Below are 1,153,433 nucleotides of genomic sequence, written 5' to 3' on the forward strand. Positions count from 1 at the left end.
AGAGTAGTTGATCAAATTCCCATATGGGCTAGTGTGACCGGTCTGGGGAAGGTCTTCCCCTCTGATGTGGCAAGATTCTGTGATCTCGCAGAAAGTGGGACCGGAGTGGGAGAGGTCTTTGCCCTCTGGTGTGGCAAGCTTCTTTGATCTCGCAGAAAGGCGAGTGGGACTGGTCTGGGCAAGGTCTTCCCCTCTGATGTGGCAAGCTTCTTTGATCTCGCAGAAAGGCTAGTGGGACTGGTCTGGGGGAGGTCTTTACCCTCTGTTGTGGCAAGCTTCTTTGATCTCGCAGAAAGGCTAGTGGGACTGGTCTGGGGGAGGTCTTTACCCTCTGATGTGGCAAGCCTCTGGTAGCCGTGTTAGATGTTGGCAATTATGAGGCACTCTTTTCCATCGTGAATCAGCACTCTTTTCCATCGTGAATCAGCAGGTTTGCTATGCCAGTCACCATTGTAGTGATTTTACAGTGCTCTGGTATAAGTCTATTGGGCCCCCCTGCTTGGGGTAACAAGACTGAGCTGTACAGGGGGGAAGGGAAGATGGCAGAAAGGAAGAGGGTAAGTGAAACCTCAATGCACACATTTGGAAGGGAAGAAGGCAGTTGATGGGGAAGGGTGTGTGGTTGTAGGGATATTTGTGATCATTGGCAATGGATCAACTGGAATGGTAATCTGGCAAAGACTGAATAAAACCTGCCCGTGATGTCCATTAAATTAAGCATATTCATTGCTTAGTATTAGAATTACTCCGTGCCTGGTTGTGTGGTGGACTTTAGATGTGCTCATGAACCCATGAAGTGTGGAGGATTAAACATTCCTCCTGGTATCCAGGAGGATAATCTGAGATTGTTAAATTCTCTGACAGAAGTGACCCAACGAAGCGTTGTCTGTGTAAGGTGAAGACTTGTAACACAAAGGGAAGGGGGCACGGGTTAGACGCGCTGTTATTTACATTTATATCGTGCACCACTGACCCGGAGGCTTAAGGGCGCACCAAAAGCCACAGCTGCTTGGTCACTTGGTTGGGCAGGCAATTGAATGATGACGGTTAGCTGTATGGGGGTGCTTATTGTGCAGTGAACATAAATGTATGAACGTTTTTTTGGGACACATGTACCAGAGCTGTTTAGACTTTGCAGAGTACTAATTGAAAAGATCTGAGAATGAAACTACTGAAATGTGACCACTCTGCCACTCAATGTTTGTGAAGTTCAAAACACAACTTTATTAGAAAAGCTGCATAGTGTTATCTAGAGATGTGGCTCTTGACATCTAAACAACTACTGCATAGTCCTTCAATTTGTATCTGCTGGTGCCATTTACAGCAAGGTCTATCAGCACCACTGTAAGGCGGCCTTTCTTCAATTGATCTCAATGCCACCAGTGGAATTCTTCCAACTGTTGCTATGCTTAATGAACTGACTTTATATTTGATTACATAACAGTACAAAATGTAGTCAAGTGTTTTATGGCCCTCAGATTCCTACTGTAATGGTACAAGTACTGAAGGTGTTGGATATGTGGCTATGATATTTTATTTATAGCGCGTCTATACACCTGTGTTTCAAAGGTGGCTTCAATCATGAAACTATGCACTCGGTGAAGGTGTGCATCCAAGGAAAAACCTCCACGGAAAAGATCTGTGCATCGCCCCCTTCCTGACAAGGGTCGCTCATCAGGGTACCCATCTGAAAGTCATTCCTAGGATCATTCTGTGGCAATGGCGCGTGCACAAGCCTGGTGCTCAGAAGTAATGCATGACCAAGTTTCCACGTTCTTGGGCAAGAAGACTGGGGGGCAGAGGCTGAACAAGGTGGTACTTTTGTGTTTAACTCTGGTCCTGATTCAAATTGTAAAACAAAAATCAGTGAATGATTGTTTCGGTAGAATGTTTATCGCAGATGGGCTAATCTAGAAACGTCTGCATGTCATGTTTGTTATAGCGCTTACATGGTGAACTAGGCCAGAATTTCTTTAAGAAACTGATTTGATTTTATGAATTGAACTTCTGTAAATGAATTGTTTGATCTAATTCCCAAGTGTTACGTTCACACACCAGAGGCACTTTACTTAATCAGCAGCAAAAGAGGCAACCAAAGTCTCACTTAGTTTTCTTGATACTGAATGCCATTGCAGCATCTGCTCACTGGGTGCGTCGAGGGGACGCCTCCCTGTGCCGCAAAGCACCTTGGCTAAAACCTCTGCTCCTCTGCAGCTAAAGTTTTGCTACTATGTAACTATACATGAGAGTAGCGAATGTGGTTACCTGCAGACCGACGATGGCAAGAATCTGGAAAATGAACTGAACCTGCTACATATAGATAGAAATATGTCTTTAGCAGAGAATCCGATACCTTTTCATGAGTCGATTCCTGCCGATTGAGGTAGAACCTCCATGCCGAAAGGCCTTCTCATAAAGAAATGCTCTGCAGTTTTTCATGGAGCAGAAACATTTGCTATACTTGGGTTTAGGCCAAGTCTTATTTTGATTCCTAAAATGTGACTCATAACCCCTAGTAAACGGAACGGGTTCCTGTGGGTTACGTACAACGCACGCTAAAGGACATACACAGTATGTTCTTTTCTCTGAAGTGGATGGTTATCTGTCGGTGAACTTCAGTCATTTGGGGGCTCAGAATGTTCGGCTGTCCTACTTAGACCTCAAGCTAAAGCCCAGATTAAACCATGCAAGACCCCCTTCAGACTTGGAACAGAGAACCTCAAGATCGACTCAAGGACATCCAGAAAACCTGCCTCTCGCTGATCCAGTCTTGGATGTCCAGGGCATACTTGAACTGGACTCAACCCCTTCAAGACCGGATAACTACTCCTCACCAACACCCAGACATACAGATCTGGCTATCAACCATGAACCTTGATGACTTCAGACCCGTGCTCACCTCCTGTGCCAAGTCCCTCAGGTTCTACATCGACAAACGCCTCTCCTTCAAGACAACCATACCTAAGAAAACTCAAGACAGCCTGGTATCAGCTTTCCCCCCTGCTGAAAATCAAGCCCCATTTCGGACAGTTTTAGATCCACTGTTAAAGCACAGGTCCTATCCCACCAGGATGGGCGCAATGCCTTCCTCAGAGGCCTCCCATACTCCCTTTTGCCCCGCTCCTCCCCGCCATCCAGTACAGTTGTACTACTCCTGTGTCCCTTTGTATCCTAGCCCCCGCTCTCCCCTGCTCTATTACTTATGGGCTGAGCCATGCAGCAGATCATTCAAGGTAATCCACCCTCCCCAACCCCCCAAGTTATACCCATGTTCATTTCCAGTGAAATGATTCCATCTCAAGCCCTCTGTGTCGCTTTCCCCAGAAAGTACGGACTGTATTTGTAGTACTACAACAAAAAAAACACATTGAGAATGCATCGGAGGATTTATTCCCTGAAATATCTTTGAATATGGAAATTATTACCCAATTGTTTAAGAAACAGTATTCCACAGTTGCCCTTCTGTGCTGTGCCTGTTTTTAGGAACTCTGAATTTCTTACTTTGCTGTTAACCTCCATTCTCCCACTCATCCTGCTTCCTCACTCCCACCCCACTTGTTGTCTCTGGGTCAGTGTTGGCTTCCATAACCTGCATCAGTTCTGCTGGTGTCCAGAAGCAGCAAGAAACCTCAAAAGCCACTCGGGTGGCGGAGAATGGTAAGACACCCCAGCTACTGCCTGAAATGAGCTGAAATAATTTAAAGTCACATTTTCAAAGGTAAGCATGTTTAGCTGTTTCAGCTTAATTTCTCCAATGAGTACATGCTGTGTTCTGTTGCAGTTACTAGAAAGCTGTTTAATCGTTGATGTGATAGTGCTTCCGTTTGCCTTGGATTTCACTGTTAAGTCAAGGTGACGTGCATCATGATATTGCCGTTTCTAGCCCCCGCTGATTTCTTGGCAGTAGTCTGAGTGGGCTACTGGGCGTTGATGGTCAGTAGAATGCATTAATGCATTAAGCAGGGTGCTATGGGTCAGAATACCACAAAGACTAACCCCACCTTTTCATTTTAAACCCCCTGTTGCCCCTCCCGGCCAGTGTGCTGCATTGGTTTGTGCATCCCACAGTGCTGTTAACACCAGCCACTGTTTCTAGGAGCGAACCATGGCCAAGTGATTTCTGAGGCTTTACGGAACGGCTTGGCTGCAGCAGCTGCTGGGTTGGTTCAGGTTGTTGTGTTTGGCCAAACTGCTATTGTACCACCAAAGCACCCTCAGTACCATCAAACGCGACGTGATGCGCCCCTGGCAGCTGATTCAAAGAAACAATAATTCAGCCTTCTGTATAGCTTTAGACATCCAGGGAGTGTGCGTCCAACACTTCCTGGTCCCAAATGAAGAATTGCCTCTGGCATATTGTCAGTCTTTTCAGAATAAACCAGTTCGTCCAGTAAGAGAAATGTAAGATGCGTTTGACGAGGCCCTGCCGCCCAGGGAGGCGATTACTCCCACTGCGTTAACCCGTCGGTCGAGTGTGTCCACATTCCAAGATGCTGGAAGCTTCGACAAGACGTGTGGCCCATCGTTGGAAACTTGGTTTTTGCTTGTGGGCTATGGTCTGCACTGCAAGTACTGGCTGCTTGTATACAAAGAGAAATGTTTGACACGTGTTCCAAATATTTATAACTGACTTGAACAAGAAGTTTGTCTTTTTAAATGTTATAATGCAAGGCTTCTCGGACAGTGCTGCAAACGAGGTAAAATCCTCCTGAGATGCTGATCGAGTTTTCACCGACGCAATAAAACTCTCATTGCTAATCTGGATTCAATCCATGTGACCTGAGAACCATTCCAGGTCTCATGTTCTGGGCTCTACTCGAATAGACATCCACAGTTGCCCAACCTGATCAAACCAGTGCAGGAGAGATTTTGGACTCATGCACCAGTCTGCACTCTGACTCCTCCGTGGACTGATGGGCTTCCAGCACGAATATTTGAAAAGTTATAAAGGGTAATGGGTGCCAATTCTGTGATCCCAGCAGTGATGGATGCCTCTCACCTGGATGTAGTCTCCCAATCCATGCCCATGTGGTTGCCCAACTGGGTAATGGCTTCTTCGGCACCTGGATGAAGAGTCTCCCACTCAATGCCTCTGCGGAGGTCCTTACGTGTAATGGCTGCTTGGCACCTGGATGGAGAGTCTCTCACTCAATGCCTCTGCGGAGGTCCTTGGGTAATGGCTTCTTCGGCACCTGGATGGAGAGTCTCCCACTCAATGCCTCTGCTGAGGTCCTTGGGTAATGGCTGGTTGGCACCTGGCTGGAGAGTGTCCCACTCCATGCCTCTGCTGAGGTCCCAGTTGTGATGGGTGTCTCTCACCTGGATGGAGAGTCTCCCGCTCGAGGCCTCTGCTGAGGTCGACTGGATAATGACTGCATGGCACCTAGATGGAGAACTGCAAAGGAGTAGCTAATCTGCTGATGCACCAGCTGGTATGTTCTTCACATGCCTCCTCCAACTCCCCTCCTGTTGGTGTGCCCCCATTCCTGCATGTCCTCACGGCTTCAACCTAGGCCTGACCCAACCCATGTTTAAGCCACATCCGATTTTGCAAGAGGCCCGTTTTACATGCTGGGCTTCCAGTGACGCAGGACTCAAATGAAGACGGAAGCGGGAAGTAAGTGTCAGTATAAGTACCATGCAGGGCACTGCCAATATGTAATCCCAAGACACCGGCACCACCACCCTGGCTGGCTGGCTGCCAGGATCTCGCTACTGCTCCAACGGTAACCTCTAATGGACACCAGGGGATTCGAGCACTGCACGCACCCAACAATTCACACATGACCTCACAAAGTAGTGCTCGCACCACACATGCCAGCTGCTCGCACCACACATACCAGATCCAGCTGACCTCTGCAACCTGCTGTTCTTTCAAGTGGAGTTTGATGGAACTTGAATGCCAGATGTTTTGATCATTGTGATTGTCCCACGTTATCAGCCGATCTGCAAAGACCTGCATACAGAGTGACCGACTCCCAACATGGTTATAATCTTTAGACACCTAAATAAATAAATGAATCTTCAAGGCAAAAGATTTTGCCCTATTTGTAAGAGCAAATTCCTATGGAAGGACAAGCACAGACGGTGTAACCGGTGCTTGCCGCTCGATCATAAAGAGGAAGGGTGTGCGGCCTGTAAGCTCCTCCTCTGCCCCAAGACCTTGAAGGAGTGTAGAGTAAAATGGTGGGCAGCCTACGGTATGTCCAAGGCCGGGACTTCTCCCACTGCCGCTACCGCCGAATGTGACAACAGCGAGAGTGACTTTCAAGCCTCCGAACCGGAGGTTATTGACCTTTCAACAGAATGCTTGTGTTCCGCATAGTCTGTCCCCGGCCTCTCTGGGACTCACTGAAAGTCTCTGTAAAACCCAAAGATCCGTTGAGATCTAAGGATCGCGTTCAGAAGTCGAGAGGGGGACACAAGGCTACCCCACATTCATTGTTGCAGACAGAACTTCTCTGAAGGAGAGGAAGGATTTTCTTCGACGTTAAGGCACAGGTCTCTACATTTTTTCGACGGAAGTGTGTGCTAGGGACACTTTTTTTCAACGGAAGACTATCAAAGACACCTTTCCACCCCTAGACTGTTCTAGGTCGTCAGTCTGGACTAGGGAAAAGTTTGAGGACTGCATGGAAAGGCTGGTCAAGTTTGTTTCACATGCAGAAAGAAGGCCAAGGGAGGAAAACCCTGCTTAACCCTATATCTAAATACCCAAGGCTTTTTGACCCCTCTTTAGAGGAGGACATGGACAATTATGACATTACTGAAGAAGACAATATACCAGTCAAGGTACAGGAGAATCCTTTTTATAATGAGGAGGAAGATGAACCCATTGGATATGAGTCCATGGAAGATGAACCTATTAAAGTCTGGGGGAGGGAGGACCCAGATGTGGGTGACCCTCAACCATGGCAGTCTCCAGAGCCACAAGACCCAGATATTCTGGTTTTGGACTCTCCTTAGAACACCCCTATAAAAAATCCCTCTCCTATAATTTAATGTTACTTAAAGCGGTGATCATTTTAAGATTGCCACTACAGAGGCAACACCTGAAGCCTGCTTTGTTTAGGATATACTCAAGGAGAAGCCACCAACCAGCCAAGCCATCACCCTCCTCAATTCGATTAGAAAACGCCCGGCTCCGTCTTTGTCTACACCGGCTCTTAAAAGAGGTGTAAATTCATTGAAAAGCTCTTCCGCCCTTCTCCATCAGACCCTCTATATATTAGAGGTAATTCCACCCCAGATTCTTTGATGGTTAATACTACAAGAAAGAGCCGGGGGTTCCTTTATCAACAGGCGAAGCCCCCCCCCTGACAAGGAGGGCAAAAGGCTTTATGCACTGGGTAAAAGTTACCACCTCGGCAGCATACTCCATGCGTATAGCCAATAACACTATTCTATTGGCTAGTTACGCAGATGGGCAATGGGCTGCTATGCAAGAAGGGCTACAAGAGGCTCCAGAACCTCTACGGACCCGCCTACTTACCAGTCTCTGAAGGTAGGTACGTTAACGAGAGCATTTTAAAGAACACTTTGGACTCTGCCGTGACAGCCAGCCGAGCGCTCGCTCAGAACATCCTCCTCCAAAAGACATGCTTGGTTTCGCAATTCAGGTTTTTAACCTGAAACACAAGCGTCTCTTATCAACAAACCTGTGGAGGAATCCAACTTGTTTGGATAAGCGGTCGATGAGGCCTTAGAGACAGCGAAAAAAGAACATGAAACTCTAAAAAGTTTGGACCGAATTACTCGGACCTTTCACAAGCCGAGGATTTGGAAACAGGTTTTTTCGTGGCCAACGCTCCACCCATCAACAATATCCTTCAGGAAACACTCCACAAGGGACCAATACTTACAATACCCTGTTCTCCCAAAGGGGACAGCGGCGTGGTAAGGAAAGAGGTAGGAACCCAACCCCCAGAGGTTCTCCTGCTTCAGGCTCCAAGTGACTCGAAGATTCAGGTCCCCTCCCATACCTCTCCGGTCGGGGCCGGCTGACGACATTCCTAAAAGCATGGGAGGGAATAACCACGGACCAATGGGTACTAAAAACCATAACCCACGGGTACTGTGTAGAGTTCAACCAATCCCCAAAATACAGACCACCACGTCAATGAAGGCGAACACCAGAACATCTGCGCATACTTCTTCAAGAAGTCGCGATACTGGCGCAGAAAGGAGCCATAGAGGTCGTACCTCTATCACAGGTAAAGCAGGGTATTTATTCAGTGTACTTCCTTATACCCAAAAAGGATCTAACCATGCATCCTGTTCTAGATCTGTGCCCAGCGAACAAGTTTGTAAAACCACAAAAATGTTGCATGGTCACCCTGCAGGAAGTCATTCCGCTGCTCTTACAGGGGGATAACATGGCAACTCTGGACATGAAAGATGCATACTTTCATATTCCGATGTTGCCAGCGCACAGAAAGTACCTCAGGTTTAAGATACAGAACAAACACTGTCAGTTCAAGGTACTACCCTTCAGCATAGCATCTGCACCAAGGGTATTTACAAAGGTACTAGCAGTAGTGACAGCTCACCTGCGCAGGCAATCCATCCCAGTATATCCTTACCTCGACGACTGGCTCATAACTGCGGACTCTTACGAGACGTGTGTCAAATACCCAGAAGACAATAGACCTTTTATTCAGCCTTGGATTCTCTATCAACAAGAAGAAAGCCTGCTTAGACCCCAGTCAAGTCCAACAATTCCTAGCGGCTCTAATTTGAAAAAAGGACGGTCTCGTCTTCCCCTCAACGAGAGGGTTTAAAACATGTTATTTCAGATCCCTCACTATGTAGCCAGTCGAGAGGTAACAGTACACAAGGCTATGCGTCTGCTAGGAATGATGGTGTCCTGTATCTACTTAGTTCCCCACGCACGCCTGCGCATTCGCCCAATGCAGGAGTAGCTAAGCAACCAGTGGTGTCAGGACAGTGGGACGATTGAGAAGTGGTCTCGCCGGCCCTAGTTCTCTCGCTGCGGTGGTGGTCGAGGGAAAGCCTCTTGAAAGGGAAATCCTTCACCACCCCAGCAGTGGAAGCCACTCTAACTACGGGTGCCTCCCTTACAGGGTGGGGAGGCCACCTTCTCCAGCAGACAGCAAGCAGAGTTTGGTCGCCAGACAGCGTCCAACCACATAAACCTGCTGGAAATGCTGGCAGTGTTCAAAGCACTGAAAGCGTTCGAGACACAACTACAAGGAAAAACCTTCCTAATCCTCACATACAGCACCACGGCAATGTACTATCTGAACAAACAGGGAGGCACTCATTCTCCTGGGCTGTCCAAACTGTCTCGGAACTTTGGAAGTGGGCTCTCGGACGCAACATGTCCTGTTATCACATGTTCCAGGGGAACTCAATCTTCTGCCAGATGTACTCAGCAGAGATTTTCCGTTGCCCAAGGAGTACGAATGGCGATTACACAGAGACATCGTCGCCAACGTTTTTGCACAATGGGGTTTTCCAGAGATACTTGTTCGCGACCCTGAAAAACACCCAATGCCAAGATTACGCCTTCACATACCCCCAGAACCGATCCAAGGTTAACGGACTCTGGATAACAGGGTCAGGGAAATTTGTCCACGCTAGATCCCCCTCCCCCCCCCCGACTCCCCTTCTCACCAAGATTGTGCACAAGATGCACCAGGAACCAGCCACAATGATATTAGTGACCCCCATGTGGGCCTGCCAAACCTGGTTCTCTCATCTGATGGAGAGGTCCCTATCTCCTCCAGTCAAACTGCCTTGCCCGTACAACATGTTGTCGCAAGACAAAGGGGAGGCGCTTCACCCATGTCCGCAAACACTAAACTTAGCGGCCTGGCTCCTGAGGTCATAGAATTCGGACACCTGCAGCTCCCTCAAAGATGTATCGACATCCTTAGGGAGGCTAGGAAACCTAACACTAGATATTGCTACTCTAGTAAACCAATCGAATGCTCTCCCACTCACATTATCCAATACCTAACTCGCTTACTTGATTCAGGCCTAGTCTTCAACTCAATAAAGGTGCACCTAGCGGCACTTTCAGCATATACAACATCACAACAGAAGGTGTCATGGTGGAAGATACCGGTGATTAAGGCCTTCATGGCAGGGGTAAAAAGAACTCACCCTCCCATTTCTAACCCAGCTCCTGGATGGGACCTAAATGTGGTGTTAACTAGGCTTATGGGAGCTCCTTTTGAGCCCATGCACAAAGCAAGTCTTAAGAACCTCACCCTCAAGACTGCTTTTTTAATAGCTATCGCCTCCATTAGAATAGTAAGTGGAATGCAGGCACTCTCTATTCTAGATCCTTTTGTAACAGTTCACAAAGACAAGGTGGTTTTGCGCACTCGCCCTAGATTTGTGCCAAAATTAATGTCCAAGTTCCATGTGAACCAGTCAATAGAGCTACCAACGTTCTTTCATAATCCCTCGATCCTAGGGGAAAGAACCCTGCACACACTGGATGTACGCAGAGCTGTCATGTTCTATATGGAAAGAACGTGTCCACTAAGGAAGACTAATCAGTTTTTCGTATCTGTGGCCACAGGAAAAGATGTAGTCTCCAAATCCACTATTTCTAGATGGATTGTCCATTGCATTACACTCTGCTACACCCTTGCTAAGAAGAGAGAACTGCCCTTCAAGCCTAAAGCACATTCCACTCGAGGCACTGGGGCGTCCATAGCATTCATTGCAAATGTTCCCGTTGAGTCCATTTGCAAAGCGGCAACCTGGAGTTCTGTACACACCTTTACAAAACACTATTGCCTAGACACTCATTCTAGGTCCGATTCTCAGGTGGGACAGGCAGTACTAAGACATCTTTTCACTACTGTTCCTTCTCACAACCCACCTCCAACTCCGGGTACTGCTCACTAGTCTTTGCACAGCATGTGATTCTAAGCAGATTGACAAACATCAGAAGACATACATTACTTACCGTAAAAGCATTTCTGATGGTTGCATCTGCTTAGAATCACATACGCCCACCCTTCCTCCCAGCTCCGATGGAAGGAACATAGTCGTCTTACTAATTTCTCTTTTCTGTACTCACGATAGTCATAGGCTCCCTCTTGGCAGAAAAAATACAATCGGAGGGACCTCGACGCGTGAGGGATCTTGGGTACTACACACGTCACGATAGGGATAGTGTTACAGACACGCCTATGTCGACATCCTCTTTTGATTCTCGAAAGACAAGATGCAATACTCTGCGGTTACCACTGGATGTCGGACTATGCACAGCATGTGAATCTAAGCAGATACAACTATCGGAAATGCTTTTACGGTAAGTAATGCATGTTATTCTAACTAGAATAATGACAATCTGAAAACGACCATGAGCTGTCACAACTAGTTGTGTAAAGGTGTAGTTCACCAGTGGCAGAGAGGGTCTCTTGTTTGGTCATGAAGATTGTAGGGGAAAGCTGATTAAAGCACATGCGGTATTAGCCCATTTGGCCTAAAATAATTGACCTAATGGTCAATTTGGTTGAATTTTGCATTGGTGATTTGGCCTTTGGGGCAATTTCGTTGCATATATTGCAAAATACAGACCCTGGAGAGCAGGGGTTGTGGTGGTGTCCCCCGCTCCCCATGGTTGTTTTTTTTTTTTTGGGGTGCAGGTGTGTGCCCCGCTTCCGTACAGAGGATTTTAGCTCTCGGATTGCAGTAGGCTGTGTGGATAGTATTGTGGGACCTACTGGTGGTCGACTGGTCCCTTGTTCCAATGTGATGAATGAAGCGCAGTGTTGGGAAGATGCGTGTGTTCACAAGGAGCCGGTACAAGGAGAGAGGTTCATGAGTAATGTGGAACCAGGTTTTCAGGCCCAGGATTCATCTAACTGCTTTCCTCTGTGGTGTTAGTAGTTTGTGAACAAGCTTTTTGCTGAGGCCAAATAGAAGGCTGCTACAATAGTCCAGGCCTGATGGGACCACCGTGAGGGTCACCTGGAGCCCTGTTCAGACGGGAAGATGCTCATTAGGACCTGGAGATGAAAGTCAGACGTCTTTGATGGCTCTTGGATCTGAGGTCAAAATGATGGGGAAATTCTCACACAGCTCCAAGACTCTGCTGATGCTGCGCAGAGTAGGGTGTGGGGTGGACAAGGGTGGGGGGGCAGGTAAAGGGAAGGGAACCAAGGCATTTAGTTCTGTCTTCATAGCATTCAAGCAGAGGAGGCTGACTGGGTCTAGAGAAGACTGGGAAGATCTAGTGGATGTCTGTGGGGGCAGCAGTGGAGGTGGAAGGGGATTTGTGTGTCATATTTAGGTCTAGAAAAGCAAATCTTTGATTTTGGTTTCCCTGTCGGAAAGGAGATCAACTTCAGGGCAGGGCTAGATCTGCTGAAGGCTGACTCGAGGCAACTTGGGAAGCTGGCGTGTTTAACAGTATCAAAGGCCACAAAGATCAAAGAGAATAAGGATAGTTTGTTTGTTAGCATCCATTGATAACCAGCTTAAGTCTCTCATAAAAAGCAAGGCTGGTCCGTGTCTTCTGGTAGGCTTGAAGCCAGATGGATTTTCCTGGTGCAAATTATGTGCTTTGCTGTAGTAGATGACTTGCTGAGTCCTTAACTTCTCAGTGACCTTGCCGATAGATTGGCGATTGGGCGGTAGTTAGCTGAAATGGTAGGATTCTCATTGATTTTCCTGACTCATGGTGTGCAGCATTATTTTTCCTTCGTTCCAGAGGACAATTGGCACCTGGTTAGGCAAGGTTTCTTTGAGGTAGGTATCCATTAATAGCATAGCCCGTTGGTCCTACCGGTTGCTATTCCTCTGTTATCCAATGTTCCCGAGTCTTCGGGTCTAGCTGCGCCAAGCAAGCAGCAAGGCTTCTTGTAGGAACACAGGGGCTTTGAGTCTTACAGCCCAGCTGGTACAGCCGGCCTCAGTAGAGAGGGACCTACTCAGTTACCTCTGGTCTCTACTGAAGGCTGGAATCCACATTTTTCAGCAGCCCTTCTCCTTCAGTGTGATATTGGGCAGATCGCCATAAGAGCACATCAATAGATTGTGTGCAGTAGGACCCCAGCCCGCCCATAGAGCTGGGGGTTTTCCAACAGCACTTTAAGATGAGCAGTAGCACCCTTGAGATGGATGTGGATGCAGATTAATACTCTTGCATCAAATCAATAATGACAACTCGATAGTTTGGCAAAGGGAGTCCATTTAATGACAAGCACAAAAAACAGGGAGTTCATGAATATTAGCAATCGCTCGATCTTCCTTCTCACTTCAACTCCCAATTAATTTCAGAAAAAAAACATAATTTTATACTAAAATTTCATCACTGACGTGTAATGCTTAAAATGTTGCATGCAACTCTATTGCTTCTAGGAAGGTAACTTTAATATAGGTGCTATATCTGTATATGGTAACGGGGAGTGGGGATTGGATAAACACTGTCAGGTGGGGCATCCAAGGCCTTCCTTCAAAATGGCTACTGTAAACGTCACTAAAAGTACGTCTCGTTGGTCCTACTGACTATAGGACCCTAGATTACTTGGTGCACTATGATTGGGTTGGCAACAACCCCACTCATTATTTTCCACTTTCTTAGCAACGTGCAGAATAGCCGTCAAGGTGCAGGGAATTTGTCTGCACCCCAGCTTCCCTCCAATTATTGCTACAGTCACTCATCACCTCAGTGGTCATGTGTCAATTATTTCTTTGTGGTTGGCCTCGAGACTGCTTCTTGGTCTGCAAAGTTAAGACATCTGTGCATGGCACAAGTCCATGCGTAGGTGTGAAAGTCTCATCCCTTCTCGCTCGTCTGGTCACGTGATTCCGACACAGTGAAATTGTCTTATTCTTCATACAATTTGTGTATTTGATTTGTTTCTGCCAGCCATCTGTGGCTTATCTTGACCTTTCTGAATAGGATACTCGGTTCTTCCATTCATAAATTGTATCCACTGTTGGTCTATTTCAGCCAATACGACCTTGGCTTCTTGGCACGATTTGCCTTCGTCTGAGTTTCTCTCTTTAATTCTCGATTTGACTGTGAAGCTCTCATTTAGACCATTAGTAACCTTTGGTTGATTCTGCTCTTGTGCATAGTGGAAGTATACTTCTCCAGCATGGGTTCTGGCATGGATTCACATGCTTATGAATATTACCTGTCAGGCTGGGAATTCTCGGTAAAAGAAAAAATCAGTTTGTTTAGTTTCTGAACTGTCTTTCTCCTAATAACCAATCACTGGTCTCTGGATCCTAATGCCTCTAGCCAATGACTGCCCTCTACCTAAGCCCCTCCTCTGGCAGCTATCTTCAGATTTTTACCTCACGTTCAAGTGTTGGAAGTCCTCGTGCTTAGCTCTCGTACTTTTGTTTTTGTTTATAGTGCGCCCTAAAACCCTTAGGTAGCTGGGAGCACAGCATATCAAGATAACTTATAGCTTAGTTATAGTGAGTGAATCCAGGGACAGTTGTATGGTACAGTTAACATAATTAGAGTATTAACAGGTTTACTTAAGGCTTGGTTACAGAGCATAAATGAGTATTGATAATGCATAGATGGGTAAGTACATATGAATATAATTAGACTACATAGCAGATAAACATATATATATATATATATATATATATATATCATAGTGGAGGATACCGTTGGCAATGTTGCCTATGTGTGCAAGTGCCTAGGTGCACCATGTAGGTAGTAGGTTGTAGTGGGGAGAGAGAGAGGCGGAGCATGGGTGGTAGCTGTGATTTATTGATCTTTTTATTGCGTATTGCATTTTCAAAAGAGTTTACTCTTATTTTTTCAGACAATTTGAGCCTCAAGCGCCACAGATTCATCTTACGATCAACGTGGACCCGTTTCGGAAATCTCTACGACCCTCAAAGGTGATTTTTTTTTTTTTTGTTTGTTTATTTTTTGTTTGTTTTTGGGGGGGGGGGTGGATTCAGTCAAATTTCACTTATTGGAGGATTCCAGAATATCTTGGAGGCCTACCCCTCGTGGTCCTGGCCGAACACAAAGGAGACTCGACACCTCTGTTTAGGATCTGCCCGGAATGTGGACTACAGAACGTCTTCGAGGATGGGCACTCCCGGTGCCTCCACTGCCTTCACACGGATACATCGCACGTCGAGGAGGCCTGTACGTTCTGCAAGGACATGGCCTCCCGTACCTTGAAGGACTGTCGCAAGCGACTTGCTTACTGACTGAAGTCGAAGAGCCCGGCGGCAGGTGAGCCCCGGCAACACTCTCCCAAGAGGAAATCCGAGCAGTCTTCGAAGACCTTTGAGGGCGCTCCGGTGACGGGGGCCCAGCATAAGGCCCACAAGTTGGTAGACCTTTATAACATGCTTAAATCAGCACTAGATATTGCGGCAACGCCCAAACGTAGAAAAGCCAAACTCATCGCTCGCCTCAATAAGTGGTTTACCCCTGAACTATAACTCCTTAGAAACTCCAAAAGATCAGCAGAATCCACTTGGTGGAAATCACCCACCAACACCAATAAAATTGCATTCATGTCAGCCTCTGCAATCTACAAAGCTGCTATCCTCACTACAAAAAAAGAAACCTGCAATTTGAGTATCCACAATGCCAAATCTAGTACTAAGGAGCTCTTTAGCATCCTAAAAGAATTAGAAGCCCCAGCACCTCCCTCTCAGGATTGCATCAAAGATGCTGACTGGTGCACAAAAATTCAACAAGCACTGGCTGATAAAATAACCCTTCTGCAAAATAAGATAGAATCCAAGAAGGCTAGTCTCCATAACGCCTCCCACTCTTTACCGGTCCCCACCAGTATCCCACATCACTGTGCCCCCTTCACGTTCTCAGAAGTAACTCAAAGGAAGTAGAGGACATCATACTAAGCTTTAAACCCTCTCACTGTCAAGGAGACATTTGCCCAGCTTCCATCAACAAGGAAGGTGTGAAAAACCTAGCCCCATTCTTCTTCACCTACCTCCTTCTCGACCAACCAAGTACCTAATAACCTCAAGTTTGGGTGATGCCCCTCCTAAAAAAGCCCAACCTTGATCCAAATATCCCCACTAATTACAGGCCCATACCACCGTCCCATTCCTCCTAAAAATCCTAGACTGTGGCATACTTGCAAATTCAGAAGCATTTAGAGGAAAAGGAACTTCTAGGCCTTAGACAATCAGGCTTCAGGCCAAGACACTGCACCGAGACAGCTCTCCTGGATTTAAAGATCCAAATGGATGAAGCGAAGGACAATGGTAAGCTAGCAATCCTCCTGCTCCTAGACTCATCAGCAGCCTTCGACCTCATTGACCATCAAATCCTTACTAAGCACCTTACCTCAGCAACAGTATTATCCACGAATGCCTCTGCATGGGTTAACTCCTTCCTATCAAATCGGACTACCAGAGTATTCTCGCCTTCAGTCTAAGCACACCCGATACCAACACTTTGTGGAGTCCTTCAAGGCTCATGTGTGTCACCCACACTAACATTTTTACAAAGATGTTATTAGATCGGCTGGACTAACTGGGTGGCATCTATACCAACTATGCAGATGACACCCAAGTCCTCATACCCGTCACTGGCTGTTACGTCCAAGACTCCAAACTACTTAATGACATACCTGGAAATCCAAGCATGGATGGCCACCAATAACTTATGGTTTAATGACGATAAGAGTGAGCTAATGATCGTGGGCACCCAGGCACGATTGAATAAACTCGACTCAAGGTACTCCTCCTTTGATATTGATGACAACAACATCAAAGTATCCAAAGATATAAAAACACAAGGGGTCTACCTTGACGCAACGTTATCCCTTAAACAAGTCAGCAGTTTGGTGTCGTCAACAGTTGTCTCACTCTAGCACAGGCTCTTGCGTTGTCCAAACTAGACTACTGTAACACACTCTTCTTAGGCTCTTCAGAACTCAACCTAAACAGACTACAGGTACTGCAGAATAACTCATTGAGAGAAGCACTCATCTTACCCAGATCTAGCCAAATCTCCACGCTCAGACACAACGTCAATTGGTTCCCTATTCGTGACAGAATCACACTACGCACCTTGGCCATTACCCATAACTGCCTCTCGAATACAGCCCCAAAATACCAGTCCGACAAAATATGCAACCAAGCCTCATGTACCACCAGATCCACTCACTCAAATTGATGGTACAAAAGTACAACCTAAAGACAGCTGGAGGAGCTTGCTTTCCTGTCCAAGTGGCCAAATGATGGAACTCCATTCCTATCCACCTTAGACTGGAACCTTCCTTCCTCACCTTCAAAGCCAAACTCATAAACTGGCTCAATAATAAGCTGTTACACTAATTCTGAAACTCTCCACATCTGACTACTCGTAGCACTTCCACTCTAGCAACAACTTTACTGTACTCTTCCGTTGCTGTATTTCTATTAGGATACTTCACAATTGCCTCCTGATGTCTTCCCACCTGTCCTGGTCTCCTCTTGTCATGACTTTGCACAAATCCTTTTCTTGCCTGACTCAGCTTTAACCAGGGTCGCCAATCTTGTTTTTTATGTACCTGTCACTGTTTACTGCTTCATATGTATGTAACTCGGTTTGTCAAGCGTCCAGTTACCTCAGGGTTCGGTGCGCAATATCAATAATAAACAAATACAAACACAAAATAAGGCTAAGCACCGGGAGCTGCATTGGTAGAAGCTCCTCAGCTGCCAACCCGGGCGCAGCATCGCCGACGCCGTCAACCACGAGCAGAAGGAGGGATTCCTTTACCAACGAGGAGAGGCCAAGAGGAAGACCGTGCTCTTGGTCCCGCTGTTGGACGACATCTGGGACAAGCGGCTGGCCCTCCTGAAGAACCCATCCTCGGCCCCAGCGAAGAGGGACCGGTACAAGAAGTACCGGGTTCCAGAGTCTGCACCGATGTGCCTCAGAGTGCAGCCGTCCCTGGACTCGGTGGTCTCCGCGGCAGCAAAGAAGAAATCGGCTGGGTCGACTGCATCGACTTCCACTTCCCCGCCGGATGGCGAGGTGGAAGAAGCTGGACTCCATGGGATGTCGGGGTCATCTCGGCAGTGGCAACGATGACCATTAAGGCGGCCAACGCTCTCGCGGCGTACTACAATAGGGAGCTGTGGTTTAAATTCGCCTCCCACCTGGACTTCCTCCCAGACAAGAGGGCGGAAGTCCTTTAAATATTGCAAGAAGGCGAGGTGGCTTCAGACCATATCATCACAGTGGCCACGGACATCGCCAACACCAGCTTATGCAGATGGGCAACTGCGTTTGCCTTCGCCGGCGTGGCTGGCTCAGGGCCACCGACTTCCATCAGGACTTTCAGACGAGGGTACTGGACATGTTCTTCGACGGGAACAACTTGTTCGGCAAGGCAGTAGATGAGTCACTGCAGGCCATCAAGGCAGACACCGAGACGGCCCGTGCCTTGGGCACGCTCCGATGGCCATCCTTTCGGCCCTGCGGAGGCAAGTGACAAGGTGCCTCCAAAGGATTCGGCGGCAGCTCTTCCTCATACTGTGCGGCTGCCTGCTATTCGTCGCATGAAGCCTACAGAGACCGCAACAAGGCTGGTGGACATTGTAGTTGCCAAGGGGCCTAAGGCGGCAAGGTATCGGCCCTCCCCGAACACCCCGGTGGGAGGCCGGCTGTCGAACTTTGTCGGCGCGTGGAAATCCATCTCCACTGACCATTGGGTGCTGGATTCCCTGACCCACGGGCACACTCTGGAGTTCCAAAGGAAGTTTCCCCGTTTTCCACCCGTGACCTGGAAAGAAATACCACATTCCTCAACTACTTCTAGAGTTACGAGCAGTGCTAAAGAAGGGCACGTTAGAGCTCGTCCTGAAGAGGCTCCGGGGTATACTCCCGGTACTTCCTTGTTCAAAAGGCGGCCGGCGGCTGGCAGCCCATCCTAGATCTCCGCCGCTTAAACAAATGCATAAAATCCCAGAAATTCCGGATGGTACCCTTCAGCACGTGCTGGGACAGCTGGAAGAAGGGGACCTCCTGTCGTCGCTGGACCTGGAGGATGCCTACTTCCACATCCCCATTCACAAGGGGCACTCAAAGTTTCTGCGCTTCATGGTCCAAGGACGGCACAACCAGTTCAGGGCCCTCCCCTTCGGTCTGAAGTCGGCCCCAGGGGTCTTCGCCAAGTGCCTGGCACCAGTGGCGGCACGGCTGCACCTGCAGGGGATCCACGTCTACCCCTATCTGGACGATTGGCTCATCCAAGCCAAGTCCAAGGAACTCGCCGTCGAACACACAGCAATGACCGTCTGCCTGCTCACGGAACTGGGGTTCTCGATAAACTATGCGAAGTCCTGCTTGGAGCCATCGCAGGATGCCCAGTTCCTGGGTGCCAGACTCAACACAGTGGCGCGCCTAGTCGCACCGTCTGAGGACAGGATAACGGCCATCCTGGGCAAGGTACAATGGCTGTTGGCCATAAAGGTTGCCAGGGTGAGGTCCATCAAGTCCCTGCTCGGCATGTCGTCGTCATGCATCTACCTTGTTCGGCTGTGCAGACTGCGGATGCGGCCGCTGCAGGAGTTCCTTGACGCCCGTTGGATGCAGGCAAAGGGAAGCTTCGAGGACAGGATCGCCCTCAACGAGACATTTGGTCAGGCAATTCTATGGCGGGCATCTAGTGGCGGGCACAAACTTCCAGCGCATCGGAGACTGTGACAACGGACACCTCCCTGGAGGGATGGGGCGCACACACCGGAAATCTCCACACAAGAGGCCTTTGGCTCCTGGAGGAGAAGTCATTGCACATGAACGTCCTGGAGCTCTGGGCCCTGTTTTGGGCCCTCAAGTCATTCCTTCCGTCCCTCAAGGGCAAGGTGGTGCGGGTCTTCACCATCGCCGACTCAGCAGGGAGCTGCGCTCTTGCCACGAGTGGGAACTTCGGCAGGATCAGGTGGACCTACTGTTTCGACGATGGGGCAATCCCCAGATCGATCTTTTTGCGATCGAACACCAAGTGCCGGAGGTTTGCCAGCAGGTTTCCCCAGCCGGGGAGCATGGGGGATGCATTCTCATTACCCTGGGACGGCCTGTTTCTCTATGCGTTCCCACCTTTGCCATTGCTCCTACGACTCTTCAGTGAACTCAGACTTCCCCGGTGCAGGATGATCCTCGTCGCACCGGCGTGGCTGAGGCAGATAGGTACCCAGACCTTCTGGACTTTTCAGTGTCCCCTCCAGTCAAGCTTCCGGCGGATGCATATCTTCTTGCCAGAGAAGGAGGCGCGATCCTGCACCGTGACCCGTCGTCGCTGAACCTGCAGGCCTAGCTCCTGCAGCACTAGAGTTTGGTGGATACGAGATCCCGGCGTACTGCAAGGAGGTGCTTGCTAAGGTCAGGGCTTCTTCGACTCTTAAGTGCTACGGACATAAATGGAAGAGGTTCACCTTCTGACGCCGTGCACAGAAGATAAGCCCTCTATGGATTACGGCCCCTCAAGTGATGCCGTACTTACTGTCGCTGGGCAAGGCGGGGCTGGTGCATGCCTCTATCAAGATCCATCTGGCGGCTATCTGCCGCTACACCAGAACTCTGGGGCGATCGTTGCTGTGGTTGCATCACCTGGTTAAGGAGTTCATGAAAGGTCTTCTCCGCTCGTTCCCGCTGGTGAAGGCTCCGGCGTGGGAGCTCAATGTGGTGCTGACTAGGCTCATGGGTCCCCCGTTCGAGCCTCTGCATGTGGTACCTCTGAAATTCCTGTTGTTGAAGACAGCGTTCCTGGTGGCCGTCACCTCTGCAAGATGAGTGGGTGAGATTCAGGCCCTCTCCTGTAAGCCTCCGTACTTGACTTTCCACGCAACAAGGGCCGTGCTGAGGATGCACCCCCTCCTTCATGCCCACGGTGCCGTCGGACTTCCATCTCAACGAGCCCTTGGTGTTACCTGTTTTCTTCCCGTCTCCTTCGTCGTTGGCTGAGAGAACTTTGCATTCGCTGGATGTGGCTAGAGCGCTGAAGTTCTACGTGGACTGCACAAAGTTTTTGGAAGACTTCACAGCTGTTTGTGAACTTTGGCCCTGTGAACCAGGGAAAGGCCCTCTCCAAGGCCCCCATTTCCAGGTGTCTCTCCGGCTGCATCACATAATGTCATTGGTTGGCAAATCAACCGTTGCCTGGCCGTCCGAGAGCCCATTTGACCAGAAGGATTGCTGCAAATACGGCGTTCCTGTCTGGTGTGCCCCTGCTGGACATCTGCAGGGCTGCTACGTGGAGCTCGACACACACCTTCACGAGATTCTACTGCGTCAAGCCCCGCTGCGCAACCGGTTAGCTTGAATGTGAGCCTGGTGAGGAGGGTAAGAGACGCTTAATGTTGAGCCTTGCCACCTCCCGTGGTTGTGCATGTGTGTACTGCTATGTATTCTTTTATTCATGAGCATGTGAATCCATGCCAGACCCCATGCTGGAGAAGGAACAAGTTACTTACCTGTAACTTGTTCTCCAGCATGGGTCTGGCATGGATTCACATGCGAACCCTCTGTGGCTCTTCTCTTGGTCCTACTGCCACTTTACGTGCTACCAAATCTGAAGATGGCTGCCAGAGGAGGAGCTTGGGTATAGGGCAGCCATTGGCTGGGGGCAGTATGACCCAGAGACCAGTGATTGGTTATTAGGAGAAAGATAGTTCAGAAATTAAACTTTTTTTTTTTCTTTTACCGAGGATTCCCAGCCTGACTGGGAATATTCATGAGCATGTGAATCCATGCCAGACCCATGCTGGAGAACAGTTACAGGTCAATAACTTGTTCCTTACATAAAGTGCTCCTTTTGAGGTAGATATGTATAGGTGGCGCTTGTGCAATCTATCAAGCCTCATGATTTCTGTGCTGCTTGCTGTTCCTTTCATATGTACACATTTAAACTAACTGAATATCTTCATTGTGCACGTGGCATCATTTCTGACATCTTTGACATCGATTATTTCACTTTAGGCTCACTTATCCATGGTGTATTGTCTCCATCATTCTCAGGTCGTTATATCTTCTATATGCGAGTCAGTCCAGGTTCTTGTGATGTCACCATTCGTCTTTTAGCATCTTCTTGGCTTCTTCAGGTATTGCATTCTGACAATCTTCATTCTGTCTCATTTGTCGATATGGTTTTGTCAATGGGTACCTTACTGTCCCGGTTTTCTTAGGTGTCGTTACTTCAACAGGTGCTGTTCTTCTGATAAGTACTGGACAGAACCCAACTGCGGCTCTCTGCTGGTTTATTTGCACATCATACGTCACATATTCGGCATGAACGTTCCTGGTACTTCAAAATGGGCGGTTGGAGTGCGAATCGAGCTTGGCACCTCCTCTACACTCGCCTTAGGGGTTGGGTTGTTTCTCAGTGCTTTGGAGGTCGTCCCCGTGATTCACAAAGGATTAGATGAACATTCGACGATCTCATGGGGGTCCTGGTAGGTGAATGTGACCTCCCGGTCACTGTTCAAACCTTCCTGGGCAAACCCTCTGTCTTGAATCCTAATCATTCTATTCAAACACTTTGGCGGCCCTGGCCTCGGGCTTCCTCTGCTTTAGGAAAGCAAACCCAATACATGCTGTTTCCGTTCACACGAAGGAGTCGATTTAAATTGTGGAACTCTTGGTAATTACTACTGCAAGAGAGCCATGTGGGCTCTGCACAGATACACTCCCTAATGAACAAGTATTGGCAAAGCCAACAGTAGTGTATAGGCATGGTAAAGGCATTTTCTTGCCACTGTCGTTGTGGTATTAACTGCCCATTAAAAGAAGCAGCTGCAAAATGGTGCAAGTACCTGGGGGAAAGAGCAGTGGGCGGCAAATGCCTAATACCAAGACATCAAAATGGTTTGCTTTGCCAATGCTTGGTTTTAACAGGACTTAAGTGAAGGGCACAGTCTTTATAGGGTCGGTGAAGGCTGTCCAGGTTAAGACTTTTCTATTACGGTTTTTGCACAAACACACAGGCGGGCCCATCGAGTGCAAGGTTTATTGGTAAGGCTGGATCAAGCTAGCTCAAAGACCTCAGGTGGGTATGTTTTGGGCAGGAAGTGGGCGGGAATGGCCATAGTATTAGCATGGCCATGGGCAGTTAATGGGTGGGTACATAACCAAACAAGCTTTCCGTCCCTCCGGAAATGCCTAGGAAAACATTGAGTACATTTTAAGCATCCTGCTGAAAAGCTGGAGGTTCTCCCAGTATGCACAACTAGTTATGGTTATAGTGAGGCTTAGAATGAGGGCTTGCTATGGGGGGGGCTGGGGTCGGGAAGAGTGGGATCAGGTGCCTCGTGTGGGAGGCACAGCTCATGAGCTTTTGCACCAACACACCCTGGTCTGAAATGTCCCACTAGTTCCACTCACATGAGGTCCCTCTGGGGAAAGATGCTAGTTGGATAATGCGCAGCTGCAACTGGATTATTGCTGACAGTGTGAACTGGCTTACTCTAAGTAACCTTAAGCTTTGATACCAAGCAGTCTGCCTTTTGTGCACTCAATAGGCCAACCGATGCAAGAGAGCTTTCTCCAAACCAGAACAACTCTGGTGCAAGTCCTTTTTACTCCAATGTCCAGGCCCATGTGAATGACCTTTGGGCACAATGCAAAAGATACAATTACCCTCACTATCCAACTGTTGGCATCAATACCGAACAAAGTCCAAGAGCCAACACTAGGCCTTGTTAATTGCGGGCTACCAGTGCAACCCAATATGCTGCAATATACCAAAACTCCATGTCCATAAATGGTTCCTCATCAGCCCATATGGCAAGATCTAAGGAAGCCTTGATTTTAAATCTACAACCATTTGCTGCCCCTGTCCCCTCCCTTTGTGGGGATACTTCATCATCTTAACACTACAGCATCCCCGCTGCCATCCTGTCATCCTTCCTTCTACTAGCTCTACAGCCATCGGGTGCGTCTTTCAACCTCTACCTTCATTGTTGGGTCTTTCTTCTATCCACCCTCCCGTCATCCTTCCTTCTATCAGCCCTACAGCCACCGGCTGCCTCTTAACTCCTCCACCCTCCTTCCAAGAACACTCATCTTCTAACCCTACACACACCTGTTGGCCCGTCCATCCCACGCAACCTCTTTGCCACCCTTACATTCTCTACCCCCAAGTATGATTGTTAAGCTTCTGCTCACCTCATTACGAGGTCCGCGTTCTACCTACTCTTTGGAATCCACGCCACGATTGCTCCATGATGATACATCCCTCCCTAGTAGGAAGGATCTTCCTTTAAAAAATACTGCCTATTCCACTCCCTCTCCAACAATAGTCACATTTGTATCCCTTGTACTCTGAAATTATCAAGAAAGCAGCATATGGGGATGCACTACAGATATCAAATTAAAGGTAATTAAATAAACTAATTGATATTTCAGGTGCTACACGTTGTGTTACTGGCTACAGGGACACTTTAATAATAGAAATGTGTGGTTCTTTGAGAAGCTCCTACATATGCACTCCTATGGGAATGTCCCAGATATAGTTCAAGGAAATCCAGTACTAAATGTATAGTGTATTTCTCGAGTTTATTTTACACAAATGTAATTAAAATAATTTAGAAATTAAATGTGATGAGTTCTGTTTACATATACTATACATTTTCATGCAACAAAAGTTTGAAACTTTCTTCTAAACGGTCTGTAAGATTTCAAATACAGAATTTGTGTAATAAAGATTTTTACACTGTTTTGATGGTTGGATCTCTCAACTGTTCTTAAAACCAATATGACAGTATGTAGAGTTTACTTTAGTGTGGAGCAAGAATGTATTCTAAATAACACTCCTGTTGCTACTATGCTTTCAGGGAGTCAAACTCTCCCTTCAGGTAGGTACATTCTGTCTTCCTAATAAAGAAATATATATATCAATCAGTTATGTAAATAAACACACGGGAGCTCAAAATGTAAAGGTATAGAGAAGTTCGTGGAGGTACCCTAACATTGTCGGAATATTAACTGAAAGCGACCTTGTTCTGTCTAGAAATTGTGCGTAAACATATTTTGGATGCTTGTGAATCTTTTTAGAATCACAAACTTTGCATATAGTCGGACATCTAGTGGTAATCGCAGAGTATTGCATCTTTCTTTCGAAATATCGAAAAGGGACGTTGACCTGGGCATGACTGTAACACTATCCCTGACGTAACATGTAGTGTACCCAAAATCCTTCACGCGTCCCACCAGATTGTTTTTTTTCTCCGCCTTTCTAGTCTGTCGCTTAATGCAGAGCTTGTTTGCATATATTGCTATTAATAAGCTTGGTACATTACGCCAGGCATCTTTGGCTGTCCCGACTATTCGACATCCTCTCTACAGCTGATCTTGCTTTGCCGACTCTACACCTCTGAGGACTCGACGGCTGCTTTTTTCTCTCGGCCCTCATGCACGGCCTCAAAGTAGGGAGAGTGGGGACATGTTTTCTACTGACTTTTTCTCTTGAAAATGCCTCTTTGCCCCTCCATCCCTTCCGTCCAGCTGCTTTTTCCCTCCGATATGGAGTGAACACATTTACAAATTTGCCCATCTTGTAATGGCAAATTCCCTTGGAAGGACACTTATAAAGAGTGCAATTGGTGCCTCCCTCGTGACCATGATGAGTGGCGTTGCAAGGCCTGTAAACTTTTTAGGCCATGAACCCTAAAACAGATCCACCAAGTGGTGGGCGGCCTATGCCGTGCATTCCTGAGAGTCACCTCTCACTGCAGGATTAATTTCCCTTGCTTTCTACCAGTTTGTAGATTAATCTTTCGATTGTACTGAGATTTTGCTTGACCCTCAGCATGACCACTTTGACCTATTTCGGTGGCTTCTATGGCCTTCTGGCATCTGTAGTTTCGCTCAGATGGGATTGACCAGAATCTTTGGAGTTAGCACCCATGTGGTGCTGGTTTCCCTCTGCAACTGGTCTCCCCTTAACAGTTTTTACAGTTCACTTCTTGATTCAGACTTGCCACTTTGCGATTCTCAATTAACACAGGCCGGTTCTGATCGGTTTTTTCCTCGACTCTCCGGGTGTGATGAAACACTTGGCTTTCCTCTTCATTGGAGTCAAGGCCGGTACCAGGGTCGCGGGAGTTTCCCCTCGCTCCTGCTTATCGGAGTAGGCTTGCCCCGTGTACTGTTGATATCTGCTGCAAGACACTTGTGCCACACAGGCCTGGGATGAAAAAGAAAAGGTCAGGGTCACTTCTCTCATCGCCACCCTATCAATTCCTGACGCCTTTCTCCTTCTCTTGAACTGCAGCGCCTGATTAGCTGTCTTGTCGTGCTGTCTGCCATGCTTGTCCTGTGCTCTTACTCCACCTTTTATCCCTGTGGTGGGCAAAGGAAGGGCCGTCGGGGGGGGGGGGGGGTGGGTGTGTGTGTGTGTGTGTGTGTGTGAGAGAGAGATATTCTGGTTAATTGCCTGACCCTTGTATTGGGACAAGTCAGGTAAACGGCTCTGGTGTTAGTAAGTTCTCTTGTGTTTCATGCGAAAGTTTGTCGGAATGGGGGAGGGGGCACTGTTTTTGAATGCCTCACAAAAGAGGGTGGAGAAAAGGTGTTGAAGGAAGCCCCCTTGGGGACCCCCCATCCCGGTGATCCTCCCTCACTGATCCAGCCCCAGGAACTGGATCAAATAGCGATGGCCGTGTCCTGGCCACCTGTTTGACCGATGCCTGAGGTTTAGACGGACACCTTCAGGTTTCTCACAACACACACACTTTTGAGGCTGATTCTCAGTTGGGTAAGGTGGTGCTATTACATCTTTTTGCGACTGTTCCTTCACACATCCCACCACATCTCCTGGTACTGCATGCTAGCCTATACGCAGCATGTAATTCCAAGTAGATTCATTCGCCTCAGAATAAATACATTACTGTAAACGTATGTCTGATTGTATCTGCTTAGATTCACATGCGCCCACCCTTCCTCCCCTCTTAGAGTCAAGGGGAACATGGACATATTTCACCTTCTTTTCTTCTGTAATCGCGCATTCTGTAAGGCTCCCTCACGGCAGAACAAAAAACTGGTGGGACCTCGATGCATGAAGGATTTTGGGTACATTACACGTCATGTTGGGGATAGTGTTAGTCACGTCCAGGTCGATGTCCCGTTTCGATCTTCGAAAGAAAGAGGCAATACTCCTGCATTTACCACTAGATGTCGGACTGTATGCACAGCATGTGAATCATCAGAAATACGATTACGGTGAGTAATGTTTGTCTTTCACTAACAATTGAGTGACTTCAGAAACATTTACTCAGTAATGCAGAGTGACCACGTCCGTCGGGGCCTCAATGGTAAAGTTCTAATTAACTTTGCAAAAAAGACCATGTAAGGTTGTTTTCCGTATGGGCTTTGACAAAGCACTTACTGTCAAGTTGGACAGTTTTCTACATGCTATGCATTAGGAAAATGCTGTTATCCGGTCCTGTAAGGATACCAAAAAGGAGCTCTTAGAATATTTATTCTATACATTTCAATGAAATTGACCAGAATACTGGTGCCAGGGACTTCGCTTACCATTTAGTTCGCACGAGGCTGTGCATGGGACAGGGAACAGCTGCTCGGTGTTTTACTAAGAAGCTAGATCACATTAGCCAGCAGATGCGGGTGCGCATCATGATGTGTTGGTTTATGATGAGTTTCATCTTGTATAAACAAAAGTGCACTGAATGGATGTTTTACCTTACAATTTGTAATGGTGATTACACAAATTCAGTATTTTACTTCTTAAATGAATGTTTCAATTTTTTTGTTGCTTAAAAATGTTTAGAAGTATATGTGAACAGAACTTGTCACACTAATTTCTACTATTTTTTTCATTACATTTGTGTGAAATAAATACTGCAAATAAATTAGACATTTAGTACTGGATTTTTTAAAATTATATTCGGGACATTTCCATATGAGTGCACAGATATTTCTTCAATCTTCTCGAAGATCCACACATTTTGGCTCTGAAGTGATCACCCATATCCCGAACTTCGGGATAATAATGAACTCTATCTCCTCTGGATCCAGATGCACACAGACAACACAATGTAATGTATATCTGCCTCCCGCATGAGCTGCAAAGAAACACCCAGGCTATGAATAATTGAAGCACTTAAAACACTAACCTGTGGTGGCCCCATGGCTCCTCGTCTCGCTGGACTCAACTCCTGTTGCTTCTGAACCAAAAGTGGCCCATGGCTCCGTGCTTAGCTGCACTTCAATGCCTCCTTAAAACCAAGAGTCGCCCAAAGGCTCCTCACCTAGACTGACCTCACAGCTGTCTTTGCACCAATAGAAGCTCATGGCTCCTCACCTATCTGGACCTCACCTCTGCTGGCTTTGGTCCTCACCTAGCTTGACCTCACCAATGCCTGTGTGCCAATATTGGCCCATGTCTCCTAGGCTAGCTGGGCCTCATTGTTGCCTTTGTACCAATAGAAGGCCATGGCTCCTCGCCTAGTTGGCCCTGACCTCTGCTGCCTCTGAACCAATATTGGCCCATGGGTCCTCGCTTAGCTGGGCCTCAGAGCTGCCTTGGAACCAATAGTGGCTCATGGCTCCTCGCTTAGCTGGGCCTCATAGCTGCCTTGGAGCTAATAGTGGCTCATGGCTCCTCGCTTAGCTGGGCCTCACAGCTGCCGTGGAACCAATTGAAGCCCATGGCTCCTCGCCTACCTTTGTGCAGGATGATCTAACGGAAATCTTAGATCAAGGTCTGTCCTCTGACCCTGTTTTGCCATTTCATCTTACCTTACAGACCAGGGTGGCAGCTGCTTGGCAGTCCCCTACCATCCCTCCGGAAAGGGATGACAAGCGCTTGGGCCCGGAAGGTATTTTCTGCTGGGAGTATGGCCTTGAAATCGGCCAACTCCACGTGTGCCTTGGCAGAGTTTTCACACTCTGTGGAATAGTTTCTTTAGTGGCTGAGCATATTCCAGAGGGGGAAGAAAGGGATGGGTTTCTTGCTCTTGTGCAGGACGGCAAGGATGCCATGTGTGAATCCCTTCAGTCGGGTTGGGATACGGCTGACGGTGTTAGCTGGTCCATGGCTTCGAGCACCGTTAGCTGGTCCATGGCTTCGAGCACCGTTATACGCATATTGCGTGGTTGCGGAAGTCGGGGTTTGCTCCGGATGTGCAGGCCCGTCTTCTGAACATGCCCTTTGAAGGCGCACATTTGTTTGGCATCAAGGCTGACGAGAGCCTTGAGAGGTTGCAGTCCTCAAAAGCTGCGGCGAAATAGTTGAGCGCAGCAGTGCGTCAACCTCCGCCTTTTCGTCCTATGGGACAGCAGTGGAGGGGAGGTTCTTTTCGTTACTACTCCTCCTTTGGTAGAACGAGAGGAGCTGCCAGTCAAAGGGGGCCAGCAAAAAAATACCAGTGGTGGTTGGGGAAATTGAGTTGCCAAAGCTGCTCAGGCAGCTGCCTCTTTGCCTTCAGGCACTGCCACAGCCACTTCCAAACAGTCATGAGCATATTCCAGAGGGGGAAGAAAGGGATGGGTTTCTTGCTCTCGTGCAGGACGGCAAGGATGTCATGTGTGAATCCCTTCAGTCGGGTTGGGATACGGCCCAAGTGCCACAGCCACTTCCAAACAGTCATGAGGCCATGTCCCATGGTTTGCCGGTTGGGGGCAGACACTGTCAGCATCTCAAAGAATGGTGTTACGTTACTTCAGATGCGTAGGTTCTTGATACCATAGCCCATGGCTACTTGGCGGCCTCACGACAGGATCCGCTCCTTGCGCAGGAAATCTTAAGCCTGCTGCATAAAGGCGCTATAGAACTGGTGCCTGTAGTGGAGTGGAACATGGATGGTATTCGCCGTATTTTTTTTTTATCCCAAAGAAAGACTGGGGATTGAGACCCATCATGGACTTGAGTTGGTTGAACAAACTTCTCAGGAAGGACAAGTTCAAGATGGTTACTCTTTCTCAAGTCCTCCAGGCCCTTCAACTTCAGGATTGGTCGGTGTCTCTGGAACTCCAGGATGCTTTCTTTCATGTGCCGATTCATCCCACGCACAGAAAGTACCTGAGGTTTGCAGCTGGCGACACGCACTTTCAGTTTCGGGTCCTGCCGTTCGGCTTGACCTGCGCCCTGAGGGTCTTCACCAAGCTGATGGTGGTGGTGGCAGTGTACCTCAGGCGAGGTGGGGGGGGATTCACATCTACCCCTACCTGGACGATTGGTTGATCTGGGCACGCTCTCCTGAGCAAGCGCTGGATCATCTCGGTCTCACCTGCCGCACCTTCCACATGCCGGCCTTCTCCCTGAACTTCCACCTTCCCAACAGCTCCAGTACATCGGGCTGTGTTGGACACGTCCTTGGGGAAGTGTTCGCCTCTCAAGGTAAGGGCTCATCACATTGTGCAGATGGTGCACAAGTTTCAACATGCCCAGGGTTCCCGGCATTTGCATTCTTAAGGTTGCTCGGCTTCATGGCCTCCTGCATTTTTCTGTTGCCAGAGGCCAGCTTGCACATGAGATCCCTGCAATGGGTCCTCAAGATGCAGTGAACTCAGTTATCCGGCAAGATGATGGATCCCATTCAGATTCCACTCTCGGTCTCCCTGGATCTTCTGTGGTGGGCCCATGAAGGGGACCTGATGAGGGGGGAACCGTTTTGACAACCATGACAGTAGTGACGGACGCTTCCCTCACTGGATGGGGCGCTCATGGCAGCGACTTGACTGCCAGCGGTCGTTGGTCTCCCTCTGAGTCCACCAGACTCAACATCAATCTGTTAGAGCTGAGGGCCATCAGGATAGCCCTGAAGGCTTTTCTGCCCTTTGTATGGGGGAAGAGTGTCCTTATGACGTACAACACATTGGCCATGCATTACCTCAACACCAAAAAAGGGGGAGGGGTGGTAGGGTCACTTCCGTTGTGCAGAGGCAATGCAGCTCTGGTTCAGGGCCATCCAGCAGTAAATTTTGATCTCGGCAGTTCATCTGGCCGGAGACAAATGTAGCGGCGGATGCTCTGAGCAGGCAGAGCTCGATCTCTCACGAGCGGGAGTTGGCTCAGGAAGTCCTTCAGGAGATCTTCGCTCTTTGGTGTACCCCGCAAGTGGATCTCTTCGTCACCAGTGTCAACCGGAAGTGCGAGAGATTCTGCTCAAGGGAATTTCCTCCAAGAGGAGCCTTAGGAGACGCGTTTGTGTTAGATTGGTCATTCCCACTGCTGTACGTGTTTCCTCCAGTCCCCGTCATTCCTCAAGTGTTGCGGAGGTTATGGAGGTTCGGTTCTCACATGATCCTCATTGCTCCGGATTGGGCCAGGAGAGCGTGGTACCCGGACCTTCTAGAAATGTCCATCTGCCCTCACTCCATCATCCCTACCAAGAGGATCCGCTCTTGCGTGAGGGAGGGAGGGCGGCGGGGGTAGAGGGTGGTGTGTCAAGTTCTCCATCCAGATGTCCAGCATCTCAATCTTCACACTTGGTATCTGAAAGGTTGAGGTAAAAGGTTTGTGACCCCCCCGGAGGACGTGATGGAGGTGCTGCTTTCGGCCAGGCGGCCTGCAACAAAATCCCTGTGCCGTTGCCGTAAATTCTGCGTCTGGTGCAGAGATCACAATGTTGATCCTTTTCAGTGCTCCATTTCTATGGTTTTGTCTTTCTTACTTTCTTTAAGCACTCGTCTGAAAAATGATCTTACTTTAAGATTCCTTTGATTTCTCAGTTTCTTAAAGGACTGACTAATGTATTCCTGCCGTCCCCTTTCCAGATGCCGGTTTGGGATTTGAATTTGGTTTTGAAATTTCTCATGGGTGCTCCGTTTGAACCTTTGCACTCTTGTCCTTTGAGATTACTGTCTTTCAAGACGGTGTTCTTGGTTGCGGTTACATCCGCTTACAGAGTGAGTGAATTGCAGGCACTTTCATCTAAGCCGCCCTTTACTGTGTTTCACAAGGACAGGGTTGTACTGAGAGTACATCCCTCTTTTCTACCTAAGGAGGTTTCTGAATATCATTTGAGTCAAAAGGTGGTTCTTCCATCTTTCTATCCTCCTCATCCTGGTAAGGAAGAGGAGCGACTCCATCGGTTGGATCCTAGAAGAGCTCTGAGCTTTTACATTTCTAGGATGTCCAGGGTCAGAGTGGACAATCTACTCTTTGTAGGGTATGCTGGACACTGTTTGGGCCAGGCTGTTACCAAACAGACCTTGTCCAGGTGGATTATCCTCACCATTACAGTGTGTTACCGATTGGCAGGTAAGGACCCTCCTGAAGGTTTGCAAGCTCATTCCACTAGGGGTGTGGCTACTTCCACAGCCCTCCAGCAGGGCTTCCTAATAGGAACATTTGTGATGCAGCCACATGGGCTTCAATCCACACCATTTTAAAACATTACTCCCTGGATACAATCCATGGTCAGGATATGGCCTTTGGTAAAACTGTTCTTTATTCCGCAATCTGATTGGGAACTCTAAATTCTTTTCCCGTCTCGATTTATTGGTACTGCTTTGGGAGTCTGTCAAAGATGTGGAATATGTTGGAGGACACAATCCATTCGAAGAACAAGTTACTTACCAACTGGTAAGGTTCTTTCGACTGGATGGTCCTCCAATGTATTCCATATCGCCCTCCCAGCCTGCCCCTCTGGAGAATTTCCTATGCGATTGCAGCTTACGTTTCTGCAAGGCTATGTGCAGTCAAGCAGGCATGAGACTGGTGCCTCACGTTCTGAGGGAAAAAACTGAGGCTACAGGCGCTGTGCGTCCTATTTATAACATCTGGTGACGTCGCCCTCGACTGAGGCCTTCGAGGGACATCGACCCAACGTCATCAACGCAGGACGCCCTCTGCTGAAAAAGTGCCCGAAGTGCACAGCTGTGGACATTACAACGTCAAAGATATGGAATACATTGGAGGAACATCCAGTCGAAAGAATGTTACCAGTTGGTTAGTAACTTGTTCTTTATGATGTGAGCCGGCAGGGAGTTCCAGAGAGAAGGCACTGTGGGGTGCATTTAAAGGTCCAAACAGAAGTCCCTTTAACATGAATAGCAAGATTTTAAACACTGAAAGAAAAACGGCCTGGCTTTTGTTTTTCAAGTGAAGTTAGAGACAGATGGAAAGGGGCCTACCTGTCATTACCAATGGACATGCAGTATTTTAATTGACAAAAGGAGGAGTCAAAGATCCCTGTCGCATGGAAAACAATGGCCTGCACATGTGTGCAAATTAAAAACTGCTTTAAAAGGCAAAAGTGAAAAAAATATCACTGCTCACAGAAAAATGTCAGGAAAACAGAACGTGTGGGTTGACAAAATCAATGTATGATATTTCACCTACAAAACTCCAGTAACATTTGAAGAGCCACTTAGTCTTCGTAGAAAATCTCAGCCCAAAGCAAACCCTGTTTCTGGCTGTGGGAAAAACATCACAAAGGAAAACTCCCACTTCCAGCCTGGATGTCACATCTCCCGTTTAATGACCACCCGCAATAAAAATGTGCTGCTGAAGGCGTCGAAATTCAGTGTTCTCCAGACCTGCTGGCTCTGAAAGCAGGGACTTCAAGGAAAGTCATCCTTGGCTGGAGCACGGCTAATGTGTGAAAATGGGGGCACCTACTTCAAAGCGCTAGCTTCCAACACCAAGGCGAGTGATACAGGCTGACCTAGTGAAAACAAATGGCCAGAAGCAGAAATTGCAATTTGTCCCACCGGAAGATTCACAATTATGTTAAAATGACTATTCTCATTTAGGCCTTTTTCTCAGCAACCATAATGTGGATACATTTTATTTTTGTACCATTTTTTTAATGTAATTTCTAGGTGATTTTGGGGATATAAAATGCATCTCCCTGTCTCTCTGGCAACAGTAATGGCCAGTTAAACTAGGTTTCTGGCTGATCTGAACATATTCCAAATGTGAGAATTGGTGAGCGGGTGGAAAATGAAATTGGGGATATGCCCATTAACTTACATATTCATAACTTGTGCTTTTTATGCAAATGGCAGAAATGTGCCATGTGGCCGTGCTACATCGTACAGATTTGGTGGTCGGCTTATCTAATTATCCATGTTTAGCTAAATCAGAAAATGTTTAGTATGGCAGTTGCTAGTAAAATTATGAAGTTGTGATACATAACTAGTTTTTGCCAAAAAGTGGAAAGGAGAACTAAGGGGCGGTTACAAATGGGGAATTGCCATATGTTGCTCCAGTGCCCTAAATCAATCCTGACTTGGAGGCAAGGTTTGGAGGCAGGAGAAGGGTAACTGTCTAATCCTAGTGGCAGGGATTACTGCAGGGTACTTCCCCAAGATTGTAAAATTGGTGAGGTCATTGCTGCTGTATAAGGGGGGTGGCGGGGCTGCACTAGGACAGAAGACATAAAAACCGGCAAGACAGAAAAAGGGGAAAGACGGGAGGACAGAGAGACGAGACAGACCATCAGGAAGGCTGCTGAAACTAACCATCGGACAGCTGCAAGGGGACACCAGACGGGATTGCTGAGAGTGCACCTGGGTGGAGCTGTCTATCTCTAGGAAGGCCTCAAAGCTGACTGGGTCCTGTGGTGGAGAGCGGGAGGCCATCTTTGAGAGTGGAGTGGCCAGACCCCTCTCTTTCCAGTGTCCTGCGATGCAGCTGGCTTTCCTAAACCTTTACACAGGCTTTCTATTTAAGTAGAACTGAGCCCTGGAAAACCAAGAGGTGGGAGGGGGAGTCTGCTTGCTTTGAATACTTTGCATTTATGGTGGGTGAGGGCCAGGGGGCAAAACTGTTTAGATCCTTAGCCTATGTAACCAAAAATATGAATTTCATTAATTCCCCATTTGGCAGAACACTAAGGGGTGAATGTTGTTAAAATTCGAAATTAACAAAGCTCACTTCTCAGTGTGCGCTGAAAACTATAGCCTATGATTTAATTGGGTAATCATTGTTGTCCAGCTGACCCGACTTCTTTAAGGAAGAGGGGGGGTCCTTGTTCTTAAATCGGTCCAAGCTTCCCCAACACAGGCCTTTCAGTAAGGGGGGGGGGGGTCTGAAATCCAAAATTCCCCAAAGCATTCAAATTTTTCTGTCTGACTTCCCAATATAGACCAAAGCAAGGGGGGATGAGGGGTGGGGGATCTGGAATAACAAAGCGATAAATCACCCTGTGTTTTAAACCAAAAGTGTTGACGAAATCATAATTGCCATATGTATTTGAATCAATCTTTAAATCCTAGTGCTAGCCTTTTAAGCCGGCAGGAAAATTAAAATCACACAACGGTACATAAGAGCCTTTGTCATTGATCAGTGTAATTGTTTCTTGAAGTGAAATTTGCAGAAAGTAAGAATTGTCTGTTCTTTTTAACTCACTTTTGTGAATTATTTATGCTGAGAGAAATTGATTGTGTTGTGCCATGGATAAAGTGGTGTTTTTGTGCTAATTTCTATTACTTTTAATTTCAATAAATACAAATATATTTCCCGTCCACCGGTCTGGTTCTTGGCTTGGCTCATTGTTGGCTCAGGGAAAGAATCTGTTAAACAGTTGGTTGCATAAACGAGTGGGGCGGGAAGGAACTCCTTTTGTTGAGAGTGGCTTCTCAATAAACCGTTACAGTACAGTGACCCAAAAACAAACCTCTCCTGCTCTTATTCTTAAATCGAGGCGTGAGCAATATGATACTGGAACCAGAGCTTCACGCCTGCACTGGGTGTTTTGGGCAGTGCTGTTGAGGTGGCAGGGAGCCTTGTGAATGCAGTGGTGAGCGATAGCGCTACGAACCCTCAGTTATCTGAGCGCTTCTTATTACCGACGGTGGGTGATGCTGATTTATCGACCTCGGAAGGATCAAAGGCAGAGTTTGGCCCTGCCTGGATTTGAACCTGCGTCAGCAGGCTCTGCACGGATGTCAGACGCTCTACTCGCTATGGTATCGGACCGGCTAAAGTCGATGCAAGCTTTGATAGGCAGCCAGTGGGCCTCTCGCCTGGTTGCTGTAACGTGGTGATACAGTCGGTAGCCTAGGGCCATGTGCAAGGCTTTGTTCTGTAGAAGTGGTAGTTTGGCCAGGTTCGTAGGGGATGTGCCCATGAGGAGGACGTTGCAATAGTCCAATTTGCTGATGAGTGCTCTCGCGAGCACGAGGCAGTTACTCTGGAGAGGATTGCCAAGGAACCTTCCACCATCCGAATTTGTGAACCACAGGTCAAGGCCTAGTAGCCTGACTGACTTCTCTTGTGTACCAAATGCACTGCTAAAAGGTGCTCCCAAAGACCAACGCTAGACTCGCCAAGCTCCCCACTTTGCTTGAAGTTTGTGGGCTCCCCTGCAAACCAGCATCTGTTTCAAATCGTGTTGCCTACCCTGCAAAATACTAGCCGTCAAATGCTGGCGCACTGCTCATACTGGAGAGCCTTCTTGGTGCCTCTGGACCTTCTGGGTATTCACACCTGGGTGGGCCCTCCTTCTCCCAGCCTCGGGGGGCAAGTGACAGCGCTGCTGTGTGCAGAGACTTCTTGGTGCCTCTGGACCTTCTGGGTATTCACACCTGGGTGGGCCCTCCTCCCAGCCTCGGGGGGGCAAGTGACAGCGCTGCTCTGTGCAGAGCCTTCTTGGTGCCTCTGGACCTTCTGGGTATTCACACCTGGGTGGGCCCTCCTTCTCCCAGCCTCGAGGGGCAAGTGACAGCGCTGCTCTGTGCAGAGCCTTCTTGGTGCCTCTGGACCTTCTGGGTATTCACACCTGGGTGGGCCCTCCTTCTCCCAGCCTCGAGGGGCAAGTGACAGCACTGCTGTGTGCAGAGCCTTCTTGGTGCCTCTGGACCTTCTGGGTATTCACACCTGGGTGGGCCCTCCTTCTCCCAGCCTCGAGGGGCAAGTGACAGCGCTGCTGTGTGCAGAGCCTTCTTGGTGCCTCTGGACCTTCTGGGTATTCACACCTGGGTGGGCCCTCCTTCTCCCAGCCTCGAGGGGCAAGTGACAGCGCTGCTGTGTGCAGAGCCTTCTTGGTGCCTCTGGAAACGCCCTCTGGTTCTGTCGTGGGTCCCGGCTTGGGATCAGGGCCATACCCTGCCTGTTATCGGGTCACGCTTCTTTGCCCCATGCAGTGCTGGGTCCATCCTTTTATAAATATATTAAATAAAATATATACACATTTGAACGAGAAATCAACCGATGTCATAAGTCAAAAAATAAGTGGGCTGGTTGCAATGCACGGCTCACGGCGTTAGTGGACCCTCTGCCCGGCGGTGTCGGAGAAGGGTGCCAGGCGCTGTGGATACGAACCCGAATATCCACAATCCTGAAATCTAAGCTTCCAGACCATGGCTGTCCTCCTTCATTGCCGGCAAGGCCTGGTTTAGGAGGAGCAACCTTTGCATCACCCCACAGCCCCACCCTCCACTGCAGTGGCCCCCCCATCGCCTTCAGCAGCGGAGCAGAGAAATGCAGCCACTCCTGACCATCCTCTTCCCCTCCGAGCCACCCACATCGCCCCTTCGGGGATTAGTCCCACAGTTTATTTACCCAGCCCACTAGCAGGCCAGGGCGTGTTCATTGGCAAAGCCCTTGCTCTCACCAAGAGAACCCTAGTCTTCTAGGTGGCCGTGTGTGTGGCAGGCACCGTGCATGCCCCCCCCCCCCCCCCCACGCGACCAGGCATGCCCTGAACGCGGTGCCCACTAGGTAGGTAGCCTGGTACATGCGCCAGGCAGCCAGCGTGGCCACCGAGCAGGCCGGCAGGTCATGGGGAGTAACTCTAGGAATGTGTGTCATTAGAAACCTCTGGATAAAACCTAAGATGAAAGCGAGAGCTTGCCCTGCCCGCCTGAACTGAAGAGTGTTCTCGATGCCTCTGAGGTCGGAGGGCAGGCCCTGCCACAATTTCCCTGCGGCGAAGGAAAGTCACGTCCTCCGACTCTAGGGATCGCCCAGGGATATGGGGGGATGTTTCCTGCAGCTAGTCAGCCAGGTGCACCAGGCGCAAGGATTGAGCCTTAATCCTCTGGGCCACAGGAAGCGCCCGCACTACTGGACTGATGTGCACTCCATTGGGGGTGGGGGAGTGTGCGGCAGCTGCAGGCGATGCATGCTGCCTGCCGGAGCAGCCAGGTAGAGGGCCTTGCAATAGTCAATGCGGCGGTGATCAGAGATGCTCCCACCAGCGCTCGCAAAGGACTGGGGGTAAAGGGAGTACTTCCCCAAGTACCCGGAGGAGGTAATGTCCTGTTTTGCACAGTGTCATCAGTAAGGAGGATGACCAAAGAATCCCCACATTCCTGACGACTGTCCAGGGAATAGGAGGATCACCCAAGGTGGGGGGCCAGAATGCAGGGGTTCACATAGCCGAACCAGAAGGGGAACCCTACTGCAAGGTTTCAGATATAGGTGCTTCACCTCTAGGGCCCTGCTTGAAATCTAGGCGTCTTTCCCATTGCTATTTTGTTCCAACTCTAGGTGTGTTTCCTCTAGCACTGTGTTTCAGTTTTAAGTGTTTCCTTACTACTGCTGCGTTCCAATTCTAGGTGTTTTTTCCCCATTGCTGTTTTTCGAATTCTATGTGTTCCCCTCCAGCACTGAGTGTGAGTGTGTTCCAGTTCCAGGTAGTTCCCTACCACTCCTGTGTTCTGTGTCTAGGTGTTTCCCCTCCAGCACTGAGTGTGTTCCAGTTCCAGGTAGTTCCCTACTACTCCTGTGTTCTGTGTCTAGGTGTTTCCCCTCCAGCACTGAGTGTGTTCCTGTTCCAGGTAGTTCCCTACCACTCCTGTGTTCAGTGTCTAGGTGTTTCCCTTCCAGCGCTGAGTGCGTTCCAGTTCCAGGTGGTTCCCTACCACTCCTGTATTCTGTGTCTAGGTGTTTCCCCTCCAGCACTGAGTGCGTTCCAGTTCCAGTTCCGGGTGGTTCCCTACCACTCCTGTGTTCTGTGTCTAGGTGTTTCCCTTCCAGCGCTGAGTGCGTTCCAGTTCCGGGTGGTTCCCTACCACTCCTGTGTTCTGTGTCTAGGTGTTTCCCTTCCAGCGCTGAGTGCGTTCCAGTTCCGGGTGGTTCCCTACCACTCCTGTGTTCTGTGTCTAGGTGTTTCCCCTCCAGCGCTGAGTGCGTTCCAGTTCCGGGTGGTTCCCTACCACTCCTGTGTTCTGCGTCTAGGTGTTTCCCCTCCAGCGCTGAGTGCGTTCCAGTTCCAGGTGGTTCCCTACCACTCCTGTGTTCTGCGTCTAGGTGTTTCCCCTCCAGCGCTGAGTGCGTTCCAGTTCCAGGTGGTTCCCTACCACTCCTGTGTTCTGCGTCTAGGTGTTTCCCCTCCAGCGCTGAGTGCGTTCCAGTTCCGGGTGGTTCCCTACCACTCCTGTGTTCTGTGTCTAGGTGTTTCCCTTCCAGCGCTGAGTGCGTTCCAGTTCCGGGTGGTTCCCTACCACTCCTGTATTCTGCGTCTAGTTGTTTCCCCTCCAGCGCTGAGTGCGTTCCAGTTCCAGGTGGTTCCCTACCACTCCTGTATTCTGCGTCTAGGTGTTTCCCCTCCAGCGCTGAGTGCGTTCCAGTTCCAGGTGGTTCCCTACCACTCCTGTGTTCTGCGTCTAGGTGTTTCCCCTCCAGCGCGGAGTGCGTTCCAGTTCCAGGTGGTTCCCTACCACTCCTGTGTTCTGCGTCTAGGTGTTTCCCCTCCAGCGCGGAGTGCGTTCCAGTTCCAGGTGGTTCCCTACCACTCCTGTGTTCTGCGTCTAGGTGTTTCCCTTCCAGCGCTGAGTGCGTTCCAGTTCCAGGTGGTTCCCTACCACTCCTGTATTCTGTGTCTGTGTTCCCCTCCAGCACTGAGTGTGTTCCAGTTCCAGGTAGTTCCCTACCACTCCTGTGTTCTGTGTCTAGGTGTTTCCCCTCCAGCGCTGAGTGTGTTCCAGTTCCAGGTGGTTCCCTACCACTCCTGTATTCTGTGTCTAGGTGTTTCCCCTCCAGCACTGAGTGTGTTCCAGTTCCAGGTGGTTCCCTACCACTCCTGTGTTCTGCGTCTAGGTGTTTTGCATCTATAGCTGTGTTTTGGATCTGAATACTTTTCCCATCTCTGCTTTTCCAGTTGTAGGTGTTCGACCACCACTGCTGGGTCTCGGTTCCGGGTGTTCTCTCTCATTACAGCTGTGCTCCTCAAAGTGCTCCACAACTAGGTCTTTTCTATTTGTTGCTGTCTCGAATCTGGGCATTTTACTCCCACTGCGCGGGTCTGAAACCTTGGTGTTTCTCAATGGGTGTAGCGCATCCGTATTAGTGAGCCATATCTTTCAATTAGCCCATCTGTGTTGGGGAGCAATATCTCGCACAGAGCGATCGCGGGGCACAGGGAACACATCACCCATGGAGGAACATGTGGGGGTGGTCCTGGCTGTACACCAGAATGTACGACAGGGGAAGTGATGTGCGCAAGTTAGTCAGAGCAGTGGGGGTAGGAAATGGTACTGCCACTAGTCAACCCTACTAAAAACTCACCCTTCTGCATACGCTTTCTCAAACTGAACTAAACGCAACCGTACCTCTGCAGCACAACAAACCCCAAGCAATTCACTACAACAACGAAACGAACCACACACAGCCTCGCCCAACAGCACATGGTGGCTACCAACCGAAAAACACACCTACGCTCAGCGAACAGTGTCAACCGTACTGAAGCTGCCAACAGCACATGACCGCTCTCCAACTAACTTATCCCCCTTGCTTTACAGATCCACCAGAGCGCCAAGAAACCACGCAAGTGGCAACAGTGGGTGGTATAAGAACCTGTAACGTAACATAGAGAGCGCTTCTCCAGGTCGGTGAACAAGAGAGCTGCTTGCCTTGGATCGATAAAGCCAAGGAGAAATGGCACCGCCGTATAAGACGGTGGCAGTTTCCTGATTGATCTGAAGGTGAACTTCCAGGGGTGGCAACCTGGAAGGGAGGGGGGGGGTGCTGTGCACGTGCAGTTCATGTGTATACCCCCGGTGCACTATGTAGCTCCGATCCAAAGGGGAACTTCCAGGGGTGGCTACCTGGGGGGTGGGGGTGCTGTGCACGTGCAGTTCATGTGTATACCCCCTGTGCACGGCTATGTAGCTCTGATCTTAAGGGGAACTTCCAGGGGTGGCTACCTGGGGGGGTGCGGGTGCTGTGCACGTGCAGCTCATGTGTATACCCCCGGTGCACGGCTATGTAGCTCTGATCTTAAGGGGAACTTCCAGGGGTGGCTACCTGGGGGGTGGGGGTGGGGGTGCGGGTGCTGTGCACGTGCAGCTCATGTGTATACCTCCGGTGCACGGCTATGTATCTGATCTTAAGGGGAACTTCCAGGGGTGGCTACCTGGGGGCGTGGGGGGTGCTGTGCACGTGCAGCTCATGTGTATACCCCCGGTGCACGGCTATGTAGCTCCGATCCAAAGGGGAACTTCCAGGGGTGGCTACCTGGGGGGTGGGGGTGCTGTGCACGTGCAGCTCATGTGTATACCCCCGGTGTACAGCTATGTAGCTCTGATCTTAAGGGGAACTTCCAGGGGTGGCTACCTGGGGGGTGGGGGTGCTGTGCACGTGCAGCTCATGTGTATACCCCCGGTGCACGGCTATGTAGCTCCGATCCAAAGGGGAACTTCCAGGGGTGGCTACCTGGGGGTGGGGGTGCTGTGCACGTGCACCTTTTTGTGCGCAGAGGTTATGTGCACTAAGCAAGACGCCAGAGCAGTGCATGGCGGTGGCCAAGTTCCCAGTTCTCCTTCCTTTAGGAGCAATAACTGGCGTTGTGTGTTTCGCACTTGTACATGTGTGTTCAGCTTGCAACATGGCCCCGAGGCACAGAACGTTCTTCCTTCCTCCTGCACCTGTGGCCGTGTTCAGTAAGGTGGGGTGGAGCAGGGGGCTGAAATGGCAGGTGGAGTGGCGGTAAATGTGTTCAGACGGTTGTGCCAATGGCGGCAGCACTGGCATTGTGTGTATGGAGTGGCGGCAGTTGAGCTGTTTCGTGCATGCTGTGGCGGGAGTGTGTTTGGCCGCACATGCTTTAGTTTCTGTGGCGGGAGGGCCAGTGTTTTGAGCGCGCAGGTTTCAGACCCAGACAGGAGCGGCAAATCTGTGCTACCACCCACGATCTTCTGGGCTGAAGGTTCACTGGCACTCCCTGGGGTCTGGCACTGAGCCCAGCCTTGAGAGCGGGAGGCAGAAAAAAATACGCTCCCATTTACCCCCGCCCCCTTTGCCTAAGTGGTAGCTCTCAACTCACACGCTTTTGGCGGGTGTCACCCGCCTTGTAAACAGCTGACTCACCCGCCAAGCCTCCTGCAGGCCCATTCATTTCAATGGGCCTCACCCGCCAAAAACAAAATCGGGTGTTTTCACCCGCTTTTGCGACTCAAATGGTTGAGAGCTACGTGAAAGGTTGGTTTGCTGTATGAAGCATTACTAAGAGCTGTGTGGCACGAGGGATAGGTCTGGGAGCAGAGCTGTGAGCTGAGGGATAGGTCTGTCTGGAGCAGAGCTGTGTGGCCCGAGGGATAGGTCTGCTGTCTGGAGCAGAGCTGTGTGACCTGCAGGATAGGTCTGCTGTCTGGAGCAGAGCTGTGTGGCATGAGGGATAGGTCTGGGAGCAGAGCTGTGAGCTGAGGGATAGGTCTGCTGTCTGGAGCAGAGCTGTGTGGCCTGAGGGATAGGTCTGCTGTCTGGAGCAGAGCTGTGTGACCTGCAGGATAGGTCTGCTGTCTGGAGCAGAGCTGTGTGACCTGCAGGATAGGTCTGCTGTCTGGAGCAGAGCTGTATGGCATGAGGAATAGGTCTGCTGTCTGGAGCAGAGCTGTGTGACCTGCAGGATAGGTCTGCTGTCTGGAGCAGAGCTGTGTGGCCTGCGGGATAGGTCTGCTGTCTGGAGCAGAGCTGTGTGGCCTGAGGGATAGGTCTGCTGTCTGGAGCAGAGCTGTGTGACCTGCAGGATAGGTCTGCTGTCTGGAGCAGAGCTGTGTGGCCTGAGGGATAGGTCTGCTGTCTGGAGCAGAGCTGTGTGGCCTGCAGGATAGGTCTGCTGCCTGGAGCAGAGCTGTGTGGCATTAGGAATAGGTCTGCTGTCTGGAGCAGAGCTGTGTGACCTGCAGGATAGGTCTGCTGTCTGGAGCAGAGCTGTGTGGCCTGCGGGATAGGTCTGCTGTCTGGAGCAGAGCTGTGTGGCCTGAGGGATAGGTCTGCTGTCTGGAGCAGAGCTGTGTGACCTGCAGGATAGGTCTGCTGTCTGGAGCAGAGCTGTGTGGCCTGAGGGATAGGTCTGCTGTCTGGAGCAGAGCTGTGTGGCCTGCAGGATAGGTCTGCTGTCTGGAGCAGAGCTGTGTGGCATGAGGAATAGGTCTGCTGTCTGGAGCAGAGCTGTGTGACCTGCAGGATAGGTCTGCTGTCTGGAGCAGAGCTGTGTGGCCTGCGGGATAGGTCTGCTGTCTGGAGCAGAGCTGTGTGACCTGCAGGATAGGTCTGCTGTCTGGAGCAGAGCTGTGTGACCTGCAGGATAGGTCTGCTGTCTGGAGCAGAGCTGTGTGGCATGAGGAATAGGTCTGCTGTCTGGAGCAGAGCTGTGTGACCTGCGGGATAGGTCTGCTGTCTGGAGCAGAGCTGTGTGGCCTGAGGGATAGGTCTGCTGTCTGGAACAGAGCTGTGTGGCCTGCGGGATAGGTCTGCTGTCTGGAGCAGAGCTGTGACCTGCAGGATAGGTCTGCTGTCTGGAGCAGAGCTGTGTGGCCTGAGGGATAAGTCTGCTGTCTGGAGCAGAGCTGTGTGACCTGCAGGATAGGTCTGTTGTCTCGAGCAGAGCTGTGTGGCCTGAGGGATAGGTCTGCTGTCTGGAGCAGAGCTGTGTGACCTGCAGGATAGGTCTGCTGTCTGGAGCAGAGCTGTGTGGCCTGAGGGATAGGTCTGCTGTCTGGAGCAGAGCTGTGTGGCCTGCAGGATAGGTCTGCTGTCTGGAGCAGAGCTGTGTGACCTGCAGGATAGGTCTGCTGTCTGGAGCAGAGCTGTGTGGCCTGCGGGATAGGTCTGCTGTCTGGAGCAGAGCTGTGTGGCCTGAGGGATAGGTCTGCTGTCTGGAGCAGAGCTGTGTGACCTGCAGGATAGGTCTGCTGTCTGGAGCAGAGCTGTGTGGCCTGAGGGATAGGTCTGCTGTCTGGAGCAGAGCTGTGTGGCCTGCAGGATAGGTCTGCTGTCTGGAGCAGAGCTGTGTGGCATGAGGAATAGGTCTGCTGTCTGGAGCAGAGCTGTGTGACCTGCAGGATAGGTCTGCTGTCTGGAGCAGAGCTGTGTGGCCTGCGGGATAGGTCTGCTGTCTGGAGCAGAGCTGTGTGACCTGCAGGATAGGTCTGCTGTCTGGAGCAGAGCTGTGTGACCTGCAGGATAGGTCTGCTGTCTGGAGCAGAGCTGTGTGGCATGAGGAATAGGTCTGCTGTCTGGAGCAGAGCTGTGTGACCTGCGGGATAGGTCTGCTGTCTGGAGCAGAGCTGTGTGGCCTGAGGGATAGGTCTGCTGTCTGGAACAGAGCTGTGTGGCCTGCGGGATAGGTCTGCTGTCTGGAGCAGAGCTGTGACCTGCAGGATAGGTCTGCTGTCTGGAGCAGAGCTGTGTGGCCTGAGGGATAGGTCTGCTGTCTGGAGCAGAGCTGTGTGACCTGCAGGATAGGTCTGTTGTCTCGAGCAGAGCTGTGTGGCACGAGTGATGGGTCTGCTGTCTGGAGCAGAGCTGTGTGACCTGCAGGATAGGTCTGCTGTCTGGAGCAGAGCTGTGTGGCATGAGGAATAGGTCTGCTGTCTGGAGCAGAGCTGTGTGACCTGCGGGATAGGTCTGCTGTCTGGAGCAGAGCTGTGTGGCCTGAGGGATAGGTCTGCTGTCTGGAGCAGAGCTGTGTGGCCTGAGGGATAGGTCTGCTGTCTGGAGCAGAGCTGTGTGACCTGCAGGATAGGTCTGCTGTCTGGAGCAGAGCTATGTGGCCTGAGGGATAGGTCTGCTGTCTGGAGCAGAGCTGTGTGACCTGCAGGATAGGTCTGCTGTCTGGAGCAGAGCTGTGTGGCCTGAGGGATAGGTCTGCTGTCTGGAGCAGAGCTGTGACCTGCAGGATAGGTCTGCTGTCTGGAGCAGAGCTGTGTGACCTGCAGGATAGGTCTGCTGTCTGGAGCAGAGCTGTGTGGCCTGAGGGATAGGTCTGCTGTCTGGAGCAGAGCTGTGTGACCTGCAGGATAGGTCTGTTGTCTCGAGCAGAGCTGTGTGGCACGAGGGATGAGTCTGCTGTCTGGAGCAGAACTGTGTGACCTGCAGGATAGGTCTGCTGTCTGGAGCAGAGCTGTGTGGCACGAGGGATGGGTCTGCTGTCTGGAGCAGAGATGTGTGACCTGCAGGATAGGTCTGCTGTCTGGAGCAGAGCTGTGTGGCCTGAGGGATAGGTCTGTTGTCTGGAGCAGAGCTGTGACCTGCAGGATAGGTCTGTTGTCTGCAGCAGAGCTGTGTGGCCCGAGGGATAGGTATAGGAGCAGAGCTGTGGCCCGAGGGATAGGTCTGCTGTCTGGAGCAGAGCTGTATGGCCTGAGGGATAGGTCTGCTGTCTGGAGCAGAGCGGTGTGACCTGCAGGATAGGTCTGCTGTCTGGAGCAGAGCTGTGTGGCCTGAGGGATAGGTTTGCTGTCTGGAGCAGAGCTGTGTGGCCTGAGGGATAGGTCGGCTATCTGGAGCTTTCATAACAGACCCCCCTGCCCCCCAGTACAGGCCCTCCTGTCACCACTCCAGCGGGGGCCGGGGGGTGGAGTTGGGGGGGAGGGGGAGAATCCCTTCCACGCTCTAGTATGCACAGAAACCTTGAATTGACCAGATTCCCTGTGCCCCCACCCCCCGCTTGAGCACCTTGATCTCTGTCCTGCCCCCAGTCACTACCCCTCCTGTGTCCCCTCCCCTGAGCCTCCCCGGTCTCACCTCCCTTTTAGGCGGGAAAATAGCCGATCTGAAACGCGAAAAACGAAAGTGGGAGTCTGGGGCAAAGGTTGCAGGACAGGACTGCCACTGTGCAGCCGGCTGGAGATGCGACCCGGGGCAGGGGACGTGCCGTGCCTTGCCAGAGGGGTGGGGGGTTACAGTCCTTGCTCTGTGCTTGGTCACGACTCAAGTCCCAGTATGTCCAGTCCCTGTAGAGCTGTGTCCAGTCCCAGTTTGTTTTATGAGATGTGTCCAATCCTAATTTTAAGCGTTTTGTCCAGTCCTAGAGTCTGTTCTCTGCGCGGTGTTTTAGACACCGTTCTGTCATCCGTGTCGCCATTACCTGTTCTTTCACCTATAGGTCCAGTCCCTGGGCTATATTTCTAGTTCCTGTTCTCTGGCCCGTGTGAGCTGTGTGGCCCACTGAGCTGTCCCCCCGCCCAGTTCCTAGTCTCTGAGCTGTGTCTGGTACTAATCCCTGTTCTGAGCGTTGTGTGTCGTCCCTGTCTCAACTCTACTCCCACCCCCATCGACGTCCCTAAGCTGTGTCCCCGCCCAGTCCCCGGACTTTGACCTGTCCCTCCCTAGCTCTTCCAGCCCTTGAGCTGTGATCCCCCTTCCCTCCCAGTCCCTGGTCTCTGAGCTCTCCAGCCTGCCCGACCCTGGGCGGTGTGCCCAGTCCCTCATCTCGGAGCTCGGTGTCCGGTCCTAGCCCTGTTCTGAGAGTTGTGGGGGGTCCCTGGTCTCAGCTGGCTCCCTTCCCAGTCTGTGGTGTCTCCAGTCCCTTTCCCTCCCAGTCCCTGGTCTCTGAGCTCTCCAGCCTGCCCGACCCTGGGCGGTGTGCCCAGTCCCTCATCTCGGAGCTCGGTGTCCGGTCCTAGACCTGCTCTGAGAGTTGTAGGGGGTCTCTGGTCTCAGCTGGCTCCCTTCCCAGTCTGTGGTGTCTCCAGTCCCTTTCCCTCCCAGTCCCTGGTCTCTGAGCTCTCCAGCCTGCCCGACCCTGGGCGTTGTGCCCAGTCCCTCATCTCGGAGCTCGGTGTCCAGTCCTAGCCCTGTTCTGAGAGTTGTGGGGGGTCCCTGGTCTCAGCTGTCTCCCTTCCCAGTCTGTGGTGTCTCCAGTCCCTTTCCTCCCAGTCCCTGAGCTCTCCAGCCTGCCCGACACTGGGCGGTGTGCCCAGTCCCTCATCTCGGAGGTCGGTGTCCGGTCCTAGCCCTGTTCTGAGAGTTGTGGGGGGTCCCTGGTCTCAGCTGTCTCCCTTCCCAGTCTGTGGTGTCTCCAGTCCCTTTCCCTCCCAGTCCCTGGTCTCTGAGCTCTCCAGCCTGCCCGACCCTGGGCGTTGTGCCCAGTCCCTCATCTCGGAGCTCGGTGTCCAGTCCTAGCCCTGTTCTGAGAGTTGTGGGGGGTCCCTGGTCTCAGCTGTCTCCCCTCCCAGTCCGTGGTGTCTCCAGTCCCTTTCAGGCCCACCGCCTTGTTCTGGAACTCTGCATTCCCTTTCCTCCTGTGCACTGCTGCCCCGGATTTATGTTAAAGGATATTTGTACTGCGCACTATCACCACCGGAGTGATCCCTCTGGCAGCCCTGAAAAGGAAAGCGGGTGGGGGGTGAAGTTAGTGGGGGCGAGCGGGATCAGTACAAGAGAGCAGTAATGTGCTCTTGGTAGCTTCAGTTCGGTTAACACTGTTCCCTGAGCTTGGGGGTGCTTTACCGGTCGGTAGTCTTCGTGAGCTGTTGTGCGAAGCGATGTGTGGTTTGTTTTGTTGTTGCGGTGTGGTGAAGTTTGTGCGGTTTGTTGTGCTTTAGGGTTGTGGTTGTGTTTGGTTAGTTTGAGAGGTGTATGCAGAGGGGTGAGATTGTTAGTAGGTACGTTGTTGGCCTCGCTATATAGAGGTGATGTGCGCTGAAACACCACGTTCTTTCTGGGTGTGGCTTGTGAATATCTCTGCATTTCTATCTAAATCCGGCCTTGGCTAATATTCACGGTCCTGTCTATATACGGTGCATGCCCAATATTCACTATTGTAACCCGATGTGGTACTGACCTACCGTCGAGCCTGTCTAGATGTGAATCAAGCTAGCATATAGAATTCTATCTAAAGACTGCATTGTTAATGCTCCCAGTGCAGTCTAGATGTGGCGCTGGCCGTCATGCATAATCCTCTCTTGATGTGGTGCAAGCTGATGTTCACAGTTCTGTATAAGTGTGGCGCTTGTTAACATTCACGCTTCGATCTAAGGGTGGGAATGCTAACCTTCAAATTCCAATCTAGATGCGACATAGGTTAATATTCATCATTCTAACTAAATGTTGTAGTTGCTATCGTTCATAATTCTGTCTGGGTTCTGCGCAGGCTAACGTTCACAATTCTGTCTCAATGTGGTACTTGCTAACATTCATAATTCCATCCAAGTATGGCACTTATTTGTTTGTTTATTTGTAATGCGCAAGCATACAAATCAGGTATCAGGGCGCAGCATTTAGAATTTGCGAAGCTTAGTTACAACAACCATAATATATACATAAACACAAACGTAAATAGCAGGATTATATACATATATACAAGAAGGCACAAGTGGTTACATTGTGTGCCAGTGGCAAAGGTAGGGCAGGCTAGGCATTTGGATATGATTGGAGGCCTATGTTTTCAGCCGTAAGACTACCTTGGATCGTAGGTTTTGGTCCATTCTGAGAGTTGGCGGTAAAGAGTTCCATAATTTGGCTGCTTTCACTGGGAAGCTGTTGCCCCCTATTGAGGAACGTTTGAAGTTGGGGACAGAAAGGTAGTCTTTGTAGGCTATTCTTATGGGTCTCAAGGAGGTCTGTCTGTGAAATCTGTTGATCAAATAGATCGGGGCAGCGTTATTGAGGGATTTATGAGTGAGTGAAGCCGTTTTTAGAAGAATTTCGTCTTTGATGGAAAGCCAATTGTTCTGTTGGCTATGTCCTGTGATATGCTCTCTTCTAGAGATGCCCAGAGGCGCTCGAAGAGCATTGTTCTGAAGAGTTTGGAATTTGCTGGTGGTGGCTTTGGAGGATCCTAGATAGAGAGCGTTACAATAGTCCAGGCGGGACAGTATAACTGCTCTGGCAAGGGTGAGGCAACTGATGTCGGACAGGAATGGTTTGGCTGCACGGATCAGTTTACACGTGTATGCCGTGGAGGATGCCAGGAAGTTCACCTGTCTGTTGAAGGAGAAGCTAGAGTCCAGGTAGAAACTTAGTGTTTTAACCTCTTGTCCTACTTTGATGCTGTTGCCATCAATCGAGAAAGAGCAGTAAGCAGGGCCCAGTTTCTTTAGGCTGGAGGTAGTACCTAGGATGATAAGTTCAGTTTTATCATCATTCAGGCATAGTCCATGAGTGGCCATCCATGCCTGGATGAGGATGTACACTCTATTCACCAAGGCCAAATCCTTCTCATAATCTCCAGAAGGCGGAAGGAGGATCTGGGTATCATCTGCATAGTTAGGGTAGGTGATAGCGAGATGATCCAGATCATCGAAAAGGGGCTTGGTAAATATATTGTACAATGTAGGGGAGACACAGGAGCCCTGTGGCACACCACAGGTGATAGGTATAGGGTCTGCTGCAGCTGTGGGTGAGAAGACCCTCATAGTTCTGCCGCTGAGGAATGATCTGATCCAGGTGATGGCCTCAGCGGAGAAGTGGGCTGATGTGTGGAGATGTGTGCATAAGACTGAGTGATCGACCAGGTCGAAGGCTGCAAAGAGGTCAAGGAGGAGGAGTAGGGCAGCTTGGCCATTGTCTCTAAGCTTATTGATCTGTGCTTTCAGGTCAATGAGAGCAGTCTTAGTCCCATGTTGGGGGTGGAAGCCTGATTGTCTAGCTCCTAAAAGGTGATGTTCTTCCAGGTATTTCTGTATTTGTACGTATGCAACCTTGTCCAGGATTATTTTTAGAAGGAATGGTACAGTTGTTATGGGTCTGTAGTTTGTAGCCGTGGCTGGGTCAAGTGTGGGTTTTTTTTAGTAATGGGAGTACCAAAGATTGTTTTAAGTTGGAGGGGATAGAACCAGTGGAGAAAGAGGCATTAATTAGTTTTGTGATGAAAGGGGAGAGGTCACGGGTGGCATCTTTGATGAGCTGTGCCAGGCACAGATCTCCCTGACAATTGGATGGTTTCAGGGACAAGATGATTTTTTTCTACTTAAAGTGTGGTGACTTTGGAGAAATTGAAGCGATTGGTTTCTCTTAGAGTAGGCTTCTCAGGTAGCTTGGATCGGAGAGGATCGTTTAAGGAGGCTTTTTTACGGTAGATTTTATTTTGTAAGGTAGCAAACTTGTTAGCTAGGGCGTTTTGGATTTCTTGGCACCAATTTTTATCTTTGGTACAAATATCTAGTGGTACTATAGGGGTTTCTACTTCTTTAAGGATGGAGAATAATTCCTTCATGCTGGATTTCGCTTGGGAAATGCGGGAGTCAAAGGAGGTTCGTTTGGCCAGGTAGATTTTCTTTTTTGTAGAGGGCGGCTAGTTTGGAGAGTTTGAGTTTATTGGCTGCTGAAGGGAATTCTTTCCAGGTGGCCTCGCAATTTCTTTTTTGCTGTCTTGTTTTTGAGGTATGGTGTATACCATTTGTTTAGATGCGTTTTGGGCTTGCTTGGCCTGAGTTTGGGGGGGGGTCTAGCGAGGTGGCCATATTATATTCTTCGACCAGAGTCTCTGGATCTGAATTATCGGGGAGTGTGTTAAGTGTGGGGATTAGGTTCGGGATGAGTCTCTCAACTGCAATACTCGTCTTGTTTCTCGTGAGTGTGGGGGGGGGCCCTGACTATCGGCAGGGGTGGGGGTCGATGGTAGAGAGCATGAACGATACCAGATGGAGGTTAGTCCAGGCTAATGGTGAGATGTTGGTGATGTTTGCCAGACAATTGTTATCAGCCACCCAACCAAGTATTCTGCCTTTAGCATGTGTAGGTTCCATGCTTCTTTGGGTAAAACCTAATTCGGAAAGGGTAACTTTCATGGAGTGGGTAAGGTTGTTGGATACTTGGCATGTATGCTAATTTCTGTCCTCATAGGGTTGTTGCTTGTGTTCTGTTCCAGCTATCGTCGTCTCTCCGGTTGTTGTAGGAGTTTCCCTTAGTCGGTTCTGGGTGTTGCCTATGCCATCATATGTCCTGTCAATCTGTTCTCTGTGTTTCCTGTTTGATTGTTTAGGTGTTTCAATTTGGTTCCGAGGTGTTGAAGAGCCAGGTTTTTAGTCGTTTCCTAAATTGTAGATAATCTTTGGTGTTTCTTATTTCTTTCGGGATGTTATTCCAGGTTTTTGTGGCCAGGTCGGAGAAGGAGGAAGCCCTAGTTTGTTCTTGGCGTATGGTTTTGGTTCCAGGTGGATTTCATTGCTTGATCTGAGGAGTCTCAAATCGGATTGTAGATTATTTTCTTTTGTATGAATTCGAATCCTTGTCTGCTGATTGCCCTGTGTGTTATGCACATTGTTTTGAAAGTGATGCGATGTTTGACTGGAAGCCAATGTAGTATTTTTAGTGTTGGAGTGATGTGGTCTCTTCTGGATAGTTTGAGGAGGAGTCTGGCTGCTGCATTTTGGATGCGTTGTAGTTTCTTCAGGAGGTATTCTAGTATCCCGAGTTAGAAGCTGTTTGCATAGTCGATTCTTGACATGATGACGGCGACATTGTAAGTGTTTTTTGGATGAAGGAGAGGAAAGATAGAATTCTTGTTGTGTGAAGGAGAAAGCATTTTTTGATTATTGCATTTATTTGTGGTTCTAAGGTTAGGGTGTTGTCCATTAGGACTCCCAGATTTCTTACTACCTTAGATGGTGTTGGCGCAGTTCCCATTTCCGTTGGCCAGAGAATGCATGTGTGGTTCTCTTGGTTTTTTGATATAATCATGATTTCTGTCTTTCCTGGGTTGATTTTCAAGTTGTTGGCGTTTATCCCGTCAGACTTTTTAGATATTCTGTTAGGGTTGAGTGATCGGCTTGAGTGTCTTCGATTTTGTAGATTTGATTGTCTGCATAGTTGTAGCATGTCATTTTGTATTTTTTGAAGATCCTTATTACTGGGGTCTGGTAGATGTTGAAGTACAGTGGTGATAGTGAGGATCCCCGTGCTACTCTGCAGCCATTAACTCGTGGAGTAGATGGTTTTATCCATACGGTTTCTGCTCTGCCGGCTAGAAATGATTTCATCCAAAGTAGTGCCATGTCCGTTATACCTATATCTTCCAATCCTTTGGTTAGGGTGTCGTGGCTAACTGTGTCAAAGGCTGCGGAGAGATCGAGCAGAATAAGGGCTGAGGTTATGTTTGAGTCTGCGTTAGTTTTGAGGTCATCCCAGATGGATAGTAGTGCTGTTTCCGTTCCTCTTGCTTGTCTGAAACCGACTTGAGCTTGGTCCAGCAGGTGGTGTTTTTTGACGTGTTCTTGGGTTAGTTTGTATATGTAGGTTTCAAGAAGTTTTGCTTTGTAGGGAATGTTTGAAATCGGCCTGTAGTTGGAGAGGTCTTCTACTTCGCCACTTGTGTTTTTTAAAAGCGGTTTAATATATGCTGATGTGAAGGTTCTTGGTACAGTTCCTGTTGCCAGTGAGAGACTTAGGAGGTTTCTGTAGTATTCTGATGGTGTTCCTTGTGCAAGGTTTGATTTATAAATGTCAGAGATCCATGGGTGATCCAGCTTTCTTGCTGTGTTTTACCAACTTGGCGAATGCCTCTGCTGATATTTCAGGATAGTTTTGTACTTTGTGCTGTGGTTCCTCGTCTGGTCCGGTTAGTTGAGTGTTAGGGTTGGTCTGTTTTATAGGATGTTGTTTATTTTGTTCTTGAAGTGGTCCGCCAAGTCGTTGCACAGTTTCTCTGAGGGGGTTGGAGTGTTGACACAACCAGGTGGGTTTCTCATTTCTTTTATGATGTTGAAAATTTCTGTTTGTGTGTTGGTGGCATTGGTGATTCTGTCGTCATAATGCCTTCTCTTTGCCTTGTGAATTATCTTCTTGTATGATCGGATTTCTTTCTGAAACTGGGTTTTCTTGTCTTGGTTATATTCTTTCCTCCATTCCAATTATAGCATCTTGTTATTTTTCATGATGCTTAGTAGTGGGAGCATTTTGCCATAGCTCTTTTTCTTGAGGGAGTAAAAGGTTTTTCCAGGGCGATGTTTTTGACTTGATCAGCAATCCATTTGTGGAGTAGCTCCGCTTTCCCGTCTGGGTCTGCCATACAAGTATAGGCGTCCCGGGCTATTGCCCTGGCTAAATGTTGCTCTGCAGCCCCCCCTTCAGCCACTCGAGTGGGGGCCATATTTCATAAAAGTAGCCACCAAATCCCCACTTGCTGGCCACACAGCTTGCTATATGTTCTGCTTACGATTGTACACAAAATAACCAAAAGACATTTTCAAATTTAAAATCAGTGTGTGAATAAAATAGCGGCTTTAAGTTTGATTCAACCAAAAATCCCCTCCCATTGTTGTGCCCTGTGCCCCGTCCTTTTAATCTGTTTTCATGGTTCACTCCTAAAGTTGACGTGGGCTTGTAAAACTGCTCCATCGAAATGAAAGTTTTCTATTCTTCTGACATGAAGCTGCTAACGTTTCCTTTTCACACTGGGGGCAGCACCCTCACCCTGGGCACGAACCAGAAAGCAGCCCAGCCCTTGTCCCGACTGAACAGTGCATTCTGAACCTGATGCTATTTTATAAAGAATTGCAGAAGCAATGCTATTTACAGGCCACTTTAATAACATCTCTGCAACAGTTGCTGAACCTCCTGAGCTACCTAGGGAACTCTCTGCTTTAGGATGTAACTCTGTGATAGTGCTCAGATTCACTGCATCATCTTCAGCCGCCACAGTGGGACGTCACACAGGAGCTCTAGGCAAACTGTAAACATCTCTTCTGTTTGGGCAAAGTGAGGTCCCTGCCCCAATGCTAAAAAAAACTATCCTCACGCTGCTCTTCTGTTAAATTAGCTGAAATACTAATGTGGTTAGATGATCTGCTAAGGTCTGGTGAACCTTTTTCACCAGAAAAAACCTTCACCTTTAAATTTAGAGCCGCACAGGGATGCGGCCCTGGGAGCATGTGCTCCCCTGACTCCGCCCACCGGTGCCACTCCTCAGTCCCCTTTTCCACGTCGATGGGAATAGGCCGATTTCACTAGCGCTCCTGGGTTTGGCTTTGGCCATGTAATGCCACGCGCTCTTCCCCAGATACTTTCTTCTATTTTTTTGTCTTCTTTTTGTCAATCAGGTACTTGGTCCTTCAGCGCCACACTCCTCCCCAGCAAATGTTGACTTCAGCGGGCTTCAGCAGGGTCCAGCCTGCAAGGGGCTCTTCCCTACATCTGTTCCCCACGCTCTTTGCCTCTGCTGCCCTGGCCCTGACAACAGCTGGGAAGGTTGTGCTGCGTGCAACGCACTTGCGCCGCGCGCACTGACTAACAGGCTAGCTCGGTGGAGGGAGCTATTCGAAAAGTCGCCTCCAGAGGATCTGAAGGACTTCATCAGACAGATTGAGGCCCAAGGGAGATCTGCTCTTTTCCATCTCACCCCATAAGGGCGACTCCTTCCCAAGGAAATGCCTGAGCGGGAGGAAACTCTCTGGTTCTCGCACCAGCACATGTACAGAGGCTAGTCCAGCTACCGGCTTCACGGCCAAGGGGGTCATCAGATCCTTCCTGGCACAGTGCTGAGGGACTGCAAGGTTCTTTTACCGGATGTACACCCAAGGGGCAATGTCCTAGTACCGGCCTAATGTCAGAAGAGGAGCCTACACGCAGCGCTTCCGGCAACACTGCCGAGGGTAATATGCCTTCCAGGCCCGACCTGAGATGCAGGGTAGGCCTCACACTCCACCGACAAGAGTGTTGGAGGAGGCCGGACCCAGTGAGCCAGACACCACAACTTCGGCATGTAACATGCAGCTTGACAAAGTGGCTGCCTTGGCAAATAAAATGGCTGCTCGTCCGATGCCACTCCTAGGAACGGAGCAGGTGGGAGAACGAGTTTCAAGGTGCGACTGGTGTCAACCAGGTACGTGGCCTACAGTTTATCCATCAGCAGCGCAGGGCAGGTGTCCCCTGCAACCGCGGCAGAGTGCAGTCCGGCCCCAGCAGCCTTCAGCCACTACGTCAATATCACCTGCCACCTCTTCAGCGTCCGAAGACAGGTTCTTCGAAAGGTTCCTAGCGCTGATGCAAACTCATCAGATGCGGTCCATCCTTTGGGATGCAGTAAGGGACATGCTCCCTCCGGTCACCCCACCGGTGCCCATAGTCATTCATCCGATTGCTCCGATGCCATTGGCCCCAGTGCAGCCCATGCTGCTCCTGACGGATCCTTCGATTCTGGCTCTCCTATCTCCCACAGTACAGGCAGTTCCACACCAGCCTTCGCAGCAGCCACCGGCTCTGGTATTCACACTGCAGCCCACAGCGCCCAGTACTCCTCCACCCACTCCGGACCAACCGGACTCTCTGGTGGACACAGACGAGCATGAGGACCCAACACGCCATCTTCAGCCAAGGCCTTCCATGAATGGCTTACAGAATATTTGGGGTTTCCTCAACCGGAGGTCGAACAGCCGGAGGAAGGCATCCTGGCAGAAGTCCTCACTCTACGCCCCCCTGCTAGGACAGGTATCACGATGCAGGAACAGATGGCTGAAGCCACACTCGGCCCAGCCTGTCAATCGGCGCCTCGACGCAAGTATAGGCAAATGGAGGTGGATTCACTCTTGCTGTCGGCATACCCTCAGCCTCACTCTTTGGTGATCGCTGCAGCGTCACTCTACTCTAAGCCTCAGTTGTCCTCGGCCGCCTCCTCGTCCTCGGCACTGCTAGGCAAGGAGAAGATCTTGGAGGCGTATGGTAAGAAGCTGTACTCCAATGCCTCGTTTCACCTGTGTCAATCCAACGTGGCTGCCCTGCTGGCAGCCGTTAACCAAAGGCTTTGACAGGAAATAGCCAACTTCCTCCTGGAACCTCCGGTGCAGATCCAAGCACGCTGCAAGGTGGTGCTGGCAGAAGCCAAGCTGGTGGCGCAGGACATCATGGAGTCATCCGCGGTCCACAGCGATACCTCTGGCCGGGCCATATGCATCGCCACGGACATGAGGACTGCCTGGCTTCAGGCTACTAAGTTTAACCCAGATGTCCAGGAACGCATATTGGACCTTCCATTCGAGGGTAGTGACCTCTTTCACTCTACCACCGATGAGGATTTAGATAAAAAGAACTGCTCGCAAACAGCAAAGTCTTTATCCTAACGATGGCCAAGGCATACACCCAGCCGCATCAACGCTCCGATAAGGGGTGGGTGTTCAGCGGGTTCTGGGGTTTCCAAGAGCAGAGGTCGAGATAGCCCGACTGTTCTCAGTCAGCACCGTCACAAAACAACAAAAAGGGGTGGGGGTACGGGGATGGGCTTTTTCCAGTCCTCTGCTACAGCAGCAGCAGCAGCCTCGGAGGGAAAGAAGGCATGACGCGTCCCTTCGGGTCCACGTATCTCAGGCTTGCCTTCCACTTTTTCAAACCCCTGGATCCTCTGTAGTCTCCATGGGGTACAGCCTACTGATCCCTCACTCTCCTCCCTCCTCCCCTCCACTCCCACAGATTGGGACAGCAACTCTGGTACTGGAAATTGGGTCGCTCATCAAGAGCCTGGCAGTGTATGAAGTCCCAGCCGCCCAGAGAGGAATGGGCTTCTATTCCATGATTTTCGCCACACAGAAGAACTAGGCTGGCCTGAAAGTTGTGTTGGACCTCTCCACCCTCGACCTCTCCCTACCTCAAAAATTCAAGATGGTTACACCAGCACTCGAGGCGTAGACACTAGACGAGGGAGACTGGATGTTCTCCCTCGATCTGAAAGGCGCTTATCTGCACGTCCCGATTTGGCAGCCGCATCGCTCCTTCCTGCGCTTCAGGATCATGGGCTGCCATTTCCAATACAAGGTGCTACCCTTTGGCCTCAACTCGGGGTATTTACAAGGCTAATGAATGCAGTGGCAGCCCTCCTCGGGGCTCAGGGCCACCATCTCTGCCTGTACCTGGATGACTGGCTCATCAGGGTGACATCTCCGGAGGCGGTGCGCCACACTTCCTCAATACCTATGGACACATTCCATGACCTGGGGTTTACTATCAACCTCAAGAAGTCTCAGCTGCACCCTACGCAGAGCCTGACCTTCCTGGGCCTCATCTGGGACACGAGCTCCGAGAGAGTCTTTCCCTCGGATGACAAGATCACGGCCATAAAGAGGGCCACTACTCACTTCCTCTCCAGGACAATGACCTCGTCCTGGTGGTACCAACACTTATTGGGTATCAGGGCAGTGGTCCTACTGGCCGTACCCCACACAAGACTCCAGATGAGATTACAGCTGCACTTCGCAGCCTCATGGAATCAGGAGAAGGGCTCCCAAGTGGAGCCGGTCAGCATCCCTCCTTCTCTCCATTCGGACCTCACGTGGTTTTCCAAGGACTACAACTTGCAAACTGGCAAGCCCTTGCGGCAGCCGGCTCCGCAGGTCACCATCACTACAGACTCCTCCCTGGAGGGCTGGGGAGCCACTCTGGACAGCCACAGCGTTGATGCAGTCTGGACCTGGCAGGAGCATGAGTCCTCATATCAACTGACTGGAGCTGAAAGCTGTCTGGATATCTCTCAAAGATTTCCTTCCGCTCATTGGGGGCAAGGTCGTCCTTATACAGACCGACAACTCCACCAGCATGTACTATGTCAACAAGCGGAGGGGTACCAGGTCCCCTCCACTGTGCAGCCTAGCAGTCAGCATGTGGGAATGGGCCCTGGGGAACGTGTGGCAAGGGCAGGGCCCCGGCTCAACACCTTCCAGATGGAACGGCATGACAGCATATTGATATTTTATTCTATCGCGCTCGTACACAAGTGTTTCAGAGTGCGACAAGGCAAGGGAGCGTAACAAGGGAGAACAAAACAACAATCTTACTAGGCCCAGTGACATTGAGAACACGCAAGTGCATGGGAGAGGGGTTAGGGGGGAGGGGGAATGTGCGAAATAAAGGAGAAACAGATAAATAATAAATAATAAAGGCAACAAACAGTGGTAGTGCAGCCAGCAAGTGACAAGTGCTGGGTTTAAGGCAGAAGACAGGGTAGGTTTGATAAGTGCAGGAAGTAAAAGGGGGGGCTGCATGGCTACAGATACAGACCCCAGTGTAAGGGGTGGCTCGGAGGCAGTGCAGGAGTTTGGCAGGGTGAGCAGGTACTTGGGCCCGGAGGACAGAGGGGTGGCCAGGTGCACAGTGCCAAGAGAGAACAGATCAGCAGGGAAGAGGGGGAGCGAAGGCAGAAGAAAAGAGGAAGGTCTTGAGGTGCTTCCGGAACCAGAGATGGTTCTCTAGTTTCAGAGTGGCAGGGAGGCTGTTCCAGAGGGTGGCCCAGCTGAAGATAGAGATCTACCCCAGCTCGTTTCTTTGAAAAATGACTGACCCTAAAGGGAGGTAGAGGAGCAAAGAGCTTGAGAGAAGAGGTATTTGCAGAGGGGTAGCTGAAGGTATTTTGGGCCCAGGCCCCAGAACGCCTTGTGGACAATGCAGAGGGTTTTGAATTTAATCCTTGCATCCACTGGGAGCCAATGGAGGGATTTCAGAGCTGGAGAGTTACGATCCCAGGGCTTGAAGCCAAGGACACGTCTCGCAGTCCTGTTCTGGATTAGTTGCAGAGGGCGGAGAGTAGAGGCAGGTAGATTTAGAAAGAGGCTGTTAAAATAGTCCAAGTTAGAGAGAACCAGAGCTTGGGATACCATGAGCTTCTGGGGGACGGAGAGGAAAGGCAGAGTACCTCTGAGGGGGTGCAGTAGGAAGTTTGACTTTTTAGAGACATCTGAGATGTGGGCAGAGAAGGAAAGTGTGGAGTCAAAGATGACCCTGAGGTTCTTAGCCTCGCAGGTGGGATTAGGAGGAGGGCCAAGGGAGGCCGCTCAGAGAGTGAGGGGAAAGGATGGTGAAGGTGTGCCGATGAGGAGGGTCGCTGTCTTGCTGGCATTCAGACAAAGATCATTGGCGGCAAACCAATCTTGAATGGCAGTTAGGCAATCAGAGATGAGAGAAGGAGAGGAGGTGGCTGAGGGCAGCCTAAAAATGAGGTGTCAGCGTAGCACTGGAAATTTGAGCAGAAAATGGCAATGCAGTGAGCGAGAGATGCCAGGTATTGGTTGAAAAGTCAGGGCGAGAGGTTAGACCCCAGGTAGAGATGAAGATAGATGATAGGAAGGATCCAAGTTGGACCTGGGAGGGTCGATCAGAGAGGAAAGAGGTCAGCCAGGCCAGAGCCTTATCGGTGATACCCAGGTTTTCACAGAGATGGTTGAGCAGGATGGTATGGTTGACCGTATCAAAGGTAGAAGATTGATTGAGGAGGATTAGGACAGAGGGAATGTTAGAGTCAAGGTTGGAGAGCAGATCTTCACAGATGTTCAGGAGAGCAGTTGCTGTGCTTCTGGCAGCTCTGAAGCCAGACTGGTGGTTAACCGAGAGATGGCCAACTTTTCCAGGAGTTTGCCCAGAAAGGGAGTAATGGAAATTGGGCAATAGTTAGCTAGACAAGAAGGATCAGCTATCAGCTGTGGGGTTCTTGAGAAGAGGATGCACAAGTGAGTGCTTCAGAGGGGATGGGAAGGATCCTGAGGCAAAGGAGTGGTTGCAAAAATCAGCAAGGGCCAGAGCGAGGGTGTCAATGTGGTTCTTGATGGTTTTTAGAGGAAAAGGGATGAACCTGTTTTGATGAGGCTTTCATAGATCAGACTTGTCTAGCGACCTCGTCGGGGGAGAAAAGAGGAAAGGACGAGAAAGAAGGTGGGGGGTGGCTAAAGGAGGGTCAGCAAGCTCAGATGGACAGGGGAGAGAGGAGAGGAGGGGTGGAGGTGGAGAGGGTGGACAGGATGTCCTGGGTTTTTGAGATAAAGTGAGAGGCAAGGGCATTGCAAAGAGCCTGGGAGGCAGCAGGGCTGGCCAGCTCCTTGCAGATTTGGCCAAGTTGTTAGATGCTGCAGAGACACGGGCTTGAATGTGGACTCTCTTCTTGGTGAGGACAGAGCCGGTATTGCCTTTGTAGCAGGCAACAGGCCAGTTTGTCGGAGGATGAACAAGACGTCCATTTCCTCTCAGCTGCCCTACACTTACGTTTAAGTGTAGCTATCTCCGAGTCATACCAGGAATTGCACTTGGATTTGGACTTCAAATGGATCTTCATGACGGGGGCAAGAGCATCAAGAGTATCACAAATTGAAGAGTAGAGCATGAGACAGCCAGAGGTTTTGGGGGGGGGGGGCGGGGGTGGCGTCAAAAGCCTCAACTGACGCACGCTTCATGGCCGGATGTCCGAGAAGGTAGGTAGCTGTGTTGGTGTAGGCTTGACCTGGGGGGGGGGAGAGATGGAGAGATGAGAGGAGGTAGTGATCGTTCCAGGAGAGAGGAGTGGTTAGAGGGATGGAGAGGGGTAGGTCAGTGGAGATCAAGACATTGAATGCAGAGTGAGTTGGGCCAGAGGGGAGGATGGCCAGGGAGATGGAGTCGCAGAGGTCATGGAAGAGTACAGAGGAGGAACAAGGAGAGTCTAAATGTAGGAGGAGGAGGAGGAGGAGGAAGAAGGATAGGAATGATAGTGGCAGGAATCCACTCAGGAAAGATCAGGGCTACCCCTACCCACAGGACCGGAGGATCTTGTAGCCATCAGGGAGGAGAGTGTCAAAGCTCGTGACAGAGCTGGCCGTGAACCATGTCTCAGTAAGATCAAGGACATCAAGGTCTAGTTCAAGGAGATGGTAGATGTCAGAGGAGTGTTTGACAGCAGAGTTGAAAGTGGCATATACCTTCCCTCCCACACCCCTGGTCCACAGGGTTATCTGCAAGATAAAGGAACCTTGTCACCTCAGCATCATTCTGATAGCTCTGTGGTGGCCGGCGAGACCGTGGGTCTCGGAGCTTCTCAGCCTCTCAGACAGACCACCCATTCACCTTCTGATGGGCCAGCTCATCTTCTGGCGCAGCAGGGGGGCAGGGTCATCCACCCCGCCCCACATAAGTTAAACCTTGCAGCGTGGTTCCTGAGCAGGTCACATTGAAGCACCTGTGCCTATTGCAGGCTAACCTAGAAATCAATCAGGGCGAGTACAAGAGTAAATGGACTATGTTTTGTCACTGGGTGGACTCTAAAGAGATCAACCCCCTTACGTGCACGTTGGATGATGTGCTCTCCTTTTTGGCACACCTTGCTCACTCAGGCGTGCAGGTGGACACATGCCGCACCTATTTGGCAGCCACAGGGACCAACAGAAATTCGGAGGAAAAGGTCTTCTCTTCCAACCCGATAGTCAAACATCTGGCGGCCTCTCCAGGCTCTACCCCCCCCCATCAAGAAACCATACCCTGGGACCTCAATGTAGTGTTGGGCGCCTTGGCGCACAAGCCCTTCGAGCCAATGGCATCTGTGGACATCAGGCTAGTCGCCATTAAGACAGCTTTGTTAGTGGGCCTCACCTCCGCTCGCAGAGTCAGCGAGATTCAGGTCCTGGTGGCCTCAGAACCCTATATGACCTTTCACAAGGATAAGGTGGTCCTGCGGACACACCCTGCGGCCCTACCTAAGGTACCCTCCGCTTTCATCTAAACGAGGAAATAGTCTTACCTTTGTTTTTTGCTGACCCGAAGGATGAGGTTCAGAGGGTATTCAACTGCCTGGATGTCAGGCGCACCCTGAAATTCTATATGGACCGGAACAAGGGCTTCTGCAAATTGGACGCACTGTTTGTCACCTTCGGGGGGGTGGAGGGGTGGTCAAGGCCCGGGTATCGGGCATCAAAAGCCTCAATAGCACAGTGGATGGTTTCAACCATCAAGGAAGCCTATGTGGGGCAGCACAAGCCACGTCCAGCTAACATGCACGCCCACGCTGCCCGAGCCAAGGCCACAGCCATTGTCTTCCAATGGCAGGCTCCCTGGCAGGCCATCAGCAGGGTTGCCACCTGCGCCACCCTTTCGGCTTTCTGCAAGCATTACTGTTTGGACCCTGGCTCTAAGTCAGACGCGGCTTTCGGACAGGTGGTTCTTAGGAGTCTGTTTTCTTAAGGAGGGTCTCCTCTCCACCCTGGAGCTACATTCAGTTGTAATCTGCCATGCAGTATGGAGGAAAGGGGACGGGATGTAAGATCAATAGTTGCTCACCATAGTGACTAAGCTACTCTTAGTCCATAGTCCCCTTTCCTCCATATGTCCCTCCGTCCTCCACCCTAATAATAGTGGTGGCATTAGGCAATGCCACCAACGCGTTAATGGGGACTGAGATATGGTGCCAAAGGGTGGAGTCAGGGCAACGCTTGCTCCCTGGCCGCACCGCTGCGCGGCTCTAAATTTAAAGGGGAAGACGTTTTTTTCTGGTGAAAAGGGTTCAGTCTCCCGTCCCTAGTGAGGGACGCCCATGCAGTATGGAGGAAAGGGTACTATGGACTAAGAGTACGTTAGTCACTACAGTGAGTAACTATTCTACTCTTACGTCCCGTCCTCTTTCCTCCATACTGCATGAGTGTCCTTCCAAGGAACGGAACCTTTTTCACCAGAAAAAAACACCTTCCCCTTTAAATTTAGAGGCATGCGGCCGTTGGGGCATGCGCTGCCCTGACTCCGCCCTCCAGCGCCACATCCCATTAGCCTTTTCCTCGTCGATGGGAATGGCCCAAATTCACCAGTGCTCCTGGGTTTGGCTTCGGCCATGCAATTCCACGCGCGGACACTTCTTCTCTTTGTCTTTTTATCATTCAGGTACTCGGTCCTCAGGCGTCACGCTTCTCCCCAGCGCGTGTCTTCTACAGGGTTCAGTAGGTGGCAATCCTGAGACGGGCTTCTCCCGACTAAAGACCCCCACGCCCTCTGCCTACGGTGCCTTGGCCCAGACCACGGCTGGCAAGCTTGTACCGCGTGCAACACGCTTTCTTCGAGGTCTCTGAACAACAGACTATCCAGGTGGAGGGAGCTCTTCCAAAGATTGCCTCCAGAGGACCTAAAGTACTTTGCGTATCATCGTTCCAAACCCAAGGTAGCACTGCTCTTTTCCAGTGCACCCCGCAAGAGAGACTCCTTCCAAAGGATGTGCCCGCACGGGAGGCACCGCCCAGGTCCTGGTACCAGCACAAGTACCAAGGCTGTATCATCTACCGCCCGACAGGCCAAGGGATCAGTAGATCCTCCCGGTGACTGGGTTGAGGGACCGGAAGGTTCTTTAACCGGGTCTTCACCCGAGGGGCTGCGCCCTAGTACCAGCATCATTTTTGAGGGGGTGCCTGTATGCAGTTCTACCGGCAGGGCCACCAAGGACGAAACGCCTACCAGGCCTTAGCCTGAGGAACGGGGTAGGCCCCATGATCCACACTCAAGAGTCCTGGATGGGGTGGGGCCAGTGAACCAAGCAACACGATGCAGGCACGTGGAAGGCAGCTCGACAAAATGGCTGCAGCGTCAGAAAAATCCAGACATCTGGCCAACGCTGCTCCAGGGAAGGCAGGTGGAGGACTGTGTGTTGAGGTAGGATTGGTGTCAACCAGGTATGTGGCCTACAGCTTACCCTTCCTTCGCACAAGGCAAGTATTTGCTGTGTCCATATTGGCAGGGCACGCAACGGCTCCAGCAGCCGCCCGTCAATATCGTCTACCACCAATCCAGCCTGCAAGGACAGATTCTTTGAAAGGTTCCTCGGGCTAATGAAATCTCCCCAGATGCGAATCATCCTCCGGGACGCCATCAGGGACTTGCTCCCTCCAATGGATCTGGCGCCGCAGGCACCAGTAGAGGCTCCCCTGGCCCCTGTTCAGCCTCAGCAACCCCTTCGGCCTCCCAACCGATTGTGCACGTGCTTCCGTACAAGCCTCCATCTCTGCACCTCAGCCCTCTGCTCCTAACCCCCCCCTCACCCCTCCTCCTCTGGCGCTGGACAAATCGGACCCGCAGGTGGACACAGATGAGGTGGAGGACCCGGGTACGCTGTCTTCAGCCAAAGCCTACCACGAACGTCTGATAGGGCGCCTGGGCCTGCCTCAACCCGAGGTCGAGCAACCAGCAGAGGGGGTCCTCGCAGAAGTCCTCACTCTGTCCTGTTGCCAGAACGGGGATCCCGATGCAGAAGGACGTAGTTGCCTTGGCCAAGAAGGGTTGGTTCAAGCCCCACTCAGCCAAGCTGGTAAATAAACACCTGGATGCCAAGTACAGGCAGATGGAGGGGGCGATAGACTCTTGCTATCGGCCCATCATCAGCCACACTCCTCGGTGATCGCTGCAGCATCACTGTACTCCAAGCCTCAGTAATCCTCAGCCTCCTCCTCTGCGGCGCTACTAGGTAAGGAGGAGAAGATCTTGGAGGTGTACAGGAAGAAGCTGTATTCCAACGCGTCCTTGCACCGGCATCAAGCCAACGCGGATGCCATGCTGAAAGCCGTCAACCAGAGGCTCTGGCGCGAAATTGCTAATTTCCTCCCAAGCTTGTGGCGCAGAGCCATTCACGATTCATGGCGGAGGCCAAGATTGTGGTGCAGGACATCATGCCCACATTGACAGTTCTGGCCATGCAGTCTGTATTGCCACGGACCTGAGAAGAACGGCCTGGTTCCGTGCTCCGAAAATCAACCCGGATGTCCAGGTATGCCTATTATATCTTCCGTTCGAAGGGGGTGACTACTTCCACTCCATAATGGACGGGGAGCTGGACAAAAAGAAAAACAGCTCACAAACAGCCAGTCTTTATCCTTCCTTCCAAAGACCACACACAAACCGTACACCTAGTCACAGCAGCGCTCTGAGAAGGTACGTACGTATGGAGGGTTCCGCGGCTTCCAAGAGCGGAGGTCCAGGCAGCCTGACTGTTCGCTGTCCCAACATCGGCGCAAACAACAAAAAGGGGATGGGGGGTGGGGCTAAAGGCATTTTCCAGTCCCCCTCCTCCGCAACAGCCTCAGGGGGAAAGAAGGCATGGCATGCCCCTCCTGGTCCACGTGTCTCCAGTGGGGGGCAGGCTTGCTCTCCATGCACATTTCTGGCACCAGAATTTTGTGGACTCCTGAATCCTCTCTGTAGTCTCCAGGGGGTACCACCTCCCAAACCCAGTCTCTCCTCCCCTCTGCTCCCACACGTTGGGACAGCAACTCATTTGGCAAAGATCAGGTCGCTCGTCGAGAAGCCAGGTAGTGGAGGAAGTCTCAACCTCCCAGCGAGGCTTGGGATTTTACTCCTGGATTTCCGCCATTCAGAAGAACCAGGCAGGCCTGAGAGTTGTGGTGCACCTTTCCACCCTCAACCTCTACAAAAATTCAAGGTTGTTATGCCAGCTTTGATAGCGGAGACATTGTGCAAGGGAGACTGGATGTGCTCCCTGGAACTGAAGGATGTGTACATATACGTCCCGATCTGGCAGCTTCATCGTTCCTTTCTATGATTCAGGATCATGGGCTACCATTTCCACTCGGTCCCCAGGGTCTTCAGCAGGTTGATGAATACAGTGCCACATCTACCTGTACCTTGACGACTGGCTCGTTGGGGCGACTTCTCCGGAAGCGGTGCAACACACTTCCCACGCTCTCATGAACACACTGCACGAGCTGCGTTTTTCACTCAACCTCAAGAAGTGGCAGCTGCAGCTTACGCAGAGGCTGACCTTCTTGGGCCTCATTTGGGACACGTGCTCCAAGAGTTTTTTTCCCCTTCAGCGGACAAAATCACGGCCATCAATGGGGCCACGGCGCGCTTCCTCAGCAGAGAAGTGACCTCGGCCTGATGGTACCAACACCTACTGGGTCTCGTGGAGGCAGCCCTCTTGACCGTCCCCCATAAGAGACTCAGGATGAGTGTTAGGCAGAATCATATGTAGTACCCTTAGGGACCACTACATAAGATTAGGACTACAAGTGATTGTACAATTTCACCTTTGGTACAAGCCTGTATTACACAGTAAAGTGGTAGCGATGGCTGGGCAGCCAGACTTATCTCAAGAGCAAATGAGCAGTAATAGGAATTACACACAGGACTACAATTACTGTGACTCAAGCAAACACTGACTCAAGGTTTCTGGTTAAAAAATATAAGTACATTTATTTTTAAACCTTCTGTTTACAAAACACCTCACTTCTATTAAATAAAATCACACTCTAAATATACTACATTCAACCAATTCCTCTTGTTCAGGTCAATTCAAGGTAAGTACATTAGGATTTGACAGACCAGTAATTTGAAACAAATGCGTTACGGTGGATTCTTACGCAATCACTTTTTGACAGTAATGACAGTTCGGTTTTACAAATGAAAAGCGTACCCGTGGGAAGAAATATAACCGTAGTCGAACACACTTAGCACAAAGAATTAAAACAAGGGCATAATGGATAAAAAAATCATAGGCAATACTTTTGTCAAGGCAATAGAATCAGAGGACGTGTTCTAAGAGGCAGATAAAAGTGAATAGGCCTACGCCAGTGTCAAATGGAGCAGGGGCTCTGTTGTTGAGGATCACACGGTGAGAACAGTTCAAGATTAACGTTGCCAGGAGTACTGGATATTGTCAAAGGGAGCCAAAAGTTATAAGACGGAAGGAAGAAAGAAAGGACAAACCTTCGGAAAGGAAAAGGGTTCACCCCTATTCCTTAAGGTCGGACGGAGAGAACAACCAAATGGACACAGTACCTTATTCGGATGAAGAAAGTTGGTGCTAAGGCAGTTGTTCCTGGTAGTTCCTGCAGACTCCCGATTCCTGAAGCTTCAGTCATGGGGACAAGGACGTCTGGAGCGATCTGCACTACCCAGGTATGAAGCCAACAGTAGCAAAGCAACGATGAACAAAGGGTGCGCTCCTTAAAAACAGGAGAGGGCTCTTCTGATGGCTAGCCAGACCACTACATATATACATAAAGATATATCCCACCCTGAATCAAAATAATCTCAACGGAAAGAGAATTTAGGGGTGATCACTCAGTTATTGCTTTCCAGGTGACCTTTAAATTGCATCAATCATCTAATTGGATTACTTATGAACGTCTTAGAATAATTGAGCGAGTTGGAGAGAGAAAACATTTTTGGATAATATGTGCTTTTTGATTCATGTTAATCTAAAAATAAAAACCATGAATACAAGAATACTCAGTGTTCAACGTAGATATCCGTAATGTGTTCCATAACAACCACATCCTAATCCAAGAAAAAGCATTCATCTTCATGATTCATCACAAAAAACATTCAACAATCTGACAAACAAAATTAAAGTTTTGAAGTGTGACATTAATAGTGAATTTTGAAAGGGAAAAACTTAAATTCAGTTCCCTGCTTTGACCCCCTGTGGTGGATGTCTTGAAAAGGGCTCCCTATATCTTTTCCTTGTAATGACTCTATTAGGAAAATGAGGCCAGAGTTAGTGAGAGTTCCAAAAAGAAAAATATTCTTTGTTCTGGGGCTTTAAATTAGCCATGTATCTGGGTCTTATATGGTAAAAGAATTCCTTGCCTACGTGGGGCTTGGTTCTCAACCAAGCTTTACACGTTTTGGCGGTCCTTCAACTTTGTTGTTCGTCCGCCTTCATCAGGGCGTCTTATTCGAAGACTCTGTGTGGATATAAAAAAAAGGGGGAGGTGGTTTTAAATTCCCTCTCTCAATGTTAGTCAGTATATATCTGACTCCATACAGTGTGAATGAGACCGCTAATGTATCGGTTGTGGCTTTACCTGCCGATCATATCATCCCAAGTCTTGGGTCGTGTTTGGACTGGAGTCCTGAGCCGTTCCTCAACCTAATGCGCAGCTGCCGTTACACCTCTATGTATCAAAAGTTCTGAAGTGTGTGGTCCAGAGTCCCTTTTCTAATTATGGTGACTCTTGTCCCTGTAGGGGTGGGACAACAGAGATGGAAAAACTCAGGTTAGAATAAACCAGATGGTGTGGTTTGGGAAGTGTAAAATGTAGGGGCGCAATATTCAAATGTGGGCCCTGGTGGATTACCTGGCAGAGGGTCCAGGCTTCTATTAATGTGAAGAGGCCTGGAAATGTGGCTGGAAAGACATCCCAGGTGGTGCAAAAGTAGTCTCCCGCTCTGGAATGGTCCAGTGCGAGATCACCTACAGCTAAAAAGTAAGCAAGCAAACCCATGTGAAACTATGTATTAACTGCCGCTGCTGGTGTAGAAAATATGTGGGGTGAGCAAGGAATACAGGTCAATGTTGTACCTGCACGTGGAAGGCTGTCTGGTCGCGCTGCACCTGGAAATGCCCTAGTTGTTCCGATGTGGTCCGCTCCGGTCTATGGCCTGTAAAACATTAGACCGTCATTACTGTCAAGGTGATAAATGTGCATTATGTGCAAGTATAGTGCCAAGCACATTTTTTCAAGAATGCAATAATGCTGCTGTGGAAAAATCTGATGGCTCTTATTGCATGTCGTATGCCTTGTGAAGACTCTGGGTCTCTTGACAGTAGTTAGCTCCATGCTTGTCCTCTGGGTAGAGGATTCGTGGTGCGTGGCTGGGGCTGTAAACTATTGCTTACCTTTGTCCGCCCTTCGAGGTGCCGCTGGGATGCAGATGCAGTCGTGTGTGTCTGTATCGAGTTGTTTCCAGCGTCTCTGAGTCGAGTGGCTCGTTACTCTGGAGTTTCAGGCTTAGGTGTTGCGACCTGATTGGCGCACATGACCCTGGAAGTCCCGTCACGGAAAAGTCTACACGTCCTGTTGTGTGCTGTTGTCATAGTGACGTGGCTGCTGCCATTAGAACACTTGCTGCGGGTAAGTGTATCTTGGAGTCAGTAGCGGTGTGCCGCTCGGGCTTACCTGTACGCTTTTCACTGACGTATTGTTTGTGTTTAGGCATGTGTGCTGCGCTATCATTCAGAAAGCGAGTCAAAAGCTTAATGTGCTGACCCCATTTCAAATAAAGAGGGGCAATGCGATCTAGAAAGGTGCCACCTCTGTGTAGTGAAAGCTGAATTGTGCACTCCCTTGTTGACGTGCTCGGTGCCTATATCAGCTTGTTATGTGAGTTATGAAAATGCTGTGTTGTCCGTAGTGGGCCTATGTAATGCAGCCAAATTGAATAGCGCTGCCCAGTGGCAATCTAGAGTAAAAGAGAAAGAAAAAAGATAGGTCAGAGTCCTGAAGTGCTGACAGCGTGTGGAATGGAAAAACCAAGGGGTCTCAAAGCAGATGTTGTCTATGCACAGTGCATCTGGATTGTGTACTCCCTTGTGATCATGTTATGTGCCCGTCTTGTGTGGGTGTGCAAACTCTCAGTTTGCAGAGGCTGGAATTCGTGTATTGGGCTGTAAGTTCCTTACACTCTTAGAAATAAGGACCTTTTAGTGCACCACTGGTTGAAAATGTCATTTAATCCCTGGTGATAGGAGTCTAATTGGTGAATCCATCTGGATTCTTTGTGTAATAGACTGTGTGTTAAATCAGCTCCACCCTTTACTTTCTGTAGTACCCACCATTTGATGTCATTAGGTGAGTGTCTGGCTTCTACAAAGTGTGACACCAAAGGTGCCGACAATGTTTTGCACCGAATTTTGGATCTGTGTTCCGAGATCCTTAAATGCACTGATCTCATTATCTGTCTGACCTACGTACCTTAAAGCGCATGGGCATTCTATACAGTAAATAACTTGGGAGCTCTTGTAGTTAGTGAAGTCTTTCAAAACCCATTCCCTGTTGCCATTTTTGAAGGTTTTCATTTTGCTCGTGAATTGGCAAGCCACACAATTCCCACAGGGGTGGTGCCCTTGTATTGGCCGTAATGTTCTTTGTCCTGTTTGCAGAGAATCCGCTTGAAAAAGGGAATGCACCAAATGATCTTTAAGGTTTTTGGCCCTTTTATATGTGAACCTTGGCGGTAGGTCCTCTGGTAGATTAAGTTTGGCAATATGCCAATACTTCTGAATGATTCTCTTCATCTTGGCTGTGTGTTTGCCATGCGTAACTACACAGATGAGGCGATCGACCCCCTGCTCTGTCAAGGCTTCTTTAGGCTGCAAGAGTAGTTCCCTATTGGTATTTAAGGCTCTTTTAGCCGATTGGTCCAGAAGTCTTTTTGGGTAGCCTCTTTCTTGTAGCATTTTGGACAACATTTTCGCATGTGTGCGGAAATCCTCTCGCAACGTGTAATTTCTCCGTAGATATTGGCCATAGGGCAGGTTCTGTTTGGTGTGCATCGGATGATTGCTGGTGTGGTGTAGAAGAGTATGTCTATCTGTGGTCTTGCGATGGAGATCACAGACTAATTTACCATTGAGATGTTGAATAGTGAGATCCAAAAAGGGGACCTTTGACTTGCTGTATTCAATGGTAAACTGTATGTCCGCATTGCAGGAATTTAACCATTCCCAAAACAATCAGAGTTGACTCAATTCTCCAGTCCAGATAAAGATGACATCATCGATGTACCTATGCCAGTGATGTATTTGGTCTCTCCAATGATTGACCCAGGTATAAAGCCAGCAGTAGCAAAGCAATGATGAATAAAAGGTGTGCTCCTTAAAAACAGGAGAGGGCTCTTCTGATGGCTATCCAGACCACTACAGCTCAGTGCAGAGATTTTGACCAAGAAGAGGATTCTCTGGCTGTAGGTGAGCCGGTTGATCCCACTAGGTTCAAGGGAAGGAGACTCCGGACTGGATCTCCTCTGTCATTGAAGGGTAGATAGCTCAGGGCTTCACTGGGATCCAGGAGTTGCAGCAGCCGTCTTTTTCTCCACTTCTCTTCAGTTCTTGTAGTTCCAGCGGTGACTCTGACTTCCAGCCGAAGAGGACTGCCTTTTATGCCAAACTCCCCGATTCACACAGCCTGGCTGTCAATCACACAGCAGGGGGGTTGTGCAGCATGGACAACCACCTTAGCCAATCGACACAGAGTGTGACTTGGGTCTCCAAGGAGACCCTGTGCAGAGGGTTACTAAACCCCTCCCTCATATTCAGCCCACCTAGACACCCAGACGCCAAAGGAGGGCTTCTTTGCAGAAGCCCGCCAAAGGACAGAGAATAAGGAAACCAAGCCTGGTTTGGCACGAAAAGCAAACAAGAAGAAAAACCTTTCCAACGCGAAATGGAGAAAAACCACGCTAGGACCCTAGATAAAAATGATATGGAGTAGCAGGTTTTATGTTCATGTCTGTCACCACAGCCAGAACATTAACACGGGAATCTGTGTAAAAACGATAGTTACCACTGCCACCAGCCATGTCGAGTCGGGAAGGAGGACAGAAAGTGCCTCTTGAGGTACAGTAGGACAGGGGAAAGATATTCCCCTCCAGTATTCCATGGTAAGATGGTTTGTATTGGATCTGTATTTAAAAAGGACAAGTAAAGCCAATGGTGACTTTACATGTTTCTGGGGGACAGTAGTCACCCCCAGAAATGGAGTTCACAAGGGAAGTCTCAAAGACATCCCTGTGTCACTGCACTAAAGGTGCTGTGTGACACACGTAAAAAGATGATGCCTACGGAGATGGTGACACTCCATAGCCCATGAGCACAAAAAGTACAACATACACAAAAATACACTGTAAGAGTGGGAAAAAGGCTCACACTCTTACCAGGTGGAGAAAAAGAAACCCCAGAAATCCAGCAATGCTGCTGAGGGACTCATTAGGTGAGGGAAATTAGCCATAGAATGAGAATTCTCCCTAACAATGAGGAGGATATAGCTGCACTTTGCAGCAACTTGGAACCAGGAACGGGGCTATCAGTCGGAGATGATCAACGTGCCTCCGTCGCTTCACCCAAACCTCACATGGTGGTCCAGGGACTGCAACCTGCGGACCGACAAGCCTTTCCTGCAACCTACACCACAGGTCACCATCACCACGGACTCCTCTCTCGAGGGTTGGGGGGGGGGGGGCCACCCTGGACAACTGCTGCGTCCATGGCACCTGGACCCGGCAGGAGCAGGAATACCATATCAATTGGCTGGAATTGAAGGCCATCTGGCTGGCGCTCGGGGACTTCCTGCCGGTTATCAAGGGCAAGGTTATCCTCATTTAGACAGGCAACTCTACCAGTATGTTCTATATCAACAAGCAGGGAGGTACCAGATCCCCCCCCCCCCCTTTACACCCTACCCACTGTGCATGCTGGCAGTCAGCATGTGGGGGTGGGCCCTGGAGAACATCTACCTCACGGCGGTCCACCTGCCATGGGAATCCAACCTGGAGGCAGACCGGCTCAGCGCACTGGGAGGAGACAACTGTGAGTGGCAGTTGAATGACCTAGTGCTGCAGGAAATATTCTACAAATGGGGACACCCCCAGATGGACCCCTTTGCCTCCTGGGGCAACAGGAAGTGCCAACTGTTCACCTCCGGTCAGGGCTCGGGCTCCCTGGGCAATGCCTTTCAGATCCAGTGGGACGGAATGACCGCATACGCCTTTCCGCCCACACTGCTGATGCATGGGGTGATGTGCAAGATCAAGGAGACTCGCCACCTCAGCATCATTCTAATAGCTCCATGGTGGCCAGCCAGGCCATGGTTCTCAGAGCTGCTCAGCCTCTCTGAGAGGCCTCCCATTTGCCTTCCGACAGGCCCAGCAGCGCAACAGGGGGGCAGAGTCATCCACCCTGTACCAGAGAAACTAGCCTTCACAGCGTGGTGCCTGAACAGGTCATGTTAGGACATCTCAGGCTAATTTAGAGATCATACAGGGCGCCAGGAGCAAATCTACCAGGGCCCAGTATAAGAGCAAATTGAACTGGATGATTCCAGCCCTTTAAGATGAGTAGCAATTCCCTTGAGATGGAAGGGGATGCAGATTTTAATCAAACATCAATAATTCAGATGACACAAATAGCTTGGCAAAAGTTTGTCTGTTTTAATGCAAGTCTTTCAACAGGGAGCACAACGAACATCAGCAATCGCTTGATACTCTAACTCTCAATCGTTTCATAAAAAGCTGGGTTCTTAAACCCATAATTGGTCATAGCTGATGTGTTGAACTACGTCATCCTACGTGGCAAACCACTAAACTTATCGGGAAGCAGGATTGGTTCTAAGTGAATAACTAAGTATAGCTGTTACATCTGTATGGAGTAACGAAGAGAAATAATTGGATACTTAACATCAGGTGGGACAACTAAGCCCTCCCTTCAAAATGGCCGATGTCCCATTGGCTACACAAACTATAGGACCCCCAACTACGTGGTCTCCTACAATTGGTTGGCTTCTAACCCTCGGCAGTAACTTTCCATCTACGTGAGCAGCATGCAGACCGAAAAACCAGGTGCGGGTGAGCTTGTCTTGATACCAGCTTCCCACCCATTAAAACTCTAATCCATCATCACCTCATTGGTTCAGTGTCAATTAGCACTCTGAAGTTGGGCTTGAGCATTTACTGTTCTCTGGGATTTTTTTTAAGGACTATGGGTACTGTCTGGCTTCCGTGTGGAGGTGTGATCTTCTCATCCGTCCAACTTTCTTCCATCATGAGACTGGACACCACGAAATGAGCCGTTTCGTATATTTGATTTTATTCTCCAATAGTACTCTCTGACGTATTTTGTTTTCACTTGACCTTCTAGAAGAGGAGCTTCTGTTCTTTCACGTTAATTGTATCCAATGTCAACCAATTCTAGTTCTGATAAGACCTTGGTTCAGCCAACTCCTTAGCTGAAACACATCCTGTTTAATTCAATTGCTTTTGTAACTGCAACACTGACCTGAGGCCTATTTAATCCATATGTATCTATGAGGTATATATTGGCGCTTGCTGTGATCTATTCACTAGAAGCATGTGGCTAGCTTCATGATTGCTTTGCTGCTTGCGTTTCATTGCATCTGTACATGTTTAAACTACCAAAGTATCTTCATCATGTTTGTGGCATAGGTTTCTTCATCTTGATCCCAAGATGTCACTTATCCTTGGTATTTCTTTGTTCTTTATAAATCGTCTGCCTCTCTGGTCTGGTTACCTTTCTATCTGGAGTCGATTCAGCTTTGTATGACGTCACCATTCATCCCGGTCTTTCAGTTTCTTTGTTTATTAGGAATCTCGTTCAAACGGCCATCATATTGTTTTGGCTGTAGGTATGGTTTCCTCAATGGGTACTTTACATCCCATATTCTATGTATAGGTATTCTTATGGGTACTGCACAGCGCCCTCTCTCTTTGCTGGTTTAACTGTTCAGTATACGTCACATATTTTGGTTCATACATTTCAGGTAATGTAGGCGGGGCAGGTGGAGTGGGCGTACTTGGCTCCTCCTGTACAAAGTGGCCCAGGTTCTGCCAATGGGCAGAATCTAAGGGCTTCAATCCTCTGGCATGTTCCCAGGACAACGTGCTCTCCTTTTCGGCACATCTCGGCCATTCAGGCGTGCAGGTGGACACTTGCCGCACCTACCTGGCAGCCATTGGGCTTGCAGACATTCAGAGGAGGAGAGCTTTTCCTCTTCCAACACGATTGTCAAGCAACATTTGTTGGGTCTTGCCAGACTCTACCCGTCCATCAAGAGGCCGCACCCCGTGTGGGATCTCAACATAGTCTTGGGTGCCCTGGTGCACAAACCATTCGAACCAATGGCATCCGCGGACATTGGGCTGGTCACCAATAAGAGGGCGTCTACAGACATAAGCTGGTCACCATTAAGACGGCCTTGTTAGTCGGCTTCACCTTGGTTCGCAGAATCAGTAAAATCGAGGTGCTGGTCGCCTCGGAGCCATAGACTGTTTCCCAAGGACAAGGGAGTCCCACGGACACATCCAGCATTCCTGCCTAAGGTGTCATCTGCGTTCCATCTAAATGAGGATATAGTATGGCCTATGTTTTATGCTGATCCTAAAGACGAGGCACAGAGAGTTCTTCCCTGCCTCAATGTCAGGTGTGCACTGACATTCTACTTGGACTGGACTAAGGGCTTCTGCAAGTCAGACGCTCGATTTATCACCTTTTGGAGGTTCAAGACCATGGTATCAGGCCTCCAAGGCCTTCATAGCCCGGTGGATGGTTTCGGCCATCAAAGAAGCTTACAAGGGACAGCATAAGCCACTGCCGGCCAACATACATTCCCATGCGGTCCGAGCCAAGGCAACTGCTATTGCATTCCAGCGGCAAGACATAAGCAGGGCGGCCACTTGGGCCACCCCCTCGGCTTTCTGCAAGCATTACTGTTTGGATGCCGGCTCTAGATCTGATGTAGCTTCCGGACAGGCGGTTCTCTGAAACCTGTTTGCTTCAGGCGGTCTCTTCTACACCCTGGGGCTTCATTCAGTTGTAATCGGCCATGCAGTATGGCGGAAAGAGAACGGGGCGTAAGGCGTAAGAGTAATTAAGTTACTCATCCTAGTGGCTAACATACTCTTAGTCCCCTTTCCTCCATACGTCCCACCGCCCTCCCCTTTAATAAAACTGGTGTCATTAGGCAATATTAATCTATTGTCAACGCGTCTATGGGGACTGAGGTGTGGTGGCGGAGTCAGGGCAGTGCCTGCTCCCAGGGCTGCACTGCCGCACCCCCGCGTGCCTCTACATTTAAAGGGGAAGGTTTTTTCTGGTGAAAAAAGTTCTGTCTTCCTTCCCTTGAAAGAGATGCCCATGCAGTATGGAGGAAAGGGGACTAAGAGTATGTTAGTCACTACGATGAGTAACTTATACTATTTCTCTTTTGTGGAAAATCAAGCCATTGATCCCAGAAAACGACTTCAAATTGGCTTTCTAAGCCTTGGCCCTCTCCCACCTTGATGGTGGCAAAGGCCTTCCAGTGATTACCCCGAGATGTGTCCTGCATATTGCAGAATGATTCCTCAAATGACCCCACAAATTGGACCATTTTACCACAAGGACCCTTATTGAACTGCACTGGCTCCCAATGCAAGCTTGCAGTGTCTGCAAACGCTGCTGCATCATCTGCACGGCTGCCACTCAGACGTGTCCAAGATGCTTTGCAGGCAACAAATCCACCAAAAGTAAGGACATGTGCTGACTTGAATACAAACCTTCTCGGTCTGCCCCAAGACTCTAGAGCCTCCTCTCAGGCAACATCACACTCACCCCCTTGCTTCTACAGTTCATACAGGCCTTCTCTGTCTGCCCCAAGACTCTCGAACCACCTCTCCATCAACATTACACTCGCCCCTACAGTTCATACAGGCCTTCTCTGTCTGCCCAACATCACACTCACCCCCGCGCTTCTACAGTTCACGAAGGAGCTCAAGACCCTCCTCTTCAAACAATGGCTTCTCCATAACACCTAGGTCCACACACCTTTTACCTCCCCCCCCCCCCTCAAGAATCTGTGGTCTACTCCCTACTATTTCCTCCCCTGCTGCCACGGTGCCCGCGCTCCCTTGCTGTTCACGCGCTGCTACCTTTTGCTGCATTTTTTCCTCTGATTATACAGTGGTCCATTGTTTCCTGAAGCCCAATCCGTGCTAAAAAGAGACCATAATAATGTTTACTTAATCCTGTTTGGCCTATTGGACCCCCCCCCCCCCCCCCCACCACCACCGCCGCCACCACCACCACCACCACCACCCCCACCACCCCCCCCCCCCCCCCCCCCCAAATCCCCCCCAAATCCCCCCCCCCCCTGTTGATGTGCAGAGATGCCACTGTTTATAAGGCCATTTTATGGAACCGTCTTGCTGATGCACCCAGACAATCGCCGCACTGGAATCGCAGGCCTTTATGGTGTTGGCCCAGACTTTGCATGCTACCAAACCCCATTCATGACCTTGGTTCCCAGAAGCACCACCAGCTGGAAGCACAGGCTGTTTTCGCCACACTATGAAATGTCACAGGATTGATCAGTCACTGCACCTGGCATGTACAGGGAAAAACAGGCAAATGTGCAGTCAAAGGGGTAGATTGGGATGTACAGCCCGGCATAGTCATGGGAGGAACTGCGCGCCCTGGCCATGTCGCGCACCAGAGGGCCAGGTGGGGGTTTCTCGTGCATTAATCTGTGAAGGCAATCAAGAACTAGTCTGTAATTGAACTGGAAGAATTTTAGCGATAGCCACATATCGCACCTCAGTGAACTACAGAGTTGGTCCCCCATGGTGAAGAGCAAGTAGGTGGCAATATCTTGGAAGATTTGCAGGGCTCTTCAGCTGGAAGTAAACCCTGCGCTCCTCGAGCTGCAATTTTTGAAGCATAGACTGGTGCTGTCACTAACTGTTTTATCACAGCCACAATAATCGACAGAGGAAGCCACCACCTGATCGGGGGCACATACAACAAATCTCCACCCGAACTGCTAGGCATGGCTACCCGCACACATCAAAATAGAGCAATGACTATTATAAATTCAGTCTTGCTGGTCACATAATTGCTCTGCCTACTTACACCAGACTGAGGTGTAAGTAGGCATCATCACGGGTTGGGCGGTAACACCGGCGCTATTAGCCCTACTGCCAAATGCCCCAGCGCTATTAGCGACAGATCACGGGTTTGGCGGAAGGGTTATTGCCCATTACCCATTGGGCCCATTCGGGAATTCCTCATTCCCCATTGGGCCCAATGGGGAAAATGTGCGCTATTACTGCCGGCGGATTTCCTGCTGGCGGTAATCGTGCTGAAAATCGGAAATTTTGCCGCGGATTTCAAAGCCATGATCTGGTGGACCCTTAAATGTGGCGGTAATAGCACTATTGCCGCATTTAAGGGTTACCGCCAGACTCGTGATGAGGCCATATGTCTCAACACCCCCCCCTGGCATCAGTATGCAGAGAAGACCTATAACAAATTCAGGCACGCTGGACACATAGCGAGTCTCAAGCACTCACGCCATCGCCTGGCCCCTCTCGGCACCCATCTACACGCCATCGCCTGGCCCCTCTCAGCACCCATCTACACGCCATCGCCTGGCCCCTCTCAGCACCCATCTACACGCCATCGCCTGGCCCCTCTCAGCACCCATCTACACGCCATCGCCTGGCCCCTCTCAGCACCCATCTACACGCCATCGCCTGGCCCCTCTCAGCACCCATCTACACGCCATCGCCTGACCCCTCTCAGCACCCATCTACATGCCTGATCTTCATGGACACTCAGCAAGTCTCAAGCACTCACGCCATCTCCTGACCCCTCTCAGCACTCATCTACACGCCATCGCCTGGCCCCTCTCAGCACCCATCTACACGCCATCGCCTGGCCCCTCTCAGCACCCATCTACACGCCATCGCCTGGCCCCTCTCAGCACCCATCTACACGCCATCGCCTGACCCCTCTCAGCACCCATCTACATGCCTGATCTTCATGGACACTCAGCAAGTCTCAAGCACTCACGCCATCTCCTGACCCCTCTCAGCACTCATCTACACGCCATCGCCTGACCCCTCTCAGCACCCATCTACATGCCTGATCTTCATGGACACACAGCGAGTCTCAAGCACTCATGCCATCTCCTGACCCCTCTCGGCACCCATCTACACGCCATCGCCTGGCCCCTCTCAGCACCCATCTACACGCCATCGCCTGGCCCCTCTCAGCACCCATCTACACGCCATCGCCTGGCCCCTCTCAGCACCCATCTACACGCCATCGCCTGGCCCCTCTCAGCACCCATCTACACGCCATCGCCTGGCCCCTCTCAGCACCCATCTACACGCCATCGCCTGACCCCTCTCAGCACCCATCTACATGCCTGATCTTCATGGACACTCAGCAAGTCTCAAGCACTCACGCCATCTCCTGACCCCTCTCAGCACTCATCTACACGCCATCGCCTGGCCCCTCTCAGCACCCATCTACACGCCATCGCCTGACCCCTCTCAGCACCCATCTACACGCCATCGCCTGACCCCTCTCAGCACCCATCTACATGCCTGATCTTCATGGACACACAGCGAGTTTCAAGCACTCGTGCCATCTTCTGACCTCTCTCAGCACCCATCTACATGCCTGATCTTCATGGACATTCAGCAAGTCTCAAGCACTCACGCCATCTCCTGACCCCTCTCAGCACTCATCTACACGCCATCGCCTGGCCCCTCTCAGCACCCATCTACACGCCATCGCCTGACCCCTCTCAGCACCCATCTACATGCCTGATCTTCATGGACACTCAGCAAGTCTCAAGCACTCACGCCATCTCCTGACCCCTCTCAGCACTCATCTACACGCCATCGCCTGGCCCCTCTCAGCACCCATCTACACGCCATCGCCTGGCCCCTCTCAGCACCCATCTACACGCCATCGCCTGGCCCCTCTCAGCACCCATCTACACGCCATCGCCTGACCCCTCTCAGCACCCATCTACATGCCTGATCTTCATGGACACATAGCGAGTCTCAAGCACTCACGCCATCTCCTGACCCCTCTCAGCACTCATCTACACACCATTGCCTGGCCCCTCTCAGCACCCATCTACATGCCTGATCTTCATGGACACTCAGCGAGTCTCAAGCACTCACGCCATCTCCTGACCCCTCTCAGCACCCATCTACACGCCATCGCCTGGCCCCTCTCAGCACCCATCTACACGCCATCGCCTGGCCCCTCTCAGCACCCATCTACACGCCATCGCCTGGCCCCTCTCAGCACCCATCTACACGCCATCGCCTGGCCCCTCTCAGCACCCATCTACACGCCATCGCCTGACCCCTCTCAGCACCCATCTACATGCCTGATCTTCATGGACACTCAGCAAGTCTCAAGCACTCACGCCATCTCCTGACCCCTCTCAGCACTCATCTACACACCATTGCCTGGCCCCTCTCAGCACCCATCTACACGCCATCGCCTGGCCCCTCTCAGCACCCATCTACACGCCATCGCCTGGCCCCTCTCAGCACCCATCTACACGCCATCGCCTGACCCCTCTCAGCACCCATCTACATGCCTGATCTTCATGGACACTCAGCAAGTCTCAAGCACTCATGCCATCTCCTGACCCCTCTCAGCACTCATCTACACACCATTGCCTGGCCCCTCTCAGCACCCATCTACACGCCATCGCCTGGCCCCTCTCAGCACCCATCTACACGCCATCGCCTGGCCCCTCTCAGCACCCATCTACACGCCATCGCCTGACCCCTCTCAGCACCCATCTACATGCCTGATCTTCATGGACACTCAGCAAGTCTCAAGCACTCACGCCATCTCCTGACCCCTCTCAGCACTCATCTACACACCATTGCCTGGCCCCTCTCAACACCCATCTACATGCCTGATCTTCATGGACACTCAGCAAGTCTCAAGCACTCACGCCATTTCCTGACCTCTCTCGGCACCCATCTACACGCCATCGCCTGGCCCCTCTCAGCACCCATCTACACGCCATCGCCTGGCCCCTCTCAGCACCCATCTACACGCCATCGCCTGACCCCTCTCAGCACCCATCTACATGCCTGATCTTCATGGACACACAGCGAGTCTCAAGCACTCACGCCATCTCCTGACCCCTCTCAGCACTCATCTACACACCATTGCCTGGCCCCTCTCAGCAACCATCTACATGCCTGATCTTCATGGACACTCAGCGAGTCTCAAGCACTCACGCCATTTCCTGACCTCTCTCGGCACCCATCTACACGCCATCGCCTGGCCCCTCTCGGCACCCATCTACACGCCATCGCCTGGCCCCTCTCAGCACCCATCTACACGCCATCGCCTGGCCCCTCTCAGCACCCATCTACATGCCTGATCTTCATGGACACATAGCGAGTCTCAAGCACTCGCACCATCTCCTGGCCCCTCTCAGCACCCATCTACACGCCATCGCCTGGCCCCTCTCAGCACCCATCTACACGCCATCGCCTGACCCCTCTCAGCACCCATCTACATGCCTGATCTTCATGGACACTCAGCAAGTCTCAAGCACTCACGCCATCTCCTGACCCCTCTCAGCACTCATCTACACGCCATCGCCTGGCCCCTCTCAGCACCCATCTACACGCCATCGCCTGGCCCCTCTCAGCACCCATCTACACGCCATCGCCTGGCCCCTCTCAGCACCCATCTACACGCCATCGCCTGACCCCTCTCAGCACCCATCTACATGCCTGATCTTCATGGACACTCAGCAAGTCTCAAGCACTCACGCCATCTCCTGACCCCTCTCAGCACTCATCTACACGCCATCGCCTGGCCCCTCTCAGCACCCATCTACACGCCATCGCCTGGCCCCTCTCAGCACCCATCTACACGCCATCGCCTGGCCCCTCTCAGCACCCATCTACACGCCATCGCCTGACCCCTCTCAGCACCCATCTACATGCCTGATCTTCATGGACACTCAGCAAGTCTCAAGCACTCACGCCATCTCCTGACCCCTCTCAGCACTCATCTACACGCCATCGCCTGGCCCCTCTCAGCACCCATCTACACGCCATCGCCTGGCCCCTCTCAGCACCCATCTACACGCCATCGCCTGGCCCCTCTCAGCACCCATCTACACGCCATCGCCTGACCCCTCTCAGCACCCATCTACATGCCTGATCTTCATGGACACATAGCGAGTCTCAAGCACTCACGCCATCTCCTGACCCCTCTCAGCACTCATCTACACACCATTGCCTGGCCCCTCTCAGCACCCATCTACATGCCTGATCTTCATGGACACTCAGCGAGTCTCAAGCACTCACGCCATCTCCTGACCCCTCTCAGCACCCATCTACACGCCATCGCCTGGCCCCTCTCAGCACCCATCTACACGCCATCGCCTGGCCCCTCTCAGCACCCATCTACACGCCATCGCCTGGCCCCTCTCAGCACCCATCTACACGCCATCGCCTGGCCCCTCTCAGCACCCATCTACACGCCATCGCCTGACCCCTCTCAGCACCCATCTACATGCCTGATCTTCATGGACACTCAGCAAGTCTCAAGCACTCACGCCATCTCCTGACCCCTCTCAGCACTCATCTACACACCATTGCCTGGCCCCTCTCAGCACCCATCTACACGCCATCGCCTGGCCCCTCTCAGCACCCATCTACACGCCATCGCCTGGCCCCTCTCAGCACCCATCTACACGCCATCGCCTGACCCCTCTCAGCACCCATCTACATGCCTGATCTTCATGGACACTCAGCAAGTCTCAAGCACTCACGCCATCTCCTGACCCCTCTCAGCACTCATCTACACACCATTGCCTGGCCCCTCTCAGCACCCATCTACACGCCATCGCCTGGCCCCTCTCAGCACCCATCTACACGCCATCGCCTGGCCCCTCTCAGCACCCATCTACACGCCATCGCCTGACCCCTCTCAGCACCCATCTACATGCCTGATCTTCATGGACACTCAGCAAGTCTCAAGCACTCACGCCATTTCCTGACCTCTCTCGGCACCCATCTACACGCCATCGCCTGGCCCCTCTCAGCACCCATCTACACGCCATCGCCTGGCCCCTCTCAGCACCCATCTACACGCCATCGCCTGACCCCTCTCAGCACCCATCTACATGCCTGATCTTCATGGACACACAGCGAGTCTCAAGCACTCACGCCATCTCCTGACCCCTCTCAGCACTCATCTACACACCATTGCCTGGCCCCTCTCAGCAACCATCTACATGCCTGATCTTCATGGACACTCAGCGAGTCTCAAGCACTCACGCCATTTCCTGACCTCTCTCGGCACCCATCTACACGCCATCGCCTGGCCCCTCTCGGCACCCATCTACACGCCATCGCCTGGCCCCTCTCAGCACCCATCTACACGCCATCGCCTGGCCCCTCTCAGCACCCATCTACATGCCTGATCTTCATGGACACATAGCGAGTCTCAAGCACTCGCACCATCTCCTGACCCCTCTCAGCACCCATCTACGTGTCTGATCTTAGGGGTTGCTTTTGTGCCGTAGTGTGGCCAGCCCCGTTAAGCCTTATTCGGCCGAAAGAACACACGCGTTCTAATCCTACTCTGTGACCGCCAACACTCTGGACTTCGGTCCCTGAATTTGTTCCCACCACCAGCGCATTGAGACTATATTAATGGCAAAAGGCGCTATATAAATGACGATTCCAACAGCGTCTACACACACACACTATTGCATATGTTCCAGCATCTGCACATCTGTTGCACTGGAAAAGTTCATCAATACAGTGTAAAACGGCAAATGTAAACCCGGGAAGCTGCGCTCCCACCACCTGCCACTCAGGAAATGGGTGTGCGCCTGGCGCAGATCTTGCCTCTCTGCACTGTGTTTGGAGTCACACTGCCACCTGCTGGCTGGAAAAGATCTGTAGCCAGCAACGCCAGGGCTAGGCTTCTACTGATGGCAGAGAACTGGGTAATGGTCTGAAGGCCTGGCAAATTATATGGAATAAAAGGGAGACAATAATTAGAGAGCGCGTGCCGGGTTTTATATGTAACAGAACCTGCGTCTGTGCTGCCTCCTGCCTGAATAAGGGGCCACAAAGCAAGCGGAGCAGCGGATGCTGGACTTCACATCCCTGCAAGGCACACCTTGGGTGACATACACGGCAAGAAAGTGGCTAATTCGGGAGGTGTAGGCTTTTGAAATTCCAGGTGGATGTGAATGTGGAGGTTTCAAAACTATGGGGGCATGCCTGATCTTACAGAGATGGCTCGTCTGTGCCTGTACATTCTAAAACGCTGCCCTATGAGGCCTCCCAGCTGATCTTCCAGCCAGATGCTGCCCTATGAGGTCTCCCAGCTAGTCCTCCAGCCAGACGCTGCCCTATGAGGTCTCCCAGATCATCGAGATAGATGCTGCCCTATGAGGTCTCCCAGCAGATCTTCCAGCTTGAGGCTGCCCTATAAGCTGATCATCCAGCAGGACGCTGCCCTATGAGGTGTCCCAGCCGATCTTCCAGCCTGAGGCTGCCCTATAAGGTCTCCCAGCTGATCATCAAGTCGGATGCTTCCCTATGAGGTCTCCCAGCTGATCATCCAGTCTGAGGCTGCCCTACGTAGTCTCCCAGCTAATCGTCCAGCAGGACCCTGCCCTATGAGGTGTCCCAGCAGATCTTCCAGCCAGAAGCTGCCCTCGGAGGGCTCCCAGCTAATCCTCCAGTGTGATGCTGCCCTATGAGGTCTCCTAGCTGGTTATCTAGCCAGACGCTGCCCTCCGAGGGCTCCCAGCTAATCATCCAGTGTGATGCTGCCCTACGAGATCTCCTATGAGGTCTCCCAGCTAATCGTCCAGCAGGACGCTGCACTGTGAGGCGTCCCGGCAAATCACCCAGCCTGACCTGCCCTATCAGGAGCTCCCAGCTGATCATCCAGCCTGAGGCTGCCCTGTGAGGTCTCCCAGCTGATCATCAAGTCGGATCCTGCCCTATGAGGTCTCCCAGCTGATCATCCAGCAGGACCCTGCCCTATGAGGTGTCCCAACAGATCTTCCAGGCAGAAGCTGCCCTCGGAGGGCTCCCAGCTAATCCTCCAGTGTGATGCTGCCCTATGAGGTCTCCTATGAGGTCTCCCAGCTAATCGTCCATCAGGACGCTGCCCTGTGAGGCGTCCCAGCAAATCACCCAGCCTGAGGCTGCCCTATAAGGTCTCACAGCTGATCATCCAGCAGGACGCTGCCCTATGAGGTGTCCCAGCAGATCTTCCACCCTGAGGCTGCCCTATAAGGTCTCCCAGCTGATCATCAAGTCGGATGCTGCCCTATAAGGTCTCCCAGCTGGTCCTCCAGTGTGATGCTGCCCTATGAGGTCTCCCAGCTGGTCATCCAGCCAGAAGCTGCCCTCAGAGGGCTCCCAGCTAATCATCCAGTGTGATGCTGCCCTATGAGGTCACCTAGCTGGTTATCTAGCCAGACGCTGCCCTTGGAGGGCTCCCAGCTAATCCTCCAGTGTGATGCTGCCCTACGAGGTCTCCCAGCCTGACGCTGCCCTATAAGGTCTCCTAGCTGGTTATCCAGCCAGACGCTGCCCTCGGATGGCTCCCAGCTAATCATCCAGCTTGATGCTGCCCTATGAGGTCTCCCAGCTTGAAGCTGCCCTATAAAGTCTCCCAGATGATCATCGAGCCAGATGCTGCCTTATGAAGTCTCCCAGCTACCAATCCAGCAAGACGATGCCCTACGAGGTCTCCAAGCAGAGCATCTAGCCTGACGCTGCCATATGAGGTCTCCCAGCTGATCATCCAGTCTGATGCTGCCCTACGAGGTCTCCCAGCTAATCAACGAGCAGGACGCTGCCCTGCAAGTTCTCCCAGCAGATCATCCAGCCTGACGCTGCCCTATGAGTTCTTGCAGCAGATCATCCAGCCAGACGCTGCCCTCAGAGGCCTCCCAGCTGATCTTCCAGCCTGATGCTGCCCTATGAAGTCACCCAGCTGATCATCCAGGAGGTTGCTGCCCTATGAGGTCTCCCAGCTGGTCATCCAGCCACACGCTGCCCTCAGAGGTCTCCCAGATGATCATCCAGCAGGTTGCTGGCCTACAAGGTCTCCCTGCAGATCATCCAGCCAGACGCTGCCCTCAGAGGTCGCCCAGCTGATCATCCAGCAGGTTGCTGCCCTACAAGGTCTGCCAGCTGATCTTCCAGCCCGACGCTGCCCTATGAGGTCTCCCAGCTGATCCTCCAGTGTGATGCTGGCTTACGTAGTCTCCCGGCTAATCATCCAGCAGGACGCTGCCCTGCAAGGTCTCCCAGCAGATCATCCAGCCAGACGCTGCTCTCAGAGGTCTCCCAGCTGATCATCCAGCAGGTTGCTGCCCTACGAAGTCTCCCAACTGCTCTTCCAGCCTGACCATGCCCTATGTGGTCTCCCAGCTGATCATCCAGCCTGACGCTGGTTTACATAGTCTCCCCGCTAATCATCCAGCAGGACGCTGCTCTGCAAGGTCTCCCAGCTGATCATCCAGCAGGTTGCTGCCCTATGAGGTCATCCAGACAGATGCTGCTCTCAGAGGTCTCCCAGGTGATCATTCAGCAGGTTGCAGCCCTATGAGGTCTCCCAGCTGATCATACAGTCTGATTCTGGCCTACGTAGTCTCCCAGCTAATCGTCCAGCAGGACGCTGCCCTGGTGAGGCCTCCCAGCAAATCATCCGGCCTGACCTGCCCTATGAGGTCTCCCAGCTGATCATCCAGCAGGACGCTACCCTATGAGGTCTCCAAGCTGATCTTCCAGCCTGACTCTGCCCTATGAGGTCACCCGGCAGATCATCCAGCAGGTTGCTGCCCTACAAGTTCTCCAAACTGATCTTACAGTCTGACTCTGCCCTACGAGGTCACCCAGCTGATCATCCAGCAGGTTGCTGCCCTATGAGGTCTCCCAGCTGGTCATCCAGCCAGAAGTAGCCCTCAGAGGTCTCCCAGCTGATCATTCAGCAGGTTGCTGCCCTACGAGGTCTCCCAGCTGATCTTCCAGCCTGACGCTGCTCTATGAGGTCTCCCAGCAGATCATCCAGCCTGACGTTGCCCTATGAGGTCTCCCAGCAGATCATCCAGCCTGACGTTTGCTTACGTAGTCTCCCAGCTAATTATCCAGCAGGACGCTGCCCTGCAAGGTGTCTCAGCAGATCATCCAGCAGGTTGCTGCCCTACGAGGTCTCCCAGCTGATCATCCAGCAGGTTGCTGCCCTACAAAGTCTCCCAGCCGATCTTCCAGCCTGACGCTGCTCTATGAGGTCTCCCAGCTGATCATCCAGCCTGACGCTGCTCTATGAGGTCTCCCAGTTGATCTTCCAGCCTGACGCTGCTCTATGAGGTCTCCCAGCTGATCTTCCAGCCTGACGCTGCTCTATGAGGCCTCCCAGCTGATCATTCAGCCTGACGCTGGCTTACGTAGTGTTTATGTTTATGTTTATTATTTCTATTGCACACCCGAGGGGCTGCGCCCTAGTACCAGCATCATTTTCGAGGGGGGTGCCTTTATGCAGTTCTACCGGCAGAGCCACCAGGGACGAAACGCCTACCAGGCCTTAGCCTGAGGAACGGGGTAGGCCCCATGATCCACACTCAAGAGTCCTGAATGGGATGGGGCCAGTGAACCAAGCAACACGATGCAGGCACGTGGAAGGCAGCTCGACAAAATGGCTGCAGCGTCAGAAAAATCCAGACATCTGGCCAACGCTGCTCCAGGGAAGGCAGGTGGAGGACTGTGTGTTGAGGTAGGATTGGTGTCAACCAGGTATGTGGCCTACAGCTTACCCTTCCTTCGCACAAGGCAAGTATTTGCTGTGTCCATATTGGCAGGGCACGCAATGGCTCCAGCAGCCGCCCGTCAATATCATCTACCACCAATCCAGCCTGCAAGGACAGATTCTTTGAAAGGTTCCTCGGGCTAATGAAATCTCCCCAGATGCGAATCATCCTCCGGGACGCCATCAGGGACGCCATCAGGGACTTGCTCCCTCCAATGGATCTGGCGCCGCAGGCACCAGTAGAGGCTCCCCTGGTCCCTGTTCAGCCTCAGCAACCCCTTCGGCCTCCCAACCGATTGTGCACGTGCTTCCGTACAAGCCTCCATCTCTGCACCTCAGCCCTCTGCTCCTAACCCCCCCCCTCACCCCTCCTCCTCTGGCGCTGGACCAATCGGACCCGCATGTGGACACAGATGAGGCGGAGGACCCGGGTACGCTGTCTTCAGCCAAAGCCTTCCACGAACGTCTGACAGGGCACCTGGGCCTGCCTCAACCCGAGGTCGAGCAACCAGCAGAGGGGGTCCTCGCAGAAGTCCTCACTCTGTCCTGTTGCCAGAACGGGGATCCCGATGCAGAAGGACGTAGTTGCCTTGGCCAAGAAGGGTTGGTTCAAGCCCCACTCAGCCAAGCTGGTAAATAAACACCTGGATGCCAAGTACAGGCAGATGGAGGGGGCGATAGACTCTTGCTATCGGCCCATCCTCAGCCACACTCCTCGGTGATCGCTGCAGCATCACTGTACTCCAAGCCTCAGTAATCCTCAGCCTCCTCCTCTGCGGCGCTACTAGGTAAGGAGGAGAAGATCTTGGAGGTGTACAGGAAGAAGCTGTATTCCAACGCGTCCTTGCACCGGCATCAAGCCAACGCGGATGCCATGCTGAAAGCCGTCAACCAGAGGCTCTGGCGCGAAATTGCTAATTTCCTCCCAAGCTTGTGGCGCAGAGCCATTCACGATTCATGGCGGAGGCCAAGATTGTGGTGCAGGACATCATGGATTCCTCCGTGGCCCACATTGACAGTTCTGGCCATGCAGTCTGTATTGCCACGGACATGAGAAGAACGGCCTGGTTCCGTGCTCCGAAAATCAACCCGGATGTCCAGGTATGCCTATTATATCTTCCGTTCGAAGGGGGTGACTACTTCCACTCCATAATGGACGGGGAGCTGGACAAAAAGAAAAACAGCTCACAAACAGCCAGTCTTTATCCTTCCTTCCAAAGACCACACACAAACCGTACACCTAGTCACAGCAGCGCTCTGAGAAGGTACGTACGTATGGAGGGTTCCGCGGCTTCCAAGAGCGGAGGTCCAGGCAGCCTGACTGTTCGCTGTCCCAACATCGGCGCAAACAACAAAAAGGGGATGGGGTGGGGCTAAAGGCATTTTCCAGTCCCCCTCCTCCGCAACAGCCTCAGGGGGAAAGAAGGCATGACATGCCCCTCCCGGTCCACGTGTCTCCAGTGGGGGGCAGGCTTGCTCTCCATGCACATTTCTGGCACCAGAATTTTGTGGACTCCTGAATCCTCTCTGTAGTCTCCAGGGGGTACCACCTCCCAAACCCAGTCTCTCCTCCCCTCTGCTCCCACAGGTTGGGACAGCAACTCATTTGGCAAAGATCAGGTCGCTCGTCGAGAAGCCAGGTAGTGGAGGAAGTCTCAACCTCCCAGCGAGGCTTGGGATTTTACTCCTGGATTTCCGCCATTCAGAACAACCAGGCAGGCCTGAGAGTTGTGGTGCACCTTTCCACCCTCAACCTCTACAAAAATTCAAGGTTGTTATGCCAGCTTTGATAGCGGAAACATTGTGCAAGGGAGACTGGATGTGCTCCCTGGAACTGAAGGACGTGTACATATACGTCCCGATCTGGCAGCTTCATCGTTCCTTTCTATGATTCAGGATCATGGGCTACCATTTTCACTCGGTCCCCAGGGTCTTCAGCAGGTTGATGAATACAGTGCCACATCTACCTGTACCTTGACGACTGGCTCGTTGGGGCGACTTCTCCGGAAGCGGTGCAACACACTTCCCACGCTCTCATGAACACACTGCACGAGCTGCGTTTTTCACTCAACCTCAAGAAGTGGCAGCTGCAGCTTACGCAGAGGCTGACCTTCTTGGGCCTCATTTGGGACACGTGCTCCAAGAGTTTTTTCCCCCCCCCCTCAGTTATTGCTTTCCAGGTGACCTTTAAGTTGCATCAATCATCTAATTGGATTACTTATGAACGTCTTAGAATAATTGAGCTAGTTGGAGAGAGAAAACATTTTTGGATAATATGTGCTTTTTGATTCATGTTAATCTAAAAATAAAAACCATGAATACAAGAATACTCAGTGTTCAACGTAGATATCCGTAATGTGTTCCATAACAACCACATCCTAATCCAAGAAAAAGCATTCATCTTCATGATTCATCACAAAAAACATTCAACAATCTGACAAACAAAATTAAAGTTTTGAAGTGTGACATTAATAGTGAATTTTGAAAGGGAAAAACTTAAATTCAGTTCCCTGCTTTGACCCCCTGTGGTGGGTGTCTTGAAAAGGGCTCCCTATATCTTTTCCTTGTAATGGCTCTATTAGGAAAATGAGGCCAGAGTTAGTGAGAGTTCCAAAAAGAAAAATATTCTTTGTTCTGGGGCTTTAAATTAGCCATGTATCTGGGCCTTATATGGTAAAAGAATTCCTTGCCTACGTGGGGCTTGGTTCTCACCCAAGCTTTACACGTTTCGGCGGTCCTTCAACTTTGTTGTTCGTCCGCCTTCATCAGGGTGTCTTATTCGAAGACCCTGTGTAGATATAAAAAAAAAAAGGGGGAGGTGGTTTTAAATTCCCTCTCTCAATGTTAGTCAGTATATATCTGACTCCATACAGTGTGAATGAGACCGCTAATGTATCGGTTGTGGCTTTACCTGCCGATCATATCATCCCAAGTCTTGGGTCGTGTTTGGGCTGGAGTCCTGAGCTGTCCCTCAACCTAATGCGCGGCTGCCGTTACACCTCTATGTATCAAAAGTTCTGAAGTGTGTGGTCCAGAGTCCCTTTCCTAATTATGGTGACTCTTGTCCCTGTAGGGGTGGGACAACAGAGATGGAAAAACTCGGGTTAGAATAAACCAGATGGTGTGGTTTAGGAAGTGTAAAATATAGGGGCGCAATATTCAAATGTGGGCCCTGGTGGATTACCTGCAGAGGGTCCAGGCTTCTATTAATGTGAAGAGGCCTGGAAATGTGGCTGGAAATACATCCCAGGTGGTGCAAAAGTAGTCTCCCGCTCTGGAATGGTCTAGTGCGAGATCACCTACAGCTAAAAAGTAAGCGAGCAAACCCATGTGAAACTATGTATTAACTGCCGCTGCTGGTGTAGAAAATATGTGGGGTGAGCAAGGAATACAGGTCAATGTTGTACCTGCACGTGGAAGGCTGTCTGGTCGCGCTGCACCTGGAATGGCCTAGTTGTTCCAATGTGGTCCGCTCCGGTCTATGGCCTTTAAAACATTAGACCGTCATTACTGTCAAGGTGATAAATGTGCATTATGTGCAAGTATAGTGCCAAGCACATTTTTTCAAGAATGCAATAATGCTGCTGTGGAAAAATCTGATGGCTCTTATTGCATGTCGTATGCCTTGTGAAGACTCTGGGTCTCTTGACAGTAGTTAGCTCCATGCTTGTCCTCTGGGTAGAGGATTCGTGGTGCGTGGCTGGGGCTGTAAACTATTGCTTACCTTTGTCCGCCCTTCGAGGTGCCGCTGGGATGCAGATGCAGTCGTGTGTGTCTGTATCGAGTTGTTTCCAGCGTCTCTGAGTCGAGTGGCTCGTTACTCTGGAGTTTCAGGCTTAGGTGTTGCGACCTGATTGGCGCACATGACCCTGGAAGTCCCGTCACGGAAAAGTCTACACGTCCTGTTGTGTGCTGTTGTCATAGTGACGTGGCTGCTGCCATTAGAACACTTGCTGCGGGTAAGTGTATCTTGGAGTCAGTAGCGGTGTGCCGCTCGGGCTTACCTGTACGCTTTTCACCGACGTATTGTTTGTGTTTAGGCATGTGTGCTGCGCTATCATTCAGAAAGCGAGTCAAAAGCTTCATGTGCTGATCCCATTTCAAACAAAGAGGGGCAATGCGATCTAGAAAGGTGCCACCTCTGTGTAGTGAAAGCTGAATTGTGCACTCCCTTGTTGACGTGCTCGGTGCCTATATCAGCTTGTTATGTGAGTTATGAAAATGCTGTGTTGTCCGTAGTGGGCCTATGTAATGCAGCCAAATTGAATAGCGCTGCCCAGTGCCAATCTAGAGTAAAAGAGAAAGAAAAAAGATAGAAGGTCAGAGTCCTGAAGTGCTGACCCCGTGTGGAATGGAAAAACCAAGGGGTCTCAAAGCAGATGTTGTCTATGCACAGTGCATCTGGATTGTGTACTCCCTTGTGATCATGTTATGTGCCCGTCTTGTGTGGGTGTGCAAACTCTCAGTTTGCAGAGGCTGGAATTCGTGTATTGGGCTGCAAGTTCCTTACACTCTTAGAAATAAGGACCTTTTAGTGCACCACTGGTTGAAATATTTCATTTAATCCCTGGTGATAGGAGTCTAATCGGTGAATCCATCTGGATTCTTTGTGTAATAGACTGTGTTAAATCAGCTCCACCCTTTACTTTCTGTAGTACCCACCATTTGATGTCATTAGGTGAATGTCTGGCTTCTACAAAGTGTGACACCAAATGTGCCGACAATGTTTTGCACCGAATTTTGGATCTGTGTTCCGAGATCGTTAAATGCACTGATCTCATTATCTGTCTGACCTACGTACTTTAAAGCGCATGGGCATTCTATGCAGTAAATAACTTGGGAGCTCTTGTAGTTAGTGAAGTCTTTCAAAACCCATTCCCTGTTGCCATTTTTGAAGGTTTTCATTTTGCTCGTGAATTGGCAAACCACACAATTCCCACAGGGGTGGTGCCCTTGTATTGGCCGTAATGTTCTTTGTCCTGCTTGCAGAGAATCCGCTTGAAAAAGGGAATGCACCAAATGATCTTTAAGGTGTTTGGCCCTTTTACATGTGAACCTTGGCGGTAGGTCCTCTGGTAGATTAAGTTTGGCAATATGCCAATACTTCTGAATGATTCTCTTAATCTTGGCTGTGTGTTTGCCATGCGTAACTACACAGATGAGGCGATCGACCCCCTGCTCTGTCAAGGCTTCTTTAGGCTGCAAGAGTAGTTCCCTATTGGTATTTAAGGCTCTTTTAGCCGATTGGTCCAGAAGTCTTTTTGGGTAGCCTCTTTCTTGTAGCATTTTGGACAACATTTTCGCATGTGTGCGGAAATCCTCTCGCAACGTGTAATTTCTCCGTAGATATTGGCCATAGGGCAGGTTCTGTTTGGTGTGCATCGGATGATTGCTGGTGTGGTGTAGAAGAGTATGTCTATCTGTGGTCTTGCGATGGAGATCACAGACTAATTTACCATTGAGATGTTGAATAGTCAGATCCAAAAAGGGGACCTTTGACTTGCTGTATTCAATGGTAAACTATGTCTGCATTGCAGGAATTTAACCATTCCCAAAACAATAAGAGTTGACCCAATTCTCCAGTCCAGATAAAGATGGCATCATCAATGTACCTATGCCAGTGATGTATTTGGTCTCTCCAATGATTGACCCAGGTATGAAGCCAGCAGTAGCAAAGTAACGATGAATAAAAGGTGTGCTCTTTAAAAACAGGAGAGGGCTCTTCTGATGGCTCTCCAGACCACTACAGCTCAGTGCAGAGATTTTGACCCAGAAGAGGATTCTCTGGCTGTAGGTGAGCCGGTTGATCCCACTAGGTTCAAGGGAAGGAGACTCTGGACTGGATCTCCTCTGTCATTGAAGGGTAGATAGCTCAGGGCTTCACTGGGATCCAGGAGTTGCAGCAGCCGTCTTTTTCTCCACTTCTCTTCAGTTCTTGTAGTTCCAGCGGTGACTCTGACTTCCAGCCGAAGAGGACTGCCTTTTATGCCAAACTCCCCGATTCACACAGCCTGGCTGTCAATCACACAGCAGGGGGGTTGTGCAGCCTGGACAACCACCTTAGCCAATCGACACAGAGTGTGACTTGGGTCTCCAAGGAGACCCTGTGCAGAGGGTTACTAAACCCCTCCCTCATATTCAGCCCACCTAGACACCCAGACGCCAAAGGAGGGCTTCTTTGCAGAAGCCCGCCAAAGGACAGAGAATAAGGAAACCAAGCCTGGTTTGGCACGAAAAGCAAACAAGAAGAAAAACCTTTCCAACGCGAAATGGAGAAAAACCACGCTAGGACCCTAGATAAAAATGATATGGAGTAGCAGGTTTTATGTTCATGTCTGTCACCACAGCCAGAACATTAACACGGGAATCTGTGTAAAAACGATAGTTACCACTGCCACCAGCCATGTCGAGTCGGGAAGGAGGACAGAAAGTGCCTCTTGAGGTACAGTAGGACAGGGGAAAGATATTCCCCTCCAGTATTCCATGGTAAGATGGTTTGTATTGGATCTGTATTTAAAAAGGACAAGTAAAGCCAATGGTGACTTTACATGTTTCTGGGGGACAGTAGTCACCCCCAGAAATGGAGTCAGTGGGAAGTCTCAAAGACATCCCTGTGTCACTGCACTAAAGGTGCTGTGTGACACACGTAAAAAGATGATGCCTAGGGAGATGGTGACACTCAATAGCCCATGAGCACAAAAAGTACAACACACACAAAAAATACACTGTAAGAGTGGGGAAAAGGCTCACACTCTTACCAGGTGGAAAAAAGAAACCCCAGAAATCCAGCAATGCTGCTGAGGGACTCATTAGGTGAGGGAAATTAGCCATAGAATGAGAATTCTCCCTAACAATGAGGAGGATATAGCTGCACTTTGCAGCAACTTGGAACCAGGAACGGGGCTATCAGTCGGAGATGATCAACGTGCCTCCGTCGCTTCACCCAAACCTCACATGGTGGTCCAGGGACTGCAACCTGCGGACCGACAAGCCTTTCCTGCAACCTACACCACAGGTCACCATCACCACGGACTCCTCTCTCGAGGGTTGGGGGGGGCCACCCTGGACAACCGCTGCGTCCATGGCACCTGGACCCGGCAGGGGCAGGAGTACCCTATCAATTGGCTGGAATTGAAGGCCATCTGGCTGGCGCTCAGGGACTTCCTTCCGGTTATCAAGGGCAAGGTCATCCTCATTTAGACAGGCAACTCTACCAGTATGTTCTATATCAACAAGCAGGGAGGTACCAGATCCCCCCTCCCCCCCCTTACACCCTACCCACTGTGCATGCTGGCAGTCAGCATGTGGGGGTGGGCCCTGGAGAACAACATCTACCTCACCAACACCTGCCGTGGGAATCCAACCTGGAGGCAGAACGGCTCAGCGCACTGGGAGCAGACAACTGTGAGTGGCAGTTGAATGACCTAGTGCTGCAGGAAATATTCTACAAATGGGGACACCCCCAGGTGGACCTCTTTGCCTCCTGGGGCAACAGGAAGTGCCAACTGTTCACCTCCGGTCAGGGCTCGGGCTCCCTGGGCAATGCCTTTCAGATCCGGTGGGACGGAATGACCGCATACGCCTTTCCGCCCACACTGCTGATGCATGGGGTGATGTGCAAGATCGAGGAGACTCGCCACCTCAGCATCATTCTAATAGCTCCATGGTGGCCAGCCAGGCCATGGTTCTCAAAGCTGCTCAGCCTCTCTGAGAGGCCTCCCATTTGCCTTCCGACAGGCCCAGGGGGGCAGAGTCATCCACCCTGTACCAGAGAAACTAGCCTTCACAGCGTGGTGCCTGAACAGGTCATGTTAGGACATCTCAGGCTAATTTAGAGATCATACAGGGCGCCAGGAGCAAATCTACCAGGGCCCAGTATAAGAGCAAATTGAACTGGATGCTTCCAGCCCTTTAAGATGAGTAGCAATAACCTGGAGATGGAAGGGGATGCAGATTTTAATCAAACATCAATAATTCAGACGACACAAATAGCTTGGCAAAAGTTTGTCTGTTTTAATGCAAGTCTTTCAACGGGGAGCACAACGAACATCAGCAATCGCTTGATACTCTAACTCTCAATCGTTTCATAAAAAAGCTGGGTTCTTAAACCCATAATTGGTCATAGCTGACGTGTTGAACTACGTCATCCTACGTGGCAAACCACTAAACTTATCGGGAAGCAGGATTGGTTCTAAGTGAATAACTAAGTATAGCTGTTATATCTGTATAGAGTAACGAAGAGAAATATTTGGATACTTAACATCAGGTGGGACAACTAAGCCCTCCCTTCAAAATGGCCGACGTCCCATTGGCTACACAAACTATAGGACCCCCAACTACGTGGTCCCCTACAATTGGTTGGCTTCTAACCCTCGGCAGTAACCTTCCATCTACGTGAGCAGCACGCAGACCGAAAAACCAGGTGCGGGTGAGCTTGTCTTGATACCAGCTTCCCACCCATTAAAACTCTAATCCATCATCACCTCAATGGTTCAGTGTCAATTAGCACTCTGAAGTTGGGCTTGAGCATTTACTGTTCTCTGGGATTTTTTTTAAGGACTATGGGTACTGTCTGGCTTCCGTGTGAAGGTGTGATCTTCTCATCTGTCCAACTTTCTTCCATCATGAGACTGGACACCACGAAATGAGCCTTTTCGTATATTTGATTTTATTCTCCAATAGTACTCTCTGACGTATTTTGTTTTCACTTGACCTTCTAGAACAGGAGCTTCTGTTCTTTCACGTTAATTGTATCCAATGTCAACCAATTCTAGTTCTGATAAGACCTTGGTTCAGCCAACTCCTTAGCTGAAACACATTCTGTTTAATTCAATTGCTTTTGTAACTGCAACACTGACCTGAGGCCTTCCGCGTTGTTCAAGACTGCTTTATACGTAGCATGAAACATTCATTCTTTATTTAATCCATATGTATCTATGAGGTATATATTGGCGCTTGCTGCGATCTATTCACTATAAGCATGTGGCTAGCTTCATGATTGCTTTGCTGCTTGCGTTTCATTGCATCTGTACATGTTTAAACTACCAAAGTATCTTCATCATGTTTGTGGCATAAGTTTCTTCATCTTGATCCCAAGATGTCACTTATCCTTGGTATTTCTTTGTTCTTTATAAATCGTCTGCCTCTCTGGTCTGGTTACCTTTCTATCTGGAGTCGATTCAGCTTTGTATGACGTCGCCATTCATCCCGGTCTTTCAGTTTCTTTGTTTATTAGGAATCTCGTTCAAACGGCCATCATATTGTTTTGGCTGTAGGTATGGTTTCCTCAATGGGTACTTTACATCCCATATTCTCTTATGTATAGGTATTCTTATGGGTACTGCACAGCGCCCTCTCTCTTTGCTGGTTTAACTGTTCAGTATACGTCACATATTTTGGTTCATACATTTCAGGTAATGTAGGCGGGGCAGGTGGAGTGGGCGTACTTGGCTCCTCCTGTACAAAGTGGCCCAGGTTCTGCCACTGGGCAGAATCTAAGGGCTTCAATCCTCTGGCATGTTCCCAGGACAACGTGCTCTCCTTTTCGGCACATCTCGGCCACTTGCCGCACCTACCTGGCAGACATTGCGCTTACAGACATTCAGAGGAGGAGAGCTTTTCTTCTTCCAACACGATTGTCAAGAAACATTTGATGGGTCTTGCCAGACTCTACCCGTCCATCAAGAGGCCGCACCCCGTGTGGGATCTCAACATAGTCTTAGGTGCCCTGGTGCACAAACCATTCGAACCAATGGCATCCGCGGACATCGGGCTGGTCACCAATAAGAGGGCGTCTACAGACATCAGCTGGTCACCATTAAGACGGCCTTGTTAGTCGGCTTCACCTTGGTTCGCAGAATCAGCAAAATCGAGGCACTGGTCGCCTCGGAGCCATAGACTGTTTCACAAGGACAAGGGAGTCCCACGGACACATCCAGCATTCCTGCCTAAGGTGTCATCTGCGTTCCATCTAAATGAGGATATAGTATGGCCTATGTTTTATGCTGATCCTAAAGACGAGGCACAGAGAGTTCTTCACTGCCTCAATGTCAGGTGTGCACTGACATTCTACTTGGACAGGACTAAGGGCTTCTGCAAGTCAGACGCTCGATTTATCACTTTTTGGAGGTTCAAGACCATGGTATCAGGCATCCAAGGCCTTCATAGCCCGGTGGATGGTTTCGGCCATCAAAGAAGCTTACAAGGGACAGCATAAGCCACTGCCGGCCAACATACATTCCCATGCGGTCCGAGCCAAGGCAACTGCTATTGCATTCCAGCGGCAAGACATAAGCAGGGCGGCCACTTGGGCCACCCCCTCGGCTTTCTGCAAGCATTACTGTTTGGATGCCGGCTCTAGATCTGATGTAGCTTCCGGACAGGCGGTTCTCTGAAACCTGTTTGCTTCAGGCAGTCTCTTCTCCACCCTGGGGCTTCATTCAGTTGTAATCGGCCATGCAGTATGGCGGAAAGAGAACGGGACGTAAGAGTAATTAAGTTACTCATCCTAGTGGCTAACATACTCTTAGTCCCCTTTCCTCCATACGTCCCACCGCCTTAGGCAATATTAATCTATTGTCAACGCGTCTATGGGGACTGAGGTGTGGTGCCGGAGGGCGGAGTCAGGGCAGTGCCTGCTCCCAGGGCTGCACTGCCGCACCCCCGCGTGCCTCTACATTTAAAGGGGAAGAAGGTTTTTTCTGGTGAAAAAAGTTCTGTCTTCCTTCCCTTGAAAGGGATGCCCATGCAGTATGGAGGAAAGGGGACTAAGAGTATGTTAGTCACTACGATGAGTAACTTATACTATTTCTCTTTTGTGGAAAATCAAGCCATTGATCCCAGAAAACTACTTCAAATTGGCTTTCTAAGCCTTGGCCCTCTCCCACCTTGATGGTGGCAAAGGCCTTCCAGTGATTACCCCGAGATGTGTCCTGCATATTGCAGAATGATTCCTCAAATGACCCCACAAATTGGACCATTTTACCACAAGGACCCTTATTGAACTGCACTGGATCCCAATGCAAGCTCGTAGTGTCTGCAAACGCTGCTGCATCGTCTGCATGGCTGTCACTCAGAAGTGTCCAAGATGCTTTGCAGGCAACAAATCCACCAAAAGTAAGGACATGTGCTGACTTGAATACAAACCTTCTCGGTCTGCCCCAAGACTCTAGAGCCTCCTCTCAGGCAACATCACACTCACCCCCTTGCTTCTACAGTTCATACAGGCCTTCTCTGTCTGCCCCAAGACTCTCGAACCACCTCTCCGTCAACATTACACTCGCCCCTACAGTTCATACAGGCCTTCTCTGTCTGCCCAACATCACACTCACCCCCGCGCTTCTACAGTTCACGAAGGAGCTCAAGACCCTCCTCTTCAAACAATGGCTTCTCCATAACACCTATGTCCACACACCTTTTACCCCCCCCCCCCCTTCAAGAATCTGTGGTCTACTCCCTACTATTTCCTCCCCTGCTGCCCGCGCTCCCTTGCTGTTCACGCGCTGCTACCTTTTGCTGCATTTTTTCCTCTGATTATACAGTGGTCCATTGTTTCCTGAAGCCCAATCCGTGCTAAAAAGAGACCATAATAATGTTTACTTAATCCTGTTTGGCCTATTGGCATGTACAGGGAAAAACAGGCAAATGTGCAGTCAAAGGGGTAGATTGGGATGTACAGCCGGGCATAGTCATGGGAGGAACTGCGCGCCCTGGCCATGTCGCGCGCCAGAGGGCCAGGTGGGGGTTTCTCGTGCATTAATCCGTGAAGGCAATCAAGAACTAGTCTGTAATTGAACTGGAAGAATTTTAGCGATAGCCACATATCGCACCTCAGTGAACTGCAGAGTTGGTCTCCCATGGTGAAGAGCAAGTAGGTGGCAATATCTTGGAAGATTTGCAGGGCTCTTCAGCTGGAAGTAAACCCTGCGCTCCTCGAGCTGCAATTTTTGAAGCATAGACTGTTGCTGTCACTAACTGTTTTATCACAGCCACAATAATCGACAGAGGAAGCCACCACCTGATCGGGGGCACATACAACAAATCTCCACCCGAACTGCTAGGCATGGCTACCCGCACACATCAAAATAGAGCAATGACTATTATAAATTCAGTCTTGCTGGTCACATAATTGCTCTGCCTACTTACACCAGACTGAGGTGTAAGTAGGCATCATCACGGGTTGGGCGGTAACACCGGCGCTATTAGCCCTACTGCCAAATGCCCCAGCGCTATTAGCGACAGATCACGGGTTTGGCGGAAGGGTTATTGCCCATTACCCATTGGGCCCATTCGGGAATTCCTCATTCCCCATTGGGCCCAATGGGGAAAATGTGCGCTATTACTGCCGGCGGATTTCCTGCTGGCGGTAATCGTGCTGAAAATCGGCAATTTTGCCGCGGATTTCAAAGCCATGATCTGGTGGACCCTTAAATGTGGCGGTAATAGCACTATTGCCGCATTTAAGGGTTACCGCCAGACTCGTGATGAGGCCATATGTCTCAACACCCCCCTGGCATCAGTATGCAGAGAAGACCTATAACAAATTCAGGCACGCTGGACACATAGCGAGTCTCAAGCACTCGTGCCATCTTCTGACCTCTCTCAGCACCCATCTACATGCCTGATCTTCATGGACACTCAGCAAGTCTCAAGCACTCATGCCATCTCCTGACCCCTCTCGGCACCCATCTACACGCCATCGCCTGGCCCCTCTCAGCACCCATCTACACGCCATCGCCTGGCCCCTCTCAGCACCCATCTACACGCCATCGCCTGGCCCCTCTCAGCACCCATCTACACGCCATCGCCTGGCCCCTCTCAGCACCCATCTACACGCCATCGCCTGGCCCCTCTCAGCACCCATCTACACGCCATCGCCTGACCCCTCTCAGCACCCATCTACATGCCTGATCTTCATGGACACTCAGCAAGTCTCAAGCACTCATGCCATCTCCTGACCCCTCTCGGCACCCATCTACACGCCATCGCCTGGCCCCTCTCAGCACCCATCTACACGCCATCGCCTGGCCCCTCTCAGCACCCATCTACACGCCATCGCCTGGCCCCTCTCAGCACCCATCTACACGCCATCGCCTGGCCCCTCTCAGCACCCATCTACACGCCATCGCCTGGCCCCTCTCAGCACCCATCTACACGCCATCGCCTGACCCCTCTCAGCACCCATCTACATGCCTGATCTTCATGGACACTCAGCAAGTCTCAAGCACTCATGCCATCTCCTGACCCCTCTCGGCACCCATCTACACGCCATCGCCTGGCCCCTCTCAGCACCCATCTACACGCCATCGCCTGGCCCCTCTCAGCACCCATCTACACGCCATCGCCTGGCCCCTCTCAGCACCCATCTACACGCCATCGCCTGGCCCCTCTCAGCACCCATCTACACGCCATCGCCTGACCCCTCTCAGCACCCATCTACATGCCTGATCTTCATGGACACTCAGCAAGTCTCAAGCACTCACGCCATCTCCTGACCCCTCTCAGCACTCATCTACACGCCATCGCCTGGCCCCTCTCAGCACCCATCTACACGCCATCGCCTGGCCCCTCTCAGCACCCATCTACACGCCATCGCCTGGCCCCTCTCAGCACCCATCTACACGCCATCGCCTGACCCCTCTCAGCACCCATCTACATGCCTGATCTTCATGGACACTCAGCAAGTCTCAAGCACTCACGCCATCTCCTGACCCCTCTCAGCACTCATCTACACGCCATCGCCTGACCCCTCTCAGCACCCATCTACATGCCTGATCTTCATGGACACACAGCGAGTCTCAAGCACTCATGCCATCTCCTGACCCCTCTCGGCACCCATCTACACGCCATCGCCTGGCCCCTCTCAGCACCCATCTACACGCCATCGCCTGGCCCCTCTCAGCACCCATCTACACGCCATCGCCTGGCCCCTCTCAGCACCCATCTACACGCCATCGCCTGGCCCCTCTCAGCACCCATCTACACGCCATCGCCTGGCCCCTCTCAGCACCCATCTACACGCCATCGCCTGACCCCTCTCAGCACCCATCTACATGCCTGATCTTCATGGACACTCAGCAAGTCTCAAGCACTCACGCCATCTCCTGACCCCTCTCAGCACTCATCTACACGCCATCGCCTGGCCCCTCTCAGCACCCATCTACACGCCATCGCCTGACCCCTCTCAGCACCCATCTACACGCCATCGCCTGACCCCTCTCAGCACCCATCTACATGCCTGATCTTCATGGACACACAGCGAGTTTCAAGCACTCGTGCCATCTTCTGACCTCTCTCAGCACCCATCTACATGCCTGATCTTCATGGACATTCAGCAAGTCTCAAGCACTCACGCCATCTCCTGACCCCTCTCAGCACTCATCTACACGCCATCGCCTGGCCCCTCTCAGCACCCATCTACACGCCATCGCCTGGCCCCTCTCAGCACCCATCTACACGCCATCGCCTGGCCCCTCTCAGCACCCATCTACACGCCATCGCCTGACCCCTCTCAGCACCCATCTACATGCCTGATCTTCATGGACACTCAGCAAGTCTCAAGCACTCACGCCATCTCCTGACCCCTCTCAGCACTCATCTACACGCCATCGCCTGGCCCCTCTCAGCACCCATCTACACGCCATCGCCTGGCCCCTCTCAGCACCCATCTACACGCCATCGCCTGGCCCCTCTCAGCACCCATCTACACGCCATCGCCTGGCCCCTCTCAGCACCCATCTACACGCCATCGCCTGACCCCTCTCAGCACCCATCTACATGCCTGATCTTCATGGACACTCAGCAAGTCTCAAGCACTCACGCCATCTCCTGACCCCTCTCAGCACTCATCTACACGCCATCGCCTGGCCCCTCTCAGCACCCATCTACACGCCATCGCCTGGCCCCTCTCAGCACCCATCTACACGCCATCGCCTGGCCCCTCTCAGCACCCATCTACACGCCATCGCCTGACCCCTCTCAGCACCCATCTACATGCCTGATCTTCATGGACACTCAGCAAGTCTCAAGCACTCACGCCATCTCCTGACCCCTCTCAGCACTCATCTACACGCCATCGCCTGGCCCCTCTCAGCACCCATCTACACGCCATTGCCTGGCCCCTCTCAGCACCCATCTACACGCCATCGCCTGGCCCCTCTCAGCACCCATCTACACGCCATCGCCTGACCCCTCTCAGCACCCATCTACATGCCTGATCTTCATGGACACATAGCGAGTCTCAAGCACTCACGCCATCTCCTGACCCCTCTCAGCACTCATCTACACACCATTGCCTGGCCCCTCTCAGCACCCATCTACATGCCTGATCTTCATGGACACTCAGCGAGTCTCAAGCACTCACGCCATTTCCTGACCTCTCTCGGCACCCATCTACACGCCATCGCCTGGCCCCTCTCAGCACCCATCTACACGCCATCGCCTGGCCCCTCTCAGCACCCATCTACACGCCATCGCCTGGCCCCTCTCAGCACCCATCTACACGCCATCGCCTGACCCCTCTCAGCACCCATCTACATGCCTGATCTTCATGGACACTCAGCAAGTCTCAAGCACTCACGCCATCTCCTGACCCCTCTCAGCACTCATCTACACACCATTGCCTGGCCCCTCTCAGCACCCATCTACACGCCATCGCCTGGCCCCTCTCAGCACCCATCTACACGCCATCGCCTGGCCCCTCTCAGCACCCATCTACACGCCATCGCCTGACCCCTCTCAGCACCCATCTACATGCCTGATCTTCATGGACACTCAGCAAGTCTCAAGCACTCACGCCATCTCCTGACCCCTCTCAGCACTCATCTACACACCATTGCCTGGCCCCTCTCAGCACCCATCTACACGCCATCGCCTGGCCCCTCTCAGCACCCATCTACACGCCATCGCCTGGCCCCTCTCAGCACCCATCTACACGCCATCGCCTGACCCCTCTCAGCACCCATCTACATGCCTGATCTTCATGGACACTCAGCAAGTCTCAAGCACTCACGCCATCTCCTGACCCCTCTCAGCACTCATCTACACACCATTGCCTGGCCCCTCTCAGCACCCATCTACATGCCTGATCTTCATGGACACTCAGCAAGTCTCAAGCACTCACGCCATTTCCTGACCTCTCTCGGCACCCATCTACACGCCATCGCCTGGCCCCTCTCAGCACCCATCTACACGCCATCGCCTGGCCCCTCTCAGCACCCATCTACACGCCATCGCCTGACCCCTCTCAGCACCCATCTACATGCCTGATCTTCATGGACACACAGCGAGTCTCAAGCACTCACGCCATCTCCTGACCCCTCTCAGCACTCATCTACACACCATTGCCTGGCCCCTCTCAGCAACCATCTACATGCCTGATCTTCATGGACACTCAGCGAGTCTCAAGCACTCACGCCATTTCCTGACCTCTCTCGGCACCCATCTACACGCCATCGCCTGGCCCCTCTCGGCACCCATCTACACGCCATCGCCTGGCCCCTCTCAGCACCCATCTACACGCCATCGCCTGGCCCCTCTCAGCACCCATCTACATGCCTGATCTTCATGGACACATAGCGAGTCTCAAGCACTCGCACCATCTCCTGACCCCTCTCAGCACCCATCTACGTGTCTGATCTTAGGGGTTGCTTTTGTGCCGTAGTGTGGCCAGCCCCGTTAAGCCTTATTCGGCCGAAAGAACACACGCGTTCTAATCCTACTCTGTGACCGCCAACACTCTGGACTTCGGTCCCTGAATTTGTTCCCACCACCAGCGCATTGAGACTATATTAATGGCAAAAGGCGCTATATAAATGACGATTCCAACAGCGTCTACACACACACACTATTGCATATGTTCCAGCATCTGCACATCTGTTGCACTGGAAAAGTTCATCAATACAGTGTAAAACGGCAAATGTAAACCCGGGAAGCTGCGCTCCCACCACCTGCCACTCAGGAAATGGGTGTGCGCCTGGCGCAGATCTTGCCTCTCTGCACTGTGTTTGGAGTCACACTGCCACCTGCTGGCTGGAAAAGATCTGTAGCCAGCAACGCCAGGGCTAGGCTTCTACTGATGGCAGAGAACTGGGTAATGGTCTGAAGGCCTGGCAAATTATATGGAATAAAAGGGAGACAATAATTAGAGAGCGCGTGCCGGGTTTTATATGTAACAGAACCTGCGTCTGTGCTGCCTCCTGCCTGAATAAGGGGCCACAAAGCAAGCGGAGCAGCGGATGCTGGACTTCACATCCCTGCAAGGCACACCTTGGGTGACATACACGGCAAGAAAGTGGCTAATTCGGGAGGTGTAGGCTTTTGAAATTCCAGGTGGATGTGAATGTGGAGGTTTCAAAACTATGGGGGCATGCCTGATCTTACAGAGATGGCTCGTCTGTGCCTGTACATTCTAAAACGCTGCCCTATGAGGCCTCCCAGCTGATCTTCCAGCCAGATGCTGGCCACGGAGGGCTCCCAGCTAATCATCTATTGTGATGCTGTCCTATGAGGCCTCCCAGCTAATCATCCAGCAGGACGCTGCCCTATAAGGTCTCCCAGCTAGTCCTCCAGCCAGACGCTGCCCTATGAGGTCTCCCAGATCATCGAGATAGATGCTGCCCTATGAGGTCTCCCAGCAGATCTTCCAGCTTGAGGCTGTCCTATAAGGTCTCCCAGCTGATCATCAAGTCGGATGCTTCCCTATGAGGTCTCCCAGCTGATCATCCAGTGTGATGCTGCCCTATGAGGTCTCCCAGATGATCATCGAGACAGATGCTGCCCTATGAGGTCTCCCAGCAGATCTTCCAGCCTGAGGCTGGCCTATAAGGTCTCCCAGCTGATCATCAAGTCGGATGCTTCCCTATGAGGTGTCCCAGCAGATCTTCCAGCCTGAGGCTGCCCTATAAGGTCTCCCAGCTGATCATCCAGCAGGACGCTGCCCTATGAGGTGTCCCAGCCGATCTTCCAGCCTGAGGCTGCCCTATAAGGTCTCCCAGCTGATCATCCAGTCGGATGCTTCCCTATGAGGTGTCCCAGCAGATCTTCCAGCCTGAGGCTGCCCTATAAGGTCTCCCAGCTGATCATCAAGTCGGATGCTTCCCTATGAGGTCTCCCAGCTGATCATCCAGTCTGAGGCTGCCCTACGTAGTCTCCCAGCTAATCGTCCAGCAGGACCCTGCCCTATGAGGTGTCCCAGCAGATCTTCCAGCCAGAAGCTGCCCTCGGAGGGCTCCCAGCTAATCATCCAGTGTGATGCTGCCCTACGAGGTCTCCTATGAGGTCTCCCAGCTAATCGTCCAGCAGGACGCTGCCCTGTGAGGCGTCCCGGCAAATCACCCAGCCTGACCTGCCCTATCAGGAGCTCCCAGCTGATCATCCAGCCTGAGGCTGCCCTGTGAGGTCTCCCAGCTGATCATCCAGCAGGACGCTGCCCTATGAGGTGTCCCAGCAGATCTTCCAGCCTGAGGCTGCCCTATAAGGTCTCCCAGCTGATCATCAAGTCGGATCCTGCCCTATGAGGTCTCCCAGCTGATCATCCAGTCTGAGGTTGCCCTACGTAGTCTCCCAGCTAATCGTCCAGCAGGACCCTGCCCTATGAGGTGTCCCAACAGATCTTCCAGGCAGAAGCTGCCCTCGGAGAGCTCCCAGCTAATCCTCCAGTGTGATGCTGCCCTATGAGGTCTCCTATGAGGTCTCCCAGCTAATCGTCCAGCAGGACGCTGCCCTGTGAGGCGTCCCAGCAAATCACCCAGCCTGAGGCTGCCCTATAAGGTCTCCCAGCTGATCATCCAGCAGGACGCTGCCCTATGAGGTGTCCCAGCAGATCTTCCAGCCTGAGGCTGCCCTATAAGGTCTCCCAGCTGGTCCTCCAGTGTGATGCTGCCCTATGAGGTCTCCCAGCTGGTCATCCAGCCAGAAGCTGCCCTCAGAGGGCTCCCAGCTAATCATCCAGTGTGATGCTGCCCTATGAGGTCACCTAGCTGGTTATCTAGCCAGACGCTGCCCTCGGAGGGCTCCCAGCTAATCCTCCAGTGTGATGCTGCCCTACGAGGTCTCCCAGCCTGACGCTGCCCTATAAGGTCTCCTAGCTGGTTATCCAGCCAGACGCTGCCCTCGGAGGGCTCCCAGCTAATCATCCAGCTTGATGCTGCCTTATGAAGTCTCCCAGCTACCAATCCAGCAAGACGATGCCCTACGAGGTCTCCAAGCAGAGCATCTAGCCTGACGCTGCCATATGAGGTCTCCCAGCTGATCATTCAGTCTGATGCTGCCCTACGAGGTCTCCCAGCTAATCAACGAGCAGGACGCTGCCCTGCAAGGTCTCCCAGCAGATCATCCAGCCTGACGCTGCCCTATGAGTTCTTGCAGCAGATCATCTAGCCAGACGCTGCCCTCAGAGGCCTCCCAGCTGATCTTCCAGCCTGATGCTGCCCTATGAAGTCACCCAGCTGATCATCCAGGAGGTTGCTGCCCTATGAGGTCTCCCAGCTGGTCATCCAGCCACACGCTGCCCTCAGAGGTCTCCCAGATGATCATCCAGCAGGTTGCTGGCCTACAAGGTCTCCCTGCAGATCATCCAGCCAGACGCTGCCCTCAGAGGTCTCCCAGCTGATCATCCAGCAGGTTGCTGCCCTACAAGGTCTGCCAGCTGATCTTCCAGCCCGACGCTGCCCTATGAGGTCTCCCAGCTGATCCTCCAGTGTGATGCTGGCTTACGTAGTCTCCCGGCTGATCATCCAGCAGGACGCTGCCCTGCAAGGTCTCCCAGCAGATCATCCAGCCAGACGCTGCTCTCAGAGGTCTCCCAGCTGATCATCCAGCAGGTTGCTGCCCTACGAAGTCTCCCAACTGCTCTTCCAGCCTGACCGTGCCCTATGTGGTCTCCCAGCTGATCATCCAGCCTGACGCTGGTTTACATAGTCTCCCCGCTAATCATCCAGCAGGACGCTGCCCTGCAAGGTCTCCCAGCAGATCATCCAGCAGGTTGCTGCCCTATGAGGTCATCCAGACAGATGCTGCCCTCAGAGGTCTCCCAGGTGATCATTCAGCAGGTTGCAGCCCTATGAGGTCTCCCAGCTGATCATACAGTCTGATTCTGGCCTACGTAGTCTCCCAGCTAATCGTCCAGCAGGACGCTGCCCTGGTGAGGCCTCCCAGCAAATCATCCGGCCTGACCTGCCCTATGAGGTCTCCCAGCTGATCATCCAGCAGGACGCTACCCTATGAGGTCTCCAAGCTGATCTTCCAGCCTGACTCTGCCCTATGAGGTCACCCGGCAGATCATCCAGCAGGTTGCTGCCCTACAAGTTCTCCAAACTGATCTTACAGTCTGACTCTGCCCTATGAGGTCACCCAGCTGATCATCCAGCAGGTTGCTGCCCTATGAGGTCTCCCAGCTGGTCATCCAGCCAGAAGTAGCCCTCAGAGGTCTCCCAGCTGATCATTCAGCAGGTTGCTGCCCTACGAGGTCTCCCAGCTGATCTTCCAGCCTGACGCTGCTCTATGAGGTCTCCCAGCAGATCATCCAGCCTGACGTTGCCCTATGAGGTCTCCCAGCAGATCATCCAGCCTGACGTTTGCTTACGTAGTCTCCCAGCTAATCATCCAGCAGGACGCTGCCCTGCAAGGTGTCTCAGCAGATCATCCAGCAGGTTGCTGCCCTACAAAGTCTCCCAGCTGATCTTCCAGCCTGACGCTGCTCTATGAGGTCTCCCAGCTGATCATCCAGCCTGATGCTGCTCTATGAGGTCTCCCAGCTGATCATCCAGCCTGACGCTGCTCTATGAGGCCTCCCAGCTGATCTTCCAGCCTGACGCTGCCCTATGAGGTCTCCCAGCTGATCATCCAGCCTGACGCTGCCCTATGAGGTCTCCCAGCTGATCTTCCAGCCTGACGCTGGCTTACGTAGTGTTTATGTTTATGTTTATTATTTCTATTGCGCACCGGGTACCCAAAGGCTGACAGGCGCATACAACAAAGAAACAAACAATACAAACAATTCTTAGAGCAAGAACAAAAATGAGCAGCAGGGGAATGTGTCATCAACACAATACAAAGCAAGCAACAAAAAAAGCATAACGTAGGACAAACCGCCTTAAGCCGAATAAATAATCAGACAATCAAATTACAACAAGTGGATCCCCTCGGCATATATCTACACAGTCTTAGGAAGGCAGGTAGGGAACTGGACCCACACGCCACCAAGACACAGTCTTTATTGTCATATGTATTCCAGTCTCTCAGGTCCATCCTACGGAGGATTTTAAGATCTGATAACCTGACCACACCCGGCCCCGTTCTTTGTCTAAGCCAGGCTAGGACTTTGAGTCGTAGGTCTTCTTTGGATTCATGCCCCTTAACCTTGCTAATATTAGTGATGATCAAATTTCTCGGGTCTAAGACAAAATCCTGAGTGTTCATGTCTTCTATCTTAGGCATCTGGCATTTTCTAATACGCAGGTTCTGGGAGGAGCCCAACTTTGGGGGGGGGGCATTCAGTTGATTGTAGGTTTCTTGACCAGATTTCTGTGCCACTGCTGTGATAGCAGCAACTGGTTCCAAGGTAGGAATGACAGTGAAGGACTTTGTAGTTAAGCTACTTTTATTTATCGGAATACTAAGTGGTGTCTGAGCTACCTTCCTGCAGTGGTCCGATTGCGAGGCCTTATCTAGTAGTTTTTTTTTTTAGGGTTAATTTGACAGGCCTTATCCAGGCTGTATGTCCCAATTCCAGCATGTAGTCAAATAGATTCATTAGTTTGTGAAGCCATATTCTTGCTCAAGGATCTTGGATCCACCACAAGTTTACTAAGTGAGTTTACTAAGAGTCCCAGATCAAAGGGGCTTGTACAAAGCAGCAACTCTTTGGCAATACTGGCCATAAAGTCCAGCCAATGAACGATAGATTGGTCAAAGGAGGACGAAAAAGATCCTGGCTCCTCTTGAGGGTGCTCAATAGAAGACTTCAAATACTCCATGTTATTTCCTATGGGGTTCTCACGCCCCTCATGAACAGGAGGGACAGCGGAATTAATAACGAGCTCTGTCGTGATACTATTCTCTCTTTTTAAACCACACTTTGGGGCTGCGAGGGCTATGGGCAGTTTAGGTCCGGAGCGCCTATTCCGCAATCTTCGTCTTCTCTGGGTGCTGAGGGACAGAACCTCCTGTACCCGATCTCTTGTAGGCGAGGATAAAGAGGATGCAAGGCCAACCTGGCCCGATTCCATATCAAACTGACTTGTGGGACCTTAAGTACTACAGATAGAGGAAAAGAGGAGTTACTCCTGGCTCCTTAACATTGAATAATGGAGACCCCACTAAGGTACGAGTAACCAGAAAATGAAGTGTTCCTTCCACAGGTATTAAACAATACACCAGCAGGGTGAGCGGCTCACTCAACGCGTGCACAGCCCCTATCTCCAGGGGGAACTACACCCGTGTGAGGGACTGCTCACCTCCTCTTAAACTGACTCGTTCCTCCCTCCCTATAGCGCCAAAAAGAGGAGTATAGCGCTCTGTGCCTTTTTCCCCCAGGACCCTGAGTATCATACCCAGCGTATCTTTCTCACCGGCCGCCGGGTCGTGTCTATGCCGGAACGTGTCTGTTAGATCTCTTAGCCAAGCACACGTACCGCTCTCGAACCTGGGCACCGATTCTACAGAGCTGGCGGCTCTTGGAACCCCTGGCCGCGGCCACGTCCTCCTCGAGGGAGCTGCGTGAAGGTGCAGCCGACAGAGACGCCGAATCACGCTGGTTAGAGAAGGGGACCTGGAAATCAGCAGTGCATATCAAGCCGCACGGCAATACCACCGCTTCCGACATTAAAAGATTCTGGATTATCTCCCAGCTAATCATCCAGCAGGACGCTGCCCTGCAAGGTCTCCCAGCAGATCATCCAGCCTGACGCTGCCCTCAGAGGGCTCCCAGCTAATCATTCAGCAGGACGTTGCCCTACGAGGTCTCCCAGCAGATCATCCAGCATGTTGCTGCCCTATGAGGTCTCCCAGCAGATCATCCAGCCTGACGCTGCCCTCAGAGGGCTCCCAGCTAATCATTCAGCAGGACGTTGCCCTACGAGGTCTCCCAGCAGATCAGCGTAACGTTATCCAGATACTTAGTGTAAAACCTTTTAAGTGGATGAAGCTTAACATATATATGTTACTGGTAAAAGCGCCTCTGCATCCTTCCATTCCTTATGGTACGGTCTGCAACCTTTGTCTCTCAAGGTTTTTCGTACTACCACTCCGCCTGCCCCTATCCAGCATAGGCAATGGGTGATGGGAGTTGTAGTGCAAAACCTCTGGAGAGCCATAGGTTGTGGACCCTGCCTAAGGAGTCCGTTTTCATGTCCTCACGATTTGCAACATTCCGGGGGTGGGGGCTTCTACTGCTGGAAGACTTTCTTCTTCGGAGGAGGTCATTCTAGATGAATGGGAATATGATCCTGGATTGCGTTCATGTCTTCTGGTCTGATGGCCCTTTCCTCAGTCATGGAGGGGAGATCTTGCCTTGTGGCGCCCCATTGTAACCAGGAAGCAGGCATACACAGGCCAGGCCACCCAATGACATGGTTTACCTTTGACCCATCCTGTGCACATCAGGAGTTGCCACTGTTGTAATGCAGTGCCGCCCTCCCTGTCCTTGACATCGGCTCCGGTAGGTGAAATTAACTCCGCAAACTTTGCAGGGGCCCCAGGCACAGTGCAATGCTGTCCAGGCGGCCCTGCTGGATACATCCAACCTGAAAATGGGTGACTGGGCAAGGCCTCCACAACTGCTCAACCCCATTACCACCCAAATGCCTGCGGCAACCCGCCCACCAATGTCCGCAGCAGAGCGACAGAGGGGTGGCAAGTCAGCGACAGGGAGACTGTTACATTCGATGACATTGGGCACCCCAAGGCCTGCAGCAGCAGTGTGGTGGGGCATATGGAGGACGAGGGGGTGGAGGTGGAAGCCCTCAACAGTGCAGCCACTCTTACCTCAGCATTTACCTGGAACTGGCAACGGCCTGGCCCCAGCATGTCTCATTCCCATCGGAGACAGAAAAGAACAGGATACGGTCAGGATGTTGTACTCCCTTTAGGGATTAGAGGAGAATTGATGAGTTTGCAATTTCATTAGTTTTCTGTTCGGAGCCTCCATTGGTATGGGTTTGCACTACAGTAGGGTGGATGGGTGGGCATAATGATCAAGTTCCCTTTGAATCATCACCAAAGTTCTGGGTAGCTTTTTTAGTTTTGGCTTGTAGGTGGCGGTGTAAGTATTGCCTGAACCCAAAATTATTGGCAGTGGTAAGTGAAGATAGGGGAGAGATGGGATGTCTATGCAACACACAGCCTATGGATGTTCAGCTTTTTACCCACCCATTGACTGTCCATGGCCATGCAAGTCCCTGTGGCCATTCCCACCTACGACATGCCCAAACACTCACCTCTGCAATCCCTCAACCCATCGAGTGCGCAGACCCCGAACAGGTCCCTGATGTTGAGAAGTACCTAAACTGTACTCCCTGTGGCCAGTCCCACACCCGACATGCCCAGACACTCACCTCTGCAATCCCTCAACCCATCGAGTGCGCAGACCCCGAACAGGTCCCTGATGTCGAGGAGAACCTAAACTTTACTCCCTGTGGCCAGTCCCACCCCGACATGCCCAGACACTCACCTCTGCGATCCCTCAACCCATCGAGTGTGCAGACCCCGAACAGGTCCCTGATGTCGAGGAGTACCTAAACTTTACTCCCTGTGGCCAGTCCCACCCCGACATGCCCAGACACTCACCTCTGCGATCCCTCAACCCATCGAGTGTGCAGACCCCGAACAGGTCCCTGATGTCGAGGAGTACCTAAACTTTACTCCCTGTGGCCAGTCCCACCCCGACATGCCCAGACACTCACCTCTGCGATCCCTCAACCCATCGAGTGTGCAGACCCCGAACAGGTCCCTGATGTTGAGGAGTACCTAAACCTTTGAATGCACCATCAACAGAAAGCAGCGTTGTTACTGAAGAACGCCCTAGACTTGCAACTGCATTGTCACTCAAAACAGAGGAAATAGCCCCTGCGAGCCAAAATATCACGCCCAAAGTGGACACCTACCAGAACTCAGGCAACTGGTCACCATCAGCCCTGCATTATGAATGTCTGAAGGTGGGATGGTCTAGGAGGTCCTCAAATCCTGATCCCAAAGAGCCTATCCCAATGAGCCGTAGCCATAGGGAACCTGGCACATCGAAGCATGGCTGCCGTCAAGCATTATTTTCGTGATACAACATGGGTCCCACTCACAAATGAAATGACTGAGAAGACCATCTCATCATATCAAGCATTGGCAACATACACCAACCAACCACCACCAGCGACCGTGTCAGACTGGCCCGTCAAGATCTGGCTGTGATGGAAGGCCATCCAATCATGCCATGCATTGGCAACATACACCAACCAACCACCACCAGTGACCGTGTCAGACTGACCCGTCAAGGTCTGGCTGGAAGTGGTAGGCCATCCAATCATGCCATGCATTGGCAACATACACCAACCAACCACCACCAGCGACTGTGTCAGACTGGCCCGTCAAGATCTGGCTGGAAGTGGAAGCCCATCCAATCATGCCATGCATTGGCAATGTACATCAAACGACCACCATCAGCGACCATGTCAGACTGGCCCGTCAAGATCTGGCTGGAAGTGGAAGGCCATCCAATCATGCCATGCATTGGCAACGTACATCAACCCACCACCACCAGCGACCATGTCAGACTGGCCCATCAAGATCTGGCTGGAAGTGGAAGGCCATCCAATCGTGCCATGCATTGGCAACGTACATCAAACAACCACCACCAGCTACCGTGTCAGACTGGCCCGTCAAGATCTGGCTGGAAGTGGAGGGCCATCCAATCATGCCATGTATTGGCAACGTGCACCAACCAACCACCACCAGTGACCGTGTCAGACTGGCCCGTCAAGATCTGGCTGTAGTGGAAGGCCATCCAATCATGCCATGCATTGGCAACGTACATCAACCAACCATCGCCAGCGACCATGTCAGACTGGCCCGTCAAGATCTGGCTGGAAGTGGAAGGCCATCCAATCATTTGTTTGTTGAAATGGTAGCTGTTGTTGAAGTGGGTGCACGTTGTCATTTGGACAGCAGAGGACAACCTAATGCTAAATTGCATCTGTATGTTATGATAGCTGTTGTTGAAGTGCATGCACTTTTCCATCTGGACAGCAGAGGGCAACCTAACTGATAAATTGCATCAGCTGAGTACAGAAACATACTTAAGCATTTTGTATATATAGATGCAGCTATAATTGGCATGCAATGGAAGTAACTGGCCATACAATGCTTAAATGGCATATTAATGGCAGTACCTCAGCCTATGTTCATTGTATTGGGTCTAACCCTATCATATTATGACGTCATCCAGGGCATATGAAGGCATCACCCTTGTTAAATGTGATTGGTATCTTAAATATTCCTATCTGCTTTAGCACCTATTTAGTATTTTCAAAATTGTAAGTTTATGTACTTTTCTGATGCCCATAAGCTACTTCTTGTGATGTCAACAGGGTTAAATAGGAACTGATGCCATCTGTGTCAAAGGTCATGTAAGATAATTTCCTGTGATGTCATCAGGTGTGTGATGTCACTTCCGTTACCCTCGAGCATTTGGTGAATTAATGTCCATGGCAACACGAAGTAAAACAATTAAGACATGCCAGCACAGCAAGGCTCTTCAAAGATATAAGTTATTTTCTAAAATTTAAATCTAATAGTTTGCATCAACATACTTTTAGCTATGTACAAACAATCATCAATTTATATTTAGCAAACCCCACACTGGACCTGACGGACGCTGGCATCAACCATGAACTAAATCAGACCAGACCTTGACCATTTTGCCACGGCTACATTTCAAGAAACCCAGGGGTTAAACAAAAACTTTAAAAAACCACCCACTACTAAGATCAACCTGCCTTGAGATGGACCCTCCAGGGTCGAAACACGTGTCGTCTGACCACACTTTAGACCATCCATCTACAACTACTTTGAATGAAGAATCACATTTTGAAAACACTGCATCTAGCGTCAGAATCTTGATGTTCACGAGATTCACCACAAACTTAAACTCGCAAGTTAGCCAGGACTTTCTACTATCAATTTATATTACACTTTATAAAAATCCGTACACCACAATCTTTATCTAAAACCTTTGATAGTTATTAAATCTTAAAACACTGAAATTATCAATAAAATTCATAGATTACTGAACTTAAATGTATTAAAAATGTTGCCACTGCTGTAGTAATACCCAAATTCTGGCCCCTGAATATTTTAGCCCACCACGATATGATTTGGTATTTATAACACGCCTGTGCACAAGTGTTTCTGGGTGGCAAAAGACAAGGAAGGGGGAGACAGAGGGAAGAGAGGACAAACGATCCTACTAGGACAGCAAAAGTGCAAGGGGAGAGGGTGACGTGCAGGGGAGAGGGTAGGGGAAAGTGCAGCCAGGGCACCATGGCTCTGAGTGAGTGCGTCCAAGCACGGCTCTGAGTAAGTGCAAGTGAACCCCAGGACTTGGGGCCCTTTTAAAACGAGGTAGCAACACTTTGAGAATGATGGGGATGCATGATTTACTCATTCATCAATAATCAAACCGACTCAGGAAGTTCCCAAAACTCAGTACTGTTTTATTAACAATTATCTAAAACAGGGAGTACAACGTACATCATCCAACGTCGCACAATCAATCTCAAACATAATATGAAAAAACAGCATTCTTATGCTAACAATTCATCACTACTGACGTCATCCTACGTGCAGTGGTCGAAGTGAGCGGGAGCGGTCGGGAGTGGTGCTCCTCTACTTTTTTAAATTACCTTTTACTGCTCCTATACTTTTATTTAAAAAAAGAAACCGTTCCAGAATGTTTTCGTTTTAAAATAAAAGTGTAGGAAGAAGTTGAAACTTGCACTTTCAGTGCACTGCACTGAGCGTTCCCCTAAACAGCAGGTGCATGTGTTTGGGGGTTTGTATTTTGTGTGGGAGAGGGCGTGGCGATGGGGTTTGCGGGGAGCGGTGCAGGCCAGCAGGGAACATAGTTCCACTACTTCTTTTCGTACACTTCGACCACTGCATACGTGGCAAGCTAAGAAAACCTACTATGGAAAATGATAGGCTTGCGGGGAGCATCTAGGTATATGTTCCATACTGTATAGGGGTCATTAATACGTTGCCCTCTATAATTGGTTGGCACGCTTGTACCCTTCTGGAATATTCCACTTGCTAGCAGCATTCAAGCTGGTTACCGCAGGTGGTAAGAGGGGTGGCCTGGTCATGCCTCCCCACCCAATTAGGCCAACATATATCATCACTCCTGCGGTCTGTCATTCAATTTGGCTTTGAACTTAGCTTTGTAGCAGCTCACTGTGCCTGAGAATAAAAGGGAGTGTGGCATGGTCTTATCTTCTGGTTTCAGTGTAGCTCTGTTCAAAGTCTGTTTCCATCTGACCATGTGACTGTAGACCGCGTTTTTAGATTTAGATAGAGGCTGTTGCAATAGTCCAGCCTAGAGAGAACCAGGGCTCTGGAGACGGTGAGCTTCTGGGGGAAGGAGAGGAAAGGAAGAATACCTTTGAGGAGGTGCAGATAGTAGTGTGACTTTGTAGAGACATCAGAGATGTGAGGAGAGAAGGATAGTGTGGAGTCGAAGATGACCCCAAGGTTTTTAGCCTTGCAGGTGGGTGCAGGAAGAGGGCTACGAGAGGCCGGCCAGAGAGCTGCAGGGAAGGAGGGAGTGGGTGTGCCAGTGAGTGAAATCTCAGTCCTACTGGCATTAAGGCAGAGGTCATTTGCGGCACACCACTCCTGGATAGCAGACAGTCAGAGATGAGGGAAGGAGAGGAGGAGGCCGAGGGTAGCCTGAAAATGAGCTGGGTATCATCTGCATAGCACTGAAAGTTGGGGCAGAGACCGGTGATGTGGTGGGCAAGGAGTGCCAGGTATTGGTTGACTGTATTGGTTGACATGTGTATCTACCCCATGTATTAAAATAGCAACAGCCTTCATCTTATCCAATTCATATACTGGAAGGAGAGTACATGTGTATCTGCCCCATGTACTAAAATGGGAACAGCTTTCATCTTATCAAACTCATATACTGGAAGGAGAGTACATGTGTCTCTGCCCCATGTACTAAAATGGGAACAGCCCTCATCTTATCAAACATATACTGGAAGGAGAGTACATGTGTATTTGCTCCATGTACTAAAATAGGAACAGCTTTCATCTTATCAAACTCATATACTGGAAGGAGAGTACATGTGTCTCTGCCCCATGTACTAAAATGGGAACAGCCCTCATCTTATCAAACATATACTGGAAGGAGAGTACATGTGTATTTGCTCCATGTACTAAAATAGGAACAGCTTTCATCTTATCAAACTCATATACTGGAAGGAGAGTACATGTGTATTTGCTCCATGTACTAAAATAGGAACAGCCTTCCTCTTACCCAACTCATATACTGGAAGGAGAGTACATGTGTATTTGCTCCATGTACTAAAATAGGAACAGCCTTCCTCTTACCCAACTCATATACTGGAAGGAGAGTACATCTGTATTTGCTCCATGTACTAAAATAGGAACAGCTTTCATTTTATCCAACTCATATACTGGAAGGAGAGTACATGTGTATTTGTTCCATGTACTAAAATAGGAACAGCTTTCATTTTATCCAACTCATATACTGGAAGGAGAGTACATGTGTCTCTGCCCCATGTACTAAAATAGGAACAGCCTTCATCTTATCAAACTCAAATACTGGAAGGAGAGTACATGTGTATCTGCCCCATGTACTAAACTAGGAACAGCCTTCATCTTATCAAACTCATATACTGGAAGGAGAGTACATGTGTATCTGCCCCATGTACTAAACTAGGAACAGCCTTCATCTTATCAAACTCATATACTGGAAGGAGAGTACATGTGTATCTGCCCCATGTACTAAAATAGGAACAACCTTCATCTTATCAAACTCATATACTGGAAGAGAGTACATGTGTATCTGCCCCATGTACTAAACTAGGAACAGCCTTCATCTTATCAAACTCATATACTGGAAGGAGAGTACATGTGTCTCTGCCCCATGTACTAAAATGGGAACAGCCCTCATCTTATCAAACATATACTGGAAGGAGAGTACATGTGTATTTGCTCCATGTACTAAAATAGGAACAGCTTTCATCTTATCAAACTCATATACTGGAAGGAGAGTACATGTGTATTTGCTCCATGTACTAAAATAGGAACAGCCTTCCTCTTACCCAACTCATATACTGGAAGGAGAGTACATGTGTATTTGCTCCATGTACTAAAATAGGAACAGCTTTCATTTTATCCAACTCATATACTGGAAGGAGAGTACATGTGTATTTGTTCCATGTACTAAAATAGGAACAGCTTTCATTTTATCCAACTCATATACTGGAAGGAGAGTACATGTGTATCTGCCCCATGTACTAAACTAGGAACAGCCTTCATCTTATCAAACTCATATACTGGAAGGAGAGTACATGTGTATCTGCCCCATGTACTAAACTAGGAACAGCCTTCATCTTATCAAACTCATATACTGGAAGGAGAGTACATGTGTATCTGCCCCATGTACTAAAATAGGAACAACCTTCATCTTATCAAACTCATATACTGGAAGAGAGTACATGTGTATCTGCCCCATGTACTAAACTAGGAACAGCCTTCATCTTATCAAACTCATATACTGGAAGGAGAGTACATGTGTATTTGCTCCATGTACTAAAATAGGAACAGCCTTCATCTTATCAAACTCATATACTGGAAGGAGAGTACATGTGTATTTGCTCCATGTACTAAAATAGGAACAGCTTTCATTTTATCCAACTCATATACTGGAAGGAGAGTACATGTGTCTCTGCCCCATGTACTAAACTAGGAACAGCCTTCATCTTATCAAACTCATATACTGGAAGGAGAGTACATGTGTATTTGCTCCATGTACTAAAATAGGAACAGCTTTCATTTTATCCAACTCATATACTGGAAGGAGAGTACATGTGTCTCTGCCCCATGTACTAAAATAGGAACAGCCTTCATCTTATCAAACTCATATACTGGAAGAGAGTACATGTGTCTCTGCCCCATGTACTAAACTAGGAACAGCCTTCATCTTATCAAACTCATATATTGGAAGGAGAGTACATGTGTATCTGCCCCATGTACTAAACTAGGAACAGCCTTCATCTTATCAAACTCATTTACTGAACATCAAATCGACCAAATCCTTCCAATTGTTCAGGAAATTAGTCATTGGCTGGCTACTCGATAAAACCAATCCCAAGTCAGACTAAGCACAATACAAACTGTATATACTGTACATACCATACAAATGTTTAACCGCATGCTCTAACTACCATTGTTTGTATATATTGTATATTACCTCTACAAATGTATAACCGCAAAATGTATATTTGTTGTACTTATTTCCGTAACCTATCCTTAAGCGCACTTTTACTCCTGGGTCTGGAGCGCTATATAAAATAAATAAACAAACAAACTGGAAGGAGAGTACATTTGCTGAATTTATTTCAAAGAAATACACCTTGCGCCACTAAGGAATCGACCTTCAATCTCAATAGTTCTTTATTTCCTCTTTCACTACCATCATTATTGAAGTTAAAACCAAGATATTGATACAAATCACCCTTAGCAGCGGGGTTTCTGACTCAAAGCAGGTAAACATAAAATAATGCAATTCCTGCTGTGTTGGAAGCGGCCTCTTCCAGTCCGAGCAGTGAGGTGCGGCTTGACACGTTTTCTACTTTCAGAGGTCCTTTCCTCCGATGTCAGCGGCTGCAAGTGAGAGTGGAGTGGAGTGGAGTGGAGTGGAGAGGCAAGCGAGAGGGAAGCCGTTGTGCTGCGGTTTTCCTGACAACTGTGATCGAGGCTTGTCAATCCTATTTGCCCACGGCACACCAGGCTCCGGAGTAGAGGTGATGGTGATCTACATACGGAGTTACTAGACGGGCTCACTAGTGGCGCTGGAGCGGGTAAGATGGGTAGAGACAGAACCGTGAGGGGAGCTACCTGATAGAAGAGTGAATTGGTGCACGAGGTTGTGAACGTAGTAGTGGCTGATATAGAGGATACTCTTTCTGCTAACTGATTTTAAAGGCTGCAGTGACTGCGGGGCTGCGCTCTTGATTCCTGAGCCGCAATATTGCCTGGTGCGATTTGGCAGAGTGGGAAGGATGGTTTGTTCTCCCTGCCTATTGTTTCCCGGATCTGCATGTGCCTGCACCATTAATACAGCCTTTCCTTTGCGGAGTGAACCAAGGAGCGTTGAGTGGCCATATCGCCTTCTGTTGGGCTGTGCTTTCTCCCCGGTGACTGTGGGATTTAGTCCTTTGAACCTGGGAATTTGCTACTCATGTTACTGAGGAGTTCTTGATCCTTGGTGCGCGAGCAGTGCATTGGGTGTTCTGCAGTATCTGCACCTACTGCTTGTCGGACGCGAGCGGTGTGTTGGGAGTGGTGGGATCTCACCACAGACTTAAACCGACCGTTGCTGCTCCTGTAAAACTGTGAGCGGCTCTCTGTTTGTGTTCCTCCTAAAACGCAGCCGGACTCTATGTACGATCTACAAAGTAGAGAAGCAGAGTTGGCTATGGCTTCTGTCCCCATCTCTGATGAGGAAATGCTACCAGCAATAGCCCTACCTCTCCCACCATCTCCGCCAGACAGAGGCCTGGCTGTCAAGCCTGCCTCATTGAAGGGGATAAGAAACCATGAAAAGAAACGATGATGCGCAGAACTTAATTACCACTTTCTTTCCGACACCATCAGACACCATGCCATAAATGTTACCCTTGCCACAGGCCCCAGCTAGCCCTTATACGAAGGAAGGCGGGTTGCATCTATGCATTTCCCCCGATGTGGAAGGATCTGTGCCTTCGTCACACAGGGACACAGTGTCAATAAAATCACACATACTTCAGTTTCCACTGCCCCCAAATATGAGGGGATGGGGGTATTCAGCTACAAAATATGGCAAACACTTTACCTGTGACTTTGTAATGAATTGGGGAAAGCACTCCAAGGACACTGCACGTAGTGAGTCAATGGCAGACACACCTCCAGAGATGTCGGCTCTAATTTTTCTCCACAGAACAGAGAAATTATGAGGGATCAGGAATGGATTTCTTCGCCGCCACCCTGTCCACCAGTACTACCACCTCAGAGACTTTCAGCTGTGATGTGTAAAATGGAGGATGGGTACCGGGAGAACAGGGAAGGCCTTTCTGACAGTCATCAGGTTCTATGTATATGAGTCTCCCTCTATGAAGGAATACAGAGAGAGACTAAATCGAACACCGTTCTCCTGGAGTCCCTCTTGTTCAGGTTTGACCATGTGAACATTCAGTGGAATCCCATAAATCTACATCATCGGCTGCTCAACAATCGACGGCAAAAGGGATTCTGCAGGGCCTGGATTTAAATCGGGCCAGAATCCAACTGGGGATAAGGTCATTGGGGACAATGTCCTGGGCCCTCTGTCTCAGGAGGCTGCCCATCCTCTGACTTGTAACGATCATAAAGATCGGACCGATGATGCCAAGTGCCAAGGAGGTCACCTTTCAGAAGCTTCAGACGTTACTATTCAGGAAGATCCTATAGATTCATCAGTTGAAGAAGTTCTAAATATGGGTTCGACAATTACATCGGGTGTTTTGAAGAAGTCTAGGGTCTATAAAAGATTGCAAGCTGCTGTAATGAAGAAAACAAAAAACCTGTTGAGTAAATCGCAGAAAAATCGAGGTGCAAGAAGTTTCTTCAAATCGTTATTGTCAAGGTCAGCGGTTAAGGAAGTTCTCTCTCAGATGGACTTGGTGGGTGCTAAAGGTGCCTCAAGTCCAGATGGTAATGTTATCCCACCTGTGACAGTTGGGCATGTGGGAAGATTAGACATGGGTCAAGGCCTGGTCCCAGTAGGGGATAGAGGTCTGCCTATTATATCTTTGCCACTTGTTCAGGCACCTCTGGCGACTGAGCCGTCGAATACTCCACTTCAGCCTTTGTCAACACATGCAAACCTTGGCGTGGTCTACCCTACAGGGGTCACCTCTGATACGTCTTCTAATCCATGTCAACCCTATGGACTCTCTCTAAACAGCAAAATCCTCCAAATGATCCTCTGGCGGTTGCCATTGAAAGCGTGATACCGGAAACCCACGGCTCAGTGCTGAATCTTTCCAATCTCCTGTCACTTTTAGAGGGGGTACCCTCATTGGCTGCACTTAAGAAAGAAGACGTTGAAAGAGTGTTCATCCTTGATCGGGCAAGACTTGAATTTGCAGTGATCATCTTAGAATCAGAATTAATGATGGACACTCTGATAAAGGAATGGGAAAGTCAGCGCTGTTTGGGGAATGACCTGTTGCCATATCTTATCAAATCTGACCAGGACAAATCGCAGAGGAACAGACAGAGTGGCAGTGAAAGTCATCTGGCTCCTATTGGGCAGAGTTTAGTGGACGTCCACGTTCTTGCCTTGAAAAAGAAAATATTGGCCTCAGAGGAAAGCTGGGACAGGTCATGGCTATTTCCGAGTTTGGCCACTTATTCAGTGACTTAGAGGCAAAAGAAGGATACTGTGATTTTCCCATTACCTCTACGTCGATAGTCTCATTTAACTGAAGAGGTCATATTCAATTATTCACAAATTGTGTACTATCTGCTTTACTTAGAAACCATTATCTTTTGCTGTTACAGGAAACGTGGCTTAAGGAGCGCCCAAACTCTGCTAGATTTGAGGTGGTGCAGTAACCTGCTTCTCAGGGGATCATAGGTCGCCCTTCTGGGGGCCTATTAACTATGATTGGAATGTCCCCTTAAATTAGAATGATCTCTCAGTATGATCTGAGATTTGGAGTTTTGGCAACCCACATTACATTCCTTGGTTTCTTCCATACAGACATGTTTGTGTTTAATATATATTGGCATGCGGCTATGGCGGCAGTAGGCGCAGTCATAGACTCTATCTTACTTTGTGTAGCACAGTGGTATATATATTTTTTTAATAACCCATTTTATTACATTTTGTAAAGATACAATACGCAACCATATAACATTGCATGCAAATGGCAGAGCAGTGCGAGCACGTATTGTTCAAATACAAGCGGTCGAAGAAGCACATACGCTGTAAGACATAGATGCAGGCAGGTCGACGAATGGTCTTTTATATATTGGTCTTGCTCAAGCAGCCCCAGACGAGGTGTTATCACGTGCGGCCTTTGCAGGGTTTCGCGGTGAGGCCCGTTGTCCGTGTTGTATCTGAGTTATAGTGTCTGTTCCCATTTTCCCCAGATTTTGTCTGCTTTGGCCGGGCAGCCTCTGGCTTGGTAGACTCGTCGTTCCATTAGGATGATGGCATCCACATCTGATATCCATTGGTCGTATATCGGGGTAATTTCTGAACCCCACAATTGCACTATGTTCCTTTTGGCAATTCCTGTGGCGGTCGAGAGGAGTAGATTTTCAAAGCGCGACATTTCTACTGCATCTTCAATGCCCAACAGAAGGAGTTTGGGGTCCATTGGGATATGGCGACACATGACTCTAGTGAGTCTTTCGCTACATTCACGCTAGAAGTGTTGTATACGTGAGCATTGCCAGAGGATATGATAGAAGGTCCCTTCTTCTAGTATGCAGCGTAGACATTTGGGGTCAGTTGTTTTCCCCCAATTTTACAGGGCTACTCAGGGATAGTATATCCTATGCAGTATCTTCAGCTGAACAAGCCGAATTCTTGCCGAGATCGCAGAGTCTCTAGGATACATCAGGGTCGAAATCCAGTCCTCGGGTAATATTGGGCCCACATCTCCTTCCCATTTCGTCTTCAGGTTCAGGAGCTCTTTCGTGGCAAATGAGGAAATAACATTGTACATTGTAGTTGTAACCTTAGTACTCACACTGTCTATGACTATATTCCTTTCCATTGGTGTGCATTCCGGCATGTCCTCCAATTGGGCCCTGTGTAAGGTGAGTGCGTGTTGTAATTGCCCATAGGGATAGTGTTTAGTGTCTGGAAGACCGTGTGTTGCCACGAGATCGAGGAACTGTAACAGCTGACCGTTCGTGAATATCTGCTGAATGGTTTGTATGCCAGCTGTTGCCCAGTTTGGCCATTCCGGGGGGTTACTGAGGCTCGAGAGGCGAGCATTGTTCCAGATGGGTTGGACTGGAGTAATCGTATCGTCCCATCCTAGGTGCTTGTGTACTTCTTTCCACACCAGGGCCGTGTGTGCTACTATCGTGCATTCAGGCGGACGAGTCTGTTTACAGTAGAGGCTTTCAATAGGGGACATGCCGTGTCGTGCAGCTGGTTCGGCCTTTATGTGCGGGATGGTCGGTTCTCCGTGAAATATGTCATTGACTGTCGCCATTTGAGTTGCCCAGTAGTAGATCTGGATGTTCGGAAGTCCTATTCCCCCCTCCCAGATTGAGCGTTGGAGGGTTTTGAGGGCAATTCTCGGGTGTTTCCCACCCCAAAGGAGTTTACGTGTTCCATCTATTCTGTGGAACTCTTCGGTGGGGACATGGAGCGGGGCATTTTGGAGGATGTATAAGAACCGGGGTAGGGCCAGCATCTTGAAGAGTGCCGCCCTGCCCAGCAATGTCAGTGGCAATGCAAGCCAGTGGGCTGCGTCTTGCTCGTATCTTTTAACTAGTGGGTGGAGGTTTTGTTTTATATAGCTGTCCAGCCCTTTAGTAATTAGAATGCCCAGGTAGCGGAACTGAGTAGTTTCAACTTGATATGGGGAACCCGATGTCAGTACGCAGTCTATCCCTTTTACCGGAAACAGCACAGATTTGGACCAGTTTACCCTGATCCCGCTAAAGGCTCCATAGTTGATTAGTATTTGCGTGACCGCAGGGCAGGAGACTGCTGGGTCTCCCAGGTATATTAAGAGGTCATCTGCATAGAGGGATACCCTACCTTCCCAGTTCAGCCACCATCTAAAGCCAGTCTACGTGGTGGTGTTTCGCAGAAGGGCTGCTAGTGGTTCCATTATCAGTGCAAACACCATTGCCGAGAGTGGGCAACCTTGTCTGGTTCCTTTCCCCAGTTGGATATTACGCGAGGGCCACCCATTAACTCTAACCTACGCCACTGGGTTATTGTATAGGAGTTGTACCCATTTTATGAACGATTCCCCAAATTACATCTTGCGCATTATTGCCCACAAGGCTTCCCAGTGAACTGAATCGAATGCTTTTTCAAAGTCTATGGCCAGCAGTGCAAGTGAATGTTGCAAGGCAGGTGCTCTCTCCAGCGCCAGATGCAGCCTGCGAATGTTCATTCTGGTGGACCTTTGTGGCATGAAGCCGCATTGATCAGGGTGGATCAATGACGTGATGACCAATTGTAGTCTGTTGGCTAGTAGTTTGGCTAATATTTTGGCTTCGCTATTAATTAGAGATATGGGTCGTAGGAGGTACATTCCTCTGGGGGTTTGCCTTTTTTGGTGATCACTATGATGGTGGCCTTGCGGAGATCTGGTGGGAACTCGCCCTGGTTTAAGGAGTAACATATTGAGCAAGGGAGTGGGTATGTCTAGATGGTTTAGTTTTTTCCAAATGTCAAGTGGGAACCCATTGGGACATGGGGTCTTTCCTGTTTGTAGTTGGGCAATGGCTGATGATATTTCCTCGGTCGTTATTTTGTTGTCTAGAGTGGCGGCTTGTTCTGTGGTGAGTGTTGGGAGGACGATATCATTCAGTATGGTGTTGGCTGCGACGTTGGTGGGGGGTTTGTAGAGGTCCTCATAGAATTCAGCGAAGCGTTCTGCAATCTCTGCATCGCAATAGACTAGATCTGCGTTCAACGTTCTGATGCACTTCACCTTCTGTTGCCCTTCTTCGCCCTTTTCCAGCCACTCTAGCATTTTGCCTGCCTTTTCCCCTGTTTCGTACAGACGTGATTTCATAGCAATATGTGCTTTTTTGGCGCAGTCTAAGGATAGGTTGTGCAGCTTCTTGTGTGCTATTATAAGGGCTCTGTTTGTCTCCGGGGTGTCACTGGCAATGTGCTCTATTTCTTTGGACATGACTTCACTTTCGGCTTCTATGATTCTCTCACGTTGCACCTTCTTTTTTTGGGATGTCCATGAGATGATTTCTCCGCGTAGGACTGGTTTGTAGGCCTCCCATAGTATCTTGGGATCGTCAACCGAGTCTGCGTTTAGTTCAAAGTAGTTGGAGGTGGTTGTCTCTGTGTTCTTGAAATTCTGGGAATCCCAGGTAGTAGGAGTTCAGTCGCCACTAGGGGGGCGGTCGTGGTCTCGCTGTTTCCAGTTCGAGTACCAGTGGGGAGTGGTCGGAGATACCTCACGGGAGGAAGGATGCGCTGCATACTTTATGGAGATTTTGGTTTGGTAAGAAGAAGTAGTCTATTCTGGCATCGAGGCGTGGGCCCCGGAATGGAAGGAATATTGTCGAGTCTCAGCGTGGAGGTCTCTCCACGCATCACACAGTCCCAGTGCTGACACGAAGGAAGCCAGTTTGGTGGTGGTTGCAGGGTTCCTGTTTCTCAAATGCGTGCCATCGAGGGTATTGTCCATGACCTCATTGAAGTCCCCTCCCAACACCCATGTTTCTGCGGGGTTTGCTGCCAGGATGGGGGTAATTCCAGTTAGCAGATCGTGAAGGAGAGTCGGCGGGGAGTACACTGCCATGAGTGCTAGGGTTTGGTTCCATAGTGTTGCTTGGACGTGTACGTAGCGGCCTCCTCTGTCTTGTAGCGTGTGCGTGATCATCAGCGGTAATCGTTTATGAACTAGTATGAGTACCCCTCTCGCACCCATAGAGAAACTGGCGTGCACCGCTGTGCGGTAGTTTGATTTTTGGAAGAATTTGCACACGTTCCCTGCTAGGTGTGTTTCGGACAGAAAGGCTATATCCGGGGAGTGCCTGTTTAGGTGCTGCAGTACCAACTGTCTTTTGATGCTGGATCCCAGCCCATTCACATTCTACGACAGGAGTTTGAGCTTTCTTTGGATTGAGACAGTCTCAGGTGTCATTGACTGTTTGGGGTATGGATTCGCACATGTGCCTCTTCGGTTTTATGTGTGGTAGATGTGTCGCGTTTGTTCTGCACAATATGCTCATCTTGCCTTTGCATGCTAAACGTTGAATAAAAATAATAAAACCAACTCCCCCCTCCCCATACTCGTCCCCCAACTGAAGCATCTGTCGTCCCGACATGAACTTTTGAACACAAATGAACTTTATACTACATCTTCCCGCCCTATGCCAATCCGGTTTTACAGTACAGGTAGTGTGGATTGGGAATAAGTTGGGGCTGGGCAGAAGAACACCGCTTTACGGTGCTCCGGGCTTGTTCTTCGTTCGATAGGGGCAGTGTTGTGGCTGGCCGCCAAACGTGTTGGCCATTGCACCCATGTGTGCAATGTGCGGTGTAGTTTCCTTGCTTTGTATTGACGGTGATTCAAACATACGGGGTACCGTCAGTTCATATTATGCTACAGCATGTTGTGGGTCCTCGATCTGTTGTTGCTGCTGCAGATCCAGATCAGGCGGCCGCTCAGGATGTGGTCTGTTACATTCTCCCCTCATTCCCCCCCACAGCGCCCCAATCGCCTTCTATATGTCTTTCGGCCCAGCTCCACGCCTCCTTAGGATCTGTGAAATGCACTGCTGTGTTCTTATGGAATATTTTGAGTTGGGCGGGACAGATTAGCCCATATTTGACACCCATTGATTGCAGGCGTTTCTTTGGTGAAGTCAGGAAAGAAAGCAATTCTTGAACCATTATATGTGACAGTTCCTTTAGATCTTGCCAGCTGCAAAATTGTATCTCTGTCCCTATAGTTTAAGAACCTCGCAATGACTACGTGGTGGTGCACTCGGTATGGGCTTGCCAGATGGAAAGCGGTGGGCTCGCTCAATAGAAAAAAACTTGGAGAAGGACTGTGCATCACATGTGTCTGCGAGCCACTCCTCAAGGAATAACTCCATGCAAGCTCCTTCTGCCTTTTCAGGAAGGCCCAGAATGCGGACGTTGTTACGTCTGGATCTGCCTTCACTGTCATCCGCTCATGATTCCAGAAGCTTTATGCGTGCCAACATGCCTGACATCTGGCGGTTCGTTCCGCGAAGGTTGTCCTCAGTGTCCAAAATCCGCTCCTCCGCCTCTCAGGTGCGAGAGGTCAGCTTCTGTAGGTCATGTCGCAACAAGGATACATCTGCACCAATGCTGTCCATTTTTTTCTCCATGGAAGTTCTAGAGCTGGCAATGGCACTCATTATGTCTCTGAGGGAAATGTTCTCTTCCGTGCAGTCCGTGTCAGACAGTGACGGCCTCTCTGGGGAGCGAGTCAGCGGTGTGGTTGCATATTGCTCAATCCTACTTTGTGTGGAGGTTTTCCTGGGCCTATCCTTCCCCATTTCTGATGTTCTAATGGAGTGACTCCGAGGGTCTATGTCTCGTCTGGGAGGAGGCGCCAGCTGGAGCGTGGAAAGCTACTGTTATTGGGGGGAGCACCCTTCACTTTTAGTGTTATGAATGCGGTGGCTGCATATAGCCATGTCGTCTATGACTTTACTGTTTCGGTTCTGCCTTATAGCGAGGATTAATCTGTGTGTCTATATGCGAAGGGCCCCCTGGCGCACTGCTAATCCATAGAGTCTTCAGCTCTGTCACACAAGCATAGTTTTGATATTCTGCCTCATTTCCTGTTCAATTGCCATGTGGCAGCGGTTGCATCCGTTTGCACAACGTGGCAAGGTCCGCATTCAACTCGCCATGCACACGCTGGTTATGTCGCTGCTGCTGTTGTAGGGGACTGCGTTTATAGTCATAGCCTCGCTGTCAGAATGTTGTAGCTAGGATGTGCAGGCCATGGTGCTTGTTAGATTACTTCACGGGCCACATTACCTGGTCCTCTGTGACCCGCATGTGTCGCAGATGGCCGGCTGTCTATATTTGTAGACTGAAGGGGCCCCCTGAAGGAGTACGTGCAGTGGGGGTCCCAGGCGTAGGGCCGTTCTGAGGGGGGGAGCGTACAGGAGTGTTACACAGGGAGTTTGACCCAAATCTCCCATCCCCCCCTTCTCCTTACCGCAGGATTGGGCCTCCAAGATTCGTCTGGAGTTGAGTGGGGGCCACCCTAGGAGTCTATCGGGCGCTCGACGCAAAGCGGAGCGCCCGCGGTGCCACCTCGGCTCCGGGCGGTTTGGTGATGTTGGGCCTGTTTTCTCCGGGGCGGGCAACAGCAGCGTGCGGGCCCGTAGACCGCCGCGAAGATGGTGACTGCAAGGAGTTTTGTCTGTCTGCGATTGCAGGTCGTCGACGACGGATGTTCGGTGTCCAGGGACACGCCACCTCTGCTCCCCGATCCTCAGCGGGGGAGGGAGTTCCCTCGACTCGGGGGATCCCACCGGCAGGAGGCGGGAAGGCACTCACTGGGACCCGCTCTGTCTCAGACAGGGAGCGGCGCCAGGGGCAATCCACCTGTTCCTACGTTCGCTCTGCAACTCGGCACGGCTCCTCTCACCTCGCCGATTTATCGCTGTTACACGGGCAGGGTTTGGCAATGGCGTGCGGCGCCCTCCACTCACCCGCAGCTCGCAGCGGCCATTTTGTTTGTCTTGCGGCGCACAGGCCCGCGTCTTGCAAGCTGTGCCGACTTGGTCTCCCAGCACCGATTTGCTCCCGAACCAGGTAGAAGTGTGCAGTGCAGGTCCCCACGTTAATGAGGCACTTTTGGTCCTTTCAGGTACGCAAAGAAAGCAGGATTATTTCAGGATCTGGCTGGCGGCCCGGGAGCGATCGAGCTCACGTCCTCATCGTCCGCCTGCTGGCCACGCCGCCCACAGTGGTATATTATTGCTCTGACTGGTCATGTGGTGGTGGCGGGTGATCTTAACTCGAACTGTATTTCACTGGGGATTTACAGTCTAATGTCTACGGCAAAAAAAGATAAGAAAATGCTAAATGGTTAGTTATGGGAAGAGTGCCTCTATCATTGAATGTATCTTTGAGGATAAGTGGCTGTTAGACAACTATTCTCTTTTTGAAGTCACTAAAACAACATACATTGTTCATTCTATCTTCACTGCTGCCTTTGATCCATTGACAATCTGAACATATAATAGCCCTTCGTTGGTAGGGGGTCATTCAGCCACTCTTAATACCCAGGGCAACCATCTTAAATGGTCAACAAATGTGCTTGTTAGTGAATCAATCACCTGTGAGTATGATTGGGGTCCAAATAACACAAGAACTGCATTCTGATCTAATGGCAGACAAGTTTGGAGGTTTTATTTTGAGTTGATCCAAATATTCCCAGGAAGGTACAAGTAGCGTCTAGGCCGTCATCCCATGTACATGTGTACAATAGGGAGTTGGTCCTTAGACGAAGAGAACTGGAGAGCTAGAAGGAGGCGCATCAATAAAAACTCTATCTCTTCCGGGGGAAAAAACTATTCAAATTAAGAAACTTGACCAAGCCTATAAGAACTGGCTGCAAGGGTCCAAAATTCATAGGCTCCAGTTAGATGGTGAACAAATATTAGATGCATTGGTGGATGCATTGGTGGATGCATTGGTGGATGCATTGGTGGATGCATTGGTGGATGCATTGGTGGATGCAATCTCCAGATCCCTTTGGTCACTGATTAACGGCTCCGTTAAGGCTCAGTAGGGTAGACTGGTGACTGCAGTCGCAGAAAAGGGCTGGATTCACCATTGTGAGGCATATTATGTTCAACCCCTGTTAATAAGAAAAGTTGACCTGGGGAGAGCGGTAACAAACGACAAACCTTTAGGTTTTGATCTTTCTCAAGAGAATCTTGTAAAATTAATAGGTGCCACTAGTAATTTGTGGGCACCAGGTCCAAATAGACTAACAAATCACCTTTTTAAGGCTAACCGAACAGTTTGGGCAGACATCCTGTTAATTCTATTTGGAGACATTATTAAGAGGGAAGCATGTCCTCCCTCTTGGGAAAGAGCACACATTATTCCCAATTACAAAAAGAGGGCTAGGTCTCGGCCAACGAACTACCGTTCAATAGCCATTCTGGACACAGACGCCAACATGTTTTCATGCTTGCTACTGGAATATCTGGAGTCTTGGGCCAGTATCCACAACTTAAAATGGCAGACGGATTTCAGAAAGGGGATGGGCACCCAACTGAATGGTCTATTGTTGAAGTGCATCTAGGGGTAGGCTTGGGCAAAGGGGGCGGGATGAGGTCTTCTTTGCCTCCATTGATCTGGCAGCAGCATTCGATGCAGTTAATCGCTCACTGTTGTGGGCAAAACTTAAGAAATGCGTTATTACTGCAGGGCTGCTTAATCTACCAGTAGTACTTCACACTAATACAATGATACAAGTAACAATAAACCAGGAAGGGCATCTGTCATGCCTGGTTATAACATATAGAGGGGTTAGGCAGGGCTGTATCTTGGGCCCCTTTCTTCACACTCTGTATATGGCAGACTTGGAACCTTTCTTGCGAGCTAGGGCATTGGCAACTCCCAAAATTTCAAACATAAGGTTGTTATGGACGGGAAATGCTGACGACTTCATTGTGTTTGATAATTCTTCCATTGCTCTCCAAAGGATTTTGAATGGTTTTCTGGCCGTTGCAAAGGAACATTCTCTAACTATCAATCTGGCAAAGACAAAGGTCATTCATTTAACAAATAGTGGGAAACAGGCTTCATTCAAATGGCACGTGGAGTCCACCGCGGTGGAGAGGATCGATTCTCTGGTATATCTAGGCTTCAAGATCTTTCCATGCAAATGGTTCGATGAAGGAAAAGTCGTATCAAAACTACTTTATGGGAGAGAGATCTGTGATCCGACTGTACTGGACTATCTCCCATTTCTTGAGGCCTTGATGCGGAGAAGAATCCTTTGTCTCTCCCCCAACCCCATTCAACACCGCAGGCAATAATTCGGTATGAATTGTGTGTAACCTCCCATAAAGCGTGAACACTTTGGAAAATATCTCTTTATAGGAAAATGCTGACACCGCTGCCAATTTCATTGTGGTGTGATTTTGCATATGCTTGTGAAAAAGGGGGTATCCAAGTGGTGGGTGAAATCAAGAGCATCGCACAGGTACTCTTGAAGGAATTGGGATGTACTGGGGTGACTTGGTGGGCACTCCTGATAAAGTAGAGCAAGATCTGTATGATTTAGGTTGGGCAAACACAGTGGACGAGTTCAATGCGTATCCACGAGTTCCATTCCTTGGTCACTTAAAACATGACTATAAAAAAATGGGAATTTGGCTCCATACTTGTGAATTTATGGCAGCAGATCTATGTGCTCCATTTTTATGAGATTTCCTCTGAATCTATTATGTACAAAGGACATTCTTTTGAGATATGGTCAGGTTGAGCTGGAAGCTGGCGACTGTAGATTCTGTACCGAGTCAATGAAACCAGTGGGCATTTACTGTTGCAGTCTCTAGCTCCCGAAACAAAAAGAGTAAGAGCACTTTTTAAGTTTAAGAAGTTTCACTTTTCATCAAGCAATCAATTTTGGAATGATTGTTTGTCAGGTTGCATCACATCAATTGTGAAAGCAGTGTGTATATTCTCAGTCACTTCTTCAGTGTATAGAATCATAGTAATATCGATTTATACGTGGTGGTAAGGAGGGAGATGACTTTATCCTTATTATTTGTATTTGTCAATTTAGAACTTAGTGGATGTTGTTGAACTCAAGTTTTCCTTTCTTTGATTTGTCTTTTTTTTTCCTGTTTGTGTTATTTGAAAATGAATTCTGTGGACGAAATTCTTTTAATATGGATTTGTTAAAGGTTGGATTAAGTTTTAACCATTAAAACAAACACAAACAACTTGATTTATAACATGGCCAGCTTTCCACAGCATGTGATTTGTTTTACTGACGTTAATTGAAAGGTTATAATGTATGGAATAGGCATGCAGGATATTTAAAGACCTTCGTAGACCGACCAGCGTCTTATCAAGTAGGAGCAGGTCATCTGCATAGAATAGCCAATGAATCCCGTGTCCTGCTACTCTAGGGGGATTTCCTCTAGCTTTTCTCATATATAGACCAACCAGCGTCTTATCAAGTAGGACTGGGTCATCTGCATAGAATAGCCAATGAATCCCGTGTCCTGCTGTTCTAGGAGGATTTGCTCTAGCTTTTCTCATATATAGACCGACCATCGTCTTATCAAGTAGGAGCAGGTCATCTGCACAGAATAGCCAATGAATCCTGTGTCCTGTTACTCTAGGGGGATTTCCTCTAGCTTTTCTCATATATAGACCAACCAGCGTCTTATCAAGTAGGACTGGGTCATCTGCATAGAATAGCCAATGAATCCCGTGTCCTGTTACTCTAGGGGGATTTCCTCTAGCTTTTCCCATATATAGACCAACCCGCATCTTATCAAGTAGGACCGGGTCATCTGCATCGAATATTCAATGAATCCTGTGTCCTGCCTCTCTAGGGGGATTTGCTCGAGCTTTTCTCATATATAGACCGACCAGCATCTTATCAAGTAGGACCAGGTCATCTTCATAGAATAGCCAATGAATCCTGTGTCCTGCTGTTCTAGGAGAATTTGCTCGAGCTTTTCTCATATATAGACCGACCAGCGTCTTATCGAGTAGGAGCTGGTCATCTGCATGGAATAGCCAATGAGTCCTGTGCCCTGCTGTTCTAGGAGGATTTTTTTATGGATTTTCACATATATTTGCCTAAGTCAGACAGACAAAAAAAAAAGCCGAGGCCAATATGCACACCTGCTTTGTCAGAATTACAGGCTTTGTAAATAGAAGGCGCGCTATGTGGAAACGATGAACAAAGAAACTACATTTCCCAGTAGGCAATGGGACATTGTAGTTCAGCGTTCGCGCTGGCACTCAGCTGAAGACAATCATGGGGTGGGGTTATAACCGCCAACCGCCGTTGTGCCGGTGCTGTTGATTGAAGTTATGAAGCACGGGCGGTGTCGGCAGCGTCGGCAGTGGAATCAGGGCAAACGGACTGAATGGTGAGGCGCGCGTGGCAGAGTCACTTCTTGGAGCTCATAGTAGACTCCATGTGTGCAGAGCTGTGCTGGAGATTACCCGGGTCGCATCGGTGAGGAACAGAGGCGGCCGGGTTCACTGCTACATCCCTTCGAGCTCGGATGGCCTTGCGAGGCATCCGAGCACTGAGATAAGTGCTCCTTTGCATTTTGTTGTTGCTACCAGTTTCGCATTGCAAAGCACCTGGGTCGCTGCAGTGATATTGAGCGAGCAGGCACACAGAGCTGCATGCTTTCAGGCTTGAATGACTTTATAACGCATTTGAGCATTCAGTTAGGTGTTGAGTAATATAATTGCCACAGTATATGTATCAACTGGACTGAATGGTGATTTTGGGGTTCTGGCAAATGGAGTTTCTGAGTATACGGGACTTGCTAAATAATGCCAACAGTATCTGGTGTTAGGAGATATGCACAAGTACACACGTGGTTCACCAATGAATCAGAAATGAACACTAGAGACCAGGTCAATATCCTATAGCATGGGGAATGGTGCTTCAGAGAACTTTATGTTATATGTAATACCTTTTTGTTCTTGTATTGTGGCTTACGCTTGCCCATTTGAGGCCATGTGTCTATGTTACTTCATGACAGGGAAATTCCCTTGTTTGTGCCATTCTGCTTCTGCACGTTATGTCTAGGATGAGTGGGTTGAGTGGGCTATGTCAGTCAAGGTGTAACCAAGAATCTCTGGGTCAATGTTGGGTATGCCATGTGTAGAATTATAGGAGAGTGTAACAGGAACAGGAGTGTAGGTGTAAGGTCTGGTGTATCTATATGCATGTTTCTCTACCCTAACTTTCCTTAGTCAATCCATCCCTTTTCCCTAACTCCGTCTTCCCCCCATTGGCTGCCACGTGGTTCCCTGTATGGTTAAATATTAGGCACCCTTGCCAACCAAGGTGGGAGGGTCGATCTATTCGGCTTCTGTGGTTCGGGAGAAGGGATGGAAACCCTTGTCCCTTTTGAGTACTTTCACAGAATCAACAGCCCCCGATATCAGGATTATTGAACCACCCAGGCCAAATGGAGAACCCTCCCACATTAGCAGATGTGTTAAAAGCCTTACAAGACATTCAAGTGGAATTAGGGCAGGCCAGACAGGAATCAGTCACCCTAAAGACCCAAGTGCAGGGGTTGGTGGCGCAAGGTATTCCTTTGGAGGAAGCAGGGTCCTCTTCGGGAAGGACACCAGGTAGGGCCCCTACTGTAATTGTTCAACCCCCGAGTACTGTGCCTCTGGCGGCACCCAAAAGATTTTCTGGGGATCCCAAAAAATGTATGATGTTCCTGACACAGTGCAGATTACATTTTTTGTGTAAACTATCAGCTTTTAAAACGATTCAGGCCAGGACTGCATTTGTCATATCATGTTTAACGGGTGATGCCGCAGCTTGGGCAATGCCATTGGTGCATAAAGATGACCCGTTACTATATCATTGGGACAACTTTTTGGCTGAATTTGGTCGATTGTTTGATCGCAGTGAGGTATCGTTAGCACAAGACAAATAATTATTGGCTTTAAAACAGGGTACACGTGATTTGGTGTCTTACGTAACCCAATTCAACAGGTTAGTAATTGAAACAGACTGGCCAGAAAATAAACAAACAGTGTTATTTTATCAAGGACTAAGAGAAGAGTTAAAAGATGCCATGGCTCAGGTAGATCCACAGCCCAGTACATGTACGGCGATGATTGATTTGGCTCTAAGATTGGATTACCGTATGAATGAGCGTAAGGGAGACAGAAAAAAGCCTGAGGTGGTACCTTTTGTACTACTGGATAGGGGAAAAATCAACAGAAGTAATGACGGGGAACCCATGCAGATTGGAGGAGTCAGAGGCCCTTTATCAGTAGCAGAAAAGGAGCAACGGAAAGCAAATAATTTGTGGACAGCCAGGTCATTATATTTGGAACACCCCAAGGAAGAATGCAGGTGGAGAGAGGACTAAGGGAGAGTCGGAAAAAGGACGGGGTCGGCCTTTGGGGGAACTCAGGTGTCAGACCCAATGGAAAAAAGGTTCCCCACTTGGGTAGCAAATACTACACACAAGGGTAATTCCCACTTGTATATTTTGGTGACTTTTTGCATGTACTAAGCAGATGGTGTCAGCTATGGTGGATTCAGGGGCCACAAGAAATGTTATTGATATTAGTTTGGCCAAAAGATTGGGGTTACCATTGAGAGACAAATCACAGGTGGAAGGGGTACAGTTGGTGGATGGGTCCCCTTTGATTTCAGGGCCCATTTGTCAGCAGACGCAACCTATAAGAATGAGGTGTGACTCGGGATATGTGGAAGAGATTGTATTGGATTTGGTAGCGGCACCTCAGTTTGGGCGCGTTTTAGGCATCCCATGGTTAACCCAACATAACCCGACAATAGATTGGGTTTCTAGAGAAGTTTTTTTTTGAAGGACAGGAATGTAAAGGTCATATGGAGGAAGAATTTGGCCCAGCATTGTTTTTGGCAGACCAGACAGTGGCACCCCAAGTAGTGGGTGCGGTGGGATTATCAGTTCCTGATCAATATCATGATTTTGTTAATGTCTTTGATAAAGGAGGTGCAGAAAGGTTACAACCTCACAGACCCTATGATTGCGTAATTGAGGTAGAACCCGGTGCTAAATTGGCTTGTAGTAGAATATATGCTTTGACAAAAATGGAAAACCAACATCTACGAGAGTATTTGGATGACATGTTGAAAAAAGGGTTTATTAGACATTCACCAGTATCATCCACTTTATTTTTTGTTCCCAAGAAGGAGGGCACACTAAGAACATACATTGATTATCGTGCTTTGAATAAGGTGTCCATAAAAAAATAGATATCCTTTGCCATTCATTTCAGGACTATCAGATTAAGTAAACATTGTGTAGAAACAGCAGTGATTTATACCAAACTTGATTTGCGAGGAGCATATCATTTGATTTGGGTAAAAGCAGGGGATGAGTGGAAGACTGCATTCCGGACCAAGTTTGGGGTTATTTGAATATTTGGTTATGCCTTTTGGTTTATGCAATGCCCCTGCGGCATTTCAATGAATCCCATGTCCTGCTACTGTAGGGGGATTTGCTCATATATAGACCGACTAGTGTCTTATCAAGTAGTACCAGGTCTTCTGCATAGAATAGCAAATGAATCCAGTGTCCTGCTACTCTAGGGGGATTTCCTCTAGCTTTTCTTATATATAGACCTACCAGCTTCTTATCAAGTAGGACCAGGTCATCTGCATGGAATAGCCAATGAATCCCGTGTCCTGCTGCTCTAGGGGGATTTCCTCTAGCTTTTCTTATATATAGACCGACCAGCTTCTTATCAATTAGGACCAGGTCATCTGCATAGAATAGCCAATGAATCCCGTGTCCTGCTGTTCTAGGAGGATTTGCTCTAGCTTTTCTCATATATAGACCGACCATCGTCTTATCAAGTAGGAGCAGGTCATCTGCATAGAATAGCCAATGAATCCCGTGTCCTGCTGCTCTAGGGGGATTTCCTCTAGCTTTTCTCACATTTAGACGGACCAGCGTTTTATCAAGTAGGAGCTGGACATCTGCATAGAATATTCAATGAATCTCATGTCCTGCTACTGTAGGGGGATTTGCTCATATATAGACCGACCAGTGTCTTATCAAGTAGTACCAGGTCTTCTGCATAGAATAGCAAATGAATCCCGTGTCCTGCTACTCTAGGGGGATTTCCTCTAGCTTTTCTCACATATAGACCGACCAGCGTCTTATCAAGTAGGAGCAGGTCATCTGCATAGAATAGCCAATGAATCCCGTGTACTGCAGCTCTAGGGGGATTTCCTCTAGCTTTTCCTATATATAGACCGACCAGCTTCTTATCAAGTAGGACCAGGTCATCTGCATGGAATAGCCAATGAATCCCGTGTCCTGCTGCTCTAGGGGGATTTCCTCTAGCTTTTCTTATATATAGACCGACCAGCGTCTTATCAAGTAGGAGCAGGTCATCTGCATAGAATAGCCAATGAATCCTGTGTCCTGCTGCTCTAGGAGGATTTGCTCTAGCTTTTCTCATATATAGACCGACCAGCGTCTTATCAAGTAGGACCGGGTCATCTGCATAGAATAGCCAATGAATCCCGTGTCCTGCTGCTCTAGGGGGATTTCCTCTAGCTTTTCTCATATATAGACCGACCAGCGTCTTATCAAGTAGGACAGGTCATCTGCATGGAATAGCCAATGAATCCTGTGTCCTGCTGCTCTAGGGGGATTTCCTCTAGCTTTTCTCATATATAGACCGACCAGCGTTTTATCAAGTAGGACCTGGTCATCTGCATAGAATAGCCAATGAATCCCGTGTCCTGTTACTCTAGGGGGATTTCCTCTAGCTTTTCTCATATATAGACCGACCAGCGTCTTATCAAGTAGGACCGGGTCATCTGCATAGAATAGCCAATGAATCCTGTGTCCTGTTACTCTAGGGGGATTTCCTCTAGCTTTTCTCATATATAGACCGACCAGCGTCTTATCAAGTAGGACAGGTCATCTGCATGGAATAGCCAATGAATCCCGTGTCCTGCTGCTCTAGGGGGATTTCCTCTAGCTTTTCTCATATATAGACCGACCAGCGTCTTATCAAGTAGGACCGGGTCATCTGCATAGAATAGCCAATGAATCCCGTGTCCTGTTACTCTAGGGGGATTTCCTCTAGCTTTTCTCATATATAGACCGACCAGCGTCTTATCACGTTGGACCGGGTCATCTGCATAGAATAGCCAATGAATCCCGTGTCCTGTTACTCTAGGGGGATTTCCTCTAGCTTTTCTCATATATAGACCGACCAGCGTCTTATCAAGTAGGACCGGGTCATCTGCATAGAATAGCCAATGAATCCCGTGTCCTGTTACTCTAGGGGGATTTCCTCTAGCTTTTCTCATATATAGACCGACCAGCGTCTTATCAAGTAGGACAGGTCATCTGCATGGAATAGCCAATGAATCCCGTGTCCTGCTGCTCTAGGGGGATTTCCTCTAGCTTTTCTCATATATAGACCGACCAGCTTCTTATGAAGTAGGACCAGGTCATCTGCATAGAATAGCCAATGAATCCCGTGTCCTGCTGTTCTAGGGGGATTTGCTCTAGCTTTTCTCATACATAGACCGACCAGCGTCTTATCAAGTAGGAGCAGGTCATCTGCATAGAATAGCCAATGAATCCCGTGTCCTGCTACTCTAGGGGGATTTCCTCTAGCTTTTCTCATATATAGACTGACCAGCGTCTTATCAAGTAGGAGCAGGTCATCTGCATAGAATAGCCTATGAATCCCATGTCCTGCTGTTCTAGGGTGATTTCCTCTAGCTTTTCTCATATATAGACCGACCAGCGTCATATCAAGTAGGACAGGTCATCTGCATAGAATAGCCAATGAATCCTGTGCCCTGCTGTTCTAGGAGGATTTGCTCTAGCTTTTCTCACATATAGGCCGTCCAGCGTATTATCAAGTAGGACCAGGTCATCTGATAGAATAGCCAATGAATCCCGTGTCCTGCTACTGTGGGGGGATTTCCTCTTGCTTTTCTCATATATGTTATATGTAATACCTTTTTGTTCTTGTATTGTGGCTTACGCTTGCCCATTTGAGGCCATGTGTCTATGTTACTTCATGACAGGGAAATTCCCTTGTTTGTGCCATTCTGCTTCTGCACGTTATGTCTAGGATGAGTGGGTTGAGTGGGCTATGTCAGTCAAGGTGTAACCAAGAATCTTTGGGTCAATGTTGGGTATGCCATGTGTAGAATTATAGGAGAGTGTAACAGGAACAGGAGTGTAGGTGTAAGGTTTGGTGTATCTATATGCATGTTTCTCTACCCTAACTTTCCTTTGTCAATCCATCCCTTTTCCCTAACTCCGTCTTCCCCCATTGGCTGCCACGTGGTTCCCTGTATAGTTAAATATTAGGCACCCTTGCCAACCACGTTGGGAGGGTCGATCTATTCGGCTTCTGTGGTTCGGGAGAAGGGATGGAAACCCTTGTCCCTTTTGAGTACTTTCACAGAATCAACAGCCCCCGATATCAGGATTATTGAACCACCCAGGCCAAATGGAGAACCCTCCCTCATTAGCAGATGTGTTAAAAGCCTTACAAGACATTCAAGTGGAATTAGGGCAGGCCAGACAGGAATCAGTCACCCTAAAGACCCAAGTGCAGGGGTTGGTGGCGCAAGGTATTCCTTTGGAGGAAGCAGGGTCCTCTTCGGGAAGGACACCAGGTAGGGCCCCTACTGTAATTGTTCAACCCCCGAGTACTGTGCCTCTGGCGGCACCCAAAAGATTTTCTGGGGATCCCAAAAAAAGTATGATGTTCCTGACACAGTGCAGATTACATTTTTTGTGTAAACTATCAGCTTTTGAAACGATTCAGGCCAGGACTGCATTTGTCATATCATGTTTAACGGGTGATGCCGCAGCTTGGGCAATGCCATTGGTGCATAAAGATGACCCGTTACTATATCATTGGGACAACTTTTTGGCTGAATTTGGTCAATTGTTTGATCGCAGTGAGGTATCGTTAGCACAAGACAAATAATTATTGGCTTTAAAACAGGGTACACGTGATTTGGTGTCTTACGTAACCCAATTCAATAGGTTAGTAATTGAAATAGACTGGCCAGAAAATAAACAAACAGTGTTATTTTATCAAGGACTAAGAGAAGAGTTAAAAGATGCCATGGCTCAGGTAGATCCACAGCCCAGTACATGTACGGCGATGATTGATTTGGCTCTAAGATTGGATTACCATATGAATGAGCGTAAGGGAGACAGAAAAAAGCCTGAGGTGGTACCTTTTGTACGACTGGATAGAGGAAAAATCAACAGAAGTAATGACGGGGAACCCATGCAGATTGGAGGAGTCAGAGGCCCTTTATCAGTAGCAGAAAAGGAGCAACGGAAAGCAAATAATTTGTGGACAGCTAGGTCATTATATTCGGAACACCCCAAGGAAGAATGCAGGTGGAGAGAGGACTAAGGGAGAGTCGGGAAAAGGACTGGGTTGGCCTTAGGGGGAACTCAGGTGTCAGACCCAATGGAAAAAAGGTTCCCCACTTGGGTAGCAAATACTACACACAAGGGTAATTCCCACTTGTATATTTTGGTGACATTTTGCATGTACTAAGCAGATGGTGTCAGCTATGGTGGATTCAGGGGCCACAAGAAATGTTATTGATATTAGTTTGGCCAAAAGATTGGGGTTACCTTTGAGAGACAAATCACAGGTGGAAGGGGTACAGTTGGTGGATGGGTCCCCTTTGATTTCAGGGCCCATTTGTCAGCAGACGCAACCTATAAGAATGAGGTGTGACTCGGGATATGTGGAAGAGATTGTATTGGATTTGGTAGCGGCACCTCAGTTTGGGCGCGTTTTCGGCATCCCATGGTTAACCCAACATAACCCGACAATAGATTGGGTTTCTAGAGAAGTTTTTTTTTGAAGGACAGGAATGTAAAGGTCATATGGAGGAAGAATTTGGCCCAGCTTTGTTTTTGGCAGACCAGACAGTGGCACCCCAAGTAGTGGGTGCGGTGGGATTATCAGTTCCTGATCAATATCATGATTTTGTTAATGTCTTTGATAAAGGAGGTGCAGAAAGCTTACCACCTCACAGACCCTATGATTGCGTAATTGAGGTAGAACCCGGTGCTAAATTGCCTTGTAGTAGAATATATGCTTTGACAAAAATGGAAAACCAACATCTACGAGAGTATTTGGATGACATGTTGAAAAAAGGGTTTATTAGACATTCACCAGTATCATCCCCTTTATTTTTTGTTCCCAAGAAGGAGGGCACACTAAGAACATACATTGATTATCGTGCTTTGAATAAGGTGTCCATAAAAAAATAGATATCCTTTGCCATTAATTTCAGGACTATCAGATTAAGTAAACATTGTGTAAAAACAGCAGTGATTTATACCAAACTTGATTTGCGAGGAGCATATCATTTGATTTGGGTAAAAGCAGGGGATGAGTGGAAGACTGCATTCCGGACCAAGTTTGGGGTTATTTGAATATTTGGTTATGCCTTTTGGTTTATGCAATGCCCCTGCGGCATTTCAGTATTTTATGCAGGAGGTATTGAGTGAATTTTTGGACATTTTTGTTATTTTTTACATTGATGATATTTTGATTTATTCCCCTTCCAAGGATCAGCATGTAGACCATGTCAGAGCGGTATTGAAGAAGTTGCAAGACTCTCAGTTATATGTGAAATTAGAAAAGTGTGCTTTCCATACTACAAGGGTGGAGTTTCTGGGGTTTATACTAACTCCGGAAGGAATAATAATGGACAAGAGTAAGGTACAAGCCGTGCTGGATTGGCCCACACCCCAATGTGTTAAGGATGTACAGTCTTTTTTAGGTTTTTCAAATTTTTATAGAAGATTTATTTCCAATTTCTCACAGACTGTGACACCGATCACTAAACTATTAAGAAAGGCCACGAGTTTTTGTTGGAATCAGGAGGCAGACAGTGCGTTTCAAGAGTTGAAAATGGCTTCCACCTCAGCAATTGTATTGAGACACCCGGATCCGGAGAAAGTGTTCCAAGTAGAGATTGATGCATCAAATGTAGCGGTGGGGGCTGTGTTGTCCCAAAAAGATTCAGAGGGGATTTGGCACCCAGTGGCTTATTATTCTCGGAAACTCACTAACTGTGAGCAAAATTATTCCATCACAGATAAAGAGCTGTTAGCCATTCTGGCAGCCTTTTTGGAGTGGAGGCACTATTTATTGGGAGCCAAGCACCAGGTATTGGTGGTTACTGACCATAAACACTTACAGTACTTCAAAACAGCCCATACTTTGAGTCCCCGGCAATTGAGATGGTCACAATATTTCAATGAATTCTATTTTTTGGTAACATTAAGGCCAGGTAAAAGAAATGGGAAAGCTGATGCCTTATCTCACCAACAAAATTTAGAGAATGAAGTGACGGAGATCAAGCCCATAATTCCTGCTGAAAAGATGGTAGGAGCAGTAGTGACTAAATTGTTGAATCAAGTGAAACAAGAAATGAGGAAGCAAAACAATATGAATTGGGGTGTGAAGGACCCTTTAGAAACCTTCCGTGAGAAGCTTCCTTATTATGATGGATGATTATATTTGCCTACATGTGAATTACAAGAAAAAGCAATGCATTGGTGTCACAATTCGCCGTTGGCAGGTCATTCAGGAAGCAGAAAGACATAGGATATGCTAGAAAGATATTTTTGGTGGCCCAATTTGAGACAAGATGTCCATAAGTATGTATAGAGATGTGAAACATGTGTACGAAGTAAAACAGACCATACTAAGAAAGCAGGCTTGCTAAAAACCTTGCCTACTCCTGAGAAGGTGTGGACCCACATATCTATGGATTTTATTACAGATTTACCTCCAGATGATCAGTATGATACGATATGGGTGGTGGTGGACTACTGTCTAAACAAGCTCGTTTTGTGCCCTGTAGAGGAATTCCTGGAGCAGGAAAATTGGCAGAACTATTTCTGCAACATGTGGTTAGGCTCCATGGATTACCCCGTAGTATTGTATCGGACAGAGGTCCGCAATTTACATCTAAATTCTGGCGAGCCTTCTGTCAGACGTTGGGGATCAATTGTGCCTTGTCCACCAGTTACCATCCTCAGACAGATGGACAAACGGAAAGAGTAAATCAGACATTGGAGCAATATTTACGGTGTTATATACATGAAGGCATAGAGTCATGGGTACGGGCTTTATGGTTAGCTGAGTTCACGTACAACAATACGGAGCATGCATCTCTGGGTATGGCTCCTAATGAGTGTTTATATGGACAAGTGCAAGAAATGTTGCCTGAACAATTACCTGAGGTGTCCAATCTTCCTGTGCTCCAGGAAAGGAAACGGTTGCTTCTGAACATCAGACAGAAGGCTCAAGCCAATTTAGAACAGGCAAAAGAACAATACAAGAGGTATGCAGATAGGAAAAGATGGCAAGCTCCACAATATAAAGTGGGGGATAAAGTATGGTTGTCCACACAAAATTTGCCCTTAATTGGTTCACGTAAATTTGCACCTAAATTTATTGGACCTTATGAAATTGTAAAATGTGTCTCAGAAGTGACAATTAAATTACAATTGCCTCAAACTTTACGGATACATCCAGCGTTCCATGTGTGTTTGCTTAAACCCACAGTGCCCGGAACACGAGTGCAGAGACCACCAGCTATTCGTAAAGAAGGTCAGGAGGAATATGAGGTGAAGAAGATATTGGACTCAAGAAGACGAAGGCAGAAACTGTGGTATCTGATTCAATGGGCAGGGTATGGCCTGGAAGACTGTTCCTGGGAACCCGCCAGTGCTGTAAATGCTCTGCGTTTGGTAAGATTATTTCATGCACAAAATCCAGAAAAAGCAGTGCAATGGGGGCTTCCCTGGCACATCTAGCAGTGCAGTGGGGGCTTCCCCGGCACCTCTAGCAGTGCCATGGGGGCTTCCCCGGCGCATCCAGCAGTGCACTGGGGCTTCCACTGTGCCTGCAGCAGTGCAATGGGGGCTTCCGCAGCGCATCCAGCGGTGCAATGGGGGCTACCCCAGCGCCTCTAGCAGTGCAATGGGGGCTTCCCCGGCACATCCAGCAGTGCAATGGAGGCGTCCCCGGCACATCCAGCAGTGCAATGGGGGCTTCCCCGGTGCCTCTGGCGGTGCAATGGGGGCTTCCCCAGCACCTCTAGCAGTGCAATGGGGGCTTCCCCGGCGCCTCTATCAGTGCAATGGGGGTTTCCCCGGCGCCGCTAGCAGTGCAATGGGGGCTTCCCCGACGCCGCTAGCAGTGCAATGGGGGCTTCCCCGACGCCGCTAGCAGTGCAATGGGGGCTTTCCCTGCCCTCTAGCAGTGCAATGTGTGGGCTTCCCCAGCACCTCTAGCTGAGCAATGGGGCCTTCCCCGGTGCCTCTAGCAGTGCAATGTGGGCTTCCCCAGCACCTCTAGCAGTGCAATGGGGGCTTCTCCAGCGCCTCTAGCAGTGCAATGTGGGCTTCCCCGCCGCCTCTAGCAGTGCAATGGGGGCTTCCCCAGGACCGCTAGCAGTGCAATGGGGGTTTCCCCGGCACCTCTAACAGTGCAATGTGGGCTTCCCTGGCGCCTCTAGCAGTGCAATGGGGGCTTCCCCGGCACCTCCAGCAGTGCAATGGGGGCTTCCCCGGCGCCTCCAGCAGTGCAATGGGGGCTTCCACGGTGCCTCTAGCAGTGCGATAGGGGCTTCCCCGGTGCCTCTAGCAGTGCAATGGGGGCTTCCCCGGTGCCTCTAGCAGTGCAATGGGGGCTTCCCCGGCGCCTCTAGCAGTGCAATGGGGGCTTCCCCGGTGCCTCTAGGAGTGCAATGGGGGCTTCCCCGGCGCCCCTAGGAGTGCAATGGGGGCTTCCCCGGCACCTCTAGCAGTGCAATGTGGGCTTCCCCGGTGCCTCTAGCAGTGCAATGGGGGCTTCCCCGGCACCGCTAGCAGTGCAATGGGGGCTTCTCCGGCGCATGCAGCAGTACAATGGGAGCTTCCCCGGTGCTTCTAGCAGTGCACTGGGGGCTTCGCCACCGCCTCTAGCAGTGCAATGGGGGCTTCCCCGGCGCATCCAGCAGTACAATAGGAGCTTCCCCGGCGCCTCTAGCAGTGCAATGGGGGCTTCTCCGGAGCATCCAGCAGTACAATGGGAGCTTCCCGGGTGCCTCTAGCAGTGCAATGGGGGCTTTCCCAGCACCTCTAGCAGTGCAATGGGGGCTTCTCCGGTGCATGCAGCAGTGCAATGTGGGCTTCCCTGGCGCCTCTAGCAGTGCAATGGGGGCTTCCCCGGCACCTCCAGCAGTGCAATGGGGGCTTCCCCGGCGCCTCCAGCAGTGCAATGGGGGCTTCCACGGTGCCTCTAGCAGTGCGATAGGGGCTTCCCCGGTGCCTCTAGCAGTGCAATGGGGGCTTCCCCGGTGCCTCTAGCAGTGCAATGGGGGCTTCCCCGGCGCCTCTAGCAGTGCAATGGGGGCTTCCCCGGTGCCTCTAGGAGTGCAATGGGGGCTTCCCCGGCGCCCCTAGGAGTGCAATGGGGGCTTCCCCGGCACCTCTAGCAGTGCAATGGGGGCTTCCCCGGTGCCTCTAGCAGTGCAATGGGGGCTTCCCCGGCACCGCTAGCAGTGCAATGGGGGCTTCTCCGGCGCATGCAGCAGTACAATGGGAGCTTCCCCGGTGCTTCTAGCAGTGCACTGGGGGCTTCGCCACCGCCTCTAGCAGTGCAATGGGGGCTTCCCCGGCGCATCCAGCAGTACAATAGGAGCTTCCCCGGCGCCTCTAGCAGTGCAATGGGGGCTTCTCCGGAGCATCCAGCAGTACAATGGGAGCTTCCCGGGTGCCTCTAGCAGTGCAATGGGGGCTTTCCCAGCACCTCTAGCAGTGCAATGGGGGCTTCTCCGGTGCATGCAGCAGTGCAATGGGGGCTTCTCCGGAGCATCCAGCAGTACAATGGGAGCTTCCCGGGTGCCTCTAGAAGTGCAATGGGGGCTTCCCCAGCGGCTCTAGCAGTGCAATGGGGGGGCTTCTCCGGCGCCTCTAGCAGTGCAATGGGGGCTTCCCCGGCGCCTCTAGCAGTGCAATGGGGGCTTCCCCGGTGCCTCTAGGAGTGCAATGGGGGCTTCCCCGGCGCGTCTAGGAGTTCAATGGGGGCTTCCCCGGCGCCTCTAGCAGTGCAATGGGGGCTTCCCCGGTGCCTCTAGCAGTGCAATGGGGGCTTCTCCGGAGCATCCAGCAGTACAATGGGAGCTTCCCGGGTGCCTCTAGCAGTGCAATGGGGGCTTCCCCGGCGCCTCTAGCAGTGCAATGGGGGCTTCTCCGGCGCATGCAGCAGTACAATGGGGGCTTCCCCTGCGCCTCTAGCAGTGCAATGGGGGCTTCCCCGGTGCCTCTAGCAGTGCAATGGGGGCTTCTCCGGCGCATGCAGCAGTACAATGGGGGCTTCCCCGGCGCCTCTAGCAGTGCAATGGGGGCTTCCCCGGCGCTTCTAGCAGTGCAATGGGGCTTCCCCGGCACCTCTAGCAGTGCAATGGGGGCTTCCCCGGTGCATCTAGCAGTGGAATGGGTCTGTAATTGGGGGGAATTGATCTTTGGCCCTTTTATAAATAGGAATTATTATTGCAGTTTGCCGCGATGCTGGAATTTCTTGATCCTTAATAACCAATGTAAATATGTTGGCCAGTCTACTGGGCCAGATTGTAGGGTGTTTGGTGTGCCGTCCCTTCCCGGGGCTCTTGATCCACTCCTTTTAGATAATAATGATAGAATGCCCTCCTCGTGGATAGTGCCATTCCTCTGCCCCCCCCCTGTACCCAATGGGCAATCTACACATCTTCTGCTAGAGGGCTTGTCTGCCCAGCTAGAATAATTTCCAGAGTTGTGCCCTGTTCTTGGAAGCCAAGGTTCTCTCTCACCATTGCTTAGGAATCCTTTTGAAGTAATCAATGTCGATCCCCTTTTATCCAGTTCCTGAATTATAGTCTGAGCTTTTCCCCTACATTTTTCCTTTTTGAGAGGTCTTTTTCTCTACCACTCAGAGGGCAGCTCACAATTCTATTTTTGTTGTTGTTGAATGAGTAGGTGAAAGGCATGTTTCTGTCAATAGGCCTGGCTACTGAAACGTCACCTTCCTCAATCTCCATCTATCCTCCCTTCACCCCCATCAGCTAATCCAAAGTAGGACTGTATCCTTGATCTGAAGCCCAGGGACCACAACTCTCCAGCCCCATTTCCCTCCACAGGCTCCCGGGTGCTGCTAGGATCAAATTCAAGACCCTCTGCATCATCCGCAAGTCTGTCTGGGGCCTGGGACCCTGCTACATCCAAACCCCCCTCCCTAAATGCCTCCCTGCTAGAGCCCTTCATTCTTGTAGCTCCAACTCTCTGCAGATCAGACGCTTCTCTTAGCAGAGAGTAGGTGGTAGATCGCTGTCCTCTGCAGGCGCCTCCCTCGTGAATTCTAGAATGGTCTCCCTGCCCATCTTAGGTTAGTGCTGGAAGCTCCTCAAGACACTCCTTTTCTCCTCTTCCTTCCCTCTGCCAACACCTTCTGCCTGCCTCAGTGACTGCCTGCCTCCCTCTGAGTTCTACAGGGCTCCACCCCCACTCCCGTTTACGGCACATATCGTGTGGTCCCGCACCACCCCGTTCCCTGGCACTTGCTTGCTTCCTGGTCTCCCCTTAGCACTTGCACTTTATCCTCTTTACCCTGCCTCTCCCTTCCCACCCTAGCACATTGTGCAGAGCGCCCCCCCCTTCCTCTGTTCCTTGCACTTCTTGTACTGCACTTGCACGATCCGAATGTTACAAGACCTAGCTGTACCATTAATGTATCTTTCTCCCTTGTCTCCCACCCCCCACCTTATTTCTCTTGTGGCGTCTTGAAACACCATTTGTTGTATAGGCACCTTACAAATATTAAATAAATATATAGGTTTCATACCATGACTCCCTTTTGTGACACGAGTTTAATATAGTTATATAAGCATCTTCCCGCTCCTCTGGTATAGGATTCATTCGCTGGGCAGCCATTTTCCTCTTCTGTCGACCTTATCCTATTCCTGCCTCCAGTCATCTCCATTTTAGGATTAGATGTGTTTGGCAAGTCCTATGTTACTTTTAGTATGTTATCGTCACTGGAGGCGTTATTTTCAAGCACCCTCAGACCCACAGCATATTCCAGTATAGGACCAGTCACATTGCTGCAACATTCTGGGCGATGTTGGCCGTGAAGGAAAGTCCCCCGACAATACAGGATTTAGCAGATACACCCCCCCTGAATCCATCAAGTCACTCCATTTACAGCCCCCCTTCCCTGAACCACCGTGGTTCTTTAATTGCGTTGGATACTGACTGCCAAGTTGGTCGCAGGTTATTCTTAAATCACCACCAATCATTAACCTCGTTATAGCAGGGTTCCGACAAACTTTCATCCAATATCTCTGCTAGGGCCCCCTCTAAAAAGGCATCGGCGGCCAAACCAGCTGCGTTCCAACATGAATTCAATAATATAAATGGACCCACGTCCTGGAAGTAATTCTCATCTCACTTTATATTAAAGGCCTGGGTAAATAGATTAGGTGTGATATCTTTCCCTGATCCTGCAGCCACCCGTAACCCCAGCATCGGTCACCCTTTAACTCCTCTGGTGGCCGGGATTAGCAACACTGGAAAGCCATCCATAACTGGGTTTTCTGAAAGCCATCTTTCCTGAAGAGGCAATGAAATTGCCATCCGCTTAAGCCTCCAGCCCTGCCCCAAATAGGTGGGTGAAACCCCTTGTGGTCCAGGAACCCAACTTTAGGGCTGCCGATCACTTATGAGTTCCTAGTTCATTTGAATGAGTCTTTCTGGCCAAGGTTCCTGCCATTCAGGTCCAGTTTTCATCGACCTCTCTGGATGAGATGAATGACCTTTTCTACCTGCTTGAGTATCTGCAGAGCAAGAGATTCTCAAAGGCCGATCCTTGGTGGGATTAAAAGTAGACATTGGTAGCATTAGTTCTTGTTTTAGGGACTCTGAATTCACTGTGCCTTATCGCCCTCATACAAATCAAAGCCCAAAGGGCGCAGCAAACCAGTGTTTTCTGAAAAGCTAGTTTGGATCATGTTCGATGTAACGGGCAAAAGCACGTTCTCTAGAGCTTTGCGATACGTCTCTTGATTGTGTCATTGAACGGAGCCAACACATTGGTTTGATTCATAATTAAATCACTAGAAAGTGATAATCGTTCCAGTAGCAGACCTTTCCCTTGGTGGGGATAACTGGACCGCAGACCCTCCCCATCTGCTTGTACAACGTTTTCTTCTGCTTCGTACACTCCAAGAAGTTCCTTCTCTGATCCAATGGGTCGAAGGTTGGAACCAACGGATCTTCATTCCTTGATGATACCACCATTTCAGTAGCTTTTTTTACTCTCACTACCACCCCGTGTTAGTGAGAATTCTCATAAATGGCTAATTTCCCTTACCTAATGAGTCCCTCAGCAGCTTTGCTGGATTTCTAGGGTTTATTTATTTCACCCAGTAAGAGTGTGAGCCTTTTTCCCACTCTTACATGTGTTTTGCTGTGTGTGTTTTTACCATTTGTGTGATCTTGGGCTCTGGGGCCTCACCTACTCCATGAGCATAATTTTTATGTGCTTTACACAGCACCTTCAGTGCAGTGACACAGGGTTGTCTTTTAGAATTCCCACTGACTCCATTTTGCTTGGACTGACTACTGTCTCCCAGAAACATGTAAAGTTGCCATTAACTTTACGTAGTCTCTTTAAACCACAAACCCAGTACACCCCATCTTAAATGTAATATTGGAAAGGGTTAATTCTTATCCATTTTTGTCTGTTTCTCTTGGAGCACTGTTTCGCTCCCTTTTCATCAAGACCTGGCTGGTGGCAGTGGTAACTACCCTATTTTTCATACCGCAGTTATCTTATATAACCGTGGTATTGTTTAAGGCTATTATATTAGCCTCGAACATAAACCCGCTTGACCAAATATATTTTATTTCGGCTCTGGTTTGGTTTAGTTGCCATTTCTTTTTCTTAAAGTCTTTCACGTGTTTTACTCTGCGCGCCAAACCAGGTTTGGTCCCTTTGTTCGCCGTCTTTTCGCGGGCTTCTGCAGAGAAGCCCTCCTTAAGGTGCTTGAAAGTATGGGTAGGCAGGATGTGAGGGACGGGTCTTAGGACCCCTGCCATGGGTTCCCTTGGTAACCCAAGTCACACTCCTGTTTGATTGGCTGGGTGACTGTCCTTGCCAGGACAGCCATCCTGCTGTATGATTGACAGCCAGGCTGTATAAATGGGGGAAAACTGCATAAAAACAGGTCTCTGGGACTGGAAAGGCAGAGTCGCCACTGGAACAAAAGAACCAACAAGGAACTGGAAGAAGAGGACCCCTACAACGACTGAACCGTCCGGTGAAGCCCTGCTGCAGGTCCGAATCTTCATAATCCAACGACAGAGAAGATCCTCCAGGAAACTTCTTCCCTTGAGCTGGTGGGACCAAAGAGTTTGCCCAAACTTCAAGCCAGGACCCCTCCTCAGGTTGAATTCACTGTACACAGATATAGTGGGCCGGATAGCCAGGAAGGTTGGACCTTGCTTGGATTTTAAGGAGCACACCGTTTATTTGTTGCTTTGCTCTGCTGCTGGTTTCTTCCCTGGGTAGCGCAGGACCCTCCAGTCTTCCTACTTCTTGTCAGTCCGACAGTCGCTTCAGGAACCGTGAGCCTGCAGGAATTACCAGGAACGCCCGCCTCAGCTACAGCTTCCTCTCCGTTTTAAGGTACTGTGCAAATCCAGTTGTTTGTTTCATTCAGCCGCGGTGAAAGTGTTTGAAATCTTTCTCCAAACCTAAGGCTTGTCCTTCTCTTCTCTTTGAACTAACTTTTGTGCCAACTAACCTCGTCCAGAATCCGTGGTACGAACTTTACCGTGAACTACCCTGAACCGTGTGATCTTGGGCAAAAGACTTTTGACCCATTGACTTTGGCGCTAAGCCTTTTCTACCTGATTCTATCACTGTAGTTACTCTTGCTCAATTGCCCTGAGTACTTACCTGTTGGTGTGGTTCAATTTCTATTAACTTTGTTTTTCCCTCCCTTTTAAATTGCTGTAGTGCCATTTTGCTCCTACTTCATTTTGTGAGCTTAACTTGTCTGGAACTTATTGGGAGTGGTGTGGTGTATTAAGTGTGTGATTTTTAAACTGCTTGTAATAGTGTAATGTTATACAACTGAAGAGTGAAATACATGTATATTCTTTTACTTGGAAACCTTGAGTCAGTGTTTGTTTGAACCATAGCAATTCTGTCCTTTGTGTAACTTCTGGTACTGCTCACTTTACTCTTGAGATAAGTCTGGCTGCTCAGCCATCGCTATCACTTTACTGTGTAGTACAGGCTTGTACCAAAGGTGAATTTGTACTGCCACTTGTAGTCTTAATTGTGTGTAGTGTTCCCAAAGGGTACTGCATATAATTCTGCCTAACACCCCGTTTGTGGAAGTTGGCCCCAACGTATTTGGTCCACTGGTTGGTCAATGCCCTGGAAATTTGTCGGGAGCGCGGTGGGTGGGTGGGGGGAAGTAGGTTGTTGGAGTCAATAGATCTTGGTCAAGTAAGATTTCATCTTCTGACGGTAACGTCTCCTCCAAGACCTGCAACGCTACATCCTTGCATGCTCCTTGGTTCTGATCTTATTTTCATTTTAGGGTTGATTCCCCATCATGCACCGGAGTTAAGGCTCGCAATGCTGGATTCCCTGCTTTACTTGGCGCTTTCTCCTCGGGCCCTTTTCTCCTCTTGCGTCTGGTCTTTCTTCAGGTTGAAGAAGCGGCTATGCGCGTTGCTCACCAGGTGGGGAAGCGCGTGTCTCTTCCATGCTGGGCGTAGTCCATTCCTCTCCCTGGTTTCTTATGGACTCCTCGAGGGTCACCTCGGCCATGGCCTCCTAAGATCTTAGTGTCCTCACAGCGGATCTCGTCTTATTTGCACACGAGTGTGTCCTGTGCCCTCGCGAGGATTCCTGTAATCACAGGGGATCGATGGATGTGTACCTACCTACCTGCACTCCATCCTGATGGATTTGATTAGGAGTGGCAATACCAGCTGTCTTTCCTGTAATACCGACCTCTATACAAATAATTTTGGTATTCAGAGTTGAACACAAAGCTCCCAGACCATTTAGTTTTCCATTTAAAGAATCGTACCGTTGGATCATTGTGGTTGGGGCTAATTTTAGGGAAGACCTAGTTTCTACTTCCTCTCTTAATGTGCAGTAGCGCGGTGTATTGAGCTCATCGCCGGTGTAGAGCGGTGTGGCGAGGAAGGTGAATTTACAGTGACTTCCTCTTGGGTGTCTGGGTACAGAATAGGGGCGGCAGAGAGAGCGATATTTGAGGTTTACGAGCTTTCAAGTTTCCAGGGGGGGAGTGGTTTCTATGGCCAAATGATTCTGTCCAGCTGTCTCTGAAACACTAGTTATTTGCGGGGCTATTGTCAGTAAGGCCCCGAAAGCTCCCGCTCACTGCATTTAGCTTCCTCTTCGGCGACAGGATGAGGCCTCCTCGCTTCTCTATCCGGCCTTCCGCTCAGTGCTTCCTCATAAGCTCCCGTGCCCCCCTGCTTCCATCGTCTCAGGGCGGGCTAATCAGTTCTGTTTGCCGCTCACCGGATTCCGATTTAGAAAAATATTTTCGTTTCTGTATTTTTCAATTTAGTTTTTTCAAAAAATATTCACCTTGTATGGGTGTTAATGACACCAACACCCCGTTTCTATAAGAGGACCCATTTTGATTCACCACTGTCGCAGCAGAGGTTGCACTCATAGAAGCCAACACAGGCGAGCTTGAGCACTGGTCTGCCCCGCACCCTCCCCCCAGTCTCAATTTACTTCTCAAAGTCAGGGGCATTCTTAGAAATTCACAGTCCTGATGGATATGTTCTGAGAATAGCGACCACTATGTTTTTGATGAGGGTCATTAAGTAGCAGATTTACAGCCTCACTTCTAGCGTCTCTACTGTCACTGCTAGCCTGCAGCTAACTGCAGCCAACTGCTCCACACTCTACTGCACTCAGCTGCACTCCACAGAAAAGCAGAGTAATTCTATCGGCCAAATGGAAAACCAATAGACACTGAGAGCAAACTTTCCTCTACAAAAACTGCGAATAGACTGCAGGCAACTGCTCCACGCTCTGCTTGCACTCCGCTGCACTCCACGGAAAAGCAGAGTGATTCTAGGCTCTGACTGTCGCCAGTGGTGGCAATGTAAAAAATGTGGAGTGGTACCACACAAAGGCCGATTTGGGGCAGGGGCATGGAGTTCTGTGGAGGCAGAGTTCAGAAAGGGCGTAGCTGCCAGTTGAACTCCGATCAAAGGAAATGTTAAAAATAATATTTTTTAAATGGCGCAATTTCTTTAATTGCTTGAAAAGTAGACAAACCATAGTAAGTGTACCTTGCTATGGTTTGTGTACTTTTCAAGCCAGCACCGTCCGTGTCAACATTTACTTTGACATCCGAAAATACAAATACCAGAATTCATTTGGGAAAGGCAACTTTCACGAGGCAATAGGCACTGAGAGCAGACTTTCCCCCACACAGAGTGCAGGCAAGTGCTCTGCACTCTGCTCGCACTCCCACATGACAGGAACGCACGGGGAAGAGTCCAGCTGTAGCCATGACAGGCAAGTGTTCTTCACACAGTAGCACCACGTCATTTCCGCAAGACCCCGAGCAGCAAAGCCAAATAAGATGGAAGCACCAAAGGAGTCACAGGAAGTGACAGATAATGAAAGGGATGGGAGATCACACGCGCTCCACCCGGATGTGGAATGAGGAAGGAGGAGGAACCACGATCGTAAGTATGAAGCCAAACCCAAAGGGGGTCATGTAGTGTCCTGTGAGGCACCCGTAGGATGGGCAGGGATCTCTCCATGCAGGGGACTCTTTGCAACATGTCGGTGAAGGAATAACAGGGGATGGGGGCGGGTGCAAATTTCATTTCCTTGTGAAGAGCATCAGCTCCAGGCCCTGGTCTGAGACACATCTCAGCTGCCTCTTCAATCCCAGTAAAATGCACAGACGGGAACTCAACATCTCCCCAGTGAGTCGGGGGTCAAGTCCTAAAGTAGGGGGACTCATCAACAAACGCAATGGGATGTGACATCGCCAGAAATTGGCATATCAAGGTGAAATATGCACATTTCATTAAATTGGCTTTGCACCACCATCCAAATTTCACAGGACGAATGGCATTTGCCTTCCATAAAATCAACACACACACACGAAACCAAGAGAGGCTATGTTCTTCTAATAGTGTTTTTGTAAACGTTATAATGTGTGCATGTTTTAAACTCCAATAACCAATACAAATGTTTTCCCCGGAACTTGCAGCACCGAAATAGGACATTTGACCTTTGGGTATTAGTTATTTTTCATCAGGTTATATAGTGCAGTGGTGAAGCCTGGCGACTGCGTTTCGATTCCTGAGGTCCGCCTTAATTCATACATTCAAGTTAGACTTTCAATGTTGCTCATTTTAGCTGCCGGGGCAGGGGTGGGAGACTCTGTCAGGGACGTCATTTCATCAAAATGCTAGGGGTAGCGGAAGTGACATCAGATGACCCTTGACCCTGATGACATCACAGGAAGTAATGCCATTTGACCCCACCCCTAAGTGGTATCGCGGGTAGCGATGGAACACGACCTTTCACCTGTTGACAAAACAGGAAGTGGCATCACATAGCATTGTACACTACGAAAAATATGGTTATGATATCACTATAATGTGATGTACATTTAATACAAGAATGGATCGCCATATGTATCATTAAGTTCAGTGTGTATAGGCCCATATTACCAAATTACTGTGAATACAAGTAGGTGTCCATGACCAAATGATAATGATGTGTTATTATATAGCACTTACGCTTAAGCGCTTTATATAGAAAAAATATGCACCCAATATCACGGAACCTGTGTTGGTACTCATTTATCGACCTCAGAAGGATGAAAGGCTGAGTTGAGGCGTTTAAGAACAGACTAAATCAGTGACTCACCCCTGGAAGTGTGCCTGAAATAAACCTTTAATGAGTCTAGCAATTATTGTATTGTATATTGTATAGATTTCCAGAAAGACACATTATTTGGTATTCCTATTCTTTCTTATTTAGGGTCAGCCCTGAAAGTGTTAGACTTTGGCCATGTTCTTATTTTTCTTCTTTTTTTTAGGGGCCTGAACAAGAAAGCCAGCCACTCCAGAAGTAAAGAGCCACATGGTGCTGGCCACAGCCCAGGAGCTTGCATTACAAAAAAAATATATATATTTTTAGAGGTCGCAAGGGAGACCTGCAGTACTGTGAAATGATGGCAGCCCAAACGCTGGCACCCACACCCTGTATAGCGCTCCACAGTACTGCACTAATGTGAAAAGATGGCAGCCCAAACGCTGACTAGCAACACCCTGTACAGCACTCCGCTACTCTCGAGCTAGGTCCAAATTTTAAAGCCTCACTACCCCCTTATCCACTTGCTACGGCCTACTGGATAGCACCCCTTCACCATGCTGTCTCCCAGTTCTGTCTGTGAATGACGCAAGGCAATGGTGCTGTGTTATGTTGTAAAACTGTACACAAATGCATATCTTTGAGAGGTAACCAAGCTCCATCATCACTTTGCAATGTTTCTAGAGAACATTCCCCGTTAAACGTTTCCCAGAAAAGCCCTGGCAGCAGTGTTTAGGGGCTGCTCAGTAAATGTAACCTTGAGTCACTTACTGAAAGTATAGCGTACTCCTAGCGCTACACTACAGGCAATGTACGAAAGGGACCACAGAAGTCTCCCACGACATGTTAGCACAACGATATCAAGATAGGTGGCTCAATGGTCAGCCGGTGCTGGACTTGCCTCATCACAGCTGCCTCTAGCATGAGGACTTCTCGCCACTGGGCTATCCTTGGCAGACCACCAGGAATCCCTAAGCATTTAAACCTTGGTGCTGTTCATGCTCAGGTTCCCTTGCTGAGCAGCCTTCTCCAGTCTCCGCACTAGGCTGACTGGGCGTATCGACCTTGCTGAGCAGCCTTGTCCAGTCTCCGCACTTGGCTGACTGGGCGTATCGACCTTGCTGAGCAGCCTTGTCCAGTCTCCGCACTAGGCTGACTGGGCGTATCGACCTTGATGAGCAGCCTTCTCCAGTCTCCGCACTAGGCTGACTGGGCGTATCGACCTTGCTGAGCAGCCTTGTCCAGTCTCCGCACTAGGCTGACTGGGCGTATCGACCTTGCTGAGCAGCCTTGTCCAGTCTCCGCACTAGGCTGACTGGGCGTATCGACCTTGCTGAGCAGCCTTGTCCAGTCTCCGCACTAGGCTGACTGGGCGTATCGACCTTGCTGAGCAGCCTTGTCCAGTCTCCGCACTAGGCTGACTGGGCGTATCGACCTTGCTGAGCAGCCTTGTCCAGTCTCCGCACTAGGCTGACTGGGCGTATCGACCTTGCTGAGCAGCCTTGTCCAGTCTCCGCACTAGGCTGACTGGGCGTATCGGCCTTGCTGAGCAGCCTTGTCCAGTCTCCGCACTAGGCTGACTGGGCGTATCGACCTTGCTGAGCAGCCTTGTCCAGTCTCCGCACTAGGCTGACTGGGCGTATCGACCTTGATGAACAACCTTTTCCAGTCTCCGCACTAGGCTGACTGGGCGTATCGACCTTGCTGAGCAGCCTTCTCCAGTCTCCGCACTAGGCTGACTGGGCGTATCGACCTTGATGAACAACCTTCTCCAGTCTCCGCACTAGGCTGACTGGGCGTATCGACCTTGCTGAGCAGCCTTCTCCAGTCTCCGCACTAGGCTGACTGGGCGTATCGACCTTGCTGAGCAGCCTTCTCCAGTCTCCGCACTAGGCTGACTAGGCGTAACCTTTCCTCTACCTAAAGTAATAGTCTTTTCAGTGGATAATTCAGGGGCAACCTAGTCCCATCTCTCTGGGGTTCTGCCAATGCTGCTTTCTCTTGCTCATTTCTTACACTGCCTACCACTTCACCTCTCCTCCCATCACCTCTGTCTTCTGCTCTTCAGATGAGTGCATACAATCATATACTGAACACGTATAGTGCTCCATGCTGCCAATGCAGCCCTCTGATCATGGTACAGGAGGACAGGAGAGTCCATCAGCTGTCCACTTCTTCACTCCTGGTATGTGCACAACTTCTTATGGGTGCTGTAATCTAGAGATGCAGAAGGACACTACAGCACACCTAATTAATGGTAACAACTTTTTAAGTCTAGAAGGTGTAAAGCAATTTGAGGTTATAAGTGTCATACAAGGTTGAAGGTGCAGGGGAGAAACAACTCAGCCTTGATATCTAAGCTGGGAAAAGTACAAAAGAGAAAAGGTTTCCAACTAGGAATCCCGCATCCCCTGCACACTATTGGTGGTATAAGCCTAAAGGATATTTACACAGTGCAGAATGGATTCTGTTCTCTTTTGTGAGAAAAGAGAAGCCACAGTGTGGACTGTAGTGTTTTCTGGAACAATTCAAAGATATTACTTTATAAATGTGTAATTCAACGTGTGAATAAACCAATACATATATGCAAAAATGCTCAGTACAATTTGATAGTTGCGGTATTGAAGAGTACTTTAATTTTCAAATTTCAAAAAAAGGGGGGCCCCAACGCGTTTCGAGTAGTTTTTCACTCTTCAGCAGGGGCAAAATTAATTTCAAATAATGTCTAAAGAGAGAAAACAATATATAATAGAAATTTGAGTCCATATTCCTTGAACCAAACAAGAATAAAAAACATTACATTGCATTCAATGGCTAAAAATAACGTATTACAAAATCACATTTAGTCAGTATTCTGGTTATTTATGAGACCATGTACTATAACCATGATTGCATACAGTATGGTCTGCATATGCAATTTAACATAGTGCGTCTAGTCTTAACACTAGTGTGACCTCAGAACCATTCTAATACACATCCTCTGTATTTAATAGGCAGAAACTCTATACTGGAAAGTCAAACCTATTTGGCTTTTGCATTTCATTGGAAAGTCAAACCTGTGTGCATTTTGCATTTAACTGGAAAGTCAAACTTGTGTGCATTTTGCATTTAACTGGAAAGTCAAAGCTGTGTGCATTTTGCATTTAACTTTGGCCATTGATTGTAACCTACTAGCCCAGTGACTGTTCCATACCGCTGTACTTGTTTACTCCTCCCTCTGCCTCCTCTCCTCCCACTCATGGCGCTTTCTGTCTCTCCCATCTATTCCAACTGCTTCTCTATCAACTGTCCTTCCCTTCTCACTAAGTCTGGAAAGAAGAAGTTTAAAAAGGATATGTTGGCCTTAAACCCTGGTCTCCCTATCGCTGATACCTAAACCAGCGCCTCTTCCAGACAGACCCTAACCGAAATCCTCTTTGTTGTTCCTTCGTTGGATGTATGGACCCCCCGATATGATCTCTGTGCTCTGTCCTGTCTCCACCTCTCCCATAAATGGTGGCACTCGTTGGGAAGTCCTCATGGCTTCCTTCAACTCCTCCAGAGTCATCCTAAATATCTTCCTAAATGGCACTGTTATGCTCCAAGGTCCTCAGGCCAATCTCCTCCTCTTTGATAGGCGTTTCCCTCGCCTCATCAACTTCCTTTCTTCTACAGCTGTCCCCTCCTCTCATTCCTTGGCTACCTTGCCTGCTCTTCCCTCCTCCTCTGCCCCTCTTCAGACTACCTCCACAACTCTGCAGGGCGTACCTCTGATCTGTACCCCTCCCCCGAAGGTCTTTAAGGCTGGCAACCTTCCTCATCTTGCCACTCTCAACTCCTGCTCTGCTGTCAAACACTCCTCTGACATCTGCCACCTCCACCTCCTTGAAGAACATGACCTTGATGTCCTTGGTCTTACAGAGACATGGTTCATGGCCAGCTCTGTCACGAGCTTTGACACTCTCCTCCCTGATGGCTACAAGATCCTCTCTGCACCCAGATCCACTCGGCATGGAGGGGGCGTAGCCCTGATCTTTCCTGAGTGGATCTCTGCCACTATCATTCCCACTCAGATTTACTCCTCTTTCGAATGCCTTGTCTGCAGGCTCTCAATCCTTCCTAGCCAATCTCTTACTGTTGCTACTCTCTACCGGCCCCCTGGCCAAATCACCCCTTTTCTCTCTGAGTGGGCTGACCTCTCCTCCTCCCTCCTGGCCTCAACCACTCAACTCCTCCTCCTTGGTGACTTCAACATTCACCTTGATTCTCCCTGTCCCTCATCCCGGCTCTTTCGCAACCTCTGCGTTTCCCTCTCTATCCTCCCCTCTGGCCCAACCCACTCTGCAGGTCACACACTTGATGTCATGATCTCCTCTGGCCTCCCCCTCTCTATCCCTCTGACCACTTCTCTCTCCTGGAGTGACCTCTGTCTTCTCTCCTCTCATCTTTCACTCTCTTCCCCCCAAACCAAGCCCACCCCAACACTGCCACCTACCTTCTCGAACATCTGACCCATGAAGCGTGTGTCACTTGAGGCTTTCGCTGCCATCTTCTCTCCCCCCCCTACTCTTCTGGCTGAATCATACCCTGACACAACCCTGTCCCTTCTCTACTCTTCTATCTCTGATACTCTTGCCCCTGTCATGAGGATCCGCTTCAAGTCCAAAGCCAAGTGCAATTCCTGGTATGATTCCGATCTAGCCTCACTTAAATATACGTGTAGAGTGGCTGAGAGTAAATGGAGGGCTTCTTTTTCATCCTTTCTCCTACACTGCCCCTCCTCTCCCCTCTCAGTCTGTGCATGCTGACCTCCCTCTAAGCACCCCCACCCTCCTTCTCCTCCTTTCTTCTTTTCTCCCCTGACGAGGTCGCTAGAAAAGTCTGATCTATAAAAGCCTCGTCAAAACAGGTTCATCCCTGTTCCTCTAAAACTATTAAGGACCACATTGATACCCTCGCTCCGGCCCTTGCCGATTTTTAAAACCACTCCTTTGCCTCAGGATCTTTCCCCTCCCCTCTGAAGCACGCCCTTGTGCATCCTCTTCTTAAGAAACTCATAGCCGATCCTTCTTGTCCAGCTAACTATCGCCCAATTTCCATTACTCCCTTTCTTGGCAAACTCCTGGAAAAGCTGGCCATCTCTCATGTTACACGTCATTCAAATTCTGTTGGCTGTCTGCATGACCACCAGCCTGGCTTCAGAGCAGCCAGAAGTATGGAAACTGTTCTCCTGAACATCCGTGAAGATCTGCTCTCAAACCTGGACTCAAATATTCCCTGTGTCCTCATCCTACTCGATCTCTCTTCTGCCTTCGACACGGTCAACCATAAAATCCTGTTGAACTGTCTCCGCGATAGCCTGGGTATCACCGACCAGGCTCTGGCTCTGGTCTGGCTGACGTCTTTCCCCTCTGATCAACCCTCCCAGGTCCAATTGGGGTCCTTCCTATCATCTATCTTCTTCTCCATCTGTGGTGTTCCCCAGGGGTCTAACCTCTCGCCCTGGCTTTTCACCAGTACCTCACAACTCTTGCCCACTGTATTGCCATTTTCTGCTAAAATTTCCAGTGCTACGCTGACCCAACTCATTTTCAGGTTGCCCTCAGTCACCTCCTCTCCCTCTTTCATCTCGGGCTGCCTTACTGCCATTCAAGATTGGTGTGCTGCCAATGATCTTTGTCTGAATGCCAGCACGACTGAGATCCTCCTCATCGGCACACCTTCACCATCCTTTCCCCTCACTCTCTGGCTGGCCTCCCTTGGCCCTCCTCCTACCCCTACCTGCGAGGCTTAATAACACTGGGTCATCTTTGACTGCACGCTTTCCTTCTCCACCCACATCTCTGATGTCTCTAAAAAGTCAAACTTCCTACTGCCCCTCCTCAGAGGTACTCTGCCTTTCCTGTCCTTCCCCTAGAAGCTCACAGTCTCCCAAGCTCTGGTTCTCTCTAGGTTGGACTACTGTAACAGCGTCTTTCTAAATCTACCTGCCTCTACTCTCTGCCCTCTGCAACTAATCCAGAACAGAACTGCGAGACTTGTCCTTGGCCTTAAGCCCTGGGATCGTATCTCTCCAGCTCTGATATCTCTCCATTGACTCCCAGTGGCTGCAAGGATTACATTCAAAACCCTCTGCATTGTCCACAAGGCTTTCTGGGGCCTGGGGCCAAAATACCTTCAGTTATCCCTCTTTAAATACCTCCCCTCTCGATTTCTTCGCTCCCCTACCTCCCTCGGGGTCAGTCGTTTTTCAAAGAAACGAGCTGCGGGTAGATCTGTCTTCGGCTAGGGCCTCCCTCTGGAACAGCCTCCCTGCCAGTCTAAAACGTGAGGAGAACCATCTCCGATTCCGGAAGCACCTCAAGACCTTCCTCTTTGCTTCTGCCTTCACTGCCCCTCTCCCCTGTTGATCTGCTCTCTCCAGGCACTGTGCACCTGGCCTCCATCTGTCCCCTGTGGCCAGGTACCGGCTCACCCTGCCACATGCCTGCACTGCCTCCTGGCCCCCCCTTGCACGTGGGACTGTATCTGTACCCATACAGCCCCCCTCCCACATTTTCGTCTTCTGCACTTATCAGACTTACCCAGTCTGCTGCCGTAGAATACGGCACTTGCCACTTGCTGGCTGCACTACCACTGTTTATTGCCTCCCTTAGCTATCTATTTATTTATTTTATTTTAATTTTACTTATTATTATTTATTTTCTGTTCTCCTCTGCTCCGCACTTTCCACTCTCCCCCTTTCCATGCACTTTCCCCCTCCCCCATGCACTTGCACGTTCTCAATGTCACTGGGCCTAGTAAGATCGATGTTTTGTTCTCCCCTGTTCCCCTCCCTTGCCTCATCGTGCTCTGAAACACTTGTGTACGAGTGCGATACAAATAAAATATCATATCATATATTGTCCCCTCATTCTAGGGGTAGGTCAGGGTAACTTGTCAATGCAGCTATCAAGAATAGCTGTAACTCAAGTGTCCCAACGTTTTAAACCTCAGATAATGAACGTTACCAACTTACCTAACACACTATTGGAAAATAATCCCAAATGAATGATAGCCTCTTCTGATTCTTACTTGTCGTGGTGTGGTCTATGTGGAACGTCCATGGTTTCTAGAGAGTAACAGAATATGCTGTTTTATTAGAGTGTCTTTCTGTAGAAGAAATGCTATAAATACTCCAAAGATTTATGTATCTGAATCCTAGCTATAGCGGCCTTCACTGTATTATTTCAAGGCGAGCCTTCTTGGCGCATCCGTTCGGCAAAAAAGGCCTGGAAAAGAAACAGTGGCCTCTGTTGAATCTTAAGAATAAAGAGTGTCTTTCTCATGGTTTGTCTAATAGAAGGAAGGGCTCACCGGATAGAAGTTCAGGTGTCCTCGTTTTCGGGTTGGAAAATAAATGTTCTACGCGATGTGGCTACCAGTTTCAGAAGTGCTTGTGGGCGTAGATAGCGGCATAGCCCAGGGTTCCTAGCGAGGATTCCCAGGAAGGATGCCGGACATCTGTGGAACACGGGCCTCATTACAAACATGGCGGTCCGGGAACTACGGTACTGGTAAGCATTCCGGTACCGTAGTTCCCGGACCACCATACTAGGAGCTCTGCTCGCGGGTGCTGTCTCACCCGCCAGGTTTTTCCTGGCGGGTGTGACGGCACCCGCGAGTAGAGCACGTCGGCTTCACCGGCACAACTCTGCATGTGCCGGTGCATCCGACCTCCCCATCCCCATTTAGCCCTATGGGGCGGGATGGGGAGGCCCTTGATTCCGGCACCCGCAAATGGGCAATTACCGGGTCTGCCGAGCCCAGCATGACCAGGTTCTTGCCCATTCGCAGGTGCCGGAAAAAATGCAACTCCGGCTACCGCCAGGGTTGTAATGAGGCCCATAAGTGTCAGAGGTCCTGTACACAGAACTATGTATGGCCGTAAAACCAAGGGCCTCATTACGAGTTTGTAGACAGCCGTGGTGCTATTAGCACCACGGCTGCCTCCAAACTCGGATCCGGGTCGGGTTCTTTGAATGAGGAATTACCGGTTCATACCAACCTTGGAGGACCCGGTAATTCCTCATTGAAAAAATCCATCCCCATTCCCATTTGAGCCCCCATATGGCTCAATGGGAATGGGGAGGGAGCTAATAATGGAGCCGTTATTAACAGGCCCGTTATTAGCTCCCTGGTCCCCTTGCGGGGCCCGCTAAGGACATCTGGTCTGACCAGACGTTCTGTACGAGTCCCGCAAGGGAACCTCGTAATAGGGTGGAATGAGTTTACCGGCACTGGCACATTACCGGTGCCGGTAAACCCATTCCACCCACCTTGTAATGAGGCCCCAAGTCACTTATTTGCGGTGAGTAGAAGAGGCGTTTCGTCGGGAAATTCAGGCTGTATACCGCAGTTGCAACCAACGTGGCTGCGTATGCCAGACTTCCTGACCGGTATTCACTACCATCCACTCAGGAGCGCACTATGAGCTGCACCCCACATGAAAGAATGAATGGAAGAAAATTCTCAGGCGCCCACGCACGTGCCTGGGTTGGTGCCTAATAATGGAACTTCTCTTTGCCCCCAATGCCTACACGCTTGCATTGACAGTTTCTGTACAGCAAATTTCTGGTGTGTAGCCCTGAACAGTCGGCCGGCCTATTAATGATCTTTCTTTTCGTTTTTGTAAAGTGACTTGACTTGTTCGTTGCACCACTTGAAGAGCACACATGTCTTAACAACATTCAGGGGGGTCCATCATTGTCACAAACCCTGGCATGAATCTTGAAATACTTGCACAATCCTAAAAGAACCTGTCTGTTGGTGTGCACTGGCACTGATTTGGGTTTCACACTGTCTTTGGCATTTATTTTCCTCCAGAAGACACATGTGTCTTCCCTGTTGTCAGGCCCTTCTTTTGGATCATATCAAGCAACTATTCTAGCCTATTGTGTTCTTTTCAAGGCCTGCCTCACATCAGGAAGGTGCCCTAAATGGCCAAGTCTAGCGGCACATAATCAAGGAGATTCTGCACAGCTGCGATACTCGGGGCATTCGGATGACAGTTCTGAGTATGTGTCTAAATTCATAAGCACCATCCACCCCTCAGAAAAGTAGCACACAGCTTGGACGTTTTGTGCACCTTCATTTGCTCATGCACCACTTTCAAATCTAAGGGGCTGAAGTCAGCAGTCTGTGCGATGATGTGACTGGATCCAGTGTCCTGAGAAGGAGGTACTAGTCCACCCATATGTTCCGTTCAGACCGCATATGTCCACGCACAGCCTTACCATACCACCTCACTTACCACGACCACTACAGGGGGAAGCCAAAATGACAACTCAATAGGTTGAATGATGCAATGTTTGCATATTTCATTTAATATCCCCAGCTCCCTTCTCATGTTCCTGGGCATGTGTCTTGACTTGTGTGAGTTGCAAACTGCTCTTTTCTTTCTAGTGTACTTTGAGTGCCTCCTTCGCTGTTTTACAATATATGACAATTACTTTCTTGACACAGACATTATATGCTGCAGGGAAAGCAGTCCAACTTTTCCCAGACTCCTTTGTTAAAACCAACCTAGAACTTCGTTAGTATGATGCGCTTCCTGATTTTCACCCTTTTTGAGATTTTTTTCCAAAAAGTATTTAATTAGTTGAATCTGTATGTCCCCACGTGCTTCACAATTAATGTCCACAGACACCAGACGTAAACCCCTCGAGTCTGCTTGAAATATATTTAATTCGTACAAATTGATGGGGCCCCTTCAAGATGCAACCAAATTTACATCAACTCAACGTACCCACACATGGCATTTGACTGTCTTCTGCTGCTCCCGGATGTGAGTGTGGGGGCCAAATTGCACATGTTTTCACAAAATGAATGTACTGCCCATTCTCAAGCCCTCTTCCTTTTCAATTTACACACTGGCAACATGCCTCTTCTTGCCACAGGCTCTACACTTCCTGTTGTGCGCAGACCAGTTCTACAAGGCCACACTGAAACAATGAACACCACATCTATAATTTTAGGGGCATTACCATTTGCCACTGTCTCCAATGCCCAGTTACAAGTACCCCACTCGGGTTACAGGGCACCAGTTGAGTTTACCTGGTTCGCCAAGGGATACGATGGCAGAGCAGCCAGGTCTTATCTCTCAGGAGGTGATCAGCGTGGTCCCCAGGATCTCCAAGAGGTAGGGTGGAAGAGTAGCTCAGAAGTAACTCTCAGGAGGTGAACAGAGTGGTCCCCAGGATCTCCAAGGGGTAGGTGGCAGAGCAGCTCAGATGTAACTCTCAGGAGGTGACCAGAGTGGCTCCCAAGATCTCCAAGGGGTAGGGTGGCAGAGCAGCTCAGAGCTAACCTTCAGGAGGTGAACAGGGCAGTTCACCATGCTCTCCAAGGGGTAGAGTGGCAGAACAGCCCAGACCTCAAATGTTTCCACCACCATCTTCTTTCCACCCTCTGACCTTTCCTCACAACTTGCTTCACCCATTACTAAAAGGAAATGTAAACCTTCTGCCACCCCCCCTCTCAGACCTATAGTTCTCACTCTCCTCCTTGACACCCAATGCCTCTTCCACCAACACTGCCTTTCCAGTTTCCAAACCCTACCATATGACTCATTCTCCTTTCACTACCCACTTCAATGTTTCACCCCCCCCAAGTCGCTATTTCCTCAACCATGGGTCACCCCATTCCTATGCTTTCTCTAAACAAACATGCGTAGGCTACTGCACAAATTGCGGCCTACCCACACCCATGAGGACAAGCCCACTCTTGATAGAGAAGAAATCTACCTCACCCACATTGACTCACTCCTCTCCATCTACTGGGCACCCTGAACTCCTCCTAAACCTATGGCTATCAAGTCACTCTCACAGCTAATTACCTCGCTGAATACTTTGCTGGGAACATTAACCAAATTAGAGACTCTCCTTAACCTTCCTCACACGTCCCCTCCTACATTCTACCCTCCATCTACTCCAGCATCATCCTCTGTCCCCACCTCCCACTTCAGTCACACTAATACTCAAGAAGCGCTCTCTCTATTGATGAAGGCTAACCCCTCGTAGGCCCCTTCAGACCATCTTGCTCCTCAGCTAGTCAAGCCTATTGCCCCTTCAGTGGTCTCTCGCCCTGCCTGTTCTTCTACTGCTTGCTTTCCCCTCTATTTTCAAGACAGCCATGGTTCTCCCTCTCCTGGAAAAGCAAGGGGCTGACCCAAACCTACTGGCTCATTTTTGCCCTGTGTCTATCCTTCCACACTGCTCTAAAGTGCTCGAAAGGGTTGTGTTCAACCGGCCTACCAATGTCCTAGACAGCCATAACCTTCGGGACCCCCTACAAGCAGGTTTCCGCTCCTGTCACTTCATGAAAACTGCCCTCATGAATGTGTCCAACTTCATCGCCTCTGTTAAACCCTCCAACCTGTCCTCTATCCTAATTATCCTTGATCTGCCTTTGACACTGTCGATCACTCTGATGTCCTTAATACTCTTTCTTCTTGGGATTTGTGTTTGAGCCCTTGCCTGGGCTGAATCGTACCTTGCACCTCTCCAATTCTCTGTCTCCTGGAGCAACAACACCTCTCAACTCACTCCCCTAACTGTTGGTGTTTCACAAGGCTCTCTCTCTTGGTTCCACCCCTCTTACACATCTCCTTTTGGGGCACTAATCTCCTCCTTTGTGTTCTTGTACCAACTCTTTGTGGACGACACACAAATCATCTATCAAAATTTCAAACTTTCTCTCTGCCATTAAATATTGGATGGCTTTGCACTCTCTGATGTTAAACTCTACCAAAACAGAGCTGCTCTTCTTCCCTGCTAAAAGCTCTCATCTCTTCCTCTGCCTATCCAGTTCCCACCTGACACTCTCCCCAACTCCACCTTTCAACACCGACAAGCATCCCTTAACCATTCTTGTCTTCTCTAAACTGGACTGCTGTGCCAGCACCCTCTTTGTTCTCCCCAACTATGCTTTCTGTCCTCTGGACAAGATAATTGACTTCGCTACCAGGACTCTCTTTGAACTCCCTCAATTCACACCTACTTCCTTGTACCGTCACCACGCTGGATGGCTGATGATGCAAAACAGGGCCAGATTTAAATGTTTTCTCCTGGTTCACAAATCTATCCACGGTAAGGCACCACTGAATCTATTCTCCTCTATCCAACTCTAGAAGCCTTCTCGTAATCTCTGCTCTGCCTCCTCGACTGCCCTTGTGGCACCTCACCCTCCCTGTGCTTCCTCTCATTTCCACTTTCTCTCTTCTTGCTCCACTTGCATGGAATCCTCTTCCCCCGGACACCTGAGAAACAGTCCACACAGATTTGTTCAAAACCAAACTAACTCCTCGCCCCAGATGTACCCTATTACCCTGCAACATTTTCCCTCGCCTCTAACCTGCCTCTGTCCCTCACTTTATCTGCCCCCACTCTAGAACTTCATCCATTCCGAGGACAGCTGGCCGTACCGTTGACCTGCACTGAAGAATGTCCAATGTTGTGTGTTCTTAATCTATTTATGTCCACCCATGTATTGACTGTTCCATTTACTCCCCTCCACAACCTGGTCAGAATGTCGCTCGAACTCACTCCATTTTAAGACGGTCACTGCTTCCCGTCAGAACAGATTTCTTATCTAGTCATTATGTACTGCCCCTTTGGTACAGAGGAAACTCGATCATGTCACAGTGGATGTCTAGTCTCTGTATATCCCCCTCTCGACAGGTCTCCGGAGTAAGACATCTACATCTTTGGTGGACTGTTTAAATGTTATTTTATTTCACACAAAATGTACAGGTAACAGGCGAGTGAATTGTATTCTAGGATTTCAAGTCTTGTCACAGTGGGATGGAGAGCACCGAGGCATCTGTCTAGTACTGTTCTTCGTTGTTCCCCTGCTTTTCCTCGACGAACAGCAATGATCCCACTGCAATATTTACACCTCAGTCTGGGGGACACTGTGCTTGAAAAGGTAAAGGAGTCCACCTGCTCACCAGTACTGGTCCATGCAATGCATTTGAAACCTCCCAAGTATACTTGCAGTACCCATAGGGTTCAGCCCTACATAACCTGTACTAGGCCTGGAGACAATACTCCAAGCTGGAAAGTGCTAGTACTGAAATGGCAGGAAGTACAGATAAACAAGGAAGCGGCTTCCTTGCTTTTCTGTACTGTCCCAGTAAAGGACCAATGCACCCGCTGAAAGAGCCCATGTCTGTACATCCACTTGGCATACAGTAGGTATTTGGAGAGTACTCACAAGCTTAGTATGAGACTTTCATGTGTTTCGCATGGCGTCCCTGCCCAATGCACAGAAAAGCCTGACCCGCTCCATGCCGCATGGAGGCGGTGGAGTATTTTCATTCATGCTCTAAACTAGCCATAGTCTTCCTCATCTGTGAGCATGGCCCCACCCACCTGAAACTGTAATAGAGAAGATTCTGCCCCCCTGCACCCCCCACGACACGGAACATGGCATATCCCCATCCTACACTGGCATGGCTCACTCATGTCCAAAACCTATGAACATGGCTCTCCCCCTTTATGAGCTGTGATCAGGATGGATCTGCACACTTCAAATAACCGTGATCATGGCTCCGCCCCTTCACAAACTGTGATAAGAATGGCCCCTCGCCATTCAAATAACCATGAGCATGGCTCTGCCCCTTCATGAGCTGTCATCAGGATGGCCCGGCACCATTCAAATAACCATGAGCATGGCTCCGCCCCTTCATGAGCTGTCATTAGGATGGCCCTGCACCATTCAAATAACCGTGAGCATGGCTCCGCCCCTTCATGAGCTGTCATCAGGATGGCCCGGCACCATTCAAATAACCGTGAGCATGGCTCCGCCCCTTCATGAGCTGTCATTAGGATGGCCCTGCACCATTCAAATAACCGTGAGCATGGCTCCGCCCCTTCATGAGCTGTGATCAGGATGGATCTGCACACTTCAAATAACCATGAGCATGGCTCCACCCCTTCATGAGCTGTCATCAGGATGGCCCTGCACCATTCAAATAACCGTGAGCATGGCTCCGCCCCTTCATGAGCTGTTATCAGGATGGATCTGCACACTTCAAATAACCATGAGCATGGCTCCGCCCCTTCATGAGCTGTGAAAGGATGGCTCCGCACCATTCAAATAACCATGAGCATGGCTCCGCCCCTTCATGAGCTGTCATCAGGATGGCCCTGCACCATTCAAATAACCGTGAGCATGGCTCCGCCCCTTCATGAGCTGTGATCAGGATGGATCTGCACACTTCAAATAACCATGAGCATGGCTCCGCCCCTTCATGAGCTGTGAAAGGATGGCCCCGCACCATTCAAATAACCATGAGCATGGCTCCGCCCCTTGATGAGCTGTGAAAGGATGGCCCCGCACCATTCAAATAACCATGAGCATGGCTCCACCCCTTCATAAACTGTGATAAGAATGACCCCTCGCCATTCAAATAACCATGAGCATGGCTCCGCCCCTTCATGAGCTGTCATCAGGATGGCCCTGCACCATTCAAATAACCATGAGCATGGCTCCGCCCCTTCATGAGCTGTCATCAGGATGGCCCTGCACCATTCAAATAACCGTGAGCATGGCTCCGCCCCTTCATGAGCTGTGATAAGGATGGATCTGCACTCTTCAAATAACCATGAGCATGGCTCCGCCCCTTCATGAGCTGTGAAAGGATGGCCCCGCACCATTCAAATAACCATGAGCATGGCTCCGCCCCTTCATGAGCTGTGAAAGGATGGCCCCGCACCATTCAAATAACCATGAGCATGGCCCCGCCCCTTCATAAACTGTGATAAGAATGACCCCTCGCCATTCAAATAACCATGAGCATGGCTCCGCCCCTTCATGAGCTGTGAAAGGATGGCCCCGCACCATTCAAATAACCATGAGCATGGCTCCGCCCCTTAATGAGCTGTCATCAGGATGGCCCTGCACCATTCAAATAACCGTGAGCATGGCTCCGCCCCTTCATGAGCTGTGATCAGGATGGATCTGCACACTTCAAATAACCATGAGCATGGCTCCGCCCCTTCATGAGCTGTGAAAGGATGGCCCCGCACCATTCAAATAACCATGAGCATGGCTCCGCCCCTTCATGAGCTGTCATCAGGATGGCCCTGCACCATTCAAATAACCGTGAGCATGGCTCCGCCCCTTCATGAGCTGTCATCAGGATGGCCCTGCACCATTCAAATAACCGTGAGCATGGCTCCGCCCCTTCATGAGCTGTGATCAGGATGGATCTGCACTCTTCAAATAACCATGAGCATGGCTCCGCCCCTTCATGAGCTGTGAAAGGATGGCCCCGCACCATTCAAATAACCATGAGCATGGCTCCGCCCCTTCATGAGCTGTGAAAGGATGGCCCTGCACCATTCAAATAACCATGAGCATGGCTCCGCCCCTTCATAAACTGTGATAAGAATGACCCCTCGCCATTCAAATAACCATGAGCATGGCTCCGCCCCTTCATGAGCTGTGAAAGGATGGCCCCGCACCATTCAAATAACCATGAGCATGGCTCCGCCCCTTAATGAGCTGTCATCAGGATGGCCCTGCACCATTCAAATAACTGTGAGCATGGCTCCGCCCCTTCATGAGCTGTGATCAGGATGGATCTGCACCATTCAAATAACCATGAGCATGGCTCCGCCCCTTCATGAGCTGTCATCAGGATGGCCCTGCACCATTCAAATAACCGTGAGCATGGCTCCGCCCCTTAATGAGCTGTCATCAGGATGGCCCTGCACCATTCAAATAACTGTGAGCATGGCTCTGCCCCTTCATGAGCTGTGATAGGGATGGCCCCGCACCATTCAAATAATCGTGAGCAATTGCAGGGTGTTTCAGGTTCTTGGATACAAGAAGCCATGAACGAAGAATACTGCACCGACTTCAAAGCAATGTCTATAGAGTCTTGGATGGCGGTAAAACTAGCGAAGACCACAGAGAAGATCCCAGAATAGGACTGCGAAGGCGGTTTCTTCTTTAATCGTTGGACTGTGAAGGTGATGAGTTCTCAATTATTTTTCTGATTAAGAAGCTTGCAGGAGACTTCGTCAAGCCCTCAATCTCTCGAGACTGAATCGCCTATTGCACATGGCAACATGGCAGCGTGTCCCAGCATCTCCGCTGCCTGGAGATTGGTGGCCACCATCGATTTAGAGGAGGCATATACAGTCATCCCATCAGAACTGCCTCCATGTATGAGTGTGCGTGTCATGATATCTGCCAGTTGCACACGCTCCCCCTTGGGTTGGGCTTGGCCCCCAGAGTCTTTACGAAACTCTTTATGCCGGTCCTCGGTCTCCTACACGGAGAGGGAATCTGGGGATTCAGGTCCTTGGGCGACTCCTTATTCAAGCTGTGTGAAAGGAAGTCTGGCAACCTCACACCTGCAGAGTATACAAACTCTCCAGTGACATGGCCTTTATATGACTCTCGAGCAATCATTGCTGATTCCTTCCAAGAGTCTCCAATTTATACCGATACGTCTTGGTGCAGCCTAAGGGTGAGCCCAGTACCCCCCCCCAACTTCCCCCCCTGCTCCTAAGAGGTTGCATATTAGCAGAACACCTGGGAGATTCTCCATCCATGTCAGGGGCATCAGCTAAGCCTTCGAGAGACATGGGGGCGTTTTACAGCTACAGCTCCTTGGGCCAGGCACTATCCAACAGCTCTTATGCCCCACACCCTAACCAATTGCTCACCGGAGCAATGAACCAACGACCGAAGTTATCAGTCTCATTAGGAATATGATGCCAGCTTTGGGGGTGGTCCAGTCTGCAGAATCTTTCAAAGGTTATCGTCTTCATGCCAAAGGATCTGTTGATCCCTGCATCAAAGTATGAGGTGCTACATTGGGGAGTCATTCCGTTTAAGCTCAGTGGATAGGAAACGCGCATCAGATGTTGTTAAATTGTTGGGAGCTGATGGCATTCTCCAAAGACCGCTAGGAATGCCTTGTGTGAAACATGCACGGTGGTTCGCGGTCATACGGCCTCTGATACGCAGTCATACGGGGCTGTTTGGCTGGGCGAAAATCTATCACCTCTTGGCGATGTGCCTTCCAGGATCACAGAACTCGACTGTGGATTGGCCAAGTTCCATTTTGCCATTGATCAGCCTATGTCTCTCCGATCTTCCGTAAGATGACAGAGCGATGGTGGTCATCCTTGACTGGCCCTCTTGGCAACAGGAGACTTCTCACTTTACCAGATGTGTGCCTCTCTCCACCAAAAGCAAAAGGTTTGAATGATGGATACCCTATGGGCACCTCATGGCTTTGCCTCCCTCTGCCATCCCTTTTTCAAGTTGTGTGTAAAGTTCTACTGGACCATCCCAGCATATTCTTGATTGCTCTGAACCTCAGACCGGATGACATGATGCCCTCTCACCCTAGATCTGTCATCAGATTCCCCAGATCACGTTCCAATGGATTCCCCAACTCCACTTAATCCGTCCCCGCCCCCTGTAAGCAAAGCTCTGTCTAAATCATTCGTAGGCGTATCTCGGAGGAGGTAGCACAAGAGATTTGGAAGATCTTGAACGGATCTGCCCTGGGAGCGTTCAAGCAGCATTGGCGTACTACGTGCTAAGCGGGGCATTTCTGCTGCCATTGCAACAAGGTGGCATCACCATCTGTGGCACCCTCCTCTATTTCCCACCGGAGTGGGTACTTCTCAGGACTTGTCTACATTTCTTACCCAAGGTCCCATCATCGGAGCTTCCCAGCTTTCCATCCAAACTCATTCTCTGTTGAGACACTAGAGCGTGACTGATCTACAAGGAACAAACATCTAGTGTCTGAAAATCAGGGGTGGAGCCATCAAGGGGAAAAGGCGAAGAGCAGCTACCCTGACCTGTTTGCTTCATTCCGCAATCTGTACAGCATAAGTAGAAGTGGAGGGGCCCCCTACCTGGTATCGGGACCTGCTACCACAGGGCTGGCTGCACCTGGGCTACCTCGAGGGTGTGTCGGTCAAGGACACAAGCAGTGCAGCCACATGCACGGGCCTGTAAGCGGCGGGTGGTGGCCCTGCCTTGATTCAGCACTTCCGGAAGTACAGTCCAGGATGCTCCAGTCTGCTGTCTTCCTGGGTCCTGGTGTAATTTGGTGGTCCATGTATTGGTGATGGCGCGGGGCCTTCCTTCTTGCTGTATCTCCAGTAAGGACTGTGATGGGATTGGCGGATTACATATGGAATCATTGCTCCCAGCACACCCATCTCAGTCTTTATGTCCCACTTTCCTGACCATAGCTGTGGCCATCTGATGGTCCGCAGGCGGGGGTCCTGGAGGGGTGGACCTGTACACTCCCGTAAGGGCAAAAAACACATACCTTTGGGAAAAATGATTAATCTTTAAGCCAGACCCCCATGTGATAAGCAAGCTCCACCCTACACCTTTCGGTTATAAGCATGATGGCCCACACTTGTGAAAAGCAGGGTGGGCCAATCCTGACCACACTTTCTTGCGCACCATATGTTGGATTAGCCAATCACTCTAACTTTCCCTAAATATCTAAGGCCAGGCCTTCTTCACTCTCCTCATATAGCTCGAGCATTGCGGCACCATCCTTCCTGTGCCACGAACACCATAGCCATGCGGAGACTGGCAGCACATCTCGCCGCTGCGTGCATTATAACACTGTTCCCATAACCTGTGGCATGCCGGCATTTGCCTTGCTATGCTCTGTGGCACACCGCCAAGCAGCTTCCCATGCCCTGTGGCACACTGCCATGCCCTTTGCTATGCCATGTGGTACAGGGCCATGTGCCTTCCTATGCCACGTGGCACACCGCCATGCAGCTTCCTATACCCTGTGGCACACCACCATGTAGCTTACCATGCCCTGAGGCACACCGCCATGCAGCTTCCTATGCCCTGTGGCACAGCTTCATGCGGCTACCCATGCCACGTGTCACACCGCCATGCAGCTTCCTATGCCCTGTGGCACACTGTCATGCGCCTTCCTGTGGCACACTGCTGGGCCATGCAGTCACATTCCACTGTTCCCTTGGCCCCTTTCCTTCTTGTGGCACACCACCATGCAGCTTCCCATGTCCTGTCACATACCGCAATGCAGCTTCCCATGTCCTATGGCACACCGCTGGGTCATGCAGTCACATTCCACTGTTCCCTTGGCCCCTAGCTTTCCCATGCCCTGTGGCACACCGCCATGCGCCTTGCTATGCCCTGTGGGACACCACCATGCAGCTTCCCATGCCACGTGGCATACCACCATGCAGCTTCCCATGCCACATGGCACACCGCCATGCAGCTTCCCATGCCCTGTGGCACACCACAGGGCCATGCAGTTACACTCCACTGTTCCCTTGGCCCCTGGACTTCCTGTGCCACACTGCCATGCAGCTTCCCATGCCACGTGGCACACTGCCATGCACCTTGCTATGTCCTGTGGCACACCGCCATGCAGCTTCCCACACCCTGTGGCACACCACTGGGCCATGCAGCCACACTCCACTGTTCCCTTGGCCCGTGGGCTTCCTGTGCTTTGTGCAGGTAATCACCACTCCTAGCCCCAAATGTTTTAAAGCTGTGAACAAAGAACCAATCAAACAGGCTTCTTTTTGGGGTCTCCTCAGTGATGAGCAGGAAACAGGAGCAATCTTATGATCCGGTTTTTAGGAAAGTGACCTATTGACCTTTCCAAGCACGAGTTTCCCGGGCTTCAATGGTAGTTGCTGTATTACTGGGTCGAGTCCCACCCGCCTCTGGGGGTAAGAAAGTAGCAATAACTTAATCTGAGGGGGCAGAAAAAGCCTTTTGTGCTGAAGTGGAAACAATATATACTCTAAATGGTTCATTTTTGTACAAAATGAGGGTTTTCCTTGTGTTTCTTCATATTCACATGTTGTGGTCGGACACGTCGCTGCTGGGATGGCCGCAAAGGACCATCACTGCAGCATAGCTCGGATCTGCTTGGAGGTGCTGTCGTCGTTCAGGTGCCTGGTGGTGTACCTGGAAGAGAAACCTTCAGTTATGCCTGAAGTGACGCAGGACACAGACCTGAGTCGGGCAGCTCTGATCTCACACTGAGGGCCACAATGACACCACTGAGGACAGACAGTGCCAGGGGTGGAGGGGAGGTATCCTGTCCGCAGCAGCCTGACTTAGATGGAGGACATGTTGGGGCGAGGCTGTCTGACCTCAAATGTGATGCGGATGCACACAGAGCAAGTGTTGGGACCTGCTGACCTCACATGCAGGGTATGTTGTGTTGGGGCAGTCTGACCCCAGATGGAGGACATGTTGTGTTATGGTGCCTGACCTGCGATGGAGGACATGTTGAGTGCATGCAGTCTGACCTATTGATATGGAGGACATTGTAGAGGAGGTCGCCCCCCCCTCAAACTGAATGTATTGAAGATAGACCCCAAACCCTCAAATTGAATGTTGATAACTTGTCGGGTTGATCAATGACTCTAAATGTTGCGAAAATCAGAAATGTCTAGTGTCTTTCAGAAAAGCGCTTAGACGAGCGTTCTATTGTGTGGGGCCAGAATGTCTTGTGTGATAGAAGGTTTGTTAGGTAGAAAAAACATTATCCATTGATGTCATCATGATTTAGCAAGAATCCACCATCTTAGAATTTGCCTGACCATGCCTGGTTTATCACAAAATGGTGGATCAACCTATTCCTGATCACAACTTGATATCTGCTCCGATTTGAATCTAGTTTTCCAGTAATTTTATAATAAGCATATAATAGAAGTTCACAGACGTTCACAGAGTCCACTGGTGTAGAATAAGCTAAGTAAAACCTGTTTAGACTAGTTCTGAGCGACAGATAGGCCAACTAATCACAGGCAGGAAAAGGGGTTGTACATTGATCATGCCATTACCTCACCTTTCTAAATTGTATAAAAGGGGCTGAGAGACCAGGGAAATTGAAAGTTTGCAGAGACGTCTTTGGTGTGCTGTATGCTGTGTTTTGCCCTGCTAAGAAGAATAAACCTGATGTCTTTTGAAGTCCAGTCTCAGTGTCCTGATGTGCATCAGAGTGCCTTCCTGACCCAGAGGTGCCAATGCCCGCTGAGTGGGGGATGGGACACTCTATTCCCTTGGCGAGCCAGGAGTCCTAAAATGATTATTTCTTCAGGATCATGAATCTATACAGGTACATGCTATTTGGTCTGCGAAAGGGGGACAGATAGAATGAGGCAGGGAGAGAGAAAGAGAGATGGGGCAAACTGCAGTTGCCCGCACATCACTAAAGAGAAGGGATTCACAGACCTGATAGCATGAGAGGGCGCCTTGACACCTAGGGATTGAGGGGGCTATTTTCTGGCAGTCTTCCAAGAACAATTATTTCAAAGTTCTTTTTGGAAATCTTCCCAGAAATATTAATTTGGGTCATTTTCATTTTTTGGGGTGAGGGGGGTCTTCCTGAAATGTATTTAATTAATTATTTAACCACTTTCGGGAGACCCCTCTTAGAAAAATTATTTTGATTTCTTTTTTTAACATCTTTCAGAAAATATTGTACCCAATTTTGGGAGACCCCTCCTAGAAAAATTATTTTGTGTAAATCAATGTTTTTAGAGTATAATATGGTAGCTTAGAAGTAATGGGATTGGGGTAAAGTAACTTGAGAAAGATGAGTGTTGAATATTAAGTAATTGACTTGAGGAGAGGCCAAGCAATTAAAAGGTATCATGAGGAGAGGCCACAATATAAAGGATACACACAGGTTTCCTGCGTTTTAAAGAACGTAACAGAAGACATCGTACCTAGAGCCTTATAGACAGGTGACGTAGACTACAAATTCAGCTAAAGATGAATTTAAAGAGGACCATTTACACTCCGTAGGAGTATTCTTAGGAGTAAGACAGGTCTCAAAGAGAAGACTGTGAGATTTATGTGCCGGCCAGTCTATTATGTTTGTCAAATTGTATTTATGTGTTGTATTAATGGTTGTGTGTTGTACATTTGTTTATATATTGAAGAATTACGAAAATGCATTTATTGAGTTAGAAAAAATGTGCTCAAGCCAGAAATTAAAGTGATCTATTATGGAGAACATAGTATATAAATATGAGCTATGGATAAACATATATATGTGCGCTGTTTAAAAATGATGGTAAAATGCAATATTTAGTGAGAAAATGTAGAAAAGATTGGGAAAAGTGAACATCTTTGAACCCTTGTAAAAACCAAAATACAGTAAATACAGGGTTAATTCTTGTGTTTGCCAAAATTAGATAAGTTAATCTACCTAATTAACCGTACACAGCAAAAAACCACATTAGTCTTTATAGAAACCAGGGCTAGATAAAAACTTGACAGAATGTGAAAAAACATGTGTCTTTCTTTGCAGATGACTGTGTAGCTCACAGAAGAGAGAGCTGTAAATGTGCAAGGACATTTCTTTCTTCCATGGAGAATATAACGGAAATAAATACAGGGTTCCTGTGCAGAAAAAAGAGATTTATTTTAGAAGTGTGTAGCTTGGCGGTTTGCCAAGATAAGACTGCGTGCACTGCTAAAGGACAGTGTTCGTTTAAACAGATAACAGCCTCAGTTAAACAAGGTGATTTATGATCAACAGTAAAAGTTATGGGAGAATGGCTTGTGTCTGTAAACAGAGCAAGTTAACTCTTTAGTGACCAGTATATTGAAAGAGGTGATGTTTTTAGACTGAGGAGGAGTGAATAGTTGAAGTTAAAAGACATGTGCAGGTTGGGAAAAGTCACACTGACACATTGTTTAAGAATTACAGGAGCTGTTCTTAATTGTAACAGGGTTAACTGATCATGTGGTAAAATAATGATGGCAGTCTCACCGTTAAAGGCAAGTATTTTTGGAACACTTTTTTGCATGAACTGTATCCCATTTTTGAGAGCAGTGCTTTGGTCATGTTAAGCAAGCTGGCAACTAATGCTTTTTGATGGGTACATTTTTGAGAAATGCCTATAACCTATTTGGTTTTATGTGTGGCAAATAATTGTGCAAATGAGAAAAGAATGAGGCATTTATTCTTTTAAATAAAATGGGTTTGTTGCGCCATGACTGGGAGTTGAAAATAGAGAAATATCGCACTGAAATGGTAGCGTGAAGTATAAATGTATGCAAAGTTAAAAAAAGTGCATTGAATGCGTTTGGAATATAGTAGATAAGCCAAGCAAGGGAGTGATGTTTCCAGTGCTGTATATTATGTTTGTAAAATTTGATGACATTTAGAGACAAAATCGGAAATGTGTCTAAAATCACACAAGTTGAGAGAAGTGTAGCTGAGATTCAAAATGTGTATCTGTGTGCAAGATGCGGCTAAAGACAGACCAAGGTACTAATAGATGGTACTTTAACTAGGCACAGTAAATCGTTTTGGGAAATTGCAGAAATAAATGAGGAAAAGCGTGTTTGTTCGAAAATCTTTGAGATATATGTGAAAAAGAAATGTTTTATATTTTAGCATAAGGGAAGCAGTGAGCATTGAAGAAAGTGCTAGCAAGCTGTACCGACATCTGCAGGCATTCTTGTAGATGCATTTAACATGGGAAAGGATGTAAAATATGTATGCAGCCATTCATGCACGCACATATATGCACATGTGTACTTGTGATTTTATGGGAGTATAGGAAATCAGTACGTTCCAGACAAATGCATTCTTGAACGCACACACACATATATACACACAAACATACAGGATGTTTTAGTATTTCTAAAATGTGAGAACAGAAACAGTAATTATATTTTACTGCGGTAATAGCAACAAACTGTTTGAAGTAGAAATGAAAGCATTTTGGGAACAAGTAGGAGTACTGGTGAGTTCGCCAGAAAAGAATGCAGCAGTATCGCATGTTCTGGGCAGCCTTGAGGGAAGTCTGCAGAAGTCAAAGGCTGGCTAAGTGATAAAGAAAATTGGGAATGCAGCAATCAGTGGGTGCGCCATGGGCAAGTGATTAAACGCCAGACGAGTAAGGAAGGGATGGGTGTATGCTCCGAAGCAAAGGAAACAGATTTTAAAGGAAGAAATGGTTTTCAGGAAAAAACCAAGATAGATTTCAGAAAATATGGAGAATGATGGATGTGCAAACAGGGCTAATCAGACGAGTTCCTTCTGTGTATTAAATACATGAGATAACGGACTGCACAGTGCACATACATATGAAAACTAAGAAAATGCAAGATAGACAAATTTAAAATATGAGAGGCTTGTTTTGCCTCAAGCATAAGAGTCTTGTCTATGGACAGGTTGATTTAAAATAGAGATTAAAATGGTGAGAGTCACACGAGTAGGGGACAGGATATGTAAGACCAGGACAGAGAATCCCTCCATGAGGAAGAGGAAGGTGACCCATGTGACCATGAAGGGTGCTTTTCAAATGGATAAGGAAGTAAGATGGTCGGATTTAGGCCTACCCAAATCTCGGGCATCAGAATCATTGACGCAGCTAAAATCGACCCAAAGAGCGATCCCATGGTCAGAGGGGGGACTCGCCACCTTATGTGAGCAGGCTAAGGTCGCAGCCAGGTAGAAGGCGGAGCAGAACCATTGTCCATGCTATAGATAGACCGACAATGGGGGATGAATGCGAGTTTGGGATTTCACAGTTTCCTTTGTTAGAGAAGGGAGGAGCGAGGTCACAGGATCTACCTTGACCACAGATGGATAAGGATAATTTAAGGTGTAAAATCCCAAGTTCAATTTCCGGCACTGGAAAATGGATATGTGAACTAGAAATAATGACAGGAAGAGACACATTAGCTATATAAGACATTAAAGGTCTTCTAGCTGCTATTCTTGGGGAAAGGACTGATGACATTTGGTCAAGGGTTGAATATTTGAGTATTACCGCATTGAGTACCGCTCATAATGGAGCACTGTTTAACCATTGAAGGGCGGCATTCTGAAAAGCGCCTAGAGTATTGTATACAGACACGTCACACATGGGAGCTATAATGATGTCAAGGGCTGCCAGAGCCCATGCAGAAGCAGCTCAAGAAGCTAGTGGGTATGGAATGCAAACCATGGTCAGAGATGTAGCTGACCATCGCGCATTGTTGCAGGCTTTTGCAAGAAAAGAATCTGCAGAAAGACGATGCTAGGAAAGGTGAAGAGGCAAAGTTAGTGCAGAAAAAATTATCCTAGTACGCCATTGAAGGGGCAATGTTGACTAGTGGAGAAGGATCGCGTTCACAGCAAGCATGCCGCAGGTGAATAACCAAAAGCAGTTTGATCAAAGTAATAATGGATTCATACCACAAGGTAGGGGAGGCTTCCAAGGCAGAGGCTTGCAGAATGATTAGGGACCTTTCCAGAGTAACCAAGATGGGTTTCAAAGCGTGCAGAATGATAGTCAAAACATGCAGGAGGGGCAAATTAGGAGACGCCCTGTATGTCGGACATGCGGTATGTCAGGGCACCTTGCACGCATGTGTAGAAGCCAAGGATTCATGCAGAAATGGGCAATTGTCTAGAGGGGGGACAGCACACCCCCTAGTGTATAGCTCACAAGTCAAGGAAGGTTTTTTTGCCCAGGAACAGACATTGTATAAGACACGAGCGCTGGGAGTGCAGCAGGTACAGCAGTTTAGGAAAGGTGCAAAGCCGATTCATTGCAGAGGGCAAGTGCAGTGAGCCCATATACAGACTCAGGAGTATGCAAACATGTAATAAATAGTGACCCACCTAAGCAAAGGTGTCATTAGGTAAGGAAGAAATGCTTTCGCAAGGACAAGGTTATGCATGCACCCACAGTGGGACAGCTTCATAGGGCGAAAGTAAAATAAAATAAAGAAAAAAGAGGTGAGTATTGATTCACACCACAGGGTGTGGACACACTGATGATCATTATTAGGAGTAAGAGGACCCAGGTGAGTTACAGGAAAAGAGGCAGATAGAAACACAGTATTTCAGTTATGTAGCAATTCTTTCCCAAGATAGGTGTACATAGGTGTGAATAGAGTAGCACATGGATGCTAGCATGGCCACCTCAGACAAAGGCAGGACATAGAAGACGTTAAATAACAGGTGGGTAACCTTTTTTTAATCTTTGACAGTTGGCAGGATGCCAACAAAGGTAGATTTAGTAACCATAAAAGAATGTTTAAAATAGGCAAACAATGTAGTTTCTATAATAATTGCGGATTCAGAACAAGTTAGGTAACTGACAGGTTATCTCAATGACTCACCGATACTCCTCTTCCTCTCCTTTCTCTCTCTTTCTCTCCCTCTCTCTGGCTCAACAGGGGGATGAGTACGAAAGCCTCCCTAAACCCTTTTTCCTACCTCTAGAACACTAGAGGAGAGAAAAGGTCTCGGGGAAACCCTCTGGGGAAGAAAACCCTGTGTCAGCGACTGCAGGATCGATGTTGTCTGTGCAGCGAAGATTCAGGTGAAGATTGGTGGAAAGTGGTCTTGATGGAGAAAGAAGAAGAGAGTTTGGTAAGTATATGAGGTTAAGTGAGTGATAGAAATTTGAGGTAAGTATTTCTCAAGTTACCCTTAAAAAGGATTAGGAGGTGTATCACGCTGGAAGAGGAGACTTCTGGTAACCACCTGATGAAGTACGGAAATTCATTAGCACAGTACAGAGTATAGAGTGAGCAAGAAGTGTAAAGTAAGGGGTCTTTACCTGGCAAGTTGTGGGAGAGGAGTTTGGGTGTATAACAGCAATAGCAGGTGTTGAACGAGCGGGTCTGAAGACCGAACTCGGAATCCCTAGATATTGGATAAGGGAAAGAAATGTGTCAACTAAAGGTTACTGTTTGAATCAGGAGGTGTCTGTTTACATCTATCCTTCGTACCGATAAACCCGAACAGTCTGCTCGCCGGATTCCTGATTAGGTTTGAGCGAGAGGGAACTGGGGTCTCTGTGGTCGGAGAGGAGGCGAGTAGAAATGCAGAGTCTAAAAGCCGGAAAGAACGAGGGACAGATTTAGGTGCTATAAAGTTTTGGATGCAGGAAAGACGTATTGGAAAGGTATCCCTAGATACAAACTTACGTAGCGTTGTCTGTGAAGAGTAGCAACGCATCTGTGCGTTGTCAGCAGGGACAGATAAACTGAATCTCGAGTAGGAGGGTGGAGCTTCCCTGGTGCTGGGTTGTGCATTGTCTAGACCCACATTGTCCGTTGCGGCGGCCATCTTGGAAGGAAAAATGGCCGAAATTTGTCATCCATGGGACCAACGATGCCACAAAGACCAACGTCTCTGAAGAGGCATGACAGTATGCCCCCTCCAACGGGCCGGGGCCCCCGGTTTATCAGGATGTGTCTGAAAAAACTGGCAGATAAGCGCCGGAGCATGAACCGCTGAGGCAGGTTCCCATGTGCGATCAGCTTGAGAGTAACCCTTCCAATCAGGAACTGAAGACGACCCTGAAAAAAGTGAGAGACACAGATGCCAGCCACTTCATATTCAGGTCCCATCGGAGTGACAATAGAAGGAGGGGGAGCATCCCTTGCTCTAGAAAACCGATCAACAACATCCTTCTTCAGCTGAGACACATGGAATACTGGATGAATTCTGGACCAAGAAGGGGGTAGCTTGAGTCTGAAAGCAGATGAACCCAGTTGTTGCAATATGGGAAAGGGACCGAAATACTTAGGAGACAATTTGGAAGGGACCAAATGACGGGGTAAAAATCGGGAAGCCAACCACACTAAATCACCCGGCACCAATCTTGGCGCTGGAGTGCGGTGTCTGTCCGCAAAGCCTTTGACACGACTCTGACTATCCAAAAGAGATGTCTTAGCTGTTCGATGTCCCGCTTGGATCGTCCTGAGCAGGTTGTCCACATCCGGAAACCGGGACGAGGATGCAGGACCAGTAGGAAAACAGGTAGGATGAAAACCGTAGGAGCAAAAGAAAGGGCTGAAACCCAGAGCGGAGTGACAAGAGGTATTGTAGGCGAACTCTGCCAAGGGTAGTAAAGAACACCAGTCGTCTTGTGAAGCAGAGATGTAACATCGCAAGTACCGCTCCAGAGTCTGATTCAATCGTTCTGTCTGGCCGTTAGTTTGTGGATGGAAACCCGAACTCAACACTTGGGAGTTGTTCAAGCTTTTGCAAACTTGCTGCCAATATCTAGACGTATATTGAGACCCACGATCAGAGACAATTGTTTCAGGAAAGCCATGAAGAGTGAATATCCGTGACAGGAAGATCTTTGCCATCTTGGCCGCTGTGGGAATACGAAGAAGGGGAACAAAATGAGCCATTTTTGTAAAGTAGTCCACTGTCACCATGATCACAGTGCACCCGTCAGATATAGGCAGTTCAACTATAAAATCCGTCACTATCATTTGCCAAGCATGATATGGGACTGGCATTATCGACAGAAGACCCAAGGGGGCTGACCGAAGGGGCTTGGATTGCAAACATATGGCACAGGCGGACACATAATCTTGTATGTCTCGAGTCATCTCCGGCCACCAGAAATTACGTTGAACCAACTCCTTGGTATTTGCCACGCCTCTATGGCCAGCCAACCGGGAGTCATGGCAGAGTTGCACACCCTTGGGAGAGGGTAAGCTTCCAAATGGCCACAAATCCGGGATTCAGCTAGATGAATTGAGAGGTTGAGTCAGCCACCAACTGAAGAAAGGTTGTAACTACCTGTAAAAATTTTGCTCGTGGAAAAAGAGGGTCAGATCGGAAAGGGTTTGAGGTGTTATCCTTCCTGGACAGTGCGTCTGCCTTTAGATGAACTCTTCCTGGTATGAAGGTGAATACTATCTCATAAGGGGAAAAGAAATGAGCCCAACGTGCCTGTCGGCTATTCCTGGTCTGTGAGTATTGTAAGACTCGCAGATTGCTGTGATCTGTTCGAACTTCAATAGCGTGTCTTGCCCCCAATAGTAGGTGTCTCCACTCCTCAAAAGCTCTCTTGATCACCAGAAGTTCCTTTTCGAGAACTGAATAGTTTATTTCTGAAAGTGAAAGCGTCTTCGATAGATGGTCTACGGGGCATTCTACCCCTTGTTCATTTTCTTGAAGCAGAACGGCTCCTAAAGCATGATGTGACGCGTCTGATTCTACAATGAACCTTTTGGATTGGTCCGGAGTAATCAGTATGGGTCCAGTAAGGAAGTGTTTCTTGAGTTTCTGAAATGCTTGGTGGGCCTCTTCTGACCAATGGAATCGTACATCCTTCTTAAGAAGTGCCGTCATCGGAAGAATCTCCTCAGAATAGTGGGGGATGAAGCGTCTATAAAAATGTGCAAATCCCAAGAATCTCTGCAGATCCTTGATGCACACTGGAATAGGCCATTCAGTAATAGCTGAGCCCTTTCTTGGGTCCATTGCGATCCCTTTGGCTGATAATACGTACCCCAAGTAAGCCACCTTGCTCTTGTGGAATTCACATTTCCCCAATTTGCAAAAAAGATGATTGTCGGACAGTCTCTGCAGGACTTCTCTTACGTGATGACTATGTTCAGAGGATGAAGTAGAGAAAACCAATATGTCATCTAAGTAGACGATGACTGTATGAAGAAGAATATCGGAAAATATATGGTCCATAAAACACTGGAAAACAGCCTGGGCATTAGATAGGCCGAATGGCATTACTCTATATTCGTAATGTCCCAAGGGAGTATGAAAGGCCGTCTTCCACTCATCGCCGGCGCGTATGCGGATGAGATGGTACGCCCCGCGGAGGTCCAGTTTAGTGAAGATTGTAGCTCCCTTAACGGCCTCAAGAATTTCCGGTGTTAGAGGCATCGGATATCGATCAGGGGTTGTGATATTATTCAACCCCCGATAATCAATACACGGTCGGAGTTCTGTTGAATCCTTCTTGGGGATGAAGAACAATGAAGCCCCTGCGGGAGAGATGGACTCTTGAATAAGCCCATTGCGTAAGTTCTTTTGGAGGTATTCTTTAAGGACTTCTCGTTCTCGTGTGGACAGAGCATACATGCGACTGAAAGGGATCAGTGCATCTGGAGCGAGTTCCAAGGCACAATCATCTCTACGGTGTGGGGGTAATTCCGCATATTCTGAGTCAGAAAATACTGTCTGAAATTTCCGGTACTCGGGGGGGAATTTCTTGGATATCGTTTAACATGGAGGTTGTGCAACTGTTTTCTAAGACAGATTGTAGGACGAACACCAAGTGGTCCATCAGAGAGACAATGAGTCAAACAATGTTCTGACTCTAGAACGATTGTGCCGGCCTTCCAATTGATATAAGGATTATGGGCTCGAAGCCAGGGTAATCCTAAAATCAAGGGATAATGTGCAGTACGGATAACATCAAATACGATGGTTTCTTGATGGGAGGAAATCTTCATCTGTATTGGTCTTGTCTGTTCCTTTGTGGGACCCGAAACTAGCGGACTTCCATCCACTGATTCTACCGGAATTGCCAAGGATTTGGCTGGACACGGTATTCTAGGAGTTGCCTTCCAATGGGTATCGATGAAATTCCCGGCGGCCCCGCAATCAATCAAGGCCGACACCAGTACGGAATCCGAAGTACCCCACTCAATCTGGACCTGTAGGACCAGCATAGGGAGATCGGGAATGTCTGTAACTTGAGAAGGGAAGGATGCTGTTGAGGAACCTGTTACTGACTCCGTAGCCGCAGTTCCCCTAGCGGTTGGGAAGTGGCGTTTCCCTGTCTCTTGACAAGGATGATAGGGCAATCTTGAACTGCGTGATCCTTGGATCCACAATACATACACAACCCCTTTACTCGACGTCTATTACGCTCTTCCGGGGTAAGTCTGCCTCTTGTAGCTCCTATCTGCATAGGTTCATCGGTCTGGGCTCTCCCTGAACTGGGAGAGTATGTCATAGGTTGTTTCAAGGGGCGGCTTTGGCGTCGTTCTTTAAGTCTTTCTTGCAATCGATAGTCCATCTGCATTACCATCGTAATCAATTCTGCTATATTTGGAGGTCTAGGCACTCGGGAAACTTCATCCTTTAGTTCCTCGTTCAATCCTCTGCAGAATAACGTGATCAGCGCATCATCAGCCCACGAGGTTCCGGCTGCTAACTGTTTGAAAGTGGTGATGTATGACAGTAAATCTTGTGATCCTTGTTTAAAGTCCAACAACTGTTCCTGGGCTGATACGGTGATCTCCTGCCAGCTAAACATTGCTCTAAGGCTATTCAAAAAGGAGGGATACGAATCTAGCAGAGCATTGTTTGTGGTAACTATTGGCGTAGCCCACGCCAAAGCAGGACCTGTTAAGTTAGCAATCATGTGTCCTACCTTGTCGCGATCATTTTGAAAAAACGCAGTCTTAAATGAAAATTGGATGGTGCAGGCCTCAATAAAAGCCTTGAGTTTATGAGGATTCCCGTCACATAAACCCCCCGGAATCGGGCCTGGTTGTAATTCAGAACAACTAGGAACTCTTCCCACCTGTTGCCGGAGAAATGCATTCTCCTGCTTTAAAGCCTGCACCTCAGCAGTCAAAGATTGCACTGCTGTAACTAACTGTTGTTGTTGGGCTGGGTCCATAGTTTCCCGTGAAGATAACTACCATGAACCTTGAGATAACCGATTCAGTCTCTGGGAAATCCCAGATTCAAATAATTGTTAGGCGTTGCTAACTATAATAATTGCGGATTCAGAACAACTTAGGTAACTGACAGGTTATCTCCATGACTCACCGATACTCCTCTTCCTCTCCTTTCTCTCTCTTTCTCTCCCTCTCTCTGGCTCGGATATCTTCCAACAGGGGGATGAGTACAAAAGCCTCCCTAAACCCTTTTTCCTACCTCTAGAAGACTAGAGGAGAGAAAGGGTCTCAGGGAAACCCTCTGGGGAAGAAAACCCTGTGTCAGCGACTGCAGGATCGATTTTGTCTGTGCAGCGAAGATTCAGGTAAAGATTGGTGGAAAGCGGTCTTGACTGGGAAAGAAGAAGAGAGTTTGGTAAGTATATGAGGGTAAGTGAGTGATAGAAATTTGAGTTAAGTATTTCTCAAGTAACCCTTAAAAAGGATTAGGAGGTGTATCACGCTGGAAGGGGAGACTTCTGGTAACCACCTGATGAAGTACGGAAATTCGTTAGCACAGTACAGAGTATAGAGTGAGCAAGAAGTGTAAAGTAAGGGGTCTTTACCTGGCAAGTTGTGGGAGAGGAGCTTGGGTGTATAACAGCAATAGCAGGTGTTGAACGAGCGGGTCTGAAGACCGAACTCGGAATCCCTAGATATTGGATAAGGGAAAGAAATGTGTCAACTAAAGGTTACTGTTTGAATCAGGGGGTGTCTGTTTACATCTGTCCTTTGTACCGATGAACCCTAACAGTCTACTCGCCGGATTCCTGATTAGGTGTGAGCGAGAGGGAGCTGGGGTCTCTGTGGTCGGAGAGGAGGCGAGTAGAAATGCAGAGTCTGAAAGCCGGAAAGAACGAGGGACAGATTTAGGTGCTGTAAAGTTTTGGATGCAGGAAAGACGTATTGGAAAGGTATCCCTAGATACAAACTTACGTAGCGTTGTCTGAGAAGAGTAGCAACGCATCCGTGCGTTGTCAGCAGGGACAGATAAACTGACTCTTGAGTAGGAGGGTGGAGCTTCCCTGGTGCTGGGTTGTGCATTGTCTAGACCCACACCGTCCGCTGCGGCAGCCATCTTGGAAGGAAAAATGGCCGAAATTCGTCGTCCATGGGACCAACAAAGCCACAAAGACCAACATCTCCGAAGAGGCGTGACAGTTTCACAATAAACATGGGAAGGCACATAGTAAGAATTGGTGCCATAGTATACAAAAACAGGGGTAAGCTAGATTAGTGTAGTGGGGTAAGGAGGAGATAATGTGTGGCAAAATGTTTATTTTGTCTCAAACAGGATGAAAGTACAGCACAGAAGGTAAATGACCAAGGTAGAAAGAAATTGGAAGCTGAATGGCGAAGAAAAAGCAGGAAGCACATGCAGCAAAACAGAATGAGGTATTTACAGCAGAGCAGATGAAGACCGTTCAGCTGAGCTGGGACAAAACCAAGAACAGGTTCAAATGTGTATAAACCCAAAGAAAATGATTATGATTAGTAAGTACAAGACAGCCCAGGAGCTAAGTGGGGGCGGGAAATAGTGAGAAATGACCATAAGAAAACTTGTTTTATTCGCAGAAAGGAAAAAAAGTCACCCCCTTGCCAGTACCCAGATGACCTTTCTCTCTATTTCGATTTTCAACAGTGAACAGGGATCCCTGCCAGTGCTGTCCTCTTCTGCTACGGATGCGCCTAGGAAATGGAGAAGACAACGACATGCCTTTTTAATTGTTGTTTTTAAAAATGTGTTGTTTCATGTTTTGAGCACCTCTACATCTGAGAATATCTATCTAGAGGGAAAATTAAAAAGTCCCCTGAAACAAGCCCATAAAACATAAGGGTAAAAAATGAGACAGGCAGATGTATTTAAAAATAGATGTAACAATCCAGGTCCCAGCAAACAGACAGCATACAGTACAGTAAAAGTGAATATGTACGAAAAAGGGGGAGAACTAGTAGCTTTGGTATATAAAGAACCAAAATGAATGTTGTCTTTTTTTTTCCTGAGGCTGGGATGTTAGGAAAATTAGACAATGACTTTTGTTTAGGAGGCAGGGGTGTGTGACAGACACATAAGAGTAGATTTTTAAGGGTTGGGTGAAAAGATGTTGATGGTAGAGACGTTCTTATTTTTCAAAGGAAACTCATTCAGTTTTATACTACAGGTGGACAGGAGCGACCCATGTGCACCTGGAGACTGACAGCATCCGATCCTATGAGCAGAGAGAAGTCACTGAGGCACCCAACCAAATGCCCAGTTATGATCCCCCAACAGTTTCTGCAGAAGGCACCCCCGTCCTTGTGTTCCCTAGCTAAATGCCCCCTGGTGTTGACTTCCGAACTGAAAAATGAACTAAGAATCTAAGTGCTCTTTGGAAAAAAGAGACACTAAAATGCAAAAGCACTGGCCTTTGAATTAAAGGGCCCAAGGACTTGCTGCAAGGCAGTCAAAAAAAAGGACAAATTCAACCAGACAACGACTGTCCGCAGATGCTAAACCGAGATGAGTCGGCTGGAAGACGTTCCAGTGGAAGATGTATTAATGAAAAGAAAAATGAACCGTGAGCATTGAAAATATGCATGCCGAAGACAATGGGAGCAAGGAAAAATGTTGTGGGGTGGGAGTGACGGGACAAATGTGGAGGATATGTCACATGTGACATTGTATGATGAACGAGCTGGTGGGTTACCTCAAGGTGTGATAATCTCTTAATTCTCATAGTGTTTGTAAAATGATCTGAGGCATATAGTTATTTTAAGGTAAATTGGGTAATGGAGGTGGGACTCAGATAAGAGTAAATAAAGTCACTCTTTAGGTACACATACCGGTTTAGCAGTGTATAATGTGTTAGTACTGACGTTGTAGAAATGTTTCAGGCTACCTCTCAGATTGAAATAAATTGTTGCACAAGAAAGAATGATTAGGACAGAGATGTGTAGGTACACTGAAAACTGAGGAGGGTGGACATGGGTGTAGTGGTATGTACTGAATAAGTGACTAAATACAATACAGAGGGTGTGTGTACAGGGGGTCATCCCCCTCAAACTGAATGTATTGAAGATAGAACCCCTCCCCCTCAAACCGAATGTTGATAACTTGTCGGGTAAATCAATGACTTTAAATGTTGCGAAAATCTGAAATGTAGTGCCTTTCAGAAAAGTGCTTAGAAGAGCGTTCTATTGTGTGGGGTCAGCATGTCTTGTGTGATAGAAGGTTTGTTAAGTAGTATATGCTTATTATAAATTACTGAAAAACTAGTTTAAAATCGGAGCAGGTATCAAGTTCTGACCAGGAATAGGTTGATCCACCATTTTGTGATAAGCCAGGCATGGTCAAGCAAATTCTAAGATAGTGGATTCTTGCTAAATCATGATGACATCAATGGATAATTGATAAGTGAGGTCAGGCAGAAGGCCAGCGGTTTTCCTGTGGGATGGAGGTCATGCAGAAGGCTATGTATCGTTAGGTATCAGCCTGAGGCTTGTGACCTTACTAGTGAGGTCAGGCAGAAGGCCAGTGGTCTTCCTGTGGGATCGAGGTCATGTAGAAGGCTATGTATCTTTGGGTATGAGGATGAGACTTGTGACCTTACTAGTGAAGTCAGGCTGAAGGCCAGTGGTCCTCCTGTGGGATGGAGATCCTGTAGAAAGCCATGTATCGTAGCGTATCAGGCTGAGGCTTGTGACCTTACTAGTGAGGTCAGGCAGGTCAGGGGTCTTCCTGTGGGATGGAGTTCATGTAGAAGGCCATTTATCGTAGCGTATCAGGCTGAGGCTTGTGACCTTACTAGTGAGGTCAGGCAGGTCAGTGGTCTTTCTGTGGGATTGAGGTCATGCAGAAGGCTATGTATTGTTAGGTATCAGGCTGAGGCTTGTGACCTTACTAGTGAGGTCAGGCAGAAGGCCAATGGTCTTCCTGTGGGATCGAGGTCATGTAGAAGGCCATTTATCGTAGCGTATGAGGCTGAGGCTTGTGACCTTACTAGTGAGGTCAGGCAGAAGGCCAGCGGTTTTCCTGTGGGATGGAGGTCATGCAGAAGGCTATGTATCGTTAGGTATCAGGCTGAGGCTTGTGACCATACTAGTGAGGTCAGGCAGAAGGCCAGTGGTCTTCCTGTGGGATCGAGGTCATGTAGAAGGCTATGTATCTTTGGGTATGAGGCTGAGACTTGTGACCTTACTAGTGAGGTCAGGCAGGTCAGGGGTCTTCCTGTGGGATTGAGGTCATGTAGAAGGTTATGTATTGTAGGGTATCGGGCTGAGGCTTGTGACCTTACTAGTGAGGTCAGGCAGGTCAGTGGTCTTCCTGTGGGATTGAGGTCATGTAGAAGGTTATGTATTGTAGGGTATCGGGCTGAGGCTTGTGACCTTACTAGTGAGGTCAGGCAGGTCAGTGGTCTTCCTGTGGGAGTGAGGTCATGTAGAAGGTTATGTATTGTAGGGTATCGGGCTGAGGCTTGTGACCTTACTAGTGAGGTCAGGCAGAAGGCAGTGGTCTTCCTGTGGGATGGAGGTCATGTAGAAGGTTATGTATTGTAGGGTATCGGGCTGAGGCTTGTGACCTTACCAGTGAGGTCAGGCAGAAGGCAGTGGTCTTCCTGTGGGATGGAGGTCATGTAGAAGGTTATGTATTGTAGGGTATCGGGCTGAGGCTTCTGACCTTACTAGTGAGGTCAGGCAGAAGGCAGTGGTCTTCCTGTGGGATGGAGGTCATGTAGAAGGTTATGTATTGTAGGGTATCGGGCTGAGGCTTGTGACCTTACTAGTGAGGTCAGGCAGAAGGCAGTGGTCTTCCTGTGGGATGGAGGTCATGTAGAAGGTTATGTATTGTAGGGTATCGGCCTGAGGCTTGTGACCTTACTAGTGAGGTCAGGCAGAAGGCAGTGGTCTTCCTGTGGGATTGAGGTCATGTAGAAGGTTATGTATTGTAGGGTATCGGGCTGAGGCTTGTGACCTTACTAGTGAGGTCAGGCAGAAGGCAGTGGTCTTCCTGTGGGATTGAGGTCATGTAGAAGGTCATGTATCATAGGGTATCGGGCTGAAACTTGTGGCCTTACTAGTGAGGTCAGGCACAAGGCCAGGGATCTTCCCGGTTAAGGAGGCCACTCTGAAGGCCTGGGATCTTAGTGGATCAGGGATCTTACCTCAGAGCGTTGAGTAGCCCATCTGTGCTGTTAGAAGGTTGATCTTTCAAGACTTTAATGCATCCCTTCATCTGAAAGGAAAAATGCAGCAGAGGTCAGAGGTCAGCTGTAGGGGCGAACAGTGCTTCTTCCGGCAGACACAATTAAACCCAACAGAGCCCAGTATATAATGCGTTCTCTCCTATCTGTGTTCTGCCTGCCTTGGGGTGGGTACCCCGACATGTGCACTTTCTGCTGCAGGCACCCTTCTCTCTGCTTTGTGTAGAGGTGCTTTGTGTTATCTCTGCCTTTCTTCAATATGAGTCACTTAGAGGCAGGTCTAGGACTGCTCTGCAGGCGGCTGCAATGTCATGGCGCTCCCTGCCCCCCCCCGACCCCTCCTCCCTGCTTCACATTCCTGTGAAAGGCCTGCACAGCCAGGGCGCGATTGTGCAAAGCTCTTAGAAGTCCAGGGTCGCCCCTGCTTTGTCGCATTTTTCCAAGTGTGCATGTTCACTAACTAGGGCCCTAGAAAGTGCTGGGTTTGCAGCGCATGCATCTTGGTGGCTGTGTTACGTCGGGAAGCAAGGGGCTGTTCCTGCATACAAGCAGCGACCCGGAAGTGCTGCACTGACCTAGTGTCTGCCTTTTCAGCACGTGCAAACGCTCTTGGTGCTCCTGAAACCAATATTAGCACCCAGCCAGAGAGGGCCCAGCCAGAGAGGGCCAGCCAGAGAGGCCCAGCCAAAGAGGCCCAGCCAAAGAGGGCCAGCCAGTTGGAACCACCAAACCATGGCCTTGGTTCCCTAGTATAAGCCCATGGTCCCTCCTGGCCGTGGTTGCCCTCCTCATCTTAAGCCTCCATATCATTCTCACTCCTCATCCCTGCGCCCCCCTAAGCCCCTGCTTCACTATTCCTTCACTGGCCATTGGATCCCGATCAATCATTCCTCATCTGCTAGCTTCCACCACCCTGCGCCGCCCTATCCCCCTGCTTCACCTTACCTTCCCTGACCACTGGACTCCCGTGATCTGTCACTCCTCATCTGCTAGCTTCCACCACCCTGCGCCGCCCTATCCCCCTGCTTCACCTTACCTTCCCTGACCACTGGACTCCCGTGATCTGTCACTCCTCATCTGCTAGCTTCCACCACCCTGCGCCGCCCTATCCCCCTGCTTCACCTTACCTTCCCTGACCACTGGACTCCCGTGATCTGTCACTCCTCATCTGCTAGCTTCCACCACCCTGCGCCGCCCTATCCCCCTGCTTCACCTTACCTTCCCTGACCACTGGACTCCCGTGATCTGTCACTCCTCATCTGCTAGCTTCCACCACCCTGCGCCACCCTATCCCCCTGCTTCACCTTACCTTCCCTGACCACTGGACTCCCGTGATCTGTCACTCCTCATCTGCTAGCTTCCACCACCCTGCGCCGCCCTATCCCCCTGCTTCACCTTACCTTCCCTGACCACTGGACTCCCGTGATCTGTCACTCCTCATCTGCTAGCTTCCACCACCCTGCGCCGCCCTTTCCCCCTGCTTCACCTTACCTTCCCTGACCACTGGACTCCCGTGATCTGTCACTCCTCATCTGCTAGCTTCCACCAGCCTGCGCCGCCCTATCCCCCTGCTTCACCTTACCTTCCCTGACCACTGGACTCCCGTGATCTGTCACTCCTCATCTGCTAGCTTCCACCACCCTGCGCCGCCCTATCCCCCTGCTTCACCTTACCTTCCCTGACCACTGGACTCCCGTGATCTGTCACTCCTCATCTGCTAGCTTCCACCAGCCTGCGCCGCCCTATCCCCCTGCTTCACCTTACCTTCCCTGACCACTGGACTCCCGTGATCTGTCACTCCTCATCTGCTAGCTTCCACCACCCTGCGCCGCCCTATCCCCCTGCTTCACCTTACCTTCCCTGACCACTGGACTCCCGTGATCTGTCACTCCTCATCTGCTAGCTTCCACCACCCTGCGCCGCCCTATCCCCCTGCTTCACCTTACCTTCCCTGACCAATGGACTCCCGTGATCTGTCACTCCTCATCTGCTAGCTTCCACCAGCCTGCGCCGCCCTATCCCCCTGCTTCACCTTACCTTCCCTGACCACTGGACTCCCGTGATCTGTCACTCCTCATCTGCTAGCTTCCACCACCCTGCGCCGCCCTATCCCCCTGCTTCACCTTACCTTCCCTGACCACTGGACTCCCGTGATCTGTCACTCCTCATCTGCTAGCTTCCACCAGCCTGCGCCGCCCTATCCCCCTGCTTCACCTTACCTTCCCTGACCACTGGACTCCCGTGATCTGTCACTCCTCATCTGCTAGCTTCCACCACCCTGCGCCGCCCTATCCCCCTGCTTCACCTTACCTTCCCTGACCACTGGACTCCCGTGATCTGTCACTCCTCATATGCTAGCTTCCACCAGCCTGTGCCGCCCTATCCCCCTGCTTCACCTTACCTTCCCTGACCACTGGACTCCTGTGATCTGTCACTCCTCATCTGCTAGCTTCCACCAGCCTGCGCCGCCCTATCCCCCTGCTTCACCTTACCTTCCCTGACCACTGGACTCCCGTGATCTGTCACTCCTCATCTGCTAGCTTCCACCAGCCTGCGCCGCCCTATCCCCCTGCTTCACCTTACCTTCCCTGGCCACTGGACTCCCGTGATCTGTCACTCCTCATCTGCTACCTCCCACCACCCTGCACCGCCCTTTCCCCCTGCTGGAAATGCAGGTCAGAGTACGATTCTGAGTAACTGGTTGCAAATGCAGGTCAGAGTACGATTCTGAGTAACTGGATTGAAATGCAGGTCAGAGTATGATTCTGAGTAACTGGATGGAAATGCAGGTCAGAGTACGATTCTGAGTAACTGGTTGGAAATGCAGGTCAGAATATGATTCTGAGTAACTGGATGGAAATGCAGGTCAGAGTACGATTCTGAGTAACTGGATTGAAATGCAGGTCAGAGTATGATTCTGAGTAACTGGATGGAAATGCAGGTCAGAGTATGATTCTGAGTAACTGGATGGAAATGCAATGCAGATCAGAGTATGATTCTGAGTAACTGGGTGGAAATGCAATGCAGGTCAGAGTATGATTCTGAGTAACTGGATGGAAATGCAATGCAGGTCAGAGTATGATTCTGAGTAACTGGATGGAAATGCAATGCAGATCAGAGTATGATTCTGAGTAACTGGATGGAAATGCAATGCAGATCAGAGTATGATTCTGAGTAACTGGATGGAAATGCAATGCAGATCAGAGTACGATTCTGAGTAACTGGATGGAAATGCAGATCAGAGTACGATTATGAGTAACTGGATGGAAATGCAATGCAGATCAGAGTATGATTCTGAGTAACTGGATGGAAATGCAATGCAGGTCAGAGTATGATTCTGAGTAACTGGATTGAAATGCAGGTCAGAGTATGATTCTGAGTAACTGGATGGAAATGCAGGTCAGAGTACGATTCTGAGTAACTGGATGGAAAGGCAGGTCAGAGTATGATTCTGAGTAACTGGATGGAAATGCAAGTCAGAGTACGATTCTGAGTAACTGGTTGGAAATGCAGGTCAGAATATGATTCTGAGTAACTGGATGGAAATGCAGGTCAGAGTACGATTCTGAGTAACTGGATGGAAATGCAGATCAGAGTATGATTCTGAGTAACTGGATGGAAATGCAATGCAGATCAGAGTATGATTCTGAGTAACTGGATGGAAATGCAATGCAGATCAGAGTATGATTCTGAGTAACTGGATGGAAATGCAGGTCAGAGTATGATTCTGAGTAACTGGTTGGAAATGCAGGTCAGAATATGATTCTGAGTAACTGGATGGAAATGCAGGTCAGAGTACGATTCTGAGTAACTGGATGGAAATGCAGATCAGAATATGATTCTGAGTAACTGGATGGAAATGCAGGTCAGAGTATGATTCTGAGTAACTGGATGGAAATGCAGGTCAGAGTATGATTCTGAGTAACTGGATGGAAATGCAGGTCAGAGTATGATTCTGAGTAACTGGATGAAATGCAGGTCAGAGTACGATTCTGAGTAACTGGATGGAAATGCAGGTCAGAGTACGATTCGGAGTAACTGGATGGAAATGCAGATCAGAGTATGATTCTGAGTAACTGGATGGAAATGCAATGCAGATCAGAGTATGATTCTGAGTAACTGGATGGAAATGCAATGCAGATCAGAGTATGATTCTGAGTAACTGGATGGAAATGCAATGCAGATCAGAGTATGATTCTGAGTAACTGGATGGAAATGCAGGTCAGAGTACGATTATGAGTAACTGGATGGAAATGCAGATCAGAGTATGATTCTGAGTAACTGGATGGAAATGCAGGTCAGAGTACGATTATGAGTAACTGGATGGAAATGCAGATCAGAGTATGATTCTGAGTAACTGGATGGAAATGCAATGCAGATCAGAGTATGATTCTGAGTAACTGGATGGAAATGCAATGCAGGTCAGAGTATGATTCTGAGTAACTGGATGGAAATGCAATGCAGGTCAGAGTATGATTCTGAGTAACTGGATGGAAATGCAGATCAGAGTACGATTATGAGTAACTGGATGGAAATGCAGATCAGAGTATGATTCTGAGTAACTGGATGGAAAGGCAGGTCAGAGTATGATTCTGAGTAACTGGATGGAAATGCAGGTCAGAGTACGATTCTGAGTAACTGGATGGAAAGGCAGGTCAGAGTATGATTCTGAGTAACTGGATGGAAATGCAATGCAGGTCAGAGTATGATTCTGAGTAACTGGATGGAAATGCAGGTCAGAGTACGATTCTGAGTAACTGGATGGAAAGGCAGGTCAGAGTATGATTCTGAGTAACTGGATGGAAATGCAGGTCAGAGTACGATTCTGAGTAACTGGATGGAAATGCAGGTCAGAGTACGATTCTGAGTAACTGGATGGAAAGGCAGGTCAGAGTATGATTCTGAGTAACTGGATGGAAATGCAGGTCAGAGTACGATTCTGAGTAACTGGATGGAAAGGCAGGTCAGAGTATGATTCTGAGTAACTGGATGGAAAGGCAGGTCAGAGTACGATTATGAGTAACTGGATGGAAAGGCAGGTCAGAGTATTATTCTGAGTAACTGGATGGAAATGCAGGTCAGAGTACGATTATGAGTAACTGGATGGAAATGCAGATCAGAGTATGATTCTGAGTAACTGGATGGAAATGCAATGCAGATCAGAGTATGATTCTGAGTAACTGGATGGAAATGCAGGTCAGAGTACGATTATGAGTAACTGGATGGAAATGCAGATCAGAGTATGATTCTGAGTAACTGGATGAAAATGCAATGCAGGTCAGAGTATGATTCTGAGTAACTGGATGGAAATGCGGGTCAGAGTATGATTATGAGTAACTGGATGGAAATGCAGATCAGAGTATGATTTTGAGTAAATGGATGGAAATACAGGTCAGAGTATGATTCTGAGTAACTGGATGGAAATGCAGGTTTGAGTATGATTCTGAGTAACTGGATGGAAAGGCAGGTCAGAGTATGATTCTGAGTAACTGGATGGAAATGCAGGTCAGAGTACGATTCTGAGTAACTGGATGGAAAGGCAGGACAAAGTATGATTCTGAGTAACTGGATGGAAATGCAGGTCAGAGTACGATTCTGAGTAACTGGATGGAAAGGCAGGTCAGAGTATGATTCTGAGTAACTGGATGGAAAGGCAGGTCAGAGTACGATTTTGAGTAACTGGATGGAAAGGCAGGTCAGAGTATGATTCTGAGTAACTGGATGGAAATGCAGGTCAGAGTACAATTATGAGTAACTGGATGGAAATGCAGATCAGAGTATGATTCTGAGTAACTGGATGGAAATGCAATGCAGATCAGAGTATGATTCTGAGTAACTGGATGGAAATGCAGGTCAGAGTACGATTATGAGTAACTGGATGGAAATGCAGATCAGAGTATGATTCTGAGTAACTGGATGGAAATGCAGATTTGAGTACGATTCTGAGTAACTGGATGGAAATGCAGATCAGAGTATGATTCTGAGTAACTGGATGGAAAGGCAGGTCAGAGTATCATTCTGAGTAACTGGATGGAAATGCAGGTCAGAGTACAATTCTGAGTAACTGGATGGAAAGGCAGGTCAGAGTATGATTCTGAGTAACTGGATGGAAATGCAATGCAGGTCAGAGTATGATTCTGAGTAACTGGATGGAAAGGCAGGTCAGAGTATGATTCTGAGTAACTGGATGGAAATGCAATGCAGGTCAGAGTATGATTCTGAGTAACTGGATGGAAATGCAGGTCAGAGTAAGATTCTGAGTAACTGGATGGAAAGGCAGGTCAGAGTACGATTCTGAGTAACTGGATGGAAATGCAGGTCAGAGTACGATTCTGAGTAACTGGATGGAAAGGCAGGTCAGAGTATGATTCTGAGTAACTGGATGGAAATGCAGGTCAGAGTATGATTCTGAGTAACTGGATGGAAATGCAGGTCAGAGTACGATTCTGAGTAACTGGATGGAAAGGCAGGTCAGAGTATGATTCTGAGTAACTGGATGGAAATGCAATGCAGATCAGAGTATGATTCTGAGTAACTGGATGGAAATGCAATGCAGATCAGAGTATGATTCTGAGTAACTGGATGGAAATGCGGGTCAGAGTATGATTATGAGTAACTGGATGGAAATGCAGATCAGAGTATGATTTTGAGTAACTGGATGGAAATACAGGTCAGAGTATGATTCTGAGTAACTGGATTGAAATGCAGGTTTGAGTACGATTCTGAGTAACTGGATCAAAATGCGGGTCAGAGTACGATTCTGAGTAACTGGATGGAAATGCGGGTCAGAGTACGATTCTAAGTAACTGGATGGAAATACAGGTCTGAGTAACTGGATGGAAATGCGGGTCAGAGTACAATTCTTAGTAACTGGATGGAAATGCAGGTTTGAGTACGATTCTGAGTAAATGGAACAAAATGCGGGTCAGAGTACGATTCTGAGTAACTGGATGATAATGCAGGTCAGAGTATGATTCTGAGAAACTGGATGGAAATGTGGGTCAGAGTACGATTCTGAGTAACGGGATGAAAATGCGGGTCAGAGTACGATTCTGAGTAACTGGATGGAAATGCGGGTCAGAGTACGATTCTAAGTAACTGGATGGAAATACAGGTCTGAGTAACTGGATGGAAATGCGGGTCAGAGTACAATTCTTAGTAACTGGATGGAAATGCAGGTCCGTGTACGATTCTGAGTAACTGGATGAAAGTGCGGGTCCGAGAAATGCAGGTCAGAGTACGATTCTGTCATGCATGCTGGACATATTAAATCTGGACCTGGAACAACATCTTCACGCAGAACGAGTTATGCTCATAGAACTGCTAGACCGTTCCATTCTAAATGGAGATTGTTTGATGCACTGCCGGGAAAATGACGTCTGCATTATTCACATCGTTAAATTCACGTGATTCAGGTTAGTCACGTGTGTTATGGCAGTACGTTCATAAGCAGCGGTAATACGTCGCTCGCTGCTTCTGATTAAACCAATATGATGTTTGGTACCTGAAACCTTTGATCTGCGTCCTCGCATTCTTTTCAGTTACTTCCTTGGCTTCTTCGGGGTGTTTTCTTCCACACACGAATTCTTGGAGCTGCTGCCTGGAAGTCACAGGTTGGCCGCACTGTCTGCGTGCTCCTCAGTCGCGTGTATTCTGACACACGGGTTCCTGCTTTCTTTGCATGCTGCTTTCCTGACTACGTGAAGTTTGGTCGCGTGTAAATCCCACATAGACGCTGTTTCCAAGCGCGACTGTCCTGGGCTGTTTGCACTTTGGTCGCGTGTTAAATCTCACGTGGACGCTAGCGTGGCTGTCCCGGCTGCGTGTACTTTGTTCGTGGGTAATACACACGCGGACTCTGGAACTATTCAGGTACGGCTGCTCTGACTGCGTGCACTTCTGTTTGCGTATCGCACGCGGTCTACTCTACTATTTACATGCTGCAGTCCTAGTTGCGTGTCCTTGTGTTGCGTGTGAATCCTCACGCTTGCAAGAGCGGCTTTCCCGGCTGCGTGAACTCTGTCACGTGTAACCTGCATGCTGGCTTTTGAACTCTGTTGAAACGTGTAATTCCACACGCATACAATTCTTTGCTTTGGAGTGAATCCCTGGCACCTGTGATGAGATAACAGGTGGACTCATTTCATCATATTTCTGTTCTACGTGGGAAAGGAAGTATTTCTTTTTGAAGGTGATTGTGCACAGTACTTTGGATGCTATCCTGTGGTGCACCAACCCGGTATCTAGCGTGAGCCTCGTGCTGTTCGGGATTAATCTCCCTTACTAACCTTCTCCTCCTTTTCGTTGTTTCAACTCCTGTATTTCTTCTGAGACTTTGGTGGAGACTTCAGTTCTAAGCCTACAGGTCAGTGTTGTTAATTAGTGCTATTGCTGTTCTATAGTTGATTTGGGACAGTTTCTCATGATACTTTATTTATCGTAGGCTGACTTCCTATAAAGCTCCCACGCCCTTTCCAGTGATCCCTCACTATGCCTGTTTCACCAGTCAGAGAGTGGTATCATTTGGAAGGTCTAATTTGACTTCACTACTATCAAGTCGTGTGAATAAGGATCCGGAAGAGCCCTACCAATTGTATCCTTTTCATAAGATACCTTGGTGATTTATGACAGATTCTAAGTAACTGGATGGAAAAGCAGGTCAGAGTAACTGGATCGAAATGCAGGTCAGAGTATGATTCTGAGTAACTGGATGGAAATGCAGGTCAGGGTACGATTCTGAGTAACTGGATGGAAATGCAGGTCAGAGTACAATTCTGAGTAACTGGACAGAAATGGAGGTCAGAGTACGATTCTGAGTAACTGGATGGAACTGCAGGTCAGAGTACGATTCAGAGTAACTGGATGGAAAAGCAGGTCAGAGTAACTGGAACGAAATGCAGGTCAGAGTATGATTCTGAGTAACTGGATGGAAAGGCAGGTCAGAGTATGATTCTGAGTAACTGGATTGAAATGCAGGTAAGAGTACAATTCTGAGTACCTGTACCGAAATGCAGGTTAGAGTACGATTCTGAGTAAATGGATGGGTGGAGGCTCACGTGAGATGGGTGGTGTGGCTCACGTCGATGGATGGTGTGGCTTGCGTGAGATGGGTGGTGTGGCTCGCGTGCGATGGGTGCGTGGACTGTTAAGGGACAGCTTAGTGGCGATTGGTGGCTGGGCGAAAGCGCCTATACCTGCCACAGTTCTCGTCTAGGGCCACACAAACGAGAGATGCCATGAAGGCGCTCTATACGTGTGTAGAGGGGGAGTTCCCCAGCTTGCAGCCATGCATGGTCTGCCACCAGGTATGTAGGTGATTGGAGGCTGGTGTCAAGGGTCCAGTTGGCAGGTAGCATTGGAAGACTGCAGTATCTGGTATTGGTTATAGATGCCCTGCATCAAGTGCACTGATGCAGGCAGCAGAATGTGGTGAGGTAGTATGGATGGATACTTCAAAGGCCTTGGAGAGTTGGACCGGGGTGTGGGCCTGCATAGCTGTGGGAACTCTGCTCAAGGCTCGCATTTCTGATCCTTCCTTAACTCTGCCTTTTTTTCAGGTGATGTGTGGTAGGACCATATGCCGATGATGAATTGAATCTCGTCTCAGGGGGTTTGGGTTCGCTGTGGTTTGCACATATATTGTCCTGACAGCTGTGTGTGTTGGGCACTGCAGCCGTGTGTGCATTGGCGGTAGCTAGGTGCATGCAATAACAGACGGTTGGGCGCTGCAGCCGTGTGTGCATTGGCGGTAGCTAGGCGCATGCAATAACAGACGGGCCAATGTGGACGGCTGCGTTTATTTCAATTTCAAATACAAAAGTTGCCTTTCCAGGCCTTACCACCAGAGGGCGGGACATGCAAACCATGTGAATTACTTTCCTCATTATTAATGTGTCATGGAAATCTGCTTTTCCACTTATCTCCCGTTTCACAACCGATTATAATGGCATTAAAATAAATGGATAGATTCCATAGAAGAACATCCACCAGACCTATGAGACTTGCCAACGCCAACTGCCTTACTATCCCCAGATTTAGGCTCACTAAGGCTGGTAGTAGTAGCTTTCCCGTAAAAGCAGCCAAACTCTGGAACTCCTTGCCACACCCTCTTAGAGAAGATCAACCGTACTTGACATTTAGACACAACTACATCAATTTGCTCAAATCCACAGACCTGTAGATTTTACTGCTGTGTTATCTCTACCCTGGGAATGCTTCTGCACATCCCCTCAAATATTTCTTGGCACATGTTTGCTGCATATTTGTATTTGTATTTGTATCTCACCTGATTATAGCCTACATATATGTTTTATTCTTGCTTGTATCTTGTATTTCTGTAACCTAAGCCTTGCACTTGCTTCAATTGCTGTGCCCTGATACCCCCGGGTCTGGTGCGCATTAGAAATAAATAAATAAACAAATAAATAAATCCCACTGGAAATATTCAGAATTTCCCCAAATGCGCCATCCACAGAAGTGTCTAAATGCGGCATCCACAGAAGTGTCTAAATGCACCATCCACAGAAGTCTCTAAATGCAGCATCCACAGAAGTCTCTAAATGCGCCATCTACAGAAGTCTCTAAATGCGCTATCCACAGAAGTGTCTAAATGCGGCATCAACAGAAGTGTCTAAATGCGGCATCCACAGAAGTGTCTAAATGCGGCATCAACAGAAGTGTCTAAATGCGGCATCCACAGAAGTGTCTAAATGCGCCATCCACAGAAGTGTCTAAATGCGGCATCCACAGAAGTGTCTAAATGCGGCATCAACAGAAGCGTCTAAATGCGGCATCAACAGAAGCGTCTAAATGCGGCATCCACAGAAGTGTCTAAATGCGCCATCCACAGAAGTGTCTAAATGCGCCATCCACAGAAGTCTCTAAATGCGGCATCCACAGAAGTGTCTAAATGCGCCATCCACAGAAGTGTCTAAATGCGGCATCCACAGAAGTCTCTAAATGCACCATCCACATAAGTCTCTAAATGCAGCATCCACAGAAGTCTCTAAATGCACCATCCACAGAAGTGTCTAAATGCGCCATCCACATAAGTGTCTAAATGCGGCATCCACAGGTGTCTCTAAATGCGGCATCCACAGAAGTCACTAAATGCGGCATCCACAGAAGTGTCTAAATGCACCATCCACATAAGTCTCTAAATGCAGCATCCACAGAAGTCTCTAAATGCACCATCCACAGAAGTGTCTAAATGCGCCATCCACAGAAGTGTCTAAATGCGGCATCCACAGAAGTCTCTAAATGCGGCATCCACAGAAGTCTCTAAATGCGGCATCCACAGAAGTGTCTAAATGCGGCATCAACAGAAGTGTCTAAATGCGGCATCCACAGAAGTGTCTAAATGCACCATCCACAGAAGTGTCTAAATGCGGCATCCACAGAAGTGTCTAAATGCACCATCCACAGAAGTGTCTAAATGCGCCATCCACAGAAGTCTCTAAATGCGGCATCCACAGAAGTCTCTAAATGCGGCATCCACAGAAGTGTCTAAATGCGGCATCCACAGAAGTGTCTAAATGCAGCATCCACAGAAGTCTCTAAATGCGCCATCCACAGAAGTGTCTAAATGCGCCATCCACAGAAGTGTCTAAATGCGCCATCCACAGAAGTCTCTAAATGCGCCATCCACAGAAGTGTCTAAATGCGCCATCCACAGAAGTGTCTAAATGCGGCATCCACAGAAGTGTCTAAATGCGGCATCAACAGAAGTGTCTAAATGCGCCATCCACAGAAGTGTCTAAATGCGGCATCCACAGAAGTGTCTAAATGCGGCATCCACAGAAGTGTCTAAATGCGCCATCCACAGAAATGTCTAAATGCGGCATCCCAGAAGTCTCTAAATGCACCATCCACATAAGTCTCTGAATGCGGCATACACAGAAGTCTCTAAATGCACCATCCACAGAAGTGTCTAAATGCGCCATCCACAGAAGTGTCTAAATGCGGCATCCACAGAAGTCTCTAAATGCGGTCTCTAAATGCGGCATCCACAGAAGTGGCTAAATGCGCCATCCACAGAAGTGTCTAAATGCGCCATCCACAGAAGTCTCTAAATGCGGCATCCACAGAAGTCTCTAAATGCGGCATCCACAGAAGTGTCTAAATGCGGCATCCACAGAAGTGTCTAAATGCAGCATCCACAGAAGTCTCTAAATGCAGCATCCACAGAAGTCTCTAAATGCACCATCCACAGAAGTGTCTAAATGCGCCATCCACAGAAGTCTCTAAATGCGGCATCCACAGAAGTGTCTAAATGCGGCATCAACAGAAGTGTCTAAATGAGGCATCCACAGAAGTGTCTAAATGCACCATCCACAGAAGTGTCTAAATGCGGCATCCACAGAAGTGTCTAAATGCGCCATCCACAGAAGTGTCTAAATGCGCCATCCACAGAAGTCTCTAAATGCGGCATCCACAGAAGTCTCTAAATGCGGCATCCACAGAAGTCTCTAAATGCACCATCCACATAAGTCTCTGAATGCGACATACACAGAAGTCTCTAAATGCGGCATCCACAGAAGTGTCTAAATGCACCATCCACAGAAGTCTCTAAATGCAGCATCCACAGAAGTCTCTAAATGCACCATCCACAGAAGTGTCTAAATGCGCCATCCACAGAAGTCTCTAAATGCGCCATCCACAGAAGTGTCTAAATGCGCCATCCACAGAAATGTCTAAATGCGGCATCCCAGAAGTCTCTAAATGCACCATCCACAGAAGTCACTAAATGCGGCATCCACAGAAGTGTCTAAATGCACCATCCACATAAGTCTCTAAATGCAGCATCCACAGAAGTCTCTAAATGCAGCATCCACAGAAGTGTCTAAATGCGCCATCCACAGAAGTGTCTAAATGCGCCATCCACAGAAGTGTCTAAATGCGGCATCCACAGAAGTCTCTAAATGCGGCATCCACAGAAGTCTCTAAATGCGGCATCCACAGAAGTCTCTAAATGCGGCATCCACAGAAGTGTCTAAATGCAGCATCAACAGAAGTGTCTAAATGCGGCATCCACAGAAGTGTCTAAATGCACCATCCACAGAAGTGTCTAAATGCGGCATCCACAGAAGTGTCTAAATGCACCATCCACAGAAGTGTCTAAATGCGCCATCCACAGAAGTCTCTAAATGCGGCATCCACAGAAGTCTCTAAATGCGGCATCCACAGAAGTGTCTAAATGCGGCATCCACAGAAGTGTCTAAATGCACCATCCACAGAAGTCTCTAAATGCACCATCCACATAAGTCTCTGAATGCGACATACACAGAAGTCTCTAAATGCGGCATCCACAGAAGTGTCTAAATGCACCATCCACAGAAGTCTCTAAATGCAGCATCCACAGAAGTCTCTAAATGCACCATCCACAGAAGTGTCTAAATGCGCCATCCACAGAAGTGTCTAAATGCGCCATCCACAGAAGTCTCTAAATGCGCCATCCACAGAAGTCTCTAAATGCGCCATCCACAGAAGTGTCTAAATGCGCCATCCACAGAAGTGTCTAAATGCGGCATCAACAGAAGTGTCTAAATGCGCCATCCACAGAAGTGTCTAAATGCGGCATCCACAGAAGTCTCTAACTGCGCCATCCACAGAAGTGTCTAAATGCGCCATCCACAGAAGTGTCTAAATGCGGCATCCACAGAAGTGTCTAAATGCACCATCCACAGAAGTGTCTAAATGCGGCATCCACAGAAGTGTCTAAATGCACCATCCACAGAAGTCTCTAAATGCGCCATCCACAGAAGTCTCTAAATGCGGCATCCACAGAAGTCTCTAAATGCGGCATCCACAGAAGTGTCTAAATGCGGCATCCCAGAAGTCTCTAAATGCACCATCCACATAAGTCTCTGAATGCGACATACACAGAAGTCTCTAAATGCGGCATCCACAGAAGTGTCTAAATGCACCATCCACAGAAGTCTCTAAATGCAGCATCCACAGAAGTCTCTAAATGCACCATCCACAGAAGTGTCTAAATGCGCCATCCACAGAAGTGTCTAAATGCGCCATCCACAGAAGTCTCTAAATGCGCCATCCACAGAAGTGTCTAAATGCGCCATCCACAGAAGTGTCTAAATGCGGCATCCACAGAAGTGTCTAAATGCGGCATCAACAGAAGTGTCTAAATGCGGCATCCACAGAAGTGTCTAAATGCACCATCCACATAAGTCTCTGAATGCGGCATACACAGAAGTCTCTAAATGCACCATCCACAGAAGTGTCTAAATGCGCCATCCACAGAAGTGTCTAAATGTGGCATTCACAGAAGTCTCTAAATGCGGTCTCTAAATGCGGCATCCACAGAAGTGGCTAAATGCGCCATCCACAGAAGTGTCTAAATGCGCCATCCACAGAAGTCTCTAAATGCGGCATCCACAGAAGTCTCTAAATGCGGCATCCACAGAAGTCTCTAAATGCGGCAACCACAGAAGTGTCTAAATGCGGCATCCACAGAAGTGTCTAAATGCGGCATCCACAGAAGTCTCTAAATGCAGCATCCACAGAAGTCTCTAAATGCACCATCCACAGAAGTCTCTAAATGCGGCATCCACAGAAGTGTCTAAATGCACCATCCACAGAAGTGTCTAAATGCGGCATCCACAGAAGTGTCTAAATGCGCCATCCACAGAAGTGTCTAAATGCGCCAACCACAGAAGTCTCTAAATGCGGCATCCACAGAAGTCTCTAAATGCGGCATCCACAGAAGTGTCTAAATGCGGCATCCACAGAAGTGTCTAAATGCACCATCCACATAAGTCTCTGAATGCGGCATACACAGAAGTCTCTAAATGCACCATCCACAGAAGTGTCTAAATGCGGCATCCACAGAAGTCTCTAAATGCGCCATCCACAGAAGTGTCTAAATGCAGCATCCACAGAAGTCTCTAAATGCACCATCCACAGAAGTGTCTAAATGCGCCATCCCAGAAGTCTCTAAATGCACCATCCACATAAGTCTCTGAATGCGACATACACAGAAGTCTCTAAATGCGGCATCCACAGAAGTGTCTAAATGCGGCATCCACAGAAGTCTCTAAATGCGCCATCCACAGAAGTGTCTAAATGCAGCATCCACAGAAGTCTCTAAATGCACCATCCACAGAAGTGTCTAAATGCGCCATCCACAGAAGTCTCTAAATGCGGCATCCACAGAAGTCTGTAAATTCACCATCCACAGAGGTATGTAAATGCGGCATCCACAGAAGTGTCTAAATGCACCATCCACAGAAGTGTCTAAATGCGCCATCCACAGAAGTGTCTAAATGTGGCATCCACAGAAGTCTGTAAATTAACCATCCACAGAGGTCTGTAAATGCACCATCCACACAAGTCTTTAAATGCACCATCCACAGAGGTCTGTAAATGCACCATCCACACAAGTCTTTAAATGCACCATCCACAGAAGTCTCTAAATGCGTCATCCACAGAAGTCTCTAAATGCACCATCGAAAGAAGTGTTGAAATGTGCCATCTGGAGAAGTGCATAATGCGCCCTCCACAGAAGTGTCTAAATGCACCATCCACAGAAGTCCCCAAATGCACCATCCACAGAAGTCTCTGAATGTGGCATATGCAGAAGTCTCTAAATGCACCATCCAGAAGTGTCAAAATGCAGCATCCATAGAAGTGCCCAAATTCACCATCCGCAGAAGTGTCTAAATGCGCCATCCACAATAGTGTCTAAATGCACCATTCACAGAAGTCTCTAAATGCACCATCCACAGAAGTGTCTAAATGCACCATCCACAGAAGTGTCTGAATGCACCATCTGCAAAAGTCTCTAAAAGCACCATCCACAGAAGTGTCTAAATGCGCCATTTGCAGAAGTTGCTAAATGCACCATCCGCAGAAGTGTCTAAATGCGCCATTCGCAGAAGTGTCTAAATGCGCCATTCGCAGAAGCCAGCATGACTCCTTGAGAGAAACTATTCAGGCGAGACATGCGGTCTCGCCTGAATAGTTTCCGGTCTCCGCTTCCATCCTTTGGTGCAGGAGGCGGCTGCAGATAACCCGCCACAGGATGCATGTGGCATCTGCCCTCCTTCTGCCACGCCAGTCATACTGTGTCATACTGTGTGTGCTGGACGTTTCTTTGCTTTTTGGGGGGCAGAACACATCAGTGTAATCGAGGTGCATCGCTGGTCCGTGTCCTTCAGCTCCCCCAAGACTTCTACAGTTCAGAAGTGACTGTAAAACAGAGAACAACAAACCCCCATTTGCCCACAAGCACATATGCAGCTCTTAAAATTAATCCAACTGCTCGGATCATCCTGTGGTGTTCGTTCGTCTTAATGCACCCCGTGGTGTTCGTTCACCTTAATGCATCCCGTGGCGTTCGTTCGTCTTAATGCACCTGTGGCGTTCGTTCATCTTAATTCACCCAGTGGAGTTCGTTCATCTTAATGAACCCTTTGGTGTTCGTTCGTCTTAATGCACCCCATGGTGTTCGTTCATCTTAATGCACCCAGTGGAGTTAGTTTGTTTTAATGCACCCTGTGGTGTTCGTTCGTCTTAATGCACAACGTGGTGTTAGTTCACCTTAATGCATCCCAGGGTGTTTGTTCATCTTAATGCACCCAGTGGAGTTCGTTCATCTTAATTCACCCATTGGTGTTCGTTCGTCTTAATGCACCCCATGGTGTTCGTTCATCTTAATGCACCCCGTGGTGTTCGTTCGCCTTAATGCACAACGTGGTGTTCGTTCACCTTAATGCATCCCAGGGTGTTTGTTCGTCTTAATCCACCCATGGAGTTTGTTCGTCTTAATGCACCCGTGGCGTTCGTTCATCTTAATGCACCCGTGGTGTTCGTTCGTCTTAATGCACCCGTGGTGTTCGTTCATCTTAATGCACCCAGTGGAAGTTTGTTCGTCTTAATGCACCCCGTGGTGTTCGTTCGGCTTAATGCACCCAGTGGAGTCCGTTCGTCTTAAGGCACCCAGTGGTGTTCGTTCGTCTTAATGCACCCCGTGGTGTTCGTTCGTCTTAATGCACACCGTGGTGTTCGTGCGCCTTAATGCACAACGTGGTGTTCGTTCATCTTAATGCACTCTCTGGTGGTTGTTCATATAATGCACCTCATGGTGGTCCTGAGTTCGTCGAGTGGACGTCCATCAGTGTTCATTCTTTTCTCTTATTCCATAAAGAGCTGGTCCTTTGTGTGCCCTGTTATACTGGACACAGATAGATAAGTACGAGGACTGTGTAGGCTACTCTTACACTCCTGCAAAAGCCGGGCAGCAATTAGAGCACAGTATGCCTCAGCACCACTGTCTCGCCAACCGTCCATCAATTTGGACCAACCCTTGATCGTAGTGATTAGGGGGCATTTTCCCTCCTCCCAACTGAATCTTGTATTCCTATAATTTCTGTTTGCTCCAGAAACCACCAGGGGGGAAATGTTCTGCTTTCAGCGCTATTGCACTGTATTAGGGATGTGTATAGAGCGCATGTCTGTCTCCAAAGCAGTGGAGCTCTGTGCAGCAATGGAGGTGTGTGCAGCAGTGGAACTCTGTGCAGCAATGGAGGTCTGTGCAGCAGTGGAGCTCTGTGCAGCAATGGAGGTCTGTGCAGCAGTGGAGCTCTGTGCAGCAGTGGAGCTCTGTGCAGCAGTGGAGCTCTGTGCAGCAATGGAGGTCTGTGCAGCAGTGGAGCTCTGTGCAGCAATGGAGGTGTGTGCAGCAGTGGAACTCTGTGCAGCAATGGAGGTCTGGGCAGCAGTGGAGCTCTGTGCAGCAGTGGAGCTCTGTGCAGCAATGGAGGTGTGTGCAGCAGTGGAACTCTGTGCAGCAATGGAGGTCTGTGCAGCAGTGGAGGTCTGTTTAGCAGTGGAGCTCTGAGCAGCAGTGGAGCTCTGTGCAGCAATGGAGGTCTGTGCAGCAGTGGAGCTCTGTGCAGCAATTGAGGTCTGTACAGCAATGCAGGTCTGTGCAGAAATGGGGGTCTGTGCAGCAGTGGAACTCTGTGCAGCAGTGGAGGTCTGTGGAGTAGTGGAGCTCTGTGCAGCAGTGGAGCTCTGTGGAGCAATGGAGGTCTGTGGAGCAGTGGAGCTCTGTGGAGCAATGGAGGTCTGTGGAGCAGTGGAGCTCTGTGCAGCAGTGGAGCTAGGGGCAGCAATGGAGGTCTGTGCAGCAGTGGAGCTCTGTGCAGCAGTGGAGGTCTGTGCAGCAGCGGAGGTATGTGCAGCAGTGGAGCTCTGTGCATGGTGTTGAGGGAAGCATATGAGGTGGGCGTCAGTTCCAGGAGGTGGCGGTGGTGCAAGGGTTGTGGTGTGGTGTGGAGATGGCAGTGCAGTGCATGTCTCCTGTCTAAGAGTGACCTGTGCTCCTAAAGCCGGCGGTGTCAGCAAGGGCAGCAAGGCTAATTGGTACCTCTTCATCTGCGCCTTTTCAGAGGGACGCATCGATGGAGGAGCCGAGCAGTGTGGCATGTGCCGTGGCATGTGCCGTGGCAGTGCACTGCCGCTAGGGCGAGTGCTGGGCTGGCCTGGTGTTCAGGGAGTCAAGACTCTTGCTTTGTCTGGTTCACTTTGGGATGTGATGCAGTCACGCAGGGTTGGATAGTGTGCAGCACTGTTGCAGCCCTGAGATGGTCGTGCGCCCAGCAATGGGTGAGGATGTTGGCATCATCAAGGCGAGCCCCCGGAGGCTCTTTACTTTTATATTTTTTTATTGTAATATTTAGTTTATTACAAAGTTTTATTACCATACACTTCCTTAATCTGTTCTCTTTTCACACAAATCACATGTTTCATTTTTTCTACACAATCACTATCCACCTTCATTCCTAAACCTATTTGAGTTTACTCCACTCTCAAAATGGTGTCCATATAGTGAATTACTGCACGTTAGTTTAAAATGATTGCCTGTAAGCACCATAACCCACCACTCCTCCACGTTTCCATTCAGGGGGGCACATTTTGCCAAAAATAATGATCGTTGTGGAATTAACTCCAAACATTCAATGATGGAATGCTTTGATGATTCTACTGCACTATTACAAAATCTACAGAGGTTATTCGATACATCGTTGTTGTGTTTCAATACCAACATCTGCTTTGATTTATACAAGTTTAACCGCAGCCTCAGGAACTGGTCTCTATGACAGCGTGATGGGAATTGTAATAAGTAGTTTGGTTGTTGATCGATACCACGAGAAACCGGACCATTGTCTAACGAAGACACTCATTTGTTGCGTTTTTCGGTATTAATGATCCAGTTCCATCTTCTTAACTTTTTCTTTGCTGCTTGAGGATTTGACGGGACTGTTTCTATAGTTACATCTGCTTCCTTTAAGATTTTTTGTCAATTTTCTCCACCCACACTTTCAACAGTCAATTGTAAGAGGTCATATTTGTCAGAGTTAAAATGCAGTAAGGTGACGATGCTGGTGTCCATCGCATTTTCCTCAGGGCGGCTATAGATACCCAAATCACTGAACCATGCAAAGATTCTAGGCACAATTCATAGAGAATAGCAGCCAAAGAAACATTCAGAGGTGATTTAAGTACTTTCCGCCAAAAGTGACCTTCCAGTTAGCACCCCATTCCTTCCCCTATGTTCCGCACATCTTCACTTCCGAACGTGATGGTTGGTACTACTTTTTGAAGGTAAAACCTTAGTATGGGTTTGAACGTACATTTCCCATAGGGGGCGTGTAGTTTAGCTCCTTGCAAGGATAGCATTCACATACGAGTTGATAGGTCTTGCACCCAATTCCATTCACAAATCGATTTATCAAACTTAACTCCCAGGTATCATATACAGCCAGTGGATTCAAGCTGTTCTCCTGCCACTGTCCATTTAAAGGTCTTATAACGTGTTTTCAATTTTTGGGCCAAATTCCACAATTTTAGATTTTTTTACATGTATTTCAAGATCGTTTTCCTTTAAGCATACTTGAAGGTTTGTGAGCAGCCTTTGCAGCCCAATTTGAGTTTAGTCCAATAACCCAAGGTCGTCTGCGTAGGTGACCGATTTATTTGTGGTGGAAAAGACTTTGTTTCTCGCAAGGCTAATGGTAGGTCTGCAATGAATAGCTTAAAAAGCTTTGCTGTGTGCGTTAGTCCGAACTCGAATTGTAGTGTCTGTGTGCAGTAGATCATTTGGGCAAGACCACTTTTGCAGTTTTCTCCACAGCAGTTGTCTATTAATGCTGTCAAACGCTTGCCTAAGGTCCACAAAGGCGAGGAATCACTTTTTTCTCCCTTATAGCTTCCAATCTCAATCTGGTAAGAAGATTTAGGTTTATATACCGATACCTACGCCCTTTGTGAATCCTGTTTGGTGCTCGTCTATAATCCCTATATCTGTGTGAGTTTTTTCTGAAGGAATGCCGCAAAGATCTTTCCAATTGTGTCAAGTAGGGCAATCGGCGATAGCTTGCCGGATCGTCCCGATTTCCCTTTTTAAAGATTGGTACTATTACTACACCGTTAGCCGCCATTCCAATTTGGTCTGCTGCACCTTCATTTGTTATTGACCAGATTTGTCTGCTGTTGTTTTTTGCATCAGTCGCAAGATATGTTCAGCTCTTTCTTGGTCTCGTATTTGGGAAAATAACTTCAACCAGTTTCGGTATCTCTGATGGCTTTTTTTAATCGCCTCACCTACACTGGCCGGGCAGGTTTGTTTCAGCAATTTTATATCTTTGTGAAGGATCTTTTTTGCTTCACTCACCTTAAAACTAAAAGGGTATTTGTTGGTTTGGAGATCTTTTTTGCATCCATTTTGCCTGGTTTTAAATTGAACTAGGAGCGGGGCGTAGATTACTTGTGTTGAGAACTCTCCATTTGTGAACATGTTTATGCTTAGAGCTACAATTTTATTGCAGCTGATCTGCAGTCTGTTTGCTCCTTGATTTAATTCCAGGTTTTCTGTATATCTAGATGGAAATTTACCACTGTACATTTGCCAGGTTAGTTTCATCACGTCGTGATCACTACCAGTTGACTTTAGAGTTGTTAACTGGACAATTTTGCTTAGCAGGTTTCTTGACGACCAGACGTAATCCAGGGTTTTGTGGCTTTGATTTCGATGCCATTTGTAGGCCGCGGGGATGTCACCCCTGGTGGTTCCATTTAACACACAGCAGTTCCTGCTATTCAATTCAGATTCCCACCATCAGATTTTAGATTTCCCTTATTTTCGTTAACCAGTCTCAGTAGCCTGTTTTTCCGTCAAACAAAGAATTATTTAGGTCACCACATATAATCATTGTGGGATCACTAAATTCTAGCATGCGTTCGTCAATTTCTATGGTCACTGAGTTGATTAATCTTCCTGACAAAATCATCACAGGGTCCCAATAAGTATTTATAATAAGTATCTGCTTAGATATCGTATCCTCTAGTAGTCCATGCATTGATGTGATGTTGGTGCTTGCACAAACAAGTTTGGGTTAACAGATTTAACCACTTTCCATCTGTTATTATTCTTAAGCATTGTCACTAGTCCAGAGAAAGGACGTCTTGTTTGATTTTTCCCTGCAGCATTTAGGGAAATTGAATATCCATCTCTAGTTGGTCATTCCCGAAGCCATGTTTCTTGAAGGCAGATCACAAAATTGTTGTCAATCGCCTGACAGGATTCATGAAACAAATGCTTAAACCCTCGGGTGGTCCAAGATATCAAGGAGCAGTTTTCCTCTTGATCGTGGTTTTTTAGCTAGTGATGACTTTCATATTCGTGCGAGTCAGGTGTTGCCCTTTTTAACTTGTCTGACCTTCGCTCTCCACCGAAAGATGAGGGATGTTTGGTTTTTATATGCGCCCACAAGACTTGTTGCTTTTGTTTGTTAGCCTTTTGCAGGCTTGCAGAGAGGACAACAAGCTTATTACTTTGTCAATAATGGGTGATAACTCGCAACCAAAGAATAGGAGTTCTTCTTTTGTATCTGTTAGTGTTTTTGCAATAAATTGAGATTTTATATGCAAAATCACCCAATCCGAACGACTTTCGGGTTGCATACTCCACTATCGCGATATCCTCAGATGTAATTGTGCGCAATGATGGAATACAGTGCAATAGTGTCATCATGTTGCTCCTATTCAAGTTCACCTCATTCTTTTCTTGTAGTATATTCTCTAGTTGCAATTTCCAGGAAGTAGTTGTTGGCAAAGAGGTCTGTCGCTTGCCCAAGTTTTCAACTCAAGCCCCTTGTTTTTGCATTTGGGCCGTAGTCAACTTTGGATTCAAGCTTAGAGTCAGGCTTTTTACATTACTTTCTTTCACTCTGGAAGAACCTTTCCTCATAATTTCAGACAACTCTTGAGTTTTGAGGGTCCCTTTTTGCTGACAGCTCTGTGATCTGTTTTCTCCTTCAAAAGATTGAACTAGTCATGTTGGTGTTTTTTTTCTTCATGTGCTTGAGCATGCTGACAAGTGGCTGGAATTAATACGAGGCCTGCTAGCTGTATTATTGTCAACAGCTATTTCCACGTCGTCATCCACTGAGTATGTAGAAAATTCACATCAGTCAAATCTGAATCGTTATTTTCTATCTCCTCAAAATCGACTCTTGATCTTTTGTTTGGGTGTCTTAGCTCGGCGGCAGCCAACCTACTTGGCTTCGTGGACCGCTGTCTTTGATTGTTGATCAAATATCCCAGTTCGGGGTTGTGTTGTCAGGTTTCTAATACATTTCTTTGAATTATTAGAACAAGACTTGTGTGCTACATTCGTTTTTCCCAAACTTGTTTTTGAAGCTCGCTTTTCAGTGCCCCGTGGGTGTAGCTTGCTAGTAGGTATTAGGATTTCACTGTACCAGTGAATATGCCAAATGTTGATCTCTGGATGGGTCGTGGTATGGTAACTGTGCTTTGAGAGCTTCCTTCATGTTTTGTGGAGTTAGACTCTGCCGTGTCAATCATTTTGGATGGAATAACATTTTATTTTAGCTTCTCTACGCTAATGTTGGTTTAATTGTGGCAGGTTTTGAGTTTTGGTGGAACAAACTTTTTTCCTGCACATTTTGTTCCAAGGTCAATCCAGCGTTGCTTACTTCGGCAGCTACTACTGCTTTCAAGCGCAAGACACCCTTAGATCCTGGGACTCTTTGGTGAGTAATGACTTTAGAGGGATTCCTTGTCTTTATTGCATTTTGCTCATACTGCTACCACCATTTCTTGGGCAGTGGTGTGTTTGTTCGCCTTTGTCAATCCTAACATTGTGGTTCATACATTTTGTACACTTGCGTACAGCGTCAATCAGATCCGATTTTCTGTTGATTAATTTCTTGCTAGATCACTTTAGGGACTTTGCCATTTTAGTGAAGTTTCAGCTTCACGGTCAAGTCTCTGATTGAGCTGCGTTGTGAAATCTTCTAAATTCAGGAGTTTGGCATTTATAGTTCCTAACAAGGAGCCTCGATCTTTTAACGAGTCGTTAAGGGACTCGTATAGCTTCACAAAAGGAATCTGCGCTATTGAAGTTGCTGCAAGGACGTTGTTATGCATTTGTATACTGGCAACAATGGATAGATTTTCTTTTGTATTTGCTTCACTCTAGTTTTCCAAATGCTTAGTAGTGGAGAGGTTACTATTCATTTTGTTCTCTGGCGACCCGCATTACTGTGGGTGTCGTTTGAGTATTGAATCATTTGGCTTTCAGATATGATCCGTGTTCGATTGATTTTAGGAGCGGACATCGTATGGATCACAGATTGGAGCAGCGGCCTGCTTGTCATCCTTTCAAGGCATTCTCAGCGTCAATATTGATCCTCAAATGCAGGACTTGCTTTGATAGATTTCCTTGCGCAAGTCTCCTTCCTGGTGGTGTTACTGATCCTATCCGAGTAACTGTCGTTGAGTCGTTCATGGATCAGTAAAACATCGTTTTTTAAAAGCTTCATGAGCTACGGAGTCATAGGTGCTTAAGATGTTTTGATTTCGTTTTTGCGCCGGTCTTGTTTCTGTCCTTAAGGGCGGATTTACAAAGTTGTTACTGTTGTTCCTAACTCCGCTCACCTCTCCTCTGGTGGTAAGAAGTTCCTACCGGTCGTGCTCCTTCTCCTCCAGGCCAGGATTCAGACGGTTGCCTGCTTTTCCTGTTGTACCGTCCAAAGGACTCCGCTCTTGTCTGACGATCCTTGTGAGTCTGGAGGCTTTGCAATGTGCAGTAGGAAATGGAACGACTGCTGGTTTACATGTCGAGTGAGAGTCCGTGATTTCGGGGTTCGGCAGACATGTTCTCCACGTGTCACTCACTTCCTTGCTCAGTCTCTGACTGCAAGTCAACAGGAATGCATAGTTCGTTGTCTGTTATGTCAAAGGGGGAGACGACCCTTTCTGCATTATTTGCTGTCGCTATCGCCCGCTCTGTATTTTCCAGGGTGTCCTGTACGTCTAAAAATAATGCCGGTGACATATGGCAATGTTTAGAGGGGCTTATTGTGGAGGGCATGCCTGCGTTTGCTGCTGTGTTCGTTGCTGTCAATTGAGCAGCAGTAAGCGGCGCAAGCTACGTAACCAACCCCCAGGGCACCTCATTATTCGCACATGTCAAATCTTTCATGTTGCTCACCTCAGAATGTACATCAGGTTGTTTGCCGGCTATCATCCGACGCTGGTGTTGTAGCAGTTTTTGACGGGTTAGTGGGCCTGTAACGCCGGCCATAAATCGCTGTTCCTTCAGACTGAGACTCGTCAGCTTCATAAGGGCGCTCTGCGCCGCGCTCTGCGCCGCGCTCTGCGCCGCGCTCTGCGCCGCGCTCTGCGCCGCGCTCTGCGCCGCGCTCTGCGCCGCGCTCTGCGCCGCGCTCTGCGCCGCGCTCTGCGCGTTTAAATAGGTGGAGTTTCGAATTAAAGAAACAGCGTTCCAAAAGCAATACAACGTGGCTGCAGATCCTCTTTCGCCGAACACAAAGCAGGGATTGTGGCAGACTGGACTCTGCACAGGGCTCCGCTCTTTATAGAGGCTGCAGGTGACGAGTACAAGATGGATCCTCGAGGGACCCTCTCGGTCTGCATGGCTTCCCATTTAGACTAGCTGGTGCTTGACCGTGCGGCGGCGCTCTCCATGGCGTGAGTGGGCGCTGCCTCGTGCGGCGGCGCTCTCCATGGCCTGTGCGGGCGCTGCCTCGTGCGGCGGCGCTCTCCATGGCCTGTGCGGGCGCTGCCTCGTGCGGCGGCGCTCTCCATGGCGTGTGTGGGCGCTGCCTCGTGCGGCGGCGCTCTCCATGGCGTGTGTGGGCGCTGCCTCGTGCGGCGGCGCTCTCCATGGCGTGTGTGGGCGCTGCCTCGTGCGGCAGCGCTCCTGAGCCCACACTGCTAGTTGGCGGCTGCATTTGATCACAGTACATTTTCCAGCACTTATGGGGCGCGGCTATTGGCCGATAGGTTGCCAAATCGTTTGTATCTAGGCCCGCTTCTTAGTCTCTTCAAGGGTTAACAGCGCACCACATACTAATATAGTGATGCGACCATGGAGGAACACACATGATTTCACCCTCACACACACGTATCCGGGGTTTCATTGGCAGCCCCTCATAACACACGAGCAGAGTCCAGCGCCTCCGCCCTTACATCGAGGGCTCACTTCTGCTTCCAGAAGCTTCCTGCCCGTCCTCGGCACGTGCGGTGCGGGCCTCAGCACGGCTTCTGCTTCCTCGGGGCCCAGTTCCCGTTTCTCGTGGCGCCCTGGCCTGCTGCCGCATGTACTCCTTAAGTGGATCCTTTTAATCCAGCAGGAGGCTGGAGGGGGCGCACTGGGCAGTAGGGGGAAGGCATGCTCCCACTCTCGCTCCGCCACTGGCCTCGATTCCGCTGCTAACCCTTGACCCTCCCCCCCGCCCCCCGAGCATCGTGTGTCACGGCTCCTTTTTATGCGACTACCCCTTCGTCCACTTTGCGGTCTACCCCAAGTGCAAGCATTAATTCATTAATTCATTCACGCATAAACCTACTATTGGAGGACGGTGAGCAGTACCAGCCTGCAGGGGGGCCTAAGCATGTCGCACTTAAACTCTTGAAAGTCACCCTGCATACGGACCTTCTCTAAGTCACACACTCGGGTAGAGACCCGGAGAAGGGGCCCAGAAGGGGCCCGCACCAGGGCCTGCCAGTGCGAGGGCCTCTGGTGCACAGGCCTTGCAAGCAGCCTCGCCAGGCTCCAGTGTGCAGGGTGCCAGGAGCTCATCAAAGCCCTGAATCACAGCTCCACTGGGTCTGCACCCTGGCTGCCCCCCCTGCCAGTGTCCCACTGAAGCTCGGAGATAAGTGTGAGTGCCAGCAGCAGGAAAGTGCAGCTCCCAGAGCCGTCCTCTGTGACCCAGCAGATCAAGGTAACACACTAGAGTATTGCCACTCACATGTACCTCGGTCACATGCGGCCCAGCAGATCAAGGGAGCACACTAGAGTATTGCCACTCACATGTACCTCGGTCACATGCGGCCCAGCAGATCAAGGGAACACACTAGAGTATTGCCACTCAAATGTACCTCAGTCACATGCAGCCCAGTAGATCAAGGGAGCACACTAGAGTATTGCCACTCACATGTACCTCGGTCACATGCGGCCCCGCAAATCAAGGTAACACACTACAGTAGTGCAACGCACGTGCACCTGGGTCACATGCGGGCCAGCAGATCAAGGGAGCACACTAGAGTGTCCACTCACATGTACCTCAGTCGTATGTGGCCCAGCAGATCAAGGGAACACACTAGAGTATTACCACTCACATGTACCTCAAGGTAACACACTACAGCATGGCCACTCACATGTACCTCGGTCACATGCGGTCCAGCAGATCAAGGGAACACACTAGAGTATTGCCACTCACATGTGCTTGGTCACATGCAGCCCAGCAGATCAAGGGAACACATTACAGTATTGCCACTCGCATGCATCTCAGCCACATGCAGCCCAGCGGATCAAGGGAACACACTAGTATTGCCACTCACATGTACCTCGGTCACATGCGGCCCAGCGGATCAAGGGAACACACTAGAGTATTGCCACTCACATGTATCTCGGTCACATGCAGCCCAGTGGATCAAGGGAACACACTAGTATTGCCACTCACATGTACCTCGGTCACATGCGGCCCAGCGGATCAAGGGAACACACTAGTATTGCCACTCACATGTACCTCGGTCACATGCGGCCCAGCGGATCAAGGGAACACACTAGAGTATTGCCACTCACATGTACCTCGGTCACATGCGGCCCAGCGGATCAAGGGAACACACTAGAGTATTGCCACTCACATGTATCTCGGTCACATGCAGCCCAGTGGATCAAGGTAACACAGTAAAGTATGGCCACTCAAATGTACCTCGGTCACATGCAGCCCAGCGGATCAAGGGAACACCTTAGAGTATTGGCACTCACATGTACCTCGGTCACATGCAGCCCAGCGGATTAAGGGAACACACTAGTGTATTGCCACTCACGTGTACCTCGGGCACATGCAGCCCAGCGAATCAAGGTAACACACTAGAGTATTGCCACTCACATGTACCTCGGTCACATGCAGCACAGTAGATCAAGGGAACACATTAGAGTGTTGCCACTCACATGTACCTCGGTCACATGTGGCCCAGTAGATCAAGGGAACACACTAGAGTATTGCCACTCACATGTACTTCAAAGTAACACACTACAGCATGACCCCTCACATGTACCTGGGTCACATGCAGCCCAGCAGATTAAGGGCACGCACTAGTATTGCCACTCACATGTACCTCGGTCACATGCGGCCCAGCGGATCAAGGGAACACACTAGAGTATTGCCACTCACATGTATCTCAGTCACATGCAGCCCAGCGGATCAAGGTAACACAGTAAAGTATAGCCACTCAAATGTACCTCGGTCACATGCGGCCCAGCGGATCAAGGGAACACACTAGTGTATTGCCGCTCACATGTACCTCAGCCATATGCAGCCCAGCGGAGCAAGGGAACACACTAGAGTATTGCCACTCACGTCTACCTCGGGCACACGCAGCCCAGCGAATCAAGGGAACACACTAGAGTATTGCCAATCACGTGTACCTCGGCCAAATGCAGCCGAGCGGATCAAGGGAACACACTACAGTATTGTCACTCATCTGTACCTCAGCCACATGCACCCAGCGGATCAAGGGAACACACTAGAGTATGGCCACTCACATGTACCTCGGCCTCATGCAGCCCAGCAGATCAAAGGAACTCACTAGAGTATTGCCACGCACATGTACCTCAGCCACATGCAGCCCAGCAGATCAAGGGAACACATTAGAGTATTGCCACTCACATGTACTTCGGTCACATGCGACCCAGCGGATCAAGGGAACGCACTAGAGTATTGCCACTCACATGTACCTCAGTCACATGCAGCACAGCAGATCAAGGAAACACACTAGAGTATTGCCACTCATGTGTACCTCGGTCACATGCGGCCCTGCAGATCAAGGTAACACACTACAGTATTGCAACTCACGTGTACCTGGGTCACATGCGGGCCAGCAGATCAAGGGAGCACACTAGAGTATTGCCACTCACATGCATCTCAGCCACATGCAGCCCAGCAGATCAAGGGAACACACTAGAGTATTGCCACTCACATGTACCTCAAGTTAACACACTACAGCATGGCCACTCACATGTACCTCGGTCACATGCAGCCTAGAGGACCAATGGAACACACTAGTATTGCCACTCACAAGTACCTCGGTCACATGCGGCCCAGCAGATCAAGGGAACACACTAGAGTATTGCCACTCACATGTATCTCGGTCACATGCAGCCCAGCGGATAAAGGTAACACAGTAAAGTATGGCCACTCAAATATACCTCGGTCACATGCAGCCCAGCGGATCAAGGGAACACCTTAGAGTATTGCCACTCACATGTACCTCAGCCACATGCAGCCGAGCGGATCAAGGGAACACACTACAGTATTGTCACTCATGTGTACCTCAGCCACATGCAGCACAGCAGATCAAGGGAACACACTAGAGGATGGCCACTCACATGTACCTCGACCTCATGCAGCCCAGCAGATCAAGGGAACACACTACAGTATTGCCACTCACATGCACCTCGGCCACATGCAGCTCAGCAGATCAAGGTAACACATAACAGTATGGCCACTCACGTGTACCTCAGCCACATGCAGCCCAGCGGAAAAAGGGAACACACTAGAGTATGGCCACTCACGTGTACCTCGGTCACATGCAGCCCAGCGGATCAAGGGAACACACTAGAGTATTGCCACTCACGTGTACCTCAGTCACATGCAGCCCAGCGGATCAAGGTAACACACTAGAGTATTACCACTCATGTGTACCTCGGCCACATGTAGCTCAGCGGATCAAGGGAACACACTAGAGTATTGCCACTCACATGTACCTCAGCCACATGCAGCCCAGCAGATCAAGGGAACACATTAGAGTATTGCCACTCACATGTACTTCGGTCACATGCGACCCAGCGGATCAAGGGAACACACTAGAGTATTGCCACTCACATGTACCTCGGTCACATGCAGCACAGCGGATCAAGGAAACACACTAGAGTATTGCCACTCATGTGTACCTCGGTCACATGCGGCCCCGCGGATCAAGGTAACACACTACAGTATTGCAACTCACGTGTACCTGGGTCACATGCGGGCCAGCAGATCAAGGGAGCACACTAGAGTATTGCCACTCACATGCATCTCTGCCACATGCAGCCCAGCAGATCAAGGGAACACACTAGAGTATTGCCACTCACATGTACCTCAAGGTAACACACTACAGCATGGCCACTCACATGTACCTCGGTCACATGCAGCCCAGCGGATCAAGGGAACACACTAGAGTATTGCCACTCACATGTATCTCGGTCACATGCAGCCCAGCGGATCAAGGTAACACAGTAAAGTATGGCCACTCAAATATACCTCGGTCACATGCAGCCCAGCGGATCAAGGGAACACCTTAGAGTATTGCCACTCACATGTACCTCAGCCACATGCAGCCGAGCGGATCAAGGGAACACACTACACTATTGTCACTCATGTGTACCTCAGCCACATGCAGCACAGCGGATCAAGGGAAAACACTAGAGTATTGCCACTCACATGTATCTCGGTCACATGCAGCCCAGCGGATCAAGGTAACACAGTAAAGTATGGCCACTCACATGTACTTCGGCCTCATGCAGCTCAGCAGATCAAGGTAACACATAACAGTATGGCCACTCACGTGTACCTCAGCCACATGCAGCCCAGCGGAAAAAGGGAACACACTAGAGTATGGCCATTCACGTGTACCTCGGTCACATGCAGCCCAGCGGATCAAGGGAACACACTACAGTATTGCCACTCACATGCACCTCGGCCACATGCAGCTCAGCAGATCAAGGTAACACATAACAGTATGGCCACTCACGTGTACCTCAGCCACATGCAGCCCAGCGGAAAAAGGGAACACACTAGAGTATGGCCATTCACGTGTACCTCGGTCACATGCAGCCCAGCGGATCAAGGGAACACACTAGAGTATTGCCACTCACGTGTACCTCAGTCACATGCAGCCCAGCGGATCAAGGTAACACACTAGAGTATTACCACTCATGTGCACCTCGGCCACATGTAGCTCAGCAGATCAAGGGAACACACTAGAGTATTGCCACTCACAAGTACCGCGGCCACATGCATCCCAGCGAATCAAGGTAACACACTAAAGTATTGCAACTCACGTGTACCTCGGACACATCAGCCCAGCGGATGAAGGGAACACACTACAGTATTGCCACTCAGGTGTACCTCGGTCACATGCAGCACAGCATATCAATGTAACACACTACAGTATTGCCACTCACGTGCACGTCATCCACATAAAGCCCAGCAGATCAAGGAAACACACTAGAGTATTGCCACTCACATGTGCCTCAGCCACATGCAGCCCAGCACATCAAGGTAACAAACTAGAGTATTGCCACTCACATCGATCTTGGAAGTCCTTGCGAATGCCCCCACCGGGTGCACGTGGTCATAGAGAATGATGACCCCCACCATGACCCGCATGCAGAAAAGCAGGGTCTCCGTGTTCGTGAAGCGGCTTCTGTATTCTCTGCAGGAAGGAGAGAAAAATTACTGTGAGCAGGTGTCATGATCACAGGGCACGTGAGAAGGGCAGGAAAGAGAGGAACAGGGAGACGGACCCCTGGGGGAGAAGAGGGAGGGAGCCTACACATGGGGAGTGGAAACAAGAGACAGCCACCCTGGGCAGGAGAGAGTGGACAGCAAGTGGAGAGACACTGGTGTCAGTGTGAGCAGAAGGAGCAAGAGACAACTGCCATGGGCAGTTGAGAGTGGACAGAAAGTGGAGAGACACCAGTGTCAGTGTGAGTAGAAAAAGCAAGAGACAGCAGCCATGGGTAGGAGAGAGTGGGCAGAAAGTGGAGAGACACTGGTGTCAGTGTGAGCAGAGGAAGTAAGAGACAGCCGCTATGGGTAGGAGAGAGTAGACAGAAAGTGGCGAGAGACTGGTGTCAGTGTGAGGAGAAAAAGCAAGAGCCAGCAGCCATGGGACAGAGAGAGTGGACAGAAAGTGGAGAGACACTGGTGTCAGTGTGAGCAGAAGAAGCAAGAGACAGCAGCCATGGGCAGGAGAGTGTGTTTAAAGAAAGTGGCGAGAGACTAGTGTCAGTGTGAGCAGAGGAAGTAAGAGACAGCCGCTATGGGTAGGAGAGAGTGGACAGAAAGTGTCGAGAGACTGGTGTCGGTGTGAGGAGAAAAAGCAAGAGCCAGCAGCCATGGTCTGGAGAGTGTGGGAAGAAAGTGGGGAAACACTGGTGTCAGTGTGAGCAGAAGAAGCAAGAGACAGCAGCCATGGTCTAGAGAGTGTGGGCAGAAAGTGGAGAGACACTGGTTTCAGTGTGAGCAGAAGAAGCAAGAGACAGCAGCCATGGGCAGGGGAGTGTGTGGACAGAAAGTGGAGAGAGACTGGTTTCAGTGTGAGCAGAGGAAGTAAGAGACAGCAGCAATGGGTAGGGGAGAGTGGGCAGAAAGTGGAGAGACACTCATGTCGGTGTGAGCAGTGGATGTAAGAGACAGCCCCTATGGGCAGGAGAGAGTTGGCAGAAAGTGGAGAGAGACTGGTGTCAGTGTGAGCAGAAGAAGAAAGAGACAACCACCATGGGCAGGAGAGAGTGCACAGAAAGTGGCGAGAGACTGGTTACAGTATGAGCAGTGTGGGTTGAAAGATAGCCCCTGAATACCAGAAACAAAAAGCCCATGGAAGTATAAGGCCAGTGCAGAAATGGTGATGTCAGACATGAGGCCTATTGAAACAAAAACAGGCCTAAGGAAAGAAAGTGGGCTGGCATCCTAAAAAGGCGAAGATATGCACAATGCATTTCAGTAAGGAACAGAAAGACATGTGGCTAACAATCCATGGAGAGATGCACTTGCACATAAAGAAACAGCAGTGCGTACATTATCTTCAATGTAATGCCAGTTTGTGCTCCAGGCATCTAAAGTGAAACCGAGCTCATTGCAATTTACAAGAAATAAAGGAATCTCATTTTGATTTTCCCCCATCCAAATGACAGTATGCAGGAGAAAAATGCTCAGTAGACCTTCAAAGTTTGAACATGTTTTTCTCACATAACTGCCCTATACATATGGACAATCCAGAAGTGATACGCATGTATTTTGCAACTGTGAGATTAAAATACATTGCACCTGGATATTAGGCCCAGGTGCCGTATAAAATGTCATGTAAAATGCATTGTGTGTGAGTTTAAAAGCCATTGCTTGCAGAATTACATGAGCCGGTCATTTCTCCAAAGATGAATCTTAACCTCCAAGACCTTTCCTCTGCTGTCCTGGAAAGAGGGGTCTGGTTGTCAACCATCAATCAGGGCCATTGCTTAAAAATATAGAAAGAAATACACTGCTTAGACTGGAATCACGGTGGGGACAGATAAGGCCATACCTGTTCTTTCAGCAGAAGTGACCATGAGGTCACACTTCCCATAAAATGTGCATTAGAGTTGCCATCAGGGCCAGCGCAGGCCATGAAGGTTGGGGCGAACATAAACATGAGCCAGCCTCTGACTGATCCCATGCTAAGGGTACGTGCAATTTAAGAGAACAAAGGGAAAAGGCTGGAGTTTAGTTAATGGAAAAATACATATTATTGCATAAAAGTGGCAGCGTATATGCCACAACGGTCATTCCAGACAAAGGTGACAGTAACCCCCTTTGTACCATGCTAAAACTAGTTTTGTGTGATAAATATAACAGAAGTTATTAAGAAAAATTTGATTTGGGTCTTCCCATGATTCAGAGAGATTTGAAATTTGGTGTGAAGGTGAAGGAAATAATTAACATGGGAACTATAAAGTGGCATATTTTTCACTGATACGGCTCCTGAGTAATTGAAGAAAAAATGTATTCCTGCATAGGAAGGGTGTGCCGACTTCAGATTAGCATCATCTGATTTTCCTTAAAATGTAGTTCTTAAAAATATATTCATACATGTAAAGATTTGAAATATTAGTGTACTTGTCATGTTGATAGATTTTTTGAGTTTTGTCCAGGCCAAACTCACCTGGCAAATTGGGATGACAATGCTTTCTTCTCCCATGGCTGTCCTAACTCACACCCACATCTCCCTGTCCTATTAGGGCACAGGTGGCAGGTGGGTAGGGTAGAGAAAACCAACCAATCCCTTTCACAGGAATCAAGACAAGTTTGTGATGTCATGTGCCTTATAAGTAAACCAGTTTGTATTAGAACTGGGCTTTTTCACTTATTCTGGGAGGCAACTTGCTGCTGAACTCTTGCGAGAAACACCCAGCAAAGAGGCCCAAACCTTGCATTGGAGACATAAACCAGGAGACATAGAAGCTGACTGGGACCCATAGGGGACTATCCTGGACTGATGCCCTTGCTGTCCCAAAAGTGCCCTGCTATTCCCTGATGTCCATTACAAGGCCTCCCCTGTAAGTAAAACTATCCCCAAAGCCATAGACTGTGTAGGCCCTCCATTTTCAAGCATTGTTTTAGTTATTTCCCCATAGCAAAATATCCTGTTTGTCTGTGTAGATCCTTGGCATATTTAATTAAAGTAAATCACTTGATTCCCCCATAGAGATCACAGGATGCATTTTGTTGGCGTTTGAAACCAACAAGCTCTTCCCAGTGTGTTGTGAGCTGGTATAGACAAAGCTTTGCCAAAAGAATGCATCAGAAAAACCCTGTTTCCACGTGAGTGTGCAGGGTGCAAAACGAAATTGCCATTTAGTTGCCATTGTGCTCTGACCAAAACCACAAAGCCCTGCCTGTTCTTTTTAGGTGTGGCAAAACGAATTTCCCATTGCTTTCCTTTCCCTCATTTTGCATTTGGGATTAGAATCCCAAAACCGAATTTCCCATTGTGTTCCCACTCTCTGCCACTGGCCTTCAATTCAGAGGGGTCAAGTCTAATTGATGTTTGGCTGGTGGGGGTTGCTGGAAGAAAAGGTATTATAACCAAATCAGCAATCACTGTGTGTCGTGAATTGTTCTTTTTTGTATTGGTGAGTGATTTGAAAGGAAATTGTGATCGCATATCTCAGTGTTATCTCTGTGTTGGTGCCTTTACGGAAGTCATGTTTGTTCTTGTGCTGCCACAGCACAGGCGGCTGATGTTAGTCTTGTTATAAACTTTGGTTTAAATAAATCAATGAATAAATATATTCTTACTACACACATGCCTGGTGGAGAGAGACTGCTGTCAGTGTGAGCAGAGGATGTAAGAGACAGCCAGCATGGGCAGGAGAGAGTGCACAGAAAGTGGCGAAAGACTGGTGTCGGTGTGAAAACGAGAACTAAGAGACAGCCAGCATGGGCAGGAGAGAGTGGGCAGAAAGTGGCGAGAGACTCGTGTCAGTGTGAGCAGAAGAAGAAAGAGACATCTGCCATGGGCAGGAGAGTGTGGGCAGAAAGTGGCGAGAGACTCGTGTCAGTGTGAGCAGAAGAAGAAAGAGACATCTGCCATGGGCAGGAGAGTGTGGACAGAAAGTGGCGAGAGACTGGTGTCAGTGTGAGCAGAAGAAGAAAGAGACATCCGCCATGGGCAGGAGAGAGTGGACAGAAAGTGGAGAGAGACTGCTGTCAGTGTGAGCAGAGGATGTAAGAGACAGCCACCATGGGCAGGAGAGAGTGCACAGAAAGTGGCGAAAGACTCGTGTCAGTGTGAAAACGAGAACTAAGAGACAGCCAGCATGGGCAGGAGAGAGTGGGCAGAAAGTGGCGAGAGACTCGTGTCAGTGTGAGCAGAAGAAGAAAGAGACATCCGCCATGGGCAGGAGAGAGTGGGCAGAAAGTGGCGAGAGACTCGTGTCAGTGTGAGCAAAAGAAGAAAGAGACATCTGCCATGGCAGGAGAGTGTGGACAGAAAGTGGAGAGAGACTGGTGTCGGTGTGAAAACGAGAACTAAGAGACAGCCAGCATGGGCAGGAGAGAGTGGGCAGAAAGTGGCGAGAGACTCGTGTCAGTGTGAGCAGAAGAAGAAAGAGACATCCGCCATGGCAGGAGAGTGTGGACAGAAAGTGGAGAGAGACTGGTGTCGGTGTGAAAACGAGAACTAAGAGACAGCCAGCATGGGCAGGAGAGAGTGGGCAGAAAGTGTCGAGAGACTCGTGTCAGTGTGAGCAGAAGAAGAAAGAGACATCTGCCATGGCAGGAGAGTGTGGACAGAAAGTGGAGAGAGACTGGTGTCAGTGTGAGCAGAAGAAGAAAGAGACATCCACCATGGGCAGGAGAGAGTGGGCAGAAAGTGGCGAGAGACTCGTGTCAGTGTGAGCAGAAGAAGAAAGAGACATCCGCCATGGGCAGGAGAGAGTGGACAGAAAGTGGCGAAAGACTCGTGTCAGTGTGAAAACGAGAACTAAGAGACAGCCAGCATGGGCAGGAGAGAGTGCACAGAAAGTGGCGAAAGACTGGTGTCAGTGTGAGCAGAAGAAGAAAGAGACATCTGCCATGGGCAGGAGAGAGTGGACAGAAAGTGGAGAGAGACTGGTGTCGGTGTGAAAACGAGAACTAAGAGACAGCCAGCATGGGCAGGAGAGAGTGGGCAGAAAGTGGCGAGAGACTCGTGTCAGTGTGAGCAGAAGAAGAAAGAGACATCCGCCATGGGCAGGAGAGAGTGGGCAGAAAGTGGCGAGAGACTCGTGTCAATGTGAGCAGAAGAAGAAAGAGACATCTGCCATGGCAGGAGAGTGTGGACAGAAAGTGGAGAGAGACTGGTGTCGGTGTGAAAACGAGAACTAAGAGACAGCCAGCATGGGCAGGAGAGAGTGGGCAGAAAGTGGCGAGAGACTCGTGTCAGTGTGAGCAGAAGAAGAAAGAGACATCTGCCATGGCAGGAGAGTGTGGACAGAAAGTGGAGAGAGACTGGTGTCGGTGTGAAAACGAGAACTAAGAGACAGCCAGCATGGGCAGGAGAGAGTGGGCAGAAAGTGGCGAGAGACTCGTGTCAGTGTGAGCAGAAGAAGAAAGAGACATCTGCCATGGCAGGAGAGTGTGGACAGAAAGTGGAGAGAGACTGGTGTCAGTGTGAGCAGAAGAAGAAAGAGACATCCACCATGGGCAGGAGAGAGTGGGCAAAAAGTGGCGAGAGACTCGTGTCAGTGTGAGCAGAAGAAGAAAGAGACATCCGCCATGGGCAGGAGAGAGTGGACAGAAAGTGGAGAGAGACTGGTGTCGGTGTGAAAACGAGAACTAAGAGACAGCCAGCATGGGCAGGAGAGAGTGGGCAGAAAGTGGCGAAAGACTGGTGTCGGTGTGAAAACGAGAACTAAGAGACAGCCAGCATGGGCAGGAGAGAGTGGGCAGAAAGTGGCGAGAGACTCGTGTCAGTGTGAGCAGAAGAAGAAAGAGACATCTGCCATGGGCAGGAGAGTGTGGACAGAAAGTGGCGAGAGACTGGTGTCAGTGTGAGCAGAAGAAGAAAGAGACATCCGCCATGGGCAGGAGAGAGTGGACAGAAAGTGGAGAGAGACTGGTGTCGGTGTGAAAACGAGAACTAAGAGACAGCCAGCATGGGCAGGAGAGAGTGGGCAGAAAGTGGCGAAAGACTGGTGTCGGTGTGAAAACGAGAACTAAGAGACAGCCAGCATGGGCAGGAGAGAGTGGGCAGAAAGTGGCGAGAGACTCGTGTCAGTGTGAGCAGAAGAAGAAAGAGACATCTGCCATGGGCAGGAGAGTGTGGACAGAAAGTGGCGAGAGACTGGTGTCAGTGTGAGCAGAAGAAGAAAGAGACATCCGCCATGGGCAGGAGAGAGTGGACAGAAAGTGGAGAGAGACTGGTGTCGGTGTGAAAACGAGAACTAAGAGACAGCCAGCATGGGCAGGAGAGAGTGGGCAGAAAGTGGCGAAATACTGGTGTCGGTGTGAAAACGAGAACTAAGAGACAGCCAGCATGGGCAGGAGAGAGTGGGCAGAAAGTGGCGAGAGACTCGTGTCAGTGTGAGCAGAAGAAGAAAGAGACATCTGCCATGGGCAGGAGAGTGTGGACAGAAAGTGGAGAGAGACTGGTGTCAGTGTGAGCAGAAGAAGAAAGAGACATCTGCCATGGGCAGGAGAGAGTGGAGAGAAAGTGGAGAGAGACTGGTGTCAGTGTGAGCAGAAGAAGAAATAGACATCCACCATGGGCAGGAGAGAGTGGACAGAAAGTGGCGAAAGACTGGTGTCTGTGTGAAAACGAGAACTAAGAGACAGCCAGCATGGGCAGGAGAGAGTGGGCAGAAAGTGGCGAGAGACTCGTGTCAGTGTGAGCAGAAGAAGAAAGAGACATCTGCCATGGGCAGGAGAGTGTGGACAGAAAGTGGAGAGAGACTGGTGTCAGTGTAAGCAGAAGAAGAAAGAGACATCCGCCATGGGCAGGAGAGAGTGGACAGAAAGTGGAGAGAGACTGGTGTCAGTGTGAGCAGAGGATGTAAGAGACAGCCACCATGGGCAGGAGAGAGTGGGCAGAAAGTGGCGAGAGACTCGTGTCGGTGTGAAAACGAGAACTAAGAGACAGCCAGCATGGGCAGGAGAGAGTGGGCAGAAAGTGGCGAGAGACTCGTGTCAGTGTGAGCAGAAGAAGAAAGAGACATCTGCCATGGGCAGGAGAGTGTGGGCAGAAAGTGGCGAGAGACTCGTGTCAGTGTGAGCAGAAGAAGAAAGAGACATCTGCCATGGGCAGGAGAGTGTGGACAGAAAGTGGCGAGAGACTGGTGTCAGTGTGAGCAGAAGAAGAAAGAGACATCCGCCATGGGCAGGAGAGAGTGGACAGAAAGTGGAGAGAGACTGCTGTCAGTGTGAGCAGAGGATGTAAGAGACAGCCACCATGGGCAGGAGAGAGTGCACAGAAAGTGGCGAAAGACTGGTGTCAGTGTGAAAACGAGAACTAAGAGACAGCCAGCATGGGCAGGAGAGAGTGCACAGAAAGTGGCGAAAGACTCGTGTCAGTGTGAAAACGAGAACTAAGAGACAGCCAGCATGGGCAGGAGAGAGTGCACAGAAAGTGGCGAAAGACTGGTGTCAGTGTGAGCAGAAGAAGAAAGAGACATCTGCCATGGGCAGGAGAGAGTGGACAGAAAGTGGAGAGAGACTGGTGTCGGTGTGAAAACGAGAACTAAGAGACAGCCAGCATGGGCAGGAGAGAGTGGGCAGAAAGTGGCGAGAGACTCGTGTCAGTGTGAGCAGAAGAAGAAAGAGACATCCGCCATGGGCAGGAGAGAGTGGGCAGAAAGTGGCGAGAGACTCGTGTCAGTGGGAGCAAAAGAAGAAAGAGACATCTGCCATGGCAGGAGAGTGTGGACAGAAAGTGGAGAGAGACTGGTGTCGGTGTGAAAACGAGAACTAAGAGACAGCCAACATGGGCAGGAGAGAGTGGGCAGAAAGTGGCGAGAGACTCGTGTCAGTGTGAGCAGAAGAAGAAAGAGACATCCGCCATGGGCAGGAGAGAGTGGACAGAAAGTGGAGAGAGACTGGTGTCGGTGTGAAAACGAGAACTAAGAGACAGCCAGCATGGGCAGGAGAGAGTGGGCAGAAAGTGGCGAAAGACTGGTGTCGGTGTGAAAACGAGAACTAAGAGACAGCCAGCATGGGCAGGAGAGAGTGGGCAGAAAGTGGCGAGAGACTCGTGTCAGTGTGAGCAGAAGAAGAAAGAGACATCTGCCATGGGCAGGAGAGTGTGGACAGAAAGTGGCGAGAGACTGGTGTCAGTGTGAGCAGAAGAAGAAAGAGACATCCGCCATGGGCAGGAGAGAGTGGACAGAAAGTGGAGAGAGACTGGTGTCGGTGTGAAAACGAGAACTAAGAGACAGCCAGCATGGGCAGGAGAGAGTGGGCAGAAAGTGGCGAAAGACTGGTGTCGGTGTGAAAACGAGAACTAAGAGACAGCCAGCATGGGCAGGAGAGAGTGGGCAGAAAGTGGCGAGAGACTCGTGTCAGTGTGAGCAGAAGAAGAAAGAGACATCTGCCATGGGCAGGAGAGTGTGGACAGAAAGTGGCGAGAGACTGGTGTCAGTGTGAGCAGAAGAAGAAAGAGACATCCGCCATGGGCAGGAGAGAGTGGACAGAAAGTGGAGAGAGACTGGTGTCGGTGTGAAAACGAGAACTAAGAGACAGCCAGCATGGGCAGGAGAGAGTGGGCAGAAAGTGGCGAAATACTGGTGTCGGTGTGAAAACGAGAACTAAGAGACAGCCAGCATGGGCAGGAGAGAGTGGGCAGAAAGTGGCGAGAGACTCGTGTCAGTGTGAGCAGAAGAAGAAAGAGACATCTGCCATGGGCAGGAGAGTGTGGACAGAAAGTGGAGAGAGACTGGTGTCAGTGTGAGCAGAAGAAGAAAGAGACATCTGCCATGGGCAGGAGAGAGTGGAGAGAAAGTGGAGAGAGACTGGTGTCAGTGTGAGCAGAAGAAGAAATAGACCTCCACCATGGGCAGGAGAGAGTGGACAGAAAGTGGCGAAAGACTGGTGTCTGTGTGAAAACGAGAACTAAGAGACAGCCAGCATGGGCAGGAGAGAGTGGGCAGAAAGTGGCGAGAGACTCGTGTCAGTGTGAGCAGAAGAAGAAAGAGACATCTGCCATGGGCAGGAGAGTGTGGACAGAAAGTGGAGAGAGACTGGTGTCAGTGTAAGCAGAAGAAGAAAGAGACATCCGCCATGGGCAGGAGAGAGTGGACAGAAAGTGGAGAGAGACTGGTGTCAGTGTGAGCAGAGGATGTAAGAGACAGCCACCATGGGCAGGAGAGAGTGGGCAGAAAGTGGCGAGAGACTCGTGTCGGTGTGAAAACGAGAACTAAGAGACAGCCAGCATGGGCAGGAGAGAGTGGGCAGAAAGTGGCGAGAGACTCGTGTCAGTGTGAGCAGAAGAAGAAAGAGACATCTGCCATGGGCAGGAGAGTGTGGGCAGAAAGTGGCGAGAGACTCGTGTCAGTGTGAGCAGAAGAAGAAAGAGACATCTGCCATGGGCAGGAGAGTGTGGACAGAAAGTGGCGAGAGACTGGTGTCAGTGTGAGCAGAAGAAGAAAGAGACATCCGCCATGGGCAGGAGAGAGTGGACAGAAAGTGGAGAGAGACTGCTGTCAGTGTGAGCAGAGGATGTAAGAGACAGCCACCATGGGCAGGAGAGAGTGCACAGAAAGTGGCGAAAGACTGGTGTCAGTGTGAAAACGAGAACTAAGAGACAGCCAGCATGGGCAGGAGAGAGTGCACAGAAAGTGGCGAAAGACTGGTGTCAGTGTGAGCAGAAGAAGAAAGAGACATCTGCCATGGGCAGGAGAGAGTGGACAGAAAGTGGAGAGAGACTGGTGTCGGTGTGAAAACGAGAACTAAGAGACAGCCAGCATGGGCAGGAGAGAGTGCACAGAAAGTGGCGAAAGACTGGTGTCAGTGTGAGCAGAAGAAGAAAGAGACATCTGCCATGGGCAGGAGAGAGTGGACAGAAAGTGGAGAGAGACTGGTGTCGGTGTGAAAACGAGAACTAAGAGACAGCCAGCATGGGCAGGAGAGAGTGGGCAGAAAGTGGCGAGAGACTCGTGTCAGTGTGAGCAGAAGAAGAAAGAGACATCCGCCATGGGCAGGAGAGAGTGGGCAGAAAGTGGCGAGAGACTCGTGTCAGTGTGAGCAAAAGAAGAAAGAGACATCTGCCATGGCAGGAGAGTGTGGACAGAAAGTGGAGAGAGACTGGTGTCGGTGTGAAAACGAGAACTAAGAGACAGCCAGCATGGGCAGGAGAGAGTGGGCAGAAAGTGGCGAGAGACTCGTGTCAGTGTGAGCAGAAGAAGAAAGAGACATCTGCCATGGCAGGAGAGTGTGGACAGAAAGTGGAGAGAGACTGGTGTCGGTGTGAAAACGAGAACTAAGAGACAGCCAGCATGGGCAGGAGAGAGTGGGCAGAAAGTGGCGAGAGACTCGTGTCAGTGTGAGCAGAAGAAGAAAGAGACATCTGCCATGGCAGGAGAGTGTGGACAGAAAGTGGAGAGAGACTGGTGTCAGTGTGAGCAGAAGAAGAAAGAGACATCCACCATGGGCAGGAGAGAGTGGGCAGAAAGTGGCGAGAGACTCGTGTCAGTGTGAGCAGAAGAAGAAAGAGACATCCGCCATGGGCAGGAGAGAGTGGACAGAAAGTGGAGAGAGACTGGTGTCGGTGTGAAAACGAGAACTAAGAGACAGCCAGCATGGGCAGGAGAGAGTGCACAGAAAGTGGCGAAAGACTCGTGTCAGTGTGAAAACGAGAACTAAGAGACAGCCAGCATGGGCAGGAGAGAGTGCACAGAAAGTGGCGAAAGACTGGTGTCAGTGTGAGCAGAAGAAGAAAGAGACATCTGCCATGGGCAGGAGAGAGTGGACAGAAAGTGGAGAGAGACTGGTGTCGGTGTGAAAACGAGAACTAAGAGACAGCCAGCATGGGCAGGAGAGAGTGGGCAGAAAGTGGCGAGAGACTCGTGTCAGTGTGAGCAGAAGAAGAAAGAGACATCCGCCATGGGCAGGAGAGAGTGGGCAGAAAGTGGCGAGAGACTCGTGTCAATGTGAGCAGAAGAAGAAAGAGACATCTGCCATGGCAGGAGAGTGTGGACAGAAAGTGGAGAGAGACTGGTGTCGGTGTGAAAACGAGAACTAAGAGACAGCCAGCATGGGCAGGAGAGAGTGGGCAGAAAGTGGCGAGAGACTCGTGTCAGTGTGAGCAGAAGAAGAAAGAGACATCTGCCATGGCAGGAGAGTGTGGACAGAAAGTGGAGAGAGACTGGTGTCGGTGTGAAAACGAGAACTAAGAGACAGCCAGCATGGGCAGGAGAGAGTGGGCAGAAAGTGGCGAGAGACTCGTGTCAGTGTGAGCAGAAGAAGAAAGAGACATCTGCCATGGCAGGAGAGTGTGGACAGAAAGTGGAGAGAGACTGGTGTCAGTGTGAGCAGAAGAAGAAAGAGACATCCACCATGGGCAGGAGAGAGTGGGCAGAAAGTGGCGAGAGACTCGTGTCAGTGTGAGCAGAAGAAGAAAGAGACATCCGCCATGGGCAGGAGAGAGTGGACAGAAAGTGGAGAGAGACTGGTGTCGGTGTGAAAACGAGAACTAAGAGACAGCCAGCATGGGCAGGAGAGAGTGGGCAGAAAGTGGCGAAAGACTGGTGTCGGTGTGAAAACGAGAACTAAGAGACAGCCAGCATGGGCAGGAGAGAGTGGGCAGAAAGTGGCGAGAGACTCGTGTCAGTGTGAGCAGAAGAAGAAAGAGACATCTGCCATGGGCAGGAGAGTGTGGACAGAAAGTGGCGAGAGACTGGTGTCAGTGTGAGCAGAACAAGAAAGAGACATCCGCCATGGGCAGGAGAGAGTGGACAGAAAGTGGAGAGAGACTGGTGTCGGTGTGAAAACGAGAACTAAGAGACAGCCAGCATGGGCAGGAGAGAGTGGGCAGAAAGTGGCGAAAGACTGGTGTCGGTGTGAAAACGAGAACTAAGAGACAGCCAGCATGGGCAGGAGAGAGTGGGCAGAAAGTGGCGAGAGACTCGTGTCAGTGTGAGCAGAAGAAGAAAGAGACATCTGCCATGGGCAGGAGAGTGTGGACAGAAAGTGGCGAGAGACTGGTGTCAGTGTGAGCAGAAGAAGAAAGAGACATCCGCCATGGGCAGGAGAGAGTGGACAGAAAGTGGAGAGAGACTGGTGTCGGTGTGAAAACGAGAACTAAGAGACAGCCAGCATGGGCAGGAGAGAGTGGGCAGAAAGTGGCGAAATACTGGTGTCGGTGTGAAAACGAGAACTAAGAGACAGCCAGCATGGGCAGGAGAGAGTGGGCAGAAAGTGGCGAGAGACTCGTGTCAGTGTGAGCAGAAGAAGAAAGAGACATCTGCCATGGGCAGGAGAGTGTGGACAGAAAGTGGAGAGAGACTGGCGTCAGTGTGAGCAGAAGAAGAAAGAGACATCTGCCATGGGCAGGAGAGAGTGGAGAGAAAGTGGAGAGAGACTGGTGTCAGTGTGAGCAGAAGAAGAAATAGACATCCACCATGGGCAGGAGAGAGTGGACAGAAAGTGGCGAAAGACTGGTGTCTGTGTGAAAACGAGAACTAAGAGACAGCCAGCATGGGCAGGAGAGAGTGGGCAGAAAGTGGCGAGAGACTCGTGTCAGTGTGAGCAGAAGAAGAAAGAGACATCTGCCATGGGCAGGAGAGTGTGGACAGAAAGTGGAGAGAGACTGGTGTCAGTGTAAGCAGAAGAAGAAAGAGACATCCGCCATGGGCAGGAGAGAGTGGACAGAAAGTGGAGAGAGACTGGTGTCAGTGTGAGCAGAAGAAGAAATAGACATCCACCATGGGCAGGAGAGAGTGGACAGAAAGTGGCGAAAGACTGGTGTCGGTGTGAAAACGAGAACTAAGAGACAGTCAGCATGGGCAGGAGAGAGTGGGCAGAAAGTGGAGAGAGACTGGTGTCAGTGTGAGCAGAAGAAGAAAGAGACATCCGCCATGGGCAGGAGAGAGTGGACAGAAAGTGGCGAGAGACTGGTGTCAGTGTGAGCAGAAGAAGAAAGAGACATCTGCCAGGGGCAGGAGAGTGTGTGGACAAAATGTGGAGAGACACTCGTGTCAGTGTGAGCAGAGGAAGTAAGAGACAGTAGCCATGGGCAGGAATGTGTGTGGGCAGAAAGTGGAGAGAGACTGGTGTCAGTGTGAGCAGAGGAAGTAAGAGACAGCAGCAATGGGTAGGGAGAGTGGGCAGAAAGTGTAGAGACACTCATGTCGGTGTGAGCAGTGGATGTAAGAGACAGCCCCCATGGGCAGGAGAGAGTTGGCAGAAAATGGAGAGAGACTGGTGTCAGTGTGAGCAGAAGAAGAAAGAGACAACCACCATGGGCAGGAGAGAGTGGAGAGACACTGGTGTCAGTGTGAGCAGAAGAAGAAAGAGACATCTGCCATGGGCAGGAGAGTGTGGACAGAAAGTGGAGAGAGACTGGTGTCAGTGTGAGCAGAAGAAGAAAGAGACATCCGCCATGGGCAGGAGAGAGTGGACAGAAAGTGGCGAGAGACTGGTGTCAGTGTGAGCAGAAGAAGAAAGAGACATCTGCCAGGAGCAGGAGAGTGTGTGGACAAAATGTGGAGAGACACTCGTGTCAGTGTGAGCAGAGGAAGTAAGAGACAGTAGCCATGGGCAGGAATGTGTGTGGGCAGAAAGTGGAGAGAGACTGGTGTCAGTGTGAGCAGAGGAAGTAAGAGACAGCAGCAATGGGTAGGGAGAGTGGGCAGAAAGTGGAGAGACACTCATGTCGGTGTGAGCAGTGGATGTAAGAGACAGCCCCCATGGGCAGGAGAGAGTTGGCAGAAAATGGAGAGAGACTGGTGTCAGTGTGAGCAGAAGAAGAAAGAGACAACCACCATGGGCAGGAGAGAGTGGACAGAAAGTGGAGAGACACTGGTGTCAGTGTGAGCAGAAGAAGAAAGAGACAGCAGCCGTGGGCAGGAGGGTGTGGGCAGAAATTGGAGAGAGACTGGTGTCAGTGTGAGGAGAAGAATCAAGAGACAGCAGCCATTGGAAGGAGAGTGTGTGCAAAGACTGGAGAGAGACTAGTGTCAGTGCGAGCAGAAGGAGCAAGAGACAGCAGCCATGGGCAGGAGTGTGTGTGGGCAGAAAGTGGAGTGAGACTGGTGTCAGTGTGAGGAGAAGAAGAAAGAGACAGCCACCATGGGTAGGAGAGAGTGAGCAGAAAGTGGAGAGAGACTGGTGTCAGTGTGAGCAGAGGATGTAAGAGACAGCAGCCATGGGAAGGAGAGAGTGGGCAGAAAGTGGAGAGAGACTGGTGATAGTGTGAGGAGAAGAGGCAAGAGACAGCAGCCATGGGCAGGGGAGATCGGACAGAAATTGGAGACATACTGGTGTCAGTGTGAGCAGAAGAAGGAGACATCCGCCATGGTCAGGAGGGTGTGGGAGGAAAGTGGGGAGAGGCTGGTGTCAGTGTGAGCAGAAGGAGCAAGACACAACCACCATGGGCAAGAGTGTGTGGACAGAAAGTGGAGAGAGACGGTAAGCAGAAGAAGCAAGAGACAGCAGCTATGGGCAGGAGAGAGTGGGCAGAAAGTGGCGAGAGACTGGTGTCAGTGTGAGCAGAAGAAGAAAGAGACATCTGCCAGGGGCAGGAGAGTGTGTGGACAAAATGTGGAGAGACACTCGTGTCAGTGTGAGCAGAGGAAGTAAGAGACAGCAGCCATGGGCAGGAGTGTGTGTGGGCAGAAAGTGGAGAGAGACTGGTGTCAGTGTGAGCAGAGGAAGTAAGAGACAGCAGCAATGGGTAGGAGAGAGTGGACAGAAAGTGGAGAGACACTGGTGTCAGTGTGAGGAGAAAAGCAAGAGCCAGCAGCCAGTGGTAGGAGAGAGTGGACAGAAAGTGGAGAGACACTGGTGTCAGTGTGAGCAGAAGAAGAAAGAGACAGCAGCCGTGGGCAGGAGGGTGTGGGCAGAAATTGGAGAGAGACTGGTGTCAGTGTGAGGAGAAGAATCAAGAGACAGCAGCCATTGGAAGGAGAGTGTGTGCAGAGAGTGGAGAGAGACTGGTGTCAGTGCGAGCAGAAGGAGCAAGAGACAGCAGCCATGGGCAGGAGAATGTGTGGACAGAAAGTGGAGAAAGACTGATGTTAGTGTGAGCAAAATAAGAAAGAGACAACAGCCATGGGCAGGAGAGAGTGAGCAGAAAGTGGAGAGAGACTGGTGTCAGTGTGAGCAGCGGATGTAAGAGACAGCAGCCATGGGAAGGAGAGAGTGGGCAGAAAGTGGAGAGAGACTGGTGATAGTGTGAGGAGAAGAGGCAAGAGACAGCAGCCATGGGCAGGGGAGATCGGACAGAAATTGGAGACAGACTGGTGTCAGTGTGAGCAGAAGAAGGAGACATCCGCCATGGTCAGGAGGGTGTGGGAAGAAAGTGGGGAGAGGCTGGTGTCAGTGAGAGCAGAAGGAGCAAGACACAACCACCATGGGCAAGAGTGTGTGGACAGAAAGTGGAGAGAGAGGGTGAGCAGAAGAAGCAAGAGACAGCAGCTATGGGCAGGAGACAGTGGGCAGAACGTGGCAAGAGACTGGTGTCAGTGTGAGCAGAAGAAGAAAGAGACATCTGCCAAGGGCAGGAGAGTGTGTGGACAAAATGTGGAGAGACACTCGTGTCAGTGTGAGCAGAGGAAGTAAGAGACAGCAGCCATGGGCAGGAGTGTGTGTGGGCAGAAAGTGGAGAGAGACTGGTGTCAGTGTGAGCAGAGGAAGTAAGAGACAGCAGCAATGGGTAGGGGAGAGTGGGCAGAAAGTGGAGAGACACTCATGTCGGTGTGAGCAGTGGATGTAAGAGACAGCCCCTATGGGCAGGAGAGAGTTGGCAGAAAGTGGAGAGAGACTGGTGTCAGTGTGAGCAGAAGAAGAAAGAGACAACCACCATGGGCAGGAGAGAGTGGACAGAAAGTGGAGAGACACTGGTGTCAGTGTGAGGAGAAGAATCAAGAGACAGCAGCCATTGGAAGGAGAGTGAGTGCAGAGAGTGGAGAGAGACTGGTGTCAGTGCGAGCAGAAGGAGCAAGAGACAGCAGCCATGGGCAGGAGAATGTGTGGACAGAAAGTGGAGAGGGACTGATGTTAGTGTGAGCAGAATAAGAAAGAGACAGCAGCCATGGGCAGGAGAGAGTGGACAGAAAGTGGAGAGATATTGGTGTCAATGTGAGCAGATGAAGTAAGAGACAGCAGCCATGGGAAGGAGAGAGTGGGCAGAAAGTGGAGAGAGACTGGTGATAGTGTGAGGAGAAGAGGCAAGAGACAGCAGCCATGGGCAGGGGAGATCGGACAGAAATTGGAGACAGACTGGTGTCAGTGTGAGCAGAAGAAGGAGACATCCGCCATGGTCAGGAGGGTGTGGGAAGAAAGTGGGGAGAGGCTGGTGTCAGTGTGAGCAGAGGAAGTAAGAGACAGCAGCAATGGGTAGGGGAGAGTGGGCAGAAAGTGGAGAGACACTCATGTCGGTGTGAGCAGTGGATGTAAGAGACAGCCCCTATGGGCAGGAGAGAGTTGGCAGAAAGTGGAGAGAGACTGGTGTCAGTGTGAGCAGAAGAAGAAAGAGACAACCACCATGGGCAGGAGAGAGTGGACAGAAAGTGGAGAGACACTGGTGTCAGTGTGAGGAGAAGAATCAAGAGACAGCAGCCATTGGAAGGAGAGTGAGTGCAGAGAGTGGAGAGAGACTGGTGTCAGTGCGAGCAGAAGGAGCAAGAGACAGCAGCCATGGGCAGGAGAATGTGTGGACAGAAAGTGGAGAGGGACTGATGTTAGTGTGAGCAGAATAAGAAAGAGACAGCAGCCATGGGCAGGAGAGAGTGGACAGAAAGTGGAGAGATATTGGTGTCAATGTGAGCAGATGAAGTAAGAGACAGCAGCCATGGGAAGGAGAGAGTGGGCAGAAAGTGGAGAGAGACTGGTGATAGTGTGAGGAGAAGAGGCAAGAGACAGCAGCCATGGGCAGGGGAGATCGGACAGAAATTGGAGACAGACTGGTGTCAGTGTGAGCAGAAGAAGGAGACATCCGCCATGGTCAGGAGGGTGTGGGAAGAAAGTGGGGAGAGGCTGGTGTCAGTGTGAGCAGAAGGAGCAAGACACAACCACCATGGGCAAGAGTGTGTGGACAGAAAGTGGAGAGAGACGGTAAGCAGAAGAAGAGACAGCAGCTATGGGCAGGAGAGAGTGGGCAGAAAGTGGCGAGTGACTGGTGTCAGTGTGAGCAGAAGAAGAAAGAGACATCTGCCAGGGGCAGGAGAGTGTGTGGACAAAATGTGGAGAGACACTCGTGTCAGTGTGAGCAGAGGAAGTAAGAGACAGCAGCCATGGGCAGGAGAGTGTGGACAGAAAGTGGAGAGAGACTGATGTCAGTGTGAGCAGAAGAAGCAAGAGACAGCAGCCAGTGGTAGGAGAGAGTGGACAGAAAGTGGAGAGACACTGGTGTCAGTGTGAGCAGAAAAAGCAAGAGACAGCAGCCAGTGGTAGGAGAGAGTGGACAGAAAGTGGAGAGACACTGGTGTCAGTGTGAGCAGAGGATGTAAGAGACAGCAGGCATGGGCAGGAGAGTGTGTGGACAGAAAGTGGAGAGACACTTGTGTCAGTGTGAGCAGAGGAAGTAAGAGACAGCAGCAATGGGTAGGAGAGAGTGGACAGAAAGTGGAGAGACACTGGTGTCAGTGTGAGCAGAAAAAGCAAGAGACAGCAGCCAGTGGTAGGAGAGAGTGGACAGAAAGTGGAGAGACACTGGTGTCCGTGTGAGCAGAAGAAGAAAGAGACAGCAGCCGTGGGCAGGAGGGTGTGGGCAGAAATTGGAGAGAGACTGGTGTCAGTGTGAGGAGAAGAATCAAGAGACAGCAGCCATTGGAAGGAGAGTGTGTGCAGAGAGTGGAGAGAGACTGGTGTCAGTGCGAGCAGAAGGAGCAAGAGACAGCAGCCATGGGCAGGAGAATGTGTGGACAGAAAGTGGAGAGGGACTGATGTTAGTGTGAGCAGAATAAGAAAGAGACAGCAGCCATGGGCAGGAGAGAGTGGACAGAAAGTGGAGAGATACTGGTGTCAATGTGAGCAGATGAAGTAAGAGACAGCAGCCATGGGAAGGAGAGAGTGGGCAGAAAGTGGAGAGAGACTGGTGATAGTGTGAGGAGAAGAGGCAAGAGACAGCAGCCATGGGCAGGGGAGATCGGACAGAAATTGGAGACAGACTGGTGTCAGTGTGAGCAGAAGAAGGAGACATCCGCCATGGTCAGGAGGGTGTGGGAAGAAAGTGGGGAGAGGCTGGTGTCAGTGTGAGCAGAAGGAGCAAGACACAACCACCATGGGCAAGAGTGTGTGGACAGAAAGTGGAGAGAGACGGTAAGCAGAAGAAGCAAGAGACAGCAGCTATGGGCAGGAGAGAGTGGGCAGAAAGTGGCGAGTGACTGGTGTCAGTGTGATCAGAAGAAGAAAGAGACATCTACCAGGGGCAGGAGAGTGTGTGGACAGAATGTGGAGAGACACTCGTGTCAGTGTGAGCAGAGGAAGTAAGAGACAGCAGCCATGGTTAGGAGAGAGTGGACAGAAAGTGGAGAGAGACTGGTGTCAGTGTGAGCAGAAAAAGCAAGAGACAGCAGCCAGTGGTAGGAGAGAGTGGACAGAAAGTGGAGAGACACTGATGTCAGTGTGAGCAGAAGAAGAAAGAGACAGCAGCCGTGGGCAGGAGGGTTTGGGCAGAAATTGGAGAGAGACTGGTGTCAGTGTGAGGAGAAGAATCAAGAGACAGCAGCCATTGGAAGGAGAGTGTGTGCAGAGAGTGAAGAGAGACTGGTGTCAGTGCGAGCAGAAGGAGCAAGAGACAGCAGCCATGGGCAGGAGAATGTGTGGACAGAAAGTGGAGAGAGACTGATGTTAGTGTGAGCAGAATAAGAAAGAGACAGCAGCCATGGGCAGGAGAGAGTGGACAGAAAGTGGAGAGAGACTGGTGTCAATGTGAGCAGATGAAGTAAGAGAGAGCAGCCATGGGCAGCAGAGTGTGTGGACAGAAAGTGGAGAGAGACTGATGTCAGTGTGAGCAGAAGAAGCAAGAGACAGCAACCATGGGCAGGAGAGAGTGGGCAGGAAGTGGAGAGACACTGGTGTCAGTGTGAGCAGAGGATGTAAGAGACAGCAGCCATGGGCAGGAGAGTGTGTGGACAGAAAGTGGAGAGACACTTGTGTCAGTGTAAGCAGAGGAAGTAAGAGACAGCTACAATGGGCAGGAGAGAGTGGACAGAAAGTGGAGAGAGACTGTTGTCAGTGTGAGTAAAAGAAGCAAGAGACATCAGTCATGGGCAGGAGAGTGTGGGCCAAAAGTGGAGAGAGACTGGTGTCAGTGTGAGCAGAAGAAAAAAGAGACAGCAGGCATGGGCAGGAGAGAGAGGACAGAAAGGGGCGAGAGACTGGTGTCAGTGTCAGCAGAAGAAGAGACAGCCACCACGTGCAGGAGAGACTGGACTGAAAGTGGAGAGAGACTGGTGTCAGTGTGAGCAGAAGAAGAAGAGACAGCCACCATGTGCAGTCGAGAGTGGACTGAAAGTGGAGAGAGACTGGTGTCAGTGTGAGGAGAAGAGTCAAGGGACAACAGCCAAGGGCAGGAGAGTGTGTGGACAGAAAGTGGAGAGAGACTGTGAGCAGAAGAAGCAAGAGACAGCAGGGATGGGCAGGAGAGTGTGCGACATAACAAAGCCTATATTAACACCTCCTATCCTGTGACATAAAGCCGATATTAACACCTCCTATCATGCGACATATCCAAGCCAATATTAACACCTCCAAGCATGTGACATAACCAAGCCGACATTAACACCTCCTAGCATGTGACATAACCAAGCCGACACCTTACAGCATGCGACATAACCAAGCCGATATAAACACCTCCTAGCATGCATCATAACCAAGTCGATATTAACACCTCCTAGCATGCATCATAACCAAGTCGATATTAACACCTCCTAGCATGTGACATAACAAAGCCGATATTAACACCTCCTAGCATGCAACATAAGCAAGCCGATATTAACACCTCGTAGCATGCAACATAACCAAGTCGATATTAACACCTCCTAGCATGTGACATAACAAAGCTGATATTTACACCTCCTAACATGCAACATAACCAAGCCGATATTAACACCTCGTAGGATGCAACATAACCAAGTCTATATTAACACCTCCTAGCATGTGACATAACCAAGCAGATATTAACATCTCATAACATGCAACATAACCAAGCCGCTATTAACTCCTGCTAGCATGCGACATAAACAAGACGATATTAACTCCTAGCATGTGACATAGGCAAGCTGATATTAACACCTTCTAGCATGTGACATAACCAAGCTGCTATTAACACCTCCTAGCATGTGACATAACAAAGACAATATTAACACCTCCTATCATGTGACATAAGCAAGCCGATATTAACACCTCATAGCATGAGACATAACCAAGCTGACATTAACACCTCCTATCATGTGACATAACAAAGCCGATATTAACACCTCATGGCATGTGACATAACCAAGCCAATATTAACACCTCCTATCATGTGACATAAGCAAGCCGATATTAACACCTCATAGCATGCAATATAAACAAGCTGACATTAACACCTCCTATCATGTGACATAACCAAGCCGATATTAACACCTCATAGCATGAGACATAACCAAGCTGACATTAACACCTCCTATCATGTGACATAACAAAGCCAATATTAACACCTATCATGTGACATAACAAGGCTGATATTAACACCTATCATGTGGCATAACAAAACCGATATTACCACCTTCTATCATGGGACAGAACAAAGCCAATATTAATACCTTATTGCACGCGACATAACCAAGCAATATTTACACCTCCTAGCATGTGACATAAGAAAGCTGATATTAACACCTCCTAGCATGTGACAGAACAATCCAATATTAACACTTTATAGCATGTGACATTACCAAACTGATATTAACACCTCCTATCATGTGACATAAAGTCGATATTAACACCTCCTGGCATGTTGCATAACCAAGCCAAAAAAAAGAACACTTCCTAGCATGTGACATAACCAAACCGATATTAACAACTCCTATCATGTGAGATAAAGCCGATATTAACCCATCCTAGCATGTGACATAACCAAGCGGATATTAACACCTCATCGCATGCAACATAACCAAGCCGAAAATAACACCTTGTAGCATTCAACATAACCAAGTCGATATTAACACCTCGTAGCATGTGATATACCAAAGCCGATATTAACACCTCCTAGCATGTGACATAACCAAGCCGATATTAACATCTCATAGCATGCAACATAACCAAGCCACTATTAACTCCTCCTAGCATGCAACATAACTAAGTCGATATTAACTCCTCCTAGCATGCAACATAGCCAAGCTGATATAACACCTTCTAGCATGTGACATAACCAAGCCGATATTAACACCTCCTAGCATGTGACATAACAAAGATGATATTAACACCTCCTATCATGTGACATAAAGCCGATATTAACATCTCATAGCATGCAACATAACCAAGCCACTATTAACTCCTCCTAGCATGCGACATAACCAAGTCGATATTAACTCCTCCTAGCATGTGACATAGCCAAGCTGATATTAACACCTTCTAGCATGTGACATACCAAAGCCGATATTAACACCTTATAGCATGTGACATAACCAAGCCGATATTAACATCTCATAGCATGCAACATAACCAAGCCACTATTAACTCCTCCTAGAATGCGACATAACCAAGTCGATATTAACTCCTACTAGCATGCGACATAGCCAAGCTGATATTAACACCTTCTAGCATGTGACATAACCAAGCCGATATTAACACCTCCTAGCATGTGACATAACAAAGACGATATTAACACCTCCTATCATGTGACATAACAAAGCGGATATTAACACATATCATGTGGCATAACAAAGCTGATATTAACACCTCCTAGCATGTAACATAACAAAGCTGATATTAACACCTCCTAGCATGTGACAATACAATCTGATATTAACACTTTATAGCATGTGACATTAACAAACCGATATTACACCACCTATCATGTGACGTAAAGCTGATATTAACACCTCCTAGCATGTAACAAAACAAAGCTGATATTAACACCTCCTAGCATGTGACAGAACAATCTGATATTAACACTTTATAGCATGTGACATTAACAAACCGATATTAGACCACCTATCATGTGACGTAAAGCTGATATTAACACCTCCTAGCATGTAACATAACAAAGCTGATATTAACACCTCCTAGCATGTGACAGAACAATCTGATATTAACACTTTATAGCATGTGACATTAACAAACCGATATTACACCACCTATCATGTGACGTAACACTGATATTAACACCTCCTAGCATGTAACATGACAAAGCTGATATTAACACCTCCTAGCATGTGACAGAACAATCTGATATTAACACTTTATAGCATGTGACATTAACAAACCGATATTACACCACCTATCATGTGACGTAAAGCTGATATTAACACCTCCTAGCATGTAACATAACAAAGCTGATATTAACAACTCCTAGCTATGTGACATAACAAAGCCGATATTAACACCTATCATGTGACATAACAAAGCTGATATTAACACCTCCTAGCATGTAACATAACAAAGCTGATATTAACACCTATCATGTGACATAACAAAGCTGATATTAACACCTCCTAGCATGTAACATAACAAAGCTGATATTAACACCTCCTAGCATGTGACAGAACAATCTGATATCAACACTTTATAGCATGTGACATTAACAAACCGATATTACACCACCTATCATGTGACGTAAAGCTGATATTAACACCTCCTAGCATGTAACATAACAAAGCTGATATTAACACCTCCTAGCATGTGACAGAACAATCTGATATTAACACTTTATAGCATGTGACATTAACAAACCGATATTACACCACCTATCATGTGACGTAACGCTGATATTAACACCTCCTAGCATGTAACATAACAAAGCTGATATTAACACCTCCTAGCATGTGACAGAACAATCTGATATTAACACTTTATAGCATGTGACATTAACAAACCGATATTACACCACCTATCATGTGACGTAAAGCTGATATTAACACCTCCTAGCATGTAACATAACATAGCTGATATTAACACCTCCTAGCATGTGACAGAACAATCTGATATTAACACTTTATATTACACCACCTATCATGTGACGTAAAGCTGATATTAACACCTCCTAGCATGTAACATAACAAAGCTGATATTAACACCTCCTAGCATGTGACAGAACAATCTGATATTAACACTTTATAGCATGTGACATTAACAAACCGATATTACACCACCTATCATGTGACGTAAAGCTGATATTAACACCTCCTAGCATGTGACATAGCAAAGCCAATATTAACAACTCCTAACTATGTGACATAACAAAGCCGATATTAACACCTCCTAGCATGCGACATAACAAAGCTGACATTAACACCTCCACATGTGACATAACAAAGCAGATATTAACACCTATCATGTGGCATAACAAAGCTGATATTAACACCTCCTAGCATGTAACATAACAAAGCCAATATTACCACCTCCTATCATGTGAAATAAAGCCGATATTAACACCTCCTAGCATGTAACATAACAAAGCTGATATTAACACCTCCTAGCATGTGACAGAACAATCTGATATTAACACTTTATAGCATGTGACATTAACAAACCGATATTAACACCACCTATCATGTGACGTAAAGCTGATATTAACACCTCCTAGCATGTGACATAGCAAAGCCAGTATTAACAACTCCTAGCTATGTGACATAACAAAGCCGATATTAACACCTCCTAGCATGTGACATAACCAAGCCAAAAAATAACACCTTCTAGCATGTGACATAACCAAACTGATATTAACAACTCCTATCATGTGATATAAAGCCGATATTAACCCATCCTAGCATGTGACATAACAAAACCGATAGTAACACCTCATAGCATGTGACATAACCAAGCCGGTATTAACACCTCATAGCATGAAACATAACCAAGCCGAAAATAACACCTTGTAGCATTCAACATAACCAAGTCGATATTAACACCTCGTAGCATGTGATATACCAAAGCTGATATTAACACCTCCTAGCATGTGACATAACCAAGCCGATATTAACATCTCATAGCATGCAACATAACCAAGCCACTATTAACTCCTCCTAGCATGGAACATAACTAAGTCGATATTAACTCCTCCTAGCACGCAACATAGCCAAGCTGATATAACAACTTCTAGCATGTGACATAACTAAGCCGATATTAACACCTCCTAGCATGTGACATAACAAAGATGATATTAACACCTCCTATCATGTGACATAAAGCCGATATTAACATCTCATAGCATGCAACATAACCAAGCCACTATTAACTCCTCCTAGCATGCGACATAACCAAGTCGATATTAACTCCTCCTAGCATGTGACATAGCCAAGCTGATATTAACACCTTCTAGCATGTGACATACCAAAGCCGATATTAACACATTATAGCATGTGACATAAACAAGCCGATATTAACATCTCATAGCATGCAACATAACCAAGCCACTATTAACTCCTCCTAGAATGCGACATAACCAAGTCGATATTAACTCCTACTAGCATGCGACATAGCCAAGCTGATATTAACACCTTCTAGCATGTGACATAACCAAGCCGATATTAACACCTCCTAGCATGTGACATAACAAAGACGATATTAACACCTCCTATCATGTGACATAACAAAGCGGATATTAACACCTATCATGTGACATAACAAAGCTGATATTAACACCTCCTAGCATGTAACATAACAAAGCTGATATTAACACCTATCATGTGGCATAACAAAGCTTATATTAACACCTCCTAGCATGTAACATAACAAAGCTGATATTAACACCTCCTAGCATGTGACAATACAATCTGATATTAACACTTTATAGCATGTGACATTAACAAACCGATATTACACCACCTATCATGTGACGTAAAGCTGATATTAACACCTCCTAGCATGTAACAAAACAAAGCTGATATTAACACCTCCTAGCATGTGACAGAACAATCTGATATTAACACTTTATAGCATGTGACATTAACAAACCGATATTACACCACCTATCATGTGACGTAAAGCTGATATTAACACCTCCTAGCATGTAACATAACAAAGCTGATATTAACACCTCCTAGCATGTGACAGAACAATCTGATATTAACACTTTATAGCATGTGACATTAACAAACCGATATTACACCACCTATCATGTTACGTAACGCTGATATTAACACCTCCTAGCATGTAACATGACAAAGCTGATATTAACACCTCCTAGCATGTGACAGAACAATCTGATATTAACACTTTATAGCATGTGACATTAACAAACCGATATTACACCACCTATCATGTGACGTAAAGCTGATATTAACACCTCCTAGCATGTAACATAACAAAGCTGATATTAACAACTCCTAGCTATGTGACATAACAAAGCCGATATTAACACCTATCATGTGACATAACAAAGCTGATATTAACACCTCCTAGCATGTAACATAACAAAGCTGATATTAACACCTATCATGTGACATAACAAAGCTGATATTAACACCTCCTAGCATGTAACATAACAAAGCTGATATTAACACCTCCTAGCATGTGACGGAACAATCTGATATTAACACTTTATAGCATGTGACATTAACAAACCGATATTACACCACCTATCATGTGACGTAAAGCTGATATTAACACCTCCTAGCATGTAACATAACAAAGCTGATATTAACACCTCCTAGCATGTGACAGAACAATCTGATATTAACAATTTATAGCATGTGACATTAACAAACCGATATTACACCACCTATCATGTGACATAAAGCTGATATTAACACCTCCTAGCATGTAACATAACAAAGCTGATATTAACACCTCCTAGCATGTGACAGAACAATCTGATATTAACACTTTATAGCATGTGACATTAACAAACCGATATTACACCACCTATCATGTGACGTAAAGCTGATATTAACACCTCCTAGCATGTAACATAACAAAGCTGATATTAACACCTCCTAGCATGTGACAGAACAATCTGATATTAACACTTCATAGCATGTGACATTAACAAACCGATATTACACCACCTATCATGTGACGTAACGCTGATATTAACACCTCCTAGCATGTAACATAACAAAGCTGATATTAACACCTCCTAGCATGTGACAGAACAATCTGATATTAACACTTCATAGCATGTGACATTAACAAACCGATATTACACCACCTATCATGTGACGTAAAGCTGATACTAACACCTCCTAGCATGTAACATAACATAGCTGATATTAACACCTCCTAGCATGTGACAGAACAATCTGATATTAACACTTTAGATTACACCACCTATCATGTGACGTAAAGCTGATATTAACACCTCCTAGCATGTAACATAACAAAGCTGATATTAACACCTCCTAGCATGTGACAGAACAATCTGATATTAACACTTTATAGCATGTGACATTAACAAACCGATATTACACCACCTATCATGTGACGTAAAGCTGATATTAACACCTCCTAGCATGTAACATAACAAAGCTGATATTAACACCTCCTAGCATGTGACAGAACAATCTGATATTAACACTTTATAGCATGTGACATTAACAAACCGATATTACACCACCTATCATGTGACGTAAAGCTGATATTAACACCTCCTAGCATGTGACATAGCAAAGCCAATATTAACAACTCCTAACTATGTGACATAACAAAGCCAATATTAACACCTCCTAGCATGTGACATAACCAAGCCAAAAAATAACACCTTCTAGCATGTGACATAACCAAACTGATATTAACAACTCCTATCATGTGATATAAAGCCGATATTAACCCATCCTAGCATGTGACATAACAAAACCGATAGTAACACCTCATAGCATGTGACATAACCAAGCCGATATTAACACCTCATAGCATGAAACATAACCAAGCCGCTATTAACTCCTCCTAGCATGCGACATAACCAAGCCGATATTAACCCCTCCTAGCATGTGACATAACCAAGCCGATATTAACACCTCATAGCATGAAACATAACCAAGCTGCTATTAACTCCTCCTAGCATGCGACATAACCAAGCCGATATTAACTCCTCCTAGCATGCGACATAACCAAGCCGATATTAACTCCTCCTAGCATGCAACATAACCAAGCCGATATTAACACCGCCTAGCATGTGACATAACCAAGCCAAAAAAGAACACCTCCTAGCATGTGAGATAACCAAACCAATATTAACAACTCCTATCATGTGATATAAAGCCGATATTAACCCCTCCTAGCATGTGACATAACAAAGCCGATAGTAACACCTCATAGCATGAAACATAACCAAGCCGCTATTAACTCCTCCTAGCATGCGACATAACCAAGCCAATATTAACCCCTCCTAGCATGTGACATAACCAAGCCGATATTAACACCTCATAGCATGAAACATAACCAAGCCGCTATTAACTCCTCCTAGCATGCGACATAACCAAGCCGATATTAACTCCTCCTAGCATGCAACATAACCAAGCCGATATTAACACCTCCTAGCATGTGACATAACCAAGCCGATATTAACACCTCATAGCATGAAACATAACCAAGCCGCTATTAACTCCTCCTAGCATGCGACATAACCAAGCCGATATTAACCCCTCCTAGCATGTGACATAACCAAGCCGATATTAACACCTCATAGCATGAAACATAACCAAGCCGCTATTAACTCCTCCTAGCATGCGACATAACCAAGCCGATATTAACTCCTCCTAGCATGCGACATAACCAAGCCGATATTAACACCTCCTATCATGTGACATAAAGTCGATATTAACACCTCCTAGCATGTTGCATAACCAAGCCAAAAAAAAGAACACTTCCTAGCATGTGACATAACCAAACCGATATTAACAACTCCTATCATGTGAGATAAAGCCGATATTAACCCATCCTAGCATGTGACATAACCAAGCGGATATTAACACCTCATCGCATGCAACATAACCAAGCCGAAAATAACACCTTGTAGCATTCAACATAACCAAGTCGATATTAACACCTCGTAGCATGTGATATACCAAAGCCGATATTAACACCTCCTAGCATGTGACATAACCAAGCCGATATTAACATCTCATAGCATGCAACATAACCAAGCCACTATTAACTCCTCCTAGCATGCAACATAACTAAGTCGATATTAACTCCTCCTAGCATGCAACATAGCCAAGCTGATATAACACCTTCTAGCATGTGACATAACCAAGCCGATATTAACACCTCCTAGCATGTGACATAACAAAGATGATATTAACACCTCCTATCATGTGACATAAAGCCGATATTAACATCTCATAGCATGCAACATAACCAAGCCACTATTAACTCCTCCTAGCATGCGACATAACCAAGTCGATATTAACACCTCCTAGCATGTGACAGAACAATCTGATATTAACACTTTATAGCATGTGACATTAACAAACCGATATTACACCACCTATCATGTGACGTAAAGCTGATATTAACACCTCCTAGCATGTAACATAACAAAGCTGATATTAACACCTCCTAGCATGTGACAGAACAATCTGATATTAACACTTTATAGCATGTGACATTAACAAACCGATATTACACCACCTATCATGTGACGTAACGCTGATATTAACACCTCCTAGCATGTAACATGACAAAGCTGATATTAACACCTCCTAGCATGTGACAGAACAATCTGATATTAACACTTTATAGCATGTGACATTAACAAACCGATATTACACCACCTATCATGTGACGTAAAGCTGATATTAACACCTCCTAGCATGTAACATAACAAAGCTGATATTAACAACTCCTAGCTATGTGACATAACAAAGCCGATATTAACACCTATCATGTGACATAACAAAGCTGATATTAACACCTCCTAGCATGTAACATAACAAAGCTGATATTAACACCTATCATGTGACATAACAAAGCTGATATTAACACCTCCTAGCATGTAACATAACAAAGCTGATATTAACACCTCCTGGCATGTGACAGAACAATCTGATATTAACACTTTATAGCATGTGACATTAACAAACCGATATTACACCACCTATCATGTGACGTAAAGCTGCTATTAACACCTCCTAGCATGTAACATAACAAAGCTGATATTAACACCTCCTAGCATGTGACAGAACAATCTGATATTAACAATTTATAGCATGTGACATTAACAAACCGATATTACACCACCTATCATGTGACATAAAGCTGATATTAACACCTCCTAGCATGTAACATAACAAAGCTGATATTAACACCTCCTAGCATGTGACAGAACAATCTGATATTAACACTTTATAGCATGTGACATTAACAAACCGATATTACACCACCTATCATGTGACGTAAAGCTGATATTAACACCTCCTAGCATGTAACATAACAAAGCTGATATTTACACCTCCTAGCATGTGACAGAACAATCTGATATTAACACTTTATAGCATGTGACATTAACAAACCGATATTACACCACCTATCATGTGACGTAACGCTGATATTAACACCTCCTAGCATGTAACATAACAAAGCTGATATTAACACCTCCTAGCATGTGACAGAACAATCTGATATTAACACTTTATAGCATGTGACATTAACAAACCGATATTACACCACCTATCATGTGACGTAAAGCTGATATTAACACCTCCTAGCATGTAACATAACATAGCTGATATTAACACCTCCTAGCATGTGACAGAACAATCTGATATTAACACTTTATATTACACCACCTATCATGTGACGTAAAGCTGATATTAACACCTCCTAGCATGTAACATAACAAAGCTGATATTAACACCTCCTAGCATGTGACAGAACAATCTGATATTAACACTTTATAGCATGTGACATTAACAAACCGATATTACACCACCTATCATGTGACGTAAAGCTGATATTAACACCTCCTAGCATGTAACATAACAAAGCTGATATTAACACCTCCTAGCATGTGACAGAACAATCTGATATTAACACTTTATAGCATGTGACATTAAGAAACCGATATTACACCACCTATCATGTGACGTAAAGCTGATATTAACACCTCCTAGCATGTGACATAGCAAAGCCAATATTAACAACTCCTAACTATGTGACATAACAAAGCCGATATTAACACCTCCTAGCATGCGACATAACAAAGCTGACATTAACACCTCCACATGTGACATAACAAAGCAGATATTAACACCTATCATGTGGCATAACAAAGCTGATATTAACACCTCCTAGCATGTAACATAACAAAGCCAATATTACCACCTCCTATCATGTGAAATAAAGCCGATATTAACACCTCCTAGCATGTAACATAACAAAGCTGATATTAACACCTCCTAACATGTGACAGAACAATCTGATATTAACACTTTATAGCATGTGACATTAACAAACCGATATTAACACCACCTATCATGTGACGTAAAGCTGATATTAACACCTCCTAGCATGTGACATAGCAAAGCCAGTATTAACAACTCCTAGCTATGTGACATAACAAAGCCGATATTAACACCTCCTAGCATGTGACATAACCAAGCCAAAAAATAACACCTTCTAGCATGTGACATAACCAAACTGATATTAACAACTCCTATCATGTGATATAAAGCCGATATTAACCCATCCTAGCATGTGACATAACAAAACCGATAGTAACACCTCATAGCATGTGACATAACCAAGCCGATATTAACACCTCATAGCATGAAACATAACCAAGCTGCTATTAACTCCTCCTAGCATGCGATATAACCAAGCCGATATTAACCCCTCCTAGCATGTGACATAACCAAGCCGATATTAACACCTCATAGCATGAAACATAACCAAGCTGCTATTAACTCCTCCTAGCATGCGACATAACCAAGCCGATATTAACTCCTCCTAGCATGCAACATAACCAAGCCGATATTAACTCCTCCTAGCATGCAACATAACCAAGCCGATATTAACACCGCCTAGCATGTGACATAACCAAGCCAAAAAAGAACACCTCCTAGCATGTGAGATAACCAAACCAATATTAACAACTCCTATCATGTGATATAAAGCCGATATTAACCCCTCCTAGCATGTGACATAACAAAGCCGATAGTAACACCTCATAGCATGAAACATAACCAAGCCGCTATTAACTCCTCCTAGCATGCGACATAACCAAGCCAATATTAACCCCTCCTAGCATGTGACATAACCAAGCCGATATTAACACCTCATAGCATGAAACATAACCAAGCCGCTATTAACTCCTCCTAGCATGCGACATAACCAAGCCGATATTAACTCCTCCTAGCATGCAACATAACCAAGCCGATATTAACACCTCCTAGCATGTGACATAACCAAGCCGATATTAACACCTCATAGCATGAAACATAACCAAGCCGCTATTAACTCCTCCTGGCATGCGACATAACCAAGCCGATATTAACCCCTCCTAGCATGTGACATAACCAAGCCGATATTAACACCTCATAGCATGAAACATAACCAAGCCGCTATTAACTCCTCCTAGCATGCGACATAACCAAGCCGATATTAACTCCTCCTAGCATGCGACATAACCAAGCCGATATTAACTCCTCCTAGCATGCAACATAACCAAGCCGATATTAACACCGCCTAGCATGTGACATAACCAAGCCAAAAAAGAACACCTCCTAGCATGTGAGATAACCAAACCAATATTAACAACTCCTATCATGTGATATAAAGCCGATATTAACGCCTCCTAGCATGTGACATAACAAAGCCGATAGTAACACCTCATAGCATGAAACATAACCAAGCCGCTATTAACTCCTCCTAGCATGCGACATAACCAAGCCAATATTAACCCCTCCTAGCATGTGACATAACCAAGCCGATATTAACACCTCATAGCATGAAACATAACCAAGCCGCTATTAACTCCTCCTAGCATGCGACATAACCAAGATGAAATGAACACCTCCTAGCATGTGACATAACAAAGCCGATATTAACACCCCCTAGCATGTGACATAACCAAGCCAATATTAACACCTCCTATCATGTGACATAACCAAGCCGGTATTAACACCTCATAGCATGTGACATAACCAAACCGATATTAACAACTCCTATCATGTGACATAAAGCCGATATTAACCCCTCCCAGCATGTGACATAACCAAGCCGATATTAACACCTCATAGCATGAAACATAACCAAGCTGCTATTAACTCCTCCTAGCATTTAACATAACCAAGCCGATATTAACTCCTCCTAGCGTGCGACATAACCAAGCCGATATTAACTCCTCCTAGCATGCAACATAACCAAGCCGATATTAACACCTCCTAGCATGCAACATAACCAAGCCGATATTAACACCTCCTAGCATGTGACATAACCAAGCCGATATTAACACCTGATAGCAGGCAACATAACCAAGACGCTCTTACTCCACCAAGCATGCAACATAACCAAGCCGATATTAACTCCTCCTAGCATGCAACATAACCAAGCTGAAATTAACACATTCTAGCATGTGACATAACAAAGCAGATATTAACACCCCTAGCATGTGACATAACCAAGCCGATATTAACACCTCCTAGCATGTAACAGAACAATGCTGATATTAACACTTTATAGCATGTGACATAAACAAACCGATATTAACATCTCCTATCATGTGACATAAAGCTGATATTAACCCCTCCTAGCATGTCACGTAACCAAGTCGATATTAATACCTCATAGCATGCGACATAACCAAGCCAATATTAACTCCTCCTAGCATGCGACATAACCAAGCCGATATTAACACCTCCTAGCATGTCACGTAACCAAGCCAATATTAACACCTCAAGGCATGCAACATAACCAAGCCGCTCTTGCTCCTCGTAGCATGCGACATAACCAAGCCAATATTAACTCCTCCTAGCATGCAACATAGCCAAGCTGATATTAACACCTCCTAGCATGCGACATAACAAAGCCGATATTCACACCTCCTAGCGTGTGACATAACAAAGCCAATATTAACACTTTATAGTCGGCTTGGTTACGTCACATAGATTCGATATTTAACTTTCAGCTGATCTGGTTCCCAAAGACTTGCCTCAGCATCATGAAAAGGCAGGCTTGGACCAAAAAAAGATATATATTTATGGCATGAAGTTTGTCCAGCTCTGAAATGGAGACGTGTACAAATCTGACCCTCAGAAAAGGAAACGACTCTATATTGAAATTTCGCCGAAGAACATTAACTTGTTCTAATTCTGATACAATATTAGCAAATATACGGCTAATTATCCGCTGTGAAAGCCCCCCTCAAATGGTTATCATGAAGGGGTTACGCAAACCCTTGGGGAGCCGGATTTCCAGTTTCCTGTCCTGAAAATTACCGCCCAATTTCTCTAATCGATACCGAGGCTAAAATCTTTGCGATCCTACTTCTTCACGATTTGGAGAAGATTATTGAGTCCAAGGGTCTTTATTCTAAATTTCAAACGGGTTTTAGAAAGAATATGAGCACCACCTTAAATGCAACTATTCTTGCGCATGTCATTGCTGGGGCCAAGATCAAGAACTCCAATCCGGTCTATATTGCAATGATTGACATGAGTGCTGCCTTTGATAATGTCGTCCGCAATTTACTGTGGATGAAAATGTTGTCTTTCGGAATTCCAAAAGATTTAATGTATTGGATCATGAAATTGCATATTAACACATCTTATAGAATAAAAGTATCACAGGACGGGGGCACCACAGCTCCAATAGGAACAGCACTGGGCCTGAAACAGGGTTGCAATCTTGCACCAACCCTGTTTAATCTATATATGGCGGATCTGGATAAAACCTGGGAAAAGATGAACCTGTTCTCTGTGAAGGTCGGGAGGATATCCTTACAATGGATCGCCTTTGCAGACGATATTATTCTGTTTGATCCCACTCCTGCAGGCTTACAAACTAAATTAACACTCTTTGAGGAATTTGCAAAGGACCACAATTTGACTCCCAACCCGGCAAAGACTGCCATTATGAAATTTGGAGTGGTGCAGAAAAAGGGCAGTTTCAGATGGCATATTATGGATACGCAGATATCTTGCATTAACAACGCCATTTATTTGGGATATTATCTCTCTGATCAGAATTCTATCAAAGTATGGACAGACTTAATTAAATCCAAAACCAGGACACTCCTTTCACAAATGAAAAGGATCTATACCCGGTTTTGCAAATTTTCACTAACTCCGTTAATCGAATTTATGTCCCTGAAGACTGAGAGTATTATTCTTTATGCCCTAGATATATGTTTGTGTGATATGTCTATCATGTTGGATTGTGTACAAGGCTCACTTTTAAAAGCAGCAATGTTTTTGCCTATGTCCATTCCAAACGCCATCATACGCCATGAATTGGGATTAGTGGCACTTTCGACTAGATGGAAATGGAGACAGTTATCCCATTTTGCAAAAATGAACTATCCACCGAATAACTCGCTATATGCGGATCTGCATAAGATGCTAGGTACCCGCTGTCCTCCTTCCTTTTATAATTATCAATTGAAAATGCAACAACTTTTAAGTGAAGTGAATATTACAGTGAATGATATCCATTTCCGCCCGTGCTATGCAAAAAAAAAACTTTTTGATTTAGACTGGTGCGTGACTATTGATCGGATTATGACTTATAAATCTTATGAAGATTATGGCGCCTTTGTTAAACAGCGCACCCCTCGCTATGCACATATCACTTTATTTCCCTGTGAAATTACCAGGAAGGCTTATATTCGATTTAGATTTAATCTATTCCATACTAGAGACAGAATAAAAAATTGGCGAACAAATTCCACCACATTTGCTGTGGGATGTCGATTTGATGAGTGTAATGAACCACATGAAACAATGAAGCATCTCATTCTCTACTGTCCTCATTTTAACAAATTACGAACAGCAAGATTTATGCAATTTGTTGATATAGGGTTTGAAGATTGTCTTGAGTTTTTATGGTCTCGTATGATGCAAGGAACTCACAACCGCTTAATCTATGAATTAGTAAGCTTTTGTAAGCATATAGAAAAAGAACTTATTCTGACTGGAGAATGAATTGCTGAGCTGATAAACTGATTGGTATATCTTTTTTTTTTTTACTTGTATTTTAAACTGTATTTTAAAGCATTTTAAAGTATTATGTGATAATGTAAAATAATGTAAAAAATCAAATGTCTAAATTTTCTTCTCTTTATACATGGATTTTAACTTGTTCTTTTGCAAAGGTTCTACTTGAAATTATTCTTGTAATTGAACTAAAGGCAAATAAAAAAAAAAAATATATATCTATTTGGGAAAGCACTCCATTACACCTTAATCACAAACAGCACTGACAGCTCATATTAACACTACTGCCAGCCCAGATCAACCCTAAGCCATAGCACATATTAATCCCAGTCTGTGGCACTACACGCATCGTTCACAACCCCAACCTAAACCCAGCCAATGTCACTAAACACACTGTACCTAACCCTAAACCCAGAGGCGTTGCTAGGGAGATCTGGGGGCCTATAGCCCTGGGTCCTTTGGCTGTGGCCCTGGATAGAAGCTGAGGGGCTACAACCAAAAGGCTAGCTAGCCCTGAGTCCCGACATTAGCGTAGTCCCAAATCTTTTCCAGACCCAGAAACACCCCTGCCGAAACCTAACCCTAATAGCACATATCAATCTAGCCAATGACTCTCCAAACCTCGTTCATAACCCGATACCATAGCACATATCAAGCCCAGCCTGTCACACTACACACACCATTCATAGCCCTAAACCTAGGCCTAACCCTAACCAATAGAACATATCCATCTAGCCAGTGAGTCTACACAGGGTTCCTAACCCTAAGCCTGACCCTAAGCCTGACCATAATCATAATCCCAGCCAGAAACACTACACACACAGTTCTTAACACTAACCCCAAATTCCTAACTCTAACCCTAACTATAACTATAAGCCCAGTCAGTGACTGTACACACATCATTACCAAATAACATAGTACACACACACATCAATATGATTCCACAGCACTGCCAGCCTGCATAACCCTGCGGCAGCAGCACTGCCTGAACATCTAACCCTGCGGCAGCAGCACTGCCAGCACATCTAACCCTGCAGCAGCAGCACTGCCAGCACATCTAACCCTGCGGCAGCAGCACTGCCAGAACATCTAACCCTGCCGCAGCAGCACTGCCAGCACATCTAACCCAGCTGCAGCAGCACTGACTGAACATCTAACCCTTCAGCAGCAGCACTGCCAGCACATCTAACCCTGCCGCAGCAGCACTGCCAGCACATCTAACCCTGCAGCAGCAGCACTGCCAGCACATCTAACCCTGCGGCAGCAGCACTGCCAGCACATCTAACCCTGCGGCAGAAGCACTGCCAGCACATCTAACCCTGCGGCAGCAGCACTGCCCGAACATCCAACCCTGCGGCAGCAGCACTGGCAGCACAATTAACCCTGCGGCAGTAGCACTGCCAGCACATCTACCCCTGTGGCAGCAGCACTGCCAGCACATCTAACCCTGCGGCAGCAGCACTGCCCGAACATCCAACCCTGCGGCAGCAGCACTGGCAGCACAATTAACCCTGCGGCAGTAGCACTGCCAGAACATCTACCCCTGCGGCAGTAGCACTGCCCGCACATCTAACCCTGCGGCAGCAGCACTGCCAGCACATCTAACCCTGCGGCAGAAGCACTGCCAGCACATCTAACCCTGCGGCAGCAGCACTGCCTGAACATCCAACCCTGCGGCAGCAGCACTGGCAGCACAACTAACCCTGCGGCAGTAGCACTGCCAGCACATCTAACCCTGCGGCAGCAGCACTGCCAGCACATCTAACCCTGCAGCAGCAGCACTGCCAGCACATCTAACCCTGCAGCAGCAGAACTGCCAGCACATCGAACCCAGCTGCAGCAGCACTGACTGAACATCTAACCCTGCGGCAGCAGCACTGCCAGCACAACCAACCCTGCTGCAGCAGCACTGCCAGCACATCTAACCCAGCTGCAGCAGCACTGACTGAACATCTAACCCTTCAGCAGCAGCACTGCCAGCACATCTAACCCTGCCGCAGCAGCACTGCCAGCACATCTAACCCTGCAGCAGCAGCACTGCCAGCACATCTAACCCTGCAGCAGCAGCACTGCCAGCACATCGAACCCAGCTGCAGCAGCACTGACTGAACATCTAACCCTGCGGCAGCAGCACTGCCAGCACAACCAACCCTGCTGCAGCAGCACTGCCAGCACATCTAACCCAGCTGCAGCAGCACTGACTGAACATCTAAACCTGCAGCAGCAGCACTGCCAGCACATCTAACCCTGCTGCAGCAGCACTGCCAGCACATCAAACCCTGCAGCAGCAGCACTGCCAGCACATCTAACCCTGCGGCAGCAGCAATGCCAGCATATCTAACCCAGCTGCGCAGCACTGACTGTACATCTAACCCTGCAGCAGCAGCACTGCCAGCACATCTAACCCTGCCGCAGCAGCACTGCCAGCACATCTAACCCTGCGACAGAAGCACTGCCAGCACATCTAATCCTGCAGCAGCAGCACTGCCTGAACATCTAACCCTGCGGCAGCAGCACTGGCAGCACAACCAACCCTGCGGCAGTAGCACTGCCAGCACGTCTAACCCTCCGGCAGCAGCACTGCCAGCACATCTAACCCTGCAGTAGGACTGCCAGAACATCTAACCCTGCGGCAGCAGCACTGCCAGCACATCTAACCCTGCAGCAGCAGCACTGCCAGCACATCTAACCCTGCGGCAGCAGCACTGACTGAACATCTAACCCTGCGGCAGCAGCACTGCCAGCACATCTAACCCAGCTGCAGCAGCACTGACTGAACATCTAACCCTGCACCAGCAGCACTGCCAGCACATCTAATCCTGCCGCAGCAGCACTGCCAGCACATCTAACCCTGCAGCAGCAGCACTGTCAGCACATTTAACCCTGCAGCAGCAGCACTGCCAGCACATCTAACCCTGCGGCATCAGCAATGCCAGCACATCTAACCCAGCGGCGCAGCACTGACTGTACATCTTACCCTGCAGCAGCAGCACTGCCAGCACATCTAACCCTGCTGCAGCAGCACTGCCAGCACATCTGACCCTGGGGCAGCAGCACTGGCAACACATCTAACATTGAGGCAGCAGCAATGGCAGCTCATCTAAGCACACAGCAGCAGCATTGCCAGCACATCTAACCCAGCAGCAGCAGCCTTGCCAGCACATCTAACCATGCAGCAGCAGCAGCACTGCCAGCACACCTAACCCTGCGGCAGCAAAACTGCAAGCACAACTAACCCTGCGGCAGCAGCACTTCCAGCACATCTAACCCTGCAGCAGCAACACCGCCAGCCTGTCTAACCATGCAGCAGCAGCACTGCAAACACATCTAACCCTGCGGCAGCAGCACTGCCAGCACATCTAATCCTGAGGCAGCAGCACTGGCAGCACATCTAACCCTCCGGCAGAAGAACTGCCAGCACATCTAACCCTGAGGCAGCAGTACTGCCAGCACATCTAACCCTGAGGCAGCAGCACTGCCAGCACATCTAACCCTGCGGCAGAAGCAATAGTGCCACATCAAACCCTGCGGCAGCAGCACAGCCAGCACTTCTAACCCTGCAGCAGCAGCACTGCCAGCACACCTAACTCTGTGGCAGCAGCACTGCCAGCACATCTAACCCCGAGGCAGCAGCACTAACAGCACATCTAACCCTGAGGCAGCAGCGCTGCCACCACATCTAATCCTCTGACACCAGCACTGCCAGCACATCTAACCCTGAGGCAGCAGAACTGCCAGCACATCTAACCCTGAGGCAGCAGTACTGCCAGCACATCTAACCCTGAGGCAGCAGCGCTGCCACCCCATCTAATCCTCTGACACCAGCACTGCCAGCACATCTAACCCTGAGGCAGCAGAACTGCCAGCACATCTAACCCCGAGGCAGCAGCACTAACAGCACATCTAACCCTGAGGCAGCAGCACTGCCAGCACATCTAACCCTGAGACAGCAGCGCTGCCACCACATCTAATCCTCTGACACCAGCACTGCCAGCACATCTAACCCTGAGGCAGCAGCACTAGCAGCACACCTAACTCTGTGGCAGCAGCACTGCCAGCATATCTAAACCTGAGGCAGCAGCACTAGCAGCATATCTAACCCTGTGGCAGCAGCACTGCCAGCACATCTAACCCTGAGGCAGCAGCACTGCCACCACATCTAATCCTCCGACAGCAGCACTGCCAGCAAATCTAACCCTGAGGCAGCAGCACTGCCAACACACCTAACCCTGCAGCACTGCCAGCGCACAGACTCCTGTGGCAGCAGCACTTCCAGCGCACCTAACCCTGAGGCAGCAGCACTGCCAGCACATCTAACCCCGAGGCAGCAGCGCTGCCAGCACGTCTAACCCTGCAGCAGCAACAATGCCAGTGCACCTACCCCTGCGGCAGCAGATCTGCCAGCAAATCTAACCCTGAGGCAGCAGCACTGCCAGCACACCTAACCCTGCAGCAGCAGCAATACCAGTGCAACCACCTCTGCGGCAGCAGCTCTGCCAGCAAATCTAACCCTGAGGCAGCAGCACTGCCAGCACACCTAACCCTGCAGCAGCAGTTCTGCCAGCGCACAGACTCCTGTGTCAGCAGCACTGCCAGCACATCTAACCCTGTGGCAACAGCACTGCCAGCATATCTAACCCTTGGGCAGCAGCACTGCCAGCACATCTAACCCTGCTGCAGCAGCAATGCCAGTGCACCTACCTCTGCAGCAGCAGCACTGCCAGCAAATCTAACCCTGAGGCAGCAGCACTGCCAGCACACCTAACCCTGCAGCAGCAGCACTGCCAGCACACCTAACCCTGTGGCAACAGCACTGCCAGCATATCTAACCCTGCAGAAAAAGCACTGACAGCACATCAAACCCTTAGGCAGCAGCACTGCAAGCACATATAACCCTGCTGCAGCAGCAATGGCACCACATCTAACTCTGCGGCAGCAGCACTTCCAGCACATCTAACCCTGTGGCAGCACAACTGCTAGCACATCTAACCATTCAGCAGAAGCACTGCCAGCACATCTAACCCTGCAGCAGTACTTCCAGCACATCTAACCCTGTGGCAGCAGCAATGCCAGCACATCTAACCCTGAGGCAGCAGCCCATCTAACCCTGCGGCAGAAGCACTGCCAGCACATCTAATCTTGAGGCAGCAGCACTGCCAGCACATTTAACCCTAAGGCAGCAGCGCTGTCAGCACATCTAATCCTTTGGCAGCAGCACTGCCAGCACATCTAACACTGCAGCAGCAGCAATGCCAGCACACCTACCTCTGCGGCAGCAGCATTTCCATTCAATCTAACCCTGAGGCAGCAGCACTGCCAGCACACCTAACTCTGCAGTAGCAGCACTGCCAGTGCACCTAACCCTGAGGCAGCAGCACTAACACTGCCAGCACATCTAACCCTGAGACAGCAGCATTGCCAGCACGTCTAACCCTGCGGCACAAGCACTGCCAGCGCACCTAAACCTGCGGCAGCAGCACTGCCAGTGCACCTAACCCTTAGGTAGCATCACTAACACTGCCACCACGTCTAACCCTGCGGCAGCAGCAATGGCACCACACCTAACCCTGCAGAAGCAGCAATGGCACCACACCTAACCCTGCAGCAGCAGCAACGCCAGAAAATCTAACCCTGCAGCACAAGCACTGCCAGCGCATCTAACCCTGAGGCAGCAGCACTGCCAGCACATCTAGCCCTGTGGCAGCAGCTATGGCACCACACCTAACCCTGCGGCAGCAGCACTGCCAGCTCATCTAACCCTGAGGCAGCAGCAATGCCAGCTCATCTAACCCTGAGGCAGCAGCAATGCCAGCACATCTAACCCGCGGCAGCAGCACTGCCAGTGCACCTACCCCTGTGGCAGCAGCACTGCCAGCACACCTAACCCTGTGGCAGAAGCAATGCAGCATATCTAACCCTGCGGCAGCAGCACTGCCAGCATACCAACCCCTGCAGCAGCGGCACTGCCAGCACATCTAACCCTGTGGCAGCACCACTCCCAGCGCACCTAACCCTGCGACAGCTGCGCTTCCAGCACATCTAACCCTGTGGCAGCAGCACTGCCAGCACATCTAACCCTGCGGCAGCAGCACTGCCAGCACACCTAACCCTGTGGCAGCAGCAAGGCAAATGCACCTAACCCTGAGACAGCAGCACTGCAAGCTAGACTAAACCTGAGACAGCTGCACTGCCAGCATACCTAACCATGAGACAACAGCACTGCCAGTACAGCTAACACTGATGCAGCACTGCCAGCATGACTAACCCTGAAACAGCAGCACTGCGAGCACACCTAACCCTGACAAAGCACTGCCAGGACACCTAACCCTGAGTCAGCAGCACTGGCAGTACACCTGACCCTGAGACATCAGCACTGCCAGCACACGAAACCCTGAGACAGCAGCACTGCCAGCACACCTAGCCCAGAGACAGCAGCACTGGCAGCACACCTATCCCTGAGACAGCAGCACTGCCAGCACACCTAACTCTAAGACAGCAGCGCTGGCAGCACACCTAACCCTGAGACAACAGCACTGCCAGCCCACCTAACCTTGAGATAGCAGCACGGGCAGCACAACTAAACCTGTGGCGGCAGCACAGCCAGTGCACCTAACCCTGAAGCAGCAGCACTGACAGCATAAATAACCCTGAAGCAGCAGCACTGCCAGCACACCTAAACCTGAGATAGCTGCACTGCCAGCACACCTAACTCTGAGACAGAAGCACTGCCATCACACCTTACTCTAAAGCAGAAGCTCTCCCAGCACACTAACCCTCAGATAGCAGCACTGTCAGCACACCTAACTCTGAGACATCAGCACTGCCAGCACACCTAACCCTGAGTCAGCAGCACTGCCAGCACATCTAACCCTGCGGCAGCAGCACTGCCAGCACATCTAACCCTGAGACAGCAGCACTGCCAGCAAATCTTACCCTGATGCAACAGCACTGTCAGCACACCTATCCCTGAGACAGCAGCACTGCCAGCACACCTACTCTGAGACAACAGCACTGCCAACATGACTAACCCTGTGACAGCAGCACTGTCAGCACACCTTAACATGAGACAACAGCACTGCCACCACACCTAACCCTGAGACATCCGCACTGCCAGCACACCAAACCCTGAGACAGAAGCACTGCCAGCACACCTAACCCTGAGACAGCAGCACTGGCAGCACACCTAACCCTGAGACTGCAAAACTGCCAGCACACCTAACCCAGAGACAGCAGTACTGCCAGCACACCTAACCCTGAGACAGAACCACTGCCAGCACACCTTACTCTAAAGCAGCAGCTCTGCCAGCACACCTAACCCTAAGACAGTAGCACTGCCAGCCACCTAACCCTAAGACAGCAGCACTGCCAGCACAACTAACTCTGAGACAGCAGCACTGCCAGCGCACCTAACCATGAGACAGCAGCACTGTCAGCACGTCTAACCCAGAAACAGCAGCACTGCCAGCACACCTAACCCTGAGACAGCAGCACTGTCAGCACATCTAACCCTGCGGCAGCAGCACTGCCAGCACAAATAACCCTGTGACAGCAGCACTGCCAGCACACCTAACCCTGAGACATCAGCACAGGCAACACACCTATCCCTGAGACAGCAGCACAGGCAACACACCTAACCCTGAGAGAGCAGCACTGGCAGCACACCTAGCCCTGAGACAGCAGCACTGGCAGCACATCTAACCCTGAAGCAGCAGCTCTGCCAGCATGCCTAACCTTGAGGCATCAGCACTGCCAGCATGTCTAACCCTGAGACTGCAGCAATGCCAGCATGCCTAACCCCGAGACAAAAGCACTGCCAGCATGCCTAACCCTGAAGCAGCAGCACTGCCAGCACGACTAATCCTAAAACAGCAGCACTGCCTGCACACCTAACCGTGAGACAGCAACACTGCCAGCACACCTAGCCCTGAGACAGCAGCACTGCCAGCACACCTAACCCTGAAGCAGCAGCTCTGCCACCACACCTAAACCTGAGACAGCAACAATGCCAGCACACCTAACCCTGAGACAGCAGCACTACCAGCAAACCTAACACTGAAACAACAGCACTGCCAGCACAACTAACCCTGATACAGCAGCACTGGCAGCACACCTAACCCTGAGACCACAGCACTGGCAGCACACCTAACCCTGAGACAGCAGCTCTGCCAGCACACCTAACCCAGAGACAGCAGTACTGCCAGCACACCTAACCCTGAGACCGCAGCACTGCCAGCACATCTAACCCAGACAGCAGTACTGCCAGCACACCTAACCCAGAGACAGCAGTACTGCCAGCACACCTAACCCTGAGACAGAAGCACTGCCTGCACACCTAACCCTAACACAGCAGCACTGCCAGCCACCTAACCCTAAGACAGCAGCACGGCCAGCCACATAACCCTGAGACAGCAGCACTGCCAGCACACCTAACTCTGAGAGAGCAGCACTGCCAGCGCACCTAACCCTGAGACAGCAGCACTGCCAGCACGTCTAACCCAGGAACAGCAGCACTGCCAGCACACCTAACCCTGAGACAGCAGCACTGTTAGCACATCTAACCCTGTGGCAGCAGCAATGCCAGCACACCTAACTCTGAGACAGCAGTACTGCCAGCACACCTAACCCTGAGACTGCAGCACAGGCAACACACCTAACCCTGAGACAGCAGCACAGGCAACACACCTAACCCTGAGACAGCAGCACTGGCAGCACACCTAGCACTGGCAGCACATCTAACCCTGAAGCAGCAGCTCCTGCCAGCATGCCTAACCTTGAGACAGCAGCACTGCCAGCAAGTCTAACCCTGAGACAGCAGCAATGCCAGCATGCCTAACCCTGAGACAACAGCACTGCCAGCATGCCTAACCCTGAAGCAGCAGCACTGCCAGCATGACTAACCCTAAGACAGCAGCACTGCCAGCACACCTAACCGTGAGACAGCAGCACTGCCAACACACCTAGCCCTGTGACAGCAGCACTGACAGCACACCTAACCCTGAAGCAGCAGCTCTGCCGCCACACCTAACTCTGAGACAGCAACAATGCCAGCACACCTAACCCTGAGACAGCAGCACTGCCAGCACACCTAACCCTGAGACAGCAGCATGCCAGCACACATAACCCTGAGACAGCAGCACTACCAGCACACCTAACACTGAAACAACAGCACTGCAAGCACAACTAACCCTGATACAGCAGCACTGGCAGCACACCTAACCCTGAGACCGCAGCACTGGCAGCACACCTAATCCCGAGACAGCAGCTCTGCCAGCACACCTAACCCTGAGACACCAGCACTGCCAGCACACTTAACTGTGAGACAGCAGCACTGCTAGCACACCTAACCCTGAGACAGCAGCACTGCCAGCACTCCTAATCCCGAGACAGCAGCAATGCCAGCACACCTAAGCCTGATGCAGCAGCACTGCCAGCACAACTAACCCTGAGACAGCAGCAATGTCATCACACCTAACCCTCAGACAGCAGCAATGCCAGAAGCCTAACCGTGAGACAACAGCACTGCCAGCATGCCTAACCTTGAAGTAGCAGCACTGCCATTATGACTAACCCAAAAACAGCAGCACTGCCAGCACACCTAATCATGAGACAGCAGCACTGCCAGCACACCTGACACCGAGGAAGCAGCACTGCCAGCATTCCTAACCTTGATGCAGCAGCTCTGCCAGCATGCCTAACCTTGAGAGAGCAGCAGTGCCAGCATGTCTAACTCTGAGAGAGCAGCAATGCCAGCATGCCTAACCCCGAGACAAAATCACTGCCAGCATGCCTAACCCTGAAGCAGCAGCACTGCCAGCACGACTAATCCTAAAACAGCAGCACTGCCTGCACACCTAACCGTGAGACAGCAACACTGCCAGCACACCTAGCCCTGAGACAGCAGCACTGCCAGCACACCTAACCCTGAAGCAGCAGCTCTGCCACCACACCTAAACCTGAGACAGCAACAATGCCAGCACACCTAACCCTGAGACAGCAGCACTACCAGCAAACCTAACACTGAAACAATAGCACTGCCAGCACAACTAACCCTGATACAGCAGCACTGGCAGCACACCTAACCCTGAGACCACAGCACTGGCCGCACACCTAACCCTGAGACAGCAGCTCTGCCAGCACACCTAACCCAGAGACAGCAGTACTGCCAGCACACCTAACCCTGAGACCGCAGCACTGCCAGCACATCTAACCCAGACAGCAGTACTGCCAGCACACCTAACCCAGAGACAGCAATACTGCCAGCACACCTAACCCTGAGACAGAAGCACTGCCTGCACACCTAACCCTAACACAGCAGCACTGCCAGCCACCTAACCCTAAGACAGCAGCACTGCCAGCATGACTAACCCTAAAAAAACAGCACTGCCAACACACCTAACCATGAGACAGCAACACTGCACGCACACCTAACCCTGAGGCAGCAGCAATGCCAGAACGCCTAGACCTGAGACAACAGCACTGCCAGCATGCCTAACCTTGAAGTAGCAGCTCTGCCGCCACACCTAACTCTGAGACAGCAACAATGCGAGCACACCTAACCCTGAGACAGCACCACTGCCAGCACACATAACCCTGAGACAGCAGCACTGCCAGCACACCTAACCCCGAAACAACAGCACTGCCAGCACAACTAACCCTGAGACAGCAGCACTGGCAGCACACCTAACCCTGAGACCGCAGCACTGGCAGCACACCTAACCCTGAGACAGCAGCTCTGCCAGCACACCTAACCCTGAGACAGCAGCTCTGTCAGCACCCCTAACTCTGAGACACCAGCACTGCCAGCATGGCTAACCCTGAGGTAGCAGCACTTCCAGCATGATTAACCCTGGGACAGCAGCACTGCCAGCACACCTAACTGGGAGACAGCAGCACTGCTAGCACACCTAACCGTGAGACAGCAGCACTGTCAGCACACCTAAGCCTGATGTAGAAGCACTGCCAGCACACCTAACCCTGAGACAACAGCAATGGCAGCACACCTAACCCTGAGACAGCAGCAATGCCAGAACACCTAACCCTGAGACAACAGCACTGCCAGCATGCCTAACCTTCAGGTATTAGCACTGCCAACATGACTAACCGTGAGAAAACAGCACTGCCAGCACACCTAACCATGAGACAGAAGCACTGCCAGCACACCTGACCCCGAGGCAGCAGCACTGCCAGCATACCTAACCCTGAAGCAGCAGCTCTGCCAGCATGCCCAGCCTTGAGACAGCAGCAGTGCCAGCACACCTAACCGCGAGACAGCAGCACTGCCAGCACACCTGACCTTGAGGCAGCAGTACTGCCAGCAAATCTTACCCTGATGCAACAGCACTACCAGCACACCTAGCCCTGAGGCGGCAGCACGCCTAACCCTGAAGCAGCAGCTCTGCCAGCATGCCTAACCTTGAGACAACAGCACTGCCAGCATGCCTAGCCTTGAAGTAGCAGCACTGGCAGCATGACTAACCATAAAACAGCAGCACTGCCAGCACACCTAACCATGAGACAGCAGCACTGCCAGCACACCTGACCCCGAGGAAGCAGCACTGCCAGCATACCTAAACCTGATGCAGCAGCTCTGCCAGCATGCCTAACCGTGAGAGAGCAGCAGTGCCAGCATGTCTAACTCTGAGACAGCAGCAATGCCAGCATGCCTAACCACGAGACAACAGCACTGCCAGCATGCCTAACCCTGAAGCAGCAGCACTGCCAGCATGACTAACAATAAAACAATAGCACTGCCTGCACACCTAACCATGAGACAGCAGCACTGCAAGCACACCTAACCCTGAGGCAGAAGCAATGCCAGAACGCCTAACCCTGAGACAGCAGCACTGCCAGCACACATAACCCCGAGACAACAGCACTGCCAGCATGCCTAACCCTGAAGCAGCAGCACTGCCAGTATGACTAACAATAAAACAATAGCACTGCCAGCGTGCCTAACCTTGAAGTAGCAGCTCTGCCGCCACACCTAACCTTGAGACAGCAACAATGCGAGCACACCTAACCCTGAGACAGCAGCACTGCCAGCACACATAACCCTGAGACAGCAGCACTGTCAGCATACCTAACCCTGACGCAGCAGCTCTGCCAGCATGCCTAACCGTGAGAGAGCAGTAGTGCCAACATGTCTAACTCTGAGACAGCAGCAATGCCAGCATGCCTAACCCTGAGACAACAACACTGCCAGCATGCCTAACCCTGAAGCAGCAGCACTGCCAGCATGACTAACCCTAAAACAACAGCACTGCCAGCACACCTAACCATGAGACAGCAGCACTGCAAGCACACCTAACCCCAAGGCAGCAGCAATGCCAGAACGCCTAATCCTGAGACAACAGAACTGCCAGCATGCCTAACCTTGAAGTAGCAGCTCTGCTGCCACACCTAACCCTGAGACAGCAACAATGCGAGCACACCTAACCCTGAGACAACAGCACTGCCAGCACACATAACCCTGAGACAGCAGCACTACCGGCACACCTAGCCCTGAGGTGGCAGCACGCCTAACCCTGAAGCAGCAGCTCTGCCAGCATGCCTAACCTTGAGACAGCAGCAGTGCCAGCATGTCTAACCCTGAGACAGCAGCAATGCCAGCATGCCTAACCCCGAGACAACAGCACTGCCAGCATGCCTAACCCTGAAGCAGCAGCACTGCCAGCATGACTAATCAAAAGACAGCAGCACTGCCAGCACACCTAACCCTGAGACAGCAGCACTGCCAGCACACCTAACCCTGAAGCAGCAGCTCTGCCGGCCCACGAAACCCTGAGACAGCAGCACTGCCAACACACCTAACCCTGAAACAACAGCACTGCCAGCACAACTAACCCTGAAGCAGCAGCACTGCCAGCACACCTAACCCTGACACTGCAGCACAGCCAGCACACTTAACCCTGAGACAGCAGCACTGGCAGCACACCTAACCCTGAGACAGCAGCACTGCCAGCACACCTGACCCTGAGACAGCAGCACTGCCAGCACACCTAACCATGAGACAGCAGCACTGCAAGCACACCTAACCCTGAGGCAGCAGCAATGCCAGAACGCCTAACCCTGAGACAACAGCACTGCCAGCATGCCTAACCTTGAAGTAGCAGCTCTGCCGCCACACCTAACCCTGAGACAGCAACAATGCAAGCAAACCTAACCCTGAGACAGGAGCACTGCCAGCACACATAACCCTGAGACAGCAGCACTGCCAGCACACCTAACCCTGACGCAGCAGCTCTGCCAGCATGCCTAACCGTGAGAGAGCAGTAGTGCCAACATGTCTAACTCTGAGACAGCAGCAATGCCAGCATGCCTAACCCTGAGACAACAACACTGCCAGCATGCCTAACCCTGAAGCAGCAGCACTGCCAGCATGACTAACCCTAAAACAACAGCACTGCCAGCACACCTAACCATGAGACAGCAGCACTGCAAGCACACATAACCCTGAGACAGCAGCACTACCAGCACACCTAGCCCTGAGGTGGCAGCACGCCTAACCCTGAAGCAGCAGCTCTGCCAGCATGCCTAACCTTGAGACAGCAGCAGTGCCAGCATGTCTAACCCTGAGACAGCAGCAATGCCAGTATGCTTAACCCCGAGACAACAGCACTGCCAGCATGCCTAACCCTGAATCAGCAGCACTGCCAGCATGACTAATCAAAAGACAGCAGCACTGCCAGCACACCTAACCCTGAGACAGCAGCACTGCCAGCACACCTAACCCTGAAGCAGCAGCTCTGCCGGCCCACGAAACCCTGAGACAGCAGCACTGGCAACACACCTAACCCTGAAACAACAGCACTGCCAGCACAACTAACCCTGAGGCAGCAGCACTGCCAGCACACCTAACCCTGACACTGCAGCACAGCCAGCACACAACCCTGAGACAGCAGCACTGGCAGCACACCTAACCCTGAAACAGCAGCACTGCCAGCACACCTGACCCTGAGACAGCAACAATGCAAGCACACCTAACCCCGAGACAGCAGCACTGCCAGCACACATAACCCTGAGACAGCAGCACTGCCAGCACACCTAACCCTGAAACAACAGCACTGCCAGCACAACTAACCCTGAGACAGCAGCACTGGCAGCACACCTAACTCTGAGAACGCAGCACTGGCAGCACACCTAACCCTGAGACAGCAGCTCTGCCAGCACACCTAACCCTGAGACAGCAGCACTGTCAGCACACATAACCCTGAGACAGCAGCACTGCCAGCACACGTAACCCTGAAACAACAGCACTGCCAGCACAACTAACCCTGAGACAGCCGCACTGGCAGCACACCTAACTCTTAGAACGCAGCACTGGCAGCACACCTAACCCTGAGACAGCAGCACTGTCAGCACCCCTAACCCTGAGACACCAGCACTGCCAGCATGCCTAACCCTGAGGTAGCAGCACTTCCAGCATGACTAACCCTGAGACAGCAGCACTGCCAGCACACCTAACTGTGAGACAGCAGCACTGCTAGCACACTTAACCCTGAGACAGCTGCACTGCCAGCCCACATAAGCCTGATGCAGCAGCACTGCCAGCATACCTAACCCTGAGACAACAGCAATGGCAGCACACCTAACCCTGAGACAGCAGCAATTTCGAAACACCTAACCCTGAGACAACAGCACTGCCAGCATGCCTAACCTTGAAGTAGCAGCACTGCCAGCACACCTAACCATGAGACAGCAGCACTGCCAGCACACCTGACACCGAGGAAGCAGCACTGCCAGCATTCCTAACCTTGATGCAGCAGCTCTGCCAGCATGCCTAACCTTGAGAGAGCAGCAGTGCCAGCATGTCTAACTCTGAGAGAGCAGCAATGCCAGCATGCCTAACCCCGAGTCAAAATCACTGCCAGCATGCCTAACCCTGAAGCAGCAGCACTGCCAGCACGACTAATCCTAAAACAGCAGCACTGCCTGCACACCTAACCGTGAGACAGCAACACTGCCAGCACACCTAGCCCTGAGACAGCAGCACTGCCAGCACACCTAACCCTGAAGCAGCAGCTCTGCCACCACACCTAAACCTGAGACAGCAACAATGCCAGCACACCTAACCCTGAGACAGCAGCACTACCAGCAAACCTAACACTGAAACAACAGCACTGCCAGCACAACTAACCCTGATACAGCAGCACTGGCAGCACACCTAACCCTGAGACCACAGCACTGGCCGCACACCTAACCCTGAGACAGCAGCTCTGCCAGCACACCTAACCCAGAGACAGCAGTACTGCCAGCACACCTAACCCTGAGACCGCAGCACTGCCAGCACATCTAACCCAGACAGCAGTACTGCCAGCACACCTAACCCAGAGACAGCAATACTGCCAGCACACCTAACCCTGAGACAGAAGCACTGCCTGCACACCTAACCCTAACACAGCAGCACTGCCAGCCACCTAACCCTAAGACAGCAGCACTGCCAGCATGACTAACCCTAAAAAAACAGCACTGCCAACACACCTAACCATGAGACAGCAACACTGCACGCACACCTAACCCTGAGGCAGCAGCAATGCCAGAATGCCTAGCCCTGAGACAACAGCACTGCCAGCATGCCTAACCTTGAAGTAGCAGCTCTGCCGCCACACCTAACTCTGAGACAGCAACAATGCGAGCACACCTAACCCTGAGACAGCACCACTGCCAGCACACATAACCCTGAGACAGAAGCACTGCCAGCACACCTAACCCCGAAACAACAGCACTGCCAGCACAACTAACCCTGAGACAGCAGCACTGGCAGCACACCTAACCCTGAGACCGCAGCACTGGCAGCACACCTAACCCTGAGACAGCAGCTCTGCCAGCACACCTAACCCTGAGACAGCAGCTCTGTCAGCACCCCTAACTCTGAGACACCAGCACTGCCAGCATGGCTAACCCTGAGGTAGCAGCACTTCCAGCATGATTAACCCTGGGACAGCAGCACTGCCAGCACACCTAACTGGGAGACAGAAGCACTGCTAGCACACCTAACCGTGAGACAGCAGCACTGCCAGCACACCTAAGCCTGATGTAGAAGCACTGCCAGCACACCTAACCCTGAGACAACAGCAATGGCAGCACACCTAACCCTGAGACAGCAGCAATGCCAGAACACCTTACCCTGAGGCAACAGCACTGCCAGCATGCCTAACCTTCAAGTATTAGCACTGCCAACATGACTAACCGTGAGAAAACAGCACTGCCAGCACACCTAACCATGAGACAGAAGCACTGCCAGCACACCTGACCCCGAGGCAGCAGCACTGCCAGCATACCTAACCCTGAAGCAGCAGCTCTGCCAGCATGCCCAGCCTTGAGACAGCAGCAGTGCCAGCACACCTAACCGCGAGACAGCAGCACTGCCAGCACACCTGACCTTGAGGCAGCAGTACTGCCAGCAAATCTTACCCTGATGCAACAGCACTACCAGCACACCTAGCCCTGAGGCGGCAGCACGCCTAACCCTGAAGCAGCAGCTCTGCCAGCATGCCTAACCTTGAGACAACAGCACTGCCAGCATGCCTAGCCTTGAAGTAGCAGCACTGCCAGCATGACTAACCATAAAACAGCAGCACTGCCAGCACACCTAACCATGAGACAGCAGCACTGCCAGCACACCTGACCCCGAGGAAGCAGCACTGCCAGCATACCTAACCCTGATGCAGCAGCTCTGCCAGCATGCCTAACCGTGAGAGAGCAGCAGTGCCAGCATGTCTAACTCTGAGACAGCAGCAATGCCAGCATGCCTAACCCCGAGACAACAGCACTGCCAGCATGCCTAACCCTGAAGCAGCAGCACTGCCAGCATGACTAACAATAAAACAATAGCACTGCCTGCACACCTAACCATGAGACAGCAGCACTGCAAGCACACCTAACCCTGAGGCAGAAGCAATGCCAGAACGCCTAACCCTGAGACAGCAGCACTGCCAGCACACATAACCCCGAGACAACAGCAGTGCCAGCATGCCTAACCCTGAAGCAGCAGCACTGCCAGCATGACTAACAATAAAACAATAGCACTGCCAGCGTGCCTAACCTTGAAGTAGCAGCTCTGCCGCCACACCTAACCTTGAGACAGCAACAATGCGAGCACACCTAACCCTGAGACAGCAGCACTGCCAGCACACATAACCCTGAGACAGCAGCACTGCCAGCATACCTAACCCTGACGCAGCAGCTCTGCCAGCATGCCTAACCGTGAGAGAGCAGTAGTGCCAACATGTCTAACTCTGAGACAGCAGCAATGCCAGCATGCCTAACCCTGAGACAACACTGCCAGCATGCCTAACCCTGAAGCAGCAGCACTGCCAGCATGACTAACCCTAAAACAACAGCACTGCCAGCACACCTAACCATGAGACAGCAGCACTGCAAGCACACCTAACCCCAAGGCAGGAGCAATGCCAGAACGCCTAACCCTGAGACAACAGAACTGCCAGCATGCCTAACCTTGAAGTAGCAGCTCTGCTGCCACACCTAACCCTGAGACAGCAACAATGCGAGCACACCTAACCCTGAGACAACAGCACTGCCAGCACACATAACCCTGAGACAGCAGCACTACCGGCACACCTAGCCCTGAGGTGGCAGCACGCCTAACCCTGAAGCAGCAGCTCTGCCAGCATGCCTAACCTTGAGACAGCAGCAGTGCCAGCATGTCTAACCCTGATACAGCAGCAATGCCAGCATGCCTAACCCCGAGACAACAGCACTGCCAGCATGCCTAACCCTGAAGCAGCAGCACTGCCAGCATGACTAATCAAAAGACAGCAGCACTGCCAGCACACCTAACCCTGAGACAGCAGCACTGCCAGCACACCTAACCCTGAAGCAGCAGCTCTGCCGGCCCACGAAACCCTGAGACAGCAGCACTGCCAACACACCTAACCCTGAAACAACAGCACTGCCAGCACAACTAACCCTGAGGCAGCAGCACTGCCAGCACACCCAACCCTGACACTGCAGCACAGCCAGCACACTTAACCCTGAGACAGCAGCACTGGCAGCACACCTAACCCTGAGACAGCAGCACTGCCAGCACACCTGACCCTGAGACAGCAGCACTGCCAGCACACCTAACCATGAGACAGCAGCACTGCAAGCACACCTAACCCTGAGGCAGCAGCAATGCCAGAACGCCTAACCCTGAGACAACAGCACTGCCAGCATGCCTAACCTTGAAGTAGCAGCTCTGCCGCCACACCTAACCCTGAGACAGCAACAATGCAAGCAAACCTAACCCTGAGACAGGAGCACTGCCAGCACACATAACCCTGAGACAGCAGCACTGCCAGCACACCTAACCCTGACGCAGCAGCTCTGCCAGCATGCCTAACCGTGAGAGAGCAGTAGTGCCAACATGTCTAACTCTGAGACAGCAGCAATGCCAGCATGCCTAACCCTGAGACAACAACACTGCCAGCATGCCTAACCCTGAAGCAGCAGCACTGCCAGCATGACTAACCCTAAAACAACAGCACTGCCAGCACACCTAACCATGAGACAGCAGCACTGCAAGCACACATAACCCTGAGACAGCAGCACTACCAGCACACCTAGCCCTGAGGTGGCAGCACGCCTAACCCTGAAGCAGCAGCTCTGCCAGCATGCCTAACCTTGAGACAGCAGCAGTGCCAGCATGTCTAACCCTGAGACAGCAGCAATGCCAGTATGCCTAACCCCGAGACAACAGCACTGCCAGCATGCCTAACCCTGAAGCAGCAGCACTGCCAGCATGACTAATCAAAAGACAGCAGCACTGCCAGCACACCTAACCCTGAGACAGCAGCACTGCCAGCACACCTAACCCTGAAGCAGCAGCTCTGCTGGCCCACGAAACCCTGAGACAGCAGCACTGGCAACACACCAAACCCTGAAACAACAGCACTGCCAGCACAACTAACCCTGAGGCAGCAGCACTGCCAGCACACCTAACCCTGACACTGCAGCACAGCCAGCACACTTAACCCTGAGACAGCAGCACTGGCAGCACACCTAACCCTAAGACAGCAGCACTGCCAGCACACCTGACCCTGAGACAGCAGCACTGCCAGCACACCTAACCATGAGACAGCAGCACTGCAAGCACACCTAACCCTGAGGCAGCAGCAATGCCAGAACGCCTAACCCTGAGACAACAGCACTGCCAACATGCCTAACCTTGAAGTAGCAGCTCTGCCGCCACACCTAACCCTGAGACAGCAACAATGCAAGCACACCTAACCCTGAGACAGCAGCACTGCCAGCACACATAACCCTGAGACAGCAGCACTGCCAGCACACCTAACCCTGAAACAACAGCACTGCCAGCACAACTAACCCTGAGACAGCAGCACTGGCAGCACACCTAACTCTGAGAACGCAGCACTGGCAGCACACCTAACCCTGAGACAGCAGCTCTGCCAGCACACCTAACCCTGAGACAGCAGCACTGTCAGCACCCCTAACCCTGAGACACCAGCACTGCCAGCATGCCTAACCCTGAGGTAGCAGCACTTCCAGCATGACTAACCCTGAGACAGCAGCACTGCCAGCACACCTAACTGTGAGACAGCAGCACTGCTAGCACACTTAACCCTGAGACAGCTGCACTGCCAGCCCACATAAGCCTGATGCAGCAGCACTGCCAGCATACCTAACCCTGAGACAACAGCAATGGCAGCACACCTAACCCTGAGACAGCAGCAATTTCGAAACGCCTAACCCTGAGACAACAGCACTGCCAGCATGCCTAACCTTGAAGTAGCAGCACTGCCAGCACACCTAACCATGAGACAGCAGCACTGCCAGCACACCTGACACCGAGGAAGCAGCACTGCCAGCATTCCTAACCTTGATGCAGCAGCTCTGCCAGCATGCCTAACCTTGAGAGAGCAGCAGTGCCAGCATGTCTAACTCTGAGAGAGCAGCAATGCCAGCATGCCTAACCCCGAGTCAAAATCACTGCCAGCATGCCTAACCCTGAAGCAGCAGCACTGCCAGCACGACTAATCCTAAAACAGCAGCACTGCCTGCACACCTAACCGTGAGACAGCAACACTGCCAGCACACCTAGCCCTGAGACAGCAGCACTGCCAGCACACCTAACCCTGAAGCAGCAGCTCTGCCACCACACCTAAACCTGAGACAGCAACAATGCCAGCACACCTAACCCTGAGACAGCAGCACTACCAGCAAACCTAACACTGAAACAACAGCACTGCCAGCACAACTAACCCTGATACAGCAGCACTGGCAGCACACCTAACCCTGAGACCACAGCACTGGCCGCACACCTAACCCTGAGACAGCAGCTCTGCCAGCACACCTAACCCAGAGACAGCAGTACTGCCAGCACACCTAACCCTGAGACCGCAGCACTGCCAGCACATCTAACCCAGACAGCAGTACTGCCAGCACACCTAACCCAGAGACAGCAATACTGCCTGCACACCTATCCCTAACACAGCAGCACTGCCAGCCACCTAACCCTAAGACAGCAGCACTGCCAGCATGACTAACCCTAAAAAAACAGCACTGCCAACACACCTAACCATGAGACAGCAACACTGCACGCACACCTAACCCTGAGGCAGCACCAATGCCAGAACGCCTAGCCCTGAGACAACAGCACTGCCAGCATGCCTAACCTTGAAGTAGCAGCTCTGCCGCCACACCTAACTCTGAGACAGCAACAATGCGAGCACACCTAACCCTGAGACAGCACCACTGCCAGCACACATAACCCTGAGACAGCAGCACTGCCAGCACACCTAACCCCGAAACAACAGCACTGCCAGCACAACTAACCCTGAGACAGCAGCACTGGCAGCACACCTAACCCTGAGACCGCAGCACTGGCAGCACACCTAACCCTGAGACAGCAGCTCTGCCAGCACACCTAACCCTGAGACAGCAGCTCTGTCAGCACCCCTAACTCTGAGACACCAGCACTGCCAGCATGGCTAACCCTGAGGTAGCAGCACTTCCAGCATGATTAACCCTGGGACAGCAGCACTGCCAGCACACCTAACTGGGAGACAGCAGCACTGCTAGCACACCTAACCGTGAGACAGCAGCACTGCCAGCACACCTAAGCCTGATGTAGAAGCACTGCCAGCACACCTAACCCTGAGACAACAGCAATGGCAGCACACCTAACCCTGAGACAGCAGCAATGCCAGAACACCTAACCCTGAGACAACAGCACTGCCAGCATGCCTAACCTTCAAGTATTAGCACTGCCAATATGACTAACCGTGAGAAAACAGCACTGCCAGCACACCTAACCATGAGACAGAAGCACTGCCAGAACACCTGACCCCGAGGCAGCAGCACTGCCAGCATACCTAACCCTGAAGCAGCAGCTCTGCCAGCATGCCTAGCCTTGAGACAGCAGCAGTGCCAGCACACCTAACCGCGAGACAGCAGCACTGCCAGCACACCTGACCTTGAGGCAGCAGTACTGCCAGCAAATCTTACCCTGATGCAACAGCACTACCAGCACACCTAGCCCTGAGGCGGCAGCACGCCTAACCCTGAAGCAGCAGCTCTGCCAGCATGCCTAACCTTGAGACAACAGCACTGCCAGCATGCCTAGCCTTGAAGTAGCAGCACTGCCAGCATGACTAACCATAAAACAGCAGCACTGCCAGCACACCTAACCATGAGACAGCAGCACTGCCAGCACACCTGACCCCGAGGAAGCAGCACTGCCAGCATACCTAACCCTGATGCAGCAGCTCTGCCAGCATGCCTAACCGTGAGAGAGCAGCAGTGCCAGCATGTCTAACTCTGAGACAGCAGCAATGCCAGCATGCCTAACCCCGAGACAACAGCACTGCCAGCATGCCTAACCCTGAAGCAGCAGCACTGCCAGCATGACTAACAATAAAACAATAGCACTGCCTGCACACCTAACCATGAGACAGCAGCACTGCAAGCACACCTAACCCTGAGGCAGAAGCAATGCCAGAACGCCTAACCCTGAGACAGCAGCACTGCCAGCACACATAACCCGAGACAACAGCACTGCCAGCATGCCTAACCCTGAAGCAGCAGCACTGCCAGCATGACTAACAATAAAACAATAGCACTGCCAGCGTGCCTAACCTTGAAGTAGCAGCTCTGCCGCCACACCTAACCTTGAGACAGCAACAATGCGAGCACACCTAACCCTGAGACAGCAGCACTGCCAGCACACATAACCCTGAGACAGCAGCACTGCCAGCATACCTAACCCTGACGCAGCAGCTCTGCCAGCATGCCTAACCGTGAGAGAGCAGTAGTGCCAACATGTCTAACTCTGAGACAGCAGCAATGCCAGCATGCCTAACCCTGAGACAACAACACTGCCAGCATGCCTAACCCTGAAGCAGCAGCACTGCCAGCATGACTAACCCTAAAACAACAGCACTGCCAGCACACCTAACCATGAGACAGCAGCACTGCAAGCACACCTAACCCCAAGGCAGCAGCAATGCCAGAACGCCTAACCCTGAGACAACAGAACTGCCAGCATGCCTAACCTTGAAATAGCAGCTCTGCTGCCACACCTAACCCTGAGACAGCAACAATGCGAGCACACCTAACCCTGAGACAACAGCACTGCCAGCACACATAACCCTGAGACAGCAGCACTACCGGAACACCTAGCCCTGAGGTGGCAGCACGCCTAACCCTGAAGCAGCAGCTCTGCCAGCATGCCTAACCTTGAGACAGCAGCAGTGCCAGCATGTCTAACCCTGAGACAGCAGCAATGCCAGCATGCCTAACCCCGAGACAACAGCACTGCCAGCATGCCTAACCCTGAAGCAGCAGCACTGCCAGCATGACTAATCAAAAGACAGCAGCACTGCCAGCACACCTAACCCTGAGACAGCAGCACTGCCAGCACACCTAACCCTGAAGCAGCAGCTCTGCCGGCCCACGAAACCCTGAGACAGCAGCACTGCCAACACACCTAACCCTGAAACAACAGCACTGCCAGCACAACTAACCCTGAGGCAGCAGCACTGCCAGCACACCTAACCCTGACACTGCAGCACAGCCAGCACACTTAACCCTGAGACAGCAGCACTGGCAGCACACCTAACCCTGAGACAGCAGCACTGCCAGCACACCTGACCCTGAGACAGCAGCACTGCCAGCACACCTAACCATGAGACAGCAGCACTGCAAGCACACCTAACCCTGAGGCAGCAGCAATGCCAGAACGCCTAACCCTGAGACCACAGCACTGGCCGCACACCTAACCCTGAGACAGCAGCTCTGCCAGCACACCTAACCCAGAGACAGCAATACTGCCAGCACACCTAACCCTGAGACAGAAGCACTGCCTGCACACCTAACCCTAACACAGCAGCACTGCCAGCATGCCTAACCTTGAAGTAGCAGCTCTGCCGCCACACCTAACCCTGAGACAGCAACAATGCAAGCAAACCTAACCCTGAGACAGGAGCACTGCCAGCACACATAACCCTGAGACAGCAGCACTGCCAGCACACCTAACCCTGACGCAGCAGCTCTGCCAGCATGCCTAACCGTGAGAGAGCAGTAGTGCCAACATGTGTAACTCTGAGACAGCAGCAATACCAGCATGCCTAACCCTGAGACAACAACACTGCCAGCATGCATAACCCTGAAGCAGCAGCACTGCCAGCATGACTAACCCTAAAACAACAGCACTGCCAGCACACCTAACCATGAGACAGCAGCACTGCAAGCACACATAACCCTGAGACAGAAGCACTACCAGCACACCTAGCCCTGAGGTGGCAGCACGCCTAACCCTGAAGCAGCAGCTCTGCCAGCATGCCTAACCTTGAGACAGCAGCAGTGCCAGCATGTCTAACCCTGAGACAGCAGCAATGCCAGTATGCCTAACCCCGAGACAACAGCACTGCCAGCATGCCTAACCCTGAAGCAGCAGCACTGCCAGCATGACTAATCAAAAGACAGCAGCACTGCCAGCACACCTAACCCTGAGACAGCAGCACTGCCAGCACACCTAACCCTGAAGCAGCAGCTCTGCCGGCCCACGAAACCCTGAGACAGCAGCACTGGCAACACACCTAACCCTGAAACAACAGCACTGCCAGCACAACTAATCGAGGCAGCAGCACTGCCAGCACACCTAACCCTGACACTGCAGCACAGCCAGCACACTTAACCCTGAGACAGCAGCACTGGCAGCACACCTAACCCTGAGACAGCAGCACTGCCAGCACACCTGACCCTGAGACAGCAGCACTGCCAGCACACCTAACCATGAGACAGCAGCACTGCAAGCACACCTAACCCTGAGGCAGCAGCAATGCCAGAACGCCTAACCCTGAGACCACAGCACTGGCCGCACACCTAACCCTGAGACAGCAGCTCTGCCAGCACACCTAACCCAGAGACAGCAGTACTGCCAGCACACCTAACCCTGAGACCGCAGCACTGCCAGCACATCTAACCCAGACAGCAGTACTGCCAGCACACCTAACCCAGAGACAGCAATACTGCCAGCACACCTAACCCTGAGACAGAAGCACTGCCTGCACACCTAACCCTAACACAGCAGCACTGCCAGCCACCTAACCCTAAGACAGCAGCACTGCCAGCATGACTAACCCTAAAAAAACAGCACTGCCAACACACCTAACCATGAGACAGCAACACTGCATGCACACCTAACCCTGAGGCAGCAGCAATGCCAGAATACCTAGCCCCGAGACAACAGCACTGCCAGCATGCCTAACCTTGAAGTAGCAGCTCTGCCGCCACACCTAACTCTGAGACAGCAACAATGCGAGCACACCTAACCCTGAGACAGCACCACTGCCAGCACACATAACCCTGAGACAGAAGCACTGCCAGCACACCTAACCCCGAAACAACAGCACTGCCAGCACAACTAACCCTGAGACAGCAGCACTGGCAGCACACCTAACCCTGAGACCGCAGCACTGGCAGCACACCTAACCCTGAGACAGCAGCTCTGCCAGCACACCTAACCCTGAGACAGCAGCTCTGTCAGCACCCCTAACTCTGAGACACCAGCACTGCCAGCATGGCTAACCCTGAGGTAGCAGCACTTCCAGCATGATTAACCCTGGGACAGCAGCACTGCCAGCACACCTAACTGGGAGACAGCAGCACTGCTAGCACACCTAACCGTGAGACAGCAGCACTGCCAGCACACCTAAGCCTGATGTAGAAGCACTGCCAGCACACCTAACCCTGAGACAACAGCAATGGCAGCACACCTAACCCTGAGACAGCAGCAATGCCAGAACACCTAACCCTGAGGCAACAGCACTGCCAGCATGCCTAACCTTCAAGTATTAGCACTGCCAACATGACTAACCGTGAGAAAACAGCACTGCCAGCACACCTAACCATGAGACAGAAGCACTGCCAGCACACCTGACCCCGAGGCAGCAGCACTGCCAGCATACCTAACCCTGAAGCAGCAGCTCTGCCAGCATGCCCAGCCTTGAGACAGCAGCAGTGCCAGCACACCTAACCGCGAGACAGCAGCTCTGCCAGCACACCTGACCTTGAGGCAGCAGTACTGCCAGCAAATCTTACCCTGAAGCAGCAGCACTGGCAGCACACCTAAACCAGAGACAGCAGCACTGGCAGCACACCTAACCCTGAGACAGCAGCACAACCAGCACACCTAAACCTGAGACAGCAGCACTGCCAGCCCACCTAACCCTGAGACAGAAGTACTGCCAGCACTCTTAACCCTGAGACAGCAGCACTGGCAGCACACCTAACCCTGAGAGAAGAGCACTGAAAGCGCACCTAACCCTGAAGCAGCAGCTCTGCTGCCCCACCTAACCCTGAGAAAGCAGCGCTGCCAGCACACCTAACCCTCAGACAGAAGCACTGACAGAACACCTTACACTGAGACAGCAGTACTGGCAGTACACCTTACCCTGAGACAGCAGCACTGCCAGCACACCTAAGCCTGATGTAGAAGCACTGCCAGCACACCTAACCCTGAGACAACAGCAATGGCAGCACACCTAACCCTGAGACAGCAGCAATGCCAGAACACCTAACCCTGAGGCAACAGCACTGCCAGCATGCCTAACCTTCAAGTATTAGCACTGCCAACATGACTAACCGTGAGAAAACAGCACTGCCAGCACACCTAACCATGAGACAGAAGCACTGCCAGCACACCTGACCCCGAGGCAGCAGCACTGCCAGCATACCTAACCCTGAAGCAGCAGCTCTGCCAGCATGCCCAGCCTTGAGACAGCAGCAGTGCCAGCACACCTAACCGCGAGACAGCAGCACTGCCAGCACACCTGACCTTGAGGCAGCAGTACTGCCAGCAAATCTTACCCTGAAGCAGCAGCACTGGCAGCACACCTAAACCAGAGACAGCAGCACTGGCAGCACACCTAACCCTGAGACAGCAGCACAACCAGCACACCTAAACCTGAGACAGCAGCACTGCCAGCCCACCTAACCCTGAGACAGAAGTACTGCCAGCACTCTTAACCCTGAGACAGCAGCACTGCCAGCACACCTAACCCTGAGACAACAGCAATGGCAGCACACCTAACCCTGAGGCAGCAGCAATGCCAGAACACCTAACCCTGAGGCAACAGCACTGCCAGCATGCCTAACCTTCAAGTATTAGCACTGCCAACATGACTAACCGTGAGAAAACAGCACTGCCAGCACACCTAACCATGAGACAGAAGCACTGCCAGCACACCTGACCCCGAGGCAGCAGCACTGCCAGCATACCTAACCCTGAAGCAGCAGCTCTGCCAGCATGCCCAGCCTTGAGACAGCAGCAGTGCCAGCACACCTAACCGCGAGACAGCAGCACTGCCAGCACACCTGACCTTGAGGCAGCAGTACTGCCAGCAAATCTTACCCTGAAGCAGCAGCACTGGCAGCACACCTAAACCAGAGACAGCAGCACTGGCAGCACACCTAACCCTGAGACAGCAGCACAACCAGCACACCTAAACCTGAGACAGCAGCACTGCCAGCCCACCTAACCCTGAGACAGAAGTACTGCCAGCACTCTTAACCCTGAGACAGCAGCACTGGCAGCACACCTAACCCTGAGAGAAGAGCACTGAAAGCGCACCTAACCCTGAAGCAGCAGCTCTGCTGCCCCACCTAACCCTGAGAAAGCAGCGCTGCCAGCACACCTAACCCTCAGACAGAAGCACTGACAGAACACCTTACACTGAGACAGCAGTACTGGCAGTACACCTTACCCTGAGACAGCAGCACTGCCAGCACACCTAACCCTAACGCTACAGCTCTGCTGCCTCACCTGACCCAGAGACAGCAGCACTGCCAGCACACTTAACCCTGAGACAGAAGCACTGCCAGCACATCTAACCATGAGACAGCAGCACTGGCAGCACACCTAGCCCTGAGACGGCAGCAGTGGCAGCACGCCTATCCCTGAAGCAGCAGCTCTGCCAGCATGCCTAACCTTGAGACAGCAGCATTGCCAGCATGTCTAACCATGAGACAGCAGCAATGCCAGAATGCCTAACCCCGAGACAACAGCACTGCCAGCATGCCTAACCCTGAAGCAGCAGCATTCCCAGCATGTCTAACCATGAGACAGCAGCAATGCCAGAATGACTAACCCTAAAACAGCAGCACTGCCAGCACACCTAACCGTTAGACAGTAGCACTGCCAGCACACCTAGCCCTGAGATAGCAGCACTGCCAGCACACCTAACCTTGAGACAGCAGCACTGCCAGCACACCTAACACTGAAGCAGCAGCTCTGCTGCCACAACTAACCCTGAGACAGCAACAATGCCAGCACACCTAACCCTGAGACCGCAGCACTGCCAGCACACCTAACCCTGAGACAACAGCACTGGCAGCACGTCTAACCGTGAGACAGCCACACTGCCAGCAGACCTAACTGTGAGACAGCAACACTGCTAGCACTCCTAACCCTGAGACAGCAGCACTGTCAGAACACTTAATCCTGAGACAGCAGCACTGCCAGCACACCTAAGCCTGATGCAGCAGCAATGCCAGCACACCTAACCCTGAGACAGCGGCAATGGCAGCACACCTAACACTGAGACAGCAGCACTGCCATCATGCCTAACCCTGAGACAGCAGCACTGCCAGCATGCCCTACCCTGAGACAAAAGCACTGCCATCATGCCTAACCCTGAGACAGCAGCACTGCCAGCACACCTAACCATGAGACAGCAGCAATGCCAGCATGCCTAACCCTGAGACAGCAGCACTGGCAGCACACCTAACCCTGAGAGAAGAGCACTGAAAGCGCACCTAACCCTGAAGCAGCAGCTCTGCTGCCCCACCTAACACTGAGACAGCAGCACTGCCATCATGCCTAACCCTGAGACAGCAGCACTGCCAGCATGCCCTACCCTGAGACAAAAGCACTGCCATCATGCCTAACCCTGAGACAGCAGCACTGCCAGCACACCTAACCATGAGACAGCAGCAATGCCAGCATGCCTAACCCTGAGACAACAACACTGCCAGCACACCTAGCCCTGAGACAGCAGTACTGGCAGTACACCTAACCCTGAGACAGCAGTACTGGCAGTACACCTAACCCTGAAGTAGCAGCTCTGCCAGCGTGCCTAACCCTGAGACAGCAGCACTGCCAGCATGCCTAACCCTGAGACATCTGCAATGCCAGTACACCTAACCCTGAGACAACAGCACTGCCAGCAAGACTAACCCTAAGACAGCAGCATGGCCAGCACACCTAACCATGAGACAGCAGCACTGCAAGCACACCTAACCCTGAGACAGAAGCCCGGCCAGCCCACCTAACCCTGAAGCAGCAGCTCTAACGCCACACCTAACACAGAGACAGCAGCAATGCCAGCACACCTAACCCTGAGACAGCAGCACTGCCAGCCCACGTAACCCTGAGACAGCAGCACTGCCAGCGCACGAAACCCTGAAACAACAGCACTGCCAGCAAATCTAACCCTGAGACAGTAGCACTGTCAGCACACCTAGCCCTGAGACCACAGCACTGCCAGCACACCTAACCCTGAGACACACTACCAGCATACCTAACCCTGAGACACCAGCACTGTCAGCATGCCTAATCCTGAAGTAGCAGCACTGCCAGCATGACTAACCCCGAGACAGCAGCACTGCCAGCACACCTAACCCTGAAGCAGCAGCACTGGCAGCACACCTAAACCTGAGACAGCAGCACTGGCAGCACACCTAACCCTGAGACAGCAGCACTGCAAGCACACCTAACCCCGAAGCCGCACCTCTGCTGCCCCCCCTAACCCTGAGACAGCAGCACTGCCAGCACACCTATCCCTCAGACAGAAGCACTGCCAGAACACCTTACCCTGACACAGCAGTACTGGCAGTACACCTGACCCCATGGCAGCAGCAATGCCAGCACACCTGACCCCGAGGCAGCAGCAATGCCAGCATGCCTAACCCTGAGACAACAGCACTGCCAGCATGCCCAACCCTGAAGTAGCATCACTGCCAGCATGACTAACCCTAAGACAGCAGCATGGCCAGCACACCTACCCATGAGACAGCAGCACTGCCAGCACACCTAACCCTGAGACAGCAGCACTGCCAGCCCACGTAACCCTGAGACAGCAGCACTGCCAGCACACCTAACCCTGAAACAACAGCATTGCCAGCAGAACTAACCCTAAGACGGCAGCACTGTCAGCACACCTAACCCTTAGACCGCAGCACTGCCAGCACACTTAACCCTGAGACACACTGCCAGCATGTCTAACCCTGAGACACCAGCACTGCTAGCATGCCTAACCCTGAAGTAGCAGCACTACCAGCATGACTAACCCTGAGTCAGCAGCACTGCCAGCACACCTAACCCTGAAGCAGCAGCACTGGCAGCACACCTAAACCCGAGACAGCAGCACTGGCAGCACACCTAACCCTGAGACAGCAGCACAGCCAGCAGTCCTAAACCTGAGACAGCAGCACTGCCAGCCCACGTAACCCTGAGACAGCAGCACTGCCAGCACACCTAACCCTGAAACAACAGCACTGCCAGCAGAACTAACCCTAAGACAGCAGCACTGTCAGCACACCTAACCCTGAGACCGCAGCACTGTCAGCACACCTAACCCTGAGACACATGGCCAGCATGCCTAACCCTGAGACACCAGCACTGCCAGCATGCCTAACTCTGAAGTAGCAGCACTACCAGCATGACTAACCCCGAGACAGCAGCACTGCCAGCACACCTAACCCTGAAGCAGCAGCACTGGCAGCAGACCTAAACCCGAGACAGCAGCACTGGCAGCACACCTAACCCTGAGACAGCAGCACAGCCAGCAGCCCTAAACCTGAGACAGTAGCACTGCCATCATGCCTAACCCGAAAGCAGCAGCTCTGCTGCCCTACCTAACCCTGAGACAGCAGCACTGCCAGCACACCTAACCTTGAGACAGCAGCACTGCAAGAACGCCTAACCCTGAAGCAGCAGCTCTGCTGCCCTACCTAACCCTGAGACAGCAGCACTGCCAGCACACCTAACCCTCAGACAGAAGCACTTCCAGAACACCTTACCCTGAGACAGCAGTACTGGCAGTACACCTAACCCTGAGACAGCACCACTGCCAGCACACCTAACCCTGAAGCAGCAGCTCTGCTGCCCTACCTAACCCTGAGACAGCAGCACCGCCAGCACACCTAACCCTCAGACAGAAGCACTGCCAAAACACCTTACCCTGAGACAGCAGTACTGGCAGCACACCTAATCCTGAGACAGCAGCACTGCCAGCACACTTAACCCTGAGATAGAAGCACTACCAGCACATCTAACCATGAGACAGCAGCACTGCCAGCACACCTAACCCTGAGACAGCAGCACTGGCAGCACACCTAACCCTGCAGCAGCAGCACTGCCAGCGCATCTAACACTGAAGAAGCAGCACTGCAAGCACACCTAACCCTGATGCAGCACTGCCAGCATGACTAACCCTGAGACAGCAGCACACCTAACCGTGAGACACCAGCACTGTCAGCACGCCTAACCCTTAGACGGCATCACTGCCAGCAAATCTAACCCTGCGTCAGCAGCACTGCCAGCACACCTAACCCTGAGACAGCAGCACTGCCAGAATGCCTAACCCTGAGACAGCAGCACTGCCAGCACACCTAACCCTGAGGCAACATCACTGCCAGCACACCTATCCCTGAAGCAACAGCACTGCCAGCACACCTAACCCAGAGACAGCCCAACTGCCAGCACATCTAATCCTGTAGCAGCAGCACTGCCAGCACACCTAACCCTGAAGCAACAGCACTGCCAGCACACCTAACCCTGAGACAGCCCAACTGCCAGCACATCTAGCCCTGGAACAGCAGCATTGCCAGCACACCTAACCATGAGACAGCAGCACTGCCATCACATCTAACCTTGAGGCAACAGCTCTGCCAGAACACCAAACCCTGAAACAAATGCACTGCCAGTACATTTACCCTTGAGGCAACAGCTCTGACAGAACACTTACCCTTCAGGCAACAGCTCTGCCAGTACACCTGACCCTGAAGGCAACAGCACTGCCACCACACCTGACCCTGAAGCCAACAGCACTGTCAGCACAACTAGCCCTGAGGCAACAGCACTTCCAAACACCTAACCCTGAGATAATAGCACGGCCAAGATGCTTTGCCCTGACGAAACCACACCTTACCTTGAGGCAACAGCAGTGGGAGCTCATCTAACCCTGTGGCCAACTGGTCTGCCAGCACACCTAAGCACGAGGAAACAGCACCAATAAAATGTTCAAGCCTGAGGGATCAGTGTTGTCTGCACACCTACCCATAGAGCAACCACACTGCTGTAGCACCTTAATCGTGAACTACAGCACTGCTGATGTGCATCACTTCTGTCCGGATTCAGCACCCCTTATCTGAGACCTCACTTCTGTCCCGATACACTACCAGGACCCCTTATCTGAGTCCTCACTTCTGTCCGGATGCAGCACCCCTTATCTGAGACCTCACTTCTGTCCGGATTCAGCACCCCTTATCTGAGACCTCACTTCTGTCCCGATACACTACCAGCACCCCTTATCTGAGCCCTCACTTCTGTCCCAATACACTACCAGCACCCCTTATCTGAGCCCTCACTTCTGTCCCTATACACTACCAGCACCCCTTATCTGAGCCCTCACTTCTGTCCCGATACACTACCAGCACCCGTTATCTGAGACCTCACTTCTGTCCGGATTCAGCACCCCTTATCTGAGCCCTCACTTCTGTCCCAATACACTACCAGCACCCCTTATCTGAGCCCTCACTTCTGTCCCGATACACTACCAGCACCCCTTATCTGAGCCCTCACTTCTGTCTCGATACACTACCAGCACCCCTTATCTGAGCCCTCACTTCTGTCCCGATACACTACCAGCACCCCTTATCTGAGCCCTCACTTCTGTCCCGATACACTACCAGCACCCCTTATCTGAGCCCTCACTTCTGTCCGGATTCAGCACCCCTTATCTGAGACCTCACTTCTGTCCCGATACACTACCAGCACCCCTTATCTGAGCCCTCACTTCTGTCCCGATACACTACCAGCACCCCTTATCTGAGCCCTCACTTCTGTCCCGATACACTACCAGCACCCCTTATCTGAGCCCTCACTTCTGTCCGGATTCAGCACCCCTTATCTGAGACCTCACTTCTGCCCGGATACACTACCAGCACCCCTTATCTGAGCCCTCACTTCTGTCCGGATTCAGCACCCCTTATCTGAGACCTCACTTCTGTCCGGATACTACCAGCACCCCTTATCTGAGCCCTCACTTCTGTCCGGATACTACCAGCACCCCTTATCTGAGCACTCACGTCTGTCTGGATACACTACCAGCACCCCTTATCTGAGCCCTCAGTTCTGCCCGGATACTACCAGCACCCCTTATCTGAGCCCTCACTTCTGTCTGGATACACTACCAGCACCCCTTATCTGAGCCCTCACTTCTGTCCGGATACTACCAGCACCCCTTATCTGAGCCCTCACTTCTGTCCGGATACTACCAGCACCCCTTATCTGAGCACTCACGTCTGTCTGGATACACTACCAGCACCCCTTATCTGAAACCTCACTTCTGTCCAGATAGACTACCAGCACCCCTTATCTGAGCCCTCACTTCTGTCCGGATACACTACCAGCACCCCTTATCTGAGCCCTCACTTCTGTCCGGATACACTACCAGCACACCTTCTCTGAGCCCTCACTTCTTTCCGGATACACTACCAGCACCCCTTATCTGAGCCCTCACTTCTGTCCGGATACACTACCAGCACCCCTTATCTGAGCCCTCACTTCTGTCCGGATACACTACCAGCACCCCTTATCTGAGTCCTCACTTCTGTCCGGATACACTACCAGCACCCCTTATCTGAGAACTCACTTCTGTCCGGATACACTACCAGCACCCCTTATCTGAGCCCTCACTTCTGCCCGGATACTACCAGCACCCCTTATCTGAGCCCTCACTTCTGTCCCGATACACTACCAGCACCCCTTATCTGAGCCCTCACTTCTGTCCGGATACTACCAGCACCCCTTATCTGAGCACTCACGTCTGTCTGGATACACTACCAGCACCCCTTATCTGAGCCCTCACTTCTGTCCGGATACACTACCAGCACACCTTCTCTGAGCCCTCACTTCTTTCCGTATACACTACCAGCACCCCTTATCTGAGCCCTCACTTCTGTCCGGATACACTACCAGCACCCCTTACCTGAGTCCTCACTTCTGTCCGGATACACTACTAGCACCCCTTATCTGAGACCTCACCTCTGTCTGCATACACTACCAGCACCCCTTATGTGAGCCCTCACTTCTGCACGGATACACTACCAGCACCCCTTATCTGAGCCCTCACTTCTGTCCGGATACACTACCAGCACCCCTTATCTGAGCCCTCACCTCTGTCCGGATACACTACCAGCACCCCTTATCTGAGCCCTCACTTCTGTCCGGATATACTACCAGCACCCCTTATCTGAGCCCTCACCTCTGTCCGGATACACTATCAGCACCCCTTATCTGAGCCCTCACCTCTGTCCGGATACACTACCAGCACCCCTTATCTGAGCCCTAACCTCTGTCTGGATACACTATCAGCACCCCTTATCTGAGCCCTCACTTCTGTCCAGATACACTACCAGCACCCCTTATCTGAGCCCTCACTCCTGTCCGGATACACTACCAGCACCCCTTATCTGAGCCCTCACTTCTGTCCCGATACACTACCAGCACCCCTTATCTGAGCCCTCACTTCTGTCCAGATACACTACAAGCAACCCTTATCTGAGCCCTCGTTTCTGTCCGGATACACTACCAGCACCCCTTATCTGAGCCCTCACTTCTGTCCCAATACACTACCAGCACCCCTTATCTGAGCCCTCACTTCTGTCCGGATACACTACCAGCACAACTTTTCTGAGCCCTCACTTCTGTCCCGATGCACTACCAGCACCCCTTATCTGAGCCCTCACTTCTGTCCGGATACACTACCAGCACCCCTTATCTGAGCCCTCACTTCTGTCCGGATACACTACCAGCACCCCTTATCTGAGCCCTAACTTCTGTCCGGATTCAGCACCCCTTATCTGAGACCTCACTTCTGTCCGGATTCAGCACCCTTATCTGAGACCTCACTTCTGTCCCGATACACTACCAGCACCCCTTATCTGAGCCCTCACTTCTGTCTCGATACACTACCAGCACCCCTTATCTGAGCCCTCACTTCTGTCCGGATTCAGCACCCCTTATCTGAGACCTCACTTCTGTCCCGATACAATACCAGCACCCCTTATCTGAGCCCTCACTTCTGTCCCGATACACTACCAGCACCCCTTATCTGAGCCCTCACTTCTGTCCCGATACACTACCAGCACCCCTTATCTGAGCCCTCACTTCTGTCCCGATACACTACCAGCACCCCTTATCTGAGCCCTCACTTCTGTCCCGATACACTACCAGCACCCCTTATCTGAGCCCTCACTTCTGTCCCGATACACTACCAGCACCCCTTATCTGAGCCCTCACTTCTGTCCGGATTCAGCACCCCTTATCTAAGACCTCACTTCTGTCCCGATACACTACCAGCACCCCTTATCTGAGCCCTCACTTCTGTCCCGATACACTACCAGCACCCCTTATCTGAGCCCTCACTTCTGTCCCGATACACTACCAGCACCCCTTATCTGAGCCCTCACTTCTGTCCGGATTCAGCACCCCTTATCTGAGACCTCACTTCTGCCCGGATACACTACCAGCACCCCTTATCTGAGCCCTCACTTCTGTCCGGATTCAGCACCCCTTATCTGAGACCTCACTTCTGTCTGGATACTACCAGCACCCCTTATCTGAGCCCTCACGTCTGTCCGGATACTACCAGCACCCCTTATCTGAGCACTCACGTCTGTCTGGATACACTACCAGCACCCCTTATCTGAGCCCTCACTTCTGCCCGGATACTACCAGCACCCCTTATCTGAGCCCTCACTTCTGTCTGGATACACTACCAGCACCCCTTATCTGAGACCCCACTTCTGTCCCGATACACTACCAGCACCCCTTATCTGAGCGCTCACTTCTGTCCGGATACTACCAGCACCCCTTATCTGAGCACTCACGTCTGTCTGGATACACTACCAGCACCCCTTATCTGAAACCTCACTTCTGTCCGGATAGACTACCAGCACCCCTTATCTGAGCCCTCACTTCTGTCCGGATACACTACCAGCACCCCTTATCTGAGCCCTCACTTCTGTCCGGATACACTACCAGCACACCTTCTCTGAGCCCTCACTTTTTTCCGGATACACTACCAGCACCCCTTATCTGAGCCCTCACTTCTGTCCGGATACACTACCAGCACCCCTTATCTGAGCCCTCACTTCTGTCCGGATACACTACAGCACCCCTTATCTGAGTCCTCACTTCGGTCCGGATACACTACCAGCACCCCTTATCTGAGACCTCACTTCTGTCCGGATACACTACCAGCACCCCTTATCTGAGCCCTCACTTCTGCACGGATACTACCAGCACCCCTTATCTGAGCCCTCACTTCTGTCCCGATACACTACCAGCACCCCTTATCTGAGCCCTCACTTCTGTCCGGATACTACCAGCACCCCTTATCTGAGAACTCACGTCTGTCTGGATACACTACCAGCACCCCTTATCTGAGCCCTCACTTCTGTCCGGATACACTACCAGCACACCTTCTCTGAGCCCTCTCCTCTTTCCGTATACACTACCAGCACCCCTTATCTGAGCCCTCACTTCTGTCCGGATACACTACCAGCATCCCTTATCTGAGTCCTCACTTCTGTCCGGATACACTACTAGCACCCCTTATCTGAGACCTCACCTCTGTCTGCATACACTACCAGCACCCCTTATGTGAGCCCTCACTTCTGCACGGATACACTACCAGCACCCCTTATATGAGCCCTCACTTCTGTCCGGATACACTACCAGCACCCCTTATCTGAGCCCTCACCTCTGTCCGGATACACTACCAGCACCCCTTATCTGAGCCCTCAATTCTGTCCGGATATACTACCAGCACCCCTTATCTGAGCCCTCACCTCTGTCCGGATACACGATCAGCACCCCTTATCTGAGCCCTCACCTCTGTCCGGATACACTATCAGCACCCCTTATCTGAGCCCTCACCTCTGTCCGGATACACTACTAGCACCCCTTATCTGAGCCCTCACCTCTGTCTGGATACACTATCAGCACCCCTTATCTGAGCCCTCACTTCTGTCCAGATACACTACCAGCACTCCTTATCTGAGCCCTCACTTATGTCCGGATACACTACCAGCACCCCTTATCTGAGCCCTCACTTCTGTCCCGATACACTACCAGCACCCCTTATCTGAGCCCTCACTTCTGTCCAGATACACTACAACCACCCCTTATCTGAGCCCTCACTTCTGTCCGGATACACTACCAGCACCCCTTATCTGAGCCCTCACTTCTGTCCCGATACACTACCAGCACCCCTTATCTGAGCCCTCACTTCTGTCCGGATACACTACCAGCACCCCTTTTCTGAGCCCTCACTTCTGTCCCGATGCACTACCAGCACCCCTTATCTGAGCCCTCACTTCTGTCCGGATACACTACCAGCACGCCTTATCTGAGCCCTCACTTCTGTCCCGATACACTACCAGCACCCCTTATCTGAGCCCTCACTTCTGTCCAGATACACTACAAGCACCCCTTATCTGAGCCCTCACTTCTGTCCGGATACACTACCAGCACCCCTTATCTGAGCCCTTACTTCTGCCCGGATACTACCAGCACCCCTTATCTGAGCCCTCACTTCTGTCCCGATACACTACCAGCACCCCTTATCTGAGCCCTCACTTCTGTCCGGATACTACCAGCACCCCTTATCTGAGCACTCACGTCTGTCTGGATACACTACCAGCACCCCTTATCTGAGCCCTCACTTCTGTCCGGATACACTACCAGCACACCTTCTCTGAGCCCTCACCTCTTTCCGTATACACTACCAGCACCCCTTATCTGAGCCCTCACTTCTGTCCGGATACACTACCAGCATCCCTTATCTGAGTCCTCACTTCTGACCGGATACACTACTAGCACCCCTTATCTGAGACCTCACCTCTGTCTGCATACACTACCAGCACCCCTTATGTGAGCCCTCACTTCTGCACGGATACACTACCAGCACCCCTTATCTGAGCCCTCACTTCTGTCCGGATACACTACCAGCACCCCTTATCTGAGCCCTCACCTCTGTCCGGATACACTACCAGCACCCCTTATCTGAGCCCTCAATTCTGTCCGGATATACTACCAGCACCCCTTATCTGAGCCCTCACCTCTGTCCGGATACACGATCAGCACCCCTTATCTGAGCCCTCACCTCTGTCCAGATACACTACCAGCACCCCTTATCTGAGCCCTCACTTATGTCCGGATACACTACCAGCACCCCTTATCTGAGCCCTCACTTCTGTCCCGATACACTACCAGCACCCCTTATCTGAGCCCTCACTTCTGTCCAGATACACTACAAGCACCCCTTATCTGAGCCCTCACTTCTGTCCGGATACACTACCAGCACCCCTTATCTGAGCCCTCACTTCTGTCCCGATACACTACCAGCACCCCTTATCTGAGCCCTCACTTCTGTCCGGATACACTACCAGCACCCCTTTTCTGAGCCCTCACTTCTGTCCCGATGCACTACCAGCACCCCTTATCTGAGCCCTCACTTCTGTCCGGATACACTACCAGCACCCCTTATCTGAGCCCTCACTTCTGTCCCGATACACTACCAGCACCCCTTATCTGAGCCCTCACTTCTGTCCAGATACACTACAAGCACCCCTTATCTGAGCCCTCACTTCTGTCCGGATACACTACCAGCACCCCTTATCTGAGCCCTTACTTCTGCCCGGATACTACCAGCACCCCTTATCTGAGCCCTCACTTCTGTCCCGATACACTACCAGCACCCCTTATCTGAGACCTCACTTCTGTCCGGATACACTACCAGCACCCCTTATCTGAGCCCTCCCTTATGCCCGGATACTACCAGCACCCCTTATCTGAGCCCTCACTTCTGTCCCGATACACTACCAGCACCCCTTATCTGAGCCCTCACTTCTGTCCGGATACTACCAGCACCCCTTATCTGAGCACTCACGTCTGTCTGGATACACTACCAGCACCCCTTATCTGAGCCATCACTTCTGCCTGGATACTACCAGCACCCCTTATCTGAGCACTCACGTCTGTCTGGATACACTACCAGCACCCCTTATCTGAGACCTCACTTCTGTCCGGATACACTACCAGCACCCCTTATCTGAGCCCTCACTTCTGTCTGGATACACTACCAGCACCCCTTATCTGAGCCCTCACTTCTGTCCGGATACACTACCAGCACACCGTCTCTGAGCCCTCACTTCTTTCCGGATACACTACCAGCACCCCTTATCTGAGCCCTCACTTCTGTCCGGATACACTACCAGCACCCCTTATCTGAGCCCTCACTTCTGTCCGGATACACTACCAGCACCCCTTATCCGAGTCCTCACTTCTGTCCGGATACACTACCAGCACCCCTTATCTGAGACCTCACCTCTGTCTGCATACACTACCAGCACCCCTTATGTGAGCCCTCACTTCTGCACGGATACACTGCCAGCACCCCTTATCTGAGACCTCACTTCTGTCCGGATACACTACCAGCACCCCTTATCTGAGCCCTCACTTCTGCCCGGATACTACCAGCACCCCTTATCTGAGCCCTCACTTCTGTCCCGATACACTACCAGCACCCCTTATCTGAGCCCTCACTTCTGCCCGGATACTACCAGCACCCCTTATCTGAGCACTCACGTCTGTCTGGATACACTACCAGCACCCCTTATCTGAGCCCTCACTTCTGTCCGGATACACTACCAGCACACCTTCTCTGAGCCCTCACTTCTTTCCGGATACACTACCAGCACCCGTTATCTGAGCCCTCACTTCTGTCCGGATGCACTACCAGCACCCCTTATCTGAGCCCTCCCTTCTGTCCGGATACACTACCAGCACCCCTTATCTGAGTCCTCACTTCTGTCCGGATACACTACCAGCACCCCTTATCTGAGACCTCACCTCTGTCTGCATACACTACCAGCACCCCTTATGTGAGCCCTCACTTCTGCACAGATACACTACCAGCACCCCTTATCTGAGTCCTCACTTCTGTCCGGATACACTACCAGCACCCCTTATCTGAGCCCTCACCTCTGTCCGGATACACTATCAGCACCCCTTATCTGAGCCCTCACTTCTGTCCCGATACACTACCAGTACCCCTTATCTGGACCCTCACTTCTGTCCGGATATACTACCAGCACCCCTTATCTGAGCCCTCACTTCTGTCCCGATACACTACCAGCACCCCTTATCTGAGCCCTCACTTCTGTCCGGATACACTACCAGCACCCCTTATCTGAGCCCTCACTTCTCTCCCGATACACTACCAGCACCCCTTATCTGAGCCCTCACTTCTGTCCGGATACACTACAAGCACCCCTTATCTGAGCCCTCACTTCTGTCCGGATACACTACCAGCACCTCTTATCTGAGCCCTCACTTCTGTCCAGATACACTACCAGCACCCCTTATCTGAGCCCTCACTTCTGTCCGGATACACTACCAGCACCCCTTATCTGAGCCCTCACTTCTGTCCCGATACACTACCAGCACCCCTTATCTGAGCCCTCACTTCTGTCCGGATACACTACAAGCACCCCTTATCTGAGCCCTCACTTCTGTCAGGATACACTACCAGCACCCCGTATCTAAGCCCTCACTTCTGTCCGGATACACTACCAGCACCCCTTATCTGAGACCTCACCTCTGTCTGCATACACTACCAGCACCCCTTATGTGAGCCCTCACTTCTGCACGGATACACTACCAGCACCCCTTATCTGAGCCCTCACTTCTGTCCGGATACACTACCAGCACCCCTTATCTGAGCCCTCACCTCTGTCCGGACACACTACCAGCACCCCTTATCTGAGCCCTCACTTCTGACCAGATATACTACCAGCACCCCTTATCTGAGCCCTCACCTCTGTCCGGATACACTATCAGCACCCCTTATCTGAGCCCTCACTTCTGTCCCGATACACTACCAGTACCCCTTATCTGAGCCCTCACTTCTGTCCGGATACACTACCAGCACCCCTTATCTGAGCCCTCACTTCTGTCCCGATACACTACCAGCACCCCTTATCTGAGCCCTCACTTCTGTCCGGATACACTACCAGCACCCCTTATCTGAGCCCTCACTTCTGTCCCGATACACTACCAGCACCCCTTATCTGAGCCCTCACTTCTGTCCGGATACACTACAAGCACCCCTTATCTGAGCCCTCACTTCTGTCAGGATACACTACCAGCACCCCGTATCTAAGCCCTCACTTCTGTCAGGATACACTACCAGCACCCCTTATCTGAGCCCTCACCTCTGTCCAGATACACTACCAGCACCCCTTATCTGAGCCCTCACCTCTGTCTGCATGCACTACCATCACCCCTTATCTGAGCCCGCACCTCTGTCCGGATACACTACCAGCACCCCTTATCTGAGCCCTCACTTCTGTCCGGATACACTACCAGCACCCCTTATCTGAGCCCGCACCTCTGTCCGGATACACTACCAGCACCCCTTATCTGAGCCCTCACTTCTGTCCCGATAAACTACTAGCACCCCTTATCTGAGCCCTCACTTCTGTCCGGATACACTACCAGCACCCCTTATCTGAGCCCTCTCCTCTGTCTGTATACACTATCAGCACCCCTTATCTGAGCCCTCACCTCTGTCTGGATACACTATCAGCACCCCTTATCTGAGTCCGCACCTCTGTCCGGATACACTACCAGCACCCCTTATCTGAGCCCTCACTTCTGTCCGGATACACTACCAGCACACCTTATCTGAGCCCGCACCTCTGTCCGGATACACTACCAGCACCCCTTATCTGAGCCCTCACTTCTGTCCGGATACACTACCAGCACCCCTTATCTGAGCCCGCACCTCTGTCCGGATACACTACCAGCACCCCTTATCTGAGCCCTTACTTCTGTCCAGATAAACTACCAGGACCCCTTATCTGAGCCCTCACTTCTGTCCGGATACACTACCAGCACCCCTTATCTGAGCCCTCTCCTCTGTCTGTATACACTATCAGTACCCCTTATCTGAGCCCTCACCTCTGTCTGGATACACTATCAGCACCCCTTATCTGAGCCCTCACTTCTGTCTGGATACACTACCAGCACCCCTTATCTGAGAACTCACCTCTGTCTGGATACACCATCAGTACCCCTTATCTGAACCCTCCCCTCTGTCTGGATACACTACCAGCACCCCTTGTCTGAGCCCTCACTTCTGTCTGGATACACTACCAGCACCGCTTATCTGAGCCCTCACCTCTGTCTGGATACACTATCAGCACCCCCTCACCTCTGTCTGGATACACTATCAGCACCCCTTATCTGAGCCCTCACCTCTGTCTGGATACACTATCAGGACCCCTTATCTGAGCCCTCACTTCTGTCCCGATACACTACCAGCACCCCTTATCTGAGCCCTCACTTCTGTCCCGATACACTACCAGCACCCCTTATCTAAGCCCTCACTTCTGTCCCGATACACTACCAGCACCCCTTATCTGAGCCCTCACTTCTGTCCCGATACACTTCCAGCACCCCTTATCTGAGCCCTCACTTCTGTCCGGATAAACTACCAGCACCCCTTATCTGAGCCATCACTTCTGCCTGGATACTACCAGCACCCCTTATCTGAGCCCTCACTTCTGTCCGGATACACTACCAGCACTCCTTATCTGAGCCCTCACCTCTGTCTGGATACACTATCAGCACCCCTTATCTGAGCCCTCACCTCTGTCTGGATACACTATCAGCACCCCTCATCTGAGACCTCACTTCTGTCCCGATACACTACCAGCACCCCTTATCTGAGCCCTCACTTCTGTCCAGATACACTACCAGCACCCCTTATCTGAGCCCTCACTTCTGTCCGGATACACGACCAGCACCCCTTATCTGAGCCATCACTTCTGCCTGGATACTACCAGCACCCCTTATCTGAGCCCTCACTTCTGTCCGGATACACTACCAGCACTCCTTATCTGAGCCCTCACCTCTGTCTGGATACACTATCAGCACCCCTTATCTGAGCCCTCACCTCTGTCTGGATACACAATCAGCACCCCTTATCTGAGCCCTCACCTCTGTCTGGATACACTATCAGCACCCCTTATCTGAGCACTCACCTCTGTCTGGATACACTATCAGCATCCCTTATCTGAGCCCTCACTTCTTTCCGGATACACTACCAGCACCCCTTATCTGAGCCCTCACTTCTGTCCCGATACACTACCAGCACCCCTTATCTGAGCCCTCACCTCTGTATGGATACACTATCAGAACCCCTTATCTGAGCCCTCACCTCTGTCTGGATAGACTATCAGCACCCCTTATCTGAGCCCTCACCTCTGTCTGGATACACTATCAGCACCCCTTATCTGAGCCCTCACCTCTGTCTGGATACTACCAGCACCCCTTATCTGAGTCCTCACTTCTGTCCGGATACACTACCAGCACCCCTTATCTGAGCCCGCACCTCTGTCCGGATACACTACCAGCACCCGTTATCTGAGCCCTCACTTCTGTCCAAATACACTACCAGCACCCCTTATCTGAGCCCTCACGTCTGCCCGGATACACTACCAGCACCCCTTATCTGAGCCCGCACCTCTGTCCGGATACACTACCAGCACCCCTTATGTGAGCCCTCACTTCTGTCTGGATACACTACCAGCACCCCTTATCTGAGCCTGCACCTCTGTCCGGATACACTACCAGCACCCCTTATCTCAGCCCTCACTTCTGTCCCGATACACTACCAGCACCCATTATCTGAGCCCTCACCTCTGTCTGCATACACTACCAGCACCCCTTATCTGAGCCCTCACTTCTGTCCGGATACACTACCAGCACCCCTTATCTGAGCCCTCACTTGTGTCCGGATACACTACCAGCACCCCTTATCTGAGCCCTCACTTCTGTCCGGATAGACTACCAGCACCCCTTATCTGAGCCCTCACTTCTGCGCAGATAGTAGCAGCACCCCTTATCTGAGCCCTCACTTCTGTCCCGTTACACTACCAGCACCCCTTATCTGAGCCCTCACCTCTGTCCGGATACACTACCAGCACCCCTTATCTGAGCCCTCACTTCTGTCCGGATACATTACCAGCACCCCTTATCTGAGCCCTCACTTATGTCCGGATAGACTACCAGCACCCCTTATCTGAGCCCTCACCTCTGTCCGGATACAGTACCAGCACCCCTTATCTGAGCCCTCACCTCTGTCCGGATACACTACCAGCACCCCTTATCTGAGCCCGCACCTCTGTCCGGATACACTACCAGCACCCCTTATGTGAGCCCTCACTTCTGTCTGGATACACTACCAGCACCCCTTATCTGAGCCTGCACCTCTGTCCGGATACACTACCAGCACCCCTTATCTCAGCCCTCACTTCTGTCCCGATACACTACCAGCACCCATTATCTGAGCCCTCACCTCTGTCTGCATACACTACCAGCACCCCTTATCTGAGCCCTCACTTCTGTCCGGATACACTACCAGCACCCCTTATCTGAGCCCTCACTTGTGTCCGGATACACTACCAGCACCCCTTATCTGAGCCCTCACTTCTGTCCGGATAGACTACCAGCACCCCTTATCTGAGCCCTCACTTCTGCGCAGATAGTAGCAGCACCCCTTATCTGAGCCCTCACTTCTGTCCCGTTACACTACCAGCACCCCTTATCTGAGCCCTCACCTCTGTCCGGATACACTACCAGCACCCCTTATCTGAGCCCTCACTTCTGTCCGGATACATTACCAGCACCCCTTATCTGAGCCCTCACTTATGTCCGGATAGACTACCAGCACCCCTTATCTGAGCCCTCACCTCTGTCCGGATACAGTACCAGCACCCCTTATCTGAGCCCTCACCTCTGTCCGGATACACTACCAGCACCCCTTATCTGAGCCCGAACCTCTGTCCGGATACAATACCAGCACTCCTGATCTGAGCCCTCACCTCTGTCCGGATACATTACCAGCACCCCTTATCTGAGCCCTCACTTCTTTCCAGATACACTACCAGCACCCCTTATATGAGCCCTCACCTCTGTCTGCATACACTACCAGCACCCCTTATCTGAGCCCTCACTTCTGTCTGGATACACTACCAGCACCCCTTATCTGAGCCCGCACCTCTGTCCGGATACACTACCAGCACCCCTTATCTGAGCCCTCACCTCTGTCCAGATACACTACCAGCACCCCTTATCTGAGCCCTCACCTCTGTCTGCATACACTACCAGTACCCCTTATCTGAGCCCTCACCTCTGTCTGGATACACTATCAGCACCCCTTATCTGAGCCCTCACCTCTGTCTGGATACTACCAGCACCCCTTATCTGAGCCCTCACTTTTGCGCAGATAGTAGCAGCACCCCTTATATGAGCCCTCACATCTGTCAGCATACACTACCAGCACCCCTTATCTGAGCCCTCACTTCTGTCTGGATACACTACCAGCACCCCTTATCTGAGCCCTCACTTCTGTCCGGATACACTACCAGCACCCCTTATCTGAGCCCGCACCGCTGTCCGGATACACTACCAGCACCCCTTATCTGAGCCCTCACTTCTGTCTGGATACACTACCAGCACCCCTTATCTGAGCCCGCACCTCTGTCCGGATACACTACCAGCATCCCTTATCTGAGCCCTCACTTCTGTCCCGATACACTACCAGCACCCCTTATCTGAGCACGCACCTCTGTCCGGATACACTACCAGCACCCCTTATCTGAGCCCTTACTTCTGTCCCGATAAACTACCAGGACCCCTTATCTGAGCCCTCACTTCTGTCCGGATACACTACCAGCACCCCTTATCTGAGCCCTCTCCTCTGTCTGTATACACTATCAGTACCCCTTATCTGAGCCCTCTCCTCTGTCTGGATACACTATCAGCACCCCTTATCTGAGCCCTCACCTCTGTCTGGATATACTATCAGCACCCCTTATCTGAACCCTCACTTCTGTCTGGATACACTACCAGCACCCCTTATCTGAGAACTCACCTCTGTCTGGATACACCATCAGCACCCCTTATCTGAACCCTCACCTCTGTCTGGATACACTACCAGCACCCCTTATCTGAGCCCTCACTTCTGTCTGGATACACTACCAGCAACCCTTATCTGAGCCCTCACCTCTGTCTGGATACACTATCAGCACCCCCTCACCTCTGTCTGGATACACTATCAGCACCCCTTATCGGAGCCCTCACCTCTGTCTGGATACACTATCAGGACCCCTTATCTGAGCCCTCACTTCTGTCCCGATACACTACCAGCACCCCTTATCTGAGCCCTCACTTCTGTCCGGATACACTACCAGCACCCCTTATCTGAGCCCTCACTTCTGTCCGGATACACTACCAGCACCCCTTATCTGAGTCCTCACTTCTGTCCGGATACACTACCAGCACCCCTTATCTGAGAACTCACTTCTGTCCGGATACACTACCAGCACCCCTTATCTGAGCCCTCACTTCTGCCCGGATACTACCAGCACCCCTTATCTGAGCCCTCACTTCTGTCCCGATACACTACCAGCACCCCTTATCTGAGCCCTCACTTCTGTCCGGATACTACCAGCACCCCTTATCTGAGCACTCACGTCTGTCTGGATACACTACCAGCACCCCTTATCTGAGCCCTCACTTCTGTCCGGATACACTACCAGCACACCTTCTCTGAGCCCTCACTTCTTTCCGTATACACTACCAGCACCCCTTATCTGAGCCCTCACTTCTGTCCGGATACACTACCAGCACCCCTTACCTGAGTCCTCACTTCTGTCCGGATACACTACTAGCACCCCTTATCTGAGACCTCACCTCTGTCTGCATACACTACCAGCACCCCTTATGTGAGCCCTCACTTCTGCACGGATACACTACCAGCACCCCTTATCTGAGCCCTCACTTCTGTCCGGATACACTACCAGCACCCCTTATCTGAGCCCTCACCTCTGTCCGGATACACTACCAGCACCCCTTATCTGAGCCCTCACTTCTGTCCGGATATACTACCAGCACCCCTTATCTGAGCCCTCACCTCTGTCCGGATACACTATCAGCACCCCTTATCTGAGCCCTCACCTCTGTCCGGATACACTACCAGCACCCCTTATCTGAGCCCTAACCTCTGTCTGGATACACTATCAGCACCCCTTATCTGAGCCCTCACTTCTGTCCAGATACACTACCAGCACCCCTTATCTGAGCCCTCACTCCTGTCCGGATACACTACCAGCACCCCTTATCTGAGCCCTCACTTCTGTCCCGATACACTACCAGCACCCCTTATCTGAGCCCTCACTTCTGTCCAGATACACTACAAGCAACCCTTATCTGAGCCCTCGTTTCTGTCCGGATACACTACCAGCACCCCTTATCTGAGCCCTCACTTCTGTCCCAATACACTACCAGCACCCCTTATCTGAGCCCTCACTTCTGTCCGGATACACTACCAGCACAACTTTTCTGAGCCCTCACTTCTGTCCCGATGCACTACCAGCACCCCTTATCTGAGCCCTCACTTCTGTCCGGATACACTACCAGCACCCCTTATCTGAGCCCTCACTTCTGTCCGGATACACTACCAGCACCCCTTATCTGAGCCCTAACTTCTGTCCGGATTCAGCACCCCTTATCTGAGACCTCACTTCTGTCCGGATTCAGCACCCTTATCTGAGACCTCACTTCTGTCCCGATACACTACCAGCACCCCTTATCTGAGCCCTCACTTCTGTCTCGATACACTACCAGCACCCCTTATCTGAGCCCTCACTTCTGTCCGGATTCAGCACCCCTTATCTGAGACCTCACTTCTGTCCCGATACAATACCAGCACCCCTTATCTGAGCCCTCACTTCTGTCCCGATACACTACCAGCACCCCTTATCTGAGCCCTCACTTCTGTCCCGATACACTACCAGCACCCCTTATCTGAGCCCTCACTTCTGTCCCGATACACTACCAGCACCCCTTATCTGAGCCCTCACTTCTGTCCCGATACACTACCAGCACCCCTTATCTGAGCCCTCACTTCTGTCCCGATACACTACCAGCACCCCTTATCTGAGCCCTCACTTCTGTCCGGATTCAGCACCCCTTATCTAAGACCTCACTTCTGTCCCGATACACTACCAGCACCCCTTATCTGAGCCCTCACTTCTGTCCCGATACACTACCAGCACCCCTTATCTGAGCCCTCACTTCTGTCCCGATACACTACCAGCACCCCTTATCTGAGCCCTCACTTCTGTCCGGATTCAGCACCCCTTATCTGAGACCTCACTTCTGCCCGGATACACTACCAGCACCCCTTATCTGAGCCCTCACTTCTGTCCGGATTCAGCACCCCTTATCTGAGACCTCACTTCTGTCTGGATACTACCAGCACCCCTTATCTGAGCCCTCACGTCTGTCCGGATACTACCAGCACCCCTTATCTGAGCACTCACGTCTGTCTGGATACACTACCAGCACCCCTTATCTGAGCCCTCACTTCTGCCCGGATACTACCAGCACCCCTTATCTGAGCCCTCACTTCTGTCTGGATACACTACCAGCACCCCTTATCTGAGACCCCACTTCTGTCCCGATACACTACCAGCACCCCTTATCTGAGCGCTCACTTCTGTCCGGATACTACCAGCACCCCTTATCTGAGCACTCACGTCTGTCTGGATACACTACCAGCAACCCTTATCTGAAACCTCACTTCTGTCCGGATAGACTACCAGCACCCCTTATCTGAGCCCTCACTTCTGTCCGGATACACTACCAGCACCCCTTATCTGAGCCCTCACTTCTGTCCGGATACACTACCAGCACACCTTCTCTGAGCCCTCACTTTTTTCCGGATACACTACCAGCACCCCTTATCTGAGCCCTCACTTCTGTCCGGATACACTACCAGCACCCCTTATCTGAGCCCTCACTTCTGTCCGGATACACTACAGCACCCCTTATCTGAGTCCTCACTTCGGTCCGGATACACTACCAGCACCCCTTATCTGAGACCTCACTTCTGTCCGGATACACTACCAGCACCCCTTATCTGAGCCCTCACTTCTGCACAGATACTACCAGCACCCCTTATCTGAGCCCTCACTTCTGTCCCGATACACTACCAGCACCCCTTATCTGAGCCCTCACTTCTGTCCGGATACTACCAGCACCCCTTATCTGAGAACTCACGTCTGTCTGGATACACTACCAGCACCCCTTATCTGAGCCCTCACTTCTGTCCGGATACACTACCAGCACACCTTCTCTGAGCCCTCTCCTCTTTCCGTATACACTACCAGCACCCCTTATCTGAGCCCTCACTTCTGTCCGGATACACTACCAGCATCCCTTATCTGAGTCCTCACTTCTGTCCGGATACACTACTAGCACCCCTTATCTGAGACCTCACCTCTGTCTGCATACACTACCAGCACCCCTTATGTGAGCCCTCACTTCTGCACGGATACACTACCAGCACCCCTTATATGAGCCCTCACTTCTGTCCGGATACACTACCAGCACCCCTTATCTGAGCCCTCACCTCTGTCCGGATACACTACCAGCACCCCTTATCTGAGCCCTCAATTCTGTCCGGATATACTACCAGCACCCCTTATCTGAGCCCTCACCTCTGTCCGGATACACGATCAGCACCCCTTATCTGAGCCCTCACCTCTGTCCGGATACACTATCAGCACCCCTTATCTGAGCCCTCACCTCTGTCCGGATACACTACTAGCACCCCTTATCTGAGCCCTCACCTCTGTCTGGATACACTATCAGCACCCCTTATCTGAGCCCTCACTTCTGTCCAGATACACTACCAGCACTCCTTATCTGAGCCCTCACTTATGTCCGGATACACTACCAGCACCCCTTATCTGAGCCCTCACTTCTGTCCCGATACACTACCAGCACCCCTTATCTGAGCCCTCACTTCTGTCCAGATACACTACAACCACCCCTTATCTGAGCCCTCACTTCTGTCCGGATACACTACCAGCACCCCTTATCTGAGCCCTCACTTCTGTCCCGATACACTACCAGCACCCCTTATCTGAGCCCTCACTTCTGTCCGGATACACTACCAGCACCCCTTTTCTGAGCCCTCACTTCTGTCCCGATGCACTACCAGCACCCCTTATCTGAGCCCTCACTTCTGTCCGGATACACTACCAGCACGCCTTATCTGAGCCCTCACTTCTGTCCCGATACACTACCAGCACCCCTTATCTGAGCCCTCACTTCTGTCCAGATACACTACAAGCACCCCTTATCTGAGCCCTCACTTCTGTCCGGATACACTACCAGCACCCCTTATCTGAGCCCTTACTTCTGCCCGGATACTACCAGCACCCCTTATCTGAGCCCTCACTTCTGTCCCGATACACTACCAGCACCCCTTATCTGAGCCCTCACTTCTGTCCGGATACTACCAGCACCCCTTATCTGAGCACTCACGTCTGTCTGGATACACTACCAGCACCCCTTATCTGAGCCCTCACTTCTGTCCGGATACACTACCAGCACACCTTCTCTGAGCCCTCACCTCTTTCCGTATACACTACCAGCACCCCTTATCTGAGCCCTCACTTCTGTCCGGATACACTACCAGCATCCCTTATCTGAGTCCTCACTTCTGACCGGATACACTACTAGCACCCCTTATCTGAGACCTCACCTCTGTCTGCATACACTACCAGCACCCATTATGTGAGCCCTCACTTCTGCACGGATACACTACCAGCACCCCTTATCTGAGCCCTCACTTCTGTCCGGATACACTACCAGCACCCCTTATCTGAGCCCTCACCTCTGTCCGGATACACTACCAGCACCCCTTATCTGAGCCCTCAATTCTGTCCGGATATACTACCAGCACCCCTTATCTGAGCCCTCACCTCTGTCCGGATACACGATCAGCACCCCTTATCTGAGCCCTCACCTCTGTCCGGATACACTATCAGCACCCCTTATCTGAGCCCTCACCTCTGTCCGGATACACTACTAGCACCCCTTATCTGAGCCCTCACCTCTGTCTGGATACACTATCAGCACCCCTTATCTGAGCCCTCACTTCTGTCCAGATACACTACCAGCACCCCTTATCTGAGCCCTCACTTATGTCCGGATACACTACCAGCACCCCTTATCTGAGCCCTCACTTCTGTCCCGATACACTACCAGCACCCCTTATCTGAGCCCTCACTTCTGTCCAGATACACTACAAGCACCCCTTATCTGAGCCCTCACTTCTGTCCGGATACACTACCAGCACCCCTTATCTGAGCCCTCACTTCTGTCCCGATACACTACCAGCACCCCTTATCTGAGCCCTCACTTCTGTCCGGATACACTACCAGCACCCCTTTTCTGAGCCCTCACTTCTGTCCCGATGCACTACCAGCACCCCTTATCTGAGCCCTCACTTCTGTCCGGATACACTACCAGCACCCCTTATCTGAGCCCTCACTTCTGTCCCGATACACTACCAGCACCCCTTATCTGAGCCCTCACTTCTGTCCAGATACACTACAAGCACCCCTTATCTGAGCCCTCACTTCTGTCCGGATACACTACCAGCACCCCTTATCTGAGCCCTTACTTCTGCCCGGATACTACCAGCACCCCTTATCTGAGCCCTCACTTCTGTCCCGATACACTACCAGCACCCCTTATCTGAGACCTCACTTCTGTCCGGATACACTACCAGCACCCCTTATCTGAGCCCTCCCTTATGCCCGGATACTACCAGCACCCCTTATCTGAGCCCTCACTTCTGTCCCGATACACTACCAGCACCCCTTATCTGAGCCCTCACTTCTGTCCGGATACTACCAGCACCCCTTATCTGAGCACTCACGTCTGTCTGGATACACTACCAGCACCCCTTATCTGAGCCATCACTTCTGCCTGGATACTACCAGCACCCCTTATCTGAGCACTCACGTCTGTCTGGATACACTACCAGCACCCCTTATCTGAGACCTCACTTCTGTCCGGATACACTACCAGCACCCCTTATCTGAGCCCTCACTTCTGTCTGGATACACTACCAGCACCCCTTATCTGAGCCCTCACTTCTGTCCGGATACACTACCAGCACACCGTCTCTGAGCCCTCACTTCTTTCCGGATACACTACCAGCACCCCTTATCTGAGCCCTCACTTCTGTCCGGATACACTACCAGCACCCCTTATCTGAGCCCTCACTTCTGTCCGGATACACTACCAGCACCCCTTATCCGAGTCCTCACTTCTGTCCGGATACACTACCAGCACCCCTTATCTGAGACCTCACCTCTGTCTGCATACACTACCAGCACCCCTTATGTGAGCCCTCACTTCTGCACGGATACACTGCCAGCACCCCTTATCTGAGACCTCACTTCTGTCCGGATACACTACCAGCACCCCTTATCTGAGCCCTCACTTCTGCCCGGATACTACCAGCACCCCTTATCTGAGCCCTCACTTCTGTCCCGATACACTACCAGCACCCCTTATCTGAGCCCTCACTTCTGCCCGGATACTACCAGCACCCCTTATCTGAGCACTCACGTCTGTCTGGATACACTACCAGCACCCCTTATCTGAGCCCTCACTTCTGTCCGGATACACTACCAGCACACCTTCTCTGAGCCCTCACTTCTTTCCGGATACACTACCAGCACCCGTTATCTGAGCCCTCACTTCTGTCCGGATGCACTACCAGCACCCCTTATCTGAGCCCTCCCTTCTGTCCGGATACACTACCAGCACCCCTTATCTGAGTCCTCACTTCTGTCCGGATACACTACCAGCACCCCTTATCTGAGACCTCACCTCTGTCTGCATACACTACCAGCACCCCTTATGTGAGCCCTCACTTCTGCACAGATACACTACCAGCACCCCTTATCTGAGTCCTCACTTCTGTCCGGATACACTACCAGCACCCCTTATCTGAGCCCTCACCTCTGTCCGGATACACTATCAGCACCCCTTATCTGAGCCCTCACTTCTGTCCCGATACACTACCAGTACCCCTTATCTGAGCCCTCACTTCTGTCCGGATATACTACCAGCACCCCTTATCTGAGCCCTCACTTCTGTCCCGATACACTACCAGCACCCCTTATCTGAGCCCTCACTTCTGTCCGGATACACTACCAGCACCCCTTATCTGAGCCCTCACTTCTCTCCCGATACACTACCAGCACCCCTTATCTGAGCCCTCACTTCTGTCCGGATACACTACAAGCACCCCTTATCTGAGCCCTCACTTCTGTCCGGATACACTACCAGCACCTCTTATCTGAGCCCTCACTTCTGTCCAGATACACTACCAGCACCCCTTATCTGAGCCCTCACTTCTGTCCGGATACACTACAAGCACCCCTTATCTGAGCCCTCACTTCTGTCCGGATACACTACCAACACCCCTTATCTGAGCCCTCACTTCTGTCCGGATACACTACCAGCACCCCTTATCTGAGTCCTCACTTCTGTCCGGATACACTACCAGCACCCCTTATCTGAGACCTCACCTCTGTCTGCATACACTACCAGCACCCCTTATGTGAGCCCTCACTTCTGCACGGATACACTACCAGCACCCCTTATCTGAGCCCTCACTTCTGTCCGGATACACTACCAGCACCCCTTATCTGAGCCCTCACCTCTGTCCGGACACACTACCAGCACCCCTTATCTGAGCCCTCACTTCTGACCAGATATACTACCAGCACCCCTTATCTGAGCCCTCACCTCTGTCCGGATACACTATCAGCACCCCTTATCTGAGCCCTCACTTCTGTCCCGATACACTACCAGTACCCCTTATCTGAGCCCTCACTTCTGTCCGGATACACTACCAGCACCCCTTATCTGAGCCCTCACTTCTGTCCCGATACACTACCAGCACCCCTTATCTGAGCCCTCACTTCTGTCCGGATACACTACCAGCACCCCTTATCTGAGCCCTCACTTCTGTCCCGATACACTACCAGCACCCCTTATCTGAGCCCTCACTTCTGTCCGGATACACTACAAGCACCCCTTATCTGAGCCCTCACTTCTGTCAGGATACACTACCAGCACCCCGTATCTAAGCCCTCACTTCTGTCAGGATACACTACCAGCACCCCTTATCTGAGCCCTCACCTCTGTCCAGATACACTACCAGCACCCCTTATCTGAGCCCTCACCTCTGTCTGCATGCACTACCATCACCCCTTATCTGAGCCCGCACCTCTGTCCGGATACACTACCAGCACCCCTTATCTGAGCCCTCACTTCTGTCCGGATACACTACCAGCACCCCTTATCTGAGCCCGCACCTCTGTCCGGATACACTACCAGCACCCCTTATCTGAGCCCTCACTTCTGTCCCGATAAACTACTAGCACCCCTTATCTGAGCCCTCACTTCTGTCCGGATACACTACCAGCACCCCTTATCTGAGCCCTCTCCTCTGTCTGTATACACTATCAGCACCCCTTATCTGAGCCCTCACCTCTGTCTGGATACACTATCAGCACCCCTTATCTGAGTTCGCACCTCTGTCCGGATACACTACCAGCACCCCTTATCTGAGCCCTCACTTCTGTCCGGATACACTACCAGCACACCTTATCTGAGCCCGCACCTCTGTCCGGATACACTACCAGCACCCCTTATCTGAGCCCTCACTTCTGTCCGGATACACTACCAGCACCCCTTATCTGAGCCCGCACCTCTGTCCGGATACACTACCAGCACCCCTTATCTGAGCCCTTACTTCTGTCCAGATAAACTACCAGGACCCCTTATCTGAGCCCTCACTTCTGTCCGGATACACTACCAGCACCCCTTATCTGAGCCCTCTCCTCTGTCTGTATACACTATCAGTACCCCTTATCTGAGCCCTCACCTCTGTCTGGATACACTATCAGCACCCCTTATCTGAGCCCTCACTTCTGTCTGGATACACTACCAGCACCCCTTATCTGAGAACTCACCTCTGTCTGGATACACCATCAGTACCCCTTATCTGAACCCTCCCCTCTGTCTGGATACACTACCAGCACCCCTTGTCTGAGCCCTCACTTCTGTCTGGATACACTACCAGCACCGCTTATCTGAGCCCTCACCTCTGTCTGGATACACTATCAGCACCCCCTCACCTCTGTCTGGATACACTATCAGCACCCCTTATCTGAGCCCTCACCTCTGTCTGGATACACTATCAGGACCCCTTATCTGAGCCCTCACTTCTGTCCCGATACACTACCAGCACCCCTTATCTGAGCCCTCACTTCTGTCCCGATACACTACCAGCACCCCTTATCTAAGCCCTCACTTCTGTCCCGATACACTACCAGCACCCCTTATCTGAGCCCTCACTTCTGTCCCGATACACTTCCAGCACCCCTTATCTGAGCCCTCACTTCTGTCCGGATAAACTACCAGCACCCCTTATCTGAGCCATCACTTCTGCCTGGATACTACCAGCACCCCTTATCTGAGCCCTCACTTCTGTCCGGATACACTACCAGCACTCCTTATCTGAGCCCTCACCTCTGTCTGGATACACTATCAGCACCCCTTATCTGAGCCCTCACCTCTGTCTGGATACACTATCAGCACCCCTCATCTGAGACCTCACTTCTGTCCCGATACACTACCAGCACCCCTTATCTGAGCCCTCACTTCTGTCCAGATACACTACCAGCACCCCTTATCTGAGCCCTCACTTCTGTCCGGATACACGACCAGCACCCCTTATCTGAGCCATCACTTCTGCCTGGATACTACCAGCACCCCTTATCTGAGCCCTCACTTCTGTCCGGATACACTACCAGCACTCCTTATCTGAGCCCTCACCTCTGTCTGGATACACTATCAGCACCCCTTATCTGAGCCCTCACCTCTGTCTGGATACACAATCAGCACCCCTTATCTGAGCCCTCACCTCTGTCTGGATACACTATCAGCACCCCTTATCTGAGCACTCACCTCTGTCTGGATACACTATCAGCATCCCTTATCTGAGCCCTCACTTCTTTCCGGATACACTACCAGCACCCCTTATCTGAGCCCTCACTTCTGTCCCGATACACTACCAGCACCCCTTATCTGAGCCCTCACCTCTGTATGGATACACTATCAGAACCCCTTATCTGAGCCCTCACCTCTGTCTGGATAGACTATCAGCACCCCTTATCTGAGCCCTCACCTCTGTCTGGATACACTATCAGCACCCCTTATCTGAGCCCTCACCTCTGTCTGGATACTACCAGCACCCCTTATCTGAGTCCTCACTTCTGTCCGGATACACTACCAGCACCCCTTATCTGAGCCCGCACCTCTGTCCGGATACACTACCAGCACCCGTTATCTGAGCCCTCACTTCTGTCCAAATACACTACCAGCACCCCTTATCTGAGCCCTCACTTCTGCCCGGATACACTACCAGCACCCCTTATCTGAGCCCGCACCTCTGTCCGGATACACTACCAGCACCCCTTATGTGAGCCCTCACTTCTGTCTGGATACACTACCAGCACCCCTTATCTGAGCCTGCACCTCTGTCCGGATACACTACCAGCACCCCTTATCTCAGCCCTCACTTCTGTCCCGATACACTACCAGCACCCATTATCTGAGCCCTCACCTCTGTCTGCATACACTACCAGCACCCCTTATCTGAGCCCTCACTTCTGTCCGGATACACTACCAGCACCCCTTATCTGAGCCCTCACTTGTGTCCGGATACACTACCAGCACCCCTTATCTGAGCCCTTACTTCTGTCCGGATAGACTACCAGCACCCCTTATCTGAGCCCTCACTTCTGCGCAGATAGTAGCAGCACCCCTTATCTGAGCCCTCACTTCTGTCCCGTTACACTACCAGCACCCCTTATCTGAGCCCTCACCTCTGTCCGGATACACTACCAGCACCCCTTATCTGAGCCCTCACTTCTGTCCGGATACATTACCAGCACCCCTTATCTGAGCCCTCACTTATGTCCGGATAGACTACCAGCACCCCTTATCTGAGCCCTCACCTCTGTCCGGATACAGTACCAGCACCCCTTATCTGAGCCCTCACCTCTGTCCGGATACACTACCAGCACCCCTTATCTGAGCCCGAACCTCTGTCCGGATACAATACCAGCACTCCTGATCTGAGCCCTCACCTCTGTCCGGATACATTACCAGCACCCCTTATCTGAGCCCTCACTTCTTTCCAGATACACTACCAGCACCCCTTATATGAGCCCTCACCTCTGTCTGCATACACTACCAGCACCCCTTATCTGAGCCCTCACTTCTGTCTGGATACACTACCAGCACCCCTTATCTGAGCCCGCACCTCTGTCCGGATACACTACCAGCACCCCTTATCTGAGCCCTCACCTCTGTCCAGATACACTACCAGCACCCCTTATCTGAGCCCTCACCTCTGTCTGCATACACTACCAGTACCCCTTATCTGAGCCCTCACCTCTGTCTGGATACACTATCAGCACCCCTTATCTGAGCCCTCACCTCTGTCTGGATACTACCAGCACCCCTTATCTGAGCCCTCACTTTTGCGCAGATAGTAGCAGCACCCCTTATATGAGCCCTCACATCTGTCAGCATACACTACCAGCACCCCTTATCTGAGCCCTCACTTCTGTCTGGATACACTACCAGCACCCCTTATCTGAGCCCTCACTTCTGTCCGGATACACTACCAGCACCCCTTATCTGAGCCCGCACCGCTGTCCGGATACACTACCAGCACCCCTTATCTGAGCCCTCACTTCTGTCTGGATACACTACCAGCACCCCTTATCTGAGCCCGCACCTCTGTCCGGATACACTACCAGCATCCCTTATCTGAGCCCTCACTTCTGTCCCGATACACTACCAGCACCCCTTATCTGAGCACGCACCTCTGTCCGGATACACTACCAGCACCCCTTATCTGAGCCCTTACTTCTGTCCCGATAAACTACCAGGACCCCTTATCTGAGCCCTCACTTCTGTCCGGATACACTACCAGCACCCCTTATCTGAGCCCTCTCCTCTGTCTGTATACACTATCAGTACCCCTTATCTGAGCCCTCTCCTCTGCCTGGATACACTATCAGCACCCCTTATCTGAGCCCTCACCTCTGTCTGGATATACTATCAGCACCCCTTATCTGAACCCTCACTTCTGTCTGGATACACTACCAGCACCCCTTATCTGAGAACTCACCTCTGTCTGGATACACCATCAGCACCCCTTATCTGAACCCTCACCTCTGTCTGGATACACTACCAGCACCCCTTATCTGAGCCCTCACTTCTGTCTGGATACACTACCAGCAACCCTTATCTGAGCCCTCACCTCTGTCTGGATACACTATCAGCACCCCCTCACCTCTGTCTGGATACACTATCAGCACCCCTTATCGGAGCCCTCACCTCTGTCTGGATACACTATCAGGACCCCTTATCTGAGCCCTCACTTCTGTCCCGATACACTACCAGCACCCCTTATCTGAGCCCTCACTTCTGTCCCGATACACTACCAGCACCCCTTATCTGAGCCCTCACTTCTGTCCCGATACACTACCAGCACCCCTTATCTGAGCCCTCACTTCTGTCCCGATACACTTCCAGCACCCCTTATCTGAGCCCTCACTTCTGTCCGGATAAACTACCAGCACCCCTTATCTGAGCCATCACTTCTGCCTGGATACTACCAGCACCCCTTATCTGAGCCCTCACTTCTGTCCGGATACACTACCAGCACTCCTTATCTGAGCCCTCACCTCTGTCTGGATACACTATCAGCACCCCTTATCTGAGCCCTCACCTCTGTCTGGATACACTATCAGCACCCCTCATCTGAGCCCTCACTTCTGTCCCGATACACTACCAGCACCCCTTGTCTGAGCCCTCACTTCTGTCCAGATACACTACCAGCACCCCTTATCTGAGCCCTCACTTCTGTCCGGATACACGACCAGCACCCCTTATCTGAGCCATCACTTCTGCCTGGATACTACCAGCACCCCTTATCTGAGCCCTCACTTCTGTCCGGATACACTACCAGCACTCCTTATCTGAGCCCTCACCTCTGTCTGGATACACTATCAGCACCCCTTATCTGAGCCCTCACCTCTGTCTGGATACACTATCAGCACCCTTATCTGAGCCCTCACCTCTGTCTGGATACACTATCAGCACCCCTTATCTGAGCACTCACCTCTGTCTGGATACACTATCAGCATCCCTTATCTGAGCCCTCACTTCTTTCCGGATACACTACCAGCACCCCTTATCTGAGCCCTCACTTCTGTCCCGATACACTACCAGCACCCCTTATCTGAGCCCTCACCTCTGTCTGGATACACTATCAGAACCCCTTATCTGAGCCCTCACCTCTGTCTGGATACTACCAGCACCCCTTATCTGAGTCCTCACTTCTGTCCGGATACACTACCAGCACCCCTTATCTGAGCCCGCACCTCTGTCCGGATACACTACCAGCACCCGTTATCTGAGCCCTCACTTCTGTCCAGATACACTACCAGCACCCCTTATCTGAGCCCTCACTTCTGCCCGGATACACTACCAGCACCCCTTATCTGAGCCCGCACCTCTGTCCGGATACACTACCAGCACCCCTTATCTGAGCCCTCACTTCTGTCTGGATACAATACCAGCACCCCTTATCTGAGCCCTCACCTCTGTCTGGATACACTATCAGCACCCCTTATCTGAGCCCTCACCTCTGTCTGGATACTACCAGCACCCCTTATCTGAGCCCTCACCTTTGCGCAGATAGTAGCAGCACCCCTTAAATGAGCCCTCACATCTGTCAGCATACACTACCAGCACCCCTTACCTGAGCCCTCACTTCTGTCTGGATACACTACCAGCACCCCTTATCTGAGCCCGCACCGCTGTCCGGATACACTACCAGCACCCCTTATCTGAGCCCTCACTTCTGTCTGGATACACTACCAGCACCCCTTATCTGAGCCCGCACCTCTGTCCGGATACACTACCAGCATCCCTTATCTGAGCCCTCACTTCTGTCCCGATACACTACCAGCACCCCTTATCTGAGCAAGCACCTCTGTCCGGATACACTACCAGCACCCCTTATCTGAGCCCTTACTTCTGTCCCGATAAACTACCAGGACCCCTTATCTGAGCCCTCACTTCTGTCCAGATACACTACCAGCACCCCTTATCTGAGCCCTCTCCTCTGTCTGTATACACTATCAGTACCCCTTATCTGAGCCCTCTCCTCTGTCTGGATACACTATCAGCACCCCTTATCTGAGCCCTCACCTCTGTCTGGATATAATATCAGCACCCCTTATCTGAGCCCTCACTTCTGTCTGGATACACTACCAGCACCCCTTATCTGAGAACTCACCTCTGTCTGGATACACCATCAGCACCCCTTATCTGAACCCTCACCTCTGTCTGGATACACTACCAGCACCCCTTATCTGAGCCCTCACTTCTGTCTGGATACACTACCAGCACCCCTTATCTGAGCCCTCACCTCTGTCTGGATACACTATCAGCACCCCCTCACCTCTGTCTGGATACACTATCAGCACCCCTTATCTGAGCCCTCACTTCTGTCCGGATTCAGCACCCCTTATCTGAGACCTCACTTCTGTCCCGATACAATACCAGCACCCCTTATCTGAGCCCTCACTTCTGTCCCGATACACTACCAGCACCCCTTATCTGAGCCCTCACTTCTGTCCCGATACACTACCAGCACCCCTTATCTGAGCCCTCACTTCTGTCCGGATTCAGCACCCCTTATCTAAGACCTCACTTCTGTCCCGATACACTACCAGCACCCCTTATCTGAGCCCTCACTTCTGTCCCGATACACTACCAGCACCCCTTATCTGAGCCCTCACTTCTGTCCCGATACACTACCAGCACCCCTTATCTGAGCCCTCACTTCTGTCCGGATTCAGCACCCCTTATCTGAGACCTCACTTCTGCCCGGATACACTACCAGCACCCCTTATCTGAGCCCTCACTTCTGTCCGGATTCAGCACCCCTTATCTGAGACCTCACTTCTGTCTGGATACTACCAGCACCCCTTATCTGAGCCCTCACTTCTGTCCGGATACTACCAGCACCCCTTATCTGAGCACTCACGACTGTCTGGATACACTACCAGCACCCCTTATCTGAGCCCTCACTTCTGCCCGGATACTACCAGCACCCCTTATCTGAGCCCTCACTTCTGTCTGGATACACTACCAGCACCCCTTATCTGAGACCCCACTTCTGTCCCGATACACTACCAGCACCCCTTATCTGAGCGCTCACTTCTGTCCGGATACTACCAGCACCCCTTATCTGAGCACTCACGTCTGTCTGGATACACTACCAGCACCCCTTATCTGAAACCTCACTTCTGTCCGGATAGACTACCAGCACCCCTTATCTGAGCCCTCACTTCTGTCCGGATACACTACCAGCACCCCTTATCTGAGCCCTCACTTCTGTCCGGATACACTACCAGCACACCTTCTCTGAGCCCTCACTTCTTTCCGGATACACTACCAGCACCCCTTATCTGAGCCCTCACTTCTGTCCGGATACACTACCAGCACCCCTTATCTGAGCCCTCACTTCTGTCCGGATACACTACCAGCACCCCTTATCTGAGTCCTCACTTCTGTCCGGATACACTACCAGCACCCCTTATCTGAGACCTCACTTCTGTCCGGATACACTACCAGCACCCCTTATCTGAGCCCTCACTTCTGCACGGATACTACCAGCACCCCTTATCTGAGCCCTCACTTCTGTCCCGATACACTACCAGCACCCCTTATCTGAGCCCTCACTTCTGTCCGGATACTACCAGCACCCCTTATCTGAGCACTCACGTCTGTCTGGATACACTACCAGCACCCCTTATCTGAGCCCTCACTTCTGTCCGGATACACTACCAGCACACCTTCTCTGAGCCCTCACCTCTTTCCGTATACACTACCAGCACCCCTTATCTGAGCCCTCACTTATGTCCGGATACACTACCAGCATCCCTTATCTGAGTCCTCACTTCTGTCCGGATACACTACTAGCACCCCTTATCTGAGACCTCACCTCTGTCTGCATACACTACCAGCACCCCTTATGTGAGCCCTCACTTCTGCACGGATACACTACCAGCAGCCCTTATCTGAGCCCTCACTTCTGTCCGGATACACTACCAGCACCCCTTATCTGAGCCCTCACCTCTGTCCGGATACACTACCAGCACCCCTTATCTGAGCCCTCAATTCTGTCCGGATATACTACCAGCACCCCTTATCTGAGCCCTCACCTCTGTCCGGATACACGATCAGCACCCCTTATCTGAGCCCTCACCTCTGTCCGGATACACTATCAGCACCCCTTATCTGAGCCCTCACCTCTGTCCGGATACACTACTAGCACCCCTTATCTGAGCCCTCACCTCTGTCTGGATACACTATCAGCACCCCTTATCTGAGCCCTCACTTCTGTCCAGATACACTACCAGCACTCCTTATCTGAGCCCTCACTTATGTCCGGATACACTACCAGCACCCCTTATCTGAGCCCTCACTTCTGTCCCGATACACTACCAGCACCCCTTATCTGAGCCCTCACTTCTGTCCAGATACACTACCAGCACCCCTTATCTGAGCCCTCACTTCTGTCCCGATACACTACCAGCACCCCTTATCCGAGCCCTCACTTCTGTCCGGATACACTACCAGCACCCCTTTTCTGAGCCCTCACTTCTGTCCCGATGCACTACCAGCACCCCTTATCTGAGCCCTCACTACTGTCCGGATACACTACCAGCACCCCTTATCTGAGCCCCCACTTCTGTCCCGATACACTACCAGCACCCCTTATCTGAGCCCTCACTTCTGTCCAGATACACTACAAGCACCCCTTATCTGAGCCCTCACTTCTGTCCGGATACACTACCAGCACCCCTTATCTGAGCCCTTACTTCTGCCCGGATACTACCAGCACCCCTTATCTGAGCCCTCACTTCTGTCCCGATACACTACCAGCACCCCTTATCTGAGCCCTCACTTCTGTCCGGATACTACCAGCACCCCTCATCTGAGCACTCACGTCTGTCTGGATACACTACCAGCACCCCTTATCTGAGCCCTCACTTCTGTCCGGATACACTACCAGCACACCTTCTCTGAGCCCTCACCTCTTTCCGTATACACTACCAGCACCCCTTATCTGAGCCCTCACTTCTGTCCGGATACACTACCAGCATCCCTTATCTGAGTCCTCACTTCTGTCCGGATACACTACTAGCACCCCTTATCTGAGACCTCACCTCTGTCTGCATACACTACCAGCACCCCTTATGTGAGCCCTCACTTCTGCACGGATACACTACCAGCACCCCTTATCTGAGCCCTCACTTCTGTCCGGATACACTACCAGCACCCCTTATCTGAGCCCTCACCTCTGTCCGGATACACTACCAGCACCCCTTATCTGAGCCCTCAATTCTGTCCGGATATACTACCAGCACCCCTTATCTGAGCCCTCACCTCTGTCCGGATACACGATCAGCACCCCTTATCTGAGCCCTCACCTCTGTCCGGATACACTATCAGCACCCCTTATCTGAGCCCTCACCTCTGTCCGGATACACTACTAGCACCCCTTATCTGAGCCCTCACCTCTGTCTGGATACACTATCAGCACCCCTTATCTGAGCCCTCACTTCTGTCCAGATACACTACCAGCACCCCTTATCTGAGCCCTCACTTATGTCCGGATACACTACCAGCACCCCTTATCTGAGCCCTCACTTCTGTCCCGATACACTACCAGCACCCCTTATCTGAGCCCTCACTTCTGTCCAGATACACTACAAGCACCCCTTATCTGAGCCCTCACTTCTGTCCGGATACACTACCAGCACCCCTTATCTGAGCCCTCACTTCTGTCCCGATACACTACCAGCACCCCTTATCTGAGCCCTCACTTCTGTCCGGATACACTACCAGCACCCCTTTTCTGAGCCCTCACTTCTGTCCCGATGCACTACCAGCACCCCTTATCTGAGCCCTCACTTCTGTCCGGATACACTACCAGCACCCCTTATCTGAGCCCTCACTTCTGTCCCGATACACTACCAGCACCCCTTATCTGAGCCCTCACTTCTGTCCAGATACACTACAAGCACCCCTTATCTGAGCCCTCACTTCTGTCCGGATACACTACCAGCACCCCTTATCTGAGCCCTTACTTCTGCCCGGATACTACCAGCACCCCTTATCTGAGCCCTCACTTCTGTCCCGATACACTACCAGCACCCCTTATCTGAGACCTCACTTCTGTCCGGATACACTACCAGCACCCCTTATCTGAGCCCTCCCTTATGCCCGGATACTACCAGCACCCCTTATCTGAGCCCTCACTTCTGTCCCGATACACTACCAGCACCCCTTATCTGAGCCCTCACTTCTGTCCGGATACTACCAGCACCCCTTATCTGAGCACTCACGTCTGTCTGGATACACTACCAGCACCCCTTATCTGAGCCATCACTTCTGCCTGGATACTACCAGCACCCCTTATCTGAGCACTCACGTCTGTCTGGATACACTACCAGCACCCCTTATCTGAGACCTCACTTCTGTCCGGATACACTACCAGCACCCCTTCTCTGAGCCCTCACTTCTTTCCGGATACACTACCAGCACCCCTTATCTGAGCCCTCACTTCTGTCCGGATACACTACCAGCACCCCTTATCTGAGCCCTCACTTCTGTCCGGATACACTACCAGCACCCCTTATCCGAGTCCTCACTTCTGTCCGGATACACTACCAGCACCCCTTATCTGAGACCTCACCTCTGTCTGCATACACTACCAGCACCCCTTATGTGAGCCCTCACTTCTGCACGGATACACTGCCAGCACCCCTTATCTGAGACCTCACTTCTGTCCGGATACACTACCAGCACCCCTTATCTGAGCCCTCACTTCTGCCCGGATACTACCAGCACCCCTTATCTGAGCCCTCACTTCTGTCCCGATACACTACCAGCACCCCTTATCTGAGCCCTCACTTCTGCCCGGATACTACCAGCACCCCTTATCTGAGCACTCACGTCTGTCTGGATACACTACCAGCACCCCTTATCTGAGCCCTCGCTTCTGTCCGGATACACTACCAGCACACCTTCTCTGAGTCCTCACTTCTTTCCGGATACACTACCAGCACCCGTTATCTGAGCCCTCACTTCTGTCCGGATGCACTACCAGCACCCCTTATCTGAGCCCTCACTTCTGTCCGGATACACTACCAGCACCCCTTATCTGAGTCCTCACTTCTGTCCGGATACACTACCAGCACCCCTTATCTGAGACCTCACCTCTGTCTGCATACACTACCAGCACCCCTTATGTGAGCCCTCACTTCTGCACGGATACACTACCAGCACCCCTTATCTGAGTCCTCACTTCTGTCCGGATACACTACCAGCACCCCTTATCTGAGCCCTCACCTCTGTCCGGATACACTATCAGCACCCCTTATCTGAGCCCTCACTTCTGTCCCGATACACTACCAGTACCCCTTATCTGAGCCCTCACTTCTGTCCGGATACACTACCAGCACCCCTTATCTGAGCCCTCACTTCTGTCCCGATACACTACCAGCACCCCTTATCTGAGCCCTCACTTCTGTCCGGATACACTACCAGCACCCCTTATCTGAGCCCTCACTTCTGTCCCGATACACTACCAGCACCCCTTATCTGAGCCCTCACTTCTGTCCGGATACACTACAAGCACCCCTTATCTGAGCCCTCACTTCTGTCCGGATACACTACCAGCACCTCTTATCTGAGCCCTCACTTCTGTCCGGATACACTACCAGCACCCCTTATCTGAGCCCTCACTTCTGTCCGGATACACTACAAGCACCCCTTATCTGAGCCCTCACTTCTGTCCGGATACACTACCAACACCCCTTATCTGAGCCCTCACTTCTGTCCGGATACACTACCAGCACCCCTTATCTGAGTCCTCACTTCTGTCCGGATACACTACCAGCACCCCTTATCTGAGACCTCACCTCTGTCTGCATACACTACCAGCACCCCTTATGTGAGCCCTCACTTCTGCACGGATACACTACCAGCACCCCTTATCTGAGCCCTCACTTCTGTCCGGATACACTACCAGCACCCCTTATCTGAGCCCTCACCTCTGTCCGGACACACTACCAGCACCCCTTATCTGAGCCCTCACTTCTGTCCAGATATACTACCAGCACCCCTTATCTGAGCCCTCACCTCTGTCCGGATACACTATCAGCACCCCTTATCTGAGCCCTCACTTCTGTCCCGATACACTACCAGTACCCCTTATCTGAGCCCTCACTTCTGTCCGGATACACTACCAGCACCCCTTATCTGAGCCCTCACTTCTGTCCCGATACACTACCAGCACCCCTTATCTGAGCCCTCACTTCTGTCCGGATACACTACCAGCACCCCTTATCTGAGCCCTCACTTCTGTCCCGATACACTACCAGCACCCCTTATCTGAGCCCTCACTTCTGTCCGGATACACTACAAGCACCCCTTATCTGAGCCCTCACTTCTGTCAGGATACACTACCAGCACCCCGTATCTAAGCCCTCACTTCTGTCAGGATACACTACCAGCACCCCTTATCTGAGCCCTCACCTCTGTCCAGATACACTACCAGCACCCCTTATCTGAGCCCTCACCTCTGTCTGCATGCACTACCATCACCCCTTATCTGAGCCCGCACCTCTGTCCGGATACACTACCAGCACCCCTTATCTGAGCCCTCACTTCTGTCCGGATACACTACCAGCACCCCTTATCTGAGCCCGCACCTCTGTCCGGATACACTACCAGCACCCCTTATCTGAGCCCTCACTTCTGTCCCGATAAACTACTAGCACCCCTTATCTGAGCCCTCACTTCTGTCCGGATACACTACCAGCACCCCTTATCTGAGCCCTCTCCTCTGTCTGTATACACTATCAGCACCCCTTATCTGAGCCCTCACCTCTGTCTGGATACACTATCAGCACCCCTTATCTGAGTCCGCACCTCTGTCCGGATACACTACCAGCACCCCTTATCTGAGCCCTCACTTCTGTCCGGATACACTACCAGCACACCTTATCTGAGCCCGCACCTCTGTCCGGATACACTACCAGCACCCCTTATCTGAGCCCTCACTTCTGTCCGGATACACTACCAGCACCCCTTATCTGAGCCCGCACCTCTGTCCGGATACACTACCAGCACCCCTTATCTGAGCCCTTACTTCTGTCCGGATAAACTACCAGGACCCCTTATCTGAGCCCTCACTTCTGTCCGGATACACTACCAGCACCCCTTATCTGAGCCCTCTCCTCTGTCTGTATACACTATCAGTACCCCTTATCTGAGCCCTCACCTCTGTCTGGATACACTATCAGCACCCCTTATCTGAGCCCTCACTTCTGTCTGGATACACTACCAGCACCCCTTATCTGAGAACTCACCTCTGTCTGGATACACCATCAGCACCCCTTATCTGAACCCTCACCTCTGTCTGGATACACTACCAGCACCCCTTGTCTGAGCCCTCACTTCTGTCTGGATACACTACCAGCACCCCTTATCTGAGCCCTCACCTCTGTCTGGATACACTATCAGCACCCCCTCACCTCTGTCTGGATACACTATCAGCACCCCTTATCTGAGCCCTCACCTCTGTCTGGATACACTATCAGGACCCCTTATCTGAGCCCTCACTTCTGTCCCGATACACTACCAGCACCCCTTATCTGAGCCCTCACTTCTGTCCCGATACACTACCAGCACCCCTTATCTAAGCCCTCACTTCTGTCCCGATACACTACCAGCACCCCTTATCTGAGCCCTCACTTCTGTCCCGATACACTTCCAGCACCCCTTATCTGAGCCCTCACTTCTGTCCGGATAAACTACCAGCACCCCTTATCTGAGCCATCACTTCTGCCTGGATACTACCAGCACCCCTTATCTGAGCCCTCACTTCTGTCCGGATACACTACCAGCACTCCTTATCTGAGCCCTCACCTCTGTCTGGATACACTATCAGCACCCCTTATCTGAGCCCTCACCTCTGTCTGGATACACTATCAGCACCCCTCATCTGAGCCCTCACTTCTGTCCCGATACACTACCAGCACCCCTTATCTGAGCCCTCACTTCTGTCCAGATACACTACCAGCACCCCTTATCTGAGCCCTCACTTCTGTCCGGATACACGACCAGCACCCCTTATCTGAGCCCTCACTTCTGTCCCGATACACTACCAGCACCCCTTATCTGAGCCCTCACTTCTGTCCGGATACACTACAAGCACCCCTTATCTGAGCCCTCACTTCTGTCAGGATACACTACCAGCACCCCGTATCTAAGCCCTCACTTCTGTCAGGATACACTACCAGCACCCCTTATCTGAGCCCTCACCTCTGTCCAGATACACTACCAGCACCCCTTATCTGAGCCCTCACCTCTGTCTGCATGCACTACCATCACCCCTTATCTGAGCCCGCACCTCTGTCCGGATACACTACCAGCACCCCTTATCTGAGCCCTCACTTCTGTCCGGATACACTACCAGCACCCCTTATCTGAGCCCGCACCTCTGTCCGGATACACTACCAGCACCCCTTATCTGAGCCCTCACTTCTGTCCCGATAAACTACTAGCACCCCTTATCTGAGCCCTCACTTCTGTCCGGATACACTACCAGCACCCCTTATCTGAGCCCTCTCCTCTGTCTGTATACACTATCAGCACCCCTTATCTGAGCCCTCACCTCTGTCTGGATACACTATCAGCACCCCTTATCTGAGTCCGCACCTCTGTCCGGATACACTACCAGCACCCCTTATCTGAGCCCTCACTTCTGTCCGGATACACTACCAGCACACCTTATCTGAGCCCGCACCTCTGTCCGGATACACTACCAGCACCCCTTATCTGAGCCCTCACTTCTGTCCGGATACACTACCAGCACCCCTTATCTGAGCCCGCACCTCTGTCCGGATACACTACCAGCACCCCTTATCTGAGCCCTTACTTCTGTCCGGATAAACTACCAGGACCCCTTATCTGAGCCCTCACTTCTGTCCGGATACACTACCAGCACCCCTTATCTGAGCCCTCTCCTCTGTCTGTATACACTATCAGTACCCCTTATCTGAGCCCTCACCTCTGTCTGGATACACTATCAGCACCCCTTATCTGAGCCCTCACTTCTGTCTGGATACACTACCAGCACCCCTTATCTGAGAACTCACCTCTGTCTGGATACACCATCAGCACCCCTTATCTGAACCCTCACCTCTGTCTGGATACACTACCAGCACCCCTTGTCTGAGCCCTCACTTCTGTCTGGATACACTACCAGCACCCCTTATCTGAGCCCTCACCTCTGTCTGGATACACTATCAGCACCCCCTCACCTCTGTCTGGATACACTATCAGCACCCCTTATCTGAGCCCTCACCTCTGTCTGGATACACTATCAGGACCCCTTATCTGAGCCCTCACTTCTGTCCCGATACACTACCAGCACCCCTTATCTGAGCCCTCACTTCTGTCCCGATACACTACCAGCACCCCTTATCTAAGCCCTCACTTCTGTCCCGATACACTACCAGCACCCCTTATCTGAGCCCTCACTTCTGTCCCGATACACTTCCAGCACCCCTTATCTGAGCCCTCACTTCTGTCCGGATAAACTACCAGCACCCCTTATCTGAGCCATCACTTCTGCCTGGATACTACCAGCACCCCTTATCTGAGCCCTCACTTCTGTCCGGATACACTACCAGCACTCCTTATCTGAGCCCTCACCTCTGTCTGGATACACTATCAGCACCCCTTATCTGAGCCCTCACCTCTGTCTGGATACACTATCAGCACCCCTCATCTGAGCCCTCACTTCTGTCCCGATACACTACCAGCACCCCTTATCTGAGCCCTCACTTCTGTCCAGATACACTACCAGCACCCCTTATCTGAGCCCTCACTTCTGTCCGGATACACGACCAGCACCCCTTATCTGAGCCATCACTTCTGCCTGGATACTACCAGCACCCCTTATCTGAGCCCTCACTTCTGTCCGGATACACTACCAGCACTCCTTATCTGAGCCCTCACCTCTGTCTGGATACACTATCAGCACCCCTTATCTGAGCCCTCACCTCTGTCTGGATACACTATCAGCACCCCTTATCTGAGCCCTCACCTCTGTCTGGATACACTATCAGCACCCCTTATCTGAGCACTCACCTCTGTCTGGATACACTATCAGCATCCCTTATCTGAGCCCTCACTTCTTTCCGGATACACTACCAGCACCCCTTATCTGAGCCCTCACTTCTGTCCCGATACACTACCAGCACCCCTTATCTGAGCCCTCACCTCTGTATGGATACACTATCAGAACCCCTTATCTGAGCCCTCACCTCTGTCTGGATAGACTATCAGCACCCCTTATCTGAGCCCTCACCTCTGTCTGGATACACTATCAGCACCCCTTATCTGAGCCCTCACCTATGTCTGGATACTACCAGCACCCCTTATCTGAGTCCTCACTTCTCTCCGGATACACTACCAGCACCCCTTATCTGAGCCCGCACCTCTGTCCGGATACACTACCAGCACCCGTTATCTGAGCCCTCACTTCTGTCCAAATACACTACCAGCACCCCTTATCTGAGCCCTCACTTCTGCCCGGATACACTACCAGCACCCCTTATCTGAGCCCGCACCTCTGTCCGGATACACTACCAGCACCCCTTATGTGAGCCCTCACTTCTGTCTGGATACACTACCAGCACCCCTTATCTGAGCCTGCACCTCTGTCCGGATACACTACCAGCACCCCTTATCTCAGCCCTCACTTCTGTCCCGATACACTACCAGCACCCATTATCTGAGCCCTCACCTCTGTCTGCATACACTACCAGCACCCCTTATCTGAGCCCTCACTTCTGTCCGGATACACTACCAGCACCCCTTATCTGAGCCCTCACTTGTGTCCGGATACACTACCAGCACCCCTTATCTGAGCCCTCATTTCTGTCCGGATAGACTACCAGCACCCCTTATCTGAGCCCTCACTTCTGCGCAGATAGTAGCAGCACCCCTTATCTGAGCCCTCACTTCTGTCCCGATACACTACCAGCACCCCTTATCTGAGCCCTCACCTCTGTCCGGATACACTACCAGCACCCCTTATCTGAGCCCTCACTTCTGTCCAGATACATTACCAGCACCCCTTATCTGAGCCCTCACTTCTGTCCGGATAGACTACCAGCACCCCTTATCTGAGCCCTCACCTCTGTCCGGATACAGTACCAGCACCCCTTATCTGAGCCCTCACCTCTGTCCGGATACACTACCAGCACCCCTTATCTGAGCCCGAACCTCTGTCCGGATACAATACCAGCCCTCCTGATCTGAGCCCTCACCTCTGTCCGGATACATTACCAGCACCCCTTATCTGAGCCCTCACTTCTTTCCAGATACACTACCAGCACCCCTTATATGAGCCCTCACCTCTGTCTGCATACACTACCAGCACCCCTTATCTGAGCCCTCACTTCTGTCTGGATACACTACCAGCACCCCTTATCTGAGCCCGCACCTCTGTCCGGATACACTACCAGCACCCCTTATCTGAGCCCTCACCTCTGTCCAGATACACTACCAGCACCCCTTATCTGAGCCCTCACCTCTGTCTGCATACACTACCAGTACCCCTTATCTGAGCCATCACCTCTGTCTGGATACACTATCAGCACCCCTTATCTGAGCCCTCACCTCTGTCTGGATACTACCAGCACCCCTTATCTGAGCCCTCACTTTTGCGCAGATAGTAGCAGCACCCCTTATATGAGCCCTCACATCTGTCAGCATACACTACCAGCACCCATTATCTGAGCCCTCACTTCTGTCTGGATACACTACCAGCACCCCTTATCTGAGCCCTCACTTCTGTCCGGATACACTACCAGCACCCCTTATCTGAGCCCGCACCGCTGTCCGGATACACTACCAGCACCCCTTATCTGAGCCCTCACTTCTGTCTGGATACACTACCAGCAGCCCTTATCTGAGCCCGCACCTCTGTCCGGATACACTACCAGCATCCCTTATCTGAGCCCTCACTTCTGTCCCGATACACTACCAGCACCCCTTATCTGAGCACGCACCTCTGTCCGGATACACTACCAGCACCCCTTATCTGAGCCCTTACTTCTGTCCCGATAAACTACCAGGACCCCTTATCTGAGCCCTCACTTCTGTCCGGATACACTACCAGCACCCCTTATCTGAGCCCTCTCCTCTGTCTGGATACTACCAGCACCCCTTATCTGAGTCCTCACTTCTCTCCGGATACACTACCAGCACCCCTTATCTGAGCCCTCACCTCTGTCTGGATATACTATCAGCACCCCTTATCTGAGCCCTCACTTCTGTCTGGATACACTACCAGCACCCCTTATCTGAGAACTCACCTCTGTCTGGATACACCATCAGCACCCCTTATCTGAACCCTCACCTCTGTCTGGATACACTACCAGCACCCCTTATCTGAGCCCTCACTTCTGTCTGGATACACTACCAGCACCCCTTATCTGAGCCCTCACCTCTGTCTGGATACACTATCAGCACCCCCTCACCTCTGTCTGGATACACTATCAGCACCCCTTATCGGAGCCCTCACCTCTGTCTGGATACACTATCAGGACCCCTTATCTGAGCCCTCACTTCTGTCCCGATACACTACCAGCACCCCTTATCTGAGCCCTCACTTCTGTCCCGATACACTACCAGCACCCCTTATCTGAGCCCTCACTTCTGTCCCGATACACTACCAGCACCCCTTATCTGAGACTCACTTCTGTCCCGATACACTTCCAGCACCCCTTATCTGAGCCCTCACTTCTGTCCGGATAAACTACCAGCACCCCTTATCTGAGCCATCACTTCTGCCTGGATACTACCAGCACCCCTTATCTGAGCCCTCACTTCTGTCCGGATACACTACCAGCACTCCTTATCTGAGCCCTCACCTCTGTCTGGATACACTATCAGCAACCCTTATCTGAGCCCTCACCTCTGTCTGGATACACTATCAGCACCCCTCATCTGAGCCCTCACTTCTGTCCCGATACACTACCAGCACCCCTTATCTGAGCCCTCACTTCTGTCCAGATACACTACCAGCACCCCTTATCTGAGCCCTCACTTCTGTCCGGATACACGACCAGCACCCCTTATCTGAGCCATCACTTCTGCCTGGATACTACCAGCACCCCTTATCTGAGCCCTCACTTCTGTCCGGATACACTACCAGCACTCCTTATCTGAGCCCTCACCTCTGTCTGGATACACTATCAGCACCCCTTATCTGAGCCCTCACCTCTGTCTGGATACACTATCAGCACCCTTATCTGAGCCCTCACCTCTGTCTGGATACACTATCAGCACCCCTTATCTGAGCACTCACCTCTGTCTGGATACACTATCAGCATCCCTTATCTGAGCCCTCACTTCTTTCCGGATACACTACCAGCACCCCTTATCTGAGCCCTCACTTCTGTCCCGATACACTACCAGCACCCCTTATCTGAGCCCTCACCTCTGTCTGGATACACTATCAGAACCCCTTATCTGAGCCCTCACCTCTGTCTGGATACTACCAGCACCCCTTATCTGAGTCCTCACTTCTGTCCGGATACACTACCAGCACCCCTTATCTGAGCCCGCACCTCTGTCCGGATAGACTACCAGCACCCGTTATCTGAGCCCTCACTTCTGTCCCGATACACTACCAGCACCCCTTATCTGAGCCCTCACCTCTGTCCGGATACACTACCAGCACCCCTTATCTGAGCCCTCACTTCTGTCCGGATACATTACCAGCACCCCTTATCTGAGCCCTCACTTCTGTCCGGATAGACTACCAGCACCCCTTATCTGAGCCCTCACCTCTGTCCGGATACAGTACCAGCACCCCTTATCTGAGCCCTCACCTCTGTCCGGATACACTACCAGCACCCCTTATCTGAGCCCGAACCTCTGTCCGGATACAATACCAGCCCTCCTGATCTGAGCCCTCACCTCTGTCCGGATACATTACCAGCACCCCTTATCTGAGCCCTCACTTCTTTCCAGATACACTACCAGCACCCCTTATATGAGCCCTCACCTCTGTCTGCATACACTACCAGCACCCCTTATCTGAGCCCTCACTTCTGTCTGGATACACTACCAGCACCCCTTATCTGAGCCCGCACCTCTGTCCGGATACACTACCAGCACCCCTTATCTGAGCCCTCACCTCTGTCCAGATACACTACCAGCACCCCTTATCTGAGCCCTCACCTCTGTCTGCATACACTACCAGTACCCCTTATCTGAGCCATCACCTCTGTCTGGATACACTATCAGCACCCCTTATCTGAGCCCTCACCTCTGTCTGGATACTACCAGCACCCCTTATCTGAGCCCTCACTTTTGCGCAGATAGTAGCAGCACCCCTTATATGAGCCCTCACATCTGTCAGCATACACTACCAGCACCCATTATCTGAGCCCTCACTTCTGTCTGGATACACTACCAGCACCCCTTATCTGAGCCCTCACTTCTGTCCGGATACACTACCAGCACCCCTTATCTGAGCCCGCACCGCTGTCCGGATACACTACCAGCACCCCTTATCTGAGCCCTCACTTCTGTCTGGATACACTACCAGCACCCCTTATCTGAGCCCGCACCTCTGTCCGGATACACTACCAGCATCCCTTATCTGAGCCCTCACTTCTGTCCCGATACACTACCAGCACCCCTTATCTGAGCACGCACCTCTGTCCGGATACACTACCAGCACCCCTTATCTGAGCCCTTACTTCTGTCCCGATAAACTACCAGGACCCCTTATCTGAGCCCTCACTTCTGTCCGGATACACTACCAGCACCCCTTATCTGAGCCCTCTCCTCTGTCTGGATACTACCAGCACCCCTTATCTGAGTCCTCACTTCTCTCCGGATACACTACCAGCACCCCTTATCTGAGCCCTCACCTCTGTCTGGATATACTATCAGCACCCCTTATCTGAGCCCTCACTTCTGTCTGGATACACTACCAGCACCCCTTATCTGAGAACTCACCTCTGTCTGGATACACCATCAGCACCCCTTATCTGAACCCTCACCTCTGTCTGGATACACTACCAGCACCCCTTATCTGAGCCCTCACTTCTGTCTGGATACACTACCAGCACCCCTTATCTGAGCCCTCACCTCTGTCTGGATACACTATCAGCACCCCCTCACCTCTGTCTGGATACACTATCAGCACCCCTTATCGGAGCCCTCACCTCTGTCTGGATACACTATCAGGACCCCTTATCTGAGCCCTCACTTCTGTCCCGATACACTACCAGCACCCCTTATCTGAGCCCTCACTTCTGTCCCGATACACTACCAGCACCCCTTATCTGAGCCCTCACTTCTGTCCCGATACACTACCAGCACCCCTTATCTGAGCCCTCACTTCTGTCCCGATACACTTCCAGCACCCCTTATCTGAGCCCTCACTTCTGTCCGGATAAACTACCAGCACCCCTTATCTGAGCCATCACTTCTGCCTGGATACTACCAGCACCCCTTATCTGAGCCCTCACTTCTGTCCGGATACACTACCAGCACTCCTTATCTGAGCCCTCACCTCTGTCTGGATACACTATCAGCAACCCTTATCTGAGCCCTCACCTCTGTCTGGATACACTATCAGCACCCCTCATCTGAGCCCTCACTTCTGTCCCGATACACTACCAGCACCCCTTATCTGAGCCCTCACTTCTGTCCAGATACACTACCAGCACCCCTTATCTGAGCCCTCACTTCTGTCCGGATACACGACCAGCACCCCTTATCTGAGCCATCACTTCTGCCTGGATACTACCAGCACCCCTTATCTGAGCCCTCACTTCTGTCCGGATACACTACCAGCACTCCTTATCTGAGCCCTCACCTCTGTCTGGATACACTATCAGCACCCCTTATCTGAGCCCTCACCTCTGTCTGGATACACTATCAGCACCCTTATCTGAGCCCTCACCTCTGTCTGGATACACTATCAGCACCCCTTATCTGAGCACTCACCTCTGTCTGGATACACTATCAGCATCCCTTATCTGAGCCCTCACTTCTTTCCGGATACACTACCAGCACCCCTTATCTGAGCCCTCACTTCTGTCCCGATACACTACCAGCACCCCTTATCTGAGCCCTCACCTCTGTCTGGATACACTATCAGAACCCCTTATCTGAGCCCTCACCTCTGTCTGGATACTACCAGCACCCCTTATCTGAGTCCTCACTTCTGTCCGGATACACTACCAGCACCCCTTATCTGAGCCCGCACCTCTGTCCGGATAGACTACCAGCACCCGTTATCTGAGCCCTCACTTCTGTCCAGATACACTACCAGCACCCCTTATCTGAGCCCTCACTTCTGCCCGGATACACTACCAGCACCCCTTATCTGAGCCCGCACCTCTGTCCGGATACACTACCAGCACCCCTTATCTGAGCCCTCACTTCTGTCTGGATACAATACCAGCACCCCTTATCTGAGCCCTCACCTCTGTCTGGATACACTATCAGCACCCCTTATCTGAGCCCTCACCTCTGTCTGGATACTACCAGCACCCCTTATCTGAGCCCTCACTTTTGCGCAGATAGTAGCAGCACCCCTTAAATGAGCCCTCACATCTGTCAGCATACACTATCAGCACCCCTTATCTGAGCACTCACCTCTGTCTGGATACACTATCAGCATCCCTTATCTGAGCCCTCACTTCTTTCCGGATACACTACCAGCACCCCTTATCTGAGCCCTCACTTCTGTCCCGATACACTACCAGCACCCCTTATCTGAGCCCTCACCTCTGTATGGATACACTATCAGAACCCCTTATCTGAGCCCTCACCTCTGTCTGGATAGACTATCAGCACCCCTTATCTGAGCCCTCACCTCTGTCTGGATACACTATCAGCACCCCTTATCTGAGCCCTCACCTCTGTCTGGATACTACCAGCACCCCTTATCTGAGTCCTCACTTCTCTCCGGATACACTACCAGCACCCCTTATCTGAGCCCGCACCTCTGTCCGGATACACTACCAGCACCCGTTATCTGAGCCCTCACTTCTGTCCAAATACACTACCAGCACCCCTTATCTGAGCCCTCACTTCTGCCCGGATACACTACCAGCACCCCTTATCTGAGCCCGCACCTCTGTCCGGATACACTACCAGCACCCCTTATGTGAGCCCTCACTTCTGTCTGGATACACTACCAGCACCCCTTATCTGAGCCTGCACCTCTGTCCGGATACACTACCAGCACCCCTTATCTCAGCCCTCACTTCTGTCCCGATACACTACCAGCACCCATTATCTGAGCCCTCACCTCTGTCTGCATACACTACCAGCACCCCTTATCTGAGCCCTCACTTCTGTCCGGATACACTACCAGCACCCCTTATCTGAGCCCTCACTTGTGTCCGGATACACTACCAGCACCCCTTATCTGAGCCCTCATTTCTGTCCGGATAGACTACCAGCACCCCTTATCTGAGCCCTCACTTCTGCGCAGATAGTAGCAGCACCCCTTATCTGAGCCCTCACTTCTGTCCCGATACACTACCAGCACCCCTTATCTGAGCCCTCACCTCTGTCCGGATACACTACCAGCACCCCTTATCTGAGCCCTCACTTCTGTCCGGATACATTACCAGCACCCCTTATCTGAGCCCTCACTTCTGTCCGGATAGACTACCAGCACCCCTTATCTGAGCCCTCACCTCTGTCCGGATACAGTACCAGCACCCCTTATCTGAGCCCTCACCTCTGTCCGGATACACTACCAGCACCCCTTATCTGAGCCCGAACCTCTGTCCGGATACAATACCAGCCCTCCTGATCTGAGCCCTCACCTCTGTCCGGATACATTACCAGCACCCCTTATCTGAGCCCTCACTTCTTTCCAGATACACTACCAGCACCCCTTATATGAGCCCTCACCTCTGTCTGCATACACTACCAGCACCCCTTATCTGAGCCCTCACTTCTGTCTGGATACACTACCAGCACCCCTTATCTGAGCCCGCACCTCTGTCCGGATACACTACCAGCACCCCTTATCTGAGCCCTCACCTCTGTCCAGATACACTACCAGCACCCCTTATCTGAGCCCTCACCTCTGTCTGCATACACTACCAGTACCCCTTATCTGAGCCCTCACCTCTGTCTGGATACACTATCAGCACCCCTTATCTGAGCCCTCACCTCTGTCTGGATACTACCAGCACCCCTTATCTGAGCCCTCACTTTTGCGCAGATAGTAGCAGCACCCCTTATATGAGCCCTCACATCTGTCAGCATACACTACCAGCACCCATTATCTGAGCCCTCACTTCTGTCTGGATACACTACCAGCACCCCTTATCTGAGCCCTCACTTCTGTCCGGATACACTACCAGCACCCCTTATCTGAGCCCGCACCGCTGTCCGGATACACTACCAGCACCCCTTATCTGAGCCCTCACTTCTGTCTGGATACACTACCAGCACCCCTTATCTGAGCCCGCACCTCTGTCCGGATACACTACCAGCATCCCTTATCTGAGCCCTCACTTCTGTCCCGATACACTACCAGCACCCCTTATCTGAGCACGCACCTCTGTCCGGATACACTACCAGCACCCCTTATCTGAGCCCTTACTTCTGTCCCGATAAACTACCAGGACCCCTTATCTGAGCCCTCACTTCTGTCCGGATACACTACCAGCACCCCTTATCTGAGCCCTCTCCTCTGTCTGTATACACTATCAGTACCCCTTATCTGAGCCCTCTCCTCTGTCTGGATACACTATCAGCACCCCTTATCTGAGCCCTCACCTCTGTCTGGATATACTATCAGCACCCCTTATCTGAGCCCTCACTTCTGTCTGGATACACTACCAGCACCCCTTATCTGAGAACTCACCTCTGTCTGGATACACCATCAGCACCCCTTATCTGAACCCTCACCTCTGTCTGGATACACTACCAGCACCCCTTATCTGAGCCCTCACTTCTGTCTGGATACACTACCAGCACCCCTTATCTGAGCCCTCACCTCTGTCTGGATACACTATCAGCACCCCCTCACCTCTGTCTGGATACACTATCAGCACCCCTTATCGGAGCCCTCACCTCTGTCTGGATACACTATCAGGACCCCTTATCTGAGCCCTCACTTCTGTCCCGATACACTACCAGCACCCCTTATCTGAGCCCTCACTTCTGTCCCGATACACTACCAGCACCCCTTATCTGAGCCCTCACTTCTGTCCCGATACACTACCAGCACCCCTTATCTGAGCCCTCACTTCTGTCCCGATACACTTCCAGCACCCCTTATCTGAGCCCTCACTTCTGTCCGGATAAACTACCAGCACCCCTTATCTGAGCCATCACTTCTGCCTGGATACTACCAGCACCCCTTATCTGAGCCCTCACTTCTGTCCGGATACACTACCAGCACTCCTTATCTGAGCCCTCATCTCTGTCTGGATACACTATCAGCACCCCTTATCTGAGCCCTCACCTCTGTCTGGATACACTATCAGCACCCCTCATCTGAGCCCTCACTTCTGTCCCGATACACTACCAGCACCCCTTATCTGAGCCCTCACTTCTGTCCAGATACACTACCAGCACCCCTTATCTGAGCCCTCACTTCTGTCCGGATACACGACCAGCACCCCTTATCTGAGCCATCACTTCTGCCTGGATACTACCAGCACCCCTTATCTGAGCCCTCACTTCTGTCCGGATACACTACCAGCACTCCTTATCTGAGCCCTCACCTCTTTCTGGATACACTATCAGCACCCCTTATCTGAGCCCTCACCTCTGTCTGGATACACTATCAGCACCCTTATCTGAGCCCTCACCTCTGTCTGGATACACTATCAGCACCCCTTATCTGAGCACTCACCTCTGTCTGGATACACTATCAGCATCCCTTATCTGAGCCCTCACTTCTTTCCGGATACACTACCAGCACCCCTTATCTGAGCCCTCACTTCTGTCCCGATACACTACCAGCACCCCTTATCTGAGCCCTCACCTCTGTCTGGATACACTATCAGAACCCCTTATCTGAGCCCTCACCTCTGTCTGGATACTACCAGCACCCCTTATCTGAGTCCTCACTTCTGTCCGGATACACTACCAGCACCCCTTATCTGAGCCCGCACCTCTGTCCGGATACACTACCAGCACTCGTTATCTGAGCCCTCACTTCTGTCCAGATACACTACCAGCACCCCTTATCTGAGCCCTCACTTCTGCCCGGATACACTACCAGCACCCCTTATCTGAGCCCGCACCTCTGTCCGGATACACTACCAGCACCCCTTATCTGAGCCCTCACTTCTGTCTGGATACAATACCAGCACCCCTTATCTGAGCCCTCACCTCTGTCTGGATACACTATCAGCACCCCTTATCTGAGCCCTCACCTCTGTCTGGATACTACCAGCACCCCTTATCTGAGCCCTCACTTTTGCGCAGATAGTAGCAGCACCCCTTAAATGAGCCCTCACATCTGTCAGCATACACTACCAGCACCCCTTATCTGAGCCCTCACTTCTGTCTGGATACACTACCAGCACCCCTTATCTGAGCCCGCACCGCTGTCCGGATACACTACCAGCACCCCTTATCTGAGCCCTCACTTCTGTCTGGATACACTACCAGCACCCCTTATCTGAGCCCGCACCTCTGTCCGGATACACTACCAGCATCCCTTATCTGAGCCCTCACTTCTGTCCCGATACACTACCAGCACCCCTTATCTGAGCAAGCACCTCTGTCCGGATACACTACCAGCACCCCTTATCTGAGCCCTTACTTCTGTCCCGATAAACTACCAGGACCCCTTATCTGAGCCCTCACTTCTGTCCAGATACACTACCAGCACCCCTTATCTGAGCCCTCTCCTCTGTCTGTATACACTATCAGTACCCCTTATCTGAGCCCTCTCCTCTGTCTGGATACACTATCAGCACCCCTTATCTGAGCCCTCACCTCTGTCTGGATATAATATCAGCACCCCTTATCTGAGCCCTCACTTCTGTCTGGATACACTACCAGCACCCCTTATCTGAGAACTCACCTCTGTCTGGATACACCATCAGCACCCCTTATCTGAACCCTCACCTCTGTCCGGATACACTACCAGCACCCCTTATCTGAGCCCTCACTTCTGTCTGGATACACTACCAGCACCCCTTATCTGAGCCCTCACCTCTGTCTGGATACACTATCAGCACCCCCACACCTCTGTCTGGATACACTATCAGCACCCCTTATCTGAGCCCTCACCTCTGTCTGGATACACTATCAGGACCCCTTATCTGAGCCCTCACTTCTGTCCCGATACACTACCAGCACCCCTTATCTGAGCCCTCACTTCTGTCCCGATACACTACCAGCACCCCTTATCTGAGCCCTCACTTCTGTCCCGATACACTACCAGCACCCCTTATCTGAGCCCTCACTTCTGTCCCGATACACTTCCAGCACCCCTTATCTGAGCCCTCACTTCTGTCCGGATAAACTACCAGCACCCCTTATCTGAGCCATCACTTCTGCCTGGATACTACCAGCACCCCTTATCTGAGCCCTCACTTCTGTCCGGATACACTACCAGCACCCCTTATCTGAGCCCGCACCGCTGTCCGGATACACTACCAGCACCCCTTATCTGAGCCCTCACTTCTGTCTGGATACACTACCAGCACCCCTTATCTGAGCCCGCACCTCTGTCCGGATACACTACCAGCATCCCTTATCTGAGCCCTCACTTCTGTCCCGATACACTACCAGCACCCCTTATCTGAGCACGCACCTCTGTCCGGATACACTACCAGCACCCCTTATCTGAGCCCTTACTTCTGTCCCGATAAACTACCAGGACCCCTTATCTGAGCCCTCACTTCTGTCCGGATACACTACCAGCACCCCTTATCTGAGCCCTCTCCTCTGTCTGGATACTACCAGCACCCCTTATCTGAGTCCTCACTTCTCTCCGGATACACTACCAGCACCCCTTATCTGAGCCCTCACCTCTGTCTGGATATACTATCAGCACCCCTTATCTGAGCCCTCACTTCTGTCTGGATACACTACCAGCACCCCTTATCTGAGAACTCACCTCTGTCTGGATACACCATCAGCACCCCTTATCTGAACCCTCACCTCTGTCTGGATACACTACCAGCACCCCTTATCTGAGCCCTCACTTCTGTCTGGATACACTACCAGCACCCCTTATCTGAGCCCTCACCTCTGTCTGGATACACTATCAGCACCCCCTCACCTCTGTCTGGATACACTATCAGCACCCCTTATCGGAGCCCTCACCTCTGTCTGGATACACTATCAGGACCCCTTATCTGAGCCCTCACTTCTGTCCCGATACACTACCAGCACCCCTTATCTGAGCCCTCACTTCTGTCCCGATACACTACCAGCACCCCTTATCTGAGCCCTCACTTCTGTCCCGATACACTACCAGCACCCCTTATCTGAGCCCTCACTTCTGTCCCGATACACTTCCAGCACCCCTTATCTGAGCCCTCACTTCTGTCCGGATAAACTACCAGCACCCCTTATCTGAGCCATCACTTCTGCCTGGATACTACCAGCACCCCTTATCTGAGCCCTCACTTCTGTCCGGATACACTACCAGCACTCCTTATCTGAGCCCTCACCTCTGTCTGGATACACTATCAGCAACCCTTATCTGAGCCCTCACCTCTGTCTGGATACACTATCAGCACCCCTCATCTGAGCCCTCACTTCTGTCCCGATACACTACCAGCACCCCTTATCTGAGCCCTCACTTCTGTCCAGATACACTACCAGCACCCCTTATCTGAGCCCTCACTTCTGTCCGGATACACGACCAGCACCCCTTATCTGAGCCATCACTTCTGCCTGGATACTACCAGCACCCCTTATCTGAGCCCTCACTTCTGTCCGGATACACTACCAGCACTCCTTATCTGAGCCCTCACCTCTGTCTGGATACACTATCAGCACCCCTTATCTGAGCCCTCACCTCTGTCTGGATACACTATCAGCACCCTTATCTGAGCCCTCACCTCTGTCTGGATACACTATCAGCACCCCTTATCTGAGCACTCACCTCTGTCTGGATACACTATCAGCATCCCTTATCTGAGCCCTCACTTCTTTCCGGATACACTACCAGCACCCCTTATCTGAGCCCTCACTTCTGTCCCGATACACTACCAGCACCCCTTATCTGAGCCCTCACCTCTGTCTGGATACACTATCAGAACCCCTTATCTGAGCCCTCACCTCTGTCTGGATACTACCAGCACCCCTTATCTGAGTCCTCACTTCTGTCCGGATACACTACCAGCACCCCTTATCTGAGCCCGCACCTCTGTCCGGATAGACTACCAGCACCCGTTATCTGAGCCCTCACTTCTGTCCAGATACACTACCAGCACCCCTTATCTGAGCCCTCACTTCTGCCCGGATACACTACCAGCACCCCTTATCTGAGCCCGCACCTCTGTCCGGATACACTACCAGCACCCCTTATCTGAGCCCTCACTTCTGTCTGGATACAATACCAGCACCCCTTATCTGAGCCCTCACCTCTGTCTGGATACACTATCAGCACCCCTTATCTGAGCCCTCACCTCTGTCTGGATACTACCAGCACCCCTTATCTGAGCCCTCACTTTTGCGCAGATAGTAGCAGCACCCCTTAAATGAGCCCTCACATCTGTCAGCATACACTATCAGCACCCCTTATCTGAGCACTCACCTCTGTCTGGATACACTATCAGCATCCCTTATCTGAGCCCTCACTTCTTTCCGGATACACTACCAGCAACCCTTATCTGAGCCCTCACTTCTGTCCCGATACACTACCAGCACCCCTTATCTGAGCCCTCACCTCTGTATGGATACACTATCAGAACCCCTTATCTGAGCCCTCACCTCTGTCTGGATAGACTATCAGCACCCCTTATCTGAGCCCTCACCTCTGTCTGGATACACTATCAGCACCCCTTATCTGAGCCCTCACCTCTGTCTGGATACTACCAGCACCCCTTATCTGAGTCCTCACTTCTCTCCGGATACACTACCAGCACCCCTTATCTGAGCCCGCACCTCTGTCCGGATACACTACCAGCACCCGTTATCTGAGCCCTCACTTCTGTCCAAATACACTACCAGCACCCCTTATCTGAGCCCTCACTTCTGCCCGGATACACTACCAGCACCCCTTATCTGAGCCCGCACCTCTGTCCGGATACACTACCAGCACCCCTTATGTGAGCCCTCACTTCTGTCTGGATACACTACCAGCACCCCTTATCTGAGCCTGCACCTCTGTCCGGATACACTACCAGCACCCCTTATCTCAGCCCTCACTTCTGTCCCGATACACTACCAGCACCCATTATCTGAGCCCTCACCTCTGTCTGCATACACTACCAGCACCCCTTATCTGAGCCCTCACTTCTGTCCGGATACACTACCAGCACCCCTTATCTGAGCCCTCACTTGTGTCCGGATACACTACCAGCACCCCTTATCTGAGCCCTCATTTCTGTCCGGATAGACTACCAGCACCCCTTATCTGAGCCCTCACTTCTGCGCAGATAGTAGCAGCACCCCTTATCTGAGCCCTCACTTCTGTCCCGATACACTACCAGCACCCCTTATCTGAGCCCTCACCTCTGTCCGGATACACTACCAGCACCCCTTATCTGAGCCCTCACTTCTGTCCGGATACATTACCAGCACCCCTTATCTGAGCCCTCACTTCTGTCCGGATAGACTACCAGCACCCCTTATCTGAGCCCTCACCTCTGTCCGGATACAGTACCAGCACCCCTTATCTGAGCCCTCACCTCTGTCCGGATACACTACCAGCACCCCTTATCTGAGCCCGAACCTCTGTCCGGATACAATACCAGCCCTCCTGATCTGAGCCCTCACCTCTGTCCGGATACATTACCAGCACCCCTTATCTGAGCCCTCACTTCTTTCCAGATACACTACCAGCACCCCTTATATGAGCCCTCACCTCTGTCTGCATACACTACCAGCACCCCTTATCTGAGCCCTCACTTCTGTCTGGATACACTACCAGCACCCCTTATCTGAGCCCGCACCTCTGTCCGGATACACTACCAGCACCCCTTATCTGAGCCCTCACCTCTGTCCAGATACACTACCAGCACCCCTTATCTGAGCCCTCACCTCTGTCTGCATACACTACCAGTACCCCTTATCTGAGCCCTCACCTCTGTCTGGATACACTATCAGCACCCCTTATCTGAGCCCTCACCTCTGTCTGGATACTACCAGCACCCCTTATCTGAGCCCTCACTTTTGCGCAGATAGTAGCAGCACCCCTTATATGAGCCCTCACATCTGTCAGCATACACTACCAGCACCCATTATCTGAGCCCTCACTTCTGTCTGGATACACTACCAGCACCCCTTATCTGAGCCCTCACTTCTGTCCGGATACACTACCAGCACCCCTTATCTGAGCCCGCACCGCTGTCCGGATACACTACCAGCACCCCTTATCTGAGCCCTCACTTCTGTCTGGATACACTACCAGCACCCCTTATCTGAGCCCGCACCTCTGTCCGGATACACTACCAGCATCCCTTATCTGAGCCCTCACTTCTGTCCCGATACACTACCAGCACCCCTTATCTGAGCACGCACCTCTGTCCGGATACACTACCAGCACCCCTTATCTGAGCCCTTACTTCTGTCCCGATAAACTACCAGGACCCCTTATCTGAGCCCTCACTTCTGTCCGGATACACTACCAGCACCCCTTATCTGAGCCCTCTCCTCTGTCTGTATACACTATCAGTACCCCTTATCTGAGCCCTCTCCTCTGTCTGGATACACTATCAGCACCCCTTATCTGAGCCCTCACCTCTGTCTGGATATACTATCAGCACCCCTTATCTGAGCCCTCACTTCTGTCTGGATACACTACCAGCACCCCTTATCTGAGAACTCACCTCTGTCTGGATACACCATCAGCACCCCTTATCTGAACCCTCACCTCTGTCTGGATACACTACCAGCACCCCTTATCTGAGCCCTCACTTCTGTCTGGATACACTACCAGCACCCCTTATCTGAGCCCTCACCTCTGTCTGGATACACTATCAGCACCCCCTCACCTCTGTCTGGATACACTATCAGCACCCCTTATCGGAGCCCTCACCTCTGTCTGGATACACTATCAGGACCCCTTATCTGAGCCCTCACTTCTGTCCCGATACACTACCAGCACCCCTTATCTGAGCCCTCACTTCTGTCCCGATACACTACCAGCACCCCTTATCTGAGCCCTCACTTCTGTCCCGATACACTACCAGCACCCCTTATCTGAGCCCTCACTTCTGTCCCGATACACTTCCAGCACCCCTTATCTGAGCCCTCACTTCTGTCCGGATAAACTACCAGCACCCCTTATCTGAGCCATCACTTCTGCCTGGATACTACCAGCACCCCTTATCTGAGCCCTCACTTCTGTCCGGATACACTACCAGCACTCCTTATCTGAGCCCTCATCTCTGTCTGGATACACTATCAGCACCCCTTATCTGAGCCCTCACCTCTGTCTGGATACACTATCAGCACCCCTCATCTGAGCCCTCACTTCTGTCCCGATACACTACCAGCACCCCTTATCTGAGCCCTCACTTCTGTCCAGATACACTACCAGCACCCCTTATCTGAGCCCTCACTTCTGTCCGGATACACGACCAGCACCCCTTATCTGAGCCATCACTTCTGCCTGGATACTACCAGCACCCCTTATCTGAGCCCTCACTTCTGTCCGGATACACTACCAGCACTCCTTATCTGAGCCCTCACCTCTTTCTGGATACACTATCAGCACCCCTTATCTGAGCCCTCACCTCTGTCTGGATACACTATCAGCACCCTTATCTGAGCCCTCACCTCTGTCTGGATACACTATCAGCACCCCTTATCTGAGCACTCACCTCTGTCTGGATACACTATCAGCATCCCTTATCTGAGCCCTCACTTCTTTCCGGATACACTACCAGCACCCCTTATCTGAGCCCTCACTTCTGTCCCGATACACTACCAGCACCCCTTATCTGAGCCCTCACCTCTGTCTGGATACACTATCAGAACCCCTTATCTGAGCCCTCACCTCTGTCTGGATACTACCAGCACCCCTTATCTGAGTCCTCACTTCTGTCCGGATACACTACCAGCACCCCTTATCTGAGCCCGCACCTCTGTCCGGATACACTACCAGCACTCGTTATCTGAGCCCTCACTTCTGTCCAGATACACTACCAGCACCCCTTATCTGAGCCCTCACTTCTGCCCGGATACACTACCAGCACCCCTTATCTGAGCCCGCACCTCTGTCCGGATACACTACCAGCACCCCTTATCTGAGCCCTCACTTCTGTCTGGATACAATACCAGCACCCCTTATCTGAGCCCTCACCTCTGTCTGGATACACTATCAGCACCCCTTATCTGAGCCCTCACCTCTGTCTGGATACTACCAGCACCCCTTATCTGAGCCCTCACTTTTGCGCAGATAGTAGCAGCACCCCTTAAATGAGCCCTCACATCTGTCAGCATACACTACCAGCACCCCTTATCTGAGCCCTCACTTCTGTCTGGATACACTACCAGCACCCCTTATCTGAGCCCGCACCGCTGTCCGGATACACTACCAGCACCCCTTATCTGAGCCCTCACTTCTGTCTGGATACACTACCAGCACCCCTTATCTGAGCCCGCACCTCTGTCCGGATACACTACCAGCATCCCTTATCTGAGCCCTCACTTCTGTCCCGATACACTACCAGCACCCCTTATCTGAGCAAGCACCTCTGTCCGGATACACTACCAGCACCCCTTATCTGAGCCCTTACTTCTGTCCCGATAAACTACCAGGACCCCTTATCTGAGCCCTCACTTCTGTCCAGATACACTACCAGCACCCCTTATCTGAGCCCTCTCCTCTGTCTGTATACACTATCAGTACCCCTTATCTGAGCCCTCTCCTCTGTCTGGATACACTATCAGCACCCCTTATCTGAGCCCTCACCTCTGTCTGGATATAATATCAGCACCCCTTATCTGAGCCCTCACTTCTGTCTGGATACACTACCAGCACCCCTTATCTGAGAACTCACCTCTGTCTGGATACACCATCAGCACCCCTTATCTGAACCCTCACCTCTGTCCGGATACACTACCAGCACCCCTTATCTGAGCCCTCACTTCTGTCTGGATACACTACCAGCACCCCTTATCTGAGCCCTCACCTCTGTCTGGATACACTATCAGCACCCCCACACCTCTGTCTGGATACACTATCAGCACCCCTTATCTGAGCCCTCACCTCTGTCTGGATACACTATCAGGACCCCTTATCTGAGCCCTCACTTCTGTCCCGATACACTACCAGCACCCCTTATCTGAGCCCTCACTTCTGTCCCGATACACTACCAGCACCCCTTATCTGAGCCCTCACTTCTGTCCCGATACACTACCAGCACCCCTTATCTGAGCCCTCACTTCTGTCCCGATACACTTCCAGCACCCCTTATCTGAGCCCTCACTTCTGTCCGGATAAACTACCAGCACCCCTTATCTGAGCCATCACTTCTGCCTGGATACTACCAGCACCCCTTATCTGAGCCCTCACTTCTGTCCGGATACACTACCAGCACTCCTTATCTGAGCCCTCACCTCTGTCTGGATACACTATCAGCACCCCTTATCTGAGCCCTCACCTCTGTCTGGATACACTATCAGCACCCCTCATCTGAGCCCTCACTTCTGTCCCGATACACTACCAGCACCCCTTATCTGAGCCCTCACTTCTGTCCCGATACACTACCAGCACCCCTTATCTGAGCCCTCACTTCTGTCCCGATACACTACCAGCACCCCTTATCTGAGCCCTCACTTCTGTCCCGATACACTTCCAGCACCCCTTATCTGAGCCCTCACTTCTGTCCGGATAAACTACCAGCACCCCTTATCTGAGCCATCACTTCTGCCTGGATACTACCAGCACCCCTTATCTGAGCCCTCACCTCTGTCTGGATACACTATCAGCACCCCTCATCTGAGCCCTCACTTCTGTCCAGATACACTACCAGCACTCCTTATCTGAGCCCTCACTTCTGTCTGGATACACGACCAGCACCCCTTATCTGAGCCATCACTTCTGCCTGGATATTACCAGCACCCCTTATCTGAGCCCTCACTTCTGTCCGGATACACTACCAGCACTCCTTATCTGAGCCCTCACCTCTGTCTGGATACACTATCAGCACCCCTTATCTGAGCCCTCACCTCTGTCTGGATACACTATCAGCACCCTTATCTGAGCCCTCACCTCTGTCTGGATACACTATCAGCACCCCTTATCTGAGCACTCACCTCTGTCTGGATACACTATCAGCATCCCTTATCTGAGCCCTCACTTCTTTCCGGATACACTACCAGCACCCCTTATCTGAGCCCTCACTTCTGTCCCGATACACTACCAGCACCCCTTATCTGAGCCCTCACCTCTGTCTGGATACACTATCAGAACCCCTTATCTGAGCCCTCACCTCTGTCTGGATAGACTATCAGCACCCCTTATCTGAGCCCTCACCTCTGTCTGGATACACTATCAGCACCCCTTATCTGAGCCCTCACCTCTGTCTGGATACTACCAGCACCCCTTATCTGAGTCCTCACTTCTGTCCGGATACACTACCAGCACCCCTTATCTGAGCCCGCACCTCTGTCCGGATACACTACCAGCACCCGTTATCTGAGCCCTCACTTCTGTCCAGATACACTACCAGCACCCCTTATCTGAGCCCTCACTTCTGCCCGGATACACTACCAGCACCCCTTATCTGAGCCCGCACCTCTGTCCGGATACACTACCAGCACCCCTTATCTGAGCCCTCACTTCTGTCTGGATACAATACCAGCACCCCTTATCTGAGCCTGCACCTCTGTCCGGATACACTACCAGCACCCCTTATCTGAGCCCTCACTTCTGTCCCGATACACTACCAGCACCCATTATCTGAGCCCTCACCTCTGTCTGCATACACTACCAGCACCCCTTATCTTAGCCCTCACTTCTGTCCGGATACACTACCAGCACCCCTTATCTGAGCCCTCACTTCTGTCCGGATACAATACAGCACCCCTTATCTGAGCCCTCACTTCTGTCCGGATAGACTACCAGCACCCCTTATCTGAGCCCTCACTTCTGTGCAGATAGTAGCAGCACCCCTTATCTGAGCCCTCACTTCTGTCCCGATACACTACCAGCACCCCTTATCTGAGCCCTCACCTCTGTCCGGATACACTACCAGCACCCCTTATCTGAGCCCTCACTTCTGTCCGGATACATTACCAGCACCCCTTATCTGAGCCCTCACTTCTGTCCGGATAGACTACCAGCACCCCTTATCTGAGCCCTCACCTCTGTCCGGATACACTACCAGCACCCCTTATCTGAGCCCGAACCTCTGTCCGGATACAATACCAGCACCCCTTATCTGAGCCCTCACTTCTTTCCAGATACACTACCAGCACCCCTTATATGAGCCCTCACCTCTGTCTGCATACACTACCAGCACCCCTTATCTGAGCCCTCACTTCTGTCTGGATACACTACCAGCACCCCTTATCTGAGCCCGCACCTCTGTCAGGATACACTACCAGCACCCCTTATCTGAGCCCTCACCTCTGTCCAGATACACTACCAGCACCCCTTATCTGAGCCCTCACCTCTGTCTGCATACACTACCAGTACCCCTTATCTGAGCCCTCACCTCTGTCTGGAATCACTATCAGCACCCCTTATCTGAGCCCTCACCTCTGTCTGGATACTACCAGCACCCCTTATCTGAGCCCTCACGTTTGCGCAGATAGTAGCAGCACCCCTTATATGAGCCCTCACATCTGTCAGCATACACTACCAGCACCCCTTATCTGAGCCCTCACTTCTGTCTGGATACACTACCAGCACCCCTTATCTGAGCCCGCACCGCTGTCCGGATACACTACCAGCACCCCTTATCTGAGCCCTCACTTCTGTCTGGATACACTACCAGCACCCCTTATCTGAGCCCGCTCCTCTGTCCGGATACACTACCAGCATCCCTTATCTGAGCCCTCACTTCTGTCCCGATACACTACCAGCACCCCTTATCTGAGCCCTCACCTCTGTCTGCATACACTACCAGCACCCCTTATCTGAGCCCTCACTTCTGTCCGGATACACTACCAGCACCCCTTATCTGAGCCCTCACTTGTGTACGGATACACAACCAGCACCTCTTATCTGAGCCCTCACTTCTGTCCGGATAGACTACCAGCACCCCTTATCTGAGACCTCACTTCTGTCCGGATAGACTACCAGCACCCCTTATCTGAGCCCTGACCTCTGTCCGGATACACTACCAGCACCCCTTATCTGAGCCCTCACCTCTGTCCGGATACACTACCAGCACCCCTTATCTGATCCCGCACCTCTGTCCGGATACACTACCAGCACCCCTGATCTGAGCCCTCACCTCTGTCCGGATACATTAAAAGCACCCCTTATCTAAGCCCTCACTTCTTTCCAGATACACTACCAGCACCCTTATCTGAGCCCTCACTTCTGTCCGGATACACTACCAGCACCCCTTATATGAGCCCTCACTTCTGTCCGGATACACTACCAGCACCCCTTATCTGAGCCCTCAACTCTGTCTGCATACACTACCAGCACCCCTTATCTGAGCCCTCACTTCTGTCCGGATACATTACCAGCACCCCTTATCTGAGCCTGCACCTCTGTCCGGATACAATACCAGCACCCCTTATCTGAGCCCTCACCTCTGTCCGGATACACTACCAGCACCCCTTATCTGAGCCCTCACCTCTGTCTGCATACACTACCAGCACCCCTTATCTGAGCCCTCACTTCTGTCTGGATAAACTACCAGCACCCCTTATCTGAGCCCTCACTTCTGTCCGGATATTACCAGCACCCCTTATCTGAGCCCTCACCTCTGTCCGGATATTACCAGCGCCCCTTATCTGAGCCCTCACCTCTGTCTGCATACACTACCAGCACCCCTTGTCTGAGCCCTCACTTCTGTCCCGATACACTACCAGCACCCCTTATCTGAGCCCTCACCTCTGTCTGGATACACTATCAGAACCCCTTATCTGAGCCCTCACCTCTGTCTGGATAGACTATCAGCACCCCTTATCTGAGCCCTCACCTCTGTCTGGATACACTATCAGCACCCCTTATCTGAGCCCTCACCTCTGTCTGGATACTACCAGCACCCCTTATCTAAGTCCTCACTTCTGTCCGGATACACTACCAGCACCCCTTATCTGAGCCCGCACCTCTGTCCGGATACACTACCAGCACCCGTTATCTGAGCCCTCACTTCTGTCCAGATACACTACCAGCACCCCTTATCTGAGCCCTCACTTCTGCCCGGATACACTACCAGCACCCCTTATCTGAGCCCGCACCTCTGTCCGGATACACTACCAGCACCCCTTATCTGAGCCCTCACTTCTGTCTGGATACAATACCAGCACCCCTTATCTGAGCCTGCACCTCTGTCCGGATACACTACCAGCACCCCTTATCTGAGCCCTCACTTCTGTCCCGATACACTACCAGCACCCATTATCTGAGCCCTCACCTCTGTCTGCATACACTACCAGCACCCTTTATCTTAGCCCTCACTTCTGTCCGGATACACTACCAGCACCCCTTATCTGAGCCCTCACTTCTGTCCGGATACAATACAGCACCCCTTATCTGAGCCCTCACTTCTGTCCGGATAGACTACCAGCACCCCTTATCTGAGCCCTCACTTCTGTGCAGATAGTAGCAGCACCCCTTATCTGAGCCCTCACTTCTGTCCCGATACACTACCAGCACCCCTTATCTGAGCCCTCACCTCTGTCCGGATACACTACCAGCACCCCTTATCTGAGCCCTCACTTCTGTCCGGATACATTACCAGCACCCCTTATCTGAGCCCTCACTTCTGTCCGGATAGACTACCAGCACCCCTTATCTGAGCCCTCACCTCTGTCCGGATACACTACCAGCACCCCTTATCTGAGCCCGAACCTCTGTCCGGATACAATACCAGCACTCCTGATCTGAGCCCTCACCTCTGTCCGGATACATTACCAGCACCCCTTATCTGAGCCCTCACTTCTTTCCAGATACACTACCAGCACCCCTTATATGAGCCCTCACCTCTGTCTGCATACACTACCAGCACCCCTTATCTGAGCCCTCACTTCTGTCTGGATACACTACCAGCACCCCTTATCTGAGCCCGCACCTCTGTCAGGATACACTACCAGCACCCCTTATCTGAGCCCTCACCTCTGTCCAGATACACTACCAGCACCCCTTATCTGAGCCCTCACCTCTGTCTGCATACACTACCAGTACCCCTTATCTGAGCCCTCACCTCTGTCTGGAATCACTATCAGCACCCCTTATCTGAGCCCTCACCTCTGTCTGGATACTACCAGCACCCCTTATCTGAGCCCTCACGTTTGCGCAGATAGTAGCAGCACCCCTTATATGAGCCCTCACATCTGTCAGCATACACTACCAGCACCCCTTATCTGAGCCCTCACTTCTGTCTGGATACACTACCAGCACCCCTTATCTGAGCCCGCACCGCTGTCCGGATACACTACCAGCACCCCTTATCTGAGCCCTCACTTCTGTCTGGATACACTACCAGCACCCCTTATCTGAGCCCGCACCTCTGTCCGGATACACTACCAGCATCCCTTATCTGAGCCCTCACTTCTGTCCCGATACACTACCAGCACCCCTTATCTGAGCCCTCACCTCTGTCTGCATACACTACCAGCACCCCTTATCTGAGCCCTCACTTCTGTCCGGATACACTACCAGCACCCCTTATCTGAGCCCTCACGTGTGTACGGATACACAACCAGCACCTCTTATCTGAGCCCTCACTTCTGTCCGGATAGACTACCAGCACCCCTTATCTGAGACCTCACTTCTGTCCGGATAGACTACCAGCACCCCTTATCTGAGCCCTGACCTCTGTCCGGATACACTACCAGCACCCCTTATCTGAGCCCTCACCTCTGTCCGGATACACTACCAGCACCCCTTATCTGATCCCGCACCTCTGTCCGGATACACTACCAGCACCCCTGATCTGAGCCCTCACCTCTGTCCGGATACATTAAAAGCACCCCTTATCTAAGCCCTCACTTCTTTCCAGATACACTACCAGCACCCTTATCTGAGCCCTCACTTCTGTCCGGATACACTACCAGCACCCCTTATATGAGCCCTCACTTCTGTCCGGATACACTACCAGCACCCCTTATCTGAGCCCTCAACTCTGTCTGCATACACTACCAGCACCCCTTATCTGAGCCCTCACTTCTGTCCGGATACATTACCAGCACCCCTTATCTGAGCCTGCACCTCTGTCCGGATACAATACCAGCACCCCTTATCTGAGCCCTCACCTCTGTCCGGATACACTACCAGCACCCCTTATCTGAGCCCTCACCTCTGTCTGCATACACTACCAGCACCCCTTATCTGAGCCCTCACTTCTGTCTGGATAAACTACCAGCACCCCTTATCTGAGCCCTCACTTCTGTCCGGATATTACCAGCACCCCTTATCTGAGCCCTCACCTCTGTCCGGATATTACCAGCGCCCCTTATCTGAGCCCTCACCTCTGTCTGCATACACTACCAGCACCCCTTGTGTGAGCCCTCACTTCTGTCTGGATAAACTACCAGCACCCTTTATCTGAGGCCTCACTTCTGTCCGGATACTACCAGCACCCCTTATCTGAGCCCTAACCCTGTCCGGATACACTAGCAGCACCCCTTATCTGAGCCCTCACTTCTGTCCGGATACACTACCAGCACCCCTTATCTGAGCCCTCACCTCTGTCTGCATACACTACCAGCACCCCTTATCTGAGTCCTCACTTCTGTCCCGATACACTACCAGCACCCCTTATCTGAGCCATCACTTCTGCCTGGATATTATCAGCACCCCTTATCTGAGCCCTCACTTCTGTTCGGATAAACTGCCAGAACCCCTTATCTGAGCCCTCACTTCTGTCCAGATAAACTACCAGCACCCCTTATCTGAGCCCTCACTTCTGCCTGGATACTACCCGCACCCCTTATCTGAGCCCTCACTTTTGTCCGGATACACTACCAGCACCCCTTATCTGAGCCCTCCCTTGTGCCCGGATATTACCAGCCCCCCTTATCTGAGCCCCTACTTCTGACGTCACATGTCACTGACGACACGCAGATACTCCTGCCTCTGACTGGTAACTATCATCAAGACTCCACCTCCCTACAACTAATCTACTCCACCATACAAGCCTGGATGGCCACCAACGGACTCTGCTTGATTGGGGACAAAACTGAAATCCTCATATTAGGCCAGAAGCCCACCCTTGCCAACCTCAACCCACTTTACACTAACCTTAGCATAGAAAACTGCACTATCCCAGTCCTATCATCAGTTAAAACACTAGGAGTTCACATAGATGCCACCCTATCTATGGATAAACAAGTAAGCACAATCGTCTCGGCATCGGCATTGAGCACTAAACTCATCAATGCTATAAAACCGTTCCTAACAAAAAAAAACTGCCTGTCCATCGCAAGAGCCACAATTGGAGCCAAACTGGACTACTGCAACGCACTCCTAGCCTGCACCTCCAAGAACAACCTAGCAAGGCTCCAAACCACCCAAAATAATGCTCTCAGAGCAGCACTCAGCATACCTAAAAGAGAGCACATCACCCTAGCCAGGAAAGCCGTCCAGTGGCTCCCAGTCAAGGAGAGGATTGCTTTCAAAATCCTCACCACACTGCATAAATGCACCAACCTCACAGCACCGTCCTACCTATCTGACACGCTGTCTAGATCCCAATCCACAAGACCAACCAGATCCACATACGCCAACCGTCTCACCATACCATGCATCAATAGATCCAAGGCAGGAGGTATAGGCTTCCCATACCTGGCACCCAAGCTTTGGAAGGCACTGCCCACCAACCTCAGAGCAGAATCATCCCTCCTCTCCTTTCGGAAACAACTTAAAACTGCTCTCTTCAACTAACTTATGCACCTGACCACCTCTGTGTTCTCTATGTACATATACTTAAGCATAACCATTGCCCAATGTAACCAAGGGTACAACTGCGTGTAACTAGGTTTAAGAAACACTGTAACCAGCGCCACGATGCCTTCGGTCTGATGTGCGCTTAACAAATGTGAATAAATAAATAAATAAATACCAGCAACCCTTATCTGAACCCTCACTTCTTTCCAGATACACTACAAGCACCCCATATCTGAGCCCTCACTTCTGTCCGGATACACTACCAGCACCCCTTATCTGAACCCTCAATTCTGTCCGGATAAACTACCAGTACCCCTTATCTGAGCCCTCATTTCTGCCTGGATACACTACCAGCACCCCTTATCTGAGCCCTCACGTCTGTCTGGATACTAGGAGCACCCCTTATCTGAGCCCTCACTTCTGCCCGGATACACTACCAGCACCCCTTATCTGAGCCATCACTTCTGCCCGGATACTACCAGCACCCCTTATCTAAGCCCTCACTTCTGACGTCACATGTCACTTGCAGCACCCCTTATCTGAGCCCTCACTTCTGCCCGGATACACTACCAGCACCCCTTATCTGAGAACTCCTGCCCAGATACTACCAGCACCCCTTATCTGAGCCTTCACTTCTGTCCCGATACACTACCAGCACCCCTTATCTGAGCCCTCACTTCTGTCTGGATACCAGCTGCACCCCTTATCTGAGCCCTCACTTCTGCCCGGATACACTACCAGCACCCCTTATCTGAGAACTCACTTCTGCCCGGATACAACCAGCACCCCTTATCTGAGCCCTCACTTCTGTCTGGATACCAGCTGCACCCCTCATCTGAGCCCTTACTTCTGACGTCACGTCACTTGCAGCACCTATGATTTTCAGTGATATGATGGGACGGAAGATCAAAGGCAAAGGAGAAATATTGAGGTATGAAAGATTGGACTGATTCCCATCATTCTACTCACGGGGTCTCCAGCATCACTCTGCACACGCAGGCCATGGTGCTCAAGCAGTCGGTTGTGTCCTCAATAGGTAGCGTCTTGTTCTGCAAGAGACATGCCATAGCGGTCAGGCACAGAGAAGAGGGGCACAGAGTACAGAGGTACAGAGGGATCAGGCAGAGAGAACAGGGGCATCAAGCACAGAGAACAGGGGCACAGGGGGATCAGGCTCCGAGAAAAGGGGAACTGAGAACAGGGGCACAGGGGGATCAGGCTTAGAGAGCAGGGGCACAGAGAACAGGGGCCCAGGGAGATCAGGCTCAGAGAACAGGGGCACAGGGACATCAAGCACAGAGAACAGGGAAATAGGGAACAGGGGCACAGAGGACAATGGGAAAGAATGATCGGGCACAGAGAAAAAGGGCACGGAGGACAGGGGCACGGGGAGATCAGGCACAGAGAACAGGGGCACGGAGAACAGGGGCACAGGGAGATCAGGCACAGAGAACATGGGCACAGGGGGATCAGGCACAGAGAACAGGGGCACATGGAGATCAGGCACAGAGAAACAGGGGCACAGGGAGATCAGGCATAGAGAACAGGGGCCCAGGGAGATCAGGCTCAGAGAACAGGGGCACAGGGACATCAAGTACAGAGAACAGGGAAATAGGGAACAGGGGCACAGAGGACAATGGGAAAGAATGATCGGGCACAGAGAAAAAGGGCACGGAGGACAGGGGCACAGGGAGATCAGGCACAGAGAACAGGGGCACGGAGAACAGGGGCACAGGGAGATCAGGCACAGAGAACATGGGCACAGGGGGATCAGGCACAGAGAACAGGGGCACATGGAGATCAGGCACAGAGAAACAGGGGCACAGGGAGACCAGGCATAGAGAACAGGGGCACAGGGAGATCAGGCACAGAGAACATGGGAACAAGTAAATCAGGCACAGAGAACAGGGGCACAGGGAGCTCAGGCACAGAGAACAGGGACACAGGGAGATCAGGCACAGAGAACAGGGGCACAGAGAACAGGGGCACAGGGGGATCAGGCACAGAGAACAGGGGCAAAGGGAGATCAGGCACAGAGTACATGGGCACAGGGAGATCAGGCACAGTGAGATCCGGCACAGAGAACAGGGGCACATGGAGATCAGGCACAGAGAAGAGGGGCACAGAGTACAGAGGTACAGAGGGATCAGGCAGAGAGAACAGGGGCATCAAGCACAAAGAACAGGGGCACAGGGGGATCAGGCTCCGAGAACAGGGGCACGGAGGGGTCAGGCACAGAGAACAGGGGCATGGAGAACAGGGGCACAGGGGGATCAGGCTCAGAGAACAGGGGAACTGAGAACAGGGGCACAGGGAGATCAGGCTTAGAGAGCAGGGGCACAGAGAACAGGGGCCCAGGGAGATCAGGCTCAGAGAACAGGGGCACAGGGACATCAAGCACAGAGAACAGGGAAATAGGGAACAGGGGCACAGAGGACAATGGGAAAGAATGATCGGGCACAGAGAAAAAGGGCACGTAGGACAGGGGCACAGGGAGATCAGGCACAGAGAACAGGGGCACGGAGAACGGGCACAGGGAGATCAGGCACAGAGAACATGGGCACAGGGGGATCAGGCACAGAGAACAGGGGCACATGGAGATCAGGCACAGAGAAACAGGGGCACAGGGAGATCAGGCATAGAGAACAGGGGCCCAGGGAGATCAGGCTCAGAGAACAGGGGCACAGGGACATCAAGCACAGAGAACAGGGAAATAGGGAACAGGGGCACAGAGGACAATGGGAAAGAATGATCGGGCACAGAGAAAAAGGGCACGGAGGACAGGGGCACAGGGAGATCAGGCACAGAGAACAGGGGCACGGAGAACAGGGGCACAGGGAGATCAGGCACAGCGAACAGGGGCACAGGGGGATCAGGCACAGAGAACAGGGGCACATGGAGATCAGGCACAGAGAAACAGGTGCACAGGGAGATCAGGAATAGAGAACAGGGGCACAGGGAGATCAGGCACAGAGAACATGGGCACAAGGAAATCAGGCACAGAGAACAGGGGCACAGGGAGCTCAGGCACAGAGAACAGGGACACAGGGAGATCAGGCACAGAGAACAGGGGCACAGAGAACAGGGACACAGGGGGATCAGGCACAGAGAACAGGGGCAAAGGGAGATCAGGCACAGAGTACATGGGCACAGGGAGATCAGGCACAGTGAGATCCGGCACAGAGAACAGGGGCACAGGGAGATCAGGCACAGAGAACAGGGGCACAAAGAGATCAGGCACAGAGAACAGGGGCACGGGGAGATCAGGCACAGAAAACAGGGGCACAGGGAGATCAGGCACAGAGAACAGGGGCACAAGGAGATCAGGCACAGAGAACAGGGGCAAGGGGAGATCAGGCACAGAGAACAGGGGCACAGAGAACAGGGGCACAGGGGGATAAGGTTCAGAGAACAGGGGCACAGGGAGATCAGGCTCAGAAAACAGGGGCACAGAGATATCAGGCTCAGAGATCAGGGGCACGGAGAACCGGGGCACAGGGAGATCAGGCTCAGAGAATAGGGGCACAGGAATATCAGGCACAGAGAACAGGGGCACAGGGAGATCAGGCACAGAGAACAGGGACACCTGGATATCAGGTACAGAGAACAGGAGCACAGGGATATCAGGTACAGAGAACAGGGGCAAGGGAGATCAGGCACAGAGAACAGGGGCACAGGGAGATCAGGCACAGAGAACAGGGGCACAGGGAGATCAGGTACAGAGAACAGGGGCACAGGGAGATCAGGCACAGAGAACAGGGGCACAGGGATATCAGGTACAGAGAAAAGGGGCGCAGGGAGATCAGGCACAGAGAACAGGGGCACAGGGAGATCAGGCACAGATAACAGGGGCACAGGGATATCAGGTACAAAGAACAGGGGCACAGGGAGATCAGGTACAGAGAACTGGGGCACGGGAGATCAGGCACAGAGAACAGGGGCACAGGGAGATCAGGTACAGAGAACAGGTGCACAGGGTGATCAGGCACAGATACCAGGGGCACATGGAGATCAGGCACAAAGAACAGGGGCACAGGGAGATCAGGCACAGAGAACAGGGGCACAGGGGGATCAGGCTCAGAGAACATGGCACAGGGAGATCAGGCTTAGAGAACAGGGGCATAGGGAGATCAGGTTCAGAAAACAGGGGCATGGAGAACAGGGGCACAGGGAGATCAGGCTCAGAGAACAGGGGCACAGAGAACAGGGCTAGAGAGGAATCAGGCACAGGGAATAGGTAGGCACGGGATCGGGCACAGGGAACAGGCAGGCACGGGGATCAGGCACACACATCGATAACTTACAGAGATCAGACATGTGCCGCACAGGGATTACACACTCACAGGAATCCTGCACACATGCATCGGACACACAGGAAGATCTGGTGCACACAAGACCGAGGTACACAAAAAGCAAGCACCCCAGTGGGCTCAGATGCATACAGGTATCAGGCACACACAGAGATCAGGTAGGGATCTGGCACACAGAGGGGTCCAGTGCACACAGAGGAGTCAAGCACACAGAGGGATCAATCACACAGCTGGATCAGTCACACAGATGAATCAGGCACAGACAGGGAGCAAGCACCCACAGGGATCCAGTGCACGGAGGGATCTGGCACACAGAGGGATCAGGCACACACAGGGTTCAGGCAGACACAGGGATCAGGCACAAACAGGGATCAGGCACACCTAAGGATCCAGTGCACAGAGGGATCAGGCACACAGAGGGATCCAGTGCACACAGAGTGATCAGGCACACAGAGGGATCAAGCACACACAGGGATCAGGCACATACAGGGATCAGGTAGGGATCAGGCACACAGAGAGATCTAGTGCACAGAGGAATCAGGCACACAGAGGGATCAAGCACACGCAGGGATCAGGCACACACAGGGATCAGGCACACACAGGGATCAGGTAGGGATCTGGGACACAGAGGGATCTAGTGCATACAGAGGGGTCAGGCACACAGAGGGATCCAGTAAACACAGGGATCAGGCACCCACAGGGATCAGGCACACAGAGGGATCAGGCACACAGTGGAACCAGACACACACAGGGATCAGGCCCACAGAGGAATCAGGCACTCACAAGGATCAGGCTCACAGAGGGATCAGGTGCACAGATGAATCAGGCACACACAGGGAGCAAGCACCCACAGGGATCCAGTGCACAGAGGGATCTGGCACACAGAGGGATCAGGCACACACAGGGACCAGGTACACAGGGATCCAGCGCACACAAAGGGATCATGCACACGCAAGGACCAGGCACACAGAGGGACCAGGCACACAGAGGGATCCAGTGCACAGAGGGATCAGGCACACAGAGGGATCAAGCACACACAGGGATCAGGCACACACAGGGATCAGTTAGGGATCAGGCACACAGAGGGATCTAGTGCACATAGGGATCAGGCACACACAGGGATCAAGCACACACAGGGATCAGGCACACACAGGGATCAGGCACACACAGGGATCAGGTAGGGATCTGGGACACAGAGGGATCCAGTGCATACAGAGGGGTCGGGCACACAGAGGGATCCAGTACACACAGGGATCAGGCACCCACAGGGATCAGGCACACAGAGGGATCAGGCACCCGCAGGGATCAGGCACACAGAGGGATCAGGCACACAGAGGAATCAGGCACACACAGGGATCAGGCTCACAGAGGAATCAGGCACTCACAGGGATCAGGCTCACAGAGGGATCAGGTGTACAGATGAATCAGGCACACACAGGGAGCAGGCACCCACAGGGATCCAGTGCACAGAGGGATCAGGCACACAGAGGGATCAAGCACACACAGGGATCAGGCACACAGAGGGATCCAGTACACACAGGTATCAGGCACACACAGGGATCAGGCACACAGAGGGATCCAGTACACGCAGGGATCAGGCACACACAGGGATCAGGCACACAGAGGGATCCAGTACACACAGGGATCAGGCACCTACAGGGATCAGGCACACATTTGAATCAGGCGCACATGGAGTTATGAAACATTCAGGGATCAGATTCTTACATTTTTTTAATTGTTATTTGGTTAAAACAATTTAACCTTTAACATTTAAAATCATAAACATATATTATCAATACAGAAGAAAACATCCAAATTACTTAAAATCTTCTAAAGATACAAACATACATGATATAAAATGTACATGGCATAGAAAGTGTCATGTAGTCTCCAAATCAGACATAAACAAGCTGTCTCTTCCCATTGGACGCATGAAAACTCTCCTCACATTAGAATCCTCATAAAACCTTTGCCTGAGGCCAAGAGATAGAGGGTGACTCCTCATATCACCACTCCTGGCCCTGGGAGACCCACCACTGCAATCACCTCCCCCCAAGCACTCCCACGGCATGTGCAACCCTGTTGTCTAAGGGTGACTCCTCATATCACCACTCCTGGCCCTGGGAGACCCACCACTGCAATCACTGCCTCCCAAGCACCCCCGTGGCATGTGCAACCCTGCTGTCTAAGGGTGACTCCTCATATCACCACTCCTGGCCCTGGGAGACCCACCACTGCAATTACTGCCTCCCAAGCACCCCCACAGCGTGTGCAACCCTGCTGTCTAAGGGTGACTCCTCATATCACCACTCCTGGCCCTGGGAGACCCACCACTGCAATCACCTCCTCCCAAGCACCCCCACGGCATGTGCAACCCTGCTGTCTAAGGGTGACTCCTCATATCACCACTCCTGGCCCTGGGAGACCCACCACTGCAATCACCTCCTCCCAAGCACCCCCACGGCATGTGCAACCCTGCTGTCTAAGGGTGACTCCTCATATCACCACTCCTGGCCCTGGGAGACCCACCACTGCAATTACCGCCTCCCAAGCACCCCCACGGCATGTGCACCCCTGCTGTCTAAGGGTGACTCCTCATATCACCACTCCTGGCCCTGGGAGACCCACCACTGCAATCACCTCCTCCCAAGCACCCCATGGCACGTGCAACCCTGCTTGTTAGGCAGAATCCTGTGCAATGCCCTTAGGGACCACTACACACGATAAAGACTACAGGTGGCAATACAAGTTTTACCTTTGGCACAAGCCCGTACTACTAAGTTAGAGTGGTAGCAGTGGCAGAGCAGCCAGGCTTATCTCAAGAGTATATGAGCAGTAGCAGAGATTACACAAAGGGACCACAATTACTGTGACTCAAGCAAACACTGACTCAAGGTTTCAGGTAGAAAAATATAAGTACATTTATTTTTAAACCATTTGTTATTAACATGACACTTCTATTAATTCAAAAACCACACGTAAAATATACTACAACTAACCAATTCACTTTGTACAGTATTATTCGAAGTAAGTACCCTATGTTTGAATGGACCAGTGTTAGGAAACAGAAGACTTTACCGTGAATACAATTGCGATCACTTTTGACAGTTCGGTCTACTAGATAAACGCGTATCCGCGGCAAGAAATGCTACCGGGGTAAAAACACACTTAGAACTTCAGATACCCAGAGAGAGTTGGGGGCAAAAATCACAGGCAATATGTTGGTTAGGCAGACAGAATCTCAGAACACACATAGACAGGAATTTAAGAGTCAAAGGGCCAGAGCCAAAGTCAAGTGACACCGGGTGCCTGTTGTCGAGGATCACACAGTCGGACAGTTCGAGATTCAACGTTGCCAAGAGTACTTCGATATTGTCAATGTTCGGAAGCAAAAGTTATAAGAAGGAGGGAAAAGTAAGGACAAGCCTTAGAGTAGAAAAATAGGGATTTCACCCAAGATTCCTCAAATAGGACACAGTACCTTTCTCAAAGAACGAAGCTGGTGCCACGGCCGTTGTTCCTGTTGGTTTCCCGCAGACCCACGCTTTCCTGCAGCTTCAGCAAGAAGAAGGACGATGAGGTGGTCCGCACCAGACAGGGATGAGACCGGCAGTAGCGACAACGAATAAAAGGTGCGCTCCTTAAAAACAGGAGAGGCTCTTCAGGTGGCTATCCGGACCACTACAGTAGTGTGCAGCGATTTCGACCACGAAGGCAATCTCTGGCTGAAGAAGATGAGCTGGTTATCCCCACCAGGCTCGAGGGAAGAAGGCTCCGGACTGGATCTCCTCTTAGTCTTTGAAGGGTAGATAGCTCAGGACTGCAGCAGGGCTTCACCGGTACGGGGTAGTTGCAGCAGTCGACCTTTCCTCCTCTTCTCGTCGGTTCCTTGTAGTTCCAGTGGCGACTCTCTGACTTCCAGCCCAAGAGACCTGCCTTTTATGCGGAAAATCCCCCATTCACACAGCCTGGCTGTCAATCACCCAGCAGGGGCGTTGTCCAGCCTGGACAACCACCTTGACCAATCGTGACAAAGTGCAACTTGGGTTTCCTAGGATACCCTGTGCAGGGGGTGACTACACCCCTCCCTCACATTCAGCCCACCTAGACACCCAGGTGCCTCGAGGAGGGCTTCTAGGTAGAAGCCCGCCAAAAGACAGCGAACAAAGAAGGCAAACCTGGTTTGCCGCACAAAGTAAAACACAAGAAGGATTTTAACAAAAAAGAAATGGTGACTAAACCGCACCGGAGCAAGAAGAAAAAGCATTTGGGCAAGCGGGTTTAAGTTTGAGGCTAACAAAATAGCCTATGATATTACCACGGTTATATAAGATAACCGCGGTAGAAAATTAGGGGAGATACCACTGCCACCAGCCATGTCTAAATGTTAAAAGAGCGAAACAATTCTCTAGGAGGTACAGATAAAAAGAGTTAGGAGTTAACCCTTCCAGCACTCGATGTAAGATGGTGCGTACTGGATCTGTGGTTAAATTTGACTAAGTAATGTTAATGATAACTTTAACATTTTCTGGGGGACAGTAGTCGCCTCAGAAATGGAGTCGGTGGGAGTCTGAACGACAACCCTGTGCCACTGCTCAAAAGGTGCTGTGTGACACACACAAAGAAGGGGGCTCCTGAAGTGGTGTACTCCAGAGCCCACAATCCCAAAAAAACAGGTAGAAACACATAGCAAAACACAAGTAAGAGTGGGGGAAAAGCTCACACTCTTACCAAGTGGAAAGAAATAACTCCAGAGATCCAGCAAAGATGCTGAGGGACTCACTAGGTGAGGGAAATTAGCCATGAAATGAGAATTCTCCCTAACACTGCTGTCTAAGGGTGACTCCTCATATCACCACTCCTGCACCACACCTGGCCCTCGGAGACCCACCACTGCAATCACCTCTTCCCAAGCACTCCCACGGCATGTGCAACCCTGCTGTCTAAGGGTGACTCCTCATATCACCCTCCCTGGCCCTGGGAGATCCACCACTGCAATCACCTCCTCCCAAGCACCCCCACGGTACGTGCAACCCTGCTGTCTAAGCGTGACTCCTCATATCACCATCCCTGGCGCTGGGAGACACGCCACTGCAATCACCTCCCCCCAAGAACCCCCACGGCATGTGCAACCCTGCTGTCTAAGGGTGACTCCTCATATCACCCTCCCTGGCCCTGGGAGAACCACCACTGCAATCACCTCCTCCCAAGCACCCCCACGGCGTGTGCAACCCTGCTGTCTATGGGTGACTCCTCATATCACCCTCCCTGGCCCTGGGAGACCCACCACTGCAATCACCTCCTCCCAAGCACTCCCACGGCGTGTGCAACCCTGCTGTCTAAGGGTGACTCCTCATATCAGCACTCCTGGCCCTGGGAGACCCACCACTGCAATCACCTCCTCCCAAGCACCCCCACGGCGTGTGCAACCCTGCTGTCTATGGGTGACTCCTCATATCACCCTCCCTGGCCCTGGGAGACCCACCACTGCAATCACCTCCTCCCAAGCACCCCCACGGCGTGTACAACCCTGCTGTCTATGGGTGACTCCTCATATCACCCTCCCTGGCCCTGGGAGACCCACCACTGCAATCACCTCCTCCCAAGCACCCCCACGGCGTGTGCAACCCTGCTGTCTATGGGTGACTCCTCATATCACCCTCCCTGGCCCTGGGAGACCCACCACTGCAATCACCTCCTCCCAAGCACCCCCACGGCGTGTGCAACCCTGCTGTCTAAGGGTGACTCCTCATATCACCACTCCTGGCCCTGGGAGACCCACCACTGCAATCACCTCCTCCCAAGCACCCCCACGGCATGTGCAACCCTGCTGTCTATGGGTGACTCCTCATATCACCCTCCCTGGCCCTGGGAGACCCACCACTGCAATCACCTCCTCCCAAGCACCCCCACGGCATGTGCAACCCTGCTGTCTATGGGTGACTCCTCATATCACCCTCCCTGGCCCTGGGAGACCCACCACTGCAATCACCTCCTCCCAAGCACCCCCACGGCGTGTGCAACCCTGCTGTCTAAGGGTGACTCCTCATATCACCACTCCTGGCCCTGGGAGACCCACCACTGCAATCACCTCCTCCCAAGCACCCTCACGGCGTGTGCAACCCTGCTGTCTATGGGTGACTCCTCATATCACCCTCCCTGGCCCTGGGAGACCCACCACTGCAATCACCTCCTCCCAAGCACTCCCACGGCGTGTGCAACCCTGCTGTCTAAGGGTGACTCCTCATATCAGCACTCCTGGCCCTGGGAGACCCACCACTGCAATCACCTCCTCCCAAGCACCCCCACGGCGTGTGCAACCCTGCTGTCTATGGGTGGCTCCTCATATCACCCTCCCTGGCCCTGGGAGACCCACCACTGCAATCACCTCCTCCCAAGCACCCCCACGGCGTGTGCAACCCTGCTGTCTATGGGTGACTCCTCATATCACCCTCCCTGGCCCTGGGAGACCCACCACTGCAATCACCTCCTCCCAAGCACCCCCACGGCGTGTGCAACCCTGCTGTCTATGGGTGACTCCTCATATCACCCTCCCTGGCCCTGGGAGACCCACCACTGCAATCACCTCCTCCCAAGCACCCCCACGGCGTGTGCAACCCTGCTGTCTAAGGGTGACTCCTCATATCACCACTCCTGGCCCTGGGAGACCCACCACTGCAATCACCTCCTCCCAAGCACCCCCACGGCATGTGCAACCCTGCTGTCTATGGGTGACTCCTCATATCACCCTCCCTGGCCCTGGGAGACCCACCACTGCAATCACCTCCTCCCAAGCACCCCCACGGCATGTGCAACCCTGCTGTCTATGGGTGACTCCTCATATCACCCTCCCTGGCCCTGGGAGACCCACCACTGCAATCACCTCCTCCCAAGCACCCCCACGGCGTGTGCAACCCTGCTGTCTAAGGGTGACTCCTCATATCACCCTCCCTGGCTCTGGGAGACCCACCACTGCAATCACCTCCTCCCAAGCACCCCCACGGCGTGTGCAACCCTGCTGTCTATGGGTGACTCCTCATATCACCCTCCCTGGCCCTGGGAGACCCACCACTGCAATCACCTCCTCCCAAGCACCCCCACGGCGTGTGCAACCCTGCTGTCTATGGGTGACTCCTCATATCACCCTCCCTGGCCCTGGGAGACCCACCACTGCAATCACCTCCTCCCAAGCACCCCCACGGCGTGTGCAACCCTGCTGTCTAAGGGTGACTCCTCATATCAGCACTCCTGGCCCTGGGAGACCCACCACTGCAATCACCTCCTCCCAAGCACCCCCACGGCATGTGCAACCCTGCTGTCTATGGGTGACTCCTCATATCACCCTCCCTGGCCCTGGGAGACCCACCACTGCAATCACCTCCTGCCAAGCACCCCCACGGCGTGTGCAACCCTGCTGTCTAAGGGTGACTCCTCATATCACCCTCCCTGGCTCTGGGAGACCCACCACTGCAATCACCTCCTCCCAAGCACCCCCACGGCGTGTGCAACCCTGCTGTCTAAGGGTGACTCCTCATATCACCACTCCTGGCCCTGGGAGACCCACCACTGCAATCACCTCCTCCCAAGCACCCCCACGGCATGTGCAACCCTGCTGTCTATGGGTGACTCCTCATATCACCCTCCCTGGCCCTGAGAGAAAGAAATCAACTTGATCTAAAGGTGGAGGGGGGCTTCAGCTGAAAGGGAACCAATACCCGAGCACTTCTTGGCAGTGGATCGCTTTCGGCTGGTAGGCGCGCCACCTTACGTTGCCACCCGCCTTATTTTTACGATTATTTATTGTGGTTCAAAGACGAGTTCTTGAAACCCCTAGATGGCCTTACAACTCTGGGGTTATTCCCCCTATGGCCTTCAATTCATGTACCCAAAGGTCCGGCCCCCAGGCCCCCTGTAGTATTGGGGTACTGGAAGAGGCACCAGTTAGCAGAGATGACGCTGGAGGCTGATGTGTATAAAAGTAAGTTGTTTTATTTATGTTTCAGGGCTAGTTGGGGGAAGGGAGGCAGGAGCTAAGTAACAAGCATCCTCTCAGATCAGTTCTCCCATCCTGAAGTCCCCACTGACAGCCTCAGAACCCTGAAGACCCATAACGTTCCAGCTGACATCACGCCATTCCACTGCCTGCACCGGTGCACACAATGCAAGCAGATACGACACCCCTCATACCTGTGATCCCCGGTGCCATACCGGTGAGTATTTGCAATGAATGTAGGCGAGACCTTCTCGCTATCATCCACATCGTCTTTCTGCTTCATCACAAATGCATTCGTTCTCAAATCATCCCCAGATAAAATAGAGGCGACTGAGGGCCCCATTTCAAGGTTACCTCCCACCGGGCATGTAACCCTCGTAACCGTCTCCCCAGATTCTGATCCCACTGATTGGGACTCCACAAAGTCACACTGAGTCTGTTTATTCCAGAGGTGACAGGTTTGCACTGCTGTTCCCCCATTCAGAGTAGGCTTAAAGGACCCTGTCTCAATAATCTCTATAACGTCAGCCTGGTGGGATTCCCAGCGGCAGCCTCCCTCAATCGCGGCCCCTTTAGAGTCTTTCTCAAGGGCACTATGTTGTTGTAGAGGAGCTGACGTGTACGTCACTAATAGGGCCCGCCCCCTCACCTCTGTCATACTGGATGAAGGACAGGAAGACACTGTGCATGACACTTGGTATTATCCCAATACCGCATCAAGTGTAGGAGAGACGTTATGCACTCAGGCAACTGTATCCAATGTACCCTCGTACTGAGGTGGCAGCAGGAGATTTGCAGACACCATTGAATATTGAGGAGCTGTAAAGAGAACCTGACAGGTGCAGAGTGATGTCATAAGGAGAAGACACAATGACACACTGAAACGATATGAGAATACTTAAAGAATGAAGAAGTAACTGAAGAAGTAAAGTAAGAATATATACGAGTGAGAAGAAACTATACAAAGAAGATGATAAAGGACCAGATGAGTAATGAATGTACATACACAGAAATGCACGGTAGCTGAGCCATATAGAAGGTTGCTGCAGTAGGAAATATAACACGGGTAAAGCGGCCATGTTGGAAAGATGGATGCCGGCTCCCAATGATAGTAAGCAAAGATCTCAAAGGAGAGAGACCAGAGCTGCAGAGCTGACAGAGGCTGGAAATACACGTTCATGCATGAACAAAGAATAGCTGTTGGCCCGAGATCAAGGATGCCACAGCGAGAAGCTACTCAAGGGTAGAAGGGGAGTTACCGAGCATAAGCAACGTATGCAGGACATATTTCTCTTAGAATAAGCGAAGAAGAAAACATTTGCAGGTGCCAAGTATTGGACAATCAAAGACAAAGAAAGCTTATGTGAGGAAAAGCAACCAAGTCTCCACGGACCAAGAGGAGTAATGACACAAAGTTTAATTGAATTAAATAGCACTAAATAAATGGTCAAAATGGACAAAATCATGGTCTCCTCACACGTGACATAGAAATCAAAAACAAGGCCTATTCATAAAGCTCCAGATGAAGATAACGGTGTACCTACACTCCCTTGAAAGTCCCAAACATTCCACAGGGTCAACTACAAAGAAAAGGCGTCGGCTGAAGGATTGGCTGATGAGAGATGGTAACTAATTGGGCAAGTGACAGTAGTCTGACGTTGTTCTCCGAGCCTGAGTCTTGTTTTGCTAACATGCTGCTAGTGAGCAGAATGTCCAAGGTTGGGAAAGGATGCCAACCTATCATGAGGGCCCATGAAATGATGAGCATACAATTGTGCGTGAGCCAATCCGCTGCTGTTATACTGTTATTATCTGCGTTATACATAGTTAGAGGGAAGTTTGAGGCTTGATTACCAGAAGAAGAGTAGCCAATAAAATGTCTAGCACTTATATACTCATCAAGTAAATGTGTTCCCCTAACCAATCCCCAAACCCGAAAGGTTTTATCATTTGCCACGTAGGATGACGTAATAGCTGACGCACATCAAGGTATTGTTACGCTCACCTGGCTCCCACAGGGGCGTCGATCTGAACTGGACAGCTGTGGTCTCCACCAATGTGACGCGTAGTGCCGAGATGACAGACGGGACTGGCCCACCTAGCTTTGTTTGCTTGGCCCATAGGAGTATTCTTCTGCAAATGGAGAAAGGGAATTAACCACCCGTGGAGTAGAGTGTTAACCCCCACCCCCGCTGTTCTCCCCACTGATCACCTTTAATGTCCCCTCTTATAGTCTCATCTGATGGTTTGGAAAGATGAGCTCTCCATCCTGCATTGAGCGCAGGGGCGCGTAGATAACCAGTTGCTTCACTGGTTCGAAGGAATTGGTGAGTTCCAGAATAATATTGACTCTGAGATTTCCGGCGAGACGCCGTGAGTATATAGTTCGTAAGAGTTCAAATGTCTGACTTTAACTCTTGTCCGATTCCTTGCAGGTTGCAGCTTGACCCTAGCGAAGAGTTCCTCGTGGCAACCGGTAACATTCAGGTAAGGATTTGTAGTATCCAAAACAGTTCGATAAAATAATGTCAGTAGGTAACCTGTTGCTTTCTCCCTTATTCAGGCGCTGAGAGAAATTATGAAGTCTCGGGGAATAATGCCTCTGGTGGTAAAATTAGGTAAGTCTATTGTGGTGAGAAGGAGTCCCCCTGTTTGTCCCTTTGTTTCACCTTGCTGTCCTTTTGTTCCCCTTAGGGGCTGGGGTACGGCGAAGATGCGGTGGAGGCTGCGCCGACCCGTGAAGAGGAATAGTACCCCTGGCGGTAAAATCAGGTAAGTCTATGGGGGGTAACTAATATTGCCTCTGTTTATTCCCTTGGCTGACCTTGCTGTTCTTGTGTTCCCCTTAGGTGCCGGAGTGCGGCAGGAACATGCAGAAGGATGCGGTGGATAGTGAAGATGCTGTGAAGGCAGGTGAGTTCAGCGCGGCGCTGCAGCAGGCGAGGCGACGCGCATCAAATAACTTCTTTCTTCCAGCTCGAAGGCGCGGTGGATCGGGAATTCAGGTAAGGATCAAAGGTATTGCTCTTGTTCTAACCTTTTCTCTTTCTTTCTCTCTTTTTCTAGGAGCTCCAGACTCGAGGCGGGCGTGGCAGAAGACTGGATGCAGACTTGCATGCACGGTGAGCGTTACGCTGCTTGATGCAGAATAACGCGAAGCTTGTGCTGCTCTTCGGGCGTGGTTTAAATAGCCTCCAAAGTAGTCCCAGGTAAGTATTCCTCCTCGACCCCAGCCAAGTAAAAAATAGTCTCTAGGTAAAGTAGTCCCTTCCAAGCCTCTTTTGGCTTGGAGCTCTTGCAGCATGGTCTGCATCAGGTGAGTTTGCAGCATGGTCTGCATCAGGTAAGTTTTAATCTATGATCCTGGCGCCTATGGCGCCAGGACTGACTCTCCATATGGGCCTGGCGCCATAGGCGCCAGGACTTGACCCAAATAGCCCCTAGCAGGGGTTGTTGGGCTTGCTTGGGATAACTTGATGCCTGCTTCCGGGGTTGCTAGACTTGATCTGGATCCCCGGGGGTAGGCATCATGACAGGTATAAAGCCTTTATGTATCCAAACTATCAGTGTGAGTATGTGGACTACAAACTATTGAATTGATAATAAAGTAGTACTTTGTCATATTCTTTGAGTCTGTCTGGTTATTTGGGTCCAAGATTATTTGTTCTCCAGCATGGGTCTGGCATGGATTCACATGCTCATGAATATTCCCCGTTGTCAGGCTGGGAATCCTCTGTAAAATAAAAACATTTTCACTTTCACTTATAAACTGTATTTCTCCCGTAAACCAATCACTGTCCTCTGGGTCATACTGCCCCCATCCAACAACAGTCCCATGCCTAAGTCCCTCCTCTGGAAGCCATCTATAGATTTTTACTGCACGCTTCAGTGTTGGGGGTCATCGAGTTTGCTCTGCGAGCCACTTCTATGTTTTTTCATGTTTTGTTGCAGAAAAAGGTTCCAAAAGAGCCCTTGTGCTCTTTTCACCATCTGCTGACAATGGGGACCTGCTGTCAGTGAATTTCAGCGCCCCTCATGGGTGGAGATCGTTGAAGTTTCTAGAAGGCCATCATGCCTACTTCGCGTCCTCTTACCATGACGGAGGAGAAGAAGGAAGGAAGGTCCCTCTTCAAGCCCTGCACCAAATGCGGGCTACGGAATGTGTTTGTAGAAGACAAGCACTTGCAATGCCTCTTCTGCTTGCATACAGACCACAAGGATGGAGAGTGCGAGATATGCCTCGGATTCTCCAAGAAGACGACGAAGGATAGACACAGTAGACTGGTGGCGTGGCTGAACGCCAAGGCCTCTGCCCGTGCTCCGTGCAGGGTCATGCCTCACCGAGGACTGGCCAGTCTGAGGAGTGGTCTTCTTAGTCCTTTGAGGGCGCCTCATCTGTAGGGGCCCAAGACAAGGCCAAGAACCGCAAGTCCGGGTCCAGCGGGGTCACCGCAGAAGCGGGTCTGTAAGGAACTCATGGTGGCAACAGTAAAGACAGACACAATTGATCACAGTTCAAGGGTGTTTATTAAACTGCATACATGGGTGAGAAAAACGCCTAACCTAAATCTAAGATGGGAGCCAGCTACGACCATCAAATAATAATGAGGCAGTCCTAGTGGTGTTTTGCCAAATAAAAAGGGCCTATACTAAAAAAAAATACTATTGCCAGTCCTTATCACTAAATTACAAAACAGCGTGGGATAGTGTTCACAAGAAAGTAAAGAAGTGTTCACAAAAATAATAGGTCAGGATGTTATGGCCGTGGTCTCCCTTCCCCATGTTTTCTAGCACGGGTAAAAGGCGGGACTCTCAAGCACAGCACACTCCTGGGTTTCTCCTGTACGAGGATACAGTTCCTTTAATCTATGTCCGGACCTTCTGTGTCCAAGACTCCTTCAAGTAAAGTCTCTTACTACAGATGGTCTGATACATCGTAAAAGATAAAACAACAGTTCCTTCTAATTCTCTTGTTGTCGGGCGAGTACTCTTTACCTGTGGATCCCCCTCAGCCGGGCTCTGATCCATTTCTCAATGTTAATCTCCCTGAGTCGGGCTCAGACCAACCAATAGCACTGTGGTCATCCCTCAGTCAGGTTCACGATTGCTTCCACAATGCAGTTCACTTAGCATTCTCAACATATTTTTCTCTTGACGTCCCTCAGTCGGGTTCACTGCTGCCTTTCATTCATATTCTCTTCATTGGCAATATTCAAGTTAAACAATCCTTTTGCTTACTTAGGTCCCCCTCATCCAGGCTAACTTATCCAGTCCCAGTCATGCTTTCTCTCAGCCCCCAGTCAGTCTTTCTCTCAGCCCCCAGTCAGGCTTTCTGTTACAGTTCACACAGCGTTCCCCTCAGCCGGGTGCACACACCAATTTCACAATTCTTTATTCCTACAAACGTGTCAAGGTCTTTCGAGTGTACAAGGGATTTGGTTGGATTCTTGTATGACCACCTTGACACCTCCTGTCGGCCTCCCTACATCCGTGCCATATATTGACTGTCTGATTATGAAACACATACCTGCGTGTTTGCAGCTCGAAAGTGCATCAGCTAGGCTGCGTTGTGTGCGAGGCGCAGCCATTTAACAATAGCTAATATTCTTGTGTTGTGAAGGTTTCCTTGACAACCCACTAGTCCTTTGTCAGTTGCAATTCACTGGTCACCATGTTTTGGGACACCTAGGGTCTTATGTATGAAAGATACGTTTTTGCAACTAAATAGTAAGAAACCAATTTTTAACTCCTGATTTTTTCCGTGCTTGGTCTGACATGCCTGCATGTTTGTAGCTTATTCTCACGTCAATTGGAATGCATTGCATATGTTATACGGCCATAACTGTAAGCTCTTAATCTTTTGTAATATTGGTTTCCTTGACAACCCGCTGGTCGCACGGAAGTTGTAAGTCACTGGTCACCATGCATTGGTAGACCTGGTATATTATTGGCGACAGTTACATTTCTACAAATAAATATTAACAGGAAAGTTTTAAACCTGTCACTTATTAACTGTTTTCTACTAGTTTGGATATAGTGTGCACACCGGTGCCTCTCTGCTTGTATGCATGATGTAGTTATACGTCATGTGCATCGGATACCTGCGTACTTCATACAGGATTGCCAGTGTTAGACGACTCATTATGCTTAACTTGTTACATGCAATACTAACATGTGCGTTACAGAAGATACCCATGTTGAAGAGTCATATTTGTTGTCCCCAGATACTATAAAGTGAAGACACCTTGAAACATGCATCACAATAATATTCTGAATTTTAAGTACATAAATTCTTCAATGTATGTGATAGCATTCACAGTCACTAATGCTGAAATTAATTACAAAAAACAATACATTTCACTGTCTGTGTTCAGACCCAGTTTTAGGGTTCTAAAATGACAAATTAGACATGCTTCTGTCTGACGTAACATGACTTCAAGATTGCTGCCCCTTCTGCCGAAGGCTAACGTTCTGTAATCCAATGAATCTAGTGTCTTTCTTTTGGTCCAGTTGGTGCTCCTGCTGCCAATGGGTAGCCAAAGGCAGCATTGGATTCTAACTGCCAATCCCTGACAAATGTTTGCGGCTTCGAATCCCGAGTTGGCGGATTATACTTCCGATGTAAATGGCATTAAATACGCAAATTATAGCGTAAACCATGTATTTTGTTTTACAATGGATATTTTGCTTGATTCTTACCTGATTGCCAAAATTGTCTTGACAGATCGTCGTTTTTTCATGTGCATATTGACACATGGAACAGGTGCCGCATTTTCTGAACCCAAAAATCTCCTGGTTCAGCCAATTGGAAGATTGCTTCTCTGTTTCGTGTAGGAAGAAGCGAAGGGCTGAGTTGGTTCCTCAAAGTTTGTGCTTTTTTAAAAATGATTTGTGGACCATGCTGGACGAAGTTAGCTATGTGAGCGTCAAGTTGTAATAAGACATGCCTTCATTACCGTAATAGCATTTCTGATGATTGTATCTGCTTAGATTCACATGCTGTGCATATGGTCCGACATCCAGTGTTAACCGCGGAGTATTGCATCTTGTCTTTCGGGGACCGAAAGAGGACGTCGGCATAGGCGTGTCTGAAACACTATCCCTATCGTGACGTGTAGTGTACCCGAAATCCCTCACGCGCCGAGGTCCCTCCGATTGTATTTTTTCTGCCATGAGGGAGCCCAAGGCTATTGTGAGTGAGTACATAAAGAGAGAAAGTAGTAAGACGTCTATGTTCCTTCCATCCGAGCAGGGAGGAAGGATGGGCGCATGTGAATCTAAGCAGATACAACCATCAGAAATGCTTTTACGGTGAGTAATGCATTGTCTTCTGATGCTTGTTAATCTGCTTAGAATCACATGCTGTGCATAGACTAGCGAGCAGTACCCGGAGTTGGCGGTGGGTTATGAGAAGGAACAGTAGAGAAAAGATGTCTTAATACTGCCTGTCCCACCTGGGAGTCAGATCTCGAGTGTGCATCTAGACAGTAGTGTTTTGTAAAGGTGTGCACAGAACTCCAGGTTGCCGCTTTGCAAATGAACTCAAGAGGGACATTTGCAATGAATGCTATGGAAGCCCCAGTGCCTCGAGTAGAATGTGCTCTAGGCTTGAAGGGCAGTTCTCTCTTAGCAAGAGTGTAACATAGTGTGATGCATTTGACAATCCACCTTGAGATAGCTGATTTAGAGACAGGATCCCCCTCTCTACCAGCTGCCACTGACATGAAAAACAGGTTTGTTTTCCTCAGTGGTTTCGTTCTTTCCAGGTAGAACATGACTGCCCTGCACACATCTAGTGTGTGTAGGCTTCTTTCGGCCATGCTAGTGGGATTCTGGAAAAAGGTAGGTAGTTCAATCGATTGGTTCACATGGAACTTCGAGATAAATTTAGGCGCGAATCTCGGATGAGTACGCAAAACTACCTTATCCCTGTGTTTATAAATTGGTAAGGCAGGCGCTCTGTTACCAGTCATTAGCTTCTCCTCCAAACGCACGTTTTCATGACTCCATCAATCTTCAGGGAGGCTGAGTTTCTTTGCTGTTTCAGGCGTGTCTTCATTTCTTTTTCAGGTGTGGCAAGTTAATTGACTCTGAGGATTCTGGTACTTGTATTTTTTGCACTTGATTTTACTGGCAGGTGACTGGAAACAACTCCCTCCATAGCACACATTTTCCCCTTGTTGGGCGTAGGGGGAAAGCCATGGTTGTGGCTCTCCACTGTAAGGCATGATGGCCCTGCTGCTGCTGCCTTTGAGCCCGGGACTCCTGGAATAATGTTTAAAAATTGGTAAGGCAGGCGCTCTGTTACCAGTCATTAACTTCTCCAAACGCACGTTTTCATGACTCCATCAATCTTCAGGGAGGCTGAGTTTCTTTGCTGTTTCAGGCATATCCTAATTTCTTTTTCAGGTGTGGCAAGTTAATTGACTCTGAGGATTCTGGTACTTGTATTTTTCACACTTGATCTTACTGGCAGGTGACTGGAAACAATTCCCTCCATAGCACAAATTTTCCCCTTGATGGGGGTAGGGGGAAAGCCATGGTTGTGAAATGAAGACACACCTGAAACAGCAAAGAAACTCAGCTAATGATTGGTAACAGAGCGCCTGCCTTACCAATGTTTAAACATTGTTCCAGGACTCCTGGGCTCAAAGGCAGCAGCAGCAGGGCCATCATGCCTTACAGTGGAGAGCCACAACCATGGCTTTCCCCCTCTCCCCATCAAGGGGAAGATTTGTTCTATGGAGGGAGTTGTTTCCAGCCACCTGCAAGAAAAACTAAGTGCGAAAAATACAAGTACCAGAATCCTCAGAGTCAATTAACTTGCCACACCTGAAAAAGAAATGAAGACACGCCTGAAACAGCAAAGAAACTCAGCCTCCCTGAATATTGATGGAGTCATGAAAACGTGCGTTTGGAGGAGAAGCTAATGACTGGTAACAGAGCGCCTGCCTTACCAATTTTTATACCTTATCCCTGTGGACTGTAACAAAGGGGCCTACCACAGAAAGGGCCTTTAGTTCGCTAACCCTTCTGATAGAAGTGATAGCCACTAGGAAGGCCGTCTTGTAAGTAAGGTCTTTCAGACTTGCTTTATGCATTGGCTCAAAGGGAGCTCCCATGAGCCTGGTTAAAACCACATTCAGATCCCATCCAGGGGCTGGGTGAGAGATGGGAGAATAAATACTCTTAACCCCTTCCATAAAGGCTTTGATCACCGGTATTTTCCACCACAACACCTTTTGTTGTGATGTGGTGTAGGCTGACAAAGCAGCCAGATGAACCTTTAGGGAATTGAAGACTAACCCAGTGTCCAACAGATGGGTTAGATACAGCACAATGTGTGTGGGTGAGCAATCGATGGGATTGACGCCCTTGGAATTACACCAGATGACAAAATGATTCCATTTGCTGGCATAGCAATAACGTGTGTTAGGTTTCCTAGCTTCCCTGCGTATGTCCATGCATGTCTGTGGGAGCTGTACGTGTCCAAACTCTATGACCCCAGGAGCCAGGCTGCTAAATTCAGAGTTTGTGGGCATGGGTGTAGAGTCTCCCCCCTGTCCTGAGACAACATGTTGTACGGGCAGGGTAGTTTTACTGGTGGGGAGAGGGACATTTCCATTAGATGAGCGAACCAGGGTTGGTTGGCCCACACAGGGGCCACAAGTATCATGGTAACTGGTTTCTGGTGCATCTTGTGCACTAACTTGTTGAGAAGGGGAGTCGGGGGAAAAGAGTAGACACATTTCCCATACCATGTTATCCAGAGACCGTTCCCCTTGGAGCGGTTCTGGGGCTACCTGGAGGCGTAGTCTTGGCATTGGGCGTTCTCCTGAGTCGCAAACAGGCCGATCTCTGGGAAGCCCCATTCTGTGAAGACGTTGGACACGATGTCTTCGTGCAGACGCCATTCGTATTCTGTGGGCAGAGGGAAATCTCTGCTGAGCACGTCTGCCAGAAGATTGAGTTGCCCTGGAACATGTTTGGACAATAGAAACATCTTGTGCTTGAGAGCCCACATCCAAATGTTTTGGGACAGCTTGAATAGCCAAGGAGAGTGAGTTCCCCCCTGTTTGTTCAGGTAATACATGGCTGTTGTGCTGTCTGTTAGGATCAGCACTGTCTTCCCTTGTAGTTGCATCTGAACAGCCTTTAATGCCTTGAACACTGCCAAAAGCTCCAGTAAGTTTATATGATTGGCCGCTACATGTGGGGACCACACTGCATGCGCTGTCTGCTGAAGCAGGTGAGCCCCCCACCCCGTGAGAGATGCGTCTGTCATGAGAGTGGCTTCCACTGCAGGGGTGGTGAAGGTTTTCCCCTTTAAGAGGTTTTCTCTTGACCACCACTGCAGAGAGAGAACGAGGGCTGTGAGACAACTACCAGATCCTCCCATTGTCCGCTGGCCTGACACCACTGGCTGTTGAGCCACTCTTGCATGGGACGCATGCGCAGCCGCACGTGGGGAACCAAGTATATGCATGACGCCATCATTCCTAGAAACCGCATGGCTTTGCGCACCATCACCTCCCGACTAGCTACATATTGAGGAATCTGAGAGAGCATGTTTTGAACCTTCTCGTTGGAGGGGAAGACAACGCCGTCTTTTGTCCGGATTAGAGCTCCCAGAAATTGTTTTGATTGACTGGGGACTAAACTGGATTTTTTTCTTATTAATAGAGAAACCCAGACTGAACAGAAGGTCTACGGTCTTTTGGGTGTTCAAAAAACATGTGTCGTACGAGTACCCTGTTATGAGTCAGTCGTCAAGGTAAGGGTAAACTGGGACGGACAGTGTGAGCAGGTGTTCTGCCGCCACTGCCAGGACCTTCGTAAACACCCTTACCGCCGAGGCGATGCCGAAGGGGAGCACCTTGAATTGGTAATGCCTGTCCTCTATCATGAACCTTAGATATTTTCTGTGCGCTGGCACCATTGAAATATGAAAGTATGCATCTTTCATGTCTAATGTTGCCATGTAGTCCCCCTGTTTCAACAGTGGTATCACCTCCTGTAGCGTTACCATGCAAAACCTCTGAGGTTTTATGAACTTGTTCCCTGGGCGCAAGTCTAGAACAGAGCGCATGGTGAGGTCCTTATTGGGTACAAAGAAGTACACTGAATAAATACCCTTGTTTACCTGAAGAATAGGGACGGCTTCTATGGTGTCCTTTCCCAGCAGCGCTTCCACCTCTTGATTCAGGATCTCTAGATGGTCCGGTGAGAGGCACTGTGAGTGCGGCGGTCTGAATTGTGGAGGTCGGGCGAATTCTATGCAGTACCCGTGGGTGACCGTCTTTATGACCCACTGGTCTGAAGTTATCCCCTCCCATGCCGTGAGGAAAGATGTTTAACGCGCCCCGACCGGGGTGACATGTGAGGGGGCCTGGATCTGATGCTCATTTCTGACCAAAGGCTGCGGCTCCTCTAGGGTTGGGGCCTCTACCTCTGGCTTTGCCGCGTCGCTGACCCCTTGGTGGGTAGTTTGCAGGGCTTCCTGATGTCTGTCCAGCATTGAAGTTTCCCGTGCTATAGTTGTTCTGACTTGCATGGGACTGCCCTCGAAAGGACCAACGGGAATTACCTCCCCTTTGGGGGGAAGGTTTTTGAGTAATTTGTTGCAGAGACTTAAGAGTCTCATGCTCTTTTTTGGCTATTTCTAGGGCCTCATCGACCGCCTTCCCAAAGAGGTTAGTTTCTTCAATGGGTTTATTGATGTGAGCGGCCTGCGTCTCAGGTTTAAAATCTGAGTTACGAAGCCAAGCGTGCCGCTTAAGTAAAGTGCCCTGGGCCAGAGACCTGTTTGCTGTTTCAGCCGTGTCCAGAGTGTTTTTTATTACATTCTGCTTTACTTGTCTGCCTTCTGCCACAATAGTGAAAAGCTTGGACCTGATGGCCTCTGGGACCTCCCTGTACTAGGTTCCATTGAGTGTCAGCATAACTTGCCAGCAGCGTAGTGTTATTCGCTATGCGCGTGGTATATCCAGCAGCCGAGGTAACCCGCTTACCTAAGGCATATAAATTCTTGGATTCTCTATCCGGAGGCGCCTCACCACCTCTCCTTCCTGCCCGTTTCCGGGTCATAGTCACTACCAGGGAATCGGGGGTGGCATCTCCTTTAATGTATTGAGGCTCTGAAGGAGCTGGCCGAAACAACTTTTCCACTCTTGGGTTCACTGCCCCGGTCTGAGCTGGTGACACCAGTGAGTGGGCCAATCTTCTCTTAACAGAATTAAGGAGGGGAATGGCCTGTCTAGAAGGGGGTTTCTCCTTCATAATGTCTTCTACAAAGTCCTGCTCAGGTACCGCCTCTTGAATAGAGATTTGAAAGTGATCAGCTGCCTTCCTTAACATGGCATTGAGGGCCATTTGGTCGTCTACAGGCGAGGCCTGGCGAGCCAGGGTGGATGGAGGAGAATCCAGGCACAGAACATCAGTGTCCTGATCTTGCTGGGGGAGAGTCTTTGGGTCCGTCCCCGCTTGCTGGGTTTCTTCCCAATTGTCTGTGGTATCCGCCTGGTCCTCATTGTAGCCCTGGAGAAAGTTCTTCATCTTCACTGTAAATGTCCTGATAGGTATCCATCTGAACGATGTCTTCATGATGGACGGGGACAGAGGGCTGATCTTCTTGGAAATGAGAAGCAGATTCAAGATTAGGTTCTCCACGAGATCTTTTCGGGGAAGGATGTTCAGAAAAATTGATAATTTTTTCAAGACGATCCCTGCACCCTTCAAATTTCTCCCTTGTCCACTTAGAGGAACCAGAAGGGCACACGGGTGGAAAAACCTCATGTTCTGCCCTTTGACGCTGAAATTTGTCACTCAGGGTGTTGGAAAGAGGCTCTTGACTGTCCTCATAGGTATCGCGAGAATTGGGGCACCATCGCGTATCTAAAGATTTGTCCGCGGCCTGCCCCATATTTTTGGACGGAACAGGTATAAGCCCACCCAACTGCCGAAGTAATTCTTGCGATACTGTGTTCAATTACCGCCAAATCGGCATCAGTTAGTGGATCCGAAGGCCTATCGGTAGATTTACCGCCTACCGCAGTGTTAGAGGGCCTATCAATTGGTTTTTCGCCTTGAGGCCTAGTTGTAATTTTTGGGCCTATCGGGACCGTCGGAGTGTCGAATTTCCACGCTTCGACGTGTAAACCTGATTTAGGGGTAGCACCCTTGTTTGTTTTGGAATGCCCAGTCGCAAAACGCTGCTGCGGATGCAGGGAAGGCTGTTGATCTGAACGATCAGAGGAATCCGCCAAAATTTTTGATGGCCCTGCTGGCGCTTTCACCTTTTTCGACATACCCGTCCAAATAGGTGGAGAGGTTGTGTGCTTAGTGTAATGCGTTCTTTGTACGCCCCTGTTGCCGGGTGTTGTCCCTGAAGCGAGACTAGTGTCAGGCTTTGAAGGGACAGGACGGGCGTGGCGGACCTAGAAGTGTCTGCCTTGAGGTCTATCACATCCGCAACGGATGTTTGGTCATCGGAGGTGCCCCGTCACTTTCGGCGGGTGTGGCGGTGGGGGAAGAGAGTTCTGCCCACGACATACCATACGTGGCCCACCGCTTTACACGGCACTCCTTAAGGGTCTTAGGCTGAATGAGTTTACAAGCCACACACCACTTTTTGTTGTGATCCAAGGGGAGACAGGAGTTGCAGGTCCTGTGTTCGTCCTTCCACGGGTATCTGACCCTACACTTAGGGCAGAACCTAAAAGGAGTCCTTTCCATAGCAAAAGGGAAAGATGACCAGACCTAGAGGGTAAAGAGGGAGAAAGAGGAAAAACATAACGAAAATATGGCCACACCATCCCCACTCTCCCTACTGTGAAGGCCGGCCAGAAGTCCCGGCCACGTGGATGCTTCAGCCGCCGGATCTTAGGCGCTGATATCCACTGCCGTAGACAAATCCCCGACAGTCTTCGTCGAAGTGACTTAACGGGGAATAACCGAAAAGTGGGTTTAAGAGAAATAATGGGGGTCATTACGAATCAGGCGGTAGAGGGTTAATGGCGCCGGTAGAGCTGTTGTTAGCATCCTCTCCATTCCCATTGAGCCATATGGGGGCTCAAATGGGAATGGGAATTACTGGGCCCTCCAAGGTCGGAATGGCCCGGTATTTCCCCATTCCAGGAACCCGGACCCGGTACCATGTATGGGAGTAGCCATGCCGCTAAAAGCAGCATGGCTACCTCCATACTCGTAATGACCCCCAATGCCTCTTATGTAAGAGATCCGCTATAGGGCGACCAGTTATCTGGGCGGAAAAAAACAATCTGAGGGACCTCGGCGCATGAGGTATTTTGGGTACACTACACGTCACGATAGGGATAGTGTCACAGACACGCCTATGCCGACATCCCCTTTCGGTCCCAAAAGATAAGATACAATACTCCACAGTTACCACTGGATGTCGGACCATATGCACAGCATGTGATTCTAAGTAGATTAACAAGCATCAGAAATACGAATTACGCTTGAGAATTTTTCTAATCTTGAAGTGGTCTTGACAATATGTTGTTATGAATCGAACATCTTCACGTTGATGAGCAGTATTGGTTTCTTTTTCCATCAATGTTTCTGTTTGTGACATAAGTGACGCTTTCTCACATGCTTTTTAAATATGCTTTGTGTGATATCCCCTTTCCTTGAATCGAGAAAAGAGTAAATTGTACTCTGCCAAGTACTAAGATTGCTCTTCACAGTTTCTACAAGCATGAATAAATTCCTCGACTGGAATGTTGTTTTTGACTCTTTGTTGGTGACAGCTGGTAGCAAAAGGGTTGAATTAACCTCTGTGGGTTTCTGAAACGTCTTGGTGTGCAGAATGTTATCCTTCACATAAATGTTCAAGTCCAAAAAGTCAATTGTAGATGTGCTTGTGTGTCAGGTGAATTCAATTCCAATGTTGTTCTGATTCCAACGGCATGTGAATTGCTCAAATTGGTCCATGTCACCTTTCCAAATCACAATGACATCATCAATATATCGAGCCCATGGGATTACGTGCTCGGTATATTGGGTGTCCGTATAGACTACCTTGTCTTCTAGCATCCCCATGAAAAGATTTGCAAGGCTGGGGGCATATTTTGTGCCCATCACCTCCCCTTGTCAATGGTGATAATATTTGTCATCAAACATGAAGATGATATAGTCAAGAGTTGCTTGTAGCATTTCCTTAAGCATATGTATCTGGTGGTAGTGAGAAGCGCTGGTATCCTTAAACACATAGGCCCTCATTACGACCCTGGCGGAATTCGGAAAACGATGGCGGAAATGCAATACCGCCATCGAATAGCGCTCGGTGCGACTATGACCCGTCACTGCAAAGTACGAAGCCATTAGCGACACCGTAGTGAACGCCAACGCTAACTGCACCAAGCACGCGCGCGCGCGCCATGCGAAACCGCAAACACCACCATGGCGCAAGGGTACGCCAATTCCGACCCTAGCGGACATGTACCTAACGCCATCAGGCATGGCGTAATGTACCATTCCGCCATGGTGAGAAGTACGGCATCGCGAATCAACCGTAAACGGCCCCACTGAGTGCCTGTACACCGCTCCCTGCCCACAAAGTACAACTCCCCGTAGGTGCAATGAAGTCACAATGCAACCATTGAAATGTACAAGTCACCCATGCATGGCAACGAACAAAAGAAACACAAGAGGGGCCAATGGGAGCTGCAGGGCACAGATGGCACGAATACAGAAGCCATCCCAATGGACATGACCACAGTCCCCCACCAAGAAACGCACGCAAACACAGGCACCTGTGACCAGCAATATTCCGAGAATCACATCATTCCACCAGTCCACCTGGCTGACCGGCATCTGTTACACAAAACCCAATCCCCCGCCCCTGAGCATGACAACATTCAAACTGTCATATTGGCAGCCCCCATCCCTGACCTCACGGGCTTAGTAGGCAAACGCGCCCAGTACAGAACCACGCAACTAAACTCCGAAGCTGGAACCCAATGCAGATCTCCTCACAATACATCGCCCCCCAAATAGGCATATGCCACATCACTTGCAAAGAAAAACGCTACACGGGCCAAATCAGAATAGAAATTTAATGCACATCAAAGTCACCAAGCCCATACAGCCATCAGGCCATGAACTCCAAAACACTAATCACCATTGTGGGCTGCATCCGCAAGAAATGACCAGCCACTACTTGTGTGTCGCCCTGTTCCCCCATGGTACACAGAGCCACATTCACGTACGAAAAGGCAACATGGAAGCGCACAGAACCGCAGGGCCGTCCCAATGGGGAGGCACTAGTCCAGCAGAAAGGCCGAAATGTTGCTCCGAGCCACCAGTACTGCGTAAGGGCATGTGGGCCATTGGCGATCGTACCATAAGATCGTAATGCTGCTCCACTGATTAACACGAAGCAGCAGGTGTCGGGAGTAAAACCCATCTGCAGGAGTGGCATACAGATGGCAGTGGCAAAAGGGGAGGAGATACCTGTCAACCAAAAGAAAAGAAAAAGAACAGAATGGCCATCAGAACTACATTCCAACAACTCACTTCAATGATCACACGAAATCCACAGCCATATGCATGCTAGCCCACTCCAAAGGATCATCACCACCCCAAAACCACTTGCGACTCATAACCATCTATATCGAGGTGCAAACACCATCACAAACGAGTGTACCTGTGCATGCGTCTGTCAAAACAGAATCCATCAGATGGGAATGTTAACGTGCATGGACACAAGTGTCTGAGGGCGCGTCGAGACAGGGAGGGCTCAACAAGGCCAGATAGACGATGGTCCCACTATGGCAGCCCTGCATCACATAGCATAGGGGAGGCGGATAGATCCCAAGAAGCCCTGTACATGGCAAACTCTGTATCAAATCACCTGCCCATGCATCCACTCATCATTCCCTCATCCCGGGATCAAAACGCCTGAATAATTACTCACATAACATTAGAAACATCCATTGAGTCTGTGCGTTATGCAGCCTGCAAAATCCACAGTGCCCCAGCCCGTAATTCCAGTGTTGTGAAGTAACATGTATTTGGGAACGGCCGGCCTCATCGCCCACGTAGCTATTGCGCATCCCAAACTATTCATATCAATCATTGCTTCCTCGCCATGGGCCCTGTCTCAAGGACATTGAACAATAGAACGTTATATTTGCAGTCAGACCTGTGGGCATCTCCTCGCCGCTAGCTGGAAACCGAAAGCGCCGCCCTTCGAATTCCTCATTTGCAACATCACGTCGAAAAGGCATCTGTGGCCGTTTGAAATCACTAATTATTCCATCGAGTGCGGCTGTGTGTGAAAATGGCAACTGCCTTCACCCACAAATGGGACGCCCCGCCCGTCGTTGCAACTCGGTACAGTGATGCATGAGGGCCCACCGTTACTCGAGTACTACGTTCCACTGACCCTTCACAAGTCTGTTCGCGACTGCACAGATAGTATGTGAAACAATGGGACCACAGCAGAATGAACATATCAACCAATCTTACACGGCCATCGGGTACAAATACATGATTGCAATAGCAAGATGCCATTCCCCGAATTGCAGCGTTGTGCGCGGGACGTGCTCGGCCAAAGGGGAGAGCAGTTTGCACAGGTGGAATGAATCACCACAGGTGGAGGCCATACAGCCTGATAACACATAAATTGCACAGCCAGTCTCCTCCCACAACCACACCGAAATGCTACCGGCAGGACTCGCGATGTTGGCCCTGGGGGACCTGATAGCACTGCAAGTACTCCAACTCCAAGAAGAAGACGAACACCAACTACAACCAGCCGCACGGAGGAGACGCAGGAGGAGGAGGAGGCCAAGGCAGGGCCAGCAAGGCCCACCAGCACAGCCACTACCACCACGCAGGCAGCCCGCAATCCCACGCCTCCGAGCACATCCGTTCAACCTCACTGATGAGCAGATCCACACCCTCTACCGTCTGGACCGGGACACCATAGCCGCCATTGTGGACATGACACAGGCTGACCTTGTCAGCATGATAGATAGCCCAACCGCCATCCCACCCCTACTGAAGGTGGTGTCTGTACTCCACTTCCTGGCCACAGGCACCTACCAGCACACAGTCGGACAGTTGCATGGCATATCACAGCCACTGTTCTCACGGACACTATTGCAAGTGCTCGATGCCCTCCTGCAGCACGCAGACGACTACATCTCTCTACCACGCTCGGAGCAGGAAATTACCAACACAAAAGTGGGATTCCATGCACTTGCCGGCATACCGGGTTGCATTGGTGCCATCGACTGCACCCATGTGGAATTGGTCGTCCCACATGCCATGGAGGCCCAGTACCGCAACCGAAAACAATTTCATTCCCTGAATGTACAAATGGTGTGTGACTCCAACAGGATCATTACACATTGTTGTGCCCGATTCCCTGGATCAACCCATGATTCTATGGTCTTGAGGAACTCTACAATACCACGCTACATGGAGCGACACGCAGGGAACAGATCCTGGCTACTCGGTGAGTCTCATTACATGCATGATTATGTGGGGTATGTGATTTGGCAATGACCTGGCAGGAAGGGGGGGGGGTGTGCGTACGTAGCAATGGCATTCCACATCATACGTTTCTCGTCCACATACAGGTGATGCTGGATATCCACTGAAGAGATGGCTCCTCACACCAGTCCGGAACCCACGGGACCAGCATGAGGAGGACTACAACCATGCCCACTCACGTACCCGTGTAGTCATTGAACAGGCATTCGGCCTACTGAAGACTCGTTTCCGCTGCCTCAGCAGGTCTGGCAGGGCACTCCTGTACCGCCATGAGAAGGTTGCAAAGATGGTCATGGCATGTGTCATGCTCCACAACATGTGCGTACGTAGAAATGTGCCCATGCCCCCTGACGCAGAACTGCAAGCACCTGATGATGGTCATGATGAGGGTGGGGATGTGGCAGCACCTCATGGAGTCTGCGAGGCACCGGAGGCCCGTGACATTCGTCAGCATCTCATTGATGCATGCTTCTAGTACTCACGCCTGGTGGCTGATACATGGACACGGGACTCGTGGCACTGCGTGTGTCTGGGACATGCACAATATGGACTGTACGCCTATGATGGCCTAGTACACAAAGATCAATGTCCACACATCTCATTGGTTGATCGTGCACTTTTTATGGCATATGTGATGTCATGTTGAACACCCTATCGACCCGCCACCCAAGTGAGCCCAACACACCCCCTCCACCCTCCTACCTCCCCCCCGAACACCAGTGTCCAAAGATGCTCATTGTCAGTGGGCTGTCGCTATTGCAAGCCCCCTCTGCGGGTATCAGGGGCACCCCTGCCTGTGGAGCGCAGGTTCCATCCAGATCTACGTTGGGGGCTGCCCTGGACGGAACTTGCAACGGATGATGTGTCTGCCTGCTCACGTCCATGCATGTCCCTAAGGGTTTGCGAGAGCTCAGTGAGCACACGGCGCACTGCGGCAAGTTCGGCACATACGTCTTTGGACGTCGCATGCAGTTCCCCCCTCAGGCTCTCGGTGCTTCTCTCCATTTGGACTCTCAGGCTCTCGGTGCTACTCTCCATTTGGACTCTCAGGCTCTCTGTGCTACTCTCCATTTGGACTCTCAGGCTCTCGGTGCTACTCTCCATTTGTGCCCTTAGCGTCTCTGTACCTCTCTCCATTTCTGCCCTAAGTGTCTCAGTTGATGTTTCTATGTCTGCCTTAGTGCCCCCACATTCATCGGCATGGTCCTTGAGGAGTGTGGCCAGTTGCTGCTGTTGTACGATTAACTGGTCGAGGGACTGTTGCCTCTGCTGGGCCATGGCCATTTGCGGGGGTGTCACAGAGGGGCTGTTGTCCTCATGTTGCCTTGCCACAGGGCTTGTGGGGGATGGCCAGTCGTCGTCTTGTGGGTGCCCCTGCGTGGTATCCTCATGTTGTACGGGATGGGACAGACAGGGGGATTGGGACAGGTCATGGATGGATCTGACTTCGACATCCCCGTTTTCTGTGTCCGAGCATGCTGCCATCAATGGGGTGTCACCTATGGTGCTGCTGCCACCAGAGGCAGTGCCTTCTGTGGCATCCATTGGGGGGACCTGTGGTGGTGGTGTTGTGGGCATGCTGGCTGCTGGGGTGCCTGTTGATGTTCCCTCCTCTGTGCTGCCACCTGATTTGTGCTGCTGCCGTGTCTTGATGCGTGCAGCTGAGGTGGAGGGTCTCTGGCCGTTGGTCTTGGCCCTCTTTGCAGGTGTGCTGGTAGGGGTGTCCTGTAGCTCGTCGTTTGGATCGGACCCTGTGGTGGAGTAAAGGAGGGCGAGGGTTATTGATGGGTCTGTGGGAATTGGAATGGCATTGTATCACATGCTTTGGGGTGGTACCTGAGGGTGATTTGGGTCGGGGCCTTGGAGGTGCTTTAATTTGTGTGTGGAGTGAGGGTGCAGTTGTTTGGCAGCCTGCAGTTAGGGTGTGCCTGCTGCACGTGTAGTGCATGTATTAGGGGTTTTTAATTATTTATGTATTTATTGTGGGTTTTAACGTGCGCTATCAGGCCGATGTGTGTGGACGTTCTCCTGGACATGTGTTTCTGTTGCACTATGTGGACGCATGGTACTTCACATGGATGGACTGTGTGGATTTGGCATTGTTTTATCTGGCCCACCTACCTGAATCTTCGGATGTCTGCACTCCTTTCTCCATCCCTCCGACTCCCTCTATGCTCTCCATTCCGATGGTGGAGGCACAGATTTCTTCCCAGGGGGTCAACTTGATGGGTGATTCAGGACCTCCCCCGGTGGCTGTGGCAATGTTGCGGTTGCCAGAGAGTATGCTGCGGACGCGTATCCGCAGGTCGTCCCATCGCTTGCGGCATTGCTGTGGGGTGCGGGGTGCGGTCCCCACCGCACTTACCCGCTGTGCCACCAGAGCCCATATGGTCTTCTTGTTTGCAAGTGCCGTTCTGGTCATTTGCGTGGAGAAGACGACGGCAGCATTCTCCTGGAGGGTCTCTGTTAGCACGGTGAGTTCCTCACGGGAGAAGTGGACCTGCCGCTTGCGGTCGCACGCTTTCTTCGCTACTTTTGCCATTTGTCTTGGTTTCGCTAGGGTGGGTGACGGGTTGGGGTGTGTTTCAGGGTAGTGATTTTAGTGGTTGTGTGGTTTTAGTGGTTTTATAGGTGTACGGCGGGATGTTTCCCGTTCCGGGCCCATGTTTTTACTTCCGTTTCCGTATATTTCCGGTCACCGAACTTTCCGGTAGGCGCACACTGCGGTGACCGCTAAGAGGGGTGGCGGTATTGCACCTAGGGCGCCGTACGGCGGCGGTGTGGGCCGTTTTGGGGTCATTTCCGCCAACGCGGACTTTGCACTTCCGCCGTGGCGTGGTGCTCGTGCCCGATGGGTCGGAATGGGCCGCACTTTGCTCCTTCGTGCAATGGCGGAAACGCTATTTACGCTGTGGCGCTCCGGTCAGTCACTTTCCGCCAGGGTCGTAATGAGGGCCATAGTCAATAGTTTGTATTGCTTGTTCGTGTTTGATCGAAGTGTATAAGGCACACATGTCAAGTGTTGCAAGGACATATTGAGTTTGCCAGATGATTTTTCGTAAGATCTGTATGGTGTGAGTGGTATCTTTAAGATACGCTTTAACTTTAGGTACTTCTGGTCTGAGTAGATTGTCTATGTACTCTGATATGGTCTCGGTTGCCCTCCCATTACCGCTGACAATGGGTCTTCCTTTGGGAATTTGTTGAAAAGACCTTGGGCCTCATTACAACCCAGGCGTTAAGGGGTTAACAGCACCGTAAAAGGTGTCGGCGCCGTTAAACCCTTAACCCCTGATTACGAGGTCCCTATGCGGGTTGCACTTTAACGCCTGCTTTTAGCAGGCGTTACAAAACCAACCCGCAAAGGGACCTAGGAGCTAATTACGGCACCGTAATTTACGGTGCCATAATTAGCGCCTTCCCCATTCCCATTGAGCCCTATCGGCCAAAAATGGGAAGGGGCCATGGTGAATGGGGAATTACCGCCCCGCCAACCTTGGAATGGGGCGGTAATTCCGCCATTCACCATGGCGGACCCCGGCTTGGACCATGGTGCTAATAGCACCATGGTTTAGCGCCGGGGTCGTAATGGGCCCCTTCAGCAAGAAGTATATGGTCGGCATTCTGGGATGTTGAATAAATAGGTACTTCTTTTCAGTTATTAGGGCTTGTCTGTGCCAGTTTATGGTCATCTTTTGCAATTCTAAAACTATTGTTTGCTTAGGATTGGTGGACAGTTTCTCATAACAATCAGGCATTGGGCCTCATTACGACCCAGGCGGAGGACCATGGAGTTATTAGCACCATGGTCCATGCCGGTGTCCGCCATGGCGGAATGGAGAATTACCACCCCATTCCGAGTTGGTGGGGCGGTAATTCCCCATGCCGCCATGGCCCTTCCCCATTCCCCTTTTTGCCCCATAGGGCTCAATGGGAATGGGGGAAGGCGCTAATAACGGTACCGCAAATTGCGGTACCGTTATTAGCACCAAAGTCCCTTTGCAGGTCCCTACTTTAACGGCTGGAAAAACCAGCCTTTAAGGTCGGGTCCCACAAAGGGACCTCGTAATCAGGCGTTAAGGGTTTAACGGCGCCGACACCTTTTACGGCGCCGTTAAACCCTTAACGCCAGGGTCGTAATGAGGCCCATTGAAATGTGTTGATACGCCATTTGCAAGTAGTCTTGGCGGTTCATTACTACTATATTCCCACCTTAGTCGGCCTCTTTTATTACAATATTTGTATCTTGCCTTAGGTTTGCCAATGCCATCTTCTGTTTAAAAAATTGGTTTGAATATTTATGGTTTACCTTTGTGTTTCCATGTTCTGAGCTTGCATTTTCTTTATTTCCTCATCAATCCTTTCCCCATTCCCCATCCCCTTTCTCTCTGTCTTTGAATGCTAATATACACGACATGTCACATATTTTTGATTTGTTCACACATGTGGCTATCATCACTGTTTATTATCATGATTTGTTTTGCATAGCCCTGATTTGAGAAAGGCAATGAGTTTTTGCTGGCACACATGTCATCAGTAAAGGGCAAATTGTGATTCACGTTCAGAACTGTTTGTGCAAATAAACAACAGTTTTTGAACTACAGAATGGTAAGTGTGGCACACTTGTTTTCAGGAGGGCGGGATTCTAAGATATTCTGTGATTAGAGGTGGGATCCTGTACCTTTGTCTCTCCTGAGAGTGCAACACTTTTCCAGACAGAAAATCCTCTATTATGGTTGCACACTGTTCGTAAATTGGTGCAAACAAACCCCCAGTTTTCGTTGAGCATACATGTGCACTCCCACTGTCTTGTCTGCTCCCAATCTTCCTTACCCTCTCCTCATCATGTTTGTGTCCTCTCATTCTTGTTTAATGCCAGAGTCCCCTTAATAAACTCCCACTGTCTTGTCCTTGCTCACTATCCCATACCCTCTCCTCAGTCTTTGTGTTTTCTCATTCTTTCTTCATGTCCCTGATCCCCTTTACTATACTCTCACTATCTTGTCCGCTCTCAATCTTCCTTACCCTCTTCTCACCATGTTTGTGTCCTCTCATTCTTGCTTAATGCCAGAGTCTGCTTACTGTCCTCCCACTGCCTTGTCCTCTTTCACTCTCCCCTACTCTATCCTCAATGTGCTTGTGTCCTCCCATTCTTGCTGAATGCCAGAGTCCCCTTACTGTCCTCCCACTGTCTTATCCTCTATCACTCTTCCTTACCCTCTCCTTACTGTTTGTGTCCTCTTATTCTTGCTGAATGCCAGAGTCCACTTACTGTCCTCCCACTGCCTTGTCCTCTTTCACTCTCCCATACTCTACCCTCACTGTGTTTGTGTCCTCTCATTCTTGCTGAATGCCAGAGTCCACTTACTGTCCTCCCACTGCCTTGTCCTCTTTCACTCTCCCATACTATATCCTCACTGTGTTTGTGTCCTCTCATTCTTGCTGAATGCCAGAGTCCACTTACTGTCCTCCCACTGCCTTGTCCTCTTTCACTCTCCCTTACTCTATCCTCACTGTGCTTGTGTCCTCTCATTCTTGCTGAATGCCAGAGTCCCCTTACTGTACTCCCACTGTCTTATCCTCTATCACTCTTCCTTACCGTCTCCTTACTGTTTGTGTCCATTCAGTCTTGCTGAATGCCAGAGTCCCCTTACTGTACTCCCACTGTCTTATCCTCTATCACTCTTCCTTACCATCTCCTTACTGTTTGTGTCCGTTCAGTCTTGCTGAATGCCAGAGTCCCCTTACTGTATCCCCACTGTCTTGTCCTCTATCACTCTTCCTTACTCTATCCTCACTGTGCTTGTGTCCTCCCATTCTTGCTGAATGCCAGAGTCCCCTTACTGTACTCCCACTGTCTTATCCTCTATCACTCTTCCTTACCGTCTCCTTACTGTTTGTGTCCATTCAGTCTTGCTTAATGCCACAGCGACTTCTTAGATAGTCCACTCTCACTCTCCCTTACTCCTTCCTCACAATCTTTGTGTCCTCGGTGACAAGTCCTTGCATTTCGTCCCTTCTCCCATAGGGGAGGACCCCTCCATTGGGCCAGGGAGGTGCAGCCACAGTCCAATAGTCTCCCTGGGGGTGGTGCACCACGGGAGGTTCACATGGGTGGGGAAATCCCTTATGGGACGAGGGACGACGTAACAGGGAGAATGTGGTATGTAAATGCCCCATTATCCACTCCCTTAGCCTGTTACCCTTTCAGGGCAACCCAGTCCCTACGTCCTCTACGTGTTATTGTAAGGTAGAAAATACCAATTCCTTACCTTACACTGAGAAGAGGGAGAACACTGACTACCCATTTGAATACTGTGACTGGGAAACTGAAATGAAGAAGAGGCGCAGAGTAATACGAAATACTGCGCACGTCCAAACAGCACAGTCTAGACAATTAGGACAATCTAAAGTACAACAGAGTATAAAAACAGAGCAAGGACTGGGAATGGCATTGAGCCTTCCCTGGAGGAGCCTCGAGAGCAATCAGAGACCCGAGAGAGGGAAGAGCATGGACAGAGACACTGAGGTGGGGGCAAGTAGTAGTGGAGCGAATCCTGAGCAGAAGGACCGCCCCACAAACCTGGGAGGAGAAATTCCTGGTGTTGCTACATACTGGAGAATGCGCGAGGGAAACGTCATGTTAAAGATTATGACTGCAGAGTCTTTGCAGACCACAGAATGACCACAAAGGTCGGGGAAACCCCATGGCAGACTGCAGGTGCCTGGGAAGACCCAGGACCATCACGGACCAGGAAGAAAGATACGCTGGTTGTCTGGGAGGCGCTGGGGCCACAAGAAGTTGATGGAGAACCCGGAAGGGTGCACAAAGTCCGGAAGACAGGGTCCGGGACCCTGACAGAGGCAAGAGAACTTTAACATTTCCAAAACCACCCTATGATACTTGGTGGGCAGGGGGGTATTGCAGAACATAAGACAGAAAGGCGAGTCTGGGACTCGCACCCATATGAGGATTGACTCATTGGACATCTTGATAGTCACAGTACCTGGTGGCAGGTTAGTGAACCAGGTAGGCTGTGAGAGAAGCTGGAACCAGGGGAAGGGAAGCATCCCCCCTGGGTTTGTGTGAACATTATACCAAGCCAAGAGAAGGGAGACACTCTCTTGGCCTTGTGAGGTCCTGTCCACCTTTTTGGCACATAGTTGCAAATCCTATGATTTTGCACCATTTGAACTTTGTTTTATGCACTGAAAAGGAACTTTTAAAACGCACGTGCAGAAGAAGAAAGACATTCTTTTGGGGCCAAAGAAGATCACCTTGTACCTTATTCTAAGTTCCTAGTGTAAGGGCTGGACATAGGTTTGACACGAAGGTGGACTTTGTTTCCTTTGGACATCCTAACAGACTCCCTAGATTATTCTTTGAGGCAGGGAAACCCCTCTTATTAATAGGGATAGTTAGGTTTTTCCCAACCCTCATTTTGCTAATAAAGGTTTATAGCAATAAATATGGCATCATTTGTTAGGCAGAATCCTGTGCAGTTCCCTTAGGGAGCACTACACAAGATTAGGACTACAGGTGAGAGCAATAAATCCCCTTTGGTATCAGTCTGTACCACAAAGATTTGGTTGGTAGCTGTGGCTGAGCAGTCAGTCTTATCTCAAGAGGGAGATGAGCAGTATTCAGGGTTTACACATTACACATTAGGCCTACAGTACTATGGAACAAGGAAACACTGACCAAAGCTTTGTATTAAAAAGTATATATATATTTATTTTATACACTTCTAGTAAAACACATTAATCACAGTTGGCAAGCAAGTTAAAATGAAGTCAAGGAAAAATATACACACTCCCTAGTTGAATTGCAGACCAAGTGAACCAGAGTGAAAACTGAGCAAAACGGCACAGTAGAAACCACACACAAGGGATGCTCTAGCAATTTCTCACAAGGGAGGGAAAGCACAAATTATATAGAAATAGCTTCCCACACACCCTAGCAACACTTCCCAGAAGTTTGTGAACCAGTTTAAGCAAGACAGTGCATCAATATAGAATATACATAAATGAAAACTGAGCAAAATGGCATTTCACAAGGTACTGGGAAGAAAAGGGTAGTTAGCAGAAGCACCAACACAGTTCGCATTGAGAATCAATCTAAAGGTGGCAGATCTAACAGATGTAGCCAGAGTCAGTAGGCCTGTGCCAGAGTAAATGGTACAGGGCAAGGGCCCAGGAGCAAAATGTTCTTGTAGCTGCGGTCAAGTCTTTGGTTAACGATATTGAACAGGTGGATGCAGAAAGCGAAAGACAATGTTAAGAGAGAGGGGCGGCCAACCCAACAGGTAGGTAAATGATTTAAAACACCTTTAGAGCTACCGCGACAAAAGGGCGGCCTGGCGGAACAACGTACCTTTAAAATGAAGAAGTGGCTCCTGCAGTGGTGGTTGTTCCTGGTAGTTCCTGCAGTTCGGGTGATCCAGCTTGGGAAGAGAGGCTCTCGTCGTGGAGGAAGGTTCGAGTTACTGCACTACCCAGGGATGAAACCAGACGCAGTGCTGCCCGACGAATAAAAGGTACGCTCCTTTAAATCGCAGTCCGGGTGGACTGGTGCTTGGCTATCCGGCCTCCGAGTACAGGGTACTGGCGATTCGACCAAGGCAGGTCCAGGAAGGCGATTGGCAAACTCGTTGGCCCCACCAGCTCAAGGGAAGGAGGCTCTTGCAGATGAAGCTCTCCTCTCGTCGTCTGGAGAAAAGTGGTGAGACGCTGCAGCAGTGCTTCACCGGTGGTTCAGTCGTTGCAGATGTCTTTGGCTTCTCTCCTCTTCACTTCTTAGTTCCAGTGGCAACGTCTTGCTCTTCCAGTCCACAGGACCCTGCTTTTATGCAAAAAGATCCCCATTCATACAGCCTAGCTGTCACTCACAAAGTGGAGTGGTCATCTTGGCGGGAGACCCTCCAACCTATCAGGATAGAGTGTGACATGGGTTGCGGAGGCAACCCTGTCCAGGGGTCCTACTCCCCCTCTCACACAACGGACCCACCCCAGACTCAGTGGCGCCGAAAGGAGGGCTTCTGGGCAGAAGCCCGCCAAAATGACGAACAAAGGATCCCCGACCTGGTTTAGGAGTTTAGAGAAAGAAACGAGAAAGAATTTATATTAAAGTTCTGGCAAATAAAACCTACCGGAGTAAAGTTAATATAAAAATGAACCGGCGGTATGTTAGAGGCTGTCAGAAAAAGTGGTAGCCTCGAACAATGGGAAAATCCCATAGGAAAATATTTGCGGTCGAATATTTACGGTAGTAACCACTGCCACCAGCCAGAAACTTTAGAGAGAGGGACTGTAAGGTACTCCCTCGAAAATGTACATAAGAGAAAAACTATTAACCTTTCCCAGTATCTCCATAGTAAGATGGGTTGTACTGGTTTAGTATATCTATTTAACCAAAAGAAGGGACACATACATGATCACTAACACAACATGTTACCCTCGGAAATACGAAACACTGTCACAACCCCTTAGCAGATATGGGCTGTGTATAATATGATTAAGAAGATGTGTAAGCCATTTACTAAAAATATCATTTTTTAATTCATTTACTTATTCATAGCACAAGTATCAAAATACATTAAAAAAACACATATACACCACATAAAAGTATACAATGTTAAAAGTAGTTTTTCCACCACACAGAGTCAAGTTTACAAATGCTTGATACACTACGCAGTAGCAACATAATTACTCTTGCTTCCTACTGTGTACAAAAAGAGCCCTTAATTTATATAAGTTTCTGTCCTTCATGTTGTTAATAACTGGACATTCTTCAGGGGCAAAAGTTTGAATTGTGATTTCTGTTGGCTTCTCTATTCCTACCAAATGAGGATATATTGAATCCTCACTTGGTAGGAGGGATTAATCACCACAGTGTGGGGCAACCCCTGAATGAAATAATGTTGTACTGGTTTAGTTCATAAAAATTGACTAGTAAAGTCAATTGGGACTTTACATGCCCTGGGAGACAGTAGTCAGCCCCAGGCTATGGAGTCTATGTTTGGGGGTCGCTACGACACCCCTGTGTCACTGCACGAAGGGTGCTGTGTAACACATGTACATAAAGATGGTTCCTATGGGGGTGAGAAAATCCCATAGACATTAAACACAAAAATAGCCTAGAATACACATAGCAAAAATGCCTAAGAGTGGGAAAAAGAGTCTCACTCTTAGCAGGTAAGAAGAAACAAACCCTTCAAATCCAGCAAAGCTGCTGGGGGACTCTATAGGTAAGGGAATTAGCCATAGAATGAGAATTCTCCTTAACACCATTGTGTCGATCTCTTACTCCTACACCCTTACATATGGTGTCAGCCGTGGGATCTGACCCAGTTGATGAAAATCGGGGGACCCTAGAATTCACAAAACTCACTAACTAAGCCTTGAATCCCTCTGTTGCCACTCCAGCATCAATTGGCTTTGATCTCTCGAGTAGCCTTGACCATGTCATTATAAGTATAAGTATAATTGGTTATTTATAATGCGCTTACCTTTCCTTACCTATCACAAAGGACCCACCTTGCCTCATCCTCAAGACCAACTAGGACCCCCTATGCCAACCTTCTCACCGTACCCATGGTAAAAAGAGCAAGAGCAGGTGGTGCCAGCTTCCCCTACCTAGCTGCCCTGAACTGGAATGCCCTCCCCATTGCCCTGCGAGCTGAACCCTCACTCTCCGCCTTCCGCAAAACCTTGAAAACCACCCCATTCGCCTGATCACCACACCCTTGCCACGACATCCATAGATATCTTGACTATGCTCGTCATCTTATGTATAACATGTACTGCATCTCTGCGCTCAAATGTTTTAACTTATGCATATTGTAACTACGTTTGCTGCAAGTAACAGCGCCGTAATGCCCCTGGGCTTTCTGTGCACTATATAAATGTAAAAAATAAATAAAATAAAATAATTAATACCCAGAGGTTTCTAAGCGCGGACCCGGGGATCGAACCTGTGTTGCTCTGCATCGTCTTGCTTCCAAGGTGAGTACGTTGCCCCTGAGCTATCCTCCCGAGACATTAAGCCGGTGAATGAGAGTTGGTCCCCACAGGGTTAGTCCCGTTCCCCCCTCACGGTACCTATATCAGGCTTGTGTGCAAATCAATATTGGCCTGGAAACTTGGCCTAGATGTAATGGCAGGGTAGATCGACCCGGACTATTGAGGGGATATCAAAGTCTTGATTCAAAATAATTGTAAAAATGACTACCATGTGAGTGTTGGGCAGAAGATTGCTCGGGCATTCTTGAAAATTTGGTATTCCCAGAATTCCAAGATGTAGCACAAACAGAGACAACCGAGAGGTGAACAAAAGGCTTTGGGGATGCAGATAAAGCACCCAAACCCCCACCTAGTTGGGGAGAAGAAACTTCAGAAATAATCCCAGACCTAGCATTTGCTCAACGCAAAGACCCCATCCTTGCAGAGGCTTTCCTTAAAGTTGTACCTGAACAGGGGGAAGGAGGGCCCATTTCTGTTTTCATCAGGCCGTGAATATTATATAGAGAGGACACTAATAGTGAGGCTCAGCCCAGATCACAAATAGTAGTCCATAGGAGTCATAGAAGAATACTCTTAGAAATTGCTCATGCTCACCTCACCTCTGCAACTTGGTACAGCCAAAACCCAAGGACAGGTGGTAAATCGCTTCTATTGGCCCGGGGTATACACGGATTGAAGGAACTTTATATTCACGTGTGCCTTACGCCAAAAAGCCTCCTCCAGCCCCCCTACAATTCTTACCAGTTATAGATGTTCCATTTTCCCATATCGGGATTGACATTGTAGGACCCTTAGAAACGTTGAAAATGGGAAACAAATAAATCTTGGTCATAGTAGATTATGCTACCCACTATCCTGAGGCCTTCCCTATGCATAACAACACCTTGTGGCAAATTCTAAAGCATCTCATCCCTTTTCTATCCCGGTTAGTGTTCCCAAAGGCAATTCTAATTCACCATGGGACCACCTTTATGAGCAAGATCATAGGTGAGGTGAAACAAATAGTACAAATGAAGACACTAAGATCCTCCGTATATAACCCCCAAACGGATGGCACAGTCGAATGAATAAAACATTTAAAAGCGTATAAAAAAAGCTGGTGGAAGCCGATGGCAAAAACTGAGATGCCACGATTCCCTGGGCTTTATTTGCCATCTGAAAGGCCTCACAGTTTTTGCCTTTCGAACTGTTGTATGGGAGAGATCCCAGAGATGTCTTAGGCATGGTGTGCGAAACCTGCGAGGAAAGGGAGTAAGCCATCCTACCACTGTAACAAACCACGCAGCAGATTAAGGAACACATGAACTAAGTGAGAGGTATAGTTCATGAACATCTGAGTAAAGTCCAAGAACATCATAAAACCCTGTATGACAAGAAGGCAGCTACCCGATCCTTCTCCCTTTACCAAAAAGTACTTGTGTTACTTCCAACCTTAGAACACAAGATGCTATCTCGGCGATATGGAGCATATGAAATCTTGGAAAGAACTGGTTCCTGTAATTATCGGGATTCCCATCCCGATAGAAGATTAAAACCACAAGTATACCATATAAATTTGCTCAAAGAATGGAAGGAAGATCCCATTGAATCATCATCTGTGTTAATGGTCAATCGCCTGTCGGAAGAGACAAATGGGTTAAATCTGGTTCCATCCGACCTCCCAACACTTCAAAAACAAGACTTCCATGCCCTCTTAAATCAGTTTTCAAAAGGCTTCAGCGAGCAACCCGCGAGAGTTAAGGGCATGTATCTTCATATTCGCACCCCACCAGGTAAAATAAACAACTTGAGACCTTACAGAATCCCAGAAGACCGGAAATATATCATTGTGCTAGAGGTAGAGAACATGTTAGGAAATACTCATAGCCAAGCCAGGTCAGTGGTGGAGGTTCTGCATTGACTTTCGGAAACTCAATGAGGTCTCACAATATGGCAACTACCCAATGCCCAGAATTGATGACCTCATTGACCTATTGAGTTCCACGGTATATCTCTCCACGATTGATCTGACTAAAGGTTACTGGTAAGTAACTTTAAATACTGAGGATAGAGAGAAGGCAGCCTTCTGTACCCGAATGGACTATTCCATTTTAAAGTTCTCTAATTCGGGTTACACAGCCCCCCAGCTACCTTTCAAAGATTAATGGATCGAATATTTAGACCATATTTGAACTTCTGTGGTGCCTATCTAGATGACATAGGGCCTCATTACAAGTCTGGCGGTAACCGTGCTGGTAAAACCAGCAGGTTGCCGCTGGACTTGCAATATTTACCGGCGCCTGACTTCCCAGTAACACTGGGGTATTACGACCCGGTGTTCTGAGAATTCAGGCGCTGGTAAATGTAAATCCCCATTCCCATAGGACTCAATAGAAATGGGGACCACAGAAGCGCTGGCACTGCCAATGACGGTGCCGGTGCTTCCGTGAAACTCTGTGGACGGGTCCCGTTGCGCCCGCCATGTCAGACCGTGGCAGGCGGGACCACACCCGTCGCAAGATTCGTAGTGTACCGGTCCAGTAGCAATGGTGCTGGTAGGGTTACCGGCAACGTTGTTACCGGACTGGCACACTTAGAATGAGGCCAATTGTCATATATAGTAAGACCTGGCAAGAACATCTCTCACATCTATATACTATCCCAAAAGCCTTGAAACAAACAGGACTCACAGCTAATCACAAGTAATGTCATCTGGCACAATCCACCATGAAATATCTAGGCTTCTTTGTTGGGAACACGTTAATTCAGCCTCAATCAGACAAGGTTAAGGCAGTACAAGAAACCCAAGTGTCCAAAACAAAATGGGATTTAAGATCTTTCCTAGGCCTAGTGGCTCAGTACCGGAGGTTTAGCCCACCTACTCCACCATCACAGCCTGTCTACATGACAAATGAAAGAATTCTGCCCCCAGAAAATCCAATGGGCAAAAAGAGACCAAGCTTGTTTTGATACTTAAAAAACACTCCTATTTAGAGAGCCCGTCGTAAAGGCCCCTAAATGCAACAAAGATATTTTGCTCCAGACACACGCCTTCTAAGGTTGGATTGGGGGCAGTTCTATCCCAGGAATATGAGGAAGTTGAACATCCCATACTCTATATTAGACGAAAGGAATTATGCAACAATTGAGCTAGAAGCTTTGGGCAATAGGACATCTCAAATATGACCTGAAGGGACAAGAATTCAGATTGCTAACAAATCACTCCCCTCGCACCTGGCGTAGCCTCCGAAAGGACACAAAGCCAGAATAATGCGACGGTTCCTTGATTTTCAGCCTTTCTGAAGGGGAAAAGAACAGGGAAACATCGGTTTCCTATCCCATTTTCCTCTGGAAGAAGAGGAACCCAGCGTCATTAGGGGAAGGGTGTATGACGAGTCCTTTGATCTCGTCCCTTCTCCCATACAGGAGCAGCCACAGTTCAATAGTGCCCCTGGGGGTAGTGCACTGTGGGAGGTTCACATGGATGGGGAAACTCCTTATGGGACGAGGGACGCCGTTACAGGGAGAACGCTGCTTGTAAACACCCCATTATCCACTCCCTTAGCCTGTTACCCTTTCAGGGCAACCCCGTCCCTCCCTCCTCTATGTATTATTGTAAGTTTGAAAATACCAATTCCTCAACTTACATTAAGTCGAGGGAGAACACTGACTACCCATGTGAATACTGTAACTGCGAAAATGAGACAAAAAGAGGCGCAGAGTAATAAGGAATACTGAGCAAGTCCAAACAGAGCAGTCTAGCCAATTTGGACAATCTGAAGTACAATGGAGTATAAAAACAGAGGAAGGACTGGGAATGGCGTTGAGCCCTCTGGAGGAGCCGCAAGAGCATGCAGAGACCTGAGAGAAGGAAGAGCACTGACCGAGGCGCCGAGGTGGGGGCAAGCAGAAGTGGAGCGTGTCCCAAGCGGAACGACCGCTCCACAAACATGGGAGGAGAAACTCTTGACTTTGTTTCCTTTGGACACCCTGACAGACTCCTTATATTATTCCTTGAGGCAGGAAAACCCCTCTTATTATTAGGCATAGTTAGGTTTTCCCCAAACCTCATTTCGTTAATAAATGTTTATAGCCATAAACATGACACCTTTGCGTCAATATCTTTCTCCTACACCCTTACACCTCTCATTCTTGCTTCATGTCCCTGAGCCCCCTGCCCTTACTTTTCCCTTTCACTCTTTGACTGTCCCTTCTTTCTCTGTATATTCTACCCTCCAGTCCCTTATGCACTACCTGCTCCCTTTTACTGCCCCGTACACCCACCTTGCAGTCTCTGGCCCCTACATCCATTGTGCAGCACACTTACCTCTGAAACAAACTTTGTTGTGGCGTTACTCAATGTTTTCAGCATAGGCGTGGCCTCTGCATAGAAGAGTGACATCCTGTTGGCCATTTCATTGTTGACGTCGCTCTCTGCGTCTAACTGCAGCATAGGGAGTAAGGACATAGAGATGGGTGTACAGTGAGAGGCTGGTGTCACATGCAGACAACTTACTGGCAGGCATCACACACTGACTCAAAGCTGTGGCCAATGATATACAAGCAACTAACATAACATAACGTCCAGGTGTTATACAGTGACATGAGTGTCCCCTGTACAGCCAGGGGTGACAGTATCACCTGAACTGCCAGGAGTGGTGCTGTCCTGTGCACAGCCAGGAGTGGCAGTGACCCCTGTGCAGCCAGGAATGTAAGTAACCCCTGTGCAGCCAGGAATGTAAGTAACCCCTGTGCAGCCAGGAATGTAAGTGTCCCCTGTACAGCCAGGAGTGACAGTGTCCCATGTACATCCAGGAGTGACAGTATCACCTGAACCGCCAGGAATGGTGCTGTCCTGTGCACAGTATCACCTGAACTGCCAGGAGTGGTGCTGTCCTGTGCACAGCCAGGAGTGGCAGTGACCCCTGTGCAGCCAGGAATGTAAGTAACCCCTGTGCATCTAGGAATGTAAGTGTCCCCTGTACAGCCAGGAGTGACTGTGTCCTCTGTGCAGCCAGGAGTGACAGTGTCACCTGTACGGCTAGGTGTCATACAGATTCATAGTTACCTGTATATGACATTATGGCACTGTCACCTGTACCTCAAGGTGTCATAAAGAGTTACCTGCGAACAGACATATTTTGGGGGGGTAGGCTCCGGTGGTAGGCAAGGTTCTGTTTTGATTACTTTGGAGTAAGATTCCAGGAAAGTCCAGGATGGGTGGCCCAGGCCAACAGGGCTGCCACCACGCTGGAAAAGTTTAGCGGTGCAAATCGGTCTTTCTTTATATATTTTTTTATTTATTGTGCATTTGTAAGGCGCTTATACATACAGTAATTGTGTTTCAAAGCGCCCACAGGGCAACGGGGGAGGGGACATGGGAACAAAGACAAATGATATAAACAGATGAACAGGAAAGGGGAGGTCCTACTAGGCCTTGTGAGCATTCAAAGCGTGCAAGTGCAGCGAGTGAGAGAAGGGACAGGGAAGGGGGTAAGTGCTAGGAGGTCCAGAGAGGGAAGTGCCAAGGAGTCAGTTGTGTGCAGTAGTAAGTGTCTTGCAGGAATCGCTTAGTAGAGAGAGATCACCTGCCAATAATAAGTGCAGGCGAGTGAGAACACAAGCCAGGGGGTGACTGAAAGCAAGTGCTGGGATCGGGCTGAAGGCTGAGGGCGATTGGGGGGAAGGCCGGGATGCAGCGGACACATAAGGTGCCAGGCCACCAATCTCAGCGACTGTGGGGTATTAGCAAGGGAGTGAGAAGGGGAAGGAGGAGGTGAAGAGGAAAGTCTTGAGAAGCTTCCGGAATTTGAAGAGACCCGGCTTAAGATGGAGAGGAAGGCCGAGGCTGGTCCAGAGGGGGGAGCCAGTCGAGGACAGTGATCTGCTACCAGCTCGCTGCTTAGAAAAGTGCCTGATATGCAGAGAGTTGGGACTGGAGGAGCGTAAAGATCTGGAAGGAAGGTATTTGGTGAGAGCAAGTTGGGGATAGATTGGTCCACGGCCCAAGACAGCCTTATGGATGATGCAGAGGGATTTGAATTTGATCCATGCAGCAACCGGGAGCCAGTGGAGGGATTTTAGGGCTGTGAGATACGGTCGCTGGGCTTTAGGCCAAGGATAAGTCTTGCAGCCATATTCTGGACAATTTGGAAGGGGCAGAGAGAGGAAGAGGGTAGATTAAGGAAGACGCTCTTGCAGTAGCCCAGCCTAGAGAGGTTCCATGTCATTTCATCGCGGGATGTTTTTTGGCAGGGTTTTTTACCGCAATTTATTTTCTCTAAAAAAACATTGAATCTTTTTTTTTGTTGGGGGGGTTCCCCCCCCCCCGATCTCGTGATTTTCTAAAACATTTGATGGGTTTTTCCCAAAAAGAATTGCGGTAAAAAACCCAGCGAAAAAACATCCTGCGACGAAAGGACGTCGTACCCCTAGAGAGTACCAGAGCTCTATGGACATTGAGCTTCTGGGGAAAAGTGAGGAAAGGAAGCATAGCCCTGAGGAGGTGGACTTGAAAATGGGCCTTATTGACAAGGTCCAAGATGTGAGGGAGGAAAGAGAGAGAGGAGTCGAAGATGACTCCAAGGTTTCTGGCTTCAGATGCAGAAGGAGGGGGAGGGCCCATAGAAGATGCCAGAATGGGGGGGGGAGAGGGAGTGGGAGTCCCAATAGGAAGGATGCCTGTCTTGCTGACATTGAGGCAGAGATCATTGGAGGCACACCAGGACTGGATGCAGTCGGGAATGGTAGAGGAAGTAAGGAGAGTATCGGAGGGAAGTTTGAAGAAGAGTTGGTGGTCATCTGCATAACACTGGAAGTGAGGGGAAGAAAGTCTAGATAAGGTGAGTAAGCTTAGCAAGATAGAGGTTAAAGAGCCAGGGTGAGAGGTTCGAGCCCTGGAGAATGCCACAGGTAGAGATAGAGGTAGGAGCGGAGAGAGAGACCAGGATGACCTGGGAGGGATGGTCAGTGAGGAAGGAGATCAGCCAGTCCAGTGCCCGCTCTGAGATCCCAAGGGTATCATGGAGCCATTTTATGAGGATGGAGTGGTTGACCATATCAATTGCAGAGGAGAGATCAAGTAGAATGAAAACAGCAGGAGAGTCAGAGTTAAGAGATGTGAGCAGTTCTTCACAGGTGTTCAGAAGAGCAGTTTCCGTGCCTCTGGATGCTCGGAATCCAGATTGATGGTCGTGGAGGCAACCAACGATCTCAGTATGCTGTGCCAGTCGGGGGAAGAACAGCTTCTTCAGGAGGTTCCCAAGAAAAGGAGTGATAGAGATGAGGCGGTAGTTAGCTGGACACGATGGGTCAGCAGAAGACATTTTCAGGAGGGGGCCCACAAGAGAATGCTTGAGGGAAGAGGGGAAAGACCTAGTAGCAAGAGAGTGATTGCAGAAACTTGCCCGAAAGAAAAAGGAATTGGACGGTATACCTGGAGCCGAATTAAGTGAGGATTTGAGTAGCTGTGCCCTGTTGCAAGATTGCAATGCCCTATTCCAACATGGGACTCAAATTATGAGTATGATTTGCACAAAATATGCCCCTCTGAGAACTATAGCCCAAAAAGGGTCATCTAAGGCAGGGTACATCTGCCTCTTCTTCAGCTAAAAAGGAACACAAATGTCATGAAAAGAGATGGTTCCTCTTGAAATCTCCTGAACATGCTGCATTGGCAAGAATTGCACTGAGTAACTATAAAAAGGCTCTGTTTGAAGCCAAATACAATTTTTTGTCTAAAAGAGTTATTGTAGCAGGAAATCGCCCACAGGAATATTTTAAAACAATTGCTAACTTTGTCAACTCTAACACTAATATTCCAGTGAAAACCTTGTCCGTTATTCATGTTAAGGGGTTGAATACGTTCTTTAGAGACAAAGGGCCTCATTACGACCCAGGCGGTAAGTTACCGCCTGGGCCGTGACTTTACCACCATGGCGTAAACTACGTTTACGCCATGGTGGTTGGCGGACTTACCGCCCCATTCCGAGGTTGGCGGGGCGGTAAGTCCCCAATCCCCATTTACCCTTCCCCATTCCCATTTTTGCCCCATAGGGCATAATGGGAGTGGGGAAGGCGTTAATTACGCCACCGTAAATTACGGTGGCGTAATTAACTCCATGGTCCCTTAGCGCCATGGATTTTAACACCTGCTAAAAGCAGGTGTTAAATCCGCCATGGCGCTAAGGGACCTCGTACTCAGGCGGTAAGGGTCGGCGTCGTAAAACCCTTACCGCCTGAGTCGTAATGAGGCCCAAAATCTTGAATATTCAAAATAACATCAGGCTTCATAGAGAACTTGACACTATATCTCAATCAGACGTTGCCAATAAAAATAAAACCATCATTAGCACACCAGAGTTTGTAATGACTGGGATAGTTCAGTTGAGTTTTAAACAACTGTCCGAAGATGACATCTGTATTCTTATGTCATAACCAAAGCCCACAAATGATTCACTTTTTCCATTTCCTGCTTTAGTCACTAAGCGACAAATGATTCACTTTTTCCATTTCCTGCTTTAATCACTAAGCGACTTTCGCTTGAACTTAGCCTGTTTATGACCTAAATTTGTAAATTTGTCATTAATTCAGGGAGTACTTCCTGACTCCTTGAAATTATCTATTGTCTCCCCTTTATTGAAAAAGCCCACTCTCGACCCGGAGGACTATAACAATTATCCTCAAATTGCAGGTCTCCCATGGGCAGGAAAAGTCTTGGAAATGGTGGTCACAAGTCAGCTACTGAATGACATTGATGAGAGTGGTTTTCTCCATCCCGTACAGTCCAGCTTTCACCCCAAGCATGGGATGGAGACGGCCCTGTTGGTGGTATGGGACAAGCTTCTTCAGGCCAGGGATGCAGGTAAACTGTCCCTGCTTGTGATGCTCGACCTGTCCACCGCTTTTGATACGGTGGCCCATGGCATTTTGTTGGACCGTTTGAAGAATCTTGTGAACGTAGATGCCTGTGCCCTTGATTGGTTTACCTAATTTCTTACTGGGTGTAAACAACGAGTACAGACGGGGGGGGGGCTTTCTATCTGAAATTCATCTTCAGTGCTGTGGCTTCCCACAGGAATCAGCACTTTCTCCGCTTCTATTCCTTATATATCTTTGTGCTCTGATGCACATTCTGGAGAAATATCATCTTCAATTTCATTCCTACGCTGATGATGCCCAGCTATACATTAGGCTCGATGATATGGAAGATGTAATTGCTGTAGTGAGTAAGTGTCTTGAAGAAATAGGGATCTGGATGGAAACAAAATTGGCTGCAACTTAATCCCTAAAAAAACTGAAGTGATTTTATTTGGTCCTAAAAATTTGCTTGAGGGAAAAAGTTGCCCTCTACCCCCCCAGTTTTTGGGGACTAGACTCAAATATGCGAGTAAGATAAAACGTCTTGGCTGTATTTGGCAGAGTGATCGAGGCTGTAATGGTCAGGTCTATGCCAAAATACAATAGTTTTTTTTACAACATCCGTCTCATACGTCAAGCATTACCCTATGTACCTGATACCGATTGTGCGATGGTGGTGGGAGCTCTGGTCAACTCTAATGGACTATTGTAATGGACTCTTGGCCAGAGCTCTGGCCAAACACATTCACCACCTACAAAAAGGCCAAAATGCAGGTGTAAGACTGGTTTTTGATGTTGCCAAGAATACACCAAGCTCAGGGCTTCGCCGATCACTGCATTGGCTAGCGACGGAAGATCGCATACAATTTAAAATTGGATGTCTGGTGTATAAATGTATCAACGGACTGGCGCCAATTTATTTAATAAATTCATTTAAGCAATGCCACTCGACCCGGGCCGTAAGCTCAGAAGATCAGTACTTGCTTTCCATTCCCAGGACCAACTGGAATAGCCTCCCACTGAACCTAAGAAGGGCAGTTTCCCGCTCAACGTTCAGAGCATGGTTAAAGACCTACCTGTTTAAGTAGGTCTGGCTATTTTACAGTTTTCTCCATAAATCTCTCTTTACATTTCACTGGTATTCAAACCCATCTATAGCGCTAACATCTGTTTTTCAGCTTATGGTTCCAACTGCGCCAGGATACAATTTAGTTTGTTGTGCGTGCAATGTAAATAATTCAAAATCAAAATCAAAATCAGCAAGTGCAGGGTAAAGGGAGCTTTCTTTATCTGTTATGGGAGCGGTGCTATATCGCCGGCACTGGAATTATACCAGAGACAGGCTCGTGGGCAGCACTTCATGGGGCAGAAATGTGGGGGTATGCGAAGGCTGAGAAGATGCTTGCTAGGGAAAACAACTTTATGAAGAAGTTATTGTTGTTACTTGTGAGTGCACCGACAGCTCTAGTCCATTTAGAATAAGGCCCTACTCCATTGGGTGTAGAAATGATGCTTAGGCCAGCATCCCTTCGGGTAAGAGTGTGGACCCAACCAGTGCAAGGAAAACTCACAGAGCCTCTGTGCTTCAAGCTTGAGTAGACTCAAGCAACTCTCCCAGCAGAGAGCTTGGGATCTTCTCTTGCGTGACGCATCAAAGCTAAAGTTGGGCTTTGAGTTTCTGGAACATGGGCAGGAGCTTTTGAGAGATTGTTGTCCACGCAGCCCAGGCTGGGTATTTTGCACGGAAGGGCTCTGACTCTGATAAGTGCCCAATGTGTGGAGCTGCTAAGGAGACAGTCTCACATTTCCTTTTTCTTTGTGCGTCAACCTTGTGGATAAGACAATTGTATTTGAGACCTGTCCTGCTGGAGGCTGGTATTTATTCGCTTAGACCTGCATTGCTATTTCTAACCCAAAGTTCCCTTCCTTTAGCAGTGTTTGCACAGAGCTTGGCTGCTGAGGAGGGCACCGATAAAGTGGTGATGCCCTTTGCCGATTGTGTATTTTTGTTCCAAAATTAATAGTGTTTAGGCTGCGAGCACAGATCCCCAGACTTACAATGGGGTTTTTAATGCGTTCCTATGCGGATGGGGGCGATGATGGTCTATGCAGTATCTGCATTCGCATATTTTGGATACGACTTCAAATTCTTTTTAACATAGAACTTGATGTAATAACCTGAGATTCATGAATTATTTTGTTAATGCTTATCTGTGTAGGTTTTTATTATATTAACACCATGTATTTTGTGATGTATTTGAACCTGATGACTTCTTGTCGAATAAAGTATTCCCCCACCCTCAAAAGAAAATCCCAAGCCAGGGCTCTCAACTCCTGTCCATGGAAGTAGCGTCATGTCATGAGCCCATGTCATGAGCCCATGCACGCAGACAGCAAAGAGTTCCTGTGGAAAGACAACCCTTACACCACCGCCCAACCAGACAACCAACACTATCCAACAAAAAGAACCGTAACCTAGATTCCAGGGGCGCACACCAGACCAAGAAGCCATCAAAGTGCCAAGAGCCATACAGATGCCAGACGCGGCTCTACATGATGGCCAATGAGATACCATACGGACCAGGATCTGACAGTCCATATGAGGGAGATGCCAAGACAAGGACTCTCTTGGCATGGCAGAGAAGAGGCAGGTAGAGGTAAGAAGTGTTCTTAGTTGGGAAAGGTCTGTGCTGAATATGAGAGTCGTGTTGAAGAACATGCATCTATCGTGATAGTTAGAAGGTATTGGGCCTCATTACATGGTAGGCGGTAACCATGGCGCTATTAGCGCCATGGTTGCCGCCGGTATTTTACCGTGTCCGCCTTGGTGGATGGCGGAATTACCGCCCTACTCCAAGGTGAGCGGGGGCGGTAATTCCCCATTCACCAAGGCACTTCCCCATTCCCATTTTTGCCCCCATAGGGCATAATGGGAATGGGGAAGGCGCTAATTACGGTACCGCAAATTGCAGTACCGTAATTAGCACCAAGGTCCCTTTGCGGCACCCTACTTGAACGGCTGGTAAAACTAGCCGTTAAGGTCGGGTCCCGCAAAGGGCCATTGTCTTTTGTCGTGTCTCACCTTGCATCCTGCTTAAACCTCACCTAAGGTATACTGCTATGTTTTCATACTCCTTTTATGATTCATCAACCAGACGATGAGTTTTCGAATTTGAAATGTAAGTGAGAATGTATGAGATTTTCACAGGAACAGGGCTCTGCAGCTGCTCACACAAAAAGGGTGTGTGTCACCACAGTCTCTAGGGACAAAGCTGAATTCCGTAAGTAGTTGTACCCAAAACTTGCTCAAAAGGGTATCACATTTTTACAGAAGGTTTCTTAAGAAGTATATATATTTAAAAAATCAAACACATGGGGGGTGGTCCACACAATATATAATGTATCCTTCATTCATGCCATGTGGTGAGCTCACCTGGGAGTTGTTGATCCGGTTCCGGCTAATTGTCCGCCTGTAGTAGCTGAAGTCATTCTGTATGGCAGGGTTGGTCATCTGAGCAGGAGATGGAAAGAGAAGGCTTTAGAAATACCATATCCCTTCTTTACCGGAGAGCGGCCTACAGCCAGGATTGTCTAACAAGTGGAGCCTGCAGCTAATGCACCTGGGCCCACTGCAGAGACAATGCCCACGCAGTGCTGCTGAGTGGGCATTTACAGATTTTGGGTGGACCTTGCCCGCTCAGGCCCTACCCTGTCTACGCCTCTGCTATAGTTCCGGTCTATGTGGCCCTAATGGATCAGTGGCCCCAGGGTACCAGTGGCCAAAGGGTAGGGCCATGAGTACACTCGGTCAAATCTTCCAGTGTGCTGCTGCGCAGCGCTACCAAATTCAGCTGTAACGTCTGACAACGACACTGGTAAAGAAGAAGGCTGCCTAGGACATGGTCAGCACCCTCCGATGAATATCACATGTTTGCTAGGTTTAATGACAATCGTGAAAGACGTCACAGGTGTGATGAGTTCACAGCCCTCATTAAGGACAACATGGGTGTGAAAGGTTCAATGATGCTGGTAAAGGACACAACTCATTTTATAGGTTTCATGAACTTTGAAGGATAACAAGCGTGTGATAGGTTCATAGACCCCTGCGAAAAACAGTGTTTGTGTGTGATAGGGCCATCAGCCCGTGTGTGATAGGAGTACTTTGAGGATGTGTGATGATAACTGACGTACCTTGAGCTCATCGAAGCTGAGGGTGAAGTGAAGGATTTCAGCAAACTGCTTGGCCAGGGCCTGCTCCCTCTCCAGGTGCTGCGTTGGGGCGTAGGGCGGGCTTGTCAAGGCTTCCAGCAAGCTCCGCAAAGCATTCTCTGCCGAAGGAGGCGCACACAGGAAGGACATAGACATTCAAGAAATACATAGGTGCACACACATGAATCATGTCACAGGAGATAGGCATGGGTCCAATTACTCACATGGGCACTGGCGAACATCCCTACTCTGAGCCATATCACAGAAGGCAGGTACTGGGGTACCTGCATCACACACTGACACAGGTACTGCCTTACACTCCTCCACTGAGCCAGGCACAGGTACTGGGGTACCTGCATCACAAACTGACACAGTTACTGCCTTACACTCCTACACTAAGCCAAAGCATAGAAGCCAGGAACAGGTACTGGGGTACCTCCATCACACACTGACACAGGAACTGCCTTACACTCCTACACTGAGTCATACCACAGACGCCAGACACAGGTACTGGGGTACCTACATCACACACTGACACAGGTACTGCCTTACACTCCTACACTGAGCCAAAGCACAGAAGCCAGGAACACGTACTGGGGTACCTCCATCCCACACTGACACAGGTACTGCCTTAAACTCCTACACTGAGCCAAAGCACAGAAGCCAGACACAGGTACTGGGGTACCTGCATCACACACTGACGCAGGTACTGCCTTACACTCCTCCACTGAGACATATCACAGAAGCCAGACACAGGTACTGGGGTACCTGCATCACACACTGACGCAGGTACTGCCGTACACTCCTCCACTGAGCCATAGCACAGAAGCCAGGCACAGGTACTGGGGTACCTGCATCACACACTGACGCAGGTACTGCCTTACACTCCTCCACTGAGCCATAGCACAGAAGCCAGACACAGGTACTGGGGTACTTGCATCACACACTGACGCAGATACTGCCTTACACTCCTCCACTGAGTCATATCACAGAAGCCAGACACAGGTACTGGGGTACTTGACTCACACACTGACCCAGGTGCTGCCTTACACTCCTACACTGAGACATAGCACAGAAGCCAGGCATAGGTACTGGGGTACCTCCATCACACACTGACGCAGCTACTGCCTAACACTCTTACACTGAGCAATAGCACAGAAGCCAGACACAGGCACCTGACGCACACACTCACACATGCACTAGCTTACACTCTTACAATGAGCCATATCACAGAAGCCAGACAGGCAACTGACTCACGCAGGTACTGATTTACACTCCTCCACTGAGCCATAGCACAGAAGCCAGGCACAGGTGCTGGGGTACCTGCATCACACACTGACACAGGTACTGCCTTACACTCCTCCACTGAGCCATACCACAGAAGCCAGGCACAGGTACTGGGGTACTTGCATCACACACTGGCACAGGTACTGCCTTACATTCCTCCACTGAGCCATAGCACAGAAGCCAGACACAGGTGCTGGGGTACCTGCATCACACACTGACGCAGGTACTGCCTTACACTCCTACACTGAGTCATACCACAGAAGCCAGGCACAGGTACTGGGGTACTTGCATAACATACTGACCCAGGTACTGCCTTACACTCCTACACTGAGCCATAGCACAGAACCAGGCACAGGTACTGGGGTACTTGCATCACACACTTACCCAAGTACTGCCTTACATGCCTACACTGAGCCATAGCACAGAAGCCAAGCACAGGTGCTGGGGTACCTGCATCACACACTGACACAGGTACTGCCTTACACTCCTACACTGAGCCATAGCACAGAAGCCAGGCACAGGTACTGGGGTACTTGCATCACACACTTACCCAGGTACTGCCTTACAAGCCTACACTGAGCCATAGCATAGAAGCCAGGCACAGGTACTGGGGTACCTGCATCACACACTTACCCAGGCACTGCCTTACGCGCCTACACTGAGCCATAACACAGAGCCAGGCACAGGGGTACTTGCATCACACACTGACGCAGGTACTGCCTTACACTCCTACACTGAGCCATATCACAGAAGCCAGGCACAGGTCCTGGGGTACTTGCATCACACACTGACGAAGGTCCTGCCTTACACTCCTACACTGAGCCGTACCACAGAAGTCAGGCACAGGTACTGGGGTACCTGCATCACACACTGATGCAGGTACTGCCTTACACTCCTACACTGAGCCATAGCACAGAAGCCAGGCACAGGTACTGGGGTACTTGCATCACACACTGACGCAGGTCCTGCCTTAAACTCTTTCACTGAGCAATATCACAGAAGCCAGACACAGGCACCTGACTCACACACTCACATATGTACTAGCTTACACTCTTACACTGAGCCATATCACAGAAGCCAGACAGGCAACTGACTCACGCAGGTACTGACGTACACTCCTCCACTGAGCCATAGCACAGAAGCCAGGCACAGGTACTGGGGTACTTGCATCACACACTGACGCAGGTACTGCCTTACACTCCTACCCTGAGCCATAGCACAGAAGCCAGGCACAGGTACTGGGGTACTTGCATCACACACTGACGCAGGTACTGCCTTATACTCCTACACTGAGCCATAGCACAGAAGCCAAGCACAGGTACTGGGGTACTTGCATCACACACTGACGCAGGTACTGCCTTACACTCCTACACTGAGCCATAGCGCAGAAGCCAGGCACAGGTACTGACTTACACTCCTACACTGGGCCGTAGCACAGACACCATGCACAGGTACTGACTTAAACTCCTCCACTGAGCCATAGCACAGACGCCAGGCACAGGTACTGACTTACACTCCTACACTGGGCCGTAGCACAGACACCATACACAGGTACTGATGTACACTCCTCCACTGAGCCATAGCACAGATGCCTGGCACGTGCACTGACTTACACTCCTCCACTGAGCCATAGCACAGAAGCCAGGCACTGGTACTGACTTACACTCCTACACTGAGCCATAGCACAGACGCCAGGCATGTGCACTGACTTACACTTCTCCACTGAGCCACCTCCTCCACTGAGCCATAGCACAGACACCAGGCACGTGCACTGACTTACACTCCTACACTGAGACATAGCACAGCCACATACACAGGTACTGACTTACACTCCTCCACTGAGCCATAGCATAGATGCCTGGCACGTGCACTGACTTACACTCCTCCACTGAGCCATAGCACAGAAGCCAGGCACTGGTACTGACTTACACTCCTACACTGAGCCATAGCACAGACGCCAGGCATGTGCACTGACTTACAATCCTACACTGAGACATAGCACAGCCACATACACAGGTACTGACTTACACTCCTCCACTGAGCCATAGCACAGATGCCTGGCACGTGCACTGACTTACACTCCTCCACTGAGCCATAGCACAGAAGCCAGGCACTGGTACTGACTTACACTCCTACACTGAGCCATAGCACAGACGCCAGGCATGTGCACTGACTTACACTTCTCCACTGAGCCACCTCCTCCACTGAGCCATAGCACAGACACCAGGCACGTGCACTGACTTACACTCCTACACTGAGACATAGCACAGCCACATACACAGGTACTGACTTACACTCCTCCACTGAGCCATAGCATAGATGCCTGGCACGTGCACTGACTTACACTCCTCCACTGAGCCATAGCACAGAAGCCAGGCACTGGTACTGACTTACACTCCTACACTGAGCCATAGCACAGACGCCAGGCATGTGCACTGACTTACAATCCTCCACTGAGCCACCTCCTCCACTGAGCCATAGCACAGACGCAAGGCACGTGCACTGACTTACACTCCTCCACTGAGGCATAGCACAGACACCATACACAGGTAGTGACTTACACTTCTCCACTGAGCCACCTCCTCCACTGAGCCATAGCACAGACGCAAGGCACGTGCACTGACTTACACTCCTCCACTGAGCCATAGCACAGACGCCAGGTACAGGTACTGACTTACACTCCCCCACTGAGGCATATCACAGAAGCCAGGCACAGGTACTGACTTACACTCCTACACTGGGCCATAGCACAGACACCAGGCACGTGCACTGACTTACACTCCTCCACTGAGCCATATAGCACAGAAGCCAGGTACAGGTACTGACTTACACTCCTCCACTGAGGATATCACAGAAGCCAGGCACAGGTACTGACTTACACTCCTCCACTGAGCTGTATCACAGAGGCCAGACACTGGTACCTGACTCACACACTCAGGTAGGCCCTAACTTATAGTCTTACACTGAGCCATATCACAGACACTTATTTGGTAATGCTCCAGGGGCTTTGCACACTTCACTCACTCTCGCCCATCCCTCTGTCTCACCCATCCGTCTATCTCGTCTTCCTCTGCCCTCACCACTCTATGGCGTGCACTGCTACCCTCCCCCTTGCTCATCTCCTTCTGAACTGTAACCTTCTTCCCCCGAACACACCACCACCCCTCCGCGTGTGCAGATCAGAGCCCATGAAGGAGGGTGGTACCGGCTTTGTGTGCGTCTCACCTAACCGAAGGGAGAATTCGTAGAAGCGCTTCAGCTTTGCCACCAGGGGGCAGACAGCGTTCCAGGCCTTCTCCTGCAGCTGGAAGTCCCCCGGGTTCTGGATCGCCTGCAAGGAATCAGCAGAGATCTGATTAATGCTGGTGGACCTGCTAATAATGCCATAGATGCACTCTACTCTGGGGGAAGGTTCAGACTGACCAAGGGCACAATCTGACTAGTCTACAGGGGCTTGGAGTACAGCCAGTCACCTAACAGACTCTTCTCCAGACCTTCACCACCAGGCAGTCACCTAACAGATTGTACTCCAGACCTTCCCCACCAGGCAGTCACCTAACAGATTCTACTCCAGACCTTCCCCACCAGTCAATCTCCTAACAGATTCTACTCCAGACCTTCCCGACCAGCCAGTCACCTAACAGATTCTACTCCAGATCTTCCCCACCAGACAGTCACCTAACAGACTCTACTCCAGATCTTCCCCACCAGGAAGTCACCTAACAGACTCAACTCCAGGCCTTCCCCAACAGCCAGTCACCTAACAGACTCTACTCTAGATCTTCCCCACCAGCCAGTCAACTAACAGACTCTACTCCAGACTTTCCCCACCAGCCAATCACATAGCAGACTCTACTCCAGACCTTCCCCACCAGGCAGTCACCTAACAGATTCTACTCCAGACTTTCCCCACCAGCCAGTCACCTAACAGATTCTACTCCAGACCTTCCCCACCAGCCAGTCTCCTAACAGATTCTACTCCAGACCTTCCCCACTAGCCAGTCACCTAACAGACTCTACTCTAGATCTTCCCCACCAGCCAGTCACCTAACAGACTCTACTCCAGACTTTCCCCATCAGCCAATCACATAGCAGACTCTACTCCAGACCTTCCCCACCAGGAAGTCACCTAACAGACTCTACTCCAGACCTTCCCCACCAGGCAGTCACCTAACAGATTCTACTCCAGACCTTCCCCACCAGGCAGTCACCTAACAGATTCTACTCCAGACCTTCCCCACCAGCCACTCACCTACCAGACTCTACTCCAGACCTTGCCCAGCAGCCGGTCATCTAACAGGCTCTACTCCAGACCTTTCCCACCAGCTAGTCACCTAACAGACTCTACTACTCTAGATCATCCCCACCAGCCAGTCGCCTAACAGACACTACTCCAGACCTTCCTCACTAGGCAGTCACCTAACAGACTAAACTCCAGACCTTCCCCACCAGTCAGTCACCTAACATACTCTACTCCAGACCTTCCCCACCAGCCAGTCACATAACAGACACTAACCTATATCTTCCCCACCAGGCAGTCAACTAACAGACTCTACTCCAGACCGTCCCCACCAGGCAGTCACCTAACAGACTCTATTCCAGCCCTTCCCCACCAGGCAGTCACCTAACAGACTCTACTCCAGCCCTTCCCCACCAGGCAGTCACCTAACAGACTCTACTCAAGACCTTCCCCACCAGGCAGTCACCTAACAGCCTCTACTCCAGACCTTCCCCACCAGGCAGTCACCTAACAGACTCTACTCAAGACCTTCCCCACCAGGCAGTCACCTAACAGCCTCTACTCCAGACCTTCCCCACCAGGCAGTCACCTAACAGACTCTACTCAAGACCTTCCCCACCAGGCAGTCACCTAACAGACTCTACTCCAGACCTTCCTCACCAGACAGTCACCTAACAGACTCTACTCCACACCTTCCCCCACCGACCAGTCACCTAACACACCTAACAGACTCTACTCCAGACCTTCCACACCAGGCAGTCACCTAACAGACTCTACTCCAGACCGTCCCCACCAGGCAGTCACCTACCAGACTCTACTCCAGACCTTCCCCACCAGGCAGTCACCTAACAGACTCTACTCCAGACCTTCCCCACCAGGCAGTCACCTAACAGACTCTACTCCAGACCTTCCCCACCAGGCAGTCACCTAACAGACTCTACTCCAGACCTTCCCCACTAGGCAGTCACCTAACAGCCTCTACTCCAGACCTTCCCCACCAGGCAGTCACCTAACAGCCTCCACTCCACACCTTCCCCCACCAGCCAGTCACCTAACACACTCTACTCCAGACCTTCCCCACCAAGCAGTCACCTAACAGACTCTACTCCAGACCTTCTCCACCAGGCAGTCACCTAACAGACTCTACTCCAGACCTTCCCCACCAGGCAGTCACCTAACAGATTCTACTCCAAACCTTCCCCACCAGCCAGTTACTTAACAGACTCAACTAAAGACCTTCCCCACCAGCCAGTCACCTAACAGACTCTACTCCAGACCTTCCCACCCGCCAGTCACCTAACAGACTCTACTCCAGACCTTCGACACCAGGCAATCACCTAACAGACTCTACTCCAGACCTTCCCCACCATCTAGTTACTTAAAAGACTCAACCACAGACCTTCCCCACTAGCCAGTCACCTAACAGACTCTACTGCAGACCTTCCCACCTGCCAGTCACCTAACAGACTCTACTCCAGACCTTCCCCACCAGCCAGTCACCTAACATACTCTATGCCAGGCATTCCCAACCAGCCAGTCACCTAACAGACTCTACTCCAGACCTGTCCCACCAGCCAGTCACCTAACAGACTCTAATCCCGGCCTCCCCACCAGCCAGTCACCTAACAGACTCTACTCCAGACCTCCCCCACCAGCCAGTCACCTAACAGACACAACTCCAGACCTTCCCCACCAGCCAGTCACCTAACAGACTCTACTCCAGACCTTCCCCACCAGGCAGTCACCTAACAGACTCTACTCCAGACCTTCCCCGCCAGGCAGTCACCTAACAGACTCTACTCCAGACCTTCCCCACCAGGTAGTCACCTAACAGACTCTACTCCAGACCTTCACAACCCGGCAGTCACCTAACAGACTCTACTCCAGATCTTCCCCACCAGGCAGTCACCTAACAGACTCTACACCAGACCTTCCCCACCAGGCAGTCTCCTAACAGCCTCTACTCCAGACCTTCCCAACCAGGCAGTCACCTAACAGACTCTACTCCACACCTTCCCCCACCAGCCAGTCACCTAACAGACTCTATTCCAGACCTTCCCCACCAGGCAGTCACCTAACAGACTCTACTCCAGACCATCCCCACAAAGGAATCACCTAACAAACTGTACTCCAGACCTTCCCCACCAGGCAGTCACTTAATAGATTCTACTCCAGACCTTCCCCACCAGCCAGTTACTTAACAGACTAAACTACAGACCTTCACTACCAGCCAGTCACCTAACAGACTCTACTCCAGACCTTCCCTCCTGCCAGTCACCTAACAGACTCTACTCCAGGCCTTCCCCACCAGCCAGTCACCTAACAGACTCTATTCCAGGGCGTTCCCCACCAGCAAGTCACCTAACAGATTGTACTCAAGACCTTTCCCACCAGCCAGTCACCTAACAGACTCTAATCCTGGCCTCCCCCACCAGCCAGTCACCTAACAGACTCAACTCCAGACCTTCCCCACCAGCCAGTCACCTAACAGACTCTACACCAGACCTCCCCCACCAGCCAGTCACCTAACAGACTCAACTCCAGACCTTCCCCACCAGCCAGTCACCTAACAGACTCTACTGCAGACCTTCCCCACCAGCCAGTCACGTAACAGACTCTACTCCAGATCTTCCCCACCAGCCAGTCACCTAACAGACTCTACTTCAGACGTCCACCAACAGCCAGTCACCTAACAGACTCTACCCCATACCTTCCCCACCAGCCAGTCACCTAGCAGACTCTACCCCAGACCTTCCCCACCAGCCAGTCACCTAACAGACTCTACCCCAGGCCTTCCCCACGAGCTAGTTAACTAGCATAGTCTACTCCAGGCCTTCCCCACCAGCCAGTCATCTATCAGACACTAATCCAGGCCTTTCCAACCAGACATTCACCTACCCGACTCTACTCCAGACCTCCCCCACCAGCCAGCCACCTAACAGACTATACTCCAGACCTTCCCCACCAGCCAGTCACCTAACAGACTCTACTCTAGGCCTTCCCCACCAACCAGTCACCTAACAGACTCTACTCCAGACCTTCCCCACCAGCCAGTTATCTAACAGACTTTACTCCAGACCTTCCCCACCCGTCGCATAACAGACTATACTCCAGACCTTCCCCACCAGCCAGTCACCTAAGAGACTCTACTCCAGACCTTCCCCACCAGCCAGTCACCAAACAGACTTTACTCTAGGCCTTCCCGACCTGCCAGTCACAGAGCAGACTCCACTCCAGACCTTCCCCACCAGTCAGTCACCTAACAGACTCTACTCCAGACCTTCCCCACCAGCCAGTCACCTGACAGACTCTACCCCAGACTTTCCCCACTAGAAAGTCATCTAGCAGACTCTACTCCAGACCTTCCCCAACAGCCAGTCATCTAACAGACTCTACTCCAGGCCTTCCCACCAGCCAGTCACATAACATAATCTACTCCAGACCTTCCCCACCAGCCCGTTAACTAACAGAGTCTACTCCAGGCCTTCCCCACCAGCCAGTCATCCATCAGACTCTACTTCAGGCTTCCCCCAACAGCCCGTCACCTAACAGACTCTACTCCAGGCCTTCCCCACCAGCCAATCACCTAACAGAATCGACTTGTCAAACGGGAAATTATATCGTGCCTCCTATTGTGATGAATATATGTATATTGGCCTAGGCCAAGATGCTTGTAAGCCACTTGCGAAGAAATCCGTGTTGCAAGGTCCCGACCTTAGAATCAATGTAAACCGCCATTTTAGGTCAATCCACCATTTTAGGTTCTCTCTGCAAAGTCACCCTGTAAGCTAAAATGGTGGACAGTGTCATTCCGAAAATGTAACATGGCCGTCTTGACCTCTATGAATAAACTAATGTGTAACTTGCCTGCAGGCCACTTGTTAGGGTCATGAACTGAGACCTTGTCCTTCATTGACCTGTGTGTAAAGGATTACTTGTGCCAATTAAGCTAATCCGCGAGCATATGTTACGAACAATGTATCCAAATATTGAACTGAGAACACTTGTTTAAACTACATTGTATAGATGTTTGAGAAGGTCTCTATAAGAAATCCTAAAGTACACTGTTGCTATAGAGGCTTGTTGGCGACTGTATTAAAGGCAAACCCTAAAGTGTACAGATGTGTGAACTCGGCACGAACCCTAGATCTGTAATGTTTTAACGAATATTAACCCACAGTAGGGTTGGACATCATGTTTTCAAAAGTATATAAGGTGCGACTATTCCAATGTACATTCCCACTCACTAAGCACACCGAACCATGCTGGAGTTTGTTGTGTTGTACTGAGGGCTGATAGCTATCTGTTGTTTTTGTCCTTTGAAACTGTTCAGTATAAAATAAAGATCTTTGTATGTTCCTTTGTAACCCGTGTTCCGTGTATTTCCTTTTGGGGGTACTCAGCCTCAATATTTTCTCTTTGTTTTCACAGTTGGCGCCCGAATAGGGACCCTCAAGATTGATGCCAGATTGTCAAAGTTTGACACATGCTATCGGACCAGGATCGGACGATGTGACAAAATAAAGGGGCCCCTTCTGAAAGAGACGCAACAACTCAGCAGCGCTGCACGTCCCGATGCCTGGACGATTACCTTGTGGTCCGAGACGGCATCTTGACGAGGGACCACTTATCGAGGCGGGCAGTTTTGCCGAAATCACCAAACACGAGGTAATATTCGTTAGAAAAGAATTTTGAAATCCGATCGGACCTCCTTAGGATTGATCAGGTGAGTCGTGACCCGATTCTTAAATATCCTGATAATTTGTTTTGGCGCATTGTATCTGCAAATACAATTATTGACCAGGTAACACCAATATTTTGATATGCCTGGGAAATTGTCTACCTGCTTCAGGGCGTTATTCCGCAGCGATAGGCAATCTTTGGAATTTAGCCGTCCGGCACCACAGGAGGGTTCGCCGGCTTGTACTATGTACTGTAAGCATTGCATTGGTAGTATAGTGTTTAATGATATTTGGCACAGACAAACCAGACATGCTTCCGAACTTCAGTGGCCAATCAATGGTAGTTTTGAAATCCCTCGTATTGAGTATTTGGAGTCAATTTTGTTAAAGAAAAAGGCTAGACCTGCAGCATTTAATGTTTTGCAGAATTGGAAAAAAGAAGCGTTGCAGCAGTTTAAGAGTAGAGAAAAACATGCGTGCCGTCATAAAACGAACACCAAAAAAGCATTGTTATATGACCAAGATAAACAGTCTGAGTCAGCTAGGAATATGGATAGGGCTTTCTCACTTGGCATTCAGAAAATCTATTTTTCTAAAGACCTCCATGTTTCTGATGAATTTATTGACAAATTGTTAAATGAGTGAAGGCCTGGTGCCACTGCACCACCTCCGTATGTTTCCCTTCCTGTTATTCCTGCTCTTCCTGCTGTTGTTCCTGTTGCTCCTGCTCCTCCTAATGTTCCTCTTCCTCCAGTTGTTGTTCTTCCACCTGCTCCCCCGCCTCTTCCTATTGCACCAGTAACAGTACCTCCATTGAATTTACCTGCTCCCTCTCTTCCAAGTGGTCTTGTACCGCTTGTAGTCGATCAGGGTGTGGGGTCAAGGGTTGTCACTCGTAATACTGTACCTCCAGAGACGAAGCAGAATTTGATTGCATGGGCTAAGCATTGTATGGAGAGGAATGATCGTGCTAATGTTCTTGCCACACTTTCTAATATGGATAATTGTCCTGAAAAAAATGTTTTCATAGAAGGTTTAGGGATTCATTTATGTGTAATGTGGGGCAAATTAAATAATGTAGATCTCCCACAAGGGTTAAGGGATCTAAACACTTTAGCGTTTTCAATGGATACTGTGGAGAATGTACATGAGCATGTTGAGAGGATATTTGAGTATAGAAAGGAGTTGGAAAGGTTACAGAATGAGGACGATGGGGATAGTATGTATGTAGAGAATGTCGTAAATCAATATCTGAGGAACTATGGATTTGTACGAAAGACGCGATTAGATGGATCTCAGATATGTCGATAACTCCAGTTGAGGTATATGACACATATAGTCAGTATACACCAGAAATGCAGAGGAAAGTGATACAGGTAATGGTAGAGTACCTGCAGGATGAATGTGTAAAGAGAAAAATTAGTTGTCCCACAGAGTTATTGAGTATTTATAAGAGAGCTTTTTCACTTGACACTTCTTCGACTGCTTTAGCACTCGACTTGGCTCTGTTGCTTAGTAAGCGTTCGGAGTTGCCTATTTCTCAGTTGCCTATGGGAGAGGTTCCACCAACATTTGTCCTGAAGGTTGAGATTGCGGTAATCCTGCAACAAATGCACTTGCTGTGAACATTCCTGCACTTTATGTATCACAGTTTGTTCACGTCCCGTTCTCGAGACAGGAAGTGAATACCATTAGACAATCTATTCCTGATATCAGGAAAAATCCGACAGGATTCTATAAAGAAATAGAGTCTGTCTTGCAGTCCTCAGTATTCACCTTGGGTGATATTGATCTGTTATTCCCTGTACTCCTGCCCGTAGATTTGTGGAAACAGGTTAGGACTATAGGTGACATACCAGGGTTGGGAGATACATGGGCTAACATAATTAGACTCGATGGAGAAAGGCCAGCTGGTGAGAGACCGCCCCAGGTGATACTAAGCTTGCCTGATATAATCATTGCAAAATTGAAAACATTAATTCCCGAAAAGAGGATTATCTGGGACAAGCTTACGGCCTGTGTCCAAGGGAAGTCTGAGGGTGCTACCGAGTTCTTTAATCGGTTTCGAACAGGTATTCTCAGATTTCAGTGGACAAGACTTAGGCACAGAGTCTGGGAAAAGATTATTTGTGGACAAATTTGTGCGTGGATTGCTGCCTGACATCTAGTCACAAATGATGTCTTCTGGGAGCGCTTGGCAGGCGAAGTCCCAATCAGAAGTACTGCACATGGCTCAGTACTACGAGAATCATGTCAATAATGAAAAGGAAAGAGTAGAGAAGAGAAAAGGTGATTTGAAGACTAAAGTATTATTACAACAAATTGTTAGAGGCCCTAGAGGGGGTAGTTCGCAGTTTAGAGGTCAGTATGTTCCACAAGGGAATTTGTCCTTGGATCCTGTGAACATTATCCAGTGTGCCTTTTGTCGACAAGAGGGTCATTGGCTTGCACAATGCCCCGTCCTTCGACAAAGGCCGAATAACACATTTGGAAATATGGGTAGACGATCCAGAGGTCACCCGGGTATAGGGGGCCCTGGTAGAAGTCAGTTTGCACAGGATCCTCAGCAGCCTTTTTCGCAGGATAATCAGACTCCGAGTGTGGATACTAGAAACATATTTGATCATCCTTCCGCTGCATATCTATCTGAAGAACTTCCTTTTGATGACATTCTGTTTCGTTAGGACTGCCCGAAGCAGGGTTTGGAACCTACCTCTATTCCCGTTAATCAGAAAGGTCCCTACGTTGAAATGGTAGTGGGAAATAGGAAACATCTATTCTTGATAGATACTGGGGCACAGAAGTGTTCCATTGATCATTCTCGGGTTCCAAACATACCACTGTCAGGGCAAACCAATGTTTCCGTAGGGTTTTCTGTCACACCAGTTGTTTGCCCAGTTTCTTCGCCGGTACCTATTTCTTTGGGTCCCTTCACGGACCATTGTCCATTCCTTTTGACTTCGAATTGTGGAGAGAATTTGCTGGGGTTGAATCTGTTGAAAGAATTAAATGTGGTAATTCATTGTTCTTCTGATGGAGTGCATTTGACAATATCACCACAGCAACTTTCTGTCTCTCAATTTTTAACCAGACCTTTGCCACCAGAATTCAGTGATGTACCAGAGTGTTTATGGGCAACTGACGACAATGATGTCGGTGTTTTACAGATCGAGCCTGTTAAAATAGTCTTGAAACATGGAAAAATCTGCCACACATTCCACAGTATAAGATTTCAGTTGAGGGCGAGCAAGCTTTGAAATGCATTGTTTCAGATTTTGTGCACCGCGGGGTGATTGAGGAAATTGCAGGCAGTTTCTGCAATAGTCCAATTTTACCCGTGTACAAAAAAGGCGATAATGCAATTCCATTCCGTTTCATAATTGATTTGCGTGCTATTAATAAGGTTGTCGCTCCGCAATTTCCAATTGTGCCTGATGTGACGACAATATTAACTATGATTCCAGCTACAGCTACTTACTTTAGTGTTGTGGATATGAAGAATGCTTTCTTTAGTATTCCTATACACAAGGACAGTAAATACTTGTTCGCGTTCACCTTAGGGGGACGCTCGTTCACCTTTACCCGTGCACCGCAAGGTTACACGGAAAGTCCAAGCATTTATAGTAGGGCTTTGAAAGAACAGCTCGATACCTTTGAATTGCCCTCTTTTTGTACATTGCTTCAGTATGTTGATAACTTGCTCTTAGCTGCAGACTCTGAGAGCGCTTCTAAGGAGGGCACTGTGTTACTGCTTATTCACCTGGCTAAACATGGTCACAAAGCTTCGCTTAAAAAGTTTCAATACTGTTGTCAGGCGGTCGCCTATTTAGGCTATCTGATGTCAAAGAAGGGAAGAAGATTGACACCTCAAAGGATAAAACTAATTTCTGGCATGTCTGTCCCAAATACACAGAAGGAAGTTAGAGCCTTGATATGTATGGCTTCTTACTGTAGGTTGTGGATCCCAAACTTCTCACTAGTGATTAAACCGATGTTGGCTTTGACGAAGAAGGGCATTTCTTCGCCATTGCCGTGGAACACGGAACACCAGCAATCATTTGATCTGCTCAAAACTGCATTGTGCTCGGCACCGGTTTTGGGCACACCAAATTATGAAAGGCCTTTGGGTTGTTTGTGCATGAATGTGATGGATGTGCTGTGGCTGTATTAACGCAGGAACATGGAGGGAAGAATAGGCCGTGCGGTTACTTTTCTTCCGCCCTTGATCCTGTAGCATGTGCTTTGCCAAGATGTTTGCGAGCTGTCGCTGCTGCTGTTGCGTCTGTAAAACAGAGTGAGGGCATTGGTCCTAGGCCATGATCTAACCCCGATGGTGCCTCACTCTGTAGATGTTCTACTGAACAGAACCCAAACGCAACACCTCACTTCCGCACGGTTGATGAGATATGAATTGATCTTGTTTGCTCCTCACATACAAATTAGGAGGTGTTGTGTTCTTAATCCGGCTGAACTTTTACCTTTCTCGCAAGGTACTGCTTCCAGTGACGAAGAGTCACATGACTGTCTGTATACTACCGAACAAGAGACAAAGGGTAGAATTGATCTGAAAGAAACTCCTTTGAACAATCCACAAGGGGAGCTGTTTTGTGACGGCTCTTGCTTCAAACTCCCGGATGGTACGTCCACAGCTGCTTATGCAATCATTACATTGAGCACGGTCGTGGAAACCAAGAGAATAACGCATAACTCCGTGCAGGCCGCAGAGATTATAGCATTGACCCGAGGTTGTGAACTTTCCGAAGGATTTACAGTAAACATATATACTGATAGTCAGTATGTCTTTGGGGTGGTTCACAACTTTGGAAGACTTTGGTCAGAGAGAGGGTTCTTAACTTCACATGGTACAAAGATCCAGCATGGCTCCCTAATAGTACAACTGCTCTCAGCGCTTGCGCTCCCTACTCAGTTAGCTCTCATGAAATGTGCAGCACATCAAAGGATTATAGATGATATAGGAAAAGGCAATGCTTTTGCTGATCAGATAGCTAAACAGACTACCACCCATCTCTTTACGGAGATGTATGTTTCAAGGGAGACTATAAATGCCTATGCAATGGACGAGGGTGTCGGGTCTGTACGGGATATCTAAGCCGATGCCACGTTAGAGGAATCCAAGAGGTGGGCTGAGGGCTTGGGGAAACTCGATGACGATGGGTGTTGGGTGGACATAGCTGAGGGAAATGGCTACTTCCTGATGCATACGTGATGATGATGGTCGTCATGGCCCATGGCCCTACACATATATGTGCCCAGAAGGTTACGAAAATGCAAGAAAAAGTTTGGGCGAATGACAAGATTTTGAAAATAGCTCAGCGCTATGTTCAGGATTGCATGATTTGTTTACAGCACAATGTGGGAAAGGGAACATCAACTCCAAGGGGAAGTTCCGGGCCACCTTCTGTCCCCTTTGAGGTCATCCACTTTGATTTTATTGAAATGGAACAGTGTAATAATTTGAAATATGTGTTAGTTGTCATCTGTGCTTTTAGTAAATGGTTTGAGGCTTTCCCTGTCAAAGACGCTACAGCCATGACTACTGCGAAAACCATGTTAAAAGAATATTTTTAAAGGTTTGGGCTACCAAGAGTCATCTGGTCGGACAATGGTCCTCATTTTTTCACTGCTGTAATTCTGCAGATATGCACGGCATTACAGATCGACAAACGGTTCCATTCGGCCAGACAAGCTCAGAGCGCCGGACTAGTAGAAAGACACAATGGTATCATCAAGAACAAACTCGCTAAGTCGTGTGCCGGCACCAAACTAAAATGGCCGGACACCTTACCGATCGTGTTAGTAGCCATGCGTACAACCCCTCAAACTAAGACTGGGATCTTTCCATTTGAGGTGGTAATGGGGAGACCTGCGAATATCTGGAACCTTCCGAAATGTCGATCTTTAAAGAATGTCAAAAATGTACTTCTTTCAGATTACTGTAGCCAGTTGACTAAAAACCTGTATTTGATTTATCACCAGGTGCGAGAGGCTTTACCTGTGCGATACGAGGGCCCGGGCCACAGTATTCGGCCCGGAGATTGGGTGCTCACCAAGGCATTTGAGCATTCTTCTTGCCTTGCACCTCGTTGGCGGGGCCCATTCCAGGTCCTGCTGGTCACACAGGCGGCGGTGCATGTCGCAGGCCGAAAAAACTGGATCCACGCGACGCATCTTAAGAGACTTCCTCACCCAGTGCCACATGATACAGAAGAAACAGAACCCCTCACTAACACTGCAACCAACGATCCCGAAGCAGTAAATAGCATCGAGAGTGCATCGGAGAATCTCTCTGAGCCCGTGAGGCTTGGTGAACCCGTCATTTCATCTCCACACTCTCCAAAAGTTTCGCTTCCGGAAACTGTTATTCCGGATACTGCTCTTGATACGCTGCTTCCAACGGGAAGTGACGACACATTGTTCTCGGATCAATCAGTACCAGGAACAGCAAGGTACAATTTACGTCCAAGGAAATAGACTTATGGCACGGTTCGGTGGTGCATTCGGAGAAGGAAAAGAATCATCGAGGGCTTGCTTTTTTGCCCAAATAATTGTTTGAGAAAAGGGGATTCTGTTGGCTAGGGTTGTGGAAGGACTAAGAAGTTGCGCGGCCGGGAGGTCGCCAGCAAATAACACTGGGGTTTTTCATTTGAAGACTGCAATGCCTGCAACCGCTACTGCTCGTACTGGACTGATAAATGATCGCGTGACCGGCCGTGAAAATGGACAAATCTCTTGGGCCCCGAAAACATATTGATGTCTTTTTGTAATGTTAATTGGTTTTATAATAGTCACTGTCTTAGGCCTTTGGTACCTGGAAGAAGTACATCCATTCGAAACCTTGTTACCAACTGAAAATGTACCCACTGTTTCTACTCCCTTTGTGCATTAGCATACTTTGTCTCCCAGAGACTCTCAGCATAGACAAAGATATTACAACAACACATGGTTACTTATCATGAATGCCACACATGCCATTTTTAATAGGTCCAACTGTTGGGTCTGCTCGCATTTACCGCAACACGGGGATAAGGGGCTAGGTTGGTATATTCACCCTTTACCTTTGACAACTGCTTGTTATGCTTCTCTTAGAGCACTATTCTTTGGCCGTTGGAACAATAGCATCTCAGGGAATTTTAATGGCACTAATTTGAATAGTTTCGAGAAACGTGTTTTGACTCCCCTGGGATGCTGGCTTTTCGCAAATAGGAGTAAGCTTAACGTTGCTTCTATTAGACCCTCTGATAGACTGTCTCATCCCTTTCAGTCTTTGATTTCCTTCAAAATGGCTCTGGTAGGCAATAAGGATGCCATGTCACCTTCCTACACTGTTAACCATAGCCCCGAATCAGTTTCTTTCTGCATACAGAGGAATGGTACTCAGTCAATGGGAGATTTTAAAGGTTGCGCCAACTTTGCGAATTTGACTGGGGAAGACAGACCTTTGTATATAGGCGAACCTGTCTACTTTGTTTGCGGTAATGTAGCATTTCCATGGTTACCCAGGGATTGGCAGGGAACTTGTCATTTAGGGATCCTGTTATCCGGGGTGTTCATAGCTAGTACTGTAGAGGTTTCAAAGGCTTGTCCACGGCGGGACTAGGGTGGTGACACTCCAGCACAGGTCTTGGAAGATGTAGCAAAATCATTTGTGCCATTTTGGGGGCAGATAGCGAATTCCAAGGACATCAGAAGACTAACGAGAGTACTGGAGAGAACCATCAACTGGACTATGGACTTACTCTACAATATGACATTAGAACAAAAAGCAATAAGGTTAGTTGCACTCCAGAACCGGATGGCATTAGATGTCATGCTGGCTGAACGTGGTGGAGTGTGTAAATTAGTGGGGTCCGCTTGTTGCGTTTTTGTGCCACATTCCTCCCCAACTATCTTCAAGGCAATACAGAATCTGCACGTCCTTAATTCAAAAGTGCATGTTCCCGAGGGAAACTGGGATCTTAGTGCTTGTTTCTGGGACTTCTTGCGACCTTGGGGTTGGAAGGTGCTGTCGGTTTTACTGATCATTTTGGGAATTCTGTTGTTTTTTGCTGCTGTATCCAGTGTTTACCTAGTATATGTTCGATGCTAGGGGGATGTTGCGCACAGGCGATAGGTACAAAAGGACATAAGGTACATGCCCCAGATAAAAACTCCAAAGAATATGTGTTAAAAGAAATCTTAGCAACTGATCTAATGGCAATAGATATTTCCAACAGTGATTCAGGGTGTATGGACGATGATACATGGAGTTGTTTGCAAGAAGATCAGAAGTAGTTTAGCACTTGGCATAGGCCAAAAGGAGGGTTTGTCAAATGGGAAATTATATCATGCCTCCTATTGTGATGAATATATGTATATTGGCCTATGCCAAGCTGCTTGTAAGCCACTTGTGAAGAAATCCGTGTTGCAAGGTCCCGACCTTAGAATCAATGTAAACCGCAATTTTAGGTCAATCCGCCATTTTAGGTTCTCTCTGCAAAGTCACCCTGTAAGCTAAAATGGTGGACAGTGTCATTCCGAAAATGTAACATGGCCGTCTTGACCTCTATGAATAAACTAATGTGGAACTTGCCTGCAGGCCACTTGTTAGGGTCATGAACTGAGACCTTGTCCTTCGTTGACCTGTGTGTAAAGGATTACTTGTGCCAATTAAGCTAATCCGCGAGTATATGTTACGAACAATGTATCCAAATACTGAACTGAGAACACTTGTTTAAACTACATTGCATAGATGTTTGAGAAGGTCTATATAAGAAATCCTAAAGTACACTGTTGCCATTGAGGCTTGTTGGTGAATGTTTTAAAGGCAAACCCTAAAGTGTACAAATGTGTGAACTCGTCACGAACCCTAGATCTGTAATGTGTTAACGAATATTAACCCACAGTAGGGTTGGACATCATGTTTTCAAAGGTATATAAGGTGCAACTTTTCTAATGTACAGTCCCACTCACTGAGCACACCGAACCATGCTGGAGTTTGTTGTGTTGTACTGAGGGTCGATAGCTATCTGTTGTTTTTGTCCTTTGAAACTGTTCAGTATAAAATAAAAATCTTCGTATGTTCCTTTGTAACCCGTGTTCGGTGTATTTTCTGTTGGGGGTACTCATCCTTGATATTTTCTCTTTGTTTTCACAGACTTAAGGTCTTCCCCACCAGCCAGTCACCTAACAGACTCTACTCCAGGCCTTCCCCATCAGCCAATCACCTAACAGACTCGACTCAAGGCCTTCTCCACCAGCCAGTCACCTAACAGAGTCTACCCCAGGCCATCCCCACCAGCCAGTCACCTAACAGACTCTACTCCAGCCCATCCCCACCAGCCACTCACATAACAGACTCTACTCCAGATCTTCCCCACCAGCCAGTCACCTAACAGAGTCTACCCCAGGCCTTTCCCACCAGCCAATCAAATAACATGTTCAACTCCCGGCTTTCCCCACCAGCCAGTCACCTAACAGACTGTGCTCCAGGCCTTCCCCACCAGCCAATCACCTAACAGACTCGACTCAAGGCCTTCCCCACCAGCCAGTCACCTAACAGAGTCTACCCCAGGCCATCCTCACCAGCCAGTCACCTAACCCACTCTACTAACAGACTCTACTTCAGCCCGTCCCCACCAGCCAGTCACATAACAGACTCTACTCAAGATCTTCCCCACCAGCCAATCACCTAACAGAGTCTATCCCAGGCCTTCCCCTCCAGCCAATCAACTAACATATTCTACTCCCGGCCTTCCCCACCAGCTAGTCATCTAACAAACTCTACTCCCGGCCTTCCCCACCAGCCAATCACCTAACAGACTATACTCCAGACCTTCCCCACCGGCAGTCACCTCAGACTCTACTCCAGACCTTACCCACCAACCAGTCCAACCTCATACCTCTTGGATCTCCTGGCCTCAGCCCCTCCCTACCAACCAGTCTACCCTCATACCTCTTGGATCTCCTGGCCTCAGGCCCTCCATACCAACCAATCCACCCTCATACCTCTTGGATCTCCTGGCCTCAGCCCCTCCCAACCAACCAGTCCACCCTCATACATCTTGGGTCTCCTGGCCTCAGCCCCTCTCCACCAACCAGTCCACCTCATACCTCTCGGATCTCCTGGCCGGCGCCGGTGTAGGACTGCAGCTCTGCCAGGACGGTCTGGGCCTCTTCTAGCACGACGTTGACCTGGTTCCACACGGCCGTCTCGGCTTCTGTAGGCTGTGCATCTGGGTGGGTCCCAAAGAGAAGTGCAGTTAGATAAATGCCACAGGTGCAGCACGTGCACAGGGGGTGGTTTGCCTGCAATGAGTGTGGGCTGCCGCTATACACCAGGGCACTGTGTATTGACCCTGGTGGTCTGGCCTGTAAGAAACTGTGAGGGCATTGAGCAGTACACTTGCTCAGCAAGGCCTGCAGAGGTGTTTCAGTGTTGGCCCCTCATTGCCATGGGTGGTGCCCCACCTCTACTACCCCTTCAGAGGCAGAGCCCCCTACAGTTTCCCTCTGGACTCGCCTGCCTCTGATGCCAAAAGGCCAGGTACAGCACTCACAGCCAAGGAGCAGTGCCATTCCCAAGGATCAGGGATTTGGGGCCTATCATAGGTTCTAAGCACTGATGCCAGGAAGGGGTTGCTTGTGACTTTTAGGGGATAGGGTCAGCACAGTAATTCTGCCGCCTTTAGACCCACTTGGATTTGTGTATGTTCTATAAACTTCCAGTTATGTTCTGGAACCAACAGCCGTTCCTACCAATGCTACGTGGGTGGTATCTGTACAATGACCCTCTTGCTTACCACCTAATGTTTGAAAGTTGTAAAAGAGTGGCGGGTGTATGTGTTTGTGTGTGCATGTGTGTCTCTAAGGAACCCAAAGAAACGGGTATTCATGAAGGAGGTAACTTGAGGTCCTCCTTCCTAGAGTGCTGCTTACCTGGCATGTGACAAGAGCCAGCATCCAAGGCTTGGGAGAGGAAATCAAGGTGAATGACAGCCGGGATAGCCAATCTGAGGCAAGCTTCTGCCCTCTACTACCTTAGAAATTAATCATAAATCCAAGTTCCAGGCAAGCAAAATTTTCCTTCAAAAGAAAGCATATCCAGAGGCTTAGATGAGGGACTCACGTATTCAGAGACTTAGACGAGGGACTTGCATATCTAGAGGCTTAGAGGAGGGACTCGCATATCCAGAGGCTTTAAGGAGGGACTCATGTATTCAGTGGCTTGGAGGAGGGACTCCCAAATCCAGAGGCTTAGAGGAGGGACTTGCATATTCAGAGGCTTAGAGGAAGGGCTGGCATATCCAGAGGCTTAGAGGGGGGACTTGCATATCCAGAGGCTTAGAAGAAGGACTTGTGTTTCCAGAGGATTATAGAAGGGACTCCAAATCCAGGGGCTTAGCGGAGGGACTTGCATATTCAGAGGCATAGAGGAGGGACTTACATATCCAGAGGCTTAGAGGAGAGACTCGCATATCCAGAGGCTTGAAGAAGGGACTCCCATATCCAGAGGCCTAGAGGAGGAACACCACGCAAGAACTCAAACTATAGGTGGAACTGTTGGCACAAAGCCCATTCTTGGGTAGATTTATCATTGACCTATGAGACCTTTCACAATGTAATGAATCGCCATCGGAGGCTGCCTGGAAAGACTCTATACGGACTCCTCCTTTCATCCTTGGGGACAGATGATGCCACCTGCAGCATCGCAGCAGGTTCAAAAGCCCAAAAAAGGCAGTGGGGCTGGGGCTTTTCCTACTGGGGACAACTGGTACTGGATGCGCTGAAGGGCTCAAGATGCAGCCTTATGCATCGGTGGTGGAGAGCTGGAAACCCTGTCCTTCTGCAACAGTTTGGGATTGCAGGGAATCCTGAATGCTTCCAGGGGGTCTGGCAGCTGTTGGAGAGCAAGGCTGTGTATCCAGAGGAGGGAGATGGGAATCCAGGCATAAAACCTGCGACAAGTTGAATTATACATCTGGCATCAAGCTAGTGAGAGAGCTATCTAGCGAGAGCCAGAGAATACCTGAACCACCTCTCGCAACAGTGAGAATCTCCTGGCAGAAGCCCAGCAAGAGACAGCAGACCAGCAAGAATAAGACAGGGGCCAAAAAAGAGAGACAGCACATCACATACCTCCATCCCAAGGAGAGTGCGCAATGCCGTGAGAAGGGGCACTAGTAAAGGGCCTGGCAATCATTCTAAGAACCTGATGCATGTTGGGAAGCTGAGCCAGGAGAACCAGAGCAAAGTGAGAGACAATTATTCTAAGAACCTGATGCATGTTGGGAAGCTAGGCCAGGGGAACCCAGCAACATGAGAATCATTCTAAGAACCTGGTGCCTGTTGGAAGCTGGGCCAAAAGAACCACAGCAAAGTGACTGACAATCACTCTAAGAACCCAGTGCATGTTGGAAAGCTGGGCCAGGAGAACCACAGTAAAGTGATAGGAAATCATTCTAAGAACCTGATGCATGTTGGGAAGCTGGACCGGAAGAACTACAGCAAAGTGAGAGGAAATCATTCTAAGAACCTGATGCATGTTGGGAAGCTGGGCCAGGGTAACCACAGCAAAGTGACTGACAATCATTTTACAAACTGATGCACGTTGGGAAGCTGGGCCTAGAGAACCGCAGCAACATGAGAGACTTTCATTCTAAAAACCTGATGCATGTTGGGAAGCAGGGCCAGGAGAACCCCAGCAACGTGAGAGAACTTCATTCTAAGAACCCGGTGCATGTTGGGAAGATGGGCCAGGCGAACCACAGCAAAGTGACTCACAATAACTCTAAGAACCATATGCATGTTGGGAAGCTGGGCCAGGAGAACCACAGCAAAGTGACTGACATTCATTTTACGAACCTTATGCACATTGGGAAGCTGGGCCAAGAGAACCACAGCAAAGTGACTGACAATCATTGTAAGAACCTGATGCATGTTGTGAAGCTGGGCCAGGAGAACCACAGCAAAGTGACTGACAATCATTTTACGAACCTGATGCACGTTGGGAAGTTGGGCCAAGAGAACCGCAGCAAAATGAGAGACTTTCATTCTAAAAACCTGGTGCATGTTGGGAAGCTGGGCCAGGAGAACCCCAGCAACATGAGAGACCTTCATTCTAAGAACCTGGTGCATGTTGGGAAGATGGGCCAGGCGAACGACAGCAAAGTGACTCACAATAACTTTAAGAATGATATTCATGTTGGGAAGCTGGGCCAGGAGAACCACAGCAAAGTGAGAGGCCTTCATTCTAAGAACCTGGTGCATGTTGGGAAGCTGAGCCAGGAGAACCAGAGCAAAGTGAGAGACCTTCATTCTAAGAACCTGATGCATGTTGGGAAGCTGAGCCAGGAGAACAAGAGCAAAGTGAGAGACCTTCATTCTAAGAACCCAGTGTATGTTGGGAAGCTGGACCAGAAGAACCACAGCAAAGTGAGAGACAATTACTCTAAAAACCTGGGCATGCTGGGAAGCTGGCCTGGAAGAACAACAGAAAGTGACAAACCTCCATTCTAAGAAACCAGTGCATGTTGGGGAGCTGGGCCAGGAGGACCACAGCAAAGTGAGAGACCTTCATTCTAAGAACCTGGTGCATGTTGGGAAGCTGGGCCAGGAGAACCACAGCAAAGTGAGAGACAATCATTCAAAGAACCTGATACAAATTGGGAAGTTGGGCCAGAAGAACCACAGCAAAGTGAGAGGCCTTCATTATAGAACCTGCTGCATGTTGGAAGCCGGGATGGAGAACCACATTAAAGTGAGAGACAAACATTTTAAGAACCTGATGCATGTTGGGAAGCTGGGCCAGGAGAACCATAGCGATGTAAGAGACAATCATTTTAACAACTTGATGCATGTTGGGAAGCTGGGCCAGGAGAACCACAGCAAAGTGAGAGACAATCATTCAAAGAACCTGAAACAAATTGGGAAGTTGGGTCAGGAGAACCACAGCAAACTGAGAGACCTTCATTCTAAGAACCTGGGGCATGTTCGGAATCTGGGCCAGGAGAACCACAGCAAAGTGACTGACTATCATTCTAAGAACCTGATGTCTGTTTGGAAGCTGAGCCAGGTGAACCACAGCAAAGTGAGAGGCCTTCATTATAGAACCTGCTGCATGTTGGAAGCCGGGATGGAGAACCACATTAAAGTGAGAGACAAACATTTTAAGTACCTGATGCATGTTGGGAAGCTGGGCCAGGAGAACCACAGCGATGTAAGAGACAATCATTTTAACAATTTGATGCATGTTGAGAAGCTGGGCCAGGAGAATCACAGCAAAGTGAGAGACCTTAATTCTAAGAACCCAGTGCATGTTGGGAATCTGGACCAAAAGAACCACAGCAAAGTGAGAGACAATCACTCTAAGAACCCAGTGCATGTTGGGAAGCTGGGCCAGGAGAACCACAGTAAAGTGAGAGGAAATCATTTTAAGAACCTGATGCATGTTGGGAAGCTGGGCCAGGAGGCCCACAGCAAAGTTACTGACATTCATTCTAAAAACCTGGTGCATGTTGGGACACTAGGCCAGGAGAATCAAAGCAAAGTAAGAGGCAATCATTCTAAGAACCCGGTGCATGTTGGGAAGCTGGACCGGAAGAACTACAGCAAAGTGAGAGGAAATCATTCTAAGAACCTGATGCATGTTGTGAAGCTGGTCCAGGGTAACCACAGCAAAGTGACTGACAATCATTTTACAAACTGATGCACGTTGGGAAGCTGGGCCTAGAGAACCGCAGCAACATGAGAGACTTTCATTCTAAAATCCTGATGCATGTTGGGAAGCAGGGCCAGGAGAACCCCAGCAACGTGAGAGAACTTCATTCTAAGAACCTGGTGCATGTTGGGAAGATGGGCCAGGCGAACCACAGCAAAGTGACTCACAATAACTCTAAGAACCATATGCATGTTGGGAAGCTGGGCCAGGAGAACCACAGCAAAGTGACTGACAATCATTTTACGAACCTTATGCACATTGGGAAGCTGGGCCAAGAGAACCACAGCAAAGTGACTGACAATCATTGTAAGAACCTGATGCATGTTGTGAAGCTGGGCCAGAAAAACGACAGCAAAGTGACTGACAATCATTTAACAAACCTGATGCACGTTGGGAAGTTGGGCCAAGAGAACCGCAGCAAAATGAGAGACTTTCATTCTAAAAACCTGGTGCATGTTGGGAAGCTGGGCCAGGAGAACCCAAGCAACATGAGAGACCTTCATTCTAAGAACCTGGTGCATGTTGGGAAGATGGGCCAGGCGAACCACAGCAAAGTGACTCGCAATAACTCTGAGAACGATATTCATGTTGGGAAGCTGGGCCAGGAGAACCACAGCAAAGTGAGAGGCCTTCATTCTAAGAACCTGGTGCATGTTGGGAAGCTGAGCCAGGAGAACCAGAGCAAAGTGGGAGACCTTAATTCTAAGAACCTGATGCATGTTGGGAAGCTGAGCCAGGAGAACCAGAGCAAAGTGAGAGACCTTCATTCTAAGAACCCAGTGTATGTTGGGAAGCTGGACCAGAAGAACCACAGCAAAGTGAGAGACAATTACTCTAAAAACCTGGGCATGCTGGGAAGCTGGCCTGGAAGAACAACAGAAAGTGAGAAACCTCCATTCTAAGAACCCAGTGCATGTTGGGGAGCTGGGCCAGGAGGACCACAGCAAAGTGAAGACAATCATTCAAAGAACCTGATACAAATTGAGAGGTTGGGCCAGGAGAACCACAGCAAAGTGAGAGACCTTCATTCTAAGAACCTGGGGCATGTTCGGAATCTGGGCCAGGAGAACCACAGCAAAGTGACTGACAATCATTCTAAGAACCTGATGTCTGTTTGGAAGCTGAGCCAGGTGAACCACAGCAAAGTGAGAGGCCTTCATTCTATTACCTGCTGCATGTTGAGAAGCTGGGATGGAGAACCACATTAAAGTGAGAGACAAACATTTTAAGAACCTGATGCATGTTGGGAAGCTGGGCCAGGAGAACCACAGCGATTTAAGAGACAATCATTTTAACAACTTGATGCATGTTGGGAAGCTGGGCCAGGTGAACCATAGCAAAGTGAGAGACTTTCATTAAAAGAAACTTGTGAATGTTGAGAAGCTGGGCCAGGAGAATCACAGCAAAGTGAGAGACCTTAAGTCTAAGAACCAAGTGTATGTTGGGAATCTGGACCAAAAGAACCACAGCAAAGTGAGAGACAATCACTCTAAGAACCCAGTGCATGTTGGGAAGCTGGGCCAGGAGAACCACAGTAAAGTGAGAGGAAATCATTCTAAGAACCTGATGCATGTTGGGAAGCTGGGCCTGGAGAACCACAGCAAAGTGAAAAGCCTTCATTCCAAAAACCCAGTGTATGTTGGGAAGCCGGACCAGAAGAACCACAGCAAAGTGAGAGACAATTACACTAAGAACCTGGGCATGCTGGGATGCTGTGCCAGGAGATCCACAGCAAAGTGAGAGACATTCATTCTAAAAACCTGGTGCATGTTGGGAAGCTGGGCCAGAAGAACCACATAAAAGTGAGAGGCCTTCATTCTAAGAACCCAGTACATGTTGGGAAGCTGGGCCAGGAGAACCACAGCAAAGTGACTCACAATAACTCTAAGAACCCAGTGCATGTTGGGAAGCTGGGCCTGGAGAACCACAGCAAAGTGAAAAGCCTTCATTCCAAGAACCCAGTGCATGTTGGGAAGCTGAGCCAGGAGAACCAGAGCAAAGTGAGAGACCTTCATTCTAAGAACCTGGTGCATGTTGGGAAGTTGGGCCAGGAGAACCATATCAAAGTGACTGACAATCATTCTAAGAACCGGGTGCCTGTTGGGAAGCTGAGCCAGGCGAACCACAGCAAAGTGACTCACAATAACTCTAAGAACCATATGCATGTTGGGAAGATGGGCCAGGAGAACCACAGTAAAGTGAGAGGCCTTCCTTCTAAGAACCTTGTGCATGTTGGGAACCTGAGCCAGGAGAACCAGAGCAAAGTGAGAGACAATTACTCTAAGAATCTGGGCATGCTGGGAAGCTGGGCCAGAAGAACAACAGAAAGTGAGAGACAATCATTCAAAGAACCTGATGTATGTTCGGAAGCTGAGCTAGGAGGACCACAGCAAAGTGAGAGACCTTCATTCTAAGAACCTGGGGCATGTTGGGAAGCTGAGCCAGGAGAACCAAAGCAAAGTGACTCACAATAACTCTAAGAACCTAATGCATATTGGGAAGCTGGGCCTGGAGAACCACAGCAAAGTGAAAAGCCTTCATTCCAAGAACCCAGTGTATGCTGGGAAGCTGAGCCAGGAGACCCAGAGCAAAGTGAGAGACCTTCATTCTAAGAACCTGGTGCATGTTGGGAAGTTGGGCCAGGAGAACCACAGTAAAGTGAGAGGCCTTCATTCTAAGAACCTGGTGCATGTTGGGAAGTTGGGTCAGGAGAACCACAGTAAAGTGAGAGGCCTTCATTCTAAGAACCTGGTGCATGTTGGGAAATTGGGCCAGGAGAACCACATCAAAGTGACTGACAATCATTCTAAGAACCGGGTGCCTGTTGGGAAGCTGAGCCAGGCGAACCACAGCAAAGTGACTCACAATAACTCGAAGAACCATATGCATGTTGGGAAGATGGGCCAGGAGAACCACAGTAAAGTGAGAGGCCTTCCTTCTAAGAACCTGGTGCATGTTGGGAAGCTGAGCCAGGAGAACCAGAGCAAAGTGAGAGACAATCATTCAAAGAACCTGATGTATGTTCGGGAGCTGGGACTGGAGAACCACATTAAAGTGAGAGACAACATTCTAAGAACCTGGTCCATGTTGGGAAGCTGAGCCAGAAGAACCACAGTAATGTGAGAGGTCTTCATTCTAAGAACCTGATGCATGTTGGGAAGCTGGGCCAGAAGAACCACAGCAACCTGAGAGACAGTCATTCTAAGAACATGGTACATGTTGGGAATCGAGGCTAGGAGAACCAAAGCAAAGTGACTGACAATCATTCTGAGAACATGACACATGTTGGGAACCTGAGCCAGGAGAACCTCAGTAAAGTGACTGACAATCATTCTAAGAACCTGATGCATGTTGGGAATCTGGGCCAGGAGAACCACAGCATTGTAAGAGACAATCATTCTAAGAACCTGGTGCATGTTGGGAAGCTGCGCCAGGAGAACCACAGCAAAGTGAGAGACCATCATTCCAAGGACCTGGTGCATGTTGGGAAGCTGGGCCAGGGTAACCAGAGCAAAGTGACTGACAATCATTTGAAGAACCTGATGCATGTTGGGAAGCTGGGCCAGGGGAACCACGACAAAGTGAGAGACAATCACTCTAAGAACCCAGTGCATGTTAGGAAGCTAGGCCAGGAGGACCACAGCAAAGTGAGAGACCTTTTTTCTAAGAACCTGGTGAATGTTGGGACACTGGGCCAGGAGAACAACAGCAAAGTGAGAGACCTTCATTCAAAGAAACTGGTGCATGTTGATAAGCTGGGCCAGGAGAACCACAACAAAGTGAGAGACCTTCATTCTAAGAACCTGGTGCATATTGGGAAGCTGGGCCAGGAGAACCACAACAAAGTGAGAGAACTTAATTCTAAGAACTTGGTGCATGATGGGAAGCTGGGCCTGGAGAACCTCAGCAAAATGAGAGAGCTTAATTCTAAGAACCCACTGTATGTTGGGAAGCTGGGCCAGGGGAACCACAGAAAAGTGACTGACAATCATTCTACGAACCTGATGCATGTTGGGAAGCTGGGCCAAGAGAACCGCAACAACATGAGAGACATTCATTCTAAGAAGCTGGCGCATGTTGGGAAGCTGAGCCAGGAGAACCACAGTAAAGTGACTGACAATCATTGTAAGAACCTGATACATGTTGTGGAGCTAGGCCAGGAGAACCACAGCAAAGTGACTGACAATCATTTTACGAACCTGATGCACGTTGGGAAGCTGCGCCAAGAGAACCGCAGCAACATGAGAGATTTTCATTCTAAAAACCTGGTGCATGTTGGGAAGCTGGGCCAGGAGAACCCCAGCAACGTGAGAGACCTTCATTCTAAGATCCTGGTGCATATTGGGAAGCTGGGCCAGGACAACCACAGCAAAGTGACTGGCAATCATTCTAAGAACCTGGTGCCTGTTGGGAAGCTGAGCCAGGCGAACCACAGCAAAGTGACTCACAATAAATCTAAGAACCATATGCATGTTGGGAAGCTGGGCTTGGAGAACCACAGAAAAGTGAGAGGCCTTCATTCTAAGAACCTGGTGCATGTTGGGAAGCTGTGCCAGGAGAACCAGAGCAAAGTGAGAGACCTTCATTCTAAGAACCTGGTGCATGTTGGGAAGCTGAGCCAGGAGAACCCGAGGCCGGAGTGGACGGAGAGTGGCAGTCCTGCAGGAGAGTCTGGAGAGTCTGTCACCCATTTCTACTGTTCTGCTGTGGGGGAGGACCCTTACATAAAACCCATACATCCGCGGAGCGGACGCGGAGTGGACGGAGAGTGGCAGTCCTGCAGTCATGACTGTCAGGGCTGTAAGGGCAAACCGAGAAATGCGAGAAATTGACATTGACACTGATCAAAACGACTCCTCGAGAGAGGAAGAGATGGAAGAAGAAGGTAGACACCTGAGGAGCGCCAAACATAGCCAGAAACAGCTGGGCCAGGAACATCAAGCGACAACCTGCAAGGAACACCTCGTGGCAAACACAGGATGGCCTCAAGCGGGCCCCCTTAAGCAGTCGATGCGGCAAGATCAAGCGGCCATCACAATGACAAAACCCACCAAAAGAAAAAACTACCAGCCGCAAGAGGCCCAGGAAGACTACAACACAGTCCAACTCGTCCCCCAGCGACGACCATCCTTACCTGGAGGAGCGGCCGAAGTGCTGCGGGCGAAGAACCTGGAAGCCGGTCCAGCCGAGGCCCCAGCCCGCCGGAAATCTGCCCTGTTGCCACTCCGAGCAGCTGCGGCAGCGCAGGACCCCGCGGAGACGGCCCTCAGAGGGGGGCCGCCCCCCCGCGTGGGACGGCGAGGATGGGCTGACGGGGCGGGAGGGCATAGCTGAGGAGGTTGGAGGAGCCGATGAGAGTGCGACCCCTGTAGCATGAGACAGGCTCGCCTCAGTCCTCCGTTCTTCCCTCCCCCTCGGAGCGCCGCATGGCGTTCCCAGCCCCACAACGACAGCTCTCGGAGGAGGGCTTCCGGGTGTGGATGATGCCGAGGGTGGGAGGGGAAAGGAGGAGGATGCAACAACGGCCTCTGGAGAGGCAGAGCTAGGAGAGGCGGCGGGCCCCCCACCTGAGGAGAGCGGGCAGGGGGAGCCCGATAGAGAGCTGTATACTCCTGGACCACCACCGCCGGCTCTGTGGGCTTGGGTGAAAACAACGGCGCTCATCCACAAAGAGGCGGAGGAAATGGCGGAAGAACCTGCAGAGATCAGCCCGGTCTCAGAAACAAACGATGAACAATTGAAAAGACAGAGAACAAGATCATTGACTTTTAGGAAACACAAGAGCTGCAAAACAGCGAAAAATAAGACTAGCCTCAGAACAAAAAAAATGTCCCAGAAGCCCGAACAACCACAAAAAACACCTCAGCTAACGATGGACAAAAAAAATGAAAACGGGCCACAGAGAGGGGAAGGAGGGTCATTTAAAAATTCCATAAAAGACTACTTCCAGGAAAACAGAAGGAAAAAAGTAGCAAATGAGCCCTATCATAAGGAACTTACAGACTTGGAAATACTGGAAGCTTTAAATGATTGCTTACCGGTAGCCAAACTACGCAGAGTTGAGCACTATGTAAGCGAAAATCTGATACTTAGCAAAAGATCAGCGCTAGAAGGCAGGAAGAAGGCACAAGGAAAATCAAGTGATCAAGAGAGGGCGGAGGGGGAGACACCGACTTCGACGCCTCCCCAAAAGAGTACTACGAACTTACTAAGAGGTCAGTTAAATCTGGACCCGCTAAATGACTCCGATAATGGGGAAGACAAGAGAAACCCGGACAAAGAGCCTGAAACGGTGGCCGATACGCCTGAGAACCAAAGAAAGTCCCACACCCCCTAAAACGAGAGCCTTTTAATAGTCAAAATTGATGGCTCCAATGGCTCAACAACAGAAAACGACGAGGGCTCTTGTAAGTCAAACTTTGCAACACCTTCACCCCCAGAGGGTCCAGCCCTGAATCTAGAAACCGCCAAAGGAACAAATATAGATAAAGTTCACAAAACACCAAACAAAACGCTGTTGCCTGAAAAACTTAATCAAACAGGGCTTAATAAACCCCGAAGAGAGAACACGATAACAGAAAGGCCATCTATAGAAGGCACAGATGAACTAAACCGAGACAAATCATCAAGATCTCAAATCAATATAAACCTGAACATGGGGGGAAATGACAACGACAGCCCCCTACCTGATAGAAATAGAAAAGGAAGAGACCCATCAGAAACAGCAAAATCACCCTGAGGCCACTGGGCAAATCAGACTACAAGGTCAACTGACTCACCCACAAGAAGAGCTTCTGCACACCAACTGACTAGCCCGACGGAACCCCCAAACAAAAAATAAACAAAAAAAGAAATGGACTTATTGCCAATTATGTCATCAGTGAACATTGCATTGGCACCATTCATGAAGCTTTACGAAACCATTGCTGATTCTTTGAAAGATCATACAAGCATCCAAGCAACGATCTACAGCAAAGTCATCTTTCTAGAAGCATATGTCATGGCTTTGGAAGCCAGAAAAACAAACACAGCTAAAGCAAACGATGATGGCTCGCCCTCTCGACAAAAAGAGCATCATGGAGAAAAAGAACAAAGAGTGGTGGGCAAAACAATGGGGACCCAAACTATTGCTACAATTGATCTTACAACAAACAATTTACCAAAAGAGTGTGCAAATAAAGGGGTGAAATCAACATCAACTGTAAGCCAAGCACTTACAAACTCAAAGTCAAAAAAGAGACTATCACCTAGACAACCCACAATTGGAAACCAAACTGCAGAAGGAATCTTCCAATTTTTCACACGCCCAGTAAATCAAAAGCAAACACCACAAAGGAAATCCAGAGAACCAGATTCGTGGCAAACGAAAAACCTAGAATCTTCAGAAAAAAGAAACTCCAGTCTATCTCCATCAACAATTGACCGCATTGACAATGAAGAACTGATGAGCCTGAGCCAATATCCGCCAGAAAACTCTCCTACGAGCCCAAAGGCATACAGCCCCAGTGAAGCTCCAACCTCACAATTACATACAGAAAAAGAAAAAATAGTAACCGTAGGAAGACACGAAGAAGTGACTAGAGAAAAAGCAGTAAAAGATTCCAGGGAATTGGGCGTCAGATTAACTGATACAGAAAGACAGATAAATTCAAATGATGATAGAAACAAAAAAAGAAAAAGAAAGTTCAAAGTCCAGAACAAGAGACAACCAGACCCCCAGACATCGGAAAAAAGAACAAAGACATAATTCCTTCAAACAGAAAGACGGTGAACACGGTAAATCAAGAAGGAGATCAGAAGACAGACGGGAGGAGCTAAAACACAAAAGAAAAGCTCACAGGAGTGCATCACCAAGGAGACCTCCTACTCAATCCAGGAACAACTACAATAAAAACAACGCTGAAAAGCGACTTAGTTCACCACAGGACAAAGGGAAAACGACTTTTCGTTACAGATCCAGAACACAGAAATACAACCAAAAACCGAGAAAAGTGGACAAAGCAAAATGGTGCATAAAGCTGACACAAGTGAAAGAAAACAGAGATGAGATAACACTGAATCGAAACTCGGTGTTAAAACTTTTTAAATACATTCAAAAGTTGAAACATATAAAATCAGAAGACTTGCTTGTGGTAGAGCCCAGCCACGTAAACTCCAAGGCAAAAACGGTGCTCCACTTAACATCAACGTTAAAAAATGTAATCTTTGACTGTAGTGAAGAGCTGGATGAAATGGGCTACGAGGTTAAAGTGCAATCAGCAACAAGCACAGAAGACAACAAAAAGGAGGCGGAAAAAAGGGCGCAATACGCACAGGGAAAAACAAACAGTTAAACAAAAAGCACCACAACAACTACTGGTCGAGGGAAATCTCCCGTAAACGATAAGGAAAGAGTACGACACCTGGAACCTGAAAAGAAACTGGGGGAAAATCAATCAGCCCCCAAAGAAAACAAAAATCACGAAAATTACATAAAGACAAAAGAAACAAAAAAACCTAACAGTGCCAGGACAACCCCGGAAATAGCCGAAGAACTCTCAACAATAAGATTTTCACAAAAAAGATGTGAACCCATGAAAGGTATATGGTCCTGGTTGCCCAAAACTCTGAGGGAAAAAAAGCAAAAATAGCAACCCGTGAGGGACGAGCACATTTTTCAAGCCAGACATCGTTCGACCCTCCAAAAGCAGGAATTAAAAATGTGCTTGTGGAATACGAGAGGACATATCCACCTACTGTCTCCTAGCGACATGGACCTGGGGTCATACGATTTAATATGCCTCCAAGAAACCTGGTTGACCGAATCCCCCGTAATAAGGGGGTTTGAAGTCATCCTTGCACCAGCTAAACAAGGGTGTCGAGGAAGACCCTCATCGGGTTTACTGATTGCATCTAAAAAAGACTGCGGTATGAAACTGGAAGAAACATTGATCAGTAACCAAGCGATTCTGATGGTCAAGGCGTTGTGGACCCGACAGAAAACCGACAAAAAAGCCTACGAAAAAGACACCCTAATCATTGCAAACACCTACTGGAACCCAGCAAGCACTGAGCCTACCACCTATATAGGAAAAATCGAGGCCGCAATAGACGAGGCGCTAGCTGACCACTTGGTAAAATACTTCCTCATTTGTGGTGACTTGAACGCCACATGCATGGGCTTGTATGAAAGGGATTTGGATCAAGGTCAAAGCTTAACAGGCAAAAAACGTGGCAAACTATGGATCAAATTGATGAATTCAAGAAACCTTCACAATTTGCACGAAGCGTTCCCAGATGCGAAGCGCCCGCCATCGTGGGAAAGAAAGGAATCGAAGGCTACCATAGACTACATCTTTGTCACCGAACCAATACTGGCAATAGCGAAAGCCTTTGAAATCACACGAGTAACAGCAAGTGACCATAATCCCCTGTCAACAACCTGGATGTCAAAAAGCCCCTGGAACAACTACGATGAGTACCACGTCGTTACTAACACAAAGGGAAATCGCCTACACCTTTCAAGCGACTCCATTGCGGAAATAGAAAATGGATTCTGCTCAATGCCAAACCACTTAGGCATAAACAAAACGGACTATACGCCTCTTTTGACGAAGTTCAAGAAGAGTCGCACAACAAAAAACGAAGAAGGGAAACCCACCAAGACATGTGTACGATTTAATACTGGTTGAGAAACGCTGGGCGCTGCATAAAACACAAAGCAATGCAAAATCTTCAGGATCTCCAGTGGCTGCGAGAGCAGCGGAATCGGAAACTAAACTCTACAAAGCCTGGGTAAAAGGCTACAGACTGTCCCTCTATGAACAAGACGCTGAAAACATCCTAAAACTGATAAGCGGCAAAAATACAAAAGAATTCTGGAGAACTTTAAGAGCTGTTAACGAAACGCAAGAAAACACCATCATAAGCGAGATTGGAGAAACAACATGGACGAAACATTACACTTCCATGTACCTGGCACCAACTATCCACTCAAAGCCACAAGGCGAAAAGTATTCAGAGCCATGGGTAAGCATAGACAACCCAGAGGAAATCTGACTAAAGATCATGGGCTTAAAAAATTCTCGTGCCCCAGGACCCGATGGGATTACGAACGTTGATTTAAAAATGAATCAAAATGAGTGGGCCAGCCTGCTCAGTAAAATCTTTGGCAGATGCTCCAACTTGAAAACGATACCACCCTCATGGAAATCAGCAACAATGGTACCTATATTCAAGAAAGGAGATAAAAAGGATCCGGCAAACTACAGACCTATTGCTCTCCTGGATGTTATAGGTAAAGTGTTTGGCTCAATGCTCCTCGACCGCTTCAAGATCTGGGCAGAAGAATCACCTTGCAATGACCCATTCCAAACGGGATTTTAAAAAAACTTGGGCACGACAGCTAACATTCTAATGCTAAACGTGCTGAAAAACAGAGTATTGGAAGGGGGAACGAGAATCTTTTTTGCGTTCATCGATCTGACCCAAGCATTTGATCGTATAGACCGGGTCAGTCTATGGTCCAAACTTGAAACCTGGGATTGCCCACCTTCCATACTAAACCTGATCAAGGCACTGTATACTGACACCTCTATACGTATTCGACTTGACCAAAAAGGCCTTTTGTCATCACCCATTCCAACAGCGCGGGGAGTGAAGCAGGGGTGCCCACTGGCTCCGGCCTTATTTCTGGCATTTATCAGTGACATCCAAGACGAGGACACAGAAATTCGAGCATTTCCTCTGAAAATCTGCAAAACCCCTATAACGCGACTTCTTTACGCAGACGACCTGGTCCTATTGGACCATACACCAATAGGCCTGCAGCGCCAATTGACAAAGCTTCAAGGGTACATGCAAGAAAACAAACTGGAAATAAATGTTAAGAAAACAAAATTCCTAGTATTAGAAAAATCGACCAAGAAAACAGAAAAATTGAGACTAAAACTGGAAGGATCAATGATTGAGAGAGTGTTCGATTTTAAATACCTAGGAGTAATTTTGGACTCCTCTTCACAAGACAAAGCTATGCAACTGGCCCTGTTGACCAAAGTCAACAACCTGGCAGCCCAAGCTAAAGCCATAGATAAAAAGTTCGGGAGATTCTCGCTGATCCCAGTGTTAGAACACTATAAGAAAAAGGTGATGCCGACTCTAACATATGGGGGAGATGCAATGATGAACCTACCACCACCCATTTGGACAGAAATTGAGGCAAAGTTTTGGCGCAAAGTTCTTACACTCCCTAACTCGACCCCAATTGCCTCAATCCGACGAGAGCTCAGCCTACCATCTCTTAGAAGTTCAGTTTCACAATCGTCTTTAAGGCTGTTCAGGAAATGCCGGACGGCCGAGCCACCGTCCATATACTACCTCATCAACCTGGAAATAGAAAGGAACACAAGTAAAACTCTCAACAAATGGAAAGAAGAAAACATCAGTTTGCTAGAACAGGTACAGGGGGACGAAGAACAACTAATAAAGAACCCAAAAGGAATTTTCACTTAAATTAAAGAACTTGACTGGATAAATACTTTGGAGACAGCAGGAAAGAACAAATTAACCCTACACCTGCCACCAAACACGAAAAAACTCAATGAACTACAAGAGTACATAAAGAAGTTCCCGTCCAGGAAGGGGAGAGATATGTTGATGAGGGCTCGTCTGAACTTATTGCCGACAAATGAGATTTTGTCAATAAGATGCAAATCGGAGAACAACCTTTGCCGATTCTGTGCAACAAAAGAAAAGGAAACAATCCGCCATTTGCTCCTAAAATGTGCCTCAAACCAACATATAAGAAATCGATACTTAAAACCAACCTTCACAGACTTCACCATCGCGGACGAAGAAATATGTTGGTTGCGTCTGCTTGGCGGCGACGAAACGCAATGGCAAATAGCCAGCTACAAAATCTTGGAAACCATAAACTGGCCAACGAAGGCACATTTTTAGATAGCCGTTTTCTTTTCTTATTTTACGTTTTTTCACAGCAGACCAAAAGACAGAAACTTTAAATTTTGTAAAAATCTTTTGATTAAACACAAAAAAATAAAAATAAATAATAATAATAATAATTCGAAGAACCCAGTGCATGTTGGGGAGCTGGGCCAGGAGGACCACAGCAACATGAGAGACATTCATTCTAAAAAAACTGGTGCATGTTGGGAATCTGGGCCAGAAGAACCACATAAAAGTGAGAGACCTTCATTCTAAGAACCTGGTGCATGTTGGGAAACTGAGCCAAGAAAACCGCAGCAACATGAGAGACATTAATTCTAAAAACCTGGTGCATGTTGGGAAGCTGGGCCAGAAGAACCACATAAAAGTGAGAGACCTTCATTCTAAGAACCTGGTGCATATTGGGAAGCTGAGCCAGGAGAACCAGAGCAAAGTGAGAGAGCTTCATTCTAAGAACCTGGTGCATGTTGGGAAGCTGAGAGACATGCATTCTAAAAAACTGGTGCATGTTGGGAATCTGGGCCAGAAGAACCACATAAAAGTGAGAGACCTTCATTCTAAGAACCTGGTGCATGTTGGGAAGCTGAGCCAAGAGAACCGCAGCAACATGAGAGACATTAATTCTAAAAAAACTGGTGCATGTTGGGAAGCTGGGCCAGAAGAACCACATAAAAGTGAGAGGCCTTCATTCTAAAAACATGATGCATGTTGGGAAGCTGGGCCAGGAGAACCCCAACAAGTTGAGAGACCTTCATTCTAAGAACCTGGTGCATGTTGGGAAGTTGGGCCAAGAGAACCACAGCAAAGTGACTGACAATCATTCTAAGAACCTGGTGCCTGTTGGGAAGCTGAGCCAGGAGAACCACAGCAAAGTGAGAGACCTTCAATCTAAGAACCATGTGCATGTTGGGAAGCTGGGCCAGGAGAACCACGGCAAAGTGACTGACAATCATTCTAAGAACCTGGTGCCTGTTGGGAAGCTTAGCCAGGCGAACCACAGCAAAGTGACTCACAATAACTCTAAGAACCATATGCATGTTGGGAAGCTGGGCCTGGGGAACCACAGCAAAGTGAAAGGCCTTCATTCCAAGAACCTGGTGCATGTTGGGAAGCTGAGCCAGGAGAACCACAGCGAAGTGACTGACAATCATTCTAGGAACCTGGTGCCTTTTGGGAAGCTGAGCCAGGCGAACCACAGCAAAGTGACTCACAATAACTCTAAGAACCATATGCATGTTGGGAAGCTGGGCCTGGAGAACAACAGCAAAGTGAAAGGCCTTCATTCCAAGAACCTGGTGCATGTTGAGAAGCTGAGCCAAGAGAACCAGAGCAAAGTGAGAGACCTTCATTCTAAGAACCTGGTGCATGTTGGGAAGTTGGGCCTGGAGAACCACAGTAAAGTGAGAGTCCTTCCTTCTAAGAACCTGGTGCATGTTGGGAAGCTGAGCCAGGAGAACCAAAGCAAAGTGAGAGACCTTCATTCTAAAAACCCAGTGTATGTTGGGAAGCTGGACCAGAAGAACCACAGCAAAGTGAGAGACAATTAATCTAAGAACCTGGGCATGCTGGGAAGCTGGGCCAGAAGAACAACAGAAAGTGAGAGACAATCATTCAAAGAACCTGATGCAAATTGGGAAGTTGGGCCAGGAGAACTACAGCATAGTTAGAGACCTTCATGCTAAGAAACTGGTGCATGTTGGGAAGCTGAGCCAGGAGAACCAGAGCAAAGTGACTGACAATCCTTCTAAGAACATGATGCATGTTGGGAAGCTGGGACTGGAGAACCACATTAAAGTGAGAGACAAACATTCTAAGAACCTGGTGCATGTTGGAAAGCGGAGCCAGGAGAACCAGAGCAAAGTGAGAGACAATTATTCTAAGAACCTGATGCATGTTGGGAAGCTGAGCCGGGAGAAACACAGCAAAGTCACTGACAATCATTCTGAATTCCTGGTGCATGTTGGGAAGCTGGGCCTGGAGAATCACAGCAAAGTGAGAGACACACATTCTAAGAACCTGGTGCATGTTGGGAAGCTGAGCCAGGAGAACCGCAGAAAAGTGACTGACAATCATTCTAAGAACATGATGCATGTTGGGAAGCTGGGCCAGAAGAACCACAGCAACCTGAGAGACAGTAAATCTAAGAACCTGGTGCATGTTGGGAAGCTGAGCCAGGAGAACCGCAGCAAAGTGACTGACAATCATTCTAAGAACCTGATGCATGTTGGGAAGCTGAGCCAGGAGAACCGCAGCAAAGTGACTGACAATCATTCTAACAACTTGATGCATGTTGGGAAGCTGGGCCAGAAGAACCACAGCAACCTGAGAGACAGTAATTCTAAGAACCTGGTGCATGTTGGGAAGCTGAGCAAGGAGAACCGCAGCAAAGTGACTGACAATCATTCTAAGAACCTGATGCATGTTGGGAAGCTGAGCCAGGAGAATCGCAGCAAAGTGACTGACAATCATTCTAAGAACCTGATGCATGTTGGGAAGCTGGGCCAGGAGAACCACAGCAATGTATGAGACAATCATTCTAACAACTTCATGCATGTTGGGAAGCTGGGCCCGGAGATCCACGGAAACATGAGAGACCTTCATTCTATGAACCTGGTGCATGTTGGGAAGCTGGGCCAGGAGAACCAGAGCAAAGTGACTGACAATCATTCTAAGAACATGGTGCATGTTGGGAAGCTGAGCCAGAAGAACCACATCAAATGACTGACAATCATTCTAAGAACATGGTGCATGTTCGGAATATGGGCCAGGAGAACCACAGCAAAGTGTGAGACCATCATTCCAAGGACCTGGTGCATGTTGCGAAGCTGAGCCAGGAGAACCACAGCAAAATCACTGACAATCATTCTAAATTCCTGGTGCATGTTGGGAAGCTGGGCCTGGAGAATCACAGCAAAGTGAGAGACAAACATTCTAAGAACCTGGTGCATGTTGGGAAGCTGAGCCAGGAGAACCACAGCAAAGTGACTGGCAATCATTCTAAGAACATGGTGCATGTTGGGAAGCTGAGCCAGGAGAACCAGCCATGTAGGTTTCGGTTCTGGCCTAAAGCAGTAAAAAGTCCTGAGACTTATTTGTTAAAATTCCCATCTGCAATATTAAGAGCAGAGTGCTTGAGAGCGCGACTTGATTTATGGCCCACTTATCAAGTCCAGGTAAGACGTAACTTAAGACCTCAGGGACTTGTGTTCTGCAGATTCTGTAGAGATCCGAATACCATCGAGTCCTTAGAACATTTGGTCTGTGATTGCGCTCAATTAACTGCTCAAAGATTAATGCACTTCTCAAAAGTGATTTTATTAATAGAAACTGTTGACCATGATATGCGCTGGTTTTTTTTTATTGTGTTCTAATAACTATTGGGCTCAGATAGCACTGACTACATTTTTAATGGCTTTGGATTTGGGTAACCCTTCATGAGTGGAAGTTACAAAGTCTCAAGCAGCAACTAGGCCGATTGGACAAGTAAAAACTGTGATAACTAAATCGGGCTAACGATCTACAAACTCAGGTTTTATGAATTAGTTGTATGCAATAATCATCTTCTTATTTTTTGATTGTTACCTACTGTCTGAGTGTCTGTCTTAATCTTAATAACTAGTATTATGCATATATATGTGTTTGTTGTTAAGTGAAGAACTATATTTTGGCTGCTTGAGTCTGTACATTGTAAATTGAATATTTGGTATGCTTTTTAAAGTTAAGAATTATGAATTTGTATATTGAAAAGTTGTTTAAAACAGCTAAGACAATAATAAATAAAAAAAAGAGAGACATTTATTCTAAGAACCTGGTGCATGTTGGGAAGCTGGGCCTGGAGAACCACAGCAAAGTGAAAGGCCTTAATTCCAAGAACCTGGTGCATGTTGGGAAGCTGAGCCAGGAGAACCAGGGCAAAGTGAGAGCCCTTCATTCTAAGAACCCAGTGTATGTTGGGAAGCTGGGCCTGGAGAACCACAGCAAAGTGAAAGGCCTTAATTCCAAGAACCTGGTGCATGTTGGGAAGCTGAGCCACGAGAACAGGGGCAAAGTGAGAGCCCTTCATTCTAAGAACCCAGTGTATGTTGGGAAGTTGGGCCAGGAGAACCACAACAAATTGAGAGATGTTAATTCTAGAACCTGCTGCATGTTGGGAATCTGGACCAAGAAAACCAGAGCAAAGGGAGGGGCAATCATTCTAAGAACCTGATGCATGTTGGGAAGCTGGGCCAGGAGAACTACAGCAAAGTGAGAGGCAATCATTCTAAAAACCTGATGCATGTTGGGAAGCTGGGCCAGGAGAACTCCAGCAATGTGAGAGACCTTAATTCTAAGAACCTGGTGCATGTTGGGAAGCTGGGCCAGGCGAACCACAGAAAGGTGACTCCATTGCCCCTTGTAATGTGAGGGACTCACATCTAGTATTGTTTTGTATATTTGTATAGCAAATATGTTAATAACACATGTATTGCATCTTCTGTCTGTATCCTCTGTATGTAACCTAAGCTTAAGTATTCTTGTGACTTCTGCGCCCGGCTACCCCTGGGTTTGGAGCGCATTATCAAATAATAAACTACACTGAACTAATAACTCTAAGAACCATATGCATGTTCGGAAGATGGGCCAGGAGAACCACAGTAAAGTGAGAGACCTTCATTCTAAGAACCCAGTGTATGTTGGGAAGCTGAGCCAGGAGAACCAGAGCAAAGTGAGAGACCTTCATTCTAAGAACCTGGGCATGCTGGGATGCTGGGCCAGAAGAACAACAGAAAGAGAGAAACCTCCATTCTAAGAACCCAGTACATGTTGGGAAGCTGGCTCAGGAGAAAAACAGCAAAGTGACTGACAATCATTCTAAGAACCTGGTGCCTGTTGGGAAGCTGGGTCAGGCGAACCACAGCAAAGTGACTCACAATAACTCTAAGAACCATATTCATGTTGGGAAGCTGGGCCTGGAGAACCACAGTAAAATGAGAGGCCTTCCTTCTAAGAACCTGGTGCACGTTGGGAAGCTGAGCCAGGAGAACAACAGCAAAGTGAGAGACCTTTATTCTAAGAACCTGGTGCATGTTGGGAAGCTGGGAAAGAAGAACCACAGCAAAGTGACTGACAATCATTCTAAGAACCTAGTGCATGTTGGGAACCTGAGCCAGGCGAACCACAGCAAAGTGACTGACAATAATTCTAAGAATCTGATGCATGTTGGGAAGCTGAGCCAGGAGAACCACAGCAAAGTGACTGACAATCATTTTAAGAACCTTCTGCATGTTGGGCAGCTGGGCCTGGAGAACCACAGCAAAGTGACTGACAATAATTCTAAGAACCTGGTGCATGTTGGGAAGCTGGGCCAGGAGAACCACAGCAAAGTGACTGACAATCATTCTAAGAACCTGGTGCATGTTGGGAAGCTGGGTCAGGAGAACCACAGCAAAGTGAGAGACATTAATTCTAAAAACCTGGGGCATGTTGGGAAGCTTGGCCAGAAGAACCACATAAAGGTGAGAGACCTTCATTCTAAGAACCTGGTGCATATTGGGAAGCTGAGCCAGGAGAACCAGAGCAAAGTGAGAGAGCTTCATTCTAAGAACCTGGTGCATGTTGGGAAGCTGAGAGACATTCATTCTAAAAAACTGGTGCATGTTGGGAATCTGGGCCAGAAGAACCACATAAAAGTGAGAGACCTTCATTCTAAGAACCTGGTGCATGTTGGGAAGCTGAGCCAAGAGAACCGCAGCAACATGAGAGACATTCATTCTAAAAAACTGGTGCATGTTGGGAAGCTGGGCCAGAAGAACCACATAAAAGTGAGAGGCCTTCATTCTAAGAACCTGGTGCATGTTGGGAAGATGGGGCAGGAGAACCACAGCAAAGTGACTGACAATCCTTCTAAGAACATGATGCATGTTGGGAAGCTGTGCCAGGAGAACCCCAGCAAGTTGAGAGACCTTCATTCTAAGAACCTGGTGCATGTTGGGAAGTTGGGCTAAGAGAACCACAGCAAAGTGACTGACAATCATTCTAAGAACCTGGTGCCTGTTGGGAAGCTGAGCCAGGAGAACCACAGCAAAGTGAGAGACCTTCAATCTAAGAACCTGGTGCATGTTGGGAAGCTGGGCCAGGAGAACCACAGCAAAGTGACTGACAATCATTCTAAGAACCTGGTGCCTGTTGGGAAGCTGAGCCAGGCGAACCACAGCAAAGTGACTCACAATAACTCTAAGAACCATATGCATGTTGGGAAGCTGGGCCTGGAGAACCACAGAAAAGTGAAAGGCCTTCATTCCAAGAACCTGGTGCATGTTGGGAAGCTGAGCCAGGAGAACCATGCAAAGTGACTGACAATCATTCTAAGAACCTGGTGCCTGTTGGGAAGCTGAGCCAGGCGAACCACAGCAAAGTGACTCACAATAACTCTAAGAACCATATGCATGTTGGGAAGCTGGGCCTGGAGAACCACAGCAAAGTGAAAGGCCTTCATTCCAAGAACCTGGTGCATGTTGAGAAGCTGAGCCAGGAGAACCAGAGCAAAGTGAGAGACCTTCATTCTAAGAACCTGGTGCATGTTGGGAAGTTGGGCTGGAGAACAACAGTAAAGTGAGAGTCCTTCCTTCTAAGAACCTGGTGCATGTTGGGAAGCTGAGCCAGGAGAACCAAAGCAAAGTGAGAGACCTTCATTCTAAGAACCCAGTGTATGTTGGGAAGCAGGACCAGAAGAACCACAGCAAAGTGAGAGACAATTAATCTTAGAACCTGGGCATGCTGGGAAGCTGGGCCAGAAGAACAACAGAAAGTGAGAGACAATCATTCAAAGAACCTGATGCCAATTGGGAAGTTGGGCCAGGAGAACTACAGCATAGTGAGAGACCTTCATGCTAAGAAACTGGTGCATGTTGGGAAGCTGAGCCAGGAGAACCAGAGCAAAGTGACTGACAATCCTTCTAAGAACATGATGCATGTTGGGAAGCTGGGACTGGAGAACCACATTAAAGTGAGAGACAAACATTCTAAGAACCTGGTGTATGTTGGAAAGCTGAGCCAGGAGAACCAGAGCAAAGTGAGAGACAATTATTCTAAGAACCTGATGCATGTTGGGAAGCTGAGCCAGGAGAAACACAGCAAAGTCACTGACAATCATTCTGAATTCCTGGTGCATGTTGGGAAGCTGGGCCTGGAGAATCACAGCAAAGTGAGAGACAAACATTCTAAGAACCTGGTGCATGTTTGGAAGCTGAGCCAGGAGAACCGCAGCAAAGTGATTGACAATCATTCTAAGAACCTGGTGCATGTTGGGAAGCTGAGCCAGGAGAACCGCAGCAAAGTGACTGACAATCATTCTAAGAACCTGATGCATGTTGGGAAGCTGAGCCAGGAGAACCGCAGCAAAGTGACTGACAATCATTCTAAGAACCTGATGCATGTTGGGAAGCTGGGCCAGGAGAACCACAGCAATGTATGAGACAATCATTCTAACAACTTGATGCATGTTGGGAAGCTGGGCCCGGAGATCCACAGAAACATGAGAGACCTTCATTCTATGAACCTGGTGCATGTTGGGAAGCTGGGCCAGGAGAACCAGAGCAAAGTGACTGACAATCATTCTAAGAACATGGTGCATGTTGGGAAGCTGAGCCAGAAGAACCACATCAAATGACTGACAATCATTCTAAGAACATGGTGCATGTTGGGAATCTGGGCCAGGAGAACCACAGCAAAGTGTGAGACCATCATTCCAAGGACCTGGTGCATGTTGAGAAGCTGAGCCAGGAGCACCACAGCAAAATCACTGACAATCATTCTAAATTCCTGGTGCATGTTGGGAAGCTGGGCCTGGGGAATCACAGCAAAGTGACTGACAATCATTCTAAGAACCTGGTGCATGTTGGGAAGCTGAGCCAGGAGAACCACAGCAAAGTGACTGACAATCATTCTAAGAACCTGGTGCATGTTGGGAAGCTGGGCCAGGAGAACCAGAGCAAAGTGACTGGCAATCATTCTAAGAACATGGTGCATGTGGGAAGCTGAGCCAGGAGAACCAGCCATGTAGGTTTCGGTTCTGGCCTAAAGCAGTAAAAAGTCCTGAGACTTATTTGTTAAAATTCCCATCTGTAATATTAAGAGCAGAGTGCTTGAGAGCACGACTTGATTTAGAAAGTGACCCAGAAGAAGCACTGGATCCAACAGAAAAAACAATAGACAAACCATTAATTAAACGGAGTTTTTTAGACCAAATCAAACTACACAAGAACGTAAGTCGTTTGAAACCACAACCAAAAGACAAGCTCAACAAAACAAAGGTATCCTTCGCGAGACCACTAACAAATACAAAAACCCAACAAGAAGAAATAGAGGAGGAAGAAGAGTCAGAAGACACAAGACAACTGGAAGAAGAAATAGAACAAAGACAAACAAGATCCCAGTCACAGAAAACTGGGGGACAGAAACAGAACAAAATCTAATTATGAACCTATCAAAAAGGGAATTTTCAGTCCTAGAAAAGAAAGTCCTCAACAAAGGACTATCCTTTTCTCCGTCCAGTAACAACAACTTCGTTGATATACAAATAGACCTATTCAAATTTACGAGATGCCCAAGCTTAAGAAATTCTTTGCTACGAAAGCAAGGGAATACAAACCACCAAAAATAACACCCATACCAAGCATACTAACCATTGGGGATGTTGAGGACATCCATCTCGTCAGTACGCTTGCAGAGAACAATCTAAGTAAACAGGAATGCTTACTAGAACTAGGCATCCAGAATGTAGCAATGGCAATTCCTGAGCTTAAAACCAAATCTAGATTCACACCTCAACTCTTTTCAGAAAACTATATTGACACCTTTCACCAAGCAGTCACCTCGGACCTACACAAATTGGAAGATCGACGAACCCATGGAACAGAGACCAAGGGCAACCTCAGCATAAAGGAAAAAACCATACTGAAAAACCTACGTGAAGAAAACAACATCATTATCAAGGAAGCCGACAAAGGTGGTAATATAGTTATAATGGACAAAACAGATTACATAAAAATGGCACTCAACCATTTGGAAACACCAGGCAACTATGTCAAATTGGATAATAATCCTCAAACTAACATTTTAAAAGAACATCAGGCATTATTAACCAAATACAAAACAACGGGACTCATAACGGACGAAGAATACAACTACCTCAGGACAGACCACCCGATTATGCCAACTATTTACTTTCTGCCAAAAGTGCACAAAAATTTCGAGACTGTTCCAGAGGGTAGACCAATACTGAGTGGTATTGGAGGAATAACAGAGACATTAGCCAGGTATATCAATAATGTCATACAACCACTGGTTACCAAAATCCCCAGCTACCTGAGGGACACGATGCACACTTTGGAGCTACTGGCAAAAATAAAATGGGAACCCCATTTCTGGCTGGCCACACTTGATGTCAAGGCCCTATATACATCGATTGACCACGAACTTGCAACAACAAGCATGGGGTTCCTTCTCAAACAAGAGTCAGCATCGCATTTGGAACAGGTGGAAATGACTAAAGCCTTCCTTAAATTTTCACTGACAAACAATATATTCATATTCAATGGTGAATATTACAAGCAGACAAAAGGGATCGCAATGGGAGCCAGTTATGCCCCAGCACTAGCAAACTGCTTTATGCATTCATACGAAAGGAAACATGCTATGAAGGAAGACAAATTCACCGGGCTCATTGTCAATTGGGCCAGATTCATTGATGATATCATTCTAATTTGGAAAGGGACCGAGGAGGAACTCAAAGAATACATGGACTTCCTCAACACCAATGACTTTGGTATCCAACTAACCAGCCAAATCAGTAAAATCCAAATCGATTTTCTGGACCTAAAAATTGAGATAGTAGACAACAAAATTACCACCAGAACATTCCGCAAACCGACGGAAGTCAACTCCACCTTACATGCACAGAGCTGCCACAGAAAAAATGTCATCCGCAATATTCCGAAAGGTGAATACATTCGGGCACGAAGAAATTGCAACACAGACCAAGCTTTCATAGATGAATGCAACCTATTGGATGAAAGATTTAGAAATCGGGGCTACTCCCCTGAAAATCTGGTTGAAGCAAGAAACCAAGCCTGCCTAATTGAAAGATCATCACTACTCTCACCGAAACCAAGAAGACAGGATGAAAACCCCAAGATTAGATTTGTCACCAGATACAACAAAGACAGCTATGCGCTTCAAATAATTTTGACAAAACACTGGGGTTTACTCCGCATGGATGAACATATTGAAACACAACTAGAATCGTATCCAAGCATGTCATACAGTAGAGCACCGACTCTGAGGACCCTACTGAGCCCCTAATTTCTTTCAGAAAAAAAGATCACAGCACAGGACTGGCTTAGCAAGCTGTCACCACATGGATTTACCAAATGTGGAACATGTACTATGTGCAAGTATGCAACTCAGACCAAATGTGCCAAATTCTCAGGCTGCCCAATGTTCAACATCACAGAGCACATTAACTGTAAAACAAAGTTTGTGGTATATGCCCTAATATGTGTTTGCCAAAAAATATACATAGGCAGTACAATCCGCGAGACGCGGTTCAGAATTAGAGAGCACATTAACAGTATACATTCACAGGACCCTCGACTCCCTCTGGCCAACCACTGGCAAAAGAATCACCAAATGGAGAACAAGAGTGACATACGATTCATCGGACTCAAGACGGTCCGGCTTGGCCCCAGAGGAGGGGACAGAATCCTGAAACTCAGACAAGAAGAAGCACGTCTTATCTGCCACTTCAGATGTGTAAAAAATGGCTTGAATAAGGATCATGATTTTAATGTTTTCCTATGATCCTTTACTGTCTTCCATTTTTGAAGTTCTCTACAAACCACCAAAGGGATGGACCTTCATCATGTTGGCCCTTACGGGGTCCTAGGGCCTCTCCAGCAGCCCCTTATTAGTCACCCCAATCCCTCTAACTACCATGGGGGGGAGGGAAAGGGGGGGAAAAAACAACCCCCCCCCCACAACACTGACTGGTCATAGGACAAACTATATGACCACCCAAGACTACAATAGGGCAATCAGGCCCGCTACTGCTAACTTGAAATCCTGGACTACTTAGCACCCATGGACCAGGACACACTCTTAGCCACGGTTCCCCTTGCGACCCCCTTTTCAACAGTCCGACCCCAGAACACTGGCTGCACCCAGCTGTTCTCAATGGAACGCACTCATGGAAGCTGGTACGCTCCCTCTCTGAGCTGATCCATGACGCATGCGCAACCGCGAGCACGAAACGCGCATGCGCATGGACCAGCGTCAGACGGGCAGTAATTTGCCCGCACGCGCATACCACTGCCACTACAGTGATGCGCATGCGCGCTGAGTCTATTAACATGACTCAACACGAATTACAACACTACATAATGGCGGCGCCGCACGGCTCATTTAGCAGCAGCGCACCGCCGCCGAGGACTACAGAGAAGCACTCAGGTAACCTTCCTGCAATCCCCCCGACCTCTAGCACTAGCGACAGTGATTTGCCCCTTCCACGGAACCCCACAGCAGCCACCTTACTCGCACACCGCGGGGAGACGGTGACTACACTTAGAATTGTTTTACCCCTGACGCTCCAGCGCTAGCACCAATCCAAACGGCCATCATGGGCTTGGGGAACACAAGAACTTCAATCAAGCTCTTGATGTTCATCCAAACCCATCCTTACTCATTCAACGTCTCATCTCGGATAATCCATCATACAGATAAAACGACCCAAGCAGTATAAAACACACATGGCCATGGACAACGGCACGTGATGTGATTTTCATATTGCACTGCCCATCAAAAGGCAACCACAACACAATTAGGAGCAGACTCGGCACGGGTGGGATTGTCCATGGACCCAGGAAACTTAGCACAGGGCACTATCTGTATCCGCTGAGCCGCAGTACAAGCTCACTACTTTTACTTTCCTGCAGGGCCCAACAGGAGCCTGGACTGCCGTAGGGACAGTCCACATTCCAACAGAACCCCACAGAGGGCACACACCAGAATTAAATGGTAAGGGGTTTTCTTTCCCCCCGCCCCAATTTTTCACATATAATTAATGAAGCTTTCATTCTCTACCAGTTGCTCACCTCTCCTTTCTCTTCCTTTCCTCCTACAATACAATGTAAAAATGTTTTGCCTAAACATCAATGTTTTTTGATGTCAATGTCATATATTGTCACAATACTTACACATCACTTTCACACCACAAATGAATTATTGCAATATGTCACTATATTGTCACATAACACCCCACACTTGGCACCATGACCATTGCTCAGCCTTGAGAAAGACCGTACGGGCCGAAACACGTGTCGGCTGACCTAACTTGCTTATCTAGGTTGAAACAGTGTTTCTCAAAAACAACTATGAGTCTGTACAACTCAATGCAAGTACAACCACCACTAATAAAAACGAACCAATTCGTATGGAATAAAGTGTCACAGTAATTACTTCACTAACTTCCAAGCGAGATAACCAGGAGACCACCATTTTCCTTATCCAACCAAACAGGGGCTTGGGCTAAACCCCTACAATTACTCCTGTGATCTTGCTCATGATCAATATAACTGGAGCTCAGCACTGGCAGGTTCCAACCCTAGAGCCTAAAACTACCTTACATTTTTAATGGCTTTGGATTTTGGTAACCCTTCATGAGTGGAAGTAACAAAGCCTCAAGCAGCAACTAGGCCGATTGGACAAGTAAAAACTGTGATAACTAAATCGGGCTAACGATCTACAAATTCAGGTTTTATGAATTAGTTGTATGCAATAATCATCTTCTTATTTTTTGATTGTTACCTACTGTCTGAGTGTCTGTCTTAATCTTAATAACTAGTATTATGCATATATATGTGTTTGTTGTTAAGTGAAGAACTATATTTTGGCTGCTTGAGTCTGTACATTGTAAATTGAATATTTGGTATGCTTTTTAAAGTTAAGAATTATGAATTTGTATATTGAAAAGTTGTTTAAAACAGCTAAGACAATAATAAATAAAAAAAAGAGAGACATTTATTCTAAGAACCTGGTGCATGTTGGGAAGCTGGGCCTGGAGAACCACAGCAAAGTGAAAGGCCTTAATTCCAAGAACCTGGTGCATGTTGGGAAGCTGAGCCAGGAGAACCAGGGCAAAGTGAGAGCCCTTCATTCTAAGAACCCAGTGTATGTTGGGAAGCTGGGCCTGGAGAACCACAGCAAAGTGAAAGGCCTTAATTCCAAGAACCTGGTGCATGTTGGGAAGCTGAGCAAGGAGAACCAGGGCAAAGTGAGAGCCCTTCATTCTAAGAACCCAGTGTATGTTGGGAAGTTGGGCCAGGAGAACCACAACAAATTGAGAGACGTTCATTCTAGAACCTGCTGCATGTTGGGAATCTGGACCAAGAAAACCAGAGCAAAGGGAGAGGCAATAATTCTAAGAATCTGGTGCATGTTGGGAAGCTGGGCCAGGAGAACCACAGCAAAGTGACTGACAATCATTCTAAGAACCTGGTGCATGTTGGGAAGCTGGGCCAGGAGAACCACGGCAAAGTGAGAGATAATCATTCTAAGAACCTGGTGCATGTTGGGCAGCTGGGCCTGGAGAACCACAGCAAAGTGACTGACAATAATTCTAAGAACCTGGTGCATGTTGGGAAGCTGGGCCAGGAGAACCACAGCAAAGTGACTGACAATCATTCTAAGAACCTGGTGCATGTTGGGAAGCTGGGCCAGGAGAACCACAGCAAAGTGAGAGACAATCATTCTAAGAACCCGGTGCATGTTGGGAAGCTGAGCCAGGAGAACCACAGCAAAGTGAGAGGAAATCATTCTAAGAACCCAGTGCATGTTGGGAAGCTAAGCCATACGTCCAATAGTGAACTAAGAGACAATCATTCTACAAAACTGCTGGTAAAACTGGATCATGAATCCCAGAACAAATACACCCTAAGAAAGTGATGCAAACTGGGAAAGTGTGTAAAAAGGTAGAAATACTGAAGAAACAGGTGCCGCACAGAGTCTATAATGGCGACTTACTTGGCAATACATGCTAAAGCCAGTCCTTTAGACCAGACTTGAGTTTTCATTGAACTTTGCTTTGTAGTCTGTCATCTGAGGCAGTTATCAATGCCATATTCCATGTCTTCCAGTACCAGATTCAAGGAGGAAGTCGAATGGAGCTTGAGACTTTGCACAACATGTGGGGCAGCTTCAAGATGGAGATTGAGATCCAAGGGCTTCTGATCATGTTATAATCCAGGAAAAAACATCCCCGACCATCCAATCCAATGGGGGGGGTGTAAGCTACCGCCCGTCCATCCAGTCCAATGGGGGCTGTGTGAGCTACCGCCCGTCCATCCAGTCCAATGGGGGCTGCATGAGCTACCACCCGTCCATCCAGTCCAATGGGGGCTGTGTGACCTACCGCCCGTCCATCCAGTCCAATGGAGGCTGTGTGAGATACCGCCCGTCCATCAAGTCCAATGGGGGCTACGTGAGCTACCGCCCGTCCATCCAGTCCAATGGGAACTGTGTGAGCTAACGCCCGTCCATCCAGTCCAATGGGGGCTGTGTGACCTACCGCCAGTCCATCCAGTCCAATGGAGGCTGTGTGAGATACCGCCCGTCCCTCCAGTCCAATGGGGGCTGTGTGAACTACTGCCCGTCCATCCAGTCCAATGGAGGCTGTGTGAGATACCGCCCGTCCATCAAGTCCAATGGGGGCTACGTGAGCTACCGCCAGTCCATCCAGTCCAATGGAGGCTGTGTGAGATACCGCCCGTCCCTCCAGTCCAATGGGGGCTGTGTGAACTACTGCCCGTCCATCCAGTCCAATGGAGGCTGTGTGAGATACCGCCCGTCCATCAAGTCCAATGGGGGCTACGTGAGCTACCGCCTGTCCATCCAGTCCAATGGGAACTGTGTGAGCTAACGCCCGTCCATCCAGTCCAATGGGGGCTGTGTGACCTACCGCCCTTCGATCCAGTCCAATGGGGGCGGTGTAAGCTACCGCCCGTCCATCCAGTCCAATGGGGGCTGTGTGAGCTACCGCCCATCCATCCAGTCCAATGGGGGCTGTGTGAACTACTGCCCGTCCATCCAGTCCAATGGAGGCTGTGTGAGATACCGCCCGTCCATCCAGTCCAATGGAGGCTGTGTGAGATACAGCCCGTCCATCAAGTCCAATGGGGGCTACGTGAGCTACCGCCCGTCCATCCAGTCCAATGGGAACTGTGTGAGCTATCGCCCGTCCATCCAGTCCAATGGGGGCTGTGTGACCTGCCGCCCATCCATCCAGTCCAATGGAGGCTGTGTGAGATACCGCCCGTCCCTCCAGTCCAATGGGGGCTGTGTGACCTACCGCCCGTCCATCCAGTCCAATGGAGGCTGTGTGAGATACCGCCCGTCCATCACGTCCAATGGGGGCTACGTGAGCTACCGCCCATCCATCCAGTCCAATGGGAACTGTGTGAGCTAACGCCCGTCCATCCAGTCCAATGGGGGCTGTGTGACCTACCGCCCGTCCATCCAGTCCAATGGAGGCTGTGTGAGATACCGCCCGTCCCTCCAGTCCAGTGGGGGCTGTGTGAGCCACCGCCCCACAGCTACCGCCCGACCATCCCGTCCAATGGGGGCTGTGTGAGCTACCGCCCGACCATCCCGTCCAATGGGGGCTGTGTGAGCTACTGCCCGTCCATCCAGTCCAGTAGGGGCTGTGTGAGCCACCGCCCCAGAGCTACCGCCCGACCATCCCGTCCAATGGGGGTTGTGTGAGCTACCGCCCATTCACAACAGTGGGCTCGGGAACCATTGGCATGGGCATGCAGTGCCCAGTGATTTCAGGTGTCTTGCCACCCAGATGGCATCTGGTTCCTATGTTTCCCGAGTACTCATTAGGAACCTCCCCTTGGTGCTACGTGGGGTTGCCACCTCCTTCCAGCATGGCGGTCGGTCAGCAGATGCTGTAAGATAGCGAGTAGATGTACTTCCTTCTGGCTAGAAGTGTTCCCACAGGGCCTCAAGCTCACCTGCATCTAGGTACTCTCAGGGATGTGCTACCGCTGGGCAAGGTTAGGAGATCACCTATAATGTGAAAATGTTAGAGCGGCAAATGACGCCGAAGGCAATAACCACTTCTACATTTTCTGTATACATATATTTATTATTCTCAAGAGATAGAGTCATGAGGCGGGCAGCACTGTCTGCAGCAGCAGGCAGCTCAGCAAGCACCGTGAGGTTCGGGTCGGGACTCAGGTATGGACTGCAGTGCATCAGGCCGCACCTATGCGTTAGCCCAGCAGGTACCCTCGTGCCTGAGGCTCATGTGAATGTTGTTCTTCTCTTCTGGACGGTCGTCTGGTCTGGACCATCCGTGGCCCACCCTGCACACTAGCTGCAGCCTGCCGCTGTGGATGTGGAGAGAGACTCAGACACACGCACAGCACAGGCAGGTGAGGGGTGTCCTATTGTAATTGTTCTGCCTCTCATTCTCAGGGGCGGAAATAGCTGAACTGAGTGGAATAGAGAGTGGATATAGCTGACACTACTGCTTTCCTAGTCAATAACCGCCTAGGAAAGCAGCAACTGAGTGACACGGACACTGTGACTCTAACAATTTCATCTCTTTTCCTGCTGACATATGCTAATATCCGCCAGAGGCTCCTTGTCTTTCATTGTTACAGTGCTTCGAAACCTCTAGTCTGTGGCTCTGGGCGCTAAACAAACATGAGTACACTTGTGCCTGTGTTTTGGGCACTGGGGTGTGTGTGTCCATCTGCCACCAGCTTTGCCTTTGACCACAGCACAGGTCCTGACAGCCGGCCTGCTGCACTGTGCCTCCCAAGGCTAAGCATGGAAGACAGACACAGAGCTCAAGTTAACTCGGGCCTGTTATGTGCTGGCCATAAAGCTTCTGTACTCATATGCTTTCCTTTAGTCTTAGGTTTATTGCAGTTTACCCAATGTTTGAGGTGGCACTGCAGGGCTGTACTGTACACAGATGTTAATTAATTGTTTACTTACCTTGGGAGTGGGAAACAAGGCTTTCTTATTTTTTTGCCCCACCGCCATCTTATTAGTCCTAGTTTTGTGGTCTCGTCTCAGTGGTCCTCGGCTAGGGCCTTTCAGTCTTTCATTATGGAGACCTGATAAATTAAATAACACTCCCATTTAAATACACTTTTTCACAAGGTGGTTGCTATGTGGTTGCTATGTGGTTCGTTGCTCTGCCTCAAACTAAGATTTAAAGGCACAGAGAGTGGGCTTAGGTGGAATCGGCACTATGAGCCAGGTCTTGCCAGGGTGTATTCAACTGAAGGGGCGGGGCTTGAAAGGTAGCAGATGTGCGGAGGAGCATCCTGCCTTGAACCTCCAAGTTATTGGGTCTGCAGAAGCAATTCCTTACTATGCCGCTACTCAAGTGCTTCAAGACGTGTTTTTTATTACATATTATAAAGCTCTTTTTCAAGCTTTGTGGCAGGAATGATGATCAAATGAGTGAACATAACTTCTCCCTTCTAATGAGTGTTTCACTGTTCTGGGTCGAAGTATCTGCAGACCATCCTTATGTTTGCTAGTGTCTATAACCAAACCTAAGTACTAATTTTTTCTGTGTGTCTGTTCACAACAACCCTATAACTGGGGCAAGGCACTTGACAAGACAGGCGACAGTCACCCACTTAACCTGCATTGTATGAATGTGTGATTTTTCAACTGAGATGAGACGCAGGCAGATGGAGTGCCAGCTTCATGCATTAGAGTCCTGAAGCTGCAAAACATTATGCCCTTTAGGAATACATTTGCAGGATGAGACGTTCTCTCATACCACGCATGTTCCCACGGTGTAGATTGCTTCTGAGCCAAAATGACAAGTGTCTCTGCCTTGACAGCGTGCGCAGTCATCCTCACTGATCTGCAGGATGCCTGTCAAGGGGGGGCACAGTAACGAGGTGTCAAGCCTTTTGCTGTGCGTCATTCTATTGGGTGAATTTCCTTATGATTGCTGTGATAAGTGATACGTGTGGGAGTGACCTTATCTTTAGGTTAACATATTTATTAGGCCCACATTTCATTTATATGAAATGATCTGATAGGTTATTTATAACGCGCTTAATACCCAGGGGTTTCTAAGCGTGGACCCGGGGATCGAACCTGTGTTGCTCCGTGTCATCTTGCTTCCAAGGCGAGCATGTTGCCCCTGAGCTATCCTACCGGGACGAATGGGCAATGTGGCTCAAAACAAAACTTCCACGTGCCCTTTCTGTCTCCTCTCTTGTAAAGGCCACATTATGTTATAGTGCGAGTGAGAGATGTTACGCTTGTGTGCTTTCTTTCAGCATAGACATATCTTGTAAAGTCACCTAATATTCCAGGACTTCCAAGCACATTTTTTTCACCGTTATCTATAATTATCCTGCCATAATACGTATGCTAAGGGAAAATAGAGGGGTAATCCTGCACTTATATCCCTGATCCTTCAGGTATAGTATGCTAATATCCAAATCAGTAGGATGGGATGACACTCTTTTAGTACATATTCAAATTTTATTCAATAAATTTATCACATGAAAAAATCATCTAAATATCATAAAAAGTGATAAAAAACCATTTCATACCAGCATTCGTAGCCACATCCAGGACTCATTCAAACATTCGCACGGAAAAGAAACACCCATGGTATTACATTCATCATTAGGTATTGGAAATATAATGTTTCTCTTCATTTAATATGTTAAACAGTGACCCAGTCCCTAATATTAGGTGTCGAGGTATATCCGATACCAAATTTTGGGTCAGATATCTATCACAAAAGAGCGTCGACACGTGTTTCGGTCGGAGACCTTCCTCAGGACGTAGGACAAAGAAAGGATTCTTCGCCCAGTTCTTAACAAGTGTGGGCCCGTAACCAATCTAAAAACAATAATAAAAAACAGAATGTCAACCCTATTGCTTCAAAAAAGTGACTAATAATGTCATAGTGTGTTCAAGATCTCTTAACACACTTAGTCCCTACTCATCCCCAGGTTCCAATTCGAGGAAAAGTAAGCGGGATACAGGACATTAATCCTCCACTGGAATCAGTGCAAGAACCTGTGGAACCAACACAAATACACATTTCAGTGTCTATGGCCATCTCAGTTTTCTATACAGTGATAGTTAAGACACTAGACTAAAAAGACTACAAAAACACTTAAAAACACTTACAGGCGCCCATGGTACTACTCGGGAAACTTTGCCGAAGTATCGCAACTGCAAAACGGCGTGGGAATAGCACGCTCGATACACCATTCACAAGGTTCTACGGAAGGGATCAGGTTTTTTTCAGAGGGGGGCAACGAGGCAGACCCAGGCAGCAACAACCCCAGTACGGACAGAGACAGGGAATGAGGACCAGACAGTGGTACTCCAATCAATGACCCAAGGTACCACCGATCAGATGCCCATTTTCAACCTATCCAAGCACCACCTCAGTAAATCTGATCTAGATCTCCTATCCAAAGGGCTCTCTTATGTTCCAACCATGAGAGCCGATGTCTTCAATATGGAATTGGAATTATACAGGTTCTTTAGGAACATCAGGCTGAAACACTTTTTCGAGGTGTACCTTCCAGCTCACCCGTATGAAAAGGGATCCACTACCAACAAAGTACCTAACATTAGTGGTCTTAAAATGAAATTGCGCTTCACTCCACCGCCCCATACGTGCCCACCTGAAATCATGGCTTTTGAGAACAATGTCACACGAGAAATGCTCGAGGTCATTAAGTCAAAGAACTATAAACCTGATAATCTGACCAGAGTGGAGAGGCTTAGTCTTACTAAACTATATAACGACAAATCTATCACTATAAAACCTGCTGATAAGGGGGGCGGGATTGTTATACAAGACACACTTTCTTATGAAGCAGAATGTAGACGCCTGTTAGATGATAAGAAATCTTACAAAAAACTTGAGAGGGACCCCACAGTACGACTACAAGAGGAAATAAAGAGTCTGACTGACCATGCTATGAATGAAAAGTGGATTAGTGATGAGGAAGGCCGATTCCTGAACAAAACTAGACCTAAGAGGGCAGCATTTTACACACTCCCGAAAATCCATAAAAATTCCACTCAGCCCCCGGGGAGACCTATTGGCCCTCATTACAAGTCAGGCGGTCGACCATGGTGCTATTAGCACCATGGTCCATGCCGGATTCCGCCATGGTGGATGGCGGAATTACCGCCCCATTCCAAGGTGAGTGGGGCGGTAATTCCCCATTCACCATTTGCCCTTCCCCATTCCCATTTTTGCCCCATAGGGCATAATGGGGATGGGGAAGGCGCTAATTACGGCACCGTAAATTACGGTGCTGTAATTAGCACCAAGGTCGCTTAGCGCCTTGGTCTTTAACGCCTGCAAAAAGCAGGCGTTAAAGTGTGAATCGGGCGTTAAGGGTTAACGGCGCCGACGGCACCGTTAAACCCTTAACGCCTGACTTGTAATGAGGGCCATTGTCTCAGCCATTGACTCACTGTTAGAACCATTGTCTGTATATGTTGAATTTTTTCTAAAACCATTTGTACAGGAGATGCCATTATATGTGAAAGATTCAACCCATATAATCAACATCATTAGTGGCATCGTAATAGAAGAAGGGGATATCCTTGTGACAATGGATGTTGAATCATTGCATACTGCGATCCCACAGATGGAATGTTTGCATATTCTGGGTCTTTACCTAGACAGGGGGATCAGACCACATTTTCCCCCCACTGAGTTTATTCAAGAGTGCATCAGGTTAGCGATGACCGAAAATTTCTTTCTGTTCAAAAAACAATTCTACAACAGGAAAAAGGGGTCAGTATGGGGGCTACATTTGCCCCTGACATCGCTAATTTATATATGGCGGACTATGAAGATAAGTTCATACTGGGGCAACAAAATCTGTTTAAGGCTCACCCCATTTTGAAGACACATTTAAAAATGTGGCATTGTTATATCGACGACGTTTTTCTAGTTTGGAGGGGCTCTATAGCATCCCTCATTGAGTTCCATGAATGGTTGAATCAATGTGACCTAAACATAAAATTCACAATTGAATACAACCACCGTCAGGTTAGTTTCCTCGATCTTTTGATTAAAAAGACTGGGAACCAACTGATTACTACCCTTTTTAAGAAACCAACCGATAAAAACACCTTGTTACATTTTAACAGCTTTCATCCTGCAAGTTTGCGCCAAAACCTGCCCTGCGGGCAGTTTCTACGTATCAAGAGAAACTGTTCGGAGAAGGAAGAGTTTAAATTGCATGCAGAACAACTGAAGGAAAGGTTGACGAAAATGGGGTACCCGAGAAGGCTAATAAAAGATCAAATGAAGAGGGCCGAAAACACCAACCGGGAAATCTGTCTCACTAAACAAGAAAAAAACAAGAATGAACGTCTGGTGTGTGTCACAATATTTAATCCAGTCAGCGGGGATGTCAAAAGAATTATTGGAAAACATTGGAACCTGGTCAAACAACCTGGGTCTTTGATGAAAAAATCTATGTTTGCGTTCAAACGCAATAAAAATCTCAGACAAAACCTGGTCCACACATATAGAGAGCCAACAAGGGAACTCACTATTAATGATCAATGGGGACTGCCACCCATTGTTGGACATTTTAAGTGCAGAGGATGTGTCGCGTGCCCTCTGACTGAGACGAAACGTGAGTTCCAATACGGTCAGAGAATTTGGAAGATGAACTGCCACACCAACTGCTTGACTAAAAATGTAGTATATATTATCAGTTGTCCATGCCAATTGCTATATGTGGGTAAGACCACACGAGAAATTAGACAGCGTATATCCGAACACAGGAGTTGCATATGAAAGAGTAGTAGACAAACCGATGGTTGAACATTTTGTTAAAATGCAGCACAAAGACACAGATAGGAGGTGGTTTGTATTACAACACATTAAGTCTAACATGAGAGGAGGTGACATTGGGATAACCCTGCATCGTATTGAACAAAAATGGATCCATACCGTAAATACAGTCCATAAGGGACTGAATGTTTCGGTGGAGTGGAATAATTTGATCTTTAACAACTGACACGAATATGAGTGGTCCTTGTGTCCAACGGATTGGGGTACGATATAGACAAATACTGTTGTGAACTGTACACACTTAGTATATAACATAAAATGTGGGTCTAGAATCTAATGTTTCTGAATTGATTGATCGATGTTTATTATGTACACAAGAAGAAGTGTGTAAACATTCTGCAACTTGTAGTATCCCAGTCTGGTAGGAACCAATAAGGTACTGTAAATGTAATGGGCCATTCCACTGGCACCTTAAGGCTCATAGGGATCCAGCACTGTATGGAATATGTAATACATAAAAGAGTCCTTATTGATATGTCATAGATCTTCTCTCTATAAGAACAACTGTTTGCCTTAATTACCCACATGTCTATAGGGATTTTCACTTGCAAAAATCTGGTTAATTGAAAGCAAAGGGTTATTAATATTCCTCTGTATCCTAAATGTCATGTTTATCAAATGTTGCATAGAAGTTACAAAGTGGTTCTAGATGAAATGTATCAAAAAACCATCTGGTGTAATCATATACATGTGATTATGGAGAAATTGACCCAGTTCCTTAAATTAGGGAGCCAGGTAATAATTTGATCTACCTTTTATATAGGTCATTTATATGAGGCACGACCATGTGTTATGTGCGATTTGGTTCAGTAACAGATTTGGTTGGGACATACTAGTATGAATACTACTGAGCATCCGAGGTCACCTACATGGCGGTTTGGTTCTTCTGTAGTCGTTTTTGAGTGTTGGGAATACTACTGAGCACCCGAGGTCACCTACATGGCGGTTTGGTCCTTGTTTAGTCCTTTTTTAGTGTTGGGAGTACGCCTTAAAAGAGGTAATCCTTCACCTACGTCTAGCTCTCTGTTGACCTGGAGTAGCTGGAGCCGAACGAGTGAACGCTGCCTTTTTCGAAATTTCCCCATCTGCGTACTAAAGGTAAACACGCGTGCGGATCGATGTGAGCCTGCTTCCAAACACGGGCTTGTGCACTTTGCGAGTGGTCGTTGATCCCGCGGTTCTGTGGGTTTGATTTCTGACACTGGCTAAATGAAGCGAGCACCGTGGTTTCACAGCGTTTTGTTTTCGTTTCCGTTTTCACTTTTTGTTTACATTGAAAGAGGCCTTGTTAATGACAGGACACGCGGCACACAGTATGTATTACGAGCTTTGCTGGACTTGTGCTATGGGCACTGGCAAGGGGACCCCTCACTGCAGTGCATGTTTTTTATATTTGGTCAGACTTTGTTTTCCGCATGGATGTGTACGCATGGGGCTACTCATAGGGAGATATGCACTTGGTGATATTGGCTAATGAATAAGCAGTTCCACGGGCACCATTTGATGTACATGAAGAATTATGTATCCGGTTTACACTCATGGGGATTCTATATGTTTTCCGTAGAACCTTGTGAATGGTGTATCAAGCGTGCTATTCCCACACCGTTTTGCAGTTGCGATACTTCGGCGAAGTTTCCCGAGTTGTACCATGGGCGCTTGTAAGTGTTTTAAGTGTTTTTGTAGTCTTTTTAGTCTAGTGTCTTAACTATCACTGTATAGAAAACTGAGATGGCCATAGACACTGAAATGTGTATTTGTGTTGGTTCCACAGGTTCTTGCACTGATTCCAGTGGAGGATTAATGTCCTGTATCCCGCTTACTTTTCCTCAAATTGGAACCTGGGGGTGAGTAGGGACTAAGTGTGTTAAGAGATCTTGAACACACTGTGACATTATTAGTCACTTTTTTGAAGAAATAGGGATGACATTCTGTTTTCTATTATTGTTTTTAGATTGGTTACGGGCCCACACTTGTTAAGAACTGGGCGAAGAATCCTTTCTTTGCCCTACGTCCTGAGGAAGGTCTCCGACCGCAACACGTGTCGACGCTCTTTTGTGATAGATATCTGACCCAAAATTTGGTATCGGATATACCACGACACCTAATATTAGGGACTATGGTCACTGTTTAACATATTAAATGAAGAGAAACATTATATTTCCAATACCTAATGATGAATGTAATACCATGGGTGTTTCGTTTCCGTGCGAATGTTTGAATGGGTCCTGGATGTGGCTACGAATGCTGGTATGAAATGGTTTTTTATCACTTTTTATGATATTTAGATGATTTTTTCATGTGATAAATTTATTGAATAAAATTTGAATATGTACTAAAAGAGTGTGATCCCATTCTACTGATCCAATCTTTGGATATTAGTATAATACGTATGCTTACTGAGCTATCAAATCTTGAAACTGCTTGCCCATTCTTTCATTAGAAAACATGAAATTAATTTAAAAAAAGATATTTTCACCCATCTGACCGTTCTTACTAACTTAATAGCCAACCGAGGAAGCAGCAATATGCAACCGTGATCCGAAATAATATCTGTACTTATCTTTGATACCCTAATATTCTAAAGCTTATTATAATGTGTTTCCCAGCATGGCCATTGACAGGGAACATTGCCACGCTGAGCCATGCAGCTGCCAGCCTAACCTGTTGCACAGGGGCCTGGTGAAAGCTCTTTACCCTCTGATGGTTGAATGGGGCCTGTTTGAAATACCTCCTTGCATCCTTATTGCCAATCTCAGCAGAGTGGCTCGGGCCAGTACAGGCTTGCTGAAGTACCAATGTGGGAGGTTTGAGTGGTTCCTCACTTTTCCCTGCCATGTGATCAATACTAACATTTCCTTTTCCAGGGCATCTTAGTCCAGCAACTGTCAGCTGTTTCTCATTACCTTCCACCAGTAGAGGGGTGGGCATACATGTCACAAAGCCTGGGTAGCATGTTGCAGGTACTCATTGAGCCTGTGGTAGTCACATGCCTGGGCAGGATGCTTCAGGTAGTCACAGCATCACTGAGGCACGTTGCTGGTCTAGCTTGGTGCAGTCAGTCTGCACATGCCTTCTTACAGTGATATGTCATTTGTACTGCCAAATCTAACAGAATGAAGTTCTTATATGGTAACAGTGTCATCTGCCTGCATATAGACTGAATGTACATGTACAGGCACGGCCAGCATGATTATACTGGCATATATGTTTCCCCATTTGCAATTAAGGAAAACTACAAGTCCCAGAATTCCAAGCAAAAACAGTACAGGATGACTTTTTCACACAAGCCCATGGGAAACTTTTAGAGCTCTGCTGTGTAATGCAGTATTAATGTGGGCATTGAAGTACACCTTATCAATATTTATTTGAACCAAGTGCAGCATGGAAGGTATGTGTTCAAGTGCCTAAGTGGGGGGCGCCAATCTGACTCTTTGCCTCGGGTGGCAACATTCCTTGCACCGGCCCTGGCTACTCTACTAGTTGGGATGGAAAAACGGGATCCATGTGCAGATAGACGCCCCCCTGATCTGAGGACAGGTGTGACCCAGCGGAGGCCGTGCTCAGGTGTGTGATCAGTCCAGGGAACTGGTCAATAGATGACCATGAGGGAGGGCTCCTTGGGCATCACGTGTTGCACAGCGCATGCTCAATGCGAAAAGGCCAATGTGTGAGGGGACATACGTTGGGTTCTAGGTGTGTCTCCCGGAGAGGCTGCGGGGGACAGGCAGGTGGAGGGGAAGGGCATGCAGTGAAGTGTAACTTATTTCTCCCTGAGACTCTTGGATGCCAGCCCGAGACACCACGAAGGGGCAGTGCAGGTGGAGACCTAGATACCACGAAGGGGCAGTGCAGGTGGAGACCGAGACTCCACGATGGGGGAGTGCAGGTGGTGACCGAGACACCATGAAGGGATAGAGCACGTGGAGACCGAAACACCACAAAGGGACAGTGTAGGTGGAGACCGAGACACCACAAAGGGGCAGTGCAGGTGGAGACCTAGATACCACGAAGGGGCAGTGCAGGTGGAGACCGAGACTCCACGATGGGACAGTTAAGGTGGTGACCGAGACACCACGACGGGACAGCGCAGGTGGAGACCGAGACACCACGAAGAGGCAGTGCAGGTGGAGACCGAGACATCACAAAGGGGGAGTGCAGGTGGAGACCGAGACACCACAAAGGGGCAGTACAGGTGGAGACTGAGACACCACGAAGAGACAGTGCAGGTGGAGACCGAGACACCACGAAGGGGCATTGCAGGTGGAGACCGAGACACCACGAAGGGGCAGTGCAGGTGGAGACTGAGACACCACAAAGGGGGAGTGCAGGTGGAGACCGAGACACCACAAAGGGGCAGTACAGGTGGAGACTGAGACACCACGAAGAGACAGTGCAGGTGGAGACCGAGACACCACGAAGGGGCATTGCAGGTGGAGACCGAGACACCACGAAGGGGCAGTGCAGGTGGAGACTGAGACACCACAAAGGGGCAGTGCAGGTGGAGACCGAGACACCACGAAGAGACAGTGCAGGTGGAGACCGAGACACCACGAAGGGGCATTGCAGCTGGAGACCGAGACACCACGAAGGGGCAGTGCAGGTGGAGACTGAGACACCACAAAGGGGCAGTGCAGGTGGAGACCGAGACACCACGAAGGGGCAGTGCAGGTGGAGACCGAGACACCACGAAGGGGCAGTGCAGGTAGAGACTGAGAAACCACAAAGGTACAGTGCAGGTGGAGACCGAGACACCACGAAGGGGCAGTGCAGGTGGAGACCGAGACACCACAAAGGGACAGTGCAGGTGGAGACCGAGATACCACGAAGGGGCAGTGCAGGTGGAGACCGAGACACCACAAAGGGACAGTGCAGCTGGAGACCGAGACACCACGAAGCGGCAGTGCAGGTGGAGACCGAAACACCATGAAGGGGCAGTGCAGGTGGAAACCGAGACACCACAAAGGGACAGTGCAGCTGAAGACCGAGACACCACGAAGGTGCAGTGCAGGTGGAGACACTCTGAACTTGCACACATGTTATTAGATTTGACAACTGTTAGGGGCCTTCCCTACGAATTTGGGTTCAGGCTTATATGTTCGAGTTGTAGTAATGCCAGCCTCATAGGTTTGGGTAAATGTGTGGCCTGGTACGAGAAACCATTGTATGTCATGGCATGGGTCTGGCTGGAACAGAAGTTGGGCACCCTATGTGTGCCTCCCACCTGCGCCTCCCACTGAATTGTAGGTGAATGTAGTTTCAAGCCCTTCTCAATGAGGCCTCAAGGCGCTTGCGGATAGTCCCCATGGTCTATTCCTCCTTTCAAAAGTTAAAAAGCATACACCTTTCATTTGCCTCACTTCTTTTCAACAATAAGTGTGAGCAGAGCTTTTCAATGTGTACATGCATGTGTTGTAGACCGTGAAGGTTATGTTGCAAGTTGTGATGCACATGTGTTTGGTTGTGATGTTCACATTGTTTTTATGATGTACCTGTTGCAGGTGGTGATGCATGCTTTGTGAGCAGTGATATACACGTTTTGGGCTGTGCTGTGTGTGCTGCTGGTTGTGTCTGATGAAGGTTGTGATGGGAGCTGTGCAGGGAAGGGTCGTGTTGCTACGCTCCCTCCCTTGCAATGAGGCCATTGATGATACTTTGAGGGTCTGCGTGCCCCCCCCCAGGTGCCCCTCCCTCTGCCCCTCTGCTGGGGGTGCATGAGCAGCTGCCTGGCATAGCCTTACTTAAGTACCGCCCTTATGTTTGCTGTGCACGCAACAGTACCTAGGGCCACTATTCGGATGCACACACTTTGTAAACGCAGGAGGCAAACATTTAGGTAATGCCAAGGTGTATCATGTGATCATAACTCTGTTTTGCATTTTCGACATGTTAGGTAACGGCGTGAAAGGGTTTAACCAATGTGCTCTTTTTAGGCCTGTCTGGAGAGATCATGATAGTCGTGGCTGGCAGGTTGGGGGTGTAGAGGAGGAGCCAAGTACCCCCACTCCAACTGCCCCGCCTACATTACCTGAAAAATATAAGCCAAAGTATGTGATGTATACTGAACAGTTAAACCAGCAAAGAGAAGAGCGTGGACTCTGTGCTGTACCCATAAGAATACCCATACCTAAGCGAATATGGGAGGTAAAGTACCCATTGAGGAAACAATACCTGCATACAAGACCCTATGATGGCCATTTGAACGAGATTCCTGAAGAAGCAGAGAAACTAAATGGCAAAGATGAATGGTGACGTCATACAAAGTGAATCAACACCCATATAGGAAGATAACCAGACCAGAGAGGCAGACGATTTATAAAAACAAAGAAGTACCAAGGATAAGTGACACCTTGGGATCAAGATGAAGAAACCTATGCCACAGACCTGATGAAGATACTTAGTTTAAACGTGTAGAGATGCAATGTAACGCAAGCAGCAAAGCAATCACGAAGCTATCCACATGCTTTTGAATAAATAAGACCGCGGCAAGCGCCAAAATACATATATACCTCTATAGAAATATATGGACAATTAAAGGATGAATGTTTCCACTACGCATACAAGCAGTACTGAACAACACAACAAGGCCTCCTTTCAGTGTCGCAGTTAAGAAAATCAGTTGAATTTAAACAGAATAAAAGTTCATCTAAGGAGTTCACTGAGCCAAGAAAGCCGTGGTGTTTTCAAACTGCAATTGGCTGACATTGGATACAATTAACGTGAAAGAACAGAAGCTCCTGTTTAGAGAGGTCAAGCAAAAACGTCAAGGACTATTGAAGAACAAAATCAAATACACGAAAAGGCTTGATTTCATGGTGTCCAATCACTGGATGGAAGGAAGTTGGACGAACGAGATGATCACACCTACGCACGGAGGTCAGCTGGTGTTAGACAGAATCCTATGCAGTCCCCTTAGGGAGCACTACAGAAGATTAGGACTACAGGTATATGCAATAAATCCACTTTGGTATCAGTCTGTAACACAAAGATTTAGTTGGTAGCTGTGGCTGAGCAGTCAGACTTATCTCAAGAGGGAGATTCAGGGTTTGCACAATAGGACTACCGTACTATGGAACAAGGAAACACTGACCAAAGCTTTGTATCAAAAAGAATATATATATTTATTTTACACACTCTTAGTTCAACACACAAATAACTATCATTAAAGCAAGTTAAAACAGTCAAGAAAAGTATAAACAACTCCCTATTTAAATTGTAGACAAGTTTGAGCAAGAGTGAGTGCCTCTGCAAAATGGCACAGTGTAAAACCAAGCAGAAATGGCACTCTAACAATTTCTTCAGAGGGAGGGAAAGGTCAAGTTATACAGGGTTAGACTCCTAAACACACCAGCAACACTTCCCAAATGGATTGTGAACAAGTTAGGCAAGGTAGTACTTTAGCATAAGCAATACTTAGGTGAAAACCGAGCAAAATGGCACTTCAACAATATATAAAGGGGAAGGAAAAATGGTTATAAGAGTTTTAGATGCACCAACACATTTCTTGATGAGAAGCAATCTAGGGAAGGCAGTTGTAACAGATTTAGCCAGAGTCAATAGTGCCAGAGTCAGTGGTACAAGGCAAAGTGCCCAGGGTCAAACGGTTCTAGTAGCTGCAGTCAAGTCTTTGTTTAACGGTTGAAAAGGTGGGTGTAAAAAGACAATGTTAGACGATAGGGGCGGCCAACCCAGAAGGTAAGTAAAGGATTTAAAACACTTTTAGAAGTACCCAACGAAACGGGAGGCCTGGCAGAACAATGTACCTTAAACGTGGAAGAGGCTCCTGCGGTGGCGGTAGTTCCTGCAGTCCAGGAGATCCAGCAGAGGAAGAGAGGCTCTCGTCGTGGAGGAAGGTTCGAATCACTTCACTGCCCAGCGAACAAGCCAGCCGCGGTGATGCCAAAACGGAATAAAATGTCTGCTCCTTTAAATCGCGGTCATGGTGGACCGGTGCCTGGCTATCCGGTCTCCTAGTGCTTGGCACTGGCAATTCGACCAAGGCAGGTCCTGGACGGTGATTGGCAAACTGGTTGGCTCCACCAGCTCAAGGGAAGAAGGCTCTTGCAGGTGAAGATCTTCTCTTGTCGTTGGAGAAAAGTGGTGAGGATCTGCAGCAGGGCTTCACCGGTGGTTCAGTCGTTGCAGATGTCTTCGGCTTCTCTCCTCTTCAGATTTCTCAGGTCCAGTGGCGACGTCTTATCCTCCAGTCCTCAGAGCCCTGCTTTTATGCAGAAAACCCGCCATTCATACAGTCTACCTGTCACTCACGCAGCGGGGTGGTTATCCTGGCAGGATAACCCCTCAGCCTATCAGGGCAGAGTGCGACTTGGGTTGCTTAGGCAACCCAGTCCAGGGTGCCTATTCACCCTCCCACACATCCTGTCTAACCCAGACTCACTGGCGCCGAAAGGGGGGCTTCTGTGCATAAGCCCGCCAAAAGGATGAACAAAGGATCCCCGACATGGGTTAGGATTATGGAGGAAGACACGAGAAAGAAGTTTTAATAGAGAGATATTGCAAAAATACCCAACCGGAGAAGAACTAATAATTAAATCAATCGGGGGTATGTTCGAGGCTACTATTTAAAAAAATAGCCTTGAACAATTGGAAAATCCCATAGAAAACTATTGGCGGTTAAGCAAAAAGTGGTAGAACCACTGCCACCAGCCATACTCTGATTAAAGGGGGACGAGACATTGTCCCCTACAAAACAGGCACAGGGGAAATATTATTAACCCCTCCAGCACTTCCATATAAGATGGTTTGTACTGGTTCTGTTCAATATATTTGACTAGTAAAGTCAATGGTAACTTTACATGCCCTGGGAGACAGTAGTCATTCCCAGGGTATGGAGTCTATGTTTGGGGGTCACTATGACACCCCAGTGTTACTACACTGAGGGTGCTGTGTAACACACAAAAATAAGATGACACCTATGAGGGTGAGAAAAACCCCATAGACCATAAGCACAAATATAGCTTAAAACACACATCAGCAATATGTGTAATACTGGGAAAAAGAGTCTCACTCTTAGCAGGAGAGAAAAATAAACCCTTCAAATCCAGCAAAGCTGCTGGAGGACTCTATAGGTAAGGGAAATTAGCCTTTTAAGAGAATTCTCCCTAACACTCGCCCCCCCCCCAGACTAAGGGACAGGAGGATCTAATCCACTCCTGGATGAGTCTCTTACCTCTAGTCGGTTAAAAACATCCTAGAGAGACCATCAGCATTTTGGTGGTGACATCCTGACCTGTGCTCAATGGTAACATCAAACCCTTGCAGGCGGATTGACCATCTCAATAGTTTTGGGTTCTCCCCTTTCATTTGCATCAACCATCTCAAGGGTGGTGTTCAATCTGAATAATGAATGTAGATCCATACAAGTATGGTCTAAACTTCTTCAGAGAACACACAATGGCAAAACACTCCCTCTCAATGGTTGCCCACTTTGTTTCAAGTTCCTTCAGTTTCCTATTGATGAAGCAAATGGGGTGCTCCCTACCTTTCTCATCCAGTTGTATTGGAAGCATCTGTTTGCACAATGAAGGGTTGGTGGTAGTCAGGAGCTCTTAGAACTGGAGCTTGACAAAGGGCTCTTTCCAGGTTTTCAAAGGCCTGATTGCACTCCTCATTCCATTTGACCTTTTTAGGGAATTTTGGAGAGGAGATTACATTCAGTGGCGAAGCTATGGTCCAATAGTTTTCTATGAAATTCCTGTAATACTGTCATGCACCAGCCCTGGAAATTGGTTCACCATTGGAAGTACTACTAACATGGCTTCCGGTTCCCCAACTTCAACGGTCTAGCTTATTTCAAGATGGCTGACGGAACCTATAACTGGCAAATCAGACCAGCGCACTGCATGTTGTATCATTCCTTGTTACGTGCGCTGCCAGTCTCTCATAGCGACTAGCCTTATTTCTCTTTTCCGCATTCCCCTTTGTTCAAGCCTTTCCTGACCTTTCTTTATACTGCCACTCGCGGTGTCTCTAAGCTTGCAGGTAAGGTGACCGGGTTCTATCTAACTGTGCTTGCAGTCACGACGCGTACTTTCAACCACTACGCGTATTCCGTGTGTGTGTCTCTCTCGGCGACTTCTCTTTAGCCTCAGCGATAGGTATCCGCTCTCGCGGGTTGTTAATTTCTCTCATTACTATTTACCTGTCTGGTTCTATCAGCTCCGTTTCCTTTTCTGTGCAGCTTTTGTATCCTGTTCGGAACGCCTCTTCTACGTTCCGTCTGTTAGGTGTTCTTACCGGAAGACTGTGTGACCGCACTTTCTCTATGGTCTCACTACCCACCTGTCTACCTCAATCTGAACGAGTGGAATCAGTTACCTGTTTCCCCCTACATCATCGGAGTTCTGTATCCGTGAGATCGGCAGACCAGATCCTCTACGAGCAGCAAGACTTCTTGTTAGTTATTGCTATCATCCTTGAATACGGACCGGATTCCAACCGGGGTTTTTTGCCAATCGGCTTTTCCCCCGTTTTTAGGGCGTGCTCCTCGGTTCACCTCTGGATCTGCAGTATATTCAGACCACGGAGGCTGCCGAGGGAGCGCGGCCTTACCTACGACAAAAAAAGAGAAGAAACCTGATAAAGGGGCAAGGATCAAGACGAAGAAGAAGAGTACAGTCAGAGTGGAGGAGGTTCCTGAAGAGACAGATGAGGAGGAGTCAGGGGAGGAGGAGGTCCATCCTGACAGTATAAAACGCCAAAGGAGGGAAATGGCGTCTCAGGGACAGATCCAAGAGATGTGTAACGCCATACAGAGTCTTAGAGCAGACAGTTCTAGCCTGGCTAAGCTAGAGAACTGGGCCAGGTGTGGTCAGATTTTCGGATCTCAAAATCCTTCGGAGGAGGGACTTGAAGCACTGGAGCATGCATGACAATAAGGAATGTGTCCTAGAGGGGTGTGGGATTAGTTCTCTGCCTGCATTCCTAAAACTGTGTAAATATATTCCAAAGGGATCCTCTAGTTGTAATCTGATTATTTGATTGCATCCGTGGCTGAAGGAGATTCCCGTTCTTTTCTATTCCTTGCATTGTATGTTTTTCATATGTTCCTAGATACTGAATTTATTGATTTTGTGTTTGTGTAAATTTTGTTTGTATTATTTGTTTTTTGTTGTATGCGCCCTTAAGCCTGTCGGTACCTGGAGCGCAATATAAATAATAAACATAAACATGCAGTCTCTTCACGCGGAGAACCTTCTTCTTCGACAGCAAGCCGCAACCAGGGAAGCTGGTAGGGATGATCTACCACCAATGCCCTTTACATATGGAAAATATGACGGAAACCCTAAGTTTATTAAGGAGTTCCTCGATGCCTGCTCAGTTTACTTCTCCTTTTGGCCTCGAGCATTTTAGTCCGGAAGGGCTCGAGTTGGATTTCTCATAGCCAACTTGACCGGAAGTGCCCTGGCATGGGCAACCCCTCTGGTTACCAACCAAGACCCCTTGGTGAATGACTATGCCCTGGTTGTACAGGGATTTAAGAACCGATTTGAGCGTTCCGACGTACAGTATTCGAAGTATGACGCCTTCCTCGAGGTCAAACAAGGGAATCAGGACCTGCAAGGTTATATTGCGCAGTTCCAGGCTCTGGCTGTTTCAACAGAATGGCCAGATACTGCATAACAAGCCATCTTCCGACGAGGGTTAAACGAAGATCTTAAGGATGAACTGGCCAGAGTGATTTGTCCTAACAGCTTCCAAGAACTAGTTACCCTAGTACTCCAGATTGATTACCGTCTACAGGAAAGGCGAGCTGAAAGGAGAAGAGGAAGGGGATCGACGTCTCAGTATAGCCCTCCTCAAGGAAGAAGGGAACGTCCCACTTTGGAAGAACCCATATAGATAGGATCTACCAGGGGACCTCTTTCCAAGACCGAAAGAAGACGAAGACAGGATTTAAATCCCTGTATGTACTGCGGGTCCGCTAAACATACCCTCAAGGAGTGTCCTGACATACCCTCTAAGTGACAGGGAAACGCCAGACCCCAGGTGTTTGCAAGGGAGACCATGGGGAAGACCACCCAAACCCTTGCAACCTTTACCAGACCCACTCTTGAAGGAGTAGAGGATAACCGTTTGATGGTGTTTCAGGTATCCTTTTCCTGTAAACCGAAGCAGAACCTCTCGGTGTTGGCCATGCTGGACTGCGGAGCTGCAGGAAACTTCATTGATGTGACCTGGGCCCAGGAGAACCAGACCCACTTAGGGAGAAGGACAGACCTGTACTTGTAGAGGGTGTGGACGGTTGTCCGCTTTCATCCGGACCCATTACTATGGAAACCATTCCTATAACGGTAAAGATGGAACATCATGTCGAGACCCTCCGCTTTGATGTTATCAGAGCAGCCCATTTTCCGTTAATATTGGGGATTTCATGGCTAAGAAGACATAACCTCAGAATTGACTGGACAAGGAACAAGATTAATTTCGACTCAGAATTCTGTCAAGAACACTGCATGAACTCTATGGAACCCCTGAGAGAGGTTCGATCCAGTCTGGTTCGAGCTCAATGTAGCCTCTCTGTATCCTCCATACCTAGGCAGTACCAGCCATTTGCACGAGTATTCGAAGAGATGAACCCTAGACTCCTCCACCTCACCGCAACGAGGACTGCAGCATAGACCTCAAGGAAGAGACTTCACTTCCATTCGGACGTATGTATCCATTATCCTTGACCAAAAAGGAGGCATTGAAGGAGTATCTAGCAGCTAACTTGGAAAATGGACTTATAAGACCATCAAGATCATCAGGAGGAGCATCCTTGTTTTTCATTTCGAAGAAGAACTCTAAAGAACTAGGCCCATGTATAGATTGCAGGGGTTTGAACAGCATAACCATCCGAGACAGATATCCAATGCCACTTATCAGAGACATTCTCGAAGCAGTCAGAGACTCCAAGGTATTTACCAAACTCGATCTCCGTGGTGCTTATCATTTGTTAAGGATCAAGAACGGGGACGAATGGAAAACTGCATTTAGGACACCGCTGGGTTTGTTCCAATATTGCGTTATGCCGTTCGGACTGGTGAATGCCCCAGCTGTGTTCCAGCGATTTGTGGACAGGATCTTCGCTGATATGTTATACGTATCGGTAGTTATATATCTCGATGATATACTGGTCTTTTCTCCTTCCTTGGAATAACATCGTATCCATGTGAGCGAGGTTCTCCGTAGATTGTTAGAGAACAATCTGTTTGCCAAACCGGAGAAGTGCCAATTCGAGGCCTCTGAGGTACCCTATGTGGGGTTCATTTTGTCAGCCAAGGGGATTCGCATGGACCCAAACAAGATTCAGGCAATAGACCGATGGCCAGAACCCTCTTCAGTCAAGGAGATTCAACGTTTCCTAGGTTTGGCAAACTTATATCGCCGGTTCATACCTAGATTCTCTGACCTTGTATTACCCATCACCACTCTCCCCAAGAAGGGTGTTGCTTTCCATTGGGGATCTGCCGCTCAGGAGGCATTCAAGGCCGTAAAAGGATTCTTCACCACTGTTAGGCAGAAACCTGTGCAGTTCCCTTAGGGATTTAAGACTACAGGTGTTTGGCAGTAAACCCACTTGGTAGCAGTCTGTACCACACAGATTCACTTGGTAGCTGTGGCTGAGCAGTCAGACTTCCCTCAAGTAGAGTTTGGCAGTATACAGAGTATGCACAATAGGTCAAAAGAACAGAGTAGAACAAGCAAACACTGACCAGAGCTTGGTGTAAAAGAGATATAATTATTTATTTAAAACACATCTAGTTAAACACACTGGCACTAATATCAAGCAATTCAAAAACACGGTCACTAAAAGATATACACTCCCTTCAACAATTATTAGACAAGTCTTAAGTAAAGCAACACTTATTTTCAGACAGCGGTGAGCGCTTAACGAAGATGGCACTCTAATCAATCGGTTAAAAAGGGAGAGAAAGGCAGAGCAAAGATAGCACCAGATCCCAACACTTTCAGAAGAACACAGTAGGAGAAAAAGGCAGGTTAAAACTTTAAAGTCAAAGTTAACAAGGCAGGACCCACTTTAAGAGGCTCAAGTCAAAATGTGTCCAAGGTCACACGGTTGAAATTGTGCCCAAAGGTCTCGCAATAAGTTCAGAAAGAGTTGGACCAAAATGAAAGGGACCAGTTAGATGGTCAAGGCGGCCAGCCCAATCCAGAAGATTAAGGGATTATTGTTACCTTGTAGCAATCTTTAGAAAGGGAGGCCTGGCGGATACGGTACCTTAAAATGGTGAGAACGCTCCAGCGGGGGCAGTTGTTCCTGGCAGCGGGTGCAAGTCGGTGCTTTGTCCGGGGGAAGAGAGGATCTCGTCGGGGATGGAAGCAGGAGTCCGTTGCACTGCCAGGGAAGAAACCAGCCGCGGAATTCTCAATTAAAAGGAGCGGTCCTTATATTTGCGGTCCAGTGGTGAGTGGCTATCCAGTTGCCGGGGTGCTTGGCACGGGCAATTCCACCACAAGACGTCCTGGGATGCGAGAAAAGAAAGTAAACTGGTTGTGCCCACCAGTCAGGGGAAGAAGACTCTCCAGCAGGGAGATCTCCTCTGTCGTTGGGAAGTGGTGAGTCAGTTCAGCAGGGCTCCACCGGTGGTGTCGTCGTAGCAGGTCGGCTCAGCTTCTCCCTCGTCGGATTTTCAGGTCCTGTGGCGACTTCTGAAGTTCCAGTCCCCAAAGCCATGCTTTTATGCAGCACACCCCCATTCACTCAGCCTAGCTGTCAATCAAACATGCTAAGTGGTGAGCCGGCCGGCTCACCACTTGGGCCAATCACACAAGAGTGCGACTTGAGTTACCAAAGTAACTCAATCCAGGGTGCCTAAACCCCCTCCCACACCGCCTGTGGTACCCAGACAGAGTGGCACCACTTTTGGAGGCTTCTGTGGAGAAGCCCGCCAAAAAGTGGAACAAAGGGCTCGACTTGGGTTGGAGTCACAGAAGAGAACACAAACGCCATTTTAGAATCGAGTTCTGGCAAAAAATACCAACCGGCAAATTAATATTAAATAAATAAACCGGCGGTATGTTCGAGGCTATAAGAATTAATTAATTAAAGGTGGTAGCCTCGAACAATGGGAAAATCCCATAGAAAAATATATTCGCAGTCGAATATAAAAAGTAGTATCCACTGCCACCAGCCAAAACTTGATCAGGGGGGACGACAGAGACGTGCCCCGTCGCACAACAGACCCCAGGGCAATCGAATTGCCCCGACCAGTACGTCCACAATATGATGGTTTGTACTGGTTTCTGTTCATAATTTGGGACTAGTAAAGCCAATGGTGACTTTACATGCCCTGGGAGACAGTAGTCAGTCCCAGGGTATGGAGTCTATGTTGGGGGGTCGCTACGACACTCCTGTGTTACGGCACGAAGGGTGCTGTGTAACCCACATCAAAAAAACACATGAGACCCTATGGAGTAAAAGGCCCCATAGCCCATATAACACATGGAAAGTTAAAGGAACACCTCAAATCATGTCTAAGAGTGGGAGCAAAAGAATCTCACTCTTAGCAGGAGAGAAAAAAAAATAAACCCCAAAACTCCAGCAAAGCTGCTGGGGGACTCACTAGGTTTGAGAAATTAGCCTTACAGAGAATTCTCCCTAACAACCACTGCCCCTGTTCTGGTCCAGCCGGATCAGAACAAACCCTTTGTTCTGGAAACAGATGCCTCAGGGGGCGCATTGGGAGCGGTTTTGCTACAAGAAGGGAGTGATGGGATAGAACACCCTATCGCTTATTACTCTCGTATCTTGACTGGAAGTGAAAGAAACTACTCAGTACTTGAGAGAGAACTATTGGCTATACAAAGTGCTTGTCAAGAATGGAGACATCTTCTACAGGGAGCCTCACATCAGTTCATCATCCGCACTGACCATCGGAATCTGAAGGTCCTCCAACAGATGGAGAGCAGAAACTCAAGGCATGCTCGTTGGGCCTACTTTTTTTCCAACTTCGACTTCCAGATCACTCACATACCAGGATCTCAAAACAGTGTCGCAGACTCCTTATCCCAGAGCTGGGCAGAGGAAGATCTATCAGAGATTAAGACTGATTCCACTGGCACCTTAAGGCTCATAGGGATCCAGCACTGTATGGAATATGTAATACATAAAAGAGTCCTTATTGATATGTCACAGATCTTCTCTCTATAAGAACAACTGTTTGCCTTAATTACCCACATGTCTATAGGGATGTTCACTTGCAAAAATCTGGTAAATTGAAAGCAAAGGGTTATTACTATTCCTCTGTATCCTAAATGTCATGTTTATCAAATGTTGCATAGAAGTTACAAAGTGGTTCTAGATGAAATGTATCAAAAAACCATCTGGTGTAATCATATACATGTGATTATGGAGAAATGGACCCAGTTCCTTAAATTAGGGAGCCAGGTAATAATTTGATCTACCTTTTATATAGGTCATTTATATGAGGCGCGACCATGTGTTATGTGCGATTTGGTTCAGTAACAGATTTGGTTGGGACATACTAGTATGAATACTACTGAGCATCCAAGGTCACCTACATGGCGGTTTGGTTCTTCTGTAGTCGTTTTTGAGTGTTGGGAATACTACTGAGCACCCGAGGTCACCTACATGGCGGTTTGGTCCTTGTTTAGTCCTTTTTTAGTGTTGGGAGTACGCCTTAAAAGAGGTAATCCTTCACCTACGTCTAGCTCTCTGTTGACCTGGAGTAGCTGGAGCCGAACGAGTGAACGCGGCCTTTTTCGAAAGTACCCCATCTGCGTACTAAAGGTAAACACGCGTGCGGATCGATGTGAGCCTGCTTCCAAACACGGGCTTGTGCACTTTGCGAGCGGTCGTTGATCCCGCGGTTCTGTGGGTTTGATTTCTGACACTGGCTAAATGAAGCGAGCACCGTGGTTTCACAGCGTTTTGTTTTCATTTCCGTTTTCACTTTTTGTTTACATTGAAAGAGGCCTTGTTAATGACAGGACACGCGGCACACAGTATGTATTACGAGCTTTGCTGGACTTGTGCTATGGGCACTGGCAAGGGGACCCCTCACTGCAGTGCATGTTTTTATATTTGGTCAGACTTTGTTTTCCGCATGGATGTGTACGCATGGGGCTACTCATAGGGAGATATGCACTTGGTGATATTGGCTAATGAATAAGCAGTTCCACGGGCACCATTTGATGTACATGAAGAATTATGTATCCGGTTTACACTCATGGGGATTCTATATGTTTTCCGTAGAACCTTGTGAATGGTGTATCAAGCGTGCTATTCCCACACCGTTTTGCAGTTGCGATACTTCGGCGAAGTTTCCATAGTTGTACCATGGGCGCTTGTAAGTGTTTTAAGTGTTTTTGTAGTCTTTTTAGTCTAGTGTCTTAACTATCACTGTATAGAAAACTGAGACGGCCATAGACACTGAAATGTGTATTTGTGTTGGTTCCACAGGTTCTTGCACTGATTCCAGTGGAGGATTAATGTCCTGTATCCCGCTTACTTTTCCTCGAATTGGAACCTGGGGGTGAGTAGGGACTAAGTGTGTTAAGAGATCTTGAACACACTGTGACATTATTAGTCACTTTTTTGAAGAAATAGGGATGACATTCTGTTTTCTATTATTGTTTTTAGATTGGTTACGGGCCCACACTTGTTAAGAACTGGGCGAAGAATCCTTTCTTTGCCCTACGTCCTGAGGAAGGTCTCCGACCGCAACACGTGTCGACGCTCTTTTGTGATAGATATCTGACCCAAAATTTGGTATCGGATATACCACGACACCTAATATTAGGGACTATGGTCACTGTTTAACATATTAAATGAAGAGAAACATTATATTTCCAATACCTAATGATGAATGTAATACCATGGGTGTTTCGTTTCCGTGCGAATGTTTGAATGGGTCCTGGATGTGGCTACGAATGCTGGTATGAAATGGTTTTTTATCACTTTTTATGATATTTAGATGATTTTTTCATGTGATAAATTTATTGAATAAAATTTGAATATGTACTAAAAGAGTGTGATCCCATTCTACTGATCCAATCTTTGGATATTAGTATAATACGTATGCTTACTGAGCTATCAAATCTTGAAACTGCTTGCCCATTCTTTCATTAGAAAACATGAAATTAATTTAAAAAAAGATATTTTCACCCATCTGACCGTTCTTACTAACTTAATAGCCAACCGAGGAAGCAGCAATATGCAACCGTGATCCGAAATAATATCTGTACTTATCTTTGATACCCTAATATTCTAAAGCTTATTATAATGTGTTTCCCAGCATGGCCATTGACAGGGAACATTGCCACGCTGAGCCATGCAGCTGCCAGCCTAACCTGTTGCACAGGGGCCTGGTGAAAGCTCTTTACCCTCTGATGGTTGAATGGGGCCTGTTTGAAATACCTCCTTGCATCCTTATTGCCAATCTCAGCAGAGTGGCTCGGGCCAGTACAGGCTTGCTGAAGTACCAATGTGGGAGGTTTGAGTGGTTCCTCACTTTTCCCTGCCATGTGATCAATACTAACATTTCTTTTTCCAGGGCATCTTAGTCCAGCAACTGTCAGCTGTTTCTCATTACCTTCCACCAGTAGAGGGGTGGGCATACATGTCACAAAGCCTGGGTAGCATGTTGCAGGTACTCATTGAGCCTGTGGTAGTCACATGCCTGGGCAGGATGCTTCAGGTAGTCACAGCATCACTGGGGCACGTTGCTGGTCTAGCTTGGTGCAGTCAGTCTGCACATGCCTTCTTACAGTGATATGTCATTTGTACTGCCAAATCTAACAGAATGAAGTTCTTATATGGTAACAGTGTCATCTGCCTGCATATAGACTGAATGTACATGTACAGGCACGGCCAGCATGATTATACTGGCATATATGTTTCCCCATTTGCAATTAAGGAAAACTACAAGTCCCAGAATTCCAAGCAAAAACAGTACAGGATGACTTTTTCACACAAGCCCATGGGAAACTTTTAGAGCTCTGCTGTGTAATGCAGTATTAATGTGGGCATTGAAGTACACCTTATCAATATTTATTTGAACCAAGTGCAGCATGGAAGGTATGTGTTCAAGTGCCTAAGTGGGGGGCGCCAATCTGACTCTTTGCCTCGGGTGGCAACATTCCTTGCACCGGCCCTGGCTACTCTACTAGTTGGGATGGAAAAACGGGATCCATGTGCAGATAGACGCCCCCCTGATCTGAGGACAGGTGTGACCCAGCGGAGGCCGTGCTCAGGTGTGTGATCAGTCCAGGGAACTGGTCAATAGATGACCATGAGGGAGGGCTCCTTGGGCATCACGTGTTGCACAGCGCATGCTCAATGCGAAAAGGCCAATGTGTGAGGGGACATACGTTGGGTTCTAGGTGTGTCTCCCGGAGAGGCTGCGGGGGACAGGCAGGTGGAGGGGAAGGGCATGCAGTGAAGTGTAACTTATTTCTCCCTGAGACTCTTGGATGCCAGCCCGAGACACCACGAAGGGGTAGTGCAGGTGGAGACCGAGACACCACAAAGGGGCAGTGCAGGTGGAGACCGAGATACCACAAACAGGCAGTGCAGGTGGAGACCGAGACACCACAAAGGGACAGTGCAGCTGGAGACCGAGACACCACGAAGGGGCAGTGCAGGTGGAGACAGAGACACCACGTAGGGACAGTGTAGGTGGAGACTGAGACACTACAAAGGGACAGTGCAGGTGGAGACCGAGATACCACAAAGAGTCAGTGCAGGTGGAGACTGAGACACCCAAAAGGGACAGTGCAGCTGGAGACCGAGACACCACGAAGGAGCAGTGCAGGTGGAGACTGAGACACCACAAAGGGATAGTGCAGGTGGAGACCGAGACACCATGAAGGGGCAGTGCAGGTAGAGACCGAGACATCATGAAGGGGCAGTGCAGGCGGAGACTGAGACACCACAATGGGGCAGTGCAGATGGAGACCGAGACACCATGAAGGGATAGAGCAGGTGGAGACCGAAACACCACAAAGGGACAGTGTAGGTGGAGACCGAGACACCACAAAGGGGCAGTGCAGGTGGAGACCTAGATACCACAAAGGGGCAGTGCAGGTGGAGACCGAGACTCCACGATGGGGCAGTGCAGGTGGTGACCGAGACACCATGAAGGGGCAGTGCAGGCGGAGACTGAAACACCACAATGGGGCAGTGCAGATGGAGACCGAGACACCATGAAGGGATAGAGCAGGTGGAGACCGAAACACCACAAAAGGACAGTGTAGGTGGAGACCGAGACACCACAAAGGGGCAGTGCAGGTGGAGACCTAGATACCACGAAGGGGCAGTGCAGGTGGAGACCGAGACTCCACGATGGGGCAGTGCATGTGGTGACCGAGACACCATGAAGGGATAGAGCAGGTGGAGACCGAAACACCACAAAGGGACAGTGTAGGTGGAGACCGAGACACCACAAAGGGGCAGTGCAGGTGGAGACCTAGATACCACGAAGGGGCAGTGCAGGTGGAGACCGAGACTCCACGATGGGGCAGTGAAGGTGGTGACCGAGACACCACGAAGGGATAGTGCAGGTGGAGACCGAGACACCACAAAGGGGCAGTGCAGGTGGAGACCGAGACACCACGAAGGGGCAGTTCAGGTGGAGACCGAGACACCACGAAGAGGCAGTGCAGGTGGAGACCGAGATACCACGAAGGGACAGTGCAGGTGGAGACCGAGACACCACGAAGGGGCAGTGCAGGTGGAGACCGAGACATCACAAAGGGGGAGTGCAGGTCGAGACCGACAGACCACAAAGGGGCAGTACAGGTGGAGACTGAGACACCATGAAGAGACAGTGCAGGTGGAGACCGAGACACCACGAAGGGACAGTGCAGCTGGAGACCGAGACACCACGAAGGGGCAGTGCAGCTGGAGACCGAGACACCACGAAGGGGCAGTACAGGTGGAGACTGAGACACCATGAAGAGACAGTGCAGGTGGAGACCGAGACACCACGAAGGGACAGTGCAGCTGGAGACCGAGACACCACGAAGGGGCAGTGCAGCTGGAGACCGAGACACCACGAAGGGGCAGTGCAGGTGGAGACTGAGACACCACAAAGGGGCAGTGCAGGTGGAGACCGAGACAACACGAAGGGGCAGTGCAGGTAGAGACTGAGAAACCACAAAGGTACAGTGCAAGTGGAGACCGAGACACCACGAAGGGGCAGTGCAGGTGGAGACCGAGACACCACAAAGGGACAGTGCAGGTGGAGACCGAGACACCACGAAGGGGCAGTGCAGGTGGAGACCGAGACACCACAAAGGGACAGTGCAGCTGGAGACCGAGACACCACGAAGCGGCAGTGCAGGTGGAGACCGAAACACCATGAAGGGGCAGTGCAGGTGGAAACCGAGACACCACAAAGGGACAGTGCAGCTGAAGACCGAGACACCACGAAGGTGCAGTGCAGGTGGAGACACTCTGAACTTGCACACATGTTATTAGATTTGACAACTGTTAGGGGCCTTCCCTACGAATTTGGGTTCAGGCTTATATGTTCGAGTTGTAGTAATGCCAGCCTCATAGGTTTGGGTGAATGTGTGGCGTGGTACGAGAAACCATTGTATGTCATGGCATGGGTCTGGCTGGAACAGAAGGTGGGCACCCTACGTGTGCCTCCCACCTGCGCCTCCCACTGAATTGTAGGTGAATGTAGTTTCAAGCCCTTCTCAATGAGGCCTCAAGGCGCTTGCGGATAGTCCCCATGGTCTATTCCTCCTTTCAAAAGTTAAAAAGCATACACCTTTCATTTGCCTCACTTCTTTTCAACAATAAGTGTGAGCAGAGCTTTTCAATGTGTACATGCATGTGTTGTAGACCGTGAAGGTTATGTTGCAAGTTGTGATGCACATGTGTTTGGTTGTGATGTTCACATTGTTTTTATGATGTACCTGTTACAGGTGGTGATGCATGCTTTGTGAGCAGTGATGTACACGTTTTGGGCTGTGCTGTGTGTGCTGCTGGTTGTGTCTGATGAAGGTTGTGATGGGAGCTGTGCAGGGAAGGGTCGTGTTGCTACGCTCCCTCCCTTGCAATGAGGCCATTGATGATACTTTGAGGGTCTGCGTGCCCCCCCCAGGTGCCCCTCCCTCTGCCCCTCTGCTGGGGGTGCATGAGCAGCTGCCTGGCATAGCCTTACTTAAGTACCGCCCTTATGTTTGCTGTGCACGCAACAGTACCTAGGGCCACTATTCGGATGCACACACTTTGTAAACACAGGAGGCAAACATTTAGGTAATGCCAAGGTGTATCATGTGATCATAACTCTGTTTTGCATTTTCGACATGTTAGGTAACGGCGTGAAAGGGTTTAACCAATGTGCTCTTTTTAGGCCTGTCTGGAGAGATCATGATAGTCGTGGCTGGCAGGTTGGGGGTGTAGAGGAGGAGCCAAGTACCCCCACTCCAACTGGCCCGCCTACATTACCTGAAAAATATAAGCCAAAGTATGTGATGTATACTGAACAGTTAAACCAGCAAAGAGAAGAGCGTGGACTCTGTGCTGTACCCATAAGCATACCCATACCTAAGCGAATATGGGAGGTAAAGTACCCATTGAGGAAACAATACCTGCATACAAGACCCTATGATGGCCATTTGAACAAGATTCCTGAAGAAGCAGAGAAACTAAATGGCAAAGATGAATGGTGACGTCATACAAAGTGAATCAACACCCATATAGGAAGATAACCAGACCAGAGAGGCAGACGATTTATAAAAACAAAGAAGTACCAAGGATAAGTGACACCTTGGGATCAAGATGAAGAAACCTATGCCACAGACCTGATGAAGATTCTTAGTTTAAACGTGTACAGATGCAATGTAACGCAAGCAGCAAAGCAATCACGAAGCTAGCCACATGCTTTTGAATAGATAAGACCGCGGCAAGCGCCAAAATACATATATACCTCTATAGAAACATATGGACAATTAAAGGATGAATGTTTCCACTACGCATACAAGCAGTACTGAACAACACAACAAGGCCTCCTTTCAGTGTCGCAGTTAAGAAAATCAGTTGAATTTAAACAGAATAAAAGTTCATCTAAGGAGTTCACTGAGCCAAGAAAGCCGTGGTGTTTTCAAACTGCAATTGGCTGACATTGGATACAATTAACGTGAAAGAACAGAAGCTCCTGTTTAGAGAGGTCAAGCAAAAACGTCAAGGACTATTGAAGAACAAAATCAAATACACCAAAAGGCTTGATTTCATGGTGTCCAATCACTGGATGGAAGGAAGTTGGACGAACGAGATGATCACACCTATGCACGGAGGTCATCTGGTGTTAGACAGAATCCTATGCAGTTCCCTTATGGAGCACTACAGAAGATTAGGACTACAGGTATATGCAATAAATCCACTTTGGTATCAGTCTGTACCACAAAGATTTAGTTGGTAGCTGTGGCTGAGCAGTCAGACTTATCTCAAGAGGGAGATTCAGGGTTTGCACAATAGGACTACCGTACTATGGAACAAGGAAACTCTGACCAAAGCTTTGTTTCAAAAAGAATATATATATTTATTTTACACACTCTTAGTTCAACACACAAATAACTATAATTAAAGCAAGTTAAAACAGTCAAGAAAAGTATAAACAACTCCCTATTTAAATTGTAGACAAGTATGAGCAAGAGTGAAAACTGAGCAAAATTGCACAGTGTAAAACCAAGCAGAAATGGCACTCTAACAATTTCTTCAGAGGGAGGGAAAGGTCAAGTTATACAGGGTTAGACTCCTAAACACACCGGCAACACTTCCCAAATGGATTGTGAACAAGTTAGGCAAGGTAGTACTTTAGCATAAGCAATACTTAGGTGAAAACCGAGCAAAATGGCACTTCAACAATATTTAAAGGGGAAGGAAAAATGGTTATAAGAGTTTTAGATGCACCAGCACATTTCTTGATGAGAAGCAATCTAGGGAAGGCAGTTGTAACAGATTTAGCCAGAGTCAATAGGCCTGTGCCAGAGTCAGTGGTACAAGGCAAAGTGCCCAGGGTCAAACGGTTCTAGTAGCTGCAGTCAAGTCTTTGTTTAACGGTTGAAAAGGTGGGTGTAAAAAGACAATGTTAGACGATAGGGGCGGCCAACCCAGAAGGTAAGTAAAGGATTTAAAACACTTTTAGCAGTACCCAACGAAACGGGAGGCCTGGCAGAACAATGTACCTTAAACGTGGAAGAGGCATCTGCGGTGGCGGTAGTTCCTGCAGTCCAGGAGATCCAGCAGAGGAAGAGAGGCTCTCGTCGTGGAGGAAGGTTTGAATCACTTCACTGCCCAGCGAAGAAGCCAGCCGCGGTGATGCCAAAACGGAATAAAATGTCTGCTCGTTTAAATCGCGGTCATGGTGGACCGGTGCCTGGCTATCCGGTCTCCTAGTGCTTGGCACTGGCAATTCGACCAAGGCAGGTCCTGGACGGTGATTGGCAAACTGGTTGGCTCCACCAGCTCAAGGGAAGAAGGCTCTTGCAGGTGAAGATCTTCTCTTGTCGTTGGAGAAAAGTGGTGAGGATCTGCAGCAGGGCTTCACCGGTGGTTCAGTCATTGCAGATGTCTTCGGCTTCTCTCCTCTTCAGATTTCTCAGGTCCAGTGGCGACGTCTTGTCCTCCAGTCCTCAGAGCCCTGCTTTTATGCAGAAAACCCGCCATTCATACAGTCTACCTGTCATTCACGCAGCGGGGTGGTTATCCTGGCAGGATAACCCCTCAGCCTATCAGGGCAGAGTGCGACTTGGGTTGCTTAGGCAACCCGGTCCAGGGTGCCTATTCACCCTCCCACACATCCTGTCTAACCCAGACTCACTGGCGCCGAAAGGGGGGCTTCTGTGCATAAGCCCGCCAAAAGGACGAACAAAGGATCCCCGACATGGGTTAGGATTATGGAGGAAGACACGAGAAAGAAGTTTTAATAGAGAGATATTGCAAAAATACCCAACCGGAGAAGAACTAATAATTAAATCAATCGGGGGTATGTTCGAGGCTACTATTTAAAAAAATAGCCTTGAACAATTGGAAAATCCCATAGAAAACTATTGGCGGTTAAGCAAAAAGTGGTAGAACCACTGCCACCAGCCATACTCTGATTAAAGGGGGACGAGACATTGTCCCCTACAAAACAGGCACAGGGGAAATATTATTAACCCCTCCAGCACTTCCATATAAGATGGTTTGTACTGGTTCTGTTCAATATATTTGACTAGTAAAGTCAATGGTAACTTTACATGCCCTGGGAGACAGTAGTCATTCCCAGGGTATGGAGTCTATGTTTGGGGGTCACTATGACACCCCAGTGTTACTACACTGAGGGTGCTGTGTAACACACAAAAATAAGATGACACCTATGAGGGTGAGAAAAACCCCATAGACCATAAGCACAAACATATCTTAAAACACAAATAAGCAATATGTGTAATACTGGGAAAAAGAGTCTCACTCTAAGCGGGAGAGAAAAATAAACCCTTCAAATCCAGCAAAGCTGCTGGAGGACTCTATAGGTAAGGGAAATTAGCCTTTTAAGAGAATTCTCCCTAACACTCGCCCCCCCCCCCAGACTAAGGGACAGGAGGATCTAATCCACTCCTGGATGAGTCTCTTACCTCTAGTCGGTTAAAAACATCCTAGAGAGACCATCAGCATTTTGGTGGTGACATCCTGACCTGTGCTCAATGGTAAAATCAAACCCTTGCAGGCAGATTGACCATCTCAATAGTTTTGGGTTCTCCCCTTTCATTTGCATCAACCATCTCAAGGGTGGTGTTCAATCTGAATAATGAATGTAGATCCATACAAGTATGGTCTAAACTTCTTCAGAGAACACACAATGGCAAAACACTCCCTCTCAATGGTTGCCCACTTTGTTTCAAGTTCCTTCAGTTTCCTATTGATGAAGCAAATGGGGTGCTCCCTACCTTTCTCATCCAGTTGACTAAGGACTGCACCTATATCTGTATTGGAAGCATCTGTTTGCACAATGAAGGGTTGGTGGTAGTCAGGAGCTCTTAGAACTGGAGCTTGACAAAGGGCTCTTTCCAGGTTTTCAAAGGCCTGATTGCACTCCTCATTTCATTTGACCTTTTTAGGGAATTTTGGAGAGGAGATTACATTCAGTGGCGAAGCTATGGTCCAATAGTTTTCTATGAAATTCCTGTAATACTGTCATGCACCATCCCTGGAAATTGGTTCACCATTGGAAGTACTACTAACATGGCTTCCGGTTCCCCAACTTCAACGGTCTAGCTTATTTCAAGATGGCTGACGGAACCTATAACTGGCAAATCAGACCAGCGCACTGCATGTTATATCATTCCTTGTTACGTGCGCTGCCAGTCTCTCATAGCGACTAGCCTTATTTCTCTTTTCCGCATTCCCCTTTGTTCAAGCCTTTCCTGACCTTTCTTTATACTGCCACTCGCAGTGTCTCTACGCTTGCAGGTAAGGTGACCGGGTTCTATCTAACTGTGCTTGCAGTCACGACGCGTACTTTCAACCACTACGCGTATTCCGTGTGTGTGTCTCTCTCGGCGACTTCTCTTTAGCCTCAGCGATAGGTATCCGCACTCGCGGGTTGTTAATTTCTCTCATTACTATTTACCTGTCTGGTTCTATCAGCTCCGTTTCCTTTTCTGTGCAGCTTTTGTATCCTGTTCGGAACGCCTCTTCTACGTTCCGTCTGTTAGGTGTTCTTCCCGGAAGACTGTGTGACCGCACTTTCTCTATGGTCTCACTACCCACCTGTCTACCTCAATCTGAACGAGTGGAATCAGTTACCTGTTTCCCCCTACATCATCGGAGTTCTGTATCCATGAGATCGGCAGACCAGATCCTCTACGAGCAGCAAGACTTCTTGTTAGTTATTGCTATCATCCTTGAATACGGACCGGATTCCAACCGGGGTTTTTTGCCAATCGGCTTTTCCCCCGTTTTTAGGGCGTGCTCCTCGGTTCACCTCTGGATCTGTAGTATATTCAGACCTCAGAGGCTGCCGAGGGAGCGCGGCCTTACCTACGACAAAAAAAGAGAAGAAACCTGATAAAGGGGCAAGGATCAAGACGAAGAAGAAGAGTACAGTCAGAGTGGAGGAGGTTCCTGAAGAGACAGATGAGGAGGAGTCAGGGGAGGAGGAGGTCCAGCCTGACAGTATAAAACGCCAAAGGAGGGAAATGGCGTCTCAGGGACAGATCCAAGAGATGTGTAACGCCATACAGAGTCTTAGAGCACACAGTTCTAGCCTGGCTAAGCTAGAGAACTGGGCCAGGTGTGGTCAGATTTTCGGATCTCAAAATCCTTCGGAGGAGGGACTTGAAGCACTGGAGCATGCATGACAATAAGGAATGTGTCCTAGTGGGGTGTGGGATTAGTTCTCTGCCTGCATTCCTAAAACTGTGTAAATATATTCCAAAGGGATCCTCTAGTTGTAATCTGATTATTTGATTGCATCCGTGGCTGAAGGAGATTCCCGTTCTTTTCTATTCCTTGCATTGTATGTTTTTCATATGTTCCTAGATACTGAATTTATTGATTTTGTGTTTGTGTAAATTTTGTTTGTATTATTTGTTTTTTGTTGTATGCGCCCTTAAGCCTGTCGGTACCTGGAGCGCAATATAAATAATAAACATAAACATGCAGTCTCTTCACGCGGAGAACCTTCTTCTTCGACAGCAAGCCGCAACCAGGGAAGCTGGTAGGGATGATCTACCACCAATGCCCTTTACATATAGAAAATATGACGGAAACCCTAAGTTTATTAAGGAGTTCCTCGATGCCTGCTCAGTTTACTTCTCCTTTAGGCCTCGAGCATTTTAGTCCGGAAGGGCTTGAGTTGGATTTCTCATAGCCAACTTGACCGGAAGTGCCCTGGCATGGGCAACCCCTCTGGTTACCAACCAAGACCCCTTGGTGAATGACTATGCCCTGGTTGTACAAGGATTTAAGAACCGATTTGAGCGTTCCGACGTACAGTATTCGAAGTACAACGCCTTCCTCGAGGTCAAACAAGGGAATCAGGACCTGCAAGGTTATATTGCGCAGTTCCAGGCTCTGGCTGTTTCAACAGAATGGCCAGATACTGCATAACAAGCCATCTTCCGACGAGGGTTAAACGAAGATCTTAAGGATGAACTGGCCAGAGTGATTTGTCCTAACAGCTTCCAAGAACTAGTTACCCTAGTACTCCAGATTGATTACCGTCTACAGGAAAGGCGAGCTGAAAGGAGAAGAGGAAGGGGATTGACGTCTCAGTATAGCCCTCCTCAAGGAAGAAGGGAACGTCCCACTTTGGAAGAACCCATATAGATAGGATCTACCAGGGGACCTCTTTCCAAGACCGAAAGAAGACGAAGACAGGATTTAAATCCCTGTATGTACTGCGGGTCCGCTAAACATACCCTCAAGGAGTGGCCTGACATACCCTCTAAGCGACAGGGAAACGCCAGACCCCAGGTGTTTGCAAGGGAAACCATGGGGAAGACCACCCAAACCCTTGCAACCTTTACCAGACCCACTCTTGAAGGAGTAGAGGATAACCGTTTGATGGTGTTTCAGGTATCCTTTTCCTGTAAACCGAAGCAGAACCTCTCGGTGTTGGCCATGCTGGACTGCGGAGCTGCAGGAAACTTCATTGATGTGACCTGGGCCCAGGAGAACCAGATCCCACTTAGGGAGAAGGACAGACCTGTACTTGTAGAGGGTGTGGACGGTTGTCCGCTTTCATCCGGACCCATTACTATGGAAACCATTCCTATAACGGTAAAGATGGAACATCATGTCGAGACCCTCCGCTTTGATGTTATCAGAGCAGCCCATTTTCCGTTAATATTGGGGATTTCATGGCTAAGAAGACATAACCTCAGAATTGACTGGACAAGGAACAAGATTAATTTCGACTTAGAATTCTGTCAAGAACACTGCAAGAACTCTATGGAACCCCTGAGAGAGGTTCGATCCAGTCTGGTTCGAGCTCAATGTAGCCTCTCTGTATCCTCCATACCTAGGCAGTAGCAGCCATTTGCACGAGTATTCGCAGAGATGAACCCTAGACTCCTCCCACCTCACTGCAACGAGGACTGCCGCATAGACCTCAAGGAAGAGACTTCACTTCCATTCGGACGTATGTATCCGTTATCCTTGACCGAAAAGGAGGCATTGAAGGAGTATCTAGCAGCTAACTTGGAAAATGGACTTATCAGACCATCAAGATCATCAGGAGGAGCATCCTTGTTTTTCATTTCGAAGAAGAACTCTAAAGAACTACGCCCATGTATAGACTGCAGGGGTTTGAACAGCATAACCGTCCGAGACAGATATCCAATGCCACTTATCAGAGACATTCTCGAAGCAGTCAGAGACTCCAAGGTATTTACCAAACTCGATCTCCGTGGTGCTTATCATTTGTTAAGGATCAAGAACGGGGACGAATGGAAAACTGCATTTAGGACACCGCTGGGTTTGTTCCAATATTGCGTTATGCCGTTCGGACTGGTGAATGCCCCAGCTGTGTTCCAGCGATTTGTGGACAGGATCTTCGCTGATATGTTATACGTATCGGTAGTTATATATCTCGATGATATACTGGTCTTCTCTCCTTCCTTGGAATAACATCGTATCCATGTGAGCGAGGTTCTCCGTAGATTGTTAGAGAACAATCTGTTTGCCAAACCAGAGAAGTGCCAATTCGAGGCCTCTGAGGTACCCTACGTGGGGTTCATTTTGTCAGCCAAGGGGATTCGCATGGACCCAAACAAGATTCAGGCAATAGACCGATGGCCAGAACCCTCTTCAGTCAAGGAGATTCAATGTTTCCTAGGTTTGGCAAACTTTTATCGCCGGTTCATACCTTTCTCTGACCTTGTATTACCCATCACCACTCTCCTTAAGAAGGGTGTTGCTTTCCATTGGGGATCTGCCGCTCAGGAGGCATTCAAGGCCTTAAAAGGATTCTTCACCACTGTTAGGCACAAACCTGTGCAGTTCGCTTAGGGATTTAAGACTACAGGTGTTTGGCAGTAAACCCACTTGGTAGCAGTCTGTACCACACAGATTCACTTGGTAGCTGTGGCTGAGCAGTCAGACTTCCCTCAAGTAGAGTTTGGCAGTATGCAGAGTATGCACAATAGGTCAAAAGAACAGAGTAGAACAAGCAAACACTGACCAGAGCTTGGTGTAAAAGAGATATAATTATTTATTTAAAACACATCTAGTTAAACACACTGGCACTAATATCAAGCAATTCAAAAACACGGTCACTAAAAGATATACACTCCCTTCAACGATTATTAGACAAGTCTTAAGTAAAGCAACACTTATTTTCAGACAGCGGTGAGCGCTTAACGAAGATGGCACTCTAATCAATCGGTTAAAAAGGGAGAGAAAGGCAGAGCAAAGATAGCACCAGATCTCAACACTTTCAGAAGAACACAGTAGGAGAAAAATGCAGGTTAAAACTTTAAAGTCAAAGTTAACAAGGCAGGACCCACTTTAAGAGGCTCCAGTCGAAATGTGTCCAAGGTCACACGGTTAAAAGTGCCCAAAGGTCTCGCAATAAGTTCAGAAAGAGTTGGACCAAAAAGAAAGGGACCAGTTAGATGGTCAAGGCGGCCAGCCCAATCCAGAAGATTAAGGGATTATTGTTACCTTGTAGCAATCTTTAGAAAGGGAGGCCTGGCGGATACGGTACCTTAAAATGGTGAGAACGCTCCAGCGGGGGCAGTTGTTCCTGGCAGCGGGTGCAAGTCGGTGCTTTGTCCGGGGGAAGAGAGGATCTCGTCGGGGAGGGAAGCAGGAGTCCATTGCACTGCCAGGGAAGAAACCAGCCGCGGAGTTCTCAATTAAAAGGAGCGGTCCTTATATTTGCGGTCCAGTGGTGAGTGGCTATCCAGTTGCCGGGGTGCTTGGCACGGGCAATTCCACCACAAGACGTCCTGGGATGTGAGAAAAGAAAGTAAACTGGTTGTGCCCACCAGTCAGGGGAAGAAGACTCTCCAGCAGGGAGATCTCCTCTGTCGTTGGGAAGTGGTGAGTCAGTTCAGCAGGGCTCCACCGGTGGTGTCGTCGTAGCAGGTCGGCTCAGCTTCTCCCTCGTCGGATTTTCAGGTCCTGTGGTGACTTCTGAAGTTCCAGTCCCCAAAGCCATGCTTTTATGCAGCACACCCCCATTCACTCAGCCTAGCTGTCAATCAAACATGCTAAGTGGTGAGCCGGCCGGCTCACCACTTGGGCCAATCACACAAGAGTGCGACTTGAGTTACCAAAGTAACTCAATCCAGGGTGCCTAAACCCCCTCCCACACCGCCTGTGGTACCCAGACAGAGTGGCACCACTTTTGGAGGCTTCTGTGGAGAAGCCCGCCAAAAAGTGGAACAAAGGGCTCGACTTGGGTTGGAGTCACAGAAGAGAACACAAACGCCATTTTAGAATCGAGTTCTGGCAAAAAATACCAACCGGCAAATTAATATTAAATAAATAAACCGGCGGTATGTTCGAGGCTATAAGAATTAAATAATTAAAGTTGGAGCCTCGAACAATGGGAAAATCCCATAGAGATATATTCGCAGTCGAATATAAAAAGTAGTATCCACTGCCACCAGCCAAAACTTGATCAGGGGGGACAGAGACGTGCCCCGTCGAACAACAGACCCCAGGGCAATCGAATTGCCCCGACCAGTACGTCCACAATATGATGGTTTGTACTGGTTTCTGTTCATAATTTGGGACTAGTAAAGCCAATGGTGACTTTACATGCCCTGGGAGACAGTAGTCAGTCCCAGGGTATGGAGTCTATGATGGGGGGTCGCTACGACACTCCTGCGTTACGGCACGAAGGGTGCTGTGTTACCCACATCAAAAAAACACATGAGACCCTATGGAGTAAAAGACCCCATAGCCCATATAACACATGGAAAGTTAAAGGAACACCTCAAATCATGTCTAAGAGTGGGAGCAAAAGAATCTCACTCTTAGCAGGATAGAAAAAAAAATAAACCCCAAAACTCCAGCAAAGCTGCTGGGGGACTCACTAGGTTTCAGAAATTAGCCTTACAGAGAATTCTCCCTAACAACCACTGCCCCTGTTCTGGTCCAGCCGGATCAGAACAAACCCTTTGTTCTGGAAACAGATGCCTCAGGGGGCGCCTTGGGAGCGGTTTTGCTACAAGAAGGGAGTGATGGGATAGAACACCCTATCGCTTATTACTCTCGTATCTTGACTGGAAGTGAAAGAAACTACTCAGTACTTGAGAGAGAACTATTGGCTATACAAAGTGCTTGTCAAGAATGGAGACATCTTCTACAGGGAGCCTCACATCAGTTCATCATCCGCACTGACCATCGGAATCTGAAGGTCCTCCAACAGATGGAGAGCAGAAACTCAAGGCATGCTCGTTGGGCCTACTTTTTTTCCAACTTCGACTTCCAGATCACTCACATACCAGGATCTCAAAACAGTGTCGCAGACTCCTTATCCCAGAGCTGGGGAGAGGAAGATCTATCAGAGATTAAGACTGAGAAGATCCTACCGAGGCACCACTTCCACCTGATTGCTAACCTTTTCCTTCAAAGGGTTCAAGACAAACTTCTCCATTGCTCTCAGGAGGAGAAGAGGTCCTGCCAGTTGGAACGTGAGGGATTGTGGTTTCATAACTCGGCCTTGTTTCTACCCACATCTACTCTTCGAAGACAAGCCATTAGTTATTGTCGAGATCTTCCCCTAGCAGGACCTAAGGGAGAAAAGGCAACGTTCGAACTGGTTTCCAGGAGTTTTTGGTGGCCCTCAATGCAAAGAGACATAACTTCATACGTGTCCATGTGTCCCACCTGTGCCATCAACAAGACCCCTCGTCACAGACCGCTCGGACTCCTGCATCAAGCTAAAGCACCTACACGCCCCTGGGAAGACCTCTCATTAGACTTCATAGTAGAACTCCCAGTCTCTAAGGAGAGAACTGTGATCTTAGTGATAATTGATTCATTCACTAAGTTGGCTCATTTTGTATCCCTATCAGGAGTTCCCTCTGCCTCAGAGACCGCTACAGTCTTCCTCCGTGAAGTTGTCAGATTACATGGCTTACCACGGTCTATCATTTCGGACAGGGGAACGCAATTCACCTCAAAGTTTTCAGACTCTTTATGTAACCAATTGGGCATCCAAAAAGCCCTGTCCTTGGGTTACCACCCTCAATCTAACGGACAGACAGAAAGGCTAAATGCCAATTTGGAACAGTACCTTCGGTGTTTTTGCAACAAGGAGCAAGATGATTGGGCAGCCCTGCTGCCGATGGCTGAGTTCGCCTATAACAATACCTACCACACGGCTATCAAGATGAGTCCTTTCAAGTGCACGTATGGATACCATCCTCACCACTTACCAGGAGCTTCCAACTTTGGAGGTCAGACTACCACTCCTGCCTTAGAAAGGATGCTCACCGATCTCCAACGTACTCACAAGGAAGCCTTACAAGCATTGGAAGACAGTCGCAAGACATATAAGACCTATGCAGATGCCAAACGCTGTGCTGTTCCCCTCTGGAAGCCGGGTGATTTGGTCTGGCTCTCCACAAGATACCTACCCCGGTGGGCTCATATGGGGAAATTTGCAGCAAAATATATAGGTCCATACCGAATTCTGTCACAGATCAATCCAGTAGCATTCAGATTAAAACTGCCCCACGCCTTGCGACGGATACACCTTGTCTTTCATTCCTCCCTACTCAAGACACATCAAGAAGATCCACACAAGAGACCTCGGAGAAGAACTGTAATCACTCCTCTTGAGGAACCGGAGGAATATGAGGTGGACAGAATCGTGGATTCCCGTTACAGGAAAGGAACCCTACAATATCTGATTCATTGGAAGGGCTATCCGATTGCTGAAAGAACTTGGGAACCAAGATCCCATGTGCATGGCCCAGACTTGTACTGCGTTTCCATAGACTGTACCCAGGGAAACCAGGAGGGCGCAAGTATCAAAGGGGGCATACTGTAATGCACCAGCCCTGGAAATTGGTTCACCATTGGAAGTACTACTAACATGGCTTCCGGTTCCCCAACTTCAACGGTCTAGCTTATTTCAAGATGGCCGACGGAACCTATAACTGGCAAATCAGACCAATGCACTGCGTGTTCTATCATTCCTTGTTACGTGCGCTGCCAGTGTCTCATAGCGACTTGCCTTATATCTCTTTTCTGCATTCCCCTTTGTTCAAGCCTTTCCTGACCTTTCTTTATACTGCCACTCTAAGCTTGCAGGTAAAGTGACCGGGTTCTATCTAAGTGTGCTTGCAGTCACGATGTGTACTTTCAACCACTACGCTTATTCCGTGTGTGTGTCTCTCTCGGTGACTTCTCTTAGCCTCAGCGATAGGTATCCACTTTCGCAGGTTGTTAATTTCTCTCATCACTATTTACCTGTCTGGTTCTATCAGCTCCGTTTCCTTTTCAGTGCAGCTTTTGTATCCTGTTCGGAACGCCTCTTCTACGTTCCATCTGTTAGGTGTTCTTCCCGGAAGACTGCGTGACCGCACTTTCTCTACGGTCTCACTACTCACCTTTCTACCTCAATCTGAATGAGTGGAATCAGTTACCTGTTTCCCCTACATCATCGGAGTTCTGTATCCGTGAGATCGGCAGACCAGATCCTCTACAAGCAGCAAGACTTCTTGTTAGTTATTGCTATCATCCTTGAATACGGACTGGATTCCAACCAGGGTTTTTTGCCAATCGGCTTTTTCCCCGTTTTTAGGGCGTGCTCCTCGGGTCACCTCCAGATCTGTAGTATATTCAGACCACGGAGGCTGCCGAGGGAGCGCGGCCTTACCTACGACAAAAAAAGAGAAGAAACCTGATAAAGGGGCAAGGATCAAGACGAAGAAGAAGAGTACAGTCAGCGTGGAGGAGGTTCCTGATGAGACAGGTGAGGAGGAGTCAGGGGAGGAGGAGGTCCAGCCTGTCAAATACCCAGTGAGGCCTAAGAAGGCTCTCACCTGGGTTTGAGTAGAAGGGATTGTCCAATTTTGCACAGCTTCTATCTTGCTGGGCAATGGCCTTATTTCACCACCTCCTACCTCATGACCAAGGTAGACCACTTTACTCTGACCAATTTGACATTTGCTTGCCTTTATGGTCAGCTGGGCCTGCTGAAGAGCCTGAAAAAACATATCCTAGGTGGTCAACATGTTCTTTCCAAGTAGGGCTGAACACTGCAATGTCATCCAAGTATGCCATCCAGAAGTCCTCCATCCCATTCATAACCTGATTAACCATCCTTTGGAATGTTGCAGGTGTATTCTTTAATCCAAAAGGCATAACCTTGAATTAGTATAAGCCAACTGGGGTGGAGAATGCAGTTTTCTCCTTGGCATGGTCTGTCAGGGCTATTTGCCAATAGCCTGACGTGAGATCAAATGTGCTGAGGAACTTGGCTGAACCAAGTCTATCCACCAGCTCATCTGTCCTTGGCAAAGGATGGGCATCAGTCTTAGTGACTGCATTTAGAGCTCTATAGTCCACACAGAATCTCAACTCCTTGGATCCTGCCTTTGGTACTAACACAACTGGGCTAGACCATGGACTAGTAGAGGGCTCTTTTACCCCGAGATCAAGCATCTTGTTGACCTCTCCTTTGATGTGGGTTCTTACATTCTCTGACATTCTGTAACCCCTGCTTTTGACAGCTAAAAAGTCACCAGTGTTGATATCATGCTGGCCCCAAGGGGTCAAGCCTGGTGAAAGTGAAAACAAGGGGGCAAATGGATTCAACAAAACTTTGCACTCTTCCTGCTGTTCAGAAGTCAGATTAGAAGAGAGTTTGACTCCTTCTATTTTCTCATCTAAAGGTTTGCCTCTGAGAAGGTCAGCCAGCGGTTCACTCTCCTCCTCCTCTTGAGCTGAAGCTAGAAGCAAAGCTCCCACTTCTGTTCTCGAGACATAAGCCTTTAAACGGTTGGTGTGAAAGACTCTGGGAGCCTCCTTAGGATTGCCTAAATCCACCAGATAGTTCACCTCTCCAGGTTTTCCCACAATCTTGAAGGGTCCTATCCACTTGTTCTGGAAGGCCCTCTGCCTTGTTGGCACCATAACAAGAACTAGCTGGTCTTGAGCGAACTCAACATGTTGGCCTTCTGGTCATGCCAATGCTTAACCAGAGAGTGACCTGCTTTCAAGTTGTCACTTGCTTCAGCCATCATGTGTGACATTCTCCTCCGGAGTCCTATCACATAGTCAGTCACACTGACTGGCTTGGGGGAAGGAGCACTCTCCAACCCCTCCTTAATCAGGGCCAATGGACCTCCGACTGGATGGCCATAGAGAAATTCAAAGGGACTGTAACCCTTAGTCCTGAGGGACTTCTCTATATGCAAAGAGAAGGCATGGCAGTAGAGGATCCCACTTTCTTTTAAGGGGGTCTTCTAAAGCTCCTATCATGCTCTTCATGGTTCTGTTGAACCTTTCTACCAACCCATTTGTTTGATGGTGGTATGCGGTAGAGTACTTGTAGGTAACTCCACAGTTTTTCCACATGGCCTTCAAGTAGTGGGACATAAAATGTGACCCTCTGTCGGATATTACCTCCTTAGGAAACCCAACCCTGGTAAAAATACCAAGGAGGTCCTTAGCCACAGCCTGAGCTGTAACAGTCCTCATAGGAATAGCTGAAGGGTACCTAGTAGCATGGTCTACTACAACAAGTATAAACCTATTGCCTGAAGAGGTTGGAGGGTCAAGGGGACCGATAATGTCGATTCCCACGCTCTCAAATGGTACTCCCACTACAGGGAGAAGCACTAAAGGTGTCACGTTCTTGGACCCACTCTTACCAGAAGTTTGGCAAGTGTGGCAACTCTTGCAATACTTATCTACCTCAGCCCCCGTTTTAGGCCAATAAAAGTAGAGAGAGAGCCTTTCCTTGGTCTTCTTGAAACTCAAGTGACCAGCCAATGGTATCTTATGGGCTAGTTGCAAGAATTGGAGTCTGTTTTCTTGGGGCACTACAAGTCTTTTGTAGTGTCCAGGGGTTGACTCAGTTGGTTCACTGTAGAAGAGGCCATCTTCCCAATGCAACCTATACTTCCCAGGCTCTTGCCCTTCAAGCTGAGAAGCCAGTAAAGACTGCAGCTCAGGATGGTCCAAAGGGTCCAGATCTCCAATTTGATCCTGGCCTTCTACTAGATCTGAATCCTCAGGCTCTAGTTCAATCACACAGGGTTTTACCTCACTCTCAGCCTCAGCTGGAGGAGGAGTCACAGGTTTGACCTTGGACAACCTAGGGGATGTCCTGGTTGGAAGCACAGGAGTGCTTGCTGCTGGTTTCTTCATAGAAGTCTTGGGTTTCCACTTTGCTTCTGGTTGCTTAGAAATAGCAGTTAGTAACTCCAGTGGAGTAGGAGTGATTTATTTTTCTAGCATCTCCTCAGGAGATCCCCCCAAGGTCCTCTCCCTGACAAGTCTGGTGAGCTCCTGCAGTCTTTTGCTGGGAGGTCTGGGAGTACTTGACACTACTCCAAGATCGTTTAGGTCATTTCCTAACAGAACCTTTCCAGGTACTTCAGATTGCACACTAACAGGTATCCTGACAGTCATGTCATTGCACTGGATGAGAGCTGGTAACTGGGGAAGCATCTGCACAGGGCCTCCAGCTAACTTGGTGAGGCATTTGGGTGCCTTAGCAACATCCTCCACCATGAAAAGAGATTAATCCACCACGGTTATGCTGGATCCAGTGTCTCTAATGGCAGGGTTCTCCTGACCATTCACTAGGACACTTTCTTTATAATACTCTTTAGTATTATTTGGGATAGAATTATAGACATCTAAATTCTGTTGTTCCCACTACCCCAAGGATACTAAGGAAACACTAGCTGAGACTCTTATGGGGTCTTCAGCTAGTAATTGAAAGTTTCCACTGGCCATTTGTACTTCCTCCTCTGGAGCGAAGGCTAAGGAGACAGTGTGGACCCCTGAAGGTTTACCCTTACATCTGGGATCCCCTTTCACATGATCAGTTGAACCACAAACATGACATTTTCCAAATGTCTTTATGAATGGTGGCTTGTTCTGACCTCCTTCTGGTCTGGTACCCGAATGGACACTTGTCTGATTCGGTTTCCCTTGTGGCTTACCCTTAGAGTTTTGTTTGTGGCCCTCTTTGGAATTAGAATTATTTGAATTCTCTTTGTTGTCTTTCTTAGGCTGCTTTCCCTCATCCTTTTTCTGAGTGACCCCAGAATCCTTGTGCGTAGCCCTGTTGGCAACCCTCAAGTCAGCAGCCTTAGCTAGTTTCTTGGAATCTATTTCCTTTGAATCAGCCAAGTGCTTTCTGATCTCAGGAGAGCAGGCATCATAGATAGACTCCAACATAACAAGATTTCTCATTCCTTCATAAGTTTTTACTCTGTAACCCTTAATCCATCCAAGTTTTTCAAACACTCACTCACCCAGGTAGCCCAGGGGTACCATCATGCTTTTTGAGGGTCCTAAACCTCTAAAGGTACTGGGAAGGGCTCTTCCCAAATCTAGCAATTAAGGCAAGCTTTACACTTTCATAATCCATCCTATCTACCTCCCCCAACTCCATTACCACATCAGATGCAACAGGGGGGAGCCTAGAGAATAACCAGGGAAGCAACTGATTCCCTGTGATTTCCTGGAGCCCATGATTGTACTCAAACTTAGCAAGCCAATCTAATACATCCAACTTAGGTTCATACATACCCACAATCTCTTTAGGCATCTGGGGTCTCTTTGGACTGGAAGATCTAGAGGATCCGGGGAGAGAAGAATTTTCCAAAGACAATTTCTTCATCTCAAGCTCATGGTTGAGCTCCATTTCTCTGAGCCTTAGTTCTTGGTGCCTCTGTTCAGTTTGGGCACTAATTCTTTTGAATTCAAGTTCAAGCCTCATTTTTTCATTTTTTCTAGTGAGATAAATTCAGGACTTAATGTGGGACCTGACAAAGGTCCAGTAGCCAAGGCTTGAGGCATTAGAGCAGGTAGAGGGGCAGAGGGGGTTACATTGTCAGCCTCCTCTTCCTCATCTGACTCAACAATAACATCTTCAACATGATCATCCTCAAGGTTTGCTACATTTGCTGGAGGAGTAGGCACTACAGCCCCACTCTCCAGACTTTGGTTTTCTAACAATCTTTCAATCAACTCTGATTTCTTGCCTTTGACAGGAAGACTTTTCTGTCTGCACAGATCCCTTAAATAATCAGCAGTATTTACAAGGAGGGCCTCCTGGCTATAGCTTTCCATATTTGACTTGATTTAAAATGAGCTTTTAGTGATTGTTAAGCCTTGTGGTTAGTTGAACCAAGGTACCAGCAGCACTCTAAAATGTAAATCCAATACTTTATCCTCACCGCTGTACACCAGTGTTAGGCAGAATCCTATGCAGTTCCCTAGGGGAACTGCATAGGATTCTGCCTAACAGCTGGTGCCCATACTCCTTAAAAATTCTCAGAGAACAGTACAAACTCAAGACCAACTTCAAAGTACTAATTGACACTGGACCATTGAGGTGATGATGGATGATATGCTAGGTGGTGGGAAGCTGGTGCTAAGGCGAGCTCACCCGCACCTGGTTGTTCAGTCTGCATGCTGCTAGACGTAGGTGGGAAAGTACTGATGGGGGTTAGGAGCTAACCAATTGTAGGGGACCACGTAGTTGGAGCTCCTTTAGCTTGTGTAGCCAATGGGACGTCGTACATTTAGTGACGTTCATAGTGGCCATTTTGAAGGGAGGGCTTAGTTTCCCCACCTGATGTTAATTATCCAATTACCTTCTTTCGTTACTCTATATAGATATGCAACCTATGCTTAGTTATTCACTTAGAACCAAACCCACCTCCCGTTAGCTTTTTATAGTTTGCCACGTAGGATGACATTGGTAATGACGCAGGTCAAAACGTCAGTGATGACCAATTTTGGGTACAAAAGCCCAACTTTTTTAGGAAGTAAGTAGAGTAAGTAAGTAAGTAAGTAGAGTATCGAACGATTGCTGATGTTCGTTGTACTGTTTCAGATACTTGACATTAAAACAGACGAACTTTGCCAAACTGTTTGTGTCGTCTTGATTATTGATGTATGAATAAAATTTGCATCCCCATCCATCTCCAGGGTATTGCTACTCCTCTTAAAGGGCTGGTTGGGAACACCCAGGTCAGGGGGCTGAGGGGGCTATACCCTGGGTCCTTTGGTTTTAGCCCGATAGTCGTGGGTTAGGAGTCTTCATGGCCTTTGTAGACTTGTGACTGTAGGGCTGGTTTCACGAGGTCTTTACTGTGATGAAACCCAAGCTACAACTCCCTTGGGGGCCATCTGTGGGGTTGCTTGTGCTCTTACCCAGAATGGGTGTGGCCTAGCAGTTCGGCCAGGAGGGCAACCTTTTGAGGTGTAACCAAGCTTGATGTGCTACAGGTGAAAATTAAAGCCATAGCAATATTCTTTGGCTTAACATGTTGCTATAAGGACTTCCATGGTCATGTGGGGTTATTGTGCTATTTGTTCTTTGTAAGGAAACTCTATAAGACATTATTACTGTAGACCTTGACATTCAAAAATGTGAGCCAATGTGTGTGATCCTGGTCCTCTCCCCTGTTCCAGCTTCTACCCCTGCCTTAGACAAGCAGAAGAAAGAGCCCCCACCCACGAGTGTTCTTGAGGAGCATCTCTGCTGAGAATGGGAGCAGGGGACTCTGTGGGCCCGGAGGGGAGGTGGGGAGGGGGCGGGGGGCAGCATTGTGAAAAAGAAGAACACGAATTACAAACCACCACCACAGGCACTTCCCCGTCAGCTCCCCCCGCCCCCACACAACATGATGCAGGAAAAGAATCACAAGCAACAGAAACCTGATGAGCAATGCAAAGAAATGAAAATAAAGCGGGTGGTCTCACGTTCAAAGTCAAGGAAAAAAATGGGGCCTTGTTCTAGGTCTGAGTAATTCAACACTTTAAGAAGGTTCCCCATGGAGTCCTGCAAGAGAAGAGACAAAAGGGCAATGCATGGTGGGTATTGGGGTGCGGGGGCGGGGGCCTGGGCTGAGGAGGCAGATGCATGGAGCGTCGAGGTCAAAGGTTACACTAGAGCCGAATTCAAATCCCACCTCCGGCCAATCAGCAGCAGCAGCGCCGGTACGCCCCCTCTGGAATCTTCCAGAACTGCCTGGGTGGGTGAGTGTATCCATCCCCCTTCTGTGGTGGGGGGAGGGTACCACGCCCCGAGCCTCGCCACTGACTCGCGTGATTCACATCATGGATGCACATGTCTAAAGTAATTCTGTACACTTACGAAAAAGCTATCTGTATTTTCAAGGTGATTCGGAGTAATAATTAGGTGCTCCTATTTGTGAAAGTTTAAAATGTGTTAGGAGACTCTTGCACAGCTTTTAAATCTATGCATGCATTTTTAATATTTCTACGCACTTTTTAATTAATGTAAGTTTTTTTTAATCTGTGTTCTTTGTAAATATTTGTATTCTTCCTTTAAAAGGCAGTGTTCGGCAGCCTTTCCTGGGCAATTTGAAGACCCTGTTCATTTTGCAGTCATTATATTATTTCCCGCCCCACCGCGTCTATGCTGTTAAAAGATTTCTATGGTTTTCTTTTTTAAAAAAAACATTCTATGCATTTTTAAAAATAATTTCACAAAGCTTTTAAATGGATCCTTCAGAACTTTATCTCATGCTATGGACTATTGGTGGAGATATTCCTGGAAACTTTATGGGGCGATTCATGGAATTTAGTGCAGAAATCGCTCAAAGGGCTGCGCGCCGAGAAGGACACTGTGCCAGCCTGCGCGCAGAAAGAAAAATGCATGCGACTCTTATTCATGGAATTGTTCACGCAAAGTAACCGTATTGACAAGCCGCGGCTGGAACGCCCCCTACACACCCTCACGCAAAGCAGGAAACTGCCAGATGGATATGATATGATGATATGATATGGCATTTATAACGTGCCTATACACCAGTGTTTCAAGGCGCAACGAGGCCAGGGATGGGGAACAAAGGGAGCAGAGACAACGATCCTACTAGGCCAGGTATCATTCAGATTGCGCAAGTGCATAGGAAGGGGGAAGGGGAAAAGTGCATGGGGAAGGGACAGTGCAGTGCATGAGCATAGAATAATAACTTAAGTAACGGCCAGCTAGTGGCAAGTGCAAGGTGTGTGCAGACATCAGGTGTCAAGTGCTGGTAGTGGGACTATAGGGATACAGAAACAGTCCCCAAGTGCGGGGGTTGCCAGGCGGGAAGTGCAGGTGGGAGTGGCTGGAGGGGGAGGGACCTGGGCACGAGAACAGAGGGTGACCAGGTAATCGGTGAACATTCAGAATCAGCCAGTAGGTCAGCAGAGGAGAGGAGGAGGGGAGAGGAGGAGAAAAGGCAGAAGCAAAGAGAAAGGTGTTGAGGTGCTTCTGGAACCGGAAAGGGTTCTCCTCGAGTTTCAGGGAGGCAGGAAGGCTGTTCCATAGAGAGGCCCCTGCCGAAGAGAGTGATCTGCCACCAACTTGTTGCTTGGAGAAGCGACTGACCCAGAGGGAGTTGGAGTTGGATGAGCGAAGAGCTCGAGAAGGAAGATATTTAGGAAGAGAGAGTTGAAGGTGTTGCAGTCCCAGACCCCAGAAGGCCTTGTGTACAATGCAGAGGGTTTTGAACTTAATCCTCGCAGCCACTGGGAGCCAATGTAGAGATTTCAGTCCTGGAGAGATACGATCCCTGGACTTGAAGCCAAGGATAAGTCTCACAGTCCTGTTCCGGATGAGTTGCAGAGGGCGGAGAGTAGAGGCAGGCAGATTTAGAAAGGGGCTGTTGCAGTAGTCCAGCCTAGAGAGAACCAGAGCTCTGGAGACAGTGAGCTTCTGGGGAATGGAGAGGAAAGGAAGAATACCTCTGAGGAGGTGCAGCTGGTAGTGTGACTTCTTAGAGATGTCAGATATGTGAGGAGAGAAGGAGAGTGTGGAGTCAAAGATGACCCTGAGGTTTTTAGCCTCGCAGGTAGAAGTAGGAGAAGGGCCAAGAGAGGCCAGGCAGAGAGTGACAGGCAAGGAGGGAGCAGGTGTGCTGATGAGGAGAATCTCATTCTTAATGGCATTAAGGCAGGGGTCAATGGCGGCACACCACTCCTGGATAGCAGACAGTCAGTGATGAGAGACAGGGAAGAGGTGGCCGAAGGTAGACTGAAAATGAGCTGCGTGTCATCAGCATAGCACTGAAAGTTGGGGCAGAGAGCAGCAATACGGTGGCGAAGAAGTGCCAGGTAAAGATTGAAAAGTCAGGTAGAGAGGTTAGACCCCTGGGGGACACCACATGTAGAGAAAAAGATAGCAGAGAGGAAGGACCCAAGTTCATCATGGGAGGGTCGGTCAGAGAGGAAAGAGGTCAGCCAAGCCAGGGCCAGACCGATGATACCCAGGTTGCCACAGAGACATTTGAGCAGGATGGCATGGTTGACCATGTCAAAGGCAGAAGAGAGATCAAGCAGGATGAGGATACAGGGGGTGTTAGACTCGAGGTTGTAGAGCAGGTCTTTGCGGATGTTCAGGAGAGCAGTTTCTGTGCTTCTGGCAGCTCTCAAGCCAGACTGATGGCTATGCAGACAACCAACAGATTCAGTGTGGGGATTAAGCTGGGAGATTGCCAGTTTTTCTAGGAGTTTGCCCAGGAAGGGAGTGATGGAGATTGGGCGATAGTTAGCCGGGCAGGAGGGGTCCAAAGAGGGTTTCTTAAGAAGAGGGTGCACAAGGGAGTGCTTCAGGGGGGATGGGAAGACTCCAGTGGTGAAGGAGTGGTTGCAGAAGTCGGCCAAGGCAGGGGCCAGGGAGTCGATATGGTTTTTGATGGTTTTGGAAGAACAGGGGTGAACCTGTTTTGACGAAACTTTCAAAGATCAGACTTGTCTAGAAATCTTGTCTGCGGAGAACAGGGGAAAGGCAGAGAAGGAGGGAGAAGAAATGGCCAAAGAAGGGCCAGAGGAAGAGCAGGGAGTAGAAGGAGGGAGTACAGAGGAGGAGAGTGAGGACAGGATGTCCTGAGTTTAAGAGATGAAGTGAGACGCCAGCGCCGTGCAGAGGGCCTGGGAGGGGACAGGAGAGGTAGAGACTGCGGCAGGATTGGCCAGTTCCTTGCAGATTTTAAAGAGTTCAGCCGAGTTATTATATGCCGCAGAGACGCGGGCTTGGATATGAGCTCTATGCTTGGTGAGGACAGAGAGGTGGTATAGCCTTTGGGGCAGGCGGCGGGCCAGTTTGTCACAGGATGAACATGAAGCACACCCTTTTTTCTCGGCCACCATGCACTTGCGTTTGAGAGTGACGAGGTCGTACCAGGAGTTGCACTTGGCTTTGGGCATCAGGCGGATTCTCATGATAGGGGCAAGAATATCGAGAGTATCGGATGTAGCAGAGTAGAACAGGGAATGGGCTGTGTCAGGGTGAGAGTCAGCCAGAGCGGGGGTGAGAAAGCGGTGGCGAAAGCCTCACCTGACATGCGCTTCATGGGTCAGATGACCGAGAAGGTGGGTGGCAGTGATGGAGGTGGCTTGGCTTGAGGGCTAGAGAGGGTGAGATGGGAGGAAAGGAGAAAGTGATCACTCCAAGAGAGAGAGGAGGGGTGAACAGGGCAGAAAGGAGAAGGTCTGAGGAGATCAGAACAACCAGACTGTGCCCTGCAGAGTGAGTTGGGCCAGAGGGGAGAATAGAGAGTGAGAGAGAGTCGCTGAGGTCGCAAGAGAGTCTACAGGGAGAACAGGAGGATATTGAAGTCTCCAAGAAGGAGGAGTTGAGTGGTCAAGGCCAGGAGTAAAGAGGAGAGGTCAGCCCACTCAGAGACGAAGGAGGAGATCTGACCAGGTTGCCGATAGATAGTAGCCACAGTGAGGGAATGGCTGGGGGAGAGAGAGAGCCTGCAGACAAGGCATTCGAAAGAGGAGTAGGACTGCGTAGGAATGACAGAGGCAGGAATCCACTCGGGGAAGATCAGGGCTACACCCGCTCCAGAGCAATTGGTCCTGGGCGTGGAGAGGATCTTGTAGCCATCTGGCAGGAGTGTGTCAAAGCTTGTGACAGAGCTGGCTGTGAACCATGTCTTGTTGACAGCGAGATTAGCTAGCCGACACGAATACATGCACCCTTCAAACAGTGCGAGGGGTACCCGGTAAACAGGCTTGCGACTCAGGCAGTCTGCACGGGGTCTCCTGTAACTGTATCCGGCACCCCGACAACATGCGTATGAAAATTCATAATTCAGCAATAACTCAGGAAATGTGCGTGCAAACCAACATAAAACGTTCCTGCACCCCGCTTCACAAGTTCCGTGCACCCCTACGTTACATTGGAACCCCAATTGAGAACACGCACCCGGAAATCCAACATGCAATCCCACCTGCGCGCCGAAAATCCTACGCGCATGTGTACTTACGACAGCCTTTGGGTGGCGGATCCTATGAAGGACTTGTGTGGGCATTTCGAAGCCGAGGCGTTGCATGATCGATTCCATGAATACGTCTCTTGCCACGCAATAGTGGGCGTGTGAGGGACAACCTGCAGGCTGTCCCTTGGAACGCCCACTTCTTCGCAAGTTAGTCCCCATTTTTGGTGTTCCGCCCCCTTCCCAGCCCTCTGCACAGGCCACTCACACCCTCTGCTCTGAGTCTTGCGCAAGGGCTTCGACGGCTCCCACAGGCGTGCGAGGCCAGCATGAAATCCACGTATGTCCAGGAAAAATGCAGCGCATTCGATTTCATGAATCAACAGAGTTGCGCGCGCAGATTGGGCGTAAGTAGACAATTTTCTGCCCAATAAATTCCATGAATCGGCCCCTATGAGTATTTATGGGATGTCAACACCTGGGCATTTGCTGCTGCAGACATCTCCCGCCAATTACCAGGGGCACTTTCAGAGCTTTTTCTAAAGAGTTTTTATCTCCTTATTAAATAAGTACTCCATGCACATTTTAATAATTATTTTTATTTAAATACATCCAGTGCACTTTTAAAAATGAACTCTATTCACGCATATGCCTTTATAATGTAAATGGGCTGTGTTCTTAAAATACATTCTGTGCACTTTAAAACATTCTCTGTTTAGGGGGCTTGTATTGCCCAAATTGTTTGTGAAATTGAGCTGCGCCCATTGGGTGTGACACAACCTCTGACCTCTTGTGCCCCATGCTCTCTGACCTCTCCAGGCCACACCTCTTCCTCCAGACGACGATGAGCATTGGCTGAAAAACAAGCAATGAGCAGCAAGCAAAGGGCGCGAGGCGAGACTGAGCCGGTGTTCTCTGCTGGGAGTCTGGAGGAAGTGGCGAAAGGGTGCCCGCCTTTCTAAGGACTGGCCTCCAAGGAGACTGTGAGGGCTACACCGGGCTGGTAACTGTGAACCTAAGTCTGCCCCAGGTGTGCATAGACCTGCCCCCAATATGTGACTTGCATAACCCAGCCCTTCCAGGCACACCAAGGCACCGGCTTGCCTGACCTTTGCCTGTCCCTGCCCCGGCCCTTCCACACACACCAAGGCACAGGCTTGCCTGACCTTCGGCTGTCTCTCCCCTGCCTTTCCAGACACACCAAGGCACAGGCCTGCCTGACCTCTGCCTGTCTCTGCCAAGGCCCTTCCAGGCACACCAAGGCACAGGCCTACCTGACCTTTGCCTGTTTCTGCCCATGCCTTTCCAGACACACCAAGGCACAGGCCTGCCTGACCTTTGCCTGTCTCTGCCCATGCCTTTCCAGACACACCAAGGCACAGGCCTACCTGACCTTTGCCTGTTTCTGCCCCAGCCCTTACACCCACACCAAGTCAAAGGCCTACCTGACTTTTGCCTGTCTCTGCCCGGTCCTTCCAGACACACCAAGGCACAGGCCTGCCTGACCTCTGGCTGTCTCTGCCCCGGCCCTTCCAGACACACCAAGGCACAGGCCTGCCTGACCTTTGCTTGTGGCCTGCCTGACCTATGACTGTCTCTGCCCCGGCCCTTCCAGACACACCAACGCACAGGCCTGCCTGACCTCTGCTTGTGGCCTGCCTGACCTATGCCTGTCTCTGCCCCCGCCCTTCCAGACATACAAAGGCACAGGCCTACCTGACCTTTTCCTGTTTCTGCCCCAGCCCTTACACCCACACCAAGTCACAGGCCTACCTGACCTTTGCCTGTCTCTGTCCCGGCCCTTCCAGACACACCAAGGCACAGGCCTGCCTGACCTCTTGCTGTCTCTGACCCAGCCCTTACACACACACCAAGTCACAGGCCTACCTGACCTTTGCCTGTCTCTGTCCCGGCCCTTCCAGACACACCAAGGCACAGGCCTGCCTGACCTCTGGCTGTCTCTGACCCAGCCCTTACACACACACCAAGGAACAGGCCTGCCTGACCTTTGCCTGTCTCTGCCCCTGCCTTTCCAGACACACCAAGGCACAGGCCTACCTGACCTTTGCCTGTTTCTGCCCCGGCCCTTCCAGACACAAGGTACAGGCCTACCTGACCTTTGCCTGTCTCTGCCCCGGTCCTTCCAGACACACCAAGGCACAGGCTTACCTGACCTCTGCTTGTCTCTGCCGCGGGCCTTCCAGACACACCAAGGCACAGGCCTGCCTGACCTCTTGCTGTCTCTGCCCCTGCCTTTCCAGACACACCAAGGCACAGGCCTGCCTGACCTTTGCCTGTCTCTGCCCCTGCCTTTCCAGACACACCAAGGCATATGCCTACTGGACCTTTGCCTGTTTCTGCCCCAGCCCTTCCAGACACAAGGCACAGCCCTGCCTGTCCTTTGCCTGTCTCTGCCCGGTCCTTCCAGACACACCAAGACACAGGCCTGCCTGACCTTTGCCTGTCTCTGGCCCTGCCTTTCCAGACACACCAAGGCATATGCCTACCGGACCTTTGCCTGTTTCTGCCCCAGCCCTTCCAGACACAAGGCACAGGCCTGCCTGTCCTTTGCCTGTCTCTGCCCGGTCCTTCCAGACACACCAAGACACAGGCCTGTCTGACCTTTGCCTGTCTCTGCCCCGGTCCTTCCAGACACACCAAGGCACAGGCCTGCCTGACCGTCGGCTGTCTCTGCCCGGCCCTTCCAGACACACCAGGCAGTGTGCGTCGCCCTCTCATGCTGACTCTCAGACCCTTTGGTGCCATGGCTCTGGGGCGCCCTTCAACTCCCCCCCTCCCCCCCATGAGCCGCTGGAATTAGGCTGCCCAATCCTCAGTGTGCAGCATCACACACTGCCTGTCCTTGCATAACACGGAGTGGTTGGCATAGAGCCGAACTCCTGCACAAGGTTTATGGCCGGCCTGCCAATCCTTATGCCAGTGTGTGGCATGGCCGACCTGCCAATCCTGAGGTGAGTGTGTGGCACATGGCACTCTTCCAGCCCCCCTCCCAGAGGGTCCTGAACATGGCAGAAAACACCGGCTCGACCTTCCGACACTCAAGCACCCCAACAGACAGGACTTACTTTCAAAATCCAGGAAGAAATGCGGGCAGTTCTCTAAATCTTTACCCAGTACTTTTATCAGGTTGCCCATGCCAGCAGACCTGAGCGGGGGAAACAGAAGAGAGTGGAACAGCGAGCTCCCAGCAAGCAGCAGACCCCCCCCCCCAACCCCCCCGCATGAATCTGCGCCACCAAGCTGACCACACGCGCGCGTAACACTGTACAGTCCCAGCAAGGCCCCTCGGAGCAACATCCGCCTCCTCAGCCCTGAGTATTGCCACCCACCTGGCACCCCAGCCCCTTAGAGAACACAGCCACGAGTATTGCCACCCGCCTGGCACCTCGACCCCTTAGAGAACACAGCCACGAGTATTGCCACCCGTCTGGCTTTCGACCCCTTAGAGAACACAGCCACGAGTATTGCCACCCGCCTGGCACCTCGACCCCTTAGAGAACACAGCCACGAGTATTGCCACCCGCCTGGCACCTCGACCCCTTAGAGAACACAGCCCTGAGTATGGCCACCCGCCTGGCACCTCAGCCCCTTAGAAAACACAGCCACGAGTATTGCCACCCGCCTGGCACCTCGACCCCCTAGAGAACACAGCCCTGAGTATTGCCACCCGCCTGGCTCCTCGACCCCTTAGAGAACACAGCCCTGAGTATTGCCACCCGCCTGGCTCCTCGGCCATGATCATCGCCCCCGTTAGCTCGCCACCATCATACAGATGCTGCGCAGCCCCCCATAGACCCTGGAAGCAGCAGGCCATACAGTCACTCACCCCCACATCAGCAGTGGCACCTGACCCCTCCCCCCTCCACGAATAGAAATAAACTCAAGAATCCAGCAGCACTAGGCCCCCCTAGGCAACTTCTGGCTTACCTGGACCTGGGGTATGCCCCCCTGGCCCGCCTGTCGCTTCCTGGCCTGTATCTGAACTGTCTCTTCTTTTGTCTGTCTCTGGGCTGTCTTCTTTTGGCTTTCCTCTGTGGTGTCTCTTGTTGGCCTGGATCCTATCGTGGTAGCCTGGCCTCGGGCTGTCTCTTCATGGCATGGACCCTGTCTTGCTAACCTGGCCCCAGGCTGTCTCTTGTTGATCTGATCCGTGCCTCCTAGGCTGTCTCATATTAGTTAGTTGGGCTCTGGGCGCTCTCTTTTTCTCGCCTGTCTCTTGCTGTCTCTCTGGCTCTGTGATCACTGGCCGTCTCTTCTCCTTGATAAGGAAGTGAAGGCTTTCGTTTTGACCACTTCTGTTTTTCTTATTTTTTGGGGCCTGTGTGAGGCGCTCTGCGTCCCCGCCTGGACTACACTGCACCCCTAGCTTCCTCAATCGTCCCCCTCCCCCAGCCCCATCCAGAGCTGCCCCGGCTCAGCCTTGCCCGGCCTCTTCTGATACTCTCCCTGGGCCCCAGGACCCGCCACCCCGACCCCCCATCGCTACAGAACCCTTTCTGCGTCTTAGCCCTTCCTGCGGGACCGAAACCTGCAATGACTGCCCCCCAGGCAGATATAGTCAGGGGCCCCCAATAATACGAGGCATAGAAGAAAGAGGCTGGGGGTTACCCACGGCGGATTGAACAGGCCCAGGAACCCCGAGGCAGCTGAAACATTAAAAGTGCGCTGAAAAGCCATCGAGGGCCTTGATGACAAACAGCGACTATGCAGACGCGACGGCGATACAGGGCTGGCACGGCCAGGGAGCCAGGAAGGGGCCAGCCTGAAGGGGCTAGCAGAGGCAGCCTGTGATGTGCGCTGCAAAGCCCAGATTTCATACTTGGATTTAAAGAAGCTGTTAGTGTTCATTGAGACTGCTAACACGGGCAGGGGGAGGTGGAGGCTCGGGGCCAATTTCACCCGAAAACGTCGAAAGGCCCGGATGCCGTCCCCGGGCACAGCAAGGCAGGGCACGCCCACCCTTATCAGTGGACGAGAGCAAGGTGTGCTGACCCTACCCTAGGAATACGTGCTGCCAATGTCACCCCGTTTAGCCCATTGGTGTGGGGAGGACCCCCGAGAAACTGCCCACGCGCCAACCCCACCACATCTCTACCCGGGTGCACAACACCCCAGCAGATCAGTAGCACCAAGAACCCCCACAGTCACACAGATGCCATCACCTTCCAAACTAGGGCACAACATGCCAGGGCTGCCAATCTCATCTACCCATAAGCATAGATGAGGGTGTGCCTAATCCTTCCTACCCAAGGTGTCACTGCATAGGGGTACCAACCTCACCTTAACCATAGATGAGGGTGTGCCAAGTCCTTCCTACCCAAGGTGTCACAGCAAAGGGGTCCCAACCTCACCTAAACCATAGACGAGGGTGTGACAAGTCGTTCCTACCCAAGGTGTTGCAGCAAAGGGGTCCCAACCTCACCTTAACGAGAGATGAAGCCGTGCCAAGTCCTTCCTACCCAAGGTGTTGCAGAAAAGGGGTCCCAACCTCACCTTAACCAGAGACGAGGGTGTGCCAAGTCCTTCCGTCCCAAGGTGTCACAGCAAAGGGGTACTAACCTCACCTTAACCATAGATGAAGCCGTGCCAAGTCATTCCTACCCAAGGTGTCACAGCAAAGGTGTACCAACACACCCTAACCATAGGCGAGGGTGTGCCAAGTCCTTCCTACCCAAGGTGTCGCAGTAAAAGGGTACCAACCTCACCTTAACCATAGATGAGGGTGTGCCAAGTCCTTCCTACCCAAGGTGTCACAGCAAAGGGGTACCAACCTCACCTTAACCATAGATGAGGGTGTGCCAAGTCCTTCCTACCCAAGGTGTCACAGCAAAGGGGTACCAACCTCACCTTAACCATGGATGAGGGTGTGACAAGTCCTTCCTACCCAAGGTGTCGCATCATAGGCGTACCAACCTCACCTTAACCATAGATGAGGGTGTGCCAAGTCCTTCCTACCTAAGGTGTCGCAGCAAAGGGCTACCAACCTCACATTAACCATAGATGAGGGTGTACCAAGTCCTTCCTACCCAAGGTGTTGCAGCAAAGGGGTCCCAACCTCACCTACCATAGATGAGGGTGTGCCAAGTCCTTCTTATCCAAGGTGTCGCAGCAAAGGGGTACCAACCTCACATTAACCATAGATGAAGCCGTGCCAAGTCCTACCTATCCAAGGTGTCACAGCAAAGGGGTCCCAACCTCACCATAACCATAGATGAAGGTGTGCCAAGCCCTTCCTACGCAAGGTGTCACAGCAAAGGGGTCCCAACCTCACAATAAGCATAGATGAGGGTCTGACAAGTCCTTCCTACGCAAGGTGTCACAGCAAAGGGGTCCCAACCTCACCATAACCATAGATGAAGGTGTGCCAAGTCCTTCCTACCCAAGGTGTCACAGCAAAGGGGTACCAACCTCAATTTAACCATAAAAAAGGTGTGCCAAGTCCTTCCTACCCAAGGTGTTGCAGCAAAGGGGTCCCAACCTCACCTTAACGAGAGATGAAGCCGTGCCAAGTCCTTCCTACCCAAGGTGTTGCAGAAAAGGGATCCCAACCTCACCTTAACCAGAGATGAGGGTGTGCCAAGTCCTTCCTACCCAAGGTGTCACAGCAAAGGGGTCCCAACCTCATCTTAACCATAGATGAGGGTGTGCCAAGTCCTTCCTACCCAAGGTGTCACAGCAAAGGGGTATCAACCTCACCTTAACCATAGATGAGGGTGTGCCAAGTCCTTCCTACTCAAGGTGTCGCAGCAAAGGGGTACCAACCTCACCTTAGCCACAGATGAAGGTGTGCCAAGCCCTTCCTACCCAAGGTGTCGCAGCATAGGGGTACCAACCTCACCTACCATAGATGAAGGTGTGCCAAGTCCTTCCTACCCAAGGTGTCGCAGCAAAGGGGTACCGACCTCACCTACCATAGATGAGGCTGTACCAAGTCCTTCCTACCCAAGGTTTCGCAGCAAAGGGGTACCAACATTACCTTAACCATAGATGAGGGTGTGCCGAGTTCTTCCTACCCAAGGTTTCACACCAACGGTGTCCCAACCTCACCTTAACTAGAGATGAAGCCGTGCCAAGTCCTTCCTACTCAAGGTGTCACAGAAAAGGGGTCCCAACCTCACCTTAACCAGAGACGAGGGTGTGCCAAGTCCTTCCTACCCAAGTTATCACAGCAAAGGGGTACCAACCTCACCTTCACCATAGATGAGGGTGTGCAAAGGTGTGGCAGCATGTAGATAAAGGTGTGCCAAGTCCTTCCTACCCAAGGTGACATAGCATATGGGTACCAATGTCACCTTAACCATAGATGAAGCCGTGCCATGTCCTTCCTACGCAAGGTGTTACAGCAAAGGGGTCCCAACCTCACCTAAACCATAGACGAGGGTGTGCCAAGTCTTTCCTACCCAAGGTGTCACAGCATAGGGGTATCAACCTCACCTTAACCATAGATAAGGGTGTGCCATGTCCTTCCTACCCAAGGTGTCACAGCAATAGGGTACCAACCTCACCTTAACTATGGATGAAGCCGTGCCAAGTCCTTCCTACCCAAGGTGTCACAGCAAAGGGGTACCAACCCACCTTAACCATAGATGAGGGTGTGCCAAGTCCTTCCTACCCAAAGTGTTGCAGCAAAGGGGTACGAACCTCACCTTAACCATAGATGAGGGTGTGCCAAGTCCTTCCTACCCAAGGTGTCACAGCATAGGGGTAACAACCTCACCTAAACCATAGACGAGGGTGTGCCAAGTCTTTCCTACCCAAGGTGTCACAGCATAGGGGCACCAACTTCACCTTAACCATAGATAAGGCTGTGCCAACTCATTCCTACCCAAGGTGTCACAGCAATAGGGTACCAACCTCACCTTAACCATGGATGAAGCCGTGCCAAGTCCTTCCTACCCAAGGTGTCACAGCAAAGGGGTACCAACCCACCTTAACCATAGATGAGGGTGTGACAAGTCCTTCCTACGCAAGGTGGTACAGCAAAGGGGTCCCAACCTCACCTAAACCATAGACGAGGGAGTGCCAAGTCCTTCCTACCCAAGGTGTCACAGCATAGGTGTAACAACCCACCTGAACCATAGATAAGGGTGTGCCAAGTCCTTCCTACCCAAGGTGTCACAGCAAAGGGGTACCAACCCACCTTAAACATAGATGAGGGTGTGCCAAGTCCTTCCTACCCAAGGTGTCGCAGCAAAGGGGTACCAACCTCACCTTAACCATAGATGAGGGTGTGCCAAGTCCTTCCTACCCAAGGTGTCACAGCATGGGGGTACCAACCTCACCATAACCATATATGACGGTGTGCCAAGTCCTTCCCACCCAAGGTGTCACAGCAATAGTGTACCAACCTCACCTTAACCATAGATGAAAGCGTGCCAAGCCCTTCCTACGCAAGGTGTTACAGCAAAGGGGTCCCAACCTCAACTAAACCATAGACGAGGGTGTGCCAAGCCCTTCCTACCCAAGGTGTCCCAGCATAGGGGTACCAACCTCACCTTAACCATAGATAAGGGAGTGCCACGTCCTTCCTACCCAAGGTGTCACAGCAATAGGGTACCAACCTCACCTTAACCATAGATGAAGCCGTGCCAAGCCCTTCCTACGCAAGGTGTCACAGCAAAAGATTCCCAACCAAACCTTAACCATAGGTTAAGCGCCTTCAGACCATACCGATGGTATATAAGGCGCTATATAAGTGCAAAATAACATAACATAACATAACATAGATGAGGGTGTGCCAAGTCCTTCCTGCACAAGATGTCACAACGATAGGGTACCAACCTCACATTAACCATAGATGAAGCCGTGCCAAGCCCTTCATACGCAAGGTGTCGTAGCAAAGGCAAAGGGGTACAAACCTCACCTTAACCGTAGATGAGGGTGTGCCAAGTACTTCCTACCCAAGGTGTCACAGCAAAGGGGTACCAACCTCACCTTAACCATAGATGAAGGCGTGCCAAGTCATTCCTACCCAAGGTGTCACAGCATAGGGTAACCAACCTCACCTTAACCATACATGAGGGTGAGCCAAGTACTTCCTACGCAAGGTGTCACTGCAAAGGGGTCCCCAACCTCACCATAACCATAGATGAAGGTGTGCCAAGCCCTTCCTACGCAAGGTGTCACAGCAAAGGGGTCCCAACCTCACAATAAGCATAGATGAGGGTCTGACAAGTCCTTCCTACGCAAGGTGTCACAGCAAAGGGGTCCCAACCTCACCATAACCATAGATGAAGGTGTGCCAAGTCCTTCCTACCCAAGGTGTCACAGCAAAGGGGTACCAACCTCAATTTAACCATAAAAAAGGTGTGCCAAGTCCTTCCTACCCAAGGTGTTGCAGCAAAGGGGTCCCAACCTCACCTTAACGAGAGATGAAGCCGTGCCAAGTCCTTCCTACCCAAGGTGTTGCAGAAAAGGGATCCCAACCTCACCTTAACCAGAGATGAGGGTGTGCCAAGTCCTTCCTACCCAAGGTGTCACAGCAAAGGGGTCCCAACCTCATCTTAACCATAGATGAGGGTGTGCCAAGTCCTTCCTACCCAAGGTGTCACAGCAAAGGGGTATCAACCTCACCTTAACCATAGATGAGGGTGTGCCAAGTCCTTCCTACTCAAGGTGTCGCAGCAAAGGGGTACCAACCTCACCTTAGCCACAGATGAAGGTGTGCCAAGCCCTTCCTACCCAAGGTGTCGCAGCATAGGGGTACCAACCTCACCTACCATAGATGAAGGTGTGCCAAGTCCTTCCTACCCAAGGTGTCGCAGCAAAGGGGTACCGACCTCACCTACCATAGATGAGGCTGTACCAAGTCCTTCCTACCCAAGGTTTCGCAGCAAAGGGGTACCAACATTACCTTAACCATAGATGAGGGTGTGCCGAGTTCTTCCTACCCAAGGTTTCACACCAACGGTGTCCCAACCTCACCTTAACTAGAGATGAAGCCGTGCCAAGTCCTTCCTACTCAAGGTGTCACAGAAAAGGGGTCCCAACCTCACCTTAACCAGAGACGAGGGTGTGCCAAGTCCTTCCTACCCAAGTTATCACAGCAAAGGGGTACCAACCTCACCTTCACCATAGATGAGGGTGTGCAAAGGTGTGGCAGCATGTAGATAAAGGTGTGCCAAGTCCTTCCTACCCAAGGTGACATAGCATATGGGTACCAATGTCACCTTAACCATAGATGAAGCCGTGCCATGTCCTTCCTACGCAAGGTGTTACAGCAAAGGGGTCCCAACCTCACCTAAACCATAGACGAGGGTGTGCCAAGTCTTTCCTACCCAAGGTGTCACAGCATAGGGGTATCAACCTCACCTTAACCATAGATAAGGGTGTGCCATGTCCTTCCTACCCAAGGTGTCACAGCAATAGGGTACCAACCTCACCTTAACTATGGATGAAGCCGTGCCAAGTCCTTCCTACCCAAGGTGTCACAGCAAAGGGGTACCAACCCACCTTAACCATAGATGAGGGTGTGCCAAGTCCTTCCTACCCAAAGTGTTGCAGCAAAGGGGTACGAACCTCACCTTAACCATAGATGAGGGTGTGCCAAGTCCTTCCTACCCAAGGTGTCACAGCATAGGGGTAACAACCTCACCTAAACCATAGACGAGGGTGTGCCAAGTCTTTCCTACCCAAGGTGTCACAGCATAGGGGCACCAACTTCACCTTAACCATAGATAAGGCTGTGCCAACTCATTCCTACCCAAGGTGTCACAGCAATAGGGTACCAACCTCACCTTAACCATGGATGAAGCCGTGCCAAGTCCTTCCTACCCAAGGTGTCACAGCAAAGGGGTACCAACCCACCTTAACCATAGATGAGGGTGTGACAAGTCCTTCCTACGCAAGGTGGTACAGCAAAGGGGTCCCAACCTCACCTAAACCATAGACGAGGGAGTGCCAAGTCCTTCCTACCCAAGGTGTCACAGCATAGGTGTAACAACCCACCTGAACCATAGATAAGGGTGTGCCAAGTCCTTCCTACCCAAGGTGTCACAGCAAAGGGGTACCAACCCACCTTAAACATAGATGAGGGTGTGCCAAGTCCTTCCTACCCAAGGTGTCGCAGCAAAGGGGTACCAACCTCACCTTAACCATAGATGAGGGTGTGCCAAGTCCTTCCTACCCAAGGTGTCACAGCATGGGGGTACCAACCTCACCATAACCATATATGACGGTGTGCCAAGTCCTTCCCACCCAAGGTGTCACAGCAATAGTGTACCAACCTCACCTTAACCATAGATGAAAGCGTGCCAAGCCCTTCCTACGCAAGGTGTTACAGCAAAGGGGTCCCAACCTCAACTAAACCATAGACGAGGGTGTGCCAAGCCCTTCCTACCCAAGGTGTCCCAGCATAGGGGTACCAACCTCACCTTAACCATAGATAAGGGAGTGCCACGTCCTTCCTACCCAAGGTGTCACAGCAATAGGGTACCAACCTCACCTTAACCATAGATGAAGCCGTGCCAAGCCCTTCCTACGCAAGGTGTCACAGCAAAAGATTCCCAACCAAACCTTAACCATAGGTTAAGCGCCTTCAGACCATACCGATGGTATATAAGGCGCTATATAAGTGCAAAATAACATAACATAACATAACATAGATGAGGGTGTGCCAAGTCCTTCCTGCACAAGATGTCACAACGATAGGGTACCAACCTCACATTAACCATAGATGAAGCCGTGCCAAGCCCTTCATACGCAAGGTGTCGTAGCAAAGGCAAAGGGGTACAAACCTCACCTTAACCGTAGATGAGGGTGTGCCAAGTACTTCCTACCCAAGGTGTCACAGCAAAGGGGTACCAACCTCACCTTAACCATAGATGAAGGCGTGCCAAGTCATTCCTACCCAAGGTGTCACAGCATAGGGTAACCAACCTCACCTTAACCATACATGAGGGTGAGCCAAGTACTTCCTACGCAAGGTGTCACTGCAAAGGGGTCCCCAACCTCACCTTAACCATAGATATGGGTGTACCAAGTCCTTCCTACCCAAGGTGTCACAGCAAAGGGGTACTAACCTCACCTTAAACATAGATGAGGGTGTACCAAGTCCTTCCTACCCAAGGTGTTGCAGCAAAGGAATCCCAACCTCACCTTAACCAGAGATGAAGCCGTGCCAAGTCCTTCCTACCCAAGGTGTTGTAGAAAAGGTGTCCCAACCTCACCTTAACCAGAGATGAGGGTGTGCCAAGTCCTTCCTACCCAAGGTATCACAGCAAAGGGGTACCAACCTCACCTCCACCATAGATGAGGTAGTGCGAAGGTGTGGCAGCATGTAGATAAAGGTGTGCCAAGTCCTTCCTACCCAAGGTGTAGCAGCAAAGGGGTCCCAACCTCACCTTAACCAGAGATGAAGCTGTGCCAAGTCCTTCCTACCCAAGATGTTGCAGAAAAGGGGTCCCAACCTCACCTTAACCAGAGACGAGGGTGTGCCAAGTCCTTCCTACCCAAGGTGTCACAGCAAAGGGGTCCCAACCTCACCTACCATAGATGAGGGTGTGCCAAGTCCTTCCTACCCAAGGTGTTGCAGCAAAGGAGTACCAACCTCACCTTAAACATAGATGAAGGCATGCCAAGCCCTTCCTACCCAAGGTGATGCAGCATAGGGCACCAACCTGACCGTAACCATAGATGAAGGCGTGCCAAGCCCTTCCTACCCAAGGTGTCGCAGCATAGGGGACCAACCTCACCTTAAACATAGAGGAAGGCGTGCAAAGTCCTTCCTACCCAAGGTGTCACAGCATAGGGGGTCCAACCTCACCTCAACCATAGACGAGGGTGCGCCAAGTCTTTCCTACCCAAAGTGTCACAGCATAGGGGCACCAACCTCACCTTAACCATAGATAAGGCTGTGCCAAGTCCTTCCTACCCAAGGTGTCACAGCAATAGGGTACCAACCTCACCTTAACCATGGATGAAGCCGTGCCAAGTCCTTCCTAATAAATAAATAATAATAATACCCAAGGTGTCACAGCAAAGGGGTACCAACCCACCTTAACCATAGATGAGGGTGTGACAAGTCCTTCCTATGCAAGGTGTTACAGCAAAGGGGTCCCAACCTCACCTAAACTATAGACGAGGGAGTGCCAAGCCCTTCCTACCCAAGGTGTCACAGCAATAGGGTACCAACCTCACCTTAACCATAGATGAAAGCGTGCTAAGCCCTTCCTACGCAAGGTGTTACAGCAAAGGGGTCCCAACCTCAACTAAACCATAGACGAGGGTGTGCCAAGCCCTTACTATCCAAGGTAGGATGGTACCCCCCCGGAAGTTCTTCAAGGATGGCAACCTTCTCCACATTGCCACTCTAAATTCTCGCTCTGCCATCAAGCACTCCTCTGATATCTGTCACCTTCTTGAGGAACTGGACCTCGACGTCCTCTGTCTCACTGAGACATGGTTCACAGCCAGCTCTGCCACCAGCTTTGACACACTTCTACCTGACGGTTACAAGATCCTCTCCATGCCCAGGCCTAACCGTGCAGGGGGTGGTGTTGTCCTCATCTTCCCTGAGTGGATTCCTGCCACTGTCACACCTACGCAGACCTACTCTTCTTTTGAATGTCTTGTCTGCTGACTCTCTCTCTCTCCTAGCCATTCCCTTACCGTGGCTACTATCTATCGACCACCTGGTCAAATTTCCTCCTTCCTCTCTGAGTGGGCTGACCTCTCCTCCTCACTCCTGTCCTCAACCACTCAACTCCTCTTTCTTGGCGACTTCAACATCCACCTTGATGCCTCCAGTCCCCCCACTTGTCTCTTTCGTGACCTCTGCGACTCTCTCTCACTCTCTATTCTCCCGTCTGGGCCTACTCACTCTGCTGGGCACACTCTTGATGCTCTGATCTCTTCTGACCTTCCCCTCTCCGTCCCTCTCTCCACTCCTCTCTCCTGGAGTGATCACTTTCTCCTATCCTCCCACCTCACCCTCCCTACCCCACAGGCAAAGCCACCCTCTTCACTGCCACCCACCTTCTCGGTCATCCGACCCATGAAGCGTGTGTCAGTTGAGGCTTTCACTGCTACCTTCTCGCCCCCCCCCTGCCCCTTCGGTTGACTCCCACCCTGACACAGCCCTCTCTATGCTCCACTCTGCTATATCTGCTGCTCTTGATATCCTTGCCCCCGTCATGAGAATCCGCCTGAAGCCCAAGGCCAAATGTAACTCCTGGTATGACTCGGATCTCGTCACCCTAAAACGCAAGTGCAGGGTTGCAGAGAGGAAATGGCGTGCTTCATGTTCATCCTCTGACAAACTGGCCTGCCGCCTGCTCCAAAGGCAGTACCGGCTCTCCGTTCTCACCAAGAAGAGAGCCCTTATCCAAGCCCGCATCTCTGCGGCATCTAACAACTCCGCCGAACTCTTTAAAATCTGCAAGGAGCTGGCCAACCCTGTTGCAGTCTCTACCTCTCCTGTCCCCTCCCAGGCCCTCTGCACTGCACTGGCCTCTCACTTCATCTCTAAAACTCAGGACATCCTGTCCTCGCTCTCCTCCTTTCACCCCCCTCCCTCCCTTCCCGGCTCTTCCTCTGGCCCTTCTGCAGTCACCCCTCCTCCCTCTTTCTCTGCCTTTCCACTTTTCTCTGCTGACGAGGTTTCCAGACAAGTCCGATCTATGAAAGTCTCGTCTAAACAGGTTCACCCCTGCTCCTCCAAAACTATCAAGGACCACATCGACTCCCTGGCTCCTGCCCTGGCTGACTTTTGCAACCACTCCTTCGCCTCTGGAGTTTTCCCTTCCCCCCTCAAGCACTCCCTTGTGCACCCTCTTCTCAAGAAACCCTCTTCCGACCCCTCCTGCCCGGCTAACTATCGCCCTATCTCCATCACTCCCTTCCTGGGCAAGCTCCTGGAGAAACTGGCCATCTCCCAGCTTAACCTCCACGCTGAATCTGTTGGTAGTCTTCATGACCATCAATCTGGCTTCAGAGCTGCCAGAAGCACGGAAACTGCTCTCCTGAACATCCGTGAAGACCTGCTCTTGAACCTTGATTCCAACACTCCGTGTGTTCTCATTCTGCTCGATCTCTCCTCTGCCTTTGACACTGTCAACCATGCCATCCTGCTCAACCGTCTCCGTGAAAACCTGGGTATCACTGGTCAGGCTCTGGCGTGGCTGACCTCTTTCCTTTCAAATCGACCCTCCCAGGTCCAACTGGGGTCCTTCCTTTCCGACATCTTTTTCTCCACCTGTGGTGTACCCCAGGGATCTAATCTCTCTCCCTGGCTGTTCAACCTGTATCTGGCACCCCTTGCCCACCGCATCGCCGCTCTCTGCCCTAATTTCCAGTGCTATGCGGACGATACCCAGCTCATTTTCAGGCTACCCTCAGCCTCCCCCTCTCCTTCCCTCATCTCTGACTGTCTGTCTGCTATCCAGGAATGGTGTGCCGCCAATGACCTCTGCCTTAATGCCAGTAAGACTGAGATTCTACTCATCGGTACACCCACTCCCTCCTTCCCTGCAGCTCTCTGGCCTGCCTCCCTTGGCCCCCTCCCTGCTCCTACCTGCAAGGCAAAAAACCTTGGGGTCATCTTCGACTCCACACTCTCCTTCTCTCCTCATATTTCTGACGTCGCTAAGAAGTCACACTACCAGCTGCACCTCCTCAGAGGTATTCTTCCCTTCCTTTCCTTCCCCCAGAAGCTCACTGTCTCCCGAGCCCTGGTTCTCTCGAAGCTGGATTACTGTAACAGCCTCTATCTTAATCTGCCTGCCTCCACTCTCCGCCCTCTGCAACTCATCCAGAACAGAACTGCGAGACTTGTCCTTGGCCTCAAGCCCAGGGACCGTATCTCTCCAGGACTGAAATCTCTACACTGGCTCCCAGTGGCTGTGAGGATAAAGTTCAAAACCCTCTGCATTGTCCACAAGGCCTTCTGGGGCCTGGGTCCTAAATACCTTCAACTCTCTCTTCCCAAATATCTTCCTTCCCGAGCCCTTCGCTCATCCGCCTCCAACTCCCTCAGGGTCAGCCGCTTCTCGAAGCAACGAGCTAGGGGTAGATCTCTCTCCGCGGCAGGGGCCTCCCTCTGGAACAGCCTTCCTGCCTCCCTGAAACTTGAGGAGAACCATCTCCGGTTCCGGAAGTACCTCAAAACCTTCCTCTTTGCTTCTGCTTTCTCTCTCCCTTTCCCCTGCTGAACAGCTAATAGTCTTCACTGAAACTGCACTGATTCTGCAACTGGACCACTCTTAACGGCCTCGGTCCTGGGCTCAGCCACTCTCCACTTGGACTGATGCCTTGGAACCCCTCTGCACTGCGGGACTGTCTCTGTATCCCTACAGCCCCCCCCTTTCCCAGCACTTGTTCTGCACCTACCTTGCACTTGCCACCAGCTGGCCCTATTTATTTATTACTTTACGCCACTTACCTTGTACTGCACTTCCCCCCTCCCCTTCCCCTTGCACTTTTTCCCCCTCCCCCACCCCTGCACTTGCGCGATCTGAATGACACCTGGCCTAGTAGGATCGTTGTCTGTCTCCCCTTGTTCCTCCCCTCCCTGCCTCGTCGCGCCTTGAAACACCTGTGTATAGGCGCGTTACAAATGCCATATCATATCATATCATATCATATCATAGGTGTACCAACCCACCTGAACCATAGATGAGGGTGTGCCAAGTCCTTCCTACCCAAGGTGTCACAGCAAAGGGGTACCAACCCACCTTAACCATAGATGAGGGTGTGCCAAGTCCTTCCTACCCAAGGTGTCGCAGCAAAGGGGTACCAACCTCACCTTAACCATATATGAGGGTGTACCAAGTCCTTCCTACCCAAGGTGTCACAGCAATAGGGTACCAACCTCACCTTAACCATAGATGAAAGCGTGCTAAACCCTTCCTACGCAAGGTGTTACAGCAAAGGGGTCCCAACCTCAACTAAACCATAGACGAGGGTGTGCCAAGCCCTTCCTACCCAAGGTGTCCCAGCATAGGGGTACCAACCTCACCTTAACCATAGATAAGGGTGTGCCAAGTCCTTCCTACCCAAGGTGTCACAGCAATAGGGTACCAACCTCACCTTAACCATAGATGAAGCCGTGCCAAGCCCTTCCTACGCAAGGTGTCACAGCAAAGGGTTCCCAACCAAAACTTAACCATAGGTTAAGCGCCTTCAGACCATGCCAATGGTATATAAGGTGCTATATAAGTGCAAAATAACATAACATAACATAGATGAGGGTGTGCCAAGTCCTTCCTGCACAAGATGTCACAACGATAGGGTACCAACCTCACATTGACCATAGATGAAGCCGTGCCAAGCTCTTCATACGCAAGGTGTCGTAGCAAAGGGGTACAAACCTCACCTTAACCGTAGATGAGGGTGTGCCAAGTACTTCCTACCCAAGGTGTCACAGCAAAGGGGTACCAACCTCACCTTAACCATGGATGAGGGTGTGACAAGTCCTTCGTACCCAAGGTGTCGCATCATAGGCGTACCAACCTCACCTTAACCATAGATGAGGGTGTGCCAAGTCCTTCCTACCTAAGGTGTCGCAGCAAAGGGCTACCAACCTCACCTTAACCATAGATGAGGGTGTACCAAGTCCTTCCTACCCAAGGTGTTGCAGCAAAGGGGTCCCAACCTCACCTACCATAGATGAGGGTGTGCCAAGTCCTTCCTACCCAAGGTGTCGCAGCAAAGGGGTACCAACCTCACATTAACCATAGATGAAGCCGTGCCAAGTCCTTCCTACCCAAGGTGTCACAGCAAAGGGGTCCCAACCTCACCATAACCATAGATGAAGGTGTGCCAAGCCCTTCCTACGCAAGGTGTCACAGCAAAGGGGTCCCAACCTCACAATAAGCACAGATGAGGGTCTGACAAGTCCTTCCTACGCAAGGTGTCACAGCAAAGGGGTCCCAACCTCACCATAACCATAGATGAAGGTGTGCCAAGTCCTTCCTACCCAAGGTGTGACAGCAAAGGGGTCCCAACCTCACCATAAGCATAGATGAGGGTGTGCCTAATCCCACCTACCCAAGGTGTCACAGCAAAGGAGTACCAACCTCACCTTAACCATAGATGAAGGTGTGCCAAGTCCTTCCTACCCAAGGTGTCACAGCAAAGGGGTACCAACCTCACCATAACCATAGATGAAGGTGTGCCAAGTCCTTCCTACCCAAGGTGTCACTGCAAAGGGGTCCCAACCTCACCATAAGCATAGATGAGGGTGTGCCTAATCCTTCCTACCCAGGGTGTCACAGCAAAGGGGTACCAACCACACCTTAACCATAGATGACGGTGTGCCAAGTCCTTCCTACCCAAGGTGTCACAGCAAAGGGGTACCAACCTCACCATAACCATAGATGAAGGTGTGCCAAGTCCTTCCTACCCAAGGTGTCACTGCAAAGGGGTCCCAACCTCACCATAAGCATAGATGAGGGTGTGCCTAATCCTTCCTACCCAAGGTGTCACAGCAAAGGGGTACCAACCTCACCTTAACCATAGATGAAGGTGTGCCAAGTCCTTCCTACCCAAGGTGTCACAGCAAAGGGGTACCAACCTCAACTTAACCATAAAAAAGCTGTGCCAAGTCCTTCCTACCCAAGGTGTTGCAGCAAAGGGGTCCCAACCTCACCTTAACGAGAGATGAAGCCGTGCCAAGTCCTTCCTACCCAAGGTGTTGCAGAAAAGGGATCCCAACCTCACCTTAACCAGAGATGAGGGTGTGCCAAGTCCTTCCTACCCAAGGTGTCACAGCAAAGGGGTCCCAACCTCATCTTAACCAGAGATGAGGGTGTGCCAAGTCCTTCCTACCCAAGGTGTCACAGCAAAGGGGTACCAACCTCACCTTAACCATATATGAGGGTGTGCCAAGTCCTTCCTACCCAAGGTGTCGCAGCAAAGGGGTACCAACCTCACCTTAGCCACAGATGAAGGTGTGCCAAGCCCTTCCTACCCAAGGTGTCGCAGCATAGGGGTACCAACCTCACCTACCATAGATGAAGGTGTGCCAAGTCCTTCCTACGCAAGGTGTCGCAGCAAAGGGGTACCAACCTCACCTACCATAGATGAGGGTGTACCAAGTCCTTCCTACCCAAGGTTTGGCAGCAAAGGGGTACCAACATTACCTTAACCATAGGTGAGGGTGTGCCAAGTTCTTCCTACCCAAGGTTTCACAGCAAAGGTGTCCCAACCTCACCTTAACTAGAGATGAAGCCGTGCCAAGTCCTTCCTACTCAAGGTGTCACAGAAAAGGGGTCCCAACCTCACCTTAACCAGAGACGAGGGTGTGCCAAGTCCTTCCTACCCAAGTTATCACAGCAAAGGGGTACCAACCTCACCTTCACCATAGATGAGGGTGTGCAAAGGTGTGGCAGCATGTAGATAAAGGTGTGCCAAGTCCTTCCTACCCAAGGTGACATAGCATATGGGTACCAACGTCACCTTAACCATAGATGAAGCCGTGCCAAGTCCTTCCTACGCAAGGTGTTACAGCAAAGGGGTCCCAACCTCACCTAAACCATAGACGAGGGTGTGCCAAGTCTTTCCTACCCAAGGTGTCACAGCATAGGGGTACCAACCTCATCTTAACCATAGATAATGGTGTGCCATGTCCTTCCTACCCAAGGTGTCACAGCAATAGGGTACCAACCTCACCTTAACCATGGATGAAGCCGTGCCAAGTCCTTCCTACCCAAGGTGTCACAGCAAAGGGGTACCAACCCACCTTAACCATAGATGAGGGTGTGCCAAGTCCTTCCTACGCAAAGTGTCGCAGCAAAGGGGTACGAACCTCACCTAAACCATAGACGAGGGAGTGCCAAGTCCTTCCTACCCAAGGTGTCACAGCATAGGTGTACCAACCCACCTGAACCATAGATAAGGGTGTGCCAAGTCCTTCCTACCCAAGGTGTCACAGCAAAGGGGTATCAACCCACCTTAACCATAGATGAGGGTGTGCCAAGTCCTTCCTACCCAAGGTGTCGCAGCAAAGGGGTACCAACCTCACCTTAACCATAGATGAGGGTGTGCCAAGTCCTTCCTACCCAAGGTGTCACAGCATGGGGGTACCAACCTCACCATAACCATATATGAGGGTGTGCCAAGTCCTTCCTACCCAAGGTGTCACAGCAATAGTGTACCAACCTCACCTTAACCATAGATGAAAGCGTGCCAAGCCCTTCCTACGCAAGGTGTTACAGCAAAGGGGTCCCAACCTCAACTAAACCATAGACAAGGGTGTGCCAAGCCCTTCCTACCTAAGGTGTCCCAGCATAGGGGTACCAACCTCACCTTAACCATAGATAAGGGAGTGCCAAGTCCTTCCTACCCAAGGTGTCACAGCAATAGAGTACCAACCTCACCTTAACCATAGATGAAGCCGTGCCAAGCCCTTCCTACGCAAGGTGTCACAGCAAAGGGTTCCCAACCAAACCTTAACCATAGGTTAAGCGCCTTCAGACCATACCAATGGTATATAAGGCGCTATATAAGTGCAAAATAACATAACATAACATAGATGAGGGTGTGCCAAGTCCTTCCTGCACAAGATGTCACAACGATAGGGTACCAACCTCATATTAACCATAGATGAAGCCGTGCCAAGCCCTTCATACGCAAGGTGTCGTAGCAAAGGGGTACAAACCTCACCTTAACCGTAGATGAGGGTGTGCCAAGTACTTCCTACCCAAGGTGTCACAGCAAAGGGGTACCAACCTCACCTTAACCATAAATGAGGGTGAGCCAAGTACTTCCTACGCAAGGTGTCGCAGCAAAGGGGTCCCCAACCTCACCTTAACCATAGATATGGGTGTACCAAGTCCTTCCTACCCAAGGTGTCACAGCAAAGGGGTCTCTACCTCATCTTAAGCATAGATGTGGGTGTGCCAAGTCCTTCCTACCCAAGGTGTCACAGCAAAGGGGTACTAACCTCACCTTAACCATAGATGCGGGTGTACCAAGTCCTTCCTACCCAAGGTGTTGCAGCAAAGGGATCCCAACCTCACCTTAACCAGAGATGAAGCCGTGCCAAGTCCTTCCTACCCAAGGTGTTGTAGGTGTCCCAACCTCACCTTAACCAGAGATGAGGGTGTGCCAAGTCCTTCCTACCCAAGGTATCACAGCAAAGGGGTACCAACCTCACATCCACCATAGATGAGGGAGTGCGAAGGTGTGGCAGCATGTAGATAAAGGTGTGCCAAGTCCTTCCTACCCAAGGTGTTGTAGCAAAGGGGTCCCAACCTCACCTTAACCAGAGATGAAGCTGTGCCAAGTCCTTCCTACCCAAGGTGTTGCAGAAAAGGGGTCCCAACCTCACCTTAACCAGAGACGAGGGTGTGCCAAGTCCTTCCTACCCAAGGTGTCACAGCAAAGGGGTCCCAACCTCACCTACAATAGATGAGGGTGTGCCAAGTCCTTCCTACCCAAGGTGTTGCAGCAAAGGAGTACCAACCTCACCTTAACCATAGATGAAGGCATGCCAAGCCCTTCCTACCCAAGGTGATGCAGCATAGGGCACCAACCTGACCGTAACCATAGATGAAGGCGTGCCAAGCCCTTCCTACCCAAGGTGTCGCAGCATAGGGGACCAACCTCACCTTAAACATAGAGGAAGGCGTGCAAAGTCCTTCCTACCCAAGGTGTCACAGCATAGGGGGTCCAACCTCACCTCAACCATAGATGAGGGTGTGTCAAGTCTTTCCTACCCAAGGTGTCACAGCATAGGGGCACCAACCTCACCTTAACCATAGATAAGGCTGTGCCAAGTCCTTCCTACCCAAGGTGTCACAGCAATAGGGTACCAACCTCACCTTAACCATGGATGAAGCCGTGCCAAGTCCTTCCTACCCAAGGTGTCACAGCAAAGGGGTACCAACCCACCTTAACCATAGATGAGGGTGTGACAAGTCCTTCCTATGCAAGGTGTTACAGCAAAGGGGTCCCAACCTCACCTAAACTATAGACGAGGGAGTGCCAAGTCCTTCCTACCCAAGGTGTCACAGCATAGGTGTACCAACCCACCTGAACCATAGATGAGGGTGTGCCAAGTCCTTCCTACCCAAGGTGTCACAGCAAAGGGGTACCAACCCACCTTTACCATAGATGAGGGTGTGCCAAGTCCTTCCTACCCAAGGTGTCGCAGCAAAGGGGTACCAACCTCACCTTAACCATATATGAGGGTGTACCAAGTCCTTCCTACCCAAGGTGTCACAGCAATAGGGTACCAACCTCACCTTAACCATAGATGAAAGCGTGCTAAGCCCTTCCTACGCAAGGTGTTACAGCAAAGGGGTCCCAACCTCAACTAAACCATAGACGAGGGTGTGCCAAGCCCTTCCTACCCAAGGTGTCCCAACATAGGGGTACCAACCTCACCTTAACCATAGATAAGGGTGTGCCAAGTCCTTCCTACCCAAGGTGTCACAGCAATAGGGTACCAACCTCACCTTAACCATAGATGAAGCCGTGCCAAGCCCTTCCTACGCAAGGTGTCACAGCAAAGGGTTCCCAACCAAACCTTAACCATAGGTTAAGCGCCTTCAGACCATGCCAATGGTATATAAGGCGCTATATAAGTGCAAAATAACATAACATAACATAGATGAGGGTGTGCCAAGTCCTTCCTGCACAAGATGTCACAACGATAGGGTACTAACCTCACATTAACCATAGATGAAGCCGTGCCAAGCTCTTCATACACAAGGTGTCGTAGCAAAGGGGTACAAACCTCACCTTAACCGTAGATGAGGGTGTGCCAAGTACTTCCTACCCAAGGTGTCACAGCAAAGGGGTACCAACCTCACCTTGACCATAGATGAAGGCGTGCCAAGTCATTCCTACCCAAGGTGTCACAGCATAGGGTAACCAACCTCACCTTAACCATAAATTAGGGTGAGCCAAGTACTTCCTACGCAAGGTGTCGCAGCAAAGGGGTCCCAACCTCACCTTAACCATTGATGAGGGTGTACCAAGTCCTTCCTACCCAAGGTGTCACAGCAAAGGGGTCTCAACCTCATCTTAAGCATAGATGTGGGTGTGTCAAGTCCTTCCTACCCAAGGTGTCACAGCAAAGGGGTACTAACCTCACCTTAACCATAGATGAGGGTGTACCAAGTCCTTCCTACCCAAGGTGTTGCAGCAAAGGGGTCCCAACCTCACCTTAACCAGAGATGAAGCCGTGCCAAGTCCTTCCTACCCAAGGTGTTGTAGAAAAGGTGTCCCAACCTCACCTTAACCAGAGATGAGGGTGTGCCAAGTCCTTCCTACCCAAGGTATCACAGCAAAGGGGTACCAACCTCACCTCCACCATAGATGAGGGAGTGCGAAGGCGTGGCAGCATGTAGATAAAGGTGTGCCAAGTCCTTCCTACCCAAGGTGTTGCAGCAAAGGGGTCCCAACCTCACCTTAACCAGAGATGAAGCTGTGCCAAGTCCTTCCTACCCAAGGTGTTGCAGAAAAGGGGTCCCAACCTCACCTTAACCGGAGACGAGGGTGTGCCAAGTCCTTCCTACCCAAGGTGTCACAGCAAAGGGGTCCCAACCTCACCTACCATAGATGAGGGTGTGCCAAGTCCTTCCTACCCAAGGTGTTGCAGCAAAGGAGTACCAACCTCACATTAACCATAGATGAAGGCATGCCAAGCCCTTCCTACCCAAGGTGATGCAGCATAGGGCACCAACCTCACCGTAACCATAGATGAAGGCGTGCAAAGTCCTTCCTACCCAAGGTGTCACAGCATACTGGGACCAACCTCACCTCAACCATAGATGAAGGCATGCCAAGTCCTTCCTACCCAGGGTGTCACATCATAGGGGTACCAACCTAACCTTAACCATAGATAGTGGTGTGCCAAGTCCTTCCTACCCAGGGTGCAGCAGCAAAGGGGTAACAACGTCACCTACCATAGATGAGAGTGTACCAAGTCCTTCCTACCCAAGGTGTTGCAGCAAAGGGGTCCCAACCTCACCTTAACCACAGATGAGGGTGTGCCAAGTCCTTCCTACACAAGGTGTCACAGCATAGGGGACCAACCTCACCTTAACCATAGATGAAAGCGTGCAAACTCCTTCCTACCCAAGGTGTCACAGCAGAGGGGTACCAACCTCACCTTAACCAAAGACAGGGGTGTGCCAAGTCCTTATTACCCAAGTTGTCGCAGCAAAGGGGTACCAACCTCACCTACCATAGATGATGGTGTGCCAAGTCCTTCCTACCCAAGGTGTCGCAGCAAAGGGCTCCCAACCTCACCTTAACCATAGATGAGGGTGTGCCAAGTCCTTCCTACCCAAGGTGTCGCAGCAAAGGGGTCCCAACCTCACCTTAACCATAGATGAGGGTGTGCCAAGTCCTTCCTACCCAAGGTGTCGCAGCAAAGGGATACCAACCTCACCTTAACCATAGATGAGGGTGTGCCAAATCCTTCCTACCCAAGGTGTCAGAGCATAGGGAACCAACCACACCTTAACCATAGATGAAGACGTGCAAAGTTCTTCCTAGCCAAGGCGTCACAGCATAGGTGTACCAACTTCTCCTTAACAATAGACGGGGTGTGCCAAGTCCTTCCTACCCAAGGTGTCACAGCAAAGGTGTACCAACCTCACCTACCATAGATGAGGGTGTGCCAAGTCCTTCCTACCCAAGGTGTCACAGCAAAGAGGTCCCAACCTCACATTAACTTAGATGAGGGTGTGCCAAGTCCTTCCTACCCAAGGTGTCACAGCAAAGGGGTACCAACCTCAACTTAACCATAGATGAGGATGTGCCAAGTCCTTCCTACCCAAGGTGTCACAGCATAGGGTACCAACCTCACCTTAACCATAGATGAGCATATGCCAAGTCCTTCCTACCCAGGGTGTCACAGCATAGGGGTACCAACCTAACCTCAACCATAGATAGTGGTGTGCCAAGTCCTTCCTACCCAAGGTGCCGCAGCAAAGGGGTAACAACGTCACCTACCATAGATGAGAGTGTGCCAAGTCCTTCCTACCCAAGGTGTTGCAGCAAAGGGGTCCCAACCTCAACTTAACCACATATGAGGGTGTGCCAAGTCCTTCCTACCCAAGGTGTCACAGCATAGGGGACCAACCTCACCTTAACCATAGATGAAGGCGTGCAAAGTCCTTCCTACCCAAGGTGTCACAGCAGAGGGGTACCAACCTCACCTTAACCAAAGACAGGGGTGTGCCAAGTCCTTATTACCCAAGTTGTCGCAGCAAAGGGGTACCAACCTCACCTACCATAGATGATGGTGTGCCAAGTCCTTCCTACCCAAGGTGTCGCAGCAAAGGGGTCCCAAACTCACCTTAACCATAGATGAGGGTGTGCCAAGTCCTTCCTACCCAAGGTGTCGCAGCGAAGGGGTCCCAACCTCACCTTAACCATAGATGAGGGTGTGCCAAGTCCTTCCTACCCAAGGTGTCGCAGCAAAGGGATACCAACCTCACCTTAACCATAGATGAGGGTGTGTCATGATCTCTGCTTCCAAAAGGTCAGGGTTTTCCCAACTCCCTTGGAAGCAGATCCATAACCCAGGTTCCGACGGCCAACCAGTCCCAATTGGGACCTTTTGGACCCAGTCCTGGCGCCTGTGGCACCAGGCTCATAAATGTGCCCAGTCCCAGCGCTGGAAGCGCCGGGCTCATGATGCTTGGGTGGACTTACCTGCAGCAGACCATGCTGCTTACTTGCCTGCCAGCTGAGCCTCTGATCCTCTTCTGTTTGGAACTACTTTTCCTGTTGGGTGGGGCAGGAGCCACTCCCTAGATTCAGAACACTGGAACTCTTCTGGAAAGCAGGAACTCTTTTCTTACCTAGGCGTGGCTGTGGAAGGAGACACCTAAGCACTACAGGAGGCTATTTAAACCACACCCGGTGGATGAATCTTGCTTTGCGTTATTCTGCATCCTCTGCAGCAGAACGCTCATCGTGTCTTCTGCATCGGATCCTGGGCCTAAGGAAAAAGGCTTACCATCCTGAATCCAGTCTTCAGCAACACCTATAAAGACAAGAAAGAACAGGTTAGCATTCCGGCATCTGAAAGACAAAGGTTTACCTACTCTTCGTGCGCTCCGGAGGTCTTCACACTGCATTCCGTCATCTGAAAGACAAAAGCTTACCGACTCTTCGCACGTTCCGGAAGGCCTTCGGCGCTGCATCCTGCATCTGAAAGACAAAACAAGGTGCGTTTAAAGACATTGGGGAACTTTGATACTCACGTGCCATTACTCCTTTCCACATCAACCCCAGTGGGTATTCCGGCACCCTGCAGCCGCTCCGAACTCGTACCTGCAAAATAAAAGACAGTTAGAGCGCATCGTGAAGCAGGCAACAAGCGCTTACTTACGTGCTTCCAAGCGCTTCTATTCATCATACGGACTCCATCTTCAACTCACTTCAGCCCGTCATCCGCCATCGCCGGAACCTGCAAAACAAGAGACATCATTGCTAAAGACTTTAAAGACAATAGAATTACTCGAAACTTACAGTTCGTGCAGTAAACGACGGACAGCAGTCCTCTGAAGTCAAGAGGCCTGCGCTACCGATCCAGTGAAGAAACTGGTTACAGCACCCTGCCCCGAGGCAGATGGAGAGCTCGGCATTCACTTACCTAAGATGAGAGCGTTAACCTTTGGGGGTCTACAGGAGAGCAAAAAAGGGAAGAGATAGGGACACCCCAATAACCCCAGTTCATTAATCCCATATTTTCTGTCTGCAGGCATCTTACTCTTGAAGTCAGGCATACAGTGCACAGAGGTCCAGCCCAAAGAGCCAAACGGGTGCTACACATCACCTTTGAAGATACGGTAGTCGCCCAGTCAAGACCGGCGCCTCTGCGAGAATCAGGTGAGCGTTACAGAACGCAAAGCCTACCGCAAAACTCTCGCCCAGGCGCTATGGAAACCTCGGATACTGACCATCTAGCCCGGTTACTTGGGGAACTAAGGGCAGAAGTGCATGCAGCTCGTCAGGAAACGAATGCTCTAAGAAGGGAACTAATTATTTCCAAGGAGAGAACAGACGGTCTTGCTAGACAATTGCTACAGTCACAAGCCGGACAAACCCCGTTACCCGCATCAGGGGCAAATCTTCCTTCAACATCCTCTATGAATCCAGTGCAGATCAACCTACCTGGGAATGTACCTCTGGCTCCGCCCGAACAATTTTCTGGTGACCCAAAGAGGTTTGCAGTATTTATCAATCAGTGCCGGTTGCACTTCTTATGCCGGCCAGCAGCCTTTCCAACTGATCAAGCTAAAGTAGCTTTTGTACTTTCGTACCTTAGTGGCAATGCGGCAGACTGGTCGATCCCTCTAGTTAATCAAGATGATCCGGTTCTCCATGATTTTCAAGCCTTTCAGCTTAGTATGGAAAAACTGTTCGCAAGACATTCACAGGGGCAGGCCTTGGACAATGAGCTTCTTTCGTTGCGACAGGGTAATCAAGACCTTTTGGCTTATATTGCATCTTTCAATAGACTAATAGTGGAAACTCAATGGCCTGAGGACAAAAGGATTACACTGTTTTACAGAGGTCTACGTGGAGAGCTCAAAGACGTTTTAGCCCAAGTAGTGAATCCCCCACAAGACTGTTCGGATTATATAGACTTGGTCGTTCAAATAGATCATAGACTGCAGAACAGGAAGGCCGACCGTTCCAAGTTTGATGCTCGAGTATTTTCCAAACCGCCAACTCCTTCCAAAGGAGTAGACTCCGGGGAACCCATGCAAATCGGGGGTCTGAAAGGTCCTCTAACACAAAAGGAGCGGGAAAGGAGAAAACAGTTGCAATTATGCCTATATTGCGGAAACTCAGGGCACTTTCTTCGAGACTGTCCGGTGAAACCTGCCAAGAAGGCAGTAGGAGCTGCAGTTACCAAAGTTACAAACTCTGAGCAGGGAAACGACCTCGCCCGACAAGAATAGAGGTCCTCTTGCCGAGCGTGAAAACCAGTTCCGTGACCTCGCATTTCGTGATACCTATGGTCCTCATTAGCCCTGATAATCCGGATCGATTACATGCAATTGAAGCTTACGTCGACAGCGGTGCCATCGGCAATTATGTGGATCATGAAATGGTTTTGAGGATGAATCTAACTCTTTGTCCCAAGGCTGTAAAGGACGTCATTACTACAGTGGATGGTACGGAGATAGCCTCCGGGCCAGTAACGCATACCACTCAAGAGGTGACGCTAGTAAGTCAAGATGGACACCATGAGAAGATCGTGTTTGATGTGATCAAGGCCCCTCAGTTTCAGATTATTCTAGGAATACCTTGGTTAGAGAAACACAATCCTCTGATCGATTGGCGAGCAAGAACAGTCCAGTTTCCAGAATGTGTCTCTACTTGTCACCCTCCACCTGGTGTTGCACTGGCAGCAATTTCTTCAGAGACTCCCCAGTTACCTCCCGAATACCTTGAATACCAAGATGTTTTCCGGAAGGATCAGGCTAACACTCTACCTCCTCATAGGTCTTATGACTGCCAGATAGACCTGATACCTGGATCTACTCCTCCTTGTAGTAGAATGTATGCCCTCACCAAGCCTGAGAACCTTCACCTTCGACAATACCTGGATCAATACCTGGTGAATGGGTTTATTCGTCCTTCCAAGTCCCCTGCTTCTTCAGCTTTGTTCTTCGTTCCAAAAAAGGAAGGAGACCTTAGAACTTGTATCGATTATCGCTCCCTGAACCAGATCACCGTTAAGAATAGATATCCGTTACCTTTGATCCCTGAACTCCTGGACCAAGTTAGAAAAGCATGCATATATACAAAGCTGGATCTTAGAGGAGCTTACCACTTGGTACGAGTAAAAGAGGGCGATGAATGGAAGACTGACTTCCGCACCAAGTATGGGCTATTTGAATATCAGGTCATGCCCTTCGGACTTTGCAATGCCCCGGCCGCCTTTCAATATTTTATGAACGATGTCCTCAGAGAGCTCATAGATGTGTGTGTTGTTGTTTACATTGACGACATCCTCGTTTATTCTTCATCGGAATCTGAACATCGGAAACACGTGAAAATGGTCCTCGAAAGATTGCGTCAACACAAACTTTTCGCTAAGTTGGAAAAATGTGTTTTCAATGTGACTGAAGTTGAATTCTTGGGATTCATATTATCACCTGGCGGAGTACGTATGGATTCAAAGAAGGTCGATGCAGTTCTCAAATGGCCATCACCATCCTCTGTAAAAGGTGTGCAAAGCATGTTAGGCTTCGCTAACTTTTACCGCAGGTTTATCCCCGAATTCTCTCGAATAGTCCAGCCCATCACTGCCTTGTTAAAGAAAAACAAACGTTTTGAATGGTCTACCGAGGCGGAACAAGCTTTCCAGGATTTGAAGACTAAATTTATCTCTGCACCAATCTTAAAACACCCTCGCCCCGAACTCCCCTACATCGTGGAAACTGATGCTTCAAGCCTTGCCATGGGGGCAGTTCTATCACAAAAGGACCCGGTAACCAATCAGTTGCATCCCGTGGCATTTTGGTCCCGCAAATTCTCGCCTCCTGAAATCAATTACACGATTACTGACAAGGAACTTCTGGCTATCAAGTCTGCCTTTAAGGCTTGGCGGCATTATCTGCTGGGGGCCCGACACACCGTTACTGTGATTACGGATCACCGAAACCTGCAATATTTGAAAACCGCAAAAGCCCAATCCTCTAGACAACTCCGTTGGGCATTATTCTTTGCCGAGTTTGACTTCATAATTACCTATCGACCTGGTACAAAGAACGGTAAAGCTGATGCCCTTTCTCGGATGGGAGTGGAAGAACACTTGATCAACCCTAAACCTGTACCAATCATTCCGGATCAAAGAATTCTGGGTGTAATCGCCACAGAATCCATAGAGGAAGTTAAGGATAAAGCCAGGCAACTTGTAACTCCAGCAGACATACAGAATTGGCATCTGCAGGGAAAGGACTTTGCAGTAAAGGACAACTTATTGTATTTCCAAGAACGATTATACCTACCCAGCACAGATTTACAGAAAAAAGTAATCTCCTGTTATCACGATTCTTTAATGGAAGGTCATCCCGGTATGGCCAAGACCTCAGAAAAGATCAAGCGCTACTTCTGGTGGCCGTCTTGGAAAAAAGATATTAGAGACTTTATAATGTCTTGTGGAGTATGCGCCCAAAACAAGAGTCAAAAGGAAAGACCAGCAGGCCTCTTACGCCCTATTGACATCCCACCTCGCCCTTGGCATACGCTTTCTATGGACTTCATCACCGATCTACCTCCATGCTCCGGATACAATACGATTCTAGTAATCGTGGACTTATTCTCCAAGATGGCGCATTTCATTCCGCTCAAAGGCTTGCCAACAGCAGCAACTCTGGCCCGAGAATTTCTCGAAAACATCGTCCGTCTACACGGTTTTCCTTCGGTTCTAATTTCGGATCGAGGTAGTCAATTTATTTCTCATTTTTGGCGAAGTTGCTGTCGGTCGGCTCAAATTGATGTGAGACTATCGACCAGTCACCACCCTCAGACCGACGGACAAACCGAGAGGACCAATCAAACTCTGGAACAGTATTTACGCTGCATGCTGCAACAAACTGAAAAAACTTGGAAAGACATCCTTTGGATAGCCGAATATGCCTACAAGAACTCTGTCCATTCGGGAACTGGGAAAACACCGTTTTTTCTTTTGTACGGCAGTCACCCTCGAACCTCGGAGTTGGATCCCCTCCAAGATCTTGAAACACCAGCAGTAGACTACCTGCATTCTACAATCACCCAAGCCTTTAAGGAAGCTGTTTCTCACCTTCAAAGGGCTAAAGAACAATACAAGAAAGGAGCAGATCAACATCGGAAGGAAGCCCCTCAATATCAAGTAGGGGACCAAGTCTGGTTATCCACCAAATATCTACCTCTAAAAGGGCCACGCACATTCAACCCAAGATACCTTGGTCCCTATTCCATCACTACCATAATAAACCCAGTAGCGGTCAAGTTGGACTTGCCCCCTCACATGAAGATACATCCGGTCTTCCATGTCTCTCTATTAAAACCCGTGCAACCTCAAACCCGACTAACTAAATCTCCAAAACCCATCCTAGTTGATGGAGAACTCGAGTTTGAAGTCAAAAGCATTCTGGACTCCAAGATCTCCAAATCTAAACTATTTTACCTAATTGACTGGAAAGGCTACGGCCCCCAAGAGAGATCCTGGGAACCTGCTGAATATGTCCACGCTCCTCGCCTAATCAAAAGATTTCACCGAACATTTCCTGACAAGCCAAAACCCCCGGAGAAGCCCGGTTTGGGAGGGGCCTTGAGGGGAGGTACTGTCATGATCTCTGCTTCCAAAAGGTCAGGGTTTTCCCAACTCCCTTGGAAGCAGATCCATAACCCAGGTTCCGAGGGCCAACCAGTCCCAATTGGGACCTTTTGGACCCAGTCCTGGTGCCAGTGGCACCAGGCTCATAAATGTGCCCAGTCCCAGCGCTGGAAGCGCCGGGCTCATGATGCTTGGGTGGACTTACCTGCAGCAGACCATGCTGCTTACTTGCCTGCCAGCTGAGCCTCTGATCCTCTTCTGTTTGGAACTACTTTTCCTGTTGGGTGGGGCAGGAGCCACTCCCTAGATTCAGAACACTGGAACTCTTCTGGAAAGCAGGAACTCTTTTCTTACCTAGGCGTGGCTGTGGAAGGAGACACCTAAGCACTACAGGAGGCAATTTAAACCACACCCGGTGGATGAATCTTGCTTTGCATTATTCTGCATCCTCTGCAGCAGAACGCTCATCGTGTCTTCTGCATCGGATCCTGGGCCTAAGGAAAAAGGCTTACCATCCTGAATCCAGTCTTCAGCAACACCTATAAAGACAAGAAAGAACAGGTTAGCATTCCGGCATCTGAAAGACAAAGGCTTACCTACTCTTCGTGCGCTCCGGAGGTCTTCACACTGCATTCCGGCATCTGAAAGACAAAAGCTTACCGACTCTTCGCACGCTCCGGAGGCCTTCGGCGCTGCATCCTGCATCTGAAAGACAAAACAAGGTGCGTTTAAAGACATTGGGGAACTTTGATACTCACGTGCCATTACTCCTTTCCACATCAACCCCAGTGGGTATTCCGGCACCCTGCAGCCGCTCCGAACTCGTACCTGCAAAATAAAAGACAGTTAGAGCGCATCGTGAAGCAGGCAACAAGCGCTTACTTACGTGCTTCCAAGCGCTTCTATTCATCATACAGACTCCATCTTCAACTCACTTCAGCCCGTCATCCGCCATCGCCGGAACCTGCAAAACAAGAGACATCATTGCTAAAGACTTTAAAGACAATAGAATTACTCGAAATTTACCGTTCGTGCAGTAAACGACGGACAGCAGTCCTCTGAAGTCAAGAGGCCTGCGCTACCGATCCAGTGAAGAAACTGGTTACAGCACCCTGCCCCGAGGCAGATGGAGAGCTCGGCATTCACTTACCTAAGGTGAGAGCGTTAACCTTTGGGGGTCTACAGGAGAGCAAAAAAGGGAAGAGATAGGGACACCCCAATAACCCCAGTTCATTAATCCCATATTTTCTGTCTGCAGACATCTTACTCTTGAAGTCAGGCATACAGTGCACAGAGGTCCAGCCCAAAGAGCCAACCGGGTGCTACACATCACCTTTGAAGATACGGTAGTCGCCCAGTCAAGACCGGCGCCTCTGCGAGAATCAGGTGAGCGTTACAGGGTGTGCCAAATCCTTCCAACCCAAGGTGTCAGAGCATAGGGAACCAACCACACCTTAACCATAGATGAAGGCATGCAAAGTTCTTCCTAGCCAAGGCGTCACAGCATAGGGGTACCAACCTCTCCTTAACCATAGACGGGGTGTGCCAAGTCCTTCCTACCCAAGGTGTCACAGCAAAGGTGTACCAACCTCACCTATCCTAGATGAGGGTGTGCCAAGTCCTTCCTACCCAAGGTGTCACAGCATAGGGTACCAACCTCACCTTAACCATAGATGAGCGTGTGCCAAGTCCTACCTACCCAAGGTGTCACAGCATAGGGGTACCAATGTCACCCTGACCATAGATGAGCGTGTGCCAAGTCCTTCCTACCCAAGGTGTCACAGCAAAGGGGTACCAATCTCACCTTAACCATAGATGAGGGTGTGCCAAGTCCTTCCAACCCAAGGTGTCGCAGCAAATGGGGTCCCAACGACACCTATCATAGATGAAGGTGTGCCAGGTCCTTCCTACCCAAGGTGTTGCAGCAAAGGGGTACCAACCTCACCTACCATAGATGAGGGTGTGCCAAGTCCTTCCTACCCAAGGTGTCGCAGCAAATGGGGTCCCAACCTCACCTATCATAGATGAAGGTGTGCCAAGTCCTTCCTACCCAAGGTGTCACAGCAAAGGGGTACCAACCTCACCTACCATAGATGAGGGTGTGCCAAGTCCTTCCTACCTAAGGTGTCGCAGCAAATGGGGTCCCAACCTCACCTATCATAGATGAAGGTGTGCCAAGTCCTTCCTACCCAAGGTATCACAGCAAAGGTGTACCAACCTCACCTACCCTAGATGAGGGTGTGCCAAGTCCTTCCTACCCAAGGTGTCACAGCATAGGGTACCAACCTCACCTTAACCATAGATGAGCGTGTGCCAAGTCCTTCCTACCCAAGGTGTCACAGCATAGGGGTACCAATGTCACCCTGACCATAGATGAGCGTGTGCCAAGTCCTTCCTACCCAAGGTGTCACAGCAAAGGGGTACCAATCTCACCTTAACCATAGATGAGGGTGTGCCAAGTCCTTCCTACCCAAGGTGTCGCAGCAAATGGGGTCCCAACGACACCTATCATAGATGAAGGTGTGCCAAGTCCTTCCTACCCAAGGTGTCGCAGCAAAGGGGTACCAACCTGACCTACCATAGATGAGGGTGTGCCAAGTCCTTCCTACCCAAGGTGTTGCAGCAAATGGGGTCCCAACCTCACCTATCATAGATGAAGGTGTGCCAAGTCCTTCCTACCCAAGGTGTCGCAGCAAAGGGGTACCAACCTCACCTACCATAGATGAGGGTGTGCCAAGTCCTTCTTACCCAAGGTGTCACAGCAAATGGGGTCCCAGCCTCACCTATCATAGATGAAGGTGTGCCAAGTCCTTCCTACCCAAGGTGTCGCAGCAAAGGGGTACCAACCTCACCTACCATAGATGAGGGTGTGCCAAGTCCTTCCTACCCAAGGTGTCGCAGCAAATGGGGTCCCAACCTCACCTATCATAGATGAAGGTGTGCCAAGTCCTTCCTACCCAAGGTATCACAGCAAAGGGGTACCAGCCTCACTTACCATAGATGAAGGTGTGCCAAGTGCTTCCTACCCAAGGTGTCGCAGCAAAGGGGTACCAACCTCACCTACCATAGATGAGGGTGTGCCAAGTCCTTCCTACCCAAGGTGTCGCAGCAAAAGGGTCCCAACCTCACCTTAACCATAGATGAGGGTGTGCCAAGTCTTTCCTACCCAAGGTGTCGCAGCAAAGGGGTCCCAACCTCACCTTAACCATAGATGAGGGTGTGCCAAGTCCTTCCTACCCAAGGTGTCGCAGCAAAGGGATACCCCCTCACCTTAACCATAGATGAAGGTGTGCCAAATCCTTCATACCCAAGGTGTCAGAGCATAGGGAACCAACCACACCTTAACCATAGATGAAGATGTGCAAAGTTCTTCCTAGCCAAGGCGTCACAGCATAGGGGTACCAACCTCTCCTTAACCATAGACGGCGTGTGCCAAGTCCTTCCTACCCAAGGTGTCACAGCAAAGGTGTACCAACCTCACCTACCATAGATGAGGGTGTGCCAAGTCCTTCCTACCCAAGGTGTCACAGCAAAGAGGTCCCAACCTCACATTAACCTAGATGAGGGTGTGCCAAGTCCTTCCTACCCAAGGTGACACAGCAAAGGGGTACCAACCTCACCTTAACCATAGATGAGGATGTGCCAAGTCCTTCCTACCCAAGGTGTCACAGCATAGGGTACCAACCTCACCTTAACCATAGATGAGCATGTGCCAAGTCCTTCCTACCCAAGGTGTCACAGCATAGGGGTACCAATGTCACCCTAACCATATATGAGCGTGTGCCAAGTCCTTCCTACCCAAGGTGTCACAGCAAAGGGGTACCAACCTCACCTTAACCATACATGAGGGTGTGCCAAGTCCTTCCTACCCAGGGTGTCACAGCATAGGGGTACCAACCTGACCTTAACCATAGATAGTCGTGTGCCAAGTCCTTCCTACACAAGGTGCCGCAGCAAAGGGGTAACAACGTCACCTACCATAGATGAGAGTTTGCCAAGTCCTTCCTACCCAAGGTGTTGCAGCAAAGGGGTCCCAACCTCACCTTAACCACAGATGAGAGTGTGCCAAGTCCTTCCTACCCAAGGTGTCACAGCATAGGGGACCAACCTCACCTTAACCATAGATGAAGGCGTGCAAAGTCCTTCCTACCCAAGGTGTCACAGCAGAGGGGTACCAACCTCACCTTAACCAAAGACAGGGGTGTGCCAAGTCCTTGTTACCCAAGTTGTCGCAGCAAAGGGGTACCAACCTCACCTACCATAGATGATGGTGTGCCAAATCCTTCCTACCCAAGGTGTCGCAGTAAAGGGGTCCCAAACTCACCTTAACCATAGATGAGGGTGTGCCAAGTCCTTCCTACCCAAGGTGTCGCAGCGAAGAGATACCAACCTCACCTTAACCATAGATGAGGGTTTGCCAAATCCTTCCTACCCAAGGTGTCAGAGCATAGGGAACCAACCACACCTTAACCATAGATGAAGGCATGCAAAGTTCTTCCTAGCCAAGGCGTCACAGCATAGTTGTACCAACCTCTCCTTAACCATAGACGGGGTGTGCCAAGTCCTTCCTACCCAAGGTGTCACAGCAAAGGTGTACCAACCTCACCTACCATAGATGAGGGTGTGCCAAGTCCTTCCTCCCCAAGGTTTCACAGCAAAGAGGTCCCAACCTCACATTAACCTAGATGAGGGTGTGCCAAGTCCTTCCTACCCAAGGTGTCGCAGCAAAGGGGTACCAACCTCACCTTAACCATAGATGAGGGTGTGCCAAGTCCTTCCTACCCAAGGTGTCACAGCATAGGGTACCAACCTCACCTTAACCATAGATGAGCGTGTGCCAAGTCCTTCCTACCCAAGGTGTCACAGCATAGGGGTACCAATGTCACCCTAACCATAGATGAGCGTGTGCCAAGTCCTTCCTAACCAAGGTGTCACAGCAAAGGGGTACCAATCTCACCTTAACCGTAGATGAGGGTGTGCCAAGTCCTTCCTACCCAAGGTGTCGCAGCAAATGGGGTCCCAACCTCACCTATCATAGATGAAGGTGTGCCAAGTCCTTCCTACCCAAGGTATCACAGCAAAGGGGTACCAACCTCACTTACCATAGATGAAGGTGTGCTAAGTGCTTCCTACCCAAGGTGTCACAGCAAAGGGGTACCAACCTCACCTACCATAGATGAGGGAGTGCCAAGTCCTTCCTACCCAAGGTGTCGCAGCAAAGGGGTACCAACCTCACCTTAACCATAGATGAAGGCGTGCCAAGCCCTTCCTACCCAAGGTGACGCAGAATAGGGTACCAACCTCACCTTAACCATGGATGAAGGCGTGCCAAGCCCTTCCTACCCAAGGTGTTGCAGCATAGGGGACCAACCTCACCTTAACCATAGAGGAAGGCGTGCAAACGCCTTCCTACCCAAGGTGTCACAGCATAGGGGGACCAACCTCACCTTAACCATAGATGAAGGCATGCCACGTCCTTCCTACCCATGGTGTCCCAGCATAGGGGTACCAACCTAACCTTAACCATAGACAGTGGTGTGCCAAGTCCTTCCTACCCAAGGTGTCACAGCAAAGGTGTACCAACCTCACCTACCATAGATGAGGGTGTGCCAAGTCCTTCCAACCCAAGGTGTCACAGCAAAGGAGTACCAACCTCACCTTAACCATAGATGAGGGTGTGCCAAATCCTTCCTACCCAAGGTGTCAGAGCATAGGGGACCAACCACACCTTAACCATAGATGAAGGCGTGCAAAGTCCTTCCTACCCAAGGCATCACAGCATAGGGGTACCAACCTCACCTTAACCATAGACGGGGGTATGCCAAGTCCTTCCTACCCAAGGTGTCACAGCAAAGGTGTACCAACCTCACCTACCATAGATGAGGGTGTGCCAAGTCCTTCCAACCCAAGGTGTCACAGCAAAGGAGTACCAACCTCACCTTAACCATAGATGAGTGTGTGCCAAGTCCTTCCTACCCAAGGTGTCACAGCATAGGGGTACCAATGTCACCCTAACCATAGATGAGGTTGTGCCAAGTCCTTCATACCCAAGGTATCGCAGCATAGGGGTACCAACTTCACCTTAACCATAGATGAGTGTGTTCCAAGTCCTTCCTACCCAAGGTGTCGCAGCAAAGGGGTACCAACCTCACCTTAACGATAGATGAGGGTGTGCCAAGTCAATCCTACCCAAGGTGTCACAGCAAAGGAGTACCAACCTCACCTTAACCATAGATGAGTGTGTGCTAAGTCCTTCCTACCCAAGGTGTCGCAGCATAGCAGTACCAACCTCACCTTAACCATAGATGAAGGTGTGCCAAGTCCTTCCTACCCAAGGTGTCGCCGCAAAGTGGTACCAACCTCACCTTAACCATAGATGAGTGTGTTCCAAGTCCTTCCTACCCAAGGTGTCGCAGCAAAGGGGTACCAACCTCACCTTAACCATAGATGAAGGCGTGCCAAGCCCTTCGTACCCAAGGTGACGCAGAATAGGGGACCAACCTCACCTTAACCATAGATGAAGGCGTGCCAAGCCCTTCCTACCCAAGGTGTTGCAGCATAGGGGACCAACCTCACCTTAACCATAGAGGAAGGTGTGCAAACGCCTTCCTACCCAAGGTGTCACAGCATAGGGGGACCAACCTCACGTTAACCATAGATGAAAGCATGCCAAGTCCTTCCTACCCAGGGTGTCCCAGCATAGGGGTACCAACCTAACCTTAACCATAGACAGTGGTGTGCCAAGTCCTTCCTACCCAAGGTGCTGCAGCAAAGGGGTAACAACCTCACCTACCATAGATGAGTGTGTTCCAAGTCCTTCCTACCCAAGGTGTCGCAGCAAAGGGGTACCAACCTCACCTTAACCATACATGAAGTCGTGCCAAGCCCTTCCTACCCAAGGTGTCACAGCAAAGGGATCTCAACCTCATCTTAAGCATAGATGTGGGTGTGCCAAGTCTTTCCTACCCAAGGTGTCACAGCAAACGGGTACTAACCTCACCTTAACCATAAATGAGGGTGTACCAAGTCCTTCCTACCAAAGGTGTCGCAGCAAAGGGGTCCCAACCTCACCTTAACCAGAGATGAAGCTGTGCCAAGTCCTTCCTACCCAAGGTGTTGTAGAAAAGGGGTCCCAACCTCACCTTAACCAGAGACGAGGGTGTGCCAAGTCCTTCCTACCAAAGGTATCACAGCAAAGGGGTATCAGCCTCACCTTCACCATAGATGAGGGTGTGCGAAGGTGTGGCAGCATGTAGATAAAGGTGTGCCAAGTCCTTCCTACGGAAGGTGTTGCAGCAAAGGGGTCCCAACCTCACCTTAACGAGAGATGAAGCCGTGCCAAGTCCTTCCTACCCAAGGTGTTGCAGAAAAGGGATCCCAACCTCACCTTAACCAGAGATGAGGGTGTGCCAAGTCCTTCCTACCCAAGGTGTCACAGCAAAGGGGTCCCAACCTCATCTTAACCATAGATGAGGGTGTGCCAAGTCCTTCCTACCCAAGGTGTCACAGCAAAGGGGTACCAACCTCACCTTAACCATAGATGAGGGTGTGCCAAGTCCTTCCTACTCAAGGTGTCACAGCAAAGGGGTCCCAACCTCATTTTAACCATAGATGAGGGTGTGCCAAGTCCTTCCTACACAAGATGTCACAGCGATAGGATACCAACTTCACATTAACCATAGATGAAGGCGTGCCAAGTCCTTCCTACCCAAGGTGTCACCGCAAAGGGGTACCAACCTCACCTTAACCATAAATGAAGGTGTGCCAAGTCCTGCCTACCCACGGTGTCGCAGCATAGAGGTACCAATCTCACCCTAACCATAGATTAGGGTGTGCCAAGTCCTTCCTACCCAAGGTGTCACAGCAGAGGGGTACCAACCTCACCCTAACCATAGATGAGGGTGTGCCAAGTCCTTCCTACCCAAGGTGTCACAGCAAAGGGGTCCCAACCTCATCTTAACCATAGATGAGGGTGTGCCAAGACCTTCCTACCCAAGGTGTCACAGCAAAGGGGTACCAACCTCACCTTAACCATAGATGAAGCCGTGCCAAGCCCTTCCTTCCCAAGGTGTCACAGCAAAGGGGTCCCAACCTCATCTTAACCATAGATGAGGGAGTGCCAAGTCATTCCTACACAAGATGTCACAGCGATAGGATACCAACTTCACATTAACCATAGATGAAGGCGTGCCAAGCCCTTCATACCCAAGGTGTCGCAGCAAAGGGGTACCAACCTCACCTTAACCATAGATGAAGGTGTGCCAAGTCCTTCCTACCCAAGGTGTCACAGCAAAGGGGTACCAACCTCACCTTAACCATAGATTAAGGTGTGCCAAGTCCTTCCTACCCAAGGTGTCACCGCAAAGGGGTACCAACCTCACCTTAACCATAAATGAAGGAGTGCCAAGTCCTGCCTACCCAAGGTGTCGCAGCATAGGGGTACCAATCTCACCCAACCCATAGATGAGGGTGTGCCAAGTCCTTCCTACCCAAGGTGTCACAGCAAAGGGGTACCAACCTCACCCTAACCATAGATGAGGGTGTGCCAAGTCCTTCCTACCCAAGGTGTCACAGCAAAGGGGTCCCAACCTCATATTAACCATAGATGAGGGTGTGCCAAGACCTTCCTACCCAAGGTGTCACAGCAAAGGGGTACCAACCTCACCTTAACCATAGATGAAGCCGTGCCAAGCCCTTCCTTCCCAAGGTGTCACAGCAAAGGGGTCCCAACCTCACCTTAACCATAGATGAGGGAGTGCCAAGTCATTCCTACACAAGATGTCACAGCGATAGGATACCAACTTCACATTAACCATAGATGAAGGCGTGCCAAGCCCTTCATACCCAAGGTGTCGCAGCAAAGGGGTACCAACCTCACCTTAACCATAGATGAAGGTGTGCCAAGTCCTTCCTACCCAAGGTGTCACAGCAAAGGGGTACCAACCTCACCTTAACCATAGATTAAGGTGTGCCAAGTCCTTCCTACCCAAGGTGTCACCGCAAAGGGGTACCAACCTCACCTTAACCATAAATGAAGGAGTGCCAAGTCCTGCCTACCCAAGGTGTCGCAGCATAGGGGTACCAATCTCATCCAACCCATAGATGAGGGTGCGCCAAGTCCTTCTTACCCAAGGTGTCACAGCAAAGGGGTACCAACCTCAGCCTTACCATAGATGAGGGTGTGCCAAGTCCTTCCTACCCCCGGTGTCGCATCATAGAGGTACCAATCTCACCCTAACCATAGATTAGGGTGTGCCAAGTCCTTCCTACCCAAGGTGTCACAGCAAAGGGGTACCAACCTCACCTTAACCATAGATGAGCGTGTGCCAAGTCCTTCCTACCCAAGGTGTTGCAGCAAAGGGGTACCAACCTGACCTTAACCATAGATGAGGGTGTTCCAAGTTCTTCCTACCCAAGGTGACGCACCATAGGGGTACCAACCTCACCTTAACCATAGATAAAGGAGTGCCAAGTCCTTTCTACCCGAGTTGTCGCAGCATAGGGGTACCATCCTCGCCTTAACCATAGATGAAGGTGTGCCAAGTCCTTCCTACCCAAGGTGTCCTACCATAGGGGTACCAACCTCACCATAACCATATATGAAGGTGTGCCAAGTCCAGCTGGGGTCCTTCCTCTCTTCTATCTCTCTCTTTCTACATGTGCTGTACCCCAGGGGTAACCCATCTCCCTGGCTACTCTTGCCCACCGCATCGCTACTCTCTGCTCCAACTTCCAGTGTTATGCAGATGACACCCAGCTCAGTTTCAGGCTCCCCTCGGCCGCCTCTACTCCTTCGCTGATTCCTGTCTGTCCGCAATCCAGGAGTGGTGTGCCGTCAATGATCTCTGCCTTAATGCCAGTAAGACGGAGATCCTCCTCATCGGTACACCTGCTCCTTCCTTTCCTCTCTCTCTCTCTCTCTCTCTCTCTCTCTCTCTCCCTGGCCGCCCGCTCTGGGCCCTCTTCCTTCTCCCACCTGACTGGGTAAGAACCTTGGGGTCATCTACGACTCCACCCTCTCCTTCTCTCCTCACTTCTCTGACATCTCTAAGAAGTCAAACTATCAGCTGCACCTCCTATTCTTCTTTTTCTCACTTTCTCCCAGAGGCTCACTTTCTCCAGAGCCCTGGTCCTCTCTAGGCTGGACTATTGATATTATATGATATGGCATTTGGCATTTATAACGTGCCTATACACAAGTGGTACAAGGCGCAACAAGGCAAGGGAGGGTGAACAGAGGGAAGACAGATAACAATCCTACTAGGCCAGGTGTCAATCAGATCGCAACTGCAACTGCCTCTTTCTAAATCTGTCTGCCTCTACTCTTCACCCTCTGCAACTAATCCGGAACAGGACTGCAAGACTTGTCCTTGGCCTCAAGCCCAGGGATCGTATCTATCCATCCCTGAAATCTCTTCTCTGGCTCTCAGTGACGGCAAGGATCAAGTTCAAGACCCTTTGCATCGTCCACAAGGTTTTATGGGGCCTGGAACTGACTACCTCCAACACTCTCTTCCTAAACACCTCCAACTCTCTGAGGGTCAGACACTTCTCCAAGCAGAGAGTTGGGGACAGATCGCTTTCTTCGGCTGGGGCCTCCCTCTGGAACAGCCTCCCTGCCGCTCTCAAACTTGAGCAGAACCACCCCAGGTTCCGGAAGCTACTCAAGACCTTCCTCTTCCCTTCTGCTTTCTCTCTGCCTCTCCCCTACTGATGACCCATCTGGCCCATGCACTGGTCACCTGGCCACCCCTGAACTCGGGCCCAGGCTTCTGAATGTCAGTTGCCCTTGCACTGCCTTCGGGCTCCCACAGCACTTGTGGTCTGTATCTGTAACCCTACAGTCCCCTCTCTCTGCACTTAAGAGCCACCTGTTTGCTGCACTTTCCTTTACCTGCACTGAGACACCAGCTGGCTGCACGTTTTGATTACCTGCACTTCTCCACCCCACCAGCTCCCCTTTTGGCACTTCTCCCCATCCTCTCCCCACACTTTCACGATCTGAATGACACAGGGCCTAGTAAGATCATTGTTCTGTCCTCCCTCTGCCCCCCCTTCCCTTGTCCTTTCGCACCTAGAAAAACTTGTGTAAAGGCACGTTATATATGTCATATCATATCATTATCATATCAGTCCTTACTACCCACGGTGTCATAGTCCACCCCACCTTCCCAATACTGCAAGACATATGATACCAAGCTGCACCTACCATGGGGCTACACAGCACTTTGCAGGGAGTCCACTTGCCCATAAATGGCCTTGCCAACTGCCTCATCCCCAGGACACTAGTGGGTACCCATGCTTTCTTGTACCATGTCACCCAGCACGCCTCATGCCAAGCCTCCAAGAAGGAATCTGTTTCAACTCCACTTTGTCTGAGGGCATATAAGCAAATCCATGCCCACTGCTCAGGGCACAGAGAACAAGGTTTACCAACCCCCCTGTCTGGCCCCCTGTCTGGCCCTGTCCGGCACTGGAGGGCGCACCCATAAAGCCATCTCGCATATCTCTGAACTGTGCCTTTTGTACTCTGCAGCCAGGGCCATGGGCTATGGACCACCAACATGCCTCGGTAAGCACACTGCTTCACCGCCTTGAACTAGAACTCTCCTGCTGAGCTCCTCTGGCCTGTAACCTCACTTTTAAGAGGGTTCCCTACTTCCTGCTAGGGCTACTCACCTTGTTGCATTCCCCCATGTGTACTGATTCTAGTGCTCTCTGGGAAATTCAAACTCCTAGACTGCTCAACATCCATGTATCCTCTAGCCTATCTTTGCCTACTGACACCTCCCCTTTTAGTCATCTTGTTTGTCACTTCCCCCCTAAAGCCCCCTCCTCCTCTTCATCTATGTTACAGCACTTGCACTATCTGACAGGCCAGGCCTAGTGCGGCAGTTTTGTTCTATGTTTCTGTTGAATGTCTGTTCCATCTTAACAGTTATAGAAGGTGCACATTCTGAATGACTCAGGGCACAGTTAGATTTTTTTTTTACTGCATATAACCTTTGTTCCCTCCCCTGCCTTGAAGTGCTTTGAAACACATGCTGTGTATAGGAGCTATACAAATGACCAATACAATGAATAAATAAATCATCCACAGGACACCAAGGGGAATCCAGGCCCACGCCAATTTCCTAGGGCACAGAGTTATCCATGTTAAGTAAACCTTCTGCCTGGCATTGAGAGAACCCTATGGCATTTCACCTTCCCCAAGGTACCACGAGGAATCCATGCCAGCCCCTCCCCATGGCACAGAGAACAAGGTTTACCAACCCCACCATCGACAGGGCACCACGAGCAATCCATGCTAGCCCCTCCCCAGGGCACAGAGAACAAGGTTCACCAACCACACCATCCACAGGGCACCACGAGGAATCCATGCCAGCCCCTCCCCAGGGCACAGAGACCAAGGTTTACCAACCCCACCATCCACAGGGCACCACGAGGAATCCATGGCAAGCCCTCCTCGGGGCACAGAGAACAAGGTTTACCAACCCCACCATTCACAGGGTACCATGAGGAATCAATGGCGACCCCTCCTCGGGGCACAGAGAACAAGGTTTACCAACCCCACCATCCACAGGGCAACATGAGGAATCAATGCTACCAACCCCACCATCTCGGGGCACAGAGAACAAGGTTTACCAACCCCACCATCCAGAGGGCACCACGAGGAATCCATGCTACCAACCCCACCATCTCGGGGCACAGAGAACAAGGTTTACCAACCGCACCATGCACAGGGCACCACGAGGAATCCATGGCAACCCCTCCTCGGGGTAAAGAGAGCAAGGTTTACCAAACCCACCATCCACAGGGCACCACAAGGAATCCACGGCAACCCCTCCTCAGGGCACAGAGAATGAGGTTTACCAACCCCACCATCCACAGGGCAGCACAAGGAATCCATGCTACCAACCCCATCATCCACAGGGCACCACAAGGAATCCATGGCAACCCCTCGGGGTGCAGAGAACAAGGTTCACCAACCCCATCACCAACCCCCCCATCCACAGGGCACCACGAGGAGTCAATGGCAACCCCTCCTCGATGCACAGAGAACAAGCTTTACCAACCCCACCATACACAGGGCACCACGAGAAATCCATGACAACCCCTCCTCGGGGCACAGGGAACAAGGTTTACCAACCCCATCATCCACAGGGCACCACCATGAGGAATCCATGCCAGCCCCTCTCCGGGGCACAGAGAACAAGGTTTACCAACCCCATCATCCACAGGGCACCACGAGGAATCCATGCTACCAACACCATCATCCCCAGTGCACCACAAGTAGTTATCCATGGCAACCCCTCACCAGGGCGCAGAGTATAAGGTTTACCAACCCCATCATCCCCAGGGCACCATGAGGAATCCATGGCAACCCCTCCTCAGGGCACAGAACACAAGGTATACCAACCCCTTCATCCACAGGGCACCACAAGACATCCATGGCAACCCCTCCTCAGGGCACAGAGAACAAGGTTTACCAAACCCATCATCGAAAGGGCACCATGAGTGATCCATGGCAACCTCTCCCCAGGGTGCAGAGAACAAGGTTCACCAACCCCAACATCCCCAGGGCACCACGAGGAATCCATGGCAGCCCTCCTCAGGCTGCAGAGAACAAGGTTTACCAACCCATTCATCCACAGGGCACCACGAGGAATCCATGGCAACCTCAATTTCCCAGGACATTCGGGCAAGGTGTGATGGCCATACCACTCCCCAGGAACCCATTCTGAGTAGGGAGCCTAGAGAAACGTTTCCCAACCCCATCTTTTTATAGTAACCCATGCCATCCTCAGGGTCCCCAGAGGATTGAGGAAAGAAGGTGAACGCCAGTATTGCCTGGCATAGATGAGACTCCTTGCCAGTTTTATGACACTGGGAATGATACACTATATAACCCCAGTTCCCCCAGGGCACAGACTGAAGGATGCGCCACTACTTGGTTTTAGTCTAGGTGCAGTCTCATAGCCAGCACTTTGCACCATTCTGTACAGTATCTTAGGTTTAGATCAAGGACCCCACCCCCATCCACCAGACCCCTGCAGCATTCCGTGAGGCCGGTCCAAGGGTTAGCCCTCAGAATCCACACCACTGTACCGTTCCTTCTGGTCCCGCTAAACGTTCTGTGCTCGTACATGGCTAGCGCTTCTACACAAACCAATACAACATGTGCAACCTTCTGCAACCTATGCTGCTTTATAAGTCTAATGCGCCCAGTTACCCCAGGGTTTGGCTGCGCTATACAAATAAACAAACTAAACTAAACTAAACTATGATGTAGAGTTAGGCGTTCAAGCCTCATACCACAAGACTTCCTACACCATTCTCCACACTGTGCCCTGGGGCTAGGCACTCAAGCCCCCACCCTCTAGGACCCCCACAATGTGCCCTGGGGCTAGGCCCTCAAGCCCCCACCCTCCAGGACCCCCACACCATTCCCCACACTGTGCCCTGGGTCTAGGCCCTCAAGCCTATACCCCCAGCACTCCCACACCATTCCCCACACTGTTCCCTTGGTTAGGCCCTCAAGCCCCCACGCTCCAGGACCCCCAGACCATTCCCCACACTGTGCCATGGGGCTAGGCCCTCAAGCCTCCACCCTCCAGGATCCCCACACCATGGTCCACACTATGCCTTGGGGATAGGCCCTCAAGCCTTCACCCTCCAGGACCCCCACACAATGGTCCACACTGTACCCTGGGGCTAGGCCCTCAAGCCCCCACCCACCAGGACCCACACACCATTCCCCACACTGTTCTGGGGCTAGGCCCTCAAGCCTCCACCCTCCAGGACCCCCACACCATTCCCCACACTGTTCCCTGGGGCTAGGCCCTCAAATCCCTACCCTCCAGCACCCCCACACTATGCCATGAGGCTAGGCCCTCAAGCCCTCACCCTCCAGGACCCCCACACCATGGTCCACACTGTGCCATGAGGCTAGGCCCTCAAGCCCCTGCACTCCAGGACCCCCACACCATTCCCCACACTGTGCCCTAGACCTAGGCCCTCAAGCCTCCACCCTCCAGGACCCCCACACCATTCCCCCCACTGTGCCCGGGGTGAGGCCCTCAAGCCTCCACCCTCCAAGACCCCCACATCATTCCCCACACTGTACCCTGGGGCTAGGCCCTCAAGCCCCCGCCCTCCAGGAATCCCACACCATTCCCCACACTGTGCCCTGGGGCTAGGCCCTCAAGCCCCCACCCTCCAGACCATTCCCCACACTGTGCCTTGGGGCTAGGCCCTTACGCCTCAACCCTCCAGGACCCCCACACCATATTCCACACTGTACCCTGGGGCTAGGCCCTCAAGCCCCTACCCTCCAGGACCCCCACACTATTCCCCACAATGTTCCCTGGGGCTAGCCCCTCAATCCCCCACGCACCAGGACCCACACACCATTCCCCACACTGTGCCCTGGGGCTAGGCCCTCAAGCCTCCACCCTCCAGGACCCCCACACCATTCCCCACACTGTTCCCTGGGGCTAGGCCCTCAAACCCCTACCCTCCAGCACCCCCACACTATGCCATGAGGCTAGGCCCTCAAGCCCTCACCCTCCAGGACCCCCACACCATGGTCCACACTGTGCCATGAGGCTAGGCCCTCAAGCCCCTGCACTCCAGGAACCCCACACCATTCCCCACACTGTGCCCTGGAGCTAGGCCCTCAAGCCTCCACCCTCCAGGACCCCCACACCATTCCCCCCACTGTGCCCGGGGTGAGGCCCTCAAGCCTCCACCCTCCAAGACCCCCACATCATTCCCCACACTGTACCCTGGGGCTAGGCCCTCAAGCCCCCGCCCTCCAGGAATCCCACACCATTCCCCACACTGTGCTCTGGGGCTAGGCCCTCCAGACTCCACCCTTCAGGACCGCCCACACCATGCCCCACACTCTGCCCTGGGGTTAGGCCCTCAAGCCTCCACCTTCCAGGACCCCCACACCATTCCCCACACTGTGCCCTGGGGTTAGGCCCTCAAGCCTCCACCCTCCAGGACCCCCCACACCATTCCCCACACTGTGCCATGAGGCTAGGCCCTCAAGCCCTCTCCCTTCAGGACCCCCACACCATGGTCCACACTGTGCTATGAGTCTAGGCCCTCAAGGCTCCACCCTCCAGGACCCCCACACCATTCCCCACACTGTGCCATGAGGCTAGGCCCTCAAGCCCTCTCCCTCCAGGACCCCCACACCATGGTCCACACTGTGCCATGAGGCTAGGCACTCAAGCCTCCACCATTCAGGACCACCCACGCCATTCCCCACACTGTGCCCTGGGGCTAGGCCCTCCAGCCTCCACCCTCCAGGACCCCCACACCATTACCCACACTGTGCCCTGGGGCTAGGCCCTCAAGCTACACCCTCCAAGACCCCCACACCATTCCCCACACTGTACCCTGGGGCTAAGCCCTCAAGCCCCGCACTCCAGGACTCCCACACCATTCCCCACACTGTGCCCTGGGTCTAGGCCTTAAAGCTACACCCTCCAGGACCCCCACACCATTCTCAACACTGTGCCCTGGGGCTAGGCCCTCTAGCCTTCACCCTCCAGGACCCCCACACCATTCCCCACACTGTGCCATGAGGCTAGGCCCTCAAGACCTCACCCTCCAGGACCCCCACACCATGGTCCACACTGTGCCATGAGGCTAGGCCCTCAAGCCCCTGCACTCCAGGACCCCCACACCATTCCCCACACTGTGCCCTGGGGCTAGGCCCTCAAGCCTCCACCCTCAAAGTCCTCAACACCATTCCCCACACTGTACCCTGGGGCTAGGCCCTCAAGCCCCCGCCCTCCGGGACCCCCACACCATTCCCCACACTGTGCCCTGGGGCTAGGCCCTCAAGCTACACCCTCCAAGACCCCCACACCATTCCCCACACTGTACCCTGGGGCTAAGCCCTCAAGCCCCGCACTCCAGGACTCCCACACCATTCCCCACACTGTGCCCTGGGTCTAGGCCTTAAAGCTACACCCTCCAGGACCCCCACACCATTCTCAACACTGTGCCCTGGGGCTAGGCCCTCTAGCCTTCACCCTCCAGGACCCCCACACCATTCCCCACACTGTGCCATGAGGCTAGGCCCTCAAGACCTCACCCTCCAGGACCCCCACACCATGGTCCACACTGTGCCATGAGGCTAGGCCCTCAAGCCCCTGCACTCCAGGACCCCCACACCATTCCCCACACTGTGCCCTGGGGCTAGGCCCTCAAGCCTCCACCCTCAAAGTCCTCAACACCATTCCCCACACTGTACCCTGGGGCTAGGCCCTCAAGCCCCCGCCCTCCGGGACCCCCACACCATTCCCCACACTGTGCCCTGGGGCTAGGCCCTCCAGCTTCCACCCTTCAGGACCGCCCACACCATGCCCCACACTGTGCCCTGGGGTTAGGCACTCAAGCCCCCGCCCTCCGGGACCCCCACACCATTCCCCACACTGTGCCCTGGGGCTAGGCCCTCCAGCTTCCACCCTTCAGGACCCCCACACCATTCCCCACACTGTGCCCTGGGGCTAGGCCCTCATGCCCCTGCCCTCCAGGACCCCCACACCATTCCCCACACTGTGCCCTGGGGCTATGCCCTCAAGCCTACACCCCCAGCACCCCCACACCATTCCCCACACTGTTCCCTTGGTTAGGTCCTCAAGCCCCCGTCCTCCAGGAACCCCAGACCATTCCCCACACTGTGCCCTGAGGCTAGGCCCTCAAGCCCCCACCCTCCAGGACCCCCACACCATTCCCCACACTGTTCCATGGGGCTAGACCCTCAAGCCTCCACCCTCCAGGACCCCCACACCATGGTCCACACTGTACCCTGAGGCTAGGCCCTCAAGCTCCCACCGTCCAGGACCCCCACACCATTCCCCACACTGTTCCATGGGGCTAGGCCCTCAAGCCTCCACCCTCCAGGACCCCCACACCATGGTCCACACTGTACCCTGGGGCTAGGGCCTCAAGCCCCCACCGTCCAGGACCCCCACACCATTCCCCACACTGTCCCATGGGGCTAGGACCTCAATCCTTCACCCTCCAGGACCCCCACACCATTCCCCACACTGTGCCCTGGGGCTAGGCTCTCAAGCCTCCCCATGCAGGACCCCCACACCATTCCCCACCCTGTGCCATGAGGCTAGGCCCTCAAGCCTCCACCCTCCAGGAACCCCACACCATTCCCCACACTGTGCCGTGGGGCTAGGCCCTCAACCCTCCCCCTGCAGGACCCCCACACCATTCCCCACACTGTGCCCTGAGGTTAGGCCCTCAGGCCTCCACCCTCCAGGACCCCCACACCATTCCCCACACTGTGCCATGAGGCTAGGCCCTCAAGCCCTCTCCTGGGGCTAGGCCCTCAAGCCTCCACCCCCAGGACCCCCAGACCATTCCCCACACTGTTCCCTGGGGCTAGGCCCTCAAGCCCCCACCCTCCAGGACCCCCAGACCATTGCCCCCACTGTGCCCTGGGGCTAGGCTCTCAAGCTACACCCTCCAAGACCCCCACACCATTCCCCACACTGTACACTCGGGCTAGGCCCTCAAGCCCCGCACTCCAGGACTCCCACACCATTCCATACACTGTGCCCTGGGACTAGGCCCTCAAGCTACACTCTCCAGGACCCCCACACCATGCTCAACACTGTGCCCTGGGGCTAGGCCCTCTAGCATTCACCCTCCAGGACCCCCACACCATTCCCCACACTGTGCCATGAGGGTAGGCCCTCAAGCCCTCACCCTCCAGGACCCCACACCATGGTCCACACTGTGCCATGAGTCTAGGCCCTCAAGCTCCTGCACTCCAGCACCCCCACACCATTCCCCACACTGTGCCCTGGGGCTAGGACCTCAAGCCTCCACCCTCCAGGACCCCCACACCATTCCACCCACTGTGCCTGGGGTGAGGCCCTCCAGCCTCCACCCTTCAGGACCGCCCACACCATGCCCCACACTGTGCCCTGGGGTTAGGCACTCAAGCCTCCACCCTCCAGGACCCCCACACCATTCCCCACACTGTGCCCTGGGGCTAGGCCCTCAAGTTACACCCTCCAGGACCCCCACACCATTCTCCACACTGTGCCCTGGGGCTAGGCCCTCCAGCCTCCACCCTTCAGGACCGCCCACACCATGGTCCACACTGTGCCATGAGGTTAGGCACTCAAGCCTCCACCCTCCAGGACCCCCACACCATTCCCCACACTGTGCCCTGGGGTTAGGCCCTCAAGCCTCCACCCTCCCGGACCCCCACACCATTCCCCACACTGTGCCCTGGGGCTAGGCCGTCCAGCCTTCTCCCTCCAGGACCCCCACACCATTCCCCACACTGTGCCCTGGGGCTAGGCCCTCAAGCCCCTGCCCTCCAGGACCCCCACACCATTCCCCACACTGTGCCCTGGGGCTAGGCCCTCCAGCCTCCACCCTTCAGGACCCCCCACACCATTCCCCACACTGTGCCCTGGGGCTAGGCCCTCCAGCCTTCTCCCTCCAGGACCCCCACACCATTCCCCACACTGTGCCCTGAGGCTAGGCCCTCAAGCCCCTGCCCTCCAGGACCCCCACACCATTCCCCATACTGTGCCCTGGGGCTAGGCCCTCAAGCCGACACCCCCAGCACCCCCACACCATTCCCCACACTGTTCCCTTGGTTAGGCCCTCAAGCCCCCGCCCTCCAGGAACCCCAGACCATTCCCCACACTATGCCCTGAGGCTAGGCCCTCAAGCCCCCACCCTCCAGGACCCCCACACCATTCCCCACACTGTTCCATGGGGCTAGGCCCTCAAGCCTCCACCCTCCAGGACCCCCACACCATGGTCCACACTGTACCCTGGGGCTAGACCCTCAAGCCCCCACCGTCCAGGACCCCCACACCATTCCCCACACTGTTCCATGGGGCTAGGCCCTCAAGCCTACACTCTCCAGGACCCCCACACCATGGTCCACACTGTACCCGGGGGCTAGGCCCTCAAGCCCCCACCGTCCAGGACCCCCACACCATGGTTCACACTGTACCATGGGGCTAGGCCCTCAAGCCCCCACCGTCCAGGACCCCCACAACATTCCGCACACTGTTCTATGGGGCTAGGCCCTCAAGCCTCCACCCTCCAGGACCCCCACACCATGGTCCACACTGTACCCTAGGGCTAGGCCCTCAAGCCCCCACCGTCCAGGACCCCCACACCATTCCCCACACTGTGCCCTGGGGCTAGGCCCTCAAGCCCCTGCCCTCCAGGACCCCCACACCATTCCCCACACTGTGCCCTGGGGCTAGGCCCTCAAGCCTACACCCCCAGCACTCCCACACCATTCCCCACACTGTTCCCTTGGTTAGGCCCTCAAGCCCCCGCCCGCCAGGAACCCCAGACCATTCCCCACACTGTGCCCTGAGGCTAGGCCCTGAAGCCTCCACCCTCCAGGACGCCCACACCATGGTCCACGCTATGCCTTGGGGCTAGGTCCTCAAGCCTTCACCCTCCAGGACCCCCACACTATTCCCCACACTATGCCCTGGGGCTAGGCTCTCAAGCCTCCCCCTGCAGGACCCCAACATCATTCCCCACCCTGTGCCATGAGGCTAGGCCCTCAAACCTCCCCCTGCAGGACCGCCACACCATTCCCTACACTGTGCCATGAGGCTAGGCCCTCAAGCCTCTACAGTCCAGGACCCCACACCATTCACCACACTGTGCCCTGGGGTTAGGCCCTCAAGCCTCCACCCTCCAGGACCCCCCACACCATTCTCCACACTGAGCCCTGAGGCTAGGCCCTCAAGCCCCCACTCTCCAGGACCCTGAGACCATTACCCACACTGTGCCCTGGGGCTAGGCCCTCATGCCTCAACCCTCCAGGACGCCCACACCATATTCCACACTGTACCCTGGGGCTAGGCCCTCAAGCCCCTACCCTCCAGGACCCCCACACTATTCCCCACAATGTTCCCTGGGGCTAGGCCCTCCAGCCCCCACCCTCCAGGACCCCCACACCATTCCCCACACTGTTCCCTGGGGCTAGACCCTCAAGGCCCCACCATCCAGGACCCACACACCATTCCCCACACTGAGCCCTGAGGCTAGGCCCTCAAGCCCCCACTCTCCAGGACCCTGAGACCATTACCCACACTGTTCCATGAGGCTAGGCACTGAAGCCTCCACCATTCAGGACCACCCACGCCATTCCCCACACTGTGCCCTGGGGCTAGGCCCTCCAGCCTCCACCCTCCAGGACCCCCACACCATTACCCACACTGTGCCCTGGGGCTAGGCCCTCAAGCTACACCCTCCAAGACCCCCACACCATTCCCCACACTGTACCCTGGGGCTAAGCCCTCAAGCCCCGCACTCCAGGACTCCCACACCATTCCCCACACTGTGCCCTGGGTCTAGGCCTTAAAGCTACACCCTCCAGGACCCCCACACCATTCTCAACACTGTGCCCTGGGGCTAGGCCCTCTAGCCTTCACCCTCCAGGACCCCCACACCATTCCCCACACTGTGCCATGAGGCTAGGCCCTCAAGACCTCACCCTCCAGGACCCCCACACCATGGTCCACACTGTGCCATGAGGCTAGGCCCTCAAGCCCCTGCACTCCAGGACCCCCACACCATTCCCCACACTGTGCCCTGGGGCTAGGCCCTCAAGCCTCCACCCTCAAAGTCCTCAACACCATTCCCCACACTGTACCCTGGGGCTAGGCCCTCAAGCCCCCGCCCTCCGGGACCCCCACACCATTCCCCACACTGTGCCCTGGGGCTAGGCCCTCAAGCTACACCCTCCAAGACCCCCACACCATTCCCCACACTGTACCCTGGGGCTAAGCCCTCAAGCCCCGCACTCCAGGACTCCCACACCATTCCCCACACTGTGCCCTGGGTCTAGGCCTTAAAGCTACACCCTCCAGGACCCCCACACCATTCTCAACACTGTGCCCTGGGGCTAGGCCCTCTAGCCTTCACCCTCCAGGACCCCCACACCATTCCCCACACTGTGCCATGAGGCTAGGCCCTCAAGACCTCACCCTCCAGGACCCCCACACCATGGTCCACACTGTGCCATGAGGCTAGGCCCTCAAGCCCCTGCACTCCAGGACCCCCACACCATTCCCCACACTGTGCCCTGGGGCTAGGCCCTCAAGCCTCCACCCTCAAAGTCCTCAACACCATTCCCCACACTGTACCCTGGGGCTAGGCCCTCAAGCCCCCGCCCTCCGGGACCCCCACACCATTCCCCACACTGTGCCCTGGGGCTAGGCCCTCCAGCTTCCACCCTTCAGGACCGCCCACACCATGCCCCACACTGTGCCCTGGGGTTAGGCACTCAAGCCCCTGCCCTCCGGGACCCCCACACCATTCCCCACACTGTGCCCTGGGGCTAGGCCCTCCAGCTTCCACCATTCAGGACCCCCACACCATTCCCCACACTGTGCCCTGGGGCTAGGCCCTCATGCCCCTGCCCTCCAGGACCCCCACACCATTCCCCACACTGTGCCCTGGGGCTAGGCCCTCAAGCCTACACCCCCAGCACCCCCACACCATTCCCCACACTGTTCCCTTGGTTAGGTCCTCAAGCCCCCGTCCTCCAGGAACCCCAGACCATTCCCCACACTGTGCCCTGAGGCTAGGCCCTCAAGCCCCCACCCTCCAGGACCCCCACACCATTCCCCACACTGTTCCATGGGGCTAGACCCTCAAGCCTCCACCCTCCAGGACCCCCACACCATGGTCCACACTGTACCCTGAGGCTAGGCCCTCAAGCTCCCACCGTCCAGGACCCCCACACCATTCCCCACACTGTTCCATGGGGCTAGGCCCTCAAGCCTCCACCCTCCAGGACCCCCACACCATGGTCCACACTGTACCCTGGGGCTAGGGCCTCAAGCCCCCACCGTCCAGGACCCCCACACCATTCCCCACACTGTCCCATGGGGCTAGGACCTCAATCCTTCACCCTCCAGGACCCCCACACCATTCCCCACACTGTGCCCTGGGGCTAGGCTCTCAAGCCTCCCCCTGCAGGACCCCCACACCATTCCCCACCCTGTGCCATGAGGCTAGGCCCTCAAGCCTCCACCCTCCAGGAACCCCACACCATTCCCCACACTGTGCCGTGGGGCTAGGCCCTCAACCCTCCCCCTGCAGGACCCCCACACCATTCCCCACACTGTGCCCTGAGGTTAGGCCCTCAGGCCTCCACCCTCCAGGACCCCCACACCATTCCCCACACTGTGCCATGAGGCTAGGCCCTCAAGCCCTCTCCCTCCAGGACCCCCACACCATGGTCCACACTGTGCCATGAGGCTAGGCCTTCAAGCCTCCACCCTCCAGGACCCCCCACACCATTCCCCACACTGTGCCATGAGGGTAGGCCCTCAAGCCTCCACCCTCCAGGACACCCACACCATTCCCCACACTGTGCCCTGGGGCTAGGCCCTCCAGCCTCCACCCTTCAGGACCCCCCACACCATTCCCCACACTGTGCCCTGGGGCTAGGCACTCCAGCCTTCTCCCTCCAGGACCCCCACACCATTCCCCACACTGTGCCCTGGGGCTAGGCCCTCAAGCCTCCACTCTCCAGGACCCCCACACCATGGTCCACACTGTACCCTGGGGCTAGGCCCTCAAGCCCCTGCCCTCCAGGACCCACACACCATTCCCCACACTGTGCCCTGGGGCTAGGCCCTCAAGCCTCCACCCCCAGCACCCCCACACCATTCTCCACACTGTTCCCTTGGTTAGGCCATAAACCCCGCGTCCTCCAGGAACCCCAGACCATTCCCCACACTGTGCCCTGAGGCTCGGCCCTCAAGCCCCCACCCTCCAGGACCCCCACACCATGCCCCACACTGTTCCATGGGGCTAGGCCCTCAAGCCTCCACCCTCCAGGACCCCCACACCATGGTCCACACAGTACCCTGGGGCTAGGTCCTCAAGCCCCCACCGTCAAGGACCCCCACACCATTCCCCACACTGTCCCATGGGGCTAGGTCCTCACGCCTTCACCCTCCAGGACCCCCACACCATTCCCCACACTGTGCCCTGTGGCTAGGCTCTCAAGCCTCCCCCTGAAGGACCCCCACACCATTCCCCACCCTGTGCCATGAGGCTAGGCCCTCAAGCCTCCACCCTCCAGGACCCCCACACCATTCCCCACACTGTGCCATGAGGCTAAGTCCTCAAGCCTCCACCCCCAGGACCCCACACCATTCCCCACACTGTGCCCTGGGGTTAGGCCCTCAAGCCCCCACCCTCCAGGACCCCGAGACCATTACCCACACTGTGCCTTGGGGCTAGGCCCTCAAGCCCCCACCCTCCAGGACCCCCACACCATTCCCCACACTGTTCCCTGGGGCTAGGCCCTCAAGCGCCCACCCTCCAGGACCCCCACACCATTCCCCACACTGTGCCCTGGGGCTAGGCCCTCAAGCCCCCACCCTCCAGACCATTCCCCACACTGTGCCCTGGGGCTAGGCCCTTACGCCTCAACCCTCCAGGACCCCCACACCATTCCCCCAAACTGTTCCCTGGGGCTAGGCCCTCAAGCCCCCACCATCCAGGACCCCCACACCATTCCCCATACTGTGCCCTGGGGCTAGGCCCTCAAGCCTCCACCCCCAGGACCCCCAGACCATTCCCCACACTGTTCCCTGGTGCTAGGCCCTCAAGCCCCCACCCTCCAGGACCCCCAGACCATTGCCCCCACTGTGCCCTGGGGCTAGGCTCTCAAGCTACACCCTCCAAGACCCCCACACCATTCCCCACACTGTACACTCGGCTAGGCCCTCAAGCCCCGCACTCCAGGACTCCCACACCATTCCATACACTGTGCCCTGGGACTAGGCCCTCTAGCTACACTCTCCAGGACCCCCACACCATGCTCAACACTGTGCCCTGGGGCTAGGCCCTCTAGCATTCACCCTCCAGGTCCCCCACACCATTCCCCACACTGTGCCATGAGGGTAGGCCCTCAAGCCCTCACCCTCCAGGACCCCACACCATGGTCCACACTGTGCCATGAGTCTAGGCCCTCAAGCTCCTGCACTCCAGCACCCCCACACCATTCCCCACACTGTGCCCTGGGGCTAGGCCCTCAAGCCTCCACCCTCCAGGACCCCCACACCATTCCACCCACTGTGCCTGGGGTGAGGCCCTCAAGCCTCCACCCCCAAAGTCCCCCACACCATTCCCCACACTGTACCCTGGGGCTAGGCCCTCAAGCCACGTCCTCCAGGACCCCCACACCATTCCCCACACTGTGCCCTGGGGCTAGGCCCTCAAGTTACACCCTCCAGGACCCCCACACCATTCTCCACACTGTGCCCTGGGGCTAGGCCCTCCAGCCTCCACCCTTCAGGACCGCCCACACCATGCCCCACACTGTGCCCTGGGGTTAGGCACTCAAGCCTCCACCCTCCAGGACCCCCACACCATTCCCCACACTGTGCCCTGGGGTTAGGCCCTCAAGCCTCCACCCTCCCGGACCCCCACACCATTCCCCACACTGTGCCATGAGGCTAGGCCCTCAAGCCCACTCCCTCCAGGACCCCCACACCATGGTCCACACTGTGCCATGAGGTTGGGCCCTCAAGCCTCCACCCTCCAGGACCCCCACACCATTCCTCACACTGTGCCCTGGGGCTAGGCCCTCCAGCCTCCACCCTTCAGGACCCCCAACACCATTCCCCACACTGTGCCCTGGGGCTAGGCCGTCCAGCCTTCTCCCTCCAGGACCCCCACACCATTCCCCACACTGTGCCCTGGGGCTAGGCCCTCAAGCCCCTGCCCTCCAGGACCCCCACACCATTCCCCACACTGTGCCCTGGGGCTAGGCCCTCCAGCCTCCACCCTTCAGGACCCCCCACACCATTCCCCACACTGTGCCCTGGGGCTAGGCCCTCCAGCCTTCTCCCTCCAGGACCCCCACACCATTCCCCACACTGTGCCCTGAGGCTAGGCCCTCAAGCCCCTGCCCTCCAGGACCCCCACACCATTCCCCATACTGTGCCCTGGGGCTAGGCCCTCAAGCCGACACCCCCAGCACCCCCACACCATTCCCCACACTGTTCCCTTGGTTAGGCCCTCAAGCCCCCGCCCTCCAGGAACCCCAGACCATTCCCCACACTGTGCCCTGAGGCTAGGCCCTCAAGCCCCCACCCTCCAGGACCCCCACACCATTCCCCACACTGTTCCATGGGGCTAGGCCCTCAAGCCTCCACCCTCCAGGACCCCCACACCATGGTCCACACTGTACCCTGGGGCTAGACCCTCAAGCCCCCACCGTCCAGGACCCCCACACCATTCCCCACACTGTTCCATGGGGCTAGGCCCTCAAGCCTCCACTCTCCAGGACCCCCACACCATGGTCCACACTGTACCCGGGGGCTAGGCCCTCAAGCCCCCACCGTCCAGGACCCCCACACCATGGTTCACACTGTACCATGGGGCTAGGCCCTCAAGCCCCCACCGTCCAGGACCCCCACAACATTCCCCACACTGTTCCATGGGGCTAGGCCCTCAAGCCTCCACCCTCCAGGACCCCCACACCATGGTCCACACTGTACCCTAGGGCTAGGCCCTCAAGCCCCCACCGTCCAGGACCCCCACACCATTCCCCACACTGTGCCCTGGGGCTAGGCCCTCAAGCCCCTGCCCTCCAGGACCCCCACACCATTCCCCACACTGTGCCCTGGGGCTAGGCCCTCAAGCCTACACCCCCAGCACTCCCACACCATTCCCCACACTGTTCCCTTGGTTAGGCCCTCAAGCCCCCGCCCGCCAGGAACCCCAGACCATTCCCCACACTGTGCCCTGAGGCTAGGCCCTGAAGCCGCCACCCTCCAGGACGCCCACACCATGGTCCACACTATGCCTTGGGGCTAGGTCCTCAAGCCTTCACCCTCCAGGACCCCCACACTATTCCCCACACTGTGCCCTGGGGCTAGGCTCTCAAGCCTCCCCCTGCAGGACCCCAACATCATTCCCCACCCTGTGCCATGAGGCTAGGCCCTCAAACCTCCCCCTGCAGGACCGCCACACCATTCCTTACACTGTGCCATGAGGCTAGGCCCTCAAGCCTCTACAGTCCAGGACCCCACACCATTCACCACACTGTGCCCTGGGGTTAGGCCCTCAAGCCTCCACCCTCCAGGACCCCCCACACCATTCCCCACACTGAGCCCTGAGGCTAGGCCCTCAAGCCCCCACTCTCCAGGACCCTGAGACCATTACCCACACTGTGCCCTGGGGCTAGGCCCTCATGCCTCAACCCTCCAGGACGCCCACACCATATTCCACACTGTACCCTGGGGCTAGGCCCTCAAGCCCCTACCCTCCAGGACCCCCACACTATTCCCCACAATGTTCCCTGGGGCTAGGCCCTCCAGCCCCCACCCTCCAGGACCCCCACACCATTCCCCACACTGTTCCCTGGGGCTAGACCCTCAAGGCCCCACCATCCAGGACCCACACACCATTCCCCACACTGAGCCCTGAGGCTAGGCCCTCAAGCCCCCACTCTCCAGGACCCTGAGACCATTACCCACACTGTGCCCTGGGGCTAGGCCCTCATGCCTCAACCCTCCAGGACGCCCACACCATATTCCACACTGTACCCTGGGGCTAGGCCCTCAAGCCCCTACCCTCCAGGACCCCCACACTATTCCCCACAATGTTCCCTGGGGCTAGGCCCTCCAGCCCCCACCCTCCAGGACCCCCACACCATTCCCCACACTGTTCCCTGGGGTTAGGCCCTCAAGCCCCCACCCTCCAGACCATTCCCCACACTGTGCCTTGGGGCTAGGCCCTTACGCCTCAACCCTCCAGGACCCCCACACCATATTCCACACTCTACCCTGGGGCCAGGCCCTCAAGCCCCTACCCTCCAGGACCCCCACACTATTCCCCACAATGTTCCCTGGGGCTAGGCCCTCCAGCCCCCACCCTCCAGGACCCCCACACCATTCCCCACACTGTTCCCTGGGGCTAGACCCTCAAGGCCCCACCATCCAGGACCCACACACCATTCCCCACACTGTGCCCTGGGGCTACGCCCTCAAGCCTCCACCCCCAGACCATTCCCCACACTGTTCCCTGGGGCTAGGCCCTCAAGCCCCCACCCTCCAGGACCCCCAGACCATTCCCCTTCCCCACACTGTGCCCTGGGGCTAGGCCCTCTAGCCTTCACCTTCCAGGACCCCCACACCATTCCCCACACTGTGCCATGAGGCTAGGCGCTCAAGCCCTCACCCTCCAGGACCCCCACACCATGGTCCACACTGTGCCATGAAGCTAGGCCCTCAAGCCCCTGCACTCCAGGACCCCCACACCATTCCCCACACTGTGCCCTGGGGCTAGGCCATCAAGCCCCCGCCCTCCAGGAACCCCAGACCATTCCCCACACTGTGCCCTGAGGCTAGGCCCTCAAGCCCCCGCCCTCCAGGACCCCCACACCATTCCCCACACTGTTCCATGGGGCTAGGCCCTCAAGCCTCCACCCTCCTGGACGCCCACATCATGGTCCACACTATGCCTTGGGGCTAGGTCCTCAAGCCTTCACCCTCCAGGACCCCCACACCATTCCCCACACTGCGCCTTGGGGCTAGGCTCTCAAGCCTCCCCCTGAAGGACCCCCACACCATTCCCCACCCTGTGCCATGAGGCTATGCCCTCAAGCCTCCACCCTCCAGGAACCCCACACCATTTCCCACACTGTGCCGTTGGGCTAGGCCCTGAAACCTCCCCCTGCAGGACCCCCACACCATTCCCCACACTTTGCCATGAGGCTAAGCCCTCAAGCCTCCACCCCCCAGGACCCCACACCATTCCCCACACTGTGCCCTGGGGTTAGGCCCTCAAGCCTCCACCCTCCAGGACCCCCCACACCATTCCCCACACTGAGCCCTGAGGCTAGGCCCTCAAGCCCCCACACTCCAGGACCCCTAGACCATTACCCACACTGTGCCCTGGGGCTAGGCCCTTATGCCTCAACCCTCCAGGGCCCCCACACCATGGTCCACATTGTACCCTGGGGCTAGGCCCTCAAGCCCCTACCCTCCAGGACCCCCACACCATTCCCCATAATGTTCCCTGGGGCTAGGCCCTCCAGCCCCCCACCCTCCAGGACCCCCACACCATTCCCCAAACTGTTCCCTGGGGCTAGGCCCTCAAGCCCCCACCATCCAGGACCCCCACACCATTCCCCACACTGTGCCCTGGGGCTAGGCCCTCAAGCCTCCACCCCCAGGATCCCCAGACCATTCCCCACACTGTTCCCTGGGGCTAGGCCCTCAAGCCCCCACCCTCCAGGACCCCCAGACCATTCCCCCCACTGTGCCCTGGGGCTAGACCCTCAAGCTACACCCTCCAAGACCCCCACACCATTCCCCACACTGTACCCTGGGGCTAGGCCCTCAAGCTACACCCTCCAGGACCCCCACACCATGCTCAACACTGTGCCCTGGGGCTAGGCCCTCTAGCCTTCACCCTCCAGGACCCCCACACCATTCCCCACACTGTGCCATGAGGCTAGGCCCTCAAGCCCTCACCCTCCAGGACCCCACACCATGGTCCACACTGTGCCATGAGTCTAGGCCCTCAAGCACCTGCACTCCAGGACCCCCACACCATTCCCCACACTGTGCCCTGGGGCTAGGCCCTCAAGCCTCCACCATCCAGGACCCCCACACCTTCCCACCCACTGTGCCCTGGGGCTAGGCCCTCAAGTTACACCCTCCAGGACCCCCACACCATTCTCCACACTATGCCCTGGGGCTAGGCCCTCCAGGCTCCACCCTTCAGGACCGCCCACACCATGCCCCACACTGTGCCCTGGGGTTAGGCACTCAAGCCTCCACCCTCCCGGACTCCCACACCATTCCCCACACTGTGCCCTGGGGCTAGGCCCTCAAGCTACACCCTCCAGGACCCCCACAACATGCTCAACACTGTGCCCTGGTGCTAGGCCATCTAGCATTCACCCTCCAGGACTCCCACACCATTCCCCACACTGTGCCATGAGGCTAGGCCCTCAAGCCCTCACCCTCCAGGACCCCACACCATGGTCCACACTGTGCCATGAGTCTAGGCCCTCAAGCCCCTGCACTCCAGGAACCCCACACCATTCCCCACACTGTGCCCTGGGGCTAGGCCCTCAAGCCTCCACCCTCCAGGACCCCCACACCATTCCACCCACTGTGCCTGGGGTGAGGCCCTCAAGCCTCCACCCCCCAAGACCCCCACACCATTCCCCACACTGTGCCCTGGGGCTAGGCCCTCAAGTTACACCCGCCAGGACCCCCACACCATTCTCCACACTGTGCCCTGGGGCTAGGCACTCCAGCCTCCACCCTTCAGGACCGCCCACACCAGGCCCCACACTGTGCCCTGGGGTTAGGCACTCAAGCCTCCACCCTCCAGGACCCCCACACCATTCCCCACACTGTGCCCTGTGGTTAGGTCCTCAAGCCTCCACCCTCCAGGACCCCCACACCATTCCCCCCACTGTGTCATGTGGCTAGGCCCTCAAGCACTCTCCCTCCAGGACCCCCACACCATGGTCCACACTGTGCCATGAGGTTGGGCCCTCAAGCCTCCACCCTCCAGGACCCCCCACACCATTACCCACACTGTGCCATGAGGCTAGGCCCTCAAGCTACACCCTCCAGGACCCCCACAACATGCTCAACACTGTGCCCTGGTGCTAGGCCATCTAGCATTCACCCTCCAGGACTCCCACACCATTCCCCACACTGTGCCATGAGGCTAGGCCCTCAAGCCCTCACCCTCCAGGACCCCACACCATGGTCCACACTGTGCCATGAGTCTAGGCCCTCAAGCCCCTGCACTCCAGGAACCCCACACCATTCCCCACACTGTGCCCTGGGGCTAGGCCCTCAAGCCTCCACCCTCCAGGACCCCCACACCATTCCACCCACTGTGCCTGGGGTGAGGCCCTCAAGCCTCCACCCCCCAAGACCCCCACACCATTCCCCACACTGTGCCCTGGGGCTAGGCCCTCAAGTTACACCCGCCAGGACCCCCACACCATTCTCCACACTGTGCCCTGGGGCTAGGCACTCCAGCCTCCACCCTTCAGGACCGCCCACACCAGGCCCCACACTGTGCCCTGGGGTTAGGCACTCAAGCCTCCACCCTCCAGGACCCCCACACCATTCCCCACACTGTGCCCTGGGGCTAGGCCCTCAAGCTACACCCTCCAGGACCCCCACAACATGCTCAACACTGTGCCCTGGTGCTAGGCCATCTAGCATTCACCCTCCAGGACTCCCACACCATTCCCCACACTGTGCCATGAGGCTAGGCCCTCAAGCCCTCACCCTCCAGGACCCCACACCATGGTCCACACTGTGCCATGAGTCTAGGCCCTCAAGCCCCTGCACTCCAGGAACCCCACACCATTCCACACACTGTGCCCTGGGGCTAGGCCCTCAAGCCTCCACCCTCCAGGACCCCCACACCATTCCACCCACTGTGCCTGGGGTGAGGCCCTCAAGCCTCCACCCCCCAAGACCCCCACACCATTCCCCACACTGTGCCCTGGGGCTAGGCCCTCAAGTTACACCCGCCAGGACCCCCACACCATTCTCCACACTGTGCCCTGGGGCTAGGCACTCCAGCCTCCACCCTTCAGGACCGCCCACACCAGGCCCCACACTGTGCCCTGGGGTTAGGCACTCAAGCCTCCACCCTCCAGGACCCCCACACCATTCCCCACACTGTGCCCTGTGGTTAGGTCCTCAAGCCTCCACCCTCCAGGACCCCCACACCATTCCCCCCACTGTGTCATGTGGCTAGGCCCTCAAGCACTCTCCCTCCAGGACCCCCACACCATGGTCCACACTGTGCCATGAGGTTGGGCCTTCAAGCCTCCACCCTCCAGGACCCCCCACACCATTACCCACACTGTGCCATGAGGCTAGGCCCTCAAGCCTCAACCCTCCAGGACCCCCACACCATTCCCCACACTGTGCCCTGGGGCTAGGCCCTCCAGCCTCCACCCTTCAGGACCCCCCACACCATTCCCCACACTGTGCCCTGGGGCTAGGCCCTCCAGCCTTCTCCCTCCAGGACCCCCACACCATTCCCCACACTGTGCCCTGGGGCTAGGCCCTCAAGCCCCTGCCCTCCAGGACCCCCACACCATTCCCCACACTGTGCCCTGGGGCTAGGCCCTCCAACCTCCACCCTTCAGGACCCCCCACACCATTCCCCACACTGTGCCCTGTGGCTAGGCCCTCCAGCCTTCTCCCTCCAGGATCCCCACACCATTCCCCACACTGTGCCCTGGGGCTAGGCCCTCAAGCCCCTGCCCTCCAGGACTCCCACACCATTCCCCACACTGTGCCCTGGTGCTAGGCCCTGAAGCCGACACCCCCAGCACCCCCCACACCATTCCCAACACTGTTCCCTTGGTTAGGCCCTCAAGCCCCCGCCCTCCAGGAACCCCAGACCATTCCCCACACTGTGCCCTGAGGCTAGGCCCTCAAGCCCCCACCCTCCAGGACACCCACAGCATTCCCCACACTGTTCCATGGGGCTAGGCCCTCAAGCCTCCACCCTCCAGGACCCCCACACCATGGTCCCCACGGTACCCTGGGGCTAGGCCCTCAAGCCCCCACCGACCAGGACCCCCACACCATTCCCCACACTGTTCCATGGGGCTAGGCCCTCAAGCCTCCACTCTCCAGGACCCCCACACCATGGTCCACACTGTACCCTGGGGCTAGGCCCTCAAGCCCCTGCCCTCCAGCACCCCCACACCATTCCCCACAATGTTCCCTTGGTTATGGCCATCAAGCCCACGCCCTCCAGGAACCCCAGACCATTCCCCACACTGTGCCCTGAGGCTAGGCCCTCAAGCCCCCACCCTCCAGGACCCCCAAACCATTCCCCACATTGTTCCATGGGGCTAGGCCCTCAAGCCTCCACCCTCCAGGACCCCCACACCATGGTCCACACTGTACCCTGGGGCTAGGTCCTCAAGCCCCCACCGTCCAGGACCCCCACACCATTCCCCACACTGTCCCATGGGGCTAGGCCCTCAAGCCTCCACCCTCCAGGACGCCCACATCATGGTCCACACTATGCCTTGGGGCTAGGTCCTCAAGCCTTCACCCTCCAGGACCCCCACACCATTCCCCACACTGCGCCCTGGGGCTAGGCTCTCAAGCCTCCCCCTGAAGGACCCCCACACCATTCCCCACCCTGTGCCATGAGGCTAGGCCCTCAAGCCTCCACCCTCCAGGAATCCCACACCATTCCCCACACTGTGCCGTGGGGCTAGGCCCTCAAACCTCCCTCTGCAGGACCCCCACACCATTCCCCACACTGTGCCATGAGGCTAAGCCCTCAAGCCTCCACCCCCCAGGACCCCACACCATTCCCCACACTGTGCCCTGGGGTTAGGCCCTCAAGCCTCCACCCTCCAGGACCCCCCACACCATTCCCCACACTGAGCCCTGAGGCTAGGCCCTCAAGCCCCCACCCTCCAGGACCCCGAGACCATTACCCACACTGTGCCCTGGGGCTAGGCCCTCAAGCCCCCACCCTCCAGGACCCCCACACCATTCCCCACACTGTTCCCTGGGGCTAGGCCCTCAAGCCCCTACCCTCCAGGACCCCCACACCATTCCCCACACTGTGCCCTGGGGCTAGGCCCTCAAGCCCCCACCCTCCAGACCATTACCCACACTGTGCCCTGGGGCTAGGCCCTTACGCCTCAACCCTCCAGGAACCCACACCATGGTCCACACTGTACCCTGGGGCTAGGCCCTCAAGTCCCTACCCTCCAGGACCCCCACACCATTCCCCACAATGTTCCCTGGGACTAGGCCCTCCAGCCCCCCACCCTCCAGGACCCCCACACCATTCCCCAAACTGTTCCCTGGGGTTCGGCCCTCAAGCCCCCACTATCCAGGACCCCCACACCATTCCCCACACTGTGCCCTGGGGCTAGGCCCTCAAGCCTCCACCCCCAGGACCATCAGACCATTCCCCACATTGTTCCCTGGGGCTAGGCCCTCAATCCCCCACCCTCCTGGACCCCAGACCATTCCCCCCACTGTGCCCTGGGGCTAGGCCCTCAAGCTACACCCTCCAAGACCCCCACACCATTCCCCACACTGTACACTGGGGCTAGGCCCTCAAGCCCCGCACTCCAGGACTCCCACACCATTCCCCACACTGTGCCCTGGGGCTAGGCCCTCAAGCTACACCCTCCAAGACCCCCACACCATGCTCAACACTGTGCCCTGGGGCTAGGCCCTCTAGCATTCACCCTCCAGGACCCCCACACCATTCCCCACACTGTGCCATGAGGCTAGGCCCTCAAGCCCTCACCCTCCAGGACCACACACCATGGTCCACACTGTGCCATGAGTCTAGGCCCTCAAGCCCCTGCACTCCAGGACCCCCACACCATTCCCCACACTGTGCCCTTGGGCGAGGCCCTCAAGCCTCCACCCTCCAGGACCCCCACACCATTCCACCCACTGTGCCTGGGGTGAGGCCCTCAAGCCTCCACCCCCCAAGACCCCCACATCATTCCCCACACTGTACCCTTGGGCTAGGCCCTCAAGCCCCCGCCCTCCAGGACCCCCACACCATTCCCCACACTGTGCCCTGGGGCTAGGCCCTCAAGTTACACCCTCCAGGACCCCCACACCATTCTCCACACTGTGCCCTGGGGCTAGGCCCTCCAGCCTCCGCCCTTCAGGACCGCCCACACCATGCCCCACACTGTGCCCTGGGGTTAGGCACTCAAGCCTCCACCCTCCAGGACCCCCACACCATTCCCCACACTGTGCCCTGGGGTTAGGCCCTCAAGCCTCCACCCTCCAGGACCCCCACACCATTCCCCACACTGTGCCATGAGGCTAGGCCCTCAAGCCCTCTGCCTCCAGGAACCCCACACCATGGTCCACACTGTGCCATGAGTTTGGGCCCTCAAGCCGCCACCCTCCAGGACCTCCCACACCATTCCCCACACTGTGCCATGAGGCTAGGCCCTCAAGCCTCCACCCTCCAGGACCCCCACACCATTCCCCACACTGTGCCCTGGGGCTAGGCCCTCCAGCCTCCACCCTTCAGGACCCCCCACACCATTCCCCACACTGTGCCCTGGGGCTAGGCCCTCCAGCCTTCTCCCTCCAGGACCCCCACACCATTCCCCACACTGTGCCCTGGGGCTAGGCCCTCAAGCCGACACCCCCAGCACCCCCACACCATTCCCCACACTGTTCCCTTGGTTAGGCCCTCAAGCCCCCACCCTCCAGGAACCCGAGACCATTCCCCACACTGTGCCCTGAGGCTAGGCCCTGAAGCCTCCACCCTCCAGGACGCCCACACCATGGTCCACACTATGCCTTGGGGCTAGGTCCTCAAGCCTTCACCCTCCAGGACCCCCACACCATTCCCCACCCTGTGCCATGAGGCTAGGCCCTCAAGCCTCCACCCTCCAGGAACCCCACACCATTCCCCACACTGTGCCGTGGGGCTAGGCCCTCAAACCTCCCCCTGCAGGACCCCCACACCATTCCCTACACTGTTCCATGAGGCTAGGCCCTCAAGCCTCCACCCTCCAGGACCCCACACCATTCACCACACTGTGCCCTGGGGTTAGGCCCTCAAGCCTCCACCCTCCAGGACCCCCCACACTCTTCCCGACACTGTGCCCTGGGGCTAGGCTCTCAAGCCTTCCCCTGCAGGACCCCCACACCATTCCCCACCCTGTGCCATGAGGCTAGGCCCTCAAGCCTCCACCCTCCAGCAATCCCCACACCATTCCCCATACTGTGCCGTGGGGCTAGGCCCTCAAACCTCCCCCTGCAGGACCCCCACACCATTCCCCACACTGTGCCCTGGGGTTAGGCCCTCAAGCCTCCACCCTCCAGGACCCCCACACCATTCCCCACTCTGTGCCATGAGGCTAGGCCCTCAAGCCCTCTCCCTCCAGGACCCCCACACCATGGTCCACACTGTGCCATGAGGCTAGGCCCTCAAGCCTCCACCCTCCAGGACCCCCCACACCATTCCCCACACTGTGCCATGAGGCTAGGCCCTCAAGCCTCCACCCTCCAGGAACCCCACACCATTCCCCACACTGTGCCCTGGGGCTAGGCCCTCCAGCCTCCACCCTTCAGGACCCCCCACACCATTCCCCACACTGTGCCCTGGGGCTAGGCCCTCCAGCCTTCTCCCTCCAGGACCCCCACACCATTCCCCACACTGTGCCCTGGGGCTAGGCCCTCAAGCCCCTGCCCTCCGGGACCCCCACACCATTCCCCACACTGTGCCCTGGGGCTAGGCCCTCAAGCCTACACCCCCATCACAACCACACCATTCCCCACACTGTTCCCTTGGTTAGGCCCTCAAGCCCCCGCCCTCCAGGAACCCCAGACCATTCCCCACACTGTGCCCTGAGGCTAGGCCCTGAAGCCTCCACCCTCCAGGACGCCCACACCATGGTCCACACTATGCCTTGGGGCTAGGTCCTCAAGCCTCCCCCTGCAGGACCCCCACACCATTCCCCACCCTGTGCCATGAGGCTAGGCCCTCAAGCCTCCACCCTCCAGGAACCCCACACCATTCCCCACACTGTGCTGTGGGGCTAGGCCCTCAAACCTCCCCCTGCAGGACCCCCACACCATTCCCTACACTGTGCCATGAGGCTAGGCCCTCAAGCCTCCACCCTCCAGGACCCCACACCATTCACCACACTGTGCCCTGGGGTTAGGCCCTCAAGCCTCCACCCTCCAGGACCCCCCACACCATTCCCCACACTGAGCCCTGAGGCTAGGCCCTCAAGCCCCCACCCTCAAGGACCCTGAGACCATTACCCACACTGTGCCCTGGGGCTATGCCCTCACGCCTCAACCCTCCAGGATGCCCACACCATTCCCCACACTGTGCCCTGGGGCTAGGCCCTCATGCCCCCACCCTCCAGGACCCCCACACCATTCCCCACACTGTTCCCTGGGGCTAGGCCCTCAAGCCCCCACCCTCCAGGACCCCCACACCATTCCCCACACTGTGCCCTGGGGCTAGGCCCTCAAGCCCCCACCCTCCAGACCATTCCCCACACTGTGCCCTGGGGCTAGGCCCTTACGCCTCAACCCTCCAGGACCCCCACACCATGGTCCACACTGTACCCTGGGGCTAGGCCCTCAAGCCCCTACCCTCCAGGACCCCCACACTATTCCCCACAATGTTCCCTGGGGCTAGGCCCTCCAGCCCCACCCTCCAGGACCCCCACACCATTCCCAAACTGGTCCCTGGGGCTAGGCCCTCAAGGCCCCACCATCTAGGACCCACACACCATTCCACACACTGTGCCCTGGGGCTACGCCCTCAAGCCTCCACCCCCACACCATTCCCCACACTGTGCCGTGGGGCTAGGCCCTCAAACATCCCCCTGCAGGACCCCCACACCATTCCCTACACTGTGCCATGAGGCTAGGCCCTCAAGCCTCCACCCTCCAGGACCCCACACCATTCACCACACTGTGCCCTGGGGTTAGGCCCTCAAGCCTCCACCCTCCAGGACCCCCCACACCCTTCCCGACACTGTGCCCTGGGGCTAGGCTCTCAAGCCTTCCCCTGCAGGACCCCCACACCATTCCCCACCCTGTGCCATGAGGCTAGGCCCTCAAGCCTCCACCCTCCAGCAAACCCCACACCATTCCCCACACTGTGCCCTGGGGCTAGGCCCTCCAGCCTTCTCCCTCCAGGACCCCCACACCATTCCCCACACTGTGCCCTGGGGCTAGGCCCTCAAGCCCCTGCCCTCCGGGACCCCCACACCATTCCCCACACTGTGCCCTGGGGCTAGGCCCTCAAGCCTACACCCCCAGCACAACCACACCATTCCCCACACTGTTCCCTTGGTTAGGCCCTCAAGCCCCAGCCCTCCAGGAACCCCAGACCATTCCCCACACTGTGCCCTGAGGCTAGGCCCTGAAGCCTCCACCCTCCAGGACGCCCACACCATGGTCCACACTATGCCTTGGGGCTAGGTCCTCAAGCCTCCCACTGCAGGACCCCCACACCATTCCCCACCCTTTGCCATGAGGCTAGGCCCTCAAGCCTCCACCCTCCAGGAACCCCACACCATTCCCCACACTGTGCTGTGGGGCTAGGCCCTCAAACCTCCCCCTGCAGGACCCCCACACCATTCCCTACACTGTGCCATGAGGCTAGGCCCTCAAGCCTCCACCCTCCAGGACCCCACACCATTCACCACACTGTGCCCTGGGGTTAGGCCCTCAAGCCTCCACCCTCCAGGACCCCCCACACCATTCCCCACACTGAGCCCTGAGGCTAGGCCATCAAGCCCCCACCCTCCAGGACCCTGAGACCATTACCCACACTGTGCCCTGGGGTTATGCCCTCACGCCTCAACCCTCCAGGATGCCCACACCATTCCCCACACTGTGCCCTGGGGCTAGGCCCTCATGCCCCCACCCTCCAGGACCCCCACACCATTCCCCACACTGTTCCCTGGGGCTAGGCCCTCAAGCCCCCACCCTCCAGGACCCCCACACCATTCCCCACACTGTGCCCTGGGGCTAGACCCTCAAGCCCCCACCCTCCAGACCATTCCCCACACTGTGCCCTGGGGCTAGGCCTTTATGCCTCAACCCTCCAGGACCCCCACACCATGGTCCACACTGTACCCTGGGGCTAGGCCCTCAAGCCCCTACCCTCCAGGACCCCCACACTATTCCCCACAATGTTCCCTGGGGCTAGGCCCTCAAGGCCCCACCATCCAGGACCCACACACCATTCCACACACTGTGCCCTGGGGCTACGCCCTCAAGCCTCCGCCCCCAGACCATTCCCCACACTGTTCCCTGGGTCTAGGCCCTCAAGCCCCCACCCTCTAGTACCCCCAGACGATTCCCCTTCCCCACACTGTGCCCTGGGGCTAGGCCCTCTAGCCTTCACCCTCCAAGACCCCCACACCATTCCCCACACTGTGCCATGAGGCTAGGCGCTCAAGCCCTCACCCTCCAGGACCCCCACACCATGGTCCACACTGTGCCATGAAGCTAGGCCCTCAAACCCCGGCACTCCAGGACACCCACACCATTCCCCACACTGTGCCCTGGGGCTAGGCCCTCAAGCCTCCACCCTCCAGGACCCCCACACCATTCCCCACACTGTGCCCTGGGGCTAAACCCTCAAGCTAAACCCTCAAGGACCCCCCACACCATTCCCCACACTGTGCCCTGGGGCTAGGCCCTCAAGCCCCCGCCCTCCAGGACCCCCACACCATTCCCCACACTTTGCCCTGGGGCTAGACCCTCAAGCCCCCACCCTCCAGGACCCCCACACCATTCCCCACACTGTGCCCTGGGGCTAGGCCCTCTATACCCACCCTCCAGGACCCCCACACCATTCCACACACTGTGCCCTGGGGTTAGGCCCTCAAGCCTCCACCCTCAAGGACCCCCCCACCATTCCCCTCACTGTGCCCTTGGGTTAGGCCCTCAAGCCTCCACCCTCCAGTTCCCCCACACCATTCCCCACTCTGTGCCATGAGGCTAGGCCCTCAAGCCCTCTCCCTCCAGGACCCCCACACCATGGTCCACACTGTGCCATGAGGCTAGGCCCTCAAGCCTCCACCCTCCAGGACCCCCCACACCATTCCCCACACTGTGCCATGAGGCTAGGCCCTCAAGCCTCCACCCTCCAGGACCCCCACACCATTCCCCACACTGTGCCCTGTGGCTAGGCCCTCCAGCCTCCAGCCTTCAGGACCCCCCACACCATTCCCCACACTGTGCGCTGGGGCTAGGCCCTCCAGCCTTCTCCCTCCAGGACCCCCACACCATTCCCCACACTGTGCCCTGGGGCTAGGCCCTCAAGCCCCTGCCCTCCGGGACCCCCACACCATTCCCCACACTGTGCCCTGGGGCTAAGCCCTCAAGCCTACACCCCCAGTACACCCACACCATTCCCCACACTGTTCCCTTGGTTAGGCCCTCAAGCCCCCGCCCTCCAGGAACCCCAGACCATTCCCCATACTGTGCCCTGAGGCTAGGCCCTGAAGCCTCCACCGTCCAGGACGCCCACACCATGGTCCACACTATGCCTTGGGGCTAGGTCCTCAAGCCTTCACCCTCCAGGACCCCCACACTATTCCCCACACTGTGCTCTGGGGCTAGGCTCTCAAGCCTCCCTCTGCAGGACCCCCACACCATTCCCCACCCTGTGCCATGAGGCTAGGCCATCAAGCCTCCACCCTCCAGGACCCCCCACACCATTCCCCACACTGAGCCCTGAGGCTAGGCCCTCAAGCCCCCACTCTCCAGGACCCTGAGACCATTACCCACACTGTGCCCTGGGGCTAGGCCCTCACGCCTCAACCCTCCAGGACGCCCACACCATTCCCAACACTGTGCCCTGGGGCTAGGCCCTCATGCCCCCACCCTCCAGGACCCCCACACCATTCCCCACACTGTTCCCCGGGGCTAGGCCCTCAAGTCCCCACCCTCCAGGACCCCCACACCATTCCCCACACTGTGCCCTGGGCCTAGGCCCTCAAGCCCCACCTCTCCAGACCATTCCCCACACTGTGCCCTGGGGCTAGGCCCTTACGCCTCAACCCTCCAGGACCCCCACACCATGGTCCACACTGTACCCTGGGGCTAGGCCCTCAAGCCCCTACCCTCCAGGACCCCCACACTATTCCCCACAATGTTCCCTGGGGCTAGGCCCTCCAGCCCCCACCCTCCCCACACTGTGCCCTGGGGCTACGCCCTCAAGCCTCCACCCCCAGACCATTCCCCACACTGTTCCCTGGGTCTAGGCCCTCAAGCCCCCACCCTCCAGGACCCCCAGACCATTCCCCTTCCCCACACTGTGCCCTGGGGCTAGGCCCTCTAGCCTTCACCCTCCAGGACCCCCACACCATTCCCTACACTGTGCCATGAGGCTAGGCGCTCAAGCCTTCACCCTGCAGGACCCCCACACCATGGTCCACACTGTGCCATGAAGCTAGGCCCTCAAGCCCCTGCACTCCAGGACCCCCACGCCATTCCCCACATTGTGCCCTGGGGCTAGGCCCTCAAGCCTCCACCCTCCAGGCCCCTCACCATTCCCCACACTGTGCCCTGGGGCTAAGCCCTCAAGCTACACCCTCAAGGACCCCCACACCATTCTCCACACTGTGCCCTGGGGCTAGGCCCTCAAGCCTCCACCCTCCAGGACCCCCACACCATTCCCCACACTGTGCCCTGGGGTTAGGCCCTCAAGCCTCCACCCGCCAGGACCCCCCACACCATTCCCACACTGTGCCATGAGGCTAGGCCCTCAAGTCCTCCCCCTCCAGGACCCCCACACCATGGTCCACACTGTGCCATGAGGCTAGGCCCCCCAGCCTCCACCCTCCAGGACCCCCCACACCATTCCCCACACTGTTCCATGAGGCTAGGCCCTCAAGCCTCCACCCTCCAGGACCCCCCACACCATTCCCCACACTGTGCCCTGGGGCTAGGCCCTCCAGCCTCCACCCTTCAGGACCCCCCACACCATTCCCCACACTGTGCCCTGGGGCTAGGCCCTTCAGCCTCCACCCTCCAGGACCCAGACACCATTCCACACACTGTGCCCTGGGGCTAGGCCCTCAAGCCCCTGCCCTCCAGGACCCCCACACCATTCCCCACACTGTGCCCTGGGGCTAGGCCCTCAAGCCTCCACCCTTCAGGACCTCCCACACCATTCCCCACACTGTGCCCTGGGGCTAGGCCCTCCAGCCTCCGCCCTTCAGGAACCCCCACACCATTCCCCACACTGTGCCCCAGGGCTAGGCCCTCCAGCCTCCACCCTTCAGGAACCCCCACACCATTCCCCACACTGAGCCCCGGGGCTAGGCCCTCAAGCCCCTGCCCTCCAGAACCCACACACCATTCCCCACACTGTGCCCTGGGGCTAGGCCCTCAAGCCCCCACCCTCCAGGACCCCCACACCATTCCCCACAACGTGCCCTGGGGCTAGGCCCTCAAGCCTACACCCCCAGGACCCCCACACTGTTCCCTGGTTTTAGGCCCTCAAGCCCCCGCCCTCCAGGACCCCCACACCATTCCCCACACTGTGCCCTGGGGCTAGGCCCTCAAGCCTCCACACTCAAGGACCCCCCCTCACCATTCCCCACACTGTGCCCTGGGGCTAGGCCATTATGCCTCCACCCTCCAGGACCCCCACACCATTCCCCACACTGTGCCCTGGGGCTAGGCCTTCAACCCCCCACCCTCCAGGACCCCCACACCATTCCCCACACTGTGCCCTGGGACTAGGCCCTTAATCCCCCACCCTCCAGGACCCCCACACAATTCCCCACACTGTGCCCTGGGGCTAGGCCCTCAATCCCCCACCCTCCAGGACCCCCACACCATTCCCCACACTGTGCCCTGGGGTTAGGCCCTCACTCCTCCAGGACCCCCACACCATTCCATTCCCCACACTGTGCCCTGCGGTTAGGCATTCAAGCCCCACCCTTCAGGAACCCCACACCATTCCCCACACTGTGCCCTGGGGCTAGGCCCTCAAGCCTCCACCCTCCAGGACCCCCAGACCATTCCCCACACTGTGCCCTGGGGCTAGGCCCTCAAGCCTACACCCTCCAGGTCCGCCAGACCATTCCCCACACTGTACCCTGGAGCTAGGCCCTCTAGCATCCAACCTCCAGGACCCACACACCATTCCCCACACTGTGCCCTGAGGCTAGGCCCTCAGGCCCCTGCCCTCCAGGACCTCCACACCATTCCTCACACTGTGTTCTGGGGCTAGGCCCTCAATCCCCCACCCTCCAGGACCCCCACACCATTCCCCACACTGTTCCCAGGGCTAGGCCTTCAATCCCCCACCCTCCAGGACTCCCACACCATTCCCCAAACTGTTCCCTGGGGCTAGGCCCTCAATCCCCCACTCTCCAGGACCCCCACACCATTCCCCACACTGTTCCCTGGGGCTAGCCCCTCAGGCCCCCACCCTCCAGGACCCCCACACCATTCACCACACTGTTCCCTGGGGCTAGGCCCTGAAGTCCCCACCCTCCAGGACCCCCACACCATTCCCCACACTGTGCCCTGGGGGTAGGTCCTCAAGCCTCCACCCTCAAGGACCCCCACACCATTTCCCACACGGTGCCATGGGGCTAGGCCCTCAAGCCCTCACCCTCCAGGACCCCCACACCATTCCCCACACTGTGCCCTGGGCTAGGCTCTCAATCCCCCACCCTCCAGGACCCCCACACCATTCCCCACACTGTGCCCTGGGGCTAGCCCCTCAATCCCCCACCCTCCAGGACCCCGACACCATTCCCCACACTGTGCCATGGGGCTAGGCCCTCAAGCTACACCCTACAGGACCCACACACCATTCCACACACTGTGTCCTGGGGTTAGGCCCTCACTCCTCCAGGACCCCCACACCATTCCATTCCCCACACTGTGCCCTGCGGTAAGGCATTCAAGCCCCACCCTCCAGGAACCCTACACCATTCCCCACACTGTGCCCTGGGGCTAGGCCCTCAAGCCTCCACCCTCCAGGACCCCCACACGATTCCCCACACTGTGCTCTAGAGTTAGGCATTCAAGACCCCACCCTCCAGGACCCCCACACCATTCCCCACACTGTGCCCTGGGGCTATGCCCTCAAGCCCCCGCACTCCAGAACCCCCACACCATTCCCCACACTGTGCCCTGGGGCTAGGCCCTCAAGCTACACCCTCCAGGACGCCCACACCATTCCCCACACTGTGCCCTGGGGTTAGGGCCTCAAGCCTCCACCCTCCAGGACCCCCACACCGTTCCCCACACTGTGCCCTGGGGCTAGGCCCTCAAGCCTCCACCCTCAAGGACCCCCACACCATTCCCCACACTGTGCCCTGGGGCTAGGCACTCAAGCTATTCCCTCCAGGACCCCCACACCATTCCCCTCACTGTGGCCTGGGGCTAGGCCCTCAAGCTACACCCTCCAGGACCCCACACCATGCCCCACTCTGTGCCCTGGGGTTAGGCGTTCAAGCCTCCCCCTCCAGGACACCCAAATCATTCCCCACACTGTGCCCTGGGGCTAGGTCTTCAAGCCTCCACCCTCCAGGACACCTACACCATTCCCCACACTGTGCCCTGGGGCTAGGCCCTCTAGCCTTCACCCTCCAGGACCCCCACACCATTCCCCACACTGTGCCCTGGGGCTAGGCCCTCCAGCCTACACCCTCCAGGACCCCCAGACCATTCCCCACACTGTGCCCTGGGACTACGCCCTGAATCCCCCACCCTCCAGGACCCCCACACCACTCCCCACACTTTGCCCGGGGTGAGGCCCTCAAGCCTTCACCCTCCAGGACCCCCACACCATTCCCCACACTGTGGCCTGGGGCTAGGCCCTCAAGCTACACCCTCAGGACCCCCACACCATTCCCCACACTGTGCCATAGGGCTAGGCCCTCAAGCTTCCAACCTCCAGGACCCCCGGACCATTCCCCACACTGTGCCCTGGGGCTAGGCCCTCAAGCCTACACCCTCCAGGACTCCCAGACCATTCCCCACACTGTACCCTGGATCAAAGCCCTCTAGCCTCCAACCTCCAGGACACCCACACCGTTCCCCACACTGTGCCCTGAGGCTAGGCCCTCAAGCCCCTGCCCTCCAGGACCCCCACACCATTCATCCCACTGTGCCCTGGGGCTAGGCGCTCAATCCCCCACCCTCCAGGACCCCCACACCATTCCCCACACTGTTCCCAGGGCTAGGCCTTCAATCCCCCACCCTCTAGGACTCCCACACCATTCCTCCCACTCTGCCCTGGGGCTAGGCCCTCAATCCCCCACTCTCCAGGACCCCCACACCATTCCCCACACTGTTTCCTGGGGCTAGGCCCTCAAGCCCCCACCCTCCAGGACGCCCACACCATTCCCTAAACTGTTCCCTGGGGCTAGGCCCTGAAGTCCCCACCCTCCAGGACCCCCACACCATTCTCCACACTGTGCCCTGGGGCTAGGCCCTCAAGCTACTCCCTCCAGGACCCCCACACCATTCCCCTCAATGTGGTCTGGGGCTAGGCCCTCAAGCTACACCCTCCAGGACCCCACACCATGCCCCACTCTGTGCACTAGGGTTAGGCGTTCAAGCCTCCCCCTCCAGGACACCCAAATCATTCCCCACACTGTGCCCTGGGGCTAGGTCTTCAAGCCTCCACCCTCCAGGACCCCTACACCATTCCCCACACTGTGCCCTGGGGCTAGGCCCTCTACCCTTCACCCTCCAGGACCCCCACACCATTCCCCACACTGTGCCCTGGGGCTAGGCCCTCCGGCCTACACCCTTCAGGACCCCCAGACCATTCCCCACACTGTGCCCTGGGACTACGCCCTGAATCCCCCACCCTCCAGGACCCCCACACCATTCCCGACACTATGCCCGGGGTGAGGCCCTCAAGCCTCCACCCTCCAGGACCCCCACACCATTCCCCACACTGTGCCCTGGGGCTAGGCCCTCAAGCCTTCACCCTCAGGACCCCCACACCATTCCACACACTGTGCCATAGGCCTAGGCCCTCAAGCCTCCACCCTCCAGGACCCCCGGACCATTCCCCACACTGTGCCCTGGGGCTAGGCCCTCAAGCCTACACCCTCCAGGACATTCCCCACACTGTACCCTGGAGCAAGGCCCTCTAGCCTCCAACCTCCAGGACCCCCACACCATTCCCCACACTGTGCCCTGAGGCTAGGCCCTCAAGCCCCTGCACTCCAGGACCCCCACACCATTCCTCCCACTGTGCCCAGGGCTAGGCGCTCAATCCCCCACCCTCCAGGACCCCCACACCATTCCCCACACTGTTCCCAGGGCTAGGCCTTCAATCCCCCACCCTCCAGGACTCCCACACCATTCCTCACACTGTGCCCTGGGGCTAGGCCCTCAATCCCCCACTCTCCAGGACCCCCACACCATTCCCCACACTGTTCCCTGGGGCTAGGCCCTCAAGCCCCCACCCTCCAGGATGCCCACACCATACCCTACACTGTTCCCTGGGGCTAGGCCCTGAAGTCCCCACCCTCCAGGACCCCCACACCATTCCCCACACTGTTCCCTGGGGCTAGGCCCTCAAGCCCCCACCCCCCAGGACCCCCCACCATTCCGGACACTGTGCCCTGGGGCTAGGCTCTCAAGCCTCCAGCCTCCAGGATCCCCCACACCATTCCGCACACTGTTCCCTGGGCCTAGGCTCTCAAGCCCCCACCCTCCAGGACCCCCACACCATTCCCCACACTGTGCCCTGGGGCTAGGTCCTCAAGCCTCCACATTCAAGGACCCCCACACCATTCCCCACACGGTGCCATGTCCCTCCAGGACCTTGGGCTAGGCCCTGGGGTTAGGCCTTCAAGCCTACACCCCCAGGACCCCGACACACTGTGCCCTGGGGCTACGCCCTCAAACCCCGCCCTCCTGGACCCCACACCATTCCCCACACTGTGCCCTGGAGCTAGGCCCTCCAGTCTCCACCCTTCAGGACCCCCCACAGCATTCCCCACACTGTGCCCTGGGGCTAGGGCCTCAAGCCTCCACCTTCCAGCACGCCCACACCATTCACCACACTGTGCCCTGGGCTAGGCCCTCACGCCTCGACCCTCCAGAACCCCTACACCATTTCCCACATTGTGCCATGGGGCTAGGCCCTCAAGCCTTCACCCTCAGGACCCCCACACCATTCCACACACTGTGCCATAGGCCTAGGCCCTCAAGCCTCCACCCTCCAGGACCCCCGGACCATTCCCCACACTGTGCCCTGGGGCTAGGCCCTCAAGCCTACACCCTCCAGGACATTCCCCACACTGTACCCTGGAGCAAGGCCCTCTAGCCTCCAACCTCCAGGACCCCCACACCGTTCCCCACACTGTGCCCTGAGGCTAGGCCCTCAAGCCCCTGCCCTCCAGGACCCCCACACCATTCCTCCCACTGTGCCCAGGGCTAGGCGCTCAATCCCCCACCCTCCAGGACCCCCACACCATTCCCCACACTGTTCCCAGGGCTAGGCCTTCAATCCCCCACCCTCCAGGACTCCCACACCATTCCTCACACTGTGCCCTGGGGCTAGGCCCTCAATCCCCCACTCTCCAGGACCCCCACACCATTCCCCACACTGTTCCCTGGGGCTAGGCCCTCAAGCCCCCACCCTCCAGGATGCCCACACCATACCCTACACTGTTCCCTGGGGCTAGGCCCTGAAGTCCCCACCCTCCAGGACCCCCACACCATTCCCCACACTGTTCCCTGGGGCTAGGCCCTCAAGCCCCCACCCCCCAGGACCCCCCACCATTCCGGACACTGTGCCCTGGGGATAGGCTCTCAAGCCTCCAGCCTCCAGGATCCCCCACACCATTCTGCACACTGTTCCCTGGGCCTAGGCTCTCAAGCCCCCACCCTCCAGGACCCCCACACCATTCCCCACACTGTGCCCTGGGGCTAGGTCCTCAAGCCTCCACCCTCAAGGACCCCCACACCATTCCCCACACGGTGCCATGTCCCTCCAGGACCTTGGGCTAGGCCCTGGGGTTATGCCTTCAAGCCTACACCCCCAGGACCCCGACACACTGTGCCCTAGGGCTACGCCCTCAAGCCCCGCCCTCCTGGACCCCACACCATTCCCCACACAGTGCCCTGGAGCTAGACCCTCCAGTCTCCACCCTTCAGGACCCCCCACACCATTCCCCACACTGTGCCCTGGGGCTAGGGCCTCAAGCCTCCACCTTCCAGCACGCCCACACCATTCACCACACTGTGCCCTGGGCTAGGCCCTCACGCCTCGACCCTCCAGAACCCCCACACCATTCCCCACACTGTACCCTGGGGCTAGAACCTCACGCCTCCACCCTCCAGGACCCCCACACCATTCCCCACACTGTGCCCTTGGGCTAGGCCCTCAATCCCCCACCCTCCAGGACCCCCACACCATTCCTCACACTGTGCCCTGGGGCTAGGCCCTCAAGCCCCCACCCTGCAGGACACCCACACCATTCCCCACACTGTGCCCTGGGGCTAGGCCCTCAAGCTTCCACCCTCACGGACCCCCACACCATTTCCTACACTGTGCCCTGGGGCTAGGCCCTCAAGCCTTCACCCTCCAGCACCCCCCACACCATTCCACACACTGTGCCCTGGGCTAGGCCCTCATGCCCCGACCTTCCAGAACCCCCACACCATTCCCCACACTGTGCCCTGTGACTAGGCCCTCAAGCCCCTGCCCTCCAAGACCCCCACACCATTTCCCACATTGTGCCATGGGGCTAGGCCCTCAAGCCTCCACCCTCCAGGACCCCCACACAGTTCCCCACACTGTGCCCTGGGGCTAGGCCCTCAAGCCTCCACCCTCAAGGACCCCCACACTGTGCCCTGGGGCTAGGCACTCAAGCTATTCCCTCCAGGACCCCCACACCATTCCCCTCACTGTGGCCTGGGGCTAGGCCCTCAAGCTACACCCTCCAGGACCCCACACCATGCCCCACTCTGTGCCCTGGGGTTAGGCGTTCAAGCCTCCCCCTCCAGGACACCCAAATCATTCCCCACACTGTGCCCTGGGGCTAGGTCTTCAAGCCTCCACCCTCCAGGACACCTACACCATTCCCCACACTGTGCCCTGGGGCTAGGCCCTCTAGCCTTCACCCTCCAGGACCCCCGCACCATTCCCCACACTGTGCCCTGGGGCTAGGCCCTCCAGCCTACACCCTCCAGGACCCCCAGACCATTCCCCACACTGTGCCCTGGGACTACGCCCTGAATCCCCCACCCTCCAGGACCCCCACACCACTCCCCACACTTTGCCCGGGGTGAGGCCCTCAAGCCTTCACCCTCCGGGACCCCCACATCATTCCCCACACTGTGGCCTGGGGCTAGGCCCTCAAGCTACACCCTCAGGACCCCCACACCATTCCCCACACTGTGCCATAGGGCTAGGCCCTCAAGCCTCCAACCTCCAGGACCCCGGACCATTCCCCACACTGTGCCCTGGGGCTAGGCCCTCAAGCCTACACCCTCCAGGACTCCCAGACCATTCCCCACACTGTACCCTGGAGCAAGGCCCTCTAGCCTCCAACCTCCAGGACACCCACACCGTTCCCCACACTGTGCCCTGAGGCTAGGCCCTCAAGCCCCTGCCCTCCAGGACCCCCACACCATTCCCCACACTGTGCCCTGGGGCTAGGCCCTCAATCCCCCACCCTCCAGGACCCCCACACCATTCCCCACACTGTGCCCTGGGACTAGGCCCTTAATCCCCCACCCTCCAGGACCCCCACACAATTCCCCACACTGTGCCCTGGGGCTAGGCCCTCAATCCCCCACCCTCCAGGACCCCCACACCATTCCCCACACTGTGCCCTGGGGTTAGGCCCTCACTCCTCCAGGACCCCCACACCATTCCATTCCCCACACTGTGCCCTGCGGTTAGGCATTCAAGCCCCACCCTCCAGGAACCCCACACCATTCCCCACACTGTGCCCTGGGGCTAGGCCCTCAAGCCTCCACCCTCCAGGACCCCCAGACCATTCCCCACACGGTGCCCTGGGGCTAGGCCCTCAAGCCTACACCCTCCAGGACCGCCAGACCATTCCCCACACTGTACCCTGGAGCTAGGCCCTCTAGCATCCAACCTCCAGGACCCACACACCATTCCCCACACTGTGCCCTGAGGCTAGGCCCTCAAGCCCCTGCCCTCCAGGACCTCCACACCATTCCTCACACTGTGTTCTGGGGCTAGGCCCTCAATCCCCCACCCTCCAGGACCCCCACACCATTCCCCACACTGTTCCCAGGGCTAGGCCTTCAATCCCCCACCCTCCAGGACTCCCACACCATTCCCCAAACTGTTCCCTGGGGCTAGGCCCTCAATCCCCCACTCTCCAGGACCCCCACACCATTCCCCACACTGTTCCCTGGGGCTAGCCCCTCAGGCCCCCACCCTCCAGGACCCCCACACCATTCACCACACTGTTCCCTGGGGCTAGGCCCTGAAGTCCCCACCCTCCAGGACCCCCACACCATTCCCCACACTGTGCCCTGGGGGTAGGTCCTCAAGCCTCCACCCTCAAGGACCCCCACACCATTTCCCACACGGTGCCATGGGGCTAGGCCCTCAAGCCCTCACCCTCCAGGACCCCCACACCATGGTCCACACTGTGCCTGGGGTTAGGCCCTAAAGCCCCACCCTCCAGGACCCCCACACCATTCCCCACACTGTGCCCTGGGCTAGGCGCTCAATCCCCCACCCTCCAGGACCCCCACACCATTCCCCACACTGTGCCCTGGGGCTAGCCCCTCAATCCCCCACCCTCCAGGACCCCGACACCATTCCCCACACTGTGCCATGGGGCTAGGCCCTCAAGCTACACCCTCCAGGACCCACACACCATTCCACACACTGTGTCCTGGGGTTAGGCCCTCACTCCTCCAGGACCCCCACACCATTCCATTCCCCACACTGTGCCCTGCGGTTAGGCATTCAAGCCCCACCCTCCAGGAACCCTACACCATTCCCCACACTGTGCCCTGGGGCTAGGCCCTCAAGCCTCCACCCTCCAGGACCCCCACACCATTCCCCACACTGTGCTCTAGAGTTAGGCATTCAAGACCCCACCCTCCAGGACCCCCACACTGTGCCCTGGGGTTAGGCATTCAAGCCCCCACCCTCCAGGACCCCCACACCATTCCCCACACTGTGCCCTGGGGCTATGCCCTCAAGCCCCCGCACTTCAGAACCCCCACACCATTCCCCACACTGTGCCCTGGGGCTAGGCCCTCAAGCTACACCCTCCAGGACGCCCACACCATTCCCCACACTGTGCCCTGGGGTTAGGGCCTCAAGCCTCCAACCTCCAGGACCCCCACACCGTTCCCCACACTGTGCCCTGGGGCTAGGCCCTCAAGCCTCCACCCTCAAGGACCCCCACACCATTCCCCACACTGTGCCCTGGGGCTAGGCACTCAAGCTATTCCCTCCAGGACCCCCACACCATTCCCCTCACTGTGGCCTGGGGATAGGTCCTCAAGCTACACCCTCCAGGACCCCACACCATGCCCCACTCTGTGCCCTGGGGTTAGGCGTTCAAGCCTCCCCCTCCAGGACACCCAAATCATTCCCCACACTGTGCCCTGGGGCTAGGTCTTCAAGCCTCCACCCTCCAGGACACCTACACCATTCCCCACACTGTGCCCTGGGGCTAGGCCCTCTAGCCTTCACCCTCCAGGACCCCCACACCATTCCCCACACTGTGCCCTGGGGCTAGGCCCTCCAGCCTACACCCTCCAGGACCCCCAGACCATTCCCCACACTGTGCCCTGGGACTACGCCCTGAATCCCCCACCCTCCAGGACCCCCACACCACTCCCCACACTTTGCCCGGGGTGAGGCCCTCAAGCCTTCACCCTCCAGGACCCCCACACCATTCCCCACACTGTGGCCTGGGGCTAGGCCCTCAAGCTACACCCTCAGGACCCCCACACCATTCCCCACACTGTGCCATAGGGCTAGGCCCTCAAGCCTCCAACCTCCAGGACCCCCGGACCATTCCCCACACTGTGCCCTGGGGCTAGGCCCTCAAGCCTACACCCTCCAGGACTCCCAGACCATTCCCCACACTGTACCCTGGATCAAGGCCCTCTAGCCTCCAACCTCCAGGACACCCACACCGTTCCCCACACTGTTCCCTGAGGCTAGGCCCTCAAGCCCCTGCCCTCCAGGACCCCCACACCATTCATCCCACTGTGCCCTGGGGCTAGGCGCTCAATCCCCCACCCTCCAGGACCCCCACACCATTCCCCACACTGTTCCTAGGGCTAGGCCTTCAATCCCCCACCCTCTAGGACTCCCACACCATTCCTCCCACTGTGCCCTGGGGCTAGGCCCTCAATCCCCCACTCTCCAGGACCCCCACACCATTCCCCACACTGTTTCCTGGGGCTAGGCCCTCAAGCCCCCACCCTCCAGGACGCCCACACCATTCCCTACACTGTTCCCTGGGGCTAGGCCATGAAGTCCCCACCCTCCAGGACCCCCACACCATTCTCCACACTGTGCCCTGGGGCTAGGCCCTCAAGCTACTCCCTCCAGGACCCCCACACCATTCCCCTCACTGTGGTCTGGGGCTAGGCCCTCAAGCTACACCCTCCAGGACCCCACACCATGCCCCACTCTGTGCACTAGGGTTAGGCGTTCAAGCCTCCCCCTCCAGGACACCCAAATCATTCCCCACACTGTGCCCTGGGGCTAGGTCTTCAAGCCTCCACCCTCCAGGACCCCTACACCATTCCCCACACTGTGCCCTGGGGCTAGGCCCTCTACCCTTCACCCTCCAGGACCCCCACACCATTCCCCACACTGTGCCCTGGGGCTAGGCCCTCCAGCCTACACCCTTCAGGACCCCCAGACCATTCCCCACACTGTGCCCTGGGACTACGTCCTGAATCCCCCACCCTCCAGGACCCCCACACCATTCCCGACACTATGCCCGGGGTGAGGCCCTCAAGCCTCCACCCTCCAGGACCCCCACACCATTCCCCACACTGTGCCCTGGGTCTAGGCCCTCAAGCCTTCACCCTCAGGACCCCCACACCATTCCACACACTGTGCCATAGGCCTAGGCCCTCAAGCCTCCACCCTCCAGGACCCCCGGACCATTCCCCACACTGTGCCCTGGGGCTAGGCCCTCAAGCCTACACCCTCCAGGACATTCCCCACACTGTACCCTGGAGCAAGGCCCTCTAGCCTCCAACCTCCAGGACCCCCACACCGTTCCCCACACTGTGCCCTGAGGCTAGGCCCTCAAGCCCCTGCCCTCCAGGACCCCCACACCATTCCTCCCACTGTGCCCTGGGGCTAGGCGCTCAATCCCCCACCCTCCAGGACCCCCACACCATTCCCCACACTGTTCCCAGGGCTAGGCCTTCAATCCCCCACCCTCCAGGACTCCCACACCATTCCTCACACTGTGCCCTGGGGCTAGGCCCTCAATCCCCCACTCTCCAGGATCCCCACACCATTCCCCACACTGTTCCCTGGGGCTAGGCCCTCAAGCCCCCACCCTCCAGGACGCCCACACCATACCCTACACTGTTCCCTGGGGCTAGGCCCTGAAGTCCCCACCCTCCAGGACCCCCACACCATTCCCCACACTGTTCCCTGGGGCTAGGCCCTCAAGCCCCCACCCTCCAGGACCCCCCACCATTCCGGACACTGTGCCCTGGGGCTGGGCTCTCAAGCCTCCAGGATCCCCCACACCATTCCGCACACTGTTCCCTGGGCCTAGGCTCTCAAGCCCCCACCCTCCAGGACCCCCACACCATTCCCCACACTGTGCCCTGGGGCTAGGTCCTCAAGCCTCCGCCCTCAAGGACCCCCACACCATTCCCCACACGGTGCCATGTCCCTCCAGGACCTTGGGCTAGGCCCTGGGGTTAGGCCTTCAAGCCTACACCCCCAGGACCCCGACACACTGTGCCCTGGGGCTACGCCCTCAAGCCCCGCCCTCCTGGACCCCACACCATTCCCCACACTGTGCCCTGGAGCTAGGCCCTCCAGTCTCCACCCTTCAGGACCCCCCACACCATTCCCCACACTGTGCCCTGGGGCTAGGGCCTCAAGCCTCCACCCTCCAGCACGCCCACACCATTCAGCACACTGTGCCCTGGGCTAGGCCCTCACGCCTCGACCCTCCAGAACCCCCACACCATTCCCCACACTGTACCCTGGGGCTAGACCCTCACGCCTCCACCCTCCAGGACCCCCACACCATTCCCCACACTGTGCCCTTGGGATAGGCCCTCAATCCCCCACCCTCCAGGACCCCCACACCATTCCTCACACTGTGCCCTGGGGCTAGGCCCTCAAGCCCCCACCCTGCAGGACACCCACACCATTCCCCACACTGTGCCCTGGGGCTAGGCCCTCAAGCCTCCACCCTCACGGACCCCCACACCATTCCCTACACTGTGCCCTGGGGCTAGGCCCTCAAGCCTTCACCCTCCAGCACCCCCCACACCATTCCACACACTGTGCCCTGGGCTAGGCCCTCATGCCCCGACCTTCCAGAACCCCCACACCATTCCCCACACTGTGCCCTGTGACTAGGCCCTCAAGCCCCTGCCCTCCAAGACCCCCACACCATTTCCCACATTGTGCCATGGGGCTAGGCCCTCAAGCCTCCACCCTCCAGGACCCCCACACCGTTCCCCACACTGTGCCCTGGGGCTAGGCCCTCAAGCCTCCACCCTCAAGGACCCCCACACCATTCTCCACACTGTGCCCTGGGGCTAGGCACTCAAGCTATTCCCTCCAGGACCCCCACACCATTCCCCTCACTGTGGCCTGGGGCTAGGCCCTCAAGCTACACCCTCCAGGACCCCACACCATGCCCCACTCTGTGCCCTGGGGTTAGGCGTTCAAGCCTCCCCCTCCAGGACACCCAAATCATTCCCCACACTGTGCCCTGGGGCTAGGTCTTCAAGCCTCCACCCTCCAGGACACCTACACCATTCCCCACACTGTGCCCTGGGGCTAGGCCCTCTAGCCTTCACCCTCCAGGACCCCCACACCATTCCCCACACTGTGCCCTGGGGCTAGGCCCTCCAGCCTACACCCTCCAGGACCCCCAGACCATTCCCCACACTGTGCCCTGGGACTACGCCCTGAATCCCCCACCCTCCAGGACCCCCACACCACTCCCCACACTGTGGCCTGGGGCTAGGCCCTCAAGCTACACCCTCAGGACCCCCACACCATTCCCCACACTGTGCCATAGGGCTAGGCCCTCAAGCCTCCAACCTCCAGGACCCCCGGACCATTCCCCACACTGTGCCCTGGGGCTAGGCCCTCAAGCCTACACCCTCCAGGACTCCCAGACCATTCCCCACACTGTACCCTGGAGCAAGGCCCTCTAGCCTCCAACCTCCAGGACACCCACACCGTTCCCCACACTGTGCCCTGAGGCTAGGCCCTCAAGCCCCTGCCCTCCAGGACCCCCACACCATTCCTCCCACTGTGCCCTGGGGCTAGGCGCTCAATCCCCCACCCTCCAGGACCCCCACACCATTCCCCACACTGTTCCCAGGGCTAGGCCTTCAATCCCCCACCCTCTAGGACTCCCACACCATTCCTCCCACTGTGCCCTGGGGCTAGGCCCACAATCCCCCACTCTCCAGGACCCCCACACCATTCCCCACACTGTTTCCTGGGGCTAGGCCCTCAAGCCCCCACCCTCCAGGACGCCCACATCATTCCCTACACTGTTCCCTGGGGCTAGGCCCTGAAGTCCCCACCATCCAGGACCCCCACACCATTCTCCACACTGTGCCCTGGGGCTAGGCCCTCAAGCTACTCCCTCCAGGACCCCCACACCATTCCCCTCACTGTGGTCTGGGGCTAGGCCCTCAAGCTACACCCTCCAGGACCCCACACCATGCCCCACTCTGTACACTAGGGTTAGGCATTCAAGCCTCCCCCTCCAGGACACCCAAATCATTCCCCACACTGTGCCCTGGGGCTAGGTCTTCAAGCCTCCACCCTCCAGGACCCCTACACCATTCCCCACACTGTGCCCTGGGGCTAGGCCCTCTACCCTTCACCCTCCAGGACCCCCACACCATTCCCCACACTGTGCCCTGGGGCTAGGCCCTCCAGCCTACACCCTTCAGGACCCCCAGACCATTCCCCACACTGTGCCCTGGGACTACGCCCTGAATCCCCCACCCTCCAGGACCCCCACACCATTCCCGACACTATGCCCGGGGTGAGGCCCTCAAGCCTCCACCCTCCAGGACCCCCACACCATTCCCCACACTGTGCCCTGGGGCTAGGCCCTCAAGCCTTCACCCTCAGGACCCCCACACCATTCCACACACTGTGCCATAGGCCTAGGCCCTGAAGCCTCCACCCTCCAGGACCCCCGGACCATTCCCCACACTGTGCCCTGGGGCTAGGCCCTCAAGCCTACACCCTCCAGGACATTCCCCACACTGTACCCTGGAGCAAGGCCCTCTAGCCTCCAACCTCCAGGACCCCCACACCGTTCCCCACACTGTGCCCTGAGGCTAGGCCCTCAAGCCCCTGCCCTCCAGGACCCCCACACCATTCCTCCCACTGTGCCCTGGGGCTAGGCGCTCAATCCCCCACCCTCCAGGACCCCCACACCATTCCCCACACTGTTCCCAGGGCTAGGCCTTCAATCCCCCACCCTCCAGGACTCCCACACCATTCCTCACACTGTGCCCTGGGGCTAGGCCCTCAATCCCCCACTCTCCAGGACCCCCACACCATTCCCCACACTGTTCCCTGGGGCTAGGCCCTCAAGCCCCCACCCTCCAGGACGCCCACACCATACCCTACACTGTTCCCTGGGGCTAGGCCCTGAGGTCCCCACCCTCCAGGACCCCCACACCATTCCCCACACTGTTCCCTGGGGCTAGGCCCTCAAGCCCCCACCCTCCAGGACCCCCCACCATTCCGGACACTGTGCCCTGGGGCTAGGCTCTCAAGCCTCCAGGATCCCCCACACCATTCCGCACACTGTTCCCTGGGCCTAGGCTCTCAAGCCCCCACCCTCCAGGACCCCCACACCATTCCCCACACTGTGCCCTGGGGCTAGGTCCTCAAGCCTCCGCCCTCAAGGACCCCCACACCATTCCCCACACGGTGCCATGTCCCTCCAGGACCTTGGGCTAGGCCCTGGGGTTAGGCCTTCAAGCCTACACCCCCAGGACCCCGACACACTGTGCCCTGGGGCTACGCCCTCAAGCCCCGCCCTCCTGGACCCCACACCATTCCCCACACTGTGCCCTGGAGCTAGGCCCTCCAGTCTCCACCCTTCAGGACCCCCCACACCATTCCCCACACTGTGCCCTGGGGCTAGGGCCTCAAGCCTCCACCCTCCAGCACGCCCACACCATTCAGCACACTGTGCCCTGGGCTAGGCCCTCACGCCTCGACCCTCCAGAACCCCCACACCATTCCCCACACTGTACCCTGGGGCTAGACCCTCACGCCTCCACCCTCCAGGACCCCCACACCATTCCCCACACTGTGCCCTTGGGATAGGCCCTCAATCCCCCACCCTCCAGGACCCCCACACCATTCCTCACACTGTGCCCTGGGGCTAGGCCCTCAAGCCCCCACCCTGCAGGACACCCACACCATTCCCCACACTGTGCCCTGGGGCTAGGCCCTCAAGCCTCCACCCTCACGGACCCCCACACCATTCCCTACACTGTGCCCTGGGGCTAGGCCCTCAAGCCTTCACCCTCCAGCACCCCCCACACCATTCCACACACTGTGCCCTGGGCTAGGCCCTCATGCCCCGACCTTCCAGAACCCCCACACCATTCCCCACACTGTGCCCTGTGACTAGGCCCTCAAGCCCCTGCCCTCCAAGACCCCCACACCATTTCCCACATTGTGCCATGGGGCTAGGCCCTCAAGCCTCCACCCTCCAGGACCCCCACACCGTTCCCCACACTGTGCCCTGGGGCTAGGCCCTCAAGCCTCCACCCTCAAGGACCCCCACACCATTCTCCACACTGTGCCCTGGGGCTAGGCACTCAAGCTATTCCCTCCAGGACCCCCACACCATTCCCCTCACTGTGGCCTGGGGCTAGGCCCTCAAGCTACACCCTCCAGGACCCCACACCATGCCCCACTCTGTGCCCTGGGGTTAGGCGTTCAAGCCTCCCCCTCCAGGACACCCAAATCATTCCCCACACTGTGCCCTGGGGCTAGGTCTTCAAGCCTCCACCCTCCAGGACACCTACACCATTCCCCACACTGTGCCCTGGGGCTAGGCCCTCTAGCCTTCACCCTCCAGGACCCCCACACCATTCCCCACACTGTGCCCTGGGGCTAGGCCCTCCAGCCTACACCCTCCAGGACCCCCAGACCATTCCCCACACTGTGCCCTGGGACTACGCCCTGAATCCCCCACCCTCCAGGACCCCCACACCACTCCCCACACTGTGGCCTGGGGCTAGGCCCTCAAGCTACACCCTCAGGACCCCCACACCATTCCCCACACTGTGCCATAGGGCTAGGCCCTCAAGCCTCCAACCTCCAGGACCCCCGGACCATTCCCCACACTGTGCCCTGGGGCTAGGCCCTCAAGCCTACACCCTCCAGGACTCCCAGACCATTCCCCACACTGTATCCTGGAGCAAGGCCCTCTAGCCTCCAACCTCCAGGACACCCACACCGTTCCCCACACTGTGCCCTGAGGCTAGGCCCTCAAGCCCCTGCCCTCCAGGACCCCCACACCATTCCTCACACTGTGCCCTGGGGCTAGGCGCTCAATCCCCCACCCTCCAGGACCCCCACACCATTCCCCACACTGTTCCCAGGGCTAGGCCTTCAATCCCCCACCCTCTAGGACTCCCACACCATTCCTCCCACTGTGCCCTGGGGCTAGGCCCACAATCCCCCACTCTCCAGGACCCCCACACCATTCCCCACACTGTTTCCTGGGGCTAGGCCCTCAAGCCCCCACCCTCCAGGACGCCCACACCATTCCCTACACTGTTCCCTGGGGCTAGGCCCTGAAGTCCCCACCATCCAGGACCCCCACACCATTCTCCACACTGTGCCCTGGGGCTAGGCCCTCAAGCTACTCCCTCCAGGACCCCCACACCATTCCCCTCACTGTGGTCTGGGGCTAGGCCCTCAAGCTACACCCTCCAGGACCCCACACCATGCCCCACTCTGTACACTAGGGTTAGGCATTCAAGCCTCCCCCTCCAGGACACCCAAATCATTCCCCACACTGTGCCCTGGGGCTAGGTCTTCAAGCCTCCACCCTCCAGGACCCCTACACCATTCCCCACACTGTGCCCTGGGGCTAGGCCCTCTACCCTTCACCCTCCAGGACCCCCACACCATTCCCCACACTGTGCCCTGGGGCTAGGCCCTCCAGCCTACACCCTTCAGGACCCCCAGACCATTCCCCACACTGTGCCCTGGGACTACGCCCTGAATCCCCCACCCTCCAGGACCCCCACACCATTCCCGACACTATGCCCGGGGTGAGGCCCTCAAGCCTCCACCCTCCAGGACCCCCACACCATTCCCCGCACTGTGCCCTGGGGCTAGGCCCTCAAACCTTCACCCTCAGGACCCCCACACCATTCCACACACTGTGCCATAGGCCTAGGCCCTGAAGCCTCCACCCTCCAGGACCCCCGGACCATTCCCCACACTGTGCCCTGGGGCTAGGCCCTCAAGCCTACACCCTCCAGGACATTCCCCACACTGTACCCTGGAGCAAGGCCCTCTAGCCTCCAACCTCCAGGACCCCCACACCGTTCCCCACACTGTGCCCTGAGGCTAGGCCCTCAAGCCCCTGCCCTCCAGGACCCCCACACCATTCCTCTCACTGTGCCCTGGGGCTAGGCGCTCAATCCCCCACCCTCCAGGACCCCCACACCATTCCCCACACTGTTCCCAGGGCTAGGCCTTCAATACCCCACCCTCCAGGACTCCCACACCATTCCTCACACTGTGCCCTGGGGCTAGGCCCTCAATCCCCCACTCTCCAGGACCCCCACACCATTCCCCACACTGTTCCCTGGGGCTAGGCCCTCAAGCCCCCACCCTCCAGGACGCCCACACCATACCCTACACTGTTCCCTGGGGCTAGGCCCTGAAGTCCCCACCCTCCAGGACCCCCACACCATTCCCCACACTGTTCCCTGGGGCTAGGCCCTCAAGCCCCCACCCTCCAGGACCCCCCACCATTCCGGACACTGTGCCCTGGGGCTAGGCTCTCAAGCCTCCAGCCTCCAGGATCCCCCACACCATTCCGCACACTGTTGCCTGGGCCTAGGCTCTCAAGCCCCCACCCTCCAGGACCCCCACACCATTCCCCACACTCTGCCCTGGGGCTAGGTCCTCAAGCCTCCACCCTCAAGGACCCCCACACCATTCCCCACACGGTGCCATGTCCCTCCAGGACCTTGGGCTAGGCCCTGGGGTTAGGCCTTCAAGCCTACACCCCCAGGACCCCGACACACTGTGCCCTGGGGCTACGCCCTCAAGCCCCGCCCTCCTGGACCCCACACCATTCCCCACACTGTGCCCTGGAGCTAGGCCCTCCAGTCTCCACCCTTCGGGACCCCCCACACCATTCCCCACACTGTGCCCTGGGGCTAGGGCCTCAAGCCTCCACCCTCCAGCACGCCCACACCATTCACCACACTGTGCCCTGGGCTAGGCCCTCACGCCTCGACCCTCCAGAACCCCCACACCATTCCCCACACTGTACCCTGGGGCTAGACCCTCACGCCTCCACCCTCCAGGACCCCCACACCATTCCCCACACTGTGCCCTTGGGCTAGGCCCTCAATCCCCCACCCTCCAGGACCCCCACACCATTCCTCACACTGTGCCCTGGGGCTAGGCCCTCAAGCCCCCACCCTGCAGGACACCCACACCATTCCCCACACTGTGCCCTGGGGCTAGGCCCTCAAGCCTCCACCCTCACGGACCCCCACACCATTACCTACACTGTGCCCTGGGGGCTATGCCCTCAAGCCTTCACCCTCCAGCACCCCCCACACCATTCCACACACTGTGCCCTGGGCTAGGCCCTCATGCCCCGACCTTCCAGAACCCCCACACCATTCCCCACACTGTGCCCTGTGACTAGGCCCTCAAGCCCCTGCCCTCCAAGACCCCCAAACCATTTCCCACATTGTGCCATGGGGCTAGGCCCTCAAGCCTCCACCCACTCTCCAGGACCCCCACACCATTCCCCACACTGTGCCCTGGGGTTAGGCCCTCTAACCGTCACCCTCCAGGACCCCCACACCATTCCCCACACTGTACCCTGGGCTAGGCCCTCAAGCCCCTGCCCTCCAGGACCCACACACCATTCCCCACACTGTGCCATGGGGCTAGGCCCTCAAGCCCCCACCCTCCAGGACCTCCACACCATTCCCCACACTGTGCCCTGGGGCTAGGCCCTCAAGCCCCCACTCTCCAGGACCCCCACACCATTCCCCACATTGTGCCCTGGGGCTAGGCCTTCAAGGCCCCACCCTCCAGGACCCCCACACCATTCCCCACACGGTGCCCTGGGCTAGGCTCTCACGCCTCGACCCTCCAGAACCCCCACACCATTTCCCACACTGTGCCCTGCGGCTAGGTCCTCACGCCTCCACCCTCCAGGATCCCCACACCATTCCCCACACTGTGCCCTGGGGCTAGGCCCTCAATCCCCTACCCTCCAGGACCCCCACACCATTCCCCACACTGTGCCCTGTGACTAGGCCCTCAAGCCCCTGCCCTCCAAGACCCCCACACCATTTCCCACATTGTGCCATGGGGCTAGGCCCTCAAGCCTCCACCCTCCAGGACCCCCACACCGTTCCCCACACTGTGCCCTGGGGCTAGGCCCTCAAGCCTCCACCCTCAAGGACCCCCACACCATTCTCCACACTGTGCCCTGGGGCTAGGCACTCAAGCTATTCCCTCCAGGACCCCCACACCATTCCCCTCACTGTGGCCTGGGGCTAGGCCCTCAAGCTACACCCTCCAGGACCCCACACCATGCCCCACTCTGTGCCCTGGGGTTAGGCGTTCAAGCCTCCCCCTCCAGGACACCCAAATCATTCCCCACACTGTGCCCTGGGGCTAGATCTTCAAGCCTCCACCCTCCAGGACACCTACACCATTCCCCACACTGTGCCCTGGGGCTAGGCCCTCTAGCCTTCAACCTCCAGGACCCCCACACCATTCCCCACACTGTGCCCTGGGGCTAGGCCCTCCAGCCTACACCCTCCAGGACCCCCAGACCATTCCCCACACTGTGCCCTGGGACTACGCCCTGAATCCCCCACCCTCCAGGACCCCCACACCACTCCCCACACTGTGGCCTGGGGCTAGGCCCTCAAGCTACACCCTCAGGACCCCCACACCATTCCCCACACTGTGCCATAGGGCTAGGCCCTCAAGCCTCCAACCTCCAGGACCCCCGGACCATTCCCCACACTGTGCCCTGGGGCTAGGCCCTCAAGCCTACACCCTCCAGGACTCCCAGACCATTCCCCACACTGTACCCTGGAGCAAGGCCCTCTAGCCTCCAACCTCCAGGACACCCACACCGTTCCCCACACTGTGCCCTGAGGCTAGGCCCTCAAGCCCCTGCCCTCCAGGACCCCCACACCATTCCTCCCACTGTGCCCTGGGGCTAGGCGCTCAATCCCCCACCCTCCAGGACCCCCACACCATTCCCCACACTGTTCCCAGGGCTAGGCCTTCAATCCCCCACCCTCTAGGACTCCCACACCATTCCTCCCACTGTGCCCTGGGGCTAGGCCCACAATCCCCCACTCTCCAGGACCCCCACACCATTCCCCACACTGTTTCCTGGGGCTAGGCCCTCAAGCCCCCACCCTCCAGGACGCCCACACCATTCCCTACACTGTTCCCTGGGGCTAGGCCCTGAAGTCCCCACCATCCAGGACCCCCACACCATTCTCCACACTGTGCCCTGGGGCTAGGCCCTCAAGCTACTCCCTCCAGGACCCCCACACCATTCCCCTCACTGTGGTCTGGGGCTAGGCCCTCAAGCTACACCCTCCAGGACCCCACACCATGCCCCACTCTGTACACTAGGGTTAGGCATTCAAGCCTCCCCCTCCAGGACACCCAAATCATTCCCCACACTGTGCCCTGGGGCTAGGTCTTCAAGCCTCCACCCTCCAGGACCCCTACACCATTCCCCACACTGTGCCCTGGGGCTAGGCCCTCTACCCTTCACCCTCCAGGACCCCCACACCATTCCCCACACTGTGCCCTGGGGCTAGGCCCTCCAGCCTACACCCTTCAGGACCCCCAGACCATTCCCCACACTGTGCCCTGGGACTACGCCCTGAATCCCCCACCCTCCAGGACCCCCACACCATTCCCGACACTATGCCCGGGGTGAGGCCCTCAAGCCTCCACCCTCCAGGACCCCCACACCATTCCCCACACTGTGCCCTGGGGCTAGGCCCTCAAGCCTTCACCCTCAGGACCCCCACACCATTCCACACACTGTGCCATAGGCCTAGGCCCTGAAGCCTCCACCCTCCAGGACCCCCGGACCATTCCCCACACTGTGCCCTGGGGCTAGGCCCTCAAGCCTACACCCTCCAGGACATTCCCCACACTGTACCCTGGAGCAAGGCCCTCTAGCCTCCAACCTCCAGGACCCCCACACCGTTCCCCACACTGTGCCCTGAGGCTAGGCCCTCAAGCCCCTGCCCTCCAGGACCCCCACACCATTCCTCCCACTGTGCCCTGGGGCTAGGCGCTCAATCCCCCACCCTCCAGGACCCCCACACCATTCCCCACACTGTTCCCAGGGCTAGGCCTTCAATACCCCACCCTCCAGGACTCCCACACCATTCCTCACACTGTGCCCTGGGGCTAGGCCCTCAATCCCCCACTCTCCAGGACCCCCACACCATTCCCCACACTGTTCCCTGGGGCTAGGCCCTCAAGCCCCCACCCTCCAGGACGCCCACACCATACCCTACACTGTTCCCTGGGGCTAGGCCCTGAAGTCCCCACCCTCCAGGACCCCCACACCATTCCCCACACTGTTCCCTGGGGCTAGGCCCTCAAGCCCCCACCCTCCAGGACCCCCCACCATTCCGGACACTGTGCCCTGGGGCTAGGCTCTCAAGCCTCCAGCCTCCAGGATCCCCCACACCATTCCGCACACTGTTGCCTGGGCCTAGGCTCTCAAGCCCCCACCCTCCAGGACCCCCACACCATTCCCCACACTGTGCCCTGGGGCTAGGTCCTCAAGCCTCCACCCTCAAGGACCCCCACACCATTCCCCACATGGTGCCATGTCCCTCCAGGACCTTGGGCTAGGCCCTGGGGTTAGGCCTTCAAGCCTACACCCCCAGGACCCCGACACACTGTGCCCTGGGGCTACGCCCTCAAGCCCCGCCCTCCTGGACCCCACACCATTCCCCACACTGTGCCCTGGAGCTAGGCCCTCCAGTCTCCACCCTTCGGGACCCCCCACACCATTCCCCACACTGTGCCCTGGGGCTAGGGCCTCAAGCCTCCACCCTCCAGCACGCCCACACCATTCACCACACTGTGCCCTGGGCTAGGCCCTCACGCCTCGACCCTCCAGAACCCCCACACCATTCCCCACACTGTACCCTGGGGCTAGACCCTCACGCCTCCACCCTCCAGGACCCCCACACCATTCCCCACACTGTGCCCTTGGGCTAGGCCCTCAATCCCCCACCCTCCAGGACCCCCACACCATTCCTCACACTGTGCCCTGGGGCTAGGCCCTCAAGCCCCCACCCTGCAGGACACCCACACCATTCCCCACACTGTGCCCTGGGGCTAGGCCCTCAAGCCTCCACCCTCACGGACCCCCACACCATTCCCTACACTGTGCCCTGGGGCTATGCCCTCAAGCCTTCACCCTCCAGCACCCCCCACACCATTCCACACACTGTGCCCTGGGCTAGGCCCTCATGCCCCGACCTTCCAGAACCCCCCCACCATTCCCCACACTGTGCCCTGTGACTCGGCCCTCAAGCCCCTGCCCTCCAAGACCCCCAAACCATTTCCCACATTGTGCCATGGTGCTAGGCCCTCAAGCCTCCACCCACTCTCCAGGACCCCCACACCATTCCCCACACTGTGCCCTGGGGTTAGGCCCTCTAACCGTCACCCTCCAGGACCCCCACACCATTCCCCACACTGTACCCTGGGCTAGGCCCTCAAGCCCCTGCCCTCCAGGACCCACACACCATTCCCCACACTGTGCCATGTGGCTAGGCCCTCAAGCCCCCACCCTCCAGGACCTCCACACCATTCCCCACACTGTGCCCTGGGGCTAGGCCCTCAAGCCCCCACTCTCCAGGACCCCCACACCATTCCCCACATTGTGCCCTGGGGCTAGGCCTTCAAGGCCCCACCCTCCAGGACCCCCACACCATTCCCCACACTGTGCCCTGGGCTAGGCTCTCACGCCTCGACCCTCCAGAACCCCCACACCATTTCCCACACTGTGCCCTGCGGCTAGGTCCTCACGCCTTCACCCTCCAGGATCCCCACACCATTCCCCACACTGTGCCCTGGGGCTAGGCCCCCAATCCCCTACCCTCCAGGACCCCCACACCATTCCCCACACTGTATCCTGGGGCTAGGCCCTCAATCCCCCACCCTCCAGGTCCCCCACACCATTCCCCACGCTGTTTCCTGGGGCTAGGCCCTCAAGCCTCCACCCTCAAGGACCACCACACCATTCCCTACACTGTCCCCTGGGGCTAGGCCCTCAAGCCGCCACCCTCCAGGAACCCCACACCATTCCCCACACTGTGCCCTGGGGCTAGGCCCTCCAGCCTTCTCCCTCCAGGACCCCCACACCATTCCCCACACTGTGATCTGGGGCTAGGCCCTCACGCCTCGACCCTCTAGGACCCCCACGCCATTCCCCACACTGTGCCCTGGGGCTAAGCCCTCAGCCTCCACCCTCCAGGACCCCCACACCATTCCCCACACCATGCCCTAGGGTAAGGCCTTCAAGCCTACTCCCCCAGGACCCCCACACCATTCCCCACACTGTGCCCTAGGTTAGGCCCTCAAGCCTCCACCCTCCAGGACCCCGACACCATTCCCCACACTGTGCCCTGGGGCTAGGCCCTCAAGCCTCCACCCTCCAGGACCCCCACACCTTTCCCCACACTGTGCCCTGGGGCTAGGTCCTCAAGCCTCCACCCTCCAGCACCCCCACACCATTCCCCACACTGTGCCCTGGGCTAGGCCCTCATGCCCCTACCTTCCAGAACCCCCACACCATTCCCCACACTGTGCCCTGGGACTAGGCCCTCAAGCCCCTGCCCTCCCGGACCCCCACACCATTTCCCACACTGTGCCATGGGGCCAGGCGCTCAAGCCTCCACCCACTCTCCGGGACCCCCACACCATTCCCCACACTGTACCCTGGGGCTAGGCCCTCTAACCTTCACCCTCCAGGACCCCCACACCATTCCCCACACTTTACCCTGGGCTAGGCCCTCAAGCCCCTGCCCTCCAGGACCCACACACCATTCCCCACACTGTGCCATGGGGCTAGGCCCTCAAGCCCCCACCCTCCAGGACCCCCACACCATTCCCCACACTGTGCCATGGGGCTAGGCCCTGAAGCCTACATCCCCAGGACCCCCACACCATTTCCCACACGGTGTCCTGGGGCTAGGCCCTCAAGCCCCTGCCCTCCAGGACCCACACACCATTCCCCACACTGTGCCATGGGGCTAGGCCCTCAAGCCCCCACCCTCCAGGACCCCCACACCATTCCCCACACTGTGCCATGGGGCTAGGCCCTGAAGCCTACATCCCCAGGACCCCCACACCATTTCCCACACAGTGTCCTGGGGCTAGGCCCTCAAGCCTCCACCCTCCAGGACCCCCACACCATTCCTCACACTGTGCCCTGGGGTTAGGCCCTCACTCCTCCAGGACCCCCACACCATTCCATTCCCCACACTGTGCCCTGGGGCTAGGCCCTCAAACCTCCACCCTCCAGGACCCCCACACCATTCCCCACACTGTACCCTGGGGCTAGGCCCTCAAGCCCCCACCCTCCCGGACCCCCACATCACTCCCCACACTGTGCCCTGGGTTAGGCCCCAAGCCTCCACCCTCAAGGACCCCCACACCATGGCCCACACTGTGCCCTGGGGCTAGGCCCTCAAGCCTCCACCCTCCAGGACCCCCACACCTTTCCCCACACTGTGCCCTGGGGCTAGGCCCTCAAGCCCCCACCCTCCAGGATCCCCACACCATTCCCCACACTGTACCCTGGGGCTAGGCCCTCAATCTCCCACCCTCCAGGACCCCCACACCATTCCCCACACTGTGCCCTGGGGCTAGGCCCTCAATCCCCACCCTGCAGGACCCCCACACCATTCCCTGCACTGTGCCCTGGGGCTAGGCCCTCAATCCCCCACCCTCCAGGACCCCCACACCATTCCCCACACTGTTCCCGGGGCTAGGACCTCAATCCCCCGCCCTCCAGGACCACCACACCATTCCCCACACTGTGCCCTGGGGCTAGGCCCTCAATCCCCCACCCTCCAGGTCCCCCACACTGTTCCCTGAGGGCTAGGCACTCAAGCCCCCACCCTCTAGGACACCCAGACCATTCCCCACACTGTGCCCTGGGGCTAGGCCCTCAAGCCCCCACCCTCCAGGACCCCCCACCATTCCCCACACTGTGATCTGGGGCTAGGCCCTCACGCCTCGACCCTCTAGGACCCCCACGCCATTCCCCACACTGTGCCCTGGGGCTAGGCCCTCAAGCCTCCACCCTCCAGGACCCCCACACCATTCCACACACCATGCCCTAGGGTAAGGCCTTCAAGCCTACTCCCCCAGGACCCCCACACCATTCCCCACACTGTGCCCTAGGTTAGGCCCTCAAGCCTCCACCCTCCAGGACCCCCACACCATTCCCCACACTGTGCCCTGGGGCTAGGCCCTCAAGCCTTCACCCTCCAGCACCCCCCACACCATTCCCCACACTGTGCCCTGGGCTAGGCCCTCATGCCCCGACCTTCCAGAACCCCCACACCATTCCCCACACTGTGCCCTGGGACTAGGCCCTCAAGCCCCTGCCCTCCAGGACCCCCACACCATTTCCCACACTGTGCCATGGGGCTAGGACCTCAAGCCTCCACCCACTCTCCAGGACCCCCACACCATTCCCCACACTGTGCCCTGGGGCTAGGCCCTCAAGCCTCCACCTTCCAGGACCCCCACACCATTCCCCACACTGTACCCTGGGGCTAGGCCCTCAAGCCCCCACCCTCCCAGACCCCCACATCACTCCCCACACTGTGCCCTGGGTTAGGCCCCAATCCTCCACCCTCAAGGACCCCCACACCATGGCCCACACTGTGCCCTGGGGCGAGGCCCTCAAGCCTCTACCCTCCAGGACCCCCACACCTTTCCCCACACTGTGCCTTGGGGCTAAGCCCTCACGCCTCCACCCTCCAGGATCCCCACACCATTCCCCACACTGTACCCCGGGGCTAGGCCCTCAATCTCCCACCCTCCAGGACCCCCACACCATTCCCCACACTGTGCCCCGGGGCTAGGCCCTCAAGCCCCCACCATCCAGGACCCCCACACCATTCCCCACACTGTGCCCTGGGCTAGGCCCTCACGCCTTGACCCTCCAGAACCCCCACACCATTCCCCACACCGTGCCCTGGGGTTAGGCCTTCAAACCTACACCCCCAGGACCCCCACACCATTCCCCACACTGTACCCTGGGGCTAGGCCCTCAAGCCCCCACCCTCCCAGACCCCCACATCACTCCCCACACTGTGCCCTGGGTTAGGCCCCAATCCTCCACCCTCAAGGACCCCCACACCATGGCCCACACTGTGCCCTGGGGCGAGGCCCTCAAGCCCCCACCATCCAGGACCCCCACACCTTTCCCCACACTGTGCCCTGGGCTAGGCCCTCACGCCTTGACCCTCCAGAACCCCCACACCATTCCCCACACCGTGCCCTGGGGTTAGGCCTTCAAACCTACACCCCCAGGACCTCCACACCATTCCCCACAGTGTGCCCTGGGGCTAGGCCCTCAAGCCACGCCCTCCAGGACCCCCACACCTTTCCCCACACTGTGCTCTGGGGCTAGGCCCTCAAGCCTACACCCTCCAGGACATTCCCCACACTGTACCCTGGAGCAAGGCCCTCTAGCCTCCAACCTCCAGGACCCCCACACCGTTCCCCACACTGTGCCCTGAGGCTAGGCCCTCAAGCCCCTGCCCTCCAGGACCCCCACACCATTCCTCCCACTGTGCCCTGGGGCTAGGCGCTCAATCCCCCACCCTCCAGGACCCCCACACCATTCCCCACACTGTTCCCAGGGCTAGGCCTTCAATACCCCACCCTCCAGGACTCCCACACCATTCCTCACACTGTGCCCTGGGGCTAGGCCCTCAATCCCCCACTCTCCAGGACCCCCACACCATTCCCCACACTGTTCCCTGGGGCTAGGCCCTCAAGCCCCCACCCTCCAGGACGCCCACACCATACCCTACACTGTTCCCTGGGGCTAGGCCCTGAAGTCCCCACCCTCCAGGACCCCCACACCATTCCCCACACTGTTCCCTGGGGCTAGGCCCTCAAGCCCCCACCCTCCAGGACCCCCCACCATTCCGGACACTGTGCCCTGGGGCTAGGCTCTCAAGCCTCCAGCCTCCAGGATCCCCCACACCATTCCGCACACTGTTGCCTGGGCCTAGGCTCTCAAGCCCCCACCCTCCAGGACCCCCACACCATTCCCCACACTGTGCCCTGGGGCTAGGTCCTCAAGCCTCCACCCTCAAGGACCCCCACACCATTCCCCACATGGTGCCATGTCCCTCCAGGACCTTGGGCTAGGCCCTGGGGTTAGGCCTTCAAGCCTACACCCCCAGGACCCCGACACACTGTGCCCTGGGGCTACGCCCTCAAGCCCCGCCCTCCTGGACCCCACACCATTCCCCACACTGTGCCCTGGAGCTAGGCCCTCCAGTCTCCACCCTTCGGGACCCCCCACACCATTCCCCACACTGTGCCCTGGGGCTAGGGCCTCAAGCCTCCACCCTCCAGCACGCCCACACCATTCACCACACTGTGCCCTGGGCTAGGCCCTCACGCCTCGACCCTCCAGAACCCCCACACCATTCCCCACACTGTACCCTGGGGCTAGACCCTCACGCCTCCACCCTCCAGGACCCCCACACCATTCCCCACACTGTGCCCTTGGGCTAGGCCCTCAATCCCCCACCCTCCAGGACCCCCACACCATTCCTCACACTGTGCCCTGGGGCTAGGCCCTCAAGCCCCCACCCTGCAGGACACCCACACCATTCCCCACACTGTGCCCTGGGGCTAGGCCCTCAAGCCTCCACCCTCACGGACCCCCACACCATTCCCTACACTGTGCCCTGGGGCTATGCCCTCAAGCCTTCACCCTCCAGCACCCCCCACACCATTCCACACACTGTGCCCTGGGCTAGGCCCTCATGCCCCGACCTTCCAGAACCCCCCCACCATTCCCCACACTGTGCCCTGTGACTCGGCCCTCAAGCCCCTGCCCTCCAAGACCCCCAAACCATTTCCCACATTGTGCCATGGTGCTAGGCCCTCAAGCCTCCACCCACTCTCCAGGACCCCCACACCATTCCCCACACTGTGCCCTGGGGTTAGGCCCTCTAACCGTCACCCTCCAGGACCCCCACACCATTCCCCACACTGTACCCTGGGCTAGGCCCTCAAGCCCCTGCCCTCCAGGACCCACACACCATTCCCCACACTGTGCCATGTGGCTAGGCCCTCAAGCCCCCACCCTCCAGGACCTCCACACCATTCCCCACACTGTGCCCTGGGGCTAGGCCCTCAAGCCCCCACTCTCCAGGACCCCCACACCATTCCCCACATTGTGCCCTGGGGCTAGGCCTTCAAGGCCCCACCCTCCAGGACCCCCACACCATTCCCCACACTGTGCCCTGGGCTAGGCTCTCACGCCTCGACCCTCCAGAACCCCCACACCATTTCCCACACTGTGCCCTGCGGCTAGGTCCTCACGCCTTCACCCTCCAGGATCCCCACACCATTCCCCACACTGTGCCCTGGGGCTAGGCCCCCAATCCCCTACCCTCCAGGACCCCCACACCATTCCCCACACTGTATCCTGGGGCTAGGCCCTCAATCCCCCACCCTCCAGGTCCCCCACACCATTCCCCACGCTGTTTCCTGGGGCTAGGCCCTCAAGCCTCCACCCTCAAGGACCACCACACCATTCCCTACACTGTCCCCTGGGGCTAGGCCCTCAAGCCGCCACCCTCCAGGAACCCCACACCATTCCCCACACTGTGCCCTGGGGCTAGGCCCTCCAGCCTTCTCCCTCCAGGACCCCCACACCATTCCCCACACTGTGATCTGGGGCTAGGCCCTCACGCCTCGACCCTCTAGGACCCCCACGCCATTCCCCACACTGTGCCCTGGGGCTAAGCCCTCAGCCTCCACCCTCCAGGACCCCCACACCATTCCCCACACCATGCCCTAGGGTAAGGCCTTCAAGCCTACTCCCCCAGGACCCCCACACCATTCCCCACACTGTGCCCTAGGTTAGGCCCTCAAGCCTCCACCCTCCAGGACCCCGACACCATTCCCCACACTGTGCCCTGGGGCTAGGCCCTCAAGCCTCCACCCTCCAGGACCCCCACACCTTTCCCCACACTGTGCCCTGGGGCTAGGTCCTCAAGCCTCCACCCTCCAGCACCCCCACACCATTCCCCACACTGTGCCCTGGGCTAGGCCCTCATGCCCCTACCTTCCAGAACCCCCACACCATTCCCCACACTGTGCCCTGGGACTAGGCCCTCAAGCCCCTGCCCTCCCGGACCCCCACACCATTTCCCACACTGTGCCATGGGGCCAGGCGCTCAAGCCTCCACCCACTCTCCGGGACCCCCACACCATTCCCCACACTGTACCCTGGGGCTAGGCCCTCTAACCTTCACCCTCCAGGACCCCCACACCATTCCCCACACTTTACCCTGGGCTAGGCCCTCAAGCCCCTGCCCTCCAGGACCCACACACCATTCCCCACACTGTGCCATGGGGCTAGGCCCTCAAGCCCCCACCCTCCAGGACCCCCACACCATTCCCCACACTGTGCCATGGGGCTAGGCCCTGAAGCCTACATCCCCAGGACCCCCACACCATTTCCCACACGGTGTCCTGGGGCTAGGCCCTCAAGCCCCTGCCCTCCAGGACCCACACACCATTCCCCACACTGTGCCATGGGGCTAGGCCCTCAAGCCCCCACCCTCCAGGACCCCCACACCATTCCCCACACTGTGCCATGGGGCTAGGCCCTGAAGCCTACATCCCCAGGACCCCCACACCATTTCCCACACAGTGTCCTGGGGCTAGGCCCTCAAGCCTCCACCCTCCAGGACCCCCACACCATTCCTCACACTGTGCCCTGGGGTTAGGCCCTCACTCCTCCAGGACCCCCACACCATTCCATTCCCCACACTGTGCCCTGGGGCTAGGCCCTCAAACCTCCACCCTCCAGGACCCCCACACCATTCCCCACACTGTACCCTGGGGCTAGGCCCTCAAGCCCCCACCCTCCCGGACCCCCACATCACTCCCCACACTGTGCCCTGGGTTAGGCCCCAAGCCTCCACCCTCAAGGACCCCCACACCATGGCCCACACTGTGCCCTGGGGCTAGGCCCTCAAGCCTCCACCCTCCAGGACCCCCACACCTTTCCCCACACTGTGCCCTGGGGCTAGGCCCTCAAGCCCCCACCCTCCAGGATCCCCACACCATTCCCCACACTGTACCCTGGGGCTAGGCCCTCAATCTCCCACCCTCCAGGACCCCCACACCATTCCCCACACTGTGCCCTGGGGCTAGGCCCTCAATCCCCACCCTGCAGGACCCCCACACCATTCCCTGCACTGTGCCCTGGGGCTAGGCCCTCAATCCCCCACCCTCCAGGACCCCCACACCATTCCCCACACTGTTCCCGGGGCTAGGACCTCAATCCCCCGCCCTCCAGGACCACCACACCATTCCCCACACTGTGCCCTGGGGCTAGGCCCTCAATCCCCCACCCTCCAGGTCCCCCACACTGTTCCCTGAGGGCTAGGCACTCAAGCCCCCACCCTCTAGGACACCCAGACCATTCCCCACACTGTGCCCTGGGGCTAGGCCCTCAAGCCCCCACCCTCCAGGACCCCCCACCATTCCCCACACTGTGATCTGGGGCTAGGCCCTCACGCCTCGACCCTCTAGGACCCCCACGCCATTCCCCACACTGTGCCCTGGGGCTAGGCCCTCAAGCCTCCACCCTCCAGGACCCCCACACCATTCCACACACCATGCCCTAGGGTAAGGCCTTCAAGCCTACTCCCCCAGGACCCCCACACCATTCCCCACACTGTGCCCTAGGTTAGGCCCTCAAGCCTCCACCCTCCAGGACCCCCACACCATTCCCCACACTGTGCCCTGGGGCTAGGCCCTCAAGCCTTCACCCTCCAGCACCCCCCACACCATTCCCCACACTGTGCCCTGGGCTAGGCCCTCATGCCCCGACCTTCCAGAACCCCCACACCATTCCCCACACTGTGCCCTGGGACTAGGCCCTCAAGCCCCTGCCCTCCAGGACCCCCACACCATTTCCCACACTGTGCCATGGGGCTAGGACCTCAAGCCTCCACCCACTCTCCAGGACCCCCACACCATTCCCCACACTGTGCCCTGGGGCTAGGCCCTCAAGCCTCCACCTTCCAGGACCCCCACACCATTCCCCACACTGTACCCTGGGGCTAGGCCCTCAAGCCCCCACCCTCCCAGACCCCCACATCACTCCCCACACTGTGCCCTGGGTTAGGCCCCAATCCTCCACCCTCAAGGACCCCCACACCATGGCCCACACTGTGCCCTGGGGCGAGGCCCTCAAGCCTCTACCCTCCAGGACCCCCACACCTTTCCCCACACTGTGCCTTGGGGCTAAGCCCTCACGCCTCCACCCTCCAGGATCCCCACACCATTCCCCACACTGTACCCCGGGGCTAGGCCCTCAATCTCCCACCCTCCAGGACCCCCACACCATTCCCCACACTGTGCCCCGGGGCTAGGCCCTCAAGCCCCCACCATCCAGGACCCCCACACCATTCCCCACACTGTGCCCTGGGCTAGGCCCTCACGCCTTGACCCTCCAGAACCCCCACACCATTCCCCACACCGTGCCCTGGGGTTAGGCCTTCAAACCTACACCCCCAGGACCCCCACACCATTCCCCACACTGTACCCTGGGGCTAGGCCCTCAAGCCCCCACCCTCCCAGACCCCCACATCACTCCCCACACTGTGCCCTGGGTTAGGCCCCAATCCTCCACCCTCAAGGACCCCCACACCATGGCCCACACTGTGCCCTGGGGCGAGGCCCTCAAGCCCCCACCATCCAGGACCCCCACACCTTTCCCCACACTGTGCCCTGGGCTAGGCCCTCACGCCTTGACCCTCCAGAACCCCCACACCATTCCCCACACCGTGCCCTGGGGTTAGGCCTTCAAACCTACACCCCCAGGACCTCCACACCATTCCCCACAGTGTGCCCTGGGGCTAGGCCCTCAAGCCACGCCCTCCAGGACCCCCACACCTTTCCCCACACTGTGCTCTGGGGCTAGGCCCTGAAGCCTACACCCCCAGGACCCCCACACCAATCCCCACGCGGTGCCCTGGGGCTAGGCCCTCAAGCCTCCACCCTCCAGGACCCCCACTCCATTCCCCACACTCTTCCCTTGGGTTAGGCCCTCACTCCTCCAGGACCCCCACACCATTCCATTCCCCGCACTGTGCCCTGGGGTTAGGCATTCAAGCCCCCACCCTCCAGGACCCCCCACACCATTTCCCTCACTGTGCCCTGGGACTATGCCCTCAATCCCCCACCCTCCAGGACACCCACACCATTCCCCACACTGTGCCCTGGGCTAGGCCCTCACGCCTCGACCCTCCATAACCCCCACACGATTCCCCACACTGTGCCCTGGGGCTAGGCCCTCACGCCTCCACCCTCCAGTATCCCCACACCATTCCCCACACTGTGACCTGGGGCTAGGCCCTCAATCCCCCACCCTCCAGGACCCCCACACCATTCCCCACACTGTACCCTGGGGCTAGGCCCTCAAGCCCCCACCCTCCAGGTCCCCCACACCATTCCCCACACTGTGCCCTGGGGCTAGGCCCTCAAGCCTCCACCCTCAAGGACCACCACACCATTCCCTACACTGTACCCTGGGGCTAGGCCCTCAAGCCTCCACCCTCCAGCACCCCCCCACCATTCCCCACACTGTGCCCTGGGATAGGCCCTCATGCCTCGACCCTCCAGAACCCCCACACCATTCCCCACACTGTACCCTGGTGCTAGGCCCTCAAGCCCCTGCCCTCCAGGATCCCCACACCATTCCCCACACTGTGCCCTGGGGCTAGGCCCTCTAACCTTCACCCTCCAGGACCCCCACACCATTCCCCACACTGTCCCCTGGGCTATACCCTCAAGCCCTTGCCCTCCAGGACCCACACACCATTCTCCACACTGTGCCATGGGGCTAGGCCCTCAAGCCCCCACCCTCCAGGACCCCCACACCATTTCCCACACTGTGCCCTGGGGCTAGGCCCTCAAGCCCCCACCCTCTAGGACCCCCACACCACTCCCCACACAGTGCCCTGGGGCTAGGCCCTCAAGCCTACATCCCCAGGACCCCCACACCATTCCCCACACGTTGCCCTGGGGCTAGGCCCTCAAGCCTCCACCCTCCAGGACTCCCACACCATTCCCCACACTGTGCCCTGGGGTTAGGCCCTCACTCCTCCAGGACCCCCACACCATTCCATTCCCCGCACTGTGCCCTGGGGTTAAGCATTCAAGCCCCCACCCTCCAGGACCCCCCACACCATTTCCCTCACTGTGCCCTGGGACTATGCCCTCAATCCCCCACCCTCCAGGACACCCACACCATTCCCCACACTGTGCCCTGGGCTAGGCCCTCACGCCTCCACCCTCCAGAACCCCCACACCATTCCCCACACTGTGCCCTGGGGCTAGGCCATCACGCCTCCACCCTCCAGTATCCCCACACCTTTCCCCACACAGTGACCTGGGGCTAGGCCCTCAATCCCCCACCCTCCAGGACCCCCACACCATTCCCCACACTGTACCCTTGGGCTAGGCCCTCAAGCGCCCACCCTCCAGGTCCCCCACACCATTCCCCACACTGTGCCCTGGGGCTAGGCCCTCAAGCCTCCACCCTCAAGGACCACCACACCATTCCCTACACTGTACCCTGGGGCTAGGCCCTCAAGCCTCCACCCTCCAGCACCCCCCCACCATTCCCCACACTGTGCCCTGGGATAGGCCCTCATGCCTCGACCCTCCAGAACCCCCACACCATTCCCCACACTGTGCCCTGGTGCTAGGCCCTCAAGCCCCTGCCCTCCAGGATCCCCACACCATTTCCCACACTGTGCCAGGGGGCTAGGCCCTCAAGCCTCCACCCACTCTCCAGGACCCCCACACCATTCCCCACACTGTGCCCTGGGGCTAGGCCCTCTAACCTTCACCCTCCAGGACCCCCACACCATTCCCCACACTGTCCCCTGGGCTATACCCTCAAGCCCTTGCCCTCCAGGACCCACACACCATTCTCCACACTGTGCCATGGGGCTAGGCCCTCAAGCCCCCACCCTCCAGGACCCCCACACCATTCCCCACCCTGTGCCCTGGGGCTAGGCCCTCAAGCCCCCACCCTCTAGGACCCCCACACCACTCCCCACACTGTGCCCTGGGGCTAGGCCCTCAAGCCCCCACCCTCCAGGACCCACACACCATTCCCCACACTGTGCCCTGGGGCTAGGCCCTCAAGCCTACATCCCCAGGACCCCCACACCATTCCCCACACGTTGCCCTGGGGCTAGGCCCTCAAGCCTCCACCCTCCAGGACTCCCACACCATTCCCCACACTGTGCCCTGGGGTTAGGCCCTCACTCCTCCAGGACCCCCACACCATTCCATTCCCCACACTGTGCCCTGGGGCTAGGCCCTCAAGCCTCCACCTTCCAGGACCCCCACACCATTCCCCACACTGTACCCTTGGGCTAGGCCCTCAAGCCCCCACCCTCCTGGACCCCCACATCACTCCCCACACTGTGCCCTGGGTTAGGCCCCAAGCCTCCACCCTCAAGGACCCCCACACCATGGCCCACACTGTGCCCTGGGGCTAGGCCCTCAAGCCTCCACCCTCCAGGACCCCCACACCTTTCCCCACACTGTGCCCTGGGGCTAGGCCCTCAAGCCCCCACCATCCAGGACCCCCACACCATTCCCCACACTGTACCCTGGGGCTAGGCCCTCAATCTCCCACCCTCCAGGACCCCCACACCATTCCCCACACTGTGCCCTGGGGTTAGGCCTTCAAGCCTACACCCCCAGGACCCCCACACCATTCCCCACAGTGTGCCCTGGGGCTAGGCCCTCAAGCCCCGCCCTCCAGGACCCCCACACCTTTCCCCACACTGTGCCCTGTGGCTAGGCCCTGAAGCCTACACCCCCATGACCCCCACACCATTCCCCACGCGGTGCCCTGGGGCTAGGCCCTCAAGCCTCCACCCTCCAGGACCCCCGCACCATTCCCCACACTCTGCCCTTGGGTTAGGCCCTCACTCCTCCAGGACCGCCACACCATTCCATTCCCCACACTGTGCCCTGGGGTTAGGCATTCAAGCCTCCACCCTCCAGGACCCCCACACCATTTCCCTCACTGTGCCCTGGGACTATGCCTCAATCCCCCACCCTCCAGGACACCCACACCATTCCCCACACTGTGCCCTGGGCTAGGCTCTCACGCCTCAACCCTCAAGGACCACCACACCATTCCCTACACTGTACCCTGGGGCTAGGCCCTCAAGCCTCCACCCTCCAGCACCCCCCCACCATTCCCCACACTGTGCCCTGGGATAGACCCTCATGCCTCGACCCTCCAGAACCCCCACACCATTCCCCACACTGTGCCCTGGTGCTAGGCCCTCAAGCCCCTGCCCTCCAGGATCCCCACACCATTTCCCACACTGTGCCATGGGGCTAGGCCCTCAAGCCTCCACCCACTCTCCAGGACCCCCACACCATTCCCCACTCTGTGCCCTGGTGCTAGGCCCTCTAACCTTCACCCTCCAGGACCCCCACACCATTCCCCACACTGTCCCCTGGGCTAGGCCCTCAAGCCCTTGCCCTCCATGACCCACACACCATTCTCCACACTGTGCCATGGGGCTAGGCCCTCAAGCCCCCACCCTCCAGGACCCCCACACCATTCCCCACACTGTACACTGGGGCTAGGCCCTCAAGCCCCCACCCTCCAGGACCCCCACAGCATTCCCCACACTGTGCCCTGGGCTAGGCCCTCAAGCCCCCACCCTCTAGGACCCACACACCACTCCCCACACTGTGCCCTGGGGCTAGGCCCTCAAGCCCCCACCCTCCAGGACCCACACACCATTCCCCACATTGTGCCCTGGGGCTAGGCCCTCAAGCCTACATCCCCAGGACCCCCACACCATTCCCCACACTGTGCCCTGGGGTTAGGCCCTCACTCCTCCAGGACCCCCACACCATTCCATTCCCCACACTGTGCCCTGGGGCTAGGGCCTCAAGCATCCACTTTCCAGGACCCGCACACCATTCCCCACAATGTACCCTGGGGCTAGGCCCTCAAACCCCCACCCTCCCGGACCCCCACACTCCCCACACTGTGTCCTGGGTTAGGCCCCAAGCCCCTGCCCTCCAGGATCCCCACACCATTTCCCACACTGTGCCATGGGGCTAGGCCCTCAAGCCTCCACCCACTCTCCAGGACCCGCACACCATTCCCCACTCTGTGCCCTGGGGATAGGCCCTCTAACCTTCACCATCCAGGACCCCCACACCATTCCCCACACTGTCCCCTGGGCTAGGCCCTCAAGCCCTTGCCCTCCATGACCCACACACCATTCTCCACACTGTGCCATGGGGCTAGGCCCTCAAGCCCCCACCCTCCAGGACCCCCACACCATTCCCCACACTGTACACTGGGGCTAGGCCCTCAAGCCCCCACCCTCCAGGACCCCCACACCATTCCCCACACTGTGCCCTGGGGCTAGGCCCTCAAGCCCCCACCCTCTAGGACCCCCACACCACTCCCCACACTGTGACCTGGGGCTAGGCCCTCAAGCCCCCACCCTCCAGGACCCACACACCATTCCCCACATTGTGCCCTGGGGCTAGGCCCTCAAGCCTACATCCCCAGGACCCCCACACCATTCCCCACACGTTGCCCTGGGCTAGGCCCTCAAGCCTCCACCCTCCAGGACCCCCACACCATTCCCCACACTGTGCCCTGGGGTTAGGCCCTCACTCCTCCAGGACCCCCACACCATTCCCCACAATGTACCCTGGGGCTAGGCCCTCAAGCCCCCACCCTCCCGGACCCCCACATCACTCCCCACACTGTGCCCTGGGTTAGGCCCCAAGCCTCCACCCTCAAGGACCCCCACACCATGGCCCACACTGTGCCCTGGGGCTAGGCCCTCAAGCCTCCACCCTCCAGGACCCCACAGCTTTCCCCACACGGTGCCCTGGGGCTAGGCCCTCAAGCCCCCACCCTCCAGGACCCCCACACCATTCCCCACACTGTACCCTGGACTAGGTCCTCAATCTCCTACCCTCCAGGACCCCCACACCATTCCCCACACTGTGCTCTGGGGCTAGGCCCTCAGGCCCCCACCCTCCAGGACCCCCACACCATTCCCCACACTGTGCCCTGGGGCTAGGCCCTCAATCCCCACCCTCCAGGACCCCCACACCATTCCCTGCACTGTGCCTTGGGGCTAGGCCCTCAATCCCCCACCCTCCAGGACCCCCACACCATTCCCCACACTGTTCCCGGGGCTAGGCCCTCAATCCCCTGCCCTCCAGGACCCCCACACCATTCCCCACACTGTGCCCTGGGGCTAGGCCCTCAATCCCCCACCCTCCAGGACCCCCAAACATTTCCCCACACTGTGCCCTGGGGCTAGGCCCTCAAGCCCCCACCCTCTAGGACACCCAGACCATTCCCCACACTGTGCCCTGGGGCTAGGCCCTCAAGCCCCCACCCTCCGGGACCCCCACACCATTCCCCACACTGTGATCTGGGGCTAGGCCCTCACGCCTCGACCCTCTAGGACCCCCACACCATTCCCCACACTGTACACTGGGGCTAGGCCCTCAAGCCCCCACCCTCTAGGACCCCCACACCATTCCCCACACTGTGCCGTGGGGCTAGGCCCTCAAGCCCCCACCCTCCAGGACCCACACACCATTCCCCACACTGTGCCCTGCGGCTAGGCCCTCAAGCCTACATCCCCAGGACCCCCACACCATTCCCCACACGTTGCCCTGGGGCTAGGCCCTCAAGCCTCCACCCTCCAGGACTCCCACACCATTCCCCACACTGTGCCCTGGGGTTAGGCCCTCACTTCTCCAGGACCCCCACACCATTCCATTCCCCACACTGTGCCCTGGGGCTAGGCCCTCAAGCCTCCACCTTCCAGGACCCCCACACCATTCCCCACACTATACCCTTGGGCTAGGCCCTCAAGCCCCCACCCTCCCGGACCCCCACATCACTCCCCACACTGTGCCCTGGGTTAGGCCCCAAGCCTCCACCCTCAAGGACCCCCACACCATGGCCCACACTGTGCCCTGGGGCTAGGCCCTCAAGCCTCCACCCTCCAGGACCCCCACACCTTTCCACACACTGTACCCTGGGGCTAGGCCCTCAATCTCCCACCCTCCAGGATCCCCACACCATTCCCCACACCGTGCCCTGGGGTTAGCCCTTCAAGCCTACACCCCCAGGACCCCCACACCATTCCCCACACTGTACCCTGGGGCTAGGCCCTCAATCCCCCACCCTCCAGGATCCCCACACCATTCCCCACACCGTGCCCTGGGGTTAGGCCTTCAAGCCTACACCCCCAGGACCCCCACACCATTCCCCACATTGTGCCCTAGGGCTAGGCCCTGAAGCCTACACCCCCAGAACCCCCACACCATTCCCCACGCGGTGCCCTGGGGCTAGGCCCTCAAGCCTCCACCCTCCAGGACCCCCACACCATTCCCCGCACTCTGCCCTTGGGTTAGGCCCTCACTCCTCCAGGACCGCCACACCATTCCATTCCCCACACTGTGCCCTGGGGTTAGGCATTCAAGCCTCCACCCTCCAGGACCCCCCACACCATTTCCCTCACTGTGCCCTGGGACTATGCCCTCAATCCCCCACCCTCCAGGACACCCACACCGTTCCCCACACTGTGCCCTGGGCTAGGCCCTCACGCCTCGACCCTCAAGGACCACCACACCATTCCCTACACTGTACCCTGGGGCTAGGCCCTCAAGCCTCCACCCTCCAGCACCCCCCCACCATTCCCCACACTGTGCCCTGGGATAGGCCCTCATGCCTCGACCCTCCAGAACCCCCACACCATTCCCCACACTGTGCCCTGGTGCTAGACCCTCAAGCCCCTGCCCTCCAGGATCCCCACACCATTTCCCACACTGTGCCATGGGGCTAGGCCCTCAAGCTTCCACCCACTCTCCAGGACCCCCACACCATTCCCCACTCTGTGCCCTGGGGCTAGGCCCTCTAACCTTCACCCTCCAGGACCCCCACACCATTCCCCACACTGTCCCCTGGGCTAGGCCCTCAAGCCCTTGCCCTCCATGACCCACACACCATTCTCCACACTGTGCCATGGGGCTAGGCCCTCAAGCCCCCACCCTCCAGGACCCCGACACCATTCCCCTCACTGTACACTGGGGCTAGGCCCTCAAGCCCCCACCCTCCAGGACCCCCACAGCATTCCCCACACTGTGCCCTGGGCTAGGCCCTCAAGCCCCCACCCTCTAGGACCCCCACACCACTCCCCACACTGTGCCCTGGGGCTAGGCCCTCAAGCCCCCACCCTCCAGGACCCACACACCATTCCCCACATTGTGCCCTGGGGCTAGGCCCTCAAGCCTACATCCCCAGGACCCCCACACCATTCCCCACACGTTGCCCTGGGCTAGGCCCTCAAGCCTCCACCCTCCAGGACCCCCACACCATTCCCCACACTGTGCCCTGGGGTTAGGCCCTCACTCCTCCAGGACCCCCACACCATTCCATTCCCCACACTGTGCCCTGGGGCTAGGCCCTCAAGCATCCACCTTCCAGGACCCCCACACCATTTCCCACAATGTACCCTGGGGCTAGGCCCTCAAGCCCCCACCCTCCCGGACCCCCACATCACTCCCCACACTGTGCCCTGGGTTAGGCCCCAAGCCCCTGCCCTCCAGGATCCCCACACCACTTCCCACACTGTGCCATGGGGCTAGGCCCTCAAGCCTCCACCCACTCTCCAGGACCCCCACACCATTCCCCACTCTGTGCCCTGGGGCTAGGCCCTCTAATCTTCACCCTCCAGGACCCCCACACCATTCCCCACACTGTCCCCTGGACTAGACCCTCAAGCCCTTGCCCTCCATGACCCACACACCATTCTCCACACTGTGCCATGGGGCTAGGCCCTCAAGCCCCCACCCTCCTGGACCCCCACACCATTCCCCACACTGTACACTGGGGCTAGGCCCTCAAGCCCCCACCCTCCAGGACCCCCACACCATTCCCCACACTGTGCCCTGGGGCTAGGCCCTCAAGCCCCCACCCTCTAGGACCCCCACACCACTCCCCACACTGTGACCTGGGGCTGGGCCCTCCACCCCCCACCCTCCAGGACCTCCACACCATTCCCCACACGTTGCCCTGGGGCTAGGCCCTCAAGCCTCCACCCTCCAGGACCCCCACACCATTCCCCACACTGTGCCCTGGGGTTAGGCCCTCACTCCTCCAGGACCCCCACACCATTCCATTCCCCACACTGTGCCCTGGGGCTAGGCCCTCAAGCATCCACCTTCCAGGACCCCCACACCATTCCCCACAATGTACCCTGGGGCTAGGCCCTCAAGCCCCCACCCTCCCGGACCCCCACATCACTCCCCACACTGTGCCCTGGGTTAGGCCCCAAGCCCCCACCCTCAAGGACCCCCACACCATGGCCCACACTGTGCCCTGGGGCTAGGCCCTCAAGCCTCCACCCTCCTGGACCCCACACCTTTCCCCACACTGTGCCCTGGGGCTAGGCCCTCAAGCCCCCACCCTCCAGGACCCCCACACCATTCCCCACACTGTACCCTGGACTAGGTCCTCAGTCTCCTACCCTCCAGGACCCCCACACCATTCCCCACACTGTGCTCTGGGGCTAGGCCCTCAAGCCCCCACCCTCCAGGACCCCCACACCATTCCCCACACTGTGCCCTGGGGCTAGGCCCTCAATCCCCACCCTCCAGGACCCCCACACCATTCCCTGCACTGTGCCTTGGGGCTAGCCCTCAATCCCCAACCCTCCAGGACCCCCACACCATCCCCCACACTGTTCCCGGGGCTAGGCCCTCAATCCCCTGCCCCCCAGGACCCCCACACCATTCCCCACACTGTGCCCTGGGGCTAGGACCTCAAGCCCCCACCCTCCAGGACCCCCAAACATTTCCCCACACTGTTCCCTGGGGCTAGGCCCTCAAGCCCCACCCTCTAGGACACCCAGACCATTCCCCACACTGTGCCCTGGGGCTAGGCCCTCATGCCCCCACCCTCCGGGACCCCCACACCATTCCCCACACTGTGATCTGGGGCTAGGCCCTCACGCCTTGACCCTCTAGGACCCCCACACCATTCCCCACACTGTACACTGGGGCTAGGCCCTCAAGCCCCCACCCTCCAGGACCCCCACACCATTCCCCACACTGTGCCCTGGGGCTAGGCCCTCAAGCCCCCACCCTCTAGGACCCCCACACCACTCCCCACACTGTGCCCTGGGGCTAGGCCCTCAAGCCCCCACCCTCCAGGACCCACACACCATTCCCCACACTGTGCCCTGGGGCTAGGCCCTCAAGCCTACATCCCCAGGACCCCCACACCATTACCCACACTATGCCCTGGGGCTAGGCCCTCAAGCCTCCACCCTCCTGGACTCCACACCTTTCCCCACACTGTGCCCTGGGGCTAGGCCCTCAAGCCCCCACCCTCCAGGACCCCCACACCATTCCCCACACTGTACCCTGGACTAGGTCCTCAGTCTCCTACCCTCCAGGACCCCCACACCATTCCCCACACTGTGCTCTGGGGCTAGGCCCTCAAGCCCCCACCCTCCAGGACCCCCACACCATTCCCCACACTGTGCCCTGGGGCTAGGCCCTCAATCCCCACCCTCCAGGCCCCCACACCATTCCCTGCACTGTGCCTTGGGGCTAGCCCTCAATCCCCAACCCTCCAGGACCCCCACACCATCCCCCACACTGTTCCCGGGGCTAGGCCCTCAATCCCCTGCCCCCCAGGACCCCCACACCATTCCCCACACTGTGCCCTGGGGCTAGGCCCTCAATCCCCCACCCTCCAGGACCCCCAAACATTTCCCCACACTGTTCCCTGGGGCTAGGCCCTCAAGCCCCCACCCTCTAGGACACCCAGACCATTCCCCACACTGTGCCCTGGGGCTAGGCCCTCAAGCCCCCACCCTCCGGGACCGCCACACCATTCCCCACACTGTGATCTGGGGCTAGGCCCTCACGCCTCGACCCTCTAGGAACCCCACACCATTCCCCACACTGTACACTGGGGCTAGGCCCTCAAGCCCCCACCCTCCAGGACCCCCACACCATTCCCCACACTGTGCCCTGGGGCTAGGCCCTCAAGCCCCCACCCTCTAGGACCCCCACACCACTCCCCACACTGTGCCCTGGGGCTAGGCCCTCAAGCCCCCACCCTCCAGGACCCACACACCATTCCCCACACTGTGCCCTGGGGCTAGGCCCTCAAGCCTACATCCCCAGGACCCCCACACCATTCCCCACACATTGCCCTGGGGCTAGGCCCTCAAGCCTCCACCCTCCAGGACCCCCACACCATTCCCCACACTGTGCCCTGGGGTTAGGCCCTCACTCCTCCAGGACCCCCACACCATTCGATTCCCCACACTGTGCCCTGGGGCTAGGCCCTCAAGCCTCCACCTTCCAGGACCCCCACACCATTCCCCACAATGTACCCTGGGGCTAGGCCCTCAAGCCCCCACCCTCCCGGACCCCACATCACTCCCCACACTGTGCCCTGGGTTAGGCCCCAAGCCTCCACCCTCAAGGACCCCCACACCATTCCCCACACTGTGCCCTGGGGCTAGGCCCTCAAGCCCCCACCCTCCAGGACCCCCACACCATTCCCCACACTGTGCCCTGGGGCTAGGCCCGCAATCCCCATCCTCCAGGACCCCCACACCATTCCCTGCACTGTGCCCTGGGGCTAGGCCCTCAATCCCCCACCCTCCAGGACCCCCACACCATTCCCCACACTGTTCCCGGGGCTAGGCCCTCAATCCCCTGCCCTCCAGGACCCCCACACCATTCCCCACACTGTGCCCTGGGGCTAGGCCCTCAATCCCCCACCCTCCAGGACCCCCAAACATTTCCCCACACTGTTCCCTGGGGCTAGGCCCTCAAGCCCCCACCCTCCAGGACCCCCACACCATTCCCCACACTGTGCCCTGGGGCTAGGCCCTCAATCCCCACCCTCCAGGACCCCCACACTATTCCCTGCACTGTGCCCTGGGGCTAGGCCCTCAATCCCCCACCCTCCAGGACCCCCACACCATTCCCCACACTGTTCCCGGGGCTAGGCCCTCAATCCCCTGCCCTCCAGGACCCCCACACCATTCCCCACACTGTGCCCTGGGGCTAGGCCCTCAATCCCCCACCCTCCAGGACCCCCACACCATTCCCCACACTGTGATCTGGGGCTAGGCCTTCACGCCTCGACCCTCTAGGACCCCCACGCTATTCCCCACACTGTGCCCTGGGGCTATGCCCTCAAGCTTCCACCCTCCAGGACCCCCACACCATTCCCCACACCATGCCCTAGGGTAAGGCCTTCAAGCCTACTCCCCCACGACCCCCACACCATTCCCCACACTGTGCCCTAGGTTAGGCCCTCAAGCCTCCACCCTCCAGGACCCCCACACCATTCCCCACACTGTGCCCTGGGGCTAGGCCCTCAATCCCCCACACTCCAGGACCCCCACACCTTTCCTCACACTGTGCCCTGGGGCTAGGCCCTCAATCCCCCACCCTCCAGGACCCCCACACCATTCCCCACACTGTGCCCTGGGGTTAGGCCATCAAGCCCCCACCCTCTAGGACACCCATCACCATTCCTGAGGGTCTGTCCTACGGTCAGGGACTAGCAGGCCTCCCACAGGCAGCACCCATCACCATTCCTTAGGGTCTTTCCTAAGGTCAGGTCTAGCAGGCCTCCCACAGGCAGCACCCAGCACCATTGCTTAGGGTCTGTCCTAGGTCCAGGACTAGCAGGCCTCCCACAGGCAGCACCCAGCACCATTTCCTAGGGTCTGTCCTAAGGTCAGGACTAGCAGGCCTCACACAGGCAGCACCCATCATCATTCCTTAGGGTCTGTCCTAAGGTCAGGACTAGCAGGCCTCCCACAGGCAGCACCCAGCACCATTCCCTAGGGTCTGTCCTAAGGTCAGGACTAGCAGGCCTCACACAGGCAGCACCCATCATCATTCCTTAGGGTCTTTCCTAAGGTCAGGACTAGCAGGCCTCCTACAGGCAGCATCCAGTACCATTCCTTAGGGTCTGTCCTTAGTCCAGGACTAGCAGGCCTCCTACAGGCAGCATCCATCATCATTCCTTAGGGTCTGTCCTAAGGTCAGGACAAGCAGGTCTCCAACAGGCAGCACCCATCACTATTCCTTACGATCTGTCCTAAGGTCAGGACTAGCATGCCTCCCACTGGCAACACGCATCACCATTCCTTAGGGTCTGTCCTAAGGTCAGGACTAGCAGGCCTCCCACTGGCAGCACCCATCATCATTCCTGATGGTCTATCCTAAGGTCAGGACTAGCAGGTCCCACACTGGCAGCACCCAGCACAATTCCTTAGGGTCTATCCTAAGGTTAGGACTAGCAGGCCTCGCACAGGCAGCACCAATCACCGTTCCTGAGGGTCTGTCCTAAGGTTATGACTAGCAGGCCTCTCACAGGCAGCACCCATCACCATTCCTGAGGGTCTTTCCTAAGGTTATGACTAGCAGGCCTCCCACAGGCAGCACCCATCATCATTCCTTAGGGTCTGTCCTAAGGTCAGAACTAGCAGGCCTCCCACAGGCAGCACCCATCACCATTCCTTAGGGTCTGTCCTAAGGTTATGACTAGTAGGCCTCCCACAGGCTGCACCCATCACCATTCCTGAGGGTCTGTCCTAGGGTTATGACTAGTAGGCCTCCCACAGGCAGCACCCATCACCATTCCTTATGGTCTGTCCCAAGGTAAGGACTGCTGGCCTCCCACAGGCAGCACCCATCATCATTATTTAGGGTCTGTCCTAAGGTCAGGACTAGCAGGTCCCACACTGGCAGCACCCAGCACCATTCCTTAGGGTCTGTCCTAAGGTCAGGACGAGCAGGCTTCCCACAGGCAACATCCATCACCATTCCTTAGGGTCTGGCCCAAGGTACGGACTGACAGCCTCCCACAGGCTGCACCCATCACCATTCGTGAGGGTCTATCCTAAGGTTATGACTAGTAGGCCTCCCACAGGCTGCACCCCTCACCATTCCTGAGGGTATGTGCTAAGGTTATGACTAGTAGGCCTCCCACAGGCAGCACCCATCATCATTATTTAGGGTCTGTCCTAAGGTCAGGACTAGCAGGTCCCACACTGGCAGCACCCAGCACCATTCCTTAGGGTCTGTCCTAAGGTCAGGACGAGCAGGCTTCCCACAGGCAACATCCATCACCATTCCTTAGGGTCTGGCCCAAGGTACGGACTGACAGCCTTCCACAGGCTGCACCCATCACCATTCGTGAGGGTCTATCCTAAGGTTATGACTAGTAGGCCTCCCACAGGCTGCACCCCTCACCATTCCTGAGGGTATGTGCTAAGGTTATGACTAGTAGGCCTCCCACAGGCAGCACCCATCATCATTATTTAGGGTCTGTCCTAAGGTCAGGACTAGCAGGTCCCACACTGGCAGCACCCAGCACCATTCCTTAGGGTCTGTCCTAAGGTCAGGACTAGCAGGCCTCCCACAGGCAGCACCCATCACCATTCCATATGGTCTGTCCCAAAGTAAGGGCTGCTGGCCTCCCACAGGCAGCACCCATCACCATTCCTTAGGGTCTGTCATAAGGAGAGGACTAGCAGACCTCCCACAGGCAGCATCCATCACCATTCCTTAGGGTCTGTCCCAAGGTAAGGACTGCCTGCCTCCACAGGCAGCACCCATCATCATACCTTAGGGCCTGTCCTAAGGCTATGACTAGCAGGCCTCCAACTGGCAGCACCCATCACCATACCTGAGGGTCTGTCCTAAGGTCAGGACTAGAAGGCCTCCCACAGGCAGCACCCATCACCATTCCATATGGTCTGTCCCAAGGTAAGGACTGCCGGCCTCCCACAGGCAGCACCCATCACCATTCCTTAGGGTCTGTTCTAAGGTCAGGACTAGCAGGCCTCCCACAGGCAGCCCCCATCACCATTCCTTAGGGTCTGTTCTAAGGTCAGGACTCGCAGGCCTCCCACAGGCAGCCCCCATCACCATTCTTTAGGGTCTGTCCCAAGGTAAGGACTGCCGGCCTCCCACAGGCAGCACCCATCACCATTCCTTAGGGTCTGTCCTAAGGTTATGACTAGTAGGCCTCCCACAGGCTGCACCCATCACCATTCCTGAGGGTCTGTCCTAGGGTTATGACTAGTAGGCCTCCCACAGGCAGCACCCATCACCATTCCTTATGGTCTGTCCCAAGGTAAGGACTGCTGGCCTCCCACAGGCAGCACCCATCATCATTATTTAGGGTCTGTCCTAAGGTCAGGACTAGCAGGTCCCACACTGGCAGCACCCAGCACCATTCCTTAGGGTCTGTCCTAAGGTCAGGACTAGCAGGCCTCCCACAGGCAACATCCATCACCATTCCTTAGGGTCTGGCCCAAGGTACGGACTGACAGCCTCCCACAGGCTGCACCCATCACCATTCGTGAGGGTCTATCCTAAGGTTATGACTAGTAGGCCTCCCACAGGCTGCACCCCTCACCATTCCTGAGGGTATGTGCTAAGGTTATGACTAGTAGGCCTCCCACAGGCAGCACCCATCATCATTATTTAGGGTCTGTCCTAAGGTCAGGACTAGCAGGTCCCACACTGGCAGCACCCAGCACCATTCCTTAGGGTCTGTCCTAAGGTCAGGACTAGCAGGCCTCCCACAGGCAGCACCCATCACCATTCCATATGGTCTGTCCCAAAGTAAGGACTGCTGGCCTCCCACAGGCAGCACCCATCACCATTCCTTAGGGTCTGTCATAAGGAGAGGACTAGCAGACCTCCCACAGGCAGCATCCATCACCATTCCTTAGGGTCTGTCCCAAGGTAAGGACTGCCTGCCTCCACAGGCAGCACCCATCATCATACCTTAGGGCCTGTCCTAAGGCTATGACTAGCAGGCCTCCAACTGGCAGCACCCATCACCATACCTGAGGGTCTGTCCTAAGGTCAGGACTAGAAGGCCTCCCACAGGCAGCACCCATCACCATTCCATATGGTCTGTCCCAAGGTAAGGACTGCCGGCCTCCCACAGGCAGCACCCATCACCATTCCTTAGGGTCTGTTCTAAGGTCAGGACTAGCAGGCCTCCCACAGGCAGCCCCCATCACCATTCCTTAGGCTCTGTTCTAAGGTCAGGACTCGCAGGCCTCCCACAGGCAGCCCCCATCACCATTCTTTAGGGTCTGTCCCAAGGTAAGGACTGCCGGCCTCCCACAGGCAGCACCCATCATCATACCTTAGGACCTGTCCTAAGGCTATGACTAGCAGGCCTCCAACTGGCAGCACCCATCACTTTTCCTTGGGGTCTGTCTTACGGTCAGGACTAGCAGGCCTCCCACAGGCAACATCCATCACCATTCCTTAGGGTCTGGCCCAAGGTACGGGCTGACAGCCTCCCACAGGCTGCACCCATCACCATTCGTGAGGGTCTATCCTAAGGTTATGACTAGTAGGCCTCCCACAGGCTGCACCCCTCACCATTCCTGAGGGTCTGTGCTAAGGTTATGACTAGTAGGCCTCCCACAGGCAGCACCCATCATCATTATTTAGGGTCTGTCCTAAGGTCAGGACTAGCAGGTCCCACACTGGCAGCACCCAGCACCATTTCTTACGGTCTGTTCTAAGGTCAGGACTAGCAGGCCTCCCACAGGCAGCACCCATCACCATTCCATATGGTCTGTCCCAAGGTAAGGACTGCTGGCCTCCCACAGGCAGCACCCATCACCATTCCTTAGGGTCTTTCATAAGGTCAGGACTAGCAGGCCTCCCACAGGCATCCCCCATCACCATTCCTTAGGGTCTGTTCTAAAGTCAGGACTCGCAGGCCTCCCACAGGCAGCCCCCATCACCATTTTTTAGGGTCTGTCCCAAGGTAAGGACTGCCGGCCTCCCACAGGCAGCACCCATCATCATACCTTAGGGCCTGTCCTAAGGCTATGACTAGCAGGACTCCAACTGGCAGCACCCATCACCATTCCTGAGGGTCTGTCCTAAGGTCAGGACTAGCAGGCCTCCCACAGGCAGCACTCATCACCATTCCATATGGTCTGTCCCAAGGTAAGGACTGCAGGTCTCCCACAGGCAGCACCCATCATCATTCCTTAGTGTCTGTCCTAAGGTCAGGACTAGCAGACCTCACACTGGCAGCACCCAGACCATTCCTTAGGGTCTGTCGTATGGTCAGGATTAGCAGGCCTCCCACAGGTAGCATCCATCACCATTCCTTAGGGTCTGTCCCAAGGTAAGGACTGCCAGCCTCCCACAGGCAGCACCCATCATCATCCTTAGGGCCTGTCCTAAGGCTATGACTAGCAGGCCTTCCACTGGCAGCAGCCATCACCATTCCTTAGGGTCTCTCCTAAGGTCAGGACTAGCAGGCCTCACACTGGCAGCACCCAGACCATTCCTTAGGGCCTATCCTAGGGTCAGGATTAGCAGGTCTTACACTGGCAGCACCTAGCACCATTCCTTAGGGTCTGTCGTATGGTCAGGACTAGCAGGCCTCCCACAGACAGCATCCATCACCATTCCTTAGGGTCTGTCCCAAGGTAAGGACTGCCAGCCTCCCACAGGCAGCACCCATCATCATCCTTAGGGCCTGTCCTAAGGTTATGACTAGCAGGCCTCCCACAGGCAGCACCCATCACCATTCCTGAGGGTCTGTCCTAAGGTCAGGACTAGCAGGCCTGCCACAGGCAGCACCCATCACCATTCCTGAGGGTCTATCCTAAGGTTATGACTAGCAGGCCTCCCACAGGCAGCACCCATCACCATTCCTGAGGGACTGTCCTAAGGTCAGGACTAGCAGGCCTCCCACAGGCCACACCCATCACCATTCCTGAGGGTCTGTCCGAAGGTTATGACTAGCAGGCCTCCCACAAGCAGCACCCATCACCATTCTTGAGGGTCCATCCTAAGGTTATGACTAGCAGGCCTCCCACAGGCAGCACCCATCACCATTCCTGAAGATCTGTCCCAAGGTAAGGACTGCCAGCCTCCCACAGGCAGCACCCATAATCATCCTTACGGCCTGTCCTAAGGTTATGACAAGCAGGCCTCCCACAGGCAGCACCCATCACCATTCCTGAGGGTCTGTCCTAAGGTCAGGACTAGCTGGCCTCCCACAGGCCGCACCCATCACCATTCCTGAGGGTCTGTCCTAAGGTAAGGACTAGCAGGCCTCCCACAGGCCGCACCCATCACCATTCCTTAGGATCTGTCCTAAGGTCAGAACTAGCAGGCCTCCCACAGGCAGCACCCATCACCATTCCTGAGGGTCTGTCCGAAGGTTATGACTAGCAGGCCTCCCACAGGCAGCACCCATCATCATTCCTTAGTGCCTGTCCTATGGTCAGGATTAGCAGGTCTTACACTGGCAGCACCTAGCACCATTCCTTAGGGTCTGTCGTATGGTCAGGACTAGCAGGCCTCCCACAGACAGCATCCATCACCATTCCTTAGGGTCTGTCGTATGGTCAGGACTAGCAGGCCTCCCACAGGCAGCATCCATCACCATTCCTTAGGGTCTGTCCCAAGGTAAGGACTGCCAGACTCCCACAGACAGCACCAATCTTCATTCCTTAGGGCCTGTCTTAAGGCTATGACTAGCAGGCCTCCCACTGGCAGCAGCCATCACCATTCCTTAGGGTCTCTCCTAAGGTCAGGACTAGCAGGCCTCCCACAGGCCGCACCCATCACCATTCCTGAGGGTCTGTCCTAAGGTTATGACTAGCAGGCCTCCCACAGGCAGCACCCATCATCATTCCTTAGGGTCTGTCCTAAGGTCAGGACTAGCAGGCCTCCCACAGGCAGCACCCAGCGCCATTCCTGAGGGTCTGTCCTAAGGCTATTACAAGCAGGCCTCCCACAGGCAGAACCCATAATCATTCCTTAGGGTCTGTCCTAAGGTCAGGACTAGCAGGCCTCCCACAGGCAGCACCAATCATCATTCCTTAGGGTGTGTTTGAAGGTCAGGACTAGCAGGCCTCCCACAGGCAGCACCCATCATCATTCCTTAGGGTGTTTTCTAAGGTCAGGACTAGCAGGTCTCCCACCGGCAGCATTCATCACCATTCCTTAGGGTCTGTTCTAAGATAGGACTAGCAGGCCTCCCACAGGCAGCACCCAGCACCATTCCTGAGGGTCTGTCCTAAGGCTATGACAAGCAGGCCTCCCACAGGCAGCACCCATCATCATTCCTTATTGTCTGTCTTAAGGTCAGGACTATCAGGCCTCCCACAGGCAGCATCCATCACCATTCCTTAGGGTCCGTCCCAAGGTAAGGACTGCCAGCCTCCCACAGGCAGCCTCCATCATCATTCCTTTGGGCCTGTCCTAAGGCTATGACTAGCAGGCTTCCCACTGGCAGCACCCATCACCATTCCTGAGGGTCTGTCCTAAAGCTATGACAAGCAGGCCTCCCACAGGCAGCACCCATCATCATTCCTTAAGGTCTGTCCTAAGGTCAGGACTAGCAGGCCTCCCACAGGCAGCACCCAGCACCATTCCTGAGGGTCTGTCCTAAGGCTTTGACAAGCAGGTCTCCCACAGGAAGCACCCATCATCATTCCTTAGGGTCTGTCCTAAGGTCAGGACTAGCAGGCCTCCCACCAGCAGCATCCATCACCATTCCATATGGTCTGTCCCAAGGTAAGGACTGCCAGCCTCGCACAGGCAGCACCCATCACCATTCCTTAGGGTCTGTCCTAAGGTCAGGACTAGCAGGCCTCCCAAAGGCAGCACCCATCATCATTCCTTAGGGGCTGTTCTAAGGTCAGGACTAGCAGGCCTCCCACAGGCAGCACCAATATTCATTCCTTAGGCTCTATCCTAAGGCTATGACTAGCAGGCCTCCCACTGGCAGCACCCATCACCATTATTGAGGGTCTTTCCTACGGCTATGACAAGCAGGCCTCCCACAGGGAGCACCCATCATCATTCCTTAGGGTCTGTCCTAAGGTCAGGACTAGCAGGCCTCCCACAGGCCGCACCCATCACCATTCCTTAGGGTCTGTCCTAAGGTCAGGACCAGCAGGCCTCACACTGGCAGCACCCAACACCATTCCTTAGGGTCTGTCCTAAGGCTATGACAAGCAGGCCTCCCACAGGCAGCATCCATCACCATTCCTTAGGGTCTGTCCTAAGGTCAGGACTTCCAGGCCTCCCACAGGCAGCATCCATCACCATTCCATATGGTCTATTCTAAGGCCAGTACTAGCAGGCTTCCCACAGGCAGCATCCATCACCATTCCTTAGGGTCTGTTCTAAGGTCAGTGCTAGCAGGCCTCCCACAGGCAGCATCCATCACCATTCCATATGGTCTGTTCTAAGGCCAGTACTAGCAGGCTTCCCACAGGCAGCATCCATCACCATTCCTTAGGGTCTGTTCTAAGGTCAGTGCTAGCAGGCCTCCCACAGGCAGCATCCATCACCATTCCATATGGTCTGTTCTAAGGTCATGACTAGCAGGCCTCCCACAGGCAGCACCCAGCACCATTCCTGAGGGTCTGTCCTAAGGCTATGACAAGCAGACCTCCCACAGGCAGCACCCATCATCATTCCTTAGGGTCTGTTCTAAGGTCAGGACTAGTAGACCTCCCACAGGCAGCATCCATCACCATTTCCTAGGGTCTGTCCTAAGGTCAGGGCTAGCAGGCCTCACACTGGCAGCACCCAGCACCATTCCTTAGGGTCTGTCTCAAGGTAAGGACTGCCAACCTCCCACAGGCAGCACCAATCTTCATTCCTTAGGGCTTGTCCTAAGGCTATGACTAGCAGGCCTCCCACTGGCATCCCCCATCATCATTCCTGAGGGTCTGTCCTAAGGTCAGGGCTAGCAGGTATTACACTGGCTGCACCTAGCACCATTTCTTAGGGTCTGTCGTATGATGAGGACTAGCAGGCTTCCCACTGGCAGCACCCAGCACCATTCCTTAGGGTCTGTCCTAAGCTTGTGACTAGCAGGCCTCCCACAGGCAGCACCCATCATCATTCCTTAGGGTCTGTCCTAAGGCTATGACTAGCAGGCCTCCCACTGGCAGCACCCATCATTATTCCTTAGGGTCTGTCCTAAGGTCAGGACTAGCAGGCCTCCCACAGGCAGCACCCATCACCATTCCTTATGGTCTGTCCCAAGGTAAGGACTGCTGGCCTCCCACAGGCAGCATCCATCACCATTCCTTAGGGTCTGTCATAAGGTCAGGACTAGCAGGCCTCCCACAGGCAACATCCATCACCATTCGTCAGGGTCTGTTCCAATGTACGGACTGACAGCCTCCCACAGGCTGCACCCATCACCATTCCTGAGGGACTATCCTAAGGTTATGACTAGTAGGCCTCCCACAGGCTGCACCCATCACCATTCCTGAGGGTATGTCCTAAGGTTATGACTAGTAGGCCTCCCACAGGCAGCACCCGACATCATTATTTAGGGTCTGTCCTAAGGTCAGGACTAGCAGGTCCCACACTGGCAGCACCCAGCACCATTCCTTAGGGTCTGTCCTAAGGTCAGGATTAGCAGGCCTCCCACAGGCAGCACCCATCACCATTCCATATGGTCTGTCCCAAGGTAAGGACTGCTGGCCTCCCACAGGCAGCACCCATCACCATTCCTTAGGGTATGTCATAATGTCAGGACTAGCAGGCCTCACACAGGCAGCACCTATCATCATTTCTTAGGGTCTGTTCTAAGGTCAGGACTAGCACGCCTCCCACAGGCAGCCCCCATCACCATTCCTTAGGGTCTGTACCAAGGTAAGGACTGCCGGCCTCCCACAGGCAGCACCCATCATCATACCTTAGGGCCTGTCCTAAGGCTATGACTAGCAGGTCTTACACTGGCAGCACCTAGCACCATTCCTTAGGGTCTGTCGTATGGTCAGGACTAGCAGGCCTCCCACTGACAGCACCCATCACCATTCCTTAGGGTCTGTCCCAGACTGCCGGCCTCCCACAGGCAGCACCAATCTTCATCCCTTAGGGCCTGTCCTAAGGCTATGACCAGCAGGCCTCCCACTGGCAGCACCCATCACCATTCCTTAGGGTCTCTCCTAAGGTCAGGACTAGCAGGCCTCACACTTGCAGCACCCAGACCATTCCTTAGGGTGTATCCTAGGGTCAGGATTAGCAGGTCTTACACTGGCAGCACCTAGCACCATTCCTTAGGGTCTGTCGTATGGTCAGGACTAGTAGGCCTCCCACAGACAGCATCCACCACCATTCCTTAGGGTCTGTCCCAAGGTAATGACTGCCAGCCTCCCACAGGCAGCCCCCATCATCATTCCTTAGGGCCTGTCCTAAGGCTTTGACTAGCAGGCCTGCCACTGGCAGCACCCATCACCATTCCTGAGTGTCTGTCCTAAGGCTATGACAAGCAGGCCTCCCACAGGAAGCACCCATCACCATTCCTGAGGGTCTATCCTAAGGTTATGACTAGTAGGCCTCCCACAGGCTGCACCTATCACCATTCCTGAGGGTCTATCCTAAGGTTATGACTAGCAGCCCCCCCACAGGCAGCGCCCATCACCATTCCTGAGGGTCTGTCCTAAGGTCAGGACTAGCAGGACTCCCACAGGCCGCACCCATCACCATTCCTTATATCTGTCCTAAGGTCAGAACTAGCAGGCCTCCCACAGGCAGCCCCATCACCATTCCTGATGGCCTATCCTAAGGTTATGACTAGCAGCCCCCCCACAGGCAGCACCCATCACCATTCCTTATATCTGTCCTAAGGTCAGAACTAGCAGGCCTCCCACAGGCAGCACCCATCACCATTCCTGAGGGTCTGTCCGAAGGTTATGGCTAGCAGGCCTCCCACAGGCAGCACCCATCATCATTCCTTAGGGCCTGTCCTATGGTTAGGATAAGCAGGTCTTACACTGGTAGCACCTAGCACCATTCCTTAGCGTCTGTCGTATGGTCAGGACTAGCAGGCCTCCCACAGGCAGCATCCATCACCATTCCTTAGGGTGTGTCCCAAGGTAAGGACTATCGGCCTCCCACACGCAGCACCAATCTTCATTCCTTAGGGCCTGTCCTAAGGCTATGACTAGCAGGCCTCCCACTGGCAGGACCCATCACCATTCCTTAGGGTCTCTCCTAAGGTCAGGACTAGCAGGCCTCACACTGGCAGCACCCAGACCATTCCTTAGGGCCTATCCTAGGGTCAGGATTAGCAGGTCTTACACTGGCAGCACCTAGCACCATTCCTTAGGGTCTGTCGTATGGTCAGGACTAGCAGGCCTCCCACAGACAGCATCCATCACCATTCCTTAGGGTCTGTCCCAAGGTAAGGACTGCCAGCCATCACAGGCAGCACCCATCTTCATTCCTTAGGGTCTGTCCTAAGGTTATAACTGGCAAGCCTCCCACAGGCAGCACCCATCACCATTCCTGAGGGTCTATCCTAAGGTTATGACTAGTAGGCCTCCCACAGGCAGCACCCATCACCATTCCTTAGGATCCGTCCTAAGGTCAGGACTAGCAGGCCTCACACAGTCAGCACATATCACCAGTCCTTATGGTCTGTCCTAAGGTCAGGACTAGCAGGCCTCCCACAGGCAGCATCCATCACCATTCCTTAGGGTCTGTCCCAATGTGCGGACTGATGGCCTCCCACAGGCTGCACCCATCACCATTCCTTAGGATCCGTCCTAAGGTCAGGACTAGCAGGCCTCACACAGTCAGCACCTATCACCAGTCCTTATGGTCTGTCCTAAGGTTATGACTAGCAGGCCTCCCACAGGCAGCACCCATCACCATTCCTTAGGATCCGTCCTAAGGTCAGGACTAGCAGGCCTCACACAGTCAGCACCTATCACCAGTCCTTATGGTCTGTCCTAAGGTCAGGACTAGCAGGCCTCCCACAGGCAGCACCCATCTTCATTCCTTAGGGTCTGTCCTAAGGTCAGGATTAGCAGGCCTCCCACAGGCAGCATCCATCATCATTCCTTAGGGTCTGTCCTAAGGTCAGGACTAGCAGGCCTCCCACAGGCAGCGCCCATCATCATTCCTTAGGGTCTGTCTGAAGGTCAGGACCAGCAGGCCTCACACAGTCAGCACCTATCACCAGTCCTTATGGTCTGTCCTAAGGTCAGGACTAGCAGGCCTCCCACAGGCAGCATCCATCACCATTCCTTAGGGTCTGTCCCAATGTGCGGACTCATGGCCTCCCACAGGCTGCACCCATCAAAATTCCTGATGGTCTATCCTAAGGTTATGACTAGTAGGCCTCCCTCAGGCTGCACCCATCACCATTCCTGAGGGTCTATCCTAAGGTTATGACTAGTAGGCCTCCCACAGGCCGCACCCATCATTATTCCTTAGGGTCTTTCCTAAGGTCAGGACTAGCAGGTCCCACACTGGCAGCACCGAGCACCATTCCTTAGGATCTGTCCTAAGGTCAGGACTTGCAGGCCTCCCACAGGCAGCACCCATCATCATTCCTAAGGGTCTGTTCTAAGGTCAGGACTAGCAGGCCTCCCACAGGCAGCATCCATCACCATTCCTTAGGGTCTGTCCCAAGGTAAGGACTGCCGGCCTCCCACAGGCAGCACCCATCATCATCCTTAGGGCCTGTCCTAAGGCTATGACTAGCAGGCCTCCCACTGGCAGCACCCATCACCATTCCTGAGTGTCTGTCCTAAGGCTATGACAAGCAGGCCTCCCACAGGCAGCACCCATCATCATTCCTTAGGGTCTGTCCTAAGGTCAGGACTAGCAGGCCTCCCACAGGCAGCACCCATCGTCATTCCTTAGGGTGTGTCCTAAGGTTATGACTAGCAGGCCTCCCACTGGCACCACCCATCACCATTCCTGAGTGTCTGTCCTAAGGCTATGACAAGCAGGCCTCCCACAGGCAGCACCCATCATCATTCCTTAGGGTCTGTCCTAAGGTCAGGACTAGCAGGCCTCCCACAGGCAGCACCCATCACCATTCCTGAGGGTCTGCCCTAAGGCTATGACAAGCAGGCCTCCCACAGGCAGCACCCATCATCATTCCTTAGGGTCTGTCCTAAGGTTGTGACTAGCAGGCCTCCCACAGGCAGCACCCATCACCATTCCATATGGTGTATTCCAAAGTAAGGACTGCCGGCCTCCCACAGGCAGCACCCATCACCATTCCTTAGGGTCTGTTCTAAGGTCAGGACTAGCAGGCCTCCCAGAGGCAGCACCCAGCGCCATTCCTGAGGGTCTGTCCTAAGGCTATGACAAGCAGGCCTCCCACAGGCAGCACCCATAATCATTCCTTAGGGTCTGTCCTAAGGTCAAGACTAGCAGGCCTCCCACGGGCAGCATTCATCACCATTCCTTAGGGTATGTTCTAAGATAGGACTAGCTGGCCTCCCACAGGCAGCACCCATCATCATTCCTTAGGGTCTGTCCTAAGGTCAGGACTAGCAGGCCTCCCACAGACAGCACACATCATCATTCCTTAGGGTCTGTCTTAAGGTCAGGACTAGCAGGCCTCACACAGGCAGCACCTATCACCAGTTCTTAGGGTCTGTCCTAAGGTCAGGACTAGCAGGCCTCCCACAGGCAGCATCCATCACCATTCCTTAGGGCCTGTCCCAAGGTGCGGACTGACGGCCTCCCACAGGCTGCACCCATCAAAATTCCTGAGGGTCTATCCTAAGGTTATGACTAGTAGGCCTCCCACAGGCTGCACCCATCACCATTCCTGAGGGTCTATCCTAAGGTTATGACTAGTAGGCCTCCCACAGGCCGCACCCAACATCATTCCTTAGGGTCTGTCCTAAGGTCAGGACTAGCAGGTCCCACACTGCCAGCACCCAGCACCATTCCTTAGGATCTGTCCTAAGGTCAGGACTAGCAGGCCTCCCACAGGCAGCACCCATCATCATTCCTTAGGGTCTGTTCTAAGGTCAGGACTAGCAGGCCTCCCACAGGCAGCACCCATCACCATTCCTGAGTGTCTGTCCTAAGGCTATGACAAGCAGGCCTCCCACAGGCAGCACCCATCATCATTCCTTAGGGTCTGTCCTAAGGTCATGACTAGCAGGCCTCCCACAGGCAGCACCCATCACCATTCCTTAGGGTCTGTCCCAAGGTAAGGACTGCCGACCTCCCACAGGCAGCACCCATCATCATCCTTAGGGCCTGTCCTAAGGCTATGACAAGCAGGCCTCCCACAGGCAGCACCCATCATCATTCCTTAGGGTGTGTCCTAAGGCTGTGACTAGCAGGCCTCCTTCTGGCAGCACCCATCACCATTTCTGAGTGTCTGTCCTAAGGGTATGACAAGCAAGCCTCCCACAGGCAGCACCCATCATCATTCCTTAGGGTCTGTCCTAAGGTCAGGACTAGCAGGCCTCCCACAGGCAGCACCCATCACTATTCCTGACGGTATGTCCTAAGGCTATGACTAGCAGGCCTCCCACTGGCAGCATCCATTACCATGCCTTAGGGTCTGTCCCAAGGTGCGGACTGACGGCCTCCCACAGGCTGCACTCAGCACCATTCCTGAGGGTCTATCCTAAGGTTATGACTAGTAGGCCGCCCATAGGCTGCACCCATCACCATTCCTGAGGGTCTGTCCTAAGGCTATGACAAGCAGGCCTCCCACAGGCAGCACCCATCATCATTCCTTAGGGTCTGTCCTAAGGTTGTGACTAGCAGGCCTCCCACAGGCAGCACCCATCACCACTCCATATGGTCTGTCCCAAGGTAAGGACTGCTGGCCTCCCACAGGCAGCACCTATCACCATTCCTTATGGTGTGTCCCAAGGTAAGGACTGCGGCCTCCCACAGGCAGCACCCATCACCATTCCTTAGGGTCTGTTCTAAGGTCAGGACTAGCAGGCCTCCCACAGGCAGCACCCAGCGCCATTCCTGAGGGTCTGTCCTAAGGGATGACAAGCAGGCCTCCCACAGGCAGCACCCATAATCATTCCTTAGGGTCTGTCCTAAGGTCAGGACTAGCAGGCCTCCCACAGGCAGCACCCATCACCACTCCATATGGTCTGTCCTAAGGTCGGGTCTAGCAGGCCTCCCACAGGCAACATCCATCACCATTCCATATGGTGTGTCCCAAGGTAAGGACTGCGGCCTCCCACAGGCAGCACCCATCACCATTCCTTAGGGTCTGTTCTAAGGTCAGGACTAGCAGGCCTCCCACAGGCAGCACCCAGCGCCATTCCTGAGGGTCTGTCCTAAGGGATGACAAGCAGGCCTCCCACAGGCAGCACCCATAATCATTCCTTAGGGTCTGTCCTAAGGTCAGGACTAGCAGGCCTCCCACAGGCAGCACCCATCATCATTCCTTAGGGTGTGTTCTAAGGTCAGGACTAGCAGGCCTCCCACCGGCAGCATTCATCACCATTCCTTAGGGTCTGTTCTAAGATAGGACTAGCAGGCCTCCACAGGTGGCACCCAGCACCATTCCTGAGGGTCTGTCCTAAGGCTATGACAACCAGGCCTCCCACAGGCAGCACCCATCATCATTCCTTAGTGTCTGTCTTAAGGTCAGGACTAGCCAGCCTCCCACAGGCAGCATCCATCACCATTCCTTAGGGTCTGTCCCAAGGTAAGGACTGCCAGCCTCCCAGAGGCAGCCTCCATCATAATTCCTTAGGGCCTGTCCTAAGGCTAGGACTAGCAGGCCTCCCACTGGCAGCACCCATCACCATTCCTGAGGGTCTGTCCTAAGGTCAGGACTGCTGGCCTCCCACAGGCAGCACCCATCACCATTGCTTAGGGTCTGTCCTAAGGTCAGGACTAGCAGGCCTCCCACCGGCAGCATCCATCACCATTCCATATGGTCTGTCCCAAGGTAAGGACTGCCGGCCTCCCACAGGCAGCACCCATCACCATTCTTGAGGGTCTATCCTACGGCTATGACAAGCAGGCCTCCCACAGGCCGCACCCATCACCATTCCTTAGTGTTTGTCCTAAAGTCAGGACTAGCACTCCTCACACTGACAGCACCCAGCACCATTCCTTAGGGTCTGTCCTAAGGCTATGACAAGCAGGCCTCCCACAGGCAGCATCCATCACCATTCCGTAGGGTCTGTCCTAAGGTCAGGACTAGCAGGCCTCCCACAGGCAGCATCCATCACCATTCCATATGGCCTGTTCTAAGGTCAGGACTAGCAGGCTTCCTACAGGCAGCATCCATCACCATTCCTTAGGGTCTATTCTAAGGTCAGGACTAGCAGGCCTCCCACAGGCAACATCCATCACCATTCCATATGGTCTGTTCTAAGGTCAGGCCTAGCAGGCTTCCCACAGGCAGCACCCATCACCATTCCTTAGGGTCTGTTCTCAGGTCAGGACTAGGAGGCCTCCCTCAGGCAGCATCCATCACCATTCCATATGGTCTGTTCTAAGGTCAGGACTAGCAGGGCTCCCACAGGCAGCACCCAGCACCATTCCTGAGGGTCTGTCCTAAGGCTATGACAAGCAGGCCTCCCACAGGCAGCACCCATCATCATTCCTTAGGGTCTGGCCCAAGGTACGGACTGACAGCCTCCCACAGGCAGCACCCATTACCATTCCTTAGGGTCTGTTTTAAGGTCAGGACTAGCAGAGCTCCCACAGGCAGCATCCATCACCATTCCTTAGGGTCTGGCCCAAGGTACGGACTGACAGCCTCCCACAGGCAGCACCCATTACCATTCCTTAGGGTCTGTCCCAAGATAAGGACTGCCGAACTCCTACAGGCAGCACCAATCTTCATTCCTTAGGGCCTGTCCTAAGGCAATGACTAGCAGCCTCCCACTGGCAGCACACATCACCATTCCTGAGGGTCTGTCCTAAGGCTATGACAAGCAGGCCTCCCACAGCAGCACCCATCCTTATTCCTTAGGGTCTGTCCTAAGGTCAGGACTAGCAGGCCTCACACTGGCAGCACCCTGCACCATTCCTTAGGGCCTGTCCTATGGTCAGGATTAGCAGGTCTTACACTGGCAGCACCTAGCACCATTCCTTAGGGTCTGTCGTATGGTGAGGACTAGCAGGCCTCCCACTGGCAGCACCCAGCACCATTCCTTAGGGTCTGTCCTAAGGTTGTGACTAGCAGACCTCCCACAGGCAGCACCCATCATCATTCCTTAGGGTCTGTCCTAAGGTCAGGATTAGCAGGCCTCCCACAGGCAGCACCCATCACCATTCCATGTGGTCTGTCCCAAGGTAAGGACTGCCGGCCTCCCACAGGCAGCACCCATCATCATTCCTTAGGGTCTGTCCTAAGGTCAGGACTAGCAGGCCTCCCACAGGCAGCACCCATCATCATTCCTTAGGGTCTGTCTTAAGGTCAGGACTAGCAGGCCTCACACAGGCAGCACCTATCACCAGTTCTTAGGGTCTAGCCTAAGGTCAGTACTAGCAGGCCTCCCACAGGCAGCATCCATCACCATTCCTTAGGTTCTGTCCCAAGGTGCGGACTGACGGCCTCCCACAGGCTGCACCCATCAAAATTCCTGAGGGTCTATCCTAAGGTTATGACTAGTAGGCCTCCCACAGGCTGCACCCATCACCATTCCTGAGGGTCTATCCTAAGGTTATGACTAGTAGGCCTCCCACAGGCCGCACCCATCATCATTCCTTATGGTCTGTCCTAAGGTCAGGACTAGCAGGTCCCACACTGCCAGCACCCAGCACCATTCCTTAGGATCTGTCCTAAGGTCAGGACTAGCAGGCCTCCCACAGGCAGCACCCATCATCATTCCTTAGGGTCTGTTCTAAGGTCAGGACTAGCAGGCCTCCCACAGGCAGCACCCATCACCATTCCTGAGTGTCTGTCCTAAGGCTATGACAAGCAGGCCTCGCACAGGCAGCACCCATCATCATTCCTTAGGGTCTGTCCTAAGGTCAGGACTAGCAGGCCTCCCGCAGGCAGCACCCATCACCATTCCTTAGGGTCTGTCCCAAGGTAAGGACAGCTGGCCTCCCACAGGCAGCACCCATCATCATCCTTAGGGCCTGTCCTAAGGCTATGACTAGCAGGCCTCCGACTGGCAGCACCCATCACCATTCCTGAGTGTCTGTCCTAAGGCTATGACAAGCAGGCCTCCCACAGGCAGCACCCATCATCATTCCTTAGGGTCTGTCCTAGGGTCAGGACTAGCAGGCCTCCCACAGGCAGCACCCATCATCATTCCTTAGGGTGTGTCCTAAGGCTGTGACTAGCAGGCCTCCCACTGGCAGCACCCATCACCATTCCTGAGTGTCTGTCCTAAGGGTATGACAAGCAGGCCTCCCACAGGCAGCACCCATCATCATTCCTTAGGGTCTGTCCTAAGGTCAGGACTAGCAGGCCTCCCACAGGCAGCACCCATCACTATTCCTGAGGGTATGCCCTAAGGCTATGACTAGCAGGCCTCCCACTGGCAGCATCCATTACCATTCCTTAGGGTCTGTCCCAAGGTGCGGACTGACGGCCTCCCACAGGCTGCACTCAGCACCATTCCTGAGGGTCTATCCTAAGGTTATGACTAGTAGGCCTCCCATAGGCTGCACCCATCACCATTCCTGAGGGTCTGTCCTAAGGCTATGACAAGCAGGCCTCCCACAGGCAGCACCCATCATCATTCCTTAGGGTCTGTCCTAAGGTTGTGACTAGCAGACCTCCCAGAGGCAGCACCCATCACCACTCCATATGGTCTGTCCCAAGGTAAGGACTGCTGGCCTCCCACAGGCAGCTCCTATCACCATTCCTTAGGGTCTGTCCTAAGGTCAGGTCTAGCAGGCCTCCCACAGGCAACATCCATCACCATTCCATATGGTGTGTCGCAAGGTAAGGACTGCGGCCTCCCACAGGCAGCACCCATCACCATTCCTTAGGGTCTGTTCTAAGGTCAGGACTAGCAGGCCTCCCACAGGCAGCACCCAGCGCCATTCCTGAGGGTCTGTCCTAAGGGATGACAAGCAGGCCTCCCACAGGCAGCACCCATAATCATTCCTTAGGGTCTGTCCTAAGGTCAGGACTAGCAGGCCTCCCACAGGCAGCACCCATCATCATTCCTTAGGGTGTGTTCTAAGGTCAGGACTAGCAGGCCTCCCACCGGCAGCATTCATCACCATTCTTTAGGGTCTGTTCTAAGATAGGACTAGCAGGCCTCCACAGGTAGCACCCAGCACCATTCCTGAGGGTCTGTCCTAAGGCTATGACAACCAGGCCTCCCACAGGCAGCACCCATCATCATTCCTTAGAGTCTGTCTTAAGGTCAGGACTAGCCGGCCTCCCACAGGCAGCATCCATCACCATTCCTTAGGGTCTGTCCCAAGGTAAGGACTGCCAGCCTCCCACAGGCAGCCCCCATCATCATTCGTTAGGGCCTGTCCTAAGGCTAGGACTAGCAGGCCTCCCACTGGCAGCACCCATCACCATTCCTGAGGGTCTGTCCTTAGGCTATGACAAGCAGGCCTCCCACAGGCAGCACCCATCATCATTCCTTAGGGTCTGCCCTAAGGTCAGGACTAGTAGGCCTCCCACAGGCAGCACCCATCACCATTCCTTAGGGCCTGTCCCAAGGTAAGGACTGCTGGCCTCCGACAGGCAGCACCCATCACCATTTCTCAGGGTCTGTCCTAAGATCAGGACTAGCAGGCCTCCCACCGGCAGCATCCATCACCATTCCATATGGTCTGTCCCAAGGTAAGGACTGCCGGCCTCCCACAGGCAGCACCCATCACCATTCCTTAGGGTCTGTCCTAAGGCTATGACTAGCAGGCCTCCCACTGGCAGCACCCATCACCATTCTTGAGGGTCTGTCCTACGGCTATGACAAGCAGGCCTCCCACAGGCCGCACCCATCACCATTCCTTAGTGTCTGTCCTAAGGTCAGGACTAGCACTCCTCACACTGACAGCACCCAGCACCATTCCTTAGGGTCTGTCCTAAGGCTATGACAAGCAGACCTCCCACCGGCAGCATCCATCACCATTCCTTAGGGTCTGTCCTAAGGTCAGGACTAGCAGGCCTCCCACAGGCAGCATCCATCACCATTCCATATGGTCTGTTCTAAGGTCAGGACTAGCAGGCTTCCCGCAGGCAGCATCCATCACCATTCCTTAGGGTCTATTCTAAGGTCAGGACTAGCAGGCCTCCCACAGGCAACATCCATCACCATTTCATATGGTCTGTTCTAAGGTCAGGACTAGCAGGCTTCCCACAGGCAGCACCCATCACCATTCCTTAGGGTCTTTTCTCAGGTCAGGACTAGGAGGCCTCCCTCAGGCAGTATCCATCACCATTCCATATGGTCTGTTCTAAGGTCAGGACTAGCAGGCCTCCCACAGGCAGCACCCATCATCATTCCTTAGTGTCTGTTTTAAGGTCAGGACTTGCAGGCCTCCCACAGGCAGCATCCATCACCATTCCTTAGAGTCTGGCTCAAGGTACGGACTGACAGCCTCCCACAGGCAGCACCCATTACCATTCCTTAGGGTCTGTCCCAAGATAAGGACTGCCGAACTCCTACTGGCAGCACCGATCTTCATTCCTTAGGGCCTGTCCTAAGGCTATGACTAGCAGGCCTCCCACTGGCAGCACCCATCACCATTCCTGAGGGTCTGTCCTAAGGCTATGACAAGCAGGCCTCCCACAGCAGCACCCATCCTCATTCCTTAGGGTCAGTCCTAAGGTCAGGACGAGCAGGCCTCACACTGGCAGCACCCTGCACCATTCCTTAGGGCCTGTCCTATGGTCAGGATTAGCAGGTCTTACACTGGCAGCACCTAGCACCATTCCTTAGGGTCTGTCGTATGGTGAGGACTAGCAGGCCTCCCACTGGCAGCACCCAACACCATTCCTTAGGGTCTGTCCTAAGGTTGTGACTAGCAGGCCTCCCACAGGCAGCACCCATCATCATTCCTTAGGGTCTGTCCTAAGGTCAGGACTAGCAGGCCTCACACTGGTAGCACCCAGCACCATTCCTTAGGGTCTGTCCTCAGGCTATGACTAGCAGGCCTCCCACTGGCAGCACCCATCACCATTCCTGAGGGTCTGTCCTAATGCTATGACAAGCAGGCCTCCCACAGGCAGCACCCAGCGCCATTCCTGAGGGTCTGTCCTAAGGGATGACAACCAGGCCTCCCACAGGCAGCACCCATAATCATTCCTTAGGGTCTGTCCTAAGGTCAGGACTAGCAGGCCTCCCACAGGCATCACCCATCATCATTCCTTAGGGTGTGTTCTAAGGTCAGGACTAGCAGGCCTCCCACCGGCAGCATTCATCACCATTCTTTAGGGTCTGTTCTAAGATAGGACTAGCAGGCCTCCACAGGTAGCACCCAGCACCATTCCTGAGGGTCTGTCCTAAGGCTATGACAACCAGGCCTCCCACAGGCAGCACCCATCATCATTCCTTAGAGTCTGTCTTAAGGTCAGGACTAGCCGGCCTCCCACAGGCAGCATCCATCACCATTCCTTAGGGTCTGTCCCAAGGTAAGGACTGCCAGCCTCCCACAGGCAGCCCCCATGATCATTCGTTAGGGCCTGTCCTAAGGCTAGGACTAGCAGGCCTCCCACTGGCAGCACCCATCACCATTCCTGAGGGTCTGTCCTTAGGCTATGACAAGCAGGCCTCCCACAGGCAGCACCCATCATCATTCCTTAGGGTCTGCCCTAAGGTCAGGACTAGTAGGCCTCCCACAGGCAGCACCCATCACCATTCCTTAGGGCCTGTCCCAAGGTAAGGACTGCTGGCCTCCCACAGGCAGCACCCATCACCATTTCTCAGGGTCTGTCCTAAGATCAGGACTAGCAGGCCTCCCACCGGCAGCATCCATCACCATTCCATATGGTCTGTCCCAAGGTAAGGACTGCCGGCCTCCCACAGGCAGCACCCATCACCATTCCTTAGGGTCTGTCCTAAGGCTATGACTAGCAGGCCTCCCACTGGCAGCACCCATCACCATTCTTGAGGGTCTGTCCTACGGCTATGACAAGCAGGCCTCCCACAGGCCGCACCCATCACCATTCCTTAGTGTCTGTCCTAAGGTCAGGACTAGCACTCCTCACACTGACAGCACCCAGCACCATTCCTTAGGGTCTGTCCTAAGGCTATGACAAGCAGGCCTCCCACAGGCAGCATCCATCACCATTCCTTAGGGTCTGTCCTAAGGTCAGGACTAGCAGGCCTCCCACAGGCAGCATCCATCACCATTCCATATGGTCTGTTCTAAGGTCAGGACTAGCAGGCTTCCCACAGGCAGCATCCATCACCATTCCTTAGGGTCTATTCTAAGGTCAGGACTAGCAGGCCTCCCACAGGCAACATCCATCACCATTTCATATGGTCTGTTCTAAGGTCAGGACTAGCAGGCTTCCCACAGGCAGCACCCATCACCATTCCTTAGGGTCTTTTCTCAGGTCAGGACTAGGAGGCCTCCCTCAGGCAGTATCCATCACCATTCCATATGGTCTGTTCTAAGGTCAGGACTAGCAGGCCTCCCACAGGCAGCACCCATCATCATTCCTTAGTGTCTGTTCTAAGGTCAGGACTAGCAGGCTTCCCACAGGCAGCATCCATCACCATTCCTTAGGGTCTATTCTAAGGTCAGGACTAGCAGGCCTCCCACAGGCAACATCCATCACCATTTCATATGGTCTGTTCTAAGGTCAGGACTAGCAGGCTTCCCACAGGCAGCACCCATCACCATTCCTTAGGGTCTTTTCTCAGGTCAGGACTAGGAGGCCTCCCTCAGGCAGTATCCATCACCATTCCATATGGTCTGTTCTAAGGTCAGGACTAGCAGGCCTCCCACAGGCAGCACCCATCATCATTCCTTAGTGTCTGTTTTAAGGTCAGGACTTGCAGGCCTCCCACAGGCAGCATCCATCACCATTCCTTAGGGTCTATTCTAAGGTCAGGACTAGCAGGCCTCCCACAGGCAACATCCATCACCATTTCATATGGTCTGTTCTAAGGTCAGGACTAGCAGGCTTCCCACAGGCAGCACCCATCACCATTCCTTAGGGTCTTTTCTCAGGTCAGGACTAGGAGGCCTCCCTCAGGCAGTATCCATCACCATTCCTTAGGGTCTGTCCTAAGGTCAGGACTAGCAGGCCTCCCACAGGCAGCATCCATCACCATTCCATATGGTCTGTTCTAAGGTCAGGACTAGCAGGCTTCCCACAGGCAGCATCCATCACCATTCCTTAGGGTCTATTCTAAGGTCAGGACTAGCAGGCCTCCCACAGGCAACATCCATCACCATTTCATATGGTCTGTTCTAAGGTCAGGACTAGCAGGCTTCCCACAGGCAGCACCCATCACCATTCCTTAGGGTCTTTTCTCAGGTCAGGACTAGGAGGCCTCCCTCAGGCAGTATCCATCACCATTCCATATGGTCTGTTCTAAGGTCAGGACTAGCAGGCCTCCCACAGGCAGCACCCATCATCATTCCTTAGTGTCTGTTTTAAGGTCAGGACTTGCAGGCCTCCCACAGGCAGCATCCATCACCATTCCTTAGAGTCTGGCTCAAGGTACGGACTGACAGCCTCCCACAGGCAGCACCCATTACCATTCCTTAGGGTCTGTCCCAAGATAAGGACTGCCGAACTCCTACTGGCAGCACCGATCTTCATTCCTTAGGGCCTGTCCTAAGGCTATGACTAGCAGGCCTCCCACTGGCAGCACCCATCACCATTCCTGAGGGCTGTCCTAAGGCTGTGACAAGCAGGCCTCCCACAGCAGCACCCATCCTCATTCCTTAGGGTCAGTCCTAAGGTCAGGACGAGCAGGCCTCACACTGGCAGCACCCTGCACCATTCCTTAGGGCCTGTCCTATGGTCAGGATTAGCAGGTCTTACACTGGCAGCACCTAGCACCATTCCTTAGGGTCTGTCGTATGGTGAGGACTAGCAGGCCTCCCACTGGCAGCACCCAACACCATTCCTTAGGGTCTGTCCTAAGGTTGTGACTAGCAGGCCTCCCACAGGCAGCACCCATCATCATTCCTTAGGGTCTGTCCTAAGGTCAGGACTAGCAGGCCTCACACTGGTAGCACCCAGCACCATTCCTTAGGGTCTGTCCTCAGGCTATGACTAGCAGGCCTCCCACTGGCAGCACCCATCACCATTCCTGAGGGTCTGTCCTAATGCTATGACAAGCAGGCCTCCCACAGGCAGCATCCATCATCATTCCTTAGGGCCTGTCCTAAGGCTATGACTAGCAGGCCTCCCACTGGCAGCACCCATTACCATTCCGGAGGGTCTGTCCTAATGCTATGACAAGCCGGCCTCCCACAGGTAGCACCCATCATCATTCCTTAGGGTCTGTCCTAAGGTCAGGAGTAGCAGGCCTCCCACTGGCAGCACCCATCATCATTCCTTAGGGTCTGTCCCAAGGTAAGGACTGCCGGCCTCCCACAGGCAGCGCCCATCACCATTCCTTAGGGTCTGTCTCAAGGTAAGGACTGCCAGCCTCCCAGAGGCAGCACCCATCACCATTCCTTTGGGTCTGTTCTAAGGTAAGGAGTGCCGGCCTCTAACAAGCAGCACCAATCTTCATTCCTTAGGTCCTGTCCTAAGGCTATGACTAGCAGGCCTCCCACTGGCACCACCCATCACCATTCCTGAGGGTCTGTCCTAAGGCTATGACTAGCAGGCCTCCCACTGGCAGCACCCATCACCATTCCTGAGGGTCTGTCCTAATACTATGACAAGCAGGCCTCCCACAGGCAGCACCCATCATCATTCCTTAGGGCCTGTCCTAAGGCTATGACTAGCAGGCCTCCCACTGGCAGCACCCATCACCATTCCAGAGGGTCTGTCCTAATGCTATGACAAGCAGGCCTCCCAAAGGCAGCACCCATCATCATTCCTTAGGGTCTGTCCTAAGGTCAGGGCTAGCAGGCCTCACACTGGCAGCACCCTGCACCATTCCTTAGGGCCTGTCCTATGGTCAGGATTAGCAGGTCTTACACTCGCAGCACCTAGCACCATTCCTTAGGGTCTGTCATATGATCAGGACTAGCAGGCCTCCCACTGGCAGCACCCAGCACCATTCCTTAGGGTCTTTCCCAAGGTAAGGACTGCCGGCCTCCCACAGGCAGCACCCATCTTCATTCCTTAGGGTCTCTCCTAAGGTAAGGACTTGCAGACCTCCCACAGGCAGCACCCATCACCATTCCTGAGGGTCTGTCCTAAGGGCAGGACTAGCAGGCCTCACACTGGCATCACCCAGCACCATTCCTTAGGGTCTGTCCTAAGGTTGTGACCAGCAGTTCTCCCACAGGCAGCACCCATGACCATTCCATATGGTCTGTCCCAAGGTAAGGACTGCTGGCCTCCCACAGGCAGCACCCATCACCATTTGCTTAGGGTCTGTCCTAAGGTCAGGACTCGCAGGCCTCACACTGGCAGCACCCAGCACCATTCTTTAGGGTCTGTCCTAAGGTCAGGACTAGCAGGCCTCCCACAGTCAGCACCTATCACCATTCCTGAGGGTCTGTCCTAAGGTTAGGACTAGTAGGCCTCCCACAGGCAGCACCCATCACCATTCCTTAGGGTCTGTACGAAGAGCAGGACTAGCAGGCCTCACACAGGCATCACCCAGCACCATTCCTTAGGCTCTGTCCTAAACCCAAGACTAGCAGGCCTCTCACTGGCAGCACCATTCCTTAGGGTCAGTCCCAAGGCCAGGACTAGTAGGCCTCCCACGGGCAGCACCCAGCACCATTCCTGAGGGTCTGTCCTTAACCCGGGATTAGCAGGCCTCCCACTGGCAGCACCCAGCACCATTCCTCAGGGTCTGTCCCAAGGTCAGGACTAGCAGGCCTCCCACAGGCAGCACCCGGCACCATTCCTCAAGGTCTGTCCCAAGGGCAGGACTAGTAGGCCTCCCACAGGCAACACCCAGCACCATTCCTTAGGGTCTTTCCTAAGGTCAGGACTAGCAGACCTCCCACAGGCAGCATGCTGCACCATTTCTCAGGGTCTGTCCCAAGGTCAGGACTAGCAGGCCTCCCACAGGCAGCACCCGGCACCATTCCTCAAGGTCTGTCCCAAGGGCAGGACTAGCAGGCCTCCCACAGGCAACACCCAGCACCATTCCTTAGGGTCTTTCCTAAGGTCAGGACTAGCAGACCTCCCACAGGCAGCACGCTGCACCATTTCTCAGGGTCTGTCCCAAGGTCAGGACTAGCAGGCCTCACACAGGTAGCACCATTCCTTAGGGTCTGTCCTGGGGTCAGGAATATCAAGTCTCCCACAGGCAGCACCCAGCATCCAGCACAATTCCTTAGGGTCAGACTTGCAGACCTCCAGCACCATTCTCTGGGCCTGTGCTAGGGTCAGGACTTATAGGCCTCCCACAGGCACCAACCAGCACCATTCCTCAGGGTCTGTCCCAAGGCCTTGACTAGTAGGCCTCCCACAGGCAGCACCCGGCACCATTCCCTAGGGTCTGTCCTAAGGTTATGACTAGCAGGCCTCCCAAAGGCAGCATCCAGCACCATTCCATGGGACCTCCCCTAGGGTCACTAGCAGGCCTCCCGCAGGCATGAACCAGCAGCATTCCTTTGGGCCTGTCCTAGGGCCAGGACTAGTAGGCATCCCACTGGCAGAAATTCCTTAGGGCCTGTCCAAGGGCCAGGTTTAGTAAGCCTCCCACAGGCAGTGCCATTCCTAAGGGGTTGTCCTAGGGTCAGGACTAGCAGGCCTCCCACTGGCAGCACCACTCCTTAGGGTCTCACCCAAGGTCAGGACTTGCAGGCCTCCCACTGGCAGCACCATTCCTTAGGGTCTGTCCTAACTTTATGACTATCATGTCTCCCACTGGCAGCACCATTCCTTAGGGTCTGTTCTAAGGTCAGGACTAACAGGCCTCACACAGGTAGCACCATTCCTTAGGGTCTGTCCTAAGGTTATGACTAGCAGGCCTCCCACTGGCAGCACCATTCCTTAGGGTCTGTCCTAAGGTCAGGATTAGCAGGCCTCATACGGGCAGCACCATTCCTTAGGGTCTGTCCTAAGGTTAGGATAGGCAGGCCACCCAGAGGTAGTACAATTTCCTAGGGCCTGTCCTAAAGTTAGGACTAGCATGCCTCCCACAGGCAGCCAGCACCATTCCTTGGGGTCAGGACTAGGGTCAGGACTAGTACGCCTCCCACACCACTTCGTGGGGCCTGCCCTAGGGTCAATAGCAACCCTCCCACTGGCAGTACCCAGCACCACTCCTTATGCTCTTTCCTAGGGTCAGAACTAGCAGGCCTCCCAAAGGCAGCAACATTCCTTAGGGTCTGTCCTAGGATCGGGACTAGGAGGCCTCCCACTTCATTCCTTAGGGTCTGTCCTAGGGTCAGTACTAGCAGACTCCCCACAGACAGCACCCACCATAATTCTTTAGGTTCTGTCCTAGAGTCTGGATTAGAAGGCCACCCACTGGCAGCACCCGCCACAATTCCTTAGTGTCTGTCCTAGGATCAAGACTTGGAGGCCCCGCACAGGCAGCAACCAGCACTATTCCTTAGGTTCTGTCCTAGGGTCTGGACTAGTAGGCATCCCACTGGCAGCAATTCCTTAGGGCCTGTCCAAGGGCCAGGTTTAGTAAGGCTCCCACTGGCAGCGCCATTCCTAAGGGGTTGTCCTAGGGTCTGGACTAGCAGGCCTTCCACGAGCTTCACCATTCCTAAGAGGGTCAGGACTAGCCGGCCAACCACCGGCAGCCTCCAGCGCCATTCCTAGGGGGAGTCCTAGGGTCAGGTCTAGCAGGCCTCCCATATCCATGCACACTCCCCATTCAGCCCCCTCCTCACAGCATAGCATCTAGGCTCCCCTGCCTCTATCTGCAGGCGCTATAGTCACCTTTTTGTCTGTAGCTTCACGTCCTCTGCGACGGGGTCAGGCACCAGCAGCTCCTCCAATCACCTCATGAGCTCGACGAGGGCTGCAGAGAGGAGGGCAATAAAAGAATGGCATTAGACACACAACTTTCCTGTACCAACGATGCACCATAAACTCGCAGACATAGGGGCGACTGCAACCCCCAGCCCTCCCAGCTGGAGCCGAGTGAGGTACAGGGACACCCCTCTTCCCTTGGTCTCAATTACAGCCACGCGGATCCTCTGCTGAGTGCATACAGCTGGATAGCAAGTGTAGTGTGGACACAGGACTGCCCCTTTATACAGACCCTCTGATGTGTAGATACAAGACTGTCCCTTTACACAGCCCCTTTGGCGTAGAAGCACAACTGACCCTTTACAAAGCCCTTCTGGTGTAGACACAAGACTACCCTGTTATACTGCCCCTCTGGTGTAGACACAGGACTGCCCCTGTGTACAGCTCCTCTGGTGCAGACACAAGACTTCCCCTTTATACAGCCCTCTGGTGTAGATACAAGAAAGCCCCTTTATACAGCCCCACTGGTGAAGACACAGATTGCCCCTTTATACAGCCCCTCTGGTGTAGACACAGGACCACCCCTTTATACAGCCCCTCTGGTGTGGAGACACCAGACTGCCCCTTGATACAGCCTCTCTGGTGTAGACACAAGAAAGACCCTTTATACAGCCCCTCTGGTGTGCAGACAAAATAATGCCCCTTTATAAAGCCCCTCTGGTGTAGACACAAGACTGCCCCTTTATACAGCCCCTCTGGTGTGGACACAGAACTGCCCCTTTATAAACCCCCTTTGGTGCAGACACAAGATTGCCCCTTTATAAACCCCCTCTGGTGTAGAAACAAGATTGCCCCTTTGTACAGCCTAGTGTAGGGGAGGAGCCAAGTACCCCCACCTCAACCACTTCACCTGTACTGCCTATATGTTGGGAGCCAGGATGTGAGACACGTGCGGTACCAGTGAAAATACAGATAGCTAAGAGAATCCTGAAAGAAAGGTTCCCATTAAGAAAACCATACCTGCATACAAGAAAATATGATGGCCATTTGATGAAATCCCGAAAGATGCACAGCAAATTAATGGACAAGACGAATGGAAACGGTACACAGAGCAGAGTTGACGTAACTAGAATAGATGCAGAGACTAGAAAATGCAGATATTCTATAAGGCATCAAGAAAGTATCAAGGATAAGTGACATCTTGGGATCAAGGTGAAGAAGCTTATGCCATAAAACAGATGAAGAAATCCAGTTATTCTACACGTGTACAGATGCAAAAGAAACACAAGCAGACAAGGTATTCGTAAGGCTGGCTTTATAGTGAATAGATTGTGGCATGCGCCATTATAAACATATATGCATTAAGAATAAACTATGGATATTTCCACTACGTGTTATAGCAGAGTTGGACTAAAAATGGAAGGCCTCATTCTCAGTGTAGAAAACACATTAATTAAAAGTTAATCTCAGAAAGACGAGGCTGAATGAACCATGAAGTCAAGCCAAGAAGCCATGGTCTTATCAGGATGAAGTTAACTAGCAGTGTATACAAAATCGTGTGAAAGAACAGCTCTTGCTCCGAAGGCATGAACAACACACGAAAGACGTCAGAGGTCTATTAAAACATAATATTTTAAAGACAGTAAGAGCTCAAAACCATGGTCTACAGTCACGTGGAAGGATGAAGTTGGACGAGCAAGATGTTCATCCCACACATGAGGGCAGAGCGTGCCTTCACTCCCCTGATTCTCCACAGTACAGAACAAACTCAAGGCCGAGCTTCAAAGCTTAATTGACTACGCTGACCACTGAGGTGATGATAGATTGATATGATAATTGGTGGGAAGCTGGGTAAAACAAGCTCCCCAGCACCTGGAAGTGCAATCAGCATGCTGCTAGACGTAGGTGGAAAAGTACAGATGAAGGATAGAGTGCCAACCAATTGTAGGGGACCGCGTAATTAAGGGTCCTATAGTTTGTGTAGCTAATGGGACGTAGTTTATTTAGTGACGTTCATAGTGGCCATTTTAAGGGAAGGGCTAGTTGTGCCACCTGATGTAAGAAACCTATCACTTTCACTTACTATCCCATACTAGTACAGATCGTATATGTAGATGTTCACTCTGAGCTTATCATAGTTAGTAATAGGTTCTGTAGTTTGCCACGAAGGATGACGTTGGTAGTGATGCAGGTCAACGTCAATGATGACAAGTTTTGAATACAAAAGTACAGTTTTTTATGAATTTCGTTGAGTAATAGGATCAAGCGAATTCGTTGATGTTCGTTATGCTCCCTGTTTTAGACAATTGAAAATAAAACAGTTATCCTTTTTACCGAGTAACTGAATCATTTTGATTATTGATGTTGAGTAACCTCTGCTTCCCCATCCATCTCCAGGGTAATTGTTACTCATCCTAAAGGGCTGAGGTTATTCAGTTCACTTGGTAGCGGAGAGGATGGTTTAAAATCCATCGACATAAGTAAACTGTGACGTCCTGTCAATATTGCACGACCTCTGCCATTCGGCTAACAGGACGTGGAGCTCCCCGTAGATAGTGGTTAGTGTAATTTCAAAAGCTTGCATGCGCGGTGTGGTAGGTCCCCTGGTTTCTACAGAATCCCCTCCCACGTCTACGAGAAGCTGAACGAACGGAAAGTTGGAAAGGCGGTTAACGAGGCGTACGATCCCGAGAGTCGGAAGACGAACATGCGAATACTGAGTAAGAACTGAACGAGTTGGTAAAATGATGTATGGGTTATAAGTGACAAGAAGTGATAAAGGAAAGAAGTGTAACGGAGGGAGGTGGGGTAAATATAACTTGAGAATAAGAGTGCTAAATAGTGAATAGAAATTAACTTGAGTGTGGCCAAGCAATAGAGGTATCGTGAGGAGAGAATGCCATGATAAAAGGATACGCCCTATTCCTGCATTTTAAAGAATGGATCAGAAGAAATCTTAAACCTAAAGTCCCATAGTGGACGCATAGACAACGAGTTCTAGTTAAAGACAGACTTAAAGAGGTTGATTTAAACTCTGTATGGAGTATTGATTATAGGGTAAGACGAGTCTTAAAGAGAAGATCTTAAGAGATATATGTGACCTGTCGAGTGTGTCTGTTCATCTGTTCGTTTTATGTATTTATGTATTGGTGATGACATCATAGTTCAAAGAAATTGGTAAAAGAATTGACGAATTTAAGTGATTGTTTAAATTTTAGTTGATGGTGTTTTTTTAGCAAGCTTAAAGTAAAAAAAAACATTATTTAGAAGGATTGGAGCCTGTGACGATTGGTGCACGCTCATATTATATTATTTTTCTGAAACGTATTGTTTTTTAAAATCTGTGTCTGTGAAAAAAGCAAACAAGCATTGATAGTCAAGAGTGACGAGTTAAACATGGAGGATATTACTCCACTTATGCATCTCTGCAAGCAGTTGCCGAAACATACACCTACGCTTAAACAGTATAGTGAGGAATGGGTTAAGGGAACAGCGGATAAAATGTTTATGCCGTGGCCACAAGGAGGGTCACTATCGAAGGTAGTCCTGCAGCATATGACGACATATTTGCATGCAGCATACAAGCTAGACAAGCGACTAGTGAGCTTAGAAATTTGTAAAATGTACCAGGAGGAAAGAGAAGATCCACCTCCTACAGATTGGATCCTCAATATATGCAAGGAGGGGGTGAGGAGCCTTCTGCTCCCCCCACCCCATTGGAAATAGACGGCGAAAGCAAGAAAGAAGATGGGTTATACCCATTGAGGGAGCTTAATGGAGCAACTGGCTATAGTAACCCAGCATATGAGTCGACTGCGCAAAGCAGTGACGAGGGCTCAGAGAAAAATATTGAGAAAGATGTAATTCCTAAAGTCCTGAGGGACAAGGAGAGACGAGACAAGGAGAGAAGTGATCGAGCAAGCACATCTTTAGATATAGGAAGATAAATAAAGAGATGGAAGGCAGAAAGAGATAAAGCTAATGAATTAGCACTTCTACAGAACGAATGGATGGGTGGACAGATTTTGCCCAAACTTGATGGTAATGGCATCGAGGATGTTAGACAAAGTGAAGATCAAGATGGGCGAGATAAAAGGATAGGGAAAGGGAGGAACGATCGAAAGAAGAAGAGGTAAAAAGAAAAGACAGACAGAGACAAGAGAAGCTATATCAAGATGAACAGTTGAAAAACAGGAAAGAGCAGAGGAGCAAAGAAAATGAGATAATAGACAAAGGGCAATCGATGAGAGAGAAATTTAGAAAGAAACAGAATATAAGATGAAGAACAGAAGTTAAGGGATAAGAGAATGCAAATACTAAGGGAGGAGGAGATAGGAAGGGCAAACGAGAAAAGGGATATGAAGAAAAAGGAGGAAGACAGGGTAAGGGAGGGAGCAAGAAAGCGCAGAGCACTTGATGATGACATAGAATGAAAAAGAAGGCAGAGAGCATGCGATCTCGATCGCCTGGAGAATGAGGTAAGGGATCCCGAATCAGAAGTAGCATGGGAGGACATAGAGGCGTTCTTCCCAGAATATGAGTCATTACCTGGCCCATCTAAAGTAAATCTAGAGGATGAGTTTGACTCTAGGAGCACTGGGGAAGCGATCGATAAAGTTTATTATGATATGAAAGCACAAAAAGAATTGAAGGGGAAAGGAAAACATTATAGAGTTGAGATTACACAGCTATATGATACAGAGGGAGCCTCATGTAGCATGAGGCCCCCCAAGGAGTTGTCTTTAGATAGACTAACTCTACACAGAGATGACACAGAGAGAAGTTAAGCAAGTTGGATACAGGAAATGTCAGACCTGATCCCAACTCCTGCATGCGGGAGGTGATGTTCCCGCCAGGTTTGACCTTGCGGGTTTAACACCGCCCGCCTGCAGGCGGACGAGGAAACACCGGCAGCATTACGAGATGCTGCCGGTGTTTCCATGATCCTCATTTCCATTGAGTCCCATGGGACTCAATGGCACCATTCCGCCTCCGTGATTCCTGGGAAACCGGGGTTGTAATTCCCCGGTAATTCCGGGAATCACAGAGGCGGAATGGTAATATGAGTCTGGCGGTAACCAGGCAGTTTTACTGCCTCGGTTACCGCCAGACTCGTAATGAGGCCCATAATGTCTTTTGATAAGCCTAATGTGAATTTAAAAAAATGGTGGTGATGATGAGTGTGTCTGACCCATATAGTAACCTTTCGAAGACAGAAGTAATAGAGATTCAGGGAGAAGCACCTCAAGATGAGAAGGATTTCTAGACGCAAAGAGGATGTTCTTTAAACCCCTCTGAAGCATTGTGGTGACAAGACAGCACTGGTAAACCGATGATGCCTGTGGCCTTATTAAGGGTGGCATTGGAACAGCTACACTACTCTGCGCACACAACTAAAGAAAACCTTGCTGCAACTATTGCAGAGGAATGGTTTGCACCAAATTTGTTAGAACATGTTGCATTCATTGTAGTGAATTGCATCGTTTGCAAAAATTCACGTTATTCCGAGACCTATTGGCCCTTTTCAGCATCTGCGTGTCCATTATGTCGACATGATACAAGTATGTAATGGGTATAGATACATGATTGTAGTAGTTTGTCCCTTTTCACGATGGATTGAAGTTGGTCCATGTACGCACCCAGACTCTACCTGTGCAACAAAATTCTTAGTGCGGGAAATGTTTCCTAGATGGGGAATATGTGAAGTATTAAGATAAGATAATGGTCCTCATTTTGTGAATCAGACATTTGAACAGATTGGCTTGTTGGTTGGTATGAAGCACAAGTTTTCTTCGGATTTTCATCCACAAGGGAATGGGATCTGTGAAAGGCTCAATGACTTGCTTAAAGAAAGAATAACCAAATTGAAGCTTACCTTGAAGAAAGGGTGGTTGCATTGCCTACCACTGGCATTATATGCATTGAGGAACCAACCAGGTTTGGACCACCATCTCACCCGCCACGAAATAGTGACAGGGAGATGAATGAGGTCACCCCTCACGCCTCCATCCAGAGTTAGAAGTGATATCCAGTCAACGTCAGAACTGTTAGGAATGGAGCTACGTGACTACCTTATGTGTATGACTTCGTATCTCTGTCATTTCAGGTCAGCTACGGCATAGAGGGCATGGGACAGTGCAGAACACAGAAGGAGATGCTTCAACAAGTGGACCTAAAGAACTATGTGTTCCTAAAGTGTTCCCCAGAGATGCAATCTTAATTCGCAACCGTACAAGGAAGAAGTGGGACGAGCCCTGCTTTACTGGTCCTTTTATCGTGGAAGACGTCACGCCGTTTGCATTCAGAGTGCAGGACAGACGCGCTTTGACTTTTCTAGGTGACGTAAAGATTTATGCTGGAGAAACCCCTCTGCCCCCAACCCCATTGCAAGTAAGCATCGGGGAAGAACCTCAGCATGTGCAGACAAGTCTATGACAAGGAAGAAGGACGCAGAAGCTGTGTAAAGACAAAGAGTTCATTGGACTGTGGCGTGTTTCGGGACACTCTTTTCAATCACTTATAAAAGAGTTAAGGGAAGTTGATCCGAACACTCTGTGCAGTCATTTCAGGGTTAAGGGAAGATATATTTTTCTTGAGCCACAGGTGGTTGTGACATTGGACTGAGGTATGCTTAATCCGTGATAAGAAGAAAATATACCAGATCTTGAGTTTGTCTTTGACAATTGGAAGAGGGTACAGTACCCTGATTCATTTCTCACTGAGTTCCTGTTTGGAATTACTTATGGTGATGCCTGATGACAACATTACATGGATCATTCTTGCTTATTTTGAGTTCGTATTGCGCGCATACCCTTTATTGTGGGGAGAACTACTAGTATTCTTATTTTCTTGCAAGATCCTAAAAATAGCCCAGTTGTGAGAATATTGCTTATAGTTTTCGCTGAAAATATTCTTCAGCTTCCTGAATACAGTTGGGAAAATGCAAATGCCCTATCAGCTGACAATGCGCATAGACTGGTCAGTTTGGTATTCTATTACCTGGTTGAAGTGTGTCCGCAACTTGTCAGAAGACACACTGATGTACTTACATTTTTAAGGGATCCGAGAAACAATGCAGCATTAAATGAGATTTTGAGAGACATCATACTCCAAGTAAATGCTTACTCTGCAAGAACTCTGAGTTCTGAATGAGGTTTTTTTCTTTGAGGGACAGATCAAGGTGTTGCTGGCTTAAAAGAACTTTTTTTTCATGCTGAAAGAAGATCATCATGTCACCTAGTGAAATGCTGATTCGAGGACTTCACTGGGACTTTGTGTTCATTGTCCAGTAAGCAGTCAGTTGTCCAAGGAAGGGTGTCGAGTGAGATCAACAGTTTCTGAAGCAGTACATCGTGGTGTCACATTAAAGTACATTTTTTCCTTCCTTAGGCAATAAAATGGGAAGTATTAGAAGCAGTATCATCATGCCATATCTAGAGAGACGTCCATATTGTGTAAAGAATCGATGCTGTACGATGACATACATCTGTATTATTTATGCTTACATCTTGTTCATTATAATATTGCTCTCACTCATTGTGCGAACTTCCTATTACTTAGACCTAAATGGAGCAAAAACTCATGAGGATCTTCCTAAGCATAAGGAAGGTATAAACGTGGCAACTACTAGGAAGACAAGACCCTAAGTGGTTATCCCCGTTCCAAAGAATAATGGGTAATCACCTAAGTCTGAGGTAAATGTTACTGACAGTCAGTCACATGCTAAAGGCGTCTTACAGGTTATTTTTGAATGTCAGAAACAGGCTTTACAATGGAAACAAAACAAATGGATTTTTAAAATGAACCTACTCAGTTAATGCATGCAACTACACCTAGTCCTCTGATCGGAGTTCCCAAGATTGATCCAGTTAGAATGAGTAATGCTGACATGTTGTATGAGATAATCATGGCAGATCATGAGAGACGAATAAGACATAAAAGAGATACCGGGGTGGATGACTTAGAGCTAAATGATTCGCTGGATAGTACAGCACATTTGGGAAACAACATATGGTATCAACATATGAGGGAAGTGGGAAGAAGGACCTCTAAGGAGGAATGCTTTGTATGGTCACGACCTTCATAGCTATTGAAATAGACGTCCAGACAGCACATTGTCTTTCACACATAGCACTTTGCAAAACCAGAGGCCAGTTCATGGGTCGAGATGCTTATCTCAAATGGGCAACTGAATGGACAGATCTAGATGAAGATGACTATATCCAAGATACAAAGGCAAGAAACAGAGCTCACACGAAGAATCATGTGATCAGATACAAGAAGCCTGGAGTGAAAGGAGCTGGCATCAGATGGGAAGTAAACAAAAAACTGGAGAGTCTAGGAAAATCTGATGAAGAAATCCGTAGATGGAAGAACAGAGGTCTAATGCAGATCTGGGGATAAGTGTTATCACCAGATGGATGGGAAGAAGGAGTGGCCATCTGCAGAGCCTGTGTGATCATTGGTTGTTATAAACCTGCCATTGACATTGTACAGAATGGCTGCAAGCCATTATGGCCAAGACTTGCTAAGCTACTCACTTGGGTCGAAGACAGGAGAGGACCCTTGCAGATAGTGCCCTTGGAGAGTGCACAGCTGTGCTTCAGAAATAATGTGTGGGGTACATTTATCAACCCAGCAGAACTCCCCTACATCACTAAACTGCATTTTTCAGCAGTACCAGCAGAATGGCTGCACTGGCTCTGTTTAGCACCATTGCAGTGCCCCAAAACTGCGTTTCGCAGTCACCAAAATAATGGCTACGCTGTCTTTGCCAAGCACATATGGGGCAAGATGGAACATGGAGCACCCCAAGAATGGTTGCCAGTGTTTTCCTTATGTGCACCAAAGGAAGAATTGAAAAGCAGCGCTGCTATGCTGCTAGCTCAACATTTCCCACTGAAAAATAAAATATTTTGCATTTAAATGACTGCATCCTGATGCTCTTTTCCATCATTTCAACAGTACACAGTTCTGTTCCGATGAGACCCACTTATGGCCCTCCATATTCAGGTTGTACTCCAACAAAAGGGGACATTTCTCACTGAATGACAAGTTGTGTCAGGCAAGGTCTGTGAAATAACAAAGAACTTCACTTCAAGCCATATGGAAAAATGCTTGACTTTTTGCAACAAAATATCATAGCTAAACTCATCACAAGAAGCCCTGTGCTTATGTCAGTTTCAGTGGACCCTTGCCTTGAACAGTTTTCAGTGTATGGGAAATTGACTAGGGCTACAAATAATGTTTAGAATCTAGATGTAAGAGAAAATCACATTGTGAAGTGACAGCAATGGAAAATTAACCACGTGTAAAATGGTGCATTTTACACACAAGGAAATGTTTGTTTAAAATTAAATTGTTGAGTTAAGACCCTGCCCTTGCATAGAAAGGTGAGGGGGTTTGTTTTAAAACATGTATGATATTTAATTCAAACAGTTTTGCTTTCTGATACAGGAAAGAAAAAAAAAGAATTTGCTGATGCCACAGAACAGGTTTTTTCCTGGCCTGGATTCAAAGGATTTTGCTTCCTGGGAACAGGATCTGCCTCCCTGCAAGTGGACCACCCCCAGTGTTATGAAACGCTGCCTGCGTCCATTCCAGACTTCGTGGTCCCTGACCCATAGAGGACTAAATTCTGTGATCCTTCCAACATGGCCGCTTGGTGTGGAGCGCAACTTGCCAGTCTTTTATGCGCTACGTTCAACTTCCTACAAAACAGTCACGCCCCCACGGCTCTGCGCATCTCAACGCTACCGCTCTGTGTAGTCTAAGGTGTATCGACGGAGTTCGCTCAGGGTCTCATTCCGAGTCCTGTTTCCCGATTCCTTGAATTATCTTCCTTCCCTTTTCCTTCCTCCAACTTCCTTCCTGGATCCTTGCCTACGCTTGGGTCACGGCATTCCGTGCCTCCGAGCTCGGACATTGTTTCCTTCCTGGTTCCCAGTCCTGGACATCTGAACGCCTCCTGGTATAGGACTGCTATCCTCACGCTGGAACCCAAAGACCAGCACACGGGTCTGTACAAATCCCGGACCGTGCGAAAGAAATCATCCCAGAAGGTCGCAAGCAAGGAAAAATAGGTGAGAAGGGGAGAGGCTTGTAACAGATTGAGACGCCTAAAAAACGATACGAATACAGAAATGGAAGCCGCCGTTCAAGAACTCATGCGAGGTATGCAGGAATTAACCACTGAAGTCCAGAACCTTAAGGCAGAGAACGCTGCTTTAAAACAGCTAGTCTTGTCTCGTGACTCAGCAACCAAAGAAAGTGTCTTGTTGGGAGGAGTTGTGGACAAAAATGATGGCTCTTCAAAGAACCTTCGTGCCTTGCTTGATTCATGTTTGGTGCATTTCACCTTCAAGCCCTACTACTTTTCCACCCCAAGAGCAAAAGTGGGGTTTATGATCTCACACCTCACTGGTAACGCCTTGACCTGGGCAACTCCCCTAGTTAATTCAGGCAACGCCCTCCTGGATGATTAAGATGGGTTCGTGGAAGCCCTAAAAGCCATGTTTGATCGTCCAGAGCTTGTTTACAGCGCTCAAGAACGACTACTTGAATTTCAACAAGGATCCCAGGATATGCTTACCTATGTGACCCGCTTTAAACAACTGGTAAAAGAGGCTGATTGGTCCCAAGAAGCCAGCTTCACCGTCTTTCGAAGAGGCCTAAATGAGGGAAATAAAAGACAAGTTAGCCAGGGTAGCTTGCCTAAGCTCCTTCCAGGCCCTCATGAACCTCTCCCTACAAATCGACTTCCGAATTCAGGAAAGAAAGGCAGAGAAAAGGAAGTCTAAGTCAACGTCCCAAAAGGCTGCCACAGACCATCCATACAGACCAGAGCCCGCTGCATCTCCAACCTCGTATCCGGAAACCATGCAATTAGGGGCCTTCCGTGGTCCCATTACCCCACAGGAAAGGATGCATCGGATTCACACTGGACTGTGCATGTACTGCGCCTCCGATAAACACCTTGTGAGGGAGTGACCTATCGCTCCACCACGCCGTTCGGGAAGCACCAGCTCCCGATCCTAGATGGGGCACAGTTTCGGGAGAAAGGTGTCTGCTCCTCATCAATTCCTTCCATGAACTCTCATGGACAAAACAATCTTGTGATTCTACAGGCATTCCTATCGCCTTCTAAGAAAGAATCCTACCCCATCCTGGCATTAGTGGATTGCAGAGCTATGGGCATATTCATAGATCAAGATTGGGTCACTACTCACAATATTATCCACGAAACACGAGAGACTATGCAACGTGTTGAAGCAATTGATGGGAGACCCTTATCATCAGGACCCATAACCCTTCAAACCAAAGAGATTCTTCTTTCTATAAACCACCACCAAGAGAGGATATTAGATACCATAAGATCTGCCCACTATCCTATGGCTCTGGGTATGCCTTGGTTACAGAACCACAACCCTTACATCAACTGGGCAGCAGGCTCCTTATTTCTTGGTTCAGAACATTGTATGTCTCATTGTTTGTCCCCAACCGCTTTACCAAGTTCCTCTGAAGACTCTCAGGAAACTCAGCAAATCCTGGTCACAGTCTCTAACATTATCCGGATTCCCCAGGTCTACCAGGCATTCTCAGATGTATTCTCAACAGCAATAGTTCAAGCCCTACCACCCCACAGACCTGAGGATTGTGCCATTGACACTGAACCTTCAGCCGTGATTCCCTTCGGAAGAATGTTTATTCTATCCGAACCTGAAAAAAGGGCCCTCCGGGAATACCTGGACACCAACTTGGAAAATTGAACTATTCGACCATCCAAGTCCCCAGCGGGCGCTTCCCTTTTTTTCGTCCCTAAGAAGGATTCCAAGGAGTTTAGGCCATGTTTGGATTACCGTGGCCTTAACCAATGCACTCTCAAGGACCGTTACCCATTGCCTCTCATCTCGGACATCCTGGAAGCAGTGAGAGGTGCAGTCATCTTCACAAAACTAGATCTGAGGGGTGCCTACCATCTTATTCGTATTAAAGAAGGTGATGAATGGAAAACAGCCCTTAGAACACCCTTTGGCCATTTTGAATACTTGGTCATGCCCTTTGGACTTGCTAATGCCCCTGCAATTTTCCAACGTTTCATGGATCGGGTCTTTTCTGATATGTTGTTCCTTTTCGTCATAGTATACATAGACGACATACTGATCGACTCCAAGGACCATCTGAAACACGAAGAGCACGTAAGGGCAGTTTTGCAACGTTTGCGAGAACATAAGCTCCTGGCCAAACCTGAGAAATGTCTTTTCCATGTATCAACTGTTCACTATCTCGGATTAGTTCTTAGCCCAAAAGGGATTGGAATGGATTCTTCCAAGGTTGACTCCATTCTATCTTGGCCTGTTCCAACCACTGTCAAACAAATTCAATCCTTCCTGGGGCTTGCTAACTTCTACAGGAAATTTATACCTGCATTCTCTGAGATTGTGCATCCCATTGTCACATTATTAAAGAAAGATACCCCCTTTCAGTGGGCCTCAGCCCAAGATATGGCATTTCAATGGTTGAAGTCGGAGTTCACACAAGCTCCCATCCTAGCTCAACCCGACATTGACTGACCCTTCCTTGTTGAAACTGATGCCTCCAACTACGCCACCGGGGCAGTCCTGAAACAGGAACTTGGCGACAAGCTAGAACACCCCATTGTCTATCTCTCCCGCACCTTGACTCCCAGAGAAACTCAATATTCCGTCCTGGAGAAGGAATTGTTAGCCATTCGTCAAGCTTTCACTGATTGACGGCATCTCCTTCTGGGAGCCAAACACCCGGTACAAGTCCATACGGACCATCGGAATCTTCAAGTCCTAGAATCCCTGGAGTGCAGAAACAGTTGCCAAGCCCGTTGGGCCTTCTTTTTTGCTCAATATCAATTTAAAACCATCATTTTCCTGGAACACATAACATTAAAGCTGATGCCTTATCCAGAAGTCCTGATTATGAACCCCTTGAAGATCGGACCTTTCCTAAGATGTTTCCCAACATAATATTTGTTGCTCAAGTAATTACTCTCCTGGAGGATATTTGAGTCTAAACCCTGGAAGGAGTTTAAGAGAAACAATCGGTGGAATCTCAAAACAAAGGACGGATACCTATTCAAGGATAATCGGCTGGTCATCCCTACTCCTGGATTGAGACAAAAGATCACAAGCTTATGCCATGATACTCTCCATGCAGGACACCGTGGCATCACCAACCCCCTCCATTTTATACAAAGACAGTTTTGGTGGCCGAGGATGAAGGATGACATCAAGACCCATGTCCAGACTTGTGCAGTCTGTAATCAGAACAAACATGACAATAAAAGACCAGCAGGTCTCCTACACCAACCAGCACTACCAACAAGACCCTGGGAAATCATTGCCATAGATTTTATTGTTGAACTACCTTCTTCCAGAGGCTACACGACTATAATGGTTACCATTGATTTGTTTACACATATGGCTCATTTTACGCCTCTTTACAAACTACCATCCTCATCTGAACTTGCTGGAAATTTTCTAGAACACATATTCCGGCTTCATGGACTACCTTCCAAAATCATTTCCGACAGAGGACCCCAGTACATATCCCAGTTTTGGAAACAGCTTTGTTGCATTTTGGGAATTCAACGTGCATTATCATTGGGTTATCATCCACAGACCAATGGAGCTACCGAACGAGTAAAACAGAACCTGGAACAGTATCTTCGTTGCTTCGCCACCAAAGTCCAGGATGATTGGTCACTCTTAATACCTGTGGCCGAATTCGCATACAACAATTCGGATCATTCTGCTATCAAGACCAGTCCTTTCTTCTATATTTATTTATTTATTTATTTATTTATTTATTTATTTATTTATTTATTTATTTATTCGCATTTGTTAAGCGCACATACAGCCCATAGGGCATCGTGGCGCTTGTTACAGAGATGACTTGTTATACATACAAAGAAGCCATTACTTAGTTACAAGAGAGTAGTAAGGAGAAGATAGGAAAGGAAGAGGAGATGGTGTTGTACGACGAGCTAGTTGAACAAGGTGGTTTTCAGTTTTTTTCGGAAGGCAATGAGAGATGTTTCTGCTCTGAGTGTGCTAGGAAGTGCGTTCCATAGCTTCGGTGCAATGTAAGGGAAGCTTATTCCACCTGCTCTGGCTCGTTTGATGCGTGGGACCCTAAACTGGTTGGTGTGGCATTGTCTGGTTGGTCTAGTGGAGTGCGATCTGACTAGCGTGTCAGACAGGTAGGAAGGTGCAGATAGGTGAATACATTTATGTGCAGTGGTAAGTATTTTGAATGTGATGCGCTCTTTGACAGGTAGCCAGTGTGCTGCCTTTCTGGCTTGCGCGATGTGGTCCCGTTTAGGTATATTGAGGGCTGCTCTTAGTGCATTATTTTGTGTTGTTTGGAGTTTATTGAGATTAGTGATGGAGGTACCAGCCAGTAGTGCATTACAATAATCTATCTTGGCTCCTATGGTGGCTCTTGCAATAGATAAGCAATTATCTTTGGTTAGGAATGGTTTAATGGCATTAATGAGCTTAGTGCTCAGAGCGGAGGCAGAGACAATGGAGTTGACTTGCTTGTCCATGGATAGTGATGCGTCAATGTGGACTCCTAGTGTTTTTACAGAAGGTAGAACTGGGATGACACAATTGTCTATGCAGAAGTTTGTGTAGAGAGGGTCGAGATTCTTGAGAGTGGATTTTTGGCCAAGGATGAGAATTTCGGTCTTGTCACCGTTAAGACATAGGCCATTCGTGGCCATCCATGCTTGGATGGTGGCGTATATATTCTGGAGGGTGGTTGCGTCCTGGAGGTAGTGTCCTGTGAGCGGGAGGAGTACTTGGGTACCGTCAGCGTAGTTGGTGTATGTGATCCCAAGTGCGTCCAATTTGTCAAAGAGAGGTTTGGTGAAAAGATTATAGAGAGTGGGAGCTGTACATGAACCCTGAGGGACTCCATACCTGATGGTGGTAGGCGCTGCGTTGGCTATATTGGAGAACACTTTCATCACTCTGCCTTTGAGGAAAGAGGTAATCCAATTTGTGACTTGTTTGGAGAAATGAGCGGCCTGAGTTAGGTGGTTCGTGAGAATGGCATGATCGACTAAATCAAAAGCCGCTGAAAGGTCGAGGAGGAGCAGGAGGGCCGGCTTACCTTTATCTAGGATTAGGGTGATTTGATTCTTCAGATCTAGTAACGCAGTTTCAGTTCCAAGACCTTTACGGAATCCGGACTGCCTTTTGCCTAGGACAGAGTTGTTTTCCAGGTAGGCCTGTATCTGCATATGTGCAGCTTTATCTAGGATTTTTAAGAGAAATGGAACCGTTGTAATGGGCCGGTAATTGTTAGGTTGGGCGGGGTCCAAGGTTGGTTTCTTTAAGAGCGGGCGTACCCACGCCTCTTTAAGGCTGTCCGGGACTTTACCCGTCTTGAATGAGGCATTAATGAAAGCTGTGATGATCGGTGCGAGGGGTGCAGCACACTCTTTGATTATGTTGGGGGGGGCAAATGTCGCCTTTGCATTGAGATGGTTTGAGCTGTTTAAGGATGTGGAGAGTGTCCGACTCGGTGATTGGCGAAAAATTGAATTTTGAGGTGTGCTTATCTTTGGCGGTATTGACGGAGAGGGTCTGTTGGGGGTGTAGAGCCTTAAAGTGTTCTGCTATTTTAGTTTGGAGAAGGTCTATTTTATTTAACATCGCTGTTTGGATGCTATTGCACCAGACTTCATCCTTAACAATCTCATCTGTGCAGATAGGGGGGATAGTGAGATCTTTAAAGATGGTGAAGAGCTCTTTTGAGTGGGAGTTGGCTTCCAGGATACGTTTATTGTAGGTTTCTGACTTTGCCTTGAATATGGCATTTTTGTATTTTTTAGAGATACAAAGGAAGTCTACTTTGGGGGCCTCACAGGGATTGGCTGCCATGTTTTGAGGGCTTGGCGCTTACGTTGGCGCAGATTTAGTAAGTCATCCGTGAACCATGAGTTAGAATGAAACGATTTTTTTTCTTTTTTGTTTTCAAGAGGGGCTGCGGTATTGATGGCCATGGTGAGCGTGTTTTTGAAGATCTCTGCTAGAGTGTTGGGGTTGGAGGAAAACGGGGGTGCTAGGCATGGGGTGTTAAGGAAGGGACGTATATTGTCTGCTGTGAGTTTTTTGGCACTTCTGGTTAGCGTGGCCGGTGCAGGTTTTAGAGGTTTGGAGTAAGATGATATGGGGATGCAGAATTGGAGGCAGTTGTGATCAGACCATGGGAGTGCTGTGTTAGAGTTGAGAGTGGATCCACAGTTGTGATCTGCCACCCAGTCTAAGATGCGGCCTTTATTATGGGTCGGGGCAGTGATTATTTGTGTGAATCCTAAATCTGTGAGGTTTCCTGCGAGGGTGGCAGCTTCTTTGTCGAGTTTATCATTAAATCCAAGATTGAGGTCTCCTAGAAACAGTGTTTTGGAAGTTTGTTTGAGGTTTTTTCCAAGAAGATGGTTGACTATGCTTTTGAAGTTATTAGCCGGGCCTGGGGGTCTATATATGACGTGAATGTTTACCGTATTTTTGGGAGAGAGGGTAAGTTTGGCTGAGAGGATGTCAGTGGTGTCTTCCTCGGGGGTGGGAGTCTGTCTTAAGGCTAAGGTGTCTTTAAAAATCAGTGCAACTCCGCCTCCTATTTTAGTTAATCTATCCTGTCTTAGGATCGAATATCCTAATGGTACAGCTAAGCTGATGGTCGGTCCAGCGGCAGAGTGCAGCCAAGTTTCTGTTATGGCTAACATATCTAGGTCCTGATTGGTAATAATGTCATTAACTTCTATAGCGTGGGCGTTGAGTGAGCGAACATTTAATAACGCACATCTGAGGTGTTGGATTTTTTTTGGTTGTGGTGGCTTGAGGAGTGTGCTAGTGATGGACTTTTTGGTAATGTGTGTAGGCTTGCTAGTCAAGTGGTGTCCGACTTTACGCTGGTCATGTGGGGTTTGATTGAACGTTGGAGCACTGTTAGGGCGTTGCGTCGCTGTGCTGGTGTGTGGTGGCCAGGTCTTGGTGTGGGTGCGAGAGCTTATGCGTAGGTTCCTGTCTGTTGCCTGCATTGGTGTAGAGGGGAGTGCTAAAGGGAATGTCCGTGTTCTGAGTCTGTACTGTCTGAGTATGATATCGGAGGGAGTAGCATGCGTGGTGGTGTGTCTAGGTTCCATGATATGGTTGTCAGGTTGCCCTGCGGGCATAGAGAAGTCAGTACTACTGGTCAGTAAGGTGTGGACTAGGCCTATGAGGAGGTACAGTGTATGGGTGGCGTACATATTGAGGTGGGTAAGCGAGAGTGGGATAGAATTATCAGTTGGGCAAAACAGTATCCCCGTAGTCTCTGGTGACCATGGGGCACAACACTATGTCACAGTGGTCTCTAAGCGACCATAAGGCATAGCACACTGTCACAGTGGTCTCTAAGCGACCATAAGGCACAACACAATGTCACAGTGGTCTCTAAGCGACCATAAGGCACAACACAATGTCACAGTGGTCTCTAAGCGACCATAAGGCATAGCACACAGTCACAGTGGTCTCTAAGCGACCATAAGGCACAACACAATGTCACAGTGGTCTCTAAGCGACCATAAGGCATAGCACACTGTCACAGTGGTCTCTAAGCGACCATAAGGCACAACACAATGTCACAGTGGTCTCTAAGCGACCATAAGGCATAGCACACTGTCACAGTGGTCTCTAAGCGACCATAAGGCACAACACAATGTCACAGTGGTCTCTAAGCGACCATAAGGCATAGCACACTGTCACAGTGGTCTCTAAGCGACCATAAGGCACAACATAATGTCACAGTGGTCTCTAAGCCACCATAAGGCACAACACAGTGTAATAGTAGTCTATGTTAGACCGTACTGCAAAAACAGTTGTCAGGGGCAGCATACGGTAGGGCATGGCAAAAGCAGAATGCAGGTGATGATACATGTAACTAGTATGAAGCCGGGGAGGCTTGGATCAAAATGCTAATGCAGTGCTAAGACGATTACTAATGGCTACACAGGACTGTTGGTCTGTAATTGGTTGAGTGTGTACAAGTAGGGCAGAGAAGCATTTTGTGGCAGTTCAAGTGCACCATTGTGATGAGGAGACCTTGGAGGTAGCAATGATGAGAGGTTCTTGTATACTGGGTCAGCGAAGACTTGAAACAGTCAAGTCAAGGATTTTATCCTTCTGTCCTACCATCCGTTCTTCCACATCCTACCCCAGTTCCTGTGGTTGATTCATGGATTGAAACACTAATCAATGTGCACAAAGAGGCAAAGGAACACCTAGAAAAGGCCAGAAGAGACGTTAAACAATATGCAGACTCCAAAAGAAGGCCTGGGCCTTCCTATTTAATAGGCGATAAGGTCTGGTTATCCTCAAAACTCCTTCCTCGTCACCTACGACCAAATAAATTGGCTCCCAGGTATTATGGATCTTTTCCTATAAAGGAAATTGTTAATCCAGTGGCCTTTCGACTTCGACTACCAGAGTCATGGAAAAGGATTTATCCAGTCTTCCACACCTCTCTGTTAAAACCATATGTTCAACCCTCTCAAACTGCTCCAAGATCTACCCCAGTGATTGTCGATAACCAACTCGAATATGAGGTCTCCAGAATTTGTGACTCTAGGTACCGACGTGGTCAACTACAGTATTTGGTCGAGTGGAAAGGGTATCCTCCCAGTGAGCGCACTTGGGAGCCCGTTTCAAACATGAATGCCCCCCGGCTGATGCGAAGATACCACCTCATCCATCCAGGCAAACCCGGAGGAGCCGGGCTTCAGAGGAGGCATACTGTCATGAACCGCCGCATGCGTCCATTCTGGACTTTGTGGTCCCTGACCCATAAAGGACTGAATTCCGTGATCCTTCCAACATGGCCGCTTGGTGCGGAATGCAACTTTCCAGTCTTTTACACGCTACATTCAACTTCCTACAAAACATTCACGCCCCGCGGCTCTGCGCGCCTCAACGCTACCGCTCTGTGTAGTCTTACGTGTATCTACGGAGTTCACTCGGGGTCTCCTTCCGAGTCCTGTTTCCCAATTCCTTGAATTATCTTGCTTCCCTTTTCCTTCCTCCGACTTCCTACGAGCTTCTTCCTGGATCCTCGCCTGCGCTCAGGTCACGGCGTTCCGTGTCTCCGAGCTCGGACATTGTTTCCTTCCTGGTTCCCGGTCCTGGACATCTGAACGCCTCCTGGTATAGGACGGCTATCCTCACGCTGGAACGCGAAGACCAGCACACGGGTCTGTACAAATCCCGGACCGTGCGAAAGAAATCATCCCAGAAGGTCGCAAGCAAGGAAAAAGCAAGCGTGGTGGATCTTGTACCCTCGCCACACTCTGTGGCAGTACTCCAGCCTGGTACAATGGTTTTCTGGGACACATAGGTGTGACATTTTAACAGCACCTCCCCTCAACTCAAACTGGGGAGCTTCAAAAGCAACTCCATTGCAGCATTGGACTCAGCCTGGCTAAATTTTATTTTATTTTTATTTTTGGATTTATAGAGCCTGTCATTTAACTGGGGGTTGTGAAGTAGGCCCTTACTTGGAAGACAATGCGGGCCCATTTGGGGCAAAAGAGTGTTCTGAATTAATAAAATGTAAGTCTTTTATTTCTGCAACCGAAAATGCAGTAATACGACAGTTTAACAGTTTAAATGTAATTTCGGTGGCATTAAAACAAGACATTACAGCTTTCCCTAGCATGTGGGGGACGCCTACGGCAGAAAAATGTAACACATGGGAAAAGTAAACATGGTATAACTTTGAAATTTAATGCAAACTTGCTCTGGGATAATAGGTACACATATCTAAAATTGTAGAATTTTAGGTGAAGCAGTTCCCACTAGAAATGGTGAAAGATTATTAGAACGCTGAACCGATATCGTATAAATGTGGGAATTGGAATGACATGTTCAGTGTAAAATCTGGAATCTGTCTATGTGATTTTCAAAAGTGCTATAACTGTAAAAATGTGCAATTTATGGCATAACTGATTTTGGCTAAAACTAGAGTCAAAAGAACTGTGGGAGGGCCATGGGCCTTGTAAGCACACCCCATGAAATGGATGTCATGTCCTTGAAGTCCAACCGGCTGACAGGAGGGCGGTAACAGTAACCTCGGACCAATCCAGTTGTTAGAGGCATGTAAAGCCAAAGGTCTGCCCCCATAGTAAATCCTGTGATGTCACCCACCTTATAAAAGGTGGAAGCTCACAGAGACAAAGAACACAGTCTTCTGAATTTTCCAGCTCCTGCGCATCCATATATTCCATATTCACTCTACAAGATTACAGATTCCACTGCCAGGCCAGAGCATAGCTGACCCTATCCAGGCAGGATCATTGATCCAGAAAAACCCCACTATCCAGTACAACCTGCTTGCCCTGCTACCCGCTTTATCCAGCTGAGGTGCCGCTGTGTAGTACCCAGACCTTTGCCCAGCTGTTTTCTTCTAGGAGAGCCCGCCGCTGTGACCAGTGACCAGATATTGCATCGCTGTCCAGAAACTCGTTCTGCTGTCCAAAATGACATGACATGATAGGTTATTTATAACGTGCTTAATACCCAGAGGTTTCTAAGCGCGGACCCAGGGATCGAACCTGTGGTGCTCCGTGTCGACTTGCTTCCAAGGCGAGCACGCTGCCCCCGAGCTATCCTCCCGGGATTTCACGCCCCATTCAAGTGCTTTTTGTGGGTATTTCCCTTTCCCAACAACCGCAAACTGCATCCCTTGCTCTGTTACATTGTATTAGGTCCAATCCCATAGAAATCCCATAACTGCCTTAGCAGGAATCCTTAAAACTATCAGAACCCTCTTTGTATCCTGTTCATTGATTTCCAAGTGTTAGTGCCATTCTTCCACTCATTTCTGTCCTGGTGTAAGTCCTTAGTACTATTTTGATTAAATAAATTAAATCTCCCTAAAAGAGGCACACAGCGTGAAGGGGTTAAAACTGCCGCTTGGCCTTTCTATTAATGGGTGGCGTTTCTCTTTTCTAGCCACTAAAATCTAGTGTAAGTGAAACTTGTCCTTTCCTTTCCAAACTGATTTTCCTTTCCCATTGAGAATTTCATCCTGTCAGTAATTTAGAGTCACTCTTTCACTTTCATACTATCCCTGTGATGTGGATCTGTCACTCAGCATAAAAACCTCATTCGATTTTGTCTATTCAACCCGTTTTTCAAACCGTTATGACATTTAAACCTGTGTAAATTAGCAAATGCAATTTCTACGTGTGCGATTTAACTGCACTGTTTTCACTTGCAAGTCGATTTTCTGAAATGTATGCCCGTTGTTGGTACATTGCCTTGTAGTTTGCTAGTGTTCTTACATCCCTGATACTGCTATAACTCATCTTTACCTTATTCATTCAACCGCACACGTAAAACAAATCTTTACTAATTCCGAGTGCTATTTTGTTCAATTGCAAAGGGTTTTAAATCCGCCTCTCATTTCGTGGGGGAAGGACGAATTTTAATTATGTTTGTTGCCTAGGATACCCGACTCATTGCTACTCCTTGCTACCTACCCAAAAATGGTTAATAGGGGTTTGAGGGAGTATTGCAGGGGAAAATCTTAACTGGGGTGCTATCTACCCAAAAAGTAATATTGCTCTCATTCATTTGTGCTTTGTGTATGTTATATTAGAAGGTCAAACTAAGTGTATTCCATCAATTTACCTTGCAATTATCACCCCATTGGTGATTGCTGCCCAATATTAAATTTGCGTGATTTTATTTGAATTTAAAATAAAAAAAATATTGTATTACGTCCCACCGGCCTGGTTCATGGTCCATTGTGACCCGGGGTATTTGTAAAAGGGGATGTGAGACGGGTTGGGTGCCATCTCAATATGAATTCCTAGGAAATAAAGTAAGAGTGTTTTAATTGTGCACTGCATCCTAGGCCAGTGGCAAGAGTCCTGGGCAGGTGGGTGACGCCTGAATAGAATCCTTAACAAATGGCACAAGAAAAGTTGGAAAGAATCAGAACTGTGGTCGAATCATTGATGTACCAGGAATGATACATGGGACAGCAGTGATCATGGATCACTATTGGGCTTGTGGATCCAGAGCATATATGAGGCTCCCCAAGGATTGGGGAGGTTGATGCTCATTAGTGAATGTTCATGTTCCAGCACTGGTGATTCCAAAAAGTTACTTAAACCTTGACACATTCGGCAAAGCAGATGCTCACCGGAGGAAGAAGAGATCTGTGGAGCTGATAAGAAGAATAAAGAGAGAGAACTACTTCTCAGCAAAATCTATCGAAGCATTTGATGCTATTCCTTATGAGCACAGACTATTTAGCTAGACAGCATCAGTGTTTTTGTTGATCTTCATGCCGAATGTCCAGGTTGGAGCAAATACCAAATGGCTACAGATTACCAGATGGGAATTGCTACAATTAATACGACCATAAAGGGATTCAATGCTATCAGAGAAGAATTGAGAGCCATACGACTGATGACTCTGCAGAATAACTATGTTTTGGACATGATCACAGCTATGGATGGAAGATCATGTTGCACATTCATACCGTCTCATGATGACGAGAATGGAACTTTGACAGAGGCCATAGGTATACTGACAAAACTTCATGGCCAGATGATCGATGAAGTAGAAGATATTATTGATGACAGCTGGTTTGGATCACTCTTCACTTGGGTTCCACAATGGATGGCAGACATTTTCAAGTTCCTTGGAGCCCTGATACTAATGATATTGCTTGGATTCTGTGTGCTCAAGGTAATAATCTCCCAATGTAAGAAAACAGCTAAGAAAGCCATCAGGATGAAAATTATGATCGATGTTGAACCAGGATGGAAAGCCAAAGACTTCACAGACAAAGAAATCAGAGACTTCGTGGAGGCCAGTATCCATGCACCTGAATGAACAGAGTTCCTGTATCCAAAGAATCATAAGAAGTATGGGAAGATGGATCTATTGCAGTCCAAATGGACAGTGCAGTCTCATGACGTGGAACATGAATGAGCACGTGAAAACAGCAGGATGCTTGAAGGGAGTCATAAAGATATGGATCCCAAAGAAGCTTTCCTTCAGACTAAGATGTCTGAATGTGAAGGATGATGAGAGAGTGCTCGATAAATCACACAGAGGGGGGAGTGTAGAGGAGGAGCCAAGTACCCCCTCAACCACCTCACCTGTATTGCTGATATGTTGGGAGCCAGGATGTAAGACACGTGTGGTACCAGTGAAAATACCGACATCTAAGAGAATCCTGGAAGCAAGGTTCCCATTAAGAAAACCGTACCCGCATACAAGAAAATATGATGTCCTTTTGAATGAAATCCCGGGAAGAAGCAGAGCAAATGAATGGACAAGATGAATGGTAACATCACACAGAGCAGAGTTGACGTAACTTGAACAGATGCAGAGACTAGAGAATGCAGATATTCTATAAGGCATCAAGAAAGTATCAAGGATAAGTGACATCTTGGGATCAAGATGAAGCAGCTTATGCCATAAAACGGATGAAGAAATCCTGTTAGTTTACACGTTTACAGATGCAAAAAAATGCAAGCAGACAAAGTATTCGTAAGGCTGGCTTTATAGTGAATAGATTGCAGCATGCACCATTATATACATATACGCCTTAAGAATAAACGATGGATATTTCCAATACGTGTTATAGCAGTTGGACTAAAAATGGAAGGCCTCATTCTCAGTGTAGCGCAGTAAGAAAACACCTTAATTAAAAGTTAATCTCAGAAAGACGAGGCTGAATGAACCATGAAGTCAAGCCAAGAAGCCAAGGTCTTATCAGGATGAAGTTAACTAGAGTGGATATAAAATCGTGTGAAAGAACAGCTCTTGTTCAGAAGGCATGAACAACACACGAAAGAGGTCAGAGGTGTATTAAAAAAATGCATTTTAAAGACAGTAAGAGCTGAAAACCATGGTCTACTGTCACGTGGAAGGATGAAGTTGGACGAGCAAGATGTTCACACCCACACATGAGGGCAGAGCGTGCCTTCACTCCCTTGATTCTCCACAGTACAGAACAAGCTCAAGGCCGAGCTTCAAAGCCTAATTGACTACGCTGACCACTGAGGTGATGATAGATTGATATGATAATTGGTGGGAAGCTGGGTAAGCCAAGCTCCCCAGCACCTGGAAGTGCAATCAGCGTGCTGCTAGACGTAGGTGGAAAAGTACAGATGAAAGATAGAGTGCCAACCAATTGTATGGGACCGCGTAATTAAGGGTCCTATAGTTTGTGTAGCCAATGGGACGTTGTGTATTTAGTGACGTTCATAGTGGCCATTTTGAGGGAAGGGCTAGTTGCCCCACCTGATGTTAAGAAACCTATCACTTTCACTTACCTTCCCATACTAGTATAGATTGTATATGTAGATGTTCACTCAGAGCCCATCATAGTTAGTAATAGGTTCTGTAGTTTGCCACGTAGGATGACGTTGGTAGTGACGCAGGTCAACGTCAATGATCACAAGTTTTGAATATAAAAGTACTGTTTTTTATGAATTTCGTTGAATACGAGGATCGAGCGAATTCTTTGATGTTCGTTATGCTTCCTGTTTTAGACAATTGAAAATAAAACAGTTATCCTTTTTACTGACTGAGTCATTTTGATTATTGATGTTGTTTAACATCTGCATTCCCATCCATCTCCAGGATAATTGCTACTCATCTTAAAGGGCTGAGGTTATTCAGTTCACCCTCTGGTGTGTAGACACAAGATTGCCCCTTCAAACAGTCCCTCCGGTGTAGACACAGGACTGCCCCTTTATACTGCCCCTCCGGTGTAGACACAAGATTGCCCCTTTATACTGCCCCTCTGGTGTAGACACAGGACTGCCCCTTTATACAACCACTCTGGTGTAGACACAGGACTGCCCCTGTGTACAGCCCTCTGGTGTAGACACACGGCTGCCCTTTTATACAGCCCCTCTGGTGTAGACACAGGACTGCCCCTTTATACAACCACTCTGGTGTAGACACAGGACTGCCCCTGTGTACAGCCCCTCTGGTGTAGACACACGGCTGCCCTTTTATACAGCCCCTCTGGTGTAGACACAGGACTGCCCCTGTGTACAGCCCCTCTGGTGTAGACACAGGACTGCCCCTTTATACAGGCCCTCTGGTGTAGACACACGGCTGCCCTTTTATACAGCCCCTCTGGTGTAGAAACAAGACTACCCCTTTATACTGCCCCTCTGGTGTAGAAACAAGACTGCCCCTTTATACAGCCCCTCTGGTGAAGAAACAAGACTACCCCTTTATACTGCCCTTCTGGTGTAGACACAAGACTGCCCCTTTATAAACCCCCTCTGTCGTAGACACAGGACTGCCCCTGTATAGAGACCCTCTGGTGTAGACACAAGACTGACCCTTTATACAGCCCATCTGGTGTAGAAACAGGACTGCCCCTTTATAAGCCCCCTCTGGTGTAGACACAGGACTGCCCCTTTATACGGCCCCTCTGGTGTAGATACAAGACTACCCATTTATACTACCCTCTGGTGTAGACACAAGACTGCCCCTTTATAGAGCCCCTCTGGTTTAGATACAAGGCTACCCCTTTATACAGCGCCTCTAGTGTAGACACAAGACTGCCTCTTTATAAACCCCCTCCGGTGTAGACACAGGACTGCCCCTTTATAAAGCCCCTTTGGTGAAGACACAAGACTGCTCCTTTATACAGCCCCTCTTGTGTAGAAACAAGACTACCCCTTTGTACTGCCCCTCTGGTGTAGACACAAGACTGCCCCTTTATAAAGCCCCTCTGGTGTAGACACAGGACTGCCCCTTTATACAGCCCCTCTAGTGTAGAAACAAGACTACCCCTTTATACTGCCCCTCTAGTGTAGACACAAGACTGCCCCTTTATACAGCCACTCTGGTGTAGAAACAAGACTACCCCTTTATACTGCCCCTCTGGTGTAGACACAAGACTGCCCCTTTATACAGACCCACCGGTGTAGACACAGGACTGCCCCTTTATACAGCCCCTCTTGTGTAGAAACAAGACTACCCCTTTATACTGCCCCTGTGGTGTAGACACAAGATTGGCCCGTAGTACTGCCCCGCTGGTGTTTAGACACACAACTACACTTTTCATACACCCACTCTGGTGTGTAGACATAATAGTGTCTCTTTATAGAGCCAAACTGGTGTGCAACACACAACTGCACCTTTGTACAGTCACTCTGGTGTTTAGACACACAACTGAACCTTTTGCACAGTACCTCCGGTGTGTATACACAGGACTAACCCTTTATATAGCCCCACTGATGTGTAGACACAGAACTGTCCCTTTATACAGCTCCTCTGGTGTATAGACACAAGACTGCCCCTTTATACAGCCCCTCTGGTGTAGACACAGGACTGCCCTTTTATACAGCCTCTCTGGTGTAGACACAGGACTGCCCCTTTATACAGCCCCTCTGTGTGTAGACTGCCCCTTTATATGCCCCCTCTAGTGTAGACACAAGACTGCCCTTTCATACTGCCCCTCTGATGTAGACACAAGATTGCCCCTTTAGAAACCCCCTCTGGTGTAGACACAGGACTGCCCCTTTATACAGACTCACTGGTGTAGACTCAAGACTGCCCTTTTATACTGCCCCTCTGGTGTGTAGACACAAGACTGCCCTTTTATACCGCCCCTCTGTGTATAGACACAAGACTGCACCTTGTGTACAGCCCCTCTGGTGTAGACACAAGATTGCCCCTTTATGCACCCTCTCCGGTGTGTAGTCAGAAGCCTGCCCCTTTATACAGCTCCTCTGGTGTAGACCTAAGACTGCCCCTTTATACTGCCCCTCTGATGTAGACTAAATATTGCCCCTCTGGTGTGTAGACACAAGACCTCCCCTTTATACAGACCCACTGGTCTTGTATTGTTGTTCTTGTATTGTTTATTCATTTATATGGCGCTCCGAACCCTCAGGTAACTGGGTGCATTACAAGATGCAAAAGTTCCAGGTTACAGGCATTTAGACATCAAGTAAATTTACATCATTTTATATCCTTATACATTATATACAGTTTCTTAGAGTACATTATTTACAGTTTCTTATTGAAAGGAACAAACAAAACGAATTCAGTGGTCACAGGAGTGCAACCATAATTTAGCACAAATCTTGAAGCAGTGAAAGGAAGGTAGGGCTCTTAAGGAGTCGAGGATAGAGTTCCATAATTGAGCAGCCATGACTGGAAAGCTGGTTCCTCCTGTTTTTTTTTTGTTTGAATTTAGGGATTCTAAGACTGTTGGTTTGCGCCTTTCTGATAGGACGTTCGGAAGTAATTCTAGTGAATCTATCCACAAGATATTGTGGAGCCTTGTTGGTGAGACATTTGAAAGTGATGTTTAGTGATTTAAACTTTATTCTGTTTTTTATAGCAAGCCACTTGGTGGAACGTCTGGCGTGGGAGATATGCTGAGTTTTCGGGATGCTTAGGGCAGTTCTCAAGGCGTTATTTTGGAGCATTTGCAGTTTATTGATGCTCAGATAGAGGGTGTTGTAATAGTCCAACTTTGACAGTATGAGGGCACGTGCAATTGTAGTGCAACTTTCCGTGGAAAGGAACAGTTTGCATGCGTGGATCAATTTGCGCTTATAGCTAGTGGCAGAGGCTGTGGCGTTGACTTGTTTATTGAGGTTTAGTGCGGAATCCAGATAAAAACCTAAGGTTTTTACTTCCTTAGATACTTTTATGTTTATTACATCAATGATGAAGGAATAATATTGGGGGGTGAGTTTGTTCAGTCTGTTGGTTGACCCAATGAGTAAGAGCTCAGTCTTATCATCATTGAGGCACAGGCCATGGGTGGCCATCCAGGTTTGTATTATTAGGTACATTTTGTTGATCAAGGCAACATTTGTGTGGTAGTCCACTTGGATAGGGATGAGAATCTGGGTGTTGTCAGCATAGTTGGTATATGAGACACCCAGACTATCAAGTATGTCAAAGAGCGACTTGGTGAATATATTATACATGGTTGGAGATACACAGGATCCCTGTAGCACATGTGATTGGTAGTGGGTCCGCTGCTGAGGTAGGTAAGAATGCTCTCATGGATCTGTTATCTAAAAGTGAGCTGATCCAGGAGGTGGCTTCCTTTGAGAAGTGGGCGGCTGATTTTAGGAGGTTACACAGAACTTTATGGTTAACCAGATCAAACATGGCAGATGGGTCCAAAAGGAGAAGAATAGATGCTTCTCCTTTGTCTTTTTGATCATCCATTTGGTTCTCAAGGTCAATGAGGGCGGTCTCTGTGCCGTGTCTTGGTCTAAATCCTGATTGTCGGGTACCTAGTAAGTTGTTAATCTCCAGATAAGATTGAATCTGGAGGTTGGCAGCCTTAGCAAGGATTTTTAGGATAAACAGTACCTTTGTAATTGGCCTATAGTTGTTGGGAATGCTTGGGTCTACATTTGTTTTTTTAGTAGGTGTTGTACCCAGGCGTTTTCAAGTTGGTAGGAACAGAACATGTTTTAAAGGAGGAGTGAATGAATGTAGTGATGAAAGGAGCAAGGTCCCTGGCCGCTTCTTTAATAATCGGTGCTGGACACGTGTCCCCAAGAGATCTGGAGGGTTTAAGTGACGTGATGATATTTCCCACTACTGCTATTGAGATAGATTTGAATTTAAACTGATTACTTGGTTTCATTTGTTTGGTGGCGACTTCTTGTAATTTGATTTCTTGTGTTGCTAATGCAATCTTATGTAGCAAGTTTTTTTTGGCTGCAATTTTCTCTTGGAGCAGTTATTTAATTGCAAGGGGCTGTTTGGATGTCTGTGCACCAGGTTTTGTTTTTGATGCAGGTGTCATTCGGAGTGGTAGGGGATTCTAATTCTCTTAGGATAGAGAAGAGTTCCCTTGTGCTTGAGTTGGCCTTTTTAATTATTTCGTTAAATGTGTCTTTTTTTAGTTTGAATGATTTCTTTTTTATAACTGTCTGCAAGCGTGGTGACATTTTTCTTATTCTGTTCAGACGGGTTATTTTTCCATCTGGCTTCAGCATGTCTTTTCTCATTGCGCAAGGCTTTCAGGCTAGGAGTAAACCAGGAATTCAGGTGAGCTCTAGGTTTCTCTTTGCTAAGTTTAAGCGGGGCGATTGAATCAATAGCTAAGTTGATAGTATTATTGTACAGGTGCCGTGGGGTCAGAGGAGAGGTTCGCTGTATTGGTGATAGGTTGGATGAGAGGCAGGAGGTTATTGACTGTTATGTTCCTTTTATTTCTTGTTAGTGCTGGAGGGGCCATAATCTTGGCTGAGTTGGTTTGAAGGCTGTCTTGAATGGTGAAAGAGATCAAGTAGTGATCTGTCCAGGCGCAGGGTTCAGAAGTGCTATAGAGGTTTTACAGTTGATATCGGCAATCCAATCCAAGGTACGACCTTTTGCGTGCGTAGGTGCATTGATCCGAGGGCAAGTCCTGCTTCTGTGATAGTGTTTGCTAAGATGGTTGCATTGGCATCGTTAGGATCCTTCAAGCCTAAGTTCAAATCCCTGAGTATGATGGTTTGTGACCCTGGTTTAGTATTAGTATTAAGGAGGGTTGTTCTGTCTTCTTCAAATGTCCCACTAGGGCCAGGGGGTCTATATCCAAGGTGCATGGTAATGGTACCTGAGGCTGATAAGGGTATTTTAACGGAAAGAAGTTCAGTGGAGAGAAGTGGCATGTGTTTGATGACCAAGGTATTGAGTAGGGACCTCCCTCAGGCCCACAGACCAGCAATGGGGAGAAGCCCCATGGTGCATAACCTGGAAAGAAACTCGTAAGGTTGCATATAACAACAACTATCATATATAAAAATCAAGGTCCTTAGCACTGCTGGTGGGGTAAAGTACAGCATTGAAAAAAACTTACAATGTAGTTAAAAACAGCTAACATGAATCAGGTCAGGGCAACAAAATCATTGAAATTCAATGAAAAAATCTTTACTTGAATTGATGTGCCAGTTCAATGCAACAAAACCTCTGAAATTCAGTCGCAGGTTGTAAAGGACCGGAGGGGGGTGTCTGTACTTCTGCTCTCTATATGGTAGAGGAGAGGCATAGAGGACCCCAGCCAAGATTCTCTATTACGAAAGCAATGGATGAGCAATCAGGGCCTAGCTTCTCTGGAGGTGATGCAGGCTGGTTCTTAAGTACAGTGTAGTCCCCACACACTCACCAAGGAATGTCCACACACTGTATTAGTTAAAACACAATATATAATTCAGGTTCAAGTTTATATACACAATCACAATAACTCACTTTGTGCTTGGTTATCTACAATGGCAAATATATACAGTTCTAAGTGGTACCACAATTATTGTTAGATCTCATTAAAGTGCATCAACAATACACTGGTCAAATGTCACACAGATCAATGAATAAAGGTAACCAACAATAGATATAGGAGGAAAGTATTTGGTCAGAACAACTGGCAGAATACTGGCCCCGTTACCTACACACAGTTCTGTGTGGCAATCCCCCCACCTGGGCAACCTGTAAAGTAAAGTGATACCACAAGCCCAGTCCATATATTGTTCACAAGAGTCTTTCCAATAGTTCAGCAACCCCAAAGTACCTGGTGTTGTAGAGTTCCTCGTCGGGAAATCGACGGCCCTTCTTGAGTGCACTACTTTTAAGGCAGGAGCCACGGGTGGTCGAACATCCGGTGATGAACAGGGTGAACTACAGTAGGGAAGTGGCAGCTTCGTTCCTAGCGGTGCTCGTTGACGATGGAGCATAGACGTCCTGCAAGGAAGAGGAGTGTGGGGCACCTCGGTGACGATAGTTCAGGACCACAAAGAGTTTGAAGAACTGTGGCCCAGCAAGGGCGTCAAGTCGTCCGGCGTCGCTGCGGTCTTTGGGTGGCGGGAAACCCACCGGTGGATGCTCCTCGGTGCATCGATGGCCTGCCCTTCTCCGGCGGGATAAGGCGTTCGGCAGTGCGGATGAGCGTATCTGGAAATCAAATGTTCTTAGGCAACGGGAGCACTGTGGCTCTGGTCGGCAAAGGCGGCCATCGACGGTGACGGAAAACAGTCCGGGTGATTCTCCTTGGGATTCCGCAGCAGTCCCCGTCTCCGGCCGGCAGCCTTTCGTAGGTCTGTCTACCAGGGAGCTTTGGCAAAGATCCGCTGGTGCACGATGGTCCCTCGTAGCTCGGGGAGAAGTCTCCTTACCAGGTACTCTCTTGGATCAGTTCTTGGAGACACAACCGCTTTCAGATTGGCGAAGTAGAGCAACAGCAATTCTTCTCTTCCAGCAGGGCTTCAATGTCAAGCTTCAGTTTCAACTCCAGTTTCTCTTCAGCTACTGAACGATTTCTAGCAGTGAGAGGCCCCCAGATATACTGTTGATCTCCCAATCATTCTGCTGGGTCACACTCAGGCAACCAATCACTCAGAAGGGCATTCAGCAGTCAGTCAGCCAATTAGGTACACAATGCATTCAGGCCATTCTTCTCCATCCAGAAACTCACAACACAGAATGTGGATTCGGACAAGTACCCAGCTATTCAACACTACACACTGCATTCATGCCAGTTTCGGGCAGGGCTGTCTCAGTCATTGTGTCAAACACCAGACACCAGACATCCACAACAAGAAGTGTATTTTCGTCACACACTCCATTCATCCAGGTCCCACCCACAGGTGTACCCACAACATACGGTCGTTGGGAAGGCTCCAGCCAGTCTGGTTGGCACTTCCTCACACTACCATATATGGAACTTCCACCCAACAGCCAGTCAGGGGGAAGGGACAGAGTCAGGGCCTTCCGGGACTTCGGGAAAACCAAGGTAACAGGCGATGGAAGGCAAGAGGCCATGGGGGCCATCTTGTCTCCATCAGGAATTTACCGATCCCAATGACAGGGCCTGGGCATCCCAAAATGGAGGACGCTCAGGGCACCAGTCTTTTTTTAATTTAAAAAAAATAATAATGTTTTAATTGATATAACCGAATTTAATCAGTTTTACAATATATTTGTATAAAACATAATAAAAGAAAAAAAAACAATATTTAGGTGCCAGTCAATTCAGCACGGAGCTGCCACCAGCCTGTACCCTGCTCTGTGGGCCACACACAGGTGCCCAAAAACATACACTAGGGGCACAGGGTTGTACCCCCACCCATGGGTGCCATAACGGTATGCCATGAGTCTGTACAAAAGAGAGAGCTGCACCGCCATTAGTCCCACATGAACTCCTGTGCGGAAAACACGACAGAACACATGATAAAAGGCAGTAAAGGACAAGGATACGGAGGCCCTGTCCCTCTGATGCATTTCCAGCATCACACAGGTGTTGGAAGTGATACCACCTTAACTCTGAGCCGCTCCGTTGCGCTGCCCATGAGCACACTAGTGACATAAATGATAACATAAGTTATGTCATATGTGATGTGATGTCATCCGTGTGTTCATGGGCTGCGCAACGGAGCCGCTCAGAGTTAAGGTGGTATAGCTTCCAACACATGCAACTGAATTTCAGAGTTTTTGTTGCATTGAACTGGCACCTTAACATCGCATTAAACAATTGGTTACTGAAAGAAAAGAAAAAATATATATACATATATATATTATGGCCCTGATTCATGGAATTATTTGCATGTAAAATGGGATTTGCGTGCCATTCTGTGCGCAAATCCCTGTTTGACAAATGGGGATTTGCGGGCAGAATGGCACAAAAATAACTCCATGAATCAGGGCATATATAATTAAGGTCAGTCGGACTCCATAGGAACCCCTCACAATTCTATTGTTAATAACTTTTAATTCGAGTAACGGATTTGACCGAAATTTTGAAAGTGATTAAGGAATCGTGGGACCCCCAGGCTGCAAAGTTTTGTAAAGATTTGTTAAAAAATGTAAAAGTTATTAAGAAGACAAAACATTTTTTTCTTCTAAAAGTGCAGCCTACTTCCCATTCATTTTCCCATAGACAAACAGGGTAAATGTTTTGCCAAAGCCCTCAGCCCAAACCGCTGGACGGATTTGGGCACAAGGTGTTGACTTGCGATCCATGCCTGAGTTGGGGTCATTCCGTGCAATATTTATTTAAATATTTGATGGAGAAGAGTGTAAAATGATATCAACCACAGATTTAGCAAGAAGACAAGTTGGTTAGACAATTGGCAGAATACCGAGTCCCTACCAACCAGACACAGTTCTGTATGAAGATCCCACCACCTGGGCACCCTGTAAATGAAGATGCACCACAAGCCCAGTCCATATATTGTCTGTTAGAGTCTTATCTTCTTCTATAGTTCTGCAAGCCAAATGTACCTTGTGTTGTAGAGTTCTTCATCGGGGAATCGACAGGCCCTTCTTGAGTGCTTTCCTTTTCAGGCAGGAGGCACGGGTCGTCGAACTTCCAAGATGAAGAAAAAGTGAACATTGTAGTTGAGGCAGCAGCTTCGGTCCTTGCAGTGCTCGTTGATGATCGGTCGAAAAAGTCCTGCAACAGGGGAGGCGTGCAGTGCATCTCGACGACAATGGTTCGTTGCCGCAAAGAGTCAGTGAAGAACTTTGGCCCAGCAAGGATGTCGCATCGTCAGAGTCTGGCGTCGGCGAACGGGACCTGACCACAGCTGGCTTCAGTAGCTTCGTCACCATCTCTGAGGTCTTCAGGTGGCGGGAAACCCACGAGCGGATTCTCCTCGGTCGTCGACGGCCTTGACTTTCTCTGGCAGGACAAAAGCAGTCGACGATGGTGAACAAGGGAATCCTTGGATCAAAATATTCTTAGGCAAAGGGAGCACGGCGGCTCTGGTCGGCGACGGAGGTCGTTGACGGTGGACGGCTGTCCGGCACTTCTCTTCATTCTCCTCCGTGGTCCCCTTCTCCAGTCGACAGCCTTGCATATGTCTGGCTACCAGGGAGCTTTGGCAAATATCAGCTGGTGCACGATGGTCCTTCGTAGCTCGGGAAGAGGTCTCCTAGCCAGGTCCTCTCTTGGATCAGTTCTTAAAGGCACAGCAAATTTCAGATTGCAAGGAAGGGAACAGTGGTTCACCTTCCTCTTCTGGCTCAGCTTCGAGAGTAAGCATCAAGTATCAACGTCAGCTTCTGAATGATTTCTAGCAGTGAGAGGCCTCAGATATACTGTTGATCTCCCATTCACTCTGCTGGGTCACACTCAGGCAACCAATCACTCAGAAAGGCATTCAGGCAGTCAGTCTAGAAGCAGGAGGATCCAGGCTTCTTTCAGGACAGTTGGCGAGGATGGCCAGTTGCTTAGCGCAGATTTTCACCTGGATGGAGGCAATTTTCCCCGTGAGAGCTTCTTGTACCATGGTGCATTAGGTGTTGTCTATGATGAGGTCTGAGGGAGGGGAGACCGGTGACTCGAGTTCGCGTAGGATCATGAAGAGTTTGAGGGTGTTGAATTGTGCGTTGTTTATTCTGGCATTGTAGGTGCAGGATTTGGCGGTGTGATTGCTCTTTTGTACTCTTTAGCTAGGGAGGTATACAGGGCTTTAGAAATGGAGGAAGTGACTTTTCTCCACGCCCATTCTGCAACACGTTTCCTGACGTGGAGGCAAGGGGTGAACCAGCCATTATTTGTTAAATTCATTTTTGCAGTACAAAATGAACTCTGCACTGACTTTGCACTGCAGAAATACACTTTGCACAGTTGATGAATCAGGGTTGCTGTCAGCAGTGCAAAGTGACTTTGAACTGTGCAAGGAATTCCATGAATTGGGCCCTTAGATTACATAATGACATCATAGTGGGGCAAATCCAATACCATCATACAAGCCCCTGTGGCAATTCACCTATAATAATATCAATACATACCTGATTAATTGTGACCATTTGATCAATACAATGTATCTAATTTACTTCCAGTAACATTCTCCACTGGAGAGATATATCAGCACAATTCATCATATTACTATAGCATTTCATGTATTTATTCCTAATGACATTCAGACGAGCACATTGGAATATAATATGCTTCGGGGATTCAATTTCCATTTCACTGCGTAGTCGGCACAGACGCTCCGACCGTGGAATGCCAATTTTAGCACCCTCACTCTCCAACACTTGAGTGGTGTTGAATGTTAACAGGAGATACGGCCTGATTACAGCACTACTGGGAAATGCTTGAATATATCGTGGCACCTGTCTGTGCATCATACGATATTGGATAAAAGTGTTAACATTAGACGCTAACCGTACAGCATCTGCCTCATTACTAGACTCACATAGATTCCGTTTTATCCATCTTTTACGTGGCAACACAGTAACCAGCGGTCTTTTTTTCAGACCCTGACATCCACATTTTATGTTTAGCCAACAATGTTCCCAGGGTACCAAAATGATCAAATTCATTCAACCCTCTAAAGTCATGTAAGACATCAACCATTATAGTCCCGTTGTCTAGACTCATTCACTTCTCATAACGCATAGTCGATTTACAATAGCTTTCCGCCAACGTGCTCATAAGATCAAACTCCAAACGTATATACTCCACTTGTAGAGTCTTAGACATTCGAAATAATGGATGCAAACCTTTGCCTTAAAGGTTTCCCAATTCTGATATCAATTTGTCTCCCTACACTTCCACACCATACAGCAAGCAGGAAACAATTTTAGGCAAATACGAAAGCAGAATGGTCTTGCTGGCGCATCCTCCCTGTCTACTAGTAAATACACTCAGAGCACATGCAATCCTCATACAGTTGGTCTGATTCTCCCAATGTGAGGGCCATTTGACCTTATCAGCAATCAAGGCGCCCAAATATTTATAACATCTGACGATTTCAACAGGGTTTAGGTCAATCCTCCACACAGATTTAGAGATGATATTTATTTTCCCGTGAATGCCATGATTTTTGTTTTTCCCATATTAATGCATAACCCATTAACCCTGGCATAATCACCCAGGGCGTACAGTGTTTTTTGGAGCCCCTTTGGAGTGTAGTCTAATAAAACCAGATCGTCTGCATAGGCCCAACCAACCTATTTTTAGAGCCCCGACTTTCACTGAACAGGCTGCAGATTGATTGAAAGCCTCTGCCAAATCCGCAAGGTGTAGGTTAAAGAGGGTCAAGGCCAATATACAACCCTGCTTAACACCCCTGGAGGTTGGGAACAAATTGGAAACTCTGTCCTCGCCATCCCACCACACTCTGACACTAGTGTCCCGGGGCAACAGCATAAGCATCGTCAACAAGCCATGAAGAATGGTCCACGCAGCTAATTTATTTCATAGTCAATTCCTCATGAGCGTCTAGCACGTTGCACTAAAAGGAGCTGGCATCTAGTGCAGCGTATTTACCAACAGAAATTAAGATGAGCAGGTTATGTACAGTGCTTGAGCAACCTCTAAACCGAGTCTGATTAGGCTGTAAAATCTTGTATTCTGCTATCCATTGGTTTAGTGCATTTAGTAAAACTCTTGCAAATATTCCCTCTAGGAAGATGGAATCTGGGCATTTCCCCAATATTCACAAAGAGTATGTGCAGTGTGTGGGTGTTAGGTACGAATTGGTGCAGTCACACTGTGTGAGAGCACACAAGACTTATCTGCTTGGTATTAGGTAACCCACCATTTGGTATACGTCCATATGTTGGTAGTGTGACTGAGCAGTCAGGCCTATCTCAAGAGGGGTAAATGTGAACTGTACAAATGAAATCAGTCAATACAAGTAGCCAAGTAACACTTACACTCAAGGTTTCAGTTACAAAAAGTTCTTTATTTATTTAACATCCATTTTAAATAAGCATTCTTTAAAAAGGCAATTCTTGCTAACAGTTCAAGTAAACTTTGGAAATACTTTTCAGAATCAATCAAACTGTTGAATACTCTTTGGATATGCTCAATACACTTCTCCTACACCATGAAGTGACTTCAATTATGAGGATAGTATTTGCATTTATATATCACACCAATACACTTTTGTAGACTCTGGGTTGCAAGAAGTAATGGTTAAGGAAAATAAGAAGGTTAGAACAGTTTCTTAAAAAGGTGAGGACTACTGAATCCTCCAATGGAGTCTAGGGAAGCCTTTCCCAGAACTTAGTGTTTAACAAACAAGCCACAACCTATCGGGGGAGAAGCAATACCAAAGTCAATGGATTTAGAAGAGTGCCTTTAGGGAGCCAGGGCAGCCAAAGTCATTTGGACAAAGTCTAGAGTTCTGATGCACTTCTTGGATAAAAGTCTTGCACAAAGTCAGATTGTTCAAATGAAATCACTGAAGACACACAAGCTTTTAGGCCTGTGCACAGGGGAGTTGAAATCAACTCAGAAAGTTAAGCAAGTGCAAATCTCAAGTGAGACGGCACAACTTAAGACAAGAAGGTAAGTACCCCCAAGCCCAAACAGTACTTCTGGTGAGAAGAAAAGTGGTCCAGCTGGACGTCGTCTTGCTACAGCTATGCAGACCCTGGTTCCTAAGCCTCAGTTGTGGGGACAAGAGGGAGGATGTCTGGAGGGCTCCAGTGGCAGTACTCGGGAAGAACTTCAGCAGCTACAGCACATTTCGTGGTTTCAGCACTTCGCAAACAGCACAGAAGCAGAACAAATCTCTGGTTGGACTTTCCTTGCTCACTCGATCCGGGACTCTGGTGAGGGGATTCTAGATCGGGATTTCCTGCTTCTGGGGTGTCCTTAGGAGGATCCTGGAACTTTTGGTCAGATTCGTTCCGCAGCAGACGTTGCACTCGGTGGTGGACACTTTACCCCTGACATTGGGCTTTTGCCTCAAAGGAGAGGCACAGCCAGTCAGGGGAGTTCGTCTCAGGGTTAGTTGGCCCCAATAACCCAAGGGGAGAAGTCGTTCTGTCCGAGCTTCTCTGTCGATGTGAAAAAGCAGGACAGCACAGCAGCAGGGCTTCACCGGGCAATTCGAGGCCCAGGAGGTTGCAGCAGGCTTCTCTTCATGGTTTCTTCATTGGATGTTTCTTCCAGTGGTCGACTCTGACTCTAGTCCCAATACCCTCGCCTTTCAAGCAAGTTTTTCCATTCATTCACAGGCTATGCTGCCAATCACACAGCAGGGTGGCTGTCCTTCCTGTACAGCCAGCCGGCCAATCAAGACTTGTGTTCCCAGCGCCTCCGCTCCCGATGGCCGCCATGGAAAGGGAAAACGGACTCCGTTTTCCCTTTCCATGGCGGAAGCCATTTTCTTTCTTTTTTTTTACCCGAAACGCTGCAGCATTTCGGGACAAAAAAAAAGCTTTTAGTGCCCCGGTCACGCAATTTTTGCAGGCCGGGGTACTAATAGCAATAGAACCCTCGCGTCGGTGGCATTACCGACTCTGGTAATGCCCCCGACGCTCGGGTTCTATTGCTTAAATAATAATGACCTTCTGCCTATACTCCAAAAGGCCCAGAGTACCCCACGGGTGCTGAGCAGAGACCAATAGCCCCCCTTTAGGTCTTCCAATTGGATCTTTTACAGCCAGAATCTGCGAGGTGCTTCTACCATCTATTTCATAAGATTCTGTCATCCAGGTCTCCTGGAGCACAACAATGCTATAAAGGTTTATATTTGCCAACAAACAACAATCAGCAGAGAGATGGGCAAATCCCTCGTATTCCAGGAACATAGCATAGTATTGTAATCGCAATATGTTGGAAAATGGGCCTTGAAGACCTTGGGAGTCATTGCCAATAGCCATCAGTATTGCTAACTTCATCATTGTTGCTTTCTTCTTACACACATCTCCCTTCGGCCTCTTTTAGGATGTATCAATGACATTTGTGATGTCATCTTTCATGTCATGGGTGTTAGTCGTAGCACTGCACAGTAGTGGCACGAGTACTGGTTGCTTAGCTTACAATAACTGCCACATTTCTGGGGGTTTTCGGTTTTACTTGTAACCATAACATGGATAGGGTGTTATTAGTGCAAAGTAACTGTAATGTCCCTTTGGAAAAAAAAATTGTTTTTACCAGGATACCCTTGGTTTGTATAGATGTACCATACATCATACTGAACTCCCTGGCCCTATGCTGGTGGTTACAGTGTCTGCGGACTGTGCAATTGTCTGCGGACCTCGGGTATCATCCACCCTGCCCAAATGCCCATGGGGTATCTTACATTGTTGCAGCGTACAACAAACACACTGAACATATTGAAAGATCAGCACGTAACTGAATTACAAAGAAAAATAAACTAGGTGTACAAACTCTATACTTAAGAAACTAGCAGTGCAATTCCATAGGATATGCAACATAATGGAACGCACCAAAAACAAAAATAACCTATGGCTCCAGCAGAATTACCTCACTGCTGCTTTATACAGAAACTTCAAACCATCTGTCAACAGCCCATCTGCAAAGCACTAACAGCACAACTGAACGACAAAATGGCAAGTGCACTACATTGATTCCTACAGCAACGCACTTTGTTCAGTATGCTACACTAAAAAATATTTTCTCTTTTTTTACACAGAAATGGCTAGCACCCTGGTGTGGCTTGAAGACATTTTCCTCGGGATGAAATGAGCGAAGACAGTGATACTATTGGTACACAATGCAGTTTCCAAAGTAAGCTAATTAATACACGTTGTTTAACATGTACCAGACATATTTTCTTTTCTTTAACAGGACTTACAGAAAATAACGGCAATGCCCCACAAACAATACTTCATGTACAAGTCCATGAGCATATGAAACAACAAAGTGACACTGTGCAAAATCATCTACTGCACTTGGAAGAAAAAATGGATCAATGAATAAACACTTTTGCTGATTTTAAAGACTTTGGACAAAAACATATCTTGGAGAATATTAAATGTCACTGCCCCACCTGCACCTGTACCCCTTCTCCCTGTCCCAGTCAACCATCCCCAAAAATTCCATATCACCAAAAACGTTACGATGAGACCTCAATCCCTTCCTCCCCTAACCCCCAACCTCTAGAAAACCCCAATTCCCCTGTGTATGTCTCCATTTCTGCTTCTGCCTCTCTTTCGTAATTTGTATATATATGTGTATACTGTTGCTGTATGTTGATGTGTTTTTTTTAAAAGCCCTGTTAGGAGTCCCTGGACATGCGCAACTGTCCGGAATGTCCATAATTAATCAAAACGGAGGTGTCCTACAGACACTTAACCTGTCTCGGCTGTCCGCAATTAAAATGGAGGTGTCCGTAGAACACCAAGCCCGTTCGCATGTCCGTAAAGTTGTGACACACCTTTAATTAGCTCGGGGACCCTAGCCCAGTCCAGAGGACACCTTGAAGCATGCGTATCACACCTTGTGGGGTCCTACGAACATCACGCCTGTCCGGAACTGTCCGCCGCACATGTGTCACACTTTTCATTGGTCCGGGTAGCCCAACCCTGTCTGTAAAACACCTATCCGCATGCATACAACCGATCCCACGCAATAGGTGTCCCACGGACACTTAACCTGTCCAGGTGGTCTGCAATCAAAATGGAGGTGTCCGTAGAACACCAAGGCTGTCGGCATGTCTGCAAAGATGTGACGCACCTTTAATTAGTACGGGGACCCTAACCCTGTTCGGAGGACACCTGGACGCATGCGCATACCAACTTTAGGATCCTACGAACATCACGCCTGTCCGGAACTGTCCACTGCACATGTGTCACACTTTTAATTAGTCCGGGCAGCCCAACCCTTTCCGTAGAACTCCTATGCGCATGTGTACAACCGATCCTGCGCAATATGTGTCCTAAGGACACTCAACCTATCCAGGCTGTCTGCAATCAAAATGGATGTGTCCGTAGAACACCGAGCCTGACCGCATGTCTGCAAAAGTTGTGACACACCTTTAAGTAGTTCAGGACCCTAGCCCTGTCCGGAGGACACCTGGACGCATGCACATCCCACCTACAGGGTCCTACGAACATCGCGCCTGTCGGGAACTGTCCGCTGCACATGTGTCACACTTTTAATTAGTCCGGCGAGCCCAACCCTGTCCGTAGAACACCTATGCGCATGCGTACAACCGATCACATGCAATAGGTGTCCTACGGACACCCGTCACATTCGCGGATAACTGCAACGTCACCATGTGACCGCACCCACGCTCAGCGTAGGCCCCTGTCTGTGAGCAGTGTCTGTGCCCCCGGACACCAAAAAAGTACTTTTTTGAGCAATTCAAGATGTTTTACTATGAAACGTCAACCTTGCACAGGTTCCAGACCATGCCCCTGCCTATCCGGACACTTTTTGGAGATTTCTGAACTCTCTTTGGTATTCGAAGTGTCTGCGGAGTGTGCGGCTGTCTGCTGAGCGCTCCCCAGCACCCCTATAAAAGGCCATACCCTAGAGCTGTTTCTCATTCTGTTTTTGGATACTAACACAAAGCATTGCTGCACATTGCTGTTGGCTTACATTGCTTTTCCTCCTGGACTGAACTACTTTTGGAGAACTTTCCAGATCAGATAGCAACCATGGCTACTTCTGCTACTGTTGCCTCTGCTTCAGCACTACCCCCTTCCCCCTCCACCACCACCACCTTCCCAAGGGCCTGGGAGGGGAACAGGCATGAAGATGTAGAGAGGGATGAAGAGGAAGACGAGCATGAGGTAGTGGAAGTCCTTACTACTGCCAGTCAGCGTGAGTCTTGGGTGTGGAGGCTGTTAACCACCATTGTAGGGGTACCCAAGGCACGTGCAGACAAGGTGCGCTGCACTGAGTGCAAAATGGTGATAAGTCGTGGCAAACCGGGTCTGTACAGCTACAGGACCACCTCCATGCGGCGATACCTGAGGTCTAACCACAAGGCAACAGTTCAGAGGGTTGTCCCCTTTGAACAAAGTAGTAGGTTGAGTTCCTCTACAACATCCTCTGTATCTGCTCCTGCCACCACAAGAGACACTCCTGTGGGGCAGCGCATCCCTGAACCAGCCTTGCAGGCCATACGTGATGCAGCAGACCCTTACCTTTCGAGGGTCACTGTATTGTGCATGTCCTGCAACGCAATACTCTCCAGGGGGGGGCAATTTTGAAAGTGCTTTCGAGGCTTCAGTTCTGGGAGCATGAGAAACAGTGTCCCCTACCCAAGTGAGGCTCCCCCAACATCTTCCTCTCTCCACTTGCCCTTTCTTATCCCTGTGGTTGGTGCCCCTTCCCTACCCTCCCTTCCTTTCCTTATGTGTCATGTATAAAAAACCAAAAGAAATAAAAAAACAACAAAAAAGGCTCTTTTCAGAGCCACCTTTCACAGTTTAAAAATAGAAGTGCCAATGAAATGGTACAGGGCCCTGGGCCTTCTGAGAGGTTCGTGGACAGTCCACAGACTTCAAAAAAATGAAAGGGGGGCACTTTCAAAAACATTTCACTTTTTTCCAGGGGAGAGTGGTGGCTCTGTAAAGAGCCTTTTTGTGGTGTTTGTTTGTTTTTGGTTGGGTGGAAGAAGTTAACACCTAATGGAAAAATGTATTCGATACTTGCAAAAAGGGCTGCAATGCATTTTTAATAATTTGCAGAAAAAGCTGATTACCAGCATCAGTAAGATGGACTCCATCTCTGCGAAAAATGTTTGTGCTACGAAATGTAATATTTCCATTGTGAAAGGACGACATGCCAACATCTCTCAAAAAGGCGAAAACAGCCTTGTTGACATTGCGCCTCGCTTTCTCCATTTGCGAACCAAATGAAGAAAAGTGTAGCCACGTCTGTCTCTGCGCAATGCGAGAAAAAATGACTCATGTTCATGACTTTCCCAAGTGCCTCCTTCATCGCAAACTGCAGTAAGATGTCAGTAACATGTCCTAAACGGTTCCCTCCACAATTAATAATAATAATGTCTGGATGATGATGTGTCACCAAAGTGGCACAAAGATGAACCAAATCCAGCCACTTCATTCCACGCACTCCATACCAGATGGAATCCAAAATGTGCAGCCACTCCACAATGCTTTGCATACACCTGCAACCAATGTATCCAAGAGTCTCCCAACATCCAGACACTCTGCCTCCTGAAAGACACAGCCATAGCCATAGCCATCTGTACTCCTCTCAGCAAACAGACCTTCTACCACAGTCTCTCCTTGCACACCACACCCAGGAAAACAGATTGACCAATCCCCTGACCTCCATAGTCCCACTTCCATGCCTGCCAGCCTCAAAAGCCCCGGATGTGGCACGTGCGTTCTGTGTACTACTGCAGTGGCCGCGGATATATCGTGCAATTCGCGAGGGTGGGGACAGAAATTTCAACCAGTGTAGCACATTTCCTCTTCGGTGGTGGCTCTCAAAAGAGCCTTTTGGGGGGGGGGGCTTTCAGATTTTGTCTGCTACACCTACTAAATGCACTCTACATGATCTTACAACAACCTTCAGATTGTATTTTGAATATTAGTAAGAAAGAGTTCATTCCCACAATCCGTCAAAGTAATGCCATCACAAAAAAAGAGAACTTGCACCATCCTCCAACATGTTCTCATTTGGGAATGAGCCCAACAGGAGACATAAAACAAGATATCCCTTGGTTAACAAGACACGTTCCTATGTCTTGTTGAGGATTAACGACACTAGGACACATCCATGCAGCCCCAGGTGGTATTTGGGAAAAGATGGCCTTTCCACATGGAAAAAGGAGCATTAGTTCCTTCAGCAACTGCTTCAGTGCACCCTGCAAAGTTATTGCACTCACACACCCCAAATACATTCCGCCACAATTAATCACCAGGACATCTGGACTGTTGAAAACAGCCATATTTTTACAAAGTGTAAATATAACTTTCAAATTTCTCCCTAGCACACCACACCACAAAGCCCCCGCTACCTCCAATCCAAGGTTGGCAGAAATACCACATATCTCTGCATACCTCTGCAGATTAGTCATAAAACAATCTCCCACCATCTACACACTCAGTCTCTCCATCCCTCCAACCACAGCCATCTTCAATACAAACAGCAATGAAAAAAAGGATTACCCTCTCTCCCTATGAATCACACTCTCAAGACCTGATTGGATAATTCCCCAATCCCATTTCCATGCCATGCATGCTGAGAAGCCCCGGGTGTGGAACGCCCTGTCCGTGAACTACTGCGGTGTCTGCGGGCCCCGTAACACAGGGGCAGCCCTTCTTTCCTTTCCACATCACTCTCTGCACCACTCCCTCATTGGCTACACATAAGCAGTCACACAAACATCCGCCATTCACATCCAAGACCTCTACATCTACCTCTGTGATCACACTTAAGCACTTTAGATCTACTGTTGAACACTCTGGCTACAAGTCTGCTGTGATTGCAAAGCACCTCCAGAACAAAGTACTGCACAACTCTCCAACATATCTACTTCCAGATTTATCCACATCTGCATCCATCAACACAAACTACAGGTATGTATATATTTTGTAGAGTACATTTCCAAATATTTTACAAATGCATATGAACAGGGTACATGCCACTTACCCTGTGTAACGCTCACCTAATTCCCACAGAGGCGCCGATCTGTTCTGGACTGCTATGACCTCTTCTAAGGTGATGCGCAGGACTCAGAAGACGGACTGGACTGGACCCCCAAACCTCGCCTGTCTGGCCCGTAGAAGAATCCCTCTGTATATGGAAAAGGGGATTAACTGTCTGCTGGATAATGTGTCGGATTCCCCCCCTTCCCCCTCTCACACTCCTCGAACCCCCTCCGCGATTCTCCGTAGAGTCTCACCTTAGAGTCTGAAAGGACGAGCTCTCCATCCTGCTTCCAATGCAGGGGCGTGTTGATTTCCAGTTACTTCACTGGATCTCGGGTTTGGTGAGTATTCAACTCCGCTTGACTTTTCCGATATGAGGCCGTAAGTATTCAGTTGCAAAAGTTCAAGCCTTAATTGTCCGTTGTCCTTTTCTCTATTTCAGATGTAGGATGAAGAATCTGCGTAGAGGAATGGATTCGCCGAAGGTAACTCTGGTGAGTCTTTTTGATGGATGATTCCCTTAGTGATCTTGCTTTCACCCACTAATGCATGTGTCTTTTTCCCCTTAGGGGCCGGGGTACGGAAGTGCCAAAGAAGAAGCGCCGACCCGAGGTGAGGAAAGATGGTCCCAACAATAATCAGGTAAGTCTTAAGGTGGAAGAATCAGGCCTTCCTCGATCTGTTCCTTCGCTCACCTTTATTTTGTCTCTTTTTCCCCTTAGGGGCCAGGGTACGGCAGTGCGAAAGAAGCGGCGCCAACCCGAGGTGTGGAAAGATTGTCCCAACAAAAATCAGGTAAGTCTTAAGGTGGAAGAATCAGGCCTTCCTCAATCTGTTCCTTCGCTCACCTTTGTTTGTCTCTTTTTCTCCTTAGGCGCTGAAAGGCGACGGATGGTGCCAATGGTGGCTGAAGAGCCCGAGGGCGCCTCGTGAAGGTGAGTGGAACGCGGCGCTGCAGCGAGCGATGCGATGCACTTCTAAAATATAATGTCTTTTCTCAGGTTCGTCGGAGTGATGGTTCCGGACTCCGGATGGAGGTAGGTAAAGTTCAATTATTCACCTTTCTCTCCTTTCCTTCCTTTTCAGGTGTTCCAGGTTGCAGGCGGGCGTGGCTGGAGCCAGGATGCAGGAGCAGACACGGTGAGCATCCAGCTGCTAGATGCAGAACAACGCGAAGTGTGAGCTGCTGTCTGGGCGTGGTTTAAATAGCCCCCAAAGTAGTTCCAGGTAAGTATTCTTCCCCAGCCACGCCCGAAAGGTAAAATAGTCCCTTTCAGACCTCAAGCATGGTCTGCATCAGGTAAGTCCATCCAAGCACTCCCATAATGAGCCTGGCGCCTATGGTGCCAGGACTGATGCCTTCTATGAGCCTGGCGCCAAAGGCGCCAGGACAATGTCCAAAGAGCCCCTATAAAGGGTTGCTGGGTCCCTCCCTGGGGACATGAGGTCTGCTTTCGGGGACGCTGGCCCTGAACTGGCTTCCCGGGAGTAGGCATCATGACAGCACTCTCCCCCAAGGCCCCTCCCAAGATTGTTCCCTCCGGGGGTTTTGGTTTGTTTGGGAAGATCCGGTGGAATTTCTTAATTAATCGAGGTGCATGTACATGGTCACTGGGTTCCCACGACCTCTCCTGAGGCCTGTATCCCTTCCAATCGATTAGATAGAAAAGTTTTGACCTTAAAATCTTTGAATCTAAAATGTTCTTCACCTCGAATTCAGGTTCTCCATCTATTTGAATGGGTTCTGGAGGCTTGATTAGTCTGGTTCCAGGTTGCACTGGTTTCAAAAGTGACACATGAAAAACAGGGTGAATTCGCATGTTAGCTGGTAAATCAAGTTTAACGGCCGCTGGATTGATTATGGCCGTAATGGAGTAAGGCCCCAGATATTTTGGATTAAAAGTTTGAGGTCCCTTGAGCGATAAGTGCCTGGTAGCCAGCCATACTTGGTCCCCAATCTGGTACTGAGGTGCTTCACTCCGATGCAGGTCGGCATTCTTCTTGTATTTTCTCTTGGCTTGTTGTAAATGTGTAGTTGCTTCTTTGAAGGCTTGGGTAATTGTAGAATGCAGATGGTCCACTGCGGGCATTCCGAGGCCTTGAGGGGAGTCGAGGTCTGAGGTTCGAGGGTGATGCCCATATAAAGTATAAAAAGGACTTTGCCCAGTTCCAGAGTGTACCGAATTATTATATGCATATTCGGCTATCCAATGAATGTCTTTCCAGTTACTTTCAGATTGCTGCAACATGCACCGTAAATATTGCTCAAGGGTCTGATTCGTCCTCTCTGTTTGACTATCGGTCTGAGGGTGGTGACTAGTCGATAATCTTACATCGATTTGTGCCAATTGACAACATCTACGCCAAAAGTGGGAAATGAATTGGCTTCCCCGGTCTGAGATTAGTACAGACGGGAATCCATGTAAACAAACTATATTTTCAAGGAATTTTTTGGCTAGAACTGAAGCTGAAGGTAAACCTTTCAATGGAATGAAGTGGGCCATTTTGGAAAATAAATCCACAATAACAAGAATAGTGTTATATCCTGAACAAGGAGGTAAGTCCGTAATAAAATCCAATGACAGGGTGTGCCAAGGTGCTGGCGGAATGTCTAAAGGTTGAAGGAGACCGGCTGGTCTTTTCTTTTGGCCTTTATTTTGGGCACAAACACCACAGGACATCACAAATGATTTAACATCTTTTCGCCAAGAAGGCCACCAGAATTGTCGTTTCACCTTTTCTTCCGTCTTGGCAATACCGGAGTGCCCCTCTATTAGTGTATCATGATAACGAGAAATAACGAGCTCTTGTAATTCCTTGTGTGGCAGAAATAAGCGCCCTTGGAAATAAGGTAAATCATTATTTATAGTAAAGTCAGATCCCTTTTGTACCAAATCCTGTAAGTCTGTAGGGTCCAGGAGTTGTTTAACTCTAGCTTGAATGTCTTCAAGCGTTTGTAAAGAAGTCATGCCCAAAATTCTCTGTTCGGGAATTATCGGTACAGGTTCTGAGTTAGTGTCAGTTTCTCCCATTCCTATTCGGGATAGAGCGTCTGCTTTGCCATTCTTACAGCCAGGACGGTAGGTGATTACAAAATCGAATTCTGCAAAAAACAAAGCCCAACAGAGCTGTCGAGATCCAGTGGTCGGTGATCACCGTGATGGTATGTCTAGCGCCAAGTAGATAATGCCGCCAGGCTTTAAAGGCGGATTTAATGGCTAACAGTTCTTTGTCAGTGATTGTGTAGTTAACCTCGGGTGCCGAGAATTTTCTGGACCAAAATGCAACGGGATGCAGTTGGTTAGTTTCGGGATCTCTTTGAGACAGGACAGCTCCCATGGCTAAGCTGGATGCGTCAGTTTCGATGACATAAGGGAGATCTGGGCGCGGGTGCTTCAATACAGGTGCAGAGGTAAATTTAGCTTTTAGTTCCTGAAAGGCCTGCTCGGCTTCTTCAGACCATTCGAAACGTTTATTTTTCCTTAAGAGTGCAGTGATGGGTTGAACCACACGAGAAAATTCCGGGATAAACCTGCGATAAAAATTGGCAAAGCCAAGCATGCTTTGAACACCTTTCACGGAGCTAGGCGATGGCCATTTGAGGATAGCATCCACTTTTCGTGAGTCCATGCGGACTCCTTTAGGTGTCAGGATGAAACCAAGAAACTCGACTTCCGTGGCATGGAAAACACATTTTTCAAGTTTAGCAAATAGTTTGTGTTGGTGCAATTTCTCGAGAACTGCCCTGACATGTTTTCTATGATCAGATTCCGAAGAGGAGTACACAAGAATGTCATCGATATATACGACAACACAAACGTCGATGAGTTCCCGAAAGACATCGTTCATGAAGTATTGGAAGGCAGCCGGTGCATTGCACAATCCGAAAGGCATCACCTGGTACTCAAACAGCCCATATTTGGCGCGGAAGGCAGTTTTCCATTCATCGCCTTCCTTTATTCGCACCAGATGGTAGGCCCCTTGGAGATCTAACTTGGTGTATATGCAGGCATCCTTCACCTGGTCAAGGAGTTCAGGGATCAGAGGGAAAGGGTATCGGTTTTTAACAGTTATCTGGTTCAATGCGCGGTAGTCAATACAAGTTCTGAGGTCGCCTTCTTTTTTAGGCACGTAGAATAAAGTCGAGGATGCAGGAGACTTAGACGGGCAAATAAAACCATTGGCTAGGTACTGATCTAGATATTGTTGTAAATGAAGATTCTCGGGTTCGGTAAGGGCATAGATCCTGCTGCAAGGTGGTTGTGCTCCGGGCAATAGATCGATCTGGCAATCGTACGACCTGTGAGGCGGTAGAGTGTTGGCCTGTTCCTTTTGGAAGACGTCTTAAAATTCTTGGTATTCTGGCGGTATTTGCAAAATGACAGGGGTTACTGTAGCTAGGCCAATATTTGGATTTCTTGGATAACAGGTTTGTGCACAATCTGGAAAGGTTATCCTCTTTACTCGCCAGTCAATTCGAGGATTATGTGTTTCCAACCAAGGGATTCCTAGAATTACTTGAAATTGCAGAGCCTTGATTACATCAAACACAATTGCCTCCCGATGTCCGTCTTGACCCAACAATGTCACTTCAGTAGTGGAGTGTGTTACCGGCCCAGAGGCGATTTCGGTTCCATCCACTGTGGTGATGACATCCTTACTGGTTTTAGGGCAAAGAGGGAGGTTGATCCTGGAAGCCAATTCGTGATCCACATAGTTTCCTATAGCCCCACTATCGATGTATGCCTTAATGGCATGTAACCGCCCAGGCTGCTTCGGATTTACAAGGACCATTGGCATGATGAAATGCGAGGTCAGAGAGTTAGTTTTTAAGCTCGGCAAGCGGACCCCTACGCTTGTCGGGCGTGGTCGTTTCCCGACTCAGATTCCATCAGGTTCTTATCAGCGACTCCTACCGCCTTCTTAGATGGTTTTATAGGGCAATCTCGTAAAAAGTGTCCAGAAGCCCCACAATAAAGGCATAATTGCATTTACCGTCTTCGTTCACGCTCTTTTTGAGTTAAAGGTCCTTTAACCCCTCCAATTTGTATAGGTTCAGTAACATCGGCACCCTTGGGGTTCACATGGGTTTTGACCAAAACCCGGGTCTCAAACTTGGACCGATCTGCCTTTCTGTTTTGAAGCCTGTGATCTAATTGGACCTCAAGTCTATATATTCAGAGCAGTCTTGGGGTGGATTTACGACCTGGGCCAGGACATCCTTAAGTTCTCCACGTAGACCTCGATGGAATAACGTGATTCTTTTATCCTCCGGCCATCCAGTCTCCACAATTAACCTATTGAAGGTCGCGATATAGGCTAAGAAGTCCTAGTTACCCTGTCGTAGAGATAGAAGCTCGTTGTCCAGGGCCTGTCCCTGAGAATGCCGCGCAAAAAGTCTTTCCATGCTTGTCTGGAAGGCTTGAAAGTTCCGAAGAATTGGGTCATCTTGAGTAACCAGTGGAACTGACCAATCCGCAGCACAGCCGCTGAGATATGATAGTACAAAAGCGACCTTGGTTTGGTCATTAGGGAAGGCCCCAGGTCTGCAGAGGAAGTGCAATCGGCATTGATTCATGAATACGGCGAACCTTTTGGGGTCCCCGGCAAAACGTTCCGGTGGGGCCAGTGGCATATTTCCAGGTAGATTAATTTGCACGGGGTTATTAGAAACCACTGGGGTGGAATTACCCCCAGAACCTGGTAAAGGAGTTTGACCAGCCTGACCTTGTAATAGCTGTCTGGCAAGATCATCAGTTCGTTCTTTAGATACAATTAACTCTCTCCTGAGGGCATTCGTCTCCTGGCGAGCGGAATTAACCTCAGCCCGTAATTCCTCCAATAGCTGGGCCAGCTGGTCTGTCTCGGAAATCTCCATAGCGCCTGGGTGGGAAATTGTAGGTAGGCTTTGCGTTCTGTAACACTCACCTGATTCCCACGGAGGCGCCAATCTGTTCTGGACTGCTATGACCTCTTCTAAGGTGATGCGCAGGACTCGGAAGACGGACTGGACCGGACCCCCAAACCTCGCCTGTCTGGCCCATAGAAGAATCCTTCTGTAGATGGAAAAGGGGATTAACTGTCTGCTGGATAATGTGTTGGATTTCCCCCCTTCCCCCTCACACACTCCTCAAACCCCCTCCATGATTCCCCATAGAGTCTCACCTTAGAGTCTGAAAGGACGAGCTCTCCATCCTGCTTCTGATGCAAGGGTGCGTTGATTTCCAGTTACTTCACTGGATCTCGGGTTTGGTGAGTATTCAACTCCGCTTGACTTTTCCGATATGAGGCCGTAAGTATTTAGTTGCAAAAGTTCAAGCCGTAATTGTCCGTTGTCCTTTTCTCTATTTCAGATGTAGGATGAAGAATCCGCGTAGAGGAATGGATTCGCCGAAGGTAACTCTGGTGAGTCTTTTTGATGGATGATTCCCTTAGTGATCTTGCTTTCACCCACTAATGCGTGTGTCTTTTTCCCCTTAGGGGCTGGGGTACGGAAGTGCCAAAGAAGCGGCGCCGACCCGAGGTGAGGAAAGATTGTCCCAACAATAATCAGGTAAGTCTTAAGGTGGAAGAATCAGGCCTTCCTCAATCTGTTCCTTCGCTCACCTTTGTTTTGTCTCTTTTTCACCTTAGGCGCTGAAAGGCGGCGGATGGTGCCAATGGTCGCTGAAGAGCCCGAGGGCGCCTCGTGAAGGTGAGTGGAACGCGGCGCTGCAGCGAGCGATGTGATGCGCTTCTAAAAAATAATGTCTTTTCTCAGGATCGTCGGAGTGATGGTTCCGGACTCCGGATGGAGGTAGGTAAAGTTCAATTATTCACCTTTCTCTCCTTTCCTTCCTTTTCAGGTGTTCCAGGTTGCAGGCGGGCGTGGCTGGAGCCAGGATGCAGGAGCAGACACGGTGAGCGTCCAGCTGCTAGATGCAGAACAACGCGAAGCGTGAGCTGCTGTCTGGGCGTGGTTTAAATAGCTCCCAAAGTAGTTCCAGGTAAGTATTCTTCCCCAGCCATGCCTGAATAGTAAAATAGTCCCATAGGTAAAATAGTCCCTTTCAGACCTCAAGGAGGTCTGGATCCGGCAGCATGGTCTGCATCAGGTAAGTCCATCCAAGCACTCCCATAATGAGCCTGGCGCCTATGGTGCCAGGACTGATGTCTTCTATGAACCTGGCGCCAAAGGCACCAGGACAATGTCCAAAGAGCCCCTATAAGGGGTTGCTGGGTCCCTCCCTGGGGACATGATGTCTGCTTTCGGGGACGCTGGCCCTGAACTGGCTTCCCGGGAGTAGGCATCATGACACCCTGCTTGACCTACTCAATAAGCATACTGTAATTTGTTCCATCTCCTACCATCAAGTGGCACTTACAATACTGTGTGCTTTCAACATTTTCTTTTACCCATATCACCCATTGTAATGTGCAAACTGTTATTCTCTTCATTCCTTCTGCCATTTTTACAACCACTTCCCCCACTAACACACCCACTATAAAATGCCTAGAATGCACACAGAAAATAAAAACTGCATGTATCTTACCAAAGAATAGCAAGTACATAGATTACATGCATATGGACAGGGTACCTGCCACTTACCTTGCATACCCTACTAAATAATCATACTGTCATTTCTCCCATCTCCTAACATCAATTGGCACTTACAATGATGTGTGCTTACACACTTTTATTTTAATGCCCACTCTCATAACTGTTTCACACTTCACATTTTCATTTTATCACCACTCGCTCTGATGTATTCGTAAATGAAAAAAAGAAAACCACATTGGAAACACTTTTCCAACTAGTTGAAAAGGCAGGTCCTATGTGAAATGCCCAGAATGCACACAGAAAAGGGAAACTGCATTTATGTTTGCAACCCATGGCAAGCACATACTTTGCACAATTGACAGAACGTGCCATTGCTTGAAAAGCAAACAAATGCATGTGTACATTGGGAACAGTGCCATTTGTAAATGTGGATAAATAAATCAAACTACAGAAAGGATTTCAGCACTCTTGTAGCAAGCATCTATGTACAGGAAAGTTAATGGAATTCCACACACAGAAGCATAATCCTTTCCAATCTGGTCATCTTTCTGAGCCTTTTTCTCAAGCTACTACAACTTGCACTAATACATTTCCAAAGTAAATAGTGCAACAACAACGCACACACTTGCAAAAGTACACCTCATAGGACACACCTATAAATACACCACTGCCCCATAGCAATTTATTTAATTTGTTTATTTTATTTTATTTATTTTTCATTTTTAAACCGCTCACACAGCCCAGGGGCATTGAGGCACTGTTACAGGAATATGTCTCTTAGTTGCATATTTATAATGAGCTTAATACCCAAAAGTTTCTAAGTGCGGACGCGGGGATCTAACCTGTGTTGTTTCGTGTCGTCTTGTTTTTAAGGCGAGCACATTGTTGCTGAGCTATCCTCCGGGGATGCTGATGCTCTCAAGTCCCAATTAATATACAAAGCTGTGCAATTTCATACACACACTAGCTCTTCCTGCCAAGAAATCCTTCTATAACTTTAAATAATGCGTTCTCCAAGTGCAATTACTTTGCCATTAACATAAATATGTACTAACTTCCTTCTTTCGCAATTACAGTGAAGACCACTCTCTGAAAGCCAGTGGCGCCTCAATTGGAAAATAGAACTCAGAGTGCAATGGCCAATAGATCAATCTTTGATTATCCTAGTAAATGGTGTATCTACAAAAGGAAATAAATAAATTGGCAGCAACTAGTGGACTTACATAACGTTAGGGAAGCCCTGCAATATCTAAAAGACAACAATGAATACTACAAAGGAAATAAACATTGATACAAACCTGAGGGAAACCACCAAAATAATTCAGGACTCCTCAGGAACTGGCCAATTTGAACTTCTAGATCCTTCTACAGCCTCCAATATTTTAGACCACGATACAATTCACCCACTGCACTCCAAAGACACCGTACACGATGCACTGGAAACATATCAAATGCGGCAAGACAAAGGATCTCCAATCAGCATATGGGAAATAAGTGTAGAAGCACAAGCCTTTCCTCTACTTTTCCTACTGGAAAAGGTGGAAGGTATGATGAAAGATGCACACAAATAACAGCGTCAGAATACCACTCTTTACGAATGTATTCTGAAGACAGCAGATTCAGACAAAACTTTGAATACATATTCCACCTCCTCTTTGAAAGTGAACTTGCAATTCTGTTACGAAGTTGCACACACTTTGAAAACAGGTTCCAATTTTCAAAACATGTCTGCTACCCAGCTATTTCAAAAGGTGCAAGAGAAAGATGAATTTTTACAGTCAAGTATTACAAATCTCTTAGCAAACATGCGTAGTATGAAAGAATACTGGTTACGACGTCACGCAGATGTAAGCTGTATGATACGCAACCTTGGCCTGCCCACATGGTTTGTGACTTTAAGTTGTGCAGAGTATGCATGGGAAGATGTGCACAATTTCCTATGCATAGCAAACAAAAACAAAGCATATATAGACATAAAAACACCAGGAGAACTCTGTTCTCTTGATCCTGTAAATGTATCAAGGTACTTTCCTAACATCACTTTATTGCCATGCTGCACTTCATGTGTAATATAAAAGTTCCTCCCCTCGGAGAAGTGGAACACTTCTTTTGGAGAAAAGAATATCAAGCTTGAGGAGCACCACACATCCACATGCTTTTGTGGATTAAAAATGCTCCTAAATTTGGTCGGGATAGTGATGCCACTGTTTTGCAGTTCATTCACAAATATGTCACTTGCAAAATCCCTTCAGAAAGTACACATAGCGACCTAAATGCACATATTTTGCAGTTTCAAAGATACAATTTTGGCAAGTATTGTCGGTGCAAATATAAAAACAAAGGGAAATGCTACAGCAAAAGCTTCTTTGGTTTTCCTAGACCAGTTTCAGCAACAGGACAAGTGAACAGCTTCATGTCTTCAGTTAGACAGAGTGTGAAAGGCAAATCACCTAAGAACACATACTGCATAAAGAGAACAGAAGCATCAAAGTACATCAATGATTACAATGCAATCATTTCCCTTCTATGGAATGCAAATACAGATGTGCAGTACATTGCAGACAATTCCACTGCAGTTGCACGATATGTCACAGCCTACTTAACCAAAGCAGAGAAAACAGAGCTGAAACACCTCTGGGATGACATATCATCTGACAAAACACTGTCACAAAAATTATACAGCTTCAGCATAAAAATGCTGTCCCATAGAGAATGTGGCTGCTACGAAGCCGCAGACTGTTTAACGGGCACTGCCTTGTTTGGGAAATCTGAAAACATAGTCTGGTTAAGCCTTGGTTCTGCTGCATTCAGAAAAAGAGTTCTCAAATTATACCAAGACATAGAAACAATAGCCAAAAACGATCCCAACAGCCAAGACATTTTGAAAAACAACTTATTGGACACATACTACCCAAACAGGAGTGCTGGTTTGGAAACTAAGTGCTATACCACATAGCCCAAAACCTCTCATACAAAAATAATATTAAACCAGATGAGAAACAAAGTAAATACATAGTCAAAAGTTGTGAGGGCAGCCTGGTTAAACTTACCAAACGCAGCCTGATTAATCATATGAAGCTATCATTAAAAACTCCTCAACATAAAGAAAGGTACTAGATGGGCCTACTGCAACTTATTAAACCATGGAAAAAAGAAGAAGATTTATTAGACACCCATGCCTCCTATGAAGACACAATTAAACAATGAGCAGCGTAGCATTTTCCTAAAAGTAACTAAAGAAATTGAACATGGTGTGCAACACGAAACTAAAACTTGTACCTGTCAAGATTATAAACCTATACTACTCTATCTAAGTGGTCAAGCTGGTTCAGGCAAAACATTCTTAATAAAAATCATCAGCAAGTTCCTCCAACAATTGACAAACAACAACCTTTCAGCTGTTGTCACTGCCCCCACAGGTTTAGCTGCCTACAACATAGGTGATGTCACTTTACACCGATTGCCACTGCTTCCAGTAGAAAACCAAAACAAATTAGACTACTACAAACTTTCAGCAGAAGCTGCTATCGAGCTACGCAGAGTTTAAAAACAAATGAAAATGCTGCTAATAGATGAGGTGAGCATGGTTTCCAACCTAATGTTGGCTTTGATTCACCTCAGATTGCAAGAAGTCCTTAAAACAGACTATGAAGAACTCTTTGGAGGAAAACATGTTATTGTTTTTGGATATCTTCTTCAATTAACACCAGTGAAAGCTGAACCTATTTTTAAAACCTTAGGACACAAACTGTGCCGTAAAACTCTAGACAACATAGGGAATGTAAATCTCTGGCAACATTTCCAATACAAAGAACTAACTGGAAACATGCGTCAGTCTGCAGACCTCACCTATGCCAACATTTTGAAAAGTATTTGGATTGGTGTACTTTCTAAGGAAGCACAGTCTATATTAAATACCAGACACATCCATGAGTTATACAGCCATAACACATGACCTACTGATGTCATGGAACAATTAGCATACAAAAATGTAAACTGTATGTCCTTAATGCCAACTCTTGCAAGCTGTGCACAATTCAATGAAACAATGCTGAAAAAAGAAATGCAACCACTAGTGCAAATTTACTCCACAGACAAACTGGACGTGCACAGTATAACACTACCTATGTGTCAACAAGCCTGTAACGCTCACCTGATTCCCACGGAGGCGAAGGTCTGGCTTCGAGTGCTGATGCTTCTTCAATGGTGAAGCGCCGGACTCTGAAGATGGACAGGAAGGGCCCTCTACTCTGGCTTCTCCGGCTCGCAGGAATATTCCCCTGTGCGTGAAAAGGGAGTATTACCTACTGACTGAGTTATGCTCAAGCTTCCCACTCTCTTCCAACCCTCCACGATACCCTTCCACGATTCCCCGTGAAGTCTCACCTTAGGGTCAGGAAGGATGAGCTCTCCATCCTGCTTCTGATGCAGGGGCGCGTTGAAACCCAGTTACTTCACTGGATTGAGGATTGATGGGAGTTCAGGTAAGCTTGACTATTCAGGTAAGGCTCTGTAAAAGCTCTGTTGCAAGTTCAAAAGTCCAAGCTTAATAATAATGTTCATTGTCATTTTGCAGCAAGAGCTAATGCTTATGTGTTATTTCCCCTTAGGGGCCGGGGTTCGGAATGCCGGAGATATGGCACCGGCCTGAAGTGAAACGTGCAGTTCAAGTTCCAGTAAATGGCAGGTTAGTTCTGGATGAGCGCTCGGGAACTGTCTTTGCATTCGCTCATTCAATGTCTTTGTCTTTTTTCCCCATAGGGGCCGGGGTCCGGAAAATGCCTGGAAGCGGCAAGACCCGAAATGAAATGGGAATGACCCAACAGGTAAGTCTTATTCCCTTCCTTCTCTCACCTCTTATTCTTGTCTTTTTCTCTAGGCTCTGGGAAGTGGCTGTGTATCCGGATGATCGCTGCTGAAGATGGAGGAACCCAGGAAAGGTGAGTGAAATGCAGCGCTGCAGCGATCGTAACGAAATGCTTTTAAAAATAATGTCTTCCCTTTCAGGATCGTCGGTGATGTCTCCGTGGTGCAGATTTAGCTGGTAAGGTCTCTTGTCTCCCTTTGCAGGTGACCCAGGATGCTGACAGGCGTGGCTGAAGTCCAGATGCAGGAGCTGACACGGTGAGCGTCCAGCTGCGAGGAGCAGAACAACGCGAAGCGTGAGTTGCTGATCGGGTGTGGTTTAAATAGCTTTGGAAGAAGTCCCAAGTGTGTATCCTTCCTCCGATCAGGTATGTATCCTTCCCCGACCACACCCGGGTGGAAAGTAGTCCCACAGGTAAAGTAGTTCCATTCAGGCCTCAAGAGGGCCTGGATGTGGCAGCATGGTCTGCATCAGGTAAGTGCACATTAAAACACTTGAACACATGTCTAGCTTTATGAGCCTGGCGCCTAAGGCGCCAGGACAGAGGTTCAACATGAGCCTGGCACCTAAGGCGCCAGGACTGTGTCCAAAGGGCCCCAGCTTGGGCCCGCTGGCACTCCCCTGGGGAAAATTATGCCTGCCTCTGGGGTCGCTGGGTCGGACCTTGCTCCTTGGAGATAGGCATCATGACAGTACCCCCCCTGAACTCCCCCCAAGGTTCTTCCCTCCAGGGGTTTGGGCTTGTTCGGAAACCTCCGGTGAAACCTTTGTACTAATTGAGGTGCGTGGACATGGTTACTAGACTCCCACGATCTCTCCTGAGGTCCATATCCCTTCCAGTCAACAAGATAGAAGAGTTTCGACTTTACCACCTTGGAGTCTAAAATGTCTTTAACTTCGAATTCTAATTCCTCTTCAATTTGAACTGGATCTGGAGGCTTGGACAATCGGGTTCCTGGTTGTACTGGCTTCAAAAGTGATGCATGAAAAACTGGATGAATATGCATGTTGGACGGTAGATCCAGTTTAAAGGCCACAGGGTTGATTATAGCTTTGATTGGATAAGGTCCTATGAATCTGGGATTGAAGGTTCGCGGGCCCTTGAGGGGTAAATGTTTAGTTGCTAGCCATACCTGGTCTCCTACTTGGTAAGGAGGAGTTTTACTTCGGTGCAAATCAGCGTTTTCTTTATACTTTTTCTTGGCTTGCTGTAAATGAGTTGCAGCTTCTTTGAAGGATCGGGTTATTGTGGAATGCAGATGATTTACTGCGGGCATTTCCAGGGTCAGAGGTGGATATAGGTCAGAGGTCCGAGGATGGTGACCTTACAAAGTATAAAAGGGGGTTTGTCCGGTTCCAGAATGCACTGAATTGTTGTATGCATATTCTGCAATCCGAAGGATGTCTTTCCAATTTAACTCGGATTGGTGTAACATGCACCGAAGATATTGCTCGAGAGTCTGATTGGTTCTCTTGGTTTGTCCGTCGGTCTGGGGGTGGTGGCTGGTGGATAACCGCACATCTATTTGTGCTAGTTGGCAACACTTCTTCCAAAAATGTGAGATAAATTGACTTCCACGATCCGAGACTAATATGGAAGGGAAACCATGTATGCGAACTATATTCTCCAGGAAATCCTTGGCCAAGGTGGAAGCTGAAGGCAAACCCTTTAAAGGGATAAAGTGGGCCATTTTGGAGAATAGGTCCACAATTACAAGGATTGTGTTGTAACCAGCACAAGGAGGCAGATCTGTTATAAAGTCCATTGACAGGGTGTGCCATGGCGCCGGTGGAATATCCAAGGGTTGAATTAGGCCGGCTGGCCTTTTCTTTTGAGCCTTGTTTTGGGCGCAAATTCCACAAGACAGTACAAAAGACTTTATGTCTTTTCTCCAAGAAGGCCACCAGAAGTGGCGTTTGATTTTTTCCTCCGTTTTAGCGATACCAGGGTGTCCTTCCATTAAAGATTCATGATGATGGGCAATAACAAGTTCTTGCAATTCTTTACTTGGCAGAAACAACCGCTCCTGGAAGTAGGGTAAGTCATCCTTAACGGTGTAATGAGGACCCTTTTGACTCCATTCCAGTAAGGTTGAAGAGTCTAGAAGTTGTTTTACTTGCGTTTGGATATCCTCAATAGTTTGCAATGAACTTAAGCCTAAGATTCTTTGCTCAGGTATGATGGGCACAGGTTCTAAGCTCGAATTAGGTTCTTCCATGCCAATCCGGGATAAGGCGTCCGCTTTTCCATTCTTGCAGCCAGGGCGATAGGTAATTACAAAATCAAATTCCGCAAAGAATAGAGCCCATCGGAGTTGTCGTGAAGATTGAGCTTTGGCCGTTTTTAAATACTGTAAGTTTCTGTGGTCCGTAATTACGGTTATGGTGTGTCTTGCCCCGAGAAGGTAGTGACGCCAAGCCTTGAAAGCAGATTTGATGGCCAGTAACTCTTTATCAGTAATTGCGTAGTTGATTTCAGGAGGAGAAAATTTTCTGGACCAAAAGGCCACTGGGTGTAGTTGGTTAGTTTTTGGGTCTCTTTGCGACAGGACAGCTCCCATGGCCGAACTGGATGCATCGGTTTCCACTATGTACGGGAGATCTGGGTGCGGGTGCTTCAATACAGGTGCAAAGGTGAATTTGGTTTTCAGGTCCTGGAAGGCTTGTTCGGCCTCAATAGTCCATTAGAAGCGTTTGTTTTTCTTTAGGAGAGCGGTGATGGGTTGGACTGTTCGGGAAAATTCCGGGATGAATCTTCGATAGAAATTGGCAAAGCCGAGCATGCTCTGAACTCCCTTCACCGAGCTTGGAGATGGCCATTTGAGGATGGCGTCCACCTTTCGTGAGTCCATTCGGACACCTTGAGGTGTCAGGATGAATCCGAGAAACTCAACTTCTGTGGTATGAAAAACGCTTTTTTCGAGTTTTACAAATAATCTGTGCTGGCGCAGTTTCTTAAGAACTGCCCTAACATGTTTTCTGTGATCAGATTCTGAAGAAGAGTACACCAGGATGTCATCAATGTAAACAATGACACAGACATCGATAAGTTCCCGAAGAACATCATTCATAAAGTACTGAAAGGCGGCAGGTGCATTGCACAAACGGAAGGGCATCACCTGATATTCGAAGAGCCCAAACTTGGTGCGGAATGCAGTCTTCCATTCGTCGCCTTCTTTTATGCGCACGAGGTGATAAGCTCCTCTGAGATCTAACTTGGTGTACACGCAAGCGTCTTTCACCTGGTCGATAAGCTCAGGGATCAAGGGCAGAGTATAACGATTCTTAATCGTTATTTGATTTAGGGCGCGATAGTCTATACACGTTCTAAGGTCGCCTTCTTTTTTCGGCACGAAGAACAGAGCTGAAGAGACAGGAGACTTGGACGGGCGAATAAAACCATTGGCTAGGTACTGATCTAAATACTGACGCAAATGAGGTTCTCAGGTTCCGTAAGAGCATAAATCCTACTACAAGGTAGTTGAGCATTGGGTACCAGATTGATTTGGCAATCATAAGACCGATGGGGAGGTAACGTGTTAGCCTGTTCTTTCTGAAAAACGTCTTGGAATTCTTGGTATTCTGACGGTAGCTGTACAGGGGTGGAAGTTGCTGAGGCTAGACCCATAGCTGGATTTCTTGGATAACAAGTTGGTTCACAATCAGGAAAACTTATCTTCTTTGCTCGCCAGTCGATTCTGGGATTATGTGTTTCTAACCAAGGAATTCCAAGATTTACTTGAAATTGTGGAGCCTTGATCACATCAAACACGATTGCTTCCCGATGTCCATCCTGACCCACCAGTGTCACTTCAACAGTGGAATGCGTTACAGGCCCTGAGGCTATTTCGGTTCCATCTACTGTAGTAATGACATCTTGGGTTACTTTCGGGCAGAGAGGAAGCTTAATCCTGGAAGCCAATTCACGGTCTATGTAATTTCCGATAGCTCCACTGTCGATGTATGCTTTTATAGCATGCAACTGCTGACGCTGTTTTGGGTGCATGAGCACCATTGGCATGACAAAATGCGAGGTCAAAGAGTTAGTCTTCAAGCTCGGCAAGCGGACCCCTACGCTTGCCGGGCTAGGTCGTTTCCCGAATCAGGTGTCACTAATTCGTTATCAGTAGCTCCAACCACCTTCTTAAGTGGTTTAACTGGACAATTTCGAAGAAAGTGACCGGAAGTCCCGCAATTTAGACAAAGTTGCATTTGCCGCCTTCTCTCTCGTTCTTTCTGCGTTAATGGTCCTTTAACACCACCGATTTGCATAGGTTCAGATACGTCGGTACTCTTGGAATTAGCGTGGGTTTTGATCGGTGCTCAGTTTTCATACTTGAACCGATCTGCTTTTCTATTTTGAAGTCTGTGATCAAGTTGAACCACCAAGTCAATGTAGTCTGCGCAGACCTGGGGTGGGTTTACTGTCTGAGCTAGAACAAACTTAAGCTCTCCGCCCAGGCCTCGATGAAACAATGTGATCCTTTTGCTTTCTGGCCATCCAGTTTCCACAACCAGTCTGTTAAAGGTGGCTATGTAGGAAAGAAGATCCTGATTACCTTGTCGTAAGGATAGCAGTTCGTTATCAAGGACCTGTCCTTGAGAGTGTCGAGCGAACAATCTTTCCATGCTGGCCTGGAAGCCCTGAAAATTCTGGAGAATGGGATCATCCTGATTTACCAATGGAATAGACCAATCGGCAGCACTGCCACTGAGGTAAGATAGTATAAAGGCTACCTTGGTCTGGTCGTTAGGGAAGGCTCCGGGTCTGCATAGAAAGTGTAAACGACATTGGTTCATAAAGACGGCATATTTCTTGGGATCCCCCGCAAAACGTTCAGGCGGGGCCAAAGGCATGTGTCCAGGTAGATTAATTTGTACCGGGTTACTCAAACCCATTGATGTGGAAATGTCTCCGGAATTAGGTAAAGGAGTGTGCCCTGCTTGGGCCTGTAATAACCTTTTGGCTAGGTCATCAGTTCTTTCCTTGGATAAGATCAGTTCTCTTTTGAGAGCGTTAGTCTCCTGGCAGGCTGAGTGCACCTCTGCCCGTAATTCCCCCAAAAGCTGGGCCAGCTGGTCAGTCTCGGAAGTCTCCATAGCGCCCGGGTGGGAAATTGTGGGTAGGCTTCGCGTTCTGTAACGCTCACCTGATTCCCACGGAGGCGCAGGTCTGGCTTCGAGTGCTGATGCTTCTTCAATGGTGAAGTGCCGGACTCTGAAGATGGACAGGAAGGGCCCTCTACTCTGGCTTCTCCGGCTCGCAGGAATATTCCCCTGTGCGTGAAAAGGGAGTATTACCTACTGACTGAGTTATGCTCAAGCCTCCCACTCTCTTCCAACCCTCCACGATACCCTTCCACGATTCCCCGTGAAGTCTCACCTTAGGGTCAGGAAGGATGAGCTCTCCATCCTGCTTCTGATGCAGGGGCGCGTTGAAACCCAGTTTCTTCACTGGATTGAGGATTGATGGGAGTTCAGGTAAGCTTGACTATTCAGGTAAGGCTCTGTAAAAGTTCTGTTGCAAGTTCAAAAGTCCAAGCTTAATAATAATGTTCATTGTCTTTTTGCAGCAAGCGCTAATGCTTATGTCTTTTTTCCCCTTAGGGGCCGGGGTTCTGAATGCCGGAGATATGGCCCCCGACCCGAAGTGAAACGTGCAGTTCCAGTTCCAGTAAATGGCAGGTTAGTTCTGGATGAGCGCTCGGGAACTGACTTTGCATACGCTCATTCAATGTCTTTGTCTTTTTTCCCCATAGGGGCCGGGGTCCAGAAAATGCCTGAAAGCGGCAAGACCCGAAATGAAATGGGAATGACCCAACAGGTAAGTCTTATTCCCTTCCTTCTCTCACCTCTTATTTTTGTCTTTTTCTCTAGGCTCTGGGAAGTGGCTGTGTATCCGGATGATCGCTGCTGAAGATGGAGGAACTCAGGAAAGGTGAGTGAAATGCAGCGCTGCAGCGATCGTAACGAAATGCTTTTAAAAATAATGTCTTCCCTTTCAGGATCGTCGGTGATGTCTCCGTGGTGCAGATTTAGCTGGTAAGGTCTCTTGTCTCCCTTTGCAGGTGACCCAGGATGCTGACAGGCGTGGCTGAAGTCCAGATGCAGGAGCTCACACGGTGAGCGTCCAGCTGCGAGGAGCAGAACAACGCGAAGCGTGAGTTGCTGATCGGGTGTGGTTTAAATAGCTTTGGAAGAAGTCCCAAGTGTGTATCCTTCCTCCGATCAGGTATGTATCCTTCCCCAACCACACCCGGGTGGAAAGTAGTCCCACAAGTAAAGTAGTTCCATTCAGGCCTCAAGCGGGCCTGGATGTGGCAGCATGGTCTGCATCAGGTAAGTGCACATTAAAACACTTGAACACATGTCTAGCTTTATGAGCCTGGCGCCTAAGGTGCCAGGACAGAGGTCCAACATGAGCCTGGCGCCTAAGGCGCCAGGACTGTGTCCAAAGGGCCCCAGCTTGGGCCCGCTGGCACTCCCCTGGGGAAAATGATGCCTACCTCTGGGGTCGCTGGGTCGGACCTGGCTCCTTGGAGGTAGGCATCATGACAAAGCCACAGCACAACTAAATACCTTATAAAACGCTATCTCTAACATAGCTGGTTTAGAGAAAATGTTAACATTGTGTTTAAACTGTAGAGTGATGCTAAAGCGTAACCTTGACGTGGAGCAAGGATTAGTTAATGGAGCACTTGGTACAGTTGTTGGCTTCCAGACATACCCACGTGACAACAGCATTCAGTTTGTCAATGTTCACTTTGACAAACTTTCAGAAGTTAAAAGTATAGGAAGCTCAACAGCCTGATTCCTTCTTTTCCTTCTGTCTCTAGCATACGTAGTCACCATTCTTAAATCACAAGGTCTAACCCTAGATCAAGCATTGATTGATATTGGCAGCACAGGCTTTAAAGAAGGCATGAGTTACGTAGCACTGTCATGCCTATGTAAACTTGTAGGACTATTTCTAATCAATTTTGATACAAGTAAAGTGAACACTGCCATTCCTTGCATTGTAGAGTACGTGTACTCTACACATCCCATCTCAAAATGTACCCTGTTCCTCAAAAACACGAACTTTGTAAGGGAAAACTAGTGTAAACTCAACTTATACATGATTTCACAACAGTATCACCAAGGAAATTTAAAACAGCTAGTACTTCATCAATTACCACAACCAAAGAAGGATGTTCTGAAAAGACAAATGCATATCAAACTGCACAAACCAAGACTACCTCTTCAAAGAAACTACTTGCACTTCCATCAAATGACTCAGACACAGAACTGTCTGGTCCATTCAAAGTTTCCAATACAACTGGTGTAAATTGCTATGCAAATGTAGCAATCAATGTTCTATTCCAATTGCCACCAATTGTTGAAAACATTTACTTAACCGGCACAGACCAATTGTGTTTGCAAATGTTACTCCTTCACATAAATGGAACAAACAATCCTGACAACACTTACAGTGTTTCTGGAATAAGGCAGGAATTGGACTACTGTGCAGGAATGGTGAGATTCACTATAAACACACAAGAAGATACACAAGAATTTCTAATGTACTTACTACAAGTACTGGAAAACAAAAACATACCTATAAATGAAATCTTCCAGATTTCATACATGTGGAAACATGCTTGCACTCTCTGCAGCCATGCAATGCATGAACAATTCCCTAATGAGCGCTGTGAATCCATTCCATTTCAGCAGCTCGTGCAAAATGCAAACAATGGAATATTATGTACTACTTGCAATTCTGATAATCGTTCCACTTACAGATACCATCACATAGCCAATACGTAATAGTAATGCTTTTATGATACAATGCAGATGGTACCAAAAACAACTGCAAGCTGACTGGCTTCACACATGGACAAGTATCACTTGGCAAGAAAACCTTCACAACAGTAGGCCTAATCTACCACACAGGAGCCACAACCAATGCAGGTCACTATATTGCATACATTAAAAAGAAATGAGGATGGTTTGAATGCAATGATACTTCCATTACTCTGAAGCAGAGATTACCAGAAAATCCTGCAAACGCCCACTTAATATTCTTGAAACCACAATGTACTCACTAATCTGAGTATGAGCATCTCCAAACTGTCCTCAATAACCGTTGAAACCACCAACTGGTAGAATAAGGCAACAGCTATCTAACAATGCCCCAACTAATGCAACTAATACACATCTACTGCAACTACACCCATAGTGCTGCAAAAGCACTTCACAAGAGTGAAAATGTACATCCACCAACAAAAATGAACGTGCTTGAAAACATACCCTGCAGAAGTGAGAAACTGTAAACAGTTAGAATACGCCAACTGCTATCTGACTGCAGCCATAATACTGTAATATAACTTCCCATTACTACACAATGTGAAATCCCCCAGCTTTTCTGAAGAAACCTTTCAACACTTATTACGTATGAACATACCCTCAACAACGTCGAAACTATCCACAGTTAGAATACGCCAAAAGGTATCTAACTGCCCCCAAAATTCTGGAACATTACTGTGCAATACCCCAACCAAACACATAAAGAAATACTGCTAAAGGCACTAACAAATAAACAGTTACAATATGACAACTGGTATCTAACTGCAACCATAGTACCATCACTTCCAAAACAAAAACCACACACCTTTTTAATTCCTCCTACTACAATAGACCACCTTAAACATTGCTATAATTAGTGCACACGTCACTGAAACAGACTGTGCCACATAACAACAAATGAACCTAGAAAGGTTTTTTTAATCCTGCGTGGATTGTTTTTCTCCCACAGACCCAATGATTATGCAAACAAAGACAGGAACTGAGCACATTGCACAGTACACTTGTTTGAAGCATTGTACTTGTGAAGTACTAATTATGAGGGTACACAAAGTACAAAAATGTCTGCAATGCAATACAATAACACATTACAAAGTACCTACCCTGACATGTTACGCTTTCTTTTATCACACAGAATGAAAGAACAATTTCTGCTACATTTCCACATACCATGCAAAGAACTGCATAGAGCCTCAACAATGCAAACAGTTAGTATACAATGATTGGTGTCATACTTCTTTTTAATGTACACATTTCATTCGGTACACATATTAGTACAAACCGCATACCCGTATCACAACGTTCAGTCCATACTTATATTATACTGTGATAGTTGTAGCCAGGCCCTACACTCTTGGGTGTAAGGCCTACAGCCTCCAGCCTCCAGCCATGCACTCAATAGTCTAGGGCATAGCTGAAACCACTACAACATAACGCAATCATGCATGCAAACATCTGCCCTCTAACCACAACTCACACACAAAACACAGCCCCCTGAGACTCTATCCACTTCAGTTCACATACTGTTACAATATTTCCAGCCAGTCGACAGACTGTTGGATCCACACCCAAGATTCTAGTAACTGCCCATAACCATTACAGCATAATTCAAAGAAGTACCCAAGAATCTGCCCAACGGCCACATCACAAACACATAACTCATCCACCTAATCCCCTGTCCACTTCACCTCACATAGAATAACATTACTCCTACCCACTGCACTGTCTATGATACACCGAAAACACAGTCTACTCCAACAAACCATTTGCCACACAACCTGAAAAGACTCTTCAACCTATCCACTTCTGGACACATGCTATTACACTACTTGCAGCCACTGAAAAGACTCTTTAATGCATGGCCTCCAGCCATGCACCCAAGACTCTACGCCCTGGCCACAACCACCGTAGCATAATACAGCCATGCATGCAAACATCGATCCACTTCACTTCATATACTATAACATTACTCCCACCACTGCACAGTGTATGATACACCCAAAAAATACAGGGCACTCCAACAAACCACTTATCACGCAACCTATCCACTTCTAGACACATACTATTACACTACTTGCAGCCACGAAAAAACTCTTAGGCGCATGGCCTATGGCCTATGGCCATGCACCCAAGACTCTACTAGCTGACACAATCATCACACCATAATACAACCATGCACCCAACAATCTATACACTAGCCACAACCCACACACATAATCCAGCCACCTGAAGCCCTCTCCATTTCTATACCCTTACTCATATCATCTACATTCCACTCCCCCACCCTAAAGAATCCGACCTGCAGTAACCACATAAGCTGCTTGCCTTAGGTTCTGTCTGCGAACTACTGCGGTGTCCGTGGACACCGCAATCACACCATAGCCTTCTTCCACCAAAACAAATGAACCATATGACCCATCTTTCACTCCCCAACCTTTCCAGCCCCTCTTCCCCCACCAGATTCCCCAAAATTGGTTTTCTGCCCTGTTTGCTGCTGCGCTATCTGCGGATATCCGTGGATATCCATGGATATCTGCGAATCCAACATGGCGGGCGCATCAAGCAAATGTAATGCACCTCACGCTTCCCTCCAGCCAATCGGCGGGCACGTCATATGTCCGCAGACTCCACAACGCCATCCTGCCCAATCGGAGTCCTTTCCGCAGAGCGAACAGGGAAGTGAGTCCGCATAGCGGACCTAGATATCACAAATATTTAGGGACCTACATTTTGCCTGTTTTAAAAAAACTACTCAATGGATTTTTCCAAAATTTAGAAAAGCATGCTTTCGGGACCAAGCCGCTGTTCCTGCCACAGATTTGGCGAAAATCCGTCCAGCGGTTTGAGCTGTAGGCGTGAGCAAAGGTTTTTTCCATTCAGTTTATGGAAGAAAAAAATGTGGTACCCCCCTATAACTGTGCCCCCTCTTGAGGAAACCTCACAAACTTGCCAAAAGAATTCAGAGTGGGCCATATACTTATTTTGCAAAGTTTGGCGAGGATTCATCCAGGGTGAGCGAAGTTATAAGCCGCTCAAAAAGTTGTCTTCCTATGGGCTTAGCAACTTAACCATAACTACACTGCACTAACAAAAACCTATGAAATTCAGTGACAAAACTTTGTTAAAGGGACGTTATGGTTACAAGGAAAACCGAAAATCCTTTGAAATTCGCCTGTTTTGGTAAGATAAGCAACCATAACTCGCGCCACCTTTGTGCACTGGTAAGACTAACACCCAGGACATGCACCCTTTCAGTCCTGCCCAATGGGTGTCCGTGGATGGCCGCGGATGTCCTGTGCAGCGTGACAATGGTGTCTGCAAACAGTGTTTATGATCGAGAGCAGTTTCAAAACTGGATTTTGCGCCAATCTAGGGTGTTTCAAGCTGAAACCTTACCCTTGCACATCTCCCAGACCAATTCCTGGTTGATCTGGCAAGTTTTTACAACTTTTCAAGGCCTATTTGCGACTCAGTATTCCGCGGACAGCATGACTGTTTGTGGACGGTTCCTCTAAAGGGACCCACCCATTACTTTTACTCATTCTCCATCTTGTTCCAATAACAATTTCACCATGTGAGTTTAGCAAGAGTCTCACTCCTTAAGTCCAAAGCATGCCCTCCACATAAAGAGGTACTCCACTATTGTGAACCGTGAGCCTGTTGTAGTTCCTTCTCAGAAATCAGTGAGCTCCTCTTACCTCCAACAAACATGCCCCATGGGGATGGGAGGATAGCTCTGTGGCAACGTGAGGGTCTTTGGAAGAAAGACCACGCTGAGCAAACACACGTTCAATTCCCAGACCCACACTTGGGGGGGGGGGGACGAGCGCGTTATAAATAACCTACCCTTCCACAATGAAACTAGTGCCCAGATACCTATGGGTTATGTGCACTGTAAATAAATGCAAAAATAAATAAAACAAATGATTTACAGCAGGCACTGGCAGAATAGCAGCGATGGAAAAGAGTTTCCCGGTACTAGTACCAACTCGTACATTATCAGAATTTTACCTCTTCCTCTTCTAGGACCTGGAAGCCGGATACAAGGAGCCCTGAATCCCTTTTTGTCCAATGCTAGAGAGGCGTACCAGTTCCCACTGACTATTGGATGTCCATGTCGTCAACTGGATACAGTTGCCCCCGCCCAGGGGTTCACGATATGGAGTCACAACCCTGGGGCAAGTCAGTCCCCGGGTTCACACCAGAGGCATTATTACTTTTTACCATACCATCATCGGCCAGAAACACCCCTAAAATATATGCATGTTCTTTCAGGGTCTTTTACTGACACCCTGAAGAAGGCACCTGCCCTGGGGAAATCACGTTAACACTCGATCTGCTCCAGCCAATCTTGCTAAGAAAGCTTTTCACGTTGGCAGAGCCTTGTAAACGACTTACAATCTCCTCCTGACAAAAGGACAATTTGCCTGATGCTGAGTGACTAAATTTAATGTTTCTTAGAGCATTCTATGAAATACATCAAAAAGATGACATAAAACTTAAGGCAGTTTCTACGCCGTGTAAATAATGAAGTAGCGTATAGGGCGTAACAACTAATAGGAGCAACAACTGAGGTAAAATAATCATACCAGTGTCGCCCGAATGAAACTCATTTGTTTAACTTTTGCAGATGTCTTAAACAATGCCCTTTATTGTCTCTATTGATTTATCATTGAAGGTGGAGGTCAATATGGAATAACACTATTGACCCATATTACTTGACTCATTATGATTATGTGATTTCTTCCCTACCTGCACTACCTATTTCGGGTCTTAATTTTTCACCCAACCATCTACTATTCTTTTTTCTTTTTACTCTATTCATAACTTTAGAGATTTGTTCATAGATTGATTTGCATGATTGCTTCATGTATTAATAATTTTCATGTTTATTTTGTTTGTTTGTTTGTTTGTTTATTTATTTGGTAATGCGCTCCAAGCCCGTGGGCATCTGGGCGCAGCAGTACAAGATGACTCGAAGCTTAGTTACAATGCCTGACACAGGCTATTACAGAAAAACAATGGTTGGTTACAGTAGGTGATACAATGCATATAAAATATCAGGTTTAAGCGCAAAAGAGCAACATTTTAACAGGTTATGCCGTTTCCACTAGGGTGAGGGTCGTTGCATGTTGCTGTTGTGAAATATGGTTCTATCTTCCCCACATGGTTCAAATTTAAACCATGATATGCACATTAATTTAGGAAAGAAATAATAATAACAAATACAACATATTTAATTGTATAACATGTGCAGAGAGTGTTATTGCGACCGATGATGGTAAGTAGGACAATGAACTTAAAATCCCCACCCTAAGTGAATTCGATCTGAATTATGATCAGTGAAATATTCTAATTTTCCAGTGGTAGGCTCCCCTTTTTTGTTTCCTGGAGACAGCACCTGCTGGCAGTACCTGAGGTCCTGCTTTGCTGCTTTGCAGATCTGTTTTGTGAGATCATCATGACATCTGCTATGGTCACTTCTGCTCCACAACCATCCCCTCCACCACCACCACTACCACCATCTGGAAGGCCTGAACAGGGTAACAGGTGTGGAGATACAGATGGGGATCAAGTAGAAGAGGATGAGGTGAAGGAAGTCCCTGTCTCTAGTACTCAGAGTGAGTCCTAGTGTGTGGCAATTTTTTTTACAACTGTTTGAAATGTCCCGAAGGCTCATGCAAGCAAGGTTTGAAGCACTGATTGCAAAGTTGTACTCAGTCACAGAAAACCTGGCTGGTCAAAAGCTGCTGACAAGTCCAGCAAGAGTAGCAATGCTGTTTTCCCATTGTCCTTTAGTTCCTCCATGAGGAACAACTTCCATGAAATTTAACAACCCGACTGCTCTGAGGAAGGCGGTACCTTTCTCAGGTAAGAGTAGGTTGACATCCTCCACCCCGTCATCTCCAACTGCTCCTGTTTCTTTGTTTGTTTGTTTGTTTATTTATTTGATAATGTGCACCAAGCCCTTGGGCAGCCGGGCGCAACAGTATAAGTAGATTCGAAGCTTAGTTACAGTGGCTGACACAAGCCAATACATACATACATAGATAGGTACAAAAGTAAGAGGCAGTACAGAACAAAACAAATGTCTAAGATGTCAGTTATGGGGAAGCTGGATATCTGAGTGGTCGGAACAATCTAGGTCGATATTACAAGTCATTGGTGTGGCGCCAGTTGAGTGCATTGCTTCTGAATCTAGTGTAGGGTGATGGGTGTTTAATGTCAGTAGGGAGAGTGTTCCATAATTGTGCAGCTTTGACTGGAAAGCTGGATCCTCCCGCCGTGGTTAGTTTGAATCTAGGGATTTCGAGTAAAAAGGTGTTGGCAGTTATTGTAGGCCGGAGCATGGGTCTCCTGTTGATATTTTCAACTAGGTATGATGGTACCAGATTATTTAAGCATTTGGCTGTGAGAGAGATGGTTTTGAGGAGGATTCTGTCTTTAATTTTTAGCCAGTGGGCTTCAGACCGGTGTTTAGAGATATGCTCCCTGTGTGGGATATTCAACGCAGCTCTTAATGCGTTATTTTTCAGTCTCTGAAGTTTGTCGGTGACTGACTTATTAGCTCCTGAGTATAGGGCGTTACAATAGTGTAGTCTAGACATGATGAGAGCATTAGCCAGAGTAAGGCAGCTGGAGCTAGATAGGAATGGTCTGGCCGGTCGGATGAGTTTGCAGGTGTAGGTTGTTGTAGAGGCGAGGGAATTCACTTGCTTTTTGAGGGTAAGAGCAGAGTCGAGGTAGAAACCTAGAGTTTTGACCTCTGGCATGATCTTAATAATATTGTTGTCAATATTGAATGATGCATAATCGGGGGTGAGTTTTTTAAAATTGTGGTCAGATCCGAGGAGAAAGATTTCGGTTTTGTCGTCCTTCAGGCAGAGGCCATGTGTGGCCATCCATGCCTGAATGAGGATGTTTATCTTGTTCACCAAGGCCAGGTCTATTTCGTAGTTGCCCGAAAGGGGTATGAGGATCTGGGTGTCATCTGCATAATTTGTGTAGGTGACACCTAGTCTGTCCAACTTGTCGAACAGTGGCTTGGTGAAGATGTTATACATGGTGGGTGAGACACAGAAGCCCTGTGGGACTCCACATGCTATTTGGATGGGATCAGCGCATGTGGAGGTAGAGAAGACTCTCATAGTATAGTTGGCAAGGAATGATTGGACCCAGGCTGCGGCTTCCCCTGTGAAGTTGGCAGCGAGCTTGAGGTGGTTGCATAAAACTGCATGATCCACCAGGTCAAAAGCTGCTGACAAGTCCAGCAAGAGTAGCAATGCTGTTTTCCCATTGTCCTTTAGTTCCTCGATTTACGATTTTAACACCTCGATTTTACTGTTACCACCAAGGTACCAAACTTGTTCCCTCCACAATGAACAATAATAATGTCTGGATGTTTTAATTCAACCATATTTGCACAAAATGGATGCAAGTCCACCCACTTCATGGTTCGCACTCCATACCACAACACTTCCAATTCAGAGAATCCAAGATTTTCAGCCAATCACAGTGTTCAGCATAAACCTTCAACCAATGGACCAAAGAGTCCCCCTAAATGCACACACTACTGTGTCTTCTGAAAGACATTTCCATGGCTATTTTCTCTCTTCTCAAAACTCCTAATAATACAACTCCTGCAACCCTCTCTTCCTGTACACCACACCCATGAAACCTGATTGGCTAATCCCCTGATGTCCATGGACGCCACGACTGTTCGCAGTATCCGCAGTCCCCTTTCCATGCCAGGCATCCTTAAAAGACCCAGATATGACACGTGCTATCCGCGGACTACTGCGGAGTCCTCAGACGTCATGGCCACTCAAAGGGGTGGGGGTCAAATAAACACAATTTTAACTATACTTTAGTGGTGGCTCTGAAAAGAACCTTTTTTTGGGGGGGGTTGTTAAAAACCCCCTTCGCCTCCCCTTTTTTTCCTTTCATGCACAGTAGTACTGTACACTCTACAAATTTACTTACAGGATCTTTTTGAATGCATTCCTAACATTGTAAAGAAAAATTGCATTTGCGACATCTGTGAAATGAACTCAATCTTCACAAAAATAATTCACACCATTAGAACTTATATTGTCATTCTCAAAAGATGACATTCCTGCAGCATGTATAAAAAGCAGGTACAGCTTTATTGACAAGCTGTCTTGATTATTCAATTTGTGGACTAAAAAACATTTGTTGGACATCTCTATGTTTGCCTCTGATTTATTTCAGAAACAATTATCTTGGCAGCAGGAAACAGTTCCATTAGGCTTTTAAAGAAATCCTTCAGGGCAACCTGCAAAGACACTGGAGACCCAAACCCCAAACTGTCCCCTCCATAATGCACAATTACAATATATGGACATTTAAAGTGAGCCATACTCTCACAGAATGAAAACAAGCCTGATCAGTTTAAGCCACAAACTGCATGCCACAAAACGTCCAATTCTGCCAATCCAATACTACCAACGACGCTGTGATTTTCACTAAACACCTTCAATGACTGAATTGAAGAGTGCCTCAAAATACACACACTCTGCCTTCTCAAACACATAGCCATGCTCTCCTTATTATTATTATTATTATTATTTTAATTATTAACACCTGCAAACAAAACGTCTGCTACCCTCTCTTCCTTTACACCACACCCGCAAACCTAATGGGCTGATCCTCACAGTCCCTTTCCATGGCAGCACTGTGTCACTTTAAAAGAAAATAGATTTGTACACCATTTTTAATTGGCACTCATTGTGTGCCAGTTTAATATTTTTTTTAAAAAACGTTCTTTATTGTTTTACGGGTAAGAATTTGTCAAAAATTCCCCAAATGCCCCCCAACTTGTGTACCCACCCAACCCACCCTCCCACTGGACTCACAAGGTTACAGCCAAGCATATATTTTATCCTTTGAGTTGTTAATATCACACTGAACAACGTTGATATGTCTCCTTGTAGTGTTCTTTCATATCTGTCAACTGTTGTAAAGGCAGGTACATGAGCATTCTTCTGTTAGCGACCTGGGGATGACACAGGGGATTGTGCTGCTAGTGTGGCAGCCGATTGGTAATGTCAGAAATGGGGCCAATGGTCAAATGGGCAGCCAGTGGCCGGGAGTGTTGAGGCGTGCCTGGATTCCCTCTGTTCACATATGTTCATGCATGCCAACCACTTTGTGAATGTGGGGGCGTTAGACCTCCCCCATGTCTTTGCTACTAGGTATCTGGCTAACACTGAGGCCATTCCTAATAGTTTTTTTTCAGTGCGGGACCCCCCTTCAATCAGAGCCAGTAGCCAGAGTTTCGGTGAGTATTCCCACAATGTGGGCAGCATTTCAGTCATTGCCTCTTCTATGTTTACCCAGAAAGTTCTTATGCAAACTACAGGCAAAGGGTCTCTCAGGGAAGAACCTACTCAGGTTGAAGGGAGAGTAGTAAACCTGATGGATGAATTTGTAGTGGATCAGTCTATAGCGACAGTTTAGGGATATATAGCGGGTTTGCATGCAGATACGTTTTCATTGGTCCTCAATCAGTGCGTCGCCTAGTGATGCCTCCCACATGTTCTTGCATGTTTGTTTCTTCACCCCTCTCCCGGTCCTAGTTAATTTGTAAATGGAATAGAGCAGTTTCCTGGATGACAAAGGTTGTATCATGTAGCATTGGGCTGGGTGAGGGGCTGGAGCTTGTGGGATGTCAGGCCATTTGTTCCTCAGTATCCCCCTTAATCTGTAATAGTGGAGTAGAGTTACAGAATTATGTTCACCCCTAGATGTGAGCTCTTCCCAGTGCACAAATCGAACATCCTGAACCTGGTCACCCAGGGTGCATGCTCCTAATGTTTGGAAATGTTCTCTGAAGGATCTTCCTTGTGTGAGAGCGATTCCTATTATGTTGTATAATGGAAGACCAGGTAAGTAGTAGGGGGTAGTCCCTAGCAGCTGATTTATTCGCTCCCAGGCTTTGCAGGTTACGGCCAGGGGTTGAATCTCACCTTTAGGGGCTGTGGTTCTGTTGCCCCATATCAAACCCATCAGGGCATCTGGGGTGATAATGATATGATATGATATGGCATTTATATCGCACCTATACACAAGTGTTTTGAGGCGTGAAGAGGCAAGGGAGGGGAACAAAGGGAGGACGGACAACGATCCTACTAGGCCAGGTGTCATTCAGATCGTGCAATTGTGTGGGAAGAGGGCAGGGACAGTGCTGTATATGGGAAAGATGATAACAATAAGTAAGTAAGTGGCCAGCAAGTGGCAAGTGCAAGGGTAAGTGCGGGTTTCAGGTGTCAAGGGCTGGTAGGGTTACTGTAGGGATACAGAAACAGTCCCCAAGTGCAGGGGTTGCCAGGTGGGCAGTGCAGGTGTTTGGTGCTGGTGGGAGAAGGACCTGGGCCGAGATCAGATGGTGTCCAGGTAGTCAGTGCAGTTCAGGTTACAGCCAGGAGGTCAGCAGAGGAGAGGAGGAGAAAAAGCAGAAACAAAGAGAAAGGTTTTGAGGTGCTCCCAGAACCGGAGATGGTTCTCCTCAAGTTTGAAGGAGGCAGGGAGGCTGTTCCAGAGGGAGGCACCAACCGAAGAGATCTACCACCAACTCGTTGCTTGGAGCAGCAACTGAGGGAGTTGGAGGCGGATGAGCAAAGAGCTTGAGAACGAAGATATTTAGGAAGAGAGAGTTGAAGGTATTGAGGCCCCAGGCCCCAGAAGGCCTTGTGAACGATGCAGAGGGTTTTGAACTTAATCCTCACAGTCACTGGGAGCCAGTGCAGAGATTTCAGTCCTGGAGAGATACTATCCCTCGGCTTGAGGCCAAGGAGAAGTCTTGCAGTCCTATTCTCGATAAGTTGCAGAGGGCGAAGAGTAGAAGCAGGGAGATTTAGAAAGAGGCTGTTACAATAGTCCAGCCTAGAGAGGACCAGAGCTCTGGAGACAGTGAGCTTCTGGGGGAAGGTGAGGAAAGGAAGAATACCTCTGAGCAGGTGCAGCTGGTAGTGTGACTTCTTAGAGACGTCAGAGATGTGAGGAGAGAGGGAGAGTGTGGAGTCGAAGATGACCCCAAGGTTTTTTGCCTTGCAGGTGGGAGCAGGAAGAGGGCCAAGAGAGGCCGGCCTGAAAGCTACAGGGAAGGAGGGAGCGGGTGTGCCGATGAGGAGAATCTCAGTCTTACTGGCATTAAGGCAGAGGTCATTGGAGGCACACCACTCTTGGATAGCAGACAGACAGTCAGAAATGAGGGAAGGAGGGGAGGAGGCCGAGGGTAGCCTGAAAATGAGCTGAGTGTCATCCACATAGCACTGAAAATTGGGTCAGAGAGCAGCAATGCGGTGGGCAAGGAGTGCCAAGTATTGGTTGAAAAACCAGGTAGAGAGGTTAGACCCCTGGGGGACACCACAGGTACAGAAAAAGATAGCGGAGAGGAAGGACCCAAGTTGGACCTGGGAGGGTCGGTCAGAGAGGAAGGAAGTCAGCCATGCCAAAGCCTGACCAGTGATACCCCGGTTATCACGGAGACGGTTTTGCAGGATGGCATGGTTGACAGTGTCAAAGGCAGAAGAGATATCAAGCAAGTTGAGGACGCATGGGGTGTTAGAGTCAAGGTTGGAGAGCAGGTCTTCACAGATGTTCAGGAGAGCAGTTTCCGTGCTTCTGGCAGCTCTGAAGCCAAACTGATGGTCATGAAGACAACCAACATCACTTGTAATCGCTTTCGCTTGCTGGGAATGTGGGGAATCGGGGCTGGGGGCGTTCCATCCAGCTATGTACTGTACCTGGGCTGCCAGGAAATATAGGTATATATTGGGGTATTCCAGGCCACCATGCTTATACGAGCATGCAAGCGTATCATATGCTATCCTAGGCTGTTTACCTGCCCACACCAGTCTTGACATCAGTCTCCTTATGTGGGGCCAGTAGCAAGTGGGGGGCCATATTGGCACATTATTAAAGATATATAATAGCGTAGGGAGTATTACCATCTTAGCAAGTGCTATATGGGCCGCCTGGGAGACGGGGAGTAATATCCAAGTCTCTACCTTCTGCTCTAGGACCTCAAGTGATTTAATGTAGTTATCCCAATATAGATTGTCCATTGAGGTGGAGACTATGATGCGTAGGTAGCGTATCCCCTGGGGGCACCAGCGAAAACTGTCGCCCACGTCAGCTTGCTGTACACAAGGGGTCAAGGGGAGGACTTCAGATTTGTCCCAATTAATTCTGAGCCCGGATAATTCTCCAAATCTGACCAATTCTTGCATTATGGGGGTTAAGTTCTGTCGGGGATGCCTAATGTAGAGAAGTATATCATCTGCGCATAGGGACACCGTGGTGAGGTATCTGTGTACTCAAATCCCTCTATGCGCGTGCAGTTCCCGGACATGGCAGGCTAAGTTCTCCATTGCAAGGGCAAATAGGACTGGAGGAAAAGGGCAGCCCTATCGGGTGCCGCGTGAGGGGATGATGTGGTCTGAGGTAGTACCGTTTGTGTATATTGCAGCTCGTGGGGCCATGTATAGGAATTTAACCCAACAGATATAAGTTAATCCGAACCCGGAACGTCGGAGTACCTTGAAGAGGAAAGACCATTCGACAGAATCGAAGGCCTTTTCAGCGTCAGGCGCCACCATCACCATCGTTGCCTCCGGGTTTACATTGTGCCTAAGGGTGAATAGGCGTCTTAGATTGTTCTGGGTCGGTTGACCAGGGATCAATCTAGATTGGTCTGGGGGAACGAATGCCGGCATGTATGGGAGTATCCGATCAGTGAGTATCTTGGCTAGGAGTTTATTGTCGGTGTTAATTAGCGATAGCGGCCTATATGATGATAATTGCAAGGATTTTTCAGGGGTTTTAAGAGCACGGTCACCTGGGCAGATCTAGTGGATTCTGGGAGGGTACCACTAGACAGAGCACTTTCATACATACCCATCAGGTGGGGGATCACTAGGTCTGCATATGCTTTATAAAATTCTGTTGTTATTCCATCCAGCCCGGGGGCTTTACCACTGGGGAGTGATTTTATTACCTTGCTAATCTCTTCTTCAGTAATGGGGTTATTAAGAGAGCCCCCTTAATCTTGTTCCAACCAACCCAATGCTATCTCATCTAGATATCGTGTCAGCATGTCATGACCAGGGTTAGGACGGGATGTATATAACCTGTAGAGAAGGTCCCAGACATGACCTGCACCCCTGCCCCCCATTTCGAGCTACCAGGAAGGTACTCTCCAAGGTACGTGACGTGTGAAGAGCAAATGAGCCAACAGAGAGCCGCACTGGGACTCTGCCCAGTGTACATTAGAAGATCCGTGCCTGTTGAAGTGCCCATAACTAGACAACCCTGGGCAGCACGGTACCCTATCAGACAGCCATACCAGCCGCTGATACGAAATGAGGAGTGCCTTAATGCGACCCCAAGAGCCTTACATGGAAGGCCAGTAGAAATGACATAAGTGCCTGAACAGACTCGCAAATGAACAAAACAGCTAACGAAGATAACACACCAGAGCGAGCAGTTATGAAAATAGATGTAATGGACACAGGAGAGAGACGATGTTAAAATGTAAGGAACCATGTTGCAAGACAGAGTGAAAGTAACCAACCTGTCAAACGTGTGTAAATAGGCTTGGAACGCAAGAAGCTAAGAAAACAACACTGCTTGCAATGCTTAGTAGGATAATAGAAGCGACATGCGCCAACTATATATCTACCTCAAGAAGCACATTATACAAGTGCGACTCCATTTTGTAAAGCAGAAATGTACCCAGGCTGCCTGAGGCCTAACAGGCCAAGGTTCACAACCCAGCCAGAACAGAGAGAAAGAGCAGAATCGAAACTCAACAGAGATCGGCTCATCCCTGGGAAATCGAGGTCACCCAGAGAAGAGGAGGAGAGCGTCAACTCGCAAGAGTCAACTTCGGAGCATACCAGCTCACCTGTGAAGGTCAAAATAAGAGAGGCCCAGGCAGATGGCACAGCCGAAGCAGAATTAAATACAATAAAAGCTGGAAACTGAAGCAGATTCATGGTGAACAGACACGTGACCAGCTAGGCGCGAAGTAGTACTATCGCCTGATGTCACCCAGAACTCGAGGATGCCACAACTTTTCCTGATAAGAGGCTACAGTTCCGAGGCCATACCCAGCCAACTAATTGACACATAGTCCTAAGATACTGATTGATGGAAGGGAGGCAGGGTGAAACTTGGGGCCCGTCAGTAACTCCCTCTACTCTTGAACACTTGGTAGCGTGAGGATGGTTTCGGCCATCGATTATTGATATAGTCGTAAGACACCTTTAGACCTTGAACAAACCGATTGCAGTACTCCCGGAATTCAGCAGTGATTCCATGCAGGTCTTTAACAAGATTCCATTCTGGTTTTCGACCTCAGCTATGTTGGAGGTTTGATGTTCCTTCCTGATAGCACAGGCCAGAGTTTTACTAGGATGGTCCCCCTCCTTATATCTTGCTGCCAGGATCGGGTCCCCCAGGAACTTCTCCTCGCTAGTTGCTAGTTGTAGGAGTTCTTCCCTGTGTGTCTGTAGAGAGTGGCGAATTTCGGGGGTGTCAAAGGCGCTCTGTTTGTTCTCCCCCTCCTTGATGGTGTCCTCTAGTACCCACATGGTCCTCTGCATAGCTTTCAGCACACCGCCTTCTTTTGAGATACAGCACCCCCTTATATACACATTAAAGGCTTCCCAGATTAAGCCTTGATCAGGGATTGACCCTTCATTGAACCAATAGAGTGAAGATGACAGGAATATAATTCAATTTTCCAAAATATGAGCAAAATATAATATTTATTTTACACATAAGCAATGAATACTTCACATAACATAAGCCATGTATCCGTGCTGATGATTCTCATATATATTTACAAAAGGCTCATCCTATAAACAACTTTTCCCATCAACATCATTCATACCTCACTCATGCATACCATCTTCCTATTATCACCTATTTTGAAAAAGGGGTAGTGGTTGTCACCAGATATCAATACCAATTTTTGAAAAATAAAGTCCAGCACTCTCGTGTTTTTTAAGAAGTGCCCCTCTGTGTGATTACAGGGGGTTGCACAGAGGGGCACATCTTAAAAAACATGAGAGTGCCGGCCTTTATTTTGAAGCGCCACTGGAGCTGGCCGGGGGGGGTTCACGAGAGCTGCGATGCGGATTTACACAGGAGAGTGGTCGCACAGGGTGCAGGGGAGGATCATTGCTTCGGTTACTTTCCAGAGAACGGGGGTGGTGGCCATAATGTAATCAATCCTGGACGAAATACTGTGTACCCCGGAGAAGAAAGTGTATTCCCTGGCATCTGGGTGCTTGCCACGCCATACATCATGTAGGTTGTGATATTGGGGGATGGAGGACTAAGCCTTAACTGCTTGCGGGAGGGTCGATTGTTATGTTGCAGATCTATCCAGTTCTAGGGTAAGGGCCAGATTGAAATCGCTGTCCCATACAATCTCATAGCCTGGGAATTTATGGATATGTTTAGAGCAGTGATGGAAGAGCTCAGGTGAGTCCGTTTTGGGTTCATACATGTTTATGAGTAGGAGTTTTGTGCCAAATAGTTCCCCTGCAAGTATTATGTATCATTCCACCTCGTCTTTAATCTGTTCGTGCAATCTATACTGTAGGGATCCGTGGATATAGATAGCCACGCCTCTGGAGTGCTATGTATAGGATGAATCATGTCTATGTATTCCCCACCCCATTAGCCTATGGAGAGGGGTGCCACGGGCCAGGTGAGTCTCTTGTAGGCACAAAATGTTCACCCCATGATTCCGGCTGTAGTTTGCAATCAGTCGTGATTTCTTCTGCTTAGTAAACCCCCTGACATTTCAGGACAGAATCGATAATGTTGCACTCTGCCTATAGTGAGTGTAGCCATGTCACTTGTGAGGTGATTAATGTCGTGATATGGACAGATAGAGCATTTTTGGAGGACGTTATTTAACAGATTGGAACGCTTTACGCTGATCTTGCACTGCCGGGCTGAAATCCGGGAACAGTCGGATCGTGGCGGAGTCCCAGCGAAGTTTACCTTTTTCTCTGGCTGAGCGAAGGATAATGTCCCGGTCCCCGTAGCTGAAGATCTTGGCCATGATCGGGCTCTCAGGGGCACCCAGGAGGGGGGCCTCACAGCCCACGAGCGATGAGCCCTCTCCACCATGAACATTGATGTGAGTGGGGGGTTGCCCAGGACTTCCACCAGTAGAGTCTCTATGAACTTCTCCATATTGTCGATCGTGGTGGACTCTGGGACCCGTATGTTATTTCGTCTGGACCGACTTTCCAGGTCCTCATTTTTTACCATTATTTTTTAACAGCTTGCTGCAGGTCAGCCATTTTCAGTTGTAGGGTGGCCACTTTATCCTCACCCTCTCCAACCCTCTGTTTGGCTACGGACATGCGTCTGCATAATTTATCTATCTATATAGCTGAACTGTCTACTTTGCATGTCAGGGCTTCTCTCTTTGCCCCCAGGTTGTCCATGATGCTCTTTAGGGCTAGTAATGTTTGATTCAGAGCAGCAATGTCTATCTGGGATGGAGGTGGTCAGGGACGGCATATTGGTCCAACTTGGCTTGTTTTTTTGGGTTTACCATGGTGGTGCAGTCCACGTAATAGCCTGCCTTGATGGCGTCACAGTACAAGAACCGGGGGGGCCCGAACCAGGACAGGTTATGCGTAACAATATAGTTCGCTGCAGAGGAGGGAGTGTTCTTGAGCGACCCCCACAGGGTCAGTAATCCGGCTTTGCCGTTTGCGTGGCCCTTAGCGTATGACCTGTGTGACCTGCCCCCCTGGCAGCGGTATCCCATTGTAACGGAGTCTTGAGGCCCGGTCGTGTGACCACTGGTTAGAGGGTGCCTGAAGTGTTGGGGTTGTTCCGTTATTGATGATAACTGGGATGGATTGGGGCTGATTCCTAGTATACTGCACAGGAGTGCACTGCTGCTGTGCACACCGCCTCTTCAGCTATCGCTCAGTTGCGCTCAGTTATTGTGGTGGAAGGATCGGGTTGTCGTGGTGGTTGCTAGCCATGACACCCCTACCAGGAAAGCAGTGGGGACGCCGGGGCACGACCGACACCTGCCGCACGCTGGGCGCCATTTCACCCCCCGCCCCTGTTAGGGTGCCCCCAAGTTGCTGTTGTGGGTGGTGTGTCTACCGGGAGTGGGCCACTCAGACCCTGGTGGGCTATGTGCGGGTCCACCTCAAGGTTCAGTGGGTCATGCCATATGTTGAATCGCCCAGGTGACACCAGTCTGTTGATGATGGGGGGCGGGTACTAGCATATCTAGGTGCAGGGTTTACTGTGGGGAGACTCCCGTGACAGAGGCCAGGGGTGGGTCAGTGTTTGCAGTAGCGTGCTGACAGCTTCAGGCACTTACCCTTTGATCACTCTTTGCAGATCAGATGTCGTGGGTTCCACCTCGCGGTCGTAGCTTGTTGTCGAGTGGTAAGCTCCGCAAGTTGCATTGAGTCTCGTGTGGTGCCCGGCGGGCTCTCCTGGGGGCCCGGGTCACGTGTCCACGGCAGAGCGCCCAACAGAAAGTCAGATGCCAGGGGAGGATATTGCCAACCGATGGCAGAGGGTTTCACAGGGTATTTTTCCATCATAGAGAGCCACGCTCTGCTGCGCCACCCTTTGCCCTTGTCAATCTTAATGCTGGTGGCTGGCTCTGGGCTCCCGCAGCCGAGGAGGGGAGCGTATCTGGCCCACTCTGGGTAGAGGATTCAGGAGAGGCACACCGTTCCACCTGTGGTATGTCCAAAAATGCTGGGAACGCTCCTGGGAGTTCCTCTCTGGGTCCGGGGGAGACGTTGCAGTCAGCCGCAGTCAGTGCTCAAAGGAGCGGCACTGCATCGGCCGCGCTCCAGATTCATGTTGCGAGCAGCCACGTGGAGAGGCAAGGACCCGATGTCAAGTTCCTGCTGGTGGAGTGACTCCTGCATTCAGAAGTCTGGGACATATGTTCAGGGGCGCATCTTCGGTTGGATCTCTGTTTGATGTGAGGGGTGGCCCTCGGAGACAGTGCCCGCCGAATCCACTCTGGGCAGAGGATAGGGAGGCTCTGCTCGACCACAGGATCTGTGGAGTCGGTGTTTGGCGCTTGTATTGCTGCAAGTCTACAGGGCAAGGACCAGGTGGCCATCCTCACGCTTGCTACTCCCCCTGGGGGGCCGACCCCAGCGGACACGGATGCTTGCTGCTGTGGGAGGCAAGCTGCAGAGCGGAGCCCGCTTTCAAGCGCTGCGGGGCCACCCGTCCCCCCTCAGCAATTCCTGCAAATGCAACAGGGCCGTCGCAGGACAGCATCCCAAACCGCTCCTCCAGGACGCGATCGAGGAAGGTTTTCAGCTCATATAATGACCCAGAGCTTCTTATTTATGCTTTCGGACTCCTGACGGAGAGTGGGTCTGTAGAGCGGAGGATTTTGTAAGGATTTTGTTGCCTTAGCCGGAGCCTCTCAGGCAGCGGCTATCTTGGTAGCCATGTAACAGCTCGCTCTCGCCAGTTTAATATGTTGACAGTGCATGTATACTTCCTAACATAACCCATTCCAAACTTCAGCTGCTTTTCCAGTCCTAATTTTTCCTCTACAACCTGGGACTTGTACTGCAACCTTTATAATGGGAAAAGTGGAACCTCAAGCCCCAGTACGCAAACATAAAAACTAGGACCACAGCCACACCTAAAGATTACAATGCATCAGGTTGCGAAGTATGCATATATACGCCTAACATATTCCACACACCAATTTCCAATTAAAAGTGCACTACAAATCTTTTCCATCAACTGTTCTTCTCTTTTCCCAAAATGTTACACACAGAGATTCTATAAATGCACATATATTTCTTTCCTGAAAATGTGCCTAAAAACAAACAATTGTAAAAATCCAGCAATTTCTTTAACTGTTTTTCCCTACAACTCTTCCTACCTTCATAAATAAAAACCTTGTTTATTAAAAGTACTTCACTATAACCACAAATCCCCATTAACTTTCTTTTACAATTACAGGAAAGAAGCACATTCCCGAAGACAAGAACCGAAAAAAGAATACACTTCACATCCAACAAAGTAAGTGCATTAATGTACCATGTACCATGTATATGTATGTAATTAATTACAACACTGTTCCACTATATTTTATCCACTCTTTTCGGACCAACATTTCTTTCACTCTAACTCATTATACTGCACCATTTACACTCTTCCTATTCCCATCTAAACACCACCATTGGGACACCCACTGTTTTCCTGAAAACAGCGCAATGTCCCTACTGATTCAATCACACCACCACTCCCTTACTCACCAACCCAACACCATCACACCTCTACAGACTCTTACTCTCACAACATTCTCAACCACAACTCATTTGCCAATTCACAAACAGCACTGCATTAAGCTCTCCAATCATACCCACACACCCATGCACAATACATGCATATACATTGCACAACTTTCAAACCCAAACCTTTTCTTTTCCCAACAGACACAACAAAATGCATACTAAAAAGCAACTCTGTAGAAAAGAAAGAAAAAATAGAGCAGATATGAATAAAACCAAACCATATAGTCATCCATCTCTAAAACAATTTATAGAAAACATTAAAACAAAAGAGCTTGTAACCTCACTCAACAAAATTAAACCAGCCATGACTAAAAAAGGTAAAGCCCCCTCTTGCAAAAAACTAAAAGTAAAAACAATTTTACAAAGAAAAGCAGACCTACTAATGAACCGAACACAGTATCCAAAAAACAACTGGAGGAGACTAATCCTGCAAGCTCCAATTTACAGCGCTTGTGTACTAACGAGAAACTGGTTTATATTGACTTTAAACAGAATGAAACCACTAACTAAATTAATCAATACATTACAAAAAGTACTTCTAAACATGCGCAGTGTCAATATAGATACCTTTTCACACTGTGATGGTGAATGGATTCACACAAGCAGCACAGAACCATGGAGGCTCATCCACCTCCAACTACCTCAGGGTCAGCCGCTTCTCCAAGCAACGAGCTGGGGGTAGATCTCTCTCCGCAGCAGGGGCCTCCCTCTGGAACAGCCTTCCTGCCTCCCTGAAACTTGAGGAGAACCATCTCCGGTTCCGGAAGCACCTCAAAACCTTCCTCTTTGCCTCTGCTTTCTCTCCCTCTCTCCCCTGCTAAACTTACTGAACCTGCACTAAATCTGCAACTGGGCCACTCACCGATCTCGGTCCTTGGCCCAGCCACTCTACCCTGCACAGCCTACCTGCACTACGGGACTGTCTCTGTATCCTACAGACCCTTCTCCCGGCACTTACCTTGCACTTGCCACCAGCTGGCCCTATTATTTATCTTGTATTCTACTAACTACGTACTGCACTTTCCTTGCACTTGCCACCAGATGGCCCTATTATTTAACTTGTAATCTTGTATTCTACTAACCATGTACTGCACTTTCCCCTCTCCCCTTGCACTTTTCCCAGTCCTGATCTGAATGACACCTGGCCTAGTAGGATCGTTGTCTGTCTACCCTGGTCCCCCCCTGCCTCGTCGCGCCTTGAAACACTTGTGTATAGGCGCGTTACAAATGCCATATCATATCATATCATATCATACTTCAATGAAGAAGCTTATAAACAAGAACAACAAAAAACAATTACCATAGACAATAATGGATGAGGGTATGAAATAGCAGAAGACACCATTATGGCAAAAGAAACCCTTATAGAAAAAAAAGTGCCCAACAAACGTTCAACCAAATTTTCCTTTCACCCAAACAAACCGCCCAGTGTACAAATGGACATCCAGCTCAATGTGTAATGTACACCAACGGTCCTTTAAATCTTTACAACTATTCCTCTATCAATATGTGAAACTAACAGACAAAAGTAAAATGAAAAATGTACAAACTATGGACTCTTGTCCAGTGCGCAGCCACACACTGGACTTCGAGGACATTCATTAGCCTGCATTTTAGGAACCGCTTGCAAAAACACCTTCCACTACATCAAAATGTTAGCAACACCCCATTCTGCTATGTGGGATCTTGTGCATAGACTATACTATGCAAAAGGTCCTGCTCTAGAACTGCAAACTTTAAATAACATTCTTCTATATGGTACAGCCAAAGAACTGCTTCAAGAAATAGAGCACATCAGACGTAAATACTTTGGAACGGAAGTTGACTTAGAAAATTCTGTAACTTCAGAAAACATTACCAAAAACCTCATGAACACCAACGTCCTAATAGCACAGGGGCAACATGTTGGTCTTGGAAGCAAGATCACACAGAGCAACATGGGTTTGAATTCCGTATCCGTGCTTCGAAACTGAACTGGGGTATTCAGCCCATTATAAAAAAAATAAAAAAATAAATATAATAAACATACAAAAAAGAAATGAATGAGTTTCAAAAGACATCTGCTGAAATACAAGACCAAATATGGGTCTGTTGTCGCAGAACATTTTGTAAAAAGAGCACAGAAATAGTAGATATAGCCTACAAAATAGAGGACAATGAAGAATCGCAATGGTTGCAATTAGTTTTATATCTAACAGCAGAAACTAAATACAAAATAACTGACCCCTCAATAGTTTGCACGTACTGCAACACAAAGCTTCACAATAAACAAATGCCATCACATGCGAAACACTAAGAACTTAGATATATTGCACTTACGAAAGCTCTCCAACAACTTAACTTGTAGGGGAGCATTATAATCCAAACAGTACACTCATTTCGAGCTATAATACACCTACAACCGAAATCAGCAAAAATTACCTCCGTCTGAGTTACTAAAGGGCATCCGTGGTAAAGTAGTATATTTGCCATTAGATCTCAAAGAAATGTAGAAACTCTAGGCGTACAATACCAATAGATCAATGTTTGATTGTACTAGTTAATGGTGTACCAACAAAAGACAATAACATTTGGCAACAACTATTCGACTTAAACAAAGCTAGACAAGCCGTACAATATCTAAATGACAACAATGAATACTACAAAGATGTAAAGATAGAGGAAAACTTAAGAGAAACCACCCAAATAATGTAAGACTCACCAACAACTGCCCAATTTGAATATGTAGATCCTATCAGTGCAGCCAACATTTTAGACCAGTTTACAATTCACCCACTACACCCCAAAGACACCATTGTAGTGGTCTAATTAGCATTAGAAACATATCAAATGCATCAAGCCAAAGGATCCCCAATGAGCATATGGGAGAAAAGTGTAGAAGCACATTCTTTTCCTCTACTCTTTCCTACAGCGAAAGGAGGAAGATATGATGAATGGTCCACACACACAAATTAGTGAATCAGAATATCGTTCTCTTCTACGACTATATCCTGAATAGTCCAGATTCAGACAAAATGTCGAATACATTTTCCACCTCCTTTTCGAAAGTGTATTACTATTTTATGGAGTTGCCCACACATTAAAAACAGGCTCTAATGTTTTTAACATGTCTGCTACCCAACTGCTTCAAAAGATGAAAGACAAAGATGAAGTGTTGCAGTCAAGTATCACAAATATCTTGGCAAACATGTGTGATGCAAATGAATTCTGGTTCTGATGTCACGCTGATGTATGTTGTATGCTAAGAAACCTAGGCCCACCCACAAGTAGTGCAGAGTATGCATGGGTTGACTGGCATGACTTTGTATGCACAGCAAACCAAAATAAAGACAGAATAGATATAAAAACACCAGGAGAACTCTGTTCTCTTGACCCTGTCAATGTATCAAGGTACTTTCACCATCACTTCATTTCCATGCTGCACTTTACCTGCAATAAAACTACCCTTCTGCTCAGAGAAGTGCAACACATCTTTTGGAGAAAAGCATATCAATCCAGAGGAAAACTACACATCCACATGCTTTTGTGGATAAAAGATGCTCCTAAATTTGACTAGGAAAACATTGTTTTACAGTTTATTGAAAAATACTTTACCTGTGACATCCCTTCAGAAACCAAAGATGGTGACCCACATACACAAATCGTACGCTTCCAAAAACATAAGTGTGGCAAATACTTCCAACATAGATATAAAAACAAAGGCAAATACTGTACCAAATTTGCTTTGGCTTCCCTAGACCAGTTTGAACAAAAGGACAACCAAATAGCATGATGTCTTGTGTTAGACGCAGCGTAAAAGGCACATTCCCTAAAAATACATACACCATTAAAAGGGACTGAGCATCAAAGTACATCAATGATTACAATGCAATCAAGCCCTCTTGTGCAATGCAAACATAAACATACAGTACATTGCAGACTATTCCACTTCATTTGCAATATATGTCACAGCTTATCACACCAAAGCTGAGAAAACAGAACTAAAAGACCTCTGGGATGACATATCATCTGACAAAACACTATCACAGAAATTGTACAGCTTTGGTATAAAAATGCTCTCCCATAGAGAATACAGGTACTACAAAGCTGCAGACCATTTAACAGGTACAGCCTTATATTGCAAATCTGAACACATTGTCTGGCTGAACCTTGGTCCGTTTCATCCCGATAAAGAGTACTAAAATACTACCAAGAGATAGAAACCATAGCCACAAAAGATCCTAACAGCCAGGACATTTAAAAAAAAAAAACAATTTAATTGATACACACTACCCGAACGGAAGTACTGCTGTGGAAAACATATGTCTGTACGACACTGCCAAAAACTACACCTACAAAAACAATGTAACGCTGAATGAGACAACTGGCAAATATTCAGTCTCAACTTGTGAAGGAAGCCCAGTTAAACTCACCAAGCCCAGGCTAATTAATCATATAAAGTTATCATTTAAATCTCCACAACATAGAGAACTGTATTACATGGCCATACTCCAACCTTTAAAACCTTGAAGAAAAAAAGAAGAATTATTAAGTAACTATGACTCATTTGAAGCTGCATTGAAAGCACATGAAAGCAGTATAACAAATGCACATTTCAAACAATACAAACAAATGTTGGACAATATATGCCAACAAGACTAAGCAATTGAAGCTCAACTAGACAAAGACACTCCTGAGGGCAGTCAACCTTCCCTTAAAGGAAGCCAACAACCACTTGGAGAACCACTCATTCTAAATGAAGCAGAACTAGCCATGACTGAGGTAGAAAATACCATGTATCAATGTGAACATTCTGAGGAAGACTTGTCAGTGCTCGAATCACAGTAAAATTATGAACTCCTCACCATTTATCCAGAAGTCACACAAGAAAGTGAACATGGGTTTAAACATGAAACTAAAACCTGCACCTGTATAAATGATAAACTTCTGCTCCTGTATGTAAGTGGCGAAGCTGGTTCAGGTAAAACATTTTTAATTAAAATGATCAGCAATTGTCTACAAAATTTAACAAACAACCACCTTTCGGCTTTACTAACAGCCCCCACAGGTTTAGCTGTCCACAACATAGAGGTGTAACTTCACACTGACTACTGCTCCTCCCTGTAGAACACCAATACAGATTAGAATACTACAAATTATCAGCAGATGCTACTACTGAAGTATGCAGAATTCTGAAACAAATGAAAGTGCTCCTGATAGATGAAGTAAGCATGGTTTCCAACCTCATGTTGGCTTTATTTCATCTCAGAATGCAAGAAGTCCTAAAAACCAACTACGAAGGACTGTTGGAGGAAAACCAGTAAAAGGTCAAACTATTTTCAAAATATTAGGACGCAAACAATGCTGCAATACCCTCGGCAGCATTAAAAATGTAAATCTATGGCAACATTTTTACTACAAAGAACTAACCCAAAACATGCGTCACTCTAAAGACCTCACATATGCTAACATTTTAAAAAGCATTAGAACTGGTCTGCTTAATAAAGATGCAAAATCCATATTAAATAGTAGATTGATCCATGAGCTATATGGACGAAACACATCTGCTCCTCATGTCATGGAACAATTAACTCAACAAAATCTAAAATGCATGTCTTTAATGCCAACCCTTGCAACCTGTAGTTCATTCAACGAGACAATGTTGAAAAGAAAAATGCAACCCATACTGCATATCAACTCCACAGACAAACTAGAAGTGCATGGCATGACACTTCCTATGTGTCATCAAGCAAACGCACAACTAAATAGCTTAGAAAAATGTATCTCCAACACATATGGATTAGAGAAAATATTGACTTTGTGTCTAAACTGCAGAGTAATTCTAAAAAATGACCTTCATGTGGAACAAGGTTTAGTCAATTGAAAAATCGGTACAGTTGTTGCCTTCCAAAAATATCCATATGACGACAACATTCAGTTTATCAACATCCACTTTGACAAATGTGTAGAAGTTTAAAAAATTGGCCGGACAATAGCACGCTCCCTTCTTTGCAAAGACATGTACGTATGCAGAGAGAAACTTTCTCTATCTCTTCCATATGCTCTCACTATTCACAAATCAGAATGTCTAACCCTAGCTCAAGCATTGATTGAAATTGGCAGCACAGTCTTTAAAGAAGGTAGGAGTTATGTAGCAATTTCATGTCTGTGTACACTCATTGGTCTATTCCTAGTTAACTTTGATGCGAACAAAGTCAACGCTCATGTTCCTTGCATCCTGGAATAAACAAACTACGGGCACTATACACCGTCATCTAGATATGTACCCTGTAACTCAAAAAAAGAAACCTTTAAAAAGACAACTAATATAAAGAGAATCTATAACAGATTTCCCAACAATACCACTATAGAAACAATGACCAAATCCTGCATCAAAAAATACAACCACAAAATACTGTCTAGTACAAAGTCAACTGTACGTCCATCAGAAAACAAAGACACAAATGTCTCTTCTCCAGAAAAATCAGCATGCCCATCAAACAATTCACAAACAGAACTCTCTGGTCCATTAAAATGTAGCAACACAATTGCAGTAAATTGTTATGTTAATGTAACAATTAATCTTCTCTTTCAAATGCCACCAATTATTCACAACATTTACATAAATGGCTCGGACCAGTTGCTTTTGCAAATGCTCGTCCTTCATAGAAATGCCACAAATAATCCTAACCACACTTACAGTGTCTCAGGTATAAGGGAAGAATTGGACTACTGTGCAGGAATGGTGAAACTTACCATAAACACAAGGAAGATCCGCAAGAATTCCTAACGTACTTACTGCAAGTACTGGAAACCAAAAACATCCCTATAAATGAAATCCTCCAGATTTCATACACATGGAAACATACATGCACTCTCTGCAACCATGTTTCACAAGAGCACATCTCTAATCAATGATTTGTATATGTTCCATACCAAATTCTGAATCCATTGCATTTCACCAGCTTCTGCAGAATGCAAATCATGGCATATGATGCCCTTTCTGCAATTCAGTCAAACGTTCCACCATACAAATAAACTCACGTAGCCAATATGTCATACGAATGCTTCTAAGGTACAATGCAGATGGTACCAAAAATAACTGTAAGCTTACAGGCGTCACACACAGCCAAGTATTTCTTGGAAAGAAAACCTTCACAACAGTAGGTATAATATACCAGACTGGTGCCACAACCACTTCAGGGCACTACACTGCATATGTAAAAAAAAAAGAAGTGGTTGGTTTGAATGTAACAATATCTCCATTATTCCAAAACATAGGTTACCAGAATATTTAACAAATTCCTCCTTAATATTGCTTCAACCCAAATTTAGTCACTAAACTGTAGCACAATTAACAGTTAGAATACGCCAACAGGTATCTAACTACATCCATAATACTACAATAGTACTTTTCAAAGTCAATCTCGTTAGAATACATCAACAGGTATCTAACTACTTAAAAAAATACCCTTCATTGCACAACACATCAAATATGCCATCTTAATTCTTATACGACAAAATATCTTCAAACCTTTAATGTAGTTGGAATACGCCAACAGGTATCTAACTGTTTTAAGTAATCCCTTAATCACAACATACTTCAAAGAAACATTCTATCACACTTACACTCACACAATTGTAATCCAGTATACATTTTTCCCCCTAATGATTATTTAATGTCAATACAACAGTAGTGTGGCATACACTATAGTTGTACCAAACATAGTACTTAGAATGTACTGTTTATGAGGGTCTAAAACAAATGCATATGTAAAATTGTATACAACTAAAGCTTTTAACTATCCTGCTTAACAAAATGTACTGTTTTCTTCCACATAAAACTAACCAGAGAGTACAGCTTTATAATGCTATTGAAATAAGTAACCATATCAAGTATCATCAAATGTGCATTCTATAAGCATCATCCTCTATTGTACTACAATTAAAAGTACCATATACAGTTCAATTACACCATTACAGCATATTAAAAAACACTTTATACTCCCACTACATTACCTATAATTACTATACACATATTACTACTGTTGTGATTCTGGCCATACTCCTACTACATTACCTATAATTACTATATACATATTACTACTGTGGTGGCTGTGCCCAGTGGACCTATTCTTGGGGCCATGGCCACAACCACCACAAGACAATTAACCATATAAAAACCACATACAGTACACCGTCAAATAATAAAACTCACCCTAAACCCCCAGCCATCAAAATAATGTCCATGGACAGCGAAATAGACAGCGGACTCAGCGGTATTCCCAAACAATATTTTCACCTATAAAAACAGCTCCATATCACCTTCATTCCACTCCCCTACTATTTCTACACCCTCTTTCAGCCATCAAATAACCGCAATTGTATTTTCAAGCTACACGTTCACGCCACAGTCCGTGGACTACCGCGGTGTTGGTGCAGGGAACGGCCTCATATCCACTTTTTTCACTTAGAAAAACAGACCATATGATCTCTATTCCACTCCCCCAAACTTCCCAGCCCCTCTTACCACCACCAAATAATCCAAAATGTGTTTTCCAGACTTTTCCCCTGCTGTGCTATCCACGGACACCTGCCAGTGTTCACGAATCCAACATGGTGAGTGTTTCCAAAAATATGACGTGGCCCCCGGACCAATCAGAGGCCCGTCTGCGGACTGAACAAGGAAGTGTGTCCACGGACCGGCCCAGATATCACATACATTTTTGTATCTACTTTTTGGCCATTTAAAATAAACTACTGGATGAATTTACACTAAATCCATCCAGTGGTTTGGGCTGTAGGCTGTAAGCCTGGGGAAAACATTAATTCCATTGCTTCTATGGGAAAAAACACACATTTTGGGACCCCTTTATAACGTTGCCCCCCTACACGAAACCTCTCACCAAACTTTGCAGAATCAATCTGATGGGGCCATATACATTTTTTGCTACATTTCGTGAGGATTCATCAAGGTGGGGCAACGTTATAAGCCGCCAAAAAAGTGCTCTTCCTATGTGGTGTGCATCTTAATCATAACTACACGACCGCTACCACAGGCCGTGTAATATATACATATATATATATATTTATATATTATAGTGCAGCGTTAATGTGAGTATCAAGTTCCATAGGAAATCTGAAAATTAAATTGCTAATATTTTTTCACTTGCTTGACAGATTCAGCTGTTATTTTGCAAACAAAGGATTTGTCACGTATCCTCCCCATCACACCCCCCTCCCATACTGGCAATTGTGGGAAAGATTCATAAAAAAATGAAACATTTATTAAGAAAGCAAAAAAACACTGTTTTTGGCCTACACCCAATAATTTCCCTACGGAGAAAAAGTCCAAATGGCTGTGCAGTGCACAGCAAAGACTTCTGGACAGAATTGTACCAAGTATGAAACAACTTGGGAACAAAGCAGTGACCTGATTGTGTTGGGGAAAATGGGAGAGGTCTGGGGAGGGGGGAGGCATTGAGGTGGGTGGGGAGAGCAGGCACAGATGAGGGGGCACTTAGTGAGTGCCTGGAATGGCATTGAAGCATTTATTGGGGGTCATTTCTCCAGATAACCGCAGTTATCGAACAACTACAGATATTATTCCTGTGATTATGGTGGAAAGGTTAAAATACATACATATATATTCACTGGAAAAAGGTTGTTAAAGGGACGTTGTGGTTACAAGTAACACCGAAAACACCCAGAAATTTGGCAGCTATGGTAAACTAAGCAACCATAACTCGCGCCCCCACCGTGCACTGCTAAGACTAACACCCAGGGCATCAAAGATGACATCTCAAATGTCATTGATGACAACACTGATAACATCACATATCTGGGCCACTTGTTTCTGTTTAGTGACATGATTAGGCAGGTTTTTAGTTGTTATTGACAGAGTGAGAATTTCCCAAATTTAAAAGCTGCCAGATATCTACACATTAAGCTTTTGATATATTCTTACAGTACTTTCCTTAGAGTTTAATCTGAGCACATAGTGCACGTAGATGGGGCAATAAGCACGCCTCAAACACACAATTAATGTGTGTACGTGATGATTAACTCTAATATTATTGTCATTTTTTGGTGCTGTTGTTTCTTACTTCATTACTGTAGTTTCCACGGATGTACCTCTAATTTGTATGCATTGTGCGTTTTTATATGTATTCTTTTTACTAACAGACGTGTGTGGTAAGTTTTGAAGTGTTACCTATTCATTCCATGTTTAACATAACTCAAAACTCTCCTAAGGCAGCATTCATTATTTTACTATTGGAAATTACCAGATTAAAAATGTTGTACTTCTATGGTGCATGCTGCAACCATTGCCTACATGTATGTATGATTAGGTTCCTCTACTAACAACAACACTAGAATGTAATGACTTATTTAAATGAGTACATTCTTTAATACATGAAGTAGTTCATGATAGTTCTACCAATCACCCCTAACATCTTGTTTCCAACATTATAAACTCAGACCCTAGTAGGAACTGTTTATTAAAATGTATTTCATATGTGATGTCATCGGTGATGTCATCAATGACATTTGTGATGTCATATTTCATGTCCTGGGTGTTAGTTTTAGCAGTGCATGGTGCTTAGCTTACCATAACTGGCACATGTCTGGGTTTTCTTTGGTTTTACTTGTAACCAGAACGTCCCTGCAACAATGTTTTTTCAGTGAATTTCATGTTTTTTTACCAGTGCATGCTAATTTCTTACAACTTACTAATATTATACTTATCCCGTTATAGCAACATTTATTTCCAATTTACAATGTTTCACCTTAAAACTCTGCCATTCCCTACCTTCTAGCATCATTTTTAACACTTCTATACACTTTTTACAACTTCTTCCACTGTTTTTGTGTCTGACGTCATCTCGAACTTTCTGGACAGTGACACGTGGACATGTGCGCACACGGCATGATGACGTGTTCGCGAACGTATCCGCACTTCGCGAAAGGTCTGTGCTTCGTAAACAGTTTGGAACTGCATTTTCTGCGGAACTAGGAACTTTCTAGCTCAAAATGTACCCTTGCACACTTCCTACAACCATTCTTACTCATTATCCATTGACAATCTAGCACAAAGTACATACTTGGAAGAATATTAGCAAAACTGCTATTTATCTTAGAAATGGCATCAGCTATTGTCACCCCCCCTCCCCAAAAGTCACCACCAGCTGGAGGACCAACACAACAAAAAAGCACAGTACTTCCAAAGACAATGAAGAGGACCAGGAAGATGAGATAGAGGAAGTGCCTACCTCTGGCACCCAGAGAGAATCATGGCTGTGGCAGTTTGTTACCACTGTTGGGGATGTATCAAAGGCTAGCAAAGTGAAATGCACTGAGAGCAACGTTGTACTCAGTCGCAGACTACCTGGACAGTACTCCTACAGGACCACCTCCATGCGCCGCCAAATCCAACCACTGCAATGCTCTCAGAAAGGTTGTTCTTTTTTTAGCAAGTAGCAGGTAGCCTTCCTCCACCTCATCTTCCTCAACCAGTACTGTAACCACACAGCCTACTTCTGTGGGACACACAATCCCACCAGCTACATAGCAAGCAATAAAAGAGGCTGTTGATCCATATCAATCAAAGACAAGTACTCTGTATAAACTGCAACACACCCCTCTGCAGGGGGGAGGAATTTTGAAGTGTTTTTGAAGCTGTAATGAAGGAGCATGAGAAACACTGCCCCCTACCTTAGAAGTAACACACAGGCAACATCTTCCTCTGTCCACCTGCCCCTCCATATTAGTGCTTGGTGCCTCTTCCCTCATTTCCCTCCCCACCTTACTTTCTGACCTGTCCTGCAAAAAAAGATTCTCCAACATTTCCATCAGCATTTTGTGTTATGCTAATGGGAATAATGTGGCGTCCATCCCCCGTTCCATGGGGGATAATTGCCCGGCAGCCCACGTTATCGGCCCAAGTGAAGCGAGGGCAGATAACTAGGGCTCTGGGCCGTTATCCCCCGTTCCAGCCCCTGCAATGGGGTATGAAGGACATTTCACCCAGGGTTGCCAACGCGGTAACCCAAGGTGTTAAAAAAAGTATTTTCCTTCCTACAGCAGGACGTGTGCAGCGTCCCGTTGTAGGAAGGAAAATCCTTTTCCAAGATAGCTACCATGGAAAGAGAATGAGGGGCTTCATACAGAGCCCCTCTTCCCTTTCAATGGTGGCCTGCGGGAGGTGAAGAGAAAGAGCAAATAGTTTGGCATTGTGCTGGCTCCATTGTAAGTGTTGTGTTGGCTCCCTCTGTGAGGGTCGTGCTGGCTCCCTTGTGAGGGTCATGCTGGCTCCCTGAGTGATTGTCGTGCTTTCTCCCTTGTGAGGGTCGTGCTGTCTCCCTGCGTGAGGTTCGTGATGGCTTCCTGTTTGAGGGTCATGCTGGCTCCCTGCATGAGGGTCATGCTGGCTTCCGGTGTGAGGGTCATGCTGGCTCCATTGTCAGGATTGTGCTGGCTTCCTCTGTGAGGGTTGTGCTGGCTCCCTTGTGAGGGTCATGCTGGCTCCCTGCACAAGGGTCATGCTGGATCCATTGTCAGGTTTGTGCTGGCTCCCTCTGTGAGGGTTGTGCTGGCTCCCTTGTGAGGCTCATGCTGGCTCCCTGTGTGATTGTCGTGCTTTCTCCCTTGTGAGGATCGTGCTGGCTTCTGTGTCAGGGTCATGTTGTCTCCCTTGTGAGGGCTGTGCCGGCTCCCTGCATGAGGTTCGTGCTGGATACCTGTGTGAGGGTCATGCTGGCTCGCTGTGCGAGAGTCACGCTGGTTTCCTTGTGAGGGCTGTGCTGGTTCGCTTGCGACAGTCATGCTGGCTCCCTTGTGAGAATTGTGCTGGCTCCCTGTGTAAGGGTTGTGCTGGCTCCCTTCTGAGGTCATGCTGGCTTCCTCTGTAAGGGTCGTGCTAGCTCCCTTGTGAGTGTTGTGCTGACTCCCTTGTGTGGGTCATTCTGGCTTCCTTGTGAGGGTTCTTCTGGCTCCCTGTGTGAGGGTCATGCTGGCTCCTTCTGTGATGGGTGTGCCAGCTCCCTCTGTGAAGGTTGTGCCGGCTCCCTGTGTGAGGGTAGTGCCAGCTCCCTTTGTGAGGGTCGTGCCGGGTCCCTGTGTGAGGATAGAGCCAGCTCCCGTGTGAGGGTTCTACTGGCTCTCTTGTGAGGGTCATGCTGGCTCTCTGTGTGAGGGTCATGCTGGCTCTCTTGTGAGGGTTGTGCTTGCTCCCTCTTTAAGGATCGTGCTGTATCCCTGTGTGAGAGTCGTGCTAGTTCCCCATGTCAAGGTCATGCTGGATCCCTTGTGAGGGTCATGCTGTCTCCATTGTCAGGGTCATGCTGGCTCCCTTGTGAGGGTCGTGCTGGGTCTCTTGTGAGGGTCATGCTGGCTCCCTGTGTGAGGATCGTGATGTATCCCTGTGTGAGGGTCATGCTGGCTCCCTTGTGAGGGTCATGCTGGCTCCATTGTCAGTGTCATGCTGGCTCCGTGTGTGAGAGTCGTGCTGGCTCCCTTGTGAGCGTCATGTTGACTCCCTTTGTGATTGTCATGCTGGCTCCCTTGTGAGGGTCATTCTGGTTCCCTGTGCAAGGGTTATGCTGGCTCCCTCTGTGAGGGTCATGCTGGCTCCCTTTTGAGGGTCATGCTGGCTCCCTTGTCAGGGTCATGCTGGCTCCCTGTGTGAGGATCATGATGGATACCTCTGTGAGGGTCGTGCTGGCTCCCTTGTGAGGGTCATGCTGGTTTCATTGTCAGGGTCATGCTGGCTCCGTGTGTGAGGGTCTTGCTGGCTCCCTTGTGAATGGCATGTTGACTCCCTTTGTGATTGTCATGCTGGGTCCCTTGTGAGGGTAATGCTGGCTTCCTGTGCAAGGGTTGCGCCGGCTCAATTGTCAGGGTTGAGCCGGCTCCCTCTGTGAGGGTCATGCTGGCTCCCTGGTGAGGGTCATGCTGGCTCCCTGTGTGATTGCCGTGCTTGCTCCCTGTGTGATGGTCTGTGCTGGCTTCCTGTGTGAGAGTCATGCTGGATCCATTGTCAGCAGGGTCGTGCTGGCTCCCACTGTGAGGGTTGTGCTGGCTCCCTTGTGAGGGTCATGCTGGCTCCCTACACGAGGGTCCTGCTGGCTCCATTGTCAGGGTTGTGCTGGCTCCATTGTCAGGGTTGTGCTGGCTCCCTCTGTGAGGGTCGCGCTCGCTCCCTTGTGATGGTCATGATGGATCTGTGTGATTGTTGTGCTTTCTCACTTGTGAGGGTCATGCTGGCTCTTTATGTGAGGGTGGTGCTGGCTTCCTGTGTGAGGGTGATGCTGGCTCCCGGCGCGAGGGTCGTGCTGGCTCTCGGTGCGACAGTCATGCTGGCTCCATTGTTGGGCTGTGCTGGCTCTCTGTGAGGGTCGTGCTGGCTCCCTTGTGAGGGTCATGCTGGCTCCCTGCACGAGGGTCGTGCTGGCTTCCTGTGTGAGGGTCATGCTGGCTCCATTGTCAGGGTCGTGCTGGCTTCCTCTGTGAGGGTTGTGCTGGCTCCCTTGTGAGGGTCATGCTGGCTCCCTGCGTGAGGGTCGTGCTGGCTCCATTGTCAGGGTTGTGCTGGCTCTCTTGTGAGGGTCATGCTGGCTTCCTGTGTGATCGTCGTGCTTTCTCCCTTGTGAGGGTCGTGCTGGGTCCCTGCATGAAGGTCGTGCTGGCTTCCTGTGTGAGGGTTATGCTGGCTCTCTGCATGAGGGTCATGCTGGATTCCTTTGTGAGGGTTGTGATGGCTCACTGTGTGAGGGTCGTGCTGTCTTCCTGTGTGAGGGTCTTGCTGGCACTGTACGAGAGTCGTGCTAGCTTTCTGTGTGAGGGTCATGCTGGCTCTCTGCGTGAGGGTCGTGCTGGCTTCCTGTATGAGGGTCATGCTGGCTTCCTGTGTGGGGGCCATGCTGGCTCCCTGCGCAAGGGTTGTGCTGGCTTTCTGTGTGAGGGTCATGCTGGCTTCTTTGTGACTGTCATACTGGCTCTGTGTGATTGTTGTGCTTTCTCCCTTGTGAGGGTCATGCTGGCTCCTTGCACGAGGGCCATGCTGGCTTCCTGTGTGAGGGTCATGCTGGCTATGCGCGAGGGTTGTGCTAGCTGTTTGTGTGAGAGTCATGTGGGCTCTCTGCGTGAGGGTCGTGCTGGCTTCCTCTGTGAGGGTTGTGCTGGCTTCCTGTTTGGGGGCTATGCTGGCTCCCTGCACAAGGGTTGTGCTGGCTTTCTGTGTGAGGGTCATGCTGGCTTCTTTGTGACTGTCATACTGGCTCTGTGTGATTGTTGTGCTTTCTCCCTTGTGAGGGTCATGCTGGCTCCTTGCACGAGGGCCATGCTGGCTTCCTGTGTGAGGGTCATGCTGGCTATGCGCGAGGGTTGTGCTAGCTTTTTGTGTGAGAGTCATGTGGGCTCTCTGCGTGAGGTCGTGCTGGCTTCCTCTGTGAGGGTTGTGCTGGCTCCCTTGTGAGGGTCATGCTGGCTCCCTGCGTGAGGGTCGTGCTGGCTCCATTGTCAGGGTTGTGCTGGCTCTCTTGTGAGGGTCATGCTGGCTCCCTGTGTGATCGTTGTGCTTTCTCCCTTGTGAGGGTCGTGCTGGGTCCCTGCATGAAGATCGTGCTGGCTTCCTGTGTGAGGGTCATGCTGGCTCTCTGCACGAGGGCCATGCTGGATTCCTTTGTGAGGGTTGTGATGGCTCACTGTGCGAGGGTCGTGCTGTCTTCCTGTGTGTGGTTAATGCTGGCTCTCTGCGCAAGGGTCATGCTGGCTTTCTGTGTAAGGGTCTTGCTGGCTCACTTGTGAAGGTCGTGCTGGCTTCCTGTGTGAGGGTCATGCTGGCTCCCTGCCCGGGATCTGGGAGTTTGTTCTGGATCTGCTCGCTCTTTCTGCAGATTTGCAGCAGTTATTCTGAGGCCACGGGAGCTCTCGTTTCCAACTGAAAGGCTGGGCCTCTGTCTAAGTATTTTGCACCCCCCTCCCCCCCACCCCGGTTAGAATTTGAGCAGCTGCCACTGTGAGCAGGCGCTGAGGTATGCATCTCTCTGCAGCTGGAAGGCCCTGGCAGCTGCCCTGGGGAAGTCCAGCCCCTGCCTGTCTGACTGGCTCTGAACACTGGGGCCCCCGGCACCCCTAGTGCTGCACTGCCCCCCCTGCACAGTAACCGGCAGCAGCCTGCAGGCATGCACTGTCAGGGTCTTCCAGCATCTCCCCCAGCTCCCGGCTGACTCGCCATTTCATCCCGCCACCGGTGATCTAATGATCTGAAGGATTCCTCGCATCCGTGCCTCCTGCTCGTATCTGAGGTGCACACGCACCGCACGTTCATAGGACCAGACACTAGTACCCTGTCGCGAGATCTAGCCCAGCTCATCTTTCCTCCTGCCTCGTGTTAGTGGCGGGGTGAAGGGACCCGTCCATCAGTCCCAGAAAGGCCACTTCTTGGGGCGGGCGGACCTGGCAGCCGCCAAGGGCGCAGAAAGCGAAGTGACACTCCCAAAAGGGGGGTGTGTATCCAACCTGGCTCTTATGTTTTTACCTGATAAATACACGAATCAGCAGCGGCTTCTCGGTTTCAAGGTCACACCCAGCCCCATCTCTGTGTAAATGCACCTTAACTAGGATGGAGAGCAGGGTATGGAAGGATAGCTCAGGGGCAATGCGCTTGTCTACTGCTACTTTCCACCCAAATGCAGTGCGTGCAATTCCATAACGTCTCATTAGCACCCCCAAACCACCCACCCCTGCCCCAATCTACTTTTTTGATAACATTAGTGGCAGATGGCATTTTAACATACAACAAAAAAACTGCTGGTTCATTACAGATGCAGGGAACACATCTATTAGAGCTCTGCCCAGGCGCTCTGGCGAAATACATATAATCTTCCTAATTTGCAAATGGATAGCACCAACAGAAGTGACTTCACAGAAAAGGACTTCGCATCAGTCTTTAATACTTGGAGGCACCGTGGAAGTGACTTTAGAATAAGTTGCCATGAGTAAGCCAAGGGGCAAATAACCTTGTGGTGCAAAATACTTGAATTGCACTTTTATTATATATGGAGCAACTGTATAGTCATTAGGCTTTGTTTTTAATAATAGCTTGATATATTAACAATCTATGAAGTGAATCAGAATCACTTACAGAGCTGCAAGACACAGAAATGATTTGCCCAGGATCACACACTTTGGTTAAATGGTGAAACTGGGATGTGGATAATTTAAACAAGTGAACACATCTTTCCAGGCTTTGCATTTCATGTGCTTAAATAATATTTTATTAATAACAATGCCTTGGAAGCAAGCCACATTACATAATAAACTAGCCTTTCATCGTAAACTAACTACACTCTATATACATTGTCATAGAAATATGTTGAGCAATATGAGTATGGCTTTAGTTTTATTCTCCCCATCCTGCATGCAAAGTCACAAAAGCATCATGTAGATTAATGTGAGCCTAACAAATCCTCCTTGGGTTTTAAAGCCATAGTCAATATTGCATAAAGCATGCAGCACCCTTCTCTTTTTTCTAAAGGTACAAAAGTCCCTGCTAATAGTTCCCCCCACTCGTCCCCCTCCCATCAGTGCCTAATGGCTCACATTGTAATTCTCTGTTTACACATAGCAACGTGAGAGCTCCTCTGATGCTGAGCGCTCCTTTGGACATTGTCCTGGCAGCAGGACACCTCTCCTGTTCGGAAGGGTAAAGGGTCCTGCTGCCAGTACAATGAGCGTGCTGAGCAGCAATCGCTCAGCACACATCGTCCTGCCAGTGAGGCAACTCTCCCATTCTGAAAGGGTCAGGTGTCCTGCTGCCAGGACAATGAGGGTGCTGAGCAGCAATTGCTCAGCACACATTGTCCTGCCAGCGGGACACCTCTCCTGTTCGGAATGGTAAGAGATCCTGCTGCCAGCACAGTGAGCGTGCTGAGCAGGAATTGCTCAGCACACATTGTCTTGCCAGCAGGACACATTTCCTGTTGGGCACCTCATTGAGGTGCCTAACGGGAGGTGTCCCACAGACAAAGGTCTGGGTTTGGCTACCTAAAGAGCCTCTGGGAGGGCTGCTTGACCCCCCTGCCCTCCTGCTCAGTACGCCACTAGCTGGGTAGTGTCCCGTATAACATTCCATTGAAAGGGCCCATGATCAAAAGCTGTACCCCAAGAAGAAGCCTTTGGTAGTCCATAAGCATGAACATGATCCTGGAGTGCAATATAAAAAGGGAACTCCGTAAGGCTCTGCCGAGGCTTGCATGAGAGGATGTAGCCCAACGTAGGGGAATTGGTCCCACGCCCATAGGTATAACCAGTGATTAAAGACTCACAGAAAATGATAGAAATACTACTGTTCAGAGATACCAGGGAATGTTGGACACTTGTTAAGAAAGATTTCACATCCCAAAACCATTCACAAGCCAATCCAATCCCAGAAGCCAAATGGGTTGAGCACTTTTGGAATATATATGATGGTGGGAATAAAGATCTTACCCAGACTATAATGTTTATGGAAGGATAGGATAGCTCAGCGACAACATGCTTGCCTTGGAAGCAAGACGACACAGAGCAACACAGGTTCGATCCCTGAGTCCACGCTTAGAAACCTCTGGGTATTAAGTGCGTTATAAATAACCTATCATATCATAACCTTGGGTTCTTGAATGTGATTACAAATCTATTTGGTCAATAATTGCTCACCATACAAACTCCAGGGCACCAGGGGCCTGATGGACTGTCTAACATGGTCCTGAAGGGTAACATAGACCGTTAGTGCAGTTTCCTGTTGGAAATCCTTCGGGGTGTTCTTGCAACCAAGAAGATCACTGACTCCTGGTCTAATTCCATAACTGTCCCGATTATTAAAAAGGGTTCTCTTGCTATCCCGTCCAATTACAGACCAATTGCCCTCCTGGATGTTCCTTTCAACATCTTTACATTGTTACTGTTGAGGGAGCTACTAGCATGGACCTGAGGGGCTAAGAGATTGCACCGCGACTGTGGGGTAAACAGACAGCCCCAGAGCGACAGAGATGGAGAGGCCATGCAAGTCCCCTATTGTGAGAGTGAAGCTGGCTAATGTGGAGTTCCACTGAAATATAAAAGACAGTACAACCCAGTGATTTTGACATGAGGCCTAGTAAATGAGCGAGAAAAGGCCACCCTCCATTTTTTCAGAATGTACAGACACTCAGCTGAAGAAAGTGCGACTTAGAACTGGAATATTGTTAACTGCGTCCAATGGATTTCAAAAGACATAATAAATAAATACATTTGAAATACTGTGCATTTGCAAGCTAAAACGGAAGAATGATGCCTTAAATTTAAGAAATAAAGTCAAATGACAGACTGCGTTTTCCGGAATTAAGAGACTTACTTTCCATCATATAAAATGACAGCCTGAAAAGAGAAAGACCTATTTCGTTTTTTGCATCAATGAACACGGGTTCCTTATGTAACTATGGCCTATCTGTGTATATAATACCAAGAGTGTACTTATTTTTGGTCAGGCATTCCGTAAATAGCTTCTTTCTTTCCAGTGAGCCTGGATGTAATACAAAATGTCATGTATAAATATGTTTCTTAAATTTAAATGTTATTTCTCAGAATTGTGCATGCAACTGAACTGGTGGTATCTGGAACTGTGACCCCCAGACCTTTGGGCTGGGTTCATCAAGGAAACAGGCTTGGAGCTTCAGTTAAAAATGCAAGAAATGTTGCAAGAGAGATTGGAACTAAGGTTATACAGATAAGATGACCAACAGAAATGACCTTTTTTTTTCTGGTCAGGTTCCCCAAAAAGTGTGCATTAGCTCTCAGCAAAGACTCTTTGAAGCTCAGGAGAAGAGGGTAGAATAAACATTGGTCCAAGCGGGTGGCTGATCACATGTTTAAGAAGATATGGAAACTTAGAGGGGAAAAGGAGAAATGAAACTACTTCTCATATAATGCCTTCCCATATGTTTAACATAGAATACATTTTCCTAAAGAAAAAGAGCACTGTGTGTTCCAGTGACCGAGCCCGGGTTTATTTCAAAGGTGATAAAAAGACGGTTGGGACCATGTGATATACATAGTTATGATCTAAATTATGATTTTGGCATTTTCATAAGGCTAAGGAACTGGAAAATTGGTGAAGTTTTAGAACATGAAATTAATGTTTGAATTGGGAAGTGTCCCATCTTTAGTTATTTCGTCACAGCAAACCATGGAAAACTGTGGCTCTGCCCAGGAACGACGTGCCAATATAATATTTGTATTTTTTGACTCGCCATAAAATGTAGAATCCAAAACAATATAGATTCATGAAGTTATCTGAAAAACTAGCACCATACATATCTCCCAAATTCTGATCCGATCAGTAGCCAGTTGAAGTCTTGGTGGGAGGTGAAGGGAGAGTGCTAGCCAATCCTTACGGTGGAAATTAAGATAATGTAGGAGTGTCATCAGCCCTATAAGAGGTCAATTTTGGGTCAGAACAGGGCTTTTCCCCTTTATTCCTGGAGAGTCTATTGCCAGACTTTTGCAAGGAACAACTAGCAGAGAGGCCTCACTCCTTGCATTGGAGACAGTGACAGGGAAATCTAGAAGCTAGCTGGGACCCCAATCAGAGGAGCCAGAGGGAGTCTGGATGCAGGAGAAAATCCTTGACCAAATCCTTTGACCAAATCTGTGCTGTCCTCAGAGGAGCCCTGCTGTTTCCATGGATGCCACATAACCACGGCCTCCCATGCAAGTAAATATACCCCAAAGCTATCAAAAGGGTAGGTGGGGAACTGCCAGCCTTAACCTTCATCTCACATAGTGGGTAGGGGGTGGTACTGGGAGGACATGTGGCACATTTTATTAAATCCAATCCAAATTAATTCCACTATAGGAAATCACCCTACCCATATAAATTGAATTGTGTTGGGAAAAGCCTGCCTTAATCCTTTCCATTAAATTGTGGGGATGGGGACAGCTGTGTAGATCCTTAGCGTATTGAATTGAGGTTAAATCAACTAATTCCCACATAGAAGATCACTGGATGTGTTTTGTTAGAGTTCAAAATTAACAAAGTTCATGCCCAGTGTGTTAGAGCCGGTGTAGACAATAAAGTATTTGGGTGACTCTACCTTTCTGAAACCCCTGTCTTCTGTACCAAAAGGGGGTGTCCATAATCCCAAAATAAGTAACTCTAAAACACTGCTATTCAAGTCAATCTAGAGGTATGCAAACCATTTATTCCCTTACATCTCAAATCAGAATTACCAAGCATTACATCTCAATTAATTGTATGTGTGTTGCAAAGTGAAATTCCCTGTTTTTTCCCTTTTCCCAACCTTGCCTTTCAAATAAAAGCCTAAACAACGATTTTCCCACTCAGTTTCTTTCTCAAGCATTGCCTTTCTAAAAATAAAGGCAACATTTTTTTCCATTGTGGTGTGGATGTTTTCTCTTGGTCAATTTGCAATTCAATCTGATATAAGTTGTGACTGCATATTTCAAAATGGTACCTGCGTTGTTTTAATAACGAAATGTAATTTGGACTTGTGATGTTGTGTAGTGCCACTGCATTGGTGGTTGATGTTGGTTGCTAGTCTTCTTTGTCAAACCATAAATAAATATATATATATTATTACTATACACCGGCCTGGTTCCTAGTCCATTGGTTACATAGGGTATTTGTTGGGGTTGGTGTGAGACGGGTTGGAGGCCTTACTAATGTTGAATCTGTATAAGCGCTTTGGGTACACACCACCTTGCATGGGGGGTGAGGAACTCACTGAGTTCAGTGTGACCACCTAATACAATCACAACACTACCAAATGGATTTTTTGAATGTTACAGGAATGAGTACCAATGGTTTTATTCCTGGGAAGCGTAAGAGGGAAGGCATGGAGAAGTCTAAACTTGTTTATATCACTTTTATTGACTTTTGTTGACCCTCTGCATTGTCCACAAGGCTTTCTGGGGCCGGTGCCCACACTGCATTCAACGCTGTCTTCCAAAATAGCTTCCTTCTTGAGCCCTTAGCTCAGCTACCTCCAACTCTCTAAGGGTCAGACGCCTCTTCAGACAGAGAGTGGGGGGTAGATAATTCTACTCTGCAGATGCCTCCCTCTGAAATGGCCTCCCTGCCACTCTCAAACTTGAACAAGACCACCTGTAGTTCCGGAAGCAGCTCAAAACTCTCCTCTTCCCCTCTGCGTTCTCTCTCTCTCTCTCTCTCTCTCTCTCTCTCTCTCTCTCACCTGCTGACCTATCTGACCTACCCATCTGCTTCACGAACTGGGTGCTTGGCTACCCCCAGAGTCTCACTGGGTACAAGGCTCTTTCTTGATCAGTCACGCTTGCACTGCCTCCAGGCCCACCACACACTTAGGGGTTGCAAAGTAACCATACAGTCCCTTGCACTACTCAGAGCCACCCTGCCCTCGACCCACTTACTCAGACCATTTCCACTTTGTTCCCTGCCCCAGTCTCCCTTGCACTCCCCCCTCCCTCTGCCATGCACTTCTCATTCTCGCACTGCACGATCTGAATGACACAAGGCCTAGTAAGATAGTTTGTCTTCTCCTCCGTCTGTCTTCCCTCCCTTGTCTTGTCGAGCCTAGAAACAATTATGTACAGGCGCATTATAAACGACTCATCATATCATATCGTATCCTTCCCCATGACTCTTGACAGCATTGATAGGAATGGGCTTTGGGTACAATTCCAGGCGTGGGGTGCCCCGCCGGGCGATCACATACGGCCATTGCTCTACATTCTGCTACCACTTTATAAAAGTGAGATTAAATAGACAGGGTATACTCTCGTGCCAATCGAAACGAGGCGTGGCATTAAACAAGGTTGCGTCTTAGCCTCACTCCTTTTTGGCGTATTTATTTTGGGACACAGGTTGTGTATTTGATGGAATTCAATGTTTTCCTCCTTGAATAGTTGACAAACCTATGAATTAGCTGTTATATGCCGATGATATGGGTTTTATTGGATTGCACGCCTATCTGCTACAGTGTCTTACTTGTGGCGCTGTAAACATATACAAAGAATAACAACTTGATTATTAATGTGAACAAGACGAAGGTTTTCCAATTCAAACCAGGCACAAAACTCAGATGATGCTCTAAAACGTAAGAAAGTGCAGTAAAGGTCGCCAGGAAAGAGCCAATAGTGGTCATAGAAAGAGGGAGAGAATGTGCAGTAGAAGTTCGCCAGGAAAGAGCCAATTGTAGACATAGAAAGAGGGCAAGAACACTGCAAATGTAAGAAAGTGCAATAGAAAGTTACCAGGAAAGAGCCGATAGTAGACAGAGAAAGATGGCGAGAACACTGCAGAATGTAAGAAAGTGCAATAGAAGGTTACCAGGAAAGAGCCGATAGTAGACAGAGAAAGAGGGCAAGAACACTGCAGAATGTAAGACAGTGCAATAGAAGGTTCACCCTGAAAGAGCCAATAATAGACAGAGAAAGAGGTAGAGAACGTGCAGTAGAGGTTCCCCTCGAAAGAACCAATAGTAGACAGAGAAAGAAGTAGAGAATGTGCAGTAGAGGTTCCCCACGAAACAGCCAATAATAGACAGAGAAAGAAGTAGGGAACGTGCAGTAGAGGCTCACCATGAAAGAGCTGATAGTAGACAGAGAAAGAAGTAGAGAACATGCAGTAGAAAGTCACCAGGAAAAAGCCGATAGTAGACAGAGAAAGAACAACAGAACGTGCAGTAGAGGTTCCCCACGAAAGAGCCAATAGTAGACAGAGAAAGAAGTAGAGAACGTGCAGTAGTGGTTATCCACGAAAGAGACGATAGTAGACAGAGAAAGAAGTACAGAACATGCAGTAGAAGGTCACCAGGAAAGAGCCGATAGTAGACAGAAAGAAGCAAAGAACATGCAGTAGAGGTTCCCCACGAAAGAGCCGATAGTAGACAGAGAGAGAAGTAGAGAACGTGCAGTAGAGGTTCACCATGAAAGAGCTGATAGTAGACAGAGAAAGAAGTAGAGAACATGCAGTAGAAGGTCACCAGGAAAGAGCCGATAGCAGACAGAGAAAGAGGGACAGAATGCTGCAGAATACAAGAAAGTACAATAGAAAGTCACCAGGGAAGAGACAATAGTAGACAGAGAAAGGGGGAGAGAATGCTGCAGAAAGTAAGAAAGTGCAGTAGGTCATCAAGAAAGAGGCGATAGTAGAAATAGAAAGATGGAAAGAATGCTGGAGAATGTGACACATAGTAGTAGAAGGTCGCCAGGAAAGACCCAGTAGTAGACAGAGCAAAAGGGAGAGAATGCTGCAGATTGTAAGAAAGAGTACTGGAAGGTTGCCTTGAAAGATCCGATAGTAGACAGAGAAAGAGAACTTGCAGTAGAAGGTCGCCAGGACAACAACCACTCCACATTGATAAGACACCACCCACAATCACTCACTAAAAAAATCCACCACCACCATCAATGATGTCTCCACATCAAGAAGATACCAACCCCACCAGCTATGTCCCACCTATGTCACTGGATTCTGATTCCTTGCGTGATGTCCTTCTGGGACCCTTGCCAGCCTTGGACCTGTCCTGGAGCTTGTCCTTGATGATCTTGGCCTGCCGCCACTATTACCCCATATATGTGTTGTAGAGGAGCTGCTGCATGCCTCTGCAGGAGGTTCCGCCCCCCTACCTCCTGTATGTTGAAGGCTGAGATTGTGCCATGCTTGACACCAACAGTTGTGACCATACCACGGCGAATCTTTGAAAAAAGGTACCCACTGAGAAAACCCTACCAGATGTATCCACGAAGAGACAACAATCTGAGGGAGGAACTCCCTGAAGAAATTTGAAAAAGAGCGAAAGAGGAGCTGGTGACGTCGCGAGAGACGAACGTGACGCACTGAGAAGGCTGGTTGAAGAGAATGCATGGACCTTATAAGAACTGCGGATGAATTAAAGAATCAAGTAAACTTTCATATGCGAAAAGAAGATTGCACGTGTGTGACACACTGCAGAAAATACAAGCCGTTCAACAATTGTACAGACGCAGCAACAGAGGTAGACTAAGTGAACATAGAGGTTGGCTATACGTAGTGAATAGACCGCAGGCGAAGCTGCCATTGTATTGAAGCTGGACATCAGTGTCAGGAATTTAGTAAGCCCGGACCCATGGAGAGGAAAGGCCGAGACCTGTGTCGCAGCATGATTTAGCTGAGATCGTGGATATAAATGGTGAGGCTGTTTGGTCTGGTGTCAAGATGAAAGCAGCCAAGGTCGTTATCTATTCTCAAAGCCAGTGAACGTGAGAAGTTGAAACATCCCTTGTTAAGGTGCAAAGAAAGAACACCAGGTGTGCCAGGTTTTAGTCATTTAAGACATTTAAATGCTGAAGAATGGCCCAAATCGTGGTCTCCTGTCACGTGAGCCAAGGATGGAAGTAGAGTTGAGCTTGGAGTTCTAGAACAAGCGATAGTGCATATTCGCACTCCCTTATATTCTCACATACCAGAATACTCTGCAAAGCCAAGTTCAAAGACAATCTTCATGGCAGAAGGCATGGGTGATGAGAGACGTTGGGCTAATTGGGTGGGGAGGTAAAGTCAGGTCCACCTCCTGGGTCTGATCTTACGTGCTGCTTAGTGAACTGAATGTTCCAGACATGGCATCAGCGTGCCAACCAATTGTAGAGGGCCATATAACAAAGGGATTTATAGTTTAAGAGCCAATGATATATTGTGTACTTAATAGTGTTGAAGATTACATGTTTTAGAGGTAGGCATAAGTTGTCCACCTGACAGTAGATATCCAATCATAATCTCACTGTGTATAGAAAGTATACTTAGATGTTCCCCTTAAGCCTATCACAAACCTTCGTAGGTTTTTTTCATTTGCCACGTAGTGTGACATCACGTATGATGGATTTTTTGTATATTAAATGTGTTTTTATGTGAAATTTACGTGTACTCGAGTGAACGTCAGTTGATGTTCGTTGTAACTCCCTGTTTTAGACAATTGATGATAAAAAAGCAAAACTTTGCCATCTTCGAGTTGGTTCGATTATTGGTGTCAGAGTTATTCTAGATCCCATCCATTGCATGCACGTTACCCAAAGGGCTCTAAGCTCAGTGTCAAGGAGGGACAGAGCGGGGGACAGGTGGGATTCGTTCCAGCACAGGGGGAAAAGGCTGCTGGCACAAAAACCTTCTGGTCGATGATTGCTGTTGGCAGTAGTTGCAGAGAACCAGGGAAATGCCGCCTGAAGCCACCAAAAACATGCAGGGAGATGTAAGTCCTGAGAGCAGCTCAGAAGGAGCTATGCAAGGCAAAGAGGAGAAGGCGCGTGAGGCGCAAGAAGCATGCAATGGAGTAACAGAGAAGAGCGCAAGGGGCAGATAGCAGTCAGCTGGAATGGTACTGGATCCACGAGTAATGCATGCCACGTTCAGAGGAAAGGAAAATGGAGCCTGCAAGGTGCTGGCAGATGAGGTGAAAGCAATGTGAGAGAGAGAAACAGGAAAGCAGAAAAAACACTAGTGTATCACCCAAGGATCCACGGAGAGAGGAGGGGAGGGTTGCAACTCGCGAAGCGCTCAATCCTCCCCGGTTAAGAAACGGATGATGCGGAATGGGAGCACTCATTTAGAATGCCGGAATACGTAATGGGCCAAACGATGTCCATGTTTCCATCTGTGCCACAGCGACCATCGGGTTGCTGTGACAGTGTGACCACTTCTCGTCTGGCTGGGTATGGGTTTCCAGGGATGTCTTCTATGGAATTGCTGAACAAGGGTAGGGGCATTGAGTTGAGACATATGCTCCCATGTTCTCTCTTGACTGGAGTATCCTTCCCAATGCACAAGATATTGCAGAAAGCCACAATAATAATGTGACACCTATATGGGACAGCTCGTATTCTTCTGGTTCTGAGGAAGGGGGTTTTCTTTGTTTGAAAGATACTGTAGAGCGATGAAAGATACTGTAGAGCGGTGAAAGATACTGTACAGCGGTGGAACCTATCTGGGAATTACGTCCTTAACAATGAAGAATGAAAAACCGGGTGAATCCGTCTCCAAGATGATGGAAATTGTAACCTGAACGCCACTGGAGTGAGCTTGGCAGTTATAGAAAAACGTCCCATGTAACGGGGAGATAGTTTAGACGGACTAATCCATGTTCAGAGGTACTCTGTAGACAGCCGCACCTTGTCTCCTATTTCCCAATTGGGGTTTTCTCTTCAGTGTTTCTCTGGATACTTTTTTGTCTTGTCTTTGGACAGATGACTCTGATGGTATGCCGTCTTGTGGTTTTTGACTATCTGTTTCAATGGAGAATCCAACGTGGGGATGTTAGTGGGTGGAATGATTGACAGAGGAAGTGTCTTTGGGTGGTGATCAAACAGGCAATAAAAAGGACCCATCTTGGTGGCAGAGTGTATGGTGTTGTATGCAAATTCCACTGGTGGTAACATTTCAGACCAGGATTCTTGAATATTGGATGTGTAACAACGTAAATATTGTTCTATAGTATGGTCTAGTCTCTCTGTCTGGCCTTTGGTTTGGGGGTGGTCACTGGGTGATAAAACTGTCAGTGCCAAGTAGTCTACAGAGGGTTCCCCAAAAGTGGGAGGTGTATTGTAATCCTGATCTGTGGGTATGGAAAGAGAAAGATCATGAAGACGGAAATTCTCTTTGAGAAAGACCGATGCCATGTCAGGAGCGGAACACACTCCCGGTAAGGGTGAGAAGTGGGCCAATTTACTGAAAGAGTCTATTGTCACCATTATGGCATTGATAGCCCTTGATGGAGGACGTTCCATCACAAAATCCATGGAAATATGAGTCCAGGGCCCTTGAGGTACTGGAGACTGTTTGAGTTTACCGATGGGCTTTGAAGTAAGGTATTTACTGCGGGAACACACTGGACACTAGGATACGTAGTCCCTTACATCACGCTTCATTGAAGACCACCATAAAGTGCGTGAGATGAGATCTATTGTGGATGTAATTCCTTTGTTACCAGCTGGAGGACTGTCATGGCACCAAGACATAACTTTCGTTTGCAGGTCTGACGTGGGTACCGCAAGACGATCTTGAAAAATATACAAACTGTTCCTTTTTTGGATTTGATTCTTCTCCTTGAAGGATAATGGCAAGCTTGAATTTGTGAATGCATTCTTGATCTATTGTGAGAAGGTGTTAATCATGTACATGAAAGATTTGTTGCCTAGAATTCTTTCCATGACAGGATGGTCCTTGATTTCTTCTCCATTCTTCATAGAGAGCGCATCAGCAATGGTAGTCTGACTTCCTGGAATGTAGGTGAGTCGTAAGTCGTATTGGGCGAAGAAATAGGCCCAACTTGCTTGATGACTGTTGCAACACCTCATCTGTTGAACAATCTGCAGGTTCTTATGATCAGTGCATACCTCAAACTCATGTTGTGTACTCAAAAGGAGATGCCGCCATTCCAGACATGCTTCCAGTATGGCTAAGGGAGGTTGGGCCCAAGCACCAAATCAGTTCCGACCTTGGCATTCTCTTGTTTTGTATAACATTGCTGTTTGCAAAATGCAGATGATAAATGGGCTCTGCTGCTTGTCCAGTTTGCTGCCGGGCCGTGGTTACGCAACCAAAGGATCCCCAAGATCAGAGGAGAATGGGCTGCCTGAATGATATCAAGCACGAACATTTGAACAGGGATGGTTTTCCTTGTGATGGGACAAGAGCACAATGGTCGACCATCTACTCCTTTCACTGATTGATTGGTTGTTTTCAAAATCAGTGGTACCCTTTGTTGTTCTGCCAAAATGACATCCATAAAGATACCAGCTGCTCCGCAATCCAGTAATGCCAGAGCTTCCAAACGAGGTATTTTAGGACAGTGAAGAACCACATGGAGGATCATTAAATGATCGAAGCTGTAAAATGCTTGTAGGGACTAACAACCACACCCCGGCCTCCTGTCCCTTCTTGGGCTGGAGTCTGTACTTTCCCTGTTTCCTGGGGGGACTTCTGGACAGTCCAGTACAAGATGGCCTCTAGTACTGCCATATAGTCATAGCTCCTGATCTGATCTTTGCTGCCTTTCCATAGGCAAAGAGATCCATGGGTGCTTCGATCTGCATGGGTTCTTCGGTATTGGGTTGTTCTTTAGCTGAAGTCGATGGGTTTTGTTGAGGTATCAATGAGCTTCCTCTAGTCTTCTTTCGCTCCTCTCATCTTTAATTTTGTTAATATTCAATCTGCAAGACTAAAGAGACCAAATTCACCAGGAAGGTTGGGCGAGGAACCCAGACAAGCTCATCCTTGATATCCTCAGGCAGTCCTCTTATGAAGATTGTAAATTGAGCAGTCTTGGGCCATCTGGACTGTAATGCCATCTTCTTAAACCTAGTCACATAGGCCAACACATTCACGCTACCTTGTTGAAAGTCAAGTAAGGATTGGTAAGCATTGAAGTTCAACTCCTGTCGTTCAAATATGTCCTTCAGGGTGTAAACGTAGGCTGCATAGGAGGCTACTAGGGGACTGGCAGTTATCACTAAGGGAGTAGTCCAGGACAATGCATTCCCTGACATGACTGAGACCATAAAACCTGGCCTTGTCTGAAGCTAACATTGGTATCCTGGAAGAGAAAGTGAATAGTGGCGGCATCCAAGAATTCCTTCAGGAGTCCTGGTGTCCCATCACATTTCCCAGAAGGTAAGACCCTACAGGAGCGCCAGTTAACAAGTAATCCCTTGCAGCAATGATGTGCCTTAATGTGGCATTCTCTGCTTTTAGGAATCGTACTTCGGCTGACAGATTTTGCGCAGCATTGATAAGATCTGGCACTTGCGCCATCTCTGGTTGATTCTGTGGTTGTTGCAATCTCTCTCCTATGTCACTGGATTCTGATTCCTTGTGTGATGTCCTCCTGGGATCCTTGCCGGCCTTGGACCTGTCCCAGAGCTTGTCCTTCAAAAGATAGGGCCGGTCCTGGCCTGCTGCCACTATGACTCCCTATATGTGTCAAGGAGCGACAGAGCGGCAGACAGGAGGGACAAGGCTGCTGGCACAAAAACCTTCTGGTCACTGATTGCTGTTGGCAGTAGTTGCAGAGAATCAGGGAAATGCCTCCTGAAGATAGTGGCAATATGCTGGGAGATGTAAGTCCCGAGAGCAGCTCAGAAGGAGGTACACAAGGCAAAGTGGAGAAGGTGTGCGAGGTGCAAGAAGCATGCAAAGGAGTGAGAGAGAAGAGTGCAAGGCGCAGGTAACAGTCAGCTTGAATGGTACAGGATCCACCAGTTATGCATGCCACCTTCAGAGGAAAGGAAAATGGAGCCCGCGAGGTGCTGGCAGATGAGGCAAAAGCAATGTGAGAGCGAGAAATGGGAAGGCAGAAAAAACACTAGCGTATCACCCAAGGATCCACGGAGAGAGGAGGGTTGCAACACGTGGAGCGCTCAGTCCTCTCCCATTAAGAAAGGGTTGACGCGGAATGGGGAGAGCCACCTTGCAAATAGCCTATACCATTCCTTTAGAACACCGGAATATGGAATGGGCCATACGGTATCCATGTTTTAACTACAGGTCTGGTTAACAGGAATGATTCACCGGGAATCAGCCACCTGCCATTAGGTTCCAGGTGAGAGACCTAAGGCCGAATGCTTATTAATTACTTCTGACCACGGTGACAGGAGTACTGTGACGGTTCAATCCTGCAGCCGTGTCTGGAGGCCATAAGCTTGTCTCAGAGGCTGCGATTTCCCGAGGAAGAGCTTGGTTATGCGATCAGTATGATCCTACAGAAGAAGTCCCATTGCAGGAGAGATGCAGGAGAGATATGCAGCCATGCATGGAAGTTCAGAGCAGTGCACAAGCTCACATACCTAATAGAAATAAAGGCATAGCACCATGAGCCGCAACTGAGATGCACTGGTTCTTGCCATTCCAAACTGGAGCTTGAGCATGTGCAGTGAGCTTCAGCTTTCTGGGTTCTTGGGTACTTGGGTTTTGAGGAGGCATGAGCGGAATAACAGGGAGCTCCACACACATGCTCCAGCAACAGACACTGCTTGATGGCAAACATTGTGCTTACTTGCCATTTTAATGTCTTTACAGGAATTGCCCCTCCCAAGGATCTGGGCTCCACCGTCTGAGGGCCCTGCCCCAGTCAGTGCGACTCTAGTGGGGAGCACTACTTGGCCAGTTGGCTGAACCATCAAATACTATGTTCCTTCCAACTACACAACAACCCATACTCATCAGTATGATCCCAGCAACCTATGCACATCCTGAAAAGTATGCAAACAACAGTGCCTCTATAGCAAGAGGAAACCGCTGTCAAAAACCAATCCATCTACGGACATGGAGACCAACAGCAGCAATATCCATTAAATAGCACCATAACCCCTCCACTTCAAGATGATATCCTCACCAACAAAGCTGCCCCCCAACAAGATAAGACTCTCCCAACAATCTCTTCTTGCCAAGTGAATGCCACCAATAACATCCGCCTCAATCACGTGAATATCACCAACAACCTCTCCTTATCAAGTGAATAGCATCAATGACAAACACTCCGTATCTAGAGGATATTGCCACCAATAATCAGCCATTTCAAGTGAACATGTCCAACAATAACTGTGTGTTATCTAGTGAATATCACCAACAACTCCCCTTATCAAGTGATTACCATCATCAACAACAACCCTGCCTTATCTAGTGAATACCATCAACAACACCAACCCCGTTTTATCAAGGAAATACCATCAATAACAACCTGCCTTATCTGGGGAATACCATCAACAACTCTGCCGCATCGAGTGAAAACCATCATCGACAACAACCCAGGAATATCTAGTGAATACCATCGACAATAATCCCCCCTTATCAAGTGAATACCATCATCAACAACCCGGCCATATTTGGTGAATACCATCATCAACAACAACCCAGCAATATCTAGTGCATGCCATCGACAATAAACCACCCTTATCAAGTGAATTCCATCATCAACAACTTTGCCTTCTTTGGTGAATACCATCATCAACAACAACCCAGCAATATCTAGTGCATACCATTGACAACCCCCCCTTATCAAGTGAATACCATCAACAACAACCTGCCTTATGTAGTGAATACCATCATCAACAACAACCCGCCTTATCTAGTGAATACCACCAAGAACAACAACCTGCCTTATCTAGTGAAGACCGAAAACAACAACCCCCTTATCGAGTGAATACCACCAACAATAACCCACCTTATCTAGTGAATACTATCATCAACAACAACCCGCCTTATCTAGTGAATACCATCAACACCAACAACCCCCTTATCAAGTGAATACCATCAACAACAACAACCTCCCTTATCTAGTGAATACCATCATCAACAACAACCCGCCTTATCTAGTGAATACCATAATCAACAACAACCTGCCTTATCTAGTGAATACCATCATCACCAATGACCCACCTTAGTGAATACCATCATCAACAACAACCCGCCTTATCTAGTGAATACGGAAAACAACAACCCCCTTATCAAGTGAATACCACCAACAACAACTTGCCTTATCTAGTGAATATCATCAACAAAAACCCGCCTTATCTAGTGAATATCATCATCAACAACCCGCCTTATCCAGTGAATACCATCATCAACAACAACCCACCTTAGCGAATACCATCATCAACAACAACCCGCCTTATCTCGTGAATACCAAAAACAACAACCCCCTTATCAAGTCAATACCACCAACAACAACCTGCCTTATCTTGAGTATCATCATCAACAAAAACCCTCCTTATCTAGCGAATACCATCATCAACAACAACCCGCCTTATCTAGTGAATACCGAAAACAACAACCCCCTTATCAAGTGAGTACCACCAACAACAACAACCTGCCTTATCTAGTGAATACCATCATCAACAACAAGCCGCCTTATCTAGTGAATACCATCATCAACAACAACCCGCCTTATCTAGTGAATACCGAAAACAACAACCCCCTTATCAAGTGAATACCACCAACAACAACAACCTGCCTTATCTAGTGAATACCATCATCAACAACAACCCGCCTTATCTAGTGAATACCATCATCAACAACAACCCGCCTTATCTAGTGAATACCAGCATCAACAACAACCTGCCTTATATAGTGAATACCATCATCAACAACAACCCGCCTTATCTAATGAATATCGAAAACAACGACCCCCTTATGAAGTGAATACCACCAACAACACCAACCTGCCTTATCTAGTGAATACCACCACCAACAACAACCTGCCTTATCTAGTGAATACCATCATGAACAACAACCCACCTTATCTAGTGAATACCATCATGAACAACAACCCGCCTTATCTAGTGAATACCATCATCAACAACAACCTGCCTTATCTAGTGAATACCAACAACAACAACAACCTGCCTTATCTAGTGAATACCATCATCAACAACCAACCTTATTCAGTGAATACCAAAAACAGCAACCCCCTTATCAAGTGAATACCACCAAAAACAACAACGTGCCTCAACAATAACCCGCCTTATCTAGTGAATACCATCATCAAAAACAACCCACCTTATCTAGTGAATACCATCATCAACAACAACCTGCCTTATCTAGTGAATAGCAACAACAACATTAACAGCAACCTGCCATATCTAGTGAATACCAAAAACAACAACCGCCTTATCAAGTGAATACCACCAACAACAACAACCTGCCTTATCTAGTGAATACCATCATCAACAACAACCCGCCTTATCCAGTGAATACCATCATCAACAACCCACCTTATCTAGTGAATAGTATCATCAACAACAACCAGCCTTATCTAGTGAATACCGAAAACAACAACCCCCTTATCAAGTGAATACCACCAACAACAACAACCTGCCTTATCTAGTGAATACCACCATCAACAACAACCCGCCTTATCTAGTGAATATCGAAAACAACAACCCCCTTATCAAGTGAATACCACCAACAACAACAACCTGCCTTATCTAGAGAATACCATCATCAACAACAACCAGCCTTATCTAGTGAATACCGAAAACAACAACTCCCTTATCAAGTGAATACCACCAACAGCAACCTGCCTTATCTAGTGAATACCATCATCAACAACAACCCACCTTATCTAGTGAATACCGAAAACAACAACCCCCTTATCAAGTGAATACCACCAACAACAACAACCCGCCTTATCTAGTGAATACCATCATCAACAACAACCCGCCTTATCTAGTGAATACCATCATGAACAACAACCCACCTTATCTAGTGAATACCATCATGAACAACAACCCGCCTTATCTAGTGAATACCATCATCAACAACAACCTGCCTTATCTAGTGAATACCAACAACAACAACAACAACAACCTGCCTTATCTAGTGAATACCATCATCAACAACAAACCTTATTCAGTGAATACCAAAAACAGCAACCCCCTTATCAAGTGAATACCACCAAAAACAACAACAACGTGCCTCAACAATAACCCGCCTTATCTAGTGAATACCATCATCAAAAACAACCCACCTTATCTAGTGAATACCATCATCAACAACAACCTGCCTTATCTAGTGAATAGCAACAACAACATTAACAGCAACCTGCCATATCTAGTGAATACCAAAAACAACTACCGCCTTATCAAGTGAGTACCACCAACAACAACAACCTGCCTTATCTAGTGAATACCATCATCAACAACAACCCGCCTTATCCAGTGAATACCATCATCAACAACCCACCTTATCTAGTGAATAGTATCATCAACGACAACCAGCCTTATCTAGTGAATACCGAAAACAACAACCCCCTTATCAAGTGAATACCACCAACAACAACAACCTGCCTTATCTAGTGAATACCACCATCAACAACAACCCGCCTTATCTAGTGAATATCGAAAACAACAACCCCCTTATCAAGTGAATACCACCAACAACAACAACCTGCCTTATCTAGAGAATACCATCATCAACAACAACCCGCCTTATCTAGTGAATACCGAAAACAACAACTCCCTTATCAAGTGAATACCACCAACAGCAACCTGCCTTATCTAGTGAATACCATCATCAACAACAACCCGCCTTATCTAGTGAATACCGAAAACAACAACCCCCTTATCAAGTGAATACCACCAACAACAACAACCCGCCTTATCTAGTGAATACCATCATCAACAACAACCCGCCTTATCTAGTGAATACCATCATGAACAACAACCCACCTTATCTAGTGAATACCATCATGAACAACAACCCGCCTTATCTAGTGAATACCATCATCAACAACAACCTGCCTTATCTAGTGAATACCAACAACAACAACAACAACAACAACCTGCCTTATCTAGTGAATACCATCATCAACAACCAACCTTATTCAGTGAATACCAAAAACAGCAACCCCCTTATCAAGTGAATACCACCAAAAACAACAACAACGTGCCTCAACAATAACCCGCCTTATCTAGTGAATACCATCATCAAAAACAACCCACCTTATCTAGTGAATACCATCATCAACAACAACCTGCCTTATCTAGTGAATAGCAACAACAACATTAACAGCAACCTGCCATATCTAGTGAATACCAAAAACAACAACCGCCTTATCAAGTGAGTACCACCAACAACAACAACCTGCCTTATCTAGTGAATACCATCATCAACAACAACCCGCCTTATCCAGTGAATACCATCATCAACAACCCACCTTATCTAGTGAATAGTATCATCAACGACAACCAGCCTTATCTAGTGAATACCGAAAACAATAACCCCCTTATCAAGTGAATACCACCAACAACAACAACCTGCCTTATCTAGTGAATACCACCATCAACAACAACCCGCCTTATCTAGTGAATATCGAAAACAACAACCCCCTTATCAAGTGAATACCACCAACAACAACAACCTGCCTTATCTAGAGAATACCATCATCAACAACAACCCGCCTTATCTAGTGAATACCGAAAACAACAACTCCCTTATCAAGTGAATACCACCAACAGCAACCTGCCTTATCTAGTGAATACCATCATCAACAACAACCCGCCTTATCTAGTGAATACCGAAAACAACAACCCCCTTATCAAGTGAATACCACCAACAACAACAACCCGCCTTATCTAGTGAATACCATCATCAACAACAACCCGCCTTATCTAGTGAATATCAAAAACAACGACCCCCTTATGAAGTGAATACCACCAACAACACCAACCTGCCTTATCTAGTGAATACCACCACCAACAACAACCTGCCTTATCTAGTGAATACCATCAAGAACAACAACCCACCTTATCTAGTGAATACCATCATGAACAACAACTCGCCTTATCTAGTGAATACCATCATCAACAACAACCTGCCTTATCTAGTGAATACCAACAACAACAACAACAACCTGCCTTATCTAGTGAATACCATCATCAACAACCAACCTTATTCAGTGAATACCAAAAACAGCAACCCCCTTATCAAGTGAATACCACCAAAAACAACAACAACGTGCCTCAACAATAACCCGCCTTATCTAGTGAATACCATCATCAAAAACAACCCACCTTATCTAGTGAATACCATCATCAACAACAACCGGCCTTATCTAGTGAATAGCAACAACAACATTAACAACAACCTGCCATATCTAGTGAATACCAAAAACAACAACCGCCTTATCAAGTGAATACCACCAACAACAACAACCTGCCTTATCTAGTGAATACCATCATCAACAACCCGCCTTATCCAGTGAATACCATCATCAACAACCCACCTTATCTAGTGAATAGTATCATCAACAACAACCAGCCTTATCTCGTGAATACCGAAAACAACAACCCCCTTATCAAGTGAATACCACCAACAACAACAACCTGCCTTATCTAGTGAATACCATCATGAACAACAACCCACATTATCTAGTGAATACCATCATGAACAACAACCCGCCTTATCTAGTGAATACCATCATCAACAACAACCTGCCTTATCTAGTGAATACCAACAACAACAACAACCTGCCTTATCTAGTGAATACCATCATCAACAACCAACCTTATTCAGTGAATACCAAAAACAGCAACCCCCTTATCAAGTGAATACCACCAAAAACAACAACAACGTGCCTCAACAATAACCCACCTTATCTAGTGAATACCATCATCAAAAACAACCCACCTTATCTAGTGAATACCATCATCAACAACAACCTGCCTTATCTAGTGAATAGCAACAACAACATTAACAACAACCTGCCATATCTAGTGAATACCAAAAACAATAACCGCCTTATCAAGTGAATACCACCAACAACAACAACCTGCCTTATCTAGTGAATACCATCATCATCAACAACCCTCCTTATCTAGTGAATAGTATCATCAACAACAACCAGCCTTATCTAGTGAATACCGAAAACAACAACCCCCTTATCAAGTGAATACCACCAACAACAACAACCTGCCTTATCTAGTGAATACCACCATCAACAACAACCCGCCTTATCTAGTGAATATCGAAAACAACAACCCCCTTATCAAGTGAATACCACCAACAACAACAACCTGCCTTATCTAGAGAATACCATCATCAACAACAACCCGCCTTATCTAGTGAATACCGAAAACAACAACTCCCTTATCAAGTGAATAGCACCAACAGCAACCTGCCTTATCTAGTGAATACCATCATCAACAACAACCCGCCTTACCTAGTGAATACTGAAAACAACAACCCCCTTATCAAGTGAATACCACCAACAACAGCAACCTGCCTTATCTAGTGAATACCATCATCAACAACAACCTGCCTTATCGAGTGAATGCCATCATCAACAACAACCCACCTTATCAAGTGAATACCACCACCAACAACAACCTGCCTTATCTAGTGAATATCGAAAACAACAACCCCCTTATCAAGTGAATACCACCAACAACAATGACCTGCCTTATCTAGTGAATACCAACAACAACAACAACAACAACCTGCCTTATCTAGTGAATACCATCATCAACAACCAACCTTATTCAGTGAATACCAAAAACAGCAACCCCCTTATCAAGTGAATACCACCAAAAACAACAACAACGTGCCTCAACAATAACCCGCCTTATCTAGTGAATACCATCATCAAAAACAACCCACCTTATCTAGTGAATACCATCATCAACAACAACCTGCCTTATCTAGTGAATAGCAACAACCACATTAACAGCAACCTGCCATATCTAGTGAATACCAAAAACAACAACCGCCTTATCAAGTGACTACCACCAACAACAACAACCTGCCTTATCTAGTGAATACCATCATCAACAACAACCCGCCTTATCCAGTGAATACCATCATCAACAACCCACCTTATCTAGTGAATAGTATCATCAACAACAACCTGCCTTATCTAGTGAATACCACCATCAACAACAACCCGCCTTATCTAGTGAATATCGAAAACAACAACCCCCTTATCAAGTGAATACCACCAACAACAACAACCTGCCTTATCTAGAGAATACCATCATCAACAACAACCCGCCTTATCTAGTGAATACCGAAAACAACAACTCCCTTATCAAGTGAATACCACCAACAGCAACCTGCCTTATCTATACCATCATCAACAACAACCCGCCTTATCTAGTGAATACCGAAAACAACAACCCCCTTATCAAGTGAATACCACCAACAACAACAACCCGCCTTATCTAGTGAATACCATCATCAACAACAACCCGCCTTATCTAGTGAATATCAAAAACAACGACCCCCTTATGAAGTGAATACCACCAACAACACCAACCTGCCTTATCTAGTGAATACCACCACCAACAACAACCTGCCTTATCTAGTGAATACCATCATGAACAACAACCCACCTTATCTAGTGAATACCATCATGAACAACAACCCGCCTTATCTAGTGAATACCATCATCAACAACAACCTGCCTTATCTAGTGAATACCAACAACAACAACAACAACAACCTGCCTTATCTAGTGAATACCATCATCAACAACCAACCTTATTCAGTGAATACCAAAAACAGCAACCCCCTTATCAAGTGAATACCACCAAAAACAACAACAACTTGCCTCAACAATAACCCACCTTATCTAGTGAATACCATCATCAAAAACAACCCACCTTATCTAGTGAATACCATCATCAACAACAACCTGCCTTATCTAGTGAATAGCAACAACAACATTAACAACAACCTGCCATATCTAGTGAATACCAAAAACAACAACCGCCTTATCAAGTGAATACCACCAACAACAACAACCTGCCTTATCTAGTGAATACCATCATTAAAACAACCCGCCTTATCCAGTGAATACCATCATCAACAACCCACCTTATCTAGTGAATAGTATCATCAACAACAACCAGCCTTATCTAGTGAATACCGAAAACAACAACCCCCTTATCAAGTGAATACCACCAACAACAACAACCTGCCTTATCTAGTGAATACCATCATGAACAACAACCCACCTTATCTAGTGAATACCATCATGAACAACAACCCGCCTTATCTAGTGAATACCATCATCAACAACAACCTGCCTTATCTAGTGAATACCAACAACAACAACAACAACAACCTGCCTTATCTAGTGAATACCATCATCAACAACCAACCTTATTCAGTGAATACCAAAAACAGCAACCCCCTTATCAAGTGAATACCACCAAAAACAACAACAACGTGCCTCAACAATAACCCGCCTTATCTAGTGAATACCATCATCAAAAACAACCCACCTTATCTAGTGAATACCATCATCAACAACAACCTGCCTTATCTAGTGAATAGCAACAACAACATTAACAACAACCTGCCATATCTAGTGAATACCAAAAACAACAACCGCCTTATCAAGTGAATACCACCAACAACAACAACCTGCCTTATCTAGTGAATACCATCATCAACAACAACCCGACTTATCCAGTGAATACCATCATCAACAACCCACCTTATCTAGTGAATAGTATCATCAACAACAACCAGCCTTATCTAGTGAATACCGAAAACAACAACCCCCTTATCAAGTGAATACTACCAACAACAACAACCTGCCTTATCTAGTGAATACCACCATCAACAACAACCCGCCTTATCTAGTGAATATCGAAAACAACAACCCCCTTATCAAGTGAATACCACCAACAACAACAACCTGCCTTATCTAGAGAATACCATCATCAACAACAACCCGCCTTATCTAGTGAATACCGAAAACAACAACTCCCTTATCAAGTGAATACCACCAACAACAACCTGCCTTATCTAGTGAATACCATCATCAACAACCCGCCTTATCCAGTGAATACCATCATCAACAACCCACCTTATCTAGTGAATATTATCATCAACAACAACCAGCCTTATCTCGTGAATACCGAAAACAACAACCCCCTTATCAAGTGAATACCACCAACAACAACAACCTGCCTTATCTAGTGAATACCATCATGAACAACAACCCACATTATCTAGTGAATACCATCATGAACAACAACCCGCCTTATCTAGTGAATACCATCATCAACAACAACCTGCCTTATCTAGTGAATACCAACAACAACAACAACCTGCCTTATCTAGTGAATACCATCATCAACAACCAACCTTATTCAGTGAATACCAAAAACAGCAACCCCCTTATCAAGTGAATACCACCAAAAACAACAACAACGTGCCTCAACAATAACCCGCCTTATCTAGTGAATACCATCATCAAAAACAACCCACCTTATCTAGTGAATACCATCATCAACAACAACCTGCCTTATCTAGTGAATAGCAACAACAACATTAACAACAACCTGCCATATCTAGTGAATACCAAAAACAATAACCGCCTTATCAAGTGAATACCACCAACAACAACAACCTGCCTTATCTAGTGAATACCATCATCATCAACAACCCTCCTTATCTAGTGAATAGTATCATCAACAACAACCAGCCTTATCTAGTGAATACCGAAAACAACAACCCCCTTATCAAGTGAATACCACCAACAACAACAACCTGCCTTATCTAGTGAATACCACCATCAACAACAACCCGCCTTATCTAGTGAATATCGAAAACAACAACCCCCTTATCAAGTGAATACCACCAACAACAACAACCTGCCTTATCTAGAGAATACCATCATCAACAACAACCCGCCTTATCTAGTGAATACCGAAAACAACAACTCCCTTATCAAGTGAATACCACCAACAGCAACCTGCCTTATCTAGTGAATACCATCATCAACAACAACCCGCCTTACCTAGTGAATACTGAAAACAACAACCCCCTTATCAAGTGAATACCACCAACAACAGCAACCTGCCTTATCTAGTGAATACCATCATCAACAACAACCTGCCTTATCGAGTGAATGCCATCATCAACAACAACCCACCTTATCAAGTGAATACCACCACCAACAACAACCTGCCTTATCTAGTGAATATCGAAAACAACAACCCCCTTATCAAGTGAATACCACCAACAACAATGACCTGCCTTATCTAGTGAATACCAACAACAACAACAACAACAACCTGCCTTATCTAGTGAATACCATCATCAACAACCAACCTTATTCAGTGAATACCAAAAACAGCAACCCCCTTATCAAGTGAATACCACCAAAAACAACAACAACGTGCCTCAACAATAACCCGCCTTATCTAGTGAATACCATCATCAAAAACAACCCACCTTATCTAGTGAATACCATCATCAACAACAACCTGCCTTATCTAGTGAATAGCAACAACCACATTAACAGCAACCTGCCATATCTAGTGAATACCAAAAACAACAACCGCCTTATCAAGTGACTACCACCAACAACAACAACCTGCCTTATCTAGTGAATACCATCATCAACAACAACCCGCCTTATCCAGTGAATACCATCATCAACAACCCACCTTATCTAGTGAATAGTATCATCAACAACAACCTGCCTTATCTAGTGAATACCACCATCAACAACAACCCGCCTTATCTAGTGAATATCGAAAACAACAACCCCCTTATCAAGTGAATACCACCAACAACAACAACCTGCCTTATCTAGAGAATACCATCATCAACAACAACCCGCCTTATCTAGTGAATACCGAAAACAACAACTCCCTTATCAAGTGAATACCACCAACAGCAACCTGCCTTATCTATACCATCATCAACAACAACCCGCCTTATCTAGTGAATACCGAAAACAACAACCCCCTTATCAAGTGAATACCACCAACAACAACAACCCGCCTTATCTAGTGAATACCATCATCAACAACAACCCGCCTTATCTAGTGAATATCAAAAACAACGACCCCCTTATGAAGTGAATACCACCAACAACACCAACCTGCCTTATCTAGTGAATACCACCACCAACAACAACCTGCCTTATCTAGTGAATACCATCATGAACAACAACCCACCTTATCTAGTGAATACCATCATGAACAACAACCCGCCTTATCTAGTGAATACCATCATCAACAACAACCTGCCTTATCTAGTGAATACCAACAACAACAACAACAACAACCTGCCTTATCTAGTGAATACCATCATCAACAACCAACCTTATTCAGTGAATACCAAAAACAGCAACCCCCTTATCAAGTGAATACCACCAAAAACAACAACAACTTGCCTCAACAATAACCCACCTTATCTAGTGAATACCATCATCAAAAACAACCCACCTTATCTAGTGAATACCATCATCAACAACAACCTGCCTTATCTAGTGAATAGCAACAACAACATTAACAACAACCTGCCATATCTAGTGAATACCAAAAACAACAACCGCCTTATCAAGTGAATACCACCAACAACAACAACCTGCCTTATCTAGTGAATACCATCATCAACAACAACCCGCCTTATCCAGTGAATACCATCATCAACAACCCACCTTATCTAGTGAATAGTATCATCAACAACAACCAGCCTTATCTAGTGAATACCGAAAACAACAACCCCCTTATCAAGTGAATACCACCAACAACAACAACCTGCCTTATCTAGTGAATACCATCATGAACAACAACCCACCTTATCTAGTGAATACCATCATGAACAACAACCCGCCTTATCTAGTGAATACCATCATCAACAACAACCTGCCTTATCTAGTGAATACCAACAACAACAACAACAACAACCTGCCTTATCTAGTGAATACCATCATCAACAACCAACCTTATTCAGTGAATACCAAAAACAGCAACCCCCTTATCAAGTGAATACCACCAAAAACAACAACAACGTGCCTCAACAATAACCCGCCTTATCTAGTGAATACCATCATCAAAAACAACCCACCTTATCTAGTGAATACCATCATCAACAACAACCTGCCTTATCTAGTGAATAGCAACAACAACATTAACAACAACCTGCCATATCTAGTGAATACCAAAAACAACAACCGCCTTATCAAGTGAATACCACCAACAACAACAACCTGCCTTATCTAGTGAATACCATCATCAACAACAACCCGACTTATCCAGTGAATACCATCATCAACAACCCACCTTATCTAGTGAATAGTATCATCAACAACAACCAGCCTTATCTAGTGAATACCGAAAACAACAACCCCCTTATCAAGTGAATACTACCAACAACAACAACCTGCCTTATCTAGTGAATACCACCATCAACAACAACCCGCCTTATCTAGTGAATATCGAAAACAACAACCCCCTTATCAAGTGAATACCACCAACAACAACAACCTGCCTTATCTAGAGAATACCATCATCAACAACAACCCGCCTTATCTAGTGAATACCGAAAACAACAACTCCCTTATCAAGTGAATACCACCAACAGCAACCTGCCTTATCTAGTGAATACCATCATCAACAACAACCCGCCTTATCTAGTGAATACTGAAAACAACAACCCCTTATCAAATGAATACCACCAACAACAGCAACCTGCCTTATCTAGTGAATACCATCATCAACAACAACCTGCCTTATCGAGTGAATACCATCATCAACAACAACCCACCTTATCAAGTGAATACCACCGCCAACAACAACCTGCCTTATCTAGTGAATATCGAAAACAACAACCCCCTTATCAAGTGAATACCACCAACAACAATGACCTGCCTTATCAAATGAACACCACAAACAACCTGTCTTATCTAGTGAATATCGAAAACAACAACCCCCTTATCAAGTGAATACCACCAACAACAACCCACCTTATCTAGTGAATACCATCATCAACAACAACCCGCCTTATCAAGCGAATACCACCAACAACAACAACCTGCCTTATCTAGTGAATTTTGAAAACAACAACCCCCTTATCAAGTGAATACCACCAACAACAGCAACCTGCCTTATCTAGTGAATACCATCAACAATAACCCGCCTTATCTAGTGAATACCGAAAACAACAACCCCATTATCAAGTGAATACCACCAACAACAACAACCTGCCTTATCTAGTGAATACCATCATCAACAACAACCCGCCTTATCTAGTGAATACCATCAAAACAAAAAAAAAAAAAGAAACAAATTGAGTGCCTAAAAAGAGGGACAGAGGAGGAGAACGAGAAAACCAAAAAATCAGAGCGGGAAAGTAAAAATGCGGCATTAACAGAGAGACACAAAGGAGACCATGAGATAAAGGAAGTGATGGAGAAAAGATCCAAACCCCCACAAACATACCCAATCAAATCAGGACTCCAGAATCATCCCCAGAATAAAGTCCCAGTGATATTGAAACTAAAGAAAAATGACAAGGCTGACAAAGACCCGATGACAGAGAAGGCGGAGCAGCAGGAAGCAGAAAAACTAAAAGAAAAAAAAAAAAAGAAGAAGAAATCAGAGAGGAAAGTTCAGAAAAAAGCCAGAAAGAAAGTAAAAGAGACAAAATGAGAAGCCCCCCCCCTCTCGGTCGAAGATTTTATGAGCGACACTAACCTGATGAACTTGTCCCAGCATTGGGAGACCGCCTCCAACAACTCAGTGATGGAGGTGAACACAGATCAGCAAACACAAAAGCAAAAAGAACCAGAGAAAGAAATAGAAATTAGACAAAACATGAAACCCCAAACACCAAAAAGAAGCCGAGAGGCAAGTGAGATCCAAAAGGGGAGAGAAACGGAAACACAAAAAAAGAACAGAGAAGAAGAACGAAAGCCCTCAAAAGACCAAAGAATAAGTGAGCGGTCAACAACGCACCGAAAACAGGTGATAAAAAGCCCAGAGAAAAACAGAAGTACGGGTATGTCGAAAGCGGAAAGACAGGAACTTATATTTAAACTTGAGCAATTAGATCTAAAAAGTGGATACATGATCCTAAATAGGAAGACGATCTTGAAATTAATGAGCAAAATGAACGCGTTGAAGATGATAAAAACAGAAGATATCACGTTAGTAGAGCCTTATCATAGAGGAAAGATCGCAAAGGCATACATTCACGTGAAAGAACCAATCCGGCAAGAAACAGAAGCAAACGCAGCTACTGAAATGCTCCAAAATGGGTTTGGGCTGACAGAAATAAAAAGAGAAATACAAAAAGAAAAGAAAGACCCTAAGTATGATGAAAAAGAAAGAAGACCATACCATTTCACTTCACGGACAGAAGAGCGGTATCGATCTAATAGACTAGGAAAACATAGAGAAGAAAGGGGTATCGATTGGGAAGTGATGTATGGACGAACGGAAGACAGAAAAGAGAACCGAAGACCCCATAAGGACGAAAAATAAAACACGCAATCAAGGAAGGAGCACCAGGACACGGGCGCAGAATATCAGAACTTATACCGGAGAGGGGAACCAAAACGCGTTCAGAGACATTTTAGTCCAGAGAGAACTGGCCGCCACAGTAGAAACGAGAGAGCAAAGAAATCACCTCCGAGACAAACAAAGGATACGTCAACGAACACGGGCCCGCTAGCATGGCTAAAAGCAGCCTTAATGGGCAAAACAGAAAATTAGCAACTAACATGGTCACCGGCACCTATGTGGGATGAACAAAGAAGTGGTGACCAAAAAGAAACCAAGAAATGTTTCATCCTGGGGTCATGGAACACAAGAGGATATACGCACTTAACCAGACCGGGCGACGTGGACTTAGGCGCACTAGACATCATATGCCTACAAGAAACTTGGCTACAAGAAAAACCCGGCCTAGACGGCTATGTAGTGGAAATAGCACCTGCAAGCAAGGGCTTGTTAGGCCGACCATCCTCAGGCCTATTGACAGCAACGAAAATGGGAGTAGGCCTGGCAACACCGACAAAATTACACAAATCATATGAGATGTTAGTAATACTGACCACATGGACCAACGAAGGAAAATCAAATAGCAAGAGGATTGACAACCAAGTCATCATAATAAACACGTATTGGAACCCCCAAAAGATGACAAACAAAACGTACTGCGCAAAAATGGCAGAGGTGATAGATGAAATCAAAATAGAACACATGAATGCGGACATCATCATATGTGGCCACTTAAACGCCGATTGCAGAGAGGGGAACAAAGAAACAAAGTCGGGAAAGTGTCAAGATTCAACCCGCGAGAGAGGTGTTGCATGGGAGACCCTGATTAAACCAAGAAATCTCCACAACATCGCAGCTCTATTTCCGAAACAAAAGAACATTCCAACTTGGGAGAGTTTGAATGCAAAAGCTACCCTAGATTACATCTTTGTGTCAACAGAATTCATACCCAGAATTGAAGAATACAAAGTCCAAAGAACCACACACAGTGATCACAATCTGCTAATATGCAAATGGACAGGATCACAAACTGAAAATCATGTGTACAAACACAATCTTGAAATAAACAACCAGCAATCTAGAGTCTGTCTAACAGAAGAAGAGGTAAAAACGATAACAGCAAGATATAGACTCTCAGAGGAAGCTCAAGAAAAAGCCCCACAAACTCGACCGAACTACATACCGTTGCTGATACCATACAAAAAACTAGCGAGGAGTCAACAGAAGAAAACATCAAACGCATTACACACATATGATAAACTGGTGGTGGAAAGAAGAAAAGTGGTGAGGAGGTTAAGAAAAATTGCAATAAAAAGAAACCAGCAGGAAGACTGGGAAAACTGGCAGATGGAGGCTAAGAAATATAACCATTGGCTAAAGCAACATAGACTGTGGATGTACCAACAAGATGCGGAAAAAATGTTGAAAAGTCTTGGCTCAAAGAAAACAAGCGATTTCTGGAGAATAAACAAAGCAACAAATACATCGAGGCCACCAGAACTGATAAATCAAGTCCCTGAGTCAAATTGGAAATCATATCTAATGGCACAATTCGAGCGACCGAAAACGCAAACAACTAAAGGATTACCAGACATGACAGCCATTTGGGTGAACGTGGCTAACATCACAGACATTGAAAAAACCATCAAAAACTTAAAAACATCAAGGGCCCCCGGACCGGATGGGTTGTCAAATATCGACCTAAAGCAATCTGCGAAGGCATGGGCAGTGCTAATTAGCAAAATGTTCTCACATTGTGCCCAGACAAAAATGGTGCCGGAAACATGGCTAAAGGCCATAATTGTGCCAGTGTACAAAAAAGGCGACAGAGAAGACCCGGAAAGCTACAGGCCCATAGCACTGTTAGGCATTGTGGGCAAAATCTACGCAACCCAGTTGTTGACCCACTTTGGGACATGGGCAAAGACTGCACCCTGCTTCGACATTTTTCAGACAGGGTTCCAGAAGAAGGGAGGCACGACAATAAATATATTGATCATTCAGATCTTGAAAGCAAAAGTAAAAGAAGGTGCCCCAAAAATCTACCTGGCATTCGTAGATTTATCAAAAGCCTTTGATAAAATTGATCGAGAAAAACTATGGCTGAAACTGAGCAAGTGGGCATGCCCAACGTCCATCATGGCACCAATAAAAGCGCTTCATGAAAACACAAAAATCAGAGTAAAACTGAATAAACAAGGCACCTTGTCGGAAGAGATTGAAATCCAGCGAGGTGTAAAGCAGGGCTGCCCACTAGCTCCAGCCCTGTTCATCGCTTTCTTGGGGGACTACCAGACCGAAGAAAAACAAATAAGAGCTTTCCCACCAAAAATTGGAAATGAAATCATACCACGACTATGGTACGCAGACGACGCCATCATCATTGACCAAACACCAATTGGGCTGCAACGAAAACTGAACAATCTGGCAAAGTATATGTCAACAAACCATCTGGAAATTAATACAACAAAAACTAAAGTGATGGTTTTTGAAAAAACCGCAAACAAAAATACAAAGCAGTCAAATTGGCATTTGGAGAACGCCAAACTGGAAGTAGTCGACAAGTTTAAATACATAGGGGTAACCTTAGATGGATCAGCAGGTGACAACGCAATACAAGATCAGTTATGGGACAAAGTCAAAAGACTTACGGCACAAACTAGACTGGTCGACAACAAATTTGGGAAATTCTCCATTATTCCGGCAATAAAATTTTACAAGGCAAAGGTTGTGCCTTCTATCACCTATGGTATGGAAGCCGCCCTCAACTTACCGAACTCAATATGGCAAAAATTGAAAGGACACGTGTGGAAGGCAGTACTAGGCTTACCGAAATCAACCTCCATGCCCGCAATTAGAAGGGAATTGGGCCTGGTCTCGTTAGCTACATCAGTGAAGCAAAGCAAGCTGAGACTTTATAGGAAAGTCATAATAGCCGATTCATTGCCAATATGTGCGGTGATAGCAGAAGAATTGAAAACGGGTACGTGTAAAGCGCTCAACAATTGGGCAACAACAATACAAGAAACACTAAACGAAATATCATGCACAGAAGAAGATCTCAAAAAAAATCCAGATCGAGTGAAGATAAAAATTGAACTCATGGATTGGATCCACACTGTAGACACAGCGAGAGCAAACAAGCTACTCACCCACCTTCCACCGACGTTCAACAGGGTGAAAGAGCCACTGAACTACTGCAAAAAGTTCCCGAACAAAAAGATGAGGAGCACATTCTTGAAGGCAAGATTAAACCTGCTGATGACCCACCAAATCCTAGCCATTAGATCATCAAAAATGGATAAAAGTTGACGCCTATGCAAAAATAAAGAAGAAGTGGAAACATTGCGACATCTAGTCCTAAGATGCCCAAAAACCAGCATAAATAGAGACAGATATATACAACCATGTCTGCAAGGGGCGACGACGCTAGATGAAGAGGCGGTCTGGAATAGGCTAATCTCCGGAGAAACAACGAGATGGACCATAGCGGCAGTAAAATTGATAGACCTTGCCTTCGAAAAGATTTCCAACACACAGGCCCATAGGAAAATAGCAGAGATGGCCGGAACAGTGAAATCGCCCATTGCAAGCCAAATCCGAGAAACAATCAAATAACAGCGAAATTCTCGAGAGAGAAGGCGGAAAGTGACTATGAACTCAGAAGCGTCATCATCATCACAAAAACGACTGTGAAAAGCATCTCGGTGCATCTGTAGAAGGAGAAGGGTTCTTGTAAAAATCGCTAATTTCTTTTCCGATTAAAAACAAGTAAATAAATAAATAAATAAATACCATCATCAACAACAACCCACCTTATCTAGTGAATACCATCATCAACAACCTGCCTTTTCTAGTGAATACCAGCATCAACAACAACCTGCCTTATATAGTGAATACCATCATCAACAACAACCCACCTTATCTAGTGAATATCGAAAACAACAACCCCCTTATGAAGTGAATACCACCAATAACACCAACCTGCCTTATCTAGTGAATACCATCATCAACAACAATCCGCCTTATATAGTGAATACCGAAATAAACAACCCCCTTACCAAGTGAATACCACGAACAACAAAAACCTGCCTTATCTAGTGAATACCATCATGAACAACAACCCGCCTTATCTAGTGAATACCATCATGAACAACAACCCGCCTTATCTAGTGAATACCATCATCAACAACAACCTGCCTTATCTAGTGAATACCAACAACAGCAACAACAACAACAACCTGCCTTATCTAGTGAATACCATCATCAACAACCCACCTTATCCAGTGAATACCGAAAACAGCAACCCCCTTTCCAAGTGAATACCACCAAAAACAACAATAATGTGCCTCAACAATAACCCGCCTTATCTAGTGAATACCAACAACAACATAAACAACATCAACAACAACCCGCCATATCTAGTGAATACCGAAAACAACAACCTGCCTTATCTAGTGAATACCATCATCAACAACAACCCGTCATATGTAGTGAATACCAAAAAACAACAACCTTCCTTATCTAGTGAATACCATCATCAACAACAACCCGTCATATCTAGTGAATACCGAAAACAACAACCCCCTTATCAAGTGAATACCACCAACAACAACCTGCCTCAACAATAACCCGCCTTATCTAGTGAATACCATCATCAACAACAACCCACCTTATCTAGTGAATACCACCATCAACAACAACCTGCCTTATCTAGTGAATACCAACAACAACAACAGCAACCTGCCTTATCTAGTGAATAGCAACAACAACATCAACAACAACCTGCCATATCTAGTGAATACCAAAAACAACAACAACCTGCCTTATCTAGTGAATACCATCATCAACAACAACCCACCTTATCCAGTGAATACCATCATCAACAAGCCACCTTATCTAGTGAATAGTATCATCAACAACAACCTGCCTTATCTAGTGAATACCGAAAACAACAACCCCCTTATCAAGTGAATACCACCACCAACAACAACCTGCCTTATCTAGTGAATACCATCATCAACCCGCCTTATCTAGTGAATACTACCATCAACAACAACCTGCCTTATCTATTGAATACCGAAAACAACAACCCCCTTATCAAGTGAATACCACCAACAACAACAACCTGCCTTATCTAGTGAATACCATCATCAACAACAACCCGCCTTATCTAGTGAATACCATCATCAACAACAACCCACCTTATCTAGTGAATGCCATCATCAACAACAAACCACCTTATCAAGCGAATACCACCAACAACAACAACCTGCCTTATCTAGTGAATATCAAAAAACAACAACCCCCTTATCAAGTGAATACCACCAACAACAGCAACCTGCCTTATCTAGTGAATACCATCATCAACAACAACCTGCCTTATCTAGTGAATACCATCATCAACAACAACCCACCGTATCAAGTGAATACCACCTCCAACAACAACCTGCCTTATCTAGTGAATATCCAAAACAACAACCCCCTTATCAAGTGAATACCACCAACAACAACAACCTGCCTTATCTAGTGAATAACATCATCAACAACAACCCACCTTATCTAGTGAATATCATCATCAACAACAACCTGCCTTATCTAGTGAATTCCATCATCAACAACAACCCGCCTTATCAAGTGAATAACACCAACAACAACAACCCACCTTATCTAGTGAATATGATCATCAACAACAACCTGCCTTATCTAGTGACTACAATCATCAACAACAACCCGCCTTGTCAAGTGAATAACACCAACAACAACAACCTGCCTTATCTAGTGAATACCGAAAACAACAACCCCCTTATCAAGTGAATACCACCAACAACATCAACCTGCCTTATCTAGTGAATACCATCATCCACAACAACCCGCCTTATCAAGTGAATACCGAAAACAACAACCCCCTTATCATGTGAATACCACCAACAACAACAACCTGCCTTATCTAGTGAATACCACCAACAACAAGAACCTGCCTTATCTAGTGAATACCATCATCAACATCAACCCGTCTTATCTAATGAATACCACCAACAACAACAACCTGCCTTATCTAGTGAATACCATCATCAACAACAACCCGCCTTATCTAGTGAATACCGAAAAATACAACTCCCTTATCAAGTGAATACCACCAACAACAACCTGCCTTATCTAGTGAATACCATCATCATCACCAACCCCCTTATCTAGTGAACACCATCATGACAATAACCCATCTTATCTAGTGAATACCATCATCAAAAACAACCCGCCTTATCTAGTGAATACCACCAACAACAACCTGCCTTATCTAGTGAATACCATCATCAACAGCAACCCGCCTTATCTAGTGAAAACCGAAAACAACAACCCCCTTATCAAGTGAATACCACCAACAACAACCTGACTTTTCTAGTGAATACCATCATCAAAAACAACCCGCCTTATCTGGTGAATACCAAAAACAACAACCTGCCGTATCTAGTGAATACCATCATCATCAACAACCCTGCTTATCTAGTGAATACCATCATCAACAACAACCCACCTTATCTAGTGAATACCATCATCAACAACAACCCGCCTTATCTAGTGAATACCATCATCAACAACAACCCGCCTTATCAAGTGAATAACACCAACAACAACAACAACCTTCCTTATTTAGTGAATATCATCATCCACAACAACCTGCCTTTTTAAGTGAATACTGAAAACAACAACCCCCTTATCAAGTGAATACCACCATCAACATCAACCTGCCTTAACTAGTGAATACCATCATCCACAACAAACCGCCTTATCAAGTGAATACCGAAAACAACAACCCCCTTATCAAGTCAATACCACCAACAACAACAACCTGCCTTATCTAGTGAATACCATCATCAACAACAACCCGCCTTATCGAATGAATACCACCAACAACAACAACCTGCCTTATCTAGTGAATACCATCATCAACAACAACCCGCCATATCTAGTGAATACAAAAACAACAACCGCCTTATCAAGTGAATACCACCACCAACAACAACCCGCCTTATCTAGTGAATATCATCATCAATAACAACCCGCTTTATCTAGTGAATACCATCATCCACAACAACCCGCCTTATCAAGTGAATACCGAAAACAACAACCCCCTTATCAATCAATACCACCAACAACAACAACCTGCCTTATCTAGTGAATACCACCAACAACAAGAACCTGCCTTATCTAGTGAATACCGAAAACAACAACTCCCTTATCAAGTGAATACCACCAACAACAACCTGCCTTATCTAGTGAATACCATCATCAACAACAACCCGTCTTATGTAATGAATGTCACCAACAACAACAACCTGCCTTATCGAGTGAATACCATCATCAACAACAACCCGCCTTATCTAATGAATACCACTCACAACAACAACCTGCCTTATCTAGTGAATACCATCATCAACAATAACCCGCCTTATCTAGTGAATACCGAAAACAACAACTCCCTTATCAAGTGAATACCACCAACAACAACCTGCCTTATCTAGTGAATACCATCATCATCAACAACCCTCCTTATCTAGTGAACACCATTATGAACAACAACCCACCTTATCTAGTGAATACCATCATCAACAACAACCCGCCTTATCTAGTGAATTCCACCACCAACAACAACCTGCCTTATCTAGTGAATACCATCATCAACAACAACCCGCCTTATCTAGTGAATACCGAAAACAACAACCCCCTTATCAAGTGAATACCACCAACAACAACCTGACTTATCTAGTTAATACCATCATCAGAAACATCCCCCCTTATCCAGTGAATACCATCATCAACAACAACCCTCCTTATCTGGTGAATACCATCATCAACAACAACCCGCCTTATCTAGTGAATACCAAAAACAACAACCTGCCTTATCTAGTGAATACCATCATCATCAACAACCCCCCCTATCAAGTGAATACCACTGAGAACAACCTGCCTTATCTAGTGAATGCCATCATCAACAACAACCCGCCTTATCTAGTGAATACCTCCATCAACAACAACCCACCTTATCTAGTGAATACCAGCAACACCAACAACCCCCTATCAAGTGAATACCATCAACAACAACAAACTCCCTTATCGAGTGAATACAATCATCAACAACAACCCGCCTTATCTAGTGAATACCAAAAACAACAACTCCCTTATCAAGTGAATACCACCAACAACAACCTGCCTTATCTAGTGAATACCATCATCATCAACAATCCTCCTTATCTAGTGAACACCATCATGAACAACAACCCACCTTATCTAGTGAATACCATCATCAACAACAACCCGCCTTATCTAGTGAATACCACCACCAACAACAACCTGCCTTATCTAGTGAATACCATCATCAACAACAACCCGCCTTATCTAGTGAATACCGAAAACAACAACCCCCTTATCAAGTGAATACCACCAACAACAACCCGATTTATCTAGTGAATACCATCATCAAAAACATCCCGCCTTATCCAGTGAATACCATCATCAACAACAACCCTCCTTATCTGGTGAATACCATCATCAACAACAACCCGCCTTATCTAGTGAATACCAAAAATAACAACCTGCCTTATCTATTGAATACCATCATCATCAACAACCCCCCTTATCAAGTGAATACCACTGAGAACAACCTGCCTTATCTAGTGAATACCATCATCAACAACAACCCGCCTTATGTAGTGAATACCACCATCAACAACAACCCGCCTTATCTAGTGAATACCATCAACACCAACAACCCCCTAATCAAGTGAATACCATCAACAACAACTACCTCTCTTATTGAGTGAATACCATCATCAACAACAACCCGCCTTATCTAATGAATACCATCACCAACAACAACCCGCCTTATCTAGTGAATACCCAAAACAACAACCCCCTTATCATGTGAATACCACCAACAACAACCTGCCTTATCGAGTGAATATCATCATCAATAACAACCCGCCTTATCTAGTGAATACCAAAAACAACAACCTGCCTTATCTAGTGAATACCATCATCATCAACAACCCCCCTTATCAAGTGAATACCACTGAGAACAACCTGCCTTATCTAGTGAATACCATCATCAACAACAACCCGCCTTATGTAGTGAATACCACCACCAATAACAACCCGCCTTATCTAGTGAATACCATCAACACCAACAACCCCCTAATCAAGTGAATACCATCAACAACAACAACCTCTCTTATCGAGTGAATACCATCATCAACAACAACCCACCTTATCTAATGAATACCATCACCAACAATAACCCGCCTTATCTAGTGAATACCCAAAACAACAACTCCCTTATCAAGTGAATACCACCAACAACAACAACCTGCCTTATCTAGTGAATACCATCAGCAACAACAACCCACCTTATCTAGTGAATACCGAAAACAACAACCTGCCTTATCTAGTGAATATCATCATCAATAACAACCTGCCTTATCTAGTGAATTCCATCATCAACAACAACCCGTCGTATCTAGTGAATACCGAAAACAACAACCCCCTTATCATGTGAATACCATCAACAACAACAACCTCCCTTATTGAGTGAATACCATCATCAACAACAACCGGCCTTATCTAATGAATACCATCATCAACAACAACCCGCCTTATCTAGTGAATACCATCATCAACAACAACCCGCCTTATCTAGTGAATACCATCATCAACAACAACCCGCCTTATCTAGTGAATACCAAAAACAACAACCCCCTTATCATGTGAATACCACCAACAACAACCTGCCTTATCTAGTGAATATCATCATCAATAACAACCCGTCTTATCTAGTGAATACCATCATCAACAACAACCCGCCATATCTAGTGAATACCGAAAAAAACAACTCCCTTATCAAGTGAATACCACCAACAACAACAACCTGCCTTATCTAGTGAATACCATCATCAAAAACATCCCGCCTTATCCAGTGAATAACATCATCAACAACAACCCTCCTTATCTGGTGAATACCATCATCAACAACAACCCGCCTTATCTAGTGAATACCAAAAACAACAACCTGCCTTATCTAGTGTATACCATCATCATCAACAACTCCCCTTATCAAGTGAATACCACTGAGAACAACCTGCCTTATCTAGTGAATACCATCATCAACAACAACCCGCCTTATCTAGTGAATACCACCATCAACAACAATCCGCCTTATCTAGTGAATACCATCAACACCAACAACCCCCTTATCAAGTGAATACCATCAACAACAACCTCCCTTATCGAGTGAATACAATCATCAACAACAACCCGCCTTATCTAATGAATACCATCACCAACAATAACCCGCCTTATCTAGTGAATACCCAAAACAACAACTCCCTTATCAAGTGAATACCACCAACAACAACAACCTGCCTTATCTAGTGAATACCATCAGCAACAACAACCCACCTTATCTAGTGAATACCGAAAACAACAACCTGCCTTATCTAGTGAATATCATCATCAATAACAACCTGCCTTATCTAGTGAATTCCATCATCAACAACAACCCGTCGTATCTAGTGAATACCGAAAACAACAACCCCCTTATCATGTGAATACCATCAACAACAACAACCTCCCTTATTGAGTGAATACCATCATCAACAACAACCGGCCTTATCTAATGAATACCATCATCAACAACAACCCGCCTTATCTAGTGAATACCATCATCAACAACAACCCGCCTTATCTAGTGAATACCATCATCAACAACAACCCGCCTTATCTAGTGAATACCAAAAACAACAACCCCCTTATCATGTGAATACCACCAACAACAACCTGCCTTATCTAGTGAATATCATCATCAATAACAACCCGTCTTATCTAGTGAATACCATCATCAACAACAACCCGCCATATCTAGTGAATACCGAAAAAAACAACTCCCTTATCAAGTGAATACCACCAACAACAACAACCTGCCTTATCTAGTGAATACCATCATCAAAAACATCCCGCCTTATCCAGTGAATAACATCATCAACAACAACCCTCCTTATCTGGTGAATACCATCATCAACAACAACCCGCCTTATCTAGTGAATACCAAAAACAACAACCTGCCTTATCTAGTGTATACCATCATCATCAACAACTCCCCTTATCAAGTGAATACCACTGAGAACAACCTGCCTTATCTAGTGAATACCATCATCAACAACAACCCGCCTTATCTAGTGAATACCACCATCAACAACAATCCGCCTTATCTAGTGAATACCATCAACACCAACAACCCCCTTATCAAGTGAATACCATCAACAACAACAACCTCCCTTATCGAGTGAATACAATCATCAACAACAACCCGCCTTATCTAGTGAATACCATCATCACCAACAACCCGCCTTATCTAGTGAATATCAAAAACAACAACTCCCTTATCAAGTGAATACCACCAACAACAACCTGCTTTATTTAGTGAATACCATCATCATCAACAACCCTCCTTATCTAGTGAACACCATCATTAACAACAACCCGCCTTATCTAGTGAATACCGAAAACAACAACCCCCTTATCAAGTGAATACCACCAACAACAACCCGATTTATCTAGTGAATACCATCATCAAAAACATCCCGCCTTATCCAGTGAATACCATCATCAACAACAACCCTCCTTATCAAGTGAATACCATCATCAACAACAACCCGCCTTATCTAGTGAATACCGAAAACAACAACCCCCTTATCAAGTGAATACCACCAACAACAACCCGATTTATCTAGTGAATACCATCATCAAAAACATCCCGCCTTATCCAGTGAATACCATCATCAACAACAACCCTCCTTATCAAGTGAATACCATCATCAACAACAACCCGCCTTATCTAGTGAATACCAAAAACAACAACCTGCCTTATCTAGTGAATACCATCATCACCAACAACCCGCCTTATCTACTGAATACCGAAAATAACAACCCCCTTATCATGTGAATACCACCAACAACAACCTGCCTTATCGAGTGAATATCATCATCAATAACAACCCGCCTTATCTAGTGAATACCATCATCAACAACAATCCACCATATCTAGTGAATACCGAAAACAACAACCCCCTTATCATGCGATTAACATCAACAACAACAACCTCCCTTAATGAGTGAATACCATCATCAACAACAACCGGCCTTATCTAATGAATACCATCATCAACAACAACCCGCCTTATCTAGTGAATACCATCATCAACAACAACCCGCCTTATCTAGTGAATACCATCATGAACAACAACCCGCCTTATCTAGTGAATACCGAAAACAACAACCCCCTTATCATGTCAATACCACCAACAACAACCTGCCTTATCTAGTGAATATCATCATCAATAACAACCCGCCTTATCTAGTGAATACCATCATCAACAACAACCCGCCATATCTAGTGAATACCGAAAACAACAACTCCCTTATCAAGTGAATACCACCAACAACAACAACCTGCCTTATCTAGTGAATACCATCATCAACAACAACCCGCCTTATCTAGTGAATACCGAAACCACAACCCCCTTATCATGTGAATACCACCACAAACAACCTATCTTATTTAGTGAATATCATCATCAATAACAACCTGCCTTATCTAGTGAATTCCATCATCAACAACAACCCGCCATATCTAGTGAATACCGTAAACAACAACTCCCTTATCAAGTGAATACCACCACCAACAACAACATGCCTTATCTAGTGAATACCTATATCAACAATAACACTGCCTTATCCAGTGAATACCATCATCAACAACCCACCTTATCTAGTGAATACCATCATCAACAACAACCCGCCTTATCTAGTGAATACCGAAAACAACAACCCCCTTATCAAGTGAATACCACCAACAACAACAACCTGCCTTATCTAATGAATACCATCATCAACAACAAGCCGCCTTATCTAGTAAATACCATCATCAACAACAACCCGTCTTATCTAGTGAATACCGAAAACAACAACAACCCACCTTACCTAGTGAATACTATCATCAACAACAACCCGCCTTATCTAGTGAATACCATCATCAACAACAACCCGCCTTATCTAGTGAATACTGCAAACAGCAACCCCCTTATCAAGTGAATACCACCAACAACAACCTGCCTTATCTAGTGAATACCATCATCAACAACAACCCGCCTTATCTAGTGAATACCACCATCAACAACAATCCGCCTTATCTAGTGAATACCATCAACACCAAAAACCCCCTTATCAAGTGAATACCATCAACAACAACAACCTCCCTTATCGAGTGAATACAATCATCAACAACAACCCGCCTTATCTAGTGAATACCATCATCACCAACAACCCGCCTTATCTAGTGAATATCAAAAACAACAACTCCCTTATCAAGTGAATACCACCAACAACAACCTGCTTTATCTAGTGAATACCATCACCATCAACAACCCTCCTTATTTAGTGAACACCATCATGAACAACAACCCACCTTATCTAGTGAATACCATCATCAACAACAACCCGCCTTATCTAGTGAATTCCACCACCAACAACAACCTGCCTTATCTAGTGAATACCATCATCAACAACAACCCGCCTTATCTAGTGAATACCGAAAACAACAACCCCCTTATCAAGTGAATACCACCAACAAAAACCCGATTTATCTAGTGAATACCATCATCAAAAACATCCCGCCTTATCCAGTGAATACCATCATCAACAACAACCCTCCTTATCAAGTGAATACCATCATCAACAACAACCCGCCTTATCTAGTGAATACCAAAAACAACAACCTGCCTTATCTAGTGAATACCATCATCACCAACAACCCGCCTTATCTACTGAATACCGAAAATAACAACCCCCTTATCATGTGAATACCACCAACAACAACCTGCCTTATCGAGTGAATATCATCATCAATAACAACCCGCCTTATCTAGTGAATACCATCATCAACAACAATCCACCATATCTAGTGAATACTGAAAACAACAACCTCTTATCATGCGATTAACATCAACAACAACAACCTCCCTTAATGAGTGAATACCATCATCAACAACAACCGGCCTTATCTAATGAATACCATCATCAACAACAACCCGCCTTATCTAGTGAATACCATCATCAACAACAACCCGCCTTATCTAGTGAATACCATCATGAACAACAACCCGCCTTATCTAGTGAATACCGAAAACAACAACCCCCTTATCATGTCAATACCACCAACAACAACCTGCCTTATCTAGTGAATATCATCATCAATAACAACCCGCCTTATCTAGTGAATACCATCATCAACAACAACCCGCCATATCTAGTGAATACCGAAAACAACAACTCCCTTATCAAGTGAATACCACCAACAACAACAACCTGCCTTATCTAGTGAATACCATCATCAACAACAACCCGCCTTATCTAGTGAATACCGAAACCACAACCCCCTTATCATGTGAATACCACCACAAACAACCTATCTTATTTAGTGAATATCATCATCAATAACAACCTGCCTTATCTAGTGAATTCCATCATCAACAACAACCCGCCATATCTAGTGAATACCGTAAACAACAACTCCCTTATCAAGTGAATACCACCACCAACAACAACCTGCCTTATCTAGTGAATACCTATATCAACAATAACACCGCCTTATCCAGTGAATACCATCATCAACAACAACCCACCTTATCTAGTGAATACCATCATCAACAACAACCCGCCTTATCTAGTGAATACCGAAAACAACAACCCCCTTATCAAGTGAATACCACCAACAACAACAACCTGCCTTATCTAATGAATACCATCATCAACAACAAGCCGCCTTATCTAGTAAATACCATCATCAACAACAACCCGTCTTATCTAGTGAATACCGAAAACAACAACAACCCACCTTACCTAGTGAATACTATCATCAACAACAACCCGCCTTATCTAGTGAATACCATCATCAACAACAACCCGCCTTATCTAGTGAATACTGCAAACAGCAACCCCCTTATCAAGTGAATACCACCAACAACAACCTGCCTTATCTAGTGAATATCATCAACAACAACCCGCCTTATCTAGTGAATACCTATATCAACAATAACCCGCCTTATCCAGTGAATACCATCATCAACAACAGCCCACCTTATCTAGTGAATACCATCATCAACAACAACCCATCTTATCTAGTGAATACCGAAAACAACAACCCCCTTATCAAGTGAATACCACCAACAACAACAACCTGCCTTATCTAGTGAATGCCATCATCAACAACCCGTTTTATCTAGTGAATACCGTAAACAACAACCCCCTTATCAAGTGAATACCACCAACAACAACCTGCCTTATCTAGTGAATACCATCATCACAACAACCCACCTTATCTAGTGAATACCATCGTCAACAACAACCTGCCTTATCTAGTGAATACCATCATCAACAACAACCCGCCTTATCTAGTGAATACTGCAAACAACAACCCCCTTATCAAGTGAATACCACCAACAACAACCTGCCTTATCAAGTGAATATCATCATCAACAACAACCCGCCTTATCTAGTGAATACCATCATCAACAACAACCCGCCTTATCTAGTGAATACCATCAACAACCCGCCTTATCTAGTGAATGCCATCATCAACAACAACCCGCCTTATCTAGTGAATACCGAAAACAACAACCCTGCCTTATCAAGTGAATATTGTCAACAGCTTTTCCTTATCTAGTCAATATTGCCAACAACAACCCCACTTTATTGAATGAATATCTTCAACGACAACCTGTATTTTCAAATGAACACTGTCAATGTCTTTAATAGTGCAATATTTTCTAATGTGTCTTTTTTGTGTATTTTGCACACTGGAGTGGTTAAGGTACAGTGTCCAAATGATAAGGTATTCAGTATTTGGTATCTTTAGCTTGTACTGTAGGATTTCAGGACACAGTGCATTTGGAGGATTTAATTCACTTTACCAGGGACCTCGACACATTCTTCTATTTGCTCCAGTAATTATAAATCTCCTAGAGGTGCTTTTAGATTACAAATGTGTTATATGTGTGCATGGAGAAACATTTGTAAAATGACCTGTCAACGTTTGATCAAAAATGATGAACTCACTCCTACCGACCATATATTTATTGCCCAAGGTTTACAAGCAATTTGAGAGTTTACCCAAAGGGAGACCTATAATGAGTGCAATAGGGGGAATCACAGAGAATGCCTCATTGGAACACCTGCTCCCTCCTTTCCTGTCACTCTCTGGCCGGCCTCTCTTGGCCCTCTTCCTGTGAGACTTGTCCTTGGCCTCAAGCCCATGGATCGTATCTCTCCAGCCCTGAAATCTCTGCACTGGCTCCCAGTGGCTGCAAGGATCAAGTTCAAGACCCTTTGCATTGTCCACAAGTCCTTCTGGGGCCTGGGACCGCAATACCTCCAACTCTCTCTTCGGAAATATCTTCCTACTCGAGCTCTTCGCTCCTCCACCTCCAACTCCTTAAGGGTCAGGCGTTTCTCCAAGCAACGAGTTGGGGCAGATCTCTTTCCTCAGCTGGTGCCTCCCTCTGGAACAGCCTCTCTGCCTCTCTGAAACTTGAGCAGAACCATCTCTAGTTCCAGAAGCAGCTCAAGACTTTCCTCTTTGCTTCTGCCTTCTCTCTTCCTCTCCCCTGCTGATCTTCTGTCTGATACTGCTCTAGTCACCTGGCTACCCTCTGAACTTCCCTGCCCGTCCAGTTGCACTCCTGGCAACCCTTCCACTTGGGTCTGTATCTGCAACCCAATAGTCCATTTACCTGCACTTATCAGACAGTTGTTGTCTGTACTTAACCCTTGCATGCATCCTGCTGGCTGCACTACTTGTTTTTGATCATGTGTCCTCCACTTGCCCTTCCTCCCCTTCCACTGCACCTTTCCCCTCCTGCCTCCCCTGCACTCACGCAATCTCAATGTCACCTGGCCTAGTAGGATCGTTTTCTCTGTCCTCCCTCTGTCCCCCCTCCCTTGCCTCGTCACGCCTTGAAACACTTGTATATAGGCGCATTATAAATGTCATATCATATCAACAACCTATCCACATGAAACTGATACAATTATCAACCCATCCACATCAATACGCTAACCCCAGCCCATCCAAATGAAAAGGGTTTGGCCAGTGCCAAACAACCTTTCCAGTCACCCCCCTCCACATCAATAAGATACCACCAGAAGCAGGCTCCAGGGAATTGCTATGGACCGGTACAAGGGGAGGGTACAGGCTCCAGGAAGGTGGTATGGACTGGCACCACAAGTGGGTACAGGCTCCAGGAAAGTGCACAAACTGGCACCATCTGAGGGTACATACTCCAGGGAAGTGCTATAAACGGACACCATGGGCAGGTACCGGCTCGAGGGAAGTTCTATAGGCTGGCATTATGGTATGGTGCAGGCTGCAGGGAAGTGCAGCATGGGCGAGTATATGCTCTGGGGAAATGCAACAGACTGGCATTTTGGGCGGGTACAGGTTCCAGGGAAGGGCTATTTTCTGGCTCTAAGGGATGATGCAGGCTGCACGGAAGACCTATAGAATGGCAACTTGAGCCAGTACAGGTTCCAAGGAAGTGCTATGTACTGGCACCATGGGTGCTACTGGCTCCAGGGTTTTGCTATAGACTGCTACCAGAGGTGGGTACATGCTCCAGGTAAGTGCTATTGACAGGTTCTAGGGGATGATAAGGCTCCAGCGAAGTGCTATCGATTGGCACTAGGGGTGGACACAGGGATGTGCTATAGATTAACACCATGGGGGAGCTACTGGTGTGAGCAATTCAATCATCCGCACGGTGGGTGTGCGCTCGCCTGGGCTTTTTTAAAATTTTAAATGAAATTGAATTATGGTAGATCAACCTCTGGAAAATGTGTGGAGCTAATCTGCCTACATTTTCCTATGCTCGCTGCACGTCATACGCATAGACTTGTGTACTCTGGGTGGACAACGCCTAAAGACGCAGTCCCCCCTGTCACATTTAGTTGGGCTATAACAGGGTGGGTACATGTTGCATCACCAGAAGGGGGAGGCCCAAGTCTTCCCCCTGCCATGGACAGGCTAATTACTGACATAGGCTCCATGGACCTGCCCTGTTCTTTTGTTGAGCCCTGTAGCCGGTGGCAGCAATTTGCATACCAATTACAGAGTAATTTGAACAGGCCCACATCACGCGCAGAGGCTAACCAAGGAGACAGGAACACCCAACAACCTTTCATATTCACTGTGTCAACTTGAATTCAGCTTCTACCCTCAGTATCAATTGACAGTGAAATGTCATGTCTACAATTGCATGTTCACAGTAGTCATGCTTGCAGGGGGACCACATTCAGAAAGTACGAGCATGTGGGTTGCCGGAGCCAGAAAATCTGGTCTCACCGGAGCTTCATGGGAGATCTGCCGCTTTAATCAGGAACTACAGAGAGCTCCATAAACCAGGGGGACCTTTTGAACCACAACAGACAGGAAAATGGGTGGAACTTAGCATTACATGTTTTCACCCCTTTAAATGTTATGGTGCAAAGCACTCTGGTTATGACCTTACGCATACAGGAGATTGTTGGTGGGGATTGTTGGTGGGGAACCAGGATTGGTTCATTAAGGTGGGCTTAGTCTACAGAAATCCATGTGCTCAATTTGGCTTTAAAAGAGGGCCAAGCCCCTCTTTTGGCAGATCATATGAAGACTGTGCAAGGCGTAACAAGAAGAACTCATTGGACTCTGGCTGAAGGTACAGTGTGTTTTACAGCTTCCGCCAGTGAATGAAGGCCAGGACATACAATGGGGTAGGACGATCCCTCCCCTAAACATCTCCCAGGGAACAGAGGGAGATACTGAATCCAGAGGACGCTCCAGCAGCTCCAGAACCGGCACCCAGCGAGCACACAGCGTGCCCTGCTAGGCTCTGCAGCAAGCTTCCTAGATGGGAAGAGCCAGAGAGTCTCTGAATCAAACCATGGACAAGGCAGCTGTCTGCACCACTTTCCTCAGCTTTTGGCCGTCAGCCTTAAAGGCTGACACAAGCCCAGTGAAGAAGTTAGGAGGAGTGCATCGACGAGCACTGACCAACGTCCGCCTTAAAGGACAACACACGCCCATTGAAGATGCTAGGAGAAGTGCATCAACAAGCATCTACCAACGTCCACCTTAAAGGACAACACACGCCCATTGAAGATGCTAGGAGAAGTGCATCGACAAGCATCTAGCGGCATCCGGCTTAAACGGAATTTTCAAGTCAGTCAAGCCCCTTGAGCTGCAACCGACTGAACCGCTGACTGTTGTTATGCTGCAGTTGCTAAAGCCATCTGAGAATCCTCGACCAGTGCTTCAGAACCGCCGTTCAGCACTAAGACAACGATTCCTGACCCAGATCCATAGTGTAGGACAACCTGCAGCCGCCTGTCCATCTTTGCTTGCCAAAATGGTTGCCACCTAATACCAGCGGATGTCTGCCCACTTGAACTCTGAAATTGACTCGACCCTGTCGAGCACCAGGAACACCTACAAGCACAAGGTCCATTGTGTTTCTGTCCCCCTGAAGGTCCCTACTGACATTTTATGACACATTGCTCCTTTTGTGCTGAAACCAAGTATCCTTGAATTGTTGTGATTATTTACTATACTGACCACCCTGTCAGTATCCAGAGTGCATCCCCTTTCCTTTGTGACACTGTCTGACTTCTGCATTCCTTTACAGGATGTGTTTTATTTGGTAGTGTTCTAGAACTGTCTGTTGTGATAATAATGAAGTAGATATTTTTATACAACCTTGACTGGACAGTCCCTTTTATCATTGGGTAATAACTGTATTTTTGATGTGTTGCAACTAACCAACGATCCACGACCTTTCAGAGTTAAGCCTGCCGTTCCATCCACTTTACCAAAATTGGACAAGGAGGTCTTATAATACACTTGTGTTTCCAATCTGTTCGGATCCCTTCTGGTGTACTAGAGGTGTGGGGCTGATTGATGGTTTAGAAACCGATATTCATCCCTGAACCACTGGTGTCCCAGAAGTGGATTTGTCACATTGGTGGCAGACGGTTGGATCTAGTAGGAGCCTTGCCGCACAGCTTAGTCACCTGAAGATAAAAATACTATTGCATGTAACGTTCAGAAGGCCACAGTGACAGTCTATTCTCAAGGCCAGTAGTTGTGGATTATGGAGCCTGTCAAACCCAGTGCCCTTCAGGTCAAGTGGACTGGGCCTTACTGTGTGGTGGAAAAAGTCGGTGAGCTGAATTATGTCATTGATGTGAAAGGACCTAAACAGATGTGCAGGGTCTTTCACGTCAACCGACTAAAACCCCATTATATCCGGCATGGCTTGGTCATGGCATTAGTGACTGACCAGAGACTGAGGAGGAGACTGGTCCCCTACCAGACATCCTTCACACTGAAGCCACAGATGGGTCAGTTGAAGGTGTCAGCCTTGCAATGGACCTGTCAGAACAGCAACTGACAGAGTGTCGCTATTTATGGGGACTTTTTGCCAGTCTGTTTTTCAGTGACTCCAGGTCGTGCAGATTGGTGCACCCATGATGTGGACACTGGAGACATTAAGCTGGAGAACAGTAGGATTCACAGGATGTCTGATAAGTTCAGGAGCACCATCAAGGAGAAAGTTTCCAAGATGCTGTCCCTAGGAGTAATAGAGCCATCCCACAGCCCCTGGACTAGCCCAGTGTTACTGGTTTCTAAAATGACCAGTGGTGGGAAGACTGAAGTTTGCTTTGTGGGGACTACAGGGGGCTCAATTCTGTCATGAGCACAGATTCTCACCCCATTCTTCGGGCAGATGAGCTCATTGACAAGCTCAGCGCTGTCAAGTACAAGGTCAAGTACAAGAGTAAGCTTGAACTCACAGCGGGGTATTGGCAGGTCTGCTTGACAGATGGAGCGAGAGAGAGGTCAGCGTTCTCAACCTCGGAAGGACATTATCAGTTCATTGTGATGCCCTTCAGATTGAAGAATGCCCCTGCCACTATTCAGCGGATAGTTAACCAGGTTTTTTCTGGTCTGGAAAACCTCAGGTTCACCTATTTAGATGACATTGCAGGTTCAGCCGCACCTGGGAGGATCACTTATCCCACCTGAAACAAGTGCTTCAGGCGCTGCAGATGGCCACGAAGTGCCAAATAGCGCAGGGCACAGTGACTTACCTGGGCCACCTGGTCGGGTGGAGGTTTAAAAAACCTCATGCTGCAAAGATACACTGGGTATACTACTGGTCATTTTTCAAGGGGTATGGGACCGTTGCCAGACCCCTGAATGACGTAACGCCAATAAAGATGCCAAAGAATGTAACGAGGACCCCCGCTTGTCAAACCTCCTTTCTGTATTCAAAGGAACGATTGTGCTGGGCCCCAGTTCTGAAAGTGCCAGACTATAGTGAGGAGTTCATTATCCAGACAGACGCCTGTGGTATGGGGAATGGAGCGGTGTTAGCTCAGCTGAACTCTCAAGGGGTAGAGCAAGCGGTCGCCTACATTAGCAGGCGGTTGACAAAAAGGGAAAGGAACTGGGCCATCATTGAAAAAGAGGATTATGCGGTCGCGTGGGCAGTAAAGAAGCTGATACCCTACATTTTTGGGTACCACTTTACTATCCAAACAGACCACCGGCTTCTTTGATGGTTAATGGCCATGCAAGGAGAGAACCCTAAGCTTTTGCACTGGGCCAAATCCCTACAGGGATTAGATATGGACATCCAGCAGAGCCAGGCACCCAGCATGGAAAGCAGATGGCATCAGCCGGTACTTTCACCTTGATGTCGAACCAGCCCAGTTGGGTGGTGGTTCACATGTTGAGGCTGGGGGGGCATGTGAGGAAATAGATCATCTGCATGGTGGCTGTGGGCTTTTTCAAAATGTTAAATTGAATGATGATAGACAAACCTCCAGAGAATGTGTGGGGCTAATCAGTGCACATTTCCCTATGCTCACCGCACAACATATGCATAGACCTGTATACTCTGGGTGGACACAGCCTGCACGTGCAGTCCCCCCTGTTATATTTAATTGGGATCTGATAGATGGAGTACACGATGCATCTCAAGAAGGGGGCGGGCCAAACCTTCTCCCTCCCATGGCCAGCCAAATTAACTAACAAAGGCTCCATGGATATGCCCTGTCCTATAGTTGAGCCCTGTAGCTGATGGCAATTTGAATACTGGCCCACATGGTGCCTGGCTGCAGAGGCTAACAAAGGAGACAGGAATCCCCCAAAACCTTTCATATGCACTGTGTCAACCTGAAGCCAGCTCCCGCCCTCAGTATTGATTGGCAGTGAAATGTCATATCTGGTACAGCTGTTTACAGTAGTCATCCCTGCAGTGGGGCCCCATTCAGAAGCTATGAGTTTGTGGTTTTCCGGACCCAGAAAGTCTAGTCTTTCCACAGCTTCAGGGGAGACCTGCCACTTTAATCAGCAACCACAGAGAGCTCCATTAACTAGAGGGGACCCTTTGATCCACAACAGACAGAAAGATGGGTGGGACTTAGTCTTACATGTTTTCACCCCTTTACCTTTTCTGTTTCAAAGCACTCTGGTTCTGACCTCACGCATACCGGAGATTGTTGGTGGGGACCCCAGATTGGTTCATTAAGGTAGGCTTAGCCTGCACCAATCCCTGTGGTCCATTTGGCTTTAAAAGAGGGCTAAGCCCCTGTTTTGGGAAGATCATCTGAAGACTTTGCCAGGAGTAACAAGAAGAACTCAGCATTGAAACCCTGGTTGAAGGAACAGTCTGCCTTATATCTTTCACCAGTGAAGGAAGTCTAGGATTTCCAAAGAGGGAAGCAAGATCCCTCCCCTAAACATCTCCCAGGGAACACAGTGAGATACTGAATCCAGAGGACCCTCCAGCAGCTCCAGAACCGGTACCCAGCTAGCACACAGCGTGCCTGCTAGGCTCTGCAGCAAGCTTCCTAGGTGGGAAGTGCCATAGAGTCTCTGAACCAAACCAAGGACAAGGCAGCTGCCGCAATACTTTCCTCAGCTTTGGGCAGTCCAACCTAAAGGACATCACGAGCCCAGTGAAGAAGCTAGGAGGAGTGCATCGAAGAGCATCTACCAATGTTCACCTTAAAGGACATTTTCCAGTCAGTCGAGCTTTTCGAGCTGTAACCTTCTGCACCAACGTCTGTTGTTATGCCGCACTCGCTAAAGCCGTGCCAGACACCTCATCCAGTGCTTCAGTAAAGCCAACCCACACTGAGAGGATTCCTGACCCGAGCCACAGTGTAGGCCAACCTGCAACCCGTCTGGCCAGCCTCGCTCGCTTGCTTAACTGCCTGCCGCCTGATACCCGCAGCTGTCTCCCAACTTGAACTCTGTCGCAGAAACTGCAAAGCGCCTTGAAACTGACTCGATCCTGTCGAGTACAAAGAACACCAACAAGCACAAGGAACATTGTGGTTCTGTCCCCCTGGTCCGTCTCCAAGGTCCCTGGTGACATTTTACGACCCAGTGCTCCCTTTGTGCTGAAACCAAGTATCCTTGAACTATTGAGATTAATTACTTCACTGACTACCCTCCTATCAGTATCCAGAGTGCATCCCTTTTCCTTCCTTGAAACTGTCTGTCCTGTGCATTCCTTTAAAGGGTGGGTTGTATTTTGTAGTGTGCTAGAACTGCCTGTTGTGATAATAAGGAGAAATGTGTATACAATGTTGACTGCACAGTCCCTTTTATCATTGGGTAATAGTTGTATTTTCGCTGTGTTGCAACTAACCAACGATAATGATAATGATGTGTTATTCATATAGGGCCTTAATCCAAAGATCCACGACCTTGCAGAGATAAGCCTGCCGTCTGCCCACGTTACCAAAATTGGACAAGGAGGTTTATGATTTGCTTGTGTTTCCAATCTGTTCAGATCCCTTCTGGTGTGCTAGTGGGTTGGGGCTGATTGATGGTTTAGAACCCGCTATTCATCCCTGGATCACTGATGCCCGGAAGTGGATTCATCACAACTGACTCCTGTGTGAAGTGCAATAGACTGGCAGCATGGGAGAGTATAGGCTCGAGGGAAGTGCTATAGACTCGCACCTTGAGTGGGTACAAGTTCCAAGGAAGTGCTATGGATTGGCACCATGGGTGCTACTGGCTCCAGGGAAGTGCTATAGACTGGTACCAGGGGCAGGTACAGATGCTATTGACTAATTCAAAGGGATGGTAAGGGCTCCAGCGAAGCGCTATACACTGGCACTATGTGAGGGTACACACTCCAGGGAAGTGCTAAAAGCTGGCACCATGGGCAGGTACAGGCTGCAGAGTAGTGCTGTAGCCTGGCACCTTCGGCAGGTGCAGGTTCCAAGGAAGTGCTATGGACTGGCAGCATGGTTGGGTACAGGCTCCAGGTAAGTGCTATTGACTTGCTATTTGGGGATGTTACAGGCGCCAGTGAAGTGCTATAGACTGGCACCATGGGTGGGCACAGTTTCCAAAGAAGTGCAATAGACTACCACTCTGCAAGGGTACAGGCTCCAGGGAAGTTCTGTAGACTGGCACCATGGGTGGGTACAGGCTTCAGGCAAGTGCAGTAGACTGGCACCATGGGTGGGTACAGGCTCCAGGGAAGCGTAGTAGACTGCCACCATGGGTGGGTACAGGCTTTGGGGAAGTGCAGTAGACTGCCACCCTGCAAGGGTACAGGCTCCAGAGAAGTGCAATAGACTAGCACCATGCAAGGTTACAGTTTACAGGGAAGTGCAGTAGACTGCCACCCTGCAAGGGTACCGGCTCCGGGAAGTGCTATAGACAGGCACAATGGGTGGGTACAGGCTCCAGGGAAGTGCAGAAGACTGGCACCATGGGTGGGTGCAGGCTTCAGGGAAGTGCAGTAGACTGACACCGTGCAAGCTTACAGTTTCAGGGAAGTGCAGTAGACTGCCACCCTGCAAGGATACAGGCTCCGGGGAAGTGCTATAGACTGGCACCATGCAAGGTTACACTTTCCAGTGAAGTGCAGTAGACTGCCACCCTGCAAGGGTACAGGCTCCGGGGAAGTGCTATGAACTGGCACCATGGGTGGGTACAGGCTCCAGGGAAGTGCAGTAGACTGCCAGCCTGCAAGGGTACCGGCTCTGGGGAAGTGCTATAGACTGGCACCATGGGTGGGTACAGGCTTCAGCGAAGTGCAGTAGACTGGCACCCTGGGTGGGTACAGGCGCCAGTGAAGTGCTATAGACTGGCACCATGGGTGGGTACAGTTTCCAAGGAAGTGCAGTAGACTGCCACCCTGCAAGGGTACAGGCTCCGGGGAAGTGCTATAGACTAGCACCATAAGTGGGTACAGGCTTCAGGGAAGTGCAGTAGACTGGCACCATGGGTGGGTACAGGCTCCAGGGAAGTGCAGTAGACTGGCACCATGGGTGGGTACCGGCTCAAGGGAAGTACTATAGACTGGCACCATGGGTGGGTACAGTTTCCACGGAAGTGCAGTAGATTGCCACCCTGCAAGGGTACAGGCTTCAGGGAAGTGCAGTAGACTGGCACCATGGGTGGGTACAGTTTCCAGGGAAGTGCAATAGACTGCCACCCTGCAAGGGTACAGGCTTCAGGGAAGTGCAGTAGACCGGCACCATGGGTGGGTACAGTTTCCAAGGAAGTGCAATAGACTGCCACCCTGCAAGGGTACAGGATCCAGGGAAGTGCTATAGACAGGCACCATGCAAGGTTACAGTTTCCAGGGAAGTGCAGTAGACTGCCACCCTGCAAGGGTACAGGCTCCGGCAAAGTGCTATAGACTGGCACCATGGGTGGGTACAGGCTTCAGGGAAGTGCAGTAGACTGGCACCAACGGTGGGTACAGGCTCCAGGGAAGTGCAGTAGACTGCACCCTGATAGGGTACAGGCTCCAGGGAAGTGCTATAGACTGGCACCATACAAGGTTACAGTTTCCAGGGAAGTGCAGTAGACTGCCACCCTGCAAAGGTACCAGCTCCGGGGAAGTGCTATAGACTGGCACCATGGGCGGGTACAGTTTCCAAGGAAGTGCAATAGACTGCCACCCTGCAAGGGTACAGGCTTCAGGGAAGTGCAATAGATTGGCACCAATGGTGGGTACAGGCTCCAGGGAAGTGCAGTAGACTGCACCATGATAGGGTACAGGCTCCAGGGAAGTGCTACAGACTGGCACCATGCAAGGTTACAGCTTCCAGGGAAGTGCAGTAGACTGCCACCCTGCAAGGCTACCTGCTCCGGGGAAGTGCTATAGACTGGCACCATGGGTGGGTACAGATTCCAAGGAAGTGCAATAGACTGCCACCCTGCAAGGGTACAGGCTTCAGGGAAGTGCAGTAGACTGGCACCATGGGTGGGTATAGTTTCCAGGGAAGTGCTATAGACTGGCACCATGGGTGGGTACAGGCTTCAGGGAAGTGCAGTAGACTGGCACCATGGGTGGGTACAGTTTCCAGGGAAGTGCAGTAGACTGGCAGCATGGGTGGGTACAGTTTCCAGGGAAGTGCTATAGACTGGCACCATTGGTCGGTACAGGCTTCAGGGAAGTGCAGTAGACCGGCACCATGGGTGGGTACAGTTTCCAGGGAAGTGCAGTAGACTGCCACCCTGCAAGGGTACAGGCTCCAGAGAAGTGCAGTAGACTGGCACCATGCAAGGTTACAGTTTCCAGGGAAGTGCAGTAGACTGCCAGCCTGCAAGGGTACCGGCTCTGGGGAAGTGCTACAGACTGGCACCATGGGTGGGTACAGGCTCCAGGGAAGTGCAGTAGACTGCCACTCTGCAAGGGTACAGGCTCAGGGGAAGAGCTATAGACTGGCACCCTGCAAGGGTACAGTTTCCAGGGTAGTGTTATAGACTGGCACAATGGGTGGGTACAGGCTTCAGGGAAGTGCAATAGACTGACAAGGTTACCGTGCAAGGTTACAGTTTCCAGGGAAGTGCAGTAGACTGCCAGCCTGCAAGGGTACCGGTTCTGGGGAAGTGCTACAGACTGGCACCATGGGTGGGTACAGGCTCCAGGGAAGTGCAGTAGACTGCTACCCTGCAATGGTACCGGCTCTGGGGAAGTGCTATAGACTGGCGCCATGGGTGGGTATAGGCTTCAGGGAAGTGCAGTAGACTGGCACCATGGGTGGGTACAAGCGCCAGTGAAGTGCTGTCGACTGACACCATGGGTGGGTACAGTTTCCAAAGAAGTGTAGTAGACTGCCACCCTGCAAGGGTACAGGCTCCGGGAAGTGCAGTAGACTGGCACCATGGGTGGGTACAGGCTCTGGGGAAGTGCTATAGACTGGCACCATGGTTGGGTACAGGCTTCAGGGAAGTGCAGTAGATTGGCACCATGGGTGGGTACAGGCTCTGGGGAAGTTCTATAGACTGGCACCATGGGTGGGTACAGGCTTCAGGGAAGTGCAGTAGATTGGCACCATGGGTGGGTACAGGCTCTGGGGAAGTTCTATAGACTGGCACCATGGGTGGGTACAGGCTTCAGGGAAGTGCAGTAGACTGGCACCATGGGTGGGTACAGGCTCCAGGGAAGTGCAGTAGACTGACACCATGGGTGGGTACAGGCTCTGGGGTAGTGCTATAGACTGGCACCATGGGTGGGTACAGGCTCCGGGGAAGTGCTATAGACTGGCACCATGGGTGGGTACAATCTCCAGGGAAGTGCAGTATACTGCCACCCTGCAAGGGTACCGGCTCTGGGGAAGTGCTATAGACTGGCGCCATGGGTGGGTACAGGCTTCAGGGAAGTGCAGTAGACTGGCACCATGGGTGGGTACAGGCGCCAGTGAAGTGCTATAAACTGGCACCATGGGTGGGTACAGTTCCCAGGGAAGAGCAGTAGACTGGCACCATGGGTGGGTACCGGCTCCGGGGAAGTGCAATAGACTGGCACCATGGGTGGGTACAGTTTCCAGGGAAGTGCAGTAGACTTCCACCATGCAAGGGTACAGGCTCCCGGGAAGTGCTATAGACTGGCACCATGCAAGGTTACAGTTTCCAGGGAAGTGCAGTAGACTGCCACCCTGCAAGGGTACCAGCTCCAGGGAAGTGCTATAGACTTTCACCCTGCAAGGGTACAGGCTCCGGCAAAGTGCTATAGACTGGCACCATGGGTTGGTACAGGCTTCAGGGATGTGCAGTAGACTGGCACCAATGGTGGTTACAGGCTCCAGGGAAGTGCAGTGGACTGCCACCATGCAAGGGTACAGGCTCCAGGGAAGTGCTATAGACTGGCACCATGCAAGGTCCAGGCTCCGGGGAAGTGCTATAGACTGGCACCATGCAAGGTTACAGTTTCCAGGGAAGTGCAGTAGACTGCCACCATGCAAGGGTACCAGCTCCAGGGAAGTGCTATAGACTTTCACCCTGCAAGGGTACAGGCTCCGGCAAAGTGCTATAGACTGGCACCATGGGTTGGTACAGGCTTCAGGGATGTGCAGTAGACTGGCACCAATGGTGGGTACAGGCTCCAGGGAAGTGCAGTGGACTGCCACCATGCAAGGGTACAGGCTCCAGGGAAGTGCTATAGACTGGCACCATGCAAGGTTACAGGCTCCGGGGAAGTGCTATAGACTGGCACCATGCAAGGTTATAGTTTCCAGGGAAGTTCAGTAGACTGCCACCCTGCAAGGGTACCGGCTCCAGGGAAGTGCCATAGACTTTCACCCTGCAAGGGTACAGGCTCCGGCAAAGTGCTATAGACTGGCACCATGGGTGGGTACAGGCTTCAGGGAAGTGCAGTAGACTGACACCGTGAAAGGTTACAGTTTCCAGGGAAGTGCAGTAGACTGCCACCCTGCAAGGGTACCGGCTCCAGGGAAGTGCTATGGACTGCCACCCTGCAAGGGTACTGGCTCCAGGGAAGTGCAGTAGACTACCACCCTGCAAGGGTACGGGCTCCAGGGAAGTGCTATAGACTGGCACCATGCAACGTTACAGTTTCCAGGGAAGTGCAGTAGACTGCAACCCTGCAAGGGTACTGGCTAAATTGAAGTGCAATAGACTGCCACCCTGCAAGGCTACAGGCTCCGGGGAAGTGCTATAGACTGGCACCATGGGTGGGTACAGTTTCCAGGGAAGTGCAGTAGACTGCCACCCTGCAAGGGTACAGGCTCCGGGGAAGTGCAGTAGACTGCCACCCTGCAAGGGTACAGGCTCCGGGGAAGTGCTAGAGACTGGCACCATGCAAGGTTACAGTTTCAAGGGAAGTGCAGTAGACTGCCACCCTGCAATGGTACCAGCTCCAGGGAAGTGCTATAGACTGGCACCATGGGTGGGTACAGGCTTCAGGGAAGTGCAGTAGACTGGCACCATGGGTGGGTAAGCGCTCCAGGGAAGTGCAGTAGACTGACACCATGGGTGGGTACAGGCTCTGGGGTAGTGCTATAGACTGGCACCATGGGTGGGTACAGGCTCCGGGGAAGTGCTATAGACTGGCACCATGGGTCTGTACAGGCTCCAGGGAAGTGCAGTATACTGCCACCCTGCAAGGGTACCGGCTCTGGGGAAGTGCTATAGACTGGCGCCATGGGTGGGTACAGGCTTCAGGGAAGTGCAGTAGACTGGCACCATGGGTGGGTACAGGCGCCAGTGAAGTGCTATAAACTGGTACCATGGGTGGGTACAGTTCCCAGGGAAGAGCAGTAGACTGGCACCATGCAAGGGTACAGGCTCCAGGGACGTGCTACAGACTGGCACCATGCAAGGTTACAGTTTCCAGGGAAGTGCAGTAGACTGCCACCCTGCAAGGGTACCAGCTCCAGGGAAGTGCTATAGACTTTCACCCTGCAAGGGTACAGGCTCCGGCAAAGTGCTATAGACTGGCACCATCGGTTGGTACAGGCTTCAGGGATGTGCAGTAGACTGGCACCAATGGTGGGTACAGGCTCCAGGGAAGTGCAGTGGACTGCCACCATGCAAGGGTACAGGCTCCAGGGAAGTGCTATAGACTGGCACCATGCAAGGTTACAGGCTCCGGGGAAGTGCTATAGACTGGCACCATGCAAGGTTATAGTTTCCAGGGAAGTGCAGTAGACTGCCACCCTGCAAGGGTACCGGCTCCAGGGAAGTGCTATAGACTTTCACCCTGCAAGGGTACAGGCTCCGGCAAAGTGCTATAGACTGGCACCATGGGTGGGTACAGGCTTCAGGGAAGTGCAGTAGACTGACACTGTGAAAGGTTACAGTTTCCAGGGAAGTGCAGTAGACTGCCACCCTGCAAGGGTACCGGCTCCAGGGAAGTGCTATGGACTGCCACCCTGCAAGGGTACTGGCTCCAGGGAAGTGCAGTAGACTACCACCCTGCAAGGGTACGGGCTCCAGGGAAGTGCTATAGACTGGCACCATGCAAGGTTACAGTTTCCAGGGAAGTGCAGTAGACTGCAAACATGCAAGGGTACTGGCTAAAGGGAAGTGCAATAGACTGCCACCCTGCAAGGGTACAAGCTCCGGGGAAGTGCTATAGACTGGCACCATGGGTGGGTACAGTTTCCAGGGAAGTGCAGTAGACTGCCACCCTGCAAGGGTACAGGCTCCGGGGAAGTGCAGAAGACTGCCACCCTGCAAGGGTACAGGCTCCGGGGAAGTGCTAGAGACTGGCACCATGCAAGGTTACAGTTTTAAGGGAAGTGCAGTAGACTGCCACCCTGCAAGGGTACCGGCTCCAGGGAAGTGCTAGACACTGCCACCCTGCAAGGTTTCTTGCTCCAGGGAAGTGCAGTAGACTGCCACCCTGCAAGGGTACCGGCTCCAGGGAAGTGCTATAGACTGGCACCATGCAAGGTTACAGTTTCCAGGGAAGTGCAGTAGACTGCCACCCTGCAAGGGTACTGGCTCCAGGGAAGTGCTATAGACTGCCACCCTGCAAAGGTACAGGCTCTGGGGAAGTGCTATAGACTGGCACCATGGGTGGGTACAGTTTCCAGGGAAGTGCAGTAGACTGCCACCCTGCAAGGTTACTTGCTCCAGGGAAGTGCAGTAGACTGCCACCCTGCAAGGGTACCGGCTCCAGGGAGGTGCTATAGACTGGCACCCTGCAAGGTTACAGTTTCCAGGGAAGTGCAGTAGACTGCCACCCTGCAAGGGTACTGGCTCCAGGGAAGTGCAGTAGACTGCCACCCTGCAAGGCTACAGGCTCCAGGGAAGTGCTATAGACTGTCACCATGGGTGGGTACAGTTTCCAGGGAAGTGCAGTAGACTGCCACCCTGCAAGGGTACAGGCTCTGGGGAAGTGCAGTAGACTGCCACCCTGCAAGGGTACAGGCTCCAGGGAAGTGCTAGAGACTGGCACCATGCAAGGTTACAGTTTCAAGGGAAGTGCAGTAGACTTCCACACTGCACGGGTACAGGCTCCAGGGAAGTGCTAGAGACTGGCACCATGCAAGGTTACAGTTTCCAGGGAAGTGCAGTAGACTGCCAGCCTGCAAGGGTACTGGCTCCAGGGAAGTGCAGTAGACTGCCACCCTGCAAGGGTACAGGCTCCAGGGAAGTGCTATAGACTGTCACCATGGGTGGGTACAGTTTCCAGGGAAGTGCAGTAGACTGCCACCCTGCAAGGGTACAGGCTCCGGGGAAGTGCAGTAGAATGCCACCCTGCAAGGGTACAGGCTCCGTGGAAGTGCTAGAGACTGGCACCATGCAAGGTTACAGTTTCAAGGGAAGTGCAGTAGACTGCCACACTGCAAGGGTACCGGCTCCAGGGAAGTGCTATAGACTGCCACCCTGCAAGGGTACAGGCTCCAGGGAAGTGCTATAGACTGGCACCATGGGTGGGTACAGGCTCCAGGGAAGTGCAGTAGACTGCCACCCTGCAAGGGTACCGGCTCCGGGGAAGTGCTATAGACTGGCACCATGGGTGGGTACAGACTTCAGGGAAGTGCAGTACTGGCACCCTGGGTGGATACAGGCGCCAGTGAAGTGCTATAGACTGGCGCCCTGCAAGGGTACAGGCTCTGTGGAAGTGCTATAGACTGACACCCTGAAAGGGTACAGGCTCCAGGGAAGTGCTATAGACTGGCACCATTGGTGGGTACAGGCTCTGGGGAAGTGCTATAGACTGGCACCATGGGTGGGTACAGGCTCCGGGGAAGTGCTATAGACTGGCACCATGGGTGGGTACAGTTTCCAGGGAAGTGCAGTAGACTGGCACCATGGGTGGGTACAGGCGCCAGTGAAGTGCTATAGACTGGCACCATGGGTGGGTACAGGCTTCAGGGAAGTGCAGTAGATTGGCACCATGGGTGGGTACAGGCTCCGGGGAAGTGCTATAGACTGGCACCATGGGTGGGTACAGGCTCCGGGGAAGTTCTATAGACTGGCACCATGGGTCTGTACAGGCTCCAGGGAAGTGCAGTATACTGCCACCCTGCAAGGGTACCGGCTCTGGGGAAGTTCTATAGACTGGCGCCATGGGTGGGTACAGGCTTCAGGGAAGTGCAGTAGACTGGCACCATGGGTGGGTACAGGCGCCAGTGAAGTGCTATAAACTGGTACCATGGGTGGGTACAGTTCCCAGGGAAGAGCAGTAGACTGGCACCATGCAAGGGTACAGGCTCCAGGGACGTGCTACAGACTGGGACCATGCAAGGTTACAGTTTCCAGGGAAGTGCAGTAGACTGCCACCCTGCAAGGGTACCGGCTCCAGGGAAGTGCTATAGACTTTCACCCTGCAAGGGTACAGGCTCCGGCAAAGTGCTATAGACTGGCACCATCGGTTGGTACAGGCTTCAGGGATGTGCAGTAGACTGGCACCAATGGTGGGTACAGGCTCCAGGGAAGTGCAGTGGACTGCCACCATGCAAGGGTACAGGCTCCAGGGAAGTGCTATAGACTGGCACCATGCAAGGTTACAGGCTCCGGGGAAGTGCTATAGACTGGCACCATGCAAGGTTATAGTTTCCAGGGAAGTGCAGTAGACTGCCACCCTGCAAGGGTACCGGCTCCAGGGAAGTGCTATAGACTTTCACCCTGCAAGGGTACAGGCTCCGGCAAAGTGCTATAGACTGGCACCATGGGTGGGTACAGGCTTCAGGGAAGTGCAGTAGACTGACACTGTGAAAGGTTACAGTTTCCAGGGAAGTGCAGTAGACTGCCACCCTGCAAGGGTACCGGCTCCAGGGAAGTGCTATGGACTGCCACCCTGCAAGGGTACTGGCTCCAGGGAAGTGCAGTAGACTACCACCCTGCAAGGGTACGGGCTCCAGGGAAGTGCTATAGACTGGCACCATGCAAGGTTACAGTTTCCAGGGAAGTGCAGTAGACTGCAAACATGCAAGGGTACTGGCTAAAGGGAAGTGCAATAGACTGCCACCCTGCAAGGGTACAAGCTCCGGGGAAGTGCTATAGACTGGCACCATGGGTGGGTACAGTTTCCAGGGAAGTGCAGTAGACTGCCACCCTGCAAGGGTACTGGCTCCAGGGAAGTGCTATAGACTGCCACCCTGCAAAGGTACAGGCTCTGGGGAAGTGCTATAGACTGGCACCATGGGTGGGTACAGTTTCCAGGGAAGTGCAGTAGACTGCCACCCTGCAAGGTTACTTGCTCCAGGGAAGTGCAGTAGACTGCCACCCTGCAAGGGTACCGGCTCCAGGGAGGTGCTATAGACTGGCACCCTGCAAGGTTACAGTTTCCAGGGAAGTGCAGTAGACTGCCACCCTGCAAGGGTACTGGCTCCAGGGAAGTGCAGTAGACTGCCACCCTGCAAGGCTACAGGCTCCAGGGAAGTGCTATAGACTGTCACCATGGGTGGGTACAGTTTCCAGGGAAGTGCAGTAGACTGCCACCCTGCAAGGGTACAGGCTCTGGGGAAGTGCAGTAGACTGCCACCCTGCAAGGGTACAGGCTCCAGGGAAGTGCTAGAGACTGGCACCATGCAAGGTTACAGTTTCAAGGGAAGTGCAGTAGACTTCCACACTGCAAGGGTACAGGCTCCAGGGAAGTGCTAGAGACTGGCACCATGCAAGGTTACAGTTTCCAGGGAAGTGCAGTAGACTGCCAGCCTGCAAGGGTACTGGCTCCAGGGAAGTGCAGTAGACTGCCACCCTGCAAGGGTACAGGCTCCAGGGAAGTGCTATAGACTGTCACCATGGGTGGGTACAGTTTCCAGGGAAGTGCAGTAGACTGCCACCCTGCAAGGGTACAGGCTCCGGGGAAGTGCAGAAGACTGCCACCCTGCAAGGGTACAGGCTCCGGGGAAGTGCTAGAGACTGGCACCATGCAAGGTTACAGTTTTAAGGGAAGTGCAGTAGACTGCCACCCTGCAAGGGTACCGGCTCCAGGGAAGTGCTAGACACTGCCACCCTGCAAGGTTTCTTGCTCCAGGGAAGTGCAGTAGACTGCCACCCTGCAAGGGTACCGGCTCCAGGGAAGTGCTATAGACTGGCACCATGCAAGGTTACAGTTTCCAGGGAAGTGCAGTAGACTGCCACCCTGCAAGGGTACTGGCTCCAGGGAAGTGCTATAGACTGCCACCCTGCAAAGGTACAGGCTCTGGGGAAGTGCTATAGACTGGCACCATGGGTGGGTACAGTTTCCAGGGAAGTGCAGTAGACTGCCACCCTGCAAGGTTACTTGCTCCAGGGAAGTGCAGTAGACTGCCACCCTGCAAGGGTACCGGCTCCAGGGAGGTGCTATAGACTGGCACCCTGCAAGGTTACAGTTTCCAGGGAAGTGCAGTAGACTGCCACCCTGCAAGGGTACTGGCTCCAGGGAAGTGCAGTAGACTGCCACCCTGCAAGGCTACAGGCTCCAGGGAAGTGCTATAGACTGTCACCATGGGTGGGTACAGTTTCCAGGGAAGTGCAGTAGACTGCCACCCTGCAAGGGTACAGGCTCTGGGGAAGTGCAGTAGACTGCCACCCTGCAAGGGTACAGGCTCCAGGGAAGTGCTAGAGACTGGCACCATGCAAGGTTACAGTTTCAAGGGAAGTGCAGTAGACTTCCACACTGCAAGGGTACAGGCTCCAGGGAAGTGCTAGAGACTGGCACCATGCAAGGTTACAGTTTCCAGGGAAGTGCAGTAGACTGCCAGCCTGCAAGGGTACTGGCTCCAGGGAAGTGCAGTAGACTGCCACCCTGCAAGGGTACAGGCTCCAGGGAAGTGCTATAGACTGTCACCATGGGTGGGTACAGTTTCCAGGGAAGTGCAGTAGACTGCCACCCTGCAAGGGTACAGGCTCCGGGGAAGTGCAGTAGAATGCCACCCTGCAAGGGTACAGGCTCCGTGGAAGTGCTAGAGACTGGCACCATGCAAGGTTACAGTTTCAAGGGAAGTGCAGTAGACTGCCACACTGCAAGGGTACCGGCTCCAGGGAAGTGCTATAGACTGCCACCCTGCAAGGGTACAGGCTCCAGGGAAGTGCTATAGACTGGCACCATGGGTGGGTACAGGCTCCAGGGAAGTGCAGTAGACTGCCACCCTGCAAGGGTACCGGCTCCGGGGAAGTGCTATAGACTGGCACCATGGGTGGGTACAGACTTCAGGGAAGTGCAGTACTGGCACCCTGGGTGGATACAGGCGCCAGTGAAGTGCTATAGACTGGCGCCCTGCAAGGGTACAGGCTCTGTGGAAGTGCTATAGACTGACACCCTGAAAGGGTACAGGCTCCAGGGAAGTGCTATAGACTGGCACCATTGGTGGGTACAGGCTCTGGGGAAGTGCTATAGACTGGCACCATGGGTGGGTACAGGCTCCGGGGAAGTGCTATAGACTGGCACCATGGGTGGGTACAGTTTCCAGGGAAGTGCAGTAGACTGGCACCATGGGTGGGTACAGGCGCCAGTGAAGTGCTATAGACTGGCACCATGGGTGGGTACAGGCTTCAGGGAAGTGCAGTAGATTGGCACCATGGGTGGGTACAGGCTCCGGGGAAGTGCTATAGACTGGCACCATGGGTGGGTACAGGCTCCGGGGAAGTTCTATAGACTGGCACCATGGGTGGGTACAGGCTCCAGGGAAGTGCTATAGATTGGCACCATGGGTGGGTACAGGCTCCGGGGTAGTGCTATAGACTGGCACCATGGGTGGGCACAGTTTCCAGGGAAGTGCAGTAGACTGACACCATGGGTGGGTACAGGCGCCAGTGAAGTGCTATAGACTGGCACCATGGGTGGGTACAGGCTTCAGGGAAGTGCAGTAGATTGGCACCATGGGTGGGTACAGGCTCCGGGGAAGTGCTATAGACTGGCACCATGGGTGGGTACAGGCTCCGGGGAAGTTCTATAGACTGGCACCATGGGTGGGGACAGGCTCCAGGGAAGTGCTATAGATTGGCACCATGGGTGGGTACAGGCTCCGGACAGTGCTATAGACTGGCACCATGGGTGGGTACAGGCTCCGGGGAAGTGAAATAGACTGGCACCATGGGTGGGTACAGACTTCAGGGAAGTGCAGTAGACTGGCACCCAGGGTGGGTACAGGCGCCAGTGAAGTGTTATAGACTGGCGCCCTGCAAGGTACAGGCTCTGGGGAAGTGCTATAGACTGGCACCATTGGTGGGTACAGGCTCTGGGGAAGTGCTATAGACTGGCACCATGGGTGGGTACAGGCTCCGGGGAGTGCTATAGACTGGCACCATGGGTGGGTACAGTTTCCAGGGAAGTGCAGTAGACTGGCACTATGGGTGGGTACAGGCACCAGTGAAGTGCTATAGACTGGCACCATGGGTGGGTACAGTTTCCAGGGAAGTGCAGTAGACTGGCACCATGGGTGGGTACAGGCTCCGGGGAAGTGCTATAGACTGGCACCATGAGTGTGTACAGGCTCCGGGGAAGTTCTATAGACTGGCACCATGGGTTGGTACTGGCTCCGGGGTAGTGCTGTAGGGTGGCACCATGGGTCGGTACAGGCTCTGGGGTAGTTCTATAGACTGGCACCATGGGTGGGTACAGGCTCCAGGGAAGTGCTATATATTGGCACCATGGGTGGGTACAGGCTCCGGGGCAGTTCTATAGACTGGCACCATGGGTGGGTACAGTTTCCAGGGAAGTGCAGTAGACTGACACCATGAGTGGGTACAGGCTTCAGGGAAGTGCGATAGACTGGCACCATGGGTGGGTACAGTTTCCAGGGAAGTGCAGTAGACTGGCACCATGGGTGGGTACCGGCTCTGGGGAAGTGCTATACAGTGCCACCCTGCAAGGGTTCAGGCTCTGTTGAAGTGCTATAGACTGGCACCATGCAAGGGTAGAGGCTCCAGGGAAGTGCTATAGACTGGCACCATGGGTGGGTACAGGCTCCGGGGACGTTCTATAGACTGGCACCATGGGTGGGTACAGGCTCCGGGGAAGTTCTATAGACTGGCACCATGGGTGGGTACAGGCTCCCGGGAAGTGCTATAGACTGGCACCATGGGTGGGTACAGGCTCCGGGGAAGTTCTATAGACTGGCACCATGGGTGGGTACAGGTTCCAGGGAAGTGCTATAGATTGGCACGATGGGTGGGTACAGGCTCCGGGGTAGTGCTATAGACTGGCACCATGGGTGGGTACATGCTTCAGGGAAGTGCAGTAGCCTGCCACCCTGCAAGGGTACAGGCTTCAGGGAAGTGCTGTAGACTGGCACCATGGGTGGGTACAGTTTACAGGGAAGTGCAGTAGGCTGCCACCCTGCAAGGGTACCGGCTCCGGGGAAGTGCTATAGACTGGCACCATGGGTGGGTACAGGCTTCAGGGAAGTGCAGTAGACTGGCACCATGGGTAGGTACAGGCTTCAGGGAAGTGCAGTAGACTGGCACCATGGGTGGGTACAGGCTTCAGGGAAGTGCAGTAGACTGACACCATGCAAGGTTACAGTTTACAGGGAAGTGCAGTAGGCTGCCACCGTGCAAGGGTACAGGCTCCAGGGAAGTGCTATAGACTGGCACCATGCAGGGTTACAGTTTCCAGGGAAGTGCTATAGACTGCCACCGTGCAAGGGTACAGGCTCCAGGGAAGTGCTATAGACTGGCACCATGTGAGGGTACAAGCTCCAGGGAAGTGCGATAGACTGGCACCATGAGTGGGTACAGTTTCCAGGGAAGTGCAGTAGACTGACACCATGGGTGGGTACAGGCTTCAGGGAAGTGCGATAGACTGGCACCATGGGTGGGTACAGTTTCCAGGGAAGTGCAGTAGACTGGCACCATGGGTGGGTACCGGCTCTGGGGAAGTGCTATAGAGTGCCACCCTGCAAGGGTACAGGCTCTGTTGAAGTGCTATAGACTGGCACCATGCAAGGGTAGAGGCTCCAGGGAAGTGCTATAGACTGGCAACATGGGTGGGTACAGGCTCCGGGGAAGTTCTATAGACTGGCACCATGGGTGGGTACAGGCTCCGGGGAAGTTCTATAGACTGGCACCATGGGTGGGTACAGGCTCCAGGGAAGTGCTATAGACTGGCACCATGGGTGGGTACAGGCTCCGGGGAAGTTCTATGGACTGGCACCATGGGTGGGTACAGGCTCCAGGGAAGTGCTATAGATTGGCACGATGGGTGGGTACAGGCTCTGGGGTAGTGCTATAGACTGGCACCATGGGTGGGTACATGCTTCAGGGAAGTGCAGTAGCCTGCCACCCTGCAAGGGTACAGGCTTCAGGGAAGTGCTGTAGACTGGCACCATGGGTGGGTACAGTTTACAGGGAAGTGCAGTAGGCTGCCACCCTGCAAGGGTACCGGCTCCGGGGAAGTGCTATAGACTGGCACCATGGGTGGGTACAGGCTTCAGGGAAGTGCAGTAGACTGGCACCATGGGTGGGTACAGGCTTCAGGGAAGTGCAGTAGACTGGCACCATGGGTGGGTACAGGCTTCAGGGAAGTGCAGTAGACTGACACCATGCAAGGTTACAGTTTACAGGGAAGTGCAGTAGGCTGCCACCGTGCAAGGGTACAGGCTCCAGGGAAGTGCTATAGACTGGCACCATGCAGGGTTACAGTTTCTAGGGAAGTGCTATAGACTGCCACCCTGCAAGGGTACAGGCTCCAGGGAAGTGCTATAGACTGGCACCATGTGAGGGTACAAGCTCCAGGGAAGTGCGATAGACTGGCACCATGGGTGGGTACAGTTTCCAGGGAAGTGCAGTAGACTGACACCATGGGTGGGTACAGGCTTCAGGGAAGTGCGATAGACTGGCACCATGGGTGGGTACAGTTTCCAGGGAAGTGCAGTAGACTGGCACCATGTGTGGGTACCGGCTCTGGGGAAGTGCTATAGATTGGCACGATGGGTGGGTACAGGTTCCGGGGTAGTGCTATAGACTGGCACCATGGGTGGGTACATGCTTCAGGGAAGTGCAGTAGCCTGCCACCCTGCAAGGGTACAGGCTTCAGGGAAGTGCTGTAGACTGGCACCATGGGTGGGTACAGTTTACAGGGAAGTGCAGTAGGCTGCCACCCTGCAATGGTACCGGCGCTGGGGAAGTGCTATAGACTGGCACCATGGGTGGGTACAGGCTTCAGGGAAGTGCAGTAGACTGGCACCATGGGTGGGTACAGGCTTCAGGGAAGTGCAGTAGACTGGCACCATGGGTGGGTACAGGCTTCAGGGAAGTGCAGTAGACTGACACCATGCAAGGTTACAGTTTACAGGGAAGTGCAGTAGGCTGCCACCGTGCAAGGGTACAGACTCCAGGGAAGTGCTATAGACTGGCACCATGCAGGGTTACAGTTTCCAGGGAAGTGCTATAGACTGCCACCTTGCAAGGGTACAGGCTCCAGGGAAGTGCTATAGACTGGCACCATGTGAGGGTACAAGCTCCAGGGAAGTGCGATAGACTGGCACCATGGGTGGGTACAGTTTCCAGGGAAGTGCAGTAGAATGACACCATGGGTGGTACAGGCTTCAGGGAAGTGCGATAGACTGGCACCATGGCTGGGTACAGTTTCCAGGGAAGTGCAGTAGACTGGCACCATGTGTGGGTACCGGCGCTGGGGAAGTGCTATAGATTGGCACGATGGGTGGGTACAGGCTCCGGGGTAGTGCTATAGACTGGCACCATGGGTGGGTACATGCTTCAGGGAAGTGCAGTAGCTTGCCACCCTGCAAGGGTACAGGCTTCAGGGAAGTGCTGTAGACTGGCACCATGGGTGGGTACAGTTTACAGGGAAGTGCAGTAGGCTGCCACCCTGCAATGGTACCGTCTCCGGGGAAGTGCTATAGACTGGCACCATGGGTGGGTACAGGCTTCAGGGAAGTGCAGTAGACTGGCACCATGGGTGGGTACAGACTTCAGGGAAGTGCAGTAGACTGACACCATGCAAGGTTACAGTTTACAGGGAATTGCAGTAGGCTGCCACCGTGCAAGGGTACAGGCTCCAGGGAAGTGCTATAGACGGGCACCATGCACGGTTACAGTTTCCAGGGAAGTGCTATAGACTGCCACCCTGCAAGGGTACAGGCTCCAGGGAAGTGCTATAGACTGGCACCATGTCAGGGTACAAGCTCCAGGGAAGTGCGATAGACTGGCACCATGGGTGGGTACAGTTTCCAGGGAAGTGCAGTAGACTGACACCATGGGTGGGTACAGGCTTCAGGGAAGTGCGATAGACTGGCACCATGGCTGGGTACAGTTTCCAGGGAAGTGCAGTAGACTGGCACCATGTGTGGGTACCGGCTCTGGGGAAGTGCTATAGATTGGCACGATGGGTGGGTACAGGCTCCGGGGTAGTGCTATAGACTGGCACCATGGGTGGGTACATGCTTCAGGGAAGTGCAGTAGCTTGCCACCCTGCAAGGGTACAGGCTTCAGGGAAGTGCTGTAGACTGGCACCATGGGTGGGTACAGTTTACAGGGAAGTGCAGTAGGCTGCCACCCTGCAATGGTACCGGCTCCGGGGAAGTGCTATAGACTGGCACCATGGGTGGGTACAGGCTTCAGGGAAGTGCAGTAGACTGGCACCATGGGTGGGTACAGGCTTCAGGGAAGTGCAGTAGACTGACACCATGCAAGGTTACAGTTTACAGGGAAGTGCAGTAGGCTGCCACCGTGCAAGGGTACAGGCTCCAGGGAAGTGCTATAGACTGGCACCATGCAGATTTACAGTTTCCAGGGAAGTGCTATAGACTGCCACCCTGCAAGGGTACAGGCTCCAGGGAAGTGCTATAGACTGGCACCATGTGAGGGTACAAGCTCCAGGGAAGTGCGATAGACTGACACCATGGGTGGGTACAGTTTCCAGGGAAGTGCAGTAGACTGACACCATGGGTGGGTACAGGCTTCAGGGAAGTGCGATAGACTGGCACCATGGGTGGGTACAGTTTCCAGGGAAGTGCAGTAGACTGGCACCATGTGTGGGTACTGGCTCTGGGGAAGTGCTATAGAGTGCCACCCTGCAAGGGTACAGGCTCTGTTGAAGTGCTATAAACTGGCACCATGCAAGGGTAGAGGCTCCAGGGAAGTGCTATAGACTGGCACCATGTGAGGGTACAAGCTCCAGAGAAGTACTATAGACTGGCACGATGGGTGGGTACAGTTTCCAGGGAAGTGTTATAGACTGGCCACTCTATGAATGGCCACTGACATCAGGGGCGCCCTACAGATGGGCAGAGCTCCAGAAGTGCCCGGGAAAGGCAGGAGCCAGTATGTATGTGCCCTGCTTCCAGGCAGGCGGGGAGGTAAATAGCTCAGGCGGGGGAAGGAAGGCAATGCGATTGGAAGGGGCGGCCCCAGGATAGGGCTTGGAGGGTAAAGTCCCCCCACTCCCCTCTCGTTGAGGCAGCCGTCATCACTCTGCTGTGAGCCCAGCCCGGGCTCAGGCGGCCAGAAGTTGGCACGTGTCTCACCTGGAGAGCCGTGCATGTACTTACTATAAAACCTTACACACATGTCTATTAAAGGATTAGGGAAACGCGTCTGCGCTGTTCATGGCCAGCTCACCCCCCCCCCCCCCCATCCCATTGAAACATGAGAGCAAATGGCAAGTCTTACTATGCGCTTCAAGCCCATAACATTGCTGGTGTGACTGTTAGTTGTTTATTTAAAGCAATGTTCTTATTAAGTTCATAAACCAATCCCCCCCTTTTTCTTCTACTTTTCTTTCATTATAGCAACTCTTTTATTTTCCCGTTTATAAAGTATTTATACTGATCCTTATTTTTAATTCCTATTTAATTTATTTATTATGGATCATGTGCAAATGCTACATTATTCATGGACTGTTTACTGTCATATTGTTGACTATTGATTTTGTAATTTGGATCTGAATAAAATAAACTTTATAAACTAAAGAAAAAGTAAGCAAATACACTGCTGTCTGGGGTGAGAGAACAGTCATTAATGGGACTGCTGGCAGAGGGCAAATGCTTGTCTTGGGGATATGAGTACCCCCAAACCCCCCAATGTTGAAGCTGAAGGCTTACATTCTGGGCTCAGCCTTTTCATGGCCCATGCCGCCACTTATCAGCACTAACTACACACGGTGCAAGGATTGCATGCATGTGAAGGAGTGTGTAAGTGTGTGTATGTATGCAAGGGGTGGGCTCTGTAATGCACGCATATGAACGAATGCAGTGCGAATGGTGTACATGGGTGCGAGTGCGCGTGTGAATGAGCGTGCAGTGTACATGTTCTGGGGGCCGTGTGACTGGCAGGCATGCTGCATGGGTGCAGGACTCATGGGTGAACGTGTGCATATCTGTGTGTCCCTAGGCTGGGGCGCAGGGAGGGGCACTGGCGCATGAACATTTTTTGACAGGAGCATGGCATGTTTGACTGGCGTTTTGGGCAAAGCAAAGCCAACCTGAGTGTTATTGTGTGAAGGTGGGGTTGGAGTGGGGGGAGGGCAGTACAGTGGAGCTGGCTGCGTGCTACTGTGGCATGGAAATGTGTGCTTGCATTGAGCGCAAAGGCAATATGAGTGTTCTTACATGGGGGAGGGTATGCTTCCTTACTGTGGCCTGGCATTTTTTTATGGGCATTTTTGGCAAATACAACGTGGTGTTCTTACATGGCGAGCGGAGGGGCATTTGTGCAGCCCCCACGGCACTGTGTTCTTACTGGGCAGGACTTATTTTACCGGCGTTACGGGGTAAATACAACAGGATGAGTACAACAGCAGTGTTCTCTCTGGGGGAGATTCGTGTGATAATGATATGCCATTTATATGGCGCTTTGCCAAAACACTGTACAGAGAACATATCACCCAACAGAAGTTGCTAGTCATTTATCGACCTCGATCAGGATTTGAACCTGCGAATCACACTGCGATCGCAATAGCAAGTGCTCAACCCGCTGAACTATCTTACCGGCTAGCTAGGACATGTTTTCTTACTGTGCCGTTGCATTTTATGACTGGTGTTAAGGCCAAAGGCAACTTAAGTGTACTTCCATTGTGGTGGGGGCATTCGTTTAGCCTGCAAGGCTCTGGCCCTGTAGTAATGTCCCTTTTCACCCATTCTCAGGGTCTCCTCCTCCAGGCCTGGCCCTGTAGTAATGTCCCTTTTCACCCATTCTCAGGGTCTCCTCCTCCAGGCCTGGCCCTGTAGTAATGTCCCTTTTCACCCCTTCTCAGGGTCTCCTCATCCAGGCCTGGCCCTGTAATAATGTCCCCTATCACACGTTCTCAGAGTCTCCTCCTACAGGCCTGGCCCTGTAGTAATGTTCCCTTTCACCAGGGCTCAGGGTCTCCTTCTCCATGCCCGGCCCTGTAGTAATGTTCCCTTTCACCTGTTCTCAGGGTCTCCTCCTCCAGGCCTGTCCCTGTAGTAACGTCCCCTTTCCCCAGGGCTCAGGATACCCTCCTCTAGGCCTGGCCCTGTAGTAATGTTCCCTTTTACCAGGGCTCAGGGTCTCCTCCTCCAGGCCTGGCCCTGTAGTAAAGTCCCTTTTCACCAATGCTCAGGGTCTCCTCTTCCAGGCTTGGCACTGTAATAATGTCCTCTTTCACCAGTGCGCAGTGTCCGATCTCCCATTTCTGGCCCTAAAGCAATGTCCCCTTTCACCAGTGCTCAGGGGACCCTCTCCCAGTGCTGACCCTGTAGCAATGTCTTCTTTCACCAGTGCTCAGGGTCCCCTTCTTCGGGTCTGGCCCGGTAGCAATGTCCTCTTTCACCAGTGCTAGTGGTCGCCTCCAATATGCCTGTCCCAGTACTAATGTCCCCTTTCACCAGTGCTCAGTGTCCGCTCCCCCAGTTCTGGTCCTGTAGCAATGTCCACTTTTACAAGTGCTCAGTGTCTCCTTCCCCAGGTCTGGCCCTGCAGCAATGTCCCCTATCACCAGTGCTCAGTTCCCCCTCTTCCATGCCTGGCCCTGTAGCAATGTCCCCTTTCACCAATGCACAGTGCCCCCTACTCCAGTTCTAGCCCAGGAGCAATGTCCCCTTTCACCAGGGCTCAGGGTACCCTAACCCAGGCCTGTCCCTATAGTAATGTCTTCTTTCACCAGTGCTCAGGGTCCCCTTCTTCGGGTCTGGCCCGGTAGCAATGTCCTCTTTCACCAGTGCTAGTGGTCGCCTCCAATATGCCTGTCCCAGTACTAATGTCCCCTTTCACCAGTGCTCAGTGTCCGCTCCCCCAGTTCTGGTCCTGTAGCAATGTCCACTTTTACAAGTGCTCAGTGTCTCCTTCCCCAGGTCTGGCCCTGCAGCAATGTCCCCTATCACCAGTGCTCAGTTCCCCCTCTTCCATGCCTGGCCCTGTAGCAATGTCCCCTTTCACCAATGCACAGTGTCCCCTACTCCAGTTCTAGCCCAGTAGTAATGCCCCCTTTCCCCAGGGCTCAGGGTCTCTTCTGCAAACCTGGCCCTATAGCAATGTCCCTTTTCACCAATGCACAGTGTCCCCTCCCCCAGATCTGGCCCTGCAGCAATTTCCCCTTTTACCAGTGATTAGTGCACCCACCCCCAGATCTGGCCCTGAAGCAATGTCCCCTCTCACCAGGGCTCAGTGCCCCCTCCTCCAGGCCTGGCCCTGTAGTAAAGTCCCTTTTCAGCAATGCTCAGGGTCTCCTCTTCCAGGCCTGGCACTGTAATAATGTCCTCTTTCACCAGTGCACAGTGTCCGATCTCCCATTTCTGGCCCTAAAGCAATGTCCCCTTTCACCAGTGCTCAGGGGACCCTCTCCCAGTGCTGACCCTGTAGCAATGTCCCCTTTCACCACTGCACAGTGCCCCCTACTCCAGTCCTAGCCCAGTAGCAATGTCCCCTTTCACCAGGGCTCAGGGTACCCTAACCCAGGCCTGTCCCTATAGTAATGTCTTCTTTCACCAGTGCTCAGGGTCCCCTTCTTCGGGTCTGGTCCGGTAGCAATGTCCTCTTTCACCAGTGCTAGTGGTCGCCTCCAATATGCCTGTCCCAGTACTAATGTCCCCTTTCACCAGTGCTCAGTGTCCGCTCCCCCAGTTCTGGTCCTGTAGCAATGTCCACTTTTACAAGTGATCAGTGTCTCCTTGCCCAGGTCTGGCCCTGCAGCAATGTCCCCTCTCACCAGTGGTCAGTTCCCCCTCTTTCATGCCTGGCCCTGTAGCAATGTCCCCTTTCACCAATGCACAGTGTCCCCTACTCCAGTTCTAGCCCAGTAGTAATGTCTCCTTTCCCCAGGGCTCAGGGTCTCTTCTGCAGACCTGGCCCTATAGCAATGTCCCTTTTCACCAATGCACAGTGTCCCCTACCCCAGATCTGGCACTGCAGCAATGTCCCCTTTTACCAGTGATTAGTGCACCCACCCCCAGATCTGGCCCTGAAGCAATGTCCCCTCTCACCAGGGCTCAGTGCCCCCTCCCCCAGGTCTGGCCCTGCAGCAATGTCCCCTTTTGCCAGTTCTCAGTGCTCCCTCCCCCAGGTATGGCCCTACAGCAATGTCCCCTTTCGCCAATGCTCAGTGCCCCCTCTACCAGTTCTGGCCCTGTAGCAATGCCCTCATTCACCAGTGCTCGGTGCCACCTCCCCCAGGTCTGGCCCTGCAGCAATGTCCCCTTTCACCAGTGATGGGTCCCCTCCCCCTGGTCTGGCCTTGCAGCAATCTCCCCTTTCACCAGTGCTCAAGGTCCCCTCCCCCTGGTCTGGCCCTGCAGCAATGTCTCGTCTCACCAAGGCTCAGTCGCCCCTCCCCCAGGTCTGGCCCTGCAGCAATGTCCCCTTTCACCAGTGCTCTGGGTCCCCATCTCCAGGTCTAGCCCTGCGGCAACGTCTCCATTCACCAGGGCTCAGTGCGCCCTCCCCCAGGTCTGGCCCTATAGAAATGCCCCCTCTCACCAGTGCTCAGTCTCCCCTCCATGAGATCTGGCCCAGCAGAAATATCCCCTTTTACCAGTGACTAGTGCACCCACCCCCAGATCTGGCCCTGCAGCAATGTCCCCTCTCACCAGGGCTCAGGGCCCCCTCCCCCAGGTCTGGCCCTGCAGCAATGTCCCCTCTCACCAGGGCTCAGTGCCCCCTCCCACAGGTCTGGCCCTGCAGCAATGTCCCCTCTCATCAGGGGCTCAGAGCCCCCTCCCCAAGGTCTGGCTCTGCAGCAATGTCCCCTCTCACCAGTGCTCAAGGTCCCCATCTCCAGGTCCGCCTTGCAGCAATGTCCCCTCTCACCATTGCTCAGTCTCCCCTCCCCCAGGTCTGGCCCTGCAGCAATGTCCCCTCTCACCAGGGCTCAGTCACCCCCCCACGTCTGGCCCTGCAGCAATGTCCCCTCTCACCAGGGCTCAGGGTCCCCATCTCCAGGTCTGGCCCTGCAGCAATGTCCCCTTTCACCAGTGCTCAGGGTCCCCTCCCCAGGTCTGGCTCTGCAGCAATGTCCCCTTTCACCAGGGCTCAGTCACCCCCCCACGTCTGGCCCTGCAGCAATGTCCCCTCTCACCAGGGCTCAGGGTCCCCATCTCCAGGTCTGGCCCTGCAGCAATGTCCCCTTTCACCAGTGCTCAGGGTCCCCTCCCCCAGGTCTGGCCCTGCAGCAATGTCCCCTCTCACCAGGGCTCAGTGCCCCACCTCCAGGTCAGCCCTGCAGCAATGTACCCTCTCACCAGGGCTCACTGCCCCCTCCCCCAGGTCTAGCACTGCAGCAATGTCCCCTCTCACCAGGGCTCAGTGCCCCCATCTCCAGGTCTGGCCCTGCAGCAAAATCCCCTCTCCCCAGGGCTCAGTGCCCCCTCTCCCAGGTCTGGCACTGCAGCAATGTCCCCTTTCACCAGTGCTCAGGGTCCCCATCTCCAGGTCTGGCCCTGCAGCAATGTCTCCATTCACCAGGGCTCAGTGCCCCCTCCCTCAGGTCTGGCCCTATAGCAATGCCCCCTCTCACCAGTGCTCAGTGTCCATAGCCCCAGTTCTGGCACTGCAGCAATGTCCCCTCTCACCAAGGCCCAGTCTCCCCTCCCCGAGATCTGGCCCTGCAGCAATGTTCCATTTTACCAGTGATTAGTGCACCCACCCCCAGATCTGGCCCTGCAGCAATGTCCCCTCTCACCAGGGCTCAGTGCCCCCTCCCCCAGGTCTGGCCCTGCAGCAATGTCCCCTCTCACCAGGGCTCAGTGCCCCTCCCCCAGGTCTGGCCCTGCAGCAATGTCCCCTCTCACCAGGGGCTCAGTCCCCCCTCCCCCAGGTCTGGCTCTGGTTCTGCAGCAATGTCCCCTTTCACCAGTGCTCAGTGCACCCTCCCCCAGGTCTGGCCCTGCAGCAATGTCCTCTCTCACCAGGGCTCAGGGTCCCCATCTCCAGGTCTGGCCCTGCAGCAATGTCCCCTTTCGCCAGTGCTCAGGGTCCCCTCCCCCAGGTCTGGCCCTGCAGCAATGTCCCCTTTCACCTGTTCTCAGTGCCCCCTCCCCCAGGTCTGACCCTGCAGCAATGTACCCTCTCACCAGGGCTCAGTGCCCCCTCCCCCAGGTATGGCCCTGCAGCAATGTCCCCTCTCACCAGGGCTCAGTGCCCCCATCTCCAGGTCTGGCCCTGCAGCAATGTCCCCTCTCATCAGGGCTCACTGCCCCCTCCCCCAGGTCTAGCACTGCAGCAATGTCCCCTCTCCCCAGTTCTCAGTGCCCCCTCCCCCGGTCTAGCACTGCAGGAATGCCCCCTCTCACCAGGGCTCAGTCTCCCCTCCCCCAGGTCTGGACCTGCGGCAATGTCCCCTTTCACCAGTGCTCTGGGTCCCTTCCCCCAGGTTTGGCCCTGCAGCAATGTCCCCTCTCACCAGTGCTCAGTGCCCCCTCCCCCAAGTCTGGCCCTGCAGCAATGTCCCCTCTCACCAGGGCTCAGTGCCCCCTCCCCCAGGTCTGGCCCTGCAGCAGTGTCCCCTCTCACCAGGGCTCACTGCCCCTCCCCCAGGTCTGGCCCTGCAGCAATGTCCCCTCTCACCAGGGGCTCAGTCCCCCCTCTCCCTGGTCTGGCTCTGGCTCTGCAGCAATGTCCCCTCTCACCAGTGCTCAGTGCACCCTCCCCCGGGTCTGGCCCTGCAGCAATGTCCCCTCTCACCAGGGCTCAGGGTCCCCATCTACAGGTCTGGCCCTGCAGCAATGTCCCCTTTCACCAGTGCTCAGGATCCCCTCCCCCAGGTCTGGCCCTGCAGCAATGTCCCCTTTCACCAGTGCTCAGTGCCCCCTCCCCCAGGTCGGGCCCTGCAGCAATGTCCCCTCTCACCAGGGCTCAGTGCCCCCATCTCCAGGTCTGGGCCTGCAGCAATGTCCCCTCTCACCAGGGCTCAGGGTCCCCATCTCCAGGTCTGGCCCTGCAGCAATGTCCCCTTTCACCAGGGCTCAGTGCCCCCATTTCCAGGTCTGGCCCTGCAGCAATGTCCCCTTTCACCAGGGCTCAGTGCCCCCATCTCCAGGTCTGGCCCTGCAGCAATGTCCCCTCTCACCAGGGTCAGTGCCCCCTCCCCCAGGTCTGGCCCTGCAGCAATGTCCCCTCTCACCAGGACTCAGTGTCCCCTCCCCCTAGGTAGAGCCCAGGACTCACGGTTCTCGTTCAGGGGCGAGCCGCCGGTGGCTGACGCTGGCTGCAGAGAGTCCTTCAGCACGTCCTATAGGCGCCGTTCTTCCGCAGCCCCTCTATAGCCCTGGGCGCCTTCAGCAGGTCCTGCAGGGGGACATTATTCCAGCATGTCCAGTAGAGCTGCTATGTGTGCCAGGTCCTGCGGGGCGTCTCTCTCTCTCTCTCTCTTTCTCTGCCTTCTCCCCTCACCCCTCCTCTCTCACTCTGTCTATCACGCCTCCCGCGGACTCCCCTGTCTCTCCACCTGCGCCCCCCTCCTCTCGTCCTCCCTCACTCCCTCTCTTCCATAGATGTGCCCAGCACAGCTGCTGCGATCCGTGGAAAATGCACCACACAGCCCCCCACCCCCTGCCCACCCTAAGCATCTCTGACGTCTCAAACGAGCCTTAACCCCGTGCCTGCTGGTTCCGGGGTCCTTTTGTTTTAGGCTCCGGTTAGGTGTGTGTGGGGGAGGGGTGTTCTCCCAGGTGATGCCGGAGATGGGGTAGGAGGGTGGGGCGGGGGCACTGATGCCACGGGGGTCGGCTGAGGACAGGCTGCAGTTGCTATCAGACCCCGTTTGCTTGGAGTGCCTCTGACATGTTACCCAATTATAGACACGCCCCCCTCTTCTTCTTGCTAATCTGCTTATACCACACCAGTCTGACGAGTCTCTGTGGAGGAGGGGCGAGTGCCACTCTTACCAAGATAATCAGGGCACCGGTCATCAGGACTGGGCGCCGTCTGACCTATCAGGGGCTTGCATGATGTGTAATGGCTGGCATAAACAGCTGTGATGCTCAATATGCCAGGGTGCTGCACATATGCCACATTGCTTCTTGATATGGCAGCTTGTTGCTGGCAACACCAGCTGCTGAACCTGCCAGGGTGCTGCTCAACGTGGCAGCGGTTGCTCTCTTTTGCCAGGGTTCTACTGAGCGTGGCAGGGGTGGCTCTCTTTTGCCAGGGTACTACTCAGCGTGACAAGGGCGGCTCTCTTTTGCTAGGGTGCTACTTAGCATGGAAGCGGTTGCTCTCTTTGCCAGGGTGCTGCTCAACGTGGCAGCGGTTGCTCTCTTTTGCCAGGGTTCTACTCAGCGTGGCAGGGGTGGCTCTCTTTTGCCAGGGTACTACTCAGCGTGACAAGGGCGGCTCTCTTTTGCTAGGGTGCTACTTAGCATGGAAGCGGTTGCTCTCTTTGCCAGGGTGCTGCTCAACGTGGCAGCGGTTGCTCTCTTTTGCCAGGGTTCTACTCAGCGTGGCAGGGGTTGCTCTCTTTTGCCAGGGTGCTACTTAGCTTGGCATGCGTTGCTCTCTTTTGCCAGGGTGCTACTCAGCGTGGCAGGGGTTGCTCTCTTTTGCCAGGATGCTACTCAGCAGGATATGGGTTGCTCTCTTTTGCCAGGGCGCTACTCAGCATGGCAGTGGTTGCTCTCTTATGCCAGGGTGCTACTCAGCATGGCATGGGTTGCTCTCTTTTGCCAGGGTGCTACTCAGCAGGGCATGGTTTGCTCTCTTTTGCCAGGGTGCTACGCAGCGTGGCAGGGGTTGCTCTCTCTGTCAGGTGCTACTCAGGGTGGCAGGGTTTGCTCTTTTTTGCCAGGGTGCTACTCAGCATGGCATGGGTTGCTGTCTTGTGCCAGGGTGCTACTCAGCATGGCACAGTTTGCTCTCTTTTGCCAGGATGCTACTCACCGTGGCACAGTTTGCTCTCTTTTGCCAGGATGCTACTCACCGTGGCACAGTTTAATCTCTCTTTTGCCATGGTGCCGCTCATCAGGGCATGGTTTGCTCTCTTTTGCCAGGGTGCTACTCAGTGTGGCAGGGGGTGCTCTCTTTTGCTAGGGTGCTACTCAGCATGGCAGGGTTTGCTCTCTTTTGCTAGGGTGCTACTCAGTGTGGCAGGGGTTGCACTCTTTTGCCAGGGTGCTACTCATTGCGGCAGGGGGTGCTCTCTTTTGCCAGGGTACTACTCAGCATGGCATGATTTGCTCTCTTTTGCCAGGGCGCCACTCTGCGTGGCAGGGGTTGCTCTCTTTTGCCAGGGTTCTACTCAGCATGGCAGGGGTGGCCCTCTTTTGCAGGGTCCTACTCAGTGTGGCAGGGGTTGCTCTCTTTTGCCAGGGTGCCACTCAGCAGGGCATGGTTTTCTCTCTTTTGCCAGGATGCTACTCAGCGTGGCAGGGCTTGCTCTCTTTGCCAGGGTGCTACTCAGCATGGCACGGTTTTCTCTCTGTTGCCAGGGTGCTACTCAGCGTTGCAGGAGTTGCCCTCTTTTGCCAGGGTGCTACTCAGCGAGACAGGGGTGGCTCTCTTTTGCCAGCATGCTACTCAACGTGGCAAGGGTAGCTGTCTTTTGCCAGGGTGCTACTTAGCGTGGCACGGTTTGCTCTAGTTTGCCAGGACGCTACTCAGCGTGGCACGGTTTAATCTCTCTTTTGCCTTGGTGCCACTCAGCAGGTCATGGTTTGTCTCTTTTTCCAGGGTACTACTCAGCATGGCATGGTTTGTTGTCTTTTGCCAGGGTGCTACTCAGAGTGGCAGGGGTGGCTCTATTTTGCCAGGGTGCTACTTAACGTGGCAGGGGTGGCTCTCTTTTGCCAGGGTGCTACTCAGCGTGGCACGATTTGCTCTCTTTTGCCAGGATGCAACTCAGTGTGGCAGGGTTTGCTCTCTTTTGCCTGGGTTCTACTCAGCGTGGCAGGGGTTGCTCTCTTTGCCAGGGTGCTACTCAGTGTGGCAGGGGTTGCTCTCTTTTGCCGGGGTGCCACTCAGCATGGCACGGTTTGCTCTCTTTTGCCCGGGAACTACTCAGCATGGCAGGGGTTGCTCTCTTTAGCCAGGGTGCTACTCAGCATGGCACGGTTTTCTCTCTATTGCCAGGGTGCTACTCAGCGTTGCAGGAGTTGCCCTCTTTTGCCAGGGTGCTACTCAGCGTGGCAGGGGTGGCTCTATTTTGCCAGGGTGCTACTCAACGTGGCAGGGGTGGCTCTCTTTTGCCAGGGTGCTACTCAGCGTGGCACGATTTGCTCTCTTTTGCAAGGATGCAACTCAGTGTGGCAGGGTTTGCTCTCTTTTGCCAGGGTTCTACTCAGCGTGGCAGGGGTTGCTCTCTTTGCCAGGGTGCTACTCAGTGTGGCAGGGGTTGCTCTCTTTTGCCGGGGTGCCACTCAGCATGGAACGGTTTGCTCTCTTTTGCCCGGGAACTACTCAGCATGGCAGGGGTTGCTCTCTTTAGCCAGGGTGCTACTCAGCATGGCACGGTTTTCTCTCTGTTGCCAGGGTGCTACTCAGCGTTGCAGGAGTTGCCCTCTTTTGCCAGGGTGCTACTCAGCGTGGCAGGGGTGGCTCTATTTTGGCAGGGTGCTACTCAACGTGGCAGGGGTGGCTCTCTTTTGCCAGGGTGCTACTCAGCGTGGCACGATTTGCTCTCTTTTGCCAGGATGCAACTCAGTGTGGCAGGGGTTGCTCTCTTTTGCCAGGGTGCCACTCAGCATGGCACGGTTTGCTCCCTTTTGCCCGGGAACTACTCAGCATGGCAGGGGTTGCTCTCTTTAGCCAGGGTGCTCCTCAGCATGGCAGGGGTTGCTCTCTTTTGCCAGGGTGCTACTCAGCCTGGCAGGGGTGGCTCTCTTCTGCCAGGATGCTACTCAGCATAGCATGGTTAAATCTCTCTTTTGCCGTGGTGCCACTCAGCAGGGCATAGTTTGCTCTATTTTTCCAGGGTGCTTCTCAGCGTGGCAGGGGTTGCTCTCTTTGCCAGGGTTCTACTCAGCGTAGCAGGGGTTGCTCTCTTTTGCCAGGGTTCTACTCAGCATGGCAGAGGTGGCTCTCTTTTAACAGGGTCCTACTCAGTTTGCTCTCTTTTGCCAGGGTGCTACTCAGCATGGCACTCTTTGCTCTCTTTTGCCAGGGTACTACGCATAGTGTCAGGGGTTGCTCTCTTTGCCAGGGTGCTACTCAGCGTGGCAGGGGTTGCTCTCTTTTGCCAGGGTGCTACCCAGCATGACAGGGGTGGCTCTCTTTTGCAGGGTGCTACTCAACGTGGCACGGTTTGCTCTCTTTTGCCAGGATGCTACTCAGCATGGCACGGTTTAATCTCTCTTTTGCATGGTGCCACTCAGCAGGTCATGGTTTGCTCTCTTTTGTCAGGGTGCTACTGAGCAATGCATGGTTTGCTCTCTTTTGCTAGGGTGCTACTCAACGTGGTAGGGGTGGCTCTCTTTTGCCAGGGTTCTACTCAGCGTGGCAGGGGTGGCTCTCTTTTGCCAGGGTACTACTTAGCGTGAAAAGGGCGGCTCTCTTTTGCTAGGGTGCTACTTAGCATGGAAGCGGTTGCTCTCTTTGCCAGGTTGCTACTCAGCGTGGCAGGGGTTGCTCTCTTTTGCCAGGGTGCTACTCATCGTGGCAGGAGTTGATCTTTTTTGCCAGGGTGCTACTCAGCGTGACAGGGGGTGCTCTCTTTTGCCAAGGTGCTACGCAGTGTGACAGGGGTGGCTCTCTTTTGGCAGGGTGTTACTCAACATGGCACGGTTTGCTCTCTTTTGCCATGATGCTACTCAGCATGGCACGGTTTGCTCTCTTTTGCCAGGGTACTACACATCGTGTCAGGGGTTGCTCTCTTTGCCAGGGTGCTACTCAGCGTGGCAGGGGTTGCTCTCTTTTGCCAGGGTGCTACACAGCATGACAGGGGTGGCTCTCTTTTGCCAGGGTGCTACTCAACGTGGCACGGTTTGCTCTCTTTTGCCAGGATGCTACCAAGCATGGCACAGTTTAATATCTCTTTTGCCATGGTGCCACTCAGCAGGTCATGGTTTGCTCTCTTTTTCTAGGGTGCTACTCAGCATGGCATGGTTTGCTCTCTTTTGCCATGGTGCTAATCAGCGTGGCAGGGGTTGCTATCTTTTGCCAGGGTGCTACTCTGTGTGACTGGGGTGGCTCTCTTTGCCAGGGTGCTACTTAGCGTGGCAGGGTTTGCTATCTTTTGCCAGGGTGCTATTCAGCGTGGCAGTGGTTGCTCTCTTTTGCCAGGGTGCTACTCATCGTGGCAGGAGTTGATCTCTTTGCCAGGTGCTACTCAGCGTGACAGGGGGTGCTCACTTTTGCCAGGGTGCTATGCAGCGTGACAGGGGTGGCTCTCTTTTGGTAGGGTGTTACTCAACATGGCACGGTTTGCTCTCTTTTGCCAGGATGCTACTCAGCATGGCACGGTTTAATCTCTCTTTTGCCATGGTGCCTCTCAGCAGGTCATGGTTTGCTTTATTTTGCCAGGGTGCTACTGAGCAATGCATGGTTTGCTCTCTTTTGCTAGGGTGCTACTCAACGTGGCAGGAGTGTCTCTCTTTTGTCAGGGTGCTACTCAGCGTGGCAGGGGTTGCTCTCTTTTGCCAGGGTGCTACTCATCATGGCAGGGGTTGCTCTCTTTAACAGGGTGCTACGCAGCATGGCAGGGGTTTCTATCTTTTGCCAGAGTGCTATTCAGTGTGAAAGGGGTGGCTCTCTTTTGCCAGCGTGCTACTCAACGTGGCAGGGTGGCTCTCTTTTGCCAGGGTGCTACTCAGCATGGCACTGTTTGCTCTCTTTTGCCAGGGTACTACGCATAGTGTCAGGGGTTGCTCTCTTTGCCAGGGTGCTACTCAGCATGGCAGGGGTTGCTCTCTTTTGCTAGGGTGCTACTCAGCATGACAGGGGTGGCTCTCTTTTGCCAGGGTGCTACTTAACGTGGCACGGTTTGCTCTCTTTTGCCAGGATGCTACTCAGCATGGCACGGTTTAATCTCTCTCTTGCATGGTGCCACTCAGCAGGTCATGGTTTGCTCTCTTTTGTCAGGGTGCTACTGAGCAATGCATGGTTTGCTCTCTTTTGCTAGGGTGCTACTCAACGTGGTAGGGGTGGCTCTCTTTTGCCAGGGTTCTACTCAGCGTGGCAGGGGTGGCTCTCTTTTGCCAGGGTACTACTTAGCGTGACAAGGGCTCTCTTTTGCTAGGGTGCTACTTAGCATGGAAGCGGTTGCTCTCTTTGCCAGGTTGCTACTCAGCGTGGCAGGGGTTGCTCTCTTTTGCCAGGGTGCTACTCATCGTGGCAGGAGTTGATCTTTTTTGCCAAGGTGCTACTCAGCGTGACAGGGGGTGCTCTCTTTTTCCAAGGTGCTACGCAGCGTGACAGGGGTGGCTCTCTTTTGGCAGGGTGTTACTCAACATGGCATGGTTTGCTCTCTTTTGCCAGGATGCTACTCAGCATGGCACGGTTTGCTCTCTTTTGCCAGGGTACTACACATCGTGTCAGGGGTTGCTCTCTTTGCCAGGGTGCTACTCAGCGTGGCAGGGGTTGCTCTCTTTTGCCAGGGTGCTACACAGCATGACAGGGGTGGCTCTCTTTTGCCAGGGTGCTACTCAACGTGGCACGGTTTGCTCTCTTTTGCCAGGATGCTACCAAGCATGGCACAGTTTAATATCTCTTTTGCCATGGTGCCACTCAGCAGGTCATGGTTTGCTCTCTTTTTCTAGGGTGCTACTCAGCATGGCATGGTTTGCTCTCTTTTGCCATGGTGCTAATCAGCGTGGCAGGGGTTGCTCTCTTTTGCCAGGGTGCTACTCTGTGTGACTGGGGTGGCTCTCTTTGCCAGGGTGCTACTTAGCGTGGCAGGGTTTGCTATCTTTTGCCAGGGTGCTATTCAGCGTGGCAGTGGTTGCTCTCTTTGCCAGGGTGCTACTCATCGTGGCAGGAGTTGATCTCTTTGCCAGGGTGCTACTCAGCGTGACAGGGGGTGCTCACATTTGCCAGGGTGCTATGCAGCGTGACAGGGGTGGCTCTCTTTTGGCAGGGTGTTACTCAACATGGCACGGTTTGCTCTCTTTTGCCAGGATGCTACTCAGCATGGCACGGTTTAATCTCTCTTTTGCCATGGTGCCACTCAGCAGGTCATGGTTTGCTTTATTTTGCCAGGGTGCTACTGAGCAATGCATGGTTTGCTCTCTTTTGCTAGGGTGCTACTCAACGTGGTAGGGGTGGCTCTCTTTTGGCAGGGTGCTACTCAGCGTGGGACTGTTTGCTATCTTTTTCCAGGATGCTACTCAGCGTGGCACGGCTTAATCTCCCTTTTGCCAGGGTTCTACTTAGTGTGGCAGGAGTGTCTCTCTTTTGTCAGGGTGCTACTCAGCGTGGCAGGGGTTGCTCTCTTTTGCCAGGGTGCTACTCATCATGGCAGGGGTTGCTCTCTTTAACAGGGTGCTACGCAGCATGGCAGGGGTTTCTATCTTTTGCCAGAGTGCTATTCAGTGTGAAAGGGGTGGCTCTCTTTTGCCAGCGCGCTACTCAACGTGGCAGGGTGGCTCTCTTTTGCCAGGATGCTACTCAGCGTGGCACGGTTAAATCTCTCTTTTGCCATGGTGCCACTCAGCAGGGTATGGTTTGCTCTCTTTTGCCAGGGTGCCACTCAGCATGGCATAGGTTGCTCTCTTTTGCCAGGGTGCTACTCAGCATGGCAGCGGTTCCTCTCTTTTGCCAGGGTTCTACTCAGTGTGGCAGGGGTGGCTCTTTTTTGCCAGGGTACTACTCAGCGTGAGAAGGGCGGCCCTCTTTTGCTAGGGTGCTACTTAGCATGGAAGCGGTTGCTCTCTTTGCCAGGGTGCTACTCAGCGTGGCAGGAGTTGCTCTCTTTTGCCAGGGTTATACTCATTGTTGCAGGGGTGGCTCTCTTTTGCCAGGGTGCTACTCAGCGTGACAAGGGCGGCTCTCTTTTGCTAGGGTGCTACTCAGCGTGGCAAGGGTTGTTCTCTTTACCAGGGTGCTACTCAGCGTGGCAGGGGTTGCTCGCTTTTGCCAGGATGCAACTCAGTGTGGCAGGGTTTGCTCTCTTTTGCCAGGGTTCTACTCAGCGTGGCAGGGGTTGCTCTCTTTGCCAGGGTGCTACTCAGTGTGGCAGGGGTTGCTCTCTTTTGCCGGGGTGCCACTCAGCATGGCACGGTTTGCTCTCTTTTGCCCGGGAACTACTCAGCATGGCAGGGGTTGCTCTATTTTTCCAGGGTGCTTCTCAGCGAGGCAGGGGTTGCTCTTTTTGCCAGGGTGCTACTCAGCGTGGCAGGGGTTGCTCCCTTTTGCCAGGGTTCTACTCAGCATGGCAGAGGTGGCTCTCTTTTAACAGGGTCCTACTCAGTTTGCTCTCTTTTGCCAGGGTGCTACTCAGCATGGCACGGTTTGCTCTCTTTTGCCAGGGTACTACGCATCGTGTCAGGGGTTGCTCTCTTTGCCAGGGTGCTACTCAGCGTGGCAGGGGTTGCTCTCTTTTGCCAGGGTGCTACTCAGCATGACAGGGGTGGCTCTCTTTTGCCACGGTGCTACTCAACGTGGCACGGTTTGCTCTCTTTTGCCAGGATGCTACCCAGCATGGCACAGTTTAATCTCTCTTTTGCCATAGTGCCACTCAGCAGGTCATGGTTTGCTCTCTTTTGCTAGGGTGCTACTCAGCATGGCATGGTTTGCTCTCTTTTGCCAGGGTGCTAATCAGCGTGGCAGGGGTTGCTCTCTTTTGCCAGGGTGCTACTCTGTGTGACTGGGGTGGCTCTCTTTGCCGGGGTGCTACTTAGCATGGCAGGGTTTGCTATCTTTTGCCAGGGTGCTACTCAGCGTGGCAGGGGTTGCTCTCTTTTGCCAGGGTGCTACTCATCGTGGCAGGAGTTGATCTCTTTGCCAGGGTGCTACTCAGCGTGACAGGGGGTGCTCTCTTTTTCCAGGGTGCTACGCAGGGTGACAGGGGTGGCTCTCTTTTGGCAGGGTGTTACTCAACATGGCACAGTTTGCTCTCTTTTGCCAGGATGCTACTCAGCATGGCACGGTTTAATCTCTCTTTTGCCATGGTGCCACTCAGCAGGTCATGGTTTGCTCTCTTTTGCCAGGGTGCTACTGAGCAATGCATGGTTTGCTCTCTTTTGCTAGGGTGCTACTCAACGTGGTAGGGGTGGCTCTCTTTTGCCAGGGTGCTACTCAGCGTGGGACTGTTTGCTCTCCTTTGCCAGGATGCTACTCAGCGTGGCACAGCTTAATCTCCCTTTTGCCAGGGTTCTACTGAGTGTGGCAGGAGTGTCTCTCTTTTGTTAGGGTGCTACTCAGCGTGGCAGGGGTTGCTCTCTTTTGCCAGGGTGCTAATCATCATGGCAGGGGTTGCTCTCTTTAACAGGGTGCTACGCAGCATGGCAGGGGTTCCTCTCTTTTGCCAGAGTGCTATTCAGTGTGAAAGGGGTGGCTCTCTTTTGCCAGGATGCTACTCGACGTGGCAGGGGTGGCTCTCTTTTGCCAGGATGCTACTCAGCGTGGCATGGTTAAATCTCTCTTTTGCCCTGGTGCCACTCAGCAGGGCATGGTTTGCTCTCTTTTGCCAGGGTGCTACTCAGCATGGCATGGGTTGCTCTCTTTTGCCAGGGTGCTACTCAGCATGGCAGCGGTTGCTCTCTTTTGCCAGGGTTCTACTCAGCGTGACAGGGGTGGCTCTCTTTTGCCAGGGTACTACTCAGCGTGACAAGGGCGGCTCTCTTTTGCTAGGTTGCTATTTAGCATGGAAGCGGTGCTCTCTTTGCCAGGGTGCTACTCAGCGTGGCAGGGGTTGCTATCTTTTGTCAGGGTGCTACTCATCGTGGCAGGAGTTGATCTATTTGCCAGGGTGCTACTCAGCGTGACAGGGGTTGCTCTCTTTTGCCAGGGTGCTATGCAGCGTTACAGGGGTGGCTCTCTTTTGGCAGGGTGTTACTCAACATGGCACGGTTTGCTCTCTTTTGCCAGGATGCTACTCAGCATGGCACAGTTTAATCTCTCTTTTGCCATGGTGCCACTCAGCAGGTCATGCTTTGCTGTCTTTTGCCAGGGTGCTACTGAGCAATGCATGGTTTGCTCTCTTTTGCTAGGGTGCTACTCAACGTGGTAGGGGTGGCTCTCTTTTGCCAGGGTGCTACTCAGCGTGGGACTGTTTGCTCTCTTTTGCCAGGATGCTACTCCGCGTGGCACGGCTTAATCTCACTTTTGCCAGGGTTCTACTCAGTGTGGCAGGAGTGTCTCTCTTTTGTCAGGGTGCTACTCAACGTGGCAGGGGTTGCTCTCTTTTGCCTGGGTGCTACTCATCATGGCAGGGTTTGCTCTCTTTAACAGGGTGCTACGCAGCATGGCAGGGGTTGCTCTCTTTTGCCAGAGTGCTATTCAGTGTGAAAGGGGTGGCTCTCTTTTGCCAGGGTGCTACTCAACGTGGCAGGGGTGGCTCTCTTTTGCCAGGGTGCTACTCAGCGTGGCAGGGGTTGCTCTCTTTTGCCTGGGTGCTACTCATCATGGCAGGGTTTGCTCTCTTTAACAGGGTGCTACGCAGCATGGCAGGGGTTGCTCTCTTTTGCCAGAGTGCTATTCAGTGTGAAAGGGGTGGCTCTCTTTTGCCAGGGTGCTACTCAACGTGGCAGGGGTGGCTCTCTTTTGCCAGGATGCTACTCAGCGTGGCATGGTTAAATCTCTCTTTTGCCATGGTGCCACTCAGCAGGGCATGGTTTGCTCTCTTTTGCCAGGGTGCTACTCAGCATGGCATGGGTTGCTCTCTTTTGCCAGGGTGCTACTCAGCATGGCAGCGGTTGCTCTCTTTTGCCAGGGTTCTACTCAGCGTGGCAGGGGTGGCTCTCTTTTGCCAGGGTACTACTCAGCGTGACAAGGGCGGCTCTCTTTTGCTAGGGTGCTACTTAGCATGGAAGCGGTTGCTCTCTTTGCCAGGGTGCTACTCAGCGCAGCAGGAGTTGCTCTCTTTTGCCAGGGTTATACTCATTGTTGCAGGGGTGGTTCTCTTTTGCCAGGGTGCTACTCAGCGTGACAAGGGCGGCTCTCTTTTGCTAGGTGCTACTCAGCGTGGCAAGGGTTGCTCTCTTTACCAGGGTGCTACTCAGCGTGGCAGGGGTTACTCTCTTTTGCCAGGGTGCTACTCAGCGTGGCTGGGCTGGATCTCTTTTGCCAGAGTGCTACTCAGCGTGGCAGGGGTGGCTCTCTTTTGCCAGGGTTTTATTCAGTGTGGTAGGGGTTGCTCTCTTTTGCCAGGGTGCTACTCAGCATGACAGGGATGGCTCTCTTTTGCCAGGGTGCTACTCAACGTGGCACGGTTTGCTCTCTTTTGCCAGGAAGCTACCCAGCATGGCACAGTTTGATCTCTCTTTTGCCATGGTGCCACTCAGCAGGTCATGGGTTGCTTTCTTTTGCCAGGGTGCTATTCATCATGGCAGGAGTTGCTCTCTTTGCCAGGGTGCTACTCAGCGTGACAGGGGCTGCTCTCTTTTGCCAGGGTGCTACTCAGCGTGACAGGGGTTGCTCTCTTTTGGCAGGGTGCTACTCAACATGGAACTATTTGCTCTCTTTTGCCAGGGTGCTACTCAGCATGACAGGGGGTGCTTTCTTTTGCCAGGGTGCTACTCAGCATGACAGGGATGGCTCTCTTTTGCCAGGGTGCTACTCAACGTGGCACGGTTTGCTCTCTCTTGCCAGGAAGCTACCCAGCATGGCACAGTTTGATCTCTCTTTTGCCATGGTGCCACTCAGCAGGTCATGGGTTGCTTTCTTTTGCCAGGGTGCTATTCATCATGGCAGGAGTTGCTCTCTTTGCCAGGGTGCTACTCAGCGTGACAGGGGGTGCTCTCTTTTGGCAGGGTGCTACTCAACGTGGCACGGTTTGCTCTCTTTTGCCAGGATGCTACCCAGCATGGCACAGTTTATCTCTCTTTTGCCATGGTGCCACTTAGCAGGTCATGGTTTGCTCTCTTTTGCTAGGGTGCTACTCAGCATGGCGTGGTTTGCTCTCTTTTGCCAGGGTGCTACTCAGCGTGGCAGGGGTTGCTCTCTTTTGCCAGGGTGCTACTCTGTGTGACTGGGGTGGCTCTCTTTGCCAGGGTGCTACTTAGCATGGCAGGGGTTGCTCTCTTTTGCCAGGGTGGTACTCAGCGTGGCAGGGGTTGCTTTCTTTTGCTAGGGTGCTACTCATCATGGCAGGAGTTGCTCTCTTTGCCAGGGTGCTACTCAGCGTGATGGGGGTGCTCTCTTTTGCCAGGGTGCTACTCAGCATGACAGGGGTGGCTCTCTTTTGGCAGGGTGCTACTCAACATGGCACGGTTTGTTCTCTTTTGCCAGGATGCTACCCAGCATGGCACGGTTTAATCTCTGTTTTGCCATGGTGCCACTCAGCAGGTCATGGTTTGCTCTCTTTTGCCAGGGTGCTACTGAGAATGGCATGGTTTGCTCTCTTTTGCCAGGGTGCTACTCAACGTGGTAGGGGTGGCTCTCTTTTGCCAGGGTGCTACTCAGCGTGGGACTGTTTGCTCTCTTTTGCCAGGATGCTACTCAGCGTGGCACGGCTTAATCTCCCTTTTGCCAGGGTTCTACTCAGTGTGGCAGGAGTGTCTCTCTTTTGTCAGGGTGCTACTCAGTGTGGCAGGGGTTGTTCTCTTTTGCCAGGGTGCTACTCATCATGGCAGGGGTTGCTCTCTTTTGCCAGGGTGCTACTCATCATGGCAGGGGTTGCTCTCTTTAACAGGGTGCTACGCAGCATGGCAGGGGTTGCTCTCTTTTGCCAGAGTGCTATTCAGTGTGAAAGGGGTGGCTCTCTTTTGCCAGGGTGCTACTCAACGTGGCAGGGGTGGCTCTCTTTTGCCAGGATGCTACTCAGCGTGGCATGGTTAAATCTCTCTTTTGCTATGGTGCCACTCAGCAGGCCATGGTTTGCTCTCTTTTGCCACGGTGCTACTCAGCATGGCATGGGTTGCTCTCTTTTGCCAGGGTGCTACTCAGCATGGCAGCGGTTGCTCTCTTTTGCTAGGGTGCTACTCAGCGTGGCAAGGGTTGCTCTCTTTACCAGGGTGCTACTCAGCGTGGCAGGGGTTGCTCTCTTTTGCCAAGGTGATAATCAGCGTGGCAGGCGTTACTCTCTTTTGCCAGGGTGCTACTCAACATGGCTGGGCTGGATCTCTTTTGCCAGAGTGCTACTCAGCGTGGCAGGGGTGGCTCTCTTTTGCCAGGGGTTTATTCAGTGTGGTAGGGGTTGCTCTCTTTTGCCAGGGTGCTACTCAGCATGACAGGGGTGGCTCTCTTTTGCCAGGGTGCTACTCAACGTGGCACAGTTTGCTCTCTTTTGCCAGGATGCTACCCAGCATGGCACAGTTTAATCTCTCTTTTGCCATGGTGCCACTCAGCAGGTCATGGTTTGCTTTCTTTTGCCAGGGTTCTACTCATCATGGCAGGAGCTGCTCTCTTTGCCAGGGTGCTACTCAGCGTGACAGGGGGTGCTCTCTTTTGCCAGGGTGCTACTCAGCGTGACAGGGGTGGCTCTCTTTTGGCAGGGTACTACTCAGCGTGGCATGGTTTGCTCTCTTTTGCCAGGATGCTACCCAGCATGGCACAGTTTAATCTCTCTTTTGCCATGGTGCCACTCAGCAGGTCATGGTTGGCTCTCTTTTGCTAGGGTGATACTCAGCATGGCATGGTTTGCCCTCTTTTGCCAGGGTGCTACTCAGCATGGCAGGGGTTGCTCTCATTTGCCAGGGTGCTACTCTGTGTGACTGGGGTGGCTCTCTTTGCCAGGGTGCTACTTAGCTTGGCAGGGATTGCTCTCTTTTGCCAGGGTGCTACTCAGCGTGGCAGGGGTTGCTTTCTTTTGCCAGGGTGCAACTCATCATGGCAGGAGTTGCTTTCTTTGCCAGGGTGCTACTCAGCATGACGGGGGTGCTTTCTTTTGCCAGGGTGCTACTCAGCGTGACAGGGGTGGCTCTCTTTTGGCAGGGTGCTACTCAACATGGCACGGTTTGCTCTCTTTTGCCAGGATGCTACTCAGCATGGCACGGTTTAATCTCTCTTTTGCCATGGTGCCACTCAGCAGGTCATGGTTTGCTCTCTTTTGCCAGGGTGCTACTGAGAATGGCATGGTTTGCTCTCTTTTGCCAGGGTGCTACTCAACGTGGTAGGGGTGGCTCTCTTTTGCCAGGGTGCTACTCAGCGTGGGACTGTTTGCTCTCTTTTGCCAGGATGCTACTCAGCGTGGCACGGTTTAATCTCCCTTTTGCCAGGGTTCTACTCAGTGTGGCAGGAGTGTCTTTCTTTTGTCAGGGTGCTACTCTGCGTGGCAGGGGTTGCTCTCTTTTGCCAGGGTGCTACTCATCATGGCAGGGGTTGCTCTCTTTTGCCAGGGTGCTACTCATCATGACAGGGGTTGCTCTCTTTAACAGGGTGCTACGCAGCATGGCAGGGGTTGCTCTCTATTGCCAGAGTGCTATTCAGTGTGAAAGGGGTGGCTCTCTTTTGCCAGGGTGCTACTCAACGTGGCAGGGGTGGCTCTCTTTTGCCAGGATGCTACTCAGCGTGGCATGGTTAAATCTCTCTTTTGCCATGGTGTCACTCAGCAGGGCATGGTTTGCTCGCTTTTGCCAGGGTGCTACTCAGCATGGCATGGGTTGCTCTCTTTTGCCAGGGTGCTACTCAGCATGGCAGCGGTTGCTCTCTTTTGCCAGGGTTCTACTCAGCGTGGCAGGGGTGGCTCTCTTTTGCCAGGGTACTACTCAGCGTGACAAGGGCGGCTCTCTTTTGCTAGGGTGCTACTTAGCATGGAAGCGGTTGCTCTCTTTGCCAGGGTGCTACTCAGCGTGGCAGGAGTTGCTCTCTTTTGCCAGGGTTATACTCAGTGTGGCAGGGGTGGCTCTCTTTTGCCAGGGTGCTACTCAGCGTGACAAGGGCGGCTCTCTTTTGCTAGGGTGCTACTCAGTGTGGCAAGGGTTGCTCTCTTTACCAGGGTGCTACTCAGCGTGGCAGGGGTTGCTCTCGTTTGCCAAGGTGATACTCAGCGTGGCAGACGTTACTCTCTTTTGCCAGGGTGCTACTCAGCGTGGCTGGGCTGGATCTCTTTTGCCAGAGTGCTACTCAGCATGGCAGGGGTGGCTCTCTTTTGCCAGGGTTTTATTCAGCATGGTAGGGGTTGCTCTCTTTTGCCAGGGTGCCACTCAGCATGGCACGGTTTGCTCTCTTTTGCCAGGGTACTACTCAGCGTGGCAGGGTTGCTCTCTTTTGCCAGAGTGCTACTCAGCGTGGCAGGGGTTGCTCTCTTTACCAGGGTGCTACTCAGCGTGGCAGGGGTTGCTCGCTTTTGCCAGGATGCAACTCAGTGTGGCAGGGTTTGCTCTCTTTTGCCAGGGTTCTACTCAGCGTGGCAGGGGTTGCTCTCTTTGCCAGGGTGCTACTCAGTGTGGCAGGCGTTGCTCTCTTTTGCCGGGGTGCCACTCAGCATGGCACGGTTTGCTCTCTTTTGCCCGGGAACTACTCAGCATGGCAGGGGTTGCTCTCTTTAGCCAAGGTGCTACTCAGCGTGCCAGGGGTTGCTCTCTTTTGCCAGGGTGCTACTCAGCATGGCAGGGGTGGCTCTCTTTTGCCAGGATGCTACTCAGCATGGCATGGTTAAATCTCTCTTTTGCCGTGGTGCCACTCAGCAGGGCATAGTTTGCTCTATTTTTCCAGGGTGCTTCTCAGCGTGGCAGGGGTTGCTCTCTTTGCCAGGTTGCTACTCAGCGTGGCAGGGGTTGCTCTCTTTTGCCAGGGTTCTACTCAGCATGGCAGAGGTGGCTCTCTTTTAACAGGGTCCTACTCAGTTTGCTCTCTTTTGCCAGGGTGCTACTCAGCATGGCACGGTTTGCTCTCTTTTGCCAGGGTACTACGCATCGTGTCAGGGGTTGCTCTCTTTGCCAGGGTGCTACTCAGCGTGGCAGGGGTTGCTCTCTTTGCCAGGGTGCTACTCAGCATGACAGGGGTGGCTCTCTTTTGCCACGGTGTTACTCAACGTGGCACGGTTTGCTCTCTTTTGCCAGGATGCTACCCAGCATGGCACAGTTTAATCTCTCTTTTGCCATGGTGCCACTCAGCAGGTCATGGTTTGCTCTCTTTTGCTAAGGTGCTACTCAGCATGGCATGGTTTGCTCTCTTTTGCCATGGTGCTAATCAGCGTGGCAGGGGTTGCTCTCTTTTGCCAGGGTGCTACTCTGTGTGACTGGGGTGGCTCTCTTTGCCAGGGTGCTACTTAGCATGGCAGGGTTTGCTATCTTTTGCCAGGGTGCTACTCAGCGTGGCAGTGGTTGCTCTCTTTTGCCAGGGTGCTACTCATCGTGGCAGGAGTTGATCTCTTTGCCAGGGTGCTACTCAGCGTGACAGGGGGTGCTCTCTTTTGCCAGGGTGCTACGCAGCGTGTCAGGGGTGGCTCTCTTTTGGCAGGGTGTTACTCAACATGGCACAGTTTGCTCTCTTTTGCCAGGATGTTACTCAGCATGGCACGGTTTAATCTCTCTTTTGCCATAGTGTCACTCAGCAGGTCATGGTTTGCTCTCTTTTGCCAGGGTGCTACTGAGAATGGCATGGTTTGCTCTCTTTTGCCAGGATGCTACTCAACGTGGTAGGGGTGGCTCTCTTTTGCCAGGGTGCTACTCAGCGTGGGACTGTTTGCTCTCCTTTGCCAGGATGCTACTCAGCGTGGCACAGCTTAATCTCCCTTTTGCCAGGGTGCTACTCAGTGTGGCAGGAGTGTCTCTCTTTTGTTAGGGTGCTACTCAGCGTGGCAGGGGTTGCTCTCTTTTGCCAGGGTGCTACTCATCATGGCAGGGGTTGCTCTCTTTAACAGGGTGCTACGCAGCATGGCAGGGGTTCCTCTCTTTTGCCAGAGTGCTATTCAGTGTGAAAGGGGTGGCTCTCTTTTGCCAGGGTGCTACTCAATGTGGCAGGGGTGGCTCTCTTTTGCCAGGATGCTACTCAGCGTGGCATGGTTAAATCTCTCTTTTGCCCTGGTCCCACTCAGCAGGGCATGGTTTGCTCTCTTTTGCCAAGGTGCTACTCATCATGGCATGGGTTGCTCTCTTTTGCCAGGATGCTACTCAGCATGGCAGCGGTTGCTCTCTTTTGCCAGGGTTCTACTCAGCGTGACAGGGGTGGCTCTCTTTTGCCAGGGTACTACTCAGCGTGACAAGGGCGGCTCTCTTTTGCTAGGGTGCTATTTAGCATGGAAGCGGTTGCTCTCTGTGCCAGGGTGCTACTCAGCGTGGCAGGGGTTGCTCTCTTTTGCCAGGGTGCTACTCATCGTGGCAGGAGTTGATCTATTTGCCAGGGTGCTACTCAGCGTGACAGGGGGTGCTCTCTTTTGCCAGGGTGCTACGCAGCGTGACAGGGGTGGCTCTCTTTTGGCAGGGTGTTACTCAACATGGCACGGTTTGCTCTCTTTTGCCAGGGTGCTACTGAGCAATGCATGGTTTGCTCTCTTTTGCTAGGGTGCTACTCAACGTGGTTGGGGTGGCTCTCTTTTGCCAGGGTGCTACTCCGCGTGGGACTGTTTGCTCTCTTTTGCCAGGATGCTACTCCGCGTGGCACGGCTTAATCTCCCTTTTGCCAGGGTTCTACTCAGTGTGGCAGGAGTGTCTCTCTTTTGTCAGGGTGCTACTCAGCGTGGCAGGGGTTGCTCTCTTTTGCCCGGGTGCTACTCATCAAGGCAGGGTTTGCTCTCTTTAACAGGGTGCTACGCAGCATGGCAGGGGTTGCTCTCTTTTGCCAGAGTGCTATTCAGTGTGAAAGGGCTGGCTCTCTTTTGCCAGGGTGCTACTCAACGTGGCAGGGGTGGCTCTCTTTTGCCAGGATGCTACTCAGCGTGGCATGGTTAAATCTCTCTTTTGACATGGTGCCACTCAGCAGGGCATGGTTTGCTCTCTTTTGCCAGGGTGCTACTCAGCATGGCATGGGTTGCTCTCTTTTGCCAGGGTGCTACTCAGCATGGCAGCGGTTGCTCTCTTTTGCCAGGGTTCTACTCAGCGTGGAAAGGGGTGGCTCTCTTTTGCCAGGGTACTACTCAGCGTGACAAGGGCGGCTCTCTTTTGCTAGGGTGCTACTTAGCATGGAAGCGGTTGCTCTCTTTGCCAGGGTGCTACTCAGCGCAGCAGGAGTTGCTCTCTTTTGCCAGGGTTATACTCATTGTTGCAGGCGTGGTTCTCTTTTGCCAGGGTGCTACTCAGCGTGACAAGGGCGGCTCTCTTTTGCTAGGTGCTACTCAGCGTGGCAAGGGTTGTTCTCTTTACCAGGGTGCTACTCAGCGTGGAAGGGGTTGCTCTCTTTTGCCAAGGTGATCCTCAGCGTGGCAGGCGTTACTCTCTTTTGCCAGGGTGCTACTCAGCGTGGCTGGGCTGGATCTCTTTTGCCAGAGTGCTACTCAGCGTGGCAGGGGTGGCTCTCTTTTGCCAGGGTTTTATTCAGTGTGGTAGGGGTTGCTCTCTTTTGCCAGGGTGCTACTCAGCATGACAGGGATGGCTCTCTTTTGCCAGGGTGCTACTCAACGTGGCACGGTTTGCTCTCTTTTGCCAGGAAGCTACCCAACATGGCACAGTTTAATCTCTCTTTTGCCATGGTGCCACTCAGCAGGTCATGGTTTGCTTTCTTTTGCCAGGGTGCTATTCATCATGGCAGGAGTTGCTCTCTTTGCCAGGGTGCTACTCAGCGTGACAGGGGCTGCTCTCTTTTGCCAGGGTGCTACTCAGCGTGACAGGGGTTGCTCTCTTTTGGCAGGGTGCTACTCAACATGGCACGGTTTGCTCTCTTTTGCCAGGGTGCTACTCAGCATGACAGGGGTTGCTTTCTTTTGCCAGGGTGCTACTCATCATGGCAGGAGTTGCTCTCTTTGCCAGGGTGCTACTCAGCGTGACAGGGGGTGCTCTCTTTTGCCAGGGTGCTACTCAGCGTGACAAGGGTGGCTCTCTTTTGGCAGGGTGCTACTCAACGTGGCACGGTTTGCTCTCTTTTGCCAGGATGCTACCCAGCATGGCACAGTTTAATCTCTCTTTTGCCATGGTGCCACTCAGCAGGTCATGGTTTGCTCTCTTTTGCTAGGGTGCTACTCAGCATGGCATGGTTTGCTCTCTTTTGCCAGGGTGCTACTCAGCGTGACAGGGGTTGCTCTCTTTTGCCAGGGTGCTACTCTGTGTGACTGGGGTGGCTCTCTTTGCCAGGGTGCTACTTAGCATGGCAGGGGTTGCTCTCTTTTGCCAGGGTGGTACTCAGCGTGGCAGGGGTTGCTTTCTTTTGCTAGGGTGCTACTCATCATGGCAGGAGTTGCTCTCTTTGCCAGTGTGCTACTCAGCGTGATGGGGGTGCTCTCTTTTGCCAGGGTGCTACTCAGCATGACAGGGGTGGCTCCCTTTTAGCAGGGTCCTACTCAACATGGCACGGTTTGTTCTCTTTTGCCAGGATGCTACTCAGCATGGCACGGTTTAATCTCTCTTTTGCCATGGTGCCACTCAGCAGGTCATGGTTTGCTCTCTTTTGCCAGGGTGCTACTGAGAATGGCATGGTTTGCTCTCTTTTGGCAGGGTGCTACTCAACGTGGTAGGGGTGGCTCTCTTTTGCCAGGGTGCTACTCAGTGTGGGACTGTTTGCTCTCTTTTGCCAGGATGCTACTCAGCGTGGCACGGCTTAATTTCCCTTTTGCCAGGGTTCTACTCAGTGTGGCAGGAGTGTCTCTCTTTTGTCAGGGTGCTACTCAGTGTGGCAGGGGTTGCTCTCTTTTGCCAGGGTGCTACTCATCATGGCAGGGGTTGCTCTCTTTTGCCAGGGTGCTACTCATCATGACAGGGGTTGCTCTCTTTAACAGGGTGCTACGCAGCATGGCAGGGGTTGCTCTCTTTTGCCAGAGTGCTATTCAGTGTGAAAGGGGTGGCTCTCTTTTGCCAGGGTGCTACTCAACGTGGCAGGGGTGGCTCTCTTTTGCCAGGAAGCTACTCAGCGTGGCATGGTTAAATCTCTCTTTTGCCATGGTGCCACTCAGCAGGCCATGGTTTGATCTCTTTTGCCAGGGTGCTACTCAGCGTGGCATGGGTTGCTCTCTTTTGCCAGGTTGCTACTCAGCATGGCAGCGGTTGCTCTCTTTTGCTAGGGTGCTACTCAGCGTGGCAAGGGTTGCTCTCTTTACCAGGGTGCTACTCAGCGTGGCAGGGGTTGCTCTCTTTTGCCAAGGTGATAATCAGCATGGCAGGCGTTACTCTATTTTTCCAGGGTGCTACTCAACATGGCTGGGCTGGATCTCTTTTGCAAGAGTGCTACTCAGCGTGGCAGGGGTGGCTCTCTTTTGCCAGGGTTTTATTCAGTGTGGTAAGGGTTGCTCTCTTTTGCCAGGGTGCTACTCAGCATGACAGGGGTGGCTCTCTTTTGCCAGGGTGCTACTCAACGTGGCACGGTTTGCTCTCTTTTGCCAGGATGCTACCCAGCATGGCACAGTTTAATCTCTCTTTTGCCATGGTGCCACTCAGCAGGTCATGGTTTGCTTTCTTTTGCCAGGGTTCTACTCATCATGGCAGGAGCTGCTCTCTTTGCCAGGGTGCTACTCAGCGTGACAGGGGGTGCTCTCTTTTGCCAGGGTGCTACTCAGCGTGACAGGGGTGGCTCTCTTTTGGCAGGGTGCTACTCAGCGTGGCACGGTTTGCTCTATTTTGCCAGGATGCTACCCAGCATGGCACAGTTTAATCTCTCTTTTGCCATGGTGCCACTCAGCAGGTCATGGTTTGCTCTCTTATGCTAGGGTGATACTCAGCATGGCATGGTTTGCTCTCTTTTGCCAGGGTGCTACTCAGCATGGCAGGGGTTGCTCTCTTTTGCCAGGGTGCTACTCTGTGTGACTGGGGTGGCTCTATTTGCCAGGGTGCTACTTAGCATGGCAGGGATTGCTCTCTTTTGCCAGGGTGCTACTCAGCGTGGCAGGGGTTGCTTTCTTTTGCCAGGGTGCTACTCATCATGGCAGGAGTTGCTCTCTTTGCCAGGGTGCTACTCAGCGTGTCGGGGGTGCTCTCTTTTGCCAGGGTGCTACTCAGCATGACAGGGGTGGCTCTCTTTTGGCAGGGTGCTACTCAACATGGCACGGTTTGCTCTCTTTTGCCAGGATGCTACTCAGCATGGCACGGTTTAATCTCTCTTTTGCCATGGTGCCACTCAGCAGGTCATGGTTTGCTCTCTTTTGCCAGGGTGCTACTGAGAATGGCATGGTTTGCTCTCTTTTGCCAGGGTGCTACTCAACGTGGTAGGGGTGGCTCTCTTTTGCCAGGATGCTACTCAGCGTGGCACCGTTTAATCTCCCTTTTGCCAGGGTTCTACTCAGTGTGGCAGGAGTGTCTCTCTTTTGTCAGGGTGCTACTCAGCGTGGCAGGGGTTGCTCTCTTTTGCCAGGGTGCTACTCATCATGGCAGGGGTTGCTCTCTTTTGCCAGGGTGCTACTCATCATGGCAGGGGTTGCTCTCTTTAACAGGGTGCTACGCAGCATGGCAGGGGTTGCTCTCTTTTGCCAGAGTGCTATTCAGTGTGAAAGGGGTGGCTCTCTTTTGCCAGGGTGCTACTCAACGTGGCAAGGGTGGCTCTCTTTTGCCAGGGTGCTACTCAACGTGGCATGGTTAAATCTCTCTTTTGCCATGGTGTCACTCAGCAGGGCATGGTTTGCTCGCTTTTGCCAGGGTGCTACTCAGCATGGGATGGATTGCTCTCTTTTGCCAGGGTGCTACTCAGCATGGCAGCGGTTGCTCTCTTTTGCCAGGGTTCTACTCAGCGTGGCAGGGGTGGCTCTCTTTTGCCAGGGTACTACTCAGCGTGACAAGGGCGGCTCTCTTTTGCTAGGGTGCTACTTAGCATGGAAGCGGTTGCTCTCTTTGCCAGGGTGCTACTCAGCGTGTCAGGAGTTGCTCTCTTTTGCCAGGGTTATACTCAGTGTGGCAGGGGCGGCTCTCTTTTGCTAGGGTTTTATTCAGTGTGGTAGGGGTTGCTCTCTTTTGCCAGGGTGCTACTCAGCATGACAGGGGTGGCTCTCTTTTGCCAGGGTGCTACTCAACGTGGCACGGTTTGCTCTCTTTTGCCAGGATGCTACCCAGCATGGCACAGTTTAATCTCTCTTTTGCCATGGTGCCACTCAGCAGGTCATGGTTTGCTTTCTTTTGCCAGGGTTCTACTCATCATGGCAGGAGCTGCTCTCTTTGCCAGGGTGCTACTCAGCGTGACAGGGGGTGCTCTCTTTTGCCAGGGTGCTACTCAGCGTGACAGGGGTGGCTCTCTTTTGGCAGGGTGCTACTCAGCGTGACAGGGGTTGCTCTCTTTTGCCAGGGTGCTACTCTGTGTGACTGGGGTGGCTCTCTTTGCCAGGGTGCTACTTAGCATGGCAGCGATTGCTCTCTGTTGCCAGGGTGCTACTCAGCGTGGCAGGGGTTGCTTTCTTTTGCTAGGGTGCTACTCATCATGGCAGGAGTTGCTCTCTTTGCCAAGGTGCTACTCAGCGTGACGGGGGTGCTCTCTTTTGCCAGGGTGCTACTCAGCGTGACAGGGGTGGCTCTCTTTTGGCAGGGTGCTACTCAACATGGCACGGTTTGCTCTCTTTTGCCAGGATGCTACTCAGCATGGCACGGTTTAATCTCTCTTTTGCCATGGTGCCACTCAGCAGGTCATGGTTTGCTCTCTTTTGCCAGGGTGCTACTGAGAATGGCATGGTTTGCTCTCTTTTGCCAGGGTGCTACTCAACGTGGTAGGGGTGGCTCTCTTTTGCCAGGATGCTACTCAGCGTGGCACGGTTTAATCTCCCTTTTGCCAGGGTTCTACTCAGTGTGGCAGGAGTGTCTCTCTTTTGTCAGGGTGCTACTCAGCGTGGCAGGGGTTGCTCTCTTTTGCCAGGGTGCTACTCATCATGGCAGGGGTTGCTCTCTTTTGCCAGGGTGCTACTCATCATGGCAGGGGTTGCTCTCTTTAACAGGGTGCTACGCAGCATGGCAGGGGTTGCTCTCTTTTGCCAGAGTGCTATTCAGTGTGAAAGGGGTGGCTCTCTTTTGCCAGGGTGCTACTCAACGTGGCAAGGGTGGCTCTCTTTTGCCAGGGTGCTACTCAACGTGGCATGGTTAAATCTCTCTTTTGCCATGGTGTCACTCAGCAGGGCATGGTTTGCTCGCTTTTGCCAGGGTGCTACTCAGCATGGGATGGATTGCTCTCTTTTGCCAGGGTGCTACTCAGCATGGCAGCGGTTGCTCTCTTTTGCCAGGGTTCTACTCAGCGTGGCAGGGGTGGCTCTCTTTTGCCAGGGTACTACTCAGCGTGACAAGGGCGGCTCTCTTTTGCTAGGGTGCTACTTAGCATGGAAGCGGTTGCTCTCTTTGCCAGGGTGCTACTCAGCGTGTCAGGAGTTGCTCTCTTTTGCCAGGGTTATACTCAGTGTGGCAGGGGTGGCTCTCTTTTGCCAGGGTGCTACCCAGCGTGACAAGGGCGGCTCTCTTTTGCTAGGGTTTTATTCAGTGTGGTAGGGGTTGCTCTCTTTTGCCAGGGTGCTACTCAGCATGACAGGGGTGGCTCTCTTTTGCCAGGGTGCTACTCAACGTGGCACGGTTTGCTCTCTTTTGCCAGGATGCTACCCAGCATGGCACAGTTTAATCTCTCTTTTGCCATGGTGCCACTCAGCAGGACATGGTTTGCTTTCTTTTGCCAGGGTTCTACTCATCATGGCAGGAGCTGCTCTCTTTGCCAGGGTGCTACTCAGCGTGACAGGGGGTGCTCTCTTTTGCCAGGGTGCTACTCAGCGTGACAGGGGTGGCTCTCCTTTGGCAGGGTGCTACTCAGCGTGACAGGGGTTGCTCTCTTTTGCCAGGGTGCTACTCTGTGTGACTGGGGTGGCTCTCTTTGCCAGGGTGCTACTTAGCATGGCAGCGATTGCTCTCTGTTGCCAGGGTGCTACTCAGCGTGGCAGGGGTTGCTTTCTTTTGCTAGGGTGCTACTCATCATGGCAGGAGTTGCTCTCTTTGCCAAGGTGCTACTCAGCGTGACGGGGGTGCTCTCTTTTGCCAGGGTGCTACTCAGCGTGACAGGGGTGGCTCTCTTTTGGCAGGGTGCTACTCAACATGGCACGTTTTGCTCTCTTTTGCCAGGATGCTACTCAGCATGGCACGGTTTAATCTCTCTTTTGCCATGGTGCCACTCAGCAGGTCATGGTTTGCTCTCTTTTGCCAGGGTGCTACTGAGAATGGCATGGTTTGCTCTCTTTTGCCAGGGTGCTACTCAACGTGGTAGGGGTGGCTCTCTTTTGCCAGGATGCTACTCAGCGTGGCACGGTTTAATCGCCCTTTTGCCAGGGTTCTACTCAGTGTGGCAGGAGTGTCTCTCTTTTGTCAGGGTGCTACTCAGCGTAGCAGGGGTTGCTCTCTTTTGCCAGGGTGCTACTCATCATGGCAGGGGTTGCTCTCTTTTGCCAGGGTGCTACTCATCATGGCAGGGGTTGCTCTCTTTAACAGGGTGCTACGCAGCATGGCAGGGGTTGCTCTCTTTTGCCAGAGTGCTATTCAGTGTGAAAGGGGTGGCTCTCTTTTGCCAGGGTGCTACTCAACGTGGCAGGGGTGGCTCTCTTTTGCCAGGATGCTACTCAGCGTGGCATGGTTAAATCTTTCTTTTGCCATGGTGTCACTCAGCAGGGCATGGTTTGCTCGCTTTTGCCAGGGTGCTACTCAGCATGGCATGGGTTGCTCTCTTTTGCCAGGGTGCTACTCAGCATGGCAGCGGTTGCTCTCTTTTGCCAGGGTTCTACTCAGCGTGGCAGGGGTGGCTCTCTTTTGCCAGGGTACTACTCAGCGTGACAAGGGCGGCTCTCTTTTGCTAGGGTGCTACTTAGCATGGAAGCGGTTGCTCTCTTTGCCAGGGTGCTACTCAGCGTGGGAGGAGTTGCTCTCTTTTGCCAGGGTTATACTCAGTGTGGCAGGGGTGGCTCTCTTTTGCCAGGGTGCTACTCAGCGTGACAAGGGCGGCTCTCTTTTGCTAGGGTGCTACTCAGTGTGGCAAGGGTTGCTCTCTTTACCAGGGTGCTACTCAGCGTGGCAGGGTTTGCTCTTGTTTGCCAAGGTGTTACTCAGCGTGGCAGACGTTACTCTCTTTTGCCAGGGTGCTACTCAGCGTGGCTGGGCTGGATCTCTTTTGCCAGAGTGCTACTCAGCGTGGCAGGGGTGGCTCTCTTTTGCCAGGGTTTTATTCAGCATGGTAGGGGTTGCTCTCTTTTGCCAGGGTGCCACTCAGCATGGCACGGTTTGCTCTCTTTTGCCGGGGTACTACTCAGCGTGGCAGGGTTGCTCTCTTTTGCCAGAGTGCTAATCAGCGTGGCAGGGGTGGCTCTCTTTTGCCAGGGTTTTATTCAGCATGGTAGGGGTTGCTCTCTTTTGCCAGGGTGCTACTCTGTGTGACTGGGGTGGCTCTCTTTGCCAGGGTGCTACTTAGCATGGAAGCGGTTGCTCTCTTTGCCAGGGTGCTACTCAGCGCAGCAGGAGTTGCTCTCTTTTGCCAGGTTTATACTCATTGTTGCAGGGGTGGTTCTCTTTTGCCAGGGTGCTACTCAGCGTGACAAGGGCGGCTCTCTTTTGCTAGGTGCTACTCAGCGTGGCAAGGGTTGCTCTCTTTACCAGGGTGCTACTCAGCGTGGCAGGGGTTGCTCTCTTTTGCCAAGGTGATACTCAGCGTGGCAGGCGTTACTCTCTTTTGCCAGGGTGCTACTCAGCGTGGCTGGGCTGGATCTCTTTTGCCAGAGTGCTACTCAGCGTGGCAGGGGTGGCTCTCTTTTGCCAGGGTTTTATTCAGTGTGGTAGGGGTTGCTCTCTTTTGCCATGGTGCCACTCATCATGGCAGGAGTTGCTCTCTTTGCCAGGGTGCTACTCAGCGTGACAGGGGCTGCTCTCTTTTGCTAGGGTGCTACTCAGCATGACAGGGGTTGCTCTCTTTTGGCAGGGTGCTACTCAACATGGCACGGTGTGCTCTCTTTTGCCAGGGTGCTACTCAGCATGACAGGGGTTGCTTTCTTTTGCCAGGGTGCTACTCACCATGGCAGGAGTTGCTCTCTTTGCCAGGGTGCTACTCAGCGTGACAGGGGGTGCTCTCTTTTGCCAGGGTGCTACTCAGCGTGACAAGGGTGGCTCTCTTTTGGCAGGGTGCTACTCAACGTGGCACGGTTTGCTCTCTTTTGCCAGGATGCTACCCAGCATGGCACAGTTTAATCTCTCTTTTGCCATGGTGCCACTCAGCAGGTCATGGTTTGCCCTCTTTTGCTAGGGTGCTACTCAGCATGGCATGGTTTGCTCTCTTTTGCCAGGGTGCTACTCAGCGTGGCAGGGGTGGCTCTCTTTTGCCAGGGTGCTACCCAGCGTGACAAGGACGGCTCTCTTTTGCTAGGGTTTTATTCAGTGTGGTAGGGGTTGCTCTCTTTTGCCAGGGTGCTACTCAGCATGACAGGGGTGGCTCTCTTTTGCCAGGGTGCTACTCAACGTGGCACGGTTTGCTCTCTTTTGCCAGGATGCTACCCAGCATGGCACAGTTTAATCTCTCTTTTGCCATGGTGCCACTCAGCAGGTCATGGTTTGCTCTCTTTTGCTAGGGTGATACTCAGCATGGCATGGTTTGCTCTCTTTTGCCAGGGTGCTACTCAGCATGGCAGGGGTTGCTCTCTTTTGCCAGGGTGCTACTCTGTGTGACTGGGGTGGCTCTCTTTGCCAGGGTGCTACTTAGCATGGCAGGGATTGCTCTCTTTTGCCAGGGTGCTACTCAGCGTGGCAGGGGTTGCTTTCTTTTGCCAGGGTGCTACTCATCATGGCAGGAGTTGCTCTCTTTGCCAGGGTGCTACTCAGCGTGACGGGGGTGCTCTCTTTTGCCAGGGTGCTACTCAGCGTGACAGGGGTGGCTCTCTTTTGGCAGGGTGCTACTCAACATGGCACGGTTTGCTCTCTTTTGCCAGGATGCTACTCAGCATGGCACGGTTTAATCTCTCTTTTGCCATGGTGCCACTCAGCAGGTCATGGTTTGCTCTCTTTTGCCAGGGTGCTACTGAGAATGGCATGGTTTGCTCTCTTTTGCCAGGGTGCTACTCAACGTGGTAGGGGTGGCTCTCTTTTGCCAGGATGCTACTCAGCGTGGCACGGTTTAATCGCCCTTTGCCAGGGTTCTACTCAGTGTGGCAGGAGTGTCTCTCTTTTGTCAGGGTGCTACTCAGCGTGGCAGGGGTTGCTCTCTTTTGCCAGGGTGCTACTCATCATGGCAGGGGTTGCTCTCTTTAACAGGGTGCTACGCAGCATGGCAGGGGTTGCTCTCTTTTGCCAGAGTGCTATTCAGTGTGAAAGGGGTGGCTCTCTTTTGCCAGGGTGCTACTCAACGTGGCAGGGGTGGCTCTCTTTTGCCAGGATGCTACTCAGCGTGGCATGGTTAAATCTTTCTTTTGCCATGGTGTCACTCAGCAGGGCATGGTTTGCTCGCTTTTGCCAGGGTGCTACTCAGCATGGCATGGGTTGCTCTCTTTTGCCAGGGTGCTACTCAGCATGGCAGCGGTTGCTCTCTTTTGCCAGGGTTCTACTCAGCGTGGCAGGGGTGGCTCTCTTTTTCCAGGGTACTACTCAGCGTGACAAGGGCGGCTCTCTTTTGCTAGGGTGCTACTTAGCATGGAAGCGGTTGCTCTCTTTGCCAGGGTGCTACTCAGCGTGGGAGGAGTTGCTCTCTTTTGCCAGGGTGCTACTCAGCGTGACAAGGGCGGCTCTCTTTTGCTAGGGTGCTACTCAGTGTGGCAAGGGTTGCTCTCTTTACCAGGGTGCTACTCAGCGTGGCAGGGGTTGCTCTTGTTTGCCAAGGTGTTACTCAGCGTGGCAGACGTTACTCTCTTTTGCCAGGGTGCTACTCAGCGTGGCTGGGCTGGATCTCTTTTGCCAGAGTGCTACTCAGCGTGGCAGGGGTGGCTCTCTTTTGCCAGGGTTTTAATCAGCATGGTAGGGGTTGCTCTCTTTTGCCAGGGTGCCACTCAGCATGGCACGGTTTGCTCTCTTTTGCCGGGGTACTACTCAGCGTGGCAGGGTTGCTCTCTTTTGCCAGAGTGCTACTCAGCGTGGCAGGGGTGGCTCTCTTTTGCCAGGGTTTTATTCAGCATGGTAGGGGTTGCTCTCTTTTGCCAGGGTGCTACTCTGTGTGACTGGGGTGGCTCTCTTTGCCAGGGTGCTACTTAGCATGGAAGCGGTTGCTCTCTTTGCCAGGGTGCTACTCAGCGCAGCAGGAGTTGCTCTCTTTTGCCAGGTTTATACTCATTGTTGCAGGGGTGGTTCTCTTTTGCCAGGGTGCTACTCAGCGTGACAAGGGCGGCTCTCTTTTGCTAGGTGCTACTCAGCGTGGCAAGGGTTGCTCTCTTTACCAGGGTGCTACTCAGCGTGGCAGGGGTTGCTCTCTTTTGCCAAGGTGATACTCAGCGTGGCAGGCGTTACTCTCTTTTGCCAGGGTGCTACTCAGCGTGGCTGGGCTGGATCTCTTTTGCCAGAGTGCTACTCAGCATGGCAGGGGTGGCTCTCTTTTGCCAGGGTTTTAGTCAGTGTGGTAGGGGTTGCTCTGTTTTGCCATGGTGCCACTCATCATGGCAGGAGTTGCTCTCTTTGCCAGGGTGCTACTCAGCGTGACAGGGGCTGCTCTCTTTTGCTAGGGTGCTACTCAGCGTGACAGGGGTTGCTCTCTTTTGGCAGGGTGCTACTCAACATGGCACGGTGTGCTCTCTTTTGCCAGGGTGCTACTCAGCATGACAGGGGTTGCTTTCTTTTGCCAGGGTGCTACTCAGCGTGACAGGGGGTGCTCTCTTTTGCCAGGGTGCTACTCAGCGTGACAAGGGCTCTCTTTTGGCAGGGTGCTACTCAACGTGGCACGGTTTGCTCTCTTTTGCCAGGATGCTACCCAGCATGGCACAGTTTAATCTCTCTTTTGCCATGGTGCCACTCAGCAGGTCATGGTTTGCCCTCTTTTGCTAGGGTGCTACTCAGCATGGCATGGTTTGCTCTCTTTTGCCAGGGTGCTACTCAGCGTGGCAGGGGTTGCTCTCTTTTGCCAGGGTGCTACTCTGTGTGACTGGGGTGACTCTCTTTGCCAGGGTGCTACTTAGCATGGCAGGGATTGCTCTCTTTTGCCAGGGTGGTACTCAGCGTGGCAGGGGTTGCTTTTTTTTGCTAGGGTGCTACTCATCATGGCAGGAGTTGCTCTCTTTGCCAGGGTGCTACTCAGCATGATGGGGGTGCTCTCTTTTGCCAGGTTGCTACTCAGCATGACAGGGGTGGCTCTCTTTTGCTAGGGTGCTACTTAGCATGGAAGCGGTTGCTCTCTTTGCCAGGGTGCTACTCAGCGTGGGAGGAGTTGCTCTCTTTTGCCAGGGTGCTACTCAGCGTGACAAGGGCGGCTCTCTTTTGCTAGGGTGCTACTCAGTGTGGCAAGGGTTGCTCTCTTTACCAGGGTGCTACTCAGCGTGGCAGGGGTTGCTCTTGTTTGCCAAGGTGTTACTCAGCGTGGCAGACGTTACTCTCTTTTGCCAGGGTGCTACTCAGCGTGGCTGGGCTGGATCTCTTTTGCCAGAGTGCTACCCAGCGTGGCAGGGGTGGCTCTCTTTTGCCAGGGTTTTATTCAGCATGGTAGGGGTTGCTCTCTTTTGCCAGGGTGCCACTCAGCATGGCACGGTTTGCTCTCTTTTGCCGGGGTACTACTCAGCGTGGCAGGGTTGCTCTCTTTTGCCAGAGTGCTACTCAGCGTGGCAGGGGTGGCTCTCTTTTGCCAGGGTTTTATTCAGCATGGTAGGGGTTGCTCTCTTTTGCCAGGGTGCTACTCTGTGTGACTGGGGTGGCTCTCTTTGCCAGGGTGCTACTTAGCATGGAAGCGGTTGCTCTCTTTGCCAGGGTGCTACTCAGCGCAGCAGGAGTTGCTCTCTTTTGCCAGGTTTATACTCATTGTTGCAGGGGTGGTTCTCTTTTGCCAGGGTGCTACTCAGCGTGACAAGGGCGGCTCTCTTTTGCTAGGTGCTACTCAGCGTGGCAAGGGTTGCTCTCTTTACCAGGGTGCTACTCAGCGTGGCAGGGGTTGCTCTCTTTTGCCAAGGTGATACTCAGCGTGGCAGGCGTTACTCTCTTTTGCCAGGGTGCTACTCAGCGTGGCTGGGCTGGATCTCTTTTGCCAGAGTGCTACTCAGCATGGCAGCGGTGGCTCTCTTTTGCCAGGGTTTTAGTCAGTGTGGTAGGGGTTGCTCTGTTTTGCCATGGTGCCACTCATCATGGCAGGAGTTGCTCTCTTTGCCAGGGTGCTACTCAGCGTGACAGGGGCTGCTCTCTTTTGCTAGGGTGCTACTCAGCGTGACAGGGGTTGCTCTCTTTTGGCAGGGTGCTACTCAACATGGCACGGTGTGCTCTCTTTTGCCAGGGTGCTACTCAGCATGACAGGGGTTGCTTTCTTTTGCCAGGGTGCTACTCAGCGTGACAGGGGGTGCTCTCTTTTGCCAGGGTGCTACTCAGCGTGACAAGGGCTCTCTTTTGGCAGGGTGCTACTCAACGTGGCACGGTTTGCTCTCTTTTGCCAGGATGCTACCCAGCATGGCACAGTTTAATCTCTCTTTTGCCATGGTGCCACTCAGCAGGTCATGGTTTGCCCTCTTTTGCTAGGGTGCTACTCAGCATGGCATGGTTTGCTCTCTTTTGCCAGGGTGCTACTCAGCGTGGCAGGGGTTGCTCTCTTTTGCCAGGGTGCTACTCTGTGTGACTGGGGTGACTCTCTTTGCCAGGGTGCTACTTAGCATGGCAGGGATTGCTCTCTTTTGCCAGGGTGGTACTCAGCGTGGCAGGGGTTGCTTTTTTTTGCTAGGGTGCTACTCATCATGGCAGGAGTTGCTCTCTTTGCCAGGGTGCTACTCAGCATGATGGGGGTGCTCTCTTTTGCCAGGTTGCTACTCAGCATGACAGGGGTGGCTCTCTTTTGGCAGGGTGCTACTCAACATGGCACGGTTTGTTCTCTTTTGCCAGGATGCTACACAGCATGGCACGGTTTAATCTCTCTTTTGCCATGGTGCCACTCAGCAGGTCATGGTTTGCTCTCTTTTGCCAGGGTGCTACTCAACGTGGTAGGGGTGGCTCTCTTTTGCCAGGGTGCTACTCAGCGTGGGACTGTTTGCTCTCTTTTGCCAGGATGCTACTCAGCGTGGCACGGCTTAATCTCCCTTTTGCCAGGGTTCTACTCAGTGTGGCAGGTGTGTCTCTCTTTTGTCAGGGTGCTACTCAGCGTGGCAGGGGTTGCTGTCTTTTGCCAGGGTGCTACTCATCATGGCAGGGGTTGCTCTCTTTTGCCAGGGTGCTACTCATCATGGCAGGGGTTGCTCTCTTTAACAGGGTGCTACGCAGCATGGCAGGGGTTGCTCTCTTTTGGCAGAGTGCTATTCAGTGTGAAAGGGGTGGCTCTCTTTTGCCAGGGTGCTACTCAACGTGGCAGGGGTGGCTCTCTTTTGCCAGGATGCTACTCAGCGTGGCATGGTTAAATCTCTCTTTTGCCATGGTGCCACTAAGAAGGCCATGGTTTGCTCTCATTTGCCAGGGTGCTACTCAGCATGGCATGGGTTGCTCTCTTTTGCCAGGGTGCTACTCAGCATGGCAGCGGTTGCTCTCTTTTGCTAGGGTGCTACTCGGCGTGGCAAGGGTTGCTCTCTTTACCAGGGTGCTACTCAGCGTGGCAGGGGTTGCTCTCTTTTGCCAAGGTGATAATCAGCGTGGCAGACGTTACTCTCTTTTGCCAGGGTGCTACTCAACATGGCAGGGGTGGCTCTCTTTTGCCAGGGTTTTATTCAGTGTGGTAGGGGTTGCTCTCTTTTGCCAGGGTGCTACTCAGCATGACAGGGGTGGCTCTCTTTTGCCAGGGTGCTACTCAACGTGGCACGGTTTGCTCTCTTTTGCCAGGATGCTACCCAGCATGGCACAGTTTAATCTCTCTTTTGCCATGGTGCCACTCAGCAGGTCATGGTTTGCATTCTTTTGCCAGGGTTCTACTCATCATGGCAGGAGCTGCTCTCTTTGCCAGGGTGCTACTCAGCGTGACAGGGGGTGCTCTCTTTTGCCAGGGTGCTACTCAGCATGACAGGGGTGGCTCTCTTTTGGCAGGGTGCTACTCAACGTGGCACGGTTTGCTCTCTTTTGCCAGGATGCTACCCAGCATGGCACAGTTTAATCTATCTTTTGCCATGGTGCCACTCAGCAGGTCATGGTTTGCTCTCTTTTGCTAGGGTGATACTCAGCATGGCATGGTTTGCTCTCTTTTTCCAGGGTGCTACTCAGCATGGCAGGGGTTGCTCTCTTTTGCCAGGGTGCTACTCTGTGTGACTGGGGTGGCTCTCTTTGCCAGGGTGCTACTTAGCATGGCAGGGATTGCTCTCTTTTGCCAGGGTGCTACTCAGCGTGGCAGGGGTTGCTTTCTTTTGGCAGGGTGCTACTCATCATGGCAGGAGTTGCTCTCTTTGCCAGGGTGCTACTCAGCATGACGGGGGTGGCTCTCTTTTGCTCTCTTTTGCCAGGATGCTACCCAGCATGGCACAGTTTAATCTCTCTTTTGCCATGGTGCCACTCAGCAGGTCATGGTTTGCTTTCTTTTGCCAGGGTTCTACTCATCATGGCAGGAGCTGCTCTCTTTGCCAGGGAGCTACTCAGCGTGACAGGGGGTGCTCTCTTTTGCCAGGGTGCTACTCAGCGTGACAGGGGTGGCTCTCTTTTGGCAGGGTGCTACTCAACGTGGCACGGTTTGCTCTCTTTTGCCAGGATGCTACCCAGCATGGCACAGTTTAATCTATCTTTTGCCATGGTGCCACTCAGCAGGTCATGGTTTGCTCTCTTTTGCTAGGGTGATACTCAGCATGGCATGGTTTGCTCTCTTTTTCCAGGGTGCTACTCAGCATGGCAGGGGTTGCTCTCTTTTTCCAGGGTGCTACTCTGTGTGACTGGGGTGGCTCTCTTTGCCAGGGTGCTACTTAGCATGGCAGGGATTGCTCTCTTTTGCCAGGGTGCTACTCAGCGTGGCAGGGGTTGCTTTCTTTTGCCAGGGTGCTACTCATCATGGCAGGAGTTGCTCTCTTTGCCAGGGTGCTACTCAGCGTGACGGGGGTGGCTCTCTTTTGGCAGGGTGCTACTCAACATGGCACGGTTTGCTCTCTTTTGCCAGGATGCTACTCAGCATGGCACGGATTAATCTCTCTTTTGCCATGGTGCCACTCAGCAGGTCATGGTTTGCTCTCTTTTGCCAGGGTGCTACTGAGAATGGCATGGTTTGCTCTCTTTTGGCAGGGTGCTACTCAACATGGCACGGTTTGCTCTCTTTTGCCAGGATGCTACTCAGCATGGCACGGTTTAATCTCCCTTTTGCCAGGGTTCTACTCAGTGTGGCAGGAGTGTCTCTCTTTTGTCAGGGTGCTACTCAGCGTGGCAGGGGTTGCTCTCTTTTGCCAGGGTGCTAGTCAGCATGGCAGGGGTTGCTCTCTTTTGCCAGGGTGCTACGCAGCATGGCAGGGGTTGCTCTCTTTTGCCAGAGTGCTATTCAGTGTGAAAGGGGTGGCTCTCTTTTGCCAGGGTGCTACTCAACGTGGCAGGGGTGGCTCTCTTTTGCCAGGATGCTACTCAGCGTGGCATGATTAAATCTCTCTTTTGCCATGGTGTCACTCAGCAGGACATGGTTTGCTCGCTTTTGCCAGGGTGCTACTCAGCATGGCATGGGTTGCTCTCTTTTGCCAGGGTGCTACTCAGCATGGCAGCGGTTGCTCTCTTTTGCCAGGGTTCTACTCAGCGTGGCAGGGGTGGCTCTCTTTTGCCAGGGTACTACTCAGCGTGACAAGGGCGGCTCTCTTTTGCTAGGGTGCTACTTAGCATGGAAGCTTTTGCTCTCTTTGCCAGGATGCTACTCAGCGTGGCAGGAGTTGCTCTCTTTTGCCAGGGTTATACTCTGTGTGGCAGGGGTGGCTCTCTTTTGCCAGGGTGCTACTCAGCGTGACAAGGGCGGCTCTCTTTTGCTAGGGTGCTACTCAGTGTGGCAAGGGTTGCTCTCTTTACCAGGGTGCTACTCAGCGTGGCAGGGGTTGCTCTCTTTTGCCAAGGTGATACTCAGCGTATCAGACATTACTCTCTTTTGCCAGGGTGCTACTCAGCGTGGCTGGGCTGGATCTCTTTTGCCAGAGTGCTACTCAGCGTGGCAGGGGTAGCTCTCTTTTGCCAGGGTTTTATTCAGCATGGTAGGGGTTGCTCTCTTTTGCCAGGGTGCCACTCAGCATGGCACGGTTTGCTCTCTTTTGCCGGGGTACTACTCAGCGTGGCAGGGTTGCTCTCTTTTGCCAGAGTGCTACTCAGCGTGGCAGGGGTGGCTCTCTTTTGCCAGGGTTTTATTCAGCATGGTAGGGGTTGCTCTCTTTTGCCAGGGTGCTACTCTGTGTGACTGGGGTGGCTCTCTTTGCCAGGGTGCTACTTAGCATGGCAGGGGTTGCTCTCTTTTGCCAGGGTGCTGCTCAGCGTGGCAGGGTTTGCTTTCTTTTGCCAGGGTGCTACTCATCATGGCAGGAGTTGCTCTCTTTGCCAGGGTGCTACTCAGCGTGACGGGGGTGCTCTCTTTTGCCAGGGTGCTACTCAGCGTGACAGGGGTGGCTCTCTTTTGGCAGGGTGCTACTCAACATGGCACGGTTTGCTCTCTTTTGCCAGGATGCTACTCAGCATGGCACGGTTTAATCTCTCTTTTGCCATGGTGCCACTCAGCAGGTCATGGTTTGCTCTCTTTTGCCAGGGTGCTACTGAGAATGGCATGGTTTGCTCTCTTTTGCCAGGGTGCTACTCAACGTGGTAGGGGTGGCTCTCTTTTGCCAGGGTGCTACTCAGCGTGGGACTGTTTGCTCTCTTTTGCCAGAATGCTACTCAGCGTGGCATGGCTTAATCTCCCTTTTGCCAGGGTTCTACTCAGTGTGGCAGGAGTGTCTCTCTTTTGTCAGGGTGCTACTCAGCGTGGCAGGGGTTGCTCTCTTTTGCCAGGGTGCTACTCATCATGGCAGGGGTTGCTCTATTTGCCAGGGTGCTACTCATCATGGCAGGGGTTGCTCTCTTTAACAGGGTGCTACGCAGCATGGCAGGGGTTGCTCTCTTTTGCCAGAGTGCTATTCAGTGTGAAAGGGGTGGCTCTCTTTTGCCAGGGTGCTACTCAACATGGCAGGGGTGGCTCTCTTTTCCAGGATGCTACTCAGCGTGGCATGGTTAAATCTCTCTTTTGCCATGGTGCCACTCAGCAGGCCATGGTTTGCTCTCTTTTGCCAGGGTGCTACTCAGCATGGCATGGGTTGCTCTCTTTTGCCAGGGTGCTACTCAGCATGGCAGCGGTTGCTCTCTTTTGCTAGGGTGCTATTTAGGGTGGCAAGGGTTGCTCTCTTTACCAGGGTGCTACTCAGCGTGGCCGGGGTTGCTCTCTTTTGCCAAGGTGATAATCAGCGTGGCAGGCGTTACTCTCTTTTGCCAGGGTGCTACTCAGCATGGCTGGGCTGGATCTCTTTTGCCAGAGTGCTACTCAGCGTGGCAGGGGTGGCTCTCTTTTGCCAGGGTTTTATTCAGTGTGGTAGGGGTTGGTCTCTTTTGCCAGGGTGCTACTCCGCATGACAGGGGTGGCTCTCTTTTGCCAGGATGCTACTCAGCGTGGCATGGTTAAATCTCTCTTTTGCCATGGTGCCACTCAGCAGGCCATGGTTTGCTCTCTTTTGCCAGGGTGCTACTCAGCATGGCATGGGTTGCTCTCTTTTGCCAGGGTGCTACTCAGCATGGCAGCGGTTGCTCTCTTTTGCTAGGGTGCTACTCAGCGTGGCAAGGGTTGCTCTCTTTACCAGGGTGCTACTCAGCATGGCCGGGGTTGCTCTCTTTTGCCAAGGTGATAATCAGCGTGGCAGGCGTTACTCTCTTTTGCCAGGGTGCTACTCAGCATGGCTGGGCTGGATCTCTTTTGCCAGAGTGCTACTCAGCGTGGCAGGGGTGGCTCTCTTTTGCCAGGGTTTTATTCAGTGTGGTAGGGGTTGCTCTCTTTTGCCAGGGTGCTACACAGCATGACAGGGGTGGCTCTCTTTTGCCAGGGTGCTACTCAACGTGGCACGGTTTGCTCTCTTTTGCCAGGATGCTACCCAGCATGGCACAGTTTAATCTCTCTTTTGCCATGGCGCCACTCAGCAGGTCATGGTTTGCTTTCTTTTGCCAGTGTGCTACTCATCATGGCAGGAGCTGCTCTCTTTGCCAGGGTGCTACTCAGCCTGACAGGGGGTGCTCTCTTTTGCCAGGGTGCTACTCAGCGTGACAGGGGTGGCTCTCTTTTGGCAGGGTGCTACTCAACGTGGCACGGTTTGCTCTCTTTTGCCAGGATGCTACCCAGCATGGCACAGTTTAATCTCTCTTTTGCCATGGTGCCACTCAGCAGGTCATGGTTTGCTCTCTTTTGCCAGGGTGCTACTCAGCGTGGCAGGGGTTGCTCTCTTTTGCCAGGGTGCTACTCTGTGTGACTGGGGTGGCTCTCTTTACCAGGGTGCTACTTAGCATGGCAGGGATTGCTCTCTTTTGCCAGGGTGCTACTGAACGTGGCACGGTTTGCTCTCTTTTGCCAAGGTGCTACTCATCATGGCAGGAGTTGCTCTCTTTGCCAGGGTGCTACTCAGCGTGACGGGGGTGCTCTCTTTTCCAGGGTGCTACTCAGCGTGGCAGGGGTGGCTCTCTTTTGCCAGGGTTTTATTCAGCATGGTAGGGGTTGCTCTCTTTTGCCAGGGTGCTACTCTGTGTGACTGGGGTGGCTCTCTTTGCCAGGTTGCTACTTAGCATGGCAGGGGTTGCTCTCTTTTGCCAGGGTGCTACTCAGCGTGGCAGGGGTTGCTTTCTTTTGCCAGGGTGCTACTCATCATGGCAGGAGTTGCTCTCTTTGCCAGGGTGCTACTCAGCGTGACGGGGGTGCTCTCTTTTGCCAGGGTGCTACTCAGCGTGACAGGGATGGCTCTCTTTTGGCAGGGTGCTACTCAACATGGCACGGTTTGCTCTCTTTTGCCAAGATGCTACTCAGCATTGCACGGTTTAATCTCTCTTTTACCATGGTGCCATTCAGCAGTTCATGGTTTGCTCTCGTTTGCCAGCGTGCTACTGAGAATGGCATGGTTTGCTCTCTTTTGCCAGGGTGCTACTCAACGTGGTAGGGGTGGCTCTCTTTTACCAGGGTGCTACTCAGCGTGGGACTGTTTGCTCTCTTTTGCCAGGATGCTACTCAGCGTGGCACGGCTTAATCTCCCTTTTGCCAGGGTTCTACTCAGTGTGGCAGGAGTGTCTCTCTTTTGTCAGGGTGCTACTCAGCGTGGCAGGGGTTGCTCTCTTTTGCCAGTGTGCTGCTCATCATGGCAGGGATTGCTCTCTTTTGCCACGGTGCTACTCATCATGGCAGGGGTTGCTCTCTTTAACAGGGTGCTACGCAGCATGGCAGGGGGTGCTCTCTTTTGCCAGAGTGCTATTCAGTGTGAAAGTGGTGGCTCTCTTTTGCCAGGGTGCTACTCAACGTGGCAGGGGTGGCTCTCTTTTGCCAGGATGCTACTCAGCGTGGCATGGTTAAATCTCTCTTTTGCCATTGTGCCACTCAGCAGGCCATGGTTTGCTCTCTTTTGCCAGGGTGCTACTCAGCATGGCATGGGTTGCTCTCTTTTGCCAGGGTGCTACTCAGCATGGCAGCGGTTGCTCTCTTTTGCTAGGGTGCTACTCAGCGTGGCAAGAGTTGCTCTCTTTACCAGGGTGCTACTAAGCGTGGCAGGGGTTGCTCTCTTTTGCCAAGGTGATAATTAGCGTGGCAGGCGTTACTCTCTTTTGTCAGGGTGCTACTCAGCATGGCTGGGCTGGATCTCTTTTGCCAGGGTTTTATTCAGTGTGGTAGGGGTTGGTCTCTTTTGCCAGGGTGCTACTCCGCATGACAGGGGTGGCTCTCTTTTGCCAGGATGCTACTCAGCGTGGCATGGTTAAATCTCTCTTTTGCCATGGTGCCACTCAGCAGGCCATGGTTTGCTCTCTTTTGCCAGGGTGCTACTCAGCATGGCATGGGTTGCTCTCTTTTGCCAGGGTGCTACTCAGCATGGCAGCGGTTGCTCTCTTTTGCTAGGTGCTACTCAGCGTGGCAAGGGTTGCTCTCTTTACCAGGGTGCTACTCAGCGTGGCCGGGGTTGCTCTCTTTTGCCAAGGTGATAATCAGCGTGGCAGGCGTTACTCTCTTTTGCCAGGGTGCTACTCAGCATGGCTGGGCTGGATCTCTTTTGCCAGAGTGCTACTCAGCGTGGCAGGGGTGGCTCTCTTTTGCCAGGGTTTTATTCAGTGTGGTAGGGGTTGCTCTCTTTTGCCAGGGTGCTACACAGCATGACAGGGGTGGCTCTCTTTTGCCAGGGTGCTACTCAACGTGGCACGGTTTGCTCTCTTTTGCCAGGATGCTACCCAGCATGGCACAGTTTAATCTCTCTTTTGCCATGGCGCCACTCAGCAGGTCATGGTTTGCTTTCTTTTGCCAGTGTGCTACTCATCATGGCAGGAGCTGCTCTCTTTGCCAGGGTGCTACTCAGCGTGACAGGGGGTGCTCTCTTTTGCCAGGGTGCTACTCAGCGTGACAGGGGTGGCTCTCTTTTGGCAGGGTACTACTCAACGTGGCACGGTTTGCTCTCTTTTGCCAGGATGCTACCCAGCATGGCACAGTTTAATCTCTCTTTTGCCATGGTGCCACTCAGCAGGTCATGGTTTGCTCTCTTTTGCCAGGGTGCTACTCAGCGTGGCAGGGGTTGCTCTCTTTTGCCAGGGTGCTACTCTGTGTGACTGGGGTGGCTCTCTTTACCAGGGTGCTACTTAGCATGGCAGGGATTGCTCTCTTTTGCCAGGGTGCTACTGAACGTGGCACGGTTTGCTCTCTTTTGCCAAGGTGCTACTCATCATGGCAGGAGTTGCTCTCTTTGCCAGGGTGCTACTCAGCGTGACGGGGGTGCTCTCTTTTCCAGGGTGCTACTCAGCGTGGCAGGGGTGGCTCTCTTTTGCCAGGGTTTTATTCAGCATGGTAGGGGTTGCTCTCTTTTGCCAGGGTGCTACTCTGTGTGACTGGGGTGGCTCTCTTTGCCAGGTTGCTACTTAGCATGGCAGGGGTTGCTCTCTTTTGCCAGGGTGCTACTCATCATGGCAGGAGTTGCTCTCTTTGCCAGGGTGCTACTCAGCGTGACGGGGGTGCTCTCTTTTGCCAGGGTGCTACTCAGCGTGACAGGGATGGCTCTCTTTTGGCAGGGTGCTACTCAACATGGCACGGTTTGCTCTCTTTTGCCAAGATGCTACTCAGCATTGCACGGTTTAATCTCTCTTTTACCATGGTGCCATTCAGCAGTTCATGGTTTGCTCTCGTTTGCCAGCGTGCTACTGAGAATGGCATGGTTTGCTCTCTTTTGCCAGGGTGCTACTCAATGTGGTAGGGGTGGCTCTCTTTTACCAGGGTGCTACTCAGCGTGGGACTGTTTGCTCTCTTTTGCCAGGATGCTACTCAGCGTGGCACGGCTTAATCTCCCTTTTGCCAGGGTTCTACTCAGTGTGGCAGGAGTGTCTCTCTTTTGTCAGGGTGCTACTCAGCGTGGCAGGGGTTGCTCTCTTTTGCCAGGGTGCTACTCATCATGGCAGGGATTGCTCTCTTTTGCCACGGTGCTACTCATCATGGCAGGGGTTGCTCTCTTTAACAGGGTGCTACGCAGCATGGCAGGGGTTGCTCTCTTTTGCCAGAGTGCTATTCAGTGTGAAAGGGGTGGCTCTCTTTACCAGGGTGCTACTAAGCGTGGCAGGGGTTGCTCTCTTTTGCCAAGGTGATCATTAGCGTGGCAGGCGTTACTCTCTTTTGCCAGGGTGCTACTCAGCATAGCTGGGCTGGATCTCTTTTGCCAGGGTTTTATTCAGTGTGGTAGGGGTTGGTCTCTTTTGCCAGGGTGCTACTCCGCATGACAGGGGTGGCTCTCTTTTGCCAGGGTGCTACTCAACGTGGCACGGTTTGGTCTCTTTTGCCAGGATGCTACCCAGCATGGCACAGTTTAATCTCTCTTTTGCCATGGTGCCACTCAGCAGGTCATGGTTTGCTTTCTTTTGCCAGGGTGCTACTCATCATGGCAGGAGCTGCTCTCTTTGCCAGGGTGCTACTCAGTGTGACAGGGGGTGCTCTCTTTTGCCAGGGTGCTACTCAGTGTGACATGGGTGGCTCTCTTTTGGCAGGGTGCTACTCAACGTGGCACGGTTTGCTCTCTTTTGCCAGGATGCTACCCAGCATGGCAGGGGTTGCTCTCTTTTGCCAGAGTGCTATTCAGTGTGAAAGGGGTGGCTCTCTTTTGCCAGGGTGCTACTCAGCGTGACATGGGTGGCTCTCTTTTGGCAGGGTGCTACTCAACGTGGCACGGTTTGCTCTCTTTTGCCAGGATGCTACCCAGCATGGCACAGTTTAATCTTTCGTTTGCCAGGGTGCTACTCATCATGGCAGGGGTTGCTCTCTTTAACAGGGTGCTACGCAGCATGGCAGGGGTTGCTCTCTTTTGCCAGAGTGCTATTCAGTGTGAAAGGGGTGGCTCTCTTTTGCCAGGGTGCTAATCAACGTGGCAGGGGTGGCTCTCTTTTGCCAGGATGCTACTCAGCGTGGCATGGTTAAATCTCTCTTTTGCCATTGTGCCACTCAGCAGGCCATGGTTTGCTCTCTTTTGCCAGGGTGCTACTCAGCATGGCATGGTTTGCTCTCTTTTGCCAGGGTGCTACTCTGTGTGACTGGGGTGGCTCTCTTTGCTAGGGTGCTACTTAGCATGGCAGGGATTGCTCTCTTTTGCCAGGGTGCTACTCAGCGTGGCAGGGGTTGCTTTCTTTTGCCAGGGTGCAACTCATCATGGCAGTAGTTGCTCTCTTTGCCAGGGTGCTACTCAGCGTGACGGGGGTGCTCTCTTTTGCCAGGGTGCTACTCAGCGTGACAGGGGTGGCTCTCTTTTGGCAGGGTGCTACTCAACATGGCACGGTTTGCTCTCTTTTGCCAGGATGCTACTCAGCATGGCACGGTTTAATCTCTCTTTTGCCATGGTGCCACTCAGCAGGTCATGGTTTGCTCTCTTTTGCCAGGGTGCTACTGAGAATGGCATGGTTTGCTCTCTTTTGCCAGGGTGCTACTCAACGTGGTAGGGGTGGCTCTCTTTTGCCAGGGTGCTACTCAGCGTGGGACTGTTTTCTCTCTTTTGCCAGGATGCTACCCAGCATGGCACAGTTTAATCTTTTGTTTGCCAGGGTGCTACTCATCATGGCAGGGATTGCTCTCTTTTGCCAGGGTGCTACTCATCATGGCAGGGGCTGCTCTCTTTAACAGGGTGCTACGCAGCATGGCAGGGGTTGCTCTCTTTTGCCAGAGTGCTATTCAGTGTGAAAGGGGTGGCTCTCTTTTGCCAGGGTGCTACTCAACGTGGCAGGGGTGGCTCTCTTTTGCCAGGATGCTACTCAGCGTGGCATGGTTAAATCTCTCTTTTGCCATTGTGCCACTCAGCAGGTCATGGTTTGCTCTCTTTTGCCAGGGTGCTACTCAGCATGGCATGGTTTGCTCTCTTTTGCCAGGGTGCTACTCTGTGTGACTGGGGTGGCTCTCTTTACCAGGGTGCTACTTAGCATGGCAGGGATTGCTCTCTTTTGCCAGGGTGCTACTGAACGTGGCAGGGGTTGCTCTCTTTTGCCAGGGTGCAACTCATCATGGCAGGAGTTGCTCTCTTTGCCAGGGTGCTACTCAGCGTGACGGGGGTGCTCTCTTTTCCAGGGTGCTACTCAGCGTGGCAGGGGTGGCTCTCTTTTGCCAGGGTTTTATTCAGCATGGTAGGGGTTGCTCTCTTTTGCCAGGGTGCTACTCTGTGTGACTGGGGTGGCTCTCTTTGCCAGGTTGCTACTTAGCATGGCAGGGGTTGCTCTCTTTTGCCAGGGTGCTACTCAGCGTGGCAGGGGTTGCTTTCTTTTGCCAGGGTGCTACTCATCATGGCAGGAGTTGCTCTCTTTGCCAGGGTGCTACTCAGCGTGACGGGGGTGCTCTCTTTTGCCAGGGTGCTACTCAGCGTGACAGGGGTGGCTCTCTTTTGGAAGGGTGCTACTCAACATGGCACGGTTTGCTCTCTTTTGCCAAGATGCTACTCAGCATTGCACGGTTTAATCTCTCTTTTACCATGGTGCCATTCAGCAGTTCATGGTTTGCTCTCATTTGCCAGCGTGCTACTGAGAATGGCATGGTTTGCTCTCTTTTGCCAGGGTGCTACTCAACGTGGTAGGGGTGGCTCTCTTTTACCAGGGTGCTACTCAGCGTGGGACTGTTTGCTCTCTTTTGCCAGGATGCTACTCAGCGTGGCACGGCTTAATCTCCCTTTTGCCAGGGTTCTACTCAGTGTGGCAGGAGTGTCTCTCTTTTGTCAGGGTGCTACTCAGCGTGGCAGGGGTTGCTCTCTTTTGCCAGGGTGCTACTCATCATGGCAGGGATTGCTCTCTTTTGCCAGGGTGCTACTCATCATGGCAGGGGTTGCTCTCTTTAACAGGGTGCTACGCAGCATGGCAGGGGTTGCTCTCTTTTGCCAGAGTGCTATTCAGTGTGAAAGGGGTGGCTCTCTTTTGCCAGGGTGCTACTCAACGTGGCAGGGGTGGCTCTCTTTTGCCAGGATGCTACTCAGCGTGGCATGGTTAAATCTCTCTTTTGCCATTGTGCCACTCAGCAGGCCATGGTTTGCTCTCTTTTGCCAGGGTGCTACTCAGCATGGCATGGGTTGCTCTCTTTTGCCAGGGTGCTACTCAGCATGGCAGCGGTTGCTCTCTTTTGCTAGGGTGCTACTCAGCGTGGCAAGAGTTGCTCTCTTTACCAGGGTGCTACTAAGCGTATCAGGGGTTGCTCTCTTTTGCCAAGGTGATAATTAGCGTGGCAGGCGTTACTCTCTTTTGCCAGGGTGCTACTCAGCATGGCTGGGCTGGATCTCTTTTGCCAGGGTTTTATTCAGTGTGGTAGGGGTTGGTCTCTTTTGCCAGGGTGCTACTCTGCATGACAGGGGTGGCTCTCTTTTGCCAGGGTGCTACTCAACGTGGCACGGTTTGCTCTCTTTTGCCAGGATGCTACCCAGCATGGCACAGTTTAATCTCTCTTTTGCCATGTTGCCACTCAGCAGGTCATGGTTTGCTTTCTTTTGCCAGGGTGCTACTCATCATGGCAGGAGCTGCTCTCTTTGCCAGGGTGCTACTCAGCGTGACAGGGGGTGCTCTCTTTTGCCAGGGTGCTACTCAGCGTGACATGGGTGGCTCTCTTTTGGCAGGGTGCTACTCAACGTGGCACGGTTTGCTCTCTTTTGCCAGGATGCTACCCAGCATGGCACAGTTTAATCTTTCGTTTGCCATGGTGCCACTCAGCAGGTCATGGTTTGCTCTCTTTTGCTAGGGTGCTACTCAGCATGGCATGGTTTGCTCTCTTTTTCCAGGGTGCTACTCTGTGTGACTGGGGTGGCTCTCTTTGCTAGGGTGCTACTTAGCATGGCAGGGATTGCTCTCTTTTGCCAGGGTGCTACTCAGCGTGGCAGGGGTTGTTTTCTTTTGCCAGGGTGCAACTCATCATGGCAGGAGTTGCTCTCTTTGCCAGGGTGCTACTCAGCGTGACGGGGGTGCTCTCTTTTGCCAGGGTGCTACTCAGCGTGACAGGCGTGGCTCTCTTTTGGCAGGATGCTACTCAGCATGGCACGGTTTAATCTCTCTTTTGCCATGGTGCCACTCAGCAGGTCATGGTTTGCTCTCTTTTGCCAGGGTGCTACTGAGAATGGCATGGTTTGCTCTCTTTTGCCAGGGTGCTACTCAACGTGGTAGGGGTGGCTCTCTTTTGCCAGGGTGCTACTCAGCGTGGGACTGTTTTCTCTCTTTTGCCAGGATGCTACTCAGCGTGGCACGGTTTAATCTCCCTTTTGCCAGGGTTCTACTCAGTGTGGCATGAGTGTCTCTCTTTTGTCAGGGTGCTACTCAGCGTGGCAGGGGTTGCTCTCTTTTGTCAGGGTGCTACTCATCATGGCAGGGGTTGCTCTCTTTAACAGGGTGCTACGCAGCATGGCAGGGGTTGCTCTCTTTTGCCAGAGTGCTATTCAGTGTGAAAGGGGTGGCTCTCTTTTGCCAGGGTGCTACTCAACGTGGCAGGGGTGGTTCTCTTTTGCCAGGATGCTACTCAGCGTGGCATGATTAAATCTCTCTTTTGCCATGGTGTCACTCAGCAGGACATGGTTTGCTCGCTTTTGCCAGGGTGCTACTCAGCATGGCATGGGTTGCTCTCTTTTGCCAGGGTGCTACTCAGCATGGCAGCGGTTGCTCTCTTTTGCCACGGTTCTACTCAGCGTGGCAGGGGTGGCTCTCTTTTGCCAGGGTACTACTCAGCGTGACAAGGGCGGCTCTCTTTTGCTAGGGTGCTACTTAGCATGGAAGCGGTTGCTCTCTTTGCCAGGGTGCTACTCAGCGTGGCAGGAGTTGCTCTCTTTTGCCAGGGTTATACTCAGTGTGGCAGGGGTGGCTCTCTTTTGCCAGGGTGCTACTCAGCGTGACAAGGGCGGCTCTCTTTTGCTAGGGTGCTACTCAGTGTGGCAAGGGTTGCTCTCTTTACCAGGGCGCTACTCAGCGTGGCAGGGGTTGCTCTCTTTTGCCAAGGTGATACTCAGCGTGGCAGACGTAACTCTCTTTTGCCAGGGTGCTACTCAGCGTGGCTGGACTGGATCTCTTTTGCCAGAGTGCTACTGAGCGCGGCAGGGATGGCTCTCTTTTGCCAGGGTTTTATTCAGCATGGTAGGGGTTGCTCTCTTTTGCCAGGGTGTCACTCAGCATGGCACGGTTTGCTCTCTTTTGCTGGGGTACTACTCAGCGTGGCAGGGTTGCTCTCTTTTGCCAGAGTGCTACTCAGCGTGGCAGGGGTGGCTCTCTTTTGACAGGGTTTTATTCAGCATGGTAGGGGTTGCTCTCTTTTGCCAGGGTGCTACTCTGTGTGACTGGGGTGGCTCTCTTTGCCAGGGTGCTGCTCAGCGTGGCAGGGTTTGCTTTCTTTTGCCAGGGTGCTACTCATCATGGCAGGAGTTGCTCTCTTTGCCAGGGTGCTACTCAGCGTGACGGGGTTGCTCTCTTTTGCCAGGGTGCTACTCAGCGTGACAGGGGTGGCTCTCTTTTGGCAGGGTGCTACTCAACATGGCACGGTTTGCTCTCTTTTGCCAGGATGCTACTCAGCATGGCACGCTTTAATCTCTCTTTTGCCATGGTGCCACTCAGCAGGTCATGGTTTGCTCTCTTTTGCCAGGGTGCTACTGTGAATGGCATGGTTTGCTCTCTTTTGCCAGGGTGCTACTCAACGTGGTAGGGGTGGCTCTCTTTTGCCAGGGTGCTACTCAGCGTGGGACTGTTTGCTCTCTTTTGCCAGGATGCAACTCAGCGTGGCACGGCTTAATCTCCCTTTTGCCAGGGTTCTACTCAGTGTGGCAGGAGTGTCTCTCTTTTGTCAGGGTGCTACTCAGCGTGGCAGGGGTTGCTCTCTTTTGCCAGGGTGCTACTCATCATGGCAGGGGTTGCTCTCTTTTGCCAGGGTGCTACTCATCAGGGCAGGGGTTGCTCTCTTTAAAAGGGTGCTACGCAGCCTGGCAGGGGTTGCTCTCTTTTGCCAGAGTGCTATTCAGTGTGAAAGGGGTGGCTCTCTTTTGCCAGGGTGCTACTCAACGTGGCAGGGGTGGCTCTCTTTTGCCAGGATGCTACTCAGCGTGGCATGGTTAAATCTCTCTTTTGCCATGGTGCCACTCAGCAGGCCATGGTTTGCTCTCTTTTGCCAGGGTGCTACTCAGCATGGTATGGGTTGCTCTCTTTTGCCAGGGTGCTACTCAGCATGGCAGCGGTTGCTCTCTTTTGCTAGGGTGCTACTCAGCGTGGCAAGGGTTGCTCTCTTTACCAGGGTGCTACTCAGCGTGGCAGGGGTTGCTCTCTTTTGCCAAGGTGATAATCAGCGTGGCAGGCGTTACTCTCTTTTGCCAGGGTGCTACTCAGCATGGCTGGGCTGGATCTCTTTTGCCAGAGTGCTACTCAGCGTGGCAGGGGTGGCTCTCTTTTGCCAGGGTTTTATTCAGTGTGGTAGGGGTTGCTCTCTTTTGCCAGGGTGCTACACAGCATGACAGGGTGGCTCTCTTTTGCCTGGGTGCTACTCAACGTGGCACAGTTTGCTCTCTTTTGCCAGGATGCTACCCAGCATGGCACAGTTTAATCTCTCTTTTGCCATGGTTCCACTTAGCAGGTCATGGTTTGCTTTCTTTTGCCAGTGTGCTACTCATCATGGCAGGAGCTGCTCTCTTTGCCAGGGTGCTACTCAGCATGAAAGGGGGTGCTCTCTTTTGCCAGGGTGCTACTCAGCGTGACAGGGGTGGCTCTCTTTTGGCAGGGTGCTACTCAATGTGGCACGGTTTGCTCTCTTTTGCCAGGATGCTACCCAGCATGGCACAGTTTAATCTCTCTTTTGCCATGGTGCCACTCAGCAGGTCATGGTTTGCTCTCTTTTGCCAGGGTGCTATTCAGCGTGGCAGGGGTTGCTCTCTTTTGCCAGGGTGCTACTCTGTGTGACTGGGGTGGCTCTCTTTGCCAGGGTGCTACTTAGCATGGCAGGGATTGCTCTCTTTTGCCAGGGTGCTACTCAACGTGGCACGGTTTGCTCTCTTTTGCCAGGGTGCTACTCATCATGGCAGGAGTTGCTCTCTTTGCCAGGGTGCTACTCAGCGTGACGGGGGTGCTCTCTTTTGCCAGGGTGCTACTCAGCGTGGCAGGGGTGGCTCTCTTTTGCCAGGGTTTTATTCAGCATGGTAGGGGTTGCTCTCTTTTGCCAGGGTGCTACTCTGTGTGACTGGGGTGGCTCTCTTTGCCAGGTTGCTACTTAGCATGGCAGGGGTTGCTCTCTTTTGCCAGGGTGCTACTCAGCGTGGCAGGGGTTGCTTTCTTTTGCCAGGGTGCTACTCATCATGGCAGGATTTGCTCTCTTTGCCAGGGTGCTACTCAGCGTGACGGGGGTGCTCTCTTTTGCCAGGGTGCTACTCAGCGTGACAGGGGTGGCTCTCTTTTGGCAGGGTGCTACTCAACATGGCACGGTTTGCTCTCTTTTGCCAAGATGCTACTCAGCATTGCACGGTTTAATCTCTCTTTTACCATGGTGCCATTCAGAAGTTCATGGTTTGCTCTCATTTGCCAGCGTGCTACTGAGAATGGCATGGTTTGCTCTCTTTTGCCAGGGTGCTACTCAACGTGGTAGGGGTGGCTCTCTTTTACCAGGGTGCTACTCAGCGTGGGACTGTTTGCTCTCTTTTGCCAGGATGCTACTCAGCGTGGCACGGCTTAATCTCCCTTTTGCCAGGGTTCTACTCAGTGTGGCAGGAGTGTCTCTCTTTTGTCAGGGTGCTACTCAGCGTGGCAGGGGTTGCTCTCTTTTGCCAGGGTGCTACTCATCATGGCAGGGATTGCTCTCTTTTGCCAGGGTGCTACTCATCATGGCAGGGGTTGCTCTCTTTAACAGGGTGCTACGCAGCATGGCAGGGGTTGCTCTCTTTTGCCAGAGTGCTATTCAGTGTGAAAGGGGTGGCTCTCTTTTGCCAGGGTGCTACTCAATGTGGCAGGGGTGGCTCTCTTTTGCCAGGATGCTACTCAGCGTGGCATGGTTAAATCTCTCTTTTGCCATTGTGCCACTCAGCAGGCCATGGTTTGCTCTCTTTTGCCAGGGTGCTACTCAGCATGGCATGGGTTGCTCTCTTTTGCCAGGGTGCTACTCAGCATGGCATGGGTTGCTCTCTTTTGCCAGGGTGCTACTCAGCGTGGCAAGAGTTGCTCTCTTTACCAGGGTGCTACTCAGCGTGGCAGGGGTTGCTCTCTTTTGCCAAGGTGATAATTAGCGTGGCAGGCGTTACTCTCTTTTGCCAGGGTGCTACTCAGCATGGCTGGGCTGGATCTCTTTTGCCAGAGTGCTACTCAGCGTGGCTGGGGTGGCTCTCTTTTGCCAGGGTTTTATTCAGTGTGGTAGGGGTTGGTCTCTTTTGCCAGGGTGCTACTCAGCATGACAGGGGTGGCTCTCTTTTGCCAGGGTGCTACTCAACGTGGCACGGTTTGCTCTCTTTTGCCAGGATGCTACCCAGCATGGCACAGTTTAATCTCTCTTTTGCCATGGTGCCACTCAGCAGGTCATGGTTTGCCCTCTTTTGCTAGGGTGCTACTCAGCATGGCATGGTTTGCTCTCTTTTGCCAGGGTTATACTCAGTGTGGCAGGGGTGGCTCTCTTTTGCCAGGGTGCTACCCAGCGTGACAAGGGCGGCTCTCTTTTGCTAGGGTTTTATTCAGTGTGGTAGGGGTTGCTCTCTTTTGCCAGGGTGCTACTGAACGTGGCACGGTTTGCTCTCTTTTGCCAAGGTGCTACTCATCATGGCAGGAGTTGCTCTCTTTGCCAGGGTGCTACTCAGCGTGACGGGGGTGCTCTCTTTTCCAGGGTGCTACTCAGCGTGGCAGGGGTGGCTCTCTTTTGCCAGGGTTTTATTCAGCATGGTAGGGGTTGCTCTCTTTTGCCAGGGTGCTACTCTGTGTGACTGGGGTGGCTCTCTTTGTCAGGTTGCTACTTAGCATGGCAGGGGTGGCTCTCTTTTGCCAGGGTGCTACTCAGCGTGGCAGGGGTTGCTTTCTTTTGCCAGGGTGCTACTCATCATGGCAGGAGTTGCTCTCTTTGCCAGGGTGCTACTCAGCGTGACGGGGGTGCTCTCTTTTGCCAGGGTGCTACTCAGCGTGACAGGGATGGCTCTCTTTTGGCAGGGTGCTACTCAACATGGCACGGTTTGCTCTCTTTTGCCAAGATGCTACTCAGCATTGCACGGTTTAATCTCTCTTTTACCATGGTGCCATTCAGCAGTTCATGGTTTGCTCTCGTTTGCCAGCGTGCTACTGAGAATGGCATGGTTTGCTCTCTTTTGCCAGGGTGCTACTCAACGTGGTAGGGGTGGCTCTCTTTTACCAGGGTGCTACTCAGCGTGGGACTGTTTGCTCTCTTTTGCCAGGATGCTACTCAGCGTGGCACGGCTTAATCTCCGTTTTGCCAGGGTTCTACTCAGTGTGGCAGGAGTGTCTCTCTTTTGTCAGGGTGCTACTCAGCGTGGCAGGGGTTGCTCTCTTTTGCCAGGGTGCTACTCATCATGGCAGGGATTGCTCTCTTTTGCCACGGTGCTACTCATCATGGCAGGGGTTGCTCTCTTTAACAGGGTGCTACGCAGCATGGCAGGGGTTGCTCTCTTTTGCCAGAGTGCTATTCAGTGTGAAAGGGGTGGCTCTATTTTGCCAGGGTGCTACTCAACGTGGCAGGGGTGGCTCTCTTTTGCCAGGATGCTACTCAGCGTGGCATGGTTAAATCTCTCTTTTGCCATTGTGCCACTCAGCAGGCCATGGTTTGCTCTCTTTTGCCAGGGTGCTACTCAGCATGGCATGGGTTGCTCTCTTTTGCCAGGGTGCTACTCAGCATGGCAGCGGTTGCTCTCTTTTGCTAGGGTGCTACTCAGCGTGGCAAGAGTTGCTCTCTTTACCAGGGTGCTACTAGCGTGGCAGGGGTTGCTCTCTTTTGCCAAGGTGATAATTAGCGTGGCAGGCGTTACTCTCTTTTGCCAGGGTGCTACTCAGCATGGCTGGGCTGGATCTCTTTTGCCAGGGTTTTATTCAGTGTGGTAGGGGTTGGTCTCTTTTGCCAGGGTGCTACTCCGCATGACAGGGGTGGCTCTCTTTTGCCAGGGTGCTACTCAACGTGGCACGGTTTGGTCTCTTTTGCCAGGATGCTACCCAGCATGGCACAGTTTAATCTCTCTTTTGCCATGGTGCCACTCAGCAGGTCATGGTTTGCTTTCTTTTGCCAGGGTGCTACTCATCATGGCAGGAGCTGCTCTCTTTGCCAGGGTGCTACTCAGTGTGACAGGGGGTGCTCTCTTTTGCCAGGGTGCTACTCAGCGTGACATGGGTGGCTCTCTTTTGGCAGGGTGCTACTCAACGTGGCACGGTTTGCTCTCTTTTGCCAGGATGCTACCCAGCATGGCACAGTTTAATCTTTCGTTTGCCAGGGTGCTACTCATCATGGCAGGGGTTGCTCTCTTTAACAGGGTGCTACGCAGCATGGCAGGGGTTGCTCTCTTTTGCCAGAGTGCTATTCAGTGTGAAAGGGGTGGCTCTCTTTTGCCAGGGTGCTAATCAACGTGGCAGGGGTGGCTCTCTTTTGCCAGGATGCTACTCAGCGTGGCATGGTTAAATCTCTCTTTTGCCATTGTGCCACTCAGCAGGCCATGGTTTGCTCTCTTTTGCCAGGGTGCTACTCAGCATGGCATGGTTTGCTCTCTTTTGCCAGGGTGCTACTCTGTGTGACTGGGGTGGCTCTCTTTGCTAGGGTGCTACTTAGCATGGCAGGGATTGCTCTCTTTTGCCAGGGTGCTACTCAGCGTGGCAGGGGTTGCTTTCTTTTGCCAGGGTGCAACTCATCATGGCAGGAGTTGCTCTCTTTGCCAGGGTGCTACTCAGCGTGACGGGGGTGCTCTCTTTTGCCAGGGTGCTACTCAGCGTGACAGGGGTGGCTCTCTTTTGGCAGGGTGCTACTCAACATGGCACGGTTTGCTCTCTTTTGCCAGGATGCTACTCAGCATGGCACGGTTTAATCTCTCTTTTGCCATGGTGCCACTCAGCAGGTCATGGTTTGCTCTCTTTTGCCAGGGTGCTACTGAGAATGGCATGGTTTGCTCTCTTTTGCCAGGGTGCTACTCAACGTGGTAGGGGTGGCTCTCTTTTGCCAGGGTGCTACTCAGCGTGGGACTATTTTCTCTCTTTTGCCAGGATGCTACCCAGCATGGCACAGTTTAATCTTTCGTTTGCCAGGGTGCTACTCATCATGGCAGGGATTGCTCTCTTTTGCCAGGGTGCTACTCATCATGGCAGGGGTTGCTCTCTTTAACAGGGTGCTACGCAGCATGGCAGGGGTTGCTCTCTTTTGCCAGAGTGCTATTCAGTGTGAAAGGGGTGGCTCTCTTTTGCCAGGGTGCTACTCAACGTGGCAGGGGTGGCTCTCTTTTGCCAGGATGCTACTCAGCGTGGCATGGTTAAATCTCTCTTTTGCCATTGTGCCACTCAGCAGGTCATGGTTTGCTCTCTTTTGCCAGGGTGCTACTCAGCATGGCATGGTTTGCTCTCTTTTGCCAGGGTGCTACTCTGTGTGACTGGGGTGGCTCTCTTTACCAGGGTGCTACTTAGCATGGCAGGGATTGCTCTCTTTTGCCAGGGTGCTACTGAACGTGGCAGGGGTTGCTCTCTTTTGCCAGGGTGCAACTCATCATGGCAGGAGTTGCTCTCTTTGCCAGGGTGCTACTCAGCGTGACGGGGGTGCTCTCTTTTCCAGGGTGCTACTCAGCGTGGCAGGGGTGGCTCTCTTTTGCCAGGGTTTTATTCAGCATGGTAGGGGTTGCTCTCTTTTGCCAGGGTGCTACTCTGTGTGACTGGGGTGGCTCTCTTTGCCAGGTTGCTACTTAGCATGGCAGGGGTTGCTCTCTTTTGCCAGGGTGCTACTCAGCGTGGCAGGGGTTGCTTTCTTTTGCCAGGGTGCTACTCATCATGGCAGGAGTTGCTCTCTTTGCCAGGGTGCTACTCAGCGTGACGGGGGTGCTCTCTTTTGCCAGGGTGCTACTCAGCGTGACAGGGGTGGCTCTCTTTTGGCAGGGTGCTACTCAACATGGCACGGTTTGCTCTCTTTTGCCAAGATGCTACTCAGCATTGCACGGTTTAATCTCTCTTTTACCATGGTGCCATTCAGCAGTTCATGGTTTGCTCTCATTTGCCAGCGTGCTACTGAGAATGGCATGGTTTGCTCTCTTTTGCCAGGGTGCTACTCAACGTGGTAGGGGTGGCTCTCTTTTACCAGGGTGCTACTCAGCGTGGGACTGTTTGCTCTCTTTTGCCAGGATGCTACTCAGCGTGGCACGGCTTAATCTCCCTTTTGCCAGGGTTCTACTCAGTGTGGCAGGAGTGTCTCTCTTTTGTCAGGGTGCTACTCAGCGTGGCAGGGGTTGCTCTCTTTTGCCAGGGTGCTACTCATCATGGCAGGGATTGCTCTCTTTTGCCAGGGTGCTACTCATCATGGCAGGGGTTGCTCTCTTTAACAGGGTGCTACGCAGCATGGCAGGGGTTGCTCTCTTTTGCCAGAGTGCTATTCAGTGTGAAAGGGGTGGCTCTCTTTTGCCAGGGTGCTACTCAACGTGGCAGGGGTGGCTCTCTTTTGCCAGGATGCTACTCAGCGTGGCATGGTTAAATCTCTCTTTTGCCATTGTGCCACTCAGCAGGCCATGGTTTGCTCTCTTTTGCCAGGGTGCTACTCAGCATGGCATGGGTTGCTCTCTTTTGCCAGGGTGCTACTCAGCATGGCAGCGGTTGCTCTCTTTTGCTAGGGTGCTACTCAGCGTGGCAAGAGTTGCTCTCTTTACCAGGGTGCTACTAAGCGTGGCAGGGGTTGCTCTCTTTTGCCAAGGTGATAATTAGCGTGGCAGGCGTTACTCTCTTTTGCCAGGGTGCTACTCAGCATGGCTGGGCTGGATCTCTTTTGCCAGGGTTTTATTCAGTGTGGTAGGGGTTGGTCTCTTTTGCCAGGGTGCTACTCTGCATGACAGGGGTGGCTCTCTTTTGCCAGGGTGCTACTCAACGTGGCACGGTTTGCTCTCTTTTGCCAGGATGCTACCCAGCATGGCACAGTTTAATCTCTCTTTTGCCATGTTGCCACTCAGCAGGTCATGGTTTGCTTTCTTTTGCCAGGGTGCTACTCATCATGGCAGGAGCTGCTCTCTTTGCCAGGGTGCTACTCAGCGTGACAGGGGGTGCTCTCTTTTGCCAGGGTGCTACTCAGCGTGACATGGGTGGCTCTCTTTTGGCAGGGTGCTACTCAACGTGGCACGGTTTGCTCTCTTTTGCCAGGATGCTACCCAGCATGGCACAGTTTAATCTTTCGTTTGCCATGGTGCCACTCAGCAGGTCATGGTTTGCTCTCTTTTGCTAGGGTGCTACTCAGCATGGCATGGTTTGCTCTCTTTTTCCAGGGTGCTACTCTGTGTGACTGGGGTGGCTCTCTTTGCTAGGGTGCTACTTAGCATGGCAGGGATTGCTCTCTTTTGCCAGGGTGCTACTCAGCGTGGCAGGGGTTGCTTTCTTTTGCCAGGGTGCAACTCATCATGGCAGGAGTTGCTCTCTTTGCCAGGGTGCTACTCAGCGTGACGGGGGTGCTCTCTTTTGCCAGGGTGCTACTCAGCGTGACAGGCGTGGCTCTCTTTTGGCAGGATGCTACTCAGCATGGCACGGTTTAATCTCTCTTTTGCCATGGTGCCACTCAGCAGGTCATGGTTTGCTCTCTTTTGCCAGGGTGCTACTGAGAATGGCATGGTTTGCTCTCTTTTGCCAGGGTGCTACTCAACGTGGTAGGGGTGGCTCTCTTTTGCCAGGGTGCTACTCAGCGTGGGACTGTTTTCTCTCTTTTGCCAGGATGCTACTCAGCGTGGCACGGTTTAATCTCCCTTTTGCCAGGGTTCTACTCAGTGTGGCATGAGTGTCTCTCTTTTGTCAGGGTGCTACTCAGCGTGGCAGGGGTTGCTCTCTTTTGTCAGGGTGCTACTCATCATGGCAGGGGTTGCTCTCTTTAACAGGGTGCTACGCAGCATGGCAGGGGTTGCTCTCTTTTGCCAGAGTGCTATTCAGTGTGACTGGGGTGGCTCTCTTTGCTAGGGTGCTACTTAGCATGGCAGGGATTGCTCTCTTTTGCCAGGGTGCTACTCAGCGTGGCAGGGGTTGCTTTCTTTTGCCAGGGTGCAACTCATCATGGCAGGAGTTGCTCTCTTTGCCAGGGTGCTACTCAGCGTGACGGGGGTGCTCTCTTTTGCCAGGGTGCTACTCAGCGTGACAGGCGTGGCTCTCTTTTGGCAGGATGCTACTCAGCATGGCACGGTTTAATCTCTCTTTTGCCATGGTGCCACTCAGCAGGTCATGGTTTGCTCTCTTTTGCCAGGGTGCTACTGAGAATGGCATGGTTTGCTCTCTTTTGCCAGGGTGCTACTCAACGTGGTAGGGGTGGCTCTCTTTTGCCAGGGTGCTACTCAGCGTGGGACTGTTTTCTCTCTTTTGCCAGGATGCTACTCAGCGTGGCACGGTTTAATCTCCCTTTTGCCAGGGTTCTACTCAGTGTGGCATGAGTGTCTCTCTTTTGTCAGGGTGCTACTCAGCGTGGCAGGGGTTGCTCTCTTTTGTCAGGGTGCTACTCATCATGGCAGGGGTTGCTCTCTTTAACAGGGTGCTACGCAGCATGGCAGGGGTTGCTCTCTTTTGCCAGAGTGCTATTCAGTGTGAAAGGGGTGGCTCTCTTTTGCCAGGGTGCTACTCAACGTGGCAGGGGTGGTTCTCTTTTGCCAGGATGCTACTCAGCGTGGCATGATTAAATCTCTCTTTTGCCATGGTGTCACTCAGCAGGACATGGTTTGCTCGCTTTTGCCAGGGTGCTACTCAGCATGGCATGGGTTGCTCTCTTTTGCCAGGGTGCTACTCAGCATGGCAGCGGTTGCTCTCTTTTGCCACGGTTCTACTCAGCGTGGCAGGGGTGGCTCTCTTTTGCCAGGGTACTACTCAGCGTGACAAGGGCGGCTCTCTTTTGCTAGGGTGCTACTTAGCATGGAAGCGGTTGCTCTCTTTGCCAGGGTGCTACTCAGCGTGGCAGGAGTTGCTCTCTTTTGCCAGGGTTATACTCAGTGTGGCAGGGGTGGCTCTCTTTTGCCAGGGTGCTACTCAGCGTGACAAGGGCGGCTCTCTTTTGCTAGGGTGCTACTCAGTGTGGCAAGGGTTGCTCTCTTTACCAGGGCGCTACTCAGCGTGGCAGGGGTTGCTCTCTTTTGCCAAGGTGATACTCAGCGTGGCAGACGTAACTCTCTTTTGCCAGGGTGCTACTCAGCGTGGCTGGACTGGATCTCTTTTGCCAGAGTGCTACTGAGCGCGGCAGGGGTGGCTCTCTTTTGCCAGGGTTTTATTCAGCATGGTAGGGGTTGCTCTCTTTTGCCAGGGTGTCACTCAGCATGGCACGGTTTGCTCTCTTTTGCTGGGGTACTACTCAGCGTGGCAGGGTTGCTCTCTTTTGCCAGAGTGCTACTCAGTGTGGCAGGGGTGGCTCTCTTTTGACAGGGTTTTATTCAGCATGGTAGGGGTTGCTCTCTTTTGCCAGGGTGCTACTCTGTGTGACTGGGGTGGCTCTCTTTGCCAGGGTGCTGCTCAGCGTGGCAGGGTTTGCTTTCTTTTGCCAGGGTGCTACTCATCATGGCAGGAGTTGCTCTCTTTGCCAGGGTGCTACTCAGCGTGACGGGGTTGCTCTCTTTTGCCAGGGTGCTACTCAGCGTGACAGGGGTGGCTCTCTTTTGGCAGGGTGCTACTCAACATGGTACGGTTTGCTCTCTTTTGCCAGGATGCTACTCAGCATGGCACGCTTTAATCTCTCTTTTGCCATGGTGCCACTCAGCAGGTCATGGTTTGCTCTCTTTTGCCAGGGTGCTACTGTGAATGGCATGGTTTGCTCTCTTTTGCCAGGGTGCTACTCAACGTGGTAGGGGTGGCTCTCTTTTGCCAGGGTGCTACTCAGCGTGGGACTGTTTGCTCTCTTTTACCAGGATGCTACTCAGCGTGGCACGGCTTAATCTCCCTTTTGCCAGGGTTCTACTCAGTGTGGCAGGAGTGTCTCTCTTTTGTCAGGGTGCTACTCAGCGTGGCAGGGGTTGCTCTCTTTTGCCAGGGTGCTACTCATCATGGCAGGGGTTGCTCTCTTTTGCCAGGGTGCTACTCATCATGGCAGGGGTTGCTCTCTTTAAAAGGGTGCTACGCAGCATGGCAGGGGTTGCTCTCTTTTGCCAGAGTGCTATTCAGTGTGAAAGGGGTGGCTCTCTTTTGCCAGGGTGCTACTCAACGTGGCAGGGGTGGCTCTCTTTTGCCAGGATGCTACTCAGCGTGGCATGGTTAAATCTCTCTTTTGCCATGGTGCCACTCAGCAGGCCATGGTTTGCTCTCTTTTGCCAGGGTGCTACTCAGCATGGTATGGGTTTCTCTCTTTTGCCAGGGTGCTACTCAGCATGGCAGCGGTTGCTCTCTTTTGCTAGGGTGCTACTTAGCGTGGCAAGGGTTGCTCTCTTTACCAGGGTGCTACTCAGCGTGGCAGGGGTTGCTCTCTTTTGCCAAGGTGATAATCAGCGTGGCAGGCGTTACTCTCTTTTGCCAGGGTGCTACTCAGCATGGCTGGGCTGGATCTCTTTTGCCAGAGTGCTACTCAGCGTGGCAGGGGTGGCTCTCTTTTGCCAGGGTTTTATTCAGTGTGGTAGGGGTTGCTCTCTTTTGCCAGGGTGCTACACAGCATGACAGGGTGGCTATCTTTTGCCTGGGTGCTACTCAACGTGGCACGGTTTGCTCTCTTTTGCCAGGATGCTACCCAGCATGGCACAGTTTAATCTCTCTTTTGCCATGGTTCCACTTAGCAGGTCATGGTTTGCTTTCTTTTGCCAGTGTGCTACTCATCATGGCAGGAGCTGCTCTCTTTGCCAGGGTGCTACTCAGCATGAAAGGGGGTGCTCTCTTTTGCCAGGGTGCTACTCAGCGTGACAGGGGTGGCTCTCTTTTGGCAGGGTGCTACTCAATGTGGCACGGTTTGCTCTCTTTTGCCAGGATGCTACCCAGCATGGCACAGTTTAATCTCTCTTTTGCCATGGTGCCACTCAGCAGGTCATGGTTTGCTCTCTTTTGCCAGGGTGCTATTCAGCGTGGCAGGGGTTGCTCTCTTTTGCCAGGGTGCTACTCTGTGTGACTGGGGTGGCTCTCTTTGCCAGGGTGCTACTTAGCATGGCAGGGATTGCTCTCTTTTGCCAGGGTGCTAGTCAACGTGGCACGGTTTGCTCTCTTTTGCCAGGGTGCTACTCATCATGGCAGGAGTTGCTCTCTTTGCCAGGGTGCTACTCAGCGTGACGGGGGTGCTCTCTTTTGCCAGGGTGCTACTCAGCGTGGCAGGGGTGGCTCTCTTTTGCCAGGGTTTTATTCAGCATTGTAGGGGTTGCTCTCTTTTGCCAGGGTGCTACTCTGTGTGACTGGGGTGGCTCTCTTTGCCAGGTTGCTACTTAGCATGGCAGGGGTTGCTCTCTTTTGCCAGGGTGCTACTCAGCGTGGCAGGGGTTGCTTTCTTTTGCCAGGGTGCTACTCATCATGGCAGGATTTGCTCTCTTTGCCAGGGTGCTACTCAGCGTGACGGGGGTGCTCTCTTTTGCCAGGGTGCTACTCAGCGTGACAGGGGTGGCTCTCTTTTGGCAGGGTGCTACTCAACATGGCACGGTTTGCTCTCTTTTGCCAAGATGCTACTCAGCATTGCACGGTTTAATCTCTCTTTTACCATGGTGCCATTCAGAAGTTCATGGTTTGCTCTCATTTGCCAGCGTGCTACTGAGAATGGCATGGTTTGCTCTCTTTTGCCAGGGTGCTACTCAACGTGGTAGGGGTGGCTCTCTTTTACCAGGGTGCTAATCATCATGGGACTGTTTGCTCTCTTTTGCCAGGATGCTACTCAGCGTGGCACGGCTTAATCTCCCTTTTGCCAGGGTTCTACTCAGTGTGGCAGGAGTGTCTCTCTTTTGTCAGGGTGCTACTCAGCGTGGCAGGGGTTGCTCTCTTTTGCCAGGGTGCTACTCATCATGGCAGGGATTGCTCTCTTTTGCCAGGGTGCTACTCATCATGGCAGGGGTTGCTCTCTTTAACAGGGTGCTACGCAGCATGGCAGGGGTAGCTCTCTTTTGCCAGAGTGCTATTCAGTGTGAAAGGGGTGGCTCTCTTTTGCCAGGGTGCTACTCAACGTGGCAGGGGTGGCTCTCTTTTGCCAGGATGCTACTCAGCGTGGCATGGTTAAATCTCTCTTTTGCCATTGTGCCACTCAGCAGGTCATGGTTTGCTCTCTTTTGCCAGGGTGCTACTCAGCATGGCATGGTTTGCTCTCTTTTGCCAGGGTGCTACTCTGTGTGACTGGGGTGGCTCTCTTTACCAGGGTGCTACTTAGCATGGCAGGGATTGCTCTCTTTTGCCAGGGTGCTACTGAACGTGGCAGGGGTTGCTCTCTTTTGCCAGGGTGCAACTCATCATGGCAGGAGTTGCTCTCTTTGCCAGGGTGCTACTCAGCGTGACGGGGGTGCTCTCTTTTCCAGGGTGCTACTCAGCGTGGCAGGGGTGGCTCTCTTTTGCCAGGGTTTTATTCAGCATGGTAGGGGTTGCTCTCTTTTGCCAGGGTGCTACTCTGTGTGACTGGGGTGGCTCTCTTTGCCAGGTTGCTACTTAGCATGGCAGGGGTTGCTCTCTTTTGCCAGGGTGCTACTCAGCGTGGCAGGGGTTGCTTTCTTTTGCCAGGGTGCTACTCATCATGGCAGGAGTTGCTCTCTTTGCCAGGGTGCTACTCAGCGTGACGGGGGTGCTCTCTTTTGCCAGGGTGCTACTCAGCGTGACAGGGGTGGCTCTCTTTTGGCAGGGTGCTACTCAACATGGCACGGTTTGCTCTCTTTTGCCAAGATGCTACTCAGCATTGCACGGTTTAATCTCTCTTTTACCATGGTGCCATTCAGCAGTTCATGGTTTGCTCTCATTTGCCAGCGTGCTACTGAGAATGGCATGGTTTGCTCTCTTTTGCCAGGGTGCTACTCAACGTGGTAGGGGTGGCTCTCTTTTACCAGGGTGCTACTCAGCGTGGGACTGTTTGCTCTCTTTTGCCAGGATGCTACTCAGCGTGGCACGGCTTAATCTCCCTTTTGCCAGGGTTCTACTCAGTGTGGCAGGAGTGTCTCTCTTTTGTCAGGGTGCTACTCAGCGTGGCAGGGGTTGCTCTCTTTTGCCAGGGTGCTACTCATCATGGCAGGGATTGCTCTCTTTTACCAGGGTGCTACTCATCATGGCAGGGGTTGCTCTCTTTAACAGGGTGCTACGCAGCATGGCAGGGGTTGCTCTCTTTTGCCAGAGTGCTATTCAGTGTGAAAGGGGTGGCTCTCTTTTGCCAGGGTGCTACTCAACGTGGCAGGGGTGGCTCTCTTTTGCCAGGATGCTACTCAGCGTGGCATGGTTAAATCTCTCTTTTGCCATTGTGCCACTCAGCAGGCCATGGTTTGCTCTCTTTTGCCAGGGTGCTACTCAGCATGGCATGGGTTGCTCTCTTTTGCCAGGGTGCTACTCAGCATGGCAGCGGTTGCTCTCTTTTGCTAGGGTGCTACTCAGCGTGGCAAGAGTTGCTCTCTTTACCAGGGTGCTACTAAGCGTGGCAGGGGTTGCTCTCTTTTGCCAAGGTGATAATTAGCGTGGCAGGCGTTACTCTCTTTTGCCAGGGTGCTACTCAGCATGGCTGGGCTGGATCTCTTTTGCCAGGGTTTTATTCAGTGTGGTAGGGGTTGGTCTCTTTTGCCAGGGTGCTACTCTGCATGACAGGGGTGGCTCTCTTTTGCCAGGGTGCTACTCAACGTGGCACGGTTTGCTCTCTTTTGCCAGGATGCTACCCAGCATGGCACAGTTTAATCTCTCTTTTGCCATGTTGCCACTCAGCAGGTCATGGTTTGCTTTCTTTTGCCAGGGTGCTACTCATCATGGCAGGAGCTGCTCTCTTTGCCAGGGTGCTACTCAGCGTGACAGGGGGTGCTCTCTTTTGCCAGGGTGCTACTCAGCGTGACATGGGTGGCTCTCTTTTGGCAGGGTGCTACTCAACGTGGCACGGTTTGCTCTCTTTTGCCAGGATGCTACCCAGCATGGCACAGTTTAATCTTTCGTTTGCCATGGTGCCACTCAGCAGGTCATGGTTTGCTCTCTTTTGCTAGGGTGCTACTCAGCATGGCATGGTTTGCTCTCTTTTTCCAGGGTGCTACTCTGTGTGACTGGGGTGGCTCTCTTTGCTAGGGTGCTACTTAGCATGGCAGGGATTGCTCTCTTTTGCCAGGGTGCTACTCAGCGTGGCAGGGGTTGCTTTCTTTTGCCAGGGTGCAACTCATCATGGCAGGAGTTGCTCTCTTTGCCAGGGTGCTACTCAGCGTGACGGGGGTGCTCTCTTTTGCCAGGGTGCTACTCAGCGTGACAGGCGTGGCTCTCTTTTGGCAGGATGCTACTCAGCATGGCACGGTTTAATCTCTCTTTTGCCATGGTGCCACTCAGCAGGTCATGGTTTGCTCTCTTTTGCCAGGGTGCTACTGAGAATGGCATGGTTTGCTCTCTTTTGCCAGGGTGCTACTCAACGTGGTAGGGGTGGCTCTCTTTTGCCAGGGTGCTACTCAGCGTGGGACTGTTTTCTCTCTTTTGCCAGGATGCTACTCAGCGTGGCACGGTTTAATCTCCCTTTTGCCAGGGTTCTACTCAGTGTGGCATGAGTGTCTCTCTTTTGTCAGGGTGCTACTCAGCGTGGCAGGGGTTGCTCTCTTTTGTCAGGGTGCTACTCATCATGGCAGGGGTTGCTCTCTTTAACAGGGTGCTACGCAGCATGGCAGGGGTTGCTCTCTTTTGCCAGAGTGCTATTCAGTGTGAAAGGGGTGGCTCTCTTTTGCCAGGGTGCTACTCAACGTGGCAGGGGTGGTTCTCTTTTGCCAGGATGCTACTCAGCGTGGCATGATTAAATCTCTCTTTTGCCATGGTGTCACTCAGCAGGACATGGTTTGCTCGCTTTTGCCAGGGTGCTACTCAGCATGGCATGGGTTGCTCTCTTTTGCCAGGGTGCTACTCAGCATGGCAGCGGTTGCTCTCTTTTGCCACGGTTCTACTCAGCGTGGCAGGGGTGGCTCTCTTTTGCCAGGGTACTACTCAGCGTGACAAGGGCGGCTCTCTTTTGCTAGGGTGCTACTTAGCATGGAAGCGGTTGCTCTCTTTGCCAGGGTGCTACTCAGCGTGGCAGGAGTTGCTCTCTTTTGCCAGGGTTATACTCAGTGTGGCAGGGGTGGCTCTCTTTTGCCAGGGTGCTACTCAGCGTGACAAGGGCGGCTCTCTTTTGCTAGGGTGCTACTCAGTGTGGCAAGGGTTGCTCTCTTTACCAGGGCGCTACTCAGCGTGGCAGGGGTTGCTCTCTTTTGCCAAGGTGATACTCAGCGTGGCAGACGTAACTCTCTTTTGCCAGGGTGCTACTCAGCGTGGCTGGACTGGATCTCTTTTGCCAGAGTGCTACTGAGCGCGGCAGGGGTGGCTCTCTTTTGCCAGGGTTTTATTCAGCATGGTAGGGGTTGCTCTCTTTTGCCAGGGTGTCACTCAGCATGGCACGGTTTGCTCTCTTTTGCTGGGGTACTACTCAGCGTGGCAGGGTTGCTCTCTTTTGCCAGAGTGCTACTCAGTGTGGCAGGGGTGGCTCTCTTTTGACAGGGTTTTATTCAGCATGGTAGGGGTTGCTCTCTTTTGCCAGGGTGCTACTCTGTGTGACTGGGGTGGCTCTCTTTGCCAGGGTGCTGCTCAGCGTGGCAGGGTTTGCTTTCTTTTGCCAGGGTGCTACTCATCATGGCAGGAGTTGCTCTCTTTGCCAGGGTGCTACTCAGCGTGACGGGGTTGCTCTCTTTTGCCAGGGTGCTACTCAGCGTGACAGGGGTGGCTCTCTTTTGGCAGGGTGCTACTCAACATGGTACGGTTTGCTCTCTTTTGCCAGGATGCTACTCAGCATGGCACGCTTTAATCTCTCTTTTGCCATGGTGCCACTCAGCAGGTCATGGTTTGCTCTCTTTTGCCAGGGTGCTACTGTGAATGGCATGGTTTGCTCTCTTTTGCCAGGGTGCTACTCAACGTGGTAGGGGTGGCTCTCTTTTGCCAGGGTGCTACTCAGCGTGGGACTGTTTGCTCTCTTTTACCAGGATGCTACTCAGCGTGGCACGGCTTAATCTCCCTTTTGCCAGGGTTCTACTCAGTGTGGCAGGAGTGTCTCTCTTTTGTCAGGGTGCTACTCAGCGTGGCAGGGGTTGCTCTCTTTTGCCAGGGTGCTACTCATCATGGCAGGGGTTGCTCTCTTTTGCCAGGGTGCTACTCATCATGGCAGGGGTTGCTCTCTTTAAAAGGGTGCTACGCAGCATGGCAGGGGTTGCTCTCTTTTGCCAGAGTGCTATTCAGTGTGAAAGGGGTGGCTCTCTTTTGCCAGGGTGCTACTCAACGTGGCAGGGGTGGCTCTCTTTTGCCAGGATGCTACTCAGCGTGGCATGGTTAAATCTCTCTTTTGCCATGGTGCCACTCAGCAGGCCATGGTTTGCTCTCTTTTGCCAGGGTGCTACTCAGCATGGTATGGGTTTCTCTCTTTTGCCAGGGTGCTACTCAGCATGGCAGCGGTTGCTCTCTTTTGCTAGGGTGCTACTTAGCGTGGCAAGGGTTGCTCTCTTTACCAGGGTGCTACTCAGCGTGGCAGGGGTTGCTCTCTTTTGCCAAGGTGATAATCAGCGTGGCAGGCGTTACTCTCTTTTGCCAGGGTGCTACTCAGCATGGCTGGGCTGGATCTCTTTTGCCAGAGTGCTACTCAGCGTGGCAGGGGTGGCTCTCTTTTGCCAGGGTTTTATTCAGTGTGGTAGGGGTTGCTCTCTTTTGCCAGGGTGCTACACAGCATGACAGGGTGGCTATCTTTTGCCTGGGTGCTACTCAACGTGGCACGGTTTGCTCTCTTTTGCCAGGATGCTACCCAGCATGGCACAGTTTAATCTCTCTTTTGCCATGGTTCCACTTAGCAGGTCATGGTTTGCTTTCTTTTGCCAGTGTGCTACTCATCATGGCAGGAGCTGCTCTCTTTGCCAGGGTGCTACTCAGCATGAAAGGGGGTGCTCTCTTTTGCCAGGGTGCTACTCAGCGTGACAGGGGTGGCTCTCTTTTGGCAGGGTGCTACTCAATGTGGCACGGTTTGCTCTCTTTTGCCAGGATGCTACCCAGCATGGCACAGTTTAATCTCTCTTTTGCCATGGTGCCACTCAGCAGGTCATGGTTTGCTCTCTTTTGCCAGGGTGCTATTCAGCGTGGCAGGGGTTGCTCTCTTTTGCCAGGGTGCTACTCTGTGTGACTGGGGTGGCTCTCTTTGCCAGGGTGCTACTTAGCATGGCAGGGATTGCTCTCTTTTGCCAGGGTGCTAGTCAACGTGGCACGGTTTGCTCTCTTTTGCCAGGGTGCTACTCATCATGGCAGGAGTTGCTCTCTTTGCCAGGGTGCTACTCAGCGTGACGGGGGTGCTCTCTTTTGCCAGGGTGCTACTCAGCGTGGCAGGGGTGGCTCTCTTTTGCCAGGGTTTTATTCAGCATTGTAGGGGTTGCTCTCTTTTGCCAGGGTGCTACTCTGTGTGACTGGGGTGGCTCTCTTTGCCAGGTTGCTACTTAGCATGGCAGGGGTTGCTCTCTTTTGCCAGGGTGCTACTCAGCGTGGCAGGGGTTGCTTTCTTTTGCCAGGGTGCTACTCATCATGGCAGGATTTGCTCTCTTTGCCAGGGTGCTACTCAGCGTGACGGGGGTGCTCTCTTTTGCCAGGGTGCTACTCAGCGTGACAGGGGTGGCTCTCTTTTGGCAGGGTGCTACTCAACATGGCACGGTTTGCTCTCTTTTGCCAAGATGCTACTCAGCATTGCACGGTTTAATCTCTCTTTTACCATGGTGCCATTCAGAAGTTCATGGTTTGCTCTCATTTGCCAGCGTGCTACTGAGAATGGCATGGTTTGCTCTCTTTTGCCAGGGTGCTACTCAACGTGGTAGGGGTGGCTCTCTTTTACCAGGGTGCTAATCATCATGGGACTGTTTGCTCTCTTTTGCCAGGATGCTACTCAGCGTGGCACGGCTTAATCTCCCTTTTGCCAGGGTTCTACTCAGTGTGGCAGGAGTGTCTCTCTTTTGTCAGGGTGCTACTCAGCGTGGCAGGGGTTGCTCTCTTTTGCCAGGGTGCTACTCATCATGGCAGGGATTGCTCTCTTTTGCCAGGGTGCTACTCATCATGGCAGGGGTTGCTCTCTTTAACAGGGTGCTACGCAGCATGGCAGGGGTAGCTCTCTTTTGCCAGAGTGCTATTCAGTGTGAAAGGGGTGGCTCTCTTTTGCCAGGGTGCTACTCAATGTGGCAGGGGTGGCTCTCTTTTGCCAGGATGCTACTCAGCGTGGCATGGTTAAATCTCTCTTTTGCCATTGTGCCACTCAGCAGGCCATGGTTTGCTCTCTTTTGCCAGGGTGCTACTCAGCATGGCATGGGTTGCTCTCTTTTGCCAGGGTGCTACTCAGCATGGCATGGGTTGCTCTCTTTTGCCAGGGTGCTACTCAGCGTGGCAAGAGTTGCTCTCTTTACCAGGGTGCTACTCAGCGTGGCAGGGGTTGCTCTCTTTTGCCAAGGTGATAATTAGCGTGGCAGGCGTTACTCTCTTTTGCCAGGGTGCTACTCAGCATGGCTGGGCTGGATCTCTTTTGCCAGAGTGCTACTCAGCGTGGCTGGGGTGGCTCTCTTTTGCCAGGGTTTTATTCAGTGTGGTAGGGGTTGGTCTCTTTTGCCAGGGTGCTACTCAGCATGACAGGGGTGGCTCTCTTTTGCCAGGGTGCTACTCAACGTGGCACAGTTTGCTCTCTTTTGCCAGGATGCTACCCAGCATGGCACAGTTTAATCTCTCTTTTGCCATGGTGCCACTCAGCAGGTCATGGTTTGCTTTCTTTTGCCAGGGTGCTACTCATCATGGCAGGAGCTGCTCTCTTTGCCAGGGTGCTACTCAGCGTGCAGGGGGTGCTCTCTTTTGCCAGGGTGCTACTCAGCGTGAAATGGGTGGCTCTCTTTTGGCAGGGTGCTACTTAACGTGGCACGGTTTGCTCTCTTTTGCCAGGATGCTACCCAGCATGGCACAGTTTAATCTTTCTTTTGCCATGGTGCCACTCAGCAGGTCATGGTTTGCTCTCTTTTGCTAGGGTGCTACTCAGCATGGCATGGTTTGCTCTCTTTTGCCAGGGTGCTACTCAGCATGGCATGGTTTGCTCTCTTTTTCCAGGGTGCTACTCTGTGTGACTGGGGTGGCTCTCTTTGCTAGGGTGCTACTTAGCATGGCAGGGATTGCTCTCTTTTGCCAGGGTGCTACTCAGCGTGGCAGGGGTTGCTTTCTTTTGCCAGGGTGCAACTCATCATGGCAGGAGTTGCTCTCTTTGCCAGGGTGCTACTCAGCGTGACGGGGGTGCTCTCTTTTGCCAGGGTGCTACTCAGCGTGACAGGCGTGGCTCTCTTTTGGCAGGATGCTACTCAGCATGGCACGGTTTAATCTCTCTTTTGCCATGGTGCCACTCAGCAGGTCATGGTTTGCTCTCTTTTGCCAGGGTGCTACTGAGAATGGCATGGTTTGCTCTCTTTTGCCAGGGTGCTACTCAACGTGGTAGGGGTAGCTCTCTTTTGCCAGGGTGCTACTCAGCGTGGGACTGTTTTCTCTCTTTTGCCAGGATGCTACTCAGCGTGGCACGGTTTAATCTCCCTTTTGCCAGGGTTCTACTCAGTGTGGCATGAGTGTCTCCCTTTTGTCAGGGTGCTACTCAGCGTGGCAGGGGTTGCTCTCTTTTGTCAGGGTGCTACTCATCATGGCAGGGGTTGCTCTCTTTAACAGGGTGCTACGCAGCATGGCAGGGGTTGCTCTCTTTTGCCAGAGTGCTATTCAGTGTGAAAGGGGTGGCTCTCTTTTGCCAGGGTGCTACTCAACGTGGCAGGGGTGGTTCTCTTTTGCCAGGATGCTACTCAGCGTGGCATGATTAAATCTCTCTTTTGCCATGGTGTCACTCAGCAGGACATGGTTTGCTCGCTTTTGCCAGGGTGCTACTCAGCATGGCATGGGTTGCTCTCTTTTGCCAGGGTGCTACTCAGCATGGCAGCGGTTGCTCTCTTTTGTCACGGTTCTACTCAGCGTGGCAGGGGTGGCTCTCTTTTGCCAGGGTACTACTCAGCGTGACAAGGGCGGCTCTCTTTTGCTAGGGTGCTACTTAGCATGGAAGCGGTTGCTCTCTTTGCCAGGGTGCTACTCAGCGTGGCAGGAGTTGCTCTCTTTTGCCAGGGTTATACTCAGTGTGGCAGGGGTGGCTCTCTTTTGCCAGGGTGCTACTCAGCGTGACAAGGGCCGCTCTCTTTTGCTAGGGTGCTACTCAGTGTGGCAAGGGTTGCTCTCTTTACCAGGGCGCTACTCAGCGTGGCAGGGGTTGCTCTCTTTTGCCAAGGTGATACTCAGCGTGGCAGACGTAACTCTCTTTTGCCAGGGTGCTACTCAGCGTGGCTGGACTGGATCTCTTTTGCCAGAGTGCTACTGAGCGCGGCAGGGGTGGCTCTCTTTTGCCAGGGTTTTATTCAGCATGGTAGGGGTTGCTCTCTTTTGCCAGGGTGTCACTCAGCATGGCACGGTTTGCTCTCTTTTGCTGGGGTACTACTCAGCGTGGCAGGGTTGCTCTCTTTTGCCAGAGTGCTACTCAGCGTGGCAGGGGTGGCTCTCTTTTGACAGGGTTTTATTCAGCATGGTAGGGGTTGCTCTCTTTTGCCAGGGTGCTACTCTGTGTGACTGGGGTGGCTCTCTTTGCCAGGGTGCTGCTCAGCGTGGCAGGGTTTGCTTTCTTTTGCCAGGGTGCTACTCATCATGGCAGGAGTTGCTCTCTTTGCCAGGGTGCTACTCAGCGTGACGGGGTTGCTCTCTTTTGCCAGGGTGCTACTCAGCGTGACAGGGGTGGCTCTCTTTTGGCAGGGTGCTACTCAACATGGCACGGTTTGCTCTCTTTTGCCAGGATGCTACTCAGCATGGCACGCTTTAATCTCTCTTTTGCCATGGTGCCACTCAGCAGGTCATGGTTTGCTCTCTTTTGCCAGGGTGCTACTGTGAATGGCATGGTTTGCTCTCTTTTGCCAGGGTGCTACTCAACGTGGTAGGGGTGGCTCTCTTTTGCCAGGGTGCTACTCAGCGTGGGACTGTTTGCTCTCTTTTGCCAGGATGCTACTCAGCGTGGCACGGCTTAATCTCCCTTTTGCCAGGGTTCTACTCAGTGTGGCAGGAGTGTCTCTCTTTTGTCAGGGTGCTACTCAGCGTGGCAGGGGTTGCTCTCTTTTGCCAGGGTGCTACTCATCATGGCAGGGGTTGCTCTCTTTTGCCAGGGTGCTACTCATCATGGCAGGGGTTGCTCTCTTTAAAAGGGTGCTACGCAGCATGGCAGGGGTTGCTCTCTTTTGCCAGAGTGCTATTCAGTGTGAAAGGGGTGGCTCTCTTTTGCCAGGGTGCTACTCAACGTGGCAGGGGTGGCTCTCTTTTGCCAGGATGCTACTCAGCGTGGCATGGTTAAATCTCTCTTTTGCCATGGTGCCACTCAGCAGGCCATGGTTTGCTCTCTTTTGCCAGGGTGCTACTCAGCATGGTATGGGTTGCTCTCTTTTGCCAGGGTGCTACTCAGCGTGGCAAGGGTTGCTCTCTTTACCAGGGTGCTACTCAGCGTGGCAGGGGTTGCTCTCTTTTGCCAAGGTGATAATCAGCGTGGCAGGCGTTACTCTCTTTTGCCAGGGTGCTACTCAGCATGGCTGGGCTGGATCTCTTTTGCCAGAGTGCTACTCAGCGTGGCAGGGGTGGCTCTCTTTTGCCAGGGTTTTATTCAGTGTGGTAGGGGTTGCTCTCTTTTGCCAGGGTGCTACACAGCATGACAGGGTGGCTCTCTTTTGCCTGGGTGCTACTCAACGCGGCACGGTTTGCTCTCTTTTGCCAGGATGCTACCCAGCATGGCACAGTTTAATCTCTCTTTTGCCATGGTTCCACTTAGCAGGTCATGGTTTGCTTTCTTTTGCCAGTGTGCTACTCATCATGGCAGGAGCTGCTCTCTTTGCCAGGGTGCTTCTCAGCATGAAAGGGGGTGCTCTCTTTTGCCAGGGTGCTACTCAGCGTGACAGGGGTGGCTCTCTTTTGGCAGGGTGCTACTCAATGTGGCACGGTTTGCTCTCTTTTGCCAGGATGCTACCCAGCATGGCACAGTTTAATCTCTCTTTTGCCATGGTGCCACTCAGCAGGTCATGGTTTGCTCTCTTTTGCCAGGGTGCTATTCAGCGTGGCAGGGGTTGCTCTCTTTTGCCAGGGTGCTACTCTGTGTGACTGGGGTGGCTCTCTTTGCCAGGGTGCTACTTAGCATGGCAGGGATTGCTCTCTTTTGCCAGGGTGCTACTCAACGTGGCACGGTTTGCTCTCTTTTGCCAGGGTGCTACTCATCATGGCAGGAGTTGCTCTCTTTGCCAGGGTGCTACTCAGCGTGACGGGGGTGCTCTCTTTTGCCAGGGTGCTACTCAGCGTGGCAGGGGTGGCTCTCTTTTGCCAGGGTTTTATTCAGCATGGTAGGGGTTGCTCTCTTTTGCCAGGGTGCTACTCTGTGTGACTGGGGTGGCTCTCTTTGCCAGGTTGCTACTTAGCATGGCAGGGGTTGCTCTCTTTTGCCAGGGTGCTACTCAGCGTGGCAGGGGTTGCTTTCTTTTGCCAGGGTGCTACTCATCATGGCAGGATTTGCTCTCTTTGCCAGGGTGCTACTCAGCGTGACGGGGGTGCTCTCTTTTGCCAGGGTGCTACTCAGCGTGACAGGGGTGGCTCTCTTTTGGCAGGGTGCTACTCAACATGGCACGGTTTGCTCTCTTTTGCCAAGATGCTACTCAGCATTGCACGGTTTAATCTCTCTTTTACCATGGTGCCATTCAGAAGTTCATGGTTTGCTCTCATTTGCCAGCGTGCTACTGAGAATGGCATGGTTTGCTCTCTTTTGCCAGGGTGCTACTCAACGTGGTAGGGGTGGCTCTCTTTTACCAGGGTGCTACTCAGCGTGGGACTGTTTGCTCTCTTTTGCCAGGATGCTACTCAGCGTGGCACGGCTTAATCTCCCTTTTGCCAGGGTTCTACTCAGTGTGGCAGGAGTGTCTCTCTTTTGTCAGGGTGCTACTCAGCGTGGCAGGGGTTGCTCTCTTTTGCCAGGGTGCTACTCATCATGGCAGGGATTGCTCTCTTTTGCCAGGGTGCTACTCATCATGGCAGGGGTTGCTCTCTTTAACAGGGTGCTACGCAGCATGGCAGGGGTTGCTCTCTTTTGCCAGAGTGCTATTCAGTGTGAAAGGGGTGGCTCTCTTTTGCCAGGGTGCTACTCAATGTGGCAGGGGTGGCTCTCTTTTGCCAGGATGCTACTCAGCGTGGCATGGTTAAATCTCTCTTTTGCCATTGTGCCACTCAGCAGGCCATGGTTTGCTCTCTTTTGCCAGGGTGCTACTCAGCATGGCATGGGTTGCTCTCTTTTGCCAGGGTGCTACTCAGCATGGCATGGGTTGCTCTCTTTTGCCAGGGTGCTACTCAGCGTGGCAAGAGTTGCTCTCTTTACCAGGGTGCTACTCAGCGTGGCAGGGGTTGCTCTCTTTTGCCAAGGTGATAATTAGCGTGGCAGGCGTTACTCTCTTTTGCCAGGGTGCTACTCAGCATGGCTGGGCTGGATCTCTTTTGCCAGAGTGCTACTCAGCGTGGCTGGGGTGGCTCTCTTTTGCCAGGGTTTTATTCAGTGTGGTAGGGGTTGGTCTCTTTTGCCAGGGTGCTACTCAGCATGACAGGGGTGGCTCTCTTTTGCCAGGGTGCTACTCAACGTGGCACGGTTTGCTCTCTTTTGCCAGGATGCTACCCAGCATGGCACAGTTTAATCTCTCTTTTGCCATGGTGCCACTCAGCAGGTCATGGTTTGCTTTCTTTTGCCAGGGTGCTACTCATCATGGCAGGAGCTGCTCTCTTTGCCAGGGTGCTACTCAGCGTGCAGGGGGTGCTCTCTTTTGCCAGGGTGCTACTCAGCGTGAAATGGGTGGCTCTCTTTTGGCAGGGTGCTACTCAACGTGGCACGGTTTGCTCTCTTTTGCCAGGATGCTACCCAGCATGGCACAGTTTAATCTTTCTTTTGCCATGGTGCCACTCAGCAGGTCATGGTTTGCTCTCTTTTGCTAGAGTGCTACTCAGCATGGCATGGTTTGCTCTCTTTTGCCAGGGTGCTACTCAGCGTGGCAGGGGTTGCTCTCTTTTGCCAGGGTGCTACTCTGTGTGACTGGGGTGGCTCTCTTTGCTAGGGTGCTACTTAGCATGGCAGGGATTGCTCTCTTTTGCCAGGGTGCTACTCAGCGTGGCAGGGGTTGCTTTCTTTTGCCAGGGTGCTACTCATCATGGCAGGAGTTGCTCTCTTTGCCAGGGTGCTACTCAGCGTGACGGGGGTGCTCTCTTTTGCCAGGGTGCTACTCAGCGTGACAGGGGTGGCTCTCTTTTGGCAGGGTGCTACTCAACATGGCACGGTTTGCTCTCTTTTGCCAGGATGCTACTCAGCATGGCACGGTTTAATCTCTCTTTTGCCATGGTGCCACTCAGCAGGTCATGGTTTGCTCTCTTTTGCCAGGGTGCTACTGAGAATGGCATGGTTTGCTCTCTTTTGCCAGGGTGCTACTCAACGTGGTAGGGGTGGCTCTCTTTTGCCAGGGTGCTACTCAGCGTGGGACTGTTTGCTCTCTTTTGCCAGGATGCTACTCAGCGTGGCACGGTTTAATCTCCCTTTTGCCAGGGTTCTACTCAGTGTGGCAGGAGTGTCTCTCTTTTGTCAGGGTGCTACTCAGCGTGGCAGGGGTTGCTCTCTTTTGCCAAGGTGATAATTAGCGTGACAGGCGTTACTCTCTTTTGCCAGGGTGCTACTCAGCATGGCTGGGCTGGATCTCTTTTGCCAGAGTGCTACTCAGCGTGGCTGGGGTGGCTCTCTTTTGCCAGGGTTTTATTCAGTGTGGTAGGGGTTGGTCTCTTTTGCCAGGGTGCTACTCAGCATGACAGGGGTGGCTCTCTTTTGCCAGGGTGCTACTCAACGTGGCACGGTTGGCTCTCTTTTGCCAGGATGCTACCCAGCATGGCACAGTTTAATCTCTCTTTTGCCATGGTACCACTCAGCAGGTCATGGTTTGCTTTCTTTTGCCAGGGTGCTACTCATCATGGCAGGAGCTGCTCTCTTTGCCAGGGTGCTACTCAGCGTGCAGGGGGTGCTCTCTTTTGCCAGGGTGCTACTCAGCGTGACATGGGTGGCTCTCTTTTGGCAGGGTGCTACTCACCGTGGGACTGTTTGCTCTCTTTTGCCAGGATGCTACTCAGCGTGGCACGGTTTAATCTCCCTTTTGCCAGGGTTCTACTCAGTGTGGCAGGAGTGTCTCTCTTTTGTCAGGGTGCTACTCAGCGTGGCAGGGGTTGCTCTCTTTTGTCAGGGTGCTACTCATCATGGCAGGGGTTGCTCTCTTTAACAAGGTGCTACGCAGCATGGCAGGGGTTGCTCTCTTTTGCCAGAGTGCTATTCAGTGTGAAATGGGTGGCTCTCTTTTGCCAGGGTGCTACTCAACGTGGCAGGGGTGGCTCTCTTTTGCCAGGATGCTACTCAGCGTGGCATGGTTAAATCTCTCTTTTGCCATGGTGCCACTCAGCAGGGCATGGTTTGCTCTCTTTTGCCAGGGTGCTACTCAGCATGGCATGGGTTGCTCTCTTTTGCCAGGGTGCTACTCAGCATGGTAGCGGTTGCTCTCTTTTGCCAGGGTTCTACTCAGCGTGGCAGGGGTGGCTATCTTTTGCCAGGGTACTACTCAGCGTGACAAGGGCGGCTCTCTTTTGCTAGGGTGCTACTTAGCATGGAAGCGGTTGCTCTCTTTGCCAGGGTGCTACTCAGCGTGGCAGGAGTTGCTCTCTTTTGCCAGGGTGCTACTCAGCGTGGCTGGGCTGGATCTCATTTGCCAGAGTGCTACTCAGCGTGGCAGGGGTGGCTCTCTTTTGCCAGGGTTTTATTCAGCATGGTAGGGGTTGCTCTCTTTTGCCAGGGTGCCACTCAGCATGGCACGGGTTGCTCTCTTTTGCTGGGGTACTACTCAGCGTGGCAGGGTTGCTCTCTTTTGCCAGAGTGCTACTCAGCGTGGCAGGGGTGGCTCTCCTTTGCCAGGGTTTTATTCAGCATGGTAGGGGTTGCTCTCTTTTGCCAGGGTGCCACTCAGCATGGCACGGTTTTCTCTCTTTTGCCAGGGTGCTACTCAGCGTGGCAGGGTTTGCTCTCTTTTGCCAGGATGCTACTCAGCGTGGCAGGGGCTACTGTGCCACCATCCTCTTTGGTCTCCCCAACTATGCTTTCTGTCCTCTCAACAAGATCCTTACATTCGCTATCAGGACTCTTTTTAAACCCCCTCACTTCACACCTACTTCCTCGTACCGTGACCAGGCTGGATGGCTGACGATGAAAAACAGAGCCAGTTTTAAATGTCTTCTCCTGGTTCATAAATCTATCCATGGTAAGGCACCACTGTATCTATCCTCCTCTATCCAACTCTATAAGCCTTCTTGTAATCTCTGCTCGGCTACCCTGTGGCACCTCGCCCTCCCTGTGCTTCCTTCGCATCCGCTCTTTCTCTCTTCTTGCTCCACTTGCATGGAATACTCTTCCCCCGGTCATCCACACAGATTTGTTCAAAACCAAAATAAAAGTCTACCCCTCACCTCTGAGTTACCCTCTTAATGTACCTCTTCTCTGCCAGCTAGCTAACATTTTCCCCTCGCCTCTAACCTGCTTCTGTGCCTCACTTCCTCAGCCCCCACTCTAGCACTTCACCCATCATGGTCACATCCAAGCACAGATGGCCATACCGCCTACCTGCACTTAAAAATGTCCAATGTTGGTTGTCCTTAATATCTATATATGTCCACTTATGTATTGTCTCTGGTGACTTCCATTTACTCCCCTCATTAACCTGATCCGAACGTCCTTCAAACTCACCCAAATGTAAGAAGGTCACCGCTTCCCATCAAATCTGATTTCTTATCTATTGTACGTTCTTATGTGATCAAAAGAGCATTGTTCCGCCTATGAATATATATACTGAAAAAACGTTGTTAAAGGGACGTTATGGTTACAAGTAAAACCAAAAAAACTAAGAAATTCACCAGTTATGGTAAGCTAAGCAACCATATCTCACACCACCACCGTCACTGCTAAGACTAACAACCAGGACATCAAAGATGACATCACAAATGTAATTAATGACATCACATATCTGGGCCACGTGGTTTTGTTCACTGACAGAAAATTAACATTCAAAAAGTTGCTATATATCTAGATGCTAACCTTGTCATATGTTCCTAGAGTACTTTCCTTAGGGTTTGGTTTTAGCTCATGGTGCAGATACATGGGGCCTCAAACACACAATTCATTTGTATACATAAAGATAAACTTTAATGTTATTAATATTTTCTGGTGATGTTGTTTCTTTCTTCCTTACTTTCGTTTCCCTGTATGTACCTCTGATTTGTATGCATTTTGTGTCTTCATAGGTATTATTTGTACTAGCACAAGTGTGTAGTAGGTCTTGAATTGTTAGCTAGTTATTACATGTTTAACGTTACTCAAAACTCTGATAAGGTAGCATTCATTATTGTACTGCGCAAAATGACAAGATTATAAATACTGTACTTCTATGGTGCATGCTGCAGTCATTGCCTATGTTAATGTACGATTAGGATCATGGATTAACAACAACACTCCAATACAATGTTGTTTAGATGAGTACATTCTTTAATAGATTAAGTAGTTCATGATAGGTCTTCTGATCACCCCTCACACCTTGTTACCAACATTATAAACACAAGCCTTTGTAGAGAATTTTCATCAAAATTAATTTCACATATGATGTCATCATTGATGTCATCAATGACATTTGTGATGTCACCTTTCAAGTCCTGGGTGTGTGATGTCACCTTTCAAGTCCTGGGTGTTCGTTTTAGCAGTGCACAGTAGTGGTGCGAGTTATGGTTGCTTTGCTTACCATAACTGGTAAATTTCAGAGATTTTTCGGTTTTACTTATAACCATAACATCCCTTTAATAATGTTTTTTCAATGAATTTCATTAGTGCAACTTAACCATAACGTCCCATTAACAAATGTGTTTCAGTGAATTTCATAAGTTTTTACCAGTGCCTGCTAATTAACACATCATACTAATATCATACTTACCCGAATATAGCAACATTTCTGTCCAATTTACAACTTGTCACCTTAAACTCTGCCAACTTCTAGCATAATTTATAACACTTCTATACACATTTTGCAACTTTTTCCACAGTTTTTGTGTCCATCAACATTTGCGAACGTATGACGCTATCACAGACTTTTTGAACAGTGTCACATGACCGCAAGTGTGCGGCATGATGACATGTTTGTGAACGCGTCCGCACCTCGCAAACAGGTCCTTGCTTCGCGAACAGCTCGGAACTGCACTTTCTACTGATCTAGGAACTTTCAAGCTCAAAATGTTCCCCTTGCACCGCTCCTACACCAACTCTTACTCATTATCCATTAACAATCTACTACACAGCACATACTTGGAAGAATATTAGCAAAACTGCTATTTATCTTAAAAATGGCATCAGCTATTTCCATCCCTCCTCCACAAGAGCCTCCACCACCAGCTGGAGGACCTACCACCACCACCACCAGCAGCTGGAGGACCTACCACCACCACCACCACCAGCTGGAGGACCTACCACCACCACCAGCTGGAGGACCTACCACCACCACCACCAGCTGGAGGACCTACCACCACCACCACCAGCTGTCTTCCTCCACCTCATCTTCCTCAACAAATACTGTTGTGAAAACAAAATCAAAATATCGAGGCTGAGTACCCCAAAAGGAAACACACTGAACACGGGTTACAAGGGAACATACAAAGTACTTTATTTTATACTGGATCCAGTCAATAAGAACAGAGCAAAAATCAGATAGCTATCGGCCCTCAGTACAACACAACAAACTCCAGCGTGGTTCAATGTGTTCAGTGAGAGATGCTGTACATTAGAATGCATTGGCATTTTATACTTTTGGTGAGCACGATGTCCAGCCCCACTTCGGGTTAATATTCCACTAATACATCACCGATCTAGGGTTCATGCCAAGTCTCGCACATCCGCATATAACTGGTTTGCTTTTAATGCATATATCATCAAGCCTATACGGCAACTGTGTATTCTGGGATTTTCCATGTAGGTCTTCTTAAACATTAATACAATGTAGTTAAACAAATGTTCTACGTTCAGTATTTGAATACATTGTCTTTATCGTATACTCGTGGATTAGTTTTATTGCACGAGTAATCCTTTATACACAGGTCAACGAAGGACAAGGTCTCAGTTCACGACCTCAACAAGTGGCCTGCAGGCAAATTACATATTAGCTACGTACAGAGGTCAAGACGGCCATTTTGTATTTTGGAATGACATCGTCCACCATTTTAACTCACAGGGTGACTTTACAAAGAAAACCTAAAATGGCGGATTTACCTAAAATGGCGGCTTACATTAATTCTAAAGTCAGGACCTTGCAACATGGATTCCTTCGCAAGCGACTTACGAGAAGCTTGGCGTAGGCCAATATACATATATTTATTACATTAGGATGCATGATATAATTTCTCTTTTGACAAACCCTCCTTTTGGCCTATGCCAAGTGCTAAAACTACTTTGGATCTCCTTGCAAATAACTCATGCATCATCGTCCATGCACCCTGAATCACTGTCGGAAATATCTATTGTCATTAGGTCATTCGCTAAAATTTCTTTCAACACATATTCTTTGGAAGTTTTATCTGGGGCATACACTTTATGTCCTATTGAACCTATCGCTTGTGCGCAACATCCCCCTAGCATCGAACATGTACTAGGTAAACACTGGATACAACAGCAAAGAAACAACAGAATTCCCAAAATGATCAGTAATACCGAGAGTACCTTCCAACCCCAAGATCGCAAGAAGTCCCAGAACCAAGCGCTGAGATCCCAATTTCCCTCGGGAACATGCACTTCTGAACTAAGGACGTGCAGATTCTGTATTGCCTTGAAGATGGTTGGAATCTGGTGCGAAAACACAGCAAGCGGACCCCACTAATTTGCACACTCCACCACGTTCAGCCAGAATGACATCTAATGCCATCCGGTTTTGAAGTGCTACTAATCTTATCGCCTTCTGTTCTAATGTCATATTATAGAGTATGTCCGTGGTCCGGTTGATGGTTCTCTCCAGTACTCTCGCTAGGTTTCTGATATCTTCTGAATTCGCTATCTGCCCCCAAAATGGCACAACTGATTTTGCTATATCTCCCAAGATTTGTGCTGGGGTGTCACTATTCTCGTCCCACTGTGGACAAGCCTTTGAAACTTCTTTTGTACTAGCTATAAACACCCCAGGTAACAGGATCCCTAAATAACAGGTTCCCTGCCAATCCCTGGGCAACCATGGGAGTGCTACATTACTGCAGACAAAGTAGACAGGTTCGCCTACATACAAAGGTCTGTCTTCCCCAGTCAAATTTGCAACGTTGGCACAACCTAGAAAATCTCCCATTGACTGAGTTACATTCCTCTGTATGCAAAAAGAAACTAAATCGGGGCTATGATTAACAGTGTAAGAAGGAGGCATGGCATCCTTATTGCCTATTGGAGCCATCTTAAAGGAAATCAAAGATTGGAAAGGACGAGTCAGTTTATCAGAAGGCCTAATAGAAGCAACGTTAGGTTTACTCCTATTTTCGAAAAGCGAGCATCCCAGGGGAGTCAAAACACGTTTCTCAAAACTATTCAAATTGGTGCCATCAAAGTTCCCTGAGATGCTATCATTCCAACAGCCAAAGAACAGTGCTCTAAGAGAGGCATAGCAAGCAGTTTCCAAAGGTAAAGGATGAATATACCAACCTAGCCCCTTATCCCCATGTTGCGGTAAATGTGAGCTGACCCAACAGTTAGATTTATTAAAAATGGCATGCGTAGCATTCATGATAAGTAGTAGAGTATTATTGTGGTACCTTTGTCTATGCTGAGAGTCCCTAGGGGACAGAGTATGCAAATGTACAAAGGGAGTAGGAACTATAGGTGCACTTTCAGTGGGCAACAAGGATTCTAAAGGATGCATTTCCTCAAGGTACCACAATCCTAAAACAGTAACTATTATTAACCCAAATATCATTATAAAAACACAGCAATATGTTTTCGGGGCCCAGGCATTTTGTCCATTGTCCCGGTTGGTCACCCCCTTATTTACAAGTCCCATACGAGTGGTAGCAGTAGCAGGCATTGTAGTCTTCAGACGGATACCCCAATGTTCGTTGCTGGCGACCTCCCGGCCGCGCGACTTCTTAGTCCTTCCACAATCCTAGCCAACAGAATCCCCTTTCTCATATTTGGGCAAAAACAAGCCCTCGATGATCCATTTCTTCTCCAAATGCACAGCTGAACCGTGCCGTACGTCTATTTTCTTAGACACAGGTTGTACCTTACTCTTCACGGTACTGATTGATCCGGAAACAATATGTCGTCACTTCCCGTTGGAAGCAACGTGTCGGAAACAAGTGAAGATGCCGAATTTGAAACAGCAGTTTCCGGATGCAAAACTTTTGGAGAGTGTGGAGACAAAATGGCGCCTTCCCCAAGCCTCACGGTCTCTGAGAGATTCTCTGACACACTCTCAGTGCTACTTACTGCTTTGGGATCATTGGTTGCAGCATTAGCGAGGGGTTCTGTTTCTTCTGTAACGTATGGCACTGGGTGAGGAAGTTTCTTGACGTGGGACGCGTGGATTCAGTTCTTTCTTCCAGAGACCCGCACCGCTGTTTGTGTGACCAACAGGACTTGGAACGGCCCACGCCAGCGAGGCGCAAGGCAGGAAGAGCGCTCGAATGCCTTGACGATCACCCAGCTTCCAGGGAGTATGCTGAGGCCCGGGCCCTCATATCGCACAGGTAAAGCTTCTCGTACCTGGTGATAAATCAAATACAGATTTTTTGTCAACTGGCTGCAATAATCTGAAAGTAATACATTTTCAACATTTCTCAATGAATTGCATTTAGGAAGGTTCCAAATATTGGCAGGTCTCCCCATTACCACCTCAAATGGAGAGAGCCCAATCTTAGTTTGAGGGGTTGTACGCATAGGTAATAACACGATCGGTAAGGCGTCCGGCCATTTTAATTTGGTGCTGGCACACGTCTTAGCGAGCTTGTTATTGATGATACCGTTGTGTCTTTCTACTAGTCCGGCGCTCTGAGCATGTCTGGCCGAATGGAACCGATTGTCAATTTGTAATGCTGCACATATCTGCAGAATTACAGCAGAGACAAAATGTGGACCATTGTCCGACCAGATAACTCTTGGTAGCCCGAACCGCGGGAAGTATTCCCTTAACATGGTTTTTGCAGTAGTCATGGCTGTAGCATCTTTAACAGGGAAAGCCTCAACCCATTTACTAAAAGCACAGATGACCACCAGTACATATTTCTTATTGTCACATCGTTCCATTTCAATAAAGTCAAAGTGGATAACTTCAAAGGGGACAGAGGGTGACACAAAACTTCCCCTTGGAGTTACTGTCCCCTTTCCCACATTGTGTTGTAGGCAAATCATGCAATCCTGGACGTAGCGCTGGGAAATTTTTGAAATTTTTTCATTTACCTAAACTTTCTCTAACATTTTTGTCATCTTTTGGGCACATACATGCGTAGGTCCATGGGCCATGATGACCATCATCATTACATACGTGTCAGGGAGTAGCCATTTCCCTTGCGCTATATCCACCCAACACCCGTCATCATCAAGTTTCCGCAGGCCTTCAGCCCACCTTTTGGATTCTTGTAACGTGGCATCAGCTTGGATATCCCGTACAGACCCAACACCCTCATCCATTGCATAAGCATTTACAGTCTCCCTCGAAACATACGCCTCCGTAAGGGGATCGGTAGCAGTTTGTCTAGCTATCTGATCAGCGAAAGCATTCCTTTTCCCTATGTCATCTGTAATCTTTCGATGTGCTGCACATTTAATAACTGCTAACTGAGTAGTCAGCGCAAGCGCCGAGAGTAGTTGTACTATTAGGGAGCCATGTTGGATTTTGGTGCCATGTGAAGTTAGGAACCCTCTCTCTGACCAAAGTCTCCCAAAGTTGTGAACCACCCCAATGGCATACTGACTATCAGTATATATATTTACTGCAAGCCCTTTGGAAAGTTCACAAGCTCGGGTCAATGCTATAATCTCTGCTGCCTGCGCAGAATTATGCGTGATTCTCTCATTTTCCACAACCGTGCTTAATGTGGTGATTGCATAAGCAGCTGTGGATGTACCATCCGGAAGTTTGTAGCAGGAGCCATCACAAAACAGCTCTCCTTGCGGATTGTCCAAAGGAGTGTCTTTCAAATCAATTCTACCCTTTGTCTCTTGTTCGGTAGTATACAGACAGTCATGTGACTCTTCGTCGCTGCAAGCAGTATCTTGCGGGAAAGGTAGGAGTTCAGCAGGATTAAGAACACAACACCTCTTAATTTGAATGTGAGGAGCAAACAAGATCAATTCATATCTTGTCAACCGTGCAGAAGTGAAGTGTTGCGTTTGGGTTCGGTTCAGTAGAACATCTACAGAGTGAGGCACTATCAGGGTTAGATCATGGCCTAGGACCATTCCCTCACTCTGTTTTACAGACGCAGCAGCAGCAGCGACAGCTCGCAAACATATTGGCAAAGCGCATGCTACAGGATCAAGGGCGGAAGAAAAGTAACCACACGGCCTATTCTTCCCTCCATGTTCCTGCGTTAATACAGCCAAAGCACATCCATCACATTCATGCACAAACAACACAAAGGCCTTTTCATAGTTTGGTGTGCCCAAAACTGCTGCCGAGCATAATGCAGTCTTAAGCAAGTCAAACGATTTCTGGTGTTCCGCGTTCCACGGCAATGGCAAAGAAATGCCCTTCTTTGTCAAAGCCAACATCGGTTTGATCACTAGTGAAAAATTTGGGATCCACAACCTACAGTAAGAAGCCATACCTATCAAGGCTCTAACTTCCTTCTGTGTATTTGGAACAGACATGCCAGAAATGTGTTTTATTCTTTCAGATGTCAATCTTCTTCCCTCCTTTGACAGGAGATAGCCTAAATAGGCGAGCTCCTGGCAACAATATTGACATTTTTTTTTAAGCGAAGTTTTGTGACCATGCTTAGCCAGATGGATAAGTAATAACACAGTGCCCTCCTTACAGGCGGTCTCAGAGTCAGCAGCTAAGAGCAAGTCATCAACATAATGAAGCAATGTACAAGTAGAGGGCAATTCAAGGGCATCCAGTTGTTCTTTCAAAGCCCTACTGTAGATGCTAGGACTCTCTGTGTACCATAGAGGTGCACGAGTAAATGTGAACGAGCGCCCCCCTAAGGTGAACGTGAACAAGTATCTACTATCCTTGTGTATAGGAATACTAAAGAAAGCATTCTTTATATCCACCACACTAAAGTAAGTAGCTGTAGCTGGAATCATGGTTCGGATTGTCGTACATCAGGCACAATTGGAAATTGTGGAGCGGCGACTTTATTAATGGCACGTAAATCAATTAAGAAACGGAATGAAATTGCATTATCGCCTTTCTTGTACACGGGTAAAATCGGACTATTACACAAACTTCCTGAAATTTCTTCAATCACCCCGCGATGCACAAAATCGGAAACAATGCATTTCAAAGCTTGCTCGCCCTCAACTGAAATCTTATACTGGGGAATGTGTGGCAGCTCAATTCCGTGTTTCAAAACTATCTTAACAGGTTCAATCTGTAAAACACCAACATCATTGTCGTCAACAGCCCACAAGCTCTCTGGTACATTAATGAATTCTGGCAACAAAGGTCTAGTCAAGACTTGCGAGACAGAAAATTGCTGTGGTGAAATCGTCAAGCGTACTCCATCAGAAGAACAATAAATCACTGCATTTAATTCTTTTAACAGATTCAACCCCAGCAAGTTCTCTCCACAATTTGAAGTCAACAGAAATGGACAGTGGTCCGTTAAAGGGACCCAGAGAAATAGGTACCGGCGAAGAAACCGGAAAAACAACTGGTGTGCCAGAAAACCCTACAGTAGTACTGAGCCATGTGCAGTACTTCTGATTGCGATTTCGCCTGCCAAGCGCTCTCAGAAGACTTAATTTGTGACTGGATGTCAGGCAGCAATCCACGCACAAATTTGTCCACAAATAATCTTTTCCCAGACTCTGTGCCTAGGTCTTGTCCACTGAAATCCGAGAATACCTGTTCGAACCGATTAAAGAATTCGGTAGCATCCTCAGACTTTCATTGGACACAGGCCGTAGGTTTGTCCCATATAATTCTTTTCTCTAGAATTATGGTTTTAATTTTGCAATAATTCTATCAGGCAAAGTCAATATCACCTGAGGCGGTCTTTCACCAGCTGGCCTTTCTCCATCGAGTCTAGTTATATTCACCCATGTATCTCCCAACCTTGGCACGTCGTCTATAGTTCTAACTTGTTTCCACAAATCTACGGGCAGGAGTACAGGGAATAACAAATCGATATCGCCTAAGGTGAACACTGAGGATTGCAAGATGGCGGAGTCGGTGGCAGAGTCTTTGGGTCTGCACTAGAGAAAGTTCACTCTTTTTTGGCTGCTGCTGCTGACTACATTCAATTGGAATGCCTACAGACCTCTTTCTACTGCAATTACCAAAGAACTTAAAATCCCCAGAACACCGCGGAGCGGCCGCGGAGTCGGTCGCAGAGTCTTTGGGTCTGCACTAGAGAAGGTTCACTCTTTTTTGGCTGCTGCTGCTGACTACATTCATTGGACTGCCTACAGTCCTCTTTCTACTGCAATTACCTAAGAGCTTAAAATCCCCAGAACACCGCGGAGCGGCCGCGGAGTCGGACGCAGAGTCTTTGGGACTGCACTAGAGAAGGTTCACTCTTTTTTGGCTGCTGCTGCTGACTACATTCATTGGACTGCCTACAGTCCTCTTTCTACTGCACTTACCTAAGAACTTAAAATCCCATAACACCGCAGAGCGGCCGCAGAGTTGGTCGCAGAGTCTTTCGGTCTTCCGGCTCTCCGCGCTCTGCGAGCTCCGACCCACACGCCCGCCCGCCCATCTCCCCAAGAATATGTGAGCAACATCATATAAAATCCAATCAATTGTGTGACTAGCCGTTTGCTTACTCTCTGGAGGAGCCCGCAGCTCGCAACGACACTGCCACCAGGACACCGGCATGAGCGTTAGCTGCGCACCGCCGGCTCCCTTCAGACCTCACGGCAACGTCTCCTCCCCTCGGGGGGGCCCGCAGCTCCACACGTCAGCGCCTCTGCATCGGAGCCTGAAGCATCAGCAGAGAGCCGCAAACTCATGGCAACGTCTCCTCCCCTCGGGGAGGCCCGCAGCTCCACACGTCGGCGCTTCTGCGTTGGACCCCGAAGCACCAATAGAGAGACACGAACTCTGCAAAGCAGCTCGCCAGCAGCTCACCCGATACCATCATTACCAGGACACCAGTGAGACCTGGGACCCACAGACTTACACAGTGCCCCTCCACCCTATCAGCCAACATGCGGCACACAAGCCATTTCCACGAGCGGATCCTGACTTCCTGACAAAGTCACGAATAGCTCAAAAGGCACTGAGCAGACATAAGCCAGACCTGCAATACAAGCGAGCAGTGACTACAGCCACCACAGTGACACCAAAGAAGCGATACAAGAACGCCACTGCAGTGCTCGTCACTGATACACCTTCACTGGATTTCCACTACGAGAGCAAAGGAACTCCCTTTCCAACTTCGCCCCTTCTTGACATTCTATCAGCAGGAACCCAAATAATTGGCGAAGAAACCTGCGAATAGATAGAGCGATTCTTCAAGCCATAGATTGCTCCATCGCACGAAACAGAGTTAGAGATAAGCCCAAAGGACACTGCTTCACAACGGAACCAAGAAGCACACCCTTTGTGCCCCCTCACTAGAAGCCCACTACACATATTGCTTTAAACAGGCAAAAAAACCAAAAAACCACCAGCTTGGGAGCCGGAAGGACTCGATCCAGGACCCCAATAAAGAAGTCACAACAGTATACCCGACACCTTGGACAACGATCTGTGCCAGCCTCATACAGGAGAACTGCTCCGGCAGCGCAACCCTGCAAACAGGCGTAAAAAAAATTGAAATACCGCCGACTTGGGAGACCGAAAGGACTTGATCCTTGGATCCCAACAAAGAAATCTCAACAACACATCCGACACCTTGACAGAGATCTGCGTCACCTTTATGCAGGAGATCTGTCCCAGCGATCTACAGGAGACCGAAAGGGCATGTCCCTTGGATCCTGTGTCGCATATCCGCCCTAACACGAAACCGAATACCAGTAGGAGACCGAAAGGGCTTATCCCTTGGATCCCAACAAGGAAGACTCACCAATCCACGTTACCGTCATACCAGAGACTAGGTTCTGCCACTGTTCAGGAGACCGAAAGGGTATATCCCTTGGCTCCTGAATACCATATCAAGCAAAACCTAACTTCAAGTACTGCTACGAGACCGAAAGGGCCTGTCCCTTGGATCCTAACAAGAAACACATCAACAGAAGAAGAATGTCAACAAATCGAATTATGAAACAACAAAGCATTCAACGACCAAAGACAAGACAAAGAACTAAACTTGTCACTGCTGGCTCCTCTGATCAAGACTTGTCACAATTAACTATGGAACAATCCTTTCAAAGAGCACCAAACTCCAGAGGAATTCCAAAAGTCCCATCAAAGAACTCAGAAGCCAACCGAGAAGACTCCCTCATCACAGAGGACCCTCTCAACACTGGCACCACTCTCCAAAAAAAAAAAAAAAAACCTGACTTTGAGAAACAAACTATTGAGGTGATTCACCAACCCAACCCCGAAGAAACAATATCTATTCAAACCAAAGCACAAGTCCACAACTGTTGTACTACGAACCAACAAGAAGATCCATCACTTACAACCATCCCCACTCACCCGTCATCCGTCAGTTGCCAGATAACGGACACTTTCGCCCAATCTAGCGAAAAGGAGCGAACTGAAAATCCCAGTCCTCAGTGAAACACGACACAAGATGTGACACCAACACCGATAACCAGCAACCAAGCACTCAGAACAACGATATCGGACCACACTGAACCTCCAAACAACTCGAACCACTCTAGCGACAATACCAAGATAGCAAAAACAGAAGTTCAAACTGCTAGTGAAGAAAGAAATACACCACCTTACAAACCTACCCCCGGAACACAAGAAACCATCAATAAATCAACAATAAAAGACAACATTTACCATATTCCTGGAAAAGACACTCCAACATACCAACCAACCGGACCTAGAGATGACATAAATCCCCCAAAACCAACATGAATGTCATCCCAACAAAATGAAAAAAGAAAAAGCAAGATTATTGAAACTTGCATGGCTACACACTCATAACACCATCAAACTCATACAACCATTAGATACAACCGACAGCAAACCAAAAATCAGAGCAGCAAGACTGCCAATGGACATTACTGAAATTGAGTCAATAATGACAAGCGTTGAAAAAAGAAAGGAAATATCTGGTAACCAACCGGAAACACATCAATTTCAACTAACCTCGACCCTGTGTATCACACATGGTAGTCAAAAATTACCTGCGAAAACCAAACCTCAATCAGACTATACTGAGAAACAAACTTTTCCAACACGTTTCAATTATGACTCAGATGACTCCTACTATACTCCATATCCCACAACCAAGAATACAAAACCGATCACCTTACAAGATAAAAACACCAACACCACACCAAAAGATGATCTCTCCGAAGAAAACAGCAACCCAAGAATCCCGACCACGATGATAGACCTACAAAACATGCTTATTGTAATACTCTCCCAAGCGATGATTTCATTCCTCAAACTACATGAAAATATGAAAGACAGCATTAAGGACCAAGCAACTCACTTAGCCCTGATACACTCGAAACAAATCTATGTGGAGAACATTGTCTCGTCAATCGAATCACGCCTGACTGCTGAAGAAGAAGAATCACATCGCTGGCAACAAAGACTAGCCGAAATAGCGAGAGGCGATCGCCAAGAAAAAACAAACCTAACAACAGAACTACTACAGTTGCTTAAAGTACACCACCAACAGCAACAAGTTCCCCAATCCAATCTACCAACTGTCCAACGAACACCAACCATCCTTCCTGCGAATTTGCTGAAACAACCATCTGTCGCAACCCTGACTGACGAACAACATGCCCTGAAAGAAACAGCTGGAAATATTACTATCCCACAATTGAATACCATCGAACCTAAACAAGCAAACAAGAACCCCACAGAGGCATATCAGATGTTTGCAAAAGAAAAAACTCCAAAGGACCCGAAACCTACACAACCAAAAGCCAACAAAAAATGACAAACGGGCTCGAGAGCATTTCTAAGAACTGTGAAACCAACCGACCAACCTTCCACAACTATCAAAAACAAAGCCCAAACTCCACTGACACTATTAGCCACCGAAACCCAGCGAAAACAAAGCCTTAAAACCCAGACACACCCTCAAGTACTACAAAGACTGCAGGTGAACCATCCATAGATGAAGAACTACTTAATTTATCTATCCATGAAGATCAAACAGCAGATAATATAATACCACCCATTTAACCAACAGGCAACGCGGCTTCATAATAATTGATGAATATCCTCTGGAACACGGACAATCAACAAATGTCCACTGAGATGAAATCTCAGACTTCCCTCTTGAAGAAATCTCAGATGTGTCCCTAGATAGTGACACAACGGATGAAAAAACAAACAAAAACTATGATCAAATTTCATCGGATTCACTCACGACAAGATCACAAGATCCCACTGAATACAGCTTCAATTTCCCATCATTTGTCAATCCATTACGACAAAACAAAATCTACGAAATCCATATTGAAAACAAAACTAACAGATCGGAACCTCTAATTCTAAACAGAAACAATGTTTTACGCCTCTTTGGAGCAATACCGTATCTGAACAAAATAGCAACAAAAGACATTGACCTCATAACATTCAAAGATGATCAAAATCTAGATAAGATTGTCATAGAGCTAGCGGACTTTAACAACCAAGAACTGATCTTATCAAGACATGCCCAGCTACAAAAACTTGGATTTACGTGCTGGGCTGCCACAACCACATGAATGCCCAACAAACGCAAAATACAGAGAAAGAGCTTCAGAAAGAGACGACAATTGGCAACACCAACCGAGACGACCAACGAACAACTATACAGCCGACCACACTGGAGCTGACAGAAAGCGGAGTCAATCACCACAAAGACAACAATCACACAGAGATGAACGACCGATCAGAAGAACCTATGATTCAGAAACTTATTTCACAGAAACTACATCCTTAGAAGACTCAACGATCTCCCGCTCATAACAATCAACGAACCTGGGATACACATGGTCACTCTGCTCGTGGAATACCAGAGGAAACTTGCATCTTTTCACAAACCACTCCAAAGAACTAGAACAATTTCAAATCATATGCTTTCAGGAAACCTGGCTCAGCGAACCGTCGGCTTGTGATGGCTTCCTCACTTTTCTCAATCCTGCTATCGTCAAAAAACAAGGAAGACCAGCATCAGGGCTCCTCACCCTAATCAAGATAAACCCAAACCGCACAGTACTGAGCACTGAAAATATCAACCCACGGACCCAACTAACAATACTAGTGTGCACCACTATCCACTCAAACGGAAAACAAAAAAATGACACAACAGTTGCAATCCTAAACATCCATTGGAATCCTGCAGCAATATCAACGGAGGCATTTATTGATGGTGTGTTCCTGACAATTGACAAGGTCGTGACAACTCATCGCCTACCAGAAATAATAATCTGCGGGGACCTGAACATCAAGCTATACAACCAGAATGGATCTCTCCAAACTCATTCACATCTCTCCCTGAAAGCAAGCAGATGGATGACTGAAATTACAACTCGCAATCTCATCCTCCTGAACCATGCAAAGAACAACTCCACAGCATATATGCCAACCTGGACCAGAGGATCATCAAATGCAATCATTGATTACATATTTTTATCATACAACCTACATGAATCAGTCACAAAAGCGCAAACGATAATAACCGACAAAAGCGATCATAACCAACTTACTGTTCACTCCTGGCTATCAACTCAACAAAGTGAACCAGCACCAATAGTCTCCGTAGAACTTGATGGCACAACATCAAGAATAAGGATTCCACAAACAGCCATGGCAAACCTACCGAAGAAACTCCATGGCGCCATCCTGACAGATTCCGAGAAACTCAACTACGAATAGATTCTACTACCATTCCAACAAACGCTCAAAAACCGCCCACATACAGAGCATCGTCATACATACAACCCTGAAATAGCATGAAAGAAAAAATGCATAAACTGATCAATACGACAATTAAAAAAACAAAATCCATGGAAAACATGAAACAGATCAAACATCTGAGGCAGGATTATGCCAATTGGAGGAAATCTCACCAAAAAATCCTGCAGCAAGCAGACGCAGAAAACATAATGAAACTTCCCAAAACTCATAACACGAGGGAGCTCTGGAACGTACTCAACGACAACCTGAAAAAAACAGCACAAATTAACAACCAACGTTGCGCAGGAAACTTGGATCACGCACTTCTCGACTATGTACGGACCAAGAAAAACGCAACCTGAAAATCAAATGCCCACAAGCGAACCGAAATGGTATGTAAATGCAGAATTTGAAGACTTCATGAAGCTCATCAAAAACTTGAACACGTCTAGAGCACCTGGTCCTGATGGACTATCTAATGCCGTCATCAAACAAGACCCGTCCGCCTGGGCGAACTTCATGTGCCATATTACAACTCTGATTAACACACTGAACCGAATACCAAACTCCTGGAGGTCGGCAATAATTGTTCCAATCCATAAGCAAGGACCCAGAGATGCACCACAAAACCTCCGTCCAATCACCCTACTAGATCCGCTTGGGAAACTATTCACTTCAGTACTGCTAAAACAACTAACTACATGGGCACTAGAAAATGACAAATTCTCGATCAGGCAAACAGGCTTCACTGCCAATGTCAGAACCAATCTCAATCTAATATCACTCCATCTAATAAAGCATGAAGCCATCAACTCTCACACTACAATATATACGCAGCATTTATCGACTTAAAGATGGCCTTCGACGCGATCTCACGGCATAAACTATGGACAAAACTCAGAGCATGGAACTGTCCATCGAACATCCTTGAGCCGATCATTCTCCTATATTCAGAAACTACCATGAAAGTGAGATTATCAAAACAAGGAGCTACCACCAATGCAATCCCAACAACAAATGGTCTAAAGCAAGGCTGCCCCTTGGCTGCAACTCTATACAACCTATTCACGTCGGACATTGAAGAACACCTAAAATCCAACAAAACTAATCCACCGAAAATAAATTCGACCCCAGTTCCAGCCATGGCATATGCAGACGATATCGTTCTACTGGACAAAACACCTACTGGACTACAAGCATCATTGACAGCTCTGAGTAGCTACATGGAAAAAACAAATTAACAATCAACATCGGAAAATTTAAGACAATGACTCTAACCAAACCATTCACAAAAAAAAACGTACCAACCGAGCTTCAATATCAATGGGAACCAAATAGAAAATGTGACAACTTTCAAATATGTTGGCGTCCTAATAAACCAATCAAACTTGGAGGAGCAATAGATTGACAAAATCGAACAAACAACACAAACTCTAGCAAGACAAGGATGTATACTTTCCAGGAAATATGGCCAGTTCTCATTCAAACCCATCATTGCCTATTACAGACAGAAGTACATCCTGATATTAACATATGGAACAGAAGCAATGGTGAACGCCCGTACAACAAACTGGATGAAATTTGAAGCAATATTCTGGCAGAAAATTCTCCACCTACCACATGCATATCCAATGCCAAGAATTCAATATGAAATGGCAACCCAGTCAATTGAATCCGTTGTTCTATGGAAAAGACTAGACATCTTCAGAAAAATTCTCACTGACCAAAAAACCCCAGCTATTCAAATCCTCCGAGCCCAAGCTAACACCTTTAACAACACAGTATTACAAAAATGGAAACAGTCAATGAGGATGGAAATGGAAAACGAAGACATTACAAAAGAAATGCTAACTCTTTGCCCACAACATGCAAAAATAAAACTTCTTCAGAACGATTGGATAAAAACTATCCAAAAAAAGAACGCCTACAAACAAAATCTTCAATGTACCAAAGATAGCAGGAAAATCCATATGCTACCGCCATACCTTCAAATTTTTCCAGACCAGAGTATTAGAACAACTTTCTTAAGACTACGTTTGAACATTCTGCCTACAAACTCATATCTATCAATAACGAGGAAGATTGACGTCACAAACAACTACTGCCGATTCTGTAAAGACCAAGCGATCCCAGAAACCATATTTCATCTAGTCATGGAATGCCAGCACTTTCTTCTAAGCGTAAACAATTCGGAGCGTTCTTCCAACTCTCAGCATAACAAATGAACACTCAAGAAAGGTGGGCCGCCCTACTTAGTGGACACAACAACAAATACACATATACAATCACCCTTTTTTTAAGTACTATATTGGAACTCAACAAAAGAACACCATAACACCATGAGAAACAATCTAAATCATTAGTTCTTTCCATCTACAGATACCGACGGAAATGATGAAAAAGTTTACAAATAAACTAAATCATCAAAAAAAAATACAAAAAAAAGAAAATTTCTTTATAGAATCCTGTCGGATTTTTCCTAATATCAGGAATAGATTGCCTAATAGTATTCACTTCCTGTCTTGAGAATGGGACATGAACAAACTGTGATACATAATGTGCAGGAATGTTCACAGTGACTATATTTCGTGCAGCATCGGCCGCAATCTCAACCTTCGGGACAAATGTCGGAGGAACCTCTCTCATAGGCAACTGAGAAGTAGGTGACTCCGAACGCTTACTAAGCAACAAAGCTAAATCGAGCGCTAAAGCAGTCGAAGAAGTGTCAAGTGAAAAAGCTCTCTTGTAAATACTCGATAACTCTGTGGGACAACTAATCTTTCTTTTTACACAATCATCCTGTAGGTACTCTATCATTACCTGTATCACTTTCCTCTGCATTTCTGGCGTGTACTGACTATATGAGTCATATACTTCAACTGGAGTTATCTACATATCCGAAATCCATCTAAGTGCGTCCTTCGTACAAATTCGTGCTTCCTCAGATATCGATTTACGACAAGGAATGAACCGTTTCTGTACATACATACTTTCCTCCTCGTCTTCCTCATTCTGCAAGTTTTCTAACTCCTTTCTATACCCAAATAACCTCTCGACATGCTAATTTACTTTCTCCACAGTGTCTCTAGCAAACGCTAAAGTATTTAGATCCCTTAACCCTTGCAGGAGATCTGTGTTATTTAATTTTCCCCACATTACACATAAATGAATCCCTAAACCTTCAATAAAAACATTTTTCTCAGGAAAATTATCCATATTACAAAGTGTGGCAAAAACATTAGCTTGATCATCCTTCTCTATACAATGCTTAGCCCATGCAATCAAATCACGTTTCTTCTCTGGTGGTACAGTATTGCGAGTGACAACCTTTGACCCTGCACCTCAATCGACTACAAGCGGTTCAGGACCACTTGGAAGAGAGGGAGGTACTATAACTGGTGCGATAAGAAGAGGTGGAGGAGCCGGAGGAAAGGTACATTAGTAGGAGCGGGAACAACGGGAACAACAGCAGGTAGAGCAGGAATAACAGGAGGAAGAGGCAAAGCAGCAGGAAGAGGAACATACGGAGGTGGCGCAGAGGCACCAGGCCTTCGTTCATTTAACAATTTATCTATAAATTCATCGGAAACATGGAGGTCTTTGGAAGGATATATTTTTTGAATTCCAAGTGAGAAAGCCACATCCATATTCCTAGTCAATTCAGAATGTTTATCTTGGTCATACAATAATGCCTTTTCGGCCTTCGTCTTATGACGGCGCGCATGTTTTTCTCTACTTTTAAGTTGCTGCAACGCTTCTTTTTTCCAATTCTGCAAAACATCACATCCTGCAGGTCTAGCCTTTTTCTTTAATAGAATTGACTCTAAATACTCAATATGAGGGATCTCAAAACTGCCATTGTTTGGCCACTGAAGTTCGGAGGTATGTCTGGTTTGTCTGTGCCAAATGTCATTGAATACTATACTTCCAATCCCATGCTTACAGTACATAGTACATGCCGGTTACCCCTCCTGTGGTGAGGGACGGCTAAATTCCACAGATTGTCTATCGCTGTGGAACAATGCCCTGAAGCAGGTAGACAATTTCCCAGGCATATTAAATTATTGGTGTTACCTGGTCAATAATTGTGTCTGCAGATACAATGCGCCAAATTCAAATTTTCAGGGTTGAATTAAGAGTCGGGTCATGACTCACCTGAACAAACCTAAGGAGGTCCGATCGGATTTCAAAGAATCTTACCTAACTAATCTTACCTCATGTATGGTGATTTCGGCAAATCTGCCCGCCTCGATAAGTGGACCCTCGTCAAGATGCCATCTCGGACCACAAGCTAATCGTCCAGGGATCGGGTCGTGCAGTGCTGCTGAGGTGTTGCGTCTCATTCAGTGGGACCCCTTTTTGTCACACCGTCCGATCTCGGTCCGAAAGCCTGAGTCAACCTTCAACAATCCGGCATCAATCTTGAGGATCCCTATTCGGGCGCAAACTGTGAAAACAAAATCAAAATATCGAGGCTGAGTACCCCAAAAGGAAACACACCGAACACGGGTTACAAAGGAACATACAAAGTACTTTATTTTATACTGGATCCAGTCAATAAGAACAGAGCAAAAATCAGATAGCTATCAGCCCTCAGTACAACACAACGAACTCCAGCGTGGTTCAATGTGTTCAGTGAGAGACGCTGTACATTAGAATGCATTGGCTTTTTATACTTTTGGTGAGCACGATGTCCAGCCCCACTTCGGGTTAATATTCCACTAATACATCACCGATCTAGGGTTCATGCCAAGTCTCGCACATCCGCATACAACTGGTTTGCTTTTAATACATATATCAACAAGCCTATACGGCAACTGTGTGATCTGGGATTTTCCATGTAGGTCTTCTTAAACATTAATACAATGTAGTTAAACAAGTGTTCTACGTTCAGTATTTGAATATATTGTCTTTATCGTATACTCGTGGATTAGTTTTATTGCACGAGTAATCTTTTATACACAGGTCAGCAAAGGACAAGGTCTCAGTTCACAACCTCAACAAGTGGCCTGCAGGCAAGTTACATATTAGCTACGTACAGAGGTCAAGACGGCCATGTTGTATTTTGGAATGACATCGTCCACCATTTTAACTCACAGGGTGACTTTACAAAGCGAACCTAAAGTGGCGGATTTACCTAAAATGGCGGCTTACATTGATTCTAAAGTCAGGACCTTGCAACATGGATTCCTTTGCAAGCGACTTACGAGCAGCTTGGCGTAGGTCAATATACATATATTTATTACATTAGGATGCATGATATAATTTCTCTTTTGACACTGTAACCTCAAAGACTACTTCTGTGGGTCACAAAATCCCACCAGCTACCTTGCAGGCAATAAAAGAGGCTGTTGATCCATATGTTTAGAAGACAACCTTCATTTGTATATACTGCTACACACGACGCTCGCTGCAGGGGAAGCAATTTCAATGTGCGTTTGAAGCTGTAATCAAGGAGCATGGGAAATACTGCCCCCTACCTTAGATAAAACAAATGCGCAACTTCTTCCCCGGCACACCTGCCCCTCCATATGAGTGCTTTTGTGCTCCTTCCCTCATTTCCCTCCCCACCTTATGTTCTAACCTCTCATAGAAAAATAAATAAAAATACAACAACAAAAAAGGTTCCTTTAGGAACCACTTTTCACAGTTAAAAAATAGAACTGAAAAATATATCTTCTAGACTCCATCTACTTTACATTTCTCAGTAAAGTAAATAGAATCCATAAGATTTTCCAACATTTCCATTAGCATTAGTGTTATGCTAATGGCAATAATGTGGAGGACATCCCCCGTTCCAGGGACTGGAAGCGGGAATAACGGCCCATCAGCCTAAGTTATTGGCCCAATCAAAGCGAGGGCGGATAACGAGGGCTACGGACCGTTATCCCCCTTTCCAGCATTTGCGATGGGGGATGAAGGCCATTAGCACCCCAGGTTGCCAAAGCGGTAACCTGGGGTGTTAACCCCGGGTTGCCAAAGCGGTAACCTGGGGTGTTAACCCCTTAAGTGCCCAGGACGAGGTATCTCGTCCTTGGGATTACCTCCTTGTTGCCAAGGACGAGATACGTCATCCTTGGCATTTAAGGGGTTAATGAAGGCAAAACATTAGAAGGCATTGAATGGCGAAATACCGAAATCACCACAAAAGGCCTTGGCATTGGGGGGGAAACCTTTTTCTTCCTACAACGGGACGCATGCGGCGTGCCACTGTGCGAAGGAAAAATACTTTTCAAAGATGGCCACCATGTAAAGGGAAGGCGGGGCCCCGTACAGAGCCCCTCTTCTATTTCCATGGTGGCCTGCAGAAGTCGAAGAGAGAACCCTATCACCATATTACCACGAGTAATGTTTTTTCTACTTTCAAACCTATCCCAATTTCGAAAAACATGACCACATAGCCGGTCTCTGGTGGGCATGGCCACTTTATCCCCATTGGTCGTCCCTCGTGGTCATGGACAGTAGCCAGATTGTCCGGGTCATGACTTTATGTCTTGACCCGGACAATCTGGCCACTGCCCATGGCCACAGGCTATACCTCATTCACCAACGGTATCTCACCATTTTTTGTACCTACATTATGACACTTGTCAAAAAATAAAACATGGACACATTTGCAAAACCACACTTTAAGGTCCTTGCCAATTTTCCTTACACAAGTTTTCTGGAAATCTGCCCATGTTTTATTTTTTCAAAAGTGTCAAAATGTATGCACCTACAATCATCATATAACCCAGCCCCCACTTGACAAAATCCATTCAGACATTACACAAACATTTAAGGTTGGGTCTAAAATCTTTCTGGAAACCTTTGTCCACATTCGTCAAACAAAGTTATAAGCTATCTAAAAATGTTCAGACACCCCCTTCTACCTTAGCCCCTCTTGACAAAATCCCACCACGCTTTGCAAATACATTAATATCTAGATCTAAAATCTTTTGGCAAACATTTCTGCAGATTCGTCAAATGGCACCAAATGTATAAGCCTTTACAATATTTTGAGCCCCCCCTCTAACTTTGTTCCCTCTTGACAAAACAGCCCCATACTTGTGCACTCCTTTTGGGGGACGGGAAGGATGTGATGTCGGTTTCCTTTTTTACGCTAGTTAGGTCAGGTTATATTCAGTTCAGGTTCCATTCCAATGTTTTGACTTAAATGTCTAATTTGCATATGCTTTTGAAGCAGCCGGAAGACGCAAGGGAGCAACCCCAACGCTCGCATGATGCCCTCTATTGACAGGACACAGTAACTGCAGCCCAGGGTGAGACGGCTAGTCAAAGGCAGGGTTGTGTGAATGAACTCCCCTAAGTGCCCAACCTCAGCCTAAGAGGATTCCTGCCTCACGCACCAATATAAGCGTCGCCTTAAAGGCCAGAGTAGGAATCGGGAACCTGCAGGAAGGCTGGACTGGGCTTCTGTTCCCGAGGAGGGCATGGTTGGAATCCCACCCTCAGGTAAATGTGCCCATACTTCCCTCCAGCTTTTCCTTATATAGCATCTGACTGTTTGTGGCCTAGGGGAGAAAGCAGAGGGGCTTTGCACGCTGTTTTCTTGGGCATGGTTTTCTACACGCCTTGACTCACCATGACACTGTGGAAGGCTCAAAGCCTGCCCATAATTATACAATTCTTATGCAGCGCTACGTACCGATAGGTCTCAGAGCGCTGGAATTACATAAGACATTATTATCCCACAGAGTGGTACTCAATGTATCGACCTCGGAAGGATGTACGCCCTCATCCCAACTATCTACCCGACTTAACTCCTCCCTACCGCCACTGGATGTGCTATCACATGCCTCCTTTGCCTCTCTGATGGGCAAAGTGCTTCGAAGCCATGGCAGGAGGCGCTAAAGCAATGCAAGATAAGATCAGAGTGCGGATCGGGGATTCGGACCTCTCTTGCTCTGCGTGGCCCTGTGCCTAGCCTCCGTTCACGACGGATACTTGTCTTGGAGCATTCATGGAAGTGCACCAATGAGGTGACATGTTGAAAGGCGCCACCAGGTGTAATAAATGGTGCAGTATCACTTCGGGAGGATGGCAACATGAGACAAAATGCACCACGCGGTGCCACGCAGGACATAACTACTAATGTCCAGTGGGCTACGCGGACCCCAGCCTGTAACGCGGCTGCTTTGCTGCTGGAGCTCACTGACTGATATTGGCTGCGTGATCGAATAGAGCGCTTAATACCAGAGGGCAGTCTCTAAGCACACACCAGGCACAGACCAGGCTTCGAACCTGGGTTGCTTTGTGCTGGCTTGCGTCCAGGGTAAACGCATTGCCCCTGAGCTCTCCTCCAGCCCCTAGCCAGGACCAGCTCGATCGCCTCTTTGACCAGCAGCTGCCGTCCGCCCGGATCCGTTCCACTGGGCAGCGCCTGAGGTCAAGCAGGTACAGTTTTTCCATTGGCTATTTTGAGACAGATGTGTGCCGTGTCTATTGTGTGTGAAGAAGACTCTGTTTCCACTAATCCTAATGGGGTTCCCCAAGCACCTAGGTCGGCCAATCTCGTCTTTAGCACTTAAGGGGTTAAGTATCTGCCCCTTCCACTTGCAAGTGCAGCCCCCCACCCACCTAGTCTGGCGGGAGGTGCTATTTGGTTTGGGGAGGTTCTATTGGCTCCCATTTCTCCTCAGCCTGTTGAAAAGCCATGGTGCTACTCAGTTTGCCAGGGTGCTGCTCAGTTTGCCAGAGTGCTGCGCAGTTTGCCAGGGTGCTGCTCAGTTTGCCAGAGTGCTGCGCAGTTTGCCAGGGTGCTGCTCAGTTTGCCACGGTGCTGCTCAGTTTGCCAGAGTGCTGCGCAGTTTCCCAGGGTGCTGCTCAGTTTGCCACGGTGCTGCTCAGTTTGCCAGAGTGCTGCGCAGTTTCCCAGGGTGCTGCTCAGTTTGCCACGGTGCTGCTCAGTTTGCCAGAGTGCTGCGCAGTTTGCCAGGGTGCTGCTCAGTTTGTCATGGTGCTGCTCAGTTTTCCATGGTGCTGCTCAGTTTGCCAGAGTCCTCCTCAGTCTGCCAGGGTACTACTAGAGTATGCCCCGGCGCTGCCCGTAACATCACAGTGCTAGTCTATCAACTTCAGACAAAAAAGACCTGGTATTCCGCAAACATATCCAGGTCCTGCCGCCCATGCCATACTGCTGGTCTTTCATGCCATGGTGATGCTAAATATACCGTTCAGTATGTCATGGTACAGTAAGTAAAAGTAACATCATATTTATTTATTTATTTATTTATTTATTTATTTATTTATGTTTATTTATAATGCCCCTAGAAAGAGGCCATAGGCATAATGGTGCAGAAATAGCATACATCATTAAACGGAGATGCCAGGGTGCTGATCAATATGCCAGGGTGCTACTCAGAGTGCACTTGCTGCTCAAACATGTCAAGCTGCTGCTTTTAATATTACACGAGGATGCAGCTACAACATTTGGCTCACTATGCCAGTGCTCTACTTGCCCTGGGTGTTCCTCAAATATGCAAGGATATGGGTGAATGTGCCATAGTGCTGCTAAAAAAGTAGTTGGTGATGCAGGTAACAGACTACAAGGGTGCTGCCTAATATGCCAGGGTAATTCTGAATATGCAGCTGCGATTGCGAATATACCAGGGTGGTTCCAGTGACATGGAGTGACTCCTAGTGTGCTAAAATATGCCTGGGTGATGCTCAATGTGCCATGTACTGTGACATGTACATCGACCTATTCAAATTGGCAAGGAATCTCCTCTAATGTGCCAGAGTGCTGCTCAGAAATGCAGAGGTGATGCCCACAAGAATGCTCTTCTAATATGCTGTAGTGCTGCTCAGATATGCCTAGGTGATGCCCACAAGGATGCTCTTCTGATAGGGCACAGTAGCCGTCAGATATGCTTAGGTTATGATCCTCTAATATGCCAGACTGCTGCTCAAAATGTTGCTCATCTAATATGACGAGAGTGCTGCTCAGATATTCCTAAGTGATGCTCACCAGGGTACTCTTCTAGAATGCCAGAGTGCTGTTCAGATATGCTAGGTGATTCTCACATGGGTGCTCCTCCAATATGTGAGAGTGCTGCTCAGATATGCCTATGTGAGGCTCACATGGATGCTCCCAATATGCCAGAGTGCTACTCAGAGATGCCTAGGTGATGCTCACACGGATGCTCCTCCAATATGTGAGAGTGCTGCTCAGACATGCCTAGGGGATGCACACATGTATGTTCCTCCAATATGCCAGACTGCTGTTCGCATATGCTAGGTGATGCTCACATGGGTGCTCCTCCAATATTCCAGAGTGCTGCTCAGATATACCTAGGTGATGCTCACATGGATGCTCCCCCAATATGCCAGAGTGCTGCTCAGATATCCCCTTGGAGTTATTGTCCCCTTTCCCACATTGTGTTGTAGGCAAATCGTGCAATGTTGGACGTAGCGCTGGGCAATTTTCAAAATTTTGTCATTCACCCAAACTTTCTCTAACATTTTTGTCATCTTCTGAGCACATACATGCGTAGGACCATGGGCCATGATGACCATCATCATTATATACGCGTCAGGGAGTAGCCATTTCCCTTCCGCTATATCCACCCAACACCCGTCATGATCAAGTTCCCCCAAGCCTTCAGCCCACCTCTTGGATTCTTCTAACGTGGCATCAGCTTGGATATCCTCTACATACCCAACACCCTCATCCATTGCATAAGCATTTACAGTCTCCCTCGAAACATACATCTCCGTAAGGGGATCGGTAGCAGTTTGTCTAGCTATCTGATCAGCGAAAGCATTCCCTTTCCCTATGTCATCTGTAATCTTTCGATGTGCTGCACATTTCATAACTGCTAACTGAGTAGGGAGCGCAAGCGCTGAGAGTAGTTGTACTATTAGGGAGCCATGTTGAATTTTAGTGCCATGTGAAGTTAGGAACCCTCTCTCTGACCAAAGTCTCCCAAAGTTGTGAACCACTCCAAAGGCATACTGACTATCAGTATATATATTTACTGCAACCCCTTCGGAAAGTTCACAAGCTCGGGTCAATGCTATAATTTCTGCGGCCTGCGCAGAGTTATGCGTGATTCTCTTAGTTTCCACAACCGTGCTTAATGTAGTGATTGCATAAGCAGCTGTGGATGTACCATCTGGAAGTTTGAAGCAGGAGCCATTACAAAACAGTTCTCCTTGCGGATTATCCAAAGGAGCGTCTTTCAAATCAATTCTACCCTTTGTCTCTTGTTCGGTAGTATACAGACAGTCATGTGACTCTTCGTCGCCGCAAGTAGTATCTTGCGGGAAAGGTAGGAGTTCAGCCGGATTAAGAACACAACACCTCTTAATTTGAATGTGAGGAGCAAACAAGATCAATTCATATCTTGTCAACCGTGCAGAAGTGAAGTGTTGTGTTTGGGTTCGGTTCAGTAGAACATCTACAGAGTGAGGCACCATCAGGGTTAGATCATGGCCTAGGACCATTCCCTCACTCTGTTTTACAGACGCAGCAGCAGCAGCGACAGCTCGCAAACATCTTGGCAAAGCGCATGCTACAGGATCAAAGGCGGAAGAAAAGTAACCGCACGGCCTATTCTTCCCTCCATGTTCCTGCGTTAATACAGCCAAAGCACATCCATACATTCATGCACAAACAACACAAAGGCCTTTTGATAGTTTGGTGTGCCCAAAACTGGTGCAGAGCATAATGCAGTCTTAAGCAAGTCAAACGATTGCTGGTGTTCCGCGTTCCATTGCTATGGCAAAGAAATACCCTTCTTGCTCAAAGCCAACATCGGTTTGATCACTAGTGAAAAATATGGGATCCACAACCTACAGTAAGAAGCCATACCTATCAAGGCTCTAACTTCCTTCTGTGTATTTGGGACAGACATGCCAGAAATGTGTTTTATTCTTTCAGGTGTCAATCTTCTTCCCTCCTTTGACAGGAGATAGCCTAAATAGGCGACCTCCTCGCAACAATAATGACATTTTTTAAGAGAAGTTTTGTGACCATGCTTAGCTAGATGGATAAGTAATGACACAGTGCCCTCCTTACAGGCGCTCTCAGAGTCAGCAGCTAAGAGCAAGTCATCAACATACTGAAGCAATGTACAAGTAGAGGGCAATTCAAGGGCATCAAGTTGTTCTTTCAAAGCCCTACTGTAGATGCTAGGACTCTCTGTGTACCATTGAGGTGCACGAGTAAATGTGAACGAGCGTCCCCTTAGGGTGAACGTGAACAAGTATCTACTATCGTTGTGTATAGGAATACTAAAGAAAGCATTCTTTAGATCCACCACACTAAAGTAAGTAGCTGTAGCTGGAATCATGGTTAGGATTGTCGTTACATCAGACACAATTGGAAATTGTGGAGCGGCGACTTTATTAATGGCACGTAAATCAATTATGAACCGGAATGGAACTGCATTATCGCCTTTCTTGTACACGGGTAAAATCGGACTATAACACAAACTTCCTGAAATTTCTTCAATCACCCCGCGATGCACAAAATCGGAAACAATGCATTTCAAAGCTTGCTCGCCCTAAACTGAAATCTTATACTGGGGAATGTGTGGCAGCGCAATCCCATGTTTCAAAACTATCTTAACAGGTTCAATCTGTAAAACTCTGACCTCATTGTCGTCAACAGCCCATAAGCTCTCTGGTACATTAATGAATTCTGGCGGCAAAGGTCTAGTCAAGAATTGCGAGACAGAAAATTGCTGTGGTGAAATCGTCAAGCGCACTCCATCAGAAGATCAATAAATCACTGCATTTAATTATTTTAACAGATTCAACCCCAGCAAGTTCTCTCCACAATTCGAAGTCAACAGAAATGGACCCAGAGAAATAGGTACCGGCGAAGGAACCGGACAAACAACTGGTATGCCAGAAAACCCTACAGAAACATTGGTTTGCCCTGACAGTGGAATGTGTCGAACCAGTGAATGATCAATGAAACACTTCTGTATCAAAAACTGATATTTCCTATTTCCCACCACCATTTCAATGTAGGGACCTTTCTGATTGACGGGAATAGGTGTAGGTGCCAAACCCTGCTTCGGGCAATCCTAACGAAACAGAATGTCATCAAAAGGAAGATCTTCAGATAAATATGCAGTGGAAGGATGATCAAATATGTTCCTGGTGTCCACACTCGAAATCTGATTGTCCTGGGAAAAAGGTTGCTGAGGATCCTGTGTAAACTGACCTCTACGAGGGCCCTCTACACCAGGACGACCTCTGGATCGTCTACCCATATTCCCAAATGTGTTATTCGACCTTTGTCGAAGGATGGGGCATTGTGCACGCCAATGACCCTCTTGACGACAATAGGCACACTGGTTAATGTTCACAGGACCCAAGGACACATTCCCTTGTGGAACATACTGACCTCTAACCTGCGAACTACCCCCTCTGGGCCCTCTAATAATTTGATGCAATAGCACTTTAGTCTTCAAATCACCTTTTCGTTTTTCAACTCTATCTTTTTCATTATTGACACGGTTCTCGTAGTACTGAGCCATGTGCAGTACTTCTGATTGCGATTTCGCCTGCCAAGCGCTCTCAGAAGACATAATTTGTGACTGGATATCAGGCAGCAATCCACGCACAAATTTGTCCACAAATAACCTTTTCCCAGACTCTGTGCCTAGGTCTTGTCCACTGAAATGCGAGAATACCTGTTCCAACCAATTAAAGAACTCGGTAGCACCTTCAGACTTTCCTTGGACACAGGCCGTAAGTTTGTCCCAAATAATTCTTTTCTCTGGAATTATAGTTTTTAATTTTGCAATAATTCTATCAGGCAAAGTCAATATCACCTGAGGGGGTCTTTCACCAGCTGGTCTTTCTCCATCGAGTCTAGTTATATTCACCCATGTATCTCCCAACCCTGGCACGTTGTCTATAGTTCTAACTTGTTTCCACAAATCTACGGGCAGGCGTACAGGAAATAACAAATCAATATCACCTAAGGTGAACACTGAGGACTGCAAGACGGACTCTATTTCTTTATAGAATCCTGTCGGATTTTTCCTAATATCAGGAATAGATTGTGTAATAGTATTCACTTCCTGTCTTGAGAACGGGACGTGAACGAACTGAGATACATAATGTGCAGGAATGTCCACAGCGACTATACCCCGTGCAGCATCGGCCGCAATCTCAACCTTTGGGACAAATGTCAGGGGAACCTCTCTCATAGGCAACTGAGAAGTAGGTGGCTCCGAACGCTTACTAAGCAACAGAGCTAAGTCGAGCACTAAAGCAGTCGAAGAAGTGTCAAGTGAAAAAGCTCTCTTATAAATACTCAATAGCTCTGTGGGACAACTAATCTTTCTTTTTACACAATCATCCTGAAGGTACTCTATCATTACCTGTATCACTTTCCTCTGCATTTCTGGCGTATACTGACTATATGTGTCATATACTTCAACTGGAGTTATCGACATATCCAAAATCCATCTAAGCGCGTCCTTCGTACAAATTCGTACTTCCTCAGATATCTATTTACGACAAGGAAGGAACCGTTTCTGTACATACATACTTTCCCCCTCGTCATCCTCATTCTGCAACTCTTTTAACTCCTTTCTATACCCAAATAACCTCTCGACATGCTCATTTACTTTCTCCACAGTGTCTCTAGGAAACGCTAAAGTATTTAGATCCCTTAACCCTTGCAGGAGATCTGTGCTATTTAATTTTCCTCACATTACACATCAATGAATCCCTAAACCTTCAATAAAAACATTTTTCTCAGGAAAGCTATCCATATTACAAAGTGTGGCAAAAACATTAGCTTGATCATCCCTCTCCATACAATGCTTAGCCCATGCAATCAAATCACATTTCTTCTCTGGTGGTACAGTATTGCGAGTGACAACCTTCGACCCTGCACCTCGATCGACTACAAGCGGCTCAGGACCACTTGGAAGAGAGGGAGCAGGCAAATTCAATGGAGGTACTGTAACTGGTGCGATAAGAAGAGGTAGAGGAGCCGGAGGAAGGGGAACTTTAGGAGGAGCAGGAATACCGGGAACAACAGCAGGTAGAGCAGGAATAACAGGAGGAAGAGGCAAAGCAGCAGCAAGAGGAACATACGGAGGTGGTGCAGAGGCACCAGGCCTTCGTTCATTTAACAATTTGTCTATAAATTCATCCCAGGTTCTGCTCAAATGGATGCTCCTCCAATATGCCAGAGTGTTGTTCACATGTGCCTAGGTGATGCTCACATGGATATTCCTCTAAAATGCCAGACTGCTGTTCACATATGCCTAGGTGATGCTCACATGGGTACTCCTCCAATATGTGAGAGTGCTGCTCAGATATGCCTAGGTGATTCTCACATGGATGCTCCTCCAATATGCCAGAGTGCTAATCAGAGAGGCCTAGGTGAGGCTCACATGGATGCTCCTCCAATATGTGAGAGTTCTGCTCAGGGATGCCTGGGTGATGCTCACATAGGAGCTCCTCCAATATGCTAGAGTGCTGCTCACATATGCCTAGCTGATGTTTACATGGGTGCTCCTCCAATATGTGAGAGTGCTGCTCAGAAATGCTTAGGTGGTGCTCACGAGGATGCTCCTCTAATATGCCAGAGTGCCGCTCGGATATGCCTAGGTGATGTTTACAAGGATGCAGCTCGATTATGCAAGAGTGCTGCACAGAGATGCTTAGGGGATGCTCACATGGGTGCTCCTCCAATATGCCAGAGTGCTGCTCAGAGATGCTTAGGTGATGCTCACATGGATGCTCCTCCAATATGGAAGAGTGCTGCTCACATATGCCTGGGTGATGCTCACATGGGTGCTCCTCCAATATGTGAGAGTGCTGCTCAGAAATGCCTAGGTGATGCTCACGAGGATGCTCCTCTAATATGTCAGAGTGCTGCTTGGATATGCCTAGGTGTTGTTTACAGGGATGCAGCTCTATTATGCAAGAGTGCTGTGCGGATATGCCTAGGTGATGCTCACATGGATGCTCCTTCAATATGCCAGAGTGCTGCTCAGGGATGCCTAGGTGAGGCTTACAAGGATGCTGCTCGATTCTGCAAGAGCGCTGCTCAGACATGCCTAGATGATGCTCACATGGATGATCCTCCAATATGCCAGAGTGCTGCTCCCATATGCCTAGGTGATGCTCACATGGATGCTCCTCCAATATGCCAGAGTGCTGTTCACATATGCCTAGCTGATGTTCACATGGGTTCTCCTCCAAAATGTAAGAGTGCTGCTCGATTATGCAAGAGTGCTGCTCAGACATGCCCAGGTGATGCTCACATGGATGCTCCTCCAATATGCCAGAGTGCTGTTCACATTTGCCTAGGTGATGCTCACATGGGCTTTCCTCCAATATGTGAGAGTGCTGCTCAGAGATGCACAGGTGATTCTCACATGGATGCTCCTCCAATATGCCAGAGTGCTGCTCAGATATGCCTAGGTGATGCTCACATGGATATTCCTCCAATATGCCAGATTGCTGTTCACATATGCCTAGGTGATGCTCACATGGGTGCTCCTCCAATATGTGAGAGTGCTGCTCAGATATGCCTAGGTCATTCTCACATGGATGCTCCTCCAATATGCCAGAGTGCTAATCAGAGATGCCTAGGTGAGGCTCACATGGATGCTCCTCCAATATGTGCGAGTTCTGCTCAGGGATGCCTGGGTGATGCTCACATGGGAGCTCCTCCAATATGCTAGAGTGCTGCCCACATATGCATAGGTGATGTTTACATAGGTGCTCCTCCAATATGTGAGAGTGCTGCTCAGAAATGCCTAGGTGATGCTCACGAGGATGCTCCTCTAATATGCCAGAGTGCCGCTCGGATATGCCTAGGTGATGTTTACAAGGATGCAGCTCGATTATGCAAGAGTGCTGCACAGATATACTTAGGTGATGCTCACATGGGTGCTCCTCCAATATGCCAGAGTGCTGCTCAGAGATGCTTAGGTGATGCTCACATGAATGCTCCTCCAATATGAGAGAGTGCTGCTCACATATGCCTGGGTGATGTTTACATGGGTGTTCCTCCATTATGTGAGAGTGCTGCTCAGAAATGCCTAGGTGATGCTCACGAGGATGCTCCTCTAATATGCCAGAGTGCCACTTGGATATGCCTAGGTGATGTTTACAAGGATGCTGCTCGATTATGCAAGTGTGCTGCTCAGACATGCCTAGGTGATGCTCACATGGATGATCCTCCAATATGCCAGAGTGCTGCTCAGATATGCCTAGGTGATGCTCACATGGATATTCCTCCAATATGCCAGATTGCTGTTCACATATGCCTAGGTGATGCTCACATGGGTGCTCCTCCAATATGTGAGAGTGCTGCTCAGATATGCCTAGGTCATTCTCACATGGATGCTCCTCCAATATGCCAGAGTGCTAATCAGAGATGCCTAGGTGAGGCTCACATGGATGCTCCTCCAATATGTGCGAGTTCTGCTCAGGGATGCCTGGGTGATGCTCACATGGGAGCTCCTCCAATATGCTAGAGTGCTGCCCACATATGCATAGGTGATGTTTACATAGGTGCTCCTCCAATATGTGAGAGTGCTGCTCAGAAATGCCTAGGTGATGCTCACGAGGATGCTCCTCTAATATGCCAGAGTGCCGCTCGGATATGCCTAGGTGATGTTTACAAGGATGCAGCTCGATTATGCAAGAGTGCTGCTCAGACATGCCTAGGTGATGCTCACATGGATGATCCTCCAATATGCCAGAGTGCTGCACACATATGCCTAGGTGATGCTCACATGGATGATCCTCCAATATGCCAGAGTGCTGCTCACATATGCCTAGGTGATGCTCACATGGATGCTCCTCCAATATGCGGGAGTGCTGCTCAGATATGCCTAGGTGATGCTCACATGGATGCTCCTCCAATATGCCAGAGTGCTGTTCACATATTCCTAGCTGATGTTCACATGGGTGCTCCTCCAAAATGTGAGAGTGCTGCTCAGATATGCCTAGGTGATGCTCACATGGGTGCTCCTCCAATATGTGAGAGTGCTGCTCAGATATACCTAGGTGATACTCACATGGATGCTCCTCCTATATGCCAGAGTGCTGCTCAGAGATGCCTAGGTGATGCTCACATGGGTGTTCCTCCAATATTCCAGAGTGCTGCACAGATATAACTATGTGATGCTCACATGGATGCCCCTCCAATATGCCAGAGTGCTGCTCAGAGATGCCTAGGTGATGCTCACATGGATGCCCCTCCAATATGCCAGAGTGCTGTTCAAATATGCCTAGGTGATGCTCACATGGATTCTCCTCCAATATGCCAGAGTGCTGTTCACATATGCCTAGGTGATGCTAACATGCATGCTCCTCCAATATGCCAGACGGCTCCTCAGATATGCCTAGGTGATGCTCAAATGGATGCCCCTCCAACATGCCAGAGTGCTTTTCAGATATGCCTAGGTGATGCTCACATGGGTGCTCCTCCAATATGCTAGAGTGCTGCTCAGATATGCCTATGTGATGCTCACATGTGTGCTCCTCCAATATGTGAGAGTGCTGCTCAGAGATGCCTATGTGATGCTCACATGGATGCTCCTCCAATATGCCAGACTGCTAATCAGAGATGCCTAGGTGAGGCTCACATGGATGCTCCTCCAATATGTGAGAGTTCTGCTCAGCGATGCCTGGGTGATGCTCACATGGGTGCTCCTCCAATATGCCAGAGTGCTGCTCAGAGATGCTTAGGTGATGCTCACATGGATGCTCCTCCAATATGACAGAGTGCTGCTCACATATGCCTGGGTGATGCTCACATGGGTGCTCCTCCAATATGCTAGAGTGCTGCTCACATATGCCTAGGTGATGTTTACATGGGTGCTCCTCCATTATGTGAGAGTGCTGCTCAGAAATGCCTAGGTGATGCCCACAAGAATGCAGCTCTATTATGCCAGAGTGCTGCTCAGACATGCCTAGGTGATGCGGATGGTGCAGGGGTGCCTCATTGTAGCATCTTGTGCTTCCATATTCAGAGGCTCTGCAGCCACCCTGCAGCTATGCTTTCTTTCAAAAGTGCTGCAGCAGGAGCTGGTAACTTCAGGCACATAGGCCTGATATTGGAGTATGTTTAATTCAGTGGGAATGTGTGAGTAGGTTCACCCCAAGAAAGCATCATTTGCCATTCTCATGTCCATTCTAGAAATGCAGAGAAGCGTTTCATATTGGAGCCCTGGACCATACAATCCTCAGAAGGAGTTTTCACAGAAGACATGGCAAGGTATAACATAAACAGTGTTGCATAACAATTAGCTATACAAATGTGTAGGTTTGCTAATTAAATTGACGCTTGTTTAGCAAAGTTAGCTATTTAAGTTACCCTGTTCAATGAAAGCACAGCTCACCCTGCATTTCTCTCTTGCCATTGCCCCCCCCCTTTTTCTCTGTTCACTGCAAGTTCACAGGGGCTAACAGAGAGAGAAGGGTGCAGCAGTAGCCCCCTCCTCCACTATTAAAAGTGCGTACGACCTGTGTGGGACTGCTCGGCAAGAATTATGTTTTCTTTTTCAAATAATTGCAAACCAGAAGTATTCGGGATGATACTTTAATTTAGCTAACAAAGACCTGCATGAATTAACTTTATTTTTTTTTAAAGACAGTCATGCAATTCCATTCCTAAAAATGTACATTTTTACATATGCATAATTACCGTATTGCTGCTGCAAACTCTGAGATTGAGATACAGTGCCCTGAACATGATTGTAAAGCATAGAGACAATGCCACAGTGTCAACTAGATTTCATTTGGTTGGGGAAGGAGCATCACATGATGAGTGAACACTTTTGAACATGTACATGGTCACGCAGCCAAATGCTTGGAGGGCAGACCTAGTTCTCTGACCTGCTGGTTGCATTCATCTGTGCAACTGGTGCCCATGAGCTGCTCCCATACTCCATGCCCTTCTAGCTACCCTGAAAGTGGCATGGCCACAAACTGCAATATGCCATGCACGCGGCTTAGTCTCTAACTTTCTTGCTTTGATGTACCCATGGCTGCCACATTCCAGCAGAATATGACAGGGGAAGACAGTGCCTATAGGCTATGTCTTCCCAGAGTACACGTGACTATGCGTTTTGTGCGGGAAGCAGATGAAATGTGTGCGGAATGGCCTCACACATTTCTCAGAGGTTGGTCTCCCATAGTACATTTTCATTTATCAAAAAACCCAGACGAGGGCACTCTGCCCATGTGGATTCCTCCCACTGGCCTCTGGGTTACAGGAGTGTGCCAAAGTGGGTTTGTGGTGGCCTGCATAATTTTAGGGAAAGTGCATTTAAATGTGTCCTCCGTAGCCATGGGTTGAGTGCATTTCTCTTAGGTCGAGTAGGTAAACTAAGTTACTTAACCTGCAGGTCTATCAGAATGTTAAAGAATTTGCAAGGCCTGATTCATCTCACTAATGTCTTCAGTGGTACAGAAAATTGTAGTAGTGTTGTTCATTTTATGTCTTGGGTACAAATAATGCATTACAAATATTAGTACAACACTGATAATCAAATGGGACTGTTTGCTAATCAAGAGCATTTTTATTAGCAAACTCTACTAATCCATTTTTGCAAACTCATGGATGCCTTGCATGGGTGAAGCATGTCTGCAGCCCAAATGTTGCTGTCTCTCTGTGTTAATTCAGCAAAGAAGGGAGTATCCAGTAATGCTAGGAAGGGCCTGACTGTGTGGAGGAGGAGGCTGCACTCACACTGCACTCTCTGAAGCAGCCCCTGCCCAGTGACAGCACTCACAGCTCATTCCTGTCTACCAGCATGATGCTAGGCACTTCCCCTCCTTGCTCCACTACCGGGTTTCATTACAGCCAATGGAAGGCCGCATGGGGTGCGATAAGCGGAAGAGGAAATTGAGAGCTTCCATAGCCGGATCGCCGCAGGATGAGCCGGCAGCCAACATCAACGCTTGCACCACTAGCTTCAGGAGGCTTGGCCTTTACTACATTAATGAGGTGGCCACAGGCAGAGCTGCCGCTCTGTACATTTCCCTGGTGGCCAGTCTGACCCTGTGGCTTTGTGTTATATATAGTGCAAACCTCGCTCAGGAGCAATTGCACAAGAGTTAAGAAACAGGAGGAGAGTTTCCAATGGTTCTGGTGTGGTGGGGTAACCGGGTACAGGGTTGCCAAGTCACGCCTAGGATGCCCCTGAAGAGTTAGGGTTCAGCTCTTGCCTAAGCTTTGTGAGCGATGGAGAGGTCCTGGCTGCCACCAGTATCCAGGGCAGGCAGAGCTTTGGGGTGAAGCGGGCATCAGTCAGCCAGGGCCACAGAACGAAGCTGGCCCTTGGGGTTCACGGCGCCCCATGTGGCTTGGAAATTGGTGGCATTTAGTGAAGTTTGTGGGAAGAGGTGGTCTTCAAGGCACACTGCCAGTAGCAAGGGGCTGAGGAATATTGAGGTAATGAAGGCACCTGTGCCTCCCTGGCCCTCTTCTGTTCCCTGGGCTAAGGCCCCCAAACCTCCTTACTCAGAACCTGACCCAAGATCTAGTGTTTACGCTAGTGGCCAGGTTACTTGTGAAAAATATGTGCAGGTCACTAGTGTGTTTGCAGAAAACATCTCCCAAAGGGTGAGTTGCATAATTGCAGGGTGTGTTCCTGGGCCGGCGCTGCAGCTATGAAGATTGTTGAAGGCCATGAGCTCCAGCCTGCATATTATATGATATGATATGTCATTTATAACGCGCCTACACACAAGTGTTTCTAGGCGTGACAAGACAAGGGAGGGAAGACAGAGGATGGACAGGACAACCAATCTTACTAGGCATTGTCTCATTCAGATCGTCCAAGTGCGACAGCACCAAGTGAAGGGCAAGAGAGAGGGGAAAGTGCAGGGGAGAGGGAAGAGGGGAAGTGCAATCAGGGCGTTACAGTTACAGTCCCTAAATATGCGGTAGGCCCGGATGCACTGCAGGGGTGACTGGTCGTTGAGGGGCCTCGTACCCAATGAGACTCTGAGGGTAGCCCAGCCACCAGTGAGCACAGCCGACAAATACGTGAGCAAGGGAGAAAGAGAGCGTGAAAGCAGAGGTGTAAAAAGGAAGGTCTTGAGCTGCTTCGAGAACTTCAGGTGGTCCAGATTAAGTTTGAGAGGGGGCAGGGAGGCCATTCTAGAGGGAGGCACCTGCAGAGGAGTGAGATCTACCTCCACTCTCTGCCTCGAGAAGCATCTGACCCTCAGCAAGTTGGAGGTGGCTGAGCAAAGGGCTTGGGAAGGAACGTGTTTAGGAAGAGAGAGTTGGATGTAGTGCGGGCCCCAGCCCCAGAAGGCCTTGTGGACGATACAGCCAGTCTTGAACTTGATCTTTGCAGCCACCGGGAGCCAGGGGACGGATTGCAGGGCTTGAGAAATACGATCCCAGAGCTTGAGGCCAGGGAAAAGTCTTGCAGTCCTGTTCTGGATTATTTGCAAAGGGCGAAGAGTCGAGGAAGGCAGATTTAGAAAGAGGCTGTTGCAGCAGTCCAGCCTAGAGAGAAATAGGGCCCTCGAGACAGTGAGCTTCTGGGGGAAAGTGAGAAAAGGAAGAATCCCTTTGAGGAGCTGCAGCTGGTAGTGGGCCTTCTTGGCGAAGTTTGTGATGTGCAGAGAGAATGAGAAAGTGGAATAGAAGATGACACCAAGTTTTTTGCCTCAAAGGAAGGCGAAGGATGAGGGCCCAAGGAGGGCAGCCAGAGTGAGAGAGGGAAAGCGGGAGTAGAGGTACCAATGAGAAAGATTTCAGTCTTACTGACATTAAGGCAAAAATCGTTGGAGGCGCACCAAGCCTGAATCGTGGATAGAGAGTCAGGGATGAGCGAGAGAGGAGAGGTAGCTGAGGGCAGCCTAAAAGAGAGCTGAGTGTCATTCGCATAACACTGAAAGTTAGAGGAGAAGGTAGAGATGAGGTGGGCCAAAGAGGCTACGTAGGTTTTTGAAAAGCCAGGGTGAGAGGATCAAGCCCTGGGGGACACCACATGTGGAGAGAGAGGTGGTGGAGAGAAAGGACCCAAGCTAGACCTGGGAGCGTCGGTCCAGGAGGAAGGAGGTCAACTAATCCAAGTCTAGATCCTGATGCCCAGGTTCTCATGGAGTTGATTGATCAGAAGTTCCAAAACGTTAACTGCTGATAACCTCCGGCCATATCTTGACTTACTGTTTCTAGCACCTCCATTTTCGCAAGACCCTAACATCTTAGCGGACATATTTAAGGACACCCTCACACACGCAGTCAATACTATTGCCCCACTCCAAGACAAGAAAGAAAAGAAGTCCTTCCACTCCAACGCATGGTTCACAGAGGACCTGCAAACCTTACGCAGCGACAAACGCATAGCGCTCAAAAACTGGCAGGCAAACCCTAGCAATACCACTAAAGACAACTTTAAAGTTACGGCCAAAAAATACAAAGAGGCCATGTTCAATGCCAAATTTAAGGCATGCACTTTCTGAATAACAGAAGCCAACTCTCAATCCAAAGAGCTCTTCTCCATTTTTAATGAACTTACAGACCCTCCTATCTCCACAGAGGAGATTGTGAAAGATGAAGCCTGGTGCAACAGCATACAAGCTGCCATGCTCAAAGAAATAGAACTCCTACAACACAAAATCCGAGACCATTACAACACTTTAATTAACCAAAACCAGACTGTACAGACCTCACATATCCACAAAAACATCAACAGCCCCAAATTCACCTTTAAAAACATCTCTGAATCAGAAGTCTTAGACATCCTCAAATATCTGAAACCATCGTCATGCAAGGGCGACATTTGCCCCCCCCAAGATCATCAAAGAATGTGCCGAGCCAATAGCTCCACTTCTGACCGCCTTCATCACTCCGCCTTTAAAACAGGCATTGTCCCAGACAGCCTTAAAGAGGCCTAGGTGTGTCCCCTTCTAAAAAAGCCTACCTTAGACCCCCCCCAGCCAAGCAACTACCGTCCCATAACAATCGTCCTTTTTCTTCTCAAACTACTGGACAAGGCTGCTCATTGCCAGATCCAACGATTCTTAGAAACCAACTCCATCCTAGGCAAAAGACAGTCTGGATTCCGCAAAGGGCATGGAACCGAAATCGCCCTGCTTGATCCAAAGAACCAAATCACCAAAATCCTTGACAATGGCAAGCCCGCACTCCTTCTCCCCTAGACCTCTCAGTGGCGTTCGATCTTGTGGATCACAAAACTCTCACCTCACACTTCACACATGCGCACACTTCTCCGATCAAGCAGCCTCCTGGATCACTTCCTTTCTTGAAGGAAGAGCAATGAAAGTCTTCTCTAACTCAGCCAACCCAGTTCCCTCCATCATGCATTGTGGCACCCCACAGGGATCCTGTACTGCTCCCACGCTATACAATCTCTTTACTAAGCCCCTTTTTGATAGTCTGGATGCACTTGGGACCGCATACACTAACTACACTGATGATACCCAAGTGCTCCTTTCCTTAACGGGTGCATATAACCAAGACTTCTCAGCATTAAGACTAATCTACTCCACTATCCAAGCATGGATTGCCAAGACGCCTCAGCATTAAGACTAATCTACTCCACTATCCAAGCATGGATTGCCAAGACGCCTCAGCATTAAGAATAATCTACTCCACTATCCAAGCATGGATTACCAAGTCGCCTCAGCATTAAGACTAATCTACTCCACTATCCAAGCATGGATTACCAAGACGCCGCAGCATTAAGACGTATCTACTCCATTATCCAAGCATGGATTACCAAGACACCTCAGCATTAAGACTAATCTACTCCACTATCCAAGCATGGATTACCAAGACGCTGCAGCATTAAGACTAATCTACTCCACCATCCAAGTGTGGATGGCCACTAACGGCCTCTGCCTTAACGGGGACGAGACAGAGATCATCATTCTTGGTCAAAAGGCTACTCTAGCCAAACTAAACTGTCTCTACGCCAACTTCACCATAGACAACTGTATCATCCCAGGCATATCCTCAGTTAAAAGCCTAGGGGTCCACATTGACGCTACCCTCTCTATGAACAAACAAGTTAGCGCCATTGTCTCTGAATCCGCCTTTAGCACAAAACTCATTGTTAGGGAGAATTCTCTGTTAAGGCTAATTTCCCAAACCTAGTGAGTCCCCCAGCAGCTTTGCTGGATTTTTGGGGTTTATTTTTTTTCTCCTGCTAAGAGTGAGACTCTTTTTCTCCCACTCTTAGACATGATTTGAGATATCCTTTGACTTTGTATGTGTTTTATGGGCTATGGGGTCTTTTACTCCATAGGGCTTCATGTGTTTTTGGTATGTGTGTTACACAGCACCCTCTGTGCCATAACACAGGGGTGTCATAGTGACCCCCAAACATAGACTCCGTACCCTGGGACTGACTACTGTCTCCCAGGGCATGTAAAGTCACCATTGGCTTTACTAGTCCTAAATTGTGAACAGAACCAGTACAAACCATCATATTGTGGGCGTACTGGTAGGGGTAATTCGATTGCCCCTGGGTCTGTTGTTCGAGGGGACACTGTCCAGTCCCCCCTGAGCGAGTTTTGGCTGGTGTCAGTGGATACTACTTTTTATATTCAACCGCAAATATATTCCTAGGGGGTTTTCCCATTGTTCGAGGCTAATACTTTTTAACATAGCCTCAAACATACCGCAGGTTTATTTATTTAATATTAATTCACCGGTTGATATTTTTTTGCCAGAACTCGGTTCCAAAATGGCGTTTGTGTTCGCTTCTGTGACTCCAACCCAAGTCGAGCCCTTTGTTCCACTTTTTGGCGGGCTTCTCCACAGAAGCCTCCAAAAGTGGTGCCACTCAGGGTACCACAGGGGTGTGGGAGGGGGTTTAGGCACCCTGGACTGAGTTGCCTCGGCAACTCAAGTCGCACTCTTGTGTGATTGGCCCAGTGGTGAGCTGCCCGGCTCACCACTTAGCATGTTTGAGTGACAACTAGGACTGATGAATGGGGGTTTTCTGCATATAAGCAGGGCTTTGGGGACTGGGACTTCCGACGTCGCCACAGGTCCAAAGAATCCAAAGAGGGAGAAGCTGAGCTGAAATGCAACGACGACACCACCGGTGGAGCCCTGCTGAACCGACTCACCACTTCTTCCAACGACAGATGAGATCTTCATCCCGAAGAGTCTTCTTCCTTTGACTTGTGGGGATAACCAGTTCGCCTTCCCGGATCATCTTGTGGCCGCCTTGCCTGTGCCAAGCACCCCGGCAACTGGGATACCATGTTTTTCCACTACCGCGAATAAAAGGGTAGTACCTTTTTACCGGAGAACTCTGCGGCTGGTTTCTTCCCTGGCAGTGCAACGACCTTCAGCTTTCCTCCACATCGAGACCATCTCTTCCTCTGGACGACTCCGTGACTTGCACCTGCTGCCAGGAACAACTGCCCCCGCTGGAGGATTCTCTCCACTTTCAAGGTACTGTGTCCGCCTGGCCTCCCTCGCAACGGTCTGTGTGGGGTGTCTCTTAAATCCTCAACTTACCACTTGGGTTGGCCCTAGGCTGGCTAACTGAACTTTTCTGAGCTGAACTGATTCCTTTTTAAACTCTCTGCAAGACTCTCCAAGCCTTTTAAACTGTGTGATCTTGGGCGCATTGGTGTTCTACTCTCTCCAAGAGGGAGCCTGGCCTCTGAACTTTTTGCTCACAAGTAGACTTTGACTTTCCTGCCTTGCTGAGTGCTTCTAAAGTATTGTGTTGTGTGCTGTTTTTAATTTCTGCCTTTTCCCTCCTTTTTTATTAACTTATTGGAATGCCATCTTTAGTTAAGCGCTCACCTCTGTCTGGAAATAAATGGTGTTAACTAAGACTTGTCTAATAAGGAATAAGGGATGTATATATATTAATAGTGACTGTGTTTTTGAACTTGCTTACAATAATAATGCTAGAGTGTTTCTAAGTGTGTCTTTAAATAAATAATTATATACTTATACCAAAAGCTCTGGTCAGTGTTTGCTTGTGCTACTGTATTTTGGTACCTATATTGTACACTCTATATACTGTCTAACTCTTCTTGAGAGAAGTCTGGCTGCTCAGCCACAGCTACCAGGTAAATCTGGGTGGTACAGACTGCTACCAATTGGGTTTACTGCCAACACCTGTAGTCTTAAGCCTTTTGCAGTGGTCCCTAAGGGGACTGCACAGGTTTCTGCCTAACACTGGTGTACAGCGGTGGGATTTGTATTGAGTATACATTTTAGTGTGCATAAGATACCTTAGTGCAACTAACCACAAAGCTTAGCACTAAAAAGGTTATTTTCTAAACCTGTCAACTATGGAAAGTTATAGTCAAGAGACTCTTACTACAAAAACTGCTGATTGTTTAAGAGTTCTCTGTAAGCATAAGAATCTCCCGACTAAAGGCAAGAAAATGGAGCTAATAGAAAGTTTGTTAGCAAACCAAAGTCTGGATGGTGGTTCAGAGGAACCTACCACTCCAGCAACTGTAGATAACAGCAATGATATTGATATTGATGCTAGTATTGATAATCTTGAGTCAGAAGCAGAAGAGGAGGGTGAAGATGATGTAGTTGTCTCCCCCGGTACCTCTACCTGCTCTGCCAGCTGTACCTACTGGACCTTTACCAGGTCCCACACTTAGTCTTCAATATCTGGAACTAGAGAAAATGAAACTTGAATTGGAGTTTAAGAGACTTAATACTTAAGCAGAACAAAGACACCAAGAATTGAATCAAGAACTAAGGCTCAGGGAAATGGAGATCAAGCATGAGTTAGAGATGAAAAAATGTTCTGTGGAAAATGCTTCTCTCTCCGGATCCTCTAGGAGTTCTAGTCCCAAAAGACCCGGGATGCCTAAAGAGATTGTGGGTATGTATGAGCCTAGGTTGGATGTGTTGGATTGGTTGACTTTGTTTGAGTATAATCATGGGCTTCAGAACATTACAGGAAATGAGTTATTTTACTGGTTGTTCTCTAGGCTCCCCCCTGTTGCAACTGATGTGGTAATGGAGTTGGGGAGGAGGATAAGAAGGATTATGAATGTGTGAAACTAGCTTTGATAGCTAGATTTGGGAAGACCCCTTCCCAGTACCTTAAGAGGTTTAGGACCCTCAAAAAACATGATGGTACCCCTTGGGCTACCTGGGTGCGTGAAAGTTTGAAGAACTTAGAGGGATCGATTAAGGGTTACAAAGTGAACACTTATGAGGGAATGAAGAATCTTGTGATGTTGGAGTCAATTTATGATGCCTGCTCTCCTGAGCTCAGACAGCACTTGGCTGATTCAAAGGAATTAGATTCCAGAAAGCTAGCTAAGGCTGCTGACTTGTGGGTTGCCAACAGGGCTACTCACAAGGACTCTGGGGTAACTTAGAAAAAGGATGAGGGAAAACAGCCAAAAAAGGACCCCAAAGAGAATTCTAATAATTCCAATCCCAAAGAGGGCCCAAAACCAAACAATAAGGGTAAGCCACAAGGGAAACCAAATCAGAGTAGTGTACCTTCTGTTGGTAAACCAGAAGGAGGTCAGAGCAAGCCACCATTCCAGAAAGCATTTGGTAAATGCTATGTTTGTAGCTCGTCTGACCATGTGAAAGGAGATCCCAGATGTAAGGGTGAACCTTCAGGGGTCCAGCTTGTCTCCTTAGCCTTCGCTCCAGAGGAGGAAGTACAAATGGCAAGTGGAAACTTTCTGTTACTAGCTGATGAACCCATTGGAGTCTCAGCTAGTGTTTCTTTAGTGTCTCTGGGGTTGTGGGAACAACAGAATTTAGATGTATATAATTCTATCCCAGATAATACTAAAAAGTATTATAAGGACAGTGTCCAGGTGAATGGTCAGGAGACTCCTGCCATTAGGGAAACTGGGGCCAGCATAACTGTGGTGGACAAATCATTTTTTCAGGCAGATGATGTTGCTAAGGCACCCAAACGACTCACCAAGTTATCTGTAGGGCCTGTGCAGATGCTTCCCCAGTTACCAGTTCTCATCCAGTGTAATGACATGACTGTGAAGATACCTGTCAGCGTACAAAGTGAGGTACCAGGAAGGGTTCTGTTGGGTAATGACCTGAAGACTCTTGGAGTAGTGTCACATACCCCCAGACCTCCTAGTAAAAGGTTACAGGAGCTCACCAGACCTGCAAGGGAGAGAACCATGAGAGGTACTCCCAAGGAGATCATGAAGAAGGATATCACTCCTACTCCACTGGAGTTACAACTTGCTATCTCTGAACAACAAGAAGCAAAGGGGAAAGCTACGACTTCTAGGAAACAGCCAGCAGCAAGCACTCCTGTGCTTCCAACAAGGACTTCCCCTAGGTTGTCCAAAGTTACACCTGTAACTCCACCCCCAGCTGAGGCTGAGAGGGAGGTACAACCCTGTGTGGTTGAGCTAGACTCTGAAGAAGAGCTAGTGGAAGGCAAAGAACTCATTGGAGATCTGGATCCTGTTGACCATCCTGAGCTGCAGTCTTTACTGGCAGAAGGTGGACCCAACAGGGCAGACTTCAGTAAGGGACAGAGAGAATGTCCAAATCTGGAAGGTCTTCGCCATCAGATAGCTTCTCAGGCTGATGGGCAAGTGCCTGGGAAGTATAGGTTGCACTGGGAAGATGGCCTCTTCTACAGTGAACCAACTGAGTCTGCACCTGGAGACTACAAGCGGCTTGTAGTACCTCAAGACAACCAAAAACAGTTCTTGCAACTGGCCCGTGAGATTCCTTTGGCTGGTCACTTGAGTTTCAAGAAGACCAAGGAAAGGCTCTCACTCTACTTTTATTGGCCAAAAATGGGGGCTGAGATAGATAAGTTTTGCAAGAGCTGCCACGCCTGCCAAACTTCTGGTAAGGTTGGTTCCAAGAATGTGGCACCTTTAGTGCCTCTCCCAGTTGTGGGAGTCCCATTTGAGAAGGTAGGGATTGACATTGTTGGTCCCCTTGATCCCCCAACCTCCTCAGGCAACAGGTTTATCCTTGTTGTAGTAGACCATGCTACTAGGTACCCTGAGGCAATTCCTATGAGGACTGTTACAGCTCAGGCTGTGGCTAAGGCCCTCCTTGGTATTTGTACCAGGGTTGGGTTTCCTAAGGAAGTAATCTCTGACAGGGGGTCAAATTTTATGCCCCACTACATGAAAGCCATGTGGAAAACCTGTGGAGTTACTTACAAGTTCTCTACCGCCTGCCACCCTCAGACAAACGGATTGGTAGAAAGGTTCAACAGAACCATGAAGAGCATGATAGGTGCTTTAGAAGATCCCCTTAAAAGAAAGTGGGACCTTCTATTGCCATGCCTTCTCTTTGCTTATAGAGAAGTCCCTCAGGAGGGAGTAGGTTATTCTCCCTTTGAACTTCTTTATGGCCATCCAGTCAGAGGTCCATTGGCCCTGATTAAGGAGGGGTTGCAGAGTGCTCCTTCCCCCAAGCCAGTCAGAGTGACTGACTATGTGATAGGTCTCCGGAGGAGAATGTCACACATGATGGCAGAAGCTAGTGATAACCTGAAAGCTGGGCAAGCTTTGGTCAAGCATTGGCATGACCAAAAGGCTAACATGGTTGGGTTCACTCAAGACCAGCTAGTTCTAGTTATGATCCCAAGAAGGCAGAGGGCCTTGCAAGATAAATGGATGGGACCCTTCAAGGTTGTGGGTAAACTTGGAGAGGTCAACTATCTGGTGGATCTGGGCAGACCCAGGGAAGCTCCTAGAGTCTTCCACACCAACCGACTAAAGGCTTATGTCTGCAGGCCTGAAGTAGGAGCCTTGCTTCTAGCTTCAACCGAAGAGGAAGAAGAGAGTGAAGCTCTCCCTGATCTCCTCAGAGGCTTACACTTGGGTGAAAAGATTGAAGGAGTAAATCTCTCTTCAAATCTGACACCCGAGCAACAAGAAGAGTGCAAATCTATGTTAAATCAGTTTGCCTCCCTGTTCTCACTTTCACCAGGCTTGACCCCTTGGGGACAGCATGATATACTCACTGGTGACTGTCTGCCAGTCAAAAGCAGAGGATATAGAATGTCAGAAAATGTAAGGACCCACATCAAAGGGGAGGTCAAGAAGTTGCTTGATCTCGGGGTAATAGAGCCCTCTACGAGTCCATGGTCTAGCCCAGTTGTGTTAGTACCAAAGGCAGGATCCAAAGAATTGAGATTCTGTGTGGATTATAGAGCTCTTAATGCAGTCACCAAGACTGATGCCCACCCTTTGCCAAGGACAGATGACTTGGTGGATAGACTTGGTTCAGCCAAGCTCCTCAGCACATTTGACCTTACGTCAGGCTATTGGCAAATAGCCCTGACAGACCATGCCAAGGAGAAAACTTCATTTTCTACCTCAGTTGGCTTATACCAATTTAAGGTTATGCCTTTTGGATTGGAAAATGCACCTGCAACATTCCAAAGGATGGTAAATCAGGTTCTGGCTGGGATGGAGGACTTCTGCATGGCATACTTGGATGACATTGCAGTATTCAGCCAATCCTGGGAAGAGCATGTTAACCACCTAGGACATGTTTTGCAGGCTCTTGGACAGGCCAATCTGACCATAACGTCAAGTAAATGCCAGATTGGTCAGAGTAAGGTGGTCTACATTGGGCATGAGGTAGGAGATGGAGAAATAAGGCCTTTGCTCAGTAAGATTGAAGCTGTGCAAAATTGGACAACACCTACTACTCAAACCCAGGTGAGGGCCTTCCTCGGCCTCACTGGGTATTAAAGAATTTCATAGAGAACTATGGGACCATAGCTTCTCCACTGAATGTAATCTCCTCTCCAAAATTCCCTAAGAAGGTCAAATGGAATGAGGAGTGCAATCAGGCCTTTGAAAACCTGAAGAAAGCTCTATGCCAAGCACCAGTATTGAGAGCTCCTGACTATCACCAAACATTCATTGTGCAGACAGATGCTTCTAATGTAGGTATAGGTGCCGTCCTTAACCAACTGGATGAGAAAAGTAGGGAGCACCCCATTTGCTTCATCAGCAGAAAGCTGAAGGATCTTGAGACAAGGTGGGCAACAATTGAAAGAGAATGTTTTGCTATTGTGTGGGCACTGAAGAAGTTTAGGCCATACTTGTATGGTTCTACGTTTGTCATTCAGACTGACCACCAACCCTTGAGATGGTTGATGCAAATGAAGGGGGAAAACCCAAAACTACTGAGATGGTCAATCTGCCTGCAAGGGTTTGATTTCACCATTGAGCACAGGTCAGGGTGTCACCATCAAAATGCTGATGGTCTCTCTAGGATGTATGTCATCGACTAGAGGTATGAGATTCATCCAGGAGTGGATTCAATCCTCCTGTCCCTTAGTCTGGGGGGGGGAGGGGCAAGTGTTAGGGAGAATTCTCTGTTAAGGCTAATTTCCCAAACCTAGTGAGTCCCCCAGCAGCTTTGCTGGATTTTTGGGGTTTATTTTTTTTCTCCTGCTAAGAGTCAGACTCTTTTTCTCCCACTCTTAGACATGATTTGAGATATCCTTTGACTTTGTATGTGTTTTATGGGCTATGGGGTCTTTTACTCCATAGGGCTTCATGTGCTTTTGGTATGTGTGTTACACAGCACCCTCCGTGCCATAACACAGGGGTGTCATAGTGACCCCCAAACATAGACTCCGTACCCTGGGACTGACTACTGTCTCCCAGGGCATGTAAAGTCACCATTGGCTTTACTAGTCCTAAATTATTAACAGAACCAGTACAAACCATCATATTGTGGGCGTACTGGTAGGGGCAATTCAATTTCCCCTGGGTCTGTTGTTCGAGGGGGCACTGCCCAGTCCCCCCCTGAGCGAGTTTTGGCTGGTGGCAGCGGATACTACTTTTTATATTCAACCGCGAATATATTCCTAGGGGATTTTCCCATTGTTCGAGGCTAATACATTTTAACATAGCCTCAAACATACCGCCGGTTTATTTATTCAATATTAATTCACCGGTTGGTATTTTTTGCCAGAACTCGGTTCCAAAATGGCGTTTGTGTTCGCTTCTGTGACTCCAACCCAAGTCGAGCCCTTTGTTCCACTTTTTGGCGGGCTTCTCCACAGAAGCCTCCAAAAGTGGTGCCACTCTGTCTGGGTACCCCAGGGGGTGTCGGAGGGGGTTTAGGCACCCTGGACTGAGTTGCCTCGGCAACTCAAGTCGCACTCTTGTGTGATTGGCCCAGTGGTGAGCCGCCCGGCTCACCACTTAGCATGTTTGAGTGACAGCTAGGACTGATGAATGGGTGTTTTCTGCATAAAAGCAGGGCTTTGGGCACTGAGACTTCAGACTCGCCACAGGACCAAAGAATCCGAAGAGGGAGAAGCTGAGCCGACCTGCAACGATGACACCACCGGTGGAGCCCTGCTGAACCGACTCGCCACTTCTTCCAACGACAGAGGAGATCTTCATCCCAAAGAGTCTTCTTCCTTTGACTTGTGGGGATAACCAATCTGCCCGTCTTTTCGCCTTCCCGGATCATCTCGTGGCCGCCTTGCCTGTGCCAAGCACTCCGGCAACCGGGATACCACGTTTTTCCACTACCGCGAATAAAAGGGTAGTACCTTTTTACCGGAGAACTCCGCGGCTGGTTTCATCCCTGGCAGTGCATCGACCTTCAGCTTTCCTCCACGTCGAGACCATATCTTCCTCTGGACGACGCCGTGACTTGCACCTGCTGCCAGGAACAACTGCCCCCGCTGGAGGATTCTCTCCACTTTTAAGGTACTGCGTCCGCCTGGCCTCCCTCGCAACGGTCTGTGTGGGGTGTCTCTTAAATCCTCAATTTACCACTTGGGTTGGCCCTAGGCTGGCTAATTGAACTTTTCTGAGCTGAACTGATTCCTTTTTAAACTCTCTGCAAGACTCTCCAAGCCTTTTAAACTGTGTGATCTTGGGTGCATTCGTGTTCTACTCTCTCCAAGAGAGAGCCTGGCCTCTGAACTTTTTGCTCACAAGTAGACTTTGACTTTCCTGCTTGCTGAGTGCTTCTAAAGTATTGTGTTGTGTGCTGTTTCTAATTTCTGCCTTTTCCCTCCCTTTTTCTTAACTTATTGGAATGCCATCTTTAGTTAAGCGCTCACCTCTGTCTGGAAATAAGTGGTGTTAACTAAGACTTGTCTAATAAGGAATAAGGGATGTATATATATTAATAGTGACTGTGTTTTTGAACTTGCTTACAATAATAGTCCTAGAGTGTTTCTAAGTGTGTCTTTAAATAAATCTTTATATACTTGATACCAAAAGCTCTGGTCAGTGTTTGCTTGTGCTACTGTACTTTGGTACCTATCTTGTATACTCTATATACTGTCTACCTCTTCTTGAGAGAAGTCTGGCTGCTCAGCCACAGCTACCAGGTAAATCTGGGTGGTACAGACTGCTACCAATTGGGTTTACTGCCAACACCTGTAGTCTTACGTCTTTTGCAGTGGTCCCTAAGGGAACTGCACAGGTTTCTGCCTAACACTCATCAACGCCACTAAACCCTTCCCAACCAAGGAAAATTGTCCCTCCATAGTTCGAGCCACCATAGGAGCTAAGCTCCACTACTGTAGTGCACTCCTAGCCGGCACCTCTATGAAAAACCTAAATAGACTCCAAATAACCCAAAACAACTCACTAAGAGCTGCATTAAGTATCTCCAAGAGAGACCACATCTCACAAGCTAGAAAGTCGGCTCACTGGCTCCCAGTCAAAGACTGCATCACATTCAAAATCCTCACGACCACTCATAAATGCATGAACTACATAGCACCACCCTATCTATCAGAAACGCTATCCAGATCCTCCTCAGGCAGGCACACAAGATCCAACTACACTAACGTACTCACCGTTCCGCGCATCAACGGAGCCAAAGCAGGAGGGAGAGGATTCCCATACATAGCCCCTAAACTGTGGAATTCACTCCCCTCTGCCCTCAGAGCAGAGACCTCTCTCCCTGCCTTTAGAAGAAGCCTCAAAACTGTTCTCTTCAACTAACCTGCCGTCTCTCCCAGGTGCACCCCCGCACTCCTCCCTACCTGTTCCCTCAAAATGTTCCTGTACCCTTAAATTGTTCCATGCACAGTTCTCAGCAACCATGCCTGTTTGTTTCCTGATATGTACCTAAGTATGCTCATTCTCTGTAACAAGCGCCACGATGCCTTGGGCTGATGTGTGCTCTACAAATATGGATAAATAAATAAATAAGGATGGCGTGATTGACCTTATCAAAGGCAGGGGAAAGGTCAAGGAGAATGAGGACAGAGGGAAGGCTAGAATCGAGTTTAGAGAGCAGATCTTCATGGGTGTTCAGGAGAGCCGCTTCCATGCCTCTGGCAGCTCTGAAGCCAGAATGATGGTCATGGAGACAACCAACAGATTCGGTGTGGAGAGTAAGCTGAGCGATAGACAGCTTTTCCAGCAGTTTTCCCAGGAAAGGAGTGATAGAGACCAGGCGCTGGTTTGCCGGACAGGTGGGATTGGCAGATGGCTTTTTAAGGAGGGGTGTACAAGGGAGTGCTTGAGGAGAGAGGGGAAAGAACCAGTTTGAAAAGAGTGATTTTAGAAATCGGCCAAGGCTGGAGCGAGGCTGGCAATGTGGTCCTTGATGGTTCTAGAGGAGCAGGGGAGCACGTGCTTGGACAACGATTTCATAGATCGGACTAGTCTAGAAACATTGTCTGTGGTGGTTGGAGCGAAAGAGGAGAAAGGCGGAGGAGAGGGAGGGGCAGCCAGAGCATAGGTCTGCTTCTGCAGATGACACGCAATGAAGCCAATGCTATGTACCGGTATGCCCATCCCGAGAAGGGATGCATGTCCAGCAGTGGGTTCTGCAGCTGGGAAATGACGGCCTGAGCATTCGTACTCCAGCCTGCATTGGTGGCCAAATCTTCTCCTGCAAGTAACACTCAGTGATGCCACTGCTGAGTACCAAAACCACCCCGGGAAGGGATGCAAGTCCAGCGGCAGGTTCTGAGGCTGGGAAATGAAGGCCAGAGCATTGGCGCTTCAGGCTGCATTGGTGCTAGGTCCTCTCCTGCAGGTAACACACAGTGATGCCACCGCTGAGTACCGCCAACACCACCGGGGAAGAGATGCATGCCCAGCAGCAGGTTCCAAGGCTGGGAAATGAAGGCCTGAGCATTCCCGCTCCAGGCTGCATTGGTGCTAGGTCCTCTCCTGCAGGTAACACACAGTGATGCCACCGCTGAGTACCGCCACCACCACCACCCGGGGAAGGGATGCATGCCCAGCAGCAGGTTCTGAGGCTGGGAAATGAAGGCCAGAGCATTGGCGCATCAGGCTGCATTGGTGCTAGGTCCTCTCCGGCAGGTAACACACAGTGATGCCACCGCTGAGTACCGCCACCACCACCGGGGAAGAGATGCATGCCCAGCAGCAGGTTCCAAGGCTGGGAAATGAAGGCCTGAGCATTCCCGCTCCAGGCTGCATTGGTGCTAGGTCCTCTCCTGCAGGTAACACACAGTGATGCCACCGCTGAGTACCAAAACCACCCCGGGAAGGGATGCAAGTCCAGCGGCAGGTTCTGAGGCTGGGAAATGAAGGCCAGAGCATTGGCGCTTCAGGCTGCATTGGTGCTAGGTCCTCTCCTGCAGGTAACACACAGTGATGCCACCGCTGAGTACCGCCACGACCACCGGGGAAGAGATGCATGCCCAGCAGCAGGTTCCAAGGCTGGGAAATGAAGGCCTGAGCATTCCCGCTCCAGGCTGCATTGGTGCTAGGTCCTCTCCTGCAGGTAACACACAGTGATGCCACCGCTGAGTACCACTACCACCACCCCGGGAATGGATGCATGCAGCGGCAGGTTCTGAGGCTGGGAAATGTGGCAGGAGGTCTAAAGCCCTGTAGGTTCAGGGCATTCGTGCTCTACGCTGCTTTCTATTCCATGGACGTCGGGGTGCGAAGGACCTTTCCCACCCCCTGGGGTCCTTTCTATTCCACGGTTGTCCATTTGGGGGGCACTTCTACCCCGGATACTCCATTTCCCGTTAATGCCTGGTTGTGGTGCCATTCCCCCGCCCTCGATCCCTAGCACTCTGCATCCCTTGCATTTCTTGCTGTGGTCTCCAGCACCCCGCTACAGGATCCTCGATTGCCCCTGGGTGTCAGGGTGTGCCCCCCTCGCCCACACCTTCTCTCCCCATGGGCCTCCCTTTCCCGCGCCTGGCTAGTAGCTACACCCCCCGCCCGTCCTTGCCGTGGCAGCTGTGTGTGTGTCAGGGCCGAGGCATGAAGCCTGCCTCGCCACATTAAGCTCCGCGGGAGGGCAGACAGCTGGTGCCAGCTGCAGCCAGGGCACCAGAACAGGGGCGCTTGTCTCTGGGAGCGCTTGAGGGGTCCCCGCGCGGTACTCGAGCGTCAGAGCCCTCCACTACATGGCGAGGGAGCCTCGCATTGCGTTCCATGAGCGCGCATTGTTTCTGTGTTACTGTACTGCACCAATGAAGAAGTGCTGGAAAAGATTCCCATGGGGGGAGGGGTGAGGGGCAATGCACGTCATATTCACAGAAGGGGGACACCCCCACTTTTTGCTGAATATGAAATGAGATGGCACTTATTCAGGAAGCCCTTCCTTTGCTGAGATGCTCTTGGATCCGCCCCAAGGCTGGTGCTGTAATACTTAATATTACACACATGCTCAGGGCGCCCGCACCTGTTAGAATATTGCATCTTTATTTTGGCTGTTTCAGGCCCTCCTCGCGCCCCTTCAGGCAGGGTAAAGGGGCAGTTGCCCCGCCCAGTTCACTTTGAGCAAGTTTGTTTCCCTGTTCATTGCCACGAGGAGGGTGAGGGCGAGTTCACCTGGCAGAGCAGTGATTCAGGCGACTCCTATAACCTGGGCATTTGTCCATTAGCTATGCCATATGCATCACCCATTTCTCATTCCTGCCAGCCCCTTTCCTTTCCCATCCAGTAAGGTGCTGAATGAGACATTTTCCTATGGTTTGGCATAACAAGGCCGCAGATTTATTTTCACAAATATACAACCACAGTAAGCTCCAAAGATGCGGCGACTGCTCCCCATCCAGGTGTGGCGACTGCTCCCCATCCAGGTGTGGCGACTGCTCCCCATCCAGGTGTGGCGACTGCTCCCCATCCTGCTTGACCCCATTTTTTGTCCATGTCCATCATAGGCCCAACTCCCCCAAGACCTTCGAGTCTGAGAACCGCCTGCCCCTGCAGATATTTGCAGACTGGGGGAGCGCTGTTTGCTGGGGGGAAGCTGAGCCCCAATTGCTACCGCCAGACACCCCCACCGTTTAGGCTCCCAGGAGGCGCTGTACAGAATAAGCGAAGCCCCTTCCGGTTTAGCAATAGCGCATTCGGAGTCTTTCTGTTATCATTGGTTGCCACAACACCGCCACGCCAAAGGTGGGTTACCGCCCACCGTGGCTCCGTCCTTTCCTTGCTCATAGTTCCAGTACTTTGGTGCATATGTTCCAGAAAAACTATTCCATTCCCTGCGCCGACAAATGCACTCCGTCTCTTAAGTAGTACTCCGTAGTTTTAAGGTTGATCAATCCATGCCTGATGTGCTGCAAAATGTACCCATCGCACAATGCAACTTCCTCCTTGAATTCTCCACCGCTGCATGACTCTCAGCGCCCCTCCATTCCTGCCTCGGGATGATTTCAGACCATACGATCTCGGTCTCCCCCATATCTGCCAATAACTCCTGTAAAGAAGACACCCTCTCCCTCAGCAGGACTCCCCTCCCTAGACTGGCCAGGTCATGGCCCCCGAGATGCACCACCAACACAGCGGGCCTCCGCTGCTTACCCAGCAGTTTGTGCATGTGCCCACGCAGCTGTGTCCATTTCACCCCAGGCACTCCATGCCAATGCACCCGGTATTCCCCGGCGGTCAACTCCTCTTGCTTGGGCGTCCAGCTGGCCCCGGCCCTTGACACAGATGAATGGCCCACCACACAGACGGACCGTCACCTTCTTTTTGTCGTTGCTACTGAGGCGGGAGATCAGGAGGCAAGCCGTTAGCACTAAATTATTTCCGGCCTGATATATCTTTTAAAACAACCAGATTTCCAACCCCCTATCCGTTTGATCGGCTCTGTACCCAAACCCATCCCCGCCGCTGATGTGGCTGCCCCTATCCTAAAGGAATGGGTCCCGTGCACCCCCATTGAAAACCTTGTTTTCACCAGAGCCATGTCCATCACTCTCCTGAACTGAAAACGGCTCAGCACTGACCCGTCCCTATGTATTAAACAGGTTCCCCGTCCCCCGTGTGGGTCCTCCACTTCAAAGAAGTGGCTACACAGCCAACTGGGAAAACCGGGCTGGCCTGGGTGCCTCCAAGTGTGATGGTTCTGCCATTCCCCACCTCGACATTTGAAAACAAAGAGAAAATATCGAGGCTGAGTACCCCATAAGGAAATACACTGAACACGGGTTACAAAGGAACATACAAAATATCTTTATTTTATACTGAACAGTTTGAAAGGACAAAACAACAGATAGCTATCGGCCCTCAGTACAACACAACGAACTCCAGCGTTGTTCGGTGTGCTCAGTGAGTGGGACTGTACATTAGAATAGTCGCACCTTATATACCTATGAAAACATGTTGTCCAACCCCACTGTGGGTTAATATTCATTAATACATTACAGATCTAGGGTTCGTGCCGAGTTCACACATCTATACGTTTAGGGTTTACTTTTAATGTATTCACCACCAAGCCTCAATGGCTACAGTGTACTTTAGGATTTCTTATAGAGACCTTCTCAAACATCTATACAATGTAGTTTAAACAAATGTCTCAGTTCAGTATTTGAATACATTGTTCGTAACATATGCTCGCGCATTAGCTTTATTGGCTCAAGTAATCCTTTACACACAGGTCAACGAAGAACAAGGTCTCAGTTCATGACCCTAACAAGTGGCCTGCAGGCAAGTTACACATTAGTTTATACATAGAGGTCAAGACGGCCATGTTACATTTTCGGAATGACACTGTCCACCATTTTAGCTCACAGGGTGACTTTGCAGAGAGAACCTAAAATGGCGGTTTGACCTAAAATGGCAGCTTACATTGATTCTAAGGTTGGCACCTTGTAACATGGATTTCTTCGCAAGTGGCTTACAAGCAGCTTGGTGTAGGCCAATATACATATATTCATTACAATAGGAGGCACGATATAATTTCCCGTTTGACAGTCAGTCTTAGATTTTCTGATAAATATGTGCATCTGCTCGCCCCTCACACATTTATCACACCTCCTCAGGAAACCCAGACCTTTACCTTCCTTATTGGCCGGCACCAACTCGCTTACCCTTAGAGCCCCAAAGAATGACAGTGAAAAAGCCGCTGAAAACAATGCCTTCTCGTACTCGTCCCTACACACCCCAGCCAGAATCCTGATCAACTTGTGCAATTTCCCCATATCAATGGGTCGTCTTTCATCGGGCTTGGTTTTAACCTGCTTGGCCCACCCTTCATCGCCATGACAATATAATGTTCCTTTGTGGGCTCGGGCTTGCCCCCTAATTTGTAGAAGTGCGCAATCGCTGCCAAATGATAGACAACCCAAGATCTGGACCTTCCTTGCTGCCAACACCATCTCACAAAAGCCTGCACGGGTCATTCCTTCCCAGCCACAGGCAGGGTGCCATTCTGAAACGCTAAGAACCGCTCCCAGCACCTTCTATAGCTTCGCACAGTGTCTGGTGCCAGTGCAGCATTGATCAATGTGCTCAGATCTCTCCAATCAAGCCCCACCATTGCGTTTGGAAAGGTGTCATCCTCGTGCTCACTTCTGGGTGATTTTCTCAAAACTTTGCCAGCTGCAAACGAGAAAGAGAATCAGCGGCCACATTTATAACCCCGGGAATATGCCATGCCCTGACCTCTGTAGACCACAAAAGTGATGGGTGGAAGGTTTCGAATGAATCTAACCACTGGCAATTGCTCTGGGCAACCTTCCACACCACAGTTTTTTAGCCCATCTGCGCCATTGCAAAAGGGGTCCAGCCATGTGCAAATCAGTCAGCTGGCGCCACCAATGGTAGTAGCCCAGCCCAAACTGCTAGGCCAGGTCCCCTCTGTACAGAAAACCAAGCAACCCCAGGCATGTTTCGGCCTTGTTGGACCTCCTCAGTGAGGTGCAGCCTGGTTCCCTATGGCGCAGTGAGCAAGGGACCCACGTCTGGGCATGCCCTCTCTCACATGAAGAGACAAACTGTGACCACAAAAGTGATGGGTGGAAGGTTTCGAATGAATCTGAACCACTGGCAATTGCTCTGGGCAACCTTCCACACCACCGTTTTTTAGCCCGTCTGCGCCATTGCAAAAGGGGTCCAGCCATGTGCAAATCAGTCAGCTGCCGCCACCAATGGTAGCAGCCCAGCCCAAATTGCTAGGCCAGGTCCCCTCTGCACAGAAAACCAAGCAACTTCAGACATGTTTCGGCCTTGTTGGACCTCCTCAGTGAGGTGCAGCCTGGTTCCCTATGTTAGAACTGATATAATATTGTTTCGTCCTCATTGTATATGTTGGCCTATGCCCAGTCGCTTTGCGAGGAAATCCGTATTACAACGTCGTGACCTCAAGTGAATCAAGCCTCCATTTTAGGTTGAAGCCGCCATTTTAGTTTATTGTACAAAGTCACCCTGTAGTCTAAAATGGCCGTCTCGTGTGCTCTTGTTCTTGCCTTAACCTCTTCAACCTCTGTAGGAGAGTTAATGTCCAACCTGCCTTCAGGCTACATGTTAGGGTCATGCAGACCTTGTCCTTTGTTGACCTCGGGATCAGGGGATTACTTGAATCAGCATTGTTAACCAACAAGTATACAAGAACAATAACGTTATCCAAATATGACATGCGAAACATTTGTTTGATCTGTATTAAATCAATGTGTAAAGAGTGTAACGTTAAACTAGAGAATAATAATGTTTGTTAGTGAATGTATTAAAAAGTAAACCGCATGCACGGGATATGTAAATTAGGAACGAACCTGGCGCGACCCTAGCCCAGTACATGATTAACTTGCAGGAGGCTGGACATCATTATAATAAACTGTATAAATACTCTGATGTCCAGCTAGCAAATCCTGCTCACTGCTCACATTGAACCCTGCTGGTGGTCTCTGTGATGTATTGACAGCCAAATAGCTATTTGTGTACTTTGTTTTATAATTGTTCAGTTTTGTAATAAAGATTATGGGAATCTTTACAAGCTAGTTGTCGGTGTATTTTCCTCTTGCATGGTGTAAAAGCCTTAATATTGTATTTTCTGATTCCACAGATTGCGCCCGAACAGGGACCCTCAAGATCGACTTCGTCTCGTTGAAGGTTGGCTCGGCTATCGGACCGGGATCGGACGGTGCCAACAGAAATGGCCACTCTAGACGAGAAGCGAATTCCTCGACAAAACTGCATGATCCAATCCCTGAACGGTGAGCTGTAGCCCGAGACGACGTCTTGACGAGGGTCCATATATCGAGGTGGGTAAATTTGCCGAAAATCACCAGACACGTGGGTCCTTAGCATTGTCCTTAGTAACCCGATCGGGCCTCCCAGTCCTTTGGTCAGGTGAATCGTGACCCGATTCTTAATTTAACCCTGACAATTTGAATTTGGCGCATTGTACTCGCGAGCACAATTACTTGACCAGGTAACACCAGAACTTTGATATGCTTGGGAAATTGTCTGCCTGCTTTAGGGAATTATTCCGCAGCGACAGACAATCTTTGGAAGATAGCCGTCCCGCACCACAGGAGGGGTCGCCGGCATGTACTATGTACTGTAAGAAAGGCTTTGGTAGTATAGAATTTAATGACATTTGGCACAGACAGACCAGACATAATTCTAATCTTTGTTGGCCAACCAATGGTAGTTTTGAAATCCCTCATATACAATATCTAGAGTCTGTATTAGTAAAGAAAAAGGCTAGACCTGCAGCATTTGACGCATTGCATAGTTGGAAAACAGAAGCTTTGCAGCAACAAAAGAGTAGAGAGAAACATATGCGTAGACATATGACAAGTGTCGAAAAGGCACGGTTATATGACCAAAATAAACAATTGGAGTCAGTTAGGAACACGGACAGGGCGTTCCAATTAGGCATTCAGAAAATCTACCCTTCAAAAGATTTTGATACGTCAGATGAATTGATTAATAAACTTTTGCATGAACGAAGGCCTGGTGCCTCCACGCCACCTCCGTACGTCTCTCCTCCTGGCGCTTTGCCTCTTCCCATTGTTATTCCCCCTCCTATAGCTCCTCCGGTCCCCCCTGTTGTTTTCCCTGTTGTTCTTCCAGCCGTCGCTCCTTTGCCTGCCCCCTTGCCTTCACCTGTTGATATTCAGAATGTGCCTACTCTTCCTCTTCCATGTGATTCTGCATTGCTTGTAGTAGACCAGGGAGTGAGACAAAGGGTTGTGACTCGTAATACTGTGTCCCCAGAAAAAAAGAATGAATTGATCGCTTGGGCTAAACATTGTATGGAGAAGGGTGAACAAGCTGATGTTTTTTCCACACTCGAAAATTTAAAAGGTATTCCAGAGAAAAATGTTTTTATTGAAGGATTAGGGACTCATTTGAGTATAATGTGGAATAGATTGAACGATGTAGATTTCCCACAAGGGTTACGGGATTTGAACACCTTAACGTTGTCCAGAGATACTGCGGAGAAGGTATATGAGCATGTTGAGAGGATTTTTGAGTATAGGAAGGAGTTGGAAGGGTTACAGAATGAGGAAGCAGATGGTGGTAGTTTAGGTATTATGTACTTACAGAAACGGCTTTCTCCTCGCTGTGAATTAAAAGGTGAGGAAGCGCGAATTTGTACAAAGGATGCGATAAGATGGATTTCGGATATGTCGATAACTCCAGATGAAGTATATGACACATATAGTCAGTATACGTTAGAAATGCAAAAGAAAGTGATACAGGTTATGGTAGAATACCTGCAGAATGAGTGTGTAAAAAGAAAGATTTGTTGTCCCGCAGAATTGTTGAGTGTTTATAAGAGAGCCTTTTCGATTGATACTTCTTCGACTGCCTTAGCGCTTGATTTGGCTCTGTTGCTTAGTAAGCGTTCGGAGCTGCCTACTTCTCAGTTGCCTATGAGAGAGGTCCCTCCGACATTTGTCCCAAAAGTTGAGATTGCGGCCGATGCTGCGCGAGGAATACTCGCGGGGGAAATTCCTGCACATTAAGTATCACAGTTTGTTCACGTCCCGTTTTCAAGACAGGAAGTGAACACCATAAAGCAATCTATTCCCGATGTAAGAAAGAATCCGACCGGGCTCTATAAAGAAATAGAGTCGGTCTTACAGTCGTCGGTATTCACCATAAGTGATATTGATTTATTATTTCCCGTACTCCTGCCAGTTGATTTATGGAAACATATTAGGACTGTAGATGATGTACCTGGGTTAGGAGATACATGGGATAACATGGCTAGGCTCGACAGAGAAAGACCAGCTGGCGTGCGACCGCGTCAAGTGATATTAACTTTGCCTGATAGGATTATTGTAAAATTGAAAACCATAGTTCCTGAAAAAAGAATCATTTGGGACAAGCTTATGGCCTGTGTCCAAAGAAAGTCTGAGGGTGCTACCTATTTCTTCAATCGGTTTGAACAGGTATTTTCGGATTTCAGTGGACAAGACTTAGGCACAGAGTCAGGGAAAAGGCTGTTTGTCGACAAATTTGTACGTGGATTGTTGCCCGACATCCAGTTACAGATTATGTTTTCCGAAAGCGCTTGGCAGGCGAAGTCTCAGTCAGAAGTACTGCACATGGCTCAATACTATGAAAATCGTGTGAATAATGAAAAGGAAAAACTTGAAAAAAAAAAGGGTGACCTGAAAACAAAGGTCCTATTACAACAGATTGTTAGAAACCCTAGAGGGGGTAATCAATTTAGAGGTCAGTACTTTCCACAGGGAAGTACGCCCCTGGCTCCGGTAACCATTAACCAGTGTGCCTATTGTCGACAGGAAGGCCACTGGCGCGCACAATGTCCGACTTTGTAGCAGAGGTCATTTGGGAACATGGGTAGATGATCCAGAGGTCGCCCAGGTACAGGGGGCCCTGGTAGAGGTAAGTTTGCACCAGAATCACAGCAACCTCCTTCACAGGATAAGCAAGTCTCGAATGTGGATAATAGAAACATTTTTGATCACCCTTCTGCCGCGTACCTCTCTGAAGAGCTTCCTCTTGATAATATTCTGTTTCGCTAGGATTGCCCGAAGCAGGATTTGGAACCAACGCCTATTCCTGTTCATCAGAAAGGCCCCTACGATGAGATGGCGGTGGGAAATAGGAAGCATCTATTTTTAGTAGATACAGGAGCACAGAAATGTTCGATTGATCATTCACGGGTTCCAAATATTCCCCTGTCAGGGCAGTCCAACGTTTCCGTAGGGTTTTCAGGCACACCTGTAGTTTGTCCGGTCTCTTTGCCGGTACCGATAACACTGAGTCCCTTCACGGAACAGTGTCCATTTCTACTTACCACAAACTGTGGGGAGAATTTGCTGGGGTTAACTTTGCTGAAAGCATTGCATGCAGTAATACATTGTTCTCCGGACGGAGTTCGGTTAACAATTTCACCCCAGCAACCACTCGCCTCTCAGTTTTTGACTCGACCTTTACCGCCAGAATTTAGTAATGTTCCAGAAAGCTTATGGGCAATTGATGATAATGATGTGGGCATTCTTCAAATTGAACCTGTTAAAATTATTCTGAAACATGGAGTAAAATTGCCTCGCATCCCGCAATGTAAGATCTCAGTTGAAGGCGAGCAGGCTTTGAAATGTATAGTTTCTGATTTTGTACATCGTGGAGTAATTGAGGAAATTAAGAGTAGCCTATGTAATAGCCCCATTTTGCCAGTATACAAAAAAGGTGATAATGTGATTCCCTTTCATTTTATAATTGATTTACGCGCTATTAACAAAATTGTGGCCCCTCAATTTCCTATTGTACCTGATGTTAAAACGATACTAACCATGATTCTGGCTTCTGCCACTCATTTTAGCGTTGTTGATCTTAAAAACGCGTTTTTCAGTATTCCTATACACAAGGATAGCAGGTATTTGTTCGCGTTTACCCTAGGTGGACGCTCGAGCACATTCATTCGTGCACCACAAGGGTACACTGAGAGTCCAAGTATTTATAGTAGGGCATTGAAAGAGCAGCTCGATACTCTCGAGTTGCCTCCTACTTGCACGTTACTACAGTATGTAGATGATCTCCTCTTGGCTGCTGATTCTGAGAGTGCCTGTAAATAAGGCACTGTGTTGTTGCTTTGTCATCTAGCGAAACATGGCCACAAAGCCTCACTCAAAAAATTCCAATATTGTTGTCAGGAGGTCACCTATTTAGGCTATCTCCCGTCAAAGGAGGGAAGACGGTTGACGCCTGAACGAATAAAGACTTTTTCTGGCATGTCTGTCCCAAATACGCAGAAGGAAGTTAGAGCCCTGATAGGTATGGCTTCTTACTGTAGATTGTGGATCCCTAACTTTTCGTTAACAATTAAACCAATGCTGGCTTTGACAAAGAAGGGCATTTCTTTGCCATTGCCATGGACTTTGGAACACCAGACAGCATTTGACTGACTCCATGTATGCTTCTGATGGAGTTTTAAGGCCCTTGGGGCCAGTGTGAAGGGCTTTAGCCCCACTGCTGCCATGGGGCTGTTATACCTGAGGGGCTCAGGGGCATGGATCGTGACAAGTCTTGATGCTCTTACCCCTGTCATGAGGATCCGTTTGAAGTCCAAAGCCAAGTGCAATTCCTGGTATGACTCTGACCTAGCTACACTTAAACGTAAGTGTAGGGTGGCTGCGAGGAAATGGAGGACTTCTTGTTCATCCTCTGACAAACTGGCCTGTCGCCTGCTACAAAGGCAATACCGACTCTCTGCCCTCAGCAAGAAGACAGTCCACACTCAAGCTCGTGTCTCTGCAGCATCTAACAACTCGGCGGAACTCTTTTAAATCTGCAAGAAGCTGGCCAACACTGCTGCAGTCTCTAACCCTCCTGTGGCCTCCCAGGCTCTTTGCAATGGCCTTGCCTCTCACTTCATTAAAAAAAACCAGGACATCCTGTCCACCTCTCCACCCACACGCTTTCTCTCCCCTCTCCATCTTTGCTTGCTGATCCTCCTTTATCCACCTTTCCACCATCCTTCTCGTCCATTCCTCTTTTCACTCATGACAAGGTCGCTCGACAAGTCTGATCTATGAAACCCTTGTCAAAACAGGTTCATCCCTGTTCCTCTAAAACCATCAAGGACCATATTGACACCCTCGCTCTGGCCCTTGTCTGATTTTTGAAACCACTCCTTTGCCTCAGGATACTTCCCCTCTCCTCTGAAGCACTCCCTTGTGCATCCTCTTCTCAAGAAACCCACAGCTGATCCTTCTTGTCCAGCTAACTATCACCCAATTTCCATTACTCCCTTTCTGGGCAAACTCCTGGAAAAGTTGGCCATCTCTCAGCTTAACCTTCATTCCAATTCTGCTGGCTGTCTCCATGACCACCAGTCAGGCTTCAGAGCTGCCAGAGCATGAGAACTGCTCTCCTGAACATCCGTGAAGATCTGCTCCCCAACCTTGACTCTAACATTCCCTCTGTCCTCATCCTCCTCGATCTCTCTTCTGCCTTCGACACGGTCAACCATACCATCCTGCTCAACCGTCTCCATGAAAACCTGGGTATCACTGATCAGGCTCTGGCCTGGCTGACCTCTTAACTCTCAGATAGACCCTCCCAGGTCCCACTTGGGTCCTTCCTTTCATCTATCTTCCTCTCTACCTGTGGTGTTCCCCAGGGGTCTAACCTCTCGCCCAGGCATTTCAACCAATACCTGGCAGCTCTCGGCCACTGCATTGCCACTTTCTGCACAAATGTCCAGTGCTACGCCGACGACACTCAACTCATTGTCAGGCTGCCCTCTGCCACCTCCTCTCCCTCTCTCATCTCTGATTGCCTAACTGCCATTCAAGATTGGTGTGCCGCCAATGATCTTTGTCTGAATGCCAGCAAGACGGAGATCCTCCTCATCGGCACACCTTCAACATCCTTTCCCCCCACTTTCTGGCCGGCTTCCCTTGGCCCTCCTCCTAGCCCCACCTGCGAGGCTAAGAACCTCGGGTCATATTTGACTCCACCCTTTCCTTCTGTGCCCACATCTCTGAGATCTCTAAAAAGTCAAATTTCCTACTGCACCTCCACAGAGGTACTCTGCCTTTCCTCTCCTTCCCCCAGAAGCTCATGGTATCCCAAGCTCTGATTCTCTCTAGGTTGGACCATTGTAACAGCCTCTTTCTAAATCTACCTGCCTCTACTCTCCGCCCTCTGTAATTAATCCAGAACAGGACTGCAAGACTTATCCTTGGACTCAAGCCCTGGGACAGTATCTCTCCAGCTCTGAAATCTCTCCATTGGCTCCCAGTGGATGCAAGGATTAAATTCAAAACCCTCTACATTGTCCACAAGGCTTTCTGGGGCCTGGGTCCAAAATACCTTCAGCTATCCCTCCACAAATACCTCCCCTCTCAAACTCTTCGCTCCTCTACCTCCAACTCCCTCAGGGTCAGTCGTTTTTCAAAGAAACGAGCTGGGGGTAGTTCTCCGTCTTTGGCTGGGGCCTCCCTCTGCAACAGCCTCCCTGCCTCTCTAAAACTTGAGGAGAACCATCTCAGGTTCCGGAAGCACCTCAGGAGCTTCCTCTTTTCTTCTGCCTTCGCTCCCCCTCTCCTCTGCTGATCTGTTCTCTCTTGGCACCGTGCACCTGGCCACCCTCTGTCTTTTGGGCCCAGGTACCTGCTCATCCTGTCACCCTCCCGCACTGCCTCCGGGCCACCCCTTGCACTGGGGTCTGTATCTGTACCCATACAGCCCCCCCTTTTTCTTCCTGCACTTATCAGACCTACCCTGTCTGCTGCCTTAAACCTAGCACTTGCAAATTGCTGGCTGCATTACCACTGTTTGTTGCCTTTATTATTTATTTATTGTTATTTATCTGTTTCTCCTCTGCTAAGCACTTTCCACTTCTCCCCCTTCCATTCACTTTTTCCCTCACCCTCTCCCATGCACTTGCGTGTTCTAAATGTCACTGTGCCTAGTAAGATCGCTGTTTTGTTCTGCCCTGTTCCTTGCCTTGTTGCGCTCTGAAACACTTGTGTACGAGGGTGATAGAAATAAAATATCAATATCAATGTTTCCCACCACAGACTCTCAGGCCCACACTCACTCACAATCTGTTTACAATGCCCCCCCCTCACTCATCATCTCAGTGCGCCCTGTGCCTTTAAAGGGAGGGGGGGCAGCGCCAGCTTTTAATGCCCCCCGTCCTGCACATTCTCTTCATTTCTTGGGGCTCTCTGACATGCCCGGCTACTCACAGTTGCTCCCCGGTGCAGCATTGCCCTAGTACCCCCTCATTGGTACCAGAGGCGATGCTGGTGGTTTGGGGAGGGTCTTGAGGGGGCTATAGCCTCAGGTCTTTTGGTTGTAGCCCCGGATAGAAGCTCAGGGGTTACAACTGAAAAGGCTAGATAGCCCCCATTCCTGACAGTCCCAAAATTAGCGTAGCCCCGGATCATTTCCAGACCTAGCAACACCCCTGCTTCTCACGGTTCAGACGGGACTGCATTGAGACCTCCCAGGGTCCACAGCAACCCCATCACTTTACTATCAGGCCACCCTCCCTCAGGCCACCCGATGCCCAAATCCCAGCCCTGGTATGCTCCCTCCAAAGCCCACGCCCCCATCCTTTCTGAAGTCACATTCCTTCCTCTTCATCTCCAGCCTCTGGTGCCCACACCTCCCCAAAATACCCCATTACATGATCCTTCAGTGCCCAGCCTATTGATCCCCTCTGCACCCACATCTCTGTTTCCCCTCCTTCCAGGTATCCATAACCCTGTTCCCTCACAAACCGTTATCCTGGCCTCTTGAGTGGCCGCACTACAGGTCTGACCTCACTCACAGACCCAACACTGCAGTGCCCATAGCCCAGGTCACGGTTCCTCCCATGCGTCTGCTCCCAACACTAACCAGATCCCTACCCCCTCTCAAGCTATACCCCAGTCATCTCTACCCAGTAGCCACAGCCCTCTCCTGCTCCCTACCACACCCTGTGACAAACAGTTCGCGCCTGGGGAAGGGCGCTCAACCAGTGAGGTTGCTGGAAATGCGGGTGAGAACACATTGTGTACTGCCCGCATTTTCTAGCCACTCGAAGCCCCACCCTGGGTGGTGTCATCTTGAATGTTGGGAGGAAACAGAAAGCCTCTCTATGTTACCTCCCCATGTCCCCAACCTCACCCTACCCTTAAAGACATCAGGCTTGCGCAAAACGTGACCTAGGGCTCACCAATGTCCGATGTTGAATTGACCTGAAGAAGCTGGGCTACACCCTGATTCACTAGGAATTGGTTGACCTTCCAGTATTGGCCGGCCAGTGTCACCCTCCCCACCCCCCAGCCCAATTCAGAAGCAAGACTAGTCCTCTGCTAGTGACTTCCTTATTCCTTACCCTGAGGAGAGCCGACTTCCTGCCAGAGGTTAAAGTCCAAACCAGTCTCCTCTATCGTCTGATACAGCCTGGTCCACAAGTGCCACCTGAACTTGAAACTTCCATGATCCTGCTCGGGCATGGAAGCATCTCATGGCACCTCCTTGAAGACCTGTGCATACTCCCACAGCCTGGTGATGATGTACTTCTGCAGTAAAACAAAAGAGGTGATGGCTGGAAGGTTTAGAATTCATCTTAACCTCTGGCATTGCTCTGGGTAACCCTCCAGACCATCGTTCTTCGTCTGCCCAGCCATTACAGAACGAGAAAGATCACTTGCAAATCAGGCTTGGTTCCACCCTAAAGGGGCAGTCCAGCCCAAACTATTTGATCACATCTCGTCTGCACGGGACCAAAAGCATCCCCAAAGATGTTTAGGCCTTGTTGAGTATCATCCAGTGGTGGCTGGTGAATTTTTGAAGTGGAGGGGCGTAAATATGTGTCCCTGATATGGCAGAGCGACCAAGCTTAACAAGGGAGCCCCCACCACGCAAAGGGGGCTTGTGGGCGTACTCCCCCGAGAATTTATTTTAAATAATGGGTCAAAATGGTGCATTTTAGAGCACACTTTTTAGATAAATTGGGTAAAAAGCAAACAGTTTGTAATTGGGTTTTGTAGGGTAACTCATGAAAAAAATACAATAGATGTAAGTCACCAACAGTGCACAGGAGCATTTCCCAACACATTTTCATAATGCCTTTTCCCACAATATATGCCAGTATAAAACATTTTCACATTGGATGTGCCCATAGATTTCCATACTGACTGCAACATTATACCCTATTATTCCCCTATAAGAACATACTCATGTTTGCTTTGTGCATAATGCCAGTAAGGATACTATAAGAAAACATGTCCATGTTTGTTCTGCCAATCTATTGCCGTATACCCATGTAAGAACATACTCCAGTTCGGTTTACCATTAAAAATGCATGCCTAAGTATGAAAACATGTGCAGATTGGCTGTACTAAAATGCCAGTCGAGCTGTATAATAACATTTATCATCCCTGTTTTACCAAAGATGTCCAATACAAAATGTCATGCCACAATAAGGAATGGCGAGACTAAGTCCATAAAAGTGTCAGTGAACTGGAGGCTTCCAGCCCTTTAAGATGAGTAGTGGTACCATGGCGATAGATGTGGATGCAGATTTTATTCATACATCAATAATCGAGACGACACAAATAGTTTGGCAAATGTTTGTCTGTTTTAATGCTAAGTATCTAAAACAGGGAGTACAACGAACATCAGCAATCGCTCGATACTCTGACTCTATCTACTGCATAAAAAAGTTGGGTTCTTAAATCCATAATTCGTCATAGCTGATGTGTTCATCTGCGTCATTACCAACATCATCCTACGCGGCAAACTACAAAAACCTATCAGGAATTGGGATAGGTACTAAGTGACTAACTAAGCATAGGTTCTATATCTGTATGGAGTAACTGAGAGAGGTAATACGATAGTTAACATCAGGTGGGGCAACTAAGCTCTCCCTTCAAAATGGCCACTATGAACGTCACTAAATGTACGACGTCCCATTGGCTACACAAACTATAGGACCCCCAACTACGTGGTCCCCTACAATTGGTTGGCTACTAACCCCCGTCCGTATTTTTCCACCTACGCTAGCAGCACGCAGACCGAACAACCAGGTGCGGGTAAACTCATCTTAGCTCCAGCTTCCCACCAATTAAAATGTCATCCATCATCACCTCAATGGTCCAGTGTCAATTAGTGCTTTGAAGTTGGCCTTGAGTCTGTACTGTTCTCTGAGAATTTTTAAGCAGTATGGGCACTATCCGGGTTCCGTGCGTAGTTGTGATCTTCTTGTTTGTCTAACTTTCTTCTATCACTTGACTGAACACTATGAAATTAAGCCTTTTCATGTATTTGATTTTATTTTCGAGAGTCTTCTGACGTCTTTTGTTTTTGCTTGACCTCTGAACAGGAGATTCTGTTCTTTCACGTTAATTGTATTTAATGTCATCGAACTCCAGTTTGATAAGACCTTGGCTTTCTTGGCTCAGTGAACTCCTTATCTGAACTCTTATTCTGTTTAATGCAATTGCTTTTCTTTACCGCAACACTAATATGAGGCCTTCTTTGTTGTTCAGTACTGCTTTATACGTAGTGGAAAACCTCCATCCTTTACTTGTCCATATGTATCTATGAGGTATATATGTATATGTTGGCGCTTGCCGCGATTCTAATCTATTTAAAGCATGTGGCTAGCTTCATGATTGCTTTGCTGCTTGCGTTACATTGCATCTGTACACGTTTAAACTAACTAAGTATCTTCATCAGGTTTGTGGCATAAGTTTCTTCACCTTGATCCCAAGATATCACTTATCCTTGGTACTTGTTTGTTCTTTATATCGTCTGCCTCTCTGGTCTGGTTATCTTTCTATATGGGTGTCGATTCAACTTTGCATGATTTCACCATTCATCCTGGTCATTCAGTTTCTTTGCTTCTTCAGGAATCTCGTTCAAATGACCATCATATTGTCTTGGATGCAAGTATGGTTTCCTCAATGGGTACTTTACCACCCATATTCTCTTAGGTATAGGTATTCTTATGGGTACTGTACAGAGCCCACACTCTTTTCTTTGCTGGTTCACCTGTTCAGTATACGTCACATATTTTGGTTCATACGTTTCAGGTAATGTAGCCGGGGCAGGTGGAGTGTGGGTACTTGGCTCCTCCTCTACAACAGTCTTGCTTCATAATAACACTTATCATGCTTGCTTTACCAACGATGCCCAATACAAAATTCTATACCACAATGCAAAATGACTGAACTGGCTGCATTGGAATGCCAGCCTAGCTACATAATAACACTTTTCATACTTGCTTTATCAAAGATGCCCAATACAAAATGTCATTCCACAATACAAAATCGCTAGACTAAGTGCTTGAAATTGACGGACTTGCTTCATAATAACATTTATCATACATAGGTTACCAACGATGTGCAAACCAACTTGCCATAACACAATTCAAAATGAGTAAACTGGCTGCATTGAAATGCCAGTCTAGCTACATAATAAAACTTATTCTTGTTTTACCAAAGAACCCTAATACAAAATGGCATGCCACAGTAGGAACAATACCACTGATCCTGCTTGCTTTTTCAAAGATGCCCAATAAAATCTCATTCTTCAGTAAGAAATGGCTAGACTGGTTGCATAAAAAATGCCAGTCTGCTTCATAACACTTCTCATGCTTGCTTTACCAAAGATGCCCAATACAAATTGCCGTACTACAATAAGAAATGGGTAGACTGCTTGCATTAAAATACAAGTCTAGCAACACAATAACATTATCATGCTTGCTTTGTCATCCATGGCCAGTAAAACATACCAGGCCTGCGCCATGGTGTGTCAGTGTCCTGCAGTCAGACATAATCACAATAATGATTAATGTGATTATATGTGATTGCGAGCTGCTGGGGGTCACTGGGGTAAGCCATGCTTTTTTTTACTGGCCATCTATCATAGATGGCCAGTAAAAAATAACATCCCTGTCCCCTGGGCCCCACAGCACCTCAGACGGAGAGCTGATTTTGGCCGGTGGGAGGGGGTTTGTGTGAAGAATGCTGAACCAAAGGAGAAATAGGGATGGGTTCCAGAAGGAATGGGGATATGCCCCCTTAATCTAATAACCCTCTGGGCGCCATTTTAGGAGGCCACCATCTGGGCAGCAGGTAGATGCAGGAGCACTCTGCTATGGTGTAACTTTTCCTCCCTGTTAATTTGACCCTCTAATGTTTAATAGTAACGGGCTGGTTGCGACCTATTTTAAACGGAAGCCAAGTTGTGGCATCTTCTTTGAATCTAATTATTTTTGTTGCTGTTGGTGTGGTCGGACACTTACGATGGTTGGGGATGGTTGGGGAGCCTGGCCGTGCCCCCCTCCCCTTCACCCCCGAAATTGACAGATATACATTGCCCCTCTGAGCATCGATTTGACTAAGCAGACACAGTGTAAAGTTGAGGACCCTGAAAGTCTTGATGCCCCAAACGTTAACACCCTTTAGGTCCATTGTCTGCCACACAGTGGGGACCACCAGCCTCTGGCTGGGGGTTCCTTCCTTAGGGATGTGATCAACCATTAGTCCTCTCTGTCCCAATACATCAACAGGCTGGCACCCTGTGGGTGACCCCACTGCGGAGCCTGGTCCCCCTCCCAGATTATAAATCCAAACCCAGCTGGAAGCTATCCAGAACCCCATCAATACCCAAAGTGTTGAGGGGTAAGAACCCTTGGCTCATGATTGGCCGAAGGGGATACAAGAAAGATGTTATTCGCTTGCCATATTCATAACAGACGCTGGGCCATAGAGGAGGTTAAGGAGGGCAACTATGGGCACATTCTGGACCTCCTCTGTGAGGAATAAACTTCCGGGTCACCAGTGTTTGAGGTATGAATATCTGTTCCTAAACCATCAATCAGCCCCACACCTCTAGTACACCAGAAGGGATCTGAACAGATTAGAATAACAAGCAAATTATAAGCCCCCTTGTCCAATTTTGGTAACGTGGACGGAACGGAAGGCTTATCTCTGCCAGGTCGTTGGTCAGTTGCAACACAGCGAAAATATAATTATTACCCATTGAAAAAAGGGACTGTCCAGTCAAGGTTGTATACAAATATCTACTTTATTATTATTCAACAGAGAGTTGTAGTACACTACCAAATATAACCCACCCTGTAAAGGAACACAGACGACAGACAGTTTCACGAAGGAAAGGGATACACTATGGATGCTGACAGGAGGGTAGTCGGTAAAGCAATCAGTCTTACTATTCAAGGTTATTTGGTTTCAGAACCAAGGGAGCAAGGGGTCGTAAAATGTCTCTAGGGGCCTTCGGAGACACGCCCTCTGCATTTGAGTAAAGCACTTCAGACTGAAGCCCAGACCTGACATTGAGCCAGCAGTCCTCTTACTCCCAACCAGGGGCAGCTCTTGGGGAGGGTTTCTTTCAAGTGTTTGAAGTGTTTTTCTTGGACAGACCCTCTTCCCAAACAGACTCCGGGAGTCTGTCCCAAGAAGGTGGCCTCCAATGCAGCAGTGTCCATCAAACACCAAAGCCTGGGACGAACATTCATGTAATGCTGGCCTGGGACATCCTTCAAGGACACACTTAAGATGGACCCCCTCCGCTTTCCTGGACTCACCTAGTGGTAACGCAGTCTGAGCAGCCAAGGTCTACCATCAGGAAGGAATTAGAGTGTGCCAGGTACAATGTAAAACCTTTAGGATTCAAGGAGGAGCTGTCTACAAATATACATGTGAGGAAAGGTAAAATGACATGCATAATTTAGCATGTGGACTTGTTTAGAAAGAGTCCTTTCAGGATTCAGAGATTGTGGCCCAGTAGGGATGTCCACGTTCAGAGGAGTCATTTGGGGAGCACCGTTTGCAGGTGGCACTCAAGGGACCCTTTGGGACCAATATCCATTCGTGTTTTAGTTCTTCTCTCGTTACACTCAATGGAGTAGGGAGACAGAGAGGCCGGGTTCTGATTGGCTGGGCAGGATTTGTATTTGTATTTTGTATTTTATTTGTTTTATTACATGCCTTAAGTCAAAGCGCTGTACATAGTATACAGATCTGTACAATAAAAATGAATAAACAATTCAATACAGGAATCAGTCGCTCAAGGATGTTGGAGCAGATGAGATTTCAGAGAACCACGTAATTGAGAATAAACAGAAATAGAGCGGAGAGAGAGAGTGGGAGAGCATTCCAAGGAAGGGAGCAAGAGGTTCAAAGGAGTGAAAAACGAGAATGAGCACAAGGGGGACGTGGAGCCCAATGTAAAATTGGAGAAGAGAAGCGAAGGGAGCGAGAAGGAATATAGATAGAAAGTAGTGCAGTAAGATAGCTGGGAGCAAGGCCATATAGAGATGTGTAGGCAAGACAATGAAAATGGAAGTTAATTTAAGAATGAAAAGGCAGCCAACCAAGTGTTACGAGAGAAGAAGGGATAGAATTACAACAAAGGAGAAGACACAAGAGATTAATTGAGGAATTAAATACTGATTTAAGGGGAGCAAGACAGGAGTAAGGGAGTCCAAACAAAGCAGAAAATCAGTAAAAGAGTTAAGAAAAATTTAGAGATGAAATTGAGAATTTAGATTCTCGAAATGTAAGAAATGGACGAGCCTTGTGAATATTGTATAGATCAAAGCGACAAGAACGCGAGGTCAATGAAATATCATGTGAGAAGTATAAAGATTTGTGCCTTAGTAAAGAGCAAGATTACGGGCCATGGGTGAGATTTGAAGTTTAGGGGGGGAAAGTATATACAAGGGGGTGGAAGGTGGGGAGGAAGAGTGTTGGTGGGAAAAAAACAGTACTTCGGTCTTGCCGGCATTGAGGGTAAGGTAGTGAGAGGACATCCAAGATTTAATTGCAACCAAACAAATGGAAACATTGCTATAAAGTTTGGGAGAAAAAGAAATAGTTGGGTGTCGTCAGCAGAGAAATGGTGAGATCGCCCAAAAGAAGAAATGATAGCTGCAAGATAAGATGTATAGAGGCAGAATAGAAAAGGGCCCAGCACTGACCCATGAGGCGCTGTGTGAGACAACGAGAACAACTGTTCCTCATGATTCAGGGCCAGGTGAAGGTGTATTATTAAAGATGGGACCGTGGTTGGGTATTATTTAAGGACGTCTCTGGTAGGAGCTGAGTGCAGATGGACCTCTGAGTAGGAAACCTTCAGCTGGTTCCGGTTGAGAGCGATCAGTGCTTCAGATGCTTGAAAGGTGCAAGGTCAATGGTGGTAGTTTCTGGTCTTTGGTGATGGGTCATTGGTTTTGTTGGTGACGATGAAGAGCCTGCAGTCGGGCTGACCTATGGACGAGGCACTGGAGAGGGGACTGCTCCAGAGAAAAGATGAACTGCTAGTGCTTTGAGCCGTGTGCTGTCAGATACAATCTTCTCAAGTCCTGGCACTAGAAGACGCAGCCGAGATCCAGCACATGCAGTCCAGGGAGGACCAGCTTTTCTCAAAGCCCCAACAGAACCTTTGCAAGTTTGTCTCTTGCTTTCGTTCCTCCCTATGCTGACAGGCCTCTTAATTTGTCTACTTCCAATGGTCTTGGTGTCTGCCCTTTTGTGTTGGGTCCACGACGAGCAGGGACCAGACTGTCCTCAATGGGTCACTGGGAGGCAGCATAATTTCCTTTGCTCCCTCTGGTCGGTTGAGAAGTCTGGTATCCTCAGACACCGGCAGCCCTTATTTGTAAGAGCAGCCCCGGTAAGCTGCAGTCCAGCAGAACTTCCTCTGGTCGGTCAAGAAGTCTGGTGTCCTCAGACACCGGCCAAGCTTCTCTGCTAGAGCAGCAGAGCTTCCTTCTTATGTTGAGAAGTCTGATGTCTTCAGACACCGGCTGAGCTTCTCTGCTAGAGCAGCAGAGCTTCCTTCTTATGTTGAGAAGTCTGGTGTCTTCAGACATTGGCCAAGCGTCTCTGTCAGAGTGGTTCTGGTGCGGTGCAGGCCAGCAGAGCTTCCTCTGGTCCGTTACGAAGTCTGTTGTCCTCAGACACTGGCCAAGCTTCTCAGCTAGAGCGGTCCTGGTAAGGTGCAGGCCAGCAGACTTACTCTGGTCCGTTACGAAGTCTGGTGTCCTCAGACACTGGCCAAGCTTCTCAGCTAGAGCGGTCCAGGTAAGGTGCAGGCCAGCAGATCTTCCTCTGGTCTGTTGAGAAGTCTGGTGTCCTCAGACACTGGCCAAGCTTCTCAGCTAGAGCGGTCCTGGTAAGGTGCAGGCCAGCAGAGCTTCCTCTGGTCCGTTGAGAAGTCTGGTGTCCTCAGACACTGGCCAAGCTTCTCAGCTAGAGCGGTCCTGGTAAGGTGCAGGCCAGCAGAGCTTCCTCTGGTCCGTTGAGAAGTCTGGTGTCCTCAGACACTGGCCAAGCTTCTCAGCTAGAGCGGTCCTGGTAAGGTGCAGGCCAGCAGAGCTTCCTCTGGTCCGTTGAGAAGTCTGGTGTCCTCAGACACTGGCCAAGCTTCTCAGCTAGAGCGGTCCTGGTAAGGTGAAGGCCAGCAGAGCTTCCTCTGGTCCGTTACGAAGTCTGGTGTCCTCAGACACTGGCCAAGCTTCTCAGCTAGAGCGGCCCTGGTAAGGTGCAGGCCAGCAGAGCTTCCTCTGGTCTGTTACGAAGTCTGGTGTCCTCAGACACTGGCCAAGCTTCTCAGCTAGAGCGGTCCTGGTAAGGTGCAGGCCAGCAGAGCTTCCTCTGGTCCGCTGCTTGATAAGCTAAGAATTCCGAATCTCTCATTAATTGCAGATTTCAGAAGCGAATTCACTTCCACTCAGGAGGGAGCTTCCTTTCCACTGGTAGTTTTCCCATGAACTCATTTGTGGGTTTCTCTCAGCAGGATCCTTGAAGGGTTCCAGGCACCCCCTTATTGAACTGGGCGTTTCTGGTTTTGTTCCTGCGGCCCTCGCTCGAGGTGTCCAACGAGACCTGGGGTTCCCAGGGCACCGCAGGGGGGACCCTGTAAAGTTACACAGAAACACAGCTGGCTGCCACCAACCAGTGGGACCAACCAGCTGAGCCGGTCAGGTTCCTCACAAAGGGACCAGGGTGCCTTTGGGACTCGGGTATCACAGGGGCCCATCACAGAGTCGTGTCTCGGGCAAGGCCTTAGGATTGGAGCTCATTGGGGCTAACGTCAGTAAGGCAGCCGGGGCGAGGGCAAACACGATGGGGGTTCTCTAGACTAGGGCAGCCGGGCTAACAAGCACACGGAGCTCTGTGTGGCAGCTTATCAGCTGCCTTAAGAAAGTGCCTCATGTCTTCACATGTTTTTAGGATACTCCTACAGCAAATGATGTCCTTAATACTTAACACGCCATGTCATAGGGCACGTCCCGGCTGAAAGAAGCCCATGGTAACTCTGAACATGACGCTTTACATAGCATGTCATCACATACCATAGCTGGCCGGGTATTCCTACCCACGTGCGCCTCTTATAGCCAGACTTTAACAAGTGGCATGAGGGCACCTTTCAACTTATAATGAACCATTTCTAAATCTACCCCTCAGCCCTACTAGCTTCCGCCCCGCAGCCCTGCACCCCCGTGGCCCCGGTGCCGCCGCTGCATTATCACAGAGACTTATATTAAGGACTCCTGAGCTTTCCTCTTCATTTACTCTCCCCTATCTCCACATTAGGGCTCAGAATGAGCAGCTCAGGGTCACGGCTGGGGGGAAGCCGAGGGGTCTTTACAGCCTTTGATGTGTGGAGAGTGTCAGGGTCTGAAGGCTGGCAACCGCTGGAAAGACCATCTTTCTGTAAGTTGGAGACTATATCCCCTGCATTTAATGCCCCAAAATGCATGGCAGAGCACCCTCAGTCCATGGAGTCGCTGGGATCCTGCCTCTGGAACACCCTCAGTCCATGGAGTCGCTGTGATCCTGCCTCTGGAGAACCCTCAGTCCATGGAGACGCTGTGATCCTCCCTCTGGAGGACCCTCAGTCCATGAAGTCGCTGGGATCCTGCCTCTGGAGCACCCTCAGCCCATGGAGCCGCTGTGATCCTGCCTCTGGAGCACCTTCATTTCATGGAGTCACTGTGATCCTGCCTCTGGATCACCCTCATTCCATGGAGTCGCTGTGATCCTGCCTCTGGAGCACCCTCATTCCATGGAGTCGCTGTGATCCTGCCTCTGGAGCACCCTCAGTACATGGAGTCGCTGTGATCCTGGCTCTGGAGCACTCTCAGTCCATGGAGTCGCTGTGATCCTGCCACTGTAGCATCTTCAGTCCATGGAGTCGCTGTGATCCTGCCACTGGAGCACCCTCAGTCCATGGCATCGCTGTGATCCTGCCTCTGGAGCACCCTCATTCCATGGAGTCGCTGTGATCCTGCCTCTGGAGCACCCTCATTCCATGGAGTCGCTGTGATTCTGCCTCTGGAGCACCCTCAGTACATGGAGTCGCTGTGATTCTGCCTCTGGGGCACCCTCATTCCATGGAGTCGCTGTGATCCTGCCTCTGGAGCACCCTCATTCCATAGAGTCGCTGGGATCCTGCCTCTGGAGCACCCTCAGTCTATGGAGTCGCTGTGATCCTGCCTCTGGAGCACCCTCAGTACATGGAGTCGCTGTGATCCTGCCTCTGGAGCACCCTCAGTGCATGGCGTCGCTGTGATCCTGCCTCTGGAGCACCCTCAGTCGATGGAGTCGCTGTGATCCTGCCACTGTCGCGCCCTCAGTCCATGGAGTCGCTGTGATCCTGCCACTGGAACACCCTCAGTCCATGGAGTCGCTGGGATCCTGCCTCTGGAGCACCCTCAATCCATGGAGTCACTGTGATTCTGCTCTGGATCACCCTCAGTCTATGGAGTCACTGTGATCCTGCCTCTGGAGCACCCTCAGTACATGGAGTCGCTGTGATCCTGCCTCTGGAGCACCCTCATTCCATGGAGTCGCTGTGATCCTGCCTCTGGAGCACCCTCATTCCATGGAGTCGCTGGGATCCTGCCTCTGGAGCACCCTCAGTCTATGGAGTCGCTGTGATCCTGCCTCTGGAGCACCCTCAGTACATGGAGTCGCTGTGATCCTGCCTCTGGAGCACACTCAGTACATGGAGTCGCTGTTATCCTGCCACTGTAGCACCCTCAGTCCATGGAGTCGCTGTGATCCTGCCACTGGAGCACCCTCAGTCCATGGAGTCGCTGTGATCCTGCCTCTGGAGCACCCTCATTCCATGGAGTCGCTGTGATCCTGCCTCTGGAGCACCCTCATTCCATGGAGTCTCTGTGATCCTGCCTCTGGAGCACCCTCATTCCATGGAGTCGCTGGGAATCTGCCTCTGGAGCACCCTCATTCCATGGAGTCGCTGTGATCTTGCCTCTGGAGCACCCTCAGTCTATGGAGTCACTGTGATCCTGCCTCTGGAGCGCCCTCAGTACATGGAGTCGCTGTGATCCTGCCTCTGGAGCACCCTCAGTCCATGGAGTCGCTGTGATCCTGCCTCTGGAGCACCCTCAGTCCATGGAGTCGCTGTGATCCTGCCTCTGGAGCACCCTCATTCCATGGAGTCACTGTGATTCTGCCTCTGGATCACCCTCAGTCTATGGAGTCGCTGTGATCCTGCCTCTGGAGCACCCTCATTCCATGGAGTCACTGTGATCCTGCCACTGTAGCACCCTCAGTCCATGGAGTCACTGTGATCCTGCCACTGGAACACCCTCAGTCCATGGAGTCGCTGGGATCCTGCCTCTGGAGCACCCTCAATCCATGGAGTCACTGTGATTCTGCTCTGGATCACCCTCAGTCTATGGAGTCACTGTGATCCTGCCTCTGGAGCACCCTCAGTACATGGAGTCGCTGTGATCCTGCCTCTGGAGCACCCTCATTCCATGGAGTCGCTGGGAATCTGCCTCTGGAGCACCCTCAGTCCATGGAGTCGCTGTGATCCTGCCACTGTAGTGCCCTCAGTCCATGGAGTCGCTGTGATCCTGCCACTGAAGCACCCTCAGTCCATGGAGTTGCTGTGATCCTGCCTCTGGAGCACCCTCATTCCATGGAGTCGCTGTGATCCTGCCTCTGGAGCACCCTTATTCTATGGAGTCACTGGGATCCTGCCTCTGGAGCACCCTTATTCTATGGAGTCACTGTGATCCTGCCTCTGGAACACCCTCAGTACATGGAGTCACTGTGATCCTGCCTCTGGAGCACCCTCATTTCATGGAGTCGCTGTGATCCTGCATCTGGAGCACCCTCATTCCATGGAGTCACTGGGATCCTGCCTCTGGAGCACCCTCAGTCTATGGAGTCACTGTGATCCTGCCTCTGGAGCACCCTCAGTAAATGGAGTCGCTGGGAATCTTCCTCTGGAGCATCCTCAGTCCGTCCATGGAGTCGCTGTGATCCTGCCTCTGGAACACCCTCAGTACATGGAGTCACTGTGATTCTGCCTCTGGATCACCCTCAGTCTATGGAGTCGCTGTGATCCTGCCTCTGGAGCACCCTCATTCCATGGAGTCACTGTGATCCTGCCACTGTAGCACGCTCAGTCCATGGAGTCACTGTGATCCTGCCACTGGAACACCCTCAGTCCAGGGAGTCGCTGGGATCCTGCCTCTGGAGCACCCTCAATCCATGGAGTCACTGTCATTCTGCTCTGGATCACCCTCAGTCTATGGAGTCACTGTGATCCTGCCTCTGGAGCCCCCTCAGTACATGGAGTCGCTGTGATCCTGCCTCTGGAGCACCCTCATTCCATGGAGTCGCTGTGATCCTGCCTCTGGAGCACCCTCATTCCATGGAGTCACTGGGATCCTGCCTCTGGAGCACCCTCAGTTTATGGAGTCGCTGTGATCCTGCCTCTAGAGCACCCTCATTCCATGGAGTCGCTGGGAATCTTCCTCTGGAGCATCCTCAGTCCATGGAGTCGCTGTGATCCTGCCTCTGGAACACCCTCAGTACATGGAGTCGCTGTGATCCTGCCTCTGGAGCACCCTCATTCCATGGAGTCGCTGTGATCCTGCCTCTGGAGCACCCTCATTCCATGGAGTCACTGCGATTCTGCCTCTGGATCACCCTCAGTCTATGGAGTCACTGTGATCCTGCCTCTGGAGCACCCTCATTCCATGGAGTCGCTGTGATCCTGCCTCTGGAGCACCCTCATTCCATGGAGTCGCTGGGAATCTGCCTCGGGAGCACCCTCATTCCATGGAGTCGCTGTGATCTTGCCTCTGGAGCACCCTCAGTCTATGGAGTCACTGTGATCCTGCCTCTGGAGCACCCTCAGTACATGGAGTCGCTGTGATCCTGCCTCTGGAGCACTCTCAGTCCATGGAGTCGCTGTGATCCTGCCACTGTAGCGCCCTCAGTCCATGGAGTCACTGTGATCCTGCCACTGGAGCACCCTCAGTCCATGGAGTCGCTGTGATCCTGCCTCTGGAGCACCCTCATTCCATGGAGTCGCTGTGATCCTGCCTCTGGAGCACCCTCATTTCATGGAGTCGCTGTGATTCTGCCTCTGGAGCACCCTCAGTCTATGGAGTCACTGTGATCCTGCCTCATGGAGTCGCTGTGATTCTGCCTCTGGGGCACCCTCATTCCATGGAGTCGCTGTGATCCTGCCTCTGGAGCACCCTCAGTACATGGAGTCGCTGGGATCCTGCCTCTGGAGAACCCTCAGTCTATGGAGTCACTGTGATCCTGCCTCTGGAGCACCCTCAGTACATGGAGTCGCTGTGATCCTGCCTCTGGAGCACCCTCAGTACATGGAGTCGCTGTGATCCTGCCTCTGGAGCACCCTCATTCCATGGAGTCGCTGTGATCCTGCCTCTGGAGCACCCTCATTCCATGGAGTCGCTGGGAATCTGCCTCTGGAGCACCCTCAGTCCATGGAGTCGATGGGATCCTGCCTCTGGAACACCCTCATTCCATGGAGTCGCTGTGATCCTGCCTCTAGAGCACCCTCATTCCATGGAGTCGCTGTGATCCTGCCTTTAGAGCACCCTCATTCCATGGAGTCGCTGGGAATCTGCCTCTGGAGCACCCTCAGTCCATGGAGTCGCTGGGATCCTGCCTCTGGAACACCCTCAGTACATGGAGTCGCTGTGATCCTGCCTCTGGAGCACCCTCATTCCATGGAGTCGCTGTGATCCTGCCTCTGGAGCACCCTCATTCCATGGAGTCACTGTGATTCTGCCTCTGGATCACCCTCAGTCTATGGAGTCACTGTGATCCTGCCTCTGTAGCACCCTCATTCCATGGAGTCGCTGTGATCCTGCCTCTGGAGCACCCTCATTCCATGGAGTCGCTGGGAATCTGCCTCTGGAGCACCCTCAGTCTATGGAGTCACTGTGATCCTGCCTCTGGAGCACCCTCAGTACATGGAGTCGCTGTGATCCCGCCTCTGGAGCACCCTCAGTCCATGGAGTCGCTGTGATCCTGCCACTGTAGCGCCCTCAGTCCATGGAGTCGCTGTGATCCTGCCACTGGAGCACCCTCAGTCCATGGAGTCGCTGTGATCCTGCCTCTGGAGCACCCTCATTCCATGGAGTCGCTGTGATCCTGCCTCTGGAGCACCCTCATTCCATGGAGTCACTGTGATTCTGCCTCTGGATCACCCTCAGTCTATGGAGTCACTGTGATCCTGCCTCTGGAACACCCTCATTCCATGGAGTCGTTGTGATCCTGCCTCTGGAGCACCCTCATTCCATGGAGTCACTGTGATCCTGCCACTGTAGCGCCCTCAGTCCATGGAGTCACTGTGATCCTGCCACTGGAACACCCTCAGTCCATGGAGTCGCTGGGATCCTGCCTCTGGAGCACCCTCAATCCATGGAGTCACTGTGATTCTGCTCTGGATCACCCTCAGTCTATGGAGTCACTGTGATCCTGCCTCTGGAGCACCCTCAGTACATGGAGTCGCTGTGATCCTGCCTCTGGAGCACCCTCATTCCATGGAGTCGCTGTGATCCTGCCTCTGGAGCACCCTCATTCCATGGAGTCACTGTGATCCTGCCTCTGGAGCACCCTCAGTAAATGGAGTCGCTGTGATCCTCCTCTAGAGCACCCTCATTCCATGGAGTCGCTGTGATTCTGCCTCTGGGTCACCCTCAGTCTATGGAGTCACTGTGATCCTGCTTCTGGAGCACGCTCATTCCATGGAGTCGCTGTGATCCTGCCTCTGGAGCACCCTCATTCCATGGAGTCGCTGGGAATCTGCCTCTGGAGCACCCTCATTCCATGGAGTCGCTGTGATCCTGCCTCTGGAGCACCCTCATTCCATGGAGTCACTGTGATTCTGCCTCTGGAGCACCCTCAGTACATGGAGTCGCTGTGATCCTGCCTCTGGAGCACTCTCAGTCCATGGAGTCGCTGTGATCCTGCCACTGTAGCGCCCTCAGTCCATGGAGTCACTGGGATCCTGCCACTGGAGCACCCTCAGTCCATGGAGTCGCTGTGATCCTGCCTCTGGAGCACCCTCATTCCATGGAGTCGCTGTGATCCTGCCTCTGGAGCACCCTCATTCCATGGAGTCGCTGGGAATCTGCCTCTGGAGCACCCTCGGTACATGGATTCGCTGTGATTCTGCCTCTGGGGCACCCTCATTCCATGGAGTCACTGTGATCCTGCCTCTGGAGCACCCTCATTCCATGGAGTCGCTGGCATCCTGCCTCTGGAGCACCCTCAGTCTATGGAGTCACTGTGATCCTGCCTCTGTAGCACCCTCATTCCATGGAGTCACTGTGATCCTGCCTCTGGAGCACCCTCATTCCATGGAGTCGCTGGGAATCTGCCTCTGGAGCACCCTCATTCCATGGCGTCGCTGTGATTCTGCCTCTGGAGCAGCCTCAGTCTATGGAGTCACTGTGATCCTGCCTCTGGAGCACCCTCAGTACATGGAGTCGCTGTGATCCTGCCTCTGGAGCACCCTCAGTCCATGGAGTCGCTGTGATCCTGCCACTGTAGCGCCCTCAGTCCATGGAGTCGCTGTGATCCTGCCACTGGAGCACCCTCAGTCCATGGAGTCGCTGTGATCCTGCCTCTGGAGCACCCTCATTCCATGGAGTCGCTGTGATCCTGCCTCTGGAGCACCCTCATTCCATGGAGTCACTGTGATTCTGCCTCTGGATCACCCTCAGTCTATGGAGTCACTGTGATCCTGCCTCTGGAACACCCTCATTCCATGGAGTCGTTGTGATCCTGCCTCTGGAGCACCCTCATTCCATGGAGTCACTGTGATCCTGCCACTGTAGCGCCCTCAGTCCATGGAGTCACTGTGATCCTGCCACTGGAACACCCTCAGTCCATGGAGTCGCTGGGATCCTGCCTCTGGAGCACCCTCAATCCATGGAGTCACTGTGATTCTGCTCTGGATCACCCTCAGTCTATGGAGTCACTGTGATCCTGCCTCTGGAGCACCCTCAGTACATGGAGTCGCTGTGATCCTGCCTCTGGAGCACCCTCATTCCATGGAGTCGCTGTGATCCTGCCTCTGGAGCACCCTCATTCCATGGAGTCACTGTGATCCTGCCTCTGGAACACCCTCAGTAAATGGAGTCGCTGTGATCCTGCCTCTAGAGCACCCTCATTCCATGGAGTCGCTGTGATTCTGCCTCTGGGTCACCCTCAGTCTATGGAGTCACTGTGATCCTGCCTCTGGAGCACCCTCATTCCATGGAGTCGCTGTGATCCTGCCTCTGGAGCACCCTCATTCCATGGAGTCGCTGGGAATCTGCCTCTGGAGCACCCTCATTCCATGGAGTCGCTGTGATCCTGCCTCTGGAGCACCCTCATTCCATGGAGTCACTGTGATCCTGCCTCTGGAGCACCCTCAGTACATGGAGTCGCTGTGATCCTGGCTCTGGAGCACTCTCAGTCCATGGAGTCGCTGTGATCCTGCCACTGTAGCGCCCTCAGTCCATGGAGGCACTGTGATCCTGCCACTGGAGCACCCTCAGTCCATGGAGTCGCTGTGATCCTGCCTCTGGAGCACCCTCATTCCATGGAGTCGCTGTGATCCTGCCTCTGGAGCACCCTCATTCCATGGAGTCGCTGGGAATCTGCCTCTGGAGCACCCTCGGTACATGGATTCGCTGTGATTCTGCCTCTGGGGCACCCTCATTCCATGGAGTCACTGTGATCCTGCCTCTGGAGCACCCTCATTCCATGTAGTCGCTGACATCCTGCCTCTGGAGCACCCTCAGTCTATGGAGTCACTGTGATCCTGCCTCTGGAGCACCCTCAGTACATGGAGTCGCTGTGATCCTGCCTCTGGAGCACCCTCAGTACATGGAGTTGCTGTGATCCTGCCTCTGGAGCACCCTCATTCCATGGAGTCGCTGTGATCCTGCCTCTAGAGCACCCTCATTCCATGGAGTCGCTGTGATCCTGCCTTTAGAGCACCCTAATTCCATGGAGTCGCTGGGAATCTGCCTCTGGAGCACCCTCAGTCCATGGAGTCGCTGGGATCCTGCCTCTGGAACACCCTCAGTACATGGAGTCGCTGTGATCCTGCCTCTGGAGCACCCTCATTCCATGGAGTCGCTGTGATCCTGCCTCTGGAGCACCCTCATTCCATGGAGTCACTGTGATTCTGCCTCTGGATCACCCTCAGTCTATGGAGTCACTGTGATCCTGCCTCTGGAGCACCCTCATTCCATGGAGTCGCTGTGATCCTGCCTCTGGAGCACCCTCATTCCATGGAGTCGCTGGGAATCTGCCTCTGGAGCACCCTCATTCCATGGAGTTGCTGTGATCCTGCCTCTGGAGCACCCTCAGTCTATGGAGTCACTGTGATCCTGCCTCTGGAGCACCCTCAGTACATGGAGTCGCTGTGATCCTGCCTCTGGAGCACCCTCAGTCCAGGGAGTCGCTGTGATCCTGCCACTGTAGTGCCCTCAGTCCATGGAGTCGCTGTGATCCTGCCACTGGAGCACCCTCAGTCCATGGAGTCGCTGTGATCCTGCCTCTGGAGCACCCTCATTCCATGGAGTCGCTGTGATCCTGCCTCTGGAGCACCCTCATTCCATGGAGTCACTGTGATTCTGTCTCTGGATCACCCTCAGTCTATGGAGTCACTGTGATCCTGCCTCTGGAACACCCTCATTCCATGGAGTCGCTGTGATCCTGCCTCTGGAGCACCCTCATTCCATGGAGTCGCTGGGAATCTGCCTCTGGAGCACCCTCAGTCCATGGAGTCGCTGTGATCCTGCCACTGTAGTGCCCTCAGTCCATGGAGTCGCTGTGATCCTGCCACTGAAGCACCCTCAGTCCATGGAGTTGCTGTGATCCTGCCTCTGGTGCACCCTCATTCCATGGAGTCGCTGTGATCCTGCCTCTGGAGCACCCTTATTCTATGGAGTCACTGTGATCCTGCCTCTGGAACACCCTCATTCCATGGAGTCGCTGTGATCCTGCCTCTGGATCACCCTCAATCCATGGAGTCGCTGGGAATCTGCCTCTGGAGCACCCTCAGTCCATGGAGTCGCTGGGAATCTGCCTCTGGAGCACCCTCAGTCCATGGAGTCGCTGGGATCCTGCCTCTGGAGCACCCTCAATCCATGGAGTCACTGTGATTCTGCCTCTGGATCACCCTCAGTCTATGGAGTCACTGTGATCCTGCCTCTGGAGCACCCTCAGTACATGGAGTCGCTGTGATCCTGCCTCTGGAGCACCCTCATTCCATGGAGTCGCTGTGATCCTGCCTCTGGAGCACCCTCATTCCATGGAGTCGCTGTGATACTGCCTCTGGAGCATCCTCATTCCATGGAGTCGCTTTGATCCTGCCTCTGGAGCACCCTCATTCCATGGAGTCGCTGGGAATCTGCCTCTGGAGCACCCTCAGTCCATGGAGTCGCTGGGATCCTGCCTCTGGAACACCCTCATTTCATGGAGTCGCTGTGATCCTGCCTCTGGAGCACCCACCATTCCATGGAGTCACTGTGATTCTGTCTCTGTATCACCCTCAGTCTATGGAGTCACTGTGATCCTGCCTCTAGAGCACCCTCATTCCATGGAGTCGCTGTGATCCTGCCTCTGGAGCACCCTCATTCCATGGAGTCGCTGGGAATCTGCCTCTGGAGCACCCTCATTCCATGGAGTCACTGTGATCCTGCCTCTGGAGCACCCTCAGTATATGGAGTCGCTGTGATCCTGCCTCTGGAGCACCCTCAGTACATGGAGTTGCTGTGATCCTGCCTCTGGAGCACCCTCATTCCATGGAGTCGCTGTGATCCTGCCTCTAGAGCACCCTCAGTACATGGAGTCGCTGTGATCCTGCCTTTAGAGCACCCTAATTCCATGGAGTCGCTGGGAATCTGCCTCTGGAGCACCCTCAGTCCATGGAGTCGCTGTGATCCTGCCTCTGGAGCACCCTCATTCCATGGAGTCGCTGTGATCCTGCCTCTGGAGCACCCTCATTCCATGGAGTCACTGTGATTCTGCCTCTGGATCACCCTCAGTCTATGGAGTCACTGTGATCCTGCCTCTGGAACACCCTCATTCCATGGAGTCGCTGTGATCCTGCCTCTGGAGCACCCTCATTCCATGGAGTCGCTGGGAATCTGCCTCTGGAGCACCCTCAGTCCATGGAGTCGCTGTGATCCTGCCACTGTAGTGCCCTCAGTCCATGGAGTCGCTGTGATCCTGCCACTGAAGCACCCTCAGTCCATGGAGTTGCTGTGATCCTGCCTCTGGTGCACCCTCATTCCATGGAGTCGCTGTGATCCTGCCTCTGGAGCACCCTTATTCTATGGAGTCACTGTGATCCTGCCTCTGGAACACCCTCATTCCATGGAGTCGCTGTGATCCTGCCTCTGGATCACCCTCAATCCATGGAGTCGCTGGGAATCTGCCTCTGGAGCACCCTCAGTCCATGGAGTCGCTGGGAATCTGCCTCTGGAGCACCCTCAGTCCATGGAGTCGCTGGGATCCTGCCTCTGGAGCACCCTCAATCCATGGAGTCACTGTGATTCTGCCTCTGGATCACCCTCAGTCTATGGAGTCACTGTGATCCTGCCTCTGGAGCACCCTCAGTACATGGAGTCGCTGTGATCCTGCCTCTGGAGCACCCTCATTCCATGGAGTCGCTGTGATCCTGCCTCTGGAGCACCCTCATTCCATGGAGTCGCTGTGATACTGCCTCTGGAGCATCCTCATTCCATGGAGTCGCTTTGATCCTGCCTCTGGAGCACCCTCATTCCATGGAGTCGCTGGGAATCTGCCTCTGGAGCACCCTCAGTCCGTGGAGTCGCTGGGATCCTGCCTCTGGAACACCCTCATTTCATGGAGTCGCTGTGATCCTGCCTCTGGAGCACCCACCATTCCATGGAGTCACTGTGATTCTGTCTCTGGATCACCCTCAGTCTATGGAGTCACTGTGATCCTGCCTCTAGAGCACCCTCATTCCATGGAGTCGCTGTGATCCTGCCTCTGGAGCACCCTCATTCCATGGAGTCGCTGGGAATCTGCCTCTGGAGCACCCTCATTCCATGGAGTCGCTGTGATCCTGCCTCAGGAGCACCCTCAGTCTATGGAGTCACTGTGATCCTGCCTCTGGAGCACCCTCAGTACATGGAGTCGCTGTGATCCTGCCTCTGGAGCACCCTCAGTCCATGGAGTCGCTGTGATCCTGCATCTCGAGCACCCTCATTCCATGGAGTCGCTGTGATCCTGCCTCTGGAGCACCCTCATTCCATGGAGTCACTGTGATTCTGCCTCTGGATCACCCTCACTCTATGGAGTCACTGTGATCCTGCCTCTGGAACACCCTCATTCCATGGCGTCGCTGTGATCCTGCCTCTGGAGCACCCTCATTCCATGGAGTCGCTGGGAATCTGCCTCTGGAGCACCTTCAGTCCATGGAGTCGCTGTGATCCTGCCACTGTAGCACCCTCAGTCCATGGAGTCACTGTGATCCTGCCACTGGAGCACCCTCAGTCCATGGAGTCACTGTGATCCTGCCTCTGGAGCACCCTCATTCCATGGAGTCGCTGTGATTCTGCCTCTGGAGCACCCTCATTCCATGGAGTCACTGTGATTCTGCCTCTGGATCACCCTCACTCTATGGAGTCACTGTGATCCTGCCTCTTGAGCACCCTCAGTACATGGAGTCGCTGTGATCCTGCCTCTGGGTCACCCTCATTCCATGGAGTCGCTGGGATCCTGCCTCTGGAGCACCCTCAGTCCATGGAGTCGTTGTGATCCTGCCACTGTAGCGCCCTCAGTCCATGGAGTCACTGTGATCCTGCCACTGGAGCACCCTCAGTCCATGGAGTCGCTGTGATCCTGCCTCTGGAGCACCCTCATTCCATGGAGTCGCTGTGATCCTGCCTCTGGAGCACCCTCATTCCATGGAGTCGCTGTGATCCTGCCTCTGGAGCACCCTCAGTCTATGGAGTCACTGTGATCCTGCCTCTGGAGCACCCTCAGTACATGGAGTCGCTGTGATCCTGCCTCTGGAGCGCCCTCAGTCCATGGAGTCGCTGTGATCCTGCCACTGGAGCGCCCTCAGTCCATGGAGTCACTGTGATCCTGCCACTGGAGCACCCTCAGTCCATGGAGTCGCTGTGATCCTGCCTCTGGAGCACCCTCATTCCATGGAGTCGCTGTGATCCTGCCTCTGGAGCACCCTCATTCCATGGAGTCACTGTGATTCTGCCTCTGGATCACCCTCACTCTATGGAGTCACTGTGATCCTGCCTCTGGAACACCCTCATTCCATGGAGTCACTGTGATCCTGCCTCTGGAGCACCCTCATTCCATGGAGTCGCTGGGAATCTTCCTCTGGAGCACCTTCAGTCCATTGAGTCGCTGTGATCCTGCCACTGTAGCGCCCTCAGTCCATGGAGTCACTGTGATCCTGCCACTGGAGCACCCTCAGTCCATGGACTCGCTGTGATCCTGCCTCTGGATCACCCTCACTCTATGGAGTCACTGTGATCCTGCCTCTGGAACACCCTCATTCCATGGAGTCGCTGTGATCCTGCCTCTGGAGCACCCTCATTCCATGGAGTCGCTGGGAATCTGCCTCTGGAGCACCTTCAGTCCATGGAGTCGCTGTGATCCTGCCACTGTAGCACCCTCAGTCCATGGAGTCACTGTGATCCTGCCACTGGAGCACCCTCAGTCCATGGAGTCACTGTGATCCTGCCTCTGGAGCACCCTCATTCCATGGAGTCGCTGTGATCCTGCCTCTGGAGCACCCTCATTCCATGGAGTCACTGTGATTCTGCCTCTGGATCACCCTCACTCTATGGAGTCACTGTGATCCTGCCTCTTGAGCACCCTCAGTACATGGAGTCGCTGTGATCCTGCCTCTGGGTCACCCTCATTCCATGGAGTCGCTGTGATCCTGCCTCTGGAGCACCCTCATTCCATGGAGTCACTGTGATTCTGCCTCTGGATCACCCTCACTCTATGGAGTCACTGTGATCCTGCCTCTTGAGCACCCTCAGTACATGGAGTCGCTGTGATCCTGCCTCTGGGTCACCCTCATTCCATGGAGTCGCTGGGATCCTGCCTCTGGAGCACCCTCAGTCCATGGAGTCGCTGTGATCCTGCCACTGTAGCGCCCTCAGTCCATGGAGTCACTGTGATCCTGCCACTGGAGCACCCTCAGTCCATGGAGTCGCTGTGATCCTGCCTCTGGAGCACCCTCATTCCATGGAGTCGCTGTGATCCTGCCTCTGGAGCACCCTCATTCCATGGAGTCGCTGTGATCCTGCCTCTGGAGCACCCTCAGTCTATGGAGTCACTGTGATCCTGCCTCTGGAGCGCCCTCAGTACATGGAGTCGCTGTGATCCTGCCTCTGGAGCGCCCTTAGTCCATGGAGTCGCTGTGATCCTGCCACTGGAGCGCCCTCAGTCCATGGAGTCACTGTGATCCTGCCACTGGAGCACCCTCAGTCCATGGAGTCGCTGTGATCCTCCCTCTGGAGCACCCTCATTCCATGGAGTCGCTGTGATCCTGCCTCTGGAGCACCCTCATTCCATGGAGTCACTGTGATTCTGCCTCTGGATCACACTCACTCTATGGAGTTACTGTGATCCTGCCTCTGGAACACCCTCATTCCATGGAGTCACTGTGATCCTGCCATTGGAGCACCCTCATTCCATGGAGTCGCTGGGAATCTTCCTCTGGAGCACCTTCAGTCCATTGAGTCGCTGTGATCCTGCCACTGTAGCGCCCTCAGTCCATGGAGTCACTGTGATCCTGCCACTGGAGCACCCTCAGTCCATGGACTCGCTGTGATCCTGCCTCTGGATCACCCTCACTCTATGGAGTCACTGTGATCCTGCCTCTGGAACACCCTCATTCCATGGAGTCGCTGTGATCCTGCCTCTGGAGCACCCTCATTCCATGGAGTCGCTGGGAATCTGCCTCTGGAGCACCTTCAGTCCATGGAGTCGCTGTGATCCTGCCACTGTAGCACCCTCAGTCCATGGAGTCACTGTGATCCTGCCACTGGAGCACCCTCAGTCCATGGAGTCACTGGTATCCTGCCTCTGGAGCACCCTCATTCCATGGAGTCGCTGTGATCCTGCCTCTGGAGCACCCTCATTCCATGGAGTCACTGTGATTCTGCCTCTGGATCACCCTCACTCTATGGAGTCACTGTGATCCTGCCTCTTGAGCACCCTCAGTACATGGAGTCGCTGTGATCCTGCCTCTGGGTCACCCTCATTCCATGGAGTCGCTGGGATCCTGCCTCTGGAGCACCCTCAGTCCATGGAGTCGCTGTGATCCTGCCACTGTAGCACCCTCAGTCCATGGAGTCACTGTGATCCTGCCACTGGAGCACCCTCAGTCCATGGAGTCGCTGTGATCCTGCCTCTGGAGCACCCTCATTCCATGGAGTCGCTGTGATCCTGCCTCTGGAGCACCCTCATTCCATGGAGTCGCTGTGATCCTGCCTCTGGAGCACCCTCAGTCTATGGAGTCACTGTGATCCTGCCTCTGGAGCACCCTCAGTACATGGAGTCGCTGTGATCCTGCCTCTGGAGCGCCCTCAGTCCATGGAGTCGCTGTGATCCTGCCACTGGAGCGCCCTCAGTCCATGGAGTCACTGTGATCCTGCCACTGGAGCACCCTCAGTCCATGGAGTCGCTGTGATCCTGCCTCTGGAGCACCCTCATTCCATGGAGTCGCTGTGATCCTGCCTCTGGAGCACCCTCATTCCATGGAGTCACTGTGATTCTGCCTCTGGATCACCCTCACTCTATGGAGTCACTGTGATCCTGCCTCTGGAGCACCCTCATTCCATGGAGTCACTGTGATCCTGCCTCTGGAGCACCCTCATTCCATGGAGTCGCTGGGAATATTCCTCTGGAGCACCTTCAGTCCATGGAGTCGCTGTGATCCTGCCACTGTAGCGCCCTCAGTCCATGGAGTCACTGTGATCCTGCCACTGGAGCACCCTCAGTCCATGGAGTCGCTGTGATCCTGCCACTGGAGCACCCTCATTCCATGGAGTCGCTGTGATCCTGCCTCTGGGGCACCATCATTCCATGGAGTCACTGTGATTCTGCCTCTGGATCACCCTCACTCTATGGAGTCACTGTGATCCTGCCTTTGGAGCACCCTCAGTACATGGAGTCGCTGTGATCCTGCCTCTGGGTCACCTCATTCCATGGAGTCGCTGGGATCCTGACTCTGGAGCACCCTCAGTCCATGGAGTCGCTGTGATCCTGCCACTGTAGCGCCCTCAGTCCATGGAGTCACTGTGATCCTGCCACTGGAGCACCCTCAGTCCATGGAGTCGCTGTGATCCTGCCTCTGGAGCACCCTCATTCCATGGAGTCACTGTGATTCTGCCTCTGGATCACCCTCACTCTATGGAGTCACTGTGATCCTGCCTTTGGAGCACCCTCAGTACATGGAGTCGCTGTGATCCTGCCTCTGGGTCACCTCATTCCATGGAGTCGCTGGGATCCTGACTCTGGAGCACCCTCAGTCCATGGAGTCGCTGTGATCCTGCCACTGTAGCGCCCTCAGTCCATGGAGTCACTGTGATCCTGCCACTGGAGCACCCTCAGTCCATGGAGTCGCTGGGATCCTGCCTCTGGAACAACCTCTGCGAGGCCTATCCCCCTGGGAAAGGTAAGATCCCCACCCCCACCTTTCCCGGCCCTATGTCCCCTATCTTCTTGTCCCTGAGCTGCGTGTGCTTGAAGCTACCTCTACCTAACAAAATGAACACCCCCCCACCCACTAGTTCCTTCCTGCGCTCCACCACAAGAAATTCCGGAAGAGGTCACTCTCAGGATCCCTGCAAACCAATGAAGAGCTTCTCCGATGTCCCAGGCCACGCGAGGTAGGAGATGATCCACCACAATAACTCCCAGAAGAGATCACTCTTGCGATCACTGTAGACCAATGGGGAGCTTCTCCGATGTCCCAGGCCACGCGACGTAGGAGATGATCCACCACAAGAACTCCCAGCAGAGATCACTCTTGCGATCCCTGTAGACCAATCGGGAGCTTCTCCGATGTCCCAGGCCACGCGATGTAGGAGATGATCCACCACAAGAACTCCCAACAGAGATCACTCTCGAGATCCCTGTAGACCAATGGGGAGCTTCTCTGATGTCCCAGGCCACATGAGGTAGGAGATGATCCACCACAAGAACTCCCAGCAGAGATCACTCTTGCGATCCCTGTAGACCAATGGGGAGCTTCTCCGATGTCCCAGGCCATGCGACGTAGGAGATGATCCACCACAAGAACTCCCAACAGAGATCACTCTCGAGATCCCTGTAGACCAATGGGGAGCTTCTCGGATTTCCCAGGCCACGCGAGGTAGGAGATGATCCACCGCAATAACTCCCAACAGAGATCACTCTCGAGATCCCTGCAGACCAATGGGGAGCTTCTCTGATGTCCCAGGCCACGCGAGGTAGGAGATGATTCACCGCAAGAACTCCCAGAAGAGATCACTCTTGCGATCCCTGTAGACCAATGGGGAGCTTCTCCTATGTCCCAGACCACGCGAGGTAGGAGATGATCCACCACAAGAACTCCCAGAAGAGATCACTCTTGCGATCCCTGTAGACCAATGGGGAGCTTCTCCTATGTCCCAGACCACGCGAGGTAAGAGATGATCCACCACAAAAACTCCCAGAAGAGATCACTCTTGCGATCCCTGTAGACCAATGGGGAGCTTCTCCGAGTGCCCAGGCAACGCGAGGTAGGAGATGATCCACCACAAGAACTCCCAACAGAGATCACTCTCGAGATCCCTGTAGACCAATGGGGAGCTTCTCCGATGTCCCAGGCCACGCGAGGTAGGAGATGATTCACCACAAGAACTCCCAGAAGAGATCACTCTTGCGATCCCTGTAGACCAATGGGGAGCTTCTCCTATGTCCGAGACCACGCGAGGTAGGAGATGATCCACCACAAGAACTCCCAGAAGAGATCACTCTTGTGATCCCTGTAGACCAATGGGGAGCTTCTCCGATGGCCCAGGCCACGCGAGGTAGGAGATGATCCACCACAAGAACTCCCAGAAGAGATCACTCTTGCGATCCCTGTAGACCAATGGGGAGCTTCTCCTATGTCCCAGACCACGCGAGGTAGGAGATGATCCACCACAAGAACTCCCAGAAGAGATCACTCTTGCGATCCCTGTAGACCAATGGGGAGCTTCTCCTATGTCCCAGACCACGCGAGGTAGGAGATGATCCACCACAAGAACTCCCAGCAGAGATCACTCTTGCGATCCCTGTAGACCAATGGGGAGCTTCTCCGATGACCCAGGCCACGCGACGTAGGAGATGATCCACCACAAGAACTCCCAGAAGAGATCACTCTTGCGATCCCTGTAGACCAATGGGGAGCTTCTCCGATTTCCCAGGCCACGCGACGTAGGAGATGATCCACCACAAGAACTCCCAGCAGAGATTACTCTCGAGATCCCTGCAGACCAAATGGGGAGCTTCTTCTACGCCCCAGACCATGTGAGGGAGGAGGTAATCCACAACAAGAAAGGCCGGCATTGGTCACTCTTAGGATCCGTGCAGACCAATGGGGAGCTTCTCCTGTGTCCTAGACCATGTGAGGGAGGAGTGGACATGATCACCCTGGTTGAACTCTCATTGGCTCACCTGAGGGGAAGTATCCCCTCACCCAGGCCCCAAAGCTGAGCTCTCATTGGCTCATCTGATGAGCAGTGTCCCTTCACAAAGGGCCCAAAGCTGAGCTCTCACGGGCTCATCTGATGGGAAGTGTCCCTTCACCAAGGGCTCAAAGCTGAACTCTCATTGGCCCTGTCCAGTGAAGAATCCCCAAGGACCGAAAGCTGAACTCTCATTGGCTCACCTGAGGGGAAGTATCCCCTCACCCAGGTCCCAAAGCTGAGCTTTCATTGGCTCATCTGATGGGCAGTGTCCCTTCACCAAGGGCCCAAAGCTGAACTCTCATTGGCCCTGTCCAGTGAAGAATCCCCAAGGACCGAAAGCTGAACTCTCATTGGCTCATCTGATGGGCAGTGTCCCTTCACCAAGGGCCCAAAGCTGAACTCTCATTGGCCCTGTCCAGTGAAGAATCCCCAAGGACCGAAAGCTGAACTCTCATTGGCTCACCTGAGGGGAAGTATCCCCTCACCCAGGTCCCAAAGCTGAGCTTTCATTGGCTCATCTGATGGGCAGTGTCCCTTCACCAAGGGCCCAAAGCTGAACTCTCATTGGCTCTGTCCAGTTTAGAATCCCCAAGGACCGAAAGCTGAACTCTCATTGGCTCATCTAATGGGCAGTGTCCCTTCACCAAGGGCCCAAAGCTGAACTCTGATTGGCTCACTTGTGGAGGAGAGCACCCATGGGCGCAAAGCTCAGCTCTTATTGGCTCACCTGAGAAGCAAGTCGCATTATCCTAAAGCACCTCGGAACACTTGTGTACAGGCGCGTTATAAATGTCTTATCATATCATATATCATAGCACTTTTACAGCAGGGTCCCATTGGCCCAACGCCCACCTCTCATTGGAACACTCAAGGAGGGAGAGCCACATGAGCCCAAAGTTCATCTGCCATTGGCGACTTAGAGAGCAGGATCCCTGTGTGCCCATAGCTCAACTCTCATTGGCTCACTTGAGGAGCAGAGCCTCCATTATCTCTGTGTGGCTTTGCAGTGAGTGGCCAAGCTCCGGGGGTGGTGGGTGGCCAAGCTCTGGGGGCGGTGAGTGGCCAAGCTCCGGGGGTGGTGAGTGGCCAAGCTCCTGGGGGGGGGTGAGTGGCCAAGCTCTGGGGGTGGTGAGTGGGCAAGCTCCGGGGTGGTGGGTGGCCAAGCTCCGGGGGTGGTGAGTGGCCAAGCTCCGGGGGTGGTGGGTGGCCAAGCTCCGGGGGTGGTGAGTGGCCAAGCTCCGGGGGTGGTGGGTGGCCAAGCTCCGGGGGTGGCCAAGCTCTCCGTGGCCAAGCTCCGGGGGTGGTGAGTGGCCAAGCTCTGGGGGTGGTGGGTGGCCAAGCTCTGGGGGTGGTGAGTGGCCAAGCTCCGGGGGTGGCCAAGCTCTCCGTGGCCAAGCTCCGGGGGTGGTGGGGTCTGTCCGTTTCCACCTGCCCATCTTCCAGGGTCAGCAGGTTATTGGTGAGTCACTGGCCTCTCTAGTCCTATCCCAGCTGCGTCCTGCCCTCCCTGGGTCCCATCCATGTCTTGCGGTGCTTGCAGTGTCCTGTGAATGGGCTGCGTTTTGGGCTGGTTATGCAGGAGACTCTGCAGCAAGTCTCTCATATGCTGTGAGTTCAGTGGTTCCTGCTGCCTGTGAGGACCCTCACTGCAGATTTGCACCCCACCCCTGTCTTTGTGTCAGGCCCTCGCGTAGTGCACTCTGTGATAGCTCAGCGGCAACGCGCTCGCGTTGGAAGCATGACGACAGAAGCAACACAGGTTCGATCCACGGGTCCATGTATTACACGCGTTATAAATAAACTATCATCTCAAGTTGTACATGCGTGTGCCTTCTGGTGCTCTGCTTGCCTGCCTGTCATGGCTTTCTTAGAGGGCAGCACATGTTTCTCTTCTTTACACTGTGAGTGCTTAGTAGGGCTGGGCGAAATGGTTCCATTCTGTTCCGAGTCAGCCTTTATGGGTTCGTCTACCCTATTTTCCGATACCCTGCCCGTTCCAGACCAGGCATCGTATATGTGCTTTGTGGATTATAGCTCGGCTTTTGATAGCGTTCTAGGGGGGGGATACTTTGATCTAAGATGGAGACCTGGGGCACAGATGATTCCATCTTGAATTTCCTAAAGTTGCTGCACTCAGATACTGAGGTGCAGACTCGCCTCGCGCAATCTGGCATTCTGGGGGCCTCTATTCCTACCAATGGAGGCCTAAAGCAGGGCTGCGTGCCAGCTCCCACGTCATATAATGTATATGTCTCCGATTTCGCAGAATGCTTACGTTCCTTAAACACCGTTGCCCCCAGGTTTGGCGGGGAAGTAATACACCGCCTCACCTATGCAGCCGATAGGGTCCTTGTCGAGCGCATTCCTGTAGGTCTGCAACGTTCTATTGAGGCTTTGACTGCTTATGCGTCCAGTCATGGTCTCCAGGGGGGTGAACATTTCCAAGACTCAAATGAGGACCATCGGGAAGCGAGCATATGGCGCTCTCCGGAAAATAGCGGGTCAGTCATTGGAACAAGTGGGAGAATACAAATATTTGGGCATGACTCTTCAGCAGGTGAGGCCAGCAGCAACGACCAAGAGAAGTGTGGCATCCCTCTACTCCAGAAAGCCCTGCCACTCTACCTTTCCTCAGAACCCAGCTGGCCAGGCCTCCCTTACTAACAGGGCCGGCCTTAAGGGCAGCAGCGCCCTGGGCGAATTGCCCCCCCCCCCCCTCGCCCACAGCACCCCCTGATTAACAGGGGGCGGGGCAAGGAGGTGCCACTTTTTATTTTTTAACCTCCTCGCTTTGGGGCCTGCCACACCTTCTGCCACCATGCCAGCTCGGGGGAGCCCTTGAAAGACTCCCCGGAGCTGGCGTGGTGTGGGGCTAATGATGCCTTTTCTTGTGAAAAGTGCCCGCGGCAGAGGGGCGCATTTAAATGCCCCCCGCCCTGCCGCGGGCACAATTTACAGTAAAAGGCCACCTGCTGCACCTTCTCCCACAACGCCAGCTCGGGAGAGCCCTTTAAAGACTCCTTCGAGCTGGCGTGGCGGGGGCAAAAGGCACCCTGTGGGGCATGGCGCACCGGGGGACGTGGCGCACCGGGCGGTTGCCCGGCTCGCCCCCACCTAAGGCCGGCTCTGCTTACTAATCACCCGACAAAGGGTGGGGATTGTTAATTATTGACCGAGCTGCGCTGGGACAGTACTGGGAACATTGGCCTGCGTCGCACTCTTGGGGAACTGTTCATCTTCCCTTGCGCCACATCTAGATAGTGCCACATTGGGATGGAACCGTGATTATTAAGATAGTACTGTGAATGTTAACCTGCATCGCTCTCTTAGAGAATTGTCCATATTAGCAATCTCCCACTATATAATACTCTCGGATCTGGGTGTGACAAGCCATCTATGTGTGTTATATTACGAAAACCTACTGTATTGTGAGGCCTAGGCCGCTCACCCACTATACAAGACTCTCAAATCTAGGCATTGAGCCAAATTGTGATTGTTAGTTGCAAGACATATAGCCCATTAACCCAAAAGCTTGAATTTCTGCATATTTAACTCACACACACACCTACACAACCACCTCATGCAGAGCAAACCGCACACACTTCACCACACCGCAACAACAAACACATAAGCCACACCAACAGCACACGCATACTGACATTGATCCGATACTCACACCAAAGCTCAGAGCACGGTGTAAACCGAACTGAAGCTGCCAACAGGACACCACGTCTCTCACTACCCTACTCCCTCTTCACCGTACTAACCCACCCCGCCTTCACATTTGCAGATCCGCCTGAGCACCTGGGGACCATTTTCGTTGGTGACGATGCACGGTACAAATACCATTAACATTAACATTAACCTTAACATATATAGGAGATGCAGTCTGTAAAAAGGCATGGTCTAAATGGCTTGCTCTCACAAGCATTATCAGTAGACTGGGTGGGGGTTCGATTGAAGCCAAACGGATGGCCTATAAACACTTTATTGTCCCTGCAATTAGTCTCGGGAAGATAGCTCAGCAGCAACGTGCTCGCCTTAGAAGCAAGACGACACAGACCCACACAGATTTGAGCCCTGGGTCCGCGCTTGGAAACCTCTGGGCATTAAGCGCGTTATAAATGACATATTATTATTATTATCAAATCATGCACTCTCTTGAGGTACTCCGGGAAAGCGCTGTTTGATGGCTGCAACGCCTCAAGGCGCAGATTTTGCATTCTTTTTGTTGGGCTTGCCTTGCTCGGCACCTGTGCAGGCTGTCAGGTTGGAGCTTGGCTTGCAGTCTTTCACCTCACTCTGGAAACTCGCTGCTTGCTGACTTTGGGCAAAAATCACCCTTGAAGCAAACATTGAGGCAAATCTTCTGAATCACTCTGTTATACATGCACGGAGAGTTTCCCGGAGTACCTGGTATCGTGGGTTGGTAAAAACAGTTATGTTTCACTTTTTGGACATTGGTTTAAGTACTCTCCCCTCCTCAATGATTGATTCTCATCTGGCTGGAATTGAGGACAGGACACGAGTCTTTGACCGTCGTGCCCAATCTACTCACATACTGGCATTACACCCCAGATATGTACAATACACGTATCAGGGTCTATCTGGGAGTAGCCCAGAGAGTGACTTCCTCAAATATCGTTTCCCTGGTTTGGTGCAATTCATATTATATCTCAGGTTTGATATTCTCCTAGTGTTGTCTTACACTGGGGCTTGGACGGGTGTACCCCGCGACCTTAGAACTTGTAGGCTTTGTGGTGATGCAATGGAGACAGCTCGACATGCCCTGACCCAGTGCTCTAGTCTTCTACCTATGTACGATAGGGGGGGCGCTCCATATCGCTACATAGAGTCAGATGTATGGGGCAGAAGCTCTTGTCCTTCCCGCAGGGGCATGGCACATCTGGGAAAAGGTGAAATATCGATTGTGTGTCTAGGTGCTTTCTATCTCTCTTATCTTTCTGTATGATGGTCAGAAAGGTTTCTTTTTAATTGTCTGAGACTATGTATAATTGTATGTTTGTCATTTATTTTATGTATTTTATGGTTTTATGTAATGTGAAAGGTTAATTTAACCATATGCACTTAATAAATAAAAAAATAAAAAAGTAAAAATAAAAATCAAATTAAAATTCTGTTCTGCTTGCCGCGGAAGCAAAATCTGAAAGATGTTGACCTGTTTTGCCAAAATTCCGCAATTTCGCCACCTTTGTGTACCAAAAAATGTGGCATCAAGTTTTTCCTGCAGCTCACGATGTGAAATGGGCCTCGCAAAGTTTATTGTACCGCTGCGCAAATCACTCACAAAGAGAAACATTGTGCTAAGCTTCTTCTGTCACTGGACGAAACTAGCAAGGATCGAATAAAAGACATGTGCAAAGTTTCTCGTTGCGTTACACGAAACTAACATGGGAACGAAACGCCACGCTCTGCGCAAAACCGCACAAAACAAAGGAAGTTTCAGTGGCGGCTGAAAAAGTAATGCTGATTTTGCAGATCGGGCGGAAGCGGAATCCCAGAATCCAATGCGGATTCCTGCACGAGTCGCTTTGCAGATGAACACTTTGCTCACCACTAGGGCTTGGTACTTTACACTCTTCAGGAATCCCAGGCAGGGGTCTGTCCTCACTTGGGGTGGGTCTATGTGGTGCCTCGTGGGTGCATCATCTGGTGCTCTGGAATTTTGCCTCAATCGGTTGCCAGTTACACTCAAATGAAGGCTCTTCACACAAGCATTGGCAAAGACAACAGTTTTGATTTTTGAGAAGGCTTGGGATAGGCATTTGCCGGGCACCTCCTGGCTATATGATGGCAACAGCTGGAAAATAGTCTGAGAACCTGGGATTTTGGGTCAGTGCCTGGCAAATACCTATTAACAAACCAAAACTATTGGCTATGCCTATGTTTGTTTTAACAGGCCACCTACGCAACTAACCGATGTGAGGACACACATAGTGCCCATAAACCAAGTGGCTGGTGACCGCCTTGGTCAATAAATGTTTTTACACAAGGAGGTCATTTCAGCAACAATTAAGACATTGGGACTCATGACGACGCCAGCGCTGTTGTTGCCTTACTGCCATACTCCTAATGAGGCCCATTAACTCTAAGAAGACTGCTTAGAAACAGAGGCGCCACCAAGTGGCGGCCAAGAGGGGCGACGGCCACCCTTATAAAAACGCTGGCACCCCACCAGCCCAAAATTCAGTTATGTGTTTGTTTTGGTGTGCCACCCCAAGATTTCCAGTGTGGCCACCCCTATGGAAAATGTCTGGGGGGCACCACTGCTTACAAATCACGCGTACAGGCGCCAAACAGCACACAGTTTGATGCAGTCAGTGGGTGGATAAATAACCAGGCTACGTATCCCACACAACACCCCCTGATCTCTGTAATCCGATGCAATCCTTTTGGCTTCTAGGGGGCACTGAAGCGTCACCTGTAAGCTGGAACTAATCATGATTCTGTGTTGGTTCTGTTGCTCTCCTGTTCTTGCTGAGGGTTTACCCCGCCTCAGAGTTTCATCGCTGTCCTGGGGATGTTGCCGCTACAGTGTGTTGGGGCTCCTGCAGGGGGCGGTCACCCCCAGCTGCTCGCATCTGCACCAGAGCAGCTCAGAAGCTATTTATCTCTTTCCTGATCCCCGGGGTGTGATTTGAACAGATGAACGAATGTGGGTTTGTTATTTTGATCACAGTGGGATATCAGTCAGAAATGATGTGAAGCCGGTGGGTCGAGACGGGCAGCAGCCCAACCCAGAGCTCGAGCTATAATCAGGGATTTCATGGTTGCCTCTCTGCCTCTCTCCACGCCTGCCTGTCAGTCTGACACAATGTCTCAGTCTCTCTCTCTCTCTCTCTCTCTCTCTCTGCCCGTCTGCCTGTCTGTCTGCCACTATGCCTCTGTGTCTCAGTCTCTCTCTCTCTGCCTGTCTGCCTATCTGTCTGCCACTGTGTCCAAGTGTGTCTGTCTCTCTCTCTGCCCATCTGCTTGTCTACCTGTCTGCCACTATGTCTCTGTTTATCCGTCTGCCACTATGTCTCAGTGTGTCTGTGTGTCTCTCTCTTTGCCCGTCTGCCTATGTCTGCCACTATGTCTCTGTGTGTCTGTCTCTCTTTGTCTGCCGTCTGCCTGTCTGCCACTATGTCTCAGTGTGTCTGTCTCTCTCTCTCTCTCTCTCTCCCTCTGACCATCTGCCTGTCTGTCTGCCACTATGTCTCTGTGTCTCTGTCTCTCTCTGCCTATCTGTCTGCCACTGTGTCTAAGTGCGTCTGTCTCTCTCTGCCTATCTGTCTGCCACTGTGCCTAAGTGTGTCTGTCTCTCTCTGCCTGCCTGCATGTCAGTCTGCCACTATGTCTCTGTGTGTCTGTCTCTCTCTCTCTCTCTCTCTCTGCCTGCCCGTCAGTCTGCCACTATGTCTCTGTGTGTCTGTCTCTCTCTGCCCATCTGCCTATGTCTGCCACTATGCCTCAGTGTGTCTCTCTCTCTCTCTCTCTTTGCCCACCTGCCTATGTGCCTTGTACTATGTCTCAGTGTGTCTGTCTCTATCTCTCTCTGCCTGCCTGCCTATCTGTCTGCCACTATGTCTGTGTGTGTCTATCTCTCTCTGCGCATCGGCCTATGTCTGCCACTATGTCTCAGTGTCTCTCTCTCTCTCTCTCTCTCTCTGTCCATCTCCCATCTATCTGCCACTGTGTCTCAGTGTGTCTGTCTCTATCTCTCTGCCCGTCTGCCTTGTACTATGTCTCTGTGTGTCTGTCTCTCTCTGCCGTCTGTCCATCTGTCTGCCACTATGTCTCAGTGTGTCTGTGTGTCTCTCTCTTTGCCTGTCTGCCTGTCTGCCACTATGTCTCAGTGTGTCTGTCTGTCTGTCTCTCTCTCTCTCTCTCTGCCCATCTGCCTATCTGTCTGCCACTATGTCTCAGTCTGCCTCTGTCTGTCTCTCTCTCTCTCTCTCTGCCCATCTGCCTATCTGTCTGCCACTATGTATCAGTCTGCCTCTGTCTGTCTCTCTCTGCCCGTCTGCCTATCTGTCTGCCACTGTGTCTAAGTGTGTCTGTCTCTCTCTGCCTGTCCGCCTATCGGTCTGCCACTGTCTCTAAGTGTGCCTGTCTCTCTCTCTCTCTACCTGTCTTCCTGTCAGCCACTATGTGTTTGTGTGTCTGTCTCTCTCTGCCCATCTGCCTATGTCTGCCACTATACCTCAGTGTCTCTCTCACTATCTCTCTCTGCCCATCTGCCTATCTGCCCTGTACTATGCCTCAGTGTGTCTCTCTCTATCTCTCTCTGCTCGCCTGCCTGTCAGTCTGCCACTATGTCTCTGTGTGTCTGTCTCTCTCTGTGGCAGGCATAGGTAGACGGGCAGAGAGAGACAGACTCACAGAGACATAGTGGCAGACTGACAGGCAGGCAGAGAGAGAGAGAGAGAGAGAGAGACAGACACACAGAGACATAGTGGCAGACTGACATGCAGGCAGGCAGAGAGAGACAGACACATTTAGACACAGTGGCAGACAGATAGGCAGAGAGAGACAGACGCACTGAGACACAGTGGCAGACAGATCGGAGATGGACAGAGAGAGAGAGAGAGAGAGAGAGAGAGAGAGAGAGAGAGAGACGGACACACTGAGACATAATACAAGGCAGAAAGGCAGGCGGGCAGAGAGAGAGAGAGAGAGAGACACACACTGAGGCATAGTGGCAGGCATAGGTAGACGGGCAGAGAGAGACAGACTCACAGAGACATAGTGGCAGACTGACAGGCAGGCAGGCAGAGATAGACAGACACACTTAGTCACAGTGGCAGACAGATAGGCAGAGAGAGACAGATACACTTAGACACAGTGGCAGACAGATAGGCAGACAGGCAGAGAGAGAGAGGCAGAGACACAGTGTCAGACAGGCAGACGGGAAGAGACAGAGAGAGACACAGACAACCTGAGACATAGTGGCAGACAGATGGGCAGGCAGGCAGAGAGAGAGAGAGACACACACTGAGACATAGTGGCAGACAGGCAGGCGGGCGGAGAGAGAGACAGACACACGTAGACACAGTGGCAGACAGATAGGCAGACAGTCAGAGGGAGAGGGAGAGAGAGAGAGAGACAGACACACTTAGACACAATGGCAGGGAGATAGGCAGACAGGCAGAGAGAGAGAGAGACAGAGACACAGAGGCACAGTGGCAGTCTCTCTCCCTCTGACTGTCTGGTCAGAGGGAGAGAGAGAGAGACAGACACACTGGGACATAGTGGCAGACATAGGCAGATGGGCAGAGAGAAAAAGGACCTCATTACAAGCATGGAGGTAGTGAAAAAAGGAAGGTGGCATGGTATTGCCGGCATCGATTACGGGACCAGTCCATTATGAGCCGATAACCCGGCAATACCGCCACCACCCGTACCGTGCCCCTTCTTACCGGAATGTGCACGTACACACGCCCCTTCGCGACGGGAATAACTGGATGCCACTAACAGGAGGACATCACAAGTCACGCGGGCATGCACTTACCGGCATCCCCAAGGCGGTAAATAGGGCCTGCACGATGGCGGTATTACAGACATCGCGGAACACCCGTAAATAGCAACCTGCAGTGTAGCCAACTGCCACAGGTGCACACAGTCACCACAGCTGGAGTAAATGGAGTGTGTCCCAGTACAAAAGAAGCACACCCACACACCCCTTCCTACACCAAAATGATCCCACTTGCCCTGGGACTGGAGGACATGCCTGTACTGCTACACCAGCAACAACAACTACAACAACAACAACAACAGGCAGCACAGAGGAGACGCAGGAGTAGAAGGAGGGTGCGACAGGCCCAGCAAGTCCCACCAGTGCAGCCAGTGGTACCACGTAGGCAGCCACCAATCCCTCGCACCAGAGCCAGTCCATTCAACCTAACCCCTGAGCAGATCCAGATCCATCCATACCGCCTGGACCGGGACACCATCACCACCATTGTGGACATGTTACATGACGACATCGTCAGCCTAAATGAAATACGCACCGCCATCCCACCTCTACTGAAGGTAGTGTCTGTGCTCCACTTCCTGGCCACAGGCACCTACCAGCACACAGTGGGCCAGCTGCATGGCATATCACAACCTCTCTTTTCATGCATGCTGACCCAAGTGCTGGATGCCCTCCTGAAGCATGCAAGCATCCACATATCCCTACCACAGACTGCCCAGGAGCTTGCTGACACTAAAGTTGGCTTCCAGGCACTGGCAGGCATGCCCAATTGTGTTGGTGCCCTCGACTGCACCCATGTAGAATTGGTGGTCCCTCATGCCATAGAGGCGGTGTACCACAATCGTAAGCAATACCACTACATCAATGTGCAGATGGTATGTGACTCCAGCAAGATCATCACACATTATTGTGCCCGATATCCCGGATCCACACATGATGCCATGGTGCTGCGTAACTCCTTGCTACCCCGTTACATGGAGCGACATGCTGGATGACGTGCCCGGCTACTTGGTAAATTGCCTGACAGACCCATGGCAGTGCAGTGGGGAGGTCAGATGGGGGGATGCATAATCCACCTGGGCGAGATGGGGGGATGCATAATCCACCTGGGTGAGATGGGGGGTGCATACGCCACATGGGTGAGATTGGGGGGGTATGCATAATCCACCTGGGTGAGATGGGGGGTGTATACTCCACCTGGGTGTGAATGGGGCGGGGGATGCATAATCCACCTGGGTGAGAATGAGGGGATACATAATGCACCTGGGTGAGATGGGGGGGTGTATACTCCACCTGGGTGTGAATGGGGCGGGGGATGCATAATGCACCTGGGTGTGAATGGGGGGAGCATAATCCACCTGGGTGTGAATGGGGGGGGAAGCATAAACCACCTGGGTGAGAATGGGGCGGGGATGCATAATCCACCTGGGTGAGAATGGGGCGGGGATGCATAATCCACCTGGGTGAGAATGGGGCGGGGATGCATAATCCACCTGGGTGAGAATGGGGCGGGGATGCATAATCCACCTGGGTGTGAATGGGGGGGGGAGCATAATCCACCTGGGTGAGAATGGGGGATGCATAATCCACCTGGGTCAAATGTGGGGGTGCATAATCTACCTGGGTGAGAATGGGGGGTGCATAATCCACCTGGGTGAGATTAGGGGGATGCATAATCCCCCTGGGTGAGATTAGGGGGATGCATAATCCACCTGGGTGAAATATGGAGGTGCATACTCCACCTGGGTGAGAGTGGGGGGATGCATGCTCCACCTGGGTGAGATTGGGCAGTGAGTGGACAATGCACATACAGCTAAACACTGTTGCCCTGAACATCCCAACCTGAACATGACACATCAATGCCATCCATAAAACCAATGCTGCACAGCAATGACAATATGCCAGACGCACAAGCAGGCCACCATGGGTATGTGAAGGGATGGATGACTAAACATGATTACACCTGTGGCAATGCCGCTAGTGGCAATACATACAGAGTCCTATACACCGCCAATATGGGTGGCAAGCCATTGTTCTGCATCCACAGGACATCTGCCTCAGCATGCAGTGAACACCCTGCATCATCTGGACAACGCAATCCACACCAGCAGACCATAGTACAGTACACATTGCATCAAATGAGCCTGTGTGCATACATCCAGGGACATGTGCATGTCAACACCAAATAGCTGCAGCCAACGCCGTGAACCCTATAGGTGTCAGGTTAGATATTGACTCACACATACCTCTTGGTGCTCCCATGCAGGTGATGGTGGCTATCCCTTGAAGCCGTGGCTGCTTACCCCTGTACGGAACCCGCAGAACAGGCACAAAGAGGAGTACAATCGGGTTCATACCCGTACCCGTGTCGTGATTGAGCAGACCTTTGGCCTGTTGAAGGCGCGATTCCACTGCCTCAGCAGGTCTGGTGGAGCACTCCTTTACTGGCCTGAGAAGGTGGGAAAGAACACCATGGTCTGTGTCATGCTGCACAACATGTGCCTCCGGAGAAATGTACCACTGCCACCTGACATTGACCTGCATGCACCTGGTGAGGTGGATGATGATGATGATGATGGAGGAGGAGGAGCAGCACCCCTGCCAGTTCACGATGCACAAGATGGCCGTGCTGTGCGCCAATCAGTGATTGATGATTTCTTCTGAACCACAAGGATGCAAATGGTTCTGTTTTAGTACTACACTGGGACCTGGGATGTTGCAGACATGGACACAGGGTGTATGGGGAGTTGGGCACTGTGCGCTGTCATGAATTGAATAAACAAACCCAAAATGAACAATGCCCCCACACACCCCCAACGCCCCCCAAACACCACCAACATCACCTCCCCCCTCAACCATTGTCATCCCACACACGATGTGTCAATCATGATTATCCCGAGGTGGCAGGTGGCACATGCAGGGTGGACCTGCTAGTTCTGGCCTCTCTTTGTGTCTGGGGGCAGCATGTCCGTGTGGCGTGCGCTGTGCCTGGTCATGCGCACAGGGCTTGCAGGAGTTGAGCTGGCAGGTGTGGTCGATGGGGTGGATGTGGATGGCTGTGCGACCGCCGGCGCAGGTTGTTGCTGCTGCATAAGGTCTACAATCCTGCCAAGGACCTGTGTAACTGCAGCTAAACTGTCTCTGATGACAATGGTGTTGGAGTTCATGGCCATTATGGAAGCCGCATTTGCCTCCTGTATCTCACGGCGTGTCTGTTCCCCCTCCGCCACAAAGTGCCCGACAAGTTCAATCATACTGTCCTGGTGGGCCTCTACGCTCGCCAGGTGGGCCTCCATGTTGGTGGGGGCTGTGGAGGTGGACGGTGCAGTGGCAGGGTGGTCCATTGCAGGACTGCCCTCTGGTGTGATTGACAGATGCGGACTCCTCAGTACACACGGCATGTTACTGCATGAGGTATACTGGTGTTCCCTGTGTGGAGTGCTGGGGAGTGGGCTGGGGGCTCGGGGTTTGAGGACACACCTCCACGTCACTGAGGGGGGCAGTGGCTGCTACCTCACCTATGGAACTGGTGGCAGCAGACTGCGTTCCATCACCCTCTGCCTCTGCAAGAGTTGCTGACTCCGTGGTGTCAATGTCGTTGGCTGGTGTTGTCTCCTTCTCTGATGGCCTCGGCTGCACTGCTGCCCTGTGTTGCACTCTGGGCGTTGGTGTTTCCCTGGAGGTAGAAGGACCAGTGCCTTCTTGTCTGGCGCTGGATCCCTTTGAGGATGTTGTGGCCTCTGGGGCAGGCTCCTGGCCTTCACTTTCTGCATCTGTGCCAGTGGGGGAACAAGAGATGCAGGGCATCAGTGGCGGTGTTACTTGCAAGATGCATGATTTGGTGCTGTTCAGTGGGTCGTGTCTCATGCAGTACATTCTTGTAGGTGTGACACACAGGGTACTTGCAATGGAGGGGGCCATATTGGCATACACTGTGGAGTCTCCTTTCTGGATTGATGTGTACTAGGTGGCATAAAGTTGTATTGCGTGCTGTGTGACATGTGAATGGTCCCTGTGTGTTGGGTGTCTGTTGGTAATGGGATTGGCACACAGCATGCATTTCATTGTGCCAGGGATGGGGCCACCATATGGACATGGATCTGTATATGGGTGTATGATGGCCCATGCATTGCCTTGGTTCACTTTCACATTTGTTGTGCTACGTCATGCTTTCGTTATATGGGGTGTGTGGTGACACTCACCTCCATCTGCTGAAGTCGGCACACCCGTCTCCATTTCTCAGAAGCCCTCGATCGATTCCATGTTTATTGTGGTGCTACAAAGCTCCTCCCATCGCATCAGTTTGGTGGGTGAGTGGTCCCCACCGCCTGTAGCCATGGCCTCCCGGCGGTTGGCTGATAGTATGTTGCGCACCCGGAGACGTAGACCGTCCCACCTTTTTTTGCAGACCTTCACCGTGCGGGTGGTGGTGCCAACCGCAGTCACCTTCCGTGCCACCTCCTCCCATATTTCTTTTTTGCGCAGTTGAGCTGCGCGTTTGAGGTCATTGGCAAAGACTTCATCGGCATGGCCTGCCAGCGTATCTGCCAGCATGTTCAGCTCCTCGTCCGAGAAGCACTTCTTGCGCATGCGGGGGGTGGACTTGCGAGTTGCCTTGGACATGGTGGCTTGATTGGCCCTGCTCTCCCTTCTGTACCTGTGCTGTGTTAAGAGGATTGTAATGGATTGTGTTTTTTAAGATAGCCACCAGCGCATTTCCCATTCCGGTCGCGATGACATTACTTCCGGGTCCGGTATTACGAACCTGGTATTTGCATGATGGTATTGCCGGGTCCGTTATTAAGGGGATGCTACTGGGCGGAGGCGGTATCGGCGGGTTCCGTGATGGCGCTATTGGGGGGTTGGAGGGTCTTTAGCCCGATGGCGGGCAGCCATTACCGGCATGGGGGTTCGCGCATTCTCTCGCACTCGTCATCAGCCGCTATTAGCGGCGCCGAGGGTGCACGGACGCGCTAATACCGCCATGCCGGTAATGACTGCGTTTTTAGCGTGATTCTCATAATGAGGCCCAATGTCTCAGTGTGTCTGTGTCTCTCTCTCTCTCTCTCTCTCTGCCCGCCTGCCTATCTGTCTGCCACTGTGTCTCTCTCTCTCTCTCTCTCTGCCCGCCTGACCATCTGTCTGCCACTGGGTCTCTATATCGCGCTCTCTCTCTCTCTCTCTCTGCCCGCCTGCCTATCTGTCTGCCACTGGGTCTCTATATCGCTCTCTCTCTCTCTCTCTCACTCTCTGCCCGCCTGACCATCTGTCTGCCACTGTCTCTCAGTGTGTGTGTCTCTCTCTCTGCCCGCCTGACCATCTGTCTGCCACTGGGTCTCTATATCGCTCTCTCTCTCTGCCCGCCTGCCTATCTGTCTGCCACTGTGTCTCTCTCTCTCTCTCTCTCTCTCTCTCTGCCCGCCTGACCATCTGTCTGCCACTGGGTCTCTATATCGCTCTCTCTCTCTCTCTCTGCCCGCCTGCCTATCTGTCTGCCACTGTGTCTCTCTCTCTCTCTCTCTCTCTCTGCCCGCCTGCCTATCTGTCTGCCACTGTGTCTCTCTCTCTCTCTCTCTCTCTCTCTCTCTGCCCGCCTGACCATCTGTCTGCCACTGGGTCTCTATATCGCTCTCTCTCTCTCTCTCTCTCTGCCCGCCTGACCATCTGTCTGCCACTGTCTCTCAGTGCGTGTGTCTCTCTCTCTGCCCGCCTGACCATCTGTCTGCCACTGTCTCTCAGTGTGTCTGCGCCTCTCTCTCTGTGCTTCCTTGTGTCTTTCTTCCGATGTCTCTACATCCCTTTGTGTTTCTGTGTCTGGTCCCTTTATCTCTCTCTCTCTGTCTCTCTCTCACTCCTTCTCTCTATTTCTCGTCTATAATATAGCAGAGGTGTGCAGCTGTGCCTCTGCTGAGTGTGCAGTAAGAGGGAGGCAATGCAGCCTCGTCTCTGTGCTGTAATATGAGAGCGATGTAACTCAGGGGTGCTTGTGCTGGGATAAAGAGGAGGTGATGCCGTCCTCTCTGCGCTTTGATGTTCAGAGGAGGGAGTGGGGTGGGGTGAGGGTGGGGGGAGTTGTCAGCCTTCTCCGTGCTTTAAGACAATGGACACTGCAGATCTGTCTGTGCTGTAATACACTGGGGCCCGCAATGCTGACTTTGCTGCACTACAAGGGGCGACGACAGCAGTCTTCAGGCTTCTAGGCAAGGGTGGGGGGTGGGCGTTGAGGGGGGCAGCCCTGTCTCTGTGCACTGATGCACGCTTTGCTGCAGCCCCGTCTGCTCGTGTACAGGGGCTTCTTTGACGCTGCCTCACAGACGTAGCGCCAGGATTGGCCCGATCGAATGTCCCTTGTAGGCTCAGCATCCTGGCTCACTCCTGCCTCTGTTGCCGTGGAGACATCCAATCCCAGCCCTCGGCTGCTGCAGAGCCCGCTCGTTACTCGGGAGTCTGCAGTTTTCATGGCGATGAATACAGAGCTTTTCACAAGGACAGACGGGTTAACTATTGGGGATTCCGAGGGTCGTGGGGTGCCAGGTGCTGACACCTGGGGTCTGAAAGATGGTCCTGCACCAGTCAAGTTTCTCACAGCTGACTCTCATTGAGGGTCACTTCACTGGTTGCAGTCCCTCACTGAGAGTTTGAGACCTATGCCAAGACCCCCGGAACACCCAAGCCCAAGGCCTGGATGCTCCCTTCCAAGGTCAATCACTGTTCCAGACTAAATCACACACCCCTCCTTCAAAGCCAATCACACACCCCTCCTTCAAAGCCCTGGTCAAGAGGCTCACATCAACGGACTCAGGCCCCTGACCCCACGCCAGCCCAGCGTTTCGCGGCCCCTGAGGGTCCAACGACTGATCTGGATCACAACAAAACGCTCATGGCCTGATTGGCTCCCCTTGATGCAGAGCAGACAACGCAAAGAAATATGAGCACGCAATGAAAGTAAACAGCGTGATGAGAGGAAGGACAGGCAAGACCAGCGACTGGAGATACAGGAAGAAGCAGGAATGTGGGCGTGGGGTCAGACTGTCCTAATGCACGCTATGAAATGAGATCATGGGTTGCGAAAAAAGAGTTATCCAAGAGTATTCCCCTGCCCTTGGTGAGAACCTGAGGTATTTTCCAAACAATAGAATTCTGCACTCATAGAGTCTTAAACGTAAGCATCTGGCTGTGTACAGCAGATTATACTGCTGCTAGGAAGATAAAATGCCAATCAAATACAAATCTAGTTAAATCACTCAGGATTGAATCAAACTTACGTACTCATCAGTTCACGCTTCGTCAACTTTGCGATTGCAGGGAAAATACATTTTTTTGACATTGTCAATCACATCTTGCGCCAAAAGGGGCAGGGTACTGGTTCTCCAATAGAGGAACAATCCTGGGTAGATTAATATGTGAGGAAACACTCTATGATACCCATGACTCAGATCTGGGTCTGTTCAGTGCAGAATTTCCCCCTGCCATTTTGTCTAATTCGTATAGCCATTTTTCCAGTGCTCGAAGTCAAACTAGGGAGCTTGCCTTTTAAGTTATCCTTGTCCATCTGTGGCCATGGAATATACTGTGGTCTTGATCCCCCTTTTTCTAACAAAGGAAACTGCGTAAACCCTGTCCCATAGTCGGATCCCTCTATTAGTCTATCCATGGCAGGGATAATCGTGGGTAATGACCTTAACCTGCTTAGATATGGTGGCGACTCTCCCTTCTCACTATGTGATTGTCCTCAGGGATGCTCAGGATATGCTATGGGGTCTGGCGTTCTATCTTTAGGTTGTTCCAGATCTGACCATCTCACTTCCTTATCCATCTGCAGGCTTCCTTCAGGGGCGCACACGCTCCCACCTTTTGCCCCAAGACCGGGCCCTCTTTCCTCGTCTGACATATCTAGTCCCCAACTTATGTGACTATCATCCCATTCACCCTTTTCCAAGTTCAGTCTGCTCAAAGACAGTGTTCGATGTTCATCACTGAACAGATTTCCCTCCTCACTTCGTGATTGAGGTACTGGGGATCGATCACCGTTCCCTTGAGTTCCATACTCGATACTTCACCTTAACTGTTGATATACCTTATCGATCATTTCTCCAATGCTTTCCGCATCACATTTTTCTTCTTCTAATGCTACTCTAGATACTGCTGTCGTTACTTCCTTTACTGGAAGAATCTCTTCCTCTCTGTCCCATCATATTTCTGGGCTTGGCCTCATTTGTTTTTTACGAACAAGACTGGAGTCGAGAACTTGCTGTTTCCTTTTCCTTTCTATTTCTTCATCTACCTGCCTTCGCTTCTATCGAATCCCTTATAATTCTTTCTTCCTCTTGCCTTCATTCTTCTTCTCTCCTTCCTCATCTTCCCTTTGTCTCTGTAATCTTTTGTCCCTTGATCTTTGTGCTTCTTCCTCCTCTCTCTTTCTTTCCTGTCTATCCCTTTCTTCTATCGTTCTCTGTCTATTGTCGTACATTCTTTGTTCTTCTGCCCGTTCTTGTATTTTCTCTTGCTCCTCCTGATATATCAGCTGTCGTCGCTCCCTGCTTTTCCTTTTCTGGTCATCTTCTCTCAATCTCTTCTCTCGTTCTTTATCTTTTCTTTCTTGTTCGTCCTTTTCTTCACTTTGCCTAACTTCCTCAATACTTTTCCCATCCATCTTAAGTAATATCTGTCCTCCCATCCATCCGTTCTGCACGAGCGCTATCTTGTCAACTTTATCCGTCTCTCCTTTCCATCTCTTAATCTCCCTTTCTATTTCTGTCGATACATTCGATCGCTCACTTTTTTCTTCTTTGTCTTGTATGATCTTACAGATCTCTTCTTTTCTCTTATTCTCCTCTGGACTATCATCACTACTATATGCTGGGGATTAACTTATTGGATTACTATACCCTGCCGCAGCTCTCAATTCCTTTAAAGGATACACCCCTATTTCTTCCGTAGAAACACCCTTTGCTTCAGGTGAGGTAAGGGGAGCTGAAGGCTCGACGCCTTCCTCCTTATGCTGATTTAGCATCCACTCCTCAGGTGGCGGGTCTTCTCTTTCCTCTTGATACATCTTCAGTAGCTCTAAAATCGCTAATCTTTTCTCTAATTTCTTCCCTGTGCATGCAGCGTGTGAGTATGTGGTTATGGGTTGCAATACCGCTTTTGACAGTGATCCCCCTGTGGCTACGGCATGAACATTTTATCTGCCATGCCTTTCACCCATTCCACACTATAATGACTGAGCTTGGGCATGTGCTTTGGCAGTGCCTTGCTTAGGTGCATGAGAGGTGTGTCCCCCATAATGACAAGTCTTGCTTGACTGCTGATACTTACCAGATTGAACCCTTATATCCCTTTTAAATAAGGTAGCACATCATCAGATGGATGGGGATGCAGAATAACTCTCACACCAATAATAATATCGACTCCGGAAGTTGTCAAATTGTTCTGTTTTAATCTCAAATGTCTAGAACAGGGAGTACAATTGACATCAATGGACGTCACACAGCATAATCTCGAAGCATCACATAAATAAAACATACTTATATACCAAAAATGTGTCATTCGTGATGTCATACTATGTGGCATACTAAGAAAACCTACTTGGGATTATGATTGGACTAACGGGAACATCTAGGTATATTTTATATAAGGGATTGGATTGTGATTGTATCTCTGCAGTCAGGTTGACAATTTATGCCCACCCCTAGTGCAAGTCATCTTCAACATTTGTTGGATACACAGTACATCATTCGCTCTCAAACTATAGGGCTCTTCAATACATGGTCCTCTACAATTGGTTGCCACACTTCTGGAATACTGGACTCGCTAGCAGCATGCAAGCTGGTGCCCCAGGCATCAGTGGGTGGACTTCACCATGCCTTCCCACCCAATCAGCCCATCATCCATCATCACGCATGCATTCTGCCATTTCAATTGTCTTTGAACTTGGCCATGCAAAGTATCACTGCTCCTGAGAATAGAAGGGAGTGCAAGCACCTTCTTATCTTTAGCCAACCATATGAGAGAAATTGGCACAAATAAGAAGAGGCAGCTTGAAGTGGCTAAGGATATTTTAAAATGTGGCAAAGAATCAAAGAAAACCCTTCCTGACATGGAAGCAACAATACAAACAAATCAAACAATAGTAAATAAGAAGTCTAAATTACCTACGCCTAATACTAGCATTCAGCAAGAAGAAATCCAGTTGATATCACTGGCGTTGGACTCTGAAATTGGGAATGAATCTCAAAATCCTTCTTTGAGAATAAACTTCATCGGAGGAAACCAATAATGATCAAATTCAAGCTCACTTACAAACCGAGACTGTAATAGACTTAACATCTCCTGTTGCCAAAGATAACATACCAATTGGTTCAACTAGTGCAGCAAAGTTATCGCACCCATCAATGAACTCAATACATATAAACACCAATGTGAGTGTTGAAAAATCCACAAATGACCATGAGGAGGGCGTAACTAATTATGACATCTTTTACTCCTGCAAAAAAAGAAAACACATGGAGTGTCCATTATCAACACACAAAAATCAAAAAATGTTGCAACTAACCAAGTGAGTAATCCAAGTGGAGCAAAAGGCATCATTTGCAGTCTGAAAACTCCCCTCCTCAGACCCGAACCATGTGTATTGCCCTGCAAGGCACTCTTCCCACACCTGGCCGCCCAATTGTTTCAGGAATACAATCCATCCTAGAACCTCTCAGCCAATATGTAGACTTCTTCATCAAAGATGAGATTCCTAAAATGAAATCGTATGTAAAAGACTCAACAGCCATGCTCATTCTCCTCGACTCTCTTCCTTTCAACCTTGAGCAAGACTGGCTAATAACCATTGACATAGAATCACTCTACACCAGAATTCCACAACAAGAAACCCTTGAAATGCTAAAAGACCTATTGGACTCAGGAATTGATCTCCATGGGGTACCATCAAATTTCATCCTATCCCTGGCAGAGATAGCACTAACAAAGAATTTTTTCTTGTTCAATGATCTATTTTTTCAACAAATCTCAGGCACTGCCATGGGTGCGACCTTCGCACCCAGCTTGGCAAACCTATATGTCAACTCTTTTGAAATTCGACATATTTACCCAGCCACAAATCCGTTTCAAGCCAAACTGCTAACCTGGTGTTGCTATATTGACGACATTTCCGTCATCTTCAGAGGCACCAAAGAAGACGTCAAGGCATTCCATGACTGGCTCAATAGACAGAATATACACCTCCGGTTTACGATGGTGAAAGACAGGATACACACCCATTTTTTAGATTTATCCATTACAGCCTCAGAAGGAGGACTCATTTCAAAAGTATACCGAAAAGACACTGATAATAACGCCCTATTGACGTATTCCAGCTACCATCCTCAAATCTTGAAGGATAATCTTCCGTTTGGCCAATTTTTGCACTATAGACGCCTCTGCAGTAGAACTGACGAGTACATCAATCAGGCCAAAACCCTTAAAAACCAACTAGCCCACTGTGGGTATCCGAAGATTATACATGATACTTACAAAAGAGCCAAGCATATACCCCGCTCATGCACACTTGAGCAACATCACAAGCCAACAGAAGATAAAATAATCACAGCAGTATTCAGTTACTCACCTGCATTCAATAAATTAAAGAAAGGGATCAAATCCATATGGTCGATTCTGAATACAGGGAAATCAAACATTGCACCTCCGTGTTTTGCGCTCAAAAGAAGACGTAACCTGAGAGACACCTTTGTCAATACAATATGTCCAGAAGCTACCACAGCACAAGCCACCCAGAATGTTCTATGGAACCAAGCCCATCCCATGGGACACAGTCCATGTGGACAATATTCCATGTGCACTCAAACTGCTCGCAGCACTACCATCGACATTGGCCGGACTACTCCATGGGTCCAAAAAGCTTTCACAAATTGCAACACAAAAGGGGTAGTGTATATGATCACATGTCCATGCAATCTACGGTACATCGGAATGACGGCTCGTGAAGTCAAAAAACGCATGATTGAACATAGATCATGCATTAGAACCAAGAAAATAACAGCACCAATGGTCCCTCATTTTTTGGCAGAAGGCCACACAGCTGAGTCTTTTAAATGGACTATCCTTGAAAAAATCAAACGGCCAAAGAGGGGAGGAAACTATCACGCCATGTTGTTCACACAAGAACAGAAGTGGATTTTTCGGCTGAACACATGCAATCGAGGCCTAAACGAAGCAATGCAGTGGCAGGAGCTCGCAGTTTTGTAGTAGTAAACCATCCCTCGCTGCATATACCACACCATCTTTTGAACATTTGATTCTCACTAGATGTACATTGGATTGAGAATGCATCACATGTTATGTGTTTTCGATCTACATGTGTTGGTAGCATACATGCTGCTGTTCTTTTTTCCTTTACAGGATTTCTTTCCATCCAGGTTGCGAGTCTCCAGGCCTCAGCCCTCACTCATGGGCCCACACAACACCCTGTCCGCTGCCTTCTATCAGACACGTTGCTGTTTTTCTCTCCATCCAGGTTGTTTCGTCCATATAGGGATAGGTCTGTAATACTGGATTCGCCTGGTTTGTGGAATAACAAGCATTGGTGGACATTTGTGCCAGTGAGCACTTTTTCCCCCCTCCCCTTTTCCTACTGTTCCCTCACTCCCTCCCCACCCCCACCCCTGTGTCCCCATCACTTCACCCTGCCCCCCTCCCCGCCCCCCTTGGAATCACATTTATTCGCGCCATTGGGAGCCTTTTTACCCACATCAGTTGGGTTCCCCCCCCTTTCTTGCATTCATATCACATGCTGGTCGTCATCCCACCAGGCCCCCAGACATCGCCTTTCCGGACATTACTCACTGCCCAGGCCTGCCTTCTGAGGCCCCGTCGTCAGCACACACCCGCGGCTAAATCCATTGTCATTGGATGAGGCCAGGGATTACGCACGCATACACACCCCCCAGCCCGGAGATCACATTGGATGCTGCCGGTGCCAAGCCATGCCCTCTCCAATGCGTCACACACGGAAGAAGCTTGTACCGTTTTCGCTTCTTCCGCGCTCGGAAGCCGACGCTTTTCAACACAGCCTTTGTCGATCCAGCACGCATACCCGGTAAGAGCTTCCTCCTTTCTCTCCAGCACCAGTTGTGCCAGTCCGCACCATTTCGCTTGGCGGCCCGCTATAACGAGCGTTCTTCTACTCTATTTAGAAGCAGCATCGCAGCATCAACATCTACTTTACCATGCTTGTTTGACTGCACCAGGTAGGAGACTTCCCGCCTCCCCCAACACGCCCTTCTGAGCCCCACTTTTTAGCAGTAATTAATACGCCCTCTTAACGTGCACCAGTACCTCGGATTTTTCCTTCTTAACATGGCCCCCTCCACTTCGAGGAGTCTTCCTTCACTCCATCACTGGCCATCCGCCTCTTCCTTCATCCCCCCCGCCCTTCACTCCGGTGTTCTGGGCTAAGGGTTCTACAGTTTTTTTCTTAGCCACTACTAGGAGCACTTGCACCTTGCAAAATAGCCATTGAGACATGATTGTGAATGTTCTGGAAGAGTTTGCTATGCAACATTGCAATTAGAGGTTGCTCATGTCCTCTTTTGCAATGTTTCATTATGTCTCCTAATACAGGATTCTGTGTAGCCTGCTCAGGCTGTGTATGCTGTCCTACCCGCGAGTACAGCAAGTGATTGTGTCACTATACGAAGAAACCCCACGTCCTGAAGAAGATGGTTCTCAAACCGGTCGCCCTGACCTGTTGTGGCCCCTCCACAACACTTTATGATATCTCCAAGACAAGGAGGGGATACCAAGACACAAAAGACCACAACCCAGCATCAAATGGGTTTCTAGCACCTCCAGTGTGAAAAGAAGTGACTTTGTTTTTTCTAAACAAACTATTTTTGTGATTGTTCATATCACCTTTTTTAGTGAATGTTTTAACTTAGACAACCACCCGCATGAAAAGGATTTTGAGACTTTTGGGTTAATAAAGGAAGCACATCAAAATCCCAATGCCCTTACACCATTTACGTCAGCTATAAGGCGCTGGGGTTATCACGATGAGAGATTTTTTCCCTCTCTAAGCAACTTATGACCTGATGGGTGGTTGCCCCTTGGCAGAACATCTCCCGATCTAGCGTCCATTTTGGACTTCCCAAACTTCACTACTTATTGAGGGCAACTGTATCCCGCCCATCCAAACCTTTTTCCCCACTTAACCGTCTTTTGTGTACCACTATACCCCTACAGCTAGGGATGACAATCATTTTTTCCTTTGGCCTAAAGAGGCCACAATTTGCCCTATTGTTTATTCCTTGCCCTGCAAACAACCAGGGAAAACTAAGCAGGTAGAGATTAACCGCGTGATACTAGCAGAACATCAAAGCTCAACCATCGAAAATATTCAACAACTTGAAGAGCATAGTTACCCCACAATAGCGATTGATGAAATCTCATTTTATGAAGAAGGGTCGGAAAATGGGGACATAATCCGATTTCTTCTCAAGACTCAGGCCAGCATTATACCCTTGTGTGGGGTGCAGTCGACTAGTCCACATCAGGCAGCAAACGTGAAACGAGGTACGTTGGAAAAGTTGCGAGATGCACATACTTTTCTAACCCTAGGAATGCTGGAAGAAAGCAATTCGCAAACCCGAGCAAAATACAAATCACCCCGTAAGTGATCAAGTGAACTGGATGGCTTATATTGCCTGATTTAACAGCAGTTTGCCAACTGAACGTCAAACCAATGACATGTAAAAGACGGCCCGGAAACACGCCTGCAGGAGAGACCTTACAATTTAATTCAAGCCACCATAACAAAAAAACAAAAAAGAGATGACGAGGAACAAAGAAGACACAGAAAACACATCATTACAAAAACATGTGTCTATTTGGAATGACTTAAACGATGGCCTGACATTAAATCTCACTAATATTTTCTAACTCTTTGATCTTATTCCGCAGCTACGCAGCCTTGAATCCCGTGACATTGCAGCCGTAGAATTTCCAATCACCGGACAATTCAATCGCGCTTATTTACGCATCAATTCTAAAATAATAAGGTCTTTACTTTTGGAAGAAGCCACAACTTTGTGGCCATTAGGCTTCGACAAGAAAGAGGATACTCTTCCACATGAAAGAGGATACTCTTGTCTCCTCGAACTTGATAGGAGAAAATAACTATGTGACACAAACAAGTGAGGAGGTAACTAAATCCTGTTTAACAACAGCTGCGAAGATAGTTCATTTGACATCTGACCAAACATATAGTCCTGTAAGGCTGCAAAAGTCAGATGAAAAGCCAACAAACCCCATAAAAATACTTCTCAACAATGCTCCTACTAGTAAGCGAGAAATATGCATGCCTCCTATTAAGACCACACAAGGTATGGCTGACAAAAATTGGGAATGGCTTTCTAAATGCTTGAATTCCAACAAATCTCAATAACATCAAGAACTAGTGCAGAGTCAGTCACTGAAAGCAGGAAGCTGGAACACCCGTGGACATAAACATCTCTTCAATGACGAACACGCAAATCTAAAGGAAGCTGGAACACTTGTGGACATAAACATCTTTTCAATGACGAACACGCAAATCTAAAGGAAGCTGGAACACCCGTGGACATAAACACCTCTTCAATGACAAACGTGCAAATCTAAAGGAAGCTGGAACACTTGTGGACATAAACATCTTTTCAATGACGAACGCACAAATCTAAAGGAAGCTGGAACACCCGTGGACATATGTTTCTTTGTTTGTTTGTTTATTTAATATAGTGCAAAACCAAACCCACAGGTAGCCGGGCGCAAACATTACAAGGATACTTGGGAACTTAGTTACAGTGACACACACAAAATAGACAGTAGGACAGTTCAGCAGCGTTACAGTCTGAGTATACTTATACAGTTAATGCCAGGTGTCGGAAGCATAAAGAGCTAAGAAACAATCAGCCACAATTGTGTAGTCCCGGTAGGATCCAGTGAAATTCCTAGATACTAGCAGTGGTAGTCGGAGGTCCCTATGGGGGGACAGGTTAACAATGGGCATAGTCGGGAGGTGTCACTCAGGACAAGTGGTTCTAGTAAAAGAGGGTGATCACATTAGATGTCATTAGATCGTATCCTTGAAAGAACCTTACGCCTGAAGCTTGGGTAAGGTTGGTCCTTTCTAAGTTCTAAGGGGAGTTTGTTCCAGGTTTGGGCGGCTATGACTGGAAAGCTGGCACCGCGAGCCGTACTCTTTTTGTATCTAGGCACCATCAAGGTATAAGCGTTAGTCATTCTTGTGGGGCGGTTTGAGAGTCTCTTGTTGATTCTATTTGCTAGATAGGGAGGAGCTATATTGTTGAGGAATTTGGACATGAGCAAGAGAGTTTTGATGGTGATCTTGTCTTTAATTTTTTGCCAGTGGATATTCCTTCTGGCGGTAGAGACATGGGCTCTGTTAGGAATGTTTAAGGCTACTCTAAGAGCGTTATTTTGGAGTGTTTGGAGTTTTTTAAGGATATACTTGTTAGATCCCGCATACAGGGCATTAGAATAGTCCAATCTGGATATGATAAGTGCATTAGCTAAGGTAATACAGCCAGCCTCTGTTAGGAATGGTCTACATGCTCGGATCAGTTTACAAGTATAGGCTGTGGAGGAAGCTAGGGTGTTAATTTGTTTCTTAAAAATGAGTGCTGAGTCCAGATAGACCCCAAGGGTTTGACTGCGGGCATCACTTTGATGACATTGTTGTCAATGTTAAAAGAGGCATAGTTCGGGTCAAGTATTTTAATCGCTGTCTCTGTGCCGAGGATCAGAATCTCCGTTTTGTCGTCATTCAGACAGAGGCCGTGGGATGCATCCATGCCTGAATGAGGAGCTATATCTTGTTTACCAAAGCTGAGTCTTCCAAGAAGTTACCCGAAAGGGGGATGAGTGTCATCTGTGTAGTTAGTGTAGATGACACCCAGTCTGTCCAACTTGTCAAACAAAGGTTTGGTAAAGGTATTATACATAGTAGGAGACACACATGATCCCTGGGGGACACCACAGGAGACTTGTATGGGATCAGCGGCTGCTAGGGGGGAGAAGACTCTCATAGTCCGGTTAGCAAGGAAGGATTGTACCCAGGTTATGGCATCGCTTGAAAAATGGGCAGCAGAGCTGAGGTGATTGCATAAAAGTGCATGATCTACCAGGTCAAAGGCTGCCAAAAGGTCAAGGAGGAGTAGCATAGCTGATTTTCCATTATCCTTCAACTCGTCAATTTGAGTCTTAAGATCAATCAGGGCTGTTTTAGTGCCATGAAGGGGGCGGAAGCCAGATTGTCATGAGCCTAGAAGGTTATTAGTTTCAAGGTAATCCTGAATTTGCAGGTAGGCTACCCGGTTGATAATTTTGAGTAGGAATGGGATGATAGTGATGGGTCTGTAATTTGTTGGGATGGAAGGGTCGAGAGTTTTTTTTTTAGCAGAGGTAGGACCCAAGACTGTTTAAGGTTATTGGGCACTAGGTTAGTCTTAAAGGAGGCGTTGATCAGATTAGAGATGAAGGGAGCTAGGTCTCTCACTGCATCTTTTATAATTTGAGGAGGGCAATTATCTCCTTTACAATTAGAAGGCTTTAGGGAGAGTATCATTTTTTCTGTCTCTAGCATGGTTATTTGTTTGAAGCTAAAGGGGTGAGGAGTGTCATTGGACTGGTTTAGGGAGGGCTGTACCTTGGGAGTAGGCTGTCATGATCTCTGCTTCCAAAAGGTCAGGGTTTTCCCAACTCCCTTAGAAGCAGATCCATAACCCAGGTTCCGAGTGCCAACCAGTCCCAATTGGGACCTTTTGGACCCAGTCCTGGCGCCAGTGGCACCAGGCTCATAATGCTTGGGTGGACTTACCTGCAGCAGACCATGCTGCTTACTTGCCTGCCAGTTGAGCCTCTGATCCTCTTCTGTTTGGAACTACTTTTCCTGTTGGGTGGGGCAGGAGCCACTCCCTAGATTCAGAACACTGGAACTCTTCTGGAAAGCAGGAACTCTTTTCTTACCTAGGCATGGCTGTGGAAGGAGACACCTAAGCACTACAGGAGGCTATTTAAACCACACCCGATGGATGAATCTTGCTTTGCGTTATTCTGCATCCTCTGCAGCAGAACGCTCATCGTGTCTTCTGAATCTGATCCTGGGCCTAAGGAAAAAGGCTTACCATCCTGAATCCAGTCTTCAGCAACACCTATAAAGACAAGAAAGAACAGGTTAGCATTACGGTCTTCAGTGACAGCTCTTTACTTACCTGGTCCATCGGCTGTCACCAACGCTTCGCGCTGCATTCCGGCATCTGAAAGACAAAGGCTTACCTACTCTTCGTGCGCTCCGGAGGTCTTCACACTGCATTCCGGCATCTGAAAGACAAAGGCTTACCTACTCTTCGTGCGCTCCGGAGGTCTTCACACTGCATTCCGGCATCTGAAAGACAAAAGCTTACCAACTCTTCGCACGCTCCGGAGGCCTTCGGCGCTGCATCCCGCATCTGAAAGACAAAACAAGGTGCGTTTAAAGACATTGGGGAACTTTAATACTCACGTGCCATTACTCCTTTCCACATCTAACCCAGTGGGTATTCCGGCACCCTGCAGCCGCTCCGAACTTGTACCTGCAAAATAAAAAGACAGTTAGAGCGCATCGTGAAGCAGGCAACAAGCGCTTACTTACGTGCTTCCAGGTGCTTCTATTCATCACACGGGCTCCATCTTCAACTCACTTCAGCCCGTCATCCGCCATCGCCGGAACCCTGCAAAACAAGAAACATCATTACTAAAGACTTTAAAGACATTAGAATTACTCGAAACTTACCGTTCGTGCAGTAAACGACGGACAGCAGTCCTCTGAAGTCAAGAGGCCTGCTCCCCTTATCCAGTGAAGAAACTGGTTACAGCACCCTGCCCCGACGCAGATGGAGAGCACGGCGTTCACTTACCTAAGACATCTTACCCTTCGAGTCAGACATACAGTGCACAGAGGTCCAGCCCAAAGAGCCAGCCGTGTGTTACACATCACCTTTGAAGATACGGTATACGCCCAGTCAAGACCGGCGCCTCTACGGGAATCAGGTGAGCGTTACAGAACGCAAAGCCTACCACAAAACTCCCGTCCAGGCGCTATGGAAACCTCAGATAGCGACCAGCTAGCCCAGTTACTTGGGGAACTAAGGGCAGAAGTGCATGCAGCCCGTCAGGAAACGAACGCTCTAAGAAGGGAACTGATTATTTCCAAGGAGCGAACAGATGATCTCGCTAGACAATTGCTACAGTCACAAGCCAGACAGACCCCGTTACCCGCATCTGGGGGAAATCTTCCTTCTACATCCTCTATGAATCCAGTGCAGATCAACCTACCTGGGAATGTACCTCTGGCTCCGCCCGAAAGATTTTCTGGTGACCCAAAGAGGTTTGCAGTATTTATCAATCAGTGCCGGTTGCATTTCTTATGCCGGCCAGCAGCCTTTCCAACTGATCAAGCTAAAGTAGCTTTTGTGCTTTCGTACCTTAGTGGCAATCCGGCAGACTGGTCGATCCCTCTAGTAAATCAAGATGATCCGGTCCTCCATGATTTTCAAGCTTTTCAGCTCAGTATGGAAAAACTGTTCGCAAGACATTCACAGGGGCAGGCCTTGGACAATGAGCTTCTTTCGTTGCGACAAGGTAATCAAGACCTTTTGGCTTATATTGCGTCTTTCAACAGACTGATAGTGGAAACTCAATGGCCTGAGGACAAAAGGATTACGCTGTTTTATAGAGGTCTACGTGGAGAGCTCAAAGATGTGTTAGCCCAAGTAGTGAATCCCCCACAAGATTGTTCAGACTATATAGACTTAGTCGTTCAAATAGATCACAGACTGCAGAACAGGAAGGCCGATCGTTCCAAGTTTGATGCTCGAGTATTTTCCAAACCGCCAACTCCTTCCAAAGGAGTAGACTCCGGGGAACCCATGCAAATAGGGGGTCTGAAAGGTCCTCTAACACAAAAGGAGCGGGAAAGGAGAAAACAGTTGCAATTATGCCTCTATTGCGGAAACTCAGGGCACTTTCTTCGAGACTGTCCGGTGAAACCTGCCAAGAAGGCAGTAGGAGCTGCAGTTACCAAAGTTACAAACTCTGAGCAGGGAAACGACCTCGCCCGACAAGAATAGAGGTCCTCTTGCCGAGCGTGAAAACCAGTTCTGTGACCTCGCATTTCGTGATACCTATGGTCCTCATTAGCCCTGATAATCCGGATCGATTACATGCAATTGAAGCTTACGTCGACAGCGGTGCCATCGGCAATTATGTGGATCATGAAATGGTTTTGAGGATGAATCTAACTCTTTGTCCCAAGGCTGTAAAGGACGTCATTACTACGGTGGATGGTACGGAGATAGCCTCCGGGCCAGTAACGCATACCACTCAAGAGGTGACGCTAGTAAGTCAAGATGGACACCATGAGAAGATCGTGTTCAATGTGATCAAGGCCCCTCAGTTTCAGATTATTCTAGGAATACCTTGGTTAGAGAAACACAATCCTCTGATCGATTGGCGAGCAAGAACGGTCCAGTTTCCAGATTGTGTCTCTATTTGTCACCCTCCACCTGGTGTTGCACTGGCAGCAATTTCTTCAGAGACTCCCCAGTTACCTCCCAAATACCTAGAATACCAAGATGTTTTCCGGAAGGATCAGGCTAACTCTCTACCTCCTCATAGGTCTTATGACTGCCAGATAGACCTGATACCTGGATCTACTCCTCCTTGTAGTAGAATTTATGCCCTCACCGAGCCTGAGAACCTTCACCTTCGACAATACCTGGATCAATACCTGGCAAATGGGTTTATTCGTCCTTCCAAGTCCCCTGCTTCTTCAGCTTTGTTCTTCGTTCCAAAAAAGGAAGGAGACCTTAGAACTTGTATAGATTATCGCTCCCTGAACCAGATCACCGTTAAGAATACATATCCATTACCTTTGATCCCTGAACTCCTGGACCAAGTCAGAAAAGCATGCATATATACAAAGCTGGATCTTAGAGGAGCTTACCACTTGGTACGAGTAAAAGAGGGCGATGAATGGAAGACGGCCTTCCGCACCAAGTATGGGCTATTTGAATATCAGGTCATGCCCTTCGGACTTTGCAATGCCCCGGCCGCCTTTCAATATTTTATGAACGATGTCCTCAGAGAGCTCATAGATGTGTGTGTTGTTGTTTACATTGATGACATCCTCGTTTATTCTTCATCGGAATCTGAACATCGGAAACACGTGAAAATGGTCCTCGAAAGATTGCGTCAACACAAACTTTTCGCTAAGTTGGAAAAATGTGTTTTCAATGTGACTGAAGTTGAATTCTTGGGATTCATATTATCACCTGGCGGAGTGCGTATGGATTCAAAGAAGGTCGATGCAGTTCTCAAATGGCCATCACCATCCTCCGTAAAAGGTGTGCAAAGCATGTTAGGCTTCGCTAACTTTTACCGCAGGTTTATCCCCGAATTCTCTCGAATAGTCCAGCCCATCAATGCCTTGTTAAAGAAAAACAAACATTTTGAATGGTCTACCGAGGCGGAACAAGCTTTCCAGGATTTGAAGACTAAATTTATCTCTGCACCAATCTTAAAACACCCTCGCCCCAAACTCCCCTACATCGTGGAAACTGATGCTTCAAGCCTTGCCATGGGGGCAGTTCTATCACAAAAGGACCCGGTAACCAATCAGTTGCATCCCGTGGCATTTTGGTCCCGCAAATTCTCGCCTCCTGAAATCAATTACGCGATTACTGACAAGGAACTTCTGGCTATCAAGTCTGCCTTTAAGGCTTGGCGGCATTATCTGCTGGGGGCCCGACACACCGTTACTGTGATTACAGATCACCGAAACCTGCAATATTTGAAAACCGCAAAAGCCCAATCCTCTAGACAACTCCGTTGGGCATTATTCTTTGCCGAGTTTGACTTCATAATTACCTATCGACCTGGTACAAAGAACGGTAAAACTGATGCCCTTTCTCGGATGGGAGTGGAAGAACACTTGATCAACCCTAAACCTGTACCAATCATTCCCGAACAAAGAATTCTGGGTGTAATCGCCACAGAATCCATAGAGGAAGTTAAGGATAAAGCCAGGCAACTTGTAACTCCAGCAGACATACAGAATTGGCATCTGCAGGGAAAGGACTTTGCAGTAAAGGACAACTTATTGTATTTCCAAGAACGATTATACCTACCCAGCACAGATTTACAGAAAAAAGTAATCTCTTGTTATCACGATTCTTTAATGGAAGGACATCCCGGTATGGCCAAGACCTCAGAAAAGATCAAGCACTACTTCTGGTGGCCGTCTTGGAAAAAAGATATCAGAGACTTTATAATGTCCTGTGGAGTATGCGCCCAAAACAAGAGTCAAAAGGAAAGACCAGCAGGCCTCTTACGCCCTATTGACATCCCACCTCGCCCTTGGCATAAGCTTTCTATGGACTTCATCACCGATCTACCTCCATGCTCCGGATACAATACGATTCTAGTAATCGTGGACTTATTCTCCAAGATGGCGCATTTCATTCCGCTCAAAGGCTTGCCAACAGCAGCAACTCTGGCCCGAGAATTTCTCGAAAACATCGTCCGACTGCACGGTTTTCCTTCGGTTCTAATTTCGGATCGAGGTAGTCAATTTATTTCTCATTTTTGGCGAAGTTGCTGTCGGTCAGCTCAAATTGATGTGAGACTATCGACCAGTCACCACCCTCAGACCGACGGACAAACCGAGAGGACCAATCAAACTCTGGAACAGTATTTACGCTGCATGCTGCAACAAACTGAAAAAACTTGGAAAGATATCCTTTGGATAGCCGAATATGCCTACAATAACTCTGTCCATTCGGGAACTGGGAAAACCCCGTTTTTTCTTTTGTACGGCAGTCACCCTCGAACCTCGGAGTTGGATCCCCTCCAAGATCTTGAAACACCAGCAGTAGACTACCTGCATTCTACAATCACCCAAGCCTTTAAGGAAGCTGTTTCTCACCTTCAAAGGGCTAAAGAACAATACAAGAAAGGAGCAGATCAACATCGGAAGGAAGCCCCTCAATATCAAGTAGGGGATCAAGTCTGGTTATCCACCAAATATCTACCTCTAAAAGGGCCACGCACATTCAACCCAAGATACCTTGGGCCCTATTCCATCACTACCATAGTAAACCCAGTAGCGGTCAAGTTGGACTTGCCCCCGCACATGAAGATACATCCGGTCTTCCACGTCTCTTTATTAAAACCCGTGCAACCTCAAACCCGACTAACTAAATCTCCAAAACCTATCCTAGTTGATGGAGAACTCGAGTTTGAAGTCAAAAGCATTCTGGACTCCAAGATCTCCAAATCTAAACTATTTTACCTAATTGACTGGAAAGGCTACGGCCCCCAAGAGAGATCCTGGGAACCTGCTGAATATGTCCACGCTCCTCGCCTAATCAAAAGATTTCACCGAACATTTCCTGACAAGCCAAAACCCCCGGAGAAGCCCGGTTTGGGAGGGGCCTTGAGGGGGGTACTGTCATGATCTCTGCTTCCAAAAGGTCAGGGTTTTCCCAACTCCCTTGGAAGCAGATCCATAACCCAGGTTCCGAGTGCCAACCAGTCCCAATTGGGACCTTTTGGACCCAGTCCTGGCGCAAGTGGCACCAGGCTCATAATGCTTGGGTGGACTTACCTGCAGCAGACCATGCTGCTTACTTGCCTGCCAGTTGAGCCTCTGATCCTCTTCTGTTTGGAACTACTTTTCCTGTTGGGTGGGGCAGGAGCCACTCCCTAGATTCAGAACACTGGAACTCTTCTGGAAAGCAGGAACTCTTTTCTTACCTAGGCGTGGCTGTGGAAGGAGACACCTAAGCACTACAGGAGGCTATTTAAACCACACCCGATGGATGAATCTTTCTTTGCGTTATTCTGCATCCTCTGCAGCAGAACGCTCATCGTGTCTTCTGAATCTGATCCTGGGCCTAAGGAAAAAGGCTTACCATCCTGAATCCAGTCTTCAGCAACACCTATAAAGACAAGAAAGAACAGGTTAGCATTACGGTCTTCAGTGACAGCTCTTCACTTACCTGGTCCATCGGCTGTCACCAACGCCTCGCGTTGCATTCCGGCATCTGAAAGACAAAGGCTTACCTACTCTTTGTGCGCTCCGGAGGTCTTCACACTGCATTCCGGCATCTGAAAGACAAAGGCTTACCTACTCTTCGTGTGCTCCGGAGGTCTTCACACTGCATTCCGGCATCTGAAAGACAAAAGCTTACCAACTCTTCGCACGCTCCGGAGGCCTTCGGCGCTGCATCCCGCATCTGAAAGACAAAACAAGGTGCGTTTAAAGACATTGGGGAACTTTAATACTCACGTGCCATTACTCCTTTCCACATCTAACCCAGTGGGTATTCCGGCACCCTGCAGCCGCTCCGAACTTGTACCTGCAAAATAAAAAGACAGTTAGAGCGCATCGTGAAGCAGGCAACAAGCGCTTACTTACGTGCTTCCAGGCACTTCTATTCATCACACAGGCTCCATCTTCAACTCACTTCAGCCCGTCATCCGCCATCGCCGGAACCCTGCAAAACAAGAAACATCATTACTAAAGACTTTAAAGACATTAGAATTACTCGAAACTTACCGTTCGTGCAGTAAACGACGGACAGCAGTCCTCTGAAGTCAAGAGGCCTGCTCCCCTTATCCAGTGAAGAAACTGGTTACAGCACCCTGCCCCGAGGCAGATGGAGAGCACGGCGTTCACTTACCTAAGACATCTTACCCTTCGAGTCAGACATACAGTGCACAGAGGTCCAGCCCAAAGAGCCAGCCGTGTGTTACACATCACCTTTGAAGATACGGTATACGCCCAGTCAAGACCGGCGCCTCTACGGGAATCAGGTGAGCGTTACATAGGCTCTACGCTGGCAATAGCAAGGCAGCTTTTTTAATTGCAATTTTGGTTTGAAGAGAGCTAATTTTTCCTGCAAGGGCATTTTGTATATTAGTGCACCAGAGCTTATTTTTGGGAGTATTATCAGTTTGCGGTATGGGTAATTCCATTTCACGCAGGACGGAGAATAATTCCTTGGTATCAGATTTGGCTTTGGTTATTCTGTCATTGTAAGTGTTCTTTTTTGTGCTAATGATTTCCTTTTTATATTGTTTGGCGAGGGTGGCTAACTTGATTTTGTTCTCCTCAGTAGGCGAGTGTCGCCATATTGATTGCAGTTTTCTTTTTTGAGTTCTAAGGTCTTTCAGTTGAGGTGTGAACCAGTTATTCAGGTGGGAGAGTTGTTTGCCTTTACGGATTTTGGGGGAGGGCGATCAGATCTAGCGCCTTGGTCATGGCGCTATTATAGGTTTCCACAAGTATGGATGGGTCTGTAATGTTGTCTACGCTGTTAAGGGTGGGGAGGAGGTGTGGAAGGAGTTGTTCTACTGTGATGTCTTTTTTACTTCTAATGGGGAGTGGCGGGGCCATAATTATAGGTTTAGGGTGGGTAAGGTCAAGTGAGGCAGAGAATGAGATTAAATGGTGATCTGTCCATATTTGAGGAGTTATACGGGTGATACTGATGTTGCAGTTCAAATCAGCAACCCAATCTAGAGTCCTGCCTTTAGAGTGTGTAGGGGTAGTGGCTTTTTGCGTTAATCCATAATCATGCAGTAGTGCAGCGACAGATGTGGCATGTTTGTCATTGCAGTCATTGAAGCCAAGGTTGAAGTCTCCTAATAGTAGGATTTGCGCATGGTCTTTTGTATTGTTAGTCAGGATACTAGTTAGGACGTCCTTGAAGGTTTCTAGTGGTCCAGGTGGTCTGTAGATCACATAGATGGTGAGGGTATGGTTACATGAGAGTTGGAGTTTGGCAATGAGGAGTTCACAGGACTAAAATGGCGTAGTAGTAGCAGGTCTGATAGGCAGGTTGGCTTTGTGGATAATAGCTAAGCCACCTCCTTTGGTGTTAGGTCTGTCAACTGTTAGCAGTTGGTAGCCGTCTGCTATTGCTAGCATAATAGCAGGGCCAGCAGCCTCATGGAGCCAGGTTTCAGTTATGCATAGCAGGTCTAGGTTCTCATTAGTTAGGGTGTCTGAAATCTCAGTGGCGTGGGCTACCATGGATCTAGCATTAATGAGGTACCCAGTTAGCAAAAGGGTGCTAGTTGGTATGGTGGTAGAGGGTTGCATCTTTTTAGTTAAAGTAGCTACTTGAGATAGTAACTGCTTGGTGGGTGAGACGCCTGGAGGCAGAGAAGCGGGCTTGGGGTGTTGTGAACGTTGGTTCGTTGGGTTAATTAGGTTGGTATAGCCCCTAAATGTGTGGTATGATGATGGTTCGTGTAGATAGGACAGTCTAGTCCTTAGTCTCATGTTTCTATCTTTAGGTGGGCAAGCGGCAACGGGTGCAAGTGCCATGATAGTAAGGCGGCTCAGTGCAAAGTGTACTGTATGCTTTTGGGAAGTTTTCATTATGGTCGTGGGCAATGGGTAACTAAGTTTGTTGGTACAAGTTGGGCTAGGACCTGGCCTTGCATGGACATGTTTAGTTTAAACAATGTGCTGGAAGTTGGGTGGACTAGGCACGTGCAATTATACTATAGGCTACGAAGGCCTAGACATACGCAGATTAGGCAAGGTACTGGACATAAATCTGACTAGACAAATACAGATATGCTATGAACTGCAGAGGCCAGGTCAAATGCAGTCACAGCTTAGGCTAAAAGCATTGTGCTGGCAGGTAAGAACCAGTATGGCAACAGGGTCTGTCTAGGTTTGACAATCACAGATTAGGCTAAAAAACACAGTGCAGGAAGGTAAGAACCAGTATGGCAACAGGGTCTGTCTAGGTTTGACAATCACAGATTAGGCTAAAAAACACAGTGCAGGCAGGTAAGAACCAGTATGGCAACAGGGTCTGTCTAGGTTTGACAATCACAGATTAGGCTAAAAAACACAGTGCAGGCAGGTAAGAACCAGTATGGCAACAGGGTCTGTCTAGGTTTGACAATCACAGATTAGGCTAAAAAACACTATGCAGGCAGCTAGGAACTAAGGCAACTGGCAGTAGTATTGTTTCCAGTGGCCACTTAAAATTGCTCTAATAAAGCGGGAGCAACAGAAATACATCTCAATCAAAGCATTAGAGTAATATGCATGGCAGTAGTACCAGAGTGTATGTATATGGTTAGCAAGAGAATAGTTGGCTAAGGGACAGTAGTGAAGTAGTTCAATGGGCACCCAGAAGCCAGTAGGCTAGTTTGGTGGGCACAAGATGAGCACCTAAGAAACACAGGAGAATGGGACTGCTGCCAGTTAGCAAAGGTGGGCAACGCGGCAGTGTGCAGTCAGACAATAGTAAACCTACAGAGGAGGGGAGTGGCAGGTCAGGTGGCTGATAATAGTGTTCACTTCAGGCAGAGTCAACAACTTTTAGCAATCAAATGTACTTGTAAGTGTGCAGTGTTCGTGGCACAAGTAGCGCTATATTTCGCATTTCACAAAATGAGGCAGTGCATCGTTGTAGATGCTAATCATGGTAGGAACTTACCCTCTACCGGTACGATGCTGGATCTGGATCAGATGTAGTGCACAGGGTGAACGTGCTATGCGCGGGTCTATGGCAGGTGCTGATTGCAGAAGTACAAACAATTTAGGAATCCATGAGGGTTTTTAAGCCCTTAAGCCCTGATGGCCTGGACAGGCTCAGGCAGGGGTGGCCTTGAGCTAGGGTGGCTTTAGGCGTGGGGTGGACGGCTTCCGCCTTCCGGTTCCCCTCCCAGCCTGTTAAGGCATTGCCGTAATGGGTTGCTAGGTAACCAATAGTAAACCAAATCAGGCTACCATGGCGGCAGCCATTTTAGGGTCCTCGTGGCTTGCAATGGTAATCCATTATATGATCCATCCATTATATGGTTATCCATATTATATGAAGGGATATACATCTCTTCAATGACGAACACGCAAATCTAAAGGAAGCTGGAACACCTGTGGACATAAACATCTCTTCAATGACGAACATGCAAAACTAAAGGAAGCTGGAACACCAGTGCACATAAACATCTCTTCAATGATGAACGTTCAAATCTATAGGAAGCTGGAACACCCGTGGACATAAACATCACTTCAATGATGAATGCACAAATCTATAGGAAGATGGACCACGCGTGGACATAAACATCTCTTCAATGACGAACATGCAAATCTAAAGGTAGCTGGAACACCCGTGGACATAAACATCTCTTCAATGATGAATGCACAAATCTATAGGAAGCTGGACCATGGGTGGACATAAACATCTCTTCAATGACGAACACGCAAATCTAAAGGAAGCTGGAACACCAGTGCACAGAAACATCTCTTCAATGATGAACGCGCAAATCTATAGGAAGCTGGAACACCCGTGGACATAAACATCTCTTCAATGACGAATGCGCAAATCTAAAGGAAGCTGGAACACCTGTGGACATAAACATCTCCTCAATGACGAACATGCAAATCTAAAGGTAGCTGGAACACCCGTGGACATAAACATCTCTTCAATGATGAACGCGCAAATCTATAGGAAGCTGGAACACCCGTGGACATAAACATCTCTTCAATGACGAATGCAAAAATCTATAGGAAGCTGGAGCACCCGTGGACATAAACATCTCTTCAATGACGAATGCGCAAATCTAAAGGAAGCTGGAACACCTGTGGACATAAACATCTCTTCAATGACGAATGCAAAAATCTATAGGAAGCTGGAACACCCGTGGACATAAACATCTCTTCAATGACGAATGCGCAAATCTAAAGGAAGCTGGAACACCTGTGGACATAAACATCTCTTCAATGACGAATGCACAAATCTATAGGAAGCTGGAACATGCATGGACATAAACATCTCTTCAATGACGAATGCAAGAATCTATAGGAAGCTGGAACATTCATGGACATAAACATCTCTTCAATGACGAATGCAAGAATCTATAGGGAGCTGGAACATGCATGGACATAAACATCTCTTCAATGACGAATGCACAAATCTATAGGAAGCTGGAACATGCATGGACATAAACATCTCTTCAATGACGAATGCACGAATCTATAGGAAGCTGGAACATTCATGGACATAAACATCTCTTCAATGACGAATGCGCAAATCTAAAGGAAGCTTGAGCACCTGTGGACATAAACATCTCTTCAATGATGAATGTGTGCAAATCTAAAGGATGGTAGGTGGGTACTCTCTTCTGATTAACCTCACCAAGAAAAATAAACAAGATAGACCATCCTCGGGGCTAATATTTATTATTAAAACCAAGCCAGGGATTAAAATCTCTAAACATCGGACCCCAAATCATTCAATGCAAGTGGTAACTTTAGAATCAGAACCCACAGGAACCTCCTGTACATCCATATTCATAATATTAAATCTCTACTGGAACCCAATGGAAAGGAATAATAAATCGTTATTAGAAGAAGTATCTCCATTATTATACAATCAGCAAATTGATCATCCGAACGCCTGGGGGATTTTGTGTGGCAACTTAAACATCAAATGTTTGGATCAAAGTACAGAGTCTTAACCAAATGCAAATAAAGTACCCACTAAACATCCTTCAAGAACGCTTAGATGGATGAAAGAGATGAAAGGGCGAAACTACAGGTCACATTCCGGCCGCCCCGACATGGAGAAGTGACCTACAAGCATCCACACTCAATTATTTCTTCTTATCCGGTAATGCACATCGTCTGATCAAGTCATTACAGGTCCTCAGACCTGCAGCGCGCGATCATGACTTGGTCGAACTGAACTTACACTGCTGAACTACAAAGGTAAAGTGAATCTGGAATACTGCTCTTGAAGTAGACCCAGGTAGGAGCAGATTACCATTAAAACCTAAACATGTCCAAGAGGTGACCAAGAAATATATATGCCCAATAACAACACATGCACTTGAGTGTGATTACACACCGTTTTTAAATGCATTTAAAATCAACTTCCCCTCCAACTCGAAATCACACTTCAAACCTCTACATAAATACAATGAAGAGATCACCAAGAAAAAAACAGACCTAAATAAAGATGTGAGAAACCTAAGATCACATCAAGGTTGTGAAACTAAAGACCAGATCAGATTGCGTAAACAGAAATATTGAAACTGGCTACGGAATCATAAATGTAGCATTGCCCAGAACAAAGCAGAACAGATGCTAAAAATCATTGCATCAAACAACTCCAAATCTCTTTGGTGGGTGTTAAACAACCTCGAGAGTCCACAAATAGCATTACTGAGCTACAAAGTTGAGGAAACAAATTGGATCCGGTTTTTCAGTTACCTTTTTTGGCCAAAAATCCAGCGTTTGGCAGATCTGCTCTATTAAACGCATGATAAATGGGACTTAACTGTCGATAGACAAGAACTCATTATGCTGTTAAAAGTTCCAAGCAATTCACGCACCACCGGCCAGATGGTCTGTCAAGTTTCATCCTCAAACACGTGAAAGAAGGGTGGGCATCATTTTGTATGGTGTTATTCAATGATGTATGCAAAAAAAAAAATAATAATTTCCTGGAAGAAAGCTATTATCATACCAATCTTCAAAAAAGGGCTAAGATCAGACCCAATGAATGATCGCCCCATTGCGCTGCTTGACGTGCTAAGCACATTATTTGCTCCAATCATTTTAGCACGAAGCAAGGAGTGTGTGAGTGTGTCTTATCATCAGGGTGCTATGACAAAAGACAACCGGATTTGTGAATGCGCTTGGCTGCAGCTTAAATCTCTTGAAGCTACAAGCAATAGGAACCACCTCAAAAATACACTACATCAATTGACTCAGCTCAGGCATTTTACCACGTGGACCGAGGACTAATGTGGAAGAAAATGGCAGCTGGAATTGCCCAAACTACATCATGGAGCCAATTATACCTCGAAGACTAAATAATGAGGGGTTACTTAGTAAAAGTATATCTAACCATCAAGGGCTGAAACAAGGCTGTCCGTTGCTGCTGAATTATTTAAACTATACATATCCGATTGGGAAGACTTCTTAAACGCAGCTACAACATTTCCACCAAAAATAAACGGTCAAAACATAAGCTGGATGCTGTGTGCAGATGATCTTGTGATCATTCGCCAGACTCCCTTCGGCATGAAAAGATCACTGCCCTCCATGAAAATAGTGAGAAGAACCATCTGAGGATAAATATTGACACATCAGGGATTCTAGTTCTGGAAAGAACAGGAGGACATAGACAGAAGAAACAGATGGTTTGGAAGGTTGGAAAGACACCAATTGAACAGGTATTCAGTATGCAATACCTTGGAATAAATGTAAATCTGACTATACGCGATAGACTTTGCACGGAAGAACTAAGATGCTGCATGAAAAAAGTAACAGCGCAAGGAGCAGTAATTCACAAAAAGCAAGGAAAATGTTCTTAGATTCCGGCGATAATATTTTACAAGCAGAAGGTAATCCCTAGCTTGACGTACGGCACTGAAGCCCTGCTTTGCTTCACTTGGAAAGAATGGGCAATTTTGGAAGAGATGTATTGATGAAAAATCCTGCATCTACCGAGATGGACGCCTATTAGTCTGATAAGAGATAAATTGGGGTTGTCCTCAATCTATTCCATTGGTGCATGGAAACCTTGTTGTTCTACCGAAAATGCCTCTCCAGTGATTCGCCCATCCAATTCTACATGTTCGCTGGCAATGCGTTGATGAAAAATGACAAAGTATTCGGAAAATGACTCCAACATTGCAACGCCATATTGTCTGGAGTTCACGTACAAAAAGAAGCATTAAAAACAAACCCAGCTGCAGCAAACGCAAGCTCCGCGACTGGGACTGGATCGAGAGAGAAACAGACACAATTTGCTAAAAACTTCATGCAGATCTAACTGGAGATACACGAGCTGTTAATAGACTGCCGAAAATTTGAGCAAATTCCTTTGTCCTATGCACTGAGAACTCTTTTTACGTTTCAGGTTAAACATGCTTTCAACAAACCAAATTTTGCAAATAAGAGGGAAAAGCGCTGATGGAACTGAAAAGCGTAGACTGTTTGGAGCACCATCAGAAACATTAAACACCTAGGGCCTCATTACGAGGCAGGCGCTCCCGTAATGAAGGGTGCCGGTACGGGACTGGCACCATTAATTAGGGGCGCCCTATTACGAGGTTCCCTTTGCGGGACCCGGTAAGGACGCCTGGTAAAACCAGGCATCCTTAGCGGGTCCCACAAGGGGACTAGGGAGCTAATAACGGGCCCATTATTAACAGGCCCATTTTTAGCCCCCTCCCCATTCCCATTGAGCCCTATGGGGACTCAAATGGGAATGGGTTTTTCCAATGAGGACTTACTGGGTCCCCCTATGTTGGAATAGCCCGGTAAGTCCTCATTGGAGGAACCCGGTACTGGAACCCGGTATGGAGGCAGCCATGCCCTTATTAAGGGCCTGGCTGCCTCGATACTCGTAATGAGGCCCCTAGTGTTGGTCTGCCCCGAACTCAAACAAGCTCGAACAAATCATCTAGGAGCTCTAATATCGACTTCTATAATGCATTGTATTGATGAATGGTGGGAATACATATACCAAGGACGAAATGTCAAGACAATAATAGCCTTGGATGCTATATTCCCTCAAGACTTAACAGACCCCCTGTTGATACCCTTATAGTAAATGCGCTGATTTACTCAAACCAACAAAGAGCCCCCTTTCTTGTCAATTTGTTGAAAAAGTTGAAAGCAACAGTGTCTTGGACAATAGCTAAACTTCTACAACATGCTTTTTCGTTACATTTTTACATTGAGTTATATTTTATTCTGTTTTCTTTTCTTTTTCCTTTCCTTTTCTGTTTTTTTTTATATTGCATAAACTTGTGGTGAGAGCTATATTTTTGTAAAGGTTGAATGCATTTAATCATATAAAAAAATAAAATCCCCACAGTCCTCAACAGGATTCTCCCTGTTTGAGCTTTTATATGGTAGAGAACCGCGAGATGTCCTTGATATGTTGTGCGAGACCTTTACCGCTTTCTCAAACAGCCCAGAGATTAAAAGAGCATTTGGACATAGTTAGAACCATAGTACAAGCCAACATGATTAAGACCCAAGAACACCAGAAAGGCTATTATGATAGAAAGTCTTAATTGAGATCATTTTGTAGTGGACTAAAGGTTCTGGTTCCCCTCCCCTTAAGCACTCTCTTGTGCACCCCCTTCTAAAGAAGCCCTCGGCCAATCCTTCCTCTACGGCTAACTATCGCCCGATCTTCATCACTCCTTTCCTGGGCAAACTCTTGGAAAAGCTGGCAATCTCCCAGCTTAATCTACATACTGAATCTGTTGGTTGCCTCCATGACCACCAGTCTGGTGTCAGAGGTGCCAGAAGCATGGAAACTGCTCTCCTGAATACCCGTGAAGACTTGCTCTCCAATACTGACTCTAATCTCCCTTCTGTCCTCATTCTCCTTGATCTATCCTCTGCTTTTGACACGGTCAACCATGCCATCCTGCTCAATCGCCTCTGCAATGACCTTGGTATTATTGATCAGGACCTGGCCTGGTTGACCTCCTTTCTCACCGACTAACCCTCTCGGGTCCAACTGGGGTCTTTCCTCTCTTCTATCTCTCTCTCTACTTGTGGTGTTCCCCAGGGGTCTAACCTCTTTCTCTGGCTCTTCAACCACTATCTGGCACCTCTTGCCCACCGCATCGCTACTTTCTGCTCCAATTTTTAATGTTATGCAGATAACACTCAGCTCTCTTTCAGGCTACCCTCAACCACCTCTGCTTCTTCTCTCATACCAGACTGTCTGGTCGCAATTCAGGATTGGTGTGCCGCCAATAATCTCTGCCTTAATGCCAGTAAGACTGAAATCCTCCTCAATGGAACACCCGTTTTCCTCTCTCTCTCTGGATGCCCACTCTGGGCCCTCTTCCTGCTCCTTCCTGTGAGGCTAAGAACCTTGGTGTCATCTTCAATTCCCCTCTCGCCTTCTCTCCTCGCATCTTTGATTTCTCTAAGAAGTCAAACTATCAGCTGCGCCTCCTCAGAGGTATTCTTCCTTTTCTCACTTTCCCAGAGAAGCTCACTGTCTTCAGAACCCTGGTCCTCTCTAGGCTAGACTATTGCAACTGTCTCTTTCTAAATCTTCCTGCCTCTACTTTTTGACTATTACAACTTATGCAGAGCAGGAGTGCGAGTCTTGTCCTTGGCCTCAAGCCCAGGGATCGTATCTCTCCAGCTCAGAAATCTCTTCACTGGCTCCCTGTGGCTGCAAGGATCAACTTCAAGACCATCTGCCTTGTCCACAAGGCTTTCTGGGGACTGGGACTGCTCTACCTCCAGCTTTATCTTCTAAAACATCTTCCTTCTCAAGCTGTCTGCTCATCCACCTCCAACTCTCTGAGGTTCAGAAGCTTCTCTAAGCAGAGAGTTTGGGGCAGATCTATCTTCATGACTGGGGCCTCCTTCTGGAACAGCCTCCCTGCCTCTCTCAAACTTGAGAAGAACAACCGGTGGGTGCGGGCGCAACTCAAGACCTTCCTTTTCGCTTCTGCTTACTCTCGTAGTCTCCCTTGCTCATGTCGCCGACTGTTCCGTGCACTGGTCACCTGGTCACCCTCTGAACGTGGGCCCAGGATCCTGCATGTCAAGTTGCCCTCGCTCTGCCTCCGGGCTCCCCAGCACTTAAGGGCCTGTATCTGCAACACTACAGTCCCTTCTCTCTGAATTTATGAGCCACCCGCTGGCTGCACTTGTGAGGTAACTGCACTTCCCCCTTCCCCTACCCCCTGAAACTCCTCACCTTCCCTCTTCCCCACACTTGCACGATCAGAATGACACAAGGCCTAGTAAGATCGTTATTTTGTCCTCCCGTGTTTCCCACTTCTTGTCTTGTCGCGCCTAGAAACTCTTGTGTACAGGCGCATTATAAATGCCACATCATATCATATCCTCCCTTCAGCTGAGAACAAAATGCTCTCTAGATGGCACGGTCCCTATGAAATAATAGAGCAGACAGGGCCTTATGATTACCGGGTCTCACAGTCTGTCAGAAAGATCAAGACTCATTTCTATCATGAAAATCTTCTTGGAGAATGGAGAGATAATCCCGTTGAAGATACTACAGTGGTTCTAACCAGCTTGGTATCTGATGAATCAAGTAGAAACAGTGTGATTCCTTGCGACCTGCCTCAAAACAAAAAGGAGGATATAATGGAGCTCCTAGAACAGTTATCTGATGTCTTTAGAACGGAATCAGGCCGGGTAAAGCAATGTACTATTATGTCTGTACACCCTCGGGGAAGGTAGTCCATTTCAAATCGTATCGGATACCAGCATCTAGTGAAGACATCAACATAGAGGCGATAGCGAATATGCTAATGGCCCATATCATTGAACCCTCTCAGAGCCCCTGGTCCTCTCCAATATTATTAGCTGCAAAGCCAGATCAATCGTGGATGTTCTGCATTGACTTTAGGAAGGTGAATGCAGTCTCCCAATTCGACAGCTACCCAATGCCCAGAAAAAATGATCTAATAGATTGATTGGAACCACCGTTTTCCTCTCCACGATTGATCTGATAAAAGGAGACTGGCAAGTCCCTGTTAATCCTGAGGACAAGGAGAAAACAGCATTTTCCACTCCCATTGGGCTTTTTTAGTTTAAGGTGTTACCTTTTGGATTGCATGGGGCACCGGCTACCTTTCAAAGGTTAATGGACCAAGTCCTCCGACCCTATGAATCTTCTGTGGAGCGTACATTGATGATATTATCACCCACAGTAGATCCTGGAAAGAGCTGTAGAGAAGCAGATGAATACGTCAATCATGGAGCCCATTCCCTCACCTCGGTCATATTGGAAGAGTAGTAAGCACTGTGCATGACACCTGGTATCGTCCCAACACAGCATTGAAGATGTGGAAGAGGTAATGCACTCAGACAACAGTACCGAATGTATACTCGTACTGAGGTGGTAGCAGTAAGTCTGCAGACACCAGAGGACATAGAAGAATTATAAGTAAAGTCTGACAGGTGTGAAGTAACCTCATGAAGAGAAGACACGATGGCACACCGAAATGATATATGAATACTCAAAGAATGTAGATGTGGCTGAAGTAACAAAGGAAAGGGACATGTGGATATACGTTGAGAAGATAAGTGAGAAGAAATGCAGTAGATGTATATACACAGAATGCAAGGTAGATGAGACATATAGAAGCTTGCTACAGTCGAAAATATAATATGGGTATAGCAGCCATGATGACAAAATGGAAGTCTGTTTCGTATAATAGTACGCTAAAAAAAAACAAGGACAGAGACCAGGGCTGCATATCTGACAGGCACTGAAATTCAAATTTGTGCAAGAAGAAAGGATACTTGTTTGGCTAAGGATCAGGGATGCCACAGCAAGAAGCAACTGCGAGGAACAAAAGGAGTCAAAGAGTATAAGCCATGCACATCAGACATATTTCTCTTAGATTAAGCAAAGGAGTGAACATTTGCGAGTGCCAAGTATTGGACAATTAAAAATGCAGAAAGCATATGGAAGAGAGAGCAACCAAGTCACCAGAGGCCAAGCAGAGTAATAACACCCAGTATAATTGAATCAAATAACACTAAATAAAAGGAAAGAATGGACAAATCATGGTCTCCTCACACGTGGTGCAAAAACAGAAAACAAGGCCTATTCATAATGCTCCAGACGAAGATAGCAATGTACTTTAACTCCCTTTAAAGATCTGAAGAAGAGTACAGTGAACAAGGTCAACTACAAAGAAGAGACCTTGGCTTAGGACCTAACGGATGAGACATGGTAGGCTAATTGGCCAGGTGGGTATTTGTCTGATGTTGTTCCCTGCACCTGGGTTTTGTTTTGCTTAGGCGCTGCTAAACGAGCCGAATGTCCAAGTTTGGAAGAGGGTGTCAACCAATCATGAGGGCCCATGTAATGGTGGACTATACATTGTTGCAGACACCAATCTGCTGCCGTTATTCTGCTATTGTCTCTATTTTGCGTAGTTGGAGGTTGTTCCAGGCGTGCCTACCAGATAAGGGGAAGCCAATGATGTTAATAACATCTGAATAAGCTATGGGTAGATAGGTTCCCTTTACCTTCTCTCTGCCCGATAGGCTTTACTATTTGCCACACAGGATGACGTCATAGCTGGCGTATGTTGAGGTATAAAGCCTTTGAGTAACTGAAATGTATCTGAGAGTGTGTGAGCGGCGACTTGTCATGTTCGCCAGATTTCCCTACTTGATTGAACTAATATTAAAGTGGTACTTTGCTGTATTCTTTGAGCCTGTCCGGTTATTTGGGCCTGAAATCCGTTATTGTGGTAATCCCGTCCAGCACTTGATACGCCCCAGGTGCTACTGCACAGAGCATTTGCACCATCCCTTCCTAGTCACCAGAGCATTAAGAAACGCCAGGCTCACAGCAAACCCAAGGAAATGTCACTTGGCACAATCAGCAGTCAAGTAGCTTGGATTTTTTTGTGGGTAATGGGCTGGTTCAACCCCAAGCTGAGAAAGTGATGGGAGTCAAAGAAACCCCAATGCCCAAGAAAAAGAAAGACCTAAGAGCCTTTTCGGGTTTAGTAGGATATTATAGACATGTAAGGCTTGTGTATAGGCGCGTTATAAATGCCATATTATATCATATCATATCATATAATTCCTGGTTTCTCATCCATCACGTCTTGCCTTACTAATAAACTCAAAAATGCAGAACCACAAAAAGTAAAATGGCGAGAGGAAGGTCATTTGTGTTCTTTTGACAAGCTTAAGCACATTCTGTGTAGTGAGCCTGTGATGAAAGTGGCAGATTTCAACAGGGAATTCATTCCATAGACAGAAGCTTCACAAACTGGCTTGGGGGCAGTTCTTTCACAAGATCATGATGTTATTGAACATCTTATCCACTATATCAGTAGGAAATTGGTCCCACGAAAGAAAAACAATGCCTCTATTGAATTGGCGTCCCTAGCGATGAAGTGGGCAATAACCTACTTCAAATACTAGCCAACAGATAGGAAGTTCAGGCTGGTCACTGTTCATGCTCCATTAACATGGATGAGCCTCCGCAAAGACACACATGCAAGGGTCATGCACTGGTTCTTAGATTTACAGCCATAAAGTTTTACAGTGGAACACAGAAAAGGAAGAGAGCAGGGTAACATGGACTTCCTTTCCCGTTTTCCAATGGGTACTCAGAGAACCAGCAGCATTAGGGGAACGGTATGTCATGAATTGAATGGAGTCATCACGGATACCCCAGTGGCAACCTCCTCCCATGTGGCCAGAGGACGGCAGCCACTACCTAATGCTGACTCTGGGGGCGGCCATACGAGGGAGGATCATATGGGAGGAGACAGCCCCCGGGGAGAAGTCATGGCTTCATTGGATCAGACATGGTATCCCCCATTTGCCCATGAAGAAAACCCCTTGATACCCAATATCCTAATGATGTATGGCCATACATCTATTCCCCCTTTAAAGAAAATAAAGAAAGCTTTTCCCAAAACCCTTTAGGCCAAATTTCCATCTCTGGTCTAAAAAGTAAAAGCTCCAAGAAAACCTTTCCCAGTTCTCAGCCCCCTTCATACAGGACTGACTTATCATATGGATCCGTTGAGAGCGATTTCCCACGTTAACTGCATCAGTTAACATCAATAGACTCCAACTCCCACAACCACCCAAGTACTGGGACCATGACGAGAAAGGGGATGATGCAGAGCAGAAGAAGCCTCAAGCTCAATGAGCGTGCTAGTTTTCAGAAGGCACCAGTGAGCGGGACATTTAAAGATAAAAAACAAATGATTGGAAGCTGCTGTTCGGAAGAAGACGTTGCATCTCACTCTGAGGCATGTGGAAGCTAGAAGCATGTGGTGGAGCTAAGCGGCTCGCCAGCAAAGAGGAAGAGAAATGTTGCATGAGCAGGACCTGCCGCAGAGATGCCAGGAACCACGGGAAGATTCCCGGTCATTCGGCAGATGGAGAAAGCAACGTTACACTTACCGGGGGCTGAAGGAAGGCAGGTGTGCAGAAGCAGAGCTGCGAGAGAAACCGGAAAGACGTGGAAGCAGTCCAGAGTGGAAAGAAGGTGGCAAAGCTACGCAGCGTAAGTTTGAACGAAACCAAAGACGCCACACAGATCCGGTGAGTCAGCCCAAGCAAAGTTGGGAACCCAGGGTATTTTAGTGACCACGCTGAACACAATTTGTAAACTTTAAAGCCACAGAGACAGAAACAGTAGGAACGTTGTTTGCAAATCAAAAAGGCATATTGCAAATATGACCCCCAGAAATATAAGAGAGCATGGAATGCAGAAATGGGCAAATGTTGAAACATCCAGATATACAGAACCAAGGAAGATATGTGCAATTGTAGATGTAAAAGAGGAACTGTTAGCTATGGAAATAAGAAGTCCTTGCAGGGGAGTAAACCAGGCAGCTACAAGCACATGAAAAGTCCTGGCAGGGGAGTATAACAGGCAAATGGAAATGCATAAGATGTCCTGGCAAGACAAGTATACCATGCAGTGGGAAGTGCATAAGAGGTCCTGGCAGGGGAGTATACCAGGCAGTCTGAAGTACATAGGAGGTCCTGGCAGGGGAGTATACCAGGCAGTTGGAAGTGCATACGAGGTCCTGGCAGGCGAGTAAACCAGGCAGCTACAAGCACATGAAAAGTCCTGGCAGGCGACTAAACCAGTCAGTCGGAAGTGCATAAGAAGTCCTTGCAGGGGAGTATACCAGGTAAATGGAAATGCATAGGACGTCCTGGCAAGAGAAGTATACCATGCAGTTGGAAGTGCATAAGAGGTCCTGGAAGGGGAGTATGAAGTACATAGGAAGTCCTGGCAGGGGAGTATACCAGGCAGTTGGAAGTGCATGCAAGGTCCTGGCAGGGGAGTAAACCAGGCAGCTACAAGCACATGAAAAGTCCTGGGAGGGGAGTAAACCAGTCAGTTGGAAGTGCATAAGAAGTCCTTGCAGGGGAGTATACCAGGCAAATGGAAATGCATAAGACGTCCTGGCAAGAGAAGTATACCATGCAGTTGTAAGTGCATAAGAGGTCCTGGCAGGGGAGTATACCAGGCAGTCTGAAGTACATAGGAAGTCCTGGCAGGGGAGTATACCAGGCAGTTGGAAGTGCATACGAGGTCCTGGCAGGGGAGTAAACCAGGCAGTCACAAGTGCATTTGAGGTCCTGCCAGGGAAGAATACCATGCAGTCACAAGTGCATAAGACGACCTGGCAGGGGAGTATACCAGGCAGTCTGAAGTACATAAGAAGTCCTGGCAGGGGAGTAAACCAGGCAGTCACAAGTGCATAAGAGGTCCTTGCAGGGGAGTATACCAGGCAGTTGGAAGTGCATACGAGGTCCTGGTAGGGGAGTAAACCAGGCAGTCACAAGTGCATAAGAGGTCCTGGCAGGGAAGTATACCAGGCAGTCACAAGTGCATAAGAAGTCCTGGCAGGGAAGTAAACCAGGCAGCCACAAGTGCATAAGACATCCTGGCAGGGGAGTATACCAGGCAGTTGGAAGTGGATATGAGGTCCTGGCAGGGGAGTAAACCAGGCAGTCACAAATGCATAAGAGGTCCTGGCAGGGAAGTAGATCAGGCAGTCACAAGTGCATAAGACGACCTGGCAGGGGAGTATACCAGGCAGTTGAAAGTACATAAGAGGTCCTGGCAGGGGAGTATTCCAGGCAGTCACAAGTACATAAGAAGTCATAGTAGGGAAGTAAACCAGGCAGGCAGAAGTGCATATAAAGTTCTGGCAGGGGAGTATTCCAGACAGTTGGAATTACATAAGAGGTCCTGGTAGGGGAGTACACCAGGCAGTCATAAGTGCATAAGAAGGTATAGCAGGGGAGTAAACCAGGCAATCATAAGTGCATAAGAGGTCCTTGCAGGGGAGTATACCAGGCAGTCACAAGTGCATAAGAAGTCCTGCCAGGGGAGTAAACCAGGCAGTCACAATTGCATAAGACGTCCTGGCAGGGGAGTATAACATGCAGTTGGAAGTGCATAAGAGGTCCTGGCAGGGGAGTATACCAGGCAGGCACAATTGTATACAAAGTCATGACAGGGGAGGAACTATAAGGCTAAGTAGCTTTGTAATTAACAGGATTGCTGTGGGCCAAGAAAGACACACAGAACTGTTAGACCAAGAAACATTGACATAGCCTTGACAAATCTAGAGGAATGGCACCAGCCTCTGGAACCAAGGTGATGATATGATATAATATGATATGGCATGTCCAATGGTCTAACGCGCCTAAACACGAGTGTATCAAGGCGCAAAAGGTTCTGCTACATAAGAGTACTTTTATGTTGGAGCTGTTCTATTTTTCATTGATGAATACTTTTTGCAATCACCAGGTTACAGACATTTCCCTTCTCACTTTGTTATTTGGTTTGCAGTGTGAAGGTCAGGATAGAACGTATGGACATGAGGACGGCTTTGATGACATCCTGAAACAGACAGATTCTTAGTTTCTGGTTTTAGGCTGGGACGTTCCTCTTAGAGCAGGGCAGAGAGGCCTTTTCCCAACCCCTGTTATCTTAATAAAAGTCTTTAACCTAAAACATGGCAAACTTTGTGTCCAGCTTTCATTTCTGCCTCCTGACAGTAGTCAAGCCTGCAACACCTGCAAGAAAACCGCACTACCAAGAATATTGGGATGGAATTACTCAAATGGATGAGGGGAAGTGGTCTCATTCATGGGGGGGTGACTAGAAACCTAGGTGTGCAGGACATGCCAACACGGAAGAAGTGGCCTCACCCAGGGTCTCAAGGGACTTAGCGCTTCTGCTCCTCCTGCTGAGGGCAGGATTAAAGGCATTAAAGTGACAGCAAGTCTTTTCCGGTTTACCCCAACATGGTAGAAGCCAGTCTCCCTCAGCCTCTCCCAGGACCCTGCGTGTCTTAGAATCACTCCCATGAGTTGCTGTTATGTTATAAAACCTTTATACTGCACCAATCACCAGCATTGTAGTATTGTCTGAAAGTCTCTCCCAGGAGCGCCGCTGGGCTCTAGTGCCACTCCCAGAAGTCAGTCTCTCTCTCTCCATCTCTCTCTCCCCTCTCTCCTCTCCTCTTTCTCTCTCTCTCTCTCTCTCTCTCTCTCTTCCCCTCTCTCCTCTCCTCTTTCTCTCTCTCTCTGCCTCTCTCTCCTTACTCCCTCCCAGCCTGCAATGCCACACACATTCTCTACTCTCTGTCCTTTTCCCTGACCTCCTAACCCAAGCCCCACAATCCGGGGGTTCTCTCTGGCATCAACCTAAACATCCCTCCATCCTCTTCTCAGCTTTAATGCTTTTATGCCACCCTGTGCCTCACAGGGTGCATTCCTGTGCCAGCCTCTGCATGCGCCCCCTACTGCTTCTCTCTTCTCAATAACCATCATACTGCCCAACATGTTGCCTCAACTTCCAACTACCACGTGCACAACCTTACCTAACTCCTTCTCATCCAACGGCATACCGCCAATGATAAGTGAGGCACCCTTTGTGCCACTAGTTAGCATCCCCTGCCCCACCATAGACAGGAATACTAGACTCAGAGCTAGATTAGCCAAAATCCACGAGCCACTCGCCCATTCCTTGCCCACCACAACGAGACCTAGCACCACTCCCACCAACTCCACCAACTTCAAACTTGAATCATCTCTGAACCACCTTACAAAATACCCACCTCTCCCCACTAACCAGAGAAATACTAAACCCATACAGAAGTTGTCAGCCTCTACTTCCACTACACCCTCAGCGAGCCCCCAAATCAGCGGAGCGTTAATCAACGCAGATCCCTAATAGTTCACGCAACTGAAATTGCAGACTTAATTATTAATGAAGACCTAGACCTCCTTGCCATTACAGAGACCTGGCTCCATCCGGCAGCAGGCCCGATGCTTATACTAGCAGTCCCTGATAATTACACTATCTTGAGACAAGACCGACCTAACTCCAGAGGAGGCGGTGTTGCCATCATTCATAAATGTAGCCTTACTATTAGAGTAGCTACCACCATCAGCGTCCCCTCTTGCGAACTACTCTCAGCCAAAGTTCCCATTACCAACACCCAAACCCTTAACATCCATGTGATCTATCGCCCTCCAGGCCCATTAGGTACATTCGATAAGGATCTTAAAACTATCCTATCGACTAACCTAAAAAACTCTACACAGGTGCTCACCTTGGAAGACTTCAATTTGGGTTTCAACAACCCCGCCGACCAAGCCGCCATCACCACGCTGAACACCCTGACTGAATTAGGATTTACTCAAAGAAGCCTACAACCCACCCATGACAAGGGGAGAATACTTGACTGGGTGGCTGACTATAATTGCCTAGCTAACATCACTGACATCTCTCCACTAGCCTGGACCGACCACCACCTGGTATCATTCCTGCTGTCCACCACCAGACCCCCTCCTATGCAGTCTAGTAGGGCCCCACCCACTCTCACGAGAAACAAAAAGAGCATCACGGCGGAGAGACTCATTCCCAACCTTCTCCCCACACTTAACTCACACCCTGACAACCTGAATCCTGAGAGCCTAGTCGAGAAATATCATAAAATGATGTCCACCTCCCTGGGCTTAATCGCCCCTCTCAAACTTAGGTCAAGCAAGCCCAAAACACACTTGAACAACTGGTACACACCATTCCTCAAAGGCTTAAGACAGAAAAAAAGAAATTGTGAAACTATTTGGAAAAGAGACCCATCAGTAGCCAACAAAATCAAATTCACCAAACCAGCGGCCATGTATAAAAAAGAAATCATCTTAGCCAAACGCACATCCTTTGACTCCCGCATCTCCCAAGCCAGTTCAAACATGAAGGAACTATTTTCTATTCTGAAAGAAGTGGAAACCCCTATAGCACCACCAGACAACTGCATCAAGGATAAGAACTGGTGCACCGACATCCAAAATGCCTTAGCTAACAAAATCGCCACGTTACAAAATAAAATATCCTGCAAAAAAGCATCTTTGAATAACCCTGCCCTGTCCAAGCTACCAGAGAAGCAGACTACAAGTGAACATACCCGATTCAATTTCACAAAAGTGACCATCCTCGAAGTCGAGAAAATCATCTTGTCACTGAAGCCTTCTAACTGCCAGGGAGACCTATGCCCAACTCAGTTTATAAAAGACGCTGCCCGTGACCTCTCCCCATTAATCACAAAGTTAATCAATGCATCCTTCACCATTGGGTCCATCCCAACTAATCTAAAACAATCCTGGGTTCTACCTTTACTAAAAAAAAACTACTCTTGACCCAGCTACCCCCACTAATTACAGACCCATAACAACGGTACCATTCCTCCTGAAAATCCTGGACAAGGTAGCCTATGTTCAAATACAGAAGCACTTGGAAGAACACCACCTGTTAGGAGCCAGACAATCAGGCTTCTGACCCCAACATGGGACTGAGACAGCTCTCATCGACCTTAAAACACAGATCGATCTGCTCAGAGACAATGGCCAAGCAGCGTTACTCCTCCTCCTTGACCTATCTGCAGCTTTCGACCTGGTCGACCACTCGGTCCTTTGCACCCACCTACACACGGCTGCCCATTTCTCCCCCGAGGCCATTACATGGATTGGATCCTTCCTCGATGGCAGAACCATGAGGGTTTTTTCGCCCATAGATGCTGCAGACCCTATACCCATCACCCGTGGCGTACCTCAGGGCTCCTGTGTCTCCCCTACACTGTATAACATATTCACCAAGCCCCTTTTCGATGATCTGGATTGTTAGGCGGAAACCTGTGCAGCTCCCTCTGGGACCACTGCAAAAGATTTAGGACTACAGGTGTTGCGATGAACCCACTTGGTAGCAGTCTGTACCACACAGATTCAATTGGTAGCTGTGGCTGAGCAGTCAGACTTCTCTCAAGAAAAGTTGGTCAGTATAGGGAGCATACAAGATAGGGTAATTCTTCGCAGCAAAACGAGTAAACACGCAACTAGGCTTTAGTATAAAGATAGCAAGTTATTTATTAATAACAGAACATCTACGGAAAATACTAAAGCGAACCACGGCAAACAAATCAAAAATGCAATTACTCTGCAGAATGGAATAAAGCTCAATCCCCGACAACACAATATCGACAACTCTAGGTCCTACGGTACCACTTATTTTCAGACAGAGGTGTATACCTCAACCCAGATGACACTCGAATATTTAGTGAGGAAGGGAGAGAAGAGATAGGCAGGTAATGAAGTCAACACGGTTCGTACTGAAGCAGGTAAAAATGCAAGGCAAGAAGGCATTAATCACACTAGATCATACAGTTCGGCGGCCAGGCCCACTCGGTGAGAGGTATGGCACGATGTCCTGGAAAGTCTCTATGGGTGATGCATTCAAGTCTTAGTTAGCAGTTTGGTTAGCGACAGGTTGAACCAGTTCAGAACAAAGAGTGAATAAAGCTTGGAGACAACCCAACGGAACGGAGAGGAATCAAATACCTCACACGGACCGATCGATAAGGGAAGCCAGGCGGTTACGGTACCTTGTTGTGGAAGACCACTCCAGCGGGGGCAGTTGTTCCTGGTGGTGGATGCACGACGGGTCTTGGCCAAGAGAAGAGATGCTCTCGTCGTCGAAGAGAAGATGTCCGGTGCACCACCAGGGAAGAAACCAGCCGCGGAGGGCTTCGTCACAAGGCACCACTTTTCGATCACGATGCCGGAGTAGTGGCTATCCGGTTGCCGGGTGCTCTGCACGGGCAATTCGACCACTGCGTCCAGGGCGATCAAAAAGCACAAAGAAGAAGAAGACTGGTTGTTCCCACCAGCCAGGGAAAGAGCCTCTCCGGCAGGGAGATCTCTTCTGTCGTCGGGAGATTGTGAGACGGTTCCGCAGGGCTCCACCGGAGGTGTTGTCGTGCAGGTCGGCTCAGCGTTACCCTCGTCGGATTTTTTAGGTCCAGTGGCGACGTTCCTAAAGATCCAGTCCCAAAAGCCCTGCTTTTATGCAGACGTCCCCCATTCATTCAGCCTAGCTTGTCAATCAATACATGCTAAGTGGTGAGCGGGAAGGCTCACCACCTGGGCCAATCACTCCAGAGTGCGACCTGAGTTGGCAAGGCAACTCGGTCCAGGGTGCCTAAACCCCCTCCCACACCCCTGAGGTAACCCAGACAGAATGGCGCCACCTTGGAGGGTCTCTGTCCAGAGGCCCGCCAAAAGTGGAACAAAGGGCTCAACCTTTGGTTTAGGAGTCACAGAGAAAAACACAGACGCCATTTTACAACCCGAGTTCTGGCAGAAAATACCACTCGATAAACCTATTTAAGATAAGTAGATCGGTGGTACGTTGGAGATTAACGAAAAACAGTATCAATCCTCAACAATGGGACGAATCCCATAGGGTTATGCTCGGGGTCGAACATAACAAGTAGTTTCCACTGCCACCAGCCAAAACTCGACGAGGAGGGACGGGACAGTGCCCCCTCGAGTAACAGATCCAGGAGTAATCGAATTACCCCTACTAGCACGTCCACAATAAGATGGTTGGTACTAGTTCTGTTAGCAAATTTAGGTCTAGTAAAGCCAATGGTGACTTTACATGCCCGGGGAGACGGTAGTCAGTCCCCGGGTATGGAGTCTATGGTGGGGGGACCAGCTAGGGTGCCCCCGTGTCACGACACGTAGGGTGCGGAGTGACACACATAGAAAAACTTATGAGACCCTATGGAGTAAAAGACCCCATAGCCCATCGAACACATTGACAACTCAAAGGAATCACACACATACATGTCCAAGAGTGAGAGGAAAAGGGTCACACTCTTGGCAGGATGGAAAAAACAAACTCCAGAAATCCAGCAAAGCTGCTGGGGGACTCACTAGGTTAGGAAATTCAGCCTAAACAGAGAATTCTCCCTAACACTCGCCCCCCCCCCCAGACTAAGGGACAGGAGGATTTAATCTACTCCTGGATGAATCTCATACCTCTAGTCGATGATATACATCCTAGAGAGACCATCAGCATTTTGGTGGTGACACCCTGACCTGTGCTCAATGGTGAAATCGAACCCTTGCAGGCAGATCGACCATCTCAGTAGTTTCGGGTTTTCCCCTTTCATTTGCATTAACCATCTCAAGGGTTGGTGGTCAGTCTGAATAACAAAAGTAGAACCATACAAGTATGGCCTAAACTTCTTCAGAGCCCACACGATAGCAAAGCATTCTCTTTCGATTGTTGCCCACCTTGTTTCAGGATCCTTCAGCTTGCGGCTGATGTAGCAAACGGGGTGCTCCCTACCTTTCCCATCCAGTTGACTGAGTACGGCACCTATCCCTACATTGGAAGCGTCTGTCTGCACAATGAAGTGTTGGCGGTAATCAGGAGCTCTGAGTACTGGGGCTTGGCAAAGAGCCTTTTTCAGGTTTTCAAAAGCCTGATTGCACTCCTCGTTCCATTTAACCTTTTTAGGGAATTTGGGCGAGGAGATGACATTCAGTGGAGAAGCTATGGTCCCATAGTTCTCTATGAAATTCCTGTAATACCCGGTGAGGCCTAGGAAGGCTCTCACCTGAGTCTGAGTAGTCGGTGTTGTCCAATTTTGCACAGCTTCAATCTTACTGAGCAAAGGCCTTATTTCTCCACCGCCTACCTCATGCCCAAGGTAGACTACCTTACTCTGTCCAATTTGGCATTTACTCGCCTTTATGGTCAGATTGGCTCGTCCAAGAGCCTGCAAAACATCTCTCAGGTGGGTTACATGTTTGTCCCAGGAATTGCTGAACACTGCTATGTCATCCAAGTATGCCATGCAGAAGTCCTCCATCCCGGTTAGAACCTGGTTTACCATCCGTTGAAACGTAGCAGGTGCATTTTTTAGTCCGAAAGGCATTACCGTAAACTGGTATAAACCAACGGGGGTAGAAAATGCAGTTTTCTCCTTGGCATGGTTGGTCAGGGCTATTTGCCAATAGCCTGACGTCAAGTCAAATGTGCTGAGGAATTTGGCGGCGCCAAGTTTATCCACCAACTCATCTGTCCTTGGCAAAGGGTGGGCATCAGTCATGGTGACTGCGTTAAGAGCTCTATAATCCACGCAGAATCTAAGTTCTTTAGATCCGGCCTTTGGTACTAACACAACTGGGCTAGACCATGGACTAGTAGAGGGCTCTATTACCCCGAGATCAAGCATCTTGCTGACCTCACCTTTGATGTGGGTTCTTACGTTTTCTGACATGCGATATCCTCTGCTTTTGACAGGCAGACAGTCACCAGTGAGTATCTCGTGCTGGCCCCAAGGGGTCAAGCCTGGTGAGAGCGAGAACAGAGAGGCAAACTGATTCAACATAGACTTACACTCTTCTTGTTGCTCGGGTGTCAGATTGGAGGAGAGATTTACTCCTTCAATTTTTTCATCTAAAGGTAAGCCTCTGAGGAGATCCGGAAGAGCTTCACTCTCTTCTTCTTCCTCGGCTGATGCTAGAAGCAACGCTCCTACATCAGGTCGTGAGACATACGCTTTAAGTCGGTTGGTGTGAAAGACTGTCGGAGCCTCCTTGGGGTTGCCCAAGTCCACCAGATAGTTAACCTCGCCGAGCTTACCCACTACTCGGTAGGGTCCCATCCATTTATCTTGCAAGGCCCTCTGTCTTGTGGGGATCATAACAAGAACAAGCTGGTTTTGAGCGAACTCAACCATGTTAGCCTTTTGATCGTGCCAGTGCTTGACCAATGCTTGTCCAGTTTTCAAGTTATCGCTTGCTTCTGTCATCAGGTGTGACATTCTCCTCCGGAGACCTATCACGTAGTCAGTCACTCTGACTGGCTTGGGGGAAGGAGCACTCTCCAACCCCTCCTTAATCAGGGCCAATGGACCTCTGACGGGATGACCATAGAGCAGTTCGAAGGGAGAGTAGCCTACTCCCTCCTGAGGGACTTCTCTATAAGCAAAAAGAAGGCATGGCAATAGAAGGTCCCATTTACGTTTAAGGGGTTCTTCTAGAGCACCTATCATGCTCTTCATGGTTCGGTTGAACCGTTCTACCAACCCATTGGTTTGTGGGTGGTAAGCCGTTGAGAACTTGTAAATTACCCCGCAGGTTTTCCACATGGCTTTCATGTAGTGGGACATAAAATTTGACCCCCTGTCAGAGATAACTTCCTTAGGAAATCCGACCCTAGTAAAAATACCAAGGAGGGCCTTAGCCACAGCCGGAGCTGTAACAGTCCTCATAGGAATTGCCTCAGGATACCTAGTAGCATGGTCTACTACAACAAGTATAAATCTGTTGCCTGAGGAGGTTGGAGGATCAAGGGGACCAACGATATCAATCCCTACTCTCTCAAATGGGACTCCCACAACGGAAAGAGGCACTAACGGTGCCACATTCTTGGACCCAACCTTACCAGAGATCTGGCAGGTATGGCAGCTTCTGCAGTGTTTTTCTACTTCGGCCCCCATCTTTGGCCAATAGAAGTAGAGCGAGAGCCTTTCCTTAGTCTTCTTGAAACTCAAGTGACCAGCCAAAGGAATCTCGTGGGCTAACTGCAAGAACTGTGGTCTGTTCTCTTGGGGTACTACAAGGCGTTTGTAGTCTCCAGGTGCAGACTCGGTCGGTTCACTATAGAAGAGGCCATCTTCCCAGTGCAACCTATGTTTCCCAGGCTCTTGCCCTTCAGCCTGAGTTTCTGCCTGACGGCGAAGACCTTCCAGAGTTGGACATTCTCTCTGTCCCTTACTGAAGTCCGCCCTGCTGGGTCCACCTTCTGCCAGTAACGACTGCAGCTCAGGATGGTCAACAGGATCCAGATCTCCAATGAGTTCTTGGCCTTCCATTAGCTCTTCTTCAGAGTCTAATTCTACCATACAGGGTTGTATTTCCCCCTCAGCCTCAGCTGGAGGTGGAGTTACGGGTGTGACGTTGGACAACCGCGGGGAAGTCCGTGTCGGCTGCATTGGAATGTGGGCTGTTGGTTTTGGTTTAGAAGTTTTAGGTTTCCCTTTTACTTCTGTGTTCCTAGAGACAGCGGCCGCCATTTCCAATGGAGCAGGAGTGATCTCTTTCTTCATCATCTCCCCGAGAGTTCCGCGCAGGGTCCTCTCTCTTGCAGGTCTGGTTAGCTCCTGTAACCGTTTACTAGGAGGTCTGGGAGTATGCGATACAACTCCGAGAGTTTTTAAATCGTTACCCAACAGTACGCGTCCTGGTACCTCACTCTGTATGCTGACAGGTATCTTTACAGTCATGTCGTTACACTGGATGAGAACTGGTAATTGGGGAAGCATCTGCACAGGCCCTCCAGCTAACTTGGTGAGGCGTTTGGGTGCCTTAGCAACATCCTCAGCCTGAAAAAACGATTTATCCACCACAGTTATGCTGGCCCCAGTGTCCCTAATGGCAGGCGTCTCCTGACCATTCACCTGGACACTGTCCTTATAATACTCTTTAGTATTATCGGGGATAGAATTATAGACATCTAAATTCTGTTGTTCCCACAACCCCAGAGATACTAAAGAAACGCTGGCTGAGACTCCAATGGGTTCGTCAGCTAGCAGTAGAAAGTTTCCACTTGCCATTTGGACTTCCTCCTCTGGAGCGAAGGCTAAGGAGACAAGCTGGACCCCTGAAGGTTTACCCTTACATCTGGGATCTCCTTTCACGTGATCAGTCGAGCCACAAACAAAGCATTTCCCGAATGCTTTCTGGAATGGTGGCTTGTTCTGACCTCCTTCCGGTTTGGCACCAGAAGACATACTATTCTGCTGTGGTTTTCCCGGTGGCTTACCCTTCTGGTTTTGTTTGGGGCCCTCTTTGGAATGTGAGTTATTCGAATTCTCCTTTGAGTCTTTTTTAGGCTGTTTTCCCTCGTCCTTCTTCTGAGTTGCCCCAGAATCCTTGTGAGTAGCCCTGTTGGCAACCCACAAGTCAGCAGCCTTAGCTAGAGCCCTGGAATCTAATTCCTTCGAGTCAGCCAAGTGCTGTCTGATGTCGGGAGAACAGGCATCATAAATCGACTCCAACATAAAAAGATTTCGCATACCCTCGTAAGTGTTAACTTTGTAACCCTTAATCCATCCCTCTAAGTTTTTCAACCCTTCACTCACCCAGGTAGCCCAAGGGGTACCATCATGCTTTTTGAGGGTTCTAAACCTCTTAAGATACTGGGAAGGGGTCTTCCCGAATCTAGCTATCAATGCTAGTTTCACACTTTCGTAATCCGTCTTATCCACCTCCCCCAATTCCATTACCACATCAGTCGCAACAGGAGGAAGCCTAGAGAACAACCAGGGAAGCAACGCATTCCCAGTGATGTCCTGGAGCCCATGATTGTATTCAAACAGTTTCAACCAATCCAACACATCCAATCTCGGTTCGTACATACCCACTAATTCCTTCGGCATCCGGGGTCTTTTGGGACTGGAGCTCCTAGAGGAACCAGAGGAGAGAGAAGCATTTTCCATAGACAACTTTTTCATTTCTAACTCATGATTAAACTCTATTTCCCTGAGTCTTAACTCAGCTTGCCTCTGCTCAGTTTGAGCCAAGAACCGTTTATGTTCTAATTCGAGCTTCATTTTTTCAAGTTCAAAATAAGCAGCATTACTCGTGGGACCTGGTATTGGCCCCGTAGGCACAGTTGGTAAGGCAGGTAGAGGAACAGGTGAGACAGTTTCGTTAGCCTCGCCGTCCTCGTCAGCCTCTTCATCGCTATCATCAGAATTACGATTCAGATCAACACCATTACTGTTATCTACAGTTGCTGGAGAGTTTGGTTCCTCTGAACCAGTACCCAGACTTTGGTTCGCCAGCAATCTCTCTATCAGTTCTAACTTCTTGCCTTTTACAGGAAGATTCTCTTGTCTACAGAGAGCTCGCAGACTCTCAGTATTTTTATCTGACAAAGACTCTTGGCTGTAAATTTCCATCGTAGACATGTTTTTTTTTTTTGAAAGTTGCTTTTGTAACGTTTTGTGGTTAGTCGTCCTACAGCGTCGAAAAACACTCTAAACTGTATGCTCGATACTAATCCCACCGCTGTACACCAGTGTTAGGCGGAAACCTGTGCAGCTCCCTCTGGGACCTCTGCAAAAGATTTAGGACTACAGGTGTTGCGATGAACCCACTTGGTAGCAGTCTGTACCACACAGATTCAATTGGTAGCTGTGGCTGAGCAGTCAGACTTCTCCCAAGAAAAGTTGGTCAGTATAGGGAGCATACAAGATAGGGTAATTCTTCGCAGCAAAACGAGTAAACACGCAACTAGGCTTTAGTATAAAGATAGCAAGTTATTTATTAATAACAGAACATCTACGGAAAATACTAAAGCGAACCACGGCAAACAAATCAAAAATGCAATTACTCTGCAGAATGGAATAAAGCTCAATCCCCGACAACACAATATCGACAACTCTAGGTCCTACGGTACCACTTATTTTCAGACAGAGGTGTATACCTCAACCCAGATGACACTCGAATATTTAGTGAGGAAGGGAGAGAAGAGATAGGCAGGTAATGAAGTCAACACGGTTCGTACTGAAGCAGGTAAAAATGCAAGGCAAGAAGGCATTAATCACACTAGATCATACAGTTCGGCGGCCAGGCCCACTCGGTGAGAGGTATGGCACGATGTCCTGGAAAGTCTCTATGGGTGATGCATTCAAGTCTTAGTTAGCAGTTTGGTTAGCGACAGGTTGAACCAGTTCAGAACAAAGAGTGAATAAAGCTTGGAGACAACCCAACGGAACGGAGAGGAATCAAATACCTCACACGGACCGATCGATAAGGGAAGCCAGGCGGTTACGGTACCTTGTTTTGGAAGACCACTCCAGCGGGGGCAGTTGTTCCTGGTGGTGGATGCACGACGGGTCTTGGCCAAGAGAAGAGATGCTCTCGTCGTCGAAGAGAAGATGTCCGGTGCACCACCAGGGAAGAAACTAGCCACGGAGGGCTTCGTCACAAGGCACCACTTTTCGATCACGATGCCGGAGTAGTGGCTATCCGGTTGCCGGGTGCTCTGCACGGGCAATTCGACCACTGCGTCCAGGGCGATCAAAAAGCACAAAGAAGAAGAAGACTGGTTGTTCCCACCAGCCAGGGAAAGAGCCTCTCCGGCAGGGAGATCTCTTCTGTCGTCGGGAGATTGTGAGACGGTTCCGCAGGGCTCCACCGGAGGTGTTGTCGTGCAGGTCGGCTCAGCGTTACCCTCGTCGGATTTTTTAGGTCCAGTGGCGACGTTCCTAAAGATCCAGTCCCAAAAGCCCTGCTTTTATGCAGACGTCCCCCATTCATTCAGCCTAGCTTGTCCATCAATACATGCTAAGTGGTGAGCGGGAAGGCTCACCACCTGGGCCAATCACTCCAGAGTGCGACCTGAGTTGGCAAGGCAACTCGGTCCAGGGTGCCTAAACCCCCTCCCACACCCCTGAGGTAACCCAGACAGAATGGCGCCACCTTGGAGGGTCTCTGTCCACTGGCCCGCCAAAAGTGGAACAAAGGGCTCAACCTTTGGTTTAGGAGTCACAGAGAAAAACACAGACGCCATTTTACAACCCGAGTTCTGGCAGAAAATACCACTCGATAAACCTATTTAAGATAAGTAGATCGGTGGTACGTTGGAGATTAACGAAAAACAGTATCAATCCTCAACAATGGGACGAATCCCATAGGGTTATGCTCGGGGTCGAACATAACAAGTAGTTTCCACTGCCACCAGCCAAAACTCGACGAGGAGGGACGGGACAGTGCCCCCTCGAGTAACATATCCAGGAGTAATCGAATTACCCCTACTAGCACGTCCACAATAAGATGGTTGGTACTAGTTCTGTTAGCAAATTTAGGTCTAGTAAAGCCAATGGTGACTTTACATGCCCGGGGAGACGGTAGTCAGTCCCCGGGTATGGAGTCTATGGTGGGGGGACCAGCTAGGGTGCCCCCGTGTCACGACACGTAGGGTGCGGAGTGACACACATAGAAAAACTTATGAGACCCTATGGAGTAAAAGACCCCATAGCCCATCGAACACATTGACAACTCAAAGGAATCACACACATACATGTCCAAGAGTGAGAGGAAAAGGGTCACACCCTTGGCAGGATGGAAAAAACAAACTCCAGAAATCCAGCAAAGCTGCTGGGGGACTCACTAGGTTAGGAAATTCAGCCTAAACAGAGAATTCTCCCTAACATGGATCATCTCAGTATCACCTACACTAACTATGCAGATGATACTCAGATCCTCCTTCCGCTTTCTGGAGATTATGGAAAGGATTTGGCCTTGGTGAATAGGGTTTACATCATCATCCAGGCATGGATGGCCACCCACGGTCTATGCCTGAATGATGATAAAACTGAACTCATCACCTTGGGTACCACTGCCAGCCTAAAGAAATTAAGCCCAGCTTACTCCTCCTTCATGATTGATGGCAACATCATCAGAGTGGGACATGAAGTCAAAACACTGGGCTTCTACTTGGATTCCAACTTCTCCTTTAATAGACAAGTGAACTCACTAGCCTCCTCCACGGCTTACACGTGCAAATTGATCCGCACAGCCAAACCCTTTCTATCCGTCACCAGCTGCCTAACCTTGGCCAGAGCCCTCATACTATCCCGCTTAGACTACTGTAACGCGCTTTATCTTGGATCCTCCAAAGCCATTACTAGCAGGCTTCAAACCCTCCAGAATAATGCACTTAGAGCGGCTTTGGGCATCTCCAGAAGAGACCACATAACAGTATACAGCCAGCAGAACAATTGGACCCCCATTAAAGACAAAATCTCCCTTAAAACTGCCTCACTCACCCACAAGTCACTTAATAACGCGGCCCCCATCTACTTGACAGACAGATTTCACAGACTGACATCCTCGAGACCGACAAGGTTAGCATATAGAGACTGGCTCTCCGTCCCTAACTACAAACGCTCTACCATAGGAGGCAATATCTTTCCAGTGAAAGCGGCGAAACTGTGGAACTCCCTACCACCCACTCTTAGAATGGACTTACCCTATCAAAACTTCCGCTCCAAGTTGATGTCTTGGCTGAAGACAGCAGCCATCTAAACATACTGAACCAGGACGCCTCTCCCTCCTTTCATCCGATTATGCAATTGTTAACTGTATATATGTATATACTGTGTGCTCTCCTACATTATTACTGCGTATATGCCGTGTATATATTTTACTGTCTGTAACTACGCTTCGCAAATTCTTGTATCTGCTGCGCCCTGTTACCCTCGGGTATTCCGGCACATTACAAATAATAAACCAAACCAACAATACAGCATTGACCTTTGCTCTGTGTACCTTCTACAATCTCCCAGGATCCTCGCTCCCCTCTGTGCATCGCCTCCACGCGGGGCCCTACTCACCCCAGCCTCCCTGCCTGCCTGGAACCACCCCCCACTACTCACCCCAGCCTCCCTACCTCGCTGGACCCACCCCCCACCACTCACCCCAGCCTCCCTGCCTGGCTGGACCCACCCCCACTACTCACCCCAGCCTCCCTACCTCGATGGACCCACCCCCCACTACTCACCCCAGCCTCCCTACCTCGCTGGACCCATCCCCCACTACTCACCCCAGCCTACCTACCTCGCTGGACCCATCCCCCACTATTCACCCCAGCCTCCCTACCTCTCTGGACCCATCCCCCACTACTCACCCCAGCCTCCCTACCTCGCTGGACCATCCCCCACTACTCACCCCAGCCCCCCTACCACGCTGGACCGATCCCCCACTATTCACCCCAGGCCCCTACCTGGCTGGACCCATCCCCCACTACTCACCCCAGCCTCCCTACCTCGCTGGACCCACCCCCCACTACTCACCCCAGCCTCCCTACCTCGCTGGACCCATCCCCCACTACTCACCCAATGCCCCTACCTGGATGGACCCATCCCCCACTACTCACCCCAGCCTCCCTACCTCGCTGGACCCACCCCCCACTACTCACTCCAGCCTCCCTACCTCGCTGGCCCCATCCCCCACTACTCACCCCAGGCCCCTACCTCGCTGGACCCATCCCCCACTACTCACCCCAGGCCCCTACCTGGATGGACCCATCCCCCACTACTCACCCCAGCCTCCCTACCTCGCTGGACCCATCCCCCACTACTCACCCCAGCCTCCCTACCTCGCTGGACCCATCCCCCACTTCTCACCCCAGGCCCCTACCTCGCTAGACCCATCCCCCACTACTCACCCCAGCCTCCCTACCTCGCTGGACCCATCCCCCACTACTCACCCATGCCCCTACCTGGCTGGACCCATCCCCCACTACTCACACCAGGCCCCTACCGGGCTGGATCCTTACCCCACTAGTCACACCAGGCCCCTACCTGGCTGGACCCATCCCCCACTACTCACCCCAGCCTCCCTACCTCACTGGACCCATCCCCCACTACTCACCCCAGCCTCCCTCCCTCCCTGGACCCATCCCCCACTACACACCCCAGCCTCCCTACCTCGCTGGACCCATTCCCCACTACTCACCCCAGGCCCCTACCTGGCTGGACCCATCCCCCACTACTTACCCCAGGCCCCTACCTGGCTGGACCCATCCCCCACTACTCACCCCATCCCCCACTACTCACCCCAGCCTCCCTACCTCTCTGGACGCATCCCCCACTACTCACCCCAGGCCCCTACCTAGCTGGACCCATCCCCCACTACTCACCCCAGCATCCCTACCTCGCTGGACCCATCCCCCACTACTCACCCCATCCCCCACTACTCACCCCAGCCTCCCTACCTCGCTGGACGCATCCCCCACTACTCACTCCAGGCCCCTACCTGGCTGGACCCATCCCCCACTACTCACCCCAGGCCCCTACCTAGCTGGACCCATCCCCCACTACTCACCCCAGCATCCCTACCTCACTGGACCCATCCCCCACTACTCACCCCAGCCTCCCTACCTCTCTGCATCCATCCCCCACTACTCATCCCAGGCCCCTACCTGGCTGGACCCATCCCCCACTACTCACCCCATCCTCTCTACCTCGCTGGACCCTTCCCCCACTACTCACCCCAGGCTCCCTACCTGGCTGGACCCATCCCCCACTACTCACCCCAGCCTCCCGACCTCGCTGGACCCACCCCCACTACTCACCCCAACCTCCCTGCCTGGCTGGACCCACCCCCCACTACTCACCCCAGCCTCCCTACCTCGCTGGACCCATCCCCCACTACTCACCCCAGCCTCCCTACCTCACTGGACCCACCCCCCACTACTCACCCCAGCCTCCCTACATCGCTGGACCCACCCCCCACTACTCACCCCAGCCTCCCTACCTCGCTGGACCCACCCCCCACTACTCACCCAGCCTCCCTACCTCACTGGACCCATCCCCCATTATTCACCCCAGCCTCCCTACCTCTCTGGACCCATCCCCCACTACTCACCCCAGGCTCCCCTCCTCGCTGGACCATCCCCCACTACTCACCCCAGCCCCCCTACCTCGCTGCTCCCATCCCCCACTACTCACCCCAGGCCCCCTACCTCACTGGACCCATCCCCCACTACTCACCCCAGGCCCCTACCTGGCTGGACCCATCCCCCACTACTCACCCCAGCCTCCCTACCTCGCTAAACCTACCCCCCACTACTCACCCCAGCCTCCCTACCTCGCTGGACCCATCCCGCACTACTCACCCCAGGCCCCTACCTCGCTGGACCAATCCCCCACTATTCACCCCAGCCTCCCTACCTCTCTGGACCCATCCCCCACTACTCACCCCAGCCTCCCTACCTCGCTGGACCATCCCCCACTACTCACCCTAGCCCCCCTACCTCGCTGGACCCATCCCCCACTACTCACCCCAGGCCCCCTACCTCGCTGGACCCATCCCCCACTACTCACCCCAGGCCCCTACCTGGCTGGACCCATCCCCCACTACTCACCCCAGCCTCCCTACCTCGCTGGACCTACCCCCCACTATTCACCCAAGCCTCCCTACCTCGCTGGACCCCTCCCCCACTACTCACCCCAGGCCCCTGCCTCGCTGGACCCATACCCCACTACTCACCCCAGGCCCCTACCTGGATGGACCCATCCCCCACTACTCACCCCAGCCTCCCTACCTCGCTGGACCCATCCCCCACTACTCACCCAGGCCTCCCTACCTCGCTGGACCCATCCCCCACTACTCACCCCAGGCCACTACCTGGCTGGAGCCATCCCCCACTACTCACCCCAGCCTCCCTACCTCGCTGGACCCATCCCCCACTACTCACCCCAGCCTCCCTCCCTCGCTGGACCCATCCCCCACTACTCACCCCAGCCTCCCTACATTGCTGGACCCATCCCCCACTACTCACCCCAGCCTCCCTCCCTCGCTGGACCCATCCCCCACTACTCACCCCAGCCTCCCTACCTCGCTGGACCCATTTCCCACTACTCACCCCAGGCCCCTACCTGGCTGGACCCATCCCCCACTACTCACCCCAGGCCCCTACCTGGCTGAACCCATCCCCCACTACTCACCCCATCCCCCACTACTCACCCCAGACTCCCTACCTCGCTGGATCCATCTCCCACTACTCACCCCAGGCCCCTACCTGGCTGGACCCATCCCCCACTACTCACCCCATCCTCCCTACCTCGCTGGACCCATCCCCCACTACTCACCCCAGGCTCCCTACCTGGCTGGACCCATCCCCCACTACTCACCCCAGCCTCCCTACCTCGCTGGACCCATCCCCCACTACTCACCCCAGCCTCCCTACCTCGCTGGACCCATCCCGCACTACTCACCCCAGGCCCCCTACCTCGCTGGACCCATCCCCCACTACTCACCCCAGGCCCCTACCTGGCTGGACCCATCCCCCACTACTCACCCCAGCCTCCCTACCTTGCTGGACCCATCCCCCACTACTCACCCCAGCCTCCCTCCCTCGCTGGACCCATCCCCCACTACTCACCCCAGCCTCCCTACCTCGCTGGACCCATTTCCCACTACTCACCCCAGGCCCCTACCTGGCTGGACCCATCCCCCACTACTCACCCCAGGCCCCTACCTGGCTGAACCCATCCCCCACTACTCACCCCATCCCCCACTACTCACCCCAGCCTCCCTACCTCGCTGGATCCATCTCCCACTACTCACCCCAGGCCCCTACCTGGCTGGACCCATCCCCCACTACTCACCCCATCCTCCCTACCTCGCTGGACCCATCCCCCACTACTCACCCCAGGCTCCCTACCTGGCTGGACCCATCCTCCACTACTCACCCCAGCCTCCCTACCTCGCTGGACCCATCCCCCACTACTCACCCCAGCCTCCCTACCTCGCTGGACCCATCCCCCACTACTCACCCCAGGCCCCCTACCTCGCTGGACCCATCCCCCACTACTCACCCCAGGCCCCTACCTGGCTGGCTGGACCCATCCCCCACTACTCACCCCAGCCTCCCTACCTCACTGGACCCACCCCCCACTACTCACCCCAGCCTCCCTACCTCGCTGGACCCATCCCCTCTATTCACCCCAGCCTCCCTAACTCTCTGGACCCATCCCCCACTACTCACCCCAGCCTCCCTACCTTGCTGGACCATCCCCCACTACTCACCCCAGCCCCCCTACCTCGCTGGACCCATCCCCCACTACTCACCCCAGGCCCCCTACCTCGCTGGACCCATCCCCCAATACTCACCCCAGGCCCCTACCTGGCTGGACCCATCCCCCACTACTCACCCCAGCTTCCCTACCTCGCTGGACCCACCCCCCACTATTCACCCCAGCCTCCCTACCTCGCTGGACCCATCCCACACTACTCACCCCAGGACCCTACCTCGCTGGACCCATCCCCCACTACTCACCCCAGGCCCCTACCTGGATGGACCCATCCCCCACTACTCACCCCAGCCTCCCTACCTCGCTGGACCCATCCCCCACTACTCACCCCAGCCTCCCTACCTCGCTGGACCCATCCCCCACTACTCACCCCAGGCCTCTACCTGGCTGGAGCCATCCCCCACTACTCACCCCAGCCTCCCTACCTCGCTGGACCCATCCCCCACTACTCACCCAGGCCCCTTCCTGGCTGGACCCATCCCCCACTACTCACCCCAGCCTCCCTACCTCGCTGGACCCATCCCCGACTACTCAACCCAGCCTCCCTACCTCGCTGGACCCATCCCCCACTACTCACCCATGCCCCTACCTGGCTGGACCCATCCCCCACTACTCACACCAGGCCCCTACCGGGCTTGATCTATCCTCCACTACTCACCCCAGCCTCCCTCCTCGCTGGACCCATTCCCCACTACTCACCCCAGGCCCCTATCTGGCTGGACCCATCCCCCACTACTCACCCCAGGCCCCTACCTGGCTGGACCCATCCCCCACTATTCACCCCATCCCCCACTATTCAGCCCAGCCTCCCTACCTCGCTGGACCCATCCCCCACTACTCACCCCAGGCCCCTACCTGGCTGGACCCATCCCTCACTACTCACCCCATGCCCCTACCTAGCTGGACACATCCCCCACTACTCACCGCAGCCTCCCTACCTCGCTGGACCCATCCCCCACTACTCACCCCATCCTCCCTACCTCGCTGGACCCATCCCCCACTACTCACCCCAGGCTCCCTACCTGGCTGGACCCATCCCCCACTACTCACCCCAGCCTCCCTACCTCGCTGGACCCATCCCCCACTACTCACCCCAGGCCTCTACCTGGCTGGACCCATCCCCCACTACTCACCCCAGGCCCCTACCTGGCTGGACCCATCCCCCACTACTCACCCCATCCCCCACTATTCAGCCCAGCCTCCCTACCTCGCTGGACCCATCCCCCACTACTCACCCCAGGCCCCTACCTGGCTGGACCCATCCCCCACTACTCACCCCAGGCCCCAACCTAGCTGGACCCATCCCCCACTACTCACCCCAGCCTCCCTACCTCGCTGGACCCATCCCCCACTACTCACCCCATCCTCCCTACCTCGCTGGACCCATCCCCCACTACTCACCCCAGGCTCCCTACCTGGCTGGACCCATTCCCCACTACTCACCCCAGCCTCCCTACCTCGCTGGACCCATCCCCCACTACTCACCCCAGCCTCCCTACCTCGCTGGACCCATCCCCCACTACTCACCCCAGGCCCCCTACCTCGCTGGACCCATCCCCCACTATTCACCCCAGGCCCCTACCTGGCTGGCTGGACCCATCCACCACTACTCACCCCAGCTTCCCTACCTCGCTGGACCAATCCCCCACTACTCACCCCAGCCTCCCTACCTCGCTGGACCCACCCCCCACTACTCACCCCAGCCTCCCTACCTCGCTGGACCCATCCCCCACTACTCACCCCAGCCTCCCTACCTCGCTGGACCCTTCCCCCACTACTCACCCCAGCCTCCCTACCTCGCTGGACCATCCCCCACTACTCACCCCAGCCCCCCTACCTCACTGGACCATCCCCCACTACTCACCCCAGCCTCCCTACCTCGCTGGACCCATCCCCCACTACTCACCCCAGGCCCCCTACCTCGCTGGACCCATCCCCCACTACTCACCCCAGGCCCCTACCTGGATGGACCCATCCCCCACTACTCACCCCAGCCTCCCAACCTCGCTGGACCCACCCCCCACTATTCACCCCAGCCTCCCTACCTCGCTGGACCCATCCCCCACTACTCACCCCAGGCCCCTACCTCGCTGGACCCATCCCCCACTACTCACCCCAGGCCCCTACCTGGATGGACCCATCCCCCACTACTCACCCCAGCCTCCCTACCTCGCTGGACCCATCCCCCACTACTCACCTCAGCCTCCCTCCCTCGCTGGACCCATCCCCCACTACTCACCCCAGGCCCCTACCTGGATGGAGCCATCCCCCACTACTCACCCCAGCCTCCCTACCTCGCTGGACCTATCCCCCACTACTCACCCAGGCCCCTACCTGGCTGGACCCATCCCCCACTACTCACCACAGGCCCCTACCTGGCTGGACCCATCCCCCACTACTCACCCCAGCCTCCCTATCTCGCTGGACCCATCCCCCACTACTCACCCCAGCCTCCCTGCCTCGCTGGACCCATCCCCCACTACTCACCCCAGGCCCCTACCTCGCTGGACCCATCCCCCACTACTCACCCCAGGCCCCTACCTGGATGGACCCATCCCCCACTACTCACCCCAGCCTCCCTACCTCGCTGGACCTATCCCCCACTACTCACCCAGGCCCCTACCTGGCTGGACCCATCCCCCACTACTCACCACAGGCCCCTACCTGGCTGGACCCATCCCCCACTACTCACCCCAGCCTCCCTATCTCGCTGGACCCATCCCCCACTACTCACCCCAGCCTCCCTGCCTCGCTGGACCCATCCCCCACTACTCACCCCAGGCCCCTACCTCGCTGGACCCATCCCCCACTACTCACCCAGGCCCCTACCTGGCTGGACCCATCCCCCACTACTCACCCCAGCCTCCCTACCTCGCTGGACCCATCCCCCACTACTCACCCTAGCCTCCCTCCCTCGCTGGACCCATCCCCCACTACTCACCCCAGACTCCCTCCTCGCTGGACATATTCCCCACTACTCACCCCAGGCCCCTACATGGCTGGACCCATCCCCCACTACTCACCCCAGGCCCCTACCTGGCTGGACCCATTCCCCACTACTCACCCCATCCCCCACTACTCAGCCCAGCCTCCCTACCTCGCTGGACCCATCCTCCACTACTCACCCCAGGCCCCTACCTGGCTGGACCCATCCCCCACTACTCACCCCAGGCCCCTACCTAGCTGGACCCATCCCCCACTACTCACCCCAGCCTCCCTACCTCGCTGGACCCATCCCCCACTACTCACCCCAGCCTCACTACCTCGCTGGATCCATCCCCCACTACTCACCACAGGCCACTACCTGGCTGGACCCATCCCCCACTACTCACCCCATCCTCCCTACCTCGCTGGACCCATCCCCCACTACTCACCCCAGCCTCCCTACCTCGCTGGACCCATCCCCACTACTCACCCCAGCCTCCCTACCTCGGGGGACCCATCCCCCACTACTCACCCCAGGCCACCTACCTCGCTGGACCCATCCCCCACTACTCACCCCAGGCCCCTACCTGGCTGGCTGGACCCATCCCCCTCTACTCACCCCAGCCTCCCTACCTCGCTGGACCCATCCCCCACTATTCACTCCAGGCCCCTACCTGGCTGGACCCACCCCCCACTACTCACCCCAGCCTCCCTACCTCGCTGGACCCATCCCCCACTACTCACCCCAGGCCCCTACCTCGCTGGACCCGTCCCCACTACTCACCCCAGGCCCCTACCTGGCTGGACCCATCCCCCACTACTCACCCAGGCCCCCTACCTCGCTGGAACCCTCCCCCACTACTCACCCCAGCCCCCTATCTGGCTGAACCCACCCCCACTGCTCAGCCCAGACCGCCTACGTGACTGAACCAGTCACCCACTGCTCATCCCAGCCTCCGTACCTGGGTGACTCCATCACCCAGTACTCACCCCAGCCTCCCTACCTGGGTGACGCCATCACCCACTACTCAACCCAGTCTTCCTACCTGACAACCCATCACCCACTACTCATCCCAGGCCCCTACCTGGCTGGACCCATCCCCCACTTCTCACCCCAGGCCCCTACCTGGCTGGACCCATCCCCCACTACTCACCCCAGCCTCCCTACCTCGCTGGACCCATCCCCCACTACTCACCCCAGCCTCCCTACCTCGCTGGACCCATCCCCCACTACTCACCCCAGGCCCCTACCTGGCTGGACCCATCCCCCACTACTCACCTCAGCCTCCCTACCTCGCTGGACCCATCCCCCACTACTCAGCCCAGCCTCCCTACCTCGCTGGACCCATCCCCCACTACTCACCCCAGGCCCCTATTTGGCTGGACCCATCCCCCACTACTCACCCCAGGCCCCTACCTAGCTGGACCCATCCCCCACTACTCACCCCAGCCTCCCTACCTCGCTGGACCCATCCCCCACTACTCACCCCAGCCTCACTACCTCGCTGGATCCATCCCCCACTACTCACCACAGGCCACTACCTGGCTGGACCCATCCCCCACTACTCACCCCATCCTCCCTACCTCACTGGACCCATCCCCCACTACTCACCCCAGCCTCCCTACCTCGCTGGACCCATCCCCACTACTCACCCCAGCCTCCCTACCTCGCGGGACCCATCCCCCACTACTCACCCCAGGCCACCTACCTCGCTGGACCCATCCCCCACTACTCACCCCAGGCCCCTACCTGGCTGTCTGGACCCATCCCCCACTACTCACCCCAGCCTCCCTACCTCGCTGGACCCATCCCCCACTATTCACCCCAGGCCCCTACCTGGCTGGACCCACCCCCCACTACTAACCCCAGCCTCCCTACCTCGCTGGACCCATCCCCCTACCTCGCTGGACCCGTCCCCACTACTCACCCCAGGCCCCTACCTGGCTGGACCCATCCCCCACTACTCACCCAGGCCCCCTACCTCGCTGGAACCCTCCCCCACTACTCACCCCAGCCCCCTATCTGGCTGAACCCACCCCCACTGCTCACCCCAGACCGCCTACGTGACTGAACCAGTCACCCACTGCTCATCCCAGCCTCCCTACCTGGGTGACTCCATCACCCAGTACTCACCCCAGCCTCCCTACCTGGGTGACGCCATCACCCACTACTCAACCCAGTCTTCCTACCTGACAACCCATCACCCACTACTCACCCCAGGCCCCTACCTGGCTGGACCCATCCCCCACTACTCACCCCAGGCCCCTACCTGGCTGGACCCATCCCCCACTACTCACCCCAGCCTCCCTACCTCGCTGGACCCATCCCCCACTACTCACCCCAGCCTCCCTACCTCGCTGGACCCATCCCCCACTACTCACCCCAGGCCCCTACCTGGCTGGACCCATCCCCCACTACTCACCCCAGCCTCCCTACCTCGCTGGACCCATCCCCCACTACTCACCCCAGGCTCCCTACCTGGCTGGACCCATCTCCCACTAGTCACCCCAGCCTCCCTACCTCGCTGGACCCATCCCCCACTACTCACCCCAGGCCCCTACCTGGCTGGCTGGACCCATCCCCCACTACTCACCCCAGCCTTCCTACCTCGCTGGACCCATCCCCCACTACTCACCCCAGGCCCCTACCTGGCTGGACCCGTCCCCCACTACTCACCCCAGCCTCCCAACCTCGCTGGACCCAACCCCCACTATTCACCCCAGCCTCCCTACCTCGCTGGACCCATCCCCCACTACTCACCCCAGGCCCCTACCTCGCTGGACCCATCCCCCACTACTCACCCCAGGCCCCTACCTGGCTGGACCCATCCCCCACTACTCACCCCAGGCCCCCTACCTCGCTGGAACCCTCCCCCACTACTCACCCCAGCCCCCTATCTGACTGAACCCGTCACCCACTGCTCATCCCAGCCTCCGTACCTGGGTGACACCATCACCCAGTACTCACCCCAGCCTCCCTACCTGGGTGACGCCATCACCCACTACTCAACCCAGTCCTCCTACCTGACTACCCATCACCCACTACTCACCCCAGGCCCCTACCTGGGTGACCTAATAGCCCACAACTCACCCCAGACCCCCTAACTGGGTGGCCCAATAACCCACAACTCACCCCAGACCCCCTACCTGGGTGACCCCTTCACCCACAACTCACCCCAGACCCCCTAACTGGGTGACCCAATAACCCACAACTCACCTCTGACCCCCTACCTGGCAAACCCGTCCCCCACTAATCACCCCAGCCTCCCTACATGGCTGATCACCCACTACTCATCCCAGACCCCCTACCTGGGTTACCTCATAACACACAACTCACCCCAGACCCCCATCCGGGTGACCCAATAACCGACAACTCACCCCAGACCCCCTACCTGGGTGATCCCATCATCCACTACTCACCCAGACCCCCTACCTGGCTGATCCCATCAGCCACTACTCATCCCAGCCCCCTACCTGGGTGACCCAATAACCCACTACTCACCCCAGCCCCCCTACCTGGGTGTATCTCCCCCAACTCCCCTAAACCTCTCCATCCTCATGCACTCTGGGCTGCCTCCAGTTTTACTCCTTCATTCTCCTGGCTTGCTGCCACTGAAACCTCCCACCCCCCAGAAATAAAGGACATTTCAACAAGGCCACCTTCCCCCCCAGGTGGGACCCCCAGAGCCCGACCAATTTAATGCATTCACTTCAACCTCGTGTCTAAGCAAGGCTCCTGCAGTTGGGCGGTACTCACCACATTGCTTGTGAGTAAAAACATCACATATTTGGTACCAATTTATTTTGACTGCATGTTTTGCATCGAAAAGACAGAAGGGGGCTGGGGTTATGCAAATATAAAGGGGGTGGAGGGTAGGCAGGGTGGGTTCTTTGGGTCTCCACCTGCATTTTGTGGTAAAAAAAACTGTAAAAGAATTCTGTGATTTTACCCGCGATTAAAACATGCAGTGTTCTAACATAGGACCATTTGGACGACTCTGGCTCCCAATATGTCCTATGTCACACTGTGTCTTGATGAACTTGATGAATACAATAAAACAAATACCGCAGTCTGAGCCACTCCTAGAGGCTTGTGTAGTTCGAAGTCGATCCCAGAAGCTGGTGGATCTCAAAGTCACTATGAGGAGCTTGTGTATCGCAGTCACTCCCAGAAGCTGGTGGATCTCAAAGACATTATGAGGAGCTTGGGTATCGCAGTGTAGAGGAGCAGCCACATGCCTCTGCAGGAAGTCCCGCCCCCACCACCTGTATTCTGGAAGCCTGAAATTGTGCCATGTTTGACACCAGCAGTTGTGACTATACCACGGCGTGTATTCGAGAAAAGGTATCCATTGAGAAAACCCTATCAAATGTATTCCCGAAGAGATGACAATCTAATGGAATAATGCCCTGAAGGGATATGAAAAGAGTGAAAGAGAATACTGGCTAAATACGAGAATGTATGGACCTTATAGAAACTGATGACGAAGTAAAGAATCAAGTAAACTTTCATATGCGAAAAGAAGATTGCACGTGTGAGAAGCACTGCAGAAAATGCAAGACATTCAATAATTGTACAGATGCTGTAATGCAAGTAGATCAAGTAATCTTAGACGCTAGCTATGGTAGTGAATAGACTGCAGGCAAAGCCGCCATTATATCGAAACTGGACATCAGTGTCACAAATTTAGTAAGCCCAGACCCATGGAGAGAAAAGCCGAGAGCTGTGTCGCAGCATGCATTAGCTGAGATTGTGAAAGAGTCTAGAAGGGCTGTCTGGCCTGTTGTCAAGGATATAGCAGCCAAGACTGGTTATCTATTCTGGAAGGCAGTGAACATGAGATGCTGAATCACCCCTTGATAAGTTACAAAGAAAGAACACCATGAGTCCCAAGTTTTATTCATTTAAGGCAATAAAATGCTGTAAAATTGACCAAATCGTGGTCTCCTGTCACGTGAGCCAAGGATGGAAATAGAGTTAGGTGAGAAGTTCTAGAACAACGATAGTGCATGCTCGCACTCCTTTATATTCCCAGAGACAAGGATACTTTGCAAAGCCAAGTTCAAAGACAATCTTCATGGCAGAAGGCATGGGTGATGAGAGATGTTGGGCTGATTGGGTGGGGAAATATGGTCAAGTCCACCTCCTGGCACTTGGGGTTTGAGTTTATGTGCTGCTAAGTGAGCCAAATGTTCCAGACTGGCACGGGCATGCCAATCAATTGTAGAAGGCCATATAACGAAGGGCCTTATAGTTTGAGAACCAATGATATACTGTGTACCTAATAGTGATGAAGATGACTTGCACTAGAGGTGGGCATAAGTTGTCCACATGACTGTAGAGACCCAGTCACAACCTGAGCCCTTATAGAAAGTATTCTTAGATGTTCCCCTTGAATGTATCACAATCCCTCATAAGTTTTTGTTATTTGCCACATAGTATGACATCACGTATGATGAATTTTTAATATATAAATGTAATTTTTTGTAAGATGCGCTGAGAGCTCAAGCGAATGTCCGTTGATGTCCATTATAACTCCCTGTTTAGATAATTGCTAATAAAACAGAAACCTTTGCTATCTTCCTGAGTTGGTTTGATTATTCGGTTTCAGAGTTATTCTGCTTCCCATCCACTGCATGCATGCTACCCAAAGGGCCTTCCGTTCAGCAGTCACTCCCAGAAGCTGGTGAATTTCAAAGTCACTATGAGGATCTTGTATATTGAAGTCACTCCCAGAAGCTGGTGGATCTCAAAGTCACCATGAGGAGCTTGTGTATCACAGTCACTCCCAGAGGCTGGTGTATTTAGGGGGTAATTCATAGAATTCAGCGCACAAGTGGCACACGTGGCAGACGCACAGTGTGCGCGTGCAAATCCCTGCGCCAGCCGCGTGCGCCAAAATCCATTTCCGCGCACAGCGTATTCATGGATTCCAGCCACCAAAACCAGCCGTGGCGCACAGTGGCGCAGCGACCCTGCAGCAGCGCCACTTACGCCCCCAAGAACGCCTCTCGCGCAGGGAAAAGCCATCAATATACCCAATCCAGCGCAAAGGGCTGCGCTAACCCTGTACCAGCACGGCAAGCGGGCTACGTGTATCACTGGGGTGCGCAGGAAGTACCTCACGCGATTGGCCCTGTGCGAGCAGGGTACGCGTATTTCAGGGGTGCGCGGGAAGTTCCACATGCGATTTCCGCAGGGTACGTGTATTTCAGGGGTGCGCGAGAAGTTCCACACGCCATTTCAGCAGGGTACGTGTATTTCTGGGTGCGGGGGACGTTCCACACGCGATTTCAGCATGGTACGTGCATTTCAGGGGTGCGCGGGAATTTCCACACGCGATTGGGCCCGTGCGAGCAGGGTACGCGTATCTCAGGGGTGCGCGGGAAGTGCCACACGCGATTTCAGCAGGGTATGTGTATTTCGGGGTGCGGGACAAGTTTCACACGCGATTTCAGCAGGGTACGTGTATTCCAGGGATGCGCGGGAAGTTCCACATGCGATTCCATCAGGGTACGTGTATTTCAGGGGTGCGTGGGAATTTCCACACGCGATTGGGCCCGTGCGAGCAGGGTACGCGTATCTCAGGGGTGCGCAGGAATTTCCACACGTGATTTGTCTGGGTACGTGGATCTCAGGGGTGCGCGGGAAGTTTCACACGCGATTTGGCAGGGTACGTGGATTTCAGGGGTGCGCGGGAAGGTCACCACGCGATTTGGCCGGGTACGTGCGCAGGAATTTCCACACGCGATTTGGCTGGGTACGTGTATGACAGGGGTACGCGGGAAATTCTACACGCGATTTGGCTGTGTGCTACCAGGTATTCCCTGTACACCCTCCACGGCCCCTGCAGGCAGCCAACACCACAGGGGACTACCCTGCACACCTGCTCATGTCACCCAGCACCCCCAGCCAACATGGGCAGCCCCCACCAGGCCCCCACTCATGTCTCCCACCACCCCCACCCCCCAGCATCCAGGGGCAGCCCCCACCAGGCCACCACTCATGTCTCCCACCACCCCCACCCCCCAGCATCCAGGGGCACCCTCCACCAGGCCCCCACTCATGTCCCCCTGCACCCCCACCCCCCAGCATCCAGGGGCAGCCTCCATCAGGCCCCCACTCATGTCTCCCACCACCCCCACCCCCCAGCAGTGCAGGGGCAGCCTCCACCAGGCCCCCACTCATGTCCCCCTGCACCCCCCCCCAGCAGTGCAGGGGCACCCTCCACCAGGCTCCCACCCATGTCTCCCACCACCCCCACCCCCCAGCATCCAGGGGCAGCCTCCACCAGGCCCCCACTCATGTCTCCCACCACACCCACCCCCCAGCAGTGCAGGGGCACCCTCCACCAGGCCCCCACTCATGTCCCCCTGCACCCCCACCCCCCAGCATCCAGGGGCACCCTCCACCAGGCCCCCACTCATGTCTCCCACCACCCCCAACCCCCAGCATCCAGGGGCACCCACCCTCCACCAGGCCCCCACTCATGTCTCCCACCACCCCCACCCCCCAGCATCCAGGGGCAGCCTCCACCAGGCCCCCACTCATGTCCCCTATCACCCCCACCCCCCAGCACTGAGGGGCACCCTCCACCAGGCCCCCACCCATGTCTCCCACCACCCCCACCCCTCAGCATCCTGGGGCAGCCTCCACCAGGCCCCCACTCATGTCCCCCTGCACCCACACCCCCCAGCATCCAGGGGCAGCCTCCACCATGCCCCCACTCATGTCTCCCACCACCCCCACCCCCCAGCAGTGCAGGGGCAGCCTTCACCAAGCCCCCACTCATGTCCCCCTGCACCCAGGTCCTCACAATCCCCAATCATGTGCGTTATGGTCAGCCGCCACAGCCAAAAGGCCCTACCAAGTAACCCATTCACCCACATGGAAATGGAAATTACATGTTATACCCCCAATGTTCATAAAGCAAATTAACCCATGTCCGTCACACACAATGGTTGCAAATTAATGGGAAAACGCCCAACATGACATGCATGAAACCAATGAGATGATACCACACAGTGAAGTATGAAAACAAAATTGTATTAAAAAAAATGGAATGCAAATGAAATGAAACAAACTACAATGGCAATGAAAAAAAGATAAGCTGCATGTCCGTCCAAAAAAATCAAAACTACAAATCCAAATCCAAAGAAATGTTGTTCAAAGTCACATTAAAAATAAAATCAATCCGAGAGATAAAAATAAATGCAAAGACCATTGCTCCATGGAGAATAAATCAAAAATAAAAAAATAAAACAATCCAATGAAGAACTATGTACAAAACATCCAAGGGTCCATGAGCCCAACTGAACAAAGGAAACCTACAAAAAACCCTAACTAAAATGCAACTATATACAAAAAGTGGAGCAGTGTCCGTCAACTCCAAATCATAAAACGAAACAAATGAAACCTAAAACTAAAGAACTATATACAAAGGCGGCGGGCAAGTCCAGCGGCTCACTCCGTGGTGTTCCGGGCCAGGGCATCATCAAACTCCTCGTCTATGTCCCGGAGGCGGTCCTGTTCCATGGCCCCGAGGGTCCGCAGGGACGACGCCATCTGCTCCTCCAACCCCCTGCGGATTGCCTCGAGGCACTCGGCCCGCCACAGGGCCCTCCGCATGGAGTTCTCCGCCCTGACCATCGTGAGCCGTGCCTCTTCCGCCCGCCGCCGCTCCGCACCTATCTGCTGGCCCAACCGCAGCCACACGGAAGACACTTCCTGTCCTGGGTCCTCCTGCCCTCCGGCCGATGCCTGCCCCTCCGATGTTGATGGCCCCGAGCCATGATGCCTCCCACGTTGACTCTGCTGCTGCCTCCAACGCAACTGCCTCTGCCAGCACGACGGCATCCAGGCTGATGGAATCCACCGACGCCGTCGTGCACGTGCCCTGCCTGATGATGCCGGCACATCCTCCATCTGCTGGGGTACAGTTGCTGTGGTGTCCACCCCTGCTGGACCTCCGACTCCCGACTGTGGCAGGGATGGGATCCCCACTGAGCTGGCTGCATGGTCAGGGCAGGTCCACAGGGGGCCCTGGTGGCATCTGGGCCGGAAGACGGCAAGGAGAACGACTGGCGTATAGTCTCCACAGAGGAGGAGAGGGCCGCCAGATTGGCCGACACATGCAGGAAACCCCCGAACATGGACGATCCCAATTGGGCCACATCGGCACGGTGCACTTTGTGATGACGTGCGTGCTCCTCCTGGGAAGCACGCACAGCATCACGAATCACAGCCGTGCGCATCGTGACCCCAATCAGGACCTTCTCCATACGGCCAGGGGTCCCCTCGTCCGCAGGTGAAGGGGAGTCAGATGACATGGACATCCCCTCTACCTGCGGACGGGCCTGGGACGGGGCATCCCTGCTGGTGCATGGTGGTGCACCCACAGGGTCAGGGACAGCGACATGCACAGGCCCCTCCACGGTGACCTGTGCTGCCTCCTGCCCCTGCCCCTGGACTGCACCACTTGCACCAGCAGGGATGCCCCCACCAGGCCCCATGTGCGCCTCAGTGGCGGCCTCCTCCTCCTCTGTGGAAACCACCAACCTGGATGGCTCCTCACCGTCTTCCGCCGTAGCAGGCCCCTGTGGGGGCTCAGCCACCCCTTCCGCTGCAGCCGTGGGGGCATCCCCGCCACCTTGCTCCACAGCGCCGTCTCTGCCCTCTTCTTCACTAGCCGCTGCGTAGAGGGAGACATAGAACACAAGCATCAGGGTACTGTACAATGGTCGCCTAGACAGGAAGCAATAGCAGATGAGTGCCACTGTCAAAGTACACTTCCATCATGTCCCTCCACAACACATGTGTCAGTCCAGGCAAAACACACACAGTGACAGTCATGGTGCATGCCATGGACATTTCCATACATGTCCAATGGACTCTCGAAACATACAATGTAATGGAACTCACATGCATCATGGGTCATGCCTATCACATGCACACACTTCACCTCAGTCACATCCATCTGGCCCCGTACACCCCAATCACAGTGGATACAAGGATGACTAGGCTGCATCAGTGAATCTGTACATTGTCACAGACATGTGTCATGCATCCATGGCATTCAGACATGCAGGTCAGGCACACAGACATGCATACCATATATGTACCTGGCATCAGCACCCATCCCTCACCCCCACCCATGTCCAGGAACAGAGACTGCCATGCTCTCATGTGTACAATCTGCATAGGGCTCCCCATGTCGCATTTAAACACATGCAACAACCGTACGGTTCACACATTACTGGTCGCACATGTATTACCATGATGTCCCTGCACACATACATGCGTACATGGCCTATGTTACACATACAGGCAAGTATCAGACAACCAGCACACTGCAATATGCCCTGTCTCACACAGCAATGCTTGGCCACTTACCGCTCAACTCCAGACCGGTCTCCCTCTCAAGGACCTGGGCGTGGAGCGCTGGGTGTACGCGTTCCAGGACCCTCATCTGGATGGAACTCATGCGGCCCCGGCCCCCCTCCACGAGGCGCCGGGCCTTTATGAGGGTCCTGGACCTCAAGTCCTCCCAGCGCTTCTTGACCTTCTGGATGGTGCGGGTTGCCACCCCCTCCGCGTTGATGGCAACCACACAGTCGGCCCAGATCCTCTGCCGTCCTTCCTTGTTGGCGCGGGACGATCCGAAGAGGGCATCATACTGCCCCAGGACTTGCTCCACCAGGACACCAACTTCGGTGGCAGTGAAGCTGGTGCCCCTCTGCCCCTCTGGCCGGGGGTTGCCACTGGTGCCAGATGTTGATGTGCCCGACATGGCAACTCCAGGGGCAGGAGTGGGTGGGCAACTGGGTCCTGGGGCTGGGCTGTGGAGTGATGTTATCCGAGTCGGGAGTCTTCTGTTCCAGCAGGGGTGGACACAGCAACTGGACCCCTGCAGATGGCTGATGTGCAGGCACCAAATGGCAGGGCACGGTGGCAGCAGGCAGGCAGGCAGCAGCAGATGGCACGTGGGAGGCTGCTCGGGGCACTGGGGGGCAGTAATTCGGCCTTCTGGGCAGGAGCGTGGTCTTCCGTGTGTTTTCGCGTGGCCAGCTTGATACGGAGTGATTTGGCACGTGAAAATCCTGCACGTTAGCGTGAAATTCGAGGAAAGGCCCTTAGCGCGTAAGCGCGTCTGTGACGTTTCGCGCATGGGAGTTGCCCTGGCAGGGCTTGGAGATCCCGCGTGCCTTTAAACTGCTCTGTACGTGCTTTTCGTGCGGTGCGTGTGTTTTCCATCCGTTGGGGTTCACACGCTATTACTTCACAGCGGGTGTTGGCTACGCGTTCTTCTACACGCAAGGCAGACGGTGAGTGGTACCCCGCTCCCACCCAGGCCCGATCGCGTGAAGCGATCGCGTGAAAAAGTTCACGCGAACCCCTGAAATACACGTAGCCCGCTCCCCCAGGCCCGATCGCGTGAAAAAGTTCATGCGAACCCCTGAAATACACGTAGCCCGCTCCCCCAGGCCCGATCGCGTGAAAAAGTTCACGCGAACCCCTGAAATACACGTAGCCCGCTCCCCCAGGCCCGATCGCGTGAAAAAGTTCACGCGAACCCCTGATATACACGTAGCCCGCTCCCCCAGGCCCGATCGTGTGAAAAACTTCACACGAACCCCTGAAATACACGTAGCCCGCTCCCCCAGGCCCGATCGCGTGAAAAACTTCACGCAAACCCCTGAAATACACGTAGCCCGCTCCCCCAGGCCCAATCGCATGAAAAAGTTCACGCGAACCCCTGAAATACACGTAGCCCGCTCGCACAGGCCCAATTGCTGTATGTTGCCACTTTTGTAATGCGCAGGGACGCTACCGCCTGCCTTGGTGTGGCGGACGTGTTTCGGCTTGTGCGTGTCTTTGGCTGTGCGTGGCTTTGCCCTATTCGATTCCATGAATACGTGTGGTTCGAGTGCGTGTGGGCGTTCCGTCTGCTTCCCTGCAGTACATCCCCAGTTACGCCCTTATTTTCGCGCGTTGTTCCCGATTCCGCGCGTTACGCCCCGTGTCCCGCCCACTTTCTGGTGTATGCACCGAGGTTGTGCGCTTTCACTGTGCGCGTCGCGCACGCCTTTCGGGATGTTGCAGTGACTTGTGCGCCATGCACGGGTTTGGCGCCCATCCCGGGGTGTACACGCGCAGGGACTTCCATGAATCGCACGCGTGCGCCTGTTTTTTTCCGCTTGCGCCTGCTTGCGCAAAAATTTTCGGCGCACGTTTGTTCCATGAATCGGCCCCTCAGTTTTCAGATTGCAGAGGCAGAGGTATGTTTTTTTTTTTTTAAACTTTGGTTTTATTGGCAATTTTTCAGAAAAAGAAACAATGACAACACTGGGATCAATATGAATAACACGTTTAACATCATCATCAAACCCCCAGGGTCTCCCTCCCCTCCCGCCCCCCTCTCACCCCTCCCCCCAGATCAGTGTCCCATCAAAAAACCAACCGCAGGAGTTGTCATCAGTACTCGTAGTTCGGTGCCTTGGAGCTGTGCTATGTGTTCCCATAAATGCTGGCTTAGACGGATCCGCTGTCTCCCGGGCCATGGGTTACACCATTGTCCTTGAGTGGCACTCTCTGGGCTCCATCGCCCTCATGCCCCATGTTGTCCACATAATGTCAGTGAGCCTCCCACCCCCATGCCTGATAAACCCCATACCAATTTGCCTAGAAGGTGCTCGATTCATTGTTTACCATGGCCGTCAGCTTGTCCATGAGGAACATGTTCTTCATTTTTTTTAGCCAGTCTTCCTTAGAGGGGGTCTCCGGGATTTTCTACCTTTGCGCTAGGGCCACTCTTCCTGCTCGCAACATGGTCTCCAACATTCTCGGGTACCTATATATTTCCGCCTTCTCCGGTGGGAGGCCCAACAACATCGTCAGTGGATTGAGTGGGAGAAGTTCTTCAGTGACCTCCGCCATCCTTCCCCGTACCTTCTCCCAGAACCCCTGTACCTTAGGGCAGAACCACCACATGTGACCCCTCGTCCCCACTTGGCCACATCCTCTTGGGCAACTGGGGGACACCCCCGGGAACATCTTGGATAACTTAGATGGGTCCCTATGCCATCCCTGTAAAATCTTAAAGTTGTGCTCCATGTCCGACGTGAACAGGTTCCCATGGAAAGCTATTTTAAACACCCTGGACCATGCGTCTTCCGAGAGAACCTCTCCTGCCAGGTCATTCCAGAACCCACCAAACCCTCTCCTCCCTTCCAAGTTAACAGTGTTCAATATTTGGTACATTTTGGATACTACCCCCTTCCTTGTTGTGGCCGTGTCCAGTAACTTTTCAAAGAGGGTCAACTGTCTCCGCAGGTTCGGGCCCCAAGTCTGGTCACAGAGGATGCCCTTCAGGCGCAAATATTCAAAGACTGAAAGAGACCCCCGCCCAAGCGCATCTCGCAGCTCCTCGTATTCGAGAAATTCGCCCTGCTTGAACAATTGCCCCGCCAATTCCAACCCCCCATCCGACCAGGACTGGGCATTCCTGAATCCCCTGCTGCCTAGTTTGAGCGGGTGGCCCCAGAGCGAGGACATCGGGGAGGGCCATGAAGTAAGGTATGCAGTTGTGGGTCCTTCCTTCCAGATCGACCAAAGTATTCCCAGGGTTGGGTGGGTCTGCAGTCTGTTTGGGAAGTGTTTACGCGGCAACCACAGAAGGTTGTGTACTTTCAGAGGGTGGGCATCCATGTCCTCCAGATAAAACCAATAGGTGCCCATCCCCTCCTTGATATGCTCCAACAGGACCCGCAGCTGGGCGGCCCGGTGGTAGAGAAGGAAGTCCGGCAGCCCAAAACCACCCTCCTCCCTAGGTAACGTTAGAATGGCCTTCCCTATACTCGGGTTCCGCCCTTGCCATACAAACTCTCGGTCTGCCCTCTGTAGGTCTCGAAACATCTGGTCGGGGACCCCTGTTGGGAGTGCCGTAAAAAGACACAGCAGTCTCGGGAGGATGTTCATCTTCACCGCCGTCATGTGCCCATACCAGGATAGGATCATACCTCCCCACCTCCTCAGATCCGATGTAATTTCCACCATAATGGGCCCATAATTCGCCGAGGCCAATTTTGAGAGATCTCTCGTGAGGAGCACACCCAAGTACCTAATGGAGTCCCTCCCCACCACAATCCCTGCACATCTATCCCGGTGGTCCAGCCCCGGGTCCTGAACCCTCATAGGGAGTAACACTGATTTAGATGCGTTTATTTTTAGCCCTGAGAATTGCCCAAAGGTCGTCATCAGGGACAGGAGGGGGGGGGGCGAGGAGCTGGGCTCCACCAAGTATGCTAGAATATCGTCAGCAAACAGGGAGAGCTTGAACTCCACCTCTCCTCTTTTAATCCCTTTAATATCAGAGGTATGTTTTAACATTACATTTATTAAATCCTAAGTACGACAACATGGAGAGCCCTGCCTGCTCCATCTCACTCCTGACCCTCCAATCGTCCTTCTCACCCTCTCACATTCCTTAATTGAACCCTCAAAGACGTCAGGGTCTCGTGCATGCAGCCAGCACTACAACCCCCCTCTCTTCACAAAGTTCCACAATCTGCTTCACCAGGGCCACTGTGTTTTTCACTGTAGATACTCTCTGAGATATGCTGGCCTCCGATACCTTCTCCAGGGGTCCTCCACCTGTTGCATCTGGCAAGAAAAACTTGCTACTAGTGTCCTTGTCACTGCGCCAGTCACACTTACACCAACAGCGCACTTCCTTCTCACTAGCATCGCCCAATCCATGTTCCACACTCTATTGTCTTCTGTCTTGACTGCATACTTGAATACCTCTTTCACTCTGATTTGTTTTGACCACCTGCCTTCTCCATCTCTAAGGGCAACAGGAAGTTTAATCCTTACCATGTCCCGCACTTTCGAGAGAAGGCCTAGGCCTCACTCCACTCCTGTCTTGCATCCGTTTGTTTCTGAGCCGCCGTCTCCTAATGTTCTTCACAGCACTCCCCAACTTACCCTCAACCACTGGGCTCTTTCCATCCAAAGAGGCAACAACTTGGTATCAGCCTTCCTCCCCCTGCTGAGTTCAAAAGGCACCTGTGGTGCTGTACGTGGGGCGTGAACCTGTGAGCTATTACAGATTCTCTCACCACAGCTCTCCAATCTCGGCCATTCACCCAAGCCCACCTAATGGCCTCTTTCAAGACCCTGTTGAAACATTCCACCACCCTTTTGGTCTGGGGGTGATATATGGCACTTGTTTTGTGTACTGTGGCATGCATGCAGCAGTACTCCTCCATCTCCCTCGACCAGAACTGGATCCATTGTCGGTCATGATAACACTCGGATAACCCTTGTGACTACACAAATCCTCCAAGAACTCAATCACCCTCTTTGCAGTCACATGTGGTTTTACCAGAACCTCCACCCACCCGGTGAGCGCGATCTATTAGAACCAAGAAAAAGGACTGCACACCATCACTCCAAATGGGACCAAGAACATCCATCCCCAATTTGTCCCATGGTTCGACTGGAGTATCCATTACTGCAATAGGACATTTTGCACCCACACAGGTTTTATCACTTTTTTTCACAAAGGATACAGTCTCTCACGGCCCTCTCGATAGATAGGTCACAGGCCTGTCAGCAATAGTCGCTCCTTATCCTCTGCTTAGTTTTCACAATACCTTGGTGACCCTCATGTCCAAGATCTATAAGATGTTTTCTCACTCCTTCTGGTGGAATGATCTTGTCCCCTCGTTTCAACATCCCGCCCTATACATATCGTTCATCTCTCACATGCCAAAGCAAGGTCAAACCCAAATCTTCAAATGTTCTCCTGCTGGGTCTCCCTTCCGCTCGACAGTCCATGACTTTGCACAAATTGACATTTTGTTGCATAGCTTCTTCACACTCCTACCAGGCAATGGGCAAGTTAGCGATTTCCAGAACCAGCTCCGGGTGCTCCTCTTTGTCATTTTGCTCTTCCACAGACTTCATCCTAGGCAAACAATCTGCAGCATTATTCTTCACCCCATGTATGTATTTTGGTACACAATTACACCTCCTGACTGTGGCTGACACTTTGTCTAGTCCTTTAGATGCTATTATCGCCACTTATGGTCGGTATGAAATTCGAATTTTGTTCCCCAAACAAAACTTGTAAACTTCACTGAGGCCCACTTGATTGCAAGAGCCTCCTTCTTGATAGTGACATTGTTCTTTTCAGCTCTTTTCATCTCCCTTCAACAGCCTGGAAGCAAACGCTATCAGAAATTTGTAGAGAAGGAGCCAAGCGTCCCCCCGCCTCATCCACCTCGCCCATATTAACTGTATGTTAGAAACCAGAGTATGTGACATACACGGAACAGTTGAACCAACAAAGTGCAGAGTATGGACTCTGTGCAGTACCAGTGAAAGTACCAATACCTAAGAGAATCTGGGAGGCTGGGTACTGTTAGGAAAGATTTCGTAATTGTAGGTAATTTTCCTTCCATGTGGCAACCCCTAAACTTTTTGCTGTTGTTTTTCACCTTGTTCTTGACTTTGCCAGAGAAGTGCAGCCTTCTGCCGCACTCCTCTGGGCTTTTGCTCCTTTCTTACGGGGAAACGGACATGCCCTTAAGACAGTCAGTACCGGGGAACGCTGTTTCCCGTAGTTTCTTTTATCATGTTGCGGCTTTCGTGCAACATGACACAAGAGGGCACTGTAAGCTAAGTTACAGCTCTCTTGGGTCTCTAGCCTTCTACAGGCCCTAGATACTCGTTTAGGATTGTATCTGATCGGAGCAAGTGATTCAGGGACGGGAATGGTGGCAGCGATCGTTTCTTGTGTTTTGAGCTCCTTTTGGCGTTCTAAGCGCGTTTCTCGCGCTTAACCCAAAATGGTGGCCTGGCTCCCAAAATGGCCAGACCACGAGGCTCCTTTGTCCTGTCCGCTGACCGTCTTGCTCCCTTCACCTTCCCCAGGTCGAGCCGACCCGGGGCCTTCCTTATTTGGGCATGTACTTTCCCGCGAAACACGGATGCTTTCGCGGGCTTCTACATGTCTTTTGTGTGCCTCCAGGATGTGGGCTGGGATGTCTGGTCCCAATACACATCCTGGGTGCCAGAGAGTCTAGGGTGGTGTGAATGCCTGGGACCACCGTGGTCCGTGATTGGTCCACGAATGGTGTGAGTGTTGATGAGCGGATCTCCCATTGGGTCCCCTCCGTTTTGGCGCGAAGGGAACCGTGGATAAGAGGGGGCTGGAAACACCACTACCATGTCGATCTCCTGAGTTCTCACGAAGGAAGGAATACAGGAGCCAAGTATCCTGCAACCAAGAGGCTGGACCTAGGAATCGCTGGTGACCCGCTGAAGGACTTCTCCTCTGCACTGCTGTTGCCTTGTGAATCCCTTTTCACCTTTGATCGAACCAGAAGGCCTGTACTGGTACTTCGACCCTTGGAATAGCGGGAACAGCTATTCTCGCCATCTTCACCATCTCCTGCCAGTAAGCCTTCGGAAGCGTCTCTGGGCCATCCAGCTGACTGACCAGCTTACACGGGAGACTTGCTCTGTAACCGCCGCCAGGTTGTGTAGTATTTCGAGTCCTTGTCACTCTCACACGCTTCGTACACTTGGCGTTCCGAGGTCTGAAGTGAGTAGTGTACATTGGGCTCAGATACACACAGCCGCTCCGTTGCCCTGCTGTGGTAACAAACTGTGCAGGTTTCTTCGATTGGGACGTCTTTTTACTCAACACGACGACGAGGCGTTCCCGGCTCTTCTGAACCTGCCAGCTACTGAAACGGACGCGGAGAAGCCTGGATCTGCTTGCATCGGGGACCGGTGAGTAGCATAGCTAGGATCTGGTCGCCCTCCGGCAGGAGCCCATTGCTTTTCCCCGCTTTGTCAAACAGCACCCTTTTCCGTACTCGCGCTCTGCTTCTGCCCACTGTGGAGGCGGCGCTTGAATCACGGAACTTGTTCTTCTTCTTTTGTACACTAAACTGAACTGCCTGATTTCCCTCGAAGAGCTTCTCCTTTTGCCCGTTGGCACCAGCGCGTGCAGGTACTTTTGAGCACAAGGCTCCACTCTTCGCAGGGCTCGGACTTCCATCTAGTTAGGTGCCTCTGAAGGGGAACTGGGTCTAAGCATTATTGCGCACTGCCTGTTTTCCCTCCCTTTTAGGTGGACTACACATTTCGTGCATATAACGCTTGAGACTGGTTGTATTTGTATATATATTGTGTTGATATGGTATGTGTTGGTTTACTATCGTTATATTGTGATTTTCTCGCTACGGTCATTGTTTTAAAGGCCTTGAAATAAATGTGTATATATTTTTAATATAACAACTGTTTGGAGTAGTTTGTAAGTGATCTTGCTTTGTGTGCTCATTGCGGGCTTTCAGTCACCCTCACCCCTCTTGAGACCTAGTCTTGACCGCCGCGATCGCTACCTTGATTGGTCTGGCTCATCCAGAGGTTACCCTGTTCCAAGTAATTAGGTTGGCCTTCTGAACTTCTGCGCCACCAGGACAGAGTTCAGAAATCCGTCTTAACAAATTGGTGTACAGCGGTGGGATACGACTGAAGGTATCCAGTGTTGCGCACGAACTAAGGCATTTCAGGTTATTCCAACCAGGACACGTAGTGAATTGTTGTATTATAACTTTAAAAAGGCCATAGTCCTATCTAACAGTATGGAAACAAATACCTTGTTAACTTTAAATGCTTCCAAATCAGAAACATTGAAAAAGATGTCTGCGGAGAGAGGTGTTTCCTCTCAAGGCACGAAATTGGAAATGATCCAAAGAATCGTGGCGTGGCAAGAAGCGCAGCTTGACGCTATAACTTCTGAGGACAGTGCGGAAGGAGGTGGGGCTGCTCTCACTGGTAGAACCGACGGTTCTGCCGCTGCACTGATCCATCGCGACCACGAGGACAGGGTGGAGGAGATGTCTAATGTTTCCTCTGCCAGTGCTGATGGGGAGGCTATGCTTGAATTCAAGAAGCAAGAGCTGCGGTTTAGGCAGCAGGAGCTTGAATTCAGCATAGCCAAACTAAAAATCGAACAGGCAGAAAAACAAAAAGACAGGGATCACCAGTTGGAACTGGCCAAGCTTCAGTTTGCAAATGGGTCCAAGGGTCCTGGACATGGGTCTGGGGCCTCCTCTCATCCACGGTTTCCGAAAGATCTGCTCAGTGTGTATGAGGAAAGGAATGACATTATGGACTGGCTGAATGCGTTTGAGTATGCATGCGAAGTTCAACAAGTTGACAATGCTGATAAGATTGCCCGGTTACTCAGCAGACTGCCCCATTCTGGCTGTAGTGCCATTATGGAAATGTCGAAGGCTGAGCGAGCTGATTTTGCAATGTTAAAGCAAACTCTCATTTTAAAGTTTGGGAAGACTCCGGCCCAATATTTGAAACGTTTCAGAGAGTATAAGAAAAAGGAAGGTGGTACTTGGGTATCTTATGTCACTGAGTCCTTGAAAAACTTAACTGGCTGGGTCGAAGGTTATAAGGTTTCTACCTTCGAAGGCATGATAAATCTTGTCATGCTGGAACACATTTTTGGATCTTCTTCCCCGGAGCTTAAGCAGCATTTGGCCGATTCGAAGGAGATAGATCCTAAGAAGCTGGCCATTGCAGCAGACTTATGGGTGTCACATCGAGTGTCCCATAAGGACAAAACTCATCCTGGTAAGCAGGAGGAAGGGAACAAGTCCAAAGATATGGAGGGTGGAGCATCTGATAAATCTTCTTCTCATAAGGGCCACAAAAAGAAAAATAAGGGTAAGACACAAGAGAACTCACAGGGTAGTGGAGGTCAGCCTCCGAAACAGAACTCTGGTTACAATAAGCCTCCCTATGTAAACAGACCCAATGGATCTTGTTTTGCTTGTGGAGCAACTGACCACGTGAAGGGGGATCCCCGGTGTAAGGTTAGACCTTTGGGGGTCCACTCCGCTAATCTGGCCTTCTCCTCCTACGAGGAAGAAGAGATTACAGGAGCATCCTTCTCCTCAGACCCATTTCCCAGCGGGATAGAGGCTGAGGTAGTTTTAGTTTTCCTGGATTCCTGGGAGCCTAAAGTTGCAGAGGCTTATGCTAGGATTCCGGATAATACCAAGCACTACTTTAAAGACAGTGTGCTGATCAATGGAGTAGATACTCCAGCTCTTAGGGATAGTGGGTGCAGTCGCACTGTAGTGGATTCTACCTTGGTAGACTCAGAGGAAGTTGCCAGAGCTACTCTGATGCCCACTAAGTTGGCTGACGGCCCACTCCGTATGTTCCCAGTAATACCTGTAAATCTTACTTTAAATGGTACAGCAGTCAGGATTCCAGTGAGCATTCAGAGAAACGTCCCGGGAAAGGTCTTGTTAGGTAATGATCTCAGAGCTTTAGGGCTCGTAGGAGACACTGCCGAAAGACCCTACACACGGTCTCAAGCACGGGCAGCATTGGCCAAGACCAATACGCCGCCCCAGCCGAAGGGGAAACCAAAGGCGAAAGGAGTCGACAAGTCAAGACGAGGGAAAGAGAATATTCCCCCGAGCTCGCCTACCACTGCGGTGGAGGAAGTTGGTCAGTCGCCCGGGCCTGACGAGGAGGTGGCGATGCATGAAGTAATTGACCCCAACGATCATCCTGAACTAAAAGACTTGTTAGTTGAAGGAGGTCCTGATAGGGACGAATTCAATAAAGGCCAACGTGAGTGCCCATCTCTGGAAGGCCTAAGGAGACAGGCCTGCTCCCAGCTTGAGGGTGAACCTCCTGGGACGCATAGGATTTATTGGGAAGGTGGACTCCTGTATAGTAAGCCCACAGAGTCTACAGAAGGAGACCATAGGAGGTTGGTGGTTCCCCTTGCTGTTAGGCCCTTCCTCCTGCAGTTGGCGCATGAAGTTCCCCTTGCTGGTCACCTTGGTATGAAGAGGACCAAGAAAAGGTTATCCATGCACTTCTACTGGCCCAAGATGGGGGTGCAAGTAGAAAGTCACTGCAGGAGTTGTGCCTCCTGCCAGTTGTCTGGTAAGGTTGGCGCGACAATCCAAGGTCCGTTGGTACCGCTCCCAGTTGTGGGGGTACCATTTGAAAGGGTATGGATCGACATCGTTGGTCCCCTTGACCCGCAAACATCCTCAGGCAATAGGTTTATCCTGGTGCTGGTCGACCATGCAACCAGATATCCTGAGGCCAACCCATTGAAAACTGTAACTGCCAAGTCAGTTGCAAAAGCTTTACTTGGCATATTTATTAGGGTTGGCTTCCCTAAAGAAGTTGTGTCGGATCGTGGCAGCAACTTTATGTCGAAGTATATGCAGGCTATGTGGAAAGAATGTGGGGTCACCTACAAGTTCTCTTCTGCATACCACCCCCAGACCAATGGTCTGGTGGAACGTTTCAACAGAACGTTAAAAAGCATGATTGGGGCTCTGGAGGAACCTCAGAGAAGAAAATGGGATCATCTTTTACCATGCTTACTGTTTGCCTACCGAGAGGTACCACAGGAGGGTGTTGGCTTCAGCCCCTTCGAACGTCTGTTCGGTCATCCCGTAGGGGACCCTTAGCCATCATCAAAGAGGGATGGGAGATGCCCACTCCCCCTGTTACTACCAACGTAGTTGATTATGTGCTAGGGCTCAGAAAACGGATGGTACTTCTGATGGGCTTGGCTAGTGATAAATTGAAGGCAGGACAAGCGCTGGTGAAACATTGGTACGACCAGAAAGCTTCCCTCATCAACTTTACACCTGGTCAGAAAGTCCTGATCATGAATCCCATAAGGCCTCGAGCTTTACAGGACAAATGGTCAGGCCCTTACACAGTGGTGGAGCCCCTGGGTGAGGTTAACTATTTAGTGGACCTTGGAAGGCCTGGACAGGCTCCAAAAGTGTTTCACGTGAATAGGCTGAAGGCTTTCGTCCCAAGAGTCGAAATCGCAGCACTGCTACTGGCTTCAGATGTTGAGGAAGAAGAGTCTGAACCTCTCCCCGACCTGTTCCAAAGCGGTCCTTCAGATAGCTCCTTTGAGGGTGTCCGAGTGGCCCCTCACCTGACTTCTGATCAGCAGGCTGAGGTGAAAAGTTTGCTTAGGCAGTTTTCCCCCCTGTTTTCACAGTCGCCTGGTTTGACACCTTGTTGCAAACATAACATAGACACGGGAGACAGTGTACCTACCAAAAGTAGGGGATACAGGATGTCAGACAAAGTACGGTCTTATATTAAGACCGAGGTCAACAAGATGTTAGACCTTGGGGTGATTGAACCCTCTAGTAGTCCTTGGTCCAGCCCTGTGGTTTTGGTTCCAAAGGCAGGCACTTCTGAATTGAGGTTCTGCGTGGATTACAGGGCTCTGAATGCTGTCACCAAGACAGATGCACACCCCTTGCCTCGAACAGATGAGCTGGTGGATACTTTGGGTGCCTCCAAGTACCTCAGCACGTTTGACCTCACTGCTGGCTATTGGCAAATAGCTTTAGCAGAACATGCCAAGGAGAAGACAGCATTTTCTACTCCAGACGGCCTTTACCAATTCCGGGTAATGCCGTTCGGGTTGAAGAATGCACCTGCCACTTTCCAGAGGCTTGTGAATCATGTGTTGAATGGGTTGGACGAATTCTGTCTTGCATATCTGGACGATATAGCAGTTTTCAGTGCCACCTGGGAAGACCATGTGAAACACCTCGGGATTGTGCTCCAGGCTCTTCAGAAAGCACACCTGACCATAAAGGCTAGTAAATGCCAGATTGGACAAGGCTCAGTGGTTTACCTTGGACATGAAGTAGGTGGAGGGAGGATACAGCCTCTTCCCAGTAAAGTACAAGCAGTACAAGACTGGCCTACCCGCAATACACAGACCCAAGTGAGAGCCTTCTTAGGACTCACAGGGTATTACCGCAACTTCATGGCAGACTATGGCACCATAGCTGCCCCTCTGACTGCCCTCACAACTCCGAACAAACCCAAGAAGGTAACTTGGACCGACGAGTGTGAGAAGGCCTTCAATGGCTTAAAAGACTCCTTTTGCCAGGCCCCTGTCCTCAGGGCCCTTGATTATCAAAGACCTTTTATCGTGCAGACGGACGCCTCTGACACTGGGATAGGAGCTGTACTATCACAAGTAGATGAGAAGGGTAAGGAACACCCTATTGGTTTTATTAGCTGCCAGCTTAAGGACAGAGAGCTCAGATGGTCCACGGTAGAGAAAGAATGTTTCTCTGTTGTGTGGGCCCTAAGGAAGCTGAGGCCCTACCTCTATGGGACCCACTTCACTGTGCAAACTGACCATAAGCCCTTAAAGTGGCTAATGAACATGAAGGGGGAGAATCCAAAGTTGCTTAGGTGGTCCATAAGTCTACAAGGCTTCGACTTCACTATTGAGCATAGGCCAGGTGTCCAACATAGCAATGCTGATGGGTTGTCCAGAATGTTTAACCGACCTGAACAAGAGACTCATCCAGGGGTGGATTAGTTCCCCCTGTCCATAGTCTGGGAGGGGCGAGTGTTAGGAAAGATTTTGTAATTGTAGGTAATTTTCCTTCCATGTGGCAACCCCTAAACTTTTTGCTGTTGTTTTTCACCTTGTTCTTCACTTTGCCAGAGAAGTGTAGCCTTCTGCCGCACTCCTCTGGGCTTTCGCTCCTTTCTTACGGGGAAACTGACATGCCCTTAAGACAGTCAGTACCGGGGAACGCTGTTTCCCGTAGTTTCTTTTATCATGTTGCGGCTTTCGTGCAACATGACACAAGAGGGCACTGTAAGCTAAGTTACAGCTCTCTTGGGTCTCTAGCCTTCTACAGGCCCTAGATACTCGTTCAGGATTGTATCTGATCGGTGCAAGTGATTCAGGGACGGGAATGGTGGCAGCGATCGTTTCTTGTGTTTTGAGCTCCTTTTGGCGTTCTAAGCGCGTTTCTCGCGCTTAACCCAAAATGGTGGCCTGGCTCCCAAAATGGCCAGACCACGAGGCTCCTTTGTCCTGTCCGCTGACCGTCTTGCTCCCTTCACCTTCCCCAGGTCGAGCCGACCCGGGGCCTTCCTTATTTGGGCATGTACTTTCCTGCGAAACACGGATGCTTTTGCGGGCTTCTACATGTCTTTTGTGTGCCTCCAGGATGTGGGCTGGGATGTCTGGTCCCAATACACATCCTGGGTGCCAGAGAGTTTAGGGTGGTGTGAATGCCTGGGACCACCGTGGTCCGTGATTGGTCCACGAATGGTGTGAGTGTTGATGAGCGGATCTCACATTGAGTCTCCTCCGTTTTGGCGCGAAGGGAACCGTGGATAAGAGGGGGCTGGAAACACCACTACCATGTCGATCTCCTGAGTTCTCACGAACGAAGGAATACAGGAGCCAAGTATCCTGCAACCAAGAGGCTGGACCGAGGAATCTCTGGTGACCCGCTGAAGGACTTCTCCTCTGCACTGCTGTCACCTTGTGAAACCCTTTTCACCTTTGATCGAACGAGAAGGCCTGTACTGGTGCTTCGACCCTTGGAATAGCGGGAACAGCTATTTTCGGCATCTTCACCATCTCCTGCCAGTAAGCCTTCGGAAGCGTCTCTGGGTCATCCAGCTGACTGACCAGCTTACACGGGAGTCTTGCTCTGTAACCGCCGCCAGGTTGTGTAGTATTTCGAGTCCTTGTCGCTCTCACACACTTCGTACACTTGGCGTTCCCAGGTCTGAAGTGAGTAGTGTACATTGGGCTCAGATACACACGGCCGCTCCGTTGCCCTGCTGTGGTAACAAACTGTGCAGGTTTCTTCGATTGGGACGTCTTTTTACTCAACACGACGACGAGGCGTTCCCTGCTCTTCTGAACCTGCCAGCTACTGAAACGGACGCGGAGAAGCCTGGGTCTGCTTGCATCGGGGACCGGTGAGTAGCATAGCTAGGATCTGGTCGCCCTCCTGCAGGAGCCCATTGCTTTTCCCCGCTGTGTCAAACAGCACCCTTTTCCGTACTCGCGCTCTGCTTCTGCCCACTGTGGAGGCTGCGCTTGAGTCGCGGAACTTGTTCTTCTTCTTTTGTACACTAAACTGAACTGCCTGATTTCCCTCGAAGAGCTTCTCCTTTTGCCCGTTGGCACCAGCGCGTGCAGGTAGTTTTGAGCACAAGGCTCCACTCTTCGCAGGGCTCGGACTTCCATCTAGTTAGGTGCATCTGAAGGGGAACTGGGTCTAAGCATTATTGCGCACTGCCTGTTTTCCCTCCCTTTTAGGTGGACTACACATTTCGTGCATATAACGCTTGAGACTGGTTGTATTTGTATATATATTGTGTTGATATGGTATGTGTTGGTTTATGTAACGCTCACCTGATTCTCGCAGAGGCGCCGGTCTTGACTGGGCGACTACCGTATCTTCAAAGGTGATGTGTAGCACCCGGTTGGCTCTTTGGGCTGGACCTCTGTGCACTGTATGCCTGACTTCAAGAGTAAGATGTCTGCAGACAGAAAATATGGGATTAATGAACTGGGGTTATTGGGGTGTCCCTATCTCTTCCCTTTTTTGCTCTCCTGTAGACCCCCAAAGGTTAACGCTCTCACCTTAGGTAAGTGAATGCCGAGCTCTCCATCTGCCTCGGGGCAGGGTGCTGTAACCAGTTTCTTGGCAGGGTGCTGTAACCAGTTTCTTCACTGGATCGGTAGCGCAGGCCTCTTGACTTCAGAGGACTGCTGTCAGTCGTTTACTGCACGAACGGTAAGTTTCGAGTAATTCTATTGTCTTTAAAGTCTTTAGCAATGATGTCTCTTGTTTTGCAGGTTCCGGCGATGGCGGATGACGGGCTGAAGTGAGTTGAAGATGGAGTCCGTATGATGAATAGAAGCGCTTGGAAGCACGTAAGTAAGCGCTTGTTGCCTGCTTCACGATGCGCTCTAACTGTCTTTTATTTTGCAGGTACGAGTTCGGAGCGGCTGCAGGGTGCCGGAATACCCACTGGGGTTGATGTGGAAAGGAGTAATGGCACGTGAGTATCAAAGTTCCCCAATGTCTTTAAACGCACCTTGTTTTGTCTTTCAGATGCAGGATGCAGCGCCGAAGGCCTCCGGAGCGTGCGAAGAGTCGGTAAGCTTTTGTCTTTCAGATGCCGGAATGCAGTGTGAAGACCTCCGGAGCGCACGAAGAGTAGGTAAGCCTTTGTCTTTCAGATGCCGGAATGCTAACCTGTTCTTTCTTGTCTTTATAGGTGTTGCTGAAGACTGGATTCAGGATGGTAAGCCTTTTTCCTTAGGCCCAGGATCCGATGCAGAAGACAAGATGAGCGTTCTGCTGCAGAGGATGCAGAATAACGCAAAGCAAGATTCATCCACCGGGTGTGGTTTAAATAGCCTCCTGTAGTGCTTAGGTGTCTCCTTCCACAGCCACGCCTAGGTAAGAAAAGAGTTCCTGCTTTCCAGAAGAGTTCCAGTGTTCTGAATCTAGGGAGTGGCTCCTGCCCCACCCAACAGGAAAAGTAGTTCCAAACAGAAGAGGATCAGAGGCTCAGCTGGCAGGCAAGTAAGCAGCATGGTCTGCTGCAGGTAAGTCCACCCAAGCATCATGAGCCCGGCGCTTCCAGCGCTGGGACTGGGCACATTTATGAGCCTGGTGCCACTGGCGCCAGGACTGGGTCCAAAAGGTCCCAATTGGGACTGGTTGGCCCTCGGAACCTGGGTTATGGATCTGCTTCCAAGGGAGTTGGGAAAACCCTGACCTTTTGGAAGCAGAGATCATGACAGTTTAGTATTGTTATATTGTGATTTTCTCGCTACGGTCATTGTTTTAAAGGCCTTGAAATAAATGTGTATATATTTTTAATATAACAACTGTTTGGAGTAAATTGTAAGTGATCTTGCTTTGTGTGCTCATTGCGGGCTTTCAGTCACCCTCACCCCTCTTGAGACTTAGTCTTGACCGCCGCGATCGCTACCTTGATTGGTCTGGCTCGTCCAGAGGTTACCCTGTTCCAAGTAAATAGGTTGGCCTTCTGAACTTCTGCGCCACCAGGACAGAGTTCAGAAATCCGTCTTAACAGGTACCCACTGAGAAAACCATACCGGCAAACAAGAAAATATGATGGCCAATTGAATGAAATACCTGAAGAAGCAGAGCAAATAAATACACAAGACGAATGGTGACGTTATGCAGAGCTGAACTGATATACATAGAAGAGATGCAGAGACCAGAAAACGCAGATATTCTATAAGGCATCAAGAATGTACCAAGGATAAGTGACATCTTGGGATCAAGGTGAAGAAGCTTATTCCACAGAAACTGATGAAGACATTAAGCTAGTGTATAAGTATACCGATGTAAAAGAAACACAAGAAGACAAAGTAATCTTGGGGCTAGCTTTATAGGGAATGGATTGCAGCAAGCACATATATATATATATATATATATATATATATATATATATATATATATATATATATATATATATATATATAAAAAACACATGTAAATTGAGGGTTGTAACACTACAAAAAACCCCCTACAAAACATGCCAAAAGTATTCCCAGCACTCAAGACCAAAACACCTTCTTACAAAATGCTTCGTTTTTATTCTTTATAAAAACAAACAACCAACTGTGCAAATGTGCAAAAAAGGGTAGGTATAAGTCAGAAACCTCCCCATGGCAAGCAGGTTAAACAACACTCACCCCCCAGGGTGGAAAAATCGCCACGCGTTCCGCCTGGATCTACCAAGCTTCCTCAGGCTGATCAAACTCCACATCCGTGTAAACATATCCCATTTAAAACTTAAGGAAAGCAACTCGAGCGGGCAGCTCCTCCCCCCTCTCATTATCTCAGATCATGTGATCGCTTAATGCCGCATCGAAAAGTGTATAGAGCGGGCCGCCATGTTGGAATGACTACATAGTCATTGTGTTCACTATGAACACAGCGCACTGGCCATAAACTAAATGTCATTTTGATATGCGAGTAAATTGGCAAAGAGCTCCTCGCTCCAAGTTGCATCTCCTTATTTAAAAACATAAATTTCTTATACATATATTTGTGTTTAGTTGCGCTAGTGCGCCTTTCTATAACATGGGTAAACCTTATCTACATTGACAAGAGTTCACCCACTACGTCCCTGGGTTTGTAGTGTGTTATTCTAAAAGCCAAATACGGCACAACACCAAATTCATTAAACATCAAAGCACTCCTTTTGTGGATGTAGGACTTAATGCCCTCTAGCAGGTGAAAGCTGTATTTATGCTGATTTTATCTTATATATCAAGTTTTCACATGCTTTGGAATAATTTCCACTGTGATTGCATATGTCTATAAGATACATATCCATTTGGATGCTCAATCTTATTTACATAAAAACATGTATTTACCACTGCAGTTTAATTACTAGACGTGACTCGTAAATGCTAAAAGGAACAATGTTCAATTAATGATCTTATGCAGCAAGCCACAGTATACATACAGAAACTATTCAAAGTGCAAATGCTTAAAGTCTTCAATTTTCAACATCATGTTGGGCAGTAGATTGCTAATATAGTGAACCCTAAATCGTGACTTAATGCTCCTCACCTGTAGCTTAATGCTACACATTAAAATACATGAATCCCTATTACCAGCAGGGAGTAAGCCAAGGTAACAACCCGGGGTTCTATAATAGCATGCACTTTCAACGATAATCATCCAATCTACTGGAGAAATACAAACATCTCTGAATCAATATTGAGTCCATTAGGTCTTAACGTATCAAATTTGCAAATTAGAGATGCCTCTAATTGTCTGAGTTTCAATTCTCGATTTCCCAATCTCTTGTGTTGTGGTACATGGGCAAGACCAACAAATGACATTTCCTCCACATTACCACCATGTTTCTCCATAAAATGTCCTGTCAAAGGGTTGGTTGTATCTCCATTCTTAATGGCTCTGTAGTGTTGGAGGATCCTAAGCTTGAGCATACCTATGGTTGATCCAATATAGTGCAGACCACAGGTGCAAGTAATAGCATATACTATGAATTTCGACAAGCATGTTATTCTATGTTTGTATCTCCATGATAAGCCATTAGAACTGACAAATGGGGTTTTTGATACAAAGCTACACATTTTGCAATTCGCACATTTACGAAAACCTCCCTGATCTTGTTTCAAAAAGTGGCCTGACTTAGTGACTTCTGTGACCACCATACTAGGAGACAGTATGTTTTTGAGAGTGGGCGCTTTACGGTATGTCACATTGGGAGCCGCATCTAGTACCTTCTTAAGATCGGGATCTGTCAGGAGCACATTCCAGTGTTTTTTCATAATTAATTTGATATTAGTGGCTTGGTGATTAAACCCTGTTATAAATCTTATCTTCTCTGATTTCTTTCTAGTTTGAATTCCAAATAGATCCGTTCTTTTTGGAATTTCTGCTTTCTTAAAGCAGTTTGTAATTATGTGTTTATTGTAGCCTCGCTTGACAAACCTTCTACCAATCTGCTTGGCTTCTGTCTGGTAGTCTGATTCTTGACTACATGCTCTTTTTGCTCTCAGGAACTCCCCAGAGGGAATGGAATTAATTAGTGGAGTAGGGTGGTGACTCTTAGCATGCAGAGTGGAATTCGAACTTGTTTCTTTTCTAAATAATTTAGATGTTAAACTGTTGTTCTCCACAATAAATAACACATCCAGAAAAATCAATTCTTTTTTGCTATGTACACATGTCAATTCCAAATTCAGATTGTTGATATTAAGAATCTGGACATAGTTGTGTAACTGAGTCTCGGTACCGTCCCATATAATGAACAAGTCATCTATGAATCGGTACCAGACAACTATGTGTTTAGTAAATTCTTCCAACTCTTCTCTCCAAGCTATCTGTGTCTCCCACCATCCCATATAGAGATTGGCGTAAGTGGGGGCCATACAAGACCCCATAGCCGTACCCTGAGTTTGTTTGTAAATTGAAGTATCATGTAAAAAATAGTTATGCTCCAAACAAAACTGAAGCATTTCCAACAACATGTTGTTGTGTTGTCGATGACTAATGGATCTAAATTCTAAATAGAATTTACAAGCTTCAATGCCCACTTTGTGTATGATCGATGTATATAATGAGACAACATCTAGAGAAACTAAGATGTATTGTGGTTCCCAATTGACATTGTCTACTTTAGTCAACAGGTCAGAGGTGTCTCGTATATGTGAGCTGAGACTGATAACAAATGGTTGTAAATAGTGATCCAAGAATTTAGAGGTATTTTCCAAAAGACTCCCTATAGAAGAAACTATAGGGCGACCAGGCGGATTCCTTAAACTCTTATGAATCTTTGGATTAAAGTAAATTAATGGGGTAACAGGAAAGGGATTTTTCAGAAACCAATATTCTTCATCACTAATCAATTCCAGGTCACACCATTTACGTAACATTGAATAATATGATAAGTTGGTTTCCAATAATTCACTGTTGTCTACCAACGTATAATTACTAGTAACACTCAATTGTCTCTTTGCTTCCATATTGTATTGATCACTGTCCAAGATCACTATACCACCCCCCTTGTCTGAAGGACGTATTACTATAGTATGGTCATTTCTGAGGTTCTCTAATGCTTTATATTGCAAATAAGTAAGATTTCTAGATGATGGAGATATCTTCACTGACAGTTGCTTGAGATCCTTCATCACCAGACTTTCAAAAGTGTCAATCGGGCCACAGGTGATGTTAGGGCAAAAAATCGATTTGGGTTTAAACTTGCTAGGACAAGTAATGTCTGTAAGTATACCAAAATCTTTTTCCAATGTTGTATTGTCCAATGTTGATGCTAGCTCCCATTCGGACTCAGATTGCGATCCCATCTTCGCAAGACATAATAAACTTGTCATATCCTTATCTGTGAGGGGGGATATCTCTCTACTGAATGCTTCTCTATTTTTGGTTCCTTCACTCACCTTCGTTGCATGGAACTTTGCTAGTTTTAATTTTCTCAGGAATTTAAAGAGATCCACCCTCGTAGATGTATAGTCAAAGGGATATGTAGGACTAAAGGATAGGCCTAGGGATAATACCGAGTTTTCTTCTTGTGTGAGTCTTCTAGATGATATATTGAAAATCTTTAATTGTAGGTTTTCCTGCCTCTCGGTTTCCCCCTCGGATTGTTGCCAGAGCGTGTGATCATGTTCGGTGCATTGCTTGTGTTGGCGTCCCCGCCTCGTCCTCTTTTTCCTGTTCTTCCGGCTGCACCTCTTCCTTGTCCGGAGTATTGGCCCTTTCCCCTCTTGTCTGTTTTGCTGTCTAGATGCAGTAATTTGAATTCCTCTAAAAAATTTAACTTTTTTGTGGTGACTCCTTCTGTGTCTGAAGTGTCTACCTCTGAGCTACTGGGTTCTACTGACAATACCGCTGGTGGTTCAGTATTCGTAGCCATTTGTTCAAGTCTTTGTTTGATAGGGACATCAAAACGCTTGGCAAATGTATATATTTTGCCCTGTTCATAATCCAAACGGTCTCTTTTGAATTTCTGTTGTTTTCTAATTCTGATTTCACCTTCGTATCTTTCAAGGTTATCCTCCACTCTTGGCATACGTTTCTTACATTCGTCCCCATCTTCAGAGGCAAACAGTTGTTCTTCCATTTCCTCAATGTCCTTTATCAGCTTCACTCTGTCAATTTTGGCATATTTGATAAGGCTCTCAATCATTTTAAATGAACATTCATTGGTGTGTTGAGTCCATTCCTCTATTAGTTTGGGATCAATGTCCTCAAATGTGGGGATGGTTAAGATTCTTAAACCCCTAGGGATGCGTCGGACTTCCAAATACGTTTGAAGCGTCATCGCTTCCCACCACTTTGAGATTTCTTTCTTCTTCATTTTTTCCAATTTGTCTAGTTTCTGCTGTATGGTTAAGCTTGCTGATAAGCTTCCTTCCGCCACGTCTGCTGTGGCTGCTTTGTCATAGTTAAAAAGAATTTGTGCAGCGGCTCGTCTTTTGGCTTCAACCTGATCTGCCATCTCGGTTGGTTTGCAAGCAAGGTGATGTAAAAAAACAAAAACACTGAGCGAGTAGGAGCTGAAAAAAGTCACTCTCCTCTATATACACTCTCACTCCACTCCACGCGGCTGAGGTGCGCTCAGTTGGTCTCCCCAATTTCAGATCAAATAACTCCACACCTTGTGTTTCCTCTTCATAAATCTGAAATTTCATACAAGAAAATTTGGGGGCTACACCATGGCCAATTGAAATTATTAAACGGATTTTAGCATTTTCATAGACTGTATGTCATTAGCCATGGGAGGCGGCATCTAATGGCTATATATGTAAAAACAAGTTAGCCAAATTTAGTGCACTGCCTAACTCGTAGCTGGTGCTAGGGAAAAAGAAGCTTTGGCTGAGCTCCTTAACATATAAAAAACACATGTAAATTGAGGGTTGTAACACTACAAAAAAACCCCTACAAAACATGCCAAAAGTATCCCCAGCACTCAAGACCAAAACACCTTCTTACAAAATGCTTCGTTTTTATTCTTTATAAAAACAAACAACCAACTGTGCAAATGTGCAAAAAAGGGTAGGTATAAGTCAGAAACCTCCCCATGGCAAGCAGGTTAAACAACACTCACCCCCCAGGGTGGAAAAATCGCCACGCGTTCCGCCTGGATCTACCAAGCTTCCTCAGGCTGATCAAACTCCACATCCGTGTAAACACATCCCATTTAAAACTTAAGGAAAGCAACTTGAGCGGGCAGCTCCTCCCCCCTCTCATTATCTCAGATCATGTGATCGCTTAATGCCGCATCGAAAAGTGTATAGAGCGGGCCGCCATGTTGGAATGACTACATAGTCATTGTGTTCACTATGAACACAGCGCACTGGCCATAAACTAAATGCCATTTTGATATGCGAGTAAATTGGCAAAGAGCTCCTCGCTCCAAGTTGCATCTCCTTATTTAAAAACATAAATTTCTTATACATATATTTGTGTTTAGTTGCGCTAGTGCGCCTTTCTATAACATGGGTAAACCTTATCTACATTGACAAGAGTTCACCCACTACGTCCCTGGGTTTGTAGTGTGTTATTCTAAAAGCCAAATACGGCACAACACCAAATTCATTAAACATCAAAGCACTCCTTTTGTGGATGTAGGACTTAATGCCCTCTAGCAGGTGAAAGCTGTATTTATGCTGATTTTATCTTATATATCAAGTTTTCACATGCTTTGGAATAATTTCCACTGTGATTGCATATGTCTATAAGATACATATCCATTTGGATGCTCAATCTTATTTACATAAAAACATGTATTTACCACTGCAGTTTAATTACTAGACGTGACTCGTAAATGCTAAAAGGAACAATGTTCAATTAATGATCTTATGCAGCAAGCCACAGTATACATACAGAAACTATTCAAAGTGCAAATGCTTAAAGTCTTCAATTTTCAACATCATGTTGGGCAGTAGATTGCTAATATAGTGAACCCTAAATCGTGACTTAATGCTCCTCACCTGTAGCTTAATGCTACACATTAAAATACATGAATCCCTATTACCAGCAGGGAGTAAGCCAAGGTAACAACCCGGGGTTCTATAATAGCATGCACTTTCAACGATAATCATCCAATCTACTGGAGAAATACAAACATCTCTGAATCAATATTGAGTCCATTAGGTCTTAACGTATCAAATTTGCAAATTAGAGATGCCTCTAATTGTCTGAGTTTCAATTCTCGATTTCCCAATCTCTTGTGTTGTGGTACATGGGCAAGACCAACAAATGACATTTCCTCCACATTACCACCATGTTTCTCCATAAAATGTCCTGTCAAAGGGTTGGTTGTATCTCCATTCTTAATGGCTCTGTAGTGTTGGAGGATCCTAAGCTTGAGCATACCTATGGTTGATCCAATATAGTGCAGACCACAGGTGCAAGTAATAGCATATACTATGAATTTCGACAAGCATGTTATTCTATGTTTGTATCTCCATGATAAGCCATTAGAACTGACAAATGGGGTTTTTGATACAAAGCTACACATTTTGCAATTCGCACATTTACGAAAACCTCCCTGATCTTGTTTCAAAAAGTGGCCTGACTTAGTGACTTCTGTGACCACCATACTAGGAGACAGTATGTTTTTGAGAGTGGGCGCTTTACGGTATGTCACATTGGGAGCCGCATCTAGTACCTTCTTAAGATCGGGATCTGTCAGGAGCACATTCCAGTGTTTTTTCATAATTAATTTGATATTAGTGGCTTGGTGATTAAACCCTGTTATAAATCTTATCTTCTCTGATTTCTTTCTAGTTTGAATTCCAAATAGATCCGTTCTTTTTGGAATTTCTGCTTTCTTAAAGCAGTTTGTAATTATGTGTTTATTGTAGCCTCGCTTGACAAACCTTCTACCAATCTGCTTGGCTTCTGTCTGGTAGTCTGATTCTTGACTACATGCTCTTTTTGCTCTCAGGAACTCCCCAGAGGGAATGGAATTAATTAGTGGAGTAGGGTGGTGACTCTTAGCATGCAGAGTGGAATTCGAACTTGTTTCTTTTCTAAATAATTTAGATGTTAAACTGTTGTTCTCCACAATAAATAACACATCCAGAAAAATCAATTCTTTTTTGCTATGTACACATGTCAATTCCAAATTCAGATTGTTGATATTAAGAATCTGGACATAGTTGTGTAACTGAGTCTCGGTACCGTCCCATATAATGAACAAGTCATCTATGAATCGGTACCAGACAACTATGTGTTTAGTAAATTCTTCCAACTCTTCTCTCCAAGCTATCTGTGTCTCCCACCATCCCATATAGAGATTGGCGTAAGTGGGGGCCATACAAGACCCCATAGCCGTACCCTGAGTTTGTTTGTAAATTGAAGTATCATGTAAAAAATAGTTATGCTCCAAACAAAACTGAAGCATTTCCAACAACATGTTGTTGTGTTGTCGATGACTAATGGATCTAAATTCTAAATAGAATTTACAAGCTTCAATGCCCACTTTGTGTATGATCGATGTATATAATGAGACAACATCTAGAGAAACTAAGATGTATTGTGGTTCCCAATTGACATTGTCTACTTTAGTCAACAGGTCAGAGGTGTCTCGTATATGTGAGCTGAGACTGATAACAAATGGTTGTAAATAGTGATCCAAGAATTTAGAGGTATTTTCCAAAAGACTCCCTATAGAAGAAACTATAGGGCGACCAGGCGGATTCCTTAAACTCTTATGAATCTTTGGATTAAAGTAAATTAATGGGGTAACAGGAAAGGGATTTTTCAGAAACCAATATTCTTCATCACTAATCAATTCCAGGTCACACCATTTACGTAACATTGATTAATATGATAAGTTGGTTTCCAATAATTCACTGTTGTCTACCAATGTATAATTACTAGTAACACTCAATTGTCTCTTTGCTTCCATATTGTATTGATCACTGTCCAAGATCACTATACCACCCCCCTTGTCTGAAGGACGTATTACTATAGTATGGTCATTTCTGAGGTTCTCTAATGCTTTATATTGCAAATAATTAAGATTTCTAGATGATGGAGATATCTTCACTGACAGTTGCTTGAGATCCTTCATCACCAGACTTTCAAAAGTGTCAATCGGGCCACAGGTGATGTTAGGGCAAAAAATCGATTTGGGTTTAAACTTGCTAGGACAAGTAATGTCTGTAAGTATACCAAAATCTTTTTCCAATGTTGTATTGTCCAATGTTGATGCTAGCTCCCATTCGGACTCAGATTGCGATCCCATCTTCGCAAGACATAATAAACTTGTCATATCCTTATCTGTGAGGGGGGATATCTCTCTACTGAATGCTTCTCTATTTTTGGTTCCTTCACTCACCTTCGTTGCATGGAACTTTGCTAGTTTTAATTTTCTCAGGAATTTAAAGAGATCCACCCTCGTAGATGTATAGTCAAAGGGATATGTAGGACTAAAGGATAGGCCTAGGGATAATACAGAGTTTTCTTCTTGTGTGAGTCTTCTAGATGATATATTGAAAATCTTTAATTGTAGGTTTTCCTGCCTCTCGGTTTCCCCCTCGGATTGTTGCCAGAGCGTGTGATCATGTTCGGTGCATTGCTTGTGTTGGCGTCCCCGCCTCGTCCTCTTTTTCCTGTTCTTCCGGCTGCACCTCTTCCTTGTCCGGAGTATTGGCCCTTTCCCCTCTTGTCTGTTTTGCTGTCTAGATGCAGTAATTTGAATTCCTCTAAAAAATTTAACTTTTTTGTGGTGACTCCTTCTGTGTCTGAAGTGTCTACCTCTGAGCTACTGGGTTCTACTGACAATACCGCCGGTGGTTCAGTATTCGTAGCCATTTGTTCAAGTCTTTGTTTGATAGGGACATCAAAACGCTTGGCAAATGTATATATTCTGCCCTGTTCATAATCCAAACGGTCTCTTTTGAATTTCTGTTGTTTTCTAATTCTGATTTCACCTTCGTATCTTTCAAGGTTATCCTCCACTCTTGGCATACGTTTCTTACATTCGTCCCCATCTTCAGAGGCAAACAGTTGTTCTTCCATTTCCTCAATGTCCTTTATCAGCTTCACTCTGTCAATTTTGGCATATTTGATAAGGCTCTCAATCATTTTAAATGAACATTCATTGGTGTGTTGAGTCCATTCCTCTATTAGTTTGGGATCAATGTCCTCAAATGTGGGGATGGTTAAGATTCTTAAACCCCTAGGGATGCGTCGGACTTCCAAATACGTTTGAAGCGTCATCGCTTCCCACCACTTTGAGATTTCTTTCTTCTTCATTTTTTCCAATTTGTCTAGTTTCTGCTGTATGGTTAAGCTTGCTGATAAGCTTCCTTCCGCCACGTCTGCTGTGGCTGCTTTGTCATAGTTAAAGGAATTTGTGCAGCGGCTCGTCTTTTGGCTTCAACCTGATCTGCCATCTCGGTTGGTTTGCAAGCAAGGTGATGTAAAAAAACAAAAACACTGAGCGAGTAGGAGCTGAAAAAAGTCACTCTCCTCTATATACACTCTCACTCCACTCCACGCGGCTGAGGTGCGCTCAGTTGGTCTCCCCAATTTCAGATCAAATAACTCCACACCTTGTGTTTCCTCTTCATAAATCTGAAATTTCATACAAGAAAATTTGGGGGCTACACCATGGCCAATTGAAATTATTAAACAGATTTTAGCATTTTCATAGACTGTATGTCATTAGCCATGGGAGGCGGCATCTAATGGCTATATATGTAAAAACAAGTTAGCCAAATTTAGTGCACTGCCTAACTCGTAGCTGGTGCTAGGGAAAAAGAAGCTTTGGCTGAGCTCCTTAACATATAAAAAACACATGTAAATTGAGGGTTGTAACACTACAAAAAACCCCCTACAAAACATGCCAAAAGTATTCCCAGCACTCAAGACCAAAACACCTTCTTACAAAATGCTTCGTTTTTATTCTTTATAAAAACAAACAACCAACTGTGCAAATGTGCAAAAAAGGGTAGGTATAAGTCAGAAACCTCCCCATGGCAAGCAGGTTAAACAACACTCACCCCCCAGGGTGGAAAAATCGCCACGCGTTCCGCCTGGATCTACCAAGCTTCCTCAGGCTGATCAAACTCCACATCCGTGTAAACACATCCCATTTAAAACTTAAGGAAAGCAACTCGAGCGGGCAGCTCCTCCCCCCTCTCATTATCTCAGATCATGTGATCGCTTAATGCCGCATCGAAAAGTGTATAGAGCGGGCCGCCATGTTGGAATGACTACATAGTCATTGTGTTCACTATGAACACAGCGCACTGGCCATAAACTAAGTGCCATTTTGATATGCGAGTAAATTGGCAAAGAGCTCCTCGCTCCAAGTTGCATCTCCTTATTTAAAAACATAAATTTCTTATACATATATTTGTGTTTAGTTGCGCTAGTGCGCCTTTCTATAACATGGGTAAACCTTATCTACATTGACAAGAGTTCACCCACTACATCCCTGGGTTTGTAGTGTGTTATTCTAAAAGCAAATACGGCACAACACCAAATTCATTAAACATCAAAGCACTCCTTTTGTGGATGTAGGACTTAATGCCCTCTAGCAGGTGAAAGCTGTATTTATGCTGATTTTATCTTATATATCAAGTTTTCACATGCTTTGGAATAATTTCCACTGTGATTGCATATGTCTATAAGATACATATCCATTTGGATGCTCAATCTTATTTACATAAAAACATGTATTTACCACTGCAGTTTAATTACTAGACGTGACTCGTAAATGCTAAAAGGAACAATGTTCAATTAATGATCTTATGCAGCAAGCCACAGTATACATACAGAAACTATTCAAAGTGCAAATGCTTAAAGTCTTCAATTTTCAACATCATGTTGGGCAGTAGATTGCTAATATAGTGAACCCTAAATCGTGACTTAATGCTCCTCACCTGTAGCTTAATGCTACACATTAAAATACATGAATCCCTATTACCAGCAGGGAGTAAGCCAAGGTAACAACCCGGGGTTTTATAATAGCATGCACTTTCAACGATAATCATCCAATCTACTGGAGAAATACAAACATCTCTGAATCAATATTGAGTCCATTAGGTCTTAACGTATCAAATTTGCAAATTAGAGATGCCTCTAATTGTCTGAGTTTCAATTCTCGATTTCCCAATCTCTTGTGTTGTGGTACATGGGCAAGACCAACAAATGACATTTCCTCCACATTACCACCATGTTTCTCCATAAAATGTCCTGTCAAAGGGTTGGTTGTATCTCCATTCTTAATGGCTCTGTAGTGTTGGAGGATCCTAAGCTTGAGCATACCTATGGTTGATCCAATATAGTGCAGACCACAGGTGCAAGTAATAGCATATACTATGAATTTCGACAAGCATGTTATTCTATGTTTGTATCTCCATGATAAGCCATTAGAACTGACAAATGGGGTTTTTGATACAAAGCTACACATTTTGCAATTCGCACATTTACGAAAACCTCCCTGATCTTGTTTCAAAAAGTGGCCTGACTTAGTGACTTCTGTGACCACCATACTAGGAGACAGTATGTTTTTGAGAGTGGGCGCTTTACGGTATGTCACATTGGGAGCCGCATCTAGTACCTTCTTAAGATCGGGATCTGTCAGGAGCACATTCCAGTGTTTTTTCATAATTAATTTGATATTAGTGGCTTGGTGATTAAACCCTGTTATAAATCTTATCTTCTCTGATTTCTTTCTAGTTTGAATTCCAAATAGATCCGTTCTTTTTGGAATTTCTGCTTTCTTAAAGCAGTTTGTAATTATGTGTTTATTGTAGCCTCGCTTGACAAACCTTCTACCAATCTGCTTGGCTTCTGTCTGGTAGTCTGATTCTTGACTACATGCTCTTTTTGCTCTCAGGAACTCCCCATAGGGAATGGAATTAATTAGTGGAGTAGGGTGGTGACTCTTAGCATGCAGAGTGGAATTCGAACTTGTTTCTTTTCTAAATAATTTAGATGTTAAACTGTTGTTCTCCACAATAAATAACACATCCAGAAAAATCAATTCTTTTTTGCTATGTACACATGTCAATTCCAAATTCAGATTGTTGATATTAAGAATCTGGACATAGTTGTGTAACTGAGTCTCGGTACCGTCCCATATAATGAACAAGTCATCTATGAATCGGTACCAGACAACTATGTGTTTAGTAAATTCTTCCAACTCTTCTCTCCAAGCTATCTGTGTCTCCCACCATCCCATATAGAGATTGGCGTAAGTGGGGGCCATACAAGACCCCATAGCCGTACCCTGAGTTTGTTTGTAAATTGAAGTATCATGTAAAAAATAGTTATGCTCCAAACAAAACTGAAGCATTTCCAACAACATGTTGTTGTGTTGTCGATGACTAATGGATCTAAATTCTAAATAGAATTTACAAGCTTCAATGCCCACTTTGTGTATGATCGATGTATATAATGAGACAACATCTAGAGAAACTAAGATGTATTGTGGTTCCCAATTGACATTGTCTACTTTAGTCAACAGGTCAGAGGTGTCTCGTATATGTGAGCTGAGACTGATAACAAATGGTTGTAAATAGTGATCCAAGAATTTAGAGGTATTTTCCAAAAGACTCCCTATAGAAGAAACTATAGGGCGACCAGGCGGATTCCTTAAACTCTTATGAATCTTTGGATTAAAGTAAATTAATGGGGTAACAGGAAAGGGATTTTTCAGAAACCAATATTCTTCATCACTAATCAATTCCAGGTCACACCATTTACGTAACATTGAATAATATGATAAGTTGGTTTCCAATAATTCACTGTTGTCTACCAATGTATAATTACTAGTAACACTCAATTGTCTCTTTGCTTCCATATTGTATTGATCACTGTCCAAGATCACTATACAACCCCCCTTGTCTGAAGGACGTATTACTATAGTATGGTCATTTCTGAGGTTCTCTAATGCTTTATATTGCAAATAATTAAGATTTCTAGGTGATGGAGATATCTTCACTGACAGTTGCTTGAGATCCTTCATCACCAGACTTTCAAAAGTGTCAATCGGGCCACAGGTGATGTTAGGGCAAAAAATCGATTTGGGTTTAAACTTGCTAGGACAAGTAATGTCTGTAAGTATACCAAAATCTTTTTCCAATGTTGTATTGTCCAATGTTGATGCTAGCTCCCATTCGGACTCAGATTGCGATCCCATCTTCGCAAGACATAATAAACTTGTCATATCCTTATCTGTGAGGGGGGATATCTCTCTACTGAATGCTTCTCTATTTTTGGTTCCTTCACTCACCTTCGTTGCATGGAACTTTGCTAGTTTTAATTTTCTCAGGAATTTAAAGAGATCCACCCTCGTAGATGTATAGTCAAAGGGATATGTAGGACTAAAGGATAGGCCTAGGGATAATACCGAGTTTTCTTCTTGTGTGAGTCTTCTAGATGATATATTGAAAATCTTTAATTGTAGGTTTTCCTGCCTCTCGGTTTCCCCCTCGGATTGTTGCCAGAGCGTGTGATCATGTTCGGTGCATTGCTTGTGTTGGCGTCCCCGCCTCGTCCTCTTTTTCCTGTTCTTCCGGCTGCACCTCTTCCTTGTCCGGAGTATTGGCCCTTTCCCCTCTTGTCTGTTTTGCTGTCTAGATGCAGTAATTTGAATTCCTCTAAAAAATTTAACTTTTTTGTGGTGACTCCTTCTGTGTCTGAAGTGTCTACCTCTGAGCTACTGGGTTCTACTGACAATACCGCCGGTGGTTCAGTATTCGTAGACATTTGTTCAAGTCTTTGTTTGATAGGGACATCAAAACGCTTGGCAAATGTATATATTCTGCCCTGTTCATAATCCAAACGGTCTCTTTTGAATTTCTGTTGTTTTCTAATTCTGATTTCACCTTCGTATCTTTCAAGGTTATCCTCCACTCTTGGCATACGTTTCTTACATTCGTCCCCATCTTCAGAGGCAAACAGTTGTTCTTCCATTTCCTCAATGTCCTTTATCAGCTTCACTCTGTCAATTTTGGCATATTTGATAAGGCTCTCAATCATTTTAAATGAACATTCATTGGTGTGTTGAGTCCATTCCTCTATTAGTTTGGGATCAATGTCCTCAAATGTGGGGATGGTTAAGATTCTTAAACCCCTAGGGATGCGTCGGACTTCCAAATACGTTTGAAGCGTCATCGCTTCCCACCACTTTGAGATTTCTTTCTTCTTCATTTTTTCCAATTTGTCTAGTTTCTGCTGTATGGTTAAGCTTGCTGATAAGCTTCCTTCCGCCACGTCTGCTGTGGCTGCTTTGTCATAGTTAAAAAGAATTTGTGCAGCGGCTCGTCTTTTGGCTTCAACCTGATCTGCCATCTCGGTTGGTTTGCAAGCAAGGTGATGTAAAAAAACAAAAACACTGAGCGAGTAGGAGCTGAAAAAAGTCACTCTCCTCTATATACACTCTCACTCCACTCCACGCGGCTGAGGTGCGCTCAGTTGGTCTCCCCAATTTCAGATCAAATAACTCCACACCTTGTGTTTCCTCTTCATAAATCTGAAATTTCATACAAGAAAATTTGGGGGCTACACCATGGCCAATTGAAATTATTAAACGGATTTTAGCATTTTCATAGACTGTATGTCATTAGCCATGGGAGGCGGCATCTAATGGCTATATATGTAAAAACAAGTTAGCCAAATTTAGTGCACTGCCTAACTCGTAGCTGGTGCTAGGGAAAAAGAAGCTTTGGCTGAGCTCCTTAACATATAAAAAACACATGTAAATTGAGGGTTGTAACACTACAAAAAAACCCCTACAAAACATGCCAAAAGTATCCCCAGCACTCAAGACCAAAACACCTTCTTACAAAATGCTTCGTTTTTATTCTTTATAAAAACAAAACGAAGCATTTTGTAAGAAGGTGTTTTGGTCTTGAGTGCTGGGAATACTTTTGGCATGTTTTGTAGGGGGTTTTTTGTAGTGTTACAACCCTCAATTTACATGTGTTTTTTATATGTTAAGGAGCTCAGCCAAAGCTTCTTTTTCCCTAGCACCAGCTACGAGTTAGGCAGTGCACTAAATTTGGCTAACTTGTTTTTACATATATATATATATATATATATATATATATATATATATATATATATATATATATATATATATATATATATATATATATATATATATATATGCATATGGTCAAGTAAAGGGTGGATGTTTCCACTACGCATAATAGAAGTGCTGGACATTAGCAAGAAGGCCTCATTTCTAGTGTGTCACAGTTAAAAAGCACATTGAATTACAAAGTGAATCTCAGCAGACAGATTTGGATGAGCCAAGAAGCCAAGGTCTTACCAAACTGGAGTGAACTGACATTGGATACAAATCATGTTGAAGAATAGAACTCCTGTTCATACGGCATAACAAAACAAGGAAGACATCAGAGGTTCATTAGAAAATAGTACTAAATGCACGAAAAGACTCAATTTCATGGACTCCAGTCACATGGAAGAATGAAGTTGGACGAACAAGATGGTCGCACCTACGCGCAAGTGCAAAGCGTGCCCTCACTCCCTGAATATCTCAGAGTTAGAACAAACTCAAGGCCGAACTTCAAAGCACTAATTCACAGTACACCACTGAGGTGATGATGGATTGATATGCTAATTGGTAGGAAGCAATAGTTAAGGCGAACTCACCAGCACCTGGATGGCCAGCCTGCAGGCTGCTAGATGTAGGTGGAAAAGTACTGACAGAGGTTAGAATGCCAACCAATGATAGAGGACTGTATAATTAAGGGTCCTGTAGTTGTGTAACCAAAAGGATGTCATGTATTTAGTGACGTTCATAGTGGTAATTTTTTGGGGGAGGGCTTAGTTGCCCCACCTGATGTTAAGTAGCCTATTACCTTCACTCACTATCCCATACTATTATGGATCTTATACTTCGACATTCAATCAGGGCCAATCACACATACGCATAGGTTTTTGTAGTTTGCCACGTAGGATGACGTTAGTAAACAACATAGGTTGACGTCCTTGATGACGACTTTTTGTGTATAAAGTTTCCATTTTTTCTATAATGCTTTGAGTAAGAGGATCGAGCGAGTTCGTTGATGTTCGTTGTACTCCCTGTTTTAGATAATTGATATTAAAACAGTCTTCCTTTTGCCAATTACCTGAGTCATCTCTATTATTGATGTATGAATAAAATCTGCTTCCCCATCCATCTCCAGGGTAATTGCTACTCATCTTAAAGGGCTGGTTTATCTGGTTTATCTAGTTCACTTGGTAGCGGAGAAGATGGATCAGAGCCATCCACATAAGTAAACTTTAGAGTCACAGCAATATCGAACGACCTTTGCCATTCGGCTGGAAGGAAATGAAGCTCCCCGTAGATAGTTATTAGGGTAATTTGAAAAAGCTTGCAAGTGAGATGTGCCGGCTCCTCTGGTTTCAACAGAATCCCCTCCCACATCTACGAGAAGCTGATTGGACAGAAGGTTGAAGAGGCGGTAAAAAGGTGTACGATCCCGAGAGTCAGAAGACAAAAATGAGAGCGGTGAGTAAAAACAGAGAGAGTTGGCAAAACGAATGGGTGATGAGTGGAGAAAAGAAGTAAGATAAGGGAAAAGTGAGTAACAGAGGGAGGCAGGATAAACATAAAGTGAGAATAAGAGTGTTATATACGTAGTGAAGAGATATTGGGCCTCATTACAACTCTGGCAGTAGCCGTGCCCTTATTAAGGGCACGGCTGCCGCCGGGGTTGCATTTTGTCCGGCACCTTCAAATGGGCAAGAATGTCATGCCAAGCTCGGCGGACCCGGTAATTGCCCATTTGTGGGTGCCAGAATCAAGGGCGTCCCGATCTCCATTCTGCCCCATAGGGCTGAATAGGGATGGGGACGTCGGATGCACCAGCACATCTCTGCATGTGCCGGTGCATCCGACGTGCTCTGCTCGCAGGTGCTGTTACACTCGCCAGGAAAAACCTTGCGGGTGAAACGGCATCCGCGAGCAGAGCACGTAGTATGGCAGTCCAGGAACTACGGTACCGGCATGCTTACCGGTACCATAGTTCCCGGACCGCCATGCTTGTAATGAGGCCCATTGACTTGAGTGTGGCCAAGCAATAAAGTATCGTGAGAGAGGCCACAATAAGAGAATACGACCTGGCCTGCATTTTAAAGAACATATCAGAAGAAATTTGAACCTAGAGTCGCGTAGACGATGATGTAGAATACGGATTCGATTTAAGGTGAATCTAAATAGGTTAATTTAAACTCGGTATGGAGTATCTTAGAGGGCAAGAAAGGTGTTAAAGAAGACTGTAGAGAAGATTATATGTGACCTGTCGAGTATGTTTGTTTGACTGTTCGGTTTATGTGATTTTAAAAATAATGATGTCATAAACGGAACAATTAATTGATTGTTTTTTAATTGAACTTGGTGGTTGTTCTCTAGCAAGATTAAAGTAAAAATTGTGATTAACGGGATTGAAGACTGGTGCACGCTCATATTATGTTATTTTTCTGAAAACGTGTTTTTTTAAATCTGAGATTAAAGAAAGTGAGTGTTAAACAGGTTAAGACTAGATGAATCGAGAGTGGAGGCTATTACTCCACTTGTGCACCTCTGCATGCAATTGGCGAAACATGCACCTAAGCTTAGACAGTATAGTGCGGAATGGGTTTAAGGAACCGCAGATAAAATGGTCATGCCGTGGCCGTTAGTAGGGTCACTTTTGAAGGCAGTTCTGCAGCAGATGATGACATATTTGCATGCCTCGTACACAGGGAAGAAGCTAGACAAAAGATTAGCAAGCTTAGAGCTCTGGAAAATGTACCAGGAGGAGCAAGACGAACCGCCTCCTATAGATTGGATACTCAATGTGTGCAAAGAGGGGGGTGAGGAGCCCTCTGCTCCCCCCACCCCGACTGAAATAGATGACGAAAATAAGAAAGACGATGGGTTATACCCATTGAGGGAGATTAAGGCAGGGTATAGCAACCCAGCATATGAGTCGCCTACGCAGAGAAGTGACGAGGGCCCAGAGAAAAATACTGGGAGAGAAGTAATCTCTAAGGTCCCAAGGGACAAGGAGAGACGCGAAAAGAAGAGAAATGATCAAGCAAGCTGTAAAGTAGTAGACTGTAGTCGGAATGTAGAGTTCACAAGGTATGATTTATTGCCGAGTTAAATTTTCACACAGCCTCTCGTTATAAACAACAAAACATGCTTAAACGTGATTCAGCAGGCTTGCTCGGAAAACAAACAAAAAAATGGAGCAATTCAGAGTTTGCATGAATGTCCTCTTCAGCTTGCCTCCTCTTTGAGAGAAAATTAATCAGGTCACATAAATTCCTTTCCCCGGACACTAGCTTTCCATTCCTTCGCCAGCTGTCCAACTTGGGTTTAGAAAAAAGGAAAACAAACAGAGAGGGTAAACCCACGGAAACACTGTCCTTTGAAAATGGTTTACGGCCAGACTTTCCTTGTCAGTGAATCCACTTCGGTAGTGTTCCTGGTGCTGCCGCTCTTCGAGCCTCTCCTGGCGGAGGGTCTGCCTCTTGATAAGGATCTATGCGGTGCCGAGCCTTCAGCCTCCTAGTATGCCCAGTGTACATCACTTGGGGATTCCTCCCACTTCTCTGTGGTCTCCGGCCAGGGCTCCTGCTGTAATGAGAGCCAGCTGATGAGTTTCCCGGGGCTTTTTTTAACTCATACTTTGCTCCTCCCCTCCTCTCATCTTCCACCCGCCTTTCCTGCCCACTTCCCACACATGCAGCCAGTTTGCCTTCACTCCTCCACCCGGCTCCATGCACTGTTTGTCCCACACCTGCAGTCAGCTTGCCTTCATATCTCCCCCCTGCTCCATGCACTGTTTGTCCCTCCCAACCTGTACTGCTATGTGGGTATCTGTCACGGTACCGCATGACCGGGCTGTATCTATACCGCTTCCCTTTGTTCATTTTATCGTTTCCCCCACCTGGTCTCCATTTCCCGTGGTGGTTTATGGGACATGTAGTTTTGTTCTGTCCTGCTGATGTAACATTTTGGGTGCTGGGTCTGAAAGTTAGAATGGGGCTGTCTTTTATCTCTATTGCCTCCTCACACAAGCACATCTCTAGATATAGGAAGAGAAATAAAGAGATGGAAGGGAGAAAGAGATAAAACTGATGGGTTAGCACTTCTACAGAACAAATGGATGGGAGGTCAGATTTTCGCAAACTCGATGGTAAAGGCATCGAGGATGCAAGGCAAAGGGAGGATCAAGACGAGCAAGACAAGAAGGATAAAGAAAGAGAGGAACGATTGAAAGATGAAGGAGTGAAAAGAAAGGATAGACAAAGACAAGAGCAGTTATAACAAGACGAGCAAGTGTGAAACCAAAAAAGGGCAGAGGAGCAAAGAAAACGAGATAAGAGACAGAGAGCAATCGATGAGCAGGAAAGGCTAGAAAGAAAAAGAATGGAAAAGGAGGAACAGAAGCTGAGGGATTAAAGACTACAGAGACGAAGGATGAGGAGATACGAATGGAAAATGAGATAAGAGATATGAAGAAAAAAGAAGAAGATAGGATCAGAGAGGAAGCAAGAAAACGAAGAGAATTTGACAATCATATGGAATGCAAGAGAAGGCAGAGAGCATGCGATCTTGATCGCTTGGAGAAGGAATTAAGGAATCCTAATCCAGAAGATGAATGGGAGCACATAGAAGAATGCTTTCCAGAATACGAGTCATTACCAGGCCCGTCTAGAGCAAATCTAGAAGACATGTTTGACTCTAGGAGCATTGGGGAAGCAATCGATAACGTTTATCACGAAATGAAAGCTCAGAAAGAGTCTAAAGGGAAAGGAAAAAATGATCGATTGGAGAGCACGCCGTTGTATGACACAGAGGAAGCCTCATGTAGCATGAAGCATAAAGAGCTGTCTTTAGATAGACTGACACTAAATAGAGATGAAGAGGAGAGAAGTTGCACGAGTTGGGCACAAGAGATGTCAGACAAAGAGAGAGAGACCTATCATGGGGAAGAAAGAGGGGATGTATGTGGTCCCGAGGGTTGTTTTACAATAGATAAGGAAGTAAGATGGTCAGATTTAAATGCACCTATACCTAGGGCATCAGAACCATTGACACAGTCAGACCAATCTAAAGGGCAACTCCATGGTGAGAGGGGGGAGACGCCGCCTTATGTGAGCAGGTTAAGATCGCTGCCAGGAAGAAGGCGGTGCAGGAATATTGTCCCTGCAGTGGGAAGACACATAATGAGAACCGAGAATGAGTTTGGGGCTTCACCGTTTCCATTGCTAGAAAAAGGGGATGCCAGACCACAGTATATATCGTGGCCCCAGATGGACAATGACAATTTAAGGTGTAAACTCCCAAGTTTAACTTCTGGCACTGGGAAATGGATACATGAGTTAGAGAAAATTAAGGGAGGTAACACGTTGGCTATAGGGGACATTGAGGGTCTCCTGATCGCCATACTTGGTGAGAGAGCTGATGACGTTTTGTCGAGAGCAGGATATGCTGGTGTTACTATAGTTAACAATGCTCATGATGGAGCACCATTCAATAACTGCATAGCGGCAGTCTGGAAAGCACTTAGACTACTGTATCCGGACACGTCTGATATTGGAGCTATAATGATGAAAAAGACGCAGGACAGAGATGATCCACTTGTTTACATTCAGAATTTTCAGGAACAGTGGAGCTTGGAGACGTGCAAATCTTAGGGAAAATCTATACCTGTGTTCTGTCACATATTGCGCCAAGGGCTGTGTTGAGATGACATGGACAACACTGAGGGGTAATAAAGATATTTATTTAAGTAAATAAGGAGCAGGCAATAGACGCTGCACCCAGCTCAGCTCCACCAGTCAAAGTGGTTCAGAACTACGTGTAGTTCTGGAACACCAACAAAAGACACCATAAACGTCATATAGAACTCAACTCAACACATCTCCCTCCTTATACATTGCAACCAATTATACCTAGCAACATTACTCACAACAGAAATCCTTGAAACAATAGGCATTTTTTTAATTCTACTTTTAGGCATGTCCATGACCATGGCTTGACCCCCCCACTCCATTTCTCCCATGGTGCATCTCATTTTCTTCTGCTTCCACATTCACATTATTATTCCCTACCACCACTTCATCATTCCTTACTGCAGTACTTTTGACCAACCTCCCTTTTGACCAACATTCTCCTCCTTCGACCTCCTTCCACAATTACCACACTTTCGCAAACTGCTGCAATTCTCTTTGGCCCTATAAACTTGCTCTCCAGACACTTAGACCCAAATTTGGGATTCTTTATCAGCACTAAATCTCCCACGGACCACTCCAATGTCTTGACATTTGCAGCTGAATCAAACCTCTTGTTCTACTCATTTTTAGCCTCTGTTATCAATTTCATGACTTCCACCCGGTCAACATTCACACACCCTGATAACTCCAACCAACCAGGGCACATCTTGGTGGCTGGTTGGTGGCCCTTCAACGATACAAATGGGGAAACTTTGGTAATGGAATGAGGTGTGGTGCAGTAATTAAACACCATCTCTTTCAATACCGCTGTCCACAACAACCCCGAAATAAATGCCAACTGTATCGCTCCTTTAAGAAATCTATTGGCCCGTTCTACTTATTCATTCGCTCTGGGGTGATACAATGTTGTACGAAAGTGTTTGCTTTCAAAGCGTGTAATTAACTCCTTCATTCTCTCCGAACAAAACTGGACCCCTTTGCCCGTAATAATTTCAGCTGGAAAGCCCTCTCTGAAAAATATATCCTCAAAAAACGCTATAATCTCACTTGTAGTGGATTCCTTCAATGCTCTCCACTCTAACCGAGTGGTAGTCGACCATCACCACTACAAACTTGAATCCATCTACTAGCCCTTGTATGGGACTCATATTATCCACTGCAATCTTCCTCCAGGGTTCACTTGGAACCTGTACAGGTGAAAGTGGAATCTCTCTCATAACTTTTCCTTTGTCACTCCTCTCACACTACCCGCATGAACAAACCTTCCTTTCTACCTCACTGTCCATACCCGGCCACCTCTTTGTGCCCCCCATGCCTGGGTGACCTTGATGAGTTAAATTAACCAACCAGCCTCTGACTCCTAAAGGAGGAACAACTTTGGAACCTCTCCTTAGCCTGCTACCATCTTCAGAGAGACTTAGTTCCTGTTTTACTTCGTATAATCGATCAAAACTCCTATCCAAAACATCTTTACCAGGCCACCCTCCAATAGTCCATTCCTTCACCTTGGACACTGTCACATCTTCTCCATCCACTTCAAGCCACTCTGCTTAACTCACAGCACTGCTCACAACATTGGCAATTGTCATGTCCTCCTCCTGGATAATTCCTACAGAATCTCCCACCACCTTGATCGGAAGTCGACACAAACAATCAACTACAGCATTCTCCCTACTTGGTACATAGCACATCCTGAAGTTGTACCCTTGTAAGCCAATCATCCACCTGGAGATTCTGGTTGAACCCTTCGCCCACCCACTGCTACTCATCAACTGCACCAGAGGTTTGTGGTCTGTCTTTACCTGAAATTCTTGACCCCACAAGAAAAACTTAAAATGTAAAATCACCCAGAACACTGCCAAGGCTTCTCTTTCTATCACAGAATAATTTTTCTCGGCACCTCTTAAGACCTAGAGGCAAAAGCGATAACGTGTTCCTCTTTTCCTGAATCAATCTGAATTAATGCGGCACCCAAACCTAACAAACGAGCATCAACGGATAGAACAGTCTTTCTACCACACACAAAACCACCTAATGACAGTGCATTCCCAATGCCTTCCTTGATTTTCATGATAGCTACTTGACACTCATCCGACCAATTGAAATTCACTCCCTTTTTGAACAAATTCCTCAAAGGACTAGATATGGTGGCAAATCTGTTGACAAATTTATGGTAGAACTCTGCCATACTCATGAAAGATTTTAACTCTTCTTTATCCCCTGGCGCAGGAGCTTTGCGTATGCTCTCTACCAGAATACATTTGGGAGAATCTCCTTGTCCTGAAATGTTGTGCCCTAAATACTCCACCTCTTTCACACCAATCCTGCACTTGCTCCTTTGTACAATGAGACCAGCCTTCCTCAACCTTTCCAGAACATACCTCAAAACCACATCATGTTCCCTTTCACTATCATCATGCACTAGTATATCATCTTGGAACACTGCAACATTTCTCAATCCTTCCAATAATTCCTCCATCACCCTTTGGAACACAGAGGCAGCTGAGGCCAAACCAAATGGCATTCGTAAGTACTTAAATGTTCCTGGATGTAAAATGTTGACTTCTCTCAGATAGGGGCACCTGATGATAGGCTGCTGAAAGGTCAATAACTGAAAAGCAATTAGGTCTCCAAGTGTGGCTAGTGTCTCTGCAAGAATCGACAAGGGATGTCTCTCTACCAATAGGTTCCTATTCAGTTCTATGAGGTCTACACACAGCCTCAAGCTCCTGTTGCTCTTGGCTACCAGAACTACAGGAGATAGCCACTCAATTCTTTCTATAGGTTCAATAACTCTTTTCTGGACCAGATTGACTAACTCTTCATGAAGCTGCTGTCTCATCTTCAATGGAACTGGCCTTACTCTGTGCACAACTGGTTGAGCTTTAGCTTTTAATTTAATATTTTGTTCAAAATCTCTTAGCTTTCCTAAATTTTCGGTAAACACTTCAAGGAATGTCTTAGACCACTTGTCATCCACCTCCGCGATGGTGACAGGAGTCACCGCACTTGCCTGGATTGTCACCCCCAGTTTCCTTTGCTCTTCCTACCCTAAAAGTGAAGCTCCCTTCTTGGCAACCAAAATGTCAGCCGTGCATTCCCTTCATTTATAGGATACATGGCCCTGAAACTCCCCAATCAACTCAATGGTGGTTTTCTCATATCCACAGGGCTGAACTTTGGTAGGCACCAGATCCTGTACCTCTTTGTACAACGTGTGCCTCAGTGTCTCCTCCGATACTATGGTCCATGGAGATGCAGAGTCAACTTTCATCTTAAGACTGCAGCCATCCACTGTGAAGTCCTGTATTGGACCACTTATTCCATTTGATACAGCAGAAATCTCGAAAACATTTCGAGGTAATCCTTCCTGACAGGATGTATTCCCACTGGTTGCCCTTGTTGAATGTTGATTAGGCAAATCACCACCTTGTTCTCTCTGGTCCACCGTGTTAATAGATGACTCCTTGCACATGTTTGCGAAATGGCCTTTGTGTCTGCACTGGAAACATTCCGTAAATTTGGTAGGGCAGGTTGCATTGTTCGCAGAGTCTCTCATGCTCCCACACTTGGCACACTTTTGGCTCCACCATTCTCTCCTTGAACTCAGGCCAGGTGACTTTTTCTTTGGGTCAACTGTGCAAACACCTTGGATCACTTGCTTCTCCACCTTCATTTCCTTCATGTTTTGTGACGTCTGTTCAATACTGCGTGTGAGCTCCACCCTTGTTCTAGGGACATATCCTTGGCGAGAAGCTTCTCCTGCACCCTTGGGCTGTTGGTGCATCTGACCAACTGGTCTCTTATTAACGAGTCAGTAAGATCTCCAAACTTGCATGTGTGACTCAATGTTCTCAAAGAGGGCACATAGGACTCCACAGACTCTTTATTCTCTTGATTACGCTAAAAGAACTTGTGCCTCCCAAACTTGACATTCTTCCTGGGTTCGAAGTGCTCTTCAATTTGCTTGACTGCTAGGGCATATTCATGAATGTCACCAGCACCTTCTTCTTGTCGAGCCACCAAACCATCAAACACACAGCGCCCTTCAGGACACAAGTTGTGGAGCAATAAGGCTTTTCTTCTGGCAGCATTATATCCACACCTCCTATGGCTACTAGATAATTCTCAAACATGCGCCTCCACCTCTCCCACCTGTCAGGGGGATTTCTCGGTTCTGCTAGGAAAGGTAATGGTGGTGGTATTTCAGCAGCCATTTCCTGAATTTCTATGTTTGACAGCACTGTGTGGAGGCTTGTTACTGCATCCTGGTCCTTTTTTCAGATCACTTTGGTTGCTGACACACCAAATGTGTGCTGAACAGCAGACTAGTTTTGAATCTACTGTTGACTTGAAAATGTCTATAAATCCACTTTTTTTTTAATAGATAATACCATGTGTAGTGGAATTAATACCACTTAATGTTCTTTTCACAATTGTTTGTTGACTTATTCTATTGAAAATCAGGCCCTCCAGGACTCTGATCGCTTGACAGGATGAGCCATGCTCAAACCAAGCTCTGGGCACCTCCCGCCGCCTGGCTTTCTGCCGTGGATTCCAGGAAACACTGGGCCTCATTACACGGTAGGGGGTACCCCTAACCGCATTCCGGGTCCGTGTTCCCGGAATAGGGACTTACCGGGTCATTCCGACCTTGGAGGACCCGGTAAGTCCCCATTCCAGGAATCATTCCCCATTCCCATTTGAGCCCCCATAAGGCTCAATGGGAATGGGGAAGTAGCTAATAACGGTACTGCAATTTGTGGTACCGTTATTAGCTCTGAAGTCCCTTAACGGGTCCCGTCCTTAACACCAGGTCAGACCTGCCGTTAAAGAAGGTACCCGCTAAGGGACCTCGTAGTAGGGTGGTAAGGGATTACCGGCACCAGTGTCCTTACCGGTGCCGGTAATCCCTTACCGCCTACCGTGTAATGACGCCCACTGTCTCTGAGACGCGCTTTGATGCAGGGCAACATGCGTCACAATAGAAGGCACTGCGGTGTACACGCATGCGCATACGCTGCTCCCTCTTTCTGTTCCTGGCACGCTCGCTAGTGCGCTCGAGCGCATCCAAAATCCAGCGACATCCTCCTACCCCTCCCACCACACAGCGCTCCCGACTGACCTGCGTGGCGGGCAGATGCCGCGTCTGTTGCCTTTCTTCTGCCGCCCTCCTGAAACGGCACTTTCAGACCTGCGCAGCTACAGTGAGCCGACCTTTCGTGGTCCACTTCCCGCAGGGTACGTCCCGTCGTCTCCGCCTGTTTCTTCATGGTAGTCCTCGTTGTCAGTGTTGACGGACAACACGAGGGGTAATAAAGATATTTATTTAAGTAAATAAGGAGCAGGCAACAGACACTGCACCCAGCTCAGCTCCAACAGTCAAAGTGATTCCAGAACTATGTGTAGTTCTGGAACACCAACAAAAGGCAACATAAACGTCGTATAGAACTCAACTCAACAGGCTGCCAGACCCTGTACAGAAGCAGCTTAAGAAGTTAGTAGGTATGGAAGCAAAACCATGGTCAGAGATTCAGCTAACCATTGCGCATTATTGTAGACTCTTGCAGGAAAATAATCGTGGAAAAGTTGATGTAAGGAAAGACGAAGAGGCAAAATTGGTACAGAAAAAACTGTCCAAGTATGCCATTGAAGGGGCAATGTTGACTAGTGTAGGCGCTTCGAGTTCACAACAAATGGCAAACATACCGCATGCGAATAACCAAAGACAGTTTGATCAGGGCAATAATGGGTTTTCTCCACGAGGAAGAGGAGGATTTCGAGGAAGCGGGTTTCAGAATATCAAGGATATTGGCAGAATAATCAGGAAAACTTCCAAAATAATCAAGGAAGATTTCAGAATATGCAGAATGATAATCGGAACATACAGGATAGGCAGATTAGGAGACCCCCGCCTATATGTTGGGCATATGGGATGACAGGGCATCTTACTTGCACGTGTAGAAGTCAAGGGGTCATGCAGAACGATCAATTCTCAAGAGGGGGGACTTCAAACCCACCTGCATATTCACAGCAGGCTGGAGACGGGTTTGCTCCAAATCAAATGATGCAGCAGCAAGCGCAGAAAGTGCAGCAAGTCTTGCAAATGCAACAGGTAGCAGTTAATCCGCCGCAAGGGCAGTCGCAGCAGTCACCTATGCATATTCAGCAAAGCACGAGTACAGGACAGCTAATGACTCCTAGAATAGGGGGTGTCACTGTTGATGGAGGAAATCCTTTCACTGCTAATCTAATGAGGCTGTACCCACAATACGGCAGCTCACTGGGAGACTTGATGTGTTCAGTACAATCTGTGACACCAAATCCTCACGAGGGACTAAGGGTAGAGATCAATATAGGATGTAACATTTTTTCGTTTTTAGTAGACACGGTGCAATGCCCTCCTGTGTACAAGAGGGAACATTTTCAATGTCTGGCAATGCCATGAATACTCAAGGTTTCACAGGAGCTACAAGTAGAGTTCCTTTTACTGAAGAATTACCAGTCTCTATAGGAGAATGTGACATGTAGATGCCCTTGCTATATTTGAGGCAGACACCTGTCAATATATTGGGTCGAGATCTAATGACAATGTTGAATATGACAAACTTGTTTACCGATGAAGGCATAGTATGTTCAACACCAGGAATGCATTATTTAAACGTGAGTGAATTTATTATGGCATTGCAGGACAGATAGCCATGAGAGCAATAACTTTAGATCCAGAGGTTTTTCATTATGGAGTACACATTCTGTTGACATGGCTACCAGGCCTAGTAGGCATAACTATGAGAATACCTGATGAGTTTTTATTTAGACCAAAAATACCTATGCGTGAAGAGAGAGGGCAAATCTTTCCTTTAGAATTACAAGCAGCCATAGCGCGAGGCGAAATGGCTTTGCTTGATGGGAATGATTATGATGGCAGACGATGGTGTGCAGTAATCACCATCGGGGAAGGTTACAGATTGACTGAAGTCACTGATGACAATCTATTTGGAGATCATCTATCTGATGATGAGGTGATATTTGAGATGAGCATTAATTTTTGGGTGAGAGCAATCAAATGAGAAGTTCCTCAGAAAATGATGTTACACAAAACCGTCCTGAGTATTTTGATGAAGATATGGCGAAAGTGCCAGTTTCATTATGGACCACAGGCCCCTATGACGTAGGCCTGTTAAAGGGAGATGGAGAAGTGAAGATTAAATTGAAACCAGGATCAATTTTACCTCAAGCACGACAGTATCCCATATCTCGAGAAGCAGATAAAGGTATTTTTAAGACGATTTCTGCCATGATGGATCAGGGTATCTTAGTGACGTCAGAGTCACTGTGCAATACCGCAGTATACCCTATCAAAAAATCTAAGGGGGGAGTCTTGGAGACTAATTCAAGATTTAAGACAGATAAACCAGATTGTAGAGGACGAGTTCCCTCTAGTTCCTAATCCTGCTACAATCTTATTTAATATACCTGTTGAAGCACAATATTTCACTGTGATTGATTTGAAAAATGCATTTTTCTCAATTCCATTGCACAAAGACTCGCAGGATCTGACGTCATTTATGTCCAGAGAGACTAAGTAAAAAGCTCAAGATTACCTCAAGGGTATTGTGAGTCTCCATCTATTTTCAATAGAGTCCTGCAGATGGACTTAAGCAATATTGATTTAGAAAGTGTTGTGTTACAATACGTAGACGACATTTTAGTATGCAGCACTTCAGAGGAAGATTGCAGACGTGATTCTGTTCAGCTGATGATTACACTTGCTGACAACTGACAAAGGATATAAAGTTGACAAAGAGAAGTTACAGTATTGTCAACAAGAAGTGTTATACATAGGCCAAGTGATTTCACACGAAGGAAAGAAGGTTACTCCTGAGAGAGCTGAGGCTATTTTGAAAACCACAAAGCCACGCTCGATAAAACACATGCAGAGATTTCTGGGATTATGTAACTATGTGAGAGCATGGGTCGTTGACTACAGCTCGTATATAAGGCCTTTATTACAGGCATTAAAGAAAGCACATGCAACGCAGGAAAAAATTGTGTGGACTGAGGAAATCGAAGAAAGCTATTGCAGAGGATTGGTTTGTACCATATTTGTTAGAACATGTTGCATTCTATGCAGTGAACTGCATCGTGTGTCAAATATTTACGGCTGGTCACACTCTGCGCACAGTTAGGGGTGTTATTCCGAGACCTACTGGCCCCTTTCAGCATATGCATATCGACTATGTCGACATGCTGCAAGTATGTAACAGATATAGATACATGATTGTTGTAGTTTGTCCCTTTTCACAGTGGATTGAGGCTGGTCCATGTACACACCCAGACTCTACCTGTGCAGCAAATGTTTAGTACAGGAAGTATTTCCTAGATGGGGAGTATGTGAAGTAATGAGGTCAGACAATGGCCCACATTTTGTGAATCAAACATTTGAACCGATCAGCTTGTGAACGTCTCAATGGCTTGCTTAAAGAAAGGATAGCCAAGTTGAAGCTAACCTTGAAGAAAGGGTGGTTGCATTGCCTACCACTGGCATTATATGCATTGAGGAACCAACCAGGTATGGACCACCATCCGACCCCCCATGAGATAGTGACAGGGAGGCGGATGATGACACCCTTCATGCCTCCATCCAGAGTGAGAAGTGATGCTCAGCCTGTGGCAGACCTGATAGGAATGGAGCTATGTGAGTATCTTATGTGTATGACTTCAAGTATCTCTGTCATTTCAGGTCAGCTATGGCGAAAAGGGTGTGGGGCAGTACAGAGCACAGAAGGAGATGCTTCAGCAAGTAGACTTCAAGACTTTTGTCTTCCCAAATTATTCCCCCAGAGATGCGGTCCTAATCCACAATTTTACAAGGAAGTGGCACGAGCCAAGAATTAACGCCCCTTTCATTTTAGAAGACGTCATGCTGTCTGCAGTCAGAGTGCAAGGCAGACATGCTTGGACTTTCTTAGGTGTCGTGAAGATTTTTGCTGGAGAAACCCCTCTGCCCCCACCCCCTACAGAAGCAAGTATCGGGGAAGAACCTCAGCAAATGCAGACAAGGTCTACGACGAGGAAGAAGGACGCAGAGGCTGTTGTATGAAAGAAAAGATTTCATTGAGCTGTGGCTTGGTTCGGGACACTCTTATAAAAGAGTTGAGGAAAGCTGATTCGAATACTCTGTGCAGTCATTTCAGGGTTAAGGAAAGATCGTTGTTCTTAAAGCCACAGGAGTTTGATTAACTTTGGGTTGACACATGCTTAAGCCTTGATAAGAAAAAGAAGAAAAATATGCCAAGTCGTGGGCTTTTTTTTGACAATTGGAAGACGGAGCAGTACCCTGATTCATTTCACACTGAGTTCCTGTATGGATTTGCCCATGGTGATTCCAGATGATGACATTTCTCAGATCAGTCTTGCTTATTTCGAGTTTGTGTTGCGTGCATACCCTTTGATTGTGGGAATTACTACTCGCATTCCTGCTTTCATGCAAGATCCTAAAAATGAACCAGTTGTGAGAAGATTGCTTATGGATTACACTGAGCAAATGTTGCTGCTTCTGGAAATGGGGAAAGGACAAATGCCCCTAACACCTGATAATGCCCATAGACTAGTCAGTTTGGTAGTCTATAGTCTGATTGAAGAATATCCACAGCTTGTTGGGAGACACACTGATGTGCGCACCTTTCTAAGGGATCCGAGAAACAAGCACTAAACGAAATCCTGAGAGACATCATACTCCAAGTGAATGCTTATTCAGAGCGAACTCTGAGGTCAGAGTGAAACTTTCCTTCGAGGGACAGATCGAGAGGTTGCTGGTCAGTCGGGACTTTTGTTTCGTGCTGAAAGAAATTCATTGTGTCATCAGATTTGAGGAATCGATTGGGAACTGGTGTTTGTTATTGAACTTCTCTAGAAACTTTCTGGAAAAAATATATAGAGTACATTAGGTGAAATCGTTTTTCTTCAGGCTGGAGAGGCATTCACATTTCGTCTGGTTAAAAACTGGTTCCAGGAACACATGAACAGTTTGTTCTTGGCATCCGGTAAGCACACAGCTGATCTAGGACGAAATGCTGAGTCAAGACAGCAGCTTCCAGAAGCAGTGCATAATGCTGAGATATTAAAGTTACTTTGTCCTTCCTTAGGCAATAAAGATGGGAAGTATCAGCAGTAATATAATAATGCCAAACACAGAGAGACGTCCACGTTGTCCACGAAGTAGATGCTGTAAATTGGCATACCTTTGTGTTATTTATGTTTGCATTGTGTTCATAATCATATTTGGGCCTCATTACGACCCTGGCGTTAAGTGAAAAATGATGGCGGTAAATGGTTACCGCCATCGTTTTCCGCTAGGTCCGATCATGACCCGTGACCATTAACTACGATGCCATTAGCGGCATCGTAGTTAACGCTGCCGCTAACTGCGCCAAGGGCGCGCGCACGCGACCTCCCACACCGTACTTAGCGCCATGGCGGAAAGGTACGCGAATGCCGACCCAAGCGGACATGCACCTAACGCCATCACCCAGCCCGTTAAGTACCTTACCGCCATGGTGCTAATTACGCCATCGCGAACCAACCTTAAATGGCCATGTAAAGTGAATGCAGCTGCCACAGGTGCACAGAAACAGCACAGGTGAAGGCAATACAGACTCAGGAAGTACAAAAAGAGCACACCCCACCCCTTCCCACACCCAGTCACACTCCACAATGATACCAATACAACTAGCAATGTTGGGGCTGGAGGACCTGATAGCAATGCAAGTGCTACAACAGCAACAACAACAACAGGCAGCACAGAGGAGACTCAGGAGGAGAAGGAGGGCAAGGCAGGCCCAGCAAGCCCCACCAGCACAGCCAGTGCCACCACGCAGGCAGCCCCCAATCCCACGCATCAGAGCCAATCCATTGAACCTCACTGCTGAGCAGATCCACACCCTGTACCGTTTGGACCGGGACACCATCACCGCCATCGTAGACATGACACACAACGACATCGTCAGCATGATAGAAACTCCAACCGCCATCCCACCCCGACTGAAGGTAGTGTCTGTACTCCACTTCCTGGCCACAGGCACCTACCAGCACACAGTGGGGCACTTGCATGGCATTTCACAACCATTATTCTCACAAACACTCATCCAAGTGCTCGATGCCCTCCTCAAGCACACAGATGACCACATCTCATTACCACGGACTGCCCAGGAGATTGTAAACACCAAAGTGGGTTTCCATGCACTAGCCGGCATACCTGGTTGCATTGGTGCCATCGACTGCACCCATGTGGAATTGGTGGTTCCACGTGCCATGGAGGTACCGTACCACAACCGGAAACAGTTCCACTCAATCAACGTTCAAATGGTCTGTGACTCCAACAAGATCATCACACATTGTTGTGCCCGATTCCCCGGATCAACCCATGATTCTATGGTCCTGAGGAACTCCACCATACCACGCTACATGGAGCGACATGCAGGCCCAAGATCCTGGCTACTCGGTGAGTCCAATGTCATGACCATGGAAATGTGAAGTGGGTAGGTGAATGACGTACCAATGCATACTTCACCTGGCTGAAAGGGGGGGGGGGGTGATGCATACTCCACCTGGCTGAAAGGGGGGGGGAATGATGCATACTCCACCTGGCTGAAAGGGGGGGGAATGATGCATACTCCACCTGGCTGAAAGGGGGGGGGAATGATGCATACTCCACCTGGCTGAAAGGGGGGGGGAATGATGCATACTCCACCTGGCTGAAAGGGGGGGGGTGATGCATACTCCAATTGGCTGTGAGTAGCAGAGAGAACGGAGACAGATGATACCCTAAAGCAACCCAAACTCCACCCAACACCAGTAAAGCCAATACCCAATGTATGCAGCCCTACCATGTGAATGAGGTTGTGTCCCAACCATGACACAACCATCTGCAAGTGCATTCTACCAATTCAGACCACATTGTCAACAATGAAAAGCACCTACATGCACGTCATCAATCACCATCAACCGATAGGCCTGTCCCCCATAACTGCCCACGAAGGAGGCACATGACGGACAGAAACATCAACACACCATTACACAGACAGCAGGGCCCCCAAAATGTCCCTGTCTACATTAGCATTGCTCACTGGGGTCATGATGAGGCCCACAGCAATGTTGCAATGATGTGCGCATTGCCATCACAGGACATGTGCCAGGCCAACTAACCAAACGGCATGAACGGACACAGTGGATGGGCACTCACAATGCACTCCACCCCTCTGCATACATTGGGTGATGGCATGCAAAACAGGCCATGGGAGCCATGAGCATATACTGGTTGCATTGTGTGAATCAATTAGTGCATGTAGAAGTGACCCAAAGTAACAGTTGGATGCAAGCCATGGTGGCACATCATGTTCTTGATCGACGTCATGACTGACACATACATTCTCGCCTACATACAGGTGATGCAGGCTATCCCCTGAAGAGGTGGCTCCTTACACCAGTCCGGAACCCGCAGAACCAGCATGAGGAGGACTTCAACCGTGCACATACACGTACCCGTGTGGTCATAGAGCAGACATTCGGCCTATTGAAGGCATGGTTCCGATGCCTCAGCAGGTCTGGTGGGGCACTCCTGTACCGCCATGAGAAGGTGGCAAAGATCGTCATGGCATGTGTCATGCTACACAATATGTGCATCAGACGGAATGTGCCCCTGCCCCCTGACGCAGAACTGCAACCACCTGACGATGAGGATGAGGAGGGTGCAGATGGGGCGGCACCCCATGGAGGAGGCGATGCACAGGAGGGGCGTGCAATGCGTCAAAATATCATCGACCACTGCTTCTAGCACACACGGCTGGTGTGTATCACATGGAGACTGCACTTGGGGCACTGTGTGTCTCTGGGGCATGCACACTGTGGACTGTACACCAATAAAGCACACATATGCAATGAAAATGTCCACACATTTCATTTCGGAAAAGCAAAAAGTGTATTTCAATCATAGAACGTCGTGACACACCCCCTCCCACCTCCCCCCTCCCCCCTCCCCCCTGCACACCCCAACACACTCCCTCCCACCTCCCCCCTCCCCCCTCCCCCCTGCACACCCCAACACACCCCCTCCCACCTCCCCCCTCCCCCTGCACACCCCAACACACCCCATGTAAGTGTCAACAGATGCCTGTGACAGTGGGCACAGGCTGTTACAAGCCCCCTCTCCCGGCCCCCGGGGCACCCCTGGCTGTGGAGCGCAGGTTCCGTCCGGAAGGTCGGACGGGGCTGCTCTGTGCAGAACTGGCAGCGGAGGATGTCCCTGCCTGCTCCCGTGCATGCACGTCCTGTAGGGTGTGGGTGAGCTCAGTGAGCGCACGACGCAACCCGGCAAGTTCACCACAAATGTCCCTAGACATGGCCTGCATAGCATCCCTCAGGGTGGCAGTGCTCTGCGCAATTTAGGCCCTTAGGGTCTCCGTGGCCTGTTCAATGGTTGCCCTAGCCCCCACACATTCTGCAGCATGCTCAGTCAGCATCGTGGACAGATGTTGCTGCCGTTGTATGATGTCCTCGAGGGACTGCTGCCCCTGCTGGGCCATGCCCAGTGCTGGTGGTGTGATGGAAGGGCTGCTCCCCTCCTGTGGACTGAGGACTGGGCATGGGGTAGAAGGCCACTCCTCTTCCTCTGTGTGCCCCTGGCGTGTTATCCTCATGGGGGCTGGCATTTGACAAACAGGGGGAATGTAGAAGGTCAGTGGGGCTTCTGACTTCGTGCTCCTCAATGTCAGAGTCTGAACATGCAGCAATTGCAGCTGTTTCACCCATGTTGCTGCTGGCCGCAGACCCGGTGCCTTCTGTGGCAGGCAATGTTGGTACAGGTGGAGCTGCTGCTGCTGGCCTGCTGCCTACTGGGGTGCTTGCCGGTGGGCCGTCCGGTTTGCTTGCAGTGGATTCTGCTTGTTGTGGGGTCTGCCTCACTGCAGCTGAGGTTGAGGGTGCGGGGATGGTATTATTGGCCTTCTTGGCTCTCTTCATCGCAGGGGTGTCCTGGTCCTCGGGGTGTGAATCTGTGCCTGTGGTGGAGCAAAGGAGGGAAGGCGTTATTGATGGGTCTGCGCACTTTGGAATGACAATGATTGACATGAATCTGGTCAGTAGATGAGGCAGATTTCAGGCAGGGCCATGCAGGTTGTCTCCTTTTTGTGTGGAATGTGGATGCAGGTATGTGGGTGCCAGCAGTGTATACAGGGTGGAGCTCGCATGTGGCTATGGGCAGTGTCGAGCTAATGTGTTGCATTTACACTCCAGGGCAACATTGTGCTACACATGAATGGACTGCAGTGACTATGGCATGTCTTGTTTGAGGCACCTACCTTCATCGCCTGATGTCGGAACTCCCCTTTCCATCCCTCCGACGCCTTCAATGCCTTCCATGCCAATCGTGGTTGCACATATCTCCTCCCATGGTTGGAGTTTCAGTGGGGATTCCGAACCTCCACCGGTACCCAGGGCAAGGTTGCGGTTCGCAGAGATGACGGCTCTGACCCGTATGCAAAGGTCATCCCAGCGCTTCCTGCACTGCTGTGGGGTGCGGGGTACGGTCCCCACCGCGCTGACGCGCTCGGCCACAAGGGTCCATATGGCCTTCTTTTTTGCTATCGCTGGCCTGGTCATTTCCGGCGAGAAAACGACAGCTGCATTGTCTTGCAGGGTCTCCACAAGCATGCAGAGTTCCTCCCGGGTAAATCTTTCCTGGCGCTGGCGGTCACATGCCTTCTTAACAACTTTAGGCATTTTTGGGTGGTTGGATGGGTGGGTATTGGGTTGGGACAGGTGTCAGGGTTGGATCTGGTGTTGTTCGGAAGGATGGCAATGGATTGTGTTTTTAAAGATGGCCGACGTGCTTTTTCCCGTTCCGCCATGATGACGCTATTTCCGGTTCTGCTTTTTACGGTGACCGCTAATTGCGGCCACCGCTAATTACGGTGGCCGCTACTTACGGTGGCGGAAGTGCACCTTGCTCGCCCTACGATGCCGGTAGGGGCCCTTTCCGCCATGGCGTTATTTACATTACCGCCATGGCGTAATGCTCGTGCGCGATGGGTCGTAATGTGGCGCTCTTTACGCCATCGGCCCACGGCGTAAACGCTCATTACGCCATGGCGGTAATGTCGGCGGATTACCGCCTGGGTCGTAATGAGGCCCATTGCTTTCACTCACAGTGCAGACATCGTACTACCTTGATGTACATGAAGCTAGGACTCCTGTGAATCTTCCTGAGAAGAAGGAACGTGCAATCATGGCCATTACTAGGCAGCCAAGACCCTATGTAGTCATTCCTGTTCCACAGAAAGATGACAAATTGCCTGAGCCCAAGATTAAGTGTCACTAATAATGGTTCACATGCAAAAAGTATCTTAGAAACTCTGTTAGGACATAAAAGACAGGCTTGGCAAGACAGACAGTGCAAGAGGTTGTTAGACTGTGAGCCTATACAGGTAATGTATGCAAACACACCTGGTCCTGTGATAAATGACCCAAAGATGATCCCTCAAAGACAGTCACACATGGAGATTTTGCAAGACATTTTTATGCCTAAATGGTATGCTGAGAGTATGAAGCTTGCTGAACTTTCTCCTACTCAGGCAGCACATGTGGGTGTACCTAGCCCACTGCTAGATGTATCCATGATTTATCCAGTCAGGGAGCTATGCTGGCACACTTCATGAAATGATTATGGAAGGTCACATGAAGAGAATGAGGCCTAAAAGAAGCACCAAAGAGGATGATTTCAAACTGAATCATTACCTGGACAGTACAGCTCAATTGGGAAACAACATATGGTATCAGCGTATGGAAGAAGTAGGAAGAAGACTTCAAATGAGGAATACTTTGTATGTGCACTCCTGCCATACAGTATGGGGAAATCTAAGATCTTCATTGCTATTGAAATAGATGTTATGACTGCACACTGCATATTACATCTAGCATTGTGTACTACACAAGGCCAGTTCATGGGTCGAACAGCCTACCTCAAATGGGCAACTGAATGGACAGATCCAGATGAAGATGATTATGTGCAAGACACAAATACAAGAAACAGAGCCCATACTAAGAATCATGTGATCAGATTCGAAAAGCCTGGAGTAAAGGAGCTGGAATCAGATGGGAAGTAAATAAGAAACTGGAAGTTACAAGATAATCTGCAGAAGAAATCCGTAGATGGAAGAACAGAGGCCAGATGCAGATTTGGGGAACTGTGCTATCACCAGATGGCTGGGAAGAAGGTGTAGTGATCTTCAGAGACTGGGTAATAATGGGTCAATACCAACCAACTAGTGAGAATGTAGAGATGTTGTGTAAGCCTCTATGGTCAAAACTTGCTAAGTTACTGACATGGTTCGAAGACAGAGGAGGACCGCTGCAGATAGTGACTTTGGAGAGTGCAAAGCTGTGCTTCAAAAACAATGGCACACGAAAAGTTGGTGAGACCCAGAATGGTGGGCAAACATTTGAAGCACCAGGAATGAACATTGGGACAGCAGTAATCATGGACCATTATTGGGCTTGTGGATCCAAGGCATACATGAAGTTACCTAAAGACTGGGAATGAATATGCACATTGGTGAATGTCCATGTTCCAGCATTGGTGATTCCAAAGAGTGATCTGAGTCTCGACAGTTTTCCAAAGGCAGATGCTCCTCTGAGAAAGAAGAGATCTGTGGAGCTGATGAAGAGAATGAAGAGAGAGAACTATTTCTCAGCCAAATCAATAGAAGCTTTTGACTCTATTCCTTATGAGCACAGGCTGTTAAGCCAGACCTCGTCAGTGTTCACATTGATCTTCATGCCAAGAATCCAGGTTGGAGCAAATACAAAATGGCTTTAAATTACCAGATGGGAATTGCTGCAGACAATTAACACTACCATAAAGGGATTCAATGCAATTAGAGAAGAGATGAGATCCATAAGACTGATGACTCTTCAGAATAGATACGTCTTGGACATGATCACAGCAATGGAAGCAGGTGTTTGTGCAAAAATTGGAGAATCATGTTGCACATTTATACTTTCTCATGATGACGAGATTGGAACCTTGACAGAGGCCATAGACATGCTGATGAAACTCCATGGTCAGATGATAGAGAAAGTAGAAGATATTGTTGATGACAGCTGGTTTGGACCACTTTTTTCTTGGGTTCCACAATGGATTGGCAGATATGTTTAAGTTTCTTGGAGCCCTGATACTACTGGTGTTACTTGGATTCTGTGTGATCAAGATAATAATCTTGCAATGCAAGAAGACAGCAAAGAAAGCAATAGGGATGAAGATCATGATCGATGTTGAATCAGGATGGAAGGCCAGAGACCTGATAGATGAAGAAATCAGAGACTTTGTGAAGGCCAGTATCCATGCACGTGAGGGAACAAAGTACTGAGACGAAGAAGAGCACCCCGGGTGAATTCACAGTATAGTAAGCACAGGTGTAGGGTTTGTAGCAGAAGAATGTACTGTGACGATGAGAAGTGCGGCCGATGGCTCCGCAGAATATCAGACAAGATTGTCCAGTCATTCGCAGTGGTATGGCCTGATGCTTTAACTTCATTTCCTGTAACGGAGACCCAAGAGACCTTAACATATGAATTCTGCACAAAGGTCTTATTTCATTTATATTTAATGGGGCTCTCAAAGTAATTAGCTGCCTCTCCTTGCACGTTAATGCTCTCCCACGGTCAATTTCCAGGACATGATCCGATGTATCTCAGAGTCAATCCAGGAGCCGGTGTATCTCAGAGTTACACTCAGGTTGCCAGTATATCTCAGAGTCACTCCCCAGAGCCAGTATATTTCAGAGTTACACTCAGAAGCCAGTGTATGTCAGAGTTTACAGAGGAGCCAATGTATCCGAGAGTCACTCTGAGGAGACGGTGTATCTCAGAGTCACTCTGAGGAGACAGTGTATCTCAGAGGCACTCCCAGGAGCTGGTGTGTCTGAGAGTCACTCCCAGGAGCCGGTGTATCTCAGAGTCAATCCCAGGAGCCAGTGCATCTCAAAGTCATTCCCAGGAGAGAGTGTATCTCAGAGTCACTCCCAGGAGACGGTGCATCTCAGAGGCACTCCCAGGAGACGGTGCATCTCAGAGTCACTCCCAGGAGACGGTGTATCTCAGAGTCACTTCCAGGAGACGGTGCATCTCAGAGGCACTCCCAGGAGATGGTGTATCTCAGAGTCACTCCCACGAGACGGTGCATCTCTGAGCCACTCTAGGAGCCAGTGCCAGACTGTAAGATGCACTCCCACAACTCAGTGTATTTTACAGTCACTCCCAGGAGCCGGAGTATGCCAGAGTCACTCCCAGGAAACAGTGTATCTCAGAGCCACTCCCAAGAGCCGGTTAACAAGAGCACATCAGCAGTTTGTATAGTTCACTGGTAAACATTTGAAGTAGAAATCATGTACTCACTGATTATTTAACTACTTAATTGTGGAGGAAGTGTCCAGCCGCATCTTCCTCAGGAACTGACAGTTGCGGGGACATGGACAGCTTGGTACTGTTTGACCACTGTATCAGTAGTTTGAATATATATACAGTTCCTGGATCGCTGCTGTCACAGGTACAGTAAGGCACATCCCCGCCCCTTAAATAATGAAGATTATTACCTCTGTACCCTTTTCATTGCACTTATCCTGTTGAGCTCTATAATTGTTTTCTACATGATACAGAAGAAGAAACTTCTCTGCCAAGCATCAGTGAGCAGATTTTTAGTTAATATACACGTTTAATTGGACGCAATTGTTTTTCACGGCCATTTCATAGCCACAGCCAACACGTGTTTCGACCACTGGTCCTTGTCAAGGCTTACGAATGGCTCAAATTAAATCTGTTGCATAGACCACAGCGATGATAATTAATATAACATATCATAACTGCATGACTTTGTTAGTAGAGGGATAGAGAGCACACCAATAGCAGCAGAAGGAAGAATATTGATTATGAAACAGCATATTAAAAAGAAACACAAGAGATGTATGCACACGATACACAATACATACATGTGCATATCAGTAGTGTGCAGTATTCAATCATGTGAAATCTGCATGTCATGTCAACATGCTTAGCACATGTTTCCCTTTGAGTGGGCCTCATTCCATATTCCCATTACGGTATTGATAAGGAATGCTGTGCATTGGCGTGCTTATTTCAGCTGATAGTGGAATTCCCATTACTACAACACCCCTTCATGAGTTTAAAAAGGTTCTCCATTCACCTCAGTGTCCCAAGCGCAACATCCTGGCCCCTAGGTCTACCAGGTATATGGTGTACATTTAGCATGACTCACCCAGTGTATGCAAACACTTAGCAAAAGACATAAGAAGTAACTGTTCCTGCGTCACAGTGCAACTCGGGGCTGGCAAACATGGGGATTTAGGTTATCGGCAGCTTTCTTGGTCTTGGTTTGTTCCATCCACATCCTCCTTCAAGAATGTACCTGTTGCTATAGATAAGGAGCTCTTCCACCAGTCTTCTGCGATAGTGTTCATGTCTTCTCTAGAAAGCCAGTAAAGTACTTGGTCCTGGGCAATGCCAAGGAAGGTTCTCCAATGCCCTCTTTTCCTTACAGAGCCTACATGGTATACCCTTTATGTAGTTTGGCGCTCTTCATCATACCACTTCTTTCTCTTTACATAGGTTTAGTCGTTTCCTCATAAACTGTGCTCTGGAATTCCTTCAGATATTCCAAGGTATCCCCCAAAAGCGCCAGTCTCATTAGATTAGAGCGCGCGAGGGGCATCGAGTGCACGGAGTGTCCTGCTGTTGTGCTGTGGCTGCACCTACATTCCCACTATCAGCTGTTGTAGTGGGAGAAGAGCGAGGTGCTGCACATTGAACGGACATTGACGGAGTGAGAAGCGCGGATTTGGCTCCGCCCCTTTCCCGCCCCCGGTCACGGGCACCGCCTCCAGGAAGTGCTATAAAGAGACTTCCCAAGCACCCTTGCGGCGCTAAGCCCGAGCGCGCAAAGGGCATCGAATACACGGAGTATCCTGCTGTTGTGCTGTGGCTGCACCTACATTCCCACTATCAGCTGTTGTAGTGGGAGAAGAGCGAGGTGCTGCACATTGAACGGACATTGACGGAGTGAGAAGCGCGGATTTGGCTCTGCCACTTTCCCGCCCCCGGTCACGGGCACCGCCTCCAGGAAGTGCCATAAAGAGACTTCCCAAGCACCCTTGCGGCGCTAAGCCCGAGCGCGCAAAGGGCATCGAATACACAGAGTATCCTGCTGTTGTGCTGTTTGGCTGCTGGGCTGCTCGCTGTGTAAGTATTATTCTGCATAAGCCAGCAGCCACGATAGGCTGAGCTGAGGTTTGAGGAAATAAAGCTTATACTGAGGAGCTGCACTACAGGATGAAACCTACGGTTGTACATACAGATGCATCGGGAACAGCCGTGCGAACTCGCCTGCAGGTAAGGCAAAAATGTGCATCACTCCCGGAAGTGAATGGAAGCCCGGAGCGCGCACAAAACATGCCGATGCTGAAACAATCTCGCTTACCCTTTTGTACCAAGAAGCGTAAAAGCTTGTCTGTGGGGGCCCCCGTGACCGATACGGGTAGCGAAAAAATGTCGAGTTTGGTTATTGAAGACCCTGTGCGGTTAGCTCCAAAATCACCTGTTCAACCTATGGCCTGTACAGTTTCCACTCTCGAAGAGCCCGTGAGTCACCTCCCTCCACCCCTTGAAACACCAAGCTTGCATGAGGAGGATGCCGATCAGGTCAAGAAGTTAGATCTAATTGCTGGTGAAGGAGATTCCAGCAAAACGATCAATACTGTGCCCCCAGGAAATAAAGAAAAAAGTATAGTCGAACAAAACCAGACGGTAGGGGTGTTACTCGAGAAAGCCCAAGTTCTCCTGGTAAATCTGAGCCTTGAAAAGACGACGGAAATACTAGACCAACCTAGCAACCTTGATACTTGGAGAGACTCGTGTTGTCCGATCCCATCTTTAATTTCCCCAAGAAGGGGAAATGATTCTGTAAACATGCCGACTAATTTAGTCAACTATGGAACTACACCTATAGCGGACATGTGCGAAAGCATGTTGGATGAAAATTCTAGTCTGGATGTGGCATTGAACTCCCCTACTCTGACCTTAAAGGAAACCACAAACAGATCTCTACTGATTGAGTCTGTGTGTGAAAAGGAGGACCAGTGGAACACAAATGACTCGGAATTATGGGAGAAAGCCTTGCCGGATCCCAACAAGGAAATAGAAAATAAAAAACATCTAAGAGCCATGGAGGAAACCACAACGATAAGCAATATCTTCCAGCCATACAGGGAAGATAACAGATGTCAGTGGCTCAAGGAAAAGAGCCCCCAAAATAATACCCAGCTGGGGGCAAATGCCCTGCTCTCAAATGACCTAACTGACCGAGAATCTCCTCCTCGGACCCTACATAAAGATATGCCGACGATGCCTTACCCTAAGGGGACGCTCCCTCCAAAGGCCAGACTAGAAAAGAAAACCCTGTGGGATTTTGGAAGTGAAACTCTGTCAAAAACTACAGGCACTGAAGGAAAGACAATGTTGCCATCAGCTAATTTGAGTAATTCAAGTTTAGCTAACAAAATTATGCAAGACCTCACTCTCGTGACGGGGAAAATAGAGAGAGAAAAAAGGAGGAGTTTCTCGATAATAAGCGAGAAAATGGCTGAACTGGAAAAGGAGCAAACTAAAGGGAGCTCCCTGGAGTTGGAGGCCGTGGGGGCCGAGGTCTTGCAACAAAAACCCAAAGAGATTTCAGGTCAATGACCTTGTCACAAAGATCTTTAATTGAGAGGAGAAATCCATACCTCGAAGATAGACCGTCAAGCTTAAAACCACAAGGACAATCTGTAGAACCCCAAATGATAACGAAAATGACTCAGACGCCCTTGTTGGATGACCAAAAGCAGTGTTCTGAAATCTTTACGAAAGATCAAATTATACACCTAATTAAAGACGCTTACCAAACTGATAGAGAAAAGGATATGAAACACCTCCAGCAAGTGATCATGACCTCATTGAACATCACATTGGCACCATACCTAAAATTGTATGAGATGATAAATGACTCTGTGAAAGAGATGACTACTACTAACATACAAATTAAAGAGGCAAATATACAAACGGATTTGTCCCTGCGGAATTTGAATATACGAATGGACAAAGAAGCCGAAAAATCCCATACATGGCAAAATCGCCTCACTGATCTGGCAAGGAGAGATGCTAATGACAAGTCCTTATTGATGGAGGCGGTTCTGGAAGATCCAAGTGGATGCGAAATTAATGCAAACAGAAAAAAGATGAGGTAAGCATGGTTGAAAATCCGTGTCGAGGGAAAGGCCCCATGAAATTGAGTCAAAATAAACCAAACCAACCCCTGCAAACTGAGCTAATGACCGAAGAGATTATATTGATCTCTCCCGGTTGTAAGGGGGTGGGAAGTCGTGACTCAAAAATTCAATCAGAAAAATCCAATTTCCCTATCTTTAGTGGTGGGACATCCAAGGACCTGTCCTCAGAAAAGGGAAATGAGCAGAAGAAAAAAACAAACGAAAATTGTAAAAAAACAAAAAATGAAGGCTTAAAACGGAAGATAAATGGTTCCAGGGCATTCTTAAGGAATCTAAGAACGCCCTCAAGAAGAGAAAACCTCCAACAGGCAAAGAAGCCGAGGAGAGAACTGGCAATGGGAGACACAAACATTTCAGAGGACATGAATGCAAAGGATGTGGGAGGGGGGAAAACCCTCCTCCCTCCTTGGAGGATAATGGAGATGAGTCAGACCAACGAGAAGATCTAAGTGACCTGATTGACATTATGGAAGAAAATAGGGAGGACGAAGAGTGGCAAAGCATCAGCCCATCAGAATGGAAAACTATGGACAACTGGGAGATGGTGGAGAGGAGCCCTAATCCCTCTGATCGCAAGAAACCCCAACGAGATGTCCTGCCGAAAACCTTAAAGGAGACAAAAAGCGGGTCCGACTCATCGGAAAGGGAGGAAGTCAATGAGGCTGATGACAATCCTGCTAACTTCAAAACCTTAGAACAAAAAAGACAGGAGCTAGCTACCAAAGAAAGGAGGGTACGATTTCAACTTGAAAGCTTTCATCTAAAACAGGATGGTAAAAACAGAATTAAAGAAACAAAGAAGATCAACAAAGGAATAAAAGCGTCCGTCCCTCCTTCGAGGAAAGCCCCATCAAAAGAATGCTATTTGAAATTAGAGACGACACTCAATGGACCGAGAAGGGCTTTGCTCAATAGGAGCTATGTAGTCTCGCTTTGTAACCAAACATCAGCTCTACGCATGATATCTACTGAGGACATTAAAGTTGTGGAATTCCCAAGAGAACAGAGAATGGACCAAGTTATATTGCATCTTAATTCAAATGACATCAAGCAGAAATTTCTGGAGGCTACTGACATCCTAAGAAAAAAGGGATTTCGTTTGACGGAATTAGAGGATGACATCAAGCCTGATAGTATTAATATATCACCAAAGGACAGAAGACGTGCTAATAATGAAGTCTCATCCTGCACGGAAAAAGAATCTATGGGAAAAAAGAGAGAAAAAAATGGTCAAGAAAAAGAGGAAAAGAAGAGGAAGACTCCAAAAGAAAACAAAAAAGAAGGAAATAAAAACCCCGAAAACCATTCATACAGCACCAAAGAAAATTTTGAAAAACTAAAATCTTTGAGGTTTACGGTAGGCAATTCACAAAACCCAAGGAAGGGTAAAATAAATGAAAACAACCCTGAAAATAAAACAAATGATTGGCCCCCCCATGGCAAATGATCGCAACTCAAAAATAAAACAATAGAATAAGGAAGTTGGAAATGGATCCGTTCGCTGTGCCTCATGGAATACCAGAGGATTTCATCATCTGTTCTCGACGGAAAGCTCTTTCTTGGCCAAATATGATCTCATTTGCATCCAAGAATCATGGCTGTGTGAACCTCCAATATGTGAAGGTTATGAAGTCTACTTCAATCCGGCAAAAAAGGGACTGAAAGGCCGACCGTTTGCAGGCCTCTTGGTATTAAAAAAAAACAATAGCCACTTACAAATACTCAAGCATGAAGCTCCAAATCCTTACGTTCAAATATTGAAAATAGCCTCTACAACAGAAAATCAGGAGGAGATGACCAACTTGCTATTGATTAATACATACTGGAGGGAAAATATGCCAAACCCAGGGTCATACTTAAAATTTATCACGAATGCCATTGACAAGTCCATGACGGAGGAAGAAGATCAGCTCATATTGCTGGATGGTGATTTAAACATCAAGCTCCTAGACAAAGGGGGCGAAATTAAAGAGATTGAAAATCTTACAGGAAAAGAAAGCCAATGGATGAAGGAAATGGGCATACGGGATATGATGATGTTAAACAGCCAAACAAATGGCGACCTCATGGGGGCCGACACTTGGCGTAGTGGAAAATTGAGAGCATGCTTGGACTATTGTTTTGTGGGAAGAGATACGCTTGCCTGGATAAAATCATTTTGAGTCATCAAGCAAGCTAATAGTGATCACTCTCTTCTGGAAACTGAGCTTGCATGGGATTCAAGAGCTTTCTCAAAGGGAGGAAAAGTGATGGAAACAGAGATATCATGGGGAAGAAACAGGCTGCGACTTAAAGAACAGATTATACCAACACTGGCGAAAAATTTCCAGGAAGCCGTAGAAAAGGGCGAGGAGGTGGTCGATTATAAATGGCTGTTTAAAGCTTATGAGGTTAAGTACGATTCATCTAAACTGAAGCAGGTCAAAAGGAAACACGCCTTTAATGAACTTGTAGTCGCCAGACGAAAAAGATACATAGCTGACCTCAGGCGTATAAAAAAGTCTCATAGCCTAGACAAATGCGAATTGGAAAGAAAATGCCGACAAACCTACAAGAATTGGCTGCAATCAACCAGATACCAAAGAACTCAAAGAGACGCGGAACAAATGATGGCAGCCTTAGCAACAAATAATACAAAAAGTACCTGGGATCTAATTAACAACAGAGATTCTAATCAATCGGCCATAGGTATCAACCAAGTCTCTGAGAAAAACTGGTTCGACCACTATACTGCCCTGTTCAAAGGGAAAAATGAGAAAAAAGTAGTTGATAAAAGAACAGGAAATGCTACCTGGACATTGAACTTCGATAGAGAAGACATTCAAATACTGATCAAAAAATTAAGCTCTTCCAGGGCTGCCGGTCCAGACGGCGTCTCCAACAAAATGTTGAAAGAAAACATGGAAGGCTAGTCAGACCTAATTTACGCACTTTTCAAACAAGTAGCGAGAACCAAACAAATTCCAACTACGTGGACGGAGGCCTACATCGTGCCTATTTTTAAAAAAGATGACCGCGGCAATCCTAGAAATTACAGGCCGATTGCGCTACTAGACTCCATTGGCAAGCTCTTCGCCTCCATCCTCTTACGGGATTTAAAGAACTGGGCAGCTCAAACCGGAATCTTGGACGAGAGACAAACTGCTTTTGTGAGTGGAGTGGGCACCTGCCTTAACCTGTTCTTGATCAATATATTAAAAGCAAAGGCCCTAAAAGGAAAAACAACGATCTACTTGGCCTTTATAGATCTCGAACAGGCGTTCAATGGAATAAATAGAGAACGGCTGTGGGCAAAACTGAGGAATTGGGGATGCCCTGTGAACCTATTGGAGGCAATCCAGGCACTGTATACTGATACCTCGATCCAGGTTCAAATTACTGCAAATGGAGGTCTATCAAGGCGGATCAAGACATCCCGAGGCATCAAGCAGGGGTGTGCCCTCGCCCCTTTTCTCTTTATACTCTATATGGCTGATATGAAGTCTTCACAAGATCAGATCCGGGCCTTCCCACCGAAGGTAAATGGCATAGAGATACCATGGATGCTATATGCGGATGACGCAGTGTTCATAGACCAGACGCCGATAGGTCTTCAGCGCAGGATTGAGGCTTTTAATGACTATCTTAAAGCCAATGGGGGTCATTCCGAGGTTGGAGGTAAGGGATTACCGGCGCCTGTAAGGGCACCGATGGCGGTGATCCCTTACCTCCGTATTCCGAGTTCCCTTTGCGGGTCCCTCTTTACCTCCTGCTTTTAGCAGGAGTAAATTACGGGACCCGCAAAGTGACCTTGGAGTAAATTACGGCACCGTAATTTACGGTGCCGTAATTACCTCCTTCCCCATTCCCATTGAGCCCTATGGGGGCAGAAATGGGGATGGGGAAGGGCTATGGTGAATGGGGAATTACCGGTCCATCCAACCTTGGAATGGACCGGAAATTACTCCATTCACCATGCCGGTATTCCATGGAGTAAATAGCTCCATGGTTGCCAACCATGGAGCTATTTACTCCATGGTGTAGTCCTAACTCGGAATGAGGGCCAATGACATGAAAGTAAATGCAAAAAAATCTATGATTTTGACTATGAAATCAAGCCGCGGAAAGAAACTAGCAGGGAAAATACAGACTTGGTCATTGGAAAAAGAAAAACTGGCAGTAGTCGACACTACGATCTACCTCGGGATAAGAATTAATAGGAACTGCAATGAGCAGACCCATTATACCCTGATCAGAGAAAAACTAAAAAGTCTGGTTAACCAAGGGCTACTTCTACATCGTAGATACGGGAAATTTTCTCTGTTGCCGATTACAACCTTCTATAAGCAAAAGGTAGTGGCCGTCATTACATATGGAGCCGAGGCCCTTATAGCCCTAGGATGGGAGGTCTGGAACCTATGTGAAGACTATTTCTGGCAAAAGATCTTGCGCCTTCCAGATTCGCTACCCTTGGAACTTATAAGATCGGAACTAAGACTGCAATCCATCACTTCAATTACGACGTGGAAATCACTATCGCTTTATAGAAAGTGTATTTTGGACAATCCACCCGTGCCATTTAGAATCCTAGCTAAGCCAGGGGCTTTCAGTAGTGATTCAATTCTCCAAGACTGGAAAATGAGATGTGAAGAAACTTTAAAATACCTGGCGATCTCTGAAAACACCCTGAAAAATAACCCAGAGAAGGCTAAAAGAACAAATCGCGAAAAAGACTGGGAGGAAACACAGGAAAAGAAATTAACACGAGACCTATGTCATAATGTCATCTGGGAACGCAAAGCTCTGAACATGTTACCTCCATATTTGATGAAATTTCCCTCACAGCACTGCCGAGATCTGCTTATGCGCTGTAGATTTAACATCTGGCACTCGAGAGAAATAAGGTGGCGAAGAAGGCAAATTGACAAATCACTAGCATACTGTAGATTTTGCAGAAAGAAGGACCAACTGGAAACTATAAGGCATGTGATGCTAACTTGTCCGAACCTGGTATTGAATCGCCTGATGTACACGGGACATTATACGAGCCTGATCTCGTAGGAGAAGGAAGAAGAGCCTGATCTCGGAGAGCCTCATCACAGCTGAGAAAGTGGGACGTACTCTGGACGCATTGAAATTTGTTGAATCCTTAAAACTGGAGCAGGAGGAGGTGGAGCCTGAGGTGGACGCCACCCAAACAACTGGAGATTCTGGCCTAGGGGCGATCATTTAGGGATTTTGAACTTGAACCTAATTTGGGGGGCCTCCACCTCTTTGAGGAGGGATTGTTAAAGGAATGTTAAAAGTTTAACTTTGTTTAACCAATAAAAAAAAAAAAAAAAAGACCAGTTTATATGTATTCGCCTCATGGTGCGTGAGGATCCAGTCAGCCTCCCACAGTTCTCGCTTAATTTTGTTTGGGTTTCTTACCAGCTCCATCACCGAGGCATAAAGGTGGTTTAGGAGTTTAGTAAAGGTGGCCCCCCATCGAGTTACTTGACTTTCAGTTCCCCCTTCAAGCTCTCTTTTTATTGTCGCCAAGATTGGCGCAAGTGAGTCTTGAGCACATTTCCCCAAAAAGGCCAAGCCAAGGACTTCCAGTCAACCATAGCTGTCAACGAAATTAGCCATAACTCCCTTCTGATAACCTTTCTGGGGACGTAAGACCCTTTCCAAAAAATGCCTGCTAAGACCGCCCAGTATTGTGCAGGACAAGTTAGTGATGCACTGCATCCCTAGGTCACAGGGGCCCCAACCTTCAATCTAAAGAAGTCGAGTATCGGCAGCATCAAGTACCTACAGAATCTCTTTTTCAAAATGAACGCTTGGTGTGTATCCAAAGCTTCTACCTTGCTCCTGCCAATGTGACCGCTAAGTGTCTAAAGGAGGCCCCTTTTGAAGATCCCAGGTTCCACCGAGCTGAAGGATTTTCTCTGCAATATCCCTTTTCCAGGATCGAGACCTTTGTTTTTTCAGTGTTCATTTGCAGGTCATTTTACACAGCGTACTCTCCCAATCTTCTTCGCTGTCTCTGGAGTCCTACTACAGCGCTATCTAACAACACTAGGTCATCAGCATATAGCAGGCGACCTAGAGTCACGCCAGCAATTTTTGTCAGGAAGCATCAAGTTTTCTCCATGTAGGGCTCCAGGTCGGACAAGTATAGATTAAACAGAGAGGCGGCTAATGGACACCCTTGCTTCACACCCCTTCACGTCGGTATAGGCCCGCTATGCATAATCATATTCTCAAGCTGATGTCCGTGTGGAGAGCTTTCAACTGCTTGACCAGATTGTCTGGGCACTTCCAATTCTCTAGTTGAGACCACAGCCGTCACCTGTTCATGCTATCAAAAGCTAAGGCCAGGTCCACAAACGCCAGGTATATTTCATCTTTCTTTGTTAGCGCTTCATCTTTCAATGCTGAGAGTATAAAGATGGGTGGAGTCGTCCCCGGACCCCTTACAAAAACCTCCTGGAAAGGATCGAGGCGGCCTTCTCTCTGGGACCAGACATTTATCCTTTTCAAGAGGAGAGTGCCATACAATTTGCCAATAACATCCAGGAAGGCAATAGGGCGATAGTTGTCCGGATCGTCCCTATTGCCACTCCTGAATCTTGGCACCACAATCGCCGGCCTCCATGTCGATGGAATATTCCCTGAGCTTACTGTGTTTTTTAATATTGATGTAGTTAGTGCAGCCCATTGCTCAGGATCGCATTAGATAAGCCATCAGGAACTTACTTTCTTAATTAAGCCAAGTAACTCCTCCATGTCAAAGTCCATCGACCGCGCAGGTGATTTTTTGGTTCCATGTAATAATGTCCCCGTAAAAAAAAGTTGCTGATTTTTGCGGAGACATTGTATCATTGAACATGTGGGGGACACCCACCTTAACCCCTGATTTCTTTTTTTTTTTACAAGGGGTGCAGGGCCATCCCTGCAACCCATCTCCATACATAATGTCACCATATATAATGTCGCCAATGGCTTTTCCGGGTGACATTATGGATAGGGACAGTATTACCTGATACCGATTTTTTACGGTATTTTTGACACCGGTGCCGGTAATCCCTTTGGGCCCTATTCTGAGTTCCCTTACCGGGTCCCTTGGACCCGTTAAGGGACTTTAGAGCTAATAGCGATTTTTTACGGTGTCGTCGTTCCTCTGGATCAAGGTCAGAGTGCAGGTTTTTAGAATGTTTTGCTCATTCGGTCTCGATCACGCCGTTGAATTGCTGTACTTACTGCGCATGTCCAATAGAATTCATTTGACTCCAGATCTCCCTTGGATGTTTTTTGGACATAGCAATCAGCATTCTTCCTGCAAGCTGCTAATTCATTAGAAGCGTAGGTTGTTGAGCCAGTTTTTATATTTGTTTGTCAGTCTCTTGATTTTAATATCCTTGTACGCTGTTGGGGAAAGTTTGATATGACGGATTTTCCTCCTCGATACCCACCTTTGATCTACTACTAGATTGCCATGGACATGCAGATGTTGTTTTATACCGGCACTCCTTGAAGCATTCTAGATCATTAAAGTTTGCGAATGGGAGTATACTCCACTATTGATAAACCAGTAGATCCTTCTTCTGAGGTTTTTTATTTTCATACTGAGACAGCAGTTGTTCAACATCTCTTTTTATAATTTTTAGATGACAACCGTTATTCACCGCCTCTTGTTGAGTGGTCATACCTTCTTGCTGTCTCCCCCACCCCCTCTAATCCAGTTCATCGGGACGATTTTGCTGCAATCTTTATCCCCTATCAACTCCATGGAGTGTTGACTTCCTGGTACAGAGCTCGGGCGACAAACTGTGGTGCCTTCAAAGTAGCCATTCATGATGTGAAGGTCTTCTGTGAATCAAGTCCAACCATAATAAACCTCCTTGTCTTGAAGGGTTGGATGCAGTGTTTAATTCTCTGTTTAACTTCCCTTGTGCGTCAAAACAAGACAAGTTTGAATCGCCACACAAGATTGTGAACGGGTCATCTAATTCTATGCCTCATGAATCGTCTCCGAGATCGTCCTTATCATTTCCACTACATCAACTAGGAGCGGATTCCAATGCATTTATTACAGTCAAGATCTTCCTTAGAGGGTAGGTCATGTCTTTCTGATAGCTTATAGAACTGAGCACTGTGGACTGGATATAGGGTCCTCTGTTGGACACCTCCATATCGTGTCCAGTTTTTGGCTAATGTCAAGAGGCCCGTGCTTGGCCGCCGCGCTCCTCTGCCTACCGCAGAGTTGATAAAAGGAGCAAATCCATCTGGGGGTGGCTGCGACCGTAGCCAGGTCTCTTGAAACAAAGGAGGTCGAATGTCTTCCATTTGATATCACCTTCTGCCAGCAGGTCCGAAAGCCTCTAGTATTCCATGGGGCCAATACTAGGTTTTCCTCCCATTCAGATCTTTCCAGCTAGGGTCTAGAAGAGCCCATTAGTGCTTCAGGGAGCCATGACCAGGATTCAACCTCTGCTGATTGAGGGTGACTGTGTTTCTTAAATTCGACTTGAAATATTCCGATTAATTACTTTACCAACTACCCTCCTGTCAGTATCCAGAGTGCATCCCTTTCCCCCGTGAAACTGTCAGTCGTCTGCATTGCTTTACAGGGTGGGCTGTATTTTGCAGTCTGCTAGAACTGTTTCTTGTTAATGTTAATGTTAAAGGATATTTGTACTGTGCACCGTCACCACCGGAATGGTCCCCAGGTGCTCTGGCGGATCTGAAAAGGGAAGTAGGATTGAGTGAGAGAAAGGCAAGAGAGTGTGATGTGCTGTTGGCAGCGTCAGTTCGGTATGCACCATTCGCTGAGCTTAAGTGTGCTTTTCGGTTGGGAGGCGTTGTGTGCTGTTGTATGAGGCCATGTGTAGTATATTTTGCTGTTGCAGTGCGGTCAAGTGTGTGCGGTTTGTTGTGCATTAGAGCTATGGTTGTGTTCAGTTTGAGTTTGAGATGTGTATGCAGAGGGGTGAGATTGTTCAATGGGTTGGTTAGTGGCATCACGATCCTGTCTAGGCGTGGTGCACGCTGACATTCACAATTCTGTCTAGATATGACTCAATGCTAATCTTCACAATTCTGTCTAGATGTGACGCTGGCTCATATATGAAATTTTTTTCTGGACTGGCTAGCACAGAGTTTAGTCTACCTAGTTGTGAGATATTTCTCACTAATAGTTACCTTGATGTGAGAGATGGCTGGGCAACACAGTTAACAACTCAGTGGGCCTCATTACGAGTTGGGCGCAAAGGGATACCGGGCACCGGTAAGGACACCGGTGCCGGCAATCCCTTTGCGACCTATTCTGAGTTCCCTTACCGGGTCCCTTCCTTAACGCCTGGTTTTACCAGGCGTTATGGACGGGACCCGTTAAGGGACTTTAGAGCTAATAACGGTACCGCAATTTGCGGTACCGTTATTAGTGCCTTCCCCCTTCCCATTGAGCCCTATGGGGTTCAAATGGCAATGGGGAATGGCTTTTTCCATGGGGACTTACCGGTCCTGCAAAGGTCAGAATAGACCAGTAAGTCCCCATTGAACCAGAGCAGTCTCGGTACCGGTATTGGAGGTAGTCATGGCGCAAATAGCGCCATGATTACCTCCATACTCGGAATGAGGCCCAGTGAGTCTATGTGGGGCGACAGTTGCACTGTGATAAGGTGATAATAATAAAGTAGATATTTGTATACAACCTTGACTAGCAAGTCCCTTTTATCAGTCCCTTTTATCATTGGGTAACAATTTTATCTTTGCTGTGTTGCAAGTAACCAATGACCCATGACCTTGCAGAGATAAGCCTGCTGTTCCGTCCACGTTACCAAAATTGGACAAGGAGGTTTATAATTTGCTTGTGTTTCCAATCTGTTCGGATCCGTTCTGGTGTACTAGAGGTGTGGGTGGATTGATGGTTTAGAAACTGATATTCATCCCTGGAAAACTGGTGCCCCAGAAGTTGATTTGTCACAGTCAGTGTGTCTCAGAGTAACTTCCTCGGAGCTGGCGCTCCTTAGAGATACTCCCTGGAGCTAGTGTGTCTCAGGGTAACTCCCTGGTGCTCTCTCAGATTCTCCCTGGAGCCAGTGCATTTCAGGGTAACTCCCTGGTGCTGCTCAGAGATTCTCCCTGGAGCCAGTGCATTCAAGGGTAACTCCATGGAGCTGGTGCTCCTCAGAGATACTCCCTGGAGCTAGTGTGTCTCAGGGTAACTCCCTGGTGCTCTCTGAGATTCTCCACGGAGCCAGTGCATTTCAGGGTAACTCCCTGGTGCTGCTCAGAGATTCTCCCTCGAGCCAGTGTGTCTCAGGGTACCTCCCTGGTGCTGTTCAGAGATTTCCCTAGAGCAAGTGCATTTCAGGGTAACTCCCTGGTGCTCCTCAGAGATTCTCCCTGGAGCCAGTGCATCAAAGGGTAACTCCATGGAGCTGGTGCTCCCCAAAGACTCTCCCTCGAGCCAGTGTGTCTCAGAGCAACTCTCTGGTGCTCCTCAGAGAATCTACCTGGAGCCAGTGGGCCTCAGGGTAACTTCCTGGTGCTCCTCAGATTTTTCTCCCTAAAGCCAGTGTGTCTCAGGGAAACTCCCTGGAGTTCCTGAGAGCCCATCCCTGGAGCCAGTGTATCTCAGGGTAACTCCCTGGAGATCCTCAGACTCCCTGGAGCCAGTGTGTCTCATGGTAACTAGCTGGACCTCCTCAGAGAGTCTCCCGGGAGCAGTGTGTCTTGAGTAACTCCCTGAAGCTCCTGAGAGACCATCCCTGGAGCCAGTGTGTCTCGAGATAACTCCCTGGAGCTCCTGAGAGTCCATACCTGGAGCCAGTGTGTCTCGGGGTAACTCCCAGGAGTTCCTGAGAGACCA

At 50.3% G+C, this 1,153,433-nt stretch overlaps 2 protein-coding genes across 5 annotated transcripts; one reads left to right on the plus strand and one right to left on the minus strand.

Moving 5' to 3' along the window:
• Positions 1-167,264: 167,264 nt before the first annotated feature.
• On the minus strand, positions 167,265-836,140 carry LOC138502994 (CYFIP-related Rac1 interactor A-like). Of its 4 annotated transcripts, none has more exons than XM_069622402.1 (12): positions 835,800-836,140; positions 657,128-657,209; positions 508,261-508,339; positions 428,881-429,002; positions 413,074-413,179; positions 408,544-408,680; positions 407,786-407,863; positions 399,821-399,937; positions 354,634-354,713; positions 222,120-222,246; positions 191,152-191,222; positions 167,265-174,508 (listed from the first exon to the last, which is right to left on the minus strand). In XM_069622402.1, the coding sequence occupies exons 3-12, from the start codon at positions 508,331-508,333 to the stop codon at positions 174,445-174,447; spliced, it is 975 nt and encodes a 324-aa protein (XP_069478503.1). In that variant the 5' UTR covers positions 508,334-508,339; positions 657,128-657,209; positions 835,800-836,140; the 3' UTR covers positions 167,265-174,444. The 4 variants fall into 4 exon arrangements, with proteins under 4 accessions (XP_069478503.1, XP_069478506.1, XP_069478505.1 ...); XM_069622405.1 differs by lacking the exon at positions 508,261-508,339 and adding an exon at positions 515,816-515,895 and having other exon boundaries at positions 835,800-836,139; XM_069622404.1 differs by lacking the exons at positions 657,128-657,209; positions 835,800-836,140 and adding an exon at positions 516,678-516,999.
• Positions 794,224-798,213, plus strand: LOC138504881 (GATA zinc finger domain-containing protein 14-like). Its single transcript, XM_069625291.1, has 5 exons — positions 794,224-794,399; positions 794,506-795,342; positions 795,802-796,110; positions 796,742-797,161; positions 797,790-798,213. The coding sequence occupies exons 1-5, from the start codon at positions 794,224-794,226 to the stop codon at positions 798,211-798,213; spliced, it is 2,166 nt and encodes a 721-aa protein (XP_069481392.1).
• Positions 836,141-1,153,433: the final 317,293 nt, after the last annotated feature.

This window comes from Ambystoma mexicanum, chromosome 11 (assembly GCF_040938575.1).
Source record: "Ambystoma mexicanum isolate Mex_15411 chromosome 11, UKY_AmexF1_1, whole genome shotgun sequence".
In the NCBI taxonomy this organism is placed as follows: domain Eukaryota; kingdom Metazoa; phylum Chordata; class Amphibia; order Caudata; family Ambystomatidae; genus Ambystoma; species Ambystoma mexicanum.

Bases quoted from the DNA above. Each gene is read 5' to 3' on its own strand.
- LOC138504881 (XM_069625291.1), top strand. From the start codon at position 794,224: ATGAATGTCACCAACAACAACAACCTGCCTTATCGAGTGAATACCATC. The intron at 796,111-796,741 runs GTGAATACCATC...CGTCTTATCTAG, and splicing joins ACCAACAACCCCCTAATCAA to TGAATACCATCATCAACAAC. The intron at 797,162-797,789 runs GTGAATACCATC...CGTCTTATCTAG, and splicing joins ACCAACAACCCCCTTATCAA to TGAATACCATCATCAACAAC.
- LOC138502994 (XM_069622402.1), bottom strand. From the start codon at position 508,333: ATGGGGAACCTTCTTAAAGTGTTGAATTACTCAGACCTAGAACAAGGC. The intron at 413,180-428,880 runs GTATGAGGTGGA...GATTCCTTGCAG, and splicing joins CCGGCCAGGAGATCCGAGAG to GCGATCCAGAACCCGGGGGA. The intron at 408,681-413,073 runs GTGAGACGCACA...CTCCTTCGGCAG, and splicing joins CGAATTCTCCCTTCGGTTAG to AGAATGCTTTGCGGAGCTTG.